The sequence below is a fragment of the Aythya ferina genome (genome assembly GCF_964211825.1).
Source record: "Aythya ferina genome assembly, chromosome: 4".
Classification (NCBI taxonomy): domain Eukaryota; kingdom Metazoa; phylum Chordata; class Aves; order Anseriformes; family Anatidae; genus Aythya; species Aythya ferina.
The window spans coordinates 68,658,567-69,790,073 of NC_140300.1; the positions used below are offsets into that span (position 1 = coordinate 68,658,567).

General features: G+C 39.4%; 11 protein-coding genes and 6 long non-coding RNA genes across 30 annotated transcripts; 7 read left to right on the forward strand and 10 right to left on the reverse strand.

The window, feature by feature from the left end:
* Positions 1–32,131: 32,131 nt before the first annotated feature.
* Positions 32,132–323,336, forward strand: LOC311436853. The gene is made up of 5 exons (XR_014693127.1): positions 32,132–32,276; positions 63,627–63,739; positions 152,356–152,491; positions 222,450–222,585; positions 323,241–323,336. It is a non-coding gene; the product is annotated as an uncharacterized lncRNA (long non-coding RNA).
* On the reverse strand, positions 307,998–439,154 carry LOC311436854. The gene is made up of 3 exons (XR_014693128.1): positions 439,097–439,154; positions 375,048–375,158; positions 307,998–308,459 (listed from the first exon to the last, which is right to left on the reverse strand). It is a non-coding gene; the product is annotated as an uncharacterized lncRNA (long non-coding RNA).
* LOC311436855 lies at positions 325,139–351,467 on the forward strand. Of its 2 annotated transcripts, none has more exons than XR_014693129.1 (3): positions 325,139–325,198; positions 327,284–327,387; positions 350,350–351,467. It is a non-coding gene; the product is annotated as an uncharacterized lncRNA (long non-coding RNA). The 2 variants fall into 2 exon arrangements; XR_014693130.1 differs by lacking the exon at positions 350,350–351,467 and adding an exon at positions 340,906–340,983.
* Positions 439,155–452,020: 12,866 nt separating the features above from the next.
* On the reverse strand, positions 452,021–460,695 carry LOC311436852. The gene is made up of 4 exons (XR_014693126.1): positions 460,322–460,695; positions 454,939–455,077; positions 452,644–452,769; positions 452,021–452,178 (listed from the first exon to the last, which is right to left on the reverse strand). It is a non-coding gene; the product is annotated as an uncharacterized lncRNA (long non-coding RNA).
* A 5,869-nt stretch (positions 460,696–466,564) lies between these two features.
* On the reverse strand, positions 466,565–635,985 carry LOC311436856 (uncharacterized protein). The gene is made up of 5 exons (XM_084519384.1): positions 635,962–635,985; positions 571,439–571,554; positions 479,561–479,697; positions 468,727–468,769; positions 466,565–467,860 (listed from the first exon to the last, which is right to left on the reverse strand). The coding sequence occupies exons 2-5, from the start codon at positions 571,532–571,534 to the stop codon at positions 467,684–467,686; spliced, it is 453 nt and encodes a 150-aa protein (XP_084375510.1). The 5' UTR covers positions 571,535–571,554; positions 635,962–635,985; the 3' UTR covers positions 466,565–467,683.
* A 90,109-nt stretch (positions 635,986–726,094) lies between these two features.
* On the forward strand, positions 726,095–821,807 carry RAP1GDS1 (Rap1 GTPase-GDP dissociation stimulator 1). Of its 7 annotated transcripts, none has more exons than XM_084519386.1 (15): positions 726,095–726,438; positions 758,077–758,184; positions 776,335–776,457; positions 780,173–780,298; positions 795,456–795,602; positions 803,832–803,960; positions 806,376–806,501; positions 809,603–809,746; positions 810,019–810,150; positions 810,563–810,697; positions 812,206–812,331; positions 813,607–813,746; positions 815,922–816,048; positions 817,391–817,519; positions 821,137–821,807. In XM_084519386.1, the coding sequence occupies exons 1-15, from the start codon at positions 726,435–726,437 to the stop codon at positions 821,262–821,264; spliced, it is 1,824 nt and encodes a 607-aa protein (XP_084375512.1). In that variant the 5' UTR covers positions 726,095–726,434; the 3' UTR covers positions 821,265–821,807. The 7 variants fall into 7 exon arrangements, with proteins under 7 accessions (XP_084375512.1, XP_084375514.1, XP_084375516.1 ...); XM_084519385.1 differs by having other exon boundaries at positions 726,419–726,438; positions 758,074–758,184; XM_084519388.1 differs by lacking the exon at positions 795,456–795,602.
* Positions 813,095–898,829, reverse strand: TSPAN5 (tetraspanin 5). Of its 2 annotated transcripts, none has more exons than XM_084519399.1 (13): positions 898,539–898,829; positions 898,283–898,388; positions 848,166–848,216; positions 838,243–838,389; positions 836,758–836,928; positions 834,785–834,910; positions 831,675–831,722; positions 831,436–831,552; positions 824,566–830,867; positions 818,921–820,971; positions 817,864–817,979; positions 815,814–816,220; positions 813,095–814,588 (listed from the first exon to the last, which is right to left on the reverse strand). In XM_084519399.1, exons 2-9 carry the CDS (start codon positions 898,361–898,363, stop codon positions 830,802–830,804), a joined length of 807 nt encoding a protein of 268 aa, XP_084375525.1. In that variant the 5' UTR covers positions 898,364–898,388; positions 898,539–898,829; the 3' UTR covers positions 813,095–814,588; positions 815,814–816,220; positions 817,864–817,979; positions 818,921–820,971; positions 824,566–830,801. The 2 variants fall into 2 exon arrangements, with proteins under 2 accessions (XP_084375525.1, XP_084375524.1); XM_084519398.1 differs by having other exon boundaries at positions 818,921–819,096; positions 820,046–820,971; positions 898,283–898,829.
* Positions 898,830–927,525: 28,696 nt separating this feature from the next.
* Positions 927,526–946,957, reverse strand: EIF4E (eukaryotic translation initiation factor 4E). The gene is made up of 7 exons (XM_084519400.1): positions 946,874–946,957; positions 938,622–938,728; positions 936,351–936,446; positions 934,616–934,679; positions 932,617–932,730; positions 930,027–930,166; positions 927,526–928,583 (listed from the first exon to the last, which is right to left on the reverse strand). The coding sequence occupies exons 1-7, from the start codon at positions 946,889–946,891 to the stop codon at positions 928,469–928,471; spliced, it is 654 nt and encodes a 217-aa protein (XP_084375526.1). The 5' UTR covers positions 946,892–946,957; the 3' UTR covers positions 927,526–928,468.
* A 1,861-nt stretch (positions 946,958–948,818) lies between these two features.
* Positions 948,819–957,455, reverse strand: LOC311436863. Of its 3 annotated transcripts, none has more exons than XR_014693131.1 (3): positions 957,097–957,455; positions 952,431–952,574; positions 948,819–949,296 (listed from the first exon to the last, which is right to left on the reverse strand). It is a non-coding gene; the product is annotated as an uncharacterized lncRNA (long non-coding RNA). The 3 variants fall into 3 exon arrangements; XR_014693132.1 differs by lacking the exon at positions 948,819–949,296 and adding an exon at positions 949,303–950,166; XR_014693133.1 differs by lacking the exon at positions 948,819–949,296 and adding an exon at positions 950,994–951,358.
* Positions 957,456–957,460: 5 nt separating this feature from the next.
* Positions 957,461–979,209, forward strand: METAP1 (methionyl aminopeptidase 1). 2 transcript variants are annotated; one of them, XM_084519395.1, is made up of 11 exons: positions 957,461–957,609; positions 963,620–963,671; positions 965,519–965,631; positions 966,904–966,964; positions 968,257–968,348; positions 969,183–969,266; positions 970,580–970,718; positions 972,868–972,999; positions 975,548–975,691; positions 976,837–976,902; positions 977,091–979,209. In XM_084519395.1, exons 1-11 carry the CDS (start codon positions 957,496–957,498, stop codon positions 977,249–977,251), a joined length of 1,158 nt encoding a protein of 385 aa, XP_084375521.1. In that variant the 5' UTR covers positions 957,461–957,495; the 3' UTR covers positions 977,252–979,209. The 2 variants fall into 2 exon arrangements, with proteins under 2 accessions (XP_084375521.1, XP_084375522.1); XM_084519396.1 differs by having other exon boundaries at positions 957,469–957,609; positions 965,522–965,631.
* Positions 979,210–981,891: 2,682 nt separating this feature from the next.
* Positions 981,892–1,011,995, reverse strand: LOC311436139 (uncharacterized protein). The gene is made up of 22 exons (XM_084517981.1): positions 1,011,674–1,011,995; positions 1,011,493–1,011,594; positions 1,010,948–1,011,089; positions 1,010,576–1,010,663; positions 1,010,247–1,010,466; positions 1,009,867–1,010,127; positions 1,009,445–1,009,580; positions 1,008,876–1,009,014; positions 1,005,348–1,005,494; positions 1,003,313–1,003,410; positions 1,001,798–1,002,027; positions 1,001,518–1,001,711; positions 1,000,880–1,001,031; positions 989,628–989,725; positions 988,609–988,710; positions 987,889–988,030; positions 987,232–987,319; positions 986,289–986,508; positions 985,540–985,800; positions 984,676–984,811; positions 983,847–983,985; positions 981,892–982,209 (listed from the first exon to the last, which is right to left on the reverse strand). Exons 1-22 carry the CDS (start codon positions 1,011,689–1,011,691, stop codon positions 982,185–982,187), a joined length of 3,138 nt encoding a protein of 1,045 aa, XP_084374107.1. The 5' UTR covers positions 1,011,692–1,011,995; the 3' UTR covers positions 981,892–982,184.
* LOC311436860 (alcohol dehydrogenase 1-like) lies at positions 999,359–1,004,021 on the forward strand. Its single transcript, XM_084519397.1, has 9 exons — positions 999,359–999,747; positions 999,827–999,928; positions 1,000,902–1,001,043; positions 1,001,320–1,001,407; positions 1,001,520–1,001,739; positions 1,001,847–1,002,107; positions 1,002,390–1,002,525; positions 1,002,821–1,002,959; positions 1,003,377–1,004,021. The coding sequence occupies exons 1-9, from the start codon at positions 999,730–999,732 to the stop codon at positions 1,003,399–1,003,401; spliced, it is 1,131 nt and encodes a 376-aa protein (XP_084375523.1). The 5' UTR covers positions 999,359–999,729; the 3' UTR covers positions 1,003,402–1,004,021.
* A 1,456-nt stretch (positions 1,011,996–1,013,451) lies between the features above and the next one.
* On the reverse strand, positions 1,013,452–1,024,442 carry LOC311436864 (alcohol dehydrogenase 1). The gene is made up of 9 exons (XM_084519401.1): positions 1,023,959–1,024,442; positions 1,021,593–1,021,694; positions 1,020,739–1,020,877; positions 1,018,527–1,018,614; positions 1,018,200–1,018,419; positions 1,017,246–1,017,506; positions 1,016,620–1,016,755; positions 1,016,124–1,016,262; positions 1,013,452–1,014,270 (listed from the first exon to the last, which is right to left on the reverse strand). The coding sequence occupies exons 1-9, from the start codon at positions 1,023,974–1,023,976 to the stop codon at positions 1,014,246–1,014,248; spliced, it is 1,128 nt and encodes a 375-aa protein (XP_084375527.1). The 5' UTR covers positions 1,023,977–1,024,442; the 3' UTR covers positions 1,013,452–1,014,245.
* Positions 1,024,443–1,049,434: 24,992 nt separating this feature from the next.
* On the reverse strand, positions 1,049,435–1,060,282 carry TRMT10A (tRNA methyltransferase 10A). Of its 3 annotated transcripts, none has more exons than XM_084519402.1 (8): positions 1,060,193–1,060,282; positions 1,058,965–1,059,245; positions 1,057,837–1,057,999; positions 1,056,604–1,056,675; positions 1,056,060–1,056,134; positions 1,054,891–1,055,040; positions 1,053,656–1,053,761; positions 1,049,435–1,050,891 (listed from the first exon to the last, which is right to left on the reverse strand). In XM_084519402.1, exons 2-8 carry the CDS (start codon positions 1,059,162–1,059,164, stop codon positions 1,050,725–1,050,727), a joined length of 933 nt encoding a protein of 310 aa, XP_084375528.1. In that variant the 5' UTR covers positions 1,059,165–1,059,245; positions 1,060,193–1,060,282; the 3' UTR covers positions 1,049,435–1,050,724. The 3 variants fall into 3 exon arrangements, with proteins under 3 accessions (XP_084375528.1, XP_084375530.1, XP_084375529.1); XM_084519404.1 differs by lacking the exon at positions 1,060,193–1,060,282 and adding an exon at positions 1,059,977–1,060,174; XM_084519403.1 differs by lacking the exon at positions 1,060,193–1,060,282 and adding an exon at positions 1,059,930–1,060,140.
* Positions 1,060,283–1,063,182: 2,900 nt separating this feature from the next.
* MTTP (microsomal triglyceride transfer protein) lies at positions 1,063,183–1,089,905 on the forward strand. Its single transcript, XM_084517160.1, has 18 exons — positions 1,063,183–1,063,343; positions 1,068,154–1,068,341; positions 1,068,876–1,069,019; positions 1,071,024–1,071,131; positions 1,071,925–1,072,041; positions 1,073,120–1,073,259; positions 1,073,979–1,074,129; positions 1,077,946–1,078,103; positions 1,078,998–1,079,166; positions 1,080,181–1,080,288; positions 1,080,724–1,080,936; positions 1,081,985–1,082,196; positions 1,082,856–1,082,953; positions 1,083,055–1,083,176; positions 1,083,891–1,084,118; positions 1,088,037–1,088,161; positions 1,088,491–1,088,661; positions 1,089,582–1,089,905. Exons 1-18 carry the CDS (start codon positions 1,063,283–1,063,285, stop codon positions 1,089,748–1,089,750), a joined length of 2,682 nt encoding a protein of 893 aa, XP_084373286.1. The 5' UTR covers positions 1,063,183–1,063,282; the 3' UTR covers positions 1,089,751–1,089,905.
* A 1,008-nt stretch (positions 1,089,906–1,090,913) lies between these two features.
* Positions 1,090,914–1,091,256, forward strand: LOC311435769. Its single transcript, XR_014692395.1, has 2 exons — positions 1,090,914–1,091,037; positions 1,091,125–1,091,256. It is a non-coding gene; the product is annotated as an uncharacterized lncRNA (long non-coding RNA).
* A 7,045-nt stretch (positions 1,091,257–1,098,301) lies between these two features.
* LOC311436140 (uncharacterized protein C4orf54) lies at positions 1,098,302–1,102,218 on the reverse strand (the record flags this gene model as incomplete). Its single annotated transcript, XM_084517982.1, has 1 exon — positions 1,098,302–1,102,218. The coding sequence occupies exon 1, from the start codon at positions 1,102,082–1,102,084 to the stop codon at positions 1,098,302–1,098,304; it is 3,783 nt and encodes a 1,260-aa protein (XP_084374108.1). The 5' UTR covers positions 1,102,085–1,102,218.
* Between the last annotated feature and the right edge of the window lie 29,289 nt (positions 1,102,219–1,131,507).

The following is a 1,131,507-nucleotide window of genomic DNA, read 5'->3' on the forward strand; positions in this document are numbered from 1 at the left end:
GTTTGACTGTAAACTCTGCAAGTTATTTGTTAGTTGGCAGAAGAAAAAGAGCATAGCATACGTATATACACCACTTGTATTAATCAACCTCCGAAGCAAATGGAATATAGGGATGTAAAGTTCAAAATCTCTGGTACAGGATTACTTTTCATTTAAATTTGCAATTTAAACTGTAATATCTGAATTCTTATCTAAACTTCTGATTTCTGTAGGTGGTGAGAATGCAGTGCTTTGCTTGTGAAATTGATTGTTGTAATCTAAAATATGCTGCTAGTGTAGTGAGTTCCCCATGTCAAAATTTCAGCCTTAGAAATACATCTTGCCTTTCTTTTCAGGAATCATTTTAATTAAGAGCACCTTTGGAATTATCTGTCAGTGCTATGATGGGTTGTTACAGAAGATCAAGGAAAGTCCTACCTACTGTTGCTACTTTGAATCCTCTTAATCACTTAATTTAGTAAAACTTGGTGTTTAATATTTGTTCCAGACTATCCTGAGAACAAAAGCTGCTTTATTTTTTTATTATTATTATTATTATTATTATTATTATTATTATTATTATTATTATTATTATTATTATTTTAATAGGAAAAAAAAGTGAAAACTTAACTTTCAGATTCAAAATTAGATTATATATCATTTCAGGATCTTTCTAGAGATTTTTATGATTGTTTCTCAGCATAGCTTACTCCTACAAATCAGACTGCTGAATAACAAATATCAACATTTAGTAGGATAAAAAAGCTAGAGGTGGAAAAGAGAATTTACAGGAATAATACTAGACTGATTTTCGCTTGTCATGAATGATACTGTTGCAATTTGCTACTGCTCCTCTGCCATTTAAATTAAAGCTGGCAAGAAAAGGATGAGCAGGTGGTGAAGGGCTTTGTGTTTCCTTTCAGATGATCTAAATTCAATAGTATTCATAGTATCTTTCTCTCCAATAAAGGTATTCTAAGGGTAGATCATGAGGTATTCAGGTGCTGGAGTGTAAGGTTACCATACAAGTATCTTCTGTTGCCTCTGATTAAACATTTTGCTTTCTCCTCAGCTCTCTACACTTTGAGGAATGCTGTTATTGAGCTTCTAAATAGGATATTTGCTCTCCTCTCATATTCTGATAAAAATAACTCTTTGTCTTCTGATTTAGCACCTATTGAAATAGGACAGCTGAGATCTCAGCAGTCTTCTGAAAGGGTCTTTGCAAATTTGTGTGTATGTATTCCTGCATTAATTAAGAGAGTCGTGATTTTAAAGGTTATTTTTGGTTTGTTTGTTTACAGCAATTAGAATTCGAAGCTTACCTGTCATTTAGGAAAATTAAATATGGGATGAACAATGTGGGTGTATCTGTCTGTATCTCAACTAGTTTCATGCCTTTTATTCAGAAGGCACTGAAAAACTATTTTGGCAAGCACTGCATTTATAACTTTAAAATATGTTCTTTGCCACTAAACATCTTAAAGGTCATTCTGCCTTCAGATTAATAATTTTGCCTTTTGTAATACTCTGCTACTATGCATGACTTCTCATATTGTCTCCTGCTTTTTATTAGGGAATCAAGGGAAGAAAAAGACATCTCATACTTGTATTCAGTATAGTTTAGTTAGTTAATCTTTATCAAACAGAGGTATTTTTTGTTTGCTTTTGCTTTGGTTAGGAACTTTTTTTTTTTTTTTTTTTTTTTCCCCAGTGATTCCACCAAATCTGTTTAGTCTAGACTGTACTGCTTCTAATGCTTTGACTTATATGAAAGGAAGACAGCTCTGAGCTTCATTTAAGGCACAATCTCCCCACAAGAAGTCGCAGTGTGGTGTAGGATTATGTTATTACTATAAATCTACATCATGTTGTCAGCCGGACGGCTTCTTTTGTTTGCTGGTAGAAAAATTCCCACACAATTACATCAGTTGGCCCACAAATGTAGATTTTTATTTATTTATTTATTTATTTTGAAGAACATAATGAGAGTTTTGAAGTTTAGCTTCCTAGATTTAGGTTGAGATTTATCATATGAGCTACAGAGAAAAAACGCCTAACTTCTATTGAATTTTGATAGATGCACCAAACTGCAATAAATGTTTCAGCAGTAGTTAATTTTGAACACAAAATTGAAAGTATTTTTCTTTTTTATTTTCTTTTTTTCTTTTTATTTTTTTTTTTTTTTTGCTAAGTGGTAAGAATGTGCAGCTCAATATTCAGGATCTCTAGAAATCATTTAATATCATAGTGGTTTCATATGTGTAAAACTGACTTAAGAGGCCAAACAATGTTTAGTAATGTCTGCTATGTAGCTGAAATTATAGAATACTGGTTTTGAATTGCAGATTATATTTTTCCTCATTCAAAGATCCCAAAATAATTTCTAAAATATCCTTACAAATGTACATTTCAGTAACTCTCTTGTTCAGTTTGATGTCATTTCTGGCTGACTGGGATGGCTGTTTAGCCATCCAGTGGTTGCTAAACAAATGATAATGCTGGAAATTTGTTGGTCATTTATATTAATATTGACTTTTATTAATGATCAAAATAGTCTATGGTTGTTGATTCCATTGATAATCTGTATTCCTCAATGACATACTCAAAAATGGCTGTTTTTATGCTGCTAAGATTTATGGGCATTCTCTTGGTTCTGATGAAAAATTACAAATGCCTATGAAATAAGTCAGCTCTGCCTGGTTGCTTATATAGAAATAATCTTTCTACCAGTCATAGGCAGTTCATCAGGCGTGAAAGTGCGATAAAGGGTAAGGAAAGAAAGAATTATTATGGCATTTGTCAGTAATGTGTCTGATCTTGAGAGGCAGTGCAGATGGATATGCAGATGCGTGGAGACAGAAGATTATCTTTCCATCATCTGGAGTAATCTCCAGAGTAGCTAGTAATTTCCGACAGGGGTTAGAAGTTGCCCCAAGCCTGTCCCTTGTATACTGTCAGTGACAGCAGAATAAAGTGACTAGCCACTTCTTTGATGTGCTGCATGGGCAATGAGATCTGTGTTAGTCTTCATTCTGACTTAGGAAAGATGAGTAAATATAGTATTTTTTTCTCAAATATTTTTCACTAAACACCATGAACTGGATATTTCTATGTTCTGTTAAGGCAGAAAGTGCCTGGTTTTGTTAATGATTCCCATTGAAACTCCCTGAGTCTGGTTAACTAACTTGGTGTGGTCTTTTTTGATAAAGTGGTTAAATATTTGCCACGGGGTTCCATGTACCTTGCTTCAGGGACCTTTTTGCATGAATCATTTTTGTTAAAACCCCCAAACAGATTGTTCTCATGCTAAGGGTATATAGTACATATTTAAGAAACATATGGAAATTAATATTGCTCTCTCAATATACACTGCAGGGAAAAACAAAAGACAATTCTTATTCCACCAATCAAGCGAATGTTCTGCTCTTAGTTACCACTTTAGTGAAACTGCAGAAAGCGGTGATTCATATTATAGTTGCTCTAGGCTTCTCATCCATCCACTTTCACAGATTGTTTTTCACAGTCTAATCAGCAGTCAAAGGTAGCATAGATCACAAAATGTATTATGAAGATATCTTACAATAATCAACATTGAGCTTTCATCTCTGTGGAACAGTGATTTTGGAGTCAGGAAACTGTTCAGAGGGGAAGTGTGCAAGAAAGGGTAAATAAATTCAACTTTCTCTCAGGTTCACTCCCATTCTTTACCTTGGGAATTTCTCAGAACAAATACTGTCTCCTAATATGTAAGCATATTTTATACAGTGTAAAGTACAATGTCGATCTGACCTCTGAAGAGGCATTTATCACAACTAAAATAAGACAGTTATGCTATTTCTTGATCAGCACTTTAAATTTTCAGTGCAGTTAACATGGGCTTGTTTTTTACTCCTCTCACTTTAGTGTTTATTGGTACTCTTTCTATAAATTCTGTAAATAGTGATTTTTTTTTTTTAAATTTTTAATTAATCAATTATTTTTTTTTTCAGATAAGCAAGTTTCAGTGTGGTAATCTTTTTGTAATTCTTTATGGGGAAGTAGAAAACCAAGTAATTTATTTAATAATAGCAGGTTTAGAAACCATTCAGTCAGGTTCTCTGTGATTATTTTAGGCAGATAGTACCATGCAACAGCATTTAAAAGTAATTGCCAAAAGCTGGGGACTAATAAGAAAACATAATACCTAAAAGGAAATGAAAATGATGATCTGCTTCTGCATGTGATTAAATCTATATATGACCTCAGTAGGATTATCCTCATGTATGTAAAATTAAGCATATGTGGACATGTGAGCAGGTCATATATAATAGTCAATCTGCCATGATAAGGTAGTAAGTATTATCTCTGGATCTCCGATTTTCAGCTTCAGTAGCACTAGCTCTGCATACAATTCAAGGTATTTATGGGCATGGTTAGAACTAAGATTACATTGTTATAAGAATGTACAGAATTAAAGACACTTCTGTCTTTCTCTGCCAAAGAAAGACAAAAGAGTAAGTTCTGTTAGAAACAAAATGTCACACAGTTGATTGCTAGGCTGTTGCCACTAATTAGAAGTGTTTCTGGGATGACCTTACACAGTCTTAACAGGGCTAAGCCTGAGCAAACTCTGATCGTTATATAACGGTGAAATGAGTTGATAATAGCCCTTTAGAACAAAGACCTCTAACTTTTGGTTGCTCCTGCCCATTTGTGTTCCAGGAGCTTGTAGTCATTCTGCCCAGGAGATATGGTTAAACCAGTTTGTTAGGGAAGGTACAGGTGCACTGGCTGCTCTGAGGACTGTGGTTCTTTCATTTTGGCTGAAGAACATGAATTTGATGAGCATTTTCAAAATGACTTCTCTGGAAAAGTCACATTCCTTGATTAAGTAAGTAGAGTGCAATCAAATGCAAATACTATTAAGAACTGAATGTGGAAATAATCAAAATTTTCCATAGAGTAAAATCTCCTGAAAGCCACAATTGAATTATCCAGGGTGAAATGATGTCTGGTAAGTGAAAAATTGGATTTTGTGCATTTCTAAAATGACTGCTAAAGTGACATCACATTGTCCTGTTTGGCCAAGTGTTTTAAACACATATTGTTATTTTGATGCCTACTGTTTGTTGTTGTTGTTGTTTTATCTAATGTGGAACGTTTTAAAGACATTTTAACCCACTCCTCCTGCCTCCTTCATCCCCTCCCCCCCCGCCAACCCCTCACCCATTTTCTTGAATAGCTGTCCATATTTAAATTGTTATCAGGATAGGCATAAAAAAATCACTACTCATTTTATAAAATCTTGTCCCAGACTTGCAGTTAGCTTTGGTTTCTTTATGACTATATAGCTGTGACTCAACTGAAGTCAATAATCTATATGGAATGGATCTTTGTCCTTACTCCACTGAAGTCATGAAGCACTGAATGTAGCCTAATAAGCTGAGATGAATGACTAGTGACATCATCCTTGTTCCTGTGTAAAGAGAGGGCTTTTGTCACCATCTGTTGTTGTATGAATCATATTTTCCTTAAGATTTTATGGGAGAATAAAAATAACAGGAAAGAGAAAATGGGGAAAAAAAAAAAAAAAAGGAAAAACTGTTGGATATTATGGTCTTCTAAGAGGTTTCTTCTTGTTGGGACATGAATACTGCTTGCCTTGACTTCTTTTGCTGATGCTTTCATACAGCTAGCTGATTTGCACCCGCTTGGGGAAAAGTGGTGGTTATGCTATTACAGAAGTACAGAATGGCTGAACCTCTGGAGACCATCCAATCCAGTCTCCCTGCTCAGGCAGGGTCACCTAGAACTGGCTACCAAGGACAATGTCTGGACAGTTTTTGATTATCTCCAAGGGGGGTAACTTAACCTCTCTGGAACTCTATGCAGGTTCCCAGTCACCTGCATAGTTTAAAAAAAAAAAAAAAAAAAAAAAGGATGTTCAAATGTTGAGATCCTCCCTGTTGAGATCCTCCCTGAGCTTTTACTTCTTCAGGCTGAACAGTCTCAGCTGTCAAAACCTTTCTTCATAGAAAAGATGCTCCAATCCCTTCGTCATCTTTGTGGCCCTTCATTGTGAGGCCTTAGCAGTGCTGAGTAGAGGAGAAGACAGCCCTCTACAGCCTGCTTTCAGCAATCCTCTCAAATGCAGCCCAGCACATTGTGCAAGTGCACACTGCTGACATGTTTAATTTGGTGTCCAACAGAAGTCCCAGGTTCTTTCCTCCAAAGCTGCTTTCCAGTTGGTCATCTCACAGCATCTTTTGGTGCATGTGGATGTTCCTTAGCAGGTGCAGGACTTTGCAGTTCTCCTTGTTGAACTTCATGAGGTTCTTGTCACCTCATTTTTCCAGTCTCTTGAGGTCTCTCTGGATGGCTGTATGACCCTCTGCTGTATTAGCCACTTCTCCCAGTTCTGTATCATCAACAAACCTGCTGAGAGTGCACTCTACTCCATCATCCAGATCATTAAAGAAGATGTTAAACGGGACTGGACCCAGTATTGACCCCTGGGGTACACTACTTGTTACTGGCCTCCAGTACTGTACTTTGTAGCACTGATCACCACCCTCTGGGCCCAGCTGTTTTTTGATCCACCTCACTGTGTGCTCATCTAGTCAATGCTTCAACAGCTTTTCTGTGAGGATCTTATGAGAGACAGTGCTGAAAGCTTTTTTGAAGTAATGAACAATATTCACTGCTCTCCCCTCATCTACCAAGCCAGATATTTCATTGTAGGAAGTTTTCATACTGGTTAAGCATGATTTCCCTTTGTGAATCCATGCTGACTACCCCTGATGACTTTCTTGTCCTTAGTGTTCCTGGAAATGGTTTTCAGGATTATCTGTTCTATCTGCTTCCAAGGGATCAAGGTGAAGCTGACCAGCAAGTAGCTGGGTCCTTACTCTTGCCTTTTTTGAAAGTATGAATGACATTTACTTTCCTCCAGTTCCAGAGGCAGCTCTACCAGTCACCATGATCCTTCAAAGATTATTGAAGGTGACCTTGCAATGACATCAACTGGCTCCTTTCTATTCAACAGGAAGTTTTGCCAGAATGGAATTCACCACCAGGGTCCTGGTACTTCTAGTAGAAATAGAAGTAACAGAATGTCTAGGAGTCCAAGCCAGTATTCTGCTGTTTATTTAGTTAATTTTTTAGTACTTTATATACATAAGGACCAGCCCTAAAGATGCATTTAGACTAAATAATGAGTCTCAGCCCATGTGACTTGAGAAGAAAAGGTTACTCTGAAAGTCACAGAGGGCTAATGCTTTCTTTTCTCATTTGAACTAGACCTGGGGGCAGTTTTGATGATACCATGCAGTAAGGATTGGGACTACACATTGAATCTTAGTAGAGCAGCTCACTGAGAATGGATTTCCCCTCACTTCTGTCAAGAAAAAACTTATTTTTTTTTAATATAATGACTTATATTTATCCGCTGTGTTATGAAGTGTTTGTGCATAGGGGCTTCTTGTTAAATAAAATATGTTTTTATTACAGAAAATCAAAACGTTAGCAAACTCAGCCAAACTGCTTTCCAGAGACAAGGAGGGGGAAGCATTATGTTACTCAAGTAACACCCACAAACCAGTAGTCTTTACAAACTGGCAGAGTCACAGTTTACTTTCCAGATAGACTGAGTCTTTCCTGCCTTGCCCAGAACGGATATGTAGGTGGGTGAATGAACTAGTCGTCTAGAAAGCATAGTCCTTAAAATAAAATCTCCACATTATTTGAAGGGCAAATTGTTAGGTTACATATGGGTTATTTTTGGTTTTGAACAAATGATGTCAGAAGAAATCAACAGTATTAATCATGAAAGAGAGTGAGGATTTTGGAAAAAAAAAAAAAAAAGCAAACAACTGGCATTATTTTTGCTCATTAATTGTTTTTGGATCTTAGGTAATTATCAGTAGATGCATATGGAATGGCTGCTGTCAAAGCGTTTCAGCAATTAAATCCCATTAGGAGAATTCCACAGTGCATTAACCCAAGTGGAGGGCAGTCCAGCAGCACTGGCTTCCCATTCTGCTCTCAGGAATTATTACAAAAGATGGAGTGATTAGCACATGATAAAATGAGCCCACAGAAACTACCTACAGCTAAGAAACTTCAGAAATGCCAAGGCATTTTCTGGACAGTGGCAGAGGTATGAAAAGCCAGCTGTATCCTTGACAGCCAACTGTACGCTGGGCAGTATCAAAGAAGCATGGCCAGCAAGGTGAGGGAGGTGATTTTCCCCTGCTACTCTGCTCTCGCGGGACCCCACCTGGAGCTAAAGAGGATAGATTTAGATTAGATATAAGGAAGAAATTCTGTACTCTGAGGGTGGTGAGGCCCTGGAACAGGTTGCTCAGAGAAGCTGTGGATGCCCCATCCCTGGAAGTGTTCAAGACCAGGTTGGATGTGGCTTTGGGCCACCTGGTCCAGTGGGAGATGTCTCTGCCATGGCAAAGGGGTTGGAACTGGGTGATTCTTAAGGGTCCTTTCCAACCCAAGCCATTCTATGATTCTATGAAGGACCAAACTGCCACTGTGCTTGCATAGCTAGGACTCCATGAAGGACCACACTCCTTAGGTCAGAGGGGTACATTTATGCATCAATTCTGTGATTATGGCCCTCTACTGTATTTGCTTTTTCTACCAAGTTCCTTGTTTTCACCCTAATTGCATGGTATTTTGGACTCAATGATCTTGAGGTCTCTTCCAACCTAGAAAAAATTCTGTATTCTGCCCCACCCCCCTTCTCTTTATCATTCTCTTCCTCTCTTTTGTTTTAATCTTTTCCCTTCTGTTTTCCAGACTATCTGATGTTAGGGATTTAGTCATTTCTACTTTCAAAAAGCTTCCTGTTCAGAGTGCTTTGGGACAGATGTTAAAAGCTGAGAAAGCAGCAGAGAACCTGCATAGTTTGAGCTGTATAATATACATCACAGATCATTTGAAACATCCGCTTCTTGCTTTAATCCAGGAAGGAGATATTCATTGTCTGTGAGTGCCAGGGTAGATATCAAGGTGTGCAGCATTATACAGTTTTTATTCCTTTTCTTCTCAGCTCCACAACATCCCTTGAGAATTGTCTTTCCCCAAAGGGAGAGACAAAAGGGGAAAGATGGTAAACATTTCTAGTTTTAGAAGTTTCCATTTCTACAGAAGAACTTCTGGAAAATCATTTGCCTGTGTTTTTCTTTCAGCCTCTTCACCCGATGGTACAGGAGGGTGGCACCAGCTGGACCCACATTATTAGTCTTTATACTAGTCCGTAAGGAAAAAGAAATGCTACATTAATATGCCCAAATCATTTCGATGTTAAGTCATATGTCAAATCATTGGACATGATTCCAAATGTTAGTGAAATGACCTTTCCACTGACAAATGGCACAACCTTCAACTTTTAATGGTTTTGGGGGAGCTCATGTCTAGCTCATCATTTTTACATATAAGGGATTAGGGAGAAGATGTATTGTTTTTATCTGTTTATCTATCACATCATATTAACTAGTTAAAGAACACAGAGATAATTACTACAGTAGATTTGTAACCCACATTTTCTATTCAGATTTTGTTCTTACTGTAACATATTCCTTGTTTATTGATGACAATACTTTCAATAGTGATAACACAGAAATGAACTTTTTAATATACTTGGAGAATTTATTTCTCATTGAAGCAAAGAGGATAAAATCCCTACTTTGAATGTGACATGTTCACATCATGGTACACAAAATTGGCAAAATCTACCATTTAGATAATCTTTGGATCAAGCTTAAAAGTACTCAAGGCTTCAGTTGGACTTGATGATCTTAGAGGTCTTTTCCAACCTGAATGATTCTATGATTCTATCTTAATTAATCTTAATTTTCTTCAAAATTGATCATTTCTCCCTCTGAGATTCTTTGTGCAATACACAAACAGGTTATACTTATTTCTTTTCACATGCAACAATTTTGTTTTAACATTACAGTTAGTCTCAAGTAACAAGAAATTACTGGCTATTTAAAGTAAGTCTGTAATGACAAATCATGAGGCTTATTCGTTTTTCATTTTAGTGCAATGTGCAGCTGAGTGGGATGATGGCTTTATAGAAGAGACTCCTAGTGAGAAATAAAAAGAGAACAAAAAGTAGTTTGGCTGATGTGTTCTATGTATTAAGCTGCCCCCTATGCCCAGCCCAGCTATCTCGCCTGGTAAAGATAAGGTTTTTCCAACTTTCAGTGATGAAAAGAAGAAAGGTCTGCTGCATACAGACTTCAGAAACAGGGAGCGTTTTGGCATACTTCTTAACACACTTTGTTTTGCAGATAATGAGAACATTGCAAGCTGTTTGGATCTTTTGTCTAAAAATTCCCACCAGAGGCTCTTGTAAGCCGCCATGTCTTTCAGTGACTGATTCCTGTGGAGCCTAAGTCTGGTTTAGCTGTTGTTGTCAGCTGTTTCTTGTGCTTGTTGGTGCCTGTTTTGCCATCGGTGGGCACCTCGCCAACATTCTGAGAAATCCACTGGCTTCAAGTGTCCCTCCCCTCACTCCCTTCTTCATGATTGCAATTTGGATCAGTTTCTCATTGAAGAGAGCTGTCATTCTGAAACTCATCACATGATGACATAGATTAGCTTGCGTTGCCCCATCCTGACTAGAAGTGAAATGGAACTAATGACCGGCATATGGAAGCAGAATGCACAACCACAGTGGATGAATTGGATCAGACCCTGCTGTCCTTTGAAATTTTCAACAAGCCAATAATCAGCAGTAATTAAGATTTTAAATGAATGTTCCAGAGTATGTTACAGTCTAGAATATTAACTTCTTAATTCTCTGTAGTTATTAGTCATATAAATTTTTCAAGACCCTTAGTTTCTGAACACTTGCAGCTTTTTTTTTCTAAAAGCCGATGCACAGCCAGAGGCAGGAGAGATTATGTTAGAAGATCAAACAATCACGGTAGCTATCTTTCAGATCACAAGAGAGGAAAATTTCTTGGGCAGGCTTAACAGACAAATAGAAATGGTGCTGTCTTAGCAGAAGACCTGTTCTTTGCCTTAATCTGACTCCGTTTAAAGCATAGAGTCTTGTAGGCACATGAAGAAAAAGCTCCTGCTGGTGGTGGGAGGGGAACAGAAGATTTCACCGTACAACATCCATGTCACCCCAATTTGAAGTGAAAACTGCCCTAAATTCAGTATAAATTTCTGAGCAACTGCCTTTCATAGAATAATATCTGAGAACATGTAGCATGCTTAGAAATATGTTAGATTTGTTTTTTTACAATCCTCAGTATGAATATTGAGGATTTTCTGTTACCAGGACTCAGCTGTACTGCTTCTTTCTGCATATTAGGCTTAGAAATTTTTGCAACCTGCATTACTCAAAGATACTCAACTGAAATACAGCCTCAATCTCTTTAGGTTTCAATAAATGGTAATCTGATGAAATACAGAAACACGTCTACATGACACCCTGGTGCTCAGTTGAGTGCTCTGGTCAGAAGGCTTAATAGCCGTGCTCAGTTTCCTTCAGTTTCTGGCACAGTGAATCTTAAATTCTCCCCTGTAGAGTGAAGCAGCTTCAACATAAACAATATAAAAAGTGGACAATTGGAAAAAAAAAAGAAGCAACATCACAACTGCAGACAGTTTTCCAGAGATAGCATTTATTTATTTATTTATTTTATTAAATTTTTAAGGGTATGAAAGTGTACATGCTGTTTGGAAGGTGCTGGAGAATACAAAAGGATGATTAAGCATTCTTAAGGATTCTTAAGCATACAAGGATATGACATATGACATCCTCCATCCTCACTGGCCAGGCAATTGCTCACTGGACCTGTGCAAGGTTGGTACATGAAATGTAGATGTCTCATGGGGATTGTAGGTTCCAGGGCCTGGACCAGCCAGAAGGCATATGGCGTGGTGGTTAGCAGTCAACATTCAAGTCTCCTTTTGGATTTAGCACAAAGATTGTACAACCCCCTAATTTTTGTGTTTGCTTTTTTGTCTGCTTCCAATATCTGAAGAAGTGTTCTACATTATGGTACTGTAAGTGGGCAGTGAGTAAGAAAACATCCCCCTAATTAAATATGATTTTCAGATAACTTTCAGAAGCAGTTTTCATGCGTGATATAGGTAACCAAGTGTATTCTACTCTGAGAATGTGTACCATTGAACTCTTCAGTTACAGAAAGATAAAGTGGTGCTTTTGAACACTGCTTCTGTCACTTTGATCTCAATGTGAGGTCTAGCTCACTCACAGATCTGTATTTTGCTTATGTGCTCATTTCCCTCTCTTAAGAAGCAAGATTTTTTTTCTTGTTTTATATCGTAATTGTCTCCACTAACATTGTTATTATTTAGAAATGCCTTTTATTTAAGAAAGTAATTTTGTGAAGAGATATCTCTGTAAGAATCCATACTTCCATTATATAGACAGTTTTTGTGTTCTACAGACAAAGCTTCTGGAATAAGCAGGGTCTGTTATTTATGCAAAGCCATATAGTTGGCAGTAGCAAACTTGAAATCATAACAATGCATACAGTCTTACTGTTTCTTTGTCTAACAAACTTGTTCCACAGGAGAGATGTGTCCCTTACTAGGGTTGTAATACATACAAAAGATAGAACCTAATGCTCTAATCACTGCACAGTAAAAGCAAGCAGGGCACAATCTGTACCAATATGAAAGCATGTCAGTTTTGAATACAAATATAACATCCAAAGTATAATGTAAGGAAGACATGACAATATTAAAAGCATCTGCTACAGACTTTTCACAAACAAATCTAATTGCTGGTTTCCAGGGCTATTTAAGATTTAAAAAAAAGTTGTTTTTCCCCATCTCTGTCAGTCTAACAAAAGATACTATGTCTCTCACCAAACCTTACCTTGCTTTAACAAAGCAGCAATTTACATCTAAGGCTGAAAAACAGTCCTTCAAACACACACTGTGATTTCTTATGCTCATCGCATGACTAATATTGCAAATTCATGGCACTGCTTTTAATATAGAGTAGATTAACACTGAATTAGTGATATTAATGAGCTCAAGACCAGTTGAAAGACATTTATTTTCCTGTAAGGCTCCAAAAGAAAATTGATATTTAGGAAATGGTCTTTGACAAAGGTCAATCAAAGACAATGAGCAGTTGGATTAGGTTTCATGTACTGATTGCCATAGTGATTTATACTGTTGAAATTATATCTGCAAGATCACTCAACAGCCCTAAAAGCTAGGCTTTTTAAAAGTAAAGTAGGTAACAAGATCTCTCATCTATTTGTTTGATTCAAAGATATTTAGGAATTCTTTCCAGACACAGAATAGCATATTGAGAGGGCAAACGTCTGTTGGATGAGATTTGGTAAGAGCATATTGGTCTTGCAGATGGACCTCATAGTTAGCAGTTAAAGTTCTTTAAGCTTTTTAAGCATTGTTTAAAATATATTTCCTAGTAAGATACCACAGTAGAATTTGTGTTGCTAAATATTTCTTTTACAAACATAGTCATAATCCTGTTTATCTTGAGAAACTTCACTTTTGAAGGCTGGCAGTGAATAAGGATGCAGGAAAATCCATTCATTTATGTTCCCTTAAAAAGTGCACTAAAAAACGACATTGCTCTGTTTAATGCAAAGACAGAACAAATCCATTTCAGTCAATATCCTTCATGCTTAAAAAATATTTTTCATGTATAATCATAGCCTAATAAACTTCAGTGTCTGCAGTGAAGCAGTGATGTATATGAAAATGCAGTATAGGTTATTTTGGGAAGAAAAGAATAGGAGAACAGGAAGATCAGAAGCAGTGGTATCATAGTAGATTTTTTAATTGTTATTATTATTTAATTACTTAATGCAGACCAACTAATGAGAAAATGAAAAAAATAAATGGTAAAACAAGTAAAGATCTTTGAAGATAATTTTTATAAGTCTTTTTAGGTATACTCTTGAATTTACATCAAGTAATTATGTTACTGATGCTAAAGATGCTGTTTACATCTTAAAATGTTTTCTGATAATCTTATGTGCTTTAAGTAGTCAGATCATTTCTACATGTAAAGCTACACAGTATGTAATTAGATGGAGCCCAGTGCAAAGATGTGTGAATATTCTGAAATGAAATACTCAATCCTCTAAATATATGGAGGCATTAAATCAGACTTTTTCTCCAATGTGGGTAATTCTCTGGCCTCTGGTGGTCAGAAGATGATCTGCAGTAAAGGCATGCAATTTATAATCAGGGACATTTTATACAAACCCATGAGAAATTATTGGGAAGAAGGAGATAGAAGGGAGGAGAAAAAAGGACCCAATACAAGGAATATGTGCCCCAAAGTTTCTCTACATATTGGGACCAGCCTGTTCATTGGCCCTGATTCCTCTTCCCCTAATTCCTTTTCCAACCCTACCAGCTCATCTAACAAAAGACAAGAATCTTCGGACAAACTGTTATCTTCCATATTGTTAGATCATCCTGGCCATAACACAATTAAGGTCACATAATGATTCATCTGGACAGCAAAACAACATATGGCTTTCCTGAAACACAGCTGAGGTTTGCCAATAAGGAAGTCCAGAAGATTTTTAATTTTGCCTGTCATAAGCATTTGTGACATGCAAACTTTCCTAATGGTGTATAGTTGAATATGAAGACTTAAATTAGAAAGTTTGTGTTGTTTTTTATTTGTTTGTTTGTTCATTTTCTCTCTTATGTCCATTAATGCTTCACAATCCTTTCAATATAACAGCACTAACTAATATGCTTCAGCTGATTCTTAGAGTTCTTAGAATCTGTCCTTTTTCACCTAATCTTGGTCTTCTTTAAGTTCAGCTGAAAAATGCTAGGAAGTACCTCCAATTTTACTATTTTCATCTCGATCTCTGAGGATGCTTGAGGATGCTGTTGATGAGGGAGCTGTTCTCAGTTTGTGACTGCAGAAAGCTGTCATAGTAAGTTAGAGAAAGAGCTGCCTATGTATTATTTTTATTTGGCTCCAACACCAATCAGATTTGAACACCTTATTTAAATGAAGTATCACTTAAAGCTTTCAAAGTCAGATATTTACATAGCTTTCTAGCAGTAAAGAAAATCATAGAATCATAAAATCGTTAAGGTTGGATAAGACCTCCAAGATCATCTGGTCCAACCATCACCCTACTAATGTTACCCACTAAACCATGTCCCTAAGCACCACGTGCAACCTCTCCTTAAACACCCCCAGGGACAGTGACTCTACCACTTCCCTGGGCAACCCATTCCAATGCCTTACTACTCTCTCTGAGAAGAAATTTCTCCTAATTTTCAACCTAAACATCCCACAGCACAACTTGAGGCCATTCCTTCTTGTCCTATCACTAGCTATCAGTGAGAAGAGGCCAATCCCCAGGCAGCTGCAGAGAGCAATGTGGTTTCCCCTGAGCCTCCTCTTCCACAGACCAAACACACCCATCTTCCTCAGCCGCTCCTCACAGGACTTGTGCTCCAGGCCCTTCACCAGCTTCGTAGCCCTTCTCTGGACATGATCCATGGCCTCGATGTCCTTCTCGTAATGAGGGGCCCAAAGCTGAACACAACACTCGAGGTGCGGCCTCACCAGAGCAGAGCACAGGGGGATGATCACCTCCTTGTTCCTGCTGGTTACTCTATTCACAACACAAGATACCTCCAAGGTGTGTTTTCAACAAGAGCAGTTTTCTTACTCCACCTTACCAAAGGTTACAATTACTCACAGTGTTTTAGTGAACCATCAGGCTCTATGATATCTGTATATTTTGAAGGATTAGAGAGATAGTGTGAAGTTCAGTATGAACACAGCCTGAAGCTAACCAGCCCATAGTTTGGGAAAACAGGTCTTAATACACACCCTTTTAGAGATTGACCAAATCTCTTCTGGCCTTCCTTTAATGATTATTGTGCACATTTAAATCATGTTAGAAGCAAAAAATAGAATTAAAAGAGGACATGTCAGAGAAATGCAAGGTTTTTGGTAATGGCATCTGATTATTTTCAGTTGTGAGGAAATTAATGAATGCTTCGACACAGGAGAAGTTGTATGTGAGTAGGCAGACAGAGCAAGTCAGTGTTGTTGTGTGGTGTGTTCTCCCTGGTTTCCGTATAAACAAGTTTTTTGGGATTGGCAACAGGTTTTCATTTTGTTTTCTGTTTTATAACATGAGGCTTATCTGGTCTTCATCCCCCTCTGTGAAGAGCAGACAAAAATCTCCCCAAGCTCTGACTTACCAGCGGGTCTCCCCAGGCTGTAGTGAGGCCTGCACAGCGCTAGATAAGAAAAGAGTATACTTCAAACAGCTTGGCATTAATCAGCCAGCACGGCTTCAAGCTCAGTGTTAGAGCAAAGGAATGCATTTCAGAGGCTTGCTTACGTTAAATGAAATTAAACGAGACAGACTCACTTAATTCTTGCTTTTAAAAAGCTCTTGAAGTGCTGTTTTAAACTAGTTACTTTGTGATGCCACCGAGTAAGGCGGTTAATCGGCCTCATCGGAGTGGCAAACTCTGTGGGATTCTTTCGTAGAATTGTCGGGCTGGACTCGGAAACAATTTTCTTATATCTTATTCATACCATTTTAGCATAACATTGTTATTATCTATTATCTTTAACTAGAATACCTAGCTCCCCCTTTTGTATCACTGTTAGAGCAATCTTGTAAAGAATGTAGATGATAGCTTAATTGCAGTATGAGGCAACACAGGGTCTTTTACTTTGCATCCAAGAGATACATTTATTTATGTGATTCAAGGGAAGTTTTAGCTGACAGTGAAACTTTCCTCTGCACATGTGCTTTTAATTGTGCTGGGAAAGAACTCTGGAGGATTCAAGGAAATCAGTGTACAAAGCTGAGCAACAATTCATCTATTTTTCTCATTTTGTAAGTTTCTACCATCAGAAGGACAACCAATATAACCAATGTGCTCTGTGGTATATTCACTGTAATACAAGATTTTTGGAAACCAAATAGATGGAAAGTAACAAGCAGAGTCTAAAGTCTAAACAGAACGTGCCTAAGAAAATCATGTAGTTAGAGAAACTATTCCAAAATGGTTCAGTATTAAGGATCTTTTTCCTAATTAAGTGATTAGCCAATCAAAGCAATCAATTTATGCTAATGATAGGGCTAATAGTGAATTCCCAGTTGGGGTTTAAATCCATGGCTGTAAGCTCAGAAGCATCTGTTCTAATGATTAAACCATTTGCTCTGTATATATCTGAAACTAGCTCCATTAGCTAAACCAATGATAACTGTATCTCTTTCTCCTTGGGCAGAAAGAAAAGCATCTATCTATCTATCTGTCTATCTATATATCCTATGCCACCAAACTCTTAATAGGTATCTTTTCTGACATTGTGCTCTTTGAACTATGCTGCAGACCACAGCAGTGAAAAGAGCTCTGCAGCACTTAGAATCGTATCATTTTCTCACGCAGAAACAAAGGTCACCTACCAAAATTATGGAAGACTCACACTGAGCATTGGAGCCATTCTGGAACTCATGGGTATACTTGCCACTGATGTATGTATTTGCATTTATGAAACAATAGCCTTAAATATAAATAGTCAGGGGATTTGTGGAGATGGAAGGAAGGTCAATAGGATGCTGGAGTTCTGTGTGAATGAGAGGGCTTTCAGCAAACAATTGACATCAGATTTTTACTATTCCTATCTTACCAGAGAAACACTTTTAAAATAAAGACAAATGAGCAATTATAATGCTCTGAAATGAAAACAACACTTCTTATCTATTCAAAGGCCAAATCTAGATCTTTTGTTCCCATCCATCTGTTTCTTCTAGCTACATATAGTTTTTAAAAATGAAGCTATATAAAATAGGATTATATAGAAAATTACATATAATACTATTGCATGTATACAATTTGCCATCTCTCTTGGAGATTTATGCAATTTATTTCAATTATGTTTACTGATATTTGTATTATGGAGTGGAACTCATTGATTTTGTCTACATTAAAGCATGCAATTGTGGTTAATTTTCAATGCATATGCTTTTCTTTGGAGAGCATTAGGTAGTTGTCCCATGCAACCATATTGTTTTCAAGTGAGAGATGTTGAAATAATGCTTTTAACCCCATACTCTTTGTTGCAAGAAGAAAAAAGTACTTTGGAAGACTATGTGAACAGAAAGGAATTTGTCCCCAAAATCTGATATAATTTATCCTACTACATTGTGTTTTTAAGTCACAAACTGTAGTAAGAAAGAGGGAAATCAAGCATTTAAAGAAGGAAAGAAGGAAAGAAGGAAAGAAGGAAAGAAGGAAAGAAGGAAAGAAGGAAAGAAGGAAAGAAGGAAAGAAGGAAAGAAGGAAAGAAGGAAAGAAGGAAAGAAAGAAAGAAAGAAAGAAAGAAAGAAAGAAAGAAAGAAAGAAAGAAAGAAAGAAAGAAAGAAAGAAAGAAAGAAAAAGAAATTGAAATATCTTTAAGCCTGAACGATAAAAATATTGTACTTTCCAAGCATGTCCACCTCTGATATCACCTACAGGAATGAGAAAACAGTTTTATTATTATTGGCATATTATATTTGGTTTGACTACATGGCATTGAAAAAGACCTGGGATTGAGAACTGCGAATGTCAACAAACTTGCCTTCTTCTGTTAACAAGACTGTCATCCATGCTTTATCCTAAATGGCTCATTGTCATCTGGGCCCCAACTAAACAATATTAGTTTTTATATATTATATTTATTCCAAAGATAAAATGAAAAGGAAATAAAGACTCTTCAGAAGGGGCTGGAGGATGAGAAGTATGAAGGAGAACCACAAAGAGGCTAGGAGTTCCAGGAAACAAGGAAAATGTGACAGAGAGAACGTAAGGGAAGTGATGGGAGGAGAAGAAATAGGTAGAAAAGTTGGAGAGATGGAGAAAAGAGAAAAATCCCCCCTTTTTTTTTTTTAAAGATAAAAATTACTGCAGAGTGGGCAAGTGGCACTCAATGCAAAATCTGTCAGAGTCGGAGAATGAGGGAAAGGTACGCTTTTAGATAAATGCTAGTACATTAGGTGTTTTGTCTTGTCCAGTCATTTTCCCTCGTCCAGTGTCACAGGCTGAAAAACAGAGACCAAAGGCAATTTTTTGTCAGACCTATTCAGCACTTCAATGAACTGAGCAAAAGGAAATATGGTCAGGACCATATTTATGTGAACAGAAAAATACATAGCAGAACTTAGTGCTCCAGACAACAATATATTGCAGAAAAGGGTGCTAATTTGCTTCCATAGAAATCATTTGATTTTCCTGTGTAACCTACAGGCAAGATAAATAAGTTTTTTTTTATTATTATTTTCTTGCTCTCCCCTCTCATTTTCCCCCTCCTTATTTCACGTTCAGTCATCTGTTCTGCACTGCACTGTCTCTTCAGTCAAGAACTGCACACCAACTATTGCCAATTCCAGTCTTCTGGGAGATGCTCTTGCGTTGGGCAGCTGTCTTCCCAAAGACAGGGGCATCACCTCCCTAAAAACCTCTTACTTTGCTATTCTCAAGGCTGCAAGCTTGAGCTTGTCCCAGAAACCAATCTTCCAGTTGTCACTCAGCGTGCTATCACCATATGCTAAGTTGATGGGAAGCTGTCTTCAAAGCAAATGTGATTGTCCACTCTCCCACTCCATGAGTGTGTGGGTGCATATGTGCAACCATGCAGGTGGTGTCTGTGTGTGGAAGCAGGGAAGCAGAGTTAGTATGAAATGATTCAAGTGTCAAACAACAAGGAAAGTTTGATAGTCACATATGCTGTGTGAACCTGACAGCATTTAACATTTTCCCATGTATGCTTACTGAGAATCAGAAGCCCCACAGGTCGTGAAAAATAAATAAATAATAAGCAGAAAGCTTTTGTTCTTTTTATTTATTTATTTATTTATTTTGTTTTATTGGGGTTACTACAGTAATTTCAGACATGAAGTTCATTTTGGTGGAAACACTGATTTATTCACATTTAGCATTTCTCATTTTCAGCAACTGGGATGAGCTACATGAGGAGGCAGAAACATGATAAAGAGTCCCCAGATACCAGTAGTCTTTGAGAGCAGAAACTATCTTAGAGCATTTAAGTGACAATTTTTTTCAAAGTTGTTAGCTACTAAATCAGCTTATTAGGCATGCCTCACAACTCCTTTGGGAATCATCCTTCTTTCTTTCTTTCCTTTTTTTTTTTTTTTTTTTCTTTTCCTTTTTTAAGACACAAAGACACAAATCTTTCTTTTAAGAAATATGTAAACACAAGTGAATAGAAACATATTCCAACAGTTATATTTTTCAATTCCCTTGTGTCACACTGAGGACACTTAATTCAGTGGTACTATTCACATCAGTGAGGTGAGGACAATAATGGAAGGAAAAGTGTAAAAACACCATTTAGACTTCCCTTTGGAAACAAAAGGGCAGATCTCCTAAGGCTCCCAGGTGTGGAAATAGAAAGCTTTGCCAGATTTCTTTTTTGTTGGTTCCAGAATCACTCATTACATAATCTTTCTTTTTGCTTTCTTTTTCCTCCTTTCTATTTTTTTTTTTTTTTCCAGAAGACAAGGCCAGTAACAAGTAGTCTTTCTCTGTGACTTGAGAAATAAGACAAGGACGTAAAGTGATGTCCCCTTTCACCTTGTGTGAGGTGAACAGGTCAAGACAGACAGCTGATTTTGTGTCTGTATAGAGATGTCTACCTGTCTGCCTTGGGAACAGAATTACTGAACAGATTCCCACAAAAATACAACTTTCCTATGTTGCTCTGATAGCATACAAGGAAAAGACAGTACCTTTATGACAGAAGGGCAATTTCCTACCTATTTTCTTTCCTTACAAACTTAGAATTATATCATTGGTATTGTTTGAAAGGTTCTGTACTTTTAAAAATTTGAACACTGATGTGTAAGTGTCTTGGTTTCAGCTGGGATAGAGTTAATTTTCTTCATAGTGACTGGTATGGTGCTGTGTTTTGGATAGAGAAGAAAAATCATGCTGATATCACACTGGTGTTTCAGTTGTTGCAGAGCAGTGCTTACACTAAGCCAAGGACTTTTCTGCTTCTCACACTGCCCTGCCAGCGGTCAGGCTGGGGGTGCAGCAGGAGCTGGGAGGGGACAGACCCAGGACAGCTGACCCCAACCGGCCAAAGATCCCTTTGTCCTGTACCATATGGAATAAAACTGGGGGAAGTTGGCCGGGAGAGCTGTTGTTGCTCAGGGATGGGATGGGCATTGATTGATAGGTGGTGAGCAATTGCATTGTGCATCACTTGCTTTGTGTGTGTGTATATATATATAGATACATATATTATTATTGTTATTATTATTTTTATTATTACTACCATTATTTTCCTTTCCTTTTCAGTACTATTAAACTCTCTTTATCTCAACCCATGCATTTTAACTTATTTCCAGTTCTCTCTCCTGCCCCACTCAGCAGAGAGTGAACAAATGGGTATGTGCTGCTCAGCTGCCTGCCAGGTTAAACCACAACAGTCCTTTCGGCTTATAACACATTTGCTATAAGCATTATATTAGTTTAATAGTTTCTGGTCATAATGTTGATTTATTCATTCACATGTTTTATGCGCTTTCAAGGTTGGCTTTCTTAATTCCTCTCTTGTTGTTTGTCATCTCTGGGGGCTAGCCTAAGTTTGTTTACGGTTTTGCCAGTTTGTATATAACAAGTGCTCATATTACACCACCCATGAACTTAAACTGGTATTTGTTTTCATTGTGGCCATCATTCTTGTGCTTCAGGAACCTTACCATGAAAATTATTAGCAAGCACGCTCTTTACTCCAGGTGAGTTAAGACAGTTTTTGTAAAATTTGAATATTCTTGTGATGTTCAAACTAGCATGATCGTATTGCTATGTCTTGTGCATGTCTCTCTGGTTTCGTCTAAGGTTAAACAACTCTTTAAAAATACCACCCAGAGATCTGCCCTGAGACAAGATGGTTATGGCTGGTAAGGTGTGTGAGGGTATATGGGCAGGTATTTATCAAGACTGTCACTTTTGATGGTTTTGGAATTCACCCCTGAACAATAGTGGAATCCTAAAAAAACAGTAGAATGTTTTATAAAGGTATGCCCTGATCCTGGCAATGCCAGAGATTTACAGCTTGCTGCACTGTGCTGGGGTCTGGCCCATGCCTATCAAAGAGTAAACAACATTATTCAGCATCCTCAAGAGGAAGGGAATGCCTCTGGATCTGATCCAACTCTGGTGACAGATGCTGCAGCCAACCCAACTCCTGCGACAGGCCCTGCAGCTCCTCCAGCCCCCAAAACAGGTGCTACAGCTGAACCAGTGAGTTCACCCATACTGGTATCAATCACCCCTACATTCAAGGAGAAACAATGGATGCAAAAGTCAGCTCATTTGGTAAGGGAGGAAACTCCAACTAAGAAAGGGAAAGAGGAAGAAATGGACAAGGCAGGCTACTCTGAAGCTGGACCATCATGAGAACAGGAGGAGGAAGGGGCAGTAACCACCTGATTGCTGTCCCTGGGTGAGCTGTGAGATATGCGAAAAGATTTCAGCTGTCATCCATGCGAGCACATTGTCATCTGGCTGCTCTGATGCTGGGATAACAGGACCAGTAGCCTGGAGTTAGAAAGCAGGGAAGCCAAGCAGCCAAGATCCCTCTCTAGGAGAGGGGGCTTTGACGAAATCATTGGAAAAGCAGCACAAGCCCTCTGCCTCTGGAGCTGGCTCCTCTCTGGTGTTAAGGAAAGGTATCCTTTCAAGACGCTGTATGTCACCCAGGCAAGTGGACCACCATGGAGAGAGGTAGCAGCATCTGAGGGAATTAGCTGTGCAGGAGGTGATTTCTGATGACCAGGACAACGAGCAGTTATCAGAAGATCCAGACGAAGTCAAGTGTGCACCATCATCATATGGCAATTCCTTGGTAGTACTGACCTGGAAAGATGGAGAGGGACAAATGGTGGATGAACTGGCTAGCCAACTCTGTCAGATGAAGAAAGTCTCTTTTCCTTCCTACCAGCCTGCATCTCAGCTGTGGAGAAACCATTTCAGCAGCTTGAAGAGAGAAACTATAAGTTTTCTCTACCAACTGTACAGACCAGTATCTATTAGGAGTCAGCATTTGTTTGCTCAAAAGAGAGGATACAGTAGGTACACACCACATGCCACCCTGTGGTTCTACCGCCAGGAGGACATTGGGCAGTGGGATGGAAAATCTACCTTGACCTTAGAGGTACAGGTATGTGAGTTGCAAGGAAAAATGATGGCAAATGGGGGTTCTCCCAGGGAAATGGCTGCCCCAGTTTCCAGTGGGTGGTTCTCCAGACATAGAAGAAGGATTGACCTTCTGATCTTAATGGTGGGACTTCTGATTCACATTTACAAGAAGTGATTAATGAATACAGTGGCCAGGACTAGAGGGACCCTGCCTCCAGCTAGGCAGAGGAAAGGGAGAACTGGGTTTATTGGACTTTGTGGATTCGATGGCCTGGCACATCAGACCCACAGGAGTATAAGACTCTAGAGGACACCAGTGCACGGTATACCTGAATGGTAACAAGCTATAGAGGGGCAGAACCCATATGTATTTCTGGAGTGACAGGGGATCCCAACAGTTAACTGTATTGGAGGCTCTGTATGTCCCTGCTTGAGCAGGCTGAAGTGAGTGTCACTGGAAAGAGAGGCAAAAGCATCCCATCGTGACTGCCCCGGATGCTCTGTGCATCCTTGGCACAGACTACCTCAGGAGAGGGTACCTCAAAGACCAAAACTGTACTGGACTTTTGGCATAGCTGCCTTGGAGACAGAAGACATTGCCATATTGACATACTGTGTCATGCTGGACGATTAAACCATGAAACTGGGAGGAGTTGTTGGAAGAGGGGCATGGGGGTAAGGGCTCAGAGACTGGCTGGGCGTTGATTGGGGAGTAGTGAGCAGTAGTGTTGTGCATCACTTGTTTTGTGCGTAAGTATATTATTATTATTATTATTATTATTATTATTATTATTATTATTACTTTCATTTTCTCTTCCTTTTCTGTCCTATCTAACTGTCTGCCTCAAGCCACAAGTTTTACCGTTTTCTGCTTTTCTCCCTCGTCTCACCGGGGGTGCAGGTGAGCGAATGGGTGTGTGGCGCTTAGCTGCCTGCCAGGTTAAACCACAACAATAAGGAAACAATGCTCAGGCTCAGCGTTCTTGTCAGTTGGACAAACTGTAGCTAGGAGATAGAAAGAGTTTTGGTGTTGGCCTGAATGAGGTTTTAAATACTGGATTTAACTAAAATCCCATTTGCAAATGGGATTTTAATCAGGGTCTGTCACTGAGGAGAGAGGGGAAAGCAAGTTCTGTATCTGAAGATTCTCTCATGTGGACAGTTTCCTTTTCCTAATAGTAGCTTTTGTCTCCAAGTAGTAATAAGGAAAAACATGTTGCTATTAAACTAATTTCTTGCAGTGTCAGTTTGGTGGCTACTGAATTTAACTTCAGCTGTTCAAAAACAGAGAAATGAAGAATAGAAAAGCTCTGAAGTTTGAAAGAATCTGAAACATCTTCAGACACTCAGTTCTCAATGCAATTTCTATTTGTGTTACTGAAACCAAGAAAAACGTGCTGCTATAACTTAAAGAAGGTCTAAACAACACATGGTTTCTTCTGAGAAATACTTTAAGATAATGTTTATTTTTGCACTGATCATGAAGTTGTCAGAATATCATAGAATCACAGAATGATTTGGGTTGGAAGGGACCTTAAAGACCACCCAGTTCCAACCCCCTACCATGGGCACGGACACCTCCCACTAGAACAGGTTGCTCGAAGCCCAAAATCATTGAAAAGAAATTTGCACTTACTTGTTATATAGTTTTTTCCCATCAAAATTGCACACAGATTCTAGAGCTATGCACTTCTGGATAATTACTGAATTCGGATTGCCTAATTTTGACAAATGCAGATGGATGCATGGACTAGCCTAGAGTGCACAAGTACCTGTTGAGCTGTTGTGTGTGTTTAGTAAGATGCCAAGCTTACACACAGATCAGTGATTATGATATGGAAATGAGATAGTAGAGGATGAGAGGTGCATGTGTATGCAGTTAACGTATTTATGCCCTCCCCTAAATTATGATCCTGGTAAGGGGAATTGCTAGCAAGGGTCAGAAGTCTGCCAGGAACCTTAGTACTGATTTTTATGTAGAAGGCATCCAAATAGTATGGCAAAGGCAGTGGCAGAAGACTGAAGAGAAAATTCCTGTTTCCAGCCCTTACAAAGGCAGGGAAAAAAAATACAGCTGAGTAAGGAAGATACAGTGAAACCCCCCAAAAAACATAATGCATCTTCCAGACAGCGTAGCTTCAGTGACAGGGAGGTCTGGAGGGGAAAGGTAGAGGCAGCCTGGGCGTGAGAAGAGATGGTGTGGCTCAGAGCTCACATTGTGTTTGGAAATCTTGGTCTTCCTTCTATCAGTGAAGCGAAATGTATTTCTCCATACAGCACTGGGGACACACGCACGTACACAGTTGTAGAACTGCACAGAAATTCTGGTACAGACGACAGGAATTTTGAAGCAAAATTTGCAGTGAAAGCAGTCATTTAATTGAACAGAGGTTGAGCAGGTAGGAGCTTTTCATTTAGTGCGAGTTTCTTTTCTAAACCTCTACTTTGAAAAGGCATATAGCTGTTGCCTGTCAACTAAATTGGACTGGTGTTTTGAAGCCACACATTTTTATGCACCAGTGGAGCGGAAATGAAAGCTGTCAATAATAAACTTGGCCATACAGGTGTACGCCCACTTACATTCTAATCTTTATAAAAACCTATTCCATACTTCACTGCTGAGGGGTGAAACCAGTGACAGAAAATGTATGAGCCTTCCACAGCCTGTGCACTACAAGATCACATTTCCTCTTATCAGGCAAGAAATTCTATTTTGTTTTATATTCTAAGGATAAAAAAAAAAAAAAAAAATAGAGTCCAAATACTAAACACATTCTCTGTTGCTGTCAGTGCCAGACTCCTGCACTGGAGAACTTCCGTACGACATGAAATCAAAAGCTACTGTTCTCTGGCAAGCCAGTCTACCACTCAGTCTGCTTCAATAAATGAGAAAATAAGGTAAAAAGCAGCAACTTCTGCAACTGTGCAAACGTATCACATGTATATCAGAAGGCTTGTGGCTGGGATTCAATGCATGCACCAGGTCTAGGGCTAGCCAACACTTAGCATGTTTGTTCAGGTATGCTATATACACTGGAAACACATGGTTTGTGTAGTATATTGCTTTCTGAAGGGACTAGCATGTATTTTTCCAGAACTAGATGAAAGCACATGAAAAGCACTACAGAGGAACTTGAATCTGATTCACATAGATGTTCCACACCTTATGGGCATATGAAATACACCTTCCCTACTTAAATCACTAGGATCTTAATCTGCCAGAGTTTCCTCTTAAAGACATGTGTATTTGCAAATGTAATTTTTGTGCTTTGTAATGTTTATTATGTTATTTTTTGTGGGAAGCAGACTTGAAGTACCTCATGCATCTCATTTTCATGTAGTTAAGGTTGTCGTGTGTGGCCCTTTGAGGACAAGTGAAGCGCTTCCACTGGGAAGTTGGGAGCCTGTCTTTCAGTAGTATTTCCAGGCCTAAAATGATACTAGATGTCAGAGTTCAAAATGATAAAATCGCTCATAAAGATAAACACAAAGAGAGAACTATATTCTTTACTTGAGAAGTGTGGGAGATATAATTACTGAGAAAATTTCGCGGATTCATGATGTATTTTTTAAAATACTTGGGATTAGGAACCTCACTTATAGCCCCTTGCCTTCAGTTTTCATAGAAGATTTTTTTTTTTCCTTTTGAGGGATGTTGGAACACAAAATAGTTTTTAGCATGAGGGACAGTTACTTTAAGAGGTTATTTTTACTTCCTGCGTTGTCTCTACCCCAAGGATTTTTTTGCAGAGTGGGGAGAGGGGCTGTGACTGTGAGTGTGTGCGCATGGATGTGCACGCAAAAACGTATGAATGCCTGTAGGCACACATGCACATAGGCACACAGTTAATCAGTCTGTCACAAATTTGGCCAGTTATTTTATACAGTACCTCTGCAACCTGAGGTTTAAACGAGTAAGTAGCTTATTGACTGTGGCCTTTTGACTGGGTGTTTGATATTTAAATGTTTCAACATTTTTAGTAATAAGATTCTAACAACTTTGGCAAATTATCCTGTTAAATTACATGACACTCAAGCTGGCAACCAGTTTTATCACCTGCAAGTGACTGTTAGTACAGCACACGCTCACATTCACACTATGCATTCACCACGGAGCTTGTTCTAGTTAAGATCCTATTAACTGAATTACTTTGCAGCAAATTATAAACACCACTATGATTACAGGGACCAAGCATCTCCCTATTAATTTCTGCAGAACAGGAGCTCTGAGCATCAAAGCTACCATTCCAATTAAATCGGAATTGGATTGCTGCACTGTATTGACAGGCACCTCTATGAATAGCACAGGTGTGAATACCTGCTCTCGTGTGGGAGGTTGGGCACGGCAGAAAGAGATTCTCAGCAGATCACACGTTGGCTTACTGGAGGGACTGGCAATTTGAGCTAGTTTCCAAAGTAAATGAAATAAGACAAATAATAGGGTGGATCTCACAAGTCTTTAGGATGCTTCTCTTTCATATTTTGCTGCACGTACATAAACAACTGCTAAAATGCCTCCCCTGCTCCAAGGGGCAAGCTCTGCCCTGTGGAGGCAGACATGCATGCAGTCCCATCAGAAACAATGGTGGTTGTGAGGGGGTGGACTCGGACTGAAGGGTAAACCCTGCCGTAGCTACACTTGGGATAAAAGTGTTAGGAATGCAAAATGAAACACTCCAGTAATTCAGTCTTCCTTTCTCTGCTTCTCTACTGTCAGGGTACCTGCTGAAGAGGGAAAATCCTTGGCACAGAGCAGATAAATAACGTTGTTCTCATAAATGAGCTATTTAGAGTGCTTTATTGAGCTACTTTTTTTTTTTTTTTTTTTTTTTTTGAGTGAACTTGAACAACACTTTATGCATTGCAAATTATTGCACTGATTTTCAGCTTATGTGTACACAACAGTTATTATCACAGCCTTGCTGGTGTCTTTTGAGTTGTCTGAAGAAAAAGTAGAGTCTGTTGTGTTACCCAAGCAGGATTGTATGACCAGCAGTATCAGCATTCCCTATCATCCAGAGGGCAGGAATGTGCACCAGGCCTTTTGTAACTCCTTTTCCAGAAAGCGTCCAGATGATATGAACAAACTAATTGGGAAAATCTGATGACAGAAATAGCATTTCTGACAATCTTCAGACCTTTCACCTTCTCTAAGATAAAAAATTCTTCTGCTAGCAACTACACTGTAACTTCTAATGTGAGGTTGTCATGGGCCATTCCTGTATCACTCTCCACCATGTTTCTTAATTTGCTGTAATCTCCAGCTTGAAATATTTTTATTTTGCAGATCTTGAATTAGGAAATTGCTTATTGCAGCTCTACAATTAGGGAGCTCTATACTGGCTGAGTAAGGACAGAGGGGAAAGTCAGATGTTTCTTATTTTTGTTGGTCTGCATTACTATTTATATATATAGATACTATTTTTTATGAAATTATAATTTTGAAAATGTTAGTTATCCATTCTCCCTGTAAGTTGAGAAATACGATAATTTTCACAAGGGCAACTGAAGTGAAACAGATTGTAACAAATCACTAATAATAACTGTTATCTGCTGGTTTTAATCATCTCCAGAATGTCAGAAATCCTCAAGCCCTGGTACAAGAAAGCACAGATATGTGGCAAATTAGTATAACATGTTTCTATTCTGTGTTAGATCAGTTACAGTAGAAAAGTGGTGTTTTAACTCACATTTGTATTTCTGCTGATAAGCGAATACCTTAGATCGAGCATTTTGCATGTGGCATATGCCTTCAAGGACAAACACAAAGGCTTGTAGTAGGACTCAGTACACTCCGTAATGCTGCAAAAACATCAGGAAATTGTGAAGAAATAAATAACTTGAGTCCCATCATTATGATAGTTAATGGCTTTAGGGATGGCACTAAAGCAGACAATATGGTCAGAATGAAGTCTCCATCTGTGTCTGTGCTGTCAAGGGAAATAGTTTTACATCATTTCTTATCTCTTTTTTGGTCCCTGTGACAAGTAGCCCATGAGGTGCTCAGACCCTGCACTGAACTGACTAATGAAAGATGATAGACTGGGAATTGATAAGTGAATTTGACTTGACTGTAAACCCTATAACGTCAGACGGCAACTCCTCCTCTTATCCCTTTTATAATCTTTCTTTTAGTATGATGCCCCTGAAAACCTTCCTGCATAGCTCTGAAATGTCGTTTTCACAGTGATTCAGAAGTGATCAGAAAGGCAAGCAAAATGACACAGAGAGCAGGGCTAAATTAATGGGCTGTCAAAAAAGTATTCTCACTTGGAAGGATTTCAGGTTTCTCAGATCTGATGCTAACCCAGAAAAAATCTTGACACAACTGAATTCTATTAATTTTCAATATAAAAGCTGGAGTTTTTGATTGAAAGTTTTGCAATAGACTTTTAATTCATAATCAGACTATTCGTGTTTATGCTCCATTCCAGTGACAGGCAAACACACTTCTGATCTTTGAGCCCAGAGAGAGGTCAAGAGGATTACTCACGTGAGTGAAGTCATATACATGTACGTGCTTAAATGTGAGCACAGTAGGAGCCAGAGTTTAATGATCTGTTTTACTCTAAGTAAGAACTTTGCACGATCATTTGAAACAGTCCAAGTTGTCTGCAAAGAAAACCACAGCAAACCAAACAACCCCCTTATGACAAGCAGCCCCTCCCCTCCTCCAAACCTCAACAGGGATATGTTGCAAGGTTGCTTGTATATCTTGGCAAAAATCACCACTTAAAAAGTATTTCAGGAGTAAGTTTTTATAACCATGTCACGCCCTGGTTACAAAACAGAAAAGCAAAATATCACCAAAGACAAAACAACTTTTAGAAAGTTGATTTCCATTTTCCCAAGACAACACTCATGACTGTGTACAGGTAGTAAACTCTGATCCTGTTTTTGAAATAACTTCATTGTGTCAAGAACCAATGGTCCTTTCTGTTCTTCTGGAATCTGTGTTTTGACTTCCTATATTACCAACTTACACAAATTTCTCTCTTCTTTTTTTTTTTTTTTTTTCTTCTTATTTTCTATTTTTCTGTCCTCTGTGCTCTGCAGTATTCAGGCTCTGGGCCAACATAATTGAATTATAATAAGGAGCTCACATCCTTAAGACTGACTGTTAGGATAAACTTTGACTGGATGGTTAACAGCTGGAGAATTGGGCATAACATTTCACTGATGAATCTTACCTTTCTCTCTTTAACTCCAGTCACCGGAAGAAGAACCACCATTCATTAGATCATGAATGTGATGAGTTGCTATCTACAGTGGCTCTAGAGGGAGCAGGGAAAACTAGCCGAGACTTGGTATATACACAACATTTTATAATGCAAAGTCAGATGAATTCTATCAAATATGACCAAATAAGTATAAATTTCTATATGTTCATAAATATAGATGTTAAACTATTCACTTACTTGAATAGATTACCTATTTGAACTTGTTCTCCTATAATATTCTGCTGGTACTAAGTAGAAGGAGGGCAGAATGCTGAGCATAAGGTTCTCTTATTTATTTGATTGTTGATGTGGAGGAGATAAATTGTGAATAGAATGAAAAGGTTTGTGAACTTGAACTCTTAAACTGGATCACTTATTTGATGTGGATCAGGGCATACTACCTAATATAGCTGTTGGTTTTTCAGGTAAAAAGCCAGAGCTAGATCTTTGTGATAAATATTTTCTCTCTGTTTTATTTTTATTTTTTTCAGTGGTGAAACTGAAAATTTAGGGGAGAAGTAAAAGTTGCTCTGACATGATTTTACTGCAAAAAATGAAAGAAAAAAGGAGATGACTCTTGCTTGAAATAAAGCTGACACATTTTAAAGTCATTTTTATTTAAAAAAAAAAAAAAAGGTAGATAATTGCATGTTTATTATTTTGAAAATGTTCATTATTTGGAAAATGTTCTAAAAGAATACAAGAATCATTCAGATTTGTTTCCCCTCTTTTTTTCCTTCCCCCCCCCCCTTTTTTTTTTTTTTGGAGTGGGGTGGGAGCTGGCTGTGCATGCATACATTCTGAATCCCTGGCTTAGGGCTTGTGAGGAGTATTAGTTTTCTGTAATGGAAAATCAGCTCCCCTCCTTTACTCCAAAAGTAGAATAAGAGAGTAGGAGTTTATAGTCTCCCAAACCTTGTATTTTTTGAAGGATGAATCAGCCCTCCTCCAAGTTTCAAAACAATTAATTATGAACAATTTACAGTAAATTTGATGGATAGTAGATTTGACAAATAATAAGACTGTATGTTTCAAATAAGAATAGATTGTTAGTTTTCACTTTTATACATATGATTCAACTGACCACAAGTGTACAGTTAAATAATTAAGGAAAATAGGTAGGGGTTAGTCTGTAATAATCAGGCTGTAAGCAGTTCCTCCTGTGTTACATGTTCTATTCAAAGGAAGCAATGCTTATGTCAGCCCCCACAAATTTAAAGCAACCTCTTTGTTCTTCTACTTCATCTTGTCTAGTAAGTTCAAATGTAGACTTTATCTCAGATTGAAACTTATTCCTTCAAAAATGGCAGTTCTGGAAGGCATCAGATACTGACTCATCCAAACATGGAACTTTTCAGCTAGATCAGGATACCACCACCATGACCACAAAGCTGCTAACTTCTGCTAGAAAAAGCACTCTGTACTTGAAAGTGTAAGCTGCTGAAACAAGCAGTTTTATGCCTTTTCATGTTGTGTTTCTGCCTTTGTACTTTGCCATTCTTTACTGATTTTTAGTATAAGCCAGGGGACATTAAATTTCTGAAGTTTCATCTTAACTTGGATCCACTCCTCAGAGCTGGGTGATTACGCTCTACACAGGTGCAATGCAGCATTTCTGGGACGATGAAATGAAACCCATCTGTGTCTTCCAAGTTTCAGCTGTACCACCTGCCCTTACTCTTATTTAACACACTGAGACAGCTGGAGTAAGATGCATAAATCACCTTCAGCCTTTGTCTAAACTTTTTTTCTCTGAGACTTTGAGCATGGGTTTAGTGGTAGTATTGAGGATACATGAGAGCTTCTCTACAGTCATGCTGGTCATACTGCCTCCTTTCAGTACTGGTGGAGAGGTGAAGTGATTCTGGGGCTGCTACGTATTGTTGATGTAGAGTGAGTAAGATTTAAAAGTTATTTGCTTTCTATTTGCATGTCCAAAAAAAAAAAAAAAATTCAGTTAGGACTATAAGGACCTGTATCTCTTGATTATGAATAGTTATGTACACGTTTAATGTCATATTTCCCCTTGAAGCCTTTGGAGACTTGCTGTGTTGTCTTACAGTGCACTTATTTTGCTCAGAACACTATGCATACCCTGCAATTTTTCATAACTAATTTGGGAAATTAAACTTCATACCATGTTCCAACAACACACTTCTCCCCTTTCCACCCTCTTTTTAACAATATTTATTTTTTACCATTCATTGAAAAACTCCTACAATGTTTACAGATGTAATTTTCTAAGGTATTTTTGAGGATGATGTCCCTTTCAGGACCATTAATATTTGTCGAATAAGTAGGTGTTAAATATTAGATGTGAGGTCAGACTCGCTGATGCTTATTTTGGTCAAAACAAAAATTGCTCCAATTTTAACCTTTATAGTAGTAGCAATTCAATGATTTTCTTGTTGAGAAACAACACCGCAATGCTATCCACACTTTTTAAAATATTATTATAAAAATATACTTATAAATAATCAATGTGTAACCTAGATAAAGATTCCAGTAGTGTGTATTTCAATCTATGAACAAGGTACCCTACTCTACATGAATAACTTCTGCTAAATTGTACTGTTGTGGCCATTTAAAAATTACCAGGCCAGACGATGAGCAAACTCAGTATCCAATATGTCCATGTATTAAACATAGCCTATAAACATCTTTTAGTTACTGTATGTTGGCAGGAATATTTTTTGTGTGTGTTTTGTATACAATAAAAGCAGTAGTATTTTTAGATAGGAAAGAAAAAAAAAAAAAGGAGAAAAACATTTCCACATAGTGATGGTGGAATTGATTAAAATAGAAAACTAACTTAAGATTGAAAGCCCCACTGGGGAAAAACAAAACAAAACAAAAACCAAGGCAGTATATATTAAAGGGGAGGCAATCGATTTTCCATAAGGTTAGGTTTGCTTGTGATGAAAAAACTTCTTTAAAAGATACCAGAAAAAGAGAAAGAAAAGATCAGAGTGCATTGAATGGATTATTTTTTTTCTGACAGAAAACAGAATGATCCTGTTGTAGATTTGTCAAAATAAAGACAGAGGTATCATTTTAGTTTTTACTACTTAATGTTAGTCTTGTACTTCCATAAAAAAGAAGTTCTGCTGCTGAATATGCAAATAGAAATACAGTTGCCACATATTTGCCTTTTATAACAAACATATATGCACTTGGTGAAATAGCTTTCTGTATCATTTCTGCTATCTGTGAAAGAGATTAAAGATGTCCTCTTTATTAAACCTCTGGGTACTGAAATATTGCATAATTAATTTTAATTCCCTGACTCTTTACAGAAGTAAAACAGCTTTAAGAGGATGGGTAGCAGATCTTAAATGCATAGCTTGCATCAGTTTATACCCACTGCACCTTCTGATTAAATTCTGGTTAGTTTTCAGTAACATGCTTAAATTTGATCTAGTTACCATCATCTATTATTTAACTTAAATAAACGAAAATATAATGCCCTACCCAAAAATTCTTCCTGTATACCTTGTCTTCCTGATTGCAGTAATGTATTCATTTGGAAATCCAACTTCGCTCAAGGGCGTAGATTTAAAAATAAACTGAAATATAAAGGGAAAAAAAAGGGGGGGGGGGGGGGTTAAGGCAGCAAGGACCGAACAATAGCTGTCTCAGGTTTGTTTTTACTGGGTTACACAGTAAGTCATGTGTGGGCTATATTTGTTTTAAATTTCCTGGCTAACAATTTCTTAGTCAAACAACCTTGACAGTGTCCCTCTAACTTATTCATGGCACCATGCAGAGACATCACAATGAATTTATTTGCATCCCTAAGTATTTCAGGGGCCTACAGCTTCTTCACAAAATCTTCTGTGCTGAACTTCAGAATAAGCATCACTGTCCGTTCCTATTGATTGATTGATCGGCCTGTGAGCCCCGTTACTCTTTTGACAAGCTGCACTTACAGGAGCTTAGTCTGGGTAAATAAACAGGTCAGTGAAGTGGGAAGTATGTGGCTTTATAGTGTATGCAGGCCGTTGTTTCACCATATGATTATCTGGAGTATATCAAGTGGCCAGTCATCAGAACCAAAGGTTGCTTAACCTTGTGCTCTCAGGAACAGGGAGAACAGTTTTAACCTCTATGAAATGTTATGAGCTAACTAAGCTATTAAATGATAGTTAATACAAGATGCTGAGAAATAATTTGAATTCATGAACTCATCAGGCATTATTTAGATGTAAGTTTTTCATTAGCATTTATATTTGCCAAGCATCTCTTTTGCTTTTCATGTGTACTACAGACAGGTTCCGTTTCTTTCTGTAAGTGTCAGCAATCATTGGCTTTGTGGTTAGTACCAATCTTGTGCTCATTATGACTCTTTCCATCTTTAGACCCTCTATGAGCGGTTTGGAATCTTTGACTAGGTTGATCTGTGAGCTCCTTTCAGGCAGTGCCATAAAAATGTAAAAGTCATGCTGTGTTTAATTAAAAAAGAAGCATCACTATCTCTTGTGTACAACTAATGGCATTTTCTTTTAAATTAGGGGAAAGATATAGCAAGGCTGGCCCAGATCCTCAGCTGATAATTTACATTTATTAAGGGTCTGTTGTAGGGAGTCTGCCTATGGAATTATGATTACATTTATTTTTTGTAGTTAATGCACACAGTTTGACTTAGGTACTTCAATCATTGCGCTGTGTTTCAGTAATGAACATCATCATTGATAACTACAAATTACAGCTCCAAGTAAAAAGAGAGACACATTCATATCCTTCTTCAGGCTTTATTAAACTTTTCTGACATTTAGAAAATGCATTTTGCTTTCCTACTATTATGCATTAGTGATTTAGGAGAACTCAAACGGAATATATTTGCAGTGTGTATAATCATGGTTTGGGGAGCAATATATTCAAGGAATCCATTTAGGAGTAAGTAATTCTTCTGAATGGTATCCTTCAAATGAAGGTGTGCCTGCACTGTGCATGTCAAAGATCCAGTCCTGCTTTTTCTTCTTGTCAGTACCAATGTTACTTTTCAGCTCTTTTCCTACCGCATGCAGCATGCTATATTTTCATTGGCATTTGCTTTCTCTGCTCAGAGCTCATTCCATTTTGGTGGGATATCCCTGTAGCACTGTGAAGAACTTTGGGAGATAAGATGCTGTAGAAATAGAAGCAAATAGTGGAATATGTAAGCACCTGTCCCACTACCTGGAGTGCACAGAGGCAATTCTTGCTAAAGCAAACAACTGAGGACCCTTGTGGAATGGAAGATGTGCTTTGAAGTTGAGTATCACTGAGGATAAAACTTAATTTGCTGAACTGTTGCAATTTCTTGTGGACAAAATGTTTTTTAAGGAGTGTTGTGGGCACAACCAGAGATACCTTAAGGGTTCTTCTAGCTTGTGTCAAGGTTCCTACCTCATCACAAGGTCAAGAGATTACAAATTCTGTCCTTTTTTGGATCAGAAGATCAGTAGCTATAAAATAATTATGTAGACACTAGCCAATTAAACCATTTAGTTACACACAAAAAAAAAAAAAAAGAAATGGAGGAATTTTGAGGAATTTACTGTTTCTGTCTCAGATTAAGGTTAGGGACACATCTTACAGATGCTTGACCTACGTTTTATTTAAAATACATGATAAAGTAGGCTTTAAATATTTCTCAGATCAAGTTTTTTATTGGTTTGTTGTCCTCATCTATAGAAGGATTTCCTGAAAATGTGTTTATATCTTCTTTCTGGAACTTCAGCTCACTTTCACACTCTGTTCTGTCCTTCACAGATACAGAGAGTGATTTATTCCTTTGTTTTTTTTTTTTTTTTTTTTGCACTGCTCCTTTACAGGATATTGCCATTCTTCCTTTCAGGCTTTTCTGGACTAAAAGCCAGTTCTTTGAGCTCTACCTTGTAGGTTCACGTTCTCCAGTCCTTTGGATACTTTGCTTTTTTCTAGACTTTGTTCAGTCCATGTATATCTTTCTTGTAATTGTGCCAAGGTAAGGATTGTTGTTTAAATTTCAGCGTTGCTAGAGTTGCTTGGTGCAATAAATTATCTGAAGATGCTTGTAGATGTTTACATCCATGCAGCCAACTATGGTGGTTGTCACATGCCATAGCCTGACATTATTGATTTTGGTTCAGCTTGTATGTCACCACACTGCTGCCTCATTGCTTGTCCCCCTCAGCTGATAATTTCTGCCCAGTGATATCTTTAGATGATCCTGTTTGAACTGAATTCTGGCTTTCCACAACCCATTTTTCTAGTTTGTTAGCAGTGCAGATCCTGTTCTCCTGCAGGTATGCTGTCACTTAATGTAATGCTATGTACGAGTTCAATATTCTACCATTGTGTTAAATAATAAGAAGGTGGTTTAAAAAAAAAAAAAAAAAAAACTTTGAATTTGGCAGCAAAAGGTTGAACAGGTGAGCCTGACTGTTGAACACCAGTGGTAGCTCAGCCTGCCAGTCTATTTAAACAACGGAGTAAATCAGCTGCTGCTGAGCTTGGGGAGAAAGGAAGCAGCCAAGTGTGTAAGCCCAGTCTGCTGTTGCAACTTCAGTCTAATGGCACAGAAAACAAAAAGTCAAAAAGAAGGCAAGGAGATATTTATGGCTGTTGGTTAAAATCAAAGCGATTACCAATTTAATCTTACCAGGGTGATAATAATGATAATAAATAATATTTTGCACTCATTTGGACATGGAATTAATCAACCCCCCTGAAGAGTGCTAGATGGAAGAGGGTTAGCAGAGAGATGCTGAACTGGAAGGATATACCATAAATCATGACTGAAGTAAATTTTACTTGCTGAAGAGAAATGCTTGGGAAACTCAGTTCTCAATGCAATAGACTTAGTCATAACCACAGTTCATGGTTAGTTACATTACCTTTTGATTAACATTTACGTTATCACTGTTTAACATGTTTATTATTTTCTAATTTATTTGGCATTTCTCTGCATTAGGGAATGTATCAGCTGATATTTTCTTTGTTTGTTGTAGGGACAATAAATATTGTGATTTGTCAAATAACAAAAACATCTATTAGTGAAGAGGTGGTTGCTAATATAAAAATCAACAAACATTATTAACAGCAAATTATAGAATAAATAGTAGTTTTCAGAAGCTGCTCCTACTCATTAGAATTAAAAAGACCTTTTGCTCATCTAATGAAGCATATGCAATGATTTATATGGAGTTCTGTCATATGCCCTCAGTGAGGGTCATCATTTAGTTCTTCTGGATAAACTGACCCATTTTCTTTCTGCTCTGTACTGGCACTCCTATTCCTTCCTGTTGGAGGCAGAGGGTAGGAACCCGATGGCAGCATTTGCTGTGTTACGTATTGCTGTACCCACGCAGCCCAGGCTGTGCTGATCTGTTCCCATGTGAGAACAGCTGCACTGGTGCAGACCTGTGGTCTGTTCAACCCTATAGGTAGTCTCTAACAGTGACCATAAACATTTGCCAAGGGAAAAGTAGGAACAGGGCATATACTTCTTTCATTCTCTCCCAGTCTCCAGCTGTGTTCAGCTCAGAAATTTTCTTATTTTGTTGTTGCTTAATTAGTAGTTTGCTCTGTATCTTTCTTATTACTTCTGCAGTCTTCTTGTGAGCCCTGTGAATTTTATGAATTTATCCTTTGGCCTAGGGATCTACTGCCTGAGTTTATTTTGAGTCTGGCTCCTGCTAGCTTATTGGATCACCTCTATTTTATCCAAAACTCTGTATAGGTTTCCATATCCCTACAATGTCATCTGTTTTCTAGCTATGACAGTCCTGGTTCACTCCTCATATGGTAGCTGTTTGTTTCACTTGGCTCTGTTTGCTTATTGACTTTTTATGAAGTTTTTCCAGTTTTGATGCATCATTTTTGAGATGAGGGGATCAGAACAAATACCCATGTGCATGAACCATGGTGTGTACAGTGGTGTAATGATGTGTTGTATTTATTTTTCAAAAAAGAACACTGTCAAAAGTCTTTTGGAAGTCTAAATAGTGTTTCACCTGGATCAGTCTCATCTACAATTATCTATAAGCTCATTAATTTGTTCAGAGATCTCTCGAGCTCTGTTGGGAGGAACAGCTATTTAGAGAAGCCATATTGAGTATTCCAAAGTTTATTGTATTTATCCAGAGGTCATTAAAGCTATAATAAAAACTAAGAAGTTAACTAAATCTACATAGCAGCTGAATCTATATAATATAAATATCTGTTGGCCTAATATAATTGGTATTCTTAAAGACCTGTTGCTCTCCACATTCCTCTGTGCTTACCCTAAAAACTATTTTAAGACTAGAGATGCATTTGACATCCCCCAGTTTTCATGCACCAAAAAAGTTGTTCCCGTGCATTCTATGATGGATGTGCTCAAGTGAGGGTTGCTCAGGAGGTACTTGAAGAAGAGAGAGATGCTTCATTGAATTGTCATTGACCTATTAATTTTTTTTACTTCTGCTCAGCATCCTCTCCGGTGTATGCACATGAGGATTCATGAAGTAATCCCAAACAGTTGTATTTTCTGCCTTTGTGCTTGGTCTTTTGTCACTTTTGTCACAACTGGTATAGTCATCAGGGTCAGTCAGTAATACAGACCCATTGCTATATTCTTGTTATTTTGGCCTAGAATTTAAATCTACGCAGACTGCTGGGTATTTTTAACACCTGTTCTGACAACAGCACAGCTTGCTCTCTCTTTATTGAATATTTTTTCATGACATTACAATTTCTGATATGCTTAGTAAATTTATACCTTCATTTAGAGAGAGACATTCTGCTTCCTTCATTTTATTTCTAGCCTGCTAGTATTTGTGCAGAAATGTGTTTATCTCCATGCTGATTCTTTTCCTGGTTCTCCTTAGGTGTCATTCCATTTGTTTTTCACTTCTTGTTTACTTCTAACCCGTCTTAGTTTTGGAATGAAGGATTTGTGGCATCTTCTTCCTTAGAAGTGCCATACCCAATCATATGCTTTTATGCATATATCAGTCTTTCCTTGTTATTTGCTTTCAAAGTTCACTGATAACCTTTGTGGTTTCAAGTGAGAACAGTTTAGTTTCTTATTGATTTAGTGTCTTGATCTTGTCTTTGGAGTTTTTTTCCCCTTTCTGTTACCAACACGTAGATAGCTGGTACAAGGTGAAGAGAAGCCTGACTACTGTAGAAACCAGGTCACGCAAATAACAGGAAATGCAACATTAACTGCACAATTTATTCAAATTAAGCATAATGAACATGAAAAGTACAGAAGTAGTATAATTGGTGTCACGATTTTTGCTAATTCCAGCAACTTTATCTTGATCAGATAACAGCCTTAAAAAAAAAAAAGTTAAAAGCAAACCACAATGCTTCTGCTTGGGAAACTGTAGATGCCTCAGCATCTCTTAAGGTATGTGAACTCTAATTTCAACAAGGTTCTTAAGCTCATGATTAATTTAGGACTAGCTGATTTCAAGAGTATTCTCCTTCACACTTAAAGTTAAATGCATACTTAAGCATTCAGATGAAACAGAATCCAAAGGAAACTAGGTAAAGGAATAAAATCATAAAAATATTAGGTAATATGGTCAATAACCATAAGCTGGCTCAACCATCAAAACAATAGATATGCATTTAAGTCCTGTAAAGGCACTTGACCAAACCAAAAACATGAAGGGAGCAACCTGCTCTATATGCAATAGAGCAAAGAAAGGGTATTTTAACTTGTGAATTAGATGACAGAAGAGAGAAGTAAACTGCTAATCAGTTTACATGGTAACTAATTACATATAGAGAAGGAACAGGCATATAGATGGAATTTACAAAGATTGTAAGCCAGTGTGGTGGTAAATAACTCACATATGGAATTAAAACAATTGATGACAAAGTACTTTATAGGGTATGCCCCATGTGAAATATATATTGCCAAGTGTTTTAATACTTATTTTTTTCCTACAAGGTTCATGAAATTTTTATTGTATACCGTATTACATACTTTCTCACTGCTGAAGCTCATTTATTTTAACAGCTTCTGTTCTGCATGGTCCAGCAGATGTTTCCATTATTTTTCTTATCATATTTTGTGTCCTACCCCAAACTTAGTGTCATAATGGGTTTGTTCAGACAAATCCAGTGAAGTCAACAGACGTTTTGCCTACATCAGGATTAGGTTAGGGGTTGCCCCCAAGCATTCAGAGATGCTTTAAATAATCACAGTTAGGAAAGATTTTTTTGTAGGCAATCTGACCATACAAATAAAAACATCATGTAAAATAAGGAATCTGATATTTAATTTTCATGACAGAAAATTATTATTAGTGGGTAATAATTTTGCATATTTAATAAGTTCTTTATCAGTAAGTAGACAAGACCTTACATTCATGGATCTCTCTTGTCTCACAGGAGATTTAATGTTTTCTAGTAAAACTACTGGAAAAACACAGTAAACCAATTTGAGCTTTGCACAAGCATGTATGTGACTTATATTTGACCAGAACAAAGTATGTTGTAATATTGAGTGCTTTACTAGGCAAGGAGACTATGCACCTGCCTTTAATGCATTGTCACTTAACTTTCTTCCCATCAGAAAGGCTTTCTGAGAGATTTAATATTAAAAATACAAAAATTGTGTAAACTATTTCTTTTGTCATACTGAACATTTTGAAGACTACAATTTTGTCTTCAGAGATAAAACTTCCTAAAAGGCCTGGCGCTTCCTGAAGAGTAAATACTCAGATAGAAATAAAACACCGGCCTTCGACAAATGGCTGTTTTCTTTGATGGTTTTCCATCCGTAATCACCAGCAGAAATCCTCTATCATCTTTGTCAGTAGATAAACACTGAAGTACCTTGTATGGTTTGTTTTTGTGATTCTTCTAGATCACGTGTAATTACCATCCACTGATGCTCTTTGAAATGAACTCTGGCACCTCCATCATAAGATCAGTAGGTGAGGCAACACATACAGAAAACTCCCTGAAACATTATTTGCTCCAACTGTGTAATCAAACACATTTCAAAATTTTCATTGGTATTTATATTAATGAGCAAAGTAATCTGTGAAGCTCAGTGGGACTTGGCTGGAGAACAGTGGAATATTTTCTGGACGTGGTGATTTTGCATCAATCTTTTTCACAACTCTCATAAAGGATATGGGAACAATATAGTTTAATGTTCGGAAAACTTCAGGTAATGTGCTTTCAATATATTGCATATCTGGTTTTGTTTTTCATTTTTATTTTTTTAGTTGCTAGCTCTGTCTATTAAATTTTGAAACTGTTGTTACAGTGCTCTGAAGAGAGATCATCTTTGCTTGTAATGTGTTTTCCTGATGATCTAGTGGGTAAAAGGGAGGATTTAAAATTGTGGATTAAATTTATTTTAGTAATGCCTTAGGAATTTGAGGTATATATTTAGTTATGCCTGGAACCAGACTATAAATTGGAGAGTACTGTTTTGCCCTTCTTCACTGTTAGCATTGAGCAGGAGTCTGGAAGAAAAAATAAATAATTGTTGTCATTATGGATATATAGTGACAGAGTTGTTGCACTTAACTGCAAATACATTCCCCTCCTGCAGCATCTGACTAATGCTTACCTATCAATGTGTTATTGGAAGATAGAAAAGATGCCCTTTTATATTTCTACCTTAAAGCGCAAACCAGATGAATGAAAATACTCAGCGAGTCTTTCTGAGCAATGTCCAACGATAAGTGAGGAAAAATGTTAGAGAGAACAAAGTAATGATAGCTGGTTGTGTGTGTGTCTGCCTCTCTGGGTGTAAAATAATTTATAGTGATGTGAGCGAAACCAAAGGATGAGTGGTGGGCAACTTCTGTTGGGCTAGGTTTAGATGCAGGCATTAATCTAGCACTGTCAGAGGGGCACCGTAACTGACTGTGTAGTGGGGATCTGGAGGTGGCTGCTGGGGGATGCTTAGAAGATGGATAAACCGGGCTAGCATCAAACTTCAGAGCACCGTTTTGCTGGGCGTTCATTAGCAATGTGCTTTGTGCTAATGGTTAGCTCTGACTCATTATCAATCATTATCACTAAGTAATCAAACAGATGGTCCTTAATGATCGTATCCCACATTAGCTGTGTGCCTACAGTCCCACAGAGCGGATGCCATCTCATTAGCACTGGAGGCTGTGGTCTGCACGGGTCTCAGTTGCTGAGGCTTAGGGCTCCAGCCCTCATTGATGACGGAAGCAGAAGCTGAAGTGGAAGACCTTGTTCTTCATCACTTTTCCTTAGTCATTGTTATTTTGTGTTCCTCACTACCGCCAAAGACCAAAGAGGCAGATCATATTCTGGCTCCAACATACATCTTTCCTGCCTGTACTACATCATTCTTACCTTGCAGATTTTACTGCTTACACATTTTGCTGTACCCTTTTTGCAGTTACGCTACAGGTTTCCCTTTAGCCCTTTGCAGTTATATATTTATACAGTTTTATATTTCTCTATATATTAAAGCATAGCTGTGGTACAAAAGCTTAGCTGTGGTACACAGCCTAACTTGTACAAAATGCACGTGCATTTTATTTGATTGTGCTGCTTGTATTGTTATGGTGTTACAAAGTGCTTAGTCAGTGGTGCTCCGCATGCTGTTTTGGAGTCCTTAATGGCTCGTTTTAAAGCAAGCAAATATTAATTTTATCTTACTTACTGTACTTCTTCCTTATGATTAGAACAGGACTCTGCTTTGGCTACAAGGGAATCTGCAGTTCAATATTGTATCCCCAAATGATTAAGGACATATAAACAATACAAAATAACTCCTCCACCCCATCCTCTGCCTCTCACAATCTATTTTATGAATGGCTTTCCTATGGACTCTATCTGTTATTATATTAAATAAGATCATAAAATCAGCTTTATGAAGGCTATGCTACTGCCTGTATTAATGAGTGAAATGAAACTTTTTTTTCCCTTTCAAATGCAATTTAACTGAAAATCAACATTGGCCAACAGGTTTATTTCAGAATTTCTGATCACAGGAAACACCAAGTAACTGTGAATTATGGTTCTCTAATTTCACTGCAGGGTCAGGTGACAAACTTCTACACTGTTTTATATGGCACCAGAACTACAGAAGGGTGCAATTATAGGCTTATAACTCAGAGTTTTCTTTTTTTTTTTTTTTTTTTTTACCTGACACTATATACAGATTTACTGTGCAGCACAGCCTCCAGCTCCTTCACTGCTCAAGCAACAACCCCTTTTCTTCTCTGCCTGCAACTGATCCATGCTTGTATCTGACTATTGCTTCATTTTTGTCTGCACTTGCACTTACGCATTTAACAGCTATTTCCTCTCTTAATACCAGGAGTAAAATATATATTAAACATATAAATATATAAATATCAATGAAGAGTTGAGCACACATAGGAGATTCAGCTCAAATAACAGACTGGAGAAATATCTTGGGAATTAGAGGCAAATATATGTTTCAATCATAGCTAGAGGTGTACAGACAGGAGTATGGCCCTGTTACTTACTGTGACAAACTCAGAAGTGGGCTGAGATGGTTGAGATAAACATTTTCAATGCACAGGACAGGGAAAATCATTAAAATAAATATAAAGCAAAAATCTCAGTGTCAGTGAGAAGAGGAACTGATGGGAATAAAAAAATAATAGTCACAAGAAGAAAGAGGCAGGCTTTCAAATGAATGAATTGTGCATGCACTGAATCTGGCTAAAGCACTGTGTTTCCTCAGAAAGAAAGAGCTGAAAGTATGTGAATACTTTAGGATGTTTGGAAGAGAGGATGAAAAGTTATAAAGAGCTGGAAAAGCCTTTATCTCATCAGTTCATGCAAGTTCAGGTAGATATGAACTGCCTGCTCTCTGGGCTTGGGGGAGAGAAGTAAGAGTCCATCAACTTTCTAGTAGAAGGTGGGTGCAAAACTAGGATTAAAATGGCACTGGAAAAGTTTGTTATGGTGGTAATACTTGACTTGGTTCCCCAGCAGCTGCAGGGAATGGGACTTGATGACCCAAAAGGTCCTTCATGGTTGTTGTTTACTATGTTCACTTATAAAGCTGTAACAATACTTAGAAGAAAATGTACTTACTGGCAAAGAGTACTGAGTAAGCTTTTAATACAATGTAGTTAGATATCTAAAAAAAAAATTGGCTGTGTTTTAATAGATGGAGCTGAGAATGTTTTACCCTGTTGCTATGTAACGCTCGCTGCCTTTGTGGATCCGGGAGAGGTTATGATGTTTCCTCAGAAACATCAACATTTTCATTGTTTTTAGAAAACATAATACATCTGCAGAAGTGAATTCCTATTCAGGCTTTTAGGACATTTTCAGAAATAGATAGGGTTTGAAGTGTAAAATATTTGTCCTATTCTTTTTTAAGAAATCCTTTATGAAACTATGGAGAAGGGGGAATACAATTTGTATGGATTGAGGAGAATGCATCTTAATGGGAATAAAGAGTAACCTGATATTCTAGGTTGAAAAACAACCTTTGAAATATTGCTCATGAAGCCTGGTGATTTATACTCTCAACAGAAATAGTCTAAGAAAATATCAAACTGTTAAGTAGTTAACACAAAGGCATTCATTTTTTTTCCATTTCATCATGAAACAGATGTTTTTCATGTCCTATTGACTCACTATTAAAAAAGAAAATCAATGTAAGATGTTATTTATAAGCAATGGCTTTTTCTGATATCACGTACAGCCTTATATCAAGTCCAAGATTCCACTGACTTTACTGAATTTAAATTCTGGTCTTTACCAAAATGTAAGTCAGAAGTACCTCCCTAAAAATCCATGGTGTTATGCTTGTGTGAAGTGAATGATAAGGTGAACTTGGTTTATGATGGAAGCTAGTGCTGGCTGCTTTAATTTCTACAACTCTTCTACTTTGATTAAAAGCTCAGCCTGTGCAGCTGTTGGGCTAACCCTTGTATGGGGAAATTAGACCATAATTACATATTTGACCTTTTGAAAATCAAACCTAGACTAGTGGCTTTAAAAGAACAAAACAAACAAAAATCAACAGCAACAAAAATCACGTTACATAGCCATGTGAGTATGGAAGTTGCAAGACCAGCCGCCCCTGAGTGCGATAACTGCAGTTATCATGTGAAGTGGTGCCCAGGAGCTCTCCTAAAATTTAGGCATAATTTTCTAAGAAGTTCAATACAGGTTTCCTCATGTAACTGTTGATTTGGCCTCTTTCATGGTTCAATGCAGTGCTGTTAGCAGGATAATGTGTGTATCTTTTTATTGGCATGTACCTGTTTGTGGGCAATTTGTTGTACTCAGTTAGCTATAATGCTTCTTGGTGCATGCCTATAGGTTGAACCATTATAAAAAAAATAAATCAAATGCAATGAATACATTACTGTAATTATCAGAACTAATACAAAGATAAAATATTTACTCATTTGCAAGAGGAATATGGAACAAAAGACAATGAGAGAGACTATGCTGTATAAATTATTCTTTTCCATTCCTGTTATTATACAATCCTCACTTTCTGCAGGAATTCTTACCCCTTTCAGTTAAATGCCTGCAGAAGTAGGTAGGTTTAAATAATCTTGAATTACCCATGATGCTTCCTGTAATTATGTGGGATCTGGTTCTGCAGTGTGGAGTGTTTTGACATTATATGTCTGCCCTGCTGCCTCCCTTCTCTGTGTATGCCACCACATAGACTGTGCATCCTCTTTGCTCAATATTTGCACAGTGCACAATGGAGTTTTAATCCAGAACAGGGTTTCCCAGAACAAGGAATTGTTTCCTCCGTCACAATATACATCACACTGGTTATTGAATAATACCTTTCTCCTAAGACTATCAGAGAACAAGCCCCTTTAATATTACCTTTGTTATGAGGGTTACAAGACTGAGAAAAGGAGGTAAGAATTCTTTCCTCACTTTATTTCAGTATAAAGGGTAAAGCTGTCTTTTTTTAAAATGAATTCACAGGTTTATGTTGTTATGAAAATATATTTGAAAATGATTACTTGAGTGGGTAGTTATTAGGCTGAACTATGTATTCCTGTGCTGTAGTAAAATTTTTCATGGAAGTACTATTTTGGGTCTCATAAGGTGAGGAGGACACTGACAATTTTTAATCTCAATGATACTGGCCTTTGTTTCTTTGGGAATGGCTTGGGAGCTTTGTGAAGGTGAAATTTATTACTGCATGTAATAGACTTCTCTCTTACATAGACTAGAGTGTTTCTAAGGTTTGATAAACATACATTTTCCAAAGACAACAAAAACACATTGATAGCTTGAAAAAAAGTGTATTGAAAAAGTGCATATATATATATATAGAGAGAGAGAGAGAGAGAGAACTGAAAGTAGAAGGGGGAAAAAATCAGTTCTGTAGGAATTGTAATAAAAACATGGCTTTGATACCTCAATGCCAGTCTGGGATTCCTGTATACTGGCAAGAACTTAATTTAGGTCAATGTGATGTCCTAAACTGACCCAATGATCAGAACAGAGATAAAGTACAGCCTACAATATTACTTCACGTTTAGATTTTTTCACTGAACTCTGGTTGCTTTGTACTGAGGAAGTGATATAAAATAACTCTAAATCTGGCATAAAGAGGGAGAATCTTCATGCTACAAAACCAAGTCAAATCTTTCTTGGCCCTTCCTCTTATATCATCTTCATATGGTGGATGGAAAATCATGTACAACCAATGCTGTCTTCCACCTGTTGGTTACTGGTGGCTTATTAACCTGCATTAGTTCCTGGCTTTGGTATATATGTGAGGATTTTGAGGCATCTATGATCTACATAGACATGTTTTCCTATATATGATGTATTACAGAAAAATAATGGTACAGCTCGGTCTGGTGATGTGCATATCAGATGTTCTGAACCAATCCAGTACAATGCGTTTTTACTTTCTGCTGATGACCCTTTTAGGACCTTATTCTATTTCACTTTCTACATTTGCTTTTTCATGACTGAAAACCAAAATGCCATGAAGTAGCTGGTGTAAAATCCCTTCTTCCTTTCTTTTAACTGAGTAACCATTTACATTTCAGCAGAGGGCTTTTGAAGAATAGAGGACTTTTCTAAGGCAAAGGGGCATTTTTAAAATGATGAAGGTAAATGAGCTGCTTGTTACTACAGACAATTTGACTGCCCTTTGCTGTTGCTGTTACCCATGCTTCTTGAAAACAGAAAGGGGGGAAAAAAGCCAGGATTGTTTAAAACAGCTTCTGACAGAGCAACTTTTACATAGTCAGCAGTGTGTTTGCTAAGAATAAAGTACATTCAAATTGAACAGACTGAGCATCTTTATTTGATGTAAACAGATATAAGAAAGATGATGGGGGGAAAAAAAAAGAATTTTTCCCCACAAAAAAATGGCTTCTTGATCTCTGAAAACAACAAGCTTCTTGTGAAGTGCAGTCAAGGCTTACAAACACATTGCTGTGGTACACTGAGTTCGAAATCCCAGCTGACATTTCAAATGGTATTTAGACTTATGACAAATCTGATTTATTTGGGTCTTTCTCCAAAGCTGCCATAAAAGAAGTGCTGATTTGGTGACTTATTAGTCACAGCACCTTCAGACAGCTTCTTTTTCTAGCTGAGGAAATTGCTAGCAGATCCATATATTCTTTTTGGTGTAATAATTGTTGTAAAGATGCTGTTCATTTGGCTGGACTCTTCAGTGTGTGATGAAGTCTTCAAAGCTGTATGTCTCCTTAGAAAAAATATCCTGTCAAACAATAGTTTTGGTAATTGAGGGATAATGCCTTGCAAAATGCTGATTTTAGTGATTCAGAAGGAACATACTTCAGCTCTGCAATGAAAAACTGGTCCTTGTGGTTTATAATTCAAGTAAAATGGAATTGAAATGTATCATTAAGTATTATTGCCTGAATAACATTTATAAAATTTCCTTTCAAAAGTAAAATGAAATAACTAATTACAACAAACATCCTCTCAGTAATGAGGCTGTTCTTAACAAACAGTTGCATTTAAGGCAGTGTTTTCACATAGAATTGGAAATGGGTTGAAATCTTAGGTTCTAACCCAAAGTTTATGTCACTAAGGATATTTGAGTGAAGGTGTAAATAAGTATACTTTTTCTGAAATGCATTCACTGATTTCAGTTAAATGAAACACACTTTTTTCCCTGTTTCACTGTAGAGTGTCTCACCATTTACTTCAAGATCCCATGTATTGTGAGCTTTATTCTGTCTCTAAGTTCTGTATTTCTGAACACCCTGGAAAGGTGTATTAATGTAAGGAAATCTAGAGTACTGATTAAAAATATAATCCTTTGTTGGTATGTGAGGGAATGCAGGACTTTGTGTTCTAAATTCACACTTGTCACAGAGTTTCCAAACTTTCACTTGGGGGTGAAGTACATTTCTTAATTAAAAAAAAAAAAAAAAAAAAACTTTTTTTAACCTTTAATTTACAGCTCTAATAGCATAACAGTGGAGGTGGAATGCCTTAATTTTTCAAGCAGATGAAAGTAGCTACTGGTCATAATCCTAAAAAAATAAATATGAAAACTTCAGTCTGAAGTACTGAATAAAATTCCTGTATCATAATGTTCCTACAGATTTGTGCATTTCTGATCACATCTACATCCTTGTTCAAGTATTGGCCTTTTACTTAAGTAGTTTTCTTACATCTTCATGAAGCATTTATACATAATAGGCCCGTGCCTTCTTCAGGGTAGATTTAAAAGAATAAGTTCAGTTCATGTTTTTTCTTCTATTCATTCACTGAAGTGGTCTTGCACAACATTAGTCATTCACGTTATGCACAATGTGAGGCTTCAGGAGCTCTCTACAGAGAATGTTGCTCAATGCAGACAGACGGTGTTCTTTTCCTTTCTCATTTGGCTTGTGACTGCCCAGAACATCCATAAGTCTCTCATTCTCCCATAGGTGCTCTCCTATAGTGAGATCTGAGATTACAGTAGAAGTTTTTTGTCCCTTGAGGTACCAGTTCTGCTTTCATTAATCTATTTCTTAAGGTCACTGCAACTCCTCCTGATATCCTTTCTTATATTTAGGTAACAATTTTTCAATATTTTTCTTTCCTTTCCCCTTGTCATCCAGACACTTAATTACCACAGTCTTGTTTCTCAGACTGAGACCATTAACGAAGCACTAAATGAAATCAGGTTGAAGACTAGTCCTTGAGAAACTCAACTCTGCCACTGCTCTCTTCCTGGCATTACACATCGTCACAGCCCTTCATTGTTGCCCCTTACTGGAAATTCACCTTAGCATTAGAAGGAAAAAAAAAAAGGCATTTCTTTGTCTTGGCCAGGATCCCAGGGGACAGTTGTCTGTGCCATAAACCAGTCATACTGTTAGTCCTAATATAAAGTAACAAATTTAATTTGTTCATATTTAGCACTGCCAGTTGTCCTAGTGTAGGTATGAGGCTGGCACTTTAAGGACTTCAGAAATAGCTCACAATTTTACTAAGATCCTTTCTGTTTAAACTTACTCTGCCTAGTTTTCTTTGCCATTTGCCTCTGTAGTATGAAGAAGAGTTTAAAAAAAAAAAAAAAAAGCTGTTGTCTGGATATGCTGTGAGAGTGACAATGGTAGTGAAGCCAAGATTTTTGCATTCTTCACTGATGTTATGTGCATTGTCCCTGTAACGCATTGTGTGTATCAGTTCACTGCTGCACATTAGGTAGACTCCTGACAACAGCCTGCCAACTGTTTAACAGAAGGGGACCAGAGATAGATTGGTTGGTTGGTCGGTCTGTCTGTCTGTCTTTCTAGTCATCCTAATCTATTCTGATCCCCTTCATCCCTGCTGAGGCAAGAGAGCAGAGGCTAATGTAGATAAGCAGGAACTTCTGGGTTTTTGAAAGGTTTCCAGGCTTATGTTTCCTAATGGATGTGCTTAGAATACTCCTGCTGTATTTTCCAAATGTTGTTAACACTGCTCTATTCTGTCGAAAATTGCAAATAGCAAAACCCCTATAGATCCTCAGAAGTGAGAAAGGAATTTAAATATCAGAAAAATCTGAAGACATCCTCCTTTTGCCATTATAGATGTTAATTCTACCAATAATTCTGTTATTCATGTTAGTTTGACAAAAATCATGTTAGTTTGACAAATAAGCTCTTACTTTGTGTCTTAAAAAGGCAGACAACAGAGATTAGTGATTGCTGTAAATTGATATGTTTAGCATGTCCTTCACAGTGCTTGACCTGACCTAGGTCTGATCCTCATTTATATGGCATAACAAAAATCTACTTAACAGATGCTCAGAGGATGCATTTTCATAGATTCTGAATCTCTCTGGTGTTAATTTGCTTACATTGCTGAAAACAGGGGAATATGTCTGAAATGAACCATGTGCAACCAAAAAGAAAAAAAAGAATGAAAGAATGAATGTGTTCATTTTGAATTAATGAATCAATGAACTGGTAGGCCTATTAATTGTAATACTCAAAGGAAAATCACCACTTCTGCACTCGCTGAGCAGCTCACCAGCACAGCATATCAGGCTTAGAGATTGCTAGCTAATTTGAAAAGTCACGGAAGTAAGGGAGGGTAATAAAAAGTCAAAGTGTTTGCCTTTGCTATTTCAGCTGATGTGAAAAGTGTACAACTCCCCTGTAGCCCAAGTCAGCTTGTGAGCACTGAGAGTTGGGTTAGGTAAGGGAAATATGTTAAATCTTGGAATAAGATCCATTCAGTTTGGCAGCACAGAAAGCATGAAGTCATCGCACAGCACCTCTATCATGAACTAACAAAGCCTTTACAGTCAGCTGTTGACATCAACCACACCAGGCTCATGCTAAAACTAAAACAGAAGCAAGTGAATCATTTTTTAGTTTTGCAGCCCTATTTGCTGAATATAGCGTGGAAAGCCCCAAATCAGGGGATCCTTTCTTTAGCACAGTTGTGGCCTCCCATACACTGATCAGGCAGTTTATCCTTCCTAACCTTTTAATGCTGTACATTTGGCTGTGAGCATTCTGGTTCTTGATGCCTTATTTCAAAGAAGGAATAGTTACAGCAAGGCCAGATCCTCACTTGATGTAAATTGATATTGCTTCATCAAAGCCTGCAGGGCTAAGCCACATTGCATCAGCTGAAGATCTGCTCCATAAAATGTCTTGGGAGTTTGTTTTTCACTGATCTATAAATTACCAAAGCACTGCTGTAGGAGGAGAAGTATCTAGTAAAATGATACAGTATTTTGTTTTTGCTGAAGTGTTAAGAAAACAAAAATAAAACTAAACACCAACACATAAGGGGTATTATATAATAGGTGGCAGATTATAAAGACAAAGTATTTTTTTATTTATTTATTATTTTTTTTTTGGAAAAAGATTAAGGGGGGTAGGCTTACCGGGGGTGTGGGGGGGAAGGTGTGATTGACATAAAGAACAGCAGATGGACAGCATGAACTGTCTGGGACTCCAGCAGCTATCAAGTGAAATCAATCTGACCTTTCTTGGGTTCGTAGCTGTTTACCACTGAATAAAGTGGAGAGAGGTGCACAGATTATGACCACCATATGTCTTAATCCAGAGCAGAGATGTTTCTGGGTGTCCAGGTTCCTGGACTCATCAGCTGACTGATGAGCTCCCCGATTTGGTAGCTGATCTTGCGAGACTGCAACATGCAGACAGTCCAACAGACAGCTGTCCTACAAGTCTGAAAGCTTCATTTTTATGGGTCTGTTGAACGAAGCTGCCTAGCAGGCTCTGACATGAAAGAACTGGTGAGGATTTCCAGACTTTTGCATTTTTTGGCAGGAACCTGGAAGACCTGAAAATTCAGTCATATGCAGATCTTTTGAAAAACCTATCAACATATCAGTGAGACTGGCAGTCTAGTATATTATTTGTCAACCTTTATTTGAATTTGTTTTCAGTGCATACACCCTTTTGATCTAAAGATAGAGGTACAGTCTCCTTAAAAGTAAGGCATTCGGGGTTTTATGTTAGCAACTGTAGAAATTGTGGAGGCACAGGGATGTCCTTTCCCCTCCCATTTATCTCCCTCCTCACCCAGCAGTGACAAGGGATCTCCAGTGAGGAACCTGGCAGTCTCACCCTGGTGAGACTTACTTACAGGAATTGCATAAAACATCTTAATGAAGATTTAGCAACATGTCTCACCAAGGAGTGGCATCACATATGCACAAGGGGTGCGTATGTGAACATATGAAGAAATGCACTGGGGATCTGGAGAAGGGCTTTTAAAGTGTTGAATTGCTTCTTCAGCGCACATCAAGTCCATAGTGATTGCTACTCAGTTTTCTTTAGTTTAAACCCAGCCAAAAGTATTTATTTTTAATTTTTAATGTTACATCACAACATGCAGCTATTCAGCTTCTCATATAAGTATGCATGCCAGTTCAGTGACAAGAACATTATTTGGTCATTTGTACCTAGATAGAGCAAGTACGTATTGATGTAATTTTTTTTACTTCTGTGTGGTAGATTTTTTTTTATTATTCCATTAAATCTTGGCTAATACTACATTTGCTTCTCAATTGTATGGATTGTATATTGTTCTTCTGTTAAATCTACTTGCTACTGTGATAGACAGTAGACTCTTACAAGATTCTGTCAGTTGTCTACAATTCCTAAACACTGTCCTTCCAACATCCTTTTTGCAATGAGTTAGTGTACTGCCAAATCCTCTACAGCAAAGGTGGAGCACTCTAATATTTTTTCTTCAGTTTGTCCTCTTACTGAAGGCCTGTGTATCCCAATCTCTGCGGAGGCACTGAAGTACCATTTAATAGAGTGCTGTAATGTGATAGTATTTTTTTTTCCTACACACACATAGGAGTGAGAAATAACTTTAGCTCAAGTCGATGAGCCTATTGCTGATTTATGTTGCTGTAAAGAACAGATCCCCTTTTATCAGAGTGATGACTACAACATTGGAAAGAAGCTGTAGAATCAGCATGAAGAGAACCAAGACAGAGATTTTAAGAATTGTTTCCCTGTGTGGTTGGTGGTGTATGAATAGTGGTCTAGTGGTACACATGGAAGCTGACTAAACAGAAGGGAGGATTTAAGGAGATACTGCCATATGTGAAATGCTTGAATGGTTTCAACATTTAGCACCAGAGGAAAAAAATATTCCGAAAATGTTGATTTAGCACCAGACAAGACATACTTGGCTCCACTGCTCGTCATTCAACTACTCTTCATAATCCTGTAACTGTTATCTGAAGGGCTTATAGTATATTGAGATCATAACTTTGGCACTCTTAAAACAAACTGAAAAGGAAGAAAGGAATAATAGCAGAGGAAAATGTCCAAGGAAATTGGCTCTCAGAACAAGAAGCGTTCGTTACTCAGAGGCTCAGATCCTGGTAATGCATCTGGCTGCTTTGGGTTGCTCTAGTGACACCAGGCAAGTAAAAAACTGGCACAAATGCCCAGTTTAAAACAATCCCTGGAAACACAGCTGTCTCACTGCTTTCTTCCAAGTACAAAGGGTAGACTGGTGGCAAAGCTTTTTCTTTGCTTTCTTTAGAAAAGCTGTGCTTATGTCAGAGGCTGTTAGCAATTCAGTCCTGCATACCTGAAATGAATGCAAGTTCCCTAAGTGAAGCTTAATGGACTGGACAAGAGCTCTGTTAGGTAGCTTATGTTGTTTACAGTAGTAATACTTACTGCTAATTGTCCCTGACAAATGAATCCTCAAACATTGTTTTTTCCAAAACAAGCTCTGCCTTCCTATGTCCTGACCAAGTGTTACCACATTGTGTAGTTACATCAGGATGAATTAGGTCCAGACTGAATTTCATGTATGTTCAGGAAGGGTGTAACAATTACTAAAATTCTGTTAATAGGAGAAACAAGTAATGTAGCATGCCTTTACCTGATATTAAGGACTCTATATATAAAGGGATGTCTTTAAAGAAGAGGACAGTTTTAAAAAATGCCTAGTTTACCTGCAGTATCTGTGATAGTTTTTAATGTGATTCACCAACTTGAAGCCAAATTTTTCTTCCGCTTTCATTCTGGGCAAGTTGTAACAGGAATGGCACTGACGTTAAACTGCCTATGCCTGGCAACATCCTACTTGGAGTCCCAGGCAAGTGTGAACTCTTGGGAATAGCTGTACCATTAAACATGCTGGGAACATCAAGCACAGGTTGTGTCCTATTTCCACTCCAACATTAGAAGTTGCAGCACAGCAAAAGAAAAAGTTATATAATTTCACTATGTACGGAACTTCTGAAATACGTACACAGAACATGTTTTTTTTGACAGCATCACCTAGGACACCATCTCACAGTCGAAGTCACTGCCATGTCATTCCAATTTCTCATGCATTTTCTTCTTTCTGTGCCTACATAATACAAAACTGTAAAGCCTTATCTCCTACTGCTCACTGCAGTAGGCAGTTCAGGAGTTACAATAAGTCTCATAAATGTCAAGCATAATGAAAAATAAGGGTAACATACAGGAGAAAGTTGTTCCTGTTCATTCTACTCATAGAAACAATGTGCACCATCCTCTTGCTCATCAGTCATGTTGCAGGGTAAAGGTTCTCATTCTGTTTCCTCTGGTGCTCTTGTGGCAATGGAGACCTACTGTCCTTTAAAAAATGCCTTTCACAGAAATAGTCAGCCTTGTCATATCCTGATAACTAAAGAAAATGTGGCTTCCACCTTTTACAGATTTCTGCTGTAAATTTCAGATTTTTTTTTTGTTGCAAAACCAAATACCTAAAAACTGAAATATCTGATTTGCGTCTCCTACTACTTTACAGTATTTACTTGTTTGCTTCATAGGCCAGGCTCTCAAGATGATTGCTTTCTTTGTGCATTGTTGAGAGTTTCTTACAGCAACAGGTGTTTATTCTTCTAATTATACAGTAAAACTTTTACCCTGAAAATAATAATCATAATGCCATTGATGTTTAAGTTCTGATTTCTTCTCTTTGAGGGAAATGTGATCTCAACCAGTTTTCTAGAATGAACTACATATCTACATTTTAAATAATACCTTTGAGATTCAAAAGAATTGTTTGTTTCTCCATCAGATTCAAGCTTGAAGAAATGAGTACCAAAACAATACTTTCTTTGGAAGATTGCCATTCATACAGATGTAAATCCATCCCCCACAAACTCTTACAGACTTCTGGTGCAATGTCAAAGATCTATGGATATGAGTTTGGCTATAATCATTAAGTTTTATATGTTACATGCTAGTCACCTCAATAGTAGTGCAGAATTCCTCATAGCCACTCATGTAATCTCCTCTATGTATAGGAGAGAGTCCACAGGTTAAATCTGGAAAGGTTTAAGGAGTATTACATAGTTTTAGTTAGGTTTCTTTTCCTTACTGAATTTTAAAATCTGTTTCTCTTATTATGACAAGTCTAGCTTTCAAGGCAGCAGTGAGGGACAGAAAGATGCATAAGACTTAGGATTTGAAAATGTATTATTATGTGTACATGAAATATGTGAATGAGAAAGAAACTAGCTTATGTTTCAGATCTGGAAGCAGATTCTGTTTCAGTGGAAGATGAGAACCACTGTTATCTCTTGTCACATACCCTTCATTTCCAGCCAGGCTGTATTGTGAAAGAATGAAATCCAAACCTCTCAGTGCTCCAGTGCTAATTATTGCCCATCTTTGGTCACAGGCCAGTGTAATTTTATAGGGACAGTCCTCTTTTATGAAGATGAGAGGAAACATTTTGGCAATTTTTATTTTTTATGATTGTAGTTACTGGCAACAGTCTAAAGTCTGGAATATGATGAGTATTACAAGTAATCCCAGGATTGATGGATTGCTACACAGCATGAAGTGAGACAGCTGAAACTCTGTGGTAACTGCAGTTTTCTGAACAAAGCGCTGTGTGCGTGTGTTCTGAATAGCACATTAATGATAACTGGTTTGGAAGGCATTTAACAATATCCTTCAGTGCACGGGGACTTCCTTACGGAGAACATCATTCCCTGAAGCACTTGTGTGCATGCAGGTCTTTAGCAAATATTTTTGAGCCCCTTGAACTGTGTAAAACAATAAAAATAAAAATAAAATAAAAAAATCTCTGGATTGCCTGATTCTTCTGGTGGAGTTTTAGAATAGCCTGATGCTTTGCTGTGTTGCCTTGCTGAAGGCTTGGGTTGTAAAGTCAGACAGTCTACAGAGATTGGAAGTACAGCTCCTGTTTCTGTGTACTGCTTGTAAATTGGAAATACACCATTAGGAGAGGGGGGGGAGGTAGTTTTGAAGTGTATATAGTTTAATAGTATTTTTTAAAAGTGCTGAAAATCAATTGGTGGCTAGGAGTCAACAGAGAATAAAAGATTTGTGACTTGTGAAGATAAAAAGTGATGGAGAAATTTGATTCTGTAAATATCTCAAATAGAAGTCTCAGTCAGGGGAAGGTGTCAGATATCAAAAAATAAACTACATAGGGCAAGTTATTTCCTCTTCTTAGTATCTGTAATTAGAAAAAAAGTTAAAATAACACACAAATGTCTATAATGGTTAGAGCTGGGAGATGCAGTGCTAACAAAATAAGTAGTCTAAGCTTTCTATTCAATGTTACCACATTGTAGTATGTATATTACATGTTAAACAATATGCCAAAGATCAATATGTTGTCTGCTGCCCAAATTGTGCATCTGAGGAGAATGGAAAGGAAAGCAGTTGTGTCACTAGGAATTTCTAATCTGATAATGGCTTATGCGGCATTATCAGAGTCCTTCCCAGAGGATTCAATGACCTTACTAGCTGGCTTTGTAAGTCTGAGAGAGATCCTAGAAACAAAACACTGCTGGTTGTGAGAGAAGGTTTGCAAAGAGCAGAAGTTTTGAGCAACACCAACAAAAAAGAGAAGGTAGAATTTCCTCACGCAAATGAAAGGGAAAATTTGGGAAGTAAAATGTGATTACTATAATCAAATGGCTGAGCACAAAAAAAAGCTATGTGCTTTCAACATTATAGATTTTTGTTTTAACCTGAAACAGAAAAAGAGGTAGAAAGTCCAGCCTTTAAGAACAAGCACTGCATATGTCCGTACAGCATGCTGTCCTTTAATGTTCAAATGCAGCTATTTTTAAAAGAAATTGTTTTGTGGAAGGTTAGGTGCAAAACCATTACAAAGATAAGCACACAGTATATTTACACTCTGTCTATCAAATAAAACTGTCCAAATATTATGAAGGAATGGTTTATTTAGTGTTTTCTTTCCTTTTGAGACCTGGGAGCTAAAGGAATCCCGGATATTATGCAGAATATTATGGGACATGCAGTCCCATATGCAAGGACTTTGCAGTCTCATCCTTGCTTCCTGTTTATTGAAGTGAGACCCTCCCATACCCATTTTTTTTGTTACTATTAAAATTAAACAAGTTGTGACCTATAGAAGGGAGAATTGAGCCTATTTGTCTTGAATTGAACTGTCCTTTTACAAAAATGGTGATGACTGGAAAAATATGCCTACAAAAAAGTTTGAGAAGGTTGAAACATAGAAACATTTAATGCAAACAGTGAGGTTTGGAAACACTTTATTGGAGAATTATATTAGTGTTCTTTTGCTACAGATGTAATGATTAGTCAAGACAAAGGAAAATCAGTTTCTTTCTTTGTCTAGAATCTGCTCTTTTTTAAGGCTGTCACTATAGCTTCAGAAAATGGGGCAGTTGTTTTGAAGATCTGTAAAAAATGTTAACAGTCATATGAAATCAAACTCAACATTGTTACAGAATGCTTTCTGGATGTAGAGTCTTTGGAATAAGAATGAAATTGTATGTCTTTAGGTGGTCAAGACAAAAAGACTAATGACATTTAGCATGATAGTTTAGATGTTTGAAAGTGAGAGACAGATTGACTTGTGGCATTGCAATAAAAACATTTAGAGATGACTGCTGAAAAAGGAACTTGTTCTGGCCCAAAGCAACAGAATTAGCATCTCTAATGGAAGGAGCAGTGAATAATCTGTGAGATCAAGAAGTAGAAAGCAGCAGTGACCCAACCAACTGGAGAATGAAAAGCCTTTTCAAAAGCTGAAAGGAATCACAATCAGGAAGTGTACTTCTTCAGAGGAACTGGTTTTGTGTTTGGCTGTGACTTTAAACTGGTTCAGTTCTATACCTGCAGTCACCTGAAAAAACAAGGGCAGTTATCAAATTCCACCCTAAACTCAGGAGGATTTTGTATTGGCCTCTCCATAACACCAGCTTGGCTCTCCCAAATCAAGGGTAGCTGCAGCAAAGGCTCCAGGTACTCAGGGCTAAGGGCAGCTGACCATGCTTCACAGAAACTACTAGAGCTTCCTCTTGCCCGTACTCTTGTGGCTCCCCTTAACTTGTCCTTACCTGGCAGTAGGAGGCACCCTCAAGTTTCTCAGAAATTTCCCAGGAGCCCTCTGATGATCCTGGACCTGGTGCCCAGAAGCAGAGTCCAGAGACTGATGAGAAAACAGTTGTTGCTGTTTGCTGCCTCTGATTGCTGCATCCCCATGCTTTCTGCATTCTCACAAAATGAAACAAAACATGCCTCTGATCTGAGTGCACAAACAAAAAGTTACTAGAATCACTACCAACCTTCTCAAATTATACCCTGGTGAAAGGCCAGACTTCTGGTAGGACCTTAGATGTAACCACACTCCTTAAAAAGTGACTTGGGGGAGTAATGACTAGAGCTTGTGTCAAGGCTGAAGTCTAGACAAATTCTGAAAGCATGAGCAGTTCTCTCTATTCCTTGAGTAAAACTTGAGAGTTGAGGGTATTATTACAGTTTCCTGAATAAGCCATGCTTTTACTGTCCTTGACTAAATCAGACAAAAATATCTATGGTAACAAAGATTAATTTTAACCTAAGGGTTAAAATTAAGTTAAATGCAGTGACATGTAAGTCCTGTCAGCATGTGGGACTGGAGGAGGACAGGAGGACTTTCACCTCTCTAAAATGCCTAAAGGGCTACTTGAAATGCCACATAAAATTTTGTCACCACACAGAAATTTCTAGACAGCAATGGAAAATCTGTTGAAGGTTGTCTTTCAACACTGGTAGAAAGACTTGTCAGCATTCCCAGAAGCAGCAGAGGTAATACTGAACTTCAGCACTAGCAAAGGTATTTCTAGGGTTGGAGACAGTGGGACTTAAAGAAAATTCCTATTTATGAAACTATGTGAATGTCACAATAGACAGAGAACTTGCTCTGCAGGAGGCATCACAGTGACTGAATGGACCTCAGCTACCTCTTACCTTGTTAAGCAATGAGTATACTAAAGTATATTAAATCACAATTACACAAATGAATAGGCCTTTTTATCAGTCTTTTAGAGTGATGCTTCTTAGTTCTGAAGAAAGAGGTAACACAAACTTTTCCAGGAGTCCTTAACAGTGGCTTATGGTTCCCAAAACTGTGGCTGCTTCAACCTAGCCAAAGAATTCATCTCGTCACACTAAGTTTCTCTGTATGGTGTGGGAAATTTTTGTCCTATACCATGAGAAATTTTGGAGAGGATTCAGATGGATGCGTCTTACGACTAACAAGTTCTTGGAGTAGAATTATTCCCAGCTGATGCAAAAAAAATCAAACACTGAATGAAAACTTGAGCCTTGTATAATAGGTGACCATGTAAGTTGCGCTGTTGGGTGATGTTTTTAAACACAGGCAATTATGAAAAATACAGTTCAGTGTAAGTGTTTCACCGCAGCTGCACTCAGTTTGTTGCCAGTACAGGAATAATTTATATATGTACATATATATGTATGTGTATATCGTGGTATTTCCAGGAGAAAGTTTCTCTCATGAAACAGTTTGACCTGTTGTAGTACAGCCTTCTCAGATAGAGATGGATTCACTAGGATTCTAGATGTGATACAAGATTGTATACACAGAAATATATACGGAGCATGGAATTTCTGCATGAAAAGTTGACAATCTTTGCAGAATGGCATAAGAATCACCCTGGTATTTTTTTTTTGCACAAAATCTTTGGCTCAGAGGTATGTCTAAAAGTGGAGGAGGACCTGCAAAAAGTAGGACAAGAAGTATACCACAGAGAAGCCTGGAAACCTGGCATTCCACGAGGCTTGTTACTCGTACGAACTCAACATGTAGACTTATGGGTGTGCTGGTTTTACTCAGGTGGCCAGCCAAGCTCCACCACAACTGCTCTCTCACTCTCCCTTGTTTGTTTTTTTTGTTTGTTTGTTTGTTTGTTTTTTTGCCTGTGCTGTTTATGATACAATTAAAATAGAACAACATGTCCCCTGCAAAAGTATGAGTACAGTTTATTTTAGTTAAAATGATTGATCCATTTACATAAATGTGATTTTGTGTTTTGTATGTATCAGTACTGTTTATTCTAGCTGTATTGATTAAAACATATTTCATTAAATGGACCTTGATTCTCTTCCATGCTTGTCACATGGAAACATATTTTAGTCTTGCTCACTTCTTTGGGATTAAGTTTATTATCAGATTGGAGGTCAAGCAACATTTTCCCCCTCAAGTGAAACTGGCAGGGATTTCTGTTATGGATTTCTGTTAGTGTCGTCGTTATTTTTGACTTTAATACGAGGACCAGCCTTCTCCTAGGATCACTGTGGAGTTTTGTGTAACAAGTTTGATGATACTTCCAGAACCTCAGATATTGTTCATGAGGCCTATGATTTTCTTACATATTGCTTTCCTAAGTTTGCTATGGAGTGGTAAGGCGTGATTTCTACAGAATTGTATAAAAAGCAGCTGTTCTTCTGCCCCTGCTGAATTAAAGACTTATTGCACAGTCCTTTGTCATTGTGGAGTATTAGATTTGATGATCAAGGCATTTAGTTCCAGCATTTGTTTCTTACATGCAAGATTAATTTTGATAGAAAACTTTGTGGAGCAAGGTACTACTCAGTGTAAGCAGAAGTGGCATTATAATGTCTTGATATTTTTAGATGCACAGGCTGAATCGGTACCTGGATAGAAAGGCACGGTGGTTTCTTATGGACATGACGTACATTTCTCATGTTCTATTGAAATGTCAGCTTCCCACAGTAAAAAGATTTTTTTTTTGATATTCTGAAGAGAAAATAAAAATCTTAGGTATCTGATTGCTATTCATTCCTATACTGGAATGTTTTGAGAATGAAATACCACCTGACTAATCAAGGTCCTTGGGGAAGGTTTCTATAGATTTCACAATATTCTAAGACAGTCTCAGTAGACTAGTGCCTTCTGTGGTGGATTTAATTGTGTACTTATTTGTACAGACTGTGGTTCAACAATGAAGATAGCCTAAAATTGATCAGAACGTTATTATCTGGTTGGAAAGAGTGGGTAAAGGTGCATTATTCCTGTGCTGACAAAATGGTACCTATCCAACTATCCTCTGAATTGTGACAATGCAATGAAGTGGCTCTTAGTTGCTGTACATTTTAAATAAAGTGCACTTATCTATTACTTGCCCTTTGTTACTGACTTCTCACTGTTGCCTCACTGTACACCTCTGTGTTTAGCTTAAAGATGAATATTCCCCACTAAGTGTACCTTAATCCCAGCTGGCTACTGAGAAGACATGAGTTGCTTGTGAATGGGGAATGCAATTGCATTAAAAAAAGTTCTAAGACCGTGATGCGAAGACCACTAAAATAAAAGGGAAATACTTCCCTGAAACTGACTGGAGTTTGCATTAAAATCTGTAATGATTTTTCTATCCAGAAACTTAAACACTTTTTTTTTGGTGACCATATAGTTAGGGTATTTCTTGCAACTTCTTGATAAAATTAGTCCCCAGCTTTCCGAATTTTACACTAGAAGTAATGTATTATCCAGTGGTACCATGATTCCTACCCACTCCCTTTGGGGTATCAAGATACTCCTGACCACATCCAAGTTAACAGGGTAGGAGAAAGAGACTTGCTGCAAATATTTGTATGTGACTGGGAGCCTCAAAGCATGTCCATACTCATTTTTGCCGTAAGGATCTGCAATGAATCTCCATTACCACCTTGCAAATTTCAGGCCCAAATCAGAGAGGTCTGGGCACTTCATGTTGCTATCTGGCTTCTTTCCCTGGCAAGAAAATTCAGCCACAAGTCATGGTAGCATTAGTAGCCTAGCTTAAATTGTTTACTCCCTCACTGTGCGTGCACACAATGAGTACGCATTAAAGTGAGCAAAGCCAAGAAGCTAGAAGTAATGCATCTCCAATCAGCATTTACTTCCAGTGGATTTTCTGGTGAATTATCTACCAGTTTTCCATGGAGCAATGCCACCAAAAGTGGCTGCTGCCTGGCTTGATTTCCTCCTGACTAGACATATCCCCCCTGACATTATGTGAAGCCCTGAACCACGCTGTGTTTGTCCAAAAGAGAGTCTACAATCTCAGAGGGAATGGGATTATAATGATGTGAAGGCTCCACTCTTCATCTGTTCTTGCTGGACATGTTTGACAAGGATTATCACCAACTGACCTCCCTCATGCCGAGCAGCTGCAGGAATGATGTCACCCATATTTTGTAAAGCAAAAGATGAGTCAGTCTGTTCTTAGCTGTAATACTTAATGCTGTTTATCTTCCATTTCCTGAAGAGTAGGTGAATAGACAGTGGGTTCTAGAAAGATCATAAGCAAGCAAATTCATCTTTATTTAGTTGACAAAAATAAATTGTTTTCTAGCATTGGTTGTTTTCTTCCCCTTACAACTCCAAATCTTGAAGAACTACTGGGTTATGCCACCTTCCGTGTCTATCATGGTAGTGAAACGCTGTCCTCTCTTCATTCTCGGTAACAACTGTATATATTCCCTTGATTGTCTTAGTCCTGTGTTTGACCAAGAGAGAGGAACAAGCCACTATTGCTATTAAATGCTATTACACATTGACTATGTCCCTCGCTCATTTTTCATCTTTTGTAATGATCATCAGTGTTATAAACTTCAAAATATAAAACTTTAATATAACTGCAAAATATAAAAACTTGAAAAATATAGACAAAAAGAAGCCACAAAAAATGCTGGCAAATACCTAGTTCCTAACTGAAATTAGTGCTAGCAATTACATAAACTGTTCTAGACAGAATGCAGCAGTAATGAAAAGCCAATGTCCACTCCAAACTCCATCTCCTTGCTCAGAGGAGTTGCTGAGAGACAGAAACATAGTGGATTCTTCTCAGTTGTCAACCTCTAAAATCTTGAGTAGTTGTTACTACAAAACCATACTGAACACACTTCAGAGTTTACTATAAGACAAAAACAAACAAAACAAAAACAAAACAAAAAAAAAAAAAAAAAAAAACACTGAAGTGCTAAATTAAGTATTAAGCTGTAGTAATAATAAAGCACTGTCTTTTTTCATTCACAGAATGATAGAATTACAGAATGGCTGAGGTGTGAAAGGACCTCCAGAGATCCTCTAGTCCAACCCCCCTGCTCAAGCAGGATCACCTAGAGCATGTTACACAGGATTGCATCCAGGTGAGTTTTGATTATCTCCAAAGAAGGAGACTTTTTCTGACAGCTGATTGTGCTGGAAACATTGCTGGATTTGAGGGGCAGTTACCAGCTTATTTGTTTGCTACGCTTAGAATCCAAATAATTAATTTCTAAGTAATATGATGATTAAGATTTATGCATGCCATTATACTTTGTTATCTTCGTATTTGTAAAGAGGAAATTGGTACTCATTTGCTTTCCTTTCTATGTAAAGCTCTCACCAAATATAAAAGTCAAAAATCCAAAGTGAAAACTGAAATGCAGACATCTAGGAATAGTATATTTTTTCTCTCTGTCTTCCTCCCAGCTTCTGCAGTCATTTTGAAGACAAAGTTTAGTTACTCTTACAAAAAAAATAAGTAGTGGATTTAGCTACAAGATGCTTACTTCATATTTCAGAGCTGGCATTAGTAATGTGATTATGATACCAAATGTTGTGTGAGGGTACACTGACATATCGTGCTCGTTTATTTAAGTAGGTTGGGTGGGAAAGAAATATTGATACCCACTTAATAGCTGTCTGTTCAGTTATTACCATGAGGAAAGTGCAGATAGATAGCTGGATGATGAAACAGCAAGAGTCAGAAAATGGTTGCGAAAAGAATACATTTCTCTTTTCCTTTTTTTTTTTTCCTCCCTCCCTCTAAGCTATTAATAGCAAAAGTAATATCATGATACTGCATCTTCTTCAGAAAACCATGCACTTCAGGCATTGATGACCAAAATTTCCTTATTTAATGCTAATTTTCAACACAAATTTTCAGAATTTACTGTTTCTGCCAAAATAATTATTGCACATAAAAGGTTTTATTATTCTTATCTGTTGACGTAGATTCCCAGAAAGTAAAAAAGCCTTTGTGTTGACACCTATTTACAAATAGTGTACTTAAATAGTCGGGTAACACAGTAACAGCTGAAATTTGTGTAAACCTTAATAAATTGGACAGCACTTTTTAGAGAGATCTGTTACTGTGTTGAGAATGTGGATTTCTCAAATCTCCTGTGTGCATCACCATCTGTTTCTAAAGAGTGATATACCTGTCTAGCCTCAAGCTATTTTGCCAGTGACTCAGGCAATCGCGTGAAGCATCCAACAGCTTGATAAAGATAGTAATGCTGTCTGCTTTAACCAGAGGAGCAATTTAAGCTTTCAAATCTTAGAAAAACATGAATTTGTGCATGGCAGCCATAAAGTTACACCACAGTGTTTTGCTGGGTTGTGACATATGAGAAAAAGAAAACAGATTTTGGATTGTAAATTCACTGGTCAACAGTCTGGCAATGTCACTAAATGCAGCAGGAACTATTTGGTGTGAAGGTCAAAAAACTTTAATATAAAGATTATTGATTAAATTATTCTGTCCTAAGTACTGACTAACCAACCAAACAAAAAGAGATATAATATATTTTCTATGAGGCTGTTAAAAAAGATTAGTCTGAGTGTAAAACTTACCCCAGCACAGGGTTTAAAGGTAATCTCCTTTCCTCAAGACTTAGTCCTGAAAGACAGGTCTTATATCTTATGATGTCTAAAGTTTTGTGGGTGAGCTTCTGCATTAACAGGACTCCATACATGGGAATAAATGCATCTAAATTCATGGAATTTGGTAAAGTATTTCAAATGAAATGAAAGGACAGCATTTGACCATGTTTAACTGATTTTGTAGTCACTGGCCTAAATTCTCTCTATCATGTTATATGTGAGGTAGCAAAGGTAACACCTTGTTTGCTGGTTAATGTGCTGATCCGAAAGTCCGAAGGTTAGTGTTCAATTCTTAATTCTGTCAGGAAGTACTTGTGCATCCATGAGGAAATAATTTGTAAAAAAATGCTTTTCTGATGTACATCCTCAAAGAATCAGAGATCTAAGATGTGGTCCACAGACATTTCTTACCTGGTTTGTGCTCTTATTTGAAATATACACACTTCAAGAGGAAATGTACTTTAAGTGCTGTCCCCTCTCTGCAGTATTTCTCTACCTTTTATTAGCATGCATAACATGTCTGCTGAGATGCTGTATGTACAGTGGATGCATTATAACCTCACAGCACACAAATGCATCCACAAAGATGCATTCCACAGGAGTGGATGTTGCCTACTGTGTGCCATATGGTTCTTCTTTGGTCTGTGTCTGCACACCACTTTGCAAAGGCACTGAAGTTTCACAAGGAGTTAGGTACTTTAACCTCTTGTGACCAAATGGACTTTTGCCTTATAACAACAACAAAATAATAATAATAATAATAATAATAATAATAATAATAATAATAATAATAATAATTTTTTCTTCCAAAGAATGCAGTGATCTGGTATGTTTAGGTTAGATTCTTGAGAACATCCACCCAATACTTCAAAGCTGCTTGATAAACGCTTGTAACAATGGCCAGTAGCTGAATGTAAAGATGAGATTTGTGTTGAGGTAGATGCAGCGTAGAATAGATGCAGCATCTGAGCTGTTTAGTCACTGTTGGTTTAAATACTCATCATGAAAGGAGCTAGTCCCAAGGAGAAATTTAATGGAGGACAATGCATTGTCTTTGTGAGGAACTTGCTCCATGCATAAGCAGAGGCATGAAAAGGCTGGCTCAAAAATGTAATATGAAGCATCACTTGCTGGCATAATTGGCACAATATATATCTGGTTATATTCAAGAGCAAGGTATTGAGATATTCTTGAAGTAAAGGCTGGAAGAATACTGAGAGGAAAGGAGGGGAAAGGAGGGGAAGGGAAAGGAGGGGAAGGGGAAGGAATGAATTATTTTGAACTGCACTATAAACGCAGTAGGTCCAGTCAGATACTCCTTGTAAACTGGAGATTCATGATTTAAAGTACACAGTGGAAAGCACATTTTTTGATTCATTTGACATCAGAAACAATTGTCAGTCTTGAACAGTCAAGAAGTAAAAACTGTATTTAGGGACCTCTGCTCTGCCTGGAGTGATTGGAATGGTTTATAATGATGTTGGGTGACAGTACTAATATTTATTTTATTCCGTACTGACTGAATTGTGTTTCCTCTTTATATTCAGATGCTGTTTTTTTTTGCTCCTAATGCAGTCTCCTAATGCAGTAGTGAAAATAAAATCAATAGACCCTATCTCGAAGCAGTGTAGATCTTCTCTCCTTTGCTCTGCAGATTGAAGTATCAACAAATTATCCAATGAGATTGACATAAAAACTGTGCCCTTTGCACAACCATCAAATAGCTTGGTGACTGGAGACAGCCATTTGTCGTCTGCCTGCCTTCACTAGTCTCTCTCAGGGGAGCAGAGAAGACTACTGAGTATTGGAAATGTTTTGCTGTCCACAGGTATGAGGTGCTTGATAAAGGTATGATAGGAATTATATCATATACTAAGGCACTATTAGGGCCTCCAAATCTGCAGTGTTTCGCAGTCCCAGGGAAGCGATCCAGTGCCTGAGGTGGGAGTGAGCTCCCTTTGCCACAGCGAGGGCTTCCCCAGGAGCTTCCAGGTGGCCCAGCAGAGCACAGGCATGGACAGAGGAAGCGAGGGCCAAACTGAATGGGTTCTCTCCACCTCCTCCACCAGCATCTTCCATAGGCAGTGAAAGAGGAATGTACTTACTCTAATACGTTTACTGTAAAGTAAGAGCCAGCAGGGGCTTATGCCTCTCTTTATTCCATACTGGCCAGGTTGTGGGAACCACATCTGGGCTTTTACATCTTAGTGTCTTCCATGTAAATTAGCAGAAGCTTCAAAATTGGCTTATGTGTGAAAAAGCCCCAAACCATCAGGCTCTAGTTGTACAATAGTGACCCTGCAACTGGGAACTTATTAATAAAATTAACTAAAAAATAAAAATAAATAAAAATCTGCACTGATTTTCAGAGGTATTTGAATCTGAGCTAAAACTTGTTGAGAAAAAAAAAAAAATCAATAAGCCCCAGTCAATTGATAATTTTTTTTTGTTGTTGTTTCCTTGCTTTTGTTTTTTTAAAAGCATCATAATAAATATAAGCATTTTGGAAACCTTGATGCTAATAATACCCCTCTTAGCAGAGGGCAAGAAGAAAATTCCAACTTCATGAAGTCAGTTTACTGGAGCTCTGTGGTGTCAAGCCTTTGATTTACAGCTTATGATATATAGGGCTTAAGTAAGCTTCTTGGGACAATCTGCAATGGAGGATAAGCTTTTTTCTAAATCTATATGTTGTACGAGTATACTGTAATGCAAATCAAAACAATATTGACTTAAAGTACATTGATTGTCCCTCAGCCACTACCAGTTTTAATAATAAAATTGCTGCAGATGCATGTTTGAAGTGGCATTGTTTAAAGCTCCTATTTTATTTACAGTGCAGATGAAAACCACTTTGCAGTAATAAGCTTTTCCTTCTTAACAGTGTGTATGCGTTTGTTGATGTCAGTTACCCCCAGGTTTCTGATTGTTGTGGTTTAACCCGGCCGGCAGCTAAACACCACACAGCCGTTCGCTCACCCTCCCCCCTCCTTCTCTGGGACAGGGGAGAGAAATGGAAAGTGAAGCCCGTGAGTTGAGATAAAGACAGTTTAATAAGACAGGAAAATAATAATAATAATAATAATACAATGATGATAATAGTACTACTACTACTAATGTGTACAAACAAGTGATGCACAATGCAATTGCTCACCACCTGCTGACCGATGCCCAGCCTAACCCCGAGCAGTCCGGCCCCCTCCCCCGGCTAGCCACCCCTATATATTGTTTAGCATGACGTCAGATGGTATGGAATACCCCTTTGGCTAGTTTGGGTCACCTGTCCTGGGTCTGTCCCCTCCTAGCTCTTGCTGCACCCCCAGCCTGCCTGTTGGCAGGACAGAGCAAAAGGCTGAGATGTCCTTGGCTTGGTATAAGCACTGCTCTGCAACAATTAAAACATCGGGGTGTTATCAGCACTCCTAAGCCAAAACATAGCATTCTACCAGCTACTAGGAAGAAAATCAACTCTGTTCTAACTGAAACCAGGACACTGCTTTTGAAAGCGACTTTGGCTTGATTCATTGAGCAATTTATGCACCATTTGCATGCAGTTCCCCAAGTGTTATTTGAAGTAATTGAGTACATATTTTTATGATCTATAAAACAGTCCTTTAAATTTGTACACATGAGGAAACTCTTTATGATGAACCTAGGAGTAACCATCCAAGTATGAATAGCATCAAAAAATGAGGGGCAAAATTTTCCCACAGCACTTGAAGTGCTTAAAAATTCATAGTAATTCTTTCTTTATTGCAATTACTTACCATGCATATGGTACTTCTCATGTGTAACATTCTAAGCGTTTTATCAGCAAAAGTGGCTATTATTTTCCCTTTCCAGCCACCGCTTTACATATTGGAGGAACCGAAAGTAGAGAAAGAATAGGCAATTTTCTGAAGTGATGTAGAAATCTGCCATGAAGGTGGGAATGGAATTGCAAGAGAGTGATGCTGATCCCACCTCTGCAGGGAACAAGACCCTATCAAAAAGCTTACACGGTGGGAAGGGGCGATGTACAGTGGTGTCACTGGGAAGGAGGCTGCTGGCAGTAATAAAGAAGCAATCTCATACGCTGCACTTATTCCCCGAAAGAGAAAATATAACAGGCAGCTCTGCTAAATATTTTGACAGGGCAAGAGCTGCCTGTATTTGAGGTCTGCCTTTGACAAGGAAACAAAATTAATTCTGTTTAAAAATAATAATAATCTAAAGCCATACTCTCATGAGATATTTTCAGTTCAAGTTTATTGCTCTAAAGGTTACCAATGGCTTCAATTAAATATTTGAGTGGTTTTATGCATCTCCATTTTCTGTAATTCTTTGACCCTTCTGAAGAATTTCCACCTCTTTGTAACTATCTTAGCATTTTTGTGAATCATATTGATAAGGTGCTTCTGGTCTGTGCCAGTCATTTTTATTTGCCTAATTTATTTTTATTTAATTTTTAAATTGTTATCTTTGCACTTATTTTATTAAGAAATAGAAGCCTAATGTTCATTGGAAGCAACTCTTTTTAAGTTTTCACCTCCTTACTAGTAACATTTCATGCAAATAAACTTATATGGATAAAAAATAAGGAATAATAATAAATAAATTAGAAAAAAGTGAGTATAACTCCATACACGGAAGGGAAGGCATAACATGTTTAATGACTGATTCTTCGCTTTCACTGGATCTTGTTTCCACAGAAATATAGCTACATGATATTATAATAAAAATGAACTTTTTCTAATTATTTTTCTCTCAGAACTTCTCTTTAATAATCTGTAGTGTTTACAATGTTTTACAAAACTTAATCACTTGTATTTCTTTTTTAAAAAAATTCACTATCTCTCCCACTCATTTTATTAACCTTTCCATTTCCATAAATACTTAAGAAGCTAATCTTGTATAGAGAGTCAAGGACTGTTATAAGGCCCTCTGTGTCTTTTACAAATAGAAATGAAACAGCTTTAAAAAGAAGAAATCCACCTACTTCTAGAAAGATCTTTGTTTTAAAGAAACTCAGCTTGAACAGAAGATGCTGTAAAAATAAATCCACAGCAGGTTTTTGTACTTCCTGCTATCCATCGATCTACTTTCTGTGCCAAATGTGTATGACATTTCAAATGAAGACATTGAATACCAACTGAGTGAAATGCTGCTACTACAGTTCCTATACAAATAATCAGGGACTAGGAACAAAGGTGCAGAAGCACAGAAGAGCTTTTCCTTGGCTGGTAGTCTTGCTGCCTTCAGGTGCTCAGACATGGGCTACATGTATGCAAGATCAGGATGCTTCAGATGCCTTTCCTCAGTGTGCTTTTCCTTCACTAATCTGCTAAACCACCATTCTTTTATAAACTCCATGAAGTAACAACTCTAAGAAATCTTTGGACCTCATTAATCACTTATCTCTTGATTTTGATGGTGAAGTTTTAACACATCTCAATTTAAAAAAAAATGGTTTCAGATGCCCATATAAAAAGGAAGCAAAATGATCCACACTGAGATTTATAAATTTGAACCCTAGCACAAATACAGCATAAAATGAAAGCACAATAACTAAACTGAGGTCCAGTGCCAGATTAGCATTTCATATTTGAAGTCTATGACAGGTTTATTACTGAATTGCAAATTCAAAAAATTACTCAAGACCACATAAATTACTTAAATGCATCATGGAGGGGATAATGTTTTGGAATCATGAATGACGGTCACCTCCCTTACATTAATTAGGTAAACCACATTTTATTGATTATTAAGAGTGTATCCAAATTACATAAGTAATGTGAAATACCAACATGCATGTTTGTACACATACTTATTTCATCTAAGCATGGGGATAACTGCAGCATTAAAAGATTTTAAACAGTATTTCTCCATCCAGTGGCATGGCTGGCATTTATGTGCATGAGTACTTGCATGTGTATATGCAGTACTTGCTATATAGGTTTACAGATAAATACCAAGAAAATCTCCGTGGGTAAGGAATGTGTCCCCTGAGTGTTGAAGATAAAACAGTATCTTCCTATTCATTTTTTATCTAATATTTCAACACCAAGATCTTCACTTAGGGAATAAAAGATTAGGACTATTCTAGATGTTCTTAAATCCACTGAGCTTGATAACCAGGATGATGAAATCTCAAAGATCTTTCAAATTCTGGGCGGTGCATAAGACGATGCAAAACTAGAATAGAGCAAAAACATGAAAAAAAAAAAAAAAAAAAAAAAAAAGAAAGAAAAAGAAAAAAGAAAAAATAAATGGAAAGAAATAAAGGAAAATCTTTAGTTGCCTAGAATATGAGGGAGAAGATTAGCACCCAACATGTTTTTTGCAAGAACAAGTAGTGCCATAATTATTCAGTTTCTGCTATGGGAAACTGACAGGTCATGTGCATGGAAAAGTAACAAAAATCAAAATTCAGTTGGGGTTTTGCCTCATATAACTAGAAGCAATTTGAGAATCCTAACCTGTTTTAATTTGCTGTAAGATTTTGTATGAACCTGCTCGGAAAACTATTCTCAGCAGTTATCAATCTTGCACCATCAAAATGGTGGAGCTCAGTGGGGATCTCTTCAACTTCCAGTAGTATTCAATACTTTTTTTAATAACATGACTGATGGAATAAAGTGTGCTTCTCCCAGGTGCAGCTGACAACATTCTAGGAAACCTGTCAAAATGTTCTAAGAGGCTTACTTCCAAAATTATCTTTACAAATTGGAGACGTGATCTAAAAATAGGCTATTTCAGTAAGTACATTACTTTACACTTAGATGGAAATAAGCATCTGTACAAGAAGGGGATGGAAAATATACAAATTTTGTAATAAGTTTCTCATAGCTATATGTTATCCTGTTGTGATAAGCAGCACACAGTGATGTTTATAAAAGAGAGCTAGCTACAAAACATGTGAATTAGTATATCTAATTGGATCTGTTGTAAGAAGTGCAGTTCTCTTTAAGTCAGTAAATTTACTTCAGAGCTGTGCTTGCCTGATGAGCTAAGAATAGATAGGCTTGCCACTTGACTCATTTCAGTATGTTAGACCGTTAAACCCTACTCTCACAGACACACATAACTAGATGTTTTTTTCTTATTTGCAATGTTATCATAGCATGAAATTGTTTTATTTATTGAACTGCCTCATATTTTTTTAGTTTCAAAAGAATAATAAACAAGTTTGCTAATCAATAATAGGAGCTAGTTCAGACAAGGGTGAACCTGAAGAGTTATTTTAAGAGCCTGATATAAAGTTACCAAGAAGGAATGGATTGCAAGCCTCACACTTGCAAGGCTACATAGAGGTTCCCATTCAACATCCATAAAAGTTGTTTTGTGCAATTCTATGGATTAAGCTTTAAACCCTAGCTTGATTACCTAAAATAATCAGAATGAATAGTAGTTAAATAATGCAGTTTCTAATGAACAGAATTCGTGATAGGACAAGGCTTGTAATATCTATTTCTTGTTAAAAATACTGATGTGTTGAAGTTCAGGATTGCCCTTAAATATTATAAAATTTGGCAAACATGTTGTCAAGCTTAAGAACAGTGTGGATCATTTTGCTGTACTTCATTTTTACCAATTAATTTTGTTTCAAATGTCCAGTCTTACTTTCGCTTTGGCTGTTTATGTTTGTTTAGGTTTATGTTTGATACTGGAAAATTTTGTTACCACATACCACATTCCTTGGTAAAGCCGTGTTGTTTTCTGCTTGTCTTATCTCAGTCAGTTACAGCCATATTTCAACTTCTCAAGTTTTGTTTGCTGATACAGTGCCTGTTTATATAATGCACTGTATGGCCCAGGAGGAAAGTGTATTGCATCATTCATGGGGAAAAAATAAAATAAAATCAGCTCCTGAGCTTCCATCTTCATCTCCTGGACTAGGACTCTCACTGCTCTCACTGTGCTGGCTGACCTTTGCCATTGCTCTTCTGTGAGCTAGTCATCATGTTACTCAGCACCACAAGGCCTTTTGTTCCTCAGCTTCCAAATGAACAGGGAAATATACTTTATATCACACGCACACACACACACACACACAAAAAAAAAAAAAAAAAGGAAAAGTGAGAGAGAGATCCATCATACACAATTATTCTTGTTCAGATGTCAGCACATCTGTCTTAAAACTGAAATCTGAGAGCTGAATTAGTTGTACTAGAAGATCACAGCAGATGGTTTCTCACCATCTCTTTGTACTCTGACTTTGTGCATCTTGTACAGGCTCTTACAGAATGAGAAACAGAAGCAGGTTTCCTTCTGGAAGCACACTGAATCAAGAAACTATTGTGGAAGTTCTGAAAAATGAACACTAGCAATACGCAAATGTTGCTTCACTACAAGCAGATAATTGCTCTGAAAAGGATTATGAAACTCAGTTGACTATTCCAGGTGCAGGAGGTAATGATACTTGTGGAGGAGGAAGAGTTCAGAGCATCCTCATTTAGTGTAACAGTACATCCAATTGCTTTTGTTGAGTCTCTACAGCTGCAGGCTACTGTCCAGAGACAGTGCTTATTCAGGGACTGTGCTTGACTATTTTTAGTTCTGGAAAGGATCTAATTATTTGCCATTGTTCATAAGTGGAAGAAAAAAACCTCCATCCCTTCACCTCTACCAGTCCTCATTTGCCTAGAAAAACTGGGGGGAGATTAAGCAGCATCCCTACCCTGCATGCAATTCATTAACAAATATCGTCATCCAGGCCACCTCCTGATAAGCACAGGTAGGCAGCTTCCTGCATTTTGGACCCTTTCTGCTATGGAGCTGGAAGAACTGATTCTATTTTTGTCATCTGGGTAGGTACAGAACACAGTCCCTGAGCAGTAAAGTCTTGATATGTTTTGTGGCATAGCTACTGCCAGGCAACAGATCTATAGCTGTGCCTCTTTTGCTAAAATGCAGTCATTAGACTTCTTGTGTCTGCAAACACATTGAGGATGCACATGAGTGCCAGTGTGTGAGGGCAAGGGACCAGACAAGTGATGATGTGCCAGTTATTGGAGCTGGATCAGCACTATGAACTACAGTTCATAAAGACATGAGACTAACGGGAACAAAATTAAACAATTTACCTGATGATCAAATCTTCCTGTCCACTTCTAATGATAAACTCTTCAATTTTATTAGTCCTCTATACATTTAGTGAGGGGAACAAGTCTTCCAATTTGGGGAGTGGAACTGAGAGGTGGCAGCGCTCTCAGAAACTTGACCATGTCTTTCAGCACCATTGAATTCTTACACTGGCTCAGCCTGACTTCTGTATCTGCACCCAGTGTCCGCTGTCCTCATCACTTTGGAAGTAGTAATACCTCTTTATTACACCAGGTGTAACCTTTTCTGTGCTTGATCAAACTGCTAGCAAGCCAAAAACCCACTAAGGCAAAATCTTATTTATTTATTTTTAAATGGGTAAGGCAATATATTCCATATCTTCAGGTGAAGTTTTTCATATACTGGAGCTTACAATTCACATTAAACATATACATCAATAGTTGTCTGTGTAAATAAATATTAATTAGGTCAACACATGTGGCTCATTTCTGGCTTATGAGTGAGATAAGAGTGATGCCTTTATCTTGTTTTAAGCCCCATGAAAGTTGGGCTGATGATTTTCTGACCGTAACACAAGGTTTGCTGCAGATTCCTCTATTTTCAAGGGCTTAGTTACTTCTCATAGTTACTGACTAGCATTTAGTGAGTCTTGAAAGGATCACTTGGTCACCTCTGAGTTCGGGTCTCCAAGCACTGTAAGTCAGTGTAACTGGGTGCATGAAATAATCATGGCAATACAAAAAGAGGCATGTTGTATTTTCTGGCCTTTAGAAACAAGTAAATAGCTTTATCTGGCTGCCTACATATTCCAGATGGACAGTGTGAAAGTGCTTGGATTACAACACCATTAAAAGTCAAGCGTTGAGAATGAGCAGCAAAATTGTGTGGTTTACAAGATGTAACTGCATTTATTATTCATATAATTAATTAACAGTAGTCAGGATTTGAATGTAAGTTTCTTCCTCGTGCTATTTCAAAAAAAAAAAAATAAAAATTGCGAAATTGCGTGATAGGATGCTTGTTTACTGCAGCTGTCTTGGCCTTGATTAAAAAATTGACGTCTGAACTAAGAATAGAACATATATTGTGCTATATACTACATACAAAAATAATTTTTAAATTGTGTTCTTTCCTCGTAGTTAAACTAATCTCATCTTTCTTGGCTCCTGGTTGTATGAAATAGTTTTATCCTTAAAAGGGAATTTGCATAATGCTTTTAAAAGTCTTAATAGCTATAATAATTTTAATCTACTATGAAGTGTTTATAATGTATAGTAAGCTGAAGCATTTAATAGTGTAAAAGGGAATATTAAGGCATATCTTCTAACCCAAAGAATAGTGAAAACATGAGGTATGATACTTCTTGTTATTTTTTCTTGCTTGCATCTGGACATCCAATTGTATTATTTTTTCCAAGGAGTGAATGACCGTGAAAAATGAAGCTGTATCTTCACTGTCAGAGACACAAGCTCTATGCAGTGCTTTATTTAGTGTCCTTTCTGGGAATGCACCAATTGGCCATACTGAGATCTCATCCTACTCAAATTGATTAATGTTTTGTCATTGGCATTATTGCAGCTAGGTTGAAGGCTTCTATTGTGATTGGCAGGTTTTATTTATTTACTGGAATATGAAAGACAAAAAATATGAGTCATTATCTTCAGCATGCTATTTAGTCAAGGATCAATCTCATCAAGAGGTGCAGCAGATCTGACATAAAGAACCTGCAGCTGTCCCAGAACAAAACACACATTGTAGATAATAACAGCCTCACACAGCTTTCCTTGCTTAAGTGTCCAGGCAAGATACCATATCATGCAATCAATGCAGATCTCCTAGCACTGTAATACAGAAATTTTTCAAGGATGTGATGCAATTCATCTTTTCAAATAGGCAAAATATTTTTATAATGATTATTTGGATTGGGAAAGTCTTTGATAACTATATAAAATTTTGCAGTTACTTTGCTGGGGAACCATCATTTTGGTTTAATCTTGGAAGATTATACCTTGCAATTTTTGCAAGATTAGGAAAAATTCTGTAACTATGCAATGAGCCCTGCAAGTTAGTGAAGAAGAAGGTGGTTTATACATGGCACAAGTGATGACATATGTTTCTGCTGAATAAGCTTTAGGAAAATTCTGTTGTACTGGCTTTGGTTTCAACTAATAAAAATTGGGAAAGAGAATTTACATTTTATCATGAATTCTAACATGCAAAAATATGTTCCACATCAGAACAGAAAACTGACATTTTGCATTTCCCATAAAACAAACTTTTTTTTTTTTTTAAGAGTCAAACTTCATTTTAGCATGATTATTTCTAACATTCACCTTAATATTTTCAGCACATTGAGGGCTAAAATATATATTATAACCCCAAAATAACAGAAGGTTTATTAACTGTATTAAATTTGATTTTTGATGCAATAATAAGTTAAGAAAATATATATTATATATATATTTAGTAGATGGCTGTGAAAAATGGCCTCAGATCTTTTGACATAGAAGGAAGAATTTTTGATTTAAAAAAAAATCACAGCTGGTTAACTCTACTGTTTTCAACGACTTTATGTCTTGCTTCTTATTGTCACTGGGGTAATACATTTTCTTCATATTTTAGTACAAATCAATACATATTGCTGAAGTTTTTTTATTAGTCCATTGTACAAATTCAAAATCTACATCTCTACAACTTTTCCCCAGGCTCTGTTCATACGGCAAAATTAATATACACATATGGGTTTATTTTAAAATATATATATGCTGTTTAATCTGAAAATAATATGATCTATGCTCTGCAGCTAGAATCTGCTAGGTTTCATCTGGGAAACAATACATGTAATTAGGTGATGATGGTCTTGTCTTTTATCACTGAAGGCAAGGCTGGCATTTTTTTTAGACACAATGATGATGTGTTTTATAGCATTTGGTATCACCAAGTCTCGTAAGGGCTGAACATAAATGCAAATAAATTAGAAGCTTCATTTTGTATTTGCAATTTATGATCTGGCCCAGTTTCACCCACCAGCACAAGTACTATAAGGAAAGTAAATCTCTATTAGATCCCTGGCACCCACTGTGGGGCTGTAGAAGAAAACAAAACAAAACAAACAAACAAACAAACAAAAACAATAAAATAAAATACCCAGATATAACATAATTCCTATTTGCTCCAGAATCTTGAGATTTATACTGTTCATGAATGTCAAGACTGAGTACTATTCTGAGTTTCTCCCTTCTCCCCCACTTCTTGCCTCTTCTTGCCTCTTTCACTCTGCATTTCTGGAAATCAAAGTTCATGGGTTGCTGAAGATACTACATACTACAGGACTATTATTTGTAATATACTATTATTTGTAATATCCCTTCATCTATTTGATAAAATCAAATCTACTTACTTAAGAGTAACTTAATAACATATTGTATTTTAATAAGTTTTTGTTTGATACCGTAACTCTTCCATAGTGACTTAGATGCTTTCCCTAGAGATGTGAAAAGGATGTTTTCTCCGTGTCTTCACAGTATATACTTTCATGCATATGCTTTGCAGTGGTATTGATGTGAGCAAATTCAGTGATGCTCTTCTGGCCATGCAGCATTCCATTCCCTGCTTGTGTGCTGCTTTGTCTTTGTAGAGAGAATGAGCTGAGCTTGCTAATCTTTTCATCAAAGAAAATTACATCTCTGAACATGGAGAAGCTGGGGTAAAAATAAGGATTCCCAAAGTCAAACTGAGTTTGCTTGTGTGAATGAAATTAAAACAGCAGTATCCCTACTGTGCATGGATTCACAAAATTGGGTTTAACAACCTCGGTACTCGGGATTCGAGTATTTTATTGAGATTGCAGTAGAGAAGGTTTGGAGACATCTCTGGTGATTTCCTGCCTTCATTAACTTCCCACTGTATGAGTTTATGTATTTATTTTTATATTTATATAAATAGGACTATATATATAAAACTATTTCCCTACATTTCCGTGTGTTTGGTCTTTGAAATACTAACACAGAGCAGCTATAGTCATTAAGTAGCCAACCCATATTGACCTGCTGTTTTCTGGTTTTTGGTGCTTTTGTTGTTGTTGTGGTTGTTTTTCCTAATTGACAAGGACCTACTTTATATTCTCTCACTTTCTTTTTTATTTTATTTTATTTATTTTTTTTTTATTTCAAGAGATTGTACATTCTTGTAGAGATCTCAACCCCAAAATATTCATGTTTACTCCCCATTCAACTCTCAGGTATTCCCAAGGAGTTTAATAAATATACTTCTGTTTGGAGAATAGCCAGCCATATCTAGACAGAAAGATGTTTTCAGGCTGTAAGGTGTTTTTAGATTGTCTTATTGAATACGGACCACTCAGAAGTAGCTTATTTTTAATTCTTCAGCCTGCCACAAGGACAAAAATGCCTTTGCAATTACTTAAGACATAATATAGTTTAAAATGTTTGAAAACTGCATGCTGCAAATCCTCCATTTCTGTCTTTTTTATTGAATTCAAACAGCATGCCAGTGCGTGGTGCTCCAGATACATGCAAATATATGTGCACCTGTCTGCAGTGGAGCTCTTCACATTGATAGAAATGTTGCTGTTTACTTCAGTGATTGCCCATTGAAATAATGATAGTACATTTATATTTAGATAGTAGCATCTATTTCAAATGATCCTGAAGAACCTTATTATCCTAAGACTTTCTGTCAGTCATAAGGAATCCCTGGTGATTTCAGTGCATCATAGTGTTCAGATTGTATCACAGGGATGGGGATGTAGAGATTTGGGAATTTGGAGAATGATCTTTTGAGTCATTTTTCAGACTTCATTGCTCTATGTGGAAAAATCTGCTAGTTGTTGAATTACATTTGGTGTAATATGAAGTAACTTGCAACCAAGTTGGTGAGGTGCAAGCAGGGTAAGTGTATGACAAGATGGGTGGAAAATGGGCTGGACCACTGGGCTGAAAGGACAGAATCTTCAGCAGGGCCAGAGACAATGGGAGGCTCAAGCATGAGATGTGAGCAGAACCTGTGATCTGGGCTTGTTTAGCCTTGTTTAGCCTTGAGAAGGTGAAGTACCTTATGTCTACAGCTACCTAATGGGATGGCAAGGAGAAGGTAGAGCCAGACTTTTCTCAGAGTGGAAGGATTAGAGGCAGTGGGCAATATTTGAGATTGTTGCAATGAGTTCTCCAAATCAGTCATGCACAAACACACACACACTTTAGTTGCATAGATGCCTTCCAAAAGTTCAGTTTTAAATGAATGTGGGACTACACATGGCTAAGGAAACAAGTACTTCTGCACCAAGTGGAAATTACATTAATATCACATATGTAAATATGTATGCCAAACTGAAAGGGCTTTTCAAGTATTTTACATATGTGCATCTAAACTACGTAATTTGATTTAAACACCTTAAGTATATCATTCTTCATTTAGAAATGAATTGTTAGCGTGCATGTCAAATGTGTCTACAGTCATACAATATTGATCATGCATGATGCAGAATTACTTTTCTATAGAAAATCTGATCCATAATGAAAACAACAACAACAAAGTAATTCCTGTGCAGTGTAAAGTTTCTGGTTCCACCTTCACAAACAGTAGACATATCTTCCATCTGTAAGTATAATGAAAGTTCCTAAGTATGTGCATAATTCCAGTGAATGTTGAAAGGCACAAGTGTTTATCAAAATAGGACTTCATACAGCTGGTTGCAGTATACTCATTGACATATTAGTACTGTTGTTTTTGTGTTTTGAGTATTCTTCTATCTTAACTTAAAGCTTGATGATCTAGACTATGAGCATTCTTTTCCCTATAAAGTAATTATTTCCAAATATTATTTCTGTGATGTGAGAGATGATTTTTTTAGACAACCCAATTCCACCTGTTCATGTACCAAATCAGCAGAAAAGCAAACATAAAATTATGTTTTTAAAGACAATTTAAATCATTTCCTACCTCTAGAAAATTATATTTTTTGGTATAAAAGTATGCACAAGATTTTATAGACAGAAGAGAGGACCAAGTTTGGGTATTACAGCTATTATATCTGATGCCAGGGATCATTAAAGAGTGCTGACTTTTTAACACTGAAAGAACGCATCCTCTAGATCTAGTTATTTTTTTTCCTAGTCTCATTTGCTTTAAATTTGATTCAAATTCAGAAAGTTACTACAAATGCTTTTAAGGCCATTAACGGCCTTTAAAGCCGTATTAGCAGTTGAGCTGTAAGGCAGCTGCTCTACCTAACAGACATTCACCTTAACTTCCGAATATCTCTCCACAGGACAGTGAGGATGTGTGCAATGCTAACTCCCTTCCCCATTGCTTCTAAAGGGTGTTGGATAAAGGTGACAGCTTCCACAGTGTTGGTGGAAGTTTGAATGTGTTGTACTGTTAAAGAAGGAAATCCGTAATAGGCTTTGTTTTTATATAGCAGATCCTTTGCCCTTTCACAGCAAGCACTGTGAAACAGAAGCTCTGTCATACGTAACATGGGCCATCCTACTTCAGTCAGTGTAGGTACTGAGAAAACAAGGTTGGGGTGAATAAGGTACATTTGTCTTCCATATCCTAACCATGCTGCTTCTGTGGTGGGCAGAGGAGCACAGGATGCCTAAGGAAAGTCCCATTTATTACTTAGAGATGGTCTAAGTTAATAAAGTGGTGATAAAATCTTACAGTCGGTTTCATTTAAGAACATTACATGATTTGGAGTGATTTGGATTATTCTGCTTCACATAAGTTACAGAGGAAAAACACCATTTCATAGCACTCCAAAGACAATTTTTCTTTTTGTGCTTTAATTCTGAACACTTTTTGCCCTTTTATATTTGTATATGCCCTTTTCAGTATATTGCAGGCTGCTTTTTCCCTGTCTTAGGCCTTCTTTTGGAAATTACAATGTTACTAGAGAAAATTGATAGTTTTTTTATTACTGCATGAACTTCCATGCTCTAAGGAATTAAGCACATATAGACTTTTGGTAGCACAAATTAATGATTTTTTATTAGCACCGCTGAGTGAAAACTACAAAACATATCAGCAAATTGTTGACAAATGTAAAAATGAGTGGTTTAGCTGTTCTCTTGACTCTCTTCTTTTAGCTTTTAGTGAACAGCTTACGTTTACCATTAGATCCGCAGAAAATAATAATAATCATAAAAAGAAATATTCATGCTACTCAATAACATTATATTCTCCTCTAAGCTATTACTCTGAAAGAGTATTTCTAATTTCCAATTCGAGAATGTATACTGAAAGTAAAAGGATGGGACACTAGTAGAGGAAAAAGTGTTGGGTTTCTTAAAATTTCTGTAAGATTACTGAAAGGGAATCGCTTAAGAAAGCTAGAGCAAACATCTTACTTCTTTCTTTGCACCAAAGGCTGCACTATCATGAGGCATATAAACAATACTAAAAGAAAATTAAATTAATGAATATTATGGTGGTATTTTTTTAACATTTCCAAAAAGGCAATAGGGTGCCCAGAAAAACAAAACAAAACAAAAAGACAATAAAAAAAAAAAAACACCTTCACACAATATTTATCATCTTTCCTTACTATTGTTAGAATGATAGCTCATTTTAAGTAGCTTCCTTTTCATAGCCAAGACAAACCTTCACTGGATTATATTAAGTCTCTTGAATATATTCATTCATTCATTCAAAGATCAAAACTACTCTGTGGTTCATGTACCACTCAGATACCACTTAAATTGTCTTTAGATACCACTGAAATCTGTCCTGCTTCCATAAGATGCTAGTAAGGAAGCAATTAACATGCAGCCACATAAAAAACATCAGCTACATGCCTGTGTTTTCAGAGTTTGTCTGGTAAAGCCAATTCCAAGAGTAAGCAGCCTCCTAGAATAGATTGCAATCTTCTGGTGTGGTTGGCCCAAGACTCATGCATATTTTTCTGCAAGCTGGTGCTTCCAAGGTATTATCCAACTGCTTTCATTCCATGGAGAAACTGGGCAATATCTTCCTACTGCAATCATCTGGGAGAAGAGAAGCATTAGTCTGGTTTGCAAAGCTGATTTGCATTAGCTGATTTGCAAAGTTGGACCACAATGTGACAACTTAATAAATGAGCTCCTGAGATCCCATCAGCTATGAGGATGGGGTTTGACCAGAACCCTAGATAGTAAGACTTCAGAAAGAACCTGTATACTGAGGAAAGGGTTAGCAGAAGTTACACTTCCTGCATAGATATTCAATACTAAATCTGTGCTTTCATGGGTGTTGAAAAGGAACTGTATTGCTCACTTTGTGTAAATATCAGCCTTCATCACTAGTGGTTAGTGAAATTCTCCTGCGCGTTTTTGTCTTTCTAAATAGACCTCTTTGGGCATTTTGTCACAACTAAACAACTAAACTCCTGAACTCCTGAACTTTGCTGTTCAGGAGTTCTGCACCACCTCCGAAAAGTGTATGGTATGATCTGATTCTAGGATTCTCTGATTCTAAGACTGATGTGTTGCAAGGACTAATTAAATAAAATTTACAATGGGCTTTATAATCCATAATATAGAACTACCATATATTACCTTCATTACCTGCAAGTGTTTAGTCAAGTCAGAGATATTCAATATCTAAGAAAGTTTCTCTGCTAAAGAGGAGCCAGCAGCAGCGCAGTCTTTTGGATTAGATGCATAAGTAACTGCTATATTGAACTGAGATCTAAATTAGCTTCATTTTCCTTGCATGATATTGTCACATTCTGTCAACTGCCATGAATGCTCATGGGAAAGTTGCAAATCATTTTTCATATTGCACAGGATATCGGTGTACTGAGGGATAACTTTGGAAAAGCTAAGCCTGAGAAGAAACAACAAAAAAGCCAGACCACCTTTTGGGGAAGTTGCCTAGCATTCAAAGGTCTTTCCATTTCTTTCAAAGTTATCACACAGTCACCATTTACTTTACTACTAGAGGAATCCCTTTGTAGTCTCCTTCAACTTGTCAGTAGAATAACTTTTTTTTTTTTTTTTTTGGTGTGTGTGTGTGTGATAGAAGTGTCTGATAGAAGAAATTTGGTATGTCATTTCTAGGGTGCCTATTCATCAGTGTCCTCCTGCTGTTCAACATTTTATTAATGAAGCAAGCCATCACCCCCCTACCAGCAGACACTTAATTCCTTCCCAGAATCCGTCTGTTTTCCATGGTCCTTTGAAACCAGCCTTTTTATGGAATCAGCTTTAACAAAGTCTTATTTCCATGGGTCAATTAAAAACCAAATATTGCTATTTCACAGCTACAGCTCCTTTTAAAGTGTCTCTTTGTTGTGATTATTTCTAGGATGATTTCTGGGGAGGGGTTTGGATGATTAAGATTTTTTTTTTTTTAATAAATTTGTTTTTACAGCAGATCATGACTATAAAGGTGGAAAATGACCTAAAAGATGAAAATTTAAGATCATGATTCTCCAGCTCTCCCTTGCCTCACTTATACAATAAATCACTGGTTGCTTATCATGGGGTACCCTATATTCTAATTTTATTTTTATTATTATTATTCTAATGATGCATATTTCAAAAGTGATCAGAGGATGCACATGCACATCTATGATCTGTTAGAAATGTACTGAAGAATGAGTAAACACATATAACTTTTCTAGATGCTACAAAGAATTTACAATAAAATTTTAAAATATCCATCACCCTTTCAATTAGTGAAATAAAGTATAGACAGTATATCTTGCAAGGGATCATACAACAGGTCAGCTATAATATATACATTAAATATTTTCTATCTTTCTAATTGGAAGTAAAGTTTCTGAAAAGTTTTAAAATCACTTTTTATATCTTCAATATTATGAATGTATAAAAAAGTATTTTAAGTTTTTATTAAATATTAAAAGGTGTCACTTGCTTGAACTCCACTTTTAAGGGTCACTTTTATGCTTCAGACTGGTGTCACTACTGAGGTAATAATACCACTTTAACATATAGTGGGTCATGGCTGAAGAACTGGTGGCAGAGAGTTTAACAGAATGGATGTTGCGGGTCCTAAGAACCAATAGGTTTTGTACGTAATTTGTGCTGAATGCCCAACTTCATCTTCCAGTTCAGCATCTACTGCAGAAATTTGGGGATATATGAAAAGACTTGCAGTTCACCTCTAACTTTATTATTTCAATTATTAATTTAACCATTGACATTCAACATATCATTCTCACATTTTGACTTCCATAGATTTATTTTTTTTTTAAGTTATGACAGCTTGATCCATGGTATTTTAGATGGTGGGTAATAGACTGTGAACTGTCCCTAAATCAAAATTAGGTGACCCATAACTAAAGAGGAAAAAAATTGCTATACTTGGTAACCTTTGCATATGTGTGACTAATGCTTTGATAGAGACTGTTTCTTCATCCTGTAAAATGTGAGAGGCATGACATTTGAGACCTGGGAAACACTTATGCAGTACAGTAGTAACTTGCAATTCTCAATAAAGGGTAAAATGTGTGAGTGGTGGACCAATGTACAATCACGTTTTGTAACGTTGATGGTGGATTATGCAAAATTCTCTTCTTTGGACTGATTTGTATGTTTGTGTCTTTGTAAGGCAGTGATGGTGCATGGTGGTAGTGGGAATTGCTCTAACTGTCCTTCTTTGATCCTGTGATCAGTCTGTCACCTCCTTTGCAAATGACCATGGCTGTCTGGCAGTCTCAGCAAAGAACCACGGTTTGGAAATCCTAAGTATGAAAAATCAAACATGATTTTTCTTCTTTAAGATAATGCTAACAGATGAAGTGAATATTAATTAAATGGATAAAGGGAAAAATGTTACTTCCTTCTGTTTTTATTTGAAGAAACTGTACTCGTCCTAACAATTTTATGCATTAAATTTGCTCTATGCATGCACACATATGTACATATATACTTTATATAAGAATTGGAGACAAAGCTCTCTGTGTCAGTCTTGATTCTCTTCTTATAGCAAAAAGCAGGTACAAATATTTACATTCTGTTATTATGCTCTGTGAACTCAGCTTTCTGTTAGTAGCACCAAATTGCTACTTCTTTAATATATGCTTCTACTTCAGGAAAAGCTACAACTTTGGTGGAGAGCATTCAGTTCACAGGCAAGATTCAGGATCTTGACCTTAAATATGTGACCAACATCTCCAGATAAGCTGGAGGGTTTATTGTTATGGGAAAAAATAATTACATCTCCATAAACATTCACAGACCAATCCTGGATGTAGTTATAATGAATAGATGCTCTTAAACAAAAGAAAGATGAAACTTCAGAACAGAGGGAGATGTTTTGATATGTGCTCAAGATATTATGTCTGGAGTGTTGCATTGTAATATGCACCTTTCACAATTCTTTAAGAAGATTTTGGTTTTTTATGCACTGCCAAGGTGTAAGAAAATAGTACCTAATTGCAAAGTGTTATAATATGTTAGGATTGGCCATATTTAGAACCCAATGACCATATAAGCTAGAACTTTAGATATTTTTTCTCCTTTTATTATTTTTTGTTCAATACTTTTCTAGGACCATGCCATTTGTTAAAGCAGTCTGTTACAATACTCTAAAACTTCAATTCCCAGCTGCACTGTGTGTCTATAATTTCAAACAAAAACAAAAACAAAAACACAAGTAAGTTCATGAATGATATCTTAACTGATAAAAGATGAAAAGGAATTTGTAGTCTCTGATGTGTCATTCTGCACTGATATAAAAACATGAAGTTTTCCATTTTGCCTTCTCCGAAGTTCAGTTTTTAAACAATGAGGTATATCATTTTAATGTCACGCATTTCAATTTAGTAAGGAAAATACTTATTTTCAATACCAGGAGACAGTATACTGGAAAATAAAATAGTAAACATCACGTTATAATCAATAGCTGAAAGTGAATGTTGAAACATAAGTAATATAAATGACAACCTCAAAATGATATATTTATTGTACTGGAAAACAGTGTTGTGACACTATAGATCAAAACAAGGAAAATAAACTTTATATTATAGTCCTCTCGAAAATTTCAGTAAGACCATCATATTTCTTTAAACATTTTTTATATTAAGAGACTACATTTATTTTGACTGGTTGTATTGATTTGCTTTAGTAGTGGAATGCATAAACATTTCAGCATCTAAATACTGATTCATCACCCAGATGGGGTAAGATGACCCTGAAAAGAACGTGCAAGTGAAGTAAATGTGAATGCTGTGGCCTTAATATTGGTTGTTGGCTAGTGATACCTTATTGTTTTGAGATAATGGCATTTTTCCCTAGTTTCCCTTGTTCTGAAAAGGTAAGACCCTCTTGTGCTCTTTCAAGAATTAATGTGATATTTATTCTATGGGTATTTTACAGATCACTATCAGGCAGATAGTAACTTGTGTGATGACTTGTGTGTTGCAGCTGGATAGACTGAACATTTATTTCTGTTTGCACTGATGAAATATGAAAATAATCTTTTTTTTTTTTTTTAAAAAAAAAAAAAAAAAAAGTAGTTTTATTCCAATCACAGTAATGCTGTTTTCTTTGTAACAAAGTGCTCTATGAAAATTGTAACTTCAGAGGTAAACATGACTCCCAGTGCCCCCTGCCAAGTACACAAACAAACCACCTAATAGTCAACTTGAAATTGCATTTTAACCATAGCAACCTGAACACTTACCTTCAGAAATGCTTTATTATTGAAAATACCAGGAGAATTCTTTGCATCTAGAAAATTACAGTGATTTAGAAATATTTAGTGTTTCATTGCAAGCTTCTAACCTGTAGGGAGTCATTCATTTTGGTCATTCAGCTTGTTTTATTTTTACTTTTAATTCTTTGTGTTTCTGAATTAATTTTAAGTTTTCCTTGATAATCTCTGTGCAAAGCCACATTTTAAAAGGGATTCTTCTAAACATTATGTGCTTTGGGGATTTGGTTATTTGTGTTTGTTTGTTTGTTTGTTTGTTTGTTTATTTAATGTCTGCAACAACATGATATTTAATCTAAAACACTGTACTGCTATATAAATGTAAAATAGCCAGAATTTTATTTTCCTGTTGTTATTTACTATCATTTCTTACTAACTAAAAAGATTAACCATAGATTTGTGCCTTGCCATAGGCGCATAATCCATGGCATGTTTGTCAATTGGGGCTGTGCACTCTGGACAACATAGCAAGAGCATCTCTTTGGTAGTGCAAAGAGTTCAGCAACAGTACCAGTTTCATCATTCATACCCCACATCTTATGATCTGTTCTCACAATCAACAACATGCCATTAAAAAAAGAACAAGGAATCCAGTGTCTCCTCTCCCTTCCAATTCCCAAGGCAGTAACACAAGAGTTCAGCGCAGTTAGTAGAAGGGAAGTCTTTGACTATGAGTTATTACAGATGATTCAGCTGTGCCCTGAAGACCACAATATGGTAGGCAATGCAATGAGTGTAGAAGTATGTGTACTGGTTTCATGACAGCACACAAAAAATTTCACCACATCTAGACTTGACTGTACTAGCTAATGTGTGCATTGTACCACTGTCATTTCACACCACAAGCTAATAGCCATAGTTGGTAATTGGACTTCCACTGAAAAGAGTACCATCTTTGTATGGTAGGAAGCTACTGACAACTCTGCCACTCATATTTCTCCTTCAAGCCACAGTTCTGGCACAAAAATAAAGCAGAGTCATTGATTCAACAACTTCATCATTTCTCATCCATAATAAAGTTTTTTTGTGGATTATTTAGAAAGGGATACTAAGTTTTATTTCATTAGATGGTAAGGTAGAAATCAGTAGGAGACAAATTCAGTGACATTCTCTTCCTGACCCTGTCCTAAAACAAGCTCAATTCTTCACTTATTTTGAAATAAAAATAATAAATGTGTATTATGTATGAGAGAAAGGTTAATCAACTAATGAGAGATTCCAAATAGGTCCCTGTTGTTCCACTGGTAATGTTCTTGACATTGCAAATGCATGCAGAGGAAACATTGCTCATGTTTCCTTGTTCTAGGGGAAAGTAATTTCTGCTTCTGTATAGAATAGTTTCTTTGAGAAAGTATGAGGCTTGCACTGACAAATTTTCAAACTTGTCATTATTATGTCATCTCTTCATACTACTTTCGGTAAGAGTGAATGCAAAGTGTACAAAAATCATTCCTCTGCACTTGCAAGTCAGAGGGAGAGCAAGTATTGATACGGACTTAAAAACAAACAAACAAACAAAAGCTCCTGACTGAAACAGAAAAAATCTTTCACAGTCCCAATGAAGTATAGGTTTAAGAAATCCCACCTCTCCTTCGTGAGCCTTAATGTGAATTTTTGGCCCTGGACAGGCATATTCACTTCCTTTGGGATAGCTTTTCAATAACAAATATCTGAAGTAGGCTAGATAGGAAGTAGTTTAAAAGTTTTTTGAAGTGCTTTCTGTTGAGAAAAGATGTGGAATCCTGGAGTTATGCTAAACTCCCTGCAGAGGACGGTCAGCAGCCCAACACTCTATTGAACTGTCCCATCTGGATGAAAAGTGGTAAAGGGAAAGCCTGGTTAGTGAATGTCTGGCAGTGCAGAGATCATTGCTCACTCTAACGTCACCAGCCTGTGTTGTTCTCAGTGATGTGTGCCTTCCCAAAGGTAGGGGCGAACAAAGATATGTAGAAGGCAGAATCACTTTAAAACTTTTTTATGATAGATGAAATTGATAGCAGCTAAAATGTGGAAAGGGTCTAATCAGAATGGAATGATGTATCAGGGGAAAATACAACAAGAAGGCAAATACATGTGAAGAAAGAAAAAAAAAAAAAGCTGAATTTTCAATGGCTAGGGAAAAGTGAGAAGATGATACTTTGGTGGTTTTCCTATGAATTTTTCATCATGTCCTGAGAAAGAAAGCAGTGTCATATCTGTTTGGGCTTGAAACTATGAATCTTGTGATAACCATGATGCCATGGATGATGCATGGCTTGGATAGAGGATCTCTGCTTGGTTAATACTCCATTTTTATCATGCCTTAATCCTATCCTATTTGCTACTAAAAATAAATAAATGAAAACAAATGAAAAACAAAACAAAACAAAAACCAACTCATTATAATCTCAAAGATTCTGAAGAGTATTTTCTCATGCTTGGAGAGGAAGACTGCCTTCAGTATGGACACATTATTTTTCAAAGTGGACTGCAGGTCCTGTGGTGCTCTTTCCTGATCCACTGTTAATATTTTATTTTATTTTATTTATTTATTTATTTATTTATTTGGAATCCTAATAAATACTGCCCTCAGGACCCTTATTTCTTCAGTTTGAACTAGAGAGTGCAGATATAAGACCTTTGGAAAAAGAAATGACAGTTATTTGGCCTATTTTATCTATCTTCCATAACAACTCATTCTCCTCATTATTCTGAAGCAACCCCATTGCTAGCAAAAGAAAATGAATCATCAATGAAATTGCACAGACTTTTTTTTCTTTCTTCAGTTTATAAAGCTATATACTACACTTGTGTTACACAAGCGTATGACAGGAGAAGCCAGAGGCTTGTACAAAATAGGTGTACAAAAATAGGTGAAAAGTTTCCTCAAACATAGTGGCAGTGCAGAGGCTTTTGCACAGCTCAGGAAAGAAGCACTGATCTGATCTTGAGCAAAATCCAATTCAAGGTAAGATATTTGGTTGCACTGATGGATGTGGCTTGTTCATGGAGATTTTACCAAATCCCCAAAACGTATTTCAGCATATCCTCTAAGAACCCGGAAATTATATGTAGTAGTATAATAACAGAATGGAAAAGATTAGCCCAGTTTAATAGTGGCCACGATAAAATGTCTCAGTATCCTTTTTGCAGCCAATTGTCTTCTCTCGGTTATTTTTTAACATATGCTTTTATCATATAAAAATGTAAAAGATGTACATTTAAAAAGATTTTAAAAGCACTGTGCAAGTACTAATAGCTCTCCTGAATGTGTTAAACTTATTCCTCATTACAGGGAATTATTATGCACAATGTTTGATAATTTCTGAGAGAGGACATAATTTTAACTTCAGCTGTGTGGTTTTACTCTATGGAGCTGCTTATTAGCAGTACTGGTAGAGCTTTGCAGGCTTTATGTATTGTAGAAAATAAAAAATATGAGCTGCTGTCTAGGCTCATAATAGTACCTAATGTAACTAAGTGTAGGTTGTAAGGCTGTGAAAACCAGTGCCTGTCAACTTAACAGGAAAAACAGAGATGCAACAGCTCAAAACACTGATTCATTATCTCCCCAATCTGTAACTAATTTGCACTGCATAAAAATCATTTAAGTTAAATATGGGCCTTGCTGATCATCATAGTTTAAGTGTGTGAGCAGAATTCCCTGTTTCCTGTGAAAGGCTCGATCCTAATCAGTTGAAAAATTTTATCATAAATCACAGCTTCCCTCTCTTCTTACCTGTCCCCCCCCCCCAACACACACAGATCCAAGAAGAACTCTAGGCAAGAACATGGAGTTTTGTTGGTGGAAATGAGGGGCAAACTTTAACCTATGCATTTAATAAGAAAAGTGTTGGCTTTCAGATTCACCCAAGGGTGATAAGTGTTACCTTCCTGGCCAATGTGACATTGCACATATTTTTGCATGCCAAATTGCATCAGGCTGCCACTGAGAGCAAACAAGTGGAATAACAAGACCCCCAGCATGCTACAATATAAAATGTGTGACCCAGATTCTCCTAGCTCTGCACGTTGCACGGTTCAGAGCTAGAGGGGTGAAAATATAACCTTATGCTAATGGAGCCTGGTTTGCTCAAGCCAGGTCCTCAGGGAAAATATCAGGAGCCCCCTTGCACTGGTACACATCAGTTATGAGTCACCAGACTGCAGGAAACTACTGGCCAGGCCTTTTTGCAAATGACTAAGGCCACTTTCCCAACTTTAAACCTGTGGGAAACAGTGCCACAGCATGTGCTTTAGGGGAATACCTCTGAGAACAGATGGACTGGCCTTGAGACTGTGGGGGCATAATAAGCAGTCAGGCACTGCTTGGTGGGTAAATGGGCATGTGGCATTGATCTTCTCCAGTGGATTACCAGGGTGAAAGGAGTTGCAGCAAACCAATCTAAAGTCTTTCCAATAAACCAGTAAATTTTTGAGACAAGGACATTTTTCCATCTAATTCCCCTTTAAATAGTATCTACAAATTGTGCTAAAATAAAACCTAAGGGCAGACAGACTCATCCTTCTTGATGTTACCAACAGAAAAGTTGTAGTGTACGATGCCCTTAAATATGTGTATTATGCACTTAAATAATATGCTTTAACTTTTGGGTAGTCCTGAAGCAGTCAGGTAGTTGAACCCGATCTTTGCAGGTCCCTTCCAGCTTTCCTGTCCTCCCCTCTCTTCTTCTTTCTCCCCTCATTTCTTTCAGGCAAGAATATGTGGAACCCTGAGAGGTCAGAGTAGACTCTTGAATGTCCTTGGCAGGAAGGATTGATGTCCTTTGTGTTGTGGGCATTTGAATACTTCTGTCATTATTAAGGTCCTGATTCAGGAAGGTAGGGAAGCCTTTTCATAACTTTCACCACATGAGCGTGTCTAATTTTTCAATGAATGACCTCAACTATAACACCCCTCTGAAGTACAGGAAAGCATCTGCTGTATCTTTGTGTTCCCAGATGGAATAATCTGTAACACCTGAAGTGCTGCTTCTGCTTAAAGTGTCTGGCAGTCCAGCAAAGCCAGCTGTACCTTAACCTTCAGATTTGGATGCAGATTGTGTGACTCTCTGCAGTAAATTTTTAATATATGTAACATATTCAGAAAGCTTCAGTGTTGGTTTTGGAAAGGAAGGCTACTGGCTTTGCTACTTACATAGCCAGGTAGTTGTTACCAGAGAATGAGGATGACATGACATTCACGCCAATATTAAAAGTCTGTATTATAATTAGACCTTCTGGATTGTGGTGTTGGACTTCTGGATTTTAATTGCAAATATAGCATACTGTATTTTCCTGAGCTTTCAAACAGCTCAATATACTTGTGATTTAAGTTACAGTATAAGGGAAATGAAAGCTGTACCTTACACATCTTTCTTATATCTCTGAATATTGGAATTAAGAACAAAAGCCAACCTCTAAGATAAGTCATTCTGAATTGTCCTTGAAAATTGTCAAAGACTAATTGTTCTGCTAATGTTGTGTGACTTACTCAAAGGCTATTTTTACCATGAAATTTTCCTCACAATGAGAATGTTTCATTCTGCTTCAGTAGTTAGTGATATGTCCTTGAAACGTCGGTCCTAGGTTTTGAAATTATCAAGGGCTTTCTAAAATGCAGACCAGTTTACTTTGTAACTGAACTGGTTTTCTCTCTTTCCATCTCATTGCATTTAATACAAGCAAGTTTTCATAAGCAAAGAGCTTGTTCTGCAATGCAGAAAATTATCACAGTGCTTGAATTTAAAGCCGTATCTGCTTATAAATAGATGTATATACGTGAAACAATACATAATAATATCATATGAATTCACAAATATCTAGATACTCTGTGCAAGATATCAGAATATAACTGCTCATTAGTAGCTCCAAATATAACCATACTGGAGCATGTTGTCCTCTTCTCTTTTCATGGAATGCAAGAGAAGTGTAAGTTAAGGAAATATTATGATATTTCAATGTCAATGAATGCTACTTGAATGGTGTAAAAAGGCATAGCTATCACATTGTTTCTCACCAGCTGAAAGCAATTTCTAATTCACTTTTCTAATATGGATATTCTGGTAGATATGGAGAACTTTCTTGGTTAAACCAAGTGTTTATATGTTTAAAATAGGAATTAAAAATTCTTGTGATATATGCTGTGACTTGAATGGGACTACAGTATTGCAGAAAGGCAGGTCTATAGAAAAAAAAATCCTTTTGCTGTGCTCTAACTTTGTGCAACAATTTGTACACATGCCTCTTCATGTAATTCTATTGAATTCCCATGAACATCCTGGCCATACTTACTGTTACTCTCAAACTCTTATTTATGTTTCCTTGTGCGTGGGGGAGAAATGGGAGATACAAGGCTTACCTTTATTCACCAAGTTTTCAAGAAAGAACTCAAGTGACAAATAGTTATTGATCCAAAAATTCTGAGTCAAAGTATTTCACTTCCTTGACATCATCAGTATGTTTCTACAGGACTATTATTTCATGCCCTCATTCAGTTATGGGGAAACAAATCTAAAACATTTAAAACTACAGGGTACATAGAGCATTGGCTGATAAAGGTGGTCTGTCTTCTTGATGCTGACATTGATATACTTGTAAGAGAGGATCCCTTGGTTAAGAGTTTGTCAAGTCCTTACTGAAACTATATAATGAATCAATCTCTCACAGGTCAAGTTTGAAAAGTTGTAAGCGGGGATGCTGTATACAAATACCTGGGGAATAGATGCTAACCTCTGCTCTCCAGTAATCAATCACTTCAGTTAGGCCAAAATGACAATGTCTGAAGGTCATTTTGTTAATGAGATACCATTAACTCTTCCCAGCATTATGTTATGGGTTCAACTCATTAGCACCCACATCAGATTCCCAGCACCAATTCTCACCTTTAGGAAGATATCCTAAGTGACTTCTACAGTGACCAATGTGAATGTAGAAATTGTAAATGGCTGACTTGAAAGATGAAAGAATTAAGAGAAATGATGACTTGCTTAACACATTCAATCATAATTGAACCAGAAGCTGGAAGGGGAGAGCAGATCGTAGATGTAAGGGGTAATTTTGTTCATATTAGGCCTGTTTTGGAAGGAACGGGATTGTTTTTGCAGAAATCCATGTATGAATACAGAGGGGGGCTGCAATATAAGTATTGGCATATAAAACAGTAGATATATGGTGCTTAAGATAAGATAAGCAATATTAAATACATCACATTTTGCAGCGCAGATAAATAGAGCAATTTTTGTGTTATCTGTTTCAGATAAGCAGGTCTCTGAGAAATGTGTTGTCACAGTCATCTATACTTGATGTCTTACAGTTATGGCTATCCATTTAGCACTGAATCGCATAATGCAGCCTGTGGATCTAGAGGACATGTAAAACTGAACTCACAGTGGTTAAAATCTTTCCCACTGTGACTTAACATTGGTCAGCATTTCATTTAGAACTGCAGTCTCGTCGAAAAGTTTGTCTGTCTTCTAAGCTGGTGGCATCACTGAGTTCTGTCATGATGAAAGTCTTTTTCTTTTTAAAAGCTGATTTTTTTATTTTTTTTTTTTTTTCCGGAGGTTGTCTGAAACTGAATTTCATGGTGTCTTTCTTTTTTTTTTCTCCTTTAAAAATACTCTCATCTTTAAAGGAAATTATTTTCAGTTACATTCTTAGTTTAACAAAAATAAATAAATAAATAAAATAAAGGAAATTTCCTTTTTACCTGACCCTTACGGATATCCTATGTCTCAACAATTCTGTTTATTTATTTATTTATGTATTTATTTCTGGACAATCATATTCTGCAAGCCACAGTCTCTACTCTGTCCACTCAAAGAAGTGTACTTTGTTCTGCATATACAGTTATGCCTGCAAAAAAGTGGAAAGCCTATTTTTCAAATGGAAGTTGTTCCTTAGTGTCAGTCTTCCATTTTCTGAGCAGCCTAGAAAGACACAACCTAAGGAAAAAAAGCAAGCACCTGTATTTGTGATCAATGCTTTAGGGAGTATCTGTGCTTTCCTTTACAAATACCACAAGTACCTACATGCCCAGTTAAAACTAGCCCTAGTAAAAGTGCTCAGCTAGCCTTATACTGAAAGCCCAACTGTAAGTAACTCACTTCTGCTTAACTAGCAATCCATTAAGACAGCTTCATTAGGAAGCTTTTAAAATTAGCCATTACTAAATTCTGGCATCCTAAAAGGAAAAGATAGAGCCAAAACTACTCCAAAACTCCACAAAACATAAGGGAAGGTGTTATATTCTTGAAGGGAAGGTGTTAAAAATATTATTGAAGGGATTTTAAAAATTGTATCAGCTAGTTGAAATCTTTGAGGTTTATTTATTTCTGTTTGCTTGTAAATTTATCTTTTTTTTTTTTTTTTTTTTTTTTTTTTTTTTTTTTTTAACAACCATGGTCTTCAGCAATTTCTTCCATCCAGAGGTCACCAAAATAATTTTTTATTTGCTGTTTTGTTCAGACTAGCTTCAATTTTAATTGTACACTATTTAAAATGCAAATATGGTGACAGAGCGGAAATCATTATAGCCCTTGCTCCTTGCTTTGTGTAACACATACCACCAGCTTCCTTTCTACTGGATGAGAACTCAGTCAAGATACCTAGAATATGGATAGTCATCAATACCAATAAACTACTTGCTGGCAATTTGTATGTGAAGGGATTGGCATTTCTAAAAGGTAATTAAATTTGACTTTTCTTAATCCACATGCAAGAAGGACTGCAGAGTCTGAGTGGGATCAATCAAAGAGCTTACTCATCTTCTGAAAGCTGTTTCTTATTTACTGTAATGAACACGGGTATGAAGAAGCCATGTAGAATGTGCTGAGCATGGTGATGAAAGATGGTCAAATGTCTGGGAAGACAGACAGTATTTGTGTTTGCATCAAAATTACAACAATTACAATAACAGACTAAACATTACTACATTTACGTGTAGATTAATATACCAAAAAAAAAAAAAAAAGAGAGAGAGAGAGAAATTTCAATAAAGTTCTGGAAGCTCAACTCTTAAACATCACATCATCACCACACCTCTATTTCTTCAAATGCAGAATAGGGAGTATCTGAGACCAAAAAGTTGAAAAGCATCTAAAAGGCCTAGATTAACATTGCTATCTACACAGAGGAAATTAGTGTAGTTTGCCTGTCCAGTGATGTGTTTCAATTCCTTCCTTCCTTCTTTCCTTCCTTCCTTCTTCTGATTATTTCTATCTCTGGTTTTGATTTTTCCTTGATATTTACTGTAAGAAGAGCATTGCATTTCACTCAATTATAACAGTATATATTTTGTTTCCATTCTAATGGGTTCTACATCTTTCTAATGCGCAGTAGCTATATGATATCTCTTAATGGCTCAAGGTCATAGATATGCAATACCAAGACAGGCAGGACTTGCCATTAAAAATTTGAATTACATACATGCACATGAAATAGCCAGAAAAAGAGAGATCTTATTTCTAAGCTTTGTAACTGCTTTGCCTCTCTTTGTTCTGTTTAGACTGCTTTATATATTGCTTAATGCAGAGGTGGTAGAAAAACATGAAGACATCAAATAATTTCATAGTCACAAGTCACCATGTCATTCAAACTTTAATATTCTGGAAATGTAAAAATGAGTTTGACTCCTTTTTTACATATGAGGTCATGTTTAATGTTCAGTGAAATTAGTAAGAGCCTTTCTATCAGTTTCAAGTGGCATTGGATTAGACATTTGACACACAACAATCAAAACGGCATATATGTGATTAATTGCTAGAATAATCATGAAAATTATTACACCTCCTGGCAGAAGCACCAGGGGAAAAAAAAAACAGCAACATGTTTTTCTATTGCACATATGATTTTAAGTCCTCCAAATTACCTTTAATGAATCATTTCCTTGTATATATGAAAGCTTTGCAGGCTGTGGTTTTGGAGACGGTTGATATGGTCAGACAACTGCTGTACTTCAAAGGCAGAGTATTTTCCCGTATTCAATGAAAATATAGTATGCTTGGTGTATATATAATATATAATATTGTCTTAGATGACAGAAATATCTCAAAATACTAAATAATAATATAATTGGAATCTAAGGTTGCACTCAGTGACATTCTATTTATAGTTGCATATATCTTAGGAAGAGCTCAAGGTCTTGTAAGGAGAAAAATATTTTGAATGCTGAGTTATCAGTATCAGAAATACGTATTTATTCCTCTGGTATTTGAAAACATCAGAGAATTCTTTTTCACTGACATACTGTAATGATGTCAGGATCCTAAAAAAAGACCATGACATTAACAAGATAAGGCTAGTTTAATGCAAATTTCATTGGTAAAATGCCATTCTCAGATAGAAGCTAATTGTTCTTAGGGTATTATATGCTAATGCCTCAGGTGCTTGCTCATGTGGGCATAACTACAAAAAATCCTGAAATACTGCAAGTTGTTTATCACTAATCTGTGGCATGTGAGAAGTGACTAATATATTAATTATTGTAATTCACTGACTGCAGCCAAGAATTATGACAGTCTTTTAAATTTAAAAATATTTTGAGTAAATCTCAACTTAATATATTATAATCTTTTTTAAAGAAATATTGCCTAGGGAAAAAAAAAAATAATTCTAGACTATTTCGATTTAGAAAAAGACTATTCACTCTGATGGACAAACAACTGCAACTGAACCTTAGAAATACTTAATTTTCCAGCAATAACTGGTATTTACTAAATATAGTTATTTACTTTTAAAAGTACCCCCGAATTAAAGAAAGCAGGTAAATGAAGATCAGTCTTCAGAATCATGATCATGATACTCAATCTGATCTCAAGTGGAATTCTCAGAGGCAAGGAATGCCTTTAGAAATAATGAGGGAAGATGTGAAAAAGTGGTTTAGAAGATAGTTTGGTTTGAGGTAGGCATATATGGAAAGCTTAATTTGAGAGAGGGAAGATGCTTATTTAGGTTTTGTTTTGTAATTCCAGTATTTTCACTTGCTGCAGTCTGGAAATATTACAGGGGAAGAGCAGCTCTTCCATTGGAAAGTGCTTCCATCGAGTTGCACCAGCACTTAAAGCATCACCTCAGTAACAGCTCTGAGTTGCTTTCCTCCTGCACTACATAAGGCTGGCCATGGCTCTCAAACCAGCACCCTTCCAGGAACCACTGCACACAGAAACTGGAAGTGCATGTGGCCTGTGCAGTAGCCATCAGCACAGAAGGATCCCCACAAGCTTTAAAGTATTTGAGCTGACAATGCTAAAAAAGTAATTCTATCATTGTTATTTTGTCAGTTTCTGACCTATTTCCAAAACAAATGCCTGTTTTAGGCTGGTAGGCAGAGGAAGGAAGGTATTCAAGTATTTTAGATCGTAAACAAAAGAACAGATTGAGTTCAAATAAAAAAATCAGCTGGAATTTAAGGGAAAAATATTTTAATTTTATTACAAATTTACTTGCCTTAGAAAAGATGAAAGTTCTCATCCCCATACAAGTAAGTGTGCTAATCTTCTCTATTCTTCTTTATCTCAAAATCCAAAAGGGTAGCATCAGCAAGACATAAATGTGTCTATTGAAAAAAATAATAATGTATACAGTGAAAAAAATAAATAAGGAAACATATAATTTAGTCATAAAGCAGTATTCAAATGTTCCTACTGTCTAGGTTTCATTAGTGAAGAATTTCCTCATTCACTTGTGAAGAATCACAAATTCTACATTCTTCTTCATTTGAAGAAACTGTGATATGACCAAGGCATTTCAGATCTTACATAGCATATTTCTGACTTGGTCTGTTTGTACTGCTACAAAGATTAGTCTTAATGATGAATTTTTGAGGGTCATAAGGCATGTCTAAGGATACTTGCAACAACTCAGTAGTGTATTTTACCCCAAATCATAGACATGAACACTCCCCCACCTTTCAGTTTAGCACAGTTTCTTGAAGTGAATATCAGTGAATATTTTTTTTTTTCTTCCATATATTAATCAAATGATCATAGTTGGAAGGGATCCACCAGAATCATTGAGTCTGAATCCTGGCTTCACAGAGGACCACCCAAAAATCAGACCATTTCTGAGAGAGAAATTTAAAGTCTAGGAAGAGATTAAGCACAAAATAACATGATAATTTGGAATAAGAAGTAGCGATCTTTCAACAGCTTTTTAGCATCATGGGTTTTACAGTACATTCTGATTTTTTATCCCTGCATAAAGCTGCCAGTGCAAGCTAGTTGTTTCAGCTTTGTTGAGAGATTTTGTATTTTGCCAGGCCAGTTTCTAAGTTTCTCATGGGCTTTAAAATGCTCCCATTTCAGGCCCCTTCTTACTTTCTTTAATTTGTATACCTGAACATGTATATGCAAGTGCAACCATATCTCCACAAATGTACACCATTTCTTGTGCCCCTGAATTTCCTGTGCAAACATTCTCCTGCTTCTCTCACCTGCTTCATTCATTTTTGCAAGTGTACGTACACTGTCCTCTTCCCCTCTTCCACCCCAGACATCTCGTGATAATAAGGTTCAGTGGACAGCTATTGAGAAATCACGAATTTGAAATGAATGGCCCTTTTTTTTGCAGTTATCATCTCAAAAATGGTTCTTCGCACAAGAAAGAACTCCTTTCAGAGTGATCAATCAGCAGTGTCTTGTGTTGTCAAAAGCTGTATCTGTACTGTTCAGTGGAGCACAGGCCAAGAGCAATCTAAGGCATGGTGTGGTGCATAATCTTCATGCTGTGCATCCGCATACCTCACCCCACTGCCTGACAAGCATGACAGTCAACCCAGAGCACAGCACGCAGCTGCACACAGCTCCAAGACCTTCCAAGAAAGAAATCTAAATCTTATGTGCTGCACGTTTGCCACAATACGGTATTATAAAGCAATTTAAAATATACACCATAGTTTCAGGCCAAGGACTCACTCCTATATGTGTGCCCTCTGTGTTTAGAAGTGGAGGTAACTAGGAGATATACTACTTATACCTTGTACATTTTTTTCTGTGCTATCTTGGGTTTAACATAGTTGTGATGCTGAGCTGAAAGCACAATGTGAATTTAATACTAAGACTGATGTAGGGAATGCAGTGGTCTGCTCTGCTGTTGGGGTGTGGAGGCTGCCATCTGGTCTTTCTCAGAGCACCCAGAGCAGTGTCAGCTTTGGTTTCAGTCCTGCTGGGGAAGAATAAGTGATGGCAGTCACTTTAGAAGGGGCTGTTCTTCATGAAATGTTTTGGAGTCAACAGTTAATCATTTTTATCAATGACCTGGATGCAGGATTGGAATCCACTCCCAACAAATTTGCTGCTGACAGTAAACTAGGAGTGCTGCTGACTCCTTGGATTCCCCTTGCAGAGGGACCTAGATGCATTGGAGCATTAGGCTATCATTCAACAAAGGTAGGTGCTGGGTGCTGCAGCTGGGACAGACCAGAGCTGGACACAGGCACAGACTGGGAGACAAAAGGCTGGGGAGCAGCTCAGCAGAAAGGGCCATGGGAGTGCTGGTGACAGCAGGCTCAGCATGTGCCAGTAGTGTGCCCTGGCAGCCAGGAGGGCAAAGCACATTTTGGGGTGCAGGGAACACAGCGTTGCAGGCTGGTCAAAAGAGGCGATTCTCCTGCTATAGTTAGCGTTGGTGCGGCCTCACCTTGAGTAATGTGTGCAGACCTGGGATGTTACGTTACTTGAATGTGTCCAGAGGAGGTCAACAAAGCTGTTAAAAGGGCTTGAAGGCAAGTCCTATGAGGACAGGCAGAGGACACTTGAGTTGTCTAGTCTGGAGAAGGAGGCTGAGAGGTGAGCTCTTTGCTCTCCACAGCTTCCTGAGGAGAAGCTGTGGAGAGCAATGCTGCTCTCTGTTCCCTGATATAAAATGAGAGGAGGCATGGGAGTGGCACAAAGCTTGGCCTGTGAAGCTTCCAGCTGGACATTCAGAAAAATTTCTTGTGGTTGAAAAAAGCATGAAGGTGCTCAAAGACAAACAGACTTCCAAGAGAGACAGTTCATGCCTCACGCTTGTCAGTGTGCAAGAGAATAATGCCCACAATAATATGCTCCAACTTCTGATTAGCCCTGAAAAGGTCAGGCAGTTGGACTAGATGATCTTCAAAGGTCCCTTCCAACTGAATCCTATTCTATTCTATTCTATTCTATTCTATTCTATTCTATTCTATTCTATTCTATTCTATTCTATTCTATTCTATTCTATTCTATTCTATTCTATTCTATTCTATTCTACTCTACTCTACTCTACTCTACTCTACTCTACTCTACTCTACTCTACTCTACTCTATACTCTACTCTACTCTACTCTACTCTTTATCCTTTAGAGTGCAGTGAATAAAGAAATTTTTGTTACAATGAGTGACAAAGAATGGAAGTAAGAATGACCTTAACACTGAAAAATTGCACTGTAGCCTATAAATAACATTTCACTATTTTTACTGTATCAGAAGCCTGAAGCTTCTGCATTCTTGCTAGTAAGATTAGTCTGGCATTGTGTGTGAAGAATCTTAAATGAATAAATTTTAATTGATTGTAATTCCTGAAAGAATTAACAGATTTCTGATTAATTCTATACAAATTTATTTCATAATGAGTCGGTGTGCTAATTTTCAGGAAGATAAATTGTAATTTTCATGCATATCAAAAGATTGGATCCCTCTTAGCTGCAGTACCAAAACCAGTTAATTACAGAGCCATCCACAACCTTCCTGTACTCTGTGTGTTTTTATGTAGAGTGAGAATATAAATGTATAGAAAGAATCTATGCTCAGCCTTATTCTTTACTGTTGTTATTTGAAGAGGACTTTGAGCATGCATGTTTTACAAATGCACAATTACATATTTTCTGGGATTGCCAGATGCTTGCCCTTAACTTCACAAGATATGTATTTCCTTTTTATTTCCCTGTAAATTCATATGTATCTGGATAAAACTGTTTTCTAACTGTATATGCATTGTCCATATGGCTAAAAAGCTGTTAAATGTCTGGAAGATTATCCAGAGCAGCAGTGCAGTTAGGCTTTATGCTCACTGAAGTGTCATTATTTTTTCAGGATAGTAAAAATCGAGGAGTATTAGATGGAAACAGATAAAAAGGTGTTATTACAACAGCCCCTTAATTAGCCAGTTTGATTTTCATTTTGATCTTTTTAATTAGCCAATAAACTGTCTTTAAAGTTATGGTATTGGGCAAGTACATCATAGAAAATGAGTGATTTGAAAGGATTTCAACAAACTCTCAGCCATTTTTATAACTGTAAATGTAATGTAACCCTTAGCCAACTGGCTGAGTAGCCATCTGCTCTATAGATGATCACTCTGATTATGTGCAAAGACAACAGGTCTCTACTGCAAGACTTTATTTTATTTATAAGTCTATATACATTGGCTTCCATTCTAATTAGATTTTGCACAGCTATAGCAATGTAGGAGGCACTTTAATAAATGCTCAACAATATCTATGCCTCTGCCAAGTTGGCTTAATAGAATGAGATGTCCTTTACAGAAATGTTCCAGAAGGAATTGGAAAGGGGTTGTTTGCTTTTCGGTCTTATAAGGAGTTAACCAGGACTCTGTAGCAGCAGAAGTTTGTAGATTAAAATCGCACACTGATTCAACTCATTGCACTATAAAACTCACATGAAACTATTCGTGTGGAGATAGATGGCTCTACATATTAATCATCCTTGGGTAGAACTTCTTTTCTCAGATAACACCACTTCAGATTAATTGCTAGTACAGGAAATGTTTATGACCCTAAAAAATGATTTTTGAGTGTGGAACCAATAGCTGCACAATTCTTTAGACTGCTCTGAAAGCATGCGTTCCAACCCTCCAGAAATCACTGCTGCGAGAGATCCTCGCCGGGGCTGCTGCTCTGATGGCTGTACAGTGAAATGGTAATGACTGTTCTGTGTCACAGCCAATAAGCCTCGACTTCATGTTTCTATTTAGCTGGCTTTCATGCTAGAAATCCTGATTCTTAATGAGGACAATTTATCCATTAACTGGAGTAATTATACAGTTTCTCTGTTGAGAAGCTTAGTTGTTAAAGAGACAATGTAAAGTGGCTGAGGGCCTACATGTCAGTTTTGTTAAATAGACATTTTTCCAGGTGCTTGTTATTCCACTGAAAAGCACGTTTATCGTTTTTCTAAATGGCACTGAAAAATTCTGTGAGGTCAGCAGTGTGTTTCTGAGTGTGAGCAAGAAAATGCAGCTCCACATAAACACATGTAGCTGGACAAATAGAATGAAGCATTCAAAAGAAAGAGTGCTTCAGTTATTATGTTTTTATATACTATTTGTTTTAGTAAGTAATGGCAAAATTTGCTAGAGTGCTAAAGAAAGAGGATGCCACTTCCACAGTGAGCCTCATGTGAGTGAGTAGTTTCTATTACCTCACCACAAAGACACTATTAATAATAATAAATCCATCCGCATAATTCAAGGTGATATTTTCCCTGAAGTCCAGTAGCAAATGGAAAATAATAATAATAATAAAAAAAAAAAAAAGGTCAAATGAAAATAAATGAAAATATACATAGGCCTAGCAATGAAAGGTAGATAATAAACATGACAATCAAATCTGTAATCTGAATGAAACTATTTAAGTTGAAAGTGTCTAGGTATTAGGTAATAGCCCTAATTTGCATTAAAATAGGTTTAAAACAGCGTTACAGAACTGCTACATGATAATTTCATGTAAATTGTCAAGCAGGGAATAAAAAGGTTTAGAAGGTTTACTACTTATTAGGAACCAGCTAAATGGCAGCATCCTCGGCTTGCCAAGAGTGCAGCAACACCACAAACATGTGATACAGTATGATAGAGTGTAATCACAGCCGAAACAAAATGTAAGCCTCTTAAAGTTAAAAACACCTGACTGGTGTAGAATTGCTGCCAAAAATAAAGGCAGCGAGGGCTTCTGGGTAATCTGGATGTGCAGACATCAGAAGCAGGAATGAATGTAGTGGTTCAACTGCTCAAAGAGGTACCAACATACTACATTTTAAAAGCCATTATATTGACTCAAATATTTTTTCCCCCTGCAATTTTCATTGTCTTCCCTTTCAAAACAATCATTTTGTGGTAATCATCCTAATCTAATTACTTCATTGTGTAATTATGCCTTTTCCACTCTCAGAATTTGCCAGGTTCTCTCCTGCATGACAAGTCATGTGGGAGAAATGTGAGGAGGGAAGCATGCTGCTCTGTTCCACGCGGCGGCAGATTCAGTGCGGTGTGATGGCAGCGTGTACTCTGCAGTCCATAGCTTTAAGCACACACAACCTGTTCAAACACAATCACTTCATTTTATAGCTCTATTAGTTTAATAGGCAGCTTGAGTCTGAGGAAAGAAAGAGCAAGGGAAGAAAGAACAGTCCTTTATGCTTAAACAGCTTTCCAGGACAGAAGTATTTCCCTAGAGATATTTTTCTTTACATTGTTTATTTTAATTGTTTCTGGAAGACACAAACAGGCAGACACAATTTACACTGAACATCTCTGTCTTCTCTTATTTTCCCCACACACATCTGTCTTCACACTCTCACTGAGATACCTCTTCAACTGTCCTAATAAATACAGCCATGCATTGAAATGAGGCAATTCAAACTTACATCTGATATTTAACAGCTTTCTGGAAATAGGTGGAAAATTAATAGGTTAAGTGAGTGAGTGTGCTTCAGAGAACAAAAGGGAGAATGTTCTGATGTGCATTTTCCAAACCCCAGAAGCTGAGTGCAATTGCTTATATTATTGTTGCTGAATAGGAGGGGAGTGTTTTTGTCTTTTTTTTTTTTTTTTTTTTTAATTGCATCAGTACTATTAAGTGCATATGATTCAATTTTTCTATTTGCTGTTATATCTCTAAACCCAGCATTATTATCTCCACCTCTGACATGAAACTCATAAACTCCTGAGAGGGATAGACTCAAATGGGAGTAGCATGGTCTCATCTTTTATGAGAGAGGAAATATTATAATAAACGTTTTTTTTGTGTGAATCTTTAGGATTGACGCTGTAAAATCTGAGATTTTGTGTGAATATTAGAAAATCCCTTGTGCCTTTCATAAGGAGCAAGAACCACTGTGCTGCAGGCCTGATTTTCAGAAGTGTTCAAAACAGAATTGTAGCTGAAGTCAGTGGGAATTGTAAGTGTTCAGCCCTTCTGATAACAGGCGCTGGGGTTTTATTCTTGAAAAGTCATTGAGGAAAACAGAGGGAAAATAAAGTTCTTGGTATAATAGGAATACATCCCTTTTTTTTTTTTTTTTTTTTTTTTTTTCTGAATAAAGCACATTAATCATTTCAGCAATATCTTGTTATGATTAGAGGGAATAAAATACATGAATGAAACAGTCCAAATCCTTCGCCTTACTCTAGGAAAGCACTTCTGCAAGTGACAGTAGATGTTAAATGTTTAAATGGCACTTTTTGTCTCTGCCTTATCACTTCAAAGTACCATTACATATGTTTTCAGTTTGACCATTAATTAAATCTCATAATACTCATCATACATTTTTATACATATATATATATATATATATATATATAGGGCTTACATGCATGTATTTAACCCAAAGCACTAAGTTAATTTATAAAACTGTCCACATTAACAGTCTTTAAAGTGAATTTGGCAATGCATAAACAGAGGTTGAAAACCACTGCACAACTTGGCCCTTACTTGTCAAGCCAGTCTTTGCAAATGGCTGTTCAGAATGCAAAGGAAAGAACTCAAGAGGCTCTGAGGAATGACAGTAAAATTGCCCAGTGAAATTATTTGATAAATAGCTGAAATTATGCAAGTTCTAAAGATGAGGAAAGCTATGGATAAGTCTCCAATAAAATATTCTCAATGAGAACCCTAGTGATTTTTGTTAACTTTTTAAGGTACATAATGCTAGATTTTTGTTCAAGGCTTATTTGTATGTATTATGAGCTACTGAAGATTCATGGAGTAGCATCATTAGTACAATATAACAACAACAACAACAAAGTCACATACTATAGATTGTGAGATACTTGTTCAAAACAACTACTGTAAATTTGACATTTTAAAGTACCAAGCTTATTGAGTATTTCCCCTTAAGATAAATTGTCTCCTGAGTTTTACATGATAAGTGTATCTCAGAGCAGACCTTATAATTTTGGCTGCTAAAAGATGCTGTTTGAGTTTTAAAACCACGCTGCACCAGTACACCAAGGAATGATCAATCTGACATGACTGAGACAGGCATGAGCATGTAAAATGATTGGTATTTTCTGTCTTCACATTCTTTGATTCTGTGAGAAAAATAGAGAGAAGATTAAAGTATACATCAGTCTGCTTTGGGAATCTCCCAAACAGAATATGAATATTACTGGGACTTTTATTTTTTATTTTCTATTTTTTCATTAGCTAAATTGAAATTCCTGATGTATGGCAAGATCCAAGACTGGAAAATAGGCTTCTGTTCATTCTGGTGATTTTGAAGTCATTTTGGAGATCGCTAATTCTTTCTCTTGATTTATGACATGTGTTGCTGAATTTTGTCATTATGATTTTGTATGCCAGAAAATCCCATACATTGCAAGAAAATCAATATGAATTCCAAACATAAATACATTTTCCTCTTCTCTAGTTAACTGATATGGCAGTGACTGATGGGCTAAGTCTGTGGGCAGATTTTTGTCTTAAGAGAAACTTTAATTCACTTAGAATCTAAACATTGTTTCTGAGAGCTCTTAGCTACTGAATGTACTTCTTGAGCTATGCAGTCCTTGATGTCTGTACAGTCCTTGGCAAACAGCCTGGATAGATTCTGGGAAGATATGATTTCCCTTCACAAAGTCAAATATACATATAAAGAGCATTAATAACTGATTTTTTTGTAACATTCTGAAACAGATACTGATTTAAGCTTATTCTCAGTTCTGAGATGACACTAAAAAACTCAATTTGGGCCCCTGCATTAGTTATGTGAAAAAGAAAAAACATACTATGACAGTAGAAAATTTGATGCTTCTCAGCTCTTGGCTTCTATGAGTCAATACTGAGAAAATAGGCAATAACCTCTGTCTCCAAGGTGCAGAATCACTGAGATTTGTCCAGAAGAAAATGATCTCATTTACATATTCATCTGCAAAGCAACAAAGTAGCAATATCTAACTAAACAGTGATTTGTGCATTTAACTGATAGATTTGTACATTTAAATAATAAGCATTTGTATTTTTGATCCCTGAGCTTTGTCTTTTGTTTGGCAATATGTATATGTGTTGTGAAACATTTCAATTATAATGACTACACCTAATGCTTTCCTCTAATTTGACCTAGAATATCGTTCACTGTAAGACTTCATTGGTGATTCTCCCCAGACATGCTGATCATAGTTGCTTCTCAGTAATACATGCTTCTTCTGATTAAGTAGGAAATGAATGTGAAAAAAGTGTCATAAAAACAGTTGGTGAATGAATCTCTCAGCTCTCTTGAGTTTCATGTCTTCTTTTTTTCCTGTTACAAATTATTTTGCTTGCCAAGCACATGAACCGTAAGCATCTTACAGCAACTTGATAATAGAATGGATGCCCCACTTTCTGTAAAGACAGATCTAGTTAAAAGGAGACTTAAATTTGCAGAAATGATAGGCTTGACCCTCACCTTGGTCTCACACAGATCATTAACATAGAGTTTCATTTAGTGGCATCGATAATCTTTATACTGTCCTTCCAGTGTGGAGGGAATTACCTTCCCAAATCAGCAATTTCTTTTAGACAATGTACCAAACTTTTTTTTATGTAACATTTTATATTGTCTCTTTAATATCATGCATCAAATGTATTAAGACCAATAGCTATTGCTTTTCACCTCTATTTTGAAAGTATTTTTACAGTTTGGTACAGCAGTCAGGTGGCTTTCAAGTAAAGATGTAACAAATTGGTGGAAGTTCTTCCTGATGGAACAAGTAGTCTGCAGTTTTCTCTAATAAAGTAGATCAACCATGGTGACTTAAAGAAAAAAAATATATATAGTATTTCATTTTCGATAATGTATAGACATGCATTATCACTTAAATAAGTCACAAGGAATAATTTTCAAATATTTAGATATTATTTAATCAATAATTTTATTAATAATTGTTTTATTAATAACAATTTTATTGATATTATTAATAAAACCCACACCAAAGTACTTCCAGGTGACTCACGTTGTATGAAATTCCTTCAGTAGTTGCTCATCTGTTACTGATAAGGGAGACATTAATTAAATCATATGATAAGGACTTGCATAGAACTTTGTAGTACACCTAAATGGCAGAAGGTCTGGTTTTTAACACCACTGAGCTATGCAACTATGTGGTTAGGAATTGACTAGAATGTAGATACAGGTTCAGGTAGGATTTAACTCATTATCTTTTTATAAGCATTTGAAAATTCTGTTTTCATTTCTCTGCAATTAATAAACACCTAAATGCTTTTGAAAGTTTTGGATTGTAGATGTCACAGTGTACAGAGGCTTGAAGAAGTATTGAAGAGCAGGGAGTTTGATTCAAGGGGAATTGACAGGCCTATGTCATAGATATATGGCATGGTTTTGGTTGGAAGGGACCTTAAAGATCATCTAATTCCAACCCCCCTGCCAAGGGCAGAGACACATCCCCCTAGACCAGGTTGCTCAAAAAACCATCCAGTCTTGCCTTGAACACCTCCAGGGGTGTGGAATCCACAACTCTGGGCAGCCTGTTCTGGTGCCCCCTCTTCCTCAGAGTAAAGAATTTCTTCCTTGTATCTAATCTAAATCTCTCTTCTTTTAGTTTAAAGCCATGCGTCCTTGTCCTGTCACTCCACTCCCTGACAAAGAGTCCCTCCCCAGCTCTCCTGGAGGCCCCCTTTAGGTACTGGAAGGCCACTATACGGTGTTTCCAGAGCCTTCTCTTCTCCATGCTGAACAGTTCCAACTCCCTCAGCCTGTCTTTGTAGGAGAGGTGCTTCAGCCCTTTGATCATCCTTGTGGTCCTCCTCTGGACTCATTCAAGTATGGTCATGTCCTTCTTCTGCTGAGCCCCAGAGCTGAACTCAGCACTCCAGATGGGGTCTCACAAGAGCAGAGCAGAGGGGCAGAATCACCTTCCCCGACCTGCTGATCACGCTTCTTTGGATGCAGCCCAGGATACAGTTGGCTTTCTGGGCTGCAAGCACACATTGGAGGCCCATGTTGAGCTTCTCATCAATCTACACCCCCAGGTCCTTCTCCTCAGGGCTGTTCTCCATCCTCTGCCCTACCCGTGTTTTTTCTTGGGATTGCCCCGACCCAGATGCAGGACCTTGCACTTGGCCTTGTTGAACTTCATGGGGTTCATACAGGCCCACCTCTCAAGCCTGTCCACATCACTGTGGTGTTTTCCTCAGGTAGGCAGCTGAGCTCCACCTCAGCTGCTCTCTCACTCCCCCACTCAAAGGAAAACGGGGAGAAAAAACACTACAAAGAGCTCAAGGGTTGAGATAAGGATGGGGAGATTGCTCAACAATTCTTGTGACAGGCAAAACAGACTCAGAGTAGGGAGATAACCATATTTATTACCTATTACTAACAAACTAGAGAAGTGAGAAACAAAGGGAAGAAACCAAGAACACCTTCCCCCTACCCACTCTCTTCCACCTCCTCCCCCTGAGAGGCACAAGGGAACAGAGAATGGAGGTTGCGGTCAGTCCATGACACTTCATCTCCACCGCATCCTCACGGTCCCTCTCTGCCCCTGCTGCATGTGGGGACCCTCCCATGGGATGCCGTCCTTCCCCAGCTGAGCCTGCGGGGGCTGCCCACAGGCAGCATCTCTTCAGGAACTGCTCCCACACAGCTCCGTCCCACGGGGTCCATCCCCCAGGAGCAAACTGCCCCAGCACGGGTCCCCCACAGGTGGGCGGCAGCTCCCTCCAGCCCCCCTGCTCCTGCGTGGGCTCCTCTCCACGGGCTGCAGCTCCGGCCCGGGGCCTGCTCCTGTGGGGGCTCTCCATGGGCCTCAGCCTCCTCCAGGCCACATCCACCTGCTGCACCGGGGGCTCCTCCACCCATGGGGGGGCTGCAGCGTGGAGATCTGCTCCATGTGGGACCCATGGGCTGCAGGGGGACAGCCTGCTCCACCAGGGGCCTTTCCAAAGGCCTTGCGGGAACTTCTACTCCATGCCTGGACCACCTCCTGCCCCCCTGCTACACTGACCTTGGTGCTTGATATTTACATGGCCCTCATCATCGCACTGAGAACTGATGCATTGCTGAGCATTGAACCATCATTTGCCCTTCATAACGCTCCTGTGAGGTAAGGCAGTACTATAATTTTCAATGTACAAATGAAGAATTGAGTTACCAGAAAACTAAGGTTCTACTAATGTAGAGGTACTATCTGAGTAGTTAAAACAGGTAATTAGACCTAAGTCTCCCAAATCTTGAGCTAAAGCTCAAACTGCTGAACAATCTTCCTCCTTCCACAAGAGAAACTTCTGCTGTTCCATATCACACACTACCCAAGTCATACCCTGACTGAGGCTGTTTCTTTTCTCTGATGGCTTATTGAGCAAATATTCAAGCACAGGCTCTTAGTTAAAGAGAAGAATCCCTGCTTCTGGAAAGCAGGATTTCTGCCAAACTGGACTTTTCAGTGGCACCCAGGAGAGCACCAGTATATGTTCTTTTGGCAGAAGGGATATGTGAAAAGAGTGGAAAGAAATAAAGCACTGTTTTAAACTAAGTTTTCCCTCATGTTAGTGATTCCAGATGAGTCAAATAAATAGCAAAGATTCTGGAATAACTGAGTCACTTGCAAGTGCTTTTGTTTTAATATATATTCCTGGAGAGGAATGAAGTTCTGTGCTAGCTTTGCTGCAACACAACATTTTGTTGTTATTTTTATGTTCTGAATATTTTATATACATATATATGTAAAATGCCAAATTGAATTCATTACACCTCAGACTTCAGAAATTGCTGTTTTCCTGACCAGAAACCAAGTAAGAACTTCAGAAATGGGCCTAATGGTTCTGTAATTATAACACAATATTATCAGTGTGTTCTTTAAAATGTCAGCATGAGGAGAAAAAAGGCTATGGGATATTATTTTCTCATTATTATGGTGCTCCTTTGAATACTGTAAAAAACATCAAACACACATATTAGAAACAAAGGAGGACAGAGTAATTGAGATCATGCCGAGCTCTTTGTTGCTCTGGCTAGATTGTTTTTGATGTCCAAACTAGCTCAGTAACTCGTTTTATCTCTCTCTGGAATTACAATGCAGCCTGCAGCATCAACATGTCTGCCCAGACAGCCAAAAACCATGGCTGAAATTCTGACCTTTCTGTATTTTCTCATAACTAATAAGCAGTTAAGTTAGAACTTTTTTTCCTTTCCTGAAGATACTTCTGATATAAAACAAAATACCAGAAGTGTTATATTTATGCAAAATTCAACCAAAGTTTCATTTTACTTTTCTTCTGAAGAAACTCTGCTATGGAGAGCACCTGAGTGTATGAAGCAGCACAGCTTCTTTTCACAAACCACAGATACAGTTACCTCACTGCTCTGCCTTACAGCACGGCCTTTTTGAACAATATGTATATTTCCAAAAGTATTTTAGGAAATCTTCAGTGTTGAAATTAATTGTTCAGTAATGTCACGTTTATTGAAAAATGTCTGAATTTAATGACAAAAGTTACTAGATAGCACTTTAAAGACCGATGATGTGTGAACTAGTTAACCTGTTTCCTTTAGCTGCTGCACTTCTGATGAACAGTTGTCACTTATTTACCATGTCTTTCAAGGATGTCATCTGTCAGTAATTTGGTGTCTCCGTTGGCTTTCTCTGTTGGCTTTTAGACAGGAGAACATCTGTCTTTGATTCTTCAGGATCCTGCTTTGAGCCCTACATAAACATTTGCAAATATATTCCCAGTAATCTTGAGCCTCTGGGGTTGTTGCTTTACTAACTGATAAGATCCACTTTAGTGTCTTGTAAACTGTATGTATAGACATAATAATTTGACATTTTCTGCTGGATATTATATGATGCCTGGAGGTCTATAGGCCTAGATATAACAAGGGCAAAAGCTGGAGGGCCTGTTTTCAACATAAGAATTGGGAAAATACATTAAAATTCCTTAAGAAAGGAGAGCTGTCCAATCACATAAGAACAAAATTCTCATGTGTTTAATCGTCAGCTAACAACTTGCAAGTTTGCGATGACTTCATTATTAAACATGCCTATCAAATGCCTTGTTGAAAACCTAAAATCTCATAACTAAAATCCAAGTATCCCTTTCCAATGATATTGACAATGAATGATATAGAACATAGCAAAAAAAGCTGTAGAATTGCTTTCCACTATCTACAACTGGATCTGCATGTGAGGATCATGCATAAAAAATGTGAGATTTGCCTTGAAGCCTTTTTATCATCTGTGGTTGTTTATGAGATGGGTGAGATTTCTTAGGCATTTCTTTAATTGACTGGAATGCTTCATTCAATGAAACAAACAACTGAAACGCATAAACCAGTCTTCTGCCAACACTACATATTTTCAAATATTTGCAGATTTTTATAAATGTTTATATTTTCCAGATTAAAATTGTCAGTTATTTAAAATAATTATTCTTTTATAAACTACATAATAAATAACTTGATAACATTTTTTTTCTCTGCTTTTGTTGCTTGCTGGTGAAGTGTATGTGTATGCGGGTCCTAGACATACATATGTGTTGAAATATGTTTGTCTAACCTGGAAAAACACTGACTTTGAATAGAATGAGTGACTTGAGTTTGATAGCTGAGTGTTTGAGAAGGAATTGGAAACTATGGATCCTTTCTGTTGGCTGAATTAGTGCCTTTGAAACACTGGGCAGACAGGCATTCACTTTAGAGTAAAAGCTAAGGTACAAAATTGACACAGAAACAAACTTGCTCTTTCTCTCTGTGTCCATGTTTGAGCACACTTTTTGTTGCTTACTCTCATGTAAATCTGCAGTAAACACATTGAAGCAAAGGTTGGCTGCCAGTCTGACAGTACTGAGTTCATGAGTTCAACTTCCACTACAAATGCAAATTCTCTGCATCTTTCTTCCTTTGTTTTAACCAGGAAGACCTGTGGCAGTGTTCAAAATTGCTTTTCTCCTTCCTAAAAATTATAAGTAGGAGGAACAGAGAAGAAGAAATTGTAGGAAAAAAAAAAAAGAGAGAGAGAGAGAAGGGCCTGTTACTGTGTTGTTTTCAACAAATGTTTTATCTTCCAACAGTGATTGAAGAGATTATGACTGGACAGAAGTATCAATTTAAAGCTTTGATAGAGGATGTATTTTTTTGGTCATTTTTGTTGTTGTTTTGTAGTTTTTGTTTTGTTTTGTTTTTTGTTTTCTTTCACTCTCACATTTTCAGAACCTATCTCCTAACTTGAGAACCAAGGTGAACTATGATTATCCTTTCAAAGTTCTGGTGATTTGATGTGACCTTTCTGATACCCAGCACCCATGGCCACTTGTCAGATCTGTGGCTCACTCCTCCGCACAGCACAAGGAACAGAAAGGAAGGGAATCCAAAATCGTTTCTTGAAGTTGCACAAAGATGGTTGGGGTGTACAATAACCGAGCACAGGTTGAGTTTAAATCCCAAATGCACCATGCATGAGCTCTCTTTGTGGGACTTTATTTTTGCACACAGAGGTTTGACAAAAATGTTGTTTGTACATGTGCAGTATAGGGTGGTTTGCATTTGCACACAGTGTTTGTCACAAATGTTACAGTGCATCTTTATATGAGATATGTACATTTGCAAGGTAAGGAGTATGTCTAGCAAAAAATGACTTGCCTATTCTGCGTTTGTGGATCGGTATGAGTCAAAGGCAAGCTTTTGTCACTGGACTAGGGGTGACTTCTTTTGGTTTTGAAATAGATAGTTATTATATAATATACATTTTCTATATTATGCCTGAGTGTATGTATATAAATATGTTCTATCATGAATAAACACCATATTTTGATTATACAGTGAAGAGATATTTTGTAGATACAAGTACTAGCACTACTAGGAGATTATCCCTTTAGTGCAACTCAGCCACACTGCTGCAGGAGTTGGTTGTGTGACAATGGACAAGCTTCTGAATTAGCTAATCTTACAAGACAGAATAATGCAACATAACAGTGCAATGTATTGTTATCATTAAAGAAACAATAGAAATGATTTTGTTTTCTTCCACCAGAGGAGTTCTTTCCTTGCCAGGACAGTCAATACAAAGGTGGATCTGACTACTTACAGAAGTGTTGCCAAAAAGACAGGCTGTTGTTTTCTGTAAGTGGTTTCATAGCTATCCCAGAATTATTAACATCTTATAGGTTCTTCTCTGTTTGTGCCTTTACTTTTGGTCAGGCCACTTCTTCTGACTAGGGAGGGTCCTCATTGACTACTGAATTCTTATCAGCATGATCCCGTAGACAAATATAACAAGTTTGCAGGATAAAGCTGTACTTGTAAAGTTTGATAAAATTCTGTGGTTTTATGTGTGTCTTCTTTCATTAAGTGCATCCAAGCACATCATTTATAGAACCATAGAATCAGTAAGGTTGGAAAAGACCTTCGAGATTACCTGGTCCAACCATCCACTTACCATCAATATCACCCAGTAATAGATATAATAAATATGTAATATCTATAATAATAATAATAATAATAAATTAACTCCTCTTAAAGATCCTCCCTCGTATTTTTATGGAAAGTTGACATGATTAAAGTTTCAATTGCTTTTTATGGTTTACAACCAAGATAAGGAGACAGTTTTTCACTTCCTTATTCTACAACTCCTCTCGCTCATCTGATCTGTCTCTGCAGTGCAAAATGCCAGTTCTTTTAACCTTGTGTAATAAGACACTTCCGATAACTGCACTAAAGACACAAGAAATGTTTTCCTTGGAAGTGTAATTTTCTTTTTGAACAAAAATTAACGCTACACAGGAGTTATGTTTTCTGGCTGGCTGGCAGTAATTAATCGGAAACTCCTGAGTACTAATTCATTGGAATCAGTCTGGAGTGCTTTATCTGATTTATTTTTAATTGAGTGATCAGACTTAATTTCTTTGCACAGATAAAGTTACTTATGTTTCATGTTAATTTTCTTTGGTTTAAAGAGGAACATTTTTAGGTGTTTTTTTTCCCCTCTCTCCTTACTAATTACACCACTGAGGTTCAAGCAGCACAAGGGCCAAGAGGCAAAAAAGCCTCTTTTCCTATTTTCAGCATCCCAGGCCAGGCAGCTGTGCCCTGACTGTAATTCTGTTCCCTTGCCAGTCACTTCTAACATGAACTGGAGGAATCACTTCATGCCTCCTTTGGCTCTGTTTTATCAGCACTGATGCTTTGAGGGCAGTAATAAAGAAGCACTATCTTAATGACATCAGGAATGACCTTAATGGACTGGGAGATTGTTAGGAGTAACTCAGTGTTTGTGATTAGTTTTGAAGTAAAGGTAGGGGATCCCATAAGTGTGGCAGGGAATAAGGCAGGGAACTAGTGGCTAGCTAGCAGAGAGAGCAGGGGGGAAGGAGAGTAAAAGGATTCAGTAGAGCCTTAGGGAAAACAGCCTTCCTGAAGGAAATGTTGAAATGAGTTAATTTTCTGAAAACTTGGCACTCTTGCAAGGACCATAGGTGCAAGCTTGAGAATGAAGACAAATATTATAGGTAAGCTTGATGGATTCCACTAGTACCAATTGATTCTGCTGGTGTCATTTTATTTTTATAGTAAAGAGATTCTTATTTTCTTTCACCCGATAATTGTTATGCTTGGGTTTTCAAGTTCCCTTATGGCATCTTTTACCCAGTACACATACAGAAATAAGTTTTTCTGACTAAACCTCTTCTAACCATGTAGATACTGTGCTGGTAGCTGAAGGTGAATTCCTTAGGTCATATGAAAATGTCAAAATGATATTCAATCTAGCACAAGATCAAGTCCTCTCTGAATTGATATGTCCACCTTTTTCACATAATTGAAGAGCTTTTGGTTGTCATCGCTTCAGTTATCCCCCAGCTTACAAACAGATATAAGCCTAATTATTTTGCATCTAGCATGTGATTATTAGAACTCCTGACTTTATGACTAGATTTAAAAAATAAATAAATAAATAAAAGTAGTGTATTCTTTTCCTACATGTATCTGAACTGCTTTAAAGACACTGTGCTGTCACAAACTTCAAAACTGATTAGGGGAAGGAGAATAGTGTTTCAGACTTTTTAGTTTAGTTTTGTTTTTTTTTTTTTAAATTAAATAATTACAAAAAATATATATAGATTCGTCAAAATAGAGTTGTGTGGATTTGGTCCTTTAAAGTGTAGACATTTCTGGTTTTGTTGCCCATTTAAGTCTGGCACAGTGTGGCAGAAGTTGAAGAAAAGCTTCAAGGTAACTTGTGTGGAACAAAAATTAGTGCTGTCAGCTTTGTTCTTAATGTTGAATTGCTTTTAATCAAGACCCATGATTGTGACAAGTACTCTTGTTCATCAGAACATCTGAGAGGGCCACTGTCAAATGTGAGTTAAGCGTGAACTATGTTCACCCTCTCAGAAGAAGCCTCTTGGCCACATTTGTGGAGACAAATGAATGGGTTGGTGTAAGGGGATGGCTGCATAAACTCGTCCTCTTTGTAGGCGAGGAAAAGACATAAATCTCCTAAGATCCCAGTCTGGCACCTGGCCTAATCATTCAAACCATTTGATATTAATAAAGGGATGGCCAGCAGGGAGAGGGAGGTGATTGTCCCCCTCTACTCTGCTCTTGTGAGGCCCCACCTGGAGTGCTGTGTGCAGGCCTGGGGCCCCCAGCACAAGAAGGATGTGGGGCTCTTGGAATGGGTCCAAAGGAGGGACACAAAGATGATCAGAGGGCTGGAGCACCTCTCCTATGCAGAAAGGTTGAGGGAACTGGGCTCCTGTAGCTTGGAGGAGAGAAGGCTTGCAGGAGATCTCATTGCAACCTTCCTACTTTCTAAATATGGCATCTAAGTCTACAATAATCAGCAGGAAAAAAAATAATAATAATAAAAAAAAAAAATCTGTAGAGCTTCTTTTTTTCTTTCTTTCCTTCTCTCTTTTTATTTTTTTTCTCTTTTTTTCTCTTTATTCTTTCTTTTTTCTTTTTTTATTTCTTTTTTTTTTTCCTAGATCATCTCCTTATTGCATTGTTTTGAAGTTAGCTTTGAATTCAAATAGAATCTGATTGAAATAGAAATGAATTCATTATTATCCAGTAGCATGACATTTGCCATCTAAACCTGTACAACTATAATTTGCCTTTGACATCAAATAATCCCCAGCTCAGAATTAAAAACTTTAATTTGTTGTGGTTTTTTGTTTGTTTGTTTGTTTGTTTTCCCTACAACCTGATATTATTTTCTTGTATGCATCAAGAGTAGTAACACTTGTAAGAAATAGGAAACATTTTTTGTACATTGATAATATCCTTCAGATTCATTCAATAAAATTCAAATCACAGGAAATTTTGCTAGGATTTTCAGTGGGGACAGAACTTTTAATCCTTAATGAAATGCAAATTGTTTTGCTCTAAGGCAAGTATATGAGGGCAACAATCAGGCATAAAAGAAATTAAATGATGGCCAGATTATTCAGCTCCTTCTTTACCTTAGCAGAGATTTATCAAAATTTAATAATACCCTAGAGCCAAACTCCTTGTTCTTATAAGTGGTCATGGTTTGCACTCTCAAGCCTGAGTTGTAGTCCCCCATACTAAGCAACAGTGAATACAGAATCGTAGAATCATACAATCATTAATGTTGGATATCAGGCCTTATTCAGGTTGCTCTGTGAAGAAAGAGAACAAGTTACTTTGACAAGACTGGAACCAGAGAAGCCTGTGTGTTCATAAATAAGTAAAGTTGGTATAATAAGGGGTTGGGGCACATACCACATTTTTCTCCTCTATTGGAATGCTTAAAGGCCGGTGAGCTCAAGGTCATGCAGTCATCCTTCCTCTGCTTCTTCCATGCAGCTGCCTATCAAAATTAAACTTGTGCAATTTCATTTATCCTTGAGACATTTCATGTTCTGTCCAGCTGAGCTGAAATTGGTCTGCAAGTTCAAAATGCACACATACAAATGCAGACAGGCACACACATGCGCAGACACATGATGAATGTGATCACGTAAGCCCTCTGAGGCTGGAAACCAGGGTAACAGAAAGGGACAGTATAAACAGAGAAAAGATTATAAAGAGATTTGCCTTATTTTTGCCATTTGTCAGGCAAAAGGGAAATCATGTGTTATTAGTCTGGCTCATTGCTATTTTACCATGCTTTTATGCACAACTCTTTGTGTCTGTCCCAGGCAGGACTGAACACTTAACACAATGACATCTCCCACTCTGATTCGTACTGTGATTGTACCTCACTTGACAAAGGCTTATGTGGATTTTCTTTTTCCAATGAAATTGTTCTCTGAACAGCCTGTTCCCCAGTGTGTGCACAGGTTTCTGGATTTTGTCTTCTGCAGCATCTTATTAATGTCATTGTCGTGGTTTTGATTTTAATTTTTATTTGTAAAGTTGCCATACAAGATAGTCTCAGAAACTGGCCCTGAAAGTTGGTGGGGAAAACATTTTCCCGGGGAACATTAAAGAAGAGAACACACACAACCAGTTCTGTGTGGTTTAACTTCAAAGTCCCAGGGAATCATCAAAAGTCTTTTCCACTCTCTTTAACCCTAGGGATGCTTCCTGGGATGCTTGTGAGCTTTGACACAAGTTGTTAGCATCGTCCCAAATTGTCTTCCTCATACTTGCCAGATTCTTTAGAGTTTATTAATATACTATCACTGTTGGTTACAAGTACAATTTCTTGCCATCATCTTAGGGCTAAAGTTACAGAAAACAAGGACTACAACACTGCTTAAACACAGGAATTCAGGCTGTTTTCAGAGCTGTTGTTTCTGAACATCGTGTGTTTGGGGGTTTTTGTTGTTTTGTTTTGCTTTAGTTCTGCTTAGCTCAGGAAAAAAAAAAAAATCAAACAATTTAAACTTGATTCACAAAAGCTATAATTCTGTAATCTCTTGATATCCAATTTAAGATAGCATTCTGCTGTAGGTACAGAAGGGGCTCCAGGGGTCAGATGTGATAGCGGCTGTGACTGAAACCAATAAAAAGAGGATGAAGGCTTTATTCACTGATAAGTCACTTTCCTTCAAAATAAAATTATCCAAAACCATTATCTGTTGAGCAAGGAATGGATTTCATAGATGAGAGATTAAATAAATATTGTATTATGCTGCAAGCAGTTTTGTGTCTCCGTTTTTTTGCTACGAGTTTATTCAAAACTGCTTGTAGATCACTACTCAGAATTTCACAATTCAGTGATGATGACTGCAGTATAAGATGCAGTAAGTAAATGGATGCAGGTGACATTGTAATTTACCACTTATCCTGTGATTTTCATCTGTTTTTAACCATTTCATACCATTTAACTAAAACACAAAATAACCCATATTACTTCTTCCATTTCTGCAAAGTAGTGGGTGAAGAGATTAAGCTTTACCTCATGCCCAGAATCAGTTATCAGTTTTCTCCAAACTGGTAACAAACAGATGAAAAGATAGGTATTGACAGAAAGTTGCAGCTGATTTGAAGGTACTATCATTTGTTTATTTATTTATGTTACAGCCTTCTCTGCTGCATTAGATTTGTGCAGTCACTGCAGTAGGCGTCATGCTGGTGACCCACGCTGTGTAGGCAAGGCAATAGTGAGCTGTGCTGTGGCATCTGGGGAGTGGAAGACATGAAGAAGTAGGCAGAATTTTGGGCTCTGGGAGATGAGTTTAGATTGCAAATCGATGACTACTTTATGCTACCATTAGAGCAGTTTTAACCATTCTTTTAAAGATAATACTGCTGAAGGTAAATGGAGCAGAATGTTCCCTTTTCCTTCTCTACAAGTTGTTAACAGCACATGAAAAGCATTTGTACTGACTTGCTGACCTTGTCTGACTTTGTTTTTACATTGCTAGAGTTTATGTGCTACACGTATGCCACCTATATTCACCTGTGCTCAGGTTGCTTTCATTCTTATCTAAGAATCTCTCTCTGTCTCCTTTTATTCAATACACTGCTGTGTATTCACGCAGGCACTGACCCTCTCAAATTGTTGGTTTATATTTGTGGGGGTCTTCTGAAGAACAAGATTTAAGTCCCAAGCAGAGACCAGAAGCAAAGTATATGAGTGTCTAAGCAATATTTTTGGCCTACCTGAGTTCCAGTGCAGTAACTGAAGCCAAATTAATTGAAGTACTGAAACCTTCATGGAAGATGTTTTGATGTTATCCTAAAAGAAAAGAAAAGAAGAAAAAACCTTGCATTAGGCAATCTCTCATGCATTGGAAAGAGGAGATGAAAGGAAGCAAGGAAAGAGAACGCCTGTCTCTGCTTAAATGAGCAGTGCAAAAATAGGGTGATGACAGTGACATGACCTATAGCTCTTTAATAATGAGAACATCCTTCATGTGCGGTGTGTGTCTGTGCTGGGCTGAAGTCAAGCATTGCCTCAGAAGGCTTTTAATGCCCTGGCTCTTATACAGAATAGAGGCAGAGCATTACTTTTCTGAAGTGGCTAGAGTACAGGTAAATATCACAGGACGATAAAACACAGATTTACCGAAGAGAAGTACTGATTATTTCCTTTGGAAATTCCCTCCTAATTTGCCTTGCTTATGCCTGGTCTATAAGAAAACTTTCACATCCACCACACTGCAGTGTAGACTAGAAACTCCACTCAAGAACCTTTGGGTCGTTGAAACAAATTTTACAGTATCAGAATTTTTGGTAGCACTTTTTGGTCTGAAGGGAACCTGAATCATGCTAGGCCTGTGAGATGCCATGACTCTGAGTGTTGTACTTAAAGTGAGTTGTACAGCCAAATCCAATTCCTAAATTAGGCATATGCACATTATATTAGAAGCAAATATTCAGAGTTTAAACAGTACACCTGCATATCTTTTTGCCTCTTAGATTTTTTATTGAAAAATGTGTTTCTTTGCATAATACTGTTGTTCAGCTTACTACTTGCTGTTATTTATTTTTGCTGTTATTATATTTATCCAATGGTGCATCCAGTTTGGGGGAGAATCCATTTCTTTGTGTTTTGGTTTTAAAATTAAGACAAGCCTTACGAATAAAAAAGGGATAAAGAATCACAAGAAATGACAGACCTTCACAGAAAGCCTGAGGTCTTCCAGGGCTATCTGTGGTAAGTACAGCTTGCTCCATAGCACTTACAAAACACAGCTGTTAAAATAAATCATCCCTTGTGTTTTTCTTTTGCCCATTATATAGCATCCAGTCTCTCATCTTGCCTCTTTTTGTACTTAACTTACGGCTTTCATGGCTTGTTACAGTTTTTCTGCATTTATACAGCCATTGCCAAATATGTCTATGGAGACATTAATTGCATTTTTAATTCATTTAAGTAATGCCACTTATTTTAGAAAAACCTTGTGCAGATACCACACAGTGGCTTTTATCTCAACAATGGGCCTGTTTGTTTTGTACTCGCATGAAGTGTAAGAATATGACACAGTGCATGAAGGTTTTAGATGTTAATAGTCAGAGATGCCTATAAATAAAAAACCTTTGCAAGTGATGTTGACTATCATTGCTTATCCTGCCAAATGAAAAGCCACAGTGTGATGAACACTGTTTACAGGACAATAAGATCAGGAGGCAGGTCTTTATTAAGTCCCCAGCTAACAGCTCTTAAGGCTTTTATCAGACCCTTGATCTTTCTTGCTAAATTTTTATTTAAGCTACTACAGGTCTATAAAGAGAATTTTTGACCTTTTCATGCATTAAACAGTAACCACAGAATATTTTATCATGGTTAACTTGAACTGTTAATGGATGTCAATTCAAACACAGCAGCTTCCTGCTAACAGGTTTATAAGCAGTTTTTTCCCCTCTGTCAATAATATATTGAGAACAATTGACTTCCCTCCTGTAAAAATAACAAAATAAAATAAAAATAAATAAAAAAAAAAAAAATAAAATAAAATAAAATAAAATAAAATAAAATAAAATAAAATAAAATAAAATAAAATAAAGCCATAAACCTTTTCAGGATCTCACAAATATAAAAGATTTTAAGAGTTTTGCTCTAAGCAGTGTATTTCTTTAACTGAGGTTGTGTGTCGTGCAGATGTCTAACAGGTCTCTGGGCAGCAGAGGAAAGTGTTTCTGCATGTGTTCCCGACTAAATAAGAAGGCAGATCTGGAATAAGCTTATTCTATTTATTCTGTACCAGAAACTCATTGCAGAAAAGCAATAGGAAGTGTCAGTCTTATCTTTTGTGCTCTTTGATGCGAGTAAGGAACTTCTGCCTGGAAGAGAAAGGGTTAATGTTAATTTGTATGAATCTATCTAGAGACAGAATAAAAGTGTCCCTTTAACTACATGTTGAACCACTAGCACACCACTTTTTTTTTTTTTTCTTTTTCCCCCACAGATTCAGAAAATGTTCTTTCTAACAAGCACCGTTAGGTACTCTGGCACCAGTGAGTCACTGCAGCAGATACAGCAATATATTTCATATAATATTTTCTAAAGCACCATTCTGCAGACATTAACTATGGTGCCATTCTCAGCAACTTGTAGAAAAAAATATTAAAAACATCCAGCCATGGAAGCAAGAATGAAGGGGTGGAGAAAAGACAATGTGTGACTTCACCATTCTTTAAAATATGAAACTCTCTCGTACATAGGTGTGATAGTGGCCAGTATCAGTGCTTATAATGATGGAAATGCTATTATTGGTCCTAGCAAGACATTTTCTGCCCTGGTACACTGTAGTCGTTTTAAGAGTATGCTTCTAAACACATTTCACAGAGTGCTATATACTTAATTGCCAGACAAACGTGTCAAGAAAGGAGCAAAATCTAGGCATAATCTCAAATGGAGAATTAGAGAAAGAGCCCAGGAAAGCTAAAGCTCCTGAGATTCAGCCTTGGATTCATCTGCATAGATCTTGGCTGTCTGTTGCTGAAAGCCAGCATGTAGTACAGGTATGGTTTTCTGTTTTGTCTGATGATTTTCTCTCTCTCTTGGGCCTCTTTGTTTTCCCCTGTAGCATGCAGAGGAACAAAGCAACACTGGGAGCTCCTCAGAGTTGAAATTGAATTTGTGGCAAGATCCTATCACTTCCTAATTCCATTTAGGCCAGAACTATTGATACAACAGCCAATCTTGTAGACTTTTGAACTCCCATTTCTTGATGAAATAAATCAGGGAGTATGATAACAAATAAAATAGTACTAAGAAAGAAAACAACAACCTAAAGTTCATGAAAGGGTAGCAAGAGTTCCCTGTAACATAGAAAATGAGAAAAAAAAACTACAAGATTAACTTGATTTTTTTTGAATGCAGGTTTGAAATAGCTCTAGGTTAATGTAATACATAGACCAAATTTGCAAGTGGAGTAAATGAGCTTAGTTTCTGTGTTCTCAGTTGAGCTGTAGCAATGTGTTACTATATTTTGACCCTGCTTCTCACGGTGCTGTTGCACATGCTAACTCTCCATATATATTGCTGTATAGTACACCAAAATAAATAAATAAATCTTTGGATTTCTTAGTGATTTACATCCTCTTTGTATGTGTAGGAAGAACAAAAGGCAGTTTATCACTAGGTCTATATCAAATGGGAGGCTAGACTTTAGGCTCTGTTGCAGTGAGACTGGTCTGAAGGAAATCCTGCTAGTTTTTTCCAACTTATACTTGCCTGAAGTTAATGAACTTTGTGGAGCATCTCAGTGTATGAGCTGGAAACAGTTTTCTAATTCACTGCATTAAGAACCAGCTAAGTCATATACACTTCTGTTAGGGTAGATGCTAGGTTTGGGGGGATTTTATTTTATTTTTTTAAATAGGAATTCAAGTTCTACATTTTAGACATCTTAGGTACTAATTAAATATTATTGTCGCTTGATGAGCTCCAGACTTCTGTACTGTGAGAGTTCTTTTCATTATGTGTCAAAATATAATCCATTAATCTTCCTGGTGCAAATATATTCATTAATAAGAAAAAAAAAAAAAAAAAAAAGAAAGAAAAGAAATCTGAGAAGAGAAGCACAGACTCCCTTTTATCTGAAACTATGTAGGTGTTGTCAAAAAATTTTAAATTAGCTCAATTGACTTGTCTCTGTCACCCCTGCATTTTAACAGAGGGTATTGACTATTGTTATTGATGTGGAAATAGGTGAACAAGGGTGCCACGCTTCTCCTTTCTTTCCTGTCAATCATTTCATAAGAAACAGAAGGATCAAATGAGGGATCATTTGGTGGCAACCACTGAAGCAACAAGTAGCAAACCCTTAAGAAAGTCGTAACTAAGAACTCCCTATTCTTGAATATTTTGTCCAGTGTAGAAGGTGAATCAATGTTAATACAAACCCTGGCACTGAACAGTGAATAGCATGACATCATTTCGTACAGTTAGGCTCTCTAGCAGAAACTCATCAAATCATGGCAATCTGCCCAGGCTTAATATCCAGATAATTCAGTGTATCTGTACCAGCTCACCTTCCCAAACAGTGCAGGTCCCACTGGGAGGAGAAATGAAATAAAACTTTTCCTGACCTATATTTCCCTCTGTCCTGAAAGAAAATACCATTTTATTTTTTTTTTCTTTTCTGTGACTTACTGATTTAGGTTTGCTGAGGGAGTTTTACTTTCAGTAACCTAACAACTCACGTACAGATATAATTTACTGGGAAATTTTACAGACCTGGAAAAAACATCTGCAAAACTCCTTCTTTTAATTATTTTATTTTTTTAGCAAGTTGTTCATAGCAACTTCGGCACACTTCTGCCAGGAACTTTGAGCATTAAAGACATGCTGTATTTTGGAGAATACTGTTGATATTCACTGATATAATTTGACATATCAAAGGATAGTGTAAAGTTTGCTTCATGTCAAGAGCATATTTTCTTCTAGCAGACTGCTTCTGAAATGCTGCACTAGATATGCATGCGGGAGAGCTTTCCAAGAGAAAACAAAACAAACGAATCCTGGAAAGGTGTGACCTAAAAAAGAATCACCTGCCCTGCTGAGATCTCCCTGGCCTTTAGCCACGGGTGCAGGGCAATTCTGAAGAAGCAGAATCTTTCCCACTTCCAGACTACCATGTATGTATGGGAGAACGATGCTGCTGTCCGAAGCCTGCAGCCAGGGCTGGGCTAAAATCGCAGAGAGCCCTGCTGTACCCAGGGCTGTGCCAGCCTCCCAGCAAAGAAAGCAAGGAACGTGCGAGATGCAGAGCTTCGATTCTGCTCCTTGAATCTCTGGGTACAACATGCAGCAATCTGCACGGCTGTGCAGGGGAATGGGAATGGAGAAGATTAATGTGGCCTGACAAAGGAGCATTGTTTTGGCAGTATGCAGCCTGTAGGTTCCCAGATGCTCAGAAACAGCTTCCTGCACCCCTGCTGAAGGGCTCTGTTTCTCAGCTGCTCTGTACTGACTTCTATCTACAGTGTGCTGTCTTTCCTTAGATCCCAAATTATACAGGTACCTAATCCCAACCTGGCACTCATATTAATTAGCTTACCAATCCACCCTTTTTAAACAGAGGATGTAGGTCAGGCATCTGATCCTTTCTTCCTTTTCACCCTTTTTATTTTTTATACTTGTTTTCTCTCTTTCTTTGTTCAAAAAGCATCCATCAGAGAATACATGTTTAATTGCTTATTAGAAATTCAGTAACTAGTATTGTTACAAACTACTTAATACCTAGATGTAAATGGCAGCGGTATAGGAACATTCTGATAGTGGAATATCAGTGGCCAGTGAAAATAAAAAGATTTTTTGTAGCATACAAGGGACAGGGAGATGCTTTGGAAAACAGACCTTAGTTTCCAGGCCTTGATTTAAAGGACAGGGGACTAGAGGGAGTTAATTTTTTATCTCACCCCTCTGGATCAGAAGGCACTGGCTCCAGTGACTGCTACACAGGTGTGACAGCAGCCAGCATGGGTTTATTTAAACAATCAGATCAATATTAACAGAAAATGTATACCTTATTCACTCAGTCCTAGTTGTTATCCAGTTGTGCACAGAAGGCAGAGCCCTCAGGTAGGTTTTGACAGGTACGTAAATCTCTCGGCCTTCTTGCATTTTTGTCTGTTTATTGCTGTAGTACCCAAAACAATGCTGTCTGTGTGCTGCTTTGCCATGCAGGCTCAGCACAGCCCAGGCAGAGCTGCCTTGCTCTAAAACATGAGGAAAAGGGATCCAGGCAGAAGAAGCCTGATTTGTTGGTGTCCAGATCTGGGTCATGACCTGAATAGCAGAGACTACAGGTGGATGTTACTCTTGTGCAGGCTGAGGGGGCTTCTCCTGCATACCATTATTCTGTGACCATCATATGGATGTTACATTATTTTAAAACATCTTTCTTATTTTCTTGTTTTTTTTTTTTTTTTTTTTTTTTTTTTTTTTTTTTTTTTCCCCAGTATAAATATTGTACTGTTTCTCATAGTTTTCTCAATAGTTTTTCATCTCCACTCCAGGTGGGCAAAGCTGGTGAGAAGCCTGTGCACCATGCAAGGAAATAGTGAGAGGCAAGGAGCTATCATCAGCTCAGTGTAGGGCAGTTGCACTCCATGTCATACCCTGCAGTTTGCTGCACAGATTAAAATTATTTTTTTTTTTCCCTGTTTGGCAACAATGTGGCTGAACCTGAACCATTAAATTCTGTGAGACCATTGCAAAAAAATTAATTTTAATTTCAAACTTTTTTCCTTTTTTTTTTTTTTTTTGGTCTTAAGAATATTTCTGCTTGTTTGTATCTTGAAAGAAAATGTTCATCTAATAATTAGCCTTCTTTTTTTTTTTTTTTTTTTTCTTAAAGTTCATGAACTTTTTAAAATGTGTTGAGATCTACAAATTCTGCCATTCTGATACCTTGACTTCTTTTTTTTCTTCTGAATTCTGCTGGCATGACTTCCAGGATGTTGTCATTAAAATGAGATTTAAATATGAGTGAAAGTGATATAAGTGCTAGGACTGCTGTTATTACACAGATACCTTACGTATCTTGCCCCTTTTTGAATTGATGCTTTAGCATTTTAGGGAGTTTGAAGGCCCATCCTTGTTTTTAGCAATACTTGCTCATTGGAGCAGAACAGCAATACAAAAAAGCTTGTGAAAGAGCTACAATTAAGTAGCTAGAATCAGGAATAAAAAGAAAGCATTCCTTAGTTTTGCTGTGTTGTAATGATGCTTTTCTGTGACTAAATGATATTGACTGTTGCTCTTATTGGAGAGGAAATAAGTATGTGCTTGGAGCTACTCAGACAACTATTCATCATTCTTTCATGCGACAGAAAGAATCCCCATGCCAGAACACAAAAATGGCAGCTACAGTAGCAGAAAATCAGTAGTCTGTATTAGGAAACTCAGAGGCTGATCAGAGCCCAATTTCCAGGCACGATGCACTTCTTCAGAAGCATTGCTTTAGGACATAACTCAATTCTCAGAACACCACAGTCTGCAGCTTAATTCAAGCATTTAGGAGAAAATGAAGGTCTTTAAAATATACATTTTGTTCTTTATTGCTTTCTAGTGAAGCTTCAGTGTGGTACTGTAGTGAATAATGATAATATTCGTTCTTAAAATCTGATGCTGGCTCAGTCATTATGCCAAAATAAGATGAGAAGCCCTGCTGTGAAAGGTGATGAGACACCATTAATAAACATCATTTTTTATAACGTAATAGTGAATGCTGTTGCTTGGTAAACGCACTATTAATATCTGTAAAGGTAAATGATTATTGCTTGGTTACTTTAATTTGTGGAAAATTGTGTTGGTTCATAACCACTTACTTAAATCTGAGTGCTAGTACAAAACAATAGGTTTAAAATTATATCATAGAATATGTTGCCCTAATTGGAGTCAATTGAAAAAAAAAAAAAAAAAAAAAAAAAAAAAACAGTAAAGAAAAGAAAATAGGTACAGACTGGTAGGTTCAATCTCAAAGGTGTCTAGAGTTGTAAAGCTTACACAGTAGACTCAGAGAACCACAACTGTCTCTCTGGGTGCAAAGAAAATATAAATCATGCTAACCTATTTTCTGGCCATACTTAGATTTACATCCTCTTTGCAGCATATGGAATATGCTCTCTCTTAGCTTAACTGACTGTGCATACATTTACCCACAAATAGCAACAAATACAGTAAAGGTTAAACAAACAGAGCTTTTGGGCAAGTGCTTTCTACCTTGACCAGGAAACGCAGAGTAACTTGGTTAAGTTCCAAGACTTATGAGATGGCAAGATGCAGATGGGAGCTTCTTACAAGTAGCACCTATGTTAAGGAGTGTGCTTTCTATTACCATGGCTCAACCCCTCATTCATTTTTCATAGCTTTCCGTTATTTGAATTTTCTAATGAGAAACCATGTTTCTGCAATATTGTGCCAAAATTAAAACAATAAAAGGAAGTAACCATTAAACTATTTCATTCTTAACTGAATTTGAAAACACTGTAAGATACTTATCATTGCTAGTTTTCATATATTATTAAAAGCTTCATATTCCTTTTGTAATGAATATAGGAAATGTGGAACCTAATCTGAATTCAATAAAACCTGGAAAAACAAAAGCTTTACCAAGAAAAATGAAAGCACTGCTTGGAAACAAAAGCTAATTAAAAAAATCTTAAAAATGCCCTAGAGAGAGACAAATGTACTGATAGTAGTCACAGTCTGTTTAATATTGGCAAGAATGTCTAACATAACAGCACATTCAAACCAACCTTTTCCTGTACAATCCAGCGTCTGGCATGGTTATGATGATTAGACTTCATAACATTTATCAGAAATCTTATGCCTATTAAACTACATCCAGAAGCATGTCATTCTGAAGTATTACTGTTATTTGTATTTATCGGTAATCTAATAATCAGTAATATCTCATAGATTCTTTAATTCATTGATTTGGAGTTTTTCATCTCATATTTATTAGTAGGAATATTTAAGTGATACAGAGTTAATGTGATTTACTGCTGTAAAGAAACTCAGCAAAGTTCTTGTTCTTTGAAAAAAACATTTGACAGTAACTGGGAGAGTGTGAATGGTTAATATTGGTAAAACTAATAGAGAAAATATTTTTAGTCTACTTTCAGATTTTTTTTCTAATAACTTCCACTTTGATGTTTCTTTATCCACTAGTCAAAGAATGGTATCTCTCTCCATCATTTCCTAAAAAATGTACAAATTCAACCTATGTGAAATGTATTAGCATCATTTCTTATGGTTCACTATGTCCACAATTTTATTTCCAAATGGGGAGTAACTGAATTAATACATTCTTCCATCTTTAACCTCTGTCATTGTATGGGTAGGTGTAATAATGTGACATATTTTGTATCTCTAACAAAATACATTTTTCTTTGCCAAAAGCCACCTGCAACCACCATGGCAAAAACTGAGTCTGTACAGATCTTCTGATTCCCCTTCTGCAGAAAAAGACCTTTTTAGAAAAGGAGTTAACATATAGTTTATGGAGGGATCTGCCCCCAAAATAACATAATATATAGATACCATATCAAACTTCAGATCAGTGTAATGCTTGTAAATTTATTTATTTATTTATTTAGTTTTTACCCTGTGAAATGCTTCAGCGTCCTGAGTGCATTAATAAGTTTTAACGACTCTGATTGCCTCACCTGTGTCTCTGCCCACACCCAGGGCCACCTGAGCTCAGGGACACCTGGGGACAGCTGGTCCCTGCCACAGCTGTACCTGGTGAGTTCCCAGCCTGCCTTGAGCCAGACTTCCACCTGTGGGTTGACTTCCATCTTGACCTCTTTGTGACCCTAATATTACATTATGTTCTCAGTGTTTGGTAGGACCTGGTCTCCATCTTTAGTGTTGTAGCAGTTGCCTTGCTTAGGTACTTGGGGATGTGCTCTGGCTGAAGAGGTCTCTTTCTGACCTTCCGTGGGGTGCCCTCTGCTCTGGGTCATCCTCCTGTTAGACAGCAGCCCTGCTCGGGTGGCTCCCTCCCATGCTGATCTGAGAAAACATCCCCCAGCAAGAAAGGTGGGACTGGAACTGTGGCTGAGCATACCTTTGGGGAGAAGCAACAGGTAATTTTATAAACATTTCTCTTTCCTTTATCAAAAATGTGTTAGGAATTAGTCTGGATACCTTTCTGCAAAGCAAAGCTGGGAAGTTCCTTTATTCACTTGTATGCTTTGAAAATACGTAACTCTAATTCTATAAGGTCTAGCATATGTGTTTGAATGTTAGGAGACAGAAGTTACTTATAATCCTATACCTGACTGCAATCCCAGAATCTAGCTGCTCATTTCTGGGAGAATGTGCTTTTTCTGTGTAGAACATCTAACTGTCTACCCATCTACCTACCCATCCCTCCATTTCAGTATGTCTTTGCATTTTTACATGTAACAAAGTTTGTTCTTAAGTCACTCTAGAAAATCAATTTCTTTATTATTGCTTAAAATCATTTTATGTTAGAGATCTTGTGAAGAAGTTACACATCACTGTTCTTTCTAAGATTAATACTATTAAATATACATGCAGTAATACATTTCTTGGGATTTTTTTGATCTATGAGTATTAAGCTACTAAAAATCTGTTACTGATATTTGCTATAACATTCACTGTATTTTCAATATTTCTATAAGCTGAAGCATTGCATTAATGCAGTCTGTTTTGTGATGGAAGTTAGAAAAAAAAAAAAAACACAAAAGTTATTTCAGATCTGTAAAACTTCAGTGCTTTCGTAGCTGTAATATAGCATGTTTCTCACTTTCAGTGATAAGCAAAAGATTTATCTGTCCAGACCATCAAAGTCTCCTGGAATGGCAATATAGCTTTATTCTTTCTTTTTATTTTATTTTTTTTATTATTTTTGTTGATATGGTTAAAATACACTAGAGCAAGATGAAATGTTTTGATTTCAGAGCTAAACATAACGCGGCAAAGAAGGGAGATGACGGAATTACAATCACTAGGAAAAACTGAACTGTTGTCAAAGTCTCTAGAGTCTCGCCTATAGAAAAGAAGCTGGGAAAAGAACAGATATATACTTTTAAAGCTAAAAACCTGATTCCGAATCCTGTGTTTAATCTGTTATTCATGTATCTGAGGAAGTAGCTTAAGTATAAAAGTATTGTTGTAGTACAATAATGCTGTCTATTTTGTGTATGCAACTTCGTGTCACTGGGCAATGACATGTGCAGACACTGACACTAACAAATGTGTTGGGGATCCCATCGTCATCTGTTTTGTCATCTCTGTGGAGAAGATATGCACATGCTACCCGCTGCTGTTGTGTGCTAGGTGGCACAATGGTGCTCAATGGAAATCCAAATCAAAACTTTGATAGAGGCGGCCTTGCACCTTTGTGAGTGTATTTGGAAAGAAATCCTCCGTACTTTTTGCAATCCCTCTCCCTTTTAATGAGAAAATGTGAAGTTCACTCCTTTCTGTGCGATACAGAAAGGTAGTTGTAACATCAGCTGTACCTTCATGTCATAGTTCATCACAGCATATAGCACACATACTTCTGCTCAGGAACATACGTACCTCTGGTGGGCTCTGACTGGGGTGGCTAGTCTGGGCAGTGCCTTACATCTGCTAAACAAGTCAGGTTTTCAGTCAAACACTGACAGGTCAAGCCTGCAATTAATTTTTAAGAATATCTATGGGCAAGTGGCTTCACTCCTTTTTTTTTTTTTTTTTTGTGGGGGCCCCAGTTCTTTGAAATCTTAATACTGGGACATAAGCATCCATTTTATCCACAGGAGTGACTAGTTTCAGGAATATCCCAAAACAAAAAAAGAATCACCACCACCACCAAAACAAACACAAGTCAACTAAACACCACCAACAAAAAGCCCAGCAGTTGGCTCCCTCCTTGTTCTACACCTATTTAACAAAAAGGGAGAAAGACTGCACAAAGTAGTTCCTTACCTCTCCCTACCCACTTGCTGGTTCCATTTCAGTGACTAATAGTCTTTAAAATGTCAGGGTTCCTCTGCAGTTAGCATAATGTGGCAACATTTACAAAACAGTAGAAAATGTATGCTGAGAGGCAGCGCATAAATTTAAGTGCTGGCAAGAAATGAGGTCTTATCAGTGGTTAAAATAACCTACCATGACTTGGCAAGGTACCACTGTCATTTACATTCCTTACTTCTGTTTCTTGTAAAACCAAACAGCAACAAACCATCTCATGCAAAATCAGCCTTATGTAAGGAAAGTTATTATTATTATTATTATTATTTTTATTAATTACTAAAGATTTGGGGCAAAAAACAAAGTAAGCATGAGTAATAACTAGAAGGAAAACAAAACAAAACAAAAAAGCCAAAACTCCTTGTTCTCATTCCTGTCCCATTAATGTGTCACTCATCTGACTGCTTATAGCCTGACCACATTTTGCTAATCTTAAAGGTTATAGTCCCAAATCCTGAGACAGCAGGAACCTAAAGGGAAAGTAGCAGGATCCTTTGACAATGTTGGCTATAAGCAGGAGTCATTACCAACCTAATGATCAGAGAGTGACTTAGCCTCAGAAAAATTAGCCAAAGTAGCCTATATGGGCAGCCAAGGAACACCTAATATGCAGCACTTGTTTTTGTTATTGATGGTGTTTTTTTGGTCAGATGCTTGACAGGAAACAAAGACGGTAGTTCTATTTGAGAATCTTCTGTTTGTGCTCTAGGAACGGCTCTGGCAGGTGACTTGATGTGGATGACATGGATACTGGCTTTAAAGGGTGCTAAGCCCCTATGCTTTGATTTTTTTTTTTATTTTATTTTTTTTAAAGATGGAAAATGTATTTTATGGGTACTTCTAGAAGCTGAGTATGCCTTATGATTTATTTTATTTTTACTATTTTTAAAGCTTACTTTTAAGGATGAAAACAATCCTGTTTATATAGTAGAAGCATTCACCTGACAATTATATTTATACTTAAATATCTTGTTGAAGCTTTTACCTCCAGTATTTGTCACTTAATTTAATCATTTATGTTAATCTTTCTAAGGTTAATATATTAAAAAGATTAAACATCAACACCAATCTATTTCAAAATTTCTGAAGAGTAATCCATGTTTTCCAAACAGTTCTATGTATCAAGCCTTTGCTAGCATGTACACAGATGAGCTTTATAATGCAAGTAACCTGTTTGTAGAAAAGAAATAGAAATTGAAAATCCTTTATTAAAGATGCTTCTGTAGATACTTTACAAGAAAAAAATAAAAGTTGTGAGATTAATTGCACAGATTGAAATTATAACCCTATGCTTTCCACACTGAGTTACAAGCTGTAATGGAACCCAGGCTGTTAGTAGTACATTTTGCTATGTTCTTAATGGCATTAACTCTTAATGAATTAGGAAACCAGATACTAGACTGTGTGATAGCTTTATCGAGGCTGAATCTTCACACTAAGAATGTTTGATTATATTTGTAAAATAATTTACTCATCAAATAGTGCTATTAAATTTAGGATGCCTTTACAGCACTGTTTCTATTGTTGTTTTCACATTCTATTTTGCTGGCAATAAATCATTTTGAAGCAATTCATTTTTTACACGTTGAGAGATAGACAGCAGATCCTGAACTCAGCAGGTGACACATTAAATTCAGAGACATGTCAGTCACATTTAAAGCATATGGCTAACTCCTACAGCAGATCACTCCAGCGGAAAAAAACAGTTTCTGTGCAGTTCTCTATCCATGTCAAGCTGAAATAGAATTTTATTTTTCTTCACCTAGAGAATGAACTCCTTATGAATATTCTGTGCTTTGTCACACAGAACTTATAAAAGACTAATTGGTATCTGTATATAATCTCTGGAGTTCATACCCTGTAAGGCCAGTCCAGTAGTTCTGATCAGTGCCTCTTCAATTAGACAATATTTATATTTTCCAACCAGAAGATATTTTTTTTAGTTTTCTTTTAATTTATTTCTTATTCCAGTAATAAGAAAACTAATGCTTCAGACATTCCAGACACTGGCATCCACCTTTGGAGATCAGCTCTGATGTAGAGAAGAAACTTTTCTAGGGCCTGGCAAAATGCAGACAAACTTGAACCAGACAAGAGCCATGCTCTGCTGCAGATTACAACACGTGCTGCTGGCACTTCCAGCGCTGGTCCTCAGGGTCAACTTTGTCTGTAGGAGTCTGTTCTGATAAATCATTCATAAATAAGATCAGGGAAGCTATTCAATGAAGTAGAAAATCCCATCAAAGACAAATGTCTCCTGCAAACATCATATTTTGTCAGTTTTTAGCAATTAAGAAAGTTAGTTTCACCTTCATTTTCTTACACATGAGAAACTACTCACACTGCAGCGTGCAAGGCTGACTTATAAAGATTGTCCTGTATCTTTTAGTTTCATGCAGCCAAAGTTAGGCTGTGACATACAGTTGCTTTTGATTGTAGGTTTGAACTGTCCAAACCAGTTGATGTTAAGCAGTAGCTTTGCACCTTGGCCTGTAAGGAATGATATGTAATGTCTGGAGTAATTACGTGTTTCCTCCACTGTCTCTGTTATTTAATATTAAAGTTCAGACTACACAGAACCGTGCAACTCTGCAAATTTTCTCTGGATCCTTTGCATCCATGATTTCAGCAAATGGTTTTAAAGCCAGACCTTGTATCGCATCTACAGGGCATCACGGTTGGAGGTTTTATGCCTATTGAACAGGAATTCTGAGCACTGCTGAGAAGCAGCATGTTGTGGTGATCAATTGCCATTTGCTTTATATCAAAGATGTTTGGAGCTTAGATGGTGATGTCCCAAGTATCTCTTATATTGTAATTATGATTCTAATGGGAATGTACTTTTTTTTTTTTTCTCTAATACAGACTTTCTCTGCTGTGAAATCAGTATATTTCCTTTCTTTGATGCTAGTCATTAGACCTATCTATAAATGGAGTGAAAATGGACACAAATGTGACAGATGTGACTTTCTAATTGACATTTATGGCGGAAGGTCTTTGTGCATTCTCGTACCAGAACACCAGCAGTATTTCCCCTAAGTAACATGATGGCTCTGTCAAACGCTTATCTGAAAGGTCAGTCGCGTAGGCTATAGCTCTCGTTCTCCCCTGTTGCTGCTACTTCCCATTCCATCACCAGCTGACATTAGAGTGAAAGCAAGTACCGCAGCCAGGAGACCTCTGCTTCAGCATTAAAAGATCTTCCCAAGAGAGCAGGGATAGTACTTCTTGTATCTGTGGTAAGGTGTGACTGAAAGGAAAGTGGTATCGTAGCCTCGTGACTGCACTGTTAGTCAGGTCGGCTTTTTGACATGGATGCAACATCCATTTGGCTTATCTTTATGCAGAAAATCAACCTGGAATTAATTTTCCTCTCTTTACAATGCCACCTCTCCTTATAATCCCTCCAACAAGCAGCATGTGCTCTTTAGCCAGGTGTGATAAACAATGCTTGTCATGTTGTATTTCCTGGGAAGTGTTCCTAATATGCCCTGTTAAGGCACATTTAACACTAAATATAAAACAGAAAAACTGTATCCATAGTAATTCTTCTTTAAGTTTGATTTTCTTACATTTAAGTTATATAATGTTATGCATACTAAACCTCTGCATGAATTTCTGTATCCATGAGCTGCACCCTTCCTTTTCTGACTCTTTCACAAAATAAAACTGTTCAGGACCAGGGGAAAAGAAGGAAGAGAAACCAAGAAAGCTGCATGTCATTGAGTTCTGTGCAAATTAGGCTATCAGGGAGGCCACATCTTTCTGTTCAAAAAAATGGACTTCAGGACTTACAGACCTGAAGCAAACCTTGCATAATTCCATTACAGAAGTAAGAGGTTTTGCAGAAGGACAGAAGTGTACAGTCTTCTGTAAAATGTCTGGAGAGCAAGTAAAACTAACATGGTTGGACAGGAGGATCAAGGACATTTCTTAATCCATTTAAGTAGAGTAAGATACATGCAGAGATTCCTAACTGCAGACCTGAGAAGTGCAGATGGATGCATCTATATCTAGTTTTTCCTGATTTATGTTGACAGGGAATATGCTATCAATGCTGGAAATTATTTTCCCCTGACATAAAGGTCTCTCAATAATTGAAATTTGACCCAAACATGAGGGACTGCTTGGGGTAGTTCAGTATTATCAAATTTTCCATAAATTCCCTGAATGGATTGACCTTTAGCATCTGTTTAAAACTCTAATGTTTCCCACCACATCTCTGCGGTGGCCTAAATTTATGTCTCTAGCCCTGTGCAGCATGAAGTCAGGATTAAATGCGTGCTCATAATTTCCTTCTCCTTCCCTCTACCCCCTCAATCAAGTTCTAGAAACACTTTGTCATGGATGAGAGTTTTCAGACTTCTTTTAGCAACAGAATTAGCGAGGAGAATTCCAACTAATGCATTGACACTTTGTTTGAAAATCTTAACTCATTCTCTGAATCATTAAATTATTGTGCTTTTTCTCTGGTGAAGGTATTGATTCCTTCCTTTCTCCTCCCTCCTTGCCCCCTCTTTTGTTGTCATTGTTGCTATGAGATGCACAGATATTTTTCCTTTTAATTGGTGCACATCTCTTACGTTCTTACAAGCATGCAATCTACTTCAGTGTAGTGCTTCCCTATTTGTGTATTTGATGGCACTCTTTCTCATGGTCAAAATATTCAGCAGGTGTTTGTATTGTGATCAGGAAGTTCTTCCTGCTTGTTTTCTGTGAGCGCATACACTGATACCCAACATCTATCCTTGTGTGTGTGTGTGTTTTTGTGTGTGTGTGTGAACTTCTATGAGGACCAAAAATGAGTTTACCTTTTTTTGGAAGTTGTAGTCAATGAACTGAATATCTTTCCTGTAGATTTTGATTGTTGCTAGCTACTACTAAAAATCTTTCTTCTCATGTGTGTCTAAACAATGAAGAATTTGCATTGTGAATGAAGATTCCCAACCTTCACTAGTTTGATCATTTCTCTCTTTTTTTTTTTTTTGGCTTCTTGAGGTGTGTCTGTGTGCACATATTCTCCATTAGTTTCTTGCATATTGTTAACCTTCATAGGTACCTTTCAATTCCAGTAATTCTAGAAATCTGTGACTCTGTTATCAGGGAAGTAGGAATAGTATAAAGAGCATCATTTAGCAACCTAAAATATATATAGCTCCTTTATGAATACACTGAACACCAGTTAAGTAATAGTACAAAAACAGTACAAAGCTAAGACCAGAAACTAAATCGACTGCTTTAGACGTAAATACATGCTTTAGAGCAGCCAGTTTTAGAAAGCTGAAAACACCTGTGAAACAGCTTGAGGAAAGCAAGGAAAGCTTGGGGAGCAGTATAATTTAATCAGAAAAATGTGAGTGGTAGGGGGAAAACCTTTTAAGATAATTTCCTTTAGGTAATGATATGTCTCTTAAAGGGTTAAGAGAAAAGAAATGCATACTGGCTCATGTCTAATGTTCCTGGGAATGTTCAGTGAAGTTCTTGCAGATCTTTCTATCTAGAATTTAGGACAAACACAATAATAAAAATAATGAAAGCAATTTTTTCTATATGGGTTAGTATTTGGCAGGCATGCAGTTACACTATTTTCCATAAATTATGGAAAAGGTATTTTTCTTATCTCTAAATGTGAGGTTTTTTTTAAATAATTTTTTGATAAAATATTTGTAGAAGTTAATGAGACTTGTATACTGTATATCAGTGTTTTGACAGTATGCTTCAACAACTCTTCCCATTTCACTCAAAATCTTGAATGTATGGCAAACTTTTTTCCTATAAGATAGTTCTTACTTTTAAAGTCCTGATTTCCAAGGGCTGGACTGGACCAAAATAAATATATCTGGGTTACAAACTGGTCCTTCACATTCAGTGAAACATGGACTAACACAGGAAAAAAAAATCTGGAATAACTTGAGGTTTAAATGCTTACTGTTACACTTATGTTGGTGGATATTTTCCCCTCTAGGTTAACAAGATGCAGTAGTTATTATTATTAACACTGATTGTCTTAAGGTACTTCCTGGAAGATCAGAGATACTTCTCAATTATTTCTATATCACTGGCTGAGTAAATATTTCTGAAAAGACCTTTGCAGTTTGAAATACAGTGTGTTTTATCATCTTTGGTGGTACCCTGGGTAGAAGATATGGAGTGGAATCTTTCTTAATTGTATAATAGAATGGCCTAATCCACTTCATGATGAAGGAAAAGTAAGTGTCTGTTGAAAGCAAGTGGCACTGGAGCACACCATTATACCTGAAATGGCTTACATACCATTTATTATTTCAGAGACAAATTGTAAAACTTTCTGAAAACTAGGTCACTATTACTGAATGCAAAAGTGAAATATACAAAACCTAAATTATCATCCAGTCTCATAAAGGAGTGAGAATAACAAAGTGTGTGTATGTATGCATATATATATGTGTGTGTGTATATATATAAAAATATGGGGAAGTTAATATATATATATATATACACACACTTGTATAACTATATGTACACACATATATATAGGGAAGTTGCATTTTGTAAGTCTGTTATTTGCTAGTCAAATAAACGGTCTGGTCCAAACATCATTCATGGCTGCAGTAAATTTCCCTGTTTTCACTGGTACTACATAATATAAGAAACAGAGACTTGAATTTAATTTGACTTAAATTGCTTGTACATTTTCAGAACTTCATACCAAACAAACAAAAAGATTATGTTTTTATTTTTCAAGCAATCTCTGTTAAAGATCATAATGTATCTAATAATTGCTTTATTGGGTAAGCACTTATTAACATCAGATGTTTTCATATCCTTCATTTCTCTATTTTTCTAATTGGGAAAGAATATTCTTTGAAAACTTTGTGGTTTAACCTGGCTGGCAGCTAAACACCACACAGCCCTTCGCTCACCCTCCCCACTCCCTCTCTGGGACAGGGGGGAGAGAAATGGAAAGTGAAGCCCGTGAGTTGAGATAATGACAGTTTAATAAGACAGGAAAATAATAATAAGAATAATAATAACAATAATAATAATAATAATAATAGTACAATGATGATAATAGTACTACTACTAATAATGTGTACAAACAAGTGATGCACAATGCAACTGCTCACCACCTGCTGACCGATGCCCAGCCTAACCCCAAGCAGTCTGGCCCCCTCCCCCCGGCTAGCCACCCCTATATATTGTTTAGCATGACATCAGATGGTATGGAATACCCCTTTGGCTACTTTGGGTCACCTGTCCTGGGTCTGTCCCCTCCCAGCTCTTACTGCACCCCCAGCCTGCCTGTTGGCAGGACAGAGCAAGAAGCTGAGATGTCCTTGGCTTGGTATAAGCACTGCTCTGCAACAATTAAAACATCGGGGTGTTATCAGCACTATTCTCATCCTAAGCCAAAACATAGCATTCTACCAGCTACTAGGAAGAAAATTAACTCTGTTCTAACTGAAACCAGGACAGTCAATTATTTTGAAGTGTTAGGCATTCCAATATGTAGATGATTTTATTCCTTAAATGCAGACCAATCTTACCCATGTATATGTCAGGAGAGATCCACTGCAGCCATTATTGACTTCATCAGTAGTGTGCCTAGAATGTTTTTCAGTTATAACTTATTTTAAGTGATGCTATTCTGTTCAGTAAATCTTTACAACTACTTTTGTGTGCTTTTTATGAACTATGGTACTATTCTGATGGACTACAGTTTTATTAACTATAAATGTTAGTTGAGTATGACCTCCTCCTGGAGAAATGATTTTGTTCCATTTTAGGATTTTTTGTCATTGCTTTGTTTTTCTCTTGCTCTCTCTTCCTTTCTAGAACCTCTTGAGATGTTTGCGGGAGGAAAAAACAAAAAAAGTCGATCTTTATGTCAGTAACAAGAAGTCCCATATCGTTGATGTAGATACTCTTTATCTTACCCCTTCTGTAAAATAAAATTGGGGAAGAGAATGAAAGGACATAAGAGGGTTTGACAGAGTTCTCTCCATGTTAGTTTAAAGATACAATAATAATAATAATAAAAATATTGCAGAAAAATAACCCGTTTTTTACTGTTTTCAAATCAATGTATTTGCATTATAGCTTGATATATTTCAGATCTTGGTAGCGAATTAACAATATGAATATTAAAAATGATTCAGATCACCTTCCCCAAATCCTCACAGAAAACTTGAAGGTAAAATTTTTAACACTTATTATTTTAAGAGTTTAAACAGTTGTCAACAGACTACTATATAGAGGAGCCGTTTGTTTGCTGGTAATGTTTTTGAGATCAAACCAGTAAACAGTTAATGTCTTCTTGATTCTTATGCGTTTCTTTTGACATTTTTGTATTCCTGTAGATAAAAAAAAAAATAAAAATAAAAATAAAAACTTTAAAGCAGTAGAAGTTATTTTACTTTGTGGTAAGTCTATGCCTGTTTTTTTTTTGTTTGTTTGTTGTTTATTCAGATAGAGGAAAAACAACACAGTGTGGTTGTTTGCCCTGTTTTCCCTCTATTGCTTTTTCTTGTGCTATTGCTTTTACAACATTTTTATATGGGGCATTTGTATTTGCCTTGGAATTATGCATCTTTTTTTTTTTTTTGTACTTTATCTTTTCTGTGTTGTATTGCCTCCATTTATTCTGTACTGCTTATGGGTTTTGTTTTTTCAGCTCCCATGTTCTGTTTTCCTCCTAGACACTACTTATCATATAAAAACAAAAACTAACTTCTATTAGTATACTATGGTATAACATTTTTTTTGATATGGCCAATTTTTGTACATGGCAAGGACTATAAGTGAATCTGTCCTCCCTACTCTAATAAATCCCTCTCGAAGATAGAAGAACTGAACTTTTGGGTTAAAGTTAGAGTGAGAGTTTTTGCTAAAGTGGAAATTAACTTCACAATATCACTTCTTCATGATAGGGTTTAAAGTAAGAATTGAGTTCATCTATGTCCGATAGACCTGAAATAATACTACTTCCTCTGTTGTGACGATTGTTACTAGTTGCTTACTGGTGTGTTTTTTTTTTTTTTTTTTTTTTTTTTTTCTTTTTTAAGTATTAAACCAAAGCAAAAGCCATTATCAACACAGTCTTCATTTTCATCTTGTTTTCTGAATGGAAATGTTATAAAACTAATAGACAGGGGAAAATGTCAATATCTGAAATAATATTCTATGTCTTACTTAATAAAAGTAGCAGTGTTTTAAGATGGTGACTTTGTTTCTTGAAAATTAGAGGTGGCCAAGCAAAGATTTGTTCCCTGATGGGAAAAGGAAATCGAAGTATCAAGCAGAACCCTAATGAGAAACATATATTTAATTGAATTGTAAGTATTCAAGAAAAGAGCCCTGTGGTGTTAAATTCCTACTCTGAATGTAATTGCAAGAGTGGACAGGCTTACAGATCTGCAAGTGAGGATATACATATGCATAGACATACACTGGAGTAGTGTTTCGTTGCTTTGATAGATGGTCATTCAGAATCAAGCGTGACTTTTTTGTCCCCTTGTTAACAACGTGGAGTTTAGTGTTGCTGCAGTGGAGTAGTTACCCATCCATGTGCCCATCCTGAATCAGTAGAAGCACATCTTCTGGATCTTCCCCGCTGGCCAGGAGACAGGGAGTCTTCGACATCACTTTTTTTTGAATGTTAGACCATTACTGCAGCCTTACTCACAGGGTAGTGGCCTTTTGCTGAAATCCCAGTAATTTCTTTAATACGTCAGTTTAACATGGGATCTGCAGCTGTTTTGCACAAGAGCGTCTGGCCAAAATGATGTCTTCGCTGAACAGTACTTTCTTTCCTTACAAGATTCCTTCCATTCTCTCCATACTATGTCATTTTTTCTAATACCTGGAGGATATTACATCAAAGTCCCACTTGTGATTCTTTACAGAACTTCTTTACAGAAAGGGTTGTGAGGCATTGGAACAGGCTGCCCAGGGAAGTGGTGGAGTCACCATCCCTGGAAGTCTTCAAAAGACGCTTAGATGTAGAGCTTAGGGATATGGTTTAGTGGAGGGCTGTTAGCGTTAGGTTGGAGGTTGGACTCGATGACCTTGAGGTCTCTTCCAACCTAGAAAATTCTGTGATTCTGTGATCATGTCACTCTATTGCACTATGTTAACACAGTTTTTGAATGAAAGTGTTCTACAGTGTGCATTAATGAGGAAAGATCTTTGAGTTTATATTCTTCTGAAGAATTGGTAGTAAATTAAAGACAGCTTAACTGATTCTTTACATAAAGAAAGAAAACTTTCCTATTTGCATAGCCTTGTAGAGAGTTTTTAATTCTGTGCATCAAAGTTTATTGAGGTTTCTGAACTATATTCAAAAATACGAATAATTGATATTGGAAATTATGACTCTTTTTCAGGTAGAACTGTTTTCAGCAGGACTTTACATAATCTGGACAGAAGTACATTCCATTTCTTATAAAACACTTCTAAAACTGATTCTGTTATGCAAAAATGCATTTTAGAAGATTAAGCCAGAAAGTCACCTTATCTAGTCTTCCATAACCCTCTGACACACGATAATCTGAATTTATTCCTATGATCTCATGATTTTACTAGTCTATAAAAGCAATTTATTATCATTGTACACATTTAGAATAATAACACTTAGTCTTTATGTAATGATTTATCATTTATTTCCCTCCACATTACACGTGCTAATTCACTAGGTCTCATTGTGTGCAGTAGAACAGTATTATTAAAATCCAATTTATAGGTAGGTAAACTGGGGCGCACAGAGTTTGAAGGCTTTGCCAGCTGGCTGACAGCAAGTCAGCTTTAATGAGGAGTAGGCTCAGACTGTCTTGATTTTTTTTTTTTTTAAGAATGCTTTTATATATTACCCTATCTGTTGAATATAGTTCACTTGAATTTGAAATCATGTTGCTAAAACAAAGCTCTCCATGCTGGTGTGTACGTTTGTAAAAAACATTGAAAGAAAAAAAAAAAAAAAAAGAAAAAGTCATGTCCTCTTCTGGAAGTGAAAGACTTTTTCACTGTGTGTTCAAGGAAGTTAAGGCTTGACTATGCAATATACTCCACTGAAATGGCTGTTGTCAATTGGGAAGATTTATTCTGTTTGGCTGTGATACTAATATGTATTATGGATGTAACCCATTATATGGTACTCTCTAGTCTTGATGGTAGTGATTTTTCCTTTTTTCTAAGGAAAGCAAATTATCCTTCATTAATCTCACTCATGCTTCATTTATACCATTGCTAATATACTAAGGTTTTTTTTTTTGTTGTTTTTTTTTTTTAATATCTCCCTGTCATCTGAATGCTGCTCAATTTTCTAGGTCACTGTATTAGACTGAAATTTTCTTGTGGAGGAGAAAAAAATCTTTCAGAGCTTGTATATGCACAATACTTTAGAGCCACACTCTTGCTTACAATCTATCAGGAAGTCTTGGAAACAAATAACCAGTTAGGGTGTACAGGCACCTAGTTAGAGTGTTGGCAAGAACACCTACTGGTAACGCTGTAGACCCTATGCAGGTTCTTTCCTATTTCTTTCCAATCCTCTTTTTTTTTTTTTTTTTCCCCCCCCCAATGAAGTCTTAGAACTGTCAACTCTAAAGCAGTACTTTAAAAACTTTAAAAAAATCATTCTTGCTGAGAGCTATTATGTACATTCAGATACCTGAGTCCCAATATAGTAGCTTAGTATCCAAGATCTGTTGGAGTAACATCAAGCAGAGCTATTAGATATTGTGACAGCTGTTGGGGAACTTATTAGATTTATGGAATGAAATACCTTACAATTCTTCACAGGCCACATTTTGTCCTTAGTTACCGTTTCCCCTGTCAATATCAATTAGGTCTGATCTACAAATAGGGCCCTCTGTTCCTCTGAGAAGGGTGTCACCTACCACAACCACCCTGGCTGAGGCAGTCTGAATGCGTGGAGTCAACTGCCTTGTCCTCGGTAACCTCTTAGGGGAACCTTCCTATGCCTCCTCACTTACCTTCCCTTCAACGTCCAGTGCTATAAACCTATTGCTTAGATGGACCTAGGGATGTGAGAGAAGCGGGGGGGAGAGGGGATTCGCCCATGATGCTGAGCAGGAACCCTCTCCCAACCCTCCCCATCTTTCAGATCCCCCTCCTCTGCCCAGCAGGGACAGGGCAGGGGGTCCACCACCAATTGTGGGGTATCTCCCTGGTGCCTTTCCCTCTGGCACACCACAGAGCTACTCTACCAGTCGATCTCCCACTCACAGTCCCTGATGACCCTCAACCTCCTCTTTCAGCTCTGCCACCACGCTGAGCAGACCACTTACCTGCTCGCACCTCACACAGTGGAATACCTGCTTCCCTCCCCTGGCAGCAGCAGGCTCTGGTACTCCCTGCAGCCGACACCTGTATAGAAACAGTTCTGAATAGTTCTGAATAGTTTGGGTCACCACAGTCTTTTTGGGGCAAGCTGTCTGCCTAGTGGAGACCATGGCAGAAACTGCGGTCACAGAGGCTGCCAGTAGATAGGATGGACTATCTACTGAGATAGGTCAGGCGCTGCAGCTGCGCCGGCTTTTCAGAATATGCTAATCACTTCTGTACTACTGAGCATCTGAATATCTCAGTATCTAATCTTAGATGATGTGTAGTTTGGAACACAACAATATCCAGGTTTCCTTGGTACATTATCTATAAGGATTCCTTGGTACATTTGTCTTTCAAGACAAAGGAAATACTTTATTCATTTTAATAGTTTTTCAATAAGCTATTTTATACTTTACTTTTCCCTTTGGAAGACATATTGTATTTGCTGCTTGCTTTTTTTTTTTTTTTTTTGGCCAGGAGTCCTACACTAATTTGGTGTGTTCGTTTTAACCACCCTTTTATAAAATTCAGCCATCAACTGTGATTCATGAATTAACTTTCAGTCATAATCAGAGCTGTATGTCACTTTTGTAACTTCTGAAAATGTTGATCAACTCATGTTGCATTCCTCCTTCTTGACAGCAAAATCAAAACATGAGTTTTTTCATTAAGTTCTCTTATCAAAGACCCATTTCTTTTACTTTCTCTGAATCCGAACACGCTGATGCATTTCTGCATGACATGACTCTTTTGGAATGTTCACTGAATTCATGAATCATTTCACAGAATACTATTTTTGGATAAAGGTAAGTGGGAGACAAATATTGCATCTCTCTTCCTTTCATTTTTTGAATTAATGACTGACCTGTAGCTATTCATCTTTATCCTTGTTATTCCGAGTCCATGAAAAACTCCTTTCTGGTTTGGCCACACCAGGGACTTATCATGGCATTTTCTTTTCTTTAGTGAGGATGGTTCAGGAGAATAACCATTCATTTAAGTTTCTGAAAGAAGGATAAGTATTGAAACAGAGCCCAAACGGTGGTTGAATCTTTGAGAAAGGTACATGTTTGAAATGTATCCTAAGAGTACTGTAGGAAACAGAAGTCTGTGAGGAATTTTAATGTGGCAATTCTGAAAGAGCCCCATTTCTTCACTGAGGTTGTGTGGGTTCTTGCTAATAAATCACAAAAGTGAACCTCGTGGAAAAACATATGAACCATATTGTCCATCATCAACTGCAGTATACATTTTTTTTCACAGAATAATTAGCTATTTAGCTGTTTTTCTATATAGTAAGGAATTGTCATTCCCCTGTGGTGCTTTCTCCATTTGTGTCTTGTCTCCCTGTCCTTTAATTAGCCATTGTGCTGCAGGCAAATTAAGTACAGCAAATCTTGGTGGGTTATCCGATAATCCTAAATTCAGAGGTGCTTTCCCTTCTGTTCTTGAATTCATAATTTGTACAGTTGAACATCTGTAGTTAATTTGCTTGCCTGTTTGCATTCTGAGCATACCAGAAAACAAGTCCATGAGCTTTTTCTCTGCAGGCATGCTCTGTATCTTTTTGGTGATACAGGAAAGAAACAAAGAATACCAGGATTGAAATTATGGCTGTGCAAGTCTGAAGAGAGTTTCATTTGCCCTGCATGTCCCCAAATTAGTACGTGACAATAATCGTTAAGGAAGTTGCTGAAGTTGTAATTGGTATTTCTACTACCATACGTTGAGGTAGACAAAATCCATTATTTTCCTGCTGCTGACATATGAAGGTCATTTATGAGAGCCACTGACTCAAGAAGTAGTGTCATTGCTAATGGAAAGAAAAAAGAGGCTGATGCTTGGGTATATTTTTTAATAGCTTTTCTCAAATTATGTGGGCAGCTGCAATTTCATTATTTGTTCTCAATTTATTAGTCTCCAATAGTATTTAAAGAAGCAGATAAGGATTTTCAAAATCAAAGCTTAAAGCAGAGTGGACGCAATTGCAGATGCTGATTTCTCAAAGTACGATTTCAACTTTTTGGGCAAGTTTCAGTGTTCTGTAGTAACAAGACCCTATAAAGAACAAAACACTGGTTAATGAGGTCTGTGTTTCATTTCTCTGTCTTTATATGGCACCCCATGGATCTTAATATTTGATATATTATTAAACATATAAAACTGACAGTAGTACTCAAGCTCGGTAATTATAAAACACTCGCTTATCTCTACAGAGCTCTGAGGCTCTGGCAGGATAAACACTTAAGAGAATGTTTCATCTTCAGCAGAACAGACAATTTAATTTCAGTCTTGTATGATATATTTTTCCTGTCCATGGTGTAACAAAATTCTTTACAAAACAATCAAATACAAGCAAAGTGAATATATGGACAAACATAGCAATTTGTATCATGCTCAGTAAATCTAAATGGATGTTTCATTCCAAAAACTGGATGAAATTCCGCTTGCTTAGTGTTTTGGTGAAAATAGAAATCTCATAGATTTCACATATATTGGGTTGAACTTGAGATATTTCTTCCTACTATAGCCCAGAGTGGTCTGAATTTTTCACACAGAATTTGAACTATATAAGGAACAGAAATCAAAAGACTTGATACCTGTATCTACCACAATGTAGTCCTAGAATTATTCAGAGTAACTATTAACAATTTAAAATATACAGTAAGTGAAATGAATAATAGAAACTTTTCTAAATTCACAAACAGAATTAAAGGACTACAGTTGTGAAGCATATTGTCCACTGTACTTTACTATCGGTTCTTTCTTCAGAGATGATCTTGGAAGTCTCTTCCAACCTAGATGATTCTGTGACTGGGATTTTCCCATTTTAGCTTTAATCCCTTCAAAGTGTAATTGGATACTCACCTTCCCCATAATGAATGCAAAGAGAAAGGAAAAAAAGACATGGTCGCAGGTAGAAGTGTTGTTGATCTAGATGCGGGTAGGGCCATTGGTCCTTGTGCTTAGAGGGGAGACTGGTAGCAATGAGATATACTGGAGGAGAGGTGAGACCTACCTCATACGTATATATGCTGATGTAGGTACTGTAAATTGGAGAGAAAGTCATAAACCCATGTAGATTTGCTAGCCAAGAATGCAGCTTCAGAAGGCCTGGTTGTTACCTTTGAATGAAAAATGTGCAATAATGCAAATCTTTAGTAAATTAACAACTAAACTTTGCACATTCAAAATTTTTTACCGGTAGTTTTCTGCAACACCCTTTTGTCTGAAGGGCTCACATTGGTTGAGAGTCTAGTTCAGAGTGACTTTCAGGTTCAGATGCTACCCAAAATGCAGAGCTTATTACTGAAGTAGTGAACCATTATACTGATGAAATGGATTCTGCCATACCTAGGTTACCTGGGTACCTAATCCAAATCTTGCATTCATGTTATTGAATTTCATGTTGTTTTTCTTTGAAATCACAGAAAGCAGAACATTTCATAATGTGATGAAATGAAAAATCTTAAAGTAGTTCCTCTGTTGGCCAAACACGCAACACACCACAGAAAAACAAAACAAAGGGAGTATATTGCTGATTTGTATCTGTATTTCAAACATAGATTACTACTTCCCTTTTGAAACACAGCACACATGAAACAAGAAACACTGCTCGCGTTATATTGCTTTATTTTGGCACTGACCTTAGTGTAACACCCCATATACTAGAGCTGAACTATCATCAGCACTGTAGCGTTTTCATTGCATCTGATGGGCAATTGTATAGCAGTCCTAAAACTGCTATGGAAAAATGATCTAAGCCTCATATAAAATTTCAAATGGTGTAACTTTTCTGTATCTGAGGCTGTCTACATTTTGGGTGATGTACATTGTCTGTCTAGAAGCCATTGTGACAGTTTTTGCAATGGTTTACCAAAATGGATAAATAAAAATTTATAGAGGGATTAAAGATTAAAACTGATGGAAAATTATTAATAACATCATCTTATTATCCATTCAGCACTATTTGTTCTTCAAATAATGAGCAAACAGATATTTAAAAAAAATAAAAATGCACTGAGTTGGTGCTTTTGTAAGGAAACATTGGAAATGCACCTCTCCATACTCTTAGCACTGCCGAATAGAATCACTTACTCCGCTTTTCACTATTTTAGAGTATTTTGAAAGCTAATGATATTTACACAGAGGAAAAGGATATAAAAATAAAGTAATTAGTTATAAAACAAGACTTGATCTATGCTGGCACCAGGAAAAAAAAAAAGTCACCCTGCTCTGAGGACAGGCCTTGTAAATATATATAGCTTTCCTTTATTTTTCAAAACCGTGACTTCTGATTTTTAGATGCCCAGCTGAAGTACCTAGAGGTGGATACTGAAGTTCCTAGTGTCTTTCACAACACCTACTTTACTCCCTGGTAAAATCATTGCTCATTTTGACATCATAAATCCTACTGAGTCAATAAAAAACTATACTGTGCTATATATATTTGTAACAACTTTCTCTCTTTTGGAAATGTTTCTCTCCTATACAGAATTTCTAAGCTGTGCCAGCCTGATTTATGACTTTTATGATTTCCTACAATGGCTTAAACTGTGGTCACAATGCCTGTTTCTAGTTCATATTATATCATATATGACTGCAAACTGTTTAAGGCTAAAGAGAAACGGATTCATCCATTTTACTAACTAAACCTGTGCTATTTCTTTGGATGCTGTTTGCTGTCAGTATTGATAGTTTTGCAACAAATAATGTCCACAGGCTGAGTTTTCCTAATGGGCATCAACTAGACAGCATTGTATGGTCTTGGAAGCAAAACAACAATTTCAGGTTGTAGGAATAAAATATAAACTAAAATATGGTCATGACACAGATGCACTGAATGATGGTGCTGACGCAATGTGCCATTTCTGAACCACTACTGGGAAAAAACGTATTTCAGTCTTTGAAGTACCTACCGTGTTCATGATAATATAAACTGCTGTGCAGGATAAATAGCTATAAAACCATTTTCACTACATTAATTTTTAAAATGTTTATTGTTCATTTTTGAAATGAACTATAAGTTCTAGACTACATCTCAGCCTTACTGTATGGGTATTCAGATCATGGCATGTAGCAGCTATAAAATTACCATACTTGTATGTATTAATCAATGATTTATATTTAAATGCATTTAATACAGTAAGGCTTTATTTTTCATCCAGATTTCCTTCAGTAGTTTCCTGTAGTGATGATTGTATAAGCACCTGAGCATTAAGAGTAACACTAAACACTATTTAATACCAAATAAGAGGTCAGATTAGAGATATTATTCCTTCTTGTTTCTGAGTTTTCTAAATATTTTATGAGTTTCAACTTTGGAACATTTGAATTAATCTGTCTCATATTCTTTATTGCATTCTATGTTCAACTGTACTTTTAAAGCAAGAAATTCAGTGAATTTTAAGTAGGTAGGAAATGTTATATTGCTTTTATTTGCTAAATTAGGGCACAGAGAAAAGTTTGTGCTGTCTTTTGAAAACCCTGAAAATAAGATGAATCAGTATTTTTTTTAATATATGTGATTTAAGATGCAAAATTCTGAATTACTGAAGGCAAAGACTACTCAGGCTTTTGTGACCCTTCCTGACATTGCTCAATTTATAAATGAAGCCAATTTACCCTTGGCTTCTGTGGAGTCTCATAATAAATGTGGTTTCTAACAACAGCAAATACGGAAGTTAGAAAAAGGGAACTTTCTTTTGTCTAATAAAAGAAACAAAACCGGTGGAGTCCATGAGGAGATAAAATCTGTGCAAATGCAGGTCCTTACTTTCACTAATTAAATGGAAGTAATAGTTTGAAAACAGCTTCACAAAATAGGATGCCTGCAGAGTCTCTACCTGCTCTTATGTATAGTTTTGTTTAGAAATCTTGTTTCCAGGATATAAATTATTATTTTATTATTTTATTTTTTTTTGGTGCAACCAGTGTGGTGATTTTAAGTTAAACAAACGCTAAAATGTAGAAGATATGCATGTTTGAGGTTTTTAGCCAGTATGATGAGAAATACCTGTCAATAGGAAATGAAAATGGATGCTAACTAACAAACATAACAAGAGTAGAGGAAAAAAAAAGCTACAAAGCTGGGCCATTAATATGGTATCATGCATTCCTTTAGTGTGTATGTTAGTGTATTTAATCACTGCCACTTATAACTCAGTGTTCAAGACTTAAAAATCAAATTACACTTTTTATTTCTACTAATGTTCCTTACACAGGAAAGAGACTGTGTCAGCTCATTACTGCAGTGTTCTCCCATGGCTCTTTCCTGAGGGTGAAAAATACCATATCAAAAAAAAATTTGTACTGATCAGAAAAAGCTTTTTAAAAGAGTTATAAACAGTAGGAAAGAAATGATGAAGAAAGTGGAGGAAGATATGTGAACTTCCTAACAATTATCATCTTTTCTTCATAATTCCTATATCAGTTCCTATGGACTTAATGAAGAAAAATGCCTACTAAAGCTTTCTGTTTGTTTGTTTTTTTTTAATACAGAAAGAAATCACATTGGTTCAAAAATCAATACTTTCCACTGCTGGAAAAAAGTCTGATTTCTTGCAGTGCACTGTATTCTTAATCATGAGTCAAAATATCTTCTTGCTAAAATTATGCACGTGATGAACACTGTGCAGCATAACAGAAGTTACATGTTAGAATCTGCACATAAAAGAAAAGATGTTTTCTTTTGATTATTCATTCAGATTAAAAAAGCTCTAGGTAGAGGCTACTAGGTAGGGATCAGAACCCTTTTTCTACATGTTGGTCCATTATACCCTTAACTATTGCTTTGCCATTATGATCGCCAAATCCCTATGATTTGGGGATTCAGCAAAGTTAGAGCAGAAAGCAACTTTATACTTGTTGTTTGGTTTGGTCTGTTGTGTTTCTTTGTTTGCTTTTTGGTCTATGTCCTGTCACCTGGATTAGAAAATAAGTATATATTCATTTTTAAAAGGTAGGCTGTTTTGTGGTTTAACCAGGCTGGGAGCTAAGCACCACACAGCAATTCACTCACCCTCATCCCTCCCTCCCTGGGATGGAGGAGAGAATCAGAAAGCAATGAAAGCCTGTGGATTAAGATAAAGACAGTTTATTATGACAGAAAAGAAAAGAAAATAATAATGATAATAGTACTACTACTAATAATGTGCATCACTTGTTTCATACACAATGCAGTTGGTCACCACACGCTGACCGATGCCCAGTCTATCCCCAAGCAGATGGCCCCCCAACCCTGGCTAGCCACCCCTATATAATGTTTAGCATGACACCACATGGGATGGAATACCCCTTTGGCCAGTTTGGGTCAGCTGTTCTGGGTCTGTCCCCTCCCAGCTCCTACTACACCCCCAGCCTGCCCGCTGGCAGGGCAGTGTGAGAAGCTGAAAAGTTCTTGGGTTTATGTAAGCACTGCTCTGCAACAATTAAAACATCAGCATGTTATCAACATTTATTTTCATCCTAAATCCCAAACGCAGCATCCTCTCAGTTACTAGGAGGAAAATTAACTCTATCCTAGATGAAAGCAGGACAGTAGTGCACATACAATGTGAGAATCTCAGATTAGTCCCTTTTAATTTATGGCGTTGTCATGAGTGTGTAGGTACCATGCTGCACCAAGGAATATACTTCATTGAGTATGATATCTCTTATCTATTTTTTTAATTAACTTTTTTTTTCCAAAATTTATAGTATTGGTAAGGAATTGGAGTAATATTTTAATTATGTTCTTTAAATATTCAGTTCTACTTCAAAATGTTGTATTCTGGTAAATTTGTCCCCTATAAAAATTCTTAGCAATGTCTTTTGTCTATGAAGTAATTCTTACTGTGTTTTTAAGGAGAGCAATAGAAGATACTTAGTCATCAGCTAGTATACATAGGTGCACCTTTGATAACTTCAGAGAATGGTGCTTGTTAACAGTGACTGGAGATGTGCTCCAGAGGTATACAAAATACTTTGTGCTAAACTGCCTTTGTAGAAGCATAGGAAGTAGTAGAAACATAAGAAAAATATTCTATTTCTTACAGGTCTGGAGCGGATATTATGCAAACCCTACAACTCTACTGGTGCACGCTGCCTTGCAGGGAATGAAGTTAAGCCATCAAAATATTCAGACAAATATTGACAACTAGCTGTGCAAACTGAGTGTTTCCTCTGTGAACTGTAAGTAAAAAGTTATGACATACTAGATCCTTACATAAATTTGTTTCACCCCATACATATGATGCCACCTGCTGAACCACTTATTGTTTTTCCTGTCTGTCAGGAAATAGTTGGGGAACTGGTGCTCTTTAACTTGTTTCTTGTTTTGTATTTTTTTTCTCTCAGATGTGTAGTAGGATGTGTGTGGCATATATTTACCTATGCGTGCATACCAAATACATAGCAGATTGAAATACTGTTCATAACTGCAAGGGTTCAGTACTTCTTGTTGAAAGCAAGCCATAAATCATGGAGTTTTATCTTTTTGGATGATACTATTTGCAGCATAGCATCCTGCATATTTTTAGCCTAGCAATCCACAGAAGTATTTGAGTGAGAAGGCTTCTTTACTCCCTGCCACTTTTGCCAATGAGAATGCAGTTCTGAGTGACTTGTTTGTTCGTGCTTGGGAGTGAGATGCTGTAAGAGAAAGGGAATGTGAGAGGCAAAAACTGAAACAAAAAAATCAGAAATAGCAGAAATCTTGACTCTGTTATTTGCACTCTGCAAACACCCCTGCTGAACATAATTATCTTACTAAAAAGCTTTTTCAGTATAGTTCATAGATCACGATAATTACTGAGTAAAGTTAGTACAAAAAAAAAAGTTTATATATATAATATATATTTGCACTGTCCTACTTGTGGATTTTGCTTGTGTTTCTAGCTGCTTCACAGTTTTAAAAGCTGAAAGATCATTGTCTTTAAAAGTCACATCATGTAGGTGCTAGAGCAATACAGCAGTGACAAAATGTAGGTGGTCAGCACGTCTAGGGCAATGCTGCATGTCTTGTTCTGGTGGGGTAGAATATCGAGCACTCCTTGTTACCTCACAGTGCCAAAAAGTAGAGAGATTAATGTGGACCTCAGAACTGGCAACAGTGTAGTCCTCATGTCAAGGTCCTTCAGACAGTGAAAGACTTCCTTTTGATCTGTTCTCTTTCCTCTGAGAATCTTCTGTAGCCTTTTTCCCTGCTTCTTAGATGCTGCAGCTCCCCCCTCCACCAGAATAATACTTCTCCCTCCCAAGCCAATAGCTTTGGAGAGAATTATTAACAATCATTCTCTGATCTAGGGTTATGCAACTCAAATACATAGACCTTTAAAGACATGCAGCGCTAATGAGACACTTTTTCATTACTCTCTTTTCCTGAGATCTGGGGTCAGCTCACCCAAGGGACTCCCTCAGCTGCACACTCAGGAGCCCAGGTTTTGCATTTTGCTATAGTCTGTACTGTAGTCCTCTAAACAAAGGCATCTATTAGCATTTTGATGAGACCCTACAGGTCCCCTGCTGCTATTTCCTTGTAGCTCTCTCCAGACACAATGTGCCATGCCATCACATACTCCAACTGTACTACCTCCTGCACACCATCTTAACCCATACTCACATCACTCTGCCAGCAACTCACGATATCTTTTATCCTTCAGCTTTCGTTTTGTTGCACCTAGACCCATCGTTTTACCTTAAATGTACTTTTCACAGTGCAATACCACTTTCACCCTAGGAGACTGACCATCAGGTGCCCGTTTCCCTCCTGTTGAACAATCCCAGCTCCATTCCCTGGACTTGCACTCCTCTTCTGCCTTGTGTCTGCATGCAGGTGTGCAAGCCCTGACCCTAACCCAGGTGTCTGGCAAGCAGTGGCTGGGCTGGGGATGTGCCAGCACTGGGGCACCAGTTTTACTGAGGGGAGCACAGCACTTAGTGCCACTTAGCACAGGACAGCAAGTTGTTGTGCATCACTTCTTCCAGGGTGCAGGCTTTTACCTTGTACTTAGTGTTAAGTAACCAAGGAGTGTCAGCCTGACTCTTGTTTATTATAGGTAAGATCAGGTGGTAAGCAAGATGCAACTGAAGAGTGGTAGGTCATTGCTAGGTGGTGGCCTGTTTGGATGGCTGTGCACATGGTCAGTGGTCAAGAGGCAGGCTGAACTGCCTCAACTATCACAGGAAAAAAAAGCATAATATGAGCAGTAACTCAACTGGTGCCAAGTCTGCTGGGCACCTAACTCTTATCATTGCTTTGATGGATGGCCTTGGCTGGATCTCTTGCTCTGCATATGCCTTGCTTTCCTTCTCTGTGAAATTTATGTAATGTTATCAAATTGCTTGGAAAGCACTCTGAGATCCAGTCGTAAGAAGACAATGTAAGAGCTAGGTCTATTTCATTATTAATTTGCTTTTCTATCACTCATTATATCTAACTTTGGGGCTTGCTTTCTTTTCTGTTACTTTAAAGTTTATTACATTACTGTTATCTTTCATTTGTGTGGCTGTAATTTTGGATGTCAGTGCATACTTATTATCTAAGTAGTATATAAGTATGTGCTTACTGACCTTACTTCTTAGAATAAACTTTCTTCAAGTATTTGTTGCCCGCCTAAAGATTTCTTATAAACTCCTTAGTCATTAAAATTGTTAATTTTTACCATGAAATACAGCAGTTGAAAACATAAATATGTCAATTTGAATTTTAAAATATGCCTGCATTTTGTTTTCTTAGAACTCAGTCCTGCAAGGTGATGAACAGGTTGTCCTGGTGATTTCAAATGAACTGTTCACATATTTAACTGTTAATGAGATAAATATGTGCTTTGTTGGATTAGATTCTGCTGGACAAAGACCATTAAAATTTAGATATTCTGCCACACTGAGAAGAAACTAATTTCATAAATAAAGGCTGAAAGCCACAGGGGCAGTGTTTCTTAAACATTTCCAAAATGACACATGTAACTTGTATTTATCCAACCTTTTATAATATAGATTACATTGTCTCAAGGTGTTTTATTTTATTATTTTTGAAGGACTGTCATCATGTGTAACTACCAAAGAACAAACCTAAGATTTTTATTTTTATTCTAATTTTCCATAAACTGGTAGGAATCTAGACACCCACCTTATATGTCTAATTTTAACCTAAAACTAGTTTTTACATCTCATGGAAAAATAGAGGTCTGCAGCACATTTTCTGACACATCCTTAACTATAGCATTGCTACTGGGTTCCTCTGTAATACAGTACATATTTCTTTGTGAAAGAACTGAAAGCTGCAATAATAAAGCTTAACTTTATGGTATCGAAATTCTCTGTGTTTGTACCTCCAGGGAGAAAAACAATTAGAGAAAGACAATCTACCTAAATAGGCTGGGAAACTGAATTGCTCTGTGTATGCTTCATTACCCTCCTTCTTTCTCATCTCACACTTTCCACAAATAGCATGATTATGTTTACCTGACATCTTCATGCTTCCCTGCTGAGCAGGCTGAGGAAGCCTGGCAGCTGAGATCAGCTGTGCTTTCTATGGAGAACGAATTATATATATATATATATATATATATATATATATATATATATATATATATATATATATATATTATATTTTTTTTTTTTTAAAGGGCCCAATTCTTGAGCTATTTCAGTGAGAAGCTTCAGAGTGTCCCTGACACTCAGGTAGGGAGCAGAATATATTAAATGACAATGGGCATTTAAAAAAATAAATAAAATAAAATAAAAAAAGGATCCTTGACAGTAACAAGCTTGGCTGACAAAATGTTGATACATCCTTAGTTGCTTGATACAAAGGCGTGTCTGGAGAATCTAAATGTTAACTTTGTGAACTGCATGGTTGACAGCCGACTAATTTTTTCTGGAAGGTGCCTCTTTTCAAAAGTGATTCAGGTATTCAGGTATGCTTCTTTTCAAAAGCGATTTTGCCCTGCAAAATTAGCTCCTAAGGGTTGCACTGAAATAAAATGCTTTTTTACAGATAAAAAATCTTAATATAAAGAAAAAAGATCTAGAATAAGCTCTGCAGTGAAAGTTATCAAATGTTTTTTCAGTGACTGCTTTGGAGAACTGAATCATAAATTCAGAAGAGCAAAAAGACTTGAGAAATATACAGGTTGCCCTTATAAGGAGCAGGTATTTTATTTTTCAGACTTCTCAGGTAATGGAGAAGAATTCAGCACTTTCTTGTTCTGAATTGCCAAGTTATAAATCTGAATAACTAAACTACAGATAATTGGACACAATTCCTCAAATTAGAAACCAATATTACATGTGAGAATTAATGACATTTCATTATGCATTACTGTCTACATTAATAAACTATGACTGTATTAGTCTTAGCAGCAGCATACAAGGCTCTATTTCTTGTAGCCCCTGGGATCTTGCTCTAAATCTAGTTTTAATCTAATGCTGTACGAGCTGCAGAATAACTGAACTTGAATTCAGCTGAATGTTAGTTTGAAGTACCCAAATATACTCTGTGAAAACACTGTCATGGGATATGCAGGTACCTGTCCTCTGCCTTGTTTCCAGTGTAGTACAGATTTGTCAGTGTAGAATGCAGTGTGACTTTTTTTTTTCCCTCCAGTGGAGTTTCTCTCAAATGTTAGCATATTTCTGTCTTCTACACATAAAGTCATAGTCATCGTAATATCAGTAGTCTAAAACCCTGCTTCTGCGTTGTCTTTCCCAGCAGCTGAAAAGACACCAGCTGTCAGAATTTCTCCTTTCTCTGTTTTCATCTTACAGTGACCATGATCTGACCATGCTCTTCAGGTGCTAAAAGCTTCTTCTGAATAACTAGAACTCAAGATTTGTTCTACATTTTACAAAATGTCATCAAATGTAGAGCATGGAATTAATAGGCACCCCTGCTTTTCTGCCCTTTCACTGGTACCTCCTGATGCTTGTTACAGTTAAAGACAATTCACTAATGTGATGACTTGGCAACTGTCCTGAATTTTCCTTAACTACACTGTATTAAAATTAAATCTTTAAGTTTTGATTCTACTTTCACTGTTAGTGAACAACATAAGGTAGACTAGTTGAAATCAGAGTGATTAGCCTGGATGAATACATGGTTACCTTTCCAACCACCTCTAATTCCTGCTCCATCATCTCAAAGCTAAGACATCCCGCAATGTTACAATAAATTGCTGATGTTTCTGGCTAACAAACCTCAATCTGTTAGCAGACCTGCATTAATCATTGTGGGTGTCATGTTATTATTGGAAAACTGTGGATAAACAGGCAGAAAACTCACAAATTCATACTTCAAAGGACCTTGTAATTCATGTTCATAATTTGTTTCGGTATAAATGCTGCAATACCTAGGCAACAATCATAGCCTTATTTGACCTTAGACAATTATGGCATCACAGTTCCACTCCCCAAAACTCATAACATAAGGAAAGATGTCTCAGAAGACCTGGAAATATCAGCAGGATAGTTATGATTCATTTAACATGCAATAACCAAAGACAAGCTATTGACTTCTTGCGTGTGTTACAGCAACAAAGGGAAGGGTATCTATGACAAGGTAGTAAAATAATGTCACACACCTTGCTCTCATTTATTAATAGTACGTGGAGATCTACATATTTTATGTTACAGTGATCTAGGCTCAGATCCTTCAGTCACTAATTATATGCAAAAGAGTATTATTGCATTAACATTGTTAATGCATTTCATAGAATCATAGAACAGCTTGTGTAGGGGGAGGGACATTAAAGACCATATAGTTGTACCCCCAGCCATAGGCAGGGATGCCACCCGCTAGATCACATTGCCCAGATCCTCATCCAATCTGGCCTTTGAATACCTCCATTCTGGCCAACCTGTTCCAGTGCCTCACCACCCTTAGAGTGAACAATTTCCACCTAACACCTAGTCTAAGCCCTCCCTTCTTTTAGTTTAAAACCATTCCCCCTTGTCCTGTCTTTATCTGTCCAAGCAAAAAGTTGTTCTCCATCTTTTTTGTAAGCCATCTTTAAGTACTGAAATGCTGCAACAAGGTCTCCCTGGAGCCTTCTCTTCAGGCTGAACAACCCCACTCAACACTCAGCCTTTCTTCATAAGAGAGGTGCTCCAACCCTCTGATCATCTTCATGGCCCTCCTCTGGACTTGCTCTAACAGGCCCATATCTTTCTTGTGCCGGGGACACCAGACCTGGATGCAGCACTCTAGGTGGGGCCTCACAAGGGCAGAGTAGAGGGGGACAATCACCTCCCTCCACCTGCCCACCCCTCTGTTGATGCAGCCCAGGACACAGTTGGCCTTCTGGGCTACAAGCGTGCACTGCTGGCTTACGTTGAACCTTTACTCTACCAGAACCCCCAAGTCCTTCTCTGCAAGGCTGCTTTCAGGGAGTTCTTCTCCCAGTCCAGCCTCATGTCTGGGATTGTCCTGACCCAGGCACATTACGTTGCACTTAGACTTGTTGAACCTCATTTGGTTCATGTGGGCCCACTTCTCTGTCTTATTCAAATCCGTTTGGATGTCATCTCTTCCATCTTTGTTATCAACTGCACCCCTCAGCTTGGTGTCATCTTCAAACTCACTGAGGGTGGAATCTATCCCATCATCTGTGTCATTGATGAAGATACTGAAAAGTACCTGTCCCAAGACAGACCTCTGAGGGACACCACTAGTTACCAGCCTCCATCCAGACAGAGACATTGACCACCACTCTCTGGGTGTGGCCTTCGAGCCAATTCCTAATCCACCTAATAGTCCACCCTTCAAATCCATCTCTTTCAAATTTGGAGCTCAGGATTTCATGGGAGAATGTATCAAAAGCCTTGTATAAGTCCAGGTAGATGACAGTGGCTGGTTTTCCCTTGTCAAGTGACACAGTTATTCCATCACAGAAGGCCACCACATTGGTCAGGCATGATTTGCCCTTAGTGATGCCATGCTGGCTGTCTTGGATCACCTCCTTATCTTGTGTATGCATTGGCATTGCTTCCAGAAGGATCTGTTCTACAATCTTGCCAGGCACAGAGGTGAACTATATATGTAGAAATCAAACATTTCTACAAATAATGTTTAATACATTTTTCCAAACATCACAAAACAATGCAAGGAACCCAACTACCTGCTATGATTTGTATGTTTCTGGCTTCCCTTTTCTTTGTGCTGCTATAAAAAATAATAGCCAGTTAAGGTTTCAAGAGTTTTTCTTGCCATCTAGCATTAACTCGAACTTAGTGACTCTTGGGTTTATGATCTGTCTCCTGACCATATTTTTTCTCCTAGTGCCAGGAAAGTATTTATATGAGCCAACACTGTCATTCACCATTTACCTTAGATCTTAGAAACAATCTTATACACTCTTGTGTATAAGAGCCACTTATACAATCTTGATAGCCTTTCCTCTGCTTTGTTTCCAGTGTAGTACAGATTTGTCAGTGTAGAGTGCAGCATGGCTTTTTTTTTGTTGTTTTTGTTTTTTGTTTTTTGTTTCCTCCAGTGGAGTTTCTCTCAAATGTTAACATATTTCTGTCATGGAATTGACAGCATTAAACTCGTTGTAACCCATTATGGTCTAATGAAAATGAGTTTAGAAATGTACTCAGATATAGACTTCAGAGATCTTTGTCCATAAATGGATTTAAATTCTAAGTAAGACTGAACGAAAGTGGATCTCTCAGCTCTGCATAGAGTCATTGGTTGAGGGTCTAGACCTTAAAGTGAGAGAGAGAGCAGTATGCTCAAAAACAGTGATCTCTAGAACTAGTAACCATAGGGCTGTCTTGGTGGGCTGCTTTGTTGACCCAGTTATTCCTGGGAGAAGGCAGCCTTGATGCAACTTTGCTGCTTTTAGAAACCGAGCTGACGTTTCTGTACTGTGAGATGCCCTTCTATATCAGGTCGTTCAGAACTAGCTGCAAGATTTCTGTATTGCAGCACGTTTCACAGTGCTAGGCTTACCTGGACAGCCCTTTCTGAAGGTGTGCACTGTCTGCTAAACTAGAGATTGGTCAGATGCACAGAAAATGTCTTGATTTTCTGTCGCTATTAAAAAGAAATGAGAGAGATAAAAAAAAAAAAAAAAAAGGAAAGTGCACCTTGCTAGTGCTGTTTCTTGAGAAATAGCAATAAACAAGTCCATTATTAATAACCCAATAAAAAACTCTTCTGTGCTAAATATACTGGGTCAGCTTTGTGATGGGTGTCAGTCTGCCTGCTTCCACTGATTAAAATAAAACTGCAATGATTTACACCTGTGTTGACTCAGCATACTTGCCCTTGTAAGTAGCCTGTGATAAAATAGACAAATAAATAAAATAAAAGCACAAATCCGTATGATATAGATATTGCTTAAATAATTCATTATGGCTGCAGGGATAGAAGTAAATACAAAGAAAAATGCTTGCCTTTTGAAATACTAGCTAGAGCAAAGTCTCTCTCTCTTTTTTTTTTTTTTTTTCAGGCTGGGGTAGCTCATATTTTCTTGCCACATACTCTTCAAGAACTTATAAAAGTGCACAACTCTTTAGGGTCTCACTTATTTACATGGTGAAGCTGACATAGTCCCATAGATCTGTACACAACTGTGAGCACTGAAACAAATGCGGGCATGTAGCATATAAACCTGCAGTCCATTTATTACAGAGAACAGCTCTACTGCTATTAAACTCCCGTCCAGCTTCTTAATGGTGTTTCTCTGTTGTTAAGTTACTCAGCTTTCTTTAGCACTGAGATAGAGAGGCACTTTGGCTGAATCACAAATGTGGCCCTTGTACCTGAATTATGCAGTGCTCAGTAGATGGCTGCTAAGCACCATGTCTGCTTAATGCTAAATAGTTTCTGTTAATTGAATAGTAAGATAGAGGGGGATTACAAATAAGAGTTACCAGGCTATGTTTATGTTTACCCCTTTTGTAGAAACCAATGGCTCACTCATCTAAATAGAAACTCATCATCTGTATGAGACTGCAGCTTTCAATAGGTGTGGAAAAACATCTGTTCAGAAAAAAATATATATTAATATTAATAATTATGGTCCTGTAAAAACAATGGAAAGATTTGTACCACATCAGTCACTTGAAGCATTGTCTTTGCATACTTGAAATGTTGGTTATTTCATTAGTTTTTTGTTTTGTTTTGTTTTTTGTTTGTTTATTTTTTCATGAAATATCTGATTTCGTATTGGAATCTACTGTAATTTATAATTTTTTACCACAAAACTCAGAAACAAATCACTCCAAAATCCCATACTGAGCAAGGCAACTGACTGGTTCTAGTACATATTAAAAAAATAAAAATAAAATAAATGAAAATAATAATAAAAATAGGTTTTAGTGATGAGATGCTCTAATTATTTTTCAAGGTATCTAAAAGGTCTCTACTTAAGTTTATGGATCTCACTGATGACTTTCTGGTTGCTTCAGTTCTGTATGAGTCAAGTATATCCACTGTTGGACTGTACCAAAATCATCAGAAATATTCCCAAGGTAGGCTTTTCAGTGATACTTATCATGTGGCTTCACAGTTATATGCAGCTCCAAACACAAGCAAGTGAATCAAAACTTTGCTTTTTGGCCAACAGCCTTTTTTTGGCCTTGTCTTGGGGGGAAGCAATTCTGATGATGTGAGCACTAACAGATGAGATAGATCCTGCCTCACCCTTTCAAAGAGTTACAGAAATTATGGGGAAAAAATATATCCTCTTTTCAGTAAGTGGGAGAGAAGAAGCCATGTAGCGGTGGAGTTACACTTTACCACAAATGAAGTTCAGGGCGAGAAGTTGGCATTGCTTCATGTTTGTTTATGACTGTATTTTGCCACCAGCAGTTCTTGTGTAGATATCTGCTCTTTAACCAATAAAAGCTTTGAAATGAAATTTTCTGTAAAGGTAGGGTGCAAAGCTATGTAAGTGTGACCTTCTTACAAGCACAGGCCTTTATTCTATTAGGCTTTATTGTCATACTTATGTGCAGAATAGAAGCGTGTAAACAAGTCTCAACTGTTACAGTTAACATATGAAAGAATTAAAAACAGCATGTGAAAACATGTGGTTTAAGAGCTGCCAGCATCTGTTGGTTTCAGCCAGCATCTTGTGCCTAGAAGTATCAGAGTTAGGTCCAATGGCCCAAGATGCTTTTTTTGTTGGGTCTTTAAACAAAGAGAGACTTAATGTGCTCCTGAGGTTCAGGTTACGTTTAGAAGACCATGTTTAAAAATGAATAATATATGTTTAATAACCACTAATTTGTCTGTCCTCGCAAGTTTTTCTCGGTTCTTTTTGGCCACCACAGTATTGTGTGGCAGTGGAGCTCACAGGTTAATTATGAGTGGTACAAGCTTTCTCTGAATTCTTTTGATTGTCCTCTACATGTTACCTTCTGAACAAACGAAGGATCTGCTCCATCTATCACTCAGAAATCTACAAAATTCTGTCTTGTTAGTCATCCTGGTCCCTGCTGAAAAGTTTTGGTCAGTTCTGACTACTTTGAGATGGAGATGGATTACTATCTCCAACCATCCACACAGTTTTTCCTGTGACTAAATAAGTTAAATTATGCAGATTAAGCTAGGTGGGAGTACCTGAACAGCAGGTTTGTCTGTAATCTGCCTGGATTGCAAGGCGAGCAAAATCCATGCAGCCAGGATGGTGAGCTGGGACTGACTTTGCTGCCAAGCATTAGTGGCTTGCTAACATCATCACGTAGCTTTTGGATTTGGTCTGGGTTGTCATGACTGATCACTGTGAGCAGAGCTACTTTACCTCCCCAGCCATGTGAAGTACCCTACAGGTAGGCTGATGCTGTCCTTCTTCAATTTCCCCATCAAATAAATTATAAAAACAGAATGCTGGGACAGTTCCCTATGTGAAAACAGTTTAAATGTGGCAAAATAAAGAGTTCTTAAACTCTGAACATTTTTAGGCCACTGAACCAGGACTGCCAAGTCTGATAGGAGAGTATTCTCTTTGTCTCCCTTGATTTCTTTCTTTACTGTTGTAAAGGCAATACACTTAAATAATGGATGTGGAATCCCAACCATGTTTAAATCAAAGGAAAAGAATTCCACTGACTTCACTGTAGCTGGGCTTTACCTGAGGATATTTATTAACTTATTCTGTATTCCCATTCGTAAGATCTGCTTAAAAAGAATACCAATGTGCTGCCCAACAAGGTCACAGTAGCTGTAAGATGCGTGTTTTTCCAACACCAAATGCATGTTACCTGTGAATTGCAGAAAATTGGCATCCTGGTCCATATGTTCCCATTCCTCATTCCTTTCTTCATTTTTGTGTCTCCGTCTTGGTCTCTACTAGGATTGCACAAGGGCAGCCCAGAAAGAGCGCTTAGCTGGCCCAGTAGCCATTGGAGGAATGAACATCTGGCTGTAGGCAGCCTATATTCTTCCCTGTAAGCATAGTTTAATTGTAAAATTATGCAACAACCGCAACATGGAAGACATTTTCTTCCTGCCAGGTGGCAACAATAGCTCAATGTGTATAACATCCAGTGAAGTTTTTCAGTCCCCAAAGAAGGAGGGCAAAGACACGGCAAGACAACCAAGATGAAAAGATAACTCAGGAATAAATACTGTGAGGAAAGAGTGAGGATGTCTGACCATTGGGAAGCATTCATGGAACAAAGGTTCCTCTGAACCGATGGGCTCCACTGGAGTAGCTAGGAGCCTTCTAGGGTTGAAATGAGCATGTCTGATTTAAAAAAAAAAAAAAAAAAAAAAAAAAAAAGTGCTTAAATATGCCAAGATGGCAAAACAAGAATGTTAAAAAAAAAAAAGGTGAAAGTACGCTGGAGATTAGAGTGGCAAGGGAAAAATAATAGTTCTTGTGAGTAATAATGAGGCAGATATATGAAAGAAAATGGTAAAATATGGTAAATATTAATATGGTAAATGGTAAAAAAACAGATGTTTCCTTATTGTTTTTCAGAAGCAACTGTATTTTTATTATTATTATTATTAATAGTGATGCAAGAAGAACATGCAAGAAAATATAAGAAATAAAATTACTAGTTGAAGATGTGAAATTGAATATCATAGGATAACAGAAACAGGAGCTCATAGTACAGGTGCTGAGCAATACATTAATGCTAAGGAAAGACAAAAAATAGAGATCCTGATGTAAATTAATAAAGGAATAGGCTGTTAGAAATACCACACATCTGGGTCAAAATCACTTGCAGCAGGAAGGAGATGCATGTGTTTAGGGAGTTTCAACTGTAAAAAATATATAGAAATAATGTAGGTGATAAATCAAATCAACTGAACTTAGTTTGACTTGGAGGAGGATTGATATTTTCTGAAGTCTGGATAATGTATTGCAAAGAGGCTCTAGTCTTCATGACAAACTATAGAGATATGACATGAGAGCAAAAGGCATACAAAAAACATGCAGATAGGAAAGAAAGCCACAGCTTGTTGAAGTATGCACATGTGGCAATACCTGCTCTAGGTCTGACTTATGGGTGAAATTAAAACAGGGAATGAAATGCATCTGTATGGAAAATAATGGATAATGACTGGAGGTGAAGGTTTGGTATGATTCCAAAACTAAGCAAACTAGTTGCCTAGGATATCTCATATGATTAATGAGAATGTTGTAGGACATGAATACAGGAATGGATTCAGAAATGAACACTGCCAAGTCCACAGCAATACTGCAAGAGCTAACACTGTCCAGTTCCTGGGAAATCTGCATGATCTTCATTCTAGGACTGGGAGAGATGTGGTACATGAAATCAGAAATACCATCCCAGCCTTCCTCTTTGGATGCAGTTCTGTATAGCACTGTTCCACTGTGACTCTTGCTGGAGTTTTCTTTCACCAACAGATCTCTTTTCTTTTAATTGGAATGGAGCAAAGCCTGTGGGTTATGTAAAATACCTTTCTTCTTAACACCGTGTGGATTACACCTCGAGAGAATCCACCTGAAAAATAGTCTTCCTGAAGTTTTCCTTTAAAACACATCTGATTTTGAATTGCATCTAACAGCACAGTATGTAGAATTTAGCAGAAAGCTTATAAGCACAATGCTTGTTTCAACATAATTTTACCCTTAGAGATATCATTTCAACTTGGTTTCAAAGTTCTACAGCTTTTATCTATCGCCTCTCACTCTCAGCAATATCCTAATCAATAGGAGCAAGCCTGACTTATTTAAATCTCTGTTGTTTCCTTTCTGCAAGTTTTGTAACAATGTACAGTTCTCAGATGACTGCAGCCATACCCATAGCAAAACATTTCCTTACCAAACATATCCCCTTTCACAGAGTTAACAAGACCACCCTCAGGCAAGTGGTGTAGCAGAGGTACTGTTTTACAGAAGTCACTCATTCAGGCTCTGTTATAAAATGCAAGCTCAAGCCTCTGGGCTTGTGTAGGGTATGTGCGATGTATTAGCTTTGGGCCAGCCCTCTGCCCTGGGGGAGCTCCAAAACCGTAGGAATATTGTCCACCCTATCTTTCAAGCAGTGACTGTATGTTTGTCTGCATATGTACTGCATGTTGTGCACACGTGTCCTGGGGCTGGTTACTGTTATTGGAATATAAATTATAGTAATGATGTCATAGCTTTTCATGCTTAGTAGTCCTCTCAGTCCACAGCAGAGGAAGGGCATTTGACATTTCTCATGAAAGAACAGGAACAGGGCAAAAAAACAACCTTTGAGTCTTGAAAGAGAAGGGTCTGAAAAATGGAGGCCTATACTCTGCTCATACTGGTAAGGTAGTAACATAGGTCATTTTATAGAATATTTGATAAGGTAGTGACATAGGTCATTTTATAGAATATCTGACAAGGTAGGGACATAAGTCATTTTATGGAATAAGCAAAGTTGGTGCCTCACATGGTAATCTGTATGTATTCCTAGATTTCTGTTAGTAAACATTTATTTGCAGTATATTAGCTTCCTTATGTGTATATACATTCCCATAACCTTGTTCCAAAATGCTATTTTTCTTTTTTTTTTTTCTTTTTTTTTCTTTTTTTTGTAGTTGAAGAATTTGAAGTGACATAAGGTGTGTTTTTTTTTTTGTTTTGTTTTGTTTTTGTGCCACTTCTATTGTAAGCATCATAAAAGTTCGTTAGTGGGTTAAGTTGAGAGGTAATTGTGCATGTCATACTTGTGAAAAATAGCCTGGCATATTTTGCTGACAACACAGAACAGTGCTGTCAGTCTCTACCTCTTCTTAGCCTGTATGTAGTAGGGACATAAATGTCCTGTGTATGAAAGGGAGAAAGACAGAGGTACTTCCTTTTCATTTTGACTGAAGCTTGTGGTCTTATCACCAAATAATATAGACCAGGAAAAATTTAGTCAGAGAATTATTTCTCACCAGGTGAAAGGCAAAATACAAAATGTTACTTTCAATTTCTTAATCTGAAAACAAAACTTATTCTGCACCTTACAAATTGTGCACATGTTCATCTCTATCACTGGTCTGTTTTGAGAATTGCGTTATATAGAAATGATGTGGAAGTGTCTGAGAGCTAGGCTAAGTCAGAAACTGCCACAGCTATTGAGGGAGGGAATAGAGCAGGCAAATTTATGACAGTTTGACATTTCAGATAATAGAGGTCAGTCCTTCAAGTTGCAGTCCCCCTGAGATAGGTGGGTTTCTGCGTGGGTTTCTGCGGGTGCATATAGGTACTATTAAATTGACTCTGCTGCTGAAGCATATGGTGGTAGGCTAAAATAAAAGAAGTCCTTCAATTATTGTAAGCCAAATTCTGCTCTTTTTTTTTTTTTTTTTTTTTTTTTTTTTTTTTTTTGATGTGGAAGATCCCTTTCATTTCTGTGGCATTAACTTCAGGTGGGAGAAGAACATGATTTGAATTTCCAGAATAAAGTGTCACTTTGTGAATGAACTGGAATGACGTGCACTAGTGCATCATTAGGCAAGACTTCCTTTTCTTGTACTCACAATTAAAATCTTGAAGATTGTTCACTATGAATACTATTTATGACATCTGAGACCAAATATTGTCTGCTTTTGAACATTTTTCATACACTTTTTCAAATGAAGATGCAATACTACTTACTCTTTAGGAGTATGAATGAACCTTGTCCTCTGTTGCATCTCACTGCCTCGGACACTTTTCCTAGCAGTTACATGAGCTAGTGATATGCAGAGCGCTAACTGCAATGGTGGGAGGTTTATGTTCTAATATTTAAAAAGCGCTTTGAGTTTTGGACTTGGGAAATGCATTAGGGAAGCAAATGAACCATTATTTGTGTAGTTGTTTTGATTAAGTATTATGAAAATGTCATAATGATAATTTTGTAATAATATATAATAATGTACTAATATCAAGTTTAATGAACTATATTGGCCTTCTTTTTCAGAACTGGGAAAAATCCCCAGTCTCTCAAAATAAAGAGAACTAACAATGCTCCTCAAATTAGAAATACGGCTTGTTTGTTTTCTTTTAATAAACATTTTTTTATTAAACATTTCATTTTGTTCTTGGTACATTTTCTACTAAAAATATTCTAATTACAATGTCAAGAGCTACCCAACTTATTGCTGTTTAAGTGTGAACTGTCAAATTTCTTAAATATCTATATTTAAATTAGGGGGGGGGGACAACAAAGGGAAAAATTAATTCTGTGTTCACTTAGCTTTTAGTATATGACCTGAAATCTTTGTTTCAAAGACACTTAAGAAATAATATTAAAGTTTAACTGTGACGTTACCAGTGGTAACTTGCTGTAAAAAGAAAGGAACAAAAGGAGCAGATCCTCCTGAGAGTCATCATGCAGCACTTGAAGGGGAAGCAGGCGATCAGGCCCAGTCAGCATGGCTTTATGAAAGGCAGGTCATGCCTGACGAACCTGATCTCCTTCTATGACAGAGTGACGCGCTGGGTGGATGAGGGAAAGGCTGTGGATGTGGTCTACCTTGACTTCAGCAAGGCTTTTGACACCGTCTCCCACAGCATTCTCCTCAAGAAACTGGCTGCTCTTGGCTTGGACTGGCGCACGCTTCGTTGGGTTAGAAACTGGCTGGATAGCCGGGCCCAAAGAGTCGTGGTGAATGGAGCCAAGTCCAGTTGGAGGCCAGTCACTAGTGGCGTCCCCCAGGGCTCGGTGCTGGGGCCGGTCCTCTTTAATATCTTCATCGATGATCTGGACGAGGGCATCGAGTGCACCCTCAGTAAGTTCGCAGATGACACCAAGTTAGGTGCGTGTGTCGATCTGCTTGAGGGTAGGAAAGCTCTGCAGGAGGATCTGGATAGGCTGCACCGATGGGCTGAGGTCAACTGCATGAAGTTTAACAAGGCCAAGTGCCGGGTCCTGCACCTGGGGCGCAATAACCCCAAGCAGAGCTACAGGCTGGGAGAGGAATGGTTGGAAAGCTGCCAGGCAGAGAAGGACCTGGGAGTGATGGTGGACAGTCGGCTGAATATGAGCCAGCAGTGTGCTCAGGTGGCCAAGAAGGCCAACGGCATCCTGGCTTGTATTAGGAACAGCGTGACCAGCAGGGCTAGGGAGGTGATCGTCCCCCTGTACTCAGCTCTGGTGAGGCCGCACCTCGAGTACTGTGTTCAGTTTTGGGCCCCTCGCTACAAGAAGGACATCGAGGTGCTTGAGCGGGTGCAGAGAAGGGCGACGAAGCTGGTGAGGGGCCTGGAGAACAAGTCCTACGAGGAGCGGCTGAGGGAGCTGGGCTTGTTCAGCCTGGAGAAGAGGAGGCTCAGGGGTGACCTTATCGCTCTTTTTAGGTACCTCAAGGGAGGCTGTAGCAAGGTGGGGGTTGGCCTGTTCTCCCACGTGCCTGGTGACAGGACGAGGGGGAATGGGTTTAAGTTGAGCCAGGGGAGTTTTAGGCTAGATGTTAGGAAGAACTTCTTCACTGAAAGGGTTGTGAGGCACTGGAACAGGCTGCCCAGGGAAGTGGTGGAGTCACCATCCTTGGAAGTCTTCAAAAGACGTTTAGATGTAGAGCTTAGGGATATGGTTTAGTGGAGGGCTGTTAGCGTTAGGCTGGAGGTTGGACTCGATGACCTTGAGGTCTCTTCCAACCTAGAAAATTCTGTGATTCTGAAAAAAGGATTTTCTTAAAAAAAAGTGTAATTACAGTATTTATTATTTACATTAAGCTAAATTGTAGCATCAACTACAATGGTGTTTGCTGACAAAATAAGAACTGATTGATCCCTTGAATTTCTATAGATACCAAACAGAAATTTAAGCTCGTCAGGCCTGCATCTAAAGGAATTCATTAATCCTTTTTCTAATTGACGACAAAGCATTTAATAAATATTAAAAGCTTTATTTTCTGAAAATGAACCTACTGTATACAAATCTCTAATAATTGTGCCCTTTCCTTTAAGTTTCCTTACGAGAAGCAGTCCTGTGCTTGGCTAGGTTATATCTCTGGTAGCCAAATATGCGCCAGCAGCTAGAATATATAGCTGCTAGAATCTGCTAGAAGTGAGAGACTTTACTCTTGCCTACTTACTTCTGAGAAGTGATATTTGAAAATAAAAAGCAAATATGTGCTGTAAATATACAGTAGTTAGTGTATATATATATATGTTTATATATCATATAGAGCTGTACAACAAGTCACCCTTAAATACTCAGAGGAGAAAGGGAAGACACTCTGAACATTAATATTAATAATTGTAAACAGTATGAATCTACTAGGGAAAAGGCATACTGAATTTTCTTTCTTACTGAACTGTGACTGAATCCTTAAATTCAGATAGTCAAAGTCTGCAATTAACTGAATACTTAGAAACCCAGTGTTACTCAGGACAAGACAAAATATAGATTTATGAAAATGTGGAAATGTGGATTTCCCTCCAACTTGGGAAGGAAAGTGTAGAACTGCTTTCTGAACCCCCAAATTGCATTTTATTTATTTTTTATTTTTTTTGTAGTTTAGTTTGTTAGGTTACAACCTACTTGTTTACTCTTTAAAGTTTTATGTTCTTTCTGTACAGCTTATTTTATCTCTCCTCATTGCACTTGTGAAAAGGGAGAGAGGAATCATAATGTTCAGGTGATAAACACAATTGATGATGAAAGAAGGATTTTCATTTCAATGAGCTTCCTCCTTCCCCTACCACCCTTGAACATTGCTGGCATCCGTGCATAACTCCTTGTGCAGCAGCCTTGTCATCTGGCCCTCATCAGGCAGATTTGTGCAGAATAGGTTTTCTGGGAATGATGGATCCCATGAAAGGAATCCTTGTTTGTGTTTGATTCAGTTATCTCATTGGATCGTCATCATCTTCTTGGCAAATTAAAATTTGCAGAGTTCTTGGCATTTGGTATTGAGGCAAGCTAAGGCTAGGGGGAATGAAGCCAGGAATTAGAAAAATTAGAGTTCTTGTAAAGACATTCAAATGTCGTATCACGTCACATTACATTAATGCACGTCTGGAATTTCCTGTGGGACTGACTTCAGCAAAATTATAAGCTCTTCAAAACCAGAAAGGAGTTGAAAAATAAATATTAGGAAGTTACTTAGGATGAAAAAGAGCAAAGATTAAAATAAGATAATATAATTTTTCTCATGGAGGGCTATGTGATTACTAACCAAAACTACAGAAATCCCTTTAGAATAGCTGGTACATATCAGTTAGTGTTGTCTGTCTGTCTAATGTTCATTGTCTTTTTCCTACCTTGGTGTGTTGCTGAAGTTTGTTTTTCCTTCTGTCCTTCTGTACTCCCACAACAAATATTTACTGAGGGTGTGCTTTATTGTAAGTATTGTTTCTATAGTTGCAGTGCTTTTAAGGGTATGTTTAACAATGGACAGTCACAATCACAGTGCTGGACACTTTCTTTTGCTGTGTTGAGAATTTTTATTCTTGTTGCAAGTATGTGCTAGATCTTCTATGGAATTGATATCCGCACTCGTTAAAAGTTTATTAGCAGAATACTCTTATGTGCCACGCTCACACTTCTATTTTGCTGTGCAGGTATAGCTTCACTTTTTAATTTAATTTAATTTTTTAATAAGACATAGAAGAAGCTTTTAGAGTACTTACTCTTATAAGATTTCTGTGTTTTGTTTTTTTGTTTGTTTGCTTGTTTGTTTTGGTTTGCTTTCTCACCAGCGATGGAAGGAGAGAAGCAAATGTTATTAAAAATATCTTTACTTTGATTTGTTGCTGTGGAACTACAAACAAACAAAATAATAAAATAATAAGTGTAACTTTTTATGAGAACCTTGTTAAATCTCACAAAAACACTGATATATCATCTGTGTATTTGTACAAAAGGGAATTGAATTAGTTCAACATAAATTGCTTTTGCTCAAAGAATCCAATGCTCCTGAGGTCAAAAGTTTACAAGTTAGGCCTGATCCACAGACGATCTGAGTTTTCATATTGGCTACAGTAAATGTTGAATAAAGCTCAATCAGGTACTTTTATTGCAATTCTGTCTTTTTCAGCCAAAAATGATTTTTTTTTTTTTTAATAAACATTATCTTATTGATTTCTGGAGTCTGTAAACTGTGTCTGTAGCAAATTCATATTCTAGAAATCTGTATGATTGAACTGGAAAACTGGAGGTGAGCTTTACTTTGTCGTTCAAACTACCCAGACTCTGGTGTCATACTACTCAACATCAAAGGTGGCTGTTAACATCTCATATCCTGTGACAATTCTGGTTACACAAGCAAATTACTTTATTCATTAAAAGTTTTTATTTATTTTCTTTAATACAAGCCCAGATGGGAAAGTAGTCCAAATTCTTATGTAGTCATGAAATCCTTGGTCTTGTTGCAGTCAATTTTTATCCAGGAAATGGTAAATCTCTCTGCTGTCCTGGATCGCTGTTGCCATATTGCCATCAATTTGTTATTTATTATTTGGACTTAGTGCACATAATTTCATCTACATTAGCAAATACTGTAGCTCATAGGAGCAGATTTATATAGCAAAAAGATTGCAACTGAGAACTCCAAATACATAGTGTAAGTATTTCAAGTGCTTTATTTTGTGCCAGTTCTTGTGCCAGTCCCACAGCTGCCCATTAGTGAGAGAGGCATATCAGATGAAACCCTGGAACAGTTCTTCTAGTTTAGTTTTATTGAAAATGAATCCTCTTTTTGCTGAGACCACCCTGTGATATGAGTTGAAGCAGGGAGAGTCAGTAGAGGCTGGTAGAGACAGGAACATATCAGATGAAGCCCTGAACAGTAATGCAGATATGCCCACAGATGACTGAAATGGAAAGAACTTGCCACTGATCAGGTGCACAGAGATTTTCTTTCCATTTCTCATGTGGTACATTAAAATCTTGAATTCAGCTGAAATTTCTACTGAGCCTGCTGAGATCTATGGGGTTGGAAACACTATGGACTTCTGCGTGCTTTTAGGGATTCCAGAGACAGGAGAGTCTTCTGCCACCATTTCCTACTGCAATAAAAGAGGTTCAGTTCGTGGGAATGAAGTTCAAGTTATAGTTCTATTCCATAGGTCAGCAAATGCAAAGATAATCACAGTGCCATTTCCTCAGTACACTTCCTATAGAGGCAGATTTAACTCTGATACAAATTAGCAAGGATCTTTTATTTTAAATAAGCAGGTTGATTTATAGTAGCTGACAATCTGGTTGGTAATTTCACAATTTTCTGCTGTGCATAGCACAGTATCTCTCTCTTCTAGGTACACGTATGGTTTCCTGCTGAGGAAAACATCATAAAAAGAAGACCTCTTATCCAGTATGTGTTGTGATAGGAATTACACAGGTTTAGTGTTACTGCTCACTTCACCAAAATAGCAATTCATCAAACTGACTGGAAACAACAGGTTTCACAGCCACTTCAAGTTGGTGGGGAATGACAGGCTGTATCTCGGATGCTTTAATCTGAATTTAGTGCATATGAGAAATCTTGAGATTCTTATATGAAGGTCCTGAAAGAGTTCTTCCTGCAGTGAAATTTGGCTATTAGAGTATGCAAAAAGATATAATGAAGATAAAAATGTAACAGCAGGTGCTTAATTTAGCCCCCTGAAATCCTGTGAATAACCCATTTCCTATCCTCTGGCCAGGCTACTAAATGAGGCATGGTCGGTAATTACTGTATTATCCCTTTCAGCAGGGGGAAAGAAACATCAGTGCTAGGCTTTTGTTATTTTACATTCACCCCCATCAGTGTTACTTGCTGCACCTAATAGGCTGATAAATGGGGTATTGCCACTGTCGGTGACTAAATGGCACTTAATATTCCATTTTGAAGTTCAGGAAATCAGAAGTAGGAGGAGAGGCTTTTGATGGCCATTTGCTCAGTGACACAGACTTATAATCAAGGAAATTGATGTTGAAGGTTCAGTTACGCAGATCTTACCACAAAATGGAGCTGTAAAATTGCTCAGTGGATGCAATGGACTTTGGCAATATAACCCTTGACCTTATTAGGATTACCTCTAAAAATAGTATTAAAAATCAGGTGTAGACCCCAATCTCTCATTCCTGTAACATTACTTCAGCAGAGGTGATGAAAAGAAGAGGTTTGGGTGCAGAGTGCTCCATTTTATTGCAGAGTACAGCAGGCCACTGAAGTGGGTTTAAGCGACGATTTCTGCTTTGTGGTGCTCAAAGGCTGTGAGTAGGCACCTTTGCTCGGTGATTGTGTCTCAGATGAGGAAGGGGGAGGATAACATAGTAAAACATTCACACCGATGACTCCTGTGGACTCTCTCTGTGATGACTAACCTGCAGATGTTAAAGCCAATATATATATTTAATAAATTCTTTGTAACTTAGTGTTTGTTATCCCTGGGCATCCCTTCTCTTTGTAGCAGCCTAGGTAACAGGCAGGAGCACATTACTAACCCATGTGTACTGTTTACATTTGAATTGTATACCGTTCTGCCAGCAGAGAACACAAAATAGCACAATTCTGGCCAATTTGCTTTTTGGCCAGAGGAGAAAAGTACTCTGAAGCAAGGTGATCCAGATCCAGACAGCAAGAGCTTGCACAGCTGGATCTGGACTCAAGTCTGTGTTTTAAACACGCACATTATTCAGAGCTGTTTCTATGTGGACAGCTTGTTCTGACCTTTTCCGATTCTCTCATGCAGAAAGACATTGACCATTGATTCATGAGGAAAAGGTGATATAGCAAGTGGATTAACTGTAGGCAGAGAGTAGCTGGTGTAGAGTGTCTGCTGAGGTTTTATAGCCACAGAGAAGCAGTTTGGCCTCTGCTTGTGTCACTTAAGCCCTTCTCTTGGGCCATGATCTCTTTCCTGACCCAAGCGTTATCTTAGGTAGATGCAGTCTCCCTGCCCTGACTTTCTCCTGGTTTGGGCTTTCTCCTGGTCTGTACTTTACCAGGACTCTGAGAGCTGCCTTCTCTGCAGCCCCTACCATCTGGAATAGCTTTACTGTGGCTCTCTGCCTCATTGACTCTCTTCTTCATTTCAAATCTCAGTTGACCATTTATCTTTTCTACCTTGCCAATTTCTTTTAATTTCCCTGTCCATCTGCTTGGTCTATTTAACTCTGTGAAAGCTTTTAGATTACGTATTTCATAGTGGATGCATGGGAAAATGGTACCATGTTATATATATGAACAAATTCCCCTCCTTGGACAAGCGAGTTAGCATCAGCTGAAAAGAAAAACCCTATGTCTCCCTGATGTGCTCAGTGTTACACTCCACAAAGTTATAGGGGGATGCTGAGATTGTGTTGACAGCCAGAAGAATATACTTACTTTCCTAGAGCGGCAGCAAGTAGAACAGATGGTATTTTCTCCCATTCCCCATCACTCTCTGTCCTTTCCTTCCTCATGCCCCATTGTTCATTTTTCATACCTCACTGTCAGTTTGGGTCGGATTCAACACCTGCTGAAGTCAATGGAGAATCTCCTACTGAATTTATTTGGCTTTGAATCCTGCTTTCTGTGATCTTTCCTCCCTCTGGCTATGACTGAACCCAAATCCCCGCTCTGACCTCTCAACGGTTTGGTTTCTGTCTCTGCATCACCTCTCTTCTCACTGCATGCACTTTTCCAAGAGTCTCAGCAAAGCAATGATGGGGAAAACTGTGTGGAACAGATACATCTTGGTTCAGTAGCTGGAAAGAAAACTTGTGACAATTTTTCAGTTTGGATCACTCTGAAACATTTTCTTTAGTGTTTCCCTCATTGAAGCAAAAAGAAAACAAAACCTTAATATGGATTTAAATAAAATATTGTTGGAATTATGTTGAAATGTTTTACTTTGGGATTTTATTTTTAATTAAAAAAAAATACACAGGTCAAAACAAAAATAACAGCCTCTGTTTTGAAAATGTCGTAGTGAAATATTTTGCTTTTCCATAAATATTTTTCTCCCCCAAATTCATAGGCTATAGTGATTAGCCCCAAAATGTGTTTTCCTTTTTATAAAGAAGCAATTATTCATTATTTTTTTCTTATGATTCTATTTCCTGTTATGGATTTTCTTTGTATTGCAAAGCACACCTATTTCTTCTATAAGTCTAGAAATGGAAAACAAAACAAAAAAACACCAACAACAACAACAACAACAAAAGGAAAAATGTGTGTTTCTGTGTGTGTATGGGGAAGGATCAGGTTGCTATAGCTCTACCACCAGTTTCTGTTTTATCTTCTAGGCTTTGTGATGATTCCTTTGATTTTTTGATCTAGTACAAGACTGGAATAATTGTTATAGCATTTTCCAAACAGTACTACCTGCAGCATGTACAAGCTTGAGATTAGTGCTTTGTGACCTGCTGTACAGTGCCTCAGCTTCAATAATGAATTTGACTAAAGTTTATACAATTTCCTCTCAGAACAAGGAAGTCAAAGGCCTTATTCTTTCTCGGAATGTTTGATTTCTAAGGAAAAAAATCATCTCCCCAGTGAAGTGGAATGAAAATATCCTTTGCCTTCATATAGTCAGAATGGCTCTTTGCACTTCTAACAGTCTCTGTGTTACTTGATACTTGGGTCACTCCAGAACTAAAAATTCTTCTTATACCCACATTATGGTTTTCATAAGCTGTACCTCAGATAGCAACTCTATGTGCTCTTCTACACCTGGGAAATATTTTGTGTTTTAATTGAAGTCCCTAGGAGTTCTGAGATTTCTCAGCAACTTGAAGGATTTAACCCTAATAGTATTTACAGTAATTAAGCAAACTAATTAAATAACAAAACAACTAATGACAAATTGATTCAATGCCAAATAAAGGACTCAAATAAATGCTTAATTAAAGATGCTAATAAAATCCCCCTCAGCCTTTTACAGTCCACTCCCTAGGGCTAAAGATGACTTTCTACCTCAGAAGTCTTTATAGCCCGTTACAAGCCCAGTCTCTTGGGTTCCTGCCTTCTTTAACCTCTGGATTAAATGCTTGTTAGCTAAGCACTGTATAAACCTATTTGAAAAGACATCAGAATAATTAAGTTGGATCCAGAATCCTCTGTGTCCTCCAGATATGATATGCCATGACATTCCCATCTGCATGCAGGTTCCCATTCACGAAGGTTATGTCTAATTTTGAGCACCTGAGCAGCCGGACATACGTCTGACTATCAGACCTACTTAAGCCAATGGCAGAAATCGTGTGCTTAAATTTAGGCTAAGTACCTTGATGAATTGAAGCCAAAGTGAGAAAAAGCATAGCCATAATGCAGTCCAGTTTAAGTAAAGCAAGACAGCTGTTTTGTAATTCATTATTGATTCTGGTAAGCTTTCTTATTTATCACCTAAGTAGAATCTAGCAGTAAAAATATGTTTTTAAATAAATGCATTGGAGAATGGAGCTGCCATAAATATTGCTATTAAGCAGCACTCAGAACGAGAAGAGTTCTTTAAGTTGCTATTCAATATTTCTTTCATGTGCTAAGAATCTCTCTCACCCTGGCAGATAGCCTCATTAGATGTTTCTCTCCTTATCTGTACGTATAGCTTTTTACATTTTGTGTCAATAGTGATAAAACAAATGCTTATAAAAACACGCAAAAATGAAGAGTAATTTCCCAGCCTTTCATAGATGGCTTGCAGGAGATTCAAGCAGGCAGGCTGCTGTGATCACCAGATATGCAGTATGTAGCACATGGCAGCCGTTTCCACTTTACTCTGTAGTGTTGTTTTGTGATGGGGTTGTTGTCTTTGGGGTTGTCAGCAAAGAGCTGATCTCAAAGATTTCCTTTCTCCCTGTGATACGTTACGTCTTTTCACATTATCTCATCTAACAAGCCAGTGTGATTTCAGATAATACTGTATACATTTAATTTCAGAAGGAGCTCTTAACCCAGTGTGGGCACCTATTATCAGCTTTGGTATTATCCAACTCCAGATTTGGGGTCAATGGAAGTAAATGCATTGTCAGTGAGAAGGAAAAAAAAATCCTTACACTTTGCATAAGCCACTTCTGTATCTGTGCTATCTGTTTAGAAAAGAAAACAGGTTGTGCAAATTGTAGGGAAATGATTGCACTTGTCTGAGTGATGTAATCTGGATTCTGTTGAAAATCTTTACAACACATCATCCATACGCCACCTTCAGTTGTTGGGAAGGGCAGTGAGTGGAAATGGGGAAAGAGCTAATTCACATGAAGGTACGACTAGCAGTGTGTCTGATTACCTGTTGGATATCTGAGTATTTGCAAATATTGCAAATAACTTGTACTTATCCCTCTGAAAACCCGAGAGTAGCATATTGCCTCTATGGCAAGTTAAGAAATATAAAGACAAATGAACGTGAAGGAAGCTTAAGAAAAAGCCCCAAAACAAAACACAAAACCCTGAAGTGTGAAAATAATAGAATTAGAATTAACAGCCTTAACAGAAACAGTCACTCTAACCACTGATCTTTCTAAACTGCATTGCTCTGAATCCTCCTATTATGTCTGCATGCTGCTTTCCATCAAATAAAGAAAAAATCCAATCCTCCAGGCAGCAGTATTTCAAATGATTCATCGCATCATGAAACAATGTACTACAGTGCCAGATCAGTGTTACGCTAAGTCATGTTCTGACCCATCAAAGATTGCTGTATTTTTTTTTTTTCCTGTTTTTCCTGGCCTTTAAAATATCCACTCTTACTTCATTTATATTTTCAGTAACTTCAGTTAGCTCTTATTTAGTGCTACACTGGCAGTGTTTCCCACTGGCACATATTGCAGAGTTTGGCTGTGTTTCTTTAGTCACTATAATGCGTGTATTTTTCAGACCAGAGGACTCAAAAATTGTCCAGTTATTGATTTTTGTTTGTTTTGTTTTGTTTTTCTTTTAACTCTAGTAACTGGTCAAAGAACATATGCTACTTATGCCCACTTATTGTTTATGTACTTACACCATCAAGACTACAGCAGTAGGGCTGTAGAGCACTTTAAAACCCTGCTACTAATGTGAAAAGCTATTTTAATCCACTGTAAAAGACTGAGAACAAAAGTAGAGCTCTGGGTCATGGCTCGTGTCTTTTAGAAAAAATATTTAACTTAATTTCCCTGGAAGTTGTAAAGTAAAAGAACAACAGCAGCACTTCTCTGCCAGGAGAAGTAATATGTGAAGATCATTGCAAAGCTCAAAAGCAAGAGATTCTTCTGGAGTACTGCATCCCTGTCTGTAGGAGCTTTGTCCTTGGTTGTTTGAGATACGATTCTGCAAAGTGAAGCAAGGAGTTCAAAGCAAGGCAGAGACAAAGCTGACTATTTTAGATCATCTGCAAGCCCTCCTTATGGGACTTCCTAGTATTTATCTGTCTCTCTCTCTCTGTCCTTTCTTATTGTTGTTGATGAAAATAGTGATGTCTGTTGAGGTAAATCTATACAAGCAGCTTCGCTTCCCTGGAGTGAGAGGGGCTTCTATTCTTTACATAGCCTCAGGAGAAGCTGAAATACAATTCCAAATCCTACATCTTTGAGCTATTATTTGAATTGTTCTCAATATCATGCAGTATTTCCATGGATAACTTGAAAAACTGTTCTGTTATCACCACAGGAAAGAGCCTAGAAGGGAAATGCTACTTTATAATAAACAAGACACTGTCTGGCATGGCTGCACTAAGACGAAGAAGGAAAAAAAATATCACCATACAGTTCAGTAATACTTAAAAGAAGCAAAGTGATTCCAATCTGAGCAAAATGTCATGGTTGTTCCCAGAAGTGTCACAACATGGGAACATGGGAGTACAAGATAAAGCTCTGCTGAAAATGGTTATGTCTCTCGATAGCTTTAGTCAGCAATGGCAGGAAAAACAAAGGCATTTCTTGCTGTGTTGCAGAAGTGTATACTGGGCTGTTATAAAGGAACAAAATTAGTAAGTCACACTGACACAATAATGCAATTCAAATTTCATTTGCTTCAGTAAAAGCATAAAAAATGTTCTTATAGTACATGGATTTCAGTTATTCTTTTAATGACAGTAATTTAAGGTTTCTTCCATTGTGGTTTCTTCCATTGAGGAGTGAGTTACAGTAGTTTGAAAGGTGGAAATTGCATCATCGCTACTTAAGAATATGGAGATGAAGTTAAGCTTTGTCAATAAAAGAAGAAATAAGTGTGTCTTTAGTTTCAAAAACTCCTTGATTTCAATTAATGACAGAGAATACTTAAATATTTTAGTGGAAAGGGGGAAGTAGAATGTCAATAAGGACATTTTTAACAAATGTGGGTGCTGAGACATTATTTCAGAACTGAACTAATTTTGAGGTTCCAAGTGCAGAACATGCAAGAGATCTCACCCGTTTCCAGTTCAGTAGAATAATTAAGATGTGGAAACCACTAAAGTTAGAGGAGATACAGGCAGTGATAGTAAACTAAATGGAATGCATCAGTGAAGGCATGCTGAAGGGCCAGAGGAAGCCTACCAGGAGACCTCAGCCAGTCTGGTTCCTCATGGAATTGTTCAGGTTTAATGTTGGTAGACTGGTTGTCATGTTGGTTAGGACTAATGCTTATATCTCTGAAAGGTAAGGTAGTGTGTGGAATACTGCTAGTGGCACAAAATTAAAGGTACTGTCTGCTCGGGAGAGAAAATGGGTATTTTTCAGTGAGAACTGGGTGCTGTCCCTGACTGATCAGTGATAAAAACTTGATGAAATATAATAATGAAAGTGTAATGTTGAATATTCAGTAATGTATAGTCAGAATTCCTTTTATATCCTGGGACCTCATTAGTCAGAAATGATAGAGGATGAGAGGGATCTACATCTACTTGTCATTCATACAGTGATTAGGAACTGCTCTTATTGTATGGCCATTAAGAAGGTAAATGCAGTTCTAAAATGATTTTGACAAAACTATTTTCAGTAGAGCTAGCAATCGCACTGGTTCAACTGGAATACTGTGTGTGCCACTCTGGTCACTTGCATATAGAAAAGAAGTTAGGCTTAAATAGGCATAAAGAAGGAGACCAGAGTAACAAAGAAAATAAACTCATATGTGATGGCTTTGGTGGCCTATAAGAAATAAACACTGAAAGAGAATTTCATGTTTTTCTGAGTGAATTGAGAAGCAAGTACAATGAGCCTTTGTAAGTAAAAAATGTTAACACAAGAAAAATGGGTATAAATGAATGCCATCAAATAAAAATATGAAGATGTAAAATCATAATAGTGGGGTTCTGGACTATCCTCCTAACAAAAGGTGGAGAACAAGCACAATGAGTATTTTTAGGATGAAGTTTGCTTAGTTTATGTAGGGGATGGAATTGGCATCAGGGTCTGTATGCAGATTGAGGGTGCATCTATTGTCGCATTTTAGTTTGAATCAGGAGCATACTTTTGATGCAAACACCACCAGGGGTGGGCTTTTTTTTTCACACTGGCACAGCGTCACAGTGCACAGTTTCTTTTCAGATGAAACTGAGCTAGCAGAGGCAGTCCGGAAGCATGCTTGGTGCTGCAGCTGCTGATGGCTTCTTAGTTGACAGAGCCTGGCTAGTAGGGATTAAAACCCTGGGACACGCATATGCTGCAGATATGAGGCTCCTAGCTCAACTGTTTCACTGTCTTTGTCTGCTACTGTCCTTGTAACCTGACTGAAAAGGAAAAATGCTGAATCTGGGATTCAGTTTCTGTTATGCTTCTTGCTCATACATCAGAAGGCTAAAATGAAATCCATCTTAATGCCAACAGAAAGCATTTCATATTTATATATATAATGTTAGTGGTTTACTGGTATTTGTAAAGCAGGAGGACTGAAGTTTTTTAATGCTTTCTAGGAAGAACCATCTTTACTTATATGTATGTATTTATACACGTACACACACTGCACAAATATATATATGCACAGTATCTTGCAGAGCAGATTCACATACCAGATTACAAACACCATCAAAGAATGGACCATTAATATGATCTTATTTGTAGATTTTTGTTTTGCTTACATTAGTTACATGCCAGCATACTGTATTAATTACAAGGATTTAGCCCTCATTTGCTCCATTAGGAGATCATAATTAAAACAAATTCTCATTACCCTGTTAGCTTACATTTCACTTTTCCCTGTCTGCTTTACAAAGATGAAATTTTCCTCATTGCAGTAAGTTTATGAGAATTTGCTGCTATTTCAATACTTTGTCAAGGACTGATAGAAGTCCAAATTTCAAACTGGAGGCTGAACATATAGGCAAAGACAAAGCATAAAGTTCCAACAATAACTCTGCAGTGAAAAAATAATTTATCACCATTTAGTTAGTATCATTACTTTACTTCAGTCCAATCGTTTAGCAGAAATGTTTAATGTTGCTGTGAATTAGGATTAAGGGGTTCTTGTAGTCTCTTTTAATGGATAGTGGAGGAGTTAAGATGCAAATCAAATTTTTATTAATTTCTGAAGACGTCATTTACTATTCAAAATCTAACTAAGCACACATTTTGCAGAAGCTGTCCTCAGGTCTTTTTCCTCTCCCTTTTTTTTTCTTTTTTTTTTGGAGGCGGGGAGGGTGTTTTTTTTTGTTGTTGTTTTTTTTTTTGTTTGTTTGTTTAACAAGGTTGTCTTTCTATTTCCTGTGCTTCAACAAGGTGTATTTTAACCTTGGTGCTGGTAGTTTAGCTCCTGCTTTAAAGGAGAAGAACAATTCAGGTTTTAGGTTCAAGTCGACCATAAATGAATCTAAGCTTAATGGACATTACTGTCTTCTGGATCTTTGAATAATAGCCAAAATTGCAAAATTAGGATAATATTTCATAGTTAGAGTTTTCTTAATTCAGGTGACTATAGCTGAATGTATTGACTGCCACAGCAAAATAATTTGCATGATGCTGTAAATTGATAAGAGCAAAATATGGCAGCCTGTGGCAAGTCAGTGACATAGTGGTCCACACAGATTAAGAAAATCATTTCACGATAAGTATAGCTTGATTTGTGCTTAGAGAGTGCCTAAACATGTGACCTGCACTTCAACATCTCACTCGCTTGATTTTCAACGGTACACTCAGTAACTGTAAAAATAGTTGTTTATCTAGCCAGCTAAGTGTGAATAAAAGAGGCCTACTGTCAACACCTTAATATATATATATAATCTACAGAGCATGTATGTATGTCTCATCTGTGCACCAAGTAGACATGCCATAAGACTGTTAATGTTGAGAGAGTATTTACTATTTCAGGAGGTTGCTTGAGAGCTGCAAAGTGTGAGGGGTAGATGCATACGCCCAGTAAAGTCTTAATTCCTCCAAAACTACAGTGCCATGTAATGTTGTGGTTTTTTTTTTTTGTTTGTTTGTTTTGTTTTTTTAACCATTTAAAAATTAGAATCATAGTGCAAGCATTCCCCTCTTACATCAGTGCTATTATGGGCTGAAACAGGGGTGCCCCGAGCTTGATAAGACAAATTGTGAGCAAATGAGACATTCCTCTGTTATGCAGAGAATATGGCATCAATACCCGAATAAGTAGTGAATACATACCTTTTCTCAGTTACTAGTCAGCTCCTATTGAGTTCTCTCACAGGAGCCCTGCTTCTCCAGATGCTCCACTGAGCTTGCCTTTTGCAAAAACCTCAAACTGACTGGCTCTCCAAACAGATCAGCAGGTGATCATTGTTACAGTTGAACAAGCAGCTCCTAGCAAACAGGCCTCACAGGGTAATGTAGCTGAATTGCACTTGGTGGCCCAAAATGTTCCTGATGAGGTTTTTGTTCAATATAGATGGACAAGCACTTGGGCAGCTAGATAATTTATCCCCTAAAATGTCTATAATTTCTTCTAAGAAGTGCCTCATGTTTCTGTCAACAATCGATTTTAAGCATTATTTCTGTCTTGAAGAGAAATGATCTGAGTCACTCTTCTGCTGGGAAGAGGTCAGTAACACAGGTAGCCACAGAAGACTAATTTTGAGTAAAAGTTTGCTGGTTCATTCAAGTACTATTTAGCTGTTTTTTCATTTTATTTATTTATTTATTTATTTATTTATTTAAAGTGAAGAACTTATAGCACTGTATTGCCTTGCTTTCAGTTCTCACATGTTAAACATGCTTGAATTTGCTTGAATATGGACAGCAATTAATTGTTAAGCTTCTAATTTATTTTTCTGTTTCTATTTTGGCTACTTTACATTGTGTAAGCAGGCTATTTTGGGAATGAAAGGAAAATAAAAATCGTACTGACTAACAAAAAGACATTAAAGCAGGATTTAAACTAATCAATCCTTTTCTTTATGATGCTTCTCTATCTGATGCTTCAGTATGTTCATCAACAAGCAACTGTCATTTCTACTAACTATAAATGTGAGCTTCTTTTTGAAGTTGCTGCATGAAGGACTATAAGCAAGGTTAGACCACATAGGAAGAACTTTTTCTTTCATGTAAGTTTGTTAGGGCAGCCTGTCCTGGACATCAGCAAATATACCCACACTAAAAACAGCTGCTTGTCCAGTTAAGTCTGATTTTCTTTGTCAGACAGAAAAGTCTGGGAAGCTTTTATTGCTCTTCAAAGATGGTGAAACCTTTCCTCCACATAGGACTGCATCTCAGCTGGATGTCCTGAGATGGGCATATTGTTTACTAAGGATTGCAGAATATTGCAAAGCTAAGCTGCATTCCGCTACCCAGATGTTTCAAGTATTAATTTAAATGAAAGGTACTCAGCTGTCAGAGCTCCCAGAGTGTTCATGTCAAAATCTGACAGGTTTGGGCTTGAGGACTGTGGTTTGCACTGCAGAACCAGGGCACTCTCTATGCTAATTAGGTTGCTCTAGGAATGTCATCAACAGACTTCATAAAGTCAGCACTGTTTCCACTCTTTTTGCACTTTCAGGCAAATTGTAGGAAGGGAATTTGCTTTTCTCTTTGTTTGGTGGGGTGAAGTGGTGAGAGCATCGTGGTACAGAAAGATTCTGTTGTATTCTGTTCTCTTTTTGAGAAGACTGCCTGATACCACCATATGACAGCGCAAACTGATTTTCTTCTAGAAACAGAAGAGCCAGGCTACTGTCACAAGAATAGTGAAAGGGGATACACAAGTAATTTAGAATCTTCAAAGAGCATTCTAGCAAAGCGCCAACTGAATATAAATGTTAATTCATGCATCCTCTGTGATTCAGTCACAACAGGGCTTGGAAATTTGACTATTTAATAAATGCTTCTGGCATTTAAAGAACTATTTACTTCTTTGTTGAATTAGTATTTTTCACTCATACACTACATTTTGGTGCATTTTTGAGACTAATAAGTGCTTTAAATTGTTGGTTTGATAAGAACTATGTGTTTACTCCTTTGAATTTGCAGTGTGGTAACAAACAGTCGTTACACTAAAATTAGGGAAGATCCTATTTGTGATTGAAGAATATTCTCCTGAAGGCAAGAAGACAGGCCAAATTCATCCCTCACCTAACTCTTTTGTCATCAGCAAAAAATAGAACAACAAAAAGTTTGTCTTAGTAGTAGTGTGGCAGGTGTACGTGTATACTGCTAGGATTCCTTGTGGCGGCTGTTAACTCAGGGCTCTAATTCTTACCTTACCTACATTCATGCTGTTCATACTTACTGAAGTATGTGGATAGATGTAGAGAGAAGCTGGAGATTATATGTGCACTCCGTTTCCGTCCTGAATTTAAGGATGGAAGCATACCTTATGACTGAACAAAGAATAAGTAGCTCTCTGACATAAAATCAGTAGTGGGACGAATGTCACTCCTCCTTGCCTCCCAGTGGTCAGGACACCTCCTCATGTCATCATGTCCAGTTCAAGAACAGTTTTAGCCAGTAAACCACCTCCAAAGACAGTCTTCACTGGCTTTAGGAGCTATTAATTATTTTTCTTTGGCTGACTTAGCTAAATCAATTCAAACACACTAATAATTTTAGATCAGCTAAAATTGCTTTTTGTAGAAAAACATGTATACCAAGTTGTCATGGCTGTGCAGACAATTCCTAAGAATAATTAAAACCAAACAAAAGTGCTCCCCAAGAGTGTTTGATATCTGTTAAGATTTACTGAAATAAAAAGAAAAAAACCTTTTCACATCTGTATTTCTAACACACTCCTAAAAAAGTTTCCATAGAACATAAAATAAAGCTATGGCAACACAATGTCAGTGGGAGACCTGCTAGAGATACTACATACTCTTTATTCCTTAATAGCCTCCTCCTAAGTCTAGGCTCTGTGCAAACATGCAAGATAGTATCCCTAACATAGCAAGCTATATATGTGAATGGGGAACCTGGTGGGGCATTTCAGGTTTCTGTGTTATGGAGAGGCAAATTGACCTCAGCCAGTTTATAATGGAAAGCAGACACCTGATGGAAGCAGCCCTTCCTGATGGAAGGAGAAATTCAAGAGAGAGGGAGTCTGGTACAGTGAGGGGAAGGGATGCAAAAAAAAAAAAAAAGAAAAAAAAAAAAGGCTTTGAGCTCTTTATTTATATATGTATTTATTTATTTACTTTCTGGGATATAGGTAAACCAAGAAACTGAACTCGGAGCACTACTGAGATAGCAGATAGCCAGAAACATTTATAATCTGATATCTGAAATCCCATGTCTGTGTTAAATGAAAGGGAAGTCCTATAGAAGTCATGAGTTTTTGAGGTTGTGAGTTTTCTACTGTTAGTTTAATGTAGGGGAAGGATGCCTCTAAAGACATGCAGAACTAAAAGCCTGAGAATAAGGTTGCAAGTACTCAAGCCCAATAAAAATAGGGTAAGCTGAATGATTGTGTATTTGCCATAGTAAGAAGACACGAGCAACTGAGGCATTTTTTTCTCTTGAAATGCCATGTGTAGCATGGGAAAGTCAGACTGAAGCCTGATCACCATTTTTTTGAATGAGAGAAGTCCTTATAAAATTAACATATCACCATGGATTAAAAAAAAAAAAAAAAAAAAAAGTATTTAAAATTATATTTGTCAGACCAGGGACTCTAGTCAACCCTGGCATAGTTACAGACACAAATTTAGAGTCAGTCACAAAGGTAAAGTGGACTCTGTAACTTCAGTTAGTCCTCTAGATACAATATGTGTACAGGATTTTTTTTTCAGCTGATCAATGAAGCAACTGATTTTGTCAGTAAAAATATTTTGGTCCATCTCTGTTAAAGTTCTCCACATAATAATAGGTTTTTGGCTTACTGTTTGATATTCTTTCATCTGCTATATAAACAACTAGTCAAAGACAAAGAAAACTGTGACATCCTCTCTTACGAAGATAAATAAAGATCAATCTTTCTTGACATTCTGTCTAATAAAAAAGCAGCAAGTGAGCCAACAAAAGAAAGTAAACAAAAATGTTTTAAAAAGAGAGAATAAGATGTAGGAAACAACTGTCTGGAAAGATATATGTTTCTCATGAAAAACAAACAAACAAAAAATATTGGCTGAAACTGACAGCTCAACATTTGGAAGATATTGAAAATACTTATTTTCTTGTGAATTTCAACATACGTTGTCCTAATTTTCACTCCCCTGGGTTTAGTTCTCTGCTTCTGAAACCAAAACTCCTGTCAGTACCAGCACTGTGAATTAAAGCAGATGAATTTACATATGACTCTTCTTCTAAGTGGAAAAGGATTGAAAAGAATTAGTATTTTGTTCTCAAATGATTTAAAATTAGCTTTTCATGTCCTTGGGTATATATCTTGATGAGTGTATATTGAAATAGGATTAAAAATAACTTGTGAATATTAATTGATAAATTAAATTCCCATTCTGAAAACGTTTAAAATTTGGGGGGAAATGCATGTGTGATGTAAAACTGCCCTGGGGTACTTTAGTGAATCCCCAGTAAGAATGGATTTCATTGATCAGTTTGACCTTGGGAGAATTAAAATACACAGGTCATAATCTTTCATAAAAGAATTACTCAGTAGATATTGAAATTAATCCTGTCTGTATAGTACTCCTCATTCACCTGTTTTCTCTGTTACTATTCCTCTTTTCTTTTAGTTGTAAATTGTTCTTTTAAAATGTATTCTTAGGCAGTGCCTCAATGATGAACTCATTTTAGGAAAGGTAAGCAGTACAACGCTACATCCTTAAAATTATCATCCCTTTGAGGGAATCACCTAGTATCTTTAATTAGTAGAGGTACTGCCTTGCATGGTGTGAATTATTCAAACAAATCCCTCATGTGGCAAACAATAAAGCCTGTGCATAGTTTTTTTGCTCATGTAAATATATGTACATACTTAAGGGTCTGCTAAGCCTGGCAATAGGTCATGTACTGTATCTTGTACTGTATTTCTACATATCTTAGAGGAGTGATTACAGCAATCCATATGTAGGTTCAATGGCTATTCCTTTTACTGGATAATCAAAGCATTGCTAATTTGACTGAGTTTGGGAGAAAGCTAGTGATATCCTTCCCATAACTAAGATGAAATAAAAATAATTTCTCTCATATCTTGCTGCCAAAGTTCCCATTGGAGTGATTATTTTAATACTGATGAAATTTCATTGTATAATGGGATTTCTAGAACAGTGAATATGCTTCTAAGAACCATTTAAAATTTTAATAAATAAAATAGAAAGGGATGAATTCCGAAGAACTTTTCCATTTTCTTTTTGTCAATCATTGTTATATTCAGAAAATGCCTTCTTTGTTTAGGAAAATAAAAATAAAAATTCAGTGCCATAAAATTCCAGACGGAAAGGATATTTTTGTCTATTTCTTGCTTTAAAGTGAAAAAAAATATATATTCTGATAAGTCCTTAAAAATTAAAAACATCATATTGTGAAAGCTACTGGCTTGGTCTCTTACAGATCATCCTAATTCTCAAAACAGAGTAGATGGCCATTGAATTCAGAAGTAAAAAGTAAAATTATGATTAAAAATAAATACCATTGATTCTAGATAAATGTGCTAAGTACTTCAACACAGAATTTCATGAATATTTAACTTGATGTCTAATTAGAGTTATGCAACAAATAGATTTGCCAAGCGTGTTTTGTTTTTCAATATTAGAAGTAACAATAATCATATTTTAACAACATTTTTCAACAGAGCAAAAAATAAGGATTGTGTCATGGAGTGCGATGAAAAGAATTCAAATTAATAAAACCAGAGGATTGCATAGGTTCCTTCTCTACAATTCTATGCAGAGAATTCAATTATATATTGTGCCTTCCAGATGTATATTAGCCCTTTAATAATACGTAGGATTGTGGGTTCTAAGATACTACAGTGCTTAAACAGTTACTGTTTGTATATGTGAAAAATGGCATTGAGTATATGAATACATATTAATATATATATGTAAGACAGCTGTAAGTTATTGCCTTCTGTTTGAACCATAAATAAGACAAAACCTAATCAAGTATGTTATGTTTGGCTCAGCATTACATTCCTTGCTGTCTCAGCTTGGCCAAGGAGCTTCGCTCATTTCTATGCTTGCTCAGTCCCTAAGTCCAGAAGTTTTTGAAAAATTAGTGGTATGTATGGAGATAGAGACCAGTTTTACATTGTCTCCATTCATTTGCTTCAGGAATACTAACAAGTTAAGAGAAAACATGTTGTTAATTATTCTTTTAAAGGAATTCAACCAAAGTGTACAAGAAAAACACACAGCAAGTCAGGACACCAGGAAGGAGGACTGTTCTAGATTTCATGCATACTCTACGCTTAAAACTGTCATTACTGATGTAACTGTGTCAGACTACTCAGAAGAGAAACTTTCAAAGGCACAAAGGTGCCTGATGTCTGTTTGCTTTCAATAGGAATTGAACAACTACCTCCCCTTTCTGACTTTGAAAAATTCTCAGTGCAATTACAAAATGCTATGGCACATTTTTCAAATATGTTCTTGAGATGCCTGTCTCTCGCTCTATTAATTTTTATTGATATCTGTATCATAGCTTTAAGCTACTGTAAAATACTTTTAAAATGTCTGGTCAATAGGAAATGACATATACCACCACAAGAAGCATCTGAATTGAAAGCTTTCCAAACACCATGACTGGTCTAAACAAATCAATAAAACTAGTATTTACTGTATAAAGTTAATACCGTCTCTGCTTTGGCACTGCTTTTAGCCACAATATTGAGTTAATTTTTTAAAAAAGACTCTGATTTCACTAATGTATTTGTGAATTCATAACTGAGCTAATTATAGGTTACAGCAGTGCAGCTATTTTCAGAAAGTGGTCTCACAAGCTATTACTGGTGTGTAGTGAAAATGAGTCGATGACTTACCCTTTCTTCTTAAGTAATAAGGCTTTTATATTCGTAATGTTTTCTAGTCAAAGAAGGCTGAGATTTTTCTGATATGTTATTACAGGTGTGATCTTAATTAAATAAAGTCTAACAGTTAATAAGGGAAGTGTCTTATGAAGGTTTGCAATGGCTAAGTAAACCTGTGCTGACAAATGGCACACAAACATAGCTATAGTAAGTTTTTCCACCTAGGAAACCATCTGAAGGTCTTTCAAAGCTATCATTTCTCTCTTCAGCAATTAACTTTTGTAATTATGCAGGAAAAGGAAAAATGTTTAGTAGTTAGGCACTGACTGAGTTTTCCTTTCCCTCATTTTGCTGAGACCTCTAAGGATCAAGCAAGTCTATTTGCATGAGATGCACAAGAGATAGGTGAAGAACAAAAGTCCCTTTATACAAACAGTAAATGCAATTTCCTATTTATTAGGCTCCCTGAAATCTGGGATGGGAATCAGTACCCCCCATCTAGTATTGTTACTCATCTGATCTTGATTATGTTTAGTTTCTGTTGAGAACTTGCAATGATCTGAGTGTCTTAGAGGAGGTGTTACAACTTGACAGTTTGATGAAGTTTCAAGTTGACATGTCAGAGGAAATCTTTGAGGGAAGGGTTAAATAAGGTTCTGAGTGTAATCTCAGACAGAAAATGGGTATATACCTGAGCATCACCCAGAGCGTCTTATCTGGAAGCTGAATCTTGTCGGTAATAGCCAGTAACTTAGTTTTTGGAAGACACACAAAAATACCATGAAGATTAATTCATACTCAGTTATCTGTAAACAACATTTTTCTTTTGACCTCTGTACATCTCTTCCTCAATAGAGTAGTATTAGTCTTTCTAAGTAAATAAGTTATTTATATTTACCTAGAGTAAGTGCTTGGTGTCTGGTCTATCCTAGACATGCCCTTTTTGTGTCAGTGATAGAAATACTCTCATGGTTTCCCTTACCCAAACACAGGTTGAAGACATTTTTTTTTCTTTGATAGTAAAGAACTTGGTATAGTTTCAAAATGATAATGCTGAGTTAGGAGTGTCACTTTCAAGGGACCAGTGTTATTAATATCCTTTTTACACAGCTGGCCAGTAAGGAAAGTACCATAACCTAGAGATATCCCACGAGTTAGCAAAAATACCCTTTTAAAACCTACAAGTAACATTTATGAGAATATTTTTGCAGATATCCCCTGTATAAATGTTGCTTTTCCAACCTACCTTCTTAATTACATTACAGATGAAACATCATGGATGAAATCCTGGTTCCAATAAAAGTATTTATGTTCTCAATAACAAAATAACTGAGCCAATTTCTGTATGAGACCTGAAAGCCTGAAGCTATAAATTAGTCTTAAATAACACAGTGTGATGGAGAGGCAAAATATGAAAGAAACTGAGCTTAGAAATGGAGATAAACTTTAATGTTTTTTGGGGACATCATCCGAAGTTCTGTTTTCATGGTATGTTTTTCACTAACTGCTTGGCACAATAGTTGTAGCATAGAATACTGTTATGGATGGGTTTACTATTCCTGCATCTTCAAAACATCGGATCTGTAAGAGAACTATGCTGCTTTTTCCCAGTCAAAAGTAGAATGAACATTTCTAAAGTATAGACTGATTTATTTTTTTCTAGAAAATTACCTTTAGCACTTCATGCAAAATACTTAAGCTTCTATGAAATCCAGCAAGTTAACATCTACCTCACATCCCTCCTTTAAATAAAAGACACTTATAACAGTGATTGGTGTTGTTAGATGCTATATGCATTCTTTTAAATTAACCAAACATAAATCCATACCATCAAAAAGAAGGCAATTAATAAGTTGCTTAGATCAGAGTAAAATAGACAATGGAAGAAGAAAATGAAATTTCCCATATTTTGCTTCAATTATTCATTTGGCTTTCGTTGTTAATAACACAATGCAATACAGAACAAGGTAATACAACTCGTAGGGTGCCTTATTATCAAGTATCCTCAAGGTACTTCACAATAACATCAAAAAGGAGACCCAAAGATAATAGTTCATCTATAAGATAGGCTTAAAGCTTTTGTTTAAAGTAGGATGAGGTGAGGTCCCATCAGCTTTAAAAGAATTTTATTTGGGGCTATATCTGTCCTTTTCAATTTTGGTTTGTGTTTGTATTGTTTACTGTACTTCACAGGGGTAAGAATATTAGAAATAAAAAAATAATAATAATAAAAAAATAAAATAGAAAAAAGTCCTTTTGGTAGTAATCTGTAAAAAGTTTGTAAAATTGTGGGAAAAGGAGTTTAATGGGAGTTCCACATCACTGCTGCTGTCTTCATGTTGGTTAGGAAAGGAGACCGAGGTTTTCACTAATCATACAGTGTCCCTAGATATTACCATCCAGAGCAGTAACAAGTGATGTATTACTTCATGAAAGGACACAGTTACAGAGTGTTGCTAAATCTGGTACTCCTCTGATAGAGAGAAGGCTGCTGCAACCACAGATCCAACCACTGGCAGGCTGAGCGCCTCCTTGCATGGGCTGCTTTCCTGTGATGGGCCTGGGAAGTGTCAGGCCAGGATGGTATTCATTTTCCCTCGACTGCTATTTTGCCTCTGTTCATTTATGCACATGCAGATGAGCTGTTTTTCACACAGACTAACATATAGAACCTCGTATTTTAGAGATTTATGATACCTGGCACTTCTCAGGAATGCCAGTAAGGAGACAGGAAAGCAGCACCAAGGTGCCACTGTATTTCACACATCTGCATTCGCTCTGCACCGAACTGCAATCAAAATCAGTCTGTGTGTTAGTATAATATTGCAAAAGTTGTGTGTGATGATGGATCAATTCATAAGTAGTTAAACAATTCTGCTAGTGACCTAGTAGTGATGCCACAAAGACATAGCAAGGCTGCCAAAATTAAAGATCGTGTTATTGTGTGACATCTCCACTGAGTCAGCCGGAGACTACTTCACCAGCAAATGCATCTATTTAGCAATGATTGACATGAAGTTATTTGTAGGTTACAAAGAGCTTAGATGTTGTTTTGCATTACTCAGGGAAGATAATATAGAGGCTTTGGCCTGCTAATATCACAGAAAGAAAACTTCACTGGAATATTTCTAAGCATATTTTTATGGAGCACAAAGCATGGATAGATTTTCAATATTTTTCAATTTTTTCATCGACTTAGGTACAGATTGCCAATGTAATAAAATCTTTACAGTTAGCCAAAGCACAGTGAGGATATAAAATATATTTTACTAGGCTGGGGCATATTTAGGCAAAATATTGTTTACATGGGTATTGGGATGATTGAATGAATGAAATCAAATGTATGACCGTTTTCTATTTAATTAATATCCACAGGATGATAAAAGATTTTACAGCCCATATATCAATCTTAATTACTCCATTTTAGCTAGAATATTAAGTTGGATGCTGCAGTTACATGTCTAATAGAAATTTTATGACAAATGTGGAGGCTGACACTACTGTATAGTTTGGGCAGAGGTAAAATGCCTGGGTTGCACTTTATGCCATTTCTAACCAGAATTTCAAAGCCAATGAGATCAAATGAGGGCACACAGCATAAGTGAACATAAAGTGTACTAACGAATTAGTCAGGATGGAGAGACCAGAGAATTTTGCTAGTGCCTTTAGCTAAGAGCCTGTAGTAATTTTTATTGCAAATTTCCATTCCAGGACCTTTATCATATAAAAGGAATTCTCTTGAGTAATTAAAAAATAATAAATAAAATAAAAAATATTTTTGACAATATAACTTTCATGAATACAAAACGAAAATAGAAATTTTGAGGTCATTCTGGTGCACATGCGACTTTAGTTTACTTCATTATGTTTCCCATGACCAGCAGACAGCAATGTGGATGAGACATATCTGAAACTTAATGAAAAAGCTGCTCTGATTTACTCTGAGACTTAAGGGACAGAGCACATTTTGTCAGTTAAAGCCAAGGGATGGAAGTGAATATGAGGGGTTTCCTTACAGCTTTAGATGAGTCATAGCTTCTCATAGCTTCAATTTACCCACTTGAAAAATTGAAATAATTCTACCCTCTGGTATGTTCCAGAGATCTAAACTTGCAAATATTTTCTGTTTGCAAAGTTCTCTGAGATTTCAACATGAAAGATGAAAAGCATAAAAAGATAAGCTTTCATAATGAATAAACATGAGTGCTATTGTCTCCTTGGCTATACTGTACTGTTCTAGTCCCCATTTTGCTTTTACCTGGCTTCATCATTTAGCAAACTGATTGGAGAATGAAAAATATACAAGTATTCAGAAATTTAAAGTGTTTAAATGACTGCATATTTAAAGATCATGGCATTGAAAATGGAAGCTTTCCATTCAGGCAGAAGTATTGCCAGTGGTGGTGCTTGCTAAGAACTTTATCAGCAGTTAACAGTGTTGTGTTCCCATAAGGGGGCTTCCCTATAGAAAAAGTATGTTTTTTAATGTCAGACATAAACTGGTTCAGGGCAGTTCTGTGTTTATCTACCATTTTACTGATCTGATCTCATCATTAAAGAATTTCAGACCAATTTCCAAAAATATGGAGCAAGAGATGGAGCTCATTAAGAAACCTATCAGAAATCTTAACACATACGTTGGATATCTCATTAGATATGACTAATGCATACTTTGCTATGAAACTTGTGATGTCATTTTGTATTAAGGTATTGCATCGCTGGCCTTGGACTGTCAGCTTCCAAGGTTTTATTTTGTGTATCCAAACAGATTCCTCCTAAACTGATGGGTTGAGTTGAATTAGTTGAAGATACTGTAAGGATTCCATGTGCAGTTTTGGAAAATAGTACTTGGGAAATACGTTGCTACTCATATCATACTCAGCTGCAAGGCTGAAATGAGCAAGCCACTTGAGTCAAAACAAAAAGATCTGATAAGGTAACATTATGATTCAGCAATCACCTTGTTCATGAGATGGATGGGCAGTGGAAAAAAGTAGAGAATTAATCCTATTTATTAGGCACATTGCAGGCCAAACAACTTCCTCAAATTATGCAGGACTTGAGATGTTCTCAGAGACAACCTTAAAAATAAGAGAAAAAAGTAGTCTTTGTGCATTGCACATAATATTTCCAAATTCTATTTGGATCTCTGTTCTTCTCAGCCTTTTTCATAATGTCCAACTAAATGAGTTTCTTTATATTTACCTCTTTTTTTTCCAGCTTTCCTTGCTAATTAAAAGAATTTGCCAGTAAAGTCTGCTTTTATTTTGGACAAGCTGAATGGTAGGTTTGCAGGAGCCTGCAGGGTAGAAGTCATTGTTACTGGGTGAGAGAGAAGCTGATCTCTTGCCTCAGCATTATCTGATGCAGGCACAAAATAATAATCTCAATAGAGAAAAAAGTTGTGGTTACTCTCCGATGCCAAAAAATACCCTGGAAGGAACCAACTTGAGAACAAATGCAGTCAAATGACCTTGATGATTTTAGATTAACTTCAGTGAAATTTATGTTCTTACTACTCAAAATCTTGTTGTCTCGTGAAAACGACAGTAGCTGGCAGACAGTGCCTAATGAAGAAGGTGGTTCTTTATTCCATTTGCATTTTACTGGCCTTCAAAATCACTCTCAGAAAGATGAGATTTCTGGGTAGGAAACAACAGGAAAGCAAAGTTATATCTGGAAGTGAAAATTTTAAATTATTATTTGGGTTCTGTATTTTTTAAATGTTAGGCTTAAAGAGGAAAGTTTTCTACTGAGGAAAATAAATAGTTATTGCTATTCAAAATAGCGATGCCTTCTTTTTTGTAACCCTCTCGTATGCAGGCTTAATTCCACAGCTTGATTAAATGTTATATTTCAGAGAAACTTTACAATTCATGCACAAGTCTTGAGCAGGTTACCTTCTATTTATCAGTCTTAGATTTTCAAACTTTAGCAGAGTTATCAGTCTCCTGTCGGGCAAGACATTCTCTCTGCCCACTTCTTTCAGGAGTTCAATCTACCCTTCTCCTGACTCACACACCTCCTTCTGCTGTGTTCAGGTACGGTTCGTCTTTGAAGTGTTTACTTGTGCACTGCGTTTGAGTAACACCCTTTTATTCTTTCAGGCCCTTAGGTTCATGGTTTCATTCAGTCAGAAATGAAAACTTTCTATTATAGCTTCACTGTGGGTGTGTTTTATATCCTGCTGTGCCACAAGTAAAAATTAAAAACCTTGCTCAACTTTAACTTCATAGCATTATAGAGACATTATAGAAATGTGAAATTACTCAAATCCCTGAAGCGCACCGTGAACTAAATTAGTGATTTGAAGTTCTCCCATTTAATGTTAAGTATCTTTCAGATTTTGAAACCAGCTGAATGCACTCATTGATAGCTTTTTGAGCCCTGTTCTTAATTTCTGTGTATTAAGAAGTTTTCACCATATTCTTATCAATTGTTCCTTTTCTTTAGGTCAGCAATATAATGAAGTAATTGAAATAATTCACTACCATGTAACCACTTTACATTAAAAGATACTCATGATAACAGTTCTGACTTATTAAGGAACCTTTTCTCTCTCTTCATAGTTAGACAGCTGTATATATTATCTTTAGAGCCTGCTCCAAACGTGCAGTTATTTAACATTGAAACCTTAAGTTTCAGGACTTAATATGAACAAATTTATATGTAATTTCTCAATATAACTCCATCGAAATGATTGTGTAATTCAGTGTGACTACATAAAAATGACTATATAGCTGCTTCCCAATTATAGAGTGGTTACTGTGTAGTCAGTGCTTCATTGTAAAATGTAATTGATTCTTAGTTATTCTATCTTGCAAGAAAGACCACTGCTCATAATTTGATTAAGGTGATAAGAAATGACTCTGCAAAAAGAAAGAATCAGGCACAGGTAGACATGGTCATTTTGTGTTTGCTGAAAGTATCATTTTTTGATTATATCTGTCCTTTCAGGTGGGATTTGTAAAGCAGTACTCTGTTATGAAGTTGCAGCAGTATCAATACCAGAAGAAGATTTGGATTTTCAGGGTTATTTTCAGGGTTATTTCAGGGTTGTGTTCAGGTTTTTCTTGTTGTTTTTGTTTCTCTTGACATGCATTTATTTACTGTCCCAGAAGCAATTAGAAGATGAAGTAGTGCTATGAGGCAAGTTATTTCAGAAGAAATAGCAATATGCAATAAAAAGAAATAGGCAGAATTTCTAGTGTGAGTTCAACCTTATCAATAACAAATTCACTCATCAAGCAGAAGTAGGCTACCCATACTCCCATCGATCAATTTGATGTTTTTTTTTTGTGGGCCGCTGAGGCTCTTTCTCTTCTCTACCCAGCTCCTGCATGGTCCCCACTCCCTCTGCCCCCTGGTGAGGACACCTTGAGCAGAGCACATAAGGGCACAAATACAGCTGTGGTGTCAAGGTGTGCTGTCCATGTAAATCAGGGATCTTGTATCATTTGGGGCTCAATGCAAGGGAAAAGTTCGGTGTAGTGGAGCCAGCCTGGCTCATACTGGAGAGGGGTAGTTTTCCCATGATCTTCAGCATCACCTTCATGGTGTTTTCTTCCATCAACATGGTAAATAGGAACCTATGAGCCAATGGGTACAATTATGCTCCATGGTGGAAGCTAGGTCAGGTCTGAGCAGACCTTTTATACCACTTAGAATAACAGAAAAATATTTTCTCTGTTATTGCTCTACGCTTGCAAAAATATTGCAATACTGTGCCCCTTTTGATGTCCCATAGTAACACTTATCAATAGGATTATTCAGCTATGTGCACTGTCCAGATTACAGGACTCTTGTTCAAATGGAAAATTTCATTTTGAACGTGCAGCCAGGTTTCTTTCTTTCTTTTACTTCCACATCAGAAAATAATTCTGAAGGCCACCAGCATGAGGTTAACAAAAGAAGTTGTCAGGTGAAATACTCTTCCATGGAAATGAACTACTTTTAAACAATAAGTGAACATCCTCAAGGAGAGGTGGCCTTCATGGATGGTTGCCTAGTGATGAGCTCATACAATGCAAGGCTGACTGACTGGCAGCTCACGTCTGGAAGGCTGTAAAAAGTCAAGGTTTTTTACAGTTTGGGACAGGGAGCCCCACAGGGAATGCCTTCATTAGCTCAAAGTGAAAGAAAAATATTTTGGGGTATGTGAGGCTGTCTGTTCTAAATGAAGAAAATCCTGCAAGGACCCCCCAAAGCTGGCTGAAGTGTTGGGGAGGAGGAGGGGGGCTTTATGCCTAGAACACCTTTTTTGTGTTTTTGTTGTTGTTGTTGTTGTTTGTTTTTTGATCTTTTCATTTACATAAATTTAGGGATTCACTGCAAGTTTTATTTCAGGCTGTAGTTAAACCCACACTGTAACTTTGTAGAAAATTGTGCTGCTGTTTAAACATACTGTTCGTGCTTGTCTCTCCCAACACAAACACATGCACATTAGAAAGAAAGGGATATTGTGTAGAAAGGAGAGGTCTAAAGTGATTTTAATCGAGTGGGAAAGGGCAGGGTTTGAGGCTGGACGGATTATGGCGGACTAAAGGGACTGCATAGCTAAAGTCTCATTGAGTTAGCACGTATATTGTGACCCCAAAAAGGTGAACTGTAAATCCACAAATACCCAGGTGAGTTGTGTTCAGGCAAACTCATGTGTTTTGCAGAGGATGGGAATTTAATTGTGGTCCCAGTTCATAAAATAATCTGAAAGGTCTTCTGCACCAAGAGTGACCCTGGCAGTTGCCACTCAGGGCCATGGACTGAGCTCTGTTTAACTCCTGAGAGTTAAAATGCTTTCATTTTCATTTAAAGGAGTGTAGAGTCAAAGACAAAGAAGTTAAGTGACCTGAAAATTTTTGCACAATGTTTTATTTCGTGTTGGACCATTTTAGATTGACCACAGGTTAACCTTCTTTTTCTTTTCTTTTCTGAAAAATAAAGTAGTTTTACACCAACATCTTACAGTAGTTTTCAAAATAGAGCCTACGACTATAGTTTGATTATCTGGAATTACATTTACTATGGTATTCGGTAAAACAGTATAAGAACAAAGGCAATCAACTTTGATTTATAATTGTATGTCTGCAGAAACTGGCAGTGACTTTGTATTCCAGTTGGATCAATGCAGACAGAAGTTTAATTTGTGTTTTGTTATCTCATGGATATTTCCTTTATCTTTTTCTCCTTATTCTTTTTTTTTTTCTTTTTCTTCTTCTTCTTTTTTTTTTTTTTTAATTCATTGATAGTTTGCTTTATTACTTTAAGCTGAGAAAAAATCTTATTCAGACAACATTGAAAAAAATCTTTGCACAAGAGAATCACACTGTGTGGCAGGAAAAAAAAAAAAATAGTGAGAAAGAGAGAGGAAATGTGCCTCAATTTGCCTAATTGAGCTTTAGAAATCTGATGACTTCTCATTTGAGATCTGGCTTCCTTTGCCCACATGAAAACCAGTGGAGTTGCCAAATCTGAAAATCCAATCAAATTTCCACTTGGTGCCAAATAGTGGTACTACAGTGGTTAACTTCTTTTCATCTTGCAGTGAATATACTTGCTCTCTTTTCTGTCCAAATTCAGTCTTCTGATATCTCTTGTTGCTCTCTCATTGTGACAGTCTAACTCCCGAATCTTTTCTCTCATTTTTGACTCCCACTGCTGATTTCTTTAGGGTTTCTTCATCGCTTCAAGATCTGATTTGACTTGTCTGCAGATACAGAGCGATGTCATGAAGTAGAATGCCTGACCCACATGGGTGGCAATAACATGTATTTCTTCGAAATAGCAACAGCTATTTCACCAGCATCTTTCAAGGCTGGCAGAAGTTTCCTGGGGAGCAGGCCCATCATGCCTTCTCACCACCCCAGGTAGCGAGCATGCCATACATGCCAAGCATGACCAGCTATCAGCTCTCAAAAGAAGGATGGGTATCTATAGAGAAATGAATTGAGAGCATCCCATGACAAACTATATTCTCAGTTACAAGGCTGTAGTCATTCTTGTTTGTTTTCATTGTTGCTTTTCAATTAGATCTAGAAAATAGTAATAGTAATAGTAATAATAATAAAGCCTGGCTAGCCTGAGCTAAAAACTATTATGACTTTGAGGGTTAGTATATTCCCATATTTCCAAATTGTTACATAGAGAATAGAAGAGCAAGACCTTTCTGTAGTTTCAAATTTCTTCTGAAATTTTTTCTGACAGTGTAAGTAAGTCAGGTGATGAACAGCAGTTTGCTGAGTTAGGCCTTTTGCCATGTACTGTCTGATATGAGCGAGCGACAGCAAGCACCACATGAGTCAGGAGATGGGCTTAGTGCAGCTCAGCAGTGGGATGGGAAGGCTAAACCCTGTGGGGACTTCGTGGTGGTAGGAACTAAGAGTAATCTCTCAAAATACATTACTTCCTGCCACTTCTCCTCAGGCCATTGCAGAGTGATGTCAGGCATCAGAAAGTGGCCAGAAGGAGGGCGGGGAGAGAGAGCGGCAGCAAGAAGAGCTCTGCACCAGTGGGGAAGTTGTTGGCTGTCAAACATGCTCTGGCACTATGATGCCTGCTGTGTGCAGCTCAGCCTGCTCAGCTGCACTCATCCACCTGCATTACGGGCACGAGGAAAATTCAGCTTAAAGGCAGCCTGGGCTGACAGTGACTAAATGCACAAGCAGCTGATAGCAGCTCAGCAGCCTGTGCAGAAGATCGGGGCCTCGTGTTGGGTGTGCGGTGGATAGGTATCAGAAGCATCATTGCCGCAATTAGAACTAATTGTGACAGTTTTTGTGGGCAAACTCGGTGGGGGATGGAGAGCCACAGGAGGTCTCACGCCTGAGTTACCTGTGTAACCCTCAGGGCAGTGCTCCCGTGTTGTGACGGCTCTGTGAGGAGAGATGAAGAAGCGGCTCAGTTCCTTGTTCTGTCATCTTAATGTGTAAGCAGTCAGTTATCTGACAAACTAGAGAAATGAATACCCTTCATCCCAGAAAACTTGAAAAAGTACAATATCATATATTGTTCCAAAAGAGTCATGCTTTTTCTACTACATATTCAAGAGCAATCCTTTTATTTGTGTGTATTAATTTTTCGGTAGGAGACCAGATAATTTACTTAAAATAATTTTGCTCTTTATTTGCATTTTTGGATAATTTATTGCTTATCAAACTATTTTCTCATTCAGCTAAAAACACTGGATAAAAATCTACACCTGAAATGAAGTAAGAACTCATAGCTAGTGATTGTAATTGTATTTTCGGCTTTAAGCATTTACGAATCATACAAAATAATTTATCCAGGACATAATGAGTGCAGAGCAGATATCTGTCACAACCTTTCAGATTCTGTAATTTTTTACAGCTGCTTTGTGCTTGTGGTCACATATTTCAGTGCTTTTCCTCTACCCCACATACCCTATCAAATGAGCACAAAGGCAAACAAATCGATATTCAGCCATTAAAATGCAGAAAGTGTTTTTAGTTCAAAATTGTTCATGAATTAAACAAACAAAAAAAACCCTCCCCACACCTGTTCAAGTTCCTCGCATGGTAGGGACTTTGTACAACCTAAGCAGCAATCAGTTTTTCTTGCTTGCTTTCTGCTGCTGCACAACTCCAGTTCCCATCCACTGACAGTTTAAAGCTGCCCACAAAGACCGTGTCCAGCGATGCATGAGATGTAGGGCACAGCCAGTGAGTGGTTTTGAGCATTTTGCTACTGTGAACGGTCAGACTGGAAGGATTTTGTCAGCCCTCAGCACAGGGCAGAGCAGGCTTGCTCCAAGGGAGTGCTCCTGCACACCCAGGGAAGAATGCAGCAAGGGAAAGGAAAGGGCACTGAGACATAGGGGAGCATCTGCATGGATCTGAGCATCATCCTCTGAACTATCTGAACCTTAGTTTGAATTTGGAGCATCGCTATTAAGAGCTGTATCATGCTAAATGCTGTGTGAACACAAAACAAGTGTTGTACATTAGAAACAGTTAGTTTTTAGAGTGATATTAATTCCCTGAGTCATATAACTGGGTGTACTTCAGAGACAGCAAAGACAGTTCAGAAGGAAATCTTTGGTTCACATGCTGCTTTTTGCTCTGTCCTGTTGTTGTGGATGCTATTTTTTCCCCTCTTTTAAATGTATTTTAGCAGGAATAATTCCAGCCTGGCAGCAGGTCTGCAAGAGCGAAGGCAGTAGCAGGAGCTGTAGCTTTTCTGACTGTATTTTTGTAAGTTTAACTAATTCATTAGTAGCATACTGTACATATTATAAGCAGGGATTTCATTAGATGATCACAAGCTGCCAATTCAACCTGTCACGTAATTCGCAATTTTTTTTATCAATTATGTTCCATCTCTAGAGCACACTGCTGCGTATTACTCATCTACTAATGAAGCAGTAGCTATATGCTGTGTCTTTCTGATTCCAGCAAACATAGAATAAGTGCAAGTCAAACATTCCCTTGACAAATTGTATGAGCCAGGCTCTCATTTCTACCTAGAAAATATTCAGTTCAGCTAAGATGGGGGACATCTATGTTACTATAAATCTCAGCTCTGAGACTCTGTCGGTCCTGGTTGGTTTTCTGGTGGAATTATTCCAAATGCAGAAGGAATCAAGGAACAATTCTGGCATGTGGGACCCTCTGCAGCCCAAGAGGGACCAGGAGGTGTAGGGATGGTTCCTTTCTGGATAGTTTGACCCAGGCCCTGTGGAGCAGCTGGAGAGCAACTTCCCCCAGGTAGAATAGCCCATGTCTGTCCCGCTTCCAGAACAGAAGGAAAGTGAGGAGATCTGTGACCTGCTGGTAGCAACACGCTGGCATTGAACATTGACTGAGCTCAGGATTGTCTGGAAGAAAGATGCTAGCATTAGAACAAACGTTTCTAATACAATTTTTCCATGTGCTGTTCTCAGCTGCCAGCTCCTTATATAAGTCAGTACAGTTCTCCTTCTTTTCAGCCCATTCCAACAGTGCTGAATGCTGATGAGCTAATACTTGGCTCAACACCAGCAAGTAATTTCCTAGTAATTAATTTGTTTTCTCTACACCTGACCTGAATTTTTTTCAGGTAATTTGCAGGTTGGGTAACCCATCAAAATCAAATAATTTTAGGGGGTACCCAGGAGTACAATGAGTAATGGTTATTTTGACTCTGGCTTCCCTCAGTCTCTTTCTTTCTCTCTCTCTTGGCATTTGGGTTTCATCGCTATTATAGCACTTTGCATATAATTACCAATAGCTTTAGGTTATAATTATATTGTCATTTAGTACATTTGCAATGGGGAAAGAATGAACAAAGCAGTGAATTAAATATGTGAAGACTGTTGGTGTTGTGTGCCTTTAGCTTTCTTAGCACCTTTATTAATATTTTGCAATGTTTATGAGGAGCTACCTAGGAAAACAGCCATTGCATGCATGTAAACATGTCACAACTCTAGAAGCTAAAAGGAAGAAATAAACAGGATGAGCAGATACCCTTCAGGATTTAGGAGTTTTTAATATGGACTTTAAAAAATACTGCAATCATTTGAATGTTTATTTCACACAACATTTTCAAAAGACAGCAGCAACGAGCTAATGCTGCAATAAATGGTAGAACTCCTCTTGACCTCAGCGAGAGAAGTAACAGTTGCTCAAGAAAATACCACAGGATGCTTGCTGTTTGCACAACAGTGTGAAAGTTAAATCACTGGGACTCTTTGTCTTTTGTCCTTGAGATAACAGCCAAACTCTGTCCACCAGCTTTTTGTCCACCAGAACCCCCAGGTCCTTCTCTGCAGGGCTGCTCTCAATGAGTTCTTCTCCCAGCCTGTCCTCATGTCTGGGATTGCCCCGACCCAGGTGCAGCACCTTGCACTTAGACTAGTTGAACCTCCCTAGGTTCGTATGGACCAACTTTTCTAACGTGTCCAGGCCCCTTGATTTTTCAATATAAGTGATTCAACTAAAAATAATTAACAATAGAGAGTACAAGCAATGTATAACATCTTCATATTCAAATATTTAGTATTAAATGCTTTACAGTGTAACCCTTCAGTCCAACATATCTTTGTGTAATGCAGAATAAAGTGCATGCCATGACAGTCAATGACAGTCAAACACGAGTGGAAACACTAGCTGATATTTCTCAAATGACAAATTTATTGAGATTCCTCTCTATTATTATTATTGTTATTATTATTATTATTATTATTATTTATTATTATTTACACAGAGAAAGAAAAATAATTTTACACATTAAAAGTAATTTTACACATTAAAAGAAAAATACATCACATCTCCTGTCATTTCCTGGCCAGTAGGACTCAGATCATTATGACTATGTAAGGATCATCATTCTTTGTACTACGTAGAAGCCATAATATTCTTTTGGCAAAAAAGTTAAACACAAAAAGAGAGAATAAAAGACTCTCAAAATTACAAAGGCAAGATGTCCACAATTAGGCAATGCTACAACCAAGCTTTAAAGCCATTCCACCAAATTGTTTCCTTGCTAGGATTCCTCAGTGCAAGAAGGCATAAGGACTTTTTAAATCATGGACAAAATACTTGTCCTCATTGCTGGGAGCTGCTGATATAATAAAAGCTAAGAAAACACCCTGCAGTGGACAGATAATATAGGTGATTTCAGGCCAGTGTGTTGAAATTTGACAAAATTCTAAGTGCAAATAAAGTTCTGTAATGGGAGAACCTCACTGATTTTGCTGTGCTTAGCTGTCTTAAAGGATGTGGTGTAGGGACTCCAGCCTAGATGCTAACTTATATTTCTAAAATCATAAGATTACAGTGTTACTTGTCCCCAAGGTAGCAAAACACCAAATTGCTAAGTGCTGGGCCTGGTGCCTTAGCCTAGCAGGATTCTCAAAGCTGAGACTGTTTATTGAATCTTTTCTGTGAAACCTGATCAGGAATAGTTTTCTGAGTGAGCGATACCCCTGAGAAGATGATGACTATGAGCCCCAGAGTAATATATTGCTTAGAAGACTAACAGAGAAGGTGATGGTCTCCAATTCAAAACATTTTATCTCTACCCGAATTTGAAAGCTGGCTCTAGCTATGTATCTGAAGATGAAAGAAGCACCTTGACCAAAGCTGGAAAATGGAATCATCAGTTGTTTTTCCTGACAGCCAAATTACAAAACTGTGCTCACTCTTTCTCTCTGGATCTATGAATACTTTTATCATGGTTCAATATCATATATTTTATCATGGTCAAAGTTATTTTGAGCTTCAAGATCACTGTAATTAATTAGCTAATTAAAGCATTTTTGGACCATTCAATGACTTTCTCTTATGAAGAACTAAGCACATATCTTAACCGGGGAACGTGTTCTGATTAGAAAAACTTCCCACCAAATCATATTTAGTCATGTATAAATTGGTGCAAAAGACATGTACACCATGAATTCTGTGCAAGTCTTTGTTTATTCCTACATCAAGTAAACTACCTTTACAATTATTTATTTTTAATATAAGGAAAACAAACCGATTTTTTTAACTATGTTAATTTCATGAAAAGAGATGAGCAAAGTAATTCATTTATGACTATTGCATACTAAGAGGAAAATTATATGAGTTTTCATTTTTCAAATTTTATGCACAAAGCATAAAATTCATTGATAGCAGCAATACCTTTCCAGCATGGTCTCTTAATAAACAAGCTTTCAGAAAAACTATGATAAATAAAAGATCTTTGATAGGTAAATGAATGTCATGAAAGGTAATGCTCTGCTTAATGGATGTACAACTCTACCACCATCCATTAATTTGTATATGAATGAACTGTAAGTATAGGTGGTCTTCAAGTCAGTTATACTTCAGCTAAGCATGACATGAAGAGCATACAACAAAACAGCTTCCTTGAAGCTGTAGTAATGGTGAACAACAGGACAGATAATCATGAAGGATTATCTTACTGGCTCATAAATCCAGATCAATGCTGACAAGACTGAGCTCTGGGGATGACAAATCTCCTCTTTCCCTTGTGATGTTGCCTCAAAGATGCCAGGCTAATGATCTTAGTCCATTAAGCTTTTTCCAGTACCATCATTTGATGGTGTCTTGTTTGAGTATTTGTATTCATCGTAAGTTACCAGATGAATTTTCAGGCCTTCATACATCTGATAAAAGTCATTCTGCAAGCTCTCTTTCCACAGAGAAATTTGAATCCAAACATTTGCTTTTGTTGCTACCAGATCATATGAGTCAATACATAGCCATTCCACTCCATGCTGCAACAACAGTCGTGTATTTAAGTAGGACTAATTAAAATGCAATATGAAGTCAAAATGAAACCCCCAAAATTGTTATTGATGTTTCAGAAATATGCTTAATACTTTTGTTAATTCTACTAACTATTCAACTTTGTTTATTGGGAGGGATTCAAAGACAAGTGGCTGAGACGTTTTTAATGTGTTTTCTTCTTGCTATATTTTCAAGAGAACGTTGTTTTAACAATCATTTCATTATTAAATGGTTCAGAAGGTATTGTCAGTCTTTCTGTGTATAAAACCGATATCTGACGATATCCTTGACTCAGTCATGCATATTACATCTGTTTAAAGAGAGGATGTTACTGAACATGGTATTCAAGGTTTGGGAACACAACCTTGTCTATTGTTATTAATATACTTACATTCATATCATATTAATGTCATTGGATTGACCGCATTTTCTCTGTGACTTCACTTTCTCAGCAGTGAATTTCATTTGCCCATGTGCTGCCCAGCTCCCTACTTTTGATAGATCTTCCAGTGGTACCTTCCTGAAATCTTTGTTCTGCCTAGTCAAAACAATTTTGTAATATCTGCAAAAGTTACCACTTCATTTTTCACCCCTTTCTGCTTATGCAGAAAATCTATTTGTAAATATATACCTATTAAATTATACCTATTAGAAGTACATTTCAAAAACTGCTACTTCTCTTTGGATTATCTGGTAGATTTCTTTCCATGCTGAACTTCTGATGTACACTGTTATTTATTTATTTATTTATTTTGGTCTTTTTACCAGTACCAAAGTTTTCCTAACTCTAACTCTATCTCAGTCAAACTTCCAGATAAATGTATTTACATCAATATTTAGATCAAAATTGTATACTATTATAAAATGTATGTTGTTAATTGAAACAACAGATTAGTTAAAAGAAAAAGTAATTCTGTTTTAGAGAAGTGATTATTTTCCTTTCATTTCACTGGTGAAGTGGCTGTTGTTCATAGAATCATAGAATAGCTTGGGTTGGAAGGGACATTAAAGATCATCTAGTTCCCAACATGGTCTTGAACGTGTCCAGGGATGGGGCATCCACAGCTTCTCTGAGCAACCTGCCTCACCACACAGTGAAAATTTCGCCACGAGTGAAAAATTCCCTTTTAACATCTAATTTAAATCTACCCTCTTTTAGTTTAGAAACATTCACCCTTGTCCTGTCATTATCTGCCAGAGTAAAAAGTTGCTCTCCATCTTTTTTATAAGCCCTCTTTTAGTACTGAAAGGCTGCAATGAGGTCTCCCCAGGGCCTTCACTTCAGGCTCGAAACTCTCAACCTTTCTTCATAGGAGAGGTGTTCCAGCCCTCTGATTATCTTTGTGGCCCTCCTCCAGACCTACTCTAACAGGTCTATCTTTCTTGTGCTGGGGGCCCCAGACGTGGATGGATCACAGAATCACAGAGTATTAGGGATTGGAAAGGACCTTGGAAGATCATCTAGTCCAATCCCCCCGCCGGAGCAGGAACACCTAAATCACATCACACAGGAATGTATCCAGGTGCGTTTTGAATGTCTCCAGAGAAGGAGACTCCACAACCCCATCCAAGAGGCAGGCTCAGGCGCTCCCTGCAGCCAGAGGCTGAACAGCCACGTTTCTGGGCAGGCCCCCACCTGGGTCATCACAGTTTTTGGGGTGAGCACTCTGCCTAGAGAATACCATGGTAGGTGTGCATTCTCGCAGGTTGCAAAGAGTTGGTGCAGAGCCCCAAGTCCTGCCACACCACCTGCACACCGCTGCACGTGCCCTGCTGGCCCCTTCCTGCTCCCGGAGGCTTTTTCTAGGCAGAGGGCCTGGGCGCAGTTGCCGTGGCCCTGGCAACACTCACTCCCTGTCTGCCTCTCACAAGACCTGGTCAGGTGCTGTGGCTGCACCAGCTTTGAGGCAGCCAACCCCAATTACTGCATGGATGCAGCACTTCAAGGGGAACCTCACAAGAGCAGAACAGAGAGGGCCCCTCCACCTGCTGGCCACTCCTCTGTTGGTGCCACCCAGGATGCAGTTGCTGAGCACTGCTGGTTTGTGTCGAGCTTTTTGTCCACGAGAACCCCCAAGTCCTTCTCTGCAGGGCTGCTCTCAATGCTCTCCCAGTCTGTGCTCCTGTCTGGAGTTGTCCTGACCCCGGTGCAGCACCTCACACTTGGACTTGTTGAACCACGTTAGATTCACCTGATCCCACTTATCTAGCTTGTTCAGATCCCTTTGGGTAGCATCCCTTCCTTCTGTTCTCTTTAGTGTGTCTCTTGCATTTGTGAACATCATGTTTGGTCCTATATCATGACTGATCAATATAGTACGTATATAGTACATATACTAGCATATTCTAACCTATAATATATACAATCTGCTAATCAATATGCTAATATAAGACAGGCTTTCTATAGTCTCTTTTCTCCTAAACTATCTTGAGATTTTAGAGCTGTGTACATAAACAAATAATGTCCATGACAATTAGTGTTGTTTAAAAGGCTAAGTGCATGGCATCATGTTGTGCTCACCTGTTTTCATGTCTGTTTGAACACCAACATTATGCAGTGACTGTATTACCTTTCACTGTAAGTCAGTGGATGTTTGTCGCAAAAGTAAAAGCTTTGCTGATGTGAGAGAGTCCGTAACCTCCTACTTTCTAGGAACCGATCAATATGGCACTAGGGACTTATTTTTTCCCCACAGCTTTACCTGTCTCAATCTATTTAACCTGTCTGTCTCTGTTATCTCTGTGTTAATATGAGGTCTCAGCAGTGAAACAGTTATAAAAGAGTTCTAGTGTCCTACGTTTACAAAATCACGTGAATCACAATATGCACTTCTGCATATATTCCATCAAAAATTTAAACCTGAATGCTTTTATTGGCTTCTGTTTACCTTCCTTTTTTTTTCTTTTTTTTTTTTTTTTTTTTTCTATATGCTTCTAGAATGTAACACTAAAAATAACATATTCCAGGAAAGGGACAATTTTCTATTGTCATTGTAAAACCTAATATGATGGGTTCTTTATTTCTTACTTTTTAAGTATTATTTGGATAAACATTGGTTTCTTCTTCAGTGTGGGATTTGGTTAAATCTGGATGGTGAATTAGCAAAACAAGGAGGGTTGACTTTGTATTTTTACTGACACCAAGGCAATACAGAATGAAGAAGCACATATGCATTGATATCAGTAGTACCTTTTCATTTTAAATAATTCAAAAATATGATCCTAATCACTTTCTTACTCATTTCACTAGTGTCAGTAGTTTAATTTTGCCTTTGCATCAAGTTCCTTAAGAGAAGAGAAGCCCATAGAAGGCCAAGAAGGGAAGACTATTTGTGAAAAGTCTTACATGAGTCTGGCCTGAAAACCTGCAGTGAGACTAGCATGGGAAATTATCAAGTTCTGAGATGTTGACAAATAGATGGTTAAAATGGGGTGCTTTACTCATCCTTCCTATTCATTACTCTAATTTGCCTACAGAAAGTTGAAATGAGGTAAGGAAGACTCTAGAAAGGTGAAAGCTTGGTGTTATAGCACAACCCTTTTTATTCTACATTTGCATGCAAATTGATCTGGAAATCCATCAGCTGACTCTGTTAATGAGGTCAAGAAAAACATGCAGAGTTAATCAAACCCAGCTATAGCTTTTATTGGTTAACTGTCTCCAGGGATGGAAACTCGGGAACACAATCTTTCTTCTGTGCTTGCAGAAACACCTTGCCAAAACAGTGGTATCAGAATTTAATTTCATTTAAGAGCTGCCTCTCTTTTCCCTTTTGCACAAAAGTTACCCATCCATGTCATTCTTGTCATTTTAATTGAACTTATAGACATGACTGGCATGTGGTGGAATTTACTCTGTCAGTATAACAATAATAAATTATTGCAGAAGGTTTGATAAAGAAACCTGGGACTTTGCAGAGAAGAATAGTAAGGAATTGGGGGCAGGGAGGAAGTAGTTTTATGAAATATAGCTTTGCCTGCCAGTCAACCTCTCTGTTTTATCCATTTATTCTTGTCATTTTGCTGCCTGTTGTTGCTTAATTATTCCAGACACTATGCCCATCATATTCTGAGTTATAGCTATTAATCAAATGGTTCAATCTTTTCCAGTATGCCTTTCAGACAGGATAATGTTCCTAGTTACTTTTACAGCTCCTCTGTTTTTTCCACCATTTTGCTTGCACTTTGAAATGCATTGTAGAAATAAGATTTATCTACTTGAATCCATGAAGGATATTAGGGAGGAAATTAATTTTAACTTTGAATCTGATTATCCCTAAAAGATTAATTGACATTGCCATTTGTGACCATGTGGCCTGAATAAAAACCATCATGGGAAATGCCTGGATTCATAAGTATTCTAAATAAAGTCCTGCTGTAGTACATGTATTCATGAGAATTATATTCATGGTGGCCTCCCAAGTTTAAGATGTAACTACAGGAAAAACTGGGTGCTCATTTAAGCACTCATGTAACTGAAAAGGGTACCACGACTTTATGGAAGAGATGATGAAATTATGCAATGAAAGGCTGTGCAAAAGAGAGGATAATGTCTCATGTGGTTGAGAATGAAGAATCAGTGTACATGCAAGCAGCGAGAATGAAACCATTTCTCTTTAACAGCTGTAGGCCATCTTGCATAGTTTTTAGAAGGTAAGAACCGAGGACCCTGTCTTGCCCCCCAGTTGTGAAAAGAGGCCATATTATCTGTTTTTTTCAAAAGTGTTTATACCTCTTTGGAAAATAAAATATCAAAAAAATTGTAAACCTAGCTGAGGTGGAATTTACATTTCTAAATCAAATATAAAATGTATGTGGATGTCACTCTGCACTGCCAGAACCTTCGAAGTTTCCACATTGGCTTCCCCGCATATGTAGAAACATCTTGAGCAGTTAGTACCCCTTTGCTGTGTGCCAGATGTGAGACGAAACAGTCCTCAAAACCAAAGACTCCTGACAAGCCTTGCTGTATATGCTAAATGTGCTTAGAGCAGATCTAACCCACAGCAACAGTCCCTGAGCAAATCCCAGTATTTTCACCTATCACACTTTTCAGTATAGCTGAAGGATGAAATGATGATAATGGATTCTGCTTCAACAGTTTATGTATTTTCCTTTAAACAAAAAAAAGAGGCATAAAATGTAATTAGTCTCAGCAGAAACCAGACTAACAGATTGTCCCCTACCAAGGTGAATAACCTAACTGCTTGGATACTGAGTAATGCTTCTTATTAATCATGAATGTTGTCAAATTTAAGGATATTATTTAGAGATTTTAGTGAGTAAATTACTTCAGAGAGGGGTTCTCAAATTGTAGAGGTACCACCAAGAATGGACAAGGATGCCACTGTAAATAAGTGGGCAATTGAGATTAGCCTGAGTTCATAGGTGTTAGAATCAGGGAAGGGAGATTAGTAGATTATAAAGAATGGGAGGCAGTAGGATGATCTAGGTTAAGGTAACACAAAATAGAGACATTAGTCAGGAAGGACTGCATTTTTCAAGCTGAAGAAAGAAACTCTGAAGTAGGCAAGATGCAAAAAGTAAAGTTCCCAGGAAATAAATTTTATCTGCATGAATGTATAAAGGAGACAAAATCTTTGCAATATTGTTCAGAAAGAATATGCAAACTTTGGATTTTCAGATTTAGGAAGAAGTCCAAACCTAAAATGGCATCCAGACAAATGTGACAGTAACAGGCATCACACTTTTGTTCACTCTGATGGAGGGTGTAAAGGGAAATCTTGAGTCACAACAGTATTTCTGTTTTAGTTATACTAAGGCAAAATGAGCAGCTGCACCACCACAAGAGATATCAAAGAGACAGACTATAATTTTAGTTTAGACCAAGAGAGAAAAGTTTGTGATAGAAAAATGTATCCATGCATTGTCAGAATACAGTAGGTGGTTAAATTGGGGTCTTTAAGATCTAGGGCAGTCACATTCATTGAACAGAGTTTGGAAAGGTTGTACTTTAAAATTGAATTAAGTAAACAAATATTATTTAAGTTCACTATAGTGATTAGGAAGAGGAATATGAAAGTCTGTTTTCCCATCAAAGGGTTGTAAAGCAAAACATAGTTCTTCCTTCACCGATGGTGTTACCTTGAAGTTATATTTTATAAGTAAAAGAACATTCAATCTCTCAGAATCCTTTTAACAGATATGTATGTGGGCGATGCACATGCAAAGTTATTTTTTTTTTATTTCATATTTCATAATTAGAAACTAAAGCCTTTGATAATGTGATAAGTGGTCCAAAAGGAGGTTGCAAATCATCATGGCTAACTAATTATCTACTGTATAATCAAAAAAACACAAGAGGAACAGACACCTGCATAATGCAAGCCTTTGGAACAGATGTGCCCCTATTAATAGACATGAGTTGCCTATTAAAACTCTGTGGTGACACAGAATTTTTTCCACTTTATGAAGGATACCCTCCCTAACCTTCAGTTTCTGTGTAATAATAAGCAAGAAAAATGTAGAAGTGGCGTAACTTTCCTCTTTTCCACATTATGGTACAACGTGTATCCTTAGCCCTCCAATGTATTAAAGGTGCCATGCTGCTTATCCAGTCTTTGGTTGATTTTATGGAATTCATATTGTCTGAAAATGTGACAATAAGATATCATTCAATGGCAATGTTCATCAGTGAAGAAATTCAGTACTCAAAGTCCATTACAAATATCAGACAGATGTGCTCCTAATTACATATGTAACAAGCAATGTAGTGTGGGAGAGTGTTCTTAAAGATACCAAAATAGCAGTCTCAGAAATGTATGACAATAAAAAAGAGAGCTGCTAAAAATATGCTACAGGGAACAGAAAACTCATACATTTATTCATGAGAGTTTTATTTTAGATATTAATAACTGTTTCCTGGCCCCAACATGTTGCAAAGGACATGGGCTGCAAAGTTTCATTTTCTGGAAATGTACATTATACATGTGGCTCATCCTATAATTTTAATGGTAATATTTATATGCTTAAAACTAGGTTTATGCATATGTGTTTGCAAAATACAACTCATAAGTATTAGATGTTGCCCATTCTTCCCTGATACATACAGCTAAAATTAACCAGGTCTAAAAAATAATTGAAGTATTTTCCAGAGGGAAAATAAATAAATAAATAAATAAATAAAATCTCAGATTAAAACAATTTTGGAGAAAGTGAGCAAAGTAGAGGTAATTAAACACAGTAATCTGAGTTGAGTTTTTTATTTTATTTTTTCTTTTTGCTGCACATGAACAACACAACTGAAATGTTATGAAAAAAAAAAAAATAACAGGATATTTTTTCAGTCATTCAGCCTGGCTAACTCTGCATCCATAGTCTTTTTTTTTTTTCATATTTTCTAGTAGTATATCATTTGAAATTTGAGGAAGAGAATACTTTCTATATCCTACAACTTTTCTTAGTTGAGATAACCAAACACTAGTGTCAGAGAGGAGCTATATTGAATTATTAAATGCAAGTCTTCCTTTTCAATAACTTGAAGGTGAAAATCTTACAGGACATGTGGTATGGGGACATTGGTGTCCATGATTTTTATTTAGGATTAAGCTCTACCGATGAAGTCGATGAAGTGAATGAAGGTGAGGAATTTCAAACTTTCTTTATTAAAAATCCAGTTCTGATAGCTGATAGACTTCTGCAAACCTCGCACAATATTCATTTTCCCTGGACTGCAAAGGCAGGTGAAGATTTGGGGCACCTCCCAGCAGAGGACCTGGAACTCTGTTCTGCCTTCTAATTCCCACTTCCCATAGTTAGATTAAGGCAGATGGACTGGAGGTCCGAGGAAGGGCCCTATCACCTGTGGCCATGCAGTATTAGTTATCTTTTTCTGGAGTAAATATTTCATCTCATGGTGGTTTTACCCTGATGGGCACCTGGACTCCACCACACTGCTCTCTCTCTCCCCCTCCTCAAATAAAAAGAGGAAGAAAATACAGTGGAAATGGCTCAAGGGCTGAAATAAGGAGACGGAGATCACAACAATTATTGTCGTGGGCAAAACAGATTTAGAGTAGAGAGATTAATATAATTTAATGCATATCACTAGCAGACTAGAGCAGTGAGAAACTGAAAGCAAATTAAAAACACCTTCCCCCTCACTCCATTCATCCTCGTCTACCTCTTCCCCCTGAGCAGTGCAAAGGAATGGGGAACTGGGGCTGCGGTCAGTCCACGACGCTTCATCTCCACCGCTCCGTCACAGTCCCTCTCTGCCCCTGCTCCACATGGGGACCCTCCCAGGGGATGCCGTCCTTTCCCAGCTGATCCTGTGGGGGCTTTCCACAGGCAGCAGCTCTTCAAGCACTGCTCCCACACGGCTCCATCCCACGGGGTCCATCCCCCAGGAGCAAACTGCTCCAGCATGGGTCCCCCATGGCTGGGCGGCAGCTCCCCCTAGACCCCTGCTCCTGCGTGGGCTCCTCTCCATGGGCTGCAGCTCTGGCCCGGGGCCTGCTCCTGTGGGGGCTCTCCATGGGCCGCAGTCTCCTCCAGGCCACATCCACCTGCTCCACCGGGGGCTCCTCCACCCATGGGGGGGCTGCAGCGTGGAGATCTGCTCCATGTGGGACCCATGGGCTGCAGGGGGACAGCCTGCTTCACCAGGGGCCTCTCCACAGGCTGCAGGGGAACTGTTGCTGCCTGCCTGGAGCACCTCCTGCCCTCCCACTGCACTGACCTTTAGGGGTGCAGGGATGTTTGTACATTTTCTCACTCCTCTCTCACAGCTGCTCTTGTGGAGCAGTACTTGCCCTTTCTTCAGTCTGCTTTCCCAGAGGTACAACCAGCATTGCTCACTGCCTCAGCTCTGGACAGCAGCAGGTCCCTTTTGGAGCTGGCTAGAGCTGGCTTTGCTCTGACATGGGGTAGCTACTACATTCTGCTCACAGAGGCCATCCCTGCTACAAAAACCTTGCAGCAGTAAACCCAATACACAGGTGGAAGAGGAATACTCTGAACTGTGACTAGCACTGGGATAATGTGCCTGAGTTTGCAGAGAGATGGTAGCAGAATCTGTGATGAATATAAATTGTCCAATCTATCCTGAAACAGAGCTTAGGAGAAGGTAATTCCTACACCTGCATTACCACTGTCCAAGTTTCTCTGTTACAGGAGAGGAAGGCTGGCTGGTAGTGCACAAAAAGGAAATCCCAATTAGAGAAGCATCTAGAGTTTTATGCATGACAAAAGGTGACACATGGATTGAAAAGGGCTGTACTGGCCCAAGAATATGTGGTTAATGTGTCCTCCTCTTTCCCTGTTGTTAAAAACTGCATGAAGCTTTTAATTTTCAGTAAATCAGTCCAGTTTCAAGTGTTCTTTTTACATATGGTTTTACTTTTTTTCTTGCCAAAATTCAGGATAAGCTGAATACAGCTATAAGATTCAATGATCAGTTTAGAATACATAAATGGAAAATGTTGGCCACAGATGATTCCATTCGGGGTAACAGAGCCTTCCTTTTGGAACAATGTGTTATGCATTTCTAAAACATATTTGACAGCATCAGGGCACTACAGTGAAGCTGAAAGACAGCTGAGGTTTAGATATTTTCCATGTCTAAAATATCTTTATTGTGACAAGTAGCGATTAGCTTAAAAGGTCAAACTGAATGTTATATCATGTACTGTAGTAAATGTAGAGAGATGTTAAAATATATTCATAGAGAATGAGAGCATGTGTATATTCATTCAGTGAGAACAAATATATTCAAATATATACAGGAAATCTACTCCATCCATCTAAGTCTCTCAGACCCAAAGTACTCACCATTAAAACGTCAGCAATTGTTAATGTTTATCGCAGAGTAGAAATGAGATTACCTCAGCTTTTCCTTCCATTTAAGATAAAAAGATATTGCATAATAACTGATTTTTTATTTTATTTTTTAATAAAAGAAAAATGCATTTGTGGAGTTAGGTTTTTGGTGGTGTTTTTTTTTTGGTGGTGGTGATGTTTTTTATTTTACTTTATTTATTATTTTTTTTTATTTTTAAGGCAACTCTCAAGTTACAGTGGCTATTTGCACTTGGGGATTTTAAAGAGCGGTAGTGCAAACTTCTGTGTCTGCATGAAGACAATGTGATCATCATTGCTTCTCTGCCAGAAGGTCATGCTAAAGATGATGCTAGATCCGAGACCCATTCTTCTCTTTCTTCTTTTTGTTCATTCTGGTTGTAGCTCTGTTGCTGACCTCTTAGAGAGCCAGATGTGACATTTTTAGGGCTCAATTCACTGCTCCATATAAGGCATTGAACGCTTTTTGAGATTCCACATCAAACAGAGCTAACAGATTAAGAAATAGGACCTACAAGAGACCTATGCCTTCTGAAGTGGCATCCAGAATCCAACTGAAGTACTTTAGAGCACCTCAAGTGCCACTATGTCAAAATGGCCCCCCAAACACATACATGCGGGAACTTTAGTCATTTTTTTTGTGTAGTGAGATACAGCCAAGTCTCCCTCTGCTTTCTTTCCTTCACTGCCCTTCTCACCTGCCCTTATAGTTAGAAACAGGCTGCTTATCCTCAAGTCAACATAACCCATAGCACAAGTGTAGCTGTAACTAGATATATTTATGCTGGCCTACTGGTGACAAAGTCTAACTCTGCAAATTTAGGAGTATACATTTATGTATTTTCTTTTCTGTGGCCTATTCCCTCTGCTCATTGCTATTGCCTTCAGGGACACATTCACTCACAAAGATTTGTCATCTGTCATCCAGAATTCATCATAATTTTGTTGCACATTAGATTTGACACAACTATGATGAATACCCAGGGTACTGCTTTCCCATTCTGTGAGTGCTACTTAAATTTGTACAGTCTGTATTATCCTGGTGACTCATTTCATTTTGATACCATTTTTTTTAATCTAGAAGGCTGGACAGCATGTCCTGACTTTGGTCTCTTGCCAACTGTAGTGAGCTTTGCTTTCCCACAGTGCATAAGATCCTTGCCAAAAAGCTAATGCATGCAGCTGAGAACTCAGCTGATCAGAGCAGCCCTGTCCTTTCACATAGAGGGAAGAACAAGCCACTGAAAACTGGAGGAGAACATGCAATTGATTCATATTAGATCTTCTTCATAATTCTGGAACAATTTATTTGGTCTAAAAAATTTCAGTTGTATTTTGCTTATGTTGATATGTACAGGAGGTAGGACCTTTTCTCCCTAAACCGCTACTGGCCCAGCATGAATGACTTCAGAAAGGTAATTCACTTCCCCATGATACTGTTTTCTTGTCTGTATATAAGAATAACCTCCACAGTAAAGCATATGAGGATTTTCAGATAAAAAAGAGAGTCTTTCTTAAGTCTAGACATTACTGTGATGAGATCTAATATACCAAATATTGTTCATACAGCTACATAAACAAAAGGTTTGTATACCATTAGAGCCAGTTTGATCTTAACAGCATGGAATAGGGTATATGAACTGATTTTGTAAAAGTCAGTATTCTTTCTGAATTGAAGTGCTCTGCTCCTAGGTGCCAGCAACAGGCAGATACACTATGTAATTGCAACTGCCCAAGCCATATACCAAACAGAAATGTGAGATCTATGTGATGTAAATTGGAAATTGATCCCACATGTTTAGTGCTTCCTCAGGTGGAAGGAAATGTTTATTGACATTGTCAGTGTTGAGAGTCACCAACTCTCAAAACCAAAAATAGGGTGCTCTTCCCTGTAAATAACATGCACATCAGGTAGATAGTCTGCCTATCAAAAGGGAGTGAGAACCCATCAGCAAAAAGCTATCTGTTTAGACATGGAGAATAATACCCCGCTTTATCCAAAGATGAATAAGAAGATTTTATTTATGATGATAATTTCTTTCTCTCTCCTCCTCATCTGTTGCACAGATGAGAAAAAGAGCAGAGAAGTGTATGGATTCAAGACTGATACATCCCACCCATGCAGAGCAGTCCCATAATATCACAGGCCCACACATTCACCCACACAGAAAAAGCCCCCCTTCTGGGAAACTGGGCTCTTTCTTCACAGATCGGTTGCAAATCTGCCCAGTTTATCCATACAAATAATGCTCTGCAAAAACATGAGTGCATTTTTAAACTTGTAATTTCTATGGTGAGCTCACAACCATTTTCGTTATTATTAATTTGTAAAGACATAATTAAAAGCCTAAGAAATTTGAAGAGCCACAGGTCCGTGTCTGCCTTATGAAGATGCATGCCAGTTATTTCTCTTGATGACTTGAGATACTCAGGGTTTTGTCATTATCTATTAAAAAAATACCATCAGAAGTATTGTTGCATACAGAAATGCTCAAGTCTGAGAGGTCTGATCCTGAGAAGAATCTATACAGCAAGTCTTCGTAACTATTTGTGGACAGAAATGATAGGAAAAAGAAAAACAGAAAGTAGCAAAAGCTTTATAAAACAGAAGAGCATGTACAAAATCTAAAAAATAGCTGAAATGAAGCTTTGAAGATGACCTCTGAGAGACCTCTGAGAGACACAAATGAGCCTGTCTTTAGAACATGTATGAAATTTAGTAGAAAAAGATAAATGGAACTGATTTGGCATAGGAAATGGAATACATCTATTAAATATACACTTTATATACTCTAACTCATAGCATGCATACAAGTACAAAATGTATTAACCAACCTACTGGACAGATAATTGTCCAGTGCATCATTGTTACTGTATTGTAAGCTTCTGTCACATTTTCACATTCTGTAAGTAATATCAACTAAGTACTGCATATTTTAAAATGAAAATTAGAACTAAGCTTTAGATTTATTAAACACGTTCATTAGGTTATTTTTAATGAGTATAATTAAACATATCAAATTGTTATAGTATTTTTTTTCCATAGAGTGTGTATAAAGTTGTTCTTGCCTTTGTCTTGTATAAGGAATAAGTTGGTTACCAATTGTGAATCCTTTACTGATTTTAATGATGATTTGTAGTATCTGGATGTAGAACTGTAGGATTAAACATTGCCATACTTGATTATACTGAAGGCAGTGGTCAAAATCAAAGCAACAGACTGAAAAGATGACATTCTGCTTGAGGGCACCATTGTTTGTACAGAATATGTAGCTCTTGAGGTGTTCCTAATGTTTTACCCTTTGGGGTCAAAGCAATTAAGGCAATTCTCCATGGAACTAATGCTTTTCTGTGCTCTCTGTTTTCAGTATAAAGTGTTAAAAGCTCTACAGTCTCATCATCTGTGTACCTTCTTCTTTCCTGAAGGTTTAGAATTAATTTATTGTATTCATTTTTATGCTATTGTTAGTTTTAACATTCCAATATGAATTTTCAGTCTGGCAAAGTCATCATCAGGTACATCTAATGCCCTCATATCTTTAAAGAAAGAGAGAACAGAAGATTCAAGCTGCTGCTAAATTCTGTGTTTTATAGTAATAATATACTCATTATAATGGTAATATGCCATTACAACCAAATGGGACGATAATATCTATGGACATGTCATCATAATGAATTAATGCGATTTCTCCTTAATGTGAATTCTCCTTAATTAGCTATGTATATCCAGATAATATTTCCAAATTAAAGTTTTCCTATGTATTGCATGGCTTGGGTTCAGTAACTGGGCACTGTTCATGCTGGGCACTGTAGTGGGCATATATCAGCATATATTGCATAAGTATAAGAGATGTGATTAAAGATCAGTGAAGCAGGATTTTTTTCAAATGATAAGACTCATCCTGTATTCATGTCAGACAAAATTCCAGTTGTCTTGATGGACAGTTGGTTTGCATACATTTTTAATAATTTATTTTTATCAGTGATCGAAAAAGGATAGTTGTCATTTCACTTACAGAAGAAAATTGCCCAGTGAAATGATGGATGTTTCAACAGAATCTGTAAATCTGATGAAATTGGAAGAGATGTGGTTTTCCTCCTCCTTATTTTGTTCCATTAAAATACTTCAAGAACATAATAGAGGCAGTAAAAATTAGATCTTTTTAGTAGTGCCATTGAGCTCATTGTGAGCTGGAGGTGTAATAGAAATTGTGCCTTAGTGTTTTAGATTAATCTTGATTTCGCTCTTCTGTGACAGAACAAGAACAGATACCGTTCTATTTTCTTTACGAGGTCATTCTTTCAAAGCAGTAAGCATAACAGAGATACATATCTGATGTGAGAAAGTAAAGCCTGCTATGTGAAAGAGCATTCAACTGAACAGTCTCACCTAAAAGGCCAGGTTGTCAACCCAATGCACCCTCTGACTAACCATCCTGAGCCCTGAAGGTATGATGGGGGAAATGAAGAGGAGTTCCCTTCAGCACAGAAAGCACTACACTGGCAGGTCGAGACTGTGACCTCTACTACAGCCCACAGGCAGCAATAACTCCTGTTGCTTATGAGACATCAGTTCAGTGGCAGAACTGGCTGCTACTTCAGCCGTGGGGTGACAGTAAGTCCTGTGGAGCTTTAGACCCCAGGTCCCAAGCAAGGAGAATGCCTGGTGTAGCCACAGGCATGAATTCAGAAAACATGCCCTTCTACTTTTTAAGTCTTTCCCCCATGTAATGTACTAGTGTAATCAGATCTTCTGTGCCTCACTGTGTATTTGTGTGTGTGTGCACATCTGTGAATACAAAACCGTGCAAGAATTCATCTAAAAAGGAGTGTAGGTGAAGACAATTTAATACTAGGTACAGGATTACTAGATAGTAATTTGGATCATACCACTAACTACTTTGAAAGGGAAGTGGGCAAGACTCCTTACCACTGTGACAATTCAACAGCCAGACACTTAGTTAAGAACTGCATTCCTGCTGTCCAAAGTAGAAGAGGTACATTCCTCGGGTATGTGGCTGGCAGGAAAAAATGCAGCATGCTCTTCTTTTATTCTTAGCCTTGAAGAGCATGGCTCTATTAACCTATAGACTTGAATTGCAAATGAGTAATAAAGGGCATTTTTAGAGAACATGTTTTAAAGCCATAAGCCAAATTCATTTTAATGTAGGGTTTCTGATGCAGAAGCATACATCTTAGATGTGTTGTAACACTGTACGTTGGATGCAAAACAGAAAAAGTTAGGAAGTGGATGCAGGGGCAGCAGGGAAAGCCACTGTTGTTGCAGCTTCAACTGGGAAGGCTCTGGAAAAGCTACGTGTTCCTCCTACCAAAGTCCTTAAGAAGGCAGATAACACTGTTACTCCCTTCTACTCTGTGAGAATCCCATAATAGGCTAGGCTGATCAAGTTGTTGTTATCTGTATTTCTTTATACTGGCAAGATTCAATCTCCTTCTATAATAAGAAGTTCATTCAGACAGTCTTTCCAGCAATATTAAATCTCTATTCTCTTTCATACACTGCAGCATTTTTGGATCTTCTTTTTGATAGAGAAATATGTCTGGGTTCATTGTGGGCATTGTGTTGTGGGATATCATATGCGTAGACTTCATCCAAGAAAACATCTTCAAACTAATGAGTGGCAAGTCATGCTTCTGCCTGTATACTCGAATATTTCTCACAACCTCACAGACAGACTCACTTTTATTAAAAATGTCAGCAGAACTAGTGGCACTGAAGTTTGCTTCATTTTTCAAAGTTTCAGGCTTTCAAAACCAAGTTCCTTACTGCTTTGCCTAGGGCAGCATTAGCATAATCTTGCCTCCTCAGCACAAATGTTCCCCTTCCCTGGTCACACAAGTTGTGACATTTAATTGATGCTGTTTGAATGTATGTACTTAGCTGGTGTAAATCAGCACCACTGCTCTGCTTTTGGTGCAGCAGCACCAGCTTACAGCTGACACTAGACTTCTTTGATGAAAGAATGCAGGTCCTTTAGGGAAGCATCACACAGAGGTGTGAAGGGTTGTGGAGAAGCTGTGTTGTTCTGCATTTCTGCATTTGATTTTAGAGCAAAAAGTAATAAGGATAATTAAAGTGCTTAGTACATCTGCACTTGCAGTAAATTATACTGGTTGGTAAAAAGAGGTATTGTACTGCTACAACTTGCTCTAGCTTTAAATATATGTTCATATTCCTACAGTTTGAGTATAAGTTCTAGCAGTGAGCTTATAGTGCACTTTCCCATGACAACAACAAATATTAATAATCAATATTTTAATATTAGTTGCCAAAGCTAGCTTAAGAGTCAGTCCTTTTCTTCTCTTTCTCACCTTGAATCCCCAAGATCCTCTTCTGTCAGCCAGAGAGTAATTACATGTATGTTTTTGTTACCCAGAGCTCAGTCTATACATGTAGCTATAAATTCAAAATGTCTCAGCCACCTATTCCAGCAAACCACTTGTCTGAGGTGTTCTTGTTGAGACTTTTAGTCAGATATCAGGATCCAGTGAGGTTTCCTTTCATCTTTATTTTCCTTTTGGAACATCTTTACAGCTGAATGCAGAGGGGGAGAGGAGAAATGGCATAAAACTGGCCAGCATCAGAGGATGTTCTACATCAAGACACATTCCTGGATGAGTTATACTGCCTGAGAAGAGTAAAAATCTCATTAAAAGAGGGAAGGATCTAGGTAAGTTTCTTTTGGCATTATATTTCTGCATAAACTGGACAACTACGTCATTTCTAAGGTTGTCCAGCTACATGGCTTTGTGTCATATCTTGCTCTAGTGCGTGTCTAATGAATCTTGCATGGTTTCCACTGTGTACAACTGCCTATGTATTTTTTACTTAATTTAGTGGATGTATTTTGAATACCAACTAAATCATGAGCTCATAAATAGGTTCATAAGGCGACCAGACTGTATTCAGTTTAATGAAAGAGTGAATATCCTGGTATTTTGCATCTGAAGCAGAGTAAGCAGGTGTCTTGTATCAAGCACAGTTCATAATGAGCTATAATTTTGCACTGCAGCTGATGCTTGCAATTCTATAGAAACAGTAAAACTTTGCAACAAATTTTCCCTTCTTGTGTTTATGTTTTGATGTGACATCTCCTTTTGCAATTCATCACCTTTGTAGCAAAAAAGAAAAAGAAATCTAAGTATGTATGAATTCCATGAAATATGAACTTAGTAATGTGAGATATGAGCTTTAAGTTGCTGCTAGACTGAAGATCTCTTACCTCCAAAATATGACATTATTGGATTATTTCTCAATCTGGCAACATTCCACATATTGCTTGAAATTTGTGGATTTATATTCCCACTGTTTCTGAATTTCTTAACAGCTACAGTTCTAGTGAGAATGTACTAAAATTTAATTTGTCTGTAAATCTCTTCTGTCATATGCAAACACTGTAAGATCTTCAAGAGAATTGCTTGTTTTAAAATAAGAAAGACACAGTGCCTAGAGTTTCAATGTAAAACCCTGTGTGCAAAATACAAATGAGAGAAAATATGTCCCAGAATAATTGAAATAACTGCCCATCGGCAGTGTAAAAATCATAAGTATAAATAACAGGGGACATGGGGCCAGGGTCTGCCATCAGTTGCTTCACTAAAATCAGGAGCACAAGTAAGTAGATCCAGATAATTTTCACCACACGTGAGGATTTACCAAAATCTGGACAGCACTCTGTGTCAAGTTGTAAACAAGGATTTTGAATGGTAATGGCATCTTAGCAGAAGGGAAGACAACTCCCATCCTCTACCAAGTATCTTGCTTCTGTGAAGGGCAATTTCCTTCCTGTGTTTCATAGGGTTCTGAAGGATGATGTGTTGTACACCTGTATTTTATCAGTGTTCAGCTTTGGTAATATGCGTACTATTATGCATTAGGTGCAGTAAAATTCTTGCTTTCATATGTAGCTGATAGGATCTTTGTGAAACAGAATTTGAATTTGATTTTTGAGCCATGAATTTGTGAAGGAAAAATGTTATCTGATATATTCTGGTTAAAAACCTGCTATTCTCTGTACCTACATGGTGAATCAGAGTTATGTTTTCAGGCAGGCATCCTTTGTGTGTATATTTATACACATATTCTTGCTTAAGTGTGAGAGAACAAGTACACTTGAGAGCAATAGCCCTTAATGAGAAAGCACATGGAGTGACTGCTGTGGGCAAGGAGCCCGCAGGGGTGCAAATTTTTCAGTCCTATTTACAACTCCAGGGGAACACAACTGGTAGACATGATCCAGAAGGTATTTTGCATAGCTGGGCTAACAGTGACTGCTAGGGACACACAGTCTGGCCTTCAGGTTATAAGCTCTGCTGAAGAGTTGAGTATAATCTGATAACGATGAGAGGGAGAAGAAGCTGCTGAGTATTTAGCTATGACACTGCTTTGGGGTGAATGTGTGGGTGCCTCCATTAAAAACTGAGTGCATCCAGATCTGTGCAGAGGTTCTTCCTACAGTGTATCTCTGGAAACGCACAGAAAACTAAGCCTACAAGTCATGAAGCAGGGAGAACAGGTTGCCCTGTTCTTCAGCTTTGCACATCATGCTCCTCCGGGAGAGAGTGATCTCTGTTAAATGGATTTGTCATTCAGCTCTAACTGACTCCACTCTGTTGACGAGGCTTGAGTGGGAAATGCTCCAGCAAAACAAGCTTTTGCTTGCAAGTAGGAAAAATGACCATGTGGCTGTGCCTGCTTTCAGGTGCCTGTCATCCTTCCCACAGCTCTCCTCCCTGGGCTTTCACACCAGGCCCAACCAGTCACACCTTCCCTCTCCCACTAAGGCCTCAGAAGCTGGGAAGCATGCTTTCATCAGTGACACTTCTTTCTATCTGAGTAATCACCTCTGTCCCTCAAGGCACTGTCCTGGGTAGAGTTGTCTCCATGGCTTGACAAGAGAGAGAGAGAAGCTGGCTGAAGGGTCTGGACTGCTCTGAGGGGGCATGACAGATACTGTGGTGGTAGCCAAGGCTTTTAAGAAATCCATAGGCAGGATTGATTTAAATGTAATTGTTGAAATCATGTAGATTCATTTTGTACTTATCTAAGATGTGTTTTCTGTTCTTTGTAGTCATGGTTTAAGAAAGGCTTATCTGAAATCTGAACTGTTCAAACAAGGGGCTTGGCACAGCAGATCTCACAAGAGCAAAAGGAACATCAGAAAAAAAAATAAAAGCTAAGCTATGTTCAGCGGCACGCTCTTTGGAAATAGAGGCTTCCAGAAATTCTTGTTGAGGTCAAAGGCAGGTGGAAGAAACTGGGCACTTGTTCGACAGTGCTGTGCTGTCCATCCCTGCAAATGTCAGCAAAAGCTGCAGACAGTGAGGTGGTGTGAAGTGGTACGGCTCAGCTGGGCTCTGTGGGACTGGCCTGATTTGTACAGCAGTGCTTGTGATGCCTATTTTTTTGCTGCTGAAATCCCACTTCCAAAGATCATAAATAATAGCTATGTGGCTGTTTATGAATTTCTGTGTATTCTCTTCCCCATCCATCCAAACTACTTAACCTTGACATGTGGAGCTAATGGGGAGTATACCTTGTTACTCCTTCAGTTGAAAGAATCCCTTCTGATCGCTAATTGAGGCTGGATTATAAATTCCATAACCATGTAATAAATTACAACTGTTCCAGTTCTATTAAAAGGAAAAAAAAAAAAAAAAAAAAAAAAACACACACCACCACCACAACAACAACCTGTACATAGGAGAAACCTGCACATAGAGTAACCTGCACATAGTAGGAAGGTCAATATTTTAAAATAATCACATTGCAGATATTTCCTCAAAGTGACCTCAAGAGGAACCTATCCTTTTATGAGGACCAAGAGGACCAAGGCCTATAAAATTTATCCTTTTTAACACCAAAAATACCCTTTAACATCTGATTTATAATTCTGACTCACATACATGTATCTAGCCACATGTGCTATATTAATTAATTAAAATAGCTTTTAAAAGATGTCTGTAGAATGATTTGAAAGTACCTTGTAATGGTCAGAAGATCAAGAAACTCGTACATCAGTAGAACAACACTGAAAGCAATTGTTCTAGGGAGGATAAATAGTTACAAATGCCTGTGTTTTTGTCTAGAAATGAAGTAAAAGACTATTTGTGTGTGTGCATGCATCCCATTAATGAGGTGTAAAAACTGTGATACTGGAGAGGGGAAGGCAAGAATTTTGGAAACTGGATTTCCCCTATCGATCAGATTGAGGGGCCCTTTCCCTTGTAAAACATTAAGGTATATGAGTATACCATAAGCATACAGAGAAATAGAAGGAATTGGAGACAGGATGTTAATAAGGTTTGATCTTGGGGAAGAAAAAAAAAATGAGAGAGAGAGGAGAAATATAATAATGTTTTGAATTTGAATAACATGTTAGCTAACAGCAACAGAAAGAAACATCAATTCAGAGGGAAGGAAAGTGGCCAAAATTGCATTACAGAATATGAATCATAGAATAGCTGGAGAGCAAGCTATGTAAGGAAGTAACAATGACAACAAAAAAGACTAGACGCTTTACAAGGATTCTGTAATTGAACAAGTTGTCTATTTCTACAGTTTTTCTACCAACATAATATAATTCAGATCTTCCAGAACAGAATAAATTACTAGATAGAAATTATGATATTTAAAAACAAATAATTTTTAAATGTGACTTTGACTTTACCATTAGCATCGGCTACATACAGTGATGCACACATATACTTGCTTCCCTTTCCTAGATCATCTATCATGTCAGTGAAAGGTGTCAGGTTAGTATGAATTTGCCTTTAGTGAATACATATTCTATTTACTTACTTTTTTGTTTTTTTTTTTTTTTATTTCTTACTTTTTGCATCAGAAGTTCCACAGCTTTGCAAAATTTTGCAAATTTGCAAAGTCTGGCCATAAGGTATCTGGTTATTTTCTTTATCTTCTCTTAACTGACAGCTCTTCTCTTGTTATTCCTAAGCAAGGTAGTAGTATTCTTATTTTGGCAGGGCTCCCCAGTTCAGAGCCACCCTGAATTATTTCTAGTAACCTATTTCACTGTTGTTTTAGAAAACTGAGGTGAGATGTTTTTCTTTTTCTTTTTTTTTTTTTTTTTTTTTCATTTATACCTGCAAATTCAATTTCTCCACTGTTTCTCATTAAGTAAGATCCCAATTTTCTTTCACAACTTTTAGCATTTGTCTGAAGGCCATTTTGGTGGTGCTTTTAATCTACTTGATTGCTGTAGCTCAGCTTGCCTTGTCATAATTCTCACTAAAACCGTTAGCATTATCACCTAAGACATAGCTTGTTTTTGTCAATCAGTTCTTTTTTCCATTTTCATCTATAGACTCTCTGCTGTTTCCCTGTGTCTTATTTGATGTAATTATTCATCCAGTTATGCAGGGAGCCTTTCCTTGAGACTTCTTTTCCTTCTCTGAGTGTCAGATTCCAGCCAGCTTTATACCTTTCACATTGTTCATTTGCAGGGTACACTCACAAACAAACAAACAAACAAACAAAAAGTTTTCCCAAAGCAACACCCATCAACACCCATGGCAGAATTAAGGTTTAATATCATCAAATTGTTTGTTTCCTTTTTCCAAGTCCATTGGCAAAAGGAATTGAAAATTTTATTTGGAACTTCCAAACTGTAAATCAGACTGAAGTCAACAAATACAGGTACTTTATGTTCTTTTATTTTTATTTTTATTTTTTTTTTAATCCAAGCTCTGGGAATTACCGGTTTTATCCCTCAGAATAATTTAGACTTAGGCTTTTAATTTACTAGGTACTTTACTAGCCTGGATACCACATATTGTTCATATAGCCAGCTGATAAATATAAACTGCAAATGACTGTTGAAGACCATCTGCCAGTGGCTATAATGGAGACTCAGGCAAGCTTCTTTGAAAGGAGTCACGTTAAGCCAGGTGGTTCCTGTAGGTTATATCCACATTTCTGAAGGCATCTGCCCTGGTGAGTGTCCCTGAGCCCAGCGTAGCAGTTCCGAGCTATCCACCCAGTGCTATCTATCCACAGCAGTGAATTAAACAGTTCCAGGTACTGTTGTCAGGAGCTGAAATTGGATTATCTCGGCTGTTACACTGTCAGAGGTATCTCCAGTGTGCGTTTGGGCTGCCCTCGACGGGCAGTTTGCATGAAGGTATACTGTAATCTTAGTAATATAATAATAATATAATAATAATGTTAGCAACATAAACATAATTGTAGCCCACACTAAGCCCAGGTTATCAGGGCTCCCCCAGGCTCCTTAGAATCTAAAGATAGTTTTGTAAAACAGTTTTTAAATTCATAATACCTAAAGTGATGCAAATCTTGTGCTGTATGCCACCAGCACGATGCCTTTATGTAATTGCACCAGGTGCAGAATTGCACACACATTTGCCTCAGAGATAACTAGTTCATTTCAATACGGGGCTGGGAGGAAAACTAACATAAGATGTAGCACAGCTGGTCGGGGGACTGAGGAGCAAACTGGGGAACCAAATGACTTGGCTGAGCAGCAATAGCCACCAAGCTTTCAGCTCTGGTGCCCAGCCCCTTGTCTGCATCGTACTGTTGAACTGTGCTAGTGTAAGAGCTTTAATTAATGGGGAAGAAAACCTGTCTTAAGCAAAGGAGCATTTAATTGACCAGAAACCAGGGCAAACAGCTCTTCTGTTTGTGCTTTCCCTTTGGTTTGTTTAGGAAGTTCCAGATTGTTAAGCTAAGTGAACGCAGCAGCTGCGATGTGAGCATGCGGCAGGAGCAGGGCAGAGCCCTGGATGTGCTCCCTACCTGCAATGGCTGGGAGCGGCGTGCACCAGCTCGTGCACAGCCTCAACAGTTTGGTGGCTTTTCTGGGCTAGAAGTACCTGGGAACTCTGAGATTACAGCAGCGCACACGTCATGCCTTCACAAACAATCCAGGTGCTTGCACAAGTGTCTGGCTTTAGGTACATGAACAGTTTTGTTGACTCGAAGGACACTTCCCATGCATTTACAATATGGTATGTTCTTGTGCCTGTGGCTAAAGGGTGCCAGAAGCCTACTTCTGCAGTCACACCAAGTTACAGCTGTCTTTGATGCCTACTGTGATTTCCAGAGGAAGAGTTTGCAAACACTAGGACAGGTTCAAATATGTTTATTCATGCTGGGTATGGTTGCAGTACTCTGTCGGCATTTCCTCTCACTTCAGCAGGGCCATTTGCAAGGCAGAGCTACTCAACACGAGTAACAACATCAGAAGCTGGGTAGTGATGCCTGTGAGACTGCAAATCTCAGTCTGAGCTGCTTAGTTCTGGCAGTGCTAAACCAGGCTTAGAATCAAGCTCCCTGTCACTAAGTGCAGTACATAACAGCATCCGTAGTACAAGCCACACAATATTACTTTCCAGCTTCATGCCATTACTAGTAATTACGGGATAATAATGACTGTTTGCGTGTTTATGGGGCAATAATCTTGTTCCCAAAGGGAAGTAGTGCAAGACCAAAAGGAAGCAAATTATAAATTATAAAAAAATAAACAGGGAGGATATTGTTCTTAGTACTATAAGAAATACTCATCTCAGATGAGTACAGCCCCACATCCTTCTTGTGCTGGAGGCTCCAGACCTGGCTGCAGCACTCCAGGTGGGGCCTCATGAGGTCTGAAAAAAGGGGGACAATCCCCTCCCTCCCCTGCTGCCCACCCCTGTTGGTGCAGCCCAGGACACAGTTGGCCTTCTGGGCTGCAAGCACTCACTGCTGGCTCACATTGGGCTTTTTGTCCACCAGAACCCCCAAGTCCTTCCCTGCAGGGCTACTCTCAGTGAGTTTTTCTCCTAGTCTGTGCTCATGTCTTGTTAACAAGTCTCAAGTCTTGTCTCTGCACATAAAATGTTCATTCAGTTTCAAAAACTGGAGCAACTGGAACAAAGTCAACAACAAAACTACTTTTCTTCATGCTGATGTAGGCATGGTTTTTACAACCCGCTGTTCTCATCCTTAGTTTTCAAATTGCTTGTAGCTACTTTGTTGTGTATAATAACATCATTTGGAAAGTAATGGTTTAGAGGTAGTTAAGAGGGAATATACTGGAGTGCTTTGATGATGTTAGCACTCACGACTAAGTGTTGTCTATCCAGAAGAGACACAAAAATCTCAGAGACTAGTAGCAATCCAATGCTAGCATTATTTAACAAAGAAATTAAAACCCAAGTGAAAGAGGCCCTAAAGAGAAGCTGGGCAAAATAAATGGCTATCTTCCCAAAGCTTATCTTACTGAAATGAGATTTAAGTTAAGATAAAGTACAGTGATGGAAATCAGACCCATTCAATACAAAAGACCAAGGAACATATTCCCTTCCAGATGGGCAAGCCAAAGTGAAAATGAAGGTCGCAAAGTGAACTATGCATACTAAGTAGCTCAGTTTATGTAACTACAATATTCTTGTTCCACCCTAGTACAACAAGCATTAATTTTACAATGCATATTGCAGGCATATATCAAAAAAATAGCAGAAAAACAAAACCCTACAAGAAAATCCCACTAAGAGCTTTGGCCTAAAATGGCACTGTGAGCTATTAAAAAGTAATCCCTGCTTGTGTAGTCAAATGAGTTTGCCTGAGGTCCTGCTCCACATTTTCATCTGTGTGCTCAACAGATTTAGGCATTACTTTTTCTTATATTTGCATGTGCAAATACTCTCTTGGGCCTACAGACACATATACCTGTCCATATACCCTAGGAAAGATGTAGGAAACACAAAATAAAACCCTCAGCAAATGTGCGAGGTGGTGTCCAGAATTTCTGAAATAAATGTTTGGATGAAGAACAGTATTCGGAGACATTCCCTGTGAAACTGGGCAGGGTGTGCAAAGGCAGGGAGAGCTTCTAGCAGGAGAGAAGAAAGACATCAGAGGTGGCTCTGGGTTCTGTGTCTGCCCTGAGTGGTTGCCCACTGCAGTTTAAAGAAAGGAGCAGTGCTTTTCAGTCAGAATGGAAGAGGAACAGGGAATGAAACGAGAATTTCTTCCTGTTTCAGCCTTCTGATATATCCAGACTGATAGATGTTTGAGTAATTGGTGGACTCGGTGAAATATCTGAAGTGAAAAGTCTTGGTTCACATGGCCAGAACTACCTAGAAGAAGACCAGTGTAAAACCATTGATTTAGCTACCAAATCACCTGCTTGCGATAAATCACTAGATTTTGAATTCTTATACTTTAACCAACATTGTTCAAAACCATATTACCCTTACGGAAAAATGAACTGCATACAAAATGTTTGGGGAACCCTCTGGGTGTCTATGAGATGCACCAACTCAGGCTTCTTCAGCAACATCATCCCAGCAGCTGCAGAGGCTAGTGCAGAATTTAGGCTAAGCAGAAAGCTACTCAGTGGCTCAATTCCTCTTCCCAAATGTTTCCTATCTTTTTATGTCACACTAATTCATCTGTAAAATCCGAGCTATGTGCAGGGAACAGGGCTGGGTCCTGAATGTGCATCTGTGGGCACTATTTTCTATTAAGAAATGTGCTGGCAGCTAGGATTTGACTGCATTTACACTTGACTGCAATTATACTTTACTTAACTTAGTTAACTATTAACAGTCTCCCTACTTTCTAGTCATCATCTTCTGAATATTTGTGACATCAGGAGAGACTGCCATGGAGAATGCAGTTTCACGTAATCTATTCCCTTATTCAGTTCGTGCTAGAGTAAATATTCAGGGAGAGTCAATTATAGAAGTAGAAGGGAAAGAATTAAAACCTAATGAAAGTTAATCAAAGAGAAGAACTTCCTTCAGGCTGGCCATGCATGTCTGTAGTTTGTCTGTCATTTATAATGCTGCAGCCTCTGGTTCATAGTCAAGCTGTAATTCTGCCAGTTAATGTATCCAATTAACCCCACTAATGAGCTAATCAACAGTGTAAAATCTGTGTAAAATCACTGAGGGTGTATGATGAATGGGAAATGCACTGAACTCTCCTGGTATAAAAAGTGCTTTATTGCACTTGTTAAAGTGGCACTGTCTTCTCCCTCTCTAAAGGGTAATTTATCACTGGGGTCTGTAACAGTGCCATGCCCTGATAAGGGAGAGGTAGCAATAAAGCCATCATAAAATGATTACTCAGGAATGCAGAGCAATTAAAGTGTCTCTGCATATCAGAGTCATAGGCTAAGGAACAAAAGTGGTATTTTTTGGTGTAGGGTCCTAATAAAAGCCAAGCTATTGATTAAAGGTGATTCACAACATGGAAAGCAAATACCTATCTAATACAAATATTTCCATTTAGAGGTAAATAATCTACTTGAACGATTGATGGTAATGACATGAACACCATTCCAAACTAGATACTGCCTTTTTGTCAGTGTGAGAAATATTTGCTGCAATGATCCTACAAAGTTCAGTGAGATAGTTTGAATAGGAAAGTAATCTTAACCCAAATAAGCATGGCAGGATCTGGCTGAGAGGAAAGAATCAGATGAAGCTATGCTTTCTTTCCTACAGTGATGCCTAATCCAAAACACTGATAAGAGTAATTAATTTCAGTTATTTTTGTTGTGTTTTTCTTTCTTTCTTTTTTTCACTATCCTTTCTGTATTATTTTTAGCATCTCTCTTTGTTGAGATACAGTTTATAGAAAAATAAAACATGATAAGAGAAGAAAAGAAGGAAAGGAAACAAAATCTGGTGTGACAAAAAAAAAAATCATTAAGTAAAGGACAATAAAGAGACAAAAAGTCATCTTTTTAACATTTGAAGGGGAAAAAAAAAAAGAAATTTTACTGCATATGGGAGCAAAGTTAACCATCACAGGAGTTTGGGAAACTATTTGAATGCAAATATGTAAGTTAGAGCCAGTTAGCAGAAACTTTTATGATTAAAAAATATGAGCTCACCCGGTGCAAGAAATGCATTACATGAATTGCTAAAGATCCAAATTGTTTTGTGAATAAAATTGAAACTTATATTTTCCATGTAACAAGAAAACCTTTCTATTTTGAAATTTATGCAAGAAAAAGCCATGATTTTAGTAGTGGGAAAAAAAAAGAATATAAAGTATTGCCTGGGACACTGAGGGATACATACAACTCAGCTCTACAGCTTATACCACAGGACTGAAAACTAGAATTCAGTAGGCACTGCTAAAATATAGTTTTCACAATTTTATTTATTTATTTTTTTGAGTGTAGAGGCCATATGAGTCATTTTCAAAATAATTATATGAAATACTTACTAGATAAGGTTTCTAAAAGCAGTGTTTGTCAAAGCATTCTGCAAAGCAATAAACTGCAGGACATTTTTTCTTGTGCAGGACATTTTTCTTGTGGTGAGCCTTCACAACAGAGGTATTAAATAAAAAGTGTTATTCACAATTTTTGGTCTCCTTGCCACTCTTCTGCTGGCAAAAATAGGTTTTAGGAAAGATTTGCAGGGAACGTGGCTATTCTCTGTTGGTATGACTGTATTCCAGGATGCGAGGACATGTCCAACCTTAGCTGTGTAGGGTAGTTATGTCTTCCTCACTCCGTCATTCTCCACTTTTCAGCTTTTCAGTCTTACCTCCAAAAGGAGAAAAGGCAACTGAATGAGCAGAAAAGGAAACTGTGAGGTTAGCCCAGGACATGCTCCGTTGTCACCATGGAGTACCTGAGTGGCTCACTGGGGTGGGTGGGGTGGGAGAGGAGATCAGGGACTGGCGAGAAATGAGGATCAGAGAAAATCAGGGGAGACCCTGGTTAACAGTAGTTGGCTAAGAGAGAGAAAAAAAGGAGACACACGAAGGCAAAGCAGGACATTGTGGGGACAGGAGCTCACAGAGGGCCTGGGAGGACTCAGGCAGGAGGCCCCTGTGTGGTAAACAAGCCGCAGAAGGGAAGGAGATGTCTGGAGAGCAGGCATTGGTATAGAAGAGACATAGCAATAAGAAATGGGTGGAAGGCAAGAGAGAGAACTTAAAAGGAGAGGAATGCCATAGTTTTCAAGGAAAATGATGTTTGTTTTTCTTTATTACAGAGGCATTTACAGAATGACAGGGATCTATATCTTCCCATTTCCCTGTTTCACCACCTTCTCTCCACCCCAGAATTTGCTGGCAGAGTTATCTAATTTTCTATATTTCTTATACTTTGGGCTAAGAATGTTATTACTGTGTTTATTATCAAGAAAAATATTAAGAAATGTTATCAAGGAAAACAAGACCATGGTTACATTGTGTGCATTGTACATACGTGTGTTCAGTTACCTGACTGGCACACAGGATTGAGATAAATCTGCAGATTATTTCTGAAGCAGGTCATATAAACTACTATTATTATTACTGTGCTGTTGGGTTTCAGGCAATACATCACTACAGCGACTAGAACCAGTTTGCATTTCTTTGTTTTCTCCTTTGCGAACTCGGAAAGACAGGTACATGCTTTGAATTACTCAGTTCCCATTTGGAAGGTTTAGATGCAATTCCAAGTGATGGAGCTAGAAAGGAGGACATGTCTTCTGCTGACTCTGAGCGATGCACACTTTGGATGAGCAGACACCAACACTGCCACTGAACATGTGGCTGATGCTGCTCCACACTTCTGTTATGCCAGACAAGTACTCTTGATCCTTTGCTGTAAATTAAGGTGTACTGGACTAAGACTATTTGGTTTCTTTTTCTGGATTGATTTTTAAAAAAAAAATTCTCACTCTACTTGTTTGCATGGCATAAGAAACTGGGAAGCAGAGGAATAATCAGCCCGTAGCAAGGTGAGAGCAGGATGCTGACTTTCAGCAACAGTGCCAGCCTTAGCATGCTAATATCAAACAGCCTATACACATGCCTGAAGCAAGCTACATCCTTAACATTACTTCTGCAGAAGTATAATGTAAAAAATTGCTGTCTGCCATTAGTCACATAAGGCTGGTTTCAGACACTACTACATGCTTTATATCTGGAATTTTAAAATATTGCTAGATTGCATCTGCCTACTTACCTGAGAAAATACTTAGTTTCTAAAAACAACAACAAACAAACAAGCACCCTGCAACAAGACTTTCAAAATGAATGAACAAAATAATCCAGAATTATTATTATTTTTTTTTAAATGAACTGAAAACTGCAGGAAGACTGCATAACAAAGTCCTATATCTACAATCAGGTAAATCCAGCTTGCATTTAAGTCTAGTTTTATGTCTAGTGGTAAATAAATCACTTCCTTGCAAAGTTGTGTCATGCATCAGACAATCAGAAACTTAAAATATTCTCTTAAAGTTCATTTGTTTGTGTAGAGTTACAGTGAGAACCATATTTGTATGCTTGAGGATAGGAAATGTCATATTGACAGACGAGTTGCAAGTCTCCCTCTTCCTGCATTGGGCATTGGGGGCCCAATTCTGTTTTCCCCTCAACTCTGATGAATCGAATGGCATTGCATTGACATAAATGAAAGGAGAAAAGCAGCGTGGGAGTGCATTTCATGATCAATAAAAATAATTTCTTACAAAGCTGAATTTTCCAAGTGGGTCAGAATCAATTAAGGTGGAATGTACTGCTACTGGAAGTACATTTGCAAGACCCTATGCAGAGTCTGAATTCATTTTCCTTTCTGGGAAATTTGACTTCTTGCCAGAACATTTATATGAATTGCATTCTACTGAGTGGAAATAGAACTCTTATTCATATTTTATGAACTAGCAGTTTAGGAGATATTCTATATTTTCAAAAAGTTTTGAGTATATTTTCTGCTACACAATAAACTCTTTTCCTTTATCTCTGTATATCTTACTTTAGATAATACTTTGTCAAGGATATTGGTGGTATCAGGACATGAAAAAGTTGTAGGGTCATCTGTTGATATTAGGGCTTCTCTGCATTTCTGGCTCAATAGAGAAATACTCTGGTTAGCATAAATGTTACCTGCTATACTTTTCCTGTCTCTTTGTGTCCACCTACTTCATATCCAAACAATTTATGCAGTCAGCATTAAGCATTAAGTCAGAATACTGGCAGTATTTTCACATTCACCTAGTAATAACTAGGCAATAAAACCTTATAAATAAGGAAAATTTTAGTAATAAGGAAATTATTACACATTATTTTATTTAGTAATAACACCTTAGTAATAAGGAAATAACTACACATAAAATTCAGTGTAGACCAGTGGTGTCAGCCTCTCAGCCCTACATCTCAGCTTGGTGTCCATACCAGAGAAATAAAATCTGCCATTCCAGCATTCCTAAATTTTGAGAATCAACACCTGGACCAAAGCTATTTTTTTTCAACATTCAGATTTTTTGAATCAAGCACTTAGAATGAATCCAGTACGAAGGAAGTTCTGGGCAGGAAACACACTTTGAAATCCTTCTTACATTTTCTGCATGCCATTAAAGACTAATCCCAAAACTGATCGTCTTTTGTTTTGCATTTCTGACTGGGGAAAAAAAAATAACAGCCATCTCCTCCTTTGAACCCATTGATAATTTTGAGGTATAATTTAGAGACAAGCCTGTTCAAAATGGTTCTTAAAGTCTCTCTCACTAGGAACTGTATTAAAGCAAAAATAAGACAAAATTGAGCTTACATCAAGTTTTCTCCTTCTTTACCCATATCCTTAGATTTATCTCTAAACACAAAGATGCCTGAGATTCCTTTATGACCCAGCCCCACAGGACTATGAATGAGACCTTACTCCAGGTATACCTACATGGTTCAAGTTCAACCCTACTTCAGGACTTTGGCTATTACAACAGGGAGATAATTAGAATATACATATTTACTCTGTAGACAAGTCACTTTGCAGCTGAAGGAAATTGTTTTTTCCTTCTCTTCAACAGTATAAGCATTTTAGTTAGAAGCTGATATGCAGATCAGCCAACCTTGTAGAAAAGGTAAGCAGTGTGAAATTATATGTGAGTTATTAATAATTCCTAATAGGAGGAAAAGACCTGACAGAAAGGGTGAATTAAATGACTGTAATAATCACATAGAGATGCATTACTTGGGATTCATTTCAGCACATTTGTGATACTCTGTAATGCAAGAGACAACTTTTAACTCCGGGAGAAGGCATGTTCTTCCTCATTAACAATACTTCCTCTTGAATTTAAATTCCTTTACTTCACATTCATACAATGATGCCAGCTCTACAGTTAGCACAGCTTTTTGTTATAAAAATGCTTGTCTAAATGCATCCATTGAACTACAGTTCCCAAAGTGAGAAACAGATTGTTTATGTCTATTCTCAGACCTTTATCTATTAGTCTCCTTTTTTGCTGAATTCCAAGAAGGCAGTAAAGAAGTACTTGTTAAATACTGTTGTAATAGCAAAAGGATATCTGCAAGAAAAACAAAAGAGAAGAATGCTACACTATGCAGAAAAAGGGTGGGAAACTATTTCGAGATCTAATTACACTAGTTTTATCTGTCTGTTAGAGATTTTAATCCTTATTTGATCCAGTTGCCTTTTTTACAGCTGATTTTCAGATTACAGTGTCTCCATGTGAATATATTTTCAGCACAGTGCTGTCTAACTGTTGTTTGACAAAGCAAGATCATCTGGATAAGACTGACAACAGATTGGAATATTTTAAAGGAAATGCTTCTATCATATGCCACTAACTTTTCTCAAGGTCCTGCATGTATTTCTAAAAGAGTTGGGTGAATCAGACAAGCTTGTCTGAGTGTGTGCACACACACACCAAACCCAAATATAAACGAAAGCCTTCTTTCTGAGAAGGAGGATACATAAATGCCAACAAGAGTGATAGATAAAGGGCTGTTAGTGGGAAAATGGGATGAATTGCTATAGAGGAAGCCTTGATAAAAAGGAAGTGAAGAGAAACAGTTGAAACAGGATGAACACATACATGATTATGAAGAGCCCCAAGCTAAAAACTACGTGAAGAGAAAGTGTGCAAAGTACCTGTACTATGTCAAATTTTATCTACCTTATCAGTTTACAGAGGAACTGGGACAAAGCTTAGGAAACAGGACCCGCCATACAGTGTATTACTTCTGTTCTGTAGCTCACACTGAAGATGAATATGATGTTCGTTGCAAGTGTACAAACAGTGTTAAGTAAGGCTTTAAAATACAAAACTAGTAAGTGAAGATTACTGTTCCTGATCAAATTACAATAGCTGATTACAGTGATTTGGAAAATACCAGCATATGTGGGTGACTTTGGGCTAGAGGCGAAGGGAGGTATTTACTTACTGTTTTGTTGTTGTTGTTTGGTGTTTATTTTTTTTTTTTTGTGAGTGCTTTCCTTATGTGTTTTGTGTTTGGTTTTTTTTGTTTGTTTGTTTGTTTGTTTTTAATACTTTAAAATTTTCCACTTCAGTTTTTCTTTCCTGCTTAAGTTTATTACTAGAGAATTCCTATTTCTTTGATATTCCATGGCTGGTCAACACATTTGAGAACAGTTAGGTGTATACTCATTTTAGTCTTCTCATCTTCCATGATCAAAGATGCCCATAAGGAGACAGACTTCACATTCTCATCCATACCAGTGGATGTCTCTAGGGACTTTTTCTACCTTTTCAAAAATAAAAGTAAAAATGCCATGGCATCTTCACACACACACAAAAGAAAAAAGAAGAATTTCATTTTAGTCACTGCAAACCTGTCTTTCTTACATGGACTGTTTGGTAGGATCAAACAGTAGTGATATGTTTCTGTCTTGGTAATCCTTTCTGTTTTTCTGAGTAATATCTTAATATTAAGGGGTTTTGTCTGTGCTAAACATGACCAGAAATATTGTGCACAATTCATATTTATTGAATAGGTAAACAGAATACCTTCCAGCACGAATTCTTAGAGCTTGTATTTGATTATATTTTTGTCAATGCAAAGAGGAAGTCAGAAAATGCACATAATCCCTTCCTCTTCATTTCAGATCAAGTATGTACTCCAAAAAATACTTATTTGTAGAAGAAACAGGTCTCATGATACTCCCTGAGTGACAACAGACAGTGTACTCTGTAGATGTTCCTTGGTTCACTAATCTCTGTTATTTCAGGAGATTATTGACATTATAGGTCCTACCATTAAAACAGAGATTTGCTTTGCAGCAAAGTCATGACAGGTAAATGAACAGAAAAGAAAAGACCTAATAATTTCTGCCTTGTCTTATTACATATCATGTGGGGCTTTTCATTTAAGGCTGTCCAACATCATGCGCTTTAAGGTAACATACTCATCTGCTTTAAAGCTTTTAATTTCTTCAACACAGAGATTGGAATTTTCTATGTTGTACATCTTTCTCTTTGAATATCTTGGGGAAAAGAAAGACAGAAGCCTATGGTAAAAGGGGACATATGACTCACTTCAGTGTGGCTGTAAAGAAAGTCAGACTATGCTCAGGGCAAAGACATAGCAAATTGAAATAGAAGAGAAAATGAAGCTGAATTCAAGGAGCTGAGGGATTGTGAAAGCCTGGATATAGACTGAATTTATAAGGGATAAATTATGTAAGCACAAGGGAGATAGATCAAAGTCTGGGGAAATGAGCAGAAGCACCTGTACTCACTAGACCATGCTATACTGAAAAAGCAATAAAAGACCCAGGGTTCCTGTTTCCCTTCATTCTTTTGCTTTCAGTAAATATTTATGGTTCTCATTTCCTACCAGTGGTGGTCAACATATAAGAACACAACTGCATTACACATTTGTCACTTATGGCATTCGCCCAAATGGCAAGCATCTATGTGGCATGTCTCAGTCCTTCTGGATATTCTAAAGCCATGCAGACATGGTCCTGGGCATGTGGGTCTAGGTGACCCTGCTTGAGCAGGGCGCTAGACCAGATGACCTCCAGAGCTCCTTTCCAACCTCAACCTTTCTGTGATTCTGTGAAGTCATGATCTAGTGTCAGATGTTGTAAAGGTGGAGCAGGGTCAGGGGAGTGGCTTGGTCTTTCTGAACCCTGTGTCATGACACGCATTTCTTAAGAAGGGAAAACATACCTGGTTTAAAAGATCCTGATTGCCATAATGCAAGAAAATGATTTGTAAACACAATGATTCCTGCTGCTAAAGGCAATACTATGCAGACTTTGAGTTTCACTAATCTTCAAACAAGCTATAAAGAATTCCCCAAATCATACAATTTGCATATCCTATATATAGGGAACATACTAGTTACCCTGACTTTTATCTTTCCTGAGAACTGTGGTTTTTACAACTTAGAAAGACCCAATAACATTTTTCTCTGCAGTCCACAATGGATCCTACAAAACAGATACTAGTAACACTGCATTTTTTTGGTATAACAGTAAGTAGGAAAATTAACATTCAAAATTTGATTGTGTACCTGTTCAGAATTTACAGACGAGTGACCATAATCTTTGTAGTTGGAATATCAATAAATATACGCATATATATGTGAGAGCTAACGATGCAATAGAAGTTCTATTGACATGTAGGCAGGGGGGTGGTTTTGCCTGATCCTTTATGCCCACAGCTTCCAGCCCTTTGGGTATAACTTGTTCTGCCTCTGGCACAGCTTCTACTTTCCTCTTTATTCACTTTTTCCGATGTTCTGGATGCTGTGTCAGATACCTACAGGATGGAGCAGTACACTAGTCACCTTCAGGAATTTTCAGACCCTTTTTAGTAATTGTCTTCAAGAGATGATTTAAGGCTTTTCTTTACAGGCAATTTAATTCTTAATTACTTGGGCTATTACTAGGAAGAAAAAAATAAACATTACCATAGGAAAATGCCTAAGAAATGTGGATGAGCCCTAGGGAGATGTCATTGTCTGTCATCTTCTGTGGTCATTTTCACACACAACTAACACAACCACGAGAGGTGGCATGTAGAAGTAAATGATATCAAGTTTCTGCAGAGCTGTAGGATAATGCAGCTGCTTTTAGGTCATAACTCCATGAAATGAAGGGGAAAAAAAAAAAAAGTCTATGAATTCTATCTATATAGACTGACCATAAGCAACGTAATTTTTCAGATTAGTTTGTTTTATAAATTTAGATAGTTCTTCATTCCTACATTAGATTTTTATTTTTCCCTCAGCCATTCTGAATGTTCCTATTCCCAGTTTTTGCCTGAAGGAGCCTTCTTTTCTCACAAGCACTGACTCTACATGTCATAAGAGTCTAGTTGCATAAGTGTTTCATGTGCTTGCATAAAAAATGGTGCTGCATAAGGCTGTATGGTATGGTAAAGTCCAATAGCACTTTGTGAGCTGCCAAGTCCAGTCTCTATGCGTTGAACCCCATGTAGGGTATGACACTGATGGTTTAAGAAGCATAGGTATTCACACTTTTTTTTTTTTTTTTTTTTTAACATGTACACGTGTTCAGAAGCTCTAGAATAATTTTGAATAATATTCTAGAATAATGGGCAAATAATAATTCAGAAGCTCTAGAATAATGCGTATATATACACATTTCCAAATACATATATATAGTGTCTATGGGTGTGTATACTTCTCAAAGGACATGAACTATGAGCTTAGAAGATATTTAAAAATCATTTTCTGAGAAAATACACCCTAACTGATGGTACTATTGACATAATTCATAAACGGAATTGTTGATTACCTGTTGTGCAACCGAGCCAATGAATATTCATAGTTCCCTTGGTATGGAGCTGGCATATTTCAGCTAATTAACTCTTCTGCTTAGTTGGTGCATATGCACACTTTCCTATGATACCAAAGTATGTTTAATTGAGGTTTGACAGATAATACCAAAGACGGTTTGCAAACAAACAGCGTAGACTCTGCTGTCATTTCCATAAATGAAATGGTATGACTTAATAGAAACTTGTCTAAAATTAACATTGTCATCCCATTTTGCAGGGGCCTAAAATTCACACTTGTACAACATGTTTCAGTTAGAGAGAAATTGGAAGAGAAACAGTTTTTTTTTAGGTAATATTACTTATTTTAAAAGAACAGACAAATTGCTACTCCTTAGAGTGCTTCTAAATGTTGTTGGTATTGACATTATCCACTTTACTGAATATATTTGAGAATACTGTGCAGCCTTTGAATTAAAGTTTTAAGATATCATTTTCCTTTGCAAATCCTGGATGAAAGCCAAAGTAAACTACAGATCAGAAATTGAGCTGCTTCCTCAAGCAGTTTCTTTTTTAACTTCCAACCGTCTGTCACTGGGAGCACGCATTGTGGCTGGCAAGGAGCACAGTCTGCCACAGGGTACTGGTCCTCACATTGTTAAACCTGGATACCTAAAATCCTGCACTGAGGCTGGTTTTGGGGTATGCATCCAGGTACTGAATACCAGAGTGGTGTGATCCATGCCTGGGTCTTGGTCCACTACAGAGTCTGGACACAGCTGAGGTGTCCACCTTGGGGACCCCATGGAGCTCTCATTGCCTGAGTTTAGGGGTCAGAATATTCAGCCAGAAGAAGCTGATACACGAGATGTGCTACTCTGCTTCCATGGATTCTTTCATGGTATTTCTTTTTCTCTGCCAGTCTTCTTCCATCCATCCCACAGCTGAAGGATCAAAATTGCAGTTCAGTGCCACAATGTTCTTGCATAGGTGTGGCACATCAATCCACCCACTGTTGTTGATTTATTGTTTTCTGCCTATCAAGATGACAACTTACTCAATTTTAGTTGAAAATTATATTCCTCTCTTTTTTTTTTTTTTATTCTTTTCTTCACCCTATAACCTTATTCACCATAAAGGCATTTTCCCATGCATCTCCTTGATGTCTGTTAGTACGCAGCAGATTTATGCAAGTCCACCATCTGCAACAGCATCTTTAGGTCTAATTGACTCCTGACTCCTTTTGAATCCCATCCTTTTCTCTGACCCATGACTGCTAACACTTTCTATAATAAAGATATCTAATTCTAGAGTGTGTGTGATTTAAGAGTTGGTTACGAAACAGAGCTTTTTAATCAAAGTCATTACTTCCACCCCACTCTGTGTTATGCAGGGCTGGGGTCCATCTGGAGGAATCATACAGATACAGGTTTAAGGGAATAGACTCTATTTGCTCAGTAGCTGGTGGGAAAATATTTCCATGCTCTAAGGCATCCACAGCAATATTTATATCAGTTTAGAGGTGTTGCTGAAAAACAAACAAATCAACGCGCCCATGAAAATTCCCCACACCCTGCACTAGTTTAATATACCAATGTGCATTAAGCATAAGAGTTAGACACAATGTTAGAGTATGTGATTCTCTTTTAATTCAAATAAATCTCATGTCTGCCTAATGCAAGTTTATCTGAGCACTTTTCTGACATTCATCTAGACCCATCATCAGCTAAGGACGGTGTGGCTTTACTTACAATCCAAATTATGGAGTTCTGATTCTTATCAAATTATATTTCTGATCTCAACCACTCAAATTGTATTCAACTCAGTGAAAATCAATGCAACTGTTCATTTTTTGAAATTACATTAATTCTGTATATACTTTCTAATCTGCTCTGAAACACTATAACGCTTTCCTGTGTATGAAGCTCTAAAATAATATAATCTATTATGATCATGACCAGTATAGGAGTTTTTATGTCCTTGATATAACTTATCAAAGAAAGAATAGCAAGTAAAACTCAGTCTCTTTAAAAAATAAGTTCTGAACTACACTTTTGTTATGTCTTTCATGAAACTAGAAGCAGGCTTATTCATGTTCTGCTTCAGTAATTTCTCATGAAGAAAATGCATTTGAAAACTGATGAGTCTTTTTCCTTTTCCTTTTTGGTTGTGTTTTGTTTTCTTTTTTTTTTTTTTTTTTTTTTTTTCCTTGACTGTGAAGCTTTAAAAAAATGAATTCCATTATGAAATTTTCTCAGTAAAGCTGAAAACTTGAATCTAATTATATTTTAGCTACATGATGATTTTATCATAAATGCCCAGCTATTAAGTCATAACTGCCAATCAGATCATTTAATATATGAATCTCATTTCATAATGACCTCTAGTTGATTTTGAAACAGCAGTGTATCAAAAATATTTGGAAAATAGATAATTTATTTTTTTTTTAAGTTAAAGCTATATCAGACTTCTTTTTGTATTTTCAACATGCTTCAAGGAGTAAAAGTAATTTTGCATTCTGAGAAGGCTTGCTTTAGATTTTTTTAGAAAATCAAGTGTAGCATGGGATTTAGAATGAAGTGTGTTATTGCCTTCTGGTAGCAATAGGGGACAAAGGCACCTAGGAGAATCTTCTGATGGGCTTTTGAGAAGTGTTAGCATTTTTTCCTCATTTTTTTCTCCAGTTCTGCTAAATCAAATAGCTGAGGTTTTTTGTTTGTTTGTTTCCTTTTTTTTTTTCCTTCCTTTTTTTTTTTTTTTTCACACAAGCAACCTGGAGTACCCCTTTTAGTTCTGAGCCTTTGAGCCTTATGAGATGTGTTTGCTTTTTTATTATACACACATTTTAATTATTGTAAATACCAAAATCATCAGATAGCAGTACTGTAATGGCCTTAGCTAATACACCAGTTTTAACACTGCATTTTAAAAAGGAATAATGATTTTGGATGTTGATGTGTTGGCATGCAGATATCCCAATAAGCATTTTATGGTATTTCTGTGTAGATGAAACTACAGATTTGTAGTAATGAAAATGTTCAACAGGTAACACTATGTCTTTCCAATCCCTCACAACTGTTTAGACTAGCATTGGCTTTTAACAATATGATTCAAAAGCACGTGTTTTTATCCAGATAAGAGCATGATCCACTTTTGTCTAGTTTAATCTGTCTCACAGGAGACCCCCTGACCTGCTTGCCCAGAAAACAGAGAAAATAGAAACTCGTTTGATAGTCCTGTGACCCAGAGTCAGAAATCAAATTGCAGTATCTCAGGAGCACTAACATTCACTTTCAAGAACCCATGTATTTAGAGGCATTGTCCTAAGTTCCTATTAGAAGGTGAGACCAGAGACTAGTAACTCATAAATAAAACAAATAAGGTTACTTGTATGCTGCCACTCCAAATTAATTGACTTCAGCAGAATAGGTTACCTAACGGTGTTGTTTCAACTTTGGTTTTGCTTTACGTAGTCAGGCAGTAGCCTTGCAGAAGTTATTGAGGAAATAGGAATGCACAAGAACAGAATTATACAATGTACTTGTTGAGCACTGCGTTTTCTGTTTGCATTATACACAATCAGTGAATCCAGTGACTACTTTTAGGTAGGTTGCAGTGTTTTCTTTTGATATTCACTTCTTCTGTGTAGTGGAAATGAAATATGAATTTTTTAGCTTGCTAATAAAATATTCCTTTTATGTTAAGTGGTATATGTCCAAAGATAATGCTTTATTGACAGTGTGTCCACTCAACAAGTCAGCTATGTATCTAAAGCCCTACCTGCCCACCAAAGGAGGAATTAGAAATATTTTCTCTTGTTCCCTGTGGGAAAGCAAAACACCAAAACACCAGTCAGTAGATCTTATCCAGAATAAACTGCAGTGTTTTTTTTCTGCATAATTTAAAAGACATATCCCTGTCTTCTTGATTTTATGGAGGTAAAGACATAATACGGTGGGAAATAGTAAAAGTATTTATGAAGGAAGGGAATAATGTGTATAAGGTTATCAGAACCTTACCATGTAGCACTAAATAATTAAAATTGAGATTACAATGACTTTTTTTTTTCTTTCTGGTGGCTATTTTTCTGTAACTTTTTGGAGTATACTTACATGCTAGGAAAAAATAAAAAATAAAAAGTAAAACAAGCGAAGTCATTAAGTTGCATTATAACTGCTTTTAACATTAGCAGCATTCTCTGGATCTGAAACAACCACTGTTATTTAAAGCTTGACCTCTTTGATCTGGCAATAACTTAGCCCTTTAAGCTAGAAGGTAACGTGGTCAATTACACTTCAGCATCATTTTCACAGGAGACTTGGCCTTCCTAATGCAGATTCAAGGAAATTGATGATGTTTGCCTTAATTTTGCTTTTGCATAAGTAGAGTGGCAAATGGTTGCATTTATACTGTTTAAATCAAAGGTGAAATAAGAATGTTTCCCGATCCATAAACTAAGCTTATAAGGCATTCTTAATACTCTTCTCTTAATTGAGTGCTACTTGCACGTCAGCCTTCTTTGCTAATCATTACTATTTCATCATTACTATGATGATATGTCATCCGGAAGTACTGAAGCACTTTTTCTAGCATGTTTTGGAAAACAAAATTGAATATGTGTATGTATGTTTATTTAATGTTCAGTTAAAAAAAAAAAAAAAAAAAAAAAAAAAAAACTTTGATATCTTTGATACTATATCAGGATTGAAATACTGTGCAAGGCTACTAAAATCTGAAATACTTCACTTGCCACAGGCTAAATGTTAGTGGAAAAGCTTATGCAGCAGATGAGTTCAGTGTTCATCTCAGAAAATCAATCTCTTTTGTGTTTGCTTCTAAATACTAGGATACTCATTTCAGTGTCTGGGTGGACATGAGCAAGACTAACAAATCAGGAATAGTTAAAGCTAATCATCAAATATTGGATCTGGATGAAGGGTTTGAAATGAGCAGGTTAATGGAACATTATTTTTATCTCAGCTATGCACAGACAATTTACGATTGGCAGACTGCATTATTTGTGCTAGAAGTAATTTATAGATTAGTCTAGTCTTGACTGGACTTCTTTATTGTTATTATTTGCTTAATCCTGACTTTAAAACAGAAAGCATAATGTACTAGCCAGCATACCTTCTTCCATCAAGTTCACTGCACCACTACCACAGAACTGAGCATGATGTGAAAATATGAGTTAAAAGCTTCTCCACACAGCATGTCCTCAAAATGGCAGTGGTTCCTCATGTATCCTCACTATGACCTCTGCAGGGGAAACTTGGGCCTTTCTGTATACTGACAGATTCCCTGTTGGTATGGTCACTGAGCATCAGATTTTACAACAGCAGGGACAACATGCAACAACCAGAATGAACACTGTGGAGGAAAGGAAACAACTTTTAGGCCACTCAAGATCCACAGGTTAGAGGCTAGATGGCAGCTGGGAGGGCATAGCTCCATTCTGGGTGCTGCAAGCTGTTTGAAAGGGTCACTCATTTCCCAGCCATGGGCAAAAATAATCTCAGATGTATGGGAGAGCAACAATAATCTTACATGTATGTGGGAGAGCAGTGCATTTCTGTTGAGTGCAGTTAAGTCCTTGTGACTTAAGTCCTACAGTGAATGTTAGAGAAGCAGCTAACAGAAAGCTTGCCTTACAAACTGGTATGGCCATTTGTATTAGGACAATAAATCTTTCAGTAACTGTCAACCATGTTTCCCACCTCTTTCCACCTATCTGTGACTTTATTTTTTCCTCTTGGTCCCCACAGAATGAACTGTGGGACGTTGTTATTCAAAGCTATTGTCTATGAAAGAACCCAGAGATCTCCTTCCCCCTGTTGTGCTGCAGCTCAGTTTCAGGAGAGTTTCTCACTTGAGGCCATGGGAGCTCCAAGACAGCTATTTAGGCCACTGAGCCCCTTCTTTTCTGGTACCCAGTTAAAAGCCCATGATTATCAATGCTGAGCACAGGAGTCTTATTGTACAAATACAAGGCAGCAATAGAAGATGCACAGTTTTCATATACCTCCTTCTATATTAAAGTTTAAGAGCAGATAACGATCCATAAAATACACGTGGTAGCTAGGTAACCTTAGAAACCTCATTCTCATAAGGTATGATCATATAGTTGCTAAGGCATCACTGAGCAGTGGTAGTTGCCTATAGGCTTGGTTCTACAGATGGAGATGGGAACGCTTCGCTCTTCCAGTCTCCTGGGGGATCACAGATGGATCCCACAAAGTGGGAAGGAAACCTTACTGTCTTTCACATCCTCTCTGAAGAGGCAAGATGTGTGTAGGAAGCATCTAAGGCTCATTTGAGACAGCAAAGGTAGTTTGCCACCAGTAGCAGAAGAGAGAATTTTCGTAAGAAAAGGGAAAGAAATTCCCTGTGGGAAGAGTTTAAGTGGGAGTCCAGGAGTGTTTACTTTTTGCAAATTCATGATCTAGTTTCTGAAAGATATTAAGCTTACAATAGTGACTAAAAGAAGGGAAGACCCAACAGGGTCCATAGATCAAGGAGTAGCAGAACACTTTCAGAAGGCTGCTTCCTTTAGAAAGATTAAGCAGCCTTCAAATACAGTCACTTTCTGCTTCTAAGGACAACAATTTTCAAAGCTATTAAGCTTGGCCAGATCCCAGGACATCAAAAATAAATATTGGGCTTTGACACTTTTGAAAGTTGATTTATTTATAAAAGGAAGTTGCATTTTGTCTTCTACTCTTGAAGAGGGCAGAAGGGTTTCCAGGAACTTTTTTGACCAGCCAAGCTTTAGAAAAAATATTTCATCTGCCTTAGAGTTGGACTGCTTCTCCATGTCATGTCTTTAGACTGATTTCAACTGTGATTAAGATTTCTAATTGTATTATGGCTGGAAGGATAAAGCACATCAATGAAAGCAGAACCAAACTGCAAAGCAAGCTGAGGGCAATAAAAAAGCCAGGCCACAAGAAATGAAAAAGATATTCAGTAGTAGAAATACAAGCTGTTATGAAGTGCCTTTCAGTTCTGGTTCTCAGAGCAAAATGCACATTCCTTTTCTCCTTTTGATCTGGAAGGAACTGAGGCACTAAGCACTGAAATGACTTAGGGAAAGGGCAAATGCAGAGAAACAAGTCATAAACTTGGAGCATAAAGAGATGACATTTGCCATGGAGAACTTTCAGAAATGTGTTGGAAGGCAATTGCAGTGATGAAGCTGTAGGATATTTCTAATTTGCTGTCATTTTTTTGACTGCAACAAAATTGAGCATTTCAGTATTTCTCTAAGAAGTACAATTCTGGAGGGAAGAATAGTAGGTTTGGGTTATTCAAAATATTTTTTTTTCACTTTGATTTCTGTTTCAGATTGTACTACAGGAATGGAACCAAAAAAAATCTTTGATAGGAAAAAGGTGAAATCCTGTATTCAGAAAAAAAAAATAAATAATCAGTAGGACACGTTGATATTAAAATTTCCCCTTCCTTCTCTTTGAATTAATGCTCAGCAAAATCAACACAGTTTAACAAAATATATTTAGTTTTGCCAGAACTGTATTTCTAACAGAAAATGGTTCCCTTAAAAATTTTTCTGACCAGCTCAATTTCAGAGCCATATATCTAGACTACCCTTCTGCTAATGCAGAATTGTCCCCTGCAGTATATTTTACCGATGCTTTGTCCAGTCTTGCTATAAATGTCTCAGACAATGAGACTCCCACTGAAAGATTACTCCATAGTCTAATAGATCTGTCAGAAAGATTTTCCTGAAACACAGACTATATTTTCCTTGTCTTAATTTGGGATGTCGCGGAGCAGCTCATGAAATGCAAGCGTAGTAAATCACTTGAACCAGATGGTATTCATCGGGGGGTTCTGAAAGAAATAAAGTGCGAAACAGGGAAGATACTGGCAATAAATCATTAAAAATAGCAGCTGTTCCCTTTAAAAGGGAAAATCCAGCCTGAAACCTGTATTTAGAATAAGTGTTATTATTCTTTTTTAACTGAATAACAGAACAATCTTAAGAGTTGTAGCCTGATGAGCTTAATCTCCGCTTTGAGGAAATCTACTAACAATCTGAGTATAATCCAAGTATTAGATGATTATGATTTTAGACCAAACCATTGCATCTCCCACAGGGGTAAATAAGGGTTCTCTAGTCTGAGAAAAATCCTTGGAAGAAAAACACCCACAATTGTGTAGGAAATTCCTGTCTAGATAAATTTATAACTGATGGGCTCTAACTTTCCTGTTTTTTTTAAAAAAGCTTGAGGAAAGGAGTCTCCAGAAGAGGGGCTCATTGGAGGGGGAGTTTACTATTGCTAAGCTGGGTATTTGCTAACAGTATGCTAACAGGATGTAACTTGTGGAGAGGGAGCAGGGAAGGAGTTTATCACACCAGGTGTCCCACCCTTCGGTAGTTATGTCTGTCATTATAAGATTTTTACTTTGCTTTAAAATGTGATGTGTTTACATTAAAATAGATAAAGTGAAGAAAATGCACCTTGCAAATGGAGTGTGAGTGAGCTAAAATTTGTGATGGTCCCCAGGTCTGGTGGCAGTCCTTTGTTCTCCCTGGCCTCCAAAAGAATCCTTTATCTCAACCAGCAACCGCATGAAATTTGGTGCATCCTGCTCTAAGTTGGATAAATTTTTCATCAGTGGAATTAAAATAACAAACAAACCTCTCCCTGTGAAGTTTGTGTGAATTATCTCTTAGGGAGCTGAAAACGTAGCACAAGAAGGGCATATTTCTGTTTTCTTAAGGAGGAGGTAATTATATTACAAAGCAGGAGCAAGACAAATTGGTATTCCCATATAGAGATGAATAATTGCATTTATTGTTATTCAGATCTTATCTCCAATTGTGTTGGAAATTTAGCAGGTATTCCTGGGGCCTGAACCACCTGTTGAGAAAATCTCACTGATTAGTGTTGCATGAGCAAGTTACGGGAACAAAATTGTGAGCAGAGTGAAAGCTGTCACAGAAAGAAGAGCATACACTCGGCAAAAAGCTGCTGGGAGATATTTTAAAAAGCAAAGAGGAGTAACAGCTCAAAAATCATTATTCATTCATCTGATTCCTTTGGGAAAGGAAAGATAAATGCTTTGTTTCTTTTCTACTGTGTCACCGTGTGGCCTACTTGGCCTGTTTGGATTGCCCCCCTTTAGGTCTTGTTCACGTTGGCTCCATCCACCCTGTCCTCCTAGATCCATGTCAGGAGCACCAGACAATTGGGGTATCTCCAAAACCTCACTCCCAATGTTCATTTTTTCTCTTGTTGGCATCCCACACACTGCCCTGGATCATGCTGCTTGCACTTCTCATCTACATTTGCAACAGATAGAGCCCAAGCCCTTAAAGTCAGTGCGGTGGTTTCCCCATGAGGAAGGACTGGATCTGTTTTCTACAGATGACTCAGGAGGATATAGCTGAAGGCCTGGTTTATTACTGCTGCAATGGTTTGAGGAGGAAGGGAGTCTTGCAAATTCTGACCACACCAAAAGTTTTCCTCAAGCAATGCTGGAAGGGTGCCCTAGAGCCAGCACTGGCACTGTTTCTACAACAGGAATTTTAACCATGGTTATTTTGACTTCAAAGCTGTCAGCAGAGGGAATGGGAAACTCCACCTGGGCATGTAAGCATTGCTACTAAAATCTTTTTTTTTAAAGTCATACCATCTTAACTAGAAACATATCCAGAAGTTTTTATCTCACTGTAAAGTCTGAATTCGACAACATTTTTTCACTCTTCAAAATACTCATTGAAAGTCAGACTCTTGCAGCTTTCCTCTGGCTGAAGAAACTCCCATTTCACAAGTACTTTGGCATAGCACTGCTATATTTTACACCTGCCTGCGCTTCCAGAGGACGACAGCTACAGTGTCTCAAGCAGACATATAGGTGAGACTCTGCTCCTGTACCTCCTTGTTTTAGGATTCCTCCACAGAGCAGAAATCTTAGACAGCCAGCTGAGGCACCCTTCCCACGTCCAGCTGATGCCCAAATGCAAATCTCTCTAAGTAAGAAATCCAATTTCTGGGCCACTGTCCACAGATCTGCATGTACCCTGCCTGGATTTAAAAATATTAAAACTGAAATCTACGTGAGAGAGAACTGAACATGGCAAAGAAGATAATGTGATATATTTAATTTCTTTGATTTCTTCATGAAGGCACCAAATCTTAAGAACAGAAAAACAAAACACATAACAAGCAGAGACATCAGTCTCTTCACAAGTGTAACAACTCCTATGTGTCACCTGAAGCAGGTGTGTTCTGGGGTCTTCATCTTTGGGGTCTTGATGCAGTCATAATCTCTCAGTTGTCCTGAGTGAGAGGTGAACTGGGGTGCTCCTTATGCCACTCACATTGTGGTTTGTCTCCAAACTGCAAGGGGATGCTACAGCCCTTACAAGGTCAGGAGGCAACCAAGGTTCACACCTATTGCCAGGACTGCAAAATGCACCACACGCAACATGACTTCTTACAAAGACACAACCAGTGTGATCTGGTTCGATCCTTATTTTTCTTATATTACCTTTCCAGTGTTATAACTATATGACCTTCAGAAGAATGTATTTGATACTTAGCGGGCTCCCAGACAAACCTCAAAGTCCGAAGTAGCCCCTCTGATTAAAAGCTGTTTTCGGAAGACTATGAAATCACTCAAAAACTTTGCAATCAGCTTAGAAATCACAATTTCTTATAATATAATCCTTTTCCTTTTCTTTCCTCTCCCTTTGGGGTCTACCAGTTTACAGAGTAATCCTTGTACTGTGAGTGCTGCATAAGCTTTTCCTTTTTATTGCTGTAGATGCAGGCTGCAAGAACTTGCCATAAAATGGCTTTTTTTTTTCCCTTTGAAATATTTTTTAATTGTTTGTTTGTTTGTTCTTTAATTATGCTTTGCTTCCCAGAGTTCAGAATTTTGGCCAAGCTTATGGAAAGAGGTGGAGAAATAGAACAGCTGGTATTCATTTTTTTAGGGCACAAGACGGGTTCTTCCTGGTGACTAGGTGTGTGGCAAGCTGTTGAAGATGGTATGTGGTCTGGTGTCAGTTTTATTTCTGAAGCAAATTGTTCACATTGGGTTGTGTCCCGCCTTAATACTTAGCATAATTTTATTGTGCTCTTTTGCCGATGTGTTACCACCCTTATGCAAAGCCTTCTTGGCTCGCATCTCTTTGAAGATTGCTCCCAGAGGTGTGCCATAGCTTCTTTCCAGGGAAGGAAAGTCTGTCTTGCTGTCATTAGCCTGGAGAACCGTGGTAATGAGGTCCCACTGTGGTATGGCTCGCCCACACTTAACACAGAACAGGATCTCAGACTCAAAATTCTTCAGACTTTAACTTACAATGTAGAAATATGGTGAAGACGTCACCATTTTCACAGACGCCATAGAAATCTTTGGCTAGGAAAAAAACGATAAAGACTTCCAATATAGGGATTATATCATGTGAAAGGAAACACTGTGGTTTTTCTCCCCTTTTTGTAGATAAAACATTAGCGGATAAAATAGGGGATCATATTCCTCTTTTGAAAAACTTCCTACTTAGAGATTTGAAGAAAAATCAATGTGACATTTGAATACACTTTGAAGTTCTCTCACAGCTTGAAACTTCACAACTTTTGTCTCTCCCTTTTTTTATCAACCGTATTCATTACATTTCCATATAAAGCAGCCTGCTTGTTAAATACCATCTCCCTTTCTCTTGCTCTTTTCCTCCTGCTCTTTTGCTTTTTTTTTTTTTTTTTTTTCCATTTTCTCCCCTCCTGTCCCTCTGCTCTCCACGCGGATTGAACACTTTCTCTCAAAGGTAGCAACACACCATTCAATTAAAGCTCCAGCCTTTGTAAGAACAGATAATAACTTTGATCGCTGCATTTGTATAATTAAGGGACAGGCCTCTGGTTTAAAGGGGCTCCTCGTTTGCCTTTGAAACCGCGAGAGCGTGATGAGCTTTCTGCGCACCGGCGCGGTAGGAAAGTCCCGCTCTCCTTTGGTGCCACATCTATCTGTGTCCCCCAGCCTGCTCGTCCCCTGTCCCAGGGACAATGATGAGGCGGCCCCCCTGCTGGCTGCAGATGGAGTGAAGCAGAGCGATAAGGCAAGCTGCCTTTCTCCCCCGCCTCAGATCAGCGGAGGGAGAGCTCTTCTTCACAGGCAGCCCGAGTGTAAGCCGTTTAAACAAGCGTGCAGGAAATATTGGGGTAATTACGAAGCGCAGGGAGGGGGTCTCCGGCTATCAGCGGCATTGAGAATGGATTCTGAAATTCACTCGGCAGATTAATTGATCCTTTTTCTGCAGCCCGTCTTTTGAAATAATTCTCACAGCAGCTCCTAGCTGAAAGTTGGGAAAGGGAAGTGTGCAGAGGAGAGGCTTTTTCACGAGCAGCCGTGCGCATTTACTAGCATCCATATCTGGCTTTCTTCTCTGCCGAAGCATTAAGAATTTCAGCGATAATTCATGCTTGGTAAATTTGTTTTCTGTAATAAGATCAAACCCACAAAGGGAGAATAAAAAGCAGTGCCGCCTGCGCTTCCTTATCGGCAGTGATGCCAGCTAAGTGCTCTGATCACAGGGAGCTGCTCCCGGGCGCTCCTGCCTGCTATTTAATTCAGTTTACTTATGAAGTGAGTTTGCCACAGTTTTAATTCTCGGTCTCGCACCGACGAAGCGGGTCACCCGCGCAGCGGAGCCGTGATGACCGGCGGGCCCCTGCGGAGAGCGGGCTGGCTCCTCGGTGCCACCAGGCTGCTCGAGTGGAACCCCAGCCAAGCGACAGGTTTGCTGCGAGGACCTGCCTTCCCCTCTCCTCCGCCTCGTGCTGCCTCTTCCCAGCTGGCGAAGGAGGGGAATGGGCAGCGAAGACCTCGATGCTCCACCGACTTGTGGCACTGCCCGAAGCAGGCCAGCTGGCAGGAGGGAAATGGCGCGGGGTGCTCGCAGCAGTGCTTTCGCATCCATCTCCTGTAGGTGAGCGAAGAAGTACAGGCAGGGAAGGAGAACATGCAAGAGCTGTGCTGTTTTGCTTTCCTGGCTGACTGATTTTAATCACTCATTTAGGGAAAATAAAATAGCATTCCGTGATTTAGACGCTGTCCTGCGGAGAGGATTTCAAAACCCTTTATTAGCACTGTCCTAGCAACTTGAGATAAAGCAAGTGACAACAATGTCCTGATTTAATTTCGAATACCTCTATTTGCACAGAATGATCTGATATCTTGGCAGTTTCTGTCAGGGCACATATCAATTCAGACTGCATTTAGTCGGCACACAAAGTAAATTGCTATTCCACTAAAAAGCATTGAACGGAGCAATTAAAATCCATTTTTGTTATGGTTGCCAGCTTCTTCAAGCAGTAGAAGAGAGATGTTGTAGGAAGTCTGAAGCTTAAAAGTCACTGTGTGTTTTACGTGTCTCCATTTTCTTCCTGTCTTCTGCAGTATTATTGGTACATCTGTGAGTGTCATACCTTCGCTCCCAAAACACCGAGGGCCAGACTTTTGCAATTAAATTGCAAACATTTGCATGAGGGAAATTATGTGCTGACATTAGGTGGGTTCAAAAGACCAAAGATTCACATGATTCACAGCTGGGAGTCTGTTCTGCCACCAACACGTACGCATCTCTTTTGCAGACACACGCACAGACATTCACATGGAAAGTCTCTAAGTGCTTGCATCTCCAGGGTCAAACTACAAGGCCCCAACTTGTACAAAATGCTTTCAGTCTTTTATCTTGTCAGATGTTAAGAAGGTTTCAAGTAGAAAATACTGTTTATTGTGAGCAAATGGATTTATGTAAATTTATGGGACTATCTCTATTACATGCCTGTACATCTCCATCTTTCGGCCCTCTAAAACAGTGAGGCATGTGGCTGGCTGATTTCACAGGCTCTCATGCAAGTATCCTCACATATTTTGACCCATATGTCTTATATTCTTTTAGCCTTGGATGTAGTGATAGAGAAGAATTTCACCTGCCTTTGCACTGTAGTGCAAAACAGAAGGGTCCAGCTTCAACCCATCTGACTGAGCTTCATTTTGCATCCCGTATTTACCCTTATTTCTTTCGGACTGGGGTGCCTGCAGAGCTAGAGATTACAAGGTACCCTCTTCCCTGCCTGCCTTTGTCCACAATTTGGTAGCTGATGAACCACAAAAGCAGGTATCTGCTCATACAGAGGGCTGAGGACCTCTCAAACACTCAAGCTTGCTTGGGGGGGGTGAGGGCAGAGGACATGACTCCCTAAGGCTGCCACAGAGCAGGACAAGTGCTGAAAGCAGCCTTTAAATATGCCAGACAGTAGTCATTTACAGCAGGCTAATGTAGGAAATGACATCAGTTGCATATTGTTTTAAATCCACTTCTCTGTAACCGTGCAAATGACTGCTTGCAAGGAATTTATTCTTAGACCACAGGAAGGGGCCGTGCTATTGCTGAGCTGATGGCTTTGGATACACCCATATTGACAGTATTGCACAAGTGGGAGCCTGTTTTGTTTTGAAAAGAGCACAGCGTAGCTGCAGCTTTCACTTTGTCATAACTTACATGAAAATAATATCCTACTGCAAATGCGTGTAGGTTAAAGGAAACCTTCCCTACAGCACATGCTCTTGAAATTAATCTATAGCTTCTGAAATGTACCCATTCTGAGGAGAAGAAATAAAGCTTGAAAGCACTCCAAAGAACCATGTTGACACCACAGCTGCTGTTTTTAATACCCCACTGTGCAGGGTAGCATCCTGAAAGAGACTAAAAGCCTCTGTCCATCTACTCATGCCAGATCCAAAGCAGGTGGCTGTTAGAGCTGTCTTTTTCCCGTTGCCAGGCTTTCTTTTAGGTATCCATCATGGAGCCAAGGGCTGTCTCCAATGGGAATTGCACCAATTGTTTACTCTATTTATATTTAGCTAATTAAGTGATAATCCTAAAGTATCAGGACACATGTGAAATAATAATTCTTACTCGCATAGCACAGACTGAGCAACTGATCGGTATGGTTTGTTTCTGTGTGCCTAACAATAGTACGTCTGCCTTTCCAAACGCTGTAAAACTGCTGATCCAAAGTTGCTTGGTTCATCCTGGGAGGTAATTCTGCTGGCAAAAACGTAGTTACAGACAGGAGGAGTTTGGCCCACAGGAGAAAACTGCGTTCTGATTTCAAGGGATGCATGTAGGACACAAATGTGTGGGCTGGACTCATCAGTGATGGACATCAGTAATTTTTAGTTTCCCTGTCATGGTAAGTGTTGGAAGGGCCACAATTCCTGGTTGCAGTAGGTGAGTGGGACAGCAATAATGACTCAGCCACTCTGGAGAACACGTGGTGGTCTTTTGTTGTGGCTGTTCCAGAAGCACCATCAGGAGGTAAAGCAGGAGGATGTGCATCACCATGGACTAACATCCAACCTGTTGAGTGATCAGGGAGAAGTACTGACATCAAACTGGGTGGTTGGATGGCAGATTCAAAACAAAATTTTACGTAATTCTGAGGGACAACTGTACAAGCTTGTTGGAGAGAGATTGGTCAAGGGCTGTTAAATAAAATATCTCTGAACCACAGAGAGAGCAGCCTATAATAGTATCACTGCATGATCCTCTGTCCTGATACTTACTGGAGTAAGTAATCCAGACACTTACTTTGGGCCACTGTCTGAGAAAGGATCCTGCTCTAGATGAACTTTTTGTATGGCCCAACATATGTTGAGTCTCTTTTCTTTTTACCCCTTTCTCCTGTTTTCTTTTAAAGTGCTCTGGACTGAAGTTGTTGGGATGTTTTGTTGTGCAGTAGTTGTCTTGCAAGATAAATAGCTCCTGTAGCAATACAATTGTGGTGGGCTTTATTTTTAAATTATGAACTATTGCAATCCCTTTGATTCATATTTTATTATAAATACATTTATATTTTAATAAACACAAAGTAAGAGGAGAAAGTTACTTTTCTGTTTCAACACAAGATGAATTTAAATTGGATCTTTTTTGTATTTTTTTTTAAGAAAAGGCCATAAAGCCATTTAATTATGTCTTCACTACTTCTTTTCCCATTTATTTCTAAATAATTTATCAGTTGAAGTTACTCTATGTGAAAGCTAAAGGCAACTTTTCTCAAGCCAATGAAGACATCAATGATTGCTTTAGATAAACTGCCATAGAAAATAACCAATCCTATATGTATGGGAACTATTATAAAGTAACAGCCATCTTAGTATAAAGAAGATAGAAAGATATGCAAGTTGGAAGAGGGAACTGAGCAGGAACAAGTTGCTCAATCTTTTACGTGGGATGTTTAGCTCACTGATAGGTCATGAGTGATAGAACTGTGCAGGATTGGCACCTCTGCAAACAAGCAACAAGCAGTGCATTAGTTCAGAAAAAAAAAAAAAAAAAAAAAAAAAAAGACAGGTTTCACTTTGACATAATAAGGTTAAAGAAAAATGCAAAACTGAATTTTTATGGCATCAAAGGTTTTAAGAGAAAAAGAGAGAAGAAGAAAAAGCTGATGGAAGGATATAGCCATAGATAAAAAGCAGAAGAAATCAATTTAGCAATCAGAGGGGAAAAAAAATTAGCAAGGAGGTGTTTTTTCCATCTCAAGTTAACGTAAAAAATGGTGCATGTCTTTCAAATCTTTAGTAGGTATTTTTTTTTCCATTATTGTAACTTGTGCCTGTTGAATCATGCAATGCAAACCAGTTATAGGAGATTCAGTGACTTGTTTAAAAGGGCACTCTCATCTTTGTGGACATTTTGTGTTGACTCATATGAAAAAGCTGAGGTTTTTGACAGATCCGAGGAACAGAAGGCCTACTTTTTTGTATAATGACTTGTCCTTTTGCCCTCATTTGTGTCTGAAAAGCTGCTGCCCATCATGTTCTTCTCTTCCCTCACCTTTGCTGCTTTTTGGGTCATCTCCAGTTTCAATTTCAAGTCTCCATGGCAGCTGTTTCAGGTAGATACTGCCTTCCTGTGTCCTGGTAATGCTGCAGCCAAAAAAAAAAAAAAATTAAAAAAAAAAAAAATCCAAAAATTTCCAATTCCAAAATTCCTTTGGAAGGATTTTTCCTATTACTTCTATTTGTAGTTGGTTTGAGGGTTATTTGTATCAGTAGTTACACATAACTGTAGTTATTTGTAACAGAACATTTTTATGAGATCTTAAGTCATCAGCAATGTCTTTAAATTACTGTTTTTGTAGAAGGATATGGGTAGGGAAGGCATCACTTAAAACTCCAGCAAAGTACCTCTGGTGAACTCCAAAAGCCTTTGCTGGGTACCATCTTACTTCCAGAGAAGTCACACTGAATTTTTCTCGTGGCAGTAGGTTTTCCTAAGTTCTTCTGGTTTCACAGGGATTTCACAAAGGCGGAACAGGTGACATAAAAGAGTATCCCTTCTCTTGAGCATTTAAATTTAAACAAGTCCTTTTGTATCTCCTCAAGACCACTTACTTACTTCCAATACAAATTATCAGAAGCCATTTGTTTCATCTGGTTCTGACACTAAGATCCTACTGCCACTTAGTTTAAACAACCAAAATAATGAATGGATGCTGTATAGGGATAGGGGAGAGCAAGGACTGAAGGAAGCTATCCAATTTAATCCTCAGAGCTGAGGATTACAAATACGGTATTGTATTTGCAGCAGTGAAGTCTCTATCATTCAAAATAAGACAAAATAAGTCAAAACATTTCATCTTTTCTTTACCTGCAGCACTAAATCCTAGAGAAGCTTTACTCTAGAGACATCAGAAAATGTTCTTCCGCTTCATAAAATAAATAAATAAATAAAATAAAAACTTTTTAAAATGGAAATATGGAAATGACAGAAGTATCAGCTGTTTGCTTTCATTGACTGTGAATGGGATCAGGCACTCAAGGGGAGATAGCAAAACCAAGCTGTTATACCCAGTATCTCAGAAACAACCAGCAAGGCAGTAGTTAGCCACTCCTACAAGTCAAGTAAGGGTTAGCTCAGCACCCAGGGGTGCAACCTCAGACTCGTCTTTCTACCTCTTATTCTACATGTATATCTGGTCTGTCTGCTCCTTTGAAGAATGTGATGAGGTGGCTCTTCAGTCCCTGCACCTATTTATTAAGCAAAGAGACAGACGTCCTACAATGTATCTTCTGGGTCAAACAGTAGGCAAATCAAGCTTACAGGTTATACATTTATGGTCTTTAAAAGTTTCCGGGTTAAAAAAAAAAAAAAAAAAAAAGCAATCTCCTAATATAAAAACAAGTTAAAGATTATTAACTAAACTGAAAAATAAATACCTTTCAATACATACCTTTCAATCCATCATAAACACCAAGTACTTAAATCTATTGGGATCCTGATGTTCTGCTAATAAGCTTAGTCTGCACAGTTTATGCTTTTTATTCATAGCTTTCACCTTTATGCAGAGTTCATAATTTTCTAGTAAACACTGAATTAAACCACATTATACCTGTCAGAAAGTTGCACATACCTAGAGATACTATTACATGGAAATGACAGCATATTCTCCATTTTGAGAAGAAAATGGTGTGTGCCAGATTAATGAGGTTATGAGCAAGTGAGCAGAATAAACCAGTAAAATGTAATTAAGCCATTTAGTACTCCATAAAAACAGGAACACATAAAAAAAGGTAACGTAAACCACAGGGTGCAGTTACCGGCCCCACTATGTCAGCAGGACTTAAAGGGGCACTGTCAACACATTTCATCCTCTTTTTATTTTTTTTTTCTTTTTCCTATTTTCAAAGCAAAAGAATTATGTAAAAATATTCAAATCACTTGGAACTTTAAAATGTCATGCCTGCTACCTCTTTCTGTCCCCCCAGTTAATGTCTTCAGCAGCAGGGGAATGTTTTTGAAGAGATCATTGAGCTTCTTTCACTCTTTCCATCTGCAGACAGACACTTCCCCTTCTTTAGCAGTTGTCACTGTGTTCTCTTGTGGACAGCAGAATATGTAAACTCTCCAGGAAGCAAACACACCAACCAAAATTGCTAGTCTGTGACATGCTTTGCTGTTTTGCTTCCGAGCTTCATATTTCAGTCACTTCATCAGAGATGCCTGGACAACTGAGCCCTAGAAAGCACAGCATTGCATCTGGAGACAGCAAGAGCGAGTTAATATGTGTTCATTTTAGGGCTGAAATAGTCTCTCAGAGATAACCCACAGCAGCTGCAGTTCGGCAAAGATATTTTCATTGCAGAGAACAGACATTTCAAATAGTTGTTGTCTATCAAAGGTTGTAAAAGTAGATTTTCATTATGCATAAAGGCATTCCAAATGCCACCATGTAAGAGGAAAAGGATCAAAGGGAGAGCACTTAACATGCTGGCAGTATGTCTTAGATTCCCTCTAGTGGCTGATCTTCCAGAATTTAATAAATTACTATTGCCAGTAGCTAATATAAATATAGTCCCTGATTTAGCACAAGCAGTTGATGTTTAAACCATGCAGATGATAACAGCGGGAAATCACAGTAAGGCATGGCAAGGGAAAAGGCAGAGGGAGAAAAAGTTATATGTTAGCACAGGACTGCATCCAGGATGGGGACTTCTGGGAGAGGAATAGGATGCGATGTGCCAGTGGTGGCTTGATGTGACAGATCAATGGCTTGCATCCTAGAGAAGACTGGATACAGAGATGGTCTGAGGGTTTCCATGCATCATGATAACAGTCAGACAACAGGAACGAACTTCAGTAAAACCAGAAAATTGATTGGCAAATTCTCCTACAGATGATTTCAAATGCAAATTGGAGAGCTGAGATTTTCTAGGGGAGAAAACATGACAAACCAACCAGATAACTATTATAGTATGAAGAAAAGAGAGGGGTTGCAATAAAAGACCAGAAATGCAACACCAGGATCTCTTGAATGACATGAAAATCAAAGAGAAACCATAAGCAGAAACAAGGTACTACAGGCTGATAATAAAAATTAACAAGGACATGCATGGACAAAACCAAGACTAAGGAAAAAATGTAATTGCAACTAGTGACAGATATAAGGGGCAACATGAAAATTAGATAAATATTGTTTCTTTATGGGAGATGGAGGAAAAAAACAAGTGTCTTACCTGAAGGAGACAGGAGCAGAAACATTCAGCTTGTGGGTTTTTTTTTTGTTGTTGTTGTTTTTGTTTTGTGTGTGTGTGTTTTCTGTTGTTTTTTGTTTGTTTGTTTGTTTTGTTTTTCATCTTAAAAAAGAATGAAATTGTAGTTGCTGCTCTAATACAGACAACAACAGCTAATGAGAGGACAAGAACTCTGGCTAAGTAGTCAAAGATCAGGTCAAATAATTGTTAGATACTTTCCAGTCATTAGGCTTGCTGGAATACAGTGTTGGAGTATTACAGAGATTAAAGCAAGCAGTTGCTGCATAGTGATTGATACTCTGAAAGGATGGGTGAATTCCAGCAGTATGCAAGAGGCCAGGCATAATGCCTAACTTTAAAAAGAATGGAATGAGGAACAGAAGAGAAAGCAAATTAGAGACCAACAGACTGAATGTCTGTACCCTAACAGAGTGGAAAGGACCTCCAAGTGCTAGAAGGATGCAGTGGCACATAACAAGTGTGCATTCATCAGGAACAAACGATGAAACAAAGTCTTTCAGAAACAGCGTTGCACCTCTAGTGCACACTGCAAGGAGGCAGTAGACGCCATCTATTTCCATTGCAGTGAGGCTTTGGGTCCATTCCCACACGGAATGGGCCAAAGCAGGAAACAGTCTAAGCAACTATGGTCCAGATGAAATTACAATCAGGGCGACACACAATTGAAGTCACTTAATATGACTCTCAAAAATGACAAAGGCAAAGTGCTATATTTAGGAAGGAAAATCCTGTGTGTGTGAGAACCAGAGACTACTCAATCACATGGCAGAAGCAAGACCTGGAGCTGATATCTTGCTTTCTGGGGATTACAGGCCCGATGTGAGTCACCAATTCAATACTGCTAGCCTGACAGAAAGCTTGTGCACATAGATTTTAAAGCCTTAACTCTTGGAAAAGAGTTAAGAAATGTGTAGGTCAGTAAGGGTTTTGAGTCAGCTGTGCAGAGAAAGTGGATAGTAAGGTGCATGGCTGTCCTCTATAATCCCAAATCTGTTAAGAAGCAGATACGTTCCAAATTCTAGACTTTGCTGACTTCTTCAATATGTGGTCTCTCTTGGCTTCAATTTCTTATTCACCACTTAATTTTACACTGTGGGGATTGAAAAAGACCAATTTTAATCAAGTAGCCTGACCTTGTGTAACCTTTCCTGAGTTAATTCTTGTCTAAGTTAACTAACGGATCTCTTTTAGAATAACTTCCAAACCTATTGTTAACATGTCCAAATTTTAGTCTAGCACAGCTCTCTTTAAAATTGTTCCAGTGATTAGTAGAAATGTGGACTTCATTTCTACTCTAAGTGTTTCTGACTTTTACTTCCAGTCCTGAATATTGTTACGTGATTTTATTATCAGAGTATTCTTTCATATTACTGTAATACTCGGATCAAGTTATTCCTTAACCTCTGATCAACTGGCTGTGTGGCTGTCCTTGACTTTAAAGCTTGTTTTCCAATCCTGTAATGATTCTCACTGATTTTCTGTGAACCCTCTCCAACATATCAACATCCCTGTTGAATCATGGACACCGTATTTCAGCATAAACTTCCAAACATGATTATGTCACTGCCAAATCCAGACTTAATATAATTCCCTTCTGCTTGCCTGCAGACTGGCTGCCTACAGAAATTCTCATGTTTATTCTTCCAGGGGCTGTATTGTCTCTTTTGGATGCAGCATCACACTAGGCACTCATGGACCATTGATTATCCACTATGATTCCTAAATGCTTTTTAGAGTCCCTGAAGTAAACTGCCCCTATTCTGTAAGTGTGGCTTACATGTCAGGTTCCTGGATATATTCCTTTACATTTTTCTGTGTTATAGCACTTAGTGATTGTTCATTTTTCTGTCTAACCTAGCTGGTGAGTTTTTCTGTCTCATCCATTTTTCTAGTTTATCATTTCTCCATTTTTAGGCCTAATCTGTAGCAAAGATGATAATTTTCTCTGGTCATTCAGATCAGTGTTTAAACTGCTAAAAACATAAGGGCCAAAAACTGATCACTGTGAGGCCCTGATAAAAGCTCAGTCTATTACAGATGATTCTATGATTTGAAAACATTGTAAGCGTACTGTGTTAGCTTTCTTGCTCTCAATTCTTGTGCAAAATCCCACACCAGCCATTCAGTTATCTTGCCAGGCATAAATGTCAGATACGATGCCTGTCATTACCTAGGTCATTTAAATGACCTAAGTAATAACTTAAATTATTAAATAACAGCAACACCTGTGGTTTCTGGACTATAGTTTTAAAAGCAAATGAAAATCAGCAAAGTAGTTCAGAAAATTTCTAACCATTTCCTTTTAGAAACTTGGTGATGCACATTATCCCCTACTGATTTAAAATGTCCAGCTTCAATAGCATCTTTGTAAATCTTTAGTTTCTCTTGGAAAGCATAGTATGGAAACCATTTTGTTAATTTTCTAGCCTCAGGTGACTTTTCCCAAACACAAAATAGAACAGATGTCTAACTGAATGCTCCTCACTGATGGTGAATCTCCCACCCACAGTTAGTCTTCATTATGCATTATTTATTCCTCTTTTTATTATTACGTACCAACTTCATGTAGCATCCAGCCTGAAGTGAATTTTATAGATAATGTGTCCATCAAGATTTATTTCACAACAGGGTTACCTAGGACACCCCATTGTTGTGGTGATTAATATACTTCAGCGCAGCATACAGCTATAGGATCATCATCTTGACTAGATGCTGGATCTTGTTTGTGGCTTACTGACAAGGTGGATGCCAGTCTTCAGATTACACCTCTTTGACTGAGTGAAGGACAGGTATTTAGGCATTTGTAAGCAAAAAATTGTACTGTACATGAGAATTACTGTATGTTGGGGGTGTGTGTCAATGAGTACATTTTAGTAATGCAGTGCAGTGGTATGCAGCTAATCTTTGATTCACTTCTGTGAAGATCAACGAGAGATTCGAGTGAATTAATGCAAGTATTTGCAACTCGATACCTGTAAGATAATGATAGAAACCTTTATCTTACTATATGGGCCTTCTAAAACACCTGAAGTTGTTTTTTTGTTTTGTTTTGTTTTGTTTTGTTTTTTGTTTTGTTTTGCTTTGCTTTGTTTTGTTTTGTTTTTAAATCAATTTACTTCCATTGGCTGCCCAGTTCAGAGTCAGTGTGTGAATTTTGCTTACAGTATTTCTTGTGCCTTTTTATCTGACAGAACTTCAGGCATTATCATCAAGTAACAACTACATTTAGAAATGGCTAATATTTATGTAGTTTTCAGAAGAAATATGTTGTTTTCTGTGATATCTTTTTGGAACTTGTGAATTCAAACATTTAATTGCATTGGAACACTGTTAATGTTCCTGTTTTGCAGACTGACCCATTTTTCACCGAGGTTTGAAGAGTTAAAGGCCACTAAATTAAAAAAAAAAAAAAAAAAAAAAAAAAAAAAAAAAAAAAAGAACTTTGTCTAAATGTAGACAATTAAATTTATATTTGACTTTTTCATCTAAGTTTTAGAAAAGTGCTGAGCATTTTCAGTTTCTTCTGAGTGTCTGCAAGTGCCTGCAAGCACCCAGGGTTATCTTAAGGAACAGATCAGACAGTAAGGAAAGCACCAGGAGCACATTTTTATTTTTCTTCTACTGTATATAAAGTCCATGTCACACAAAATGCAGCACAGAAGCCACACTGAGCTGCTATGTGACTAAAGCTGCTCCTAGGACCAGAGCCAGCCGCTCTCCACGGCTCTGTGTGTGCTGTGCTGTAAGAAGCTAAGCTGGGGGTCCCAAACCACTCCTCAAACCTACACACAACGTCTGCAGATAATTCCTCGACTGCTTTTGCATTATTCTGTGTCTCTGCTGAGCTGTGGCCCCTTGACACCGCAGGCAAGACAAAGGTGCCTTCATCAGGTGCCACCGGAGGGGAGCGATGGAGTTTTGCTGCCTGCACCACGCAGCGCTCCGTGCTTTTCCCTGGCCAGGCACAGCCATGTAATGGCACAGCTCATGTTCCGGATGGAGGCGATGGGAAAGCATGCTGAGAAAAATAATTGAAAGTGAAGCCACATTTAAAAGTAATCAAATTACTCCTTGGGATTACATTTTGAGAGCCAAATTTTAGCCTTGTTCTCTGGTGGTGCCTTGCCAGGACCATGTAGTTTGGCCTGGCTCCATGCCTGGAGGTAGTTTACTGCTTTTCTGAGAAAACACAACGTAGGGAGCCAGATTCTCAATACTTTCATGCTTGTGTAAATGCAGCATTTTTCAATGGAGTCCTCCCTGATGAACATGTATGTCCATGAAAGAAAACAGAGAGAGAACAGCTCCACAGCTGCTGAACTCAGCTGCAGTTTCTAGCTCTGCTCCCAGAGTGCTTGGGAAAGGCACTGGCAGGGAAGGATGAAAGGCCTGGCTATGTGGGGCATGGCAACTTCTTTGGGGACCCTGGATCTGCCCTGTCAGCTGCAAAGAGAGCAGCAATCTCTAGCATTAAGAGTCTCATTCCACCTTTGGCACCTGAGAGGTGTAAAATTCCTGTTTAAGGACTAGCCTCTTAACATTGCTGGGGGATTTCTCATAAAGTGCTTGCCTCACTTGCATCTCTGCAGTGTACCACGCACACCCAGGCAACTGTTTTAGGCAAGAGTTAACAGCATGGTATAGGCTATTGCAATGATATCTCTGGGCAGTGTCTTATAATGTCTTAGGGAGATGCTCTTAAAGTATATGTATATATATATTTGTATGTATGTTTCTGTAAATGATTAAGTAAAACACAAATAAAGAGTTTAAGCATAGCGAAGAGAAAGAAAACCTGAGAGCACTGGCAAGATTCCTTATAACTGAGCATGACAAATACACCATCCCAGGTTCTGTTGCAGTGAGGAGTTGCATTATAACATATGTATCTGTCTCTCCAGTTTCTTACGCTGAGCCCATCAGCATGTTATTTGAAGACTTTTTTGTCATATATCCTACACTGTGCTCTGACAGTATCTAGGCACTACAGAGTGAGTTAAGAATGGACTGACACTTCCAAGACAGTCCCTTGCTGTTAGTTTAGCACTGTTTCATGTGAAAAATACCTTCAGCATGGCTGTTTCTCTTTCAGATAACAGACCTGTCTACCGTCATTGCTGACAGCTCCATCCATTCCACTTCAGAAAACAGAGGACATCATTAAAATGTTGACATTCACCAAACATTTTTAAATTTATCATAGTTTTTCCTGTTCTCCATATAGGAATACCACAAAAAGAAAACAATGAAAGTAAATACCAAGGTCTGGGAAATGTCAAGATTTTAATGGAGCCCACAGTGTTGAAGACCTCAGAACCAACCATTTGTTCAAGAAAAATGTCATCATTTCTTTACTGTTCTGGTTCTTGAAAACTGGTAGACAGGATTTACTAAAATTATGTCTCTAGTGTTCCAAGGTGAGAGTCACCGCATCTGTGGTCTCATTAGAAGACTTCTTTTCCTCCAAAAACACATCTATCAAAATTGGTAGGAAAGAATTCAAGTAATGAAATCAGATGTGCTTACTTCTTTGGGATCTTGATTCAACATTCACTGAAATCAGTGGAATTTTTTGATCTCATCCCTCTTAATCACCTTTGGTTTTGCAACATGGTTTCATAAGTGACGAGCCCATGAACTCTTTTCAAGTTGTTTCTAAGGTGAAAAACAACATTTAAATAATAATGTGTCATCTTCACATTGCACTCAGTCTATGGGTAACTAAATATAAGTATTTAGGGGCATAAAAATATCAGTTGCCAAATCAGAATGGACACATTCAACATGTTGGTTCTGAAAATGTCCACATCTATAAGACATTATAGTAAACCATGTAGTAGAGGAGTGTGGCCATAGACAGATTTTCTTCCTGGCCTTCTGTCAGATAGAAAGAGCTCTTTGCCTGAGGTATACATGCTTATTTTCTCCTGTATTTTCTTTCTTTTCTCTTGTAAAATAACTGTGAAAGATCTTATTGTCTACAAATAAATAAAGTACCGTATGCTCAGTTCCGGCCTTTTCCCCCAGAAAAACAGATACAAGGCAGATACAAGACTCAACCTCTTTCTCATTATCTGATGGCAAAACTCCTATAATTTGTCTTACCATTAGAAGAGATTTCTCTGTTGAGACTAAATTCACCAAAAATGTCACACAGCCAACCAAAAGGATTTGTGTTAATTTCTAAATGGTTAATTTCTAAATTGGTTAATTTCTAAATTAATTTAAATTCTAAATTTCTATTCCTTGGTTAATTTCTAAAATTATGTCAGGCAAAAATGGTGAAAAACTACAAAAGCATGGAAAAATAAAAAATTAAAAAAACACATAGTTTCGATTTTCTTCTTCAAAATTTTCTTACTACATCTTCAGCAGTTTATTTTTTATGCTTTTAAAAATGGTGCCCCCCCCAAAAAAAAAGAGAAAATATTAACCATTCAAGTATGTCTTTTGTCTTTCTCAAGGAAGAATAGGATTAAAACTGCAGTATCTAAATAGCTAAAAATGCTTTCAGTCTCTGATCTCTAATTAAGTAGCCCCTTATCAAAGGACATCCATTCACAGAGGAAAGGAAATCCTATCTTTTAAAGGGACAGTAGTCATTAAATATAAATGAGAAGATAACAGTAAGGCTATGTTCTCTTAACATGCATCATATCCCACGGTGATTTTTTTTCCTTATAAAGCATTAAACTGATTGCATACTGTTTTGCTCTGTATCACTCACAAGGACTGCTCTTGGGTAATGAAGTGTAATTAAGAGGAATCTTATGTATCTCTTCATTCAAAGCCAATGATTTCCTTTCCCATTAGTTACACTCTGGAAATACAGTGCTCTACAGACGTAATCTTTATCATTGATTTAATTGATCCAACTGTCTTCAGATGTTAGGACTGGATACCAACGGCTAGATCATTTAGACATGTTTCTGCTTACATCATAAGTTCAACAAACACAAACATAGAACATTCCTTACCAATCATCCAGACTGGTTATTAGGCCCAGTGCTAAGCAGCCATTCCTTCCTTTGAATAATATGAGGTATGCACTTTTTTTTTTTACTTTTTTCCCTCCCTAGGAAATTTCTTTGCATTGAACTTGACAAATTGTATGTAAATTAAGTAATTTTCTTCACTTTATTTTTTTTAATTTTTTTTTTTCTTGCATTCAACTACTGTGTTTTAAAGGCTGATGAAATATCAGCAGGACTTGGAGATATCAAACACACGACTGCTGGCTTTCTAAGCACTGAAAAGTCTGCAAAACCAGTCTATGATGTTGCAAGCAAGGGTGTAGAAACTGAGGGAAGATTGGTGCCCCTCAGAACTGCAGCAACTTACAGAAGTGTGTTATTCTTTACTTACAGCTGATGGCTGACATCTCACTAAAGATAATGATAAAGTTCTCGACATCTGGCTGGAAAGTCACAGTAAAGGCTCATTCAGGAAGTTGTGCATCCCAGTAATGACATATAGGTGAAACTCAGCATGGACATGCTAAAAGACAGAATAACCAAAAATTTAAATAAAAAATCCAAAACAAAACCTGAGCTTATGAAATTGAACATGCTCCAATTTCAACTTAGATTTAGCAATCTTTTATCTTGGTCTTCTATGGTGGAAAATACCTTTGAAAGAAGGAGTTAATGTGCTTATTCTCCAAAACTAATGTGGGAAAAATAAGCAGCTAACTGCTGCTAAAATAACTCAATTACTGGACAACAACATCCCAGTCTCTTTCAATTTCTTTATCAACAGTTAATTGTAATGCATTTCATCAGCCATTCTGATACCTGCCTGCAAGTAAGCATGAAAGGTATCACAGTGACTAAAGCAACCGATCTGAAGAAGGTGCTCTGGGTTAAGTGGGTGAAACCAAAGAGTGATTGCGTGTTGTACAAGTGTATATCTAGACTACAGCTGTCTCTTCACAATGGGATATTAAAGCAAGCTAGCTACTTTCCTGTATGGATGGAATAGAGCCATGGGATGATTAATTCTTTATTTGTTCCAGAAAATGGACTATTCTGAAATCACCATATCTTTGCTTCATCTCTATTCTGGTCAACAAAGCAAGGTCAGTTTACTGATGGAGGATGGGAGGCATTAAACGTGTAATCCTCCCACAAGACACACTCTATATCTACAAATAATCATTCAGAGATTTCTTTCCATGGGAGGGTGGGGCTTTGGCTTCTGTGAAAGTGTGTTCTTCGGTGTCTGGAGGCAACTCCTGACTGTGTCCTCTAAGGTGTATTGGTAGGGACCCAACAAAAACTGCAGTCCAAATTTTCATTCTTCTAAAACATGATCTGAGCAGAGTTTGGTCAGTGAAAGACAAACTAATTTTGAAAGAAAAAAAAATTATATACGTATATATATATATTTGGTTTCTTCCAGTCTCACTCAAGGTTAAACCTGCCTATTAACCACATCTTTTAGCTGCCTAGAAGGATACAAGACCACTGTAAACCTCACTCCAGGCCTAGAGTTTTCTGCCAGTGGTCATCAAATGTCAAAAAATCACTTTCACCTTGAAGAAAGCATGGAACAAGACAATAGTGGCTAAATAAATCTTGAAGGTTAGGGACAAATGTGTTATTTACATTGCACAACAGAAGGGAGGTTACCCAAGCAGAATTTTTTCAGTACGTGAATGCAAACACAGAGAAGACAATCTCTTCTCTTTCAGTCACCTTACACAATTGTATATGTTAAAGTCAGGGAAAATATGACTATTATGCACTGCAAAGAACTATAAAAGTGTTAGTGGCTTTCCTTTCATTATCAGCCGTTGTTTTAGTGAAGATTCTGAGAAGCCATATGATATTTTGAATAACCACCAAAGATAGAGATTACTTTTAAATATTGTATTTTAGAGCTCACAAGAGACTGCAGACAGTTTGTTATTCATTTCAACCTAATGCAAGCATTAACAAGCTTACTAAATAAGCCTTCTACTGTCTGAAATGTCTTGAATCTCTTATGCTGATTATAAAGTATTCTAATATACATAATTCAATGCAATGTATTGTATATATCTAGATATTCTTTAGGAAATCAGGATAATAGACTCTCTTTCCATTAAAAATGCCCTGGACAACATATTTTATTACTTCTCAGTTATCTATTGTTTTGAATATATAAATTCAAAGAGAAAAAGCTCTTAGAACAGAGGGATCATTAAGAGGGCAAAAACATCAAAGAGGGGCCAAAACAATAACATTCTTTAGCTGCTAATAATCTCAGAACTGCCAGAAATGCTTCCTGCAGCCTGCATTTTAGAAACCAAGGCAATGCTAATGACATTTTCTATCCTTAGGAGCCTCAGTGGTGTCATTAGTAAAAACTCATCTCAAGGTAAATGCTCCGTGTAGCTGAAGGAGCCATCTGGGACTTGGCTTTCGCACATTTCCACCAGGCAACACCCGGACACAGCAGGCTGGACACCCCTATGCAAGTGTCAAGGGACAGAGCTCATGGTCCATGTCACAGCTGTGATGAAACCTAGTCAAGCACAAGGCACCTCCTGCTTCATGGCACGCCAACCCCATCGGCTGGAGGTGGGGATGAGCCAAACTCACTGTCTTGTATCCTACGTATCCCCACCTTTAGACAGAAGAGAGGCAGCTTGATAGCTGTAGGCACTAGCAGTGCTAGCCAGAGTTATTTATGGCATTAGGTGAGAGCAGTGACACCAGCCATATTATACTTTCACACCAGAGGCTCCTTGTGTCTTCTTCCCTGTCTGTTCATACAGTGCCACACCTGGAAGCAACACAAAAGCATTGCTAGATGAAGGAAGCAGCTGTTATCATTAGGTTTGACTGGAGTAATGCTTCGTGTTGTGTGGTCTGTGAAAGGTGAGAACCATCCTATCTATGATATTTTTTTTCTAACTGTGAGAAATCAGAAGAGCATGTTGTTTGTTAACAACGATTCTTCCTCATGTCCAGGAGCTCTGTTTTTGTCTTACATTTGAACAGATCTTAGTGCAGCATGATTGTGGTTCAGAAGTAAGAAATAAATAATAAATGCAGCAGCATTCACATCTCTCAAATACTGATGCATCCTGATTTGGGAAGCCACTATAAAGCCAATACATCACATTTCAAGCACAATAAGACATGTCAGTTTTGTAAAACTTCAGGAGATGTAAAACCCCTTGTTAACCTTTGTCCCTCTGTGCACTGCTGAATTTAGAAAGCCTAATCTTGAGGCATCTGGCTGACTTTAACCACTCCTGTTTTATTCTTCAAATGCCACTGATTTACATGATAGTTTGCCTTAGACTGGGCAGCCAGGCTTTGATATCTGATCCCCATGGGAGTGTTGATTAATAAGGGCTGAGAGGAAAAGTTGTAAGTGCAGAAAATGAGAGTAAATGAGAGTCCTTTGTAAATGAGAGTCCTGGGATCTGCAATGATTTCAAATTACAGTTCTGCATGCATACGTGTGTGTGTGTGCAGTCAATTCTTCAGCATGCCAACAGCTCTTACTGCACTTCAGAAAAGATGCTCTGAACACTAATAATCTGTGGAGCTAAGCTATCTTGGTTCAGATAATTTTATAAAAATATCACTATCAGGGTGCTACAAATGGAAAAAAAAAAAAAAAAGTGCAGAAAAGATGCTGTAAAAGCAGTGGGCTAAGGAAAACAAAAGGGCTCAGCTATTATAGTTGAGAACTATGCAATTTCTTCCTGAAGGTATAATAAGAGTGGATTTATTGCTTTAAAAAGTAAGATCCAAATCTGGGGCATGAAGGACCAGGAGAAGTAAGCTGTATGCTTGGCACCAGGGCAGCCACCTGACCTCATTGCTTTGGGCTGTTCCTGAGCAAGCAGGAGCTTCTATATTTCCTGTATTCCAATTCTGAAAGGGTCAATGTGTGGTCTAACAGTCCTGGCTACACAAAGCATCTGACACTTTTTCATATGACCACACACGACCTTTCTTAATGTGGAAAAGGCTGCGAATCTACCCATTGCCAACAAAATCTAATCATGAGTTTACATGGATGTAAACAAAACTACACTGCATTTTTATTTTTTTTTTTTGAAAAATATTTGCAACATATGCAATCAAAATTAAGAAAACATCTTTGGAAACTCAGATTGCAATAATCTCAAATTTTGCTGATGACCTTCACTGAGCTGAGCTGAGTGTAAACTGAGAATACTGTGAAATCCACAGAGGCCACATATTTTCAACCAGCTAAATGTTGAATGCTGGTTTTGATTTTCAAGGAATACAATTAGCTTAATATTTTTATTTCATTTTACATCAGATTAGTTGTACAAGGAATATTAAAGCTGGTATTCTGCTGTCAGTACAGCTTAGGGTATTTAAATCAGAACATAGATCTCTCTCCTAAGTACAGATGAGAAGGGCAGACACTTAATAGTTTTGAAACATATGGTTAATAGGCCTGTGGTTTTAATTTATAGCTCCATGATTATATTTTATTTTTCTGTTTGTAGATATTGGGAAATGAATCTTCAGATGGTCCTTAATTATTCTGAGTTCAGCTAATGAGATATGTTGAGATATGTTGCTTTAGTCCAAGCTCTTGGCTCATAACAAACAAAGGCTAAAAGAAGGAAACACCCATTATAGTTTTATCGCTGAATATTATTTAGGAGAAAAAAAAATAATTCCTGAGCAGGTTTAAGAAAATAATAATAACAATAATTCTACATCACAGAAACTTTATCATGGTGCTCTGTGCTTCGTACTACATTTTTAAAACACCCAGTGCAAAGAATCTGGCCGAGGGCATGCTTAGGTTGATCCTTGGTCCCATGACCCACTGGTCTCACCCCACTCTGTAGCTTCTTGGTGGCTTGGCAGAAGCTCAGAGGAAGGCGCCATATGTCACTGCAGCCAGTATCTCTAAGTGCCACCTCTGCCCCTGGAGGCTAGGACATGGGACCACAAGAAAAAACAAGGGAACAGGGCTGATGCGTTTATTAGTGTTCCTCTCCTGCTTTCTTTTATGAGGTTTTTTAATGAAATTGAGATCCTATGGACCATGTTTCCACTTGTGCTTAACAAATGCTGCATCCTCTCACAGATGCAAGGCATCCTTCGTGACCAGGACTCTGACTATGCCTCCAGCTAAAAGCTGTCATTCAGGGATTAAAATAGACATCTGTTTATATACCATAATACTTTTATTTCCCCAATTTACATTTGAAAAAGTACAAGGAAAACATGGAATTCAGGCAGCTTTGCAGCTAACCTCATTTCGCAATAGCAGATTTGCTCATGCTGTGGCCACTGGTTCAACTCCCCCTGACAGTTTTTCATCACTGCACAGCATTCCCAGCCTTTATTGTGTGTAGTTTGTGCTGTTCCTGGGGTTTCTGTGAAAAAAAGAGATTTGGAGACAATACAAAAAAAAAAAAAAGAAAAGAAAAAAAAAAGGTTGTTTTTGTGCTCCCTTTCATTTTTTCTCTGTATTCTCCAAAAGAAAACTAGCAAGGGAGGAAAGTAACACAGGGCTTGGGAGAAAACCAGAGAACAGGAGTGCTGCAGGAGACTGAACATGGATCATCTTCTGCCCCTTTCAAATATCCCTGTTTTATTCTGAGCTGCACAAGTTGTACAAGACCCTATTCACTTGAGCAAGCCATTCGTGCAAGGGGTAACAAAAAATTTCATGTTTTCTGTTGTTCATGCCAGTCATGATGAGATCTTCATTTTGGGATCTCATCTTCTTCATCCTGTTATCCTTGCCACTGGAATTGTTCAGTGTACATCAAGTAGTTTTGTTAACTGCTGTTCTGCCTCACAGAAGACACTGAGTGCTTGATGTGATAGCTACTGCACGGATATTACTGATTCATGCTGTGGTGCTTGAACTACTTTATCCTGACACAGTCATCTGATTCCCAAAGTCATCATTCTGCTCTTCTGTGTTTGGTGGAGCTTGCTGACAATCACCTCTCTTTAACCTCCTGCCACCAGTCCTCCTTGCCCCTGAGTGCTCTACATCTCCCATTTCTTTAACGTCGCACAGCTTTCTGAAACCTCCAACAGACATAGGGCAAATGCACAGTTCTTGTTTGTGCAAAGGCCAGAGGATAGAAATATTTTTTCCAGAGTGAGAACTTCAAGTTTTTCAAATCTGGTTCATTTCCTGTAGTATCCGAGTTTTAAAGAAGTCATTGCATTCCCTCTGGGTAGAGTGTGTTGGCAGAAAATATAAGTAATTTCTGATACTGGGTCTATTCAGGGATTTTGTATCGAGCTGCATTCCCTTTTCAACTCCTAAATAATAGAAAAGAAGGATAATGTATTGTTATGTATAAATCATCTTAGAAAGACATGTTTGACCTTGATTTAAACAAGCTCTACTAATAACATAAGAATGGGGAGAATGGGGCTTGACATGATTGCTAGCAAGGTATTTATAGAACTATAATTAAAACAGAGTATAGGTTATGTTAAAGTAAATGAAGTCAATTTAGTTCATCATCATTTTTGCAGTGTTGCAAATTAACATAACAGTGACAACTGTAGTTGTCGCTGACTTGAGCAGCAGCAGTTAATCATTGCAATTAATCATTATTAATACATAATTCATAATGATCGATCATGCTTGACTCTAGGATCATAGTGGACTTATATAAAATACTATAAAAAAATAAAAAATAGCTGTCCAAAATCTAGGAAAACCTGGCCCCCATTTTCCATTTTGATGTACAAATATGAGCTAGCACTGCCACGTCTGAATCTGTTAGGTCTCATTTAGTTTGAATTAACCTTGACAGGTGAGAAGTGAGATTGCAGCACATACAGGCAAATTAAATAAATGTCCCATATTTTTCTGAGATAGCTGTGTACATGTCAGAGTGCTGGTAAGTCCGTCAGGCAAAACTGGAAAACAGGGAGAGGGGAGTTTTGTTCCTTTGCTCAGAAAAGGCATCTTTAAACCATTAGTAACTTGCAGTGTACTATGAAGTATTCTCACACTCAGAGCCCGTTCTCACTGAATACGTGAAAGACAAAATCTTTCCTTACCTGGTGGGAATGTATACATTACACATGAAAGACCAAAGCCTTCAGAGCGAATAATGAGGTTATGCATTGTATATCTCAAGTGCCTTCTTTCCACTTCTGGAATTTCCACGCTTTTCTCTTTTGCTCAGAGACAAACTGGTGCTTTGGCCTGGAAACCTTCAACTCTCTCCCTGTAGCATGTTGAACACCAGAAAAAGCAACAATTGTTTTTTGAGAACCCCTCTCAGTTCCTCTTTGTCCCACGTTCTCAAAGTTACTTCAAGCAGGGCTGCTTCCCAGGTGTACATTGAGCTGTGCTTTATAACTGATTTGCCCATATGGCTTTAGAGAATACAAGTAGAAGCCCAGATTGATTGATTGATTGATTGATTTCTTCTTTTATGTGCTCATCTGCTCATCTACCTCTCTGGGGAGGAAAAAAAAAAAAAAAAAAAAAAAAAAAGCAATTACATACATTGCATATATTCTCAGAATACTTTGTAGCACTACTTTTCAAGATAAATCTGCCTAAGACATTTTCATGAGTGTTCTTTGTACTGAAAATCAACCATGGTTCAGACACATATTGCACCCCAAAATAAATTAATTTTAAATGGAAGGCTATCTCAAAGCTGTTTTTCCTCAATGAGTGGAAAGAAAGTGCACATTTCAATCAAAATTAATTCTAAATATTTTAGTTTGCTTTAAGGAAGACGAGAAAGAACCCGGTGTGCATATCTGTAATGAACTGCGGTAATACTTACTTCAAAATGACTCTTTCTCTGAGGATTGCATACAGCAGTGTTCAGAGAAAGCCAAAAATTCAATACAAACAAAACAAAAGCATTAAAGTTTGATAATCACATGATTTCTGGGCAGAGGATAAGGACCCACTGGAGAAGCTACGAAGTGACCTCGCACAGCAAAGGATGTTTAAAAGCAAGTGCTTTTTTCTTAACCAAACAAAATATTTCAAAAGCAGCAAACCCTTTTTAAATTCCTCCATGAAATGAAAGCCTCTTCAAGGGTAGTTTGGTAGAATTAAACTATTAATTCATCGGATTTCAGCAGCGTCTGATCCCTGAATAGCATGCATACCATTTCATGCCTGAAGGACAAGCAGAGCCATGTGACTCATGAAAGTGGGTAGACATCCTCAGAGCAAGCTTAGAGCAGTAGATAAAATCATGCTGTATCTGCCTCAAAACAGGCCAGGCAACAGGGAGCCATCCACTAAGTACTGAATTCAAAATTAGTCTTCCTACCACAGGTATAATTTTAATCTTGTTTTCTACCCAGGAAAGTTCCTTTTTTTTTTTTTCCCTCCCTCCGTCTTCCTAGTAATTTTTTGCCCAACTTTAAGAATCCTCGCTGGAACTGTTATTTTTATCGTGCTGCAGTACCTCTGGGAAATCACTCCTCACACTGCCAAGGACACGGGTTTGCTTTTCAGCTTCAAGCCGGTGCTTGGCCATGTGTCTCTCCTATTCTGCTGATGACATCCTCACCTTCTGTGACCACTGTGCTCAAAACAGATGCCAGTAGAGCAAATTATTTCTCTATGTAAAGCTGTCTGCAACCACTTGGAATACGCCTTGGAATATAAGGCCACCAGTAACATGACAAAGCTGGGAACAAGACTCTGATGTGAACCTTGTTTCTGAGCCCTAGCAGGGAACTAGTATTTGATGAGAAAAGGGCTGTTCTGCCTTTCTCCTCCAGCATATTCCCACTGTTTAACTGTGACAAAATGATTTATTACCCAAGTTGAATTAAGAATGGATTCCACCTTTGTCCTTCTATTTTCCAAGTCACAAAGAGAGCTGGAGGGAGGTGAGCATAAAAAATTTGAAAATAATGTTACTATTAGAAAAAAATATTTTAAAGGTCTCTCCTCCCACATACTCCAAGAAATTTCAATGAAAAAGTAGCCTGGGAATGACCTGAGATAAAAGAAAGTCACATTAGGAATAAGATATTCATAAAAGATCACAGCAGGAGTTAGGAGATTACATTCATCACAGGTTTGATTGTGAAAGATTTATTGATAGACTGGTAAAGGCTTGACTGCCAAATCTTCAACATTTTAATTTTCGGGTCCTGGCCTCTGAGAGAGAAATCCTATGCCAAGTACCTTGACACCCCCAAGAAAATGTGAGAGGGGTGGAGCAACATGGAGCTAGATCCAAAACAGCCAAATGGAAAACAGAGAGAGCTGCTGGGGAGGGGAGGAAGAAAAACTGCTTCAGTGGTAGAGGGAGACTTTCACCCAGGATTGCCATGAAGCATCCATCTTTGTCCAGCTGAGATCCACAGCTCAAAATAAATCAATAAAAACTTTTTTTTTTTTTTCCCCCTTTTTGGTAATGAGGAATTGGGCAGGGTTCGCTGCTCTCATCAAGGGTAGTGGCAGGAGCAGGCATACACAGGAGTAAGCCTCAGAGCTTAGGGGATTCAAGGTTAGAGAGAGCACAGATACATTCAGGTTGAAGTGGTAGCTGGCACTTGCTTTTGAGAGGCAAGTGTTCTCTGTACCTCCTGTTTTTAATGCTAAATCTTTTATTCTGTCCAGCCTTTTATCAGTTCTCATAGATATGAGATGAAGAGGTCAGAGGTTCTTTCTAGGCACATTTTTTGTCCTGTTTATTTGTATTGGTTACTCTTCTGCTGATGAACTATCACTGTCCAGTTACAATGTGCCTAGCAGAGTGAAGTCATTAAGACTCATGTTTTCAAGAATATTGGATTATAAATAATAACTTATGTATACTTTTACCTTGTCTACTGTCTTATTTTGTCTACAACATGCCAGTTGGTTTCTGAAATGCAGTGAGCCTATACATTTTTCAGGATACTACTGTAAATGAATTAAGTTATGTGGCACTTGAAAAAGTCAACCACAATGTTTTCTCCTAGAAGAATTCTCTTTATGTGAGGTCCTGAACATCATAATTTATCAGCTGACTTCCCTACTCTATGTTTCATTTCAGCCCTTTGAGTCTCATAAATACAAGAACCATGATTCTTTTAGTGTCAGATTGCAAATAATTAGATTGTCGTTGTTGTTTCATATGAACATAATAAAACTCTAACACATGGCAGGTCGGTGTCAAAAAAATATAATGTTAATTAAACAAGAAAAACATATACAAATTAAAATTTTGATATATTTGAAATATTGTCTATAGGAAGTCTGCTTAATTCAGAAGTATAGAAACAAATGTGTATGTGAATGAGTGACATTGTCACGTTGACATGTTGTTGTAGACACGAGGAGTGTGTTAGCATAGATTCTTATACTCCATTTATGAGTGCATATGAATGATTACAAATTCCAACAATGCTAAATTCATTTGCATATTACTTGCATAAGAAGCTGTAGGCATTTGTGTAGGTAATATAATTATATATATAGCAGAATACAAATACTTTTCAGTCCTTGTTAAAGTTCTGGTAAAAATTGTAACTGTTCAAAACTGAGGGCACTATTGATAAACAAAGTTAGAAATAAGAACTCAGAAAATTTGTTCTTCATGTGTTTCCTTTGTGTCCCTGCATGGGTTATCAAAGGACAGTTTTTCCCAGATTGCAGTTTGATGTGTTTTTCTTAATACCTTATACTGCGTAGGGACTCTGGTCTTCAAAAATACAGGTGCTTATTACCAAGAGCCACTTTCAGCCACTTCTCAGTCAATGCTGATAAAGTTGTGCTTGGTGAGATTCAGGTGCCTGGAGAGAAAACAGCATTGTGTGTACACTACCTCTTTTCTGAGGGCTCTTCTCCTTTCTCTTGCCCACAACTGTAGTTAAGCTACAACCCTAATGACATTTACTGTCATATATACATCCACATGTTTTTGAGGGAGATGTGGTAGTAGCCAATGACCCTCCTCTTGAGGGTCCCCTTTATCATCTTAATCACATCTCCAGACCCCTGACAGACGTTGAGTGAAAAAGAACCACAATATATAATATATAAAAGGTGCAATTTAGCTTGATCTATTTATTTATAATTTATATATTTTATATACATTTTATTAATAAAATAATTAAAATTAAATTCATAAATCAAATAATATAATAAATAATGTGTTTATAAATAGATATATAATATATAATATTTAAAATAAATCTATAGATAAACAAATAATAAAATGAATAATTTTATAGATTAAATAATAAACATTATGAATTAAATTTATAGCTATATATTTATAGTTGTATATTTATTTATATATTATGCTTCTTGTTATAAAAATCAAACAACAGCACTCAATTTACCTTCTGTACCATGTGCCATTTAAATTCACATATGAGCTATCAGTTTGAGTCATTTAGTCATTTTTCTATTTAACTCTTGTAATGTAATAAACATAATTATAATATTATAATAAATAAGTATAATAAGTATAATTTAAATTTTAAATAGAATAATAATAATAAAAATGAACAACAACAACAAACCACTTCCTTTCTTGTTACACCTAAGAAGGTTAAAAATGTGAAGATCAGGTTCGTATAATATCCATGAATGAATGTGATGAAGTTCTCAGCTAGATGTCAGTGTCTTAAGGTTAGTTTATTTTATATGCACAAATTTATGGACATTAATGGTCATATTTCATCACATAATTTATCATTCTCCATTACCACATTATGCTTTTAGCCTAATTTACCGTCCCTGCTTTTGACACTGCGTTACTTTGTATAATTCCCGTCTCACCAAACACCTTTTCTCTCCAGTGCTCATGCTACCTGGAGGATAGGGATAGATTATTTGGTTCAAAATGTCTTTTAGAGAGTAGAGAGGTTAAGAGCGTTTTATGCAATTTCTTTTCAAGTAGGCTTAGGCTTTTTTTTAAGAGAATTTCAGAACTGGCCAAAGGTTAGTACCTTTGTGCTAACCAGTGATGGGGTTTGAAACTGCAGTCTCAAAGGCAGGATGTGTACCTCCAGCACCTCCAAAAAACCTGCGCTAAGACACATCACCAGACAGGCTGATCTTCAACACAACTCACTTAAGTGTGTTACCCTGCCTCTGTTCTTTTTCTTAGGGTAACCTGAGGATGCTGTCAAAGATCTTGAGCTCTTCCTCCTTTTCTAAACTTTCCAGTGATAGTTAAATCAGTGAAATAGATCACAAGGAAAATTATACTACAAATTCTCACTTCTTCCTAAATATATCTATCACTGTATTTCTCTTACAAGTTAACATCTTCCAGAGTAACTACACTTAAACAAACTGAAACAAAGGTATATAAATATTCTTCATCCTATAGTGAGTTAGGAGATGGGAATCTTTTGCTATTCATATCATCATTCCAAACTTTCTGCTAATCTGTTTTTTATGCTGCTATACCACAGAAAGCAGTTAAGTAAATTCAGATTCTTAAAAAACCAAACATGGTCCATTTATGGGTCAAATAGTGTTTTCAGATGTTCTTTTGAAGTTGTGCAGTGTTTTTCCCAAATCATATTATAAAAATGTCAACAAAGAAGAATACTTGTCAGCAGAGTAGAATAAAATAGATTAAAAGCACATTTTCCCTCTTAGTTAATTTACTTACTTCTTCTTTGGCAAAATATGTACATCAAAGCTCAATCTTTTTTTTTTTTTTTTTTTCCCTGGCGTCCTGGAATCCTATACAAAGTGCCATAGCCAGACTTGTATGTTAATTGAAATTAATGTGAAATTATATGACATTATTTTTAGACTTAAAGCAACAAAATCCTAATAGCCATAATTTCACATTAGGTACTATTGTAAACCTCTCCAATCTCAGAAGCACTAAACATCAACTTTTTTCAGTTCCACTTCACGTCATAGGCACCGAATTGTTATGAAAATAAAACTCCTAATTTTCATCTTTCATTTTCTTTCTTTCTTTGTTTCTCTCCTTTTCTTTTTCTTTCTTTCTTTCTTTCTTTCTTTCTTTCTTTCTTTCTTTCTTTCTTTCTTTCTTTCTTTCTTTCTTTCTTTCTTTCTTTCTTTCTTTCTTTCTCTTTCTCTCTCTCTCTCTCTCTCTTTCTCTCTCTCTCTCTCTCTCTCCAGGATTTTTTTTTTGTTGTTTCTAAATTCTGATCCTGAAGTTTTACATTTTGTAGTTTAGAAATTCTTAAAGAGTATTTGTTTCCATAAAGGTTGATACAGCGAGAGAAAATACTACTCTTTCATTGAGATTTGTACCCTATACATATTAACTGATTATGTAGTTGAACTCTATGACCTATTTATCATCCTGAAGGAAACAGAAATGACTTTGTCACAAGCTGTAGAATATATGCAGGACTGCACAATGCTTGGTCTCTACTGCATTCTGAACAGTGATATATTTTGGCATCTAATATTTATGTTCATTTCAACTTGTATTCTCATTTTTCTTCTGCAATGCCCTTGGTGATGATAGAAATTAGTTTTATTATGGTTTCCTTTAAAGGACATCCAGGCTGGGAGAAAAAACAGGGAGAGAAAAAGTCATCCAGAGGCATGGGCTCCAAATTGATATGTCAGAAAAGTGTATCCATGAATTTCCTGTTGAAGTATAGTGATCCATAATCTTCTCTTGTATCATACACTTATAAATTACCTTCTTTTATAGTATGTCATTTAACTATACAGGTCTTTGTATCAAAACTAGTGTTTCAAGTGCAGGCTGGAGCTGTCAATGCTGCGGAGGTCACCCTGAAAAATAAAATGGATATCAGTCTTGACAAGTGAAAGCTTCCTTTGCATCAGACCCAGGTGGGGATGTGGCTGCTGCAAGTCCATGGCAAATCCTCGTGGCGGTATTTGTTCCCGTTATGTGGGACGGGCTGACACTGCTATCTGTCACTCACTGCACTGTGCGGGTTTTGTGTTTATGCTGCACCTCACTTTTTTTCTGAGATGGCCTCCCTCTAGGCTGCTGTAGTTTAAATCTTAGCAGTCAGGTGCTATTTTTCCAGTATATAGCCTGTCAGCCCGGATCCTTGTAAAACCTCCAGCAGGCCCTTTTCTCCTCCCCACTTCCAGAAGGGAGGCATTTAAGTAAGCCAAGTTTCAATCTGTGACAGGAAACAGATAAAATAATAAAGCATCCTTCCACGCCTCATGAAGTTCTGGTAAAAGTGTAGTGAAGGGAAGAGTAATTACAGGGAGAAAAAAAATGTTCTGCATTGCCTAATCTTCTTCAACATCCAACTTGCTAAAAAAAAAAATCATGGAAATTATACTATAGCTGCAGCATTTTTGTTAGACTGGCCCTAATTATCTGACACTTACTTGGTCAAATTGACAAAATCTATTAAATATATATGAAAACATTTTGCAATATACAGATAATAACCTTGCCCTTTAGACCCGTGGCTGCAGAGATAATGATTTGGGGCTTGCTAAACATTTCACTCATGTTTCAAACTTCTGCAAGCTGTTTTTCTTTTAAGAAGGAGCTTTTGAGCCTCAGCAGTGTCTCCACGTCTCATTACAGGCAAGGAAAACAGGCAGGCAGGCATAACGTGTATAATCTGAAGCTGTTAAAATAGAGCGCGAAAGGGGGAGTGAGCTGAGTGACTGATGGAAATTCCAGGACTTCCAAATAAATTGACAGAAATGTAGACTTGTGGTCTGAAGACAAATGTGTTATTCAGAGCCTTCTGGAGTTCAAAACTCAAACCTGACACTGCTGCCTGCTGTAGCTCGTGAACGACTTGCCTAATTTCCTCTTTCCCCACCATGTGCAGATTGGGAAACTAATGCTTATGAAACCTAGCCACACACAATGAATGTCTCAAATATGGTCTTTAAATAAGTGATGGATCATTATCGGTTGATCACACAGAGGAATTGCATCCCCCCAAAAGAGGGGGTGCTAGATGGAAAAAAAAAAGAAGTCACTAGATGAATTTTTTGGCCATTTTCTTGTCACCTTTCCCTACACCCCCAAAGGGATCTTGTAACCTGAATGACTTCAGTCCATGCCCCCAAAAACTGTATTAGCTCAGGGAGGAGGATGCAATCTAGGTGTGATATAGATGCAGAAACAAGCTGCAAAGGTGATAAATGAAGACTATTTTAACCCTGTTCTGCTGCTGAAGGACACTTTACACTGGAAGCTTTGCACCAAGTCTCCAGAGCCCTTGTCCAATGTGCGTAGCAGGCTGTTTTCTCTCTTTCCTTTCTGCTGTGCTGGATACATAAGGGTCAGGTCACTTGAAGCAAAGATTATCAATGTGTATAATGACTGCTTTATTTGAGGAAGAGTGGCCCCGAAATCTAGCATTTCAATATATTATAAATAAGCCATTTGTCCATTCCAGCTCTGATTATTAGGGAAGTCCACAGCTGAGCCTGCCTGGTCTCCAGGACTATGTTCTGTCACTGGCTCCTTCAGCTCTGTCTAGGCTTTCTCAGTCATGATACTCAGGAAGAACTGATGCAGATCCTCCTAGTTGTTTCTCTTACAAACTGACCATATGCAATAACACCACAACAGAACTTAAAAGAAACTAGAAAATGCTTTTAGGAATTCCCTGGGAGGACATGGGGAAGTAGCACTGGGGAGGAGCTCATGCAGCCAAATATTTGATTCAGTGCTTAAATATTTATACAAGATTTGACAATATTGTCTTTCTTGCAGAAAAAAAAAGAGTTCAGACTTCTGCTGTCCTTCTGCCTGGCAGAAGCTGTGTAAGGGCAACTGGTCTCTTTGTGGGAGCTAAGGCTGCTGATGAGTTATTGAGGTACAGAGGGAAATTAGAAATGCTGTTGGGAGGCCAGTGAGAGCCCCAGGCAGTTGCTTTCAATACAGACAAGACATGATTGACTGCAGGCTTATTTTTCTATCTTCCCAGCACACTGTGAAATACTTCACTTTAGCTATCACTGATGCTGAAAAGCCAGAGAGAAAGGAGGACCACAGTGCTTTGTGACTGCAGTAGCATCTTCTGTTGCTTCCCAGCTGCTGCATGGAGGAGAAAAAGCTCTCCAGCCCTGTCCTGACCTGCAGACAGTGTCTCTGAGAAGGGATGAGTTTAGCCAGCTGTCAGTGCTTCAAACTTTATGCACCTAGTAAAATCCTATCTGCATCAGCCCCTCCTTCTGCACTGCAAATGGCTCGTCTGGAAGGAGTGCCTCCCAGGCCCCTGGGGAGGGGTAGAGTGAAAGATGTCATCTCCTGCAAAGGTGTAACAGAGCGTAGGGTGCAAGTCAGATTTGAAATTACAAGAAGTGCAGTGTTTTAGGGCATGCCTTCAGCAAAATGAAAATAAGGTTTTCCAGAGATGTGAAGTACCTGTCTCTTTACTGACAGCTGTAATACTATGCAGTGCATCTCTAATAGAACAACATTGCAGGCCAGGTGACATATCTGACCACGCTGGTCTTTGTGCCATTTCCAACATTCATGCTTTCCTTCAGATGTTCTTCTGATTTTATTTTATTTTTGCATAACATGACCAATTAATTGTACTCTCTAAATTCAGCCTAACAAGTTCTTCTCACCCAGTATGAAATCCTGATGCTGGAGGAGTTCAAGTTACAATTATTATGCGTGTTTTCAGGGTCTGCATTCTGAAATAAGTAATCTCAATGAAATACAGGAAAAACATGTATAGGAAGGGACCTGAGGTGGAGTCAGCAATCAGCTCTGAAATAACACTCTATGTTTGCTTTTCCCTGCCATGGAAATTCTTCCCCATAAAAGCCATCCTTTTGTTACAGTCCCCTTCTGTTTGATGGAGCCAAAATTTTCAGCTATAAAGACCTGGAACTTGAAGCTTCCTCTCTTTTGCATTACAAAAATAATCAAGCATTGACAAATATTTCTTCTATGATTCTTGCTGAAGTGATGGTGTTATTTTCCAAATGAATCTAGCTTTCCACATCATATCTATTCTGGCATTTGGCAGACAGGTTAAACTCTGTTAAAGTTCTGAAACTTTCATGTGGAAGCCCACTTTCTGATCTACTCAGCGAATAAGTTTGCATTGATTTATTGTGGAACTTCAGTCTGCTTTTTGTAACAAGGTTACGTGCTTGTGCTGGGCAGTCTGTGAAGAAGTCCCCACAATGCCAAATGCAGCATAACCCATTAAACTTGTAAAAGTCATGTTTGTGTTTGCACCTGAATCTCAACCTATATTCTATTAAAACATCAATATAAATTATTCTGCTTAGTAGGAAGGTCTAAGAATGATAATAATAATCATAAAAAAAATGATTTGCAATAGGTAATGAGTCAGTAAACGTTAATGATCCGATGTTGAACAAATCAATAAGGAAAAGGTCTTTGTGGCAAAGAGAAAGTGGAGGACAATGAAGACTAAAAACAAAGATACAAAGGAAGACAAAGCAGATAAAGAAGATGCTAGAAGAAGGCAAGCATCATACAGTTGAACAGAGATATGCAGCAAGACAAAAGCAGAAAAAACAAAGTGGTTGAACAAATAAAGAACAGGACAGGTAGGAGAAAACTAGTGATGCTTGCAAGGCATGGAAAGGAGAAAAAGAAGTTTAACATGAACTCAGGTCTAGAAGAAAGCTAGATATCTAGATGTATCAAAGTGATAACACAATCATAAGAAAAAAAAATGAAATATCGAGAGCTGTAGGAAATAAGAGAATAAACAAAATGCAGAAACACCATGGGGATTTAAAAGATTTTTTACTTCTTCCTCCTTACTAAGCATCATCATTAACAGAAACAGCACTTTATGTTATTTATAGCATCAATATACTGCAGCTGTAAGATCTTCCCCAATACCATAGCAGCAGCAGCAGCAACTACAGGTAAATTTGAAAGCTTCTGCAGATTAGTGAAAGCTAAAGCCACAATCAGCTGCAGCCTTCTCACATTTCAAATTATGCCAATTGCTTGGACTTTGGTGATTCAGTGCTCCTCCACTGAGAGCTTTTGGAGTATCTCCAGCACCTTCATTAGACACATGTGCAGAGGAGGCAACAAAAGAGTCAATGAGGAGCCTCTTATGGCAATGGCTTATCAGGAGGAGAAAAGGAAAACAGAGAACTAGGAAACCCTCATTTGTGGTCCACTCCTGAAAATAATAGGAAGGACACTATAAATTATAAAATTAATAATAATAATGAAAGTGAGGTATGGCTAGTACAGGGAAGAGTATAGAAAGGGGAGCAGAAACAGTTTGAATAATGGGAATAAGGCATGAATGTAGAAAATAGATACCATATGTAAATGAGCCTTTTGAAATGAGAACTGGGAATAAGATAAATGCTGCCATGCACTGATGTCAGTTTTGACAGTAATAGTGATTAGTGTGAGTTGATAATTGACGACAACCAGAACAGAAACTGTCTGCACCAAAGTCCTGTGACACTATTACTTAACTCAATTAGTTCAAATTACAGACATGTAGCTGAATAAGCAATATTATGAACTGTGACTCACATAAGCGTTTTACTCTGGGAAGGTAATTCAGAATCTACTAACTAGAAGCTAATAGCCAGTAGGAGCACATGCACAATTTATGATTTTCATTTAAGGAGGACTACATACCACAGAATAACTACTTTAAAATGATAGGTCTGTTTTAACACCTTTCTGGATACTAAAGAGAAAAATCTGTGTTAAAGCAAAATCATCTTTCCAAGTATTAATTTTGACTAAAGTAGATGCAGCATCATTTACACCGATAATCCCTTATATCAGAGCAGTGTTGTTAGGTTTATGTCAAACATCAACAGAAATGTAGATCACAAAAGGCGCTATCATAGCCTGAACAATATCTCTAGGTGTGTGGTTTCATTTTTTGTTTTTGTTTGGTTTGGTTTGGCTTGGCTTGGCTTGGTTTGGTTGTTGTTTGTGGTTGTTTTTTTTGACTTACGCAGCTTCTGCCTAGAGCAGAGTCAGGTAAATTAGATCTAGCAATTAAAACAATACGTCAGTGAAAGCTTTCTCTGAAAGAAGACTTACTCCTCAAGAAAAAAGAAATTAGACCCCCCTACTCAGTAACAAGCTCAGTTAGCTTGCTGTGCTGCATGGTATGTTCACAAGCAATACCAAATACCCATCATCTTTCCTAAATGGTGTGACTGTTTCTTCTGACCACAAAATCTATCGTGTATATCCAAGCTAAAGATGCCATCACTTTTACAGTCATCGAGAAGCACACGCTTTCCTCATTTCCCCTTCAAGTTCTTCTTTCTGCATTCCCAGGGTTTGGGGAATTTTGGATGTGGGAGATGGAGTGTGCTGGCTTGTGGCATTGGTTGTGTTTTTTGCCTAGAGGTTTTTTCAACTTGATTATTTCCTTGATTTCCTTTTCTCCTCAATTATTTTGCAAGCTCTCTCTCACAGAGTCCTTTAAGCATGCCAGGCATAAGGAGATAATTTAAGGTTTAATAATGTGATGGAGTCCACTTTAAGCTTGCATAAACAGATCTGTTGAGCAATACACAATGCTGAATCAGTTTGTCCTCAGAGCATCTGCCAGATGCAGAACATCCACGTATGACCACGCTGATCAGACTGATTTACAGTACAGCCTGCTGTACTTTGGCAAGTCCAAATAGATGGCATTAGAGCATGTCATGTTTTCTGCAGCCTACATATTTGGTTTGCTCTCACTCTTGTGCTTGGAAACACAGTTCCTGCTTTGAATAAATACCTGAAATGATGCCAGCATAACATTTTTCGTTTTCAAGGCTGAAGGAACAATGTTGTTAAAAAAAAAAAAAAAAAAAAAGAATCAGCACACACACACAAATACTGATGTCACAGGTGTGCTTCTCATTTAGCAGCTTCTCTCCTAGGTCTCTTTTCCTAGCAATTGCAGATGATGTGTCATTAGTCCATTTTGAGGTACCTGCTCTGAAAGTGTTCTCGGTGTAGCCTCTCTGTCTTGTTATTAGTTTAGCAACAAAGACCAGGTGAACAATGCCTGGAAATGCTTTGTGGAATATGACAAAATATGTGGTTCAAATTGAGGTTCAAGTCAAGAAAATTTCTGGAGCTGGACATATAAACATATGTAATGATACAGGTCCAAACTACTGCTGATTTCCATTATCAAGAAATAGCTGTCAAAGCATAGAAAACAGGAAATATAAGCCTGCATCTAAATTGCTACCCTGAGATCTCTTTGCTGTTACATGAGCTGGTATCTGGAATATTTAGGTGTCTAGTGCTCGATTCACTTCTGTATTTACCATTCCTCAGGTGCCCGGGTGCCTTCACAGCACAATCCCAGTCCCCAATGACCAATGTGGACTCCCAGCAACAAATGTGTTGTGTGAGCAACTTTATTTACAGACCCTGGGTTTTACTTTTGTCCCCAGCAGAGCTCATTGCAATCCATATGTGCCTGCTGGATTGGCTTAGGTGTGTTAGCAGCCCTCAAAAGCTTTGGGTTATTAAATTGGAGCTAGAGACTCAGGAGCTAGTCTATTCATGAAGATGGAGCTCCCAGGCCAATCTGTTCCCAGACCAAGGATTTCTGACCCCCACGTGTCACCTCCCAGGAGACTGACATTGACATTAAAGCGCTCTAAACGGGGGGCTCTGTCAGAAGGACACCCTCTGCCCTTCATCAGTACATCACTGCTGGGAAACCCGTGCTGCTCTGCAGGAAAGGAGGCAGGATCTCTGCAAAGAGCTCTGCTCACAGCCCATTGCAACAAACCAGGGAAGGGAGGGAGGGAGGAGGACTGGGGTACAAGCTGCTACGATCCACTGTTCCAGTGGCTCCAAAAACTCAGAAAAGCTCATGTATTTTTCAGTGTTGACTACCCTTGTTCAGCAGGTGATGAATTACAGATCCTTTTGCAGCTATGACACTTTCTCTAATTGCGTTTCTTCAAATTAGCTCAGAGCTCTGAGAAACTATGGCATGCAGTGAGACAACCCGGTGGGACTGCGGGACTTTCCTGCCCTTGTAATATTGCATAGATAAAAGCTCTTTTCTACCATCTATATGAGCAGATAGCCAGGCCCTCACCTAAAGGCCATCAGAGTAGAGCGACTCACTTCAGAGTAAATGCTTCTTTACATCAGCTGAGGATCTGGCCTGAAGGATCATTAAATTATGTATTTCAGTTTTATAAACAACCGTGTCCTGCTGTGATGATGTGCCTGATTCACGGGGCCTGTTTTGCTGCGGAGGGCAGTTGATGGGCAAGCTAACTAGTAGTCAAATCATTAAAAGACAATTAGACAGAAGGAAGCCAGAAATTCACCTGCAATCTCCCTCTCCCTTTTGTGCTTCACCACCCAGTGGCTCTTCCTGTGGGCAGCCACACGCACACACAGGACGATCCTCGCCGCACCTTCTCCGGGGCGAGCAGCAGGTGAAAAACAGATTGCCTTTCCTAAAATGGGGCATCCTGTCAGCAGGGAAAAAAACAAACCAAACAAAGGACCCGCTGGAAAATAATGTGGTCGTAAGCCAGCACATCAATTCAGACCGATTTTTCATTCGTTTGTTAGATAACTAGTCCAAGTAAAAAAATAAAATAAAATAATAATAATAATAAAAAAATAAATCTAGCTGAATTCTGAAGCTACAAGACTGTGGCCTGTAGGACCACAGTACTAACTCTCCGATCCTTCCCCTCTCTCCCTTGCAATGACTAATAACAGAAGAAGCCCCAAAGTCTTCTGGTTTTAGGCACATCTTTATTCAGCTTTTCACTGAATTCTCTTAGGTGCTCAGTAGCAAAAATTAGGATTTTGGAACAGAATGTGCCATTTCAACAAATGTACCATTTGCTATAATTTCAAACACAGGTGGTCCTAATTTTTGGCATGTATTAGCTTCTGAAAAGGCTTTGAGGTGCTGCGGTCAATCACCCATGTTTGATAGGCTTGCGGTCTGACTCTGCCTGTCTGCTCGTGTTTGTGCTCCTTGCCTAGGTATGATGTCTGTGCTTAGCACCGTATAGGGGACTGCATTAAAAATCGAAGGGATGTCTGCCTATGACTTATTTAGTAGGGCTAGGCAGAACAGGAGGCATGCTGCAGATTGCCTTGGGGTTTACAGGAGTTACCTGCATGGGCAAGGAGCAGCTGGCAGCAGCAGCTCAGGCCACCCCAAGACAAGGCAGGTCGGTGGCTAGAGGCAGCCCAGGAGCATCCCCAACCCTCCTGTTCTCTCTGCTTTCCCCTCCCAGCCTGAGGAAATGGAGTTTGCTTCACTTCCCAGGAGCAGCAGTGGGGCAGCTTTGGGCTGCCCCGAGACACTGGCGGAGGGTTTTGTGTCCTCGGCCAGCCAGTCACACTCCAAATGCACAGGCACATGGTGGATGCCCTGCGTCCTTTGTCCTCCTGCTAGAGCATCCTTTGCCATCCCTGATCTGCACCATCTAAATGCCCCTGCTACTTCTGCCGCCTGCATTTCCTCGTCCTCCATCCCCCTGCTGTCTTAAACACACATAAGTAACTCAGCAGCATGGATGAGGCAATATGGGAGCTGTGAAAGCAGGCTGCACAGTGAGAGCAAGGCAGGCAGTGGCCAGTAGCAACAAGAGAGGGAAGACTATAAAAGAGCATAAACATGCAGGATGGTACAATTCCCAAATGTGTGCAACTTGTGGGTTCCCTGAGCAAGAAGTTAATATAGTGTCTAATATCCCTTGATGGATTTTATTTTATTTTATTTTTAGTTATTACTCTTTGCAGTGATGTGGATGATTAGCTTTTAGCTCCTGTGACACCCTGTGGAAATGCTACTGCCCGGTTACGTGGGGTGCAAACCAGCATCTGCTGCTCCCTGCTTACTTGTTAATTTCCTTTTGGTGCCACCAGTTGTTATATTAAATTTATTCATGAATCTGTGATCCCCGTGTATGTACCTCATAATTCTCAGCATTTTTACAGCTTTATCACAGGCTTCACAGTTGGCTTTTTCTAGGCTGAGGAGCTCTATTAGTTCCTGATACAAAGCCATACCTCTGACCAACCTTATCACTCTTCTGTGTTGGTTTATTTCGGCTATGTTTCAGTGGAGAGGACAGACTGCAACAGCAGCAAGTAATCATGATTGGGGTGAACTGTAATAGCTTATTACTTCCCCTTGGACCCCTTTCCCCTCTCAATATTTCCCAGTATTTCTAACCAACGCCAAGATCTCTTTCCCAGGCTGTTAGCGGTCAGGTCTGAGCCCATTTTTGTGTATAGGGAGTTAAAATTGTTTTTTCTCATGTACACTACTATACCTTTATCTACATTCAATTTTGCCAGCCCTTTCATCTGCCAGTCAGAGTCAGAGGTCTGTCTGCACCTTTACACACCTGCTTTCATTTTTCACTACCTTGGGCAAATGAGTATCATCAGCTGGCTTTGTCACCTCGGTGTCCAGCTGTTTTCCAAATGGCTTATAGAGCTATCTAGCACAGCTCGCTTTTCCTCAGCAGAGTTATGCTAAAAAAGAGCTGGATGTGCTGGGTGAAAACCTTCTGCTCTGCTGCCAAAAGAGTGCTGTTAACAACTTCAGTGGGGTGAGGGTTGGACACATTAGGCTTAGTTTTTTTTCAGTATTTCCTTTATGTGATTTATTATTTTTTTCAAAGACGTAAATGAATGTAAACTTCAGTTCTGTCCCCTCTTTGTTTTTTTTTCTCTTACTCTTGGCTGAAGAGTCCTAAACAAGCATGGGTTATGTGTACTAGGATGTAACACACTAGGGGACTTTATTCTGATTAACAGATAAACATCTTTTCTGGGGCTACTCTGACTTGCATTACATTATTGTCAATAGTTGGCCAAATCTTGTCTTTAAGAAAGCTAAGCCTTCATTTGTTTTAGTTGGTGACAAACACTGGTAAAAGTACTGGACAAGTATTTAGCAGAAATTACTAATTTCAACTATGTAAACATGGTCCTTTCAAGGTTTGAAAATTGCTTGAAATTCTTCTCTTTGCAGTGGTAATACTTAGCACTACTAGTGTCCTACGTATTTAAAGCACAGTGCAAACACCAATTAATCTTGACACCTCATAGGCAACCTGGAGTTGCAATCCTTATTTTATATCTGAGACACTAATTTAGTACCCTGCCTCTGATCAGCTTTGGGGCTCTTTGCAGATCTCAGAGATAAAAGATAAAGACTCTGACCCTTCCCTTCTTTTTATTTATTTATTTATGTATTTTTTAATTGTTGAAGTAGTTCTGTGCTGCCAGGTTGTTCCTTTCTTACTTCAGCCTTTTTTTTTCCCTTCTGGCTGACCGTTTCACTTTGCTCCTTCAGCTAATTTCTGTTTCTCACTTTATCAGGAGCTGTAAATAAAGACTTCATGTTTGGTCACTTTATGTGTAGTTAATTTCTATTTATTTTGACAAGATAGAAAGTATGAAATTATATATGCAATTCAAAGAAGATGCAATAGCTTCCACTGTATGGGATGTAAACTTCTGTGGAAATGGTGCTTTTTAAGAAATTCAGAAAGTGTATAATGTCCCGCTTTGAAATACAGCTGCAGGTGATCACTTAATCTTTCCATTACATCTTTTTTTCCCAAGTCTGCCTTTCCTCTTTAATAACTTTCATTCAGATGAGTTTCAAAGATCTATCAGGGAGTTTCCCACTCTTACTACCACTTAGGCTAGGTACTATCTGTTTTTCACATAACTTTTTTGCTCTGTTATGATATAAAGTGGCCAAAGTCTACAAGCAGCTCTTCAGTATGCTGGAAGCCCTCTTAATGTGAATAAATTTTAAAGCTGTGATTCTAACGTTTCCTTCAGACATATCTAGATTCATGCTTTCTGGCAATGAGATGATATGCCTTAGTGTGATGAAGAGGAAGACAAAGTGGGAATAATTAATAATTATTGAAGATGGACTCAGAATCTGCGGAGAAGGGTGTCAAGAAAAAAAAAAAGATTTAGGAGGGGAACTCGTTTATAATGTGATCTATTTCTTTTCCAAATGGAAGAAGACCAGCGTCTTAAGTGGTGTACCATATATCATTCACAGGTAAATAAGATTATTTTGCTAGGAGCAATAAATATTGTATCTGCTATCTGACTCACAGAATATACACGTGGGCCTGGATTTCCAGAAGTGATTTCTCAACCAGAGAGGCTGCTTTAGGGTGCATAACCTTAATAATCAAGACCAGTTATTGGACTATCGATGCAGGCTGCTTTCATTATCATGCACAGCTTCAGACACCTGATGTGTGAAGGGCATGGATAAGTGTCCAAATACCTCATTGCCCCATCTGTCCTGTCTGTTCAGCATCCCTACCCAAGAATTTGCTTCTCGTTTTTCAACAAAACTGAAATATGTATTTATCAAAATTGTCCTTTCTAAGTTATGTAAAATGTATATACCTGTGTTTTAAGATGGTTTTACTCCCTCTCTTTTTTTTTTTTTTTACATTCATTGTGTGGTGGACAATGATGGTTGCAGAAACTGAATATTCGCTGTGTTCCTACCGACAGAGGAAAGAGAACCTGATCTGTTGTTCCCTGTCCTTGCTCATCCCAAAAGCTGGGAAGTTTGTCTCCTTTTCAGTGCTGTTTGACTTGCGGTGTTCAGCATTTGCATTGCAATATGTAAATGAGCCAGTGTGCTGCTCTCAGATGCCCAGCTGCTTCTCATGAAACAAATATGTTTGCGATGGGTGGCAAATGCAGGAAAAATCACTCTCTTCCTCCTGTGAGTGTTTCACAGACCCAAACATGTGCCTCTTATAGGCACTTCAGTGTCGTGGCTGTTGTGAGATGCGGGGGCTGTCAAGAGGAATGCCAGGCAGAAATGAGGCAGACATCTCAATAGCAGTTTGCAAGTCGAAAGCTGGGCTATGATTTGAGGCCTGCTAATGCAGTTAAACCAAGAAAATAATAGAGGTATAAATTAAGTGATACTTAGATGTGTAAATGAAGGAGAGATGATTTTTAAATGAGAATTTAAATATCATGGGGAATCAGGGGCTGAACACCTGGTGATGGACTCTAGCACCTGGACATCTTCCTTTCAAGAAAAAGTCCTTGGGCACACCTGCATCCCTTGCCAAGGTCACTTCCATCAGTACCTTGACTTTCCAGATCCCATCCCTGCACATCTGGACAGCATCCCTGTACTCTTCCGAGGCCATACGTCCCTGTTCCCACTTCTTGTGCATTTCTTTCTTGTGCCTCATTTTGCCCAACAGGTCCTTGCACAGCCATCCCAGTTTCCTGCCCTCAATTTCTCACACATGGGGATGGAGAGTTCTTGCTCTCTAAGAAAAGCATCCTTAAAGAGTTGCCAGCTCTGTTCAGCTCTTCTGTCCCTAAGGACAGTGTTCCAGGGGATCTCATCCACTAGGTGTTTAAACAGCTGGAAGTTCTCTCTTCACAAGTCCAGAGTCCTGACTTTGCTCTTTGCCTGGTCCATATTCCCTGAGATCACAAACCCAACCAGGACGTGATCACTGCAGCCCAGACTGCTTCCGATCTTAACCTCTTCAATGAGTTTCACTGGTGAGCAACAGGCCCAGTAACACTTCTCCTCTGGTTGGTTTGTCTAATACCTCAACCAGGAAGTTATCCTCAATGTACTCAAGGAGTCTCCTGGATTGCTGACAGCCTGCTGTGTGGCTTTTCCAACAGACAGGAGTTGGTTGAAGTACTCTATCAGGAGATATCAAGGGAGTACTCTCCCTTGAGCCTGGAGAAGACCCCTGCCACAAGGTGTCCTTTGTTGGTCCAGTCCTTAACTTTTACCCTCAAGCTCTCTACCTGCCTGTTTCTCAGAGGCATCCCTTTGCAATCTTTCCATTTCTCAACATAGAGAGCAACACCCCTGTTCCTCCTTCCCTGCCTGTCTCTTCTGAAAAGCTTGTAGTCCTTGATTCCAGGGGTGTGATTTGTCCCACCACGTGTCTGTAATAGTAATTAGATCACATTCCTACTTGCACTGTGACTTCCAATGCCTCCTGCTCGTTTCCCATGCTTTGTGCGTTGGTGTAGAAGCACTTCAGCTGGGCTATCGGCTCTATCACCTTTTCAGAGGAATCTTTCCTAGCTCCTTTGGGACAATTCACAAGTATTTCCCTGTTGCTTCCCAAGGGGACAGTGTTCCCAGGTTCATTCCCATCACTCAGGGGTGCATACCCTTCCCTCACTGAATCTAGCTCAAAGCCCTGCTAAAATACCCAGCCAGCTTGCTGCCCAGAACACTCTTGCCCCACCTTGTCAGATCATCTCCATCTGTTCTTCAGCTTTAAAATACCTTAACTGCATTCTTGGCTGAATGTGTGTGTGCTTGTTTTTCTATATCATTGCTCAAAAACATATACAACCTGATGGAAAAGGGATTGGAAATTTCAAAATGAGTAAAATAAAATAAAATAAAATAAAATAAAATAAAATAAAATAAAATAAAATAAAATAAAAGTCATAGGCCTTTGTTTACAACAAAGTAAATTCATTCAGTCCAGTGTTTTTAATGGCTCACAAGTCAGCTGTGACTTCAGTGGTGAATCATACAATTTGATAAAGCAATAGCTAAAATCAGAAAACCATGTGTGCGTTATATGAATCTGAAAACTAGTTCAATTGATGAGCAAGTTACTGAGTTACTGCCAAGCAGCATTTCTGCACTTTTTTTTTTTTTTTTAATCAGATAAATTAGTAAAATATCTAAGTACCTTTAAAGTCAGGTCACATACTTAGGAATTTAATATGGGTTCTGAAGAAAAAAAATTGTCTTCTAATATTTTGGATTTGTTGAAGCATCGTATACAGAGTTTTTGATGTTCAGAGGACAGTCACTGTCCTGCTTGCACGAAGAGACAAATATTTCTTCCTCATAATGTTTGGGAATCTATTTCACATTTTCTGCAAAGACAGGAGCATATTAGTCAGAATGAGTTTAAAACCTTCAACCTACAGCTTTCAACCTGCAACCTAGCAGCTCTCTTTCACTGCAAGGCCAGGGTATTTGATTCCCTCCCACTGACCGTAAGAATTGAAAGCTTGGTCTTGCTTCCTTTGTGTGACTGCAGATCCATGTCAAATTTCAAATCATGCTTCACAGCTGGTACAGTGAAGAGAGAATTTTCATCACAAGACTGAAGGAAAAAATAGTGCTCCAATAAGAGAGATCAAAACTTTAAAAGCATCCCTGTGTGGTCTGGACAGAGTAGCCAAGCAATCCCGATCTGATCTGTAGCATTACAGACCGTTTTTGGCTGCAAATGTTTGCCCACTGACAAGATGTCTCTGTGCTGTTCATTGTTGTAAACAATTGATAGTTAATACAGAAATTTAATTACCTCTTCTTTATATTTGCGCACCTATGGGAATAAAACATCTACTTGCAGAAGATATTTGCATTCATTAGTGTTACCTTATTGTTATTGATCATTCTGCCTTCAGTTTTCTCTTATCTTTGATCCAACCTGTCTGGGCTATAACAGGTTGATAAACCTGAATTGAAAGCCCCAGCACACAGTTTTATTTTTCCAGATAAGCTTCTGATAGACTTGAGAGTGAAAAGTTCTTCATCTTCCCCAGCCTTCTGCAAGACTGCATCCCCAAAGACTTGCATGACATTCACAAGTGCAGTATATTCGCATATTCAGACATAATCCATGCATTGATAAAGATGGTTAAGTACTAGAAATAATTAAAAATATCTAATTCAATAGTGGCACCATTACCTCTCATTTCCATGGCAGCTTTTAAATGGATACAAATACAAATTGACTGCCTGACAGTGGCAGTGGTCTGTTACTGAAGTATATTGGCAGTCTTGCTCTTGGCATTTGCACGCATTATTTGAGTGTTTACAATGAAATTACTTTAGCAAAATTGTAATCTGGTTGCTGAAGAGTATAGCAACTTTGGATGACTGTAGACAATTATATTTTCCAAGGTTAACTGTGCTATCTTCATAGTGCACCTGATTACTTTTTGCTTAGCATGGACTTTGTTTAAAAAAAACTGTTGTGGTTTAACCTGGCAGGCAGCTAAGCACCACACAGCGATTTGCTCACATATTGCCATGCCAGTGGGCTGGGGGTGGAAACTGGAAAAAAGGTAAAACCCGTGGGTTGAGATAAAGACAGTTTGATAGGACAGAAAAGGAAGGGAAAATAATAATAATAATAAACCAATACATATATATTGATATATATATATCTGTATACACACACACAGAACAAGTGAAGCACGAAGCAATTGCTCACCACCTGCTAACCAAAGCGCAGCCTGTCCCTGAACAGCAGCATCCTCCCCCAGCTAACTCCCCCCTTTTATTGTCCAGCATGACACCACATGGCATGGAATACCCCTTTGGGTGACTGGAATTTCCTACTCAAGCCTGGTGTGTGATCAGTGCGACCCACAAACCCATCCAACCAACCAACCAAAACAGGTAGTTCTGTGACAAGCTCCTGTTTCCAGAGAGACAGAGTGGTCTCCAAAGAAAAAGATATAATGGCCTCACAAAAACTGCAGATATGTTGCATGACCCACACACTTGGATTACTTCTATAGCTACAGTTCTAATATCATCTTTTTTTTAATTGTTATTTTTATTTATTTGTTTATTTATTTATTTGTTTATTATTAGAATAAATAAGCTAAAGTAAGCCAAGTTTCGTTTCAGTGAAAAAAATTTGAAATCCAAAAATTTGCATGTGCCCTATAAATTAACATTAGAGCTCTCCGTTATGTTTATTGGTAACTCTGCAAAGTATACGTAGGGAGGGTACACATTTTATGTATATGGCTCAACATTTATCATAACTTTAGTCTCCTGATATAACTAACGTTCTGTATTTTTCCAAGAAAACTAGATTTTTTTTTTTTTTCCATGCATTATTTCTTGGTCTCTTTTTTGTCTTTTTCTCACTAATGCAGTTGCCATTTTCCAGGAGCCTTCCCACTGTCCTTGAGAGTGAAGGGTCTTTTCTTTGCCAGGTTTTTGGCTGCAGCACAACGGTGCAGTCTCGGTGAAGGTGGTGTGAGCATGGCCTTCTGCCCCCCTTGGCCTTCCTGTGGGGAGTACAGCTTGCAGGGTGGCTGGGACTGCAAACAGCAGCTGGGAACAACCTCTAATTTAAGATATTAATGTGTTTTCTAGAGCAGAAATACTTTTGTTATTATTTTGCTTTAAATACGTGAAGATAAAAGGTTCTTTTCCAGCAGTGGTTTTTGTGTAATGTGCTTGACAGGGGTTAGGCTACTCCAGGGAGCTGTTTCATGCGTTCTGCGCATTACAGGAGCTATCAGCCTTCAGATTATGCACTATGGACTATTATACTTGCAGCTATTATACTTGTGTCATGTACGTTTATTTTCACTGTTCCTATCTGACAATTTTACTCACATCCCTTTATATACAAATTTACATGTGCATATGTAGATATGAAAAGGCAGTCTTGACTTCGTAGTTTAGAAATAGCTAATTCTCAGACACAGAGATGCATTTGGGAAAAAAATACTTATAGCAAGCAATGCTTGTTTTGTTGAAACACTCCAAGGGCTGGTTTAAATGTAAATGCTCTCCTAAAATGAGAGCCAGAGTCTCTGAAGTTTATATAAACTGTAGTAACAGCAGTAATAGTTACCTGGCACCTCTTATAAAATGTAATCCATATATTGCTTATAATCCATAACATGCTTTATGATCTTGTATTTCTTAAAAAGTTGAAAAATAAACTGCCTATTGGACACTTCTGCATTCTGACTGATAAGATTTCTAGCACATAGGAGGGATTCTTCTGCAGCCCCTTTGTAGACTTCTTTCAGGAATACTCTGTCCCAGACACGTGCTGCTGCTCCTGGAGAGTGTCCATGTCCTGCCCTTGGGCTATGTGAGACTGCCAGCAGAAACAAGGCTGTAGGAACTGCTCCTTTCTGCATCAGCATCTGACTTTGTGGCTGGCACCTTCTTTTTATAGAATAGTCAATATGTACAGAAAGAGCATTAAAAAGGCACATAAATCGCAGTTTGTGTCATTTTTACCCTGGTTTCTTCAGGCCTTTGAAGTGCTGGATATCCCCACTCTACTTTTGATCTACACCTCTTCCTCCCTGGTGAGGTGACCCTGCCTCCTTAGAAGAAGATGCCCAGCTATACTCACCTATAAACAATAAGTAACAGCATAACTGGAGAATTTCTCAACAGATCTCCTTCCCCATGCTTAGCTGTAGAGGAAATCATCATGCCCCAGGTAGCTGTGCAAGCATACAGATGGGTTTTAGTTATAGAACCAATTAACAATTATATGTATGTATGCATTTCCCTTTTATAACCAATGCCATTTGGATGATTGCCTGTTTGCATATTGTATCTTTGCAGTAAGGAGGAAGAAAGGGGATAGGAGAAGAGAACATGGGACTCAAGGGCCCTGTTGATTGAATATTGCACTAATTGCTGGTAAAGTAACATTACTAAGTGGTGGGTTCTCTAGCACTCCTGGTTTTGCCATCTGTAACTTCTTAATTAATTTATTTATTCTAATTTTTTAAACTTGAAAATTCTTATCGGTCACTTACAATAAGTACACCTGCAGTCAGAATACTAGATGTTGTGGGTTTATTTAATCCTTTTTTTTTTTTTTTTTTTTTTTTTTTTTCCTGTATGGAGTTTATCTGCTTGAAGCATGTTTTCATATTTTCCCAGCTGCAAAATCAATACAAGAATAGGAGAGCAAGCTGTATCCCTTTGTCTAGTGCATAATAGAGCTGGCTGTAGGACAGCAGTCCCTTTTCACAGTAGCCTTTGAGATTTTTAAACTAGTTTTCTTGTTTTTTAAACTAAAATTGCTTTCAAAGTTTTACAGAACAAAATAAAAAGAACTGCTTTAAAGGTCAGTTTGTATGTTTTCCTAACAGTTATGAAAGTTATAGAAGAAAAAAAAGAAAGTAAGTCAGGCCACGATTGATTTACTTTGCAATACTTTGCCAGTGGTAAGCAACTCTCCTCAGATCACAGTCTGCAGTTCATACAATATATTTTATACCTCAAAGGTCTGTAAGGAACCAAACAGATTTAATCTGTAAACCTGTTCTATGACATGCTATTTGATTTCCTCCGATGAATTTCAACTAATTTCTCACAAAGTAATCAAAGGAAACTCTTACAATTTTCAGTGTTGATACAATATCCAGTCAAACCACACATTTCTTTTAAAAGATGCTAGTTTTTCAAAAAAAAAAAAAAAAAAAAGCAAAAAACACCAGATGTAATGGACTAACATCTGAGTAGGAAGATATTTTAGCCATTTAATTTCACCTTTTTCACTTTGCTATGATTTATTCTTCATTAAACGGGTATATTCTCAAATATGACAACTTGTCCTCTTGAAGACGGAACGGTTCAAGCATTTTAAAAACTTGATTAGAGATGTTCAAAAAACATCTAGTTGGCAAGAAAGGCAACTAAATAGGCAAGAACCTATCACCTCTCACCTGAGCCATTTTTCCATTGGAAATGGTGAATTTTCAGTAAAAATTTGTAGAGCAGCGGGATATTCCTTTCTCTCCTGCTTCCTGCTGTCATCTTCTGTTGTGTTGGCCTTCATGCTTGCTGTCGCAGTACCGTGAAGGGAAGTTTACTATGAAACATGCAGGCAACCCCCTTGCAATCACCATTGCTGACATGCAATTTGTGAGCTCCAGCCAAGATCTGTGGCTCTGGCACAGCTGCACAGACCTGAATTTGGTACATCCACTGAGCATCTCAGGAGTCCAAAATTTGTATGTGTATCAACTACTACAACAACAAAGTACTTTTAATTCTATGTTGTGTTTTCTCTCATGCTTGCCAAACAAAGAAAGTAAGAGAATGGTTGGCTCCTGGGAGTGGAGGAGGACAGCTGATAGCTGGCTGTACAGGGCTGTGCAGCCAAAATTTCTTCTCCTACAGGAAAATATCTCAATCAGAAATTATCATCAGTGATTGCTGATGGATTTTCTTGATGTCATGAATTTATTTTGAATTCAATGATACGCTGAGACCTTCTGGGTGCAAAAACATGAAACTTGTTCTCTCGACTCACCACAAGTGATGCATTTGCAGTAGCTGCACAGTGACAGTAATACTGAACAAAAGGCAAGTCCCCACTGAGCTTCTGCTTCTCCTTGTCTTCGCACCTCTGCAAAGCAGAGACTAGCACAAGCAAACCCACCAGCATATATTATCTAGAGTAATGGAAGACCTCAGCCTTGTATGTTTAATTAAAAAAAAAAAAAAAAAAAAAAAAAAAAAACAGAAACAAAAAACCACTCTGTTTTCTTCCTCAGCAGTGCTGCAGGCTGTAGGTGAGAGCCTTCAAGTGCTCTCCATTTTTTAGATGATGATTCTTCATGGGTTTGGTGCTGCTGAATGTAGACAGGAAATTTGGATTTCTTTTTACCAACTATGTTCTTAACGACCTATTGGAAAAGCATATATAGAAACATGGCTAAACATATATCAGATTTTTTTTTCTCAGAAAAAAAAAAAAAAAAAAGCACAGGCAGTGGAGTGCCTTCTTATAGGAGAACTTAAGGGCTTTCTTCTTTAAAGAAAAAAAAAAAAAAAAAAACAACTTTGTGGGGGATATATGTATGTAACGTTAGTATATATCAATTCTAGCTAAAGATCAAGATAAAATGATTCACAGTTTTATAGCCTGCCATAAGCAGAAGACAAGCTTGATGTGCTTGAAGTAGTTTGTGTTGCTAAGGATATATTGTATGGTTGTAGTCCAACAGAGCAATGATCAAGGAATGAATAACTGAAGCCATGTTATTATTCATCAGATAGGAGTCCCTTGCCAACCAGAGATAGAAATCATAATTCACAAAGGTTGCCATGTGAGAATTTAGCTTCAGAAATCTAAATAGACACAAACTGAATTAATAAGTGGCTGATATTTACGGTCGATGAAGAGAGACCTTGAATCCAAATTCATGGAAATATTTTCTTATGCCCAGCAGAAAAATCTTTCTCATATCTGGGGTCAGTTTTATCTGCTGTCCATTGTCCATCTTTCAGCTCACTTGTGATGATTATGTAGTTGAAGTTTCACAGCGAAAAATAATAGAGATTTCAGGTCTATAGAAATAGCTGAGATTAAAGCAGTCAAATGAAAAAGGTAATTTAAACTTTAAAAGTGTTGTATGGCTTGCCATTAGACACTAAATCAATGCCCTTAGGCGTTGTTGCTCTCTGAATCCTTTGTAGTTGGGAGAGAGAAGTAAGGAAGTTACCTCCACAAAGTAATTGAGAACTCGGGTAAGGCAAATTGCCATCTAGGTTTCTGGGTTTCTGCCTCTCCCAGACTGGATGCAGCGAAGGGTGAATATCTGGTTAATGGTGCAACAAAGCCTTGCACGTTACCAACAGCCAAGGAAGTAAGCTACTGCCATGATATTATTCCTCAACAAATTAATATATTCCACTTCCAGGTTTAATAGATCTTTTCATAGCTCCTTCTACAACGTGTTCTGGGGACTTACGCTAAGCAGAAGGATGTGCTGCAGGGATCTTGCATGCCAAGGGTAAAATTGTGTTTACAGAAGCTCCTGCTATGGAAGTGTCCAAAAGGTTGAGAGGAAAGGGGGAGGCATAGTTCAAATTATCCAGGAAAATAAAAGAATAGGACAGACATATTTTAGTATTTGTTCTCAGAAGCGTACTTGTTTGTGTGGACTAAACAAGGTTAGGTTGGTGAGACTGTTAGATCTGGTGCTTTACAGAAAACTCATCAGGACAAGGCTATCCCCAGGCCAGGAATGTGTTTAGCTCATTCTCTGTTTTTAGTCTGGTTGCCTGAATGCCAACAAGAAAAAGCAGGCACACTAAGCAAGGCAGACCTGCATCCCTGTAACTGCATGTCTCTGCAGCAGCCTAGTGTACTTACTGGAGCAAATCTCCAGCCCTGAGCACCTGCCATGGCTGTCTGCCTTCTGCTGGGGAGTGCAAAAAGAGCTGGAAGCCTGGTGACGTGGCTTCCTCCCCTTGGGCTGTTTTACTGGTTCCTGCACCAGTTCAGCCAGCAGCTTCTGCTGTGTCTGGCTCTCCATTGCTGTGTGTCTTGTGCAGTCACTTACTGCTGTGCAGTAGCCACACGTGCTTATCTTCTTGCTTAATATGCTTCTAAATAAGTAAGCTCTTGATTGTCATAATTTCTTTACTTCTTTCCTCAAATATAATGTTTCACCAGTTCTCTTGCACTTTATCTTCTGCTGTCCAAGAGTAAGAAGAGTCACAGTGCTGGAAAATCTTGGATAAAACCCGTTTTTGTTCCTGCTATTGTTGTTGCAAGCCAACATCTCTCTTTCTCTCTTGCTGTATCAAACACTCACAGCATCTCAGGGACAAGCTGTGCTTTGCGTCTATGTTTTCTGTGCCTTTATAGAATCCAAAGTGTAAGTGTCATTGAAAATCAGCCGCTTCTGTTTAGTTTAGTAATTCCCTTTCAAAGTGAAAACAGATTGTGGAGTTGTACTCTCCACCCCCCTCCCAAAGACTTTTTTTTTTCCCCTCTCTTTCTGCCACTGTTGCTGATCAGACAATGAAAACTTGTAGGAAAGTTAAGGAAGATCTCAATTTTAGACTGTAGGGTTTTATTGTAATCTGAATGAATTTACTGAGATCCATGGGCCTCAACCTTCTTGTGTGTGTCTGTGGAACTAAAAGCTTTGAGGCAAGCAGAATACCAACAGGGATAAGTTTAGTCCTGCTGCTTTCCTTCCCCGTGTGAATGTTCCTGTGAGATAATATATATTCCATGTAAATGTATATATAGTTATAGTAATATAGAGAGAGTTATGCTTGCATCTGTAACAAAACCACTTATTTAAATCAGAGAAAGGGGGACGGGTGACACGAGGTGTTGAGCCAGCAGACCGAGTGTCCAGACAAAGGCGGTGGAGCAGAAGCCCTGCTGAGCCAGCGCCTGCAGAGCGCACGCTGCCAGGCAGCACGGCTGGGCTGCGTGCTGGGCACCACTGAGCCATTGGATGAGCAAGGTTCTAATCAAAGGATGGGAGACAAGCCATGCCCTTCCATTCTCCTCCCCTCCGCTAGCTGCTGCTCTCCCCTTTCCTCTAACATGCTTAGAGACAGACACACACACACACGGACACGGTCACCTGTCCTTTCTGTGTTTCATTTCCAGTCAGACTGATGAGTTCACTTCCATTGTGCTGGATGTTCTTACAGAAACAAATCAATGCTAAGATAACTGCATCTATTTCAAGATTTATTATTTTGATAATAACAAGGTGGTCTTTCACGTGCTGAAACACAGCAACAAAGAAATATACAGGTATCTCTTCATCTGCAATGCTAGTTGCGAATTGCTTTCAGTGTAAGAACATTTTCGAGCTTGAATTGGTAATTGCTGGTTCAGACAGGCAACTCAGGGATTACGACATAACACAGCTTTGCAACACCTAGTCTGAACACTAAGTGAGCAAAGGCACATATATTGGTCTGTATTTGCTCGATGATAAAGAAAATGTACTGCTCTTACTGAATGAGCTTCCAAGCCGTTCATCTAAAGGTGTTTCCAATGAAAACCATTGTGCAAACATCCTAAACACATCTCTGATTAGGCTTTTGAGCTGTGTGGCACTGCTGGTGCATGGGGAATATTATCATTAGTGCTGTGCATGGTGTGGGACACCCAGATCCAATGCATTGCTGTGTTTCCTCAGTTTGAACCTGAAAATGTCTTTTTAAAACACTATTTTATGTCGTTTAAAATGTTATTAGATTTTTTTTTTTTCCTGATCAGTCTTATCAGAAGTATGAATAAACACAGCAATGAGGCTAAGTGACTTGATTTGTCTATCATCAAGTCAATTGGAGTGTACTGTGCTACTGCAGTGCTATCTAGTGCTTCAAAATCAACCAACAAACAATACAATGCATTTTTTTGTTTGTTTTTTTTTTTGATCATTTTTAAATTACTCACAGGACACATTCAACACATCCGATGGCAGGGTGAGAGTGCACTGTTTACATTGTAATCTTGTGAGTGAGAATGATTAAAATTAAGACAGGCAAACAGTCAAATGAAGGTTAAAGATTATCCAGAATTTGTTATGCCTTATTCCATGATTTCATGTGATGCATGAGTACAGTGAAAGATATATTTTTGTGCCAGGTCAGAGGGAAACAAACCTACAGTGTTCCTTATTGGCAGAAAAGCAAGTCCTATGAGACATGGTTCTGTAGGAGATGTTCCCTTATTAACAAAGCACATTCCAAAATTGATATTTTCTTCCAGAAAGAGGTTCAAAAATTGAATGTTAGCGTCTCTATGTTATTTGTAACACCATATTTAGCCACAACTTTCAAGGTCTTCTAAGCTTCGATAAAATCCCAAAAAGGAGAAAAAAAAATCATAATTAAAAACAAACCAAAACAACTTATATTCCAAGATTTCTGTCATCTCAGAAGAGTATGATCATAGGCAATTTCTTATCTTTAAGTTTCTTAAGGATTTTCTAACTAGAGAAAGAATGAGATCTTTCCCTTGTCAAAATGCCAAGCAAAAATAAGATCATGGGGGAAATCTTATTTCTGATAAACATTTAGAGTTTAAAGAAAACTTCAATCAATGACTGACTTTACAGAGGTATATGTCTTTAAAGAATTGCAAATTGTATTTCAATTGTAGTATGATGCTCAATTATACCACTTATCTTCCTTGAAACATTTCACAGTAACGTAGTTATAAAATACAAGGTCCACTAGCAGGAAAGACTGACCCAGGGTATGATAATGAGACCCACGTTAACCAACTATCAAACACTACTGGAATACGTCACATGAAGCAGCCAGTTACTCAATGTGAAGTTCAGGGAAGTTTATAGATAGTGGTAGTGAAGTTTATAGATAAGTGTTAGAAGAAAGGAGGGTGTCTTGTTTTTCTTCCCAGAATTAGGCAGGCTATGCTACGTTGCTTTTTAAAGTGACAAAAGAAAGTTTGCAATAACAGCATCGTTCTGTTCAGCGTAGATCCTGCATCTCTCTCAGAGAGGCATTCCTTTATGTCATTCATGTCTCTTTAATATGCAAAGAAATTATAACTGTTTGTTGCTGTTGCTGTTGTTGCTTTTCCCTTGAGAAAACTGTATGTTCATTTTGCTAGATCGACATGCATGTTATTGGCAGGTGTCAAAATGCAATTACTTCTCTTACCAACTAGACTTCTACATATTCCAATTACTTCCAACTACTTCTACGTAAGCTCTTGAAGGCTTTTACGGTTTATCTCACAAGCAATTCCATTTTGTATCCTTTCATACATTGTACTGGGACAAAGTTGGAAACAGTTTAAAATTTCTGTGATTATCTGGGCAAAACTTTGTTTTTCCACCTCCACACACACCTCTGCAAGTCATTTTTAAAACTGCAAGATCATTTCATGTGGGCTTTCAGAAGTGTAGCTGTGTTTAAATGTAAGAGGCTTTTTTTTTTAAAGTTATATTTTGTTTGTTTTTTTGCTTTAAATATCTTCAGATACTTGCTACCTGACCCAGGTAACATTTTAGGTTTTGTCTTGTTTTTTGCCTTCTTTCCACCACCCCCACGCCTCACACTCTACTACAACTAATTTACTTAGTCTTTGACTTTTTGGACTTTAATTACTGGTGTTAGTAATTTACTGTTTGGGGATTCTTAGATCCCATACCTCTGCTTTACTCTTTATCTTTGCATCATGTTTTGAATGCTGGTGTAGTTAGAGTAAACCATGAGAGGTGAGAGAAGCTGAAACAGCCATTCTGTCAAGCTGAAAAAACCTTGCTTGGACAATGCACGGTGTGTATGTTCATTGCATGCTGGGTTTTTGCTGTTGTGGTGTTTTGTTGTTTTGTGGTGGTTTTGGTGGTTTTTGCTGTTGTTGTTTTCAGATGTTTTTCAATGCACCCTAAGGATAGCATTCAGGTTTTGGTTTTGGTTTTGTTTTTTAATGGTAGTTTCTGAGCTTTCTCACGCAGCTGGGGAGCTTGGCAAAGGCCTATAGAATAAATTTTGTATATTCTATTTCCTTGTGTACAGCCAAATTTTCCTATCTGTTGGTTTATATAGCATTATATCTGCAGGCCCACTTTGAAAAAATCATGAGCATTATCCCAAAGAGCACTAGTTTGATCACTAGAATTAATACCCTACAATATAAACTCCATTAACAGGTATTTTGTTTCTCTCTGACCTCACTTGTATCTGAAAGAAAGCAAAGTACTCTGAAAGTCATTCAAATGCTCGTAGTTAAGAGAAAACAAACAAATGAGCACACGGCAGACAATCTGGTGCAATTAATATAAGACCTGTCAGGAGGGGATATTGTAATAAAATGAAGTGACAGTGCTGTTCCAGAGCTAAACTTAAGGTTTCTACTCCAGGCAGGAGATGACATTTATGCTCCTTATAACTTCCATTTCAATGACAACCTTCATTTATGAAAGATGGATGTATTTTGTTTTGCAGGTAGAAGAGAAATAAAACCTGTTCTTTTCCTCAAAGGAACTGGCTTAGGACTTTAAATTACGGTGGCTGAAGCATTAGGGAAAAAAGAAAGCTTACAACAAACACCAACCAGCTGCTTCTGCTGTATTTTTAATATGTACAGCTCTATTAGACTGGTTTATTAATACATCTGCAGGTATCTTGCAACAGGGGCCAGATGGCTCGGGAGATGAAAAATAGCACAAAAAGGGTTGCAAGTAGCAATCTAGGTCAGAAACAGCCAAATTGTGTTGTCATCTGATGTCTATTCAGTAGCCAGGAGGAATGAATCTGGAGAGAGGGTCTCGCTCCAGAGACCTCATGGTCCTGTAGCACCAAGACTCCACAAGTATTTCTTCCACATGAGCAGAAGACACAGAACATATAGAGATGTTGGCAGGTAATTAGGCCAGTGAGCTCTTCACATTAGGGATGATGCTACATGGTAGGATGCTGCAGGACGTTGTTATTTTGGGTAATAACAAGAGACCAAGTTCAGCAAGTGACTCAGGCTCTGTTGGTGGGAGTGTATTGGTGTCCACGACAGGTCCTGGGCTCTGAAACACACATACACCGGGTTTCCAAAAACTGGCATCAAGAGCCATGCTTGACACTTGTCAAGAGACCACAGGCTAAAGTGATTTGTACAGGCAGTAATACGATAGGCTGCATTTTGAAATTTACATGACTGACTCTATGGTCCTGAATTGCAAATCAAAGTGCATTGTTAAGGAAACCCTTTTATCTAGGTTTTCTGAAAACCTAGAATACAAATATTAGGAAAAAAAATAAGTGCCAGGCTTTGTGCTTGCCTGTACTTTTATCTCCGTAAAGTTTAGAAGTAGTTTGTTGTTTTGAATTTATGAGCTATGAAAACTGGCATTATTAGGTGACAGCAGGCAAAAATGTGAGAAGTTATGATACTGCAGTCTTAATAAAGCTGGTGTAAAATGAGTTATACAGACGCAATACAAACCTGATCCTTCTTTCTCTGTTTGATGGGGCCATAAAGAATCATGGTGAGATTCATCATATGACCAGACCTGCAAACACTTGCTGTAATGGTCAGAGCATGCTGTAGGCATTTTTGTCCAGAAATACCACTTGTTTCCTGGTGTTGCCTGGTCACTTAGGGTAGGATGACATGCTCATAATACAATATGTGCTGTATGGAAGATCCTTTGCATAACTCCTGGTTTCAAGCATCAAAAGTAAAATTCAAGAGCTTGGAAAAGCTGCTGAGGGTGGCCTAAGGAGGTATCCATGACACCAAGATAAGCATTTCCCTGATCTCTCTTTCTCTTGCAACCCTCTAAGGTTATTTGTACCTTGCAACTCAGTTTGTAATAAATCACTCTGATAACCATTTAGAACAGCCGTGGCCTGTTGCTGTACCTCAAATCCAAATAATCCCCGATTCTCTGCTTCTCAGGGCATCTGTTGAAATTCAGACTCCTCATCCCTGAATGTTAATGGACATGGCTGTCAAAACAACCACACAGTCTTTTTCAAGTAATTATTGTTTGGGGATTTGTACACATGATCTTTTGGGGTGATTTTTTTTTTTTTTTTTAATTATCATTTGTTTGCTTAGTTCTTCCTCATACTTTGTTGCTGTTAGCCCTGCAGATGATACTGAAGATAGAAAACTCTGAGATTTCAAACTGGAGTAAGAAAAGGGCTGGATATTGAGTAAATCCAAAACCAAAAGGAAAAAAAAAATGCTAAACAAATGTAATTTTGGGGAAATAATCTGTAAAAGCACATCAGCCTTGCACTGTGGAAGCACTGACATTGTTCTCTAATAAAGTTAGAGAAGTTCTGGAGATCACATTGAAGAATCAGACAGCAGCAGCATGAAAGATTATTCTTAACAAGATCCAGTACTAGAATAATTATTTAGTTCATTTTCTCTTTCCTCAACAGGGCCTTTTGAGACAAAATAGAAAAGAAATCCCCCACAAAACCCCTTCTTACTAGCCACCTATGAAACAAAGTAAAGCTCCCAGCCAAGAGTCAGCTTATGTACACTTGTAAAGTAAATGATGTTAAAATACAGAAATAAAGGCCAGATATGTACACTTGTAAAGTAAATGATGTTAAAATACAGAAATAAAGGCCAGATCCTTAAGTGTTTTAAATAGATTTACCTCCATAGCTTCCCCAGACCTATAGCACGTTACATTTGCTGAAGATTTGACTTAATATAATGAGTACAAATCCCTATAAAAATAAAACATGTAGAAGTTGTAAATAAATATTAAGACCATTATTATATAATGAACTTAAAATGTTATTATGTATATTGTCAAATTATTTTGTGGAATAAGATAATTATCTGATATGAAAATACAACTTTATTAGCATAGATTAAAAGAGTAGTTATCAAAGTTATTGCTAACATGATCAGACAATAAGATCTATTCAGTGAAACATGAGCTGAAAGACTTTTGGAGGTGTCAGCAGTTATTTCAAGTCTAAAATTATACCCTCCTGTAAGAATTTAGGTGGAAGAGTCCGATCTGCAGTGTTTAATCTAAATCCAAGAATTAGTTTCTACTATCCAATGGTTTCTAACCTGATCTGCACAAGGAAATAAGTAACTGCCATATCTAAAAATAAATAGCTATAGAATTTATGTATCATGCTCTCATGCTGTCAGAAATGTTTGAGTTAGATGTGAAATTACATCTACCATAGATAAAAGTAAGTAGAACAAGAAGGTCCTTGGCTAAAATTGTGTACATTTGCCTATAATATATTAAATGTAAGGTTTCAATCAAATGCTTTAACTCACAGAAGAACACATGCAACTTCATAAATTAATCATAAGTTCATTTCGTAATTGCTGCAGCTATCTTTGACTCATACTAAGCGTCCTACCTGTAGAGAGTTCTGCAGCTGTGTAATGTCGCTTGTAATGGATGGTGATTTTTTTTTTTCTCATCTCTTAGCAGTTTTGGTCACGTACTTTGGTTTCCCTTTACTATTTTTAAGGAAAGTCTTTGCTGTCCTTTAACTCTCCACCTCTCTCTTTTCTCTTGGCATCACTTATCTTTATCACACGTCTCTTTTAATCTGCTCCAAAATTCACTCTTGCTTTTTCTCTGTACATCTCCTCACAGTTCACGCATGGTAATGTTTCATTCTCTCACTTACATGTTACTCAGTCACTTCCAATGCTCAGGAGGAATAGAGGCTTTTCACACTGCCTTCTGTCTTGTGCATTTAAGGGACTGTATTCGTGGCACAGAATAAAAACTATATTTGGGGGTAACTAAATGCACTAGTGAAGCAGGGGAGTGTACTGACTGCAAAGCCTACATGAGTATAATGCTTCCTAGAGCTGAGAAATTCTCATACTTCACCAGAGCAACAGGGAACTGAGAGGCTCTGAACGCTTTGTAGGAGCATATGAAGAAATTTATGGAGAATACAAAGAATATATAAGTATTACATATAAATATTCTTCGGCTGACTTCATCAAGCACTCCTTTTGCCTTGTAGAGGCCTGAAGATTTTCCAGACCTGCCTTCTTCAATGCAACACCACTGATGACACACAAAGACCTTTTACAAAGCATTAGTTAAGAGATATAAATAGAAAAAGCTCTAGTGAGACCTGGCTTTGGCTGATTTCTCTGATGCTTGCACACTTAGCTTTACCGCTAGCTATAGCAATGGCACTGCTCTATTCTTCAGTCTTGAATAGCTAAACCAAACAACACATAACCATGGCAGTAGAAGTGCTATAAATACAGACAAACATGCTAATAATCTTGCCCATTTTGGGGGGTAAATAGGCTGAAGTAAAGCCATGCTCAGGTGATTAGTTATTATGCAAATAACTGGAATCGCATCTCAAAATGCTATATCATTTTGTAGTCTGAATTTGTTAATAAGCTAATCGCTGTGCATATTAAAAAGGATTCTTAAGGTATTTACACATGCACAATAGATGACTTTCAATCTTTCACCAACTTGGCTGCAATAAAGAAAATCAATTAAATGAAACAAAATGCCCTGTTCAGTACTGTGGATTAGTGCTTGCAGAGATTTCATTAAAATAAAAATCTTCTAAGAAGAAAATCCTAAACTGATAGACTTTGGGGATTTTCTATTTTTTGTCTTAACTAACAGGCTTACATATTTTCAAACATATTTTCAAATGTGTTTCAGTTAATTTAAATGTTCCACTTGTGTGTTCCTCTTCCTGTCTACCACTCTGTTCACCAAATAAAAAATTAATGTAACAAACCCAGAACAAAACTGTAATCCTTAAAACTACACTGAAATCTTTAAAATGGAGAGAAGCGAGAAGAGGTTTCAATAAATAACTTGCTTCTAGTGAATATGGATCAAGTGTAGTAAAATTGGTTCAAAATCAGCTAGCTCCCACCAAACTGCTGCTCCAAACCCACAGAATTCCTATTTTACCTTCTTTCTAAAACCTTACGTATGTTATTCTAGATGAATAAAATGAAGTTGAAACACCATCTTCATAAAAAAGAACAAGTAAAATCTTTCCACATTCTTCATCACTCTCTCCTTTAATATGCCTTGCTGACAAGCATTGGACAAATACAGTATTTAAACATTTAAAATATTAAATCTCATGATAGGCTCAAGAATAATAATGCTCCTGATTGCCACCTTCTGGGAATGAAGGAGTTGTAGAAGCCAAAAGGCACAGCACTGTTTCTTCTGGTCATCAGAAAAACAGTGTCTTAGGGTAGTTCCTCTATATACACTCCTTCAACCATCCACACAGAATAAAAAGATATTGCACATTGGTATCATTCATACATGCAGGGAAGGTTCACACCTAGCATGCACAGACACAGATTTCAGAGCTGTCTTCTGATTTTAGCACCAAGGTTGACCTGTAACTGCACAAGCTGTTCAAGCAAGGTGGTCCTCAAAAGCCAGTTAATTCAATACTCTAGGAGGATAAATATGCTGCTAGTTTAACAACTGACTGCAAAAGTTCTGCTGAATACGGTGACAGCTGATGCTTCAAAGGAAAGAAGTGTTAACTAAATTTGCTGCTAAATGTCTAATGTTATCAATTGCCCTTACTTACAGATTTAATGCTTTAGTTGCACTAAAATAGGTAGAAGTATTTTTGTTGCCTGCAATAGGCTTTCCATAGCTCTATGTGCATGTGTGTGTATGTACATGTATGTACATATCCACATTCAGTGAAAGTCCACTTTTTTCTTTTTTTCTTTAGTGAAATGGTGCAGAGGCATGAAGGACCATGCAGGTGCAGCTTCATACTGGAACAGTCTACTGATATTTTCCTCTCGGTAAAGATTTCCACTCAGGGCAATAGAAGTTTTACTGGTGATTCCTCTTGGTTTGGCATTAAAATACATATATACAGTATCCACAGCTTGTGGTTAAATCAAACATCCTGGCTGTCCAAAGGGTTACATTTCTAAGAGCTGATGCCATGCCTGATGGATTCTTATTCACTACAGTTTATATATATAACATTCAGATTAGAATTGTACTGGAGGAAAGAATAGTGAAACATCACGGTATCATGTTGAGGTTGAACAATTATAATACAACTAACTACACTGTTTAAATATTCATTTTTATGAGAGACATTCATTATGTTCTTCATCTGGTAAGTCGCTCTCACTTATGCCTCACTCCAGCGTTCAATCTCTGATAGAACATTGGAAAAAAATCATAAAATATTTAAATACTCTCATTATGTTTTGGATAGCTTGTATTGACAGTGTATCCCATGCTTCATTTACAACAAAGCTTACAATTTTTGCCACTTAGAGAGCCATGCAGCTCCTCTGAGGCAGAAAGTATTTGCTACTAGGAGTTAAAATGAGCATTTCTGGGAGAGCATAGATTGAAAACTAAAGGGCCCTTGACTTCAATGTAGGTTAACACTCTTACGACTTGCACTGAACCATTATTTTAACTTATAGGGTATATAACATTGTTTAGAGACACTGCATGGCATCCAGCGTAACATACAACACCATCCAGAATAATATGTAACACCAGCATGACAATGGCATGAAATGGAATCCTTGTACATTAAGGCTTTTTAATCTCTTTTCTTGCCTCTTGTTCTGTCTTGCACACTGCAGCTTCTGCCAGTTACTGTACAAACCTAACAGGTACATCTGTAATTTCGCACACTCACTAAGGCACCTATTCTTGAATGTGTTACTGCATCTTTGAATTGCAGTGCTAGCATTATTTTTGTTATATACCTGTTTTCTGCCTCCCTAGTGAGAAGAAAAAAAATCCTTGCAGAAGGGAGGGTATGAGGCTGTTATAACTGTATCACCTTTGTCTTTGTACTGAAATCCTTTCAGGAAGAACAACTCATTATTTGAAGCTAAACTAAAAATATTATATGTATATTATGAGACGGGGGGTAGCCACAGAAGCTCTGGAGCTTTCTTTTAGGTAAGCCCTTCAAATCTGAATTCTTCTCTGAATACTTTGAGGAAGGCTAAGCTTTTCAAGACCACAACTGCCTCCAAATTCCCTGTAAAATCAGACAGGAACATTCTGAATGCAGAGGAATGCAGCGCATAATCACCAGCCACCATCCCTAGCAGCTGAAGAAATCAGTCTTGGCAAATTCCCCTCAGCACAAATTTAATATGACGCTGGTTTGGACACGACTCCAAGAGCTGGCAGGCCTGCAGTGAGAGGGGAGAGGGCTATGGTTTGCTACCCCCGAAAACACACACACACCATGCCCAGGACCGAGGGCAGTGGCAGCTCCCTCTCCACTCCTATGCTTCATGAGGGCAATTGTTGCCCTCTGGCCGCCACCTGACATGGCCGCCACCTGACATGGCCTCCCTCCTCCGAGCTCCTCAGGTGTGCAGCCACCGGCCTTTCTTGCCTCTCAGAGCCCCTCCAGCCTGCAATGTCCCTACAGTTGTCACTGCAATCTTATCTTCGAGGTGTACCCTCAGGCCCTGTGTAATATTTTAAGGCACAGATGGGGAGTTTCAACACTTTTTATGTGTATTTATGATGAGCAGAAAAGCTGTAAATGAGTATGAGATGTATAATGAATTTGACTTCAGCCTTCTCTGCTCTCCTTATGCATGTCACACGTCCTGGGATATAGGCTCTTCAGGGTGTGGTGTTTTATTTTTGCAAATGTTTACAAAATGTTTTGCCCAACAATGACTTATTTTTGATTTGAACCTGAGGCTCTAAATAGGGCTGTAATCACAGAATCATAGAATCATTAAGGTTGGAAAAGACTTCCAAGATCATCTGCACCAACCATCCCCTACTACCAATATCACCCACTAAACCATGTCCCAAAGTTACCACATCCAGCCTTTCCCTAAACACCCCCAGGGACAGTGACTCCACCACCTCTCTGGGCAAACCCATCCCAGTGCCTGAATGTTCTTTCTGAGAAGAAACGTCTCCTAATTTTCAACCTGAACCTCCCCTGGTGCAACTTGAGGCCACTCACTCTTGTCCTATCACTAGTTATCTGCGAGAAGAGGCCAACCCCCAGACGTCCTTTCAGATAGTTGCAGAGAGCAATGAGGTCTCCCCTGAGCCTCCTCTTCTCCAGACTAAACACCCCCAGCTCCCTCAGCCTCTCCTCACAGGACTTTTGCTCCAGGCCCTTCACCAGCTTCTTAGCCCTTCTCTGGACATGCTCCAGGGCCTCGATATCCTTCTGGTAGTGAGGGGCCCAAAGCTGAACACAGTGCTCAAGGTGCAGCCTCACCAGAGCAGAGCACAGGGGGACAATTACCTCCCTGGTCCTGCTGGCTGCACTACTCCTGATAAAAGCCAAGATGCCATTGGCCTTCTTGGCCACCTAGGCACACTGCTCATGTTCAGGCGAGCATCAATCAGCACCCCCAGGTCCTTTTCCTCTGCACAGCTTTCCAGCCACTCTGCCCTAAGCTTGTAGCACTGCATGGGGTTGCTGTGGCCAAAGTGCAGGCCTTAGTGCACTTGATGCAAGCCAAAGTGCACTTAGCCATGTTGAACCTCATCCATTGACCTCTGCCAATTGATACGACATGTCCAGGTCCCTCTGCAGGGCCTTCCTACCCTCTGGCAGATTGACACTTCCCCCCAGCTTGGTATCATTTGCATATTTACTGAGGGTGCACTCAATTCCCTCAGCCAAGTCATCAATAAAGATATTAAAAGGGATAGGGGATGTTTGTGGAGTGTAAAATGCAAGGTCAGACTCTTCCTGGGGTTTGAAAGAGCTATGGCAGTACAAATAACAATATACTTTATTAAAGCCCCATTCTCAGCACACTGAATTTACTGAGAGGTGATACTGAGCATTTCCCAGCAAGAGTTGTTGCAGATAATCTCACAACATGGAAGATAAGCAGGGTAAAATATGATGGGACCATACCATCTAAAGTGTGTAGAGCTGGATGAGGGAACAGGGTAGGACCTGGAGCTGGAGAGACACTTCTATTTTGGGATTGTGCTGTCCACTGAAAAACAGCAGGCTTTTCTGGAAGTAAGGAAGGATCAGCATAGCGGTGAGAGAACATTTGATTATTGGATATCTGCATTGGAGTGTGAGAAACAAATGTAACTCATTAGTTTGTCCTGAAACAGAGGGTTGGTTTTCTTTTCCTTTCACAGATATATTATCAAGTGTTTCTACAAGCTGCCCTTATATTTTATTTTATTTTTATTTTATTTTCCTCCATTAAGCTTTTCTCTTTCTTTATATGCATTAATCATAAATGGGAGAGTATTGCTTATTAAGAGTACCTTGAAAGCTGTCTAGTGAACTCCCAAATTCCAGATGGATGCATGTGGGATCATTTTAATAGGGAGCCCTAGTTGCTAGCAACAGCTTCTGACAGACTTGTTATAATAATAATGCATTCCCTGCTTGATGCTTTTGCAACAATGACTTATTTGTTAGCAATCGTGAAGGATTCTTAGAAGAACAGACCATTGGGCAGGATGAAGAACAATGCCTCCACAAATGCAGGGTAATCAATGATTTCTATTTTCTGAGCAAGAATAGTTTCAATTGTACTGCAGTCAGAATTCCCTCTGGTTGAATAAGTTGCTGAAGTGGAAAATTTTATTTAGCAGCTTTTGGTATGAGTCTCACAAATCTCCACTGAGTGGTGTGGTACAAAAAGCCTGTTTTAGCTGACTGTTAAGTTCTGGCTCCTACCTGGGTGAATATTGTGAGAGGTTGCAATAGCCCTGCAGGGGCATTCTATAAGCCCCTTCCCACTATCCACAGAGAGCAGCCACGTGTGGACTTGGACAAGACCTTTTGTGGGAAATTAACCAGGCTTCTAAACTTCCTTATCTATAGCTTCAAACTAAACAACAAGGATTCTTTAACATGACAGAGCTTTGCTTTCTTCTGTTACATAACGGTTCACCAGAAACCCCTAGACTTACTTCATTGATTAACAGCAAATCAAATTTATACCCTAAACATTTTTGACTAAGTGCCAGGCTGACCAGAGATGCAGGAAGCCCTAATGTCAGTTTTACTAATACTTCTTCATCTATTTCTCCCATTCTGTGTAGATGTGTATATGTATATACCAGTGTATATACATGTATATGTGTGTATATACCAGTGCACATTTATATCAAGAGCAAGAAGTTGCTGCGACCAAGAAGTCATGCTTCCTACATACAGAGGTATTTCCTAACATGATAATTAACGTCAGAAAATGCCAACTTATCAACATGCTCCAAATTTGACCTTACTCAGACCAAACAGGTGCTTAGGAAAAGCATTTCCTTTGGAAATGGGAAATTGATTTTCAAGTTATCTTACTACTTGATTGAGACTAAGCTTTCAAAGTCAACCTTCTGTGTGAATGGTCTTCTGTGAGGGGATAGGTCTCTCCTTCTGGGGATGTTCTGCTCTGTGTAAAGTACTTATCTGCCTTGGTACAAACTTGTGATGATCCAAATCACTGGCCCATGCTCAGGTTGCTGGAAAGCGCCTCCTCTTGGATTCTTTTTTCACTCATATTTTAAGAGAAAAAGATTTTATTGTGAAATATTTGATTGTATCCTGGCATAGAAGGGGAGAAAATCATATACTGAAGTATAGGTGGAAAGGGGAGACAAAGAAAATGTATTTCCATTTACAAATTTCACTTGGTTATTTTACAGTTACCTGGGTAAATGAATATATACATTTTCTGGCCAAATTAGAAATCTATGACTAACCTGTTACTAACATTTTAATAAACTTTCCGGAGGTATAGTCTATGGAAAGGTGTCCTAAAATGTGTCCTAGCACTTCTACATCAACTCAGTTGTGATGGGTTCAGCTGGAGTCTGCGAGAGAGAGCAGCGAGACAACTGCCCTTTCTTCTCTTCTTTCAATGTCATGTTCTGCATTAGCTGATGCTGGGTGGATCTACAATCCTGTCCTGTGCTCCCCCCCTGGGCTGGAAGACAAACGAGAACACCTCAGGAAGAACCTGACCGAATAACAGTGATGCCAGCTGGAAAGGCCACCCATCATTTTCACTGCAGTAGGTTAGCATCAGTGGCCTCCCTCTGAGCACAGCCATTAAAAAAAAAAAAAAGCAAAAGGTAACACTTTTAGCCTATTGTTTGGAGTTACCGGAACATTTTAATTGAAGCAGAACAAGCAAAGGCAATTCAAAATGTTATTAACTGCTTGTCTGCATGAGGGATACATCTGGACAGCATACTAGCATCTTGTGAAGGGATACCCAAGCTAGCTCTCTCTGAGCTAGTTCAAGTACTGCAAGTAATATAACCAGACTAGCATGGCACTCTGCCCAGACTAATTTATCTGTCTTTTCAAAGGCAGGAAGTCTGACAGGTCTGCTTTATTCAGTGCCTCAGTTGTCACTAATGAGCGCTGTGTAACTAGAGCCTCTGAACAGCACAATAATCAATTTAAAACAGCTCTTGCAAGAGCTCCTTGAAGTTGAGTTCTCAGCCCTGTTAATGATGCAAGATGAGAGTCCATCTACGTAGACTGGTTGTCTAGAGTTAGCTTGTGCAAAAACTACAGAAACACAACACAGGGCAGAAAACACATCGTCATGGCTGAAAACATACACCAGAGCTTGAGCTTCTGAGCATCACTTCAGAAAAAAAAAAACAGGGTTGGCCCACCTGTGCACCCACTAAAAGTCAAAGCTAAGACATCAAGGTCTGGGGACAGTGCTTGAAAAATCCCACCCGCAGTCTGCAGTGACCCTGCTTCAGCTAGTACTGCATTTTAAATCCTTCGGCATGCCATTAAGTCAGGCCATCAGCGAGAGGGCAGCAGAGATGTTAAGCCTCACTGTCTGGCCCTGGCTCTTCACTTTGACATTTTTATCACTTTTTCACTTCTTTCATCTCTTTTATCTATTGCATTTTCCAAACCATCAGCTGTCTACTAAAGTTATTTTCTTTCCAGGAATTATTACTTTTCTTATTTTGAAATGCTATTGACAGGTATGATGCAGGCAAACTGATAACTAATGCCATGATAAATTAGATACAGCTGAATCCCAGTTTCCTGATATAATCATATTAGAAGAAAGTATTCTGTTATACACATGAGACCCTAATGAAGTCAACACAGCTGCTCATGTGTAAAAACAGCGGAATTTGATCCACTGAGTTCAGCTGGATCTGGCAGCTTTCCAGATTTTCTGAACTGAACTATTCGCATTTCAGACATCGCAGTCACCAGTAGGAGCCAGTAACATTCAACATCAGAGCAGCACTTCCCAGAGATAGTCAGTCCTCTGTAGAGCTGATTAAAATAACACAACCTCCAGAAATATAATATCAACAACTCTATTTACATTCACTGCTTGAGGGGATATTAGTTTACTGTGCGTTATATTGTAACATTCAAAATAATATTTATCGTAGCCTGAACCAACTCTTTGCTCAGAGCCATTTGTAAAAGTCAATGAAAACAAATTAATCTACCAACTCTATTTTAATGCTTCAGAAACCTGTATCTCTCTTCTCAAGTTCTCTTTCCTTTAAACAGCAATTTTAGTTTGTTCCCCTGACCCATCTTTTTCTAGCTTTCCTCTCAAACACAGAAAGAATATATCGTAATATCTCATCTTTATCTTCAATCTCTGTTGTGCCCTTTTGAGAAGATGGTGACCAGCACCTCCCTCCTTCCTCTAGCTCTTCTCTACTCTGTCACTTCCATGCACAGCATCCAGGCTATGCCTGCTTCAAAGAAGGTTGGTGGCGCTTTGAGTCTTGCTTTTTTTCCTTCCTTCTTTTTTGTCCATAAGCCCCAATAGCAACTCTAAAATACAATCTCTTTTTGCTTCTCTAAATGGTTAATGTGCTCATCTGCTCAAGATCATTTCATTTCTCAAGCATTCTTTTCACTAGTTTTGATAAAAGATGTTTTATACAGGAAGCATCTTCCTGAAAAATGTCTACCTTACCTAAGGCTACTTTCAACAGCTTATTCCACATCTATCCTCAGATGTGAAATTATACTTTTTTTTTTTTTCCATGATGCTACAAAAATGTTTAATCTCTTAACGTGGGATGATTCTCACCATCGTTTTGGCCATTCATTCTTTGCAGGTTCCCACCTGTTTATTTTATATCTACACTGTATATTGAAATTTACTTTGACTCTGAACTCAACAGGATGTAGTGGTTTTGTGATGCACTCATTCAATCCCTACAATCCTGAAGAGGTTCTAACACAAAGTATTTATAAGCAGTGTAAAAGTATAAATTACAATATCAAGAGTGTCTTTAATTTATATAAAGGGAATATAAATACCATGAACAGTAACCCAGATTAGCAACTACCATTTCAGTGGTTTCTTTTTACTGCATAAAATTTTTTAAGCAGGCCACAGCTGATATAGATACAAAAAGAGCCTCTGAATAGTGAAAATCCACGCTGATGAGGTAACCTGTGGGAATTATTTTAAAAATCAAAACAAAGGAAAATCGGTGTACTATGACTTAAAAAACAAACAACCACCACCAATGACAACACAAAAAAAAAAAAATTATTTGTGATGTTAAAAGTTTTGATGATTTTCTTCCACATTTTTTTAAAGCTTGGCATCCAAAAAAAGGGTGAAACCAATGATAAAGTAGACTAGAATGAGATATTTTGTTATTTACCAAATATACCGATCACATTACTACAAAAGCTAAACTTCCTGTGGTAGATCAGGGAATGGGGCGAAGTGCTTTTGTCCAAGGAATGCACTAAGTCTGAATTATACAGTAAATACAAAATACCTGTATAAGATGGAAAAATGTATTGTTACTACTACTGTTTGCTGAAACACACCTGAGTTCTTTACTTCAAGAAATGTAGCTCATCCCCACTACCTCTAAGAGGCATGCCAGCAGATAACTGCTTTTGGAACTAATACCTTGGCCTTAGAGGAGACCATATTAAAACAGACTTTATTTTGTAGGTCTTTCTTGGAACCCTTTTCCTGCCAATATGTAAATAAGATGCTAATCAAGAGGTGTGCAGGGAAAACATATTCTGACACATTGGCACATAGCATTTTCAAGCAACACACAGCACATTTATCATTATGTTAATGTGAGATCCCAAAGGCAGCACTGCCTTTAAGGCATACTTGAGCATGCCAAAGTTTTCCCTTTCGTAGGAGGCAAAATGGAAGAGAGATTTGTCATTCATGAAAATTCAGATTCCCTGATTTATACAGACCAGTCAGAAATCCTAAAATAAAATAATATTTTGGGTTTCTTCCAGTGATGTTTTTTCAGTTTTGAATCATGAGCAATTTATGATCTATGTTTTTTTTTTCTCACTCTTAGAGATGGCATGACTCTGGCACTGAGTTTAAAGCAGCATTTTAAAAATAATGGTGGTGGGAGTCCCATACAGTTTGGCTGCTGAAGGCATTAAACACCAGTGGTTTCCTTTTCCTTTCCTTTCAGAAGCTATGTATAAGGAGAAGAAATATAGATTCTCTAGGTAAACAACCGAACAAACAGCAGTCCAAGAACACAAGATCAGAGAGAGCTCCTAACGCATTTGTCTGAGTCACTTGCTCAAGGTCAAACTGCAAGTCAGTGAAAGAGTTAGGAAAAAAAATGTGACTCCTTATTCTCGGCTTGTTCCAACCCTCATGTCAGATAATACGCCAAACGCTTAAAAGATGTTCCAAATGTCAAATGAATCTTTTTCTGAAAAGAGATGCAAATCTCAAGGATATGTCTTACGGTAAGGTTCTGGGAATAGCTTATTCCTGTGAGCTTTAAGTGGTGAGCTTTAGCTATAGGCCTGCCTCAGTAAATGTCTCCAAACTTTCAGGTATCTAAGTTTGATTTAAAGATACAATTAACAATGATTTAGCCTGTATCTCCTGAAGTTTCTCCTCCTACTTCATACCAAAAGGTAAGGTAGAGAAATAGCAATTAAAATACATAAAATGTATATTAAAAATATAAAAAATGAATATATATATATATGTGTGTGTGTGTGTATATGTGTATATATATATATAAATATATATATATAAAATAAAACAACCCTTCCAATACAGAGCTCACTGATTTTCTGGATCACTGAATCCAGGCCCCTACTGCAATGTCTAAATGTACATAATGTGCATATAATCATCAAACATTTTAAAATCCATTAGATGTCTGAGATTTCTTCTCTCTTTACTGTTCTAGAAAATTAGTTTTCACTCATAAAACCTAGTTCTCAGACATCTGCAAACTATGAACTATCTTCAAATCATTCAACAAAAGGCAAACAAATCCACTCAAACAAAGAATTAGCACTTTCTTCCTTCACAGCCAGGGAGAAATTGTTCATGAGAGGTTCTGAGGACATACCAGACAGAAGTGTGGATTGGATTTAAACCAAAGCACCATGTACAACTTCAGTACTAGGATGCAGCTTGTTATGAACCACAGCTCTGCCTTCTCTCATGCTGCTCAGTGACAATGAGCTATCATGAGCTACCAATGAGCTACCAAGTAGCAGAAAGACATTTGGGATCTTAATGGACGATTATAAAATTCAGAATCAATAAAAACAAAAAAGAGTAAGAGCAGACTTATCTTTGTGATAATTAGTATCTGTAATACCTTAATCTCAATGTGAATGTTTAAGGTAGTCTTAATTTTGGATCATCTAAACAAATGGTATTCAAGCAGGCAACTTTCTATACAGAGCAATAAAAAGGCACCACAAAAAAAAAAAAAAAAAAAAAAAAAAAAAATGTTGCTAATTTTCATTTGGTCAGGAAAGTTTTGTTTTGTTTTGTTTTGTTTTTTACTTAGTCTCATGCTATTTGACTTTGTTTTAATCTTATCTATTTGTGCATTAAGACCATGGTGGTTTAGAATCACAAACTTACCACAGTCAAGCAAACAAGCACAATCAGCATGCAAAGAATGCAACATTCATGGACAACTTTGGCCTCCATCACAGGGAACCTTCAATAAGGTGGGTTCTATTTATGAAACAGAGGAAAAAAGTACAACTGACATTCACCCCTGTTAAAACCAAACAGAAAAGGGCATTCTGTTTTAGGAGGTTTATGAGAAATAGTATAAGCACTGAGCAGTGGAAGACCTTAAAAAAGTACAAATAACCTGGCTGAGGAAGACAGGAATATCTATTAAAAAGGGGGAAACCACAAGCTAACAAGATAATTGTAAGCAGAAAATAAATGAAGAATTGTTAGATGGATAGAAAGCTCACAAAAAAAAAAAAAAAAAAAAAAGCAACAATGAATGACTTTCATTAGTTGTGCTCTTTACCAAAATGAGGTAATTTATATCAGCTTTGCTGCCTCTGAGCAAGTTTTGAGCCTTTTCTTGCTATTGGCATTAATAGGCACAAGCTAAAAAATGTGGATCTGTTTTAGATGCTCCATAGTCTGTGCATTCAGTTCATTTACCTTCATGACAATCAGGCAAAGCACACAATTATTTTCCCATTATTCATAATCTTCTTATTTACAGGTCTTCAAGACAGCATTTTGTTATAAAATTAATGAAATAATCACATGAAATATAAATAAAATACAACAATTGAAGTTAGGTGCTTGGGATGCCAAAACATCACAAAGAGTCCTCTTAATCAGTGCCTCCTTTAGAAGCCTTGCAGCAGGCATCTTACAGGACTGGATGAGGCTTTGCTGAGCACATCGTTAAACAGAGGTGGCTGAAATTCTGCTGCTGCCTCTGACTGCCCTCAAGTTGCTGCTGTGACGACAGAGACACCTATCCTTACTGTGCCCAGACCTTGCCACCACACTCAAACTGAACTTGAGGAGGTTACGTGTTGTCCTTCACAAACACTTTGTCACAGTTCCCTTGAAGGACTACTTCTCGAGTTGCAAAACAACAAACGAAGGCTTTTCATGAAGTACTATACATTCCCTTGTCTAACCGTGCAGGTAAGCGCCCAACTTCACAAGCACTGGCTGGGAAGTATCAACTGCCCAGAGCTTCTGGTGTTAGCGAACAATTCACTTGGTTTTCGTTATTGTGGAGTATTGTAGATATTTCCATATTTACCAAAGTATAATTAAATGCAAATAATGCAGGAGGTGAAAGTACAGCTCAGAAAAGAGTGTCGCGAGTTCTTGCTGTGTGTTGCATTAGCAGCTGTGGGCCCTGACAAAGGAGGAGGCTGTGCCCACGTGCACACCTGCTGGTCCAGCAGCCTGAGTGTGCCCATGAGCAGACCCATCATCTAAAGGGCAGGAGGGACCCAGGTGGGAAAGGCAAGGGCAGTGGAGGAACCCGAACCTCTCATCTTAAAGGCCCTGCTGCAGGTTAACAGCAGAGCATGAATCCTGAGCCCTGACCAGCGTGATGTCCAGCCTTGGCCACATCACATCCAAAGTCTTTGTCAGAAATATCCTTAAGGCTGGCAGGAACAGCTCTGTGTCAGCCACTGCAAGGCTGTGTCTCAGGGCACTGGGATTAACTGCTGGCAGTGTCAGATGAGAAGGGCTGATCCTGAGTTCAGAGAAATTGCAATATTGCTGCTAAACCAGCTGATCGCTTGGGCAACATGGTGGGAGTAAAACACTAATGCAATCATCTTTTTTTTTCCATGAGGTTAATTATTTTATATATACTTCCATGTATATATATAAGTATATTCATATATATGGGTACAAACACACACAAAGAGATAAATATTCTCATTCCATCAATTCTGAGACCTGAAATAAAATGCCTAACGCTTCTTTTCAGGGCTAACCTGCCAAGATGCCACATTAGCAGCACTAAGAAAAGTGAAGGACCCCCCGAATCTGCTTTGCCTCTTGGTGAGTGCTGACTCAATACCCATCTCCATCCCTATTATCCAAAACTTAAATACATTTATAACATGGCTGATGCTTCTAGGTCATGTATGTCTAGAAGGTTCCTGAATTTTCAGCACTTTTAAGGATTACTTTGTGACACATTCTTGTGAATAATCATTGTTTTTTCCCACTGCACCTCATTTTACTTTCACTCTGTGCCCCAGGTGGGAAAAGGAGTACCCATCTCCGGTGCCTCCTCTTCATCTGGAACAGTTTTCTGACTGCTAATGAGATAACTGAGTGTATTGACAATTACAAGTATTCCTACAGAAAATTTTGTGCCAGTAATGATTCAGTCTTTCAGCATTTTTCCCTTACATACAATGAAAGAAATAAGAAAAACATTTTTCAAGGGAACATCTGGAACTATGAGTAATAATACACATCTCTGTCTCTACCGCAAACACCTGAATGTAGATTCTTATAATGCACTTCAAAATGTTTTTCACTCATATTAAGTACCATTAATGATTTGCTCCTGAGTGTAAAAATACCATTTTGTTTTACCTATTCTATTTCAATTAGAAAGCTTTTTTTTTTTTTTTTTTTTTTCATTTTCACACACTGCATTTCTCAGATTTAACTTATTGCCATATAATTGCCCAACATTTAAAAAAGAATGGCACCCAGTCCCAGAACCTATCACAGAGGCGTCTTAACCTGCAGGAGATGCCAGTTTGATCACTACTTTGAATTGTTCCAGCTACAGTAGAAGAACTATACAGAGATTTGCCTCAAAATTAAATCATGGACAATGTTAGAACTAGCAAAGACTGGCTTTCTAAAGAAAAGGAAATCTAATTAAAACCATGCTACTCTGATCATGGAGACTCAGATGATTTGTTAGCACCTTAAAATACACGTTCAGCTTACCTACAGTACTCAGGATGCCCTGACCTGCTACTGTGCTTTAGGTCATGATCCACCTCATGCCACTCTGTAGCAGACTGGGGAACACTGGAAACAGCTATGCTGTAAGGTGTTCCCCTCACTAAAAGCAAATCCCTTTGTAGTCATTAATGTATTTCTAGTCCAACAGCTGTTCTAACTGTGTGGCCAGAGAGTGGTGTGAGGGCTCAGAGGATAAAAAAACAACTGTCTTTTAAAACAGAATGGATATTATTCAATGGCCTGTGCTGGCTACCATCTCTCTTATGTAACAGATATTCCTAAAGACACTCAGATGCACCTACTAAGAATCTACTCAAGAAGCTCAAATGACTCTGAAAAAGTCAACCATCGGCAAATAATGTGCTTGCTGCCAGCCTTCTTTTTTTTTTTTTTTTTCTGTGAATTCTGGAGATTTTTTTATCTGAAGGATTTCAGGTACAGCAAAGGCTCTTTTTCTTATGTGTTATACCCATATCAGGCCTGTGATAACTACTGTCTTCCTTATCAGAGAAAGAGACCATCACGAAGGCTGGATAATCCTGTCAGGATTTACCAGGAGTGCTTTGCATAGTTTCTCAAAGATCCAGTAGAGCATGTAGTATAAAGCTCATTCTCCTGGGAAGCCAGGAAAGCCCTTCTTGCTTTCACTGAATGCTGTTTTGTTTTTGTTTTTGTTTCTTTGTATTAAGTGGTATTAATTTCATTACTTGGAAGTCACTGAATAGCACATTTACCATTTACACTGTTTATTAGCACACAGTTGTTATCCCTTGATGAACCTGTGTATGACTCCAATAGTTACTACCCAGAAACTTCATAGTCCAGGGTCAAGTAGAGCAAGTAGCACAGCTATCAGCATGAACCAATGTCTCTCCTTCACTGCCTGCACACTACCAGAATCTGAAGTGGTTATTGCCACTAACAAGATTTAAGATGCATGATCCACGATGGCATGCTGGGGCATTTGCTTAATTCTGACTACTGCTCAATGAAGGACATAGGATACAGGTGTTTGACCCAACCAGTTCAACACTTGAACCTCCTCAGCTCACCATTAATCAGACAGAAGAAGAGGGAACAAGTAGCAAAACTATGTGAGGATGAGAAAAGTATGACTACATGAAAATATGACTAATCTACACCCTCATTATCCAGCAGGGACTTGTACCTTCATGTCCATGTGATGGGTATGCCTGCACAGCACCACGAAGGACAGACATGTTAAAAACAAAAGGACATAGTGAAGCTCCTCTGCAGCTGTAAGTACTCACATCCCGTTTGAAATATGTGAGTTAGTTCATTCATAACCTTAATCGATTAATAGTAATAATAAAACCTCCAGTATTTCTGCATGACATTAAATGAGTCTGTCTGTCCAAGAATGCAAAGAATTGTTACACCTGAACCAAAATGCTGCAAGGAGGTGTAAAAAAACATCTACACCTCTTTGTCTCTATAAAGATGATGAACTTATGTTGCATTAGGATCTAATTTTATTGTGACAGTCATGTGCCCAGCATGTTTTCTTCATCCACGAAAACTCTGTACCCCTTGTTTATTAGTCCTGATGAAGCTGGCATTGCCGTAACCCACATAGACACACACCATCCTTTCTGGTGTGAAAGCACCAGCTCAGGCTGACACAGATCATATGTTCCTGCCCTTAAATGAAATCAGAGTAAATAATTGTATACCCAACAATATATGTGATGACCAGCATAACCTAAGAGAGTACTTTGCAAAGAAAAAGCTTACTGGGGTTTGTAGCTAATGATCTTTTGCTGTGACAGCATCTATTTAAACAAAGGTGTTCTTGCTGTAATTCCACTGGTTAATTGGAGAATTTGCCCCCTTTTCTTGAAGCATTCACCTCTGCCTTTGTAGTGGCTGGAAACTTTTTGTTCAAACAATTTCTGTGTGAGAAATGTCATCGAACTAAAGCTGTTTTATAACACCATTTTTGACACTGTTGTTCTAAGAAAAAGTTATATGCAATACTTTCAGACATTTGTTCAACTCATATGGAGTATGGATTTCAAACATTTAGAGGTAGGGCCCCATTTAATAGATTTGTCAGCATGCACTGGAGAGAAAAGATTTACTAGAAATTTTCCCACTTTTATTGCTTGGAGTGTGGCAGTGATACTTCACTACTATTCAGTAGTTCTTGCCTTTATTCAGGAATAATAAATTTGTGGGCCCTCTTTGTCTTTAGGAAATACGATTAATGGATTTCTTATAATAGATGTGAAAACGTCTGAGCAATCCAGATTTAATTCCTGTTTATTTGCATTCAGGATACTCTCCTGCAATATGTGTATTGCTTTTTAGGCATCTCCAATAGCATATCCACGCACTCAAACCACTGAAGGCTTGGCTTGGATCTAATTTGTGCTAGAAAATCCCCATTGTGCACCATGACTTTTAAGTTTTTGAGCCTGTGTCTGCAAAACAGCTGGGCAGCCATAAAGAGGTTTAAGGGCTTTAGATTTAATACTGGACAATATGCCCCAGTGGACTTGGGAATAACAAATACCAAACCAAAGCAGCCCCATGGAGGCTTCTGCTGGCACTTGCTCTGAGGCCCCACACTCCAGGCTTTCTCTTATCTCCCACCCTATGTCCAGTAAGGCATTTGAGAAAGGGAATTCTTGCCATAGGAAACAACTTGGAAATATCATTTTACCTCCTCTGACACCTTCAGAAAAAAAAAGAAAAAAGAAAGAAAAAAAAAAAAAGGATAAGTCTTTCCTAAATTTGACACAAAGCCAAAGCCTTAGCCTTCTTGATGCCATCAGTGAGGGGAGAGGCAGGCAAAAGCTTGTGCTGATTGCAGAAGGTTAACCCCAAAGAGACTGTGAAAACATTTTTTTTCACACTGCTTTAAAATAAATTGTGTGGGCTTTAGAGATGCTAAAATGTTGTTTTGAAGTTTCAGGCTGCATCTTAGAGCTTTAGTAAGACTGCTATGTAAAGTTGGAACTCCAGAAGTTACCCAAAGTTAATGCACTAGATGTACAGAGGAAAATGAATGTACTATATGCATGAAGTGTGTCCTAACCCATTCAAAAGACTATCTGCTTTTATCAGTCGATTAGATCCAAGTAACCCAAAAAATCCTCTTATAAAAATGTGGATGGTCTCCTTGTAGAAACACTGTGGTTTGATATATTTCATCCACACGCACACACTTTTATCTACTGTATGGCTGAAGCATATATTTTATAACTCAAAGTGTGCGCACCCAGGTTTTTATCTAATAGTGTCTGGAAAAGCTGCATTAAAAGTACCACAGGCTTCTTAAGTTCTGTTCAATGTTTCCCAATATCATGGGTAAAAAATGTTCCTGTCTGATACTGGAAGTGATCCCTATCAGTTCTACTTCATAAAACTCCTAGAGCTTTCATTTTCACACACCTTCACATCTTTCACAACCAGTGGTATTGATATGCCATATAACAGCCTATCTCTAGGATGACTGCAGTAACTAAGCAGTACTAAAAATATCACAAAGATTGATCCTTATTTTCTTGCCCAGTTATCTATAATCAAATGATTAGATAGTTCGCCTGGGCATAAACATGAACAGAAAAAAAAAAAAAAAGCCTTTGGGAAACAGCGCAGAACATTCTGGAGGAACACCAACTTTGGGAACAAACCTTAACCCAAATTTATACGCACTTAATTACTGTCTCATGTGTGCCAAGAATGCAAAACCAGAAGAAGCACCTGTGGTCATCTAGTCTGGTCATCAAGTACAGCTCGGGTTACCTGTGGCCAGTTTGTTGTGGTCTCAGCTGCTTTATTGCTACCTGAGTGGGTGAGCAGTGGATACTGATGCAGACCCCACTGGAACCATTGTGAACACTTTTGAAAGTTTATCCTTTAGTATAATGCAGCTTCGTTTTGCTCCAGATGAGCCAGTTTAACCTGTAGTAACAAATCCATATGCCCATGAGCCTTGATGTGACAGCTTATGCAAGCTGCTGTACCTGTGTGTACCAGGGCTCTCTGTGCAGCTCTGATGCCTTCTTCTCACTGCCCACACATGCAAATAACTCCCAGAAACATAAAAGACTTAATAAATGTCTAGTTTAATAAGCCCCCGGTGCCCAGTAAGCTATAAAGAATAGCTTCTGCAACAATATTGTTACTCCTGGTGGATATAACCTGCCGTGTGAAAAAAGGACATTCAATCTTGTGTAGAGATTTTAAGTGATTGTGTGAGTGATGTGGATGTGATATCATGTACAAGTCTGCATTCACAATTTAGGTGTATATAAACATCAGTAGGAAATAAATACATAAACAAACAAATAAAAGGCACCTCTGCTTGCTAGTGTGAAGACTCCTTCTAGGTTGGGACAGAACTAGGATAATTATGAGCATTTCTATTTCCTCCTCCTGATTTGGCTTTTCAAATGTGTGATGAAATGACTGAGCTACCTGAACAACCCTGTGTCTGGAGAGGAGAGCCTGGAAAGGAGCTCAGTTCTGAGTTACTTCTAAGTGACCTCAGGAAACACTGAATACAAACTGGTTTCTCACAGCAGCTCTACTCACTCGCATGCAACAGATACATCCCCCTAAAAAAGTAAATGGATCACACTGAGCACCTGACTTCTACACCCCAAGAAAAAATACTCATTCTTTCCATTTAACCAAATGCCCCCAAAACTAAGGTCTTGGTAGCAAAGACAACAGAATTCCTACCACGCACTTCTTCAAGACACAAAACTTCCCTAAGAAAACAGAGACAGAGGAACACTGGGCCTGGAGGACTGGAGTGTCGGTGTGGTATAGAGGGGTGACCAGCTTCTCGGGGAGCAGCAAGGGACCTCTGTTATTTCTCTGAGGAGGGAGAATGCAACATCACTGCTTTAATAAAGCTGAGCATAAGATTCATGGAGTTAGGGCAAACCAGCAGAAGTGAAAACTGTGGAATTGCATCTTTGGTTAAAATATTGACAGTCTTGCTTTGGCTCATGCTCCCTTTATTAAGTATTGGCTTTCAGAAAGCAGATGTAGCAGTCTGATAACTTTGGTTTGGTAATATAACACACAGCACCAATAAAAAGGTGACGTGGGGGGAAGGACCCGTTCTTCGCACAACGAAAGCATTCCCAGCTAATGAAAACTGTGACAGAGTCATTACCACCGTAGGGGCTCTGATTACATCTGTTGATACAAGATTGATTTTTCTTGGCCCACGGTCAGCTGCCATCTCTGCAAACAGCTCGCAGCGATACAGCCCACAGGGGGTTATTTTAGAGCCACTGACCTAGGCAGCACTGTTTGGTTTACTGTTTTCTTGTGAATGCTCCCAGACATTTTGGTGCCTGCATAAGTATGGGGCTAGCCAACAGCAGGCAATGCAGGTCATAAAACACTGCAACAGAAGATTTCCATTTCAGCTGTGACTGTCCAGCATTCAGGGCAGCTGCCTCTGGAGCATTATAGTTAAGGGTGTTTATGATTCAGGAGAAAATTCCAGCCCGTACAGTAGCTGCAGCTTTTATCTCTTTGGCTTTCATCTCCTATATATTCTCTTAAACATAATTAAACCTGTCACATCATTTTCTCCTTTCTCACTTTCTCCCTGAAACAAAATGCTAATGCACAAATTGGGAACTTTAAACAAAGACAGTTCCAAGAAGCAATAAAATAAATTTGTGACATTTCAGCTCCATCTCGGACATCATTTCCCAGCAAACACAGTGAATTCCATCCAGGCCATCTCCTTAACCAGAACTTTTTATTTCACTTTTCCTAGCACAGTGTATTTTACTGCAATTTCTCTTAATGTCTGACACTGCTAAGCTCAAATTGGGAGTGTGAACGCTAATATCCTCCTTCTCCTAACACAGCATTAAATGGTTTTGACAATGCTGGCATCCAACCAAAGCACAGCTCTCGCTGACAAACTGCACAAACTCCATCTTGTGGTTTGACCCATTGATTAAACTCATCAACAGATCTGTAAGGAAACACCAGAGTCATTAAACAACAATGCTGGACATTATTCCAAAGTTTTAACATAGGTTGAGGAGAGCAGGGCTGACCTTGGCCCCTTAAAGAACCGCATCCAAGCTCAGTGGCTGAGGAGATACTAAGTACACAATATCCTAGTGACCCATGCTTTTTTTTTTTTTCCTTATCACGTATGGAGTTTTGCACAAACAAAAGAAACAAAAGTCAGGCTACTTTTCAAAGCTGTTTTACACTGTCCTTAACCTGAATGAATCCCACAGAACTTTTGTATCTCCACCAAGGATTCCCCTTATAGCTACTTACTGGTAATAAGATCTTTCCTAGCACTTCTAATTGCAACTTCCCATTACATTCCAAATATTTGTGGGCTTATCCTCGCAATACTTCCTCCCACCCCATAGCAGCAAAAGTATTACCATCTTACAGATGAAGTCCTGAGGCATAAAATGATTACACGATTTACCCACTGCTGCAACAGAATTTTGAAGCACAGCCAATTTTTATCCCACACTGAAAGACCGCTTTTATACTGATGCTAGGATCCTATGCAAGGAAAAGAAAAATTAAAATAGCATGTTAGGAAAGACATCTGGTATGACTGGCTCAACTGAACCTAATGGCTCACATGAAAGACTAATAAATTACACAGAAGAATGATGAATTATATGAAAGAACGATGAAACCACTGAGTGTACTGTGCTGAGTTTCATTAAAAGTGCACTTGCTTTAGAGTAACAGATGACTCAGAAAGACAGAAGCTTGGCTGCTTATGGTTTACACTGTAACAGATAAATCACAAAATGGGATACTCACAGAATCACAGAATGGATAAGATCAGAAGGGGCTGTGCTTTATCCTGGCGCACCTTATGAACAGTTTCTGCAGAGTTTCTCTAAAAACTACCTGAGCAGGGTGTGGACAAGTTGCTAGCCATGTTCAAGTGACCTGAGCCAGGTGAGGGCAGCAAGGATGTGTTAGATTTGCTGTGCCTGGGCAGTTTTGGTGTGGTTGCATTAGTTCTGGTGCTTCCTGGACGCACTGGGGCAACAGCACACGTGCAAAATCTTTGCCATGATTCTGAATGCAGCTATTAAAATCAGTCAAATATCAAGTCTAGAAATTAGTCTAGAATTAATTTATCCATGAGAATATTATGAAATGATCCATTTGCGTTTATGAATACTTACAAGAAAGAAAAAATATAGGACATCAGATATTTCTTTGAGCTAATACAAGAAGACATTGCAAAATGCTGCCAGTGGATGGAAACAGAAGCTACATCAATTTCAGTCATTTTAATTGATGTGATTCTTTCACCTTTAATGGAGGTCTCATGGTTTAGGGATTTTGCCTAAGTCTCCAACTTCTGCAATTATTTCATTACTAGCATCTCTAAAAAAAGAAAATAATAATAATAAAAAAAAATCTATCCCACAATGGCTGCACACACACACACAAAATAACCTGAATACTGAAGTCTTTACTACCAGAAAAAGAATAAAAATATACCCATACCTTTTTATGCACGATACTGGCAATGGGGGGAGTAAATTGGAAATGAATCACATAACTGTTTTAAGTGAACATAGGAGCTACATGGGAACAGCTTACACAGACGAACTGCTCCATTAACTTGGAGTCTAGTTTGCATGGGTACCTGTAATAGGAAAAATGCTAACCCAAATTTTTGGACATGCAGACTTTAGAGATTCATTGGCCTGTTGTTGTACAAAAACTTGAATTAAATGCTTGTCATGATTTTTCCTCAGTGTAAGAATATATCTATATTATACATTTCATTTTATATACTTTCTACATATACACAAATGCCAGCTCCATGTCCCACTCACAACGCGTCTCGGAGAGACCCTGTCTGCCTCACACTGCACATACCCCACAATACATGGCTGGTATGTTCTCTGAGGACTTGTCATCTTTCTCTCAGCCACAGATCTTTGATGCAGTTACTTAATAAAAGATTTTTTTTTAATTTAAAAAAAAAAAAAAAAAAAAGAAACAAAACTAGATGCCCAGAATCAAAGGAGAAATAAACAAAGCCAAAGCCCAGCATCACTGAGGATGTGTGACTACTCCAAGTCAGTGTTTTACAGACAAATGAAGGCTAGACAAGTGAGCACAGCAACAGTCTTAACAACAGTCTTAAAGACAGCACATTCTCTTTTTGGAAAAAAGGAAAAAAAAAAAAAAAAAAAAAAAAAAAAAGGACACAAAATCCAGCCCTGTTAACATATGTTGTATGTTGTATAAGGGTTTTTGTTTTTTTTTTTGTCGTGTCAGACATTATCTGATGTAACAAGTTTTGTCAGCAGCGTGATGTGACAGCACAACACGGTGTGACAGAACCTCAAAGGAGGTGATTGTTTCAGGTGTATTTTGTTTAGAAATACAATCTTTTCACTGGTTCTCTTCTTTGAAATAGTGCCAGGCTGGAGCAGACTCACACTGCTGGAAGACACAGATATTTTTGCCATGCTGACAAGATGTTCCTTCTAGACACGCTCTGCAAAGCATGCAGGATTGTCACATGTGTCTCATTAAATGAACTGACATTCTGAGGTAGCTGCACAGGTTATTATTTATAGAGCCCTACTCTTACAGGTATATATACATCAGATGGTGCCAAATGCTATGCAGGATTATTCATACTTTTCAGAGCTGTAAATCTGGGCATGGAGTGTAGTCATTTTGGAGAGAGAACTGAAAGGGTGAAGTATAGTGAATGGAGAAAAAAGGACGTGAACTATTTGTGACTGACATCTTAAGGCTCTGTTTTTCAGATCACTGTCCATTTGTTACAACCTTAAATTCTCTTATTTGTCCTATCTACACTGCAGCCTTCTTGCCTCATGTCCTTGTATTGTACTTGGTCTACGGCTGACATCTTGCTCCATGCCAGAAAAAACGATCAAGTATTTACCAAGGACTCATTTGAGGAGATAAAGCAAGAGTCATGTTTAGTTCATTCTTCTCTCAGTAAAGCCTTCAGGGCAAGATGCAGAAATAGAGGATAAGGTTAAAATGATATGGACTTCTTTTGGGGGGTAGGATTCCTATTAATCGGTGCAGTTTGCATAACAGTCAATATGTTACACTAAAGTATAAAAATAAAACAGCACAAATTGCATGTGATGGAAGGGGTCTTAGAAAGCCACTGAGATTTGTACAATACAGGGTGCCCAAAAGATAAGAGAGGAGGCCAGGGACCTAAAACAATACACATGCTTTGCTTCAGCTCAGTTCTTCTGTCTTTGCATACTTGTCTCTTCACTAAATTCTGGTGTGGTTTACTCCGTGTCCTTATTTCTAAATATAGAAATAACTAAATGAAATAAATCTTTTGTTTCCTGCTGCCCTTCAAAGCCCTGAGCATCCTCAACACCCACTGGAGCCAAGGAAACCTTTCAAGAGCCGTTCCCTGTACAGTAGCAGTTATTGATGTAAATTGCATTGACAGTGCAGAGAAAGTCCAAAGGGGAATTCGGACTTTTGTCTTCATTGTGCAGCCAGTGCTGTACCAGCTACAGCATAAAAGCAGCCATGCCAGATCCTTAATTACATTCAGTGACTTTTTCTCAAAGGCCTTGACAAACAACTATACGCCTTATTTGTCAAGAGAGATATGATTGTTAGCAAGTCAGATCCATAATTTTTTATGAGCTTGACATGTTGTTTCTGCTTTCACTGATTAATGAGATAGTGCCCCTTATAGTAGGTCACAAATTAGATTCTGTAAAAGAGGACATTACAGGTTTACAGCTTTCGGGGGGAAAAAAAAAAAAAAAGGAAAAAAAAAAAAGTGAGTGGAGCATACAATGGGTATTGACCAGCTTCCTTCGGGACTCCCTTACTACAGCACCAGTGAACAAATGATCATCCCTCAAAAATGACTGATACTGTGATCTACAAGGCAGATACATTCAGGGTCTTTTCATCAGGGAGAGTTTATTGCTACTGAACCTTGAATAGAAACTGAAGAGGGGCTTGGTACACAACCCCCTGAGCTGGCTCTCAGGTGCCTCTTCATCACTTCCCAGATGGGATCACTTCAATGCATTAGTTGGAGCATAACAAGATGCAGAGCCTCTTGAAATAACCTCCATTACACAGTGTCCACAGCTATGGACAAGACATGGTGCTTAGTGATCTCCTACAGGACATTCATCTGATATCCTTACAGTGCTTCCGCTTTTGCAGGCTGTTAAGGTAGGAATTGCTTGTACTATCCACCACAGTTCAGGAATTCTACAGAAATTATTGGTCTTAATTATGTGATATGGTGGTTAAATATGCTTTCTTTTTAATACCTGTTTAGATTATTTATTTTATGTACATTCAATCTAATGGGCAAGTACTTTCACAAGTAAACACTAACCAACTCTTGAAAAACCTATACAAAACATGATTCTACAGTCTGCTTGTAGTGTATTAATCAAGTACCAGAGTAAGCAAATATTGATACGTAGTTTAATCTTGTAAACTGTCCGCAAATAAAGACATACAGTTTCAAACACAGGTCTTCCATATCTGGCCCTAGGTCCATGCTTAATTGTAAAGTAGGGAAACATGAGCTTAAGACTGTACTTCTTAATCACCTGAACTACAAAGCTGAAAACATACATCAATAATAGTTTGCAATTAAAGGTAGCATCACTGAGGAGAGAGCAATGCTTCAGAGCAGACAAAAACAGGAGGGAAAAAGCAAAATGCCAAAAGCAGCCTCCTGACCTTTGTACTGCTTTTGTGCATCCTGCCTGAGCGCATTTCTAGGTAGGCTGACAATGACTGCAATGGTCTTAAGGGCAAAACTGCTAACTGTAGGGTGTTCAACAAACCATGCAAGCCAATCTGAAACCCGAGCTCTACACTGTTAGCAAAATTAACTACAATAAGTAATTACAAAGAATGTGCTGTAGGCAGAAAAACATCAACCTCTACCACGGCAGGAATAGAATACTTTAAAATATCCTGATCCCATCTAAAGGAAGGCAGTGAAAAAAACGGTGCCTATTCTCACATTGGGTGTAGGTGGCAAGGTGTTGGCAGCCCCCGCCCCTCTCTATCTGTCAAGGAGGGGAGTGAAGAAGTGAAGTTGAGCCTAGGAAAAAGTGAGCAGGGGGAGGTATTGTTTTAATTTTGTCTTCATTTCTCACCCTCTAAGTCTATATTTATTGACAATAAATGAATCTTCTCCAATTCGAGTCTTTTTTTTTTCCCCCATGATGGTAATCGATAAGTGTCTCCTTGTCTCTACCGCAACCCATGAGTGTTTTCATCCTATCTTCTCAGCATGTCCTATCGAGCAGGAGTAGTAACAGAGCAGCTGGGTGGGTGTCTGGCTGCTGGCCAAGGTTAACTCATCACACATGCATATTGAAACCGTTGTATCCAAGAAAGAATAATGATGAAGTGAGAGCCCAGAAACCCAGTTGATGCTACCAGCACCTGCAAATGCATGAAGTTTTCTAACTTTCTTAGTAAGCCACACAGCTGGAAAAACAGTTCTGGCTGGGTTTTGAGGTTACAGCCAAACCACACCATACATACCTTTTCACCTCCCAAGAAACAAAACTTTAAACTGAGTTGAAACATGTCGTATTTCCTAAAAGAAACTAAAAATTTGTGGAGAATCCCAATTTTCACGTTGGTTACAGATACCTCTTGAATTGTAACACATAGAACAGACACGCTCTTCTCTTTTCTGCTCAGGACATTGTTTGGTATTCACACGGTTGAACCACTCATATGCATGACATGATTTGTTACCTTATTGAAGGTTTAAACAGAATTTACAACCCTACAAACACCTGCTTTATCTGACTCCCAATCAATAAGTGGCAAATGGTGACTTGTAATGTTTACTTAAAATAATTTGACTTAAATACCTGTTACACTATTGTGAAGGTCAAGAACTAGATGCATAAATCTTCTAGGGACAGAGGGTGCATGTGCAAAACACCAAGATGCAATGGAACTAAAGGAAATAAATTCGCAGTGCAATAATGAGAGATTATACAGTTGAAACCAGTATGATTGATGAGTTTTATCAGAGAAAAATTGCAAAAGCTCTCCGCTTTCTTTTAGAAAAGGATTATGGGTATCAAAACCTCAGAATTTATTATTCTGATAGATATCATACAGGAGGTATTTCAAGCATCTTTTATCATAGCGAGGAGAGCCTTTGTATCAGGACAATATGCATTTCAAACAGTCAATATTCATTTAGTTTTTCTTCATTAGAAGAAAGCCAAATGTACACAAATATAAAACACCAGAACAGCAGTACTGGACATGAGTACAAATTAAACACATTCTCCTTTTTCATATGCTTCATCCAGGTGAGGATAAAGGACCTTCAATCAATCTAACTTTCCATATTTTTGTACTATGAGGTCCCAAATCACGGAATGATTTTTCACAGAACACTTATTTTCTGCAGAAAACAATATATATGGTTGTCTTGCTAGGCGATGTTTGTTTTCCTGTCAAGTTTGTCCACAAGGCCATAACAGGAACTGTCTTTGTAGTCCATGCCAGAAGGATGCCTTTTTCTACCAGACTCGTGCAAACTAAAACCTTCCTGAATCTTACTTCAGAGCTGCTGTGTTCCCTCACTGCTGTAACTTCTGCTGGTATAGACTCTGTCCCATAGTGCTGCTGACCAGTGTTGCTTTTGCATTTGTGTGCAAGAGCAAGGCCAAAGAGTCATCTTCCACATACAAAAATTTTAATCATTTCAGGAAACGTGGGTTCCTGAGTGTGGGGAAGGGAAGCAAGAGGGCAAAGCTGCCTGCACAGCCCCTTGAATAAATTAGAAGGGCCTCAGGGCTCCTAGAGGCAGTTCAAGCAGCAGGAGCTACCCACACGCTGCCCCTTGCACCAAAGGCCCATAGAAGTCAGAGCTCAGGACATCTTTCTCTCTGGATTGAACAGCATTACAATGCCAACACAAGACACGCATTTCAGAACTGTTCTCTAATTGCACTGCGTCTGGCTCCTGAGCGCCTTCCTTACACTCTGCAGACAAACTGATTTACTTTGAAAAAGCATGCAAAAGGCACGTCTCATTAGAGGCTCAATTCTGCAGCATGCTCAGGGCCTCGGTGTCTCAGAGCAGGTACTCAGCTGCCTGCAAAACTTCCCTCAGTGATGCTGTGTGCCAGCCAAAGACATCAGCGTCATTACACTCTGTGCAAAGTGCACTTGTTGTAATCAAGAGCGAACCAAAGCTCTGTGCTGCAAATTGGCAACTTTTTCACCTGCAAACTGTAAACAGAGGCTGTGCAAACTGCGAGCCATGCAATTCAGGCTTTCTGAAGTCCCTAACAACAACAACAAAAAAAATCCTTGTTCCAAAAATAACACAACATGCAAAGCAGCTGACAGAAACAAGGACAGTGAAAATAGGAAATCAGGTTTTTGAGAATGTCAAGGCAGCTTCCCCATCAGCTCTGCATCTGTGTATTTCACAGTGTTGAAATCTACTGTGAACAGCTGAATTTCCAGATTCTCCTTCATGATTTATTTCTAACCAAGCATTCTTGTAAGGATTTCTGATCATCAGTTTACCCTTTAATAAGGTGTGTTGTTTGGGAACTGTACCTACTCAACTATGCTTCTCTCGCCTGCGATACTGTGCACAGCATTATTACCCATCAACAGGGATCACCACGCAGTGACAGAGAAAATAGCAAGGCAGCAGAAATCAAGAAAAAGATTTAACGTAGGTAGATCTGAAGGGTGAAAGGTTGCATCTTCTCTCCAGTATTTCCAGGCTGTTGTTTTAAAACACATGTAGCTTGTTCGCGAGATGTCAGTTTTGATTCTGGCTTGTTTTAATGATTGTCAACTATACCGAGTATTTTTTAAGCAGAAAGCAAAAGATGGTGATCATTAGTGCCTCGCTTACTGGCACTGGAGGTCATTAAATAATTATCATTTTCCAGTCTGCAGAGCCGCAGCACTGACATCTCTGTTATTCTACGTACAGTAACAGAATCCCAGTAAAGTGTTCAGTTCGTGTAATACTTAATGAGTTTGTAGCTTTCCCACATCTGCTCTACTGATAATATGCACATTAGTTGATACCACTATATCATGCTTAGATAGGATGGCTACTTTCCAAAAGAGCATCGGTTTGTTAATTGGCAGTGCCTTCCAAACACAGAAGTTTACTTGAATCTTGTTTTGCAGGTGGGTCTGCCCCTTTGTAAGAGAAGAGTCATAAGGCAGAATGAAATAAAAAATGAGTCAAATTTTTGCCCTGGATTCATATTTGTATTGTTCTTTAAATATCTTTGTGGTTTTCCCAGTTTTCTCTTTCCTGATATTACTATTTATTATTCTGTAATCTTTACATTATTTAAGGATGATATATTAATATTTTAGGCCCCTATTCTCTACATATTTCCATCTAACGTGAGTCTAAGATGATTCCTTGTGGACTGTGCCATTATTTTCACCATAGGAAGATACGAAGCTGAAATTTCCAAAAGAAAGTGATGGTACTTGGTTTCTACATGCTACAGATGCTAACTGGGATGCAACCTCTGTTGGTTACTCTTTGCAGTTGCAGCATCTAAGACTTAACAGCAAGGTTGTTATCCGCATTTAATTAGCAAAATGGCTTTAAATTTCATTCCAGTTTCTTCACCTGTTTGTTCCAAAGGCAATTCAATGGAAATTAATTTGAAAGTGATAGAAGGTAAGGCGCTGTTTTCCATCTGCATCTTATTGCAATGCAATCTCTTTTCTTCTTTTTTTTTAAGAAGGAAATGTTAACTGCCTGTGTCTGTACGTGCATACCTTATTCTGACCCAATTGGAAGAAGCAGCTCTGCCATTGCTTTTCCAGAGATGAGCGTTGGAGTTAACGTGTGCCCTGCTCCATGGCTGCCTGCTCAGCACCTCACGCAGTTTTGCAGGAAGGGAACATTCCCCCTCCCTTCCCATCCTGCACGGGGAAGCCCACAGCAGCCCTCACCGGCTGCATTAGGTTGACAAACAGCACAAGCATTAATTACTGTCTACATCCATTTGTGTGCTAAATCTAGCCGCTCTCTGTCTTAGGAGAAAATTGCATAAGAAATCAATAAGCTCAGGGAAAATGGCTATAAAAATACAGTTCTTTAAGTGGAAGGAAAGTAAATTGCCCATGCTGCTCAGGTAGTTTTGGATTTGTTGCCTGTTTCCATATGAGAGATTTCTTTCCCAATAACTTAAGTCTCAGAAATTATTGTTAGTCAGTGTAAGCTTAAAAGTCTGATGCATTAATCTTTATATATGTTCCCTTCTATTGCTTCTTACTTTATTTATGGAAATCATTTTGCTGGAGTAATACCATAAGCTATACAACTTGTTTTCATGAGGAACTGAAGTTTTAAAAAATAGCTCAAAATAAAACTAGACATGAAATATAATTTGAAAAGCACCACATAACAATTACAAATATTTATTACTTACAGTAAATATTGCCCCGCTTTCTATGTAGGTGAAGCTTTTTAATACCGCTACAAGCCACTATTTATACATCTTCTTTGTCATTTAGGAGTTTAAAACCTCTCAAGTGCCTCCTCCTCACCTGGAGAATTCACAGGCCACCTGTATCTTTTAACACTTCACCCATCTAAGTAACAGATTTATTTCTCTGAAAATGAACTCAGACTACAGGTGAGAGCTTTGCCCACAGCATAGATAGCGGTATTATTTTTGGATAGACACACACACAAATCTGTTCATTACAAAATTTGAGTAACTAAATCTCACCTGAATGGCAGCAAAATATAATACAAAAGGTCGCTATTTATGTCCTGTTCCTCACCAGCAATTCTCAAACTGGTTGGATTCTTTAATACTCAGTCTATTCGAGGCTCTTATAAAATGGAGCCAGTGGTTTCAAAGAAAACCATCGGACGAAAAAGTACTGTAACTGATCTGCATCTGCATCTCTGGAGCTAGGTGTGCAAATAGCCATCCTTATGCACTACTGTTGCACCTCCAGGTATAATCAGAGGTCCCCTATCAGGTGTGCAACACCTCTGCCTTTGTATGAATGGGGTATTTCATGAAACCCGTCTCCAAAACCTCTGAAGAACTCAATGCAGAGGTACTAGGGAGAAGAAGAGGAAGAAAAGAAATTGTGATTTACTTGTCATCTTTAAGCCTCCCTCTAAGCTGCCCTCCTTATCTGTCATCCTGTGAAGGGTCTCCAAGGCTGCTGTTCTGTCCCCACCCATATTGCTAGCAATCACACGGGGTAACTTATTGTAACAGTACAATACAGACACCATTTTTATCTCTAAGTGGTGTTTTATGCACAATGTATGATGTCAAGAATTTATCAGGGTATTCAGGACTGAAATACTCTAATAGGAAGAGAAAAATTTTGATCCATTGGATTTACAAATGGTGAAGGACTTGTGCATCTACTTGTCTTTGGAACACAAAAACCATCATCAGCCACCTCTTATGTGGATATTCATAGAATCACAGAATCATTAATGTTGGAAAAGCCCTCCAAGATCATCTGCTCCAACCATCCCCTACTACCAATGTCACCCACCAAACCATGTCCCTAAGCACCACGTCCAACCTTTCCTTAAACACCCCCAGGGACGGTGACTCCACCACCTCCCTGGGCAGCCCACCCCAGTGCCTGACTGCTCTTTCTGAGAAGAAATTTCTCCTAATTTCCAACCTGAACCTCCCTTGGCACAATTTGAGGCCATTCCCTCTGGTCCTATCACGAGTTACCTGTGAGAAGAGGCCGACCCCCAGCTCCCTACACCTTCCTTTCAGGTAGTTGCAGAGAGCAATGAGGTCTCCCCTGAGCCTCCTCTTCTCCAGACTACACAACCCCAGTTCCCTCAGCCGTTCCTCAGAGGACTTGTGCTCCAGACCCTTCACAAGCTTTGTAGAGATCCGTTCCCTCAGATCCTTTTCCTCTGCACAGCTTTTCAGCCACTCTGCCCCAAGCCTGTAGCACTGCATGGGGTTGTTATGGCCAAAGTGCAGGCCCCAGCTCTTAGCCATGTTGAACCTCATCCCATTGCCCTCTGACCATCAACCCATCCTGTCCAGGTCCCTCTGCAGGGCCTTGCTACCCTCTGGCAGATCAACATTTTCCCCCAACTTGGTGTTGTCTACAAACTTATTAAGTGTGCACTCAATTCCCTCATCCAAATCATCAATAAAGGTATTAAAGAGTATGGGCCCAAGTCAAGAACAAATGTAAATCTCTAAAAGATCTGCATTATAAATGACACTCCCTGATCCCTGACTAACCACAGTAAAATGGCAGATGTTAATCCTAGAATCAGTTTGCGAGGCAGCTGGAAATATTCAGTTAGTGAAACATGGCAAAACCTGCATTTTCTGATTTTCTTTTGAAAGAAATTAAAAAAAAAGAAAAAAAAAAAAAAAGACAGATGAATAAAGCATTTAAGTTGTTGTAAAAGTAGCTCAAATCTGATCCATACCCAGCACTTAGGAATAGGTTTAGAAACAGCCCCACTTCATATTTTTCATTAGCAATTTGAGCTTTGCAGTGATTGATCAGAAACCAGAATCTAAATATGCTCATTTCAGTGTCAGATAGCAGCATTAACATCCTAATTAATTAGCTTACAAAACACTGGGTAAACAGCTCAGAATACTTTTAAGCCTCTTTGCAAATTGGTTTGTAATTTCAGTATCAATAAATTAATAGGGCTGTTTAAATCTTCTTTGGCCTTGCAGAATATTTTACAATAGCATGTCTCTTCTTCACTTCAAAGGTTAACATTTATTATCCTGTGTATTATATAAGACCAGTGGCACAAGTTTATGTCATGAAATGGTTTGTGCTAAACACCATCTAGTTCCCCCAGGGAAGATGTGGAAAGTCCATTTAGGTGGTTTTAAGAGCAGGTTATACAAAGATCAGTCAGGAATGGCTAGCACGACACCTTTGCAGGAGCTGAACTCAGTATCTCTCTGTCGTTAGCCCACAGACTGCTAATGACTTAAGATCATTAGAAACTGCCTATAAAATAATAATAATAATTTATAAAAATACAAGCAAGTTAATAAATGATTCCCTGTTACATGAGCAACAATACTTTAAATGGAAGGAAACAAAACTAAGAAACATATACTCAAATTCAGGTTAGCCTTCCAGCTTGAGCCTGTAGAAGCTCTCCAGATGAATATGCTGCAATTTTAGGGTTAAACCAGGAATTTCCATACTCCTGTATAAGAACTGTGAAGATGAAGCACACCACTCCAGCTGGTACGAAGAGATAGCTTTCAAATTCCAGTGCTGGAATATGCATTGGAGTTGTAGGGGTAAGAGTTTGTATTTTAATAAGAAGGGGAAAACTGAGTGCTAAATATTTCCCACAGCACATGGCTGATCTTTGCAGACACTCACCTTGCCAAAGACACCCAAAAAAAAAAAAAAAAAAAAGCAATGGAGTAACTACCTGGGTTGAACAAATGCACATTGTCTGATCTGAGGTATTTTAATGTAAATTTCCCAACAAGGATTGCAATCCTGTAGCTGGACTAACCCTTACCTGTGCCATGTTTACTGCCTGCTGTAACTCCCCCAAACCTGGTGCACTCCTTCTCCACCACTCCTAGTACACTTCCCACCACCTCTGGTCCCCTTCTCCATGCTGAGCATCCAGCAGACCCTGCCTAGTGGCACGTGTCCAAGGAGGAAACCAGCCTATTTTCTCCAAGTACTCTGTGTATTGTCCCAGGGACACAACATACAAGAGCTTGCAAACTACCTAACAGACATTTAGGACATACATGCCTTCACACAATTCTGAATGGTCAATTCTGAATGACCACAGACCCACAAAAATAATAATAACAATAATAAATAAATAAAAATAATAAATAATAATAAAAAAGAAGCTGGTCAAGTGGTTGCAGTGCCATGAATTGCTGTGAAATAAAATATTGCCTGTTGCAGACCTATGTTCTTTCTGATACTCCTCCTGACTTCTCCAAAAGGATGCTTAAAATTATTTTCTGGATATTACTTGCCTTTGTTCATTATTCAGTATTGCATGCTATCAAATTTGAAACAGTTGTGGTTTTGTTTGTACATCTCCTTGCATGATAGGGTGTGATGAGGACCGATTCCTACAAGCTACAGTCACGTAAACAGTATTTAATGACTGGAACAGTTTGTGCTCATCTTTGTAGTGCATTTGGGCTATACAAACATTTTTACAAATGCCTGGCAGCTGGCAAAATAGTGGTAAATAATGAATAATACAACTTAGTTAATAACAGAAAACCAAACACACTGGTTTTATTACAAATCAGCTGTTAGTACTTGCAAAAGCAGTATCTTTCCCCATATTGCTAATTACTTCAAAACATCAAAGGCTTTGAGCACTCTAAATTTCATAGCTTAATTACTCAAATAGAGGGAGATTTGCATTTCAGGTAGACAGACCCACTGGAATTAGACCACTGATATCACTTTATTTTTGACACCTAATTACAAATAAGTACTTTAGGTCAGATGACTGGTTGCATCCAAGATCTGCTGACATGGCAGAACTGCAGTAAAATAAGGGCAAAGTCAGCTTAAAGCCATCTTTGAGAACTCCAACAGCTTGGCATAATTTAGAGTTCTAAATATGCCTGCAATAATCGTCTGGAAGCAATTATTCTAAGCAAAGATGCTGGCATTTCAGCAGCACCCAAGCCACTCCATCTCCTCACCAGGCACTTTTACACCCTCTGAATGGAGGCTGTCCCACTGCCAAAGTACCCTGCCTATTTGGTGCACGGATAAGAGCTCTGCAAGCACAATCTTCTACCTGATAAGGAGACAAGAATTGGACAAGAACTTTGTCTGGGGTCGTTTGGATCAGGAAATCATGGTACAACAGTGAGCTGGGTTAAACCATCTTTCCCAGCTTACAGTTTTCCATTGTTGATGGGGGTAGTTGGCATAGTCCCCTAGCTAAGAAGAGATGGTTCCAAAGGTAAACTTCAGTCAAATTGCATTTAAATACTGAGCCCACCAACTGTGCCCAGAGGCACTGCTTCTTAAGGATTAGTTACATTTTCATTTGCATACTGCAAATTGACAGCCGGCATCCACAGCATGCAAAGTTGCTTCATCTTCCTCTTTAGATGGCAGAACCGAGAGCCAGTGGTTAAGCAATGGAAGTTCATTCAAAAGTAACATCTGTTTGCACTTCAAACCTCCAGTCGCACTGTGGTGTTTGCTTTTCATCAACAATTTAGCTGTGAAGAGCAGGGGCATTTTGTATAATACTTAAGAATTTGCTCATGTAAAATACAGAAGCATTACTTGTAAGATTTTGAAGACAAACCTCATATCAAATCCCATTTTCTAAATTCTCATTTGTATTTAAAGTGTATACGTCTAATATACTTCCTCTTCTTGTCTCTTTCTGAGCTTTTGTTAGTCAGACAGCATGTGCTGTTTTGCACATGAAAAGCGTATTTCTGCAAAACTAGTCTTCTTCAGTTCTTTTGGCTTGTGCTGATCCACGGTACAATGGTTTCATTGACTCTACTACACGGTGCTACAGCACCGACCAAATTATCTGTTTTCATGTGATAACTAGATACTAGAGATTCTGTTTGCTGACTAAAAGACAGCTTTTGAGAGCGTCTCTGGATAACACACGTGCAAGTCCCTATGGTCCAAGCTACAGAGACTGATGTAGTGGCAGAGAGTTTAAAGGAGCTGTGAAAATTTCATCAGTTTTTCATCTAGAGAGCAACTTCTCATTTTCACAGGGAATACTGAGATTAGAGCAGTAGAAATGCCTAAAGTACAGTGGAGGTGAGAGGGCTTCACAGGAAATTTATACCTGTAACCTACAGGGCTGATCTGCATGATCCACCACACAGCTTTGCTGATGTTCTTTGAAGTCCTTCTTAAGGGAAGTGCTGAAGTAAGGAAGGGCAAAACTATAAAAGAAGAAAATAAATTTTGAATGCTAACTATTTTTAAACGTTCTTCGGGCTTCAACCAAGATTTCCAAAGGTGACCAGTGAATTTATATTTCTCATTGGCAATACAGCAAAAGGCTCTGATCTTCAGAAAAGTGCTGAACCACCCAGAATATTTAATATACTACTGTACACTCTTGGAAAACCAGGCCACTCTCTGCACAAATGTGAAAAAAAAAACCTTAAAAATATTAATTTCATTTGAGTTTTACATCTTTTTTTTTCCCCATTAAAACTTCTTTATTTTGTCACAGACAGCATAACAAATACTTAATTCCTACTATAAATACAATAATAATAAAAAAAAATTTGTATTTTGCCCTGAAGACCCATGCTTAGAGGGTTCTATAGCATGCAGGTATTCTCTATCTTACGATTTCTATATAGGTGTGGGGCTTGGGGTATTAGGCTTTTGTTGGTTTGTTTTATTCTGAGACTGCATCTTCAAAAACTAGCAAAAAAGAACTCAGAAGCGATAGAAAACATCTCCTAAGCGAATTATGCAAGTTTAAGGATATTATTAAGTTCAGAGTTCAGAGCAAGAAGAAGAGGTTAGATATACCCCTGTGCTTCCTTTCCTCTTCCTAAGTGAATAAATAAATTAATTAAAAGATTAATCAAATTTGCAGTTCACAGTCACTGCAATTAAAAAAAAATAAAATCTATTTATATTGTTGAATGATGATATGTCAGGGAAGCAAACAGACCCAGACAAGAGTCTACAGGCACGAAACAATTTTTCAAAGAAGGGGCACATAATGTCCTTCTCTTCTGACTGTTCCACATTGCCTTCCCAGAGGAGGATCTCAGCCCAGCAACTGGTGCTTAATTAGGTTTCATTTTTGCTTTGCTCTTGCAGTTCACCTTTAAAAGTTGAGAGACATTTCATCAGGTAGGCCAGAAGGTGCTGGAAACCGTGCTCTATGCAGTCTGCTGCAGACCCTTCCACAGAGTCAGCAGTTGTGCAGCTCTTTCTCTCCACCCCAGTGCCCCTGGGGATTTCTCAAGGACAGGCAGTCTGTTTTTTTCCTTTACAGTGTCCATATCCACCCTAATTACTTTGAACCAGGCTATAAGGATTAACCAGATCCCTTCGGTAAGAGGCTTTGCAGAAGGAGTGACCTCCCACCCTCCCAAATTGCGTGTGTGTAAGCTTCTCTGAAGCTATCTGGAGAAGTGAACATGTACACCTGCATTCAGAAATGCCACAGAAGACTACCGTAATGCTTTCCCTTTAATCTCTAGAAAGCAGACACTGAATTTTTCCCTTGCACAATGTTTACACCAGTATAAATACCACTAAAGTTAAAAATAAAAAGTAAAAATCCAACATCCATAGGCCTAGCAGGAGAAAATGGGTCCCTGAATGTTCCTTATGTGGGTTTCAAGGTTTTTATGTGCTGCTTGTGATACTCAAATTATGCTGCCTCCTCATTTCCATATCTAGGTTACCATTTTTAACATGGTGCTATTAATCATCTAAACACTATTGACTTTTTTTCCTGTTGCAATCAATGATTTTAGCCCATCTTCTGGAAGTTTTGACTGCTTTTGTAAGAGGGATATGCTGCTGTGACAGAAACCAGATTTCTTGCATTAGGATACCAAAATGTGAATGCAGATGAATGGGAAGCTCCAGGGCTGAAAAGATTTCCAGTGACAATGCTCTGGGAAGCTTGATAAAGCTGCGTGTGAGGTGGTTGTTGGAAGCTGATAAGGACTGAAACTAGAGACAAAAAAGCATAAAGTGGGATTGTTAAACAGAACATACACGAAGTTCACAGAAAAAGGTAAAGCTTGAGAGGACATCAAACCGTGGCCCTGAAGTGAGTTCAGGCTGCTGTATTCCATCATAATTTCTACTTAATGCTAAGATCAATGGAATTTCACTTTGGCTGTTTCAGAAGTTTCTTGTAAGAAAAATGCTGACTTCTCACTCTGCAGCTGATTTTACTGTCCTGGCTATTCTGCAGAATAAATTTCCTGGGGACAGATTCCACTTCCCATAACCAGTCAGGATAACTTCAGGCTCCAGCAAAAAAATAATCCTAGGTTGACGCTGGTGCCTTTCAGAGCACATTGTAGCTCACAGGATCCTACCTGTGAGCCAGTATCTTCAGAATTTTTTCTTCTGCTTTTAATAATCCCTATTCTGAATTGCCAGTTTCACTTATCATCCCTCTCTTGCCTCCCCCCCCCCCCAAAAAAAAAAAAAAAAAAGTAATTTCTCCTTCTTTTTATTGTTTTTGAAGCTTCTACTTCTAACAGTGCCACCGTTATTAAACAAGTCTTCCTTACACTTTTTAGTAAAGGTACTTATTTTACAGGGATATGCTTCCTACCCACTTTTCATTAAATAATGCTTGAATCAAAGTCTACTGAAGACAGAAAAGCTCTCTCTTTGACAAAGAACATAAAAATTTTATTACGACAAAATATTGCACATACACTACAAATTTGCACTGTATTTCCCAGTGCTCTTCTTTTACCCCTGCCACAGTGGACTTCAGCCACATCTGTATGTTATAGCAGACATAACTGCACACGAGTTTATCTCCATTTTAGCTGTCCTCTCCTGAGTTTCATCTAATCTGTTAATTTCAGTTTTGTGATGAGAAGCCCCAAACTGCGTACATTTCTGACTGCATTCTTACCGAGGATGCAGAAAAGCTGTTACTCAAAAAGAACAAAAAGTGATTTATTTCAGTCACTCATTCTTATCCTTAGCAGGCCAGGCTAAGCTGCACTAGGGACATTCACTTGTGTAGAAGGCTTAGCCAAATGTGGAAACTCATATACCATATTACGTCTGTATCATCGATATTACTCCCTAATACACTAAGGATGGCAGAGTTAGAGAAATGTAATTTCTTTATAAGACATCTCGTTCTTTTTTATATCTATCTTTATGTTCCTTTTGCAACATAACTGTGGAGTCTTTTAACCCTTTCACATAGTGTGCCTCCCATTACATACAGCACACACATTACTATTTCTTCTAAACCAACAACGCTGAAGGAATGAGTGATGCAGATAACTACTGCTAAATACTATTTCTCTTTAAGCACCCTAAACCAGCCAGACACCCATGCCCACTTGCAAAGCATTACATCTACCCAGTGGTGCATCCTTACAGCCTCTCTCCCAGTTGCTGCCACACCAACATGCCACCAATGTGCCACCTAAAAGTGACGAAGCTGTATTTGTGCTGTTTTACAGAGACAATGTTAAGAAAGCAGAGCACAGTGCTGACCAACCATCCCATCAAGAACCAGTGCCTGGGATTCTTGGGACACAGCACAGCCAACGTTTGCCATGAACAAGGGAGCAAACCACTCAGGAACACCTGGTTTGGATGACATAATGCTTTTCATCCAAGTGATCCGAAGCATTTTGGAAGCTAAGTACAAGCATTAGCTCACCAGGTCAACATTAACAAGTCATTTAAGGCTGTAAAGTTATATTGTCAATAGATCCTGACAGAGGGGGTTAAAGAATTACTGAAACTGCCCACATCCAATGAAATGGGATGCAGTTAGCAGAAAAATTATTGAGAAATATGTGACCAGAATCTGAACCTAAACAGCTATAATTTTGAAGAAGAATTCAAAAAATTACATACCCTCTGCTCTCCCAAAGATGACATTTTACAATGCTGGACAAGAACTTCAAACGATAAATCCATGATAGCAGGCTACAGCATTGACAGGGGATGACACACAGCAGTGTGAAATCCGAGCAATACACTTATTTACTTATTTATTTAGTCTTCAGAAATACCATCTGTATCTACGCCCTGGCAGATTCTTACCCGGTAAAAAGCTTTTACACGTTGTAACTTAGGTGTTGTAACAACTTTTCAGGATGTTTGCAGTTACCTCTGTCACAATATGTTACTACCGTTTGTCACCATCAAGACAGAATAACAGCGAAATGTAGAAATGTTGAAGAGAGCTTATAAAATTCTGGTGAAATTGGACCATGCTATCCCCAAGGTACAAGCCACCCTGGAGTTAATAACGCTGGATTTTGCCTTTAGCAAAAAATTAAAAAAAAATAATAAATAAATTAAAAAAATCATAACCTTGTGCTCCGTTCCCTTTGCTTGATTTTAGATTTGATTACATTTTAAATGTACACCTATAATTTGCAGTCTAAGTATAAGCTACCATGTTGCATATATCCTTATTTATGCTGCAATGTAATAAAAAGCTGTTGTCTGACACAGCTGATTGAAATCAAATAAACCATACATTTAAAATGTTTGTATTTACTGTGACAGTTAAGGTGTTTGTATTATGCAGCAGAAATAACAGAAATCATAAATGACACTTGAAAAGCCATGATACTTTTAACCATGGAAAGCATCTGATCCATAAAAGAATAAAACTCCACTATTTAAATATGAAATTTCTAATGGTCTTGTTTCCAAAAATCTAGCTTTGGTTTCACTGAAGTCAAATGTCTACTGGCTTTAATGGCTCCTTGATTCAGGACTTCCTGGGGTATTTCAAAAGCTAAAAAATATAAATACAGGCACTTGAAAGGCTGAAAAACAGGTTAAGTCTCTCCACTTATTTTCTGCTGCTTGTCACACCCACTTCAATTTTTTCCCATTATTGTGGAATAGGTTTCACATATGGGGATCAAACAAGTACTATGATACACATACATTATGCTATACAAATTGTACTCCTTCTCATCACAGTCTTAACCCTAAATTAATACCAGGGCAGGGCAGGAGGCAGGAACACAAGAAGACTTACTACTCCTGAAATTTATGTTTTTATGTCTAATGTTTTATGTTGAAAGATTTCTTGAGAAGATGCCCCACATGGAATATGCCTTTATTTTCATCATAAATCTAGCCCTGAAATTAATGTTTGTTTCAATCCATGGACCATCAAAGGGGAAAGACAATGCCTCCACAGACAACTGCACTCTCCAAGATGTGAAATTCAGCAAACACTTATACCCCTGAAGCTACTGAGCTGTTCAAGCTAACCCCAACCCTCCAGATATCCAGGCAACCATACCAAAGCCTGAGAAAACAAGTTCATCTCTTCTGATCCCAGGCTTTGCTGCAAATTCAAGGGTCTGTACAACACAGTATGACTTCATGCTCTTGAACCTGTTGATTTTCTCCATGTAAGGTTCCCCTAGTCCTGACTATTCAGACCCAGGAAAAGACCACAGTGCTCTAGCTTCTAGGGCACTTATGCCTGTCAGTGCTAATCAGGAGTATAATCTTAAACTCTGATGTGAATTTGAGATCAGGTCCCTTAAGAGGCAGAAATCACTTTGGGATATTTCTCTCCCTGGTCAATTAAATAAAACAAATCAGCTTTAGAAGATACTCTGCATCTCCCCTCTGAAAGCCTAACTCTCATTCATACCTAAAATTGCACAGTAACCAACATAATCAACATGAGGTACCTGCATCCCACGAAAAGCCCTCTTTCTGTCTCTTCAAAAAGCCAAACACTTTTCAGCTTACTGGCCTATTTATTATAATAATTAACCAAACTGGTATCTAAAGTGCAGTTCAAGTTGTTGACACAGGCTTGTAAGAAATAGTGAAAAGTGAAGCCACAGGAAGAAGTGTCTCTTCTTCTATAATAAGGTGAAAATGAAAGATGTACAACAACCTGGTGTATTTCCAAGTCTTTGGGGGATTGATTGGAAGGCCACCCACTTTAATGATTTCCTGCTGCATTTCCATAAAAAGGAGTTTCCTCCTTATTCATTTGCATCTTTTTCTTGTCCCACTTTTTTTCAGTGAGATGATTTAGCACCACTGTCCACTGACCAAAAAAAAAAAAAAAAAAAAAAAAGCCTGATTAATGTGCAGCAGCTGACATTATAGCATATACATTCATGCAAGTGATGGAAGAGCCACACGTAATTGGATCAGAAATGGAATAAAATAATGAAAAATTTAAAATAGTCTTTGTCTTCATGCCTTACACTAGGATGGTTGTGAGGTCAGGGAGTAGGAAACAACTAGGGACATTTTATATTCTTTTCTGGCACAAAATTTGTTTAACACGGGCCCATGATTAAAAAGAAAGTGGTATCCCACTGCAACACAGAGGTACAAGAGAGGGAATAATAAATTGGTGGCATTGACAAGGTGTCATTTATTATCTGCTTTAAAATGTCAGGTCATGTCATTGCACTGAAATATTTTCTCTCTTGATGTATGTCTTACAAAGCAAGTTCAATGTTTGGCACTGTTCAATTTCAATAAAAGAAAACAGCTTTTAATCTGAAAAGCACAGTAACCAACAGGAAAATAAGGTCAATTCAAGGCTTCTATCTGAACAGTTTTTCACAAGCCTCTCAAAAAATCCTATTCTAAGTGGCCTAGTTCATCACAGAGCCCGTTCATCCTCACAGAGCCCTGGATGACACCTTGCCCTTTTTCCATTTTTAGTTTTTCAAATTATGTGTGTTTCTCTGATTTCAGTAGCGAGAAGTCAAAAAGAAAGAAATGTTAATTTCTGTAGGACTTGAGTGTCGTGCTAAATAAATCAACTTCTCAATCATAGAAACTATTAAGGGAACATTTCCAAAGCTGACATTAATTATATGCTTGAAATGCATATGAGGAATTAAAGTAAGCTGTGAAATGATATTGATGACAATATCCATTAAGTAAAGCAGACATCTTATAGGAGAAGAGAGAGGTTATTATGTTTGTGGGTTTTTGCATTAGCGGTGAATAAATAGAGATGAGTGAAATCCTCATTGCAAAAGCTTTTTTTTTTTTTTTCCCCTCGTAAATTTATCAGAAACATGGAATCTGGAGAGGTGGGGAAACACACTGATAAAGACATAACACAATGAAATTTCAAATTGAGTCACTAATTTAACTCATAGAACTTATTTGGAAAAAAAACATGCAAATGGTAGTCAAGTGTTAGGGAAAAAGAAATGAACCTCATTTTGCTTTGTAAAGCACTTGCAAACACACTTCCTAATCCACCTGAGAGTTAGTTACCTCTTGAACCTGCTCTCCCCAGAGTACTTAATGTTACTGTTTTGGGAAACATGCCATGACTATAAGCAATATCACCAGGCTGAGAGTCAGCAGCAGACCAAAACCTAACTCGTATGACTTTTTATTGGTAGATTAGACGAAAGCACCACAGCTCCTGACTTGCCTGTTCCTGGAGACAGAAAAATAGCTGAGGGAAGGAGTGGAACTGCAGAGAAGTCACAGTGCGTACCTATGGTCAGATTTGGGTCAGTGGGTGACTCTTTTTCACTGGGGCTGGTGGAGGGCTCACTGTTGTCAGAACAGCATTATCTAAGTAAGCAGCTATGAAGCATTAGTGCATTTGAGTCTTTGTGCAAGTCTGCCTTTTGCTGTATTTTTCTCTCCTCCATTTGTTTGCACAGCTCTCAACTTCAGGGCAGCATTCCCACACCAGGCTTTAAAACCAGCTTCACCGACTTAACGGTGACATTTGTGCTGATACAAGAGTGTGTTCCCTGAAAATAAAGATCCTTGCCCTGGCAGGATGATCGTGCAACATGGTGACAAAACAAAGGGTGAAGGGTTTTGCTAGTTGCTTCCCTTGCCCAGTTCTTACAGGATCCTACTCCTCTAAGCTTTCTTCTAAAATCAGCTGCTCTGTCCCCAGCTGGAACCTAAATTCCAGTCTCTTCCAAAGGACCTTATTTAATATCTTCGGCACAGTTCATCTCCACAAGTTATCGTACATTCATCAAGAGCAATAATTGGGTAGTACTGTAAGAATGAAGATCCTAGGGTTGTGATTTGGATTTATTCTGTTTCCTCTGTACACCAGTAGCAACAAAGAATAGCTCCACAGAATTCACAGAATCATTACTGTTGGAAAAGTCCTTCAAGATCCTCAACTCCAAACATCAACCTGACCTAGCGAGTCCCATCACTGAACCATTCACTTCAGTGTCACATTAATCAGCAGCTGCTCTTGCTTGCTATCATCCTAATGAAGACAAAATCCCAGTCCTTCCAACTGCTCCTTCTCCAGTTTGACCACATCTCAGCACCAGTAATTTTCAGACAGTTTCTCCTTAGCACAGCTCCTCTGGATTTATCACCAAAATTGCAAGACGTAAACAGAGGTGGAAGGGGCAGGAAGGAAAATCTAATTCTTTAAGAAATGGGATGAAATAGCATACAAAAAGGAATTCTATAGCAGGCGTGTATTAAATACTACTAATAATGCCAGTAAACCAGTTTGGCCTAGCTCCCTGGGCAATCACTGCTTCCAATGTTAATGGCTAGTTTATACAACATAATACTGTAAAGTCTAATTTATGACCAACGTCTCACAGAGCACACAAGTTCTCTTACATTTTTCACATTTCTGTAGTCCAGCTAGAATTATTTTTTTTCGCATCACCTTGAGCTGAATGCCTTCAAGACACTAGAAAAAGCAAGCACTTTGAGTTATGTGGCAATGCTTCACTTCAGCTATTACAGAACAGTTGTTTAGACTAGTAGAATAATAAATGGCCCAATTGTTAGCAAGGGACCAGGGACTGCTGGGCAGGGGGGATTATTGCTATTGTCTGTTGTTTAGTAGCTAGCATTTTGATTTGATGCCTGATACAGACTCATAATTAAAATTTAATTTATGAGTGCAAGAGAGAGACAGAGAAAATATGCACGCATTGCACAGCTGATGGGAAGAGAGAGACTTTTCTCCGCTTATGGACCAGTTCCAATGAGGTATTTAGGAAGTTTCCAGTGAGGTGGCGTGGCTAAGAAGCACAAGGCTGAAAAGCTCAGACTCTAGGACTACGAATCTATTACAGTCCATGAAAGATCATCCAAAATATGCGTGTATACGATAAATACTAAAACTATAGGTTATGTCCTTTTGTTTTGAAAATTAAGGCTTCTGTCATTTAACTGATGGAATGGTAATACTAAGTTTTTCCAAGGGGTATATTTCAACAGTCTTGACCCACACATTGAAATAAAGTGCAACTTTTACCAGGAATGGTGGTAGCAAGACCTTACCGCTCCTAAATGCAGTGCACCTGCAAAATGTTTTTTACACAAAGTAAAATAACTGTAGTATAGCTTATTTTACATTTCAGTCTGAGAATATTTTACATTATTATTTAAACGGTGGATATCGCAGGATTTTAGCAGTGCCTGTCACCTATGAGGAAGCTGTGCTGGAGGGAGATGCTACCATAGATGTGTATGTGCCACAACTTCCAAAACACACAGAGTTTTATGGCTAATAGCTCCTTTGGCATTAAAAACAGTAAGATATTGCCACTCCACTGCTGTATATCAATTGACACATGCCCATAAACTCTTTACTTAATAGAATTTCACTTATAAATTAGAGATCATTCAGACTTCCCGGCAATATTTTCTGACAGACAAATCATAAAAACTAAAACAATTACGATTTACTGATGTGCAGCTATAGCACTAGACATTATTACCATTTCTTAGATGTATTAGGAGACAAATAACAGGAATGCCAGGCTGCAAACTGCATTGTGCAGACTTCACAGTACGTGTGTCTCTCCCAGTCACTGACCAGACTATGTCCTAGGGCATGTTGTCAAGGATTCTGTTCTCAGAAAGGTACAATTGATATAATAAAGTGGGATATCTCTTGATTTTCATTATAATGGTGATATGCTCACCTTTTTCACCTACTAACTGGTTTCAGCTGAATAACTATTACTTTTCTGGCCTCTCAAACAACTACTACTATTTATTTATTTATTAAATTTAACAAACTTCCTAGGACTGAGAATTAAACAGTGACCTATATATCTTGTGAATGCCAAATGCCTGCTGCAAATGTTTTCTCAAAGAATATATTTTTTAAAGAAATTAATTTGAATGAAAACAAATAGCTTTAGATATTAGCCAAAAGGAATAAAAAAGGAGTTGTAAAATGAACTATGTGAACAAGAAGCTAAAATTAAAAAGGATGGATTTTTTTTTTCCAAGAAGAAACACACTTCTTTTATATGGATTTCAGTTATATACTTTTTTCAATCCAAGACTATTTAGCTTCATATTTGGGCTATTAATTTTTTTTTGAAATTACATTTTGGCACTTGAAAAGGGATTTTGAAAAATCTTATATATTTTATTCCAAAATGGCCTAAACTTTGTGCTTTGCCTTTCTTAAATTTGTGTTTTCTGCAGCGGTCATCTGAAAATCTAGGTGAAATTCAATCATTATCATCATCATCTAATCACCCTGAAATCCCAATACTTAAGGTAGAAAGCTGTGAGTGATTGCTTCTGAATATTTTTTAAGCTTTTCATTGGTTCTAGCAATAGAGTATTTCAAATGTTACTTGGAAACTAGGAGGAAAAACTTGCACTTAGAAACAAATATATATAAACTCCACCATCTTACGAGCATAGCTCCCTAAACGGACAACAACAAAAAATTGTACTTTACCAAACTTGAGATATCTGTTTTCTTGAATTCCTACTGTCAAAATGCTGTAAAAAAAAAATAAAAATAAAATACTTAAACTATTAGAAACTAGCTACTCATAACTCTATCAGGTGGAAGTAACAATCTTATTTTTTTCTCATAAGTAATTTCTGCACCTTTCCTCTCTTAATCTAGAGTCCACAAACAGTAGTATATCTTCTGGTTATTAAAATACGAATACTCTTTTCAAAAGACACCAAACCCTTCCAGGTGATATCTGTATACATGGCATTCTTAATGTTTTAAGAAGCTTTTCTATACAAGAAATTTTTCATATTGATATAGAAGCATTGTGCTACAATAAACACCAGGAAAACATGTTGCAATAACTCTCTACTATCACACTTGACAGTTTTAGTCCTAAAGTACGCAAAGGGTATGTTAGTTGCATTGATAATGCTGAAATGTTCTCTCATTTTGAAGTATTATCTCTTGATAAAACAAGTTCTCGTATTGTAGAGCATTTTTTTATCCACATGCAAAATATCATTTAATATTTCTCTGCTTCCAAAAATGAGGCAGATAGTCATTGTACATTTAGTTATTCTTAATGTCTGTGTTCAGTATGCACCTATTTGCATCTATTTCATATAACTTAGATCTGCGGGGTCGGTGGCCCTCTCTCCCCTGCTTCCCTACCCTATGGAGTTTTTTTTTTGTTTTTCCTCACGTTCTTCTTTCAAGTTACCAGTAATCAAATATCTTCGGGATTCTTCTTTTCTTCAGTTTAAAAATCAAATTTGTCAAGACCAGAAGCAGTTGTATTCTATAATTTCATTTTTCACATCAGAAGCCTACTTTTGAGCTACTTTGGTGTTTTCCAAGAAAGACATTCACTCCTGTAAGGCACTGTAAGACAAAATAATCATTTAGGAATAATGTTGTGAACAGCCCTTGAGCTGTGCAGAATGGTAAAGCTCTTCTTGGTTACATGTCAATTTTATCTTGATAACGACACTTCTTGTTAAAATAAACTAGATGGATTGCATTTTCTCCTCTCCTCTCCTCAACCACTCTATTAATTTCAATAAAGTTATTGCAGTTTAACACCAAAAAGCTGAGTTCAGACCTGGGACCACTGGAGCATACCTTCTTAAAAGGTGTCTCACAAGTCAATGATTAAGTCTCACAAACACTACTTTTATTCCTGAATAATTCCATTGGTCACATCCAAAAATCTTACTTTGTACCAGCCTTTGTGTAAAAGTCTGATGGCAGCAAGTAAATCACAGCAGGAAGACTGTAATTTAAGGGCAAATGTAGAGGATTGCCAGCAGAAGTGGTTGCACTTCAGTGGATCTCCAAGTGGCTATTGCTGCTGTATTAACAGCACAAACACAACACGACGCGTGTGTGCAGTGAGGGACGAGCACACCAGAGACTCAGACAATGTCAAAACAAAATGGTAGCAGACTATTCCTTGCTACTCACTGCCTGGCACACCCCCAGTGGCTGGCCTGCTGAGAAGTCATCTGGATCCAAACGCAGATGTGTTTCAGCAGATCTGTTAGCCTGCCCTCTCAGCAAGCACTGCCCTGATGGGAAAAGCAACAAAAAGCCCATCCGATGCCGACTGCAACTGGACTGGGTAACAAATATAAGCAGCTATTAAAGAAGGTTGATGAGATGGAAACCCATGCATCCAGAACTGGGGCATGCTGTAAAGAGCCTATAAAAGAACTGAAGCAGTGCAGCAGTGTGTAGGAATCCCAGCAAGCACGGCACAGGGGAAGAAACCCATTCTGGGTAGTGTTAAACTGCTGGAGAATGATATCCGAGGGGAATAAGCATTAATGAATCTTTACACATGGAGAGGTCCAATTGAAAGCTAACTGAATGCACGCTCCCTGCTGACAGCAATATCCCACATAGCTACCTATCATCAAAACAGTTAGTGTGAAATCTAAAGACAAATTTCTGCTCAGAGGGGTAAAATCTTATGTACAATTCCTCAGGTCCCCAAATTGACAAGAAGGTGTAACTGCACTAAAAGCACCCTAGGAAACACTGTGTTTCATGCTGCCAAACTGGTTGTCAGGCCACCACCCAGGACTACTATTTACCTGGTTCTGAACCTCCTTTCTCTTTGCCTTTCAATGATATACATAAAAACACAAATAAAATTCTACAAGATCAAACTCCACCACTTTACATCGAAGCTAACGTATGTCCTGGGGCAATTTGTATTTATGGTGAGCAAGAGGAAGGCAGAATGATAACACAGAGGTCCACGACTTCTTCAGACGCCATCCTAAAACACATCAGTCGTCGAGTGTTCAAACAGCTCAGACCCAGGGTTAAGCACAAACAGCAAGTGGTACTACCACTGGTACAAAGGGACAGGGGACAGGTCAAGACAGATGCAGTACCGCTGCCTCCTGTTGTTCTTACCCCCACCCTGGTGCGTGCTCAGGCACAATTTAAGCTGAGTGCAGCTTCTGCCTCCCACCCACATGGGCACCACACAGTTGTGTAACCCAGATATAACATGAGGAAATGCTCATTGGTATATACAGCCATCCAGAAGCTGATCTGTGTATACAAAATATGGCAGACATAAATGTACTTCCTGAGCTGTAAATAAATAAATAAATAAATAAATAAATAAATAAACAATGTGGCCAATCCAGCCACAATACTCTGAATTTTAAAATGAAATTTCAAATTTAGCACTCGATTTCCTAAGAGAATTGGCTTGCTTTTTCTTTCAAAAATACTGATTAAATTAAGATCAGTTCGAAGGAGGAGTGCCTATTTATTCAAGAGAGACTCCACTTATATGAGTAGCATTCAAACCATTCACAACTAGGCAAGCTACCTTGTAAACCTTCATATGGCAGTTCATAAACCAGGCCTGAGCTGTGCAGGATTAGACAAAACAGTGTAACAGCAAGGAGATCTCTGCTAATGACCTCCACCAGGGAGGACTGCCCTCCAAGGAAGTATTCATAGAAAATGACAATCCTGTATTCTCAGTTTGCTTCATAAAGTTATCACCACCTCCAAAAGATGACCAGGCAAAACAGAGGTACCAGAAGTACTTCTCATTTTCTCATAACCATCTACATGTGGCTTTTCATTCAAGTATTATAATATTTCATTTTCATATACCTTTTCATAAAGTCTTACTGACTATATGAAATACTACTTCGGAATTGTGTGGGGAAAAATACTTGTTTGTTTCTTTATTTTCTAAGTTTATTGTTTTGTTTGTTTGCTTTGTTTTGTTTTGCAATGGTGGTGTGTTTTTTTGTTTTTGTTTTTGTTTTGTTTTTGCTGTTGTTTTATTGATATATATATATTTTTTTTTTGTACATCCTGTAGTGGAATGAAAACTAAACCTCTAAAATATTCAGAAATGGGAATGATATTTCTATCTCTCTTCTCTGTTTTTATCACAAGCCCAAGTCTATCAGAAGCCTCTGACTCAGGGCTTCTGTCTCCCACTTTCTGTCATATTTATAGAAAATGGCCAGAGACCAACACAGACAAAATTAGAGCACACAGAGACTGAAAAGTTCTCCATATATCACCGGGAAAGTGATATATCACTTCTCCATGTATCACCATGAAAGTCATCTGTGCAGCCAGGAGAAAGAATGGATTTCTTAACTAACGCTATGTTGCTTTACTCATTAACCAGGGATATGCTTCCAAAGACATTCACAAAGCAAAAAAAAATGTGACAACAAAAATTTAGCTGAGCTGCTGTCCATATTTCCGTGACAAAACACTAAATAATACCTGTAAGGTGCAAAGCCATACAAAGTGCAATTACTTTCATGCAGTGGTATGTAGAGATGGATTTTATTTTTATAAACCATCTGCTTCTAAGCAAAATAAAATAAAATCAGACTTTGTAAAATGTATATATTCATTAAAAAAAGAAAAAAAAAAAAGAAAGAAAAAAAAATGTTAATAACAGTACAGTATTTAACTAATATAATGTACCAAAGAGTTTTGAAAGGAACAAATTGCAATAAGATGTAATCTTATCTGGTGCTCAATTTCACTTTTATAGACAGGAAGAACAATATTGGTCTTTTTACTGATTTTTTTCTTTCAGAAGAAAAATAGAATGATCCAACTTATCATTTTTGGCCTACATATCCTTAACTTCAACTTCTGTCAGCTTCTTAGCATTTACAGGTAGTGAATTTGCAGGAAATCCATCACTCCAACTAGGAGTTAATATCCTGGGGCAGAAACCAACAAAGCTTTACTCAAAGTCCATGACATGGAGCTTTCTGCTATATGCCAGTATATTTATTTTATGCCATTGTTTGCCATTTTGTCCCAGATCCATGAAATCAGAGAGGAGCTCTAATGGCTGCACTACGTAAAATTTGTCAGCTCAGGATTCACTTCGTTTCATCAGAAGAGGTGGGTCAGACAAAAAAAAAAAAAAAATCATTTGAAATTAGAATTCAGAGGAAAAATTGCAAATTAGTTCCTGGCTGTCAAAATGTTGCACTCTTTAAAGCTGAAGTAAGTAAACAATTTCAGGGAAGAAAAAAAAAAAAAAAGATAAAGAAAGAAAAAAATAGGAAAATCTGCTATTTTATCATCTGAATTTTTTCCTCTTCACTCATTCATATACTGTTATGCTTTTAATCTTCCTTTCCAGCAAGGACAGATTGTCCTATTAAAAAGAAATATTCCTTCCTCCTACACTACCAACAGGAAGAAAATAATACTGTGCGGACTCATCCTGAAAGGAAGGAGGATTTTTTAGGAGCTCAAAATAAACCACAGAGCTGAAGAAATTAAATTGGGTTCCATTCAGCTTTGCTTTGCTGTTTCTTTTTTAATTAACTTCTTTAAAACTTTTTTTTTTTTTTTTTTTTGGCTTTTCATTGCAAGCAGCAGTTTACAGTTAAAAGGAAAACAAGCAGATCTCTCTAATATCAAAGGAGGGTCAAATAGAGGACACCGTGCACCTTTCCAGGGGCACCTGTGCTCAGCAGCCTGAACACAAAAATGAGCCAACATCGCTTGGCAAGCGGTTTCTTTACTGGCGTCTGCAGAGATCCCTCATCTCTCGCTGCTGCCCTGGGTGTTGTGAATCAGCAATAACGCTGCCTTCCTTTTTCTACAAGTTTTGGTTGTTTATCTTTCCTTCCTTCACAATGAATGAGGAGCTTTTGAAACAAAGGACACAACCTCTCATCATGCGTTTGCTGCAGCACCATGAAAAGGGCCAGCCAATTCTAAGCAAAGCTGTTGGGTTTGTTTTGTTGTTGTGTTTTTTTTTTTTTTTTTTTCCTAGCACAAACAAATTTGTTTTCCAAAATCTGTAAAAATTGGGGGAATTGAAAAAAAAAAAAAAGCCTCTCCAAACATACACACTTGAGCAGAGATCAAAAACTAAAACTGAAAATTTGTCGTCAAAATCTCAATCTCAGAGCTGAGACAAATCAAAGAAAACATAATGAGATTATTCATCCTTAGATAAACCTTTGGACACTAAGACACAATACTATACATATCATGCCGATCCCTCACTTTTCTCCCTTTAGTATCAGCTTCTTAAACTTCAGCAGAGTCATCCAACAAACTGCAGGCCTGTACAGCAGCTGGCTATGCTTACACAACGATTTCAATTTGGCACATCATGCTCAGAGCAGACAATACAGAATCGGTGCATTAATAATGAAACACGATCTGGCAATAGCTGGACCAGCTTTTTTCCTCCTCATTGCTTTTTAGCATCTCAAATTCTCCTGCTTGTTTCAGATGCTTCTGGTGTTCAAACTTCACCTTCGCTGAAGGGTTCTTTTTTGTAGGACACAGTCAAAATGTACCTCCAACACTGACGAAATATATAGCAACTTTTATTGTTTTGTTTTGTTTTAATGTGAATAAACTCTTTCCTTCCAGAGAAGGTTAGCATATCTACTCTGCAATTCCTTATACTGGTGCTGTGTCTCCAGCTCTTACCCCTCCCAATTTCACAGCTCAAACACTGTGGCTGTCACCATCACAGGACCTCAGAGATGTTCTCCTGCCTGCAGGATCCCCCAGCACTGCCAGCAGGGAGGCTGCGCACAGCGGAAAGCATTTTCCTCTATCCTCTCCTGGGTTTGAGCACCAGACTGTGCTTTGAGCCCCCCAAAATCTATTTCTGCCCTTTCTAAGGAGTTAGAGTAGGACCCCTCCAAAAAAAAAAATAATAAGGAAATACCTTTCAGACCAAAGAAAAACAGCAGTATTTTCTTTCTCTATTAACAAGTGCAGAAATATGCTGCTGTAAGTACTATCACTTCCCTGGGCTACGTTGTCACATCTTTTAAAGATGCTTGAGAAGTTACCTCAATCAAAAAGGTGCACTTCAAAACAGTTACAGCCCTGCTCAAGCATCCCAAGTGCTCTTAGCTCTCTCCTTGTAGAGGTGACAGAAACAGGGAATATTTCTGTAGGAGAGCAAAGATAGAAATCTCTGTCCAAGATGCTGCTGTCCATTAATAAGATATAAATCAGAAGTAGCAACAAATTCTGTGAAGCTACCTTCGTCTGCACTCGTGTGAGAAAGTAACTCTCACTGTACCTACCGAAATTTACAAGCACTGCAACTGAGTTCTTAAAAAAACAAGCAGAAAGTGAGGTCTCTGGATACAAAAAAAGGATCAAATTCCATCCAACTGGCAGAAGATTACTGAAAAAGGGAAATTTTTTAAAGCAGTTGCAAGCCTAAGCAGGATTTATCTGGTAATATGAATGTATCAGAGCTTGTTGAGAAAACTGAAGGTAAGTACTGCCTGGAAAGAATATTATCACCTCCACAACATGCCAGCGTTAGTGACTGTCCACAGACCAAGTTTCTTTTTTCCTTTCTTCCCAGGACCCATTTTAAAAAATTCTGAACCCAAGTTAGCGCACGCATTTTTTTTCATGCAAATATTGGGATTCTACTTACTGTTATTGTCACACCAAGGTCTGTAATTAGCACATGCTTTTGGGGGGAAGAATTCCTGAATATTATTTCTTCACTACCTGCAATGGGTGCTGATACACTGTATATTTTTCAAGCAAGAATATGAATCTCTATCAAGATTTCTTGATCTTTAAATTGAGCAATAAGATTTTAGATTAATGTCAGTGTTTCACCGTTCCTTTCATTAAGTGCTGTTATATACAAGAGAGTATCTTAGCTGACCACAGAAGCTTTTTTTTTTTTTTCCCTTCAGCCTTTTCTTTAGTCACCCTTATTATAAAAAGAACTCATTGACAGACAAAAGATCATCTCTAATACTGTTATTTCATCCAGGACTATAAGAGCCCCTCGCAACAGACTGCCAAAATGCAGCAAGTCACCTAGTGATCAAGAACTATGGCATGACCTACAAGTAGAAAGCTCATTGTTTCAAGCTCTCCTCTCCCCATACAAAACTTCATCTCCCAGCCAGATGCCTGCTTTTCTAACCCGGTTAGATTTTTCTATTATAAAAGTCAATTGAACCGAGTCAGCTTCCATCAGTCTCTGGTGTAATACAGATGGCCCCCTCCTGTTGTGGCAGTGAGACCTGTGGAAGCCCATTTTCACTGCGTGCATTCCCCTGGCTGAGAACCCGAGAAAGAAAGTTTTGCAGAAGTTCATAATAATGTTATTACTCTGTGGGCTGGTTCATAATTGCTTGAAAGAAAACTCATGACATATCCTACTACTTCATATTTACTATTACTTTTTTTTTTTTTTTTTCAGTCGAAATGATTAAATTCTGCACTGAAACAGATAAAAGATTCCTCACAGACATTCCCCAGATAAAAATAATTTCATGAGGAAAATACCATTGCCCATTTTTTCCTCTGGTGCTCAATTTCACTTTTGTAGAAAACTCTGACTGAAGAAGTCTCCAAATGTTTTTAGCAATATTTCTTCATTTACAGTGAGACTCTCAGCAATATGATAGAAAATGAGAAAACGAGAAAAAGACCAGTATTTGCATCCAGTGTTCTCTGCTCCAAGTGAGCAGATCATTTGGTGCTGTCTCTGGTACTTTGTACAGAATCCAAATTAGACAACTCCGTTTATTGACCGCTTGGCTATCCAAAAGATGCCAGTGAACAATCAGCAAGCTCTAACACTTGTCGTCCTGCACCCATGGACTAACCAGCAATGATCTGAATTACTTTTACCATTATTTTTCCCTGCTAAATTTATCTATTGGAAATACCATCTTCTTCCATTATACACTTCATTCGTTGTAAATCAAGAAGGCTTACGTGTTTTATGCTGAAGTTATTTCAATTTACACCGGTAAAACAACAGCAGAGCTGCACTGGTTTACAAATGCATTTGAATAGTACTGCAGGCTTTGTGGTGAAGTGTCTCCCTAATGTCAATTATTTGAGTTATAGCTTGCACAGTTTAAAGTAGGGATCTTGCACGGGCAGGTGCTGATGCTTCCTCAGGTTTGCCTCCAACATAAATTCAGTCCGCTCTCCATAGCTGCTGGACAACCACAGTTCATCATCAGTGCCCATTTACTGTGGCACAAGCTTACTCACCATAATAATGGATAGCTTGAAAGGCCTTTAAATATGCTCTGTGAGATAATTTTATTGGCTTGATGCATATAAAGTCTCAGAAATTTAATTACCGGTCTGGAAAAATATAAATACAATTTATAAAACTCAAGGGGTTTATAAATCCAAGCAGCTAGAATAAGCTGCCAGTTTCACTAGCCATGTATTAATGTTCTGCTTTTAGAAACTTTTGGTCTCTAATTTCCTAGAGCTTTCATTATTTCTTACATTGAGATGGAAGCTCCTCACTGCTGCTATCTACTATTTAGGATTGAATATCTCATATTACAAGTGCTCATCTGAAACAAGTTGAAATAGGGCCTCCAGGCTGTCAAAGCCTCTTGAGGCCCACAATACAGTGAGATGCACATCATATGAAGCTATCCAGTAAATCAACTTTTAAGTAAATAAAAGCAAATACAGTTTTAGCAGTCATAGAAGAAATAGTAGTAAAAGAGACAAAGTAGATGGCTTTTAAATAGACTGCTATTTTCCTACCTACATAAAATCTTATATAATGTTTTCAGAGCTTCTTCACAATGTTTCCAAAGGTCACCACTTCAATAATAAACACACATGTTTATATAGGTATTTAATATACACAGTTTTAGAGCACTGTTTGGATGTTTAAAGCCTGCCTAGTGTGAAATTAATTCAGATCGCTTATACAACATGGAATCAAAGTTTGCAGTTGGCTAATGAGTATAAAAATAACAAGCTGAGAGAACAATATTTTTTCTACTCCTCCCTACAAAACTGAAGGTAGGAGAGAATTCTTTAAACTCCGATATTTTCAATCAAATATACTTATTTCATTTAAGAGAAAGCAAGTATTGTAAGCACACCTGGAAACTTACAGCTTCCAGTTTTATGTGTGATTCTTCTTGGCATGCATTACAAAGCAGCACTGGCATGATTTTAGCCAACCCATCCATTTTGTAGGACACTCACCACCGACTACCTGTAATTTACATAATAGAGCAGGTAATTTGAGACCTGCACTTGCTCCTCCCCACATTCATTTTCAGTATGGCACAGTTCACCTGCTAAGTAATAGCAATTCATCACTGTTTGACAAATAGCACAATAAAACTGCTTGCTGCGTCTTGTGATGGGAACCAAATCAAGCCAAAAGAAAAAAAAAAAAACTTGCACTCACGTTATGGACTAGACACAGGCCCATGTAATACCATTACAAATTCAATTACTTTGCACTGTGATTATTAATGACAGAACAATGTAATGAGTCTGAGTGAAGATAAAACTCCTCTGGTTAAGTGAGTCCTTGATGCTGAATTTTCTTTACCAAATTAAAGCATTTTTTCCCCAGGCATTTGGAAGTCTCATTAAAAGTCCATTTAAACCAATGAGAATCTCCCCATTGACAGGCATAAGTTTGAATTAGGTCCTCACTGCATTAAAATTGAAACGTTTGGGGGTCAATTTTTAGGAAAAACAATTTCCTGGTACTGGCTTCGAATTGCTTCTGTACCTGCTCATGCATCCCACACAGATTTATGTGTTCATATCAAGCAACTACACAAAAATGCAGAAAAAGAAATCTCAGTACATATGTACATATAATAATTCAGTCTGCGGGTATAAATTGTGACAGTGGATAATCTTAAATAGGCCTCAGATTTCTTTCAAAACCTCTTAGCTATCATAGGTATGCACTGAAGCATATGCCGTTCTCTCTCCTCTCTCTTATTACTAAGAACTGCAGGAATTTTGCACTTAAATTCTCCACCCATAGTTACATAACCTTATCCACAGAGACCCTACAGCTACATTAAGGAGATGGTTACCTAAATCCAACCGAATTCCCGTTGTGTTGCCCTAATTCCAAAACTGCTTCTCAAATTGCCTGGCCACTGATCATCTAAGCCCGCGCAACCCATAAACATCTACATTTTTGAAATTAAAACCCTCCAGGTGTAAGAGAAATTGCAGCCTCCCCAGTGCATATTTCACATTTCCCAGGAGGTTGGACAGGACAGACTCACCTCTTCTTCCTGAAACTGTTCAACTCTTCATGAAATACATATTTTATATATGTAAATACAATCAAGTTTTAAGACAGTGAGAGCAAGACTGAATACGGCTATGCAGCCTGAAATAAACCTTGAATCTGGAGACTCTTCAATTCCAGTCTCTTCTCAGACTGTTGTTACATACTTTTACATGGCATGGGACAGAAAAAAAAATAATAATAAAATAAAATAAAATAAAATAAAATAAAATAAAATAAAATAAAATAAAATAAAATAAAATAAAATAAAATAAAATAAAATAAAATAAAATAAAATAACTCAGATTTTAGAACAATTATGAGAATAAAAGTCTTTTTGCCTCAAACCTCAGTGGTTACAGACTTATCCAGTAGATCTTAGATATTATTCTTTGGCCTCATAAGCCTTGAATTACATTGAACACAGTGGAACATCTTCAGACAAAAAGTCTAAATCACTCCTGTTCCTACCCTATCCCAATACTTTACTGGAAATTATGCACAGGCTTTTAATAAGAAAGGATTGACCTGAAAACTTTCTGGAAGACGATAAAATAAATAAAAAATAAAAACATCAAAGCAATATACTTTTTTGGCACTCACAGAAGCTTCAAGAAAAACTAACCGGCTATATATAATCACTCAAATCAATACACGTAGCCTAAGGTTTCCTTTTTGGTTTTAAGTTCTTTGAAATTAAGCATGTATCATGCATTTCACTTGATGCAGTCAAACCTGCACTGTTTCTAACATCACTTTTAGTCTTCATTGCAAAACTGTTCCAAATGTCCAAGTTATTACATGAGCGTTTCTGGACTGCATCATGCAGATAATCAAACCAGATGATCTCATAGGTCCCTCTTGGTTTAAAATTTCATGTGCTGGCTCTTCCTTTTATCTGCCAAAGATATTTTTATGTTCTGAGCATGTATCTAAGGAAAGATCAAAGCTGAACATCTGCAATCTACCTGGACCTTTACAAATGGCACAGCTAATGTCCCATTTCCATGTGTGATGTTACAAATGGAAACAGCAACCAACTGGGGAAAGGCATATGAAAATTTTGAGATGTTTTCAATATTCATAAATGATTTTCGGGGGTATATTCAAACTGGAGGTGCTTTTGGTTTAGCTATCCAACTCCTCCTAATGGGAAGTGAACTGCTGAAACCTCTTGCCTCAAGCTGAGAATGTGCTCCTGCATTTTCAGACATAAGATCGCTATTTGACTGAACCTAGTGGCCTGTAGTCTGCTATTGAAGTTGTAGTCAAAGACAGACCAACACTAGCTTTTTTCTCATAAGAGAGATTTTTACCGCTCCCTTGGAACCAACTCCATTACATATAATTCACATTTGCACTAAAATTCATAGCCCTTGGAAGAGTTTGGATTCATTCAATGTCCCAGGCATTTGAATCTCACTTGGAATAGCTGAAAGAGGATGTGCTGGCACTCACTTTGGTGCTGCAAAATAAAATTCAAGGGAGAAAAGCACCTTTTCTTCTTTTTTTCTTTCTTTCTGAAAGTATTCTCTGACCTCAGAGTACAATGTACATCTTACTTGAATATCATAGACCTGAAAAATGTTGCCAAATTCTATTCACAGTATGCATAAATCTTCAGAGAATTTAGAAAGAAATCCACACAACTAAACAAGTTGATTCATTTTGTCCATCAATTAAAGAAAGTAGTGAAGAGAAAGGAAAACCAGTAGAAATTTCAGTATACTAAATCATATTCAATGGGTTATTTACAAACAACGTAACTCTCATACAAAACAAGTATGACATGGCAATATCAAGAAAAAGAATAATTAATCTCATTTCAACCTAAAGACCAAGATGATCCAAAGTTCTGTTGCCTAAGCTTGAAAATAGTGGCCAATAACACTTAAACCCAAAATAATTACGACAAAAAGTGCTCTCATATAGATCCTGCAAGTCCCCCAGAAATCCGCCAGGAATGTGGTAGCAACCTTTTTTCAGTCAACTTTTATTGTTAAAAAGCCACATTAAATCTGATGAATAACTGGGTGAGATATTGCCCAAAACAAGGTCTACAGGAATCAGATTTTTATTTTTTTTTCTCCTGCAGGCATAAGGGTTGAACTATTTCTCTGTCTCAAGTGATCTGTTAGTGCATGTCTATGGGCAAGTGCACAACCTTCTGGTTTGAGTTAGGACTACAGAAATGCTGTAATACCAGAACCTTCTGAGATCTAAATGCTACAGTTTTAAGCGTAGCTTTGAAAGTCAAAGCTGTATTATTTTACCTCAGGGGTTGTTGCCTCATTGACTTTCTTTATCTGATCAGAAACAGAAAAGCTTCAGATGTATAAAAAGCTTCCAGCCTGTTCTAGGAAGATTTCTTACCCAATTTTGTAGCTCTAACACATTAGGAGATTATACTGCATGGAGGGCAAGAGGCAAGCTGTAGTCCATTTACGAATTCAGACGATTAGGGGTAGAGGAGGATGTCTCAATAACACTGAAGTGTGTGTTTTCTGGCTTCCAGAACTATTTGAAAGGCATACATTTTGATCACGAAAAGGTTCCCTAAACCTAGATTGATATTAGATAAACTTCCAAACACTTAACTACTTATCTAAAAAAGAAATTGGTATAATAGTCTTTACTATTTGTTTTCTTTCTGTGAAGAATTTAGGCTTTTGATGGCATCAAACACAAATGCAGTCTAAACTAATACAACCGCTTAAAAAAATAATGTTGAATACCTCAGTACAAGACTTTAATTATGAGTTTTCAAATAAATCGGTGCAAATCAGCACATCTATCATGAACAGAGAACCTGTCTGAATTAGCTGCTACCCACCTCTGCAATGTGCACCTATAACAAAAAAGGTTAACAGGTAAAATAGTAAAAGAAAAAATCTGGTGCTAGCACATCAATAATGCTGTCAGAGGTGTGAGATTTACTTTACTAACATCCATGAGACAGAAGTGAACAGACATTGGGGGGCCAGAAACAAACCCAATGCAGAGCCAACAAGGATGGGGGCAGCTCCCCATTCCTGCTGCATTTTGCCCACATTTCTACTGATAAAATTGTCTGTACACTAGGACAGCAAATGCTGCAGTACCTCACCCAGTTTCTGACTTTCTGGCTCAGTGCTACCCTCTTGCTCTGGTCCTTGGGCAGCCCGTGCGAAAATGAGGAGTATGATAGAGCACCCTGAACACCTCTCTCATTCAGTGCCTCTTGAGACTCTCAGCAAATATGAAGCTTCACTTTCCAAACATCTCTGGAAATTAAAAATGCAGCCTGCCCTTTACCAGGGGTGAGTAAACCCTTTAACCAAGCATGCAAAATAGAAACAAGGGACCCACGGTGCTACAGAAAGAGTTCGAAGCTCTCTAAATAATTATGGATCCTTATGGATCCTTTATGTACATGTATAACATTTCACTTTCTCTTCTTTCCTTAAAAAATTAACAGGAAAGTAGCAGGAATTGTGACAGTCTACCTAGAAGCAAGAACATGTTAATTTTCTTAGCAGGTATATCCTGCTAATGGAATATATTCACAGCATTACCATATCAGCGTGTTAATACCATTTGCAGAACTCAATAAGAGTTAATGAGAACAATAATTATTTGAGAGTGAATTTTGCTTTGGGCTTTATTATCCCTTTCTTATAATTTTGAGCTTCTTTGTTTTGGACTCTGTCAAATGGTAAACTCCCTATGTTGCCAAGTAATTGAATTTCTCTTATTACACACACACGCACATTATAAAGAGCTTGCCATCCAGACAGGGTTTGTACAATTCTTTGCTTCTCCTTGCCGGATCATTCAAACCCTTTCTGTGGCAATGAGTCAAATCCTGATTACAAGCACCAAGTGCAAGGACCACAAATGTTGATAGATATTCTTCATTTTCAGGGGTTTTCTGTAATCAAGATAATTTGCAGACTGAAGGCTTGTAGCAGCCTTGAATTAATTAGTAAAAATAATCACATTAAGGCTTGAACTTAATAATAAACCAGTACAGCATTAACATTTTTGTCATTAAACCTGTTTAATTAAATTTAATCGAGCTCTCACATTATTACAGTTACAGTACACTAACTATCCACTTTGTCTTGTCTATCTTCTCTGGCTCCCAACATAAGAAAAAGAAGAAAAGAAAAATAAAAGGAGACAGAGAGAGAAAAAAGACAAGTAGAAGGAAAAGAAAAAAAAAAAAAAAAGAATTATAAAACACTTCCGTCAGATTTAGTTGGAAGAAAACAAGTGATTCAAAAGCACTTCATATCAGAGCCAAGCTTCATGAAATTAGAGAATAAGATCTTTACACATCAAAGATGGAAAATACCTTCAGTCACTTTGCCTAACCTCTCAAATCCCTTGCCAGTACTAAATCATAACTTCTCTTATATACTTTTTTTTTTCAACTAACATGACATTATTTGTATTTAGGGCACTTCCATACTCCTATTAGCAAACAAATTATTTAATATCAAATCATAGAAAACAGTAAATAAACTGATATTTACATACTTCTCCAAGAGTACAAACTATGACTCAGCTGCTTTTTTATTTAGTTTCCTTCCCATGTATTTGAAATGTACCTCATTTTAACTTTTAGAAACTTTACAATGCACTAGGCTAGAAATTTCATTCTCTTTCAGAAATATTGCTGGATTAAATGCGCAACAGTCAGTTCTTTCTGAAATATAACTTCGATATATAGTATCATTAAGTCAGTATTAATTTTTGCCAGCACTGCGTAGATTCCCTAATGAAACTACATTTAAAGTGAGAGAACTAAATCGTATTAGTGTGTTATAAGTCTTAATAGCCACGTTCCCACTGAATTAAGCAGACAAGCAAAACTCTGCATGTTCGTAGCTCCAACTCCACCCTGAAAAGAACAACTTGGGCTTCCTTCCCTTCCTGGGTTAATTCTCCACACAAATTTCTTATTTACTATCACGAGAAATGCCATTGGAGCCTCCCCCTCTCTAACCAGCAGCTCAGCAGGGATGCTGCAAGAGCCAGTGGCACCTATGTGCTTTTCCACAGAATCAAACCATTTGACAGGAAACTGTCAGTTCAACTAAATTTAAGTGTCTGCTCTTCACATTTTTCCATCAAAACAATATCTGGGAAATAAAACTCTTTTGATTTAGACATGTCACTAGAGCATTTCACAGCAGTTAGAGATAAATTACCCCATACCTTCATTCTTCAATAGGTGTTAGATGCTTGGAGGAAAGGCTGTGATGCCTTCTGGAATATGTAAATTGGCTGGGAGTAAGTAAGCAATATAGATGGACACATGAACCACTGAAGTATGACTCCTCCGAGATATCACAACAATGATCCCAAATACAAATATTAAAAATTTACACCAAAAAATGACAGTTTGATTTTTCACCAAAAATTCATACCTTTCCAAGGAGAGAAAAGCCCATTTTTCAAACAGTTAAAATTATCACGATTTACAATGTTTAGAACAGATCCTGGCAGGTTGCTGTGCAACAAGCTCCAGTAGACATTTCACCTTGCCCAAGTGCTTTAAGCATCTCCAGAGATGTTTCCCAAAGGCTTTGTACTAAGGTGCTCATTCAAGCTCAGATATTTTATTGTGGTTCGTTTGAAGCTCATAAATAGCATACCTCCTGCTACATCCAATTTCACTGAACCACTTGCAGTATTCCTCAAGAAGTTTAAGATTTAGTGTATAGTTTTTCCAAGAATTACTTCTTTATATGAAATAAAAGATACAGCAACAAAACCTTAACATTTTTCTGTCCATTGCAGGATATTATGAAAAAATAGACCACAAATACTAAAGGATAATTAGCAATTAGGACAGATTTTAAGCTGCCAAAAGAGAAAGTCAGAGGGAGGAAAACAAAAAATTGCACAGCTTGAATCTCCAATTTTAACCAGAAAAAGGTAGCAAAATATTTTGTTGGCAGCCAAGTACCATTGTCAAAAATGTCAGAGATGTGTGGATTGAAAGGCTGTCACCCTAATGAAAATAGCATGATGGAAAGCCTTGTCATTCTACTTAGAAGAGAAAGAAAGACTATAATCTTTGCAATCAGTAAATCAAACTTATACAGAAAAGTGGACAAAGGCTTCTTTTGCAAATATACCACATTCCTTGGGAAAAAAAAAAAAATAATAATAATATATAAAAAAAAAAAAATTGTAATAGTTAACAAGTAATTTGAACACTTCAATAGCCTGTAGAAAAGTGTATATTTTGCAAGAGTTTATAGGGAAGATAAAGAGTATCACAAAAAAAGGTTTTATTTGTATCTTTATATATATCTTTACATATATACTTATCTTTATAAATATAAAGTATATATTTATATGCATGACATCAGATTTAATGAAGTTCACTAATGCCTTTTGTACCAGTAGCAAAATATGACTGAAAAGTCTTTGTTTCAAACTACTAAACATCCTGTTCTACTACCTGATTAGCTGTAAGTCTTTCCCTATCTGAAAGATGCTGTTATGTTAGATACATTTGATACAGAATCCTTGCTATTCTACCTCTCTTTTAAGGATCCCAATATGACTAAAAAGGGAAGAAATGACAGAGAATCTTAGAAGTGCTACTTTAAATCAATTTATATGGTGAAACCAAATGTCACCCTCATTAATATTTATAAGAGAGGATTTCACAGTATATGTCCAGCACTGAATGGTGCATGTTATTCTTATTAATGTTTCATAAACATTTCTACAAAAAAACAATATGCTTTACTTTGCTTTTAAGTATTAAGTAGAATTATGGCAGCATCTGCTTCCAACAGTTGAGTGCACAAGCTATTCATGCCCTGTCGTAAATTCTATGATGCATTAAGATGCCATTAAAGGTACCTTCTGTGGCTGTCTCCTCATTTACATACCTTGTAAATCATCAGGTAAAAATCAAGTGAACTGGGGAGTAATCTCCTGCACTCTTTCCTTCTGCCACGGAATCCAGTGCCATCCACATCTTCCTCCATCTGAAGCATTGCCTATCAAAACATGAAGTCAATTATGAGAAATTTAATTGGTGAAGGCAATCCAAACTTGTTGTTGTCTTTTTTTATTATTATTATTTTTTTAACAAAGCCTATTTTCTTAAAGAAACAAAATTAGAGAGACATGAGGTGTAGGGAAGCTAGAAGACTTGAGCATGGTTGCACATTCTTTTTGTCTCCAGGATTTTCATCTGGGAGTCTGAATAATAAGCTTGAATAATAAGGCAATTAGATACATAAAATAACTAGAGGAATGAAATGCGGTTAAAACTAAAACCTCTTTCTCTTTGTTTTTCTTCCCACTGTTGTGTTTTTTTTTTTTTTCCCCTTACAATTCTTTCCAGTGTATCTACTGCCTCCATTTTTGAGGGGGAAAAAAAAAAAAAAAAGATGAAGAATCCAGGCTTTTGCAAAACTAGAGCATACACAGAGGAACATCCCTTTTTCTTGACTTCATCCCCTTACTGTTTTGCTTCCTTTATCAACCAATTTAGGTAGTACAATCCAACTTTTATGGAGATCACTGGAAAAGGCTTCCTTTCCTGGAAGTGCCCAGGCAGTTCCCTCCAGTGGCTGGCAGGGTAGATTTGTCAGTATTGCAGCTGTATTTCCAGCGCCTGCAGACTGTCTCCCTCACCACTCTGGTAATTCAGCCTCTAATGGTCAGGCGTTTGGAAAGAGGCACCTGCACCTGGGTACCACAGTTGGCAAAGCAATGTGCTGCTGGCAGAAAATCTGATTTGTATGATTGTTTCCCCTCCAACATCCAGACAAGTCAAGCCCAGTAAATTAGTCAGATCAGCTTTTTTTTTTTTTTTTTTTTTTTTTTTTTTACAATTATTTCCATGCATTTCTCATGAGCTTTGCTCTTTTTGTGAAGCCAGATGAAAATTTGTACCGTATGGAAACTTTGCCCTGTGTCTTTATTGTGTTGTGGTGTCCTTGAAAGGGAACAAGCCTGGTGAGCACCAGGTCTGAAGTCAGCAACAAAGGAAGGCTGGGGAGAGGGAGGGAGGAGGGACGGCAACTGAAATGGAGTGCACGCATGCATCCAAGGTGAACTGCAAGACTGCCAGGAGTAACTCGTTTATTTCATTTGGAATTTGTCACCTTCTACTGGAAATACATATTTCTTAAGCTTCAGAAAATGAAATAACCCTTTCTTTTTTTTTGGGTCAGACTTCCACCTGACACACGTGACTTCCTTGCTATGAGAATGCAGCCCATGGGAGTTCTCAGCATCCCTTCCAATAGCAGCAGCTTCTAAAAACAATCAGATCACAGGCTTTTCCTCAGAAGGGAAACAAAAAAAGGGAAGAGGGAAGCTAATAAATTACATGAAGTTTCTTACATCTAGTGACAAACGTTATGAAAAACCCCACAGCCCTTTTTAACTGATGCTTTCTCCTTGCCTGTCATCTTTGTTTATTCTGTACATATCTGTCTTTGCAACCTCGAGTCCTTGAACTGCTGCTGAAAGGAATGAAGAGAAGCGTATAACATGTGCTTTATTACCAAACACTGAGACTCTTCTCTTTCTTTAGCCTTTCAAGAAATAGTGGGGGAGAGGACTGCGAATCTTCTGAAGATGAGAGGAAAAGATGCTGAATTGGGGGTGATAGGTCTGCTATCAACCTGTGGGTACGGAAAAGAGTCCCCACAGGTGACAAGGAGACAGCTCCAAAAACTGAGCCAACTCGTGTCAACCAGGGCTTCTGGATGAGAGCCTGCTTCAAGCTAGCTCTTCAAAACAGGAGGAGGTGAGGTGTTTGAGTGTTTCAGGCACCTTAGTAAGCACAGGAATGGAAAAAAACACATTTAGAGACACGCGTCATTTAGAGATGCCTATAATTATCCATCACTATTGGTAAAAATATTAACTTGAAAACCAGATGAAGTCTTTGTCATCCTCATGCTGGTAGATGCGAGCACAGGTAGCAGTGAGGAACCAAGAACTTGGGGCAGCAGCACAGTTGTAGTGATAGCTGCTGCTGTTCCCTCTGAGCTGCCACGTGCTCGTGGGTGGACACGCCAGAGGGAGAAGCTTGTTCTCTCCTGCTTTATTTTCACTGACACTATCTCCATAAGGACAAACCCTCTATTGGTTGTTGGTCTGTTTCTCAGCTGCTGCTAACCCTCCTCCCCCATTTACTCATCATTGCCTAGAAGCAGAGACTGCCTTTGTGCCGTGTTCTTTCTTTGGAAAAGCAGTTGCCATTTATGAACACTTACAAATACTTTTCACATCTTTTTATTACATTTTTACTAACCTCTCTAACCAGCTCACAGATCAGCCGCCACTGCCATAGCTTCCATCCCTGCTATTTTTCAGTGATTACTGCTATTGCTTATTTTTATTCCCTCAGGTCAATGAGGCTGTCTGCTAACCCCCTTGCTTCTGCAACTCTGGAACCAGTGCTTGCGTTAAGAGAAACTCTTTGTGATGCTGAATGAAAGCAGAGCACTGAGGGCACTGAAAAATTACAGCATACATTTGCTCTTTAAAGACTACACGGTCACTTCACTCCCTCTTCTTATTACAACTCCTGCATATACTCGTTGTTTGTCTCTTACTGCAGCCTCATAGCTCAGAGATTTTAAAAATAGATTTGTACCCAAATCCAACTTCAGAATGCTACCTATCTCCATTTTTAATGCTCTAAGAACCTTTAAATATTCATATATAAATAGATTAACACCCAAAACAGGAATTTTTAGTCCTAACTGCAAAAGCCAGACCCTGCAATTGCTTACACCAGTGCAGAGTTCTTCTAACTCAGTTGAAGGCTACAAAGATGCAGCAGTCTGTCCATACGGCTTTATTTCTAGTGAACTCATCCCAGAAGTCACCATGCTACATTTCTGACTCTTATAAAATCACCAAAATATATTAATATATGGGAAAAAAAAAAAAAAAAAAAAAAAAAAATGATAGAGAAAAGTGCTTGGACCATCTTTTAATTTTCTACCTAACTTCACCTAGCAGTCTGACCATGAACCAGGACTTTTGCTTTTGTGCAATACCACAGCATAAGCTATAATTCCTTTAAAAATTGGAAAATGTAACTGAATCCAGAAGCACAGCTGAATGCTTAGCATCCAAAGTCTAGTACCTTTTATTACCACATATGCAAATATTTTCATACAAATCTTGATCTTCCTGCCTTCTGATACTCTTTTTTGTTACCGTCTACACTTTCAATTAATTTTAATTGTTCATTACTTCTTTTTTTCCTCCAAGAGCACAATTTGTGTGTGTGTGTGTCAAACATATTATATCCAGTAAGAGAAAAAGAAAAAAATGTTATGATAATTTAATTTTCCTAGACAACGAACCTGAAAAGAATTACTCAAAGGAAAATTGGGGGGGGGGGGGGGGGGGGGGGGAATAGTACAAATTTGAAATCAAAACAAAACTTTTGAACCAAAGTAAGATTTATTTTAACACTTATTTTTCTCTGGAGGATTTTGAGTAAATAAAACATTTTCACCACTTTTTTTTCCCCCCTTTCAGTTTGAAATTCAAATAGGAGAAGGAAAAATATATATAGACGTAGAAACAACAGAGGATTTGTGTACATGTAAAGTTACATTCTGGAGGGAAATGAAACTTTTTCATGAACGTTTTCACCCCTTCAAAAGGAAAAACGTTTCATCGGGGAAAAAAAATGCAGACAAATGTTGTAAAAGGTACTTTAAGCATATCTCAGACATATTTATGACTCTGAAATGTATGATATCTCGGTAATCCCTGCTCTATTACATTATTCAGCTGCCAACTATCCTGCATTTCATACCTTTTATAGGCGTTTAACATAAAGTACACTTCATTCTGACTTTGAATTTTACTCTTTACCTTCAGATTGCCATATCATCTCTATTCCTTACCTATTCATCTACGTATTTTACTAATGCAAGTTACTATAACGTTTAGGAGTTGAGCTCTATATATCTACTGCTTTATATTGCCTATCATTGCATTCACTGAATACCAAGGCTTTGCTACACATTTTCCATGGAAAGTCCCTACTAGACATTAGGTAAAATCAGTAGGCATTCCAAAATAACACTTCCCTTTAACTGTTTGATGTCTTTTTATTATTTTAAATTTGTTTCCTTTTCTTTTCCCTCTACTGTTTTCAAGCTTCCTCCTACCATTCCCTTCTATATCTGTTATGGCACTTACAATCCTCATGCCAAAATGCCAGCTTGGCAGGGCCGCACGTGAACCCTGGCAGGAGTTATCCACTTATATAGGTAGCTGAAGCCAAGCTGGACACATTCAAGAGAAAGCTATCTTGGTCTCTGCCTTAACATCCTACAATGACTTTCTGTTCCTCCATCCTCTCTTTTTATACCCCTGAAATCACAAACAAAACTTGTTACAGAACATGCAGAAATATTGTCACCTTAAACTACAGAGAAGCTGGCCTGGGTTTGTCTAGACGAACACTGTTTTCCATACCAGATTTGCTTTTTTTAATGACAGATAAAAAATCTGTCATTTTTTATGTGGAAAGCCATTTTGCACAGCACAGAGATGCACAAACATTTATAGTATTAAATAAGTGCTGTATCCATATGCAGACTTACTCTTGAAGCAAAAACATCTCCCCAAAATTTATGTTCTCAGGTAGTGGTGATTTGAAATAAAACAGCACATATGTTATTGAATAGGAGCACGATAGCATCTGCTTCAGAAGTAACCAATGTTGGACTAATAATAATAATAATTTCCAGAGCGCTGGCTGACATTCAAAACTCTCCTGGAGCCACTGAAACCGGTTGATTGAATAACCTAACAAACAACTCCTTTCCATAGCCTTCCCTCTCTCTGCCAAAAATCAAAAGTGACAAACACAGTATGGCTCATGTCTGCCACTCTACTTGATGTCACTCTGACACATTAATTCAAATTTTACCAAAGGTTCATTTCAGAAAATCAGAATGCTCTTTTAAAGAAATGCCAATTGCTATGGTTTCTGCTAATGTCTTTCCCTGTTAAAGACCCTAGTATAATTACTGGCCCTGCTAAAGGTAGAACAGACTCAGTCAAAAGAAGAAGTGCCAGCCTAAAGAATCAGTGGGTGACAAATGCTGTAGTTAAATATTTAATAGATCCTCCAGGAAAATACTGCAGTATTTAAATGTGAAAGGAATATCCAGCTCAGTTGCGTGAAAACCTCCAGTTAATTCCGACATTGTTAATCCTACGTTGGTCTTCTAATGGAACCTGGATATTAATATCAGATCCTTATTTGAGTCTGGATACACATAATATCATTTGTAATTTCTCCAGAAATCTGAAGTGAACAAACCCTTGTTTTCAGTTGTATTTTTCACTGATATCAAATGCATTTCTTGGACTTGATGACTGTGTGAATTGATTTTCTGCATCCGCTCCAAAATGTTTGGGGAAAATACTGTTATTAAGCCCTATACTACTGCCCCTTTAGATAGGTGTGCTGAAAGGAAACCTTTAAAAGAGCAAGACAGGTAATTTGGAAATAACAAGTGGACCAAAAGAAAGTTCACATTTCACCTGATTAGAGTACAAATCTTGGGTTGGCAGCTACTGAGACAGCAAGCGACCACAACATAATCTCAGATCTACCAGTAACCTAGCCCTAAATCCTTTAAGTGAAGAAAAATAAATAAATAAATAAATAAATAAATAAATAAGAAAGAAAGAAAGAAGAGATGAAAACCAGCAACAAAACCTACTTGGAACTAATTCATTTTCTATTTGTTGAATCTTCAAGAAACATGCTTCTGTTTTCCAAAGTATCTAACACTGAGATGGCTTCCACCTTCTGCCAGCAAATTATTATTTATTTTTTAACTGGGAGGTAGAGTGTAGGAGAGAGGTTGACATTTCACTAGAGCACTAAGATACTGAAGCTGTAATTAAATTTAGACCATTTCTATTATTTTCAGCCCCAACTGGCCGAAAGCTCTGGCCCAAAGAAGAAAGTTGTTAGACTACTACTGGTGTGGCCATCATGACTACATACATCATGCCTTCATGCATCGAAACAAAGCTGCAACAAATTAGAAAATGCTGTTTAAGTCAAATGTTTTCAAAAGACGCATTGAGGATGACTTACCTTTGTTAACTTCCTGCTTCGTAACCAACCTGTTCTCCACTTACATCTATACACAGTTATTTAGCAGAGCTCTGAAGTGGACAGTAGTAGTAGGTCCTACAGCTTCAACAGATTCAAAGGGCCCTAAAAGTTTTTCTTAAAAGAAAAGACCCCACCCTCCACCCCTATTGACCTAAATAATCTAAGCTGTATCTTTGATTTATGTCCTGAAGCCTGTTTCGACCTAAGGGAAATTAAAAAGAAAACCCAAAACCTTCCAACTACACGTTAGAGATGGAGAGAAAATCAGCATTTCCCCCACACTGGCTGAAAGCCTAGCAAAGGACACATGGTTTAGAAGAAACAAAGGCAAGACAAGGTGGCACAGTACGAGTTTGTGAAAAAATATGTAGGCTATCCCTACTGTCGTCACAGCAGCATAATTTCTACTAAACTGTGCATTCAGGCAGAGCAATTAAGAATTTAATGGTACCTCCTAAAGAAAACAGAAATATCACATTTTTACAGTTTCTTACACTCCAGAGTCCTGAGCCCCGATTTATTCCCATTCTGTTTGAAGCCTGTAACAGCTCTGGAGATAGATTTCATTAATGTGATCTTCATTGCTTCACTTCTCTTTCTAGATCCTCCCCGCTCATTAGCTCCAAAGAGAGCCAGTGCAGGTTAATGGTAGAGCAGCCATATGATAGACCCATAATCTTATAAGGGCAAAACTTTAAGTGCAAGAAGGGAGGGGAGGGAAAAAAAAAAATAATAATAATAATAAAAAAATTACTATTCTGTTTTTGATACCAGAATGACAATTTACATTTGTTGCTCCACTGTTAACAGATGTGAATCAAAGTCTGCAAGTATGAACAGAGAGTTTTGGATCAAGACCTAAACCCTACCCAAAATTCCAGCTGGATTACACGGTTATTTCAGTTCTAAATCCTGATGTTCATTTTAACCCTGCTCAGCAGCTGGTAGCAATACTGGTAGTGTATATATTTGGATAAATGCAAGTTCCAGTGAAAATCTGTTTTAAGTCTCTGGTCAATCATAAAAGACTGCATACTACAAGATCCTATGTTACTACCAACTGGCTACACAAAGATTCAACTCTGATACACCTCCTCCTTCCCTCCCTCCTTTTTTTTTTTTTTTTTTCTTTTTTTCAATTTGGTATGAATTAGATGTCCCAAATGATCTTACAGAGCCTGCCTCACGGTGCCTGCTTGCTAAGGTGCAGGGTGATACTATGGCTATGTTGATAATGGTCTCTAATAGAAAACACCAGCATTTTTTTTCTGATCTGATAGACATCTAGCATGCAGTTATCAGCCAGAAAAATGGTGCAGGGCGAAATCCTTAAATATATTCTTAGGTCAAGAAACTCTATCTCGCCTGCAACACATAAAACTTCAGCTGAATGCAACTAGCCTCATGAAAATGAATGCAGCAGTTAGTGGTGACTTCCAACTCACTAGCTGGGCGATGCAAGTGTGACTTGGGCACATTTGTTGTATTTGTTGTCATTTTCAGCCAGAAAAATCAGAAGCTGCATCAGAAGAAACCCCACGAGTTTCTAAGTAAATGCCAGAAACTGTTCTGCGGCAGCCTGCTATAACGAGGTATCACAACACCGACCAGTACACTTCAGAGGTAATAAATAAATAAATAATAAATAAATAACAAGGGCTTGCTCAAAAACAACACTCCCGCATCCCATTCTCACCAAGTGCTACAGCCTAAAATGCATCAATTGGCTTTTATCTTTTTGTGGAAGGATACAGATTGACCTAAGCCACTGGAGGTAAATGATTATATGATTTAACAGGCACTAATGCTCGTTAAAAGCTTTGCCTGGGCAGCCAATTTTACACCCACAGCAAATATTTCCTGCATTATTCTAAATACCAATCTTTCTAGGTACCGCTTACAACAAGCTCCCCGTTGTTTTTGAGTTGATTACCTCTCTGTAAGCTTGATGCAATCTTAAATAAATAAATTAATAAATAAATTAGAGTTCAGTCATTGTCCTGGTGCAGGATTCTCCCCCCCCCCCTTGTACAGCGTGCTTCGGTTTCATAAAATCCATCAGCTAGGCTGAGGAAATCTCATCGGGCCCTGTGCAGGGGCTGTGCCAGGCAAAGGAAACTTTCACTCACAGTGAACGATAATTGTAGCCTCTTCAGCTTCCTACTCTTAATTTCATTTTATTACACCTACAGATTCACCTGAAGGCAGCAGCTTACACTCTGCTTGAGTGATTTCTTTTGCTTCTAACAGACCTAGATTTGCATGGGATTTTTAAAGACAGCTGCGTTTTAATCAGGACTAAATATATATATATATATTTATTTATTTATTTTTAATATATATATATATTTTTTTATTTAAAAAAATGCATCTAATGAGTCAATAAAACAAGTACAGTTAGAAATACTTCTATTTTCAATATGGAACAGAGATTTTTATTATTATCTTATTTATGGAAACAATGCACATTAATTCATAATTTTAAAATAAAATTGGGATTATTTTGCTATAATTATTTTTACAAATAAATGCTGTGTTCTTGTTTATGAAATGTGCCTTCAGTATTGATATTCTATTCACTTCCTCAGCTTGGTGGTAGGCAGACATACGCAGATGATTACCACGTATGTTAATATCCACATAAGTTTACATTTTACTTTAAATTAATTACTTATTAACAAAACCAAATATAAAAAAAAAAGAAATAAAGCGTTCCATAAAACAAGACAATATCTAATTGCACAGACAAGGAAGTGGTAACATTAGCCAATAACAAATCCTTCAAATTCTACCAATTCTACAAATTATTATGTTTAGAAAATGAATACCATGGGGCTATTTCTACCCGATGTGATTCCACTCAGTGAAATTACATGCCACAGAGCAGAGTAACACTGCAATGCATGAGCACCTCTGTGTTTTGGGAGAAATAAAACTGACTTCTTCCTTTGTTTAGAAGAGTCTTCAGAAATGTACCTCTTAAAATTCATATCCTCTGCAATTCTCAGTGAGAAAGGCTAATCTCCCATATCAGGTTTGGGCATGTAAAAAGGTGATCCCCCTAAGAAGCACTTAATTTGGTTTGTTTTGCTCCTCTTACTGCAAGTCAGCACCGAATAGTTGTACATCAAGTGAATTTGAAAATAACAACACGCTTTCTGCGGGACTGATAGAGAGCTTCCCAAGACTCACCTTCCACTGAGCACTTAACTTTGCCTGTCTCCAAACTAGGCATGGTAAAGATTAAATGAAATTCTGAAACCTGGAATGAGCAAAGACCTGCAAATTGGCAAACAGAATTGTCATGTGAAGCAGAGAAGGTCATTTATTATCTCTCTGCCACAAGTGACCCATCTGCACAATGAGGACACCAACCCACAGAGCAGCATTTATAAGCTTCCTTGAGGTCCCTACGAATACGTGTGGAAAACATCACTACCGAGTCTTATTAAGGGCCAGCTTCTGAATGTACAAAGCATAACAGAGCAATCGTGAATACTGCTACGTTTCTTAATAAAGAAAGAAAGCTTTCTTCAAAATGCAACTGTTTATGATTTATCATTGATCTCCACAAACTGCGTGTGTGCCCAAGAATTGCATTTATGAAGCAATACTTTAAAAGCTAGCTCTGGGAGAAGCAAGGTGGCTTTAAATTGACAAAACATTTATTTTCTTGGAAGTCATTAGAATCGACATTTATCTTCCTTCCACGTGTCTGTTTGACCATTCTTTTTGTTATTTTTCCAATAAGCTTTGCTCCGTTAGCATTTTAATTTAAAACAAGAAAGAAAAAGTAAAAAAAAAAAAAAAAGTGAATTATGCTACAGGCTATTGGGCACAGTCCTGCATCAAGGAAAGGGGGGATGAGGTACGAGGTGGGAGGGTTTGGGATCAGCTTACGCAAAGCTCCTCTTTCATTGTGCTCCTCTCGACAAGGGAAGGTATTTGAAAAGCTGGAGAATACCCAGCAGTGACACAGGTGGCCAAATAAATTTAGATTTTGTCCAAAAGTTTAATGAATGTAGACTTCAGGAGTTATTAGTGCTTGCCTTAGGTCACCCTTTGCCCCTTAAATGTGACCCTTGTCTCAAGTTACATGCATTTAACTTGCCCCCTCTCCCAAAGACCCCTCAAAAGTATTTTAATAACTCTCAGCAAAGCCTCAGACGGCACATACTTCAGGAGAAAATCTACAGTTCACCAGCAAACAACAGCCACACACTTCTCTGAGCACTGCAAAACAGAAGCAGCAGGGGGACGAGGATAAAGAAGTGGAATTAAATTTGCACTCTCTTCTCCCATCTTGCTCTTATCGAACGAAAATTGCAAGAATAGGGCTTTATCCAGATCTACTATAAATACTTTCCCCCACTCTAAGAGAGCATTCACATCTCTGTACAAACAACTTTTTTTTAAGAGAAAAAAAAGAAAACATCCTCAGTGTAAAAATAAAATAAAAATAAAATAATAATAATAAAAAAAAAACTCCACTAAATATATGTCATTTGTTTAATCATGGAGACAGATGTGATGATGACAGAAGATGAAAGAAGAAGGGGAAGGAAAACGTGAGAAACAAGTTAACATTCAGAGCCACGCTGCTTAAAACCCTGGACAAAACACTGCATTTACAATTTGCTATTTTTGCCCTTATTCGGGGGCAGCAGAGTTACGCCTGCTCTCCACGAAGCTTCAGAAGATCGTTTTGTTTAATAAGCTCAAAGATCCAAGAGAAACATTTGCTGGGAAAAATACCAGAGGAGCTTGGCTTTCAAAGTGATTCAAACACATCTTTTTACTACAAAGTGTCTTTTCAATTAGGATGCTAGGAATCAGACGAGGCTAAGAAGTAAGGTAATGAGGGCAGGCATGACATGGCAGCCTCGGGGCTCCGTGGGATTTTCCTTCAGCATTTGATTCAGCCCCTTGGAGGAACCTGGGGTGAATGTGATAGCAAACGTCTGCCTCTCTTGCCCTGTGTCCCTGCTTTCAGGTCTCGTGTGCTCTGTCACACGTTTACATTGTGCACATACCACTACAATTACAGACCTTTTGTTTTCAGGAGTCCACCAGTTCGTTCTTTTTCTTAAAAAAATAAAAAAAATAAAAAATAGCTTTAATAACAGGAGGCCAGACCTGTTTCTAGCCACTGGGAGATTAAATGAGGGAGGGAGGGATCATTTGAAAGTCTCTCTGTGTTGGAAACATCAAGTAATGACCTTTATTACTAATGACCTAGGCCCTCCAGCGATGAACCTCGACAACACTGATTAAGAGAGAAGCCTGCTGCTTTTTAAAGGCATATAAAATAAAAGGAGCCTTTGAGTTAATAGCGAGGGGTATGACACCGAAGGAAATGTAAGAATGAATGAGCTATAAAAAGAAGGGATTTTTCCCACTCCGTGGAAGACAATGAGAAATTAATCCATCGATACAAAAGCTTGAATCATAATTTCATAAGACACTACAGAAGTAGATCTTCACAAGATAACATTAACTAAATCTCACACTGCAGCTTTGCATAAGAGAGACAGCAGCTTCCTTCTGGGTATAGTGTGGACCAAACAGAAACTTATGCTTAACAAAACATCAACTGCTAGCCTTAGCATAAATAACTCATGATGAATCTGGTTTTGCATCATACACCAGTTTAAAATATAATAAGAACAATAACAATAATAATAATAATAATGCAATGGCAATCGTAGCTATTTCTACCAATGTGGTAGCTAAAGTTTCCAAAATGTTGACCCTGCTTTAATTGTGTGAATGCCAAATCCTCAGGCTGGCACAGTTTTCAAGATTCACGGCACGTGACTGGTTGTTACCAGACGCCTTCTCTGGGAATACATCTTCAGTGGAGAGATGTTCTCCTCTGATCTACGCCATTCCCAACTCTACGCTGTAAGAGCACTAATAACACATAAAGCTTTTTATTATTAAATAGTTACAGCTCAAAGCCATCGTTAAGAGCCTCGGTGTTTATGTTCACATTAATGACAGGCACTACATGCAGCAAGAGAAAATACAAAGAGCATGCTACAGAAACACTGCTGTGGGAGAAGATGTCAGAAGAAAATAAAAGCTGCAAATAATATGGAAACCTGGGAAGGCAAGCTAAGTTGAGGACAAATGACAGCTAACATCAGAATTTGCTTGTACACCTGAAAAATAGCTGGGGGGTTCCCAGCTGATGAGGAAGAGCAACACAAACTCCCAAAAATATCATCTGGCCATGTCCTGCAGTGACACAGATGTATGAAATTTGGTAGAGCTCAGGTGATGATAAGTTACACCTGCCCTTTTCTTTGTTGTACTTGCAATGCAATCTTTTTTCCTCTTACTGAAGAAAAGTATATATAGCAATACAGGAAATACATATACATATGTTTTGAAGAGAGAGAAAAGCAGCTGTTTAACATATTAGTTTTGCTGCCTCAAGTATGAGGAGCAGCAGACAGAATTCAGGATGTAAAGATGAAGAAATGGAGGCTTTTGTGTAAGAGGATATGTATTTTTTAGGGCTTTGAGCTGCATTCATACACATCAATGTACCCCTGACCTTTTAGTCTTGGTCACGCCATAATCTCAGTGCTGCTCCACAGCTGGCAACTGTCCTCTCGATATGGTGGTGGTGTCTGGAAACTCTCCTCGTTATATGTGCATATATGTGCACTGATGTCTATTTTTAGGCCGATGCCACAGGTCTTACCTGACATGTCACGTACCTGACTGATTTAAAGCTAATGACAAGTTTATCTATTCACAGTTCATCTATTCGTGTCTGTCTGGATTTAGCACTTTATCTTGACATTGTTTGTTGACACGGAGCATGTAAAGTTAGCTCTCATGAGCTAAGGCTTAAGATGCCTTTTGTCAGGACAGACTAAAGACCAGAAAACCTTCTAAATCCCATAGCTAGGTGCACACACAAACTGATTACATTGTTTTTTATCCATCAGACAGCTCTTCAGTGCACACAGGCTCAATCAGGTGCCTTGTACATCACTTTGTGATGTTGCCTGGCCACGTTCCCCTCAGCCCACTTCTAGGTCTGCTGGATTTCCCCGCATGACCAAATGCAGTCTGCAGCAGGTGACCCATTTCTTCCAGGCAAGCACACCCCAACAAAACCCAATGCGATTTCAATCACGCAGTGAGATTTTTGGTCCTTAAAAACAACAAATTTCGTACGTGATTAATGAATAACACTACCCAGAACATGGCACTGCATTAAATGTATTTTCCAGATCTACACAGATTATAACTATCTGTGTACTCTCTGCATTACGCCTACGATTTTTGGAAGTCTTTTCTGAGCCAGATTTGTCAGGAAATAATCAGCCTTTGTGGAAATATGCTGGCTCAGTCTTCATATTTGTCTAAATGACTGATTGCCCCTTTAAAAATTAATTTCTACACTATCTATACCACTGAGCTCTGAGAATTATGTTTCATGTTTTAACAATTCTTCCTTAGCTCTTTCTTAAAACATTAAAGAAGTATTTGCCTCCCTTCCAGCTCCTGGCTCTACAGCGACTGAGAGATCTTTCATGAATGGGTTTTTTCACTGTAAAATTGCTATTCATGAAAACTAAATGAGTTCACAGGAATGGGATGACTTACATTACATTCCTGGCTTAAGAGGCTCATTTTTATTAAATCTGTTTATAGTCACAACAAATTTTTATTTGGCTATTTAAGCTATCTACACTCTATAAATGGTTGATAACTTCAAAAAAAAAAATTCACTTCAATTTCAAAATAACATTTTAAGATGTGTCTGTGCAGAATATTTTATGAGGTCTGCTAGTTCAAAAAGTCCAGTGCTTGCTAGCTTTTCTATCTGTTATACCACAGCACGCTGAATAGCATGTAGAGCAGCCAAGTGCCAGCCAAGTGCAGAGCTGTGATAAAAGGGACAGGAAAACTCGAGGAGTTCCCAGTGACTGTGGGAGAAATTGCCAAAGTGCCAAAAGGAGGAACGAAAACAAGTACAGAGTCTGTGCAAGTTTAAACTCTCAGGAGAGGAGATAAAGCAGCGAGGGCAGAACGAGCGGTTCGCTGAAATGCTCAGAACTGAGCTCAGCGTCCCCCTTGCAGCCTCCTGCTCTGAATGAGCACTACTCATGTTAGGAAACATTATCATTGCTCAACTCTCACCACCAGCCCAAGCCCGGCTGTGCCTCTCCATTTTCTGTTTGGGATCATCTTTATCAAGTACAGCAATGCCACTAGGCAGCAGGGCAGCGTGTCTTTACTTTCTTGCTAAGGTTTACGTGCGTGCTTACTGACAGACCCCCTGCAGGCTTCCTTTCTGTTTGAGAGTCACCCCAGGTGGTCATGCAGCTGCAAGTAGCCATCTCCCTCCCGACACCTTGTCTGGTAGAAACATCTTCTGAATTTAGCAGTAACATGATGCGCTCGGGCTGCCTGCTTCAACTGAGCATGTAGAGTAAGGCTTCGGTCCACATTTGCTCACCTGGTAACCTCCTCCCTTTTCCATTTATTCAAAGCAGGGACTGGTTTCCAGTGCTCTTCTATATTTCTCCTGAATATCCAGTACTGACAGCTTTAAAATACACAGCTTCTTGCAAAACAAAGGTTAAGATGCACCAAGGAACTGTACCAACGTAATACCAGAGGGAGTACCCCAGAGCACCTACGCACGGTTGGGCTATCCTAATTTCTGTGTTCAGACTGCTTTACTTTTCACCTGTGATAACTCTAACAAGCTGGGGAATATCCCTTAAGTATAAAACATAAATCCTTTTAGAGTGTTTAAACACTTAATTTCCTTTGAAAACAATTATTTGAATGGATGGCCTATTGAAGTCAATGCCATTCACTGATAATCGCTAGCACCCGTAGTTGTAAAAGTCTAATTACATGGTTATTTTAAAGGATTGTTTTTCAAATGATTAAGCCAGATTGATGTAGATAAACCACAAATTTGACTGTAAAAGCTTTTATTTCAACTATATATATATATATATATATATATATCATCCAAGGCTGGATTAAAGAGTAGAAATTCCCGGAGCAATAAAATGTTATAGTTCAATTTAAATACGATTCCTACTCAGTTTTTACCCATGCCCACAAAACACTGAGTTGGAACAAATTTTCTTCCTTATTTTGGAACTGTAAATTCAATGTATGCCCGAATCATTCTAACATCTCTCTCCCCAAAGGAATGGAAATTCTTCTACTTTTTGTATAAACCAAGAAATTAGAACCATTTTTGGCTGTGATGCAGCCATAATGCATGCAGATGCATTTGTACCTGAAAAATGCAGAGCATGTAAATGACAAACAGAGGCCAAGAAATAAAGAGATCAGGCTGCTAAAAATCTTATCTTCCCTATGAAGTGGTTTTAGTGTCCTAAGGAAAGGGGGACACATACACAATCTGTAACAGAAATACAAGAGGTTAATTACTGTATTCTGTCTTGGCTGGATTGAAAGCACAACTGGAAACACCTACATCTTGCTAAATCGGTAATAATAAGTATTATTATAAATAGCAGAGTACGTGATCCATTCTCCCCACATAAATTATTTGTGCTAATTTTATGCTAATGAATTTTACTCCTAAAACCAGATAGGCACTGCTGATCGTTTTGGGACAAACTGTAGGATTCTCCTCCCAAAGCTCCAGGTCTACAGTAAGCCTCGTGGACTCCATGAAGTCCCTCACAGTTTATTCTACCAGCTATTTTACTTTTGAAGAGAAGTTCTGGAAAACCTGAGCTCACAGAGTCCAGACAAAGGGGTGGATTTTTGTTTGTTTGTTTGTTTTTCTTTTCTCTTTTCCAACATTTTTTTCCCGTGCTTACCACTGCAATGTCATTGTGTGAAACTCCCATCAATCATTTGGAATTTGCTGCTTTGCAAGGTCTGTGATTTAGGATAAACTATCACTCATTCTTCTGTAGTTATAGACAGTACACTGTAAGACTTTTTCTAACAACTTAACTTGAAAATATATATTAAATTTAATTTAAAAAGTATTTTAGCCCAGAAGTTTTACCTGTTTTTCTACGGAGAGGAGGAAATCGCGATACTTTACAACTGTCATAATTCAACAATGATAACGAATTATAAATTACAGATAAAAAACTATGATAATCCTGGACCAGCACTCCCTCCAAGCTGTGTTACAGACACACAGAAAATCTGGTGCTTGTCCCAAGGAGTTTACAAAGCGAATGTAAGAGCAGAGGCCACGCAAGTTATAACAGAGAGGTGATGGAGCAAGAGGAAACGGCTCATAGGAACAGACAGAGGCCACAGCACACCAGCTACTTAACTTCAGTTTATCTAAACTGCAATTTTATTCAGTGGATAAAGCTCTTCAAATGCTACTGCTAATAAAAATCTTTCCCAGGTACATCTTTTATAAGTAATTTGCTGCTTCTCAGCATTACGGTATCCAAGCATGCTGTTTTGTTTCTTGTAAACTATATGGTAATTTTGCAAAACAGATTGCAGCTGCAAGTATACAAGTATGTAAGTACATTGCAAGAAAAAAAAAAACACGATCCTTTTATAACTCAAAAAGCTATTTTCTCTTTGTTGTCTTTGTTACATTTCATAATCATTAACAAAACCCAAAATTAGCAGTATGCAGCTGGTCTAGCTGCCTGCAGGATCATTTTTTCCCCCAGGAAGGAAGATTCATGTTTTCCTGTTTCTGAAAAGACAAAGTCTGCTTTTACTGGATGGGCGAAAAGGGGACTGATGTTTTTGGCAATGATTTGATACAAAATCATCATTTCATTCCTCCTATAGATAATCGGAGTAATCCCTTACCAACACCTATCATTTTTTCTCTGCCTATCACCTTTCTAAATGCTGACAGTTTGGAAAGTGCATTAAAGTCGAGCCTGATAACAACGCTCAGTATTTCACCCTGCAGTTGAACACGGTAGAGTCAAGTACTACTACCGCAGGTGGAAAACCCTAGCAGTAATTCTAATTAACACTGACAAAGCCCCACTGAGCTTAATTCTTGAGGCACAAATACATGGTTTGTTGGCTGCAGGCACTAATGTTAGACGAGACCACTGCTTTTGCCTCAGCGATGCTGCAGTTCTCAGCTGGCTAGCACATGCTGATAGAGAAGAACAGGGAATGCCACACACAGAGACAGAAGCCTCCAGCATGGACAAACTGAGCTCCTGCAAACAGGCACTGAGCTGCACTGCATGTTGCACGATGCTGCCACGTTCCCAGGAAAGCCACCCTTTCCCCCTGTGGGGCAAGCTCAGTCTTTCTCAACCCACCCTCATCCTCATCCAGCCACTGGTATGGAAGTGGGAACAGGGGTAGTTTTTCTTTGGGGGAGCAGATGGGAAAAAAAAATAATAATAAATAAAAGATCTCAACCCCATAACAGTGAGAAAAGGGCATTTTGCATCAGAAAAAGATTCCGAGTTGAAAAATTCTCTGCTCCCTCCCACCACGACACTACCCACAGGTGGGCAGCCTTCTAACCTCACTAATCAAATCTGCAGATTCTCCCTTGAGTGCAGATTAGCGAGACCCTGCTCTCCCATATTATTCATTTATTTGGGAGATGTAACAGCGCCTAGGAAACAAGAACTACTGTAATTTAATTCTTTTTCCATAGACTGTATTGTGTGCTGTATACAATACTGGATAAATTCTCTATGGAAAACACTAAAATAACAGATTGATTTTCTTTCTCAACAAAACCATATTAACCAAGAAGAATACACGGAAGGAAGCAAGGACTGAAAGTCCTGTAAAAATCACAGTGGGCAGGTAACAGGTTGTGCATCTCACGGTCCAAACGATTCACTGAAATTTAAATAGACACCCCGCTCCTTTTGTTAAAGGGCTTCGAAGAGGCAATCATTTATATCTAAAATAATGCCTTTGCATATCAGAGCAGATCATTCAGAAACAAGTTCCTTCCTCTGCCAGTAGAAATACATATTGCCATCAGAAATTCAGAAGGTTTGGATTATGCTCTTCATTTCCAGCATGGGAAATCAGCCCTATGCCCTGCCTTACACTCGTGTCAGATTTTTAAGCCTAGACCGGTCGGTAAGATCAGGTGGAAGCAAAAGTACTATTTATTTGACAAAGCACTCCAAAATGTTTGGGTTCTCCCAGTTGAAAATGCTCTTACTCTCCCCTCCTCCCGTACCCCCACCAGCAGTCTCACCAAGCATTAGTTTCCTGCAGACAAATTACTGCTCCTTAGATCTGCAACACTGGGTGGGAATTGTAATGAGGAGCAGCATATGTTATTGTTTCACTAGCACCTCTTAATCAAATCCCGGTAGAAATCACAAGCATAACATCAACTACAAAAAGTTTGAGTCAAAGTTTTCAAGGGAGATTCAGCAACTGACTGCCCTTAGGGCTTCCAGTTTCTTTCAGCTGCTTCACACATCCTCATCCAAACTTGAACTGCTTAATAAATGTCTTCAGAAACACTTCTCCCTTCATGAGACTGATAAATCAAATGTTCTCAGTAAATGCCTGTTTTGCTTTTTAATTTTTCTTATTAGAAAAAACGAGAGGCAACATTTCAACTGTTTTAGACATTTTTTGCTTTTAATACACGATATTTGGCTGCTACCAAAAACAGAAATGAAACAAGGTTTTCTCTTCTTGGATAAAAAGTTTACTGTTTAACATTTCCAAAGGAAGTGCTTATTCTGTCATAAGCATCACAGAAAAATAAACACTGCTCCTACTTTCCAGTGCAATTCACTTCTTGTTCTTCAGATGGGAGGGAATAACCTTGAATAACTGACAGAGATGTTTCATCAGCCCACTCTTGTTAGTATCAAGCTTTTAAGGTAACAAACTAACACAACTATGTTTTCATTATATTTTTGACTAGTGCTATTCCCTTTTTGACTTTATTTTTTGTTAAACATAGACCTGCTACCACAACTACTGCCGTATCTATTTTGTCATATAAAAAGGAAAGAAATTAATATTAATGTTTGTTTCAGCTAATGAAAAACCCAAACATGTCCAAAGGCATCATGCCTCTTTAATCTCCAGAGAGCAGCAGGAGAGTCTGTTGAAGAGCAAGCAGGAATGGAAAAATAATATTATATCTGTTTCATGCAATAGATTTAAGGGCAAATACTTCATAATGTAGCCCATTAATACAAATGCTACAGTTTTAGATTCAGATTTTTCAGTCTCATTGTCACAGATATTTTATTCACTTCATTTTCACTTCCAAGTCTTGAGTGAGACTAACAAGAGAAAACAAGACAGCACCAATCCTGCATTTAAGAATTGGCCAAGACATTTAAAATATTTTGAATCATGTAGAGAAGTAAACAGAATAAATAAATCTCAGAAGAACAAGCAAGAAAGGCTGAACAGTGGCCAAAACAAAAAATAATAATAATAATGAATTTTAAAAAGGAACTACAAAGCAGCCAAGCATCTTCCTATTTAAGAGACTTCTAAATGAAATAAACTTATAGGTATGAATCCCACTACAAACTAAACTACTGAAAAAATAAATTAGTAACCATAATATTATGCATCCAGAAGATGCATTCAAGAGGGAATACATGTGACAGTCTTGTTACTACATGTTAACCAGAGCACAAGATGAGGCTATCATTTACCACAAACAGTAACTGATTTAGAAGGTACTTAAAGGTCCTTCACAAGGTGTCCTCAGCTATTTGGAATAAGGATGCTAACTAATTTCCATCTTCTAGAAGTGATGGAAAGCTGATGTCAGAGAATATCCCTTCTGTGGGTGTCTTTCCGCATGTTCTTGACATCTTCACCCCTCCCCATTACCTCACTTGCAAAAATTTTTCTTCCACCATACATCTGAGCACCAGATTAATTTTGTAGTATCTTCTGTAACGTGGCCTGTAAAAATTGCAGTTAATTGACCAACCTTCTTCATATTTTTTTTCCACTTTACTGTGGAACCAATATCTGAAGTGATTTTTTCCTTTAATAGACTTCGTCCAGTGTCATGCAAGTAGAGGAACACACTGACTTGTTCTAACTCAGGCGTCTGTATTATTATCTCTTGACTGGTGTGATGCTGGCATCAGAAGGAAGCTGCCCAGCTGGATGGTTACGCAACATCCCAGCTGGGTGGTCAAGGCCAGCAAAATAAGGCAAGGTCAAATTAATCTAAATAGACCAAAAAATGCAATTTTATCTTGCACACTGCAACCTGAAATAATAATGCCAATGAAAAATCAAAATTAGAAAATCATAATTTACATTTTTCACACGTTGTAAACCTTTCACATATGCACAGCATTTCTGTCAATCAAACGCCAAGACACAACGGCACAGGACTTAATCCTCCACTTGAAAAAACTAGGACAAAAAGAAGCATCCTAAAGCTCAACAGCCAAGGAGCTTATTCTACCTACCATATTAGTGCGTGCTTTAATGAACAGGCAGATATAAAGCAGCACTGGCTTTTCTACAGAAGCATTTCAGACATTAGCAATAAACACATTACACATTACTTTAAATGAAGAAATTCTAGCAATGTGCAAAAAAAAAAATAATTATATATGTATGTCTTGAATACAAAACTTTTTAGGAAGGCTATCTGTTCACTAGCTCTGCCTCTATACAATCAGTGAGTTGGAAAACAAAAACTCTAGCCAAAAATTTCCTCCTTACAGCAAAAAGGGGTTAGCCCACATTTGTAAAACCTCCAAGATGCACCAAAGGGTTTGTAGAAGATGAATGTGATTAGTCCTTATTCATTTTTACATTGGGTAACGAACACAGAGATACTCAGAAAAGCAAATTTCCTTCCCTAAAAAACATTTCATATTTTGGAAAAAAATAAAAAAGTTTCTTTAAGTTGAAATAAAACCTTTCTTTGTTTATCTATTCCACTCTCCTCCTCTTCCTTTCTGTCTTTCTAAGTTGCCTAACTCCATTTCCAGCCAGTGGGAGCCCACAAGACGGCTCCAACAGCTTGTGCTGACAGAAACAGGGACAGCTGGACAGACAAGCTGAAAAAAACAATGATAATTAAAAAAAAAAAAAAAATAGTCCAATAATCTGTTAGGAGTCTGTGGTTCAATACAAAGACCCAGTATCAGACTCCAGAGCTCTTGATATTGGAGCTGGCCATGCCACACATCTTCCTTACAGGCTCCAATCCTGGAAAAGCTTCTACACATGCCTAATTCTGCTTGCTAGCATTAGCTTTGCTTATTTCACTGGACAAGTCACAGCATGGGAAATTAAATAGAGTCTTAAGCATATTTCATAACTATCAGTAAAACTCGAGAGCTAATAATAATCGCGCAGTATTCCATTAACCACATATTTGTAATACGAAAATGCAAATAAAGATGTATGCCTGCACTATTTCAGATTAGTTATGCTGATATAAGTCCACCTTTTTGCCTTACTGAAATGGTCATTTTCAAACCAATAGAGCAAGAGAAGCAGCAATATACTGCAAAAATATCTTCCAACAGAGATTCAAAAGCCAGGCAGACTTGAAACAAAAACGTTAAAATACTTCAAATCATTTTATCCCAAAACAACTGAAAGTAACAGATTTTTTTTCTCTAATTTACTGTTCCATTTTTATTCTGGCTATGTTGAAAAATTATACCATGCTGGTGGCAAAATATTGCACTTCCCAAATCCTCATCGTTGTGAAATGCAACTCCAACTGACTGCTTAACAAGTGCCACACGGAAATCCACAGTTTCCCTTAAGATGAGGTTGTCATTGCTTCGTACCACTCTGCCTGACAGCCGCTAAAGTTTGCCATCATCGTTCTGCAGGAGAAGGGACGTTTGAGCGATGTTTTCCTTTGCAGGTTTTAATTACAGAACATATATGCAGAAAGTACATAAGTACAGAAAATGTATCCCTGACACGCAATGTATAATAACCAACACTAATTAGCATTCCTCTGACTTTGTTTTGCAAATAAAGCAGGAGAGCAGAGTGCTATACATTTCTCACTTTCCTGTCCTCCTCTTTCTTCCTGTCCCTAGGGCAGCAGAATTATCTTACTGAATAATCCCACTTCATTCACTGTAGCTGTAAGCAGGGAATCATTTTCAAAACCTCAAGCTAAAGCTCATGCTTTTCCTGATTTCTGTAAGTAATTTATTTTTTTTCCTAACTTTTTAACTAAAACAGGGGAGAACATTACACACGCACAGCTCCATCTCATAGATGAAGAAAGCATCGCTTGGAGGACCAAAGGAAGGAAAATGAAGCACACAGCAGGTTAATTCATTCTCTGCCACTAAAACTGATTCTTGCCACACTAAGGTTTCTCACATTGGGCACCAGAATATAAATTAAGCATAAGGAGGTTTGGACTGGCTAAAAAGAAAAATCTTTTCTCCATCTGAGCAGTGGCACAGGTTGCCCAGGCAGGCTGTGCTGTCCCCATCTCACAGATTTTCAAAACCCAAGAGGATAAAACTCTAAGCAACCTGGCCTGACCCGCCAGCTGACCCTGCTTTGAGCAGGACTAAAGGTTGGACTAGAGATCTCTCAAGGTCCCTCCCAACTTGAATTATCCTCTGATCCCCATGGCCAGAGGACACCCATAGAAGTCTGCAGGAGGAAGATGGAGATTAAAGGAGCTTGAAGCCAGGGACTGTTCATTTTGTCGCACTGGACAGAGCTGTTGTGATTCTGCCCAAAGCTTCTATTTTTGCTGGTGGTTGCTGCTGGGGCTGGAATTGTGCAAGCTTATCTTTGAATTCCTGTTAATTTGTGAGCCAACAGTCCTGAGTGCTCATATTTGAGAAATAGTGCTTGTCGCTGCTTGAGCACTTGTCTTCAGAGCACTTGCAAACTAAAAAAAATAAAATAAAATAAAAATTCAAAAAAGATCATAGAAAAACTAGAAGACAGTTCTTCATTCTGGCTAGGATGATTAGTGTGCTTCACAGAACAAAAGAAAAGGAAAAAGGAATGGTATATTATCTCCTTAAAAATGCTGAATGACACTTTTACTTTTCCTGCCTCTTTTCTTAATATATTCCACAGTCATATTTTCCAACTGCTTTTAAATAGCGTTCTGTATGAAATAACAGATAATGAAAAGATATTTTCAAATAAAAGAAGTTTCTTTTTTTTTTTTTTGTGGTTATTCTGAGAAACGCAAAGACAACGACGTGTCATTAAAGGAGAACTACCAAAGAATAGGGTACAGGAGATGCAATTAAATTCCCTCTCTCTGCCAAAAAAATGTAGAACATAAGAAGAAAGATTTTTGATGTTTACTCTTCCCTTTAAAAATCAGATATTCTAGTCCCTTCAAATACTACTCCTTCAAACTCCAGTACAAGAGTTGCCATCAGTGCCACTGCTCCCATTTCCAGTGTCTTTATGTCAGAGATGAAGGGAGACAACAACTCAGCTTCTGCTGACTTGCTGGGCCCCAAGCTCCCAGTGAAGGCAGTCACTTCAGCTTCCCTCCATGTTTCTATCAATGGTCTGCCTGCAAGGGGAGAGGCAGGGGACTGACTAAAACCAGGATTTCTCAATAAATAACTTACTTTTGTTTCCATTTCCTTTTTACCCATGACGTGTTTGCCTTGTATCTTAAATAAGTCTTGTCCTTGAGGTTGCCTAATAAACAGAGGACTTGCTGTAATTTGCTGGTTTTAGACACATGGTTTAGGACCTTAAAAGTGATATTTGTTACCAGAGGTGCAGGAAAAGCAATACTCAGTTAGAACTTGCAAAGATTTTGCTGAAAATGGACTGTTTGCCATTTCCAAAAATATATACAGGTGTGGCCTTGCTTGGATAGTGACCATCTGGGCTCAGATTTGTGCAGTCAGCCCACCTGGCTGCACACAGGGGAACACTCCATGTTGTGGAGATCTTCACCGTGTTTCCAGAAGGTAATGATCTTAATCACAACTGGAACGTGTTCAGCAATATGGTCCAGAGGACACAGCACCTGCCCAATGAGGAAAACAGGCTTGTCCAGGCTTCAGAAGAGAAATCTTTGGGGGGATATGACAGCAGCCTTCCAATACCTGAACTGAGCAATGACAGGTTTTGCTAACCTCCTTCCCAACCCCTTCAGTTGAGACTCGCTGCTCTCCTAATTTCCAGTGGCAACAAGTCACAAAGGAGTAAAGAGATTGCAGAGGGAAAACAGCTACATGAGCCTCCCCCACCGCTTAATAAGAAAAGACATTGTGTCTTCATGTCTGATGGGGAGAGGCGGAGGTGCTTGCCTTGATCAGCGGCTTCACAGCGTCAAAGAGAAGTGGAAGCAGAGAACAAACAAACAAGGTCTCTCACTGAACTTCAGTCTCACGCCCGTAACACCGAGCACCAGACAAAGACTGCCTGCTTAAGGATGAGGAGGGGGGCATCTTGTCATGTTCCTACTTGTACCATACAGACATGAAAAGAAACAAATTCTTCTGATTTGCTACAGAGAATTTACTTCATAGACTCCTGGCAAAATGTCTCCTCCGCTGGAAAAAAAAAATAAAAATAAAATAAAATAAAAAATTCTTTAAGTCATCAGCTTTCACACATCTTATTATAGCAGCCTCCCCACTGAAACTCATGCATGCTGATGACAACGCTGGTACACACACATGTCATCCGAGCTGTTTATAGCCACTCTTTCATTTAATGCATCTCATCTGCCACGTTTTTTTGTTTTTGTTTTTGGTTTTTTTTGCAGGTTTTGTCTGCTTTATCATGTTATCGTTTAAGTCTTTATCTATAAATCACACTGATATACAAACCACTTTGTCATCTTTTGTTTCGCAGCAGATGTACAGTAAGCAGAGACTGCTTCTGAATAGGAAAAAACAAGAATGCAAACACAGGCTGGAATATGCACAGAAATTCAAAAAAAAAAAAAAAAAAAAAAATCAACCAAAACAAGATGGGTTTTGTTTCTAATAACCAGTGGCACAGAAGGATGTTTATGCAAAGAATATAAGAGCGGGGAAAAGAAAAAACAACAAAGATGATGACACTCTTCAGATGCAAATGTGATTTCTTCCTCCCTGTAATCAGGCCAAGGAAAGCAATCTGAGGGAGTGCCACATGGAAGAATTAGGACTGAGTTATTTGCAGGAGGTTCCTAGCACACATACATTGATGTGACAAGTCAGTTGCACAAAAAAAAAAAAGAAAAAAAAAAAAAAAAAAAAAAAAGGAGCTGACAGATTTCCACTGTTAGTGAGCTTTCATTGACAAAGTCTGATCTTTGCCAACACACTCTGCCCACTCCAACACCCTGTCACGACTCCCGTGATACCCTTACTACTGAGAGGACTGTAAGTCATAGCTACATTACTGCTGTACTCTAAGCAGTGGCAGAAAATATGCTACTAACCACTGTCCAGGTCAGAAGGCTTCAGAGCATCTGAAGTGCTGACGGAAAGGCTTTTCTGTGGTGTATGGGATGCCATTTAGCAACGCATTCTTGACAATATTAAGAGCATTTATTATAGGCACTCCTCTTCTGGAGGCTTCTTTCACTCTGGAGAGTCAGACTGATCCGAAACATGAAATATGTACTTCTCTCAGCGAGGCAAGGACCTATGATCTGTCAATCTGGCTTTGACACTGATGATGTTCAAAGCAAAGGCAGACCATACCTGGTCAGATATCTCAGTAGACAGCTTGTGAGAGCCAACATATGCATATATCTCTAAACCAGCTTAAGCATTAGGCATAATGTTTTACATCTTACCCAGCATTACCATTAGCCTGATGTGCAGTTATTATTCTTACTGTCCACACGAACATCCAACCTCCTGAAACTTCCCAATCTCTTGTCACAGTCACTTTTGTTCATAAAACATAGGTGAAAAATGTCTTGAGAAGAAACTTGGGATGTACTTGGGGTTTTGGTGAGTATGAAAAAAAATATACGAGAAGGGCATTTAAACAGTTTAACCTTTAGCCAACTAGATTTAAACATTGATCAAGACCGAAGAAACTTAATAATCACTTTCTGAAGCATCTTATGTCTAGCTCAGTTTCAGAAATACCCCCGAACACCAACAAATGTTCCTTTTCATTTCCATAAAACCCAAACACCTCTGTAGAAACCTTCTCCTATGTAAACACTGACCTTACTGTTGGTAAAAGCAGGTTTTTTGAAAGCTCAGAGAAAGAAATTCCTTTGTACCCCAAATTAAATCATTATGTTACAAACAGTGATTAAAAGACCAAGAACAGACTGAATATTGTGGGGAAAAGAAAACAAGGAAAAAAAGGAAAAAAACAAAGCATATCTGTAGCAAAAGGTAAATTACAAAAGCAAATAGAAGTTATAATTAGCAATTTCCATTTATAACTCCAGCAATATCCCTGATGACAGACAGTGTAGTCAGCAAAAATCAACTGTTAATTTTCCAGCTTTATTAACTCTAGCACATTATTTTAAATGAAGTAAAATGTGCTTGTACTGTGTTACTTGTACTTCCATGCCTTGTCCAAATTCTAGTCTTCCTTAAGATTATGTGCAAAACATTGGAAATGTTCAAAAGGCCCTAAAAAAAGCACCAGCACAGAAGATTTAGGCCAGATATATGAGACATCACATATAATCAGATCTCCAACATTCACAAATTTTAATTATGCCATGACTGTATGACAACTTTTAGACAAATTTTAATACTGTGAAACTTCCTTTAACAAAGCCATGATGCTGACCACCAGCTTCAACAAGCCTTAAGATTCCAACTTCTAATAAGGTCCAAGCAGCTGAAGTTCTTCATCAAATCTAAAGTGACCAAGATCTGCTATTCCCATCTTGCATAAATTTGTACTGAAGCCAAAAGATTGCTGGAAAAAAATTACCTAATTCCTCACTATCCCTCTGATCATATTCACTGTAACATTTTAAGACCTAATGGACTAATCACTTAACTAATCTGCTGACACCTTTCCTCCTCAATACAGGAAATAATTTATTTACAAAGCTCTGAAAGAAACAGTTATTTCTGAATTTTCCACAAAGCAACACAAAACAACCAGAACTAGAAGCATTTCTTTGCAGTAATTTTCCTCTTCCCTAATTAATTTTAAAATCTTTATTACGTAATGGAAAATATCTAAGATTCTTTATGTCAATATTTCTAAAGTTTTATAGGATATTGTAAATTTATTAGTTTTCATCACTTAATGCAGTGCTACTGAAATGTACCTAAAGCAAATGGTACTGGAGTTCTGAGTACTGAGGGGCTTTTGTATGTTTGTTTTTATATATTATTATTATTTACGGCAGTTTACAACCACATCAGCACCACAGGAGGCAGAAGCTTTTTTTGACATATGGTAGTGCAACTGGGAATGAGGATCTGGTTTCTCAAATATGCAATGCAAATGTTTTTCATCCCCAATAATGCTACAGACGAAACAGACTTTATTATAAATCTATTCCTCTGGGGAAAATAAATAAATAAATAAGTGTTGCTTATGCAAAACAACCCCTGACATAGTGCAAATTTCTGTAGTCCAGCTGGCAGTGGGGTATTTTACAAAAATAAGAAGCACGTGGTTGTAGCCTTGTGATCAGACCAATTTCTGAACAGTTATCAACAGGTTTCGGTGCTTGAATATATTGGTCATGATACAACAGTTTTAACACCATTTGGTCCTCGTCTCATATTAAACAAGACCTCAAGTAATACTTCCAGATGCTTTACACATGATTCAGATCTTGAATAAAAACCTCTATCTCTGATAGCCCAATTCAACAGACAAATAATGCCCATAATTTTGCTTTAGGTACTAATTTGTGTTGTCCTGAGTGTTTTAAGCATGAAATACTTGCTCCCCAAAATGGAGGCAAAGGTGAATATTCAGGGCTTGGGTCACATTTTAGGTCTTGCTAGGGAGCTAGCTGCAAGCACTAGGCGAGGAGGCACAGATGGGAGAAATAGCCAGCACAGAAGGAAATCAGGACTCTAGTGCCTGCAGTGATTCAAGCCTGGCGTGCAGCAGTCACCACTGCTATACCAACCCTCAGCATGGATCTGAATGAGAAAATACAGCCACTCAGAAGCAAGGGGGGAAAGGAGAGTCAGAGAGGGAGCAGCTAGCCTAATAATTACTTGATTACAGAAAGGAAAAAGACCACTTAAGAAACAAGATGTCTTCACTGAACTGAGAAACAGAAGCCTGCCGATCTCCGTAGGATTCAATTAAAACGCTTCAAACTTTGCTTTCTCCGTGAGACGCCTGCTGGTAACAGGCCCTTGCTGGACTCCGCTACATCTGGAAATTCGGCATCCAAACCACGCATGACCCGATAAGTTTTCTGAGAATAATGTTTTGTTTTATTTTATTTCCTTAAATCTCCAGAGCTCAAGTCAATTAAGACAGAGCAGCGAGCTACTCAAACTGAGAGGTCACTCTGTAGGGCAACTTACTCCACAGCAGAACAGATAATCATCTTAAGCACTTTTCAAAGCCTCAAAACACACATCTCTGGCTATCCAAAGATCAATACCAACGTGCCCACCCTCCAGCCAAGCTAAGCGTGATTCACTGGAATACATTTTTACCGTGTGAAAATGAAAGGCAAACTTTTGTTAGGCTGGAGGGCTTCATTTAGGGACGCAGCCTTCACAGCAGTATGGACAAAGCACAGAAGTACTACCTTGTAAACATCTCCTTCTCGGCAGTAATTAACCTCTTTGGAAGCTGTATGTATTGGTGTTTTTAATAAAAGACTTAGAGAGGAACTGAGGTTTCTACTTTTCCCCCAAGGTCTGCCTTACTTTTATAGGCTTGGTAGCCAATTTTGCCCTTGATTGCTTATGCATAACTCTCACTGAAATCAATCAACAGACTTTTGCATATATATATGTGGCCAAAGGCAAGAGGAAAGGCAATTTTCAGAAGCATGCAGCGCTGACTCCTTTTCTCCCACTGAAGTCAAAGGTAATATTTTACCGTTGTCTTCCAAGGAGGAGCACAGATAAATCAACTGTGAATACTTAGAAAAACCTCACCCCCCAATTTGCACATATTACTAGTAGTGTACCCTCAACATCACAGCAGGGCAGTGTTTACAGAGCAGAAGTTGTGGGCCTGCTGGCTATCCAGGATGCAGTTTCTGCACAAAATGACAGTACTGGTGAAGAAAGCCAACAAAAGAATGACCACAAGTGTCCTGTGTGCAGAGGAGGGAGCAAGCCTGAGCTCACACAGATTTCCCGATGTATTTTGACTGACAATCCACTTCATCTTTTAGAGGGCTACTAAGTTGCACCGTATTCTTCCATATCCTCTCTTATCCTCCAAGGAAGGCTTCTGCACTAATCCAGGTGGACACAAGCACCTCTGACCTCCCCAAGAGCTGCATATCACCGTCAAAGGATGAGCATAATTGCTGTGCCTCCCTAAGTTAATTAAAAAAAAAAAAAAAAGACAAAATAGAGAAAGAAAAAAAAAAGGCAACAACCCAGTTTCACACTTCAGGTTCTGCAGTTCTTGAGTATCTCCTGAAGCATAACAACCCAAGTGCTGTGTAACCTTTTAAATTTGCTTTTATTATTTTAGTGTACACGATCATTAAGAGCCATGATTATTGGGGCTGAACGCTTCTAATATTTCACCTACGATGTTATCTTCTAACACAGTTTTTGGATCCTATGTAACTTGCAGCCTGAAATTGTGTTAAGAAAATGCCCTTTATTTCTCTCTTTTTAAAACAAACACACACACACAATTTCTATTAGCTTATCATTCATTATGTTAACAAAATAAACTACTTTTTAATTAGACTCTAATTTACTCAGGGCCCTTTAGCTCATGGATGAGAATTGTCTGGGCTGGGATTATTGTTTACTACAACTATTAATGCTTCATTGTCTGCTGTGCTTAGAGCTCATTCTCTTGTACTGAAAGCTGACCCAGTCTGGACACCAGCTCTGCAGTTGTTCATTCATCACCTCTTGTTAACCAGTGGACAGCAGTTTGCTGCTCACTGCGATCCAAGCTCCCAAGCCCTTTTGTATCCAGTGACTAATTCCACCATCAGTCCCGGACTGACTAATGAAATGGACTTGGCTTTTGGGTGGTACTGTGTCACAAAGCCTTCCTGAAGTCATAATACATTATATCTTTTCCTTTACCCCTGTCAAGTCCCATTGACCATCTCTCCTTCTCAGAGACATTAATTGGATGTGTGAAGCATGACCTCCCTTTCATTAACCCACAGCGACTTCTTGACCAGCGTGTATCTGTCCAGCTTTTCCCCAACTTTATTTTAATTAGTGCCTCAAATCTTTCCTAATTCAAAGGTTACATGTGCACGTAAGCAGTCTTCTCATTTATCCCTTAATCCTTTGCTAGCTGTAAATGCTACATCACAGTGAATTCACCTTCAGCTGATAACTGATTAAGACCAGAGCAACTAGAGGAACTTTTTCTTACACCTACACATAGACACACATACGCGTTTCCCAAAGGAAACAGGAAAAATAAATCAGCCTTTCTTTAAGCTCTGATATCAGATATCACCAGTAGAGCTCAAATCTTATTTGTCTTAAATTAGCAGATAATCAATCTGTTTTTCTCAGTGGGTCATCATTATGATCACCAAGTTGGCAGTTAAATTACCTGCCTGGGCAATCTATCACCCAAGAAATGAAGGTTTTCTAGAGTCAGATTCAACACAGGGTTGGCAGCCTGTCAATGTGAGATGGTCAAAGCTTTAGGGATTAAAAAGAAATCTGTGAGCAACAACTGGATATATTTTGACTACACCACATTCTACAGAAGTCTGTTATAACATCAAAGTTAAAGTACTTCATAAAAATCAAGACAACAGTCAAAATTTTATGTGAGAAACAAGAATGGAACAAGAGGGAAAATACGAAATGTGCAGATACCAAGTACTGTAAAATTATTTTACAAAAAAAAAATAAATAAAATGAATTTTCATTAATTTTTTGTATACATAAGGGAAAATAAAGTTGAATTTTAAATTGTTCTGCCTGCAACAGAACATCTGAAATAACCTGAAAATATACAATAATAAAAAATAAATAAAAAGCAAATCCCACCAGCACCAGATGTTTTGTCTTGTGCTTTAAATAACTAGACCAATATATTTTCACTGTCCAACCAGAATGTGACTTCTGCACCCATATTGAGGCATTTAAATAATGTGGCTTCATTTACTTCCAGGTAGTAAAACCAGCAGGTCTAACTAACTTCTGCATCTTGTACTATTGGAATACACGTCTGAAATTTAGCCAACTTCATAGCTGAAAAGACCAAATTAGGTATTTAATTTTAAGTATCTAACTTCATCTCCATGTATGCAAGGGCACTACATAAGCTATATGCTTGTGCCACACCTAAGAAAACTCTGCATTTTACAGTTTCACCAATTTTTGACTCTTCTTGAAAATCTTAAGAGCCACCTGACATTTGCACAGGATTCACTGAGGTCTTTCCCATCCTCTGTGATCAACAGTAAGACATGGATAATTCTAGGCTTCTGTTGTGTGGAGATTTCACCCTGCCGGGCAGCTAAACTGTACCACAACCACTCTCTCACTCCCCCTCCTCAAAAAAAGAGGGGGAGAAGAAATTATGATAGAAGGAAAAAGGCTCACAGGTTGAGATATGGATAATTTATTAAAAGGGAAAAGGAAGAGGGTGAACCAACACGCAAAGGCCATGTGGAAGCAGAGAGAATTTTTTATTTTTTAAAAAAAAAAAAAAAAAGGTAATGTAAAAAAACACACAATTATTCTCTCCTTCCCATCAATGAGTGATGTTCAGTCTCATCCTGGGAAGCAGTGCTGTAATAATAAAAATCTTAACCTAACTTCTTTATTTGAATCCAGATTACAGTACCTGTGCCCTGCTCTCCACCACCACATCATCTCTGAGGATTTTAGATCCTCCTGAGCTAAAGGCATTCTTAGACCTAGCATTTTGTTCTCAACTACTTCTATCTAGAAGCAAGAAAAAGCCAAAAGTTTTCATGAAGTTTTACAACTTCCTCTGTTTTCATCACTTGCTACTAGTTGAAAGTTTAAAGCTGTGTGGAAGAACTTGTCTTCACAACTACTCAGCAAGCCACTTAAAATCATGTTCCTGATTCATTCTCCCTCTCCTCCAAGCCTCCCTGCCAATCTGCCTGGCGAGCATTGATTTAAAGAAGTCATTCTGTTTCATAGAAATATCTACATCATCTGTCATAAGTTTCCTTTCAATATTCCCCCACAGGGCCTGCAGTCTCTCTCATCAACCTCTTACTCCTTACACTTTACATTTGTATAACCATTTATTATTCATATTCACGTCCTGTGTAATTTTCCTTTCATTTTCAATCTCAGCTTTCCTGATAATTTCTGTACCTTTTTTCTTTTGCCTTCTATACCTGCTCTCTCAGAGCTAACACTTGTGATTTATCCTAAGGGATTTCTTGGAAATGAGATGTTAGCTCTCGGTGGGATTTTCTTGGCAAAACATTTAAAAATAAATAAATTATAGATGTCTTTGCTGCATTTCTCCTGGCCTTGATTTTCTCTTGCATTTCCCTGGTCATCCATATTGATCATTTCTGCTACTTCTTGAATATTTATTTCTTGACTAGATATATATATTGTATTTGCTGAGCTCATGCTAATTTGCCTTTGGTACTTCAGTACTCATTTCTCTTCCCAGCGTGTTTTGCTCAGAGGTATGAACAACTACATTACTGCAGAGATGCGTATCACAGTGTTGGACTACAGAGGCTGAATGACTACAAGTTATCACGCAGCAGCTGAAAGTACTCAGTTTGTGCCTGGAATGGCGCATTGCCTACGACAAGATAGTCAGGGCCAAATTCTCCTACAATTACTCAATTTCATGAAACATCCAAGTAAATGAAATCTACACTACTCAGGTCGATGCAAAACAGATTATTTCTGATTCCTTGACATGAAACTATGATAGATCAATTCTCCATTTTTCAATCTATTGTAGTAATGTCTATTGCAGTAGATAATCTACTCCGCATACACTCCCCTTTCGATGTATACAATTTTACCATCATGTGCTGAGAAGTTTTACTGTGTTCACAGTTTTTAAACAACTGTTTTATCCAGGAAAAAAAAAATAAAATACAATAAAAATTCTCCATAGTAGACCCCATCTGACTACTACACAGCATTTTCACATGACATAATTCATTCTTACTTTGTGAGGAAGCTATTATTTGCTTGCACACTATAGAAGCTTCATCTGCTCAAATAAAGGAAACATCACTGTAAATTTATTTTCCTCAGTTTTACCAGATGTAAAATGGGTGTGAAAACCTCCTCAGCACTTCAGGGATAGACTGAAGTTATTGTTGTGCGTTTTACTGTCATGTACAAATCTGTCTAAGCCAGAAAGCCTATCTAGCTCTCTTCTGCACTTATGTTCTCTCTACTTGAAGACATCAATCCTGATTATTAACCAGAACTCTTTATCTACCATTCCCCAGCTACAGCACTTGCATCAGGAACCAGGCAGTACTACAAACGCATATATCCTATCCCGACAGTTGGAAAGAAAACTGAAAATACATGAAAAATTCATCTAGAGCATACATACTGAAGTAGTCTGGGATATCACAAAATGATACTGCTCTGCATATTCTCATTTATACTGTTCTTATTAGTTGTGCAATGTCTTAAAATGAAGCACTGACTGAAGACAGGAAAGTGTAAGTGGGGAAGGTGGGCATGGGGGAAACCGTGTCTATGTGGATGAATGGATGACGAGTAGAGAGGTGGAGAGAAGTATGTGAATTTGTAAAGAATGGACACAAATTGATGTTGACTTTGCCTTCAGTGCTTCATGTGAACACTAAAAGTGCAGAACTGGCATTTCAGCAACTCCCAGAGAGACACAAAAGATATAATTCCTACTATATTCCTATTGTTTAGGGCCATTTAATTACTTCTCCACTACTTCTGAAAGCCTCTCCTTTGTTCTTGGTTTGACTGCTGACCTGTACAGGGGATTTCTTTACAGAGGGATACAGGTGGTGGAGTCTGCGCTGTTGTACCTATCATACTGTGAAGACGAGTTAGATAGCACATTTGGTGCTTGATGCTGTAAAACGATGCGTTTTACACATTGGGGAAGGTGTGGCAGATTTTGTAGGAAGTTGCAAGAGTTCAGTATCCCACAAGCTTTGCCTTTTTTACCCTGTAATTCACTTTCACCACCTCTGCTTCTCTCCCAGACTACACAATAATACCAACAGGGAAGGGTAAGCCAGGAAGTTTCAGGACCAACAGCCTGCAAGACAAGGACAGCTCATTCTAGGATTTGGTTCTGCGTTGTATTATTTCAGCAGTTATTTCTGGTGTTGTATTATTTCAGCAGACATTGATGAAGAAGCCATTATAGACAGCCAGTTATAGATATAAGCACCACCATTTAAAATATATGAAGTATGCACATACCCAGAATAGAATCACTGAATGAACAGGTTGAGCTTTGGGGACGCTCCCTTTGCAAATTTATTCATTTATTACGTTTGCACTTGCTTTACCCCAGGATGAGGTTTCTTCTCCTCGGAGAAGTATGCACAGCAGTCATAACACACAGCAGTGATTACAACACAAAGTGAGACTCAGGACTTCCACCCACAACATAATGCAATATATGTCCTTAAAGTGATTTATGCATTCAATTATACGTTAGGAATGCATGATCACTAGCAAACGATGCAGCATGAAAAGTCTTTTGGATTATTTTGAATGATACGATGTGAGAAGTATAATGCTATAAAGGATTTTCCTGTTTAACAAACATCATAAACTCAACAAAAACATTTATGCTATATGCTGTCCTGTATCATATCACTTACTTGAATCACAGAATGGTTTGGGTTGGAAGAGACCCTTAAAGATCATCTAGTTCAAACCCCCCCCAACATGAGCTGGGATGCCTTCCACAAGGACACATTGCCCAATGTCCCACCCAGCCTGGCCTGGAACATTTCTGGGGATGGGGCATCCACAGCTTCTCTGGGCAGCAAGTTTGACTGCCTCACCACACTCAGAGTAAAAAAAAATTCTGTCTTATGTCTAATCTAAATCAACCCTCTACACTAGTTGAAATTAGTAACTTCACAAAGAGGTTGCTTCCGTGGAGGTGGAACCTGGATGCTGAATGTCAGACTTCTTTATCAAATTAGTCAGTTTATTTAAACCATAACCAAACCAAGCAAACAAAGAGCCTCATAGACACCTGAGCCAGAGCATGGTATTGAGGGGGTATATCAGACTCCTTATTACGCATGAGTCTCTGGGAAAATTGAATATTATAACGGGCTAATAAAGGCCTGTTATAATATTCCACTATATAAAGAACCTGCTGGGGAAGGTAGTCTGGGCTATTCCTGCCTCAGGCAAAGGCAAACCCATCTGTGGGACTGTTTTTGCTCAGGGACCTGGGTGCACTTGGTGGGTGAGTAATGAAGAATAAGCAGGAAGTCCGATTTGTACCTCAAGGGGATTTATTGAGGGGTGAGAATCTGCCATGATTTGAACTGTATTATGTTAATTACTATGTAATACTGTATGCCATCACTGGTTTGATTGCTGTATGTCCTATTGATGGTATCACAGTAACAGTCACATAAGAAATAACAAATGAATTTTGATAGAACTGGACAAGCACAGCGATGTGATGGAATCAGAACAGGCTTCAGCATGTGATGATCCAACCCCACAGACCATCTCATCTGCCCTGAAAGACCATTGTGACAGATGGAACCCAAAGTCAGTCACAGACTAAACAAACTCAGTGGACATATCATAAACACATATGAAAAGTGGTGATTCATTGGAAAGTGTGGGACCAGAGCATGACATTAATGGCATGGAATAAGGGGTGGATACTGTCCCTGGTTCAACTAGGATATAATTGATTTTCCTCATAGTAGGTGGTATGGTACAGTGTTTTGGATTTAGGATGAGAATAATGTTGAAAACAAGCTGATGTTTTAATTGTTGCAGAACAGTGACTACAATAATCGAGGCACTTTTCAGCTCTTGGGGAGGTGAGGGGGGGTAGGAGGGAGAACAAACAGCAGAATGGAGCTTAGCTGCCTACCAGGTTAAGCTACAACAACATCCCATCCCTGGAAGTGTTTAAGGCCAGGCTGGATGGGGCTTTGGGCAAAGTGGTCTAGTGGAAGGTGTCCCTGCTCATGGCACAGGGTTGGAACTGGATGGTCTTTAAGGCGCCTTCCAACCCCAAAATATTTTGTGAGTCCAGGATACTAACACCCAGCCTTGTGCACTCAAGGTAAGCTACACCCCAGGAAAGAGACTCCATAGCCGTTCTGGTCACCAGTTCTATCTGAACACTCTTGTGGGGATAATCTTTTCTTTTTGCTAGCTGGGCTGTCACCACCTGCAAGTGTGGGCCTGGTGCTGCTCACCTTTCTGCCACAGAGCCCTTCAGAGAAGACGCAGGCTTCATCTTCTCTACTCCCTCCCTGCAGGCAGCTGTCAGGTCCACCCCTGAGCCTTCTCTCCTCTGTGTTGACCCAAGGAGCTCCCTCAGCCTGCCCTTGTATGCCGTGTGCCTCGGCCCCTCACTGCCTCATGTGCCCTGGGCTGTGCCCACTCCACATCCATCAGGATCTTTCTTGTCTGGGGGAGACCAGAAGCGGATCCCAGAGTCCAAGTGTCATAACAAAAATGACACCAAATCAGAGAGGAAAGCGGTTTTACTGGTTGTTGTTTATTGTTGTTGTTGCAATGCATTTATTTATTTATTATGATTATTCTATCATTTTATTGCCCTGTCCTGGGAAGAGCTGGTAACCAAGCATCCTGAAAGGACTTCACGCTGCACTGTACAACCAGTTATGTGGCAGTAACAGGCTGGGGGTAATGGAGGACTGCTGCCCCTCCCAAAACGTTGTTGCCACCATCTTGCGGCAGGGACACGAGGCATGGGTTGAGGAGGGGGCTGTAGGCCAGGCCCCTCAAGGGAGGCAGAGGGCAGTCACAGTGCCCAAGGGGCAGCCTGTCTTCTATCAAGCAAAATGGCCTAGGAGAGACATCCTGAGGAAAGGGTCCCCCAGCGCCCTGGCCCTCCTCCTTCCACCCCAGGGCCTCTTTCAGGCCGCACAAGCCCCTTCCCAACACGGCCATGTCGGGCCTGGGGCATGCGCCATCACTGCGGCCATCACTGAGGCCTCCTGATGTCACAGTTGTCCTGGCGCCTATAAAAGCCCCTGCGCCTCAACCCCCCCTCACTGATCCCCCAGGATCTCTAGCGACCACCAGATATGGCTGGGATTAAGAGAACCTGGGGCGACAGCTGCCCACCCCTGTGTGGGATAAAGGCGAGTTGGGTCATGGAGCCCAAGAAGAAGTGAAGGCGGTGGAGCAGCAGTGGAGACGGAGCGGCCGCAGTGGATGGTGTGGAGCCCATGGAGGTGGATCCACCTGCGGAGGACGAGGAGCCGATGGAGGTGGATCCACCTCCAGCCCATCTGGTGTGGCACAACACCATCGTGCCAGGGCTCCCACCAGCAAGACACCACCACCGTCATCGGAGAACCACCCGGACCACTCCGTACTCCCAGCCCTGCCTCCGCCGCCACACGTAGGGGGGAGAGGCCATCCCATTACCATCATGTAGGGTTGCCTGCACCATGGCCTCTCCCCCCTCCCCTCCCCTCCCTTTCCTCTTCCCCTTCCCCCCCTTTCCTGCAGAAGTGTCATCTCTTCTGCACGGAGCCCCAAGCACTGGGCAAGAGCGCACTCGGCTTCCTCTGGGCTGCAGCACCGGGCGACAGGAGAAGCCCTCCGAAGGCCACGCTGGGCGTGGGGTGTCTCGGAGAAGGCTGCCAAGAGGTGCTTGAAGACGAAGCCTGGCCCTGCATGGCGGTGCAGAGAACAGCAGCAGAGCCCTGGAAACGGGCACACAGACAGCTGTTCCTCTGCAGAAGCAGAAGTCTTCAGGCCTGCCAGGAAGAAGCGCAGGAGTGCAGCGTGAAGTCCCTTCAGGGTGCTGGGTTACCAGCTCTTCCCAGGACGGGGCAATGAAATGATACAATAGTCATAATAAATAAATAAATGTATTGCAACAACAACAAAAATAATAATAAACAACAACCAGTAAACCACTTTCCTCTCTGATTTAGTGTCATTTTTGTGACTGCACTTGGACTCCAGCATCCCCTTCTGGTCTCCCCCAGACAGGAAAGATCCTGACGGGTGTGGAGTGGGCACAGCCCAGGGCACACGAGGCAGTGAGGGGCTGGGGCACACGGCATGCAAGGGCAGGCTGAGGGATCTCCTTGGGTCATCACAGAGGAGAGAAGGCTCAGGGGTGGACCTGACAGCCCATGTCAGGGGGGATTGGAACTGGATAGTCCGTAAGGGTCCCTTCCAACACAAACCATTCTGTGATTCTATGATCTCATTTATGTTTCATGCTATAAAACACACAGAAAAAAAAAAACTATTTTTCTTTTTCAAGAGATGAATTCCAAAGAAGTTAAATTTTCTGAATCTTTCTGTTGGAGAATAGCTATTTATAATACTTTATCTTACGTATTTTCCCCAAAAGAACTTCCTCTTAAAAAAGAAAAGTTACTCCTCTTAATTGCAAACTATATGTACAGCAGAACTTGCATACTTCCTTAATTCAAAATCATTTAACATTAGCACAATAAATTGTCCTGAACAATAACAAGGCACAGAAGAATTGTATCATTGTGGTCATTTTTGATGTGATTGATATATACCTCCGCAGCCTTTTACAACACTGCCGAAACATTTACATTTGTGAATCATAAAGAACTGCAGAGTAAAACAATTAAAACCAAGATCACTCCAAAATGTGGTAAAGAAAACAGAATATGCCCATTTGATAGGCAGGTAATACAAAGTATGATAATATTATACAGCTTGTTATGGTTAATTAGTGGCACAGGTTAGTAATCCTGAAATACAGCCTAAATTCCAGTTGATAGCTCTAGAAATAAAATGTAGTATATTCATATTGCCTCCCTGCAGTGACCACGGATACCATTTGAATGCACTAGTTATGGGGGGGAAAAAAAAAATAAAATAAAGCATCTTTCTATCCATGGAAATGCCTCTGTTCTTTTTGTTAAAATTACGAAGGTAAAAGCCAACAATATTTATCTTTTTCCTGTTTTGCAGCATTTTTTTTTCTTGTTTTTGTTTTTTGAATGGTATTAAAAGGAAACCTTTCAGAGCAAGATTTTCCAGAACTGATTTTGACAATTCTGACATGTAACAGCAATGAATGTCAAGGCACTCATTCCAGTCATCCCAAAGACCGGAGGTAAAGCCAAAAATTCACATTTCAACCCATTTTTTAACTCTTCAGAGCTTAGAAACTTATTAGTATCAGTCATATTTAGGATCAACGTTCACTATTAGATTCCTCACTCCTAATCACAAGCTTTTTTTTTTTTTTTTTTCCAGAGTTGCTTATGTTTATAATTCTGTCCTGAATTTCAATTTGCTGACAAAGAAAATAATTTCTAAAATAAGTATCCCGTTCATCCCAGCTAAATCATAATTCCCCCCCGACCTGATGTGACATTAACCAGTCACTTTCACATTTTCAGTCCCACTCTGAAACAATAAGCTCATGCAAGATCTGATCTCATCAGTGCTAGCCCACTGCATGCAACAGCAGGAGGCATCTTGGCTCACGCGACCACTGTCCGAGACAAGTTTTGAACAAGTGCGATGCAATTGGCAGGGGGAAAAAAAAAAAAAAAAAAAAAAAAAAAAGGCAAGAAATGAGGAAGGATTAGCAGGAAGGTTTGAGGGCTCGTTCTGTGCACGCACTCACGTGAGCCATCCTACAACACACGTTTTTCTGCAGAGGAACCAATTTTAGACAAGTCTCTGGGCTGTTGCGCCCGTTCCTAAATCTGCGCCCGGCTGTGCAACAGCGTTGGGTGTCTGTCACATGCTGTAACCGGTAGTGTGGAAAATGACATCTGCAAGCCCGTGGCGGCGGTCATACCTCACCGCTACCCCAAGCGCCCCCCGCGCTCCGGCCAGCTGCCAGCCCCGCCGCAGCCGCCCCTCACTGCGATGCCATACGCCACCCTGGCACAGGGATGGGGACAGGGCACCGAGCCACCCGGGACAGGCAGCATGTTGGGGCCAGGCCGTGTGTCAGCCCCCGAGGCAGCTCTCCGTGGAGTGATGAGATCGGATGGGGCACCACTAGGCTCCCCTCCGTGCCCGTCTGTGTCTTTTTAATTGAATGTGGCACCAACAAGGGACCTGTGTTCACTTCGTGGTATCTGGTCCGAGTGAAACAATCACTTTACAATAATTGCTCTGGCAGAGGGCTCGTGGCAGAAATGCCGCAGTTGGCCATGCTCAGCCTTCGCACCCTCTCCCTCCAGTTCCACAGGAGCAAACCCCACCTTGCAACTCTTTTGTTTTTTCCCTTGCAGCAAATGACTCTAAGGTTGCTTTTTACAGTGCTTTATATTTAGTGAGAGGCTCTTTGCTTTGTTCTTAAACAGCTTTTTGAAACAACGCTCAAGAGATTTGTAAGTATTTGAATTAAGTGGAAGCATAAAAACTCAGAGCCAAGTCTTCAGCACTTGTCCACAGCACAACATCCACACAAAGCCCACAGACAAACCTGAAACCCGAACCTACAAGCAAGCATAGGAACACCACAAACTTTTCCATCCCCTCCAGACTTCCACTGAAGTGAGAGTGCCCTATTTGTTTTTTCCCCTGAATCTTTGAAAAGATCAGACCTCCCAATCAACCTGTCACTGTGACAGAAAGGTCAACAGCATCGGTGTTCAAGAAGTTACTCCTGTACAATAAACCATACAGGTAAAAGCTAGAAACAACAATGGCTAATAGCACAGTATTGACAAAACTCATCAGAAACCTCAGAGATTAGAGGCTGGCATAAATAATAATTTAAATAAAATAAAATAAAAACTAACGTAAAGGCAAAGGACCTCTTTTGCAGCTTGAAAATGGAATAGTTCGGTTGGAAGGGACCTCCAAAGATCATCTAGTCCTACTGATATAATAGAGTAGATTATGTAGTCCAAATATATACATGTATATATATATAGACACATTCACACACACATACAGAATTGGAGTGCAAGACATGAGTCGTCTGAGAGGTGATGACACCCTCACTGCAGGAAGCTTGCCAGAAGATGCTCCCACGCAGCTAGGGGCTTAATGAGACCAGAGATGTCCTTTATAGAAAAGGGTCCATTTTACCAGAGTACAAGGCAGAAGAGTCCCGCACCTCCTGCCTCCTCTCTCTGTGGTGCCAGACTCTGAAACTATGCTTTTTAATTTGTTTCTTCAGTACAGACTTATTGCAGCACTCCTGAAGGAGGAAGCTGACCCTATGGATGACAGATTCTCAAGCCCTAGGGTCACATTCTCATAGGTACTTCTGATATTGCTTTAAAAAGTTTCTCGTGTTAATCAACATAGAAGTGTATCTGAAGAGTTTTTTTATGAGTTTCCATCAATAATTTAAGTTTTTATTATTATTGCTGTTGTTTGGCTTTCCTTGTTCCAATTACTCCGGATTGCAGTATGATGTTTTAAGCGCCTCAAGTTATGTTTGCTTAATGTCGAAGCTCAAAACAAAATAAACACATCAATTAAAAATATTGCAACTACCAAAATTACACATATTTTATGCTGGGAAAAGAAGAAAAAGAAAACCCCAAACACTGATGCTGGAAACTTTCTACATACCATATTACAGCCTATAATCCATATTCCGGTGTTCCAGAACACACAATTTTTTAAAAAAATATTTTAGTTCACTAAGTTCTTGGTACAATAATGTACATGTTCATTCTCCTAGACCAAACCTGAACCAGGTATGCTCTCCAGAACTGGCAGGTGTCACTCAGACACAATGACTGATAAAGCAGGGCTCCTTTAAGCAGTCATGCTCAGTTCACAAACACAAAACTTGATCCCGGCCCAAGGTAACAAATAGCAAAGCCTTCAAATCAGCAGAAGTACAAATTTTGGTGGACTGGCTATGAGTTGCATCACCTTGCAGGATGGAGTGTATGAAGTTATTACACTCTCAAACTATTCCACAGATACAGATTTTTGCTGAAGTTAATAGTTTATGTTGTGTGAAAGTTAAATATATATAAAAATACATTTGTGTGTGTGTGTGTGTGTGTGTAGTTCCTGATCAACCAATGTGTATTAAAACCAATGCATGCCCACAAACGACAGAAGAATATCTCCTCTGGATTCAGGTTTTGCAACTCCTTTTGCAAAGCCAGCTCCTACCCTGGGGGTTTAACAAGAGACTCCTCGAGGATAAATCCTGTGGCAGCCCCTTTCCCAACCCTCACCAACAGCAGCACAGCACATCTTCTCAATCCTAACTTTACCTAGTCCTCACCAGAGCACCCTGTGGTGATCATAGGAGATACTGCAATTTTGAATCTTATAAATATAGAAAATCGAGAGCAAAAGGCATTTTAAAGAGATTAAAAACTGTCAGCTAGTTTAGGGAAATGAGAAGATATGTAGATATAGTCATTACCTTGCCTTCCTTTCATATTATTTTTTTTTCCCTAGGCTTTTTTATTGGCATCTGGTCAGTCCTCATGACACAGCCCAATTAAAATTATATTTTTATCACAGGTATCGTTTCTCTAGTGCCAATGTTCCCACTGGACAGGAGATTCTTCTGATAGCACTTTGATGTCCACCATTCACTGCTTTAATTTCCTGACAAATTTATCATGTATAATTTACCATCAGGGGGTTTCAATCTCAGAACAATAAAAGGCACAGAGCTTGAAGCTTTCCATATCATTTAACGTATAGACTTCTTTTTTTTTCCAATTTATATTAAAACTGCAGACTGCTCTAATGGGTGCACATCAGGAAAGGAGCACATCTTTGCCTTCAGTCATGTTCAGAAGATGCTATGGGTCTGTTTAGCTATACAAATCTAAGAAGATATTTATTTCAGTTCCAAAAAGAAAAAAAAAGAAAAAAAAACACACACTTCTTTCTAGTCTCCAGTGTGCTGCAACACCAAACTGAAAGAAAACACTTGTCTTTAAAGCTGGTAGCTCAGAAGAGATATGCAAGTGTCATCCAAGTAACATTTTCTCCACTTTACAGCACGAGAACAGAAGCAGGCAGAGATGAAGAGATGTATAAAGGCATACTGAAAGTTTGTGGGAGAGCCAGAAACTTGTAACCAAAGTACAGTTCAGTACATTCACCACAAAGCTCATTTGTCCTTTCATAAATGTCAAATAGCGTTAGAAAAAGCAGGTGACTTGCACAGTACTTTTATTTCCTCCTGACAATCATCTACAGCCAAAATACAGAATTCTATCCCAGGGAACGTTTTAGACAATTTAAAGAATTTCCATTCTTTAGAATTTCTTCAGAACTATTACCCGAGGCTTAAAACATTTTTTTTTTCCTGGAGTTCTAGCAGCGGGGAACATTGCTGCTTCGCTTTTAACTGAGAAGGATCCTTAACAAGCAGGATAACGCACATTTTGAAAGCAGATGGGGCAAAAGACAATAACGGATTGGAATGAATGACTGTGCATTGCTAGGGTGGTGATTCACAAAAGAAGACGATGAAAGTTGGTGACTACTGTTCTGGGCACTGTTCTCTTCCCAGCATGTTTAAGTTTAATTTAAAGGCTCTTTAGCAGGAATTTTCTGAACTTGCATAAGCTATCTGCACTCCAAGAGGATTTTCCATTACAGCTTCTGAGCTGTAAGACTCACCTGAAGCTAAAAAGCAATATACTTGAGATCAGTTCCAAAAAAACTGAAGCTGAATTTTGTTCATCTATACACGTGCATGCCTGTGCATAACTTCAGATTAATGGCAAGAAACAACTGCATAATATGTACTTTCTAAATCTAGAAATTTAATCTAAAGATGTCAGATCATGATACGTAGACATTTCATTCACCACTAAAGATGATGCAGCCTTATTTGTGAAATACATTTCTTCCACACCTCTTCCCCTTCCACTGTTTAAGAAGTGATTTTAACCTTCTGCACGTGGATCTGTGCAGCTTACATATCCCTGTTACACCCACTACTAAACTTTGAGTATTTCCCTGTTCCCTAGAGATGGATATAAAAGTTACATACGTCTGTCTGAACAAATCCAAACACCTTCAGGTTTTGGTCTGAACAAAACCAAGCACCTTCAACTTTCCTTTTTGAGGAGTACTTTCTCATTTGACCAGCTCAAGCATTATCTGCTTATACAAGACATGCATACATACACAGCCATGCATGACCCAGAGGAGATGCCTTTGCATCCCTCAGTCCATCAGCTTTTTGTATTTACATTGGTCAATCAGGTACTGAACTGAATCCACCACCTCATTTCACATCAGGTATCAAACATTACCAGCTTTGAGTTACTACTGAATTCTGCTTGAAATCAGAGAGTAAAGGATAAATAAGCCCTTTACCAAACTTCTCAGTCTTTACCTCATGTCTCATGTTCCCCTGACCTCACCTATAGACAAACAGGTGATCTACACGCCTAGCAAAGCCCCACAGAATCATGCTGCTCTGTCTCTCTCAGAAAGAATATTGCAAGCAAGTTGAAAAACAAATTTAAGTAGCACTTTTACTGATTTTCCATTATAATTTTATGATGTTTATGAATTTATAATTCCATACACAAGCTTATTAAGGTTGAAGGCCCGTAGGAGTTTCTTTTTATGAGTGACATTTTTTTTTTTCCTCTAGTCCTGACTGGAATGATTATGAAGGATCCCAAGACATTTAAATCCTACATGGTACCAGCTGAGGCTGTCAACAAACCCTGGTTTTGGATAGCATTTTAATGATTAAAACAAAAAAAACATACTTCTGCTGGCAGACATTGCTGGGTGCTGAAACAAAAATCCTATTGATGAATCCATATCGATGAATCCTTCTCTCAGCTCTGTGAGCTTAAGGCCTGATTCTTCTCTCCTATACATCAGCTCTGCACCTTACTTACACCAGGATACAAGAGTTCAGAGTTAGGACGTCCTCATGAAATGGTTACTATTCCTTACTGTTTGCATGTCCTGGATACAGGCTTCCCTGTCTGGCTATATGCTGTCTAATCTTCTAAGTCAGCTCAAAAACACAACCTCAGCCCCTCAGTGTGGTACCTGAGGTTTAGATCTGCCTGTAGCTGCAAATATCCTCGTGCTGTTAGTGGTGCAAGTAAGGGAAATTCTGGCAATCTTCTTCCTCCGGCACAGAAATCTTTTCCACTTCATTGCATCCACTCCCTGCCCACGCAAATGCTCAGAGCCTGAACCCACTTGCCCATACACCTGCATTATTCTGTCAGCCACGAGACAAGCACCCTGCCTTTAGATCTCCACAACTCACTGTGGTTGCTCTCTCCAATATAAAATGAACAAACAAATCGAACTGAAAAACTGGGCGAGTACCTGTGGGTCACTGCAGCTGACCCGTGGAACGAGTGCTTTAAGGCAGCAGAAGTGCAGGTCCCCATCAGCTGTTTGCAATTCATTTTCTCAGAGCAGACAGCAAATGCCAATAAGGCACCTGACAAGGTACATAGGAATGACAGGGTCAGAGAAAAGGAGGGTTAACAAAGGGAATAAGTGTATGAAAAGTAAACAGCAGAGAGGTAATGACGACCATGAGAAGGCTCCGTTACACTGAGAAGTGAGTCAACAAGAAAAGGGATTTCCAGACCTCCCTGAAGATGCTGGAGATACAAGTCAGAGGGCAGACAGCTGTAATCCGAGTTGGGAATTGTTTTCAAGAAAGAAAACCCTAGCGGTCAAGAGATCTGCAAGACCCGTGGCAGAAACCAAAGTGAAGATGGGGGCAGAGGGGAAGCTGAAGAAAAAGCAGCATAAATTTTTAAAAACAAAGAAACAAATTTGCAGAAGCTAACTTTGGAATTACCATTTCTTTCCCTTCCTGTTGTTAACCCTTTACAAAGCCCCTGCACCTAGGAGATACTTGGATCTTTTTCTACTCTAAGTACTTACATTTAGAGTATCTTCTACTACAACCTGCTCCTTCCAGCCAGCCGGAATGAAATGAAAGCTGGATAACAACATACCTTGTTTAATTTGTTGCCTTCATTTGATTTGGTCTCTCCCTTTTGTCTGCCCTTCATCCCTTTTATATACTGACGTATCCTTTTCTTGTCTTACTCCCCCCATATTGTCATCTATATTAGGAATTATTAAAGCAACAACTATTTCTTCGCTTTTTTTCGATAGCCAGAGCCTGCTTCCTAACTTTTGGACACACCACACCCTACTTGCTCGTTTTCTGCAGTCTGTAAAACAATCACACACAGCCTTCTCTGTTGCCCATATATTACTGTCCCTCCACCACCACAGCCAGCACCTCCAGTCTCACTGTCTCATCCCCATCCAACTCTCCTTCCCAAGTGAATTCAGACACACTTCCCGTGAAGAGCCTTATTCATGGAGCGAGCCCCTCCTCTGCTCTGATGCCTGGCCTGAGCATCACCCCTGCTTGTCTGAACTCACGTGGCACAGACAAGATGGGCTGAGAGAGGAAGGAGTAGCTGAAAACTTATCAGCCTCCTGATGGTCACTTTATCCTAGCTTCTGCCCTTTCACAGGCAGAATAAATGGGCTCAGTAATGGTGGTTGCACCAAGAGTAAATGAAAGTGGTTTTTTTTATATATTATTATTATTTTCAGAAGGCAAGAATTTGCAAACATATGACTATACCTCAGAGGAAAAGATCTATTTGGTTTTATTCAATAGCAGGGAGAAAAGAAAACGCACAACCGAGACGCTCACATCATTATGAATTCAGATAAGCTCCAGTGCATTCATACAACTTACTCCAAATAAAGCCTGATCCCATTAGGTGTCCAAAAACCTCCTTTTCATTAATTGTATATTATAAGGACTATGTTGTCTGTTAGAAAACTGTGTGTGCATTGAGAAATAAGGGTTTGAACACGTGGGATGGCAATCTGACACAATTATTACTCAAGAACTGACTTGTGAAACTTGGGAGCAAAAAGAGGCAACAAAAGAAACAATACAGCCCCCTCTTTACAACTTCCTGGCAGACTTTTCTAGTTGCAGAGAGTCATTTATAGAAAAAAAAAAAAAATGTAGTAATTAGCATTTCACTTTTTCAGCATTGTCAGAAATTTAAACATACCCAGCGTGGACGTAATAGTGAGAAACAGCTAATTCCCCTATTACAGGTAATTTTCTAGAGGATCACAAAAGTAATTTATTGAGGCCTGCTGTGCAAAATATATGGTGGTGGTGACAGCTAGCTGCTTTCCCACCTTCTTCTCCATCTACACGCTCAGTATAAGGTCAATTTTCCTTCTCCTTGCACCTCGGTGTTGCACGTAAGTCAAATGGCATCCACATCAGTCATGTAAGAAAAACTGGCGTAATAAGGCCAGCTAGCTAGACCTCCTGCGAGACTTCCCCAGTACTGCACCCAGTTCCTCCAAACCAGAGGGCTGCTCTCGCTCCTTCGCAGAGTGCTGGAGCTGACTAGCTCAGCCTAACACACAGAGCCAGACCCAGTGTGGGTGCCTAAATCCCAGCAGGAATTACAGGCAAGGAAAAGACTTCATAGGAATAAAGCTGGCTTGAACAGATTCTTCTCCTTTCCAGCATAAGGTTTTAGCCCCTCCAAACTTCTGGCTGCTTAAATGTCATGTTATTAATTTCCTCTTTTTGCAAACTTGGAAGTCAAAATAGGCAGCAGGACAGGAAAGAAATATGAGGCCATAACCACGCTGTCCTTGCTCTACTACTACACGGTTATATTTCCTTCTGTACAGGTAATTCTTAAAACTGCTTGTAGGAGTGGGAGAGAAAATGCTCTGCTGCCTGTGAAAAGCATCTACTAAAATCCAACTTTAGTGCCAGGAAAAAAAAAAAAAAGAAAAAAAAAAGAAAAAAAAGAATGGGGGCAGGAAATGACAAAAAAAATTACTCAGGAATTAATTTATTTTTCTTAGGGTGACTTTGATTTTTAAAGTCAAATTTTTCCTCTTTTATCTTATTTGTATTTCTTCTAGTTATAATATATTGGTTGTGTTTAATTGCCAGATTATATTGAATTCCTAATCCTCACAGACTCCTTTCACAAGGCCGTGCTACTTATTAGATCATCTGTGAGCACACTGTATTAATCACATCGCCTTGCACCACAGACTACATATGAATGCTGAGATTCCCAAAGAAATGTGATGGATCTGGGCACGGACTTGCCACTGGAAGTGAGCAAACAGCATATGCCCAAGCCTCCTGCAATGTTCCAAAAAGCTCTGCAAGCCGTTCTAAAGCCCAGCGAGAAACTCTAAATATATAAACATAACTTGCTGTATAGATAGATGGGAAGTGAATCAAGGCTGGTTAGAAATAATAAGCAAAGACAAAGTAATGGAGCAGAATGGCTTATAGCTCCACCGGGAGCTGCCCAGGAACAAGAAGTGCTTAGTACTGGCGTGAGGCAGAGACAAAATAAAATCCTTCTATTTAGCACCAGTACCCTTCACCTGGATAAGAAGGCAAAAAAAGTGCAAATAAAAAAAGACATCAGAATAACAAATAACTGCAGAGAGTCACTCCGGACCTATTCTGAAACAACAGAATACACTTTAAAAAGCAGTAAAACCAATAAAAATCCAGTCATCTTGAAAAAGGAGAGTCTTAGCTGCAATAAAGGCAGTCAATAAAGAAGCTCTCTCATTTAAACATCAAATGCACATTGTTTTGCAACACCTGTTATTCAGCCATAATAGCTTTCTTAACCTGTCAAAGTGTTTAAGCTGAGGAAAAGAAATGGGCCTCCAGCTGTGCACTTCGGTGGAGAAAGCCTGCGCGAAGCGATATTAGTTTAATGAAATGTGTACAGATTGTAATTGTGGTAATAAGAGGGCAATTCCCCGAGGGGCAGTAGGAAGGCGGTGAGTGCAGCCAAGCAGAAAACAGAAGCTGCAGACTGGAGAAAGAGACTGATAGCCTGCGTGCGGACCCTCGCTCTCCAACCCACTGCACCTCCTCCCCGGCAGGCCCAGGAGTGCCCCCTCCTCGGCGGTCACTTCCCGGAGAAAAGGCCAAAGACAGTCCAGTTCTCAACTAGGGAGCCTGCCAAAATCTGTAACATAGCCTTACAAATGCACATGGGTACGGAAAAGCAGGAAAAGAGACTGTCAGTGTCCTGGGAAAAATGAGAAGCAGCCCTTAGGTAGATGCAGAAAGAGAATCCTTGGACAACTTATAAACCTTTCCTTCCCTCTGTTTCTTGAGAGAACAAACACTGTTCAGCTTGCTTGACCACACAAGCTCAGCACAGCTTGTAACACGAGGCAGATTCCTCCAGAAAACCTGCCAGCTTGTGGCACGTCCCGGAGTTAGTCCCAGACAAAATGTCAAACAAACACCGCTCATCACAGCAAATACGGTTTACAAGAGCTTCTGAGCTATAAAGTCTTTGTCAGCTGAGCCTGCTGCAATAGTTTTGACAGTGCAATTCAATAAATCCATCCTCGTGGTAGTTTAGTCAGCCCAGTGTGTGTCACAGAGAAGCATCAGCTCCCAGGAGTATTTTCTTAAGGAAATGTGTCTCCAGATCTCGAATAGCTCAGCAGCCAGCAAGAATCACAGAATCACAGAATTTTCTAGGTTGGAAGAGACCTCAAGGTCATCGAGTCCAACCTCCAACCTAACGCTAACAGCCCTCCACTAAACCATATCCCTAAGCTCTACATCTAAACGTCTTTTGAAGAGAAAGCAGAAGCAAAGACAGACTTTTCATAGATGTGGAGTTTTTCAGGAAATATGGGCAAAAAAAGATACCTCTACTCCTTCCAGAGGATAGGTAAACCCTAACTGGAGAATGCTGTAGGAGGGGATATTATTAATAAATAATAATAACAACAACAACAGAAAGACCTGGGAGTCAGGCTATGTCAGCTTTCTCACTAGTTCAGCACTTCCTGCTCTTGAATCAGTGTTCCTGTGTGGGAATAAGGACCAAATACCTGGAAAAGCCACTACAGGACTGGAAGAAACTTCGGGTGAAATGACAGAAAGGGAATTGGTGGGAGATCACACAGGTCTGAAGAGTCACCAGGTCAGAGACGGAGGGAGGCTGAAGACAGTTGAAATATCAAGCCCACAAACTACTCCTGTCTATACCACAGGTTCATAAATGCACATACATGTATACATAAGCAGAAACAAAAGAATAAAAAAAATGTTTCAGAGTAATCTAGAGTGCCTTTCAGTCTGGGGGACAGCACCAGATAAACTCCAGAGGGCCCTTCCAAATTCTGTATTTTAGATTTCATACTTTCATGTAAATACAGGGCAGCAGAAAAGAAAGGAGTAGCTTCAGAGTTGGAAGCAGAAAAAGGTAGCAGTGAAATAAAGGAAGAATGAAATGGTCAAAGGAAAGGAAAAAATAATCACAAGAAGCTAAAATCAAAGTATGAGAGAAAAGGGAAAAAAATAAAGAAATTTTAGACTGAAAAATACAAGCACGAAAACCAAAATCATGTTCCAAAATAGCATCAAAACAAAGGAAGAGGCAGAAAATTTGAAGCATTTTATTTTGTGGGCAGAAATACAGGAGCTGAAAAGAGCAGAAGGAAAAACAGATACTAAGCCAAGTTCAAGTTTAATGCTGTGTTTGGAGTTGAAGGTGAGGAGACTTTTCATGCAGGGTCGTGATTCAGGCATAGAAGAAAAATATGATTCACCCAGATTCTCCTAGCAGTAATAAACACTATTCTGCCTCCTCACTTTCACAGTTGTTTTGTTTACCAGTGATATACCAGAAAAAAAAAAAATAATAATAATCCATAGCTCTATTAGATGGTTCACAGAATATATTTTTGTGCATGTGGGTACCTTGCCTGAGTGTTGTGCTGCTGTTAGTCAGAAAAGCAACTGAAAAATGTAAAAGTGTAGTTTGGAAAGCAAGCACCCAACTGAAAAAAAGTGGTATGGGGGTACTCAAAACTTTAAGTGGCAGGCTCAGCGACCAGTTGGTGAAACCCTTCCTGCCTCGCACTGCTCAGAGCACTGCTGCCTCCCTTTTATAGGAAACGTACCTGTGACAGGCAGCAGGAGAGTATTTCTTGTAGCTGCTGCAGGCAAATGCAGAGATATTGCAGACAGGGAGGGAATCTCAGCAATTTGTTTTAGATACAACTGGAAGGTTAACAAGGGCTATCATTGTTTCATACCTTCACGTTTCCAGCTCTGCGCACATTTACCTCAGCTCCCTGTACACAGGAACAAGCTGGAGCTGCCTGGTGCCATTTAGCGACATCAGTGAGCTGTGGACCTGTACTTCAGCTCCCTGACAGCACTTGAGGGAACCTTCTGAGGCTTTTAATTCATTTCCCTGATCGTAAGGAATAGCTCGCAATGTGAGGGCTATAATTAGTTAGGACAATGTTGAAAGCACAGCGATAATGTTCATCAGACTCAGAGCAACTATGCCTCCCCTCAAGTAAATGTGTGCCTTCGATACAGACATCACAGAGCAACTTACTACATGCCTCCAAAACCTTCAGCTGCAACAGCTCCTGACCCAGGGTAACTTGGGTGACACCGTTAGCTGAACATGTGCCATGAAAGGGACTGGAGAGCAAGGGAGGGATGCAAGGCAGTGCTCTGCTTCCCCATCCTGTGTCCCTTTTAATGAAGGTCGAGAGAATTGCTCAGGCTTCTCCAGCTGAGGCCTTCAGTTGCGATGTGACACCATCACCTCTCATCAGTCACATCTCCTTCTGAGCTGGGATGTCACGGAGAACAATGTGACTGATGCAACCTGACACACCATGTCACCGTGCCAGGCCTGCCAGCTGGGAAACTGAGATGTGGGGAAAAAAAAAAAAAAAAAAAAAAAAAAAAAGGCTTCAGAAAAAGGCAACTTATGAGGAATACACTTTAGGGAGGTTGTTTTGTTTTTGAGAAAGTTTATGTTGCCTGCAAAAACAAAAATAAAAAATAAAGAGCAGAAAAAAGAAAACTAACTGGGGACAAATCAGTGAGCAAACAGTCTACTGAAGGTGTACTGGAGGTTTAGGCAGACCTTCTGTACTGGAAAAAAGTACAAAGCAATACGGAGAGGTCTGTGTGCAGTTTTAGAAGTCAGGGATTCACCTTTCTGTCTTTCATCCCCGCTGAAAAGCTGTGCAAGCAAACTGAGCCTTTCCACAAAGGGAAGATTGGTGTCCCCGTGGACTGGTCTAACACATGTTCATACCACTCTTACTGCATCAGATGTGTTCTCATTTTCTGAGGTGAGAAAGCAGAGAAGAAACATTTGCTTATCTCTCCCTTGAAAACAATAAGATCATTTTAATTCAAGACTATGCATAATGATGACTAAGCACACACTCACATGTTTCTGCAGGATATATTAGCTTTGGGACTATGGAGACATTTGGGAGGTAGAGTTCCCACTGCTGGAGACAACCCCATTGCTTCTTCACCGCATGCTTGTGAAGAAGCTGTATGAGGTGAGAGGATTTACCTTGTGGAAGGTCTCCTCCTGCAGTCTGACCCTGTGACTAGACTTCTTCTGAGTCACAGAAGGCTCCTCTAATGGCATCTCAGCCGAAGTCACTTCTGACGCTAGCGCACAATTTACACCTCAGTCGTGATTTAATGTATCTAGGATAGCTGTATAGACAAATTTAGCAAAGCAAAGGCACAAGGACCTTCATTTAGCACCCCCAAGGCAATTTAGAACAGCTTACTGCTTTTATTTTTTCTTCATTTTTACATCTATCCCCAAATCCTGTTTTCTTCCAAGTAGCAACAACAAAAAATACCTGGACATTTGGCAGAGTTGCTACACTGCACAACCACACAACTGATTATTTATATATATATATAAAATAGTGGATTATTCACATCTGTTTCCACTCCAGTGTTAGTTAAGCTACATTTTACATATTGACCCAGATTTTACTAAATTCAGTTCCCGATTTTGAGCAAGAAGCTTTCTGACACAGAAAATGCGGTCATTGGGATGCCAGAGTAATCATCTGCAGACACAATATGGTACATATATTTGCAATTTAACAAGCATCGTGCCTGCCAATAATCACCAATACAAAAGCTTTCAGTTAAGTAAGATCTGCCTGAAATTCTGGCACATTGCATGTTGTGTTTTGTTGTTATTGCTTTAGCTAAATGCTAAATTGAATTTGGAATAAATACAGTTTGGGTGCCATTACATATTCTGGAAATTCTTATCCTATCAAGTGCCATTCTTAACAATCTGAGTTTCCTGATTTTCTAATGTTTGAATTGTGAGCATTCATTACCAATTGATTTATTATATGAAAATAGATGAAAGTTAAATGCTAGAATCAGCCTCTCTCTCTTCTTTTTTCCTCCGTAAACAGTGTTGAAACATGCAGTCAACTGAATTGTCCTCACCGGGCAGCCCTATCCTGGCAGGCAGGCATTGCTATCGAGTCCTCCTCACTTATCAGTTGGCTCTGGGCACTTTCCCTGCTGATGCCAATCACTGAGCAAGAGGGTTATGCTGACATCTGCCCGTCAGCAAGTCTGACTGTGTCTGTCTTCCAGGCCAATTTTTCTTCTCCTTAAATGTCAATTTGTTTAACCATAGGCTGGTCACAGCTGCCAACTAAGTGCCATGGTAGCATTTCCAATAGAAGACAAGGAAAAAACATCTATTAAACACTAAAACATTTAATTCTAGCTTGGCCTCAGGCTGCACCCTCCTCAGGGAGGAACCCAAGATGACTGCTCATTGCTGATATAAACACATTTTTTATTGCCTTGTTGCTCTTTTCCTTTATTTTTTGTTAATACCACACTGTAATTTGTGGATGACTCACAGACAGCAAGGGTGTGATAGAGAGCTCCCTGTTTCAGCGACGAGGTAGCTCCCTCCCTTTCACTAACAGGCTCCTGTGCAGAAGACATTCAGTAATGCACTTTAAGAACTAGGCCTTGACCCTGTTTGCCAGAAGTTAACCATCTCTTTTCCCAGTTAGACAAAAAACTAGTGAAATACTTAAAAGTTTAACCATCTGAACAGCACTTCTGACCTGCACTCTACTTTGAAATTAAATTCATGTTTACATTTAGTTGGCTGATTTCTTGCCTTTTGTGTTTGTGGAAGGGATGAAAAGTTAGCTCCAAAAGGTACTGCATATTAGCAGAATTACTGGGGAGGGGGGCAGGAAAATGAAGGAGCAGTGCAGATTTGAAACAGGCCAGTACCTTACAGACTGCATCAAGGACTTCCAGAACAAAACCCGCAATTGCCAGAAGAGGTACAAAGAGATGAGGGTTGTACCCTCTACGTGACGGAGAGAAGAGACTCCCACACAGTCCCTTCCTAGTGCATCATAAATCCCTCCTGAGAGGAGGGTGGCCCTCCAGCCCTCAGCACAGCAGGGAGACTGCCACTGCTAGTGACAGCATCGTGCGCTGTGACATGGAGCAAGTCACTTACATGCACTGTCACATTCACGTCGCTTACAAAGGTGACAGCGATCACGTGAGGCCACAGCTTTCACTCAGAAGCTGAAAGACATGATGAAGCTACAAATATTCCACTGAAGTTTCAAATAAACACAGATGCAAGGTTGTACATTCGGCTTCAGCCCTCCATTCAAGTTATTTTTGTAAATATAAATGTATTAACAAACTGATTACTAAACTCTATAAGGAGCTGGAATATTTAAAACTCTTCTGAAATTCACATTCACAAGCTATTGGTAACCAATACCTCCTTTGAATTTGAAGAAAAAAAACATACCCTGTAATTTCCATATCCAGTCAGAATAAAATGAATTGAAAATACTGTATGCTCACAATGATCTGCTCATAATAAAAGCAGGGAAAACAGTTAAAATGTAGAGGCAGAAGGAAAAACCTTGGTCGTGCATATAATGTCCAAATATCACCACTTTCTCTGATCCATTTTAGGATGCAAGAGACATATCAAAAATAAAGGACAGTGATTAGAGGCAGTTTGCTCTAAAGAAACTGAAATTCAGATCAGGTTTCAGTGTCCACATATCAGGCCCATCACCACTCTCATCTTACTCCTTTATCTTTACTGCTGCCTTTGAAGGAGACCGAAGCCAGCAGCCTGGATATGAAATGCTGCCTCTACACAGCCACACAGATTTGTGTTTCAGATTCATTTTCTCCTCTTTCTTTTCTGTTTATGCCTCTCTTATTTTTAATTTCCTCCTCTGTAAAAACCTACACTTATCTCAAGCTTCTAGCCAGCCAGATAATTTTTCAGTTTTTCAGCGTATTTAGCACCAGACTGAAATGAAAATTAATAATTCATTCAAAAAATGCGTATGCACCTGTAAGTACTACTGAGACTAGCAGATCCTATTGATGGCACGGTCTATCAGTGCTAGGCAACTGCCAAACTACGCCCCTAATGTAGCACTACTTTTCGAGTAGTCTGATTCATTCAAAGGCCCACAGCAGCCCACAGCACTCAAGCCATAATCCAGAGCCACAACTGAGGGCAAAATAAGAAGCAAAGCCACAGAGAGAGTGCTGACTGCCAGCAGACCTGCCTCTTTACCATCCCTCTCATTAATCCCCCCTTCTCTCCTTTCATTTCTGTCACTTCCCAGATTTACTTCACTTCTTCCCTTCTGGAACTTGGCTGTCTAAGACTTCCTTCCCTCATGCTCCTTTTTTTTTTTATTTTTTTTTATTTTTATTTTTTAATTCTCTCTCTTATACCAACAAATGCTCCATAGCAGACAGATTCATTCATCTCTAGCACCTTATCTGGTGGAGCATATGTTTCTTTTCTTTGAGGTCAGATTAACTAGTCCTTATAAATTGTACAAAGAAGAAATATGTGTTGGCAGCAAGTTCTGCTACTCTTAGCCATCATTTCTGTCCACTGCATTAAGCCAATTTAACATGCTTAAACGTGCCTTTTGTCAACAGCAACAAAAGCAAAAAGCAGCTGAACTCTAGTTAATAAATCATTTTCTGGAGGTAAAAATCTCCTGAAAATACTGCCAAGCAGTTACTGAACGTTATTCTTACACAGAGGAAAAATGAGGAGAAAGTTTCTGTGATTATAAAAAGGTACTTCATGTCTAAATTCGTGTATGTATACACAATGAAGTAGTTAAAAAAGAAGAAAATCATACTGAATTCCAGTATGCCCATTTAAATATGGATTCACCCATCCCCAGTTGGTCATATTTCCTAATTATAGAACCAATTCACTGTTATTTAGATTTGGACATGACTATTTCAAAATACCAACTCCTGTAACTTTAAAGTATGTAAGTCTGTGCGTGTGCATACATTAAAATAACATAAAACAATATGAAATATAAAACCCTTGAATCAAAATACAAGAAACCACAACATTTTCCATCAGCTTATTGCTTTGTCTATAGAAAATATTAAGAAAAAAAAAAAAAAGAGGAAAAAACAATAAATAACAAGCAGCTAAAAAGTCAAAATCTTTAAAAAACTACTATTAGGAAACCATCTAAATCATTACTTTTATGTCTGGGATAGAGCAAGTTTAAGTAAAAAGCAAATGAAAACAATAAAACCTAATTTAGTTAGGTGCGTGTGTCGATCTGCTTGAGGGTAGGAAAGCTCTGCAGGAGGATCTGGATAGGCTGCACCGATGGGCTGAGGTCAACTGCATGAAGTTTAACAAGGCCAAGTGCCGGGTCCTGCACCTGGGGCGCAATAACCCCAAGCAGAGCTACAGGCTGGGAGAGGAATGGTTGGAAAGCTGCCAGGCAGAGAAGGACCTGGGAGTGATGGTGGACAGTCGGCTGAATATGAGCCAGCAGTGTGCTCAGGTGGCCAAGAAGGCCAACGGCATCCTGGCTTGTATTAGGAACAGCGTGACCAGCAGGGCTAGGGAGGTGATCGTCCCCCTGTACTCAGCTCTGGTGAGGCCGCACCTCGAGTACTGTGTTCAGTTTTGGGCCCCTCGCTACAAGAAGGACATCGAGGTGCTTGAGCGGGTGCAGAGAAGGGCGACGAAGCTGGTGAGGGGCCTGGAGAACAAGTCCTACGAGGAGCGGCTGAGGGAGCTGGGCTTGTTCAGCCTGGAGAAGAGGAGGCTCAGGGGTGACCTTATTGCTCTTTACAGATACCTTAAAGGAGGCTGTAGCGAGGTGGGGGTTGGCCTGTTCTCCCACGTGCCTGGTGACAGGACGAGGGGGAATGGGCTTAAGTTGAGCCAGGGGAGTTTTAGGTTAGATGTTAGGAAGAACTTCTTTACAGAAAGGGTTGTGAGGCATTGGAACAGGCTGCCCAGGGAAGTGGTGGAGTCACCATCCCTGGAAGTCTTCAAAAGACGCTTAGATGTAGAGCTTAGGGATATGGTTTAGTGGAGGGCTGTTAGCGTTAGGTTGGAGGTTGGACTCGATGACCTTGAGGTCTCTTCCAACCTAGAAAATTCTGTGATTCTGTGATTAATTAAACACCATGTTATGATCTGCCACCATGCTGGTTATCCAAAAAGATTAGGAAGGACAGATAGGAAGGATAAAAGGAATCATGTTTTGTTTCGTTTTTCCAATCACCTTTTCTAGCTACCCTTTTCTTCTTCTACTATAAATAGGACAGTATAAGCAGTAATGTACAGAAGGTAGATTTCATACCAGGACTACATGTAGATGTCACAGGTCTGTATAATCACCTGTGTAAGCCTAGAAGGGCCCTTAGACATTGTAAACAACCAGGACTTTTAACCAATTTACCTCCCTTATCTATATTCCTCCAAAAACACTGTACAATAGACCTGTCATCAGAGACAGCTCCTACCTTTCACTCCATCCCCAGAGTGCACCTCATCCACTAAGGAAGAGTGGGTGGTTTTTAACGTACCAGTCTCTGGCCAATTGCTCAAAAACAGGAGCTCATCTTCTTGCTAGAGAGATGGAAATAACCTTCACCTTTATTTATTTATTTTGTGCAGCAAACACAACCCTAAGAAAAAGATACTAGGAAATTAGCTGAGAAGTTCAAGATACCATTTATTTAGAGACAACCTTATTCTTGCTGGGGAGTAGCAGAAAGTACGTAACATTAAGAAGCAGAAGAAATACTTAGAATACAGAGTTGTTGTGGCTGTGCTGTGTTTCTAGCACAGAGAACTTCCCTGGTTGCCAGACAAGTTGACGGAGCTGAACATACTGAACGTACATATCCAAGGCTGTATCGGCATCATCCAGATTATATGCAAGTGACCCTTTGAAGCATTTTTAATGTTGTTTTTTTTTTTTTTTTTTTTTTCCCTGTGTATTTTGATACAGTGCTAACCCTTCTTTCCTCCTGACATTACAGTGTATTTAATCCTCCAAAGGCACTTAGAAGAGAAATTGGGTCTTTATCTGCATTCAGCATTCAAGTTCTGCAACAACAGGAAAGCAGTGACTAGCATAAAGGCCCATAAGTGCCAGGTCTCTTTAATGTTTTCGTAAATGACAGGGATGTAGGACTAGCAGATGCTCTAAGGGTGCATCAGGCACAGTATTGCTAACTGGTTGAGGGAAGTGGTTGACCCGCTCCGCCCTGGTGCAGCCTCACTTTGAGTACAGCGTGCAGTTTTGGGCACCATAGTATAAAAAGGACATAAAACTATCAGAGAGTGTTTAAGGGACAGCCACGAAGATGGTAAAGGGTCTAGAGGGGAAAAGGCATGAGGAGCAGCTGAGGTCCCTTGGTTTGTTCAGCCCCGAGCAGAGCAGGCCGAGGGGAGGCCTCATGGCGGCCTGAAGCTCCCTCACAGGGAGCGGAGGGGCAGGCGCTGAGCTCTGCTCTTTGGGGACAGCAACAGGACCCGAGGGAACGGCATGGAGCTGGGACAGGGGAGGGTCAGGCTGGGGGTTAGGGAAAGGGTCCGCACCCAGAGGGTGCTCGGGCACTGGAACAGGCTGCTCAGGGACATGGTCACAGCACCGAGCTGCTGGAGTTCAAGGAGTGCTTGGACAGTGCTCTCAGATGTACAGTCTGATTTCTGGGTGGTCCTGCGTGGAGCCAGGAGTTGGACCTGATGCTCCTTTTGGTCCCTTCTAACTCGGGATATTCCATGATTCTATGATTTATTTTTTTTTGTAAGTACCAAATTAAATATATATTAAAAATAGTAATTAATGGAGTCTCACATAGGCAACTCCATAGAAGAACTTGTACTAGAATTAAAAAAAAAAAAAAAAAAGTCAGTGAAAAGCAAGAATCTGATTTCTTCCACATGCAAAGTAATTTGTTTTAAACTACGGTTGTTTCCCACCTCCACCATGGCTGTTTCCTTCTGAATTTGGAACAACGTTAATGGAAAAAGTAATGTGACTTCTGATTCTAAAAATTTTAGACAGTTAATAAATTTAAAACACAAGTCTGCCATTAACCATGTCTCCTCTAAGATCTACATCTCTTTTACCTTTTGTACATGTTTTATATAGGAAGAGGAGTAGTGCATGCTATTTTCAGCTGTTTACCATTCCTGTTCTAAAATGGGGGGGGGAATGTGATATGCCACCATCAGAGTATTATTCTCCTTTGCCATGCTTACTGCTAAGGGACACTTCTGGATGCTGTACGAGACTGAAAGCAACACACAGCCTTCAGCACAGGTTTTTACAAACTGAGATGAAACAGAGGCAGGCCTGAAATCTAACTTCTAAACATGTTGGGTTTTTTCCCCAGTTTGAATGCTGCTTTTACAATGACTTCTAAGGGGGATAAGAGTAAGGCTTCATGCATCAGAACCTGTGATTAGGCTGAGAGTGACTGTGATTAGCTTATTTGTCTCAAATTGCACCTATTACCCCCCTCTTTTTACAGCAGCTCCAACATAATTTCCAATACCAGATTTGCGAAGTCATCCCGACTCCAACGTATTTCTACACCTAAACTCCACTTTCTGCACCAGTATTAAAAAAACACAGGTTTACAATCTCATTTACTTTAGCACCTCATGCCTTTCTACCATTTTTTTTCTTAAATAAATAACCAAGCAAGCAAACTTTCCTTCCAATGACCTTCTGTGAATGGTATCAGCCAAGCTAAACCACGGTATTTAAATAGCTTTGGAGCCATAAGCAATACTCCCTTGGGTTCTGTGTGGCCCTGACCTTTACCAGACATTTTAACTCATTTACCTGACCACAGGCTCTCATCACATCCCCATGAAACCTAAGTGGGGAAGGATAATTGTCTGTTGACAGGCTCAGGACTACTGGCAAATTAGAATATTATTTTGAATTTAATAAAAATAAAATTGTAGAATTTTTGAGGAGAAAAAAAAGGAGGAAAAAAAGGAGAAAAATAATACTAATAAAGAAAAACACTCTCTCTTGACTGAAAGACATTTCTTGGACACCAAAAACTCCTTTGAAGTAACAGGCACTCAAATTCCTATGATGAAATTCCCCATAAATCTAGCTCAAAGATTTGGACAAAGATGACTTGATCTGCAGTTGAGGTAGTGAAAACTTTCTGCCTCAGAGGGAAGTGTTGCCAGCTCACTAAAATGACCAGAGAAACCGCTCCACTCCTGAACACTAGAATGCAGTACACATGATTGCAATAGCTGTGTTTTGGAATGAACCATCAAACTAACTTGGAGATATGGGAATGTAAACAAAATAACGTTTCCTTTGACTAAAAACGTCTTTTTTATTCCAAATCCCCCCACACACAGCCCCCTCAATGATGTTTTAAAAACTCATCTTGGTCTGGTTCAGATTCTGTTGTTTTTCATAAAATTGGAAATGTTATGCTACTGCAATGCAAGCATCAGAATGAAAAGATATCAAATCAAATAGCTCATAATTGATGAGTTACCCAGGGGGGAAAAGAAAAAAAAGTGGAACTCTGATGAGGTTCAGCAAAGTCCCACAATCATTGCTTAGCCTCCAAAATACCAGAGAGACTTCTAAGAGATATAACGATGCAAGGACAACCCCCCAAAAGTCAATTAGAAATAAGATTTCTATCCCAGATTTGGCCAAGCCTTTTGTAGCTTTTCACTTAACTAAAATACTTCACACAAAACTTTTTATGTAGAGTTCTGCATGGTATTTTGATCAAATGCAGGTATCAAATGTGCATAGCCAAGGAAAAAAAAATCAGAATATATATTTTTTTTTGTGCGTGTGAGATGTATTTTTAAATCAATACATAAACAATCACATAAAACACTTCTACATGTGATAGGCTCTTCAAAGATCAATACAGACAATTCCTAGATAAAAAATAGCCATTGTAGACTTAATGGTAATATATTTGCAGTGAAAACATGCAAAGTATTTCAAAGCCTACAACAAATAATTTTCCTTTTGTGCATTCAACCATCTTTAAAATACTAGCAGGAGAAAAGTGGGTAGAGACAAATATAGAGATGCAGTCAAAAAAAAATAAAGACTTGAATAAAGATGGGAAAAATAACCTCAGCTGTTTTACTCTCTCATGTTAAAACCTGCAAGTCTCACACAACTCAGCTTTGTTTAAAACAAGTCTCTTTACCCCTGTAACATATATGAGAAATCTTAGGTGGATTTGGAAAACTTGTGTCAGAGATGCATTTGGCACTTAGCTTTGGAAATTCAGCTTGCTTAGCAGGCTTCACTTTGAGCTTCCCATGGCCTGTAAGGGAGCTTTCATTTACATTTTCACTGCATTTCAGTTCAGTTCAATTTGAACTCTAAGGAAGATCTTCCATATAGTGAAAAATCCAGACCTGATTCTGAGGACAGCATACAAATACGGATGGCACAATTTTTTTTCTGTCCATCTCTTATTTTCAAACAAATGGGCTCACATATAGCTGACTCCTTCATGTGGAGCGTTGGTAAATGTGCTTCTTACATCAGAAAATGAATTTGTGCATGCCAGACATGCTCTGACAGAATTGCATGCATACAAGTGGAGACAGCTGACTAAAAAACCACAAGGCCACAGCAAACCCTGCCAGGCTATCTCTGTAAAAATTAGTCAGCATACGAAGGGATAGTGGCTGTGATATTAAAGCACTGAGTATTCTCCTCCTTTCCAAGGGTCAGCTGATGTCACACCTACCCAGTGGTGCCACTAATTACCTATGGTACCTATTCAATACAAGGTAGTTGTGTCACAAATGATCACTCTCATACTGCAGTTATGAGCTTATACCTGCTACACTCTGCAGTTATTTTTCCACACAGTAATTTTTCTGTATGAGGAGGAAACCCTTCATTTTTTTCTGAAATAGAAGGAAGGAGGAATTTGGCTAAATCTTAGTCGAAGAGCGAACGAAGATACCAGTATGGTCAGATACCCCCTTGCACATTATCTCAGCTTTATGTTCATACTCTTATTGGTAGCATACAGAATTATTTCCTAAAAACACCTTTTTAGAAGCACAGTGAGGGGAGAGAGTCCCTGACCAGGAAAGGACAAAGGGAAGTAAGATGGAAATGCTCTGCTGACCTTCAGAGAGCAAATAGACATTGATACCAATCAAACAATCCTCAGAGGGGCAGCTCAGGGCTCCTGAGGTTTTTACTCAGAGACAGAAAATCTGACATGGCTAATCTCCTGAAACACTCACTAATTATGACCTACCAGTGAGAGACACAGGCTCAGCTTTGCCCCTGAGCAGCAGTTGTAGTCTGGACTCTCAAAAGGGCCTGCAAGAATGTAGAAATGTCGGTGACACATCCAAGGTCTCCTGGAAGTCCCATCCATTTGCACTCTAAATATTCCATTCACAGTGCAGCCTCTTCTCATCTAGATCCATGAACTGATATTCCCAAAAATTCCATTACTTTCCCCTAAACTATATATCTTACTCGTGAGAAAAGATGAGAAATGAGGCACTACAGATAAATGGTGTTTAGCTCTGAAGGGAAATCATCTGATGCGGTTCTTCAAGAGCCTCAGCTAATTACACTGATTATCCAGATTGACAAAATTTCAGAGCATGTATCCACACACATTCACTAAGGTGTATGTGTGTATATACATGCATAAACACAAGAGATTTATTAAAATCTCTAACCAAACGCATTCCTGGATCTAGTTTCTTAGCCTTGATAATCTAGTTTGTGTTAGGATCTCCCCCCAAATGGCACAAAGACATAAATGACTCAATTCATCGTTCAGAAATCCAGACATCTCCCAGTACACAGGCAGAAAGTCACAAGATGATTTTCCCCACTGTGGCAACAAAATTGCAAAGATTAACCACAGACATATTGAAAAATCAATGTTAAGATAAGCATTTTAAGCATTTGGGCCTGCTTTTTAAATCTCGTTTCCATTGCTAGAGATGCAATTTTATAATCATGCTGAACTAAGACACGTGTGATGGCATTTAGGCACCTAAATGCCTGAACATCAGCAGACTTTCATAACCAAAAACACCTAACACTAGTACTTACACCCTCACCACTCTGTTCACTGAAAGCTTGTACTACATTTAACTACAACATGTTGTAAATTAAATTTACCCAATTGGCCAGAAACAAAAGCCATTAGGAAAGAGGTTTTTTTTTATGAGTTAACACCACTCAAAGCAACTCTAATCTGAAGGGACATGCAAGAGCACAACACATGCTTACATTCCTCTAAAACCCTACGTAAATTGAAAACATTGCAAGAGAAGTGCAACTAGCTGCAGGATTCATAACACAACATCTACAGCCTCCTCACAGGCTCTGGTCTTACCTGTCCCAGCAAAAACAAGACAAGTGCTTACCCTGAGGTACTCACCAAGCCAGCTCCTTCAGGGCTGACACCCTGCCTTCTTGGGGAAGGTGCTCAGCTCAGGTGGCCTCAATTCCCCGATCTCCCAACCTGCCCTTAGGAAAATACCTGCCCAGGTGATGCAGATCAGTGCCCCTCCACTCAAGGCTATCAATGCCACCTGCCATTACAGACTTGTTTCTCCAACTCTAAGTTTCTAAATTTTGGTTTGTAACCTTTAGCTACCAGTTTAAGATTATAAAATTTCAGCTACTCCTGATTCAAACCAACAAGCCAAAGGAGAGCTCTCTTATAATGTTCTCCTAAGCTATTCACCCGCTGTGAGTTTGAAAATTCATCCACAGACTGACAAATATTTTTTCCTGAAACTTGATATTCCCAAAAGGCTTATAATACTAATGAGAAGCTGTTAATGTTTAATTTTCCTTGTAGAGTGCAGGTGAGCAGGTGCACTTTAAAGCATAAAATGAAATATTAGAGGCAAAGTATTTCTTACTTATTATCAGAAGGTTTACCAGATTTAAAAGGTTTAAAAGATTTTAGCTCCACATTAGCGGGTATTTTGTCACTCTCCCTGAAGAGACGGTAACATTTAGCCAGGCTCTTGGAATAACCTTTAAGATGCTGCTTACAAAGGCACCACAAGGGATACTTCAAGATACAGAGGCTGGAAACTTTTCCTTGCTGATGGGAGAGGAGCGAGAGAGGGAGGGAGAAGAGAGCATGCGGAAGGTACTGTTCTTTATTTACAGTACTACATCCAAAAGGCTGGTCAGTCTAAACCAAGACATACTCCAGCTAAACATTTTAATTATGTCTCTTAGGTATTCCTCTTCAGGCCCTCAGAGCACAACATAGAAAACGAAGTCAAAGGCGCCAGGTTTAGAAACAGGAATGATCATTAACCGAAGCTAGAGAGACAACGCTGGTTCACAAAGTTTTTCCCAAAGAATTTCCAGTCACACAGTGCAGGGGGTTATACAAAAGAAACACCTGTATCAGCAAATGAGGTGTAGATAAGGAGGAAAATCAATCCATCCGCTTTAATATGGGGTGCAAATCTGTTCATTGCTGCGTTTTGAGTTGACCCACTATTCGTAATTCCAGCCATTTCTCCTAACCTGACATGAAACAAGATCTGTCCCTACAAAAGTAGTGTTGACAGCTAACTTTCACCTAGAGAGCCAACACTTTCACACAAGGAAAGGTTCGGTTGCTGATGAGGACCTATGTATTATGACTAAAAGGCATTCACTCACCCCCCTTAGGGCTGGTGGTGGATTTGACACTTATTTCACAGTTCACACAGACAGCATGCCTTACTTTTGGGTAGGCTATTTTAAAGGGGAAGAAAGAGTTAAGCATTTAACTCCCACACCAAAAAAATGACAGCTGCTTGCATGTGAATGTTTGTTTCAGAAACCATAGGCTCTTTCCCGATCTTCAGGTTTCAACAGCAAGGCACTTCTCACCAGAGGTAACCTTATCAAGGAAAACTCCAAATTAAATGCCAGTAATATCCTGAAAGTCCTGTTTACCAGAAAACAGGACAGATTTTTAAGATACACCCATACAGCAAGCCTCTGAATAACGTGATGACAAGGACAATATAAACGATGAGTTTAAACTGATGGTCCAAACTCTGTTGTATGTCAAATCATTTAACAAGGTCTATCCTAGGTTGTCTATACTTGGCATTAATAATCCGCCTCTAACATATACAAACAAGATCTGACTAATTTTGGCCAAGCCAACTCACCTGTTATCTTTCCTGCCAATGCCTACAGATTCTTCATGCCTGTAAATCTGTCCTGTAGAAGTCCATAAATGATTTAATGACAATTTGGGGAAGAGGACTTGGATATCCAAACCAGTCTACAAGTTTCAAAGTGACAGATGCTTTTTTGTGCTTCCAAACTACACCAGCATTCAGCTACAACAGAAAACGGGTGGACAATTTGGACACACTGGAAACGAGGCACACAGAGCACAGTAATCACGAGCAAAACTGCTACAAGAACATCAGTCACTCTGCCACTCTGGTGGTGTTTATGAAACCTCCCAAGCCCACTATTTTTTGACAGTTAGGGGTAGAGAGGTACAAAGGACTTGAGCAATCATTAGGTTTTAGACACAAGCATCCATCATAGTTAACATAAATGCAATTCCTTGGACATTTTTGAAAAATCTCTCTTTCCCCAAGCAAGGTAACAAACTAGGGGTTCACTTCAGAACAACCCACTCTCTTCCTTCCAACCCCATTGCTTTCCATGTAGCTCAGCTCTTCTGCACCTTGTGTTGCTTGCTTCAGTCTGTAGGACAAATACCATCAAATGATCCTACTCAGAGCATTCATTTGTGCTTTGTGGTCATCACTCTGCACAGGACTTCAATTGCCTTTTCATTAACTCCCAGCAGAACAACACAGCAGATGTTAGTTAGAGAAAATATTTCTTTAAAAACCCTTATACATTGATTTAGATAGGAACAAACATGTAATGGGAAGGACTTACAGTATACATCAGTCCCTTACTATTCATTTGTTTATTGCCACTGTCATTAAATATCATCTGATATTACTGTGATATTTCAAGTACAACTTGTTTTTTTTTTTTGTCATAATCACTGTCTTTTCAAACAATTCATGGTACTGATGTTTTACATTGGTCTCATGACTAGAGTTATCCACATCATTTGATAAACCTCTCAAAGGTTTGCTATTGAACAAGGTATTGAGGGCTCCAACGTTTTTATAAGACGTGGCTGTGGCTTTGAAAGAACATCGGTGCTTTTGGAGGACATTTGTTAAGCAGGCACTCATAAAAAATAAAAATACAAAAAAAAAAAAAAAAAAGGTGTGCAGTGATACATTACTGGCACAAGTGTTAGCTCCTGCTTGGAACTGCAGAAATCATTTTATACATACCCTTTTCCTTGGCACAAGGAAAGTATCAGGGCAGGTCAGTCTGAGCTTTCCTATTCTATATCAATGTGTGGCAATCGTCCAAAAAGGCAGGCTAACAAGCAGCCCAGAACACATTGAATTACAGCTACAGATACATGCAGAGCAGAATCTGGACACAAGCTATGGCTGAAGTTCTGCACAGATCACACATCGTTCAACGCTACAATTTATTTTCAAACATAACTGAGAAAACACCTGGGATAATTAAAATACACAGAGCAGAATCTGAAGAAGAGCACAGTGGCTATATATATATATATGTATATAGCCATATATATATATAGTGGCTATACTCATGAAAAGACTGACCTTTGAAAAATAGGGACGATACCTATACCCTTTCATTCTATCAGTGTCTAAAAAAAAAAAATAATCAGCTGGACTGTTTGCAAAATCAGTTTGAAGCACCCAAGATATTTATGTCAGCTTACTATAGTTTTTCCTCCCGCAAAACATGCTTACATGCTTATTTGGCTTGTATGACCCAGAACAATTATCTTGCCCACACTAGCTACTAGCCAGAGTGGGAAGAGAGCACCACACATACAACCTGTGGTTTTGCTCTCAAGGTCTGTTTGATACCTGAACAATCTAGGCCAGACATGCAGCGTACGTGTATTCTAGCAGCAATACTCTGGCGTGTTCCTCTGCCATCCAGAGAAAGCCTTTGTAAATCCAAACCCACCCTCTGGTGTCAGGGTTTCACATTATACCAAGGGCAATCATGCCAGCTCTTCTCTGGGAAATTTGTCAGGTTACTTTCCTACAAAGGGTAGGAAATTTTTTCCTTACAATACAGATTTTTTCCTTACAATACAGATTTTTTCCTCACAATACAGAATTATTCCTAGTCCTTCCTAATTAGGATGTGCACAAGTTGGATCTGCGAATCCCCGTGTTTTCCCTGTGGCCTATTTGCTGGATGCTATCTCAACAGCTACTTTGAAATTCACACTCCAGATACTAGTAGGCTACCTTGAATTACATCGACTGCCATAACATCAAGACACAGCAGAGGACAAGTCAGCAGTGTAAGAAGCAGCGGTCTTGGCAGGCCAGCTGTATTGCTGCAAGCAAGGGATTACTGTGCTCTATTGCCAGTTCTAACACCATTTCTCTCTCTCTTTGATCACCATTTCTGCCTTGTGCCTTCTCAATCAGGTTCATTGAGATGGCCCAGAAAGCAAAAACAGACCTTGGGACCATGTCCCCACAACAGAAATCCTACCCTGAGTCAGGTTAGGATGTGGGAGCACACACAACCTCTCCTTAGCCATCAACACGTGTTCAAAAATAAACAGATCTGACTAAGGACCCTGACCTGAATCTAGGCAGTGTTCAGTCTCCTACCACAGCTCTTATGAAGTGCCTCCAAGCAGTGGCAACTATGGGTACACCTTCCTTGCACAGGGATTTGTCAAGGTTTTGCATGGATTTTCCTCATGCATGGATTGCTCTGCGTTAATATCTCATCAGTTTGCAAGTCACAGCACACACAAAAAATAAAAAGAAAAAAAAAGAAAAAAAGAAAAACCACGCAGTCCAAGCTTTCAGACTCCACAGGGGATAGGAATTGTCTGAGTACAGAAAAGAAAGCCGCCAACATCATTTAGGAAATTAAGAGTTCTGAATATATTTTTCAAACTGCTTTTAAACATCTTTAATGTCCAAGAAAGTCAATATAGACTGGCCAGACAGAAAAGAAAACAAGCAAGCAAAACCCTGGAGAGTATAATAGAAAAGAATTGGGGAAAAAAATACAGCATAGAAGAAAACAAAAGATGTTTTTACCAAAGAACACTGCACATGAAGGGAAACAACCAGAGAGAAGCCAGGGACAGCGTGCTGCAACAGGACACGCAGCAGGGTAAGAAAAGGAGCAAAGCCGATTTAGGTAGAAAGCTGCATAAAAAGAGAAGTTGCTGTGACTAGGGAATGAATTGAAAGGCCACATGTCAATACAACAGAGCTTCAACATGCTTGCTCAGAACACTACCTGGAACAGAAGATGTAATGTACAGGATATAAATCAGTCCAGTTAAGGGAATAGTGAAATGGGTCACACACTTATTCCGAATTTAAAAGAGCCACTGCTACAGAGGTGTTGCAGTGTTGTGTTTTTGTTTTTTTCTCCAAAATGAAATACAAGTCTAAGTCTAAGTGTGCGTATTATGATAAGAAACGTGATGCTAATCAGCTCTTTAGCAGAAACACAGAACCACACACCTTTTTTCTTTAAGGTAGGCAACCAGTACATGCTGTTCCATTCCAGTAGGTATTGCACTCCATCAGTACGAGATTCAGCACATGAGACAGCACTACAGAAGGTAAAACCCAAGTTAAGGTGTGCATTTCAAAAAGTCCTATATCCCAAACTGCTTGATCTGATGTACTAAACAGGAAGACATCCCTGCTTCTTATTCCCTTTTAAATGCTTTCTACAATGTTATATCACAATGCAGCTGGATGTTCTAGGTTAGACTCTCAGCTGGCATAAATAACTGCAGCCTCACTGAAACCTACAACTTTTTAATATGATTTTTTCCCCCTGCCTTTGGAAGGAGGCAGCTGAATTGCATTTTGCACATTTGACAACTCACCCAAAACTTCCAGGTCAACTGGGACTACTGATATGTTTTCTTTTTCTCTTACTGTGCCAAATATCCTGCTTTACAGGCAATTAAGAACTTCATCTACAGCTGACTTCGAGCCTGGTCAGCCTCATATATTAAAACCATTCTTGTAACTCTCCCCCCACACACGCATAAAGTAATGACAATGTTATAAAATAGTGGCTGCTTTGAAGGTGACAAAGCAAACAGAACTGATTCATCCATCCACTTATTTTTCTATTCAATATGATTAACTGGCTGTTTGAGTTAGACTTCTTCATCTTTTTTCAAAGGCTTGCAGTGACAAGGATTATCACCACTGAGACTCTCCAGAAATGATTAAGCATTTATTACTGCTCCCTAAACCCAAATCAACTCTTCCACCACATCTTCATCCCACACACATACGCACATTTGCTAGCATTCTTGCTGGACAGAGGCTTTGGTATGTCCTCACGTCTTAACAACCACATTATTACTTACAGTTAATTGACAAGAGCTGCACACAAAGTCATTATAACTGTAAAGTATCAACATAGCATAAGAGAAAAAAAATACAATTTTCCAATAAGCAGCTGACTGTAACTTCTGTGAGACTACTGAAATCTTTGTTTCTCTCTAATCACTAAATTTTGGACAGCGTTAGATTTCCCTTTTCATTGTTGTCATTGTAGGATTTTTTTGTTTTGTTTTGTTTTGTCTTTCCCCCTCGTTCTCCTTCACAGAAATACATGCCCCAGTTAAAAAATATATATATACATTAGCCACAACCATGGGATAGATGATTCTTTTTACAGAAAGCTTCTAAGTCAGTTTATATTTGCATTGCAAATACTGATGGCCCTAAAGAAAATGAAGGGGAAAAACAGAATGTTTCTCCATGAGCAGCAGCAATTCATTACCAAGCAATTAGCTTAGTAATAAGTTCCCATTTCTCAGTTTGGGGTATTTCCTTGAATATTGGTATTATAATTACGATAAAAGTTGAAGGCATAGTACAGTACTCAACTGCTAATAGTCCACAAACAATTTGTCTTCGTGACAGACAGGAGAGGCTCTAATTACACTGAACATTTCAAGGAAAGATTGAATGTTTGCCAGACAACCCTCCATTGATTGCCTTTAAAGCATAGCACTGGACTGCTGAAGGGAAAATACAGATTCTTGGCTCCAGGTAATTAACTTTCATGCTGTTCTCTTCTTAAACCCTAATGAAGCCCCCTTGAAGTCTTCATTACCAAAGGGTATTTGTTAATAAAAGCAGCAGACAACCAGCCAAAGGTCCTATTTCCCCGTTCTTTATAAAATTCCCTCTACTACCCATTTCTCAGGACTCAGTAATGTCTTTGAAGTGAGTAATGATGGTCTGAAAAGTGCAAAGGTTGAGGGATACCTAATGAGACAGGACAAAGCAAGAATGAGGAAAAAGCTGGGACAGAAGTGAGACTCAAAAGGAGAGAGTGAGGGTGTTTGACAGAGAGACAAGCAGGAGGAAAGCGAAGGCAGAACCGTATCAGTATTTGGTGAAATGGAATTATCATGCAGTTAAACTGATGAAGGAAAAAGACCAAATCTTTAGAAATGCAGTAACCTGGCAGCTGAGTCTCGGAGACAGTCAATAAATTAAAGCTAGATTTTGTAAGGTAAGGAATAGGATTCCCAACTGACACCAGTGGCAGAGCTTCCAGGATGCATCTGCTCAGATATTTAAAGTGCTTAGTGTATCTGGCAGGGCTCGCCACAACAAAGACTCCAGTCCAACAACAGTGAATCCTCTTGCTCCAGCCGCAAATAAATAATGTGGCTGAAGCATACCAGCACCTAAGGGAATGTGATCCCTTCTGTTGGCTCCACTGATGACAGCCTTTGGACTGCAGTGACGGGGCCACAATGTTTCCACATATCCTAGAGCTATCCAAAAGCACCAGACTGCTTTTCCACAAGGTTCGTGTGAAGGCACATAATTCTGATCTCTTAATTCCTGAGACAAACATACAAGCATTTGCATCAAAAATGTCGACAATATTACAGTTGGAGACTCTGTTGATCAGTACCTGGGTGCAGGAGGAAGGTCAAGATGTGAGTTCTGTTTCCTCTGTCATTGTCCAGTTGGCTGAATCCAAGCCAGGTGCCACTAGCAGAAAGGAATAAATATTTTTGTTATTTCATTTTCATCTATTTCATGCGTTAATGAGTCTTTTCAAGATATTAATCCACATCCTTCCCTGTGTCCAAAAACTTTATCAAGAACAGCAGCTAATCCCTATCCCTTCTTCTTGTATTGGCAAGAAAGTTTGGCATAGGAAGAGCTTCACTTCCATTTTTCAGACAGCTTGTGCCTGTGTAGAAGAATTTCCTCTGGTTTCCAAGTTTGCATGCTGAGTTTCTGCTGGCTTCCTGACACTTCATGCCCCCATCACAATTTTGGAGAGGCAGCTGTCACATTATAATCTTAACAGTAAATCTTAAAAAGCACATCCTGGAAAGTTATGAAAGGATTCAGATAAAATGCCCTCCCTAGTTCTGTGCTGAAATGAACTTTTGGGGACACTAAAAATACGAAGAGATGAGAATCACTCCACATCCATGAACAAAATTTCTGTTTTCCAAACCAGTAAGCATTGCTGCCAAAAGATGGTTTTCGTAATTTTGTGTCTGGTATTTGTTTGCTGTTTGTTTTTTTGTTGTTTTTTCTGGGGGGGGACAGGGGGGCGGGTTGTTTTTTTGTTGTTGTTCTGTGTTGGTTTTTTTTTTGGTGTTTTTGCTTTGGGTTTTGTTTGGTTTTGGTGTTGGTTTGCGTTCTTGTTTTTTGTTTGTTTGTTTTGAAGGGAGAGGGAGAAAAATTGTACTTGATGGTGCAAAAATGGTTCCTATTTGAGTGTTTTATTCAGCGCTTGGGAAAGCATCTGAATTCTACACGGCTGAGTGTCTTAGATATTGTGCGGTTCCACATCCTATTATGATATAACAAAGAATGCAATTAATGATTTCCTTCGTTAAGCTTATGCTTATACCTATGGTTTCTATAGCTTGCTGTACTATTTAAGTCTCTCTAAAGCTGGGATTTATCCTTCTAATTTCTGGATTTTTTTCAGTCCAGGCTGTAACTGTCTTTAATCAGTAGCTGCAAGAGATGTTCATTTACAAGAAAGATTTTTTTTTTTTTTGAGCAGGGTGGAGACCAGCATAATCTCTTTCTTTTAGAAATATCTATTAAGAATACAGGCAGATGATTGCATTAAACAGAGTAGAAGCTAAGTAGAAGGCTCCCCAGGGCCCACATTCATGATATCACAGAGCCTTGGTGGGGGCAGAGGGCTATCACCCATTCCTACTCTTTCACATAGGGAAAAATGAGGCTGCAACAAGGAGACTCCAAAACACCAAAAGGGATTTTTCATCCCTCAGAAAGACGTTGAAGGGATCCAGAGTTCAGGTAATGTTCTCCTCTGTCCTCCCAGTCAAAGACTGGGATCCAAGAAGGAATGAACAGATGAAGTGAACGGCTGGCCGGTGCTATACTCAGAGTTTTGAATTCTACAATCTTGGATGCACTTTTGAGAGACCATGCACATTGACACCAAATGGGGTGCACCTGACCAGGTGGGGCAAGAGCATTCTGGGCATTAAGCTGGCTGGGTTTATTAGCAGAGCTTTAAACTAGATTCAGTGGAGGATATGTACCTCTGAGTGACAGAAAGGAAAAAGGGAAAAACAACAGCTTAGGAAGGAACAGGGAAACGCCTGTGAACTGTCACAAAGGAATTAAGGAAGGCTCCTCTAAAAAGGTGATGCAGCCAATAGCCCAGATGAAGTGCCCCTATACCAATGCATGGGAAACATGCATTGGAGGGGTTGGAAACCATGGTGCAATTAGACAAATACGACCTGATTACTGTCATGGACATGTGGTGGGATGAAACACACAACTGGAACACTGGAATCGAGGGCTACAAACTTTTCAGAAGAGATAGGCAGGGAAGGAAAGGCAGGGGTGTTGCTCTCTATGGCAGGCACCAAGCTCACAGAGATTTTTCAGTTCAGGACTGTTTGTAAAAGCTGATACAAATTATGAATTATCACAGAACTAGTCTTTGTATCCAAAGCCCGTTATTACTTTGCACCACTTCATTTGGCAGAGGAAATTGAGTTCCCTTCAGAACTGCCTAACCAGCAGTGATAAGCCAAAGTATCCATTCCAGATCTTTGACATTACAGATAGTAGAGAAGTAACTGATCTTCTGATTGCAGAGGAGAAAAAGCTGACCTACAGTGCAAAATGTTGTAGTGTTTTGTAGTTCCCTGTTGAGTTGAACAGGAAACAACCACCAATTAAGGGACAAGCAAATCATTTCAGATCACCATGAAACTACTTTTCTTGAAGTTTTCACTTTGAGAAAAATACAGTAAATTTTACTTTCACACTGGTACTGCAACCAAAACAGATGCATTATTCATCTGTCAGTGGCTCCAGTACTACAGCTTTCATAGCAATGCTGAAGATTAAGGAGGCAAAAGGAAGCTAAGTATATGTTGCCATGTGGCATAAGCAATCATAACTACTTAATTGTTTGGATTTTTCCTCCTTGTATTGGGTTTACGTGGCAAGGGTTTGGTAACAGGGGGCTTCAGGGCTGGCCTCTGCGAGTGTGAGAAGAATCCAGAAGCTGCCCCATCTTAGATAAGGGCCGGTTTCTGCCACCTCCAAAGGGACCTGCCACTGGCCAGAGCCAAACCAGTAAAAGATGTTTGCACCTCTGGGAGAGCACATTTAGGAAAGGGGGGAAGAAAATAATCTGGCTAACAGCAGCTGGGAGAGTGAGGAGTGAGAAGCAGCCCTGTACCCCCCAGGTCAGTGCAGCAGGAGGTGCTCCAGTCAGGCAGCAGCAGTTCCCCTGCAGCCTGTGGAGAGGTCCCTGGTGGAGCAGGCTGTCCCCCTGCAGCCCATGGGTCCCACATGGAGCAGATCTCCACGCTGCAGCCCCCCCATGGGTGGAGGAGCCCCCGGTGCAGCAGGTGGATGTGGCCTGGAGGAGGCCGCGGCCCATGGAGAGCCCCCGCAGGAGCAGGCCCCGGGCCGGAGCTGCAGCCCGTGGAGAGGAGCCCATGCAGGAGCAGGGGGCCTGGGGGGAGCTGCCGCCCACCCGTGGGGGAACCGTGCTGGAGCAGTTTGCTCCTGGGGGATGGACCCTGTGGGACGGAGCCGTGTGGGAGCAGTGCTTGAAGAGCTGCAGCCTGTGGGCAGGCCCCACAGGCTCAGTTCGGGAAGGATGGCATCCCGTGGGAGGGACCCCATGGGGAGCAGGGTCAGAGAGGGACCGTGAGGGAGCAGCAGAGGCAAAGCGCTATGGAATGACCGCAGCCCCCATTCCCCATTCCCCTGTGCCGCTTGTGGGGGAGAAGATGGAAGATGGTGGATAGGGGGAAGGTGGTTTTAGTTCGTCATTTTGTTTCTCCCTGCTCTAGCTTGTTAGCAATAGGTAATAAATTTCATTAATCTTCCTACCCTGTTTTGCCCACCACGATAATTGTTGAGCAATCTCCCTGTCCTTACCTCAACCCTTGAGCCCTTTTTATCACATTTTCTCCCCCTTTCCCTTTGAGGAGGGGGAGTGAGAGAGCAGTTGCTGTGGAGCTCAGCTGCCCAGCTGAGTAAAATCACCACACTCCCTGATCTTTTACAACAAGACACAAGACAGCACCACTGGCAGCTAATGAAAAATCCTCTTCAGCAGCAGAGGCACTTGCAAAGAGGCAGAAGCCTTTGCACTCCTACACTTGAAGTCCCAAGTCTTAGTACCGTTCTCCAGGTGTAAAAATGAAGTAGTTTCACATTCATCGTTGTGGGGCACATCAGTGAGATAATACAAGTTGATAGGAGATGCAGCACCCCCATAATCACTCTTCCCGGTGGATCCATCTATGCCACAACTCATTGCAGCAGGGACAGTGGCAAGCAAATATTCAGTTTTTGGAGTGGAATGGAAAATGTTTTCACCAGGTTGGTTGTAGACGGTTTGTGCCTCTCCTCAAGGGCATACTTTCATTAGCTATCTGTATATCAGGCCCAGGGATAATGGGAATGGAAAACACCAGTCAATCTACTATTCCCTTCTCTTCTATTCAGGTTCTTATATCTATGTTCATCACCGCAATACTCTAATGCTTTCCAGTAGGGCATGAAGTGATATGACTAACATCTGTAACGTGTTGGTGTCCCCATTCCCTCCCCAGGGGTAAAACCATGTGCAGTGGAGTGTTTTGTTTTATTAGACACAGACTGCTATATATTTTGTTAGGAGGGACAAGGTCAAACACATGCACTTTTCACACAGCACAGAAGGTGCTTTGGTTTGCGTTGGTCCTAGCTCCTGTGGGAGTTCAACCCACAGACCTAAGCCAGACTCGAGAAAGCTTTGTCTTTATGTAACTTCTAGTCTTACTGCTGTGACTATGGTCACAATAGACACCTACAGGTCTATCATCAAATCTTCACTACTTCTGTAGTAAAAGGACACAGGATCTCTGGTGTTGTGTTACCATAGGAAAAGATCAAGGGCAACTGGCAATAGAGAAGAAATAGGATGAGAAAGAATTGTGATCTTACTACTAAATTCAGCATTTGGCTAAGCTCAGGAAAAAAAAAAAAAAAGAAAAAAAAAAAAAAGAAAAAAAAAAAAGAAACAGGCCTTACTCTCCTAACAGATTGGGCCACCTCAGTGACCACTGCATTCATGATCTCTCCATACAGGACCATGTACCTGAAATAAGTTCTACCTGGAGAGTGTAATAGAAAAGAAGCAGTCAAAAAAACAGCCAGCAGGGAAGTGATTTTTCACTTCCATCTTTCCTCACAAAATAATAATTAAAAAAGGTAGGCATTTCCACAGGGCTATTCTGTTCTTCCTTTATGCCTTCCCAAAACAGAGACCAAGTATATTAAGACCAGCATGCTTTCATGTTCTACATGTCTCTGCTTCTTCCTTCATTTGCTGATGCCTCCAGTCACAAACCATGACATTTAATACCATTTCATTTCCTAACAGAAACACTGACTTGTAACTTTGCTCCCTAAAAAGAGCAAGCCATCAAACATCTTTTTTTTTTTTAAATAAGTTTTTGCAGGACTTGATCCTAACATACTTCATTACAAAACAAGGGCAAAAATCTAGCTGTTTCCTAAGGGTTTACTATCAACACAAAAAACCCAGTGAGATTTAAAAACAAAGGCAAGTGAAGCTGACCCATTTTCAGATGTTAAAATAAAGCACCAGCACCCTCTATCAGGATATTTCAAGCACTGGCAACAGAACAGTGATTTATACTGAACAGAAAATATGCTTTTAGTAGATATTTAGTATGTACTGCAATTGTTGCAAGTCTGCTTTAATTAAAAGTGCTATTTCTGTTTTAAATTTGACACGAACCACTAGCATTCAGAGCTCTGTTTTACACAGATATTCTTGAGAGCTGTAGAGCAAATTGTTATGCAGTATCACTCAGATAAAGGCCTGCAATAAGAGAAGTGATAATGAAGACAGCAGCTGTTACTAAATTACAAAAACAAGACAGATTTGTTGGCAAACACTAACAATCTGGAAAACTTTTTTGCAAGTTCAACACTTCTGCAAAAAGTCCCTATTTGGGTTCCTTCAGTGGAGTGAGATGGCACCAGTGAAGTTGCTTCCCAGCAGACTTATGGCCTTGCTAACACAACCTGCTACTGCTCAGGCTGATCCACTTCACAGAGGAGATAAGTAACATTCATCCTCACATTCCATGCAATGACCTTTTTTTTTTTTTCCCAATGGAAAGAAATTGCACCATAAAGGAAGCATTCCAGGAAAAACAACAAAAAAAAAGAGCTGGACATCCAGCACCCTCACTTTCCTAAATGATAGGTGCCACACAGTCAGTAGTGAAACAAACTTGTGTATTATTACTTATCAAAATCCTTAACTACTGGAGGAACAAACCTTCTTGTGTATCAAATGGCAGAGTTTTTCCACCAGCTCCTTGCTTCTGAACCATTAAATAACCATCAGAGTAGCAGCTTCCAGTCACTAGAGACCCGTGCCAGGTTTCAGGAAGTCTCCTTCCACCTGAAAGAAAGGAAAGAGGTTTCGTAGCCATTCTTCCAGGTTGCAACTACTCTCATGCCACCGGCTTCCTTAAAGCATTGGTGAATTAAACAACTGGATAGATCCCTGAGATTTCCAGTCCACTCTGGTTATGTGGTGCATGCATTTAATCCTTCACAATGACCTCATATTGTCAGGGAATTTCTATATTGAAACTAATCAATTCATGCATTTGCTAATGCATTATATGAAAGGGCATAGTGTAGCACAACTGCTTATCCAGGAAGAATCCCAAACATTGCCAGGTTTTTCAACTGTGTGCAAGTGTAAAACATGAATTTTGAAGACTGTTTTATCTGTCTCTTACCCCCTTTCTAGCATGCAGCCAGGTACATCCTTCTCTCCTAAAAGAGCTGCATATTTTTCTTTCACTGTTATCATTAAACTGACATTGCTCAAAACTCTGCTTGGTGTCATGAAAGTTCAAGAACCCTTGCTGAAAAAAATTGCAGCTGCCTTTTCTATGAAGCACTGGGGCAAGGTTACCAGGACTACTGAAATGGAAAGCGCTGCAGTATGCTTTGAGAAAAGAGGCCAGGGAAATCAACCCAAAACAGTTCATTACTGTTGTATCTGTTCTCAGTTGACACTCAGTAAAAAGCAACACAGAGGAGTTATGGAGAAATGTCGTGCATGTTTTTAATATGCAGATTGATATAGGATGCAAAGTCAATGAAAGATGCATTCCACACTGAAGCACCTTAACTGGAGCTTTGTTCCACATTTAAATAAAGCTTCACTTCCTACTTAAGTAGTTTCTAGTCCAAAAGAGGGCAAAATTTGCACCTCTGCACACAAGAGCCATTCCATTTGGGGGAAAAAAGGCATTTTACATGCATGTATTGTACTGTGGTACATTATGTTATAGGAATCTTATCGCTTTCTCAGTAAGGGAACTTTTAAGTTGCCAAAGCAACTCAAGACTTCTAATAATAATGCATACGTTGAGCCTCAAAAGTGGAGGACATGTATGGTACTGTAGTAATGTCACTAGTTTCAGGGGGACAACCACCTATCTTGGAACAACAGGGTTATCAGTACAACTTACTGGACCCTTCTGCATAAAACCATATCAAACGAAGAGAAAGAGTAAACCGTAACAGGCCAGAAATTCAAATATTGGTGAAGATGTGCACACTACTTTATCATGTTTCTTCACTGAGATTACAAACAGCAAAGATACTCAAAGGTAGAAAAAGACATTGCATGCTACAGCATACAGCATAAAGTTCTCCACCATAAACAAAAATTTACTCATTGCCGAGAAAAGTTTTTCTGTTTTATGTTAGATTTTATATCAAGTGGCACTTCTTGCAAAAGAAAGTTGTTTCAGAAAAAAAAGAATCTTTAGAAAAAATAGTTATGTAACAAAGAGAGAAGTGGAATAGATAATACTCATATGCAGCAGGTATAAAAAGATGTAGAAGGAGAAAAAAGACAAAACTTCCTTAGCTTTTCTCAGGGTGGCAATAGGACAACACTAAGCAAGGAGAAAAGGATCAGTTGACATTTGCACAATATTTCATTTCTTCAAATATTTGCTAAAATGCAATTAAAAAAAAAGCAACTGTGAAACAATGATACTCAATATAAAAATACTTACTTGTGCTCTAATAACACGAAAATTATATCTAGTCTTCTATCAGAGGAAGAGATAAGACATACACTTACTTGTCTCCTTCTATGTTAACCTCCCTTAGCAGCTGTCTCCTACCCAAAATCAGGTCATAGTATTCAGAACCAGTATTGCATACAGCAATATCTCACCAGATCTGTTTTCATCAATCAAGAGCCCACACTGTCTAATCACATTCTGGAATAAAACAGCTCCAATGGAAGAACTGTTTTCTTCCAGGTGCGTAACATGGGATTCACAAACTTGCCCAACCATGTAATTGCCTGATCGACTCCTTCTAGTCTTTTGGGAATGTAACATGTTTACTAATAATCACGGAGGACCACTGTCTGCCTTCACTGACATTCATTCAGTCCTAATGAAGCCAAGGAGACCTGCACAGCCTGTCATTCTATCTGGATTGTAGATGAGAAGACACTAGAATCTTATCCTTTGAACACAGGCAAAATACAGAGATCAGATTAAGTAAGGGCATGTTTTTCCAAATGTCTTACCCAAACAAAGCACAGAATACGAAGTAGCTGAGCATCTGAGGCAACAGTCAAAGATCAAAAATTCTGGTCCTGGTTCTGCTAGAGACACCATGCAAATGGAGACCTGTTCCTTGAACTTGATGCAACTTGGTCTCCCCAACTGCAAAAGAAACATGAAAAGTATTTGTTTAGTAGGGGAGCTGTACGTATTTGGATACCATGGTCCCCAAAACTGTAATTAGATTCAACTGTTGCAGTTAGGAGACACTCAAAGGATTTCAGCAGAACTTTCTACAACAATCTTGCAGCATACTTCCTATACATGAATATAGGAAATTAGTGAAAGTTTGCTAAGTGCTTAAAATTTCTGGGATGACAAGTGTTATATAAACGCAAACTATTACTGCTACAGCATATCCATCCTGAGAGAATACAGTGACATTTCTGGAGCTGTTCTGGGAGCTGAGGTGAATAACAGACATTTCATAATTTACCATAAGATGTTCCTTTATCTTTAAAGAACAGCAACAAGAGAATAAAAATAAATTTGTATTTTCTTAAAGCACACAGTATTTTCCTAAATATTAGAGAAAACTGTTACAAACTAGAACAGCTCCAACAGAATCAACTGGGGGTTCAGCAATTGAAGATGGCAACTGAACAACAGTATTTGATAAAATTACCAGTGTTGATAATGGGAGCAATATGCAGGACTAGCAGCATTTAAAAACAAACAAATGAACAAAACTTTTGAAGATTATTCCATCAATATTTTCTGGATAAGTACAACTGCATCTGATGTCCTTGCAGGAATAAATAGCTTTCACTCAGTCCTTCAGGAAATCACAAGTTTGTTTGGCACAGGAACAGCGAGTGGCACCCCCAGCAAAACACGAAGGGAAGCTGATGGAGGGTGACATGCCTTCAAGGATGTAGGCATGGCCTCTCTCTGAACTGGGACAGCCCAGCACGTACAGAAGCAAGAGCTTGGTTTTTGAGAGTCTCTGGCTCCTCCTTATCAGCTTCCAGTTCAAACCTGACACAAACACTTCAAATGCTGGGGCACCTGATGAAGCAGTCTTTCCTGGCTGTTGCTACACAAAGAGCTGTCCTCCCAAAACTCTTTCCTCCTCACTGCAAGCACTCAAACCGCCTCTACAGGTGCAGTCACCCCTAAACTCCTGATCTCTGTCAGTCACAGCACTGGAAAGCACACAGGTGTGGCTGTGCCATGTATTGAGGACCTGCAGCACCACACTTGCTACAGAGTAGATCTCAAAGCCCTCTTTTTTTTTTGTGGGAGCCTTCTGGGGTGGAGGGCTCTGGTCACCGCCAAGATCTTCTGAATGCCTGTGAAGGTTGTGCTCTGCACAGGGCAGGCGACAGGCCATTTTCTCACCCTCAGATTTTCTTTATGAGTAACTCTGCACTCAGCCAGAGACAGGCCTTATTTCAGGCCTACTCGCTCCTAAGAGAAGCACAGCAACGTAGATGAATCATAGAATGGCCTGGGTTGAAAAGGACCTTAAAGATCATCTAGTTTCAACCCCCCTGCCCTGGGCAGGGTTGCCAACCACTACAGCAGGCTGCCCAGAGCCACATCCAGCCTGGCCTCAAATGCCTTCAGGGATAGGACATCCACAACCTCTCTGGACATCCTGTTTCAGAGCCTCACCACCCTCTGAGTGAAAGACTTTCTCCTAATATCTAACCTGAATTTCCCTGTCTTAGTTTAAAACCATTCCCTATCGCTATCAAGACACGTAAACTGGCGTTCCCCCTCCTGTTTATACGCTCACTTCAAGTACTGGAAGGCCACAACGAGGCCTTTCCGGAGCCTTCTCTTCTCCAAGCTGAACAAGCCCATGCCTTGCTACCCCATTTGGTTGGAAGTCCCCCATGCCTGGTGTTTTCTCTCTTCCGCCCCCACAAAGAGGAGACCCATCCCATCCCACACCATATTCCTGCCAGAGACCACAGCCCTCTCCAGCTATAACGACCCAGACCAGTGAAACCTGTGCAAAACACGGAGACTGGCCATGCTCTCCTCAACCACAGTGAGCCCACAGCTCCCAGCTGGGCTGGGAAAGCCTCCTCCCTGGGATGGGCACAGCCTGAACCCTGTCCTAAGCCACTGGGCTTGAGGGGCTGCTTCAGCCACTGCCCCCAAACCCCAACAGTCCCTGATATCCCAGGTCCAAGCCCCATACGTCCTCTATTTATGGCTCCTGGGGGCTCTCAGTGTGCTTCATTTCCAAGTCCTTGCTCTAAAGGCCACTGCTGGCATGCAAAGCATGAGGGTTATTTCTGCTAAATAATAATGAAAAAAAAAAAAGTGTGCATCTGTTCCTCGTTACTGTGCCCTCATGTGTTTCCATCCAGAGCTAATTCATCAGCATAGTTTCCATCACCCATGGTGCAGCTTCTCTGGTGTTTGATGTCTGTGAGCATGTCAAGCCTCCCTCCAGCCCCTCAAACACGCACAAGTACACAGCTCCCAGCCATCACCCAACTCGTAAATAACGCTTGGCCCCAGACATCGTGACAACTAGAAGGTCAGTCCCTACTATGCTAAAGACTGAATTTTGCCCCATGGCTTGCCAAGTTGTTGTCCTCGGGGTCAGGCAGATCACACAGCCCCAGTAGCAGTGGAGCAGGGAGCCAGGTGCTTCCAGATGCAGGGATGCTACAGGCCCAGAGGAGACTTGTTGCACATTGGCTCTGTCTTTAGAAAAAAATCTGCAAAACTTCCTTCTGTCACACTGCTTTCCTGGCATAACAGAAATGACATTCTCTGTCTGGGATCCCTCTGGTATTAACAGTAACACTCACTCACTGAAGTAAATGAATGCCCAGAAAAATAAACATATCTCCCAGAGCACTGCTCAAGAAACCCACACACTGCTGTAGCCCAAGGCCAGGATTTTTAACCTTTAGAAAGTCCACAGGGACCATGAAGTCCAGTTGGTGTTTTATAGCAGTTACTGAATTCCTTATAGAAGTTACTCAGGCAGTGCAATAACAAGTTCTGTAGCTGCTGAAAGGTACACAGTGCTTTAAATGTTATGGACCAAGAGAGCAAGTAGCTTTGCTAACCAATTAGGAGATAGCTGTAAATTATGCTCACTATATAAAGTGTGAATACAGTCACTAAAAAGCAGTGATAGTTTTCCCTTCGCCTAGCGCCCAGCACAGTGCCAGTGTAGGGCTAAATCCCAAGGCTTTTCACTGAATATTTATTCTGTAAACATGCAGGACAGTCACAGGTGAATGCTGGTTCCTGGGTTTATTAACATAACATAGTGATTGGATTCCTGCATTGGGAGAAGAGAGAGAGAGTGGTGGGAAAAATTGGCATTCCTCACTAAGCTTATTTTAAGACACCATTTTCCATCTGGGATCATTCTCATCAACACGTCTTCTCTCTCTCCATTTCCCATTAAAAAGAACTGGGAATGAACAAGAAATTTGTTTAATCATCTTCTGTGATATCAGCTGAATTCTAATGCTGTTTGATTACAGCTAGTCACAAAAATGTCAAGTGCATTTCCATTTAGAGTGCTTGCTTAAACAGCCGTGCAAATGGGGACCACCCGAAAATCAGCATACATCATGAGAGATTTGAGCTTCCTTATGGTGTATACTTGTTTCAATCCACTCTCTTGCTCTTTAAAATAATGCATTTTCACAGCACATCATTTCCCTAAATGAGCATGATACATCACTGCTGCAGATTGACTCATGAGGCCCATTAATAAAGGCCAGGGGTTCTCAGCAGCTTTTCTCTTTGGGAAGGTGTTATCTTACTGTCTAAGTTTGTAATGAAAATGATGCTCTTAACTTGTGCCCACCCCACTATTCCAGCTCCCCCTGTCAATTTGGTTCAAGGTTTTCATTGCCCGGGCAGTAGCATCATGTTGGAGAATAAATAATGTATTATTCCTTTCTCTAAGTAAGTAGCTATTCATTTCAAATGCAGCAAATACGCTTAAAGTGAAATGGTTACCCTTGTCATATGGGATTCACCACTTATAAAACATCTCTGCCCTGAGCTTCAGACCTCTCTGTAATTCCTAATATTACACTACTACACAATGCATTATCAGTGTTAGACAAGAAATACTAATATTCAGACAGACCCTGATTTTGTGCATGCAGTTTTCCCATATTTGCTTGCTTTCCAAAAAATTAGTTGGGCTGATCAGAAAATTGGGCTGGAGACTAAAAAAGATATGCAAAGGAAGAAAAAAAAATCTCAGTTTGATACAATGTTGTCTATAAAACTGGTTGGGGGTACCACTTCTTTCAGTTTGAAAAAAAAATATGTATTTTTTATGACAAAATTGTGATGAAAATAACATTAAACAGTTTTATTTAAAAATCTGAGGAGTGTAGTATTTCGTACAGGATCAAAGCACATTCTGACAGCCTGGAAGAGTAATATCTTAGATACTAATTATCCGATTGAGACTGGGAATTTCAGAAGTCCCTATAGGGATCAAAAGATCATGTAGACATTCACTGAGAACTGGACACCTGATTCACTGATTGCTTAAATTGGATTATTAAGTGTCAAGCATACTTAACTGAATTGAACAGGCAAGTGTTTTGGCTCATACAACAAAGAACTTTGCAGATGATAAAAAATTATTAGTTTTCATGATCTCTATTAATTATTGTATTTTGTGGTTTCCTTTCCTATTTCAGTTTGGGTCTGTGCATTATTGAGAATGGTATATAAGAAATAATCCGTGCTTTAAAGGCTTAGCAAACCTTCCTACAGAAAGCTTCACTAAAATTCTAGAATCATTCAACATGCTGTACTGTACTTTCAGCCAGCTGAAAACTATTATAGAAACAGTATTTCTCATGATGGTACTTCCACTTCCTCTTCTGGTCAAAATTAGGAAGTGCACAGATATTTTCCAATCCTTTCAAGTTTAACTCAGCACTTCTGAATCCTTGAACATTTCAACAGGCCCAACCTGGGGTCATTTACCACAGCTCCTCCACAGCAAGTGCAAGCTAACAGCTGTTATCACACAGAGCATATCAACTATTGGGTCTTCACAACATACCTCTTTTTGCACATAATAGTAGCTCCCCAAACAACTCACAGTCCAAATATAAAACGGGAGAGACATCTAGAAACATCACATCTGTTCTTATACATTTCGTTATCAAGAACTGTACCTCAAACATAAGCCAAGCGGGCTTTAGCTCATTTTTGGACGTGATGTGCTTTTAATGTCATCTTAGATAATTTAAACGTAGCTATTGCATTTAATACAGGGAGGTATTAAAATAAGGAATGCATAGAGATGTTAGTTTAGGAGCAAGCTTTAAGTAAATGAAAACTCTAAAAGAACCTAGAAAAAAAGCCAAATACCAAAAGAGTACTTACAGGTATACAGCGTTGCTGCAACAGGAATAATAAAGCAGGAGCCTCTCTTTTGTGACTTCCACAGAATCAATTAAAACAAAAAATTCAGAAAAAAATTGCCCAGATGCTGGAGAGGGGAATAAGCCCCAAACCCTAAGATTTAACTAGTTAATTGGACACGCTTTCTTAGGTCTAGATAAGATTCCCCAGCCTTATTCTCACTTACAATTCCCTAAAGTCTGCTAAAGTTTCAGATCTAGTCTTGTCTGATAGAGTTCAAATTAATAATGGTATCTTGAAAACACAAGAGGTTTGACCAACTTTGCAAAAGGCCAGCCTAATAAATGAAAGGTGCACTAGGTCAGTCAGACCTGCAAACCACATTGCCGTGCACACCTGCAGGCTATATTGGACTCAGGAGAGGAGTAACCAGATAATTAGAGAGACTGACATTTAACTGCAGGTTGAAGTAATTAGGGATCAGGAAAAATAAGAGAAGGACTTTCTAAAGCTTACATTGTTGCACATATTGCCTAGGGTTGAAGGAGAAGAAAACTTGACACCCTCTGATGAAGGCAAGATTTCCAGATATAGACAGGACTAACTTGTAACGTTTCAATTCAGATCTGAAATTCTTGAATTTTTTAAGTGCCACAGCTGGTAGCCTGGTTTGAACATGCATCCAAATGAGCAGCAAAAAAAGTTCACAGCAACAAAACCAGACTTTAATGTATCTCCATATATTGAATACGCAGTAATAATATATGGTATCACCCAAGCAATAAAAAGAGAACACACCTGGCAACAGCCTTTACTCTGTGTTTGCTTCTCACGTCGTTCTACACACTTTGTCCAAGCAGAAGGCAGCAAATAGGTCAAAATCCCAATCTGATCTTTATCATTCTGCCTCCTAGCCCTCTTCCATAATGTTTTATAACCAAGCATCAGCCACAAATGGTGAGCAGATTTCCCTTCTGCTGGGGCTGAATGTGTTGCAATAAGTACCAGCAAGGAGAGACACAGAGACACTGAGACTCTGTCCAAATAGATTAAAACCTGGAAAGCCATGTTATGTGAGAGATGTATTGATTCTGAGGATTTCAGCTACATTTTATGCTGCAGAGCCACAGGCAGGAGCTGAACCACAGCGCATTGGCACCAAACCTGAAACTTGTCTCTTTAACTTTAATTGAACATCCAGCAGTAAAAAAATAAAAAAATAAAAAATAAAAATAAAAAAGGAAATGCAGCAAAACAGATAAAAGTGGACTGTATAAAAGATGATTAATTGTTTAGTAAGTACTGCAGCTGCATAGAAATGGTGTGTGCTAAACAGCACTCCACTTAACCTCCTCGTAAAACCCTCTCCATGGAATTGGGATAAAATAGAATTGCCCAAAAATGCAGCATATTGTTATAAAGCCTCTCTCTTCATTAAAGAAGCTGAAGTATAGATAATAACTGCTCTCCTGGATAAATTACTGCTGAGAATTGATCAGACTCAGGATGGAAGGACGGGCATGGAGTTTTTCTCCTCTTAGCAGTTTTCTTTGCTTAGAAACAAGCTACTGTCCTGAGCTCCTGACTGAAATAGCGTGTCAGACTGTATCGCAGTTACCCCAAACGGGCAGTGCACATTTCCTGTAACTTTTGCGTGCTTTTGGCTGTGGGAAGAGCCTGAGAGCCCACCTCCACATGAAGGACACCTGCCTGGAATGAGAAAGTGAGAGCAAGACCCCCTGTCGCGTGTTCGGTTACCCTCTATTTGTAATGCAAAGATCTGTAATAAGAGCCATCTGTCTTGCACAAAACCTCCCTACACTGAACACTTTTACCGAGGGCCCCCAAATGGATGACCAACTGAGACTTATCCCGAGGCAGTCTGCAGATGAGAAGAAAAGATCTGGATTAAAGAGGCACTTCCCAGGATGCCTGCTGAATGGTTTTAGGAAACAGGCCAAGACGCTGAAGCCATTATTCACCAAAGACAAAAAAATCAACCCAGCTGACAATTATTTTCAAGAACTGAGGCTTACTGCCCAAGCTATGCCCGTTCCCTTTCCGTGCCAGAGTCATTCTTTCACTGCACTCGCACGTCTGCATCCTCTGCAATAATGGGAGGAATCCCTCTGTGGCAGTATGCATTAAGTAATCACGCTTTCACGGACGTATCTGTGATAGCACACACAGCTCCTGAGATCCTTCACTTAAAATACAATAATTGCAAGGCATGATAACAGCACTTCGCTTTTTCTACAAGCACCTTTTAGAGTGGCCTTACGTGAAGAGATCACTCATAAGTCTAGTCAATGCTATGCTTTAAAATGCTGTGCCTTAAAATGGATTAAATCAGATGCAGAAAAGCAAAGTGGCTTTCTTACTTTAATTGTGGCTGAATGACCATAATTTACTGTAATTAAGGGTTAAAAGTTCATTAAGTTCTTGTGAGGTAATAAGAGGTATTTCATAAATTTGACGGAAAAGGGAAAAGAAAACAGTATTACACATTTTTTTGTCACTCCATTATTATCATTAGTACAGGATGTGAATGTTGCTGCTGGATTACTTTTTGGTTCTGAATCAAACTCAGATCTGGCCAGATCAAGTAATCACATTTCTGTGAAGTTGCACGTTGCGTGGGACATGCTGTTTATGTCCCATGCCATACTGCACTGCCTCTCACCATCCCCTTACCCAGCACAATGTTGTGAGTTGGCTTCGGTGCAGAGGGGATAATCAGAGCAGCTCCTTGACAGCAGTATCCATGGGAGAGCTTTCCATGGTCAGCTACAGGCTTGGAAAAAAAAAAAAATATCAGGAAAAAAAAAATGCTACAACACCATTTGGATGCTATTTGTCTATTGTTACTGCAAGGGCTGGCTGTCTTTGCACTGTGTGTGCACGTGTGTGTGCGTACCTACCTCCTGTATGATTTTTAGCAGGCAAACTGCACTAAGTATCAGCACAGGCTGGAGCCTGGCAGTGGTCCCACAAGCAAGAATGCAGCTGCATACAGTTCCCAAAGTGGAAAACTTGTTTCCTGTTGTTTCCAGAACAGTGGGATAAGCTTCCAAAAAAGCAGTGAAGGAGCTCTAGCTTTGTGCAGCTGGTGCTATTGCCAGTTTTCCTCTCTGGTAGAAAAGATGTCAAGGCTTAGGCTCATGCTTCATTCAGCTGCACGCCTTTGACAACAGTAAAGACTGGTAGCAGGGAGAAGTGCCAAGAGAGGGCATTTCAAGGCTGCAACAGCAGTGGTCATAGGCATAGATATAAATCATAAAAATAGATCTCCAGATAGGAGAAAACGTAGGAACCCTGCTGCCGGGCCTGAGACTGATCACTTCCTCCTTACCAGTGTAATGGCGAGTCCTGTGCACCTTGCCCAGCGTTTATGAAAACAAGGCAGAGGAAAAGGTAGATGGCTGAAAGCAGGAGGCCTCAGCAGAGCAGCTGCCACCCCCAGAGCCTGAGGCAGCAATTCTGCTGCAGGTGACTCTACTGCGAAGGATCTCTGCTGGATGCCCACAAAGCTACCGTGGCACTGTGTGTTTGTTCAGCTGAAGCCTTTACTGTGCACATCTTTCAACAGGTACTTTACTCAGGTTGCACATACGACCTGACAGGTCAATCCCCTCTCTCCTGGCAGAATGATCCTTTTTTGTTTGTTGGTTGGTTTTGTTTGTGTTTCTTTTTCCCCTACAAAAGCAAATGGAAGGATGAAAAATAAATAATAATAATAAAAAAAAAGGATAACAGACAAGTCTATGCTCATGTCCAAAATAACAAAGAAAAGCAGATACAAGCCAAGATCATTGTGAAGGCTGCATGACATGGTGTGCTCTCTGGGAGACTTAAAAATTATGTAAAATGAATACTGGAGGATAAATGTATGACATCTGAGGAGGTGGAAGATACTGCTGATCTCTTCTGATCACTTGCACTCTTTTTATTTCACACGCATTATCTCCTGCCAACCCTCTCTCATGAAGAGAACCCCGGCATTCATCTTCAGCAGTGCAGCTGATAGCACCTGGGTTTCCTCCACACGTCTTCATTTGTCTATGCCTCTTCGTAGTCCTGGCACATTCATTTTGTTCATCTCTGTAGTCTTTTTTCATTCTTTTCACCTGTTGGGATGTGGAATATGGTCATGTGCTTTGAATTCTCGCAGGCCCATACAGAGCAGTGAAACTCCATAAGAGAATGAAGAAAATCATTGTTCTATCTCCAGCTAGACAAACAATATCCTGTATTTAAATGACTCGTCACCATTTGGTCTCTCTGGTCTTCAACATCATAGGTGATCATAGCCCCAGGCAAAGATAAGTCGCTACCTTGGCAGGTTTTGCACAGGAGTGTCAGTGGTGTCACTGCTAAGAGAACAAAACAAGGAAATGTGCCCACATATTCCTGGAAAAGGTGTAAATCCATGACTGGGGTTTGCTGGCCCAGCCTCTGACGTTAAAGTACAAGGAACCATTGTAGAGTGACAAGAAAGGATGTGGGTGGGATGATTAGAGCAGAGAGTCACTGAAGTGGTGGCCAGCCACACCAGTCCCTGAGTTAGATGGTGTGACTCTGAGTCACGTCGCACACCATCAGTAAAAGCATTTCTTCGTAGCAGCCAAGCAAAGCCACGCCAAGCGTGCCCTGATGCTGCTGCTGCGTGCGATACGCTCAGAGCAAAGGCAGGGAGAGCAATCTGTGCAAGGCTGGCTGGGAGGCCTGCCAAGCTGGTAAATGACAGGGGGTTGCTATTTTTATCGCTCCAACTACAGTTCATTTTTTCAGGCCCTAATGCATAAGCTGGGAATCAGTAAGTGACGTGAGGGTATCTTGAGACTGGAGGTGGGGGAAGAAAGGAGTAGGGGAACGAGACTAGCCTGGATGAATTCCATGGCATGAATTCAATTCAAGATAAAAGCTGACCAGCTGAGCATTTTTTCAACATTTCAAAAGGTTGGATGTACAGTGCAAAAGCATGGCCAGCATGACCTGGTTTTCTGTTTGGGAGTTTGGCCAGAAAAGACCAGTGAACCAAATCCAAAATATTCAGAGGTCCCCAAAGCAGGTTTCCTTATCTGGCAGACTACATATTTTCTGCATTATGGGCCTCTTCTCCAACACTAGCTGCAACCTGTGGCTCATTCAATCTTGATCTGCTCAGCTCCTGCATACCTAGGGCCCATTTTTGTTAAGATCCACTGTATAACCTTGCTTTACTGAAATAAGGTGGTGTTGAGCTGCTGCTGTTGCACTAGTGTGTAGTTAAGAGACCATGTGTTGGTTGCAGTAGTAACTCAAGAGAAAGCTACCAACAGAAAAGTTATAAAAATCTAAGGAAAAAGAGGCAGAAGGCAGTAAGTAACTCAACACATAAGAGGACCAGCCCTTACATCTGACTGCCAGCAGCCTGGCCATCAGCTACCCATAAGAAGTATTAACGTGTTCACCACCACTTGGTGGTGAACACGTTAATGTGCAGTCCACTCACAATTTTGTCCCATCCATCACTGTGTGTACTAGTAAATGAGAGTCGTGTACTCATAAAATTTGTATATGCTCCTTCTTTCGTGTTGTCATACATGATGAAAGATGCCCAAATAAAAGCTATGTGAGTGTCACGTAGGGATTCAAAGTTTCTGGCTCCTGAAGTCCCAGCTAGTCCTCCACTGGCCCTCCCTCTCTCACGGGTAAGAACATCAAAGCCTGATCATTGAGTGCATCAGCTTAGACACCGGCGTTATGGACGTGGCTCTGGCTCCTTGATGGTGCTGCTGCTGAGTATGAATGAGGTTTGCTATTAGTTTGCTGTCAATTACTATTGCACATTTCCAGTGCTGTCTATGTACCAATCTGAGTTATGGAGCAAGGTCCACTGTGCTAAGAGTTGTGCAAATTTATTGAACAGAAACATCATCTTTGCTCTATATATTTTACAAGGCAGCTACATTTTATGCTGGAAAAGACAAAATAAAATTAAAGAAAAAAACATTTCTAGTTTACTTTTAAAGGTTGTAAATAATAATATGGATCTATCCTTTTATGAGACCTAGGAATCCACAAGAACTAACACAAAATAGGCACATGGGAACTCAGAGAAAAAAAATATATATGTATAGCTGGCTGTGAATTCTTGTGACTCCCAACGAATAGCTGATCAGTGACATTTAGTTCCAGAGTATTCTGTGAATTTCACAAAATATAATTACACTATTTTTTATCAAATTTGTATGTTCAGGACACCATAAACTCAAGCAAATGTAAATATAGTGTGACCTTTTATTTCCAAGGCACCAATGACAGCGATTCTGTTTTGTCATATTCTGCCTGTAAGTCACAGATAATTATATACTATACTTGTAAGGAAACTAGTCCATAAATCTTTAAATATAGCACTTTAACCAAGTTTCAAGGAATGAACAGCTGGATAGAATTGTAATGATATATAATGTGGAAACATAAAAATTGAAGCCTTCCCCTTACATAGTAAATTTTCTCAATTTTATATTTATGTTCTCTTCTATAATCATTATAATACACATAATTTTACTTTCTTTGGTATTAAGTTTCTTTCTTCATAATTATACGTATATATAGATGACATCAACATCTATGAGTATGGTAAATCTGGACGTGTCTCGATTAATTAGGAGATAAAACGACATACAGTGATTTTCTTAAGTACTTTATAAAAAGCTAAGGGAGCATTTTTGGGTGTATGATGTCAAATTCTGGCACTTCACAGAGTTTAAGGGCATGCAGACCCAATGGTCTTCCTTCACAAACAACCATGAAGGGTCACTCAGGCTGGATACTTTGTTGACCAGCCCAGCTCTGACTCCAGTTGCCCAAGCCTGTCTGAATCATATTTCAGAGAAGCCATTTGGGCAAGATTCGTCTCAACCAGATTTAGACACTTGGAGAGGCACATCTAAGGCATGGCTCATCTCATTCAAGGATAACCGGTAAGGTGAATCACTGCCTGAAAGTATCTGCTTCTCTCCATTGACTGTAAAAGGAGTCTAGGAAATTAACTCAAGGGGGGATGTTTATGATTGATACGTGGAAAGGTGTGTGAAACGTATTGCACCTCAAGCTTTCATCTGAAGAACCAAAGGCAGAGCATGCCTCATTTAGGTGGTCTAGTAGCCACCCCTTTCATAATTTGTGCTGCTCACTGCGACAGATCAGCGCTGCTTTTCTATCAGACTAGTTCACCTCTAATTTCCAGTTTATTATGACTTTTCTCCGGCAGATGGAAGATCCCTTTAACACCAATAATTTTCACAATGAAAATGCTTTTACACCTGTCAATCATACCGTCACTCAATCTTCTATTCAATCTTTCACTAAATATTTAAATAGTGATTTCACATTTACCTATGCAGATGAAATTTCTTTAGAAATGCACACTGACTGTGGACTGATGTGCTCTGAACTGTAGATATCCCACTGAAAACTTGACAGCTGGGCTTCTTTCTCCCACTGTGAGATATTGCTAATGCTTATTAATTTCAAAAGGGCTTGCTTGCCTTCTTTAACAGAAGTGTATGAGTACTGTGTAATAAGGAAGAAAAGTACATTATAAACAAATAATTAAACAGCTTTGAAACCCTAAAAAAAAAATAATTTTCAAACAGTATTTGTAACTTTAAGTGTAAATTGGTATGGTAAATATTTTTTCCAGTTTATTGATTCAGAGCTAGATTATGTGAGGAGATGTCCTATTACCTTTTGTAATTACATTAGTGTGAACCAGAAACAATTAGTTGTATTTTCTGCTTAGAGCTTAATGGCGTTGTTTAGGGCATAATACACACTGTATTGGGGAAAGCAAAGTGAAAAGAGATATCCATAGGATTAACAAATACAAAACTGGCTATGACAAGACTGCCCTGGTTGAAGTTTAGTAGCCAGGGATAAGAGAGTAAGTATTGAGCACAGCATCAGAAAATAGTACAAATGTTCACCCAAAGTAGTAGTGTTTCTAACTGTTAAAACTTTCAATTGAAAATAACAGGGAAAAAAAAAAAATCCTTAAAATATAAATGAAATGGAGATTTCATTATTCATGAGAACTCCAGACCAAAACTCACTGTCCTGAATGGGAAGGAACCCATTGATTTCAGCAGACTGGATTAAGTAATAAAATCAGAAATAATAAAACAGTGTAGAAGGAAAGCTGCTAATCCTATGTTCGATCCAATTATGAAAAAGAATTGCCAAAAATATCCTGACAAGCCTAATCAAACAGAAAATTTTGTGGAATCAAGATATTCAGTTTATTTAGGCAAAAGTTATGAAATCTCTTTAGACTTTGATATCTGAAATCAGAGTAACTTCCAAACCTTTCCAAGGTCACTAATTTTGACCTTATAGTCACAAAACAAAACACAAGAAGTGTGAATGTAGAAATTACTTACTATTGTGTTTTTATCATGCTCCAAGTAGATCTGAAATCCCTGCCTGCAACACACACATAAAAATAATAATAATTAAAAAAACAACGAAACAAACAACAATGCTTTAGATGTTGACAACAGATGTCTGTCTCTATATTGAACCAAGCCATTGAACTGGTTGTTTGATGGATGTCTTCCAAGTCAGGTCAAACATGGATCCAACTTTAATGGTTAGTTTCTCTTTTTATGATATGACAAAGCAAACATTGTTCATTGAAGCTTATACATATGAGAAATTTTGAATTTTCTCTCTGTTTTTACAAAACAGGCCATCATAGCAATAGTTAATTAAGAAATAAAAAATAACTTTTTATCTGAAGTCTGACTAGAAGTTGTGTTTGGAAAGAAAAATATTTCTGAGAGAGATTAAAGATGTAAATTTTCTTCACTTTTAAGACAAGATAACATTTCTGGGTCCACTGCAAAACAAAAACATCCTGGAAATTTTCACATGATTATCTTTATTTCGTTGGCACGATTCAAAGAGAAGTGTTCTGTCATACTTGCCAGAATACTTCTTGCTAAACTGTGCTCTCCAAGAGGACTGCCTGATGACTGCTCAGTTGTAGCTCTTCATGCTGTTAGTCTCACAGGCCAGCTGGGAATCCCTTCTCATACTCTGCCCCAAAGACTGTTTAGCAAGGGATTCTTAGGGTAGTTCAGATAATCAAAAGAAATAAAAGAATTAAATAACTTTATGTAGCTCTATAATTATTTTTAAAGATCTGGTCTCTCCTTTTTTGCAGTCTCCCAATCTCACTGTTCAGCTCTTCCTTCCAACAGACCTACTCACAGTATTTTCCTAGTGGCTGAGCTTTGAATAAGTCCTATTAATGAAGTTATCTACTTGTTATAGTTTTTCTTGATCAAAACCGGAGCTTTGGTAGCTTCCCTTGTACAGTTCTTTAAAATTAGGGAAAGGAGCTGACAGAGGTGTGTGTCTAAAATTAGTAATCCTAATACTTGAAGGCAAAGAGTGCTGCCTGTTTTAATAATTTCACTTTAGGTGAGACAGCCCCGCTCTTTGATTTTGAAGTGCTTTGGCATTTCTATCAGAGATGTTTGCTGGAATAAACTCTACAAAATTTGATCTCATGATTATATTTGTTTTCATCTACTTTTAATGGCCAAGGAGTAGGAAAAAAGACACGAGAAAGGGAATGAAACAAAGCAGATGGAGGAGCCTTTACAGGAATGACACCAATACAGACTTGCAGCAGATAATTTAGTTAAGGCACACTTGCATGGTTTGCTTAGCTGAGCAGAACAAACTGTCTGATAAGGTGGCTGCAGCATATTCACAGGCTTTCACTGAAACAAAATAAAAAAGCCAATTCTGCAGAGTGTGCTGCACATTGACCCCAAGACATGGAAAAAAACAGAAAGTATGATTTATTACAGCATTTATATTACAGAGAATAGTATATTAAGGAGCAGCAGTAGAAAAATGGGTTTTGATCATGACGTAGTTCATCCTTTTCTCTGGCCCATCATTGAAAAAGAAATAAAACAGTGCCTTTGACCTACAGATACCAAGTTTCGAGTAGCACAGCATAAGCTGTAAAGCATTCTCTATTCTGCTGATTGTGTTTGCATGCACACTCAAGTTGATCAGAGCATCTTTTTCACATCCAGTAGGCTAAACCAGACAAAGAAAAAAAAAAAGGAAAAAAAGGAAAAGCCGAGACTGGCAAGCAATTAGCCCAAATGTATCTTATGCATTTTTTACTGGATATGCTGGATGCCCTCTTTAAAAATGAGATAATAGCCAAGAAAGATGAATTATGTATGAACAGAGTTCTGTGATGTCTGTTTCTCGGAAACTACATATACAATTTGTTTCAACTGTCATATGTGTATAGCAAGTATCTGAAAGCAAGGTAATTTCCCTTCTTACAGTGGAATTGATGTAACACAAAGCTATAACATGAGTCACTGCATGAAATTACATACCCTCTCTCGTACATACATACACACAGCATGTACATATGTAACGTTTTCTGGTCAAGGAGCCTTACAAATCTTTAGGACTTCTGCTGTTGCTACAGAAGAGCTCAGCTGTCTTCATGAACCCAAGTCACTGTATCCATTTCAGGACAAAATGATTTCCACATTAAAACCATGCCCTTTTGGAATATGCCTAACAGATGTCAAGACCTTCTGGAATATACTTGATAGATGCAGGTGTTATATTCAGGATAACAAAGGAATGATATTAACCACAGGATAACAGGTATGTCTCTTTCTAAATCTCCACCTGTTCCTGCCTTTCCAAGAGTCCTTAGCAAATGTACTTTTATCTTCACCGTTTAAACCATGTTCTGCCTGCAGTCAGAGTATTTTTGTACAACAGAACCAATATTATTTATCATGATTAAAGAAAAGCAGGACCTAAATAATTTCTATAATACAAATCATCTCCTGTGAATTTTCCTTTTATCTTCTGGATTAGAGCTACACAATATAAAACCCTTGGGAATTCAAGTAAACAGAGCTATCTCTAGCTAAAATCTTCCCTTTGAAAAACAAAATTCTGGCCAGGCTCCAACCATTCTTCAAAGTTAACTATAACTTAGATTTATTTTATATATTTTCCATCTGTCTAGGATAGAAGCAAAAACAATGATTTTTTAAACACATTCCAGAGTCTAATATTAACTTTGGGAAATGTTATCCCTTGATGAATAATTACAAAAATTACAAATAGCAAAGGCCTAAATGAGGCCTAAAAGAGGCCTCTCTTAAACCTCACATTTTTCTTCACTGTCCATCTTATGGTATGAAAGTATTGGTTTATGCATCCTTGTCCTGTCTCCTATTTTCACACCTCCCCTCAAGTGCTGCCACTCCATGCACTTGATATGTTGATACATTGAAAAATGTTGTGAAAATTTTTTATAGTAGAAGGGACTAGAGGTCTTCTCAGAAGGGCACTCACACACGTTGTTTATGAAAGACAGTCAGACACATGCCTTGCTCAGACATGCACGCGTATAGAAAGTTAGGTTAGCTATTACTAGTAAGTGCTGTAGACAGGAAATATCTGCAGAGTTTAGCAGGTGCAATTCCATCAGTGCATGCACTCTGCAAAATGATTTCTCAAGGAATACACCAAGCTATATCAGATGTGGCTCTATTTACTCTTCAAATTAACATGTTTAAATTCTTTCTGCAGAACTATGTGTGGGTGGATGCACGTCTGCCAACATCTTTATCCTGTCTTCATTACCTGCCAAACACCAGACCTCTGACAAACCTCATTACCAAAATTATCCTCTTTTTCAACCTATCTGGCCATATCACTAGCCACCATGACCTGCTTCTTGGCTTCTTCTTGTTCACCAGCTTCAAGCCTTTGTCATCACAGCCCCTGCCCCCTCAATTCCATTTCAGTGCACATTCCACAACTCAACTCTCGTCCCATTTCCACATGGGATGTGAATGTATACCCATAATCGCATTCCCAACATTTTTTCTTTTTTCTTTTTTTTTTTTTTTTTGTCTTTTACCACTTACTAAATGTTTGAAGAGCCACATAAAGATTTTCTGAAGTATTTATTCCCACTGACTTGCCAGTGAAAGACAGTACAGACTTTATAAGCAGCATTAATGGTGAGAACATACTGAAATACTTACGACTGGTATTCTGAGCATATTCTTTGGCAATTCTCATTTTTTATGTGTGAAGAAGTCACATATGTCAATGCAGAAAATCCAAAAAATGTTTCCTTCCACATTTTTGTAATTTTACTTAGCACCTATCGGCATCTTTAGACTCTCAGATACCATTGCCTGCCACTAATATTGTTACAACATTTAATGTTCACCTCTCATTTGTTAAAATAAATATTTCTTGCATCATCAAGTTTTTGTTTTGTTTTGCCTCACAGAGGAGCGGTTTGCCTTTTTTCCTCCCATAACTTTGGGGGTAAAAAGGTGATAAATATCATCCTACCTTGGATGATTATCTCATTGTCTGCCTGTGCAGACACCAGAATGCCACCTTTTACTATTCTATTTAGTAACAACAATTGCTGCTTAGGTTAGTATCCAACAATACCAACCAATGGTTTGAGCTAGGTCATATATTCAGATCATTGACACAGCTCCTGATACCCAAGACAGCTTGAGAAACTCTGTTAGGTGTGGAGGAATAATTATTTATACAAGGGGAAAACTGATCTGAATTGTTAGTACAAGAGGGAAAAATTTCCATGAGTGTACGTGGCAGCTGGTGGCATTTCTAGGAAGGCTAGGGTACTGAGATCTTTCTAGGGAAAGAGCATCAGTGCAGTTATTATTAAACCCTGACACAAAGTTCTGATACATCCCCCTTTCACGTTCTTATTTGGTGTGACATTGATGACCACTGCTTGATTATATATGTAAATAAAGGAGTGGCCATCACCTTCCTATGATGATGTTGATCTGAGCTAATGATGAAGTGGGACATGGGGAAGATGCAGGACAAGTCAGTGCTAATGAAGATTTATTTAGTAGTGACATTTGATCAGATCTACTTGGCGAAGTCTTAGGTTTCATTAGTTAAAGACATAAAGCAGTCTGTCTGATTAAAGGCAGAAAAAACAGTGGGGAGCTCACATAAATTACTACAGCTCAATTAGGTGCAGACAGTTTAGTGAGTGTTTATTACCAGTAGAAAGGAAGATTTTCCAATTAGATTAAAAGGTTTTGAAAACAACTCTTATAGTGCACGGTGATTTAGACCCATTGCTGGGATAATACATTGTGAGAAGCTGCATTGATTAAAAGTAAGCTGGTAAGTTATCTGCATTGCTTCATTGTTTATCAATGGAGCCCCTGCTGCCTAGGTACAATTTACCTCACAAGATCAATGCCTAGACTTGGCTAATTTTCTCCTTGGCCTGAAGATTTATATGGATGTAAAGGGCATCTGCATCATGGCAGAAAATACCAACAAGATTTATTTGGGATAATCATCAAGGAAGTGAAGTTATATCAATCATCAAAAGTGTATCCTTGCCATGCTGGGCCCTTCAGGCTGGCATCCCTGCTGCAAATCTGGCTTTAAAGGAAAGTCATTTTAATCAGAAAGGAGCTCGATTCCAGCGAGGTTCCACAGGCTCATTGTGAAAACTGAAAAGGCGTTAAAACAAAAGTGGAAGTATATAGAGTGCTCAAGCAGTGGTCAGCCAGTGTTTCTGACAACTGATTGAAGGTACTTGGTGTACAGCGAAGGCTCGTGATTCATGAACCCCAGTGTCCTACAGTGCAGTATGTGACTTCCAGCAGGGCTGAGCTAGCTGGAGTCCACGTCTGCTTTGCCAAAGGATTTTTAGATACGGGCTGGGAAAGGTAGGGGGTCATTGTCCCTGGCTCTGAATGACTGATTGTTTCCCATGCAGAACGGCATGGGGACGGAGGGGGGGAAGAGGAGCAAAGGAAAAGAAAACGAATGATATTTAAATTCCTTATACTCCTACTGTGCCCTTCAGATCACATAGGGGCCTGCAGCTGCTTCTAATCCTTCTCTCCCAGAATTGTTTATTGTGAAGACTGGAAGAACTGAGACCAACAGACGAAGAAATAAATAAAATAATTCTAACTTTACATGTTTGGTATAATGACAACACACTGTTCCACACTGAAGCTTTCTTGTTCCTTGTGTATAGATAGGACTCGAATCCAAATGTTACAGTACTGAACTGTCCTCACTTCTTTATCTCTTTATCCCTGCGATGCTTGCACATGCAGCACCTCTCCTCTGTTAACACAGATCCCCAAAGTCTAAGCTTAAATCAATGCCACGGGAGATGTTGATGGTGTTCTGAACAACTGCAGTGAATGCAGAATTGTGTCCTTCCTCTTGGCTCTAATGACCAGTCCTTCATGCTTCAGAAAAGCATGTGTGCACATTGGGGTGATGGAGAGGAGAAAGGAGCTATGGCATGGTATCTTTCACAGAATAATGAAAACTGGGTCTGCAGGGGTTGCTGTCCTTCTTTGCACTAACTATAGCAATGCCCCTGTGTATGGTACATGTTCTCCAAACGCACAGAAAAGTACACAAGTCTTCCTCACACCTACAGACGGAACGGACAGTTCTTCTGTGTAAACATTTTGATGTATAAAAGAACATTATTTAAAAGCACATGTGTAAGCACAGACTGCCTCTCAAACTGTACACCCACAAATTATTGGCTGTTTTATATAATACAGTTTATCAAAGCTGCAACAGTGTGGGTACTTAGTCCTCTGAATAATCCCATTGTCTTCAATGCATGTGCTCACTGCATGCTGCCAAGTTACACATTTGAGCCCTAAAAGTCTTAGTTCTCACCTCATAATGAAAAGAGTTCACGTAGTCCATACTCCGACATGAAGTGCTTTATCCTATACAATTAAGCAATGAAACTTTCCCTGTGGCATCTTCTCTACATTACATGAGACATCCCTGCCCTGACCGTAACAATACTTCACTGAAAAAATCAGCAACCGTTTTTCAACAAAATAAGGCACATTCAAACCCTTCCAGGCACCCCGGATAGTACCATTTTACCATTTTGAACAACTGCTCATGAATAAAACACTGATATTCTTTGTAATGTAAACATCCTGTTGGTTAGCAAAACTGGGCTTTGGGTTTGTTTTCTTTATAATTGGAAGGAGTTGTCATTTAAGGAAACAATTAACATTTGTTACGAGCAACTTGACTGTAAATGACTCCTACTATTACACTAAATACATTTAATTATGATTTATTGGTGCATAGCAACCTTTTGTAACATTCTAGCCAACATCCATTTTCGCTTAATTAAACTCATTATAACAACATTTTGCTACATAAAGGGGGAAAAAAGCAAAATGAGAAAAACCCCAAATTCCACAATTAACTGTTCAAAATAAAGGCCATAAGGTAACTGCAGCAGATTTCCTAGTATTTAAACTACTACTGTTACTAATTGTACTCTTGGAAAATTAAGCCGGAAAAAATGTAAGAGATTTATTTACTAGTGGCTCGACTTCACTGAGAGCATTGCCCCCAGCAATGGCAACTTGAGAGAACTGCATTCTGGCTACCTTGCACCTATGGAAACATCTGAAATATATTGTCCATGGAAGCCTCTGGGAATTCAAGCAGCATCTCTCATGTAGCTACATCTTTAGTGCATTAGGAAAAGGTTGCAAATTCTTACTCCTTAGGTGTAAGAACAGTTGTGCTCGAAGTGCATGCTCTGGTTGTTTACAAGAATATATTAAATTAAAAAAATAAATAAATAAATACATTACCAAAACAAAACAAAACATGGTTTCTCAACACAATTTCAGCAAGGAAACTTTCCAAAGGTTCCTTGTATTTCCTGCTAAATTCTAAATTTTCAGACCTTAAATAATGTCTAAATTATTTCTTTGATGGATTATGAACAATAAAGATGCTCTTTTGCTGAAAAATCTGTATCTTTATCTCTCAGCTTAATGTGTGTTGGGATTCAGCCTTTTGATCCTAGCCACAGAATTAGAACACTCTTGAACAAACTGAAAGTCACAACTTGGGACAAAGACATCAGCATCCTGAATTGCTCAGATTATTTATTGACTTTCCAATGGAAGAAGTTTTCTGCTTTTCTTTACTTTTCTCCACTGAAAATAAAAAATATCTCAGAAGGAAACACCTCCTTTATTAGGTTCTAAATATACAGCACCTGTAGAGACTGCCTTTGCACCCACAACTGGTGACACGGCATTTCACTATGATTTTTTTTTGAAATTCAGTGGTAAAGAAAGTTAAATATAGGAGGGAAGGATTTGAATTATTAATTCCCAATAAACCTAGATCCTTCCAAAGTGCTATCTAAGGCATTTCAAACTTAAAACAAAATCTCTAGACACAATTTGGTGTGAAATGTGGTGTGAAACACGTGTTCGGATCCTTTTCTTTCTAACAGGATTTACTCACTCAGCTCCTGGGTGGAGATTAAAAATTCACCCCTCACACAAACCCCTTCCTTTCTACTGTTAATCACGAGGTCAGAGCTAAACTGCAGCCTGTCAGTACTTCTAATGAATCTGTTTTACACAGTGTAGCTGGCTGCTTGCTCAGCAACAGTCCGTGCTGTCTGAAGGCCACAGATAAGTGCTCAGGGATTACCTTTAAAACAATCCCCCAGCTCTTTTGTCACTAAGAGCAGAAAGTCGGAACAAAAATCTGAGCTGTAATGCTTGCTTCTGTGGACTGGCCAAGTTTTAACCATCGAAGGTTCAGGAAATGCCCTTGAAAATCATTGAGCACTGAGGTTCAACCCAAGTGCTGTGGCTGCCGGAAGGTTAGGGTGTCTGCTGCAACTGTTCACTCCAACCTTTCTTCTTTTTATTTTTAACAAGTTAAAAGTGAAATCCAAATCCAGCACCAACACCTCCAGTCCTGGCAGTCACTGCCATGCAGGTACAACGTGGGGTTGGCCTGTGGGGAATGAAGCTCTGAGAGCAGCCATGTACGTGGCTGGTGAGGCCTGCCCAGGCCTCAGGGGTGCACCACCTTCAGGGCTGCACGGCGTTGTGCTTTGGGCTCTTAAATCCTCACTACCCACAGATTGAGTCACTGTCCCAAATTTATGGGACCACCGTGGTACAAAAAAAAAAAAAAGCCTGAAGGGCAGGCTTTGTCCTGGTCAGACCAAAAAGATTCTACTCTGTTAAGAACAGACAAATACAAAATGAACAAGAATCCTTCTTCTTCTCTTGGACTACCTGAAAAAATCCTAATATTAATTATTTGGTAGCTGTGATTTAATAGAAAGAAGTTTAGGATTTTTCACATTTGTTCTAGAAACCCAACTGTGTACTTGAAGCACCGAAGAGGGAGTGAGGGGAAAAAAAAAAAAAAAAAAAAAAGAAAGAAAAAAGAAAAAAAAAAAAAAAAGGCAACCACAGAAGAATTGAGGAATTGAAAGGGTAGCAACCACTCAAAACACAGAATCCAGTGAACCACCACGGAGTGAGAAATGCCTTAGAATCTTTTAACGATGTAAGAAGTTGCACTTCCTTATAAAACTTAATTGGAAAGAGCTGCATCTGCTGAGGCAACAGCCAGCACCATGGGTTCCAGCTCTCAACCTACACGTTAAATTCAAAGCTTTGCTTATAATATGCTTTGTATGCACTGTCTTGTTCCTGTGTACAACTGTGACTTGCAGATACCTCCCCCCACAAACTTAAAACTGTGCGGAGAAGGCACAGAGACACCACATGCCCATTCAGCAAAGAAAATCAAACCTTGATTTACCATTAGAAGGGCTGTAAGGTCACTTAGCTGCTGAGCGCTTTGTTGTATGTCTTGCTCTGCGACAGCTCTCTAGGATAATGGGTAAAGACCAGTCCACCCTAAATATCGCCTTAAATTGGGAAGTACATACGCAGTTCTGTAAGTGGGGAATGGCGAGATTGTTGTTGGCTATTGAATGCCATAATTTCTAAGGATAATTTGGCTGCCTCTGTCACATATGATAACATCTCAAGACCAAAGTCTTCATTTATTACTACCACCAACATATACCACCAATGCTCACACATCCTCTTTATCACTTTAGCCACAAGACAAATGTGCAATCAAATGGGCAACTGCATATGTAAAGTTTGGGGGTTTTGACCTGTTCCTTTGGAACATGGCTCCTGCACTGTTCCAATCTGAATTTTCAAATGAAGTCTCCATGGCAAAGGGAAAATCTTACTGATAAGAAATATACCAACAGTTTATTTTGAGTATTGCTAGTCTGCATACTTGTCTGGAAATAAAAAAGGAAAAATATAGCTAAGATATTTAAATTTTACAATTAGTTATTATTTGCACATGACAGTTCATTTTTCCAATATTTTATATAATGATACTGTTATTAAAATAAATGTGGAGATTATACCAGTCCCTTAAGTCTCAGTACAGAGTTTAGGACAAAAATGTTTTCTCTTCCATCATCACAACACTAGATCTTACCATTAACACCAACATAAGCTGCTCTCCTAAGAAACTTGTGTGTTGTTACCTTTTTGGTTGGCTTCGTTATACTAGTGTCAGGTATGCTCAGCACTTCATAGAAACATGTTCCAGATAGGAACAAGCAGGACAAACACAAAATGAGTTATTCTAAACCACTGCCTGATTAGAACATTTTTCACCCTACAGGTAACAAATAGAGTATGATGACTGTGCTATGCTGGGTGTTGTCTATCTATCTTTCAAACAGAGCACTGATTTTATGGATTATTTTTTTCTAGATACAAAAGAAAAATGTTTTTCATCAATGCTCCACTTTCAAAAATGTTTCAAAACATGTTTCCATAACTGCAGAGATTTGTCCGCATTTTGAGTATCCTGGTTAAAGGCAAGGGGTTCGTGAATCATTCTGCACTATGAATTTTGCAGAGCTATGATTGCTGAGAATGGCTTTGTGATAGGAAGAGCTCTCATAGCTAAGCACTGACTTTATTAGGTTGTGATAAAAAGGAGTTATCAATGACTACAGAGAACTTAAGACACTTTATTGCCGAGCACTGCAATGATATATTGCAGAATGCTTTTTAATTGGTAGTTAGCTTTTGATGTTTTGCTAAGACCAGCTGTTTACATCTCTTCAGCACCCACATAAAATCAGTTTTACATCTTCACTCAACATTATTAGTCAGAATTAACAAACATATTTTCTATTTTCAAAATTTCTTTTTTATGAAAGATTTCATGTTTCACTTTGCTCCATCCCACTGATCAAATATCAATATAAAAGACAGAACAATCATTTATGTATTACATTTAAGCACTTACCATCTATCTTGTGGGTGTGTCTCATTCCAGAAGACTTTGCTCTTTTCATGGTTAGTTTTTGTTGTTGGTGTTGTTTTTCTCTTGCTTTCAGATGTTATCCTAATGCCTCCAGCACCTCTGAGGAATGTTACCAATGACTATAAAGATGAAGAAGACTTATTAAGCTACATTATCTAGGTCATCCTCTCAGTGTATTTCATGAAAAATATTCTCAATTACTTTTTCCAGTTGTTATCCATTTAAAAGTACTGTAGAGGGTCTGAATTACTGGATAGCGGTTTTGGTCTAAATATTTACTATGTTTACTTCCATGTTCTTACAATATGGGAGGAAAAAGAAAAAAAAAAAAAAAAAAAACACATGGCTTTCAGTGGTACAGCTTTTAGTATTTTCTGCATAAGATATTCAAAGAAAATACTTCACACATGACATCTGGGGCTTGCTTTAATGCCAAAAGGCAAGATGAGAAAGGATGGCTTGACTCAGGGCCAGTGATACTTTAAAGATGTTATATTGTACAAAACTTCAGATTTAGAGATAAACGTCATATAGGTTTGACAGTCTGAGAATTTTCTTATTCCATTGATACCATTTTGAATTGTTTCCAGGACAAAAATTTGTGAGATAACAAATCCTGAAAAGAGATTGCCTGGATTTCCAAATTGCTGTGGTTTATTATGTTTGTTTGCTTGTTTTTTAATTATTTAAATTTCAATACTTGAGCAGCCACTATATCTGGAGGATTGTACAAATGAAAAGCCATCTGAAGGCTCATTCCGTTTTTATATGGTACACAATGACATATTTTAAATTTAGTATTTTGTAGAACACAAGAAAAACTACACTGGCAGTAAAGCTGGAAAAAATAGCAGGCCGTTACTTGCCATGTGACAATACGAAGGGCTGTTCATGTCATTACCCACCATCACAATCTGTCATCTTCTATTACTTCTACTTCCTACTCTCTTTAAGAAATACAAAGAAATAAACAATAACTAATGACTCCACTATTCTTCCCTTTGTCTGGGCTTATTCTGCTTGCCCAGCTTAGGAGGATCGCACCCTCAATTCTCTTCTGGAGATACCATTCCCTTCCCCTTGATTATATTTGTTACCTGGGATTAACCCATTTTTAATGGCAAGGACCACCTTCCACCATGATGCTTAGCTTCTGCTTCCTACAACAGAGCAGCCTTGGTTGGCTGGGGGCTCTCCTTGGGAAAGTGGGGAAGCAGAACACATGGTTCTCTTGATTCATTGAAGTTATGGTGGATCCCATCATTTTGTAGAGTAAAATCTACTCATGAATATTTTTATCAGCGTAGTTCCCATGTAAGGTGGGCAGGTCAGTGGCTGAACAAATCTCAGAAAAGAACCAGATATGGAGAAGCTGGTACTCCCTCCGGGGAATCTGTGAGTGCTGGGGATCACCCAGGAATGATACTGGTTTTCCCATCTTTTGTATATTTTCAAGGTAAACAGGCAGTTTTGCCTCTTTTCAGTTCTGTTCTGTTGGCCCTTACAGAGTCACAACATTTCTGGGTTAATTAGAAAAGAGTTAGGGAACATTCTAAAACTTGTATTTGCTTACACTGTAAAAATAGAAAAGTACTATACCAGTAATAAGAATGGACATCTAATAAAAACAAAAACTGTATAGAGCACAGTAAAATTCTTGCAAGAGCAGTTTTCCTTTATCAGGAGGCTATAAGAACAGTTATTGTGAGCAGCTGGGGAAGATAACCATGAAAGGAATTTCTCCTTTGGAAGGAGTTTTCAGCTTTTCTCTGTCAGTTATGTACTAATGCTGGATAAATCCTATATGAAGTAGAAAAATATGTTTCATCAAATGTAACTTTTCTTAACCTGAATTAAGGAAGTGTTTTCCAATCCTCTCTAGCTCATTATAAAGAAAATTCTTTGGGGTCACATTATATCCAAGAGATTTATCTAGCTACTGTAGGTAATTAATGAACTATAGCAAAATCTATGTGTATTATGCTTGGCATACACTTGCAATTACTGGCCAGCCTAAAATTATCAGAATGTATATGGTGGCCCCCAAAGAGGTTAACCTGAGGCAAAGAGGTTAACTTGAGCGGTATGTTCTGCAGTGAACAGCTCTCAGAACTACCATGGCCAAAGGAACTGTGATACAATTAGTCAGAGAAGAGACTTAAAATGCACTCTTTGGTGTAGCTTTAAAGATTAAAAGCTAATCAATCACTCTGGATTTATTCACAATGTACTTTAATACTCAGAATGTTAAACTCATATTTGCCTTTTCCTATTCACACCCCATTTATAGCCTTTCATGAAACTCAGGTGCTCACTGTATTTGCTTGTGATTCTTCAGTATGTGATCAGAATTTTGTACAGGGAAGGGAAGGGAAGGGAAGGGAAGGGAAGGGAAGGGAAGGGAAGGGAAGGGAAGGGAAGGGAAGGGAAGGGAAGGGAAGGGAAGGGAAGGGAAGGGAAGGGAAGGGAAGGGAAGGGAAGGGAAGGGAAGGGAAGGGAAGGGAAGGGAAGGGAAGGGAAGGGAAGGGAAGGGAAGGGAAGGGAAGGGAAGGGAAGGGAAGGGAAGGGAAGGGAAGGGAAGGGAAGGGAAGGGAAGGGAAGGGAAGGGAAGGGAAGGGAAGGGAAGGGAAGGGAAGGGAAGGGAAGGGAAGGGGGAGTTGCAACCTCCTTCTCAAAGAATTCTGATAGGGCAGAAGTAAAATATATTTCAGTCTACTGCAGTTTAAGAGACGTAATGGTATGCTGCATGACAGCTTTTATTAGGAAAAAAGTTCATTACCTGGGGAGCAAGTGTTAAAGTCAATGTTTTCTAACAGGAACCTCAGACAAAAATTATCTCTTGGGTACTGGTTGTGGTGGTTGGGGATAAATAATGAGTTTTCAGTGGTTAAGCCCATTTTCTAAACATTCTTTAATGTTATTTTAGCCTGTTTAAATTAAATGCTTCTTGAATTTCAGCTTTTGTCTGCTTTTCTAATAAATTCAGAACATAGACTTCGTAATCATAATTGTTTCCAAGGTAACGGAACACAACACCAAACACAACACCAAGTGTTCGGTGCCCTGTTTCTGAGGAAAAAAAAAAAAGAAAAAGAAAAAAAAAAGGCCTTTGGAGAAGCCTGCCATCTATATTTCATTTCATGTATGGAACTTTTTAGTTCTTCCAACATACATGCAAAAAAAAAAAAAAAAAAAAGAGGATTATTATTTGATTTAACTAAGTGAGAAGGATTCTGCTCTGAAATTAATTTTAAAATGTATATGAACAAGTATCATTCCTTCTGAGTGCAGATATAAATGCACAGGGGGAAAATCATGAGCACATTACTGGTTTCTCCACCATGCAGAAAAAAGTCACTCACTGCTAAGTCAGACAAACAAGAATGAGTAAATTTCTACTTGGGGGAATATGCTAGAAAATACAGTAATCTCTTTTTAAAATGTTTAAGGCTTTAGCAATCTCATAATACTTGCCATCATATATTTCCTAAATAGACACAGAGGGGATCATGACAAATTGATTCATTTTTGCAAAAGTACTCTTCATCTGAGAGACAGTGGGATTCTATAAACCAGTATTAAATGTTCTCTTGAAGACAGCATCCTTAAGCAACAGGCTTAACGGTGGATGTACAAACATAAAAGTACCATGTTATGAACACAGCAGCTCGATCAGAAGTTGGCATAAACAATAGAAAAATCTACAATAATCTTGATTTTGTCATTCCTTGGGAAACTGCCAGGCAGATAGGAACACCTAGAAATTAGAATGCATGATAGGGAAGAATTGATTTAAAAAAAAAAAAAAAAAGGAAAATTAGAGGGAAAAAAGGAAAAAGGTAGCATTTCATGAAAGAGTACTTTCAAATGAAAAATCAATATTGCATTTATGTTTCATGTTTTGTTAATATTTTTAATTCCTCATATTTACTTATTGCTATGATCATTCACATAATAAAAAAAAAAAAAATAGGGTGTGGAAATCAACTTTAAAGTGAACATGCTATTTAGGTTAGAATATTAAGTTAAAGCATTCTGGAAACTGCCAATACTTCAGACTGACAGCCAAGACCTTTCCTTAGCAGATAATTGGATGAACACTCATTCTCTTAACCAAAAATGTGACTCACAAAGCCTGTATCCCACCTTCTAGATAGGTGCTGTTCTCATGGCAACTTTCCCCATGAGAAGAGAAAGCAAAATACATCCAGTAATATCCTACGTGGACAAGTCAAAAGCAGTGCAGAATTTCCATGTCAAAAGACAACCCTGTTGCTTTTGCGGTATCCTTGAAGCCTCATGTGGTCCTACAATGCACCTGTGTACTGAGGTGAGATCTGAGAGCAGGCCAGCAAGCTGCCTTGCTGTCACCATACAGCTTGTCAGTTCGTCCCCTACTGTGGGTATGCCTCTGTATGTATGTACAAGTACATCTTTTACAGCTGTGAAGGGGAGGCAATAGTAGAGAGCTCCCACAGAACAAGCTTTAGGAGAACACTCAAAATGGTAAATGTTTCTGAAGAAAACAGGAGAAAACCTGACAAAACTGGAGAGAAGTTTACTGTATATTTTGTCAGAAAATTGCAGGTTAAAAAAAATATATATTTTTTTTTCTAAGTCTGCCAGTAGCTGACAAGGTAGAAAGACGTGCTTTTCTCTTTCATTCTTGTGAAGTTAGAGGCAATGCCAATTTAAACTGTGTCTGAAGCTCTGCAATGATGCAAGTCTATCTTACTACTTCAAATTCAGTGATGCAACCTGAGGTTACATTAATTAACTTTCAAGGGCTCAACCAATTTAAAGCTTTTGGACAATGACAATTATTTGAAAACATTCCTACAGGTTTATTTTCTTCATTTACATTTGTCTGCAATCTTCATCTCATTCAAAGCAGTCAGGACTGGTTTGCTTCTCTCTTCTCTGGAAATTTGCACCAGGATCCATTGTTAGAATCAGAATCCTGATCTAAGAGTATGATGAAAAATGTTGCACTCCAAGTTGGAAATTGGAGAGGAAAATGTTCATATATACGTGAGAATTGTACTCAAACAGCTGATTACCCCTTTTCTTACACCTTAACAGATGCTTACATCTTTTAAGGGAAAACTTTAAACCCGAGAACCAACAGGTAGTTTCTACGTTTCCCTTGGGGATAGTGTACTCTTCTGTATTTTGCTTCTATACAAACAATTTGAAATTTTAAAGTCATTTTGTCAGTCATTCAACCGAACAACCTTGCATGGCATTACATGTCCATTCCCTTCCTCCTTCCCCCCCCCTCGATAGATCAAGCCCTGAATGCAAGACCAGACAAGTAAATAATGCCAACATGCAAAAGTAAATTGTAAATACATTTCATTTTGGCATTTTTTTTTTTTTTTTTGGCACTTTATGGTGCTTAACTGTACTTCAGTGAGAAGAATGTCTTCTGGTGTGAAATGAAATTATACTTCTATACCACAATGTCTTTTTTTTTTTTTGCGGGGGTGGGGGCACATAATTCCTTGTGGACACCTGAAGGAGTTGCAAAATAATAAAATTTAGGTGAAGGAAAAGTTACTTCTCTTAATTTTTGTTGGTTTTATTTTGTTTGTTTGTTTGTTTTCTTTTCCATACAGTCTTAAAATACAGGTCACATTTTCTGGCCTTTGGCAGATTGCAAGCATGCCGGAACACTTCACATTACATAGATCATATTTGTCTGAAATGACAATATCATACCTATAGTCTGCTGCAGGCTCAGAAGTAGCCTAAGCCTCAGGTACTCTTTTATGCCTTTGCTTTGGTTACTACATCCTTGTAAGACTTCAAAAGGGAAATGAAATTATCCTATACAGAAGAAACTGCAGTTGTTTACTAATGAAGGAGTGTGAAAGAGCGTGTCCTTGTATCTGAAGAGGTGGTGAAGGAACAGCTAGTGCAAGGAACACAAAAGTCAGTTGTACCAGACTACTATGTGGTTGTACCTGAGCTTGGAGACTGCAACCATCTTCAAACTCCCAGATCTAGAGGAACACTTTGGCTGCCAGGGAAACAAACTGTACCAGTGTCAGTTGCACCCGTAACCAAGATGAAGAAATGGTTTGGAGAGTCAGATCTCTTCAAATGCAGAGAAACTCCTGTTAAGACTAGGTATGGAGAAGAGGAGGCTGGGCCATCAGAGGAACAGAAGGATGAAGATGTCACAAAACCAACATTAACTACCCAAAACCTATGCCAACGTGAGCTACAAGACATGCAAAAAGATTTGAAGAAGTTGGCGCAGAAGCCATACACACAATACTAAACCCTTACATACAGGGACTTCTTATTTGCTTTAAAACGGAAGTACCTCGGCTATTAAAAAGGAACAATGAACCTTCAGAGCATGCTAGGAACAAAGCCTCACCCCTGTGACAATTGGTGCCTGGCCCCATCACAAGCGTTATCAATCAGAAAAAGTGCCAGTTATGGTGTTTCTTGTGAGATGAACACCTTCCCAGTAGTACCTCAACTAAGCTCAGCAACTCTTTTCACATAGACCACTGACCAGCCATTAGATGGTATTGAATTTTAGTCACTACCAGCCTGAGACAAATATGAACCAGTGACCTGCAGGTGAAAAGACAGGGATTACATTACCAGTCCTCTGATCTATCTCATCTTTTGAACATCTAGCTCCATTCTTACATTTTACAGAGGATCAGCTACTACAGACACACAAAACCAAGCAGCATTCAATGGTAAATCACCATGCGTTTGTCAGCCCCCCTCATTGATTTTAATAAATGTAATAGTTACCTGAAAAAAAATTAAACCCAGTTGAACAATAATGCATTGAAAGAATTTGCTATTTACTGCTATATAAAAATTATTTTGCACGCAAAATGCTTGTGATAAAGTGAATTCTTAATAAAGCAGAATGTTTGCATTAAGTGGAAAAAAAATATATATATATGTCTTTCAAATCTTCACAGATAAGAGAGGAAAAAGAACTCAGGAATATGAGTATAAGATAAAGTTTCTCAGACTCCTGTTAGAAACATTATTTTTTTTTCTGGACAGACGACAATGGCATTTTCCTAGTATTTCTCAGATACCTAAACATACAGCAATCTCTGAGTTCTTTGAATTTATTCAAGGTACCGTCCTTAATAATCCTTCCTTTAAAGAAAGCTCCCTGCTTTGACTATCACCATTTTGCCGTTTTCAAGCCTTGTTGCTAGCAAGCGGCTTTACTGCTTTTATTTCTTTACTTGCAAGTGGCTGCCTGTAATCACAATTTCATCTTTATGCACTTTCCTTTTTATTACAAAATGCAACAAAAAATACGGCTGTTCTTCTACCCATTACTGACAGCAAAGTAATACCACTGATAGTACTGACAACTGCCCTTGACACTCCCTTTTCTCTTTCTCTGTAGCCCCTGATGAGATACTGATGATCCTCCAACATTTGATACTGTCCTATTGACAAGACTGGGTGGAGACTTTGATTATCTCATTGAATTGAAAGAAACACAGAAAAAAAACAGGAAAAGACGATATTGCAAAGAATACAGCTACTGAATTAGCAAATTTTTCATGCAAAAGTATAATTCAGGGTAGCATACATACTTACATCTTTTTCTGCAGATTAATAGAAATAAATATTGTTTGTAATTCCACACAGCTCTGTTAACCCTGTTAGCAGATATCGTTTGCATCCATCATTCAAGATGTATTTTTACTGTAAAACACTATACCTATGGACTTTGCAAATATTACTAGTCTCACAATATAGTTTATTTTAATACGTCTCTGAGCTGTGTGTAAATTCTTCCATGTTTATAAGTTTCACATCCTGTAATCAAGTACTTAACTAAGATCTTCATTAACTACTGAGGTTATTTCCTGACTGTGTACTGTAACAGGATTATAGACATTAAAATAATACAGAATTGATGATGTATTTACCATGTATGAAAGTAACAAGGGCTGAGTTTTGCAGAATGTTACTTCTAAGTGTATTATTTCTTCCCACAAGTGCTTCAGCAAACAAGGTATATAATAATTATATGTGCCAATACACAGTTATGTTAGGAGTTCTCAGGTTTGCAAAGTTGCCTTATAATGTGTATAAGTGTTTCAAGTATCTACCTCTGCTCCTCAGGTATCATACATATTTTTCATCACAAAGGCATCATATATTGGATTGAATTATAATGGACTAAACAGAAAATACAGCTTCAAAATTAGATTTCAAGGAAAGAGGAAAAGAAGAACAACTAGAGTTAAAATAGATTAAACAGATGTTCTGAGTTGTCATCTTCTTTATAAGTACTAGAGGAATTGTTTGAATAGAAAAAGGATTGGTAGGAGTGAGCTTGAGCAGGTATAGCAGGACATTCAGGAGACCATGAGGGTACAGAAGTATTTGATAATATGGCAGTTCAATGGCCAGGTAAAAGAAGTGGATAAAAAAAAAAAAAAGGAAAAATACATGACTACGTGTAAATCAAATGGCACTTCCACATTATACATGCAAGATATTCAGAGGGTGAGGAAAAAAGTGTTACATTCTTTTTTACTTTTAAACTTTTTACCTCTTTTTTTTTTTTTTTTTAAACTCTTAAACCACTTTACACTGTTTTAGCAGAAGAAAGCACTTTGTAAAATTTTCATAACATTACATACAGATTTGAAACTGAGATAGAGATAGACATCTTTCCAGTTTATTTTCAATTTATCATGTTTGGGAGAAAGCTAAAATAACATTGCAAATCACAAGTCAGAAATATGGTCTGCAGAATGTGTTTGTGAAGAATGATTAACATCTGCAGGCCTTCTTTCTGTCAGTGAATCACCAGGCTGTGACTAATTGTTATTTGTAATTGTCCTATTAATAGTTTATGAAAACACATTTCTGCATCAATGTCATTTGCAAATGTTTCTTTATACTGATGACTTCAGACATTTGTTGTTCATTATTCAATGACTGCACTCCTAACGCACATTTATAGGTCACTGTCTGTTCCCTATATAGACAATGAAGTAAAGGAGAGAGGAAAAAAAAAAAAAAAAGAAAAAAAACATTGTCATTGTCATCAGGTCACAAGGTGCACCTCATCCTGGAGAAGCATTGGCAATCGTAATACAGCTAGGGGCTGACACTGTGTATTTCTAAGGACGTTGATTATGCTATTAAAAAGGTAGGCAGGAAGAGGCACAAAGCAAGATCGGAAAGTAGAATGAAAAATAATCATAGTTAAATGAAAGAACAATAAAAAGGAAGGAAAGTAAGCAAGCGGCAAATAAAAACCTTAAAGCAGCAAAAGTCTGCATGGACAGTTACTTGTTCTCAGAAAGGAGCCTGGAAAGCTGTATGAAAAACCACGAGGCTTTGATATAAGAAGAATAAAGGAGGCCATGAAGGCCATAAAGGAATGGTCATCCAAATGAAGGAAACCAAAACCAGAAAAACTAATAGGGATAATAGAAAACAGAATCAGAATGGTACTGTAAGATACTGTATAGACATTGGACCAAATAACTGGGTTTTGTTCAGTGGGAAGACTGTAAGTTTTAAACTGCTCTATCAGCAACTTTTTACACCATCATTATTGGTCACAGTGCTAAATATGGGGTGGGCTGTGTTAGTCCATGCTGATCACTAATCAAATGCAATTGTGTTTAATATGAGATTTTTTGGTTGATTTGCATTGGAACCACGTAGAAAGTATAGGGTTTGTGAATATGAAATAATTAGAAATGGCAATGCTTCTGTGGAGAACCATGTCTTGGCACATATTACATTTCACTTAAAACTTCAGAGGCGAAACGTAGCACAAAGGAAGTTCATGGAGGTGTAATTCTGAATATTCTCTAGAACTTCAAATGAAAATACAGGTTAACTGGTATTGATGTGCAAATCAAATTCCTCTTTATTCAAACTGCATTTCTTATGCATTCAGCATATCTTGAAACAGATCCCACTTACTTCTTTATATTACTTAATCTTTACTTCTTATACTATATTGCCAGTATATACGGTTACTGTGTACACACACAAACACATATTTTTTGCTTCTGAGACTTACTTGTATCACTGCAGCCTTTGAAATATGTTCTTTATTAACTCTCCTTGTAGCTGCATAGCCTGGAAATATGTTTAGTCTTATACTAAATTTGACGTTCTATTTATAGATGAATTTGGTTTAACAAAATTTTAGTCTCTTCATAGACTTTAAAATTAACAATTTTTCTCTGACTTAAGTAGACTAATTCTTCTTATGACGCTAAAGAGCTAAACTCCGCTTTTGGTTAGATTATCAAGTGTTTTGGGGTATTTAGAGATAATTTTATATGTGTTCTCCTGTGTGCTACTTCGTATACAGTAGAGTTTATTAGCATTAGACATGAACATAAAAATGTGTCCTATTTACAGAAAGAGAAATGTGACTTCTGTAGTGTACTGTCACTGCTCAAGTCAAAGATTTAGGATTTCATGATTGGGCTAAATAGAAAATAATAAGTGGAGGACCCATTTTAATGTGATTATCTACTTATATTCAGCATATGCAAATAAATAAATGAACAATAGGTAACTAATACTGTAAAGAGGCTATTAAACAAAAACATTATTAGATGCTTTATTTTACATCTGTAGCAAGCAATACAATGAGAATGGGATGGCTGAGAATAACTTAAAAATTAGCCAATATAATTCAAAATCATACTGCATCTTGCAATCAGTGATCTCCAGGTAGCTGGGCAAATATCCCTACATTTATTTTGCAGATGGCACACGTGAGGTAACTGTATTAGTAAGGCAGAACTATTCTGCTCTGTTGCTGCCTGCATGAAATATGTTTGGAAGAAAAAATAATGACAGCAAATTGTATTTACACTGAGTATAATTGAGAAACATGGGACAAACTCTTAGGAAAGTAGGAAAGGTTTACATGGACAAGTAGTCATACTTGTCTCTGAATGAAGCTTTACGTGAAGTGTATTGGATGAGACATTCAGAGTGGATGATGTCCATTTGGGATGATATCCACAGTTTGGGAACTTCGACCTAAACATTAATCTATTGCAAGTCCAACGTGAGAAACAATGAAAAACAATTGAGAGATGAAAACTAATAATACAGTGCCAAGAGCACTTTGTTCAAGTGTTTTAATATTACTTATGGCCAGTATTTTAATCAATCTTTTAACTCTTAAGAGACAATACCCAAGGAAGTCTTTTGTCTGACCTGGACTGACCCGAAGCAGCATAAGCTGAGTTCGTTAATGTTTAGAACTATCAGAGAACTTTAACTCTACAGTAAGGCCCTTCTTTGGACCTCCAAGTTTACATTCTGCATTGTTTTTAGAGTGATTCTAATGAAGAAACAGCCACTGAAAACTAAGAAATCTGCAGCCCCTAGCCTCTCTGAATTTAAGCCCTAGGGTCTGCAGTCTTTGCAGATACAAGTATATATATATATATGTTTTGGTATTTGACATTTAAATTGTGTTAAACATTTTCCTCAGTGGATTTTTTAACAATTCAAGCAAAGGCTGCATTACATTAATATTTATTATCTTTGCAGTTGCCTTTTCTGTTAGAAGCAGTCTGAATCTGACCTTCAGGTACAGGTGAGTGCATTCCTCATTAGCCTCTCTTTATACAGATGGAAAGTTAAATTTAGGCCAATGTGTTTTCAAACTCAGCTAAGGCAATTTTTTTTCTAATTGCTTTCCACTTCTGTTCAATAGATGGACACCTATAAATACCACCGGATTATTTTAGACAATAAACTTTATCTTGTAAATGGACACATCACTTCAGGAAAATTTCTTCCCTATGCACTAATCCGTTTTGAATTTTCACATAGCATGTCATTTAAACAAGAGAAAAATACCTACTCAATATTGACCACTCATATTGCAATTTTACTGCAAATTTGTGTTTTTGTAACTATGTGAGGAAATAAATGATGTTTATATCACAACTGTTGTTTCTTTATTTGCAGATTCACTCTCGCATCACTGACCACATAGTGCTGCACTGCTGGAAGCCATGAGGGTATTGAAATGGGCTTCTCAGCTATAACTTTCTGAAATTAGGTGTAGACAAGCTTGTCTTTTAATATCACAGAAGACAGGAAGGATCGGAAAGGTAATTATAAAAATTCAAGGTACAAATAGCCAGCAGGACTCTGCAAAAACAACACATTCAAAGAACAGGAACCAAAAAATAACCTTATTCTCCCCTTCAAGGTACAAGCTTGGCACATTCTCCTGAGAAGACTATCAAGAAGCTTCAGGCTTCAAAAGAAGAAACTGAAAAGTGTTAATTAAATAAACAGATACTCTGCTCTCCTGAAACAATACTGAGAGTATTATGTCCTGAAAGAGTGTAAACCGAAATTCACTCATAAGTCTCCCAAATTTCACAAGAAAGTATCTTGGAAAGCTGTGTCCCACCCTCATTCACATCTTGCCTTTCTTCCTGTACAAACAAGAGAATAAACTGCTTCTCAACCCATTTCAGCCATCCATTTCTCTCACAGCAAGTGAGAAACCTGTCTTTTTCAATTAATGATACATCGTATTATTATTTGGGAGACCGGCTGCGTAGGCACCAGCTCTGCTCCTCTGCACACGTGCTGGAAGCTCACACGAGCTCCCATCTGCCATTTTGCTAGAGGGCTTACCCTATAGAGCACACCACAGGCAGATGCATTTCCCAACTCGGACAAATTCCAAGTGCAAAACAGCTACCCAAAAACACCTGAAAACACAGAATTTCAGAGGAACTATTAGAACAGACGAATGACTTTGGAAATAGCAACATAATCCTAACATGGTATGTAGGTTGGAAGGGGGTCAGTATCTCCTAATAGAAGCGTTCCCTAGAGCAAAACTCTGCCAGTTTTACTTAAAAAAAAAAAAAAAAAAAAAAAAAAAAAAAAAAAAAGTACACTTCTGAGATACTGAGTATCTTTCCAGCACACACCTTACAGTTCTGGAAGTCATGGACTTCTAGTTTCTAACCAAGAATTCAGACAGAAACATATGTGTTACAAATTTGCACAAAGAGACTTTGACGGCTCTCTTCAGAACAAAAATCACCACCAGGGCCAGTTCCCAAAAGACTGGGCCTTGCACTTTCAAAGATCTAACCCTATAAGAAGACCCACAACTGTAGCTAGCTAGTTAGGGTCCCTGGTAGGAGTGCTGGATTTTTCACAGCTAGTAAGCCTTCACACAACAACAATTATGAATAGCATTTCACCTCACGTTAAGTTGCAAGTTAGCTAAAAGTCTCCATTAGACAGAACTTTGAACCTTCAGTAACGTGACATATCTACAGACGAAGACATTAGTTCTTTAGGACCCTTCAAATACCACACCTTATATTTCTGGTTTTTAAATTCAACTAGAGCCTAGGTTCTGCATATCAGAAAGACTACCTAAATCTACGTGAGGCACACTGTGACCAAAAGCATAGTTCTTAAAGCTCAGAATGACATTTTCACCAAAGCAAACGTCATCCAGAAAGAAAGAAAGAAAGAAAGAAAGAAAGAAAGAAAGAAAGAAAGAAAGAAAGAAAAAGAAAGAGAGAGAGAGAAAGCTGAAAAAGCTTATCTTATTTGCAAGCTGAACATGATCCAGCAGTGTGCCCTGGCGGCCAGGAGGTCCAACCGTACCCTGGGGTGCATCAAGCACGGCATCGCTAGTTGGTCAAGGGAGGTGATTGTCCCGCTCTCCTCTGCGCTGGTGCGGCCTCACCTCAAATACTGTGTGCAGTTTCTGGGCACCACAGTACAAAAAGGACATAAAACTGTTGGAGAGTGTCCAGAGACGGTGAAGAGCTTAGAGGGGAAGACATATGAGGAGTTGGCTGAGGGCACTGGGCCTGTTCAGCCTGGAAAGAGGAGGCTGAGGAGAGGCCTCATGGCGGCCTACAGCTCCCTCATGAGGAATTTGTTTTCTCTAATACACACATGCAGAACTGTAATTAAAAAAAAAAAAAAAAAAAAAAAGTCACACCGACTATTTAATTCACTAGAGAAATAAGAGTGGTGCATGTAGTATTAGATTTCTAATTTAATGCCCTACAAGAAGCTCTCTGATACAACGGTAGTACAGGATGTTTCTGAAATTGTTTCATCTGGCATTCCAGCTGTGCCACATTTTCACAAAAAATACTGAGAGCCTTTATTTCCCCCATCCAGAACAAGCTTAATGATATCCAGGTTGCACATCTATAAAATGACTAAATGACTAAATGCTACTTCTAAAATACCCTGGATTACAAAACAGTCTTTGACATCACTGCATATCATGAAAAGTTTCAGACAATACCATATAATCACTTAAAGAATACCAGGACCCTCTACAGCAAGTACCATGAAAGAATTACACTACAGGAATGAAGATGTTTTTGCCTCATTGACAAAAGAAAATACTTTTGTCTCATTCAGTGATTCACTTTTTTTTAAAATGACAGGAGAGGAAACTGGGACATTTTCTAAGCTCACATGGAAGCTATACACTGTAGGTAGGAGCCTCACTACAGTTCATTGCAGATGTCCTTTTGACTGTACATAGTCTTCCCGACAAGTCAGCATCTCTTACCCTCCATCTATTGGTGGTGGTAGAGCTGTACTTGGTCTGAGCACTGTGTTAGTTTCCCTTGGGCCTTCAAAATCATCAGAGTGGAAATATTCTTTTCACAACTGATTGTAATCTGTTTGCAAGATAAGAATGCAAAGAAGGCAAGATTAAAATTTTTGCATCCTCGTAAGTGTCCAAACAATTTTTCATTTCATACGAGAGTTGAATCCATTTCCAAAGTTGGAAATGGATTTTGAGTAACAAGTAAGCTGAGAAGAAGAGATGGAGACCTTCACTATTTATTACAAGAGGAAGGCAATCTCCTTTCACCTGTAACAACCGTGATACTGTACGATCTCAGGAAATGCTTGGATTAAAGTTAGTAGGAGGAAGACTGGCACCATAATTCCTGAACAAACACAAGTAATCAATGAAAGAACAACGACGCACACTGCACAATTCATTTCCCAGCAGCATTCCCAGATAAGTTAATTCTGTTGTGGTGCAGTTAAATCATACTGTCTACATCTTGCCTTTCTTCCTACATAAACAAAGAAATGAAAAAGCTATTATTAAATAGAAAAAGCAATTAAAGTCATAAGGCTTTTAAATGATGTGGTTACATTCCAGGAAATGCTCACTGTGCATATTAAGGACAACATTTAAAAAATTCTTAACTAGTGAAAACGTGGTGCTTTAAGGCAACATCCTACCACAGGAATCTGCCCAAAGAACAACATGGAGTTGTAGCAAATGTTCCAGTTTGAAAAATAAATACCTTTCATTCCTATAAATTTCAGCACAGACTTTTGTCAGCCCATACTTAATCTCAAAACACTTACATTCATGAAAAAATATGCTAGCATTCAAGAGACCTCAGACTATCAGATTGGACATAAATAAACATTATTTTAGTGTAAATAGGATGCAAAGAGTATAAACGAACATATTCTTTGGACAGAACTTGGTTTGCTACACAATTTGCAAATCACTTAACTTTTTTATGCAGTAATTGCTGACCATAGCCAATTATTAACACTATAGTAAAAAGCTAGGAATTGAATCCTCACTAATGTTTTCTTTTAAGCCCATAAAATTTAAAAATTTATTTTGCCCTTTAGAGCAACAAGCAATATTAGGAATCCATTTCTGTACTGATACTATTTTTTAGGAACTTGCACTGTTTTTCCAACTGATGCCAAACTATGAATTTTAATGTTTTAACTCACTAAACAGATTAAATTAACAGCACAAACAAACAAACAACAGAAATAGCTTTCTCATCAGTAATTATGAACAGTCAATTTTTTTCATGTGATAATTTGGTAATAAATGAATTCTTTTAAAACCTGTATTTTGCATACTACACTAAAAAAAATATATGAAATTCATTGTTGTACCTGCTATAAAGTTCACACCACTTTACTGCAAACCGAAACGCTCACCACAAAAGCATTTTGCAGTTCCCTTGGAGAAACAAGCTTTTTGCTATCAACTTCTCTCATGTCTGTGTTACAAAATATTACTCTAATGCATGCAAAAACTATTAATGTGTGCATGGAAAAACAAACAAACAAACAAAAACTAAGCCTATATTCTCAAAGTTATATTAGAAAATGTTTAGTCACACAGGGCTAAATGTTTAGTCACACAAGTGACAGTGATGGACATCCTCCCATAGTGCTGTAAAAGACTCCAAAAAGTCATTGCTCAGAGCATTAGTACATGGTCAATGTTAGCACACTTCAATACCATGAGCCAGACATAGACCCCTTAGTTCAGGACAATATCCCTGCTCATGGATAAATCAGGTCTAGTAAGAACATTTTCTCCCAGGACAGGGAGTGAGCTGAAGTAAGTTACTGTTACTGCCAAGCAAGCAAAGTGTTATTGTCAGTTAGGCACACAAATATGATCATAAATAAATTACTTGAAAACAACCATTTCAATTTATATGTAAGCTGTATCAAAGCCTAATTCATGCAGAACAAAAGAGTGAAATATGTTTTCAGGTCAGTCACTCCTGCAGCATTTTATATAAGAGTTATTTTCATGGAAGAGCAGCTGATGTCTGCACAGCTCTGTAACTCACAATATTGAAACAGTCCCAGTAAAAAAGAATAATTGCCTCTTGTACACAAATGGTTCTCTGTATGCTTGTACTGACTTTCAGTGCTCTGGAACAAGACTAGTTGAAGTATTATTAAAAAAAAAAAAAAGATATTATAAAATTTTAATAGGCAAAATTAATAGATTCAGAGTGCATAGAATAATACAACTCACAAGCATCATCATGTCAACCTTTTATAATTTTTACTGAACAGACAGTACATGAGGCACACAGTATGACAGTCAATTTAAGGGCTGAGTGAGCTGCAGAGATACGGATCTACAACTCATCAGGACGTGTTTTAAATATAACCTTCCTCTTTCGCTCATTAGTACCTTAATTTTCTGTTTGTATTTCACTTTTACAGTTTTTAAACATCAAGTGATAACAATCAGGTATCATCTGTTTTTTGATGACAATGATGCAAAGTTTTAAAATCATTGTTTGCTACCAGGAAGGCAGTAGAAAAATTATTAGCATTTTTATTTGATTTTAACAATTAAGTTCTGTGTATATTTGAAAGAATGAAGTTGAGCAGTTGAACAAAATGCCTATTGTAACTCCAGGCAACAGAAATAACGCTGCCTGTGGGAAGGAATTTATTACACTTGTCCCCCTCCAGACCCACACTGAACTCAGAATTACACAGCATGCATCCCCATCTCCAGAAGATCATGATTTGCCTTTCAGTCAGATGCTTCCTGCTGCTGTTGAAACTTAAGCTGTGTTCCCTGAAAAGGTTCAACTTCAGAATTATTACAGTGCCATGGTTACAAGGTAAAATGTATGGTAGGCTCAGGGAGCCACCAAAGGAAGCTGGCCTCAGAAGAAAAATGACCTTTCTGTTTGGAATTTCTTGTATATATGTATATGTATATATATATGTATATGTATATATATATATAAAGTTGGATATTTTTATTTCCATTTACACATTTTACGTATCTGTAAAGTTTAACTGAGTATCTCATAAACATCACAGTAGTGACCTGATTGACCTGCAGTGCACCGAGTATGATTCAACAGCTTGTAACATGTTATCATTACCTACCAAGCATGTTTTTCAGATATCACTTCACTGGCAAAGCAACTCACTCTCTCTCTCTTTTTCTTTTTCAAGATGGAGAACTTGTGTTTTTCTGAAGACAAACTGTGCATATTTGAACACCTGACAGAAAACATAAATTAATTACAGTCCCTGCAACTGCATGCTGTTAGCAGCAACTTGTAACAATGTCAGTGCCTCCGATGTAACAGAAGAACTTACAGCTATTTTAAATCCTAGAACTGTGAATCGATCCCTCACCTATATTTTCCTCAAATTTTCTTCAAAGATGTTCTTCACGAGATAGAGAGGTACTTCTTGAAAAGAAAATGGAAAGCAATATCTACTTTTATAATCAGGTGGTATCATGATAATGTATGTGCTGTACATGACATGATCTGGCCCACAGTTTCCTTCATGTCATGACTACCTAAGCAGGGATAGATTTAAAATGTATGACTACATAACCATCAGCCAAAACACCACTGAATGGCACAGGTGCAATATCGGAATTTCTATCACCCTGAAGCTTAGAGTCACAGCTACGAAAAGGAATACTCAGAACAGCAAGCCATGTCCTCAGCAATAAGAATTTGTATGATTGAGTATCCAAAAGAGCATACAGGCAGTTTTTTGCCCAATGCCTAGGAAAGTAAGAATTTTCTGATGGCTACAAAGAGGAAAAATAAGAAGGAATGATATTTCATGAGGGAACAATCTCTCTCATGACTGGGAGTCTACAATTTGATACAGAAATCAACATGAGTTTTGTGGGCTATCTCAATCAAGAATTATCTTTTGCATTTGGTATAGTAACATCTAAGTATTTTTTCTTGTATTTGTATACATACGGTTATAGAAATATCTATAATATTTAACACTGTTTCCATTCAGTCTTCAGGTATGGATTCTGTCCAGGGCAGAGAGAGAAATGCTTTTTCTAAAATTATTGTATCCTCTCTAAATGATGTTCACAGACACTCCTGTGCACGTTAGGCAGTTTAACTTATTCTTCTCCTTCATATCTCAAATTCCTTATGCCATTTCCCAGAATGGTTAGGTATATCAATCCTTTACTGTTTTTCTCAACCATGCTTGACTACATTTTCTGTTCTCTCTTTTTACATTTTATTATTATTATTAATATTATTTTTAATATGAAATAACTCGTACAAAAGATTAACGCAAAATATGAGCCAGGGCAAAATGCAGTAGTGTGGTTTTTAGCCCTAATGCAAGACTTGTCATTAAAGATGGCTATTTTTCTCATTGCAGTCTGCCAGAATTTGTAGGTGTAAGATATGGCTATTCCGAAAGGAAAAGTTTTTTTCATTTTCTGATATGGTTTCTCATATTTGGAGAAGAATTATTATAAGAAAAATGGAACAGACTTTAACATTCAAGTGCAACCAACTGATTGCTTGATTTAGGAAGAAGCCCAATGAAGTTATGCTGTATGAAATTCTATGAATTTTAAGGATGTCAAAAATGTAAAGAAATAATAATAAACTCTGAAATGTCTCCCATAAAGTGCTTTTGTTCAATGGAAGTTTGAAAATCTAGCATTCTAGCTGGAAATACAGGCATTTTCTCCCCAGTTGATAAACAAAACAATGGTGGCAAAATTTTCAGAGACAAATTCTATAAATTGGTTTGGAGAGTCTGTCATTGCTGTGTCTTCTAATATTTGAGAATATTTGAAAAAGCATCAGAAGTTCATTATGGCTGAACAGTTTTATACACATTTGTATATTGTCTTTCACAACCATCTTTCCAGTGAAGAATTATAGGGCAATAGGGATCACTTAGGCATATTCTATAAGGCCTGTTCAAAACAGAGGACAGTATGCAACCTGTACTTCAGCATAAAGCTTCTGCAAAACTTCTGCAAAGATATGACGCTGGATGAATACCAAGAATGATCACTCAGCATATTCTATACACCAGAGGAGGATCACCCTGTATCCTCTAGAGACAAACTGTCTTTCAGACAATGTCTGGCCAGTGAAGCCAACTACATTTCAGAAACTGGCACTTTTATGGCAAGACCATTTCTTCTATACTCAAGACAAGGCTGCTATCAAGTAGGCCAATCCAGTGTTTGACCCCTGTCCACAGCTCCATAGATTCTCTTTGCACTTTAGGTAATCGTGGCACCTCTACACTTATAAGAAAGCAAAAAGGACACACACAGTTACGGAAGAGGAATGCATACTCCTCAGTATGAAAAAGAAGGCAAGAGAAATATGAAGTAAACAAAACAGATGGTTAGTTTCTGTATTAGGCACATCATATTACATTTTATATACAGCATTTATTACCTCCCAAAAAATTCAGAAAGCAGCCTTATAGCAAATGTGGTTTTAAAAAGATAGATTGGCATGTCATCATTCTAGATGCTTAAAAATTCTCACAAGTATTTTGTCAGTATTTTGGGTGATGAGTTAAAGCATCTTAACACAACAGTTAAACTACTCATTCTTCATTCTCTCAGATTGTACTTTAAAGTTACTGAATTTCTTTAAAGCACTTGTTCATGTTGTACTACAACTTTTATGATACTGCAGTATTTCTACCATGTTGCAGTACTTCTCTGAGTGACATATATTGTACATGGATGGAATTTAAACAAAGATGCAAAAAGCAAAATTCAAGATGGAATTTAAGCAAATGGAAAGCTTTGTTCTTTACATGTCACGTGTAGCTGGTGCCTCACCTGCCTTTCTGAAAAGGGAAGGCCAAAATAACATGCTACAACTCATTTTATTCATAATAAGAACTGCATAGAAGAAATCATTATGTCCCAACTGATTACAAAAGCCTATTTAATGAAATGCATGTTTTTGAAAACTCAGAGGTGCTGTAATGTTTGTGCTATTATTTAAGAACCATTAAGTATGATTGTGACAGTGGCTCTATTAAAAATTTTAGTCTTCTCAGTTTATGTTTATTTTCTACATCAACTTTTGCTCTTTTATAATATTGTCTTAATAATTCAGCATCTATGCAATGACACACTTCAACAGATTGAAGTTAGAAGCACATTTTCCTAAGAGTGTTAAAAAAAAAAAAAAAAAAAAAAAAAAAGAGAGAGAAAGGAGAAAAAAGGAATGAAAAAAAAAAAAGGAAGAAAAAGAAGAAAAAAAAAAAAAGAGTAAGTTTCTGGCAAAAAGCCTACCTTGTCTGCATGAATTATAAGCTATTTAAAATAATTTGCTGTCTCTAGGTCTCTCTAACCTTGCAAGGTAATCTTCAAATTGTTCAGAAGCAAATTTGCATAAATATAATAAAAGTTTCAAATCTTGGATTTGCACTTCCCAAAGTACCTTTTTGCCATTTACTTTTGGTTTTAATGGCAATAAGCAATGAATCCTTTGCTCAAGATATTTGAAGGAACGGCATCTCAATACAGTTCTTTAGATGAAAATACCCATTAGCTAAGTCAAGTCATGACATAAAGGACACTTAAAGGCAACAAAAAGCAATGTTAAACTTGACTGGCTTACAGGAAGCACCCCGCAGGTAGAACCTGTCCAAGACAGCTGCTGACTATGAATTCACAGCTAACCATATTGCAGGAGTAACATGCTGCTCCTTGGAACTGGGGACAGCTGATGTGAGTGCACTTTTCACAACAGGCAAATGTATGGCTGTCAGAGGTACAGAAATTACTTTAAGAGCTAGAAGTGTCCTGGGACATATTTTGGATCAATTAATGATTTTGAGAAATTCTCTAAATCATATCACATTACCAATATTTCAAGCTGGTTGTGAAGTTTACATCTAGATTCTCGAACTCTGATGTCTTTCTCAAGTCTGTCCTACAGAAATGACCTTCAATAACAATCAGAATCAATCAGCTTGAGGTTTTTCAGTTGTGTCAATTAATTAAACCATTTTCTGTTTAAAATCAAATCCATTTCAGACTATGCTGTGTCATGACATAAGGTGTATATATACATATATATATATATATATATATATATATATATATATATATATATATATATATATAGGAAGTTATCCCCATATTAGTGTCTACACCATTTCTGGTATCAAGATGAATTGAAAAAAATATATTTCCCACTGTGAAGGAATGCACTTCTGCACTTCTATACATATCTAAATGCATTCATTTGACCTATCTGCCTGTTATGACAGTAAATATTATCAGTTGTACCTAGGACAGGATAGTAATAATAGGTTAACTTTTGCTGAAAAAAGGAATTATGGCAAAAAAACACATATATGATTAAGTAAATAAACATTGATTTAAGGCAGTGTAGTGCAGTGCTACGAGTAATCAGTATCTTTGGGACAACTACCACACAGCACTACAATCTGCAAAGATTGTTTCTAGATGGCAGATGTTCTTGATTCATATAATGAGCTTGATTCGTGATATGTGTTAAGTTCCTAAAAACTGATAATTATACATGTAGCATCTATCTCAGAAGATAATCCATATTAATGACACAACAATCATTAATGCTCCAGACCCAAGAAAAAAAGAGAGACATTTCTGTTAAGATACTCAATATTACTTAATAATCCTCTCAGGAGAACACCCCAGTCACTTCATCCTTGCAAATCCAAAAGATTATTTAAGGTTTCTTGCTGTCATTTTAAAACATGTCCATTGTGGATTCCTGCTCTAGCACAGCATTTGGTGCATTTTTTAAGTATATTTTATGAAATGACATTTCTCTGTGTGAGAAAGTTTTATGGCATGAAAAATAAATAAGAAAAAAAATATTGGCCTTGGTACATTGAAAAAACATTTGTGAGATCTTAGACTGAAGATTTTCCCATGATGCTTAAAAGAGTAACACACAAACTTCCTCCCCCCCCCCCACCCCCAAAAAAAAATAAAATAAAAAATAAAAAATTAAGATTTTAACTAGAAGCAGCCTGGATTCAAAAGTGAAATTAGTCATTAGAGAGGCATAACACTTAACACTATTATACTGTATTAAATAATTGAAATATTCATAATCTACGGGGTGGATGTAACCTCTGGGAAAGCTCACACTTAAACTTGTGAATTACAAAAAGTTCTGTTTTTGTTTTTCAGTGTTTACCCTTCAAAGTAATAAGCTATACATAGCATAGACGATTACCAAAGTAGCTTATGCTTTCCAACACACCTTTAAATCAAGTATACTTATATTTTCCACAAACTTTTCATGGCCCATTCTAACTTTAAAAGTCCAGGTATTACCAAAACTTGTGCCCAACCTTTTCTTTATAGAATACCTTAGAAATAATAACTAAAATACCCCACTTGGCATTAAAATAGTCTGTGGATTTTGTCAGTCATTCTGAGCCTTTGTTGAGATGGAAATCAGTTCTGATGCCAGAAAATGAGATTAATCACACAGGTAAGAAAGATTAAATGTCTAGCTTTTTTAAAAATAATGTTTTTTTGTGTTTTTGTTTTTTGTTGTTGTTGTTTGTTTGTTTTTTTCATTATAACCCCTTATAAGATTATTATAAGATCATTAGGGGATCATTAGCCTAGGAGATTCCCTAATTAGCATTAGGGGATCATTAGCCTAGAGAAGAGGAGACTGAGAGGGGATCTCCTCTTCTGAAGAGGAATCTCCTCTTCTCTAGGCTAAACAGGCCCAGCTCTCTTAGTCTTTCTTCAAGGGACAGATGCTCCTATCCTTTAATCATCTTCATGGCTTTACACTGGACCCTCTCTAGAATTTCTATGTTCCTCCTGTACTGGGAAGCCCAGCACTGCACACAATATTCCAGGTGTGGCCTCACCAGAGCTGAGCAGAGGGGGAGGATCACCTCTCTTAGCCTGCTGTCCACACTCCTCATGATGCAGGCTGGGATCCCATTGGCCATCCTGGACACAAGGGCACACTGCTGGCTCATGGTTAACTTGTTGTCCACCACAATTTCGAGGTCTCTCTCCTCAGAGCTGCTCTCCCAGGTCAGCCCTCAACCTGTACTGGTGCCTCGGGTTGTTACTCCCCAGGTGCAGGACCCTGCAGTTGCCCTCGTTAAACTTCATGAGGTTCCTCTCCGCCCAACTCTCCAGCCTGTCCAGGTCCCTCTGAATGGCCGCACAGGCCTCTGGTGTGTCAGCAACTCTGATAAGCTTTGTATCGTCTGCAATCTTGCTGAGGGTGCACTCTGTCCCTTCATCTAGGTCACTGATGAATAAGTTGAATAGCACTGGACCCAGTACTGACACCAGGGGACACCCTGACCCACAGGCCTCTAACTAGACTTGGCACCATTGAGCACAACCCTCTGAGCTCTGCCATCCAGACAGTTCTCGATCCATCCCACTGTCCACTCATGGATCCCACACTTCTGAAGCTTGCCCAGGAGGATGTTAAGGGAGACAGTGTCAAAAGCCTTGCAGAAGTCAAGGTAGATAACATCCACTGCCCTTCCCTCATCCATCCAGCCAGTCATCTCATTGTAGACAGCTATCAGGTTGGTTAAGCATGACTTCCTATTGATGAATCCATGTTCACTGCTTCTGATCACCTTCTTTACCTCCACATGCTTAGAGATGGCCTCAGGGATGAGCTGCTCCATCACCTTTGACATCACAGATGGAGGTGAGGCTGACTGGCCTGTATTTTGCTGGGTCTTCCTTCTTGACCTTCTTGAAGACTGGAGTAATGTTGGATTTCTTCCAGTCCTCAGGTACCTCTTCTGTTCTCCAAGACCTTTTGAAGATGACAGAGAGAGGCTTAGCAATAATGCTCACCGGTTTCCTCAGCGCCCTTGGGTGCATTCCACAGAGCCTATAGATTTTTGGTTGTTTAGTTTTAACAACCTCTAACCCAATCCTCTTCAACCAGGGAAAAGTCTTCTTCTCTCCAGGTTTTCTCTCATTTCCAGGTTAAGAAGAGCTCTCTCTCTCTCTCTCTTTTTTTTTTTTTTTTTTTTTTTTTAAGAAAAAAAATAAAACACTTTCCTCAGAAGTTTCTCTTTTTCTTCCAACAACACTAATCAGTCTAACAAAAGGGGCCTATAAATCATTCTCTGCCTATGTCCTTAGGCAACTACAACTACTATAAAAATACCACATGAGGAACGAAAGAAAAACAAGGGCCAAAGATTTTCTTTTTCAGCTTTCTGAAACTAGTTCTTTCTCCTTGTTTTGTCTGATTTAAAACTATTAAACAATTTTCACTCAGCACTTTGTTTTTTTCAGAAGTAATAGGAAGTACTTTTGGCTTCCTAACCTGATTTCCCAGCTCTAATACATGGTGAAGAACATTACTGGAGTCACAAAGAGATGGCTGCTCAGAATGCTCCCCTAAATCCCCCCACTTTCAGACCAAATTGCATATTTTGTTCAATGGAAGAGTCCTTAGAGTAATTCCATGTCAATGGCTGTTTCTGACAATGTTTTGCTGTTATCCTAACGCTGAAAGGAAATAACCTGCTACCATCTTTATTGAAGATTCTAAACTTTTCTACTTCCTATAATGAGTATCAGAAAACCCTTTTCTAATTCCCTTTTTTATTCCTTCTTCTCCTCTCAGCCTTCCTTTGTCTAATCTTATTTCTTTTTCCTTATTTCTTTGCCTCTTGTTCCATTTTAACTAACCTGCTCTCTCATCACCTGCCTTATGCTGCTCTTTGTTTATTTTTCATTTCTAGCAATTCATCTTCCTTCCTTCCAGCCCTCACTTCAAGGAGATAAGATATGTGTGAATATATAAAGTGAAATTCTGGTTTCATTGAAGTTGATAACACAGCTCCCACTGACATCAACACAGCCAGCATTTTAGTTGTGCACTGACATTTGACATGAAACCTTCAAATAGTTTTCCCACTTGTTTGTGATAAAATGCACATGGATTTTTGATAAAAAGCAGCTCAGGAAAATTTAACTCACACTGTATTCAAGAAGGCAAAAACGGTCTCATATACACACATTAAATGTAGATATAGATCCAAGGTCCATATCTGAATGCATTAGCTTTAAGAATAACATACTTCAACTTTTTTTGCAGTTGCAAGTTCTTTTGTCCTTTTCTGGGACCACCTCTCTCACTTTCTCTCCCCTTCCCTGTGTCCAGTCAGGTAACAGCAAACCATCTCTAATTCCTCTTTATTTTATTTTTTTTTATTATTTTTTTTTTCCCCGGAATGGACAAGAAAGACGAAGTTGTTATTAGTGCAGTATTAGCATTTACTCCTTTGCTTTGAAGGTGTTGAGATTCTGTCACCTCTAAAGTCAATTAATTGTCTTCTGGCTAATAAAAACATCTGCATTCCATAATCAGACCTACCCCTTACTCCTTCACCCTGAAGAACTGCTGCCATAAAAGTCAGTATAATTTAATCCCATTCTGTTTGTCTTGTTTGTTTTTTTTGTTTGTGCCTTTTTTTCTGTAATATTAATGTACTTAACTTATAATTATAAAGTAACAAGAGTAAATTAATATAAAATATATTTTAACCACTATTAAATGTGCCCATTTAAAATTTCCTGAATAAGACCTGAAGATTTAAGTGGTGGATATTTTAGGTTTTCTATGAACGAAGTCAATTTTTAAGAAAGAAAATTCCTGTCTGTGGTGGCATCATTGGGCTAACTGCTTTAGGATGCCTGTGATATATGGATGACTTACAATCTTATACATTAAGGGTCAAATTGTAAAACTGTAGTGCACTTATGTTAAAAACTGTTCTACCAATAAGTGTCCCTGTCAACGTATATTTCCTCTGTGGATCACATGTCTGCTGTCTCTCCCAACAACAAGGGTCATTTTATCTTAAGGCCTGTCTGGTCAAACTACTTAGAAAACATTTGACTTCAGAGACTTCAGTTTTAAATGATGGTAAAATACCAAATTCTGAATTCATAGAATCATAGAATATCCTGAGTTGGAAGGGACCCTTAAGGATCATCAAGTCCAACTCTCGACACCGCACAGGTCTACCCAAAAGTTCAGACCATGTGCCTAAGTTCACAGTCCAATCTCTTCTTAAATTCAGACAGGCTCGGTGCAGTGACCACTTCCCTGGGGAGCCTGTTCCAGTGTGCAACCACCCTCTCTGTGAAGAACCCCCTCCTGACGTCCAGCCTAAATTTCCCCTGCCTCAGCTTAACCCCGTTCCCGCGGGTCCTGTCACTAGTGTTAATGGAGAAAAGGTCTCCTGCCTCTTGACAACCCCTTACGAGGAAGTTGTAGACTGCGATGAGGTCTCCCCTCAGCCTCCTCTTCTCCAGGCTGAACAGGCCCAGTGACCTCAGCCGTTCCTCGTACGTCTTCCCCTCCAGGCCTTTCACCATCTTCGTAGCCCTCCTCTGGACACTTTCCAACAGTTTCATGTCCTTTTTATACTGTGGTGCCCAGAACTGCACACAGTACTCGAGGTGAGGCCGCGCCAGCGCAGAGTAGAGCGGGACAATCACCTCCCTTGACCTACTAGCGATGCCGTTCTTGATGCACCCCAGGATACGATTGGCCCTCCTGGCTGCCAGGGCACACTGCTGGCTCATATTCAACTTGCTGTCTACCACGACCCCCAGATCCCTCTCTTCTAGGCTGCTCTCCAGCGTCTCATCGCCCAGTCTGTACATGCAGCCAGGGTTTCCCCGTCCCAGGTGCAGGACCTGGCACTTGCTCTTATTGAACTTCATGCGGTTGGTGATCGCCCAGCTCTCCAACCTGTCCAGATCCCTCTGCAAGGCCTTTACGCCCTCATTTGAGTCCACAACTCCTCCAAGTTTGGTGTCATCAGCAAACTTGCTCAAAATACCCTCTATTCCTACATCCAGATCATTTATAAAAATATTGAAAAGTACCGGCCCTAAAATGGAGCCTTGAGGGACCCCACTGGTGACCGCCCGCCAGCCTGACGCAGCTCCATTTACCATAACCCTTTGGGCCCTGCCCGTTAGCCAATTGCTCACCCATCGTATGATGTTTTTATTTAGCTGTATGGTGGACATTTTGTCCAGTAGGATCCTGTGGGAAACCGTGTCAAAAGCCTTGCTGAAGTCCAAAAAAATCACATCAGCTGGTTTCCCTTGGTCCACCATACGGGTGATCTTATCATAAAAGGAAATCAGGTTAGTTAGGCAGGACCTACCCTTCACAAACCCATGCTGGCTGGGACCAATGACTGCTTTGTCCCCCAGGTGCGCCTGGGGGACAAATTAAGACAACAAAATTAAGACAACACAGCCTAAAAGGGAATCATATAAGGAGCAAAATTTTTCAGAATGGCAAATTAAGGTTGGTCCAGTTTTTTCAAGAGCTCCATATACCTGGATGATTTACAGGGCTGATCCTTCTGTCTGAATGTGAGAGTCTTCTATGGCATAGAAGAACCTTTTCTTTCAGGAGATTTTTTTGTTTGTTTGTTTATGCTAATAAAAATGAGAGTGCATTTAAAAATCCTGTGCAATTACTATCCGTTTACCCATACGAATAATATTTCCTACAGTTAGCCCAATCAGCCCAGCAAAAAGACTGGAAGAAACTTAAACCTAAGCAATAGAAGAGTCTTTGGGAATGACATGAAGTGTGGTGAACAGGCAGCTGTGGCATGGTTTCCAAGCTGCTGAAGGGGGCATTATACAGAAATGTATAATAAATGTATATAATAAATGTATAAATGAGACATTTGAAAACTATTTTCCCTCTGTCTGTAACACTACTACCCCCGCTACTGCCCTAGGTATTTTTGTTGTTTTTTCTTCACTGTTTCACCATTAACTATCACTTATTTATCATTGTAGTCACTAAAGGCCTTTGGTTAGAAGTGCTTAATGTAAATACAGTTCACATTAGAGTCTAATCACATTCATTAAAATTTAAATCAAGATGAACTACTCTCATTTTTTGAGTTACTCTGCATCCGTGCTGGTGAAACAGCACGGAAACTTGGGATTTTAGTTTTCAGTGTTAAGAACAGAATTCTTTTCCCTTTTCTGTCATTCTGCTACCTTTCTGCTGGCAATAATACCCTGGCATAGATAGCATGAAGCATTTTGTCCTCCCAGATTGTTACCGTATTCAAACAGCTGTTACTCATGCACTAAAAATAAGGTGGATGATAGAAAAAGATTTTGTGAAGCCATATATCAGGACGAAAGTTTTACAGCTTTAGTGTTGCTTACAAATCAATTCCTCAGAGCTGGGCTACCATTAGTAGCTTTTAAGATTGCCTAGAGCTGTGTCATTCACTGCTGTTTTGACACATTAATGCATTAATGGTATGTGCATGCTGACATAACTTCTCTGAAGTACTATTACAGTAATTACTAGGAGTCTTCAATATGACATGCAAAGTTAAGAAAGGTGACAAAAGAGTGTGTAGATACTCCGAGACTCTTAAAACATTCATTCAACATTGACAGTGCATAATTAAGAAACTACAAAACATTGAGACAAGGATTGTCTGCTATGTCTGCTATGTATACTGTCAAAGAAAACAAGCATGAATGAGAAAGAAATTATGTGAAAATGAAGGCTGATACTATCAAACTATCCTGCTTACGTAAGAAGAAGCTAAGAGAATCAGGGTAAAACTACTAGATTTGCTCAGTTCAGTTCTTTTACACGAGAAAAAACGTTACAATTTCATTAATGTTTAGCGAAAAGGATGCACGTTTTCAAAGCTATTTAGGAGGCAGCAGATGGTAATAATAAATCCCAAGCCTGTGTTTAGAACCTTTGGAACTCAGGAAAAAATGCATTTCTGGATTTCTTAAATTATCACAGATGTCTCCTAAAGTAAATTAGTCAGAGCACAGAATGCTATCTGGAAAACAGATCTTTGCCATTACAAATCATTGTACTTCACTTTTTTTCTCAATCAGGTTTATTTTTCCTCAGATAAGTACTACTCTGAATTACAAATTAAGTATGCTGAGCATTGCTTCATCTTCTCATCTAAAAACACTCTTTCTTCCCCCATGTGTATGACTTAATAAACTAGCTCAACAGACCAAGTACCTTCATTTCAAACTCCTTTACTTGGAGCTAGGATCCATCAGTATCCTGACATAACATTGTCTCACAGTCTGTTGACTGAACTACTTTGTAGGAGTAACCCCTTGGATAACATCTTTGCGATGTCAGATGGCTGGGATTACTGTGAGCAAGTATGCGCCTGGTTTAAGGCTACAAACAGGTATCCATGGGATTCTGATTGCTTTCAAAGATTTAAACATGATGTTTAAGATCATGAAATCATAATTCCTAGGAATAATGTAGTTTCAGACAAATATATATATATATATACACATAAAATATAGATTGCTCACTCTTGGTATACATATAAAAAGAAGTACACAACCACGTGATAGCGTTTAAAACAAAAAAAAACTGCTAAAAACTACTAAATTTGAATGTAGGGGAATGATTTATTATTATTTTTTTGCTTGTTTATAAGTAACAAGGTTGAAGAGAGTCTCAAGCTCTTCTTAAGATTTATGCTGTTGAAACATCTCCTGAACACCTCCCTTCCTGCCTAAGACCCACCTGTAACAGTCAACTATTTCTTTCACACCACAATCCACAAAAGCAGGGCCAACAAATGGCATTCCATAAACTCATATTTGATACTTGCAGTATCACCATTTTCAGCAGGTAAGTAGTTAACTCTTTTAGGAAAACATACATTTTCAAATCACCATACCTAAAGATAAGTTGGTGTTTTGCAAGAACAAGAGTTGATTAAGGATATCAAGACTTGGCTGTTAATTGTTTACAGCCATAAACTATTTCTATATTTAGCCAAAGACATTTTAAATCACTGTGGTTTATTTTATAATCTGAAATGAACAGCTAGAATATGGGTGATATTTTAACTGATTCATAAATATTTAAAAGTCTGCTGATTTTCAATCATATCTTTCTGCAATCTGTTTTTCATAAATACTGAATTTAGTGACAGGTTATTTTCAGTAAAACAGCACAATTATCATTCTTCTAGAAAAACAGTTAAAATAGCACAGAAAATCTTTTAAACTAGGAAGTGCCTTTGTATGATTTATTATATAAAAGGTACTAATGTATTTCAGAAGCATGCTAGAGCTGTATTTCTGTTGTTACTATTAAGAAGTTTTAGCTTCCAGCTTGTCAGCTTGATATATGTTTCTTCATATGCCTCATGTTTTTCATTGTTGTCATAAGGACAAAGTGAATGTGATAGCAATATTTACTTCTATTCTGCCAAGGCCAGAATATTTGAACATTGATTTGGAAGAAAAGCAACTAAGAAAAGATTGCTTTAATAAATGGTATACTGTTAAATAAGTAAAAAAATAAATAAACATCCTAGATGCCCTTTCACACACACACAGAAAAAAAAAAATATAATGATCAAACAAAATAATGTTTTCCCTTCTTTCTCTGACACCCAGAAATTTTAGGTTTAAATGTAAATTAACCCCATAAACAAATACTAATCTGTTAGGAATAAACAGCCAGTTTAGCCAAATTAACCTAAGATACATATAAGCTATGGTACAATAGAACATTCAAACACTACATATCAACATACTTATATAAATAAAGGGGGAGGGATAGGCATCTTCTCCCATCCGAACTGGGTGCTTTTAAATAACTGGGTATTTGAAGTAGAAGATATGTGGTGATATTTGACTACTAATTAAACACTTTCTAGCTACACCCAGCTCTCTGATAATATGGAGACTTGAACGTAATGCACTATACCAATACAGTATCGATTACTGTTCCTCACTTGCGGCTGCAGGTGGGAGCTGTACTCAGCACTCAGCCTTTGTGGAACGACCAACCTGTAACCCCATCACAAGTCCCATAAACAAAGTTTCTTTCAAGAAGTAATTAATATTTGAATGCCATAAAGACATTCCAATTTTGGGACTACCAATCTCCGGAACTAAAACAGCAAAGCACTCTTTTCAACTTCATAATTATTTTCATACTCCAAAAACAATCTTCTGATGACATCGAGTAGTGATGACAAACACTTACAAAATACACAGTTAGAAATAATATTTCTACACGTCATTTGCCATGACTACACCTTGAATACTATGTTCCATTCTGGGCCCCTCGCCACAAGAATGACATTGAGTTGCTCAAGCCTGCCTAGAGAAGAGCAATGCAGCTGGTGAAGGGACTAGAAAACAAGACCTGTGAGGAGCAGCTGAGAGAACAGAGGCTGCTAGTCTGGAGAAGAGGAGGCTAAGAAGAGACTTCATCATTCTCTACAAATACGTGAAAGGAGGTAGCAGCAAGGAGGGTGTCAGTCTCTTTTCTCAGGTGACAAGTGTTAGGACATGAGGGAACGGCCTCAAGTTGTGCCAGAGGAGGTTTAGGTTGGATATCAGGAGGAATTCATTCAATGGAAGGGTTGCATGGCATTGGAACAGGATGACCAGGGAGGTGGCAGAGTTGCCATCCCTGGAGTTATTTAGGAAATGTGTGGATCTGGTGCTTAGGGACATGGATTAGTGGTGGACTTGTAGTACTAGGTGGATGTTTGGACTTGATGATCATAAAGGTCTTTCCCAAGCCAAACGATTCTATGATTCAAAAGCGTGTGCTCTTTTGTTTTGAAATTAAATCAAATCTCCTCTGGGAAGAAAATGTATTTTCAGAACAAATGTCATTCAACTGGCCAAAACAAGAAAAAAGTTGGACACTCAAAATTAAATTCCCTTCTTAAGAGGCACAGTTAAGTGAGATCTTAATGATACTCAATCATATCAGACTATTTAGAAAACACAACAGCTTCCTTTAGATATGAAATCTAAGATATAAAATGAAAGTTATGTATAGCTCAGTATAACACCTCAGAAGAATTAACTGCTTTCTTACCACCAACCCCTTTAATGGGAACATTTAGGTTAAAGCAAATTAAATTACTATGACGTAATATCTCAATGAAGTATTGTGTTAACATGTTTTGCTTTTAAACTAAGAAAGAAGAAAAGAAAATATATGGAAAGTATCTAGGTTGTATCAAAGTTCAGTCAAATTATTTTAATTTTGCAAAGCCAAAATGAAAGATGAGCCTTTGAATTATACAACACTGAAATACATCAAAATGAACAGAAGCACTGCTCAACTAGAAGCATACAAACCTTAAGTGCTCAATTAGAAACACAGAAAGCAATTCCTACATGCCAGTTAAGAATAAACAAGTACAGAAACAGAGATTAAAGATTTACATATCCATTTCATCCTGCAGATTATGATCAAAGGAAGCAATGTTAGAGAAGTGATGAACCCAATTACTTTGCCACTGTAGTGGGCTTTTTCAAGTACATTTAAAAGGAACAAACAATATTGCTTAGAGATGGATGTTTTTAAAATCAACTTTAGGAAAACGAGTGTAAAAAGGGTTCATAGACGAATTGTCCTGCATGACTAAAAAAGAGAATTCGAATTTGACACGTTTAAGAAGGATTTAGCTGCACCACTTCTGGAGCTATTACAATCACCTATGTTTAGACTTCTCTCTTTCAACACTAGCAGTTTCTTTTTAACGTAACTTTAAAGGTTATATCATAAACCTCTCTTTTCTATAGCACATCATAAATCTTCAAAGCAAACAGGATGTGGGTCAAGCTCTAGACTATTCAATTTCTGAAGGCTAAGACATATGAACTGCACGCAGATAAACATGTTCTTTAATTTTCAAATTATATATTCTGACATCACAGAACATAAACCTTTGACATACAAACCCATCCATCAGCTAATCTAAAGCTGGAGCCAGGGCAATAGAAAGAGTGTTTATATATTGGCTTGGGATGTTTCATTCATTTTCTAGCAATGTTTTGTTTCACAAGAATAAATTTCGAATCAGTACTGACTATGGGGAATATCTAGATCTACTAGCAAAAGAATTCCCAAAAGAAAAAGGAGGAATGAGAGGGTATATTACAGAGTTTTTGGGGGTAAATAAAGTAAACAGACAAAAAAAATGACTGATAAGCAGTTTCCCTGGAAATCTTCTTTGCTGAAGCACGATGAACATGTAACACCTGAAGGTCTGCATTCCTCTTTCATAAAAATTTCATAAGTATGTAACAAAACACACAGAATGACTGAAGCAACAGCCTGGGGAAACCCAGTAAATAGAGCTCATTTCATATGCAAAAATGGTAATGAGAAAAGATCAGTTATTGCAGTTGTAATAATGAACAAAAGATCATTCATAACAGAAAATTAAATAACACTGTGCTTCAGGTGAACAATCCACATCAGAGACTGGAAATTTTCTCCCACTCTCCTAGATCATGTTTTCACTCTGGAAGTATGCAGGAAGAACAAGATGATCCCAGCCTTCTCCAGCATTTTCTTTGTGAATATGGGCTTTGCTGTGATACAGAATGACTGCAAGGGTTCCCAAGGTTTCCCCTTTCTCAGCTGACAGATATCAGGACACTGCTAGCATCTTTGCAACAAGGAAGAGTTTGGGACAAAAAAAAGCAATGAGAATAACTTTGGAAAGGTTCGTGACAGTAGGTTTAGTTTGTGTTTGGTACAGATTAAAGGTATAGTGAAAAAAAACTGTACTTCTTTACACCTTTCTTTCTGATATTGTACTGAAATACAACACTGCAGCACGTGAGAATAAGAGAGTATTTGCCTCAGTTCTCTGGCAAAAATAAAATCTTTTGTGATGGTAGAGATCTTAGTTATATATATACACACACTTTTGGCCATACTCCCACCTTTTTTTTTTTATTAACCATATAACTAGAAGGAAAGCAATGGTATCTACCTTAATTCTTGTATTTGATTCATTGTTGGTCCTATGCAAATTTTATGTTTAAAACGATAGCTAAAGTAATGGATATTTTTTTTCATACTAAAAAGAAATATAGGAAGAAGTTACAAACTTGAGGTGGGTACTAAAAATTTACCACATTATCTCTAGAATTAGTTGAATAAACTGACTACCTATATATTTACAAAAGTCAATTTTATTTACAGTTGACAAAAATATATCTTCCAGGTTTCAGATCATACTATGTACACAAAAACTTTTACAAATGGATAAAAACAGTGAATGCAAGCTACACAGTTCTAAGACATATGCTCTCCTGAACTGATGTGATGGGAGCCAAGAATTGTTTGGCCAGTTATTGTGAAGGTGCAGTAAAGGCAACCACTGAAACAATTCAGGCTTGGCAGAGTCTGCTTACTAAATAATCTTGCTTATAAATTGACGACTATCCACTTTTTCAGCTTTACATATGCCCATCCACATGACTGCCAAAGAAACTCAGCCTTGCCTTCTGAGAATCCTGATGTTTCACATAACAGAGTAGCAGCTTGAAGTCAGTTGCAAGGATGTACAGACAAACTAGATGTATGGACTAGTTATAATTTGCAGTTCACCTGTAAGCTAAGAAGCAGCAAGCAATAGCATTTGCAAGTAAAGATATTCATGATTTTATGATTTCAAATATAAAATATCAGCATGTGAATCTGATACATGATGACTATAAAAAAAAAAAAAAACTGTGTATATAAATGAAACACAAAATCTTGAACAAACTTGCAATCAGCTAAAGACACACACACACGTTTTCTCATGCACCCAAGTACAACTGTTTGCACAGACATTAACTGATGTCACTAGCCAGAAAACATAAGGCTAACTAAAACACAATACAGATGTAAATTACATCTTTGTTACCAAAATGTCACCCTGTCTGCTAGGTCACAAAAATTGTTTTTCTATAATTAAGCACAGAAAAAAATGTCAGTTAAGAATTTATTTGAGATATGGAAAATATTAAATATTCACGTCATTTCAAGAACTCCCCAAAATCACATGGAAACAATAGCCACTTAAATGATCTTCCCAACTAATTAATTTTTCTTTTTTTTTTTTTTTTTTTCCTTCAAGGACAGAAATACAATGTTTTCTTTCTCTTGGAAGACAGTGATCTCTAAGAGTTATAAATGAAATTAATATTACCTGAAGTTTTATAGATCTAACATATGTTGATTGCCACATAGATAACCATTATCAATAGCCACTATAGACATGATGATTTTCTAGGACTCTGTTCAAATGTTAAAATTTGATCACAGATTGAATGTGCATGTACATAAGGATAAGACTCCTGTTATAAATGAAGTAAAAGACATAAATATTGTATGCATATATCTGCATCCTTCTGGAGATTGGCTTGGAGAAGTAACAAGTCTATGATGGACTGCAATTTTGAGATAAGTTTTTTTTCACTTCGGCCAAGCCAGCTTTAAACAACCCAATCTTTTAATGTTCCTATCTCTTACAGTCATATGCACTGTCTGTTATGATTATCCTACCCATGATTAAGAAAAAGAGAATAAGGAAGTCAAGCCATTATTACTTTTAGGCATTTTCTTTAGGATTTTTTTTTCAATATTGGACATGACAATTAGACAGAGTATTTCAATACTTAATCAACCGGTGTAAAATAGTACTGAGTAAAATTCGTATATAATTCCACTCAGACTTCTATAACAGCGTTTAATTGAGCTTTAAGTGATTTGAAACACTTCAGTTAGTTCTTTCATAAGAGTAAATTTCACACATTCTAAATTTCCATGTAAATATGCTTTTAAAAATGCCATATTTAAAATCATTATTTCCACTAGCAATCATTTAAAACTTTGTATGAAAGGCATGTAATCATAACTATTTTCATTCGGCAGTATTTCATCAGACCCAAGTATTCTTGAGATTTTTTTCCACAAAACGCTAATGGAAATACAAGATCAAAGTTGCAATTTAATGCCCTGAATATAAGCAAAATATCATTCTCTCTGTTACACATCAATTTTTTAGTTTGTTGTTGTACCTACTAGTAAAGTTCTTTCCTATGTTTATAAGACAGAGGGTTTTGCATTTGTAAGTAAAATATACTTTAGTTTAAGCTAAAAATATTAGGGCCAAAATTAAGTAAAATATACTTTAGTTTAAGCTAAAAATATTAGGGCCAAAATTTGTTACATATACTGAGATAAAAATATCTTTAATTTAATAGCAATTTTATCTAAGTAAAAAATGCAGGAGATAGACCTTTATGAACAAAGTAGATGATCTGACTAATGAGATCTGTGAATGTGAAATTAAGAAATTCCAGATATGAGAAGATACCTTTGGACATAATCAAGCTGAAGCTTCCTCAACTACCTATTCAACAGATTGTGTGAAAACGCCCTACATTCATTTTTACAGTAATATTCTTACTAAAGATGTGCTTTTAATAAATGATGGGTGGGGGGAACTTTCAATTTAAGAAGATGTGGTTTAACCCAGCAGGCAGCTAAACACCACACAGCCATTTGCTCCCCCTCCCCCTCGCCCCTCGCTGTGGGATGGGAAAGAGAATTGGAGAAAAAAAGTAAAAGCTTGTGGGTTGAGATAAAGACAGTTTAATAGGACAGAAAATAAATACATAAAGAGATACGTAGATATCAGTTACTTGGGGGGGAGGGGGGAAGAGGGGAGGGGGAGCTGTAGGGGCGGCTTCTTTAAGATAAAGAAAAAACTGCTGGTAAAGAGGGATGAGAAATGCGAGAAACATCCTTGCAGCCCACAAGGTCAGTGCAGGAGGAGGGCAGGAGGTGCTCCAGGCACAGAGGTTCCCCTGCAGCCTGTGGAGAAGGCCCATGGTGGAGCAGGCTGTCCCCCTGCAGCCCATGGATACCATAGCAGAGCAGATCAAGTATATGTTGCCATGTGGCATAAGCAAGCATAACTACTTATATATTTGGATTTTTTCCTCCATGTATTGGGTTTACATGGAATGGTTTTGGTAATAGGGGGCTGCAGGGCTGGCCTCTGTGAGAAAAATCTAGAAGCTGCCCCATGTTAGCTAAGGGCTGGCTTCTGCCACCTCCAAAAGGGACCTGCCACTCGCCAGAGCCGAGCCAATAGGCAATGCTGTTTGTGCCTGTGGGACAGCCCATTTGAGAAAGGGAAAAAAAAAAAACACTCAGCAACAGCAGCTGAGGGAACGAGGAGTGAGCAGCAGCCCTGCAGCCCCCCAAGTCAGTGCAGCAGGAGGTGCTCCAGGCTGGCAGCAGCAGTTCCCCTGCAGCCTGTGGAAAGGCCCCTGGTGGAGCAGGCTGTCCCCCTGCAGCCCATGGGTCCCACATGGAGCAGATCTCCACGCTGCAGCCCCCGGTGGAGCAGGTGGATGTGGCCTGGAGGAGGCTGCGGCCCATGGAGAGCCCCCGCAGGAGCAGGCCCCGGGCCGGAGCTGCAGCCCGTGGAGAGGAGCCCACGCAGGAGCTCCTCTCCTTCACACTCTCACAAAAGATTCTGCTTAGTTTTTAAGAAGTTCTTAGTTTAGGAAGTCTCAGATGGAAAATCAGGAGAAATTTCTTCTCAGAAATAGTGGTTAGGCACTCGAACTGGTTGCCCAGGGAAGTGGTGGAGTCACCATCCCTGGGGGTGTTTAAGGAAAGGTTGGACGTGGTGCTTAGGGACGTGCTTTTGAAGCCAGGGATAGAAAAATGGGTGCTTGTTCAATCACATTAATGATTTCTAAATAAAACAACCGTTAGTATTAAAACTAGGAATGGAAGAACAGGGTCTTCCTTAATCACATTAAAGTAGATGTTGCTGAGTGACTTTACTTACTACTGTGCAAATTAACCGAAATAAGGAGTCCAGGGGCCCTTCACAGGGCATGTTTCCTGACAAAAATGGGGAACCTGTCCCAAAAAACAGCTGAGAGAGACCTTCTGGTTTGGACAAGGAGCATCTGAGCCTGTACAAAGGCAGGGGGTCAACTGGTGCTGATGAAGAGGAGTTATCGGCCTTCATCCCCATGAGCCCCCAACAACCACCACCAGAAGGCACTGCGCAAGCACAGATGGGATGAGTTTATGGAAATGACTTATTGGATCTAATTTTAATACAAAACGGGGTTAGGTTATGAACATTTATATGCGTATTGGGAAACTTCATGCATATGTAACTCTTCACTGCATATAACCATGGCAAGTTGCCACGTTAGGACATGCATGCCTTTGGGGGCTATCCCGAATGCGCCCAGCGCCAAAATAAACCACATACCTCCTTTATAACTCACGTGCTTTGAGTTGTAGAGTTCTTCCATGAATCAGTTTAGTGGGTGATATTGGTGTATTGGTGGTTGGGGATGGTTGGACCAGATGGCCTTGGAGGTCTTCTCCAACCTTAATGATTCAGTGATTCTCTAAGTTCTGGCATTGTTTTCAGCAGATCAGAATTTTGGTAGAAAAAACATCCTATGAATAGAAAAGTATATTTTTCCCCCACCAGATTAAATGCCAGTCAACTGTGGTTGAGAGGAATTTGTTGTAAACCAATATCACTTTCATAAATTTGGATTTTTCAAGTAACATTTTGACAATTCTGTCAAGCTGCCCCATAATGCAACTCCACTATGGATTCCTATGAAGGATGAACCAAACAACTGTAACCTATACAGATGCTGCCTAAAAAAGTCAAAGAAAACATAGTAATTAGACACAAAACATGTCTGAGAAAGTAGATGGTTCGGTGTTCTGCATGTCCCCCTCATAATACGAAAAGTAAAATGCTCTGGCAAACTACCAATGCTCTTGTATTTTATGTATTCTTGTTGAACAGAGCTACAATCCAGTCATCTCCCACACACTATAGGTGACATAATTATCTAAATTATACAAAACAATTTTAAAATTATGTTTAATATGTGCACCATTCCATTAAAATTTAATCATGAGGCATACTGAATGGAGATTCTCAACATGTTCTAGACATCAAGCTCTTCTTAAGGGAAAAAAAAATGACAAACTTGAATTTGATGAATATACTTTTTAAGAAAAGTGAATATTTGCCTTAAAGTTATATATTGAAAACCCACATAATTCTCCTAATGCTAAAGATATGTATATTACAGAAAAAAAAAAAAAAAAAACAAAAAAAAAACAAAAAAAAACCACTTTGAAATACAAAATACTGCAAAAGAAAAAAAATCAGTGTCTTGCTCTTGATAGTATTTTTTAATAAGCTGTAATAAGCTGTCTAGCATTACTGACATGTCTTATAACTGCACAAACCATAAGCAGGCTGAACCTTAAGAACTTTGTGGTGAGCCAAAACGTAACTCAGATGACTAATTATTCTTCAACAGATTGGTCTTTTACATGTTTACATGTTTAAAATGTTAGAGAAATGAGTTAGGAATGGTGGGGAAAAAAAAAAATACCCAAAGCCAGAAAATCAAGAACTAGTAACAATTAAGATGTTAATGTGCTGGTATTTGCAGAAGTAACTATGACTTCAGAATGACATCCTAGTATCGTATAATGACACCAAAGATAACAGGCTTGTTACTAAGCTGGCTAAATTTCATATTGAATATCACCTACAGATACTAAACAAAGAAAGTCAATATCTATTACAGAGTCTCTTTTCAGAATTTAATCATATTTTCCAGGATAATAAATAAATAAATAAAAATGTTCTGCTGTAACAAAGAGTGTAAGTTTGTAAACCACTAAAATTAATTAATTAACTAATTAACTTTATAGCTTGCATCAAAAGGATGGGTATCTTTTGAATAAATGGAGAGTGTGTCAAAAAAGCAGTACATGGGAAGGAAAATGGAGAATGTAATTGCCATAAGACAGCACATCAATGGCTTATCTAGTCCTGCATTCTGTCTCCAGAAACATACATAAATAAAGCTTAATGAAGCAAACAGAACATGCATAAGTCATCAGCTGCTTCCAATAAATGCTTCGGGAACTCAGAACGGACTTTACGTCAATAATATTTTAAAAGGGCATATGCAAACCAATTTCAAACCACCCAAAAAAAAAAAAAAAAAAAAAAAAAAAGTGCATTCAATTGTGCAATTATCTTCTCCACAAATTTCAGATTGTGTCAAAATTGTATTTCGGGCAGAAAAGAAGTGTACTCCCTACCACTCCTTGGTATTCAACTTCAATCGACTGATCTGTATTGATATATTTTGTAAGCCTGTTTTTGAAAACCTTGCTGTAATTTAGAAACAGAATGAATCACTGACTGTGCTGCAGCACCACATAAATTGCTTGTTCATGAAGACTGCGACTACTTTCTGCTTGCTCATGAATATTCTTTATTTCTATGTCAGTAATCCAACTACTCCTCTTTTTATTGTATTCCCTTATGAATATATCCATCCTTACTTTACAAAATAAAGAGGGAATAATTTATGAAGTAACATACAGTTAATGAATCACAATAAAAATCATCTTGGAGGAAATGACTAAACATGAAGATTACCACAAAAATACAAGATCTGATTTAATTACTGTATTCCAGTGGCAAAGGAAGGATAAACTGCAGGATTATAGTGATAGAAAGTCAACTCAGAGCAAAGTCAAAGACACAAAACATTACCAGAATATACAATATGTGACTCAGAATGCAGTCTATCAGGCCAAAGGGACAAAGAGTAACAGAATAGTACGATTCAGCAGAAGCACGTTTCAAGATGGTGACACTCAACAAACTTCTGTCTGCATGGGTTGGCATGATAAAGGGAATGATAAAGGTCCCCTTCCTGCCCATCACACCCTGAGGCCTGGCCCTAAAAGTTGCTCTAAACCTTTCACAGTTGCCACCACCTAGCCATGTATTAACAGACTCATGTCTGATTTGGGGACATTCTTCACAGACTCTGTAGGCTAATCAGTCACTCGTCTTTCTCGGTTTGGCTGTAGACCCTTACAGCCTGTAAACTAATACAGATGAGGTCTATTTTAGATCTTATTTAATGCCAATATATGTATTTGTAATGAGAACAACTAGATGTTACGAGAGTTTGTCTGACACTGTCATACAAAAAAAAATAGTCACTTAAAGAATGATTTATCATTACAGCACTAAAAGGAATTGAAAATATGAAGACAAGCAAACCCAAATCAAAACTCTTCTGTTAAGATAAGTAGGATAACACATCCTACTGCTTTCTAATAAATAATGTTCTGGTTTAGTTTTCCTGAACTCTTGGCTTGGGGACTACATTTATTTTCAAAATTTAAATGTGTGAAGTTTCATAACAGGTATGACCCATTTTCTTCAAGGTTTATTATTCTGTACAATCTAAACATTTGCATTTTTATTAGAACATATAAAAATATCTTTAGGTAAAAGGGCAAAAATGTTAAATATGGCTATTTATTGAATTCATTGTTCATTTTATTTATTTGTTCAAATGTAATAATGAAGTTTTCAATTATGTTACATGTTCATTTTGAATACAGGTAGCTACGTCAGCCTCAGTGGCCAAGGGCTGACTACTTAAGAGCATTTCCTCTATTACAACTGTCATCAGTTGATCTAGCATTATGTTATTGGTGCCATTCAGTTGCTCAACAAGCTCATGGCAGGAGGCCGTGGGCCTCTTCAGGCCTACTGTGTCTGGTGAATAATGCCTCCCAGCTTGGTATACTGGCCTGCTGCATGGGAAGGTAGCAGCTGTGGATGGCTGAATTTTGAGGTGACATTATCAGATAGACTAAAAATGTTTTTTTTCGATATACCATGAAGTAAGGCAGGAAAACTGATCTGTTTCTCAAAGAGCTCCTTCTCTAAACAAAGTAGGATTCATTCTTAAGAGCAAAGAAATGCACGTTCTTCAGCAAGTAGGATTCAGTGGGGCTCATATCTGTTGGGTAACAGTATATGAAAAATACAAGATCCATAGTAAAAAAAAGTTAGCAATTTCCTTTTATTTGGTCCTACCCTCAAGTTCATAATTCTATGGCAAAAGTATACATTTGAAATTATATTGAAATGTCAACCCATACAATGCAATCATCATCACTGCATGTGCCCCCACAGAATCCTAGAAAAGACTTTTTGTATTAATCTTCTCAAAACCAGCTCTATAAAAAATGCTTTCATTTCTCTCTCTCTCTTTTTTTTTTTTTTCTTCCTCTCTTTCTGGATCTATCACTTACAGAAAGATTAAAAAAAAAAATCAGAAACTTACTGTTTGTTACTGTCATTGCAGTTGCCAATTTAAGTAGTGCTGGACTACAAAGAGTTTTCAAGTGCAGTAAATTATGCAATCTGCCTTGTTCTAATACTTCCATAGTCCCATTAAATTTCAACAGTCCTTTATTGGAAGGATCACACAAAAAAGAATAACAGAATTTTTTGTAATGAACCACTGCTTTGGTAACAGCAGGAATCCCAAATTTTAAGTTCATTATAAAAGGAAATTTATTACCAGTATCTTCAGTTTCTACACATGATCCCAATGTGCTTAACTTCTACTGAATTACCTCAGAGTAGTTAAGGAACCAGAGAGGATACTAAATGAACTCAAAGACATTTTTTCTTTCCCTTCTATGCCTCCACATGGGTTTAGCATAAGAATTAAGGTAATGTCTGCACCCAGTTTAGGCCACAAATTAATTGTCCTCCTGGTACCATTTACTATTCAAGAGGACCGGCAAATTGAAAAGTACTTTTTCTTCCCGACTTATAGTTGGCAAATGTAGACACAACCTGTGTTTCAGGGCACATGACCATTCTAGTTCCTGTGGACAGTGATCACGAATGCAGAATTCACAAAGCCCGTAGATGTTTTCCTTTACGGTCTTGTTCTCTGTTCTCCTATTTCTCAAAACCACAAAATGTGCAAGGCTGTCATTACACTCATGGTAAAACCATCACTGATCAATGATAGCAGTTCTGTGAGCATCAAGAAAAGAATGTTAGCTGATGCCTGGGTGGCTGAAGAGATTTTGCTCAATGTATAGATAAGCAAAACCAGTCTTACAGGGATCGGCGAAGTTACTTGGGTTGGCACCACTAATACCATATAATTAACCATATTTAATGTGATCTTGTTATGATGAACAAGTTTCATCTAACTCCATCCTTCAGAAACCTTCATTTATCTAACTTACAAAGAATATGTTAAACAAAAGCACTTCACAATATTAGTGCAATTTACATCAAATGCACTAGAGAAAATTACCTAATACAATTTTCTAAACCATTTAGTATTACGAACTGGGAATTAAAAAAGAAAATTACATTGTATGATTTGTAGGCTATTGGAAACACTCCACACCTGAATTCACACAATCTGCACATTATCATGCCGCTCTCACAAAAGTTAAAGGCCTTAATAAACCGGAGAACTAGAAATAATACCCTGTGAATTAAGCAGAAAAATATGTTAAGTTCCTCTGAATCTGCATGAGCAATACACTTCATGTGGTCTTTGCTCACACTTTGACATCCAAGCCAGGGAGCTCACTTCTTTGCATGGGTTTATTCCCAAAACAAATGGAAGACAGCAGTGCCAAAACAAGGCCTAAATTTTCCAAATTCAGATGCATTTAGACCAACACTTGTAGATTTCACTATCCTTTTTGTTACTTGTCTGATGTTTACACAAAATGCCAATGAGATCGAGCCAAAAAAAATAAAAATAAAAAAAAAAAAAATATTGAAAACCGAGTTCATTAAAAATAAAAATAAAAAAGAAAAGGTTGAAATATAGAAGTATTGGTTAACTTACAGGCCTATTCCATGGAAAATTATGGAGTTAGAAAGTTTCCCAAGGATTCTCTCCTCTTATTCAGTAGCTGTTCAGCAAAAATGTACTTTAAAAATACACTGAACAACATAAAAGTTGATGAGCACTGAGGATTGAAAATTCTCTATACAATAAATAGATTTGGTATGTAATCAAACACTTTCAGAATTAAAAAGCAGAAATTCTTCCTGAGAAACAACGAATATATATTTTGAACTGTATATATATAAATATATATATATAAATGTTTTCATTTTCTGGAAAATCAGTTCCAAAATTTGCAATTAATAATTTTACATCATTCTTTTCTGAAAGCAGCAAATGCAGTAATAAGAAGCGTAAAATCTTCAAAATATATAAAGCTTTTTTCTTTTTTCTTTTTTTTTCTAGAAGGTAATCTTTGGAGATCTACTAAAATAGGTTTTAGTACTAGAGCTTTTCATTCTGTAGACCAATAATTAATTTTAAAAATTTCATTTATTACTATAAAACTCACTTGCAGTAACTCTTCTTAAACTAGCCAAGAATTCTATATTTAAAATACTAAAACCAAAAATTTTTAAGGCCAAGATATGAGATATTCAGAGTGCATATAATTTATAATTTGACATAAATCATAATGACAGTCTGTGTCTAAGATACAGACTGTCAACTTCACTATAATATTCTGTTCATTCCTTAAGGGCCAGAATGGGTTTCTGTTCAATTGCTGCAATAATCACCAAGCAGCAAATGATATCTTCAGGAACTTAAAAATTACAGACGTACCAAAATGAACAGCTTTCCTGTACTAATTGCTTTAGAAATAGTAGATCATTTTATGATGTTATTATTTTTTTTCCTCTTTCCTTGTATCTTTCATTGCTTTTGTAACATGAAATTCCTGGGCTTTCACTTGTTAGCAATGTTAAATTAGATGATGGTCAGGTTTAACGTATGTTAAAATATAAAACTTCAAATAAATGCTTAATTCAGAGTCCACTCCATGCACCAACAGTAATTATGGTCAAATCAAGGTGTTGTGGTAGGTTATCATGCTGACAACAATCCATTACAGTCACCAAATTTTGGTTAGTAAAATAATAAATTAATTGTAGAAGTCCCGGAAAGCAAATGTATGAAATCACGTGTTTGTAATTTTTACATGACAACAGTCATCATTGATCAAAGGCAGTGGAGTCAAATTGCTAATTGATATCTCAGACTATAAACTTCAGCTGGGTTACAGATATTCTTACGGCTTTCACTTACACAGCAATGACTATTTTTCCTGTCCCATGCCCCATAAAGGTCTTTGAGACCTTTAGGCTGTCAAAAGATTGAAAAACACCAATGTAGCTGTATCTCAGCTAAAGAAAAAGGATCTGCTAGTTCAGGGATTTACAGAACTCTCTAGGAAGGGTGGTACAGAAAAGAATAAGACAAAATTGCCTAATGGAATTCAGTGTATCAGGTCAAGAGAAAATAGAGGCCACTGAACTTCTTTTTTTCCTAAAACAAGACCTACTGAGAGAAAAACGGTTATTAAATCATGCTTCATTGGGCAACAAAGATAACAAAGAAAATACTGCAGACTTCAGCTTTTTCCTGGATAGAAAGATTAACAGTTCCTCAGTTAGATTTCCTCTCTTTTGTGGGATCTGGCTCCTATAAAACTGCTAAATCTCTCCAGGGATTTGGAGAACTTGTAGATAAGTTGTGGAATAAAAATAAAGTTCCGTAAGTATGCAACTATAACACGCGCATCAGTGATTGCACATGACAGGCATTCTAGCAGTCTGATACAGTGGCAAACAAGCATCAAAGTCGCCTGGGACTATACATGGGATTTATGTCAAAATGCAATGGACAAAAAAACACAGCATCCTAAACTATCATAGGTAACATTCATAGATATACAGAACAGAAACAAGAAAATTAGTTATTGGTAAAACTTCATATTAGTACAGCAATTAGTAATATCAATAGCAACCCATTAAAAACTTTCTATAAAATATTCACTGTACAAGAAAAAAATCAAAGTACTTAATTGGTCCTCCCTGTCTTAAACTCCTAACTACTGAAGGTGGAAATAAAGTGGCAATCATAAAAGGTTTTATCCAAGAGGTCCAATACATCTGATACTTAACTTCTGATAAAATTAAAACTTCAAATCTATAGTGCATAAAAAAAGTCAAATGCTAACTATTTTTTTTTAATTGTCAGTGCTGTGTATGAATATTGGAACAAATTGTATCAGACAAACACATTTAAAAATAAAGTTGCAAGGAAAGCAGCTCAGTAAAATTAAGGTAAAAACTGCAAGCTATTCAAAAGCCTCGAGATAAAATTTACCATGCAAATGTTCTGCGTTTTTCCTGAGAGGTTTTATTTTTAATTTGGCCCTTAGCTTTTGTACTATCTTTTTAAAATTCTAACAAAGTATGTATTTAAACACTTTAACTTCAGTTTTAAACATTTAGAAATTGCCACATTTATCACTTCATTTTTTAAAAGAGAATTAACAAGATACTAACGTAGTAATTATGGCTAATAAAAAAAATAATATTTCCCACATGTACACTCTATTCTATCTATGAGTCTCAATGCTTTAAGATGCCTGAGGGTCAGACTTTGCAGATATGTGAAATTTGGGGTACATATAAAATATATATTAAAAAATCTGGCATCTACTGCATGCCCAAGCGTAAAATGGTATGGCTGCAGTAAAAAGCAGCCAGTAGGACTCTAAAAGATGACGTATGTCTCAATTAAGAAGTTTGCTGTGTCATAAATTCCTTTCCCATGTTGTTCTCAGAAGGTTGCCCCGGTTCAAAACTCTTAACAAATTCTGTTGATAGAGTTCTCAGACCACAGTCTGGAAAACCTCGGGCACAGATATTTGTATTGAGCAAGGGAAAGCTAGGACGTCTTGTGAACTACATGGGCTAAATAACTCTTCTGAAGAAAAAGAAGACAAGTGGGATACCAGAATTGGCACTCATTCAACCTTTGCACAGAAGAGAAAGCGTCTTTATAGAAATGCAGTGCAGAATCATGTTGCACAGATCCAGGGAAATACATTCATCATCAGTGTTCAATTCTCACTGGTTTCCAAAAAAAATAAATAAAAATAAATAATAATAATAATAAAACAACATGCATTGGAGGAGGGCAGTATTTAGTCTAAAGTCATGGGAAGACTTACAACTTATTTTTACAAAAAAACAGTACCAACTTTTAAAAATCGCAGTCAGAGTTTCTGGGCTTCAAAATCTAAGGAGAACCTACTTTTTTAATTATTACTGCAGAGGAGCATACTAATGGAAGATCTGTCCAAAAAGACTGCTGTCAAATATGAGACCAAATGGTAGATTCTGACTATTATAACGTTAATGGAGACAGCTGCACTTCTGTATCTTTTGATGATCCTTATGGGTCCCTTCCAACTCGGGATATTCTATGATTTTCCATGATAACTATGAGCGTTACTGTATTGACACTTATATACCAATGGCATACAGTAAATGTGTACTCTCAAATTCTTAAGTAGGGCGTCTCTGTTAATGCTATAGAAGTAATCTAGCCCTCTGAAAATTTTTGAGAGGTTGGCTATGTGGTATCTAAACTACAAAGCTGTACCAACAGTAGGTACCTCCCCAGCTAGTAACTGTGTTCAAATACAGTATTTTAAACAATCTTATTCCTCTAACGATATCTAACCTGAGAATATGTCTGTATGATCTGAAAAAGTCCATTACCTCTTTATCCGAATGTTTAAACTAAGCTCTTTCACTGTGTTACAGGTAGATTTTATTAAGAAAGGAGCAGGTTTTCTGTAGTTCAAGCCACATTATTATAATTTCATTTTTAGTCAGCTCTTCATTGTGTGTCACATCTATATCAAATGAAACCAACTATGATATTTAAAACTGTTTTTCATCTGCAGCATTAATATAAACCCATGCAGTTTAAACAAATGTATGTTGAACTGTGTTCCTTCTATATCTAGAAATATCCTGTAGCGATATCCAGCTAATGACAATAAATGTTTATTGTTTGCTGCATTTTTCCTCTAACTTCCCAGAAATTAAGCAGCAAACTAAAATGCATCTCTATTTGAAACAGAATAAGGAGTCTGAAGGCCAGTGTACTGAGCTACAATAAACATAACAAAAATAGCATCATTCTAGAAAGTGCATTCAATGATTTTTCCTGTGCAAAAGGAAGCATCTTCTGCACAGTATGCAAACAGCTTCAATTCCAATTGAAACATCAAATCTAGCTAAATTGAACCTTACTGAAATGCGAAAATAATGAAAACCATCAGCATTTTTAGCTTAACAGAAGAAATACCTTCCAGCATGTAACAAACAGGTTTCCACAGCTTTTGCAATATATGAAATACTCACCTATTACGGGGTTTTAGTTCATAACCTACTAGCTCTAGAAGAAAATTAGGTGTCCATTGTTGATTTTATCTGATCAAGCAATGATATTAGATACTCATTAAATATTTTTGCACTCATATATTCTCACTGAATTCAGAAAAGAATTTCTCAGGTGAAGCTATCATACTTTTGGGATGTCTGGGAGCAAAATACAGTCCATAGGAATAGAAATATACAGTCCATAGAAATAGCAACTAACTAGGACTGCCACTAACTGCATATAAATTTAGGTACCATATACAAGCAGCATTGTAATATAACAGTAGCAAAAACTTTTTGTATAACCTCAGCCAGGTAGAAAACATGATGACTGTGTCCAAGTCACAAAGAAAATAAACCACCCAAATACAAAAAGATATATATGGAAAAGCTGCTTATGTTATACTGGTTCTAAAAACATCCCAGATAAAATGTATTAGAGCTGTAGTGAAAGTATCAGATCCTACCTAGAATCATGTCTGGAATTAAAGCAACATGTGAGATGAGAAATCCTTTCTATGAAATTGCAAGTATATGTGATCAGTGTGATTTATAAATACAGTTGAGGAACTGTTCAAATGTTATTCTTCTTTTGAAATTGTTTGATTTAAATAATTATCTTTGATGATACAGATCTTAAACCACCACATGAATATTCTTGTTCAAAAGACCAACAAAATTTTATTGAGTACTTTTGTGATTTCTGGTGAATATGTCCCACATTTACTTTACCTTAGTTCTTTTCTATGTAGGCTCTTCAAATCCTGACACACCAACATCCAGCATCTGCTGAAGGCTACAGTCTACATCTTCCATGTACAAAAAAGTGCAAGCATATCAACCAAATACTTAAGCATGTCTGTCAGCTCCTCCTCCATTACAGAAATTAATTACAATATTCCTCTCAGTATATTTCCTCCATTTTGTCTCACTGAGTTGCTAGCTTTCCACCCTTGTTTTTAACTGCTTATCTAGGTCTGGTTTTTGTCTTTGTCCTTCTCTCCATATAAATTAAGCTGCTGCAAGTCTGAGGACAAGCCATAAAGTCAGGTTTATAGCATATGGACTCTGAATGTCACATCATTGTTGAGAGCAAAACAAGAAGAAAGATTATTTTTTTCTTCATGCATATTTTATGGGTTACAACTGTACAGCAGTACATACATTTTAATTTCTAATTTGCCGTTGTTTTTGCTTCTGTTACTTGGTATGAATAAACACAGATTCAAGAGCAGAATATCCAATAGAGCTCATTGAGGGTCTGGCATTTTAAGATAAGGAGGTAGGATTTAATAAGTGAGGGTGAGCACCACATCCGTGAAGGCTCAGGTGAGTATATATGTGATAAACAAAGAGCAAGAGACAAAGTTGTAATGACAGGGATAGAAAAGTTCCATTTTCAGTGTTATTTTGGAGACAATAAAAGAGAATAACAGAAAATTCAGGTTAGCCAGCTGGGAGAAGGTCCTCTTTAAAGTACAGTTAGGCTAACACATGTATAATATTGCCATATTTAACAAGTAAATGGTTCGGTGTATGAAGAATGGTTGTAGCAGTGTGATGATAAGATAAGCAGCTGTTGGTTAAGAAGATGGAGAACTTGCAAGTTCCAATGACAGCCCAAATACAGCTGAGGCATAAGAACAAATAGGAGCTGTGGGGAAAGAATTGTTGAAATGCAAAAATTTTACCTCATCTCTACCTACCTCAGTTAATACTTGATTTTTAAATTCAACAAGTAATTTTTTTTTTCTGTAACTCTGTTATCATTACTTCCTCCCCCAATATGCCAGGCTTTCTGTCTGGTCCCTCTTGTGCTGAATGGCATCATACGAAGATTACAAGTGAGAGCACAGGAAATCTAAGTGCTCTCCCCAGTCTGATTTTTAACATGATTTTGTGAAACCCTGCTGTGCTTTCCTCAAGCTGCTGTTTCCACCTCTGTATTTACACAGGAAGAGAGCCTTGAAAGGACAGGGTGAAGGAAGTGTCTCATTTCTATGGCCAACATTGCTGCCTGGAAAGAGCATGCAGCATCTTCCCAGGAGAGTTTGTGATAATTCTGGTAATATTCTCCAAGCATGTTACCAGTCCTGGAAGGGCCATATGAGACAGACCACGGCTGCTCTCCATGAATTACATGCAGCTGCCTGAACCTCAGCAGAACAGATGAGCTCTTAATTGTCATAAATTCTTTCATTTAGTGCTATTTCTGTAACCTTCCCAGTTACTAAACAAGTAATTATTATCCTTTAAGTGATAGAGGAAACTAGCATATATGTATAAAACATTAAACTGCGTTACACGGTACATCAGAATTTAAATACACAGCCATTACTTTTCTGAATGAATCTGAACAATTTGCCATGGCCCATTATGCACCCAAGTAAATATCAGAGCAGAAATGGTGATCCTAATTCTCACCCAAAAATTTGAGCATTATGAAAATTATGCTCCTTAAATAATTGTTACTGCTGAGCCAGAAATCTGCATTTCCAAAGGACTTCTCTTATGCCCAACACATTCCCTGGTAACAGAATGGCAGCTACCCCTGTCTACAGTCCTAGCTCTTAAAAAACCTTTTTTTTCAGGAGTCAAATAAACACAAAACAACCCCTCAAGATCAAATTCATGAAGTATTTTCACGGACTAAACAGCAACATCTTTGTGTTTGCATTTTTTGTTGGATTGCACACAAAATGAGATACTCCTGTTCCAGGAAAGAGAGGAGAAAAAACTAATAATTATTATTACAAATAATTATAAATTCTTACAGAAAGTGATTACAAATATTTTTCAAGTTGGGGCAAAAAAAACAAGGTATGAAAAAGTGCTTTCTGGTTCAGAAAAGTTTAGTGCTAACTCAGTTTCTCTACATTGATTCCTCTTGCAGTCACAATAGTGATTTAGTATTCATTTACATCTACAGCAGAATGATGAACTAAATTCTGTGTGATATTAACCCAAGCCAAATACCTAGATTTTCATTACATACACAGAAAATATTGATCTATTTTCCAGATGTGCTGTATTTCACCAAAACCCCTGCACACTTCACTGTCCTTTTCACCAAACACTTAATAGCAAAACGAAATGTTATTATAGGATATTATCACTTCATTGCTTTTACAGAACATAAATACAGTAACTTTTATATTCTGAAAAGACATTGTGATAAATTCTAAGCCCATAAATGCATATTGGGTACATAAATCAAATGTTACGTAATTTATATAAAACCACTTTAATTAAACTTGTCAAATGCATGACTAAAACATATTTTGTAATTAAGACTAGAGCATTTTCAAGAATTTAACTTCTTTAATTATCAGAAGCCAGACACAGCAAAGTGCTCCAAGGCAAAAATGATGCCTAGCAGAGAAACTACTATTTATTTCCTCAAAACTTCTCACATGTTTGAAGTTAAGCATGTGCTTAGGAGTTTTCCTGGGTCACAGACCAATTGCCCAACTATGCCATGATTCATCACGTTATGAAGGCAATTACTGCATGTTTAGCTTCATTAACTTAGAATCTGGGAATAATCAAGATTGTGTAGGAGATGTTTCATAGCCATCCCAAAGCCACTACACTAAGCACTTTCTCTTATTTGTGCATGCTCACATAACCTAACAAGAAACAGTTTCTTCTAGGTTTGTAATGAATGTACCAATATTTATCATCAGGGAAGCAAAATCATGGGTCAGACTTCAAGTAGTAATACTCCGCCTCAACGGTTACCTCATTTTATTGACAACAGTGAAAGAGCCACATAATAAAAGATAATATACTTCTGAATCATTCAGCAGCTGGTTTTATTTCCAATATAATAAGAACATCAAAATTTGTGACAACTATTCCTCAGTCATAAGAGATTGTAGCCTACACATATAAAAAAAAATTATTTGTATATAAGACAAATGATAAAAAAAATCCATCTGTCTCACTGTGAGTTAGATGATTTCCAAATTTATTTTACTTTCTAAAAAATGTCCTTAGATAACCTATATTTCTAAAGGAGGCACTTTTTCAGATTTTAAAATTACATCAGCTCTTTCAAGTCTGAATTAAATTTTAATTTCTTTCTTCCAAAAATACCTCAACAGTATGGGAATATGCTTAAAAAAAAAAAAAAAAAAAAAAAAAAAAAAGGCAATTAAGCAATTCCTAGAGAAGAATTAGATTTTTCCATAACTGTATAAAGTTCTCAAATATAGCAGGTATAGCAGGAAACCTCTTCAGCCAGCGGCATTACTACAGAATTTCTTGTTTGTTTATATCTACACTTCATTCACTTGAAAAATCATGACAAATCATAATTTCTGACTTTGATTCCACTAATTGAAATTATGTTTCAGTACTGTTGTGTAGGGAGGGAAAAAAAAAAAAAAAAAAAAAAAAGCTTATTATTCAATCACCATACTATCTTTCTAAATGAATAGCCACCAACATTTTTTACCTCATATATATTCAGCAGCTGCAAATTACAACAATTTTTCAGCATTGGCAGTGGGACATTTGATCATAATCAATAACGGTAATGGCCTCTCAAGCAACATTAGAAAGACATGAACTTGCCTGATGTTAATATTCCTATCACATTCAATTAACACTAAGTGCCACCACTTTTAGGTTCCCAGAACCAGAAGAAGGTCCAGAATAAGGTGCATAAACACAGGCTTGACAACTGCACTGTCAGTGTGATGAGTACGAAAAGGTGGACATTTAAAGATGTGATTCACCTTCATCTGCACAGGGCATTGGAAGCGAAGGAGGCATTAAGTCAACTGATTGGAAGGTAAAAATACAAATTAGGTACACACACAAGACCGCAACTAAGACCTAACTTTGTTTCCTGCATTTACGTGCCTCAGGCATGTCTTTGCAGTGAAAAGCCTACAGAGATGAGAGGAGAAAGAGGTGCTGGCAAGCAGCAGTGGGCATGATCAAAATTATACAAAAGCACTGAAATAAAGAAATTGCCCAGGAAGTGCTGTTCTTGTCCCTGTCTCAAATGGGCTTATACTTTTTTTTGTTACCTGGGAAAATAAATTAATTAATTAATTAATAAGAGCATTGTCCTGCCCTCCTACTTAATCTATATCTTAATCTATATCCTGTTAGTCTGGCAGTCCTCTCAGAACAGTGGCTTGCTTTAAGGAAGTCTGCCATCCCCTTCCTGCCTCTCCTGGGCACTAGGAAATGTGGGCTTCTGAGTGAGTGCCCTCTCTAAGCATTACACTCCCACGCAGAAGATGACCACAGCAAGACTGTGCACAGCCCCCTGGATGCTCACACTTAGGTAGAAACTTCTATTCCACCTCCAGATGCCTACATGGAGGGATTTTCTTAATCAGTTAAAAAGACAGCAGCATTCTCTTCCTTGCTCACCTATGCCCAATCAACAGAGGAAGAATGAGCAAATTAAGCCGATAGCAAATTAAATATGTTTTGCTAGGTTATTCCGCTGGCAAACAATAGTGGACAAAACTGTTATTATTCCTAGTACTGTCATACAGAGTTGGAAACCAAAACCAACCTCATTAAGTATAAGCCACAGCTGTTTCCCACAAAGTGAATGTTCACTTTTAACAGCCCTGGATGCACTTGTCACACCAAGAGGAATGAAAAGCCACAGAAAGAAGACAGCTGCAAATTAGCTATCCTCTCAGCACATGCATGCCTACATCAGCCCCAAATCTCAGCCCATTTTTCCTAAAAAACACTTTTTCTTTCCTTTCCTGCTAGAGTTACAGTCATCTAATGTGATGCTGCGATGTTTCCCAGCAACGTTGTTTTAAGACACTATAGCTTGCCCAAGATGAGCCTGCATAAGTTTACTGATGAAGTACTTAGAAAAACTGTGATGTGAAAAACAGCAAAACTCGATGCTGAATAGTGACAAGGTCACTTACCTCTTACACATTTCCCAAACCAGAATTTCTCAGCTCAGTCACTCTGTAGTGATGTTCAGTGTGTTCAGCAACTGCACACAGCTTCTGAAAAACAACACTATTGTCAGAGTTTGTCTTTCTTGAAACTGTGCTTTCAGGAGTTGTCAAACACTTCCTCAGACTACTTACGCTTCAACATTAGCTTTTCCTTACTTAATCCCTACAGTACCTGCAATCAAACTGACCTGTGAAACTTTAGGCATGCTCTCTTATCTTCCAGGTGCCTGTGAGTAGTGGATTGAGGAGCTGGGTCTTTCTTACAGCTTTCCACTAGCCTAATGTTTAATTTCATTAATTGTCTGAGGAATACACCAATGACAGAGGTGTACCGTGAAATTACATAATATAAAACTAGATGAAAGTAAAAATGTTTACTTTCAGCATCCAGAATAGACTGCATAGTTAAAAATGCTTTATAAAAGAAGTAAGTGAAGAAGCAAATGAAAAATCAGGGTTAGTTCATTTGCACCAAGAAATCACTGCCTGATTCAGTTATTTGTTCTTGTTTTTTTTTTTTTTTTTTTTTTTTCCCCTGCAACCCATAACTATGTCTTCTGGCATGTCATCCACCTCCCATTCATGCCACAAAGGAAACTCCTTCCTGATCTCCTGAACAAGATTTTATACCCTTTAGGAAGGATTCTCCAGAAATCTGGATAGGATTCAGCCTCCCTCTGTGCAGACTCAAACACACCCATGAAAACAGTCTGACTTCCCTCCTCTCTCCCACCCTTCCTTGAAGATGCAGTAGTTAAATTAGCTCGTCCATTCACCTACACTTTATATGAATTTATGCCTGCATACATTAAGAAACTATTTTGGTATAAATATCTACAAGGGGTTTCTATTACTATGTCACTACAGATTATTGGCGATTAAGATCAGACACAATAACAATATCAATCACTTTGAATGGTCTTGGGTCTGGGTGGATTGACCTGTGAAATATATCTTCAAGGAATACTTTAAGAGTGGCACAATATCAAACAAAACATGGAGCTCAAACATTTAGTGTCCTTTGCTTTCACAGTGCAATACGATCCCTCTGCTTCTCAGGATAAAATGAAGTATAAAGTAGCACACTACTGTGCTTTTAATAGAGAGCTAAAACACTAGTAAAAATGCTTATTTGTGACATGATACCATAGCAAAAGCTCAACTCTGCAAAATAAAATAAAAACACATGGGAAATTTGTGTGGAGATTTATGCTCTGTAATAACAGAAGTATGTTCTGCAGGAAAACGAGAAAGGGAAAAGCAGAGTACTGTAACAAACGACTTAGTGCACATGCAAACAAACTCACCCAATTCTATTTGAAAAAAAAAATTAAAAAAAAAAAAAAAAAACTTGAAAATTTGACCTTGTGTAGTAGCCATGAGAGATTAGTAGAAACTATAATATTCATTGGCACTTCATCTCAGAAATCTTCTTCCTCAGTTGGTACCAAACCCATAAGTCTATACGGTGTTCACATGCTTGGTCTATTATGCTAAAAAGAAGTAAACAACTTGAAGTGTTCTGAAGGAGAAGTAAATTTGATTTTTCTGAGTAATTGGATATCAGTTTTCTTCCAGGAATAGCACTGTTTATTCAAGTTTCTTGGCTAAATTCCAGCATTCAGTAATGGTGATGTTCTCATTTATAGCTTTGGCATTCTTTTGTAACACTTCTGTAATGACTAAGATAGTCAGTCCTACCGCTGATTGAGAAATGCCAGCATCTTGCTACCTGAAAATCTTCTTTATCTACTATATGTATTATGTAGAGAAAATAATTAGACTCTGTAAAATTGTTACAAAGAGCAATTAGTCAATGCAGCATTTCTGAAAGGTCCATCGATCTACCTCAGACCCACTGTCCTTCATTCCTTCTCCAAGATACTCTGCCCTTCAAACTACTTTTCTGTGGCAGTGTAAGTCTACAACAATGGAAGCTAAGGGAAGAAATAGGGATGACTTCAAGCTATACAGGACAAAAATAATAAATAAATGAATAAATAAATCCAAACATATAAGTTTCCAGGGAATAAGAAAGAATCATTTGCATTCAAATCTTATCATCATTCTGGAGAGAACTTAGCTTGTTAAAGAATTAAAGCAGTGTATTTCATGCACTTCCTTTATTGATTTTATTTATTTAATTTAAAAAGAAAACAGGGGGAGCTATGAAGACCTTGATTTTATTTTAGCTGTGCCACTGGCTTGTCAAATGTGGGCAAGTCCCTCCAGTCTCAGTTACACTGAAGTAAACCTAGAATAGCTCACTATTGGAGATTTATTTGGTTCAGGATAAAATTAGATCCACTGGTTTCATAATCAGCATTTTAAACAGCCCATCCTGCATCTGTAAGAAATCTTAGAACCACAGAATGGCTGTGGTCAGAGGGGACCTCTGGAGGTCATCTGGTCCAATCCCCTGCTAAGCAGGGGCACCTACAGCGAGCTGCTCAGCACCACGTCCAGGCAGCTATTGAAAATCTGCACAGAGGGAGACTCCACAACTGCTCATGGCAACTTGTGCTAGTGCCCCACACAGTTAAAAAGTGTTTCGTGATGTTCAAATGAAGCATCCTGTGTTTCAGTTTGTGCCCACTGCCTACTGTCCTGTCACTGGACATCTGTGAAAACAGCCTGACTCTGTGTCCTCTTTGCACTCTCTCTTCAGGTATTTGCATGCAAAATTCCCCCTGAACCTTCTCTTCTCTAAGCTGAGCAGTCCCAGCTCACTTGGCCTCTCCTTATAGGAGAGATGCTCCAGTCCCTTCATCATCATCATTATCATGGCCTATTACTTGCCTCTACAATACCTACTGTCTTGTCCTAGGGAACAACTCAGCACAGCACTTAACCCCAAAGCATCCCCAGCATCAAATGGCAAAGAGGCCAAAATAGTCTAAAATTACAAAAAGGTTTTTATTTAAAAAATTAGCAGTAAACCACTGCAATTATTATCTACAACACAATGGGAACATTTATACATGCATAGTTTTAACCATTGTCTGATAAATGCTTTTTAAATGCAGGTTCCTCAAATGTTATTTCCATGGTTATTTTATATTGTGTCAGATATTAAACATATGTCTTAAATCAACTTCTGACTGAAAATCTATTGTTAAAATAATCAATAATATTTACAGTACTCTACACGCCAGTTAAACTTGCATAGCAGTATAGTTAAGCTCCTTCTGATTTTAAATGATAAGAGTCTACCTAGGGCAGCTTGACACTGACAGAGTATAAATACCCAGTCCAGAAGTAATCTACTCACTCAGTTTGACAGCTGTTTGCAGGTGATGTCATTCAAGCAATTAAAAGAAAAACAAAATAAAGAAATGTTCACAAAATTACATTGACAGATGGCTGTGTGATAAGGATAAACAATTAAAAAAATTTTTAGAAGGGGAAAAAAATATCCTCCAGAGCTACTGAAAAAATATATATATTGCTTACTAAAATTAGTGTTTATATCGAGTTTATCTAGTCACTTTACAAAAAAGTGCTCTGCTAATACTTACATGGTGAATGTGAACTGTACTCAAGATTATCCTTGTATTAACTACAGTTGACAGGACCTCATCATCCACAGAAATTAATATAAAATAATTATTTTAATATACTAAAATAAAAACTTAAATCATGAACTAAGAAAATTTTAGAGCATGAGTTTCAGTATATGCAAAATATCTTCACCGTAACTTCCTATGAAATATATGGATGGTACAGAAGCACGACTTGTAACAGATACCCTTCTGTAAAATGTAACAACCTGAAGATCCTATTTCATTTGATTTATTAATCTCTTAGAGTTACTATTAATGCTGAAATGAAATAATTTGGGTTATTATTACTATATGTCAATCTGCTACCTTATACCTGCAGCAACTTGACTCATTGTCATATAAGTTCCATTACATTAGAAATCTATTAGCAAGAATTGACTGAAGAAAAAGTAGCTCAATTTTTATCAAACAACATAAATTATTTTAAAATACATTGAAAAGATGACACCACCTTGAAGACTAGTGTTATCTTCCTTCATCTGTCACTGTTAATTACAGTGAATAAACTGTAGGCAAGCAATGCTACTGGTTTTATTTATGTTTATATTTATGTTGCTGCTATGTGCTATGTATTTTAACATTTTCTCATCAGAAGATGTATTTGCAGATGCTAGGAAAACCATAAACCATCGTCTCCTGACTTATGTTTATACCACTTTTTTTTTTTTTTTTCTCCACCCTCCAGTTTAGCAGAAAAAAAATCATGTCTTCTTAAAAGGTAACTATTCTGATTTTCAAGTCCCCAAGTACTGGCATCTGGTAATCTTTTCAAAAACTTCATTGGTTATATACTAGGAAAAAAAATAAACTTGCTGAAGTTGTAGTCTTTAGTATTCTGGGGCCTTTATGTGAAAGGCTGAAACACTTAACCTACCAGTTATACTTTCCAATATGAGGTAATTAAACATAGCAGCTACTGTAATGATAAATATTTTCAAATAAAAACAGATTGACTTGAAAGACATTGTAGTGAGCTTGGTGCGGGTATTGTAAATATGAAGAGAAGAATATCCTTATATTTGTCAACTTTGTCATAGTATAGTTTTAAAAAGATCGCTTTCTTAGGAAAGAAAATTATGCATTCTGCTTTATTGTAAATACGGGGAGTGTAAAAAAATACATAATCAGACATGCTTTTAATGAGATTTCAGATCTTCCGTGAAGGAAATTAACCCTATTTCAAAGCTATGAATGAAGAATTTAATTTAGAAAAGGAGGAATGGACTTGCACAAAACAAAGAGGTACCTAAAACTCTTGCCCATGCATTCTCAAAAGACCAGTCTTCCATGGGATTCAAAAAAGCTGCACTGTAGCCAGATCATATAAAACAAATATCCCTCTGTATCAAACAGCAAACTTATACAAACTAAGAAAAAAGCATTTGAAACACTACATGATTTCAACTACTGCTACTTTTAAGTCAAGAGTAAAATTTTAGATGTCTTCTGCCATCCAAAATGAACAATGATACCAAAGTCTATTAAATTTAATCAAGCATGTCTGAAAATGTTAAAAGTTTGGGAGGGTTTTCAGTTTGCTTTCACACACTTATTGCCCGTAAAGACGAAATAGGTCAGTTTTAACATTTAATGAAACAACCTCAGATTTTTAAACATGAAATATTAAGATTTTAGTTAGACCTGGTTTTATGGAACTCACTCCAGCAAAAATATTAGGATACATTTTATAAGTCATGTAGTAACTACTGATTAGGAATCATACTTCTTTTGAGGATAAAATTAGTTGCTCACTACCACATGCTGGTCTCTTTAGCTTACATAAATAATTAAACAAATGTAATAGAAAGGTTGTAAAATTAAAAATACATACCATCATTTTTCACAAAATCCCTGGCACTGTACCATTCCAACAATTTTATATTTCTAAGGTGAGACTTTGATTTTCAATACTGTGTTAGTTATTCTATAGAACTAAATTAACCTAAAATTTCTCCATTGTAATTCTGTATGAGAAACAATGTATTATAAACTCTCTGTAGAATTACTGTAAATCCTTTTAACAGGCCCATCTGAAGAGAACAAAGGCTAAAAATGTCACCTACTTTAGGAAGGATGATGTTGCTAGATGTACGAGGTTGGGCAAGCTGTCAGAATAAGATAAATGGAGCTCAGTTGTACCATTAACCTGTGACATTTTTGACAGTGCAAGGCTATGCACTGTGAGAAAAGCAGAATATGTATCTTTTGACTTCTTCCCCCTCAGTTAGTAATAGAACGAAGAAAAAAGATAGAATGGTGTAACGTAAGAAGAAAATGACAAAAACCTTCTTTCTGCACCCCTCAAAAACATAAGAATTCAAATGAAGAGAGCTATGCTTTAACTCTACAGAAATATTCCATTACAGGATACAAAAGTTAAAATACACAAAGTAAACATTGTATTTGAAGTTAGACCACCATAATAATTTTTCATAAATCTTGACATTTTAGGAACTACAAATTACAACCTCCATACTGACGATTTGATTTACACTTCTGTCAAGCTAAGTTTAAGTAACTAGAAAGAGAAACAGGAATGAATCGTTATAAAACGACAATCACTATACTTAAGACAACATAGTCAATCATTATATTAGCAATTTTAGGTTTCATTTTTAGCATTATACATTGCAACAGTTCTTCCTTAAGAATAAGTAATGTCTTACTTAAAATTAAAAAAAAAAAAATTATTTCAAAATAATTCAACCTAATTTCTATACTGTAAAAGCAACGTGTTCCTATTTTTCCTATTTTACAAGTAAAAACACACTAAAAAGCAAGGGAATACATCATGTAAAACATTTTAGATGGCGATGATTAGAAACCTCTTTCAGCGTTCTAGTGAATTCAAAGTTTTATTTAACAGTAGTGTTTTTCCAATGAAAGAGAATTGAATTGTACTTGTTTGTCTAGGTATCTTTTGAGGTATGGGTGAATGCCTTATGGTAAATACAAAATTGTCACAGGTTTCTATGTATTTAAGAATGATTTTTATTTTTTTCTTTTAAATTTCTGGAAACATTTCCTTTATTTCATTACCTCAACTAAAAAAGGCAAGATAATTTTCTTTTCATGCAGCTTTACATGGGACAAAGCACTGAAGGCTATAGTATCTATAAGGATTACAAATTTTTACTGATTTCTTTGAATAGACTTTATAGAAATAAAAAGATCTATTGCAGTTACACAATAAACGCCATCACTGCTATCATCAGTGGTAGATCCTGGATCCAGTTCCATTAGGGTGAACACAGGTCAAGTGTTCTTCACTTCTTGTTAATAATCTTATCAGGTTTTCCATCTTTAATGCATGATGGCATTTGATGCATGATGGCAAAAACATTGGAGTTTGTGACATCTCCCCTAACCTCCCTAAAAAATCCTATCCTGAGAGTAAGCACCTTCTGTATCAGCACAAAATGACTGCAGTTAGGAATTTACATTTATTCCCATTTTGATTTCCAATACAACTAAGTCCAGTAAGACTAACAATATTCAAAAGAGCCAAAAGCATAGCTCAGAGCTGGTAATACTGCATTATATTCCCTCCAACTCCTTGAAAATTCTAAACCCATGGAATATTATTATTGCTGCTAGCAATAAAATAGCAAAAAATATGTTCTACCATAAATAGTATCTTATGAAAGGGAAATGTAAGGATTCAGTGGCTCAGTTACAGTGATTTGAGGTACTGGGATGTAAGGTAGCAAACCAAGTCACCTCAGTTCAGTGAACAGAGAAATACGAAGATTGAAAATGTTTGGTGGTGTAACTAGAGTGACATTTTGCAGAGATAGAGGGTGGATAAACTCATTATTTGAACTACTAACCCTTTGAAAAACTTGGGTTCTCTGGTCACTCTCAAACAGATTGATCTGCTGGGAGGACTACAACATCTGTGGAGGAACAGAGGGTCAAAAACTGCCGTGTGTCCAGCACAATTTCAAAATGTAAGATTGACATTTTCTATTTATCCCAGGAAGGCTATATTGTCATCAATCAGATGGATAACACAATTTTCATGAAGGCCACATCATCCAGCTGAAGCACAACTCAAGAGCTCAGAAGACCTCCATAAAGGCTCGTGGAATGGAGACCTGAGAGAAGGGGAGAGACTCTTGAGTCATTGATATCAGTACCACCAGCATGGAAGGGGAATTTCCCCTACCCTCTACCCTTGTCCAAGCAGGAGTGGGTAGCTACGTTTGGAGTACAAAGGTGGTGCTCTGAAAAACCATTGTGCTTGTACACTTGGAAGTTTTGAAGACCACTTAAATAATCCTGCGACTTTTGACATCAACCTTCCCTCTGTAAACACACCCTAGAGATAATTGAAATTGAGCTTCTTGGAGATGAGGATATAGCAAACCCAGGAATATGGGATTTATCCAGGCATTATTCAGGATGCTTTGGTTGCAAGACACAAGCAGTTGCACTGGTACCTATAAGCCATGAGGCAGTTTTGAAAGGCAAATGACTTCAACATGGCAACAGTATTTAGTGATTGTTTACTAAAGCTCCAAAGAGCAAGTTTCCTAAATTCAGACAGCAAGAATCTACATTTTGAGGCAACAGATAGTCAAGACCAAGCTAAGTATTCTGCCCTAGAAAGCACAAAAAATCTCTCAGCACAAGTTTGCTGGGCAGAGTCTGAGCTCAAGTGGACAGCTGTACGTGCACATCAGCAGTGCAATGGGCATACAGGCAAATACTTAAATGAAAATCCACACATTTCACTGAAGGACAGTGAAAAGCATGAATGTGTGAAAATAAACATACTAAAGACAGAACGTCACTCGAGCAAGCAATCAAGATTTTCGCAGCAAAACTGCTTTCCCTAAGTGTATGAGTCTGTGACTACATTCTGTGTCTCAAAAATACTAATGTGTAACAGCATAAAGTGCTCAGAGTGCTTTACCGAAATCATTAATTCAACCTCACACCTTCAAAACTGTCATAGCTCTTGTGGAGTAAATCTTGAGGCTGTCTGGCACTGAAATGCATGTAATCAGACTTCTTTCATTTAACGTTAGTACTACTTTTGCACAGTTTTGATACTGAAATATCAAACCACAACACTTTTACAGCAGAAAGATCTAAAAATTAAAGGAAAGGAGCTGTGACTAAGAAATTTCTGAACCCTAATCCAGCCTACAAAATATCCTATTTCATAGATATTTTTTCGTATCTTCCCTTTCTCTAAATGGATTCTTAGTGGAAGCAAACAAACAATCAAAAAAAAAAAAAAAAAAAAAAAAAAAAAACTGTCCATAAAATGTACCACAACATTGGCTAGGTATTTTCTTTCCCACAGGCAGAACATTCTATATTTCCTGCTTGGAAATGGAAACATCCAGAATATTATATTTCAGGAATCACATATTATCTACACGTTAAGATAATGAACACTTGAACTGTATTTCAACCCCCAAAAAAGAGATGGATCCTTTTCCCAGGTGAGCACCTTGCAAAAACCGGTTTTGACTGCAAAGATGACTTTTTCCAAGACTAATCCTGACAGACAGAACAAAATAGAGCTCATCTAGATTTACTTATAAGATGAACTACATTATCTTGTCTAGAAACTGGCTGCCTAAAATAATTATCCAAAACTGAAAGTGAAACTGTATTAAAATGACAGCCGTTTTTAAACCCAAGAATTAAAAATAGTAGTTAAATTAATGCATGATTAAACCTGAGATAAATTACTAGACAGGAGTAAGGATGTCCCCAACACCTTGTTGTAAAATACAACAGAGTTGACTTTTTCACAAGCAACCATCAGATATTAACAAGAAAGATGCTTTCTTTTTAATTGAGAATTTCAGCAGATAGCACTTATTTTCCACCCTCAATGTCTCTCTAAGGCAGTAGTTAGTGCACTTGTTTTGTACATTATATAATTTGTTTTTTTGCTTTCATCTCTGTGAAAATGAGAATTCTTTTTTTTTTTTTTTTTTTTTTTAAGAAATGTGCTTGGATTGGCAGACCACAAAAGAAGCTTATATCCCTCTCAACTGCAGAAAAGCCACAAGCCTCTGAAACAAAAGCCACATTCGCTTTCTTACTTCAGAAACATAATTTAGGGCACTACTATACTACTACACACAGAGCAGTAGCACTGGCAAAGACTTAATGGGCAGCCGCTTGTAGAATTATCACTGTTAACAGAAAACAAAATCACATGGACTACATAGAAGGAAGAGGAAGACCTATGACTTAAAATGATCTACACATTTTATGAAAAGAGAGCATGGCAAAATAAACAAAAGTCTTTTTGCACTAGAAGCTTGAGAAATGGAAGAGTCCTTTTCTGAGTCAAATCATGGTTTTAAATTTGTTTTAGCATCAGATCATTGACTTTCTGGTAGAAAATACAGGAATTTGAAAAGTATTTTTTTGAGCAGAAGTGTGGAGGAGAATAAATTCAACAGTACCTTCTTAGGAATATGTCTGTGCTGATTTCTCTCTCAAATTAATCTAACAACTTTTTTTTGGATGTTTCAAATTACCGGTGTGGAAATTATGCTATACAGACATGTCTCTTCAGAGAGGGGCTAAGCAGCATAAACTGCAAACAAACATTTTCATGTGAATATGCTCTGTAATAAAGATGAATGCAATATGGAACAATACAAAAATAGGATGAGGACACTGGCACAGACTTCAGTGAAAGAGCTGATACATCTCATGAACTTTTTGAAAAGGTCCTATTACCATGAACTGGAACTAGAGCTATCTGCAAATTCAATGCATTTAAAGTATTCCACATGACACCACTTTTCTACAAACTAACACTGAGATCTACATTCCATCTGTATCTTATTTAATATGCGCCTGGAAACAGTAACATAAAGGGAAAATACTGTGTAAATGCTATCACTCACTCTGTTTTACTCCTTACAGGCATGATTTTTACCCAACGTGTGCCTTACATTTCCCTTCTGAGGAAAGAGTTTAAGGCATTCTTGTTATTTTCCATTTCATTATCCCTCTGACTACATGACCTTTTATATTTTGGGATATAACTAATCATGGGAAAAGTCAGCAGACTAATATTGCAAACAAATGAAAGTCAGCTTTCAAAAGATTACATAGCCTTCAACCAGGCATCCTAAAATGAAAAACAAAAGCAATAGATATTTTCCTGAAACCTTTGTATATAATGAAGTGTTGTGCCAAAGAGGTAAGAGTCTGTGTCTTTCAAGTCTTTCAATCTGCCAGTCAATTGCCTTTTTTCTTCTACATTTTCTCCTATATTTTAATAGGGGTGGAAAAAATATTTGTCAGGGAATGTCACGGATATTGAATGCTCCTCTCCTTTATCCTTTTATTTCATGGTTCACTTTCATCAAAATGTGGAAGCTGACATGGTACTGAGAAGTTACAGACTCTTCTTTAACAGAAATTAAGTTCACCAGATGAGACACAAACCTCTCCTTCACTCATAGATTCTACTCTGGCTTTGGTCAGATATAACCAATGGAATGTGTCCACTTCCAACCTCAAAAATTAAAAATGGTAAGTACTGAAAGTGACTTGGTTTTATCTTCTAGTACAAAACAACATGGACTTGCACCAAAAGCAAACCACTGCCACCCACTTTTAAGGCACAGGGTATAATTTACAAAAGAATAGAATAACTTCTTGAAAAATATTACAAGGGGAAAAAAAAAATCTCCTTATTTATCAAGTTTTTCTAGATTGTAGAATTCTCAATTATTTTCAAGTCACAGTCTCAGGAAAAGAAGGAAAATATAAAGAAGTGAGGATCTGCATGCATATGAAAATACTGTATCTGCTTTCATTACCTTACTCCAACAGAATCGCTGATGTTAAGAGCAAACTCATGCATATTCCTAGGTGGCTTTTACAGTTATTTATTTCAGTTTCTAGTAAGTTCAGACTATCTGTCCCATAAATAACAGAAGTGAAAACAAACCCAACCAACTATAAATATGGAGCAAAGTTAACAAAATAGTCATTTTCTTCATTTAAAAAAAAAAAAAAATATATATATATATATATATATATATATATATATAGAATATGTGTCTCTAGATGGAAAGTCTGCATATTACTCGAACCACAACTTTAACGCTCAAGGAGCTCTTATCATAGTTAACATGAGTTTTCAAGCAAAAACAGATGGAGAAATTCAGACCACTTATCTGGTGCTCAGTATCATCTCAGCTAACCTTAGATTTCACTTTCATAAACCTTGGTCACAATCTTTCACACTGACACAGATCAACGTACTCTAAATGGAAGCCTGGAACCCATTCCTACAAAAGGAATACTCAGAAGTAGCTTCAGTTGTGCAGACCCAGTGACGATCCTTCCACAAAGGGACTGCATTGGCCTCAGCTACAATTTACTTGTACTAAATAAATAAATAAATAAATAAATAGAATCATCTTTTGGAGTAGCCATCCTGTCCAAATTAAGATTTGATCAGGCACCTGCTTAAACTCCTTATAAATCATTTTAAAACAAACATCAGATACAAGCTGATCCAACAGCTTCATAATATTACTGAAGAACAACCAAACTGTATTAAAATTTCATTCACTAAGTGACCAAGCTACTATCTAAATGTAAGAATAGGACTGATTGTCTTCACGCAGACAGCTTGCTGCTAGTGGAAAAACAAACACACTCAGAGTGGATGCTTGTAAAATTCACATTTAAGTATGTGAGTAGCATGGACTGTTAAAATCTTTTGTTCCCTTTAAGGAAACCAAACAAGTTGACATAATCAGGAAAATTCAAAAATAACATCAGGAGGTTAATGACTACAGTCTAAGAAGAATAAATAATGAAGCATATTTGCTGAACTTTTCCTCCTTAAAAGCTCATCTAATAATTGACTATTTATTCGCTTTGATCAAACCTCTTCTGTAAGCCAGATATACACTGTGGAGTTTTGCCTCTCCAAACTTTGAAGCTAAGGGTTTCTGGAGTCAGTCAAGGTCTGAGATACAAATGGATGTTGACTACTGTAGAGCATTATGTTCAAGATCTTCCTTATAGGGATGTGTCATATATAAAGCCAGACTTTTATCATTAGTATAGTAATCTAATCTATCAACAGTATTTAAATTTTGAGTCTGATTAAAGCATTGTTATTACTACAGACGTAATTATTATTAAGGAAAGAGAAAAAAATACTTCTATGCAAAGTAATAATAATAATAACAATAATAATAGTACAGTTTAAATTATTACACTCTGAACTCTTGATTACTTTTCCTGACAGTATGCATACCCTTCCCAGGGGGCCTGCAGCAAGTGGTGTCATTCAGATGTTAGTGATAAGTGTGCTACAATGTCCTGTCATCACCTGTTGATGGCTTCTTCCTCTGTCTAGAACCTATTTGGGGTCATTGTTATATACTTGCTAACACAGTTTTACATCCTGTCTTGCTCTTCACTGATCTGCAGTTCCATGTTATGTCTGAATTTATATATATGGTGGCTTTTACATATGTGAGATACAGTTTGTTCTCTTTGTTAGCCCTAAAATCTCAACACTACATCATGTTAGGTAACAAAAGAGCTGGAGGACATGCTAAGAAATGACCTCATTTACAGAGAAAAAAAATCATTTCTGATCAGAGATGAAAAATTATTTTTGTGCTTAAATCTTTCATTAAGCATTTACATAACTGTCAGCAGATCACTTTATTTGTATTTGGAGTTTATGTATCTGCATAAAGGACATAATACAACTTACATGTAACACCGAAGATGAACTAAACAGGGGAAATTTTCCTGGAGTTACTCTTCAGATTTTGTTAGCAGCATTTAATTTTTTTTTTAGTATTTGCAAAATCCTGTGGACCAAGTGAATATTTTCAATTATATTACATTGAAAAATGAAGCATCAAAGATATTTGTCACTGCAAAAAGCATTGACATTTATAAGGACTAACCTTCTGAATCCTATGAATTACCTATCATGAAATTAAATATATTCCAAGATGAATTCTATTCTAATTCTCTATTATATTATAAATAACCACACAATAGGATACAATGGCACATGGTACTGTAGGTTCATGATGAATGCTTTTCAACTGATAATAGCTTCATAATGATTTATATTCCTTAAAAAGCTGAAATAATATTGAAGGTTGAAGGAAAAGAAGGTTGAAAAAAAGCATCTCAGAATGTGAGACAATAAAGTGGTTAATTTGTTATTCAAATGCCATAGCATGTGCAAAACAGCTGTACTCCAATTACCATTAAGGCAAAAAAAAAAAAAAAAAAAAAAGTAAAATAATGAAAGCTCTTCACATCAGTTATTTCAGATTCTGCTGCAGTGAGTGAGGAGGGGAAAAAAACAAAAAACAAAAAAAAAAAAAAAAACACACACACACACTTCAAACTCCAGGGAGGTCTAGCATCTATATCTATTTCGCATGACAGCTCTGTTCATAAAGATGATTGAGCAGAAATCTGTAGGTATAGCAGTACTTTGAGCTTAATTACAGAGACAACATCAAACTGCCTTTCCACTGCAAAAAGGGCTGCATAATCATTGTGCCTTTCTTTATGTCAAAAGATGTTGTCTGTTTGTTTATTAAAGCTTATATGTGCTTCCTCTATTGACAAAATTAAGCCACTCTCTTTGTTAGTGCTAGACCTGCATATCAACAAAATCAGGACTGAACAAATTGCACTCTATCATTTTGAGCATCAACAAAATTATTTGCCATTACCAGGGACAAAATTCTTGCAAACCTTTCTCTGCAGGTTTTTAAGAAGAAATATACAAGTTACCTCAAGTTCTGGGTTGAAGTTGCAAGTTTCTCTAATTTCATTTAACTGTGATATTCAATATGGTGGAAACTTTTTGGCATAGAAACCTTTTCTTAAGTCCAAGTATTCTACTCAAGGGGAAAGAGAAGGACTCTGTGCTAAGGGAGAAGGCTAATGTCTTATATGAAGAGAATCTGTTATTTCCTCCTTAAGAATACCTAGAAGTGATACTACCTTCAGAGTTACTCAACCACGATTATTAGTAGTCTGTTTCTTATCTTCTGTTTTCTCCTTTTCATGCATCATCTGTTTGTATTTTTTAACATGCCAGATTTGAAGCTGAGATTTTTGAGTTTGAAACCATGCTTCTTCAGTTCAGTAGCTTCTAGCATGTATGGATGGCATATGAATGAAATGTATCACATTAAAACATACATATTAAGAAACAGCTTTCGTCTTTGTAAGTGAAATTTTGATAGACTTTTTATTTGCATGAATTGCTTTGAAGACATGTCAAGGAGGTAATAACAGGGAAAGCAGAGGAATTTTTTTTATATGTACGATAAATAAAATGGCACATGTAAATATGTACAGAATATTGACTGCTCCATTACAGAAAAAAAATAAATGCTAATAACAAAGTCCTGATGCATAAAACAAATTCACACCAAACATGCATACACACGACTATTTCAGTAGGATGTCTGTGGCCATGAAAACTTACAAAGGACGTTACAGTTAAACTGTTGTGACTACTTTAAAAATTTGAATCATTCGAAACATTAAGAGTTATCTGTAAAAACAACCCATGACTTTTTAAGAGCTAATAGAAATTCTGATTGCTTTTTAGAAGTAATATTTTTCAAATTTTTAATTAAAAATAGTGTCAGAGTAAGAACATAAAAGAAGGTTATTTTTGTAAAACTAAGCCAATTTCATTTAACCATGTTTGATCTCTGTGATTTCAAATTAAATTTTTATTTACTGAATTCATGGAGAAAGACACCCATCTCTTGGGACACAAATAAAATTTTAAGGCACAGTAGTTTCTGGTCCTGCAGACAGTGCCAAACCAAGGCTTTCATCCTACAGCATGTCAAATTTACAAGTTGCTATAAGGTAGATTTCTACAATGTTTAAAATGACAGTCAAACTCCTTCTGCCCAAAGAAAGAAATGTTTCTAGCTCAAAAGGAGGCAATGTAAATTACTGTTGGACCTATCTTTTAAATGAGTTTAGGTGCTGGGAGGGAAGTTGTTTTAGGAACAGACAGAAACATTGCGTTCATTTTGGATTATTACAGTTCCCAGAAGCATTTGTCAGATGTTAGCACTGTTAGCCCCTGCATATTGTTAATTTTATGTTCAAGTATTTGTGTCCCATCCACTAGGACTGCTCAGAACATTTTGGACAAATGTGCTGCATTTGAAAGCTTTCCTAGATCTCAGCTTCCACTTTAGGTCTGATCAGAGTGAAAGGGGAGGAAAGAAAAAGAAAATAGATATTCTGAAGCAAATAATTTCAAGCTTTTGTTTGATAATTTGTTTCTTGGTGTGATTTTTGTTTGTTTCTTTGTTTTGTTTTGCTTGGTTGGGTGGGTGGGTTGGGTTGTTTTTTTGTTGTTTTGTTTTGGCGGGGAAGGATTTCTGTTTTGTTTAATCTGAAAAATGTTTAAAAATCAAGCTGTGATTATATAGCCAGCTTCCCGGTTATCTTTATCACCTCAGAGCTGAGCTCCATGACTTTCTTCACCTTCTGTCTGAAGACATTGTGCAGTCTTCATTTATGATATTAAAAGTTTCAAAGCAGAGATGGGACTAACTTTAAAAATAATAATAATAATAAAAGAGATACCATTTTGTTATATGTTTTCCTCCTCACATACAAACACCTCCAGAGAAAATGTAATTGACAGTCAGGAAAACAAATTATATTTACAATATATAAACATTAGGATCTATTGATTTCTCAAATTCCAGATGAAATGTTTAGGTTATGTGAAGACTGAATTTGGTTTTGTGCAAACCACACATTCACACACATACGCACATCCACTAAGTATATATCTCTCAATCAGAAACTTAGTAAATTAAATTCCATTCTTCAAAGTGAAGAGTCTTAGAGCCAATTTCATCAAGGTCTGCAAGTATTTTATCAGAAACCAAATTTCTGGTATGAGTAGGTAAAGACATGTGAGGTCCAAAGGCCACAAATAAACCAAACAGATGAGATGGGAAATGAATTAACAGTGACAATAATGACCACCTAGAACAGTTCATCTGAAGATCTACGTGAACTGTTCATAGTCACAGACTTCAAATTGAGAAGCACATTTTCCTCAGCCAGAAAGTGACAGCAGGAAGTGAGAATTATTGCAAAGCTCTGTGGCCTGGGTTATATGAGGTCAATGGATGCCATTATATTGGCTCCTACTGAAACTGATTAATCTCTCCACACTTTAATTAAAGCTGAAGAGTGTGCCTTCCAGGAATATGCCTTGAGAGCTCTGTTACGGAAACACGTGAAGCGTCCTCATTCCTCAGAAAGCATGAAGCTTATATACTCTTTGAACAGCAGTGGGTAGGGAAGGTAAGAATTCAAGAAGAGCCCTGCTTACTCTCAGTGAAGTCATTAGCAAACTCTCCCAGCTCTGGATCCATATGAGGATTTTTCATTCCCATGTCATGCCCATATAAGAGAACCTACTCTCCAGTGTCTTCTTCCGAATATTGTCTTCATTTCTTTCTTTTGTAAGAAAGCACAATACCTCCACAGGGAAAACACAATGTCAAAATTGGTAGCTATTTTCCAAAATCTAACGGCAACAACATGAATGTGACATACATCCCAGTCGCTTTAAAAAGGTGTTCTCAGGAGGTCTGCAGCACAGCGAGACCCATTAATGCCCAACCATTTCAGTGTCGGCTGTAGAACAGAGTTAAAAACTGGGAGAAAAAGCACTTACCAATCTACCTTTTCTTAACCTTGTCCTCAGTCTAATTTGAGAAACATGTTTGCTTAAACATTAAAAAATTTCAGCACTTCACAGAATCACACTCTTAAATTGTTCATAAGTTCTTTTACTTCTTCTAATGACCTTTTGTTTAATATTATTTGTGCTATGCTTAGATGGTGGCAACATGATAGCAATGTTTTTTCCTTCCGTTAAAAGGTTTTAATGGATAACATTTCAAGAAGCTGTCAAGAGGCACTACTTAAATACAGGATTTTTGAGCTATTGGTGTTATTGCAACTTTCAATAGCGCATACAAAATAAATCCCACTTAATGCAGTAAACACGTATGGAAAAGTATTTACTAAAATCCTCTTTATGTAACTGTCATTTTCACTGACTGAATAGCCTAGATAATGCATCAGCAAATACCATCTTGAGAAGTAGCTGGGGGGGTTATTTTCTTTTAATGACTGCTATTGATTTTATTTCTAGTCCATTCTTCTGCAAAAGCAAAAGCTCATTTGTGAGCATCCTCTTACTGGCCCAAAAAGAGAGTAGAGGGTCACATTAAGACACATAGCGTACTCTTCTACATGGTGATAATGCCACATGCTTACACCTGTTTGAAATGCCAGACTCAGTTTTGGCAGAAATCAAGAAATTCTTCCATGGACATGAATAAAATGCATACAGTATTGCTGCTTCGCTAAACACAGCAGAAAGCTCTAGCTGCGCCCCAATTACATGTCTGAATGAAGAAGGCTTTTCAGTATCTCCACCGTAAAACCAAGGTGATTGCATATGGTATATGTAAAAACAAACAGTTTTTTAAACATTATCATGTGAATTGCCTTTATCAACATCATCAACAACAGCAATAAATATATTTGGTCTTCGCCCATTCTAACCAGACTTTGACATGGCTGTTTTCACTGTAGGTATCATGTAAATACTGCAAGCATTCCACAGATTCTTGTCATAATAATCAATAACACTGTCAACCAAAGTCCACAACAAGATATTCTGGTGGAAAAAAAAAATCCTAACATGTTTGTATGCTTAATAAACTTAAAATATTACTTAGAGGCTGTATATATTTGTTCACAATGCAAGTTAGACATAATCTGAAAATATCATCATATTGCATATATGTTTTTGTTTGCTTTTGTTTGTTTGTTTATTGTTGTTGTTGATGCTGGGCTTTTCTGTTTATTTGTTTTTAATAGAGTGCCAGGGTTCTATTTATGTATAGAAAGGCCTTCCATAGGAATATATTTTTGCTGTTTTTATCCCTATATTAAATCTAAATTAATTTTTCACTGAACCATACAAATGTTTTGTATTTATTATTTAACCTGAGTTTACTTTGCATACCCAAACAAATATAAACTATATATTAATCATATATAATTTTTTCTTTAGTATTAAGAAAACTGTATCCATTTAAATTCCTTTCAATAATAAAATGTATCTCAATATTATTTCAAATTTTTATAGAAGTATAACAGTAATTATATATGCGATATTAAGACTTCCAAAAGCAAGCGCCTACTTCCTTCCCAGTGAGTACAAGGATGAAAAAAAATAACCAAAACACTTGAGAAAATGTATGATCAAGGAGAACAAAGTAGTTGATAATGATCTCAAATAATATGTGTTCATTACTCATGAACAGAAAAATCAGAAGTGGTAAGTGCTAAACTCACAGCCATGTACTTTTGAGGTGGAAAAGCTGGAAAAGTAGGCAAATTCCATATATTAGTGCCTCATAGTGCATTTTTGCTGCTCCTAAGGAAGATAATTTCCATGGAGTAAAACTGCAGCACTCATCCCAGATTCAGCAAGGACTTATATGCAGTTCTTGTTTAGAGATGGTGATATCAAACACATACTCCCATGTTTGCCTGAGTGGAATTCTTAGTAGTTAACATGTTTTCATTTTCCCCATCTGCTTATTATTGACTAAATATCTTACTTTTGCTCAAACCAAAAACATAAGAAAGTCTCTATGAAAGTCTTCTGTGCTGCTCTCAAGTTCAAAGCAAATTTTCCAGCTGAGTTATAAAGTCCTGAAATGAATTTCTAATGAAAATGCTAACAGGCCTTTAGCTACAGCGGTGCTAGCGGCTGCTGCTAAAATAAATAGAAATCCCTGTCAGTGCCAGAAAGGCAGCCCATCATTAGAGGCACTTTTCTAGAAGCTTTTTATTATATCTGGGTGATGATAATCTTCCCACCAGTGGGCATGCTGGGTTTTGGCACATATCAAGCTTGTCAGCATCATTTTACACATTCCAAGCAGCAGGCAGAATAGACAATAACAAAACAGAAAAGAAACTTTCTCAACATGATGCATATCTTTTTTTTTCTCAGGAGTTGCTATTGCCTTTTTAGCAAGGAATCAAAGCAACCATTTAACCAATCTGCTATGCATATTAACACTATTGTCTTAAGTTCCAGCAGGAATACCGGTGTTTCTGGTCCAGCCTCAGCTCTGACAGAAGTGGTCAGTAAATATGAAGACTGCAGGAACAAGTCCCTGTGGCAGTGGAAAAACAGTTTTAAACCACTTTTGTTTCCAACCACGTACCCACCATGATCTTGGTACTTTCTTGTATCCTCAGAAAGCTATTAGGGAAGATGAGGTTCATCATAACATTAGGATACATTAGCTAGCAGTCTCCATGGACCTTTATAAATTGAGTGTTGCAGAGGAAAACATCACAGGACAGTTATTTTGAATCACCCACACAAAATTGTCCTTTTAAGCAAAAATCAGCAGTTACCTCATGTGCCATTCTCAGCATCAAAATGAGAACTGCTACAGAGTTTTCCCAGAGCAGCCCAAACCTTTCTTTTTAAAACACTTCAACACCAATCAAAGCCAAAAGAAACAAGGGAATAACACAAGGCAATAATGGGAATTGTGACATAGTCATGAATAAAATTAAAAAGACTTGCAGCAAAATGTATGAGCCTGGAAACAAGCACATATGCCTGGAAGATACTGTAAGGGTTGGATCACACTGGAGGCAAAATTAGGGATGACACTGGACTTTGCTGACCATATTCACCACCAGAGTTACTGGACACACTCTGCCACGTCACCACAGCTTTTGGCTGATGTTAAGAATAAAATGTCAGGCTGCAAGTGACAATGAGTGACAATACTGTGCCTCACCCACAGTACAGAGGAGATAAAGCAGATGCGAAATCTGGCCTGCAGAGCTTCCACTGCTGACAAGAGCACCAGAGATGGAAGGAAGACAACTTGTCTCTCATGATGGAGATAATTTGAAGGGATAGCAAAGTGAAAGCATTTTTTATTCCTATTTTTACACTGTGAGGCATATTCACTGTGGAAATCATGGAGAAACGATGATATAGGCCATAGGGTGCTGTTGTCAATCACTTTTCAGAATGAGCCAAATCAACAGAGAGCAGTCAAGTAACACAGAGAGATCAAAAAGAAACGTCACAGGTGTTGTAGCCATAGAAGCAGGATCCTGAACAGGGAAATGATGCAGAATTCTTCATTTTGCAAAGCAATGCCCAACATGTTGATTTCCTCATAATAAAATGTACAGTATGGAAAAAGATATTATCAAGTGTAAATCTGATGAGCCACAAAATTACACATATAAATGAAATGTGTAAATGCATTTACTGTGTTTCCTGAACTAATGTCACCTGAGGTATGGTACATGCTTCAGAAACAGGATTTAACTTAAAAAAAAAAAAAATGCAAATCTTAACTCAATGGGGTATTTTCTCCTTACTTTACTATAGGAAACAAGAATGTGTATTAGGACAGCAGAACATGGCATTCCATTAGAGTTTATCCACACATATTTCTTCCCACAGTCATCGATAGCAGTTTTATGCCGACACTGAATCTTTTGAATGAAAGGACACCTTTATGCCTTTACAGCCACCTTTTCAGATGGCAGTGCATGGATGAAAACAACCCTAGGCCTACCACGAACCCTTTTGAGTTACCACCATCAGGAGTAAACTCATCAGCTGGCATGATCTGCTTCAACATGCTAGTAAAAACAAATATTACAAAGGCCTAAATTAGGGATTCCAATCAAGATAATATTCCCTTCTTGCAAAATTGAAAACCATTTTCTTTATTCTATATATACAAACCTACTTTAGCTGGTACCTTTCTCCCAGGCTTTCTGTCCACCTCTCAGAAACAGTAGAATTAAAAATAAGAGTTTTACTGCATCCTATGAAACTTTTCCAAAACTGTACACATGCTTCACACTTTATATATCTAGATTTAGCTTGAAGCAAACTTTTACTGCTAATTTATAAATCCTGGAAATAAGGGTTTTAGAGCAGAATGCTAATATAACTCTAACTATAGCAATGCTTGCAGGCACTGCTATAATGAAAGAAATAATTACATCAATAAAATTATACTAGTTTGACATTAACAGTTTGCCCAAACAAACAATTCCGAATGACTAACAAGCACTATAAATATGACCATTTTCATAAATCAAAGCCATCCATGACCAGGGTTCATGCAGCTCTTTGGAAAAATATAAGAAGACAGTATCATTACCAATGTTAGGAATTTCATTAAGAGCACAATTAAGAACTTTGACTTCCTCTGAAAATTTCATCAACTATCATGCTTGGGAATACAGACAACGTAAAAGACTTAACAACTCTTTAGCTGATTTTTGTTATTTCTGAAAATAGGAAATTATCATACTGTTATTATAGTTATGGTAAAAGTTCATCTAAACATTACATCATTCTGTTTCTGGGTTTTGTGGCAGCAGTTATCTATTTCTTAAAGATAAGTTCCTCTCTGTATTATTCAAGGGATAGAAAAGAATTGAAAACCTTGAGTAATTTTAGCATGTGAACATTTTCATGAAATCATAAATATAGATTTTAAAGATAAGAATCTAGCGTCTATACAGTGTGCAATCATTTTAAAAGCTGTCTTCTACCTGTATGTAGGATTTTTTTTCATTTGTTTAGCCAGTTTAAACTAGAAGCAAAAAGCCTTAAAGCTAAATCTACACTATCCACCTTTGTATTAGCTGGAGAATGTCCCAGGAATGTAAATACACAAAATTCCTTAATACATTCAGATACTGGTTTGCTGAGTGCAAGACTCTAAACAAGTCTCAACATGGTTTAAATGGTCATCTTTCCATATAAAACAGGTGGCTATCGAAGTGAGGTAAGAAAACATTTACTTTCCAGCTTGTCCTAAAATGGAAACATCATCTTAAAAAGAGCTATAAATAAAATGAGTCTCAAATCAAAAGGCATACATATTTTCATAAATACTTGCAGCTTCCAGTAAGACTTGTCAAAGTAGGGGGAATACACTGTGGAATGACAAAAAGAGTTTGTATTGGGAATATGGCAATATTTTGTGGGCGCTGCCACAATGTTTTACGGTTTTTCTCTTGCTATTCTCCCAGATGTGTTTTATTGATAGGCTGATGAGTAATTACAAAGTAAATCCTAAAAACATAATTAAATTCTGTAGGATTCAGTACTTTTCAGGCGGTTATTAGAATGGAAGCAAAATGAGTTTTTCATAATGTGCACATTCTGCTATGGATTGGTCTCAAGTCCAGTGCACTTAATTTGGTTAATGCATAGTGATTACCTATGATATGCAGAATCGTCTCGAGCAGAACTAGCAGAACTCTTTCTCTTTCAATTAGGATAGTGCATCCAGAGGAAAACACATAAGCAAAATAAAGGGCTTTAGCATGCAAAGTATGTTGCTGCAGTAAATTGGTGAGTTAAATTATATTGACAATTCTCCTTACCCTGAAAAATACCTTCCTAACCTTTGCTATTATTCCGTAACAGACCATTGCCAAGCACAGCTGCTAACATAGCTACCAAACATAAATATTTCCACCTTTTGTTACACATACCTATAATTTTCTGCCACTACAAGGATAGCATGGCTTGAACTAGAAAGACCCATGTATTGACACAGCAGATAGCCATACACTGTTGAAAAGCTGAAAGGACAGCTTCAAAAAGAGAAAAATTTCAAAGCAGGTCCTATGTCAGGTAATCAATTATAGCATTGTCATACTAATGGCTATGGAAAGGCAGGGGAGCGGTGACAATAGGTGCATTTATCTTACTCCTGTGCTAGGAAAGGTGCACCTGTATCCCCATGCACTTTGTCTCCTGCTGTCCCTGACAAGTACATCCCCTGACAGTGGATCTGATAGTGGGGACGTTACCTATCTGTCATCCCTTCTTCATGAAAGGCACCTTGACTGCAGCTAATGACTAAACAACAGCAAGCTACTACCTCCTCTCTCCACACATGTACAGGTTTCTTTGTTATAGTGAAGCACGGAATACATCCAAAGCTCTAAGTAAAAGATAAAGCATCTTAAAACTCACTTTAGTCAAGTATATAGATGTGTGTGAGTGTGTTTTAAATATATTTGCACTGCCCTAATCAATCTGTAAATCTTTGTAACCTTAGTAACACGTAGTAGCAGGACAGCTCTTGTTGCAAACAACCCTCAAAACAATAAAGACAGAAATTAGTGCGGTAAAAATGGAGGTTCCACCCCACCTTTTGATTTTCCAGTATTCTTTCTAAGGTTGTGACTGCTTCAGTTTAAGGGTATTTACACCTGATTGCTGTCAGAGATTGTAAACAGATTTTCAGGATTATGCCTGTTTTCACTTTATCCATGTCTAAAATTTAGGGCAATCACAAAGATGTTCTGTTCTAGTACAAGTTCACAATCTAGAAAAGCAAAACAACAACCAGATCTGCCTTGGGCTACCAATACTGAAAAGAATCACTGTCAGCTGTGAAATCTGTGCCAAAATAATTGATCCTAGTGGTTTTTTTTTTTATTTATTAAGAAAGGAACAACACTTCCATATACTCTTTTTCAATTAATTCAATTGCTAAGTTTCCCCATAATTTTTGAATGCCTTTCTAGTGATCATTGTAATGTGAATTATAAGAAAAGTTTTGTTAAGATTTAGGAAATTTAATTCTCCTTTCTTTGTGCATATTTTTAAGTAATAGATGTTTGTTGTGTTGTTACAATCCCATAAAATCTCACTGACAAGTTATTTATTATCGAGAAGTTTTGCTTGGGGATTTCTATTGGCATGGGGTTTTACAAATGGAGATGAGACAAGGGAGAATGTTAATTTTCATGATAGTGTCTTTTTCCCATAATGATAATAATAATTTGTCCCATCTGTCTAAATCTAATTTAACAGTGTTTATGAGTAGTTGAAGAAGGATTTTAATTAAGTCTTGTAGTTGCATTTGTATGTATTTTAATCCCTGCAGGGATCATTCAAAATTCCAGTTTTCTACACAGGGTATGGAACTACTACATCATGTAGGAAGTGACCTGAATTGAGGAAGTTAATGTCACATCTGAATGTGGACCTTCCAGCCAATTAAACCAAACATTTCTAGAAGGCCAGAGGTTCACTGTTCACCCTGTTCACCCTGTTCGTACCCTAGAAGCTGCTTTAATCTGCCAAGAGTCAAATATCCAAGGTAAGATGTAAACAAGTAGCGTGTTGTCATGTTTCCATTTAAACAAGGAAATTATTTCAGTAGAGCCTTACCTGTTCTGTAAAATATATTTTGAAGCAGATACTTTTTTTTTTTTTTTTTTTTCAGATCCATTGGAGCTCTTTATCTAAAATTTAATGCCATAATATTTCTCACAGTCCTTGCTGCCTTCAGCTGTAATATTGGCTGTATCCAACAACAAAGAGCAAGCCTACTGGATTTAACTGCTTGAAAGTTAAGCGCTTACCTAAAAAATAAGAGGTTTAGCTTTCAAAGGAAGATCCTGACTTTTAGTCTGCCAAGGCCAGTGTTCTGTCACAGAGCTCACCAGCACCGAGGGCACTCTCAAAACTGATATGACATTTCTACTGTCCAGCCTGCTCACTCAAGCTTATGCTGAATCTCTATCCTTACACTTCCATCAATGACAGCAATTTAAAAAATGCTGACTCTGTTGGTCACCTTTTACCTGTGTAAGGACATAGCTACTGGTTGTTCAGCTTTCACATTTAAAAAAGGACAGAGATTACAGATGTAAATAATTTAGGTTTAGGTCCTGAATTTGTACTCAGGAAAACCTCCGCTGAAGTGACCTGAGCTTTATTCACTGTAAAATTTTATGCAGACACTTCCCACAATACAGCAAAACCCACATATTCCATACAAAACCCATAAACTTACTGTTTTGGCATGCATATTTGTCAGCCCCTACATTTAAGGTGTTTTAATATGCAAGTACCATAAATGTCTATGCATATTTTAATTTTAATTAAATCAGAGATCACACAGCCTATGAAAATAAGAGTAGCTTACATTTTTTATAAAATTGAAAATAATACTTTTCAGGAATTACTCAGGTATGTGGAGTGTAATTATCTCATCTGATCTTACCTATGCAAAAATAAATCAGATGTCTAGTCCAAACCGGTCACCTACACCAGCTCTGCAGGCAACAGAGACACTTTTGCCACTGCAATGGATGCCCCATCTCAACTAAAATAAAATCACATTTCAGATAGATTGGCCTCTTAGGTACTTCTGCAACTCAGCTGACTTGTACAAAGCCTAAAATGTCAAATCAGATTGGATCAGATGCCAAAATGTAAGTTTAAGGTGTAGGTTTGACTGTCGGAAACCAAAGAGCATCAGTGGATTCTTACAGAATGAAGCCTAAATGTCACTAAAGCAGTCACTAAACACAACTGACAAAGCCCTGCAAGCCCAAGAAGCATTCTCTCCAGGACAGGTTTACTTATACACAAGACAAGACCCACAGCCTTGGCAACTGCAACATCTGCTGAGGCTCTGGTTGCTGACTCTGACCTTACACTTCCATTAATTGAAGAGTCATCCTGCCAAGCAAACAGTAACACATTACTCACTTGAAAATCAATAGGAACTTTGATATTGACCTCAGCAAGAGTCAGATGCATCCTTTCCACTGATACTGATATTCCCCTATGCCCTTTTCTAGGTCTGTTTACCTGTGCATGTTTTCATACCCTTTTAAGACCATATAGACCACCAGAAAGTTGGCAATATCAATTCAGTTAAACAAACATATATTACACTATGCTTGAGCATAGATTTAGCGATAGGTAAATGCTTTCTCTCAAGATCTTTTCATTTGCTTATTTTCTTGCCCTCACTTTAATAGGTAGGAAATATTGTCACAGAAGAAATATCAAACTAGGGTGCAAGCATTAAAATTATTCAAAAAAATAAAAGGTTTTTGCTCCCAGTCTCTAGTTCTACTGGAGGAATGGATGGGCCACTTTTTTTTTTTTTTTTTTTTTTTGAGGCACTAAGATTAGCCTGAGAATTAGTGACTGTAAAATCCAACTGAAGTATTAGGTATATTGGTTCAGAAGAGTTAAAACAGAATTTGAAAGTTAACAAAGAAAAACGATAAAATGCAAAAATGCAACATGAGTTCTGTAATTGGACAGCATGGGTTTTTTCATTTGTTCTACTAGACTGTTCTGAGGATACCAAACCAAAACATGTAATAAGGAGAACCAGTGGACACAATTTATCTGCAACTTTAAAAAGCTTTTAACACCATCATTTTTGTGAGATTATCATGGAAAAACAGAACACCTGGGTAAGTAAAGCGTTATCATGGACTAAAGACTGGATAAAACCCATACATACTGCCAATAAATATTCAAAATTATGAACATTAATTTCATGAAACAATCAAAAACTGTTTATCAAAATTTACCAAAATTTCACACAACAATAGCTGTTAGTGCTTATGTTCAATACAGTGAGGTCTTAAGACTAGACACAATGAGCCAGTGGTTCATAGCAGTAGTCTTGACAATATACAACAGAGGAATGTCCAAGTCTACAGTAATTGCTAACTAATATAAGAGTATCTGGTAATTTTTTTTATGCAGCATACTGATCATTTCCATTTAGAATACAGAGACCCATATAGGCAAGGATTTACTACAACTTAAGAGGAAAAATTAAATGTTCACTATGTGATGAGAAAAGCAGTATATTTATTATGTACTATATAAAGCATCACCACCTCAGGAGAAATCTGAAATGAGTTGCCTATTCTCCAAAGGAATGTTTTAAATTTTGATTAGGTATGTTGCATAAATCACTAATCACTGAATATATTTCTCTCTCTCTCTTTTTTTTTTTAACTTAAGATTGAGAATTCCTCCTAAGATAGTTTCAAACCTAAAATACTAAATGTGTTAAACTATTGGACAAAGTACCAGGGCCTTTATTGCTTTTTAATAACTCTACTGCTTTCTTAGTAGATGATGCAGAACCAGTTATAGTTATGAGACCAATTTAATCATGAAAAACAACTAATGATGACTGGAGTATAATAACACTATGGCTAATTTTGTCCCATTTATAAGTTACAGTATAATTTCAACAGTGTATTGTTATAAGCAGTGCTTTTGCCATAGGAAAGACGGTGAGAAATATGGTAATTCAGTATCTTAAAAAAAAATGTATTCTGTAAACATTTCTCCAGCCCACTGATTTCTCTTTTGTATTGTTATGTTGTGGATTAGAAACCAAGTGAATTTGGTGTTAAGGTTTTCTTATCACATTATCAACAGTAACTGCACTATGTCCCATTCCAAACTCATGGAAAGACCTCAAATTTGCAAAGCAGTCATTCCACTTCTTTTGTGACAGCAGTACCATGAAAGTTTTGCTATGATAGAGCCCCAGCTCTGAAAATTATGTGCAGCTCTGAAGCTGAAGCAGGTTAGTGCTACAAAGACAGATGTCCACAAAGCTTCCCAAGCACATCCTGTCAATTGCAATACCACGTGGCCTAGACAATTAAATTAAATTTATGAGCACACTCTGCAGCAGGACAAACTTCAGTCCATTGTATTTCAGAATTACTGAGACACGGAACTGGAAGACTTTCAGAAGTGCAGCAAAGGTGACCGAAGGCATGTAACAAGCATAGTTAAGTGTGGTAGGGTGGTATGTAAAGAAAAACATATATACGTATATGAGGGGCAGTGCTGTAACAGAGGTCTATAAATTATGAGAGGCATGTGGAGACTAGATAGGGAGCGGCAACTATTGCTTTTTAATAATAAAGGATTTTTTCTATCTAAAAAAAAAAAAAAAAAAAAAAAAAAGTAGCAGCAAATAAAGCTAACAAATTTCAAAGGGACTTAGAAAGGAACCTCTTCATATAACATGGTTAACCTGCAGAACCCCCTGCTGCTAGATGTCATAGTTGCAAGAAGTTCACGCAGGTTTAAAGCAAGGTTAGACAACCTCATGTAAGAGAAACTCTTTTCAGTTTTACTTCAAGAAATGCATAGAACTAGACTTCCATTCTCTTTGAGATGCAAATGATTGGATGCCAGGAGAGTTATTTATACCAGTGCTGCTCTTTACTTGTCACAAGTTTACACATTTCCTTAGACTACCTGCATTTAACAACTGCTGGAGAAGGGATTCTGGGTTGCAAACCTTTGATTTAACCCAGTACATCCCTTCCTACAGGACAAACAGGAGTGCAGACGTTAACAAAGCATTGTTGCAGTTTTAGCTCCATGAATAACACAAGGCAGCACCAATCACCATGTCTATTCGCTTACACCCTCCGCGGCATATCTAGTATAACAGTGAATCACATTACATATTACTCACTTGCACGACACATGGACTTTTAGCTGCTGTAGGTGATCTGCCGGTTGTCTTATTCTCCTGAGTCTCAGCAACTACCCCATGTCTTTAAAATCTCAATACAGCACAATATAGTCATTGTTGTAGTCCTTATTTAAAGTAATTTGAGGCCAAAATCAATTGATTGCATAATTTCTTTTGAGGAAATCACAGCCCTTCACTGGAGCAATCTAATCTCCCAACAGTACAAAAGCTAAAATGTCACCAGATTATGGAGTTTATCTGCTGTGGAAAACCGTCTGTTGTGAATCTAATTAAGCATAATGATGGACTGGAAATGCTATTTTGAATTTATTTAAAATGTAGAGATTATACACCGAATGCCATTAAAACTTGCTGGCCATTTTTTAAAGTCCACAAAGTGCAACTCCTCCATAATCATTAGTTTCAGCACAATCTGACCTCACAGCCTGCCCTTTGCAGGTGACAATAAGTACACAATACAGCATCACAGGAGCCTGGCTCTCATGTGAAGGCATGCATTTTTCAACACTGTATAATTTGTATAAATGTATAAAATACTGTAAAATAAAACTTTTAAGACTATGCTTCTTTATATCTGCAGCTAACAACTTTGTAATGTAATTCTGCAGGAATACAAGCTTTAGCTGAAAACTGGCACTTTCAGCCAAGTGCTGCAGGAAGAAATATTTCGTATCAATTTCCTTTTCTCTTTCTGAATCAGCCTAAAGCAGAGCTACAGCACAGTACTGAGAGATACACCACATAACTTTTGGCTCCAGCAAGATGAACAGTAAAGCACTAGGATCAGATTTACTACACCATATTGGAAGTCAAATAAAAAGCAAACTCAGGTACCCAACAATATGTATTAATATTCCAGTGGTAGCTTGAGATATATTTCTTATACTGTTAGACTACAAAAAAAGATTGTCTCTTGAGTAAGAGTTATGATTTGCACCCTGATATCCCAAATAAATTCCATGTTAAACAGCCAGCAATATATTTCCTCTGAATTATCCTTGCAGTTGCAGTGAATAAACCACATTTAGTTAATGTGTTTTATTGTTCTATACCACGCAGTTAATGTATGCCACTTCTAATGTATTTGTTAAAGGCATACATGTTCTGTGCAAAAGAAACAACAGTACTTCAGTGTTGGATGACGTGCAATAAACAAAATCCTTTTATTCTCAAAGTATCTTTAAAGCATTTAGAAATTTTCTGCATAAATGAGGAAGTTTTTATTTATGTAAGATCTTATTTTGTGGTCTTGTTTTAAATACAGCCTGAAAGTCTATTGTAGTATGTCAAAAAAAATAAAGGTTCTCTTCTAATGAAAAATAATGCTAATGTGATGCTTCTGCTGATTGCCTTATTTTTTTGCTATTCTGCAATACAAAAGTAAAAATACAAAAGCCTGCTTAAGTAACAGGAGAAAACATGTAAATAACTAAAAATGTCCAGTTACCAAGGAAACCAAAGACAACAGAGTAAAAGCCTCTAAGTATTCCTATTTAAAGAGTCTTTTTAAAAAAGCACTACAGCATTTAAAGTAATGTTCAACTATAAATAATATCAGAGATCAAGTATTTTGACATGGATCAACTAATACTAAAATAGCACATGGGAGACCTGCACTTTTAAAAACTAAAGTTAACTCTGATACCAACATAATACATATGGATATTCTTCAAGCATACAGTTCCAGTTCTGTAAGCCTCTTTCAGGCTCCATGCTGTAACTAGGCATGGTCTTTCATGCCATATAGTTTCTTTCCATGTCTATCCAGTGCTTCCCTTGATTCTCCTCAGACCATTGTTCCCCCCTTCCCAGGTTACTTCAATTTCTGACACAAAATCAGAGTTACAAGAAGAGAAAGCTAAGGAGCTCACCCCATGCCTTTAAATCTAAAGATACAAAGGTATCTTTGTATGTTATCCTTGCCAGAGAAAGGATCCTCAGCAGCATGGACCACTGGTCTGAACCAGTATGGCCATTTATCCCTACTGGCTGAAACATTATCTGCATTTTGTTGGCACAACCCACCTGCTTCCACCGAGCCTGTATTTTATTAACCACTTAACAAGCAAGATGTAGAGATTCTTCCATCCTGAAACTTCTCAGTCTTTAGGGGCTTTGGTGAGTTTTGTTGGTTTGGTGATGGTGGTGTTTTTAACAGGCGTAGATGAAACACATATATCATAGAATTATTAGGGTTGGAAGAGACTTTCAAGATCATCTGTTCCATCCATCCCCCAACCACCAATGTTACTCACTAAACCATGTCCCTAAGTACCATGTCCAACCTTTTCTTAAACACCTCCAGGGACGGTGACTCCACCACATCCCTGGGCAACCTGATCCAATGCCTAACCACTCTTTCTAAGAAATTTCTCCTAATTTCCAACCAAAACCTCCCCTGGCACAGCTTGAGGCCATTTCCTCTTGTCTTATTTCTTATTATCTGTGAGAAGAGGCCAACCCCCCAGCGTCCCACACCTTCCTTTTACGTAGTTGCAGAGAGCAATGAGGTCTCCCCTGAGCCTCCTCTTCTCCAGACTAAACACCCCCAGCTCCCTCAGCCTCTCCTCACAGGACTTGTGCTCCAGGCCCTTCACCAGCTTCGGAGCCCTTCTCTGGACATGCTCCAGGGCCTCGATGTCCTTCTGGTAGTGAGGGGCCCAAAGCTGAACACAGTGCTCGAGGTGCGACCTCACCAGAGCAGAGCACAGGGGGACGATCACCTCCCTGCTCCTGCTGGCTGCACTATTCCTGGTATAAGCCCCATAATGGTCACAAGAATAAAATGGCTCTATGTACTTTTCAAAAATTTCTGTTTCCTTTAATGATTTCAAGAATCATTTATCTACCATAAACCAGTTAATACTTTATACTTATATAGATATTCCACAGAGAAGTATTAAAGAGGTTTCAAACTAGATATAGGTATAGACACTGTATATAGACGATTTGCAAATAGTTTCTTTTAGAAATAGATAGTTTTCTAAAATAAACTATTTGTAAGCTTTAAATTAATAGAAACTGAAAAAAAAAAAAAAAAGTTGGTTTTAGAAACTATTTTTGGATCAGTGTGGGTTGCAGTCTCCTGACTTATGGACTCTTTTTAGTGAAATACACTATCAGGTACTTTGCACCTTTGCTGTGCTCTTTCACAGCAGTTATCAAGAAGTTCTTTCCTCTCAGATCTCCAAGGTAGGTTCTCCATCAGTCCTCACTTTTCTCTGTCTTTACCTTATTCCTACATGAACTGATCAATTCAAATGTGTTCAACTAAAACCGTAAGCCATAAGATATCTCTATGTTTCCCACTTCTCTCTTTTTCCAGGCCCCAATCAGATGGTTTCTTGAAAACATGCTATGTGTAATAGCACTAATCTTCACCAAGGTAAAAAATAAAGTAAAATAAAACAAAAACAAAAATAAAAATAGTTTCCAGACATTTGACTCATCATGTATAATTTTTAAATCTGCAAATCTGCATTCCTCCTAGAGTCACACTTTTTTAAGAAACAATTGTTTCCTTCATATTATATACGTTTTACTCCTCCCCCTGTGTTCAAATTATTAAATGTATTTTCAATGTGGCACATGCCTTTTTTTCCCCAAAGACCTGTGTCTTGATTTGCTTTCCCTATTAATTCTCCTGTTATCCTAGAATTTCAATGAGCCAATCTTAATTTTGAGTACTATAATGTTTATGCTTGTTTGTTTTTGTTTTTTTATAATACATATCAACAAACAAACACAAAAAGGAAATCCTCATCAATTTTTTCAGTGTATCCATTCCTTTGAATATTACTAGAAATTGCTTACATGTAATCAAATTTCGTGCATTCAGAAAGACAACTATTGCTTCTCCAGAAGTATTTTTATGAGCCAAAGGTTATCCCAATGGTAATCAGTAGAATAATTAATATCAGGTTTGTCAAGCATATTCAATTACATTCTTTACAATCATTATGTAAAATAGTTAATAAAGGATAGAGAATTTGTAATATACTCCTGCTTTGTTGTTTGGGGTTTTTACATTTGCCTTGTTTAAATTGTGCATAAATACAATTTGATAAATCTAAACACGGGCACTTAAGTAAATACACTTTTTTTTTTTTTTTTTTTTCCAGAAGTGGCACTTAAATGCAAACATTAATTAAGGACAAGATACAAATAGTTGGATTTCTTAGAACAGGATAAAAGTCTTGTGTACACTATCAGATTAAAGGGAATTACTGTGGAACTTCCATTAAAACAGAACATAAAATAACACTTCCCAAACCCTGCATAGGTCTTTCAAAACTTACTCAATGTGATTCTCCCCTTAAAGTGGGGAAAACTCACATTGATTTCTTTCATTTAAATAAAAGGAGGGCACTCTTTGTTCTGAAAATATGAACGTATGCAGAGTGATTGTATTACTGCTGCTGGTTAGCTCTGTAAACATTATGGATGCCACTGTAAAAGTTTAAGACTTCTCAGATTTGCACAAAGAATATTAATGGTATGTGCAGCACATAATTAAGCTACATGTATGCTTCCCTCGAGTCAACAAAAAATGCTTCCCAAATTTCCAAAGAGCAACTGAACATGTACCTCCCCCATTCTTTTTTTCTCTCTCCCTCAAAGATAGGAACATTACTTTATTTGCTTACTTTGTCAAAGAGTACCCTCTACTTGTGAAAAAGTCACTGTTAAAGTTATTGGTAAAAAACAAAATCCTTTTTTATGCATAGTACATAACATGCTCTTCCGCTTCAAATTCTTACATGTAAGGCTTGAAGATTACGAGAGGAAATAATAGGAAATTATTTAATAAAGTTGCATAGGAATTTCAATTCTGTTTCATTCTTGATGTCCTCTTACACCTGAATCATGAGCAATGTCTCATCCATGATATTCTCATGCAATGAAAGATACAGATTTACACTGAGCTCTACACACAACAGACTCCATTTGCCTTCAGCCACAGAACTAAGAAGCACAGAACTAAGAACCTTGCATGAGGTTTTTCTCTTTCTAATGCTTTTTCTCCCAACAGAGTTATCTCAAAGAATTATAGGACTAATGAATCTTTTAGAATACGTTAAATTCTAGCAGTTTTGAACAAGAGGCTCTGTACACTTAAAACTAAGAAATGGCTAGCAACTCCACAATTTCGTTCTGCTGTCATATTGTACTCTACAATATGTGTAATTCTGCATTACAATTACTACAGTTATTGCTATTTTTAACTGTCTATACTATAGAAAACGAATGATGAACAGAGCATACATGTTGAATCCTTCTGGTTTACAGCATTACACGTCATTACATATCCTTGAAGTCAGTGATCCTAACCAATCAATGCAGAGAAATCAATCAGAAGATCTTGATGAACTCCAGCAGACTTGTAACCTAGATGAAGGTACTAAGGCTAATTACTGGATAATTTAGATGGAGGAAACAAATTATTTTGTTTAAATTACCATGAGGAGTTTTGAAGGCTTTTTTTAATAAAACATAAAAATGTTTACAAATTAGGATGAAAGACTTCCCAAAGAATCTGCGTGTATTCTGTATATGTCATTAATTTTTTTGACATGGCAAGGGGATGATCACTTAGATGTAAAAATAATAACAGAACAAATGTGTAGAAAACCTCAGAGAAGTTTAAAACTGAAATATAACATCAAGTATCCAGTTAGCCTAAAACAAGATAGCTTTGCTGAAGTCAACAGTGCTACAGTATTGATTTGAGTTAAAAAGCTTCTCATTAAATTCTCTATTTACATCTACTATTCTTTAAAATAAGTAAAGAGTGTTTTTCTGTTAGCAGAAAGCCTCTGAAGCAGCTGAAAAATAACATTTATTCATTGTGAACTAAGAAAGCCCTGGAACAGACAAAAAGCTTGTTCTGCCAGGAATCCAGCATGATGAAAGATGTTGAATGGATCACCCCATTCTGCATTGAAACAAATAGTCATTCAGCCTGCAATTCATCCCTTAGAAGCTTATTAAGGCAACATGTAAACAAATGTGGTGGTTTTGTTTTTTTTTTCCTTTCAGTAATCTGAAACACTCAGTCTCTCTTAGTCAGTTATGCCAGTTTCCCTTCTCAAATGCCCTCACTTAGAGAGCTCTTAGTCTGATAGTTGTGACTGTCAGTCTTAAACAGCTGTTCCTGCCACCTGTACAATAAATACCCGAGCAAGATCATAAGAATACAGATACACAGGACAATGCAACATACAAGCCAGGAAAGAAGAGTACAAAGGTAAGCATGACTTTCAAGCTCAAGGGGGATTGGTGACATATACCAAGCACGCCTACTGGAATTTCAGATCATCTGCTGGTTTAACCCAGCAAAGGTGAAGTTATGCCTGAATTGCAAGGACTGTGCGAGCAACGTTAACAGGTAACTTACTGTTCCTTTCTCCTATAAGGGCAAACTGCTCAGACACCTTCTGGATGACATTTACACTAAGATAGGTAAACTACCATAAACATTTAATTTTCATATTTGGTACTTGGATTAAAAGAATGCTAGATTAATCTTCACTTACTGAAGTTTAACTATTTCTCCCAAAGGGTTATCTTACTCTTTCTTGCTCCCTATGGACTTTTTGAGAAATGTATACACACCGTATGACCTGAGAGATTTTTGTTCATACATTTTTCTTGTGCATCAGTGAAGTTTCTCAGATTCTATAAATATAATTTTATATGCAAATTATTCTTAAAAAAATAAACCTACCCACAAATGTAATTTATAAACTGTACAAGTTTTAGCATAATAAGTGACCATTGCCATTATACTTGAAAAGGAAATAGGACTCCAAGAAGTTTGATGTTGCACTATTTAGATCTAGCAATAGTAATTATGATACTGAGTTTTATGAACCATGTTGCTTTCTGTGACACAAGGTATAAATGACTTTTGCATTATCTGCAATCTTGTATTAGCCAGAATCAATCTTACTATACTCTGGTGAACACAGGATGTAAAAACTATATGCAATTTAAGATTAAGGTATAATTTCAACTCAGCTGAGATTAACTCATCCAAAAATTTCTGTCATTTATATTATCTCACATGAAAAGAAGACACTTAATAAACGGAAAGGCCAGAACAGTTCTTAAACATTTGTTTTTAGGTTTACAAATTACTCATTAAAATTTCCCAAAGAAGTAGGCTTCCTCTTTTACTCTCAAATTAACTGCAAACACTACACCAATTTACTTGGAACATTTGCCTAATATAAGTCTAATTTTCACATGTGAAAGCTACTACATTAGTCAGCAAGGCTAGAAAGAAGCGTATTTCTAATCTTCTCACAATGGGGACCCAGCAGTTCTGACTGTGTCTATAAATATATTATACATAGCAATAATATTTATAAGAAAAATAAAAGTATTTTATATCATAGTCTTGCTGGAATACACGCAGCTTAACACACTGGTTTCCATGTTTGTCAAACATCTCCAAATTCTACCACTTCAGCAAAATCAGATGAAAAAAACTAAGATCAGATTAGTGTTGCCCCTACTGAAGACTAGAATTGTTCCACATTCAAGAAAATGAACAAAATTGCCATCTGGAACATAAACAAATTTAACACAGATCTGCTAACAAAGGGACTGAAACTCTCACTCCCATACTGCCTGGTTAAAAAGAAGCAGCATTTAAAATGAAGCAAATGCCTATCTGCTCATTATTTTTAATTACACTTTAATTTAAAAGTATCCAATAGAGCACAGGCAAGTTAAATGATTTTATCTTATAAATAGGTTTGCAAAATAAAATAAAAAATCATAAAATCCATTATCTCTAGCTGAAATAAATTTTGTATTTTTCATACCTATAAAATATTTCTGAAGTTGTATGTTTTAAAAGCATTTCATAGAACTGCAAACAACCTTATATTCTGAAATGTTTCAAATGTCTGCAGCTACAGAGTTGTGTTTTTTGTTGTTTTTGTTTTGTTTTTTTTTTTAAGTTCACAGTTCACTGAATACCTAGGTTTCTAGGGATCATAACATCCTACGTGCTTTTTTCAGGATGCATCATTATATAAACCATTACTTATAACAAACTCCTTGGTATGATGCTATTGCATCTACATATTGACTGAGCCCATAATGTTGGCTTACGTTTGTATCAGGAAAATTCAGAGGACAGAACTATCAGTCTAGTTGTGTTCAGATACAGTCAGAACTAACACATTCCTAGTAATGACAGTACCGACATACCTCGTATGCTCCAGGGCCAGGGATGGTCTCTTTTGGTTCGTTAAAACACTCCACTTCGGAATCAAATGCAGATATGTAGGAATCTGACTCCATCATGGGATTGTATGCTCCAGGACCTACAAAATTAGAGAGGAGGAACAATGAAATTATTTAATAAGTAACCTTTTTTAAAAAAAGGACTGAATCATTTCTTCATCTGATTCTGTATGTAGACACACTTCTTACTATATTTTGGGGGGAAAATGAGTTAGTTGGATATTTGACCTTTTAAAAATGTTTGCAGTAGTACCAAAAGATCATGCATTCAAGTCTTCCAGAAGAGGCTACTGTGACGTAGTACCGACACATTTCCCCCATCTTGGCAAAATGGCTTAGCTCTGTTTTAGAAGAATTATGAGGTGGGAAGTGCTCACCCAGTCTCCATTCTACAGGGGCTTTTGTATTTCTAGCAACACATTACCTACCATAGACGGGACCAAATTTGACTATAATAAAACAGAAGCAAACAGGCAATATCTAGACAGGGCATTAGGTATGATGAGTTTGGAGAATCACACTGGAAACTAATACTTTTTCTTTTCCTTCCTGGTTTCTCTTCACTTACAAAAAGGAAATCAATACAAATGCAGCTCCATCCTTATAGAATAATCCAGCATTGCACATCTGACCAAGACAGACTGTTTTAACAGCACCTAATCTTTCTTAGATCAGTGAAGCCTTCAAGTCACAAGACTTGACACAAGACTAGGAGAATTTCTGCCATTTTACCCTCATTACATTTCTCCCTGCTTAATCATACTGGTTTATTAGGTTACACAAGGCCTCAGAAAGTATGATAAAATGAATATATGAAAATAAGCACAGCATCAGTATGTGCCTACAGTGACTTTGGAAAGCACCACTGCTGAGAGTAGGAACATTTCCTTACTTTGTATTTGTGATTTTATTGCTATTTTGTCCAAAATGTTTTGTATACCTCAGAAAATTTTTCTATTACTATCATACCATTAGGGAAAACTTCTGATTCTGCATATAGATTTATCTTTCCTTTAAAAAAAAATAAAGAAAAATGCATATCACCACCACCTTAGCTGCTTCTTATCTGGAAGCTAAACAATACTCATCTTCACAGGAAGTTTTTCTTCCTCAGGGAAGGCTGAGGACACTTGGGTTATCCAGTCTGGAGAAAAGGAGGCTGAGAGGTAACCTCATTGCTCTCTGCAACTTCCTGAGAAGAGGAAACAGTGAGGCAGGTGCTGGTCTCTTCTCCCTGATAACCAGTTACAGGACATGCAGGAATACAAAGCTGAACCACAGTGGAGGTTCAGGCTGGACATTAGGAAAAATTTATTTACTGAGAGGGCGGTCAAACACTGGAACAGGCTTCCTAGAGAGGTGGCTGTTGCCACCATGCATATCAGTGATCAAGAGGCACTTGGACAATGCCCTCATTAATATGCTTTAACTTTTAGTTAGCCCTGAAGTGCTCGGGCAGTTGGACTTGATCCTTGTAGGTGCCTTCCAACTGAACTATTCTGGTCTATTCTCATACTTGGTTTAGTGCATGCACTCTGTTGCCTTCCAGCTTCTGAGAAATATTCAATCTGTTTACGAGTACATCTGGATAGAAGCTGAGTCATACGCTCCCTTTCCTACTCAAATTCTATGTTGCATAGCATAAACACCAGACAGTTCACACTAAATTTCTTTACAACTGTTTCTGCCTTTACTGTGGCATGACTAGATTTTCTTACAGTGACACAGTAGTTAATGGAAGACAGGAGCTTCACGATCAATTTAATTTTAACCATAAAACTGGAAGATCGCTACATAAGGAACACTAGATGGGAAATCATCCTTTTCTAATTTTCACTTTGCAGTATCTCTCTGGACTTTCAGTGTGAATGTATTTTCCCTTTTATTCTCTTATCTTTACCCAAGCCCAGATGTATCACATGTGTGTTCTCAGTGATCTTGTGTATTTGTACAGCAACTGCACAACAGAGCCTTGATCACTGCTCCCAGGCAATGTTGTGATTAAAAGATAATAACATTTAAAAAAATAGAAAATAGGGTATTTTTCCTAGACAGTGGCCAAGAAACGGCTGGATGCAGGGCTTAATCAAACAACTAAGTCTATCAGAACAGGATCAGAATCATATTTATCTAGGAACTGTGTCTAGACCAAGGTTAATCTGAATGGAAAGACAAATACACATTATCTTGTGATCAAGATCTACTTAAGTTCACAGAACATGAATACTCATTTTCTAGTGAATCACTTGCAAAAATAATTTAGCTGTAGTTTGATACCTAACAGGCTTTCTGCTCTTAGTATTTGTCATGAGCTTACTGTTAAAAACAAAACAAACAAACAAAAAAAAACTTTCTCAAAGCATGTATATTCGTGTATATAGAGAATTATTTTCTGGATTTAACTTTATTATATTTTAGATAACTCTGTCTGTATTGGGTGATAAAAAAGACATCATTTGACAAGCTGCTTGACGTTATATTTCTCTCTTTCTACATTATGGTTGCTTTAAAACATTAAGCAGTAAAATGTTTCTGTACTCTGCAGTTTTTGTTTAAGAATACATTCTCTATTATGTATGCTGCCATTCAGAAGATACAGGTCAAAGACCTGCATAGCCTCTCAAGCATAACTTCTGAGCTGAATTATGTAGAAAGTATCTTCTATTTATTTACTAAAATGCCACACATTAATCACAGGTCAACGAAGAATAAAAACTTCTCATTATAAATCAAATACCTACGAAAAGTATGTCTGCATCCCAATTGGTATATAATGGGAAAAATCAAACGCAGGTGATTCTTATAATTCTATATTTTCCAGCCATGTGGTAGCTCACTCTCCATGAAATGTCAACCAATGCTACAGGGCAAAACCAGCAGAGAACATGAGGAATGGGTAATTTAAAATGAAAATCTGCTTCTGACTTCCCCGTCTGAGCATTCTACCACATTAGAAAAGATCTGGAGAATTGCTCTTTGCAAATAAAAGATTTTAAATCCAACCTAGATTAGAAGCATGGATTTGTCTTTGCAACGAGGAAATAAATCGTCATCCACACATTATTCACTTGTTCCTCTACTTTACTGTTGCTTTTGCAACATTTTATAAAACCTAGAAAAAAGTACCATGAACGAATGCTTAGACATAAAAAAGTTTACTAGAGGACACATAGAAAGAGTGGAAATGGAATGGAAAATGCAATTTCTTATAGGAGTTTTGTAAAGTAAAGTTTCTGATACATTCTGATCTTCTTTTCCCTGAACTCTGATGTAGCAACAAGAAATGAGAAAATGTATGTATAATAGAAATAATATATTCCATCTAAGAAGCAGGAGGTTTATTATTCTTCCAATAATTCTGTCAGAGAGGTATTGGATAAAAACAGAAAAACACAAAATAACAATGACTTATTACTAACTAATCTACACTTCAATAAAACATGAAATATACAAAGACAAATATTGCATAGGAGCACGTACACAAGATTTTGTATCAGACTTTGCTGGATTTATGTGATCAGACCTTTGTTTATAATAAGAAAATCATATTAATTGTCCCAGAGCTATTAAAAATCAGTGTTAGAGGGGGAAAAAAAAAAGAGAGAGAGAGAGAGAGACTTCTCCACATTTTTCACATTTTTGACATATTAAAAAAAAAAAAAAAAAAAGGCAAGGCAGACAAATAATTTTAAATACTTAAACCCAAATTCTTTTGTTAGGATGCAGTTGGGCTATATTAATCTCTTCATCTACATAGATGATTTGTTCAAAACAAAACACCAATGGACAATAATGAAATGAATCCCTTGAACAACAGTTCAGAAAATAACACAGCAGGTTCCTAGTTCAATTTGGACCTATAAATAGAATTATTATAATTCATGTTCTCAGGTCATCCTCCTCACCAAACCACTGACAGTAGTTTTTTTTCCCCACCTTTCAAATGAGAGCCTACATAGCTGAACAAACACTGCTCAGCTGCAGAAAAAAACATCCACTTCAGGAATTTAAAGATTATTTTATTTTAACTACCACCCTATTAGAGAAAAGACTGTTAGCTGTTTCCCATGTTCTCCTCATTCGAGAAAATTGTCATTGTAACAGAGCAGCTTTTACATCTACAAGAGTTTTTAATTTGTCTCAGCTGTATGTGATTAAGTCAAGCAAGCAAAAGAGTCAGAGTTCACAGTAGTTACAAGAAGAAAAATCCAATACAGCAAAGACGGTGAAGGCTTTGTTTCATTTAAAGCTACTTCTCCATCAAAAAATATAGATATTGGATGTAGATATATATCTAGATTATATACATGTATATATCTATATAATATATAGATATAGATAGATATTGTGTGGCAACGTCTTCACTCAAGCAGCCTCTCTCCTCACTAGTTGCCTTAGTTCCTACATCTGCACATATGGTCTATATCTTTTATAATGTGTATTTCGGTAAGAAAGTTCCCTGCTGCATTAGGTGTGATAATTTTTTTTTTTTTTTTTATCTTTAATGAGTATAAAATAACCTTCTATTGCCTTCTATTCCAGCTCATCCTTCCCTCTTTCTTATCAGTGGAGCAGCAATATGCAAAGCAGCCTAAGTCCCTCCTAAAATGAGCATTGGACACAGGGCCAAAGCAACAAACAAACCCTACCCCTGTCCTAATGCGTGACATTATGAAATGCCTGAGCAAAAGAAGACAGTAGGGGAAGTATTTCTCTCCCCTTTCCTGAGAAAATGGATGTTTATATTTCCTCTTTCCATTTCTACAAAGGTTTTACAACTATTATTTGCATTTTTCACACTTTAAGATTAAATTTTTATAAGATTTTCTACTATTGATGAAGCTGAAGGCAGTAAATGAGCTGTTATGTTTTACAAATGAGAATTCTGTAATTTGTGAATATACCAGCAAGCTTTCTTAATTCAAGGTTAAAGTTTAATAAGTTTATCTAATGGATCATTTTGTAGATTACAACATAATACCCTCAGGTTAAGAAGATCTGAGGCATAATAAGCACAAGCTGATGAAAAAACAGTGTTTTTCTGAAGCCTGGACCTGTGAATCCTCTAACCAGGCTGCTAAGCTCATCTTTTATTATTCTCTCTTCAGGTTGTGAAAGTGGATATATTTATGGGCTGCAGTTACTCCAATTATGTTGTAACTATTAATACATAGGAGAGGCACATTAAGCTCCAAATGTACACAGATACAAATAGTGGGGAAATGTAGATATAAAAATACGTTTTCGTGGTCTAGGCTTCTAAACAGCACTAGCCAGGAGATTTCATACCCTGTTTTCTGTAAACATAGCAGCAAGATCAGCTTCCCACATGGCACAATTTTGCAAGCAGTGGAAGAACGATTCCAGAAGTTGAAAGGCAATATCCACCAGACTACAGTACCGTCTTCGTAAACCAGTGAAACTCATTGATTTCTTAACCACTGAAACACACATTGGGGTGCCGTTATAATGGATCTAAGTCCAGACAGAGAAAGGATAGGGGAATCAAAAGCAGAGGCTTAAGAACTCAAGAGGATCTTGAATCTCCTCTGGGAAACATTTTAAAGAAAATAAAACACTTTTCTGTTTTAATGTTATTGCCTGGAGCATGTAAACGCACTATGTAACACTACTTTTCAGTTTATGGAATTCAAAACCTGTAGTTGGATACAATTAATCAGCACATATATCTGAATTAAAAGAATTTCATGGGGCTAATCTGATTAAGGACATTAGGATTTTCTTGCTTTTAATGTAAAATATTTGCATGTTTCTGATTCATAAATATTAGCTCATCAACAACAAATTGCTCTTGGATGCTCTCGAGTAGTTTTATGCTGTGGTACTCAAAATGCACACAGTATTTGGGTTAGGTTGCATCAACACAGAGCAAAGATGAAGAAATTATCATACTATTCAATGCATAGTTTCTATAGTACGAACGTAAGAGGTCTTAGCATTATCTACTGAAAAAGGCACAAGATGCAAGTTTACCAGTAATTGCAGTATCATATCTGTATGAATATGTCTCTAGACCATAGTTTTCTTAGAATATTATCCTTTCCCTTTCTCTAGGGTGCCTGAACTGTCAAGTATTATATAAGATACATGCATACATTTGTATTTGCCTGGTTTCAAAAAGGGCTGATACCTAAAATTTCACACTGAATCATTTGAGAGCTACACCACTTGCTCCTCGGAATATCAGATACATTCATCAGATACAGAGGAGTACAAGTATCTACTTATGTGATTCTTAAAATTTTATTCTTAACAATTGCTTGCAACTTCAGCAATTTTGAACTGTGACCAAGAATTGCAAGCAAAAAAAATGTAATAGGACAAATAAAAGGGAAAGTAAGTAATCTTGCCTTGCCAGTAATAAAATCTTTCTCAGCTATTTTATGACTTAATCTAAAAGCTTAAATTAAAGAGGAGGTACATGTAAGGTCAGATGACTCTTTTGGCTTTCTTAAGTTGCTTTGCACTGGGTAAAGATGCAAGCCGTAGAAAACCACAAGACATACATACAGATAAAAAGCTTATTAGGTTTACTCCTTAACTCCACCTTATTTATTTCATCTCAGTTGTGTACGATGTTAAATTCTGCAGACTTCTGTGAATTGGAGAGACGTGAACTTGATGGATGGACCACTCTGCAGGTAAGGAATCTGCTGGATGGTCACTCTCAAAAAGTTGTGATCAATGGCTCAACATCCAGGTGGGGATCAATAATGAGTGGCATTCCTCAGCAGGCAATATTGAGGTCAGTGTTGGTCAATATCTTTGCCAGTGACACAAACAGTGACGTTGAGTGCTCCCTCAGCAAGTTTGACAATGACACCAAGCTGTGTGGCACAGTTGCCACTCTGGAGGGATAGGATGCCATCCAGAGGGACCTGGCTAGGCTTGAAGGTGGGGTGGGACCATGAGAACCTCAGAAGTTTCAACACGGCCAAGTGCAAGTCCTGCATCTGAGCCAGGGCAATCCCAAGTACAAATACAGTCAGGGTGGAGAATTAGGGCCTACAGGAAAGCTGGGGAGGGACTCTCTGTTCAGTGTAGTGTTAGGAAAAAGGGCAATGGCTTTAAACAAGAAGAGGGTAGGTTTAGATTAGATATAAGGAAGAAATTTTTTACTCTGAGGGAGGTGAGGCAGCAGAAGATGTTGCCAGAGATGCTATGGCTGCCCCATCCCTGGAAGAGTTCAAGGTCAGCTTGGATGGGGCTTTGAGTATGAAATAGGTGGGACTGTGCCCATGGCAGGGGGGTTGGAACTGCATGATCTCATGAGAAAATAAATCGTGTTTTTGCAGTAGAAAACTAACCTTCTGTATTCAAAAGGTAGTTGTGTAGTTACGACAAAGAGAAATGCTAAGTAGTTAAGTGGACAGTAAAAGACATTAGAAGGTCTCCCTATCCCAAAATAAGGTAGAAGCTGGGGGGGGGGCGAAATGGGATGATCAGTGTGATCTTTGTTTTACTGTTCTGACAAGTTCTCAAAACATAAGAAAGGAGAAAAAAAGGAAAAAGAAATTAAAGTGTTGATCAAAAGAAAAAAAAAGTACATATATGGTATAGAGGAGCATTGAGTAGCTTGTGAACCTGTAGTACTCAGCCAGTGAGGAAACAGGGGAGGTGATAAGTTGTCAGGTAGTAGGGAATAAAAGGTTATGATATGTTTACTATAATGCGCTCCTAATTGGCAGGATGCCCACCACTGCAATCACAAATAAAATAGCTTCACAGAAGGTCCTGTCTGAAGAAAATTACAGATTCTCACATCTTTAAGGTCCCTTCCAACCCAAACCATTCTATGATTCTATGAATGTCCCAAAGCAAGCACACAGACCCTAGACTCCAGGCATAAGGATTCAAATAAGTATTATAATTCTGAAATAATTTATTCTCTCATTTGGCCTAGGTAGTGTAGAATAATACTTTGGTGTCAAGTAGTTTGACAAATCCTTCCAAGATGACTTATACAGTCCTCTAACTAGTCACAAAGTTGCATTAAAAACTCTACATATTTTCTTCAGATATCTGATATATGATAGCTTCTGATATACGATAGCTTCTGTGGGTGAACTGACAACTGGAACCATCTTTTCCATTCATTTACTAGTACAGACGTCATATTTAAGAAGTTTCTTTTCTGACAACTTTGATTCTTCATTCTTATTTTGATTTTGATGGTGGTTTTCAAGGAAATTATTTCTAGAAAAGTGAGTGTAACTACAACAGCAGCTTGTACTTTTATCACCTTTCAACTATTTCTGTTCAGTTCAAAGATATTTATCAGTCTCTGAGCTCTTTATCAGTCTCTGAGCTCTGACAGGACGATGGACATTTCCTCTTTTGGCATCATTATCATATAAAAAAGATTCCACAAGCCACATTACATTCTCAGTTACACCTGCACAACTCACTGTATTGAAATTACATGGGAATATATCCTTTTTCATACCAAAAGTTGCTTTAAATCAGCATTGATAGTAGGAACAAAATGTTTTAAAAATACATTTTGTAACTAGAAGTGTTAGATATAATTAAATACGTATACTAAGAAAACCTGTTTAAGAAAACACCACTTAAAGTCATCATACAGAGGAGAAAGTAGTACATAATATCATAAATTCCAGGTAACTATTAGTTTTTACAGGCCTTTTAAAAAATAGTACTGAGACTGACGCATAGCACTTTGTTCAGGAAAGTAGGTGAACCCATAGAAACCTACCTCTTCGTGGTAAAGTAATATATAAAACAAACATTACAAATTTATTGTGTTGGTTTATAAACTGCAGTAAAAAAGTAAGTGGCCTTACAGTCCAACATTTTATCAACTACTTTGTATAGCAGTGTGAAGCTACAATGCAGAAGTGTGAGGTCACGAGTTTTATTTTGTTTTTTAATGTTTGATATTTTATTGTCCATAAACGTTGCAACTTATGCATCAGCAAAGATATGGAAAAAAAAAAAAAAAAGAAAAGCAAGTTTAAAATGTCTGTGTGCTTCTGAAGACAAATGATTTTCAGAATGTGTCTTACAGCTCATAATGAAGTTTGTGTCTTCCTTAAAGGATGAAGCTATTGTTCACTTTACACTGAGTGACCTCTGCTGGTAAAAATAACTTACAGACATGTTAAAATTCCACTAAACACACATTTACCATTAAGTCATGTACATACATGCACACATACAGAAGCACATTCACGCTCATTTTTCCTTATATCAGGTAGATATATACATGTAATTAAGGCGTTTGTATGCTCAGACAGTGTTGAAGGAACACTATATTTATGTGTTGACACACCAAGTTTATCTTTCTCCCTGAGTCCTTTAAAGGACTATGCAGCTAGAATTTAGTGAATAACTCGTGGCATGTGAACCATAAGCCTAGACATTTCTTTTACAAATGGATTTGGGGTAATAAAGTGGTACAAAACAGCTTATTTCACTCTTCTTTCAGGGAGACACATCTGAATCTGGAATGCAGCCTTGCACATTCTGTAAGGGTTTTCTTTGGAGATCATCAACTGATCAAATAACTAACAAATCCTACTTAAACATTGTTCGTAGTTAATATAAATCAGTTTTAAGAGAAACCTCTGGTTTTACATATCCTTAATGGAGTATAAATCTAATTTATTTATTTTACAGTATGTCAGAATGATGGCATGAAACTCTTCTATTAAATGCTCACCTCTGATTTAAAGAAAAGTGGTTAGAACCACGAGATCATTATAATCCAGAGGAACAGAAGACAATTAAATCATATTCATTTGCAGAGTTGCATTTGTGTTATAAAAACATCCACAAACTACTAGATTAGAAATGGAAAGAAAGCACACCAAAATATTAATTAATAGGAGCAACCAGTTATTATTTCTCTCAGTAAATATCTCCAAAATAGTATGAAAAACATCTTTGTAGAAACAAACTATTTTTCATGCTTTTGATATTATAACTAATATCTAAACTCTGAACTACTTACGAAAGTGTCACAGTTGATGCACTCTAAAGAGTTTTGACCAAGAAAATTATTACAATTCATGACTGCTGATCACTGCAATATTCTATCTTATTTAACAATGTCCATGGAAAAAAGAGAAACATATTAGGTCTCTGCTTCAGCAAATACTGAAATCTATTTATATGCAAATAAGCTATCCATTATTAGTATGAGGAAAAACATAGGCATAAAGGAAGAAATAAATTATCACTAGAAACCCTTAATGAAATCTATTTCAAAACATAACATTTTACAAGAGCCCTCACTCATGTAATATTTGTTCAAGCCTAGAAGGGAATTGGTGAGTTCTGCACTTAGATGAAAAATGATACTACATTATTTCCCATGCTTGTTTGTTACATAAAATGCATTTATCCTTCCTGAAGAACAACTTGCTAATTGTAAATATACTGTTTCCTTAGAAAGGAAGCTATCATGCTACAATGAAATTTTATGCTCATATTCCTACAGGCAATTTTAAATTATTCAATTTTTTAAAAAAAATAATGAACGTAAATAATGAACATTTGAGAAAAACCTCAAGATCTTTATTCTAAGAAGATAATTCTTCAAAAAAAAAAAAAAAAAAAGAGAGACAAACACTGAGAAAAGTTGTTTTCATGGCTGAAAATAAAAATGGATCCAGTGCCTGGTTTGTTTGTTGTTTGTTTTTGTTTTTGAATAAAAAAAGCTACCACTTCCTGCCTATAAGATGTCAATAGTCTAAAATTTGTTTCACGAAATAAAAAAATTAGAGAACTCCACTGAAACATATAGTTAATTACACAAAGTAAAGCAGGAAATCATTTAATGCCAAAAACCTACATTCAGAACTTTGAATAGTTGATGGCCAGCTCAGATGTCAACCTTCTGACTACCAGCTCTTCTTAGTCCTCAAAGCGCATGACTGTTTTCCCTTGCAGAAGATGTTCCCATGTAAACTACATTTAAGTGGAGATAAGCACAGAAAGTTTGACACTGTACTACGATATCTTTGGGAAAAACAAATAAAAATATCTATTTTATTCCATATTATCAATCGCCTACCTCTACATACACCTTCTCTAAATATATCATTTTACCAAAATCCCATTTCTGTGGAATTCTGTTGATTTGAATTAGGAACCTAATCCAGCAGAAAATTCTCCCCCCTAGCATCTGAGCTCCAGTTCCAAGACTAAAGGACCTCAGTGTGCTGTAGCCAATGCAGAGGCTTGCTGCACCTAAGAGACAGAAGTAAACTGATGAGGATGTTATTTGAATCTCAATTTAAGTTGACTAAAACAACTAGTGGCAGCATGTAAGTAATATGTAACACTGCTATTGAGTGCTCTTAAGGTGATGCTGTTACTTTCTCATACAACCAAATATACAGATATAAACAACATGTAACTGCACACAGTCAAATGAAGACTCAAGGTGTAGTTGGAAAAAAGAGAATAGGAAAACACGTGCAAGCAGTGAAGCCCTGAATATAGGATTTCAAACACGAAGGGGACATTTGTGGAGAAGTCAGAGGAGGTCCCCATCCAAAAAAATAAGATGAACTACCAGGAGCAGATGAAATCCTCTCATTTTTCATGCATGATGAGGAGCATGAAACAACAAGGATGAGCATTACAAATCAAGAAGAAAAAGGTCACCCTATGGCTTCAGCTTCCCTCATCAAAGAGGCTGGAGGCTGGTCCCCTCAGCCTCAGCAACTGAGACCCATACAGACCACAGCCTCCAGTACTGATGACAATGCATCTGCACACACACAGCTAACGTGGGATATGATCTTTAAGGACCATCTGTTTGATTACTTAGTGACAACGATTGATAATGAGTCAGAACAAGCCATTAGCACAGAGTGTATTGCTAATGAACATCACCCCAGAAAAGTGATGCTCTGAAGTTTGAACCTGGCCTGGTTTATCCGAACATTTCCATTGCAGCAGTCCCTAACTATGCACTTGTTCACTTGCAACAGGCCACTCATCTCTGGGAAATGATTCCTTCAAAACTAGTCTGAAATTACTAATTGCACTGTAACTTAGAAGATCTGAATGTCGATGTTATTTCTGTGAAACTAGAAAAAGGTTTTGATGTAAGCAACGCCACAAGAAAACCTTCACTTAGCAATTTCATCATGTTACTTAAGAATACATTTTTTCTCATTATTTTAATCCTTCACTTCTCAAATAAATTGGATTGCTAACAAATTTATTTTATTGACACTGTGCTGCTTCTGGATCTTGCTGCATTAGCAATTCCAGACAATCATATCCTGAATAACAGATTAGCTCTAGCAAAGAACAGCCAACACAGTAGCTGCTGTAGACTAAAGACTTGAAGAAACATGGTTTCACTGTCAAATCATGTAATTTATGGATTCATAGTAACACCTCAAAAGTGAGGCATTTGCCAATATTGCTTTCAGTCATTTCTTGAACTATCCCTACTTCTGATTCTTCTGTATCTCTGATATCAAAAGAATAAAAGAACAAGAGAACAAGCAAATTTCCTTAATGGGTCTAATAAATCAAAATCACATCAGTAAAAAGCAGTTACAGCATATTTAACTTCATACCACTCATACCACTCAAGTCAATCTCTAAAATTATGTGTTAATTTCCTTTCAAGTGATACAAAAAAAAAAAGTTTCCCCCAATGCACCTCTTCTTTGACCTTTTCATTGATCAGATTATCCCATATTCCCTCAAAACCTTTTGAATGCAGTGACACCATTAGGAAGGCCATGGCTATTTAACAGCTATCGCTGCTGTTGAAATCTGCCAACAACAGTATTCATAATGCTACTAAAAAGGTGTATTTTTCAAAGGAAAGGGTCTGCTGATGCCTGGAACTAAAAGTCATGCCTCCCAGTTGCTTAAAACCTACTACCTGCTCCATACCAAACACTTGGTCAACGTTAAGATTAAGCTCTGGATATACAATGAAGAAAAAAAAAAAAAATCAGTTCTGAATCCGTCAGTCCTTCTAGAAAGGGAGGGTGACTCTTACTTGTGAATCACATTGGTATACATCAGGACTATTCTTACAAATTTAAGATGTGACATAAATTGGCATTTTAAAGAAATGTTATTTGTTTTTCAAAACAAAATAAATAAATAACTGGATGGCCCAGAACCACTGCTGTTAATAGAAGTGGATTCATTATAACTTCAGTTGAGTATTATTTTCTTAAAAATTTTTAAGAAGCCACAGTTATATAAAAGTCTGATGCACTACTTGTATACTTTCTTTTCTGAAGCAGGGTTTATAAAATACAGATTCAGCCTGAATTCAGCAACAATTTTACAACCAATTATATGCTTACTTCAACAAAATCAGCAGAGAGCAAACCCAACTTTGTGGAAACTCTACAACATAACCAACCTCAGAATTACTCAGTATCAGTCATTCAGCCACAAAAGAGAAAGACATACATAATTACTGAACTTCACAATGAGAGTTAAATCACTTTTCCTTTCTTGGAGTTCATGGGGAAAATCATGATAAACACTCCCCAAAATAGAACAGAAATTTCCAGGATTTCAGTCTTGCATTTCCTGAAATGTAGTATACTTAATCCAGTACTAACCCATAACTAAGAAAACACTTTCCACAAACACGAATAAACTAACTCAGGTAAATCAATAAAAGAAAAACCATCCAGTAGCACATGGGGGTGTATTTTTATAGACCAATTACTTCTTTTTATCTCTTGGTCCTGATCCTCAAGAGATTAAGATTTCTTCCAAAAACGAAGCTAAAAGCTGAAAATTATAACTCTATTGGACGCAAGACATCATAGACTCAATACAGGGACTGCTTTTATGACGTTACTCAATCTTTCTCTTCTACTTTAATTTCATGTTCTGTCTCCTTTTTCCCCAGTAAATAACCATCATATCCCTTCTATCCTTTTTTCTCATTAACATTCTCTCCCCTCCATGGGTAACAGCTGCCTTTCATTTGCGAGGATTTGAAGCATAGACAATTGCATCCAAAGCAATTGTTTGCACATTGTAATCTGCTTTGAAATTTGCTTGCCTGTCTCAGACCTGAAGAAGGGGCTGTGTGCCACCAAGCTTCCTACTTTTTCTTCTACAATCAGTCTCTTACACCTGCAAGTACCTGTGAGAGCAACAAAATATCCATCAACTTAGAACACAGCTTATTACACCTCCAATTTAAGACTTCAAGCTTCAGGTTAGGTGAAACAGATTAAAATGGAAGAAATAGAGAAATGAAAGAAGTACAACATGGGACAGCTGTGAGAGACTGAAGAGATTTGTTGGAGGTAATGCTGCAGATCCCTGTCCTTCCATATAAATGGAAAACCACCATCAGAATGGTCTGAACAGGTCTCAGCATGGTAGGAAACAAGAGTGACTACAACTACTCGTACAATGTGTAATTGGGGATTAGGAGAAAAACAAATGTCATTTCAACAAGTTCAGTTTATTCCATAGCCAATTATTTTTAAGCAGTACGAAAAAAAATCAAAAGTAATCTATAACTGTTATTCTCAGTGAAGAGGCCAAGGCTAGATACAGTTTTGCTGTATGGTATTCTCTCACTTGTGTGATTATTTTGCCCATGAAAGTGAGAACTCAACTTATTATTTTCAGGGAAATAAAACTGCTGTAAGTTATTCTTAGAATAATGAGTGCTATGGCAAACAGATCACCATCACCTGCAGTTCTAAGTTTTTGATAAAAACATTTTCCTTTCTATTTACAGACTGGGCCAATTTTCAAATTGCAAAACCTTCCCTTATAGTCTCCTTTAACATAGTAATACTGAGTAACTTCTGAGAAAAACTGAATATGTCAATCTCACTTAGATTTTCTCAAATTTGAGCCTAGACTAGAAGCACACTCTTCGAACACGAAAATACTTTTTTTCCACAGTTTGTTTTTACTTGCTTGTTTTTGACATGATTGTTTTATTTTCAAGCCTTCAGTATTTTTGGTAGTGGAAAAGTAATAACTTTTTTTTTAACCTTAGGGTAAAATATCTGGTCACACTTTTATGATTTTAATGGGTCTGTTAGATGAAAACAAATGAACATTAAAAATTGTGAATGACAACTCTGCCTTATGAGAGAAAATAAGCAACTAAGACTTCACTTCTGTGCATAACAAGTAGGTAATTGACACTCCATGGGTCTCTACTATCGATTAAAAAACATGCAGTGATAGAAAATAAACACTACATCTTTTTTTTTTTTAAAAAAAAAAAAAAAAAACCTGTCTCAAATACTAACAACCTTCATAAAACTACATTCACAGCATGTCCACAATGGTAGAAATATGTTTTGTGTGTATAATCCATACTCCAGAAAACCTTCATCCCTTTGAAAATTACAAAATGCCCTTGACTGTGTTTATTCAGATTATCTGTAGCATTAGATAGCCAGACCAAAAGAATAATAATGAAGATTTTCTGCATGATTATAACATGGAACTTAGAACTACTGAATATGTTCTTTTTAAATCATAAAACAGAATTATAGAATCATTTCACTTGAAATTAAAAGGCATCCCTAGTCACTACATCACAGACAGCACTGATGTGATACATGTACTGATACTGAGCAGTGTATAGCTTACATCACGTGCCTTTAATTTGTAGTCATAGCTGAAGACTAAGATAGGCTCCTAGCAATTTCCTTTCCTGTGAAGCTTCAGTTTAGCATGCATCCCACATTTGTGAATTTATTTCATTTGTGGACAGTCTACTCAAACACTTCAGAAAAAGTTTTTTCATGTGTTCACTCTGTATTTACACAGTCCCTTAGGCCAAACATTATTCTTATACAGCTATTATTTCTTTCTCAAATTATAGTCCTCCTGCCAGATCTCTTCAAATAATGACCCTCCCCATTCCATTATGCAATTACCTTTCTTTGATGAGATCTTTGATATTGGCATGTATAGATCCAATCACACAGGCTGACTGAAAACATCCTTCTTGCTACTGATACCAACACATTTTGATCCAGATCATCATCGTTTCAACATTCAATATTTTTTTCCATGTTACAGTTGAAGTTAATTAACAAAGCTCCTTTATTTTAGCTTTGGTGAATGAAGCTAAGTAATACCTTTGCTTATCTCCAATAGAAGGAATAACGTCTCATGTTATCTGCAATTCTTGTCATTGTTTTTGTTAAAAGCATGGGCATTTAACCCGAATTTCATAGTTTATTTTTGAATTTGTCTCAAAAAATATATATTCTTTTTTTAAACCAGTTGATAATTTGTAAATTAAATGTTGTACAAATACATACAGTGACTTTATATACATTTAGCATCAACCTGGGTCAATTTCGGTGTGGTTTTGTCATTTCACAGCTTCATCCAAATCACTGCTACTAGAAGTGTTCAGCTGATTTGTCTTCGTTCTTTCAGACAAAGCCATTTAATAGCATCTTTTAACATTGCCTCCCAAATTGTGCTTGCATAAACCATTTTTCTGTTATCACGCAGCAACACCACTGCAAAGTTGATCTGCCTTTCAGTAGAGTCATTATAGCAATCTTCTCCCTGGTCGTCATTCACCCAGGACACAGAGGTCCAGAAGTACAGAAGTACAGAAGAGGAAAGCTTGCAGGCAAATGGAAAGGATTATAGCTATAAAAGCAGTAGAAATAAAATCCACTGGAGGAAAGAAAATATTCAAATAAGTAAATTATTATGTGTATATTGAAAACTGTTGCTGTATTTACAAAGTAAATACAAGCACTTAAACATGTGTAATTCCTAATATCAAACTTAATACTAGTTAAGGAACAGTGACAGAGCTTTAGCTACAGGGCAGCTGAGATGTCTTGTTAGTGTGCTGATTAAAGAACAGCACCTTCGAAAAAAAATAAAGGTTACTATATTAAAGAATGAAACCACAGTGTCCCCTCCACTAACTTCTTCAAAAGGCTAATGTCACTCTGGATGTACTAATGAGACAACAATAAAATGTTGCAGGAAAAAAAATGTTACCAGCAGAAATAAACATCTTCTTTAGGTCAGATCATTAATAGTTTATCCTTAAGTATATCACAGTGTTTATTTTTAGCATTAATTCAATGTCTGAATCTGGGTTCAAGCTTAAATGCATCATTCCTGTTTTACCAAGTGTTTTCAGGCATTTTCTTTAGTTTTCCTTCTAAAACGATTATTCACTCTATACACAAAAAAAAAAAAAAGTTAAATAATCCTTCTGCAACAGTTTTTTTTTATTATTATTATTTTTTATATATTACATAAAGAGCACTTTGTTTTTGAAATCTGTGAAATGCAGCAGCAGATTTAGGAAACAGTAAAAAAAAAAAAAAAGCACTATTAATCTAACAGTGTTCTGTATTTCTCCTGTTTCCAAGAATCAAATGATAATGAATTGGTTCTAGAAACACTTTTTTTTTTTAAATTGTCAACTGCTTAAACTTTCAGAGTCAGGTAAGTGAATACTGTGTTAATATCCTCAAATCTGATGCACATGCATGCAGGAGAATTATGTATATTAATCCCAAATACATGGGGGGGGGGGAAGGTCAAGTGTCTAACAAATTCAATCCATTTTCACAGACACTGAGAGCTTCTTCTCCACTGAGACCAACAACCCTCTCAAGCTTTTTTCTTAAGACATATTTGTACATGTAAAAGTGCTATGAAATAATATATGAAGTAAGAAATAGCTATATTGCAACTGTGTGGCATAAGCAGATGTGACATCTCCAGCCCATCCCTTGGGTAAGTCTCCCAACCCAAAATTATCCCATAAAGCCATAATGAATTTTATTGAAGGCTGATTCACCAAGTACAGATATGAAGCAATTCTAAGTACAGCAACTCAGTAGGTTAGACATAAACCAAAGGCATTAAGTCAGTTTTGTCTACTTCGATGACAATAAACAACTGCTGCATTTCCATTAATTGCTGGACTGTTTTATCACGTACTCTACCAAGTCTATCCAAGACCATTTTAGAACAGGAGGTAAATGGAGCACAGAAGTGCTCTGTCCTGACAAGACTTGTCTGATTTTCTTCTGTAAATAACGCTATTTACCTAAAACACGGGGGAGTAGGCTTAAAACCTGCTAAACAAGGGTTATGAAATACAAAAAGCTACCACGAAAAATGAGTGGAAATTACAGGGACAGAATATAAAGCCTCTGGACTGCCACCACATTAAATATGTAATTATGCTTATGTCAAATAATGCTAGGGAAACTTCATAACTAGGCACATGGGAAAGAGTGGATGAAACTATGAAGACACTAACAGTAGCCTAACAGCAGTGACTTCACATTCACAAAGATAAAGAAATAAAGAGTATCTTAATAGTGAATAGAAGTCTAAATTCAAGGGCACAGAAGCAACTCTGGACCTGCTGGCTATAAAAGATAGAGAAGAACTGAACCACAGGCTTCAAGCAATAGTGCAGTATGCTCAGTTTCATCACTAAGCTAAATGATCTGCAATGGCAAATCTTACACAACAGTGCGATTTCCATGATCCCACCCGTTACCATGTTCAAAGTACAAAGCCATATTTTCTCCAAGAAATAGAAAGGAAAATAACAGATAAATCCTTAAAATGGAAAAATAATATACTAGCTTGTATTCAGCACTACAAAGTAATTACATGGAAGACAAAGGCTTTCAGAGGCATTCTTCAGGAGAAATAAATTATGATTACAATAATAGTCTTTAATGAAATTAAAGTCAGCATCTCAGGACTCTCTGTCATACTTGCAAAAGAGTTAAAATGATCTAATTTTGCAAAAGGACTTCAGAATAACACCTTACTCTACCACTTTCTCCACAGGACTTCATGGTTGTTCTCCTTGTCTCTCTCTTACACCTTAGCTCCAGGCATTATTACCCATTAATGCAAAATCAATTTCCATGTCTAGCCCCATGAATCATGAAACTGCTTCTCTATGCCAGGCAAATATCTTCCTATAAAAACTGAAGTTTGGTCTGTCTCTAATAAATTCTTACTGTTAGCTTTCATCATTTTATAAAGACTCGTGAAACCTACATTTTAGTCTATGGCCGTTTTTTCCAGTAACAAAGGAACTATCACCATCTTACCTCTCATTAAGTGGAATAAACTCACTGATTTCTTTGATGTTTATTTCTTTCTATTTCTCAGATCCAAACCTTAAGTCTTACAAATTCTTTCTTCATAATTTGACTACAGTGCCAAACATCCGTCCAGATGAGGCACTTTTTGCTTAAGTTATCAAGATGTCTTTGTTACTGTCAATACTTAACAAAGTTATTGATATACCTTAGCAGATAGACTAAATAAAGGGAGCAAACATTTTAGAAGCTGAAGGAAAAAGTGTCAACACACAACACAGTTTATTTGGGCAGCGTTTCAAGTACCTCTCTGAGGAATTTAAAGAAAATAAATCAAAGAGGTAACAATGCCACATATTAGCTGCCTGTAGATAAAGTTGTTTGAGGATGACACCTTGAGAGCTGACTGTCAGAGAGAAGGGCAGCAGGGTGAACATACCCGCACACAGAAACACAGCAGAGGCCTATAAGACTACCTGAAACTGAACTATGGATGTGGAGAACCAGATTTAAATGAAGCATAGCTAGTTGCAAACTAAGCAAGGATGCTGGGAAACACCAAGTTAATTAGTACAGTATTCTAGTGATGATCTATGGGAGCACTGACAACCTCATTCAAAGCTCACTTAGAGCACATAGAAACCTTACTTTGGGTTTATATCAAGCTTTCCAGAAACAAAGAGGTTGAAGGAAAGATTAGGACAAAAAACGGTGACTTCAGTGCAGTTTTAATCTTAAGTATTTAGTTTTTTATTTGTTGTTGTGGCCAAAGTGCAGGACCCAGCACTTAGCCATGTTGTACCTCATCCCATTGGCCTTCTGCCCATCAACCCAACCTGTCAAGGTCCCTCTGCAGGGCCTCCTTACCCTCTGGCAGATCAGCATTACCTCCTAACTTGGTGTCATCTGCAAACTTACTGAGGGTGCACTCAATTCCCTCATCCAAGTCATCAATAGAGATATTAAAGAAGATGGACCCCAGCATCAACCCCTGGGGAACACCACTGGTAACCAAATGACAGCTGGATTTCACTCCATTCACCACCACTCTCTGGGCCCGGCCATCCAGCCAGTTTTTAACCCAACAAAGAGTGTACCTGTCAGCATTTACAAAACTACTTTAAGAATTCATAAAATGACAGAACAGTTTTTTTAAAAAAAGAAATGTTCTGTAAAATTTACCTGTTTCCTCTATATAGTTCTATATAGTCTGCACACCAGCAGAACTATTAAGAGTTTTTGCTGTAACAGCTTCAAAGGCTCAGAATACTCTAGAGTCTTTGCTTCTCTCCGAGGCTTTTTTAGATGCCATAATCTGTATATTATAAAGAAGATTATTTTTCATAACATTTAAAGCAGGAAATTGCCACTCTAAGTCTACCAGAGAAAATTACTCTTTTCAGCCTAGGTTGGGAAGAACATTGAATTAATAATAAAAATGGAGGATAGGAAAGGACAACAATTAAGCTGCCACTTTGATTTCAAAATAAACAGGCCAAAATTGGCAGGAAACAGACACACCTCAGTTTTTCCTATAAAACAATGTTAAGAGGTTAGATAATGAACTGTTTTTTCAGCATACATTTTAAACAGTGACTTGAGAAAGAATGAAAAGATTACCCTTTGTTGTCTTCAATAGGTCTTTATCTCAGGTCAAACAGCAAGGCGACAAGCATCTGGACCAAATGGACACAGGACAAACTAGATCTTTGTTGCAGACATTCATAAAAATCTTATAATTGAATTGTGTTTATAATCATGAGGTTACCTCCTCAAAATAGCGTCCCCATAAAAGTCATATTTGATAACCTGGGGGTTAAAGATCTCTAGATAGAAATGAAGCAGGGGTACAGGTCCTGTTTAATTAATGCTGGGCACTGGAATACTCCCTAGCTAACTGTGGTAGCTTACTTCAATGGGGAAGTTAGTAGGGATTATCGTACTTTAGCAAGCAAAGATACAAGCACAGTAAGCAGGGAGGAAAAGAAAACATTAAAGAAAGACATTCAGGCTAAATATGAGATTACTTTAAAAGTAAATATAAATAAACCCTGAAATAACGTGTTGAAATCAAGATAAATTACTTGAAATTCTTCATCGACAGACTGAAATTTTTCCTTAAGATGATGATCTACATTAACATAGCTGCTGGGATCTGAAATGGAAACTCTGTTGACTGTGACACTGTCACGACGTCTTTCAGTCCTGAAATCAATCACACGTAGGGAAACAAAGGCAGTAATGATTTTGTGGAGTTGGTAAAATCTTTCTTCTATTGATCATACTAAAGACTACATGAATAAAGCAATAAGACTCTTATGGTTATACTACATGTTTTGCGATACTGAGGAACATAATCTGTGAATTTATCTGGTAACTTTGAAATCAAATCACAAAGAGCCAATCTTATCTTTTCAAACAAATCATGTTTCCCACTGGATTGTAAGTATTCTTTACCAATTAGAAGAAATATGTGTATACGGTTTACGTTTGTATTAAGTGAAATCACAATATGATAGTGATTATGTAAAGAAAAAAGTTTAAAAGCCTGAAAAAGTATCCTTAAGAACTTTTTAAAATTTCCTCATTTTATGAAATTAAAGCTTCTCAGACTTCTTCTAATGCCACATAACAAACATCTCTCTGATCTTAAGTGATGTAAACATTTTTCTGCTTCTTTCAATAGCTCTCATCCTTTCAACATAATATAAAAACATATGTTGGTAACTCTTGCTTTTCTTTTAAATGTATTCAATAACTTCAATGCTATTTCTATCAAAAGAAAATAAAAATCACTTGCATGCATCCTTTGTTCTTTGTTTCTTAGCTTTGATCTCACATTTAAATTCCTCTGAGAAAGAGTGTCATCTTGCTTTTCTCAGGCCACAGACAGTATTGAGCCTTGCTGCCACAGTCATTGGATTATAGGAAGAAGTGCTATACATTTAATTATGTCCTTATTTGATCTGAAGATGCAAATGCGTTTCTATGCTATTGCTAGTACTGACTTTGAAATGATACCAGTATTAGTATGAGAAAGGATGGAAAACAGCATGGCAAAAACTTGATACCTACAGACACCATCTCATCTACTTGTAGCAGTACAGAACTTTCAAGGCAAAACACATTTTTAACTTTGTAAATTTTACCAGAGTTATTTCATATGATATAAAATTAAATAACAATAGCGGAATAAAAGAAAAATGGGGGAAAAAGCAATTTTGGTAAAATTTATGAAGAGGTGAAGAATAAGATGGAGAGAAAGCTTATTCTGTATGATAGAAGGTGCAAAGAATAATACAAAAACAATGGTGACAATGTGGAAATATAAGGTCAAAAAACAATTTGGACAAATAGGAAGAGTACAAATGCCAGAAAAGGTTTGATTTTGAATCTGTATAAGCCCATATATCTTGTATAAAAATGATAATAAAAAGCTGGATTTTAGAAAGCTAGGAAGTTGAGAGATCTTATTACATAAAACTACACATTTGAAAGTAACATATACATCAATTTTCTAACATGAGTGCATTGAAGGTATTAAGGTTTCTTATGCAGGTAGAATTCTGGAATTAGTGAATTATATGGGATGACAATAAAGCCAGAAAACTATGAGGGTCTAGTCAGATTTCCTGGTCAGAAGCTGATTACAGAAAATAACAGTGAAAACGCGTTGCATCCCAAGGTACACATTTCTGTATTTAAATGGTCATTGGTTTCATCTCTTGCAACTTAGAATATGAAGAAGTGCTATGTATGTTGGAGCTTTGAAACAAATGTTTCCAGACTTACTCCTAAAGAAAGTTACTCATTACTCCAAGACAATCAAAAAAGCTTCTAATTTCTCCTTCCACCACTCAAGCCTATCCCATCCCACAAGTTTTGTAAGTGTAAAAACCATAAAATATTTTTAGTTGAGATCAAAGTAACTATACAGTCTAGAAGACATACAGAATTGTCTTCCTGCCCACTGTTTTGTTTTTTTTGTTTGTTTGTTCTACATGTGTATTCTTGCTTCTATGCATCACTTTTTCTTAAGATAATTACTTCAACCTATGAAGTCCAGACCCACTTTTTTTTTTCTTCCCATGCATTCTTCAGTCTGTGTTCATCATAGCATAATTATTATTTTAACTACACCGTAGACATGACAGACCAGTCCTACATACACTTCACCATACAACACTGCAGGCTCAGGGCAGAGTGGCTCTAAAGCTGTGCAGAGGAAAAGGATCTGGGGGTGTTGGTTGATGCTCGCCGGAACATGACCGGCAGTTTGCCCAGGTGGCCAAGAAGGCCAACAGCATCCTGGCTTGTATCAGGAATAGCGTAGCCAGAACTTGACAATGACCATCAGTATAAAAGTATTTCCCAGCATTTCATACTCAAGCCTTCAAAATGAGGTCTACTACACATAAAAACAGCCTCAGAGAGAAGAAAAAAAAGCATTCCCTACACAAGTTCTTAGATAACAATATACAATAATTTCCTGATATCATCATCTTAAAAAATATATATATATACACACACACACTAAACTACTAACATTTTCAAGAGAAATATTTGGAAAAGTAGACAAACCCAGTCAAGGTCAATGTCACAGAAGCTGATCACAAACTACTTCTATCAAATGAAAATCAGATGTTCCAGAAATATATTTTTTGATTTCCCTTAGAGAAAAGTGGGAACTTGCGTCTTCTGAAGGTAATCAATAACTTCACAGAAATAAAATGTCATTTTAAGTATATGAAAAGCACACTTATCAAACAAATTTCATGCAGAACACAGTGTTCATGACTGAAGTGCATATGTTACATTCATCAAGACTTATTCCATGTTTATTAGAAGTAGTACACGCACGGCATATTGTCTTGCACTTCTTAATCGTACATTTTCCTTCCACTTGATTAGCCCAATTTAGCAAGAAAAATCAGTAAAAATATACTTCAGAAAAGTATGTCAACAGCTCAATTCTCTTGGGGTATTTCATCACTGTCTGATCGGAAGCCATTCACTGATGTAAATTTCTTTCAAAATTAAATATGGAATTATCTTTCTGAGATGCTCATAGCTTTATTTTGCTTCTATACCCTTCTGAAAGAAACTTTAATTACTTAACTGATAGCATATCTGTCATCAATCTTGTTAAAGAAAAAGAACAGAGCTCTATATGGGAGGGAAATTGTGCTCTTTTTTTTTTCTGCCATTTCACAAAATCAGTTATGAGTACTCCACCAAAGAAGCAAAAATAACCTTTTTGATGAATAGTCTTTTTATTTCTTATTGTTGTAAATAGCGTTGCTAACCAACAAAAAGGAAAATATATCAAAAGTCTTCCATGCATAACATTTGTAAATTTAGAGAATATTTTTCCTAATTCATTTTGCCTTTTGTTCCCTTCACAAAGAAGAAGCTTCTTCAAAATATGCCTTTGTAAATATAAAGTCACGCTTTTCAAAAGCTCAGAGGCTGTTCTGAGCTTCCTGACGTTAGATGAAAAGATGTTTTTCTGAAGAAATAGATGAGCATTATAAAGTTACAACAGTATGTAATAAGTTTGTCTAAAGAAAAAAAATTGTAACTGAAAAAGCATCTTTTTTTTTCCAAAGAAGTAAAAAATGTGTAGTATGAAAAAAAATGTAGTAAGAGAATAATAGAGAGATATTAAAGAGAAATTAATATTATAATCATTTGGGTAATTACTGGAGAGCAATACTGATGTTTTGTTGTGACACAAAAGGTTGTGCGATTTCTGTAACTAAATTCTATCACAAGAAACTCCAAGTAGAAATATAGAACATGGGTGAGCAGCAAAGGCTAAATTGTGGGTACATACAATACTACTCAGGTAAAAAAAACAGAGAAAGTTTCACATATAGACTTGAAAAGTCCAAAAGAAGAGGTGTCATCATGGACTTTAAGATGCCTTCTCTTTCTTAGATGTCTTCTCTTTTAGAGCAGCAGGTAGTTAGCACTCCTTGGCTACTCACATGACATAAAACGAGACATGAACCAACTATAAAATATCTTTAAGTAACAGATATCTAGTGCTTGACAGTTAAAATTATAAAATGTGTTTGAATTCTCTAGAGAAATTGCAACACAAATGGTTCACATATGGCTGACTACAGAAGACCAAGGAAACATTCCATAGAGAGAAAAGAAATCACTAATACTGAGCTCCAATGGCAAGGGAATTTGAGGCAACAGTCTGACCTGGAACTGAAGTTGCTGGCTTGTGTCCAGCAACTGTTGCTTGCTTATAGTCAAAATGGACTGAATCTATTGTATATGATAAACTATACTTGCCCCAGAAAATCAAAAGCACACTTGAATAATGAGATCACTGTAATCGTCTGTTAGATGGGATTTTGAGAGTGAAGGCAATTTAAAAAAAAAATAAATTATATATGAGAAAAACAAGTTAATTCTGAAACTACAATCTTCACAAGACATGGGTGCAACAGCTTTTTCAATGTATCTAATACAGGGCAAGAGATGCAAGAAAAACAGACTGAGACAAACACTGTAGCTCTCACTGAGTACCTGTTTGGAAGTAACTACTTTGCAAATATTATATACCCACAAATCAGATTTTTTTGTTCTAAATTTCAATATATTTACAGGGAAAGGGGGAAAAGAAAAAGAAGGAAGAAAGGGAAGAAACAACTGCTACAGCAACACATGCTCTCAAACCAGTGGCAAGTGCTGTAAAAAAAAAAAAAAAAAAAAAAAGAAATTGTGTACTTGATGAGTTTTACAGTTCACTGCTCTGCCCAGACACTATTTTAGAGTCTGCAAGACGTTAAGTTTACCTAATGAGTGAACTTTAAAGAAAGATCTTTAAAAATAATAATTAAAAATATCTACCTCTGCTGACTCCCTGGTAATATTTCCCACAATTCATCTATTGTAGGAAGAGTGAAATTGATTACAGAAGTTTATTGGAAGTTGTTTGTCAGATGAAAGTCAACACGAGCAAAGAAAGCCTCAAAGAATCAAAGATGAAGAAAGCCTGTGATCATCCAAGCCAATTTTTCTACTTCTTCCAAAAACCTGGATAACATTTGGCTATTCCTGAAAAGAATTTAAAGATCACATCAATTTTCTGGAAAGTAATCTTCAGAATGAAGTAAAAATAACACAGTCAGGAAGGACGGAACTCAAAAATTAAATAAAATCCATTACCATTTCCATCAATTAGTAAACCTAAAATACATATGTAGAGAGAAGAAAGGTTAAAAAAAGTCAACACTACATTAACGTTATGGTGTTCATACATAAGACAATCCAGGCTAAAACATGAGTTTGTCTGGGACCGCCCTGAGGCAAAGCTTATTTCTAACAGGAATTTGGGTTCTGTGATGCAAAAACATTTTTCTCTAATCTCTCCCCATTGTACATCTAGTTCTATTAGAGTTCTATTAGAGCTATGATTTGGAATAAAAACATGCGCATACAAACGCAAGGCTTAAATACTTTTTTTTTAAAATAAAATTATAGAAGTACTAGCAGCACCAAAATATTTAAGACTATGACACAATTCCTTGTGAAACTAATCTCTCTTAAATCTTGCAGGGATTAAAAGACAAATAGAAGAAAAAAGTCTACATTAAAAGCAAATGGAAAAACTGCCATGATTTTAAAATGTTTGTCAGAGCTAAGAACCATGACCTAACAGCTGATAAATGTAGCCAACGTATATGCACCCAGCACATAATGCAAAAAGGAAAGCACTGGAGAGCAGAATCCAGTCACAGAAATACATTGATATTAGAAAAATACAGCAGCTAATAATGACTGGGATTTAACTGGCATGCTTATCCAACTCCTTACAGCTCAGCTGAGACCCTCAAGAAGTTTTACTTGCTGCACCACCCTAACAGGGTTAAACTGCCCTAGGAAAAGGCTGGAGCCACCAGCCACCACCTCACTGGGCACGTGCGCCTGCCTTTCCCACGATGACTGAACCCAGCCCCAGCACCAACACTTGTTTGGTGCTCCTGATACCCAACAGGTAAAGGCAGAAGAAAGGGCAACATTATTCCTTGTGTGCCAACTGCTTGAAAGTACACAACATTGGAAAATAAAACAAACCCTTCCAGATCCTTTGGCCTTTTCATACAAAATGCTGTTCACTTGCCTTCATAAAAGCTTTGTGATTTTTTTTTTCCCTCCTAAAACATCATATTTCCAGAAAGACTAAGATTAAAGTGCTTTTGAGTGAATTTTAGTACTTTATCAAACACTTTCTGAGCTCTGCTCTGAGCTTCCAGATAAGAAAGATGGGTTTGGGAATGACTGATGATCCACACAGAAATTCCTTGTATTCTACACAAGAAGAGATGGCTTCAAACTGCTGCAAAAAAAACTCTGCAGGCATTGCAAGACCTGTGCCTTCAACCAACCAGTTGTTATGATATTGTCATTATTCTAAGCTGTCTGGAAATACAAGCTAGCTCACAGGTTAAAAAAACAAAACTGAATTTTAATTTAAAAGGTACTGCTAATCTCTGAAAAACTATACATTGCATAACAGAAGGAAGCAGAAACCTGCCACGTAAGTATCACTGCATGGCTACAACTTCATATTTTAATTTTACTTCTCTTAGTGATGACACAGAGCAAATATGCTGGCTTGGTCATCTCTAGGAATGGAGAGTCAGACATTTTCACCTCCAAAAGCTCTACAGTTTTCCATGAAATGTTAAGAAGATTGTCGCATTCGAGTCTGCTGTTTCAGAAGCAAGTAAAATTCATGCACTGGAAAAGATTTATGGAGAGAAATCACTATACCTTCACAGTACTTTAAATACAACAATTACTCAAACATCACAAACTTTCTGCCTGAGTTCTAAATAATCACAGTGGTGCAACATTTACCCCTACTTGCAAAGAGCAGAGCACAGCACCTCTATATGATTTTGATATTTCCCTTCTGACATAGGTTCACTTCAATTTGTATTCAATAAAATCCTTTCGTTGAAGTATGAGAACTGTTATGAAAAGAAGCAATGAGGTAGAAAACTGTCTTTTGAACTTTTTCTTACACTGTTAAAAAAGTCATGGTATATTTCAAACAAATAGGAACTGTTACAATCTGTGAAAGCATGTACCCTGGAATGAATTTAATTTAATCCTTACAAAATAACTTGAGTGGAAAACACAGTTCAGAAAATGATACTGTACAGTGAATTTCATTTACAAAGAAATAAAATGACTTACCATACAACTATAATCTCTTCTCATACTCTACTGTGATGGTATGAGCTTATAGTACCATTTTCTCTCCTTGTAGTGAATACAATTTTAGAGTTGTCAAAAATGATTTAGATCGACTTGAAACGCATATAATCCCTTGACAAATATTTTACATGCTATTAAATATATCCAAGTTTTGAATTTGTCTGCCTTCTTTTGTAGGGGCAACATTCATCTTACTGTGGAGCAAACAAAGAAAGATTCCAGAATAATGGACAACAGCAACTAATACACACTTCTTGAATCACGTATGTGGCCAAGAAAGATCAACAATTACCTGCTCCCAGGAGCTTATTTAACTAGACGATAAATTCCCATTAATGATTACCTCCAAATTTATTACTATATCCAAAAGTAACTCAAATTTGGCCAGATCTTGCCCCTTGGATAAAGGTTGTGAAGCATAATCACCTGGCAAAATACAGGGGCAGCTCTATGCCACAGGATGTCTTGTGAGGTCTAATGAATAGATAGATAGCTTTCCAGAATCTCCACCCACTTTTAATTGGCATTGTGTTGAAAACTTTGTTCCTTACTTAAGCAAATCTAAACAAGCTATACTTCAAAATCCATCTCTGAGATTTCTTCCTCAAAGACCAAACCTACTACTAGTCCTCAGTGGTAACTCCCAGCAAGCTTTGCGTTGATAATGTTCCTTTCAGGAATTAAGAATGGGAAATGGAATATGTAGAGAAATCTATTTCTGAGAATAATGAAACAGGCTTTGTTGTAAACTGCAGACATACTCCGAGAGCCACATACTGTGGCTGAAGTACTTCTTGACTCTCTTAACTCTAAGAAATTTTTTTCAGTGCTAGAAAGAAGTAATCTAAAATTTATGTAAGTACAATTCAGTACATCCCTACAAACAAACTCTGTATCACATAGATATACCCTGAGCATCATGATACCGATGAAAATCATTACCAAAATATATCACATGGGTTGTTTGCTGTTGGTTGGTTTTTTGTTTGGTTGGTGTAGTTGTTTTTTTTTGTTTGTTTTGGTTTTTTTTTTTTTTTTTTTTTTTTTGAGTTTTTTGGTTTTTCGTTTTTGGTTTTGTTTTTTATTGGTTGGTGTGGGTTTTGCTGGTGGTGGTTGGTTGGTTTTCTTTTTATTTTCTTTCCTCATCTTCTCTTCCCTTTTTCCCAGCACTGGTCAATGGATTGCATAACCTAACAAGGCCCAAATATGAGGCTAGTCCAAACCAATCTGAAAAGATGATCCTTCATTAACCTCTCATGCAAAAAAAAAAATCCAGACATAATCTGATAATGTAAGGATGAATTTATCTGTCACTATTTCAGCACTTAAAATTTAATGTGGACTCCCATGTTTTTCTGTCAGAAGTCCGAAAAATCAAACTAAACACTGAGTTCCAAAACACCAGTCTATCCATGCATCAGTGTAAATGGATTTCAACACAGGAGTACGTGATAACAAGTGTCTGGAGACCACTAAATCCCAGAAGCCTGGAGAGAAATGAAATGTTGACATTGAGAGCTTCTTTCAAAATGTCAAATGCACTGTAGAGATCCCCATGGACCAATCCTGTACTCACAAATAACATATGATGGAGAAATACGGGGATGCGTCTACCACAGACACAGACATAAGAGAATTATTGTCTAATATAAATTCAGTAATATTTTACATGCATATGTCCTTAAGGGAATAAAAAAATGTAAATAACTTACTTTTGAGTAGCTGAATGTGGTACGGCTTTAAACATACATTCAGATGCTGAATAACAGATGATTAAAACCAGGGACTCAAAAATAGGATTAGGAAAAAAGATTATGCAGGGTCACAAGCTTCCAACTTTAATCATAATTTGGAACAACTTCCACCATAAATAACTCCAATTGGACCATTTATTGGAATGACTACAGATGACAGCCCTTCATTCGAAGCATCAGGACAAAACATGTCCAAGCGTAGTTTATAATACTTGTATCACTTCAGCTTTACATTTGAATGGCAGCCACTCAGACAAAACTGATAGTTTCTTCCTGAGTTTAAATAGAGAAATAGTTAAAGAATTAATGACTGATGCTTTGATCTTCCCATGAATTAGGAATATACTATTAAGGCTTTTCATAAGCCTAGGAGCATCCTTAAAGAGATAGAAAAATAAACTGTGCATGCACTGATGAAACACATGGAGGTAATGAGTCTAGTGAGGATCGCCATCCATGTGGTTGCAGTTCAAGCACTGAGAAAGAGAGCAAGCAAAGCAGGGTTTCCAAAATAACATATGGAGTGGATCATTGTTTCAAAGTTATACAGGGAACAATCTTAACACAATACAGAGTTAATACAATTGCACTGATAACTGGAGGAAAGTTTTACAAGTGTCTCTAACTACTTGCTCGGCAAAAGATTGATGGTTCTGTCATTACAATAAAGGAAAATTGCAACTTAGTCTAGCAGTTGCTGATACCTATCAATACAAATCTGCAGTGATGCAACAACTTTTTCCATACTCTCGTGAAAAATTATCTTCATCATATGCACAGATACTTTCTCAAGATCACAATAGTCTGAGTATGAAAGGATCCTCCTAATTTGTAGAAACTACAGGGTGTTTGAATGGAAAAGGATGCAAGTGGTAAAGTAATGTTAAAGAGGATAGAAAGTGAAGTCTATGCATGAAAGACAGGACCTGGAATGTGATCGTCAATTACTGTGTTATCCTGCAAGTGTCTTAGTTCAGTCCTAGGAAATGTTTTAGGCTCACACAATCATCCACTTCACTGCTCTTCGAGGGACAGTAAGAGAGGAGTGCAAAGTGGAAGAAGGTAGCATCAGTCCCTAGTCAGTTTTCCGATGTGAACAATCAATACTTCACATAGTAGCTGCTAAAATAGATCTAGACAAAAGACAATCTGGAAAAATTTATCTCAGCTTGAAACATTCATCAAGTTTTGTCTTAGCTCAAACAGAAAACAGAACTAAGACAATAAATGGGCATGGACATCAATTACTTAATAAATTCGTTAAAGAGTGCTAGGATGAACTAACAAAGGTACCTTCTGAGAGGGAGGAGAAACCACATTAGTTTAAAACACCCCCCTGTTTTAATATTGTTATAAGCAATAGATTCATTTTTCCCCAAATTCCTTAAAACGATGGCAAGTCTTTGGGAAAGGGCAATGAAGAATGAGTTCAGACAGCTAGTTTTCTACCTTTAAGATGTTATCCAACCATAGCACTTACATGACTTGAAGTATTCCATATTTATCTCTAACTCATGCCATAGCATTAACGTATGTTTTATCCTAGAAGATAAACAACTTCTAAAAAGAGGATCTGCATCATAACACAGAAACTAACTCTGGTTCAAGTAATTGGTTTGGCTGTTTCTGTATCAGAAGGTGTTCTGAAATGACTAAACATGTAGAGTAACAGATTACAGCAAACTGTCTAAAGGATCTCCACTAAGATCATAAATGCTTGCACACAAAGAGAGATTTTGACATGTATTATGAAATATTCTTCAGTTAATAATGCTGTGTACGGATACACCCATAAGGGTACAAACAAATGCTTTAAATAGAAAGAAGGTAGGTGTCTAGCTAGTGAGGCTGGCATATGTACTTTACTACATTTAGCTAAACTACTCTCTCTTATTGTCAGAGACTCTACATAGTTAAAGAATGTATTTTAAAAAGCAGAGTAACCAGAAACACATTCTATCTTCCTTCCCAGCATCTACTTAAAATAAGGAAAGAAAAGAGGAGTTGGGAGGAAAAAAAAAGAAAAAATACAAATCAAAAGCACTTAATTTATGATCGTTGGAATGAGTCCTCAGATTATTAAAGTCAGTAAGGTGTGTGGTTCATTCACTAGATACCACATACTGCCTGCTAGAAATCTGGATCAAATTTTCAATGCCAGTTGAGAAATCATCAAATCTTCTGGTCATTTAGAAAGGCATCAAAGGCAACAGAAGCAGTTCACCCTTTAAATGGGGTTTCCAAGAACTAAAAATAGTGCTGTTTACAAGATGCATGCTTTTTTCCCCCCCCCCTGAGATTTTGCATGTCCCTTTTTTTCTTTCTTTACAGCTGATACTGTTCAACATTAAAGCAAGCTTGCTCCTTTGAAATTGTGCAGTTTAAACCACTTGTTCAGAGATCTTATTCTTTTATACCTAATTTACTCTTAAATTTTAGGAAAATACAAGAGCAGGGCATCTCGTTTTACAATCACCTAGTCTGATTTTATTTCAGTTGATTTAAAACTTCATTTTGCTTTTGTGTGTCAAAATATTTGTCTGCTTTTATTCTGAAGCAATATAAAAGCAGTCACTATAGAGGGAATATTCAGTGAGTTTGTGTGGCCCATTATTACTGTATAAACACCCTTGAACAGCATCCTCCTTAGAAGTTGGTTTTCACATATACAAACTCATTTAATGAGTTTGAGAATTGATCTGTTCAGTAATTATGAAACCATGAAAAAGCACTGCAAGTTTTTACTCATATTATTATTTTGATTTCCTACAGTTGATTATTTAGCACTCTCTTTCATGAAATGAGAGCAGGATTTTAAGAGAAAGCATCCAGGCATATCTGAACTCTGCTGACCAACAACACCACTGACATTGCACAGAGCAAACGATACATCATAAGCAATATCTTGCAACTATAATCCTGCTAAACAAATAAAGATTTCATAGACCACTTCAACAGAATAAACTAACCTCCAACAACACTCACTATATTTACATCCATTATAACCAACTAACACAAATTAGAAGGAAGTTAGATGAAAATTTCTGCACTACCAACCATTGTCCTGTGCTTTCCAAAAATAGAAATCCTTTGGGAAAGTATTGGGAAAGCAAATGGAAAAAAAATTAATGAACGACAGTGATTATTTTATTTGAAAGATTAGTATTTTTCCCAATGTCAAATAAGGATGAAAATATATTATAATACTATATTAACAGGTAGATGCCCATAGTTATCCTAATCCCTTTACTTACATATTCTGATTCTTTGATCTGTGCACCCACTTTTTCTGTTTTCAATTGCTATAGATTACTATATAAATTAGTAATAATATAAAAAAAATATAAATTATATAAATAACTGTAAATTAAGATGGTACATTAAAAACAAACAAAAAAATCTTATTCAGGTGCTGCTCAAGCAGTTTAATTCTCTGAACACATTCTGTTTTTATAAAACAATAACTGCCACTGTCCACTGCAATTACAGATCTATATCCTAAAACTCATTTTTTAGGACTTGAGTATTTTCAGAAAACAACAAAATTCTAAAGGATCAGAATAAACAAACAAAAAAAGTTAGAAAAGAAGCACTGTTCTGGATTTAAAAATTAGTACTAAATATTGTTGATAAACAATACATGTACAGCTTATTCTCCAATATAACAAATTGGAGCACATCTTCTATAGCATTTCTTAAAATTTGCTTTAAAATATATAACATTGAGAGAGAGAATATGAAAATTCATTTTTAATATGATGCTCTAATGCATCATATGCCAGAAAACCCAATGTTTGGAAATTATATTGAATAAGCACTGTTGAGATGGAAACATAAAAACACTTCACCATAATCAGATAAAATTGCTTCCATATAAACAAGACTTTTATGGCCTTTGGACGCAAATACATCCTGTTTAGCTTAACTGAAAACACCGTAAGTACACAGATTGGCAAGTTGTTAATAACGCACATGTTTTGCATTTCTCTTTTGTTTAGAAAAAAAGAATTAGAAAAACAAATTAAAAGTAAGCATATGCATATGTCCATTGCTAATATGGGAAGCTGCATACCTATATTTCACAATCACCTTGCAATATGTTGGAGAAAAACTAATTTTTTAAGCCACTGGAGCTAGATAATGTCTTTTAATGGCTGTTTTGCGCCATTACTTTTAATTTGAATTAAAAAAATAAATTGTAATACAATTCTAACAAAAGACTGCAAATAAAACAGTGCAATTAAAGAGCTCACATTCAACATACAAACCAGTACTTGTAAAATGGAGGAAGAGGATTAGATGGTGCCTCTGGCTGCCAATCAGGGAACAACTCTATCCCAGAAAGGGCCCTACTGATGTCAGCAGGCCCTACTGTGCACAGGCGTAAGATTTGACTGCACATTCAAGGTCACCTCTCTGATCACACCATGCTTAGACACAGTATTAAAGGATGTTATAATAACGAGTTATTTCATAATTGTTTCTCTTAAGGCTTTTTTTTTTTTTTTGGAGGGTATAAACATGCCCTTCTGCCACAGATGAGTTTTTTAAAAATTGAATTGATTTAAGAACTGTAAAGAACTGAGGCACACATTCAAGACTTGAACTTTGGCAGTTAAGAGCTCAGGTGTATTCCCAGCATTTTTACTACTCTTGAAACAAGGACTAACATTTTTTTAAGTCACTCAGCTATTTTCAAAACTCCCAGCTGGGATCAAACTAGACATTAAATTTAGGTCCTGGGAGATGTGGGGGAATGGCAAAGGGAACCAGACTTTATAAAATAAATCAGAGTAGCACAAATATTTCCTTTCATTCTCCAGGGAAGTGCTTTTTTTTTTTTAAGCTTTCCTTCTCTGCTGAAAACAAAGACATTCCCAATGCTAGTCATTATGAAAAAATGACTATTTTGCATGAAATAACAATCACGTAATCACACACACAATCACAATCCCATAATGTAGTTAAACCTATATTGTGACATCTCCACAGCATTGCATACACACAGCAGAGCAGAAGTAAACTAACCCCAACTAACTGAAACACAACATGGGGAAACTATTTTCACAAGTAAATGTATTCCCATCTGAAGTTGAATTGGTACAGATTGCTACAATACACAATATAATTCTTTTTATATACAAGCAGTCTGCTTTTATAAGAAGCAGGGCTATGATTTACCAATATAGTAAGTATTCTGCAATTCAGGATTCATAATATGAAATTAAATGATTCCTTCCATTACAAACATGAAGATACATTAAAAATGGCTCAAGAGCTAGGGAAACAACTGCAACTTCCAATTCCCTCCTTTTTAATGCTTATAGTCTTGGAATACATTTTAAAGCATCACTAAATAACAACTGATCAATGTTGTTTTCACTGTTTATCTCTACAGATATTACTTGCACAAAATTAAGTAGACAGAGAGATGTACCTTACTTCCTATGCAAATTTGTCATGCAGCTTTGACTCGTCAGCATTCATTTTGTGTTTGATTTAAATACAACAGTTATTGCAAGTTTGAATTTAAGTTGTAATATCCTTTAAATTTATCAATGTATTCAAGGTATCTGAAAAAAAAAAAAAAAAAGTGGAAAAGAACTGTTGTCCTAGTATTAATTCCAAGTAGCCCTTCACTAAACTTCAAAAAAAATTGCTATTACCAGAATAAATATAAGGCAAATCCTATGGATGTGTAAATGCTAGTATCATCTGAATTCTAAGCATAACCAGAGCATTTTTAGCTTAACAGAGGTGTTATTAAATGATGACCATAAACCAGGTAGCACAAAGATCTTCATAGGGAAATGAAAGCTTTCACTAACAAAAAAAAAAAAAAAAAAAAAAGCGCTCAAACTGGGGAGTTCTCCACAGCTGAAAACTACAAGAGGCATCTTCTGAACTAGCTGCTTCCCCGTCCTGACAGAGGAGACATGAGCATACTTTTTGAGAAGAAAATATTGAAAGAAAAATACCTGAGGACAAGGAGAATAGGTAAAAAATCTGAATTTCTAAGAGTTTTAGCAGAGGTGTGAGCAAACCTCATTGAAGTTCAAAAAGACCCAGTGGAAGGTCATGCACCAGAGTCAGAACAATCCCAAACACAAAAAAAAAAAAGTTTGGGCAATGAGCAGATTGAGAGTAGCGCTGCAGAGAAAGACCTGGGGATAGTGGTTGATAAGAAACTCAGCTTGAGCCCAAAAAGCCAACTGCATCCTGGGCTGCATCCAAAGAAACATGGCCAGCAGGGTGAGGGAGGTGATTCTCCCCCTCTGCTCTGCTTTCATGACACCCCACCGGGAGTGCTGAGTTCAGCTCTGGGGCCCCCATCGCAAGAAGGACATAGAATCATTGAGGTTGGAAGAGACCTTCATGATCATCTGGTCCAACCATCACCCCAGTGCCAAAGTCACCCAATTACCTTTGGAGAAGAGGGCTTCGCCCTTACGGCAGCCTTCCAGTGCAGGTAACACCTCCCAGCCCACCCTGGGAGCACAGGGAAAGGAGCAAATGAAAGAGGCAGAAAAGGATGAGGGGAGGCCACTACAACAGAGGGCATGGAGCAGGCAGGAGAGAGCCTTACTTCAATGTGTAGACAGCATGGCACAGCCGCCATTACATGATACCGAGTCCTTCAGGCACCCGCCATTACGCGACACCTCCTCCCTCACGCAGCCACCATCACGTGACACCTCCTCACTCATGCGGCCGCCATTACGTGACACCTGGTCCCTCACGGACCTGTTTGGTTTAAGTCATATTTTGTATTTAATAAATCTAGCTTGTGGCTTGCTCTGCTTTCTGTGCTCAGCAATAGACAAAGGAAAATTTCTACCAATTTTATATACTACTAAATATGGCAGAGATGGACCATGATATAACAAACAACAGGATAAAGCTACGATGAATGTCAATGGAAAAAGAGAGGATCCCTTAAGACATAACATCTGTACCCAACAAGAAGCAAAACACCCTCAGTCTTAGAGCTGTTCAGGCATGCTGAGACTAAAAGCTTCTTGACTGGTTTTACTACTGTTGAATCCTGCAATAATACCACTGTATAACAGAGTTACTCTTTCCAGTGTGGAGTAATGGCAGGACTACTAGGAGCTAGCTATGTTCTGTGCAGGCATGCAATAGCTGTTGCAGACATTAGTTTTCATGACACACTTGTCTGAACTTCGCTGAATACTGTTTCTGTAAGAAGTATATCCTGCTAGTTTCCAAGAGCACAGTTGAGTCTTGTCTGTGAGCTCCTCCTCGACATGGTCTGGGATTTAGTTTAAATAAAATGCCAATTCTGAATTTCTTGAGTTTGCAATATTACACCTTTCTCACATTCTACTTCAAGATTGCAACAGATGTTTAAGTCTGATTTCCCATTTAAATAAGTCTTAAAATTGTAATGTCTTTATTATGCAAGCATACGCTCAATATACCCTCATGGCTTCCTATAGCACTTGCATTCCTTTACATGAGTTACAAGTATATATATATGCACACTCCCTTTCCTATTATCACCTCTGTTGCAATATTTTCCTGTGCAAACATGCACCCACTTAGTTTCCTTCCATCTCATCACATTCTTGTGCATCACCATTCTCTTTGCAATTTCTCCCTATGATCCTTTCTTATGCCAGCATATCCTGTTTACCAGGTAGCATTTAAAATCAATGTGAGAGCTCTTAGTGAAACTATCTTCATGTAAGATTTAAGATATTTGCTTGAATGGTTCAACAAATGCACATATTTGATCCTTAATAAAATGGAAGCTATATACAAATAAAGCAGAGGCTTTCTGCACTCTTAAAGAGGCAATTGTCGCATGGACTTGGGATAGAAAGTGTTAGTTGCTTACAGTCTTAAAAATGCTAATGGCATAAGGGTCCCTTAAGGATATGGCCACAGCGCAAGTTGTGTTCTTTATAATGAATGCAGATCTCACCTGACAGACCTAAGTGTGATCCAACCCAGAAATAACCAAGCTGTCTAGAGATGACTTGCTTGCTGGTGGGAGCAGAGGCAGAAGCAGCAGTAGCACAAACACTGAGCAGGTGCTGAAAAAGAACTAGGTACAAACAAACTAAACTATGCTGAGTTAGTAGAGGAAGTAGCCTTCTCGATACATTGCACTTTTCCTTCAAATATTTCATATATTTTTCCAATATATTTCATATATTTCAAATAATGTCCAAGAGAACATTTTCCCATTTTTCCAAGAGCAGCTGTGGAATTTGTCAACCAGGGATGATAGCACTCAAGACCAGCCTAAGAGAAGAATAACAATATGTATGCCATATGTATGACTCAGTAAAACCAGAGACTATCTCCCCAGCAGTGGATTTTGCAAGGTGGCCAGAAACTGAAGGTTTTTTTTTGTTGGTGGTGGGTTTTTTTGTTTGTTTTAAATCAAGAATGTACTCTTATAGCACTGAAGGTTAACTGTATATTCACAGCTGCATCAGAAAAAGGACAGATTTTCAGAATCTGACATGGCTCTGTGCAACTTGATCTAACTGTTTGGATCAGAGGTAAGAATAGACGATCCTAGGAGGTCCCTTCCAACCTAAATATTTCTGATATTAAAATTTTCCGAATGAAGAAAAAAGTGGATTTTATTATTTCTACAATGTTTTGTGCAGGATCTTTTTTTCCTTCTTTGCATATTTGTTCCTTCATGCCTTGAAATAATCTCAAAATTCCTCTCAGCAATGCTGTAACACAAAAAGAAGAAGATGGCAGCTGAAGTACATTGGAGCACTGTAAGTGAAACTCTGCTCAATTAAATTCCTGCCAACACTGACAGTCAAGTGTAGCCCTTTCTCAGTACTGCTCAGTTTCCCTCAAGAGATTCAGCCACATATTTTGTTCTTCGAGCTGATAATCAGCGAAAGCAGTTGAAGAAAAACCCAGAATCTAGTCAAAAACATTTTCTAAAAGTCAAGTAAACAACTGTAATCTGAAAAATGGACTGAAACACCAGAGACAAAACACAATGCTTTCACAGCTTGAAATGTGCTAGATATGCATAATAAGTAAATAACACTGCCTTTCCATTTCCATAATATCAGAAGATTCAAGATTTTTAAGCAGATTGTTGTCACCCCAGCTATTTTAGAAGTTCTAATGCACTTCAAAGAGCTTAAGTGAATACTGAACTATCTTCATAAATGTTAGACAATACACTACAGTAATAATCCCATTATGAATCTTCAGCTTTATTTGTCCTATCGGATTAGTTCATTCTATAATACATCGCTGGCACTTTGCTCTATCAGTCAGCAACTCTTAGAATTCACGATTACATGATTATACTCAAAAGCCTCATTATTTCAAAATGTTTTATCATCAACTGATAGCTTTTATATTGCCTTGGTGACAACTCCACAAGCCTACTCTTACAAGATTAGCATTGCAGTCCTTAACTACTTTTTCTTTTCTTTCTTTTTTTTTTTTTTTTTTTTTTAAACTTAACTCTACAGGCTCCAAAAATCTCAAAATTTGAAAAAGGTAGAGAAAGGCTTATGTGTAGGAAATGGGAAAATAGGTCTAGTAAAGTATCTTCCCAAATGTAAAGATTTTTCCTTTTTATTCTTAATTTGCTACTTAACTGAGGTTTAAACAAAATACAAAGAATCAAACACACTACAGCTGTATCATTGCACACTGTTACCTAATCAGACTTTATTAACTAAATAGGGAAGGACTGTGCCGATATTCGAGTGAAGAATTTCCAACAAACAAGCATCTGAAGTGACAGCTCTGATAGCATTATGTATAGGTCTACTACAGTTATGACTAAAAAGCCAGGCTCATTAAAAGCAACAAGACATGGAGCCTATCCACAAAGTCATAGAAGAAGCCTATAATATTCTTTGCAAAAACTAAAACTGCTGATCCCTCTGTCCACCTCCCATTTCTTCCTCTCATTTCAATCCACTGCTGGGAAAACCATTAAACTATCTTTCCTTTGTCTTCTGTTGGAAGGTGGATCAATAACAAGTATCCTCCATTACTTTTACAGCCTTGGAGAAAAAAGTGCTCTACATTTTCTTTCTCAACTCCCTAATGATTGATAAAATGGCAGGCCCATCTAGATGCTTACTTACAAACGCAGAAATGTTTCAGAGACATTTCTAATACGAAAAGAAGTTGCTACACTGACACAAAGAAGTACCTGCCTTTTAAGACTCATCACAGGTATGCACATAGACTGATAGTACTGACTTATCAGTTTATGGTCCTCCACAAACTTATGGGCCTCTAAAATACTCTAAATCTTTCTACTTTCTGCAGAAGCAGAAAAATAATTGCTCATAAGCAGAAAAAGCAGTTTTAGTAAATTCAGTGCTTCCAGTAACTGCAAACTGCAAGCACATACATTATATTTGTCCCTATCTTCTAGTAGCTCAGCTAGAGTAGTAGCTCAGCTACTACTAAAAGACAATTGCAAAACACCTGTGCTCTCAGGCATGAGAGCAAGAAAAAGACATGTTCACTTTCTTTTGAGAAGGTGCAATTGTACTGCCACTGTAACTTATCTTTAAAATTAAGTCAGTGAAGTGCATGTAACATCTGGAAATAAGTAAATGCTTAACAGCTATTTTCAAGATTCGGCTTTATGTATTAACCAAAGCAGCAGCCACACAGTATGCCAGCTATTTCAAAAGGTCCCCCAAGAAGAGTAAAGAAACTAAGATCTTGGTTCCATAAACAGTCTGTTGATATTGCACTGAGGAAGGAGGTCAAACAGAGACATTAGGGCAGAAATAGTGCTGGAGCTAACAGAGCAGATTCAAGGAGGTAACTGAGTTCTGTGAGCTCCCTTATACATCTTAGTTGTATGGCGTCCTTCAAAAGCTAAACAAACCAAGCATAGCTTAAAGACACATAAGATGTTGCCAATTTTAGAGGAACAGCATGGAGTTATATCCTTGTTTTTTCATTCACTAAAATGATGCTTTGAATTGTCCTTGAAGATTAGTTGAGGATCGCAACTGGTTTCAGAGTAGTATTGGCTCTTTGGGACTGCATAAATAAACTCAAGAGAAACTTGTATTCTATGTTTTCACATCTGCTAAAAGGCAAAAATACCTTGATACAAATTTTGGGTTTCTGTTTGCCACATTAAATAAAAGAAGAAGTAGGGAAAAAGAAAAGAAAGTCGGGAAAAATAAGCAATACCAGGGACGTTATCATTGAGAAGTACTCTCAGAAAGCAAATAATACCTTTAAAGTTCAGGCCTTAATTGATTTTCACTTGTCCTCAGACAATCAGCTCTCCCACCTACGTCTGTAGTTGCAGGTAGAGCAACCCTAAAGAAAAAGATTCACAAATCACAACAGTTGATGCTGAAAAGTCAATATCCACTCTATACACATCAGGTATTTTACTCTGAATTTGTTCTAATGTGGTCCAGTGGACAAATTGCCCATTATTAGATGAAGAATTCTTGCAGCTCATTTTTTTTTCAAAAATTATGCAAAGTGTTCAAGCACTCTGATAACATACTATGCTCCAAACAGTTAAACTGAAGAAAAAAGGGAAGATCAGGAGATTCACCTCAAAACAGTATGGCTTTGAAATACTCTAACCTACAGTGCAACTATAAATGCTTGGGATGTTCAGTAGGTGCAGTGTTACTGAAAACTGAAGCATAGAATCACTAAATATCAGAAGGAAACACAGAAAATATTTAAATACACAAATTTGGAATTCAATATTTATGACTTCCTGCTTTTGGAGAACAGGCCAATAACCTGGGATCCATTTTCAATAAAGATTTTTATACAGAAAGTTGTGAATAAGTAGTAATTCAAAAACAAATACATTTTGAAGTTAAACATAATTCCTACATATATGCTCTATATTTGAGTAGGATTTTGAATCACTTTCCTCCTCTTCAGCTTTCCCTTCCACTTCTCATACATAATTTATATTCTTCAATTTCATATTTTAGTAGTTCATGAACAAGTTATTTCAATACAATATAAAGATTAATTGTTCCATAAGCAACAGAATTAATGATAACTTGGTTTCCTATAGCTTCATGTTACATGGTTGAATTATTTGATGTCTAATAAACTCTTGGAGCTATTCATGTAGCTGAGAATTCTCAAAACCTCTCTGCCTTGCAGATTCCTTTATGAATGTGTAAACTCTCACTGTATCCTCTACTGCAGCAATGAACTATGATTCTCTCTTCTACCTGGCTACCAACATTCATGATCACAACAGAAATGTAGTTTGACACTATCATTTTTTCTTGTGTTTGATTTGAACAAAAATGTCCAAATGGTTCAAAACAGAGAAAGTAGTGGGAGAGGAAGCACATTGGCAGAGAATAAACACGTAAGCATAACCAAAGACTGTAAACTATATAAATATATATTAATTTAGTGATACCCTTGCAGGTAATATATGCAATTTCTAGCAGTTTTAAAGTTAAGTGTAAATTACAGATGTAAAACTTTTCTGTTAACACCTAAGTCTTTTTTTTTTTTTTTTTGCAATTGACAGTACAGCTTTTTCTAGACTTATTTCACGTCAAAAAAAATGCAAACTGTCATAGTCTGAGTTATAAAATAATCTACTCTCTGACTTTGTATATGACTGATTCTCCCTCAATAAAAATTTTGCACTTAGAACTGCTTTTCATGGAGTAACTAATTGTTAAATATTTCAGTACTGCTTAATTTTTCATTGGTTTCTCTTTTCTGGCACAAAACCCACAAAAATACAAAGGAAACATTATAAGTGGGTTTTAGCCAAAGGGAACATAATAGTTGTATACAGAAGTGTCCTAACATACAAGCACTATTATAAACAAGGATACTTTACTTCATGAATTAAAAAATAATATGTCAGATAAAGATCTTTCTCTACAAATTGTACTAGTGTACGAACAATGGAAGAATCAAGCTTGCAGAGGAATCAAACTAATTTTGTTCTATTGTACTATTTAATTCTGTGGATACACTGTTAATCTTGATTTGAATAATGGAAGTATTTTCACATCTGTTTTAAACACACTGAATCAAATTGAACAGAACAATGTTTTTCTTTCTGGTAGAGTAAATACAGAATACTCAGAGAAACCAATGTGATTTTTAAAAAAAAGACTAATTTAGTACAAAAAGAAGTTTTCCCTAAGAAAAGGCCAATTAACATAACAAAAATTCTAGTAAAAACTTCAGGATACACACAATGGAATTGTCAAAGAACTGAACTGGTTTAAAAACCTCAGTGTTTCTGCATGCACACTATTACAATCCAACAAGCAAAGAGAAGAAATAATTAGTTTTCACACAACACTGACTTTAATATCAAAGGTACTGCTTGTAGTCATTGAAAAAAGTGGACAGAACTACCTGCATGTTGAGTTAAAGATAAGTTCTGTTTGTTACCTAAAGTAATTTATTTTAGGACTCTGTGTAGAATCAAAATGATATTTTGATTAAGATTCAATATTTTTCTCTGTGAGAAAGACAGACTTTGAAGTAGCGCAGTACCTCATTTTCTGTCTGCCCTACTCAGCATCTACCCTGTACTCAGTACTGTATAAAACATATATGGAACAGAAGATAAAATATGTATGATAAACCTCATATTAGGCTAGATTTATTATTAATACAATTATTTTTCAGCTTTTTCTCAAAAAAAATTTAAGCCCATTAACAAATAGCCACATTCTATTAACAGTTACTACTGAACAAACCTTTGGAAATTTATTGGAAGTTTACATTGATTTTCTGTGTTTTTGCTTTGTTTTTTATTTTCATATTTTTAAGAAACATTCCCCTCTAAAATCCTCTGCAGAGCTCTGAATGAAAACTCAGTACAGTAAATGAAAATTCTTTACTAGACACTGCTTTTCATGATGAGATCTACAAGATGCATGCTCCTGCTTTCTAAACAATTACTGGAAAAAAATATACCAAATAAAATATCCCCATAGAAGCAGGTAAAAGTAAAATGCACACAGTCCTGGCCTAAATTTACTCTAGCTAGTATCAAGAAACTGTCAATAAAGAAAGCGTTGCAATCTTCTACGTAGTGTTGTACCAAGAATGGTAGAAGTCAAGCCTCACATTCAGTAACCATATTTGGTTTTGTTTTGTTTTTTTTTTTTTTTTTACTAGACATTTTCAAATCATAGATCTTAAACACCAAACCAAAGTTTGGTTCATTTAAGCTTGTCACAACAACTTTCAAATATTAAGCTGAGTACTTATAGACTCTGCCAGTTAGTAACTTTGGATATTCTAACTGATGTTTTAGAATTAAATTTTCCTATTTCATTTTGATTCTTTTCATTTAAAAACAGGCATGAGTAGTCACAAAACATTCTGACACTCAGAAAAATCTTTCTTTGAAAAGTATACCAAGATACATCAGATTACTTCTGAGGAACTATTTCTCATAACAATTATCTCCCTGCAACATTTGGCCCCTCAAGAGAAACCACAGAAAAAAAATAATAGCAAGTGCAGGGAGGAATTCGTGACATATCCTCTTATTTGGAAAACAAACATTGGCCAGTGCCTAGTTAGCTTCACACAAAGGAACAACCAAGGACAGCTTTTACAACCATCTACATTTATATTTTGATTCATTTAAAAGTTCTTGTTATTTCATTACCAACTCTATCACAAGTATGATTTAATAGTGGAATTTTTATTTAACTTGCTTTATTTCAACATTTCCTGCAAGATGTTGCAACCTGCAATGTCCTAAAAATTGATCAAAAAATAAAAGGTAAAAGAGGTAACTTCCAAAACCAGGCTGACCCACCCTAAATTCTAGGAATACAAGACTTAGGAAATGTGTTTGAGATTCATTTTGCAATTACAGAAAAAAATATTTTCCAATTATTTTTGATGATATACTTCTAGGATACCCTAAAATACTTCTGTAGTTTTAACTCTATGTTGCAATGTTATCAATTTACCACCTCAAACTATCCTACATAAAGATGCTTCTTAAAACAATACATTTTCTCACACAACATACTTGTGAGTAAAAGCATTACATTTCAGTACAATACATTAAGTAATGAAATATTAACCATAAAACTGATACAAACATCAGTAGTGGTTTCATAAGCAGACTTGCACATTTTTCTAAGACATGGTTTAGAATTGTTATTTATCTGAAGCTTCCAAATTCTAAAAGCAATTCCAAGTCATTTATCTCATTAAAAAAAAAGTTGCATTTGAATTATATTTGTTAACCAAACTGAGACCTAGATTAGCACTAAAAATGAATCAGAAAGCTTGACTATAAAATCCAATCCAATCATAAGCAGGAAACTAAGTCTATAATTAAAGAAAGTAAAACCCAGAATCAAAAGACAAACAAAATCTAAAATTTGAAATAGCCCCACCTAAAAACCAATGGCTAAATGAGTCCACCATCACTGCAAACCAGTTGTCATACAATAATATGGACAAAAAATACAAAATAAAAAGACTCACCTGGTGTGTTTTTGCCATCCAGAAGTAAGTTGTCCCTAAATGTCGTACTAAGAAAAGAGGTTTGCTTTCTTTTAGACAGCATGGTATAAGGCGGCCTATACTGAACGTGTTTTTTCATATAATTTCTTGACTTCATAAGATATGGTGGAAATTCCTATATCAGTATTATCTGATTATTATCTGAAACAACACAGAATTTACTCAATATATTCTTAAACACCAAGTCATAACACAATGGTGTAACAGTTGTACATCCACACATTTTCAGCTGCTAGGGAAGCACAGACATTACCTAATGGTGCTTTTCCCTTTACTCTCAGGAAAGCTTGGCAAGCAGGGAAAACATATATATAAATATACATATATAAAGAAGTATAACCAAAATAACCAAATTCACAATATAACCAAAATTCACTGCCTCTTAATACTAAAAATTCTAAGCCATCCTTTGTTTTCTTTTTACCCCTGAGCTGCTCTAAAATCCCCACCTCCTGAGCAAACACCTAACTGGCTAGACTGAGAATAAAAGCATGGAGGACCATTTTCAAGACAAGGATGACTCTAGAGAGCCAATGAACAACTCCTTAAGGGAGGATGCCACTGAAGTGATTTGAATGGGTAATGGAGATTATCTAGAGGCTTTGTGTGAGTGGTTCTCTATTCTTAAGTTATTTTAGGCATGTGGTGAAGCAGACAGCAGCACTAGGAGATGAGGGAATCTACTGAATGCTTCCCTTGAGGCAGAGTACAAATTATCAATGACAGCCATAGGTTAATCTCCAGCAACAGAATATTGGGCAGGTGTTGATGCACCTTGAACTATACCAAGAAACTAGCCAATGGCAGAAAAATACATTTCTCACTGGTCTAGAAGACAATAAGGCATGACAGATGAGATGAAGATCCACGTCAGACCAGTCAGGGTCTCTCTCTCTCTTCCCCCTGTGCCTAATAAGATATGTTACTTGGGATCTAGAATGAACCAACACACTGAAACCTGCACGTATACACTAGTTCTATTTTATGCTCTGATATACACTGCTGAAATAAAAACACTATTAAAAAACCAGGCAACTGACAAGATCAATGACTCAGTAATGTTTTTACCTGGTGTCAAAACAACCTCTTAATACTGATAGGAAGCAAGAGCTTCCTACTTTGCAAGTAGTGTCTATTAAAAACCATGCCAGATCTTAGGGCTATTGCTAGCAGGATCTTCTAGCGAGTATCAGTCTGTTCATTCTTGGTGCTGATCATCAAATATGGAGAAGCAACTCACACACTTTCTGAAACACACCTGTATATAAGGGCAGGAAGGTACACAGCCACACACCACTTGCAAAGATCTTCTTCAAGGAAATGTCTTGGCAAGCCACAAGGACCTAACTCTTTCACCTGTTCTAGCCTGCACAGGTGTGCTGTGAATGACTGGCAGTAGGAACATCCTTTCTTCTTGGTGTAAGTTGGCTGTTTTTAAAAGATGTGTAACTTCTACTCAGTATGGAGATAAATACACTTCTTCTATTTATTCCATAGTTTCTGAATACCTCATTTCATTCTAATAGTAGAACTTGCTACATTTATTCTACAAAATGAACTTCCTTATTTCATATTTAATTATTTCAGTAAAGATAAAGCATTTACCCTTTCATCATTTTTAAAACTTTAGCGTTATGTTCTGGTATTAATGATTTAACCAACATCAAAGCAACATAACTATGAATAAAAATGTTAATGAAGCTAGACTGATATTTGAAGTTTTGTACACCAAGCTCTAACAGTTCAGAGTTCCCTGTGGACATTAAAACTTCCATTTAAACATAACTTCTTTTTTTTTGCCTTTGCTTTTTATTTCCTTCTGTTGCATAAAAAAACAACACTTGTATGAGCAAAATCCTTTTGGATTTATATTGGCCCTTACTCCCCAATGAAGGCCTACTTCCATGTTTATGATGTTACAGCTTCCACTGTAACGATCCAGAAAATAATTTCAAGTGAGGGACAAAGGGCAGGAGCAAACACCTTAAATAAGTTTAACCTGGATGCTTCAGCTGTTTATAACTTCAAGGAAGAAAAAGCTGTCTTCTCTAACCGTATAATGTCACAGCGCTATGATGCGGCCATCAGCCAGCACTACCTTTAATTATACAACCACAAAGCTACATATTTTTACTAAGTCTACAGGAAAAAAAAATTACTCTGCATGTACAATAGTTTTCTACATATATCCTTTGTGAGAGCTTATGTTTTCTGAATCAGTATTTTCACATGAAACTTGTATGACGGCTCACAGTAAATGAATTCCAGTAATGGACTTGCTAAATGATTTTTCTGAATCTGTATCTTGGCAGAATTCATTTTCTATGTTATGAAGACATTGTCCTGGTTTTGGCTGGGATAATTTTCTCCACAGAGGCTTACATGGTGCCATGCTTTAGATTTGTGATGCAAACAGTGGTGACAACACACTGCTGTTTTAGTTGTGGTAGACCAGTGAGTGTTTACACGTGGCAAAGGACTTTTCTGCTTCTCATGCTGCCCTGCCAGCAAGGAGGCCCCACAGGGAGCTGAGAGGGGACACAGCCAGGACAGCTGACCCAGACTGGCCTAAAGGATATCCCACACTACGTGACATCATACTCAGCAATAAAAGCTGGGGAGAAGGAAGGAGGAAGAAGGGATATTTGCAGCTATTGCATTGTCTTCCCAAAAGCACTGTTATGCATAATGATCCCTGCTTTCCTGGAAGTGGCTGAACTTATTTTCTTATTGGTATCCAGAGATAAGACAAGAGGCAACATCCATAAATTAAAATAAAGAAAATGCCAATTGAACATAAACTGAATGCACTCCAGCACAACAATTCAGCATTCAGCTGAAATGGCTTTTTCCCTGAAATATTGTATTAATTTGTTTGCTACCATTTATATTTCTCAAAACATTCTAAGCACAATACAGAAGTTTTAAAATATATTAATCAACACTACATTAAAAAAAGAAAAAAATGAAAAGCAACCAGCAAATGTTACATATTTTATATATTGCAAAGTCAAGTTCACTTTTTATGGAAAGTAATTTTTGTCTTGCAAGTCAAGCACAGTATCTGACATGTGCATCTTACATTTGGAAGTTATCTAGAGACTTTGCATCTTTAAGCACGCAATCAACAAAACAGGGTAAAAAACATCACAAAAAACAGGGTAAATATAACAAAGAGTAACAGTTTGGGGGATTTTAAAAAATAATATTGTGCTTTTATTTCTTTTTTTTATTTATTTTTTATTTTTTTAGTTTGTCTGCCCATCCTCAGAGACACTGGTTTCAGAAGACTCTTCCATAAATTTCACAGTTACACATAACATAAAATGCTAAGAAAAAAAATGGGTTTCTCGGCCCTTTAAAGCTCTTTCAGCCTTCTCAATTTCTCTTCTCATTTGCTAGAAGAATAATTCATAGCCACATTAACTTAAGGACTTGTCTGGTTGGTACAGTCTCATTTGTGCTAAGTGAAACTGTTATACAAGTAAAGCCAAGAATTACCATTACTTTACTGGCATATTGGAAGTTATTGGTTTCAAATTCTTAGCAGTTCAAAACTATTCATGTTTCACTAAAGTTCTAGAAGAAAAAAAAAAACTGAAAGGCTTGTGATATGTTAGTCACCCAAACTAAAGGATGGGGACTCAATACTGTGCTTACGACTGATGTCCAGCACTTCCGTCTAGGTGAACAGGTGAGTTACGCATAAATCCTGGAGAAAGGTGTGTGTTTATTCTGGATTTCTTTCCCTTTTTTTTTTTTAAAGAATATTATCCCAGAACAATTTTTTGATTGTCTCGGAACAATATTTTTTGTTTTGTTAACAAAGCAATAACACTAGTCCTGAATACAGTATACATAAATTTTCATTTTTGAGCCACATACATGAGTGACATTTGTCAGAAGCGAGCTGAAATCACACCTTTGTCAGGACAGCCTCATGGTGATGGACAATGGTCTAATTATGAAAGATGCTAGACTCACATTTACTTTCTTACTTCTCCACAGAAGACATTCTGAAAGGATCCTGTATCATGTCAGACACTTACTCATATATTCACATCTTTTTAAGCTTCCTTTTTTCACCTGTCATTTGAAAAAAACTTTTAATTAGATATTGTGCTGGGTCAAAATGAATGCAGTAACTATTAAAGTACAACTAGCTGAATCAAAGAAAGCTTTATTCAACACCTCATCTGCAAAGTCATATTTTAAGTGTCCAAAGGTCTTCACTTTTCTGGCTCCCTTACAGAGTCAGAATTTCTATCACACAAGTAATATTTTATTTATTTTCCTGTCAAATAAATTAATTAAAACAAGCTTTTAACTAGTTTGGGGAAATTCATGAAATTATCTTTCTAAAATAAGGAGGAAATAGACAAGAAGTGTTCCCTCAACAATTCACATAATGGCATTCAACTTTGGACTTTCTCCCCCAGGACTGCAGAACTGCTATCTGATTTTTTAAAATAACTTGAAAAAAAGGGTCGCTACTAAAACAGAATAGTTACTTCAAGTCCCTTAAATGACCAACACTGACATTAAGATTTTACTCCATATTTTTGTATATCGTCTTATTACAATGCTTCCTTTTTGGAGGAACATCATGAATACCAGACAAGGTAATTTCAGTCTTAGGCTATTAAAAGGTTATAATGTTTGTCTTTTTTTTTTTTTTTTTTTTTTTTTTTTGCAATTGTTATTCCAAATTGTTTATCATTTGAGAGAGAATTCACCTTGGCTAGCAGGCATACCTGGACAGCAAAAACAGCCTGAATAATGCTTCTTTCTTAACATACATAGCTACCAATGAGATAAAAAAAATAATCACTCTGAAGAAAGACTATGATCAAGTGCAACTGACATACCAATATTTACTCTTCACCAACTCTATCCACCTTAGAGATATTAACAGGAAGTTTCTTCTCTAAGGAGAACCAAAATAAAATGATTTATCTAAATCAGGCGTTCCACTTCACCTGACAGACAGCTATTAGCAAACACTTGGAAACGTATCATAATAAATAATAAAATAAGTAAAAATAGTAAACTATATATAATAATAAAATAATAATAAATAAATTTAAAGTCTCCAAACAGTATCCAGCACCTCCCTGGGCAGCCTGTTCCAATGCCCAACACCACCCTTTCCATGAAGGATTTCTTCCTGATATCCAATCTAAGCCCCCTGGCACATCTTGAAGCTATTTCCTTGTACCCTATTGCTTGTCACCTGAGAAAAGAGACTGACACCCTCCTCACTACAACCTCCTTTCAGGTAGTTGTAGAAAGTTATGAGGTATCCCCTCAGCCTCCTTTTCTCAAAACTAAACCCCTGCTCCCTCATCAAAACACAAACAGACTTTGTGTTTTGTTTTGTGTGTTTTTTTGTTTGTTTGTTTTTTTTAGGAAAAAAAGGTCTTTGAAATTCTGTTTATGTGCTAATTATCAAGGAGCATCAAAAGGTTAACATATATGCCACAGTAAATCAGTCAGTATGGTAGAAATACTTCTGCCTAACATACAGCAGGGAAACAAGCAGCATATCCTAATGTCTCCCTTATTCATGACAAACAATAACCAACAGAGAACATTAAGAAGCCATTTTTTCAAATCATTTCACCAATTTCAGAATTGTTGCTTTGTTTTTTCTATCAATGCAAATCAGTCTTTGATCCAAATGCAGCATTCAGGCAGGCATCTTGCGTTCCAAAAAAAAGCAACCCAGCAATTCCTTCTCTTCTGAAGGTCACATACAGAAAATATGGGAGAATCTGTACCAGACTGATGCTGCCAGGAATGTGTTTTATCTAACAGTGTGTTGTTTTTTTTTTTTGTTTTATTCTCTTCAAACATTTGTAACAAAACATAAGGAAAACAAAGATATATAACACACACAGCCTTCACTGTCCACCTGCAGCATCTTGCAGCTTCAACTTGGCCAAAACCTGCTGCTTGTCCTGGCCTCTGCCTATTTATAGCTTTGGGGAGGGTACGCTCAGTTTGTGCAGGTACTTTCTGGTTCATTGGTTTCTACTCCTCATTAACTACACACCAGCTGTGCCACTCTCACTCATTCTTCCTAACCCTCACAGAAAAGCCTACACAGCAACACTACACAACAGATAATCAAGCCTGGTAGTTACAGCACCAACTTTGGAGACAAGGACACATGGGCTACAATCCCTTGTCCCAGAAATACATTTGACTACTTCACATTTAAAAAAAAAAAGTTCTTTTCACAAGAAATAGTGGTGGTATTTTAACTTTGAAACTTCTGGAAGTGATATATAACATGGAATAAATAACATTATGTTCATTTACATGTAAATGAATATAACATCAAGCCCAATATAAAATAAACAGGTGATAAATAAATACATATGAAATCCTACTTCATTTAAAGCAATAGATTTGTTTCACTATAGTGGAACTTGGACTGAGATTACAGAAGCTAAGACAACTTTAATGCATTATGTAGGAAAGGTTTATAGGTGCATTTACCAGTACTGTATTTGGCTAAACAACACTTTGCAAAATTAGGCCATGAATTTATTACTTTGTATATTAAGTCTTAAAACTTCAGGATCACAGTGTCCTCGGTCTGGGATTTTTTGCAACTTTTCAAGTCCTTAGATAAAGGTTAAACACTAAGATAACACTTCCCTTTTGTCTACAGCTTGATGAGTAAGATGACTAATGATTTTTGACAGTCGACATGGAGTACTCCCTACTGTGTACTCTCTACATAGCCCACACAGATGATCTGACAAGCTTCTGAGTGACTGTAGCACAAATAAAAGATGAAGTATCCTTAGTCTGTTCACCCTGCCTTTGTATACTTTTTTGAACCATCTGTAAACACACCACATGCCAGGAAGAACACAAAAAAGCATCACTTAAAAGACCCTTGTCTTTTTTTTTTTTTTAAACATCAAGAAAAAAAAGCTTTTCCTCTTTATCTCAAGTCCATATGTTTCTATATTTTATTCATTTGTTATTTGTTTGTTTTTCTTAATATATAGAGTTGGAAGCTAAGAAATAAAGATGGTGGCATCTATTAAATTTATCTGAATACCAATGACCTCACATTTTCATTATTTGTATAATCAAAAAAAATGACTTCATGATCAAGTTTTGTGTAGCTGGTGGTTCCTGGGTGCCTAGTATATTTTAACTTGGTTGCCTATTTCTACTAGGCAAAACAGTAGGTTGACTGGAACATTTAGGATATGCAGTACTCATTAAGGAATATAAATTCTTCAGTGGAAGGCTCTTTAAAAAAATATAACCATATTCTCTTGTAGTTCTCAAATCAGTTTCAAATATCTGAATGCATAAGGACTGTCATGTAATTGTAACTCATTTTGATTCAGAATATAATGCAATTTTACTAATATCTATACTAGACATAAAAAGATGAGGCACCTTCTAAATGACTGTATCATTCATTAATATTACTGAGAAACTGTCATAGTAAAAAGTTACTTCTGACTTTTCCCATGTATTTTGCAGGATTAAGCTAAATTGTCTTCTGCATTATTTATTGCATAATTTTTTAATGTCTTTATCATAGTCATTGTGAATCTATAGCTTAACACATCAAAATGAAATAGAAAAAATCTGGCTATAGTATTCAAGACATGCAAGTAAAAAGTACAAATATTTCCAGTTCCATCAACCATTCAGATTCTATCAAACAATGGTTAATTTTCAAAATCCGTAAAAGTAATCTTTCAATATTGTAAAGGTGCAAGAAAACGTTACATCTCAGTGCCTCAAATCCTATCTAAGTTAGAAAACCATAGCATAATTTAATAGAACTGTGAATGCCATGTATACAGATTTAAGTATTTGTACACATGGGTAAGCGGCTGATACATGCGCATTTAAGAAATGTGAAAGTTTTCAGTACCGCTTGGATCTTTTAATTTATTAAATAACAGATGCTAGTCATTTAAAGAAAATACTTGATGTAAGCCATATACCATCAAAATATCTGCCTTAATTCCTCCTGGAGGTATCCCATTTGGTATTGTCAAATATCACACAGTTCAGAAACATATACGCTTCACCATTTATGTATTGTACTATATTGCAATGCTGTAGGAACATCCCTAAGAGGAAATGAATATTTTCTTAAGACTGGAAAAGGTTCTCAACTTGCTCATTATTGTAGGCCATTATATAGAGATTTTGTATCTCTATTTTCTGAAGTAATCATCAACAGTACCTGGGTGGGGACAGGTAGATATACTTCAACTATCATAGAGCTTTTGTAAGCTTTACTCCTCAAAACACATCAAACTGATACAAGTAAATAAAATGCTCTTAATTTCCTCTTCTGCTGTACAAAACAAACTGTGGTGAAAAACGTACTCAACAGGAAGCTACTTTAGAATATTTTCTTCCAGTCATAACATACACATGAAAATGCAAAAGCCAAAGCTAAATACAAACAACTTGATCTTTCCCACACAGGTAAATAACAAAAGCTTAGTTTATTATTTTTCTTTTTATGGCCCTCCAAAAGCAATTCTTCAGCATGTTTTCAGCACAGCATGCACTTTTACTCAAATGTCACAATTTCCTTGAAAAACTAATATTTGATTCAAATATATTAGCTTATTTCAAAGAAAATTATTCCAAACATTTTTTTAAACTAATGTATTCTTTTTTAGTTAATTAAGTGTAAACATTTTCTTTATTATATTTTTCTTGTGTTTATAATACATAGTGTTAAGGTATATCCCAAGGTATTCCTCTCTTGCAACAAACTACATAGTAGAACTGGAAAAATTTCTCTCTTGCTAAGAAAAAGACTTCTGAAGTGAAGACTATCATAGTATTACACTCTGCCCCTCCTATTCTTATTCAAGAATAAGGTGACTTGGTATTCAGCCAAAAATCAGGATCTAGGTATAATTTTATCTGAAAGGACACCCAACTATTTTAAAAGACCAAACTCTCCCTTTGTATTTTTATTGAGACACGTACAGATACACATCTTCAGGCTTGAGATGTGAAAAGCCTTATTCTCAATTTCAAAATTTTCAAAAACCTTAACATCTCAATTTCCAATGAGGAGTATAAGTTTCTGTAAAAAACTCAGACTACAATGATATTTCATAGGTTAAATAATTTTGGTTCAACTTTGTTGTACAGTTTTGTTTAGAGAGCCATAGCAAAAAAAAAAAAAAAAAAAAAAAGAGAGAGAATTTCTTATACAACAACCCCAATTAAATATCTGAAACCCTGACCTAAACCTAGCCCAAATCAATGCAATGACTTCCATTGATTTCAACAGATTTTGAAACAGAACTTCAAGCCATACAGAGTTACAACTATTCACAGATTCAGCTTCTAGGCATTCAGAAATTATTACGGTAAAACATGCAACTTGATATAGTATATATTTTATAGTGAGGTTTCTTTCAATGTTTCACACTGGGTGAACTAAGGACTGCTTCACTGACTAGGAAAAAATACTCCAACTTTAACTGGTCTATGCAGGCCTTTCAGATAACAGAAAGGAAACTCTGGAAAAAAAATCATATTACAATATTTTAAGATCTGATTAGTAGATGATCTGTGTCCTGCAGTGCAGAGCATTGCAGAGCCAACTGCAACTGGCCGTGGGCATCCCCCAGCCTCTTCTCACAGGTATCATACCTACTGGAAGCAAACACTCAATATGCCTCAGAAGGGAAGAAAAGTTTCAAGCATTGCCACTGCTTCTTCAAGAACTTATCAAAACACAGAACACCTGAATTTAACTCCCTCACACCTGAAAAAGTCATAAACACCTATATCTTAGTCATTTATAGCTATATAACAAAAGAGAATATTCTAATCAAGTTAGATGGTACCCACATAAAAGGAGAAATTAATTATGAAGTATTCCTTGAAATCATGTTATATAAACATTTGATTTAGAGCAAATCTTTATCTGCAGTGTTTCAAAAGACATTTTTATTACAAAATTAATGTACTTTTTATTTGGATGTAGAAACAGGACTAAAGCTGTTCTTCGCAGACCTGTAGCCTGACCTGAACATAGCATAAAAAGAAATGGGATGGCCAGAAACATATCAATGTACTTAAAGCTGTTTTTCAAATGATTTGTGATGGAAAATGTTAAGTGTCAGGTGGCAAACTCTTGAAGTGCACAGCAACAGTCTCTGTAGGCTCAGATGATTTGTTCATAGTTATGAGGCTTTAATGACATCTGTCTAGGTTATTTATGCTGCTCTGCATCTGGAGCGAAACAACAGTTCCTTCTGATAACAACCAACACAGTAAATCTGATCAGGAAATCAGTGCAGCATATCCATCAATATCAAGAATTAACTTCAAAAATCAATTCCTTATTAATATTGAAGATGCAATAAATTAGACCCAAGAGAGGTACCACTACAGTCCAATGCTCTACAGTTTTAGTAATCCTCCTGCTAAACAAAGGAATAATAAATGAAATAAACAATAACATATGACTAGCACACACTAGAAAATTAGGTCTAAAACAAAATCCTTGGTATCTCTTTATTTGGGTTTACCAAGATAGAAAGGATATTGAAATATTCCTACTGTCATAATAGAAGAAAAAGCTTCCATTGATTTGTTCACTGGATGCCCTTTAGACAATATTTCCAATAACTTTCACTGCTTATTAAAAAATGAAAAAATTTGCAAATTTATTGCTCTACCGGTGAGTGCTCAGCTGGGCCCTGAGAAGATTTAAATTTGTGGTTACAGGAAGATTAAGTAGTTATATTCTGACATATACCTAGCCAAAAGATCCTTTCAGACAGAATGCTCTATTGCTATACTGAATAATAGTTATATAAAAGTCATTTCTAAACCACTGCACATCTAGTAATATAAGCAGTTTAGTAATTAAATGTTATTCTTTAACAGACTAACAGTCTAAAACACAAGGAAATATCTCAAATTCAAGCAATAAGACCCATTTTTTCAAATTATTAAAGAGTTTCAATTAGTTTGCTTAGTCCAGAAACCTGAACCTTGGTTCAAGTGCTGCGGTGGTGCCATCCACCAACACCACTCGTTTGCATTGTACATTGCTACTACTCCACATGTGCTTAAGCTTTCACTTCTCTTGTAATGCTACACTCTAAATTTCAATCTTATTTCTCTTGAATCCACCATCAGTAGACAGCTGCTCTCTGCTTTATCAGATTATAAAGAAATGTCTACAATCACATCTTTAAAAAAAGTTCTTTTTTTTTTTTTTAAATGAAATCCATGACATTGTGAAATCAACTGGTTTCATCAATACCCTTATATAAAAGGCAATTGACAATCAGAACTTCCAATAATATTTCTCTTGGCAGCATTACCATCCTCCTTAGTTTCAGCTCCTTGCATTTACCATTTATAATTCTCCTTTCTGGAAGTCATGCTGCTGTTCATGCAAAATTGCTCAATTAAACCATATTGCATGATATTTGGTTCTTCCTTTCCTTAGTTATCTTGTGTATGCGCCAACTTTCTCTACTGCCACTACTTTATGCAATTTAACACTACATTAACATATTTTTCCAGTGTAGTGGTAACTTGGACAAGTACTAAAAACATTACGATGTACTCACATGAAAAATAAATTATGCAATAGCAAATACCTTACATAAGTGAGGTAAGCTTTCTACACAAAACTGAAATTTGATTACCAAGCAGCCCTGTTATATGTGTAAAATGTCATCCCACTGTAATTTACCTCTATAAAATATCTCTGAAAAATGACCTACTGTACACAGGAAATTTAAATATAGAATCAGGGAATCACAGAATCATTTGGGTTGGAAGGGACCTTAAAGGCCATCTAATTCCAACCTCCCTGTCATGGGCAAGGACATCTCCCACTAGACCAGGCTGCCCAAAGCCCCACGCTTGAACACTTCCAGGAAACTGAACACTTTCCATCCACAATTCTCTGGCATGGAGGAACCATCCCCACATGGGGACCATCTCAAAAAAAAAAAAAAAAAAAAAAAAAAAAGCCATGTTGTAATTTGCTGAATAGCATTCAAAGCATTTCATCTGGCTTATATTGTAATTGGCTGAACAATATTTGTAAGCAGTTTCATATCATGCATCAAGGCATGTATTTCCATTTTCACAAGGAGACTTCGGTTCTATGAGAGCATATGAAAAAGAAAGAAATTATACAAGTAATAAGATCCCAGTGAAAAATCTAGATTTACAAGGGGGTACTGGTGGTGGTTTTGTTGTGTTTTGTTTTTTTTTGTTTGTTTTGATTCAAGGACCTAATTCCAAATTCTGTATCAAACACAAAGCTCTTTAGAAAAAGGCATAAAATTAGAGAAGAAATTTATTCCTTTGCCCTAAGTATTCTCCCTAAAAATAAGTGTTTCAGGAAGATGTATCCCCACTCCTCGACAACTGTGCAGTTCCAGTAGCTCTTGCTGAGTGCAAGTATTTTTATTTCTCTAATTGATGATAAAAATTCCCACACCCATCAACACTGAGGTTATCACTATTATTGGAAAACATCCACCATTTATTGCCAACAAAGAACTAAGAATGCAAGACACAATATAATAAAATCAATCAAGGACACTGTTGAACATTTGAAATATTGAACATGTGAATCACCTTTACTCTTCTTGTACCAGAGAAAGCTACATACTTCATGGTAGATCTCAATAGTTACTTAAACTTACCCAGAAGTGGGACAATATTTATGCCTTTTCCTTGCCTTTCTGTTCTGATTTTTGTTCTGCTTTAACTTGGTAATCGTGTAATCACATTGGTGTTTTTTTCCACATGTTCACTGTTCACCATAAAAACACAGTCATTGCACACTAATACAATCAAAACTCCTTCATATGACAAATACATCTGATTGCAAGAATGAATAAAGAAACATACACAGTGGAAAAAAAATAAGATTATATTTGATATGAAAAAAGACATCACTGTATTCTGAAAATACAAAGAATCACAGAATCATTAAGGTTGGAAAAGACCTCCAAGATATCTGGTCCAACCACCACCCTACCACCAATGTCACCCACTAAACCATGTCCCTCAGCACCACATCCAACCTTTCCTTAATCTATGGCATATAATATTTATTTTTCAAACAGATTTATTTATTTATTTATTTTAAGTCTTCATTGTCACTCAACCCTTTTTTTTTTTTTTAATCCTCTACAATTCTTTAAATGGCACTGTAATACTACTTTTCATAACAAGCAACTTTGGGGAGTGTTGTTTCAATTTGCTTGCAAGTTCAGATAAATATTTTCTTCCATAAAACTACATTTTAGCTTTACACATTCATTTCAAAGGAATTATTCAAGAAAGTATTTCTCAGATATATAATAACCATATTTAAATGAACAGGAAAATTCATAACAAAGTATTCATCATTTTGTATAGTAAGGGGAAACATTTTCTTTAGGAACAAAGCTCCTGTTTTGTTTGGAAATTAGAGGGAAAAAGTATACAAACAGTACCCTTTGACAGACTCTTACAGCAATAAATGCATTTGAATACACTACATCACACCACCCACTCACAGGATTTAACTTTATTTAATTTATGATTAAAAAAAATAATCTTTTTAATAGCAGTATCAGACCCCCAAAATCATATTTCTTCACGCTTGTAGAAAGTGATGAAAATTATGCCACAGAAGAGAAAGTTAACAATCACAGTCCTCTAGGGCAGGGGAGAAGAGAGGGAACTGGAGAGTTAAGGGTAATTAAAGGTAATAGGATGAGTTAATGTTATTTTATGTATCCTGCTCTGGGGAAAGGAAAACTTCTAGCTGCACTATGTTTCTAACTGAAGATTCTCTAACGACTTATTTGTTGCAAGAGGCTACCATAAAATGTCTGTTCCATTTAAGTCCCAGAAACTCAGCAAAAATGAACAAAGCAGCCAGAAACCTGCAGGATTTGAGACCACTGGAAGTTAGAAGCATGTAAAAGATTTTTTGAGAAACTAGTCTGGGTGTAAAAATCCAGGAGGCTTGGGAAGTCCTTGATATGACACTTGCGGTAATAGGTAAGCTACATACTGCTGACAAGGAAACACAAACTTTGATGTAAAATACATAAATCAAGAAATAAGAATCCCTGTACTTAGAAAGTAAACAGTAAAGGTTTTTTTATTTTTGGTCTCTATCGCTCTTGGAAGTCAGCAAGTCGTTACTTGCAAACTTATCTCTTAGTGGAGTCCAAGATATACAAATTTCTGATTATTTTAGAACTTCCATTATTATTATTTGCTAGAGAATGTGCCTCTAATTCATAGTGTACTGTATATATTGCATGTATAGATACACAGTCTAAATATTTAACTAACCTTCCCCTTCCACTGTGGGTAACCAGTAGCTCTAAGAGCTGTTCCCAAACCTGGAAAAAAAAAAAACTAAGAACACTATGAGCATTGTACTTTGCATCCAAGAATTAATGTCTCCCACTGGCCCAACAGTATACTGAAGCTTCATAAGAAAACAAACAATGTCTCTAAAATAGCCCCTTAAAATGAAGTCATGAATCTTTCTGCATTGTTATACCAGACTCTGAATTTACTGGAAACCATGAAGTATAAAAATAATTAAGTCATAAGAAGTACCAAGCAGTTAAGCCCTGTATTGAACTCCTTTGAAATTGCACAGTTCCTCAAGCTTTGTAATAAACATATAGTTTGATCATTGATTCTAAATGCAAAGAGCAAATACAAGAGGAAAAATACTTTTAAATGACTGTTATTGAGAATAAAAACATTTTTTTAGGCTTAAAAGATTGCTCTCTTACTCATATCTTGGAAAGCAATGGAAAACTGCATTGATACAAGCATCTGTTATTCTTCTGCTCATCAAGTAGAATTTCAGAAGGCTCCATTCAGATTAATAAATTTTCACAGTAGGCTGCAAATCAAATCATTACTTCCTGCTCAGAATGCCTCAGAGTAACTCCACAGCGACAACTGTAATGAATAGGGAATAAAGCCACAGAATTGCTATTTAGCAATTCGTAGTTCCTAGACATAGTAACAATGAACAGAAAAACAGGGGCACCCTCCAGAGGAGGAGGAATTGTATGCAATCGTGCCTCAGATGAGGAATGTAGAACCGTTAATACTAGTTTATTAGATGCTATTTTAATCTCTCACACCATGAAACACAAGAAGATGGTAAAAGAATCCAATAGTAACTGCCACAACATCATGCTGATTTTCATTAAATTTGTTGAAAGGGGACTCAGCATGGAATTATTAAACTGCTTTCAAAGGCAAATGACTAAAATGGCTCATCTATTTATAGCCATCATTCTCAATCACTTTTTTTTTTTTTATAGTGACACCTGCTAGTGCCTGCTACAGTTAAGATTCTGTCAGCCTTTTCTCAATAATGCAATTTTTTTCCCACACTTCTATCTTGGTGATAAAAGAAACTATCTTTCTTTAAAACTGGCAGTAAAGCTACTTAGAAATGGTTTTAAGAAAATTGAAATAATGAAACCGCATAACTGTCATCTGATTATTTCTAAAGATCTAGAACTGTCATCAGTCCCTACAGGCTTCAAACTGATTTTTGCATTTTAATGACCCAGATACAAACTTATTTTTTAAGTAGTAAATTTATAAAACAGTAGCTTATATATAAGTTATATATTTCTTATAGTAATATTACATAATAAAAATAAAGTTATACACATCAATAGAGTAGAATTCTGTGGTTTTAAAAATTGTTATAAAGAAAAAAAAAGTTTCTATTTTTCAGTGAACTTAATAGTAACCAAAATTTTAGACTTAATACATCCAAAAAATCTGAGCGACAAGCAAAACATCACATTACTATATATACTCCTACATCTGTGTCACAGCAACTGCACCGTGAAAGCAATTTTGAAAATACTCAAACTTTTAAAATGACCCAGAATTTGGTAATTAGGTTTTGCTAACCACACAGCAAATTGCATCCTCTTACAGAGACAGTTTCCATTTATATCATTCAAGAAATTCTTATCATACCTTAAAATAACTGTATAGAGGATCCAAGGAAGAAATCAGCCAAGTTACCAGCATTTTCTTTCCTTCACCATGCACACATTCAAATGGTGGTGTCACAACCACATTAAAAACATCCCTACACAAGATGCTTAAGACTTATCTTTGCTTATACAGACAAATGGACTTAACAGCTTGCCCAACAGATCAATCTGAGCTACTTCAGACCTTGAGATACATCACAATATAAAGGAAAAAAGTACCTACAAAAGAAATAAAAAGATGCACGGATCCCCCTTCTTTTCACAAGAAGGGCGTTTAAACTTCAGGATCTCTCGGATTGTAGTCTTAAACTGAAGAAGACAAGGAAACCTTGAAGAAATAAGGTAGCCTCAATCTAGTAGAAGCAAAGGAGATAAGGGATGAAAGCTAGACAACAAGGAGGAAAACAGCTGAAGGAAGATACCAGAATCACCAATGGTAATCTTTTGCTCATTAAGGGTCATTAACATAGTAAAAACACACCCATCAAAATGCAAACGTGAGATTTGTTCCCCACCCCACCCTACCCTACCAGTCCTCTGTAATGCACAAACTCAGTAGAGATAAGTTAGGCGAGCCAATCAAAAGAAGAGACAAAAGTAGCCAGAGAGAGTTTCACAAGTTTGCTGTATATAAATAACAGTGATTCGAGTTCAAGGTGTGCTTACTTTGTGAAAGATTGCCAAGTACCTGACTATGCAGTTATATAATTAATTGTTTAATTAAAAGACCTTGGTGTGGATTCCACCTCTGCATGCTTATTGGTGGGATGCACCAGGCACAAACCTGTGGGTAACAAGATCATTAAAAAAAATGGAAGAGTATGGAAGGATCATGAGAACAGACAGCTGAAAATCCTTTGCAGAACTTGAAAGCATCTGAGGATTGATTCTATTCTGAAACAAACCATTTATTTCATCATTTCATGTTTTGTTTTGTTTTTAAATAAATAACTATTCCAATACTCAGTATTACTCAACCATTCTGCTGAGATGCATCTTAATATTTATCTTAAATTTTAACATTTATCTTAAAATTTAAATAATAATAATAATAAAAAAAAAAAACTACAATTCTGTGTGATGAACAATTTGTAGATCTTAATTTGGAACAGGCAGGAGAGGTCTTTTTTACCTTCTAGTCTAGCAGTCTGCTCAGGCAACTAACTGAACCTCACCTGAGTGAAGTGGTGCACGCACAATATCTAACCAAGACATTTTGTCACTATTCATCTTCCCTTCAGTTTATTAATTCAGCTTTTTTTAACACATTTGAGCATGCATGTGACTTCATTTATTTGAGAAATGGCTACGCCTTTTGATGTTTGTACATCAATTGGCCTAACTGAGGCTTCTAGGTTCAAATATAATATAAAAATAAATAAATGAAAGTAAGAGCAGCCTACAAAGTCAGTCAAAATCTTTACAAGCTTTTTCTGCAAAACAATTGATAAACAGAAGCCTTCCAGCTTAGGCATTCTTGCATACTTCATCACATTATGCAATATCAGAAGGCTTGCAAAGATACTAGTTAAATTTGCAACTACAAAAGGTAATTGGACTACATCAATTTACCCCCACTAAGGATGAGATTCAGTTCATCTAAAATACATAATTGATTAAATTACTGTATGAAACTGCCTGCAACACATATAGTAACTGAGTTCTTGGATACACCCTTCTGAATTAGCCAAAAAAAAACTGTTATACAAGTCTTTTCTTGACATTCAGTTGTCTGTTCCTTTATCATTCTTCTGTTTTCATCAGGTATTACTGCCACATTTTCTTGCCACTAAATGTTAAGATCAATTACTAGGGTAATTGCCACTTTCTCACATATTGAAATGACTTCACGCTCAGCCCACAAAATTAACATTCCTGTAAATTAGAAGCTGGACCTCAGGAAATGAAGTTTGCCACAAAATAATATTTTCAAACTTACTAATACGGTAAGTGGAAATCCTCCTGTATGGCAAGATTCACATTGTGAGTGTGTGTGTATGCATATGACAACTTTTTCACTCAATTAAGAGCTATATCAAGAGAGTTCCTCATGGAATTTGCCTTGTGGTTTTTCCACATCTTCTATTTTGTTATATATTGGCCAAACATATACTGACTACTGTTTGAAGCATGACACTGAGCTAAACAGACTTGCCCAGATGTTATTATGTTCACACTGAGATTCAGTAGGAAAGCATTAGGTTTTCTATGATACGAATATAAGCAGAAAGTACATTTAATTCAAGTCAAAGGTAGGCCAAGAAAAAATAAAAAATAAATCATCAGTCATGACATCATGGGCTTTTATATACTAGTGTTGAAAAGATCTCAATGAGGTAGAATTCATTGGTATTTATCTTGGATGCTTTGAATCAGGATCATTACCACCAGTAACAATACATGGATTTAGAACTTTCAAGTTAATTAATATTTTGCTGAAGTTTTGCAATCAAAGCTTATTTTTTTAACATCTATTTAGATGTTAAAAATAAAATATGGAGGTGTTGTTGTTGTGGTTGAAGGGTATCACAGAATAATAGAATGGCTTTTGTTGGAAGGGACCTTAAAGATCACCTAGTTTCAATCCCCCTGCCATGGGCAGGGATGCCACCCACCAGATCAAGCTGCCCAAAGCCCCATCCAACCTGGCCTTGAACACCTCCAGGGATGGGGCATCCACAGCTTCTCTGGGCAGCCTGTTCCACTGCCTCATCACTCTCAGAGTAAAGAATTTCTTCCCAATATCTCATCTAAGCCTACCCTGGAGCATTTCTCCAAAAAAAAAGTTTTGTTTAATCACCATAAAAATAATCTGAAAAAATGTCACTTACTCCAAGTGATAAAACCGTTGTATACTATCTGTTGATAACAACGCATGAAGTTCTTCCTGATCTTATCACTCTATTTATCTGCTGTTGAAGAGCAATAAATGTCAATGAATAAATGTCAGCTTAATTGCAGACTCCTGGTGCTGGAATTTCACTCCTTTGACCAAATTAATATTACTGAGTTCACCTGAAGTTGCATTTTTCACTATTGTTAATCAAAGGATATGGAACCAAACTCTCTCAGACTGACTCCTTTGCAAAGGCTTTACACTTACACTGCAACACTTTTAGCTCTACTTCTCATCACTGCTTGTTAACTGTCTGTACTGGATCACTACTTTCTGTCCAGATGGTATTTTAAGAATAATCAAATGGTTTCCCAGGTAAATCACTTGCTCAATGAATCATAAAACTGTTTACTTGTTGGGCATAAAATAACACAGTTATTCATGTTTCTAGCTTTCTATTTATTATATAAAATAGCGACATCCTGTCTATTTAAAATCTAAACACAGGAAGAAACGATTAACTGCAGTTTATGTAGTTTTTACTTCAATCCAGTATCTGGGTGCATTTTCTTGGAACTCTGAAGCAAATTTCATTTGCGTCAGTTATAGCATAGTTTTGGATGAACCACAGAAAGTGGTCTTTCTTTATGTTCTGAACACTATATAAATTTGATAATTAAGTTTCAATATATGTATGTATTAGTGTATGCATATAAATGATTATACAAAATTATAGAGAGAGAAAATTGTCAAGATAAAATGAGCTTTATCTCTTGTTTTCCATTTGTTGTGTTTTCTCAATTTCTTTCTTCGTGGTGATAAAACATACAAATTATCCATAAACTAAGTCCAGAATAAGTGTTGACTAGAGATGTACATGACTATGTCTCTCTGACATCTCCAAACTTAAGATTATGCAGGTTGGAGCTGCATGGGCCTTCTTCTGTGAACGATGCTAGCGCATGAAAGTAAGCATTCTAAATCTACAGAACCCATCATTTTTTTATCAGTTAATGTTATCTAAGGATAAACATAAACCAAAACACATTAAACACCATATCTTAGTTAAATTACCTGATTTTCTTGTAACTTATTGTTCAATATGCTGCAATAAATATATGCACTATAATGCAAATCAAGAAATATCTTCCTGGTTAGCTTTAAAAGCCACAATAACAAGCCTGTGTTGATGGAAAACCTTTACAGAATTGTAAGATGCCTACCTGAGAAGGAATGCAAATTCCTATTGCCACATACAGAGTTCAAGCCTTTTTCCCCATTAAAAGTATCTTTAACATTTTATGAATCAGAGCTATCATGAGCTTTGCATTTAAATGTGTGTAAATGGCAATTAATAGCAGGCAACTGCTGAGTTTAAATTGATTACTGTGTCTCATTTTGTGATAGTCTCAAATTTATCTGTATAAGAACATAAGTTCTGTAAAAAATAAATTGACTTTCTAAACAGCAAGATGTGAGGAACTTAAGCAGCTGGATGCTATAGGCAAATGCCAAATTCTCAATGCTATAAATGTAGCAGCAGATTTTGATATTTTTCCCCCCATAAAGACTAGCATGTGTTTTAGAATAGGAACAGATTATTATTTTTCACTTCCTTTTCATGCACTGATATTCAGAACAAAAGCTCCTTTAAAGATATAGAAAGCAAAATCATATCTCAGAGAAAGCATTATACAGAAACAAAAACATCACACCTAAGCGTGCATATTTTCTAGTGGAATGTTTCTCTGCCCATGGCACGGGGGTTGGATCTTTATGATCTTTAAGGTCCATTCCAACTCAAACCATTCTGTGATTCTATGAAGCATTTTGAAAAACATCAGAGGAGACCAGGGAACAAAAGTTGATCATTATTTTCCTTCATTATAGTCCTTCTGAAAAAGACAAATTCCCCAGTTTCTACACCTACCAGTTTTAGAGTCACATAGGTGTTTCTTCTCACTCTATTTATTTTAATGGAGTTTTTAGCTGCTCTTTCTTACTATCATCACTAACGAAATAAATAAAATACCTTTCATTGCTGCTTTCATTTGATTCTCTCCCAACTGAAACATACCATGATTAGTACTTGCCAGAAAAATGGTCTGCAATTAAGAAACACAGAAAAGGGTTCATAAAGAAGAAATTTTGCTTCTTGTTCCATGAAAATAGTCCAGATGTCTTGTAACTACTTGGGAGTTAGGAATATGAATCTTTCACTGTGTGGATCAAGATATAGCATGTAAGAGCAGTAACCAGCAAGAAACATTTCCACATGGTCCCCAGTCAGCCCATGCCACCAGGACTTGTCTACTCGGCTTGGTATTAAAAAAAGAAGACGTTTCAGCCCTAACAGTTGACACGTCCATGCCCACTGACATGAGCATAAAACAAGATATATTTTTTTAATGATGTCATTGCAAGTGATTTTTTATCTATTTTTTTCATATACACGGTTAGCTTCTAGTTGTCTACATGTAAATTTAAGTTCTGCCTATTGTGATCCCTTCCCTTTGAACCCTCAAACTGGATTAAACATTTCATTTTACTTCCCTGATTTTAGATGCATGTAGCTCACATGAAGTCCTTCTTAGGTAGTTATACCGCATTCTATAACAAGGTGTCACTTACCAAATCCAAAACTGCTACTATCACTGATTATTAATTATAACTTTATTGCTAACAATAAGATCCAATAACAAAGGAGAAACGCTAGCTGAAGAGTGGTTTCTTTATAATGAATAATAGGTGGCTGGAAAATATTCTAGTGAAATTTTATTTTCAAATACAATTCAATTCACCTTTAAAAATCCAGGAACGGTCCATCTTCTCAGATTAAAAACTCAGAATACTTAAAGAATATTTAAACCAAAGTAAACAATCTTCACGGTCAAAAAATACATAAAGGAGGAATATTATAATGTCCAAGAACTACAAGATGCAGTAACAATAAAGGTACTAAAAGAACCCACCTTAATCATAAAACCAAACTTTCAAATATCAATCAATAAAAACAAAATCTTTGATGACACACATACATCAGGAAGTAGAAAATCAGACTGTTTTCCTTCAACACCTTCAAAACTATCAAAACTGAAAAAGAACTCATACACACAAACAAAAGCTAAGGCTTATTTCTAGAACAGACGCCACCTCGCTGAGCATGATATTCCTCTGCATTCATGAACTGATATCACAGTTTTCACACAAATTAAAAATTGAAGCAGGTATTGAAAAAAAAATATGCAAATATTGCATATGAATGGCTACAAGTTGCAGCTGACCAAAATAAGCATTGGGAATTATTAAACTATCTCACACAGTTCTCAGCAAAAACCTGCAAAGGCAAGTATGTGGCACCACCATGAGAAAGTATTGCATTACAATTAATTTAAAAGAAAGACTTGCCCTTCCCTCACCAGTGGGGGCCAATGGTAATAGTTACAGAAGTTGACTAAGCTATCTTAAATGACTGTTTATACATTGCTCTTCTGTGGTGCAACTTCATGTGGTGAAGAAAACATAACTGAAGATATCTATCTATCTATCTATCTATCTATCTATCTATCTATCTATCTATCTAATCTATCTATCTATCTATCATTGTTAGTGTATTACACACAAGCGGTTTTGACAATCTGCTGGTACAAAATACTGTAACTGACTTGCTTAAAGTTTTATTGCAGTTTATTACTTGTCTAGGAAACTTGTATTCGTTCATCATTTTCTCACTTTGCTCAGGGGTGCAGTAATTGAGACATGCCTCAAAACCTGTTTATTCACCATTTCCCAAGATTGTATTGAAGTCATAATTGGGCCAGCTTCCATACTTGCAGAAGGTACAACAGTATTTAATCCATCTGTAGTTTAAAAGCTTTACAGTTCTTTATTTCTGTACTTCTGAAAATGTATTCATTAATGGCATTCTACTTTTATCAGGAAAAATCCATCCTTTTTTTTTATACATACAAGAATGACTAGCCAGTAGAAAGCCTTTGTATCATGTTATTTCTTAGGAATTTGTTGTCAAGCAACAAGAAGGTATGAAACTTATGACTTCAGTGCAGTGCCTATCAGCTGATATCCTTCAATTAATCATCATGACAGAGAATGTTTTATGTCACTAAACTTAACCTTTGAACAGCAGGTATGTATGAGAAGCACAAAACTGGCATTCATAGCTGGCCATCTACACAGCAGGTTAACTTTTGTGGTCTGGACTATAAAGACAGCAAGGGGCTTTTGGGACACTGTTGATGCAATGTGTCAGTTACAACAGAGCATGAAGTATGCTTGTTACTAAAAGGATATAGGAGCTAAAAAAAAAAAAAAAAAAAAAAAAAAAAAACCTTTAAATAATATTTTTATCCTTTTGTGTATAAAATCCAAATCTGATACAGAAAAAAAAAATAACATTATCTCAGAAAGTTAACTTTTTAAAACAGATCTTAAATATCTTAAATGCAAATTAAAAATTACAAAGGACCTTTGTTATTAATATTTCATAGAGATACTCAAATCCAGAGTTAGGCTGGTTTTTAAACCTCAATGCATGTAATTGCATTTTTGCAGTAGACCATCTCCAAAGATGCTACTGTAAGAAGGAATAAGAAATAAAGACAAATACACAACATAGAAAGTTGCTTTTTATCAGAAACCAAGCATAAATATAAAACAAGCTGCTTACAGCACTGACCAAGAAAGGATATTCTTTGTGCAAGAAGCACCAAGTGCCTGTGAAAATATACGTGTTTTCTCTTAACAGGGTTAACACACTCGATTTCCTGAAAGCAAACTGAGCATGATTTTTTCTAAAAATTAAGTTTGGAAAGAAGTAGTATCCAACTATAGTCATTGTAGCCACAACACACACACACAAAAAGATCTTCCTTTCCAGGAATATAATTTACTACAAAATGAAAAAAAAATGCAAAGCATTTAGAGGCTCACGGATCTCCATTGCCATATGGTATCACAGCATTAGATGAGCATAAAATAATAGCTACCTATTGTAAAGTTAATGGAGTAATTTATCTTTTAAAATGAATTTTTAAATCCCATGTGAAAACATGTAAAAATTTTGAGGAGCTAAATACCTTAGTAAGCAGAAAGCCTCAGTTGCATTTGGCTTTACTATTGTTCTAGTGGTTATACACCATGTGTTTTCAAAGCACTGTAGTCTTAACAAATTACCAGCATCATAAATGCCAGACAATGAAAATTTTTTATTATCTCTACCTAACGAAATTTTAAATCTTGAACAGCCAATTTAAATGGCATTGTAATTGGACTGCTTTGTTTGAAGGAGGCAGGAGAATAGCTATAATACAAAACAACAGTGGTAGAGTAGATAATGAAGTAAGGGTCCCTTCCAACTCACGATATTCTATGATTCTATGATTCTATAAGTTGAACTGCAAAGCAATATACCAGGGACACTCTCCAAGGCATAACATACCTGCCTTATGGAGTGCTTGCCCTCCTGAGTGGAAAGTGACTGTTAAGAATATAGGGGCACAGGGAAGGTTAGCCTACATAATTAATTCAACCTGAAGTGTGTGTGTCTTTTTGCTACAATACATATCTTTTTTCCCACAGAATCACAGGCGTGGGAAGCATAAACTACCTGCCTATGAATAATTTTTCTTAGCTATTCTGCCCACTTTTATCTTGACAATCACCTTTCAAACATCAATATTTACCACTAAATTGGCTGGAGTTAAACAGTGAAAGTTACTACCTGTCACTTAGTAGGTGTACACAGAGTAAATAAAAGATATAAATAAAATATAAAGATAAATATAAAATAATTATTAGAAAAAAAAAAATAATAATTATAAATAATACAATTAGCAGATACTTAGCGAAAACTTAATTCCATATATTTATTTTGAAATATGTGCATTATTATTGCTGTTTTTCAGTCCCATGCTCTTTTATAATCATAAACTTATTATTCTTATTTTCTAATCTATTATGTCAAAGTATTTTCTTCAAAATAAACAAAAAAAAATGTTGTGCAAATACACGAAACAATCTAAGCAGTCAATTTAACACTAAGAAAACCCTTAAAGAGAAGCAAAACATGGGAAATCTGCCAATACAAAATGCAACTCTTTTTTTTTTTTTTTTAACATTGTAAGTGGCTATTTTATGCAACCTAATCTGAAGGCAGAGTAGTCATGCAAAAGAAAGGAGAGGAGCTGAAGGTTTACAGTAGGTTTACGATCTGTAAGTTTAAAGTTTTGGCCATCAACCTGCAATTACACAACAAAGTCATCCTGTAAGCCTTAGTTCTTCAACTAACTGGGGTACGTGGTGTGCACTGCATATAGTATGGCCCCAAAGCGGTTGTACAATTCAGTATGAATGAGGCAATTCTGCCAATATACTGAAAATTATTTGGCCTTGAAATAGAAGCCACCTAACTGCTTGTACAAGATATACTTGCAGAAAGAACAGAGCTAGAAGTAATCCAGTTACTAAATCACACAAAAAGCTATAGGTTTTCTATATTTCTTGTCTTCAGTATTTTAGCTTTTCACATGCATTCACTTCTTGAAAACAGAATGAAGTTACACAACACTTATTTATAATAATAATAATAAAAAAAACTCTCAGAGATTTTGCTAATATGAAAAAAGACTAATAACATTAAAAAGCCTCAGCCATTTTCAGAATTATATTCATTCCTATCTCCCACGCGCACATTCCGCACTTGGAATGGTTAAAATCTTACCATATTAGAACAGGAGAAACTTTCTGAGAAACACTGTTCAGACTCTATTTTGCCACAAGTAAGAAAGATGAGTTTCCAAAAGACAAAAAAAAAATCAACAATATTTTACATTCTACCCACATTCTCCATCATTACTAGCACCCCTCCTGCACTTCCATTCTTTCAGATTTAAATATGACCTACAGACTTCCACTAAAACCATATAACTTCTTGTGTAATTTGTTTTTCATTCTTTACTTTCTTCCTGTCTTTCACAAAATCAAGTCCAAAATAATTCCTTACCTTCCTTTTGCTTCTATTTTCCAATTACATTTCATCCCTATCACCCTATCATTGTTGTGGTTTTTTTTTTACTCCATTCTTCTATGGCTGATTCTTTTATTAAGTTATTCTATATGTCTAAAGTATTTCCCACACCACAGACACTTTTTTTTTATTCCTTTAAAACCCACTTGCCTCTTTATCAGTCTTTGTATCGTTTCTTGTATCTCCTGAAACTCTTTCCATTTATCGCTTATCTATCACAAAAGAAAGTTTAGTATGATGCTTGCTTTACTTAAGCACTCTAAAATCAGAATTCTGCAAATTATGTTCTGCATTTCCACGGACTTTAACTCTGCTAGTAATTCAGAGAGTATCCTCTGGAGCACTCCTGTTCCAGCTGCTGCTCAGTCCAAATCAGACTGTTAGCCCCATAAACTGACACCTAGAATGCTATTTTTTCCAGTAAATAAAAAATGTGTTGACAATATTTTCAAATATTGATTAGTTTTGTTATGTAACGCACTGTCATAACTGAAATCATTTTGCTAGCTTTTCTAACTAAAGTAGCTCTAAGATAAAGTCAAACAAAACAATGAAAAGTAATAAGCTAAACATCTTAATAAGCTAAACAACTCTTAACAGAGGATGCTCAGAAAGAGATTAAAAAGCTTCCGTACGTTTCTGAGCAGTTGGGATCCCTTTTTAATTATCCAGACTTCTAGATAGCTCTCCCTAGAAAGCTCTTAGTACTAAAAAAGTTTTACTAGGACTGATGTACATGTTTGACAGAGATCGGTCTTACCTTACCCCTCACAGTTATCTACCTCAGATGTTTATTTCACAATTTCCTGAAGATAGACTTCCAGCAGTGAGAGATGCAACACTTGAACACATGAAGATCAAGTTTTCAGTGCTAATGAATATATAAAATCATCAAAACAAGAACAGTTACCTACCAATAACAGCATGCAAGAAAATTAATTTTAAGGCACAACACAAGCAATTTTTGTTGTTCAGTTTATAGGGCCTTCTAAAAGTAAAGAGATAAGAAAACAGTTTTAAATGAGGTGTATCACCTTATGAATCACCTTTTAACTTCTACTACCTAAAACATATATGGAAATTCAGTACTGATTTCTGTTAATTTGTGTTTTTTTTTTTTTTTTCCTGTAAGTTTTAAAACATAAGAAAAGTAAAGAAGCAGGTGTTTTTCATTTGTTTGTTTGTTTCCTGTTCTGTTTTACAGAAAATGAATCACAGAGCATACTGTAAAAGATTTGAGTGGCCTATTCCTTACCTCCCATAAAAGTAGTATCCATTACAGCATATGTATATAAATATATACATACACATATATGTATGAAGTATATATATACATGTATATTTTAAAAGTATATATTAAAAACGGAAGAATTAAATGCTTATCTTCAGTCTACTAATACATGTTCATATGTAGACTTGAACTACATTTTGATGGCATGTAAACAATAAAATGTGTCCACTGAAACAAAAACAAACAAACTAACTAACAAAAATGCACTTTATGGATTAAAACGTTTCAACATTTCCTAAAGAATTCAGTTTATTATTCTATTTTCTTTAATCCAAGCAATTTTGATTAATCAATCTCGGTATACTTCAGGGTCATGAAAATTGAAAGATTAGGTAAAGGCCAGAATCAGCAGGGGGTCTCTTCTTCTCCAAAAGTAATATACCAGTGTACTTGCGGCCATAAAAGACTATATTTAATTAAGTCCTCTTCAGGAGTACTGCTCACTGCTAATAGCTTAATGGCAGTCTACCAGCAGTTTACATGATTACAGCTTAATAGCGGATTAAACCTGCCAACTTCAGCCTATTTTACAGTTCAGAAACTTTCTTCTTATCCATGATAGATTTTAATAACTGGATTAATTTTTAGTTCACTGAAAGCATTGTGAAGAGACCTTTGTGACCTGCTCCAAAATAGGCACAGAGATAAAAGCATGCATGTTTCAACAGACATACATGTGATATATTAAAGGCATTCACACGTTTATTCTTTCTGCAACTTACATCAGTTAAAAAATAGACTATAATTATTTAACTTGCCTTGTATGCTAGCAGATGCAAGTATGCCCATGACATATCAAGGGAAGATGTAATTCAGTTTCAGAAAACAACATCAAAAAAATTTTTTTTGCAACTGATGAAACTGAGAAGTGGAGTGTTGGCAAAGAATAACAAGCAAATTCTCAAAGCTTGTCATGCCCTTCAATGTGCTTCAACTTATGAGCAATCCTATTCATTTCAACAGTCTGTACATTCTATGAACTTAGTATTATGTGTTGAGGCAACAAAATTCATATGTAGAGTTAATCATTTACTGTAGTACTTTCTTTAAACCAGAGAAATGAGCTCATTCTCACATTAAAAAAAAAAAAAAAAAGGAAAAATAAAGAATTTTTAAAAAGCCATTCTTAATGTGACCTTCCTGGGAAAATATTTATTTAAACATCATCTAAAGAAGGGTTCAAGTTCACAAAAGCTTTTGTTCCACATCTCACATCTTTTCTCACACATACGTACACAATGTGGTCTAACAAAAGTAATTGGTCTAACAAAAATAATTTTCCCCTTCCTACAAATATGGCCTCTTATACAAGCATAACTACTATAATGCAGATACTATTTGCTGAGTAGCCCTGCAGCATAAATCCCCACAGCTACTAAAAGACTCATCCACATTTATGTTATGTGGCTGAAAAAGAGAAACACTTTCTTGTGACATACTCAAAGGCTGTCAGCATAAAAAAGTTAAATATTATCTTTCATTATATTTGAAAGTATGTAATCACTTGATTTTTTTATTCTTTTGAACAATACCATGGAGATCAATGTTGAAATAGTTATTATGCTAAATAAAAAGAATATTTAAAGAATATTTGAATATAACACAAAGCAATTTTGAGTTATATTATTTTAATTACCTTTGGTATTATTTGCTCTACTGACCCTTCATAAGAACAGAAATCTTTCATAAGAAAAAAAATCTTTCATTAATTTATTTTTGTATATGCATACTAACAATGACAGGGCAAAACAATGTTCTGAAATATTATTGCACCTTCTTTATCACAGAATAATGTAATAAAGATTAATTTATCAAGGAAGAGTACTGGGAAGAGTACTGAAATGAATACTTAGTCTAAACAGTATCCATTAAATTGTTTTACTTATTTATACATGTATTTATTTTTTAAAGGTGATTTTATTCAAAAGTATGATTAGCTGCATCACTGAACTTAGTTATATTCATCTGATATACTATGAGATGTCAGTAATACCAAAACAGTTATTCCACTGCATACGACCAGACATTTAATTTTAAGTATCTATTCAAATAAAATTATAAATACAAATAAGCTGTCTGTTAAAGGTTTGGGATACAAAAAAAAAAAGTACTAAAATTTGTCACCACTAGAAAACTCAATTAATATTAAAAGACGACACATAAAAAAGCCATTTCTCATGGAGTAATGTTATAAATTTTCTGATTAATGAGGAAGTATACGGAAATTGTCATATTCAAAATCAGTCAAAAGAAAGTCAGTCGTTCAGTTGGTTGGCTGGCAAACAGGTATGACAGCTAGAAGTGAGAAAAAAATGCATGTCTATTGGTTTATTCAAAATATACATTTTTTTTTAATGCCAAGGTGATCTTCATAATTTCAAAATTATTTTGTTTCTCACTTCCACAGTAACTATCAAAATTTCAAATAAGGAAACTGTTCTATTGCTGGAAAATTTTCACATAAAAAATACACATTTTTCATGATTAGTGCTAAGTATTGACATTTTAAGAAAAAAAATAATAATGGTGCTACAGCTAACTACACTTGATATTGACTTGTGTTATCACAGATATCTTTATTTTCTGACCAAATATTCCAGTACTGATATTTATTAGAATACTTGAAAAATAATAACCTGGCAACAGCTGTCCAAGGTAGAGGTTATTTCAGACAAATGGTAGCAAAGAGATTCAAAAACTTCCATTTCTCCAGGATGTCCTACTCTGTCCTCCTACTTGTCTTCCTATTCCTTTTTGGAGAATAATGGTAGGCTCCAACGGACCAGGACCAATGGCTCTGCTCATAAAGTCTTCCCTAGAGTCTTGAGAGTTTCCCATGACACCTACACATTCACAACTCATCCAAGTCTACAATGTTATTTCATTCAGATATATCAATGGCTTCTAATCATCCCTCTCAATGCACCCACTATGGCATTTTCATAATTGCTATCCATGACTACTTCCTTGAGAATTTTTACATTAAGCAGTTCCTGGTGAAATAAATTAGTCAATGTTTTTAAAAGTATTACACCAACTTGGTCCTAGTAATTTTGTAATATATATATTATTTTAAAAATTTTGTAAAGTAGTGCACAATGCTTTGCAGTTGAATGACTGCACCAATTCTTTCTATCACTCAATCAGAATAAAATTATTTATGCATGCAATTAAGATACCCTGAGCAACTTACTTTCAGAGCCTTTATTAGACAGAAGACTGTTTTATGCATCCTATTTCTAAAGCAAGACAATGACACCATTGATGATCTACTAAAGTAAGATTTTTTGTTTTTCTAGGCAGCCCAGTAACACAGATACACTATCTTCCCCATTTGCCTATTATTTTAGACCATTATCATGTTATCAGGACTAGTACCAGGACTGGAGTGAAACCCCCTATTCACATAAAAACATTCCATTAAAAAATAAATAAATAAATAAAAGTAATGAAATCTAAGAGAACATTAAAACACCCAAAATAATTGTAATAATTTCATTCACAGAATATGCACAAGTGTCTGATACAGACACATTTGTTCCATGGGCTGTAATTCAATTCATTGAACATTGAACATCTGTAACATACAACTTGGATCTACCTTAGACCAAATTAGCCGTAAAAATACATTCTTTCTCCACTAATTATAAAGGTGTCTAGACTACTAACTTGTGCTTACACAACTGTGGTTACAAATTACAGTCACCTCTTCCTTCCATGTCATTTTCAAGGAAAACCTGAAAACAAAAAGCTAGTAGTTGTCTGTTAGAAACTACAGCAAGTTTCCTTAACATCTTTGACAAGATAAGCCAGACTTTTTTTGGTATTTCTCTTTATCCTAGCTCTTCAGTGGACTAAGTTTTAAAAAAGTAGAACTGACAAAGATGCCTAACTTACTTAGAAATAAAAGTAGTGGTCTTTACTGGCACTTATTTTTTTCTATTGAGTTAGAGAAAAGACAAAAAATTTTGACACCCTCTTGACGGTTCCAGGTAGCTCTTCGTTAATCAAAGGCAATGCTGTAAAAACCTCTGAGCCTTTCTCTTGCTAAAACTCTTAATCTCAATACACAACTTCTTGAGATTTCAAAGATATAACAAAGTCGTCAATCATTGCCCATAGGTAGGGAGAATGCAACTGCAATTTTCTAGTGATGGTAATGGTTCTTTAGATGAAAGAATCAAGCCCTTCATTCTTTTTAGTACTGTTTTGCTTCTATCATCCCATATTAATTCCTAGGTAAATACAGAAAATGATTTTTTCTGGGATTGTCTGGCCAGTGATATCCTCAGGGACATCTCTTTTTCATGTGTTCTGCAACATGTTATTCTCCCAAATATTGCATAGGCAACACAGAAAATCAATGCTGGATTTTCTTCAAGAGAAATTGTTTAGTTCTGCTGAGCCCCACAAACTTTTTTTAATTCAATAATTTGAAAACAATAGAAGAATTACTAGAATCTGGGAAGTTTTCTTACCAGAGCAGCTGTTGGGCTTTTTTCTGTTGTTGACAAGACAGATACTGGTTTCTGTTTTTGTAGTTTTTCGGTATTTTCTTTGACTTGAAAATTATAGAGCATACACAAATGTTCCGACATATAGAATAGCCTTTTACAAATAACTCATTTACAATTGCCTTTTATATTTTAAATTCATGTGAACCCTGTTAACATTAGAACTAATAATCTAATCAATTTCAGTGTATACTGCTAGTTTTACTGTTTCTATATATCAGACAAGTTTTACATTTTATTATAAAATGAAGAACACAGATTATACTAACAAAACGTTAAATACTAAAACTCTTGTAAAATTAAACAGCTATGGTTATTACAGAAACACCAAAAGCCATATTTCCCAACTTGCATATTTTATAGAGAACATTTCACGTAATAGTTGCAAAAAGTAAATGCCTATTACAAGAATCAGAAAAAGTCAAAAACAATGGACCAAAAAGACATACAAACTCCACATTTCCTTTTAACATCGGAGCTTCAGTCTTAAAACTAGATAATGTTAGATGAAAAATACCATAATAACATCTTTGAATTTTTGTGAAAGAATACAGAAAACTTTGATTGTAGGCTATAAAATATGTCTATCACTTCTTTGCAGTTTTATAAGATAAAAAAAAAAATAAAACATGCATCCAGTCACTGCCACTTAATCTAACATCAAAAACATACTTGATTTCAGACATCTAACTCAACGAAACATGTTAAGAATGTGTTTAAATCCCAAAGACTTAAAATCCATTTTAGTTATTATAATGTGAGGAAAACAGTTGAACGTGCATGCACTGAGGTGTCAGTGTACCACCATTTTTCAGGAAAAGATGCAGGGAGGCACCTGGGCTGTATGTGCATTTAAATATCTGCAACTTTAGCTCCTATTCACATCTGATGCTGAAATGAACTTGGATGATTTCCTGAATCAGGTTGTTAATGCAACCTTAGCTGTCTGCCTTTAGATCCACATAACAGTAATATTGCAGGGCTTCCAGTGTCCAGTGTTGCACATATAGAATTTGTCCTAAGAACTGGTATGTAACTGTGGTGGTTTTACACAGGTGGGCAGCTGAGCTCCACCACGACTGCTCTCTCACTTCCCCACCTCAAAGGGAAAGGGGGAGAAAATACAGTGCAAAGGGCTCAGGGGTTGAGATAAGCATAGGAAGATCACTCAATCGTTATCACCACAGGCAAAACAGACTCAGCACTGGGAGATTAGCGAAAACTGTTACCTATTACTAACAAGCTAGAGAAGAGAGAGGCAAAGGAAAGAAACTAAAAACACCTTCCACCGTATCCACCATCTTCAATCTACTCACCCTGAACAGCAGTGGGGAATGGGGGAAAGATGGCTGCGGTCAGGCCATGATGCTTCACCTCTGCCTCTCCTTCACGGTCCCTCTCTGCCCCTGCTCCACGTGGGGTCCCTCCCACGGGATGCCGTCCTTCCCGAACTGATCCCATGTGGGCTGCCCACAGGCAGCAGCTCTTCAAGCACTGCTCCCACACAGCTCTGTCCCATGGGGTCCATCCCCCAGGAGCAAACTGCTCCAGCACAGGTCCCCCACAGGTGGGCGGCAGCTCCTCCCAGCCCCCCTGCTCCTGCGTGGGCTCCTCTCCACAGGCTGCAGCTCCATCCCGGGGCCTGCTCCTGTGGGGGCTCTCCATGGGCCGCAGCCTCCTCCAGGCCACATCCACCTGCTCCACCGGGGGCTCCTCCACCCATGGGGGGACTGCAGCGTGGAGATCTGCTCCATGTGGGACCCATGGGCTGCAGGGGGACAGCCTGCTCCAACAGGGGCCTTTCCAAAGGCCATGCGGGAACTTCTGCTCCATGCCTGGACCACCTCCTGCCCTGACCTTGGGGGGTACAGGGCTGCTTCTCACGCCTCACTCTCCCAGCTGCTGTTGGCCAGATTTTTTTCCCCCTTTCCTAAATCTGCTCTCCCAGAGGTGCAAACAATATTGCTTATTGGCTTGACTCTGGGCAGCAGTGGGTCCCTTTGGTGCCAGCTGAAACTGGCCCTTATCTAATATGGGGCAGCTTCCGGATTCTTCTCGCAGAAGCCACCCCTGCAGACCCCGCTACCAAAACCTTGCCATGTAAACCCACTACAGTAACGTAGGAATTTGCTCCTAACCACCAAAAGAAATAGAGCACAAAAAGGACCCTAAGACCATGAGAGAGAAGTCTAAGCAATTGGGTAGATCCATTAAGACCACAAAATCAGAAGCTGTTTCTAAAACAACTGTGTTCTGTGATGGCAGCAGAGAAAAGAGAAGGTACTTGTCTGGATGCTTACTGAGCCACAGATATACAACTGTTGTGGGAAGAGGTGGAGTTTGTTTAGAATCATGTCTCTTTCCAAATTTACATCCTTCTGCTACTCACAACTTTTTTGCAACTTTGTTATCTTTTCCTACAAAAATACACATATAAAGATCTTAATGTTTATGAAGAATGAAATAAATAGTAACACCGAGCTTGTCTCATGATAAATGCAATGAACAATGAGCTATTTTTTATAATACTGAATATTGAACTTTTAAATGTTAACTACAGATATTTTTGTCTTTCCAAATGAAAACAGGCATCATCAATCTTTGCTAGCAATTGGTTTTAGTATATAGGCTGGGGAACATGAAGTATGTTTAGTTCCAACACTGATTATACAGGTGCCATATCTAAATATATCTACGATTAATTGCCAGGACAATATAAGTGAGCAGTTGAGTTTGGCTGATTAACACCTAAGGGAACTCTCTTATTTCTGTTTCTGCAATGCAGAAAAATCTATCCTAGCATTTAATCTAACTATCAAAACACATGCCTTTGCCTTTTATGAGGATTCTCAGATTGTCATGTATCAGGGAATAAATGGCAGAACACCATAACCATCTCACAATTGAGATAAGGCAGTAATTTTGTATTTTAATCCTTTTAAGTTCTTAGCTATATTTTATGTATGCATTTAAATAAAAATCAAGAAATGTATCTTTCCTTCTATAAATAAATGCAAAGAAAAATGTACAAAAGAGGGAGAGGTCTATGGATGATTCTACGATTCTAAGTACATTTAAAAACTGATTGCATTGTGTGTGCTATCTAGCTGAATGAATAATTGCTCATTTATATAATAACATAAACACAAAACTAAAACAAAGACTTTGTAAACCCAAAAGTCTGGCATAAAATTACAAACCTTTTCATCAGACAATATGATTTACATTTCGCCATTGTCCAGTTGAAAACACTGTAATTAATTATTTTCTACAAATGCAAGTGATTATCACCTAGTGAAGTTCCTCTTTGAGTAGTTGTGGGGAAGTGTATGCCTATAAAATTGAAGGGAGTCTCCAGATGCATATTCTGGCTGCAAAATAACCTTTTCTTGACCAAGAAAATCAGCAGTGATAACACTAGCAACTAGCCTGTTCTGCAAGACCCGTAAACCTTGCCTTTTTTCACCTTTCTCACTTAAACCTACTCTGTGAGAAAAACTGAATCATGTGTTCACTATCTGTAGACATACTTCAAAAACTGCAGAAAGATTTTTCTTTGCCAAAATCTAAATGCATGATTTACTGTGGAGAGTCTGTAACAAAGACAGACAGAACAGGAGGTCGTGGGATTTAATATCTATTTATTTATTATCTGTTATTTTTATGTTTATTTTTATTTGTTATTTTTGCTTTTATTTGTTATTTTTGTTTTTATTTATTTAATATCTATCTATTCTAAAGAGAACCAAAATGCAAATCATGAAACTATACTGTGAAGAGAAATAAACTTTGCTGTGGCTCTTTACCCAACTACAGAAGCAGAAGAAATTTAAAAAAAAAAAAAAAAAAAAAAAAAAAAAAAAAAAAAAAGTGGGCTCTTTTAGCTGAAGTGAAAGGATTTCAGTTGTTCCATCTAGGGATACTGTTTTACACACACAAAAGTATGAAAGCCAGGAAAAAGTTGTGCTACAGCATCACTGAGTTACACATCCAAGGGAAGAACTCATTTGAGTAACATCTTCATTTTGGGCTACATGTGTTTCCGTGCCTTGGGGTCAAAGCACATTCCTCACCCATATATTGATTCTTTATCTTGGTGAGACTGGGCACAAACCAACATCTCAGTCTGTGTGGATGGGAAAATCCAGTGTGAAAGTGACCAATAATCAAGTTTTTAATGATCAGAGAATGAGAAGCCCTCAGACACAATGCAGCACAAAGTTAGGCTCCCAGCAGCAGAGCATTTACTTATTAAGTGTAGCAAAAGAGAAGGGACAAAACATACTCCAACCTCCGGGTTTATTTTTTTAAAACTGTTAAATCTTTGTAAAAAATAGGTCTTTATATTGGATGCTGAGGTTAAAAATTGTGCTCCTTTTAAGGCTCTTCTTATTGCTAAATAGCATTAAGGGGTGTTTTGTAAATACGTATGATTGACTAAGTTTTCAGAATTTATTAATTATCTGATTACTGTGATCTTTCTTTTTACCCTTCGAATTTGTGCACCTTCTATTCACTGTTCCAAGATTTGGTTAGCACGTTAACTTTTACTTTTGTGTTCTATACTCAAATCAAATTAGATTTCAGTGTTCAAACTAGAATGATAAATGATTCCCTTAGAAGTTAGGGCAGAAGGACTAGCAACGTAACTTTATATATTTTAAAAATAATAGACTATTCATTAGTGAATGTGAGTATATGATAATCTATTTAGCTATGAGTTGGATTCAACATAAACATGGAGTCATGGTAATAGAGCTTTACAATTAGAATTAATTATGCTCTTAAATACTTCCTTTGATGATGACTTAGAACCAGGTCCCAACATGTTTTAAGACTATATAACACTTAGAGAAAGTAGTGAAACATATTTTAAAATGATTATTATTTGGAAGTAGAGGTAGGGAAGTTGTGAATAAAAGCAAAAAGCCTATACAATAAAAATTTGAGAAGGAAAGCTGAAGAGCCTCAGAACTTGTTATTCCAAAAACTGCTGGTAAACTCTCTAATTCACCACCTTTTTTTTCCCACTTCTCTAGTATTTACATAATTTTCCCAAATCATAAGGTGTTCTTTTAATTTTAAATACAGACAAAAATAAATGTGGAACCATTGTGACAAAAATATTGTCTGCTTTTCACAAAAAAAAAAAAAAAAAAAAAAAAAAAGTCAAAACTGATTGGTTTTGCCTTTAAGCTCATTTCAAAATAATAATAATTATTATTATTCAAAAATATAATTTTAATTTGGAAGAGTTACTATAATGTTCACAGTACTGAGGCTTTTAAAAAAGAGGTAAACTTTGAGGAGCTGAAGATCCAAATTCTAAATGATGGGTGAGAATCTGCCATGATTCGAATTGTATTATGTTAATTACTGTATAATACTGTATGTCACCACTGCTTTGATTGCTTTATGTCCTATTGATGGTACCCGAGTAGCAGTCACGCAAATAATAACAAATGAATTTTGATAGAACTGGACAAGCACAGCGATGTGATGGAATCAGAACAGGCTTCAGCATGTGACAATCCAACCCCACAGACCATCTCGTCTGCCCTGAAAGACCATTGTGACAGATGGAACCCAAAGTCAGTCACAGACTAAACAAACTCAGTGGAAATTTCATACACACATATGAAAAGTGGTGATTCATTGGAGAGTGTGGGATCAGAGCATGACATAAATGGTGTGGATACTGTCCTGGTTTCAGCTAGGATAGAGGTAATCTTTTCCTCTTGCTAGCTGGGCTGTCTTCACCTGCAAGTGTGGGCCTGGTGCTGCTCACCTTTCACTGTCTGTCCTAACCCTTCACAACCCCCAGTGCCCTGGGCTGGGCCCACTCGACCCCCATCAGGATCTTTTCTGTATGGGGTAGACCAGAAAGGGATGCCAGAGCCTAGGTGCAGCCACAAAAATGATACCAAATCAGAGAGGAAAGCGGTTTTGCTGGTTGCTGTTTATTATTAATACTGTTTTAATTTTATTGTTAATTTTAATTTTTTTTAGTATCATATTAATCTGAGGATGACATTGCAGTGTCATTCAGAAGGTATCTGTGCATATATCTCTGTTTCCAGCACAGGGCATTAACAAGTGGCAGATAAGATAGTAGGAGGATATATGTCATTTATCTAGGTGGCTTGGGCAACTGGCCCACAAGAACATTACTTCTATGTATGTCAAGAATTGTGAAAAGCAAGCTTCAATGAAACCAGCTGCAGATGACTGGCATGACATGAGGACAAAACAAAGAGAAGCAAATGCAAAAAAAAAAAAAAAAAAAAAAAAAAGCTACAGAGGGCATCAAGAAGTCTGTCCAAAGTGGTTGGTCACAACTGATGACCAAAAAGAATTGATGTGCCATCAAGTACCTTTGACTTTACATGATCATGTGCCAATGTCAAAGGAGCATGCTGACATGAATGTGCCTTTTAGAAATGCATTCTACCACTCGTCCTTTCATTCACATACCACTAATAAACTGGTGTGAGACACAAACTTTCCAGCAAATTGAAAATACAACTTATTACTCATGTATTGACCTAAGTTAAATCATGGAAAGAATGCACCTTTACTATTTTATTTTTATAGATAACTATAGTGGCTGTATTTTTGAGAAAGAGCTTTATTTAATACTACCCCTAAATACCAAAACAAGAAGAAATGCACCAACCACAGATTCCATTTATATTGCTTCTTCATTAGTCAGGAACACTATAAATGAAGTAAACCAAACATATTATTATAAATTAGTTTGCATAGATAAACATATGTTCAGATTTCCTAGAAGCCTAAAATAATGTTGATGAGAACTGCATTTTCATCCCTTTGGCCAGAATCCAATATATATTTTCTCTAATTCTTATTTTCCTTTCAAATTAATTTCATGTTTACTGTATTTTCAATTACAAGATTAATTACTGGCGTCCTAGAATATCAGTCTTCCTTATATTAGGTTATTTGTCCTGAATGCCAGTATTTGGATTAATTGCAAACTTAGTGTATATACTAGCCTGCAGTCTTGAGCAAATCGAAGAGCAGTTTTACGAAATGGGATCTTTTTCATTCCTGATGTTTTGTTCAAGGACTTGAGAGCTGTGTGTGGTTCATTATATGTGCCAGGAGCTGGTGTGATTGATTTCACATGTACAAAACTCTAGTGAAGCACGAGGGGGAAAAAAATATTCCAATGATAGCCTACAGCACATTCAGGAACTACAAAAGCAGAAAGTGCTTACATCAGTACAGTACTCTTTTTTTCTTTATGACTGTAATTTAGAAACTTGGCAGCTACCAGCTTGAATCTTTCTGGTCACATAGAAGTGATTTTCAACTGCGTATTAACGGCAAGCATTGACACCACTTGTTTATACAGAATATTTTGTATGGATGCCCACAAACAGACTAGCTGACGATATGCAAAATGTTTATTCCATCAGCCCATGCATTAGTGATATAGCTACAGGTATATTTTCAAAGCCTTGGCTAACTTTGAAATATTATGCCTTCTATTTGCAGTTTTCATCATTGCTATTTCTATACATAGCGCATATTGTATACAATTGGCATAAATTGCAAAATAATTTTTTATACTTTGATACTTAAATACCACAAAACAACTAGTAGACATAAAAAATAAGGGGGGAAAGAATTGTAAATTAATTGTAAATACATTTTAGGGGAAAAGAATTTAGCTCATGTGTGAGCCTGAGTTGTGCCACGCTAGTTGGCCTTGGCACATGAGAATAATCCTTTGTTATGCAACACAGTCCCCAGGCAGCTGAAATTATTGTGTTTACACAAATCCCACTAAAGGCCACTATATCGCTAAACCACATGACTTTTTAAATCTTATTCAAAACACTTGAACTAATATTCCTCCATGGAATCACTCTCCAGTCACCAATGCAAACATCAAATTTAGCATTCAGCTCATCATCACTGAAAAAAATAAATTAAAAAAAAAAAAAAAAAAAAGATGTGCATCCTTGTTTTTAGGCTGTTTCATTTTATTCAGTCCTGCTTTTTTTTCCCCCATGAATATTATTTTCAGAAAATAAATGTTTCTGAAGTATAAAGTAGAGGGGATGAAACCTTTAAAGCTGCTAAAGCTTAGAAGCTACAAGCAATTCAAAGCCTGTTTCCCACACAACTATCACACGGTTCTATAGAACATAAATAGAACATGGATTATTTTGGAATTTTAAAAGAAAAAAAAAAAGTAAAAAGCATACAGTAAATTTTAGCTGACTATAAAATGTGAAAAAGAAAAAAACTGCCTTGATAAACCCAACCAGTAACTTTCTGAACAGAAACTTTCTAAAAGTGTTTAAGAAAAGCCAGACATGCTTATTCAGCTATAATTTCAGAATACATTACATTATTAGTGAGTAAGAAGAAAAAAACAGAAAGATAATCTAATTGATAGAAACAAAATCAGGTTTTGTCCCAAAAACTGGGGCAGCTATCTTATGCTAATGAAGATGAATACAGATGGGAGAAAAATAGGCCTTTGGAGAAATAACAGGGAAAGAGAAATGAGAAGCAAAGATTTGTTCAAAACTATACTACATTATATGTGTATTGCCAGCTTGCATTTGCTGGGTATTTCATGATAATTTTAATAAATCATTTTTTACGTTTGGTCACAGAGTCATGAAAATGTCAGCTCGAATCACTAACAGCTGAAAGATGTAAATTAGCTTATATTTATATATATATATATATATATGTATGTATGTATGTATGTATGTAAACTACTTTTAAATATCGTATGTGTTTCAGAAAGGTAGTAAATACCTCAGTCACAATGAAGTCCAGCACCTGACCTATGTATGGTTCAGTGCAAACCTCCTTCTAATATAAGACAATACCCATTGTAAGTGTATACACTGTATATTTCACAGTGGTTTACATGCTCAAAAAGTATTGCACTTATTTCTGTCACCATTCTTTTGGAGTACAAACCTATGTACTATCATTATCTGAATTACGTCTATAACCACTGAAAGGCTTGTGAAATTCTCCATGCATCGCATGTGAAATAAAGCAAAATTCAAACTGGTTATTTATGTGAGAACTTTCAAGTATGTACATAAACACAGACGTTTGGATCCATAAGTACTTTTATGTCTGATGGACTTTCATACAGATCTCAACATCAACTAAACAATGAAAAAACATACAAAGAAATTAAAAACAGTTATAGAACAGTACAATTATTATTTCTTCACAGTTATCTTACTGTTTTACTAGTCAGGTTATTATAATACTTCTGAATGAGGAAAGAAAAACACATATGGCTTTCTTGATATTTTGAAAGAAATGGAGCACATAAAAATTAATTTCCCTTCTGTATTATGTTTTCCTTCTTCCAAAACTGACTTTTCATATTATCCAGGTCCTTGAAAACCCTGAAAACAATATACATAACTCATGTCATGTAACTATCTACGTATTTATGGAAAGCAACAATTGCTTGATGTATGTATCAAGTTGAAGTTAAATTAAAAGTGAATGCTTATGTCTTTTTCATTTTAAGACATAGATAAAATGAACTACTAACCAGTCACTGTAAGGGTTGGGATGGGGCAGTATATGGAGTATTGCCTTAGTAAAATGCTCTGTTTTGTGATTTGACTCCCTTATTCAAACACTTTGCAGCAAACGTAAGATTTGATGAAAAGTCCTTTAGCTTCTTCACATTTTTTCCATAGTTCAAAGTACTCAGATAAGGTATCATGCTTCATAGTACAAACAAATATACTACCTGATCTTATGTGAACTGAGACAATAAATTGGAAATTTTTGCTTATGCAAGATCTGTTTACATTAAAGACTACATATAGCTTTCATGGATCTGTTTTGTTTGGCTAACTCTCTATACTTGAACATAAGATAATTTTTCTAAACACCTCCACACAACTCAATAATATAAAATAACAAAATGTTTCGTGAGGTTTCATGAAAAAAAAAAAAAGTGCAGTGCAGTTCAAATAATTTAATCCAAAATTATTCCACATTTAACAAGTACTGTCTGTCTTGCATGCCGACAAGTTACAGGCACATGCAGAGCTTGGTGTTGGTAGTATCCTAACTAGTTGAGTCTACAGAAGTGCTAGCATAACCATAGTGCTTCCTCTCATACAAAAAGCACAATAAATCATACTTAAGCAAACTTTAAAGAAAATGCTGCTTGTTTAAAACTTTAGGTATGGAACTTATTTCAAAATCAGCATTTTACTGAATTGCTAAGGCATTATATGCTCAATACCAGGAAGGACTGTATTAGAACATGACATTAGTGGCTTTGGTGAACTGTAATTAACAGTTGATTGTCTAATTCATACTGCATACTTTCCATCTTACAGAGCTGAAAAGATTTTGCATTTGCAAAACTTCTTTATGCTACTGCAACATAAATTTACATTAGCCTGAGTTAACATATATTCTGCGTTTCAAAAAAGATAACTGTCCTACATACTCAATTCCAAGAATTTATTAAAATTGAACAGCTTTAGATCAAGCAAGCCTTGTACAGAGATCACATGGCTAAAGAGAATAGAAAATCAACTTCTGAGTTGATCTGCAATAATAAAATGAAAAATATTGTCCTTAAAATGCTGTACCTGATACAATTTAAAAAACAAAAATCCAAATCAGAAGTATTCAATAAATTCTATACAAACTGCAACTGTACACGCCATCATTTTTTATGTAAAAAATATTTAACCAAATATCTGTGCAGAGCTGTTTTTTCTTTAGCGAGACTGTATCTCAACTGTTCTGAATTTGAATAGCAGCAAAAGAATGACATGAGATGTACATGTGCATTCCTGCCAGCCTAGCTCAATTTCCACTTACATCTGTTAAAAATTCACAGAGTTTACACTGGCATTCAGAGTGATTTACAGCAATTCAAGAGAAAATATATTTTGAAGATATCTGAATCATATTGCAACTGAGAGCACTTCCTTTATAGTCATAATGCACCTGTTACTTAAAATACTTAACATAGGTGGGAGCTGGAACATTTTAACTCTAAGTTACACAGAGTCAGGTTAATAATGCACATGCAGCTTTTCTACTCCATCTGCAAACCTTGAGATCCATTAGGTTCTCATATTTATGAGACAGTATTTCATAAATTGTATTATTTACTGTACAATCATTTACCTTTCCTTTAATTTGAAGGAAAACCAATTACTAGTGTTTGTACATTACTACTATGGCAATGAGGAGAGACCAATACTTTACTTGTCAACTAAAGCTACCCAGTCCCAGGATGTGAAATGTTGTCCAGTCTCTGAGGTAAGAGAATTAACTTAGAAGGTGCAAGTGAAAAAACAAAACAAAACAAAACAAAACAAAACAAACAAACAAAAAAAAAAAAAAACATTTTTCTTCTTTGGAATTTCACAAGTTTACTAATTTTACAGACAGCATAGTCTGAATAACTGTGTCTAATATATCAATGTGTTTTACAACATGACCTCAGCCTGTTCAGGGAAAAAAAAAAATATAAAAAAAAATCTATCAATTACTTTTTTCTTATGGTACATACAAGGTATGGAAGATGACAGAAAATTCTTCAATATGGTAGGATATTTCAGCAGATGATGAAACTCAGTGTTATAAATTAGAAGATATTGAGTGTAATAAAATCCTTATATATCAACTATATTTCTCTGTAACTTAAAAAGAACAGTGTGTTATCCTTCAGGACTATGCATTTTTTACTAAGATTTTACTTTGTTTAGTAAGCTCTGCTTATATTAGTTTTTTTAAAAGTACAGAAGACTGATTTATGCAGTTTATTCACTGCAATAGGCAGGAATGTTTTGTTCTGACGATCTCTGCCATGAAAAGATATACTTACAAATAATGTTTGACAGCTTTTAAACACCATTATCCTATTTTCACCCTTTAATTAAACTGATATAATCACAATATGTCTTATTGAACCATTGAGATGAAACATAATACTTAGATTGTTTTATATTGTTAGCATCAAAATTTTCTAGACTAGAATGGGTGGCAAAATGTATCAGACAAAAAATTAGTTTGCTATCAGTTACAAATTTAGTGAGAGTTCAGAAACTGTTTTTGTTCTCTAAGACAGCAAAACATGACAGAACTGCAAGCATTTCTTACAAGATTTTAATGATTCAAATTAAAACTAAAAATAGAATCATAATCAGCAGTGGAAAAACAAATTAGGCAAAAATAATAATGCTATCACTTGGAAGTCTTCTTTCTTCCAGAAAATGTTACTGTGTGTGTTGGATATATGAGAACACTGAACCAGTCCAACCATCAGTTATAATACAATATTTTTATTTTTGTATAGCAGAAGAATGCTTTATATATTTACAGTCTTTAATCTAAAAAACTTGAATCTCTCTGTATGGATTATTGAAGTAAATTCTTAACAACTTGGCATATATTAGAAAGCAATTTCATCCATATTTTAATAAAGAAACAGGAACCCTGAACAGAACTGATCACAAACTGATTTACAAGTAATCCAGAATACCTTTAATACCCCAAGAATACCCCAAGAATACCCCAAGAACATAAAGAAATAGCTCAACAAAATACTGAGCTGAAGTGTTCCACAAATATATAAATGCTTGCTTCTTTTTAGTATAAATAACCCCAAGGACACATAGAAAAACAGCAGTGTTGTTATTTTACCACAGAAAAGGACATCCATTACAAGGAAATATGCATATGCAAAACCTTTATTTTGGCTTAAGTATGAGAAATATCATAAGATATTATAAGACCTAGCTTAAAGCTGAGATACCTGTTCCTTCCTTGGTGGATCTCTTCAAATATAGGAAAGCTCTAGATACTAGAATCACTTAATATTAACACAAAAGAAATCTGTTTATTTCTAATTTTCATGAGGGATTTGGTCAAAATGTGATCAGCAATGAAAAAGAAAAAAATAGGATCAGTAGCAATAGGATTTCAAAAGTAACAGAAGAGAATCATAATTCCATGGGCACCTAGTTCCTTTAAGCAACCTTGAAAATGTCAGCCTGATATTGTATCTCAGAGACCTACTAACTGGATTTCTTTAATAGCTACCAGTTGTGTTGCAGGATTATAAAATCTGAAAGAGAAACTGATTTCACGAAGCAGCTTATTCCCTCCAATTTTACAGGGAATTTCTAAGTTTTCTTAATTATCCATGAGATCACCCATTAATGTCCACATAACACGTGGTTACCATTACAACATTCATACAGCACTGCTGCCACCATTAAAATGAGACAGGGAAAGTTTTAGCCTGATCTTTTCCAGTGCAGATTTATCACAAAATTATTTTAGTTGGAACTTATACCCGCACCCCGCACTTTCATGCCTGTAACAAAGTGGTAACGTTATTGATTCAAATCTTGTTTTCTACATGAATGTTGTACATTAAATTTTGCTAATAGCCAAACTCCTACCCACCCGCTCACTCATTTTCCCCACCCTTGAGTGGGACAACAGGGAGAAATTAGGATGGCACAAGATAAAGACAGTGTGATCACTAATCAATTACTATAATGGGCAAAACAGACTCATTATGGGGAAAAATTAATTTATTGACAATTAGAATAAAAAAAAGTCAAAAAGTCATATCCTGAAAATACTCTTGTCATTGACAACACAAGCATTTGCTTGACTAAAAGCATGTTTAAATCCCACTGTGGGACCCCGGAAGTTGTCTGTCTGTTGCCACTGTATTGTAATATTTGAAACTCCATGTCTCATTAACTCCACCTGCTCCTGGCAATTCACCTATTTTGTAAGAAGAAAAAAAAAAAAATGTACATCACAGTTACAGCATGGCTTCATTAATGTTACCTTGAAAGATTTACAATCAGAAAAGTAAAAAGTCATCTTACTTTGAAGTATGTTAAATACATTAGATGCATCCTGCCTTGTTTAGTCATTGTGCTTTTGCTTTAGGATCTCCTAAACTGGTACATTTTTTAATTGTTAAATATACATTGCTGAATACTCCACATGAGAATAAAAAAATTGGCCAGGTAACATTAATGAAAAAGAAAGAGGTTTTCCCATATGTGTTACTAATTTGTACTCCATTTTGATGGAGTACCTGATATTCAAGAAACACTCCAAATTTACCCAGCCAGAGCTGTCAGCAGGCTTTATGTCCACAAGCCTCTGCAAGACAACCATTCCTTGTGAAAATATGTCCTGTGCTTCTTCCCCTCACTCCTCCCTCATCTTCAGATTGTGGGAACACAACTTACACTTGTCATCAGTGATGCACAACTCAGTAGAGCAGAGGTATAATCTGGGAGCCTACAAACATTTATAACATTTTTATTTTTTTTTTTAATGAAACTAATTACTTCAATTAAGCCTTCTACATTTGCCAAAGTTTAGAAACTTGCTGACCAAAGAACTGACTTCTGACTGCCTGTCTCGGACTTTTCAGTGCTTAAAAAGCCAGCCCTTGGACCAAGAAGGATGCTTATAGATGCCTCAGATGTGAAAATTTACCAGTGAATAGGAGTTAAATATGCAGTGCTCCTACAAACAAACTGGAGAGCCTCGAGAGCTCCCCTAAGAAAAATTAAGACACAGGATTACGTCTGATTTATTATCACCCATGCTCACAAATTGCTCATTCATATTCCTTTAGATAACCATTGATTAAAAAACAGCAACAGTTAGAATCCCAGAATACAGTTAATCAAGCAATTAGTAGAGTTAAGTCTGTCTAACCGAAACACTTTGAAGAGCTAACATTCATCTATTCCTGAAGTTATCCAAAAAAGATCAAAAAAATCATTCTTTTAAAATGGTAATCCTATTTACCTCATTCTTACACAACTTAAAAACCAGGTGATAGTCTTTTGTCATTTCTTAAAAACGATATTTAATTTGTGGGCAGAAACTAAGAATGGAAAAATTCATCCAATCAACAAGTTACTGTAAAAGTCTTAAAAAAAAAAAAAAAAGAATTACATAAAACTCTCCTCTTCATACAATTTTCAAGTTGTTGGTTTTTGTATTTTTTTTTTTTAGTCAGAATATATACGTTTTAAAAACCTAAGTAAAAAAACATCTATATATATTGAAATTGACACAATGAAGTTTATTGTTTCGAGGTCTGACAGGCAACTGAAAATTTTCAAGATAATAATGCACTTATCAGTATAGACTTCCCAAAATGCATCATTTTGAAAAAAAAAACTCTGAAGACGTACTGGACATTATTATAAATTTCGCAGTGCTTTGTGAAAATTACTTTTCCCTAATATGTAAATAGTGCCTACAATGAAAATCATGATCTATACTATGATGACATTCATTTAGCCGTGTTGCTTCTGTTTGCTTGTACATCTCTACCATTTTGTTGCCCTTTAAAGCATTTTCTCTCCAACAAAGTGCATTACAGTGACAGAACTAGAAATTGAAATTATGCATGTTTCTGCTCTAAGAACTGCCAGATGTTAGTTTTGGTATTAATGACATTTACAATACTGTCAAACCTTTAATATTTTCTATACTAAGAAATGGAAATCAGCTCAAGACAGTGTCAGTGCCAGGCACAGCTGAGCTGTTGCTGAGAAGTGTATAAATGCAAATGAAGACAAAACAAACTACATTAAGCTTACTTCAAAAATCCTGTTGGAGCTTTGCTGATTACAAAAACATTTTTAAAGGTCTAAAGTACTATCAAATCGGTTGTCCTTAAGTATTAACAAATATACTAAAGTAAAATCCTGATCCCAAAAACCACTTACACCCTGTGAATGACTATTTATACACGGCATCTATTTGTACTGGCTAAAATAAGATTCACTATTCACAGGATTAAGTTAAACTGCACAGCTGTAAGCATTTTTCCCCACATGCTCAAGCATACCTATGGAGGTTTGTACTCTGAAAGAGCAGAGGTTCAAAAAACCTTCAAACACAGTCACTTCTCAGCAACCTTTCAACACATTAAGTAATGGAACTTTTCCTACTGATTCAATAAAGATCTGATAAAGAATTCAGACACCTGCATGAAGCCCCAGTTCCAGTGATTACTAAGTCACCGTATCTAACAATTTTTCAGGACCTTAAAAAGAGTAATTTAAATGTCAAACTTTACTCTCTTGATAGTAAGAATTTGTCATGCTTCTTCCATATTAATGCAAGTACAGCCAGTGCTAAATTAAAATACTTTTGGCTTCTAGAGCAGGAAGAGTCACAGTAGGAGACACCTAATTTCAGTCCAGCTAAATGCACCCTCTGATCACTAGATGGTATAATTTAGCTAGCTCTACTTAGACGGGAAGAAAGTAAGCTGCACTTAGTGTAACAGAAAAGTGGCAAAAGCAGATAAATACCCATTTCCTATGTCACCTGTCCTGAAAAAACAAAAGTTCTGCCTATAATCCTCAGAGGGTCACTCTAGCAGCTGGTTAGTACCAACCCACATAATTTAAAGCAATGTTGGTCAAAATATCTTTTCCTTCCAAGGGAGAGTAAAGATTTGGAAGTGACCAAAAAAAAAAATCTACATTAGCATTAGCTCTCACAGATTTTTCTTGGCTTCCAATATTCAATTTTTTGAAATGCTCTGATACAAATTATGACATAGCTGCAGGTATCAAGAGCTACTCCTATTTAGATTTCTTTATACAATAAACAGGCTCTCCTTGAGAAACAAGTATTACATCACTATTACTTGTTATCAATACAGCCCCATCAAATGAATTTAATCTCTAAAATGCTCAGCTAACTTGCATATTCTAATTAATATCATGCTGAAAATAGTTAATGACACTAAATTATAGCAATCTTTCTAAAAGGGTCAAATTTGTCGATCTGCATTTAAGCTATAAACATCAGGCATGAAAATGAATCGGTTTTGAAATAACACTAATTTTGAAAGGTCCTACTTAAGAAAATTATTTCCTTGACTCCTTTTTTTTTTTTTTTTTTTTTTTTTTTTTAGTGTTTAAAGTTTAATCAAACCATCCAGTAAAGGATTATAACAACTGATAGCAAATTGAAGCGTTGTCTCTCTTCCTATCACTCTCAGCAGAACTGCTCATTTTTCTTCCCTCAAGAGTTTTGAGGGAGAAGACATTTCATCAGACAGTGTCCACAAGGATCTATACAGGTACATAACAGAGTATGGCTTTAAAACTATGTTAACATAAGAATATTTCCTCACTTTTAAGAGATATTTTTATTAATCTGTAATTTTTATGCCATTCCATAAGTTATACTATACAGTGCTTCCCACAACATTATGTATTATAATTCTTGAAACTTTATAATTTCACATTTTTTAAAGGTACAAAGCTAACCAAATTCAACAATATGCACTTTGTTATTTGTGTTTGGATAAAATTTGGTCACGAACTGGATGGATTAGCCACTGTGTTTGCTGTCAGACAGAATACACTGCAGAGACAAATAAGGTCATAGGAGCTCCACAAAAAATGTCAAAGCTTCTTTATTCTGCATATACGTTTCTTTAAGATCCTACAGTCAAAATGTTGCACTTCAGCACAGTGGGTTTGATGAAGAGGTGAGAAAAGAATTAATAAACTGCCAGGCCAATTCTGTGCTCAAAAAGATATAAAATAAAACAAACTTCAATATATTCGTATGAAGTTAATTTCCCTTGAAAGTTTAGCACATGAGTTTCTCAATCCAAAAGGAGATCTATGAAAATTCAAGTCACAGAAGATCATTTAGAAGCTTGCTTGAGAATAATTTGATTTTCTGAGTCTAACATACTGAATGAAGAAACAGTTTGAACCAAGAAAATATTATAAGCCAGAACATGAATTCCACATGATGATCTCATTAGGACAGTACAAACCATAGGTAACCTTGAGCACAGGAGATTGGACAGTGGGAGGAGATGGCCAAACAAGACCAGTCAGTATAATCACTGTTTGGAGGTATGATCCAGTCTACCAAACATCTTCAGAATACTGTATCTCAAACCTAAAGCATAAGGAAGGCAAACTGAAACAGATTGTCATTGTGCAGATTCAGGTCACGTTCTGTCAGAAGGAATTAAACAGAAAAAAAGTTTTATGCAGATGTAAGAAAATTTTCAAGAAGCTGATAAAGCATTTTTCTTCATTTATAGAAAAGGAAGTCTGAATAAGATTGAATTTCAGCATGCTGCTGAAATCAGTGGTACAAACACTTGAAAAAATACCAACATCTGGAGAAAGTTTTTTCAAACACAACAAAAAAAGTATTAAAAAACTGTATAAACAAGTAGTCTGTAGATAGGAGATACTGATACACAGCAAATCAAACCTATAAACGTGACAGTAGTAGTTAAATTGAACATGCAAGCGCCATTATCACATTATGTCCTCCTATGAAAATCTCTGAATTTCTTTCATCATCATTTCATCAGGTTAAACTGCAGCAAACAGTATCTGTATAACAACACCTTTTCCAGGAGTTTTCAGGAACATACCTGCATAAGGTGACAAATACAAGCATATGAGGTAAATAAAATTCATTAGACAACCTGCTTTCAATCAACCACATCAGAAAATGACCAGTATCTACAATTGGAGAGGCAAAACAAAGTTAATCAATATATTATTCTTGGAATTTGTAATAATATTCATTACAGTTTTACTATTAAAACCAATGAGCTTCAGATCCTCTCAAGGGTCAATACCTTTATTTTGCTTTCAAATTCCCATATATAATTTTCAAATAAACACTGCATATAGAGGTGAAATGTAGCTTTAAAAAAAAAAAAAAAAAAAAAAGACTCCTGTTGCTAATTCTACAGTGCACAGAAATGTTTCACAGATATAAACAACAATCAATAGAACTGTATCAAACAGTCTTTAAGAGTCTGCATTAGCAGTTGCCAAACACAGATATCGTGACAGAATATGTGATTTTTTTCATTTTATTTAACACTGAAAGGTTACTGTATTTGAACATGCCATTATGATGCCCCTAAAAATATTAATTATTCTATTATTTAAGTATGAATTATCATACTCCATTTTCAGGTGCTAAATTTAAAATCGCTCACGTTGTCAACACAATAGCAAAACACTGCCATTCTTTCTCTTAACACATCACAGCATAGAGTTGGTGGTTTTAATTAGAGACATTTCAAAAGCATGTATCCATTTTCACATATTTATAGTTTATCAGCACAATGATTACATGAAAGTGATTCATGTAATTTTGGTACACATCAAGAAAGCCTGGTATTGTTAAAAAAAAAAAAAAAAAAAAAAGATTTCTTTTTAATGAGGAAACCAAGTTTGAAAGAGGCACAAAGGATGGGTGCAAGAATAAAAAAGCGCAAGGCAGAGAACAGTACAGAGAACAGTGGAACAGAGAACAGTAGCAGTGAGAATGAACATGACTAGATTTCAAAGAAAGGTGGTATGTTTTATGTTGTGGAGAGGTTAAAAAAAGCTACAAGCAGCAGGATGATGCTAGAAAGGAACTGAATCACCTTCATTTCAGAACACCGTAAAGAGGATGTGTAAGAGATAATATGGAGCTCACACAGGATGAAGAACATTAAAAAAAAAAAAAAAGAAAAAAAAAGAAAGAAAGAAAAGAAAAAGAAAAAACTCTTCACTGAGTGAATGTTGTCTACTCATCTATTCTGTATACCCTAAGGCAAGATCCTGAAGAAAACACAGTGTCATCATGTAATTAAAGACTGTGTCACAAACCATAGATACAACAAGGCCATATTAAGGCTACCTGGGCAATCTTAAATCGAAGCTTCCCAGATTATTCTAATGGCTTCTGTAAACAGCATAAATGCATGCACATATTCTGGATGGGTGCTGAATATGATCTTTAGTGCTGGATAATCTGAGATCATAAATACATAGAACGTGTTAGCATAGTATGCTATTTCTCAAAAACAGAGAGGATGAGTAAATTTTAGTATTTTCCTTAAGTCACAGCAGCAAGCCCCTTTTTTTCAAGCACAGCAGCAAAATATATCTCAATCAACAACAACAACAACAAGAGGAAAAAAACATAGCAGCAGCAAGATACTGCACTTTTCAGGAGACAAACTATTAATGCTCCCTTCCATGTGCCAAGCAGAATTAGCTGTCATAAATCATCTCTACTGCAAGTACAAAGCATGTATTTTGTTTGCTGTCCAATTCATCTGTTGTACACGCAACTTGAAAAGTTACAGTTTTATCACGCATGAGTGTATTACTTCTGACAACTTCACTAATAGCATTCTTCACTAAATACATAAGAACTTTTCTGATAACAAAATTGTTCCAGCTGTTACCAAAGCAGATGGCCACTATTTTTAATATAAACCGAATAGACTATTCTTACTTGAAATACAACCTTTCCAGCAGACAAGGTCACACCTTCCTAGTGAGAATGGTTTCTGATCATTACTGAAACAGGCACAAGCAAACAGTGATATTACAGAACTTTGAGCTCCAAAATACATTTGCCTTTACATTCTACTTCAAATGTCCCACCGCATCAAACAAAATGTGTATCTACACAATCACATGGAATGAACATTCTCTTATAGAAATGAACGTTCACAAAAGTTTAGTATAAGAAATAGTTTATCCAGAAAAATGTAAAACATTCTCTCAGCACTAAAAAAAAGTAATTAAAAAAAAAATTGAAAAATCAGTATCTGTTCCAGATTATGAAAAGAGAAATGATGTACTTAAGATTTAAATTTGTCAAAGAACTAAGTGGATAACAGCTTACTTATTAGGAAAAGAAATTAAATAAATAAAATAAATAAATTTAAATATTTAAATAATAAAAGCTGGTACTTATATGACCCTCACTGTCAGTAAAAAAAAAAAAAAAAAAAGGATGGCAAAAGCAAGCGGGAATAACACCTTGGGGTTTTTAAGGAATTCACCAACACCTTAAAGTGGAAAGGGGAGTCTTTCTTCACTGGTGAATGTAGTCCTTCCATTCTGGAGAATGTGGCAGGGGAGAAGCTGGTGCTTTTAGAATCAGGCTTTCTATCAGAAATTAGTTTGCTTCACATTTAAGTGTGCTGTACATTGAAATCAGTCACTAAATGAAATTTTTCCAAAAAAATAAAAATAACTGAAGTGAAATATTGAAATATCAGTTATAACACTAATAACACAGAAAATACATGCTTAACTATATCAAAGTTTTGAAGGAAAGCAATCTGTTGTGATCATTGATCCATGGTGTTATATCGAAAACTGTTTTCAACCATGGTGGTAGAAGATTTGACTCCTGTTTAAATAGCAGTGCTGATGGCAATAAGGGAAGAAGTCTTTCACTTTCTTCTCCTGGCAACAGAATTATGAATGCATTTTATCTTCAGCCTTACTTCATAAAATTCTAAATAAAAAAAAAAAAATGAGGATGGGCACCTAGAGTTTGGATGCAAACACTGATTAACAGTTCAGCACTGCAATACGTTATACTTTGATATTTTTTAAGAAATGGTCATAAATAACTCAAGTCTCTGTTTTAGCCAAGCTGGTATCAGACAGAATAAATAAAATATAACTGCTAAGTATAAATTAACTAATCCAAGGAAAGAGCCTAATGTTATTAGACTTGCTATAAATATTTTGGTCCATTTCTGTGAAGGAACTATGCATCCGTGTCCTGTACAGAACAACGACTTTGCCCGTCCTCCAGGTACGCCCGGAGGGCAATGTAGGCTATAATGACCCATCTGTTCACTGCTGGCAAATAGCAAACTTCTAATGAAGACAGATGTGGGTCACCCTGTACAAGAAGGCTGCAGGGTGTTAATGAATCCACCTAATGGTCACTACCTGCCACTGTTGACTGATTGATGAGCAAAAGGGTTAAGCTTCAAAAGCAAAGACAAGTATTTCAGGTAACCATTAGTCTTACTCGTGTATCTCCGTCACACACACTGCCTAATACATACATACATATATGCGCACACACATACACATGCCTTAATGTTGTCATGTTGTCTTCCCCAATTTAAAAAAAGAAAAAGAAAAAAAAAAAAAAAAGAAAAAAAAAAAAGCTTTTCTTATTTTTCCTTTGAACAGCCTGAAAAATATGAAAAAAGACCTTGTGAGAAATTTATTATCTTTATTGCCCAAAGAAATAGAAGTACCCAATATTCACAGCGATTTTTAGACACAACCTCTGACACTAACAGGAAAACTAAAAATCTTAAAGGAAATAATTACCAGTTGCAAAACTCTACAAGTAATCACATTTCATAAAAAGTATCATCTGATAGCATAGGAAGGAACTTTTGCAGTGAACTCCATTCACACAAGGATACAGGGTAATAGATTTTTGTTATAATGATCACCACAGGAGTTAGAGAGGATTCAACTATTTCTGACAATTCCATATGAAAACAATGGCACCACAAAAAAACAGCTATTTATGAACAAAGTATGGACATAAATCCAACCATTCATCAATTCAGATAGTAAGCAAGTGTCAAGAGATATTGCAATGTGAACACTAGAGAAGGAAGTCTCCCTAGACAAAAAGAATTAGATATAGATATAGATATATGCCCTCTAGTGAAAAGTGTTATGACTGAGTTACTGTGAGGTGAAACTTGCACAGAATGTTACCAGCTGCCAGGATTCACCAGGATTTTGTTAATAAACAGCTAAAATAATGTAAACTCACAGCGCTATGCATGTATGTTAAAAAGTAAAATATAAAGTTAATAGTAGAAAGAAGTATTTTTTATGTAACGACTTTTGAGAGGTGGATTTTTTTACTTTTTTACTTTTATTTTCTGAATATGACAAAGAGAACCAACCAATTTAATTTTTGATAACTCTACTGATAGAGATAAGCAACCCCAAAATACTAAGTGCTACAAATCACCCACAGGGAATTATTCTTTACCAGCCATACCAGGTGATGGTATATTAAAAACCAATCCTGTAGTAATAGCGTAGTGAATAGCACATTGCTTTAGTAGCAGGTTTCATAAAAATGTGTGAAGACACCCTTACTAGAAGACAAATTTGTATCCCTTGCCGTGTTCATCTCTTGAATAACCCTGATTCAGCCCCATAATCTCATTCTCTACATTCCTAACTGTAAAGCAAACACCAGGATCCCAGCACATTCAGTCTGCAAGCCTCAAAATATTCATACAGGGAGGTGGGGGACCATGGGGTGTGTATTTCAAGACAAAATATATTTGAGAAGTAAACAGTATTATTACATCCTTTTTTTAAGGTTAATACACAGTGATTTTTGTCTTGATAGAAGTCAGGTTTTTTATCCAAATCACAACATAGCAAAAAGTCTCAACAAGCAAAAGATAACACTGAACTACTTGTAATTCTCAGTATTATCAGACAAACAACAGCCTTTTCAAGTTTTCAGTTGTAACACTATTTTTGAACACAATGTTCAAAATTATAATAGCTGTTTTTAATCTTGTGTACGCATTAAGCCCACTTTTTCCATTCATATTGTAAAAATCCATACAAAACAAGTGAGTCAGCAGCACTCAAAAACTTTCCATTTGTATAGTTGGAGATTTCCTGTAAATATAAGGAAATTTATGCCTACTCGGTGAGAGTAAAAACTGCAGCTTTGCCTAATGTATGCCAAGAAAGTCTCTAGTGTAAGCTACCTTTTCAAACACATTTAAATTCACAGGTGATTTACTATTGTTCCCAGAATTGAAATGATTAAGAAGCTTCAGTATTTTGCCTGAGGCAACAGAAGTTCTCTCTTCAAGATCCAGTAACTCCTATCTATATGATTCTTTTTGCCAGCAGCTATTAACATTACATCCAAGATGAAAGTTAATATATATGGTCTATTGATATATAACAGAGGGCTTTCACTGATTTATCCTGTGAGAACAAGCTAACAGCAAGGTTAAAAAAAATGGGTGCAATGTGTACTAAATATAAGTGAAGTGCAGAAAATAGTAATTCTGTCATCATGGTTACATAATTAATACATAGATTAATCCATAATACATGGATTATTCGCAATGTCACTAGCAAATAAAAGCTATCGGGATATAAAAACCCTCCTAGCCTATAAAGAGAAACTCAAGTGTTAATGTCATCAGTAATAGTGTATATACAGAACATTCTGAAAGGGACTGCGTTGTTTTTCAGTTAGCTCACTTGCCTGTTGAAGAGTTGTAATTTATTAATGAGAAATACTTACGATTCCAGTAAAACGTGATTATCAGTGTATTCTATTTTTATCCATAATACCAACTTTCCTTCAGGGGTGTCATCACAACTAAGAAAGGATCGTGTAACTTTAAAACTTAGAGTGCATGCAGAGAAATGTCATTTGGGCAGAATTGTCATTTCCCTATATACGCATGCTTTGCTCATGCTTCATTCTGCTCACAGATAAGACAGCTTCCTGAAAAGGGGAGGGGAGGCAGGAAGAAGCAGTTGCATGCTTAAATAGCATAGCATAGACATTAAACAAGCATTTAAGGTCAGGACATCCTCAGAAAATTTGCTGGTAGTATTTACAGCTTTGGATTAACTTGTAAACTGATTTAAACATAAATGTGAGGTAAAAGTTGCAGATATTTTTTTAAGAGGAAGACTGGTTAAAAGGTACTATGTACAACATCCAATATGTGCTACCCTCAAGTCATGTAGAAAAAGTTGTTGCACATTTCTTTTCCCAGAGATGTCCTTCTTCAGAGCCATAGGAATATATCAAACTACTCACTTGGGGCACAAATAGTAACATAGTACTACGTTTTTCGACCATCTTTTTTTGAGACAACAAATCAGTCATTTACCAGACTGGCAAAGGGTACATCCCTAACAGAGGGACAATAGTATTGTCTTACTTAGTATGGCAAGTGAATGTCTTTTTAACTTCACAATGTCCTGAAACTCATAGGACTATGTATATGTTGCCAGTTCAATATATATAGATGCTTAAACACAATAAAGAAATGGGAATTGAACTGACTACTTCATGTTTTTAATCATTTCCTAGTAAGGCATTGGAGCTTAACAAATACACTCAGAATTTCCATTTATTTTCATTATTGGCAAAGTATATCCCTCCTCACGTGTAATGCTTTGTTCTAAAAATAACTAAATAAAATTTGTTCTACAGATATCTTCCAGAAATCTGAGTCAGGAAAAAAAATAAAATAAAGAAGCGCATTTACACAAATCTGCATTAGGCCAGAACTTTTCTCTTTCTCCTCATCTTGATTATAAATGGATTTAGAAATGATACATTTCTTGTCTCTCTTCAGCAACCTTTTACATAGTTGAAGTCGATTACAGTAGTCTCCCTTTGTTCTTAAACTGATACAGCTCAATCACTCCTTCCATCTAGAAACAATCTCACATTAGTCTTGTTATTTTCCTCTAAACTATCTCTGATTTCTCTACACATTTTTGACTTGAAATGCGCTAACTGCGACACAGCACTCCAGATGAAGCCTGCTTTGTGTAGCACTGCCAGTAAGTACATACCTTGAGTTTCACACGCCTTCCAGGTGATACTTCTATGTGCACATACTAACACAGCACCTGGCATTTATCTTTCTCAAAACATTGCAAAATTCTTGACACAAATTCAGTATAGAGATGGTTGCTCTTTGGCATTCTTCTGGGTATTCAGACCAAAGCTACCTAAATGTCATGCGTATCAGTGCACAAAAAGTTGACAGCATTTATCCAAGTTGTGTTCATTTTTGTGGTCTGATTTTTAGGTGGTTCTGTGCAGACCTAGGAGTTGGACTCCATCCTTTCCAACCCAGGATATTGTATGGTTCTGTTCTATGATTCTCTACTAGCAGTTCTACCACATGAAATTTGCGTCTCTAGTTGTTTTTCCAAAATGATTCAAGAAAATGTCATTTTGCACTTGCTCAGTTATTATAAGATGCATCTTTAAAAGTTTAACTTCCTTAGGATAAAGTGTCTTAGTTATACTATTATAGTTGGAAAAAAAATAGTTTTATGGACTTTTCACCACAAAATACTAATGCAGTAAATTTTAAGTATCCAGATCAATGCTTTGCATTTTTAGATGAACTACTGCTCTTTTCTGATGTGCTATCAGTCTGTTGCTTCCTTCCTAATTCCCAGTTTAAAAACAGCCTACAGATGTTTTTGAATTTATGAACTACTTAATTTATGAATTCCAAGGTCATAGTACTTCATTTCTAAGTACATATTTAATAATACAAAAAAATGACTATAAATATATTAGGATCAGCAAACTATTTACATATTGATTTAAGTTCCTACAATAAATTTTTACAATAAAAATGTACGTATCTTCTTTATTGCATGTAGATTACTTTCTTGTAATGCAAAGAAATCAATCACAACTCATAAAAAGCCCAACTTAGTTATCTACTGAAATTTTATTTATGTTCTACTTATGTATTAGTACTTATTTTGATTTTGTATTACACTGCAATGAAACTTATCTTTGGGTATTACAAGAAGCCAAACGGCATGGTGGTCAGCCTCTTCTCACAGGTAACCAGTGACTAGAGGGAATGTCCTCAAGTTGTGCCGGGGGAGGTTTGGGTTGGAAATGAGGAGACATTTCTGCTCAGAAGGAGCAGTCAGGTGTTGGGACGGGTTGTCTGGGGAGGTGGTGGAGTCACCGTCCCTGGGGGCGTTTAAGGAAAGGTTGGACATGGTGCTTAGGGACATGGATTAGTGGGTGACGTTGGTAGTAGGGTGATGGTTGGACCAGATGATATTAGAAGTTTTTTAACAACCTTTATAATGCTATGATTATAAACCAGTTGTTTTTTTTGTTTGTTTGTTTGTTTTTGTTTTGTTTTTGTTTGTTTTTGTTTTTGTTTGTTTGTTTCCCAGGACACGACTCCAAGGGAGAGATAAAATAAAGCAATAAAGTGAGTGGAAAGATGGCTGTGTCAAGTTTCCTATAGTTTTTCTTTGGTTGGTTATTATTATTAATGTTTCACTTTAAATACAAACAAAATTAAATTTATAAGTCCCTCCACTTTTTCAGAGATATTGGCTGCACTTTCAGCAAGATTTTACCTCTTGATAACTTCTTTTCTCCCCATTAGTTCAGTAGGACTTTGCATCTGCTTTGGCTAAAAGACCTAGCTCCTTAAAAAAACTTTTTTTTTTTTCCCATTAAAAAGCTGGGGCAGAGGAACAGTTCATGATGAGACAAGATTATCATGTAAACTTACAGTTGTTAGTAATCACCCTCTGAAGTCAGGGACCAGTCCTGCAAACCTCACTGACTTCATTTGTTTCTCATTCATGAAACTATTTATACAAATATATATAGTATATATATACGCTAACAAAAAAAATTAAAAGAGATGACAATATAAAAAAAAAAAAAAATCCAGTAAAATACATCATACAGACATTATAACAAAATAAACATCCTAACCTCTGGAAATTCTGATTAAATTACAACTTTAAGGAAGTCCAAATATCTTCAGACATGAAAACTCTCAGTAAGGTCATTTAGAAAATGTTTCTCTCTCCCAAAAGAGCCCCTGTGATAAACATGCAGTCACAGATGAACATTTTAATGTTTTTGATCCTAAATTAGAATGAACTGATGATTAAAAACAATGCCATTTGCAGCCCGGTCTTTAGAACAAAGAATGGACATGGTAACATTTGTAGGCATGTAATTCATCCTACTGCTATAATTTTGAACCTATTAGTTAATTGTAACCAAATTTGACTGAGAGCTTGCAGATACGAAATTCTTACCAGCTTTGTGAAAAAGATTACTTTGAATGTCTTTTTCTCTTCTGATTTATAGGATGCACTGTAAGCTTAAGTCTTATCAGAAACCTGTGGATCCACAGGAAAATGTCATGAATGCCTTTGCAATAGAAAAAGCATAAATTAGCATCTAATCTTTCCTGGGCAGCTGCAAATCCAGTCCCAACGCTCAGGGTTAAGTCTGGTTGTAAGAGTAAGGTTTCCAGTTACTGCATTCAATCCCAAAGCTCAGAGCAGAGTTCAGCTGACTGTTCACATGACTATTGCCCACCTACACCCTTTAACTGTAGTATTGTAGCTATAAACAGAAGATGTTTTTGTTTTAGTTTGTTTTTTTTTACCTGACCAGTTGTGCTTTTCACACTTGGAAATATTGAGATTTTTTTTACAGTAATTACAACACACTGTTCATCAACTTAAATTACTGGAATGTATTCTCAGCTTTAATTCTCATTTAGCTTTTATTTGAAAATACAAAGCAATATTCATTCAAATGTTTATTGAACCAGCTTGGAGAAAAAAAAAAAAAAAAAAAAAAAAAAAAAAAAAAAAAACCATATATATGCCTCTACCTACATGCAGAAACCAACTTATCTTTCCCTTCCCTTCCTGCCTAAAAAGACCAGTTTTCCCCTCCTTCCTGAATCTGTCTAGTTTTCTTCATTGCTTACTACTAGGCCCTCTCAATTCTTTTTACACTCTCCTGCATATGCTTTTACGTCATTGTTTCTTCCTTCCTCTTCTGTCAAAGGCAGCTTTACCTACCCAGGGAAGGCTGAAGTAGTTCATTAGGGCTAAAGGAATTAAAGAGCCAATCCTACGTTATGACCCCTTAGCACGGCACACATATGATCATACACTATACGTAATAGTTATACATAGGGCTTAAGTTCTTTGAACTTTAATAAAGCTTTTTACCTTGACAAAACGATTTATTTCCCTCTTTCTTTCAAGATTCTAGACATTTCTGTCTTTTGTCCTGGTAATGGCTGTTCCTTGTTTAATAAAATTCCAGCAAGTTACCTCTAGTACTCACAACTTTGACAAAATGATGCTTGATGTTCTCATATTAATTCATATCTCAACTTGTTAGTATCTATCCCCTTTTACCATCCTTCTTACTTACCAATCTATCCTTCTTACCATACTTTACAGAAACACTCACGTAAAGTAGAAAAAATAAGAACACAAAATGACAAGAGTGTTTCTTCATACACAGTTCTTCATACACAGTCTTTACCCACAAATACATTTTGCAGGAGACATGGAAAAGTCAGTCAAAAGAGAAAAGTGCAGCTGGATCTCATTAAGCATTTTTTTTTCTTTTAATATCAATCTCTAAAAATATAAGTACATAAGCAAACAAAAATAAATATATATATATATTTAACTAAGGAAAAAGTATAGAAGCAATTACTTTAAATTTTATTGCTTAAGCTTTCTCTCTGCATGAATACATAAAGGTTCCAAAATTCTGCCATGCAATATAAAACATCTGAAATATTCCAGTTATTCAGTTTGAAACATCTTAAAACTGACCAGCACAGGTAAATTAGTCTGTGTATTTTTATGTATACTTACTGGATATTGATGAATTCTGAGAAAAATTGTGACTATGAATCATTCAGTTTTAACTCTGACATATGATTCCAAGTGTGTGAAAATACACTTCACAATCTTTACAAACAAAATATAAAAATCTTATGCTATGAGATAATTTTTAGGGGTTTTACAGTGAAATATGGTAGGAAAAAAAAAAAAAAAAAAAAAAAAAAAAAAAAAACATGATTTCTGATTCTTAAATGTTTGGAGTTTTTAGTTTAGTTTTGTTTTGTTTGATTTTCAATATAAATGTAATGTTTTTTCATCCTGCACAGAAAATCTTTACACCTGAAATGCAGATATAGATTAGTCTTTAAGTAGTATGAAAAAGCTGAAGTGGCATTACCTTCTTTTCTTCCTGTAATTCTATTACTTCATGATACCATGGGATGAGGAGGTCATATTTTTTTCTTGCCTTCTTTTTGATGTTGACGTTTTCATAATGCAGCACAGTCTCCCTTTAGAAAGTTAAAGGAAAGATTTATGAGCCTTCATTTTTAAATGCTTATCTAAACACACTTAGTGAAAGCCTATTCTCCTGTTACAAACAGCTGCTGTTTGCAATAACTAATGAAAGCCTAGATTACTTACTAATGGGAGGGGTCCCACAATATTGTACAATTAAGCTGTAAACCCAAAGAAGCAACACAAATCATGTTTCAATAATGGCAAAATCATGTAGTTGTTATCACAGGAGGACCCTAACAACCACTCAATGGAGAAAAAAATAAAAACCACACAGGAAATATGACACACCATTTTTGAGATATGTTACTGTACCATGTGTAAAACAAAGCCTCAAGTGAGTTATGAGGCTCTAACTCTAATTATGAGAATTACCAATGAAATCAACTAGAATAGACCTATCTATATCACATACACTGAAAAAACGTTGAAAGCTCTCTTGGTAGCAGCAACACTCTAAAGAGCTGTTTTATGATTTAGTTTTAGGAAAAAAGAAAAAAGGAAAAAAAAATACTTTAAGGAGATCACTTTAAATATACAAATAGTTTTTATGAACACTTCAAATGGTCATAAAAAATGGTAAGTCTGGCCAAGACACTGGAAAAGATTTCAACTATGTCTACTGGGTCTGGCTGGGATGGAGTTAACTTTCCCCTCTGTAGGCCATATAATGTTGTGCTCTGCAGTTATAGCTAGAACAACATTGATATCACACCAGTGTTTATTGCAAAGCAGTGCTGGCCCAACACCAAGACTCTTCAAATTTCCTCAAAACCAGGAGGATGGGGACAGGCAAAAGACAGGGAGGGGACACTGCCAGGGCAGCTAATCTAAACTGACCAAAGGGGTATTCCATACCTTGCAGTGTTACACTCAACAATAAATGTGGGAAAGGAGAAGGAGAGAGGAAGACTCTCATTATGAAGACGTCTGGCCTCTCAGACAACTGCTGTGCATATTTAGGCCCTGCTTCCCAGGATGTGGCCAAACATTGTTCGATGATGGGAAAAAGTGAGTAATTATTTCCTCTCTATATTTACTTATGAGAGGTCTTTGCTTGTTTTTTCTTCTTTCTTTGCCCTTTAATTAATTATCTTTATCTTAACTCATGAACATTTTTCTTCCCCACCACACGTTCTTCTTCCTCTCTCCCTTTGAGGATAGGGAGTGAGAGAGTGGTTGTGATGTAGTTCAGCCATCCATCAGGGTGAAACCAACACAGCCCTTTTTGGTGCCCAATGTGGGGCTTGAAGGGTTGAGATAACAACAGATTAGACCAGAGTGCTTTAGAGGGAACTTACAATCATCATATTTATTTAACAGTTTCTGGTCACAATGTTGAATGGTTTGCTCTGAATATTGTTCTTTGTGATCCTGTTACATGTGATCCATGCCATGTTCTCTCTTTTGCTGTATATCACATCTGAGAGCTTGTTAATGGCTGCAGGTTTTTTTGTTTGTTTGTGGATTTTTGTTTGTTTGTTTGTTTGTTTTTCCAGATTGCTGTGCTGTAAAGCACTGGCCTTTAGCCTAATCTGATATTTGGGCCCTGCACTGCTACCATCTCTGAACTTCGGGAACCACCTCTCAGGAAAGATCTGCTTCGCCTGCACCAATAAGGGGAGGAGATGGGATAGGGTGGATAGGGAGAAGATGTTCTTGTTTTCTTTCCTTGTTTCTTACTTCTCTAGTTTGTTAGTAATAGGCAAAAACTTTTACTGATCTCCTTAGTCTGAGTCTGTTTTGCCCGTCACGATAATTGATGAGTGATCTCCTTGCCCTTATCTCAACCTTTCAACCCTTTTGATCGTGTTTTCTCCCCCTTTACCTTTGAGGAGGGAAGTGAGAGCGGTTGTGGTGGAGCTCAGCTGCCCACCTGAGTAAAACCACCACAGATACCACCCAGGAATGGGCCCCAAGGCAGCGTGGTGGTGGGTAGCAAGATGAGTGGGAGGTACCGGTCACTGTCTCCTGCAATGGTTTAGACTTCACCCCTGAACAAGTGCAGAATCCTAAAAACCTGACAGAATGTTTGAAAGACGTTTATCCTGACCCTGGCAATGCCAGAGAGTGCTCGCTGCACTGTGCTGGGGCCTGGCCTGCACCTACCAAATGGCAGTTAACATCATTCAGCACCCTCAGGGGGAGAAGAAGCTCTCTGAATCTTAAAACCAAATAACAGACACAGTAGTTAGACCAGAGGGCCAACTGTCAATGGCATTATCTGCTCCCATAGTCAAGAAAAAGCAATGGAAGAAGAAGTCAGCTCATTTAGTAAGGAAATAAGCTCCTCCTAAGAGCTCTGGAAGGGAAAACTGTAAGGGGCAGGCTGATGTAAGGCAGGGCCATGACACAAACTGTGGCTTGAAGGCCACAGTTGGCTTTCACTTGGAGGACTATCCAGTACACCTGGAATCGACTGCCTTCGTATCTCCAATGAATTTATCCTTTTCCATTAGTAACACGGCTGTCAGAGTGCCCCTTCTAGATTCGACTTGCTCAGGGATCTACTTGACTGTTCCCATGGGGCATGGCTTTGAAAAGCCAAGGGGCTCAGGAGAGCTGAGCTGGTTGATATTCAACACTCTCCTCAAAGTACATTCTAATGTGTGAAAAGGCTATCAAGTGTGGCAAGAGACCAGCCTGGATGAACAGTCAAAAGCTCAAGCACGTTACCCAAAGTCGATTATATTTTTTACAAGCCATCAAGTATAAAGTAAATTGACTTTCAGTAAAATAAACCTGTAAAAATGTGTTCATTGCTCTGAAACCACAGCAAAATTAATAACTGCAAGGATTAAGTTTCCAGTGAAACAAGTAAAAATGTCTGCATATGTGAAAGGAAATCTTAGTGAAGTATATGAGCCCAGGAGTAGCAAAGAATCCTAACTGCTGCAAAGAGAAAGGTTAAAATCATACATACAAATACATATATAAAAGCATAATTCATATAAATCTGAATGCCATAACAAACTAATTCTAGAGAACAAACAATGATTTGGAAATCAACAGCTAGAAAACAAAATAAAATATCCTGGCATATTTTTACTTAATGAGTCACATCATATTGCCCAGATGGGCATGAGGTTTAAAATCAGTGTTTTCCCATTATTCTTCTAAAATGTAATCCTTTATATCTCATGGCAAATTAAGTAACACTCTCATGTAAATGGGAAGGAAAAAAAAAAAAAAAAAAAAACAGTTGCGGTATTTTCCAATTTCTTGGCTACATTTTTGGCATATTTACAAAGCACAGTGAAAATATATAATAGCTACCAGAAAAAAATAAATAAATAAATATAAACATTACTTACATGCTGTGGTGAATCTTATGTACATGTATTTTGTTTGCTAGATATTCCATAATTACACTACAAACCACAGAGTAGTTTTATTTTATTACATTGCAAAGGCCTCCAAGCAGGTTTTCACCTCATTTCCTCAGTTGCATGATCTCCATCCCACTCAGTTTCACTGTTCTCTACGGATACCAATTCTGAAACTAACGATTCCCTACTAACATCAGTTTGTTTCACTAATGATGTTGTAATCGGTAATGCCGAAGTTAGAAAACAACAGCCTCAGTTATCTGCTAGCAGAGCTTTGAGGATTTACAACTCCACTGCAGTCCAGCAGGTAGGCAGCTTGTGATTCCAGAGAAGATATTTCACTCTAGAAATCTTTTAAAATGCTTTTTCATTTATTCAGGTTAAATTTTTCATTTTAGTGTCAAAGCTGCTTCTTAAGACAAAGGACACATCAAGCAGAGAACAGGCCTGACTCCAAGAGATGCACTGAAAACTGCCATAAGAAAGTACTGATTAACAACTTAACTTCAAACTAATAATATGGAACAGAATGCATAAAAACGGCAAATATAACAAAATGTAGGTTATCATAGTCCACAACAAGCAGCTACAGTCCTCAAGACTATGACCCTGCTCAATGGGCCACTTATCTGTCCAATTACACTTCCTGCACACATCCACATGTTCATTTTCATGGTTGTCAAATGCACATACAGTTATGTCCTATTCCAGATCTTATGATGGAAGTTAGACCAGAACCGACAGTTCTATTTAATATGTTGTGTGTCAAAATTTTTGAAATTTTATGTTCTTATGTGTCATTTTCTTCTATTACATACTTATGTCACACCCCTTTCTGGTTGTTTGTTTGCTTCTTGGTTTTAACCAAAGTTGGGGCCTAAATTGCTGGTTTCCACCATCAGTGCATTAATATAGCAGTCATGAGTTGTAAATGACGGAAAGAAAGTTACTAAGCTGGATATAACACAGCTTTTTTGACTCTCAACGGGTTGTATACATGTTTAGTTTCACTTCATTACCACCTTTTCAGCTTCATACTCAACTCTATGTGAAATTCAATCTAGGCTAAAAGTCATTCTACACTAGTTAAAACCAAGTAAAAACACTAACTATAAACTATGGGAGTTTGTAGCAGATCTTACAGCATTTAGTACCAAATTCAATAGGTGGAGCACTTAAATCCACAAAGTTAAATCCATTGTGAACCTTCACACAAAACATAAAAATACTTTTTTGATAAAAAGAAATAGCGAAACATCAGAGACTGCTGTTAAAGAATTACCTGGGGTATGCACGTTTCTTTGTAGAATCTGATTTTACTAGGATAGTACAATGGAAGATCCACAAAACATTTCACAGACATTATGTAGAATTCTACTTCTTGACCAGTTGTATATGATCTCATCTATGCAAACTTACTCTCCCAGTTCAGTTATTACTTGCTCACAGAATCAAAACTGTGCTAAATAAACACCACACAAGAATGGAAGTAACATGGCCTGTAGACTGAATGTATTTAGAGATTCAAAAAGCAGAAAAGCAACCAGATCAGCAAATATGTTAGATACCTAAGATTTCAATCACTAATTCTAAACCCAATCAACACAATTCACAGCAGTTTTTACATGATCTCTAAAAAAAATCTGTTCTCTCTGTGATGAATATATCATTACTCTCAGAATCACAAGCTAGGAATAACCTGTTCTTCCATTCAGCTTCTGCTTAGAGTGCACTATCTTTACAGTATTTTGAAAACGAGGCTCTGCCACCATAAAAATAATACAAATCCAGGTTAATCCTGCATATTTTTACAATTAATTCAATAATTTTAGCATCAACATCAGTCCTATCTCAGGGAAAATATATATATATGTATTTTTCCTTCATTTTGATTTTGCACAGGTAACCTCAGAATCATGAAAAAATTCAGTTAGTGTCTTCCTTGTATTTTATTCCTTCTTCATAAATGTGTATCAGCTATACCTATATTAGCCGTTACTGGAAAGAAAAAAGATAGACAGAAAATAGAAGGTAGAAAGGAAAGTAGGAAAGTAGCAAAAAGTAGAAAGGAAAACGAAAATATTTTCCTTGCTTGTACATTTCTGCCTCTAACATTTAAAGCACCTTCGCATACCATCATTACAAAGGAAAGATGAGAGCTAAACTGAAATTTCTGAGTAAAAGGGTGACAGCACCATCAAGTGGCTTCGGTATGGCATTATTTACTACTGTTCTAGTGCATGATAGAACAAGCATTATTGTCCAGATATGTACAGAATTAAATTCTTAAAGTTGTTTTAAATAGTAATATATTGGATCCTATAGAAATTTGATTTGTTTTGAAGTCTATAATAAGGACAAGCAGACTGAAATTGTATACAATTATTTTTGCAGAATTATCTACATTTTATTATACTAAGAAAGGAATAGCATGATATATTAATGGAACAGACCTTTCTCACGGCAGGAAAAGTCTTGTATGTTCAAACCACACCAGTGGAGGTCTGTGTGAGTCGGATGGCCCTGATCGCCAGCATATCCTCTATGGTCCAGGAAAATGTTAAGCAGATAGCAGCCTCACATCAGTCAGACTTATTCTCTTTGGCAGCTAAAACTGTAAAGTGAACTCCAAATTGAATCCCATCCAGAGGGATGACAGCTGGGAAAAAAAAAAAAAAAAGTCAGTTTGTGGGTTTGTGGGTCTAAAGGAATGAGGTTAAATTACTAACAGGAAACTGTAGAAACTGTAGAAATATAAAGACCTGTTATGGAGAATAAAGTGTGCAGATTGTCATTTTACCATGAGATGATGTACATTTTTCCTTCTCTTTTCTGAGGGCAATACTTGACAAGTAAATGAACTTGTCACAGAGCAAGAATACTATATTCAGAAACATATATTAAACATTTTATACCTCATGGAATCATACACTTTATCACAGAAACAAACTAATAGTATGCTATTAGAAGGGATCCATGCTTTGCAAATCCAAATGAAAAACAATTAAAAAGAAAATGACAAACATTATATCCTATTTACACAGGTGAAGTTTTCTTTGAGAGGTACCATTCTTACAGAACAGTGAGCCTTGCGGGAATGAAACAAATTGCAAAATTATGAGCAACTTCAACTACCACTGCTGAGTGAACTCGAGATTAGGAATTTTCTGATTAAAAACTGAAATCGTGAACAAAGTGTTAGATGTGGTCTCTGCTTTTCAAATAAAAATATTTAATTCTAATCACTTGCTAGTACAAATGAACATGTATTTCCAAATCAATTTAATATGAGAGAAAACTTTACCACAGAAATACATTATCCAATCGTATGATTGGCATTTCTAGCCACATTCTTACACTTATGGAAGAATGCTCAGCACAACTTTACCGTAAACCTGAAAACCAATAAAAAAAAAAAATACATATATATTTTGTATAAAGAGATGAAAATATTTATATACCTAGATTTGAACACATGATTAGGTACCTTCTTGAACTGAAATCTTTTCATGCTACTTACTATTGCTAATGTCTATGTGTGGTGCACTACAGTGGTCTACTATTGAGTAATTTTGCCCACTACTATTCAACATAATCAAAAGTATCCAAGGCACCTCAATCTCAAGGTGCCTAGTGAGAAACTGCACAGCCCAGAACCTGTTTAATAATTTATTAGACATGATACAGAGACTGAGAACAGAGATTTAGGATTAAGAAAAATAAATTACAGTAATTAAATCATATGGTTTCTCAGTTATGGTGTATGCACGTCATGATGACTCCATTAAAGTCAATTTTTATGGCATATTAACTCAATTCTTGAAGGCAAAACAAAGGGAGTAGATTCTTAAAGATCTGATTGAGGAAAGATGGAGGGTGGTTTTTTGTTTTTTTGTTTTTTTTTTTTTTGTAATGGCCTGTAGTTGGCAGTACTATCAGCATATGGAAAAATAACCAGAACAAGTGAACTATGAATGTATAAATCAGAACATTAAGCTTAAATATTTTTAAGTAGTGATATTTACTTATTTCTAAAATGACTAAGGTTCTTTTTTATCCTTGAAGTCAGGTACAATTTCATATAAAAATGTGAGGAACAGGAACTAATGGCAGCTCCCAGCAGATAATGTGCACAAATTTAAAGTGTGATTATGTATGCCTCTTGATTAAAAAGACATGCAACATCAACTTTCAATAGGAGAAATGTTATAAAAACTAACAGAGAAATACAGAAACATTTTTAATGACATAATAGAGTTCATTCCTGCAGGCATTTGTCCCAGATATTATTCTGGTTGCCTAAAATGTTCAAACTAGCCCAATGTAAATTACATCTAAATGCAAAGGTGTTTTGCATTATTATTGAACTATGACTTCTATATGTTCTAGTATATTCTAAATATTTTTAAGCTGTCTAAATGTAATTTTATTATTCATCCTTGTCTTAAAGAAGCATTCATGAAAAATCAACATCTTACTCTGTTCAATTATACTAGCATTTTTTTTTACACATATGGTGAAATAAACTAGACAATGACAGAGTATAACTTGAGATACTGAAATTCAATGTCTAAATATTTATAAATGTATTTATATAAGTAGCTTACACCCAAGAGAAATGTGACAGTAATAAATTGCATTTGTAGTGATTAAAGCAACTCAACTTTAAAAGACGACCCAATTTAGTACACTTTTTCAAACTCAGAAATAATAAAAATGCCGTCATACATACACCCATATTTAAAATCTGCAGTAAAGATAATATAAATTGACTGTTACTTAACTTACTAACCTGTACATTATTCAGGTAAAGTATCCTATCTTTAATGGAATTAAAAAGCTTTTCAAAAACACTGACAAAGAGTGAAGAATAAATTGATGCACTCTTAATAACTCTAAATCACCTAGCTCTTTATACCAAGAAGTGTTGACAATACCAACTTCAAGGTCATTGTCAACTTGGTAAGTCATTAGCAAATAAAATATGGCTTAATTGGAGCAAACTCAGCAAGGAGCTGCATTATTTTAAGTGAACACTGCAATATAACTTGAAGAAGAATTACTAATCGCCACTCCCGTTGACAATGAAATGGATGAAGAAGGTGCTTTGTAACTTTTTTCTATGACTTTCCCGTAATTAAATATGGAAATAGATTCCGTGAAGAATTAAAAGTCCCTGAGAGCATTAATTCAGGCACTAATGGACTGCCTTCCAGTGTTACAGCACACAGGTAGTTCCCAGCGTGTTACCAACATTAGCTAATAGATCAGTGTCAGACACCAGCAGTCCTCTTGGTTTGAATACGCAATGCTGTAAAGCAGATTTAGGCTGATTACACACGCTGCTTTAAAAGGACATATTTCTCACATTCTGAAATACTACCTCAAACTTTATGCGCATTGATGAAAAAGCTTGGTTTAGCCTTGAGATCCAGTCGCCTGAAGATGTATCATGTACCCACAGCGCATATGAAGCCTTGCAGCCACCTCGCTAATGCGTCGCATAATTATCAATGGCTTGATCTTTAAACAATTCTTTAAATACAACACTCTTCAAAAAATAACCTCATTTTAATATTTTTTCATTTCTCCTAGCAAAAAAATATCACAAACTCCATAACACAATTACACCACCGGGGGTTATAACATTTCAACAAAGGGAGCTCCTCTCAGCATGGACCTCTTCCTACCACTGCTCTGTTCAATCACTCTTTCCTCACTTTATGCCACCTCCTCCAGCTCTCCCTCCAAACCATACTTTACAGGCAAGCCAGCCTAAATCTGCAGGGCTCCCTAGGCCCCAGCCTGAAACACCAGCCACATATTTCATATTTACATATTTCTAAAGCAACTGCTAATCTATCAGAGCAACTGAAAATTAAAAGATTTTTCTTTTAACTAACTGTGTGATATTTAGAGTGCATATGTTTAAATTGCTAAAATACTTGCATTATAAAATACATGGGGTTTTTTTGATCAAAGATGTTGCAGACCTGTATGTGTATCAGAGGGTCTCCTTCAGTACCATAATGCAAATCTGTTGCTCTGCCTTTGGCACTACACGTAGGCACCCATCTGCTAAAATACTTCAGTATCTAGTTAGTTTAAAATTTGCAAGCAGTCCTACTGCAGACAAATGTAACAGTTACACATTAATAGTTAAATACAATCTTAACTGCTCTGCTGGACTGAGACCTACATTTGTTTGACAGTCAAACCGTGCTTTGGGAATTCAAATTATCCAAAGTATGTGCCTAAAATAAGAAAAAAGCAACAACTTGAAGGACCTCAGACAAATGGATCAGGTTTGAAGGATCAGTGAAGGAGCTCTGACCTAGATGTAGTAATTATGTAAATATAAATAAAGATTCAATTCAAACAATTGCTACATATACTCTCTCATTTCTCTAGGGAAAAGATGATGCTGTAGGAGCTGCTGCAATTGCTAAAAGACCACTCAAAATAGAGTATTATCTGCTAAAGAACTTAATTATTGTATTTGTTTTCCATGTTTCATGTTGTGCCATTATTTTTTAACTGTGAAAACTCATTAAATTATTAAAGTTTATGTACTGTATTATAAGTAATTTTATATTAAACAAACAAAAATGTGTTTCTAATGAGAAGGCACTATCCAAAAGAAGAAAAAAAAAAAAAAAAAAAAAAAAAAGAGAGAGAGAGAGAGAGAGATGACAGAATTGCTTTCACTGTATTTGAAGGCCCTTTCTCTCCTGAGGATCATAATGCTTTAGCTTTATATTGTTGGTGTGCAACCCTCATACTTTCATACTTGGGAGCTGTTATTGCTGACATACCCACATGCAAAGTATTAACAGATGCTATTGATCCTGTAATAAGTATTAAGAGAAATGTACATCTGCAGCAGGTTTTCTCCTGTGAAGTTACTGTGCAAACAAGTCCTTGGGACAAGTAAAAAAAGTCCCATTCTTAGGGATATGGAAGGCCGACAATACTCAGGCATAGTATCATAAGGGAATCAGAAAGTATTGCTTTGTTTGATAGGTTTAGTAGAAAAAAACTGATTCATTGAACAAAAAGTTCAACATATGGAAAAAGAATCATATATATATATCACATACAGTGATTCTTCAAAGAATCACTATAATATTTTCCCCTCTAACCCTTAGTTATGATCACTTGGAAAGTGTGATCTGAAACTAGGACCAGTGTTTCTACGCTGCATCTATGACTAAAATCTGACTAAAACAGGGCAATGAACCTTGAGAAACCAAAACAAATAAAAATAAGAAATCCTATAAGCAGAAACCAAGAAGAGATACACAGGAAAAGGCACACACACAAACCAAAACCAAACAGGGAGTTATGACAACAATTTAATAATCTATTAACAGTGGTTAGAGATATGGTAACAACTGGCACGATGATCTAAGGACTTAGAAATGTACTGAGCCAAACAAACATTTTGATCTTTAAACAGAAACTAATAATTACACTTTTGAAAGATGCCTCTTCCTCCATGAAAGTGTTCATTATCTCCCTTAACAGACAGAAACAAAGCTCCTTTTTGTCCTCAAAAAGTCACATTTTTCCAACAAATTCAAGATATAAATATAGTAGGCAAAGCCCTTATAGAGCTTTATGATTTTGTGGCCCAACCATTTATGTAGAATAACTAACTCAGAAGTAGCCAACCTTTCTAAAATACCATCAGTCAAACAAACAAAGTGAAAGCTGTCATGGTGAAAGACCTATCTCAGCCACCAGAACACCAGAGCTGACAAAAGGTGCCTGCTCTTCTTACACAGTTTCTTTAAGCTCCTTTGTATCAATATCTGGCAATATTTATGCCATAACAGTACTAGCTGGTATTTACAAAGGAATTTGCATCCATGCAGAACTTGCAATGCAAGCGCTCTGAAGTTCTTGTGCATTCATTCATACACACCAGAGCATGGAATATTATATTGCAGTTGTTGGAGTTTAACATGGTCAGCATTCTTTAAAACACAACCATTCAAACACATCTTGAAAAGCTGTCTTTTTACACCACCCAGTTAATATAGAATTCAGTGTTTCTGAATAAGTTACAGAAGAGCAATACAAATTTTGAATAAAACCTTCAGTTGCACAGCCTACCATGTTTTTCTTGACATTTTGTCTCTCCCTTCCCAGGATAAAACTAAAATACTACCTAAAACATTCCAAATCTAGAAACTGAAAACTTACTTCAGATTGAAATTCAGAAGTTCCCAAGCAAACACCTTGTCGGTATACCATTTAATCTCCATTCGTATAAATACAATAATTACAGGTAACTACACAGATTCACACACGATTACTTAAGAACTGCTCATTTTGCTTATTCAGTGTTTAGAAAACAGGATGCCTTAGATTGGTGCAACAGCATTCACAAAAATGAGATTCCTAACAAAAATACTGAATACTGAAGTGCTCGCATTAGGAACGGTTGCAAACTGAATCAACTACACGACTCTGCTGCCCCCTGATGTATGTCTTGGAAAAATATTACAGGGCAAGAGTAACCAAAAAGAAGTGATTAATTATTCTCTTTTGTTTTGGTTAATTGTGAACTATAATTCACTCTATGCAATTAGAATTGCTGAAGCATCCCCTTTGTCATCAATGCTATATATAGCTGAAGTTGCTACTTCAGAATCATCTGTAATAAGGAACAATGAACATTAGCTATTTCGAGGAGGACAATATTCAAATAAAAGACGCCTTTAATTTACAATTTGTTTGAGAAGATACAACAGAAACATTAAAGAACATTGTAATAAACATCGTTTATTACAATAATATAAAAAGTTACATCACATTGCAGAGCAGAAGAGTTATAACCCATGATTTACAAAATTCGAATCCATCACATTTTAGACTGGTTTTAAAGTAGAACTGCTAATCCATATACATGTATATCATCTCAAAATAAAAAATTAAATAATTTAAAAAAAAAAAAAAAAAAAAGCTTTGTAATGTTGAGTTGATACCAGATTTATGGTCTTTCAGCTCTAAAAGTGATTTAACTGTCTGAAAAAAAATTTAAAAGCTTAGTTATTTGAATAAAGCAAGAAGCTGAGCTAGAATTAAAACTGCAAACAATTCAAAGACTTCAGTGTTAAAATAAAGTGGCAATCTACACACTTTGAAACAAGCATTTTTTGCCACAGACTGTGCTCTACATCTGCCAACTACACCCGAAGCAGGAGTCACTCAGTTAAATCCCAATTATCTTTTTGAGAAGAATAAAAACCAAGAATACACCACTATCCTGACCTACAATGATACTCTCTTAAAGACAAAAAAAAAATAAAATAAAATAAAATCAAGATTGTTGAGGACATAAACTTTATAATCAGGAAATTGAATGTTGCAGCCAAAAAACTATCAGCAATAACTACTCAGTATGTAGATTGCTTTAGTGATGCTTTAGATTTGGAACTCCTATTTTTCTTACTAAAGTTGCCAGCCTTTACTGTAGCGTCTGACACTTTGGAGAATTACAAATAATACCACAACCTACTAAGATTCAAAAACACAGTAGAGCTAGCAAAACTAATTATTTTTTGAGTCCTTACTTTTCTAAGATAACAAAACTATGAGAAAATCGATTCAAAGAATTCAGGTATGTCTGTCATTCAACAGGTCTCACATATGGAAATTTTTAGATAAAATACTAGAACTTAAGTGTTTTCTGCAAAAGTTCACCTGTGACATTAAAATAGAATTTCTGTTTTATATGTATAATACAGATACATACATACATATAGTTATGTGCCATGAACATCTCCAGGGATGGGGCATCTACAGCTTCTCTGGGCAACCTGTTCCAGTGCCTCACCACCCTCAGAGTAAATAATTTCTTCCTAATATCTCATCTAAGCCTATCCTCTTTCAGTTTAAAACCATTTCCCCTTGCCCTATCCCTCCACTCCCTGACAAAGAGTCCCTCCACAGCTTTCCTGGAAGCCCCCTTTAGGTACTGGAAGACCTCTATAAGGTCTCCCCGCAGGCATGATCCCCCAAATCTTGTGTTTGAGCCTTAATGTTTTCCTTTTATATTTAATCTCATGTGAAAAAGTGAAGAAGGAAAGCAGCAATTTTGTGGTTTAATTACTTCTCACTTCTAATGTTCTAATAAAATGGATGGCTACCTCAAAAGCTTCAACTGCTATATGCAGTTCACATGATCATGGAGGTCCATTCCCCCAGACTCAATTAACAGAGAAATGAATTTGCAATTCTTAGCTCTATTTGCAAATAAATTTAGCATGTACATTCTATCTCAATGGAATGCTTTATCAAAAAGGTGACTGTCTAATTAAGGGCTGCAAAAGCAACACACATTTACAGGGGAACAAGTCTGTTGTACAGACAGCTCCGTTGCTGTGATTTCTGATTTCAGTGTTTTACTCTCATTCATAAAGATAATTTTAATGTGGGAAGGATTTATTTTTGATGCATATTCCTAAATTATTTGGAAGGCAAACTGAAATCCCTGGAATTCTCTCCCATGGAATGATACAGGTTCTATATGAAACTGAAATTTCTCCAGATATACCCTATATACAGCCAGCAACAGAGTGGGAACAGGTTGCTTTTTTGTTTTGTTTTTTAATTCTAAGAGAACGTATAGCAGGACAATTGTAATACAAAGGCCTCTATACTTCAGTATCTCAAACTAGAACCAATAGACTGTGTTTTTATAAATGACTAAGAACCTACAGCATTATTTATATATATATATATTCTGGAGAATTTATACTGTTTCATAAAGCAGCTCCATGGTAATTATTAAAACAAAGGGAGTAACTATTGTACGTCAGAAATCTGTCATCATCTGCCAAGAAAATTAAGTAGGAAATAAGACTGAAGTATTTAAATTTGTAAATACTTAAAATACTTTAAAATTGTAAATTTACTCTTGTAAATTGGACCTAAGATATGAATCAAGAGGAAAGCCATAGAGAAATTCCAAACAATTTCATCATTAGCGCTGCTACTGTGACTGTCAACCTTTCAGGATACTTGTTTTAAAAACATGCAGAAAATACATCTTTAACTGGTTTAAATTTTCAGATACAGCTTATCAACATTATTTCACATCATAAAATATTATTTATGCAGTATTATGGCAGGTGTGATTGAAAATTGTGTAGCACAAAAGTAGATAGAAGTACATAACATGCATCTCAGCTGAAACATGACAAAAGTCATTCTACAAAGCCAGTCATATGCCAATTTTTGTAGCATATTCTTCTCACCCCTACCCTCTCATAAAACACAGGTGATCCACAATGATCCACAATAATCAAATAGAAGTGCCAAAGTTAAAAGGATTATACATTTATATCACTAACTTCAGAATATCAGGTCTAACAGCAGAGCAAAGGTTCTCGTATGTAATTCCACTAATTGATGAGTTATTTAATCTCTTTCTATTGTAATTCAAGCTGGAGGAAGATTCAGGAAAACGATGATAAATGAGGAAGAGCAGTGAAGACACCTTATGATACTCTGCCCTATGACTGTCATATCATCATTCTAGTACAACACTGAATGCTACAGCATTATCACCTTTTCCCACCTGGGGATGTACACAGCAGTCAGCCTGTCTTAAATGATTGTGCAGTAAGAAAAAAAAAATAAAAGCCCTAAAAATAGGTACACTTCATTATGTATTATGCAACTGTAATAAGAATTTTTGTCATTATCAGTTAGCCCCATGCTTTAGACAGTTCTAATTGTTTCTGTAGTCCCACCGTTTTATATATTTCATAACTGTTGTCACTGATACCACTTCAGAGACATGCTATTCTCTTGTTCTGTAAAGTTTACCTGACATATTAAAGTTTAAAAAGCTGAATTTACATTTTTTCTTTTGGCATATGAACTTAATCATACATCAAATTTGGATTCCATTTCACGGTACAAGCATCACTCTTTTCTGGAGTTTTAAGTACTGCCTCAGGCAAACAGCATCCCTGCTCAGCTTCCCGTAGTGAGAGACACTGTTTCCACACATTTAATTATCTTTGCTAACAGGAGAAGAGCCAGAAATTTTCCATGATGCCTGGAAGTACCCAAGAAAGCATTAGGAAGATCAGCCTTCTGCATTCCCCAGAGCACAGGGCTGCAACTGCAGCATTTCGCAATGCGAGGACAAAGGAATGGGGAGAACTTGAAGTACATCTCTTTCCACAGATATCACAAGATACATGTCCAATTCTGATTTTTTTTCCCCCACCTGATCCCTGCTTTGTGCTTCCTAGCTAACTACCTGCAGCCCCTGTGGCAGCAGGTTAACAGCATTGCCTCCCTCCAGCTGCGAGACCTCACGCAACTGCAGCTGTGGCTGCTGCAGTTGTATAGGAAGGCATGCAAACACTTCTCTGCAGTCACTGCCATGTTTTGTTCCCGTGACATAAAAACCTATGAATGGCAAGACTGGATGAAAACAAAAGTCCACCTTGCCACATATTACCATCTCCCTGGCTGATCTGCTGTTGGTCACTGCAGAAGAAGCATGTGGCAATATTTTTCCTAACACTGACTGCTGTCTTTTATCAGCCGGCAGCTAAACGAACTCCTCCTGAAGCACATTTAAGAGCTCTTTGGGATTCCTGTTTCCACCAATTAGCCCAATTGTTGATCACATATCTACGTATCCTCTTCTTATGAACATCCCATTGGATACCCCAGTTTGTGCACTGGGAGGACTAGGGAAAGGAACTGATCAGCAGTCACTTCTTGTTCATCTTTCTTGTGCAGCTCAGCGCTACACAGACATAACTTTTCCAGGCTGAAGAATCCCAATAGCTTTAATGACTCCTTAAGAAAATGTCTTTTCATATCTATGATCATCCTTGTTGACCTTCTCGGCATGTATTTTAGTTTTATAACACACTTTCAGAAGCTGGATAACCCAAACTTCAGGTAACAATCAAGCTGCAGGCAAACTGTGTCATTTCTGCAAGGGCACAATAAGGTTTTATGGTTTGTTCTCTATTCCTTTTCTAATAATTCCTAATAGTCTAGTTGCTTTTATTTTCTTCTGTCTGCTCATGTGCTTAGAGCAGGCATTTGTGTACAATGAAATGTTGTAATTTGAAGATCTCTCTCCTGCAGTAATACATGACTCAGTGCCTTTGGTTTTAATATGGAAAATTAAGATTGTTTTTTCCAAAGTAGACTTACCTGCGCTGAACCTCATCTGCCATTTTACCACTCCATCACACAGCATCATGAATTTTTTCTAGAGCTATAACTATTTCATTTTTACTACCTTGAATAAATTAGTAAAATGAGCAAACTTTAGCACCTTGCTCACTCTTCTCTTCAAGATCACTTATGGAGGTATTAGATAGTACAGACCCTATCGCAAATTCCCATGAGATTCCTTTACTAAAACCTTGAAAAGCTGAAGTTCAATTTAAAAGAAAAAATACTCACTTGGTGAGTGACACTGGTTAAAGTCTTCCTGTACACTCTTGTCAAATATGTCAATCTAACCAAACTATTGCTTGTTTACTGGCCCTTTCAAATGCCTCTTGTAGGGCTGTAAGACATCCTTTGCAATTTTTACAGTCTTTCCCATTTTATCATTCTTATCCACATGCCTACAGCTCTATCCTTTATTACATACCAAACTCATACCAAAGACAGATAAATTACACCTAGAGATCCCAGTGTTTCTGTTAAAGCTCCTCAAAAGCAGGAGGTGTCACATTTGCTACCAGCTGTTCTTTGAGCGCTAATGAAATTGTAAGCAATGGTTTGCACACCATAGTTAGTGATTTTATACATGAGTTTGATTAAAACTCCTTGGTGAACACCATATTGCTTGGGAGCCACGTGGTTACTCATCTTCTCTATTTCTTCTTCCAGTATTGCAATTTGAAATAAGATTCTCCGAAACTCATTCAGAGAGACTGTACCATGGGAACCTCCTCATGCCCCTCTCCAACCAACAAGGACAAGATTCAGTTTTCAGCTTTTCTTCTGTTTTCTTTGGATAATCCTTTCACACCTGTAAACGGATGTGTTTGCCCTGTAAATTCTCTGACAGACTTCCTACCTGTGATGGATTTGTACAGGAATTATTAGTTATTGTTTCTTTGAAAACTCATTAATTATATTAATTTTCACCTGGTCTGTTTTGTTTTTATATTAAATTTGTGAGCGAGAGGGTTTAATCTTACTCTCAGTAAATTGCTTTATCTGTTTTTGTTGTTTATTTTTATGTACATTGCTTTGTTATAATTATTCTAGAATCCAGCTGGTAAGTGACAGGCATTTGCCCTATAACTCCAGCATAAATTTTGTTGAAAAGCTCAATGCTACTTGTACCATTTTCCCCATTTGGCTAAGCCTTTCTATTCCTTTTTCAAAAAGATTTATCACTCTATATAATTCCCCTTTTTGAAATTAAGTACAATAACCATTAACTTCTTGTTCCTTCTGTTCTTTCAGTGCTAGATTTAAATTTTTCATGGACACTCTCAGAATAGCTAGGCAGTAGTAATTTTCTGAAGCATGCTGCTCAGGTCAGAATGAGCTCTCTTTTGCAGTCCATAAATCTGTTGTTTACGTTATGTAGAGTGCTGTGCCACTCAGCACACTGCCAGGCCTGGTGAGATCTCAGCCTAGAATATAGAAGATTAACCAAAACTTTCCCCATGATTCTGTTTTTTTCATTACAGCCTTTCTGATCTTCCTTCACATGTCTTCACCACCTTCATCAGTCTAGCACCATATATTTGCTCCTGAGGCATGTAATTTCAGGGCAGCTTGTCAGAGCTATTGTTAAAATTAACTTAATTGCATGATTTGACTTTAATGGGACTCAGGGAGGGGGAGTTTGTTTGGGAATTTGATTTGTTTTACAAACTGCAATTAACACCAAATGTCCTGTTGTTCTAGAGAATTTGTATACTGACCGTGTCCAGCTGATTGGTTAATTTCCACCAATTTCTGATAATGTTTTCTCTCTTTGAAACCAAGCCTTTCCCATCTTTCACATTTCTGACATCTATTCAAAAAAAGAGCACAACTACTTAGTCCAGCTGCCCATTTGTTTCCTAAATGAGTTGTATTAACATCCATCCTATCTTTATTTGAGACTTTATAACAACCAAGAGGATATATCATGCCAAATTTTGTAGTCTTTCACACGGGTAAGCTGTGCCTCCAGGCTTAGCTTAACCAACAACAGTCAACAAAAACATCTACTAAACACACAGAAAAATGTCACTAAACTAGATTACAAGCTCTATGTTGTGTTATTATTTAAGAATAAATATATGTGTAAAATATAGTAGTAAAAATCTGCAAATCTTGGGAAGATCTCTACTTTTGTTCTCAACACACAAATCCACTTTTCTCTTTCGGAGACATCTATGTGGCAAAACAAATATATAGTTCTTATTTCTTCAGGAATGGTTCTCTTGTCAGTTCATTAAGCTACGAAGATATTTTTTACCTACAGCAGAATCTATAACTTGAAATAAGCAACAGAAGTGAAATGTTTAGGACAGCTATTCTAAAAAGACTAAGGCAAAACTGAGCTTTCTAAACATCAGACAGCTCGCAGCTTCAGGGGCCACATTATTGCTACAGAAAAAAAAAAAAAGGTAAATCACTGATAAGACAAGTAAGATTAAATAACAGTCAATAGTCAAAAATCTTCTTTAATTCGCACAGTAAATGTTAAATCTCAGCTTGGTAATGAAAGAAATGGAGCATACCCGGGGGTGGAAATCAGAAAGAAACACACACACAGGTAAACAAACAAAAAACACCATTTTGAAACTTTGAAAAGCTCATTTGGGCATCATACTACTCCTTAGTAATGGAAACATTTGGTCATATAACACACACACAAAAAGATACTTACAAGCGTAACCAAAACAAAGTTTGAATGTAGGATGCTGTGACTGGCAGCTCTTCAACAAATATTCACAAATTTAGAGTTATTTAAAGCCACTATCTTCTATAAAACCTTCAGGTCACTGGTAGCAGAGAATTAATTGAGTTTAAATGTAAATGACACCATGATTATATCTACTCTGATTTCGTCTGTGGACACAGGAGAAGTCAACCATAAGAATTACTTGTTACAGTTGGAAGGGTGTTGTCTTTTTGTTACTGTTGTTTGGATGTTGTTTGGTTTTTGTTGTTTGTTTGTTTTTTGTCACTTTTGAAATGTTTTTGCTTGTGGTGTTTTAGTTTGTTTGGGGATTTTTGTTTGTTTCTAAACATAAAGCTTTCTGCTACAGGGAGCACTACAGGAACACCTACAGATGTAAAACTTCCTCACTGCAATATATATACTCTTATATTGACTACCAATACTCTTCAGTGGTTCAATTTTCATTTTCCAGTACATGTTTTTAGAGAAAGACCAATACAACACTTGGAACTTCATTTCCTTTTTCAGTCAGACCACTTAGTGAAGGAACCAATTTCCCCACAGTCTGGTTGTCTGGAATTTCCCTGTTTCTTCCTTTAATTTACCATCTAGTATATTCACATTTAAATTCAAGCACATCTTTCACCTAGTCTTCAACTCTCCTTCCCTATTGCTTACCTCTCAAATTGTTATGGAACTTAAATGTCATCTTAAACTAAAATTGTTGTGCTCACATTGCCTAATAAATACAGTAAGTAGAAAGGGATGAACACGTAAAAGCAAACAACAACAACAAAATTAATGTTGAATCTGTTTCGCTGTGAAAGAAGCAATGCCTAACTGTAGATTTATTTTCAGCTGAGACCGTGTTGTGCTCAAATGTGTTGCTCTCCTCAGGGTCACTGGAGTAGTTTTCTATCTAGTCATCACTTTATTTCTAAGCTGTAGCGATGCTGAAGTCAAAAGAAAATAAGAATATCACATTGTTTTTCATGCTTCTGGTGATTTCTGATGTTTTCTTTAGTCAAACCAAAGTAAAAAGATAAGAACTTTTTGAGTTGGTTTAAAGCAGAAAATTTTTCACCTAACCATAAATATGAATCTTCTGGGCTTAAATGCTTCTATTCCAATAAACTGTATTTTTAATGCTACCATTACAAAACAAAAACAAAGCCAGAATTCTACAATCCCGGAACAGCTTTTTAAGAAAACAGTGCTGAAAGGGTTTAGAAGAATACCTCAAGGCATCATATGCCCTAGTAGCTGCAGATGCAAGGACAGGGAAAAGACTGATTTTTACATAATATTTTATAAATATCTATATATATAGCTCAAGGGCTAACAGAAATGAAACTTGACAAGGCCAAAAAAACAAACGTATGTGCTACCAATAGAAATACCAAGTCATTGAAAAGTTCAAGTCATCTTAAAGTTTAGTGAAGATAGAAAAATTGAACTGCCTTCATACTGTCACATCATTGACATGATGCTATGTGGCCTTAGTCCTCATAGCCACAGAAATGAAGAACTTACATGAAGAAATACAAGAATTAAAACATTACTGTGCGCTAACTTCATTCTGGAATCCACGTTACTTGACTACTGGCTGTGCTAGCGGTTCTGAAGTGATTTGTAGTCTTGAAGAGGTGGGCAGGGGGGAAGACACACACATTTTAGGTACAGCGCAGTGGTCTCTAACCTAATGAACACCGGAAACAATCTTGTTGAAGAGTGAAGCACAGGTAAGCCCACACTGTGGAGAAACTGCCTAGCACAGAGCTATGAACTGAGAGGGCACCTCTCAAAGCACCAGCTGAACGCTGTCTTCACAACAGCCCCCAATGGCCCCAATGGCCCCAAAGGCTCATGCTGCCTGAGGAGAGCCAAGTGGGATCAGCCCGAAGCAGGTTGCCTGGCCCTTTACCTGGCCCTTTACTGTGCCAGGGAGGCACAGTAAACCCGACCCAAACAGTGCCCTGGCACTTTTGGGCTGTGTCGTTTGGTGTGTTTTAACAGGCCTTACCTGGCTCAGAGCCCCCTTTTGGGAGTCCGGAGTGGAAACTTTTGGGAGGCAGGTGGCAAGCTGCAAAGCTTTCCTCCAGCAACCCTCAGAAGGGTCTGAACTAGCTGCCTGAATAATTATTGCTCATCATTATAACTATTACTACCTCCTGAGCTGCTTCCATCTTTGTTTCCCAAATGTTGCTTGCATGGCTTCGTGCTCCCACAAGGTGGCTGAGCTCCATGGATCATTTCTAGTACTGCATCCATGCAGCACTAATTCTTGAACTGCTGGCAGCGAGGGGCTCGGCTGCCTGCTCTCTGAGCACAGCACCGTGTTCAGACGTGTCTGATTTCTGCGTGGGCTCCAGCAGCAGCAGCTAGCTGGCTTGTTTCTTTGCACTAAGGTCCTCAGGAGAGAGTACAGGGGATTTCCCGAATAGGGATACCTCATCTTGGCATATCCACTAAAAGCATGAAGAAGTGTGGAAAGAACAAAGGAGCCCATTTTCTCCCTTGACAGGCATTCAGGTAAGAGGTATTTCAGGTGAGATATTGGCACACCCTCACTGGTGTAAACAGTGAACAGACAGAACAGTGACAGAACTCTTTATATGGTTTTCAACAATAGCTTTGTGGAAAAGATGTTAAAAAATCAAATGATACAACCACAAGAATATAAGTACTACAGCGGTAACTGTAGATGGCGTATTCCCCCAATTTTCTCAAGCTATATGCAGTACAATTGAACTCTGCCCATTTCACCATTGCGAACATGATGCAGCAGAAAGCTTTCCCCATTTTCAGTACTTTCACCAAGAAAAAATACTTACAAATGCTATCATCAGACTACTACAGCTCTGAGATTAAACATATGTATACAGTGCTACCTGCTCACACAAAGAAATCATGTTTCTTCAACACACATTCCAGAATTACGTGCAAGAAAAATCATTTTAAAAGCTGCTGCAAGTAAAAATCAATAATGAAACTCTTTCGTCATAAATCATACTCTTTCTCTTTTGAGAAAGTATTCACCATTTTAATTCAGGTTACGTCTGGAAAATGCTACTAGAGATATCACCTAAGCAAAATCTTAAATTTGCATGACAAAGATCAGCATTCACTTGAATATGGGCCTCTGTTCAGGCCTGACAGTGATCCCAGTGGGCTGTGCCAATAACTGCACTCAATATACAGAGATCTCTGCTCCTCTAATCATTTCTGGAACAGACGTCAGAAAACAAGACCTGCAAGCTCCTCTTTTTTTTGTTAGCATCCCTGTGGACATAGGCAGAGATTCTTGACTGATGTTGGAAAGAAGCTGCTGTAGTGTAAAATCCTGCAAGGAAACAAGTAAAAAATAGATGTGCTTTGCATCTCCAAAGAAAATTTAGAAGATCCACACAGGCCTCCCCGCAAAAATACTAACACAACATGAAATTTGCAGAGAAGGTCTATAAAAATACTCGAATGATACATTTTGGGGTAGTTCACAACAGAAATCCCAAATTTAAAATGCAGAGGGAGGGAAAGAGAGAGAGATTAAGCACAAATGAAAGCTTCATAGTACTGCTTCATGAAGCTTCTAGGAATAAAAGAATAGTGTTAATTGATATTTTTAAATAAAAATCCAAATATTCAAACATTGAATATTAAAATTAACAAAACATTGAATATATTTAAAAGGAAAAGATGCAGCCAAGGCATCAGGTGCTCTGATAAGGCTATGGTACTATTTCTGACTTCTGACACATACAAAATACTTTAGACTCTGAAATTCATCTATGCTATGAATTACACTATACAGGAATGCTTGCTAGGGGCAACATAGCTCTGAGAAGACTATATTTTAACAAAATCATGGGAAGAAGACAAGGAAAATAGGCTTATTACAAAAGAAACAATGAAGTGGGAAGCTGAGAGAATGTTTTTAAATTACTCAGATGAAATAGTCCAGATTTCTAATCCTAGACCAGATGTCTTTTTGTTGGGAATATTCCCAAGTGATGATTCTCCTTACATAGTGTTTCCTTCTACATCCTGCTGCAAATTTTGCATGTTTCATTTTTCAAGCCTGTCATGTGAAAATATGTAACCACAGTTTTCCACCAGTGTTGTTTCTGTGGCTGAGACATCACTCTGTTTCCATTATCACCTTCCAATTTGATGTGAGATTTATGGTTTCATTTCCTTCTCCCGTTTCCAAATAGCTAGCCAGTCAGCAAGTTGTGATGCTGAAACTGCTGCTACCAATTGACATGGACATAGGTACATGTAGAGTTTGTATGAAGAGGAGATGCCAGCCTGACCAAGAACACTTCTGATAAAAAGCCACATATTTGTTCTTCCAGTTGTTTTCCCTAGTTTCAATACCATTCTCTAAATCTTCATGCATAATTTCTATTTATCACGATTTATATCTATTTCTGTAGCATCTAATAATCCAAATCCAGGATTAAATCCTCAGTGCAGTAAGCGCAGCATGCACACACAAATACAAAGACTTACGCAGATAGAGAAATGCCTACACCATCAGCAGAATAGTTTTTCCCATTAAAAATAAGCAAGCAGCATTGATAAATATTTTCCTAAATTGGCACTTTATACCGCCACAAAATGTAAGAAACAAGAAACAATTGCACAACATCCAAGACATACTGTCAGTTCAGAAAGGTAGCATGTTGCATTACTTAGTAAAGTTAAACATTAGATTTCTAAACAGTGGAGAACAGCCAAAGAAGTGGTCTTTTTTTTTTTCTTTCTTTCTTTTTTTTCCCCTTTAAATAGAGAAGAAGATATAAATAAAAGTATTTTATCACATCAGTGATTCAGAAGAAGTTCCAAGCTTGCACTCCATGTAATATAAACACATTATGTATTACAGTTCTTCTCTCCAAAGGGTGATTATCACACAGAAATGCTTTGGAACTCTGAAGTTCTCTTTACTCTAATTTTTTAGTAGTTTCTGGCAACTACTCTCTCGATTTGCTATCACCCCAAATGTCTCTTGACAGGAGACAATTAAAATGAAGAATAACTGTCTCCTGCTACAAGACGTTTTCTAGTGGGGGGGTTGCTCCTTTGGAAGCAAATCCCATCAGCTATTGCAAGGAGCAGGACAGTGACCCCAATGAGCCCAATGGGCCATGGATATATTTTCCATAATTTGTAGGTTTAGGCTCTAGTTATATCCTCTGTGTTCAACCATGCCTGTGAAAAAGAATTGCAGGGCATTTTGCTGTTCTCTCATCACATCACCATTCTTTGAAAATAACAGTCTGAGACTCCCTTATAACACATGGAATCTCAGATAAAAAGTATAGGATCTGGAGTTGTATTTAGTAGAAAAAAAATGTATTTAACTGTGTCTAAGACAATGGCAAATAGACATTTCTCAAAATAAAACTACTTAAACAGTATAATCTACATAGCTAGCTGAATTTAGTATGTTCTATCTTGTTTTCATTAGGAACTGGATAAATGAACACATACTCTTGATATAAATACGGCACCAGAGTAATCTCTCTGTAACATATTTTTCTTTGTTAATAAACTGGTGACATTTTTTCCACTTGGCAGTTGAGAAACTTCTTTTTTCGAGTTAAATTCTATAGTCTTACAACTCAGATAAAATTAATTTAAAAGGGTGTTTCTCAAAAATCACCTAAAAATCATTCTAAAATATTCGAATTTATTTTCTTTTCAGTGTCTTAAAAACATAGCAATTCAAAATAAGATAAAACTATTAGAAAACACAACAATTCCTGTGTTCCATTGGGCACAATGAGGTTGAATAAAACCCATTGATTTATAGCACAAAGATTACACAAATATAGTAATATTTAGTGGGGGGAAAAGGGTCAGTCTTGTCTCAGCTATAATACAAGTAGGTGAAAATGAGTGTGATGAAATCAAAGTGTAATTCCAAATTCATTGCTACAAATGAGGCCAGGATCTAGCATAAGCAGTTGCAAAGGACTGGTAACTGGATGCAAAGTAGTGCAGTCCAGGGAAGCAGTGAGAAGTGGTTTCCTTTTGCCACCTGTTCGGCAGCTTATGGGAACTGAGAGATCAGTGTTCGTACTCCAGCTGCCAGCAAACAGCTGTCCATCTCACAAAAAAAAAAAAAAAAAAAAAATGTAGTATCACAAACTGACAGTGAGACAAATCAGCAGTTTTGCCCGTTTTCTCCACGGGCCAAAGCCATGTGGCTACAGTTGGAGCATCACACCAGCCCAGAACTAATAAGCCTGGGGACCACAGTGGTACAGTCACATAACTTTTGTTGGCTTAAAGAGCAGGTTGACCCATGTCTGCCTGTAAAATACTGTATATATGTACCCAGAAAAATGACTGCTTTCTCTGTATTGTGCATAGGCCTTTCTTGCCCTTCAAAGCCCTTCACTACCTTCCATCAAGAAATCAGTAAAATATAGAGAGCATTCTGTTTAGTAACTTTTCTGCTAAACATTCACAAAATCCTGGATAACAAAAATCTGTCTTCAGCTAAATCTTGAAGTTACAAATTCATTTTTTTTTAAGTCCAGCAAAATGGGCCTTTTCCTAGTAAATTCTTACCATGACAGAAGTCTGAGAGAAAGACAGGAGGAAAAAGAAAAAGAAGAAAAAGAAGAACTCAAGCTTCCAGCTCTTCAGTGTTCTGTGTATGCAGTTGTATTGCTTCAATGCCACCCAAAATCCCACCCACATGCAGAGGCAAATTGGATTGTCAAGGCTGAGCTTGGATGCCAGATGAGCTTCTGCTGCACTCACTGGCTACAGTTTGCTAGGCTGCAGCTTTCAGTCAGCCTCTGTATTCATCAACTCCCGATTTATGTAATCATTTACACCTTCTCTATAGATTGGTAGCAGAGCACAACTCGTGTTTGACATTCACATTGCCCAGGTGTAAACAATAACCTAGACCCTAAAGCTGCAGAAAAACTAGCATCACCTCTATTGAAAGAAAAATGTGGATTTTGTCTCAGAACTGAAGCGAGCTGAATTCAATTCTGCTTACCAAGCCAGAGTCCCCTAACAAAAGGAAGCATCCTACCACCTGTTCCAACTGTTGCATCTCTAAGGTGCTTTCTTGCACAAGAGCTTTGCCATCTTCCTTACCTGCTTGCTTGGTGACAGGTCAGTTTGAAGGCACGGTGACCCACAAAGGCACTGTGAAAAGAACAGCTGGGCTGGAGAAATGTGCATTTTCTGGAATAACGTGTTATCTGAATGTACAGCACCACTCAAATTCGCACTTTGCTGGGTGTACATCCTGGGCAATTAGAGGGAGATTTGTTCTCATCCCTACATTTATTATTCTATTTTGGGAGCTGAAAGACTCATCCCTTCCTCCTTGCCTCCTCGGTGGCTTTGCACAGCCTGTGGCCAGTTTCTATGGTAACTCTAAGGACAGGTGGAAATGAACCGGTGCCACGTGGAGCTGCACTTCCAGCAGGCAGCAAGGGGTCAAGGTGAGAGGACTTCAAGGATATATCCTCCTCAATGCTTTGAGAAGTTAGGTCAGGGATGAAGGGAAAAGAGATGGCCAAAAGTTAAATGCAAAGTGATTAAGAGAAGAAAAAGGAGAGAGAAATTTGAAAACTTGGAGCACAAAAATGAAAAACTAATCTCAGTAGTAAGGTGAAAGCTGTGAACTATCTCTGTGAATAGTGTGTGCCTCGGCAAAAATTGCTATTTGCTCGCCGCTCTACAAAGACACATACATACTGAAATAAGAGAAGAAAGACTTGCACAGTTGGGTTTTTGTTAAGTTCTTGCCCTCTGCTTAGTGCTGGACGAGTTTTTGTTTAAAAACAGCACTGGTTATTAAACACAGAGGCTTTTACTAAAATCCCACTGCTAATTCCCTTTGGGATATTTGATAGCATGCCAGCTGTATTATGAGCTCAGAGGCAAGCAATGCAGGCATTTTAAACACCAGGCACTATAGGCTCCAGAGCAGCATTCCCTAAGTTTATATATATATATAAATATGCAAACTGCACTTTAAGAGACCTCTTTTGCTGTGGATGGGTCCCCTTCTCACCTCATTTATGGATGCTGGGCTCTTCTTTTCTATTTGAGAATGTGTGACATTTTTTAGTAATTAAAACCCTTAAGCAGAGGCAAAAGTTATATTAAAAACTGTTCTGTGTATTTTTAGGGAAAAGCAACGGGAAAGAAACAGCAAGCCAGCATAACACAACGTGGTACACAACTGCTCACTGTGGATTTGGGCCTGACAGACTCTAACAGCTTTCACTTTGTTCCAGCTTACAGCCACACGCACATCTAAGGACAAAAGGATCTCTACTAGAGCTGGCACGAAAGTGCACATAACACTGGGGTGAATCCAGTAGACAGGCGAAAAAAGGATGAATGACATTGTTCCTCAGAGTTACAAGGTGTTGCACTTCCATCCCTTCTCTCCCCTGGCAAATAAAATCTAAAGCCTCCTTTTGTTTATCAGCTTAGTTCAGCTCTTTCACAACCAAACCACACTTCAGCATCAACAAATAAAGAAATAAAATTGTAACACAGTGGGTCTGACAGAATGCTTGCCAAGGACTACACTTTGCTATTTCACTCATATGAATTATAAACACACACAAATAATAAAACATGACCAACAGAAATAATAATAATAAATGAAACACACAATATATAGATATTTAACTACGTTATACCCTCCTGTCCATCTCTGGAAATGTAAAGTCTTCAGGGAATGGATGGTAATGTTACATTTGTGCAGTATCTGCAGCACTATGAAACCTTGATCTTAGCCAAAGTCTATGTATGCTGCTAAAATACCTGCTTTATAAACAGAAATAAAGACAGCAGTGATGCAGAATTTAAGATCTCTAACCTACATGCCTGGAGGTTGCTGATGAAAAGGGAAAAGAATTTCTCCTTTGTCTTAAACACTGATATACAGACAGCTAAAACGTGAAGTCAGAGGAATGACTGATGACTCTGATCAGCACTTTCCAGAAGTAAAGATTGTTCCCCAAATGCTAAGCAATATTGCACGTTTCTATTGTTACACTTGGAAAATATATTACATAAATATTTCCTCTGACATGAAAATGAATTTGTATGAATATTTTCAGAATTATTAGTTCTTTCTACAAAATACATGTTTTGCAGGGTGGCTGATTTAATGTTGTAAAAGCTTTTCAGGATTCTTCTGCTTTTTATTTAAATTTTAAATCATACCTATAGCTATTGGATTAGTTTCATGCATTTAGTTTCCAGTAAAGTGTATGTATCCCTACAAATATTTTCACAAACCTATGCAAAGTAGTTCTCTTCATTATTTGGAGAAAAAATCAGTAATATACATAGATTTTAAAACATACATTCATGCTACGACTTTACTGCTTGCTTGTTTTCTCTGATTTCTGTTTGCCTTCTGTGTCTAGCATACCATACACAGCTGCAGCTGCCACTGGCCTGTTCCTGACTCCAATCTCTTCTTCTTGAATTAAGTTCCTCAACCTCCCACACATGCATTCATGGCACAGGACGCTGGGCAGACTTCTGAGTTTTTACACTACCTTACAATAAAGAAATTTGTCTGTCTCTTCCCTTTAGCCTTTAGGAAGGATGATTAGTACATGCATTATCTTGAACAAAGTCTGCTGTTGCTACCTCACGCTTGCTCCTGCATAATGTAGTTTCCTCCCCCGCCTAGCAATTCTAGCCCATAACTACTGAATCGGTCAAGTAATTAACGCTCTGCTTCATTTGACCTTTTTCAAATCCTCTGGAAAGGGAAAAGCTAGTGTGTAAACTATGCATATCGTAACACAATTCATTAAATGTTACTGCTTGCTTTAAAACTGTAAAAGCCACCTGACAGGTATCCTTTGGGCTGTGTGAAATATTCATGTTAATGGTTTTATACAGAACTTGCACAGACAGTTCTGTTGCGTGATCTCAAGTGCCCAAAGGCCATTTCAGCTTCAGCCTCGTACACAGTGAATCAGAGAGCCCTCAAAACTTGCAGCACCTTCCAGTGCCCTCACATACAAAATCTCAAATCAGATGTGTGTGCACTGAGCATAGACCCAGCACTGCAACCAAGCTAATAAGCTCTTTTTAAACTCGGATTAATAGCACAGTCTGATAGTCACACACCTGATTTGCCCAGAAAGAGACAACAGGAGACCTGGCAAGGCTTTAAGCTGCAGCTCTTTGCCAAACTTTGCCAACTCTGCAGCACTCTTAGGTCTGTCTCAATGTTCCTACCTTCCATACCTGAATTAACCAAGTGTTTTTATTAGTGTTTTCTCCACTGCTCTCAGAAATGGACTGCAGACTGCATAAAGATTACATTCTGGCATGCCATCGGCTGTAGAGCATACCATCAAAACAAACAGTGGTTAGCTGACTATCATCCTTTTATTTCCTCTGCTGGCTGGAGGAAAGTGCTAGAATGGCGACTTTTTGACTGCTTGGAATTAAACATTTGCAATTCAGAACCCCAGGAACAATGGAGAATTTAACCAACAGAACCTTAGATGCTGTTACAACATTTTGGATTCCTGCCAGCTAAATTTCCAACTATTTTGTAGGTTCCTCTACCAGTCCATGTATTAAAGAATACGAACTGCCAGACTCTCCCAAGCAAAGCTCTCACATCGGTATTCACACAGGCAAAGCAGTTTCCTTTAGTATTCCTCCTTTGCAGTCAGTTTGTCTTCTGCTGGGGCTTTTCATCTTTAGCCTTAAATTCCAATGAACAAGGAATTGGCATGCTACCAATCTACTCTAGAATGCCTCAAGGGCTTTTGCCTATGTAAGGAACAAATATCATCTCACACCTTTAACAGTTCAGATTAGATTTACTTTTTCTCTCTCTTTCTAGTGTTCAAGTGTCTCCTGGCCAGCTGAGATGGATGGCTAGTTCTAAGGTGCATATTACAGATTCGTTTAAGGTTTGGATGATGAGATTTCTTTTCTTATGGATAAATTCTGCAGCACCCTCAGAGGTGGGTCACTTAAACTGCTGACTGAAATCCCTCTTTTTGTCCATTACAGTCAAATAATCATCACAAAGAGCTTTTTCCTCAAAGATAATATCATTTAAACTGAGACAATCCAATTTCTTCTCTCTGCCTTCTGCAGATTATGAATAGAGGGTAAAATAGGAGTAGGATGGAAGAATATCTTCTCTTACCTAAGTCCTTTGGATGTTCCAAAAATGCACCCAGAAAGCTGGCTCCTTTCTGAAATCTTTTTCTTTCTTTGTGAGCTACTTACTTAGCTCTTTCACTACCTACAGCATCTTATCTCAGCATTTTCCTTGTTGGCCAGTAGTTTTCATGTCTCCTTTATTTCCTGGAAAACTTTCTGGGTCGTGATAGTCAGGTCACTGAGCACCTCATCAATCTGTCTTGCTCTTACAGACCAAAAGCTCTGCACTTTGGCTTCTGCATTTGCTCAGACACTTTTAACTGCATGGCTAACAGAGGTTTTATCTCCTTTGACAAGTCATCTCCCGATCCCTTCTGAGATATGTATAGCCCTCAAAGAAGAACATGGTTAGCAAGGTCCACTGTCATTTAACTGTTAAATGCCTGTCTTCTGTCAGACACTAACATAGCACCAAAGCTGCAGGCTAACTGTGAAGGCCCTTAGCAGGCCAAGATGGTAGCTCAAAATTACATCCACACCTTCTTTACCTGTCAATCGCCTCTCTTCTGGAAGAAGAGAAGTGTAGGAGCCATTTCGTGAGCTCTGCATTGTGCCTGCACTGTGGTGCTGCTGTTACTATTAAGGCAGCTCTAGGGCTGTTTTGTACCTCTGGTCTGCCCCAAAGCAGTTATTGTTCAATTGCAGAGCAGCATTTTTGTGTCAAATAAAGCTTGAAAGAAAAATAAATAAAATAAACCCTAACCTGACAGCATGCCTGAGATAGGAATGCAGATTGCACTAGTCCAAGGGCTAGTTCTTGTTCAGATCAGTCTGGATCAGTCCCACAAAATATTACACTGGAAGAGTCCCATTGAATTCTAGCTGCTCTTGAGTCTTACAATACTACATTTTCTGTATTTTGTACAATTTCTACACCATTCAAAAACAGAGGACCTCACCTCACCAGTAATAATGAGTTGCTTCTAGAATTGGCATGGACCACAGTTCCAAATCAACGTGTTTGTTAACAGGCATCTATACCCAACAAAGCAGATCAAGGACTATTTAGACATTACCAAACCAGCAAATGAAGCTTTAAACTTGCTTAAAGTTTACAGACATATTAGAAACTGAAGAAAGCAATGAACTTTCACCTTTGTAAGGTAGTTAGTGCTGCGTACAAGCACGTCCATCTCCATCTTAAAACAGTAACATACCTCAACTCTTCAGAAGGCTGTTCCAGAAGCCTGTTTTTCTTTTAATTAAATGGGAAGGACAGAAGAAGCTAAATTAATGAAAAATCTATGTCCATGTGCAATCCCTGTTTTAATTCTGTTTCTCTTCCTCCTTGATTTTTTACCTCAATTCAGTATACTTATAGAGAACAAATGTGGTCTTTCAGCCTGCATTTCCAGGCTCCACAACAGGCCACAGTAGCCTTTTAAATTATGCTCTCCATCTTCCTGTACAGCAAATTTCTATGAGTTATTCTTGAACAAGGATAATCATACTTATGTATAGATTACAAGTAAGATCTAACCAGCAAGATGTAAGATGCCTTACAACTTGAAATGTTATGTTGGGAACAGATCAGGAGAGCTGTGAGATGCTAATGAGGGTGCAGTATTAGGGATGTGAATGTTGACCACTTACTAGGATATGAGGCTATGGATTAATGCACATGCCCTTCTTAGTTGAAATCTCTTAAACCCCGCATTAAATTACTGCAAAAGAAAAAAATAAATAAAATAAAATAAAATAAAATAAAATAAAATAAAATAAAATAAAATAAAATAAAATAAAATACTGATTACAAGCTGGGTTGCAAGAAGCACAACAGCCTGACCATATGTACTTTGTTCTTTTACTAACACAGCAAGACTAAAAAGACTAGAAAAATTATTCTTTGCTACTTTCTGCCTTGTTTAGCCCTTTGAAGCTAATGGATCAGGTTAATGCAAGTCAACTAAGACAGAATTTCATGATGCATTTTGAAATCAAAATCATTTTTCCTTTTTTGTGCTTTTATTTGAAGTTGTTTTTTGATTTCTGGGTTGTTCACAGAGATTGTGCCACTTGCACCAAGGACCAACTGTGGCAAAAAATGCAGGTAGAATCCTCTTGTGTATGTGTTATGTTATGTTATGCCAGGCCAATATCCAGTTCAAATGTTCTTAATGAAAATTAGTATTAGCATAAAATTTATATTAAACTAGTAAACAATAAACTGTACTTAACACTGACACAACTGAACTGTTAACAGATCCTCATCTTGCAACCGATGTTCATACCAAGAGAAATACTTGATTTCAGCAATTATCTTCCAAGTATTCTGGAAACAGGCTTCATTATCATTAGCACCAGAGTGCTTGGTAGCTTTTAGATCATTTTCCTTCTCATTTCTAGTTGTGCTATTAAAAGCATTTCCTCGGTACTGAGGGCTGCAATTATATTCTGCCTGTGCCTTAAACCTCATACCCAGTCCATTTAGTTTCTCTGACAATCTCCCATGAGGCATAAGTCTATTTCCCTCACCAAGCTCATTAGTATCTACTCCCACTCCAGCAGGTAGATCTCAGACTTCGAAGGTCTTTTACTTGAAAGCCTATTTTAATGGCAACTGTATACAGAGAAAAGAATTGTTATGAAGAGAAGATTAAAGGAAATCAGTGGGTATCAACTTTTAAATAAGAGTAACAACATCTTTGCCAACAAAACCTTGCAGTGTAGATCTGACTTGAATGACCACTTGAACCAAAAGTCCAGAAAGAAAAGTGGGTTTACATAACAAGATGCTAATGATATGGTTAAACAATATGCATTTTACTGACACACTGATATCTGCAAAAAGGTAGATCTTAATGGCAGGTATGCATGCTTATAGTGTATCTTTCCCATAAAACTGCTTCCACACTAGAGTTTTTGTCATTGTGCCGATTTTATATTTTAAAAATGGTATCTTTATCTATTAAAACAGAGTAACTATTCATAGCACTGCACAACATTAGGATCTGCTAGCCCTAACCCTAACCCTAACCCTAAACCTAACCCTAACCCTAACCCTAAGGTATGGGTAAGATATTACTTAAATGAAGCCCCTGACCCTCTTTCCCTCATCAACTGAGTTTTTTGGGTTTTTTTTTCCTCCAAGAGTCGATCATGCTGTTATAGTTATTGTGTCTGTGCTCCAAAAAAGATAGTATTTCTTCTGAGAGATATATTTGCGTCTCACTATATGCCCTTGATAACACTTAAGACCTTCATGAGTTTTCCTGAACAGGATAAAATTCTATGTACATCTCAAAAGCGTGACATACCTTGCATTTTAAAAGCATTCGTTAGGAGGTATAATACATACAGCTCTGTCTCTGAATGGTAAAGCATAAAAAAAATCTGACAGAGGAAGGGAAAGTGTGGATGCGGATTATGGGAATGCTACCGATTCGTATAGGAAGAGAAATGACTCATCTTTTATGAAAAGTTATCTGAATGCACTTAGCCAATGCTAGCGCTTTATATCTGTCAGGCTTAGAGTATTTCTGGGAACCTAAAGAGCCTGACATTCCTGTCAGCTCCAACAATGTGTACTCTTAATTTAGATATGCATACATACATTTATGAAACATTGCTCCTGTCAAGTGATCTGGGGGCTCATCCGCAGAGGGAATCTATTCTGGAACACGCCAGGGCGTGAATGTAACCTGTCCACACAGGGAGTTGCACAGAACTGGTACTGTGTAGCTGTTTTATCCTGATTCCCCTTTAGTCAAGGATGAAAAAAGAAAATAATCACTATTTTGTTGGCTTTTGTGAACTTGCAGTCTCGTTAATTACATGTCTCGTTAATGCCCAACTCTCAATTTTAAGACGATACTTTACAGGGTACATCAGGAAGGAATACAGCACTTACATAACAGCAAAGACAAAATTACTCTGATTAACTAAGCACTTGATAGATTTAAAACACTAAACAGAAGAAGTAAGAACTCTTAAACAGATATGTTAAATTGCTTTAAAAAGAAAAACACATGCTTACCTGTGGTATTATCTTAAAAAGGCACTTGCAGAAGTATGGAAATCAGCAAATCAGTTGTTGAAATCAAAGACTGTGGAGTTCTAGTAGGGATCACAGGCAAAAACTTTGCTGAAGATCTAAGAGAGTCACAAGCTGTGAGTATTTGAAAGGAGGTCATCCTTCAGACTGCTTGCAGACTAGCCTCCTAGGCAGCTTCTGCAATCATTTATTTTCAATATTCTGGGAAATAAACACAAGATTTTGCTTTTGCAATGTATGTATTTCTGGAACTATTTTGTTTTCACTAAGTTCTGAGATATAGAACGCGAAAAATAATAATTTGATAACCAGAACCTGAAGATCTGGACTTTCCTCCTCAGAAGGAAATTAAATAGAAATAGTGTATTGTGTACATCCCTCCTGATCTGGATACTTCTACCTGTGGTGCACAGTTACTCTAAAATAGAAGCAGACAGCATAAAATGCCCAGAATGCAGTCTGCCTGGTCTTTTTTCTTTGTGATTATTTTCTTGCACTGTCTGTGACGTGATGTAAATGACAGTCTCAGTTTCAATCTGGAATTTCACTGTGGAAAGCCCAAGCATGTCAAGTTAATTCTATTATACAGAACGTCTGCTCTACAGTTTGCAGAACTACGCTGACCGCTCTAGAATAACATCTCTGATGTGTGCCTTAGCATGGCAAATAGCAACAGACACCCTTTGCAAGGGAATTGCATTCCCAAGACCACCAACAGCAGTAAGACTGACCAAATACATACAATAGAAACCACTTTGATGAGTTATAGAAGGCAAAATTGAGAACGATTAATACAGATCACCCTTGACATCTTAATAGTTTAACTCTACACAATGCAGTCAAATAGCATAACTTCTCTAAAGATTGCAGTGGTTAAGAGTAATTTCTTTTCCTCAGACTTGCCCATGGCAATATTTTCTCGTATAGCCAACAAACTTAAGAGAAATTTAAATTTTTATGATGAAAAATGATCACACTTCTTACTGAGCAGTTTACAAAAATGAAACTACCATAACTCAACGACTGTGCCAAAGACTAGGAAGTAAAATTAATTATGCTTTTCAATAAAAACACAGAAGTTCAAAGGCATAGCAATCATATAACAAGAGAGCAGTTGTCCCATAATGCGCATACCCACATACCTCATTACAAGGGCCCTGTCATTTAGGAACTACAAATCTCAGTTTAAAGCACTACTCATTACCGAGTTTGAGGGCTTCGCAACTGTGAGTAGAGTAAAATGTTACAGGGGAGACTGCGGTGGAGCAGGACAAGAAAAAGATGGCTGGAGACATGGAGGTGTTGACAAGGTTGATGGGAGAAATTTAATTTTGAATTGTATTTAATTGTATTTGGCCACTTATATTGACCTTAAAGCATACACTTTAAGTTTCCTCTTCTAACATTCAAAAAAAAGATCAAGACACTATTGTAAAGCATCATAAATACTAATAAATGTGTTTTAGTAACATATTACTGTTTTGAAGATCAGTCACACAACTGTTGTACACTTCAGGCTGTATTTTCACATCCAGGCTTCCTAAGGGATTTATAATTTCATTTTCCTCTTACCCAAGTTCCCCTCCACCACCAAAACAAAAAGATGTAGCTTCTGTTTAACTAAAAGGTAATCTCACCAAGTTTATAACATAAAACATGATGAAAGCAAACAAAGAAGCAAACTCAACTCTGTTCTTGTCACAGCCTATCTGCTTGGATTATCTCCTTTGGTTTAATTGGAATTGTATCCTTTTGTACTGACATAATGGTGAAGAGCATGGCTAATTATCTTCTGGGTTTTCAGGACATCACCATAAAAATACTGTAAAATCAAGAATCAGTAACCACAAACCTGCAAGAGATTAGATTTGTTCATTCTCCGTCTAGACAAAGTAGAAATGAGTCAGTGTGTGCCTTCCCGAGTCAACAGAAATACATGGAAAGTTACAATAGGTTACAAGGACTCCACAAAGGGGTTACTTGAGCTCATTTCCAATATAGAAAAGGATCATTTTTCACATCACTAGCCGATTAAATGAGTTCAAGCAAACCTCTTATATCCTGGGGCAATGCAAATTCACAAGGAATAAAAAAAATAGCACTCAGTCTTAGAAATCCAAAGTAAGAGATCAAAGGAAAACACACAACAATACTGCAATGCAAATGAGGTTTTGCCTGGAAAATAAAAAGCTCTGAAAAAATGTCCACAACAGCAGAATTCCTAGAGCTCTGCGTTTTATAAACCCAGTTAGCAGGGCTTGACTCATCATCTTTTCGATACAGAAGCATGACCCTTAGAAAGAGATCTGTGCTATTGGAAAGGCAGTCTCAGCTCCCCAAAGTTTGACACTTCAGAAATATTTAACTTCTGTTAAATGTTGTATTGAATTTTTTTTTTTGTTCATTTTGAAGTGATTATATCCTATCTACCGTGCAAACTTCCCATTAAAATAGGAAGCTTCGGGAACGGGAGAATTTTTCAGTCTGAGAATAAAGAACCGAACCCAAAAGCCTACAAGTGCAGAATCCCTTTACTTTAGACCCTCTGACAAGTATCATCTGTCTTAATAATGCTTCTAATTTGGTAGAGGAAGATATCATGGGAAAGTGGACCAAATATTGCAGTGAAACTCTGAGGCAGAAATTACAGTTGCTGAAGACTCCAGTTACTTCTGGTTTTTCCCTCCTGTAAAATTACCCACAAACTTTTTATTTTCAAGGTTTACAATCTATCAGGGTAATACGCTGTCAAGCACTGATCATTAACTTTTCCCTTCTGAACAGCCCATTCACTAGCCAGCGTTTGCTCTTACTTCCAGATATTTTATGTAGATAAGCCATTTGTAATGCTGCATTTCGATAGCATCAGATCCCACAGGCATCTGTGCATGAGCCCATATGGGGTCTGAGAGGCTCAGCTTAGACTTTGCTGTGCATTGATGCTGTCAGAACGTGCAGCTGCTCCGATTAAGGCGCTTCTCTCTGTTGTGCATGTAGTCCGGTGGGAGACACAGAGGTTTGCCTGCAGTTAGATAAGTACAAAAAGAAAAGGAAGAGGCTTCCCTGCAAAATACAAAGCCCTACAGAATCTCTCTGAAGATGATGAGACAGGAAAAACACAACACGTACAGAAAAAAAAGATGAATTTGTCTCTGTGTGTAATGATGCAGGTATAGATCTCTGATTAGACATCAACTTTAAGCAAGCCCTTTGCATGAGAGGAGTTACCAAATTTCAGACCTACATCTCTGTGACATTTGCAGATATTCCACATATAGATTCACACACACTTCATAATGCATGTGAATTAAACTTCCAAGTCCGATGTTTTCATAAAATTAGCATGAATACACAGGTGTACCCATAGGCCCAGCTCTAGCTAATCCCCAAACTATTCTTGGCACATCACCAAGCAGCAGCAGCTATAATGAATGGCAACAGCAAAGCAAAGATAGCCTTATCTTTCTGGCAAGAGCTCTGAAAACTCCACAAGAAACTCATTATCACTAATGCAAACCCAATAAAGGAGGGAAATGTGCATTTGCTAAGCGGCACTCTCACGGGGGCACCTGTTCAGAGTAACATCCATAGGAGCTTATAAAACTTTCTATAATAAAAAACAAGCAGTAAAGATTCTTGCAGTACAAAGCACGTGGGGAAGCAAACAGCCATTTTAAACCATCCTGGATCATGACTTTTTCTATATTGTTTTCTCCTGCTTATTTCCCCTTGGGGTCTGTTCATTTATTTATTAATTTGGTTTGTGAAGATAAAACCTTTTGGGGAACTATTAGTTGAGAATACCAAAGATTTTTTTTAACAAGTTTCAAATTATGTTTGTAAATTTAAAGCTTGGGTAGTTAGTAATTTCATGGACAAAAAGAAAAGTACTATGTTGTGCCTGACCTCAGAAAAATAAAAATTAAAAATAATCAGCAATACAAAGCAATAATGAGGCTCCTTGAAACCTGTTCTTAAATACCCCTGCAGCTCATGCCATCAGCACGTGCAAGAAGTGCAGCTGTGGTAGGCCCTGCAGTGAGGAGGTCAGGACTTCAAAGCCAAGCTTTTCAAAGGCCTCTCAGTTCCTTGCAGCCCTGCAGAAGACAGCAGTGTTTCTGTTTCAATTCCTTATAACTAAAAATACGAAGATATGCATACCTACAGGGTGTCTCTGAATGCAGACTAACATTAAATGAGAGGGTTTTTTTTAATGCAAAAAGCATCAACGGGCAAGCCATGGTATCAGTGGGTGGAAGGCAGGTGTCAGGGCCATGTCAGAGCCAGGAAAGGTGCAGTACGCTGCTCTGGAATACTGCCATTGAAATCAGAAATCTCTTTAAGGCTACAGAAAATGTACCTCTTAGAAAACTTCCATTTTAAAACTCCTTTATATGAGCTCTCTCTCCCAGCTTCAGTTTTTGCGCCCCGTGTCAATGGGCTGGATTTCCTCTTGCAGGCTGCAAGTCCTAATGCTGTGGCAGCCCTCCTCGCCACGCCAAAAACATTCAGATTGCACTCAGTCAGCACTGCAGGCCCTGAGTCCTGCCTTCCTGACTCTCTCCCAGGGGAAATCACTCCTAAGAGCAACTTCCATTGCCTGAAGATCAAGAAATGCAGCAATTATGTTCATCGTGATTGCCACCCCCACTCGCACCACTATGGGTAAGATTTTCAGGCATGACAAATACCAGCGAGGTCTTGCAGTTTGTCACAGTGCCTGACATGCTACATTCTTTTTAATTCATGTTTTATTTTCTTTGTGCTTTTGGTCACTAGCCCAGTAGACAGTGAAAATACAGAGATATTAATATATTTCTGCATTCCTAATCGCGTCTGGTCTTCAATTCTTTGAATATGATCTCATCTTCTCCTGCTTTCTGATCTGATCTTCTCAGGCTTTAGCCTGCACACCCCCTGGTCTTCTAGCTTGGCAGCTTTTGCTACGTGTCAGAACACTGCTGCTGACCACAGATCCCTTCTCTTGCATGTGTTGAAAACATCTATTGCCTTGTTTTTTCTTGAAGCATCGCATATAAGCTTTCCCTTGCTATCTAGAGCATAATAATCTTACTTATTTCTTTTTCTCAAATGTAATTTCCCAACACAAGTGTAAACTCTTCACAATCCTACTGTCTTTCTTACTCCTTAGTCCCTTCCCAGTCCAGCAGCTGCTGGATCTTGTATCAAGCTGCTGTCTTGTAAGTAGTGTGGTACTTGTGTCAATGAGGTACAAAGTTGTTTTAATAGCATTTTATGCGAGGAAGGTAAAATTGAGCCACTTCTCAGATTTTGCACTCCTCTACTGCAGTTATTAGAGTGATTTACTTTTTTGGGGTTAAGGAAACAACATTAAGGAAGGAGAAACTGCCACAAACATTTTGAGACACCCAGCCTTCTCTGAATGCAAAGCTCAAGAAATCTCATGAACCAAACATCTTGATTTAACTTATCAAATACACATAAATTTTACAGTTACACATCTGCTGTTAATCACCTTCATAGCATAAGCTGCTATTCCACTCCAACCTTCCGAATGATATGATATGGTAGAAGGAAATACATGGAAAAGAATCTGGCAGAAGAGATCAGACCAGAGCGCTACACCTATCTGAAAACTCAGTTTTCTTATCAGATGCTTCAGATGCCTCAGACCTGCCCAACTGCAGCTTTCAGCTGTCAAAACCACAGCTGTTATTACAGGCTACAGTTCTTGCAGTGTCTCAAATACTATATGAGTTTTGAGGACTTGCCTGGGAAACGTGACAACTCAAAAGATGATTTCCAGTCACCAGGATATACCTGCAGCTGCCTGCTTGCAGAGTAGGTTCTACCTCTGCCAGCCAGGATAACAGGGTGAGACTAACAACTTCTGTTGTGGAATACACTCAGAGAAATATGGGTTGCAACAGCTCGAGAGGAAAATAAGAGTGAATATATGTATACACACACAGATATAGGTATATAGCTGCAGCAAAATGGTCCATTCAACAGGAACAGGAGGACTTCAACATACTTGGGAAAATGCCAAATTCTATAATACTGAAAACTAAAGTCTAAGATTCTGTTTCTGATATTTAGAGTCATTATTTCAGACCTGCAAATACAGAAAGACTCATCTCATTCCATTCTTAATTTGTATTTTTAGGATACTCCAGAAATATATATGCATGTAGGCACGTATGTTTAAATATATTTAATATGTGTATGTCTCTCTCTATACATACACATACACAAATAAGTGAAGATATAGATTTGTTTTAATTTAGTGAAACTTCTATTTCTGAAATCCAGTGAAGCCCATAGCCAATTTTAAAGTTAAGGAATTATGAATGCATACATTAAAGAATTTCTGCTACCTAAAGATACAGCCTGAGTTCCTGCTCTGAAGAACCAAAAATTAAATAAACCACAGAATTCAAATTTCATCTGCTTGAAATGAAGACAGGCTTTAAAAGGACACATTCCAGGCAGCTCCCTTCCCCATCTTTGTGTAATACTAACATGTTGTGGACAATAATGTGGCAAGACACTGCCCTAGGAGCTGCAGATTCCTCTGAAGACAATCATCTGCATAATATATTACTCAGTTACTTTCAGTCAGAATGAGTTCAGTTACCTGAGTATGGCAAAATTATGTCCTAACAGTGATGAAGCAAATGGGGTCAAAACAAAGAAAGAGTTGAAGAGTACTCAGAGAGACCAAGCTTGCTGGATTGCAAGGCTGAAAGGATACAGAAAGATAGAAGGGGAAAAAAAAAAAAGAAAAAAGAAAAAAAGAAAAAAAAGGAAAGAAAAAGGCTGCTCTACACAGTTCTCTAATACCTATTTGAATTCTGAGAGTTTACTGACACTTGAAGCTCAGTAGAATTGAACCTAGCACTGAGAAATATAGTCTGTGGTACAGCAAAGTGTATTTTTTTTTCTCTGTTATTTTGCCTGAATATATATAATGAACAATAGACCAATTCTTACCCATCAGTTGCTGGAACGTTGTCCTCATGCAAAGACAATCGGACAATTGCAGCACAAAGACATTTGCCTGTAACATCAAGGAAATATTAAAGGTAGAATTTTAAATCAGGTAATTTTTGTTAGAATTCCCTAAAAAATCATTTTCATTGTATTGCAGTGTATTGTTCTATGCACCCCTCTAACAACTGATCACAGTGGCTTTACTTAGTTACAGCTCGACTCTCATAATTATTATTGCTTAGGTAGAATTCAAACAATCTCTGTTAGTATTATCCAGTCAGAATCTGTTGTTACAAATTAGAAGTTGCTTATGTGTCTTATTTTTATTTGAACCAAAGTAGATAGATTGATAAAAGCACAGAAATTAATAGAAGGTAATTGTCCCACTGGAGGAGTAACATTTGCGTAGTGACAAATTATAACATGTACCTATAAAATGCTTCATAACAATCAAATAAAAAACCCTGTAGCAAATTCTGCTATGGATGTGTGCACTTCACTGGGGTAAGTCAAAAACCATACGATTTGCATAATAGAAGATACAATGAAGATAGACAATTAAAAATAAAGAGCAATGTCTAATTTATATGCTTATATATATAATATGCTTACAGAACAGATAGAGATCTCCATGGACAGAATCTCTGTGGTGAATATTTTAATGTCTTTCATTTTATGGCATTTAAATTGGCTGAAGAGAGTTGAGCTTCTGCTCTCTCCAGTTTAAGGGATATCAGGCAGAAAGCTGGTCCATCTTTTTATAATTTCTTCTGCTATCCCTCTCAACGTAACACCAGAAGAGGCCACAAGATCACCTGTGTGTCACAGGCCACTAAATTTACCCTAGACGCTCCACAGATCAGTCTGACTTTACTCTCCTGAATGCTGAAGGGATTTAGTCAAATTCAGCTGTGTAACACCTCCAAGGAATGGGAACCACCAAGTTACCATGCCATGGGGTTTCACACAGGTAGCTAAACACCACACAGCTTCTCCTCAGGACAGTGGGGAAAGTACTACGAAAAAAAATCTCATGGGTTGAGATAAGGACAGGAAGATCATTCACCAATTACCACCATGGGCAAAACAGACTCAGTATAGGGAGATTAATGTAATGCATTGCCTGTTGTTAACAGATTAGGGCAATGAGAAACTAAGAGCAGACTAAAACCACCTTCTCCCCATCCACCCTCTTCCACCTCCTCACCCTGAGCAGTGCAGAGGAACGGGGAATGGAGGCTGCAGTCAGTCCATGACGCTTCATCTCCACCACTCCCTCATGGTCCCCCTCTGCCCCTGCTCCATGTGGGGACCCTCCCACAGGATGCCGTCCTTCCTGAACTGATCCTGTGTGGGCTTTCCACAGGCAGCAGCTCTTCAAGCACTGCTCCCACACAGCTCTGTCCTACGGGGTCCATCCGTCCATCCCCCAGGAGCAAACTGCTCCAGCACGAGTCCCCCACGGCTGGGCGGCAGCTCCCCCCAGACCCCTGTTCCTGCGTGGGCTCCTCTCCATGGGCTGCAGCTCCGGCCCGGGGCCTGCTCCACCGGGGGCTCCTCCACAGGCTGCAGCGTGGAGATCTGCTCCATGTGGGACCCATGGGCTGCTGGGGGACAGCCTGCTCCACCAGGGGCCTCTCCACAGGCTTCAGGGGAACTGCTGCTGCCTGCCTGGAGCACCTCCTGCCCTGACCTTGGGGGCTGTAGGGCTGGTTCTCTCTGCATTTTCTCACTCCTCTCTCCCAGCTGCTGTTGCACAGGAGATTTTCCCTTTTTTGAATCTGCTCTCACAGAGGCCCAACCAGCATTGCTCACAGGCTCAGCTCTGACCAGTGGTGAGTCCCTTTGGAGCCAGTGCTGGAACGTGCCCTTATCTGACACGGGGCACTTCTCACAGAGGTCACCCCTGCAGCCCCCCAGCTACCAAGCCCTTGCCACACAAACCCAATATACATACTCAGCTTGGCTGCATGGCTGGACACAGTTTGGGTGAGATTTACAGAGAGCATCCCATCTAGCAAAGGGAAAGATGAATATACCCAAGGCCCCTACCAATCTAACCTGGAAGCAAAGTCTTTCCCAAGCCCAGATCTTGTGACTAGGTCATTCAAGATGACTTTAGACACACAAAACTATCCTGGGGCAAGTTTTCCCTCCAGTTGATTTCCTGTCTCTTGTTGAGGGCTTCAGGAGAGTCATAAAATATAAAAAGTAGGAAGTTAACAAAAATAACACAACAGCCTGGTTATATGTGATGGGAAGAATGAAGAGATTCTTTCCTGTGTAGGAAATCTGCAGTTTTGAAACATAGGGTGATTCTATAGCTACGGTCTTTATGTGTTATGAACATACCAACCACTAACTGGCCTTTTTACTCTCCCAGAACCCAGGAAGAAAGAGGGAGACGTGCGCCATTCAGAAAGTCCCACATCTTCTGGGACTTTCTTTTCAGGAAGAATTTCTGAAATATCTGAGCTTGTTGAACAACGCATGCACGCTCATGAACAACACACACAGAATGAAGCTAAAGCTTTGCTTTTTGAATGATAGCTAAGCTGGGGTGCAACAAAGAAACAAACAAACAAATTACATTACACTTTCCCAGGTCAGTCATTCTGGTATTTAAATTGCACTCACAGCTAGAAAATTGCACCTTATGCCAAGGTTGGAGTTTTCTAATTTCAACTTCCAGCACTTAACAGAAAGACTTTATCATGAATACTTGTACACCGGACATGGGAACATAAATGTGTTATCGTAGGACAAGGTCAGGTGTTAGCTTCTGTATTAATAACTGTTCTTATCCCATGGAAAATGTGAGGCAGCTTGCTCTCAGGGACAGCAAATGTCTAGCAAACATCAAGCCACCCCTGGGAACACTCTTTCCCTGATCACATTTTGTTGTCTTCCTATTCGCATATTTCAGGAAGACCTCAAGAAGTAGCTTGTCCTGGTTTTTTGCATGCATGTTCACAGACAGCCCTGCAACATCTCCACCTCTAGTTTTACAAGAACTTGAATTTCTCACAGTGCCAGGACTCACAGGGTTGGTTGCCTGTGCCCTAATATCAAGCAGGGGCAAAGCACTACCCACACTTCTGCTTTCTTTGCCCTTCTTTTCTTAGGGAACAGTTTATGAAAGTCTATTCCTGTCAGATGATCCCAATTCCACTAAATTACAGTAATACCAACCATATCATATTTTCCTATGTATTTGAGCATCCCAACATCCTCTTGTTGATCAGGTAGGTTTCTAACATTAGTACAGAGTCAATTAAAATATATTTCTTACATGCACCTTTGTGCCAAATTAAATTAGATAATGTATGCGAGAATATTTTCAAGGAGTTGCTGTGTCAGGGGTGAGGAGATGTGCTGCGAATTTGAAACTGATGCAAGATATGGAGAAGAAAATTTGTGAAGTAGTAAGCATTGGAAAGTCACTTTGACCCAATTTTCCATTTTCTTGCAGAATGTCAGATTTAGTCAGTATCTAGGAGTGCACAGACATAGTTAGGTAACAACTTCATAATTTCCGCAGTCTACAACTCAGTTTTCACAGCTGCATTACAACTGCAGAAACAAGCGGTGTTCTCATCAGCTGTTCCAAAGGATGTTCTTTTCCCTTTCATTCTCTTGGCTGAAATTAAACATCCCCTGAAATCCACAGAACATGCTTGTACAGCTTTCTTCCTCATTTCTATTGCAAACCTCACTGGCAACTTAATACATTGCTTCTATTTCCCAGTTTTCCTCAAAAACTTGTTTTTTAATTAATTTTTTTTCCTTGATGAATACACGAAGGATATCATCATTTCATTGTTTTTAATGAGACATTCTCACAGGCATCACTGCATCGTACTTTACAGTTGCTAATTCCTTTTTAGAAATACAGTGCACTGATTTTGCATATTGTCTTTTATAGCTATGGCACCTTAAAAGCCTGATGGCCTAAAGCTTTCCTGTGTATGCTCTTGGAGATGGAAATTCCTTTCCTAAAGACTCTTCTCCCTTCTGCAATGTACAACTACATTCTCCTTTGTGTATGTACATGCATACAGAACTTGCATTCAACTGCAAGGCAAGTTTTGATATGGATATTTTTTACAGTCCCTTCCTCGTGTTATAAGCTTGTAGCTAACTGAGAGATTGACAAAAAGCAAGTCCTCAATTCCTTCAGAGTTTTCTTTCTCCACTAGAACTAAAGCTCAGTCCAGAGACCAAAAAGTCTCCCTAGCTTAGTACATTTTTTGGGGGGATCTGCTAAAACAGTTGTAAACAAATAAGTTTTGCAGTGCCAGGCCTCTTTATAGCAATTTTTTTCAAAAGTAGAACCCTTTGAAAGTCACTATACTCCACACCCTTTCTTGGAGTAGGTCATACTCTTACCTATCTTGGTCTTGCAAGGATATTTTAATTAAGATTTGCAAGTACATTTGTGAAACTCATGAATTTTACAGAATGTGCTGATGTATCCCAGGTATCCAAGTAGGGGATAACATGGAACAATACGTGGAAAACTCTCCTCTATGATCCCTCATAGATGGATCAATGAGAATTTCGATGCTTTTTTCTCATGACAAGCAAAAGAAACATTTAGGACACAGTTATAATGCCATAGGAAAAGTTTTTGCAAACAGAAAGAAGTAATTAGGTAAAAATATAGGAGAAAGATAAATATCAGGCTAGATTTGAAAACAGATGAAGGCAGAAAAAATGCAGGACTTAGACTCGTCTAGGAATTCCTGTATTTTGTTAGAGATTGAATTATGCAAACCCTACAAATAAAAATATATGTATTCTGTTTTGAATGAATTTTTTGCAATCTCAAGGCAATGAAAACTGTTTTATTTATGTAAGCATTGTAAAAACATACTCATTTTCAACATCAGCTGATGACAAAATTACAGATTTTCAGGGTCAAGATCTACATAGTGGGACTGTGGTTAACCCCACTGAAGTCAGCAGCAAAATTCCTCTGGAGTCCAAAGGAAAGATGTGGTGAATCACAAGGCTACACCAAAGTAAATGGACAAACCTCAACATGTTTTGTCTGTGCTCCCCAGTAGGACTGATGAATTACTCTGCCTGTCATGTCACACTGCCCTTTTTTAGGCATAAAAACTGCTTGGACCTCTTCCAGAGAGGAAACCCCTGGAAGCTGCTGACTGCTGGTGTCACTTGTGAAGCCACTGCAGGGCTTGACTCATTTGCAACTTCTTTTTGCCTCGCTCATCTTTCTTGTGTCTGCTCTCCATTTCCACACAGCAAGCAAGACCTCCTGTCATTGTCTTTGCTCCCATGCTGTTCAACTGGACTTTAGTATTTACTCCGGTAAAGCTGTGAGTACATAAATATGGAAAGATCTGCAGAAAGTGAAAACGTTACAAGGCCTATTCGGTTAATTTTACCATTAACAAAAAGGTTCCCAGTGGAAGAGATATAACGAGAGGACTGTAAACGCAAAGCGTCCCCACTTGCTCCTGTTACAAAGATTGAGTCTCCCAGGGCAGAAAGGAAGGGGGAACGCAGTGATTCATTTGCTCTGTAGAAAAAAAAACCTTCCACACACAAACCAACCACCTTGGGCAGAAGCCTTATAGCTGCGGCTGCAAAACTCCTAAGGTGCCTTCAGGAACTGGAACCTGCCCGCTGCTTTCCTTCCTCCAGAGGGTCTGCACTGAGCCCACCTCAGAGATGCTCTGCCACCCATCTCAGCCCTCCCTTGTGCCCAGGGTCTCCTCCAGGGCTCCAGCAGAGGGGCACACACCACAACGCACCATAACACACCATAACACACCATAACACACCATAACACACCATAACACACCATAACACACCATAACACACCACGGCCCCGCTTCCTCCCGCAGCCCCCTCGGCGGGGAGGGCTCGGGGCGGCTCCTACAGCCGGGGAGGCAGCCGCAGCCCCCTCACAGCTTGTCGGCAGCCCCCGATCCTCCATGCCGCTAACAAAGGAGCCGAGGGGCGGCCACAACCGCATCCCCCCCCCCTCCCATCCCCATGCCCACCCACCCCCGGCACCGCCCTCAGCTCCCTCCCTCCCCGGAGCGCGGCTGCCGGGGGCGCTGCCGCTGGCCCCGCAGCGCCTCCCCCGCGCCTCCCCTTCCCTTCCTTTCCCTTCCCTTCCCCTCCCCGGTGTCGGTGTCGGCGGCAGGGTGCCTCCGGGTAGGGCTGAGCGGGCGGGGTGTCTCCCTCCCTAGGCGGCCTTGCCCGGATGTGCTGCCCTGACTCATAGCAGCGCCGCACGCAGGCTCCGCGCACACGGCTGCCCCAGCACCCGGAGCACTGCGAGGAGGAGGAAGAGGAGGAGGAGGAGGTGGAGGAGGAGGAGGAGGAGGAGGAAGGCTGCCGCCGCCGCCGCCATGGGTAAGCCCCCGCTGCCGCCCCTCCGCCCCCAGCGGCCGCTCGGGGCGACTTTGGTGCAACTTCCCCGCCGGGCTCCGGCCCCTGCGGTGCAAAGTTTTCCCCGGCTGCCGCCGCCCCCGAGCCCCCCAGCCCCACCGGGAAAAGGCTCGGGGTTATGTAAGGCAGCCCCGGGGGGCTGGGGGGCAGGTGGGATAACGCGGGCAGGAGGTGATGATATGAGCCCCACGCGGGGTCTGCGGGAGGCATCGGAGTCTCTGTGTCCCCCCCACCCTCCCCTGCTTGGGGAAGAGCATTGCTCGTGCCTCCCGGTGCAGCCATGTTCCCTCTGCCTCTTTCTCTTTAATATTGTACTTTCACGCCGTGCGCCGCTTCCCTGAAGCCCGTGTTGCGCCTGGTTGTTGCCTCCACAAGGAGCTCGCTGAATTTCTCCTCCCTTGCCCACCTTGCTCCCCTTCCACGCACCACGGCTCCTCCGCCAGCAGCGAGAGTCACCAGCAGCCTGGCCGCAGCGTAGGAGCCACGGGGGGCTAAGGAGAGACCCCCTTGGTGTCCCCCCAAGGGCCTGGCCACCCTGCCGAGTGGGCTGCGGGTCGCAGATCCTGCTTGTGGTGGTCCTGAGGGCACCACTTCACTAGCAGGGCGAGGGGGTGGCAGCCCCCAAATTGGGCTCAGGGGGTTGACAGCGGCACTTCCTGTGGCCCTTTGGTAGCTGGGTTGGTTTCTCTTTTTGCTGCTCACACGCGCCTGTCCCTCGTAGCTAGAAGTTTCCATGGAAGGAAGCAGTGGCAGGGCCTCGGTGGTTGCTGGTGGTGAAGTGGGGGTAAATAGTCGCTCGCCTCCTGTGCAGGAGTGGAGAACTTGTGGGGAGCTGCTCAAAATGGAAGCTGTCAGGGTCAGGCGTAGAGAACAGCTACTGGGTTTCCTCAGAATAAGGTACAACAACATAGCAAAGTTGTCTTTATTTTCATGCAGGTTGAAAAGGCAAGGCACCAGGATTCAGTTTCAATATGTATCCTGTCTGTGTTCACAAAGTACAGCTACTAAGCCCATCATTCTGGGCAAAGTATAGATGTAACTAATCCTGTTTCAGCTTCCAAAAATAAAAACTTCAGGACATCAGCTAAAACCTGTTCAGAAAAGCTGATGCAGAACTAGTGCAGCTCCCCTTTTTAGATGAGACTACATTTCAGTTGCAAGCAAGTTTGTAAACGGCTTGAGGATCTGCTGCAGCTTGCTGTATAAGTAAGAGTAATTGTAATGTTTTTCAGGAAGACTGAAATAATTTTCTTGGAGTATCTGTCATCACCTGTCCATAACTGACCAGAGAGATTACTTGTGAAAATATCGAGGAACCTTTTTTTTCCCCCTACTTCTTCACATATCAGGGCCTGACAACATTGTCCTTAAAATCAAGGCAAACTCCGACAGCCTCTGCAGCAGCTCTTGTTGCTCCAAGGAGTGCATGGCAAAGGCTGAAATTGGTTTCACCTTGACTAGCAACTAATAATGACTTCCCCTGTTGAAGGTCTATGTTTAAGATCACAATCAATGCAGTAGCTTCCCTTTTTCCTTGTACAGTATTTGTTTCATTGCATAGCAGCTGAAGATTTCTAGAATTAAATCAAGGCAGAGTATTTGCGGTGTTCAGTTTGTTCTTCCTATAGCTCGTACATCATTCCATAAATCATGCTCAACAAACAAGCATTTGCAGCAGAGGGTGCAGTAGTGTCTTACAGTTAAACATATGTTTTATTCTGTGCTTAGAAAGGCAGGTATGGTATTAGCTGATTTGTATACTAATGATATAAAGTAAGTATAGAGTGAGTAAGTATATTTCAATTCCAGTCAAAAGATTTCTGCCATTAAAAATATTTATTGTGTATACATGGATCTGCATTACCTTTATTGTGTAGAAATCTTTCTGCTGCCACTTTAGCTCCATGTGTCGATTCCTCTGGAGTTTCTTGTGGTAGCTCTTTCCTCCAAGAGGACAGTGGCTTCCTTTCATTAATATCAGTTCTTCCCCAAATTGTTACTTTTGTTGCTTGTATTTATGTTGTTGTTGTTTTTTTGTTTTTTTTTTGTAAGTCATGTATAAGTACAGTTTAAACAATATTCATCTTTTGGCTTTGTGCGTCAAGTTGCTTGAAGTACTCCTGGCAGTACAGCACTTTGAGTACTTGAGATGATGTGCGCCACCAGTAATTTACTTCTATTTTTATAAGGACAATTATAGGTTGTTACTTTTCAGTTACTGATGTAATGCTACAGTTTCCCAATGAATAGTCCCTTTCCTAGTCAATTTTCTTGTTTTGTTTTGTTTTCAGTCTTGAAAAACACAACTTTGTATACTCTTTTGCAAACATACTGTAGCAAGGGTAATTTTACTGTTTTAGGGCAGTGGCTCATGGAGGTTATTGTAAGCAGGCTGCAGTTACTCCACAAACACAAATCAGTAACATAAAATCAGGAATATGATTACGTGCTGACAATTCAACAGTAATCCATTGGCCCCAAAAGATGGAGAAACACCATGAGAGTTTGTATACAGAATACAAATACAAATCACAAGATCATTTTTAGAGCGTGTATCAGTTTGCTTAAAATGTAGATGTTATGGTCTGCAGTAGTGAAAGCTCATGAACAATGTTCTTGCATTTTCAAAGCACTGTTTTTGTTAGCAGGAAATGGAAGGCAGCCTCTGTTCTGATGAGGCTTGATACCCAGTTGGGCAACAAACTGTGGAAGCGACCTGCCAGTTACACAAAGAGACCGAGGAGTTTCTTAGACTCTCTTTACAATACCTAGCAGTAATACCATCACGGCAAGATACAGGGGATACACAGGCTATAATGTAGATGGACTTGTTTAAGTACTGCCTATTTAGCTATGTTGTTGTCAGAACAAAGGTTTATATTACCCTTCTCCTCCCAAAATACTCAATTTTCTCTCCCAGTTTCCATACAGGTTTACCACATGCGGCTATGTATTAAGCTTTGGGGTCAGCCTGGTGGCCATGAACTCCAAAGTGAACTGCTGATCAGGATATAACAGGCCATCCTGTCTTCAGGACATTGATTCATTAAGTAAAGGAGGCAGAAAGGCATGAAGATTCAGGCATAGTAGTATGCAGGAAGATGGGGATAAGCCTGCATGCTTTCTGTTTTTTAAAAAAAAAAAAAGTATCAGTAGCTTCAGACGTGAAAAGAATGAAAATCTTCCATCTTGAGAGCTCTTTTGGTACTTCTTTTACAAGAGGTGCAAGTCAGCTTAACAGATTGCTCGGAAAAGTAGTGTATTAATTGCACAAAAAGATCATTTTAAAGTCTTCCAAAGTTTTTGCCAAAACAATGAGATTTCTTACAACACCAGCATATTAGTTCTACGCAGCAAGAATACACCAATTTAAGCCAATATAAAATGTATTACCATTTCCCAAAAGCAAGACTGATTTTAGCAAAAGACTTGACTTGAAAACACAAAGCCAAGAGGAAACTGATTTTAGACTCTCTTCTGTTTCAGTAATGTTCCTCGATGCCAGAGAGGTTAGGTTAGTTCTGACTACCCTTCCTTAATGAATACTGTTCCTGTTTCTTGGCCAATATTTGTGGTCTTTCATTATTATATAAGACAGAAACCAACCAACTTTGTCTTCAGCTTCAGGTTAAGGGCTTCATTCAAAAGTATGTTTCCTAAGAACAGAATATCAGAGGTTGCTTCAGAAGTCTGTAAGGAACATCTGGCTTTCTGTAGAGTCAAAATAAAAGTGGGAAGAGAAAGGGCAAAAAAAAAAAAAAAAAGAGAACAGATGAAACCTGAAGGAAACAAAGCAGTGATAATGGAAATGAGAGAGCTACCAAGACAAGAGACAAGAATAGAAAAGAACAAAAGTCCCTTAAGGGAAACGTGTGGAGGGTGAGAAATACTAGAAGCAGAGGAAAGACAAGGATAAGGAATGAATGAATGGAACAATAGAGAACAGAAATAGCAAAAAGAAATTGGGAACTCTACTACCCATCTTTGTGTTCTCCCCACCACCATCAATCTCCCAAGCTGAGAAAATAGCCAGGGTATAAGTGATCTAAATAAAATCAGAGAATTCTTACCCTCTTTTCTTTTGTAGTTCATTCTGGCTGCAGCTGACAGTCCTTGAGAAGACTCATTATAATTCTCAGCCTTCCTCAAGTAAAGCTGATCTATTTCTGGAAATTCTGAGGACTTCATTATTTATGAATATGTAAAAAAAAATAAATATGAGATTAACATAAGCTAACAGTTGTTCAATAAAGGGGAAAATAATGTCACCATTTGACAGGAGAGAAAGCTAAGTTCCATCTGTGGCATCTGTCAGTGAGGCTGGGAATGATCTCTTCTTAAGTCTGTTGTAGGATGCAGTTCACGTGTTGGGAACATTAAGGGTGACCCCGCTACTGAGATAAGAGAGAACCCACTTTCCACTCTTGGTTAGGCCACCTGGGTCTGCATGTTGAGGAAAAGAAGTATCCCCTCTGTCTTTATACTGTTGGAGGTGTTACATTTAAGACTGTAACTTGTTTCCAGATTAAAATTGCTTAGGAGCTACATATAAACTTCTGAAAGTTGAGTCTTAACAATGTTTACGTGTATTCTTCAGCTACTGGAGAAATGTTTTAATGACAGTTTGGATATTAATTAGACAAGGAGCTTTTCCTAGTAAGGCATTTTGTCCTCGCAGTGGAAGCTGCTACTTACAGTCTCCCAGGACCTCTTCTTGTTAAATATGGTCTAGAAACTTGTTTCTGTTTACATATTTTAATATAATAGCAACCAGATGGAATTGGTTTTGGTAGAATAAAATGATGGTTAAAAACCACAGACTTCTGAGCATGAAACTTGCATTTAGTCCAAAAAAATAGCTGATGTATTTTAGAATTTCCATGTGCTCCAGATATGCCTAATCGAGTTTGTAAACTCTCCGAAACAAATGGCTTTGGTTCGAGGAGCTTCAAAGCCGTGCACCCAGCCTGGCGACGTGTGTTCAGCCCGAGTCGCGCAGCTCTAGTTTAGGGAGCTTTGAAGTTGTGCAGAGACCCTGGTGATCTCATACGCTCTTAAGCTGTGGCTCAAGAAGATTACGAACTCGGCAGATATCCAGAAGAATTCGTCAAGTCTATAAACCAGATAACTGCTATTCACTTCTCTCCAGATAGAGGATGGAGTTAAGTGCAGGGTGCTTTGATACCTGCACATGAATACAGCATACCTGAAGTACTCACGTAAGGACGGCTCTTAGAAATGTCCCAGGCTCCAAGCAGTTTCCAATACATCTTTGCAAATTCTGATAAGAAGTGGCAGGGAATAAATGTGTGTGTGTGTGTGTCTGTAGTAACTGGAATATAAAATATGTATAAATTGAGAAAACGTGGATGTCTGTATAAAGTTGTGTTAAAATTTGCAGCCTAAAATGAAAGCATTTCATGCTTTCTATCTCCACGTTAAACAAAAACCTCTTACAAAAATTACATTTACATATTTAAAAATCAGGGAAAATTAAAAAAAAATAATAATCATGCTTTGCAAAGGAAATATTTCACATTATCCATTTCAATACTTAGTCCCAGTTTTCTCACACTTCACATCTCTTAACAAGCTTATGGCTTCCTAATCATGTATTACAGGAACATCCGAGGGAGAGGTCAATTCTGAGCTTTTGTTAAATCACTGAACTCTTCTTTGTGTTAGCGATGGCTTGGTGAGATTCATGGAAGATAAACCACAATTGTTGACATTCAGCAGTTGGTTTCTGCCACTTATATTTGCCAGCCTGACAGGCACAATTATTTTGAAGAAATATACAAATCAAAAAAACAAACTAATTCTTATTTTAATTTTTTTGTTGATGTTTCCTACCAGTTGACTCAGATTTGGCAAGCCATGTTGGCCTCTGATTAAGTCCAGCTAAGCAGGTGCTTAGATTCACTTGGTGAATAAGCAGCCTTTCTTTCAGGCTTAGCACCTCTGCTCTTGCAAATCTACTTGGGACTAAGGCTGGACAGAGAGGAACATGGAAGCAATCGAAGAGAGGGATGGAGACTGGAGAAGACTGAGATTGAGGGAGGAGATCAGCTAAACAGAATAGGATGTATGATGTGACGAGGATTGACCAGAATTTGGGAAGACTTGCCACTAATCCTGTGGGAATCAGGCCTTTGGGAGGCCTGGGAAGGTGACAGCTTGGTATCTCCTGGTAGCCTGGAACCTGCTTGTCTGCTGTCAGCCACCTCTGCATTTTTAATGGCCTTTCTGATACGCTAACATGGGAGCGTCAGGACACACAACCAGTTAAAAAGCCCTCTCCTTACTGAATTCTTCACTTTTCAGTGATGTCTTTATCTCTAGAATACACCAGTCCAAAAATAACCCCAAATATAACATTAATCATTCTCACATGCTGTCTTAAGTGCAGTAAAGAGGTCTGCAGTTTAAAGACAACTCTCACACACCTTGCACTTTACAAACTCTGTTCTACCCCTTTTTTTCCTTAATTGTATCCAGACTGGAAACTAAAATGGCATTGCACCGTCCGGATTAATTCTGTGATAGCATTTCGTGGATGGAAGCTGAAAACTGGTGGCTTAACAATTCAACTTAAATGTAAAAAGACAAAATCCGGACACCTTCAAGGCTTTGTGGTTTCCAGGTTAAGTGAAGCGTTTGGCTGGGGAGATGGACATGGTGCTGAGCACGGCCTGCTGTCTGGCAGCTAGGAACTCCTCTCGAGAGCGTGTTTAGAAACATTTCCTGTCTTTGATGCTGTAGCAGTTCATGACATGATAATCCCGTGACATTATTGGGACTATTTTAGCATTTCTAGCCTTAAAAGAGCCCTTACGAGTACATGTGACTGTTGCACTGTAGCACTCGCGTTCCCTTCTCTACCCTTGCTAGGTTCATTCCCATATTCCTTCTCTGCTGAGAAACCCAAGATGCTCTCAATTTGCAGCGCCCAGTGCCCTGCAGGCATAACTGAGTTCAGTACTGCCAAATAGCTGCTTGTGCTACATGAAGGCTTTGGAACGATTTCCGTAAATCAAAATGCTGTTTTATCTTGACAGCAGGAATAAAGAATGGGAAGAGAAAAGGGCTTTAAAACCAAAGCAGGATTGTACACATCTTTCTTATCCAAATCTTCCCTGTCCACAGAATGTTTAACTTACCCCTCCTGGGCCTCTGGAGGAGCTGACTGAAGTCAGTCTTTGAGCCGGGTGTGTATGGTAATAGCATGCACCACCTCTGACTGTTTTCCCAAGCACACCCCTTCTGAACTTCACCGAGCAATTGAAGAGGAAACGCAGGGAGTGAATACGACCATCGAGAAGAGTGGCAGCAGCAATGAAGTTTCGAGGCATTTCACGCTTGCTGCTGCCTCCCCCTGAAGTAACTAGTAGCCATCATTTTTCCTCCTTCCCCTCCTGTGCCTTCCATGCTTATGCATTGACCTGGTTTTAGGATCAGGATGTAGTTCTACCAAAAAAACAAACAAACAAACAAAAAAAAACAGCAGAACATTGGCCTGTGAACACATTCCTTGTAAAAATGTCTGGTGTGATTAAATTCATTCAGAAGTACATTTAATAGGCTTTATACAAACACATTTGCTCTCATCGTGCCAAGCCTGTTGAGCAGTGCCCTTTGGTTGTGGATGTCTTCAGAGTTCAGGGGGGTTATACAGACCTGCTGCTCCTGCCATATAGAATTAGGGGAAATGATGGAGATTGAGGGAAAGGTACAGAATGTACATATAAGAGATGGCTGACAGGAACCAAGCAGGTTCAGTTTTGTTGTGTTTTTTTTTTTATTTTTTTAAACCTCCACAATAAAAATTTTATCACCCGTGTATAGTAGGGTAGTGCTTCAGTTGAATCAGACACACTGATCAATAAATTTACGTGCAGCAGTGCCCAAAATACACTGTGTACTTCCCAGGCAAAAAACATACTTCTCTATCCAATGCTACAGTGTCCTTATTTTCTTCAAGTCTTTTCTGCTTTCCCTAAGAATCCTTCCCACTCTCTTCCACAGCCATCCTATTCCTTCAGAGTTCTTTGCCCAGCTCCCTATTTCATTGCCCAGTTTTCTGTAACATCTTCCTCCTCTCTACCTCCTCCAGCTGTCTGTTCTTTTCCATCTTTCCTCCCGTCTCCCACTCTCTCTCCTCTTCTGGTTCTGTCTTTATTAATTATCTGTCAGCTTCTTCCATCCTCTGCCCTTTCTGCTGTCTTTGTTAGAGAAGGAATTGAAAAACTGGTATTCCACTTTCTAAGTTTCAAAAGCGTTTTCCTTTAATTAACTATCAGATAGTTAAAACCAGTTTAAAATCATGTTTTAGTTGTGCCTGATGTACCGTAAGCAAGACTATGTGAAAGAATGTATCTCGCAGGAAAGAAACCATCCAGAATTGGGCCTTACTCATGTAAACGCTATTTATACGGCATTCTTGTACCCACACAAAGCCCACACCGAGTACCACTGAAGTCACTGGGATCCTGCTTTTCCGACTCAGCAATAGTAGGGCTTAAGCTGCGTAGTTTGGGTGAAACTGCAAAACGGCATGGATCTCCCCATCCTTTCAATACTTAGAAACACTGGCTTTCCAATCTATGCAGTTGAGGGAATGGAAATGCTAGAGACTGGGCTGATTTTGACTATCGGAAGCACTGTTATAATGTCTTTTATTGATAGATGGTGATATTGATAGACTGTACCAGCATATAGCATGTGAAGGAACTTGTCAAACGAAGAAAGCCATATTCTATGTTGATGAAAATGATCTGTTGAACTCAATTTTTTCTTAAAAATTGATGGAATGCTATGGTTTATAGTAATATGTTATTTCAAAGAAGAAACCAATTTAACATGGAGATCATATTATTAGAACATCATCCTGTAAAAGCAATAGTAAGCATAGTGTCATAAGCTATTAATATCCACACAGTTCTGTCTTGTAGCAGCATGGGGAAAAAGAAAAAATATGGTTTCTGAAGTCTGTTTCAGAAATTCATTTTGCAGCCATCAGATAATGCCTTTTGATGCTTTCTGATATTCCCAGAAAATGTTAGGAGTCCCTCTCTGCAAGGCTGCTACACGTTATACTTCTAATGACACATATTAGTGTGTGAACACTTACTGCTCCAAGGGCAAGAATGGTGGAGGGAAACAGGAACCAATTCAATGCACTTCTTCAGAATGCATCATCATCCCAGAAATGATCTGAAGTACTTGTTTATCTTTATGAAGGCTGTAACTTCTCCTTTTATGAGGAGGGTGAAGGCATCACAGTTTCTTTTTTTGGCTGTGGAGAACAAGGTAGAATTTAAGTCTTCTCATACAGTCTCTGGAAGAGTTCTCTTGTGAACATAAAATTCAAGTTCTGTACATGTACCTAGTTCAAAACAGATGGCTGGAGGGAAAAATGCCCTAGATAATACAGCAGTTTATGTTAGCAAGGGGTGGACTGTTTTACCTTTTTTTTTCTTTTTCTTTTCTTTTCTTTTTTTTTTTTAATAAATTGATATTGTGTAGGTTTTCTGATAAAAAGCACCAGATGTGGGCTGCTGGATTACTTTTAGCATGCTTAGCCCTTCAAATTCTGAACAGTTCACAGTACTCAGGGCTCACAACAAACAAGGTGTCAGTCAGAAGCCAGCATACTTCAGCAACTATTTAAACTGCTTGCTTTTCTAAAATCAGAAATAAATGGTCATCAACAAAACAGAATTTTTGGCTGTACATAAAGAACTTGCTGACTTTTTCTGAAAGCTGATTAATAGGCACATTTTACAAAATGACAATACTTGGCAGGTTGCTTGAAAAACTGGCTCTTCTTTTTGACCCTTTTTATGCCTTTAAAATAAATAGATCAGTCTATTAATATTTTTTCCATTACTGGAAATATGTTTCTTACAGTCCGAAATATGCTGAGAAGCCTGATGCACATTAAGTTTAGACTATATTTGAGGGTGCGGAGATGTAGCTTTTCGATATCAAAGAGTAGATATCAGAATTGAAAGTTCAGGAATTGTTGCAAACTCCTGGTATTTCCCTTCTTATCTTCTCCCCAGACTCACGTTCTTCTTGCAAAAGCAGCCATGCTGTCAAAGTAGGCCTCTTCTGGTTTTGGTCAACAATTCGGAGTGAAAATATAGCAGCAATTTTCATTTTAACACTCAAGTCAAGTTAGACTTGCAGAGAACATTCAGGATAGGTTTTTGCTGGCTGCTGTGATTGTTTTATTTCTATAACAGCAAAGCGTTCTGTACTTAGGCTTTGATCACAGGGCATGTGTTGGACTTCAGTGTTCATTTCTAACACCTTAAGGGTGCAAGTGCAAATTTAGAATCCAAATTCTGCTTGTTTACATGAGCACAGTGTTATTCCACTCTGTGCTTGTGGAACTAATTTGTCCCCAGAAGTCAGCATATCATCTGAATCTTTTCATTAGAGACGTTTCTGCTGCTTCATCTAATACAATCCAAGGGTAATGTAAAACCATCAGACAAGAAAGTCTGCTTGCTCTGACGTGAAAGGTCTGCAGGCTCAACACGGAGTTTATAAAAAGGCATTAATTCAATGGAAGAAAAGTTGTTGGTTTTTTTTTCAGTGCTGAGACATGACATCTTTAACTGTGATACAGCAAACTCCATCAAATGACAGCTTGAAGTGCGTGTTGATTTAAATGATGCTGGATTGCAGTGCTTCAGCTGACCTGGTTGCAGAGCATTTAGAAAAGGTAATCTGTTGAAACCAGCTTTGCTGCTGAAGCCTCTGTGTAGTCAGATTATGGCCTCAGTTCCCCATTGCCCTGCATTATGCATAAAGTGACTGCAAATTTGATTGAAGATGGTAATTGGGCCCAAATTGTAGCTTTTATGTTCTGCCCGGGCATAAATGACCATAGGATAATGAGCAATAAAATGATAGGTAATAAAATGATGCCCATGGTGCCTTCATATCTGAGATGACTTGAAGAAGTCTTGTTTTTAAATACTCATCCTGGTTTAGTAGAGTTACTGGTTTTAAGATCTGCATACGGTTTTGAGGGCTGCAATGACTCACAACTGTAGAAGCCAAAAAAAGCTGCAGATGTTCAGCGTGCTGGAGAATTTGCGACACCAGGGAATTAGAGGTTGTATTCTCCAAAGACTACAGCCACTCCGGTGTATCATGGTGTCAGACTCTGGTCTGAGGAAATCTGACTTTTCATGCATTAGAGAGAAAAGGTAGATGTGCTAGTCACAGGTGACCAACGGTGACTGAAAAGATAACAGTATTGAGCTCTATCATTGAAAAAGTCCTCTTCAGAGGGATTTATAAACATTAATTCATCAAAATAGCCTTTTAAATGAGAGATTAAAGACAATACTGCGTTCAATTAAAGGAAAAGTGAAGCAGGGAAGTAAAACCAAATTCAAATTTAGCACCTTCCATCCAATCCATTTCTTTAAAAAAAGTGAAAACAGGCAAAAGAGTAGATTGTAAAAAAGGATTTCTTCCTCTCTACTGCTATTCTCATGCAGATTTACAAGTGAATGGACGGCGGAAGGCTGCTATTGACTCAGACAAGGAAACAGGAAATAAGTGAAACCTGGGTAATTGTTTTCTACCGTAAACTCTGAAATGTGAAAGTAAACAAGTAGCCTAGCAAATGAAAGGCGGGGTGTGCAAAAGAGATGTTGATTCACTATTTCTGAAAACATTTGCTCCCAAAACATGGTTATCTAATGTGGTGGTGCACCATTACGAGATGTATCAAGGTACAAAAGTTGTCAGAAAGACAAGTAGAATAAAAGCAGCATTTTCAGGCTTGAAGGCCTGTGTGCAGTCTGCAGCTCCTTAATTACCTCAAAACATAAGGTTTCTGGTCATTTTGATATTTATTTCATTATCTACATATCACCTCCTAAGTATTAATAGGCTGCAAAGTTTCTATCAGCTTGTTTTAATAGAGTTAATGTATTTTTGTAGTTTGACTAGAAAATAGTTTACAAAATTCCATCTGTGGTAATCATGTTCCATTTGTGTCATGCATGCTGTCATCTCACAAATTTTGTCATTTTTAAAAAAAATCAGAAATCACATTTTCATTTTTTTCTCTTAAGATCTAGAAATCATAATCTTTGCCAAGTATTTAAATCTTGCTACAATAAGCAAGCCTAATTCCAGCTCTTTTTGTTTGCTTTCACAACTGAAGACTACAGTGAAAAGGAGTCCACTTTCTCTGTTCATCAATGGTACACTCAGATCCTTCTGGAATAAAATGAAGGATTTACCAAATCAAGATCATTTTGCCTCCTAGATAATAAGTTTCTTTGTCTGAGTAGTAAGACCTAACTTCCATGGTATTTTACAGTCCTACTGTCTGTCTGATTTGCAGGAACTCTGTTCACAGTAAAAAAAAAAAAATACACATACTGCTGAGTAAAGCAAGATAAGAATCTCAGAATAAAATCAACAATATGTTAGTAAGAGAAATGAAACAATTTTATACATACACAGGAGTCCTCTCTTATCCACGATGGAGGATTTTCCATCTCGAGCCCAGAATTGTAGAACTAAAAGTTGTGTATCTGTTTGGAAAGGAGGGGAAAAAAAAGATCTGTTACCTAAGAGTTCAGGCAGCAGGAATAGTCAGATCAGGATTTTTCCAAGCTGTGCTCTGCTGATTTTTAACGAGACCGAGCAGTACATTTCTGTCACACAGCAAGACAGACTTAACCTATAATAAGGATGTCCTACTTGGAAGCACTGTTACAGTATACTTGGAAGCCTGTAGTAGAAACAGTGAAGGTGTTTGAGCTGCAATTTGAATAGATTCACGAACTCATAGGAGGAAACAAGAGCTGTCATCTGGAAGGATTTTGAAGCAGTACAGTTGCCAGCACTAGAAACAGGTCAACTGCGTCTTTGTCTAGGTGCATCTTGAGGCCTCTGTGGTCTTTGTAACTTCTCTTTAGGTAGCTGCACTATTCAGTAGCCCCTTAACCTCCTCTTTGCCATACCGAGGAAGTCCAGGTCATGTCCTCTGGGCACAGGCTCTTTTTGGGAGCCCTGTCCTAGACTTTCTCCAGTTTCTCAGTATCACTGTTGACCTGGGACACCCAGATCCAGAGAAGGAGCTCTGGGACATGGAGATCTTCACCAGGCATCAAGCAGAACCTTGGTCTGCTGGCCACACTCCTAAAATAGCCAATATATACATATATTTATTTATTTTACTTATTTTATTTTTTCATTAACAGTGTGCTAGTGACTGACTCATGTTTTTCTTGGCTTCCACTGTAACTCCCTGGGTATTTTCAGCTGGGCTGTTCCTCAGCCTGTCAGATCCCTGCCTGTACTGATGCTTGGGGTTGTTCTGCCTTAGCTGCAGAACTTGGTGCTTACCCTTGATGAACTTCAGGAGACTTCTCCTCATCCAGTCCCCAAGTTTCTGAAGGGGGCTGTGGAGTGCTATGTGATGTGCCAGCTGATCGCCCAAATTTAGCATCATCTGCAAAATACTACAGCTGTTCAAATGCGTATCTACCTTCACACTATACTGGTTTCAAACAAAAAATCCACATGCGAAATCTGCAGTTTGACCAATCCGTATAGAGCTGTGCAAACTCGCATTTGATTTCTTGATACTAAGTAAAGCAATGATAAACACTTCATATCTGTGGCTCTAGGATAACTAAAAAATGATTGCATACTTGAACAAATGTCTGGGAGTTTGTTAGACTAGCATCTGCAGTTGCACGCAAACTTGTATTATTGGTAATCATTTAATTCAAGTGAGTAGAGGATGGCAAACCTTAGTTTGTAGACACCCAATAGACTTAATTCTGCAGAGTTACGCTGATGATGAAATATGAATTCTCAGCTGTAGTCTAAATGAAATTCCAGGAGGAATTTCTGAGGAGAAGTGTAGAGAAGACTGACTCGCAGGAGCAATTCTTGGGAAACTGTTGGGTCTGTTAGCATCTACCACTGTTTTTATTCCTCTACAGCCCTGATAGTGTAGACTTGAACATAGGACAATCAGAGCTTCTGCTCAGCTGTTTGAGAGAATAATTCCTTTTGGCAGTGGCATCTAATCCATCTGTAATGGGACGTAACTGCACTGTTTCAAGGGATTATCGTGGTGCATTTTACTCACAGGCAAGACGAGCTTCAGTATAAAAGGGTGGCAGTGCACAGATGTGCTTTCCCTAGGACAGTGTGGATTTTGTGGTGCTGGTAGAGTTTGTTATTCCGCTCTTTCTGGGCCTTCATGTAATCTTCTGCTTGGAGCAGTCAAGCTGAGATTACAGCTGGAAAGTGCTGACAAAGAATAGGGGAGTGCTTGGTCTGAGAAGGCCAAATGATACATAGAAGGAGCTGTGCATGCCATGTTGTCTGCAACATTTAGGGGGGATTTAAAATTACCAGCAACTACCAAACTACTGCTCATTGTGCCTAAGTGCATATTTAAGTGTGAAAGGAGGAAGGAGAAAGAAGAGTCACTTTATCTTGTGCTTATAGCTGAAAGATTAGCAATTTTCCTGATAAATATTGCTGTAAGGATCAACTGCTGGCTGTATTAATTAATATTACCTCAATAACTTTCTATATGAGGCTTTTGAGTGTTAATAAAATAGAGAGGAAGGATATTAAAACTGATAATGCTTAATTTTTTTATTATTATTATATGCAGCTTCTGGAAGTAAATGGAATACAGCGAGCAACAAAGCTGCGCTGATTTATGCCTGCCGATACAGACACATCCTGGCCTTTTCCTCTCATTTCATTAAGACCTCAGCATGTGAACAGTAGTTAAAATGACAGCAGCAGCTTTTGGCATGTGTATAATCCACACATTTACTCCATGATTTGGGTCTAAGCTTTCCTCCCATAATGTGATGACTTCTGAACTACTCTTATTCTCTCCACTTTCTTTTTTTTTTTTTTTTTTTTTTTTTTTTTTTTTTTCTACTTTCAAAGGAACAATAATAGTTAACCAAAAGAAAAATCAGAGAAACGTAACTGGAAATCTTAATAGGAGAGATACTTCCGTCAGCTGTGGTCTCTCTGTTCCAGCAGTGGCTGGCATCTGTGGGGGTTATATGTGCTGACCAAGAGGAATTTCCTCAGCACAAGCACTGTAAGCATATGCTGGAGAGAAGTCTGTGCTGTTCCTTAATCTTGCTGCAAGATGCCTACGGGAGGAGGGGCTAGGGCACATTGTTGGAGGTTTTCAGACAATTGACTGACTTGCAAAGGTTCTTAAGTGTCTCTTGACTGCGGAGCAGTCCATAAATAACTCCTCAGTGCACTGAGTTATGCTAAAGACTGCACCAATCCCAGTGACACGCAGGAGCTGGTCAGGAAATCACCTCTGCCTCTCAGTCTTGCTGGGTTTTGACTTCTGTTCTCTGCATCTCTGCCTTCTGAAGTAGCACAGCATCTCTCAGCCCTAGTGGCAGAAGGGTTGGCAGTCGATCAGTAGCTCGGTCGGTGTTGGGTGGTTAAGGCCAATCCAACAGCACAGCTGCATCTAGCAGGGGTGCGGCGCTCTGAGGCAGTCTTTGAAAGTGGCATAAAATAAATAAGAGGGATATTTGGAAACACTGCAGTAGTTTTTCTGTAGGCTTGTGGTTAGGGATGGACTGCACTACGCATATCCTCTGGATTTTAGGTGTCAGTTCCCTTTGTGGCATTCAGAGATCTGAGGCAGGTGCTTTGCCTCTCTAAGCAGTGCCTGCGGAGTTCAGAGCAGGATCAACTACCAAGCTCAGCGGGAAGCCACCCATAATTAACATGCATGCTATTTCTGTTCAGCACAATTTCCTCCTTAAGCCAAGGGCACGGAATTATTTCTGATAGGTAGGTGCCTGCACCCTTTCTATGAAAGCCTGAGCCTTTGTTACTCCTCCTTTTCAAATGTGAATGGAGGATTCACCTTCCTTGGGATCTTGGGATGGGCTGCCAACCTTGGTAGTCTTTTGGTTTACACATTTACACAGGGAAGAGTAGTTCAGTCCTTTCCTTCTGAACTTGAAGCTCAACCATGAAAGAAACAGGATCTTGGTATGCTTCTGGGAAGTTGTGTTTAAATCACTTCAGGCAGAGGATTGAAGACAGTTTATTTTAGTGTTTCAGCCAATGCGTAAAAGGTGCTTCCATTTTTTTGCCATCAGCTTTCTGTTGACCACGAGTGCTTTCCCCAAGGCTTCCTGTGCTGCCCGTGTGCCCGGGCACTTTTTAGGAAAGGCCAAGAGGACTCAGTCCCTCGGAGATCCCCATCAGGCTGATGCATGGATTCGGTTACTGAGCTGCCTGAGAGCTGTGGGTTTGGGCTGAAGCCAAACACACGTGCAACTCCAAAGGGAACAAAAGTTAAATTTCTCCAGAATTTGGTGACAGATGAATGGGACCATTGGAGGTTCGCTTCCTAGAGCCATGTCTGTGCATAAAACTGATTTTTGTTTTGTTGGGACTGTGGTTTAAGGGTCAGTCAAGATCTGCTTGGTCATCAGAAGAATCAATGTCTTTGGAGGTATACTGGATGTTCTTGATTTGGAGGTGCTAACGTTGATAACTTTGCAAAAAGAGCTTTGCATCCCTTGTGAAACATATCCCAAGGACTTGTCTGTCCTTTCCATCTCCTTCAGGCTCGGCCCTTCCTTCCCAAGGCCTGCAGATCGCACGCTCCCTTCAGGTGCTGTCAGTGTGACTCTCTGCATGGTCTGAGGGATGGTTATCAAGCAGTGAGAGCAAAGCATTCCTCCACTTCTCTGCAATACACTGAGGTCTTGCTTGTGGGGGAAACAAATGACTTGCAATTTAACAAAGTGGCATTTTGAAGTAGCATCTTTTGTCTTTTAAGAATATATTTATCTGGGGAAAAACTCAGTGGCCTTTTCTTATTCAGCTTCCTATAAATACATGTGTTTTTGGAGCGTTTCACTTATTTTTGGGCTGTTGTCTGACCACAGCTGATCGCAGACTGGGAAATGAATAGCCTAATTGAGAGCCGTGAGATTTAAGACATAAAATAGCGATTCCTTTCAGATTTTATTTTCCTGATTTGCACTGTCAGATTGTCTTGCTCTGAAACCATATTTTCAGTGGATACATATTGCATCTTCTTACTCATTCAAATATTCATCAGAATGGTTTGAAGTAATACTTGAGGCCAATAACATTTGGATGATGATTTACCCAGCTGTGCATACATGCTGTAATGTGCTGCCTCCAATACAATAGTGTCATGTTTACTGCTCTGTCACTGTTGTATAATTTTTACTAAGTAAAGCTCCTAAATGTCGTGCAAAGGTTAATGATCACTTACAACTACAGTAATCATGCAGAATACTAGTGGGTTTTGTGGAAATGTTTCTTTTAAATGGGGCTATGTTAAGCATTTTGTGCACCATTTAAATTTTGCCTTCTCATTAGACTGCAGGTTTGTGTCAGCAGCAACATGAAAACCCAGTTGAATCCTTTTCCTCTGGAGAGCATCTGAGCTGATCCTATCAGTGCAGTGTTTTTACTGATGCTGTCATTCCTATCCATTCCTAAGTGAGAACAAATAACGTTATTAATAGATAAATATTTATCACTAGAGGGATTAACCACAGATGTCTACAGATCTCAGTAGCACCAGGTTTAAGGCAATACATGATACCTTTAAAAACAAACTCTGGAGTACGTTTTGCCCCTAAAAGCTTCCAGATGAATGATATCAAAACCTAAGAATTGTAAACATTAGATAAACTGCTAATTTGAAGGACTTGCAGCAGCAGACAATCTCACCAGCCAAGAACCAGTGCTTTTCAGGACTTGCTTTCCTTTGTATCCTTCACTGACATTAGAAAATATTTAAATCCTTTTTCTCCCAGGCATGAGGAAGCTGTCACAATTTATCAACCCTTCTGTGGCTAAAGGAAATTTTTGAATCACAGGGTTTAACAATGGTGGTTTCATGATGAAAGGTTATTCTTGTGTCCCTTTCTTTCTTGGGACAAAAATGTTTTACCAAGAGTAACTTGGTAGGAAAATACATGCAGATAAGCAGTTACCACCACATGAAACAGAAGTTGTAAATAAAGGCTTTTAGAGTCACCTATTAGTCACCTATCTCTTTCTAACAAACCTTCCCAGAAAGCAGAACAATAGAACAGATTGAAGGTCATTTCTATTATGATTTTGTTTGCCTGTATTCATCAAATGCAGTGTATTTTCAGTGCTGAAAGCTTTCATACATAGTTTGTAATTATCATATAGCTTGTTATTAAAAATAGTGATTTTTTTGGTAAATTTGGGAAAAAAATAAGTAGAAACAAATGAAAAGCAAATGAAGAACATTCTCTGGAGAGCAGTATAAGCCACCATTAGGACTTAAATCTAAGGAATATGTGCCTTTTTTGACATCTTTGTAAAGTCCCTTAATCTGACAAGATGCAGAGGCTGCAACTCAGCCTTCTACTGAGATAGAAAACTGGGAGAACTCTGCATGTTTCAGTAAGAAGTAAAAAAAAAAATAGCACAGGGACAACTGCAGTAGATCAGTTGGTTTTCGGAAAGTGAAATTTGCAGGAGTGTGGCTGCATAAGGAAATTATTGTCTTACTGTCTTTTTAGTTTGGAACGGTTAAACTAATTTCATTTATGACATTCTTTATTTGTTTTAGGCTTTATTTTACCAGTGATATATATATATATCTATTATATTTATGTGGCTGTATAAAATGTAAAAGAATAGAATATAATGAGGCCTTTATAATTTTGTCAGGGTAAATACTTACTCTCTTCCTTGAGGTTTTGCTGAAGTGCAAGCCCAGGGTCTTTCAATGTCTAGTGTTAGATTCTGCTTCAGGCATCAGAGAGGTTTCTCACAGAGCTAACATGCAAAGGGAATTGTATCAGCACAGGATACCACGATAGCAACTGCCAGGGAGAAACTCAGATCAATAACTGGAGCAGGGAGAAATGCTTGGCTGGAATGCTCTGATCTACCTTGAATTTAAAGCCAGCTGCTTGAAAATCCATCAGGCAAAACAAAGCTTGGAAAATGGCTAGGAAATACAACTCTATGTATTTTAAGAGTTTTTAAAGGACTTAACCATTTAGGGCAGCGCTCAGGGTCCAGGCTTCCTTCTAGAATGCTGTGCATTTGCAGGCAAGTACAACAATTTATATCCCATAATCACATGCAAAAATACAGTAACAAAACAAAGAAAAGTTATTAATGGATAAAAATCAAAGATTTTAGACCAGGAATACCAAAGCAGGTTACATTAATTGTTCATTTTCAGTGACAACTTCATCTTAAGTTGCCAAGGTATCTTTAAAAATGTAGCACCAAGTGAGTAATTATGGAATATGTAGAACCATCATTATGCCCTGTCAGAACGTATTTTATAGCCTTTTCTTAAAGCCTCAGAGCTTTTCCTAGATCAGTCACTCTATTTGTACTTCTTGGCCCTGTTTTATTTTCTTTAGCTCTATGGATCCTAACCATATATCTTACAGCTCTGAAGAAGACTAATTAAGAGTCTAATTAGAAGACTAATAAAGTCTAATATGGCCAAGAGTCGAAAAGAATGTCAAGGTGAAGATCTTCTCCAAATCCTTTCCAAAACTATGTTTTTTTAATTGGTCACAAATTAATGAAAATGACAATAAAAATAGTTTATACTTTTACAGTCTTATTCCCTTTTATATCATGTTGCACTTTAGGATCTCCAACTGTTTATGCATTTGTGGAGGACAACAAAAATACTCTAGGAAGAATGAAGTTCCTCACCTGTAAGTAGTGACAGAATCAGGCCCTTATCCGTTGCCTTATCCTACAGAGATTGAAGATATAAATTAATCCCATTGATTTAAAGAGTTTATGCTTGATTCAGTTAAAAGGTGTTAAAGGCTAGGAGTGAGGAAGGAAAGTTACTCAATCAAGACTTATACCTGAAATAGCTTTTTTTGTCTCACTTTGTACTTCTCACATCCCAGACCAGTGATCTTCTAGCTGAGGGTCTGATGGAGCACTGAGCGTTGTTTTACCTGTCTTTTGACTCAATACAATGCAGAAGTGGATTGCCTAAATTACATCTGCCACTCCTGCAACGTGTTGAATCCTTGAAAATTTAGCTATTACTGTGATTATTTTACAGTGCTGTGTATTTGTGATGTACACAACCTCATCAGATAGACTCGGAGCATTGCATGAAAAAGCAGATTGTAGGGACCTTGGAGGCTAAGCCAGGCTAACTTTGATGCTAGATCATGTAGCTTCTGTTTATTTGCCCTTTTTTCTTTTGGCAAGCCCATTCTGTTTTTCCAAAGTAAATTTGAATGCAGGTTACAATGTAAAATATCTTTTCACTATTAAATATACATATTTTAGCACAACGATTAAGGAATAAATCTATAACTGATTTTGGCACTGAAAGATATGTACTTAATACATATTGAGTGTAGGACCCATCTGTTGCTGAAATCTCTCTCTCACCATTCAGAGTGGTTCTTGAGATGTTTCCCCCATGAAGATATTTGTCACAGGACATTTCTTTAATTTGCTGTGTACTGGAACATGATTTCACGCTACGTACTCCCATGCTCCTGGCCTTGAGGAGGCTGAGCAGAGTCTTGCTATGGTTGCATTTTTAGAACAACCGTGCACCAGGTCTTCACTTCTGATTTGCCTAAGAAGGAAATCAGAGCAGCAGTAGACTGAACAATCCTAAATGTTAGAAAAAAATTACATAAAACCAAGCAACAACCCAAAGCAGGAACTCCGCAGTTTACTTTCAAGGGTAGTTTCAAGTTTACATGCAAGTAAACTTGTTACAACCTAGCCATCTGTACACTATTAGGTGCGTATCTGACAAAAAAAAAAAAAAGAAAAAAAAGGAGGGAATAAATAAAAAAGCTGTCAAATGACTCTTGAACATTTGAACGGCTCAAAGGCTCTTTGTGTGGTAATGTTGGCACAGCTCCTAAGTGACCAGATGGAATTTTGTTAACACTCAACAGGACAAGGGCTGAGATTTTCTTTCTTAGCTTACTATATTTGAAAAGCTTGCATAAAATGTGTCAGAAAGCTTAATATTTTTTCCTAGTATGCAGAAATACACATATACTTTCCCTTAATGCAGATATGTTGGTTGACAGCTTCAGAGGCTATCTGTAAGGTGGGTAAGAAAAGAGATGTGAGAGGCTTTTGTAATTTCTAAAGCTGATGCCAATTAAAAGGTAGGAAACTTAAAAAGAAAATGCATACATTTTTCCTGTTATAATTTTGGCAGTGTTTGATAATTTAAATATTACAATTTGTTAGTGAACTTTGAAAAGGTGTTTTTATTTACACAGTGATTGTGTTAAAACCAGAATTTAGAAACAAGATTTTTTAATAAACAGGCAAAGTTTATATTTTTGTAAGAGATAACAAAAATATATAAATATTAAATAAAAAAAAATCTTGGTTTCTCACATCAGGTACCATATCAGGTAGTGATGTCATATTTCTATTTAAAGACTCTGCTGAATATAGAAAACCACGTGAATGTCTGTGAATCCCCCTATTCTCCCATCATCGTGGTTTCATTGTCAGTAAGAAATTCCAGCAAACTGAAAGTCTCCATAGTCTCTGGTAAATCATGGGATGACTTTCAAACCAGACAGCTTAAGAAGCAAGAAACAAAATCTCTAACATGCCGTGGACTCATCATTTGCCTTTTAAGTGCTTCGTTTCCATTTTCAAGGCTTTCAGGGAATCCGTGATAGCCAGAAACGTGCTGTGTTACAGATTACTGTTTCATAACATCTGACTTATTACAGTATCTGAGGCTACAGGAGGAACATTAATGCGACATACAATTTGAGTTAGCCGTACTAATTTTGAGCCTGAGTATCTTATTCAAGCAGAATTCTCTCTGTGACCAGGGAAAGATGAGCCTGGGGGCTTTGCAGAGACTCAGATCCCGTGTTTGTTCAATAACTCAAACTGATAACATAAATACAGTTATGACATATTGTACTGTGTGCTTATATTGTCTGATTTATGTATACCCACTTGCATAGTGTAGGCCAAAGACTAGATCTAGAGCTCATTGAGGTCCGAAAGAGTTTTTAGCTTCTTCAGTACTGGAACTTTGTATCCTCCACCTGCTTGATTTTCATTTACTTATTTATGTATATATTTTTATCGAAGCCTAAGTTCTGTGTATAACTTGAATGTCGGAGAAGCCCAGTATCATTTAGCAAGCAATATTTTGTACAAAACTTGGAAAACGTATAGAGAATTGGGAGCCCCATTAAATTATTAAAAAAAAAAAAAAAAAAAAAAAAAAAGGACAGTTTGTTCTAGTATGTCAGGGAAATAATTTAAAGGAAAATTCAAAAACATTTTTTGGAAGGTGTTTTCCTCTTACTATTTTTGATGTGATTAGTAGCATTTGCCATCTCTAGTCAGTTAACTGGAGTCATATTAGGATCAAAACTTTTAGTGTAGGTGCAAGTAGAAAAGGTTATGTGCAGTCGCATAGGTGCAATAGCACCCCAAAGGAAAGATCAAGCTGAGTAATGACTAAGATTTAAATACTCAGTTTCTAGACAGTACTATTTTTGTAGATGACTTTTATTCTATCACCTGTTCTCTCTTCTTGCTATCTTGACTTGACAAAGTCTCTCTTGGTTGCTAGATTAAAAACGCTTCAAGCAGAAAGTGTCTTGTGCAGCAGGAGAGGAGACAAAAGAACAAAATAAACCAACAATTATGTAAACACGAGTGGAAAGAAGAACCAGTAAAGAGAAGCTGGCCTTTCTGCGTGTGTGCATGTGCATGCATGTACACGTAAGCTTTCCTTTTCTGTGTGGCTGTTTATTTCTATGTAATGTATCATAGGGAATGATGACGTTGATTATTATTTGGGTTACACTTTATTTGCAGGATTGTTTCAGTCATTTGCAATATGGCTGAACTTGACTCTTCAGGAAGAGCTTTTTAAATTTTCTCTGTTTCAGTTTGCTCATCACTCAAGTGGTATATTGATTCCATCTTCCCTTATAAATACTCTCTGAAAACAAGAACATTAATATCTTTGAAGCACTGTGACATAATGTAATGATGCTAACTTTGTAATTGCTAATGAGGAAGGAAGTAATCTTTTAGAGAAGGATTTTTGAGTAGTGTTTGGCTAGATTCACATGAGGGAGGATACACCAAGACATTAAATTGTTGTTCTTTGACAGAACATTTATCCTAAAAGAGATACTGCAAAAAACAATATTCATCATGTGTACATCTTGGTATGGAAAAGAAATACGGCAAAAAATATTCATGCATACATCTTGGTATGATATTGTATTGTATGTCATATGGCAAATATTTTCCAGGGTCAAATGTACATGGAGTGATTGTATTTTGGAACTTTTTTTGTTTTTAATATTTCTTTGCAACCTAATAATTTTTTTGTTTGCAGTAGTGTATATATGCACTATATAAGGCTTTGTGTATACACATCTATAAGATGAAGGAATTATGGAAATCTTATGGACTGTATGAATTTTTTGCACGGCTATCTGTTTTATTTATTTTGGGGATTGCACTAGTAATGGTAGCATTTGTTTAAATCTAACCGACGCTTAAGGATATTGTGACAAGTATGATTGTAACTGTGCCCACATAACAGAACCTGAAAATGGCAAATTATGAGCAAAACTGGGGGAAAAAAAAATGAGATTGGTGTAAAAAGTCATTTTTTGGGTTACTTAATAGTCAATTTATATATATATTATTTATTTGTTTGTTTGTTTGTTTGTTTTCTTTCAAACCTGAGTGGTGAAAAATGTATTTTGAGATGCTGAACTTGATATTCTCAGGTATACGAGACTGAGAGCAATGCCTTTGGAGAAATACCAGCTGACACGTGATAATATTATGACAATTGACAACATGGGAATTGCATCATTTCAGCTGTTCTTGGGAGCTGGTGTGGGAGGCCACAAACACAGCAATTCATTGCCACAGTTGGGCTAAAAAGTCAGAATCGAGCTGCTAACAGAAACAGGCCTTTTGTGAACTAAGTGGGCAGACAAGAACTAAATAAATTCCTAAGATGCTACAAGTTATTCTTTAGACTGTCTAGCATCTCTTAAAAAAAAAAATGTTATTGCTGACAGTAGCTGAAGTGTTCAAGGACATTTCTGTTATGGAAGGACACAGGGCAGGTGCCCTGCCCTGCTTTTGCCTGTTTCTCCAAATGGGAAAAGTACTGCAATGAATTTTGATTTTCCTCTGGATTCGAAATTCTGATGCTGCTTTCCAGAAACACAAGTGCACTGAATAGTAATCTGGGGAGAGAAATCACTTAAGGTTTGTCTTTAAAAAACTTTTTAAAAAGGGAAAAAGGGTAAGAGCTCCAATTCAGTAGGGTGTCTGAAGAAATGAACTGTGATACACATGAATTTATGAAACTAACATATTTATAAAGAGTCATATGAACATACGAGAATTAAGCCTGAGGACGTAGAGGAAAACCAGATATTAAATTTTATGTGTAATTTTGACTGATGTAGATAAAGCACATCATTTAGGATAAAGCAGGCATCTTACCTGTTTTATTACCACTTTTATAACAGAGCATTGAATCAATTCACTGAAGGGATTCAGTTTTGCTTGTAGATGATGATGTGTGTTTCTTGCTTACTAAGGATCCAGTGAGAATTTAAAAGGCTTTTGTCTAGCAAAGGTCCTAATTAGTATTTTACGTTCTTGCCCTGCATGTCTCCTGGGTTTTGGTTGTGTGGCTCAGTGAATATCAGGCACCTGGAAACAACAAAGTATATGAAAATAAAATGTGCAGTTATTTGTCAATTAAACATATTTTTTTTAAAGATCAGTAGCCATACTGTATATTGTTTTATGTTCTACTCCTAGTAATAAAGTACCAGAAAAGATCTTTCCATAAACTGAGAACCATGTCTTTGCTAGTTGAAATCATTTTTTCTAACATCAGCTGACTTTTAAATGAAATTTTAGTACAGATTCTCTGTATCAAACAATGTATTTCTTTTTTATTTATGAAAAGATCTATTTCATCCTTCTTTTAGACAATGTTTGAAACATGACCTTTAAGGGTTTTCGTGTTTTATACCCCCTGCAAACCAGTAAGAATTGTTATGTAGATTTCATTGAATTTTGATCAGTTTCTTTGGACCTTAAGATAACTCCAAATCTTTAGTATTTCATTTTGAAGTATAGAAATACCCAAATCTGTATCACATTTTCCTTAGGAAGGGACAATAATCTTCCAAGATCCTGCAAAATCTTCTGAAATGTCATTCTTGTTGTCTTGCCTTTGTAACTCAGGACTAAGTAATAAGGAAAGGATTGCTAACATGTAGAAACCAATTACAGCAGCTACAGATCAATGTACCTTGCAGTAGTGTAAATATGTTTTAAAGATATGAGATTGTATTAATTACAAGGGTTGATGCTTTTAATTCTACTTAGGTGCAAAGGTGTATGTTTCTTGCATCTTTTCAGGCATTTTACTGAGGGAGTTCAGGGGTGAATAACAAAACAAAATGCCCTTTTTGCATAAAACTGCAGCAAAGTGAATAATCTGCATTGGTAAGAAACTTGAAGTGAACTGGTTACTAGATGGTGCTGGTTTTGAATACAAACTAAGTAGCTGTTAGCGTGTATAGGCTGACCTGATAATTACCAAAAATAATTAGGTAGATTACTGCTCAGGTGGCAATGAGCCATAGTGTGTCAGTATTTTCAGGTAATAAAAATGAGGCTCCTTGAGAGATTGAGGTGTCAGAAGAACAGATGCTGAAGCAAATGGATAAATGAAAGAGTAACAAGTCTCTAAGACCAGATGGTATATATCTAAGATTCAGAAAGTGTTTAAGAATGAAGCAGTTGAACTGTTGTCAAAAATAGGCAATCTTATTAAAATTAGCTACTATGCTGGAAAAGTAGAGCAAGTATACCTAAGTTAAAAACAGGTTGCAGTGGGAGCCCTGCAATTAATGATCTATCAGTATTTCCTTAGAAGTAGTAAAATTGGTTGAAAAAAACCTTAACCCACCTCTATAAACAGGGTAAGGCAGAGGCAAACAAGGAGGATTTCTGTTTTAAACAAACAAAAGTTTCTCCTGGATTAGGAGGTGGATTCATGGATTTAACTGCTAACCTGCTTTAGGGCCAGGGTCAGCCTGAGGACCCATTCAGCACCGCAGATGCAGTTAATAACAGAGGAATTACCTTACTGGCTGTGTTAAAAGAAGTCTTTTCCAAATGCTGGGTCCAAACAAATGGCCCAATAACATCCAAGCACATCTGGGAGATTTCTTTTCATGGTGAACTAGAGCACCGAGGCACGATGTGACCACATGAATGCCATGTGCCCCCCCTTTTAGCCCTGTGGGTCATACTGAAAGCTGGGGCACCCAATTTGTCCTATTTCTGACAGTGAGTGCCCAGAAGCATACGTCTGGGAAAACACTGGGCAGGGCAGAGACAGGATGGGGTAAGTGCAGAGTGGTATTCTCCCATTTTATAGTAATCTGCAGGTTAGGAACTTCCTACTCTAGAAGTTTAGTGCATATTTTAGTATTAATAGCCATGGGTGGGTTTTAGTTTCCACATAAAATTTTTCTCATTGAATAAATTAAGTGAATCTGTTTACAGTTCCAGTTTGACAGTTTAAATACAACTGGGGTGAAAATATACTTTCTTTTCTAAGTTTGTTACTTGATGATTTCATTTTGATACTGTAGTTGTTGCGTTAGGAGAAGTAGTAAATAGTAGCTTTCTTCTAATTGTTTTAGGGCTATTCTTTATTCCATATATCTCAATCATTTTTACCCTCAGTCATTGTTTTTTCAAGGTGAAGAGTTCTCGCCTGTTTAATTTCTTGAGGCATTCCTTACCTTTGTTCAGCCATGTCTGTGCCTTTTCTAGTTCTTCAGGGTGTCATTTACAACATAGGGTACCTAGAGTTGCATCCAGTATTCAAGGTGTGGGACCAAAGAGGAACCCTGTGCTAGCTTGTCACTTGGAAAGGTTACACACCAAGAGCACCAGTGCAGCCAAAAGCATCTTGCTCAAAAGATGCTAAGTGAAAAGAGATGCCTGCCAATATAACCAGCATGGCTACAGCATCTATGCCTCAACTTTCCAAGGCATGTTTCTCTGTGCCCGGAGATCCATCTCTGATTTTGCAGGCTGAACAATGTCTGCAGAACGTATGTCTGTAGTTCCTGATCGTTCTGGTTCAGTACATCCTATTTATTTTGAATTCATTGTCTGTCAAGTTGCATGTATAATCCAATAGTACCTGTGCTCACAACAGTATACTGACTGTCAATCAAAAGATAGAGGAAATGTTAATGATACGTTCAAGGAGGATTTTTTCTTTTCTTTTTAAATCTCTATACTGGGTAAGATCACAAAATCCAGAAAAATAGACTGTGCAGACAAAAGCTATCCATCTAAATACTCTTCGGAAACATTTTAAATAATTTTTTTTAATGTCAGTCTTAAGATTATTTTTTTTGTGTGTACCTGGACTTTCTCTGTGGTTTGGATGAAGATGCTGTGAACTCAATGTAAGATTAGCAAGTTGGCTCTTGTACACAAAAGCTGCATCCCCGGATATACTACTGGCTACCCTGTAAAACTGTTTGTAGCATATCCAGCATTCCTGTGGCCCTGACCCAAAGCAAGGCTGATCAACTACCAGATTTTTATGAGATGAAGGAACAGTAATTTTGTATAAAACAAATTAGTGGTTGAAAATGAGTCACCGAAAAGCTCTCGGAAACAGAATGGAATATTAAAGCATTTACTTACATTAGTCATCTTCTATTTTTCTCTGTAAAAAAGCCTGTGCAAGAGGTAGTAGTAATAATGTGTTGCCACCAAAAGTAACACGTTACTACAGGATTTAATCCACCCCATTTTTGTGAGTGTTTGTGCAGGAGTAATTTTCAGGGGAAGTCAAAATGCAACAGGTGATGGAATGGGCCAGACAGTTGGGTCTGGGAGTAATTTTCAGGGGAAGTCAAAATGCAACAGGAGATGGAATGGGCCAGACAGTTGGGTCTGACAGCCCTTGCCAGACTCCACGTCCTGACTTACCAGTTTGTGTTGTTAGGATATCAAGTATAAAGGCTGTGGGGTTCAGGATTTTCTGCCCTAATTATTCTGAAAGCAGTCCTTTAAGCCAGGTGTAAGTATGAGTGACTCCCTGTGCTTGGGATAGACAAAATGGTTCATCCTACTGTTAAAATGCTGATTTGATGCCTCACAAACTCACGACATGATACCAGGTTGCTGAGCAACTGTATCATATGTATCACTACTAGCCTTATTTTTGCCTTTACCATCCTGTCCTGGTCCCCTTAAATCTTCCCAGCTAATGTAAGCTTTCACGTGACCTCACGTATTGACAAAATCTACTTATTCACATTTCCTTGTCACGCAGCCAAAAAGATTCCTTACATTGGTTTTATCCCACGGGTTTTTATCTCTGAGAATATGATCAGCCTGTGCAGTAACAAGCCTACTGGAAACAGATTCTACAGAAACAGAGGAAGAGATGGAAAAGTAAGCAAGAGATGATCACAAGAAAACAACGGGGGTTTTGTACGTGGAAGAAAAGCATCTGCAGCTTCCGCCCTAAATGACAGGTTCAGTGCAACTGTGAAACTGCAGAAATCGGGAGCCTTGTGTAATTATATGGTAGGAACCCACTGGACCACTGCAGTCTTTTCACTCTGAATATCCCTGTCATTGTCATCTCAAACTGTAAGGTTTGTTCTTTTCAGAACAGCAAAAGAAGGGAAAAAAAAAGGAACAAAACCTATGAATTTGTTTAAGATATATTTGCATATATCCGATACTTCCCGATTTCAAAGATAAATATGTCTCTCAAGGTATTAACCCTTTTTAGAATGGAGAAAGCCCTGGCTTTGACAGAAATATACAAAATGAGCACGTAATGTGTTTCCTGAAAGGTACTTTTTCCCTCTGCCCCTGTGACCTTCTGACTTTGTGGCTAGAGTTCTAGTGTTCCTGCGGTATTCCTGCATGTGCTTTCTTCATTTACACAGGCTGAGGGATGGGATATGTGTCAAGATGCAATAAGTTTGGAATTGTAGGCTTGAGAGAAAATCAAACATTATTGTAATTTGCTTTAAGAACACATTTTATGCATATAGTTTCTAATTTAATTTCTGTGTATTGTATTTTTAAATTACTTACAGTGTTTAATCATATCTACTGAGTGGCAGTTTCACATTTTAAAGGTAATGTGGCATACCACTGCCACAAGCATTGGCTGACTTTTCATGTCTCAAGCTAAAAGTCTGTGTATGTCAGTGAGATGTGTACATGCTCAGTACCATGAAAAGTTGAGGGATTGAAATATTTAGTCAGTCACGTTTGAAGATTTTGCCCAAAATACATCATGGTGCACATCATATGTGACTGTGGAGTATTAAAATGGTAGTCTTACCTCAGAAAAAGTAAGCAGAAGGCAGCCAGGAGGGAGTAGGAATAAAAGATGGGGGAGATGTTCCCAGTGCCTCCTGCAGGTTCTGATGTGGCAAGGAGTGGAAGAGATTACAAACATTTGAGATAGAGCACTCATCTCTTTGTCCAGTCAAATACAATTAAAGTGGGAGTTTGTTATTTATCAGGCATATATGTAAGGTAGAAGAGGCTATAAGAGAGAAACAAGGCCTGGGTGAGGTCTCTGATAACAGAAGCCTTTCTCCACAGTCTACAAAATCTGGTGTGAAGGTGAATTTCTTACCTACGCGTTTTCTTCCACAGACACTGGGAACCCCTGCTTTTTTGATACCTATCTCTCTCATAGTCCTCTTGCTATAAACAGCTGCTGCGGTTTCAAAGCTACATGTGTTAGCATGCAGGGAGATGAGATGAGGTACCTGTGTGGTGGAAGAAAGGTAGTGCCACAGTAGACAAAAACTGAAGAGAGAGAGATATGAGAGAGGGTGGTGGGTAAAGAAAAAGGAAGAGGAGGTGAAGCACAATGTTAGTTTTGCAGTGGTTGGTCATTGAGTACCCTGCAGTGGTGTAACCTAACAATTCCGCTCACATTTAGGGGTGATGAGGCTCCTGCCTGTAGCCTAGCTAAGGCCACATGTGTATTAGTCAGTAAAGAAACCAACTGTCTGATAAACAATTTAATACCTAAAGACTGAGAACTTAAAAAAAATGAAGCACCGTACTTTTATCTGCATGGGAACTTGGGCTACAAAAGGATAGGTGAATGAAAAATGGAAATGGGATGAAAACCCCAGCTTTGGCTGAGAAGCGAAGCAGCTCCAGGAGTGCAATTTTGCTGCCTCCATGGCACACCTTCTGCGCCTCAAAGGCAAAGAAAGGCAGCATAAGGGAAGCTCTTGCCTTCTTCCCTTTGCACCATCCCGTATGTGGGCAAGTGAGGAGGAGGCAAAGTGCAGCAGCCGCCAGCTTGCTTCTGAAGGGGGCTTCCTACGTCGGTGCAAAGCTCTGAGGCAGCGCTGGCTGCCTTTCAGGCCCAGAAGATGCCAGCGCTGTGTGGTGGAGGGACCGTACCTACGGCTCGGTAGGGCTGGGGTGAAGGCTTTCTGATTAGTCACCGGGGAATGGTAGGCGGCTAGACACTATTTAACATTATTTGTTTTGAGTAACAATTCCTGCTCACTGACAGAGTTGGCATGGAAACCGAATCAGCACTCGTTTTTAAAAGGGTAGTCCATTCAGAGGGAGGTTAGTCATCAGCGGGCAGGCCGAAGAGACCTGGGCTGCAGCTGCTAGCGCGCTTATATTTTGTCCCCAGATAAGCAGAGTACTCAAAATGGTAGCAGGGATACTGCCCTAACTTGTATGAGGATAAATGGGAGTCTGTAGAGAATTGTATTACATGGTTTGAATTTATTTATTTATTTATTTATTTATTTATTTCCTAAAGAGGGAAGAGTTATTGAATTACCCTGAAATTCAGAAGGTTCTGATTTCTAGAAGATGCCTTATGTTTTCCCAGATCAGCTGAATTTAAACAGTTAACACAGTTCATATAAACCGTGGTGCTTGTAACAATGTGGTGGAAAATGGCATAGTCCTTAAAAGGCTCTAAGCTTAGCACTAGGGCTTTGTGAATGCCTCGTTGAGATGGAATCCTATATAGCATACACAAAATGGCATTTTCAATTACTTTCCCATTGTTGATGAAAAAAATCAAGATGTGCTTATTTCCATCATATTTTTGCCACGCATGAGGATAGAAGCAAAGATCCTGCTGCTGGTTTTCTGAACCAGCTAGACTGAGGCAATATTGATGGCTAAATTGCCATTCAGCAGCATTTCATAAAGTGCCTGCTGGCATCCTGTTCTCAGATGCAGAATGATAAATGTATGTATAAATTTGAAAAGTTTAATTTCATGCATAACCTTTGACTCCTGGCTTTTTATATACTCAGAAATATATGCTATAGACCATTCCTTCTTCATTGACACAGGATTTTGTTTACTTTACAGTAACTATTTACATTCAGTGCTGTTACCAAATTGCAAAGGACACTGATTTCTCTTCTCTTTGTGTTTACCAAGCAGATAATCTAAGTGATGCCCTGAAAAAGCTGAAGATAACAACCACTGACAGCACGGCAGATAGCTTGGAGGGATGCTTGGACTGTCTGCTTCAAGCTCTGGCACAAAACAGTAAGTTCTGTGTTCCTTTCAAATTTTAAATCATATCATGAGATCAGTGAATAAAAAGGGAGATAATAAATTATGTCTGAAAGACTCACTCAAGCAATGGGCTGCTAGATTGATTGCTCTGGGTTTTGTTGTGTTGTTTTTTTTTTAACCCACATATGTGTGACATTCAGGTGGCAATGAAGACAGTAGTAGTTAAATTTCTGATGTTTGTAACAGCTGTAGTCCAGTCCTTTTTCCAATATTATGACATAGCACAAGAACTTTGAAAATTGAAGATTTCTTCACACAAAAAACAAAGATGGACAAATGAGCCTGATGGGACAGGGAGAGGGATATGGGAGCTGCTTGCTAATTCTGGTTAAAAGAGCATGGTTTCCTATCCATAATGTATTTTTCCTCATATTTCGAATTTATATTTCTTAGGAAAGTAGTTTTAATTAGCAGAAGTGGGCCTGCTATCCCAAGATAGTCCAAATTTAACAACTAGTATGATAACAAAAATAAGAATGGAACAAGAAGAGTTTTTTTTTTGTTTTGTTTGTTTGTTTACTGAAAGCTGTGGAATGTGTGTCCCTACTCTTTGCAGGCAGAAAGGTATGGTAAATTAAGACGATGAGACTCTTCCAGGTTTAACTTTCTTAGCACTTCACATGGTGGCAGAAGAAAAATCTGTGTACAATTTCAGGTCAAAAAACTTGTCAGAATAGATATAAGTCATAATTACACTTCATTTTTTAAAAAATAAAATGATGGTCTTTTGTAAATATCTGTACTCTCAAAAGTATATGCTATCAATAACTCATGTTTCTTCCCCATGATGTTATTCACATCATTTTGGTTTCCTTGGTGTAAAATGAGGTTTTTCACAATAGGATATAAGTTCCATCCATATCACATCAAAGATGTCATGTGGATAGTAACAGTCTTTGCATTGAATGGTAGTGGTGTGGGGTTTTTTGTTTCATTTTAATTATTTTGCAAGGAGATGTCAGCCAGGAAATAATAAACTCCGTTTTTTAGATCAACTCATTTTTTGATGATGAATCATTTTTATAACAGGTTTATTTATTAGGTGTATCCAATTCTTTAATCCAATTTTCAACTGGCTTTGGTATTTCCAATATTTTAAAGTCTAATGCTTAAACTTAAGCAATAAAAAGAAGACGGTATGAATAATGACGATGCATTTAGTGCTTAGTATAAATAGCAGAGTTTATCATTTTGCCTGTGAAGGTTGCATAGCTATGTCACAGCACAAGTTTGGCAGATGCGAAGTAATTTTGACTAATGCACAGCAAGCATACCAGTGCTTCCTTGCAACCAGATGACTCTCTTCCATTGCAGTGTGGGACTTTACTCTTCTTTCCAAAATCCTTTCTCTTCTGATCTTGCGGCTGCCTAACAGATCCTAATCCTAACAGATTAGGATTTTGACCTATCTTTTCTTGGGTAGTTTTACAGAATTTAGCTCTAATCCCTGCCTGGTTTACCATGTTTTTTACATATAAGTCAGTAATATGAACATAACACTGATGAACTGCCATGAGATACAGATCTGTACATTTTTTCAGTTGCCTAAGATAGACGTAGATTTGGATCACTTCACTTAAAGAATACTGAGCTAGATTCACAAGAAGCAATAAGGGTTCTTAAATACAAATACCTTAAAACATACTTTGCTTGCCCTAGTACACTTTGTCTTTTCTTCTTTCCATTAGCCAGTGAAGATGGTGACTCTTTTTTTGCTATTGCTTGGTATCTGTTTTCTCGCATGATATTTTCTGTGCCTTGTCATCTTCCTTTCATCGCATTTTTCTCTGCCTAGAAGATAATCATTTTATCCACCACCTATTCATTCTCACAATGATTTTATACACATAGTGACATTGCTTACCAATTCCCAGGTTAGCCAAGTATCAACTCTAAGTGGAGGTAAGGACAATTAATTTCCAGTGGATATAGAGATCTTCATCCACTAAAAGTCTTAAGTGGGCTGCCCTCAATGAAGGTGCAGTTTAAAGTTTTTTTTCAAGGTTGACCAAAAAACCACAAAAATTTTTAATAATGATCACTCATTGATGACTGGCATGAACTTTTCATCAAAAAGTTTACGTAGAAAAGCACTATTGCCCTTTTTTAAATTGCTCAGGCCATTAACTGCACCTTGAATATATATATCTGAAAGACAATTCAGATGATATCCTTCAAAACTGCATCCTTAGAGAACACGGCAATCTTTTTCTTTTGGCAGAAAAAAAAAAGGAAGAATTAAGTGCCCCACCTAGAACTTTGGTAAATTGCTGTAGGATATTTCCAAGCTTACTGGAAAGAACAAACCAAGCAGGAAGTTGTCCTCCAAAACGGAGAATAAGGTTCCAGCTTTGGGTAATTAAACTGACCTTTCCATTTCTAGGTAATTAATTTTCCGGTTTGACAGTATCCCAAAGGAGAGGATGTATTTTGTGATAAAGATTACTACCCTACAGCTACAAAGTAGAGGAGATTAGGTGGCAATATGCTTATACCTCTGCCTGTGTTCTGTGAAGAAGAGAGTCAGCTTTCTTAGTGATCAACTATGCATCCAAAATTTGCTTCTGATACCTTTGAACTAGGGAAGAAATTCTTTGCTAGTCCAAAAAGCGAGTATGAAAAGGCTTGTTTTACAGAAACTATCAAAGTAAAGACTTTAAAGAAAGTATGTTTGATGATAATCCAATTTAGGGGGAGGGAAGAGCCGAAATGGCAAAAGCATTTTGTCTAAAATAACTCACTAAAAATTAGATGGGTTAGATAGGACAGCTTTTTCAACATCTTGTTAGTAAATTAGTGGCCTATAAATCAGTTGCTTTTCAAGTAAATTAGACAGTTTGATACCAAAGTTTTACTGAGTTTCCAGAAAAAAAAAGGCTTTAGTTCCCAAGATAGTCTGATGATTTTGAAAAAAAAAATCAGAAAGAACACAGGCTTCACTTTTGGCATAAATTTGTAAGAACAGCAGCGCATTCAGAAGACTTCAGAGATTATTAGGTAAATTGCATGTAATAGATAGGTTCAAGAAGTAGTTATATTATATAATTGTCTTTCTAAACACTGCAGTCTGTGGGATATAATTGAGCTACCGATATAGTGTGTTAGTCGTTCTTCCTTTGACCAAGCAGCCAGTGAATGTCCTTTCTCATAGTTCTTATCCATCTAGTTAACTTCTTAATATGGATTTATTTCTTTCTTTATTTGGTACAGTGGGTACTGTATGTACAGATTACATATGTGGTAATATCTTATAGATGTGTTACAAACTATACCTCTGTGTATTAATACATCTCTCTCTCTCTCTCAATATATGTATATCAAGCAAACAACATTTGGGGCTAAATGATCACAAATGTTTTACCATTAACAAGAAGTCAATCATTTCACAGAAATGACATAATTTATATTGGTAGATAGGAGCAGTAACACGTAACCCGTAAACAAAGCAAGCCAACATGACAGAATGGTTTAAGAGATGATTCCATATGCTTCAGAGAACATAGTTTAAACTGTTTAGAGTCAAAGAGACGTTTTGTCATTTTAAAATGTGATTTTTTTTCATGAAATATTTTTTTAATACTTTAAATCAGTTTGTTTTTTTTTAATAACTTGATTTGCCCAAAATGAGTTGAAACAGGAGAACCAGTGAGCTACAGTGCAAAGGCATACTGTTAGCAAATTTCTGCCAGATAAGTCATGTTTGGGTACCTTAAGAATAACCTATTATTAAAGCTAGTAGTCTAACCTTTCGTGACTATATATATATATCTATATACACATATATCTATATGTAAGATAAGGGAATTTACCAGGACTGCTCTGAAGACTGTTCATACTGTACAGGCTGTCCCCAGAGTGCATGGAGTGATGCCACAATGATTGATTCATAGCTAGTCTCTTCTTTTGCAGGTAGAATTAAATAATGTCTAGGTAGATAATGTGGAATATGTTTTACATGGGAAAGTTTTATTAGTTGTGTTTTCATATAACATTAAAATAGCAATGTTTCCACTGGAGATCCTTCAAAGAAAGGTAAAAGCTGAGTAATAATAATTAGAAGTCAGATTGTTTATACTAAATTATAGGTTAATTGTAACAGAAATAGTTTTAATAAAATTTCTCAAATAATGATTCTACTTTCCCTTAATATATTCCCATGTGTATGATAATATTAATGAAATTTGCATTCTGATTATAGTTCAGTAAGTCATCATATTAGAGTAAGAACAGAAAAATAATCCATGCAAGGAGTAGGGTTTATTTTAATAAAATTTTATAGGTCTGTGATTTCATTGGGAGTTCACAGTGGTATCTTAAGTCACATAACTTATAGTTATATTCACTGAGACTTAGAAATGTAAATATTATTTTAACTTACATAAAATTTACTGTATTTTTAATACACTAATGGAACCCACTCCCATGTACCACCAGCCAAAAACCACAGTTAAACCCTGTGTTAGTACAACATTGTGTTTTTAACAAAGGAAATAAAAATGTATCATTCCCACAAGTTCAGTGTAGACATGCTGCATCTACAAGGGAATTTTTCTACACAAAGAACTATTACACTGCTTTTAATTGCTAGCTGCATGCATGCAGCATATGTTGTGGTTGTTGCAGAAACATAAGGTAATTTCCTTAGTCTCCAACAGTACAGTGACAGGTTTGGTTCCGTTTACTTTGCATGCAATCTTTTAACTTTTTCTTATGTTAAAATGTTACAAATTACTTTCTTCCAATATTATATGACATGCCATATAGAAAGGGATGGTGAAATTGAGATGAATGTTGTAGCTCTAATTGTTTTTTATGTCATCTGTTGTTTGTCCTTTTTCTTTTTTCTTTTTTTTTTTTAACAATCCTTTTGCCAACCCATCACTTGTTTGATAATTGTAGTGCCCTGGAACATGATACCCCTTGTCTAGCCTTATGAGCTATTCTGCCATTTGTCACACCAACCAAATTAAGGCATATGCATACACACGTACTATACTACACAAGGGTGAGTCGGAGAATAATTTCTGATAACTGCCCGTAAATATTTAGCAAGTCAAATTGAAATGCTTTTAGCTACTATTTGTCTAGGGAGACAGCAGTAAAGCCTTTCACATCTGAGACCTGGGCCTGAAAATTCTGCACAGATGGTTTCTTCAGGAGACATTGTTTGGAGAGACATTTATTCCTATTTATGCAGATATTTTAGTTCTTATGTGTCACCAGCGCTTGTGGCTGGGGCCAGTCATATATGGACTATCTAGAGGCACTGGATAAAACGGAGGGCTATAGGCTCAGAGAGGTAGCAATGACAGGGGAATAAGAGATAAGCACGTGTTAGAAATGCTTTACAATAGGAAAACACACCTTATTTCATGAACTTCCTTCAGCATTCCCAGTGAAGTCAACTGGCATAGCTGGGGACTTTGCACCCATTCTGCCCACCGTATTTCTGAAAGCAAAACACAAGTGCTTGATCTCCTTCCACCCAGCAGCATTCATAATTTCTAAACAGCTGAACTTTCTGTATTTTAGATCTCTGAAGGCAGGCTGTGGTGCATGATACATAAGCAGTGTCAGCAGCAGAGAAATAGAGTCAGTCAGCCATGCACTGAATGAATTACTGGCTTCTACCAAATCAGGAGGTGAAATTCATATATCACATGTGTTATGTTTTAAAAACTATACATTAAACAAGTGGCTCCATTGTCTGTCCTGTACAATTTAGATGTATAGACATGGTTTGGTGTGTTACTGTCAGAAACGAATTTTGCTGACCTGTAAGCAGATAGTTTACAGTAATATGAAGTGCAGAATTATCATAATAATTGGAAAAGACAAAAAATAAAAATAAAAAGAGGAATTAGTTTGTCAGAGCATTTGATTCTGAGGTTCTGCAGCTTTTTGTTTCAATTCAGCTTAAAAACAACAATGCTAAGATTAACAGTGCATTGCAAAATGTAATTTCATTTTGTGTGTAATATGTTAAAATTCCTTCCATTATAATTTGAAAATGTTTAACAAACAGGGGTTGTTTTCTTCCCCCTTCCCACCCCCACCCCAAATAGGCTAGAGTAATAAACAGTTTGCCTTCTAGCTGCTTTATAATAAAGTCTGTAAAGACAAAAATGAATTAAAGTCTGCAGAAAAAATCCACAGGAGGCAATGAAAGCAAAGAGAGCTCTGGTAGGTGAGTCTGAATGCATTTCTCTCAGAGAAACATTGTCGTGTCATCTCCCTGTGTTCACTGTGAAGCGGGGAGCAAGTTCCCTTCCCCGGGGCTTCAGACTGCCCTCTGACACCACAGAAATATCACATACTTGTCTGAAGCCCAGAGCCATCTGCCTACGCGTCTTGGCCATAATATTAAAAGCTTCATATTTGGTGTGATGTTTTTGCTAAATTGCTGTTGTATTTAGCAACTTTGGAATCAAAGGGTATTTTGCATGTTTGTTATTTTGTTTTAATTGCAATTACAGAAGGACATTCTCTGAAAAGTCATTCTTCCCCTACATACAAGTGGAACTGAAGATGCAAGGGAGGCATATTTGCTTGCCTGACTGACAGAAACTCTCAGTGCAGATACTGTAGAAAAATGACATCTAATGACACCATCTCTAGTGGCATCATTAGACTTGGTGTATTACTGAATATTATTACTTTTTGAATAACAAAAAGCAGCTGAATATTACTACGTGCTCATGTTATTTTCTATTTTGGAACCAAGAACTGTGTTATGAAACAGAAAACAATTACTTGGTTTCAAGAGTTTTGTTTTAAGAGCACAATGTTACATGTTTTGTTATTGTCGTAATTCAGAGGATGTAGTAATTGGAACTTAAATTGTTTTATGCAGAAGAAAATCTGTGAGACAATGGATACATCTTCATCCATTTATGATTTTATTGGGTCAAATATTTTTAATTTAGGCCTTAATCAATGACAGCCTAAACTAACCAAAAAACATGATAGCTGAATTGCAGCTAGGAATCTAGTTTTTTATACATAAAACCTAGGAAAGGTAAAGGTCAACCTAGGAAACGTTACATGCTGGATAAGAGTATTTTGACAGATTATAAACTTAGATTTCTGGTAAGAAGTAGCAAATGCTCTATTCTCATATCCAAAAAGATATATGACTATGTACTACCAGATTTTGGGAATGGTAGGTTAATCAGATAGTGAAGTACAATAGAAAACAATATTGGCCATCACTGCATACATGTATTATTATATAGTGATTTATACCTATGAAGTGCTGTCTCATAAATGTTACGTCTATCAAAAAATAGTTATCTTAAGATCCTCAAATAGAGGTCCACAAGAAAGGACTGCCTGGAAAAAGAAAACTGGGAGGAAATATTGGTTTTCTTTTAAACCACAGGCCTTCTGGGACAATTATTGCAGTAACAACAGAAAAATGAAAATGTTATTGCTAGTCCAGACATGCTGCATTTCAGATACAAGAGGTTATAGCAGACATAAATAACCCAGATTTGACAGATGAGGAATCTGAAAATCGGCTGAGAACATTATTTTTGGCTCTGATATTCTTTCTCAGCGTAAGAGGCTGAAAATGCCCACTAATCCCAGCCTTCAGCACCTGGCTCTGAAAAATGCCTGGTGTGTGACTGAAGCGCAAAGGCAAGCACACGCACTTCCAGCCATTTTTTACACATGCTGTTTGAGAGGCTGCTTCTGAGTTTGCACGTTGGTGTGTAAAAAAAATGCTGAAGCAAAATTATGCCAATAAAGATATGTTTAAGTGAGAGGGCAGGGCCCCATTTTTGAAAAAGGGGTTAGAAATTTTGGAAAGCAGTTACAGTTTAATGAAGAAGGTTTAAAATAACACACTTTACCTTAAAGATGTGACTGGCTAAGGTGCACAATTTTCTGTTTATTGAGTTATGCTGATCACTGATAAGGAACTATCAGATGATACAGGAAAATTTTAGCTTCATGTCTGAAACTGCAAATTTCAGCGTTATTCTAAGGCTTCTTTGGTATGTCATTTTTTTCTGCTTTTTTTTTTTTTCCCTCCAACATATTTTAGCTATATACTGTAAGCCTTATTTTCATTTGTATATACTCACTGTGTGGCATCAGAGAAAACAACATGATGTTACAAACTTCCTGAGCAAATGCTAGCAGGTCTTTTCCATCACTTCCTGCTGTTTCAGCTTTCTGGGGCTGAGATCGTGAGCTCAGCCCTCCTACCTAAAGCTTCTGTTCAGGTTTTCTCTTGAAAGTCACCAGTGGGTTTTCTGAAACCCCTTGGATCCCATTTGATGGCATCACAGAGGAGGATGCGTTGGCATCTGCTAAAGAAAATGGTGGATTTCAGCAGAAAGAACTGATTTCTCACTTCCTTCATCAGAGATGAAACTTACCATCCTATGCCCTGAATCTTCTGTAGACACTTGCTTTCAAAGGCATCTAGTTTCCTGTCTTTAATGTTTTGGTGGATTTCCAGTTCTCACAACCATATGTTAACACAGAGGTTATATCTGAGTTGGAAATTCTTGATTTTGTTCTGTTCTTTATAACTGTGACTTCCATATGCTGTCGAATTTAGCTTGTACTCATACTCTTCCTATAATTGACGTTACTTTTTCTGATCCTTACTGGCCATAGAACAATTCAGAACAATTCCTGTATTGGAGGAAAAAAATCACAGAAGATTCAGAGACATTTTTTTTTGTAATTGCTAAATTCAGATCTCACCTAAGAAATATCAGCTTAACTGAATTTTTTCAAATGCATTGCCACTGCTGATGCCTTTGATTTATGAAAAAAAAAAAAAAAAATCTGCTTACCTACCTTTTTTTCTATTATCTTTTTATACATTTATGGCAGCTCAACATACATGCACTTAATTGCAGAGTCAAGTAAGTGTCTCTGCTTAACTTTTAGCACATCAGAATGCCATGCTATTTCAGAGAAATGTTGTGCAGTACATACAGTATTAAGCAGTGGTCATTTCATGTTTTGTTTCTGTGATTGTCTCACACATTACTATGAAAGTGAAAGACTGGTTACCCCCCCCAACCCAAACATAGAAAAAAATAATCTATAGAACCCTTTGTCCTAGCAGAGTTATTCTAAGACACAAAAATTACCTGAAATTACATTCATTTGTTCCCATTGATAGGTATTTTAAGCTGACCTTTTCTGAAGTATAGAGAAAAATCTCTGCATTTCAGATGTTGCTCAGTCAAACTTTACCATAAACAACACCAAACTAACCTTTTGCAGTTTTGAAGTCAAATTTAAGCAGAATAAGAGTAAAATGAGGTGTCTCACTTCAGGTACACAGTGACCGAGTAACAATGGTTTCATAATTGTGAACTTTTCCACAGCATTTTAGCCTAAAACAAAATAATAACCATCTGCAGGCCCTATTCTGACACTCACATGTAGGATTAGCTTTTGGCTACTGTCGCTTCACATAAATAAAAAAGAGCACTCAGCACCCCCACAGATTTAATGCTCATTACTGATGAGTGAGCTGCAACAACACAAGCCTGTGGACAATCACAGCAAGACAGCGTAGTGCAAGCAAGTCGGCAAGCAATGATACCGATTAATCAGTGGCCTATTAATAAGTAGTGGAGTCAAGTTGAATGTTAAATTTCCTTGCTCTCTAACTTCTCTTTGATCTTTATCATTGCCCATTCTTCTTAGCAGCAGTCTCCTTTCCAGGTGGATTTCTGAGCCTTCTGAGGTCTGCCCTCCATATTGCTAGCATCTGTCAACCATGAGTGATCTTGGAGCCACCCACGGGTGCCCGTTGTGTCTGAGCACAGCAGCCCTGCCTGCCTGTTAGTCCTGGTGTCTGACACTGTCCTAGCCTGAACGCTCAAACGGGCAGTGGTAACTTACGAAAAGGAAATATGCAGATGAAAGCTAGAATGCCCTCCTCCAAAAAGGCAAGAACAAAACCGTATTATTGCTAATTGTCTACTGCAATCCTTAGTTGTCTACTGAGATGATGGTATTCTTTAGGAAGATGATGCCCTTAGCCCGTGACAAAGATTTTACTACTTTGTTGTTCCTGCTTTGTCATGGAAACTGCTAAAATACTAAGAGTAGTACTGAGCTACCTGTAGCACCTTCAGCAACTCCTGTTCTGTGCGTATCGGAGACACAAAGTGTCTCCACTTCTGTTTAGCAGCTGCTAAGTCTTGATCCAGCATCTTTGGATTCAGTGGTGCAGGGATAATTCATTTAATCTGTCTACTCAAACCAAGAGAGGGAGAGGGAATAGAAACGGAAAAGTTGAGACTAAGAGGATGAGTAACAAGGAATAAAGTAGTATGCATTTTTTAAATGAAGGAAAGAAATGGGAGAAGGGTAGGACAGATTTAAAGATATTAATTTTGAAAGAAAACCAACAAACTAAATGTATCTAGGCACCTAGGCAGTGATGGATGCCATATCTTCTTAATTCCCATTACCTTCTGCAACAGCTGCTCACACTCAAAATCTCTATTGATTTACCTCAGTTACTGAAGCATGAATGTTTAGAGTAAAATTAGTAAAAGGAATATAAAGAAAGGTCCTGATTCTGCCAATATTTCCATATATCCATATCTTGAAGGACATAAACTCATATGTGTTCTTAGTCCCACTGAGTTCAAGAACTGTACCTGTATAAGGTATAGATATAGATCTATATGATATATGAACATCTACCTTATACATACAGATGTATAAGGTAGATGTTCAGATCTAAAATGTGTGTAGCCTCTTCTTGTAATTCCTTTGTTATGTGTCACCATCAATGTTGATTTCTGTGTGACAGTTGGTGTCAAGGAAAGCATTTTTCTTCAAAGGTGTTATTTCCAGTTTATTTCTTCAGCACACCATCTTTGCTATCCTATAAACCTGGTCTTCTTGATGGGGATTATAATGTAATGAAATGTAAAGCAAAAGGCATAACACAAGCATTTAGCATTTACAGTTGAATTATATTTTACATCTAGATTAGCAGAAGTTAATATAACATTTAACATAATTTGGAATATCTGGCATGACAGAAGTAATTTTGATTGGCTTGTAAGTATAAAATCCAAGCCTTAACGCTCACATAGGTGGTGATAGTGGATTTCAGAGGAAGAAATTTTTGACAGGAACATTTTCATAAATGGAATGAGTTTTGAAGAGAAAATGAAAGTAGTACTTAAAACCCCGAGGAAGGTGTTACATTCTGCTGCCAGGGAAGGCTTATGGAGGATGGAAACCATCTTAGTACAGATGCTGTTTCTACTGGCTAAAACATTCCTTTGCTATACCTTACACTGTGCTATTCCTTTATAATAACTTACACCACATCCCTCAGAAAGTAACATTACCAAGAAAATGCATGTTAACTATTTTTTTGTCTTTCGCCAGTACAGTTACATCAGCAATAGGGTTTTGTTGGCAAGAAACTGTTAAACTGAAAAGACCACATCTTAGACCAGCGTGCTCACACAAGCAAGAATTTCGACTCTGCCTCGGATGCAGATAATCTCTTGTAGCAGAGGTACGAATCTAATTGGGCCAGCTCAGCCAATTAAGCTCATTACAGTCCATTAGGTTTACTTTGAGAAGGCTGGTAGTCAAATGCCTTTCTGGAAGTTGGGGATTCTGACGGATATTCTGTAAGAAGGAGTTTTGTCTCATATACTGTGTTATAAAGCATTCCTTCCTTTTGCTACAGATGCTTGCTGCATCTTAGCTCATGAAACTGCTGCATTTTTGTGGCACTGTATACACATAATGCAGAAATGTTTCATCATAAATGCTGTATATGATATATTATTACAGTATACCTATTTAATTGGAACATACTAAATCAAGGTGACTGCTTTTTATTGGACTATCTCCCAGTAAACTGGCCTAGCCTAATGATACTGGGTAGTAATCACTGCTGCCTAGTGGGGTTATATTTTACATAAATTCCTCTTAATAGTGATATATTTAGTTAGTGCCAAATACTTAAATGATGTTTATCCGAGTGTTAAATTCCAAGGACTATTTGTTGAATATACAATGTGCCAAATAAAGATTAAGTATGATATGTTCCTTCTTCTCAGGAGGCCTCAGTGAACAGTAGTTCCAGATAACAGAATATAAAAATTTCTTTTTAGATTTTATTTTTGAATTGCAATACAGAAGCAAAAGAAAAGGCCTGTTCTTACCAAAAAAAAAAAATACACAAAATAAACAACAGTATTTATAGAGAGCATGTAATTCTCAATTTTAGGTCTGAAATTTCATAGCTTTGGCCCAATCCCTTATGACTTACAAACATAATCTTTTTTAGATTAGGTTTTCCCTTAAAATGCTTTGGCAGCAAATCATTTTAAAAATATCAATTCCTAAGAAAATATATTTTGTATGTAGACACAGTCTCTCAGATAGCACTGGGCAGAATTTTACAATAGGCATTTGAGCTTGCTTGAGAGCACTCTTAAGAGATTGCTTACAAGGAATATGAAACATTTCCTGAATATAGAATATGCAAATTTCAAATCTGATTGTATTTTTAAATTAAAACCTGTTACACAGATTGAAAAACTAAAACGTGAGGATACTTAAGGTTGTACCTAAGGTCCTGTAATAAATCCAGTTGGTACAAGCAATGGAGGAGGCAAATTAAAACACAAGCTGAGTATAAAACATGAAGGTGCTCGTGGATGACATTTGTTCTTAGAGGCTAGACAATGAACTAGGCAGCTCAGGCACTAATCATCAAACTCTTTAAGCAACTGAGCTGCCGAAGTGGTTGCCTCCTGCAGAGGGTCAGTCAGAACGGTGGACAGGGGGAACTAGCAGCTCATATAAATCCACCAAAATAAGTGTCAGGGCACTAACTAGGTCCAGCTCAGGAAAACAGCCTACACTTAATATTCTGCTTTGTGCTGCAAAGCACCCATGGAAGTATCCATGTGTATGTTTCTTTACAGAACACAAAGCTGGCATGTGTGTTTATTAAATTTCTTCACTGGTACCTGCAACAGGCTATTCAAGTCCTGAGTCTCATCCTGCAATTCACTTTTATTCTTTGGATACAGCTTTTGGGGAATTTAATCAGTGGGAATCATGCAGCTAGCTGGTTGGTGAATCTGTCTCTCCATCTGTCCTTCCTTCCTTGTTAGAGCTGAGATTTTAATTACAAACATCTGTGCACTATCTCTGCTTCTTCATTAAAAAATAGGAGCTGAAGTTGCCCTGTTGCTGCTGGCAGCAACAGAACAGAGCAAACATCATGCTGAAAACCTTCACACAGCTAAGGGAGAATCTTCCCTCCCTCCTAGGGGTCTAGTTTGAAGGATACGTGAGCAAGCAGATTATATTTGTGGGGAATTCCCTACGTGGGGAGGAGTGTGCCAACAGAAGATGTATTTATACATTTCATTCTCTCTCTTTTCTTTTTCTGTAAAAACAAATCTTGGTAATTGGAACGGTCTTTTTGGCTAAGGTATGTTAAACAAAAGCCTCCTTTCTCTGTGGTGTATGTCTTGTTGCATGAGATCACATTATTTGTTTTACTGAGGTTCTTTACAACCCACTATTTGTGTTCTTTCAGTCAGACTAAAATCTCCATTTTGTGGTTTGGAAAAAAAAAACAGCAGTAGGATGCAGAGAGACAGACAGTGCTTCTTGCAAGAGGCAGTATAGGGTATGTGATGCGAGCATCAGTACTTACTCAGTACATGAACTTTTTTTTTTGCTGTGGTAGATAAGAGAATGCGCCAGTTAGAAAGATATCCCTTTCTCCCTTCGTTCTCTTCCCTTCTGTCTTTTGAGGGAACAGATGGAAGGTTCCTTTCATGATATACGTGGTTCATCATTATTTATTCATGTGTTCATCCTCCTCTTTCTGATGAGTACATGTGGGAGGGACGTTGTAAAGCCAAGGTAATTTTCTGCAGTGGTTTCTGGAGGTTTATAAAACATCTTTGCAGCTAGAAATACATACATTTTTCAAAAGACTAACATGGTTGGCTTAATAAAGAGGGCGCTCGTGGAGCTGCTTATTTACAATTCTGTGGTGTGCCTCATTTCTCATGTAAAGCTCCACAACAAGGGAATTATTGCAGTGCTAGCCTTTGCTAATATTGGATTATTTTAAACTCTTTTTTCTTCTGGAATAAGAAATTGCTTGCACCAACAAAATATCTAATAGTGGAACTTAAACTCCTTGCTCAAAGAGAGCAGGAACTGTGCACCAATATTTTTCTTCTGCTAGCAAGTAGTAGCAATTCTGACAGCTATGCCTTTCCCTTCCCTTTCCACTCCCTGCCTTCTCTTTCACTTGAAGATGGAGGAAATGATGCAGAGATGAAAAAAGAGTGAGATAGAGAGGAGTAAAATCTAACAGGAAATAGAGCTGAGAGGGGAGAGACAATTTAATTTGAGACACTCATTGGATTTTTTCCTATAATGATTTCTGCCACTTAATTAAGCAGTCTGATAGCCCCGGTGCTGAGCTCTCCAGCTCTGATCTATGGCATTAAAGAATTGCCTGCCCACACCCGTTATTATTCTGACTTCAGGCACTGCAAAAACCATGAAAAAGCGAGGATATTGACATTTTAATCACCCTGCTATGACATTAATAAGATTTTGGAACTATGTGATCTAACATATTCTTCATCTTGATATCCAGTGATATAAAGAGACGTCTAAAGCTGCAGGTTTGACCTTAGGGCTTTCCCCCCCCCAATTGTGCTGCCGTGGCACAGCACCGTATTGTATTGTGTGCAAAGGGGCTGTTTCTGAAGCAGCGTTATCACAGTCCTGCAGTTTCTTTCCTTCATGATAAGGGCAGTCGGTGCTCTGTGGGGGGGTTAGTGCGCGCAGGCTCAAAATCGGGCTTTAAAAGAAAGCATCTGAAATCTGGGCATGCACTTAGAGCAAAACGGTTTTGGGGTGTGGCACCCTGATATCTGGCTGCCTTGATTGCCAGGTTTCCTTAAGGCACAGATTGAATGGATGTGAAATTTAATGTGGTTATGCTAAAGGGATTAAAATGGTGAGCATAAGGCAACTTGCTAACACATGATTAACATTGACTATAATTCCTGTTTTCTCCGTTGTAGAAAGCATGAGGAGATTACATGGTGGAAGTTTTGTCCAGATCTTTCTTGCTCCTATAGGAACATTTGGTTTGCATGCCTCAACTGCAATTGACAATACATCGAAACAATCAAAAGATGACAGATGAATTAAAATAAAAGTAATAAAAGTAGTATGCAGCAGGTACACATCCTTAGCAAAGACTCCCTCTTTCTTGCATACACACACATACAGGACTTCTCCAGCCTGTGAAGAGAACAAGCGAAGGGAATAATTGAGGGTTGCCTATGCTGAAATCATTTCTAATGTTCTGCAGAGGAAGTGCAAGGTTTAGGGAGACCTGGAGTAGACAAGCTGGAGCACCCCCATGGCATTTAACTCACTCAGGGTAGAGCAGAGGTAAGGATCCCTTGCCAATGATGGGAGATGTATGCTCACTGCTGGCAAATTCATCAGTTTTCCCTCCTTCATAACTACCAAAAGTTTGGTGGCGGTGCTCAGCCTGGGTAACAAGAACCAGTGGGATGCTGGTTTATTGAAGGGGAAAATATATGCTGGTGTGGCTCCTGTAGTGCTTAAGATTAAAAAAGTCAATGTTCCGTTTTCATCCGTGTGATATCAGCTAGCTGAGATCCCAGTTTCCAACAGGTGTATTAAGCACTGTGTGTCTATTGATACTCACTTGCTTATCACAGTAAAATAAATCAGAGCATATCTGCTACATAAAACTGGCCTGGAGAAGCATTTAATTTTATTTTCTCACTTCTTGCAGGATATATTTTGTCCTGTTTATGTGATTTATTCTTTGCACAGTAGTAAGTCCATCAAACTACAGATCATAAAAATAAGACTGGATACTGTATATCTTAGCAGCATGGCAGGAAAAAATGCATTAATGTCTCCTGCCTAGTAATTCTGGTTAACATCGTACAGGTTCACAAATACCTACATGTCCAGTGTTGAATTCTGTACTCTTGTTTTTGAACTTAAGAGAGGAGAATCTCTTCTTTAGTAGACACCTAAGAAAAGTCTGGACCAGTCTCTGGTCCTGTCACGATTTTTTTCTGGATTCAAACTTTTCTTTCATCCTTCCATATATACAAAGTATGTGCTGTAAGTCAGAACTTGCAAAAGCTTGCGAATAAGTAAAAAGCTCTTTTACGTAGCATCTTCAGAGAGAAGTTTTCAAGGAATGTAAAAAATCACAATTAATTGGACTGCAAACAGCTTAATAATAATTAGTATGTTCATTATGCTTGTATCAAAATTAATCTTCATTTCATACCTAATCTATTTGTAATCAGATGTCATCACTGTATTGCAGATGAGTAGTCCCAGCCAAAGACTGGTGTCCCAAGGTAACACGAGAAATACAGAAACACAGAGGCATGACTGCAATCCAGGCTAGAAGTTTTCTCCCTCTAATCCCTGTTCTGTCACCTAGACCTCACTGGCTCCCGGCCAGTGAAGCGTGTACACACCATATGTGAGCCACAAAGCCAACGGGAGTGACCTCTACCAGGCTTGTGGGGCTGCTGCTCAGGGTCAGCTCGGGCAGCTGTCCCCAGTGCTTGGGGCATGGGTCGGCTTGGAGCTGCCACGAGTCCAAGAGGCAACTGCAGCCCTGAGAGTAGGGAAGGGGAGGAGGAGGAGGGTGAGGAAAGAGGAGGCAGTGTGCCCAGTGAGATGTTGTTAGCTATTCACAGGTGAAGCTCAGCTAAAAAATGGTTGCAAATTGCTACTCTAGAAGATTACCTGGTCGTGGCGCACAAAACAAAACAAAAGAAAAAAGGATTTACTTGTCTAGGGGGAAAGCAGAGAATGTTTTATTAGGAAAAAAGAAAAAAAAAAAAAAAGCTATTGGATTAGTTTAAGGCCCCTGCTTTGCTGTTTAAGAGCATCCGTCCCTCGCTTTACTCCCTGATTTGAAAGGTTCTGTATAAAAGCAGACCCATTGATTACTACTGTTGCTGCCCAGTCTGACTGTCTTGTTAGCTCCTGAGAGCACCACAGTAAGGGTGCTTTTGAGAAGCTGCAGAAAGCAGTGCTGTGAGGTCAGCCTTCTCAATGCTGAAATGCCTGACAGCCAGCTACAGGAAGAGTCTGCATCGGTTTCTTGCTGTTACTGGCAAGCCCTAGCATTTTTTTTTTTAATTTTATTTTAACTTGCACTTATCTTAAAGCTTTTATTTTAAGTGGTGTGAGGGGTTTTGTGCATGTTTTATGCATATCATGCTTGTATTCAGCTCAAATATGCTGTTATTGGAAAGCATTAGCAAAATACATTTAGCATCTAGTACCTTTGTTTAATTGCAGTTCATGCTCATGTTCAGTGTTCATTTTCAGGTTGTACAGAGCATTAGGCCAGCAGCGCTGGGTGGGGCCTTATTACGGAGCAGCTGCACAATTCCTGCAGTGTAACAGGCAGAAAGAGGAAAAGCCTTGTTCTGAAATCTTCAATCTCTATTACAAGGACTCTTATTTTTCCCTTCCTTTCTACCGGGACTATACTGGAGCTACTGTAGGTTAGCAGAGTAACATAGAAGATAAGCAAGCTGAGCATAAGAGGAGTCTAGACTAGAATCTCTTTAGCTCTCCCCCTTCTCCAGTTTCTGACTCCTGTGCTGCAATATACTCTGCCCTCAAGTGTTAGGATTTCCCCATCATTCTTTGAATGTTTGCCATAACTAGTCACTTCAGAGTACCGTTCCTGGATTTTTTACACAGTACTTTAGGCTGCTGCGTATCACTCCATAGCCTTTAGTCTTTCTGCCAGTCTCTACAGTAGTTGCTCTATCTATGCACGAGTATGTGTGCATATTTATTTATTTAACACACAGCCACCCTGTAAAGATTGATTGATTCTGAATGGCAAATTGTAAAGATGTATGAGCACATCATGTGAAACAAACACGAAGTAGCCGTCTGCTTCTTATATGGGAAAACAATCACTTTGAGTATTACCTTTGAGAAGATTTACCTTTCCTTTCTTTCTTCTTTCCTTCCCCCGTACAAGCTGATGCACAAGTCATTTTTGTGTGATGTGTTTTTCAGATACGGAGACGAGTGAAAAAATCCAGAAAAGTGGAGTGCTTCAGGTGTTCGCGAGTCTGTTGACGCCACAATCTTCCTGCACAGCAAAAGTAGCTAACATCATAGCAGAAGTAGCCAGAAATGGTGAGGTTTTCTACAAGAACTTTTCTGCTGGAACATCTTCAGTTTTTCACCTCACTTGTCAGTATGTTTTACTTCATTTATGTTTTCATTTTGTAGATTAGACATCTTTTTCATATCTCTCCTTTTCACTCTTTTTGTTTTTGTTGTGTCAAATTTTATTTCTCTACTTTTCAGTACAATTAAAACAGCATTTGGCTGCTGGAATATTTTCAGTCCTGACTTTGATGCTGTTTAGTTGTCAAGACAATCACTAGTGTATATTATCGGACAGAAATAGCATGCCATTAGCTTTAAGAAATGCATACGGGAAAAAAAAGATGTCTATCATTACATTACTATGTCACACATAGTTATAACAGATGTATGTATAAATGTGGTTAAGGGATAGCAGATAGTTGCTTTGGTTTGAGATTGGTGATAATATTATAATTATGTGGCCATTGACACCACACCAAAAACAGTAATTCCCACCTGAAGAGCACTGTAAGTGTTAGAATAAGAGCACAAGATCCCAAATGAGAATCAGTGGTCCATTTTCATATGCATTATAAACATGCAGTCATATAATGTGGAAGATAATCTAAAGCTACTTATTTTTTTCTTCAGAAATAATTATCTTAGAGCTCACCCAGTACCCTGCATACCTTAAGCACACAAGAATGGCCTAATTTTTGCAGGCAGGGGATACTGGCAAACCCTTCAAGGAGGGCAGAGGAGGTTTGTGGCTGACTTTCCTCACTCCTTAACTTGCTGCTCTACCAGCCAAAGAAGCACTGATAACGTTTCATACTTTCCTTCCCTGGGGGCCAGGCAGAGAAAAGAAGGATGCCCCTTACCTGATGTGCACAAGCAGTACTGGCAGCTGAATCTGTCTCCCTGTGTAAATTCTCATGCTGGTGTCTCTTCAGAGAAGGGCCTACATTACTGCTGATTGTTTCCACATTCCTTTCCCACCTTTTCCATGGAATCACAATACTACAGCTTCTTACTGATAGCCTCTCTGTAACCTCTTCCACCAATTCTCTGATTTTGAGACAAGGATATATATATATATATATATATATATATATACACGAATGTTCAGAAGCATTACCAAGATAAGAAGATACACTTTGTTAGTTTATAAGTTTTTAGATAAATAACCTGTAAAAATGTAAACACGGAAATTTAAACTTAGAAATGTTTCAGAATAATGGAGATTCGTGCAGCCCTGTCACATGTTCTTCCATACTTAATAAATGCGTAAATATATTTAGACTATTCCAGTTGACTGTGCATCTTCAAGCTCATTTAATCCTCCCTTCTAAAGTAGGAGCTAGGAATCAAAGCAATGTTCACAGTAGTTTCACTGATTACGATGCATTGTTTCCTGAAAGATTCTCTATAGAGCATTTTAGCCAGTATCTTTCACTCTGAATTAATAAATGAAACCTCTGAATAGTTTTTAATTTTTCCCTTCTCCCTGCCAGGTTTTAAATTGCTGTTATGAGCACGCTCTTCAGAACAGCTGGCATTTTACCTGGTTCATCATGCAAAATAGCTTTTGTCTTTTTCTTGGAGTTAATTAGTAGGCACAACTAGAACCTCTGGCAGCTAAGGTTAATGTGAAAGTATTCAGAAGTGTTTCAAGGTGCCTACCACTTTCAGGACTGAGATGAGCTGGGGTGTTCCTCTTTGGGTTCTATCTCTGTTGAAATAGTTGCTTAAGCAGCGTAGTAGGGAACACCTCATTTGAATTCTATGATTTTCTTTGTCCTCTTACATAAGAATGTAACTGTTTCATGTTTATATTGCATCTTTTTTCAACAAGCTTCAGGGCACTTTGAGAAATTTGCATTATTGACATCATACAGATAGTAGGCATTAAACACAGGCAATTGAAATTATTTCCCTGTGGTCTTGCCATGCAGCTCTGGCAGAGCTGGGAGTAATGCCTCTGACTCTGAATCCGGACTTTACCAGATATTTCATTTCTTTATCATATTTCATTTCTTCCTTTTCATCACTTTGTGCCCTTGCTCAATTTCACCTCTCCAGCTCACATGACTCTTCCTTTTCCTAATACTATATGTTAGTCTCTCGTATCTTAAAAATCCAAACAGACAAAAAACACTTGAGTCACTCTAGTCTCACCAGCTACAGCCATTTCTCTTTCAGCTATGGGCCTACTGAAGGCTCAGATGCATTTGCTGCCTGGAGTTTCTCTCCTCACCTTTTAAATCCTCTTCTGAGGTCTTCAGTCTCTTCTTCTTTGCTAGATTTAGGAATGAGAAAAACATCTTTGCAGTCTATAATACCACAACACAATTAAATGTCTCTGTTGAAATCTTGTCTTCCACTTGTTTATGGTGCTCTGTCCTTCAGTGCTTCTCCTAACTTTTTAAGTGATTCTTCAGTGTTTTCTTCAAAGGATCTGCTTCATTTCCCCTCCAGGTTAGTGGAAACCTTCTGAATGTCTCTGTTATTGGTTGCTTTCCTTTTCTGCTATTACTTCTGTGCAAATATAGTTGCAGTTACCACATTTTTGTTGCTGTCTAACAGATCAGTTTTGCTATGTATGGCACCACTTCTTTTACTTCTTATCCTTACATGACCTTGATAAATACAGGCTTGCTCAGCATATTGCCTAATTTTTTTTTTTTTTTTTTTTTTTGCTGAATGGAAGGCTGAAAGCTTCTGTTCGCTCCACATAAGAGGGTGTGTGGAAAAAAGGTTTCTTACCCTTTCTCACCACATGAGCAAGACCCCAAACATACAACGGCACAGACTGAGACCTCTACCTCTAGAACAAGTTACCATTTCCTCTCACAGACCAAGAGTTAAAAAAAAAAAAACAAAAACAAAATCTGATCTCTGATGGTGCCCCATAGTAAACTATCAAGTTCATACTACTGGTGTCTCAGTGGATGCCCCTGTAAACTTCCCTTGTGAGATGAACAGCGCAGTGCCTAACTACAGATCCTCCTGGAGAACAGTGCTTCATCTCTTTGGCACCAGGATAATTCTCTCCCTATGACTTGCAGAGATGTAAGAGAAATACTTTGGTTCCCTATCACCAAGGGACATAGCAGGAAAAAAGGACAGAAAGGTAGAGAGTTTCCCAGTGGATGGGACCTCTAACTTTCCTCCCATGGTGGGGATCAGTTAGACTGTGGAAAGGCACAGGTCTCACATAATCCCTCTCGTACTTCTCATTCCTTACCTTCCAAATAAAGACCCTGTTACTTGGCTTTGTTTACTTCTCTTTTATTTTTTTCTAAAGCAAAAGCTTTTTAGGAGTTCTAATTATGGAAAGAGAAGGTTAAAAAGTGCTGCTTATTTTGGGAGTATGAGTACCAGTTTTAGGTCATCTCTTGTGTAATTCAGTAGTTTAATTTATGTTAGTTCAAGTGGAGAAAAAGGTTGTGAATTCACTTGTTCTTTTCAGCATTTTTTACGATTCTGAAAACATGCTCAGTCTGATCTCTGTTAAATTAGTTTCCATGGAAGTCAATTAAATACTCTTAATTCCTTCTAAATTAACAAGTAATGGGAAGAACATAAGCCCAAATCCTGACCTTGGGCTTGTTCTCTAAAAACCTGCATGCAAACTTACATTGTTTGTCCATGCATACGTTTATTCTTACAAAAGGCCCAGTTGCGATGCCAGTGTAACTAGAATGGAGGAAACTGAAAATAGCAGGCTTTCTTTAACAGGCTTTTCCCTTTTTTGCAGAATTTATGCGGAACCCATGTGTGGATGCTGGGTTGATCCCTCCTTTGGTGCAGCTGTTAAACTGCAAAGACCAGGAAGTATTGCTTCAAACAGGACGTGCCCTGGGCAATATATGCTACGATAGCCGTAAGTGTTGAAATATGCCATCTTTTGTAGACGCACTTGTAGGAGGGAAGGGAATGTTTTGGTATTTGTACATTGTGTCCTGGGGGTTATTTTCCACTTTTCTTGACTTTTATTTGCCACACGCAGCTATTCTGATTGCATGGACACTTGTGCATCACACTTGCATTATGTTTTTGTGACAGAAAGAATAAAAAAAAAACTGTTAAAATATCATAGTACAATTGGACATAATATTAGAAGAGATTTGTGGGCTTCAGTGGTTTGTTTTGTCTTTTTTTAAACATAATGAACTATTTTTTTAAAGACCAGGTGCTACATATACAGTGTCCTGAATGGCTAATTATTCTCTAATAGAGTCAAAGGGGAGTAGTTAGAAGGGAGTATTTGTATCTTAACCAGTCTCAAAGATGTGCAGAGCTACATATGTGGGTGAGAGGGATGCCTAAACTATGTTGCTGATTCTCAAAATTCTGAAGTGGCCAATCAATTGCACCAAGATTACATACTGATATTTTTGATAGTCCAGATTTCGGGTTGGTTACTTTTTAGTTTGTTTTTTTTTTTGCCACAATAAATATTGCAGTGTCAGGCATTAGCAAATTGAAATGCACCTGTGACTCCATGTCTTTATATTCATATGAAGCAATTAGAAGCCTATGGATGTCTGCAGATGGGAAATGAACTGAAATTGCATAAGGACTTTAGTATCTTCAGACTTAATGTCTTATTTCATATGGCATGAGATTTTCTTTGGGGTATATTTTGCCTTTACTAAAAGTTTTTACTATTGTGAATTACTGTCTGTTTTAAAAAATAAATTTTTAGTAGGCTGTTCCTTAATACATTTTTCAAGCTAGTTTGGAAATTTGCATTTTATGTTGTTTTAAATTACTTTGTCTTTGACCTCAGGGATGTTAATCAGATTTTTTCTGCTGGCATTTCCATTTACAGACAGCTACTGCTTGAGGATGATAATGTTTAATTCTTTCATTTAGGGTTTTATTTAAGGTGACCAATCAACTGAACACCTGCTTCCCCATGGAAACTTCAAGACGAAGCTGTTGAGCTTTCCCTAACAATTTACTTACTAAATTTTATTTCAGGGTCATATATGATGTAAACCTCAGTCCCAGGTGGCACTGGTTTATTTCATATTAGTAAAACCTACATAACTCTTCATATCATTCCTGTTCAACCCACATGTTTCATGAAATACAATAAAGCCACGTGAATACTGGTTTCAAAGAATCAGGTATTGGGGACTGCTGATGCTGGCTTTTACAGTGCAGGATTTACACAGTAGGGGAAAGCTGTACCTGTGATGCTCTTTGCTGTACTTGTGAAAGCCTCGTTATGCTCTTCCATGGAACAAAACAGATGCTGTTAAAATCTACAGTGCACAGTGATGTGTTCTGTATGCCATGTGTTGCTGTGCTCCTGCAGGAGGACAGTTGCTACCTTCCCTGTGTATTTAAATGAGAATAATGATTAAAGTGTAATAAGACATCACAAAAATCAAGACTAGCATCCTAGATTTAAGTGGAAGAAGCTATTTGCAGTGCTTATTTATTACATCCACCCCATTTTGCTTTGTTTTGTTTGTTATCTTAAAGAGTAATGATTCTGTAGTTAACCTATCCTGGGATCTGATAGAAGATGAATACTTTCAATGTGTTTATTATTATAAAATTGAGTTTATTCTCATTTATGACTTATTTACTTATATTGAAATGATTTTTCCATAACAACAAGCTTTAAAGGATAACAAAGACAAGGTGTAGAGGACAGTATTTCTAATCACAGACATTGTTATGTACAGATAGTCTTTTTCTTCTCAACTGAGACAAAAGCATGTGCTACCCCTCTGATAAATGGGGCTCTCATAGAAACGTGGAATACCTCAGGAACTCTATTCTACAATATACACGACTGATTTTTCATGTCTACCGCCCTACAAATTCTACAATGCATGCAGTAATGAAGAAGGCCCTTAGGTCCTAAGGCTGAAATTCTGAAATCAAGCCCACATAGAATAGCTCATAGGAGCATTCCTGTGTATTGAAGGCCCCAGTTATCTTGTATTTCATCCAAGCAAGCGTGTCATTTTGTTCAGTGACACTTTTTGTGAAAAGGAGCTAATCAGGTCTTTATTTTAGAGGAAAGTCTGCACAGAGCAGGATGGAAGCTGTGGGCTATTTTTCCTATGGGGACCCAAAAAAGTGCCCTTCCAGAGGAGGACAATTACTTATTGTCTCTTATTACTGATACTTTTCTCTTGATAAAATGGAAATGGCACTGGTTTCTCAGAGATCACAGATGCCTGAGTTTCTTCATGAAAGCAAGGCCACTTCCACATAACCACATAAGGGACAACTCCTGCAATGTTCCCGCTGCAGAAAAGTTAATTCACTGCTAAGTCCCAGTGCTAGAAGAGGTTTAGTATGCTTCCACAAAGAAAAAGGAGAATTAGGCACATGCTGACCAGAGACCTTACTGAATAGATGCTCCTCCTCACAGAAAATGTGAAATGGAAACCTGTTGACTTATTGACAGATTCTCTTCTCCATTAAATTTGAGGTATGTGTGGACAGTGTTAGCCCCCTAAAATTATACAGAATAAACTGTTTGAGCAGGGAAGAAAACACAGGTAATTAAATGCATTCTGTAAACAGTTAAAGAGGGAAAATAGGTCACATTTATTCCAAGCAGTCTTGAGAGCGCACTTTTTAAGACATTAATATTGTGAAGAGATCTGCTTTATGTGAGCCTCTGAACACCAAGAATACGGGAAAACATAATTACAAAGCAGAGTAGAAGGAAGCTTTGTTAGTACTGGTGAGGCTTCTAGTCTCCCAGCCTTTCTCCTATATGCAGAGATAAAAGAAACAATTGAGGCAGCCAAAAAGATTTTAAGTCAGGAACAATCACAGTATGCAAACTGTTCAGTGCTGTCCTACGATTTAAGAACAGATACATTACTGTGTGTTCCTGTACAGCCTGTAAGTGCTCTGCCTGCTTTATCTAATAATGCCACATACACCTCGTCCCCCAAATTTCAGTCATAACAGAAAGTTCCAAGCAAAGAAACAGAGATGTGATCTCTCTGTTCTCCATCCTGCTTTCTCTCACACTTTATCTACATGATGTACTGAACGCAGGCACTTGTTCTTCTGTATCCCCAGACAGCGGATTCCATAGCGTTGCTCAGGAACAGAATTATGCCCGAACTACATTACTAGGTGCAAAGATCCTAGCCCACTCATTCCTTCTAACCACCAGTTACTTTTTTTTGCGTACAAGCAAAGCTAAATTCTTAGATATTGTCCAGTCAGCCCATAAGACCCAGCTTTCTAGTCGGTTTGCCACTCTTTCCCCATGAAATAAATCATAGCTACCTTTCTACTTTTCTCCTTTCCAAAACCCCATGCCATTTTCACTAGTGCTGCTTCTTCAATAAGTTTGTTCATTTGAGGCTCTTACAGATGTACAGGTGTTACAGATTCATAGGGCATACCTCCAAAAGTCTTCTGAGTTCCCCCTGCATCTCGGTTCCACATGCAGCATTCAGACCTCATCCCTATTGTTTGGGAAAGGTTGTTTAACATAGCATGGTTCTTGCTACAAAAAGCAATGTCGTAACTCAGAGCATAATGGTTAATTCAGCTGCAGATAAAGCCTAAAAGTGATTTGCTACCATCAGCTTTGGCGGTTAGGATATTAAGATAAGGAACAGCATTTCCCAATTGCAGCTTGTGATCACTTTGTGAGCAGCCTGATGGCTAAAACACGCATCAGCTCTGCTGGCTTCTTTCCCACAAATCTAGGAAAACTCTGTTGACTTGACTCGTGTGGCAGGTTGAGTGCTTGGGGAAAGGGAAACTGAGCTCACAGTTTGTGAATTAGGATTGCCTTCTTGCAAGATCCACAGGAGAAACAAAAGCCTGGCTCTGTAGCCTACTTTTATATACCACACACCAGTGCAGTTTTTGTAGATGATAAATCAGGCCAACCAGATGCATTCTAGTCAAGAATGTTCATGCTACATTAAAACAGCAATATTTCCTTTGCAGATGATAACCTCACAATATTTTATTATTAAGTTTGTGATACGCATGCTATCTCAATCTCAGTGATCTTTCCACAGATAGTTACTACACACTTCAGTTCTGAATTTACTGGTGGATGAACTATTTTCCTGTGTTCTTATTCAACGTTAAGCACACTGTAGAAGCTACTGTAATCATACTATAAAAGCAATAATTATAAGAGGAGGCAAAAAGCTTTATTTAGAGCCTGATTCATGCAGACCAAAGGGAGACATTCAGAGTGACTTCAGCTGACACTGGATTAAGCTCTTACCCACTATGAAATAACTCCTCCTTGCTGTTCAAAGCATCCAAATATTCTGAAAGCTTTCAAAGTGAAATAAGCTCTCCATATACCTTAAAAGGGAAATGGAAAATTTCCCATTCTGCCCTTCCAAAAAATTCATATTAATGGTAGAGCTTCGAGACCTCTTCAGGGAATCTCAGAGCAATTACTGTTTGTGCCCATTCAGACCTTTGTTTCTCCATGAAACCTCCAGCATGAGCTCATGTTCTCAACAAACACACTTCATGATATAAACAGCTATGGAATTGGAAAGAAACTAAAAATGCCAACTTGTTCTGTAAAGCTGACAGCTGCTTATCTTCCTTTTCTGCAGGAAAATTACTGGATCCTTTTCTCATTTCCCAAGCCATACATTTCTTCGTTATCTACCCAGTCTTACTGTATTGATGGCAAGACTCCTTGATGTATTTCACCTGTATGGCCTTTCACATAGATCCATATCTGTCTTGGTCCCACCGTTAACACCAAACCATGAACATTATACCACCTGAGTTAAAAAGAACTTATATGTACAATAAATTCTGTATACTCAGCTGTCCATCCTATAAGGATGTACAGACTTCTTTCAGAAGGAAGACTATGTACAAAAAATAAGAAACTACTTAATTATAGAGTTACATATATCTTTCAGGAGACAAAAATAATTTCAGGATCCAAAGCAGCTGAAAACCAGTCACTTAACAATTAAACGTACTGGAAACAAATCAAATTCATTTTTCTTCAGAAAATGGCATAACCTTTCTCCGTACCATATGGAAAAACAGCAGAATCCTAGAACACAACTGGTGTTGATAGTGGCACAGTACTGGCTAATCATTTTATGAAGGTCACCCTGATTCATGCAGCCAGGCAGCATCATAGCACAGTCTTTCACTTTTCTTTGTACTAGGTCCTACCAAATACAAATACCAGCTACTTAGCTGGTCATGAAATTAAGACCAGAGGCTTTAACTCGTTGCTTGAAAACTGATTGTTTAGAGCAGCTTACAGAGATTTAAAACTCTGCTTTTCATTGCACAGCAATACTGTGTTGCCTCTAGATCTGTCCTCTGTAAGGCATGTCTGAGTCTTGGAAAACTACACCATTTTTAAGTTAAGAGTACACAATAATGCAGTATTTTTTCCAAGCCTCAGCAGTACAAGCATTGCATCAGCTAAAAACTAAGTATACCATATGCATGCCAACACGTATTTTCACAGTAATATTTGGTACTTATCAGTGATTAATCATGAATGTTCTTAGGAAGCCATTAAACAATATCATTCTGATTCACATATCTTATGGCTGGCCAAAATGGAATCAGAATGAGAGAATCTTCCTAGACCATTGGAAAGAGCTGTTTGAGAGGTGATAAGGAAAACATGAATTCTCATTCTCAGACTATTACTCTTTCCAAATTTATGTTCTATATTTATTCAATATTTGACCCTACTAAAACAAGTAACAAAATTCTCACGAGTTAAGCCAAAATATAACAACAGTCCGCATGGGAAAAAAAAAAAAAATACAGTAGATTTTTTCCAATTCCTTACCTTTACCTCCCTCCAGCAGTTTATTCACCAACTGTGAAGTTTGTCTATTACTCATACTCCAACAAGCTCAGAGGCACCTAAAAAAAAAGGATAGAAGGTGTTTCCATAGCAAGTACCGCAGAAAACAGTTTATTAGTTGAGTGTCTAGATATGGCCAAAGAGTCTAGTTTATTCTATGTTAGAAAAGTAGGCATTATTTGACCAGAAATATCAACTGTCACTAAATTAGCAATAGTAGAAAACATCAGCTGAATTACCATGGGAAATGGAAGAAATGATGTATTAGCATCTTTGCTAAGCGTTGTGTATTTGTAATTGGGAAGTAAGAGTTTGTTTGCTTGTTTTTGCTAAGCTTAGAAACGTCATTCTTCTCCTTTTAACATCGTGTTTTAATTCAGTAAGTAGAAAGAACAAAAGTAGAAAGTAGAAAGACCAATAGAAAATTGGTCTTTGAGCCCCTTTGGTACTGAGACTGCTGACCATCTGCATAGCTGTCCAGCCAGCCGAATGGCCTGAGGAATCAGGGTGGGTGCCTTAATTGCCCTGTCTACAGCAGCATTCACATCTCTGAAAAAGATTCAGTTCCCTGAGACAGTGTCCGGCTGATTTATCAAAGACACCTTGACACCTGGCCTCTTAGTACGGGCTGTTCTGCGGTCGTAGCACGTTGCTGCTTGCCCTCAAGTCAAATCAGGGGGCTGCCTTCTGCTAAGGAGGTAAACGATTTCCTAAACCAAAACTATAATGGCCTTTCCCAAGTCTCATCCCTTGAGACACAAGCATCTCCCGCTGGTCAGCTTCTTGTGCAGGCAGTCCTCAGACTGTCACCAGCCCACACGCTGCTTCTTGAAGCTGCTTCAGAAGGCCAGAAGCTGCTCCCTGGGGCTTCGTGCTGTGGGGCAAGGATCACACTGGCCTCACACCCAAGACTCCCTCCCAGCCTTTCCCAGTTTCCAGGGCCACTTGTTACTTCTCTGAGTAATTCTCTTTCTTCCCAGGGCTTAGTAGGATCTGCAAATACGCTTTATGGTGTGGGATTTTTTTGTTTGGTTTCGCTTTTTGCCTCTTGGGCTTCTCCCAACCTATTCCAAATCCCCGTGGGCCACACGCTTTCTGAGCCTGCTTCTCTAGCTGCTTTGTGGGAGAACCAGAGCTCCTTCAAGCTTCAGCTCTCAGTACTGCTCCTTGCACAATGCCAGGCCAACCACCTTGCCAAGCTCCTTTCAGCAGCACCCAGCAGAAGGCCTCTGCCTTGCACCAGCCTGCGACCAAGAACACCCTCGTTCTTGGGCAAATGAAGCTGAGAGACATCATTGCATCCAAGGCCCTGGAGTAAAAAATCTAAATTAATTGATGCATGCAGATTTATTCTGTTAATATCATGAGATGCTATAAATCCCTACCTACCGGTGTAGAAAAACTGCCTGATGCGTTATTGTATAATTGGATTCCATGATTTATTTCATGCTGTATGAAACAAAAAGCATAGGTTGGCTTCAGTTCTGACTTATGTTCTCATAATCCTAGAAAAAATTGTTTGGCTGCAATGAAATGACTCCAGAGTTGCATAAAGTTATAAAATCAGCTGAGGAATCTGCTGTAAGAATTACATGTGGAAAGGAAAGCAGAGGGAAATGCTGCATTCAGCACTCAGGGCCTTTGCCTGTCTTTTGCATATCTACTAGAAATTTTTCATACTGCTTGGTTTCTTTCTGTCTTTTTTTATTTTAGTAGAATTTACTCGTAGAAATTACTACACCTTAAAATCTCATTGGGACTCAGGACAAATTGCTTGCCAATACTGTGAATAGTAGTATTTTATGTCTTGTTGCTGAAAAAAAATTGTTTCTTCTGTTACATCAAAATCTCAGGTTCACTAGCAGAATTTGACTGGAAGAGAAGTATTGAAAAGCCTTGAACAATAAATTCATCACCATTCTTTTGTCTGAAATCAGAAACACATGGTTTTTCTTGTATCTATCTGACAGAAGAGGAATATGAAAATCAAGCTTTTTTTTTTTTTTTTTTTTTTTTTTTTTAATTAAATTAAATCAAGGATTTGAACTGGCTTGCATTTGGTTGTTGCACCAGTGGAACATTAGGGACATTGTGTTATTGGCACATTTACCTGTCCCTTCAAATGCTCAGCCACACTCCTGAGCCTGTAGACAAAAGAAATCCTGTGATATTCCACAGGAAAGCTGAAGGCTTGTTAGTATTGATATCCTATGGTCCATTCATTTAACGTATTACAAGGAATCTTCTAAAAGTACTGCTAGATCTCCATATGGATACAAAATTTTAAAAACTTATTTGCTGGAATAAACTAGTTGAGTAAGTGCTATTGAGCACCTGGCAGTTCATTTTTAGTAGATTTTTCATCCATCATCTGTCAGTGCATTGCCCAAACTGAACCAGGTTTTCGAAGCTGTGTGTCAGGTAGCAGCCTCCAGGCCTGTATGCTGCTGCTTCAGTTTTTATTACCCAGCAAATATGCTGGAAACAGTTATATCCAGAAAGACCAATACTATTTTCAGTCCTTGAAGACATGATATTAAAAGACAGCTTTCTTTTTGCATTTCTAGTTTACTCTTAAGCTATTTTAGCAATCAATTCTGAGACAATACCCTCAGTGAAGCTGGAGTTAGGGCCAGGGATAGATAGCAGCAATATAAGATTGACCAATTACAAGACTGTTCTACATATCTTTGCAGCAAGCATGACTAATTCAAGATGATTTTTTTCTTCATAAAGGAAAAAAATTTAGGGCTATACTGGTTGATTTTTAACCAGTAAGCAATTATAACAAAATTGTACTTCTGGTAACCAAATTCTACTAATTCCTGAAGGAATTAAATAAAGGGAAAGGAATTTCAGAACAAGACAGAGCAATCCGAAATCAATTTGATCTTTCAAATCCTTAAAAAATGAATCTCAAAGTACAGCATTGCTATGCCCTGTTGCTTTTACGCAAGTGCACAGAAGATATGGAAAAAGCAGCAAACAGTAACAACAATGCAATATAATTACATGAAGCTTGCTTTCCTTGAAAAAATAAGGTCAATGTAATGCTGCTCTCTGTTCTGCAACAGGGTTGTAGCTGTAGTCCTGCAGTCAAAGAATTTACAGGGTCCAGAATCAACTGCTTTAAAAAGCATAAACAAACAGATTCAAAATAAACAGGGTCAAGTATTAAAATTGAATGTTAGCATTGCATTAAAAGTTTCACCTTTACAGTGTTCACATAGAAAAAAAAATAGTAAACTTCTACTTAACACAAGTGATAATGTTTTTTTCCTAACGTCTACGTAGAAAATGGGGTTTGCATTAGGTACGGCTTTGCCCCTAAAATTTAACAGTTTTGTTCTGATAATTTCTTCTATTTTCTTATTGAAAAGGAAAAAAGAGCAAGAGCAAGAGAACATGGAAGCAGGGCCTCTCTTCCTTTGAAGTTCTACTCCTGCTACTTTTTCCTCCTATGTAGTCACAGTATTCTGAGTGTCACATCATAACTTCCTCTGCAGCTGCTAGTTTGATGACACAGAAGATTATGACTTCAGGTAAAGACTAAGCACCAGGAACAGATGTACAGTAAGAAAAGACATGCAAATAGGCCCTAATTAAAAAATAAAAATAAAATTAAAATTTAAAAAAAAATAGAAGAAGAAATTTAAAAAATAGAGCATGTAGAACTCTTTTTTTTTTCCCCTTCCTTGGGCTACTGCAAATTAATTTATCTTTAAAAAAAATATATATATATATATTCTCCATAAAATACTGGTCCAGTCTAAGCAATATTTTGGTCACAAAGATTGGAGCCAAATGCAATAAAGGTGAAGCACTTCAGTGCAAATAGCAGTATAAAATTTAAATAATTTGATCATTACACCCAATTGCAGAGGAAAATAATTTGAAAATTAATGCTTAAAATAAAAGTAATATTTTCCATGTCACCCCAAAGCTACTCTACAGGGAGCTTGGTCTATGCAGATCAGGGACCTTTATCTAACACATGGTGCTTTCCCTCACCAAGTTGCACCGCTTAACCCAGTGCAACTATTTATGCCAATAAACTTTTGGAGCACATGAACTGGAGAAGAGAGGATTCAGGTTTCCAGTTGCAAGACGAAACCAAAACATTTCAGAAAACAAATCCTAAAATTTGTTTATGTCAAAACATATATTTGTTTAGCCCAAAAGATGATTTTTAAGAAATGCTGTCAAATAGTTTTCTAGCTGATTATCTGAGATATAGGTGTATTTTTGAAGCCTACATTTACAGTGAATATTATAATAGCTTGCTAATTTGTGATTTTTGGTACTTTTAAAAAGTTAAATCTATTTTCTGTGTTTCAAGTCTGCAGAACAATATAAGAGAAATGCCATTATATTTGAAATACTATTGTGAATCATAAATTTTGGATTTCAGAATGGAGATATGGTAACAAAGATTTGGGAAATAACTGTTTGGAAAGTAATGGCACTGTGGTCATTCATGATGTAAAGGTGTAAGAGGCAAAGGTAATATGGAGTATTCATATCTTACCTTATTTTATGAGGAAAAAAATGAACAAGCTTTCACACAGCCTTTCAGTACATAACGACACCGAACATAATTTTCTGTGCTTTTACTTAATTTAATAAATTTAATATTAAAATAGGCCAATACAAAAGCAGCAAGCTATTTAGGGTTTAGATAAAAGAGCATTTAGATGAGCTACTTGCAAAAATATTTTCTGATATCTGTCTGTATTATGGCAGAGGCCTTTGCCTGATGTCACTGTGTTTACAGAAGTAATTGCCTCAGAGTAGTGACAAACATCAAAGTACCGATGTGTGTATTTTAGAAATAACTCATTAGCTGTATATAGCTCATGGTTTACATGTTTTCATGTTTTAAGCTGTAGGTTTGTTTATGGTGTGTTGTTTGTTTTTTTTTTTCCTGTTATCTTTTAGTATCCAGTAGTTAGTTTTAAGGTTTAGTAAACCAGGGAAGAAAGATCAAGGGAAAATGATGCAAACACATCTTGGGAAAAGCAAATTGAAGCTATTCAAAATTCATGACATTAAGAGTTCTGGGAGTACAAGTTCAGACTCTCAAACTGCATCTGAATTGCTGCAGCTCTGTCAGATACCTGAAAGCATGGTAATGCATAGGAAAACAATTTCTAACATAACGTATTATTTTAGTTACGCGTATCGATCATACCGTATCTGTATGGCGACATCTCTTTATATTTTTCTTAAGGGTCTTTCATTCTTGGAGCAAAAACATATACTTGAATGAAGAACAGACAAATCACATGAGCAGAGGGTGGGCACAGAAGATAAACATACTTTGCAGTGTGCAAACAAAGACATGATCAGACTGAAGAAATGGCTGCACCAGCTCCTCTCACCTTGGAAAAGTTTGTTGGTTTTTTTTTGCAGTAAATAAAGGGAGAACTCCTATAGGCCCTAATTTATATCAGGTACCCCACTGACAAACAGTCCCAGCCTGGAGAAGAGCCAAGCATGGGTCCTGAAGAAACCAAACACCAGTGAGGAAAGGTTGAGATTCATTAGAGAAATAGGCTTTAGGCTGCCACATCTTCCCGGGTGATATTCAAGAGGAACAGGTGGGCAAGACACTTTCTCCTGCCCTCGTGGCTGAGTTTTAAAGATCCCCTAGTCACACATTAAAAATAATTTGCTCTTTGGCTGGGGCATCCCTTAGATCACTTGTGACTGGGCTGTGGCAAAATTTGACAAGAGTGTGCATGTGAGCGGTCACAGTCATTTGATAATCATACTAAAACCCATTTTTGCATAAAACTGAGCAACTAAGGATGGGAAAAAAAAAAGACTATTAATTCTTAGAGATAGGGTTGGACTAAATAACATTGGGGAAATAATAACTTACTCAATAATAAATCTCACTATACATTTTTTTGTAGGAAAAAACATCCCTCTGGTCTCCCGGCTTGTTGTCATTCTGGCATCTTTAAATGGCATCATGCGTACTTAGAAAAAATAATACAACAACATTGCCCTTTGTGAGCTGTAGAGAAACATTTTTAAGCAGAAATGTGAATGCTTATTAACTGTTCAAACGTTGATCTCATAGGAATAGCAAATGTTTATTTTAAAAGGTCACAGGAAAAAAAAAACTTCAACACAGCTTCTGGGAGGCTGGAAGCACTTTAAGTGTGGGAGTTCATAGAGCTGCTGAACTGCAAGGTAATAGTTGGACTGAGAACAAGACACAGCCACATGCTGTGGTCTTGTTTTGACTGTAAATGATTTGGAACCCGGTGAGTATTCTTGTGTGCAAAATCTGTTTCTTAGCGACAGAGCAGGGAGAAGCGAGTCCGTAATAAGTGCACGTAGCACTCTGAGTCAGAAATACACTTTTTGCTTGGGGATGCAATGGGGTGTTGTAGCCTGAGCGTGGAGTGGGTGGTCAGGACCTTCAGAACCTTCCTCCTACACCTGGTGCAGGATTCTCTGGGGCCCTGCACTAACGAGCTGAGTTAATCCTCTCGGGCACATGAAGGCAGCACCAGGAGATCCTAATTATAGTGCCAGCCCAGGTCTGCTCTTCACCCAGCTGCCTTGGGCAAAAAAGCAACTACACAGGGTGAGCTCTAACATGGGAAAGAGGTACAGCAACAAACTCAAGTAAGGTCTCTCTCCTACTTTAATCTGTCAGCTTATGCAGTCCTGTCAAAGACTGGCACTTACATCCTGCCACCTACCTGGGAGGAATCCTGAAGTTCATTTTGTCCTACTTTTTGAGTACTCTATACAAACAGACTGTTTCTTGGAGTGAGATTTGTTGCTGAATCTTTCCTCCCTAGTTTTGCTGTTGGTACAGTAGAAGCTGATTATCTACCTAATAAAGATATTTTGTCAGTAAGAGTGTTATCGTACGCCAGAAGTGAGAGAGTACCACGTACTTAAAACATAGCAGTTCTTGATCTACACCTTCTTTGACAAACCAGAGAGAGAATGGAAGTAGAAGGATGTGTGAGTTCAGATCTTCAGTTGTTCTAAGGTATTACCACACAGTTATTTTCAGTGGAGTTGTGCCAAATTCCACCCAGGTAAGGAACTTGGCTTGTAACTGTTCTTTTTTTGTGTGTTTTTATTTATTTATTTATTTATTTATTTATAACCTTTGTTTCCAAACCCTTTGCATTATTTGTTGTTTACATATTTTATATGCAGTTCCATACCGAGACATGGAAACTAGCTCAACACCTGATTCTTATCTCAAGCTTAATTTTATCATGGTTTTAGTTTGTTGACTTTAATTCCATTATAATAATAAGAGAATGATGTTTGGTCTATTTAATCCAGAATCGCTGATTCTCTTTTGTTTTGACTCACAAAAGAAGTGAGTCAAATACAAAATTGTGTAATTGCAGAACTCTCATAATCAAAAAAAAAGTTCTACATAAAGAAACATAAAACGGTATGCTGGAGTATTAAAGGAAAGTTTATTTTTTCTCTATTGATTTGATAAACATAAGTGCTTAATCTGAATGACTGTATTGTCTTACTATATTATGCTGTAGAGTTTTATTTCATTTTCATTTTAGCATTATGCCTAAGTTTATCACTGCATCAAGGATGAGAGAGGTGTTTTTTTTCATGTTTCTCCTTTTTCCACACTCCATCCTTGACACAGAAGTTCTTACCTTGAATTTAATAGAATCATAGAACAGCTTGGGTTGGAAGGGACCTTAAAGATCGAAGTTCCAATTTGTTTGGCCATAGATTCCAGTGTCTAATTTCTCAAACTGAAATATACATACCTGGAGTGAATCACATTCCTCTAATGTCCTGAGCAGGTCAGAGGTGGAGACAGTCATGGCAATGACATTTTGCCTCTTCTGCATGTCTAATTTCATGGTTATTCAGCAAAATGCTTGTGACTGTGGTAATATAATAGTTAAGATCCACCAAGAATTTCCCTTCCAACTCCACTCAGCAAATTATCTGAAGTCCCCGCATATACCCCTTTATACACACTATAGTTATCTCTCTCTCCCTAACTCAAGGGGTATAAGAGGTATATTACAGAAAATTACAGAGCTCTGGAATGCTTCTTAGGGGAAGATTGTATCATAAATGAGGGTAACCTTGGTTTTCATACTGAACGTGTTGTAGAATTAGGAAACCTCAGTATCTCAACCCCCAAGCATGATGGGGAGAGAAGAGTATGATAAGAGTGCTGAATACCAAAGGAAAAAGATCTGTTGTTGGGCCGTTAAGAAATGGAGGGGAGGGTGTTGGTTTTTGTTGTTGGTTTTTTTTTTTTTTTTCCCCTCTAACTTTGCCTTTAGTGATATTTTTTTTTCCGCTTAAGATCTTGTTTTCATCCAGATTTTTGAGTTGGTTCCAATTGTAACTCACTTGGAAAGCTCTCCTTTTGGAAGCCGTGCAATTAAGGTTATTGACTGTTGTCTATTGCTGACTGCCTGCTGGGAAAGGAAGCGGTATTGTTGATTACTGTAATAAAGGCCAATTTTTCCTTTATTCATACACTGATAAATCAAATTGGATTTGTTGTACAGAGTTCCATACAGAGATTATGGTGTGTTATTTATGAAACCTCAGAACACTGTAGTCTGTTGCTGATGCAAAGTGAATTTTTCTTTTAGCCGTACAAAAAGAATCTGATCATGGTATTAAATTCCAGGTATGGAAGTACAAAGAACATTCTGTGTGGCAGACTGAGTGCATGAACACAGTTTGTCACTGAGAACTAGTACCTCTGGTCTGCTTTGTCCATTTTTTTCCCCATTTCCCATTGCTCATGGTGTACTCCCAAATATTCTCTATATTTTGATTTCTCAATCTGCATAACAGTAAGAGCAATTTACCTGACCCACAAAGCCATAAGGATGTATGGACTAGGCATTGCAAAATGCTCAGTGCCTTCCTCTTCCTAATCCAATGTGAATCAGAATATTATTTATCAGCTTCAGGGGCTCTGCCTCAAACTAAATTCCTTTACAAAGGTATTAGTGCCAAGTGGTTAATCCATTTTGTTGTAGATGTTTTCACTTTCCTAGCTCTGTTGCACTAAAAGCTGGCCCTTGAGCATCTCTACAGATGAATTCGACAGCACTGGAGAAATTATTTCACTGTTTAAAGAACTTGCTTTGTATAATTACTGTCATGTTTGGGACTCTATGGTGGGTTTTGGTTTCATTTTTTTTTAATGTAACTCTTTGTTTTACAGATGAGGGCAGGAACGCAGTTGACCATGCAGGTGGTGCACATATTGTAGTAGACCATATAAGGTCACTGTGCAATAAGACAGATCCAGCCAGTGAGAAGCTCTTGACTGTCTTTTGTGGCATGCTGATGAACTATAGCAATGAGAATGGTAAACAACACCAAAAACTTGCTTTATGTCTACCAGGAGAAAAACCCCATCAAAAGAGGGGGAAAAAAAAAGATAAACGTTAAACTGTAGGTTTATGTTGTGGAAACTAACACTAAGTTATTTAAAAAGATCAAGTAACTCCATTCACATATACAATTTTCCATTTCAGTATAGTCATGTTCCAAAAATACTGTCTTCCTGAGGCAAATCCATATAGCAAATCACATAAAGATTTAAAGTCAACATTTAGAATTTACTTGTGTCTGAAAGCAATACAGATTTGTAGAAGTAAACTAGATGGTTACATTAAGTCCTCTTTTTCATTTAGTATCAAGTGACACTATAATACTGATTTGTCCCAGGCATTCTTTTGTTGAAATTTGGGGTAAATACGCTAAACAGTTCATTTTTCTCCATGAGAAATGTATACAAAACCATGTTACTTTCATCTAATATAAATGGGGAATAATTTATGTTTATGTCCAACAGTGTTCTGTGCCTACAAACTATAAGCGGATGTTCTTTATCACATTAAGTGGAGGTGTTTAGGGCCTGGGACAAAAATGCGAGACGGTAGCTTAAGTGAGAAATCCTTGACCACCGAGGCTAAGAAAACACTGGCCTACAGTACTTGTACAAATGTACTGCTATTTTAGTACCTAGCTTGCTTCTGCATGCAAGTGTGGTAATATGCCAAGGCACATTTTATAGCATTCACATAGTTTCAGGTTTTTCTAAATTGGAATTTCTGAGAAAATGGGGAGAAATGTAGAAAGCTGAATAGAGGCTGTTCTCCCAGCTTGAAATGGCACAGATTGCAAATGTAGTTAGCTAATCACATTGTTTCTTCGATCATGCCCATTTCCTAATTTGTAGTCTTTTATCTTAGGAAGAAATAGCTTCTGTATTAGCTACTTACCATTGTAATTTATCAGTTCCTGTGGTAAATCCTGTGATCACTTCCCAAACCTGTGTCTTCCAAACTCTTCTGCTTTTGAGGAAGGTCCTTAGGTTTAATTTTTTTTTGACCTTTATAAATTTTTAAACTACTTTACCATCTCTTCTGGTATAGCTTTTCCTTGTGTGTTTGCTGCGCCATCTCTCCAGAGCTCTCAGCTCCTAGTGTTACTTTTCTGCCTCCAAATATCACTGCTGTATATGTCTCATTTCTTTCTCTTGTTCTTGCATTCTTTTTCTCTCCTCTTTTCCTAGTACTATCCAGGAATACTTGTTTACAGTACTTCTGCCTTCTTCACCAAATAACAACTTCCTAGCTCCTTTATTTCATATGGTTTTCAGGAACTTTTTTGCTTGATGTCTGTGTGTCACATTTTTTTCTGAATTTTATAGAATTAACTCCATATTTTCTTTATTTGTTAATTTTTTTTGGAGCAAATAGATTTTCTCACCTATAAACTGCCACAATCCTCTGCATTAAGACTAATAAGCATCCACTATATTTGGTAGCACAAGACAGACCAGTCCCAAAGAGCTGTATAGAGATACTGCATCAATTTTGCTTCAGTGGCCAAGCTCCTAGCAAATCTTCCCTAGATAAACTAAAGATAAATCTCCAAGATAACAGTTGAACTGTTAAGAACATTGAGTAAATGACTTATCCCATCTAGTAAGATAGCTTATTCTGATGCAATCAATAAAGCAGTTATATAGATCAGTGTCAACTAGGAGGATTCACTAGCTGCTCTCTACTCTGCTAAATGACATCTTCTCACCTCACACGAACTAACAAACTGATGCAATGCTCGCAGGATCTACTGAAGTGGTGTCAGAAGTGAGAAACAATCCCAGCTCCTGATTTTGGCTGCAGACCACTGCTCTGTCCCACCACCACGTCAGGGAGGAGTGCTGGGGACTTTCCAAATCCTCACTTTCGGTCCATGTACCTGGTGGTCTCTGTAAAGGACCTTTCTGTAGGCACCCAGCACCCATGGCTATGCTGTATATTCTCTGGTCCTGTAGTTCTGCTGTGGCCAGTGAGTCTGCCCTCCAGCTGTGGCAACCACTGAATTAAAGTCTGAATTAAACAAACAAACAAGCAAAAAGATAGAGTTTTAAGAAGAAAACTCAGGAGCATGTGCGTGGTGAGACAGGTAGTTGGCCTGCCTTGCCAGAATTGTTTTAAGAGCCATAGGTACAGCTGTAGCACGGTTGTGAACTGCTCTGAAAATACTACCTGCAAACCATATTATGTGTTCAGTACGACAGTCTGTGTCAAATGTAAGCCTGAGAAAAGTGCTTACTTCCACGTATTGCAGCATCAGGTGGATCATATGCTGAGTAAATGCAGTTCTCTCCTGACCTGTTAAAGAAGCAAACTCAGGTTGCCCTGACAGTGAATTGTATGCACAGATTAACAAATACTATTTTCAGGATTTACATGCAAAAACTCAATCCCACATTACTTACGAAGAAGATAAACACTGTATTGGTTTTACTGAGAGATGAGAAGTATGAGATTCCATCCTAGAGCCCCAGATTGCTTTGCCTGTAGTTATGGAAACAAATTGGGCAAAAATAAAAAAGAATACTGGAAGCATGAGAAGGAAGTGTTTCAGTCTTTGAAATAGCACTTCTACCTTCTGTTTTATTGTTTCTCTAATCTTTCCCTGCTTAGCATGCTATGAAACAAAGTTGCAGGTGGGGACTTTGAAGATTCCTTTACCACTTTTAATGACTCACACTCTTTCAAGTTGCACTAGCTATCCCCATAAGGATGATTACAGTGTATTTGGTTTAGTTGTGTTTAATTATCTGTGAACACCCTAATATTTTCTAATTCTTAGCATTTTATGAGCAAAGGGCATATAAATTGTTTATTTGATTCTAAACAGCTCACTATTCTCAGTCTACTAATTGCCCTCTTTTTCAAGTAGTGACTACTTTATTTTTAATAGCTATAAACTACCTTTTTATTTTTATTTTTATTTTTTTTTAAACATTAGAGACTCATTCTAGAGTGCTTCGTGTTTTTGAATTAGCACAGGGCATTTACCACACATGAATTTTACAAAAATGGCAACTAAAGCGCAGCTACAGGTAATATTTTCTTTTCCTAACCAGAGCAAATTAGCATTCCTGTATCTTGTGCTAGTTCTGGACGCTCAGCTTGCAATTGTAACTCCATTCATAACGTTGTTGTCTAAGCTTTAAAACTGAGATTTCCTTTGTAAGGTTCTTGTGCCATCTGCTCATGTTCTGGAATTATTTTTGCCTGCTGTCTCTCAATCCTTTTGCTTCCCTGGTATCTTATCATTTCATTAGGTGCTACAATGTTAACAGAACAAACTTGGCTTTAGCATCTCTTCCTGTTCTTTTAAGCTTTAAAAAAAAAAAAAAAAAAAAGTGTTTATTTTTAATTGCATTGCTAGAAATCAGAGGGATGTTTTATGGGATGCATCCCTTTGTCTTCAGTCTAGGATTATCTTGACCCTGTCTGTCTTAATCGTATTTTAATGCCTGTTTTCAGTCAGACTCAAATAGCTCATCCCTGCTTTCCATTATTAGTTCATAAAATGCCAAGTTGCAGGTACGGCTAGGAATGAGACAAGCATGTTTGTGAACGTCTTTGCTCGTGGCATAATTTCTGTAAAGAAGCAAGTCTTGACAAAAGCCTGTAGCAACTATTTCTTTGTCAAGCCATGCAAACTTTCTGTAGGGAACAGAGCAACTGTGCTTTAAAACAGCTGTTTTGGCACCCTTTGATGTGATCAGTGTGTTGTTATACTTCTCCCATTCTGAAGACATATTGGTACGTACAGTCTCTATGTAGCTACGAATCTGCTGAAAAGCAAGGGACAAAGCAGGCTTGGATAAAGAGTGAAAAACTAATAATTAATAAAACTAATAATCACATGCAAATAGTCACGTAAAAGAGCTAGTGACATGAGTAGTTATTCTGCAGATCTCATAATCCTGTGACCTAAGACTATTTGCAAGTTAATGGGATCAGTCTATAAGGTAGCTAATTGTCTCTCTTGAGACTTACAAAACAAATCACAAAAGCATTTTTAAATGGATGGAAGAACTAGGTCAATTGGATTCTTAGGTAGTCAAGTTGTAGATCAGAAGTCAACTGGACACAGTATGCATGTATATGTATTTACGTATGAATATATAAAGAAAGTCTGTTTATAGATTACTTTCTCATCTCATTTCATATTAAACTTTAGTCTGTCAAAGTTGTCTTTTTCATTCAGTGCCTTTGTAAAATGCAAAATTACGATGTTAAATCATACAACTGCCAAGCTTTTCTTATTCTCACAAAACTCTTAGTGACTGGAATGAGTGTTGGGGACTGTCTTGCATTGTTTACCATCTACAGAAGCTACACAAGGACTGAAAGGGAGATTTATGGTACCATGATCATGGTCTAATAGCAGTATTTCAACGTTTCCTTCTAAGACTTACCTTTGCTAATTTTCATGCTTGCCGTGGTTTTTGTTTCATTTACATCACAGCTAAAAATGTTTAGCATGCTTTCAAGTCCTAAATATACTTAAATGCAAAGTAACATAAAGCATGTAAAAGCAGATAAAAAGTATGTTTGTTTTTTCTTAACGATAGTGAGGTATGTTATATGATGATTTAACATAGATGTGGGGGTCACAAGCAGTTGTGTTTTTGTTTTTTTTTTTTTTAGGGTATGAATTTATGTCACCAATTTGTAGAAAACATTAGTGATATAATCACTGTTACTGATAAAACACAAAATGACTAGCTGTTTTCTGAAATTCTGTCCAAAATCAAACAGCCTAAATCAGCATTTTGAATTCAAATGCCCCCAATAAAGTTCTCAATTTGGGATATTCTCCTCAGATCTTACTCTTTGGAGTTTCCATGTGTGTCACCGAAGGACATGGAGCCATTGAAATTCAAGTTTTAGGTAGGTAATTATTTGTGCTGGCGCATGTATTGATTGCCTTTTATCTACCTGTATATGCATCTGTGCAGCATCACTATCAGTGCTTTTCAGCCCCGAGAGAACACGGAGGCGTCTAACTAGCGCAACATTTGATAGCAGCGTAAAATTTGAGAGTTTCTTTTCTAGTTTTAAGTCAGAAATTCAGAAGAGGCATTCGGTTTTTCATGCTTCCCATTCACTATGCACCAAGTTCTGCTTAGGAAGCTGGTAGGAATGTTGTTTCATCCTGGGACATGATGTTGCCGGGCCTCGTGGTTTCATTTAGCCCTGCATCAGGCAACTTCTTGTAGGATGGATTCATATTTCCCCTGTGACTGTCTCCTGCTCTAATAGGGCCCTAGCACTTCATGCAGTGAAGGGTTGACATTACGCAGTTATTCCAGGTTACCCAGGCCGTGCTCTTTCACAGGAGAGCCTGAGAGCTGCTGCTGGTCCCTGTTCTGCAGGCTGAACCATTCCAATGTTTTTCATTTTTCCAAACTAAAAGGTGCTGCAGGTCTCCATACCAGTGAGAAGCCTATTGCTTTTCTCCCCAAACTTCATGCTAAACTCATTTACCTCAGGGCATCACATAGGGGCAAAATTCAGATGAGAGAATCTTTGTTAAAGATGTCTACAATTTCCCCCTAGCATCACTTTCCTTTTTTTTTTTTTTTTTTTTTTTTCTTTAAGCAATGTGAAAGAAAATATTTCATCAGGAAAATGCAGTTTTTGCAAGTTTACCCTTTAATAGAATTTGCTCTTGCATTTAATAGAGAAAGAGCCTCCTATTGGTGATAACAACAGATATAAAAAACAAATTCAGAATTTGTATGGGAAGCCCAGGCTTAATTATGGCCAACAGCTGCTGGCGGCCTTACATTTTTGAAGGTTTTGCCTCCTGTGCAGCTTTGTGACTCACAGGGTTGTCCTATCTTTGTCAGAGGAGAAAATACATCCTGCTTACCGCAGCTAAGGCATTGATACAGTGCCTGGATTTTCCCTTGCTGACGATTCTTTATATCCCATTCCTGCACTAGGCCATTCCTGTGCTCAGGTACACTCCTACACCAGGGAAATAACTCTGGTATGGAGTCAGATGCAACATCTGACTTTTAAACCAGTGCAATTACTCTTTCGTGGTATATTTTCTTCTTCCTTTTTTCCTGTTAGGGATTTCTAGAGTCCCTTAAAGCAATGCACTCTTGAACAACATATCCTTCCATTTAGCTCTTAAGATTCCTTTTTTTCTTTCAGGGTTGGATATAGTTTCCCTTTTTCCACTCATCTTTTCCTCCAGACTTTTTGTATCTATTGTGTTAAGAGAAAGACAGCAGAAAAAAGCACTGCTCGAAGTACAGAGTTTGTGTTTCTGGTGTCAGAATGCTTTGCCAAGTGGAGCCCATAGAGATTACTCAAAGAGATTCTCTCTTTGTCCATTAGAGTTGGATGAAGTGATTTTAGAGTGACTAAAGGCATAGTCTAGTAACAAAACAACTTCTTTCCACATAATTTTCTATGGCATTTGTGGTTTGTGTCTTTGTTCTCCTACTCTCCATGACTACCAATTTTCCTTCGGCATTTTTAAGTGTCTGCAGGGGACAATCACAAATCAAGGAGAAAAACAGATTATTTACCAGTAACTTGAGTTCTCCTACACAATCATTTTCTCCAAAGAACCATTCCAGCTCCCCCCCCCCTCGCCCCCCCCCCCCCAAGTTTCTCTATTAAGACGTAGATGTTTCAGTTTGGGACGAAGTAGGAGGGCATTGTAGTGACTCACACATCTGCTGGAGGTAAAATGGCATTCAATGCATGCGCTAGTGCAATTTGTACTTACCTGAAATTTGACAACTTCAACAGCTCTTTGATGTCTGAGATGGTGTTCTCATAAATCTCTCTAAAGACCATGAATCTGTGGAAGAGGTAATACCCCCAGCCCACCCTCCCACCCCCCAAAAAAAAGGAAAATTCAGTTACTGGTAAGTAATACAGTTTTATTAAAGACATCAAGCCATAAGGATTCCTGTTCATTCCCAATAACCTGTAATAACTGCAACATTTACTTATTTAGTGCATCAAATTGATGATTATTCAAAAAGCATTTTTACTAAATATAAATGAACTAAACATTCCAAAATCTTTTCATAATTTTAATTACATGAAAATTTGAAATGCATTCGGCAGAATCTTGAAGGCAAAGACGTTTCTGAGAGCATGAGATGATACAGTTGTAAGATATTTTTATCTCCCTATAAAAATTGCAATTTCTATGGCTCTGATTCCACAGATGTTAAAAACTTCAACTGATTTCAGCTGCTCAGAATGAATTCCTTAAATAATAATAATAATAATAATTCCCCCTGTAGGGCTTGATCCAAAGCTAAATGAAGTAATAGAATTCTTTTGAATTCACTGGGCTTTGGATCCTTATCTTTTGAGTCTATAACATTTAAACGTAGCTAAAGTGCTTAGAAATAAAGGAAGAAAGATGCTTAGGAAAACTACTTAACATCTGGTGTGTTCATGTCTGCTTCATTCTATTCAACTGTGAAACAATGTTTTTCTTCTTTGCTATGTTATAGGTAAAATGTGTAAGAGAAAATATGGTTATAAATACTCCTTTAAAACAATCATGTTTCTGCCTAACTATCAAAGCACCTTTCTATTTGCAGACATCTAGGAGCAATAACTTTCTTACTTGTAAATACTATAAACTTTCATCCTATGCAAGAAATTATCAGAATGGCTTCTAAGGACTTTTCTTAAACCTTCCATTTTTTTTGTCTTTATTAAACTTTCTTTTTTCTCAAGCTCCTCATAATCTACATTGTGACTTCCTGTGTTTATAAAACTTTTCATGTTTATTTCAGTACCAGTTTATATTCATTCTACTTTTAATTTTCCAGTTTTGATCTTTAAGAGATAACAGTATATAGAACCACGCTCTTAGATAAATAAGTTTTTCACTGATGTAGTTTTGTTTGATTTCAGTCAGCTAGTCTCAGTCAGCTAAGAACCAAACCCAACATATATTAGGAACCACAAAAGGACCAGTAGCTGCATAATTCACAATACCTAACTACCAGAGCAGGAGGGAATATTTCAGGGAAGGTGTCCCATTGCCAAGGGAAGGGGGAATTCTGAGTCCATATCCTGTGTCTGGACCAGATCCTAGTGTAGAGGAGACAGCCATTTTAATGCTGCTTAGGCTAGAAGTTGCTTTGTGTGAAAAATGCTTTTTTGATTTAAAGAATACTACTACACACAGAAATACTAACTCATTGTTATACTTTCTTTTTATGTAGATACCCTGCAGTCGCAGCTTATCAATATGGGTGTTATTCCTACGTTAGTGAAATTGTTGGGTATTCATTGCCAAAATGCAGCTCTGACAGAGATGTGCCTTGTTGCTTTTGGCAATTTAGCAGAACTTGGTAAGTCCGCAATATTAATCTCAAATTTACATCCAATTTTCTTAAAGTTAAATATTAAGAATAACAAAAGTCTTGCACTGATGCTTCTTCCATTCCTTCTGGTATATTCAAAATTTAAAGCGAGCAATTTCTGCTTATCTCTAAAACCCATAGTTGTCTCTTTCCCTCAGTAACTTAAATTTATTTGGGTACTTAGTACACCTTATGTTTTATGTTAATGTTCTTCAATGCAACTGGGCACATTTTAAATCACCAACAGCATTTCCTGAGCAGTATTTCCTACTTACAGTGAATTATTTATTAATAATATAAATAATATATCCTGGTGCAGCTCCACAACATTGTATCAGAATTAAATTGGGCTCATGGAAATCACTGAATGAAACTGAGACAGGCACAGTTTGTAAATCTGCCTGTACAATATTCTTTTAGGTGTTGACTTTTAACATGTAGTAGACTAAATACTTGCATATATAAATCACGAACAGTACCAAGCTAGAGATGGTATTTTTAAAAAGTTTACTTACAACTTCATTTAAATTGAAGTTTGTGATCATGCTTTGATCCAGAGCCTTTGCAATTGCATTGATTTTCATTGGTAAATGAAAACTAAGTGTTTCTAACTAACCAGCTGGTTATTAGGTCCTGCGTTTTATCACCTGTGTTTTAAATCAGTGTTGTTCTTTTGCTAACCTATTTTGTGGAATTCTAGTCCTCTTATTTTTTATTTATTTACTTATTTACTCTGGAGCGTAATAATATAGCAGTTAGGATCATCATCCTGAATTTCAAAGGACATTCAGCAATTCAAAATGTGAAAAATGTATCTTTGAGTTAGTACTATTTGGAGGCCTGGAATTATTTAAAGCAACGTATGTTCATAGTTTTCAAGGCCAGAGGGAATATTATGTCCTCATCTACGCTAGTCTGATCACACACATAATACCTTTATTCACAGGAGGCAAGTTTGCATAATAAAACAACAACAGAAAGACTCATCATAATAGCACTAAAGAAATGAGTAGATCAGAGATCTTCAAGATAGGCACTGTGTCTATCTGTCTGCACAGGAGAAAGCGTAATACAACTCATTTACTAGAAGTCCATACGGATATTAAATACAATAAATGGTATCTTTGCTGAGAATGCCATTTCCTTTCCCTGTTTGGGAAGAGCCAGCACTGCCCAGCTGACCAAAAAGAGCCATGAGAAAGAAGCTCAACGGCAGCCACTTCCCTTCCTGCTCCTGGGTGGTGAAAAATAATGCTTGTTCTATGAGATTGGCACAAAATTAATTCAGCTTGTAATACTTTAATCTCCCTTAAGCAAAAGCTTAGTCGATCACATTGTAACTGTAATATTTTATTTTTGCCTTATAACTTCAGGGAGTTTTATTGTTAGGTTGTCATCTTTCATCACTTAGAAAAGACAACTGCAATGCACAGATCCCTTGAGAAACATTAAATGAAAGTTATTCTGTGTCAAAGCAGGGCAAAAACCCAATAGAGAGTAGTAGCTGTGCTTTTATAAATACTGGAAAGGTCAAAAATCCACTTAGAATATGCTACCCGATCTTACATATAGAGAGAGAAAACAACAATAGGATGTATGGAAAAGGGGCTGGGTCAGTCTGCAGTTCCTGCTTGTTCCCAGTCCTTGGTCAATTCTACGTTAAAATAATCCCTAACGATCCATTAGAGCAGTAGCAAAGGTGCTGGAAGGTTTTTTAACTACAGATGGTCCTCAGGAGGTGGCAACTGGAGAATGCAGAACACCAGTCCTACCATCTGCATCCCCTGTAAAACTGCCAGTGAAGAAGAATAAGATGCAGGTGATGGAGGAGGAGATGCTTTTGTTGAATCCACGATGTGTGAAGAACCATTATCTGCTGGCTAACCTCCTCGTAGCAAGCTAGCCTGTCTGCAAAGCTGCCCTGTGTGATCTGTGCAGTATGAAACAGCCATGCACAGATCTCAAAGGAAAAGTCACCATTGCAAAACCATGTAAAAATTTTAAAGCTTTCAGTATGACTCTTCATCTCTCCCATGAAAAATGCAGTATATAATCTGTGATTCTTCCTGTTAAGCTGAGGGTAATCAAAGACTTAAAATCTATTTTCATAACGTTACTGTTTCTATAGCTACCTTTACATTCTCTGGGGCAGAAACAGCCCCAACAGCCTTGATCATAAATATAGATATTTTTTTAACAGTCTTAATCATAATTAAGTCAGTACATTTGTTTAGAAGCATTAGACATTTTTCTTTTCATTTAGTGACAAGCGCGAGTCTATTGTTCTTGTCTGTGAAGAGCACTATTAATCATCTTACTGAATAAACACGGTAACAGAGAGAAAATAGTTCTACTTTTTGATTTGTTTACTTGATATGGTTTTGTTTTTTTTTTTCTTCACAGAGTCAAGTAAAGAGCAGTTTGCCTACACAAACATTGCTGAAGAGCTTGTGAAACTGTTCAAGAAACAAATAGAGCATGATAAAAAAGAGATGATCTTTGAAGTTCTGGCTCCCCTGGCAGAAAACGGTGAGAATTTTAATTTTAATCTTACAGTATTTTTTAATACCAAAATGCTATAAAGGAAAGGCTATTGTTGTCTCTTTTAGGGACTAAAGGCGGAGTAACTGGCTGCTTTGTTCGGAAGTTTGCATGGTTGATCCTTGTGATGACAGTTTCAGATGAAGCGAATGTCAATTGTCTGAGCACATGATGGGGGGCCTACAAGTTGTTGATGCTGATTCCACCTCTGATTCGCTTTCTGTATGATTATGTTACATTTGATTTCCCCGTAACAGCAGTGGGAATATTAAAAGCAGCTTTTTAGAGGATTTCACAGTATTTTCTAGACAAATGTGAATATCAAAGATGCCCATAAGAGCTTTGATATAATTTTCTAATGATAGATGCTAGGAAATATGTAGTAACTATCACACCTCTGCTTCATATTAATGTACAATAATAATGAAGCACTATCTTGTAGAACTGTTAAGTGTTATGCTCGCCTTCAGCACCATATTCTTCTCCTATATTTTGAGCACAGTCCATTTGATTGAAAAGTTACATTTTAGACTCAGTGGAGCTTATTATTGGTAGTTACTTCTCTAAAGTAGCCAGCAGATTTATCTGTGAAATGAGGAGAACTCACTTTTCCCCTCAAAGCTCACAAGAGGCTGTTGTAGTTCTGTAATCCCTGAGGAACAACAGGAAGAGCACGACGATCGGCTAAAGTGTTCATAGCCCATTACAGCACCAAAAAGTCAGCCACTACATCATTTCCTGGGATCTCAGAGCCACCAACAGTTTCATGTCCTATGGAAGTATTTTTACAAGGGGCAAGCTAATTGCAGAGCTAAGACAGGATGCTCTCTGCTTACTATTCATAGAGAGATCATTTAAATTTAATTGGGGGGTTTGGTGGAATATATTACTATTAGCCCCGGGAGACCTAGGTCCGTTGTCTGGTTTGAGCAGTGAATGACAGGATGTGTGCAGGATCATCCCTGCAGGATGTTCCTTCAGAAGGACCTCTGTGTGGTTTGTATAATCTACCATCTGCCCTTAAGGGAAACTAAAAAATGAGTTAACCTGTGGAGCTAGTTCTGGCCTGAAGTGGGAAGCAGCTCAGTATGAAGACAGCACAGTGTTTGATGGCTCTTTACTTTGTTTTCATCACCTCAATATTAAAATTTCTTTAAATGGAATAAATCTTAGAATGGTAGATTCTGAAGATTTAAGTCTCATCCTACTCTTTTCAACGTCTATCTGTTTTACATAGTATAAATCAAGATAAATCTTGACTTCAATTTAAAGAAGTGGTAATGTCTATTCTCAGCAGTTATTTTGTCTTTTATTGTAAATGATATGTGAAACAGGATTCCTCTCTTCAGTTCTAAAAATGTGCATTTTGCCAAAATCTATTCATTTATTATATAACAACTAGCATGCAGCTCTAAAATTGTTCCATCCTTGGAGACTGATGCAGAATCGGGTCCAACATTGTGTGAGCTTCACATATCTCAGTTCAAATGCTTAATTTTTCTCTGCGTTTTATGGTCACAGTAAACTTTGATGGGTTTACTGCTGCTGAACATAACTCAGCCACTGGCACGTTACAAGGTAGTCAGCTGAACTCTGTCACTGTGCATTCAAGGCATGTTTAAAGGGAGTGAGTTCACTGTGCTGGTACCGTTTAGGTGCTTTTCACCGTAGATCATTGGCAATAGGCCAGCAGGCAAAAACATCTAAATGAACAATTTGCAGAATGGATTTGGGGGGAGTTGCCTTGTTTGTTTGGTGTGGGAGGTATTTTAGTTCGTTTTGTTCTGTTTTTAAGGACCCTGGTGCAGCAATTTATCTTTCAAATCACAGCGACCTGATGTTCCGCAACTTTTTAAGGGCCTCAGTGCAAAAGTACCTATTTAAAAACAAATCCCAGTTGAATATTTTGTGTTCCCTAACAAAGTTCATGAGAAGGCCAGCTGCTTTGAGAGGAACCATTTCGGTCAGGCAAAAAGCCTGGCAACAGCAGTAAATGGAGAGAATCAGACACATCCTTCACCAGAGGTGCGACATCTCCTCACCCAATTGTCGCTTGTGGAAAAAAAAATGCATCCACGGCTTTGGCCTTAAAATGTTTTTAAACTTGGGCTAAACTCCTTACTGTTAAAACACCATCTCATGCAAAAAAACTATGCACTATCCATTTGTTTGGACATTTCTGCAGAGCTTCTTTTGTCTAAAGTTGGTATGAAAAAACTACCAGAATCACTTTCATGGAACAAAAAGAGGTGACACAGCATCAGGCAACCTGCCATCCCCTCTTAACAGAAAAGGAAATTAGGCATGTAAAAGAGGAGATGCCCAGCTCCAGTCGCAGGGGGAAAAAAAGGTGTTAAAAATTGTGTTGCAGAGACAGAAAATGTTGCTTCCAAATCCTTCCTATTTCACCACCTGAATAACACATTCATCACCTTCTCTGTTGAGCCTTATTGCTAATAACTAAGCATCGAGTTTGCTGTATCAGTGTTCAGGTTTTCTCCAATCACAACAAATTTCTCTCCCAGCCCAGCCTGCTGGATTTGGCCTTACTGTACTCCTCCTGCAGCCTTTTCAACAAAGGCCGAAACCTTGGCTCAGCTGAAAGAAATAGGTGATTAATTGCTCTGAAATTTCATCAAAAAGTTTTGTATTTGATATTTGCGTGTCTGTGGGAAGTCAGTAGTTCTTCTGTGGACGAAATAGAAGGTGAGACGTTAGGTTTGTTCTGCAGCACACTCCAAAGTCTTCGGAGATCCCAAACGCAGCACAGCCCTTATGAGCATGCTGTGTAAGGACTGAGATGCCAGATGTTTTCTGCAGATAAATTTGCTCATTTTTGAGAACAGAAGAGCAGCCCCACACTGCTTCACAGTGTGTAGACGTGGTCTAAAGGCAGTCCAGAGCTGGGGGAGCACCTGGTAGATGAGCAGTGATGGAAGTTGACCCTGAGAACCTACAATAATTAAGTTGCACTGACGAGCTGTCAGTGAAACACTTGGCATTGTTACATGTTTGCTGTCCTGCATGCAGGTACAATAGATGTGTTTAAACTCATAATGTTGACTCCTCCTCTCCATGCTGTTCTTCAGATGTCATTAAACTGCAGCTGGTTGAAGCAGGCTTGGTGGAGTGCTTGCTTGAGATTGTCCAGAAGACTGTGGATAGTGACAAAGAGGATGATGTTGCAGAGCTTAAAACAGCTTCAGATCTTATGGTTTTATTATTGCTTGGAGGTAAGTACAGTGTAAGTACAGTTTACCTTCTGCAAAGCAACAGCAGACACCTGTATGCCATTTGGCTGCTGAAGTTTACTATTTATTAAACTATTTTTTAAATAACCTAAAGGACCTGCCATTTAACATATAGTAGGTCAGATTTTGTCTCTCGTCTGATTGCAGGACTGAATAAATTGTAGTGAAGCCAGCAGAACTTGACACATAAAAATAGAAGAATTTTCCCTAACATTTTTTTGGCTTGCTGACAAAGCTTTGGCTTTTTATTCCAGATGAATCCATGCAAAAGTTATTTGAAGGAGGAAAAGGCAGCGTGTTCCAAAGAGTGCTTTCATGGATTCCTTCCAATAGCCATCAGCTACAGCTTGCAGGAGCATTGGCTATTGCAAATTTTGCCAGAAATGGTAAGACTATGCTATAGTATCTTACATGTATTTATTTGTGCCTTTCTGTCATGCTACATCTGTACAGAGAAAGTGTGTGCAGTGTTAAAGCTGGTATGAAGCTATACGGCACCATTGGTAGTTTTATACTTTAAAATCCCAGAAAGTGTTAAGGCTGCTTTAAAAATAATAATTAAAATAAACCTTTCACATTTGTGATAGGTGTATAGATTTCTGCATTCTTCAGTTTCTCATATCACTGTTCTAAATTTGTCATGAGCACTGTAACCCCCCATTGACGACGGTGGTCAAATTCTCTAGCAGTAAGATCTAGAAAGGAGCAGGGAAGTGACACTTCTGTTCTTAAAAAGCTCAAATAAAAATCTTAGCAATATTCTTTCACTCACAAGTGACATGGTCTCATCTTGCACAGACGGAAACTGCATCCATATGGTGGATAATGGCATAGTTCAGAAGCTGATGGATCTGCTAGACAGACATGTCGAGGACGGAAACGTAACTGTGCAGCACGCAGCCCTGAGTGCGCTCAGAAACCTGGCGATTCCTGGTAAGCCTCCCTTTGCATTGCTAATTGCACCAATGTGAAATTCTGCTCTCTCCCTGCAAGCCCCAGGGGCTGAGAGTGGGACATTTCTGGAGGAGGCCAGCCTGCTGCTTTTCATTCAGGCCCATAAATGCTTTTGTAGTTTTTGCACAGCAGCTGCAGCCAGCAGTTTTAAATAAATCACCGACCCATCAGCCATCCTTTGGCCACTCTGAACCCACAGTATCACCCCCCACCAAGGAAAGGGCAGCTTTGTGGTAAGCAGGGAGCTGAGGCCTCAGATAGGATTTCTCAAACCCTTCCATGCAGAGCTCTGCATTTTTTTCATTTGGGGTTCTCTTCCACAGCTGAGGGTCCCCAGCAGACAGCAGTGCCCAAATTGCTGAAGCACTGCATCTCCCTGTTGACTCCTAGAGCTTTGACAGTTCAGAAGTTAGAGCTGGAGCTGAACTGTTGGAATAGCCAACCTGTTCCAGTTGGTTACTGTTTGTAGGCAATGAACTGAATGCTAATTTTGTCATTTTTATAACTCCACTTGTGTGAGTTTTGATTACCCAACTGTAAAAGACAGAGTACCTGCACATAAAAACAAAACAAGCCTATAATAATTATATATGCTTTCTAGTACAAGGCCACAAAATAAGCCTTTTATCCATTTAACCTCATTTTACTATTTTCAGTCTTCACAAAGAGTAATTTTCTAAAAATGATTGTGTGTACATACTAAACCCATGCAGCTTTAGTGGCATGCCACTTGCTTATATTTCTTGGGCAGTTCTGTTAACTTCCATTTTTTGGAAAGCTTCCCTGTAGCCTATGCTCGGGGATGTCAGCCAGAGACCAAAACAAGATTTAATGGATATTGTTACAGAAAAATGAGCAAGGAATAATTGGCCCCGTGATGAACTGCTTGTTAAACACTACTTTGAATATGAAAGTAGTATTTTTTCCTAAGTACAGTATTGGACCCATGGAAGTGGAGAACTTAAGACTAGTGGAAGGGATGAAGGACAGCTTGCGGGGGCCTTACCAGGACTCCAGACATGTCAGGCCACAGTGTTTTTTGTGTAAAGTATTGGGACTGGGTATGAGGTTGCTCTGCTAATTGGATGCTTTAGTTTCTTTCTCTATGAGAAACACAAGAGTGTTGTTGGGTATCAGAGATGTTTCCACATATTTTGGGGCACAGGTAAGCTCTAGCCTGGGCTTCTGCTTGGTGCATTTTGTGGAGGACTCCTTTCCTAGCCAAGGTGGAGAAGTCCAGCCTTCAGTTCATGGTCAGGGTGAACGCTGGAGATTAGGCGTGCATGCTGGGACAAAGCACTGCATTTCATACCTGCGTCTTAGCAACCCCAACGTTTTTCTAAAACACAGCATTGTCAGCACACGCTGTCTGTGTTCACGAGCTATTTTTCAAATGGTGTCTTAAAAATTGCATCAAGATTGTCTTGGAAATAAATTGCACCTTCCAGAAATGTTCTTGAGATCGTTCCTGTTCTTTATTCATGCAGTTGTAAATAAGGCTAAGATGCTATCAGCTGGCGTTGCAGAAGCAGTATTGAAATTTCTCAGATCGGAGATGCCCCCTGTTCAATTCAAGCTGCTGGGAACATTAAGAATGTTAATAGATGCACAAGGTAAAAATAAGCTGTTCTCTATGTTAAGTAATTCTCTTTGGTTCAGTCTATGATATAATGCTAGGAGAGAAGGGAAGCAGAGGGGGTTTTTTATTGTTTGTTTTTTTTTGTTGTTGTTGCTGTTGTTCTTTTTAATTTTAAGCCTGAAGCCTTAGAATAAACCTAATACATATGCAAAGGGAGAGAAAAATGTGGGTTGACTTTTTTTTTCAGCACTCCTAAATTGACTACTCGGGACCCTCAGAATAGGTGTCAAATGCTTGTTTACTTTTGTACTTCAGAACTCTCCTACACTGTCACATTATGAGTATGCGTTGAGGCGTGGGAGTTTGAAGCTACCACTCCAGCTTTGCTGTTCACTTGCTGCATTTTCTAGCTGTACCTAGCTTCTTGGAGCACGCTAATGCGCTTGCTAATTGATAAGCTGCAGTTTCAAAAGGAGCAAGCACCTTTCAGTTCTGCCTCTTGTTCTGTACCTAAGATCTGTATTTATGAAATTAGACAGCTAAAAAAAAAAGTTATTAATGAGATAATTAGCCAAGTATTTATTTTTGACCTAGTAGAGCAGATTTTTTTCAAAAGCTCCCTTGTAGTTCTAGCATAGCTATTAGATGTGAGGTAGAAATTCATTGAAGAAACTTATGCAACTTTAACATCTTGTGGTTTAACCCGGTTGGCAGCTAAGCACCACGCAGCCGTTTGCTCAGTCTCCCCCCTCCCTCTCTGGGATGGGGGAGAGAAACAGGACAGTGAAGCCTGTGAGTTGAGATAAAGACAGTTTATTAAGACAGGAAAATAATAATAATGATAGTACAACTAACAGTAATATGTACAAAATAAGTGATACATAATGCAATTGCCCAGCCTAACCCCGAGCAGCCGGCCCCCTACCCCAGCTAGCCACCCCTATATATTGTTCAGCATGACCCCCGATGGTGTGGGATACCCCTATGGCCAGTTTGGATCATGGTCCTGGGTCTGTCCCCTCACAGCTCCTGCTGCACCCCCAGCCTGCCCGCTGGCAGGACAGAGCGAGGAGCTGAAAAGTCCTTGGCATTTTTATTTTTATTTTTTGGTTATGAGTGTTTTTGGTATTTTGTTTCCATTTTGGCTTTACTTGCTTCCATGCAACCTCAACTTTTCACACTGTTAGCTCAAGCTGGCAAAGTTCGCCTTCAACTCCTTCTAGTTAGTGACTTTCAGCTTATTTTTCTAACACTTGCTTTAAAAAAATGACAACTTCTCTGTTGTGTTGTTGGCTCCGGCAACGTGTAGCAGAAGCAGCTGAACAGCTGGGAAAAAATGCAAAGCTGGTGGAACGGTTGGTGGAGTGGTGTGAAGCCAAGGATCACGCAGGTGTGATGGGAGAGTCGAACAGACTACTGTCTGCACTTATACGACACAGCAAATCAAAAGTAAGTGGTGAAAATTTCAGCTTTTAAGCACAGTTACCTCTGCACTTCGTATCATTAGTAGCCAAGGCCTCTGGTACACAATCTTTCTAGAAAGCCAGGCTGCTTTCACAGAATCACAGACCTGTAGGGGTTGGAAGGGACCTCGAAAGATCATTGGGTCCAACCCCCCTGCCAAAGCAGATTTCTCAGAGCAGGCTGCCCAGGTAGGCGTCCAGACAGACCTTTATTCATATGTTACATCCTCTCTGCCTCCAGGACCTGCCCGTCAGACTCGAGCATCAGGTTTACACAGTCACTGGAACTATATAGGTAAAAAACATAGAAACAAAGCAAAACAGTCGGAGAGTTGCAGGCCAATTAAAGAACATTGTTAGGGTGAATGTGGCTCAGTCTTAACCCATTTGAATTTGCGTTGTATCCTGTAGAAGTTCAGCATGCCAGATTTTCTACTTTATGATGATATATGTAAGGAGTCATTGCATTCAATTGTTGTTATCTTTCTATATAGATAGTTATTAAATAGGCATTCACAGAATGACTATTAGAAGAAAATGTAGAGCTGAGAAGGTGGTTTTATTTTTTGGTGGTTTTTTTTAATGCTTTTACTGCCCTCTAGGTTTGGTTATGGGTACAACTGGTTCTTTACTGCACACTAATTTGAATTCATTTTTTTATTTAAAAGTATTTCAGCTAGTATTTAGAAAGGCAGTGGTAGTTTAGGAACCTTAGGTCCCATTTTAAAAAATGGAGTCGGTACTTGTCTGTTAAACCACACTGGTACTGAACCTGGACGCTGTCATCTCTTACCTGCTTGGTACTGCCTTTTGGAGGGTGATGTTCACCTATAAAATCATTAAAATTTTCATGTCAGGGCATATAGCCAAAATTCTCCACCAACTCAAGCAGAAATTAGCAGTTCCCAGAGAATTCGAGGAAGTCTCAAAACCTCTTTGGATTTCTACCAGAAAAATCACAAATAGGAAGAAGCATCACTGCAAGTAAGGAAAAGTATAAATATATATGTATATATTTTTTTATATATGCATAGATTTTATATATATGTATTTCTATCTATATACATAGACTTGTATATATTATGTCATTCAGAAAAGAATAAGTTTTTTAAGTGTTAAATTCATGAGTCATTCAGCTGTGACTTGCACCACAAGCATCAATATGATAACTAAAAGGATTTCAGTTTTCAAGGTTATGATCATATTGTGTCTGGTTCCCTGCACAAAGAATGTCTCTGCATAGTCTGTGCAAGCACTGGCACGTAAGTCATTCTAAACACATGTAGCAGTTGATGAGTTTTGGCTTGTGGTTGGTGTTTAGAGGGGATGTATCCTTTGAATGGAAATTCAACACTATCTTTAAAAATTTAAACTAGATTCTTATTCCAAGAAATAACTATTTAATTGTTAGTTATTATTAATAATATTCATAAATACTATATAAATCATAAATGTAAAAATAATATTTAATGACAAACATAATAGAAATAAATAATAAATATAAGTATATAATTTATATGAATATTCTATAAAATTTAAAAATGAATATTAGCTATTATATTAGTTATTATTAGTTATAACTATTATAACTTTGCACCCTCAGAACAAATAAATAGTTAAAAAAATATATATTTTATATATAAAAAATATATATATTATATATTTATATATATTATATATATAATATAATATATATATATATAATATATATATTTTTATATATATTAATATATATATATATATTTGGACTGTTGCCCTTTAGCATGCAAAGTTACCTGACTTTCAGTCAGTATTTTGCAAGTATTTTTGCTGTGAAAAATATATATTTCACATATAACTGTGAAAACTTACTTAAATTAGGTGCAAACTAACTTTTTAATGATCATGTACAGGTAAATCAAAGACCTCAAACACCATAAATGGTTAAGTGGCACAGTTTGACAGGTCCATTTTATAATTAGAGTAATTACAGATAATTAGGCTTATGTATTATGTATATGTACATTTATGTATAAAGTTCTTCAGTGTGCATATAACCAATGAGCAGCCTTACCTGGAGACAACACAGCATTGGTGACAGATTTGTTATTTAACAGTTTGTGTGCAATGCAGAATCTTCTTTTTTTTTTTTTTTTTTTATTTTCTATACCATTTCTTTTAGGATGTCATTAGGACCATTGTACAGAGCGGTGGCATCAAGCATTTAGTAACCATGGCGACCAGCGAACATGTAATAATGCAAAACGAAGCTCTCGTTGCGCTGGCACTAATAGCAGCTTTAGAGTTAGGTGAGTATCCCAGAGGTTAACTCCGCCTGCGTTCTTCTGAGCCTGGGCCCATGAGAATTGCCCAGGGGCAGTCGTGCGAGCGTCTCTTGCAATGTGGAGCAGGCTGCTTCTTCCACCAGCTGCTTCTTCCACCAGCCTTTCGGCAGCACAGAAATACATGGCAAGTCATGCACTGACAAACAGGAAATAAGGTTAAGCAGAAAACTGGAGTTTGCTCGTGATACAGTTCCTATTCTATTATTCTGGTAGGTAAACACAATCTAGAACACCCTCTAACAGATTTCAGATTTGGGGTAAAACCCCAAAGGCTAACTGTTTTAGAGTGGAGACTGTATGACCTAGGTCTGTGTGCACTGGGATGGTTAATCCCCTTTTGAGAGAGCTTATCAAAGTAAAGCTTTCACTTGCCTAATCTGTGAGAGCTGAAGAATACATATGGAGGTGGATGATGCCCCCAAATGTCTTTATTATTATTAAATTCCACAGAAATAGATGCAAGAGTTGCCATATGAAGGCAGAGATGAGTACATATCTTGACCTGCCTTTGTAATACTTCAGCTTACCAAACAAAGAAAGGGAAATGCCCACTGGGGGCTTTATTTATCCTGTTTGCTTGCTTGTTAACTAAGATGATGATCTGAACAAGCAACATTTACGTATTTTTGTTCTTGATTTCATCTCTTGTCATTGTGCACTAGCAGAATGCTACTTTCAACTTCCCAATCGCTGCCGATGCATCGGGGAATTGTTTTGTTTTAATTGAAAGGAAAAATGCTTGTAATTACATGACACTTCTAACCCTTGTCTTATATTCAGACATTTAAAGGTTCTGAGGCTGAATTCAGTACATTAATGTTTCTTAGAAAACTACAGAGGAAATAACTCATATTCTGATTTTGCAAAGCTTTTCATGGTCTTAATGGATCTCTCTCTCTACCATGGAGTCAAGAATTACACTGCCTGTATTTAAGTTAAACAAAGTTTTCAAAAGCAATTCAGGCAGTGAAAGTCTTGAAAGCTTAAATATTGCAGGTGTTGGCTTAAACAGCTAGAAAGCCAGGCAGATTTTCCATCAGCTCACTGCACATTTAAGATTGGATTTTATTATTAAACTGTGTAATTGTCCTTTCAAGCAGTTAAGCTATTTTGCATTTTTATAGCAAGAGCTGTGATTCCTATCAGCACACCATCTGATACGTGCTTCAGTTTTATGCCAGTGAGCTAGGTACCACAGCACCAATTCCACTACAGTGGGAGATCCATGTTTCAGTAAGCGGCTAAAACACTGAAGTATCAAACCAAGCGGCACTTCCAGGTTTACAAGTTTTCACTTGTGTTTCAGTCACTGCTGAAAAGGACCTTGAAAACGCTCAGCTCGTTCAGATTCTACACAGACTGCTCTCAGATGACAGGAGTGCTCCAGAAATAAAATACAACTCCATGGTGCTGATCTGTGCCCTTATAGGATCTGGTGAGTATTCAGGAGGGGGTGCTTTTCTAAGAGATTTTTATTATAAATTTTTTGTGACCTGAACTTGGAGCACATGCAAATGCACTCAGTCTTTGTTTCTGTTCACAAGGAATGTACACAGAATACTTTGATTTACTGTGACACTTTAGTGTCAAGAAAAAGGCTATTAACTCAGTTTAGGATATTAACTGCCAAAATTGGATTCAAGCTTCTGCAGTTTGCAGATAGCTCCTGGAAGTTTGAGCTATCTGCAAGTTTTACAGGAGAATAACAAAAACCACCTTTAACTGTACAGTGTCAGGCTCTCTGTGCAAACATGCAGATAACAAGAACTTAATTCTTACCTTTAGCTGTAAGCTCCCTGTAATCGATGGGTGATGGCTGTTTTTTGGGTTTTGGTTTTCTTTCTTCAAGTAAAATTAGGTGGAAGAGAAGTTTGCAAGGCACCTCCTTTAAATTCCTACAATAACAGTAGAAAGTTAAAAAAGAAAAAAAAAAAAGAATACTTACAGGGACACAAGTGAGCACTTCGTACAGCACATAGGCTGGCATCCTGCTCACTGACCTTGCTAGGAAGTGTCCTTCCCTTGGCAGCCTTCACGTGCTCTGAGCACAACGGTTTGTGGTTATTTTGAAAGATGAGCAGGCTGTGCTCTAACACGTGCCAGGGCTGGACACTAAACTCTCTTCTTTCTGAGGTAACCCTCTGGCAATGGTCAGATTGCTTTGAGGATAGTGAAGGAGCAGGCTATGGCTTGCAATGCAACTTCACACCTCTGCATGGACAAAGAGGGAGGGGAGAAATGGAGCAAAGTATCATGAAGAAGTTTGATCGCCAGCTGAGGATTCAAGAAGTGGACAAGTTTCTTTCACTCAGTCCTTCAAAAACTATTTACTCTATGGAAGGAGACCAAATTTCATGTGAGAAAAAAAATCAGAAATTTACAAACACCTAAGGGACAAGGAACTGCATTAAGTGCAGAAAGGTAGGAAGTCGGTACATGTTCAGTACCCATCTCTGCACATGGCTTGATGAGTGTGAAACAGCTGAAGATTTGCCAGAGATGAGTTCACAGCAATTCAGCTGAATTGATTAAAACATTATAGCTACATCCATGCTGTTCATGCTGTCTGTAACCAAAGCTGCTTTTCCTATATAGAGTTCACCATGCCAGCTGCAGGGCTGGTGAACCCATATGTTCATGGTTGCCCGTGCATCCATGCTAGTGACTGCTGTATTACTGACATCTTAAAGGAACTAATACATAGTTTTTAGAGCAATACATACATCTCACTGTACAAAAAAGGGTGCTCAAAGCTTCCTAACAAGCCTCAGCTCCCACTAAGCATTTGCTTTAATGCTAAGACACAGCATTTAGGTTTTACTCACGGCCCTCTTACCTTAAGCCATTTTGTGCTTGGAGTCGTCCATCCATTTTAGAGCAGAAGCCCTTCTGCAGAGGTTCCCTCAGCCTCAGTGCAGTGCTTTTGTGATGGTCCCATTGCTTCCTACTAAAAACATCAGCCTCAGAAATTCTGCTCGACACTTGCATTTTCACTTCCCTGAGTCTTGTCACCTGCAAGATGGACAGCATTACTTAAGGTCACATAACCATCTCTATTTCACTAGAGTAAGGAGCGGTCTTCCCTGATTTTTTTTTCAGTGACTTATCCAGCTGGCAGAGCTCAGCCACCACACTACAAGTTTTACATAGACAAGAGGCATCTTAGCATTCTCCCAGACAGCAGACAGCACATCACTGCAATACACAGCTGTAAGTTAGGGCTCAGCACTTGGCTGACCCAGTGGCCAGCCTCCCTTCTTGATGATCAGACCTATGTAACAACAGCCAGTACATAAAAACAGTAACTGAGCAACCCTAATATTAGCTTTTAATCCCCCCCACCACCTGATTTTTAACCAGGGGAGGCAGGCAGTGCAATCACAAAGTTTACTCTCCATGCATGAGAAAATACGAAATCCATTTCTTCCAGCCCTGCTGCCTCTAACATTTCTGCCACCATCCCTGCACAATGAGTATTTATGTTTACAAGTTCCCATGTTCTACTGTAAACAGAGCCATAGTTCCACAACAGCTAGAAAGTGGTTGTCTTGGTTTTAATTATTGGGAAGTTTAATTCTCCAGGGCCTGCTGTTACTATCCTTCATTACAGGGTATCTGGCATCATATTTAACTTGATACTACTAACAGCTGTGCTTTAGCAGTAAATACACATGTATAAAAGGGATTTTTTTGCCATCTGGAAGTTGATGTTGCAACTGAAAGAATGGCTGGAAAGAGGGAATAAGCAAGACAACAAAAAATGGAAACGTAACCTAAGGACTAAGCAAAAGCAGAGCATTCCTAGCTAGCAGTCACGTCTGTGTGAGGGTCCAGCAATCTGGATTCTGAGCACAACCGATCAGCCACAGTAAGTCACAGCGAGCTCCTGAGAGGTAGTTCAGTAACATCTGCTTAAAGACGATGCTATCTTAGAAGTAGAAAGAGGAAGGAAAGCACTTACATGCTATAAGCACTCCGAGAGCTTTGCTGACACTACCCTCTATAACTCAGTTCCCAGGTGCACGGCCGTGTGAGTGCTCCTAGCTCCCACACAGCAGGGGATAAACTGAAAGAAAACTGAAAACTTGTGAACAAGAAAGTTGGCAGGGAAAACAAATGGACAAAGCGTGCTTTTCTGTCCAGAGGAAAAGCAGTAAATATGCATAGCTGATCTGAAACAGATGGTTGGGATTCCTCCCGGGAAGCTCAGGGATGAGGCCCCCCAGCAGCACCTGGGAAACAAAAAAAATACCTGTAGGTGTTTGCTGCTGAGTGAGAGTTCACCAGAATGGACTAAGCAGGGCATGAAACACCACCAGCTGCTTTGGCTCTTCACTGTGGGATGCCTGAACACAGGGCTCCAGGTAAATGCTCCGCATTGTATTTTTTTTGTGAATTGCACTGTCTGGGTCGTTTCCGACCTGTCCTTACTGACACAGCGTACAATCAAGGATCAGACTGGCAGCACAGTGCCACACTTGGAAGTCAAACACAAACGCTGTACACACCTGCACAGCTCAGTGCAGTGCCCGACGTGTTTTACTGTCACGGTCAGAGCTGAACCACAGCTGTGCAGCACCCAAGCAGTGACACAGCCAGTAAGGAAATCCCTCACCCTCCTCACACTCCCCCACAAGCAACCAGAGCTGATTTACTACAGGTGAGCTATGCAGCAAACCCTCCAGGCACCCTCATTCACTTCATCAGACCAGTTTAAGTAATAAAGCAGAAAAATACTCCATTAGAAAACAAACACTTCCTAAGCATCTCTTTTGGAGGACTTACCAGGTGGATCTTTGTGACTGCCAGGCAGCAGCTTCAGCCTTCACCTCTACCTGAAGTCGGTGGAGCCTGGGCATGCCCTAGGCCCAGGGAGTTCTCTCCATCCTCAAAAGCAAATGAGAACAGTAAATGCAAAGCCCATGAGTACACACACCTGTGTGTGTATGCATGTACACCAGGGACTCCCTAAGTGCCTCACACCCACCCAGCTTTGCTGTTCTCTCGCCCGTCTCATACCCAGCACCATTTCTTTTACTTTCTTTTTTCCAGAACCTCTCCAAAAGGAAGTGCAGAGCATGGCATTTCTAGAAGTCGTATCAAAACTCCGCAGCCATGAGAACAAAACTGTTGCCCAGCAGGCCTCGCTAACAGAGCAGAGACTTGCTGTAGAAAGCTGAGGAAGGTCTCTTGTTTTCAGTGCATCCCATCACAGATTCCACCTTTGTCCTTCGTCCTGCTGCCGCTCCTGCTATGTTTTCCACTGTATCACTTGTGCATGCGTGTAATGTTCCCACACAAATTGATGAACTGCTGTAGGTACCCGTCCAAAAAAAGGTTTCTAAAAATTCATAGGTGGTGTTAACATGAACCTGTCTCCACTCGTAACTGTTCTACTCGTATTCTTGTTGCTTGGGCCACATAGTAGAATGTGCATGTTGTAGTCCTATGATGATGTAAAAGTGGTACTACATGACGACTCTCTCCTCACAGCCCCTAACCGCGTAACAATGTACTACTAAATTAGGGACAATACAAGATGCAGCAAGTCCAGGCTAGTGTGCTGACTGTAGGATTAAGAAGTAAATCTAGCTCCATTTTTGGTGCTCTGGAGACGCAGGTTTGGATGCAATGTACTGCTGCTCATTCACTGGTCTTGCCTATTAATGTCAAACTCGTGGTACCTAGAGGTAACAAATAAAAATTTCAGTGCTCTCACTTTATCCTGTGGTTTGTCCTTTTCCGTATTCACCCAGAGAAGCTGAGGCCACACCAGCAGGCACTGGTGAGGAGCCCTTCTCGTTCCTGGCTCTGGCCCCTGCTCAATCACTGCCTTTCAGCTCCAAGAATACAAAGGAAACAATTCCAGCCACTTCCACTGCATACACTGCTGTGCACAGAGGCACTGTGTGGTTTAACAACTGGGGGTTTTCACAGGAGCACACTATACAGTCCTTATCCCATAAAGCCACATGGGTACAAGTGCTGCTAGGTTTGCTTCAGGCTGGGCGTTTTTCTGTTGCAGTGTTTTGTTTTTGCAGATGGATTTTTAAAGGCCTATCTTGCAGCAGCTTTTCAAGAGAACCCCATTAATAAGTGAGAAACGCAGCGTGCAAGTCTTCCCTTTCTCCTCTCCTAGGTAAAGGAGTTGGGGAATTGCTGGTTTAAGCACCCTACCTCACAGCTGCTCCTCTGTAGGATTTGTGACGACGGCAGCGAGCAGACCAGCAGACAGCTGTTTGGCAAAACAGGGAGCGGTGGGGATAGCAGTTTCCAGCAAGCCTCCACATGCTATTTGTGACTGTATGATACCATTGCCATCTTGATGATGCCTTGAGTGATTGCACAAAGATTGTATGATCTGTAACACTGTGAAGAGAATTCAGTTCTCCCAGTGCTAAAGTGGCAGCATCAGGAGTCTCAGGCTTGTTAATCAGCCCAAGGGAAACCTAGAGGCCAAGCTATCCATGTGATCCCATGCCACATGGTTGCAAAACACTGCTTTCAACCTTTCCAAATTCACTTCCCAGCTCCGTGAAACCACTGGCTATCCCATACTGCGATGGGAAGATGCCATTCATGACAGGAAAGGAATTACGTACAGAAGCTAAGTATGAAAAGAAGCTGGACACTTCCTTCATATAGTCAATATAAGATCTGAGACCATACCAAAAACCCCAAACTTAGCAGATGCTACAGGAGTATTCACACAACAGATCAAATTCCACATCCATTTAAACTAGTGCCAGGAACTAAGTGGCAACACAGTAAAGTTGGAAAAATAGTAATAAAAAAGCCTGGTACCAACTGTACACAGCCTCTTATTTAAAAAAAATAAAATGCAAAACACCACCAACATAGATCTGTAGACACAGGCCAGGATCCCATGACACGAGGCTCTCAATAACACAGACCCTCTGCACTGGTGAATGTAGCCCACACACTTACAACCACTGTTCACAACAGACCCACGTGAGACCCAAGTTTCTGTATTTATTACAGAAATAATTTTCCTTGATTTCAATGAATTCCAAAATACCAGTTATCAATGGCTTACCTGATTCTAGAAAGAGATTCTTCATGCCTTTTGACACCTGTATAAACTGCAAATACTCACACGAGCAGGCCGTAACAAAGCCGTGATGAGTCCCATTCAGCTGCTTGTCTAACTGGAGCTCAGGTTAAGCATCAAACCTATCTCTGTCACTGAATTTTTATTAGGGGTACCTAATATGACCACTATGACAGCAAGCGTAAAGGCCAACAGGCCTTTAATTTTCAGATGGTTTCCCCGGGCAGAATATCAAGGCATTTAAACTTCTAGATAGAACTTGTGCTAAGTCTATATACCGAAGGAAAGTCTGCACAAAGATGGTTTTATGTCATGGCAGAAGGTAAATGAAGACACTGTGTGTCCACACAAATGCATGCTCTAGCCTGCAGGTCATTTCGATGTAGCTGATAAATCATTTATCCTCTTAGCCTCTTTTAGTCAGACAAACAGGATCTGAGGACATTATCACCGTGTGCATTTCACTACTCACTTGACTGAAGTCAACTGAATGGAAACTGCTGATGACAGTTCGGCTGTTTACTAGATAGATTACAACTAAGCAGTTTGAAATCTGCTTTTTATGGCAACAATGCCAGACTTTTCACTTGCCTATTGCTGCAGCAAGCCAAGCTCAAACAGCCCACAGCTGCCACGCTGTGTAGGGCCAGCAGTGCCCGGCTGGCATGCTCCACTCCTTTGCACCTGCAGGGCTCCCGTGAGACTCAGCAGCACAGCAGCACGGAAAACCAAGAGCACATGCAAGAGTTTACATTTCACAACATGGAAATAGAGGGAAAGGTCTCTCTTTGTATGAGGCACAAACTCCCAACAAAACAGGTTTTGGATCCAAAGGACCAATGGTCAAATGAGACCACGAGACCCAGTAAGGGTCACTTGTTTCAAAGGTCCCAGAAATGGTAACTGGTCACGTCAGGAAACAACATACAAGTTCACACAGAATACAGGCAGCTACTCCTCATCTCCCCTTCAGTTTTTTATATATGAACACCACACCTATCGCATGTTAACAAAATTTAGGCAATGTCCTGGACTTGGCTTCTTTTTGGTTGACTTCTCCAAGCACCCCTCGCCCTGGTCTCCACATTTGCATTCTTACTTTGCCCGAAGTCATTTCCATAAGTGAAGATTTATGTACATGCCTGATATACACAAAAGGCATTTGACTTCAGTTTGGATATAAAGATGTGCTTTTAAATCAGTCACAGTGGTGCTTTGCAGACAAAGCAGTAGGTACAGATGGGGATGGACGGTTAATACAGGGCAGATGTCAGGCTGAGGGGCAAAATTAGCTGCAAATCTGAAATTTGTTTCCACAGGGAAAACAAGGCAGGCTCATAATAAGCAGCAAGACAGTATCATTCAGATCTGCTGCTTTTTCTTTTCGTCCTCAAGATTTGCATACTCACCAGACTGGCAATACTTCGACAGTGGTCAAAAACATAGCAAGGGCAGGCCTCTGCCCACAACAGCACGAGGAAGGAGCATTTGCAGGGGGGCAGCACGTAGCCTGTCACAACCAGAAGCTATCAAAGGAGCGATGATTGTGATCGCTTGGCCCAATTCCCCCTGACCGCCTGATCACACCAGATCAATCAAAGACAAGCAGGTTGCTGGCCCGTTTGCTCAGAAATTTCTGTTTCTCAGTGAAACCTCCTGATCAAGCCAGGTGCTGCAAGTGCTGCTCAAAGGCAAACTTTGCACCATGGGAAGAAAAGTGATAACCACGGTGGGTGAAATCAAACCAGGGCACCGACCTCCCAAGAGCATTTGAAAACTCCTTGCAAGAGGTTCTGCCAATTGTTTTTCAAAGCGTCCAATGCCAACTATGCTTACTATTTACTGCAAAATAACGCAGATTGATGAAATACTGTATTTTAGAAATACTAAACTGGATTAGCTTGCCCTATGGTTTTGGAAATACTAAAAAACGGCTTCCTCCTCCTCTGTCTAAACAAGCACAAGACATCATTACACATGTTTACCTGTGTAAAGCAGTAAGTCAGCTCTCAATATTTCTGTTTAAGGACATGTTACACTCTAAAAGTTAAATTCCCACCTCCCCTTATAAAAGTTTAATTAAATCGTGACAAATTGTTATATCCCCCTTTGTGCTGCTCCCTGCAAAGAACATGCCAGGGTCACTAAAACGATTACGGCGAGAGCTCCAACAGCTGTACTAACCAGCAGCCACAGCAGCTTGAGGAACACCGGCGACCTGTCAGAAACAAACAGAGCACATTTGTTAGCCAGACTTCAACAACAGCTGACAGCAGACGTGGGATTTTCTCACATGTGGACGTGCTGTTGACGTATTAGCTTATTACTCATTTAAAGGCAGCCGCTGGCAGCATGAAAATGTGCTTTGTGGCTGCCTTAGAACACAGCTCCCACATTGCATATGTGAGACTTGGGGATTTATTTCCCGTTAGTTTTTGGGAGGGAAGAGGGTGGCTTCTTCCAGAGGAGTTTTACCTGAGCATATCTTTGTATCTTCAATGTTGAGTGCCACATCAAGAGTACACATTCACAGCATCATATTTCACGGAATTTTATTTATAAAATTGTAATTATCTAACAAATTGCATATAAAATGATTTACTTCAAGTAAATACAGAATACTGCACAACTATTAAAACTATCGTATTGTCCATCATAAGTGTATTAAAACATTCCTAAAAAATGCATCTATTAAAAAACAAAAACCCAAGAACACAAGTAGCATGATCAAGACCACTTTCAATAGCTTAAAATGAATTACCAGGAAGTTGCAACAACCTCCCAAGTATACTCCAGTTACATCCATTGAGATCAGCATGTGATACAATACCACAGTCTAATGCTAAAGATGACAAGTAATACATATGCACCTGATCTATGCTTTTCTCCTAGACTGAAGATAACCAGTCTGAAATCAGATAACTAAAGCTCGAGTCAAACTCTACTGGGCATGCAGTTCTGTTATAGCAATACTTTCAATCGGTAGGTGTAGTTGGCTTTTACAATCAATTTTACAACCGATAAAAAAGGAACACAAGAGAATACATTCGTATAAAAAGGAATGATACACAAAGGGTAAATATCGACACCTTATGCCCTGGGGTGAACCAAGCAGAGAGACACAGCTGGAACCGATCTGGAACATCCTTATCAGAGATGGGTCCGAGTCCCAAAGCCCAAACCCCAGTCTCCCCAGAGCTCAAGGTAGCAGCAGGTCTGTCCCTGCTAGGTGCACAGTGTGAACATGAACATACGTACAGATGGAGCTTTTTGTTACCAGATTTGCATTGCCAAACACAAAGGACAGCTAGCCATGCTGCATGGCTGAGCACCTGCCTGATGCACGCTAGCAGTCACAACCCTTATTTTTATACTGCATGTTAAGGGAGAACGATTATTGGTTCTGCAAGTGGCAAAAATCAGTAGGTAGTGGATCAAACAAGGTAGATTCGTTCTGTTTGCATTAGAGAGTTTTATGACCAATTACAGATATCCCAAAAGGCTTCAGAGAGGGAGAAAAAGATAAAATAGGAGAGAGGAACTGGAACCTTCACCAGTGTCTGACACACGCCGAGATCCCACCTGTGGCCACCACCACACACCCAGATGGCACTCGTGCAGCAGGAGAGGGAGTTATGAACTTCTCTTGCAACCAAGACTGTTAAAATCAGGATGGATTTTACCAAGGGCATCTCTACAAAACGTCCAGGACAGAAGCAGTTCGTATAGCACCATGCTTTAGTCCTTTTAGTGATGCTGACCTCCCAGAACTGCCCCTCCAGTTCCCAGTCTGATGCTGTTCTCCCAGTTCCAAGCAGCAGAGGAAAATAAGAAAAGAAAAAAAAAAAAAAGCCAATGGAGGTTTGCTAGGGGTTGTACCTTCCCCAGGGCCTGCTGCAAGGCGGCTCGGAGGCACTAGGTGGCACTCCGGGGCCAGGTGAACGAGGCCTGGTGGCCCCTGGCTCCCACCGCCCAGGTTTGGCGGGTGGATGCCGTGCTTGCCGGGATGAAAAAAGCAGTCATGTGCAAGAATCATTTCACCTGCATGCTACTATTTACATTTCCAAGACTATTTACACACCAGGACTACGATGAACACCTCTCTCTCTCTCAGGGGAGAGAAGGCTTCCAGGACAGAGCACACTTAAGCAACGCCTCCACAGCCTCAAACTCTAAGGGGCACTACCAAAAGTATGGGTTTTGAAGCAAAAAGATCTCAACTGCTACAGAAACAGACACACGCACACACAGACAAATCAAACATTTGTCCATTAAGCTATATATATATATAAAAAAAGAAGCAGCAAACAAAGGCTTGTGAGTACGGAGAGCATTTAGAAAGCAGCAGAGGAGGAACAAGGACCGGGATGCCCTCTGACAGGAAAATGGCTTTAAAACTGGGGCTGAAGGGATCAGACCTCCCGACAGCAACACTGCCATCACGGACAGACTGCCCAGCAAAGGGGTTTCGTGCTCCACAAAGGGCCACAAGCCTGGCAACAAATTTCTGAACAACCACCGCACGTTAAGGATGGTGACGCTGACCTCCACATCAGGCAAGCTAGAAACTGCCAGAAAGCCATACTGCCTACCGTACCTTATTGCTCTGGAAAATAAGCCCGTGTAGCCAGCGGTTGTGCTCTAGTTGTGCTCACCTGAACGTTTTGCAAGGTTTTCTGGAAGAAAGCTTGATCGGTTTTGGTAGGCTCTGACAATTACAGATGGGATTTCCAAGGCCTCCCGCAAGCTTTCCGAACTGGACGCCTAAGCTGTAAGTAGATCGGGCATTGTCAGGACATCTTACCCGATCCGTAGACAAAAATGTGGCATTTAAATGTGCAACATAGGCAGCTAATCCTGAACATTCAGTGTGCATCCATCAAGCAACTGCAAAAATGAGAAAAAATAAGACCATCTCTCAGGAGTTATGGGGGGGGGGGTTTCAGCATCTGCAGCAATAAAGACAAGGTCTAGAAAAATACCTTATTTAGTGGTTTTTATTAAGAACAGTCACTCTGGGACTCAGCAGAAATGCTGCACATCTGCGTGTACACATGCAAGCAGTGAGAACAAGACTTGCTCACCTCAGATCGTTTTTACCTTCCTATCAGCCTGACACTGCCAAGGGCACGCCGAGCAGACCGGACCTCGGAGGAGAGCGTGACAAGTCAGAAGGCCAATACAGTACAACTGCAGAAATTCAAGTAGAGGAATGGAAGTTGTCTTCAGAAGCTCACAGCAGCAACAGCAGTACTCAAGATCAGTGGCAACAAGGAATGTTTCTGTAATGCAGACTTTTTTTTTTTTTTTTTTTTTTCTTTTCTCCACAGCAAAGTGCTGGGTCACAACCAAGGCTCTTGGGTGGAGGAGTTACTTCCTGAACCACGTTTCCCTGATTTCTCCCCACACCATTTCATTACAGTGCAGCAACCTAAGTGCTGATGACCTGTCTGTCCTGCTGCTATCAGGCAAAATGGTGTGTCCCTTTGTGGGAAATGAACACCAGTAACTCCTCAAGATGAGGAGCGCTAAGAAAAACGTAACACTGCGGTGAGGTGGAACCAACTTTATTAAGGACAGTGAATTATAATTGCTTTCAAAGGCTTTTAAAAATGCTCTGAGTCACGGCTGGCCTTTAACAGCAGATACCATAGGATACGGAGGCTGCCTGATTCAGAGCCAGTCAGTGGGAGTTAACCAGAAGAGGATGAGGTAATGCTCAAAGACAGGAGGGCAACAGGACTATCTGTGGCATCTGTGGAACAGTGTGCCCACCTTTGGACGGGGATAAAACACAGCCGACTAAAGCACAGAAAGGCAAAATGTGCAAGGGTACATATACTCACACGTTTAAGAGTCATGGGGCCAGAAAGGACCTCAACAGGTCATCAGACCAGACTCCTATCCATCCCCCACAACAGGGAAGCTTTGAAAACAACGCATTCATCTCTTCTACTTCACGTACTCGTTAGGAAACTCATCTCAAAGATGCTAAGCTCTTACAGTGAGGTCCTACACACCACCCTTGGTCGCTGTTTTAACAAAGCAGGAGCCAAAAGCTCATCGCTTTTAGGACCGGTTCTGCATATACTGAGAAGGGTCATATAACAAGCTAAATTTATACAAAGTGCAATGAAACTACCCAAGCCATGGTTAGGTTCGGAAATTAACTATTATTTGTGAAGAACAATGAATCAAACTGGATGGAGTCTGATCTAATTCTTCTGCTATTTGTGCTTTATTCCAAATTCTACTCTTTTTTCGACTCAAAAGAGTCTGTGTCTTGGCTGATCCTAATATACACTTCGATATTAAAACTTTTATTCCATTGCTTCAAGAAAGCTTTTTGTTGCATTTAGAGCAACAAATGGAGACATCTCTATAGCAAGGACTTGTTTTCTGAAGGTATAGATTTACTTCTGGCAAAAGCTTTTCTGTCCAACTTCCAAGGGAATGGGATATGATCTTTCCATAATCACATGCATTTACCAATAAATAAGTTTGGGTTAGACTGTATTAAAACATATGCACAGATTTAAAGCACTGGAGTGTCACAGGTACTTACTCCACAGCTCATGCAAGAAAAAAGAATTGAAGGAAAAAAAAGAAAAAGAGAGAAAGACCAAAGCCTCAGATAGGAACAGACCAAGGAATTATCTTAAAAGAAGTTTTGCACAAGTATTTCAAAGCACTAATATTAGTGAGATCCCTAAATACATTAGGTTGCACTAAATTCCAGAGAAACAAAAAATTTAGCCAGATACATATGCTTTGATTTTTTTAAGTTAATATATAATTCATTCTTTGTATAATATTATTCACTTGGACCCAACATCCACACTGCTTTCATACATTTATACAGTTATATCCCATTCTTGCCTTAAGAAACTGATGTCCTAAAGTATGGCAGCAACCAAAGGATCTACAACCTTTGTTCGTCAAATATAAAACTCCTTTCCTTTCATACAAGGGTGTAGAAAGGAAAAAAGATGTTGATAAAATTAGACAGTCCTCCCTGTGAGCTTGCCGATTCCAACATCAAAGTACAACAGGGAAATGGTTGTAAGCTTGTGTAAAAAAAAAAAAATTCCTTAGTTTTAAAAACGTTTTCATATACTGTACAATAGATGCATAGAAAGTTGCTTCCTGCTTGATGGGTTTAGGCCTGTAGCTATGTTTAGCTGTGAAAACAAGAAGATTGCTCCTTTACAGAGTGGTGAGGAGAGAGACCATCTTGGGAATATTTGGCAGCTATCGTAGAGCTCATGACATGAAGAATAAACAGCATATCCACAGACTACAATGATGCAACTCTGTCCCACTGAATACACCAATTTTTAAAAAGTGTCCACTTGTTACTCAGGATCAAGAATACAGTAGAGATTCACGGCTCAACAGCTTTCAAACTGGTGGTTTAAAACAAAAAAATTGTCAGTGAGCAGCAGATTTTAAAGAGCCCACTCTTCTCTCCCCCACCCCAAAGAAACACGAGTTCACTGCAACATCAGGAACTTAGGCTTGAGACTATGTGGGAGAGAAGGCTTCCCTGTCACCCATGTCCATACAGCTTGGTGTCGGAGCGACACACTGGAGGTTTCAGAGGGTTTCGGTTGTCCAGTGTCTTGTTGTGGTTACTTCAGCAGTTTTACCAGCTGGCTCTGACAGCCTCAATGTCACTAACCAAATTCTGGGCTAAGCATATCCCAAATATCTGGAAGAGACAACAGTTCATTCATTTGGAGCACTGGATAACTCTTTTCACATAGGCAAACTCCTTAGGTTATACAGAACTTTGATATGAAAAGAAGCAATCAAGTTAGACATCAACAGCGTTGGCAGAGGAAAGCATCGAAAAACTCCTGTAAACCTAGTATGGTATTTATAGTGTCACTGGGTTCCAGGAAATTGAATAGTTCTAGATTTGCTTTGTAAAAGCAACTGTAAAGGCTTTCCACCATTCTTTTAAGCACCATCAGAACCTGTAGGTCTGTAGAGGTTTAAAAATCTCTGCCCAATCTTTAAAACAGTGTTAATTTTGACCCATGAGCAGTTGAAAAGAAAAACAAATCCGTCTCTACTGATAAAAATGAAACACCCTTAAACACAAAAAAAGCCTCATGCATTTAACACACCTCACTAAAAATCTACAGACTTTATATTTTCAAGTGAAACTCATGCTGTGTTTCCATTTCTCATATACAGTCCCATCCCCAGCCCCTGTATGTTTTATCTCACTGCTTTTCTTCCACATAATTCATTGCAGCAAACACGATATTTACCTGCAGTAATGCTATCCCTATGAATATGCCAGCAACTATGGTAAGATTGTCCTGCAACCATTTCTCAAACTGAGGGACGCAGCCTTTAGTGTAGATAACAATCTGCTGATCAACTTCCTGCCAAGGAGAAGGAAGAAAACAGAGGTCATTATATTCAATTAGCCCATCAATAGAATAAGCTGCTCTTGCAAGAAGGATTCAGATCTTTAGGATAACACATTTAAAAAAAAAATGCTTACTGGTTTTTGCCTTGCGTCGTAGCCACACTGAGTATTAATAACATCTTCCTAGGAGAGAGAGACAGAGGAGAGGCCAATGAGTGAAATGTCTCCAAAACCTCCCGTCCCAGTTCTCCAGAGCTGGTTCTGTATGTAGTAAGACAATCACCCTATTTCAGTCACCATACTACTTTTGAAAACCACCTTCCCTCTTCCATTTAGTGCTGTTCATTATTCACAACAAACAAAAGCACATAATCAATAATTATTTTCATTCCTCAGAGCTTCACACTTGGAAAACCAGCCCTCCACCTGGATAAAGTCCACATTCCAAATGCAAGCATTCAGAAGTCAAAGTAAAGGGATTAGGAAGCACCTATTTTAAGCAAAACAACTTGCCACTGAAAAGGTTTTGTTTGTACTGAAAATACACCGAGACTACTGTTAATTTTTTTTAGGGTTCAGTCTGTCTGGCATGAAGAGGTGAGAAGGGACAACTCGGTTTGCAGAAGCTGCAAGCTCTTACAGGGAATGCCTGCAGAAATACATACAGTACCTACCTCCTTTCCAGAAACTCCAGAAACTATTGAGGAAAAAGACAATATGGGGTAACGTTTTCCTACTGCTCATTCTTTCTTACGGGAGCTTGATACCATTGGGGAGGGAGATTATTCCTACTGCCTCTGCTTTAGCACTCCCCAAGCGCAGAAAATTAAACAGGCTAGGACAGACTTTTTCTAGTGAACAAGTGCTACTTAGCAGAAGCTGAAGTTTACTCCGTATACACAGTTATTTTGAGGCAATAAAATGAAGCAACTACCTTCAGTGTCAGCTCCAATGGCAGCAAATATTAAGTTACTGGATCACATCATCATAATGAGCAGAAGGACCTACTCAAGGAAGTCAGAAAATCAGCCAGTCTTAGCTTTTTCCATATGGCTGCTATTTAAAATCTATGTCTCTCCTGGCTGTGTTTCTCACTTCCCCCAATTTGATTAAATTGTGACGTTCAGTACACCTAGATATCTTCTCCTATCGGCAGCTAAGCTCCTCTGCGTCTTTTCCCACTTTGCAGAAGTACATCAACAGGTTGCCCAAGCTGGATTCCCTCAGTGGATCTCTAAGATTCGAGTAATTTTTATCTTTTAATGAGGTGACTGCTTCTATTCCGGGGCTTAGAAAAGCATAGCGCCACGTGCTTCAAGCATGTAAAAGCAGGTAAGATTACAACAGAGGGATTCCAAGCTTTCTTTTTTTTGTGCTGAATGCCTACTTGTTTTATTACCAATGTCTTTTGTCTTTAACCTCAGGACTGGTTACCTGAAAGAAAGCATGAAGAAAGAAATGGAAATAAGCCAACTTTTCTAGGCCTTGCCTGCAGAAAAAATCAGAACCTTTCAACTCATTAAACTACAAAGCAAACTAAAGGAGTCTAAATTGGTTTAGCTTAAACTTTTTGCTTCCTTTTTGAAGCTGAACTAAATGCTAAAACAAAGTTCTGCTCAAGAAAGCATCCACGTAATTTTTTGTGTCAGTCCAACACTGCACTGTAATTTCTAAAAGGGACGATTCTGCTTTCCCGTGGAGTGAACCTGCACATATCACTGCCTTTGAACCTGTCACAGATTAGTTTCATTTATATCCATTACATGCATGAGTCTAATATGGACGGGGTCTTTATTTTGAAGGCAACTAAGTATGCTGCTTCCATACAATGAATAAGAATGAGGCTTATCTTTAATTTTCTGGTTACTGCATCACCCCCTAAGAAAAAACATAGCAAAAGGGAGAGGGAACTTTAGCATGGACTGTGTATTTATAGGATTACCTTGTAGTGCTGTCACTGGCTTGGTTTTATAACAACTGTATTTTTAAAACTGGGTTGTGATGACCTCTCAACGTGGGTAGGCAGACAGGCAAACACGGGGGGGAAATCCTAAGCATAATGTAAGGCTTGAGCCTAACATACTTTCCATTTCATGTTAAGACTTTCTTAAAAGACATGACAATATTTGTGAGGAAGATTCAAACTAGTGTGAAGACACGTTCCCTGCAGAGGAAGCAGAATGCAGCTTGTGCAAATGGAGAGGAGGAGGAGGAGGGCAGCAGTAGTGACTGGATGCCAGAGCTGCAATTGCGTTGCATTCGCAAGGCAGGAAGCACCTGAGCTGCCTGTTGGCAACTTGCCTGATCCTAGTCAGTGCTCCGGATCAGACATTCAAGGAACGAGAAGTCACTCCAGGTAGAGAAAAAGCCAGAGCTGAGCTACCAGATAATACAAGCACTCGCAGGCTGCTTTTTTTAAACTCCATGAAAGTCAAATGTATGCAGTGTTAGCCACGTAACAGTCTCAGTGCACACACCCATCCCTGTTCCAAGCTTTTCACTGTCAGTGAACTGCTTCCCTGAGCTCCCAATCATGTCTGTACTAGTAACATATGGCTCCAGCATTTTCTGCTTGATGATCCAGAACTATTTAAAAAGGATGTGAAAATTTACCAGAAAAGCCGCTCCCTCAAACAACTTCTGACCTTTCAAGTCTGATCTCGGGTGACTGTAGGACAAGCAGTAATTTTAAAGGGAGAAAAAGAGTAAAAATATTTCTGTGATCATCTCAAGATCATAATGAAAACATATTCCAGTTCTTCAGAGCACAGGCTGTCATTTATCATTGCACCTAGAGCAAACCAGGCCAACCTGACTGCAGCCTCTGGACACTCCATTAAATAATGAGTAATACCTGCTTCAGAGTGCCTTAGAGTTTCTGTTCTTTAAGGCAGCAAATGAAATATCCTGATGATACTCGGTTGAAAGCTCATATCCTTCAACTCATTATGGGCTTCTGCTTTTTGTATGTGCTAAAATTGATATGTATGTTCAGCCAAGCTCGTGGTTCTCTCATTCTAATGAAAAGCAGCAAACATGAAAAGCGTACAATGAAGGCTCAAGTTAGATCAGGATTTTTGCTGACTGCAGAAAATTAACAGTTAGTCTGAGCTTCAAGTATGGGACAAAAAAAAAAAAAAAAAAGAGTGGTGGGAAAGTTAAGATCATGCATGACTTCCAGAAAACTTTGTACAGTGCTTTAAAATTGGAACAGCAGCCCCATTCTACCCTCTTGACTGACTTACAGCAGGATCCTTAGTGCAGCAAGAGAATGGCACACCACAGCGCTCGCGACTTGCATTGGAATCTGTGCAATTGAAGTAAATATTAAGGTTCCAGTCATCAGCTCCAAAAGCCCCACAGCACTGCCACTAGAAGAAAAGAAAGGAAAGCTTCTTGACTTTCAGTATAAGCAAGTTTCAGCATTAATAATTATCGTTGTCAGTTTTCCCCTAGTTTTCTATAAAGAATCGGAGATTCCTTCTTGTTTCATCAGAGCTGTCTTTTTTTAAAGACCATTTCCAACCTTTAAGTTGTTCCAAAATTACCATGGGGTTAAAGTTGTGTTCATACCCTGCAGTGCTGCTCTTTGGGGAGAAAAGCATGGAACAAGCTGATAAGCCTAAAAGCTCCCAGTTGCAGAGTCCTACACGCTCAGGCCCAGGGACAGCACAGCCACGAGTGTGATGTTCTGCCCAGTCTGATGGGCCCTGGGTTCTCAGCAAAACCAGTCAGCACCAAGTGCTCCATTTGCCAGTTTGGAGCAACCTTCGTCAGGCCATCCACGAGACAGCACGAATTCAGTGTTTGCTGCACATCACAGATTATGCAAGTAACACCTTGTTGTGGTTTAACCCAGCAGGAAACTAAACACCACGCAGCCGTTCACTTACTGAAGGTAAGCAGAATCCTTCAAAAAGTGTAAATACCCCAAATGGCAGACTTAGACTTTTGTGAAACATGCTGAACATACAAAGAAGGGACCAGTGGAGCACTGACAGTTTACAGCACTCAAGAATCTAGTGCATTTAACCCATCTATGCCAGGTAAATAATAATAAAAATAGTTAATAAATCAAGCTAACTGCACTTTCAAGGGTTGGAATGGAAATTCTCTCTCTGTGGATGTAACACAGGTCCCTCTAATACCAGAAGCATCTTGTCTTCATCTTATCTCTACTAGCTGAAAAAGTGGCTTGCTCTCCAGACTCACGCAGTTCCCGACTTAAGTGTCAGGAGTGCTAATCCCGTTAGGAGAGCAGGTTTTATCTAGTGCCAGCCTGCTGCAAAATTGGATTGCAGCCTTTTGGTTGCACACGCATGTAGCAGTGCTTTCAGCTTGCGTTCACCTCTGACCTTCTCCAAACCAGAAAATATTTGAACCAGCACAAGGATCCACATCCTGTTACTCAGTCCCTTTCCCCCCAGGGGATATAGAAGCAAACGAAACATCGAATAAATTTATTTGCAGAATAGACAAAAATCAGAGATACAACGATTTCAACCAACACTTAACAGTGTAGCTACACAGGGCCAAATTCAGAGTGAAGTTCACAAACACGCTCCAGAAGGAAGTACTGGAGTGAGAGCGTACTGGCAAAACCACCTGCACAAACATGTGCATCTCTGGCCTCACTCTTCCTTTCCCCCCAGGTGCAGGTGGGGCATCATTTAGAGATTTCTTGCCAGAACTTTGAGTTTCCCACTTCATTAGGCTAGCTGCATTAAGTCTTGGTAAAGAGAAAGAACCTTGTAGATTAACTCAGATCAGCCAAGCACCTCTGCCACTCCGCAGTGTGATGTGTGGCACCTCTCATGTTGCTAAAACACCACCACCATCATCCCAGAACTGAATGCACGTCACCCACCATGACACCTAAAATACCTTTTTAGATACATACAGAATATGCTCCAACAACCTGAACACAAGACTCTGATGGTAGCTACTCCATCTGACACACTGACTCTGAAAAGCTTCATGAGTAAGTCAGCCCAACTCTCCAACTTAAGAGTTTTCAACCAAAACCAACAAATAAGCCACTTCTCACAGGTGCTGTGGGTTATGCACAGGTTCTGTAAATATAACAAGGATTATATATGCTAGAATATTTCTGTTGTTTCTTGAAAAGACCAAACAGATGGGAAGTAAAAAAAAAAAAAAAAAAAAAAAACGTATTTATTTAAAGCAAGCAAGAAAAAATAAACATAGTCCAACTTACATATTCCTGCGTAAAGTCTATGAGGTTTTGCAAATCAATGTCATCTCGGTATGCTCTGATGTTGTTGTTTATAAAGAAATAAAGCTGGTCCTTGATCCAGTCTTTGAAAACAAACGCTAGAACACCAGCAGTGAGCTCCAAGAAGAAAATAATTCCAAGAAACACAGAAAACTATGAAGAAAAAGAAAGAGGTTTGAATTATTTTGCCTTCTGGCCAAAAATTTATTTTTCAAGGCTCCCAATTATATCTGGTGGTAGGGCTTTGTTTCAGTGCAAGCTCAAGCTATTCTGGCACACAATACATTTTAAATTTAAAATACACCATTTTTAATTAGAGCTGTAGTACAGGACTCTTAATTCTATTCTAGCAAATAATAAAAATGCCAATGAATTCAAACTTTGGCACCCAGAGCAGGACATTTCACTGGAATTTCCAAAGAGGCCCAAGGGAGTTCACTGTAAATTTCAACAGAGATGGCCACCTGCCAGGGCTCTCTGAAAACTCATCTTAAATTTCTGTGTAGGCACTCCCATTTTCAAAGGCAAAGAACAAACAATAAAGCCAATGAAATGCTTTCCGAGTGACTTTTTCCTTAGACTTCCTCACTGGTAAAGCTTTGCCTAAGCGGGTAAAGCAAAAAAAAAAAAAAAAAAAAAAAAAAAATGGTAACAGCAGAAATTAATTAATGATTAAGTCAGAGAGGAATGTCTATGGAATGACTCACATCCACATTAAAACCAAATGAGGCTGTGATGATTAATGCAAATGCAATGGATGCCAAAGGCATTACTAATGATCTGCCACTTTCTCTAAGCATCTCCACTGAGCCCACAGTGTTTTAAACAGACAGGGGTCCTCATCTACTGGAAGTCCATCTCTTTTGCAACTGCCTCTTTAAGTTTCTTTTTAATATGCTCTCTGTGTTTGTTCAGATGCATTTTTAATTTCTCCATCAGCTGCCGTATAGGAAGCTATTTCTGGTACAGCAGATGGGTTCATTTTAGGCAAGCTGAGAGAAGCAAGGCAGAAGAAAAAAAAAATGTTACAATAGCTTTTCTTTCCTTTTTTCTTTTTCTTTTTCTTTTTTTTTTTTTAAAGCAAGAGCAAACTAGAACTATCCCAAGCTGCTTTAAAAATGCCTCAAGAATCGTAACTGTCAACCACCTCCTCCTGCAATACAATGAGTTTGTGGGAGCCAAATCAGGCACTTGAAGGCAGTTGTTTCACTGGAACCCTTTTTGTGTATATCAGCAGTTAATGGCTATGAAAACTAATACTGCCCAGGCTGTGCCCAGCTCTGGAGGCTGGGAGAGTGGAGGAAAGAATCATGAATTTATAAGTCTTCAGTTGACATTCAGCAATGAATCAGGGTCACATCCCGCCCCCCAAAAGGCATTTTAAGGCCTTTACACAGCTAAGCAGGAACACAGAAGGTGACTTACGCCGTGTAACCAGTGAATGCCACAGTTGCAAAGGCTACTTACAAATTTGAGAAGGAAGGTGTTTTCTCGCAAAGCTCCAATGCATCCTGCAAACCCCAAAATGAACATAACTCCTCCTACCACGAGGAAGAGCCAAACTGGATCAAAGCCTCCCAGGTCGGTGATGGAGGAGATGTTGGACAGCACTCCCTGGGAAAGAAACAATGCCAAGGTATAACAGATGTCTTCAAACTTTCTGTTGTACAAATTCGGCTTGCGTTTCTCCTTTTTAAAAAGGGAGAGGCATACAGCAAATAAATGTCCTTCAGTACAACAAGAAAACACAATAAGATCTTTGCATCCAATGAAGAGATGAAAAGGGTGGTGAGTAAGTAGAGTATTTCTGAATCAACACCTGGAATGGAAAACAAAACGTGCTTCTAGAGTCTTCTGCAAAAACCCACAGGGCATTTTGCTGCATCTGCAGCCAGAAGAAGTAGTCTGCCAGAAAGTAAGAATAGACATTCGAATAAAATTTACCTCAATTTTATTACCCATGGGGAGGTATCATATACGTTGTTTATGTAAGCACACGGTTATAAATGTTCTGATAGAAAAAGCAGTCAACAGCAAGCACATCTTGAATTTAGCATTTAGGCTCACTACATACAAGTGACAGAAATTAGAAGCGAGCTCCTAGGTTATCTGCAGCATTTTGCAGCAACAGATTTTGACAAGCTCGATTAAAACTTCAGTCATCTACACATCAAGAAGTCACGATATAAGTATGGCTACTGACTAATCAGTTAGCAGGAAGAAAAATTGAAATTAGTGTTAAGTCTCTTAGAAGGACAGAAGGCAGTTCGAGGACTTGTCTTAGGAGGCGGTTTGCACTAGCTTAGGTTATACCTATCATATGGTAGATTACATATTCTGTATTTTAGATATGACAGTCAGCACGGTCTGCTTGTAATGCCATTGCCTCCTCAGAAATGGAGCCTGGGTTGCGACGCCAGTAGTCCCAAGGAACTATTTTATTTTTCTGAACACATTTTAACCAGAGTTTGGCTGATGTTGAACAGATGGGTCACGTCAAGGAGCAAACACAAAGTTTTCCTTATTCCAGTGAGCTTGCACAGGAACAGTTACAATTTCCCAGAGCCTTTTGGCAGCAAAAAAGCTGAAGTATCACTATTTCTTCATTCAACTCCCTGGTGCCATAGGTCGATGCAAAGCACGCTGCTGCAGTGGACGTTTCTCCATGTATTCTCTCAGAGAAGCCTGAGCCCACGCTGAGTGCTTTGGACTACTTTTCTCTCTGTTAACTCCTGAATGAGCTGTGGTTTGAAAAGCAACAACACAAACCTTCTCCTCTACAGCTCTGTATCTGCAGATTTATTCTCAAGTACTTCATCCTTTTTCTTCTTCCTGTCCGTACTCCCTTTGCTTCTTTGAAAGGCTCCCACAACAGCTATAGTTCTGAAGGATGTTATCATAGCATCGTTTCCAAAAGTCGTTAGTAACATTGTTAACAGCTAACAACTGTGGCTTTGGATCTGTGATATTTTTTTTATACTCAATTTGGACCACCCATAGCATGTAAATAGTGATATACCCGCTATCTCTAATGCAGCACTCCACAGTCTGCAACCACGTCCACAATTGCCCACGCAAAACTGACAGTGAGTAAATAGCAAATGAAGGCTGTCTTTTTTTTTTTATTTTATTTCTGAAGACCGCGATAGACTGGATAAAATAGGCACCTGCATTTCTCCCATGCACACAGGAAGGAGCCTTGGAAAAGGCTGGCACACTAGAAGAAAAAAAATAGAGCACAGCCTAACCCCACGTTACAAACAACAAACCACAACATCAGCGACGTTCTCTCCCTCCTCCTACAGGTAGCTGCTGCCTGACAGAGGGACACAAAAACAATTGCATTCACACTTTACTCCAACCTTATATGTAGTATTAGTCCTGTTTTCATTCATTATATAGACCAAAATAGACAAAAGGCATAACTAACACAACGCTGCTCAGAGGCAGTGTGCAAGCAGACCCGTTGGCACGGCCCCTTTTCTAAGCAGCTAGTGATGAGGTGGTACAAGCCAGGCTGAACTCAGCTTTTATCAGTCATTAACACTAAATCAACTCATGCAGAAGTATTCCACCACCGTTGCTTCATTACTTATGCCACAGAAAAGAAATCAAAGGCATAACTTCCTGGTGAAGAATAACAAACATTAAGCAGTATAATCTAACACACAAACCTCCAAAAAAGGCACAGCCTTGGACATATGCAAGTCAAGAGACACAAGCTCTGCCCCAGGGAAAAGGTCTGCTGTAATGACTTCTAACCAAGTTTCAAAGTCCTCTCTCTGTTTTCTCTTTTTGCATAAGATGAGAAGAAATTATGCCTTAAGCAAAAACTACTCCTCATTTCTTTCAACGTTAGCTCATTTTGTGAATTAATGCACTATAATGTAGCAGAATGTGAAAACAGCCACTGGAGAAAGGATGTTGCCTTTGTATTGCAATTATTTTACTTCAAAAAATCCAGAAGGACGAGCAGTCATTTAAGACTCTCTTCGTCAGACACTTTGTCTTTCTTAAAAACCAGCAAATTAGTATGTCCAATCAAGTTCTTTCCATATGAAAGTAGAATTCAAATGCAAGATGAAATCCAAGTGAAAGTCAGCTCACACTTGGAGACGCTGCTCTTAGAGAAGCTAGTCCTGATATAAGGAAGCGTTAGTAAGAAGAAATAGACCAAATTTGTATTGTCACGCTCAATGATGACAAAATTTAGCAAACCAGTTGTATTTATATTCCCTTTCTGATCGTGCCCTTTCCCACCTTACTTGATTTTCTACCACTGCCAGGCTCTTGCCACCCTGGCGTGCCACAAGCAGGCAGCCCCCTGGCAAAAGTCACTCATCACGTCCGTGGTCTCCTCCCGGCTCTGACTCCTCAGGATGCTCTCATCTGACAAGCACCGAAGGAGAACAATGCGAGCTTTATCTGCTGTTGTTTGCTGTCCTTGGAGAGCACCTTTATGCGCATCTTTTGCTAGTCTGCATATGGCAATCATCAGCCCAGCCTGGATAAACCCCAAGTAATACATCCTGACAGCACAAGGCGTACACCGCGTAATTCTCGTTTGTACTGTGTGCTCTCTGCATACGAATTCCAAGTTATCAGTATTCTGGAGAGACACCTCAGGATATACAGTCTTCAGAGAGGCTTTGGCAATAAAACAATAGCTAGCAGCAGGAATGACAAACACAGATAATGCTCTGTGGTTACAGCTAGACATGCACAGAGGTAGGCTGATAGAAGATTGCTGCTTACTGCTGAAATACGGTTCAGTCATCTTCCAGATTTGCTTTTTTTTTTCTGGACACTTACACATAAGCTCTCCAAGGAGAAACAGCAGTGCAATACTTTAAAGAAAAGCTTATTTTGCTCCGAGCAGCAGGGCAACAACTGAGGAACATTATTTCATTTTATACTGCTAAACTGAACTGGATGTATGCTCCTACAGGCGCATGCTCTTCCTACCCACTGCAGGTTCCTGTAATGCCTTTTACCACGGTATTCAGGCTTTTGTTGTTGTTGTGGCTGACTTCTGGGCAAAGTTTGGCAGAGATGCACAGTGATCTGGTAGTGGCCAATTCTGTCTTTATCCCATCTTTAGCCTACCGGTCATTCTGGTAACCAGCTCATCTCTTGCAGGGATGCAATTCCTAAACAGACCGCCTGTAAATCCTTTCAAGTTGGGCTTTCTACAAATACAAAGGATTTTTCTCAGCAACACTACTGCAGTAGCCCAATCTTTACTGCTAAATAGTTGTACTTACTCCTGATATAAATGAAGGAAAGCTTTTTTCTTAAACCTATGTTCATAATTCAGAGGTATGGTCATGTTTCTGGGCACCTTTTTGGTGGTTTAGACATAAGCATGATCTTTACATGGCAGTAAACACCATGCGAAGCTGCATTCTGTTACTTTCCTTCTCGCAGTGGCATCAATCCAGGGCTCTGCTGTAGCCCCACAAGGGGAACCAGCAGGACATGTCCCCTGGCTGATCTCCAGCTCATCTGCTTGCTCTGTTCCCCCAGCCTCAATTGCCTGCTGTACACACAAGCACCTGGGTTTTTATTTAACTTTTTCATCCACCACAAGTCAAAAATTTGTTTGGGGTTGTGAAGGGACAAAATCATCATCCGTAACTGAGCTAAAATCGGTGATGGTGAAGTTACGAATAAAGTTATTTTACCTGTGAAGTGGATTTGATTGCAGTCACTAGGATAGCACGAGACAGGAGCGCAACAGGAAAGACCAATCTCATACTCCTGCCACACACCAACTCAGGAGAAAAGCCAAGTGAAACAGCAGGACCTGCTCCTTTCCCAGCAAAGGAGTGGCAGGAGGAGCAGTGGTGGTGCCTTCTGCCACACCAACAAACACCAGCTGGCCAAGCTAGGCCTCTCGGAAGATCTTGCAAAACTGCAGTCACCTTGCTAAGGTGATTTCTTCCCATGTCCACAAATCTACATTAGCATTTTAGGTGAGCTCCTTTAAAGGGACTCCCCACGAGCTATGCTTCAGTTCACATCAGGTAACAGTCTCAGAGCACACAACCTAGGTTACTTACAAAGGAAGACATGCCCCTGGGATATATAATCCATGTTCTCCGCCAACGGCAGGCATTCAGTCCATGGGATTGCACTAGAACTGGACTGAAGAAAACAGCAGCACACGGCTGCGAGCAGAAGCACTACAGACAGCAGCAGCTCTGGAAAGCTGCCCCAGTAATGAAAATTCAAGATATCTGGAGTCAGAGACAACTTAGGAAAATAATTGTTGTAGGGAACAAAGAGGTGATAACACTGTGAAAGCACACTTCGGCCCACCAGGGTGAATGTGAAAGAACAGGACTCAACAGTCCCCATGAAAAACAACAACCCAGCAGGCTTTTAAAAAGGAGAAACCAACACAAGGAGGATGGGAGAAAGCAGAGGAAACAACAACAACAAAATAAGACAGGAAAAAAAAAAAGCCACTAAACATTTCTGCTGCAGAATTCCACTTCTGGGGTAAAAAATAAAATGGTCAGAAGAAAGATTCAGCAGTATGAGACCTTCAGAAACATTTCTTCTCTGCAGGCCGAGGATTAACCTTCCCACAAGCTTGTCTGCAGGACTTAGAAACACTGGCAAACAGGAACATACGAGAGTGATGGGAAATAAAAGTATTTCCAAATGTATTATTTTAAAATGGAAAAATGTCTACTTTCCTAGTCATAAAATTCATGCCGTTCCTCCATGCTGCGCATCTGAATGAGCGTGAGGAACAGAACAATAGCCATTGAAACATGCCAAATTAATTCCACTCCAGAATTTTGTCTTTGCGAGAGAGAAACGAGGTGGGGGATGTTTACAAAACTTATTTCCTTGATTTTTGTTGGTTTTGCATTTCCACAGCAAACAGTAACAGCAGCAGAACTTTATTTTCCAAGCTCCTAATGAAGGAGAATTAACCGCCTTGTCAGGGCAAGGCAGAGTTCAATAGGCAAATGGCTGGCATAAACACATTTGAGATACAGATTTTTGCCTTTTTCTGGATTAATGGTTACAAGATCTTGGAACGCTAGTAAACAATTTAAGGGCCTCTTTAAATAATGCATCTTTAGGTACTGAAATTTAAATTAAAGGCAACAGAGAGTATTAATATACCCTTCTGTCCTTCCCAGTCATGTAAAAACCACAGAAGCAAGAAATATGCTTTGAGTACCCTTCAGCTTGTGAGGACCCACAGGACACGAACAGCATTTTGCTGTCAGCAACTGTTTTTTTTTTTTTAGAAGAGCTAAATAATGGACATGCACAAGCAACAACTATGGAGCAACTGCTGTATCACTCCCTCTTGACGTTTGCCCCTTACTGAGACAGTAAAGAGCAGCAAGAATTCCTTCTTGAAAAAATAAAAACACTGTAGTTTTAATTTCAGGGCAAGAGGGAGGCAGATTTGGGCTGACCAACAATGGCTGTTTCTATGTAGGGAGTTTAGCCTGTCCTAGAACACCAAAGCCAGTCTCAATGACATGTAAAAGTCCAGCTTAAACCTTGAGATCCAGACCTGGAGCTCCTGCTCACCAAGAAAACCATGCAGGCACACAGAAGTACCGTGCTGGTGCTCCAAATCACACAGCCTGCCTTCTGAGTTGGAGTATTTTCTAGTTATGCTGATTTAATCACGAAAAGCCTTCAAACCATATTTACGCACGTGATCAGCCTCCTCCACTTCTCCCTCCTCATTTCAGACAACTTTATATGGGAACTAAGTCTGACAAATTCTGCAAGGATCTGTACATTTTTTCCCCACCTTAGCATCTCTACCTTTACAACCTGCTGCCTAGTGCAGACCCCTAAACTTTTCTCCTAAAAGCTCCCACTCCACAGATGGTCCTGTAAGGTGTCAGAAGACAGATGAGCAATTCATAGTTCATTCTCACTGCACTTGCATGTAACTCTGCTGCAGGTAGCAGGAGAACCTGGAAGTTTGTTTTCCCAAGTACCTACTGGCATCATACCACGAACACTCTCAATGAGCCTTAAGACCATATTATTTAACATAATTCAACCAATTTTTGTACGATGTTAGTTGTACGATGTTAGTTGATTTTTAAAAAGTCACCAGAACGAAAATAAATGCTTGAAATGCTTTAAAAAAAAAAAGTCAGTGAAACTTTTTTCCACCTGCTACTGAGTAAATGTAGCTTAAGTTGCTTGGGCTTACCACAAGCTCTTTAGTACACACTCTTTCTATGCTAACAATGTTCATGCTACTAGTCGGGTGTGTGGGGGGGAAATAAAACCAGCTGCTGTGGATTACTTTTGTTTTTTCAATGGTGCAAGCCCAACTGCAGCGTGCCTGAAAACACTGTGAGACTGTGAGCTATATAGTGCATCCATGTATAGATAGCTTTATTCATGCCCCGAGTTTATTGCCCCCCCAGCTCTCTGCCAGGTTCATGACTCAGAATGCTAATTGCCCAGTTTTTGTTTAGGCCTGGCCGCCTGGCTGTCAGGCCAATTCTGCTGCCTGGTTGACAAATGAGCTCTTTCGCCTCCCTGCAAAGGAAGGTCACGAGACTGTACAGTGTGCTTTTTTTTTTTTTCTCTCTTTTTTCTTTCTTTTTTCTTTAAAACAAAGTTTAAAGGGGGGAATTCAAGCCAACCTAGCTAAGAGAAACCAGCCACCATATCCACAGATCTACCACAAACCGTTTTTACCCAGCAGCAAACAGGACTTCTGTAAAACGTGGACTACTTCATTACATCCTGCATTTTTAACATGGCCTTGTACATGATCTTTCTATCTTAAAAAAGATTCTTTGACACAGCAAAAGTATATGCAACTTGATGGCCAGCATATGGAGCAACACAGCTGGATATAAAGCCAGATGACTCAAGACAGAAATAACATCCTCTCCACCATCGTACCAGCTCACAGTGGAGAAGCCCTTCTGAAGACCCAATCCTGAAGATCCCTTGCTGAGATCTCCCTGAGCCTCCTCTTCTCCAGGCAGAGCAGTCCCAGCTCTCTCAGCTCCAGTTTCTTCGTTATCCTCATGACCCTCTGCTGGTCTCTCCCAGGGTAGGGAGCCCAGAAGACGACCCAGCTCTCCAGGTGTGGCCTCACCAGCGCTGAGCAGAGGGCAGCAATTGTTTGCCTAACGTGGGCCAGGATGCCAGCAGCTAGCTCACAGTCAACCAGGAGCCCACCAGGATCTATAGGTCCTTTTTTGCAAAGCTGATTCACTGTCTTACAGTAGGCCATGACAGCAGACCAGAATGGCCAAGAGGCACACGGCAAGAACAACTCCACAGGGGCTGTAACTGCTCTGCCCCCCTGCAGCTCCATGAGGCCTACGGCTACCTGGCACTCGGCCCTGCAGCTTTGGGCCTCGCCATGTACTGTCCCCCGGAGAGCTGCATGAAGAAAAGGTCCCGAATTGGCTTGCCACAGGGCCATGCTTCCATAATTCCTGCTACAAAAAAAAAAATCAAGCCTCTCTATGCTCGTGAGCATTGCAGTTCTTCTGTACCTATACCGCATTTTGATTGATGAGACCACAAACTGAAGCAGTACACACTAAACACCACAGGGCAGCAGTTGGGGAGAGATGATGCTCATTTTCAAGGGAAGACCTTTGCTTTCGAGCAAGAAACAGCATTTTATTTATTCATTTATACATGAAAACCTACCGCATATGGAGCCTGAGCTGATGCCTATTAAACTGCAATAGGTTTTATTTGCTTGTCTTAAAAACAACATGACATTTCTTCCCTCTTGCAGGATCTGACTACTGAGGGTTTAAGATGGCACGATAACAGATGTCCAGATCTCAAGTAAAAACATGAGCTTTGGCTTCTGGTTATTAACAATTATGAACCCAAAGCATTTTTACTTGGAAGTGGAGGCGGTTTCACATACAGAAGATATGTAAAACCTAACAAGCCATCTTTCTGCTCGAACAACCTCAAGCTGTAGGGGTGGTGTATTTTAGACTACACAAACTAGACTATAGCTCATTTCCCTTTACATGCTCATTTATTCTAAACAGGAATCATTTGTGTTACCACTGGAACGATATAAAAACATTAAAAACTTGCCTGGGAAGCCACTCTGAAATCAAGTACTTCTCTGAGGCTTAAACATCAGCATCATAAGCTCTGTGAGTATGCTCAGAGAATTAAATTAAACATGTTTTTACATTTTGCTGAGTGACAGCACTCCTTTTCCAAGCCTATTCAAGCCATCCAACATGAGCATCATACAGTAGGTAAATACACATGCATACACATACATACACATTATATATACAAACACAAACTTGCATATATGGGTGTATACAGTGCAAGTTAGTTAATACCCTATTACTAGCCCTGAGAAATACTATTTGTAATTATCAGTAACCAAGGCACATGCACAGAGCAATTAGATTTTAAGTCAATAAATCACTTCTGAATCAGCAAAATTTGTCCTGCATATAAGTGGCAAAACTCCAATGTTTCCAATGTGTTGTTTTGTTCTGCTGCAAGCACCAGTTATGCCTGAAGTGAGCATCACTTTGGAACTTACTTTGTTTTCCATCAGAAAAGAAAAACATTATGTAACTAAATATCATAGTACCATTGCTATCAACCATGTCTTATTATTTTCAACTTAGTTTTTTAAACGAAGAAGAAAAGGAAACTCCTGGCTTTAATTTCAGCTGATATATTACGGCCAAGCTCTTCATTCAGTAACCCAGTACATACTGACTTGTTTTTTGTATTATGCTTTGATATTTTATCTTCTTCCCAAGCTCTGCAGCAAGCAAGCTAAAAATTAGGCTCTGGTTCACAAGTGGGATCTCTCTCCCCACCCTTATTTCCCCTTCTTCTCCTTTCCAAGTTGATTTTACAGCCTCGAAACAGAAAGCCAGTGGACAAATTCATTTGCGTAAGGAAAACCAATTGTTTTGTCTCAGGTTTGGTTTTCTGTTCCTTAAGAGGAGCAGCAGCTAGCCTGCTACGTTCAGCAAGGAGGCTGGAGAGGCTCTCTTTCAAGAAGCTGCCCCCTGAGAGGCGCAGGCTCCCTCTCCCTTCCCGGGGCCACGTGCAGCAGGGCCGTGCTGCCAACACCGCCTTCAGCAGAGCGATCCAGCGCCTGTGCTGCCGCTGGAGCGTGCATGGGCTGCAATGGTTATTTTATGTGCAAGTGTCAGCCATGATTCCTTGCCAAAGCGTTCTCAGGAAAAATGCCAAGGATCTTCCTTTAGGTGAGCCAAGCCAAGGTTTTATTTGACAGAGAAGCTTGATTTTGTTTCAGTAAAAACTGTGTGGACACACAAAACGTGCAGCATACTGCTATTCCAGTATTTCACCAGAAAAAAAAAAGAAATAAGGTGAGTCTGATGCCACATTCAACTTACCTTTTCATTCCATGCCCACAGTCCAATGCCAAGAAATGCTATGCCAAGGAACTAAAGGGAAAAATAAAAATAAAAAAAAATATCAGAATGGGAACTACAAATTTATAGATTTATTTATTTAAACATTCATATTACCTTATCCTTTGTGTTGGAAAATCAATTTTATCTGGACTTTGGGAGCTTAGCAAGAGTTTTAAAATATGCATACAGTGTGTTTTTTATTTAATTTATTTTACAACTCAACCAGTAAAACTGAGGGGACTTTCAAGGTTGCACAGCTCATTCAGGGATGTTCTACATACAAATAGTAGATACAATAAATGCCACTTTCACAGCATCACACAAATAAGGCTTCTTGGCTTGTCAGACTGCCCCAAGGCAAACTTCACAAGCAAGCAACACGTTATTTTGCTGTTGTATTATCCACCACACGCACAGAACAACAGTCCTCACACCTCTCACAGACCACTCATTAAGAGAAGGGGATTAAAAGAGAGCCTAAATATACTTTTACTATCTGTTTTAGCAATATTATCCAGAGACATAGAAAGATGTTTAAACATAATATAACACTGGGTTTGGGGAAGGGGGAGGTGAGGGGATTGACTTCACAGGTCTGAAAGAGTAAGAATTTTTAAAAACCAAAGCCAACATTTACTAACCCTTTTCATACTGAACGTTTCTGTATTTCATAAAGGAATGCATGAAAGACCATCCTTTCTCCACCAAGGGATTCAAAAGTAGCAAACTCAGAGAAGAAAATGCCTTCCAACAATGACGGAAAGGGGCGCAGTATCTAGGTTTGCTACATCCCCGTATTCTCCAGTCCACTAAATAATTTAAGTGTATCCTTGCCCTCCACACACTACAGGATTTCCATACAAAATCCACACAAAGCATCTGTGAAACAAGCAGAAAAGGCAGACTCCACCTCTTGACACCACCACTGTATATTTGGCGTGATACGGTACCAATCACACAGAGTACTGAAAAAAAAAAACATATACTGGGAGGCTAAGCACATCTCTAAACATCCACCTGTCCAACTTTAATCCCTGTTTTTTTTAAACCGAAGTGCTAGCTAAAAAGAAAATTACACACACTCTAATTTCAGGGCATGTAATTGAATGGTGCTTGAACATCAAACTTGTTTTTCCTTGTGGTTTCTGGACAACACAGCGCACAGATTTACTTTGGCACGTAGCATGTTTTCTCTTAAGATCTGCATAAACAGCTAAGTATCCTAACGATTTTTCTTTGCAAAACAGGACAGAAATGTTTTTCTGTTTAGAAGTGGGAGGAGGCAGGAATATCAACATTAAAAGCTTTCCCAGAAGTGATTTCACCAGCTTCAAAGCAAGATTCCTTCTTTGTTATCTACGCTAACTTTAAGTGGCAGTTCTAGCTTCCATACCACAGGAATTTCCATACAGCATAACTCAGCATCAAGGGGATTACATCCTCACTGCAATACCCTGAAGTCCCCCAATACCCCTCATATCTCTGTGATATCTCCTGCAAGCGTGCTCTGCCTGCCCAGCACTGCTACACGCCGCCAGCTCACCCAGAAGCACATCTAGGCTAACAGGAGTGACGCTCTCCTTTTTGACTCCAAGAGTCACGATGGCAAATTTAAACAATACTACAAGGCAGCAAGGGATCCGTCACAAGCTTGGCTGTATTAAAGACAAGGAGAATTGAAAATGTTCTTGAATAGAAAAACAGGTCAAGAAAGTCTGCAATTTCAGCAGCCTTAATTGTCTATAAGATATAAAAAATGGATTAGAAAGTACAGTCTCCTGCGGTACACCACGTGAGCAGGAAAAGGTTATCTTACCTGCATCAGGACTGTTCTTTCTCTGTGGTCGCACAGCTTGCCAGAAGTGTGTATAATCCTTCTGACTGGGCTGCTTATTTGAAACTTGACAAGATTAAGCTGCACAAGTTTCCAAATCACTTTCAGACAAATGCAGTTAAGTTCTCTCTCTCTTTTTTTTTCTTTTTTTTATTATTTTTTTGCCATATCAAGCTCCTTTCCTTCTTTCTTACACAGCCAAAAGTAGCAAGGACGAAGGAATGGGAGTGGGGTAAAAAAAACATTATTTAAAAAAAAAATAATCCATAAGTGCATTTGGAAGCAGAGAATTTTTACTTCTAGAGAGACACAAAGCACTATGTTTTGCAAGGAGCTTAACATAGTTTTGAACTGAGCGAGCATAGAAAAATAAAAAAGAATTTGATCAGTGCACACATACGTAACTTAACAGCCATACACATCAGCTGCAAGTCTGTCTCAGATCTACCAGCTTTATTAAATTTAATCCAGTTGAGTGTTCTTATTCTTCAGCAGCTGCTGAGAGATACAGGGATAAGGTATTACCTCACAGGTTGCCGAAGGTAACTTATAGCAGACTATATGGGTCTCAAGCCAGACTGATCTCGTTACTCAACCTGTAAACTGAGAGGAGAATGTACAATGCTAAGCTGAAGCACCTAAAAAAACTGAGATTGTCAAGCTTCTGGCAAGCCTGTTAACAAAACCCAGGAAATTGATTCTCTTGAAAACTCTCCAAGAGGACTCACAGATTTACTTGCTGCTCTGTCCTCTTCATATTCCAAAACAGAAATCTCTGTCCAGTTGCCTTTTGAGCAGCTGGTGAAAAAGGAACAATGGTCAAGACCCATTAGGAGAAGAAAAGGGTTGGGATGGGAACATGAAACGGGATGCTGAACAAGTCAAACACTTCCTGACATCCAGAATACAGGGTTAGATAAATTAATGGAGGATCCACAGCTAACGAAGAGTGACTTTGACATAGCTTCTGGCTCAGAGAGTTTTCAAACCATCGATTAGCAGGAGAAAATAAGCAGGAAGAGATCACTGTATTGATGCTCTGTTGCTTGAACGCCTCCTTCCCTCGCCAAACTCTACTTGCACCATTTAAACCAAGATACTGAGCTAGGCATGCTGCCAACCTAACCCCCCAGGATCGCTCCCAAGCAATGCCCACCCCTGCACAACCAGCCTGCTGTAGGGTGAAGCTCCGAGGAATGCTCTCGGTAATCCCCTCTGGCACGAGAGAGATGTTCGCCAGGAGACTTGCACCTCTCTCCAGGATTAACTCCAGCATCTCTTGACAATTAGGAAAAACTTTTGTGTAGCCTAAGAGAAGCAGAAAGTGCTTAGCAAAAATGCAGGGGGATTTTTGCTGTTAGAAGCAGAGGCAAAGCAGGATGTATATCCTGCTTATCTTGTAATCCCTCTGCAGATGGCTCCGAGAAGGTCTTATTCTGCTTGCCTGCAACCAGAAGGAAAACTTCTTCACATCCTAAGCACGTGAGGAGAGGATGACAAGTATCCACATCTTCTCGGTTAAGTCTGGAAAATTTCATTCACATCCTTTAAATTATTCCAACGAGTAATAAAAAGGTGGAAGTTGGCCTCGTTATCTACTAAACAATATATACAGACAAAGATGGCCTCAATTCTCCACAGACATCTAGTAAGACCATGTCGCCTGACTGTAAATGGTCACCGGATCTGGGACAGAGCTCGTAAAACCTTGATTTTTTTTTTTTTTAACAGCAATTTGCAAGAGAACATTGAAATATTCCTCCAGAGTATTACAGCGTTACAAAAAACTTGCACAATAGTACTTTTTGAGCCATAGGCTTTCAGTCTGTAAACATCAAATAAATGTGTTTAGATTCCTCTTCTATAAGGAGCGTGGGTATTTCAGAGCAGAAAGTGTAGCAATACTTGTGCTGTTGCCCTACTTACAGAGTTTATGTGCAGTTTTCAGAAGTGGATTGATGGATAAGTGTTTCAAGCTGCATATATCTTATTCCCAGTCTTGCCTGCATGGAAGTAAATGACTCTTAGTTGCTAGGGATACAGAACGGCATTTCATCTAAGGGATGCTGAGGTAAATAGCAATGTAAATACTCGATACCATTTTAGAGGGAGATGAGCTTAAGCAGAGCCATCAGGCAGGGCCTCGTATAGCGAACGTTTCGTTGCAGCTGACATTCTTAAGTAACCTGGCACCGGGTTTCAACCAAAAGCCCGACAGCTGCAGACCGAGCAGCAAAAAGGTCTGTTACTCTGCCATGTGCATAACCCAGCGTAGGTCTGTGTGTGAACGTGTTAGTGAAGAGTTGAGCGGGGAAGTGCTACGGCACAGCTGCCTGAGATTTCCCTTCCCCACCTCATTACACGCGCACTAGCAGGAACACGTCAAACTTGTGAAAGTTCAGAACCAGAACTTCCTCACGATGGTGTTTTATTATTATTATTATTATGTTTTTAAGCCCTGTGTTGAGGCAGCACGTAGACCTGCCAGCTGCCCCAAGCGCTGCGTGCAGCATTAGTGAGAAAACTCAGGGTCCTACAGCCGGTTCGGCGCCTCTTCCCTGCAGGATCCTGCAGCAACCCACACAGCAGGACCTCCTCCTGCGTGGCTCAAGCCAGCACAGCGAGGGAAAGCAGGGTGCACCGTCTTACTGACAAATGCAGCAGCGATCGGGACAACACGGAGAGTAATATTTCACATCCTGAAACATAAGCAGGGAAGTACAGGGCTTCTGAGCCCTGCACGTATATACAAGCAGCACTGACAAGTTCCTAAACAGCTCTAAAACCCCAGTGAACCCCTTTTTTCCTCCTCTCCAGTTCCAGCAACGTTTCCATTCCCAACACGAACAGGTACAGCATCTCATTTCCAGGTGGCTAAACACACCCCGTGACTATGGGAAAGGCAAACTGCTCAAAATGTACGTACACGCTGACACATTTATGGTAGTGCTTACAAAGAATGTGCTCACCTAAAGCCCATTTCTTGTTTGCTTTGAGACATTACCAGCAAGAAAACTCCATGTACTACAGCTGGTGAATGAAGATGCTGCGTAGGTGACTAATTACCATTTTGGTTCAAAGCGGCGTTCGGATATAGACTGAACATAGATTAAAAGACGTCAAATTCCTTTCTGTGTTCAGCTTTTAAAAATACATTAAACTACATTTCACAGATTACTGTCCCTGTGATACCTGTTTCCTCCCAACGCATACATGGAGAAGAAACAAATCCCAGTTTTCACACATTTTTTGCTCAGCTGTATCGGAGACATAACTGATTTTATACAATCCCCCAAAGTAGAAAACCAGACCTGAGAACACGGAGAGAAAAGCTGTCTGCTCCATCTCGCACAACTCTTACCATGATGCTTTCTAATGACGAATTAAGCTTGTAGAGACCCCACTTTTCAGTGCAAGGTACTGGAACTGTTAATGTATTTATTATTTGCACCAGTATGGGGTTTTCCGTTTTGTTTGTTTTAAAAGTAAGCCAGATATACTTCGCCCTCCCAAACGCGCAGACATTTGCTATTATTTTTCTTATTGCCTTCTCCAGTTCTTTAATTGCAAAAGCAAGACATCTGCTTTGTGTTACAGTTGCTCTATGTATTTATTTTATTGCTTTCTGGTGGTGCAATTGTAAGTACTGCCAATCAGCTTGGAGCAAGAGTCCCTAAAGACTCAAGTCCCTCTCCTCTTGTCCACAGAAATTGATATACTGGAAAACAGAAAAAAAAAAAAAAGGAGGATGCATTAGACTCAATTTCTTCTGCTCCAACTTTTGGAATAACAACTCCCCTCAAGCCTAGATAAACTAAACTTAACTCTTTCCAAGTTCCAGCGAGACTCTCCAAACTCAGGTCCTGCGTGGGAAGACTGAGAAACTGCTGCGTGCACCTTGCCGTGGGCCTCTTCCCTGGCTTCGCTTCCGAGCTATCTTCCAATATCCAGAACAATTATGATGAGCAGATACACGAGGGGCTGTGAAGTTCTTTATGGTTTTGAACCCGGTAGCCCATGCACTAGCGGGACACAGCCAACGGGTAGTGTTTTTAGCCACTGTCAACGCTCAACATCTCCCTTTACACTCAACATTTCCCATTACACCGTAACTGCCCAGAATTAGGAATTACTGATTAAATATTAAGCATGGCTGTGTAGGCCTCCCAGGGCAGCTTTTGGAGGCACAGATGGTCTGTGGACCAGGGCTCTGAAAGATTCTGTTCCAGACGAGAAGGTAACCTACCCTGGCAGTTTCTCGTGTAGGGAACTGCTTCTTCCTAAATCTAGAAGCTACCGCCATGTGCCCTTGATGTATTTGGTTATTCATCAATTTAAGTCAAATTTTTACTCTATGTCAAAATTAAAGTTTTTTTTTTAGATACTTTTATACTACAAGATAGCTTTCTATCTTCCACTGAAGGTAAAATTTGCAGAAGTAGACATCAATCTGTCATTTCTGCAATAACATGACTTGGCAGGGGGTAGAGCAAACAAACTTGTGATTCCAAATTCTTTTCAAACAGAAGCACGGAGGAACAAACAGGAGGCACCAAATGGTCGCAGCGCTGTTTACCTGCAGGTTTTATTCCTCGGCACAAGTTCCACCGTTTGGCAGTGCACAAAAGCAGCCGTAAAACAGCTGCGTGGCTAACTGAAACAGGCTGCTGACCCTTTGTCTTGTTTCCAGACAGCATCAAAAGCATCTCTATTATTCATCGTTCTCCACAGAGGAATCGGGGGCTTGACTAAACATGTAGGGGAAACGCTCTTCGCTTCTGCAAGGTGCCCCTTCAAATCAGGGCTGCTTAACGCGATGCGGCGCCCTGGGGAGGTTCTGCTCCTGGCACCCATGCTGGACTTGTTTTGGGGACTATGCAGTGCTATCATGGCCGTTTCATTTCATTTGGAGGCATTACGTTTGTTTGAAGAATAAATATGTTGAAGAAACAGAACCATGTTGTAAGGTTTCGAACTTACTGTGAAAGGATCTGTTCTCATATGGTACCAACCCAACCAACAGCATGAGCAGTATCTTCTAGGTCATACAAAAGGTTCATATGTTAAGTACCATCTCTCATTCCTGATTTCATTGTCGCTTTGAACTACGTTATTTCCACAAACTCTGATTCCTGATGACTGCATTGCCTTTGCCTCCTGTAAGACCTTCCAGCTTGCACAAATGCTAATAGCCAATTCCTCCTGTTGAGGCGTATCAGGATGGAAAAAAAAAAAAAAAAAAAAAAAAAGCATTAGAAAATCTCTTCGAGGGATGTGGAAACGTAGCTGTAGTACGTACAGATGGCTCGCTAGGAGCAAAGCTATAAAAAGGGAGTGACGCTGCCTTACAAAGACCCTACTGCTGCAGAGCTGTGCTCCTGCGGTCAGTCCTTGCCCACCGCTCCTCCACGGGGGAGGCAGCGTGCAGGGAGCATGAGCCCACCAGATAAGCTCATTTTCACCCTTATCTGTAAGAGCGAAGCTGCTGCTTGTTTGATCCCAGCTTTACCTGCACAGTCATTAGCGAGGAGGACAGTGGAAATGGATTGGAAATGGAGCACAGACGGGAAATGGGTTTCCTTGCTTCCTGCTCAGCCCCAGAAGGATTTCCAGGCAGAAGGTGTTATCAGAGCACAAAGCGGCTTCTTAATAGGAAAAAAAGAATCCTGGGCAAGTTTTCATGCTTGTCTGGACACTGCTTTAACAGAAAACATCCCGTTTTTAGCATTGGGTGCCACAGAAAATCAGTTTCCCATGGAACATTTGTCCTATGCAGAATCTCAAGCGGGACCTCTGCAACCCACAGGGTCCCAAGGCAAGCCTTCCAGGCACAAGCTGCTGTGCTTGGCTCATTTGGGTCAAAGTTAATACGACTCTGGGGAACTCTGCCTTTAAGAGTCCCACGAGACCTTGTTGAACAGTGCTGCTTTGGGCACACGGCATGACAGTGACGTGTTAGGGCACAAACTGAATAAAAACAGCAGACCTCTGTCAGAGTGAGGGGCTCCAAAGGCCTCCTGAGTGCCCCACCAGCAGACTCCTCACCCCTAATCTTCATAGAAGGAGCAAAGGATGCACCTCAGCTGTTAGCCAGAGACAATTAATTCCAGCTAAAAACACCAGCATAAAAGAAGGCAGGGATAAAAGGTAGGGCTGGGAGAAAAACTTGAGCACAAATGGAGAACACGTGCAGCATTACACGGCTAACCCGGAGCTCAACACCTCCCTGCCTGCTCTGCAATTTGAAGCCAAGCAGGCTGAGAAAATAAACATTTTGCAGCACAAAAGCACCAGCCTAACACTGCAGAGAAAAAAAAAACAGCTTAGGATCTTAAAAACATTACTGCAGCTTTACCCAAAGGCAACGATTTTGGTTTTACTGTCCAGCCAGTAACCGTGACAAACGCACAGGCAGCAGGAGAGGAGACAACCTGAAAGGCAGCAGCGTGCTTTCCCAGAAAGGGATTTGGAGAGGAAACCACTCTTAACATAGTTCCTCCAGCTTTCTGCCCTGCTTTTGTTTAAGAGCACGTATATTTGGAAGCCACTTCCAAACTCTCAAGAAGTAAACGCAAAGAACAAAAATGTCACTGAGTAAGGAAAAGCAACATCAAACAACTTTTTCCTGTGCCTTTTAAAAAAAACAACTCAATTTGTGTCTTGACTAATATGCCCAAGAAAATGCAGAACAGTCCGCTTGCTTGCTCTTCCATCTCAGGCGTTTCTCTCCCATTTCAAAACCCTTCAGAAGGGAAAGTTTCCCCCTTAATCTGCATCTTAGTTCATCCACTACAAAGTCAGAAGTCTTTCAGAACATAAATTACTTTCCTTTTTGTTTTGGTTTAGTTTTTGTTCAGTTGTTTTTTCCGCTCACATTTTTAGATACTCCTTCACTTGAACCGAAACATCAGGAGACAGGAAGAGACCTTCAAATTTGGTCCTTCCCTGCAGCACAAACATTGCAATTAATCTGCGTTGGGCTACACAGAGGAAGAGCGAGAGGAAAAAAGGTCTTGGGCGATGCACAACTGGTGACAAACTGTCACAGCAAGAACCCTTCCCCGGCACCTCGCGTCCTCCTCGTAGCGAAGAAAGGTGACCACAAACTGGAGCAGTAGGAGGGCCGAGCATATGGGCCGTGAGGATGGAAGGGAGTTTAACTCTCCACACACAGTGTCGTATGCTGCAGAAGTCAGAAAATAGATGTATCTGCTCTAAGCATGTCCTCAACAGCCCCTCGTGTGACTGTTCCACTTGGGTGCCCCCCACTCCTCTAACCCCAGCTCTCCTGGTGCTGGCAGCTCTTCTCTTTTCCGAATTTGACTTTTCACTCTGATTGTACCCAGTCGGAATCTGTGTGTCATTTAGACATACCTCCGTCCATATCTCCCATCGATCCCATGACACCTGGCAAGGAAAGCACTGACCCATGTCCAGGCAGGGAGCATGGAAGGGGCCCAGGGGCTTGCAGCTGTGGTTTTGGCCCCGACTCGCTCTCCTGGCTGCACTCGCGTGGCCTCTGCTTGATTTTGGTCAGCACCAAATAGGAACAAGCAAGTGCAGGGTGCTGCCTGATCCTCTACCCTGATGCACCAAATCGTGCCACTGTACTCCACAGCAGCTGCCCTGAGGGCACCGAAAAGGGAGAGAAAGGAGAGCAGTGAGGACAGAGATGTCACTGATAGCTTTTGGCCTTGCCTCCAGTTCACGCAGTAATTAGCACTGCCATCTCTTGCCTCGGAGCAGAAGGGGAAATGAGTTGTGTGTGTAAGGGATGCGCCCCAAATTCAGGAGTGGGGTTCTTCCCCTGGCCTGAACTGCAGTCAATCCGTATGATGTTTGTGTAACGATGCAGGACAAGGGATCCGTGGCCTAGCTTTCCTCACCAGCAGTTCAGTCTCGCTGCCTCACTCCTACTCGTGCCTCTCCTGCACAGCTCCAGGCAAGCCGAGCATCCCCCGGGATGCACCAGGGGGGCACTTCGAAGCCCCGTTTGGTGAAGCGAGCCCCCTGCGCTCCCCCATCGCTGTCTGTGCACAAACAGAGAGCTCATGACCAGACGCGAGGCCATGTGGAGGCTGGAGCTGTGAAAGCAGCAGCAGAAGGAGCAAGCCCACACTCTGCAACGCTTCCAGTGACTAAGAGAGATTGGGTTTGGCTGCTGGCTGGGCCAACTGTCTGTTCCCGTACGACACCGCATCAACCTAGAGGTAGACAACAGAACCAAAGATGTTTGGAAAAAAATATATTCTTTTTTTTGGATGTTGGAAAAAGTGTGGAAGAAATCTGGCTTCGTTAGTTCTCCAGGCAAAGTGCATACAACGATCACATGAAACTAAGGCATTATCCTCCAGGTTTTCCCTTCTGACTGTAATTGCAGCTGGGAAGTGCCAGAAGCTTTTAAAAAACCTCCCCCAGTTACTGCTGAAGTCCCGGGTACCCGGCTTAGAAGAACTTACTTATTAACACAAACGTAGTTAAAGTGGGAAGTGGAAACAAACACACAGTGGTAAACCAGTAAGTTGTTCTTTGTTCTGAAGCCACCCATTTCTATCACAGGCTCAGTAAGCTAAAAATAGAGCCGCAGGATCTGAAGCCACCTGCTGCATCTCCTCTTTAAAAATATTTTCTTCAGAAAGCCAAATTTTGATCGGAACATTTACCACCCTTCCCAGATCTTCTGCTTTGCCACTTTACACTACAAGCAATCAGTTTTGCAGCTTAAAGGGTTTCACCTCCCAGAATAGCTACCTATATTTCTGCATTCTTTCACAGAATGCTGTAGTCCAATTTTCTTTAAATGGTTACCTCCTTGCAAAACTAAGGCATCTTGCAGGTCTCACCTTTCCTGGAGGAGAAAACAAAACAACAACAACAACAACAAAAATAATAATAACATTTAGAGAGTTCACTCTTTTCATCAGCTTAAGGATTTCCTCGATTCTCACCTCCCAGTAAATATAAAATAATTGGATCCGGTTTGAGTCCTAAGAATATACTCATATATAAAAGACATTGATTTCCTTCTAAGCACAACTTCACCAATCAATGTAACAACAACTTAAGCAGGGACCCTGGTAATCTGCCTGCTTCTGTCATGTGAATCAGCAGTAACTGTGGGGAAAAAAAAAAACACCAAGGACCCCAAGCTCCCAGATAGCTTGTTCTATGCATTGGAAAAACAGTAAAGAAAATGTATTTTGAGTAATTCACCACATTGCTATGCAAGTTTTCCATAAGTCAGGGCTTAAAGCACTGGGAGTTTGTGCCAGGATAACACGACAGCAGCTCTGTGGGTCAATCTCACCTGACAGAAGCAATACAATTAAGAGCTCAGCTTAAGCTCGGGGATAGACTTTCTACTTAATTCACTCTTCCAGATCCCGTCACTAAGGACTTCCCGGGTACCCAGCCACTCTGCTGTCCCAGAATTACACAGGAATAGCAATAATACAGGCAACAAACCTACCACATGTGTACACATTCATATATACATACACTTAAAAATCTGTACAGTATTCTCCCGTACAGTCTTGTAAGTTAATGCACAATATTAGTAAATCCAAAAATGGGAAAAAAACAAATGGCATGTTTTTGTTATCATTTTTTTTTTCATATTGACCAGAATATTTTGCTGGCTCCAAAAGAGAAAATATAATCAGGAACTATATAAAAAAATCCTGTACCTCGGACTTGCATTTTCCCTCCCTTCTCTTTTTTCCTTTTTCTTTAAAGGGTGTTTTTGTAGGTCTGACTCCTTTCTAATATTTATACTGCAGTTAAACTCAAATTGGTTTGTTTTCCTGTGCTCGGTGAACTTGAAAATTGCCCATCTGAAGAAGTCCCCTTGGCACTACAGTAAGCAACTGCTATTCTTAGCACACTCTCACCACACGGAGCATGGAAAGCTGCACGATAAGCATCCAGGTAAGTTCTCGCTACCTCATTTCAGAGTGGAAGCGAACGCGACGCCCTGTCACAGCACGCAAAATGAAATTCAAGTTAACACCGAAAAAGATCTGGTTTTAAAATGGAGGTGGTCTGTGGCCAACAAGTGACCTCTGAAATGCCAGGAACCAGGGCCTGCTCCTCAAGAAACGATGGGCTTCCATTTCTCCACACCTCTGGCAAGACCCCAGCACACAGGCTCCCAGCTGCTGTAGTCCTTCTTATCAATTAGAAATTATAAAATCTTTTTTTAAAGTATCCTGATGTCACAATTTCAGCTTTTAGGTTTTTTGTTTTTTTTTTTTTGTTTGTTTTTTACCCTGAATTTGCAGATTAGAAACTGCAAACTGTCATGTTATCAAGCTTGATAACTTAACCAGTAGTTCCTCATCTATCCCTCCCACACCTTTAAAAACAGGCACTGAGGAAGTCCTTCTATATAAATTTTCCCATCGTAGAAAGACAGCTATTTTTAATATCTTTAACTTAACAACGCTACTGCTATTTGTTTTGCATAGGAAAAAAAAAAAAAATCCTGAAGTGAAATTCTTCCACCCCAAGATCCAATACCTTCTCCAGAAAAAATAAGTGCCAAAAATGTTCATACACAAGCAACCTCGTGTCCTCCATCACCTCACCATTTAGGCAGCAGCAAGTTTTGCCAGAAGCATGTGAACCAGCTCAAAGCCAGAGACATTTTAATCAAGACAAATTATCCCTGATCCACTTCTCAGAGACCACTCTTTGAACAAGCGCCGTCAATGGAGGTGAGTTTATCTGTGCTGCGTGACATTTCCTCACAATTGCTCAAATCCATCCCACGAAACGCAGGCTGCAACCTGGACAGTAATTAATAAGGATCAGGAAACGTCCAATGGATTCATAAGGGGAATTCTTTGTTTTGAATTACTGCTGAGTGAATAGAGTACATTGTTACAGCAAATTACCAAAAAAAAATAACACTCATTTCAGTGAAATTGCATAGCGTGGCTTTTTAATCCCACAGTGTCTACAAAAAGGGATTAGGAGCAATAGATTGGTGCCATTATAGCAAAAAATAAAAAATAAACAGATGATGGTAATCTGATCTTTTAATATATTTTAGAAGTCAGAAAAAAGGCCTCAGAGGTGTACTATTTTTTTCCATAGAAGTCACTAAAACATTTAATACTTAATACACATTTCATTACATATCACTGCTTTATTCTACTGCTGAAATGATTAACTCTGACAAGCCCTCTTATGAAGTTACTGCTACAGTTCTGGTAAAATTGACATGGAAGAAAAACACTATAAGACAAGGAGCGCAGTATCTAATCAATTTATGCTTGGCTGAATGAAGAACAGAACTAAAAATAAAGCTCTTTCATATTCCCACGTTCCATTTAGCTTTTGGGATGCTTTACGAAATATTCAGAAGTATTATCTTTTGGTATTAATTTGTAACCCTTTTCGTTATTAAAATTCTGTCCGCTAAATCCCGCTAACTGGGGATTAGGCCAAAAAATTGTAAACCTATTTCCCTTCAAAGTAAGAGTAGCGCATGCAACTCAACGCTTGGAACAACTTTAAACAATATGAGCAAAAACAAGCCTCCACCTATGACTAATTTATTTTTTCTGTAGATCCTAAGAAGAGAATTGAGCACGAACGAGCACCGGTGGTTCTGTTTGTGGTGTTTCCTTTTTATGGTCACTCACATGCATCAAGGACCGAGGCTGCAGTTACTTTGGAGAGTTGCTGTTTCCAAACACGTTTTAATTTTCACTGTGGTATGAAACACGGGAGATGGCAGCTGCGAGGACAAGACGCTGCTGCTGAAGCTGCAGGGGAAATGCAGTAAGTAGCCACAGGGCCTCGTATTCTTTGTCCAAACCCCTCCACCTGCAGCCTTTGGAAGATGAAATCATCAAAAAGAGGATTTCAACATATGGCAAGAGTGCAAAAGTGAATACTGGCAGCAGTGCAATGCTACAGTTGCTGATAAAAAGCTTTGGGCCTCGAGTACAAGGTACTGTTTTCTTCACCTTTCACTGACCTTAAAATGAAAACAAACTGCAAAAATACGTAAGCCTTTTTCTCTTTTAGAGGCGGTAACCTGGATCAGGAACTTTTATTAGCATTCCCTAAGGTCCTGAACTTCCACAGCCCTACCAGACGGCTTGCTACGTCGTGTCAATAATCTGCTGATTAAAGGTCGCTGCTAAGTCCCACAGACGCGATAGGCCGTGACAGCTCAACCATCCGCTTATTACAGCCCGGTGCAAGACACTTCCACAAATCAACATTTTCTCATTCCCAGCTAATGCAAATTTCCGAAAAAGTTCAGAAACAAGACCAGGAGCCCTGAAGCTATAGATTATATGGATAGGTGAAAGAATGGAGCCGACAGCACCACCGCAAAGAAGTCAACGAGAGGCACGGCCTTCGGCGCATGTGTGGCACGCTGAGGACCGGCAGTGCCTGGGAAGCAGTTTCTCCGGCTGCCTTTTGTCGGCCAAACAGCCTGAACCCTTGGGACAAGGCCCGTCTCAAAGCTGATGGCCAGGCACAATGCTAGCTCGACTGGAGAGGCAAAAAAAAAGAGGAGTTTCTCAGGCCCGGCAAGGGCAAAGTGTTAATGAAAGGCTGGTTTCTTATTGTTCACTTCAGCGAGATGGGGTTGGGGCTTTACAACAGATTATTGCTGCTTCACTTCCACTAACATTTTTTTAATACCGAATGTAGAAGAAAAAGAAAACAGTAAGTGAAAAAGCATTTCGCAAAGTTTTCATTTTAGCAGCCCTGCTAAAACCCGTGTGTTTTAAGCCACACACTGTTTGACAGATTTTGAGAAGTCTACAAGACAATCCTGAAGCAAGACTAAGGGAAATAAACGCCTTGAACAGAGTGGCACCACTGTCATGTGAGGACAAGATTTAGGGGAAAAAATAAAGGAGATGAGAAATGCAGGGGCCCATCTTTTCTAGTGGCCTGCTCTAAATGCTGCCAGAAAAATAAACCTAACAGCAGCCTTATCAACCACTCACACCTGGCAAATTTTCATCAGCATCAGGACATTAAAGACTGTTTTGATATCTTTTAGTCACAGCAGACAGCTATAGTTTAAAAGATGTAATTACCTTGTCTGACAAAGCCAGACACGTCTTTTTCTTCATAAAAGCCTGAGACTCAAAGGACAGAGAAAAGAAAAAAAAAATAAAGCAAAGAACATAAAAAGCAGGATAGAAGGGTTCACGTGACTCATGCTGTCTAGCTCCTTTTCTCCTCACCTGTCCTAATTAAAGCGCATTTGGGATCAGCACAGCGAAGCCCAGTAATGCCACCAAGGACCCCACAACAGCAAGGGCACTAAGCCTGTTTGCCCCAGGCTGCACGCCCCTGCCTTTGCCCAAGTACTCTGAAGTGCTGACTAGACTGAGAAACGATTTCTGTGGTGTTTTAAGCCATCGTCAGGTATCAGAAATAAAAATCAGGGATCTCCAGCCTGATAGGAGCTGAGATCGCAGACAGGCCCCGGACAAGATGCTAGCAAAAACATGAAAACAAAAGAATTTACACACACACAAATTATGCAGATATCCTTGTTAGCATTTCCCCCTATGGCATTCCTAGCTACTCGTTATCTTTCCAGTTCCCCACTTACACATCTGGTTTGCACGTCCACCTAGCTCTGAGGAATGGGTAAGTCCCACCACGGAACAAGGCTTGGAACCAAAGCCCTTCTGGGACATCAGCTTTCTTCCACTTCATTTCCACTGCAGATTGCCTTCACTGCATCAGATTATTTCAAACAAAGAAAACACCTAAAACACACAGACTTGTTTCCACAAGCCTTCCAGCATCAGCCAGCTCTTACCTGCTCCTCCAGAGCCACCCCAGAAGTATTCAATGACCATCCCAGGCCCTGTTGCCTCCAATGCTGACCAACCTTAAGCAGCTTCTACCAACTTCTTTTCATTTTAGTCAAATATTTGCTGTACAGTCCCAACAGTTACTGTATTTAAAGGACAATTTCAATGTACAGTGTTCTTGATCTAAATTTCAGATTTCTTTAATCTTGAGGGCTGGCTGTGATTTTGTTGTTGTTGCTTGGATAGGTTTCAACTTAAGAAAACAAATAATTACCACTTACAAAGAAAGGGATTTGTAAAAGTTTTACTTTTCCTTCCAAAGCATCGACTCAGTTCATTCAAAGACTTCCTCTTCCTATCAATTGTTAGCAATCGCAAAACAACAAAGAAAATTTTGCATCAAAATCGGCAGGGTAGCTAGACGAATATTGGATACATGAAGAAACACTCAATAAATTTGAAAAGGTTGGAAATTTCAGAAGGCAGTATCTCCTTAAATATCCCACCACCGTCCCTGCTACCACCCCAAGTCCTTTAAGACGTTTTTGGGCATCACTAGTTAAAGAAAATGAGAAAGAAAGGGATTTTAAACTGCTGCTTTTCAGCTTACACAGAATCGAAATGTCGGTTCCTGGTGACCAGTTCTGTCATGTTTGCCCTGCACCAAGGCAAACTTCTGCCAAGTCTTGCTCCACTTGAAAGAACCAATAGAACAACTATTTATTCAGATGCTTATCGAATTTTCCAAAATCAATAATGGCTCTGAAACAAATCAAATAATGAATAATAGCTTCCTTTCCTCCTTTCTGAGAAGGGCAAACATAACAGGCAAAAAAAAATAAAATCTGACGGCTGTCTTTGTAGCCTTTACACAATGAAAACTGATGGATTCGTTAGGAAGAGTTATTCTCCCCATTTCACACACCCAGCCTGAATTTCCATCGTGCACTTCAGGTGTACTTACCAGACACCCACTGCATTTTGATCAAAAAGTTTCCCTGAGGACACAGACACTGTGCAGCTGTGCAATGTGCAGTTGAAACTATTTTGATTAATATCAACACACAAAGTCAAAATCCTATTCTTACGGCAATATCCACCCACAAGTTCTCTCGTACCTGTTCCGGGCCCCATTATTTCCAGCAAGACTAGTCTTGAGCGTTTTGCAGGAATTTCAATTAACGCTCCCTTATTCCCAAGTTTGGTGGAAGGCTGGTTTTAGTCAATCTGCTAGGACAGCAGGAATGAGGAGAAAAAGCCAGTTGCTAGTTATGTGAGTAATTATCAAACCTTCGCTGCCAAAACGGAGTGATGTGACAAGGGTGTTTCCAGGGGCCCCTCCTACGTCCAGAACTATTCAACATTTTTGTTAACAACCAGGATGAAGGAAAACGGCGCATTCATCAAGTTTTCTTACGGCAGCTACAACGAGACTTCAAGTTTATTTTAAACAGAGTATAGAGACCTTGACAGAATGAAATAATCCAGTCAGGGGAGACAGTGCACAAGGAGCTACTTGAAAGCAAAGGCGGGCAAGTGGAGCGCAGCGAATGACTGAGCACACAGCAGCTCCTCAAAAAATCATCTAACAACAGGATTACTCAAATGGCTGATGCTTGTTAAGGCTCATTGCAAGTAAATTCTGCCCAGACTTCAAGGTCCCAAACATATACCTAACATTTACATATTATTTGGGAGGATCCCCCGGTTCCTGAAGTTTTCTCGCTGTAGCAAAGCACTGCTGAAGTTTGGGACACGATAACTGCGTGCCCCTCCAGCAAATCTGCCGTCACACACACAGCTTCTTTAATGAGAGGATATCATTTCACAACAATTTTTTAAAAGTTTTAAAAGACCCGTGGTAAACTGCAAGCTGAATGTGTCAACAAGGAAAAGCTCTCACTGGAAACACAAGCTTTACATACGAGTTTATAAATGAAGCAAAATAGCCTGCAAGAGAGCGTAATCCTTACGCTATATTTAGTCTCTGTAAGGCTTAGCTGGGTGTTGCATCTAGTTTTAGGCACTTAACTTGTCCAGAGACATAGAATCATTCAGAGCATCTAAGAAAGCAAAGAAACGACTGCTGGCCTAAAAAAAAAAGAAGTGAAGGGATGACTTAGGATCTTTATTAAAAAACACAATGGAAGGAAGACTGGTAACAGCCTGCAACAGTTGTGGAAAGAGCGAATAACCGAGGTCTGTGTTCACCACAAAAGCTGCAGAAAGCAGAAATTTAATCAAGGAGGATTCAAACACATCAAGCCCAGCTTTCTAAGAGGAGGACAAGAAAACATTTCAGCTCCTCTGCTGGGTCCCTGTCCCACTGCTTTCCTGCTGTCACACTCAGTCCCAGGCACCCCCTGGACATCAGCAGGGACAGGCTTCCTCACAGCCTCCTCTGGATGCTGGCATGCTTGGGGAGACCCTTCCTCTTGACCTTGCATCCTTAGCTGGTTTTGTTTTCAGCTACACTTTGGCTCTCTTGGCAGCATTCTGGTGCCCAATGGATGTGCTTTTATGCGCTCTGTCTCACCTGTCCTTGATCCTATTTCTTCTGTGCTCTCTTTTTGTGTTTCAGCTCACTAAAACTCCTTGCTTAGCTGTGCATCCCTGTCCCTGATATGCTTAGCCCTCCACCACAGAGGGATGATTTGTTCCTGGCTTCTCAGTAAGCTTTCTTTAAAGACCTCATTCTGACCAGAAAAACTGTTTGTTAACAAATATCAACAAAAGAATAAAAGGAATTGATATGGCTTCAAAACCTTTGCTACATTTTACAGGACAGTTACAGGCCAGGGTTAAAAATTCAATGAGGGCAAGCACTGAAAAAAAAAAAAAAACTTGTAAATAAGTTATAACTGGAGTTACTATAGAGCAACTTACAAGCTGTCATTGTCATTATTTTGCCATCCCTCACCCCATCTCCCACGCCTCCAATGAATAGACATTCTTCACTTTTGAGCTGAAAGCCCTCGTAGCAAGAACAAGCTGCATGTATTGAAAGGTTTTGTGACTGAGACAAAACAGTGCAAACTGGAGAGACTCGTGTAAGACCCCAGGTTTAGCAGCACACACTGAGGATAATAAACCTTTACACATCAAGACTTTCAGCATCATTCTTTAAGGCCGGATTTCTTTGCTCACTCTAAGAGACCTAAACTGTTGTTTTTTGTTTGTGTTTTGTTTTTTTACTGTGCTGCAAATGAGCATTTTGAGAAATGTGACGATCCTTGCCCAGGATGGCAAGGGTGGCAGCTGGCTCCTGACGATGTGGCTGTCTCTGTCCCCAGGCCATGACAGAGGGCAGATCCACGTAAGAATCACATTTGCCGAAGGCTTGAAATCGTTGAATGGATTTTCATGGTGTGTAAATCACATCCCTGCCACCCATAAGCTTCTTCTCACAAACCTTGTGCCTTCCACATAATGGTGGTCTGGAGTAAAAGAAATATGAATGCAGTTTGCCTTGTAGCAGCAGGGATTTATTTTATTTGAAAGAACCAACTCCTGCTGTAAAGAGACAAACTGCACCAACTGGAGAAATCCGAGAGAATGTGCTACTGCAAAATGCCAGCAACTGTCGCATTCATCACCATAAAATCAGCATTGTAAACTGTAACCTTCTTCAGCCATTCCCCAAAAATGAACAACAGAATGCAGTCTGAGGGGTTTGGTGTTTTTTTTTAAGGTACACATAAGATACACAAATACTACTGTCAAATTTTATTTGCAACATGTCACTGCTTCATACCGTAATTCCTTTTTTTCCTCCCACTTCCATTAGGAAAGTTACATTACAGAAAGCCACATTGAAATTACCAGAAAGAAATAAAAGATAACTTGCAATTATGACAGATGCCTGCTACAGTTACATCCTGAACATGATGTTATAGATTTTTCCCTCACTTGAATGAAGACAATTTACAAAGAAAAAAAGAAAAAGCATTCCACACACTGGCCTAGAACAAAGCAAAGCAGTTTGGAAAAAAAAAAAAAAAGAAAAAAAAGAATAAGCAACACTAAGGGATTTCTGTGATTTAATGCCATTTATATACAGAAATAGAAGCAAAAATAAACATACAGATACTTGCATTATTCTACCGTGGGTCAGGTTATTCCACCATTAATGAGAACATGCAACAAAACCCTGAACAGTGCAGGTAAAAATAGCACTTTCTAGACAGGACTGAAAGCTGAAAAACCTTCTTAGAGGAGTGAAGTGGCATCTTCCCAGAATATTCACTACCAGCTTTGGCTTTATCTGACTCACATTCCTCACATGAAAAACAAATTGTTCTCCATCTACACAACAGGAATGTTGCTGGGGCTTCCTACCAATGGAGAAAAAGATCAGTGCCCTGTTCCTCCAGCCCACCACCACCCAGCTCCTTCTGACTGACAAGGAGCAATGGCACCAGAAGCCCTCACAGCCTTTTCTCAGGTCTCGGTACTAGAGAACAAAACTCTTCAAAACACAGACCTGCAAACTCTTGAGGTTGTTTTACAGGCTTCATTGTAATTACATTTTTTCCACAAAGCCCTAGCGACTATTAACTTGTTATTCATTGCTTGAGGTTCTCAGTTTTGCTTGGCTCACTGGTTTTCATAGGCATGGAAAAGATAAAAATTAGCTGTCCTAGCTGAAATGAAGACTCTCAAAATCAAGCCTCCTATCTTGGACCCTTCGGTTTTTTCAAAGTTTGCTCTGGCAATGCCAAAATCACCTTGCTGTGACTGTATTTTCTCTCTCTGTCTTCTTTGGGAGCTGATAAGAATCCGAGATAGGAATTCCTGAGATAAGAAAGTGATCTAAGATCAATCTTCTTTTGAGCATGGAGAGCACATCTTAGGAAGGGCAGACAAATAATTGCCAGCAAGGCAAAAGGCAGACAAATAACTCCAGAAGGAATGCCTGCCTCAGCACCATAAAGCTCTTTATAGGATATATGCAGTAAGTAGTTAATAAGCACGTACCAGTAAGTGTACCATGCTAAGCACGGAAGGGAGGTGTGCAGCTTCCCCTTTTGGGCTGAAAGGTCATTTACATGCAAGCTGTAGCAGCAGAGAGCTCATGCCTAGAAGCCCTGGAAGAGATTCCTGGCTGGTTCATCTCTAGCCATCCTGGTGCACTCTCGGGTCTTGCAGCCGTGTCCGTACACTGCCTTGGAAGAGCAGCAATAATTTCTGCTGATCAGGTGTCCTGCTCCCAACTACTGATCTTTCAGAGCAAGCAGCACACGTTAAAGCACCTAACACAGACACAAACCAGATAAATAACCCAATAGTGATTCACAAATTCTTTAAAGAACCGAAACAAATGTTCCAGCTGCTCCCAAAAGCAAGTCAACAAGTATTTATGTAGGCTCACAAATAGAGGCTATGTGCCTCTGCGACATGATTTATGAAGGTGCTGTACTTAAGGAACTTATAGAATGACCAACTGATCAAGTACAGAACAAAATACATCTCATTCCTAAGTGGGCTTCATATAAGAAGTGCACAAAAAAAAAAATCTACTCTGAGATTTTATTGCAAGATTTGTGTAGCCATTTCTACAAGCACCAGCCAGAGTCCCCATATAAAAGAGAGACAGGACTGAAAACACTGGAATTGCTGTTTTTTTAATGGGCTATAATTTATTAGAAGATCAGGAGCAGCTCTCCATTATAAAGGGAACGTGGTCATCTGTACCACTGGTTTAGAAACATCAATTTTGATCACCTTGGAATATCAATGGACAGAGGTTCAGTAACAACCATCCACCCTGCCAATTAATGGGAGGGGAATAAAAGGAGAAAACCCCAGAGCACACAGGTTTCAATCCCTGCGTACGTATATTAAACACCCACTACCAGTCACCTTGGGAGACCTCGTCTCACCTCGGTGAGCCAACAGATGCCACTGAGCACTGGGGGCGAGGACAGAAGCCGTGGGGCTGATGACCAGAGAATTGGAGGCGCATCGTGAGACACACTGCAACTGCATGACTGAGAGCTCTGAACCAAGAAGGACCTCTGCAGCAATCAGCTCGCACTTTGAGGGCTTCAAATAATATGCTGGGCAACTGCATTAAAAGGAGTTATGGTGTCTTACACAGGGAAGCAAAGACAACGCCCTACCACTACCTTAGGGGTTGCTGACACTACTGATTCAGAGTGCTTATACAGGTGACATACAGGCAGTGCCCACTGCCAGGGAAAGTCTGTTAGAAATGAGCTAAAATTCACATTGATAATGGAAAAAAAAAAGCAAAAAGCAAAAATAAAATAAAATAAAATTTTAAGCAAAAACATCCTTGACCTGGAAAGATGTTTTTATATTCTGCAAGGGTCTGAGCAACTTTGCAAAAAAAAAAAAAAAAAAAAAAAAAAAAAAAAAAAAAAGTGTAAAAGTGTCTGTTCCAGAACAAGAAATCAACAGGTTTCTTTGACAGACAACCATGCAAGTTATCACCACAAAGTAATCAAGAGCCCAGCTGCCTGGAAGCTCGTTTGGTATGCGAGAGATTCCCTTCTGCTTAAGTCCTCGATTTGTCTGAGCCAGGGGCTGAATCTGATCCGAAACATGGAAATTCATGGAAATGCACCAGGTTACCAGCCAAGCAAAAACATTCCACGCTGAAACAGACAACAGGCAACTTAGGGGAATCATTTCCCCTAAAGATTTTAAAAAAAATAAAAAATAAAAAAAGCCAATTTGTTGAAGTCTCCCTCCTAAAAAGTGCATTTTATTTTTAATTTTTTATTAATAGCCTCTCAGTGAATTCATTCTTCTTAGAAAGGGAAGTATTCCTGTATTTATTATTATTGGAATGCTTTAATTCAGCAACTTACAAAGGCGAGGATCTGGACAGATACAGGCCTGGCGAGCAGAAGCCTTTGATGTGCTTCCAGCTGACTGCTCAAGAGGATTTGTTTAGGGCTCCCGCTGCTGTAAAACAGCATGAAAGAAGGTTGCTCTGTCCAGAGGGTCACACGAGGGACTCTTAAGACAATCTCGTTTTCAGAGAGCACCGACCTGGCTAACACAGGCTCCCTCTATTATTTTTCAGCCCTGAGCTGCTCTTGCCACGAGGAACTTTCTTGTAATTCTCACACGAGTAAAACTGTCAAGGGCCAGACTGACTCATCGACCAAGGAGGATAAAAATGTGGTGTCCCAGAGGAACACAGCCTTAGTACTTCTCCGGCTGGGAAACTGTAGTGGCATTTGCTGAAGTACTTCTGCTGCTGTATTTCCTATAATTACTCCTTCAAGCCCTAATCTGTTTGGATTGGGATAGGTCCATGGCTAGCAAGGAAGCTATCAATGCTTCCTTTGGGGAAAGCCGGGACGCAGCTTCACACAAAGAGGCCTTTAAACGAGAATCGCACTTTGCGGACAAATTGGCCAGTGCTCAGTATATGCTATTCTTGGGTAGGCTCCCTGAAAATATTATGTTAGCAGAACTCTGTCCCTTACCTCTTTAACGTCTCCTTAATCTGTGTCAACCTACTTACTGTGACCTGTAGCTGAATCCCTGCCCTGAGTATCACCTTAGCTACTCAAGGAGAAACCAGCACGAGCACGTAACAGGTCAGAAAATACCTCTCTGCTGCTTCCCTCTACGACCACGCCAGTCAAGGAGCAACCTGTGGCTTGCATCTAGCTGGCAAATCGCCCTTTGGACATGGAAAGCAGATGGGTCATGAGCTACTGGGTACCGAAAGGCTTATTAGCCTTAGAGAGGGAAGAAAATCTATTGTTTTTTCTAAAACCGCCCCTGGAAATCCTCATCAAAAGGCGTTTCATCTTGATGCTGGATCAGTCGGGGCCGCTGGTGGTTCAAAGGCTGCTACACCAATGCCTCAGAAGCAGTTGTCCAGTTCGTTCCCCGTCCTAAAAACTCTACCCCAGAAATCTGCAAAACTTCCCCATCCACTCCAGAGTAATGCAAGAAGCAGCCAAGATAACAGCTGAACAAATGAGGGTAACGTTTTGGATGAAAGCCAGCGGTTCCCAGAAAACAGATCTTAATTCTGTACTCCCTTCTCCCAGTGCAGACTCCAGAACACCAAGCAGTGAGCAATTTCTTCGGGGAACGTTAATCCTTCCAGACAGAGATTGGGACGACTGGAAAAAAAAAGAAAAAAGGGAAAAAAAAACAAACCACATAGGAGGCAAAGAAAAGAGTTAGGTGTAATGGAGAGGTGGCATTTTTGGTTTTATTTCACTGATGGGACAAACACATCAGCTGTGCCTTTTGTCGAGCGCAAGGGAAGACTGGAGAGATAGCGAGGGAAGTGAAAAAATAACCTAGGCTAGAGAACGATTTCAGTCAAGAGTTTAGGCGAGGCCAAACTAGATCCCTACCCTATTTATGAAACAGACGAAGACTGAAATGACTGGCTACTCATGAGTAATGATCACAGCTATTATAAAAAGATTTGTTCATAGAATTCTGGCTGTTATATAATTATCCTATGGGTCACCATCTGTCTTTAGATCTTCATAAAACTAAGCATATGTTGTTTTCACCAACTGCCGTAGTAGATTCACATTCTCATCCCGCTAACGTGCGGCAACGTGCAAAGCCTGTTCGGATCCCGGGGAATCTGTTAGCTGAGGCGGGCTGGCCCTCCTTCCAAGCGCTGATGGAAGCAGCAATGATCTCAGAAACTGGACAACCAAAGGAACCAGAGTTCATTTTTAAAGCTGTGCAGAACGACCCTTCCTTAAAATGACGGCGAGCAATTAAAATCACTGCCAAAAATAAAAGAATCGCAATTAAAATCGAATACACTGTTGGCTGCACACAGCACTCGATTCCTTAGCATATGTTAGAGGCTGATGACAAATCCCCCAAATATAAGCCTCATATAGAAAAACGTCTGCGTGCCTTTAAACAACGATGAGCCACGCCGCGCTCCAGAGTTATATAAATGAGAAGCAACAGTTACTCGACTCCAGCACTGTAACCTTTAGGCAAGAATTAAAAAATGCATCTTAAAGAGAGCCGCATGCACTAACTAGCTCTGAGGAAAACCATCTTCAGGAGCCGTCAGCTTCGTGTCCGAGGAGCACGCAGTGCTCGGTTTGTGCAGCCACATGCATGATTCATGAGCGCTTCCAGAAGCAGCATCGCATTCAGCTGGGAAGGGCAGACGCAGCGTGCGCAGGAACGGCGCCCAGCGTGCTTTTGTTCTGCAGGAACAAAAGGGAATTACGAGTGCACAACCCAAGGACAGGAGAGGAGCTGCCGGGGCGCTCGGGTGGACGGGCAGTGCCACCTCTGAACACTTCTGCTACCGGCACCAGGTGGCAGAGGACCAAGAGCACGCAGCCCACCAGGTCTTGCTGCTTTTAATGTGGGACTGGCTTGCAGAGAGCTGCAGAGCTGCTCGAGCCCTCCAGCTGCACAGATGGGATCCTGCAGCAGCCCAGGTGCATCAGTCTGGGCTCTGCGCTGGGATGCTCGGCCCCACCAGACCTCTTATCCTGACAGCACTGGAAGAGACCGGCTGATCCGTCTGCTGTCAGGAAATCCACCCTGTTGAGAGCCGCTTCTGACAAGTCTCTGTCAATTCCTTCTCTCTTCCCAGACCCAAGGAAGCGTGCAATTGCTTTGCACTTCACTACTCCAGGAGTGAGGAGGAAGGTGGGATTAGAGGAGGATCTCTTTCAAACCTCTCCAATTTGCAGCACCCTTTTGTCAGAGCTCTTCAGTACCTACAGGCCAAGTAATCAAGCAGGGTCTCGTCAGCCCAACTATTTTTCAAACGCGTTTGCTAGTAATGTGAACCTTTCCCACATCCATTCCTTCCAGGAACCGCACCTTTTCTAAGGTATTTCACCTAACTTCCCTTTTCCTTCTTAACCCAAATGAGAACCACAGCAGCAGACACCACTCAGAGCAGCAGCCATCTCTCCCCAGCACGTAACGTGCAACCCAACACCATCCACAGAAGTTTCTCAGTTAATGAGCAATCGGCTGTGGCAACCTGCAAGTTTTTCAGGCCACATTCCTTGAAGGCTTCGTTCCCAGGTACAGTCGCGCTGACTTGCCATAAAGCAAAGCATCTGCAACAGAAACTGTTTTGTGAGGAAGGGGATTCACCCTTCATACCAATCCCATAACCATACTGCAAATACAGAAGAAAGCTGCCTTTCCAAAATAAGATGGTTTACAACTACGTGGTTTCTATCAAGGAACTCTCCCCCAAGAAGTGATTGCTGTAACTTTATAAAAAGTATAAAATGTATTTTAGCAAGGCTTTGTCTAACCCAGGGTAAGGCACTCTGCTGTAGGATTTTTTTTAATCAAGAACAGACGTACATCTAGTATACACTTTAAAAATCAATCTTCAGTGCTGATACATACACTCCAGCTTGATCAATAAGCAAAGGACAGGAGCACAGCACCATTTCCAACGCATGAATAAAATCAACTCAAGTAAATGAATGCCAGGAAGCATTACTTAGACTCACCAACAAATCCACTGTTAGAAAAGGATTCTTTCGTTGTCATTAGTTTCTATTAATGTATTTTGATTAGCACACCCATTTGCTGATCATCAAATTGCTGCGCTTCCCTACAGAGGACTCAAAGAGGGTAGACAATTTCTTTGAAACAAAACCAAAGGAAAAATTTCACCTTTGAATCTCAGCTCTTGCAAAAGGTTTTAAAAGCATTCACCTAAGTTTACTATTATGCTGTCATGTGAAACAGGCCTTCAGTAGTCTCCCACTATAAAGCAACGTTCAGCAGACTCAAAAATATAGCTTCCAGGAGCAAACATTACGGTAAGAAGGTCTCACTCCACCTGATTAAAGCAATCTATGCACTGGAAGAACAAGGGTACCAGCCTGTCCAGCTGCAGGCAGCTGCTCCTGTGTCATAAAAACAAGATTCCCCACACGTCCTCCCCAGCCGTGCTGCTTCTTGAGGTCTGCCAAAGGCACGAGCAGCTAGGAGTGGTCAGCAAGGGCGAGAGCAGAGGTTTGCAGGTAAAGAGAAGTACCCCTAACCACATCTGGAGAGGAATGCAAGATCACTGATGAGCTGAGAACGTGGCAATAATGCCATTGGCACTCCAGTAAACTCAAGGCACCACTTCTCTCCCCCCAGTAGCTCTGCTACCTGAATACAAACTCGTTCAGAGGTACGAAGGACCTTCCTGCCCTATCCCTTCCAGTATACACGCATTAGTCACTGTGCAACCAAGGCAAAAGAAAGAAAAATCAAGTACTGATGCAAGCCTAAAAAAAAAAAAAAAAAAAAAAAATCCCCAGAAATTTCAGGTCAAAGTAACCCAACCCACACATGCTGCTCCGCGGGTCACTCGCTCGCCTCTCCTCGTTATTTCTAAGGTACAAAGTAAAAACGCAGGTCACGTCTGAAAAAGCTCAGAGCTGGTTGAAAAACAATGCTGAAGCACAGAGATTTACACAGTACGGAGAACTGCTGATCTACTAAAACGAAGCAGGCAACAAAATGAAAGCTCGTTGTATAATTATACTAATATACGGCAATTTATGTGAGAGGAAGATGGATTATGTAGTCCCGCAGCAAGCAGCTTCCATTAAATGTAGGCCGGGGGAACAGCTGAGGACGCGCAGGAGCTACAGCTCAGGTAGCTAAAAAGCAGCTGAAGCAAAACAGATCGAGCACTCCCATTAAAAACCACAGTCTTCAATAGACTTGTCAGACATCCACCAATTATCACATCTGCTTGCAAAAGAAGCCCTTTTTTTTTTTTTTAAAAAAGTTTTTAGCATTCCAAATTCCCTGCACCACTGCATGCAGCTTGCAAGCAGAAAACCCTGACAACAACAAGACAGAGCAGTGCCACTGCACTCTTCCCCAGCTGATCTTCATTTTCCTTTCAAAGGTTACACGTGGGCACCTACCCATGCCCTCTCTGTGCAGGGTTTAGTCTGTGGTTATGCAAATAATTTTTCGGCAGCAGCAGATCTTAAGCCTCAGATCTTCCTTCTGTTGCTCATTCCTGCCCCACCCTGGGACAGAGGCTGCCTCTTCCTCAAAGCAGGGGCACATCTTTTGTCAACTGCTCTCTGAACTGGAACCATGAACTACGTTTTGGTTTTAAAGGAAATGAAAGAAATACAAGCCAAAAGCTTTATGTGTCTGTTTGCAACCCATACCATTTCACCATTTCAGTTTAGAGAGCTGCCAAGCAAACACTCATGTCAGTACAATTAACAGTGTCACCTACCAGCAGATGGTGAATGAGCACAGCAAAGACAGGGACAATAATTTCTACCAGATCGGCCACCAAGACAGCCAGTCGCTTCCCATTACACCCAGCTGAAACTCACCGAGATTTTCCTGAAAGTCAAGAGGCTCCTCAAAACAGGCTGAGGATCATTAAAAAGGGGCCTGGTTTTCTATTTTACACTACAAGGAGTCACTGGCTGCAGCTCCAGGATCCCCTGAAGCACCACAAAACACAGTATCGCTGCGTGAAGACTTGCAAGTAAAGAGCCCTAATGACCAAGTATTTCCGAATAACACAGCAGCCGTGTCATCCACACCTCGTTGCTTTCTTGCCTGGCTGTTCAGGGACTCAAACATACTTGACAGCGATCCAGATGCACACGCAGCACTTGGCGTAGCTCAAGTTTTGACCAGCAGATTATGGTCTGCAGTGCTGAGGGCAACAAAGCATCAGCACCTTCGGGAGGAGCTCTCCGGTACGCAGGGCCACGTGCAATTCACCCCGTGCCACCAGAGCCCACCAACGCCACAGCTGTTGTGAGAATAAGTTCCCCTACCACCAGTGCCAGTTCACTGTAACCTGCCAAGCCCACAGCCTGACACTCTGCCCTTTTAGCAGACCAGCAGTTTCATTTCCTCGGGGTACCTGGTTTCAAACAGGCTGTTTTAGCAGTGGTAAGAAGCGCCTGCAGATTTCAGGAGCTCCCCGTGCTTCTGCTACAAAACCCTCTCCCACGTTTCCCGACGTCCAGCTCGCTTTCTCCACGGTCCCCGAGGAGCAGGCGAGGGATACAGCTCACAGAAACAGCCTCCAGAAATTCATTTTGGTTTTCCTAATAAAGCTGCAGTAGGTAACTAACAAAGGGAGCGGGGAGCAAACAGAGATCATGCCGTGATATAACCACCAGGGTGGGATGGCATTTGGAGCGACTGCTTCTTTATGCACAGATCTGCCCCTTCCTACTCAGAGACGTAGCCCAGATCTTCAAAGTGGAACAACTCTAAAATAGAAAAAAAAGTATTTGGATAGTTTCCTCCACTCATGTTATTGAATTGATGATGAAAAGCATACTAAAACTAGATTCAATTGCAGCTTTCATACAAGCGTGAAGTGCCCTAATGCTGCAGAGCTGCCCTGAGATTTACGCAGCGCCGTGGAACAGCACAAAGCAACAACTCCTCTGCAGGTTTGACTTTTATAGAAGAACTGATTCAAATAACAATAAGCAGATGCTCTCACGTAACGTAATGAACTCTTCAGATGTTTCCTTGCGTATTTCCCACCACGGCACAGGTCTCACTCTAAGTGCCACTTTGGGTTGTTCCACAGCGGAGTGCCTGGGCTTTGTGTCCACGTACACAATCGAATGCTGCTTTACACAAGCACCTCAAATAAACTCAACTATGGAGTTTTTATACCCGCATACAAACGCTCTGAGAGCAGCAGTGGATGTGCACTGCATGTACTATTAATAAAAGAAAAGCCACATCGAGTAAATGAAATCAAGACATAAAGCCTTGAAGATCCAACAGATGGGCATGTTAATGTGCAGACAGAAGTGACAGCCTATTTACAATTGTCACGGTCTCCTTCCATCTCCTCTGGTCATTTTTGAGAAGACAGACAATAGAAGCGAGCACGGGATTTGAGGCAGGGAAGGGCATTAAGCATTTTAAAAGAGAATGTCTCGCACCAGTGTTAACTAAAGTACCTATGGGACAGAGACTCTCATTGTCCGTGTGGCATGCTGCAGAGTTTGCCACGATCACTGCTCAAAGGCTTTAGCTTATCCTGGCTGGAACAGCAGGACACACACGCCTGGCCTCTCCATTTTCGCTGGTTTAGTCGATGCACCCACGAGCAGTCAAGGCACAGAGCTCTCCCCAGTACTCTCCAACAACCCCTGGGGAACAGCAAGCTCATCAGCAGCTTCTCATGACTGTTTATTCACTCACTTGCTGAGTATTTACCATGCAAAGGGACAGTTCAGCAACAGCTAACTGGCTTGGGTCGTATCAGCTCATTTTGTTTTGCTATTTAAAAGAGTTCTGACAAACAGTTCTGCTTTTTCTCTCCCTCTCTTCAGTCCTTTAGGCTGAAAAACTCCTTTGGATGTCATGACTGTGTGAGAACCAGGAACTTCTTACGTTGTGTTGAAACCTACAGTTGTTTGTCTAGCTGTTGAGAAAGCTTTATTTGATGTGCACGGCATCAGCCAACAACATCACAAGTTCCACCGGCGCACAGCTCTCATGAGAGGTCAACATCACATCGACTGCAGCTGCTTTTACAAAAACCTGGATCAGCCACTTAAAGGAATTCCAAAAATAACCCTTGTGTCTTCAAATTTGTTTTCAATTCGACCACGTTTGCTGGTACCCAGTGAGAGGTGCAATGGCATAAGACAGTCTATCCATACGGTGTCTCAATAACATCTCAACACAGAAAAGTTCACATGTGAAAGAGTTCAAAGACTTGAAATCCCTTTTATTGCTAGCATTCAGCCATCTTTTTGGTCAAGGAGTAGACACAGGTACTCACGAACAGCAGTTGATGGTGGTGTTGAGCATCCAGAGCAAAGTGGGTAACCTGTTTTCTTTCCATGAGGTAAAACCACTTGATAAAGCAACATGACCACGTGGGGAGCTCACCACAACACATCTGCAAAACTTACCACACGGAACCCAACCCCACCCCTTGCTCCCCCATGAAGAGCTTTTGCTTCAGAGAAATCCTCGTTTCCTTCACAAAAGATGTTCTGTCATAGGAAACTTCCAGAACTGCTCACTTTGAACATCTTGGCCTTGTAAGGTGCCACGGTGATGACCATACTGCCGCTTCCCCAAAACTAAATAGGAAAACTTGGGAATAAGATTTAGGAATGTGTTTAGGTGTCTGGAGTGAAATACAGAAGTGGTCAGAACGTCACCAGGGCACAGGAACAGGGCCTCAGGTCGCACATACTGCCAACAGCGACCTTCCCCCAGCTGTGAGTGCACTCTCTCAGTGCAGGGCTGAGCTCTGTGGTTCACCACTTTTTAACTCTGCAGCTGCAATCGCCAGTCATAGATGAGGCAGCAGCTACAGAAGGGCAAATCCCCCTCTTGGCAGGGCTCAGAGGAGCTCTCCCCAGGCTCTTGGTGGCTTGGTGGTCTACCAGGCCTTGCCACGGCCAGGTAGATGCAGCTCCACACTGGGATGCACTCGGCTGGGTCTTTGCTCTGCCACCCTGCTTCGCTTTCCCTTCACCCCCAGTTCTTGCACAGTCTTACTACACAGCCTGGTTATTGCAGAACTTTATGTTTTTATCTTAAAATCTTCCATAAGATTGTCAAAGTCTTATATACGCTTTCCGTGCATTTTATTATCAAAAAGGTGTTTAGACTTTTGGAAGATATAACCCCTGGGGAAGGCAGTGAGCGCGCTACTGCCACTCAGCAGCAGTACACGTACAGCTGACAAATCTGGTTAAAGAATTAGCTCTGCTGGATTCCAAACCCAAAAGCAATAACAAAACAAGCTCCATTCCCTACCACATCCCCTTATGCTTGTCTTTCTAGGAGGCTCTGCTACCATAAATACCATTTCCAGAACTCCACTCACACCCCAAATTCTGCATTTCTGTTGCCATTCTGGGTAATTCAAAATAAGCACTTGTATGAATATGCATCAGCACAGTGCTCCGTGAGGACGACTGAGACAAACAATTATTAGTTACTCAATCTGTTTCTTTGGTTTGCCTTGACCAGGAGCAGCCATACTAGTTTCGCTAGGGAAGCTATTACGACACAGATACCACTACCGAAGAAAATATAAATACATCAGGGTGTAGCACAGCAGTGCGAAACGCACCCTTGTGCTATTCTGGTCAATAAATGTTTAGGAAAACTCCAGCTCTTTCCCCTTTAAAGCCTTCCACCCACAGAAGAACAATGCTTCAGACAGGCAGCAGCCTCCATACAATAGCTGTTCTCTACTATACCAGGGCATTTGTTTCCTAGGAAACAAGGGAAAAAAAAAAAAAAAGGACAAAAAGTATCTTGTATGTTAAATGTGCAAATAAAGTAGGACACACCAGTCATATTTCGCTCAATGAAGCGCAGAATTCACAACTCCTATTTTGGAGCACAGGATTAGTTTTCCCATAACCGCTCAAAACTAAGCTTTATTTTTCCACGGGCATCCCTAAGCACACTGCTTTTTAGGAATACATGCAAGACCAGCAAGGAAGAGCTTCAGTTACAGCGTGCAAATACGTGTTGATTTAATGCAAAGACAAAAAACTCAAGTGTATTCTAACCAGACAGACCCACAACGCCTACCAAACTCCAAGCAAAGCATTGCCAACTGCGAGTCACGCCAGAGCAAAACCTACTGTTCCAGGCCAAAACCTTACCAAACACTAGGCAGGCTTCCACTCTGATCAATTTATGGCCTGCAGGAGAGCTCCAGGCGGAGTAACTGGCTTCTTAACACGCAGACCAAGCCAAGCCTCACTGCAAGAGGATGTTGAGGAAACAGAACAGAGAGAACGACCCTTTTGAACAATGCTTTTCACTGTCCTGAAGGTAATGCATAAGCGGTTGTTTCCCAGGTTTCCTTGAGAAATGGACAGGGTCCAGGGAAGGGTGAGCAGGTCAGGCTCAGAGAAAAAAAACACTGGTGTGCCCTTTTCTTTCTTAAAAAAAAAAAAAAGAAAAAAAATCCAAATCCCCTTGACTTCAAGGGAATTCTTATTTCAGAGAAGAAAACCAAGCTGCTCAAGCACAAGCGAGGTTTTTTTTTTTAATAATTCACTCTTCATTATTACACTTGGAATGACACTACAAGAGTAGGCTTAGGTCAGAAAGCGAAGCACATTTATTTATTATTTATAACACCTGCACTAGTACCCACAGGCAACACAGGCTAGTACCACTAACCAAAATAAAGCATCAGGAAAAATCAAAATCTCACAGTAGGCCTGCCTGAAAGCATAGCAATCTCCTCGCACAATACACAATGAACAAAGCATCCTATGTTGTGGAAGGCCCATGCCAGCGAGTCTAAAAAATGTGAGCTGGATCATACCAGTATCATTTTACAGAATAATGAATTCTACACTACAGTTATGCACTCCCTCTCCGACACTGAGCTACTGCTAACAGAGTCTCTCCAGCTCGTATTAGACAGCAAGCTGTAACAAAAGCGCTCCGGTCACAACTGAGGGCAGAATTAATACAGCCAGGAAAAGAAAGCTGCTTGTATTGCACCTACAGCCTTTGCAGATCGTAGTGTGACAGTGGGCAAGTGCAGGCCACCACGTACTTCAGGTATTGATTCTGCTCTCGATTTTCTAGCCTGCAAAAGAGACATAGCATGAACATCAAAGGTTGGTGCCCTCACGACCTCCTGACATCTGTTTTGTTAGATACGGCGTTACATAGAAAGAGGATGCAGATTTGCTGCTGCTCTTCCTCACCTTCAAAAGATAACACAAACAAAGGTATGTCAAAAGTTCAGGGAAATGTTATTTATTTGATCAGCCGGGGAAGGACAGGAAGGACCTTTACAAAAAAGCCAATCTTCTGAACCTTCCCGAAAGTCCAGCAAAACTGGTTCACAAAAATGCATTCGAGGATGATACAACTCCCGAACCAAAAAAGAAGTGAGCAGCATCAGCTGACAGGAATGCTACAATTCCTACAACTAAATTCATGACTCCTCAGCAACCTTTTTGGGTGTCTCACCACCCATAAGGCTTTTTCTATCGCAATATTCATCAGATTTATACTTGGACTAAGTGACTCAACCCAAAAGCTCGCTGACAAGTTCACCTCAGGGACGTGGCACGGTTCGTAGCAGCTGGGGCAGGGTTATATCAGGGAAGAGCTACGAGGGACTACAGACGTACCCTGCCTCTGCTCCTCAGCAAGGATGCTGCATGGACACTTCCTCTACCACTCATCCTGCTCTACGTGACACAGAGATGCAGGATGTCAGCTTGCACGACTATTTATCTGGCACCAGCAAACAGCACTAAGTGTCCTGAAGAAAAAAAAAATGAAAACATTTACATGGTGCTTGTTTTCATGTAACTGTTTACTTGCACAATGTTGTCCTCTCGCCTCTCTGCCAAGGTAACTCTCGGTAGCCTGATCAGCATGATAAAAGGAGCAGCATCAGCAAGCCCCAATCCTGCTCCTTCCCTCTCCGAAGCTACACACAAAATCAATTGTTAAAAGAAGATAAAAAAAGAAAATGAAATCTTAATGCCACACAAATGCGGATAAAAAAGGTTCTAAGCTTCGCGTTTTATTTTTAGGCTTTCACAATGCAGTGTATTATTAAGGATGACAAAATGGAATAACCTATGTATTCATTCAGGAGAGTTATCTGAATTACCGGCATTTGTTCATCGCTTCCAGATTAGGAGAAATAGACACGAGGAAACAGTCACAGCTTGATCCTGAAGTCACCAGCTCCATGGCAGCCCTCCCTGCCTAACCTCACAGCAGGGCAGTTCCACTCTGACCACTGGTTACTGATAAAAAAAATAATAATTTACCAGAAGACGTGCAAGAGCATTTCATTTGTGCACAGCCAAAGACTCAAGAAGGTACTGGGAAGGATTTTTTCTTCACCCTCCTCCTCCACTTACCACTTTTATTATTATTACACAGCTTACCCAATGGACTAGGTGTAGAAAAAAGGAACATTTTTCTCATGTCTTGAGAAACTATTCATCTCAGTGCCAAGTTTAAAAAAAAAACAGGACTTTCTGACCCTCTACCATCACTGGCACCACATACGACAGCTAAATAAAGAAATGTAGATGCTCAAGCTCTTTTTGCATGCACCTGAGCACTGCAGACACCTGCATTAGGCATCACTGAAGATGTTCCTGCTACCCAAACACACGGGGGGGGATGGAAACCAAGCCCCAAGAAGCAGCTACCCCATCAGCAGGCTGCCTGGCACGGCCACTGTTTGATTAAGCAGCAAGGAAGCAGTTAGAGCGCTCAGCAGTTGATTCCAGAGGTATTTTGTTCAAAGACATTAAAATAAATCTGATTATGAAGGTACTAATGGCATTTGGTTCCTGTTAAGTCAAATTGGTAGGCAGAACAGCAATTTCCAAATCTTACCACGTGCTTACCCAGCTTCCACAACTACTGCGATACTGTTAAAGGAAAAAATTAAAAACCAGGGAAGTTTTCAAAGAGCTCTTGCATGATTGAGAAGCCTATGATTAACACTCAGCATGGATTCAGTGTGCTGTGCATGAGAAATTCTTATCAGCTTCCATCAGTCTGAAGTCCCTTTTGATGACAGCCATGGCTTATGCTACTTTTGAAAGTTTTACCTAGTTCTTTGTCCTCTAACCTAAAAGGAGGACTCTTTCTGCAGGGCACAAAGGCAGTGCCACTGACTTTAAGTAAGGCTTTCTAAGCACTGCAAGTCTATCTTTGTCCAGCTAAGGCCTAAATAACTATTTAGGAATAATAATTTGATGGCCAACGCTTCGCTTCATTAAAGAGTGTTCAGGAAAATGTTGTCATCGAGTTATTCCCTTCATGTATCACCCACAAGAAATTGCCCTGACACACAAAAAAAAACAAACCAAAGATCATCTGGCATGGCAAGGGTACACAGGGCAAAAACACTTCTAAAAAGAAGCCCACCCGCTGCCAATAACCCACACGCAGGTTGGTCAGGATGTCTACAGAGTCGGTTTTGTGACCTTCCAATCTTATATGAACACTGTAAGACCAAGCTTTAAGCAAACACGACCCAATCAGCCAAACCACTCGGCTCACTGCTGAGCCTTCGGTTACGTGCACACATCAGCGACCCAATGGCTCTGCTGTTTCGGATGCTCTGTGTGTCCCCCTGGGAAGAAGGGGACAGAAATTTGCCCTCTATCTTCAGCAGCCAAAAAAAAAAAAAAAAAAGAAGTAGAAAAAAAGCTCCTCTTTCTCCAGGCATTATAAAAAAAGAATGAAGATTTGAGCTTCTGAAACCCACGTTGATAATTCTTTTCTCTAGGAACTGCTTCAGTCACTCAAGTACATAAACCATCTGGAGGGACTGGATTGCTGCACCTATTCAGCCCAGCACCAGAAGACAGTGACGGATACAAACGCAGAGGAAATTCTCGAGGAAAAAAAAAAAAAAAAGGAAGAAAGTCAAGTGAAGATGATGTAGAAGGTCTGATTTGCCATTGCAGTGTCAGCCAAGAGTGGCCACAGGAGACCTTTGTATTTTAATTTATGCTCTCTCAGCCAGGCTGAGGAGCAGCAGCTGCTGCAGAGAGCAGCAGAGAAGGCATGGCTGTCAGCAGAGCAGACACGAGGGCAGTCCTTATGCCCGCTGCCCTGCGGAGAGAAGAAAGATAGCAGGAAAAGATTTCCCCAGCAGGGACCCCTCACTGCAAAAACAGACTCTGGCTGGCAAGAGCAAAAGCCGTCCTCTTCGGCGTGCCTCAGCAGTGCCGGTGTGGAGCAGAAGTGGAAAAACAGAACCAGGAGAAAATAATAAATGTATATATAACATCCTACAGCACACTGCTTACACTGGATTTTGTTAATGCTACTCAGATCCACATATCCTAGCAATTGCAACTTTGGGATTACACCTCGTCTCGAGTATTAAATCCAGCTTGCAGCACACGGGTTTGTTTCTCATCCATCAGAACCTATCGTATTGAAGAGCCCGGCGCGATGCAGAGCACAGCTACACACCAAGCTCCAAAGGTGGGATTGGAGAGGGAGGAAAAAAAAAATCCAACTTAAAAAAAACCCACAGCCTGCCAGCCAAACTAAACAACGTGCTTTTAAACACTAAGCCTTAACGTGTTTTGTTCCATTGTCCAAGTTTTCATTGAAGTACTTCAAAAACAGGTCTCCATGCAGCAAATAAAATGGATTCCTGGATGAACACCTACCCAACTGTTTTCTCAGGCTTATACTTTTAAGTAAAGACTTCCTATAGGAACAGGAATTTAGATTACAAAGTTGTTTAGCTGGAAATCCAGTTCCCACTGGGATCAGACCACAGACCTGGGAACAAGGACTTAACAACGGTGCTCGGCAGCACTCATTATTTCTCAGGAAAACAAAAAGTCTTAGAACTCTGCAAGCTTATTTATTTTTTCCAAGGCTAGTAAGCTAGCTTAAATCTGAAGTTCATCTTTTGCCTCTGCAGTCAGCTCTTAAGGCAACAAGAGGATGAAAAAAGGGACAGAACTGGGGACAACTGCAGTCCTACATTAAAAACTGCCAGGGGAAAAACTGTTTAATACCAAGGTATGAGAGCAGGTACTGCCTACCTCGCTGTTAAGCATGGCCTGGGCTGAAAATGGTTAATTCCTGACAACTGGAGCTGTGTAAAGATCCAACTAGGTCACCATCTGGGGACTTACCGCCCTTCTTCCCGGCAGCAGGCTTTTTGGTCTGAGACATCCAGCTGCAGTTGCCTTGGATTGGTACACTTACTTGGCTTTACACGCCTCCAACATTTGTAATTCAACCATCTGAACTACTGAAAAGGAAAGCATCCAAAATTCTTCTCTCAGCGGTATTGCGCGGGTAAGTCAGGGCTGGGAGAAAAGGTGTTTCGAGTTACATTTTTCAGATGCAAGATTTCCACTGCCGTTTCAAAGGAGCTAGGCAGAGGAACGGGCAAGATAATAGACTCCAAACTGCACAATGCTTTATGACACACTTGTTGGAGCTCCACCTCTCCCAAAAGTCAGCCAAAATTAGTAGGGAAAAGGTACAAATAATAACTGGATGTCACGCATTTCAGAAAGTGAAGAAATTCAAGGCGCAACTAGACAAATTCACAAATTCAAGTCGATCTAGGGATACCAAATACAAGCATCCTAACTGTCTGTGAAAGGCTGAGGATTCGCAGCGTGTTCCCTAGGAATTATCACTGCTTACCAGCCTTGTTCTAACGCTTTTCACCAAGCTTCTACCACTGGCCACTCTTCAGAAGATATTTACCTAAAGGGACATTTTGCCTGTTCCAGCACCATCACTGGAAAGTTCTCTCTGTCACATTTTAAAAAAAGGTTCATTGAGGGATGTCTTGATAACGTCACCTTGGTTTAGTTCCTTTTTGCATCAGGAAATGCTTTCACCTTAATTGTAAGTGTAGAGCACGGTGAGGGAAGAAGGGGAGCTTGACTAGGACTCCTCACAGCAGATCCCCAATGAAAGCTTCAAACCAACTGCTCTACCTAGCCCCAAGCAGATTTTCATTAATTAACTTCATTGATTAATAACTGTAACTATATCCGAATGCAGATGTTTCCTTTCTTCTATATATTCTGACTGAAGTAGCACAAGCTTGAAAATTTCACAGCAATCTTTAATAAAGCACACAAAATGACTCCCAATACTCACTTGGAAACTTCAGCTATTACTTCCTCCGCTCAGTTTCTTTATTGATGATGAGAGGCTGCTATGAACATTTCACAAACAGCACTTTCATAACCTCACCCTGTTCTCATTTTGAACACCGAGAAGTCATTCTGAGATTTCATAACAGCTTACAGACACCATGAAGCCTAAACTGCCAGCATTATCTCAGGTTAGATCAGAAAGACGAATTTGTATTAGACACTTGTACATTCACCCAAAAGCTCCAGGGAGAAAGAAAACCACTTCAGTAAAGTGCACTGGAAATGTCATTGCAGGCAAACTCATACTGGGTCATACCAGGTATCTGGATCTCTATTAACAGCTTAGTTTCCAGACCAGTAACTTCTGCAGTGACCGTAGCTTTTCAGATCTCAACATACCTTTCACTGCTGAGGCTTTCCTAACTCAGCCTGGGACCGATCAAAGGTGTTATCCTTAAATTCAGGCTTCACGGTTCAAGACCTTGAGAGCAACAGGGAAATGGCAACGTATCTCCAGCCTTAGGAACTAATTAGGGTGAACTGTTTTCAAGGCACAACACGTTGTATATCAAGGAGTGTAGCAGTAGGACAAGGGGTAATGGTTTTCAACTGAAAGAGGGTAGATCTATTAGATATTAAGAATAAATTCTTGACTCTGAGGGTGGTGAGGCCCTGGCACAGGCTGCCCAGAGAAGCTGTGGGTGCCCCAACTCTGGAGGTGCTCAAGGCCAGGCTGGATGGGGCTTTGGGCAATTTGGGCTGGTGGGAGGTGTCCCTGCCCATGGCAGGGGACTGGAACTGGAGGGTCTTTAAGGTCCCTTCCAACCCCAACCATTCTGTGATTGTTCAGTTTATCACAGCTTTTTTTCAGAGGTTGGGCTGTCCGCAGAAATGACCGATTGTACTCAAATTGCAGGGTCAGTGTTTAACATGAACAGCGCTCACGTAAAACCACACAGCTATAACTCAAGGCAGTTAAACCAGTCGGTGGTTTCAGCAGCAAAATGGCTTAGTGAGTCCCCGAGGCCCCATCCCCACCTGAGCGGGCACATTTTCCTCCTGTCTCACTCTTCGCCAGCCCCTCAGCTGCTTTATGAAGCCGTATCTTACTCTGCACTCTCACACCAACTCCTTAAGCTGTTTTTGCTGGCAAAGGCACCATCTCAAACCGCCCTCTCCAACAAAAACGTAAAACCTCCAAATTACCTTTGAATTGCACGGGACCCCAGCTGGAAATTAAATATTCAGAAAGATGCCTTTTCATCACGTCTTTCTCACCGTTCAGAACACAGGTCATTAATATTTACATACTTGGTACACTTTTTTTTTTCTTTTTTTAAGTTGTCCACGTACACGAAGTTTACAGAAATCCAGACCACACAATTCATCTGCAAAGAAACATTTTTTCAATTCCTTATGGTTAAAAATTTCCCAGCAGCTTATTTAATGGAGTCATCAGTGCACTGCTTTATTGTTTCTTCGCACTCCAGAGAGAGGAGCGGGATCCTTTCCCCCAGGGAGCTCCCTTGCTCCTAGCCTAGTCAAAAGGCAAGGCTCAGCACATCTCCTCCAAAACCTTGGAGCAATTTGGGGATCTGCAGGTTAATGTTACATTTGAAGATGCCTGACACCAGCAGATTAAGGATTCAGTGCAGCAGCTAAAAGAAGTTCTTGATCTCCCTTGGTGGTACGATCAGTTTAAAAGGAGGGAACGTTAATCTTGCCCTATTTTTTTTATTTTATTTTTTTTTTTAAAGCTATCAATAAGAATCAGCTTTATATTTCTTTAAAGTCTTTCCCAAATGCAAGTTGGAAGGCTGGCTTTCCTTTTCTTTTTCTATTTTTTTTTTTAAAGCATTGAAACTATTGGTGTTAGCACAGACCAGCTACCTACTCATACTGTGCTGCCACAAACAACTGGACAACCTAACAGTAGCAGTTTAATTCATTATTGACCAAGTCCTACATTTGGGTAGGCTGTTTTTTCCCTTTTCCCAATCAATCACCTAAAGCATAAACAAAACTAGTCTGAGGTGCTCAGTTTCCATTCAACTATAAACTGGTTTTCAGCCGTGATTTATACACACGGCTACTTTTATGCTTTGTTTACAGAAATTCTTTTTATCTGCCACGCCGGCTCACTCGGTAAGACACCATTAGCAGTAATGGCACATATTTCACGCAGAAGCCATTACCTTTAGCCTAAGATGTTGTTAAAGTTCAGAAGCCATTAATAAAACGTGGTGATTTCTTCTGTGGCTAATGGCAGACCACATAAGTAGTGGTACTTAACAGATGGGTGTGAGCAGCTCTGCTGGCCAGGCTTACCATGAAGCTGCTGCTATTCCACGCATGCCTGGCAAAAGCAGGACTCGGTGCACGATGCCGTACTCTGAATTGCTACTTACAAAAAGCAGTCATGACCAGCTTGCTGTCTAGACCGGTGGGCAGATCACAGCCTGCAGAAACCAGCGCCAAGTGGTGGTTGGGCACGTGCGAGGCTCTTTCACGCGAGCACCTCGCTGCTTTAGAAGTGGAGAACACCATCACTATCTGCGGCAGATGCCTGCTTCAGCAGCTAAATTCCCTCAGTGCTATGAGTAGCTCACGTGTGGCTCTTGTTATTGGGGGGAAGCTTTCATTTAGAAGGTCAAAGCAGTCAGAAGGGATACTCTGAGACACAACCAGCAGAAACAATGGCTGATCGGCTCCACTGTTCCCCACAGGGTTTTTGGGTTAGAGCAGCGTCTTACCCATTTTGCCAGCTCTTAGCTCCTTAAGCAGCCTGAAGTAATGGCTCCAGCTCTTTTGGCAGTCTTTTCAGCGTTTTGTTCGGGGACCTCTTTGGGCTTTCCCATCTCCCCCTTCCTCTTTTCCCCTCTTTCTTCATCTCCTCCTCCTCTCTCTCTTTTCCTTTCTTTCGCGGCCGTTGCATGAAAACCAAGGGTCTCATTATGCAGCCGCCACCAAGTGACTCCTATTGAAGTCCACAGGAACCGCTCTTACGCTGCAGCCTGTAACAAGGCCCCAAGTATTTACAGTGCTGAAAGCCTTTGTGCTCTACACCCTAAGTGGATGAAGGCAAGCTATGCAGGGGGCTCATTCAAAATTAATACTACATCAGGAAGTGGATGAGGGAAAGGGAAGGCACTTAATAATTGATCCACAGTTTGTTTGCCGTGAATTCTGAAATGTCTTTATGCACATGTTTGTTTTGGTTTGCCTCTTTGTGTGTGTGTTTTGTTTTTTTTTTTTCCCTCCAAGCTAGAGAGTTTTTAAACTAGAAGAAAGTCCCATTAACAAAACAGAGGGAAATAATGCGAGAGAGCTCCCTAAGCGGCACTGTGAGACCAGGAACCGCAGAAAAATAGCTACCCAGAAGGCAACACGGAGACGGAATAGAGAACAAGACAGGTTTTACTCAGAATATGACTACCTCATGACTTCTAGAAGATATTCCCCAAGTTAAATACCCCTTGCTTTATGAACATGAGCTGCTCTTTCTGTAAAAAGCGACGGGTTTCTCCTCTCCACCATTTACACAGACATCCAAGCCCACCCTTCCAGCTTATAAACACCTTCAAACTCCTGAAACCTCAAGTCTCAGCTTACTTGCAGAAAAAAAAATGACACCACAGCTGCACCAAAATTGCTCTGCCCTGCTCAATAAACGTAGTCTGCAGCAATATTAAGGACCGGGTACGTTGCCAGATTGGTACACGGCAGCCTTTAGTAATAAATGAAAATCTGACCCTCATACACCAAGAAGATCTAAATATGTATTATTAAACACTACTCACTGAAGCTGACAGGTCTCTATAGATATCAAAAAGCCACACCAACTCTCAAAATACTTGAAAAAAATAACAAAAAAGCTCTGGTGCTGTTTGTTACTTCTCCTTGCCCCTTTCCTGTGGATTCCTGGCTGGACCAAGTGGCAGAGCCTGCAAGTTGTGCCCGTACAAAGGCCTCTCAGAGCGGTGCAGTGACCGTGCAGGGGTTGCTGTGGGCTAACAGAGCCCAGAACCCGGCAGGGCTTTCAGATCCAGAAGGGAGTAAGACCAGGCACAGGCAGGTAGCCAGCCACAAAAAGGGCTACCTTGGGGAAGGCAACAGAGAGAACAGCCTCTGACGGCAAGCTGGAGGAGAGCAGAAGCTGAAAGGAGGGCAAAAATAGCAAAGATCAGGTATTCAGAAGAGGCTTAGTGATCTATACGGGCATTAATCAGCTGCTATCAATAAGCAAACTGCAAGTGGTGGCAGAGTTGAGTATATCATCACTGTCATTTACTGGGCATGACGTTTAAAATACCTAGGAAATACTGGATGGTAAGTCTACTGGAAACCCCACCTACCCACAGAGTTCTGGGACGGGGAAAGTCAGAGGCAAAAGCTACAGTGGCTACAGCAAACTACATAAAAATGTAACTGTTTATGTCCTGAAGTCAAACACACTAGTTAATAGCGTAGAAAAAAAAATTGCATCACCTATACCAGCAGTTAGATGGGTTTCCAGACCCTTCAAGTCCTGCCTTCAGGCACACAGGTCAATAAACTTCTGCTTGCAAGCCAAGATTTCCCCTACCTTTTTTTCCCTCCCTATATATAGATATATAAACAGTGTTATTCTCCCTCTCCATTTATATAAAGTATGTGTGCATATGTATATATCCATCCTGCCACTTGCTCACTACGTGGAGATGCGTTTCCTACCACCAAATGCTTACTGACCTTCGTTTGCAATGAAGCCATCTAAAAGGACCCTTGGAAATGGATCACCATGATTAACACTCCCCGCTCTTCAGAGAGCAGATCATTTGCCACCCCGTCCAGGAGCCCACTCCAGTGAAGTGCCTTGTTACAGAGCGGCATGGTGTTTGGAATAATGTTTATGGGAAGGGAAAGAAACCAGAGAAGTCTATGATGGAGCTGCGTGCTTAAACTGCAGTTCAGATTAAGTTCACATCACAACAAACTTGGTAGATCCTCGCTGCCTCTTTCTTTATCCAACATCAACAAGCAATTAGGAGAAAAGAGTTAACAACAATAAATCTTAGTGGTAGAGAAGCTCGAGACGTGCTGGACAAGCACCCTAGGCACTGCGTATGCCTGCATAACAGTTGTCACTGGACTGAGCTAATTATTAACAAAGCATCATGCCCAATGCCTCTGTGCATTCCAGTCCAAAACCACTTAACCTAGAGCTGAGGCAGGCCCTGCCTGCATAACCACTTTAAATTGATCTGTACAGGCGAAGGAGGAGATGAGATCCTCCCATACCTCATTCTTGCAGCCAAACAGCCAGCCAGCAGGAGCTGACCCAGGTGAGAGAAGCTCCCAGTCGTGCCCCAGCTCTCACTCCAGCAGAAGGATTTTTAAGGCAGGACACCAAAACCAAAGGGAATGCTAGGAAGAGCCCTGCGGGATGAATTCGTACAAGCACCCTTGTGGTATCACACTCGTGGTGGTGCAAACTACCGGGCCTGTCATGGTGTACATACAGGTTTTAACTCCTTAAGACTGTAGTCACCAAAACAAGTATGGGATCGAGTGCGCCCTCAGCAAGTTGGCAGATGGCACCAAGCTGAGTGGGGCAGTCGATACAGCAGGAAGGGATGGCATCCAGAGGGACCTGGACAAGGTTGAAAAGTGGGCCCACGTGAACCTAGTGAGGCTCAACAAAGCGCTGCAACTAAAAAAAAAGATGCTGTGATCCTCTCATTTTTGTCCAGTTTTGCTGTTGAGAAAGCTAGACGGCAACGGGAATAGAATAGGTATACAAAGTGTTTTCATAATATCTATTTGCCTTGTTGCAAAGAAAAAGAATAAAAGTCCTCCATCACCACACATCAGGAACTTGGCTTGAAATGATTTTCAATATTATTTGATGTAATGGAGCCTTCACTGGGAGCAGAGGGATTTTCAAGGCTGGGAAGAGGCATATTGATTTTTCCCAGTTCTGTGGGAAATTGACAGTTCATTCATAAGATCCTCTGTGTGTGCCGAAATGCTTATTCTAAATGCTGTCCAGAGGAAAGCGACTGGGAAGTTGAAACATCAGCTGAAGGTGGAGATGGATGTGTATGAAGATAAATACTGCTACTGCCATTTGCCTCATTTGTTTTACACAGCTAACGGAGCGGGATCGGGATGTTTTTAGCATCTCCACAAGCCGGGCCATCTGGAGGTTATATGAGATCACACTGAGTCAGGGTTTGGTAACAAATCAAGCACCCTCGCCTGCAGACCCCAATGTGTCAGTGACATTTTTAAATGCAAGCATAAAGGGGAGGGTGGAACCGCTGTACATCTCTGTGTGCCTTACCCAGGGCACACAGCCCACGGGGACATCCACCCAAACCGACCCTTCTACCTGTACAAAGTCCTGCTGAAATCAGTGGAAATCAACATCCGCAACGAGCCAAGAGAGAGGATATTTTTTTGGCACGAGCAGCAGCAGAATCACAAGAAATGGGATGTTTTCCAAACTCACACAACAGCACAATGGAAAAGAAATAAATTAGGTTTCAAGCCAGTGAAGAACAATCTATGTTTTCCTGAATCTTGTGCTGTAAAGCTGGACTTGCACACAATTCAGTACATTGGTTAAAAAAAATAAAAACACAACCTTTTGGGGTTTAATTCCTTTTTTGTATCGCAACAATATTTTCTAAGTTTTAATCGGGGAAAAAAGGCAGGAAAATGGTGCGAGACTCCAAAGTCACATGAAAGGCTGGCTAATCAAAAAGCCACGTATTTAGAAGAGTTAAAGCAAATTCCCTTTACTGGCAGCCCTGTCGACAGGCTACTAGCCATGCATTTGAGAAACACGCCGCATATTTTGGGCAATGCAAAGTACGAAAGCTGACTCTGTCCTGTAGCATTGTAGTTCGAGACTGGAAGTCGCCACCTGGCAGAATTAGGTCACGAGATTTCTTTGGGACAAAAATATTTCCTCACCTCCCCTCTTCGCTGAAAGCACCACGTAATACTGTAAATGCTCACAGCAAATCTTCACAGGTTCCTGCCCTTGGTTAATGGAGTATGAACTGCTGAGGAACCTGTACCAAGCATGTAACGACACAACAGATTCTTGCTCCAAATTTATAAGTTGCAATGGCCTTAGTGTCAAAGCATTTTATAATTCTTTATCTGCAAAAAAGTCCATTTGTAGCAAGGGGGCTTGAGAGAAAGTACCCTGAAAGTGCTGTTTCACTAACTGTAACCTCAAGTTTCTAATCCCCCCACTAATCACTGTTTCATCTTCCAGAGTTTAACGGATAAATAAAATAAAGTTTGAGAAAAAGTACTTTGGGATTACTGTAATCTATGGAACCAGGTCCGAGAGCGTTTAAGAAAAGATTATGTACTTTGAAACTCCTCTCCACTGGAGAGGACAGGAATAAAAATGTCAGACACTTCTCTTCCGCTTCCTGCGTAAGGGAAAAAAAAAAAAATCCATTTGAAAATTACCCTTACGTCTATTGCACTACCTGATGTGTTATTTTGTTTATTTTGTCTATTTTTCCAAAAACACGTTCTCCTTTTTGGGAGGGGGACACAAAACCCATTTTCTTCCACAGCATAGCTGGTACTTGCTTTTTCCTGTGTGCTTTTGCATCATATGGAGTAGCTGAGTATGTATTTACTTATGATAAATATACTAGTAAGAGTCTACCACAAAAAGGCCATCTTATTGAATTGAGGTAGCATATTTACTTTCCAATTCAGTCTTAATGGAACATGGATCTACTGCCTTTAGAAGGAAAACACTATCATCATGCAACGCAAAGACCTGAGCAGGACCAATGACACCAGCTATTTGTATACACAAATATTGATGAGCTCTTTCACTCACTGCCCATACGCAGGATGCTGTTCACATCCATCAGCTTTCCTCTGACTGGGACACTGAAGATTCAAAATGTATTCTTGATGCTCTGAGACAGCTGTGCTACCAGGTGAAGCTTACTGGGATGTGCTGATCAAGGTGGGAAACTGGCAAATACATTTGCTAAATTCATCTTTTTAGTGCAAGTATGTCAGCTGCACTCGATGGTTCCAATAAGGTGAATTTGAAAGTTCATTGAAATCAAAGACTAGAAGTTGACCACAAGATCAAATGCTGCAGAATGCATTTGAAGATTGCTTGGAACAAGTCTTGCATGGATTTTTTTTAACCAAGGGGGCAAGGGAAAGTTACAAAACCAAAACTTCCTTAATGGACATCTGAAAACCAGCTAGCATGAGAAAATGATCTTCTGTCCCTTCGAAAATGAACTATCAGCATTGTACAGAATTTAATAAACAGTCTATTTGTTGTCCCTCAAAGGTCAGCGTCCTTCTCCAACACTTCTCACATAACCTTATTCCATTTCCTTTTTGCTGTCTCCTTGTAATTCAGAAGACTATTTAGACTCCCATATGGATACCATCAAAACCAGCAGATGCCAAGCAACTTAAAGCACAAATTATGACTCGTAATATGCTGGTGCATCATAATCACAGCATATCTCATGACTTAGAGTGAATCATCAGATAAAGCATAGGTTGCTGTCTGAGGTGTCAGTGCTTTCTGTACATCCTTCCTATTAGGCTAGGGCCAGCGGACCCCAGTTGACATTGAGATTCCATGTTGAAAACTACATACATTTTTTTTTTTTTTAATCAAGCACAGTAAAACACAGACAGGAATTTAAAATACTTCTCAGAACTAGGAATCAGCTTAGAAGTGCCTTGCAGAAGCAGAAGGGTAAGAAGGGGAAACGGTCGCTGCCTTTCAGGAGGCAAGGTGACCTACTTTCGCTTTTTGCATGATACCTTTGACATCGTTCTACATGGATGCCTAAATAGGGAGCGGGGAGGGGAGCTGGTATTGTTTGCTTGCTTGCTTTGACCACATAAAACTGTTTTCTGTTACCTAGAGATGTTCAGAATAGACTACGGTTCACCTAGACAAAGACATAAAGGCTCACAGAAAAGCACCGACTGTTCCACCAGCCTGGAAAGGCAGCGAACGTCATGTGGTGCTTTCATGCAGGCATTATGCTGGTCAAGGTAAGGCGCAGGCACGTGCCCTGAAGAACAACCAAAGGAGAATGGCATCTAAGCAGCAAGAAGGGAAGCACAACGTTGAATTCTGACTTTCCATTTAGACATCTTTGTGCCTATTTGGTCTCAGTTCCTAAATACGACTTTGGCAAGTGCCAAGTGAGCACTTCCACGAGAGCACTGCGATCTCAAAGTTCTCCAAACAAGCACTTTCTGCCTATTTACCAACATCAATGCTGGATATCAAAGAAGGAACTAAGCCTACGAGTATACCTAGAATATTAATTATGCATAAACTCCGAGGATAATGTCCTCTTCTGAAACGCAGAGAGGAGAACACGCTGCCTGGGGTGGGGCAAGACTAAGAGCTTATCTCCTTATGAGCATCATGTCACCCTCAGCCACAACTAAAGATACAGAGTGTGACTTCCCAAACTCATTAATCTAACAATTCAGTGGTGGTTTTTTAAGCAAAGGAACAACAGACTAGCACAACACCAAAAAAACTGAGAAAAAGACCCGATAATTTATTTTGCCTATATTTGACAGCATATAAAGCCTCCAACATTTTTTTTTGTAATATCTCCAGTTTAAGTAGCGTGTACAATCATTCCCCACATAATTTCAGCAGATCTATAAAATTCCTCTATTCAAGGCACTGACAATTTTCTTGTCAAAACCATTAGTCTTCCAACTCGCTTGTCTTTATTTTTAGTCCATTGTTTTATGATGCACAATAGAGGGTATTTTCCATTTGTTTACATTAAAAATTTAAAGGTTGTGTTAAAACCAGCATTTAAGAAAGCTTGAGAAGTTTTAACAAAGGTGTTCTACGTATCCAAACGCCTGAAAGATCCCTGGAGGGTGTCACGGGCATGTCACGACGACCTCTTTATCATTTCAATCTATTTATAATGACTACATTAGCGGCTATTTTTGATTATCGCTGTCTGTGAACAGCTAACCAGGCTTCCAATTTTCGTTTACAGATTTTCTGGCCCGGCTTCGTGGGAGAATATCGAGCACTTTGCTATTAATTCAGTAAAAACTTTAAACCTGCAGGCAAGGGCGACAGGCTGAGGTCTTTGGATTACCGCTGTGGCAGCACGAAGCCACGCAGCCCAGCGAGACCTCCTTTAACCCATTCCCTCACACAAGATGAGGGCTTGCCACCATGCAGAAGCTACATCCACAAAGCGCCACTTCCACCATCCGCACGTCAGCCTTCAGAGAATAAGTGGAACAAAATTAAAGGGTAGGGAGCTTCTTACGGGCTGACAGCGCCTGAAGGAGCAAGATAACAACGCGTTTATGTGCATTTTCCCTCCGTTAGTCCACGGACGTGCCACACCAGCGTTCCTCACACGGCTCTGCTCCCTGCTGTAAAACATCTGTGTTCACAGCAGTGTGCGCCCATGGGAATCAAAACAGAAAAAACAGACGAGCAAAAGAGACCCATGACAAACTGAACCGCTAAAACTTGATCAAATAATAAAAGCAGCTACTGTAGGGTCAGAATAGTGCTTTGGAAGGAGTCATCACCACAGGCTTGTTTCTTAGGCCAAGTGCACTTTGACATACAGGCACGCAACCCCAGTCAATTTCACTCTACCAATGTACTTCTCGGTTAAGGAAAGGCATTTCACTGTAAAAGCATGATTAATATCAAAAGTCCCGTTCTTCCAAAACATCCTCCCCAGGCGCCTTTACTTTCCAGGAACACAGACAAAACGTTAGCTACAAGCACTTCTTCGCCGAGCGCCTTCCTCTGTTCTCACCACAGTGGCGACCACAAGCTTAGCATTAGCAAGGAGGCTTCTCTCCTCCATTACTCCTCACCTTCATCTTTAAGAAGGTGGTGGTAGGGGGTGAGCCAAGACACCTTTATGGTCCAAAAAAGACAACGTATGAAGTATGTGCCCATCTCACTTTCAGAGTTCCTTAGGAACACATTCACCCTACTCGGGTTTGTGCACGTTTGCCTTCGCTAAATGGAGCATCTCATGAGAAGAGGTGCGTCTACAAGCCTTCACCCAACTTTCCTACTCCATGCAGCGCTCCTGTGCAAACACTTCACCCCTCAGCACAAAATTCGGAACAACACACCTCCAAACCCGACTGCTTGCACATCCAGACCCAGCTGCTCCTCTTTCAAGCCCGTCACACCGAGAAGATGCTAGAAATACCACCGTACCCCCGTGACGCTTCACCACACGGCTCGGTGCCCTCTCCTTGGCAGAGGACCGAGCACCGTGGCCAGGAGCCTCGCTGACACCCCAACCGTGGCCACAGAGCGATCGGATCCGTGCACAGCCCCGGCGTTGTGTAACCCTTCCCCTGTTTGTTGGGAGAACTTGAGCCACGATTTATTTTTCCCCACTAACACATCACCATGCAAACAACACAGCTCGATCCCCGCTCCAGGCCCATGCGTTTGGCTGAGCCCTCCCCCACCACAAACCGGTCTAAATGGGGATGGGGGGATGAAAAATCAAATTATTATCGTTTTAAGGATAATAAGCTCTTGGCACCCACAACAAAAGCAATTAGGAGGGTCGGCGGGGCAGGGGAGCAAGCAGCCCCGGCAGGCGCAGGAATGCAGCGGCCGCACTTGGCAGGGGAAGGGAAGGGAAGGGAAAAGAGGAGGGAAAAGGGAAAAAAAGGGGAAAAAAGGGGAAAAGGAGGGGGACACCCCATCCCCAGCCCCGTCCTCGAGGCCAAACGTCACGATGTGTCAGGACACGTCCCCCCGGGAGGAGGAGGAGGAGGAGGAGGAGGGAGAGGAGCCCGGCCGCTTACCCAGAAAATGACATTGAAGCCGAAGATGAAATATTTGATGCAACAACTGACTTCAGGCCCCTTGTAGTGCTTCCCGGACATCCTCTGGGCTCATGAAGACACTTTGCTGGCGGCCAGGGAGGGGGAGAGAACCAGAAGAAGGGGAGGGTGCGGAAAAATTAGAATGAAAAATTTTAAAAAATGATGATAAAAAATAAAAAAATAAAATAAAAAATAAAAATTAAAAAATAAAAATTAAAAAAATAATAAAATTTACAAGAAAAAAAAATAGATAAGGGAAAGGAGAGAGGGCTCAGCGCCGGCTGCGCGCCGCGGGGAGATGCGGCAGGAGTAGCGCGGCGGCTCGGCTCCGACTCGCCGGGCGCCGGGGATGGCCGGCGAGCAGCTCCCTCCTCCTCCCTCTCCTTCTCCTCCTCCTCCTCCTCCTCCTCTCCCGCATGGAGGAGGAGGCCCCGGCGGGGAGCAGGGGGGAAGCCGCCGGGAGGCGCCCGGGCAGAGGCGCGGGGGGCTCGGCGCTGCCCTCCCGCAGCCGCCGCCCGCCGCCCTCCCGTTCGCCGCCCCCGCAGCGCCAACGGCCGCCGCGCCGGCCCCGCCCCGCGCCATTTTGAGGGGGCTGGAGAACGGAGCTGGGGGGGGGGGGAACGCGAGGGGGCGGGCTCCCGGGGGTGATTGACAGCGCGCGCCGCCAATCAGGCCTCGCGGCGGCCCCGCCGGCTGCCCCGGGGTGCGCGGCCCCGAGGGGGCTGCGAGGGGTGGGGGGGGCGGCTCTGAAATGGCGGCCGGGGTTTGGGGGGGAGCTGAGGGGTTTTGTCAAAAGTGCGGGTTTATTCCGCTTCATACAGCCCCGATACGCATCCCCCGGCAAAATGGGCACTGAATTCATGTTTAACATATTTATATTTAACACATTCCTACTTAACATACTTAACGTATTTACGTTTAACACGTTTACATTTAACACGTTTATATTTAACGTAACCACCGCAGCGTCGTGTCGCTTAGATGTGTTCATGCGCTTCGTGGCATTCAGAGCCCACCCAGTCCGGTGTCAGCCACGTAACATGTAACATTAGCCACTGAACATCGCTTTTTTTTTTTTGGCTGAAGGATATCGTCGCTTCAGCGCTGCCAGCCTTCAGCTTCCTGGCCCTGCGATAAGTGCGATGCTTTTAATTGAAAAGATGGAAGGCTTCTTTGTAATGATGAATTAGGTCTCCCTCCTCGATGAGGCTGCGAGATGACGTGCTTCAGAAGTAGGATATTGTGAGAAGTGCGGGAGGCAGGCTTCGGTTCAGCATCACCTCGAGCTGGTTTGGGGGCCTTGGGCATGGGTCTTTAAGAGAGAAGGGAAACACAAGAGAAGAGGAGAGGAGAGGAGAGGAGAGGAGAGGAGAGGAGAGGAGAGGAGAGGAGAGGAGAGGAGAGGAGAGGAGAGGAGAGGAGAGGAGAGGAGAGGAGAGGAGAGGAGAGGAGAGGAGAGGAGAGGAGAGGAGAGGAGAGGAGAGGAGAGGAGAGGAGAGGAGAGGAGAAGCATTCACTGAAATAGATCGATGAAATAGATCCATGAAAACAAGCCATGTGTTTAATGGTAAATGAGAAATTAACGCGACACATACCTATACATTTTAACTGTGATGGTATAGGTTACCTTATGATCAATAACCCTGTGTATATTGTTATTGTTAACTTTGTGTCTTTGCAAGACCACTCGTGGGAAGAGAGCAGGAAAGGATGGATAATCAGTAATGCATAGGTTCTGTACCAACGAATAAAAGCCTATCACCATGTACAGTATGGTAATAGAATATTATATTGAGGTGCTGTTTTTACAAGTGATTTCAAATATTGGTGACAACCTGTACAAACATTGATAATGCTGCTGTCACAACACCCTGCTAACACCACATGTTGGCACCCTTTAGCATTTTAATGCTTCGCAGGCAACAGGAAAATATTGCGGAATAATATTTATTACAATAAATTCAATAACAATCTCTGATGGTTTACCTGTCAAACCATTCACTCCTGATCAACAGCTTAAAAAGAAATGCAACCTACATCAATTATAGCATCGCATTACATGCCTTCATTTGCATTCTCAATCGAGAATAGTATCATCATTGCCAAGTGTCATTTCAAAGTCAAAAGCTTTTCATATTTTCTCACCATCTGATCAGATTAAGAAGAATTTAGGACTTCTAGTGTTAATGGTTAGACTGCACACTTCAAGAGGGTATTGAACACAGAGCCCTGGTCTTTTTAATTCACTTTGTGTGTACGGTTCCTGTGCAGCCTCAGAAATGAGCAACCAGACAGCAAAGGCAGCAGAACAGCTTTGATGTAGGTAATTGATCTTTCAGAGTGCCAGCTGGAACAGAGTCCTCTGCACCTGCAGCAGCCTCTCCAGTTTACAAACACATTTTGTCTCCTGTCCTAAACAAACAGGAATAAAAAAATAAATAAATAAAAAAAATCCGTTGGCTTTGTGCCATCACTTGTGGATCACTTCTTACACGCTTTGGCGACCTGCGTCTGGAAACTGAGCAGGACTGGCTGTGACAGCACTTTAAATTCGGTGTTAGTTACTAGACAACACTGAGTTCCAGTGTGATGTCTTGGTGCAAAAGCCGGAGGCAATACTACGCAGGAGTGAGGAGATAATATTACCTTTCCTTGCAGCGGGATGAGACAGTCATTCAAATTCCGTTACTTTATAATCCATCTGCCTAGTCACTGGAGTGCTAAGGGAGAGTGTTTCAGGGACAAAGCCATGCTTCTAGTAGCCCAGTGCTTCACAACACTAGGCAACGCTTTGATTCACTGCTCATTCCGGAGAAAAAGTCCCGTCTGAATGATTAAATCTACTTCCAGTCTCTAAGATCTAAGCATCAACAGACTTCTGACCAAAGGCTGACCAAGTCTGATGCTAGCAAGTGCAGGAAGTTTGATACATCCATATCTTAAAAGAGGTGTATTTGCAGACTCTGAAATTCTTGCTTCACACCGAGTAAAGAGCTCTCATCCCAATTCCTCAATTCAGTCATTTCTTAGATCCAGCACCTCTGTCTTTGTGTCAGCCCCTGGGTTTTGATCTATGAGTTCTTAGACATTTTCCAGGGAAAAAGAAATGCAAGTCAGAGTGACTTGAGATGAAAAATGGCTAAGCAGTGTATTGAAGATGGTGGTTCTGTGAGTTATCACATTACTAATCTCACCACGTGCCACATTTAGTGAGATAAAGAGTTGTGGTCTAAGAAAAGCTCAATGTCTGTGTCTCTAAGTCTAGTTATTTCCCGGACACTTCATTTTGGTTAAAATTCATACAATAGCAATATTTTTCCATTGGGAAGCCATAGAGCTTTCTGACATACAAGATTTATGAAGTCAGAGGTATTACCTACCGCAGGATACTTTTCAATCTAGTTACCCTACTAGCTTGCGATGCCTTTTGTGTTCATTTGGTACTCTTGCAAGCATGAAACCCCCTTGTTTTCTGCTTAGGAAATGAGTGTCCTCTAACGAGTGAGTGTTTTTTAGGAATAAAAGTAGTTTTGAGATAAGCATTTCATAGGACTGTACTCAGGTGTTGACACAAGTTGTGTTGGCTTCAGTGGATTTACATGCCCAGTCCCAGCTGTGAACCTGACTTCAACTTCCCACAAGAATAACACAGATCTGTTTCAACTCATTCACAAGTGCAAGTACTAACTAATTAGCCTTCTGGCTAACACTGTTTAGTGGCTTTCTGGTGAGCACTGAGTTGCTTTTTCAGCCCGAAACTTAGCCTGTGAGTACTGAATAATATCCTCTCGCACCACCAACCCAATGCCATTATAATTTGATAACACCAGCATTGTTGGTAGGATGAGTCACAAAGCATTAAGCATGCCTATACATCTACGGAGAGAGAGGCCAGAATCTGCATGCACCGAGTAGTAAACAATAACCACTTGCATTACGTCTCATTTTACTTCCTCAAGACTACGTGTAGCTGAGCCTTAATTGTCTTTGTTCAAACGCTGTACTTTTGGTGTAAGGATCTATTACCTCTTTTGTTCTTACAGTAAAAGTGCCTGGATAAAGAAACCACAACTTCTATTCACTGCAGTTCCCACCAGGATTTGGCAGGTTTTCGAAGAAAGATGATCGGAGCCACTAACTAGGATGCAAATTACTTAAAGAGAACCACCAAGGATCAGCAATAACAGTCACAAGAGCTACTCAGCCAAGCCCTACTGCTCGCCTCCTGCAAGTTGGTTTGCTCAAGATGAGCCCAGACAAGTCTGGCAGCGCTCTGAGCAGGTAGACACAAAGACACAGCCTCAGAAGTCCCTTTGGACGTGCAAAATGAGATACGCAGACCATTAGTGCCAGAAATACCCCTTTCAAACACTAAGGAGGAATAAGGCACCCTGCTATCGCTTTCTCGCAAGAAAAAGCAGTAGGTGGGGGGAGGTTCTATTTTTTGCTTTGGTTTGTTGCTTTTTTTTTTTTTTTTTTTTGTGCCAGGCAGGAGCTGCTACCTCTGCTGCTTGCGAGAGGAAGAGGTGTGAGCGGTGGCAGGCTTCCGCCCTCACACTTTGTGGTCAAAGGCAGCACCATTGTGCTGCTCGGGGCAAGCACCCCGAAGCGCTGATCTGTTCCTGTCGTGCAGCACCTCAGCAAGCCCCTGTTCTGGAGATTTTCACAGAGAGCTTTCTCAGTAATTCCCCTGACCTGGCTGTACACCGGCAAGGCAGGAACAGTCTGATGTACCTGGTCCACAGCTCGCTAACACGCGGTGACTGCAGATGTGGTTGCAAGCACCAGCCTTTTATATCCAAACAGGCTCCAAAGAGCATTAACTATCACATACTTCTTACCATTTTGTACACAGGACGGTGACAGGACTTAATGAGATAAAATCATATACTCCATTCTACAAAAGAGACTCACGTTTGCAGTCCCAAATTAGTGGCGACTACAATTCACATGTGGGCAGTCCCCTCCCCTTTCACTTCTGGTGCCACGGGGCCACTGTGGCTAATAGGGATGTAAATTTAGACTCCAGTAAGTGCAAAACATACCCTTTTAACTTTGTATTGCTAAAAGCACTGGACAAACTCTGCAGATCTGGAAGCGGTTCAGTTCCCAAACAGAGACATGTGTGTGTGTGTATCTGAAGGTGCTGGTGCCCTTCTTTCAGATGTTCTGATCCCAAAAGAAACTGGTGTTTATCCCATGATGGAGTACTGTACCATTTCCTTAGTTTAAGGTCCGTTAGGTTTTCCAGGGCCCTCTGCATTGCTCCCAGCCATTCTTCATCAAATAGCAGAGGACACCCTCGCTTCACAGCTCAGAGGTTTAACATATGGTGTTTACTCCGTAACAGCACTCAGGAGAGTGAGGATTTCCTCTGAGTGTGTTTTTAATGGTGATAAAATTTTCTGTAAATCCACCATTTCAAGTAATCTTTGTGTGTATTTCTCTTCAAGGGTTCCCTTTACTCAGCCGTAAGCCAGCTGAGCTTCCCCATCCCTCTTCCCGTGTGGATCTTTTTCTTACCTGGGAGCCTGGATCAGAGCTATCCAGGCGAGCAATCCCTCAGGAACCAGCCCAGCATCCCCTTGCAGGCAGATCTGTGAACCCATCAGAAGGTGATGGAGGGGGAGCAGGAGGTAGGATGAGGGACCACAAATCTTGCACTCAGAGAGGTGGGAGGGGAGGATAGCAGAGCAGTTCACCCCAGAGCCCAGCTTTTAGAAAAGATTTCAGCTTTGGGCTGGCCTGTACTTGAGCTAAAACTTGTTGAAGTAGATGCTTTGTTGCCTCGGTCAGGAATTCAGCCCTCAGTGCAGGCAGAGCCTTAAATCATCTTGCTGAGAAAGGAGTGGGAAAAGCCGACTACAGAACAAGCTCTTATTTTGAATTCAGGCAATGCTTTTCCCATTGTTTTCTGATTCAAATGGCTGTAGAGATGCTGTATTATGAAAGGCCTCTATGTCATTGTGGAGCCAGAGCCTTCATGGCAGAGAACAGACCCAAAACCCCCAGGAGACAAGGTGCCAGAGTGAGTCAGCCTCTGGCAGGGACACGTTTCTTCATCCCAGCTACAGCAGTAGCAGTGGCAAAAGAGCTGCCACCCTTGCTGCAGTCCCTGCCTGTCAGAAAACACGACAGAGCATATCCAGGGCCTCTAAATGTTTGCTGGGAAGGTACAGGAGTACTGCAAGTGATCTGATAATCCCAAAGGAAGGTGGCTGGTATGTTTAACGTGATTTCCTCACGATTTCGTGTCCAGTTTTTCTTCCACAGCTTCTCTGTTCACAACTGACAACAGTTACCACGTAGCAGGATCAAAGACACCGCAGTTTCCTGTACCTTTAGTATGAGCACTTCTGAGTTCTCAGACATAACACGAAGACACCTGCCACCGCAAATGTCACACTTTTCATAGCACCAGCTGGGCAAGGTGGGTCCAGACTTGGGTTTGTGGGCTATTCTCAATTGCAAAGTTACAATTCATAAATAACCTGCACACGTGACTCCTCAGACACCTTTAAAATGAAGATGCTTCAGGAAAATACAGAATTCACTCATTTACAAGTCCAGTAAGTGGAAATGTCCATGCCTGTTTTTTTAAGTCTCTCCTGTTACATTGACAAAGCCAGAACCCATCCTGTGGAGGAGAACAGAGGCGCCACCAATACTCTTGTCAGCTTGTACAATTGCTTTTGAAGTCTTATTTTTCAGAGGCTTGTAGTTTTCTGCATGCTTCAGTGCCTGTGTTACACTGAGAGTTGGGATGGGTGGAGTTCATTTTAATTTCCTGCTTCTCTCTACCGCACTAATTATACCATCAGCTTTTTTTTTTTTTTTTTTTTTGGCTGTCATAGTCCTTTAAGAAAATTACACTGCAAGCGACTGACACCTGAGCCAATATTTGGAGAAAGAGAAGAAATCCTACCCCAGGCGTACTTCTGTTTCCATCGCTACCTTACTATTTCATGTGCCACTCACCTTTCAGCTCATCTTCGGCATATCCTCAGCCTCTCACGTAGCTGCTAGAGTGCCCTGCGATTTCCAGGCTTGCTGTGTAAGATTATACTGCCTTAGAGGCAGGGACTGCGTCTCTCCTTGCTCCAGCAAATGGTCAGCAAAAAATGCTAGTATTGTGACAGCAAAACAAGTGAAGTAATCTTAGTTTTAAAACGTGCTTCTCCATTGTTTTGACCTCAAGGATACAAATATATCTACAAACACAGAATGTGGACCCAGTAAATACAAAGAATGGATCTGAAAATGAAAAAAAAAAAAAAAAAAAAAAAAAAAAAAAAAAAAGAGACTAAGGGGGAAAAAAAAAAAAAAAGAAAAGAAAAAAAAAAAAGAAAAAGTAACATCTTCAAGAAACAGATGCATAATTTATCTTTCTTTCTTTATCTGCCTTTCCGGCAGAGAACATCTGCCTGTTGAGGTAGGCCTGCTCATCCGTGCAGTGTGTCAGTCTGCCTTCACCAGGGAGGCTGATGTTTTTTTTTCTGTTACCCAGAAGTATAACTTTTTGAAAGAGACTGCCTGTGAGCAAAATAATTTTTATTTGGACAAGGAAAGCTAATTTGGGATAGAAATGGCCCGCCTGAGCAAAATCAGAGTGACCATAAATGCCAGATTTCTAAAAGTTTTGCAATTTGTACCTTATCAGATTCACCAGAGCAAGCTATGTGGCTGCTATGCCATGGCTTCTCGGGACTTTATTGTGCTCTATCCCAGTCTGAGGGATGAACCAACGAATGTGTGACACTCCCGCATGCACCTCTGAAATAAAGAGACTCAATTAAAGTTGTTTTACATCTGCAATGGAAGGCAGAAAGAACTGCAAAAGGGAGCTTTTTTTTTTTTACTTTCCGTCTGGTGAAACATTCATCGCTTTCTTAGAAATGAGCACAGCTCTTTCGGTACGTTTGAAAAAAAAAAAAAAAAAAAAAAGAACTATTCATCATAAAAGTAAATTTGCTGAAAGCATAAGCTGTTTAAACACGTTGAGTTATAAAGGGGGTGGGCAGAGAGTTTACAAGAAGTCCATTGTTCTGCCCTAAGCATTGTCAGCCTGAGAAAGCAGAGCTGGACAAAGAGGAGGTCCAGCCATCTAGTGGTAAATTATGTTCCTGTACAGCATGCTGAAGTCTGCCTGCCATGGGGAAGCTCACAGATGTGTTCTGTAGGGGAAGAAAGAGACGTTTTACCTAACTCTTCCCAAATTTTACTGCTGCAGGACTCTGCTGGAGTAGGATGTCTTGGTAACAAGCTCAAGTACATAGGAGCCAGCAGCTAAGTTAGGAGAAAGGCTGGCAGAAGTAACCGGGTGTATTGGGTTTATGTGGCAAACACAAGGCCAGGTTTTGCTCAACTGGGACAAGGAAGACCCCAAAAGTCTGCAGTCAGTGTTATCTTTTTCACCCCTAGAGCGACAGACACCAGAAACAGCTTACAGTGATTATTCAGATGGGTAGTTTTTGTTTTGTTTGTGGTTTTTGTGTGTGCATGTGTGTGTTTTTGTGTGTTTGTTTGTTTTGTTTTGTTTTTAGAATATATCTGTGTCCTTGGGAGCTTGGACTTGTCACCCGTGCAGCAGTACCAGAAAACGGGGGCAGTTTGCTGTAGACCCTTAGCCGAAAACAGCATTTCTAGAGGATGTGCCCAACAGAATGGTGCAATGCTCACGGGTCCCACTTCACCCAGGGGAAAGAGTTGTAAGCCAAATTGGTTGTCATGACTGAAACAAGGAGGATGCAACCAAACAGCTACACGGAGGAAGCCATATGCTTAGTTCAAGCTAGGATAAAACAGTTACCTACCAAATGCATCAAGGGTGAACGGTTTCATATTTTCAATATGGTTACAAACTCGTAGAAGAAGCTTAGTCTTGGCAAGGCCTGAAGAGACATCAGAGCAGTGAAACATAAAGGGAAGTAAAACATCCAAGGGAAGAGTTGCCAGAGTTCCCATTTCAAAAATCTCCATGCTTAGAAGCCCACGGCCACCTGAAAGCAGTGGGATGCAAGTTCTGGGGGGCCTCACATGAAATTTGCTTGGCATCTGGTGGGACAACCTGAGCATCCTGACCATGAAATAAATGGCCATTACTTTTGATGTCAATTGAACTTCAGCAAAAGCATAAAGCCGGGTGTCTGCTTACCCAGCTCCAGATGCAAACACTTTACTTACCACAGCCGAGATTAAAGATACTGCCTCTCCTACGTAGTAACTAGCAATTGATTTCCATCTATATTTGTCAACCCATCGAGTAACAGAGCATGGCATTACATTCCCTGTTGCTACATCTTCCCCCGAGCTATTCTGACTGCTGCTGGATTCTTTTGAAATATCAAATTTTGTCCAAAGCACATCCCGTTCCTGGCTTTCATACCCTTGAAACTGCATTGCAATTTGTACTCAGCCACAAAACACGGCCGAAGTCCAGTCATGGCTATGCCCAGCAGAGCCAGGTAAACAAGCAATAATTCTGTGAAATCAGCTACTTTCTGCCATGATTGAGAACTTTTGTAACTGGAAGCGAGGTTTCATTGTGAGCAGTTGCTGCAGCGTTAACTAATTTCAGGGTACACGGTTGTTCTTTATCGGAAAACACAGCACTGGAGAGAGCGTGGAGGACAATGCTTCCCTTGAGGCAGAGGATATCCGAAGGCAGCTCAGGCAGTGCTACTTGCTGACAGCCACTCGCATGGAAAAAGAAATACAGCTGTTTCCTACCAGGGTGGTATCAGCTACTACATCTCAGACTCTCACTTCTCTTTGCGTCATGTTTCTGTTACCTGCAGCGGACAGCTGAAAAAGCAAGGGAGAACAACACATCTGGCTGCTACTTCGGAGTGCTATTTGCCATTGGTTCTCCCACCAGAAACTGGCAAGTTGATAGGGATGCAGATTCACCATGAAGATTTTGCCGGTTCTGTCCTAGGAGCGTTTGGCCACGGAGAGGCTGAATCTCCCAACGAGCAAATTATGCTCATCTTGCATGCAGCCTTAACCAAACGTGATCCTTCCCCTGACTGACAGCAGAAATAAACCGTGCCCCTCGGTGGGACGGCTGCTTCGTGCCATCAGACTTTGCCCCTCTCTTTCCACCGATGGATCCCACCTGATATTTGCCTTGAATCCTACTCCACAGCCCTTTCAGAGCTGTCTGAAGCTGCAGATGTTAGAAGGGAGAGAAGGAGCAGAAAAGCTGTGCTTTGTAGCTCTGTTTTACCCACTGGGAGGCTGAGACAAGTGGGCTTTAGTGGACTTTCTTACAGCACCCCAGTAAATCAGAGGCCAGGTTTGAAGAAGAGCCCAGAGGCCTGAAGGTGCTGCCTGTTCCTGGCCGCAGCACTCAGTACGAGAACAGGATGCTAGACGTGAGTGTCCTGCTTCAAAACCTCTGCTATTTCATTTTTCCAAGTGAGAAGGGGCTTGTTTTGAGGAATAGTACCCAAATCTGCATCCCTTTGTCTTATATTTCGGATATTCACTGGATATGGGGCTGTCTGCACTCAGGGCACCACTGTCGTGCTTCCTCTGCAGGTTGCTAGCTGCGCTCTCCAAACACTGTGGTTATTTTTGAAGCAGCTCCTTCAAACAGATGTCCTCATATGTATCTCTCCCCCTCTACGTAAATAACAGTTTGCCTCATGCTCCTGCCATCCTTCTGATCTAAAAAAAAGGAGGGGGGAAGAAGAGTATCCCTTCCCACTGGTGATTTCTCTTGCAGCTTTGGTGGCACTCCCCCTGTTGCCTTCACGTCCTTCTGTAGCTAGCTACAAAGGCTTTTTCTTACCATCCTTCTTTCCCTTCCCAGGTTCTTCCCTCCATAGCCCCTTTCCAGCTCTCTTCCCTTCTCCTTCTGTTGACTTTTGGAAGCAGTGCTAACACCAGGAGTCTCGCAGAAACTTCCTCTCAACTAATATTACCAAGGACAGACCCACACACAACAGAGTTTGTCCTCCTCGCATCATAGCAAGCAGTACCATTGCTTGCCAGCTGCGACTGTCTGTTTTGGGCATTACTCACCCTTCCCTGGGAAGGCATCCTTCTTCTTACTCATTTTATCCTTCATTTTTTTAGTCCTTCATTTTTTTTTATTCCCAAATAAGTAGATTCAGTGTCTGCAAAATGGATGAGAGGCACGGATGCTGCCACGTTCCTGCAAACCTGATAGAACCGAGCCGGTAACACCAGCAAGAGCCATCTGATCACATCGCTGGAAAGAGCTGAACCAAACCACCACGTTCCCCCTTGCCTCTCATTAAAATACAAGTCTGGGACACCACTGCCAGCTCTCAGAGGATGGGCTCTGCTCTTCCACAGAGCAGCAAGCCCCGACTTGGGCTTGTGGTTTCCAAAGAAAACTCGGAGAGCTGCCTCAGCCCCAGGATTATGTAACTTCTGAACGTCTATTTTTAGGTGTTGAAGCCAGGGGAATCAGCCAAACAATCAATCAGCGCAGCCATCCCGATGATTAAAATATGTGCTGACTCAAAGGAGAACACGTGAAATCAAATATCCTTGAGGACATTTAGCCTAAATGTTGTTCTGTGGCGTCTTTTACGTGTTCAGGGACTGGTTCTGCTAGCCTGGCCCACAGAGTATCCTCGCGGGTTGGAGAGGACAGGTCAATAAGGCACTTTCTGTGAGCAGAGGAAACACGCACAAGGCAGCAGAGGTGGTGGCAGAGTAATTGCACAGGCCTCAGGACTTTGATTCCACACACAAAATCCCAGCCCTGAGCAGATCAATAGGGGCTGATGATTGTGGCTGGGGGTGGAGAGATTTTACCACACGGCTCAATGGGCAACACTCCCACCAAAACACAACCCCAAACCCATCTGCTGGAACAAGAGAAGAATATTTTCCTCCGTAGCCAGGGCCCTACACACAGACACCCATGACACTGCTGGAAGCTCAAACAAGAGAGTGTAATCTGTAAAATGAGACATCTCAGAGAGCCCTGCTGGTTGTAACAGCATTCCTGAACGGTTAGCACAGTCCTAGACAAGGAAAGCGGGATGCCAAGCAAGGTTTCAACAATTGCTAAAGCAGCTCAGTCATCTTTGCTTCTGAGCAAATATAGCCTAAGTGGCAGAAGCACGATCAGACTGTCCATTTCCATTCCTCGTCTTGCCTGATGTCTCTGGAAGCAATGTCCTGCGGTCTTGGATAGCAGCAGGAGATTAGCTGCTGGTGGCACCTGGAATATAAACAGACTGTAATACAGGGAGAGGGTTTAAATCAGACTAGCGAGGCTTGGACTGTTTCTTTTTGCTTTTTGCTTTTATCTTCTGTTTTTGTTTTGTTTTTTAACCCACGTTGTCTCTCTTAGCAGCTGTGCTCCCCCTAATGCTGGAAGAGGAAAACAGCCTTCTTTTATTCAAGGCTGTCTAAGAGGAGATGCAAAGATGCTTCCCACACAGACAGCCTTTCCACACCCTGTGGAGGGTTTCAGCCTCACGTTACAGCTCCCAGCATGGCTCGGCCAACAGCAGAAGCTGGGAACGCAAGCCTTGCCTGCCGGGCACAGCTCTGTGCTCCCCCGTGAACTATTACACAGCTGCTGTCTTAGCACGGAAAACATGTCTCTGTTGTGATTTCAGGAGGTCGTTGGCCCAGCCACTCAACAGCGGAAAAGGGAAAACTTTAACTGCTGCCCTGCCAAAAACAAAAACAAAAAAGAAAAGAAAAAAAAAAAAGAAGAAAAAAAAAAAAAAAAAAAAAGGAAAGCAAACCACAAAACAACCTAACACAAACCTGGAGATGTTACAAGCAAGTTTCCTCTCCGTCACCCTGTAAGATAAGGGTGGGAGCAGGTTGAGGGTGGCGGGTGGTGGTGCAGGACTCCTGCTGCTGCCGGCCCTCTCCCCGTCCCCACCAGGAGGACACCTCTCACCTTCCTCCACCCCACAGCAGCCCAGCTTTCTCCTCTCACCATCCTGGCAGCCAGAAAAAATCACGGGCAGACAAGACACCATGCCCCTGGCAATGAAAAGGGCTTGCTGCAGGTCATCTCTCTCCTCACCCTGGCACACAAGTCATGCTACCTCCTCCAGGCACCTTCTGAGCCCTGCTGCACCAGCTGAGGGAAGAAAAAAATAGGGTCGTTTTAGTTAATTTTAAGCCAGTGAAAGCTGATTATTGGTTAGCAAGCCTAATCCACGCCTGCTGTCTAAATACAAAAGGAAAAGTGTGCATGTTTTCCTTTATATAACAGAGAAAAACAGAATAGGAAGAAAATCTCTTTGGGAATCGTGAATCAGAAGAGCTGATGAGAGCTGTCCAGTTTGATCCTTTTTCTTCCAAACTATCATTGCAGCCAGGAGCTGAAAATTCAGCTGTGCTAAAGCTCTCAGCAAAGTGTGGTCAGCTGTGTGCTATCAACAATCTCGCCCCACAGGCTAGCCCGCTTGCACATTGGGAAAATAAATAAATAAATAAATAAAGATATCCCTGCATGTCAGAAGCAGTAAATTTTAAAACCAGAAGAAATTTAGATGCTCACAACATCAGGGAACAAAGGTGCAGCGATACATGTCATGCTGACTGGATCAAGCCATTGGCAACAGGCGTACTTTGACACCAAATCCTCTTTCTTCATGTTTAGGTGTATTAACTGTTTGAGCGAGGGCTTCCTCCCACATATCTATTTTCTCTCTCCATTAAGGCATGGCTTTCTGCCACACAGGGAGCAAAATATGCTCACCTTCTTTGTCAGGTCACAGAACAACTCCAGCCGCTCTTGAAGCCAAGCAGTCTCCCTGCTGCTGCTGCCACTTGATTCTCACATGGGCTGATTCAAAGGCAGCAGACTTCAAAGCAGTGTCAAGCAAAACTGATCCATCCCTCCTGTGAAAAGTACATAGGAAAAGGCAAAGGCGGGCGAGGACAGTCTGCAGATCTTCTACAATCATTTGGCATGAGAGTGGAGCTGGACTGAAATGAAAGCAGTGCAAGGAGGCTGGCCAGGCTGCCTGCATCCCCTGCAGACAGGGGACCGAGGAAGGTTGCAGCCTCATCTGTGACTGTAACCTGTCTTGACACTCTGACAACAAAGCCAGAGAAAAAAGAATAACACCTGCACTCCAATTCCCTATTCTTTTTTTTTAATTGCAGATGGCAAACCCTCAAATTTTCAGACTGCTTTTATGCCCCCCCATGTGTCATCATGGCAAATATTTGCAGGACATGCAGTGGTTCTCTGTTTGACCTCCTTCTGAGCTGCCTCCTCCTTAGACACAGCTTCTCCCTTCAGCTTTTTGCTTTTGTAGTCTTTGCTTTTCTATTTGTGCTGTTTCCTTGGAGGATGTAGGTGTTTCCCTCCATACGTCGCTGCAGTGGTGAAGCCCACCAGGTTAAGCCTAAAGCCACATCTTCTCTATTGCACTCGTACTGAGGCCATGCATCTCTGCTCTTCTTAAGGTTTTCATTATAGACGCATACCAGATATACTTGGCCCATATGTACAAGGCTGAATGACAGTCTTAAAATACTTGAATTCCTTTGAATTTGAGCTACGATGAAAATTTTAACTAGTGTGAGTGCTAGCAAAATGGCACCCGCACGGTCTTGTAGGTCTATATAGTCCCTAAGTGAAAAAGCTTATGTTAATCTTGGGAGTCTTAAAACCAGTTTCCGAAACAGATGGAATAGAGTTAATGGAACCAGCAGCTCCATGGGTCAACTGCACTCAGTCCTGATGCCTCATGCTGGGGGTGGACTCCTACAGGCAAGACTTCTATGAGTAACTCTTTGATAACTATCACCCAGACTGTCTGGAAGGAGCACGATATCATTTAGTTTGTTGCAAAGAGACAAGGAGCATTTCTTGCAGGCTTGCAAACCAAAGCAGTCGTTCTAATGAGAAAGAAATCATGAGCATGTGCCTGGACATCTGAAGCTTCATGACATGCCGAGACAGAGAAACTACTGTAAATGGACTCCATCGTCAGTAGCAGGATCTTGTAAATGTTCCTAAGTTTTTAAGTGCTTTTCTTTAGGAGTATTTGAAGAAATGTGCCAGAGGGGTATGAGTCTGCCACTGGGAGCCTTGCTCCCCCACAGCTATCAGCATCTACTCACCCTCAGTGCAGCTGCCTTGTTATCAGCAAATCCCACAAAACTTCTTGCAGAGCAGCAGGCTGGTCAGGTTATCTGGCTGCCTTAAAGCTGTCTCTTTCTGACAAATACCGCAAGTTCTGGTCTAGCAAGGGGAGACTTGCAACAGTAAAACAAGTAATAGCACCCAGCAGTAGATAAAGCCAGAGTCAGAGCCAATGAATACATCCAAGGGGAAGCCTGGCAGTGTCAGGCAGCCAGGTAAGTTTGAAACCAAGATTTCCACAAAATGATAACGACTGACAGAAGCTGCAGATCAGATCCCTCATCCAAGGCATGTCCCCGGGCTGGCAGGATCACAAGCACTGTACAAGCAGGAGGCCTGGGCCTTGTCTCTGGTTGTGAGAAAAGGCGTAGCCTGAGCCTACATCGACTAAGGCAAGGTAACTACTGCTGGGTAGGTGAGAGCAAGCCAGCCGTAGTTTTAGCAAGAGCTAACAGGATGAAGCAACACAGGTTGGCATCAGGAAGTGCATAGTTCAGTGTGACTCACACTAAAATGCAAACCGCTCTGTCCGTGATAGGATGTGAACTATCACGCACTAATAACACATCTTGTTTTTTTCCCAACCAAGCACGTATCCATAAAGTCAGAGAGCAGGAAGCACATCCTTCCCCTCTTAGGTAAACCCATCTAAAGATGTGGAACATACATCACTGTGTCATTTCTTCCATGAGGCCACTTCCTAAGACACTTTATCTGAAGCAGACACTAAGCGCAGCCTATGCATTACACCTAGGTCCCTAACACAAGTACGGTTGCTTCAATTAAATCTGAGGACTAAAATGTGTGTCTATACATCTTAGATTCCTTGCCCTGTGCTTTTTTTCACAGGAAAATAGGTTATAGCTGGGATTTTCTGTTAATTTGAGCTTGTCTTCGCACACTTATTCAGCCACCTACCGAGGCGATCAGCTCCAGGGCAGCAGAGTGGGGGATCGAGGTGGGCAGGGCTTTTTCTCTGGCATCGAGGCCACTCAAGGCAGCCGAGGGAGCTCCCAGGGCCCGGCAGCCCTCGTGAGGGAGGCTGAGGAGATGTGGACGGAGCCAGCAGTGCCTCCTCCATGTTGTACAAAGGCAGCCCCTGGGGAGCGGCCACCAGGCCGGGCAGGCAGGGCATGGCGCCTCAGGCAGGGCATTGCGTCCCTCCCCGCTCAGGAGGATGGCTCGTCTGCCGGCTGCCTGCCTGTAGCTAAACCACCATGGCCTGCACTAGGCAAATGTTGAGGGATTTTTTGAAACAGCAAAAATCCCATGGCTTGCTGTAGCTGAGCAAACCAGGCTACCAGGGCAACTATGAGAAGCTCCCGTGACAGTGTTCCCACATCGCCCAATTGAGGAATTCAGAAAAATATTGTTGCCAGTAGTTGGCTTCAAGGACAAGGTCTACGTGACTGCTAATCACAAGGGGGTTGTTTTCTTGCAGGTGGGGTTGTTTTCTTCTAGTTGTTTGTCTGAGTGCTCTTGACCAATAATCTTGTGCGAAACACTGTCCGCCCCTGTTAAGTTCACTATAAAAGTTAGGCTATTCAGGCAATAAAATGGAGCATGATCTGACTCTACTGGTGTCTGTCGTGCTTTCGGCCGTGCTTCCTGCAACATATGGGGCCCGAACATGCTGAGACCCAAACAGGCTGAGGCCCGCACAGGCTGAGAGACCGGAGCAGTGCCGGGAGACCTGGCAGAAGCCAGAACACCTGAGAGACATTGAGAAACTCCAAGCACCGACCCGGACAAGGGAAAACGCGGGGAATTGAAGTAATTGCGGTGCAACGCGGGACATCCGAGATCGAGTTGCTACGGGAGACCAGAGGTGTCAGTGGACACCGGCAGCCGACCCTCACCGTGTGGCGAGTGGGCACATAGCAAAGAGGCAGAGATCAGGACCCTGCAGCCTGTCTGACGTAACCATGGAGGCAGCGGCGGCTGTGCTGCTTCTCTCTGGCATTCTTTTTATAAGAGGTTTATCTTGCAATGCAAAAAGGACTATTCGTCCCCAGATCGGTGTTATAACTATGTTTCTGGATAACATTCTGTGGGGTTGCCACATTCTACGGATTACTAATGATGACCTAGCTCTATTGCGGGGCAGGAGTGCAGAGCCACGGATTACACTACCAAATGCCCACCGGCAGGCTCTGTCACAAACAGCTTCTAAGGTTGCAGCCGGCACGGCCTGCAGCCATATAGCAGACATTACACTCTCTTTCCTCACTAGCAATCATGTGTCTCATCCATTTGTGGTGAATGGTCAGTGGCAAAAAGAAAAAGGGGAGAGTAAGGGGTGACAAAGACAGAAATGGTACCAGGAGGATGCCACTGACACTAACAGCACGGGTAATAAGAGTAGTGTAAGTGACACAGGTGACGGTGCGGGGCGCTCTGCCTGCTGCTCGCCCTCGCCTGCCTGTGCACTGCTGCCGACGGTGCAAGAGCAAAATGTGAAGACTGCTCAGATGGCAGTGATGAGAGTGCTTGTGTGAAGAAGACGTGTGCTGAATCTGACTTTGTGTGCAACAGTGGTCAGTGTGTGCCAAACAGATGGCAGTGTGATGGGGATCCGGACTGTGAAAATGGGTCTGATGAGAGTGCTGAGCTGTGTCATACGAGAACATGCCGGGTAAATGAAATCAGCTGTGGTCCTCAGTCAACCCACTGTATCCCAGTGTCCTGGAAATGTGATGGTGAAAAAGACTGTGACAGAGATCCTGATTGCAAGGATGGAAGTGATGAAATTAACTGCCCTTCTCGGACCTGCAGGCCAGACCAGTTCAGATGTGAAGATGGGAACTGTGTCCATGGGAGTAGGCAGTGCAGTGGTGTGAGAGACTGTCTGGATGGCACTGATGCAGCAAACTGTAACAATGTTATTCAGTGCTCTGGACCTGGCAAATTCAAGTGCAGAAGTGGAGAATGCACAGATATCAATAAAGTGTGTAACCAGCAGAGAGACTGCAAGGACTGGGGTGATGAGCCCCTGAAGGAATGCAACATAAATGAATGTGACTGTCCAGCTGGGTTTGAGTTTGTAGACAAGAGAAACTGTGGAGATATTGATGAATGCCAAAACCCTGGTAGCTGTAGTCAAATCTGTATCAACCTGAAAGGTGGCTACAAATGTGAATGTAGCCATGGCTATCAGATGAATCCTGCTACAGGAACCTGGAAAGGGCTATACGGGTATAGAAATACAAATAACACCTGTGATTACAATGACACTGCTAGGCAGGGTTTAGGGGTTTATGGCACGGAGACAAGGGGTAACAACTACAGTGTTTGGAACAATTGTACAGCTTTGGCCTTACCTCCTGATGTTTTTCTGATTTGTGGGGATAGGGCCTGGCAAGGTATCCCTGCAAATGCTATCAGATGTCCATGTTACTTAGATAAACTCATTGTATTTGCTCCTAGCTTGTTACAGTTGCGTGAGATCACCAGACATAGATGGGCATTGCTTGCACCGGATTGCAATGATAATGTTGAATTGTGTGGGGTTGCAGCTAGAGCAGCATTGGCAATTTTAGTGCCTGGAGTGGCATCTGCGGCCGCACGTAACAACTTAGAAAAATTGGTATGCTGGGCCGAGAAGCAAGCCTATGCCACGACAGAGATACTCGAGGAGATGTTACCAGATCAAAATAGTCTGCAACATGTGCTCTTACAGGATCAAGCTGCTATTGACTACTTGTTTTTGGCTCAAAGGAATGGGTGTGAGGACTTTAAGGGAATGTACTGTTTAAACCTTTTTGATCATAATGAGTCAATTCACAAATCCATTACTTTCCTGAAAGAGCACATGAGAAAGATTCAATGTGGTATCAATCCTTTCAATCAATGGTTCACTGATTTGTTTGAAACGATGCATAGATGGTTACTGGGATTAGTCAAAGAGGGATTAAGGATTCTGTTTGCCATGGTGTCAATCATCATTGCATGTGGTATTGTGATAAATGTGGTTAAAGGGTTACTTGCAAAAATGTTATATTGGGTGTGGTTTGCTCAAAAAAGAAAAAAAAAAGAAAAAAAAAAAAAAGAAAAAAAGGACCCTACTGGTGTCTGTCATGCTTTTGGCCGTGCTTCCTGCAACAGGCAGAAAGCTCTTTCTAGAAAGCCTGTGGTGACCCAGGCTGAGTGCCTGCTCAAAAATGTGGCAGCTCAGGTCTCTGCCATCTGAGGGAGGCAGAGACACCGTGTGTGAGGTGCAAGTAGGGGGATGGCCTGCTCGGCCTGGTGGCAGAGCTCGAGGAGGAGGTGGAGAGGTTAAGGGCTACCAGGGAGTGTGAGCAGGAGATAGACTGGTGGAGCAACTCCCTGCCAGGCCTGAAAGAAAGGCACAAGGGTGAGACACCCCAAATACCCACCCTGAGGCTTAGGCAGCTAGCAGAGCCTCCACAAGAAATATATCACCCCCTACTGCCTTTGCTGAGTGCACCCAAGCTGACACCAAGCTGAGCTGTGCAGTCGATACACTAGAGGGAAGGGATGCCACCCAGGGGGACATGGACAGGCTGGAGAAGTGGGCCCATGAGAAACTAATGAGGTCAACAAGGTCAAGTGCAAGGTATTGCTGGGGCAATCCCAGGTATTTATATAGTCTGGGCAAAGAAGTACTTGAGAGCAGCCCTTGTGGAGAAGGACTTGGGGGTCCTGATGGGCAAGAAGTATGTGTTGATAGTGATAGGACAAGGAGGAATGGTTTAAACTAGGACGGGAGATTTAGGTCAGAAATTAGGAGAGAGTTTTTCTCTCACAGGGTGGTGAGGCACTGGAACAGGATGCCCGGAGAGGTTGTGGATGCCCCATCCCTGGAGGCAACCCTGTCCAGAGCAGGGGTGTTGAAACTAAATGATCTTTAAGGTACTTGTCAAAGTTCCATTCTATGATTATTGAAAGATTTGTATCCCCTTGCCCCATGAATGTAAAATAAATCATATTAAAAAGCTATTATGTCGAATGTCTGATATTTTTGTAAGTACAAGAAAAGTTTCTGTTAATAAATTACAGTAAGGAGACGTGTGAAAGTTGGTTTTATAGAGACAAGAAGACCGACATTCATTAAGTTTCTCTTACAAGTAGAACTTGTGCACAAATAAAGCACAATTGTTTTAGACGTATTTCTATCTTTGACAAAACCTTTGCTAGTATTTCTATCTTCAACTAAATTCAACTGGGAAAGATTTAAATTTTATTTCAGTAGACAACGTGATACATCTAGATCTGATGAGACATTTCTTTGGCAGAGAAAAAATAACAAATAATCCTACATGGGGGAATTGTAGCAATTACAGCAGGGTCAGGCTTTTTCCTGACATGAAAAACGTAGTTTTCAAACATGAAAACTATGCACCTGAAATTCATGCTCTGTAACAGAAAAAATATCTATGAGGACTGCTTTTTTTTTTTTTTTCATTTTTGGTGTCCATATCCATATTTATCATTAACAACAGTTCCTTCCGTTTTACAAGCTCCACCATGAATTTATTTATTCTAGAACAAAACGAAACGAAACAAACAAAACCCTTCCTCTCACGTAGCGCCATCTTCTCCTCTTGTGAATCCGGTCTTTTGCGAGATTTCCAGCTTTGCCATTCTGTCATCCAGGATAGGCGAAATCTCAATTTGTAATGTAAAGAGTAAGCAGAAAAGAAAAGTTACGATATCCTCAACCACCACTCTCACTTCAGCCTTCCTTCATACGGAAGAAAGTAGTCAAAAATAGGATTCAGCTGAAGGCATTTATTCATTTGATGGTCAGCATCACCATAAAGGCTACTGTAGCTACCTTAGGCACCTCTGAAAGGCTTTTTTTTTTAATATATATTATTATTTATTTATTTATTATTATATTTAATGGAGGAGGGAGCCTGAGCTCTGGAAGAAGGCAGCATGAGGGAAGAGGCCTGTGCTCCCCTGGGGGATCAGCCCCACGGGAATGCTCCTCGGGCTTCCAGCCCAGGTGAAGGTGGCCTGCACCTGAGGTCCTGCTGCAGGGTGGGTGCAGCTCAGGGCTGTGGATCCCATGGAGGGAGGGGAACGTCCTCAGCTCCCTCACGGTGCCGGGGGAAGATGAGCTGAGACGTGAGTCATCTCTTTCCTCATACCTCTTGTTTGACAACAGAGTTGAGCCGGCCAACGCTGACTTTCCCTGGCAAAATGCCTGGCGTGAAGAAATAAGGCTGGCTTTGTTTACGGCTGTTTCATTTGTTAGGTCACAAGGTTGCTGAAGTAATCGGGAACCGGTGGCGGCTGCGGGAAAATAGCTAACACAACAGGGCACAGGGACAGGAGGGATGGTTCCTTTGCAAATACGCGGTGTATTTCATTTGCCATTTGAATTTATTTTTAATCAAAAGGGGACTGACACAGGCAGAGGAGTGAAGGATCACACTACAGATCTTTAATTTCTTAAGCTGTTTTGTCATTAGCCGCTGTTGGAAATGGGAAATGGGTTAGGTCAATATTTTAACCAAGCCAGCAGATAGGAGGACATCCTTGCTGTCAGCCCCAAGCTTAAAATAAGCATGGCCAAGAGCACAGTATGAGCCAAGGGGAGGCAAACAGCAGCACTCCCAGCTCCCAAGTGAGCCAGAAAAGCAATTTTCTGCATGGAATGCTCGAAGTAATAAAGTATCATTTTTGTAGCTCTACTAGCAGTAATGAAAACCCTGCCTGTGAAGGTTGTGTCTTTTTTTTCTTTTCTTTTTTTTTTTTTTTTACCTAATGTCTCCGAAGAACAAACAGGCCCTGGACTTCACCACATGGGGAAAACTAAAGCTTATTCTCTTTTTAGTGACATTTTAGCCTGTGGAACATGAATTTAATGAGAAGACTCCTGTCAGCTGGCTCCCGTGTTGCATTTAAACATAATTCATTTTTTCCTACTAATGCCGCAATTAATAGATAATGATTAACCACGTGAACAGAGAGATCACAGCTTTGTCCTTCGGGACTGAAGGGAGAGCAACAGCCCCATCAAACCGAGGGCTGTACTGGCGCAGGCACTGCGGAGCCTGCCGTGGCCGAGGAGTTACCTTTCTAATCACGAGACCTGCAGAGAGCTGCCGTATCTGTGGCAGTTCCTGCTGCTTTCGGCGGTGGCGAGGCACAAGAACATTTTCCGCAACAGTTTTTTTCCCCTTGCACATCTCATGCCGCTAGATAAAAGGGAACAAGCTGGCTAAAGGGCTCGGTGCAAACGCCACCTCGTGCCCCTGCAGCTGAAGCCTATCGATTTTTCCAAACCTCGCTTAAGTGCCTCTCGCTGAGGCGGCTACAAACAGCTGTACGGGAGAGCACCAGGAAGGTTTTTTGTGCTCCTGCACACATGGCAGACGAACACGATGTGGGCTGTTAGGACGAGGCAAGGTGCTGCTGGCTTGCACCTCGCCTTGCCCGTGATTTTTAGTGCAGCTCCCCTTGGGACCTGCTGCTTCTTGCACGCGGAGGCCCAGCTGCTCGGCCTTCCCAGGGCAAACCCGACACGATCGGAGCACCGCTGGGCCTCTCACACTCCTTGCTGTGTGACCACGTCCCCTCAGCTCTGCTCTTCATGCAGGGAAAGGAGGATGCCCAAAAGGCAGGGGTGGTGCTGGAGCCCAGGAAGGAGCCAACCACTTTTCTGCATGGGTGAAAAACAGAGCTAAGAACGGAGCGAATGAAACTTGAAGCCACAGGGCAGAAAATACTGGGAAAGAGCTCTTGGTGTTCACTGATATTTGCCAATAAATAAAGTACGAGATCACAAACTCAATTTAACTCTCTGTAAGATACCCAGGGAAGGAGGGAAGACTGTGAGTGAACTGTAAGGCTCATTCCACCTTTACCAGGCCTGACTCCAGGCTCAGCATCTGCCCAAGGGAATGCTTCAGCCCAGCTCCCTTCCATGTGTCCCCACTGCCACCACTGGTGCTCGTTTCCTCGCTGGCATCGACGCCGGGACCGTGCCTGCCTGCTGAGCCCTCTGGCACAGAGCCTCCAGCTTTGTGAGTCACCCGCCCCCGAATGCCATCAGGAGGCATGGAACAGCTCACACGCGCTCCGCTGCCGGGCTGCTCTGAAATTTCACCTCCACAAAAGTTGAAATTTCGCCTCCACGAAGGGGCTGCTGGATGCCTGCAGCCCAGCGGCTGCGTTTCAAGCGAGCAAAAAGTCCACCTGATGAGAAACCGCAGGGCAAAGGCGGCCGGGGAAGCTCGGCTGGAGCACGCTGCTCAGAGCTCGTGCTGCACATATCGCACATCAAACAGCTCTTTAGGACAAAACCTACGGCTTTTAATGGTCTTTTAGTTTATCTCCTAGATCCAGCAAGGGCTGTTCTGCTGCCCCAGCAGCTCAGGCACGGCTGAGTCATAGTTTCTCTGCCCCGTGGCATGCCCTCGTGAGCTGCTGCTCCTTCTTTCTCTGCTGCTGGCCTCTCCTCCCTGCTTTCTCCTGCGCAGAGCTGAAAAGCTGCTGTCACGACGTGCCTTCTCCACGCCGTCACCACTCAGCTTTGGAAACCCCCCTAAATACGTGCACTAAGCCCCTAAGAATCTCTTTTCTCTTCCTTTCCAAGCGAACACGCTAACCTCAGAGCCAAGCCCAGCTGCACCCAGCCCAGCCTGGAAGCTGGTGCCTTGACCAAAAACCGGTCAAACATTTTTAACACTCAGCATTGAGCTCAGCAAAGCTGGGGAAGTCCTCAGTTTTTGCGTGTTATAAAGCATGGAAAGAAAAGGCCCCTCTGAACTGACACAACATGGGGAAGAGGCCATGCATTTATTTTATTTTTTAAGGCAGAAAAGGACCAAGTTGCCTGGGAAGGATTTTATTAGAGATGACCCTAAACCATTTGCTTCAACACAACTGAAATGTAGCCCCAAGAGCACAACTGAGGAAACGCTGGGGTTGTGTTCAGGACTAATCATGTTCTGGCAGGAGACCTCGTGTTTCACATGAATGCTTGTTCTGGATTGTATCACAATATAAAAATAAATAAATCCTACAAGTGACAGGGTGAGTGCAATACCCTCAGGTGGATCAGGCCCAGGAGCACGTTTCCACACCACAACACAGGTCCAGTTGGGGGACACGACCTCGGAGGGTAGAGCTGAAAACCTCACCCCCATCCTGGAGGTTACTGGAGGTGAGTGGTAGCTCCCATCTTCACACCTGACCAAAGTGCGAAAGACCCAACTGCTCCACTTAAAGCACCTGTGCCCAAATGCAGAAAAAAAAATGTGTTGCAGCCCCAAAGAGCTCACTGCTCTTGCAGCTTATGACCAGTCCACACCTCTACTACAAACCACAAACCAAAAATTAAGACCAAAATGAGTGAATTCCCAGGGTAACGAAGGTGAAAGATGAGACAAATCCATATGATCCGAGGAGGTGACCTTCACAAATTTTAACAAATGTTAGTTTGAGGATATAGGGCTACTTACAAGGGAAGGTTTCTATAAGTATTGCAGGTGTACACATGGACTCCAGAACAGGAAAAAACCTTGAACTGTTCAGAAGTATTTAAAAGGAAGTATTTAAAAGGAAGGAACACCACTTCCTTGCAGCAAAGAGTTAGACTTACAGTTACGTTATTTCCCAGCTAAACCTGCTGGTGCTTGAATCCCACTTTGAGTTTTTACTTCCCAGGATACCTTTAAACAACCCTCATGGTCTAAGGAACCCTTAATTCTGGCCTCATCCCCCACTCCTCTGCCCCTGAAGGCTGAACACATTTCAACTACTAATTCGTCCTTGATTTGCGTTTCTCAACATCCCATACAGTCAAGAAGCAGAGACGTTCAGTTCCTCAGAAGCTTTATTTTCATTCAAACTACAGAAATAAAGTAGTACCTTTCAATTTTTCTCATTATACTTTCTGCATATTTATATGGCTCAGGGTGAGATGCACTAAGGTAACTACCCTGTTCGTACGAAGGAAGAGAAAGTTCAAACAAAAAAAAGTTGCTCTATGTCAGAGAACGCCAGACCTTGCCTATGAGGCTGGCTCCAATTGCTAGGTAACACTAACAGGCACAACATCAGATCAGTATTTTTTTCGTTTAACTACCTACTGTAAGCAAAATCCAAGAATTCATTACAGAAAGTCATCCAAAGAAATCCTTTAGAAATAACAAAAACAGTCATTTTCTACTTTGAAAAAATAGATGAGTCATTTTTGCTTTTATGATATATTCACACACACTTTCAAGTATCAGTTTTGCTATCATACTTACATGGCTAGAGGTAAAAAAGGAAAAAAAAACAAAAAAAAAATTAAGGAAAATCCCCTAAGCAGATTATGCCAAAGAAGTCACACAGTCTTTATCTGGGTTTAGCAACAGGTGGAATTCCACATAGCATCAGAGTGACCAAAAAAGCAGCGACTGGACTCAGTGTGGTCTTTACCTTTATTAAAAACATTTTAATAAAGCTGAAAAGAACCAGGATTTAGGGAAAAAAAAAAAAAGATGGGAAAAGCACAGGAGCACAGGTGATCATAAACCCCACAAATGCATGGTTAAACTCATCACTGGCTCAGTACTAGCAGGGAGTAAGACAACTGAGTTACGTTTGGTTAGCAGGCAACTGACACCAACAGATTGACTTCAGCCAGAAGGTTTTTGCTTGTTTTTTTTTTTTACATTTAAGGCATCACACAAAACAAGTTAGTGCTGGGAAGCAAAACAATCATGTGCTCAGCCACAATTCACATTTAACATTTAGCTCTGGACATCAGAATTTGCTTCACTCCAAGAACAGGAGGGCTGGGGAATCCCGTGGTCTTCTGGGGAAGCGCCAGGCAAGAACAGAAACGACCACGGGTTTTGTTACACGGGAAGGGATCTAAGTGCTTATGAAAGGCTTTGCTGCAGAACTAGATTCCAGCAAACAAGTTCTGGTAGAACGCAAAGCTTTCGGGGCTGAAGGGCAGTAATTCTGTTCAAGCAACTACACCGGAAGGCTCAAAATGCATGATGATCAAAGTTAACAGCTTGTGGAGCTTTGAAATGGCAATGGAGGGGTTCAGCAGGTGCATCGATAGCTAAGGCAGGTTTGGTTCCACACTGCTTGCTAGTACGTTCTGCACTCCTGCTCACCAGGTCTAGGTGGGACAGATTCAAAATGAACTAGCCGGGTATAAACCCTTTACTTCTGATGTCATTTTCATTTGTTTCTGAACTGGCAGCTGAGAGATGGGGAGGAAGAAAGCACACAAGCATCAGCAGAAAACGCCAAGTCACCTGAACAAAGTAAACTCTTGACACACAAAGTTCCCGAGCAAGCCAACACTTTGCTCCATGTGGAAAGGCACATGTTCTACACCTGAACTGTACTGCAAGACCCCATTAAATGCTAGTCAGAACTGTAGAAACCACTGCCTGTTCTCAAGAGGGCGATGGATTCACAGGGAAGTCATGAAAACTTCAGGGGTAGGCAGTCTGGCAGCCCTATGGATTTAACTCGTAAGCTCAACCATGGTGTTTACTACTCCACAGTGCAGAATGTTCTTCAAAAAAATCTAGTTTTAAATCCATCAGGCCCAGACTTACACGTACAAGAGAAAATGCATGCCACTTTACTAGGTTGAAACAATGCTTTTTGCTTTTAGTAAGGGTTCCATGGAGTCCAGAGTATTTTTCCAAGCCTTTATGTAGGAAAAGGTAACATTACGATGGATGGAAGTTTTGAGTTCAGCCTAAGGTTTGCTAAAAACTACCAATTCAAACTCCCAGAATTTGGGCAGCTCATTAAAAATTAAGTTTTCTAAGCTACAGACAGCCTGAAACACAAGACAGTGACAGCGCAGCTGGACAAGGGACAACGCAAAGCACTGCATGTTCCACGACTTACAGTACACCCAGATGCTGTTAGTTCACACATTCCTCATCATCTGTCACCCCTTCTTCCCAGGCTATATTTTGGCACTTTCTTGCACTCCTTTAAGTACAGAAACAGTTTTTTCTTTCCTTGCTTTACTGGTTTTGTACCATATGAACACATTTCAGAACTGATGCTTCAGACATTTACTCTTCAGTCTCCTCAGGCTTACTGCAAGAAATTGACAATGGCTACCCATTTACTGAAAAGTTTAATGACATTAAGTATTTTGTACAGAACTAGGTATGTAAACAAACCTAAATGTTTACCACCTTCTTGTTTTATAAGCCTGTGGCTATTTTATTAATACACAGATGGGACAGCTCTCAGCTTTCTCCCACAGCATCCTGTAGAATACAAACGCCACTGTTATAGTCAGAAGCACATTATGCAGCACAAAGCTATTTGCAAGTTTGAGAGAACAAGGTTCACGGTCACTTGTTTTTTCTGGCAAGAAGTCACAGGCATCGGTTAGATATTCGATAAAGCAAGCACGTAATTTAATTTCCACTCGAGTCTCCTAGAAACACAGCAGTTACTATCTGAGCAACCTCAAATCAGCCTACTGCAAGGTTTCAAATCACGGTGCAAGTCAGCTGGCTGCTTCAACAGGCACAGGCTCAGAAACCTGAGGCCACACTGAAAGTACAGTCGACCACCTTTCCAGATGAACAAAACACAGCTACCCTGAACGATATTCCATTCAGCCTTGTAGTGAAATTAAACAAAAACAACACTCCATCCTTTTCTTAAGAGCACTTGGTTTGAACCCCAAGTTCTTTACAGAAGGACAGCACTACCTACGTTTTTGAACTCTTTTTAGCAAGCCTGGCTACAGTGCTCCCAAATTACATAGAGCTAGACAACCAGTTAGCTATAGCTAGACAATCCAATGTTACCACTCAGGAAACCAGGTCATCTTAACTCCTCCAAGCACACGAACATCACTGATTTAGGATGCATACTAGCTTATTAGGAAGTGTCAAAGCTATTTAAGTATTACTTAGCTTGAGGTTGATGATACAGAACAGAAATAGTTTACAGAAACGTTGAGCCTACTTTAATTGAAGAGATGACTCACTGGAGCAGTCAGTTGGAAGACAGGTAGTGCCTACGACAGCCTACGAATGGCCCTATTAAACAAACCCACCTGGCTTAGCACTCCTGCAGTCAGGGCAGGCAACCAGTTACACCAGAACCCACAGAAACCAGCTTCCAAACAGCCTAACAGCTCTGCACCTCCGACATCCAGCCTGGTTAGTGACCAATACTGAAGGCATAGTATCATTAGACAGAGATAGCTACTCTAAGTGTTTCTCCGAAATAGATATAAGATATTCAGAAGCTAACGTAATGCCTTTTTGGTATCACCTAATGCTCTACTTAACATATTTCTTAAAAAACGTGCAAGAGAGTGTTTAAGTCTATCTATGCAAGTAGAAACACTGTTCAGTGCCTTAATCAGAGGCAGATTTAAAAGCCTGATTAAACTAAAGCTTCATTACCGCAGTGACTAAACTTGCTCTGAGTTATCACTTAAAGACCAAAAAAACTCACACGCACCTGCTTTTAAGTTTAACTAGAGAGCTACACAGCCCTGGCAAGATCCTAAAGGACTAAGAAGTAGGATATTAACAACAGCATCAATTTGCTGTATCCTCTACTTTTATAAAGAAAAAGCTTCTTACACTGTACTCAAAACAAAAAGTTAACACAATGGCCTCCTCCAAAATTTCCCCCTAATGCTGCATGTCAAACAAACATACATCTCCCCATGGGATCTTTTAGACCAACAAAAGCTTTGTTTCATAGCAAGACATGCGCAATAGCAAACTACCTAGTGCCTCATACTTCTGCTCTGCAGCCACGTCTCTACCTTGTGCGCTTTGCTTGTACTTCATCTCCTTAGAGTCATTCACTTCAGTGCTTTTAGTGTAGTCACCACCTGCACCCAAACGGCCAAGTACCTTCAAACTCCTTGGTAGGCACCAAAGTCAAACAGCACAAGCCATGATCAGTTAGACCAACCACTAAGAAAAAACAGTAGCCACATCAATATCATTCCACTTTCGTTTAGGGTGCTACCTAAGATTTATTAAGTTTCAATAAACTATAGCTCCAGACTCATCTTTCTTGGAAGACACTACAATAGAAGCCACAGCAGAGACCGCCTTGTCACAAGTACAAATACTTGCTGTACAGATGGAGGAAAAAAAAGGACAAATCTAGTTGTCAAAAAGACAATTCACTGTACACATTTTATTTACAGTTTTGTACACTGTCTTAATATGAATGGGACCGCTTTTCTACTTGAGCCATTTTAACCAAAGCAAAATAACCTAAGTAATACAAAGTGTTAAAATACAGCATAAGATACAAAAACAGACATACTATTTCTAGTAAGGAATGTAAATTATGGTGTTACATTAAAAAAAATCCACAATTATGTTTAGGAAATCACACAAACAGATCACTGATTTGACTGAAATGCATCAATTTGTATCAAAGCTTTGATGTTACAAAAAAAAACAAAAATTACCAAAGAATGCAAAAAATTAATGTTTATTCCACCTTTGTCATATTCCCAGATTCTTCACCAATGTTACATGAGCAAAAACAACTGAAATCAAAATATCACTAATGTTATCAAATAGGGAAAACAAATAAATTAATCTAGCAGCCATCAGCATAGGTTACAGCAAAAGTGATGCTGTATAAAAAAATGCTAGAAAACTGTATGCACCATACTCTTTTCCAAACCAGCAAAATGTTACTGCATACAATGCAAATGTAAAACAGAGTAATTTCCTGCAGGTACAGAAATGCAACTTGTCTGAATACTGTGGATAAACAAATGTGTTGTTTTTTTTTTTTTTTTTTTGTAATAGTAATGTTTCTACCAAGCTATCACAGAGTGGGCCAGGAAAAACATTTATGACTCAGGGGGGTGAAGTGTACTAAAATTCTGATTGGTAATGGTTACTTCAGCCAAAATAAAAAAAAAAATTAACACAGAAGTACAAGACAAAGGCGAATGAGACTCCTCACAAATCTTAGTAACATTTAGATGGAAATCAAATTTAAATGTAGTCCACTCTGCTTTTGAAGAGGCTTTGGTTCAGCTCCCAAATCTCGATTGCTTGACGCAGTCTCCTATGAAAGAATACTCAGAAGGTGTCTTCTTAAACAACAAACCTATTTTTAGTGGTGGAGCCGCTCTTAGTAGCTGTGTCTGCATGGGACTGGTAACCAATCACTATCTTTGGAGGAAGTCCTAATCTTTCCTTGTATACTCTCCTGAGAACAGAAACAGAACAACAGTTTACACACAATTCTTAGGAAGGAATTAGTAACAGGACACCTGCTTTTAACATCTGCTGATGCTTCCGCGAGAAAATAGTTGCCTATTTAGAATCATTTTCTCAGGTATAAAGACTTTAAACAGAATTTTTCTTTCTAGCTTGTTGCATCAAAAAAATCAGCTTACAGTTCTGTACAAACAATAACTTACCATACAAGTTAGGACAAGCTCTTGTCAAAAGAAATATACTACATAAATATCAAGCACAGGGATTCTGCTGCCTTTATGTGAATATTATTAGTATCATCAAGCCATAATCCCCCCACGCACAAGCAGAAGAGCTATGAAAAAGTCAAGGCCCACAGTTCCAGAGGTGATAAAGTAACCTAAACCAGACTAAAAAGCAATTCCCTAGAACAATTTTTTTTTTTTTTTTTTTTTTTTTTAACCACTACACACATCACTTGAACAGACTTGCTGTTTTTTTGTCTTTGGAACCCCCTTCCCAGGCTCCAATTCATTACAGCACTGTCATGGGCAGCTACCCAACAAGAGCTCGAGGAAAAAGCTCACCTTGGATCTTCTGACTTCAGAGACAGAGGCAGTAGTAGCCCCTTACACACTGTGTTGCTTAGAAAAGAGTAAGAGATGCAAGCTACTAATGGCTCTAGGTTGCAAGCTCTGACTAAACCAGTCTGCAGCTGAACGGGCTTGTTCTAACAAAATTATACACGAAGTTAATTCTTTTAACTTACCCTGATCATAATGGGGCAGTTAACAGGACCATAACCTACTCCAATTTTAACTGTTAAATAAAAGCTTGATGTAGGGTCTTTGGCGATGTAACAGCAGGTAGTGGACTGCGTAGCGTCAAGTCTGGGTAAGTTTACAAAAAACTCAACTTTTGCAGTTAGTTCTCTAACAGAGGTGTCTTAGCTGTTTTGTTAGTCATTAATGCCATTCTGAAGTGCGCTCTGATAACCTTACATCAAACCTAGCAGATATTTTCTACCAGCACAAGATGCGTACCACAGTAGTTTGTCTGTTGTTAATATTGTTAATCACCTTTCATGTCTGAGTAAGATTGCAGTGCCATTAAACTGTCGCTGTTAGCCACTGCATGCTGCAATAGAATCTACACTACTTCCAGGCACTACTTATGATGAAAACAAAAATATTCTGAAACAAATATCTTCTGCTAAGATTTGTGTTTAATTCTTGATCATTTCTAAGCTACAGCAGAGTACAGCTGCACAACGAAGTTCCTATGTAAGCCCATAAAAACTACAGAAAGCAAGCAATTTTGTACTGAGGTACTTGAATTTGGAATACAGCTCTGCTCAGATTACATCTGCCAGAAGCACACATTTAACCAAGTTAACTGGCTTTAAACGTGTCTTGAATGAACGTGAAGCAACAATGCAAGTGGCATTACTTACCCTATATGCGTAACAGCATCCCTGTTTTCACATTCAGTTGTCCATATTGCTATTTTATCACCCTTAGTTCTAACATTAACAACAGCACCGCATACATCATCGCTGTAGTCATCAAATGACTCCCCAATAAGGCACAGCAGCTACAAAATAAAGATTAACCATTAAAGTAGCAGTCCAAAGTCGGAATCCTACTTCACAGACAGAACACTGTGTACAAAAAGGACTTGGAGGAATATTATGTTTTACTGCTCATAGCCACGTGCCATGGAACAATGAGCTTCTAATTATCATTAAAATTTCAAGCATTACAAGCGATTGTTAACTGAGTTGCAGTAGGGTATCCTCCTCAAGTTTCTCTCCTGTCCTGACAGCTGCAAGTTCCGACAGATGATCATTTATGTCTCCCACTCTCCCGATCCAAAAACACGAAGAATTAAAGGAATATAATCTTCTTTCTAAAGTACACTTGACACACAGGTAGACAAATCTCAATTTTTAGTAGTTTACATTCGTTACCTGGGAAGAACCTGTGTAAAACTATTTGGGCAATGTGGCAGCTATACAAGATCCAACTTCAATTCTGAAACGTATCAATTCAAAGGTAAATCAGACACCACTTTTCATCAAAGTTGCAATCTGATGCAGCATTATTTCCTATCAACACACTGAAGAAGCTTCAGAGCTCCCACAGACTCTGACCTGGCTATCCGTCATCGTGAACAGCGTAGTGCACGTGCAACAACACAAGCATATGAATTACACGAGGATATCCCCGCAGATTTCTAATGGCAAAGTTTGGAAACAGCAAAAGCGGTAACACCTCAGGAACCTCAGGTTAAGCTATGTCACTATGCCACTGTGAAAGTGATGCTTAAAGTTTTCACCTTTCAAATCATACAACAAGCAATTTTTAGATATTCAAAGCTGAACCTCTTGTAGTTATCCTTCTGAAGTATGCATCGCCAAACGAATACTTGTTTGCTTCACTTGCACATTACGTTCAGCATACTGCCATTACATTAATTTTCTAGAACTGCTTATGACATTTGGAAATCCAACACTCTTGCAACATGTTGAACAAAGCAGGTCTTTCAGCACCCCTGAGCTGCAAGGGCTGACTTCATCAAGGCAACAGAAAGTTACGTTTAACTACACACACTTTAAATGTTACACCCAACTGCAGCATGCACATCGTCACTGAGTAATGAAAGCTGTAAATGTTTAAGGCTAAACCACTCATAAACATTCAGAAATACTGATCAACAGCCTTGGCAGGTATGTAAGCAAAGATGACCACCACACTGAATAAGCACTACAGTCAAGGACATTTTTCAGGAATGCTATACAAGAGGGAAAGTCTTCAAGTCATGTTTAGTTTACAGTTAATGGTAAAGATTCTTAGATTTTAATAAAAATTTGTTCCAGAAGGAAGCAACTTTGATTTTTATTGGAGATAGCTGTAGATAGTTAATAGAATTAGAAGTGACAGGATTGTTTTAGAGCATTGATCAGTCACCTGGCTATTTGGGCTGTGCCACTACTTGTCAGTACACAAAAAGCAAAGCCTAAGCTTATACAGACTGCATGTTTCCAAGCCACGTGAGGTGGCTCTGATGAGTCAGAAGGGCCCACACAGATATTCAGGTGGAAAGCCCAAATGCACAAATGCCCGAGTCTTGTCTACTCGGGTAGACAGTGCTCACAGTATGTCGTCTGCCATCCTTTCCTCAAATCACAATTACAGTGACTAGAAATATCCTAAAAGCTCCTGTATTTGCACATCTTTGCTTTGATCCTGAAGGTCATTCTTTCCTTTCAAGAGGCAGAATGCTTTCCTCTCAAACAAGCAGGGAATAATAATAATAATAAAAAAGCTAATTTTATGAAATTGCTTTGCATTACACTGCCTGTAAGAGATGCCCCTAGAACTCAGCCCTTATTAGCATCTCTTAGTCTACTCTTAGCTGTTTCCTAGATAGCATAGTTGTATTCTTTTCCACAGTACACCTACTGCAACCCATATCATCTCTAGAAATATATTTAATTTCCAAAAAAAAATCTACCCCAAAACAGATAGTAGCAATGGGGAAGAAGTACTTTTATAGTATACAAGAAGATTTTGCTATTCCTTCTTACCTTAGTGTTAGGACAAGTACAGAATGAAGAAAAAACAAATCTGAAACTTGTTTCAGCAAAACCAAAACCTGGAAACCATCCCCTTGTAAGAGTATTTGTAAAACAAACCATTACCTTTGAGCAGTTAAAATAAATTTGGGATTCGCATTCAAGACAAAGTATTACTGATAGCTCTGCAAATACATCTAGGATACTCTGCAGGAAAAAGTTAGTGCAATCACCCTTATCGCTGCCCTTTGCAAGAAAGTATTCAGTAACATACCACTACATTGAGCATCAATTGGAAAAGTCATGCTTCATGTACAGCCTGTCAATAAAATACAGCCTGCATGTGGATGCTCTGCTGGCAGGAAATTCAAAGTTCATAGTGGGGTACAGCAGTAACAGAGCAGTTAAAGTGTTAACTATGAACAAAAGTTTCCTCAGTTGTGACTTTTGAGGCCATAATGCTTACTGTCTCTAGCCAGAAGCGATCAAGGTCACTTCGTCTCTGCTGCTTGGTTAGTGTAATTAGCCATCGGCCTCCTCGCTTGTTTTTTTCATCTTCCCACATGGGTTCAATGCCATCCTGCAAATAACAGTCACAAGTTAAATCAGGTTTGGTTTGTATTTTTCATCAGGAATAACCAAAAGACCAGTGATAACTGAAACTGCACCAGAAGAGAAGATGTGTATAGTTTAAGATTACATCCCTGTCCAAAAACAGTCTCGTACCAATACCAAAGCTCCACAACAGCTTTAAAAATACACTTTCTCTACTGATTTCTTTTTGTTTGTTTCTACGGGAGATTCACAGCTCATGCAGAAGTTTTGGCCACAAAGTATTGCATAAAAGAAAACTGTGGGAACAGGCAAAGTCAAACACTCACTTTGTCCTCTCTGAAACCAGATAAAATTAGCAGCTACATTCTGGAGTCCTTATTTTAAATCTTGGACTCGGTGCAACATTGCCCAAGTGCTTGACTTACGTGATGATTACTTTGCTGAAAGATACCCTGGCAGGCTATCTCAGTGACTTCCTGCACACACAGGCTGGGAATAAGAGGGTTTTAATTGCTAGGAGCACAAAAATCAGCAGACCATTCAGAAGCAGGTTGCAGTCTCATTCATGCTTTACCAATGGCCCTGCACTGAATTCAATGACTCTGGATGCAGCGCTCCAGCAAAGCAGCTGGTTGCCACTCCCACACCAGCAGCTACACTGCTCTTCAGGAAAGTTAGTCATGAAAAAAGAAGGTAAACGTCTAGACAGAAATTCAGATAAGAAGTGGCTATTGAGAGCTGCACATCAGTTAAGCGTTCAGTGTACAGGATGGAGCGCTGCCAGTTCACTTTCTCAAATTTAACACCCTCACTGGCAGCTGCAGAGCTCAAACTTCATCACCTTTAAGGGGAGCTCTTATGAGGTCACGATTGAAGGACAACAGCAGGAGATCACTCAGAAGCCCACAACAGCTGCCAATTTTATACCTGTTCCACACACTTGTTAATTATTAAGTTTTTGCTGATAATATGCAAACAGAATAGATGCACATAAAGACAAGTTTAGGATTCTAACAAAAACATAAACCGTGGGCCCTGCAGGTGGGTCATGCTGAACATTTACCAGTAACATTTCTCAGTCACCAAAACCACTGTTACCTCCCAAACCCAAGCATCACCATCTCTTCACTGCCTCAAGCTGCTGGGATTTACAAATTGCATACAGCCTAATGAGGAGGCCCAGCCAGTGGCTGTGTTTCATAAGGAAAGGAGGAACGAGGCACCAGTACTTACAGGATCATTTACGTATCGGAATCCAGAAAGGAAGCTGTACGTTAGAAGCACTCGGTAGAGATTAGGATTTAATTTAGAGCTCCAGATAAGATGCCCACTCCAGACAAGAGGTGGGATTTCACGCGTAATTTCTCCTCAGCATTTCCTATTGCTAGCTTGAACACTGTCAGGATGCTTTAACTGCCAGCCTCATGCACAATTTTCTGTTTCATGCCTAAGGAGTATGGCATTTAACTGGTGCTGTGAATGTTAATTATAGGAACGTTGTGCACCTGGCTGGTAGTGTGCATGCAGAATACCGTAGAACATTGCAATCTCGCATAGAGCTCACACATCTTAACTCATTTCACGTGACATTAACTGACAGAGTTGGAAAATCCTTCCACATCATATAAACTGAGACTTAATTGTTCACACAAACAAACCTAGAGTGACGACAAACATAGCTGCAGATTAAGAAGTCTTTATGTTAAATGTTGAAGGAATTACTTGCGTTTTCAGAACCACTGACTAGCCATCTGATTTTCACAGGGCATATGTTTGAGACTTCCTGAAAATTGACACTTCCAGGACATCTCCAACTATGTTCCTACATGTCTGAAGCGAAAGTGTATTGCTTAATTGTGAAACTATTGATCAACATCCACAACTGAAGAAAAAATGGTTAGCAAGCATACCTTAAAGAGCGAGTAGTCACAACCAGGCATTAAATTACTAGAGAGCTGGATATGGTTGTATAAACTATTGGAAGGGAAAAAAAAAAAGCAGGATTAAAAAATAAGCATTACTTTAAAATACAAATTTTTTAAAAGAAATTAATACACAGGACAATAAAATACAAGAATTCAACATCATTATAGTTATTTCAGAAGCAACTCTATTGCCTGAGTATTTTTCAGCAGTACAAAAGCATTAGCTCTAAGATGTTCTGGGCTTACAGAAGCAGAATGGAACCTGGTTTATCACCACTTGCTGGGTTCTTAGACCTTAGTATTTTCCAGAAGTACCATTCCTTCTTCTAAACGTCCTTCTGACGATTATTAGAAGCTTAACTCACTGAACTTTCATGGCAACAAAGAAAGTTCTGTGTGTGTGTGTGTATCCTATCCCCCATACATGAAATAAGGATAACAATGCACACTTCTAAGGCTACTCTCTCTTTCAGTCCAAGACCAACTAACATTCAGTCATGGTCCAGCACTAAAAAGGAAACTAATTACTGTGATACCCTAACAACTAGGAATCAGGCACAGGAATTTAAAGAACAAGTTAGGGATTTACCAGCTTTCCTCCTAAGCTCACATTAACCTTAATTTCTCCCCAAAACAACACCCCTCCTTCCCAGTCTGATCACTAGGGAGGCGTAAATTCTCAGTTGCTGCTGACTTTACACCTAGAACAGAGATATCTAAAATCTTAATTTTCCAGACCAGTCTTGATTATGACCTCAAAAACGTACCCTTAACCAACTTTACTGATGAACTTAATCTGACCTCTCATCACATACCCTGCAAACTACTATTTACACAACCTTCAGCCTCCCCCACAGCAGGAATGCACAAGCTGGTTGCAAGAACAGAATCCCACTGCTCTCCCGCAGACTACACTGATAAATACTTGTTCAGCATCTTCATCTGTTTCTTCCCTGATGGTGCTAATTTCACTGATGAGTTTAATTATACCAAACTTTGAGACACCCTCTCTCCCTTACTGATGGCATCTGAAAGAACATACGCAACAAAAACCTTAGGAACCTAACACTCAAGGTAGCATGCGGCACCTAGCAAAGGCAGAACATGAAGTACATTTTTCTGTTCTGTCTCATGCCACTTTACACAGAAGATATTTTTCCCCATATTCCATCCTTTCAGAAGGCAACACCTTCCAAGTCAGCCACCTGAATTTAACTGAAGCGTTTGGAAAGCACAGTGCTTCCTTCACAGGCTTTGTTCTTGTTCTTTGAGCCTATCTAATTGTTTCTGCAGACTTGCAGTTCAGTATGAAAGTAGCTTCTTCTTTAACCTCTAATAAAGTTCTTTCAAGGATGCCATTAATTTTCAGTCTTCCAAGCACTATGCTCCAGATTCAGACATTCTTGCACATCTGAAGCAAGCAAGCTATGAGAATTTAATGAGAGTTTACAAATTCATGATAGCATGTAGAAAATCGTATGTATTATTTACGTCACGTATACCATGTGTGAGCAGTGTTATCAGCAGAACAAAGTGCATTTGAAATACAAAGAACTTCTCCAACTTAATTCAAAGACCCCACCTTCAACTTCGTAAACAAATTTCAGACTGTATCTGAGGAACTGCAATCAATGGAGTACTTTCTTTTCATGTTTTGACTCCGGTATAAAACTTTGCTAATGTATGCCAGCAGCGTGCAGATTGCAAAACCTTTACTTACGCCCAGAAGTCTTCAACAGTATCAAACTTTGAGATCAGACGAAGATTTGCTTGCCAAGTTTTGCTCTTGTCATTTTTAAAGAACCAGAGTGCCCATCTAAAGGAGAAAAGAATATAAAAAAAAAAATAGCATCTAGAAATTTAAGCACCTTACAAATAAAGTTCAGTATTGTGCATTACTATATGCAAATCTCAACAGACTGGCGTGGAAGCCAATTTTCATCAATAAGCTACATGAAAAACCTCAGTTCTCAAATCTAACTCTGCAAGTCAACAGTATTTGCGTTCAAGGTGCAAGAATTGTGGGAGAATTGATTATTCCCGTTCAGGTATGTACTTAAATACCTTTGGATCATTTCTATGACTCAGCTTCAAAGCCACAGATGATTCTCCTCATCACCACTGGTTAACTACAGTCTCCTACCACAAATAACCAATTATGATCTAAACCACCATCAACTAGTCAAACTAGGCACACAGCTCCCTTTCCCATAATTTCTTTAGGGAAGTTCCAAAACATAATTTTAATAATTCCATAGTTTTAAATATGACATGAAAGTTTCCCAAGCACTCCAAATACTAGGAGAGGAAGCTGCTTTGAGCTTGTTGCTAACGGCAACCATCTGTACAAAATCACCAACTTTAGCTCTATTTCAGGAGTTCAGATTTATAGACACGAAGATTAAATTAAAATTTCCACCCCATTTTCTTCAACATCATCTCCACTGAGTACAACACGTAGCATAAACTGAACCCTTACACTCCAAGATTTTATTTAAGAATCTAAAGAGCATTGTCTGAAATGCTGGAACAGGATACCTGAAGAGGCATTTAATAAAACAGGTTTATTTTTCATTTTGATCATTTCAGTAGTCTTGAGCTCACTCAAGTTAGCACTAGAGTGGATTTATCTTCCCAGAGTACTCCTGAAGTCACCTGCTGTCAGTCTGTTGTTTTGTGGCCTTTCCTGACACTTCAAACCTTGTTTTGGAAGTTTACCATTTTCTAGTAATAGCTCCGTGACCACTTCTAAGAGAGTGTCAGCAACAATTTAAGCAAAGCATTTACAGGAAAAAGAGAAAGGATAAAAGCAGAGAGGAGAAAATAAGGGGAAAATGAAATGCACGTAGCACAGCATGATTCTCTGTGTTTGCTCAACACTTACAGGAGAGAAAAGAGTAAAGGGGCCACTTGGCAGCATGCTCAGTTCGGGGCAGCACTTATCAACAGTGAGTGCTGAGGACTCCCCAGCTCTGCAGCTCACTGCAGTTTGGGGAAAAACTACCTCCTAGCTGCTCTGCTTGAAGCGTACGTATCCTGCTGGAGTCGCTTCTGCGCATATTTAAAGGAATTCGCCCTGTTGAGCTTAAGATTGCTTTCCTGCAGGAAGTTAGTCCAAGTGCAGGTTTATCAAGAAGTTTTGTACTTGAGAAGTCCTCACTGTCTCTACAGCAAAGTCATACAGCAGTAGCAGCTTACTAATTTAAGAAGCACCTACTTTTGCATGCTGAACACAGAATTTAGTAAGGAGGGCTTAGGATTTTCAGCATCTTTACTTTCAACTGCTGCTCCACGTCTTCCTCGTTAAAGAAGAGAATTCAAGCACCTTGCAGCTTTCTCTTAATGAGACTTTGACACAAACGCATGCATGACTACTCCGCAGGGTTTCTTCTGCTGTGCTTCCTACAGGTAATGACACTGTAACTGCAGACACCAACCACCCAGATGATCCAAGTCTAATAATAAGCTCTTAGGCTGACTCAGTTTCTACAACTTCCTGTTCTAAATGAGAGAAAAGTCGTAAGATACGAAGAAGTAAGCCCAAGAAGAAATACGAGAAGCCTTTACAACTGCACCTTAATTGCCAGAAGTATGAGGCAGAACAGAAGGACCTTCAGTTCTGCTCAGCAATAACTTCATCTCAGGCAGCAGCTTCTTAAAACATCAGACGACAAAAGCAACAAAATCTCCGCTTGCCTCCGCCTGAATAGGAAGCCTGTACTCTCTCATTACCTGTCTGCAGAAGTTCCTTGCTGCAGTATGAAAACTTGGAAAAGATTTCAACTTCCATGATAACACTCTGAAAAGTTAAAAGCTCTAAATTCAAACAGGATCAGATTACATTTTTCCCTACACCCTCATTCATTGCAAAGATCTTCAGAACACACTCAAAATGCTGCTAGAAAACAAATAAGGTAAATAAGACATTTGGAAAGCCACAGGCATTCTTCCATCTTTGGCAAGTTTTCCATCACTCTTCTGTACTATTTACCTGTTTTGTAGTGGATGCTTAATATACTGTTCAGGGCTGGCAACCTCCTGAGTAGGTGCTGGCTCGGTTTTTTCCTCTTCTGAAGGCTGAGGGTTGGGAGTGGTTTCCTGTTTGAAGAAAGGAGATTAATAAGTCCCTTCTCAATTTTTATTGAGGTACCTCAGCTCTTTCAAGTAACTTTAAGATGCTGAAGCTAAAAATTCCCTCTAATTCATCTCAGGCTGGGGGGGACAAATCACACCACAGCAGCAGAATTTGCATCCCTTTATTCTTCGCCATCTGAACGGGTCCAATACTAGCTGCACGAATTCACACTCTGCTCTGCATTGACTTGCTTCCTACACCATCCGTTTCCATCTCTGTTTACTTACCACGCTTAGCGCCGTCTCAAATTAAGAGGAGTTATTTCAGGAATACACATTATGGCACGTTATATAGAACATGCGCCTCTAAATTCATTCCCAGAACAATCATATTTCAGAATGAAAATGTCAATTTTCGGTTCAGACAAAGCATCACTGGAAACAGACATGCAGTCCTCGCTTATTTAGAAAAAAATGTTATTACAAGTCTGAGACATGACCAGAACTTTCAGGTCTGAAATTAGGTATCGTACGAAATGCTAAGTAACTACCTTTATTTCAGTATCACTGCTAACAAGGCTTCAGGCACCAAACATACGTGTTTGAACTATTAGCTCTCGCATGTCAAACTGCAATTTAATTACACATATGGTTTACCACAGATGAGGCGGATTCCATGCATTATTTTCTCAAATCTCCAGAGAGTACGAGAGATGTCAAATATACTTAAACACAAAGAAGTGAAATAATATATTCCCTTTGCATGTGAAACCCCTCAAGCTCGTCACTCAAGAAACCACCGCGTCAGGTCTGAAATTCTCATGCCGTTCCTTCAGAGCAGGAACAAAGCGTTTTTGTGAGGCCAATGCTCCCCCAGTTACTGCCACCTCTCCCTAATCCGCAGTCCCTACTAGAATAGGGTCGACCAGAGATGAGGAATAAAGCTTGTTTCCTACAGCTACCAGGAAAAAAAAGCACGTTGGTATATGTAAATATAAACCATAATAACTACAGCAGGTCCAAAGACTCTGGACATCCCTTAGAGCAGCGATACAGAAGTAGTACTTAAAACTGAACTTAATCTTTGTGGTCTTAAAAGAATAAAGCAGCGCACGAGTGGATTAAGGAAATCAGCGGATTAAGTCAGTCATCTAATTAAGGGAGCAATTTCCAGTTTATCATCACCGAAGCTGCTGAAAAGTGGAATGGGTTTCCAGTGATAGCAACCAGCACTTCTTAACGTCCACGGGACCAGTTGGCAAACTCCTCAGGTCACATCTAGAGATCTGGCTTAACACGGATTTTCCTTCCTTTATCAACGGACCAAGTGCCATTCATCAAGCACGTATTGCTTCAGATAAATTACACTGCTAGGCTCAGGAAAGAAAACCCAAACACGCTTAGTTTAACTAGCAGAGATCTCAGTGCAAAAGCTAAACGTAATTTCTGCCATGTTTGAGAATGCCTTCGTACACCCCCATGCTCACAGTGAGAAGACTGAAACGAGAAGGCCTAAGAGGGGCAGCGACAATTAGGATACTGCTTGGATTCACTCAGTGCAAGGGGCAGGTAGTAATGTTTCCTGCCTCTCCCGAGAAGAAATGCTTCCTCAAGATCCCCTAATGAGAGCCATCACTGACAAACCCACAGACACACAGTGTTAAGCAATCTGTCAGATCTCCTTCAGTGTTATAAAAAACTAAACAGCTCTTAAAAAAATATTGTCAGCAAGTGCTTCAAACTTTATCTGAATAAAATTTCCAGCATTAGCCCCATCTACTTTAATGTGATGCAATCAGACATCCACCTTCTCCCTTAAACACACACGGGATGGTCAATGCTCAGAGGCTGTCAAATACACCTAAGAGGTATTTCAGTATCTCCCTTTTGGTTACAGTCTGCTTTATGCTAGAAGAGGTGAAGACGTACCAGTGACTACAATTGCGGTGCTGCCCCATCTGCAACTTAGAAAAGTTATTGAAAACAGATGTGTAAATAAAGAAAAATAATCAGAAAAATCTTACTGGTGTTTTAGAAGTAAACTAAACACAGGATTTTGTGATAATGCTTGTTTGCATTCACAGTGTGACTTCTAATATTTAGGATTGATTTAGAAGTGCTATTGCACTGAAGATTTACATTCCAAGGACTCTGACAGATGCAGAGCATCTCCCAAAAAATGCTGTCAGTTGAGAACTCATTCACATTTGCTGAGCAAAGAGCTGTCACCATACAAAGGGTGGATCCTAACATCTCCCCGGTCACTCCTCCAGAAGTACAACAATCTAAACTGAAAGAATCGATACAAAACTATCACTATTTATATGTTATTAGCCCTGCACGTGCTCAATTTCACATTTTTGAATACAAGGCAGTATTAGGAAGAATTCAGGTAGCACCTGCAGACAACACAAGAACCTGACAAGCCCCAGCGCCTGCCCTGTGCACTGATGGCCACCCTTCACAGGTGAACATCTCAGGCTCTTGCCCAAAATCAGCACCTGACAGCTTGCTGCCACAGCTCAGGATTACACAGCTCCCCTCAACAACAGAGCCAGCCGGAGGAGGAATTTTTGGGGACCAGGCTGCCCGCTGAGGATAGGCACAGCTGCACACACCATGAACTCGGGAACAGGTGGGAAGCTGCAAGCAGAGCTTTCTGCCACAACGCTGCTTTCGGCTTGGTCCCAGGCAGGAGCTTAAAGCAGCTAATTCGTGCCACCATTTATTTCCCCGTGCTGTCAAAGAGAGAACAATTTTTAGCTATTTAACCATCCCAGCTCCCACATCTTTTCATCTCGCATTTATCTCGCCATTCTGACCCAACGGAAATATTTGTCCAGCATTTCCCATTAATCAAATACAAAGCGGTGCAACTTCACTAACTGGCAAAGTCCCTTCCTTGTGCCCAACCTCTTTCCAGGCACTGAAATTCAAAAGCAAGCCCCAAGCAAGCACCTAACACACGTTTCCAGTGATTCTGTGGATACAGCATCACTTAAGGTTATGCCAAATACATTTTTAACAACACACACCTTGAAATCCTGCAGCTGCTACGCTACTAACTTAAAGCCAGACCGTCTCCACCAGCAGTTTCTGGACTTCCAGATTAAAATTTATTCGCAATATTTTGCTCTTGCTCATACCCAACGCATCCTTTAGCCTAAAATTGACTTTGCGTCTGCCATTAAGCTAAGCCGTCACCGGGTTTGCTGCTTTTAAAGCAGACGTAATAAAACCAGGTAGCATTACCAGCCCAACTGGAAAGCTTCACGGGGCCAACCCTGCTCCTCACGCACACCACAGCACGTAATTAAGAGTGACATTTATTCACTACCCACATGCTTTTTGATGTAGGAATGAGCCCGCAGAAGTCTGTGAAACATTCGCCTACTCAGCATTTACTGACTGTGCGCATCTGCACGTTACTTGCCTTCTGACACTTGTGGCTTGAAGTGGCGTTACTCAGCCCTTCTCCGCGGCGCGTAATGACCGACACATCCGAGGAAGGCGTGCGTGCCACGGGGACAGGAAGGGAGGGCGACTTACAGTAAACGCTGCTTAATCAGGTCGGGCTATTTCAGAGAATCGACCAGCTCTGCCAGGTCTCACCCAGCGTTCCCAGGTGCTGCCCAGACCTCATTCTGCTCCTGTAACGACCTACAGGCGTTGGTCAGGAAGTCCAGTTAGAAGAGATGTTTGCGTCCCAGCAGGATGCCACCTCGCACTGCTGGGCACTCCTGCTGAAAGTTAAGAGGATTCAGCTCGTGGAAGAAGCCTGTGAAGTTTCCTTGTGTTAAACCAAGCTCAGTTACATCCACCTCCTTGTTTAGGGTTCCCAGCAGAACAAGAGAAACGCATGCTCCAGTCTAGGGCAAAAGCCTGTCAGTTATCTCCTGGTGCTTACTGCAGATAGCTGCTACTCCACTGCGCATAGGATAACAATCCACAAAGTACAAAAACCGAGATCTATTTATTTATCTCGAATATTCTGGACAAAAAAAGGATTTAGGCCCACCTACAACTAAGTACGAGTCGTAAGAAAACACAAAATAAACTCTGTATTCTTACGAGCAACTGGAACTGAAGGACTGATGCCCAACCCTTCGGATTTTTACCTCTGTGTATTCATTCCTGTGTGGCACGCGTATTACTAGGTAGAAGAAAGGTACCAACAGCCACCTACTACCAATTAAGCACTGATAAATAGCTTTCCAGACACCAGGACAAATACATTCTAGGCACGACGTAACCAAGGCCTAACAGGGAGCACCCATCCTAACAGCATTCACTATTACTGACAACACCACGGATTTTTAGAAAGGCATTCGCTGTTAGAACACAAATTACGACGTGATTTTAACAGCGACATCCCACCAAATTAGAACAGAAACGCAACACGTGTACAGGAGGACAGGAACAAGAGACTGAAGTGGGAGAGCCACACGCTTCCTCCAGAGTTTGAAGGAGATGTTTGTTATACAGAAAATGTAATCCTGGCTTTTAAAAGAAGTGAAAGATTACAGCCCTTTTGACTTCTGAAACAGTGGTTACATACACTTAAAAGTATCCATCAAATTTTCAATGTTTAACTCACAATCTCATGTCTGGAATTAGTCAAAAAGTTACACGGTGGATCAAAACATCTCCATGTCTGTTTTTCTACCTGTATGAGCAGGCTGCCCTTGTGCTGCCACATCACGTGCCAGTCTGCACACTGCTGCTGCCCTGACTATTAATTTAAAGCTGTTTAATAGCGTATGGCTGCTGAGGAGATCAGTCTTCAAGCACAAAAAGAAAAACAAAGTCCTGGACATATCACGGGTATGCCCGATTACTGTAAAGCATGAAATGTACACAAGCTACTTGGACAAACAGCACTGGATGCAAGAAAAACGGAGTGCTCTTTAGAAGATTATTCATTTGAACAACTGTTCTGCACATCTAGTAAAAAAAAAAAAAAAAAAAAACTTTTAAAACGGTAAAACTTCACTGCCTGCCTTACATCCACTATGTAATAAATGACAAAGTGTCATTGGCAGGCGTTAAAAAACCACCTACAGCACACAGCACATTCACATCTGTAGACCACACTTGTAATACCTTTACAGCACAACCAATTCAAAACAGACTAGGTTTCAGGACTTTAGGAATGAGTGGCTACTTAGAAGTTTCTAGTTTAAAAATAGCTTTTAAAAAAATATTAATTTCATTGAGGAAAAAGTCATTAATTCCTTTTTAAAATCTGTATTTCCCTTTCACGCTGTAGGCATACTACCAACATCCTGCAGCTGATTTCCCTCTGTCCCCTCAAAATTCACACTGATCTTCACAGAGCTGCTGAAGGGGTCACATTTTGTCATCGAAATTTCCCATGCCCTCCACACCTGCAGGTAGCCTCAGCAGAAGCAACACGATTCAGTCTCATATGCTATTTTTGTGTGTTCGTTTCAAATAAGTTTGAAGTTTTATATGCTCTGAGAAATACAATTGTTCTTGAACTGCTTTCAGAAAAAGGTTTTTCTTGGTTACAAACCATCTAACGCCCTCCTTCTTTTACAGTATTATAGGAAGCTTTGCATTCAGTCAGAAAGGGAATTTACAGTTAGGAAGTCAGCTTGTTACTGAAGCTCTCAACGAGCACCCAAGACACATTTATCCTGCATTTCAGAAACATGCAGGAATAAGCGTTCACTGTACTAAACCTGAATACTGCACTGATTTCAGCCACAGCAGGTCACTGACATCACTTCAGCAGAAAGACCTGCTTAAGACTAAGTCTGAAGTTCAGCCTGACCTGCATTTCCTTTACATACTGTCTGTCACTAATACAAAATAAATACCTTTCAGCATAAACTGTATTTCAGGAGCTATTTTGAACTTCCTAGAATGCCCCGGTTCTACACCACTATGTCTGTAACCCGTCAGAAGTCATATTATTTCGTTTAAAGACGGAGCGGGTTAGCTTTGAGCCCTACCTATTGATGATTAGTTGCACAAACAAGCACTTTTCAAGCTATACGTAACTTGATTTTCACCTGCATACCTTAGCCTTGAAATGGGGAACCAAGTTCGTAAGAACTGCACTTGCCCAGGTGTAAAGGTAACTGTCACAGAGCAAAGCAAACAAGCACGATGCCCACTTCCAGTGTGAGTGATAAGGGCTCAGGTGCTCCCACCCGAGTTACTTCCACGCAATTTATCCCCACTTGCAACTTAGCCTCTGCATGGCTACGTTTTAGAGTCACCTTTGGTAAACTGCTGTTTACTAAAGCGTTATTACTGGTTTTCTTGTTGACTTTGTGGACCTCTGCACGCTGTTATCTTATCACATTCAATCCCCAAAGGCTACAAATACAAGCACACTAATAGGACACATTTCTGCATATTCTAGCAAATTAATCCGGAATCATCTTAAAAGAGCAACCACCTGGATAGCACAAGATAAGCTGACAGCCTTAACCTTTCAGTTCTGCAGAGGTCCAAGTTTTCCTTTCCTTGCACCCTGTGCAGTGGGTTTATATTTACCTAGAATAACCTTCCTGTTCTTCCCAACTTCCACGGAAGTCTTTACAGTACCCTAACCTCGATTCTCAATATTCCTAAATAGTTTCAATAGCTTTTCCAGCCTCTTAACTGGATATAAAATGCATGCTACATTTGAGAACACGCGAGTTCTATAAACATCGCTGATTTGAGCATTTAAAAAGAAATGCATTAATGAGTATTCTGCATTAGCAGAGACACATTTCACACTCGGGAAGCATCACACAGGGCTGAGAGGGACAGCTGATACTGCCCTTTTCTTTCACTCCCTAGCCTATTTTCCCCTTTAACTTAATTAGAGAATCAAGGTTACCTTGCAGTTGCACAGAATACTTCTTGCAATGACTTCTATCGCGTTTGCTCAAAAAGACTTCTCTACAAACCTAGGTCCAGATTTTGAAGGTCTGCAAGAACGCTCCCTATGATCACAGGGTAATCAGATCCCTACACACACACACGCAACCGATCTGCTCAACTGAAAATCACACAGGATTTATGCAACATCAAGCATCTATGATCTCAGTTACAATGTAGGTCTAACTCGAAGCGTAGGTAGGAGACTTGTGAGCCACCTGAAAGGATAATAAACAGAAATTATTTAAGTAAATTTGAAAATAAACAAGTACGGCTGATATTTGTTTCTTTAAGTTGAGTATATTTTGAACAAAGCAGAATATTCAGAGGTGTTACGAAGTGTTTCCCTATCCTCTAGCTTTACTGGGGCAGCACAGCAACTACTGCACAATAAAGTGGATCTGGGGAAGCAAACCTGTTGGGAAACGGTTTGGTAAAATTAGTTATTTGGGGCTAGATAAGGTGCCAGGCCTGGTTTGACATACGATCACGGGCTTGTGCAAAAATTAATGAATAGTTGAGAATAGTGAATAGAGAATAGTGTGGAGACAGGCTCCCAGGCCAAGAGGAGCCAAAGCCATGCCTTTAGTGCCACTTCAGTCACTTAGGGCCACCAGACTCCCACCTGCCGAGCTCCCAGCTGGCACAAAGGCCCCGCTGACCCCGGGCTCGCATTTTGGGCACACAACCAAGCGCTGGAGCCCGGCGGGCGAGCAGGGGAAGGGCGCTGCTGGCCCCTTCACCCCCCCGCGGCGCGGCCTTGGCCAACTGTCAGCCCATTTACCAGCACCGCGGCGCTTCCCTCTCCCCGGCGAGTAAAAACCGGGCGATTTTTATTTATTAAAAGGCAGAAAACCACGAGAACCAACCCTTTGCAGCGCCGCACCGCCCTCCTCACAAAAGATAAGGGATTTTCACACACGAACAGCAGCAGCACAACCCCCACCCCCCTCCCTCCACCCCCAGGTGCCCCCACCCCGGGGTGCCCACAGACAGCGGGGGGGGGACCCCGACTCGAAGCCCTCCCCCCCCCCCCCCCGCTGCCATGAGGGGCCGCCCGCCCGCCCGCCCGCCTCAACATGGCCACCCCCGCCGCGCCGCGTGAGCCGCCCGGCGCCGCCCGCGCCCCACAGCCCCGGGTGCCAGCGGGGAGAAGCGAGGGCAACGAGGGGATGAGGAGAAAGAGGAGAAAGAGGAGGAGGAAGGCGAGGAGGAGGAGGAGGATGAAGGGGGGGGGGGGGGGGAGGCGCGCGGCGGCGCAGCGCTCACCGGCTCCACGGTCGCCATCTTAGGTCGGTCCGGCCGCACCAGCGCCGCGGGGCGGGGAAGGGAAGGGAGGGGAGGGAGGGGTGGGGGGGGAGGGAATCCGGCGATGCTATTGGCTGCCCGGCGTCACGTGGGCCCGGCGGCCGTTCAGGGGAGTGGGGGGGGAGGATGGCGCCGCCGGGCGCGGCGCGGTGGCTGATGGGAGTTGTAGGCGGGGAGCCCTCCTCTCCTCCGCCTCCTCCGCTGCTGCCGCCGCGTGGGGAGAGGCGGCCCCCGGGGGCTGAGGGGGGGAGGGATTTGGGAGCCCCCGGTGAGGCGCTCGCTGTCCCAAATCGCTGAGGGAAGGGCAGCTCGGTGCTCTGCATCGCCTGCCGCTCTTGTTCCGTGTGCCCCGGTTGTTCTGCGTGTTGTTTTGTGCTGCTTTTCGCTGCCCCACATGGATGCGCAGCAGCGTGGTGGGGCTCGCTGCGTGGTCACTGCGGTTGGAGGAGACCTCCGGGATCAGCTCCAACCGTCCCCTACCACCAATAATATCACCTACCACCAATAATGCCACCTACCACCAAAAATATCACCCACCACCAATAATATCACCCACCACCACTGTCACCATGTCCCCAAGCACCACATCCAACCTCTCCTTGAACACCCCCAGGGACGGTGACCCCACCGCCTCCCCAGACAACCCATCCCAACGCCTGAGCGATCCTTCTGAGGAGAAATGTCTCCTCATTGCCAACCCAAACCTCCCCTAGCACAACTTAAGGCCATTCCCTCTGGTCCTATCACTATTTATCTGTGAGAGGAGGCCGAGGTGTGCTGGAGGAGGGCAGGGAGGAGTGCTGTCCACCCAAAGAACGAGCCAGCTTTGACAATTAAGGGTGCTGGATGCTTAAAAGTTAGGAATAAGCTGACAAGCCCCGGACACCCAGCCCGATCCCCTAGATCAGGGACTTGGTCAAAGCGTGCTGCAGGTCCCCCCTCAGCCCGTGTGTCACGGCAGCAGAAGCCAGCAATGTCCGTCCATTTCATCCCAGCACAGAAATGAAACCCAGGGTGTGTGCCGGCGGGGAAGGCACGGGCACACAACGCTACCAGCTGAGCACTTTGCTGGCAGATGAAGCACAGAAAATCACGGCTGGGAGACACGTGTCTCTGTCTGGCACAAAACAGGCTCTCCGCAGTTAATTCAGAGTGCCAGGAATCGTCCCTAGCTCCACAAACGTGCCTGCGTGGGGGCAAGGGCTGCCAGGGCACTGCATCCCTTAAGGACAGCTCCCGTCAGCTCCCGCCCTCCTGGGGACATTGGTCTTTGTATCCCTAAGCCCCTCAGGCAGTTTAAAGCACTTCGAGGCACACTGGGGCATGCTGTCCTCCAGCCAAATGTCTACCGCTTGGTGGGCCACCGAGCATTTTGGGTTTTAGCTGAGGTCGTGCTTGCACATAGCAGCCTTACAGATGTGTCATCTTCCCCCGGTGTCTGAAACTAGAGGCAGGCCGACATCCAGCGTTCGTGTGTCAGTCACAACCATAAAGCTAGTTTACTAAAGGGCTACGTTTTTGGGAGAACAATCGTGTTTGTTCCTATCCTCAGAAAATAATATCTCTAAATACAGAATCCTTGGAGATGGCATCCTCTTAAAGAGGGGAGAAGACATAGGTGAAAGCGACTCATTTAAAAACTGAAAGGTCTTGACATTTTGCTGGTGTTTTGCTTTTTGTTCCACTATTTTAGCTGTCCCAGTCCCATTCCACTGCCAGTTTGAAGTGTATTTCTAACCACAACTACAGGGGTTGCAGCAGCTATATTTTCCCCACCCCTTGGCCCTTGATTAAATAAATTAGGAGTCCGGAGAAATTTATTCCAACCGCTGTGGAAGAAAAACATTGCTTTGCTGTGTGCAAATAGCAGGGTTCAGGTTCTCACAAAATGAGACCTACCACAGCTCAGATTTTTGATGGTTTCACAGGAGATCAAAAGATGTCAAGGTTCCACCCCTAATTTACCCCTAATTTACAAGGAGGGTCTAAAAATTAAATGGAACGATTTTTAGAAATAAGATCCTCACACAGTACAGTGAGACCCATATTTTAGATGGCTGGTCATGATCAAAAATGACACCCAATCAGATGAACTGTAGAAACACAGCAGGAGGAAAGGGATAACACTATGAGCTCTAACTTGGTTCCATGGTAAAAGTCTGTAGCAGTGCAGAATTCCTGTGAGCCTCCAGAGAGAGACATTTCATTTTCCTTTTGAAATGCTCCTGTCACGGAAAGTCTGGTATGGGATCTGCACGCGTCCATTCTGCTTTACCTGCTAGACTTTGTTAGTGAGTAGGGTGTTCTCAGGCTTTGAGACTGAGTTCATTCATGCACGTTCACGCAGCATCCCTTTTCTCGGGAACCTAGAAGTGGAGCTACAACTAGAGGAACGGAGGGTTTGTAGTTATTGTGGTTAGAATGCTTTCAGTTCCCCCTAGAAATCTACCTTTGAAAGCTTTCTTCCTTGAAATCACTTTCCAGAACTAGCACAGTATTGCTCCTCTCATGACAGAGTAAGACATTAGTGTTAAGAAAAGAGCAGGTTAAGGAAGGTGATAGAGGGACTGAGCTGCACTTTACTCATCACCAAGACTTAGAGACAGGTATTTAAGGAAGGTGTTGGGAATAGGTGAGAATAACAACTGTTTAGCTGTTGCTAAGTAATGTGAGATTGGAAATAAATACTCCAGGTGCTGCAGCTAGGCTTGCATTCCCATGTCCAAGCAGGTGAGTTCCCTGTACATGCAGTGAGGCTATACAAGCCACTCTTTTCAACATGCAGGTTGACCTCGGGGAATTCAGTACATTTGTAAGGCAGAATTTTCCTCTGTGAAGTCATGTTGGTCCTACCAAGTCAATCATACTTATCCAGGCATCCAGCTGTCAGGCCCCCTATCTTCCATGCAACTCTTTTTAAAAGTTGACATTGTATTTGCCACCCTGCATACAATGGGTATCATTATATTTTTCAAAGTGTAGTTACACACACCTGCTGGTAACTTCCCTCTGGTCCTAATGGTTTCGGTACTGTCCATTTCATCAGATTTATCCACTCTGTCTTCAAAATCCCTTCCATTTCCAGGAAGGTGAAACTACTGGTGAGTTTCTCACCAAGGTTTCCAGTTTCCTCCTGGTGAACACTGACTCCAATAGTTTATAAACTTCTCTGCAATGGCATGTTTTCTTTGAGTACTCCTGTTAATACCATGGTTATCGATTCGTACAGCAGAATTCTGGAAGGCTTCCTGTTTCTAATGACCGAAGAAAGATTTATTAGTAGCATTGATTCCTTTTGGAAGGAGCCAATCTTACTGTTTTCTTACATCTAATCTGCAGGAATCTATGTTTCCTTCTACTTTTTTTTTTTTCTTTTTCTTGGAGTATTACTGAACATTTTAAAAAGATGTCTCCTTGTGTCTAACAAGCTTCCTTATCCTGCTGTTTACCTATGCTGTCTCCCCTTTGTGCGTTCTCAACCCTTCCTTAATAATCCAAGCGTATACAGACCTTTTGTTTCCAACACGTGTATTTCACATCTAGACATAACATTTGTACAATCTACATACAAGCAATGAGGTCTCCTGTACCTGTTGAACCTTCTTCCCTTGCTGAACAAGGCGCTTTTCCTTAGCATTTCACTATTAGTGAAACTGACCCAACGTTGGGTTAGTTAACTACAGAACAACTCAGTCATTTTTTGTACTCTTCTATCATCTCCCTCTTTAGGCCTGATGTTAACCTCTGCAGATACAATTTCATTTCTAATAATGAGTTTGTTAATTGGATTGATCGAAAGAGCTGCTTTTCCAAACCCAAGCTGTTTTTTACAGGGAGGTGGACTTCCTGTCACTCCAATATCTTGACACCAGACCAAAAAAACCTGCCTGGCTCTAACTCCCATGAGGGCAGTGGTACTTTGAGACTGTTTCTGGAAGAATGTTTCCAGAAGTTCAAGTAAATCCAAGTCCACAGAGACACTGTGCCAGCAGAAAAGTACCAGGAAGGGCTTAAAGTACTCAGGCAAATGCCCTGGCTTTAGAACTAAGGATTTTCTTTATGGGACTCCAGACAGAGGGTGTGTATGTGAATGTTTTAATAAAAAAATATCTATCACTGGCAAAATCAGTACAAAGTCCTGAAGAGGGGCCATGGTCTCCAAGGCAAGGTTAGTTTAGGGTATAGCATTTGATACCTAAGGAGTGGTTTAGGGCATCATATTTTATTGCTGTTTCTTTATTACTAGGAGAAGCAATAAAGCTGTCTGCTCCTACATTTCTTTGTGGACCACTGAATAGTCATCATTTTTCACCAAAATGTTTTGGCACAGTAAGTTTTCTGCTGCAATCTTTCCACCATTGAATTCACGTTAGTGTTATGATTTGGTTTCATTTAATCAAGGGAGAGGGCTCAATGAAGTAGTGTGTTATCTGCCACCTGGTGTCTCTAAATAAAAACACAACAAAAATATGTTGACGTTCTTAATCTTTTATAATACTGTTTTAAAAATAAATCCTGAACAGAAATTTCACAAGAAAATAACTCGGGCATGTCTTCCTAGTGATAAAACAGAAATCTAGTACAAAAATAATTCTCCATATGATGTAGAATGTTAACTCACGGTGGCAAAAGAACATCATCTATTAAATTTGTACATTTAGAAGGTATGTCAGTACATTCAGAAGCATTACTTTCTTGCCTGGTGACATGCTCTTGATTTTATATGCTTTATAATGTTTGGTTCCTAGTAATTGTTTACAGACTGTTTAATGTGAATATGGTAATTAATGAGCCTTCCTATATATTTGCCTAATATGCTGCCACATAGATCTGATATTCCATTTTACTTGTTTGGCAACCATGCACATGCTTTGACTGCCTCTGTTTTAATCCTGCCTTTAAGCCTCTTAACATAGATAAAGATAATCCATCCCGAATCCTCTTCTTTGCTGATCATTTTCTCTTCAGCTTCTTTTGTGTTTGTGTTTTCATCCTCAATGAACCAAGTGTACAGAACTATGTTTTAGAGCCTTAAGTATCATTTTACTGGAAAGAAATGTTAACGTGTGGTAACCACCACATTGTACTGATGTCATATTGCATGTGGCTGTGTTCATTTTTCTTATGAGAACGCAGCATTAACCACATAAAGCCCCCTAAAAGACAGGTAGGCATACTAACGGTTTTGAATAAGATGGATAAATATAGCACAACTGAGTTCAGAACATGGCCAAGCAAACAAGTAAGCACATGTTGTGATTTGGTACATATTTTTCTTTGATTCGTTGAGTTAAAGAGGTGCAATGCCTCTAAAGATGACATCAGAAGTTATCCAGCAATCTACAGCAATGAGAGGATTATGAATTACAGTAATCTTTTCTTTAAATTCATTGACATAGGAATCCTTAAAAACCTCAAAGTGGCATGGCTACCTTGCGCAGTGACATCATCTTCAAGCTAAAAGGAAAATCAATATAGAAGGCAAAGAGGTATCATAGTTACATCCACAAAATCATACCTTTTGACGTTGCTTTAGGAAACAAAAGAATGGTCTGAAGTAAAGAAGTGTTAAACGCCTCTGCTTCAGTAATCCTTGCGCACTTCAGAGCTCCATCAGTTTTCAGTGCGAATTTAAGCAGCCGTTAGGAACTTCTGTTTCATTCTGCAAAGCATGGCATCAAAGTCAGAGGCACGCAAGCCTAAGTTCTAATTAACTTTCACACCTGTACCTCACTGATTGGAGTGGAAATGTATCAGATCCCTCACATCACTAATCTCATCATTTTAGCTTGTTTTTGAAACCTAAAAATAGAAAAAAATTGTAATGTCTCATAAGCATTGTCCATGCTATGTAAAGTGGAAAGAAAATATTGTTAGTATTTTACTGCTGCTAAGTCTGTTTCCTTATGACCTTGACTTCAGTGACAAAAGCTGAAGTATGAAATCCACATTGCCATCAGTATAAGATTCCTGTTGAATTTTCTTACAGTACCATATTACAGAATAAAAGTCTTTCTCACCTCAAGAAACATCTGCGGATTCTTCCAACTATCATCAGCGGTGGACTTGTTCTCTTTAAAACCTTTATCTTGGTGCTTAAATAGGAATGTTTTTTTATACGGTATCCTTTTATTAAAAAAGATGCAGCTTGTTTTCCTTTGTTCTTGTTATATGAGAAACAACAGGTTTAATATACATACACTGAAAGATGCTAAGATTACTGGATACCAGAAAAGTGGTCTTGAATTCAGAGAAAACCATTCTGAAATCACAGTAGAAATTATATGAACTTCACTATATGAACACTGCAGAAGGCAGCATTTACTTATGCAAACATAATGAAACTGAAGGATGTGCAGGATCTTCCTTCCAACCACAACTAGAGAAGACGCTCTTGGAACTGCCTCTGAATACACCTGCTCCATTACGAATTGTGGTTGCAATGGGCCTTTCAGTAATTTAATTTGCATCTCCTCTAATGGAAGGAACAAGATTGATTCAGGAGCTTACAACGAATTGCAGCATCTTTTGGCCCACAGAATCAGGCAGGCTTTGAAATCCCACATCATTTTTATTTAAAAAGGAAAAACAGAGACAGAAATTTCTTTAATGCAACTCAGTTAATTTACAAAGAATGTTTATAGTCTTTTTTTTTTTTTTTTGGGGTCATCTTTCAAATATTTGTCTTTGTGTGCACTTGTGATGGTTTTGCTATTTTTCTTTCTTATGTGCACATATGGATACATGGAGATGTTGCATTTGGTATGGGAATCCCAGTAAGTGCCCGCGCCATCTGGCCAAGCCATAGTTCATATTTGCATGTGCTCTAGTGCCTGGGTGGTATTTTTTTTTCATTGTTTCAGCTATCACTAAACAAAGAGTCATTTAATTGGGTCTTCAATGAGCCTAAACAGAAGACTGCTGCTATACCCAAGAGCTTCAGTGGGAAAGCACAATTACCCACCCCCTACTACCACAACGTACAGAAGCAAAGTGACAAGGGGATCCATGAGCTAAGGCACTCTCTTAATTAAGTAATGTCAAATTCAGTGGTCATTTTCTTCCTAAACAGCAGCTGTCTCAGTTGCCAGCTGTGCCTGCTTTTTGACTATGTGACCCATGAGACATTGCTGACCTCTCCTCCTGCCCTCGTTTGCTAACCTCACTCACCCAGCCCTGCATCACTTTGGAGGAGTTCCGAGGGCAGCAGGAGTACAGCGTGGACATAAATCGAGGATCACGAACGGGCTACACAATTTCCAACTCACACGCACCTCTTGTGTGTGTTTGTGCGTGACACCAGGGGACAGGCGGCTAGAAGGTGACGTGAAAAGCCTGACAGAGAAAAAAGTACTCAAGGAAGGTCACAGCAAAGGTCAGTGGAATTGCCTGGTGAGAGTAAGCAAACCACCAGATAACGGGAGATGGCAGTGGATGGGCCTCCAGGAGGCGTGAATCAGTTCACTTATCAAAGCAGAAAATCAAGGCCAAACGGGGAAATCAAAAGCACTGAAACACCACAGACGCCATATAATTTTCATACGGGGAAAATAAGATAGGGCTGTTTAAAAAGCCCTAAAGTCACAACAACAACAAAAAATCTTAGGCCAAATCTTTCAGAACTTGCTATTCAAGGTTGATCCACAAACGTGGTTTGTGTTATCTCCAAACACTGAGGAGAACAAATAAGTAACTTCATTAGTTCCTCAATGAGGGAGCTCACTGTTCTAACTAAATACATTTTAAAAATTATTTTATTAGCTTATGCATCATTGGCTTCTCCAAGTAAGCAGTGAAACATTATGCTTTTATTTTGAGCTTCAGAAATGCAGGAAATAAATGAAACGAAGTAGCAGAAGGAACCCTGCCTACTAGCTAGAAAGGGGGGTCTTCTTTTATGTTCCTAACCTGCATCATTGTCAACCGCTACAAAATACATCCAGTAAGGGTACTGAGAGATATAATTTATTCCCACTTGTGAAGTTACACTCAGACATGAAATTAAATGCGATTTAAATACTCATAAAATGTAGTGAAGTATGCAAAATTACTAATGATGATCATAGTGAAATCTCATCAAGAAGCAAAGGATGGCATTTGAGCGGAGTGCACTGGACTAGATCAACCAGAGCGCTTCAGGTTTTTTATACCATGCCAGTGACTCACAGTACTTGTAAACCCTGCTCAGCCAGGTAAACGATGCCTACAGCTCCTCAGGGTTCTTTACACAGCACGAAGTGGCAACTCAGGTGTACAAAGGCATCTGTCCTATGTTGCTTGGTAGCTCGATTCGCTCGTTACTTGCCAAAGGAGCACTGATTTTTCATGGGCTACACTCAATGCAATACCTGCTAGCAACATTTATCATGTAAGAGTGATTGAGCCCAATCAATAACATTCTGCTTTAAAAAGGTTAAGCCAAGATTTTAATAATGGTTTGGACTTGGAACATGTGAATTCAGGTTGTGAATGAGTCCTTTAAAGATACTTCATGACGTTGGTTGCCTATCTTTGGAATCTGGACCTAAATGCTGGCACAACATGAGCTGCAGAAATCAACACATGGCTATTTTTACCTGTTGAAGAAAATAAGAGTTGTAATCTTTGTATGTTAAAAGCTTCCTAGGAACACTTACTAATTCACTCTCATGCCATTCTCTTTCTACAAAAAAAATAGGCTGATACAAATATTATCGATGCTAGAGAAATGAAGGCAAGGATTGTCAGAAGAATTCACAAAGACGAGTGCCCACCTGTGATTAAAATTGAGTAATAGGATGGTATCAAATTCCTTTGGTAGTTTGACACTTTGTGTGACTTGCTAGTGCGAGTGTTTATCACACAACAAACCAGGATTAAATCCTGTCTTATCTGTCACTTGGTCTGGTAATCAGCTGGACTACTTAGTCCATTTTTACCTATTGACATAAGACAGCGAGGACATCTGTGTGAATACAGTTACTCTGATAAACTAATCAGATATATGTTTTTTTGTTGTTGTTGTTCTGGATTTAGTAAATGGAAATTTTCACTTAACCTCTATGCCTAGGCTTTTATATTATTATTATTATTATTATTAAAAAACAGTTCCAGAACACCAAAGGGAACAGAACACAGTAAAATTGTAGAAAATCCTGAAATTCTAGCTTGGATTTTGATTTGCACTGTCTGGAAAGTTATCTGGATGCCAGGAAATGGGAATATTTTGTGTACCAAGATCAGGAAATAAATCAGTGTCGTTTCATTGAACTCAGTGAAGTTGAAGCAGGCTTCATTACACCACAAGAGCATCTGATCCTGCAGTTTTGACTGAAATAACAGGCTGTGCCTGCCAGCTAGTGGGAAGACAATAGAGATTTGAACAAGGAGTGGGATCCCAGCACTAATGGCTGTATCTAGCAAACATGTGCTCTGAAGTCTTTTGCAGTGATTCTCCTACTCAACAGACATCTCGCTGTGTTCATTATAAAAAGCAACTTCCTCTTGACACACAAACCAGTAAAAAGCGTCTCGCATTGATGTTGGAGATATTTTAGTACATACGGAGAATAGTTTTGACATTGACATTCAGAGAACATAAACACGATTAGCTCTATAGGCACAGGTGGTATCTTTTTTGAGATCAACTCACGTAAATGGGAGAATGGATGGGACTAATACATAATAACATGTGTATTAGTCAAAGATTTTATGTGATATAAAGAGATCATTTATCTTTAATCTTTCTCTTTCCAGGAAGAAAACTGGCATTCTTCTGGTAATACCGCTGTGACTGCAGCCTGTTTTTCTAATTTTAGTTACTGCCCTACTGACTAGTGAATGCGACAGCTTTGTCTCTCCGAATGAGGGCTACAAACACAAGGAATTATTATAGGCTACGGAGTCCGACAGACTGAAATCCCATGCCGTCATAAGAAATTTAATAAGGTGTGACCAAAGAATCAGATTGAAAATACAGCCTCACTGGTGCGAAACACAAGGGATAAGGGCCAGGAGCCTCCTTTGGAAGAAGAGCTGGAAACACATGCAGTTGACTCGAGTGCAGGTTTCAAGCGAAGCTATTAAAATGCCCAGCACACGCATCTTTGGATCCTGATGAGTAAGGAATGGCAACACCAGCACTTATCATAAATGACCTTTGTGAATTAATTGTGGGGATGTGGGCGCCTGGTTTCTGCTCTTACCTCTGCCACCGCTTTGCTGGGTGGTTTTGCCACTGGGTCGCCCGTCGCTGCGGTTCCACAAGCCCACCTGCAAGACACGGAGGGGCAGCACCTCCACACCCCGACACTTATTTTTCATTTTTTGTTAATTTTGGGGGGCACCTGGCCGCCTGCACGGCGGGACCCCGGCGGGCTAACCTCCGCCACCTCAGGGCTGCCCGCTGCGGCCGCTCCCTCCCTGCGCCGCCATGAGGCGACCCGGGAGGAGAAGCGAGGGAAGAAAAGAAAGGAAAGGAAGGGAAAGGAAGGAAAGGGAAGGGAAAAGAAGGGAAAGAGGGCGGCACAGCGGCAGCTCCGCCTGCCCCGAGCCGGCAGCTCCTCCCTCAGCTCGCCGCGCCGCGCCTGTGGCAGGCGGGCAGCATGGCGGCCGTGGAGAGCCGCGTCTGCGAGACCGCCGGCTGCAGCAGCGAGGCCAAGCTGCAGTGCCCCACCTGCCTCAAGCTGGGCATCCAGGGCTCCTACTTCTGCTCTCAGGTGAGGGCATTGCCCCTTCTCCCCCCCGCGGCGGGGGGATGCGGAGGTGGGGGTGTAGGTGGGGGTGTTCATGGGGTGGGGGGGGACCCGTGCGCGGGTGGGTGCCCGGGGCTCGCCGCCGCCGCCGCCCCGGGGCTGGTCCCGCTGAGGGAGCGGGGCGCCTCCGTCCCTCCTTGACCCATGGAGGGTCCCTTTGGGGGTCCCCCCTTTTGTTTTTTTGGGGCTCGACGGGGCGAAACGAGGCGTGCTGCTCCGTGTGCCTCTGCGGCTGCAGCAGCACGGACTTGTTGCTCTGCCCAGCAGCTTTGCGGGGTCCTCTGGCGAGGCGAGGGCTCCCTGGGGACGCGGGTCGGCGCCCTGCTTTTTTTATTTGCCTTTAAACGCCCCTGGATGGGCTGCTTTCAGGCTGCCAGGCGAGGAGATTCAGGTTAGGCCAGTTGTCATTTAACCATCAACTTCGGCGAAATGCTTTCTGCAGGCCTCGGCTGCCCTCGTTATTGCCTCGGCGGTGAGATGGTGAGGGCCATCGGTTAAACAGGAAGGGCTGCTCGATGTCTGAGCACGGCTTTTTTTATTTATTTCATTTTAATTACCTGAAAACGCAGAGCAAAATATGCATCTTAAGACTTTGAGCCCTCTATGTGTGCTGCTCCTCTCAGCAGCAAGTGAGGAGCTGTGATCCAGAGACTGGCGGCGCAGCTCCCTTCACACAGTATAATTTGGGGTAAAACCACCCAAGTTTGGTAGATACCAGAAGCGTTTAGTCGCATCAGCTAGAGGAACTTCCTGATCGAGCAAAAAAAAAAAAAAAAAAGTCACTTCTGAGTCAGGATATGAACCAGTAGTTAGCGTTTGCATAGGACCTGGGGAGAGCTTCCCACGTGCGCCTCACGCGCCCGCTTCTGGGGCTTTCCCCTCCAGCCCAAATTTTGCCGGCTGCAGCCCCAAATTTCGCCGACAGGCCTGTGTGGGAGGTTCCAGTGATATCTTCGCTCCCCTCTGTCCCTTCCCCAGCTCAGCACATTTGTGCACGACGTGGAGATCCTGCTCGTCTGTCCACTAGGTTTAATGCTGTTGAAATAGCTGCTACTGCTGTAAGGTAAAACTACTGGAAATGTTTACTGGCTTGTTAAAATAGGCTGCTGGATGACTGACTACTTGTAAAGCTGTCTTGCCTAGGTAGTAAAACACTGAACTGGGAATCCCGCTTTCCTTAGTTCTGGGAGACCTTGGGTGTTTTGTTTCTCCTCGTTCCTTTGATCAGTCAAGCAGGGAGGCATAGCTATTCCCCCTATGAAAGGTGCTTTGAAATTTTGGGGTGAAGCGTCTCACAGAACAGAGAAGGAAGCTAACAGCTGCCCGTTCCCATGATGTGCAAAAGATGTCATGAGCTGAGAGGAGTCCTCATGTTCAGCCCACAGTGAGGAGCTTTGGTCCCCCTTAATCTTCTGCATCATCCGATGGAGGAGATGGCATCTTGGGGGCACCAGGTACCGTCAGGAAGGTAGGTGAGGTGCTGCTGACAACTGCCTGGCTGTTTACACACGCACTGAGAGGCTTATCATCGCTCAGCAAAGGAGTCTTCAAGGCCAGGAAATTTTCTCTGAACTTCCAGCAGGTTTCAGCCAATAGTACTGGAATGGGTAGCATTTGGGAAACTTCTCCAAAGGTTTCTCTGAAGTGGTTTCCTTTCCATTGAGGCATTACACGCATGAAAAGCTGTTTGATAAGCTAGTAAGTGGAACTGGGATGTTACTCCATGGTGCAGCCTGCGTACCTGAAGGCCTGGTCCTGTCCCCTCCCTCCAAGGCTGCAGGTTTCCACCCATTCCATTCAGCTGGACCTGACTCTTTGGTGAGCCATTCCAGGGGTTTTTAGGATTTTTTTTTTTCTTTTTTTTTTTTTTAATGGAGCAACAGCAGTTGCATGAAGTTTTCTGCTGGTTCAGCTTCCCACGGCTTTGTGCTGCAGGATCAGAGAACACCAGTGCTTCAGGACGGTGCAGCCTGAGGGCAGGCATGTCCATTGCACCCAGTTTGGCACAGCTGGAAAGTCAGCCCCTCCTTTTTGAACACCGAGGTGTCAGCTACACCCATGCTGCGTGCTACGTGCTGCGGTAGTTAATCTGCCTGAAGCCTGCAATAGCTTGTTCATACAGCCAAGGCTCCGATAAGAGCTAAAATCAAATTTGTGGGAGTTCATTTCTCTGGTGCTGAGAATAAACTATAGAAAAGTGTGAGCTACTCTAGCAGGTAGACAATGTTTTGGACAGCATGGGACTGAGAATCTTCGTGTAGTGAGGAAGTGTTCTTAGGATGTATTAAACGTTATTTTTCATCACTGCTCGTGGAGAATTGGAGTGAACTTTTCAGGTAAATTATACCAGGACAGTGATTTCCCTGGTGGATTTATCATTCGTGCTCCTCCTTTCCTCAATAAAGGGCATCATTCTAGCCATTTATTTTCCCCCTTCTGTATCAAAAAGAGGACATCTCAACAACATGCCCTGGAAGTGCTTTCTCTGAAGCATTTGACCTCCTCAGAAATGCCTTCGAGCTGCTCCATTTGACCTGGGAGTGGGGTGTTGTGCACCTTCTCACCGGGGAACGCTGTTGAAGGTTGGGGTGGAAAAGGGGCTGAGGATGCCGAGTCCTGCCCTAACAGTGGGGTTTTGAACTGGTAATAGAGGCGAGGTAAAGACAGCTCCTAGTAGCAGAGGATCTGTAGCAGTGTGTTGAACGCTGGCTTTTTTTTTTTTTTTCCCTTCCTTTCAGCCCAAGGGATAATGAGAGGGAATATTCTACCGAGGAATTCTGTCTGCTATTAACCTTTGATACCATCTTCATTTAGCCTAGTAAATCAGGTCCTGTCGCCACCAGCTATCTTTCACTGTCTTGCTTTCTCTTTTGTAGAGACTTGCAACAGCGTTGCATGGGTTTATCAGCACAACAGGCTCAATTACTGTATCTCCTGAACCTGGAAATAACGCAGGTGTCCAGCATGGCATCTCAAGCCTGGCGTTGCTCTTCCTAAGATGAATTTGCAGTTGCAAAATTTGCCTTCTTAGGTACACGTCACTCGTGTATAAATTGTACTTAGCGTTTTGGTCTCAGTCATTTCAGAAAAATTGGGGTCTTGAAGGTCAGCTCCAGGCCCCCGGGCAGGCTGAGCTGGGTTCAGTGCACCGAAAGGCCCGTCCAGTTTGAATTTCTCGTGCTGGTTGTTCCTTCGCTGCTCCCAGAAGCTGGTGCCATGCTCGTGCATGGTATCACAGAGGCTCGTTCAGCACCTAGAAGAGCAGAGCTGGGCGTGCTAAAGGCACCTGTTTTACCAGCCAGTGCAGCAGCAATCGCAGCCCTCAAGGCTCTTGTCTTTGCGGGTGAGCTGTGAGGTTAATCTGTGCCATGTTACATATGTAGCACCGATAACCTGATATTTTTTTTTATAACCTAAATGCCACACTCAAGGGTTTTGTTGTGTTTTGTTGGCATACCTTAAAGGTGGTTGGGTTAAAAACCGGTTCTCATTAAGTAAAATCGCACGATCCTGGATTAATTCAGGGACAATTTCACCTTCCAAAGGGCACTTTAAAACTGTACTTAAAAAAAAAATAAAATAAATCACTCGGAATATTTTTAAATGCACCGTCCTGCTTGGCACTGCTTCCTAGACATTTGCCTAACTATTACAGCTCGGGGTGTGATGACATGCAGAGTGCCAGCCAGTCTGTCCCCGCAGTCTCAATTCCAGCTGTCTTTTTTTGCTGCAGAATATTTTTTTGCTGTCTTTCTGGAAATTCAGCTCCGGGGCTCTAAATGGTGAGCGCGGCGAAGTCAGGAATGAGCTGGAGTTCCCCGAAACTGTCCCGGCGTACCTGAGGGGACGAGGAGCCTGGAGGGGAAAGCAGCAGCCCTAAGGATGGAAATCGCTGCGGGATTGAAATTCTTTCAATGGCTGGTGTTTTTTAAAGCCAAAGGCATTTGTTAGTGACCTCTGTGTTCACACAAAAATGCTCTCTACTGTAAAACAAATTCCGCCAGGCTGCGTGCTGCTGTCAGTGTCATCCAGGAGGTGCTGGACTGAGTCCTCGAGGTGCAAATCATTTAGAGCAATAGCTTGGCTTCCATGAGCTGGTCCAAGAGTCTTTCCAGAGCCTAACGTGATTGTGTTACCTCCTGGTAAGTGCACAGCTTCTGGAAAACATTGGATCGAGGTCAGAGATGTGGTTAAAGGTTTAAATATGTGAATGGTCTTTAGCTAAAAGTTGCAGTCGAGCTTCTCTAGCTGACTGCCTGGCTGTACGCAGGGTTCGACCTCTCGCTTTGCACAGTCCTCTGTCCTGATTGCTACGTGGAAAACACATGAAATAGAAAGATCAATGCTCTAAGTGATGGGGTGGGGTATTAATATCAGGATATTAATGGATATTGTAACGTTTGAAATAAAATGCAGGCAGTCTTCCAAGAAGCTCGGGGCCAAAACCGTGTTATTCCTGCGTGCTTTCCCTCGGAAGCTAGTTAATGTTTTCAAACGTAGCCATATGAAGCCGGTCTTCTTTTTTATTTTTTTTTTTTGACAACATTAGAAAGGAGTCGTGTTCACTTCTTCATCTCAATATTGAAATTCACCCTGGGTGCTTTCTTTATTTAGTCATTGACAGCTTTCTGTCTCAATCCGTGTATGGCACAGGAGCATGGAAGGCTCGTTAGAGGCAGGGATGCTAATAGGAAGATGGCAGTAAGCGTCTGGGCAGGGGAGGCTCAGCGACAGGCAGCATTTTCTCCAGCAAATTCTCCACAGAGTGGCCCAGATGGTGGCGAAGAGTGGCTTTCTTCCACGGCTTGTCAGGAAGCCTGCTGTCAAGGTGAGGGTGTGTGCAGCACGCCGTGGCACACCGACGGTGCTTTGTAGCCCCAGCTATGATTCTTGGTTTGGTTTTCACACCTGGTTTGGGTTGGTGTTGTGTATGTTAGGCTCAATCAGTCGTTGGCTCTGGGCCGTGTTTGTATGATGATGTTTCAGCCACTAGTACTGTCCTTCCTAGGAAAGGAAAACCTCCTGCCCGTGTCTTCGGAACAAGCTCAGCATTATCGTAAATAACCGGAATTAGCAGTTTTCTGAGGGTTGTCTTGTGTACACACAGCCATTGAATTTCACTTCTGTCTATAAAAATAATCAATTTCCTAGTCAGCATCTTAAAGGATCGCCTTTAAATGCCTACTTCAGCAGCTTTTTTGTTTCCATCTCTCCTTTTTTCCATGCCTTTCCCTCACCTCAGTCTTCCGTTTCCACCTGCCCCACTGCTCACTCATTATTCACTGCGTGAGCTGCTCTGTGCGTGCTTGGGGGGAAAAAGGGAAAAACACAAACCCCTTCCCGTGCACTCTTTCCTTGCTTTCCATTTCAACTTCATTTTGTTGTGGCTGTGATTAACGTTTCCCATTTCCATGCAGTAGCTCCCAGGCTTTTTGCCCACCTTAATCTCTTTAATTTGTTCCCCCGTGACCACGCTGATTGACCTCCGCTGCTTTCTTACGCTGGGGAAGGAGGCAGAAGGGACGCAGTCAGCAGGAGGAGATGGCTCCTTGTAGGAGCCAGGAGAGGATCACCCTGCCCACTGCAACGCCACCACGTCAGGCGTGGAGACAGGCCAGGTGAACTCCTACCTCAGTGCCGCTGAACATCGCAACATCTCGGCCAGCCACGGTGTTTAGTTACTCCTCGAGTTGATCAGGGGACGATATTTAGTAGATAGGATGAGATCAGCGTGTTTCGTTTGGGTGGGCGCATCTGTTTGCCTGTGCTTTCTGACTGTTTTGGCTCATTAGCTGTTGCAAGCGGTATTTTCTGGTGCAGAGACTGGCAGAGAAAGTAGCATTTACGGCATGTTGCTACAAAGGTTAGTAAACTCCATATTTTGGTATTTTAAAATACATTTGCTTCTCAGTTTCCTGGGAGTGATGTGTCTGTCCAGGATAAGGAAATTGATTTTTTTTCTTTGCAATTCTAGGAATGCTTTAAGGGAAGCTGGGCTACTCACAAGTTACTACACAAGAAAGCAAGTAAGTTGCTTTTATTTTATTATCTCTTTTAATATTCTGTTTTGAATGTGCCTATAGAAAACTGTCCCTTTTTTGTGCATTTGCTCCCCCTCATAATTCAGCATCATCGTGTTTGATTTAATGTAGCTTCAAAATAAAGTGCCTGCGTGTGAGTACTGGTGGCAGAGCAGCACGGTGCAATTTGCTTTGCATCTTTCCATGCCTAAGTGTGTGGTTGTGCCTGGAGTAGTGCATCCAGTCCTGGTTTCCCCAGTACAGGAGAGATGTGGGTGTACCAGAGAGAGTCCAGCAAAAGGCTGTGACAAGGGGCAAGGGACTGGAGCACTTCTTTTCCGAGGAAAGGCTGAGAGAGCTGGGGCTGTGATTCTGTGCCAAGAAGTGATAAAGATTTTTCCAAGATATCTGGCATTGTGTTTGGCATATCTGAAATTGTGCTCAGTTCCCGGCAATCTGCAGATTAGATACATCTCAGAGTAAAAATGTACAATTTCAGAGACCACGTGTGGTACAGAAATCCCAATTTCTGTTCCATTTTTGCCTAACATATTCCTTGAGCCAAATTACCAGGTGTGTGAAGAGAAAGAGAGAGCTCCTGACACAGAGGACAAAGACGACAATAAACCACGACGATGAGGCCCGTTAACTTGTACCAAACTTGTACCATTTTGATGCCTGGTGAAGTAAGAGGCACCACTTGCATTCTCTATCCCGTTACTCTGCAGCAGTATGAATACGAAGTTGTCTTCGTGTTCAGTATGATAATTCTGGTAATCCTCTGGTGCAGTCCTCTAATGCTGTTGTTTATCTGACAGAGAATTTTTTGATGATACCGCCAAATCCACGATCTTGTTGGCTTCCTGGATAACTGCAGGATAAGCTCAGCATGAGTGGTCTCGGCTCTGGTAGCCCTCAAGCCCTCAGTGTCACAAATTACTGAAGCATCTCAAAGGAATCTCACATACGCCTTCACGATAACTTTAGCTTTTTAGATTATTTCTCAGTGGTTTGTCTAAACTGGATGTCAGGTGGGCAGGTGGCTCAGAAGTCAGCCCTGGAGACTGAGAAATTTATATTAGGGCTTGCTGTGTTAGAGTTCTTGCCATTTCTTCATTCTTGTGAGATATGAAAAGGGAAAACAAACTCAAGCTATCAGGTTATGAGTTAAAGATTAACGCTGCCAAGCTCTTCCTTTACCCTTGCCTCCTCCTTCCAAGTAAATCTTTTTTTTTTTTTTTTTGTCCCCTTTTATTTTTCTCCTTTTGGAAATGCCCAGGATCAACTTGCTTCAATCCTCCACGTTAAAACCATCAGATCTGGAGGGGTAGCAGGCTCCCAATCTAAAACCAGTTGTTGGATACCCTCCTCCTCACCCCAGGTCATTTCTGTCACTGAATCAGGAGAAAATCCCAGACAAGCAGTCTTCGTCTGCAGTGCCAGATTGCTAATTGAAGGGATAATGAGGGTTTCTGTAGAAATATGCTCATCTCCCAAGAATGAAAAGAAGCACAGAACTATGTTTTAGAGCCACAAACGAAGAACGAATCAAGTAGCTATTACACTGCCTTCGTGCCTCCACTACTGCTGTCCTGACAATCCACAGCGTGCTGCTGAGAAAAGATGAGGTTGGCAGGCTGTGGGTTTTTTTTTGAATGTGAAAAACTTGATCAAAAAATAAAATGAGAATTACGACCTACACTTTTATCTATCAGTACTATCAAAACCAACAACAAAAAACCCACCAGAATGAATGTCAGCTTTATCTACCTTCTGGTTGCCTTCTGGACCCCACGGTTCTTGGTAGGACTGATTTTGCTGTTGTTTTTGTTTGTTTGTTTGTTTCTTTTCAGAAGATGAAAAAGCTAAACATGAAGTTTCCTCCTGGATGCTGGAAGGTGACGTTAACACAAATCCCTGGTCTGGTTATCGATATACTGGGAAACTCAGGCCACATTATCCCCTGGTAAGTGTTCAGTGGCACTCTGCACTCCAGCACTGGAGGAAAAGGTGCAGGTTACGTTCTGTAACAACTGATGGACCAGAAGTCCCGACCTGATTGCCTTCCATATTTTAGCTGAAGGAGGAAAGCTTCTTTATCAGTCTGAACCTTATGGGAAGGACGTGTATGACTGTTATTATCGTGGCTCATTTTTAGTGAACTTGATCTAGGTCTTGGTATATTTAAAATGAAGCAAAAGCCTGTGAGAGAACGCGCAGCAGTTCATGCCTTTTGGCTGTATGTTTTGACATTTATTCTGCAAAAAGCTGCTGATAGTTAAGATGGTGTCTTCTAGCTGTCTGCTGCTCTTACCAATGATGGAGCAGTCTGCTTCAGAAAAAAAAAAATCAGGGGGTTAATTTAGAATTGAAATAAATAGTTTGATATAATTGTATATAAATGGTTTGAAATAAGCAGATGAAACAGGGAATGTAACTTCCAGCACTGAAATGGTGAAGGACAGCTGAGGTCAGCAACATCTTCAGAGTTGAAAGGTGGGTTTAGAAGACAGTATAGCTGTATTTTTAAAATCAGTACAAATTTGTACATGGAATAAGCCAAAACTTTTACAGAATTAATGGCATTTTATTTACATGTGTCTTTTCTAATTGGCCTCTATTAGAAATCCTGCCCCTGTGGCATCCTCTCCATAGCATCTGTCACAGGCTCAGAGAAGAGACTAACAGAGCCTGAGCCCATGTGTGTGTCTTTGTGTCCTTGGAGAATTTTGTTTTTGTTTTTGGATATGACACTGGCCAAGTAATTTACTAGTGTTGCTGCTGAGCATTTGCTTTTTTTTTCTCCTGACTCCTGTAGGATTGATGTATATGAAATAATAAAAAGCCCTAATAAATAGGGCGATGATTAAAAATAACAATCTTGTTAAAATACACTAATAATCACAGAGGGGAAGGATGTGCCTGGAACAACTACGTTTGCAGTCTGGGAACTGCTACAATAATAATGCTACGATTTATTTGACAGACACAAATTTGGTTTTATAAAGCTGTGAAGTTGGCTATTAGGGGGTGTATAGTATAAAAGCAGTAAAGAGTAACAGGAGATTCTTTGAGAACTGGAGATTGGAGCTGTTTTGGACTGTTTGCATAATTACATCTTTTTCTGTGTGGAATTAGCCATGTTTCAGTGTGTTTGATTTTATTGTGTGGGTCTCTGCTTTTGTGGCTCTAGTATGTGTTCTTGCAACCTAACTCGCTTTGACTATGATTTATTTAGACACCAACGAGACCTGTGCCAAGTTATATTCAGAGACCAGATTATGCTGATCATCCACTAGGTAACATGAAACTAATCACAATTATGGCGTGTTATATTTGCTTTTTGTCTTTCCTTTGATTGAAGAAGCCTTTAAAGCATGAAGGAGATGCTGGAGCAGGGAATCTCTTCTTTTTTATGTTCTTCTCATCTACTTCTTTTCCCTTCCCCCTCCGTTAACTTACTGATTTAACAGAATAAAACTAAAAATGATTAGTTTGTAATGAGTTGTCTTTCAAAGGTGTTCAGGGAAGAAAAGACAAAAAAAAAAAAATCCACAAGCTGTATTGCTGTGTTTAACTTCATAACAAACAGCAAAGGTAGCAAAAGGTGGCTGACACAGATGAGGTTTGTTAAGCCATTGTCAGTGGCATTTTGGAACTGTGTTGTAAAATAACTAAAACAAACAAAACCCCAGTAAGCAACACCCAAAAGGAAACAGGTGATTTACAGCTGTTTTTAGACAGAGAGAGGATAGATTCAAACTTACTTGCTTATGGGTTTGTTTGGGTATTGTCCCCTTTTTGCATTGGTGTCGGTGATGTGTGTTTCTCAAAAAACTGCTAAAAAATCTGTTGGAATTATTTTTAGATCTTCAATGGGACTTTAATAGTTCTTTACAGAAGATAAACATTTAAACGACACAAAATACTGTTTTTTGAGGGTTTTTCAACAGTAAAACTGAGTTTGCACAAAACCTTATAGGAAGAACTTAGAAGTATTTATCACTTGATTATTGCAGTAGTAGGACTGCGTGGGGGTTGGAGCTAGATATCTTTAAGGATCCCTTCCAACCCAAGCAATTCTATAACTAGATATGGTCATTTATTAGATACTATAATATTATACTAGATATAGCCATATATAGTCATATTCCTTTAAGGTCTGCTTTAGAATATTACATATTTTAATATTTACTATAACACGTTTATTATAGCATAATATTATTTATTATAGATAGTATTATTTATTATCTCCAGGGTAGCTAAAAAAAAAAGACTTTACACTTTCAAGGGAAGTATTTTATTCATAGAAATCTTAAAGTTGTGTTTTTAGAGTGTTTTGACTGACTGGGCAAGCGAATGTAAGTGACAGGGCATCCTGAACACGTTTGGACATTACGATGTTGTGGAAGGCTTACGAATTCAAATTAATTTGGTTAATGTTGATAATGCTATAACTGGGTTTCTTATTTTAGTCTCTGGTGGGAAAGTATATATTTTTCTTGCTGTTGGTAAGCTAATTAAGTTCCTTGATTGGACATGTGTAGCAATCATTCCTCCGTGTAATTTTGTTTGTTTGTTTATTCCCCAGGAATGTCTGAATCAGAACAGGCTTTAAAAGGAACCTCTCAAATAAAAATACTCTCGCCTGAGGATATAGAAGGGATGCGAGTAGTGTGTAGGGTAAGAAGGTTTTGGTTTTCATTACAAAATGCCTTTATTCTTTAAAAATATATAGTTATTTTACCAGTTTGTGACAGCATACTTCAGAGTTCAGACTTTTAAACCGTTTTTGAGCACTGAAAAATAGTTTGTGAAATGTCATATTTTCTTTCTCCTTGTTGACTCCAACTTGCAGTGAATTATTTTGCAAGCAGAAAGATGACTTTTATCCGTTTTCTGGCATTGTTGTTACTAGTGAGAAATAGTCTGTGGCTGAAATGTTGTTACTGTTAGGAATATATTTTACAGTGCGTGAAGGAGAACAGAATTTTTTCCTCTCCTGGAGTTAGTGCCAAGTAAAAACTAAAAAGCAAAACTGAAACAGCGCCCCATTCCTGACAATTTTGGGAAAAGAGTTGTTCTATCAAAACCAATCCGACTTTGAAATGTAGTTAGGTAGTCTGGTTCATGTATGTGGTATTTGACAAAATCATGATCCAGTGCTCTCTGGACATGGTCCTGGGCAAGCGGCTTTAGGTGGTCCTGCTTGAGCAGGGGAGTTGGACCAGATGACCTGCAGAGTTCCTTCATTCCTCAACCGTTCTGTGACGCTGTGAAATCTTAACAGAAATCTTAATTGGGGTATTTTCAACTGGGGTGTTCTCAAAATATTTTCGTATGTCACTGAGGTGACTCGGTACTATAAACTGCAGGCATCTTGAAGACTTTCTGTAGTCCCAGTCTACCCAGCTTTCCTAGCAGTCTGTGTAGCTGCAGAAAATAAGTCGCTAACCTTCCAAGGAGTAGCCCTGGTCTCATTTTTAAATCAGTCTTTTTTTGTTTCCTTGTTTGCAGCTTGCTAGAGAAGTACTGGATGTCGCTGCCATGATGGTGAAAGCAGGTGTGACTACTGAAGAAATTGATCATGCTGTCCATTTAGTAAGGTTATTTTACTGTTCTTCTGGTGGTTTTAAGTGCTTTCTTCTCTCCCTCTGTTTTGGAATGAGAGTTGTGGGCTTTTCTTTGTTGCATGAATTCTTTTTCTTTATTTTGAACTGTTTCTCATTTTGAAGCTAATAGGTAGAGCAGATGTTAGAAGTATGTTAGAGCACAATGGCAGATTCAAAATAAGCCCTCAATTAGGAACTCCTGGGACTCTGTATCAGCTCCTTAGATGATTTCCAGCTTTAGACTCCCTCTGAGTTTCCTCACATGTTTTCTCTGTTAACATCACGTTGTTTTTTTTTTCTTGTAAACCCTTTGGGTTCCAGATACCACTATTTAAAAAGCATCATATTTAGGCCATGGACTTTTGTGCCCAGTGTTGTTAGTTAAGAAATACAGAGGAGAAAGTTCAGTTATTTATGATTGGGAATCAGAACTGCAGAGCCTGAGATAGAATTGGGATGAGGTGTTTGATGCAGTCAGGTGAACTATAACCCCAGTCTAGAAAACTATTTGAAATGTGTGTTCCAAGTATTTTTCTGGTTTGCCGATTCATAGGTAAGTTGAGCTGTGTAATATTAATTTTTCTTAGCTGTGCTTTCTGTAAGGTGTTTAAACTGATAGTTGAGGGATACCAGTCTGCAGCGTGGAGAAGGCCAGGATTTTGATGTAGATAGGTCTGCATTTGCAGCTGTTGAGCTGAGATTGAGGCACTTCCTATGGTTTAACTAGGCCTGAGGACTCCGAAACTGCATTAAACTTAACTGGTAATATACTCGCCCTCCACCTTTTGCAAACTTTTGCGTAGGAGATTGATACTGACTGAAATTTTGCAGTTTTAAGACAGTATTATTTTTCCATAATTGCTCGGTATGTCTCTTAGCATGTATATGTCAGTTTTGCAAAAATCACAGAAAGGTTATTAAAGTGAATGCAAAGGAAGCACATAAGGATTGGCTTTTGCAAATACATTAAAAAATCTTAGACCAGGTGCTAAAAACAATCCTTGAAAACGACAGTTTTCTACCTGAATAAATATTCCCATGCATTGTTTGGAACCTGCATATTTCAGCATTCATAATCGAACATAAAAATGAATAGAAATAAAATGAAACTAGTCTTACTGTCTTGCTGTTAAGAAGTGCAAAGCATAACAAAATATCATAATGAAAAAAAAAAAGCTCAAAAAATCTTACTTGCAGGAGTCACAGCATTTCAAAATATCATTCTTACTGTAAATCTGTTGTGCTTATGTTTTTTCATTGTAAGAAACTCACTAAAACATGTAATTATATTTTCTAAATTAGGCTTGTATTGCAAGGAATTGCTATCCTTCCCCTCTGAATTATTATAATTTCCCTAAGTCATGTTGTACATCAGTGAATGAAGTGATCTGCCATGGAATTCCTGACAGGAGGCCGTTACAGGAGGGGGATATTGTTAATGGTAAGTGCTATGAAAATTTAACTTTTACGATTTTAACCTTTCACACTTTTACCTTCTACCAGTTTGTGTGCAAGGGCTGCACCTCAGCACTAGAAAACACCTTTTAGAAGAGGATTTAGGAATACCTTTGCTCATATCCCTGCCTTGAGTATACTTCTGCAAGCCTTGAGCCTACTGCTTTGTTCTGGTTTGGAAGAATTTGTTGGCTCTTTTGTTGCTTGGTAGGTCTTGTTAGAAAATGGTCCATGTTTTGTGGATCAAATGTACATTCCCCACAGGCTCAAAAGGCTTCCAAGGCTTGCAGGCTTCCTTTTAGAAAGGTAGTTTCTCAAAAGGTGCTTTAGAAAGAGGAACACAGGGTAAAGTGAGGGGATAGGAAAAAGTACAACGGAGGGAGCGCCCATTCATCTTTCTCTTTACCTAAAGCTTTTCGGCCTGGTAGAAGCAAAAGGTGTCCATTTCAGGTCCAAAACAGGATTTTCTTTACAATCATAGGAAAATGTAGACCAGGAGGTACAGCTAGGTGACATCTAGTCCAGTTTCCTGCTCCAAGCTGAGCATCGTAACATTTTATTATCATACTGTACCCTGTGTGCAGATTCTGTGTAAAGTGAGATGTTTTGGCCATGTCTGGCAGTGTCAGGAGAAAGTCTTATATTCACGTAGCCTCTGGAAATAGCTTCTTTGCAGCAAGTACACACCGGTAATGTAGTTTGCAAGAAACTTACCTGGGTAAGTTACCTGGCTGCTGGCTTCTGTGTGGTGTGTTGGTGTGTTACTGGTAACTTCACTGATCTAAATGTACCAGTAGTTGCACATAATCACGCAGTGAGCATGGTGTAGCTCTGTGCATGCATGCACCCATAACAGCCAGCATAGTTTCCTTCTTCCACGTTTGCCATCAGTACAAATTTGTTGACACAGATGTGTTTTCCCATGTTTCCCATTGAGGTTGTGCTGGTCTCGCTAAGCAGCTCACGTGCTGTATGTATTCTTTAAGTATTATTGCTGAGTAGTGTCTTCTACCACAGAACATCAACTTGACCTGCAAATCTAGAATGTTTTTTGTGTGTTTGCTATCATACAGTCATTATAGATAGTAGTTTTTAATATTTGGCTCATGGCTGCTATGAGAGACATGATTCTAGAGCAGATGACATCTATGTCTCAACTGGTAGGCCTGTTCCCACGTTTCATAAAAGGACTATTTGTGATGAACATCTTGTTTAGACATTCTTTTTCCAAAAAAGATGTATTTTTGGAGTGGGCTAAACAAAAAATGACAGATATAAATACATATTCAATAAAACTGCTTATATTTATTTATATTTGTCAAGAGTAAATTTATAACTTTAAGTTGATGACCAACTTTACACACAAAGCAAGTTTACACACCAGGTTTTGCTGCAACATAGTTATAAGCTCTAATTTTATGTTTTTTAAACCTAAGCTGTTTTAAGCATACCCCTTCTCATTCTTGCTGTTTGCCTGATACCGAATGTTTAAATAATTTAATTCAAAAGAAAAAAGTTTTAAGCCATCTGGTGTATTTTTTCTTAGGAACAATATTGGAAAATTTCTTCGTGTTTAATGTTCACGATAAAACTTTACCTTTTTGGCTGGAAACAGTGGGTTTTGGCATTCTGATTCCTGCAAATATGTGACTTATTATTTTAAATGTGCATTGAAAGTACTAAAGCTAAAATACGGCTTTAAAACATGATTACATTCCTACTTTAAATTTAATTTCCTCCTGTTAGTGCTGGAGTTAGTTCTAAGGAAATATTTTAGCCAGGTAAATCACCATGGAGTAAAGAGCATCTGTTTCTTGTTTTTATATTTGCCTAGAAAACCAATCATAAGCTTGTCATGGCTGTATTGCACAGGTGGATTTTTTTTTTCCATTTTATTTTTTCTTAAATCATTGAGCAGTGAAATGTTATCTTAATAGTTAATTCCATAAATTTTACAGGATAAGTGTCAAGAATTTAATCTGCTGGAAGAGTTGATATGAGGAATTCTCCACAATTAGAGAAATAACTTCACAATTACAGTAACACATTGTATGTGGTTATTGTATTTTCACAAACAAAGAGAAGCAGTGGAAAACACAGTGGCAGTGGTATGACGTGTCTGGTATTCTTTGCAGTGGATATTACTGTCTATCGTAACGGCTACCATGGAGATCTGAACGAGACATTTTACGTTGGAGAAGTGGATGAGGGTGCAAGGAGGCTTGTCCAAACAACGTATGAGTGCCTAATGCAAGCCATCGATGCAGGTAAATGCTCTTGCTGAGGCTTGAAGCATCACGGCTTTGGTTCTCAAGCTCGAGTGCTCATATTTGTTATCCCCTGGGAATGAATTTTGTTGCAGAGCACAGAAGTGTTGGTGTGCGTCACTAGCAGATGATGTATGTTGTATAACACGGTGATAGTTCAAACCCTACGGTCCTGTGGGTGGTGGTTGCAACTTTTATTTGAAACGTGGGCTGACAAGGGAAATGTAACTGATGCTGAGGTGATCCACGAGCGCTGATATTTATATGGAAATAGCCTTTTTGGGCTACTTAGATGAGGAAGACGTCCTTGATTTGAATTGTTTAAGGAACGTGAGGAACAAAGTACGTTTTGGAAAATGAGAGTATGGTTCTCTACTTTTCTAACACACATGGCATTGTAAAATGAATCAATAAGGTAAAATATTGTTTGAAGACTTTTAAACTCACCCCTTTACTCCCATAAACTTGATGGTTATTTTATAAAGCTAATTACATGCTTAGATTTTAAACTTTGAAGTGTGCTGGGGAAGAGAGATCTATATCCTTCAGTACCTGCAGGACTCTGATTATGTTGCTTATAAATATATTAAATATATTAAATCAGGACACCTTCACTGAGATATACATAAAGATAGAAAGGTAGCTAAAGAATGCTGTGTTCAACTGTATTCACAAATGAATATCCCAAGTTCTCTTGGACAAACAGGGAAAACAAAAATCTCTCAAGCCCCTGCAAATGATTGTATCCTCTGCATATTATATATCCTGTAGCTTCTTAGAATCCCCAGTAAAATTTACTCACTTCATGGCCCTGCAGGCTGAAGTTTACGTTACTGTATCTGAGGGTTTTAAACATGCATTTAATTAAATGAAAAAAAAAAAAAGTGAGTTTACTTTGGTTAATAATTTGGAGGTAGCTAACCAAACTGCAAAGACAAAAATCCATGTGAAAGATATCTTGCACACCTGTTCTGTGAGTGAGAAAATACTGTAGAGTCGAGCTGTGAAGGATCTAGGTTATTTATGTGGGATTACTGCTCCGAAAGGACGACTTAATTTTCCAGAGCTAGACCTAGATTGTTTATCTTTGTTCCTCTACTTAATTTTTATAGCAAAAGTTAAATATGTTGTCTCTTATCTTTCATATCCTGGCTTTGATGTGTAAACTACAGCGGTTCACTCTTGTGCTTGTTATACCAATATATAAATTCTCAGTGTAAGTGGGTTTTTTTAGTACCCTTTCAGATGCTGTAACAGTTTTTGATGTCTTTCAGCCACTCCCTGCTAATAGGAATTCCAGCAGCAAATGTCTCATTTATAGCCCTGGTTGTGTCATCTTAAATTTGGGGTGTTGGACCAGCAGAGCCCTAACTAGGGGAGTCGTGTCAGAGAGCCCAGCAGAGAGCTCCTTGTTGCATTGCACTGAGCTGCTTGGAATTGTGAGGCCTGAGGTTATTGCACAACTGTTTAGTACAACACCAACAGATTAACTTTTCGTTTTTTCCACCGTGTCTGTCTGATATTTTGGGAAAAGCATGTACATTCTGATAGTAAGACAAACTTCTCTAAGTTCAGTAAGCAGAACTGATAAGCTACAGTTGTTCACATTAGCAGAGAAGTGAACTGTGGCTTGCTTTATGCAAGCTTTTAGCTGTGTATGTGAACTGTTCAGGCTTATCTTGCTTAACATGGCTCCACTTAACCACCCAAGGTCTGGCTCCTGAAAGAACAGCATATATTCACGGAGTTTTGAACAATCTTGAAATAAAATAAAATTTCCTTTTTATTTTTTTTTTCTTAGCTGCTCAAGGTTGCTTTCAGTATGCAGCTTTATTAGTTGACAGATGAGGCATCGTTGCTTTCATGGTGCTATCAATCTCTTGTGCTCAAAGTGAATTCTTCATGCCATTTTCATCAGTGGCAAATGACTTAATTTTCAAGGCTTCCCTAAAAGACCATCAAAAACGCTAGCCCTGCATATGAACATTCTTATTTGCTGTAGCTTTGCCATTAAAAACCAAGTCTGAGAGCAGAGATAACCGTTTTATCTTTTTCCCTTCTTGGTGCTTCACCTGTAATCATTTTTCCCTATTAATTTGTGTGCACTTTTCACATAATGGAGAGGTAAGTACATATTAAAATACAGTTCATACATTCGTTGAAAGAAGCACTGAAACTCTGGATATGAGAAGTTGCTAAGCGTGTTGAAAATCTTTTGTCTTTAATTTCCAACTTCAACATCCTTTTAATATATGAGCTCTTATGTCCATGAAAGGAAAGAGGTAGTGTTCTTGCAAAGGAGTTTCTCTCCTTCTTCCTCACTTTCTCCTGTATGTGAGGCTGTTTACTCCCTTTTTCACGTTATTACACTCACTCATGTACTTGGTGAATTAAGTGAACATAGTGGAGAGAGGAGGTTGCATACTAGAACAGATGGGCTCGCCAGCCAGGAGTGTTACAGAGGTGATATGAGCCTGAATGGTATTAGATCATTACTTATGTTGGAAGGAAACTCTATAAATTTGTAACTATCTTTTTAATTTTGCAGTAAAACCGGGTGTTCGGTATAGAGAATTGGGAAACATTATTCAGAAACACGCTCAAGCAAATGGATTCTCGGTCGTTCGGAGCTACTGTGGGCATGGAATCCATAAACTTTTCCATACAGCCCCTAATGTGCCACACTATGCCAGTGAGTATTCCCGTTGTGTTGTCCTGCAGACAGGATATGCTTTGCAATGAGCACACCCAATTTATTTCTTGCTTATATTTTAATAGCACGTTGCCCGACAGCCATCAAGTTAGCATTTGTGCACTTTTGAGATATTTTTTCTGAACTCTGGACCATAGAGTGCTTCATGAAGCTAAGCAAGGTGTCTTGTGTCACAGACTGAGGCAATCTGTGCCTACGCTAATGATTAGCCCTCACCTGAACTAGTTAGTGGTCAACATTCTTGCATGAATTCCCAACTAATCCCTCAGACATCAGTCCTTGTCTGCCCCGAATAGCCAAATGTTTCCAGTCAGAAGGTCTAAGGGAAAGCTTAATGCCGTTTCCAGATGTAAATAAGTTTTTTGAATGGTGTAGGCAGGTGGTGTGCCTGAATCTGGATCCTGTTATATTTTGCTTTTCTCTATTTGAGTGTTGTGGTCTTCCTGGAAAGCTTTTGTAGTGTGTGGTAGAGGAGGAGGGACCTGCTGCTCCCACAGGTTCTCTGCTTTAGTTTTTGGAAACGGCAATGTCCCTGGTTTATCAGGGATTGCTGAAAATCAGTTCTGTAAATGATTTTACAGAGAACAGAGAAAATCTGTTAGTCAACAAGTATGAATTCATATTATTTAAGTTTTGTGATGTAAAACGAAGAGAAAAGGCTGCCCAGAGAAGCTGTGGATGCCCCATCCCTGGAAGTGTTCCAACCCAACCCAAGTCATTCCACAATCCTAAGAGAATCTGGACTCTGCAGATGGAGAAGCATTTTATGCCTCCACGCAAATGCTTTTGGGGAATCTAACATCAGAAAGTTCCAATGCTGGAAACTGTTTTCTTTTTTTCCTTTAATATTACTTAAAGTATTGTTACTTAAGGAAATGCAGCATTATCACCCCAAGACTACCTTGACTTCTTTAGTATTCCCGAGTAATGAGGATGTCTTTCATAAATGGAATCATGGGATTACTTGACCGTTCCTTGAGTAAATATATCAGTGTTAGAGCATGGAGAGAAGGAAAAACGACTAATGGAAATTTTATTATAAAAAATAATGGACAAGTGAACTCGATTCATTTATTACCTAAGATGGGATAAATTTTCTAACCTGATTGTTTGCTTTATTGCAGAAAATAAGGCGGTTGGAGTCATGAAGCCAGGTCACGTATTTACAATCGAACCAATGATCTGTGAAGGTAAGCAATTTGGCAAAAGCCAAAAATCACTAAACTAAACTGATTCTGCAGAATGCCTGAACCGAGTAAAATGGTTACTCATATTGACTCTTAAGAAGCGATGGAATAGGATGCTGGTCCTGTTCTTTTGGGGGGAACTAATATCTGGTCTTTAAATGATGAATTTTTGATTTGTTTAATATTTCTAGGTGGTTGGCAAGATGAAACATGGCCCGATGGTTGGACTGCGGTAACAAGAGATGGGAAGCGATCTGCCCAGTTTGAACACACTCTTCTGGTCACCGATACGGGCTGTGAGATCCTCACTCGGAGGCTAGATAGTATTCGTCCCCATTTCATGTCCCAGTGATAGCAGACTGAGCAGGTGGATCTGAACGATACTTTTTTTTTTCTTTTTTTTTTTTTTTGTCTCTGTTCTATGCATTTTTTAAGAGTACAGAATAGAGAGGAATTTCATCATTTACTTTGTTCTCACTGATTGTAGATAAGAGAGGAATACGTTGAACAACCTGACCCAATGTCTGGTAAAGCAGAGAAGAATGCAAAGAATTTTCTGCTTTCCTCCTGCCTACAACACTCAAAGCTGTATTTTTCTTTTTTTCTTCAATTATCTCTTTTGCACCTTTCTTCCAACTAGACCTGCAGTTGCTTCTGTTGCCGCCATGATATTAGCTAGAAAAGTGTGGGTAACCTTTCCCACTGGGACTTTGGGATCCGGGTTTTTTTTCACTACTTCAGTGTGCCCCGTCTCTCTCGGTGTGAGTGGCACCTGAGATTTTAAGCATTTCTAGTTCCAAAGACCTGTTCCTGCTTCTGCAGATACTGTTCTCGTGGGCTGGGCCTTGTTTATCAGTTGAGAAGTGGGTGAGGGGAGAGAGACACGTGTTGCCAAGAGTAGGTGACCGTTACCTTTAATTCTGTTCCCATCTCTCTGCTGATGGCCTCTGTGGTAATTATGACCGTAGGTGACGCGCTGTGTTAGTGGCAGGGCTTCTTTTACCAGAGATGGGTAGTATGGGCTTCCTACACGGAAAATTACTAAATTTGGTCTTAAATGCAGCTCCCTGGAACAAGCCACCTCTCTGCGGAGCAGCGCTTGCAGGCAGTCTCCTGCTCCAAATGCTCGGTGAAGCTGATGTATCAGACTTGGCTAGGGAAAGGAATGAAACGAGAACCAAAAAGATCCCACGAGAAATGAGATCCCTGCGTGGGTCAGCTGTGGGACGTTTTATAAAGGTACATCCACAGTAGCTGTGGGGGATTGGATTTGCAAGACTTACAGTGAGATGAGTGTATATCTCAAAAGGCCGAGTGTGAGAAGACAAAACACCTTAAATGCTGTTTTTTTTTTTCCTTTGGTAGTTCTAAAACAGGTCTTTTTCCCCCAGTCAAGCAATTGAGAGAGTTTTGTTGTTTTAAAAAGTCTTAGGGGGACACAGGAAAACAGATCTTTGTCCTCAGGCTCTATAGTAGGCAATCTCACAACCAATATGCACTTCTCTATCAGTGGGTCACAGTGAGCTGGGAACTGTCACCTTAACAAGGGTGGATTAAGCCTCTGTCTTCTCTCTACTTTTTCTTTTCCCCTGCCCACTTCCTTTCCATTATGTTTGCTGAGGGGATTACTTTTTCTTTTCTTCTCTGAATCGTAACGAAAATTTTTTCAGACCCCATTGCAGACTCAGAAGTCGTACACCACTGTCATGCAAGAAGTAGTCAAACCAACGCAGACACAAAATCATACCATCACGGGCATAAAACCCACCTTTTACCAAGGTGGCTGGTGGATTTGTTGCCACATTAGACCCAAGCGTGAAGTACTGGATCCCCTCGGCTCCCCTTGGCACTGCAGAATTTAGGTGGGGAAAAGGGGTTAGTGCTTCACAGAACTGGACTCGCGCGCGCGCTACCAAATACCAAATTTACCAGAAACCGTCTTCTCTGCCCTGAGTGCCTCAGACCTCTGTTGCTGTAAGAGTTCCATTGCAATGTTTTCATTACCTTTATTATTATTTTTAATTATGCAGTAAAGTGACCTGAAATGATGCATCTAGAGTGCGTGTGCGTATGCGTGTGTGCGTGTGTATAGATTTTAACAGAACAGACTGTAGTACTCCGAGTGGAATTGCCTGTGCTGAACGAAACGTAACGTGCCGGGGCGGCGGCTGTCCTGGAGGTTTGCCTACCATATCACTCGCTCGAATGGTCACAGCGGTCTTGCCTTTTCTATGTGCGTGTGTGTGCGCGTGATGGGGGACTTCAGTTTTGGTCTATAAAATAAAAAGTTGCAGCTGCTTTTAACAGAAATTACATTTTTGTGATCCAAAACGGGATATAGCGTGCTCACTTATATCCAGGATTGCTTGCACTGGCGCAAGCCCACTCGTAGATGCATGCAGCCAGTTCAAAACCAGTCTTCAACCTGTGCATGTGTAACCCGAATACCTCTTTGTTGTTGCACCGATACGACCAAATCCAACACAGCAAGTTTTCAACACAGGTAATCTCTGATGCTATGCATTTCTGCCTATGAATTGAAACCACAATTTCTACCGAGTTCATACGATTGCGGTATTTTTAAACGAGTGAAAAGTTTGATGAACATCTCCGCCTTGTTCTTTGAACATGAGGTAACACATCAGCCTGGAGAACAGAACTTATTTAATAAAAATATTGCAAAAAGACCTTTTTCACCTATCTAGCTGTAGCCTTGCTTGAACATTATGTATTGCACTTGTGCTGACTGGATGTGGGAAATGATTTGTGTTTGATTTTTGCAGGAATTGCTATCTACTTCAAAAGGAAAAACAACACTATTTTAACTTTCTGATGGTGCTTTTTAGAAGTCGTTCACGCTTAGCAAAAAACACAAGTGTGCAATTTGTTCTGAAACAATCTCGGGAAGTGTTTTCCCGTTACTATCATCCCCAATTCTGAAATGACACATGATGGTGTGTGAAAACTTCATGCTGTTTTTGCAAATTGGCATGAATATTTAAGGAAAGATGATGTGTTAGGTAATGCTGAATGAAAGGAACAGCACGAGGCCAGGGAACAAGTGCTAGTTCAGTGCTGCTGCGCTTTCAACATGACAGTCAGCAGGGTGTATATGCATTTTACATGCAGTTATTTATTGGAAACTTTTGGTCACTGAAGTCCCTGCATGTGGCAAGATAGTACAATTTCATACAGTACCTCAGTCGCCAAGCGTGAGGTGTAAGGAAGAGCACTTGTGTTAATGAATCCCTCTGTTAGCCGAGCAGCTACAAAGGGATTACTTCAAAGACACTTCATTTAATCAACAGCTTTGCAGAACAAAGTAGTCTGAAAACTGCTACCCAACAGCTAGGCCATCAATTCCTCAGCCTGGGAAGAAACTAAGTCTTTGAACTGAACGCCTGTATTGCTAAATGTCTTTGTTTTCTTGCCCTGGTGTTACAGAACCAGCTCTCCATAAACACCCTAAGCTGCAGGTTCTCCAGAGTAAGAATGTAATCCAGCCAGCATAATGGCATGGGCATGATTGAGCATGTGTAACCCAGAGGATCACCTGTTACAGCGTATGCACTTTAGTTCTGTTGCATCCAGTTGGTTTTGCTAAGATGCTGAGCTAATACTGTATTGATATAACCCTGCAGTTACAGAGTGCCCTCCTGGGAACTGCTTATTAACAGTAAGGTTTCTGTTTTTTTTTTTTAACCTAATTCTCTGATGCTCAGCTGGTATTTCTGGAGCTTATGAGGTACTGAGAATCACCTCACTGCTGTGCGGGAGGGCTTGCTTTCCTGGTAGAAATTCACTTGTTATTTCTTCCAGTTGCTTAACATTCAATTTTTAAAGCCATTCAACAGGAATTAGATTTTGTTGCTTGCTGTGTCTTAAACGAAGTTAGAAATAAAGCTACCTCAACTATTCTTAGAGTGCTCTCAGGGTAACTTTCCAATAACAAATGGAAAAGATGTGAGCGTCCCAGTTGTATAGCAGTGTCTTGGGGCAAGATAATTATTCGAAGACAATTGCCTCTCACCACTAACCTGATTACTGTTTGCATTGAGAGTTTTCTGAACAGTTGCTTTGACCAGTCTCACTTTAAAAATGAAATCCCTCCCTTAATGAGTATGTTTGGCTTTTCATGTATGCAACCGTATTTTAAACGGGGTAGTTTTTCCACCTCTGTTTGCAGCCTGTTTTCTCTCACCCCTTTTTCTGGACCTGCCATGCTGCTGCTTCCAGGTTTAGATGCCAAGACATTCTATCCAGTTGGGTCAAAGTATAGTTAAGGGGAGAAAGAAAGGAAAAAAAAAAAAAGCCCTGCAATTTCAAATTAAAACACATAACGCTAATAACAACAACAACAAAAAAACACACCACAACCCACCCTGAAGCCTTCCTCAGTCAAGGCCTTTCACTGTTCTTCCCGTGATCTGCACGAGGAAACTGCTGCTCTACCAGTAGTACTCCCTTCTTCAGTGGATCGATTCTATTTCTGGCCAACTACAGATAACAATCCCAAGTTAGATTTGTTTTTGTTTTGTTTTGTTTTTGCAGTGCTGACTGTAGGCTTCCTCAGTTGCCAGTAAGTTTAAGGAAATGACAAAACTTTCTCTGTGCTACTGAAGCCTTGGAGGGGACACCACTAAGGCAAGCCAGTGGAGTGCTCCTCTGCTCTCATCTCCAGAACAGCCCTGCCTGCAGCCAGCATCACGAGCCAGATAGCAAATAAGGCAGCACAAGTACACCTGGACATTTAGGTCATGCATCCAACCTGTCTGCTCTGCTGGGTGGCTTCCAGAGAGAGCAGGGTGGTAAATTCTTCGCAGAACAGCCTCAGAAGCTTGAGGGCTGTTGCAGTTCTTGCCCCTCTCGCGCTGCAGTTGCAGCACACGACTCTGAAAAACGCTCTTCCTCTATTAGAATAATACACAGCCTCAAGAAGAAAACAGCGACACAGCCTTCAGCATCTTTACGGTCAGTAATTCCAACACTCTGTTTAGAAATGAGCTTTTATTAACTATATTGAATTAAGCATTACTGAATTTGAGGAACAGATACAGAAATAGAAGTTCCAACATCAGTGTTAATTATGTAACGCTCCCCAGTGGTTACTGATTGTTTTTTTTCAGAAGAAACAGTTATTTAGTATTCATCATGATCACCCTAAAATGTATCATCCTCCTCGTCCTGGTGAGTTTGCATTTACCTGATTCTACCCTCTATCAGAAACTCCATTACAAAAGGAGAGTTACCATGTGGCTGGCTGGCAGGAAGGTCCACGTTTGTCTCTAAAACTTGAGGACTGTTCGAATGCTTAAAATGAGAAAAAAAAAAAAAAAGAATTACAAATATGTCCATTTTCTCCTTTCCTTCCCCTTCACTGTTGAGACATACTCTCAATTAACTTCAACTTCTTATAAAAATAAAATTATACCTCTAATAAATATTTATTAACAATCCTGCCTAAAAATGGGTTGCTAAATGTTCATTATTCATTTTTTAGTTCTTCCCCCAAAAGGGTGTACTTAAAATGGAAGGAAGCCTTTTCAAACTGCGTGTGTCAGTTTTCAGTAACTACCCAAGAATACTGATTATGAAAAATCAGTATTTACAGGTTTTCCCTCTTTTGGCTGCTTGGCGAATTTTAAGTAGCTTTCATTATTATTTTAATAGGACATAATCATTTTGATGATTTATTCCTGCATGAGCATAAGATTTTGTAACTGGGTACGGGGATCAACTGCTGGAATAAATTTGCATAGATGATGCAGTGCTTCAAATTTGTAAAAGGTACAAATGTGGTTAATTTTAACTGGCTTATCCAAATTAGGAACACAGATAAAGTATCAGGAAAAGCAGAGAAAGTCATTTTTGAGGAAGTTATAATATCAATATGGATTGAGGTCAAACAGAAAGACTGTTGTGGATTCTTGCAGTAAGGCTGATATCTATTTACCCATGTGCAGGTAAAGCAAAGTATGGAAAGAGATTCATGTAAATACGTAGGAAGAGAGAGTCTTTTTTACTAGAGCATCTCTCCAATTTTCCTTTTCCACTATCTGATTCTTTCTTGAAAACACCTTCTGAAAATGTATGCAACCTGGACTGCTGATAAGCTGGTTTCTATTCCAAGAGACAGCGGTAGCTATGCCAGTCTATGAATTTCCAACAAGTCAGAGAGCATCTCAATACAATTCTTATTTCAAAGAGGCCTGCACTTGACACAGCAGAGCAAACTTTAACATTTCTCTGGTTAAAGCTGACTAATCCTTCCGCCTTGGATTTTAACCTGCAGATGCAAATCCTGCCAGAGCATCCCCAGGTAGTCTCTGTTTTCCTTCAAGCACGTCCACTCCTGTATCTGTACAGGGCTTCACAGGCATCACCCAATCTATCCTCTGGTGAGCATACCCTACACTTTGAGCCTTGTGCTACTGCTGCAACCTGATCACAACCCCTACATGGTATACTGCTATGAGAGCAGCACGGCTCAGTAAGCATCCAGCAGGTTTTTCACCACCTGCAGTGGATGGCAGAAGTTTGCAGTATGAACGAAATCTATTATTTAGTTAACAGCCAAATTAGACTAATGGCTTAATGACTTGTAAAGATGTATTTGTGATAACTCTCCTTCATTCTCTCTACGTTTATTTTTTTAAGGAGGAATGTTTAAGCAATACTTTTAGAAATGGAAAGCTAAGACTGGCTTGTCCCCTTTATCAGCTTTACTGATCTGCATATTTCCCTTAGACATTGTTGCTTGTTTTTCACTCTCTGCCTGTGTTCTGGCACGTGGCTAGGAGCTCAGAGAATGTGCATTTATCTCAGAATAAAAGTGCATGGTACCTGTCAGCTCTTATCCTACCTGTTTAAAACATGACAGTGGGCAGGGAACCTGTATCTTGACACTGTCCCACCAACAAACACAACTGAAGTATTATGAACGTTACCTCTTTCCTGTATGCATCAGCTCAAAGGCCTCGTTAATTTTGTCAAAAGGCAAGGTGTGAGTCACAAATTCATCCACTTTGATCTTCTTGGACATGTAGTCAGTCACCAGTTTAGGCACGTTGTCTACGCTCTTCCAGCCTGAAAGACAGTGAGTGTGCATTTGTTTTTGCCCCTTCCACCCACCTCTGTACAAAGAGGAAGAAAAACATACAACCCTTATATGGGTTATCATCTGATAAATGTGAAAAGGAACCGAGATTGGTGGTGTTTGTTACTCCTGCTCTCCTCAGGCAGTGAATAAGGAATGTCAGAGGGCAGCTAGATCTGGCAAGGGCACACATTATCCAGCCACATTAGCGCACTAACCTTTCACTAGGTATTTCAACGTTTGGCATAGAGCAGCCCTCACCTAGGAGAGCATGCACTAGCATCTCTGTCAGCCCCTCGTGGCTGTAAAAGTCTCACCAGGTTTCTGGTTTGATGGCAGAAAAGGTCTATCAGGACTTTGTTGCTTTTTATTTTCAAGTTCTTTTGTAAGTTCCCATTTTAGCCCCGCAATTTGCTTACTGACTAAGCAACAAAACCATCTTTGAGTTCACGTCTCCCCGAAGACCAGGTCATTTGCTGCATCCCAAACCTTGTGCTAATAAGAAAGCAATCCCACTGTACCACTGCTATAGAACTGACTAGCGGGTGGTTATATTCTCTCTTTGAAATATGTGAGATCTTGTATTTCATGTGTTTATCTGTAGACAGTCTGTAGGAATATCATGTTCTTCCTGCATTTAGCCCCCAGCAAATTACTTTTATCCCCAAAACAAGAGTTACCTCCGAAGGCGGTCCCTTTCCATGTCCGCCCAGTTACTAGCTGGAATGGCCGCGTAGAGATCTCCTGACCAGCAGCAGCCACTCCAACGATCACGCTGACTCCCCAGCCCTTGTGGCAGGCTTCCAAGGCAGCCCTCTTCACAGAAGGACAGGACAAGAACAGATCATTTACTGCTAATGTTAATGCTACTTAGACTGGCACAGGTTGCACTTCCTCTCCCCCAGTTAATGAATCGCCACGTTGGTGTTTAAGGGACAATAAATCCCCTGAAAATTAGGTTAAGTTTCCCATTGGTTCAGACTCCTTACACGTTAAAGATTGCACTTTTCATATCCCATCTGGCTTCCAAAAATGTCACTCCCCTAGAAGCTGGGATAAACTGCAAGCAGAGACAATGCAGACCATGTTACTGACAGATTAGAAATGCTGTTGTCATTCCTGAAAGCCTCGCCTTACGTTCAGCAATACTTCTGTGATTCTAAAAGTTAAATTCATTATCTGGGGGAGAAGGGAGATTTCAAGCGGTCCTTGAGATTTTACATTTGTAAATTATTATTATTATTATAAGTAAATTATATATTGTACATTGTACAATACATTTTATGTGTTTTTTGTTAATTTTTCAGCAGCTGAAAACTCAGGATAGAAAAACTTCTGCAAAGTATAAGAAACAGGATTTGCATATTTAGGGTTTGATGTAAATTGTCCTTCTTAGTCACAGCCGTTATTACTATTTGAAAAAAAAAAATAGCATGGCATGTTTCCTGTAACAAGCAAGCAGCTGGGTTTCCTATTTAGCTGAACAACAAAGTGGCAACCAGCTGTGCCCTCCCTCCCCTTGCTGCTGTTCTGCACTCACTCACCATGACTCCAACGTTACCGATGCACTCGAAGGAGTAGTCTACGCCACCGTCGGTCATTTCAACCAGCACCTCCTGGATGGGCTTCTTGAAGTCCTGAGGGTTAATGCACTCGGTGGCTCCAAACTCCTTGGCTTTGGCGTACTTATCCTTGTTAATGTCAATGCCAATGATCCGGGATGCTCCGGCAACTTTACAGCCCATGATAACTGCCAGCCCAACTCCTCCCAAACCAAAGACGGCACACGTGGAGCCAGGTTCCACCTAGGTGAAGAAAAAGCCATGAGAAACAGAGAAGATTCTTCCACGAGTGAAAAACACAAGTCTGTTACGAAGAAAATGGGGGGGTAAATATATATGGCTACAAGACTTTATCGCTTAGATAAGGCAAACTATGGAAAGTTTATAGAAGACCTCTTTATGTGCTAGGCTCTCCTTCTTGCCCAAAGACTTGACTTCCATAACCTGCCCCAGCCTCGTGTGCTCGCCTACTGTCTCTCCCTCCCACCCTGACCTTCAAAACTACCAGAATGACTTGCACCCGGATTAAGATGAGTTGGGAAAGTGATTTCAGGAAAAGTAAAGTTGGTATTGAAAGAGATGCAGCATCTTCCACGTGGATTTTGTCTAACCCTCTAATTTTCTTCTGACCTGATCTGCCCTGTATGGACGTTTGAAATTCTTAGTTAAATTTCACCAGCTGAAGAGCATAAAAGAACAGAAATTTGGTACATCATGGCTACAGCCTTTACCTTGGCAGTGTTAACAACAGCCCCATAGCCAGTGGAGATGCCGCAGCCCAGCAGACACACTTTATCGAGAGGTGCTGCAGCGTCTATCTTAGCTACGGAGATGTCAGCCACCACCGTGTACTCCGAGAAGGTGCTCGTCCCCATGAAGTGGTAAATCTGCTTTCCTTTGCAGGTGAATCTGCTGGTACCATCAGGCATGACTCCTTTCCCTTGAGTAACTCTTAAGGCAAAGACAGGAAAGTAGAGTCAGAGCCTTAAGCAGTGATTACTCTCACTAGACAGTATTGTGTAAGTAGCACAGGGATACAGTCACATAATTGCACCGTAATTTTTGGAACATTCCAGTAAACCCATGAATTTACAGAAATTAGACACTAGTCTCCTAATAAAACATTTAATATTGTTAATTCCTCCAAGGAAGCATGGAAAGAATTGGGAGTTGGATCAGCACGTTGACCCTGTTAGCTACCAGTGCTAACTGCTTGTGCCATGGTACCACACTCCATCTTCATTCACCTCCTTTAGTCTGCTTCCCTCGAGCAGCAGCCATCAGTTATGTCCCTGGGTTTTTGCTTATTGGACCCAGCTGCAAAATCAGCAGACAAGCGTGTATTAAGGAAAAAGAGCTCTCTCTATAACTCTGTACCACTCAAAGCCTTCAGTGTTTGCAGCAAGAGCTAAATTCCCTGAAGTATTTCCTTTAAGTATGGATTAAATACAGAGTCAGAGCATTTATGTTTTCAAAGCTGTGGAAACAGGCTACCAACTTACACCTTTACAAACGTACAAACGAAGAAACTGATTTATTTAAGGAGAAATCTTAAGGAAGAATGGAAAGTAGCATCTGACTCCTTAAAACATGCACTTTCTTACTTTTGATAACTAGAACAGGTATATGTTGAACAAATACTATATCATGTGTCAAGATAAAAAGCAAACAGACCTGATCTTTTGACACAGATTAGTTTTAGGATTCTTGCAGAATTTGCACTCGCCACACTGGGGGATGTACAGAGGGATAACGGTATCCCCTAGAGAGGAAAAAAAATATCTGGCTAATAGTGAGTCAAGCAAGGCATAAAGAGAGAAGCAGAGTTATTCAGTTTGTATGGCTTTTATGTGAGCAACTGTTGATTTAAAACTGTTCATTTCTTTTTGCAATCTGCTTACAGTCCAGAGTAGCGCTGTTAGAGTGCTAGATAAAACACTTTCTCATGTCTGAGCAGACAATCAGAACTTTATCGTTCCAGAACAAATAGGAACTTACTGTAAAGCAAAACAACCTCAAACCAATAGTAACACAATTAAGTTGTTTAAAAGAACAGGTAACAACTTTCATTTGAAAAAAAAAAAAAAATCTTCTAACTATATCGATCCAATTTCAAGCAAGAAATCTGGAGTTTTCCAATCTTTAAACCGAGGGTACACTGAATAGATAAGTGTTATTCCTCAGACAAAAGAACTGTATGCAGACATTCAGAATAAAACATTATATCCTGCAATACAGCAAGTGAGTGGCCCAATTTGACAGTTGCCATTATAGTAAAGTCACACTTTTAAGGAAGTCAGAAAACTTGTAAGATGTCAGGTATTTTCTTACCTGGCTTTACTTTTGTTACTCCTTCCCCAACGCTCTCCACAATTCCTGCTCCCTCATGACCCAAAATCACAGGGAAGCATCCTTCAGGATCAGCACCGCTCAGTGTATAGGCATCAGTGTGACAGACAGCAGTGGCAACTATCTATAAGTAAATAGATAAATATAAATAAGTCAAGGTATCTTGAAGAATAGAATAGTAGCATAGATTTAAATATTAACCTTTGGTTGGTCATTCAGAAAAATCGCCAATAGGAGTTTGCCAATCCTAGTAACATTTGTGATACAGCAAGCTGTATCACTCCTGGCACAGCACAAAGTATACGTCACACTTTGAAAAAAGAAAATTTGGGGGATAGTGCATCTTTTCTTATTCCACCAACTATGTCCTGCTGTTGAAAGGGGTAGATGATGTCATCTTGTTTCCTCGGGCAATAAATCTGTAGTGCAAGTCATCTCAATGCAGGCTGGGTTCCTGGATTTGAAATAATCAACCTCCAAGTCTAGCTATGAACTTTAGACCAGGCTCTGGACTGAGACCAACAGAAATCAAAGATGTTTTCCATAAACAGAAGATCTAAACACCATAATTTTCTTCTTTGTAAAACCGCTGAGATACTAATGAACTAATGCTATCCATTCAATGTTTATTCTGTTGGTAAACAGCTTTAATACTCAGTCTCCCAAAACATAATGGATACAGGTAAAGATTGATGTAATTACCTTGATGCGGACTTCATGAGCTTTTGGTGGAGCAACCTCCACCTCCTCAAGAGAGAGAGGTTTACCTGCCTCCCAGGCAACAGCAGCCCTGCATTTAATAACCTAAAAGACATCAACAAGAAAAAGAGAACATCTGTTAAAATAATTCTTGTTCAACCAAGCAAGGAAATGAGAGAAAGGCTACTGGCTTTTGGAAAGAATCCCAGATCTGAGATACATCATTTCAGCACAAAGGCTTAATTGGTCTACATTTGCTCCCAGGAAGCTGAGTGAATGAACCAAGATCTGAACTTTGAATGTTATTCTCTTATTGTGCAAAAGTATAATAAACCCAGGACTGCTTGGGACATATACAAACACTGCAGTGAAACGAGCAACAGGAATGGAGAGATTGCATAATAAAAGCGGTGGTTTAAAATAAAACAGGTATGTGTGTAAGAGGTGGTCCTTGAGCACAGAGTGCTCGTTCAGAAATTTGGAAAGCAAACTGGAAGTCACGTAACAGCCCGAGACCCCCACATTAAAGGTGGGCTTCTTGTTCCATAACATGAGGGCTACCACCCTCACCACACCCCAAACAGCACAGCCACGTGCAAAAAATCGCTGAAACGACTGCTGCCGACCCAAAAAGGCCCTTTTAAAAACCTTATAGCCCCAGCAGAGCAAGCAGGGATTGCTCCCTGGGGCCAAATTCCCTTTGCTCTGCTCCTTGCTACCCGGCTGAACGCTGCCAAACCGCACCAGGGGATTTCACCACAGAACCCTGAACCGGCTGCTGGGATGGCGACGGCCGCGGGTGCACGCAAAAATCCCCAAATCCCATTAATTTTGTTGCCAATATAGGTCCCCCAAAACCCATTATTTCCGTCGTTAGTCGAAGCCTCCCGGTGCTGGAGGGGGAGTCTCGGGGCGACCCCCCCCCCCCCAAAGCGCAGTGACACAAAGTGGAGGGGGACGGAGGGGGACCGGAGGGGACAGGACAGGACCAGGGGGGACGGGGACCCCGCTCGCCGCCTCACCCCGCTCGCCATCGCTCCGGACGGAAGGGGAGGGCGACCCCGACCCCGCCCCGCTCCAAGGCGGGCACACGCATGGCCGCTGGAGCCATGGCCGGGGGCTGAGCAGGGGCGGGAAGATGGCGGGTGCCTCCCTCACCGCCTCCTTCCATCCCTTCACTGCCACCCCATGGCAGGGCGGGGGTCTCCATGCCGCGGTCCCCGTCAGGTGCCGGCCCCTGAGGCGTTGCAGGGGGGTGCTGAGGTCCCGTCCCCCCTCAACTAAGTACCAGGAGTCAGCAAGTGCCACTGGTAGCTTGATGGGTTTTGATGGCGTAAATAATAACTGCAGTATTTAATGGCGTAATGACAAGTTGAACATGAGTCCTCAGCGTGCCCTGGGGTGCTTCAGGCACAGCACTGCCAGCCGCTCAAGGGAAGGGATTGTCCCGCTGTGCTCTGTGCTGGTGTGGCCTCACCCCAAGAACTGAGAGCAGTTTTGGGTGCCACAGTATAAGAAAGACATAAAACTGTCAGACAGTGTCCAAAGGAAGTCTATGAAGGCTAAAGCTTCCTCATGAGGGGAGCGGAGGGGCAGGCGCTGAGCTCTGCTCTCTGGGGACAGCGACAGGACCCGAGGGAACGGCATGGAGCTGGGACAGGGGAGGGTCAGGATGGGGGTTAGGGAGAGGATCTGCACCCAGAGCGTGTGCTCCTGATCACCCCTGCTTTGTCAGTGCTCCCAAAAAGCCTCCAAGCATTCTGGTTAGCTCAACTCCACAGGTGCTCAGCTTCTCTTAGTGGCCCTATCACTGATGTTCTGGAAACTATAAGTGCTGATTCTGGCAGATAAAAGCGTAAGTACCTAAATCGTAACTCCATTAATCATAACTTCTTAATGCTCAGTGCCCAACTTCAGAGATAAATGCATTGTTTTTTATTTTTTTTCATTTCCCCTTCTTGCTGTTTTGTCATGTTGTCTCTAGGGTTGCCTTCTACTCTTGGAAGCCCGTGGATGTGGTATATAGTTTTGCCACTTTCTTTGTATTCTCTGAACCATGCAAGTAAATCAGGTCACCACATGGAGCAGTTGGCTGAACTATATATGCTTTGTCATGTGTGTTTCAGGTTTATATGGGAAGGGTCTGTAGGCGAGGCCTCCTAGTGCTACTCTATTTCCTATGTTGGGTTGGTCGTGGTCTCTCATATGCTATTCTGGCAGATGTTTTGCACCAGCCAGGGTTGGGAGAAGAGGGGGGCTTGGACGCGCTGTGAGCATGTGGGAGAAAGGCCTGGCAGTTGTGTTTTTGCATGGAGGGAGTTCTCTTTTCCATGTTGCAAGGGAAAGGGAGCCCAAAACAGCTAGGGATCTACATGGCTTCTTTTTAAATTCTTTTTATTTTTTGAATTGTATTATTGTTCATCTCCTGGAGGCAGTGCTTTTTAGCAAAGTGTTTCTCTACCTTAGTTTGGCTTTGAAGTGCAAGAAGATCCAGGGAAAGAAGTCTCTTGCAAGCCTGGGAAACAATATGTGCTGGAAAAAACTGCAAGTGATCTGCCAGGGTGTTCATCCCTGGGCAGCCCGAGTGCCAAAGGGAGGAACGAGGAGTGTGCCAGCACTGGAATGGGAAGGTGGTGGCACTGTAACTGCTGCCTGCCACCTCGCACTGCTGAACAGAGTGGCGAGGTGTGGGTGGAGAGGAGGGGACCGACACACCTACCTGCTGGAAAATCTGGGATGCCCTCAGGGAAACATCACCTGGTTCATTTCCACAAACAGAATCAGTGCTAGATTGCCCCAGAGGTACTTTTTTCTCCCACTAACATAATTTCCTAAATAAGACCAATGTGATTTAATAGTTTTGATAGATACATTTCATTTTGAACCTGTGGTAATGTGTGCCCTCATTCTGCAAGTTCCCATGTGCAGGTGGAACAGGACAGATCTAGAAATTTCAGCTGTGACTATCTGAGTAAAGCAGTCTTTTCGTGGGGCATTGCTCTCCAAACCAGCCATCTGAATTCTGATTTAGGCTCTCCTACCTTCTCCTATGAAGTAGTGGAAGATATTTTTGTAGCATTCAAAAGAATTAGAAACTTCAAAGCAACAATTCATTTCTGTAAAATCCATCTATAGCTGAGAGAGTTGGGAGAATCTTATCAAGTAGAGATAGAGCGCTGACAGCATTGAACTAGGATGCTACTTAGTGTCTTTGCTAACTGTGGTGCATTGTGCAAATTAACTAAAGCAAGAAGCCTTGGGCCCCTTACCAAGGTCAGTCTCCTAATAAGAGTGTGAGCCTATCTTAATAAACTGGCAGACACTGGTCCTGTGGATAGACAAAAACCAAGGAGCAGCTGAGTCTGCGCAAAGACAAGAGGTCAACTAGCAGTGACGAGGCAGAGTGATCAACCTTCATCCCCACGACCCCCGACGACCACCACCAGTAGACACTGCACAAATTCAGATGGGAGGATTTTATGGAAATTACTCCTTTGAACTAATTTTAATATGAAGCAGGGACAGGTTATGAATATGTATAGGCGTATTGTGAAACTTCATGCATAACTCTTTGTTGCATATAACCATGGCAAGTTGCCGCGTCAGGTGCCCACGACTTTGGTAGGACAACCCCCTGTGCTGCCCAGCGCTGAATAAACATTCCTACTTTACAATCTTACTGATTGTGGAGTCTGTTTTCCGCAAGTCATAGCTGCTTGGGAAATGGAAATATTTAAAAAATAATTTTAAAAAATCTGGTTGATATTTCTTTGGATAGTCCTGAGTGAATTATAAAATTCTGCTTTTGTAAATATAAATTTAAAACATTATCCATATCCAATACTTAAAAAAAAAAAAAAAAGGTTGATTGGAAAGGAAAATATTTAGAAGAGTAATTTCACTATAGTGAAGTATAATACTAAAGCACGCCAAAGTAAAATAACTTCTCAAATCAAAGGCCCATGCTAATGTAGTGTACTTAAATACAGAAATGTGTAAAATGATCATGATTTTTTTTTCAGTAGAGATGCAAGAAGCTGGGATAGTGAATGATTTTTAATATTTTAGGAATGAAAATGAGTCATTTGGGGATGTGCATGGTTAATATTTTTAGCTCTTTGATTTAAAAAATAATAATTTAAAAATAAAAATCAAATAAGCCACAAAGGATGGTTCTTTTATGGGTTGATTCGCATATATTGATGCATATACCATGCCAGAGAAATCAGAAGGATAAAAATAGTGGAAGGGTTATGCTGATAATTCCTTGCTCATACTTGACAGCGTCTTCCTCTGATACATTCATATAAATGTCGTTGTTAGTCCTCTGCTAGTGCCCGTGGAGAGCCTGAGCCAAGGACGTCTGCTGCAGGCAAATGTTGGTCCTGGTGGAAATCCAGAGCCTCCTGCCTGGCCAGGAAAAGTCGATCAGCAGCACACAGAGAAAGTGGTAGGAGGTAACCGCCAGGTGGCACTGATATAATACCAGTACTCTGCAGCCCTTAACAATTTTTCACGTGAAGAGTACAAAATAACTGGTAAAGTGCAAGTTATCATTGACTCAAGGCAGACTTATTTTGTAGCAATCAAATTTTGTTTTGTCAAAGTTTCTTGGGAGGAACTTGTGTTTTCTAGGAAGGGGACTGCTGAAGCGCAATTAAAACATAATGAGTTCTTGTGGTGTCATCTAATTACCTGTAGCCTTAATGTTTTATACTTAAAAAGTAATGAAGAGAATTAAAGGTGACTTTTACAGCAGGGCAAAGTGAGTTCTGTGTGCAAACATGACTTCAAACTGGCAGCAAGATGGGATTTGTTAACCTTTAATAACTCATTTGTGTGTTCATGACGTGCTGTGAAATTGCTGACCCTACTGAGGGGGGTTCCAGAAGCTCAAAGGGCTGTTGACTGGGATAAGAGTTGCACAAAAGAGGTCAAAAAGCATTAGGTGTATGATGCCTATCGGCCCAGCCTACCCAGATCCCTCTGCAGAGCCCTCCTACCTCAAGCTGATCAACACTCAGGCCTAACTTGCAGAATAGCACTCTGGAAACTTACTGAGGGTGCACTTGATCCCCTCGCTGAGATGGCTGATAAAGATATTGAAGAGAATTGGCCCCAACACTGAGCTGTGGGGGACACTGGTAGTGACCGGCCTCCAGCTGGATTTAACTCCATTCACCACAGCTCCTTAGGCCTGGCCACACAGCCAGTTTTTAACCCAAGAAAGCATACAACTGCCCAGGCCTTGAGCTGCCAGCTTCTTCATGAGAATGCTGAGGGAAATGGTGTCAAAAGCCTTAATGAAGCCTACGTAGGCCACAGCCACAGCCTTTTCCCCATCCACTGAGCGCATCACCTTGTTGTAGAAGGAGACCAGGCTGTGAAGCAGGACCTGCCTTTTTATAAAGCCATGATGACTGGGCCTGATCGCCTGGTTGTCCTCCAAGTGCTGTGAGATGGCACCTGAGATAACAAGCTCCATGAGCTTCCTTGGCACCGAGCTCAGATGGACAGGCCTGAGTTCTCGAATATATCAGTGAGTGCCCTTTGGGCAGATCCTCCCTGAGCCTTTTTTTTTTCTCCAGGCTGGACGGCCCCAGCTCTCTCAGCCTTTCCTCACAGGAGAGATGCTCCAGTCCCTCAGTCATCCTTGTGGCCCACTGCTGAACTCTCTCCAGCAGCTCCACATCACTCCTCTACTGCGCAGACCAGAACTGGATATGGCACTGCAGCTGTGGCCTCAACAGTGCTGAATAGAGGGGAATGATCACCTCGTTCAGCCCTTTGGCAACACTTTGTCCAACACAGCCCTGGATACCATTAGCTGCCTTTGCTGCAATGGCACATGCTGTCAGCTTAGCTATGGCGTCCACCGGGATCACAAAGTCTTTTCCTAAAAAGCTGCTTCGTAGATGGACAACTCCCAGCATGTCCTGGTGCCTGGGGTTGCTCCTGCCCAGGTGCAGGACTTAGCACTTCCCCTTGCTGGATCCAATGAAATAGACAGGTTCTGCCTTTGCAAACCTCAGAAACAGCAGTTCAACACCTGTGACAGGCCCTGCAGCCGTTCCAACCCCTACAACGGGCCCTGCAGCCATTCCAGTCCCTGTGACAGGCCCCAAAGCTGGGATGGGGAACCAAACGGTGCCAGTGTCAGTTGCCTTGTATCCAAGATGAAACAATGGATGAAAAAGTCAGGTCTATCAGAAAGCGGAGGAACTCCTACTGAGACTGGGGAGGAAGAAGAAGTCCAGGCAGGCTACTGCAAAGTGGCTGGGCCATCAGAGGAACAGGAAGACAAAGAGGAAGATATCATACAGGCATCAATAGCTACCCAAAGCCTATCCCAGGATGAGATACAAGATATGCAAAAAGATTTCAGTCATCGTCCAGGTGAGCACCTTGTCACCTGGCTGCTCCGGTGCTGGGACAGTGGAGCCAATAGCCTGGTATTAGAGGGCAGGGAAGCCAGGCAGCTGGGATTCCTCTCTAGGGGGCATTGACAAAGTGATTGGAGAAGGAGCACAAATCTTCACCCTCCTCTAGAGGATGCCTCATCCGGGAAGTGTTTAAGGCCAATTTGGAAAGGGCTTTGGGAACTCTGGTCTAATGGAAGCATTGTGCAGTCAAGGTCAGCTGCCCACCAGGACAGAGACTCCATAGCCGTTCTGGTCACCAGTTCTGTCTGAACGCTCTTGTGGGGACAATCTTTTCCTTTTTGCTGCCTGGGCTGTCACCACCTGCAAGTATGGGCCTGGTGCTGCTCACCTTTCTGCCACAGAGCACCTCAGAGAAGATGCAGGCTTCATCTTCTCTACTCCCTCCCTGCACCTCAGCGCCTCTTTGTTCCCGATGCAGGCGCTATCAATAAATCCCATCCCACCGTTTCTAAAGTGGTCTGTCTCAAGCAATGGACAGGAGACTCTGCCAGATTCCAGCGTGTCGCCCAGAACAAGAGGGACTGTACATCCTTCTTTCGTAGTGTTATCCCTACTTCCTTGGCCAAGGATTTAACAGTACTCACCACCTCATTGACTCCAGGCCCCATGGCCACCCGCGTACCTAGCACGTACGCACCACGCCTAACTCGCGCCACGCCTAACTCGCGCCAACCGGTTTCACATTGAGAATCGTATCACGTCGGGGTCACCAAATGTCGGATAACCCGACCGAAAGGCCCTGGGACAAACGGACACAACGACCAAATTTCTGTGCCGTAAGCCAATTTATTGCTGTGTGACAGTATCTTATATAGTGCCAAAGCGTCCCACCCAGGAACCCAGAACCCCTCCCACTATGCTCGCAGGAACTCCAGAACCTTCCCCTCGCATAGCCCAACTCGCCTTTATCCCACACAGGGGTGGGCAGCTGTCGCCCCAGGTTCTCTTCAGACCAACCATGGCTGGCATTCGCTAGAGATCCTGGGGGATTAGCGGGGGGGGGGCCAGGCGCAGGGGCTTTTATAGGCGCCAGGACAACACCAGGGGGCAGATGCCACAGGGACATCAGGAGGCCTCTGTGATGGCCGCAGTGATGGCGCCACGCCCCAGGTCCGACATGGCTGTGTTGGGAGGGGGCTTGTGCGGCCTGAAAGAGGCCCTGGTGTGGAAGGAGGAGGGCCAGGGGGCTGGGGGCCCCTTTCCCAGGCCATTTTGCTTGCCAGAGAGACAGGCTGCCCCTTGGGCACCGGGACTCATCCCATGCCTCCTCAGCCCCCTCCTCATCCCATGCCTCGTGTCCCTGTGCCACAAGATGGTGGCAACAACATTTTGGGTCTTCCTTTACCCCCTACCTGTCACCACCACATCTCCCTGCAAGTGGTTCAGCCCCCCATGTTTGAGTGAGACGGTTCATGAGTGGGGCCAGTCGTGGTCCTGGCACAGTGGCAGAAAATAAAGCTGTTGAAAGTGAGACCTAGAAAGACGCTTTTTATCTGAAACCAATGTTCTTCTCAGTGAGCATACCCGATGGTATGGCACAGGGTTTGAAGGCTTTTAGACATTCTGACTTGGTTCGCAATGCATATATGGGGAAATGGGCTGAAATAAATTTGTCTAAGTAGCGATACTGGAAATTGATTCAATGTCTTCTGAATAAAAACATGATGAGATGGAGAGTTCAAAGGAAAATATGGTTGAAATACCCAAGTAGCTAATCACATGCACCTGACTTACTGATGTGGAAAAGGTTGGGCAATTAGATAGTACCTCAGCATTTGGGTTATGCACAAGCAGTCTAGCAGGTTGTACAAACACCGTTTTGCTGTTCTTACACAAATGCCCGAGCAATATTTATTTTGAACTGCTTGTTCACTTCTACTTGCAGATGTGTAAGAGCATGTGCATTCTTCTTTGACCATTTCGATCTTTCTAGTGTTAAAAGTTTCCCATCCAATACAGGTCCAGCTATGGAAGTATTAATAAGGAAATATTAGAATTGTTATAATTTGTATTGATTGGTAGGAATGTGGTCTGATGAGAGATGTGTATAACTTAAACCCCAAGCTAAAACTTGCACGCTAGAAAAAGATCAGCCAAACATGAGGTTGCTTTGTGGTAGGGCTTTAAAAAATGGGAAGGGAGGTCACCGTCAGCCTGATTGATGGCCTCTTGTGATGCCAGGTAACCCAAGAACAGGAGATGTGTCCTCTCCAAGGAGGTTATACTTTGACAGTATGATGCACTGTAAAATGGTAATGGAATAGATCATTGCTGGAGGCCTTTAAGCACAAGTTCTCTCTCAGCAATGATCTGGAGAATTGATGCTGCATTGGGAAAAGGTCCAATCTACATGGTCTCTCAAGAATCATTCAAACTCTGTTTTTAAGTGCGTCATTTACTTTAAATTTATTTATTTATTTATTTAATCTCTCAATCAGCAGACTGTGGTTTTAGCAAACTTGCAGGATGTTCCAAGAAAATCTATCTTGTGATGCATTGGATTTGAATGGGAACTAGCTTGCCCTTAAGATATGAATCAAACCTCCTCGACCCATGCCTGGCATCCCTGTGCCACAAGATGGTGGCAACAACATTTCGGGAAGGGCAGTGGTCCTCCATTAACCCCAACCTGTTACTGCCACGTTTCCCAGCAAGTGGAGCAGCCCCCATGCTTGACAGGAGCTTGCGTGGGGCCAATGATGCAGATATCCCACATGTGGGTAAGGGTGGCACAGGCAGCCTGCACCAGGTCTACTAGCAGTCAATTAAAGCCTTGCTGGTATGCAGTTGGTGTGCAAGCCCTTCCTTGCCATCCACAGCACCTACCAACATGAATTATGCTTGATGGAGATACATAAGTGGCCTTGTAGGATGAGGGGAGGGCAGCAAATGCCACTGGCTGCCGTGAGGGTTTTGGAAGAGCCACTTGAAACTACTACCTTCACGAAAAGGCTGCTTCCATTACGTGGAGGTGGAACCTGGATGCTGAATGTCAGACTTTCTGATCGAATGAGTCAGTCTATTTAAACCATAACCAAACCAAGCCAAAAAAGAGCAGTGCTTTGGCTGGCCCAAGCCTTTTGGAGCTGTTCTGCGTTGAAACTGTAAAAGGAGGCAGCCCCATCCACGTTCTCCTAGGAGTTTCTTCAGGGTCTGTTCACAGAAGCACGGAATGAAAGCCAAAGCCCTGTTAGAATTAGATTTGGCCAGGGACAAAAAGAGTATCAAGAAGCTTCTAGACGTCCATCAGGAGGTGATAAAAGGAAGACTGGGAAAACTGTGGGCCCTTTCCAGAAGAAAATGGGACACCTGGTCACCCAGGAGATGGTGAAGGCTGAGGTACTCGATGGCTTTTTTTGCCTCAGTCTTCACTGGCAAGAGCAGTAGCCACACAGCCTGGACACCAGAAGGAAAAGCAGGGAGTGGAAGAATGTTCAACCACACCCTGTAGGAGAAGATCAGGTTTGAGACCAGCTAAGAAACCTGAAGGTTTCTTAACAAGTCCATGGAACCTGATGAGATACATCCACAGGTCCTGTGGGAACTGGCGGATGTGGTTGATAAGGCACTACCCATCGTGTCTGAGAAGTCATGGCAGTCTGGTGACGTTCTCAGTGACTGGAAGAGGGGAAACATAACCTCCATGTTTAAAAAGGGAGAAAAGGAAGGCCTGGGGAGCTACAAGGCCAGTCAATCTCACCTCTGTGCCTGGCAAGATCATGGAGCAGATCCTCCTGGAAATTAAGCTAAGGCACATTGAAAAAATAAAGGGGTGATTGGTGACAGCCAGCATGGCTTCACCATGGGCAGATTGGGCCTGACAAATCATCTACATCCTCCATTATATCCTTGTCTCTAAATTGGAGAGACATTGATTTGACGGATGGACCACCTGGTGGGTAAGGCATTGGCTGGATGATCACACTCCAAGAGCTGTGGTCAACAACTCGACGTCCAAGTGGAGATCTGTAATGAGTGGTGCTCCTCAGGGGTCAGTGCTGGGGCCGGCGCTGTTTAACGTCTTTGTCAGTGACACGGACAGCGGGATCGAGTGCACCCTCAGCAGGTTTGTTGATGCCACCAAGCTGTGTGGTGCAGACACAGATCTGAGAGAACGGAGGGCGTTGGCAGAAGGGGAACTGCTCACAAAAATGGTTGCAAAGTTACATAAAAGTGTCCTTGGAAAATGGCCCCTTGCTGACACGCTCTTCTCATACCCAGGGGAAAACAGCTGCGGTGCCACAGAGAGCTAAGCTGGACTCCAAAAGGCCGGGCCTGTTTATTCGCCATACCATGCTCTCAAGGTCTTCTTTTCTGCTGTAATTATTAATCCTTTCACAAATAGCTGGGGGGGAGCTGCTGCCCGGCCAAAGGTTGCCCCTCGGCAAGGAGTGGAAGCCCAAGCGGTGCTGTGAGTCTCCTCCCTGCAGCCCGGCCACCAGCCCCTGGAGGCTGCGCCTTTCAGGGGGCACAGGGGACTCCCTGCTCGCAGGGGAACCTCCCGCTCTGCTCTCCGCCAGCTCTGGTCCCTCGCCAGGCCGCCCGCCGCGCTCCCTGCTTCCCCCTCCAGCTGCAGCCGCAGGGCCAGGAGCGCTCGGGGCCTCGACGCCAGCTGCGGGTCCGGCCACACAGACGGCAGCTCACCTCCAGCCTGCGCCGCCGCCGGCTCCTCTCACCCCACATGGCCACGTCTGGAAAAGTAAGGACGCTCGCTGCCCTGCTCCCCGCCCCAAGCCGAAGGCGAAGCTCCCCAGCAGCCTCACTCCCTCTCCTTGCAGGTCATCCGCTGCAGAGCTGCTGTTGCCTGGGCAGTGGGCAAACCGCTCTCTCTCGAGGAGGTGGAGGTTGCACCCCCAAAGGCGCGTGAAGTCCGTGTCAAGGTAAAAGCAAGGGCTGCCGAGCGTGAATGCCAGCCGTAGCTTCTCTCTTCTAGGGAAAAGACTGCTAACATGATTACAGAATCACACAGAATTTCTAGGTTGGAAGAGACCTCAAGATCACCCAGTCCAACCCCTGACCTAACGCTAGCAGTCCCCACTAAACCATATCCCTAAGCTCTACATCTAAACGTCTTTTGAAGACTGCCAGGGATGGTGACTCCACCACTTCCCTGGGCAGCCTGTTCCAATGTCTAAGAACCCTTTCGGTAAAGAAGTTCTTCCTAAGATCCAACCTAAAACTCCCCTGGCGCAACTTTAGCCCATTCCCCCTCGTCCTGTCACCAGGCACGTGGGAGAACAGACCAACCCCCACCTCGCTACAGCCTCCCTTGAGGTACCTATAGAGAGCGATAAGGTCGCCCCTGAGCCTCCTCTTCTCCAGGCTGAACAAGCCCAGCTCCCTCAGCCGCTCCTCGTAGGACTTGTTCTCCAGGCCCCTCACCAGCTTCGTCGCCCTTCTCTGCACCCGCTCAAGCACCTCGATGTCCTTCTTGTAGCGAGGGGCCCAAAACTGAACACAGTACTCGAGGTGCGGCCTCACCAGAGCTGAGTACAGGGGGACGGTCACCTCCCTAGCCCTGCTGGTCACAAATGCAGACCATTTGGGAACGTGCGGGCTTGTAGGTAAAGGCGCAGACCTGTGCACAGCGGTGCTCTGGGAAGGTGGAGGGCTCACAGCTGGCAGTGGCTGTCCCATGCCCTGCCTGTCACAAACATCTCCCCAGCTTCTGGCACTGAAGCTGTTCAGGCCAAGAGGAAAGGACAGTCTGCACGGGATTATCAGATTCCGTACCAAAACTGTGCAAAGGACTCACCAAGCTGGTGACACCCAAAGAAGTGAAACTTCTATTCACTGACTAGAAAACAGACCGGGCTCCTTCTACAGCTCACCTGCTCTTTCCTCTCCAAACAGATCGTGGCCACAGGGATTTGTCGCACGGATGACCACGTTCTGGAAGGTTCCTTTCTTGACATTGATTTCCCAGTCATCCCTGGCCATGAAGGAGCTGGGATTGTGGAGAGCATTGGGGAAGGAGTGACCTCTGTGAAACCAGGTAACCAGCTCGCACCCGGGACTCAGCTCTCAAAGCCCACGGGGCTGCCCAGAGCTCGGAAATAGCCCCCAGCAGCCTGGAGCCATGACCCATGACCGGTTGCACACAGGTGACACTGTACACCCTTTCCTCATCTGCTCCCCAAAGTGCCCGAGTCAGGCTCTGAATTTTTCCTGTGGACAGAGGAAGCAGAGGGCTCATGCCAGGCGCTGTGACAGGCGGCACCTCCAGGCTGCTGAGCGAGAGGCACCTAACGCCGGTTCTGCTCTGTTCCAGGAGACAAAGTCATCCTCTTTGGCCTTCCTCAGTGCGGGGAATGCTGCTTCTGCAAGAATCCTGACTCCAACTACTGCCTGAAGTCCCAGTGAGTTTGCTTCCCCCCCCCCCCGTTGCCCATGCGGGCTTGGCTCTCAGCCGTGCTGCCGTGCAGGTGAGTGCTCTGCGTGATGAGCGACCTGTGCTCGTGCTCCCTACAGCCTCTCCGTGTCGCAGTGCCTGCTGCCCGACAAGACCAGCAGGTTCACGTGCCGGGGGAAGCAGATCCACCACTTCCTCTGGATCAGCACCTTTGCCGAGTACACCGTGGTGCCGGAGTTCACCCTCGCCAAGATAGATGCTGCCGCGCCTCTGGACAAGGTCTGCTTGCTGGCCTGCGGCTTCTCCACAGGCTACGGGGCTGCCATCAACACCGCCAAGGTTGGTACCCAGCCGTGTCCAGAGCTAGCGCCCCGCAGCCACCTGCGCGCTCTGCCACAGCCTCCTCCTCCTCCCGCGGGAGGCTGAGCCGGCCCCGTGTCGTGCAGGTCAAACCGGGCTCCACCTGCGCTGTCTTCGGCCTCGGAGGAGTTGGGCTCTCCGTGGTCATGGGCTGCAAGGCGGCCGGGGCCTCTCGCATCATCGCCGTCGATGTCAACAAGGAGAAGTTTGCCAGGGCCAAGGAGCTGGGGGCCACCGAGTGCATCAGCCCTAGGGACTTCCAGAAGCCTGTTCAGGAGGTGCTCACCGAGATGACCGGCTACGGCGTGGACTACTCCTTCGAGGTCATCGGGACAGCTGACACCATGGTACGTGGCCTTCTGACACAGTGCCCCTTCCAGCTCATTCACAGCGTCCCATCGGGGCAAATTTCACCACAGAGCGAGCTCTGTTGCCTGGTGCCAGCACCTGTGGGCTTGTCTGTGTGCAGAAAGGCAGTTTTCTGTCTTGGGGAGTAAATCATGTAGGAGTCTCGAAAAGGGATGGTGCATTCATTGTACAGAAAGGAGCGTTGGTTTGCAGATAGCTGCGAGTGGCAGACAACTGAAATTTCTCTCAAGTGTTTTTAATGCACTCACCTGTCCCATCAGGTTGCTGCCCTGGCCTCCTGCAATATGAACACTGGTGTCTGCGTGGTGGTTGGAGTATTACCTTCCGGTTCAGTGGTTCCCATTGATCCTTTGCTTTTTCTAAGTGGCCGTACCTGTAAGGGGACTTTGATTGGAGGTATGAAAGTAAGGGAAATATTGCAGAGTGTTGTCCTTTCACAGTAATTCCCGGACTGCCTGTATAACAGTTACCCTCTAAGGATAAATATATATATACACACGTATATATAAGTATATATACGTGTGTATATATATATACATATATAAGTATATATATGTGTGTATATATATATACTTATATATATACATATATATATATATACTTATATATACGTGTGTATATATATATACACAAGTAATAATAGCAGCATTTCTCCAGTGACTCATTGCAGGTGCTTTTCCCCCTTCTCTAGGCTGGAAGATGAGAGACTCCATCCCCAAACTGGTCTCCAGCTATATGGAGAAGAAATTTAACTCTGACTTGCTGATCACGCACACGCTGCCTATCGCTAAGATCAACGAGGGCTTTGAATTGCTACGCGCAGGCAAAAGGTGAGGATGTGGCTTGCAGGAGCGAGGCTCCCCCTGCGAGGCAGCGCCCGGCTCGCTGCCCTCAGCCAGTGCCCAAGCAGTGCCAGCAGGCAGGGCCCCAGTCCCGGTGGTGGGAGGCCCTGCTGCAAGGCGGAGGGAAGACCTCCACTTTCCAACACCTCGCTGTGGCGTTGGAAAGCAGAGTGAGGAGGAAGGGGCATCCGTGGGGACCTTGCAGACTGTGCCTTCAGGCTGAGGCACAGGAGCTGCGGGGTGGGACGGGGTGCCTCAGGCTTTCCTTCAGCGGCCTCGCTGAGCTCAGAAGAGGCTGGGGGAGAGCTGAAGTGGCCGGTCCCGGCTGCACCTGCCTGCACCTCTGCCTGCTCCTGAGCACTGCGGCAGCACCTCCGGTAACTGCTCCCTTCTTCCCCCTTCCAGCATCCGCACCGTCCTGCTCTTCTGAGGGACGCGGCTGAGGGAGGATGAGCGCGGTCAGCGGCCCAGCAGGCCCTTGTGGCGCAGGCCCTGCTCTCTCACCGTCTCCCTGCACTGAGCACAAGGAGATGAGCGCGAGGACCTCGACGGCTCTGATGCTGCTGCCTGTGCTTTCATGCCCTGCGAGAGCTGCAACGCCGCCTCTCCTGAGGAAACACATGCACAAGTTAAAGCTTTCTTCAAACGCTCCCACGCAGTGCTGTGAACAGCAGGGGCCTCACAGGACATGAGGAGCTCTGCCTTGCACCCCTGACCGCGCCACCACACCCCTCTTCTCTGCACTGAGCAACTTCCTTTGCTCCCTCCCCTGCTGATGCCTCCAATCTGTAAGCACCTTGCATGCAGACACTGCAAGCACCTTGCATGCTTATGCATGAAATGCCTTGCACACTTACACACCACATGCCTTGCACGCTGACATAGCAAATGCCTTGCAGACTGTCACACCAAAATGCCTTGCATGCTGATGTACCACATGCTTTGCATGCTGATGCACAAAACAGCTTACTTAACAGCTTGCAAGTTTGTTAAAAACTGCTGTGGGGGAGATCAAATAAATAAATAAAGAGTATCAAAGTAATTAAATCACTTAAAAACAGAGCTCGGATTATTCTTGAGAGACCACGTAGATTAGCTTTTCTTCTCAGTGCAGCATCGATTTTCTGGATCGTTGCTGAGAGAGAACTTGTGCTTAAAGGCCTCCAGCAATGATCTATTCCATTATTATCTCAAAGTGCATCATACTCGTAAAGTATAACATACTTGGAGAGAACACATCTCTTGCTCAACCTCATAGCCACTTTTTATGGCCCCAAAGACCATTATTATGTCCCTCTGCCCTTTTCCCATTTCCTTGCGTCCTGACAACTGCATCCCTGTTTCCACAGCCAAACCACATAGCAGGGGGTTGCCAGCTCTTGCTCACTTTGTCATCCACTACTTCTTGCAGGCATTTTTCTGCATCTTGCACTTGCACACCTGCAATTTTGCAATTACTGCTATTGAATTCCATCCCAATTCTTTAAAACATCTCTTTCCGTGTGCATGGAAGTCTCTTGCTATCTGCATGTTTAATGAGTGTACTCGAATCCAACATGGAAGTCACTCAATAAGAGATATTAACTGGGCTCAGACAACAGCAGAACCTTGACAGACACCACTCAACATATCCTGTGAATCAGACTAGCAGATGCCAAATAACTAATCTCTCAATAAGACTTACCACCAATAATTTCCCCAAGCGACCAGAATTTCAGCATGGGGAGCACATAGAGAATCCTGACACAAATGCTCTTCAAGATCTACTTTAGGATGCAGATTATGGAACAGGACTTTGATAGCCTCACAAGACTACACACATTATACCTGGTTCAAAATCAGCTGAAAACAAATGGCTGTAATTCCATTCAGCATTTTGCAAGCATTCAATTAACTGCTGACCGTACTGAATAACAGTGCTATGCTTACAAGTTATACCACACTGTTGTCAGATTTCAGCAGCGTTTGTGTGCCTTTTGAGATCAACACAGCTTGTAAGATGTTCCTAAACTGATAGCCTTTAGTCTGCATGAGTTTCCTGTGACATCCTTCAAGTTAACAAACTCATCTTCAAGACAGAATGGAGTATTGGTTTGTAGTCACCAGAGCAATACATCCAAACCAAGAAACAAGCAGTTCAAAATAAATATTGCACAGGCATTTGTGTAAGAATAGCAAAACTGTGTTTGTACAACTTCAATGTTCAGTTGCACAGAGCCTGTCTGAAAGAGAATTTATGCACATTTTCTCTTGTAACTACCATAGGTCTCAAACACTCAGTCTTGACTGCAAAACGTGCTTGCGCCAGAGCTTCCATGTGGCCACAGATGTCCTTCAGCATCCGTGCCCTGCAGAGCAGGCAGGGAACACACTGACTGAATGGCAGTGGGACTGCTCCCAGAGTCCACAGTGGAAATGGTACTGGAAGTCACTGTGGCCTCTGTGATGGCCGCAGTGATGGCGCCACGCCCCAGGCCCGACATGGCCGTGTTGGGAGGGGGCTTGTGCGGCCTGAAAGAGGCCCTGGTGTGGAAGGAGGAGGGCCAGGGGGCTGGGGGCCCCTTTCCCGGGCCATTTTGCTTGCCAGAGAGACAGGCTGCCCCTTGGGCACCGGGACTCATCCCATGCCTCCTCAGCCCCCTCCTCATCCCATGCCTCATGTCCCTGTGCCACAAGATGGTGGCAACATTTCGGGTCTTCCTTTACCCCTGCCTGTCACCACCACATCTCCCTGCAAGTGGCCCATGATTTGAGTGAGACAGTTCTTGAGTGGGGCCAGTCATGGTCCTGGCACAGTGGCAGAAAATAAAGCTGTTGAAAGTGAGACCTAGAAAGACGCTTTTTATCTGAAACTAATCTTCTTCTCAGTGAGCATACCCGATGGTATGGCACAGGGTTTGAAGGCGTTTAGACATTCTGACTTGGTTCCCAATGCATATATGGGGAAATGGGCTGAAATAAATTTGTCTAAGTAGCGATACTGGAAATTGATTCAATGTCTTCTGAATAAAAACATGATGAGATGGAGAGTTCAAAGGAAAATACGGTTGAAATACCCAAGTACCTAATCACATGCACCTGACTTACTGATGTGGAAAAGCTGGGCAAGGTGGATAGTACCTCAGCATTTGGGTTATGCACAAGCAGTCTAGCAGGTTGTACAAACACCGTTTTGCTGTTCTTACACAAATGCCTGTGCAATATTTATTTTGAACTGCTTGTTTCTTGGTTTGGATGTATTGCTCTGGTGACTACAAACCAATACTCCATTCTGTTTTGAAGATGAGTTTGTTAACTTGAAGGACGTCACAGGAAACTCACGCAGACTAAAGGCTATCAGTTTGGGAACATCTTACAAGCTGTGTTGATCTCAAAAGGCACACAAATGCTGCTGAAATCCGACAAGAGTATAGTATAACTATATATAGCATAGTACAGTCATTCAGTAAGGTGAGCAATTAATCGAACGCTTGCAAAATGCTGAATGGAATTACAGCCATTTGTCTTCAGCTGATTTTGAACCAGGTATAATGTATAGTCTTTTGTGGTTATCATAGAATACAAATTCTGTCCATATAGTTAGACAATTCCCACAGCAAAAGATTGCTGCTTTGCAGGTTAGTGGTGTAATTTTTTGGGAGTATGTGTTTTTCAGGCTAGACCCAGACTTTCCTAGTTGAAGTTCAGAGCAGTACAGCCAATAAGCAGTGGACTGGGAACAAAAATAATAGTCAGAAATCATTGTTATTTGTCACAGCTCATAGGCTATGCTGCCTTAAGGAGATCTTGTGGGTTTAGTATATGGCTTATTAATTTCAGATGTCAGAAACTTGGGCAGACCTTTTCATTGTTTGCGTATATACTGAAGTAAAAACATGACACTTCTACTTGCAGATGTGTAAGAGCATGTGCAGTCTTCTTTGACCATTTCGATCTTTCTAATGGTATATGTTTCCCATCCAATACTGGTCCAGTTATGGAAGTATTAATAAGGAAATATTAGAATTGTTACAGTTTTTATTGATTAATAGAAATGTGGTCTGATGAGAGATGTGTATAACTTAAACCCCAAGCTAAAACTTGCACACTGGCAAAAGATCAACCAAACATGAGGTTACTTTGTGGTAGAGCTTTGAAAAATGGGAAGGGAGATTACCATCAGTCTGATTGATGGCCTCTTGTGGTGCCAGGTAACCCAAGAGTACGTGATGCCAGCAACCCAACAGTTTGATGCACTGTAAAATGGTAATGGAATAGATCATTGCTGGAGGCCTTTAAGCACAAGTTTTCTCTCAGCAATAATCCAGAGAATTGATGCTGCATTGGGAAAAGGTCCAATCTACGTGGTTTCTCAAGAATCATTCAAACTCTGTTTTTAAGTGAGTCATTTACTTTAAATTTATTTATTTATTTATTTATTTATTTATTTAATCTCTCAAACAGCAGACTGTGGTTTTAACAAACTTGCAGGATGTTCCAAGAAAATCTATCTTGTGATGCATTGGATTTGAATAGGAACTAGCTTGCCCTTAAGATATGAATCACCAAAGAGTATCTGGCATGCCTATCCTAAGATTTGTATAAGCCAACCATAAGAGTATTTGTCTTAAAATCAATCCAAGGATTATTCAGATAATATGCTAGGCTTACAAAGGGCTAGTTTATGGAGTGCTAAAGGCAAAAACTGACTGACATTTGTGTTTGTGTTTATTCCACAGTAGGAAAGTCTTGGAAAGGGTGCACTTGCTGAGGTATAGAATGTGATTGTCACATTTCAAGTTCAGGAAAACAGTACAGACTGACATACAGTGAAACAGAAAACAAAAATATTTTTAAGCAGTGGTCTGTTGAGAGCTGGGTGCCATCTACATTCACTTCTAGCAGTGTGTAAGCATCAGTAGAGAGTGATGGTTCACACTGATGCTTCTTCGTGTATACATTAGGGAGCAAACCCATTTGTTTGCTATTGAGTTTTGCAATTTAGAAAGCATTACAGTAGAGAATAGGAGTCTTACAGCAGTTGCTAATTTTGAGTCCATCCTATCATATCCTTGTGTTTCGTTCTGTGCAGAAAACAAATGCTGTTGCCAGAACAATTGTGATGTTGGTAGCTCCCACAGAATCATACTGCTGTTGCCATAGACATGTATGGGACATAAATGTACTGTTAAATTTCTCTTTGTGGTTCCATTCCCTAACTTTCTCTGAGGCTGTTACCAAAAAAGCACAACTAGATCAGGAGAAAAGCCAGCAGATTTTGCTCAGGAGGCCACAGTATGCACAGATTATAAATACAAATTGAAGGGAAGAAAATTCAGAGAAAATAAGCCATTGAGATGCGATGAGAAGAAGCTCGTGTTCAAATGAAAGGGTCTGGAGAGATGGCGCTCGTCGTCCCTCGACCGTGTCCCTCAGAAGAGCAGGACGGTGCGGATACTGGACGGGGGAAGAAGGGAGCAGTTACCGGAGTTGCTGCCACAGTGCTCAGGAGCAGGTGGAGGGGCAGGCAGGTGCAGCCGGGACTGGCCACCTCAGCTCTCCCCCAGCCTCTTCTGAGCTCAGCGAGGGCGCTGAAGGAAAGCCTGAGGAACCCCGTCCTGCCCCGCAGCTCCTGTGCCTCAGCCTGAAGGCACAGTCTGCGAGGTCCCCACGGATGCCCCTTCCTCCTCACTCTGCTTTCCAATGCCACAGTGAGGTGTGGGGTCTGAGGGGCTACGCCAGGGCTGTGGGGTCTCTTCTGAGCTGCACCCATCCAGGTTCATTCCCTGTGCTCCGCCTTACAGCAGGGCCTCCCACCACCGGGACTGGGGCCCTGCCTGCTCCCACTGCTTGGGCGCTGGCTGACGGCAGCAAGCCGGGCGCTGCCTCGTGGAGGGACCTTGCTCCTGCGAGCCACATCCTCACCTTTTGCCTGCGCGTAGCAATTCAAAGCCCTCGTTGATCTTAGCGATCGGCAGCGTGTGCGTGATCAGCAAGTCAGAGTTAAATTTCTTCTCCAGATAGCTGGAGACCAGTTTGGGGATGGACTCTCTCATCCTCCAGCCTAGAGAAGGGGGAAAAGCACCCGCAGTGAGTGACTGGAGAAATGCTGCTATTATTACTTGTGTATATATTTATATATACACGTATATACATACGTATATACGTATGTATATATATACGTATGTATATACGTGTATATATATACGTATATGTATATATACGTATATATACGTATATATACACGTATATATACATATATATACGTGTATACATATATACGTGTATATACGTGTATATACACATGTATATACACGTATATACACATATATACGTATATATACGTGTATATACGCATATATACATATATATACGTGTATATATATATACACGTATATATTTATCCTTAGAGGGCAACTGTTCTAAAGACAGTTCAGGAATTACTGTGAAAGGACAACACTCAAATGTCTGAAATCTTTCCTTTACTTCCATACCTCCAAGCAGAGTCCCTTTATAGGTTCGGCCACTTAGAAAAAGCAAAGGATCCATGGGAACCACTGAACCGGACGGTGCCTCTCCAACCACCACGCAGACACCAGTGTTCATGTTGCAGGAGGCCAGGGCAGCAACCTGATGGGACAGGAGAGTGAATCAGACACACTTATGGGAAATGCATTCTTTCTTTTCAGTTGTCTGCCACTCGCAGCTATCTGCAAACCTTTCTGTACAATGAAAGCACCATCCCGTTTTGAGACTCCTACATGATTTACTCCCCAAGACAGAAAACTGCCTTTCTGCACATAGACAAGCCCACAGGTGCTGGCACCAGGCAACAGAGCTCGCGCTGTGGTGAAATTTGCCCCGATGGGACGCTGTGAATGAGCTGGAAGGGGCACTGTGTCATAAGGCCACGTACCATGGTGTCAGCTGTCCCGATGACCTCGAAGGAGTAGTCCACGCCGTAGCCGGTCATCTCGGTGAGCACCTCCTGAACAGGCTTCTGGAAGTCCCCAGGGCTGATGCATTCGGTGGCCCCCAGCTCCTTGGCCCTGGCAAACTTCTCCTTGTTGACATCGACGGCGATGATGCGAGAGGCCCCGGCCGCCTTGCAGCCCATGACCACGGAGAGCCCAACTCCTCCGAGGCCGAAGACAGCGCAGGTGGAGCCCGGTTTGACCTGCACGACACGGGGCCGGCTCAGCCTCCCGCAGGAGGAGGAGGAGGCTGTGGCAGAGCGCTTCTGTGGGCGCGCGGGTGGCTGCGGGGTGCTAGCTCTGGACACGGCTGGGTACCAACCTTGGCGGTGTTGATGGCAGCCCCGTAGCCCGTGGAGAAGCCACAGGCCAGCAAGCAGACCTTGTCCAGAGGCGCGGCGGCATCTATCTTGGCGAGGGTGAACTCCGGCACCACGGTGTACTCGGCAAAGGTGCTGATCCAGAGGAAGTGGTGGATCTGCTTCCCCCGGCACGTGAACCTGCTGGTCTTGTCAGGCAGCAGGCACTGCGACACGGAGAGGCTGTAAGGAGCACGCACACGGGTCGCTCATCACGCAGAGCACTCACCTGCACGGCAGCACTGCTGAGAGCCGAGCCTGCGTGGGTAACGGGGAGGGGAAGCAAACTCACTGGGACATCAGGCAGTAGTTGGAGTCAGGATTCTTGCAGAAGCAGCATTCCCCGCACTGAGGAAGGCCAAAGAGGATGACTTTGTCTCCTGGAACAGAGCAGAACCGGCGTTAGGTGCCTCTTGCTCGGCAGCCTTGAGGTGCCGCCTGTCACAGCGCCTGGCATGAGCCCTCTGCTTCCTCTGTCCACAGGAAGAATTCAGAGGCTGACTCGGGCACTTTGGGGAGCAGATGAGGAAAGGGTGTGTGGTGGTCCAGTGGTACTGGTGGGCAGATAGTCATGGGTCATGGCTCCAGGCTGCTGGGGGCTATTTCCGAGCTCTGGGCAGCCCCATGGGCTTTGAGAGCTGAGTCCCGGGTGCGAGCTGGTTACCTGGTTTCACAGAGGTCACTCCTTCCCCAATGCTCTCCACAATCCCAGCTCCTTCATGGCCAGGGATGACTGGGAAATCAGTATCAGGAAAGGAACCTTCCAGAACGTGGTCATCCGTGCGACAAATCCCTGTGGCCACGATCTGTTTGGAGAGGAAAGAGCAGGTGAGCTGTAGAAGGAGCCCGGTCTGTTTTCTAGTCAGTGAATAGAAGTTTCTTTCACTTCTTTGGGTGTCACCAGCTTGGTGAGTCCTTTGCACTCTTTTGGTACGGAATCTGATAATCCCGTGCAGACTGTCCTTTCCTCTTGGCCTGAACAGCTTCAGTGCCAGAAGCTGGGGAGATGTTTGTGACAGGCAAGGCATCGGACAGCCACTGCCAGCTGTGAGCCCTCCACCTTCCCAGAGCACCGCTGTGCACAGGTCGGTGCCTTTACCTACAAGCCTGCACGTTTCCCAAGTGGTCTGCATTTAATCATGTTAGCAGTCTTTTCCCTAGAAGAGAGAAATGGAGCCGGCATTCACGCTCGGCAGCCCTTGCTTTTACCTTGACACGGACTTCACGCGCCTTTGGGGGTGCAACCTCCACCTCCTCGAGAGAGAGCGGTTTGCCCACTGCCCAGGCAACAGCAGCCCTGCACCGGATGACCTGCAAGGAGAGGGAGTGAGGCTGCTGGGGAGCTTCGCCTTCGGCTTGGGGCGGGGAGCAGGGCAGCGAGCGTCCTTACTTTTCCAGACGTGGCCATGTGGGGTGAGAGGAGCCGGCGGCGGCGCAGGCTGGAGGTGAGCTGCCGTCTGTGTGGCCGGACCCGCAGCTGGCGTCGAGGCCCCGAGCGCTCCTGGCCCTGCAGCTGCGGCTGGAGGGGGAAGCAGGGAGCGCGGCGGGCGGCCTGGCGAGGGACCAGAGCTGGCGGAGAGCAGAGCGGGAGGTTCCCCTGCGAGCAGGGAGTCCCCTGTGCCCCCTGAAAGGCGCAGCCTCCAGGGACTGGTGGCCGGGCTGCAGGGAGGAGACTCACGGCACCGCTCGGGCTTCCACTCCTTGCCGAGGGGCAACCTTCGGCCGGGCAGCATCTCCCCCCCAGCTACTTGTGAAAGGATTAATAATTACAGCAGAAAAGAAGACCTTGAGAGCATGGTATGGCGAATAAACAGGCCCGGCCTTTTGGAGTCCAGCTTAGCTCTCTGTGGCACCGCAGCTGTTTTCCCCTGGGTATGAGAAGAGCGTGTCAGCAAGGGGCCATTTTCCAAGGACACTTTTACGTAACTTTGCAACCAGCTGTGCAAGCAATTCCCCTTCTGCCAATGCCCTCCGTTCTCTCAGATCTGTGTCCACCAAGGTTTGGGGTTTGGTCAACTGCAGTAGTTCAGATCAGTATGATTTCAGAGGTTTCTTTTGGTTTTTTTTTTCGGAGTGTTCCAGTCCCCAGCAAAGCTATAAAGACGCTACTAGCAGATGTTTACTGTGCTTGGGAGATAGGGAATGGAAATGGACTTTTCACGCTCATGGACAGGACAGAAGCCAGGAGGTCTGTTGTACCGTATTTCCTAACTCCATTTTTGTTTTGCTTTTTTTGTCCATCTTCCACTCCGGATCCTGTTATTATATTTTCTAAACTTCAGGAAATAGGGTATACTGCAGAAACACCATGTATCGTGCACATGGAGGATAATTTACCTCTCTGTACTTCTTTCTATCCCCACAAGCTAAGTATAAACAAACCTACTTTGTCTTGTGTTTAGACCATGAGTTAGATGTTTCTTAGCTGATATAGTCAATTAGTTTTGGCCCCACAGAAAATGTTTTCTGTGTAAACTGAGACACTCTTGTTCTACTGAATCCATGTTACTCCAGACGAGATCAGTTAAAGCAGAATTAAAACCCCTCTCCCTCTGCTTCCAGTGTTTCAGTGATCCAGTTCATGCTGTTGGTTCACATGCAGCCTGCCCTGGAAGAGATAATCCTATAGCTGAACTGCACCTAAAAAGATTTATTTTATGGTCCACAAAAAAACCTTCAGACCTGACCGCACAGGTAACCACACAGAAACAAATGATTGGTATTTGGGTCTTAATTGCAGTGTAAACTGAGTTTATGATACGCACACATATTTAAGCAGCTCTTTCTGTTAAGGTCTAATCTCTTAGCAAACCTGTCTTCAAATCATTAACCTTGCTGGGCTGCTCGAGGCCCCTTTTTGCTGACACAAACAGCTAAGTCATCATTAGCACACTGTCCTCTTCTATCACAGGCTCTTTTACCCAGCTACCAGGCAAGCTCTGATCAGTGCTGTAAGTGGCTACCATCTCTTTTAAAAGATAAGTCAATATTGACCATGTTTTCTGAAACAGAAATAGCTTCTGTTCATGTCTCCATGTTACAGATGCAGAAAGCATTATGATTCTTTCTTTGATCTCTGCCACACTGCTACCTGTCTCCTGTTTCTTCTTCTGTATTCACACTTAAAGGCCTGGCACCCTTCCCTCTGTTTAATGGAAACAAGTAATAATCAATGCACATTCATATATTTATTCTCAGTTTTCCAATCATCAGACACCCCTGTGTAGATTGGCAACAGATCTAAAACAACTAAAAAGATACACCATTTAAAAAACAAAACATAACACAACCATTTTTCATAAAATGCTTGGAAGTATTAATTTGGTAAAATATCCAGCAGTGAGCCTTTCTCCAGTACCTCAGTTTATGATTTACTTAAATATTACTTACTGAAATCGTTAGTTCAAACACACGGCCACACATCACCCAGGAATCCTAATCTCTGCCGTGTTTTCCTTGCCTATCAGGTAATGGAATAAGAGGATGCTAAAATCGTTCAGGATGGATACTTAGTTCCAACCTAGAGTTTTATTGAGCAGTACTTTAATTTCCTGGTGTGTGAGCTGTTAAACTTGCAGCTTTATTAAGATCCAAAGAAACGGTTTGCTTTTTTTTTTTTTTCCTTTTATTAAAAGATTGCCTGTTAAAAGCTGTTTAAATAAAGCCAAACCTTCCATAACACCTGTGAAAAAAGCAAGTATGGTAGTATCATTGGCTATTAAAAGAAAATTGCTGCACAATACAGAGATTTTTCCTGATTCCTGCTTTGAAGTAGAAGGAATGATTATTTTCTTTCTAAGTGCTGTGCTTGAAGTCTCGATGTTGAGCTTGATCCTTTTATTCAAGGGTGGTGGTGGCAGATCGTTCAGAAATGTCTTATTTCACAATTTGCATCCGTTGTATTGGAGGACAATGAAGTTTGTGCTGCTGCTAAGCCATCTGCTGTTTATCATTTGGGAATCCTAAAATGTCAGGACACTGCGAATACTGCAATATAAAATGACAAGTTAGTGACTGCAGAAAACCCCTGCGACAACATCAGCACAATACTGCTGTTTTCCTCTGAAAATCTAGGGTATTACTCTTAACCAGGGTACTCCTCACCTCCCCTGCCTCAGCTTGTAGGAAAATGATGGAGCAAGGTCCAGCAAGCTGAATATACTTGGTATCAAATGAGGAAAGAAAGGGGGTAGGAGAGTAGATCTGAAGGCTGCCAGGAGGGTAGTGGGACCTTCAGCATTGGAAAGACAAGCATTTTCTTTCCAATAGAAAATTTGGTCTAATTTATTTGGTCTAATTTGATTAATTTGGTCTAAAACCCCCTCAAATTACAGGCTGTAAGTGGAGCTACACCTGCTACAGTAAACCTTAAAAAATACCACCAGGTATGAGCATTCCCATTCACTTTTTAAGGCTTTTTTTTTTTTTTTTTCTGATCAAGAACAGCATGCAATAAAATAATTAACTGAGCTATATACTGTGACTCCTTTCTCAAGCAGGATATGTTGCTTTCTGGTATGGATGATGGATGAAAGGGGACAGAAATTTAATTTTTCAAAAGTAGGGCTTGGCTTTCATCCCCTCATCTGTTAGAGTGCAGCCGGCCTATCTAAGGTATGGGGACAATGTGCATAGATCAGAGATAATCAGGAAAGGTGATTAATTCCCTTTCTTGCAAGGGTTTAAAAGGGCAATCTGAACTTTCTAATGGTCTTGGCTAAACAGTCATAGGTACACTGCAGTGTGGTGCTTGCATGCTCTATGCAGAACATTGTGAACACTATTTCATTCAGTAAACACTAAAATGTTTGAGTAAATGACCAGGGGCAACATGTCACGGCCTTCAGGTTGACCATCAGTATTTTAGCAAAACTGATGGTGTCTGTGTCCTCGCCACTTCCACTGTTTGCCACACTAAAATCCAAAACTGACATTTGCAGCACCTCTAAAATAAAGAGAGTCAAAAAAATGGAGTAAGTGCTGCGTAGTTAAAACCTGGGAACAAACCTAAAAGAAAGCATCAGGGGCAAAATTCTTCTTCATCTGTTAAAGGATTTTTATGTTTACATGTATTGAAATACACAAAAGTATTTCCCACTTCTGCCAACAAGAATTTTCAGTCATTGCCGTGGTGAATCTTTGTCAAACATCTCTGGCAAACAGTATTTCTGATTGCAACATCCAGTGAAAACACAGTCTGCGTTGAACTCACAATATTTGAAGAATGCATGAGAGCCAAATTCTGAGCTTGCAAATACTAGCTGCGTATATACACAAAGCAGTTTCCCTTCTGAAAAGCTCTAAAGTTTAGGGCAAGCTACCCAGTGGCTTTAGGACTAATTGCACTGGGACTCTGTTCCCTAACCCATAAGAAGAATGGTAAGTTGCTTTTCCAGTAAACATAGGTTATTCCTCTGTTCCTGTTCCTCATCCTAAAACGTTGCCTGGAATGTGAGGTGACTGACTGCTGGTGCTCTGCAGATTGACATTTCCAGTTTCCTTGGGTTGCTTGCCCTTTTCCAAAGCACAGTAGGCACTGGTTTGCTGCTCTGTGTGGGTTTTTCTCCCTCTGCCACTCAGACTCTTTGCTCAAACTAGACAGGAAACAGAATCCCAAAGTTCCTCTGGAAGGAAAGAAAACATCCCTTACATTTCAAAAGCTAAGGTGTTGCTGCCTCGGTTACTACAGCTGCAATTCATGGACGCACACTGTGTTGGGCAAGATTAAGGGGCACAGCGCATTGCTTTCACCATTCTCTGTCATGAAGTCAGCCATACTCTGTTCTTCAGAAGTTATTTACATCATTTATACAGAACTTCTATAATTAAGCAGTGTTTACCTCTTCCCTGCCCTTAGCAGATCAAATCCTTCATTGATCTTACTGAAAGGAAGGGTGTGGGTTATTAATGGGTCCAGAACAAATTTTTTCTTCATGTAGTCAGCAACCAGCTTGGGGACTGAATCTTTGCTCTTCCAGCCTGAAAGAAATCCACAGGCAATGTGTAACGAACCATTAAATGCTTGTGAAAATGGCAAAAACAGGGACTTAAATTCTCGTTTTTTTTTTTTTTTTTTAATCTCTTCCCTTCTCTCTCTCTCTTCCTCCTTTCCCCTTCCTCTCTGTTTTTCTCTCTCCAGTAACCACTTCTGATAAGTGAGTCTCCTTAATGAGTTCCCTTTGCGCTACTTGGTCAGCAAAATAGTTATCAGTAGTATGTCCAGCTATCAGTAGTATAATAGGACAAGCTAAGCAGTGAATTTAGATACATCTGCTTTGATTCAAGATGGTTTACAAGTTCCCAAGCCAGTTAAATGGCATCTTTCCAAGTTCTCACCTCCAAAGACAGACCCTTTCCAGGTGCGACCACTGAAGAGGAGCATGGGGTCAAAAGTGATATTCTGTGCTGCAGGGGGCACTCCCACGATCACGCTGACTCCGTAGTTGTAGTGGCACGAGGCCAGGGCTGCAACCTGCATTTAAAACAGAGAGGGACGTGCCAGGGTCACGCAAGCCCTGCCACTTGGAGCACAAACACTTGATTCCTTCTCCTCTCAGGACTCAGCTTGCACTTCGTGTTTTGTTATTGCAGTCACATGAAACAAATTCTCAAGCTCATGTCCTTTGTCTGCTGTCATGTTTTAGCTTGTTCTGTTGCCTTATTTTGTCTTATTCATTAATTATAAGACACTGCTGGAAAGAAGATACAGAGTTACGTGAAATTTAGCCACCCTCCTTAGGCTCCCTTTCTATCAGAATAGAGGGACTACATTTAAGCTCCCTTTCTGAAGTTCGTGAGTGTCCTTCTGTCCTTACATCTCAGTGGCAGATAGCCAGATTTCAGGTTTAAAGTTAGCTTCACACTTTGCCAGTGGCTCTCAGCCCCTCACCCTCGGTGCTTAGTTGGTTAGAGAAGAGAGCTTTAACAAGCTAATGCCTCTTTTGACATTTTTGGTTGCATACCATGGTTTCGATACGGCCGATGACCTCGAAGGAGTAGTCCACGCCGTAGCCAGTCATTCCAAGCAGCACTTTGTGAATGGGCTCCTTGTGATCTTTAGGGTTGATGCAGTCAGTGGCTCCCAGCTCCTTGGCCTTGGCAAACTTGTCACTATTGATATCGATGGCGATGATGCGAGAAGCTCCAGCCGCCTTGCAGCCCATGATAACAGAGAGGCCAACTCCTCCGAGGCCAAAGACAGCACAGGTAGAGCCTGCTTCCACCTATGGTAACCATATTAATACAGTATCCTGTTATCCTGTTACAGCCCAGGTAAAGTGCAATGCATTTTCTTACTATCAACATTCTCACCTAAGCCAATTCTTGTAAATTAGATATCACAATTGTAAAAGAAAGTTGCATATGCATACCCTACAAGTAGAGTAGCCAACTATGCTATTATAATCCTACTTGTGACTAATGGAATTTGTTGCTAAAATACATCTGAGACTAGGTCTACATTACAGCACTCAGCTTCAGGTTTATAACCAGATTTTTTTTATGATGCTCTATATTCCAGTGGTGTTAAAGTCTGTAGTGTCCCTCCATTGGAGATAATTCCAGCTGTAAAAAGTCACATTCATGTACTGCTACAAATCAAGAATTTTCCATGTATAGGCTCCCTGTATTCCTAGACTTAAGTTACAATAAAATAAATCATCTCATAACACTTTTCTAGGGGTAATACAGCTAGAGTTCTGAGAGAAGACCTAACAAATGGTAATAAGTTTTTTTTTAATTGGATTTTGAATTGAAGATTCCTAAGTACCTTAGAGAAACGTAGGCAGGCGAAGAACTAGTGCCTTCTTTCCAGCCTGAACTCTGCGAGAGGAGCCTATACTTCCTGGCTGCCATGCTGAAGACCTGTTTTCAGGTCCCAAAATCCTGAATGACCCAGAAACGCCCGTGGTACTTACCTTTGCAGTCTGCAGAGCAGCCCCATAACCAGTTGAGAATCCACAGCCGATCAGACAGATTTTTTCTGGAGGAGCAGCAGAATCGATTTTGACCGCAGCAGTTTCATGCACTACTGTGTATTCAGTGAAGGTGCTGGTACCAATAAAGTGGTGAATTGGTTTTCCCTTGCAGGTAAACCTAGTGGTGCCATCAGCCATTAATCCAGCAGCTGAACCAATGCTGCTCGAAAGATAACCAGAAATAATGGCAAATGAGATCTGTTGGATGCAGTCGGTTCTGTGTAAATTAAAATCAAATAAGGGCCACAGGGAACCCAGGAAACTCACTCATTTTTAATGCACATATTACCCTTGGAGTTTAAGCAAGCGCCGCATTCCCCACACTGTGGAATGAAGAGGGGAATGACCTTGTCTCCTAGAAAGAAAACAGTGAAGACAGGGGTGTTAAAGAAAGAAAAAAAAAGACAAAAGGCATGCAGGAAGCATGCAGGTAAAAACATAAAACAACCATATTTTATCCATAGAAAAATGTGCACTAGTAGTGCAGTGCTGAACTTATTTGCTTCATCTGCCCTCGTGCTGTTGGAAGATAAACTGATGCAAACAACATCATTAATGCACTTATGACAACTACTATCAACATGCAATATCCCTGGTGTCTTTCATAAAACTGAGTCTTAGCTCTGATATTAAATCTTGCTAGCTGCTGCCACTCACCAACTACTCATTCAGCAGTTTTTTGCATCTTCTACTTAAAAATAATGCTATGCAGGTAAGGAAATGGAGGTAAAAACTGACATCCATTAGGACAGGAGGCTGACCTGCTAAGATAACAGTGCTGTAAACTGCATGTAGAAAGAATGGGAAATTATTCGTTTCCCAGCCCTCTTGTGTCTCTTTCTTATTTGCAGTCCTATTACTGTTGCTTTGGAGTAGAGGCAGGTAAAATATTTTTCAGAGAAGCACTGATACACACAAGGTAAGACATCTGTAATTCTCTAGCACAATGTGAGTAGCAAAGTAGCAGCTACATCCTCGGTGCAATTTTTTACTGCTGTACATTTTCCACAACAATAAAGTATGGTAAATCCATAACAATCCCTAGACTGATAATTCCTAATGCAGATCAATTTGTGATGTGGCAGTTTCGAAATGTGGCTAGTATTTGATGTTTTCAAAGTCAAAGAAAATATTTGATTTACACTAAAAAGTGGAAAATGACCTACAGAACACAAAATGTATGCGCACACACACACACACTTTATTTAGAACTTTTTGATGTAGGCTTAGTAATCATTCTGGTAAAACAGCTTTGCGTGTCTTTTTTACAAATCAGAGTTGTAAATTAAGCAGCATCAGAGAAACATGACTGTGTGCGTGTTCAGACCTGCTGTTTCAGCTCACCTGGAAACACATGGCAGCTAGCATTAGACAATAGAGTGATTTATCAAGTTTTTGAACCAAAACTTAAGAGAAAAAACAGCCAGGGCTATCACTGAAATTTGAAATACACATATTTCTTTGGAGTTAAAACAAATCAGAGATCTCAAATAGACTTTCTTCTCATCACACATACCAACCTGATTTGGACAGATTTCATAGCTGCAGCCAGTACAAAGACAGTAGAAGTATAGAGGTGTTAAAAGGGTTAAACTACCTAAACTACTTAGGTAGTTTAACAAACTGCTTGTTTAACAATTCAGCATTTCTACACAGATTTAGCTCACTACATATTTCTTCTTAGCCCTTGTTAGACTTTGTTAAATCCTGGAAAATTGTAGTGAAACACTGTCAAACCTTGCAGTAGGATAGAGGAAAATCAACACCTTTTGCTGACTTCTGTATCTACAGTCTGTGGTTCACAGAGGATGCAGCGTGAGGATTATCTTGTGGGGAAGTGTGCTCAGAGCCATCCAGCATAAGGAGAGAGCCCTTGGTGAGCAGTGCTGCTGGCACTGTCTTCATTGCTCACTTCAGCACTGACACTGAACCCAAGCAAACTTGCAGCAGGGAGGGCATCTCAGTTGTGTCCTGATACTCTTAAAATTAAATAATGCCACACAAAGACCTAAGTTCTGATCTACTAAAGTTAATAGATTATTTAGATGCTAGGAGAATGAAGGTGCTTTAACATGTTTTCTAGTGCTTTTTCCCAAGGAATAATAAACTATACTTTTATTATTCTTGAGAGAGATTAGTTGTATAAACTGTGATTACAAAGTCTTCAGCCAATACCTGGTTTCCTCTCACCAAGAGCAGAGAACCTACAGGAAAAGCACTATACTGATGGAAAGCAAGGTGCAGACGTTTTTGCCAACAGCAAATGCAATAGAATGCAAAAAAATCTGAAAATAAATTGAGATTAGGAACACAAAGATGTGAACAAACAGCACATACTGTTCTTTAAGATATCCTTGAAAAGACCCAAAGTTGGAACACGCTCAGCAATACAAGTATTCATGCACAGAACAATCATGACATAAACAGGAGTCTGAAAACTCAGCACAGGGTTTGTGTTCAGTGTTAAGCTGTTTCATACCTGGCTTTAATGAAGTTACTCCCTCCCCAACGCTCTCCACAACACCAGCCGCCTCATGCCCAAGAATTATTGGGAAAGGCATAACCAGTCCTCCAGTTACCACATGGTCATCGGAGCGACAGATCCCCGTGGCCAAGATCTGATTTAGAGGAAGAACAAGAGTGCTTCAGCATTTAACTATGTCATGTCACATACAGAAGTCAACGTATGTCATATATTTGGAGCAGCCACTTGCTTCTCTCCAAAATCACATATGCACACAATAAAACTAATCTAAATTCACGCCTTTGATTATGTGACTCATGATTGTCCTCATTTGTGTTGTTTCAGCCAAAAAAATTCAGCCATACGTAGTATTCTACGTTGCATTTTGCCTTTTCTTGCATTCAGCACAGCCATATTTCTTTTAAAACTTTCAGGTATGCCTTTACAGCTTTTATTTTGACAAGTGCAGCCACTGACCCCATGTGAGGAAACCTCTCTTGAACAATGCTTGAAACTGCTCTAAAATGAAAACATCTGACTGTATCAGATGATCAATACACAGATGAAAAAGGAGGCACCCAGCCATGCCGAGCGGTTTCCTAGCACATATTCTAAGAAAGTAAAGGAGAAATTATTGCTTCCTGGGGATTCAGATTTTTGCCTTGTTGTGGATATGCTATTAAAAAACAAACAAATAAAAACCTGACCCATGATCACACTTAGGACTTGAAGTATGTTCCACAGTATCTCCCTGAATAGTAACTACCCACCTAGTTAATATTTTCCAAGACTGGATCCTAATAACCTCTAGAAATAATTGTGACTAACAGCAAGATTGAATGCAATTCATAGCACTTGTTTTTAAGTACCTTAATGCGAACTTCATGTGCTTTTGGTGGGGCAACTTCCACATCCTCGATAGAAAATGGTTTATTGGCTTCCCACAGTACTGCTGCCTTGCATTTAATAACCTGCAAAAAGAGCAAAGGGAAAGGGAATGGCACCTGCACTGGGAAGGTTGCCACACCAAGACAGATTCTTACATTTCTACATGCAAAATTCCTGCTCGTATCTTGGGTAGGGGGAAAACTAGAGAGAAAAAAAAAACAAGTGAACAGAAAACACAACCAATACCAAACTAACTGTATATACATGTAAGCCCATGGTTTGTTTTTTTTTTTACCACCAAGATCATGCCTGACTTTGTTCATATCTCTGCTCCCACATTCAATCCCGCTCTTTCTTTGTGGTGTCTGATCATCCCACAGCTTTAAAGGACTCCAGCCCATGGAATAAGGTTTTCCATGTCTCCCTTATGGCCAACAGTGACTCCATTAAGTTCCATGGCTGCAAGGTGGAATCGTCTTGACAATACAAGAAATTCAGCGCATGCCTAAGCATCCTGCATGACTGGGGACTCCTGTGCAGTGTAACACCACTGTGCCGCACGATTCTGGTGCGGAACAATAGCAACCTTCTCATATCAAAGCTTTTGAAGTAAAAACAGATGCCTAATTAGCAAGAACTTGTCAACTGGTAGTGAAGAAAACAAGCACTAGGGAGCAGGTAGACATGAAGTGGGAATGACCACAGTGTTTTGAAAAAGACACTCGAGAGACATCTGCACTAAATTTAATGCTTCACGTGCCACGTGCAAGTGCGATCAGTAAAAAATTTACAAGTGAAGCCAAAGATCAGATTTTAAAGGGCAACATTTAAAGGGCAGAGGAAATTCTTTAGAAAAAAAAAATGGCTTTATTATTTTTATTTATACTCTCTCGCACACCGCACGATAATGATTACACAACTTGCAAATGCAGAGCTTAAAGAACAAAAAGCAGCCAATAACCGTGGACTGCTGAGAACAAATACATCTCTCATTACAATTAGACACTGGTTAACTCTGCTTCGTGCTGACAGCTGATTCCCTGTGAACTTTTGTCAGCCATAACAGGGTCCCACAGATGCACCAACTTGCACCTTCTCACCCAACTGATCTCTTACAGCAAGAACTGGCTGGAGTCACAGCATTTTATTTTTTGTCTATTCCTGTTTTCCACCAGCCTTACAAGTCAGTGCAGCAGAGGGTGAGTAAGTTGCAGAAACACACACTCTTACAGAGGGTAAAGATCATGCTGCATGACCAAGTAATCTGCACGGTAACTCATGTATTAACTCCAAGACAAACACAGTGAAAACAAAGTGGTTTAGGTCCTCCTCAATACTTTATTTATGACTGTCAGTCGAAGGCTGAATGGAGGGCCAAACTTGTTGAATTTATCCCCACATGAATTAAAATTAATTTTGCACTTGCTGTATCTCAGAGTTAAAGAAACCCTTATTATATATATATTTTTTTCCTCTCTTGTTTTGTTCAGCTCTGGAGTAGCAAAGACAGCTGGCAGTAGCAGCACAAGGTCCTGGTACTTTCTTAAGGCACATTCCAGCAAGGTGCATTCCTTCAGGCGTTTTCTGTGTATGGCTTCCTCTCCATTGACCTTTCTGCCATATTTCAGTGCATTTTAGCATCTCTCAAGTAGCCTGAGAAGCTTGATACATTGACATCAGCAGCGGTAGCAACCTCACTGTCTCTCATCACTTTCTATCAGAGATGTAAATACTCGATTCAGTCCCATCTCAGTACGGCATTGCATGTGATACTCGCTTTTGGTCTTCATTAACTTAACCTTTAGACTCACTATATGCGTATTCAAACTTCATGACTGTCTTAACACAAACAAACCCTGAAATATAACACAATGTTTTCTGAAGACAAACCATTAATAAACTGATGGGAAATGTCAAGAAGCTAATAACAGTTTGAACCAGCCTCGGATCTCAGAATGGAAATCAACACAGCTGGTAAATACTTTTATTTATCTGAACACTTACCACACTACATTCTATAACAGAGGTTAAAATTAGCTTGCTTGCCCTGGGGTGACTTAATTCTCATTCTAGCACCATTAGCTTATGCTGCCTCAGTATTTAAAATAAATACATAAATAATTATTGCCTTGAAGGGTGTAGTAACCATTTCCTAGGAGCGTACTGTGTTCTGCATGGAACGGCAGCTCTACCATACCAGCTTTCTCCAAAACTGTCATTTATACCATACTACCAGTATTTGTGGTGTCCCTGCAAAGAAAGTGCATTTAAGATACATTACTCAGCTGCAGAAAAACAAACAAACAAACAAACAAACAAAAACTTTTATAAAAACATTTCTGCTTACTTTGCCTGCTGTGCTCATGTTGACTGGCGTGTCTGTTTCAGATCTTGCCACCACTGATTTCTTGTGCCAGGGACTGGGTCAGCTGTGAAGCGCTCAGGTTGCTGATTCCGCAGGTCCTGTCCAATACACTAGAAGCTTGTCTAGCAAAGTGCTCCTGCAAGTGCATTGCTCCGACCTTTTAGCCGAGCTGCCAAGCTCAGAGTCCCACCCCTTAAACATCCAAAGCACGAGAAAGAAAATAAGCCACCCGCCTGCTGAAATCTTGGTTTTCCCAATTCCTTTGTCAGGCTCATCCCCACCCTTTTCACATCCCATCGGTGGCTGGCCTCAGCTGGAAGCTGTCCCCTCCTTCCACCTCGCTGGGAGGCTGCCCTCCGAGCCTGCTGCTCCCAGTGCAGCTGTGGGAGCAAGGAGAAAGGGGGAGAGCTGCTCTTGATCTCACAGGGGCAGGGTCATGGGAACACGAGGGCTTTGTTGAATTATTTTGTTGACACTCTTAAGAGCTCAGCTGATGACTTAGAACATGCTGTTGTGCAAGATGCTTAAGAAATACACACTGTCAATCTGCAGCCCTAATTGCACCTCCGATTCCTTAGTTTTGCAGCCTGGCTACTCATTAATCTGTTGGGCTTGCTTTCAGTGATCACTGACCAAGGCCAAAGAGCTGATCATGCTGATGGGAAAACAAAAAACAGCTGGCCAGGAGCTGAGAGGATGCATGTTTCTTACGATGTGCAACACGGCTGATTTCACAACAGACTGCCTGAACAGTTGGATCCACCAGCACCAGCAAGCCCAGGCCCCTCTGCTCCACAGGCACCCACACACTTATCCTCTCCTGACACAACATCTAAGGGTTGTGCTACCCACATATCACGAGTGGAAGTCGGAGGTGCAGGTGCATTTAAGGGCTCCGTGTTGCTTTGAATCAGGTTAAGGCTCCCATACCAACAGGCAAGGGCAGGACATCTCCTGAAAGCAGGGTTCACCATGGGCAGCCTGGGGAGCTCCTCGAGGCTTGTTTCTATTTTAATATATAAGAATATATTCCAAATGCTATTTTTTTAATTTATTTATTTTAATTAATTTATTTATTTATTTATTTTAAGATTTCTACCTTTACAACACAATGAAAGGCTGGGTGGTGGTCAGCACCACATGCCTTTGCTGTGGATTTCAAGCTTCGTCTATTTTCAAACTAGTTCCAACACTTTGAAATCAAGATTTTGCCTTCAGAAACAAGCGAAAAAAGAAATAAAATACCACATCTAGCCTAAGTAATAAGCACTAAGTACAGTGGTGTCTCATAATTACCTCTATGATTAATTATTTTAAGAAGGTGTAGAGAAAGAAGAGCTGGGAAGAAATGTGGCAGATATATGTAATGTCAGGTGAATGTTTTGGGGATAACAACAGAGTGCAAGAGGCTGAAGAGGTCCAGCCAGCCAGGGACACAAACCACGTTTGGCCCAGGCTAGAAAAGCAGAGACCAAGAGCCCCTGCTAAAATGTTTCCAAGACCCTTAGAGAAAAAAAGAGGAGGGTGTGACCTGAGGCTTCCTCTGTAAAAAGGCTCACAGAGTCCATAGGTGGTGACCTGGCTTACCTCCAGGGAATGGCAGACCTCGGGGTACTCACCCATCGGGGCAGCTCTGCTGTTGCAGTCTCCCCACTCCCCAGTGCTTTTACAGTGTAACACTTCTGCTTTATACAGCAGTGGTCATAATTCATCTCAAAGGATGCTTCTTGAAAATACAAAGCTACAGACGGCACAGAAATTTCATCTGCTTTCAGCAAAGTTCATAGGGAACCTGATTTCATAAACATATTGATTTCCAGTGATGCTGCTGATCAGCCATGACTGCTTGCAGTATAGCAGACACTACATGATGTGCTTACAGGCTCTGTTAGCTGTGTAACCTTCGTGGCACATCTAAGGCAAAGGAATCTCAGATAAGCCCTGCGTTGGCCAAGCTCACACGTGGACACTATGACTGACCCATCATGTAACTGGAAGCAACACATGCTTTCTCCCGTGTCCTGCTTACAGCAAGGCACTGACACCAACTCACTGCCAAGACAGAGATCATGCAGATAATCACTATGTCTGAAAGAAGGGGCTGCAGCTCTTTGATTGCTGGGGTGATGGCTGAAGAGCCCAAAGTAGAAGGCTGGGCACCTCTAGGAAAGGGCAGGCAATACCACAGTCTTGTATGTTGCCTTGTTCTGTCAAGCTGAACATTTCTGAGGTGTGGTGCTATTAGAGAATTGGTATTGTAACACAAAATGTCAGCACAAATACGTGTTGGAAAAGCCTCCAAGTTCTCCCACTGAGACCTTCAAGATAGGAGATACATTCTGTGTACTCTGCATAGAAATTAACCCAAAACAACATGGCTCACCTTCCTGTACTGTGCTGACCTCTTTCACAAAGCCTCGGGAGGCAGGACCTAGTGACTTTATGTAAATAAATAAATAAATAAAATACAACAGAATGAAGAATTTCTAATCCAGTCTATTCCTCGACAGCTGTCTTTTTCCTTTCTTCCAAAGTTCCCAGCTATCTTTCATTATCAGTTTCTTCTTTGTTCCCTTTATGCTTCCTTTCCCCTCAAAGCTCCCCTCATGTCCTCACCTTTTTTGCATGCCATTTCCCTGAAATATTTTTCCAGGGATTGGAGTGGAAGCCACCTGGAAGCCATTTCCTTTTGCCAGACTGGTTGCCTCCTGCTGGGAGCACTGGGCAGTAGATCCTGTCCAGGTGTAGGTGGCACAGTCTTTAGGGAAAAACTGTCAAGATAAAGGACTGCACATGGAGCCAGTGAAACACAAGCCAACTTGCATAACTGTGTTGCAGAAAGTGCTTTATCTGCATTGCTCTGCCAGATTGCTCAAGATGCTGGGAGTGGGGCTTGGGGACAAGGCATGCAGCAGCCCCAGAATGCAGGGAAGCTGCAGTGCTGCCCCTTTTCGGTTTGCTCTTGCTCAATGTTTTGATTTGGCACTGCCACAAAGTACATAACTGCTCCCTAGACCCCATCCTGTTCCCCTCTAGGGCAGTTAACTACACAAGTATAGTTTCTTTAAGCTTATCTACTTAATCTATTCCTCTTTATGCAATTAGGACATAAGTAATCACTACCAGCCTTTTTGTCTAAGTTGTCCATCTCAATACATGGCACTAATATTCCCTAAATTGTGACAACAGCTCGATGCCAGGTGGAGGCCAGTGACGAATGGTGTTCCTGGGGGGTCGTTTTTGGGACCAACACTGTTTAACATCCTTCTCGGTGACATGGACAATGGGATTGAGTGCACCCTCAGCACGTTTGCTGATGACACCACGCCGAGTGGTGCAGTCAGCACACTGGAGGGAAGGGATGACATCCAGAGGGACCTGGACAGGCCTGAGAGGTGGGCCTGTGAGAACCTCATGAAGTTCAACAATGCCCTTCAAGTGCAAGGTCCTGCATCTGGGCTGAGGCAATCCCAAACACAAACACAGGCTGTGCAGAGAATAGTTTGGGAGAAGCCCTGAGGAGAAGGACTTAGTGGTGTAAATTGATGAGAAGCTCAACATGAGCCAGCAAAGTGCACTTTTAGCCCAGAAAGCCAACCATATCCTGGGCTGTATCCAAAGAAGCATGGCCAGCAGGGTGATGGAGGTGATTCTCCTCTACTCAGGGCCTCCTGGAGGGCTGCATTCAGCTCTGGAGGCCCCAGCACAAGAAGGACATGGATGTATTAGAGTGCAGAGGAAGGCCATGAAATAGAACAAGGGCTGGAACACCTCTCCTGTTAAAGCAGGCTGAGGGAATTGGGGTTGTTCAACTGGAGAAGAGAAGGCTCCAGGGACATCTCCTAATGGCCTTCCAGTACCTAAAGGGGGACTTATGAAAAGCTGGGGAGGGACTCTTTGTCAGGCAGTGGGGGCAATGGTTTATACTAAAAGAAGGTAGATTGAGATTAGGTATTAGGAAGAAATTATTCACTCTGAGGGTGGTGAAGCACTGGCACAGGTTACCCAGAGAAGCTGTGTCTGCCCCATCCCTGGAGGTGCTCAAGGCCAGGCTGGATGGGGCTTTGGGCAACCTGGTCTGGTGCAAGGTGTCCCTGCCCATGGCAGGGGGTTGGAACTGGATGGTCTTTAAGGTCCCTTCCAACCCAAACCATTTTGTGGTTCTGTGGCTCCAGGACATCTTCACTTTGGGACTATTACTTGTGCAAAGGACACAACTCTGAACGTGCTCAGCAGATGGTATCCATATCTGCAGTTTCTAACTATAGGAGCATGTAATGGGGGATGATCCTTTTTTACTCCCACTTCTTAGGCATTACAGCCTGCTTTTCACTCCTCATTCCCCTCAGGGCTGGACAGCCTTGCATCAGCTGCTTTCCTGAACTGGTGCATGAAGTTGACTCCAGGTAAAAAGCACTAGTAATTTCTGCAACCACTATCATTTAACATAAACAAGATTAATTTTTGTCTTGCACAGAACCTGACCTAATTTAACAGGATGAAATTATAATCACAGCTAAAGTAATTTAACTCTTCATAGAAAATGCTTTTAAGGCAAATTATGCTTTACAGTTTTTAGTGGAAACTAAGCATTGTCATGCAAATAATAGCATTATTAACCTTAGCCAATAGTTTAGCATTTTTTTTTACATAGGTTCCTTTTTCCCACATCTATACTGTTAATATTATTTCTAAGCTTACTAAGGTACATTTATATTTCTTTTCAAACCATGATTTAACTGCCCAAAACTAAGCAAGTAAATAGTTTTGCTCTCACTGCGGTTCTTCAAGTTGAAACTTCAGTATTTCTTCTCCCTGACAGCAATTTCCAAGTTAATTTTTTACAATTCACTTCTTACTCTTCAGAAAATGATAAACACAAAAGATTCAGCTCTAGACTCTACAGGTTAATAGTAAATAGCAAAAGAATGCAACATTGCCAAAGCCCCATCCTGCATAGCATGGAAGCTGTGAATGCTCATCTCCTTTGTATTTCTTCCACCTACATGCTTCAGGATGTCCAAAGGATTAAGTACATGAAACACTGCAGGTGATCACTAGTATAATACTAAAACAGAGTTAAAATTGAGCAGCAGGTAAGATTCAGATAGCACACAGGTCAGGCCAAATCAGCTCTGTTCGAACAGCTTGGAGTGAATATCTAAAGATTATACAAATGTGGATTACAAGGCAATGGAGCTGGATTAAGCAAGCACAGAATTACAACACCTAGTTTTGTGAGAAACATAACCAAAGACTTCTGGAAATAAACAGCAGCACCTTTCAAGAACACAAAGATAGTATGTAATAAGTCAACTGGGAATTGTTCGTGGGACAATGCCTTACTCCTTTTAGTAAAACGAAGAACTAAAGCCAAAGGTGGAAGCTGCAAATTAGCTAAGCACCAGTTATGAAAGTTTGTGGGTTTAGAGCAAGTATTCAAGTAATTTGAAGACAAAAAATAGTATCTAAGGAAAGTCCTTATTCAAATACAAATGCTTGTGTTTTTTTTTTTTTTTTAATATCTTCTATCTTCCCTTTAGATCTCAAAAAAAAAAATGCAGCCTAGTTACAAAATAGATGAGAAGAATAAAGGATATATGGCACTATGTTAAAAGTAAAAATGGAGCAAAATGGAATGAGTATGAATAACAGTTTTATTAACTACTGCCCTTAGGAGTGCTCACAAGACATTAGATGCTGATGTTTCAGCTGATCGAGCCACCTTCTTGGAAGAGAGACAACTAAGCCACACATTCCAAAGATGATCTAAAGTTTAGTCAGCCTTAGATTTTGCCATCATACTGAAGTTCACCTCTACTTTTCCAAATAAATTATCACAAGAAGAATGTGTGCTTACCTAAAGCTTATTTTAAAATCTGGTGCAGTAAAGCGATACTTTCCAGCAATATGAACCAATACAAGTAAACAGTGCAGTGAAAGTATCAGCTTCAGTGTGCTTAGCTAATTAGTTGCACGCTGGATCTACAACATATCCCTAGCAATAAAAAGTTCTGTTTAAATCAAAGAAACACTGGCACTCTTCAATCATCTCCCATCTTATCTCCAAGCACTGAGGATTTTAGAAATGCAATCCTCAGGGTCTGTTTAACAAATATATCAGTAAGTAAATGCATTGTTAATACATGCAAGCCACCTAAATGTGCCCATCACACTGTAGAATCTCTCCTTAGAAATCCCGAGACAGCCCTTGTGCCACCTTGCCAAATCAGAGCAGATTAATCTCCAAATGAGCCATTACAGCTGCCTACATCTTTGTAAAGCATGCATCAACAACATGGGTGTACCTATGAAAAAATGTGTGCTTACTTCATCATCTACCTATAGATTTCCAGCTACCTGTGCACTTGAATAGCAGATAACTGATCTTTCTCCCAGTTTCCAACACAGGAAAGTGAGGTTATCGAGTCATTTCAACAAAGGGACTGATGGCAAGAGGTAACCATATTTCAAAGGGAAGCCCAGCAGTCCTCCACTCCACTCATGTGTTTTTTCTATTTTGGCTCCTGGGCTCTGGGGTGCAAAGGGCAGGCACAAGCTGTGTCCTGGCTGCAGCTGGCAGCCAAGCTGCCCTAAGCCAAGGTACTGACACAGGTATTTGGAGTAACTGGTCAGCATGGACCCTCCCAGTTGGCTGCACCCCTGTGCTGGCAAGAAATACCACCCATGGCCATCCTGACTGAAAGCCCCTCAGGTGGGGTATGCAGAGAGGGCTTGGGTTTAGTAGTCAAAAGCAAGACATTCTCACTTTTTCCTTTCTTTCTGAAGGGTATGTGATATGCAGCAACAGTTTTAAATGCTGAATGCCAGTTCCTGTGTCTGACACAGAACCTAGATACTTGAAACGTGACGTGCTACAGCATCTTCACTTTAGGTGGTTCTAGTTTCCCTAAAAGCTAAAACCTTCCTGTAGGCTGAACCTATTGCTCAGTTTACATTGTGAGCAGTCAAATAATTCAGACGTCCTCCTGCAGAGTCAAGTTTAGAATTGAACAGAATTGCTCCATAAGCAAACAGAGAGTCACAACAAACTTATATGACACGGAACGGGAGTCTATTTGGAAACCAAATCAGAGATAAATTGACCTGAATCCAAGAAAAGAACAAACAGGGGGCTAGTACACTAACCTGCAGTCGTGTACTAGTGTTTGGGAAACTGCCACAGCACAGATGAGCACTACTGGGGTTCCAGGCTTCAGAAATCTGGTATATCTGTCAGGAAGGGAAGGGAAAAATGTAAATATCTCTGGATGTTTTCTGCTGTTCAGCAGCTGCTTAGGGTTGCTAAGTAATAGTTCTGGCTGCACCTGAAATTTCACAAACCTTGTAAAAAAGGTTTTATGAAAATCACAGCTTTCCTAAGCAGGGCAATGATGCCTGATGGTGAAACACTGATCATAGCCTTGTAGCACTTCTGTGCAGCTTTTCTCTTTAATGTTCTGTTCTCCATCATCACAGCAGACAAGTGAAGAATTGATTTAAACTGAATCAAGGACAATTCAAATTATACTTCAGAAAAAAAGTTTTTTTCTTGGTATGGGTGGGGAAAAAAAAAAGAAAAAAAAAAAAAGATTACATTAGAGATGGTGAGTGGTGCGGAGCTGTTATCTTGGAGATCTGTAAGACAGGGTTAGACAAGCATACCAAGACAAGCAAGATTATCTGCCCTATGGACAGCAGGGTGAAGCACGTAACTTCTCAGTTTATTTTTCTACAGCTTTGTTAACTTTGTACAGCTGAAGCTGGATTCAAAGAAGGATTTTTCTTTAATAAATTTTGGAGTAGGTATAAATGTAAGTGTATATGTAAATGTAAATAGGAGTATAACTTTTTAGTACTGTCCTCTAAAACTAGTTCCTTGTCCTTTCCTATTACAAAACAAACAAACAAACAAACAAATACAGAAATTCATCTCTGCTTCCATCTCTGATTCAGTCTTCCACACCTGAAATATTCAGGTGTGTCCAAGGAAAATCTTAATACAGCCAGGTCTGTAGATTACAAACAGAAGATAAAAGTGCTTTCTTAAATAATGCAAGCTACAAGCTAGAACACTGGAGTGCCAAACAGTGCTACAACTTGCATACAATAAATAAATCCAAAATGAAAATAAATTTTAAAAAAGTACACTTAGTAACCTCCAAAGCCAGTGGTACATGCTGCCTGTAGAGCTGTTTTGGCTTTCTGTTCCAAGCCCACCTCACCTTTTCCGTGTGCAGCACTGTGCAAGTGGAAGTGGAGGAATCTCTATGCCCACCACCAGCATATTTAGGGACCAAAACATTACAGGAGTGGCAGTGACAGAGGGCAAACATCCTCACAGCACAAGAGGTGGTGTTACAAGAGGCAAAATGACTTGTGCCTGCAGAAGTCTGGCTCTGCACAGGACCTTGTAGCTGCTCAGACAGCTACGGCATTGTGCACCCCACACCAGACCTCTTGCTTCTCAGACCCTGCACAGCACAAGCACTCCTAGATGCCTTTGTGGGCCTTTGTCCCCTACAGCTGTACCTCTGCTGTCAGACCCCACCTTCCTCCTGGGACCAGCTGGCAAAGAAAAACCTGCAGAAAACCCAGAAGGCAGGTACAGATGAACATGGGAATCCTTATTGCAAAGTTACACCTGAGACCTGTAACTTCCTACAGCGGTGTTGCAAATTGCCCTGGAGAGAGAGTGTTTTGGGCACCTACATATCCAGAGCCTAAATGGAGTATGTTGGCTGGGGCTGTATTTCCTCCACAAAATGGGTAAAAGGACTTTCAGTGAGAGTTTAGTGTAATTCTCCAAGTTTACCTTGCAATACAACGATGTTACTGCCACAGTGTTCATAAATGCCATACATTTATGTTTGATGATCCCTGTTCTGTGGGCTGTGTTAAATTATTTTGATCAAAATCCTCACAATTAGGACAGCTTGCGAAACAGCTAGCAATCACATTCATGAGTTATTAGTTAGACTTAGCAGCAAGTCAAATGATGTGAATTGGTTTGGAGACCAAGCCTTCTTCTAACTCCAAAAGATTGTTGCTTCAAAACACAGATGAAGAAAGCAATGATTTGTCAGTTAATTCCTTCATGATAAGTATGTTCGGTTCTTAGACTTTCAGATCAGCATTGTTCAGTTATCTAAGTCTCCTCATAGAAATGCAGCAGCAAAATTACAGAGATAAAGGCATTGGTTAATCTCTTGTCCACATTTATCTCACGTGAACATGAAAGGCTGCCAATAACACTGCTTTCAATTCATTTCTGGGAATTTCATAACAATACGCTTCTCTGAATAACCCAATCAAAGAAGTATGAATGAGAGAGGACCTTACCAAGCAAATTTGCTCGCTCTTTAGAATTGCTTTTCACTGTCAAGAATGCACTGTCAATACAACTCCAAAAAATTTGTTGCCTTCATATACTTCAAAACCCAACTACTCCTTGAAAACAAGCAGCTACATACTTCAAGCGTGAAATCAAGTGAAAGGTGTTGAGGAAGCCATCACCTGAACTGCTGCAATGAGCCCTGGCCAGTTCAAACAAGAGATATACAATCTCTGCCTTTCTTAAAATGCAATTATTGTTATCTGATACCAGTAAGATAAATATGCGGAAAGAAAAAGCTCAGAGAATCAAAGATATTTACTGCCTGATTTTAGCCAGAAATTAGAACCAAGAGAGGCAATTAATTACTAAATAAATATTCCTACTTGTTGAGTAATCATATCTGGTGTTACGGAACATATTAAACTCAGCCCTGGAAGGAGTGATAAAAACATGGAATTCAGCCAGAAGGGAGCAGGTTCCCTGCCCATAGTAAGAACTGATAAGATCTGCCTTGCAACATCTTCAACTGGCAGTTCATGAAAGGATCCAGACCTCAAAATTTTATGGCAGCCCTTCCCCTCACATGCTGAAGATACTTGAACATAGAAAGATCACAGACTTTTCTCCACTTGGCTTTATCCAGCATTTCTGTTGGTTTTCTCATTGCTTACTCTCAGTTGCTATTTATTGACCGAGACTGTTCTGCCTGTAAACTTGTTTTAGCAACTACCATGAACGTGATCTAAAACAGAGATGGTATTTCCTTTGCCTGAAGAACATCTGGCATTGAGAAAGTTATCTTAATTAATTAACATTTGGAAAATTGGACTTGGGTTTTTCGTAGCACAACAGAATACAGACCCATAAGAGCTATTCCCTTAAAAATGAAAAAATATCTCAGCATTTTTCTAGCACTGTAGTGGCTGAAATATAGATCAACTCTGGGGAAAGGAAAGTGTGAAAAAGCAACATGCCAGAATTACTGGCAGATTCTTATACCTGAATAATGCCTCATCCTTTAACTTTCCACTGTAGCCAACAGGCTAAGCTGAACAAAGGAACTGTAGAATATCCATCTCTCCCAAGACACATAACTTTGGCAACTAACATTACTGGCCTTTACCCGACTCTTTCTTCTTTTAGATATGTCATTGCCTCTTTAACATTTAATATATTATGCATTGTTATTTGGCCGTAGTAGCTCTTGATATGCAACCCAGTCACAGAATTACACTGAATTTCAGTCTATGAATTTACTCTTTGCTTTGTAAAAAGAAAAGAAGATTTCCCAAATGATCCTTTTCATCAATTTACCAGATAGGGTTAAGCTCCTTGTACTGCATCTCACTAAAATGCTGTTCCAGAACCTCACTTTTGTTTGCTATGTTTGGATAAAGGCAATACTGCGTTATTTGAGATCTTAACAGCAAATACCTTTTAACGAATTCAACTGGCTATTTGCTTAAGTTGCTTTTATAGCAACTACGTGTAAACCCCAAGCAACTGTAAAAAGCTGCAGTACACTGGAAAAACAAGGTTTGCAGCTTGAACTCTGCTCTGTAGGCAGACAGCCATGGTCCCTGGGAAGCCATTCTGTTGACATAGTTTACTTGACTATCATGTAGGACATTGATGGAAAATTAACTGAAGAGCAGCATGAAAGACTCCTATTTTGCAGTGCCTTCCACATCCTTTGAATTTCTTGAATTTCTCCATACAACAATGCCTGTTACGTGTAGCAAAGGTGCTGGTGTCTTCTGTTAACTCTGGTTCTCTTTTGCTCTCCCCCAACCCACAGACACAGAGAGCTCCTGTAGAAGTAGATCCACAATTTCATGCCATTCTCCTTGGCTTGATTTAAAGAGAATCTGTACGAGTGCTTTCAGGAACCGAACACACATTTTAACACATGTGCTGGGGTTCTGGCAGTTTGCCTCCCCTCACATGACAACTCAAAATCAGCCTACGCTTCATGCTACCTCTGTGCTTCCACAACAGCCTCTTTTCTACATGGGCTTTACAGCAAAGCAAATGATAACAGGCCATTTTGGGCTGCAGGATCAAAAGCTAGGAGCTGCACGGACCCTTTCTCAGATCGCTTCTGCTATCAGCCACCTTTTTTCTTGAAGAGATTCAACTGCATCTTAGCCTGATAGCCCGTAAGTTATCCAAACATTTGTCAAAGTGATTAATACAAGAGTCACACCAGGAACACTCCTTTTTCCCTTCCAAATGTAAACAAACAAGCAAACAATTTTTTTATTATTTTTTTAATCCTCCCATTTATTGTGCACAATACCACATATTCCCACTCCTGGAGTGGGATAAAACCTAATTTATTGCTGACCTCTTAGCCAAAGCTTTTATCCTCCTCTTTGTTTCCAAAATGGCTTGCAAACCAACAAAGCCAAAAATTAAATGAGTAGAAATCACTCGCAGGTACAATGCCCTGAAACTGAGATCACAGGATAACAGATCACTAAGGCACCCCAGTGGGACCAAAATTGTGGTCTACCTTTAAAAGGGAGGGAAAAGCCCTCTCTAATAGCTGTGCCTTCTGGAATATAAGCAGTGACGTAAGAGCCTAAAAGCTGAGACACACTGACAAAGACATCTCGGGTAAGAAACAGTGGCCACTTCATAATGCATCAATCCCCTTCTTAGATTTACTTTCCAATTTCCCGTGCTGAAAATGAACAGGTAGACTATTTAACACTGTACTTTTGTACTCCAGAAAAATTCATCCCTGAAATCTTCTCCAAAAGTGTGAATTTTCATGAACACACAAAACCAAGGCCAGGTGATTTTACAGTCCTGTGTGCATCTATTTTTTTCAGCATCCAATGCAGACATTACTTCTCTCCATAAACTAGTTCTTCCTGGTCATTAATATTCCTCTCACATTGAAGAGGAAGAGTGATAAAAACGTGATGGGTGAACTGGTGGTAAAGGAGCATTTCTCTCAGCTGATGAGAGGCAGGAGCTGTGGTGGCGTTGCTGCCACGGTGTCACAAAGCACCAAGGGGATTCTAGAGCCTCCATCCATCCATCCCCAGCCCCCTGCCCTCTGCAGGCTGCTCAGCACAGCAAATCCGGGCTTCCACTTGCTCAGCTGAAAACCCCTGCCCAAGGGAACACACGACTGCCTGCTACGGAGGGACGTTTACCTGCTGTAGCTAAAAAAGAAGGCACACCGGCCTGGCACCCTACTGAGAAGGAAGCCCTCTGCAGCACTGCTTCTCAGGGAGCTCGGCCTTTCCCTCCATTATACCACCAGGACTTCTGACACACTTTCCAGGTAAAAGTTGAGAGCTGGCAAATAAAGCAATAAACAGTGTAAATTACATTGTCCCTCGAGAGCACATTATCAGAGCCAGATAACAGACGGCTCTAAGCAACTACTGTATGCATCCTCCATAAGGAAATGGGAAGCCTTTGAAGTATTTTTGAATGCTGCAGTGATAATCAACATTTGGGGTGTGATTTTATCTACAGTGTGAAAACAATCGTGCTGGCTGGTAGCATAGTTCTGTCAAACATCCAACTGTCCGTGAAGTTACTGCATTTAATTTCACTAATTTAAATATTAACACAGCGTTGTGACAAAGTAACGCACCTAAAATCCCCCAAACACACTCTGCCAACAGTAATTTTATACTTTCTATACATACTTTGAGACAATACTTTGAGTTTGGGATGTAATGCTCTGAGGTTTCTAAATAACTAGTGGGATTTTATATGCATGTTTCACAAGATGGTTTAGATTACCCAAGAAAATCTACTAAACAATTCAGTAAAGAAGAAAACCCTCCCATGTGAATTTCAAAAAACTTGAGTTAGGCATAGTTAGTCCTTCATAAGTAATCAACATAAAAGCCTAAGTAGAATTATGTAGATAATCAGAAGCCACAGAAAAAGAAAGTATATTCTGCTCCTACAAATTACCTTATACACTCTTTTTCAGTAAGCATTTCATCTTAAACATAGAGACAGAATATGTTAAAGGACTACACATTTTAGAAAAATTCTAGGGCTTTGGAAAAGCTAATCTCCAATTATTTTTTTCTTTTTTTTTTTTTTTTTTTAATCAAAGTTACACAAGTTATCAGATATTATACAAATCAGCCATTTCCATTATTTTAGTTATTCCATCAATCCACTACAGCCAATACCAGGAGAAAAGTGTTTTTTTTGTTTGTTTGTTTGTTTGTTTGTTTGTTTTTGTTTTTTAAACAGATACAGATATTTTTAACTTTGAGTATATCCTATACATCCCATTGTTATAAAGAATTACTTTTTACAATGTCTATTTTTATATTTATCTGGAAGTCTATTTCAATATTGTTATGATATCTTCCTTCCTCTTCCTCCTTTTCCTCCCTCCCTCCTTCCCTCTTTCTATTAAAGTCTCCTATCAACTTTTGGTATTTTGGTATTTGATTGAGTTTAGAGCAGATGAAAGCTAGACTGGACTTCTGTGACAGCATAGACATCAGAGCTTAATGGCACAGAGGCATTGTTTTTGCAGCATTAAAAGCAGCCATTGGATAGGCAGATGTCCAGTGGTCAACAAGCCCAACAAAATGTTTTGAACAAAATTCATTTCATGTAGTCTTACTAGATGTGGTTAAAAACAAGACAAACAAACAAAAAGCAACACAACAACACAAAGTTCAGTAAGCTATACAATTCAGAGTCAAATTCTTCTTGAAAATACACAAATCATGGCATCTCTTTGCAACCTTGAATTCACTGCGGTGATTAATCCATCATTCCACAGCTTTGCTGCAACATACCATTTCTATCCATTAAAACCAAAATACTTCCTCTGAGCACGCTTACAATAACACAGAATAACACAAACCCATCATACAACTTAATCATCACAACCAAAGATAGCGTTAATTGGTAACTGCTTCAAACCTTGCTTCACGGTTCAAAACAGGGCTTTCCTTAGAGCTGCTATTTAAAATTAGCATTCAGGTTTATTTTTTTTTTCTCCAAAACCAAAACTCTGACTTCAAATTTAATTTCATTTAAATCGGGAACAAGCTAGTAGAGTTCCATTAGTACAAAACTTGGTGGTGATGTGAAAATTGACTTTATCGTTCAATTTATGAAAAATTAAACGTCCGAAATATCAGAGAAAATTACTGAATGCACTCTAACTAGTACTGAAGAGCACAGAGCATCTGGCAGGCTGCCCGGGCTTTTTAATCAAGAATAATTTCTGCAGGGCAGCAGTCTGCAGGAATAACACCAGGACACCTTCAATGTGCCAGTATTGTTGTATGGGATGAAAATGGCAACAAAAATGATTTGGTAGTTCAAATCATACGCAATTGAGTATTGGCTTTAATCACCTGCCCTTCCCTGTATTTTGTTTAGTTATTTTCAGCTTTTGTTTATTAGTCATGTTATTTCCTAAGTTACTCTATATGCTTCCAGGCATTCCCAAATTTAAAAATAAATAAAATAAAATAAAATAAAATAAAATAAAATAAAATAAAATAAAATAAAATAAAATAAAATAAAATAAAATAAAATAAAATAAAATAATAAAAATAAAAAGAGCTTGCCGTTAGCTACAAAACATTTATATGTACAGTTGCTTCCATCCTAGCAGAGCTGCACTGAAATGGTATGATAACAGAGGACAAACACTGACCTTTTTGGTTTGTCAGGTCATACAATGACCTTAATGCAGGACGTTCAACTCTAGAATTTGCACTTTTTGTTTTCAGATGGGCACCCATCGCATCCAGTGATCTTCTGCACATGTTGCAAAATCTGTCAGTTCACTGGAGTTTTTTTCCTGAGTCATACACAGCCATGCAATAAAAATAACCTTGCAAAATGTTAAGAGTTGCTTTCCTTTTCCAAACCTCTTCTCTCCACATATTCCTTAAAACACTAACAGCAACCACACACTGCTTCCTGACCCTAACAGGTAGCTGATGAACACTCACTCCATTCTCAGCCTGTGCAGACTCTTACTGCCAGGAGACCCACAGGTTAATTTATAGATTAACTTGATTCCAGACCATCACAAAAGAGATTAGACAAACCCGCTGTGTGAGATTTGCAAGATGCTTTAAATAAATCACCATTCTTGGAATGTCCCCAGTCTTCAAGGTTATGGTACTGAGTATCCTGACAAAGGTGTCAGAGGCAAAGAACAGTGTGAATATCTGTGATTTCTCCTGCACGGAAGGAATGAATAATCAAGGTAACAGTAATAATGGCCACAAGTCTATTATTCAACATCTAAGAATAAAATCTAGAACAGACACCAAGTATTAGGAGACATGGGACCTCCTCTCTAGATGCACGACCTTTAGTAAAGATGGAAATCCAAAAGGCCCAGACGTTTCCTTTGCTGGCACTACCTGTCCCTGCACTTCTCTCCACAATCAGAAAGCAATCTTCTCCCTCTACTCCCATATATCTGTGTCTGCAAAAAAAGAGGATCTCAGCTGCCCAATGCCATGCGTATTCTGAGATGTGAGCAGAAAGAGCAAAGAAGTGAAGGCAGCTCCAAAGGGACCACAAGCAGTGGTTGCGCTGATGTAACTTAGTTGGCTGAGGTAACTACCTAGGTATGGAGCAGTAGGCAGCCTGCTTTCACAACCCTGTGCTTACAGCTTCTCCAAAATGCTTATGGAAGAGGTAAAAATAAGAAATAAAGTGCTTTACAAAACATAGAAATAGGCAGAAAATAGCGGAAAAGTCAATGTCAATTCCTGTTCTTCACTTCCAGCATTTGGCCTCGGCTGGAGAGCAGAAGAGCCAGCCTGCCCTGCAGGAAGACACCCTGCAAGAGAGCAGGGACGGTCACACGATGAACACCAGCCCCAGGCCGGGGTGTGAAGCCGAGGCCAGCCACGATGTGCCACGGAACCAGCACCGTTACTCGCACTCCAGCTGCGCGGCGGGGAAGTACTACTTCTCCAGGAACATCCCCCACCCTCGGATGGTCTGCCACATCCCCGGTGAGAGCTGTTTGGGACCACGGGGATAGTCCACACGCCTGCCCTGGCAAGCACATAGGGTAATATGCTGGTGTAATGCAGCTTTATTCAAAAAACACCCTGTGCTCCCGCTTCCTGTGCACAACTCAGTAAGAGATCCCGCTTTCAGAACCATGATCAGTCATGGCCAAAATACTGAGACCTCAAGGAGGCACTATGGACATGCAGTGATACGGTCCCTGCATGATAGCATTGCAGAGAGCAAAGCACTAAGCTTCGCACTGAGTGAAGCTTACTCAGAAGTAAACACTGAAAAATTCTCTTAAAGCCCTTTTCGGTATAAATTTGTTGCTGACAACCTACCCTAAACACTCTCCACTATGCAAATGCAGTCATTACCTTCATTTCATTCCACCAAGCATCTTTACCCATTTTTCAGCAGCGCACAATCTCAGGCTGACAATGTGAAGGTTAGCAATGCTAAAATCTTTACAATGTACCAGTAACTATTTCTCTAAGACAACTGTCTGAGATTTCACTTCAGCTAAAATAATTTATTTCTTTTTCCTTCTGTATATAAGTGCATGCCAAGTGCCAGAAGGTCTGCTTACAGAGACATTTTCACTTCTTTTTTTTTTTTTTTTTAATCTATTTCACTCTCACCTAAATCATTGTGATACCTTTCCAGGGGCAACATATTATGCAATGTAGCATTTCATACTAACCTGGTGCTCTAAAAACCCCGTGCTGCTCTATTGCACGCTAACAATGATTACTACTCCTACACCTGAAGGGAATACAGTCAAAATCAGTGCACCGTTTGCATCAGCAGAAGAAATAACACTTCTAGGGATGAGCTTCTGTTTCTAAAGCTGCACCCGTAAGTTTGTACAAAGGCATCTTTCTGTCAGTGGCTGAAATAAAATTGCTGTTGCATGGCCAGGTTTACACTGCAGAAGGTAAATAAAGCTCATGATGGGGAAACAACCTCTACAGAGTTCCTCGAGAACTACTAGGATGAGCAGATATTACTACAGGATTTGCATTGCTAGTCAATGAGTCTGTGATATAACTTTTGTAATAAGGTATTAAGGGTGATGTAAACCAAACCAGCTCCGAAAAGGCTGAATTACTTTCAGCCTTCAATTCAGAACGGATACCTTTGAAGGAACAAAACAAGACTTCTTTCACATAGACCACCCAGCTTATGTCTAAAATTTTGCCTCTCTCTGTACACGTATATAATGAAATCTAGATAAATAAGAGTATAAAATATACAGAAATATAGAATGTATTTATCTCTCTCTCTCTCTTCCTAGAACCTGGCAAAAAAGACAAGCTGACAACAGTCAGCAGAGACCAAAGTCTTATACTGCTTAGCCAAATGAACTTTAATTTGGTAGATAACTCTGTAGTCTCAGCAGAGTAATGTTTAGCTGTAATTATTTTCTGCTTCAGCTTAGTCTTATGTCAAATACTGAGTAGAACTGAGGTTCTGAAAATCCTTATCAGCTACTTAATAGAACTGCTTTTTCTCCATGCTAAATTCAGCTGGACCAATGATAAAACTAATGGTTGTTTTTAAAATTTGTTTTAAATGGGAAAAATAGAAGGGCAATCTCACTTGACATGTGAAACAGTACACAGCAAACTTGTCTGTGTCTGTCTCTGTAATGTTGGCTACAGGCTCATTCTCAGATGGCAGAATTTTTTATCCCATCCTGTTCCTATCATGCCTCCGGTCTAGCAGCAGATTGTGAGGGGTCAATCACGGACCTAACGCAGTAACAAAGTCATGTTGTATTTGCAAATTTTCTTGCAGCCGAGTAGCATTTTTTCCTGCCAGGCTTTCCAGTATTTTGAACCTCCCTTTGACTCATTCCACAAGCCCTATATTATTCTAATATATTTATTTTTATCATTGTTATTTTTTGGACAGGCTTAAATAACACTCCAGTCTGTATTGTAAGAAACAGCTTTTTACAAGAACAAGCACGTGCTGAAGGAACAGCCATCCCCGAGCAAGAAGCCAGTCAAGAGCATGTGCGAAGTGGGAACGCCGCGGGGAGCTCGCTTGCCTGCAGCTACTTTCCAAGGCTCGAGGCTCTCATGCAAAGGGCTCCAGGCTTTTTGCCATTCGTGGCACGTGAGTAGGGGCACCACGCTGCTACATTACATGACAGCAGAAAGGGAACCTGAGCTGCTGAAGGTGGAACCAGGTCTCAGCCAGGGCACTGTGTCATAACAGCTCAGGTCCAGGTGAAGGGAACATAGGGCAATTAGTCCAGTAGTCTAAAAAATGTCAATTAAAAAGGCAAGTGTTTTTTCCCTTCTCTCTGTTAACTGCCACATCTTAAAACATTTCTCCTTGCTGACTCCGCTTGTCTCTTTATAAGTTTTAAAGATCCCGTGCTCATGAGGCATCTAACAATTTCACAACTACCAGCAATTATTAATTACACCTGTGAGCAACATTCTGCAGAGGTTGTTAACACAGCACCATAAACATGCACCTGCGACATACAGTTTCCAGGATTTTCTTCAACTTTGTTAGGCTAATAATTGCATTAATATACTGTGTGGGGTAGTAAAAGCAAATGAAAAAAAAAAAAAAAAAGAAATACAGGCTTCTAAAATATGGCTAGCACATTTTTGTAATTAAAAATGCACACACACACACACACACACACACACACCCCCGATACAACATAAAGTGTACCTTATGCCTGCTATTTTTCAACTTGGTAAAACACTCTGCCTGTTGGTTTCCAGAAAACAGAGAAGGACTTGCAGATTTTCCTAAAACGACTCAAAGCAACCCTACTTCACCTGAAAAGGTAAGGGAAAAAACACCCTAGTTTGTGATTTAAGCGCTCTCCTTCGCACTTCTGACCACTGTAACCCAAACATACTGTCTCAGAGCACTAAGGAAGACAACACAGATCCAGAAAAGGGATACAAGGAGAGCTTGGAAGGGATATGGTATTGACCTGGTATTAAGTAGGGTGATGACTACACTATACCTTCATCACTTTCTGCCCTGTAACTGTACCTTGCTACTAAGAAAAGCGGTCAAATGCAATGAAGAAAGCAATAAAACTCACTTTGTCTCAGACTGCTGGGGAAAAAATGGTCACGCTATACAACAAGCAAGTACAGGAAAAAGCCTGCCCTCTCAACAGAAAGGATCTTTAGATTATTTACTGCCAACAGCTTTACTTTTGCTGACGCTGTTTTGCAGAAGCAGCATGCTGGGGTTTAGCTCCTGCTTTGCAGCTGTGTTCATAAATTCCAGTAAAAGATTCTCCTTGCAGTGCTCTTTAGTCTCAAGTTGCAGGCACCTTCTCATCTCCTGTGTAGTGACTGTACAATAACTGAGTGCTAAGTTATTATTCTGTTACAAACAACGCATCGCCAGGAGGATTGCTTAAAAATGAAATGCAAATGGTGCTGTATTGGTACTGAACACGAGAGGGCACTACGGAGATGTTTTGCAGTAAAGGTGCTAAAAACAAGGAATATTTTTTCTTCCTTTAAAAAAAAAATATTTTCTATTTTATGCATTTTTTCTTTTTTTTTTTTTTTTTTTTTTTTTTTTGTCTTAATATTGCTCTTTTGTCCCCAGTCTGAAGATAGTAAAAAACGTGTATTCCTTTTACTGTTCACCTATACATTTAGATCACAGTTCTTCAAACTATTTACCATGTTTTGGCTGCACAATAACTATACAACGACCAGATACTGCCGTACAGCACCACACAGTAAACAACTGTTGTTAAAAACACTGCTGGGTGCATTTTTCTTTGTCTCTGCATTTCCCCTCTGAGCTTACGAACAAAACCTTCTGTCAAACATATTGATCCCCAGGCCTTTAATAGGCTGCTTAAGCTTGCACACATAGAAATGAAGAGTTGCTCAGGCGCACACTACAAATTCATGATAGAAAAGCAAACAGAACACAGAAGTCTGGATTTAATTCCTTACCGATCCAATTTCCATTAACTCTTAACCAGCATCACTTTCATTCTTATACCAAAATCCAGATCTTTCCAAAACAAAACAAAACAAACAAACAAAAAATAGCTATTCCAGAAGACGTTTCAAAGCAAAGCATGATGTATAGTTCTACACATTTTCTTCAGCAATAAAGGGAAAAATCCGATGTTACATATTATGCTGTGCACATCTGTTATTATGTTATTAGTGTTAGAAGCTGTAACCATCAACCTATGCATTTCCTATTTCTGGCCATATTCAGTCAAATAACAGCTTTACATGTGTTTAATGTATGCCCTTGCTGGGGACCAGTGTTAGATATATTTCAGATTGCCTTTAATTCCTGCTTAAATGGAGTCAAGCCACGTCTTTACGTGTTGTTTTCTATTTTGGAAAAGCTTTTGAAAAAGCGATCCCAAACCTCTGCACAACCTGCAGCTGCGCAGGGAGCCCACAAGCCTCCCACCCAGCCTTCCTCTCTGTTTGCCAACTTGACTCACAGCCCTTATGTTCAGGAGAACGTGAATTTCATCCCAAGCTACCTGGATTGGGAAATAAAGGTAAGACATGAGAGCTGCGATACGTGGCCCCCTGTGATGTTGTACATTTTTATTTCTCTTGAGGACGGTGTGAAATGTTATTTGATGGTATTTTCTCAAAGTGTGGATTCTGTTCGCTTAATTTTGTCTTTAGCAATTACTCTGCTAGGCAGCTGTAAAACTCTGCACACTCACACAGATAGAGATAAACTAAAATACATAAAAACTATGTTGTCATTCAGCTTCTTCTCTCTCATGGTAGCTATCCCACACATCTTCCAGGTGCTGGACAGACTGGGCAAAGTTTTACAGACAGATTCACTTACGGAGATCCAGAAATGGCTCTTGAAGGCAAGCCTGAAAGGTAACGAACTTATGCACCTTCATTCGTGTTTGCAAGGAAAGATCTCTTGTATATTTGTGTAAACCCCTGGCATCCTCAGAGCTGAACTGAGTGCAACTGCTGAGCTGGAGGGACTAGGTCCCAGTGAGGTGTGCTCAGCCCAGGTGGGGCTGTTCTGAAAGAAACCAGTCAGTGAGACCTCAGCACGCTCAGATTTAGTGCAGGGTGGGAAAATGTTCTCCCAGTGGCTGCTGTGGGCTGGGGGAAGGCATAAGCAAACAAAACATCATCTTTAAACATCCAGACCAGCAGGTGGAAACGTAAATTAAATTTCTGCTACCTTCAAATTTCAGAGAAAGACTTAATGTCCAACCTGATTTACTCGGAACTGGCTGACAAAGACATGCTGAATAATCAGCCCCACGCCATGAAGGAAGGCGCAGCAGAGAACACGAATATCCCCTGTCTGCTGAAGCCTCCCCCCACTCCTCGGAGAGGTCCAGAAAGGGAAATGAATAACAGGTAAAATCTGCAGTGATGCTGCCAGGATTAGAGAAGGGCTAAGCCTCATAAACAGCAAGTCTTTGTTTCTTCACCTGGGCATCTTGTAAAGAAAGCTACTTCGTGACTGAAGTTTTATCAGGCAGAACTTGAATCAAAGACATTCCTAATTACAATCAACCCCACGCACTTTGATACAGATTTAGTTACTACAGGAGCAGAACAAAGCTTTAGGAGCTCCTGAAACCCCTTTTTAAAAAAGAAAAGCCTCCTGTACATTGCAGTTCTCAGTTTATGCTATTCATGAAGTGTGACTTTCTTCCTCTTTCATTCAGGCCTTCAACTAAAGAATCAGAAGCAAGTCAAAACATGAAGATTGGTAAGTAATGGAATTGTAAATGTTAAGACACCGCGTGTTTAGGACGCTACTGAGCAGCACGGGGACTGTGAATGCTCAGCAGCTCTGACTTCTGTCTTTGCAGTGAGACCAAACTTCAGTGACAATATGAGAAATTAAATTTAAAATCTGAATTCAAGTTCTCTAAGCGCTAGATATTCAAAGACCCTCTATTCCTGCAGCCCCTCAATTGGTTTCTCTTGATACAACGTTCACGTAAATCTTAGAGCCCACTTCTGCATCCTCTAGCCAGCCAGGGCAAACAAACAGTATTGGCACTCCAAACAGAGACTACCATAACCTCTTCATGTCCCCTCCGAAACACAAAGAGACAGCAAAAGTCAGCCAAGGAGTATGTTATTGTTTTACCAAAGCCGCTCAGGGCAGCTCTAATGCTACCAGCATTTATTGCTGTTTGTAACCCTACTGAAGGAGTGTGGCCTTATGTAAGTACAAGAAGGACAAAGGAAAAATCCCCAAAGCAATGATTTCTTCTTTTCAAAACGGTGTCTGAGGTGGGGGCGGCTTCCTTGCTCAAGAGTGAATGGGCTTCTACACTCTTAGCTGTGTACATAAAACCAAATCAGTACACCAAAACCCTAGTCTGGGAATTCACAGCTTTCTTTCTCACAATTTTTTTTCCAGAAAAGGATGCAGAACGTATTTTATTCTCAAGGCTGAGAAACAAATGTCCAGCACGCGCAGACACATTGTCCCCAGGGAAGAACCACGGCCAACAGAGAGCTGGAAGTGGAAACAAGAGCGAGTCCTGCTTCCCCCCAGCCTTCAAACAACAGATGCCTCCCTTCCAGGGGAGACCCACCTCCTCATAGCCACTGAAGCAGCTGCTAGTCACCTTCACATACAAAAAAAGTGTACTTACAGATATAAAGATTATAAGAGGTGCAAAGATAGCTGTTCAGACTCTCTTTTAAAATAATTTTCTGCTCATTAAATTTGATCTTCGTATGATTCAACCAAACCATTCTGCATAGATCTGTGTGAAGTGGGCTAAGTGGGAAAAAAAGAAAAGACAGAGACAACACTTTTGGCACCAGATCCATTCTTTTTGAATGTCTCAGCCAGGCCTGCACAAAGAGTTCTTGTGGGCAGATTTGACCCTACAGCCGCAGACATACTGGGGTAAGAAGAGGGACACACTTAAAATCTGGAGAGATGCATGTCAAGCCCCAGGCACTGGGAAAAATAAAAAAAAAAAAATTAAAAAAAAAAAAAAAGGAGGAAAAAAAGACCCAGGATTCTCAAAATCTGGCCTGCAGAGTGACTGCAGATGTCTGCCTCACTGCAAACAGTGATTTGCTTCCATATCTCCATTATTAGTACAAAAGCATCACAAACTTTAGCATCCATTGTGTGGGGTTGGAAACAAACATTAAAACCACCATGTAAACAATTAAAATTCAGACCAATAATGGCATAAAAGTATCTCAGGTCTTGTGAGTGAACTGCGAAAGCAGAAGAATTGGATTTTATCTGCTTTAAACACGCCTCTGTTCATTCTCATAAAACTAAAGCAAGTTGGTAAATCAAGCACACTTCCATTAATTTTCCAGAGAAAGATTATTCAGTGAAGCCAGGCTCTTTCAAAACATCTCAAAAATTTCTGAGTGGCAAGTAGAAAGCCACACACTTACAATGGTCTTTTATTCAGGTACGCTTGCCAACTCATAGCACAAATGCAGAAACTCATTTTACAAAACGATCAAAGTGGGCATCGGTTTCTGCGATATGTAATTTCTCCAGAGCTCTGCAAGAGCATTAGCCCGTAGGGCACAGTAAATGGAGGCAAAGCTTTGAATGGGAGGAGCTGGCAAACATGATATTGCTACAAGACGCACGCCCTCCACTTTGGCAGAGCTTTGAAACTTCCCTTGTGTCTTCGGTATAAGCACTACAACGTGAGATGGAAAGCAAACAGCAGGGCTGAGTGACCGTGCATTGAGCTGCGGTAAATAACTGCGTGTGTGCTTCTGGCCACAGCCATTCTGCCTTAATTCTGTACAAATCTCTGTCCTGAGCGTTTCTTATCAGTTGTCTCTTAGCATCACGCTGCGTTAGCTGAGCCTGAAGACTGTAATTACATCTCGGAGGCCTTGGAGACTCGTCGGTGAGCAGAACCAGAATGAAAGCCGCCGTGTTAACACAGCCTTTCAACAGCACGGTTACATTTCCTCCGTGAAGCTGACAGGCTACTGAGCAAACACGTTAGGGCCAGAAGCGGGATAGCTTGCGAGGTCAGTTGAGGTCATTGCATCTTCCCAGTGCTTTATTTCCCAAAGCATCTGTTAACACTTTTGCTAGATGTCTGGAAACAAACCTCCCTCAAAGGTGCTTCACCCATCCTAGAGAAGGGAGAACAAGGTTATATTCAATGTGTGAACCTCGAGAACAGATTCAAAGCCATTTATGTTGGGAAGACAGGGATGGCAAAAAAGGTAGTGACTGACTTCTCTAACAGGAGAAGCCGGAGCAGATTCCTACCATCACACCGGGGTGCAGCAAGGAGGGAGATCCTCATACGACCGTTCTGGCGAGGCAGCTGCATTTCTTTATTCTGCAGTATAATTAGGTGCCCCATCTTCTGAACTATCACTTGTCCCTGCCACGAACAGCTGGCAGTCTGCAGTCTTTTGGAAGTGCCTGCTGTTACTGAGAAGGATCGGGTAGTACGCTAATTTCACTGTCCAATATTTCTGAATGCTTCATGAAGCGCTCGGGTGGCAGACCGATCTTCCTCTGCAAGTATTTAATTTCTGCCCCTTTTCAGAGAGGTGACCCTGTCACTGCAGACCTGGCCCATGCAACATGCAAAATCTCCACAACAAGCAGTAAAGCCAGAACTGAGTTATACACCAGTTATATGTTAAACTACAGGAAAATAATGGGTATTCTCTTCAGAAGGATAAAAATAGACTAAATATACTGAGAAGTGGAGTATGAGACACATTGCAAGACAAATACGTATAGCTCATGGCTCTGGAATCTTTGAGAACATCTCCAAAGTCCCCTTTTTGTCTACTAAAGTGAGGCACTCACATTAAATACTCTTAAGAAAACCTTGGAGACTGAAGAGTCTTAGATCATGTTTAATAGGTGCTGTGTACATTAACATGCAGTACCTTAGCTGTAAAGATGTACCTCCCTGTAACTCACCACTTCACACATTTGTGTGACATTTATGTGTAACAATACGTGGTAGGTATATTTGCACTGTGCTTCTTGTTACAGACATAAAACGAGAAGCGCTTGCATGAAAAAGCTGGTCTAGTTTCTGGAACAAAAGAAATCACATTTTTGTGTAGCCTAACAAAACAAAACAATAAAAAACTATTTGAGGGAAAAACTACAATCAATGCTTTTAACAGAAAAGACCTTTATTTGGTCATTTGAGAAGTATAGGGAGAAGTACACCATGTATAGAAATTCAAGACCAGTTTAATGCCAACCCTTTACAGACCAGAGGGACACTGTAGGGACCCCACTTTTACTCTTGATTTGAAAGTAGTAACAGAGGAAGGAATAAAAATGGACACAAACTGAGCCATATTTGTATCACCCCCCTGATTCCAGCTCAGCCAGCAGAGTTATGACATTTTTAAGCTCTTCAGCCAACCTACATGAGGCTGCACTCATTGAAGACCCAACATGCCCCCTGCTAGCCCTACGGAAGGGCTCACAGCTCCAAGACATCCATTTGAGCACTTGGCCAAAGCTCTTAAATCAGATAAAAATAAATTGGATTACAGTTAAGACAACCTATGACTTTTTATTTTTTAAAGAAAAAGTATTTGACAGACACTCCGGTTAATACACAATCGTGGGACAGATCAGGTAACACTGAAACTGAAGAGCAAGGACTTGCAACTAGGAGTTCCTGACGCCTGGTATATTCTGACACTGCAGGTTGAATTTTGCTAAGATCATCAATAAATCACTAAAAGCAATCATGTCACCTCAACTCATCATGCACTGAGTGCCAACCAAGGTACACTAGTGCAGACATCCATCCCACTCAAACTGAAGCATTAACCACTGGCTGAACCCCCAACTCGTGTTTCATCTTCTGACCCCAACTAACTAGATGCAGAGGTATAAATGAGAGCAGCCCAGCAGACAAAGGCAGCTCCATTGCTTGTGATCATCTGTTGAGATGCTCAGGAAAATTAGAACTTGATTTTTTCTTAACGTTCATGCACACTTCGCAACAGGCACTAGTGGTACAGGTTTTGAGGTCACAGGAATACTTGTCATGCACTGCATTTAGGAAACCTTAGAATTGATATGGAGAAGAGTGCACACATTAAAATAGTAATTACTTGTTCTTTTGGGTAATACACCCAACTTCGTAAGTATAAAAACAAACAAACCGTAACATGAAAATAAATAAAATAGCTTCCTTGGGAAACAAAATAAATTCTGCATTTGCCATTCATTTATTTTTTTTTAAAAGCTCTTAAGATGGAAGTTTCAGGGTAAGAACTGCACATGTCTCTACCCTTTCTGTCCAGGAACAGCTCTAAGCCACCTACTGAGCACTGAGACAATTCAGTACCACAGGGGCAGCAGGAGATCTTCAGAGTTTAACTACTCCACGTCCCACTATCATCCTGTGAACAGCACGTCTCATCTTCTCACTCTGAAGGCTAGTTGCTGTCAGAGTCGTTGTCTTCGCCTTCTTTTTCAGACAGAGCACGTGTGGATGAATCGTTGGCTTCTCCCAGAGGAACAGCCCCTTTCCGCTGTGGCAGGACGCTGAAAAAGGCCTCCTTCCAGTCTCTCTTCTCCAGGTATGCAAGGATGATTTCGAACACTGCAACGTCAAGAAAGACCATCAGCTCTTTTACACGTAGCTAACTGAACTGCTGATAGGAACACACCCCCACATTCATTTCTACAGAGGTTTACGTGCATTTGGTTATTTAGAAAAATCCCAGGCTACCCAAAAAAACATAGGCTGGGGCTCTGCAGTAGCACAGAAGGCAGGAGGAGGCTCTATGGTGATAAGTAAACCAGACATGGATGACAAATCTGGGGCATAAGGGTCGTTCCTCGGGCTCAAGGCTACAGGAATAGCATTAACACCACTGGGGAATGCTGACTTCAGAGAATGCACCCAGTTCAAGTGTTCTCAATGCCAAGTGACTGAATACTAGAAAGGATCAAAGGAATTAAAGAGGGGAGGAAAAAAAAACCTACAGAGTTAGGCAAGCATTCAGAAAGGGAGGAGCTGCACAGCTCTCATACTCACTGAGAGTCAAGTTACAAGAAAGTGTCACATTTACAAGAGGTTTCCTGGATCCAGCCTTACTGGACAGCCAGCCAGGATCCACAGTTTACAAGACTGTGTGACACTGATATCAAAGAGCTGGCCATTTTATTAAGCGGGTTATTCCCCTCAGAACTACTGTGAAGATATGATCTCTCCAAAGACTGTAGCAGAAACAGTTGCTTAAGAAACAAGAAGAGTAGAAGGAGCAAGTTATCTGCTTTGTGTAGGAACTCCCTTTACCTGCATAGCAAAACCAGGACTGATGGAAAGAGAGTGGCTTCAACAGCACAACAGAGGCTTTGACATGGGGCTGCAACAGCAACAAAAATATGAAGCATGGACAGGAAGAGGCAGTGCAGTTAACAGACATCACTGCAGACTGGGGTGGAACAATAATGGTCTGGTAACAGACACTGCAAAGTATTAGCCTTGGGACAGAAAGCTGAAGATAAAAACAAATTCTCTCAGCTACACTGGCAGTTGTGTTTTGCACTGATTTCACATCTTCCAAGGTTTAACATTCCAGACCAAGGTGGAAAAAGTTTAATCTCACAAGTTTGTCAGTTTTCTAGCACATTTCACAACATGTATGCATTCCTCGTGCCATTATAACGTGACAAGGCAGGCACTGAACTGCCTGTGGAGGTATATGGGGACGTGATCCCAAGAAAGGTTAAAAAAAAATCAAAAAATAAGAAGCAAGAAGTGGATTCCACTGCTAACGATTCTGTCAGTCTCCCACCACAAGAGGGCCCCATTTAATTACAGTGCTTCAAAGACTATCAAGGCAGTTAACAACTAATTTATTCTGCAGGATTTTCCAAATTCACACCTATTAGAGGTATTTCCACAGTGAGCAGGCAGGTCCCAAAGTCTCATCTGGCAAGCCCCATCCTGTGCTCTGCCAGCTTCAATTTCTGCACCAAGAGCAGGCATCCAGAAGTCAAAATAAATAAACCAGAAACCACGTGCAATTACACGTTACACAAAGCAATGAGGTAGTCATGTTCGCAGGAAAATACAAAAATCTCAGTGCAAATAACAGAGAAAAAAACAAAACAAAACAAACAAACAAAAAAAACCACACTGATTTGAATGCTTTAGAAGGGCAGGGGCTTTAGAAGGGCTCTTACCTAATCTGAAATCTCAGCAACTAAACTGCAGTGAAATCAGGTGCCTACAAATCTGGCACAGGAAACACGTGCAAGACCGTAAAGCATATAAATGAAAGCCTCAGTGTAAGCAATCTGATCTATACCCAGTGCTCAAACCTGTAGGAGACAACCTCCAAAAACACTGACACTAGAGGTCAGTATAAGATTATTGCAGAAAAACTCTAGTACTCCAGTAAAACTCTACAGCTATCATAATTTCTGATGAGTAACATGTAAAGCCCTGCTGGTCTATATAAAGAACGTTGAAATATCGTGTTTTAGAAACATAAATTATCCAATCCATTGTATGTGTAATATCTTTTAATTCTGGGGACATCCAATTAAAAGGAAGCTATAAGGTGTATTTTTCTCTATGTTTAAATCTGTAGTTTCATGTATCATGCCAACGCACATCTAATCAATCAGTGGCCTTTCCAGAAATTGAAGTTATCATCAAGCAACTTGTTAAATAAAAAAAGAATCTTGAAACAAAGAGAGGCAAAAAAATGACTTTCACAAGTAGTTCCCATGAAGGTCTGAGATGACCCAATTTTCCCTGTGTAATTCCCTGTTTAAGGACAAAAAGATAATTTAATAATAGACAGAAGAACTAAAGGGGGTGCATGTGTCAAGACTTGATTAAACATCATTGCACGCTTCAATCTGAACCAGGAAACCTGCTAAAAATGCAGTTGCGAAAGCTCAGCAGATGGAGCACTGCTTACACCATGGATCAGTCCACACCTACCTAAGCAGCTACTGCTGAGCAAAGCTGTCACAAGAGGGGAAAGAAAACCATCACATACACTTAAACCCCGAGGGGATACAACGCATGGGATGGTTTCCAACATTGTACTCACTCACCCATGAGGTCTGGAAACAAGGCTGGGATGATAAGAATGCCAGAACTAATTATGGGACAAGTTAACAGAATAGAAGGTGCACTTCTAAGTGGGTAGGGAACTTCCTTAGCTACATTTATATTTAACAGTACCTAAAATATTTAGCGGCTAGGGAAATAACTGATTCCCAAAGGCAATTAGATTAAAAAAAAAAAATCAGCACAATAAGTGCACATTTTGAGGGTTTAAATTCTTAACATGGCAGGTATATTTTATAGTAATATAATTATCCTGTGATTTAAAACTTACCATGATTGACTGCTAACACTTTCCGACTGTTCATCTTCACAAAGTTTCCAAGGGGGAGCTGTGCATGACCAATTCCCTGCTCTACAGCTTTTTTGTAAGTAATTCCCTGCAGGAAAGACACCAAAGCAACTGGACTTAGAATCACAATTTTGAATCAGCGCATACAGATTACTACAATCATCATTTCCTTGGAAGAGTCACTGTCATGCTATTACTTTACAAGATACTTAGAAACACGTCCAGGTAAGATTGTACCTGCTTCAAGGGCTACCTTTGAAAACCTTCCTACCCTGAATACGTGACACTGTGATGTATGGTCAGAAGGACTGTAAATAAAATCTGGTCACACAGCTCCAGGACATGTCAGCCACAGCCTTTTTTAAAGGCAAGTCTGAGCTTAAATAAACAATTACTCAGGTTACACTAACTGGGTATTTTTTTGAGAGGAAGAATAAAAGGAAAAAGAATTTTCTTTTTTAAAACCAGCATATTCTGTACCCAATATAGGGAAAAAAATACTCTGAAAAGTGAGTAAACCATATTTATTATACCATAATAAATGTATAAAGGACATGCTTTAGCTCCCTCCTAGCCTTTCACTGTGGACTAACTGCTGAAGTATCATTTGGTAAGGCTTAAGATTCACCCCTTTTTTTAGCATTACATCGAAGTATCAAACGTCACCAGAAATTACATAGGAGTGTCCCTGAAGAAAAGCAGTAGCAGTGCTTTAATTTCCCAGCTGCATTCCCCATGACATTCCCGGTCCACACAGCACGATCCCACGTGCAGGTATGGAACCAGATCCCTGAGGCATGTGCATTACATAGCCAAACTCTCCTGACAGGCAAACTCATTAAAAAAGGACATACAAGATTCAAGCGCTGTTCTTCATCTATTTTTGGGCATGTGCACATACAAGCACACACACAAGTGCATGAACAGAAACCAAACCCTTCTGTCTGAAAATATGGCCCTCAGTAAGCTGAGCGGTGTTATTAATTCCATTCCTATATTTAAAATGAAATGATAAAATCCCAAAAAGTCTCAGCATGTCTGTACTCTGGAACACAAGCCACTGCTACCACCACAAGCTTTTTTTCCTGTTTTCCTTAAACATTTTTTTGAATTAAATCTTTTTGAAGAAGTTGTCTTATTATTTATTTTTGTTAGTTTATATATGCGCAGCATTTATGCCAATAAAAGAGCTCTAAAGAACCATACCCACAGTTTACCTTGTGGTGATTGTGATCCACCAGGCCTCCAATCACATAGGCTTTCTTCTCATCAAGGTCGCTGAGAACATCTGGGGAATCTGAGGTAAGATATACTAGGTCTTCTTTCTTTATTAGCTCACTGTAATGCTCTGTTCTAATTTGGATATCCTAAAAAAAAAAATGTTAAAAGAAGGTACATTCAACTGATGAATTGCTGGACAAGATTACGGACCCAAGACAGAAGCAGGAAAAATAAAGAGTGTGCAGTCGCTCCATGCCTCTCATTCATATATAAGTACATCACACAGCACAGTCTGAGCTCTGCATAAATAATCCACAGCCTCAACTATAGCTCCCTAACGTACCAGCTTGTAAAAATCATCGAGAGCCTTTCTGAAAACCCAAAAAGAACTTTGTAAAACCTTAAGATCCTGTGATTCCCTTCAGATCTTACAGTATGTCCCCTAAGGGAGCCCAATCATTTTCAAGTCTACCTTTCTGAAAGGCAAGGCCAGAAGTAAATGCTAAATTAACATTACTTGCTTGGTAGGAGAGGCATATGTTAGGCTTTTGCACAGCAGTTCTCACAGAAAACATGCTGGAAGTAGAACTATTTTTCACTTATGCAAAGCATTCTTATTTAGGCTTGTTGGAGCACTTATTTAACAGGGAGTCACAAGGAAAACCAGTGTGAGCTTGACACTGAGTCAAACTACTTCTCTAAAGAACACTTCAATGTTGAAAGGCAATATAATATAGCAAGGTGCCAGCAGGAGAGTCACATCATGATTTAAAGTGGTATTTTCCCAATAAAAACACTGAGCACTGTCAAGATAGATGACTGTCTAAAATGCATAAATAAGGTAGGCTTGCCTATTCCATCAGAGAACGGTATCTGTTCAGTAAAAACACGCGAAGACTGTATATGTAGGGTTTTTTAAGCAAAAAACAAATCTAGATTCAAGATTCACTGAATCTAGAATCTAGATTCACTAGCACTGCTTGGTTTATTTCATTATTTTAGAGCACAAAGAGCCACACTAGATTTTTTTTAGTATTGCTCTGATGCCACAGGAAAAAAAAAGAAGAAAAAACAACCACACAGATCCTTCACAGCAAACAACCTAGCTAACAATCACAATGAAGATTTCTTTTCCCCTTCTTAACAGAAACAGTCAATTATTCACCTTCCAGTTCACCCATCCTTTGTCGTTTTCATTCATGTTGCTCTTCAGCTGTCCGCCATGGCTGGTCAAGTAAAACTTAGAAAAGAACAACAAAAAGGTACATAGAACTGAAATGTTAACATGCCAATGTTTTTTCACTCCGCACAAAACTTTTTTTTCTACCCATAAGTATTAGCTAGAACTCTTACTATTTAGCTAAAAGTGGTCCTAAGACCACGTTCAGACAGGTAGAGGCAATTTTAAAGACAAATACATGCAGTCACTTTTTTTCCCCCCCCCTCTGTGTCTGTCAGACAAAATTGACTATCAGCTGGGTTTTTGTAGCATGAAAACATCACTGACATGCACATACTTTTACAAATGTGAATTTTTATAACACGTGGGCTGAAAATTAGTCAGGTACAACAGAAGTAAATTTTTTTTTTTTTTTTTTTACACTAAATAAAGGCCGCTTCTTTATTTTTCCACCCCCACTTGTGGCACAGCTGCCCTCTTAAACTTTGTACGTGGCAATACTGTCAGTTCCCAGCTTGTTTAGACATACCTGCACAGGACGGAATGCTTTGCGGTTTTCTGCGTAACATCTCTGAATTTGCTTGTGAAGCTTCTTAACATCCTGTACACAACACAATTTGTTTTTACATAGTCCTTCAGACAGACCACCACAAAATGCTTTACCATGAGCCAGTCAGAAGCTAAAGAGAGAAAAAGGAGGCTTTTAACTGGCAAAAGTGACTATGGAAAGAGAGTGGACATCAGACCCTATGAGACAAAAGAGCTGTTGTCAAAGGGATTATGCTGACATGGAAATGTGCAACTTGTACAAAAGTGTGTTTAGATACCTCCATGCATGTGCTTGATTTGCGTAGTTCAATGAAGTGAACAAAACAAAACATAAAAATCACTGAGGTTTAATTATATATTGAAACACAACTCAGAATTCATCCGAGGAACCTAGTAGATTTACCACTCTGCAACAACTCTCAGTGGGTGCTGGACATGCTCCACCTTACAGTCAACAAGAGGTGAGACAGGCTTTGCAAAACCCTGAATTCAAGTATTCTTGCAGGGTGGTGAAATCCCTGGCAGCAGCAGTATGGGAGGAGAAAGGTCTGCCTCCAGCACTGCAATCTTACAGGAGGCTGCAGTTTAACATGTGTTCCTTGTAAAGGTGTTTGATGACAAAATGGCAGACCAAGCACCCTGACCAGCAGCTGCATATCACGCTGATCTCTCTCATTTTCACCTATCCTGCAAACATCTCACATACACTTTTATCCACTCTAAACTTTCAGACATGGGCTGAATTGTATTGCCCTGTCCCAACTGCCTATGGTGTCATTGAGAGAAAAAGCTCAGCAGACTCATGCTAAAAATTCTGATTTCAGTGAATCCTTGCTAACACTGCCGGGAGCCTCAGGTCCCTTTCAAAACAGCATTGTTGCATTTGCAGCCTCTCTAGCAAAACCATTTTGAGGTAGAACTGCATGTATCATCAGGCTGAAGGCATTGCACAAATTGTTCCTGTACTCCTGTTTTCGGAACCAAGCTAACGGACCACATCACCATGAAGGTGAACAAAACCTTTAGCCACCTTACAAAAAGGTGTATTTAAAACCCTGAAAAATTCACCTACTGATGTGAGCAAGTCTAGAAGTCATCACAATCTGAAATATTTGAAATATAATATGAAATATTAACTATCCTCTGCTACTGCATCAACACTGCCACTGGAGCACCCGTCAACATTTGCGTTTGGTAGGTATATTTCTTTTACCTTTAGCACCATTAAGTCATCAAAGCTGCAGTCCACAACGAGGCGAAGAGTACTGGGAACAACTTCCCTTCGCATACGCTTTCTGCCACTCCCTTCACTATTGGAGTCCAGTTTTGACTGACGTTCTAATTTTCTCTTCTGACGTTTTTCTTTTCGTTTCTGTCTAAACAAACAAACAAATTAATCTTTAAAAAGTGCAGCCAAATCTCCTGAGGTACACGTTATGCACACAAACACATAGTTCTGTGATTAAGGTGGATGGCCCATAACTGTGGTCGTTTAAACTTCTCTCTGGTGTTTGCATTTGCGTTTTGCTAACAGTGTTTTGCTTCTGATGTTCTGGATATACCTACAGAGATAAACATCTGTGACAAATGCAAGTGAAATCAACAGTCTCATGGATTTAATGGTGCTCTGAACCAGGTCTCCTAATGGAAACAACCACGAATATTCACAAAATTGCAATAAAACTGTGCAGGACAATTTACCTCCTGTTTCACTAAGCAGAATTTGTCAGAAGACTTCCAAAGCAATTGTTTCTTCCTAGCCTATTCTCCCAGTGTAGCAGGCAGTTGGTAGATTTCAGACAACTTTAAGGTCTCTCTTAACAGCTGCTACTTCAGCGAGGAACACTTTTGTTTTCAGCAGGACAAGGATACACCGTGATCAGCCCACTTGCAGGTATGTTTTATCTCAACACCAAAGCAACACCAAACCCACCATCTTCCAAAAACTTTTTAACAGATTGTTCATCAACATAACTTATGGGAAAAACATATTCAGTGTTTTTCAAGATTCTCTGGGTCTGACAGCAACAAGGAATGGGGGATGGCCCACATATAACTTCTCCCTTTCTACAAGTCAATAATAAGCAAGTTTGAATCCCTTCTGGTATCTTCTTCAAGCTGAGGAACACTTCTAGTATGAAGGGAGGATGCTTACCTTTAAAGCTTCTTCATACTCAGATGGAGCAGCCTGTGACTACTGCTTTAAACCTAGTGTGGGAGAAAACTGGTTCAACTGCCTTGATTTGCTCAAGCAATCTACACACAGATTCTGCTGATGCATTGTTACTGTTAGATCTCACTACTACACACAATCCTAGCAACGACACTTTGTGAACCATACCTACGTAGATCCTTCTGTTCTTCCCACTGTTTCTGCTTCAGTAGTTTCTTCCTTTGCCTCTTGGACAGGGACTCAAGGCATTCTACCTCATCTGAGCCTTCCACCTGTCTGTCTACTTGACTGTCGCTAGACTTCACCTTTCCTTCCACATCAGGAACGTCGGGGGGCATGGTGTTTTCTGTGGGCGTTTCTGATGACATTAGTTATTGGTTGGGTTTACTGACTCGTATCTTAAAACGTGATGGCTATTTCACACAAAGCAAGCTTTTCTTTCGCCAATTCTGCAAGAAATAGAGAAGTAGGTATTAGATTTATTAGCAAGAAGTTCAATCAGGACAAATATCACTCTACACCTATCACAAATCTGAATAACGCATAAACAAGAGATGGACCTTTTTTGTTTAAAGTAAGATTAGTGCCTTTGCAAGTGCAAATATATAAAAAAACGTAGAGATTGTGACCTGTATTCTGAACAAATCTGCAATTCTGCGTATTATCAGCAGCTATTCAACAGTTTCTAATGAAAAACCATGAACACAAAACCACACACAAGCAGGGAATCGTACTGGATTAAATATAAGAGGAAAAAAACCCAACAGCTGTACTGCTATGCATCACAAACTATTACCAAATATTCAAAGCAACAAAGACATTGATGTATCTTGCATCAGCACTTCAGGAAACTATATGAAATAAAAGCTATTTGGGCAAAACAACAACAGAAAGTGTTGTGAACACGCTGTACACCTTCAAAATTATTTTTTATTTCTTCTGCAAACCAGAACCACTGACCACGGCCAGCACTACAAGTAAGGGCAGGAATAAAACGAAGCGTTACTCAGCAAGATGCTCTGCATGCGAACCGACTAAAGCGATAACCCTGCTCTCTTCCCTCCCGATTGCTGTTCTCTCACAGCTCCCTTCAGCACCCCCCTGCTGCTCAAGCTCTGTGCCCCCAAAGGCACCTGCATCGCTGGCGAGCACCCCACCAAACACACCCCACCAAACACACCCCACAAAACCAGCAGAGCTCCAGCTAACGCCAGTTTCCTTTACGGGGCGTTACAAGGCCCGGGGGCCGAGCTGTGGGTGCCTAAAGGGAGGGGAAGGGAGCCCCGCTCGCAGCGTGCTCCCCGCCGCCATTTTGCCTCCCTCCCTCCCTGCCTGCCCCTGAGCCCCCTCCATGGGGCAACGGCCGCGTGCGGAGGGGGGGGGGGGGAGGACGTACCCGCGAGCCGCCCCGCGCGCGCGCCGCCCGAGGAGGGAGGGGCGGGGGAAGGAGCGGCCGCCTCCCCCGCGCATGCGCACGGCGTCACCCCCTCGCCGCGCCTCCAAATCCCGGCGGGCAGCAGGGGGCCGTGACGCAGCTGAGGGGAGCCCCCTGTCGCCTCCCCCCCCCCCAAATTTCAGATTTATTACAGTTGTATTAAAAGTCACAAACCAGCTGTATGTGGTCACTACAGTACGCTGCTGACCTTGCGCTGCCCGTGTTGGGTGCTTGCTGTCACATTTGGTTTCCTTTGCGGCTGTTTCTCGCGTTGCCTTAAAAATAACTCCTTAAAACCTCCCTCGTGTTGCTATTAATATCTAGATCGGTGCACCAGGCTGCTCAGCAATCCCCAAAGCACCGCTGTCCCTGTGGAGAACCCTTCGTTTTCATTTGATTGTTAAGCAGCTGACAGTCAGTTGCTGAGAGAAGTCCATTTGCTTGCTTTCCATTTTGAAAAATCAAACCCACACCTAACAAATCCACATAATATTCACGAGTGTCTTAGAGCAGAGAAACTGCTGACACATTCATTTATTTTTTCCTCATATTGCGCTTTCCAAAGTGGCAGTATTGCTCATCCAGAGCCCTACGTCCTCAAACACCGACACGGGTTCATGCAATATTTCCTGAGTGATGACAAAGCAAAACAAAGACCTGGACGGCTGCAGAAGTGCAGGAAGAGCTGCCCAAATGAATTTTATTATTTTGACGTAGACATAACGTGACATCTCGGGACCAAACAGCAAGCTGACTGCACACCACGACTGCTGGCAGCACTCGAGTGGGTGGAAGGAAGACAGGGGAAGAAACGCCTTCTGCTGACTGCCTTAGGAAGGTTGAGGTCTGGCAAGGGAGGCGAGGATTAGGATGTGAGTGACACGCAGGACTCACCTTTAGACAGGTTTAGCTGTGTGTCTGCCTCTCCCCAGGGCAGAAACGAGGATATTTTGGGAGCATCATTCAGCAAAACGCCCAGTGTCAGGGCATGCAGGTGCTAGCTGCAGGTCAAAGACAGACTTGGATGCTTTGGTGCTCACAGCTGAAAGTCTGAGGTGAAAACCACAAGCTTCACACCATTGTTTATGAAGGGAAGACAAAATTCTTTTACTGAACCCAGAAGATGTGAGGAAATGTCATTAGTTTTATTAGGTCATATAAAGATATGAGCTTTATTGTTTGGACTCTGGAAAATGTGCAGCAACAGTAATACTTTGACCCTAATACATATGCCAGCATGGCGTGAGGCATCCATTAAGGGACTGATCCTGCAACCTCTGTGTGTGGTGGACTTTGGTGGGTGCAAGACTTGGCTAATGGAGTCAGGGATGTACTCATATCAACAGGGAGATCCTGCCTCTTGGGATGTCCATAGAGGCTGGGGGGTGCCTCCTAGAGCACGTCTGGTCCATACGTGCTCTGGGCTCTGTTCAGCTTCCTTCACTGGTGTCCACATGAGGCCCTGCTTCCAGTCCCTTTTGTTAGGAGCATTTCACAGCCTGCACTGGGGAAGCAGCGTACATAACAATAAATTGGGGAGCAGCAGGCACAGCCACAAGGTTTTCTTCTGTTCATCCTTCCCTGCCTCCTTCCCTCTCATAGCACACACACAGTGCACAGAGAGCTTCCAGGGGGCTTCCACCATGTGTGGAAATAAGCATGAACAAGGGGACCTGTTGCAGCCCTGTTGCTTCCCAACATCGCATGACATTTTGCATCCACCATACTCAGCTTTTCTGTCAGCACAAGGCAATGAAGGAGGCATTTATACCATCCAAGGGTGTTCTCACCTCACAGCTCCTCGCTAATACAGAAGAGCCGATGACAGAAATGGCCTATTGCTAGCAGTTAAATACAGCCTGGGACAGCACCGTTTTACTAGAGATATTAGTAGCTAGCAGCCAGCCAAAAGTCCTAAGGCTGTAATGCGACGACGATGCAAGTAGCACTCCAGGCTATAGTGGAAAAATTATTCTGTGACCAAGAGCTATTCAGAGGACCTAGCTTGTTGAAGGAAAATATATATGTCTGTGTTATATATATATATATATATATATTGCTAAAACAACCTCTGAAAATGAAGAGAAAGAGCATGGTGATGGCTCACGGTTCTCTCTCTTATCCCTACATGCGTAGGAGCAGATCTTTCCCTGCACAGAGTGAGGGAGGCTTTGTTAGCTGGGGAGAGCGTGCCCTCGCACAGATTTTGGCACGCAGGCTGTGCCAAGGAGCATTGGGGGTTAACCCGCTGCCACGCCGTTATCTGAGGGCCAAGGGTTTCCTTAACAAGCCCCGTGGCAGCATGGCTTAGTGAGGGATGGGCTGGGGTTTGCTCTCAGAGGAAATGGGAAAATGCTTGGGTTAGTCAGGCTGGGGCTTATTGGGAGATAAAGTGAATGTGAGGAAAGGGGAAAAAGGAGGACGTGGTTTGCCCTGTTGCCTGACTGAGCACAGCAGCTCTTAGTCCCCAGGGTGGGATGGAGCAGCTGGCTCGTCTCATCTTTTCAGTCTCTAACCTGTTGCTGCAGTGATATCATAGGATATCACACATCGGACAGGACCCACAAGGATGATCGAGTCCAACTCCTGGGTCCCCAAAGGACCACCCAAAAAATCAGACCACGTGTCTGAGAGTGAGTGATGCTAACAGAGAGTCCCATGTAACTGCTCCCAGACCCTTATCAAGCATCTTCCTCTGGTTGCCCACAGAGTTGATACACGAGGGAGCTCTGGTTCTGCCAGGCCTGGAGGCCGCCTCCACTGCTTAGAAATGTGGCCACACAGCACTGCTATTCAAAACTGAAAGCCGAGGCAATCAGTAGAATGGGTAAAAAAAAACCCTAGTTACCTCAGCTCTTAATAATTAACTGGAAGTCCTTCCATGAACTTAGTACCTGAGTGTGGAATTTGGAATCTGACCTTTACTACATCTAGATAAACACGGCGGCCGGCGCGGCGGCTCCCTCTGCAAGCGCAGCTCCACTCTCAGCAGTTCGCTTCTTGGAGGCTTTCACACTTGATGCTGCAGTCAGGAGCTCGGGGGAGTCCAGCATGATTCTTCTAACCGTGCTGTTCCTTTGCATCATTTCCACGTATTCGGCCTCTGTTAAAGGTAGGTCAGCCATGGCACGGCCAGCGGGCGTGCACAGCTGGATGCTTTGCATCAGAAAGGAACATCTTTCCTCAGCCATGCCTGAGTAATACCAAAGGCAGTGGTTAATTACAAAAGTTTAGGTGCTTGTAACATTCGTGTCAGCTCTGTGAAGGGAAGAGACGATGTTTTCAGGTGCACAGGACCGGCGGTGTGAGCCAGGAAAGCGGGGATCTTGACCTTGCTTAGTCAGGACATGCTGTGGGGGCACCAGCTGGAGAGGGACTATTAAGTTAAACACACAGAAGTGCTGCGGTGGATCAGAGCCAGGAAGTGCTTCGGGCTCTCCAGGTTTCTTTCTGAGCAGTTGACTCAGCTACCACTGAAGTCAGTAACAAGCATCCCATTAATTTCGCTGGAAGCTTGATCTGCAATAAGGCATGAAAACCTGGATGTCTGCACAGGCCTTAAGAGCGGGGCCTTACTCAGGTGTCCTGCACAAAGGTCAAGGGTACCAAATCTGGAGACTGCCCGCTTCAGCAGCGCCAGCCTACTGAGGGAAGGAAAAGAGGCCCTTTGTGGACAATCTGACATTAAACTTACAGGAGCAGCAGTCTTGCAACATTTGACAACACCTCTTCTTTTAGTTTAATGTGGATGTCCCCTGCAGGGAGGGAAGGGGAGCAGGGCAGCACCCAGGCCTGACTTAAACTGTTAAAAAGGTGGTAGAGGTGCTCTCAGTGTGCCTCATGACAGGAATTATACAGCAAAGAAGCCTGCTGGCAGTTCCTCTAGCAGCAGAAAGCTCTCATAAAACTGCCAAGCAACATTTGTGGCTAGATACTGGTGTGCCACATTTCTGGTGCCGGCTCTTCTCAGCTTCTCCATAACGTCAGTGAAACAAAACTTACTGATGTGAAGTGCTCTTTGTTTGTCACTTTACATCCCCAGTGCGCTGTGCAAGCATTTTCTCATTAGATTATCCCCCATTCAGCTCTGCAAGATCTCATCTATCTCTAGTGCAGAGAGACTGAGAGCTAAATTACTGGCCCAAAGGCCACTTGGTGCCTCTGTGACAGAGTTTGGATTAGGATGTTTTGCCTATCAGTCCACCTTCCTTTTACAAATGCTAAAGAAATTAGTAGCTCTGAGTCAGCAAGATCAACACACGACACTTTCCTACTGCAGTTCCAATTTTCAAATAAATGGCTGGCTTTTGCTTTTTTGAAGCTATCCAGTATCAGAAACAGTGGCAAAAATGATTTATGAAGGTAGAGCCAGCTCGTAGTTAGAGACACGCATGCTGTGCATGCCATATGTATTAATAAAAGGCACAGGACTTGACAGCTGTCTCTACCCATGCAGTGTAACCTTCTGTATTATACAGTATCATGATTTAATTATAGAATTGGCATGTTACCCTTAATGACAGACACTTAACGTAACGAGTCAAACCATGTGTTATGCACTCCACCTTGAAAGCATGCACTTCTGACCCTAAGACAGTGCGGCTGAACGCGGTCTTTATGTCCGATCCTCCTCCCTTCTCCGGCAGTGGGATGTTTGCCATCAGCTGAAATGGAAATGGCCTCAAGGATCACAGCCTTGGGTACAAAGGAAAGAGCCTGTGAAGGCAGTATGGGGAATTGTTTGGTTGTTTTTTTTTTTTTTTTTTTTTTTAAGGAAGGTTTCTATTAGAAAGGAATGGGAATATTCCTTCTGAGATAGTACCAGAGTTTTCCTCATGAAAGATAGCATGAATATTTAGGAATGCTATTTGGAATGCTGGTGCTGGGCAGTGAAACCTGTGCCTTTGTCCCTCAGGCATAATTTTCCTCCTTGCCTCTCAATCTGACAGTGCTATCCTATTGTCTCTTTTGGCTTCCCCATTTCCACCGGGTTAAGTGCTAACTCCCTGGGGCTGCCTTCAGCACTGCCTCATCCCTGCCTCCTCTCTTACCATGATCCATCACAGGCTCACACTTTGCTCTCAGTGAGGCCAGTCCTGCAACTAAAAGCCTCTTCTGCCCAGGGAACAACGTTTTCCACATATGAAACGGTGAAAGCTTTCAGAAGCTAGGAGTGTTCTAGCTTCTAGAAATACTTTGCAATTACTCATCTCTTCCATGACACTGGCAAGAAGCCGCCTGCCCGTGTCTTTTCTTCATCTCTTTCCTTCAGGAGGGAACAGTGTATGTGTATATGGGGACAAGCAATTGCTGAAAGAGAGGAGGATGGAAGGACCTGCTGCAGAAAGAAAAAAAAGATCTGTGGGGTGAACTGTGGGAGAAGGGAGAAGATAGGTGAAAGTTGCCTTTAATTGAAAAGAGAGCGTGAGCAAAAGAACCGCCACCCCCCATAACTAATTAAGACTTCTGTCTCTCAGCACCCAGATCATTTTTCTTGGATATGCTTTGCCCCCACCTTTTATCTTTAGATGGGGCTGTGTCATCCTCTGCCTTTAGAAAGCACATAGCGGGTGGCCCCTGCCAAACCTCAGTGAATGCTAAACCACCAGCGCTGCCATTTCTGCTGCGAATGAAGGACATTTTGAAGCAGGAAGCAGCCTGCTCGGGGCTGCTGCAAGGAAGCAGGGCTGTACCTGAAAGGTGCCCCTCATCCCTGGGCACAGACTCAGTGCTCTCTGCTCTCAGAGGCAACGTGGTTTCAAAGGTGATAGGAGTGTGAGGGGAAGGGGCAAAGGGAAAGGGCTGGGAAACGCACAGCAACCCGAAGGAAGGTTTGTACACCTCTTTTTTTCTTTTGTTTTTTTTTTTTAAGCAGACACACACACAAAATGCAAAACTGGCAAAGCCCGATGCCAACCTTGATGCTTTAGCGTCCCTGCAAAAAAAATCAATTGCCATAGCTTTGAGGTCCCACAGACAAACAGGCTGCTTCCCCGGGGACTGCTGAACTTGCTGTGCCACATCTCCAGCTGGCGTAAATCCTCAGTCAGTTTGCCTCTCTGTAGCTGTGCCAATTTTCACAATTTGCAGGCCAGACTCAGCGGGGCTGCTGTTTTCCTGAGAGAAAGGTTCTTCGAAGCTGACCTTAACATACTGCTGTGACGTCAAAGTGAACAGGGGAGAAAAAAAAAACAAAACTTAAAAAACACAATTTTTGGGGTTCTTTGAGCACTGCAGAATGTATCTGCCCAGCCATGATGGCCCTGCACTACCCACCTAACTGGGATTAGATGGGATTTTTTTTCTGATAGTTGAATAAGAAAACACTTTGTTTTTCCTTTTTACCAATGCAGTGATTTGAAATGTATTTAACAGAGTCAAATAAAACACCGAGGAACATGATATGAATCAAGATAGCCTGTTGATTCTCCGTGAGGGACTTTGAACACACTGATTACATTACGGCATGCTTAAGAATTTATCTGAGATGTTTCGGTAGTTTTCTTGTTTTTTTCTTTTTTCTATTTTTTTTTTTCTTTTTTTTCTGCACTTAGGCTGAGATGCATCTCCCTAAGGACTTCTCTTTTCTTAGATTAATTCTGTTGTGATTTTTTTTTTTGTTTGTTTCTGCTTCATACCTAAAAAGTAGGAACTCCCTGCTGGTTTCAGCAAAGCAGCATTTGGGTGCAAGAGGCTAGCCCTGTGACACTTACAGACAGCACCTAAGGTCACTCACTGCATGTGTGTTTACTCTGCGGATGTAACAGCACTGTGTGTACAGCCAGCTTCTCCTCCCTTCCCTTCCCTTCTCTTCCCTTCCCTCTGCAAACTGAGTTCATCAGTTTGTCTTGTGTGGAAGAGACCTTTGTAGCCATCCAGAGCACGGGAGGGAAGCCCTTGGAAACAGTGGAAAGGGATGCCACGTATATCCCATATAACACAGTCCTTAAGGGGGTTCAAGAAGAAACTGTTTTTCCTTAGCCATATTTTAGGGGCATGATCTTAATCCCTGTGCCTGAGGCTGGTGTCGTAGTACTACACGTTCCCCCCAGAGCTGTGCATGAAAGCAGAGAAAGAAAAGACAGGAAAGGATGTGGACATAGGGCACCCTAGGTCATTCTGCAAAGGAAAAGAAAAATAAGCCATTTGTGTACTACAGATACTTTTTACACAAACAGCACTGAAACTGAATCCCTAGGGAGCAGCATCTCCAGTTTGTTCCTAATGTAGATGGAAATGTCACTGTAAATTAGGTGTGCAAGCTTCATTTAAGCTAGATTTTGTCTTTTTATATCCCTTAAAACACATCAGTTCACAGAAGAAGCATAGCTACAGGGACAGTCATTTAGTTTGTAGAACAAGAGCTTAATTACTGCATCTAATTACTTTAATTACTGCATCTATATTTTCTCTGTGTCTTCATTATGTTCATGTCACTCCTGGGCAAGGCTCTCAGTGAAAAGGTTCCCAATAAATGTGCAAGAGGTGCAGAGAGCAATTTCCATTGGCTCCAGCAAATGGTTTCAGTATATTTCAAATTGCTACGCGCACACATTGCATGATTAATTACAATATTTTGATTTGCAAATCAAATCATCAAAATCATGTATTCATTTCTAGTGATAACATAGCCAAAGGAAAGATTTTGACTCTCTTCTATTTGTATATTTAAGTGTAGAGCTAAAACAAATGATTTTTGTTTTAGCATTCATACCTTGTATATATGAGATTAGTGTCAACTTAAACAGATATTAAAAAACAACTGCTCCAGTAGGACAGCCTCTGTAAGCAAGGGGAGGAAGTTCAGTCCATAATCTTTTGCTGGCAACTGCATTTTTAATTTTTCTAAAGGTGTTTTTTAGAGAGAATGACAAATTGTGTTAGTCATGTCTAAGACAACCTTGTTTTTGCTTTCCAAACAGGGCACACTACAGGACCAAGCTTAAGTAATGACAAAATATATACATTTACTTACACTGCTGAAGTCTACGTTGATCGGGCTAAAGCATCCCTGAAGAAAAGTGCAGGCTACCGGATTTCTTCTGATGTGGATGTCAACCTCTTGTGGAGAAATCCTGAAAATGATGATGACCAGTTGGTGAAAGTTATGGTAATTAATGCCATCGCCCAACTTACAACATGCCCGACCTTTTCTGCATTTATCTAATTGCTAATCTTATCTTGAAGTACTTGTTTTCGGAAGATAAGCTAAATCTTTTATTCTGCCATAGTCTCGTCAACTAAAAATGGCTTCTTCAATTAGCTGTTTCCTGTAGAATAAAACTTCACAAGAATGTATCTAACATCCCAAGCCAGACCTTCAAAATATCTTCTGTATTTTGAAATTGCTTCATACGGGTTATTTAGCTTCAAAAAACTTTCATGGAAGCACCTATGAGAGGAGCAATAGGTTGAAGTCCTCAGTTCTAGCCACAAATACGACAAAAAAATGGGGAAAAATGACATTTACTAGAAATTTTGAAGAAAAAAAAAATGAACATTTTGAAAAAAAAATTGAACATTTTGAAAAAAAATGACATTTGCCAGAGACTCGTATTGGTACTTGGGTTCAAGGAGATTTAGTCTACCCCAGCCTACCCCAGGGCAATATCAGACTGAATTTTCTCTGCTTTTTCTTTGCTAGATAAAAAATGTCCAAGTTGAAAATGTGAATGAACGTCCAGACGCTAAAAACATCTTCAAAGGAAAAAACACAGAGAAGATCATCGGGAAAGAATATCTGGCAGCATTACAGCAGCCCATGGTGCTTGAGTTAGCCCGTGGAAAAGTAAGACCCCGTTTTTCAAAATTTACACTCGGTCTCTGAGGACACCTGAGGCAAATCTTTAATTACAGACTTGGAGAATTTAGCAATTCACTATCTTCTCAGTGTTCTCGATATGTCACTGTGTCCTATCTTTCTGTACAAAAGACAGTAGCTTGGAGCAGGCTGTAATTTAGCTGTACAAGGGGCCCGTCCAGCCCAAGCCCCTTGTGGCCTGAGGACACTGTATAGATGTAAGTAAACAGCATCTTGGCCACAAACATTTGGGTACCTATGCAGATAAATGCACAGTTGCTGTGTAAGATTTTTTCTGTTGAATTCAGTGAGGCCAGGATTTTATCCAAGGTCTGAAGACAGAAAGAGCAATACAATTTGTCAGGAGGGAGTTATACCAAGTCTATGAGGAGCAGTGTTAATCTCTAAACCCCTAACAGATGTTTTAGCGTATCTGCTTTACCCACCTCTCTGGCTTGCTTATTGACTTCAGTGTCACCTGTTACAGTTTCAATAGTCCCAAATTAATGAGCGTGATGGTGAAAAACTGTCACCAAAAATGAGAAGAAAAGGGGCTGTGTGCAAGCATGGCTTGGCTGGTGCCCTGGTTTTGCAGCCTGCTCTGAAAGATCACTGAAGCAGTCTCTCTGTGTAGGAGCACAGATGTCCATTTGTAGCTCTCAGCATCTCAGCCTTGCTTGGAAAGGGAATGAAGCAAATCCAACTCCTTGTTTTTTATTTTTTATTTTATTTATTTTTATTTTTTAATTTTTTTTATTTTTTCTGTGGAGCTGCTCCTTTGTCTCCTTGCACTCTGGGCCAGGAGCAGCAAGGTTTGAGCAGCAGCTCCTCTTGCCTCCTCTCCATGCTCCTCCACCCTCCCATTGCTTGTGGCTGGGAGCATTAAGCCAACAGCTCTGCTCTCCCTCCTGCTGCCCGAGCAGGTGGGACATGGGCAGAGGGGCAGTGAGAAAGGAGGAAGGTTGAAGGTCGTGCTCTCTTTTCTCTTCTGCAGAGCAGAGCAAGGGCTGTGACACCCTATCCCAGCAGAATCTTTACCTCCTGCTGTAAATAGGCACTGAGCACATACCCTGGCCGCCAGCTCAGCCTACTGCTTTGCAGCTGCTATCAGGTCTACTCAGTAACTTTCAGACTCAGCCTTGTCATCAGCTTTACACAACAGAAAAAGAAACGGGACAGCACTGGCTCCCAACTGTACACATCCCTGAAGGAGGGCTGGGGTGTCAGAGGAACACAGTCAAAATACATCTGCTCCCAGTACGTTGCAAATATGCTGGCAGAAGCAGTTCACATGCTAAGACTGAGATGTAGTATTAAAAACTTGGGCTTTTTCTCAGGTAATAGGGTCTATACTCTCCTTTTATGATTTCTCTGCGCTTTGATACTTTTACCCCTGGCACAGTGAGTTCACTTTCCAGGGTTGCCCCAAGATAACACGCTGATTTGACTTACGGTTTCTGAAAAAAAATGCATCTTTAAAGCACCTTGAATGCCAGGTGGAGGTGCAAAGTCTTCTGTTGCCAGAGGAGAGGCTGAAGCACAACAATTGCCCCATGAAGTTCAAAGGTTGTGATATGTTTGACACGTTTAAGTCATTCAGTGATTTATCTATGATTCATTCTAGTTTTTGTAACCTGTGATTAAAGTGCAACAGATATTATGTGCACGTGGGCTGGGATTATTTGAAGATTATGCAGGAAAAGAAGTCACGTGTGAAATCATGCAAATTTTTTCATTTTACTTCTAAGTTCTCAATTAGCAGGCAGGAAAGATGCTCACCACACTGAAACAGTCCTTAGGTACAGCTGCTTAACAAATCTTTGTAGTCGCATCAGGAGGCTCTCCAGCATCTGTAGTTTGCTTAAATAAGGACAACAGGTCCAAATTCAGCTTCCTGAACAGAAAAAGGAAAGGGGATTTTATGGAAGGGATCCACATTTGCTCTCTCTCCTTTAACCACATTTGTTACATACTTGTTTTTCATTCCTACAGGTCCAAAACTTCTACTCATATCAAAATGAACATGCTTTTACTCAAAATCTTAAGAGAGGTCTGGCTAGCCTTTTCCAGCTACAGCTGCACTCTGGTACTTCTCGTGAGGTATGATGCTATATCTGGCAAGATAACCATCATCAGAGAAACAGGCAGAGCCCAGTCTGATCTAAAAGGCAGGGCTGTGGCTCCTGCTGGCTTCAGAGAGAACAAAGAGGGGCAGAAATCAGCCCCTGGATTGTGTTTGGTGTTGGGGGTGAAAGGACGATCTTCTGAATATCTGTTGACACAAGTCATGTTGCAATTAATTTAAAGAATTGGTGAAATTCATTTGATTTAAAGTACTTTAATCAATTCAGGAGGATCTGGAAATAAACCAACACAAACCACATCAGTATAAAAGAGATAATACTGATGTTTAAATTCATTTGATTCCTAAGTTCAATTCAATGGATAAAACCATTTTAAATCAAACCAAGTATCCACAAAAAGTTGGCAATGGTTTATCCACAACTATTTAACCTGCATTACGTAGTTAAACTTCTGCATCTGTCAGCATGAGCAAAGCTGGAATTTAATGCAAATTCTTAAGTTTAGTACCACCTGCCAGTTGTTCTCGAACTTTTTTGTTTAAATAAACTTTGTTACTTTCCTTCATAGCCATATAATGCAAAGTACCCCTGACTGTCTAAGACAGGTATTTAGAAACACCAATACAAGGAAAAATAAAGCAGTAGTCTCTCTTTACCCTCAAAACTGATAAATAAACCCAAACACAAACAGCACAGCACGTCATGTACAAGCTGTCAACAGTGGAGAATATGGCTCACCTTTGGAAGGTGTTCTGGGGTCCAAAAGATAAATTCAAGAAATAGTCTTAATCTAATTCTTATTTTTCAAGGTGGACATATCTGGGAAATGCAATACTACTTACCAGGTGCGGCAAGATCAAGTGACTAAAATAAAAGCCCTGGACTCCTGTGAAATAGAAAAAACGGGATTTACCAGCCACAACAAGGTATGATTTCTTCTACAAGGTAAAATCTGTTCTGCCTGTTTAAAATATAGCCTTATGAGTTATTAGTCATTTTCTCAAAAGGTCTTTCTGGCATTGCATAAAGCAAATTCCACATGTGCATTTACAGTATTACTAGTACAAATTTCATATGTGGTACCCACAGGGAGAACAGGAAATGGATTCTCTTGTGCAAACCACCTTGTCTCAGCTGACATCAGGTCCAGCAAATTAATTCACATCACTTTGAACAAATAGTGACAACTGTTACCTTTTTCTCAGCTTCTAAGTCACAGCATTCAGTGTACACAATAAATGCTGAGCAAAATCCTGACTCCTGGGTGGAGCCATGTAGGGTTTGAGTAGGAAATAAAGGCTTCCCTATGAATAGGTGTGATGTAGGAGATATGCTGCAGAGGTTCCTGAAGCCCTACTATGGCCTTAATGATCCTTCACTATTCATAAATGTTCTTCTAAATGGTTACTAGTGAGTGCAAGCTGGACACATGCTGCAGGCACTGGGATTCTCTGTGTCAGAAGCTGACATTCCTCAGCTCAGAGAAGTACAAAGGTAGCACATGCTCTGTTAATAAAATGACTTAAGACAATGACTGAATTCCTGGTTGTCACGCTTGCCATAAAGACTTCAATTTATATACAAGCAGATCAAGCAAGGTGGTTGGTTTTGCTTCTCAGTTGTGAACATGACAATCTCATTTATACGAGACTTTCCTGGAAAAGCTTCCCATCTTATTTAAAATGTATTTTCAACTAAATTACCAGTCATTTTCTCAGCTACAGCCTGTTCCATAATTTCTTCTCCACCACACTTCCCTTTCTCATAAGTATTGAGTTTGAAACACATGGTGCAGAAGTGAGTGGCTCTTCTCATAGAGGGAATTTGTGAAAATATGGGAGATCCTAGTTTGCAGGCTTAGCCTGGGATGTTGTCAGCCCATGTGCACCTTCTTCATTTCACTATATTTTTTATGAGTTTTGCTGTGACTTGGAACTATGAGATCTCCTAGATTGTTGTTTATTGACCAGCCTTTCTTCTGGTTTGTTTTTTAATTACTTTCAGATCTTGGATGTCAGCACCAAAGCCACATCTGCCACAATTTATGTGCTGGAAGACAGTTTCTTTAAATCCATTAAGGCAGAAGAGAATTATGTTTTCTTTCTGAACTCCCGACGAAAAACAAATGCCAAAATAGTTTCAAAGTAAGTTGGACAATTTGACCATTATTGACGGTAGCAGAAACTCATGGTTCAAGTTAGGTTACATGTATGTCTTATAGCAATAAGATCTAAGACACTAAACCCTTCAGGTAGAATTTAGATCTCTTTCATATCCATAGGGTACCTAGTCCAATGTTGATTAATGGCTCTACCATAATAGATGCAAATAATAAATAATGGCACTCATAGGAAATGAAATTAAAAAAGCTGCATCTGTCCAAACCATTGTGACAGACTGTAAAACACTGAAAGCTCGGTGATATTCATATAAGAAAAATGATTCAGGCATCTCCTTAACATTATGCTGTTTAAAAAAAAAAAAAAAAAAAAAAGTACATTCAAAAACCCAATTTCCAGTTCTTCTTATGAACAAATATGTGAAACTTTTCAGAATGTCTGTGGTTACTGAGGGCTGTTTACCAGACACTATAGATCCATACTTTGTAAAGTTTGTTACTGAGGTATTTTATATCATGCTGCTCTAGCAGTAATCCCACCAGGGTTAAATATTTCTATTACCTTAAAAAAGCGGTAGACTTTCCATGATCTAAATATTTTAGAACAAGTCCAAGAACTTTAGTTATTCTTCGTTCTGTATTTTTTGTCTGTGGAGGGTTTCTTTTTGTTTCCTCTTCCCGTGATTTTTGCATTTCTTCGAAATGTTTGAGTTCTAATGGTGTTTTCAATGTATGGATGCACAGGCAGAGACTGGAACTGAAGTCAGTACAAGCTGGCCCTGGACTGATCGCGGGGAAGCAAGCTGCTGGTGTTGTCAAGACTTTGGACTCCAATTACGTGTCCATGCCCCTGGTAGCAGAGACAGTCAAATCCGAATGCAAAAAGTGTCCTTCGGTAAGTAAACGCAGACTTGTTGGACATCAGGTTGGTTAGCTGAGCAAAAGAAGAGTGAAATAGAAGTTTCTGTCCAAGCAGTCCACTAGGAGAGGTTTAACGCCCCAGGACAGGGAGCAGTACTGTAATGCTGCAATGGTTTTCCACCACATGAGGGTGTTTTAAGATCTACCTCTAAAAGTATCAACCTTTTTGGTGTCTTTCAAAGATTAAGTGCAGTGTTTCTCAGAAATGCGACACCCTTTTGTTTTGTCTCATCTTTACCAACCTTGAGTTGGCAGAAACTTCTATCCTCTGGTTAATGGGGTGTGTAATGACCACAAAGATGGATGACCAGTGTTTATAAACAATTCTCTGTCATGGAGGAGCTGAACTGCTCTTAGAAATTAAAGGTAGATAGCCATTCAGTAGGCAGGAAAAAGAATTGTGAGAATATATCTGCCTGTTCTAACTGCTTGACCATGAAGGAAGACTTTTATTTAAAAGACTCTATAAGTATTTTATAAATATAAAATTGTGCTTTAATATTACTGGCAAGTCCAATATTCTTCTCATCACTCCCCTCCTGGAAAAAAAAAATTAAAAATCATATGTAAAACATCTACTAAGACCTTTGTACAGTAAGAACTTACTTTAAATACATCATCTTTTGTTTTACTGATAGTATTCATCATATCCACTAATATAAATTGCAATATTGATAGTTAGCAAACAGCTTTAATGCTATTACCATTGTAGAACGAATTTAGTAGTGAACGGGAATATTATTTTAAAGACTATTATTCTCTGTCAGTTTCTGATAAGCAGGATAAGGCTTCTATTCAGCATATATAATTTGAATCCTCTATTTCTGATGAGCATGAATTCATTACTATTTTGGAAATTGTTCTAGCTATTTGGAAGTAACATTGCACTGCAATAATTTATCTTGTCTAAAGCATGTAGAGCCGCAGAGAAGATTAAAAAAATATATTGGGGAAAATGAATTAGAATTTATGTTGTATGCGTGCTGAAGCAGTTCTGAGTAGGGAACATCAAGGAGTCTAAAACAGAGCAGAGACAGGTGCTCTTCTCCAGACTCTGCCCACTGGGGTTTGTGCTGACCAATTTGTCACTTGGAACTGAGTTTCTTATAATGGTTATGGAGATAATTTCCAGACCGAGATAACAAACATAGGGTACAATTCCAGAGCTGTGCCTGGGGACTGAGCTATAAACCTAATGGCACGATGAGAATGAAGTGCTGCTTTCTCACTGTATTTTACAGTAACTGCTATGAAAAGATGGGGTCTATAAACAGAACTCTGTATCCAAAGCAGCAACATAACATTTGGTACTTATATATCATAGTATACATTAATGCCATGCTGACATGGTGTGCTGTACATTTTTATGTTTTCAAAACCCTTTTCAAATCGTAACAAGTCCTGTCTCTAGCTTTACGAATTTGGTAAAATAACCATTATCAGCCCCCTTTCACAGGTGGCAGTATGAGCTTCTGTGAGGTTGTGGCCAACATCTACATTTAAATTTAGACCTAGCTTTCTGTGTTTGCACGTCAACATGAAGCATGCTCTTTTCAGAAGAGCTTATGGCTCCTACAGTTTTTCTTTACTCACAGTTCCTACAGAAACAGGTGCTTGCCCCTCCTGAAATGGAGCTGTTTCTGTTCTTTCTTGTGTAGACAACCTTTGAAAATTTTGGCTTTGGGCTCTGTGTGCCTAGAGCTACAAGACAAGCCATGCAGTAGTTGACAGGAGAAGGTGCCTCTCACTGCTCAAGTACTTAATGTACAACAAGCAACCTTTGCATTGCAAGTGTTCCCTTATCTATTCGATATGACTTTTAGTAGGAGGAGGAGAAAGATTTGCAGGCAGTGAGTGATGAGGGACTAAATACCAACCCAGATGTTGGCCAAGCCCACACTGATGGAGCAGATACATCCTGATTGCCCACAGCAGCCAGCTCCAGCTGCATTTCACAGCACTGTGCTGGAGCTGGCAGCCCCCACTCAGGGCAGGCTGATGAGTTTGGGTGCAGCACTGCAGGAAAGCCACTAGTAATCCACACAGCTTTGTGTGCCATACGGACTCATGGGTTGGGCTCACCTAACCTGAGGGACATTTGTGTAGGCTGGTAAGGCAGCTGACAGGCACCGACAGTCAGAACCAAGTCTTGCTTGATTTAGGACCACTCAATTTGGCTCAGATTTTCCCAGAGAGCTCAGAAGTGCTGTGGTCTAATGAGAGGGAACCCAATTCCTGCCTGAACTTGGCTGAGTTGCCATGGGGCAGTGCGTGCATCTGTGCCTGAATCTCTGGGCTGTTCAATCCAAATAGCCTGACATTCACATCAGGAGAACGAGAACCCTAGGGAAATTCAGCTGCGGGTGCTGTTTTTTAAAGTCATCATCACTGCAGGAGAAGGCAGCTGCTCCTTGCAGCAGCTGAGTGCTTAGAGCACCCCCAAACAAGGAAGACTTGGTCTCCACTCTCTTTTGCTTGTGATGGCTCCAGTTCACATCTCCTACCTCACTTGTCCCTAGGGTGTGGGCTAAACCCATAGACCTGGGCTCTGCAAAGGAGAAAATAAAAGGATTAAAGAAGTCAGAGAATTCTTGCTGGGCTATGGTGCAACTTCAATAGTGGGAATAGAAAGTGCCCATATGTTTATCCAATTCCAGCTTATAATAGCCACACTGACCTTGGTGCACTAATCACCAGTTGAGGTTAACAGACCCATCTGTGCCTCAGAACATGAGCTCCTCCCAGCTGGCTATTAATCCCCAGGAAATATCCTATGTCTCAATCATGGTTGCCTAATTATTGTTTGTTACAGTTGATGGAGGTTGCACTCTGTACTGTCGAATGATACTTCTATTTGATGGCAGGTTCAAGTGTTATTGCCTAATACAAAACCCATGAACAGGGGAAGTATTTTAGTAAAGGTCAAATGGGTGCCAGTGTTATTTCCCACTCAGGAAAACTGCAGTAAACACTCCTGCAGAGAACAGCTGAGTTTTCACCAAGGAATGTTCTTGATAATTTGAGATAACAGAGGCAAAGGCAAGTGAGAGAGGAAAGGTCAAAATACCTGCACCAGCTTCTCATAGGAGCGTAGCTGGAAGGACAGATACAGGTACTGTGGAACCATGTTGGCTCACTCTGGACAGAAATATGGCATGGGGAGTAAATATAGCAATGACAAATGAAGAAGCTGGTACCTATTCTAATACCTTCTTAACTACCTTTTTGTACAATAAACACAAATCTGCAATAACTGTATATCTTACGCGGTTTTATGAGTAAGAAATCCAAATTACTTGTAGGTCATTTACTCCTGTTCCACACAAACCACTTAGAATATTACCATCTTGTGAGAATTTATGATTTATTCATGAAATGAGGACTTTGCATCTCCCGCTTGAAAAAAATCTGACTGAGAAGAAAATGGCAACAGAAGACAAACACCATATTCACCAGAAAGCACAGTGAATTTGCAAGACAAGGAAGTTCACCTTGTTCAGGTGACAGGACCTTCTAAATAACTACATTTTGTTTCAAAACAAATTGTACTTAAGGCAATGTACATTATTATGAAAATACTAAAGAGCTGGAAGAGAGAGATAGAAAGGTCGTGAAGATACGTGGACCGGGATATCACAAATTAGATAATAGTTAGCTAAAGGATTAGCAATGTATTGGATTTCAGCTAATTTGAGCAATAGCTGGCCCACATATCTGCATTTATCAAGTGTGATTTTGAGAACCGAAACCGTGATCTGAGAGTTTTGATATAATGTGAATTATTTTGCAGCTTTCTGAACACTGGCAGAGCATCAAAGAATATATGCATCCCGACAAACTTTCCAAAGCTGAAGCAGCAAGAAACTTTTTGTCCTTCATTCAGAGCATCAGAAAAGCTACAAAAGAGGAGATTCTGCAGATCATTAAAAGTGAAAAGAAAGAACTCCTGTAAGTCATCATGAACATGCTTTCAAAAGGTTTAAGTTTCTTAAACCTGCAAAAGGCTAAATAGCATGAAAACATTCAGTTCTACTGCTGATGTCCTAGCAATCCAAAAACTGTATTCACTACTGTCTACAGGAAAAAGGAGGGTTTTGTTTGTTTGTTTTGTAATAAAATATATTTGCATCATATTACTCAGCCACCAAGAATGCAAAGCAAACATGTTTTGTAGGTTAGGCAGAGTTTCTTATCACCGTTGCTTGTTCTGAAACATCCTCTGATTTGTTTTTGACTTGCCCATTGGTTTCTTTCAAATGGAAATGTAGCAGAGAAGGGGATGGTTCATGACTGGATGTTGTCCTTAGATCGGAGTTTGGGTATGACCAGCATGTGCACCTAGACTAGGGAGTTGGAAAGTATTTCTGAGTTCCACTTTACAGTCAGGATTTTTCAAGCAAATTAGAGCAGATGTTAACAACAAAGATAAACCTGCAAGTAATTCAGGTAGTGTAGAAACCTTTTTTTCTCTAGTTGCTACCTCTTCTGTAGAAGTAAAACTTTTTTTTTTTCTCCTTACAGCCTTGACCTGTGAACTTAAAGACACTCTAAACAGCTGTGTTTTTGAATGCATTTTGTTTCCTGTATTTGCATAAATTCAAATATTTTTATCCATGGATATGAATACTTTCTGGAGTCCATCTGCTATTTTGAGATGGAAGAATTCACTTTGAACTGTGTTCAAAAACAGTTTTGGCCAACAAGAATAATTCTCTCTTACCTGCTAAAAACAGATGTGTTAGCACAGTAGCTTCATTCTTTCTAAGTGCAACAAACTGCCTTCAGTACTTCCATTACAAAATGAAAGCTCATTACAATATGTTCATTTCCACATCTTTGTAGTCCGCAGATAGTGGATGCTGTAACTTCTGCTCAGACCCCAGAGTCACTGGAAGCCATACTGGAGTTTCTGGACTTTAAGGATGCAAGTACTTCCATCCTTCAGGAGAGATTCCTGTATGCCTGTGGATTTGCTTCTCACCCCAGTGAAATGCTGCTGAAATCTTTAACTGTAAGTCAAAGGACAAAACCAATACAATGCTTCCAATTTTCCCTTCCTTACCCCTTCCAGGGTCTCCTTTAAGTGTACCAGGAGCATATCGCCTGGAAACACACAAAATTCACAGGTCCAGACCACAGCTCTATTTACTTTGTAAAATGTTACCAACATTTACTACATGGAAAACAAACATGCTTCCAAGCCAAACAATTAAGGATGAAAAGCCTTATCAAAGTCCTGACACAATTTTATCATAGAATCATAGGATGGGCGTTGGAAGTGATCTTAAAGACCAACTAATTCCAAAACCTCTTCCATGGGCAGTGACACCCCCCACTAAGCCACATTGCCCAAAGCCCCATCTAACCTGGCCCTAAACACTTCCAGGGGTGGGTCAGCCACAGCTTTTCTGGGCAACCTGTTCCACTGCCTCAGCACCCTAAGAGTAAAGAATTTCTCCCTAATATCTAATCTGAATCTATGCTCTTTTAGTTTAAAACCATTCCCCCTTATCCTATCCCTCCACTCCCTGACAAAGAGTTCCTTCCCAGCTTTCCTGGAGGCCTTTTCCTGGAAGGCTGCTATGAGGTCTTCCTGGAGCATCCTCTTCTCCAGGCTGAACAACCTCAGCTCTCCCAGCCTGCTTTCACAGGAGAGGTGCTCCAGCCCTTTGATCATCTTCATGGCTCTCCTTTAGACTCGTTCTAATATGTTGGTGTCCTTCTTATGATCGGGTCCCCAGAACTGAACACAATAATATTATTTCAAAATAATATTATTTAAAAAAAAAAAAACCTACAAAATTAGTTCTACTACTTGAGACACTGAATGTAGCTCAAGTGAAACATGGCACTCAGTTTTTATGTATAATGCTAGAGCAGTTCTCTGCTTAGCCTGAGCCCAGGCTGTTCACTACCTTTGTGGTGCACTAATGTCCACAGGAAATGAAGGCATTCAGCCCCCATGGGTTCGTGTGGTTCATCGTATTTAGACAGAAGGACTAACAGTGTTGCTTTTGCCTGGCAGTCTAAGTTCAAGGGTGATATCGCAAATGAAGAAATCAGAGAAACTCTCGTCATTGTCATGGGAGCGCTCATCAGAAAGCTGTGCGACAGAGAAGGCTGCAAGCTTCCAGTGAGTATTTGCTGTTCACTGCTGGCCACATTCTGGTCTGCAACACATGTGAATGAACCCTGCTGATGTTACTGGGAGAGCATGAGAGACACAGGCAGCATATTCCTACCTGTTTTAAAATAAGCCCATAAACTCCTTTGTTTAATAGAGAAACTTGTTTTTTTTTTAAATGTCATCTATTTTGCCATCTTTATACTTTAATTTGATATCTTCCCAGTGAAGTGAATGATAAGTCTATGGGACCACATGTCACTCTGGCCACACAGGTTGTAGTTTGAAGGAAGCCATCAACATGCAGTTTACTAAGGGCACTTTCACTAGCTCTGTGTAATGTTGCACTGAACCAAAAATGGACTAGAACCCAGCCCTGCTGTTCCTGTTTCTCAGGAGAGAGAGTGTAAAATTATGACCACCACTTAAATTGATTTTCTTTAGGCTGTTGTGGAAGCCAAAAAGCTGATTCTAAATAGGCTGGAGAAGGCTAAGAAAGATGACAATGTGAAGATGTACTTGCTGGCACTGAAGAACGCACTCCTTCCCGAAGCAATTCCACTGCTTCTGAAGTATGCCGAGTCAGAAGAAGGGCACATCAGCAACACTGCTGCCACCGCCATCCAGAGATATGATCCCTCTTTCCTCACCGACGAGGTAAGAATAGATACTGCCCAAAAAAAGAGGTGCGAGAGACTATATTGAACAAGATATAACTAAACTAATTACATTTGTCAATCCCACTCTTCAAGATGCCCCCAAGTATTTTTTTTTCATCAGAACCTTATTACATGTACTTTAGTTCTAGCCAGAAAGCTCCATACATTCCTGCATCCCCAGCTCACAATCTGCCAATGGTACTTAACCTTTGTCTCCAGAGTCAGATGCAGCTATTAAAGGTGGCCGGCAAGTCTGCAGGGCAAACTGGAGCTCCATTTGCAAGAGCATTTTCTCCTCTGTGACGTACAGAAGTCATTAGAAACATGGAAACCTGTGTAACCCCTGTTGTTTCTTGTGCTTTCACATAGTCAGGGAAAATACATGATATAACAGAAAGTTGAAATAGCTGCATCTTGCCTTGCAGTCTCCAAGGCTAACAGATGAGGCACAAAATAGCAGAAGTCCTGCCTTGGCTGCGTTTTCCTGCATCCCATTTCATACCTGCTGGGTATGTCAGGGTGCTGCTCTGGCAGTGCATGTACCAGAGACCATTCTGTCACTGGGGTTACGTGGCTCTCCATGGCTTTATCAGTAACAAAGATGTGTTATAGATGTGTCTCAGGGTTGTGGGGCCACCATAGGCACTATTTAGAAAGTGAAAATTGCAATTTATTTTTTTTTAGTGCATCTTCCCTTAACAGTCAAGAGAATCTTTCTCGGGATCTTATCACTGACACGGTATTTTGATCCTAGTACTCCTATTTATTTACAGTCCCATTGTCATAATCAGTGTGGAAGACTGTATTTGGACTGCAGCTGAGAGAGCATAACAGATTCCTCACATCCCCATGTGGTCACTGAGCGGTACATGTCTCCTACATTCCAAAAGGACCATGAAGAACAGTGAGCTGAAAATATATCCTAATGCATTAGCCTTAGCTATGGGCCTAGCTTAAGCTGACATTATAAACGAGATTCCAAGCTGTACTTTGCCCAGTCATCTATGCGAGATGAGTACTGACTGATAAATCTATTTCCTGACCAGGTGAAGAAAACAATGAACAGGATATACCACCAGAATCGTAAAGTCCATGAAAAGACAGTGCGAACCACTGCAGCTGCTATCATCTTAAACAGTAACCCAACCTACATGGAAGTGAAAAACATCCTGCTCTCCATAGGCGAGCTGCCTCTGGAAATGAACAAGTACATGCTCTCCATGATCCAGGATATAATTCGGTTCGAAATGCCTTCAAGGTACGTTAAATTCACTGTGAAAAAATACAGTTCTTTTGTACTGCTCTGCAGAAATGTGAAGAAACACAGATTCTTATTAGAGAACTGCTGTAAAATTTAAGGACAGTATAAGATGATGCCTGATCTTTGTGCCACTTTTAGGTATCAATATTTCAGAATAAATTTGGGCATTTGTGACATAAATTTGTGACATTCATTTGATAGCTAGTTATATTTTCAGAAGTACAAATGAGAATTAGGCGTCCAACCTGCAGTACTATAGGAAATTTCTTCTGTTGAGCTAAATTCTGTCAGTTCAGTAAGGCCCTTGCTTCTAGATTTTCAAGAACCAATGATCAAGAAAAAATTTAAACATCACAGTACTAGAAAGAAAATAACCAAAATGTCTCTGTTTCTCAAGAATATTAATTTTCCACCAAGACCTTTTTTTGCTTACCTTTCTAACTATTACTGCAGAAGTAGCTCAAATTGGAGAAGAAGCTCTGGTTAGGGGAGGCTTAGAGTCATAAGTTTAATTTTAAAAATGAGAGCGTCTTTCCTACTGGGAAGTTCACACTTCCTCAGATTTGATGTTTCTGTAGAAGGGTAATACATTTGTCACCATAACTTTTCTGTTTCTCTGTTTTGTTTGTTTGTTCGTTTGTTTTGAAACCTCACAGCAAAACAGTTCGGCGAGTTCTGAAGGACATGCGTTCTCATAACTACGAGCGCTTCTCCAAGCCAGGCTCTTCCTCTGCCTACTCTGGCTATATTACACGTATGTAACCAGGAAACTGCCTTATAACCCTGTTTGTATTCCCAAACACTTGATTAATTCACTAGTTTAGTCACAGGTACCTTTTGTCTTTTTTAATTAAGGTGGTCCTGATATATCATCCACATACAGCCTTGACATCCTCTATTCAGGCTCTGGCATTTTAAGGAGAAGTAACTTGAACATCCAAGTTTTCGATAGAAATGCTCAACTTCATGCCGGCCAGGTAACTGCTACATGGTAGTAAAAATCTAAGCCAGGATGTGGGGTTCTTCTTGCAACTTCTAAATCAATTCAATAAGGCTCTTGTGTGCCCTCACCAAGAAGACAGGTGTTTTGTCCTATATGATGTGTCCAAATCCTGTCTCTCGTTAAAGCCTATATTTTTATATGATATAATTAGTAAAAGCCTTGTGATTTTGTAAAATCAAGTCCCATGATATGAGTATAATGTAGATGGAAGTACAAGGGTTGGCTCAAACCTAGGAATCAAAAAGATTTAAGCAAGATGCTTCTGTTTTGGCATTTTCTGAATGTTGGCAAGTGCCTTCAATACTATAATCCTCCTAAGTTTCTAAGTTTCTGCAGGACAAAAATTGCACCAAAAATCTTTTTTGTTTTTTTTTTTGTTTCCTCCTGAGTGTCTGCGGAAAACAGTCATACAAATAAAGGAAAATGTGATTAAAAAGAAACTAAGACCAGGCTTGTTGGCAAATTCTGCCTTCATCTAAAGTGAAAAAAAACATGCTGTGAGATTATTTTAATTTCAGTATTTCTAGTTGCTCTGCTTTGTTCCCTTAAGTCATAACTTCATACTTTTTCACCTACAACTAAGTAAATTAGACTTAGGCTCTAAGACATTAAGAAAACTTGAAAGGTTGTTAACAGCCTTGTTCAGCCAGAGCTTTTTCATTGATTCTGTATTACTGTTGCCTCTTAGGTGGTGATCGAAGCTCAAGGTCTAGAGACCATAATAGCTGCAACTCCCGATGAAGGAGAGGAAAACCTGGACTCTTTTGCTGGCATGTCAGCCATTTTGTTCGATGTCCAACTCAGGCCAGTTACATTTTTCCAAGGCTATGGTGACTTGATGTCTAAAATGCTCTCAGCAACTGGAGATCCCATTAATGTGGTGAAAGGACTTATCCTCCTGACAGATTACTCACAGGTACTAGTAGCACACTTTTCTTCTGTCTCTTAAATGCAGATGCTCTCTCTCTCATATAGGACATCTTATTTTCTCTTTTTCTAATGTTGATAAATCTGACCAATGCTCCATAAACTTCTCTTACTATAGGAACAATAGAAAAGTCACAGGTATGAACCTAGAATGAAACTACATGAAAAGCTATCTAGGACAATGGTGAGAACATATATCATTCTAGAAAACAAAGTAACACTGAATAAAACCGATGCAACTGAGCTTCCCATAGAAAACTCCTATTACTATTATCTCCTCTCCCACAGTTTCTTGTAAGACAGTACTGTCCCACATAACCACCTCAGTTTTACTCTTCAGAAGTTGTCCAGAGACCTTACATCCAATGAGGCAGTAACTGTCAGGTAGTGAGTGAATTAATCACTGGTACTCAGCCTTTCTCAGATCACTAACCTGCAGACAGCAATGCTAAGAGGAGCAAAATTCACATGCTTACAGCCAGGCTAAAACAGGAATTAAAATGGGGGTTATACAATTTTCACCCCTAATGGCAGTTCAATTTATATTTAAATATAGACTCATGCACAAATATAACTGACACCATAATATCTTATTGGAGGACTAAATGTCCAGACATGTTAAAGTTCAGGGCCAGCATTTTACTCCATGAACTGGAGTATTCAAAGAACTGCTTGACTTCAGGACAGTTGTTGGCAATATCATTCATAGGCGAAATTGCAGAAGGATGACCTTCTTTTACCTGACAGAGGGCTGTTGATTCCCCTTTAAATCTTGGCAAAAGCAGATGATGAGAAAATCCACTCTGATTGAAATTACACATAAACACACCCTGAACATAACAGCTGTCCCCATCCTGAACCCAACTCAGCCACTTTACAATGGTATCATAAGCCTAGAGGGCTTCCCAGGTAGTGCACAAATTGGCAAAGTAAAGCTCATTCCAACAACAATTCCACATGCAGATTGTGGGCAAAAACTTTACCATGAGCTATTTAACGAACTGCAGAGATGAGAAAGATGATCGTACGAGCGTCGTGTTTACAGAACTAAGTATTTCCAACTGCTGTGCGTGCACCAAGCTCCGTACATACCCTGGCAGAATCAGCTGGCCGAGCACCCTGAGAGCTCTGCCAGCCAACAGATTCTCTGCTCCTCATCTTTGGAGAACCTCGTAAAAGTCTGGAGCACACCAGTGCTGGGATTGGGTGCCATTTTTAACAGCATCAGGGTGTATCATTTTCAGTCAGACACTGACTCTCTGGAAGCCTGCACAGTGCTGTGATTAGATGGGATCCCACCCTGCTTTTTCTCTTGAGTTACCACTAGCACGGCTGCTGCTTAAGCTCTTTGGGATTCAAGCTTTGGACACCACCAAAAGCGAGTATTTACAACCCAAAAGGCTGTTACCTTTTGTAGTTCTTACCTCTAGCACCACAAAGGCAAAAACTCTTTAAAGCACTGTTGAAAACAGCTTCAGGCTGAGCTGCTTTTAAACAACATATTTTTCTAAAACTGGTGTTACATCAACATTACAGGTCAGCAGCAACATCAGCAGTGTTTGGATACTTACACATAACCCAGTTCAGCTTCATTAGAAATGTTTCCACCTGTCAAATCCTTGAACTGTGACTGCAACTGAGCTAGAAAACGTTGTTAGACTGGAACTGTGTGTGGCATAACACTGAAACTGAAGAAAAACAGTGCAAGAGAGCCATAATTAAACCAGCTTCTTGATTGTTGAGTACCACCTCTGCTTTCCCTGGCCAGCTTGGCCAGGTCTTGCTCGGAACATAAGCCCCTTTACAACACAAACAAACACAGAAAAAGGCAACAAAGACAAATGTAGATTTTTCTTCTTCCAAATAAGAATACCAGGCATGTGAAACATTGCTCACTATCTGATACCACAACTCAGTGTGCCACAGCTGACCGCAATGTTGATTTCAGAACAGGTGAAAAGCATGCATAAGATATAGACAGTGCAATCGAGACCAAACACCCAAAGCATGGCTTGGAAGCCAAGACATGAGCTTAAAAATGAATTGTCAGAAAAGAGCTGATGTAATGCTTGGTTTGCAATCATTGCATTGGCACAGCTTGATTTTGAGAAAAGCTATTTTTAAATCTTGGGAGTTCTGACCCCCCTCATTGATGTTCATAAGGATCATTTTGCACAGCAGGACTGAAACTGATTTATACTTGTAGTGCTGTCAAATCCACCAAATAACCTCCCCTGGCAAATCGCTTCCTTTCATTAACTTTACAACAGCAGTAATCCTGACAGGCACATTTCAGAGAGAGGTGATTTCCAAGTTAATAGTATTGCTGCTGAACCCTATGCTCCCAACCCACTCTCTTTAACATCTTTTCTCCCCTAACCTCGCAAACTGAAGTCAGAGTATGTTTCACAGCCATTGCCAGTTCTCACAGTGCTGTTTGAGGGCTAAGAATAACAGTCCAGAATCTATAATTGCCTCTATAAAATAAACAACTCTCATAAAACTGTTCTTGAGACTCTAAAGTCACCTGCGTTAAAGTTCAGTAGTGTTAATATTTCTCCTAGGCAACGCACCTGCCAGAGGCACAGAGAAATTAAATACTTTATTAATAGGTCAGAGAAACCATTTGAAAGCCAGGCCCCAGTGGAAGATAGCCAGGTCCCAAAGGAGTGCCTTTTCCAGCAGTCTCTGCGTTGCTTTATAGTAGCACTATCTGTGCAACACATAAAGAAGCTGTTTTTGTTGAAGCAGACCACATGTCAGCATGTCAAATAGCAGCTAATGATTCCAATATTTCAGATCACACTTTCCACTGCAACTGACACACAAAGCTTAAAATAGGAAGGGAAAGGAAAATACTGCTCCTGAGAAGGCTGGGTCCCTGTGATCTACACCTCCCATTAGCCTGGACTGGATTTGCACATGAGATGAAGGACAGGACTGAGCTCTAAATAAGGAAATAGATGAGCTAGTAAAACACAAGACAAGCACTCCTTAGATTCTCTGCCAGTTTCAGTGACAAACTTGACTTCACTCTAGGTAGCCTTTAAAGCCTAGAAGTGTGCAGCCATCGCACACCAATCATACTCTGATATTCTTGGGTGCAATTTGACAATACATTTAAAAATATCCTCCCCTCTGGTTGTGTATACATGTCTCTGCTAGAATGTATACTGTTACCTTGTCAGTCATTAAAAACAACTGACCAATTCAGTCCCAATTAAAAGCAAAGTAAAATAAAGTAAAATAGGTGTTTATCTCCACAGCTAAACAGACCAACATGTATTTTTTAGTTAGCTCAGAAAGTATTCCTTCCCCCATTGCAGTCAGTAGAAAAAAAAACCTTGATATTGGAAGGACAACACTCCCAACCCATGAGTTTTTTCCTGGGTGAAAATAAGAAAGCAGAGCACACGGCATCCACGCTTGCTGGGGATGTGCTGGGTTTGTAAGCTGTGGCCAGCCCACGGCATCCTTGAGTTAAATCTCAAGCCCACTTCAGCAGCAGCTGACTGCTGTGTTGGCCCTACCAAAGAGATTGCTTCAAATACTGTTTCAGACCCGAAAAGGTGAAGTAATCATACAGAGCCACAGAGGTTTCAAGAAGCCGTGAGCGTGCTTGATGTTTGATGGAAAATGCATTAAATGCAAAATACCTGTGGCAATTAAGGTGCGTTAGCTTATGGGCTTGGCTGGCCAGCCACTAAAAATGTACTTTGTGCTACTTTTGGGTGTGCTGAAGAAGCAGCAGCTCATCGCACTGATGCTGGTGCTCCAGAGAGGAGTTGACTCTGACTGTGCTGGCCTGCCAGCAGAGCCTGCTGACAGCAGTGCAGATGGGAGTATGGAAACCACCGAGGTCTGCAGGCAGTAACGGGGGTGTCCCTGTGCTTCCTTTTGGCTCCAGGAGTTTCAGCTGCAGTCCGGGCCGAGGGCCAGCGCGGACTTCCAAGGCGGCCTGGCCATCGACATCTCAGGAGGGATGGAGTTCAGCCTGTGGTACAGGGAGTCCAAAACCAACGTCAAGAACAAGTGAGATACCCCCTGTGTGTACTGTAGCTTTAGACAGCTCAGGCTCCTGGGCCCTGGTAGTCCCAATGAGAAGAATTTAAATATAAAAGACCTTGTATTTGAGCTAAAATTGAAGAACAGTTACATGTATGGGAGAACATTGGTTGTTCTCTTTTCATTTCCACCTGGGAAATACCAGTTCTTCCTGGTTTCTTCAGAATTTATATACCTTTAGCTGAAAAACGGGCTCCTTTGGGGGCAGATTTAATAAATGGATGCTAGGAATGTATATAATTTATTTCTCTGTTTCTTGATATGTTTTGAACTAATTGTAATACCTCTATTTGCAGGGTAGCCATGTTTGTATCTGGTAACACAGAGGTGGATTCCTTCTTTATAAAAACTGGCATGGAAACCACTTTGGAAGTAGAAACAACATTGGACTTCATCTCCACTGTGCAGTTTTCACAGTACCCATTTTTAGTCTGTATGCAGATGGACAGAGTCGAGTCTCCGTTTAGGTAAGGATGAAGAGTACACAGCCTACGAGGTGTCCTTCCAGCCATCTGCTCTGTCTGGAACTTCTGGTGCTCACAGCCAGGAGAGATTAACAACAGAGGCCAAATTTCACCCTAACACAAGCAGGTGCAGAGCAAGCTGTCATGCACACCAAGCAGCCTCTTGCTAACCCATTTTTCCACATCCCTCACCCCTGAGGTTCAGAAGATCAGTGAATTTGCTCTGACTCTGCACTTTTGTCCAGTTTTCTAATTTGGTTTTACGAGTCAACTGACTGATGTGGCAGGAGACTCGTCCTGAGCATGTGGTCAGTTCTGGTGGTGATCCGAAACTCTGCCGGCTGTAGTTGTCTGTTCCACTAGTGTGAGAGGAAGTGCATAGCCATAACCCAGCTGAACTTGAAAGATTTCCTCATGATCTGTTATTTACTGTAGTTGATACAGGTACCTGTTGTGTGTAGTTGCTGCAACTGTTATGTGTGCTGCCGTATTTTATTAAGGCATCAGCATTCCTGAGATCTAAACAACTGGACGATAAGGTAAAAGATGCTTTCCAGTAGCCAAAGAGTATTAACTGCATTAGCCATGTGAGAAGCCTGGTTTATTATTCCTTCCTAATCCCTATTTGCTAAGACCTAAAGGCAATAACACTTGCAGAGCCGGTGCCAGATTTCCATTCAGTCTTTTCTGATCCAAAAGGTGGTAATCCTGAGAGGAATTAAAGAACTTGAGGATCTCGAGGAAATCTTAAGATTCTGTTAAGTATCTGTTACTCTCTTGAGGCTAAAACATAGTCTGATTATACCTACGCATTGTGGCAGTGTAAACACCTATGTAAAGTGTTTGTCTTCAGCAGCCTCACCTACAGGGCACAGTTTTGCATAAATTTGTTAACACCAGACCACCACATTGTACCTTTACAGGCATTCCGTGACCAAGTATGAAAGTCTACCATCTGGCAGACGGTACACCGCCAGGAAAGGGACAGCAGAGCCGTTGGCGGGTTGTGAGTACCCTCTCCATCAAGAGAACTCCGACATGTGCAGGAAGGTTTTCAGCACTGCATCCGATTCCTCCAGCAGCTGGTTTTGAAATGGGCACCTGAGCTTTTGCGACCCTGAATCCGTGGCTTCCCCAATGCCTTAGGCTTGTACGTACCGTACCAACTCGGAGCTTGATCTTGCACTACTGCAAGTAATGGGAAATTTGCCATTGATTTCAACAGGCCAGGATCAGACTCCCAGTGCGTGCACAGTGTTTACATATTAACCTATATTTAAGACTTTTGTAAAAAAAAGAAAAAGCTAGGGCAAATAACGACCAATTTGGTAGTGTACCATGCACTCCCATAAGGGCGGTGCTTGTTCTTTATTTTTACTTTTTTGTGCCAAAAGCAAAAATAATCCCTCATTTTTCTTTCTTATGGAATACAGAAGTCCATGTTTTTGACATGCAGTAAGAAAAATTATGATGTATAAAGAATGATTATTTATGAATATATTTTAAAGTATTTAGGTGTTTAGGCCTATGACCAATCCTCATTCCAATATTCAAATACAATTAACATCTAGATGGGACCATGAATTCCTGCTTACTCAGTATTGCCTGTTTACAAAAAGAGCAGGTTTTATTTTACATAATTTTAACAGGATCTTTCATTTTTTAAGCAGTCAGAACTTGCTTAATATTATTATTTATCTCTCTCTTTTTTTTTTTTTTTTTTTTTTTGTATTCACTGCCGCAGTTATATACAATTGATTAAAAATATGGGGTGACATTTCCAGAAGTACTTACAGTTGACTCAATTCTGCTCCAGTTGAAATCAGTGGTATAATTTCTGTAGCTACCAACAGGAGCAGAGTTAAGCCAACACGAATTGCTCTTCAGAGTTGCCTTCTGAAAAATTATGTCACTGTGTGTAATCAAGGCAGGTATAGTTCAAAAAATGAACCCACCCACTAAGGCAATTCTGAACTATGCTGAATGAAAAGGTCCTGAAAGAAATCAGTTTTGAATGCACGGTCTAGCAAAGACTGTGCAGAGCCAGAACATTTTTTTTCTGGATAAATTAGGCTCATATTTGAGTAAGTACAAATAATTGCTACTCATGCCAGTCATCCAATTAAAATAACTTACATTAGTACCTTTTTGCTCATTCAAGTAGTGGCTTCACTAGAACTGTGGAAAAGAGGAAGAAAACACTTTATATTTACAACAGCATTGCAGATAAAAAAATGTATTTCATCCCAGCCTAGCTGATCTATGACATGATCCATCTGATTTAATTTTATAGGACAAGGTATGTGAGTGCTTGTAACAAAAAAATAAAAGAAAAAGCCAGGAAGAATGTTGTGGGTTTTTTTTGTTTTTTGTTTTTTGGTTTTTTTTTTTTTGTTGTTGTTTGTTTGTTTGTTTTTGTTTTTGTTTTGTTTTTTTTTGTGTGTGTGTGGGGGGGGTTTTTTAAAGTAATAAAAAAAACTCATAGATTGCCAAGTAACAATGTATTACAGGAACATGAAAAAAAAAATAAAATAATCCCATATCCTTTCATGTTGTACAAGACCAAAAGTACCCAATCCTCAGAAATCAAACTATCAACGGGATGAAACAGTCTGCTTGCTGTCTTTCCTGATGATGCTGACTTCTTCTAGTCGAAGTATAAATAAAACAGGCAAAAATACAGTATGAAAAAATTGTTCTGTTTTCAGTCTTGGTTTGGTCTGTTACTTTTGGGCTTGGGATAGCCAGAAGGAGTGGTGTTGATGGGTGCAAGAGGAACCATTTCATTCCCCACCACGTAGGACTCAACAACGTAAGTTGGATGCCTGATTGCCTGTGGCTCCCCCACTCTAGCCAAGAGATGGAGAGAGCTGCAGTGGGTGGTGGAGCCCAAGCGTGAAGAACCACATGCTGGAGGTACCCATCCAGCTGCACCCAGAGGAGAGGCACAACACACCTGCCCCTCTTCTGCATCAACACTTCGTAGAGATGAAGTATTTCCTGACTGTGAAAGGTACTTTGGCCGCTGCCAAGTATTTGGCCAACAGCACGGAGTTTGTTTTTCTTCCATGTGAATGTGCACAGGTCTGTTTTACATAAATATGTCAAGTCCCCTGGAGATACTGATCTGTGTGCTCTGTTTTTTTATTTACTCATCAAGTCCCAACACATCTTCTCAGGGAAAATCCTACGACCATCTGAATTATTGAACAGAGCTCTTTCAGAACGGGACATTCTGAAATTAGGGCTTCCACAACGTTGACAGCATCCCTTGAAACTAAATCAAATGGAGCCTGCGAGGCCCATGTTACTCCTTCAGAAAAGATAAATGTCCTCGAGGCTCCCCCCGGGAACGGCAGCAATACACTTGTGCCTGAAGTTATCTGACCCTAACAGCTGGACATAATGGGGATGCCAGAAGGGTCTTAGGCCAACAGCTGGGTAATGGAAGGCAATGGCTTACTTACGTGGGCTCCATAGCTACGGAAACAACAAAACTGGTGATCCTCTAAAAATAAGGTGAAATTAATACACTGCTTAATCCTGCATTTGAAGAGAAAACACACTTAGGGCTACAACCAAAGCAAACACTGGGGATGCTTATCAGACCATGGAGGGTTAATGGTGAATATGTAACACACATTTTAATAATGACTATTACATGTACTTTTAAATAATCAGCAGTGGTAGCAACTGAATGATATCTCACACTAAAGTATACGTGAAGAACCGATATTTAATCCTTACTAATCAAAAGCCACTGAAAGAACAATGCGATAGTAATTGAGGGCATCTGGTGCTGAGCTGTCTGGCTACAGAGGGATTACAGAACAGAAGGAAAATAAAAGTCCTTAAATATGAATACTTTTAGGAGTCCAGAGCACACATAAGGCACGCTGCAGTGTCCGTGTACCTCAGCATGCAGGGGGAATTTGTTAAAAATAGCAAACCAAACAGAGGGCCTGATTGAGCAAGGCTGATAACTGCATTTTCAACTTGAAATGCGTGCCTGCTTCGGCCGAGGTCAAGGGAAAGCAGGGCAGTCGCGGTGCTGGGCTGGCAGGCAGCATTTTGCAGCATCAGATTCTCATTCGGTAACTGGATGATAGGTACCTCAAAAATAAAACAGGTGGGTACCCTAGGGATACGGTTTGGGATTGTCAAGCCAATTGCTTGTTCTCCATAGTAACAACCCATGATGATAACTATTGTAAAATAGGCATGTTTTTGTTTGTTTGTTTGTTTGTTTTTATTATTTATTTTTTCCCCAAATGTACCATATTGCCTTGTTTTATCCTGGATTGCTTGCTTGGATTTGATATCAGGGAATCTCTTCTCCTTTTGCCTTGTTCCCACTGCTTCTGACGAAAAGTGCTGCACCTCTACCTTTCCTACATCATTCCTACCAGTGATGTTTTGAAGACTATTTGTGAAGAATTTCTCCACCAACCCTTGATAATCCCAGATATATTTCACCTGACATTTCAGATTAATTTGAGGCAGCCTAAGTGACTCTTCCATCTTAGTTTTAGTGGACTCTTGCAGTGTGAGATGCAAATGCTGCTGGCAAATGGACACTGGCTGCAAGACAGGGCTTCTTGGGGACAGGGAAGAGTTCATTTCTCTAAACACATGCACTTTGGACCTCTGGTAGTAGAGTTTTTGGCTTAAATCATCTATCAGGCGAAGCTAGCAGTGATGGGAATCTCTCCTCACAGAGCTGCATGGCAAGCAGGCTCCAGGCTCCGGAGACTCTTCTTGGCAAAAAGTCTCTCATTTCCCAGTTGACAACCCCGGTTCCCTTTGTGATTTCAGAGTCCTCTCGTTCGAACAAGGCGATCAAGGCCCTTCTCTCCACTATCTTCCCACAATTTGATTCTCTTTTGGTTGCCCTGTGGTAGTCTGGGATCACCCAGCCTGCTCCTGCTGAGATGAGGCTGCGTGGCTCCGCTCTCCCCCAGTTCATTTCCCCTTTTCCCAATTCTTCCTTTCTCCACCCAATCTCAATCAGTCGGTTTGTATCTCCGTACATACCAGGAGATACAGATAAGAATCATTAGCTATACACCGGCAGTTAAGTCACTGATGACACGTATCCTAGATGCAAAGCTAAGATGCACATTTCAAACCCAGAAAGAGGGAATATTGCAAGCACCAAACCACTGTTTTACCATTAAACTTGGGCTTTCAGAATGGTAGGAAGAGAATGTCTTGAAATAACGTGGCAGACTGATAATAAGTGCCTTACTCCAGGTTGTATTACTTGCAAATAAAAGATGAGGTGAAAATCTGTTTTTCTTTAAGTATCTCAGGCATGAGGTTAAAAGGCTAAAATACGTAATTATACAATAAAATATATGTAAAGGATGATATAATTTGCCTCTTGCATACTGAAAATTGAGAAGAGGAAGGATTTTTTTAAACTGAAGGACTAATCTTAAAATTTTCAAGTCCGTTTTGTGAATTGTTGGTGTTTAACTCATGCTTTTTTAAGCATTAAGGCTTAACATCAGAGAGCTACTCATTCTCTGCAGGGGTAAAAGCAACACATTAAAGCAGCAAAGGGCTTTTCCTGGCAATAATTCAAGCAATACTGCTCTCTAGCAGTGAGGTGATCTTATTATTGATCATATGGCAATATAAGACAAGGAAAATAGCAAAGAGGATGACGAGAAAAAGAAAAAATTGTTTGCTTTACCAACTGCTGTCCCAAGAGACCACAACAAAGACACAGTTCCTTGGATGCCCAGCCCAATATACCAGTGAAAGTTACTGCATTGGAACCATGAATTTCCCTTTGAATTGAATTTATATTTGGGAAAAGAATAAAAATCAAATGAAGCAATGTCCCTGGCTTCCCCTTGTCCCCAAAGGGCTGGGCAAGCAGAGTGAGGTCAGGTCAGAAACAGACTCGGGGAGACTCAGTGTGAGGCTTTGCATTCCCTCTGCACTGAAGTCTTTTCTTCTTTACCATTTATGTGTTCAGGTAGGTAACGTCACTGTCATTATTGTTCCATACAGCAGGAAGGGAAACTCTGCAAAAACATGACCAAGCAGGCTTACTTGCAGTGTGTCTTTTACTGAAAAATACATTTTATTTGTCATAACATTCAAAAAAAAAACAACAACACAAAACAAAACAAAAACAAACCCCACCCACTAATACAAATGCTTACTCGTCCCGCTACAACCTTTGGCATCCAGCGGTTCCAACCAGCCTGCTCTCACACGATCCGGGCGTCACGCAGCACGAAGTGCAATTCTTGGAGCCACGCGGCCTCCTCACAGTGGGACCACTCCAGGCTCCGGCTGCACACTCCCCACAGTGTCATCGATGTTGAAAGCAGCTCAAAGAGTCCATTTTTCTCCAATTATATAACTTTTTTTCTTTTTTCCACACACTGCTTTCACGGCATTTTCCTGTTTGCCTCAGACCCCACCGCTCTCCCATCAGCCACACCACCCACATTCCCTCCACAGTCACTGTCCTTACTTCACACGTGCACTTTTAAATGTCTTTACACTGATAAGCCACCCCCTTAAACAGGGGGGAAAAAAAAAGAAAAAAGAAAAAAAAAAAAAAAAAAAAAAAAAAACAGAAAAAAAGGGAAAAAACACAAGCATTTTTAAAATACTGTATGTGTTCTGGGGTAGCCACAAGTAATTTATGAGAATAAGGAATGACACTTGGCCATCAACACTAGATAGTAAAGGCACCTCTGAATGCAGACAGGAAAAAAAAAAAAAACGCGCACACACACACACACAACCCATAAATACATTTTAAATCATTCACCAAGGAGTAATTTTACCCAAGTGAAACCGGCCCCGCTGCAAAGGGCCAGAACAACACTCACGCATCCCTCCCGTCCCGCCACGTCACTTAAACCGATGCCGACCTAAAATTTGGGGAGACGCAGACCCGGAGCTCGAGGGGCGGACGGGATTTGCCCTGCTGAGAGCAGGGGGTGAATTTTGGCTGCTCTCATCCAGGTGTTCGGGTACCTGGGTCTGCAAGGCACCCAGCGCCCTGGGCCGAGTTCAGCGAAGCGTTGCACCGGTGGGCAACCACCAGGGCCCCCAGGAATCCCCGTGGGTGGCTGAAGTTGGGGTGCGTGCGAGGGCTTCGCTGGACTGGGCCTGGGAAGCTCAGCTCCTTGCAAAACCGACCCTCCTCCATGCAAACACGGGGTCTGTTCAGTCATCGACACAGCCAGGCAAACATGGTTTGACATGAGAAGTGACACGCTCCCCTGAAGAAACCTCCCCTGAGAAAATAAATAGCTGTTGGTATCGCCTCGTTTCATTGCTCTCATCTCTACAGGCAGCTAAAGAACAACAACAAAAAAGTCCCTACAAAATCTTCCTCCAACAAACACGTGTTGAAACCCTGGGCACTTGTTTTCTAGGCTTTTTTTTTTTTTTCCTTTCAAGTCCACCGGGTGGAACTGTAAACCCTGAGTTTGTGTGTGCAAACCTGTATCTTGTAAACTGCAATGTGAAACCTCGCTCCGAGCACCGATACAGGAAGAGATAGGAGGCAAATGTTGTCTGAACACAGATGCTGGCATTGTAGCGAACGTACCGCGCGCACTGCTATCCCCGTGGACAACCTGCTTGGGTACCTGCACTGCCCGGCAGTCCCAAGCACTGTTCTGCTTAACGCTGATGCTCTAATTATGAGTACAGAATGACTGGGTCATGAAAACAGTGAAGCAGCATTCGTTTTCTTTAAGAGGCTTTCAGCCAGAATCCCAGCAGAAAGTGAAGGCCTGCGACTGCGAACCACGCGACTGAGGAGCAGGGAGTCAAGCTGACACGCTGGGTGCTCTAGCTGGGCACTTCAAGCTCTTAGAAAGGATCAGGATGTTATTTTTTTTGCATTAAATTTGCACAGTGATGAAGACAAATGAGAAGATATATGTTAAATCGCTAGCTAACTTTATACTTGCAGGGCTTTTCATCCCGAGGGCAATTTCAGTTTGTGCCTGTGGACAAATGAATTCCCTTGAAACAAAACCTCACACTTATGAAGACAAATATCAGTCGCAGCTGATTTCCCTCTATTTTGCAAGTTACTCATGGAAACTAAAGCCTTGGGTTTCCTTTAAAAAGAGAAAACCTTGAAACTTCCTTAGCAGCAAGCAGGTTATTTTTCTCCTCTGTGTGGAAAAAAAAATAAAATACACATTCACAGAAACTTTGCTATTATTGCAGCAGAAATTTGGGGTTCTGATTACTTCAATGCATTTTTCCCCTTTGCTGTACAAGTATCTGGGAAAGATCTTATTTAATGACCTACATATGTATCCCCTTTTGATTTGGACACCTCACCTCAAAGGATAAAAAAGGCAGCCTATGGGGGTCTTAAAAAACAACTTGGAAATTTATCACGAAGTTTATAAAACAGCAATGAAAATATGAAAAAAAAAAAGTCCCAGCGAAGCCTTCACACTCAGAAATCCAGCTTCCATCAGTGAGAAAATTGAATGTAGAAAAAAACACTTTGCCAGGTAAAACAGATCAGCATGGCTAAAATACCAGGAAATCTCCAAAGGTGTGTGAGGCAGACCTGGTGGATGTGCAGGAAGGATTTAGAAACGGGTGCAGGAAAACCTCCCAAGTGGCAAACCCTCAAGTACAGACTTTTAGGATTTGCATTAATAATTAATTTGCTTAAATTTTCAACCTCAAGAAAGCTTTACGTAAAACAATTTAGACTTGATCTTACATTTACGGGCTTCTCTGAACTGAAATTTGGGGCAAGGAACACACTGGTGTAGTTTAGTTTCACCCTCGTGTTAGTAATTCTCTTTTATTGAGACAAACTAGTTGCTGGCAGCAAAATCATCAGTTTTTGCAGAAAAGACTGCAGTCTTAAAGAAAAATAAGTGCTGTCTTCTTTAGAACTGGGGTCTAAAAATACTACATTCAAGGGTCACTAATAAAAAGTTGATTTTTTGAGAGATGCCACAAACATTTAAGCAATCCTCACTCCTCCAGAGAAGCGCACAGCATCTCCTGCTCTGCCACGATGCTCTTGCTGCTAATTTCCTAAGCTACTGCCGAGAATGAAGGAGCAGCATCCCAGCTTTGTTCCGTGCGTGCTCAGGCAGCCCTGTGCTGTCAGCAGAGCCCATCCCAGCGCTCGGGGTGTGAGATGTTCCTCAGCTCCCTGCAGTTCCCCACAGACCGGTCCCTACTCCTGCTAAACCTGGCCTGCTGCTTCACTGAGCTGGCTGTGAATGCAGGCTGTATGTTCTACTACAACTGGAAATCAGCATCCTTTTTTTTTGTTGGTTTGTTTGTTTGTTTCTTTGGTTTTCCTCTGTATGAAAGGAAAAAGGTGGCAGGAGACCCAGGCAAGAACCGTGCTGCCAAAAGCCATCAGGTGACGAAGGCCAAGAGGGATGAGTCCCTGGCACGGCGGCGCAGTTTGTGAGGGAAGATGTGGGAAAGGAGGAAAACAAGCAAGGAAGGCAGAGATGAAATACAATACGGGGTGAATTACAGGAGCGGAAAGAAAGGAGAGCTCAAGGCAGGCTCTGGCTTGAAGGGGCCACGGGCACAATCCTGCTGCTGTGTGGGCACCGCTTCGCCCCTGGCCTCCTCTGGGGACCCCTGTGGGCCCCGTCCCCGCCGCCTACCGGTGCTCCACCACCAGCCGCATGGTCGTGCCGTCGAAGGACGGCGGCGCGACGAGCCGCGGGCCGCCGGCGGGCGCCGTGATGCTGATCAGCGGCTTGGCCGCCACCGTCGAGGCCGCCGTCGAGGCAACAGCCGGGCCATCGCCACCGGGCACGAAGTAAGGCCCCTCGGCCTCCACCGCCGGGCTGCCGGGCTCGGCCGCCGCGCTGCCATCGCTACCCGGGTGGGAGAGCGGGCGCGGCAGGGCGGCAGCGGGCAGCACGGCGGCGGCGGGCAGCAGGCCGGGGTAGAGCATGTAGGCTGTGCCGTAGGCGCCGGCGTTGAGGGCCAAGGGCGGCAGCGGCAGCGGCAGCGGGGCGACGGCGGGCGCGGGCACCGGCACCTCGACGTACTGCCCCGTCTCGGGGTCGAAGAGGCGCCGCTTGGGCGGCTGCTGCGGGGCGGCGTCCAGCAGGTAGTACTGCCCGCTGCTCACGTCCAGCAGCACCCTGCGCTGCGGCAGGGGCTCGGCGGCGGGCACGGAGGGCGAGAAGCAGAGCAGCTGCGGCGGCGGCGCGGCGAAGGGCGGCAGCGGCGGCGGGAAGAGGGCGGCTGGTGGAGCCTCGACGGCCGCCGGGGCTGCGGTGGCGGCGGCGGCGGCGGCGGTGGGGGAAGCCTCGGTGGAGGCGGCCGAGCCACTGGGTCCACCGGAGGGCTTGGCGGAGCCGAAGGGCTGCAGGCTCCGCAGCGCAGCCGCCGCCGCCACCGAGGACACGGCGGAGGGGCGGCCGCCGCTGGGTGCCGTCGAGGGGGCGGTGGTGGCGGTGGTTGCCTTGAGGGGCAGCGCCAGGTAGCTGCCGCAGTCCGGGCCGTGCTCGGGCTCCCCCGACGGCCTCCCCTCGGTGCCGGCAGCGGGCAGGCGGAGCAGGGAGCGCGGCGCCGCCGCCGGGCCCCGCAGCCCCACGTCGGGGGGAGCCTTGGCCGGCGGCGGGGCGGCGGCGGAGGCGGCGGTGGGGCCGCGGAGGGCGAGGAGGGCTCGGGGGGGAGCGGGGCCGCGCTGCCGCTGCCGGGCCAGGCTCTCGAAGGCGGCCGCCTTGGCCGACACCTTGTCGGAGGCGGCGGCGGGGTTGGCAGGGCGGCGGGGCAGGCGCTCGGTGCCCGTCGGGGCCGGGCCCTTGGGGGGCGGCGGCGGCTCCTCCGCCTTCGGGGGCGGCTCCGGGGCGGGGGGCGGCCGGGGGCCGGCGTCGCGCTCCTGGCTGGCGATGAGGGACAGGACGTGGCTGCCGGTGATGGGCAGCGGGTCGCTCTTGCGCTTCCACTCGCGCTTGCTGAAGCTGTACAGCTCCTCCATGCTGCGCACCGCCGCCGTCAGCTTCTCCAGCGCGTTTTGCACCGGCGCTGCCTTGCCTTCCTCCCGGGGGTCTTCCTCGCCGCCGCCACCGCCGCTGCCTCCTCCCCCCGACGCCGCCGGCCCCCGGCTCTTATCGGCGGCCCCGGGGGGCTGCTGGTGCCGCCAGGGCGCCCCGGCCTTGGCGACGATCTTCAGCACTGCCGGCTGCCGGGGGTCGCTCTTGTTGGGGGCGATGGTGGCCACCGGCAGCCGCCCCGACGTGCGGTGCACCAGGACGGTGCCCTCCGGCGGGCAGCCCAGCGCTCGCCCCCCCCCTGTCACCGCCGTTTTGGCCCCGCCGTCGGTGGCTTTGGCCCCGGCGTGTCCCAGCGCCTGGCAGGTGATGACCACGGGGGACAGGGCTCGGGGGATGCCCGCGATGACCAGCTGCCTCGGCTTGTGCTCCGCGGCCCCCTGGTCGGAGGCGACGCTGCCCTTGTCGCTGCTGTTATCCCCGGAGTCGCCGCTGTAGGAGCTTTTGATCAGCTTCCGCACGTCCCGCACCTGGTGCAGGGGGGCCTGGCTTTTGCCCTTGCCCTCCCGCACGTCCCGCACCAGGAACTGCGGCACCCGCTCGGCACCGTCGCCCTTGGGCGCTTTGGGCGGCTGGCCCCGGCTCTCCTCGACGGGGCGGCCCCCCAGCTGCGGCGTGAGCAGCTCGGCGATGGGGAAGGGCGGATCGCGGCCCCCCAGGCTGATCTGCAGCTCGGCGCCGCGGGGCTTGGCGGCGGGGGGCGAGGCGGAGACCCCCCCCGGGCCACCGGGCTCCTTGGGCTCCGGGCCGGCGGCCGGCTGGACGGCGGGGACGAAGAGACGGGACGTTTTGGTGGCCCTGCCGCCGGGGAGGTCGCGGCGCGGGGACGGCTTGTGCCCTCCGACGGGCGCCCGCTCCTCCTTCTTCTCCGCCTCCCGCTCCTTCCAGGTCCTGAAGGCGCTGTTGTGGCTGCGGAGGAAGGTGGTGGCCCTGGCCGCCTCCGAGCCTCCCCGCCGAGCCTCGCGGGGCTCCTCCGCGGCCGCCCTGTCGAGGCTGCGGCTCCCTTCTCGGGGCGTCGAGGCTTTGGATGCCGGCGACCTTCCCCCGCCGCCCTCCGCTGCCTCCTCGGCCGCCTGCACGCCCGGCTCCGAGCCCCCCTCCGAGTGCCGGGAGCTCTGCCGCTGCACGCCGCCCTCCCGAGGCCGATCCCGGTCCCGGTCCCGGTCCCGGTCCCGGTCCGTCGCCGCCGAGGAGGTGTCGGAGATCTCCCCGCGCTCCATCTTGAACTCGTGCTCCAGCTGCATCTTCTTGGAGATGACGTTCTTGAGGAGGCTGGAGGCGAACTGCGACTTCTTGCTCGTCCCCTCCAGCGACGGATGCGGGGGGTCCCTGCGCGGGGGGTCCCCGCCGCCAGCCTCGGGGGCTGGGGGCACGGCGGCGGCGGCGGCCCGGGGGGCAGCGCCGGAGCCCGGCGGCTGCAGCAGGCTCAGCACCCGCGGCGGAGCCTCGACGTGAGCGATCTCGCCGTCCAGCTTGCTGACCACGAACTCCAGGGCTTTGGGCTGAGCCTTGCCGGAGCGGAGGCAGAGCTGCGGCAGGCCGGGCTCGGCCCTCGGCCCCAGGCTGCCGCATTTGAGGTCCAGGTAGGTGGACCAGCGGCTGGAGCCCAGCGCATGGTCGGGCAGCGAGGTGGAGGAGGCTCGGGAGGCGAGGGCGAGGGCGTCGAAGTAAGGGTACGCCAGGCTGCGGAAAGCCCTGGCCGTCAGGGTCCGCACCTCCTTGTCGGCATCGTCCAGCTCGCTGACGGCGCTGGAGGCACCGCTCGAGTACTCGCCCACCTCCTTCGCCCTCACGGCCCCGCAGCCGCTCTGCAGCCGCGCCGGCACCGCGATGAATTTCTTTGCCTGCTGCTGCTGGTGCTGCTGCTGGTGCTGCTGGTGCTGCTGGTGGTGCTGCTGGTGGTGCTGGTGGCCGGCGTCCTGCCCGCGGCTCGCCTCGCGTTCAGGGGCGGTGGGGACACGGAGGCTCATGTCGCCTTCATGCTTGGCAGCGTGGACGGCGTTTTGCTTTTCCTGCCCGTTGCTAGACTCATTTATAGCCCGGGAAGCGGCTTTGATTGATAGGAGAAGCTGGCCCGCGGGGCTCTCTGCCGGGCCGCCCGGCCGCCGGGGCCGGCTCCCCTCGGAGCCGTCGCACTTGTCCCCGCCGGGGGTATCGTTTTCCGAGCGGCTGCTGGCGATCTCGGCGGCGCTGGCGCTGTCCGTCGGGTTGTTGGGCTCGCTGGTGGTCGTGCTGAGGTAGCAGCTATTGTCCTCCTCTGTCGGCGTCTCCCCGGGCGTCTCGGCGCTGCCGAAGGAGGCGTAGTCCACGAAGGAGTAGATCACGTTGTCGTCCTCGAAGTCCCAGCGGGCGGCCAGCCCGGCGTCGAAGTCCATGTCGTGGTCCACCTCGCTCAGCTGGATCTCCCGCGTGCTGATGTAGTGCGCCTCGTCCCCCCCGACGGGGGGCGCCCCGGGGGGCCGGCCGGCCACGGCCTCCCCCTCCTCGCTTTCGTACCCGAGGGAGGAGGAGGAGGAGGCTTTGCCCTCCGCCGGAGCCGGCTCCCCCTCGGAGGCACGGCCGCCCGCCTTGCTGCCCGGCGAGGGGCAGGAGGACGAGGACGACGAGGAGGAGGAGGAGGAGGAGGTGGAGGAAGGCTCCGGACGCCCGTCGGGGGTCCCGGCCGCCCCCCCGGAGCCGGAGCCGCATCCTGCCGGGTGCTGGCGCTGGGGGCGATGCGGCGGGGTGCCCGTCCCCTCGGGGGATGCTGCCCCCGCAGCCCTGCCCGCCGCGCCGCCGCCCGCATCCCCGCTCCCTCGGGCTCCGCTCTCCGCGCCCTGCCTCCGGGCCGAGCCGCACACCTCCACGTACACCGCCGCCTCTTCCTCCTCCTCCTCCTCCTCCTCCTCCTCCTGTTTCCCTTTCCCGGCCGCCTCCTCCGGCCCGGGGCCCCGTCCCGAAGCCGCGTCCATGCTGGGTACCGGCGGGGCGCGGCAGTGGCCCGAGGGGGCGGGCGGCCGGGCCGCCCTCCCCGGCCCCCTCCCCTCGGCGGGGCGGGCAGGGAGGCGAGGCGGGGGCTCGCCCGGCCCCCCGAGCGCTAAAACGAGGGTTTCCCCCGCTTTCCCCCCGCTCTAGGGCCGCCCCGCTGCCGCCCGCCCCGGGGTCCCGCAGCCTGCCCGGGTTTTGTCCCCGTCCCCCCCCCCCAGTCCCCGTCCCCTGCCCCCGGCAGCCGGAGCGAGAGGCGGCGGCGCTGGGGGGGAGAAGGGCGGTATTTTTAGCCCCTCGCTGGAAAGAGAGACCTCGGGTTTTGTTGGCGGCCGGACAGAAATAGATCCCCAAACCCCGGCCTTTCATACTTGGGGGGGTCAGGTCTGAAGCCCCGATCGTTCCTTGTCCCCAGGGGGGTTTGCGAGCGGACCCCGCTCCCCTCCTTTCCCCGTCCCCCTCTCCTGGCGGGGTCTCCCCGCTCCGGGGCTGGGTTTCGGCGCACGAAGGATGCGCGATCCATCAGCCCTTGGCCCCCGACACCCGCACAATCGGGATTTTAGCTGGAGCAGCTGCTCGGGCAGCCCTGCCAAAATCCCTGGCCAAGCTCCCCTCCGAAACAAGCGCTGAAACACGACTCTTTATTTATCTATTTCCGCGGTCTTGTTTCCAGATACGGTCCAGAAACCTTATTTATTTATATATTTATTTATTTATTTTATTTTATTTTTTATTTTTTTTCCCCTGCTGTTTTCTTGTGGCGACCACTTCAGCTCAACCTCACAAAGCCGGCTGAGGATTTTCACTCTCCAAGGCTGCTGAGACCATCACGGAGCACACATGCACATACCCCTGCTGCGTTCCTATAGCTCCACCACAGGGCATTTATGCCCCCGATGACAAAAATACGCTCACAAAATCCGCACCTGTTGCCCACAGAGGAGTTGCTGGCCTCTGTGTGCCCGAGGCGTTGAGGTCAGTATCCTTACCCCGGCCCTAAGGTGTTGTGGGGTCCTATGGTGCCACCCCGGTCCTAACTCCCATTGAAAAAGGAGAGCCTGTAACACCTAGCTTAAGTGCCCTAATGGCTGCTTGTGTATTGCAGGAGGGGGAAAAAAAAGAAAAGAAAAGAAAGGAAAAGAAAGGAAAAGAAAGGAAAGGAAAAGAAAGGAAAAGAAAGGAAAAGAAAGGAAAAGAAAGGAAAAGAAAGGAAAAGAAAGGAAAAGAAAGGAAAAGAAAAGAAAAGAAAAGAAAAGAAAAGAAAAGAAAAGAAAAGAAAAGAAAAGAAAAGAAAAGAAAAGAAAAGAAAAGAGTATTTCTTCCTCTCTCTCTCTCTTTTTTCTTTGTTTTTGTTTGTGGTTTCTTCCCCAGATTATTATTTATCAGCACAAACAAAGTTTCCTTTCTAGCGGAAAGCTCCCCAGTCCGACCCAAGCCAAACAGGTGAGTTCAGGGGAGTCAGTGCAGACTGAATTTCTTGTACAGTGCCTGAGGATCACAGTTCAACAGCTTCGGAAAGTTGGGGATTTGGTTCCTGAAAGGTCTTCAGCATCTGTTGGAGTTGCCAGACAAAGCCTACACCAAGTGAAGTGCCAGAGCTGCTTTTTTGCCCAACCAAAATTAACCAGGAAAGCCGTGTCTCCATCCCAAGTGCCTGCAAATAGCCATTTCTTGCTTTATTCTGGCAAAGCATCTCATTTTTGATATTGCTGGAAAAACATCTCATATTCATCTCAAATTAATAGTCTGATCAATTTTACCTAATAGTGTTGGAAATCAGCAGTAAATACACGTCAGCCTTACTCTACTAATCACATGTGGTTGAGGCATTCACTAACACTGATTACTCCTTCGTTATCACCTTTAATTATCTTTGGCTCCTTAAAGGTACCAGTGTCTACATTTTCTACATCCAAATCTGTCATGAAGCTGTCCCAAAAGTCAAATAAAATCCGTATGTGGGACGCCTTTCTCAGTGTGACAGGTATGACACGTTTTGGTTCTTTGTTCAAAACTAGGACACACGTGGCAGAGCTGGTGTAAAGGTGCTGGATTAAAATCAGGCAGACTGAGTTATCTCTGCACCTTAAAATACATCACTCAGGGAAGTGGGGCCAGAGTGGGATTGAAAAGGGATTTAAGAAGAGAGACTTGAAAGCAGAATTAAGATGTTAAAGGGGGCTGTGCAGAAGGCATTGAAGTTTGTTCCTGTAGCCAGCACGTGGGCAAGAGAGTAGAGGGAGGGGAATGGATTAGTTGAGCCTGCCCTGAATAAGGAAAGGCAAAATATCAATTTTTGTTTATTAACAGTAGGAGATGGTAATACCACGCCACACATTTTAGTTCTTACGGTGATGTCACAATTATTAAGAACTGAAGTAGGAATGCAAGTAACAAAGTTAGTAAAAACGGGTCAGTGCAGAAGGAAAATGAGAATATTATTTGCACAGAGAAGGAAGAAGCGGTTCCAGCAGGGAAGATGGCCTGCAGAAGAGGTTAAGTTGGTTAAGTTTCTCACATTGAAAGAAATGATGGGTTTTGCAGAGAATGAAATCACAGAAGGATTCTGCTGCCTGCTGCGCACACAGCAAGAGACTTCATTTCACTGTAGGTTTGGAGAGAGGTGAAGAATGATACAGGCAGAAGCTTTCCTTTTAGCAGAGTAGTCTCTTTTGGATAATAATTTGAATACTGCTGGATTTGACTTCTCTCTCAGCAATTTTTCGGTCACATTGTGCCTTGTCAAAATGAGCTTCATGGTAGGCATCATCTTTCTTCTCTCTGAAATCACAACAAATTGCTTTGGCTGGAGTTTAGATATGTCTTAAAGAGAAAAGAAAACCAAAAATAGCATTCTGATTTGCCCTCAGAAATAGTGACTGAGGAGGAGGGAAAAAGAGCCACTTTGAGAAAAAAAAGCGCCTGTGGTTTAGCAATAATGGCAAAGCCCGGTGCATATTATAAATCTCCGAGTGCTACCAGATACATTAAAAGAAAATACAATACCCACAAATGTGCTTTGTATGGAAACTTCCTAACACACCCAAGTGGAACGAGCCCAAGACTTGCGCAGCTTGCACTAAAACTTTTGTCTCTTTGCATTTAGCGAGGGCCTGGCTGACACAGTGCCGAGCCCAAAGTGAAAATCAGCATGGGTAGGGGGCAGACCCTGTGAATACGTAGGGCTGTGCAAGCCGAGGGGATCTTTTTCTCCCCATCCTGAGCCTGTTGGAGAGATTTAGGGGCTCAACCTGCAAATGTAAGCCAAGTGGGGGCTTGCGCTCTGTGACATGCTCCTGTGTAACCGAGCCCCTGCAGAATCAGGGGCTGAAGCTCTTGTTAAACAAACCAAATCCTCCCCCCTCCAAAAAAAAACCAACCCACCTCTCTCTGGCCCTAGCCATAGGCAGCTCGCACTGGCTACCTTACAAGGTCTGCAGAAGATGCATATATTTTTAAATCAGGTCCACCCCCGCACTACCCATCCTTCTTTTCCAGACCCCAAAATCTGGTGCCAAAACAAACAAGCGTGAAAGTAATCCCAGAACAAGCTTGGATTTCTTGGGTATTTTACAGCCATGCGGCAAACACAGGCTAAATATGAGTTTGTGTATTTATATGGGGTGTCTGCTACCCAGATGAACTAAATTAAATCCAGGCTGAGTTTTACAAATGGCAGGATAGACTGTGTCTCCAGTGTCACGGATGCAAGAGAATATGCTGGTGGCCATTACACCTAGACAGCAATCGCACGTACGAACTGAAGACACGCGCTGAATAAAGTTTGTTTGGTTTATTTTTATTATTAAAGCTTATAAAGTTTATTGCCTTCACGAACATCCCGACAGGTGTCTGCCCAGCCTGCCCTGACAAATGTCTGCTTGCAGAGACTGTGCAGCTTCCCTGGGTGATCTCCTCCAGTGTGAAGAAGTGGCCACAAGGTGCAAGGTGGATCCTCACCCCTGGTGAGAAGGGAAGGATGACTTTGTGACCCACGTACACACCCCTGAGTATCATCTGCCTCTTTCACGTTGGCGTGGCTGTGTCCTTCAGCTCATGCCCTACTGCAAGCATGTTCTCCCTTCATTGTCCCATTTTTAATTAAAATTCCCCACAAATGTGATTGTGCTGGGCCCCCAAGTTCTTTGTCAGTATAAGCGATGCAGAATTTGTAACTGATCTCCAAGCATGACCCAAGATGTTGTTTCTCACCTCATAACTTCATCTGTATGCTGCTTCCCTAGCTCAATGAAAGCAGTGTCATGCCAGACCAAATCCAAAACCACCTCTGCTCTCTCTGCAAAGCCTTGTTCCCCTGTTTTAAAAAGAAATTAGATGGACTCATCAAGAACAAACCATACCAAACTCATCTTGGCTGTTACTTATCTCATCCTTATCTTTTGAGGGCCTACAGACTGCATGTTTATGCCACTTTAAGTGGAGTTACACTGACTGATCTAAACTTTGCCACTCCTTCTCCCAGGTCTCTGGGGGTCTCCCTTCCATAGGATCACATCTTCCAGCTCGCTGAAGTTGCCCATCACGGGCCCGTCTTTGGAGCTGAACTTTCAGCAGTGACCCTATTCTTTGTGCAGCATTATCGGGTAACTCGAGACCTGCAGATGTATCTGATTATTGGAACTGTGGGAACGATTGCCACAAAACCCGAAACCGTGACCTTTCCATCAGTGTTATCAGCCAAGCTTGGGAGGGGGGTAACAGAACTGATTTATGGCCATTCATTAAAATTACATTAAACCAATTATTTATAGAGGTAGCCTCGAACTGAGAGGTTCAGGCTCAAAACCAGCCTTCTTCCTAGTTCAAGATGTTTGGATGTGGGAAAAGAAGGAATAGTTACTCAGCGCAACGTGAATGTAACAGGATTAAATGCATATTTTTGAAAAATATCTATTTTTAGCTGGCTGGTGGCCATCAGATGGAAACATAAAGCAGTTTTGCTGGTTTTCACTCACTTTAGAATTAGAAACACAAGCAGACAGGCTGGATTTGCGTTGGGTAATATCAGCCCTTTGTGTGATCAACTACATCGCAGAAGGCAACAACACTTTTCCATACAACAGCCTCTACGGGCAACTGTGCACCTAAACCATAAATCGTGCATCTCGTACCATGAGCCTATAACATGAAATTGCCATGCTGTGGAGAACTGCCAGCATCGGGCTGGGCTTAATTTGCTCGCAGGGTTCAAGCAACGTGTTTGGAGGAGCAGGTGAAAAGCAATCCCTGCTGATCGCGCCCACCTCCCTGCTGGGGGGCCTATGTTTGGTCACTGAGCAGTGGTTCGTGCCGAAAGCGACTCGTGGGTATTTCTCCCCGGGCTTACAGTAACAGCCAGCTAAAGTGCCTCGCACCGCGTGGTGATGAAAAGGAGGATCACGCAGCTCCCGGGGTGAAGCCTCTTCCAGGCTGGAGCGTCTATATATAGAGCAGTTCAATAAACACCCTTAGGAACTGCCTGCGATCCGCCTGCCCAAAATTAAGGTCACGCACATCCCTCTCCGTAGGTCTGTGCTTTTTCACCGGCTCGTTTGGCTTACAAATTAAACAATTACACATGAGATGTTGGCTGCGTAATAAGTCAATATAAATCTAACCAGCTACTGTCTGACGACCCACCTTAGCCATCAGATGAGGGAAGCAAGAATGAGGTTTTTAAACCCAGGTGTAAAATCCATTGTAAAGGTCAGGTTTATAAGGAGATCATCCCAAAACGCTAATGACATGACAGTTTTATGAGGCTGGAAAATGATAGCCTGGCTGAAGCTGAGTAATATTAGAGCAAGGGATTTATTTAAATTGGACAACTTTTTTATTTTTATTTTTAATTTATTTTTATTTTGAATTTTGTCCTCGATCCTGCCAAACCTTACTGAGATGAGAAATCCTTACTTGTGTGTCTATGAATGTCTATGGTTTGCAAATATATATATAAGACATCAACTCTTAACAGCTAGCCTCAGAAGGAGAAATGTTAGAGTTGTTACACAAAATTTTCACAATTTTGTCTTAGAGAGACTGCATTTTTCTGCTGTGGTACAGGAGAACAACCTGTCTAAAAGAGTTTATAGTCAAAGGTGTCCTTTCAACATAAATGCATACAAACATAACCTGTTACCATTTTAGTGGGGCACACTAAGGATGGGCATTTGTGTATCTAACCAGAGCAAAAGTACTTTTTAATTTGGAAGGTAAAGATCTCTTTCAACCTAATACTGTTTCTTCAAAAAGCAGTGTTAACACCAGGTCTGACTGGTTTTTTTGTTTTGTTTTGGTTTGGTTTTTTTGTTGTTGTTTTTTTTTGTGTGTGTGTGTGTGTGTTTTTGTTTGTTTGTTTGTTTGTTTTGTTTTGTTTTGTTTTACTTTGCCCTAATTCTTGTGCAATGAGTGAATTCAGTCTCTAGAAGACTGTAATCTCCTGGACATGTCCTTCATCAACCGGGCAGTTCTTTTCATGCTGAAAAAAAAATGCAATTTTCATTAAACTGCAGTTTCAAGATTCAGCCTCAAAACATACAAGATCTGTTGCTCTGCCCCTAGCTATGCTGTGTTTTTGCTTATAGTTCTGTCTTTTCCATGGCTCCTTTAATGAACAGTGATTCAGGAAAAATAGGATTATCTTCCATCTTCTATTTCCTTCTCTCCAAGCAGCCTGAAGCTCTCCAAGTCTACTGTTTTCCTCTACTGCAGTATCAGTAAAATACCTGTGGTGTTCCAGCTCTCGGCAGGGTTTCGGAGGGCTCCCTGCAGCCAGGCCTGATCCTGCGAGGTGTTGAGCGCTTCCTGGGAAGCGATGAGCTCTCACAAATCCCTGAGATCCGGGCCACCGGGCCAGGCAGGGCTGACCACATCTTTTACTATGCCATCCTCTGAGTCCTCCCCTACGCAGTCTGTGGCAGCCCCGTCTTCCAGGGCTGCCTCTGAGGAGGGTCTCAGCTCATACACTGCTCAAACTGCTGACAATATTGTTGATGGCACAAGGTCTGTAGTGCATTTGGGGCAAGTGCCTGCTGCTCTGGAGACCACTGTGAAGAAATGAAGGCCAAAAATACATCAAGATTGAAAATGGGTACCCACCAAAACCCTGGCACAGCCCTGACTCAGACCCCATGCATCCAAGCGACCAGGCCCCAGAGGTCAGCCACAGCCCTGCAGCACTGCCCCGAGTCCTGTGTCCCTCTCTGCTGCTCCAGAGCTTCCTCCTGAGAAAGAAGAGGGAGGAAAAATCATCCCAGGGCAGCTGGAAGACACCAAACGTTGCTTCCTCCAGCTGAAATGTTAAAGCACTGGAGCGTCACTGCTGTGCCAGGCAAATGATCTGCTTGCCCTGACGTGGAACGTTTCGCTCTCCATTGGCAAGCAGATCTTGGCATGCTGAAGCTGCATTTACATCAGAGGAAAGGAAATTTAGTAGGGCCTGAAGTCCCAAGGGCCCACTGACGCTGAGATATTGCTGCGAGGATGAGGGCCCGGTGTGACACAGGCACCTGGCTGATGGTCCTCCACCCCAAAGGGCAGCAACACAACCCACTGCTCCCCACACGCCCTCTTTGGCCCTGTGGGTGTTTAGAAAACCAGGACAACTTTAGTATGGGAGACAAAAAGCGGCCTAAGCCAGAGCAGGCTGGTGCAAAGGGCACTCTCAGGACAGATGGGACCACGGCCTGAAATCCCTGCTCAGGTCCGGCATGGAGGAATTGAGCGTGGGTCATCTCCTGCTTTGGGGAGTCATCATGAGGAGAGGAATTGGAGACAAGACTTCTCCCTCCTGTCTGTGCATCATTTCCAGGTTCTCCTGTGAATCAAGACCTAAAACACAAAGTAAAACAAACCCCCACCCATTTCAGAAAATTTAAATACTAACAACTGTTTCTCCTCCTTTCCTGGTTAAACTTTTTGCTGAATTTTACCCAAACTAATAAACTTTACTGAAGTGTACAATTAATAAGGAACCACCTGGAATTATTTTTTGGCCACGCTCTGGTAATTGCTATTTTTCCTATGCTAATAATGCAGGTGTAGGTGACACAAAAGGGTGCTGTGCGGTGACACTAGTAACACCTGTAGCAGTTTGTAGCTGCAGGGCAGCACATAGCACAGAGGCATCTGAGCCAGCTTTAAATTGTCAAGCTGGGTACCCTTCCTTGTGCTTTTTATTTCATCCCAGTGTGGCCACTTCTGCAACAGCAAATATCCCCAAGGGCCCAACCCCAGAACATTCACTTTGTCAGAGAAATTTTATAGATCTCCCTGCCTGATTTCTCAGGCTGAAAAGACTCAAGGTAGACTCATTAAAGCAGCTGAATGCCTCTCTGGCCAGACTTCAAGGTTTACCACTCAGCAATTCATCCCAATTAATGCCAGAAATGTGATCGAGCTGCTTAAACTAGGAGCGTGGGTTCCTTGCATAGTCAGCAAAGAGGGGATTAAACCCACCCAAAGTCCCAGTTCCTCTGTTCATCACTGACTAGGCGGAGAGGCCTACAATAATTTGCTTCTTATTTTAGACAAGTCACTTTAGTGCATGAATTGTATGTAAAACAAGCTTCACCGGGTGCCCATAAAAAATAAATAAATAAATAAATAAATAAAAACACTTCCCATTTACAAGGAAAAGTAAAGTTTCCAGAGCAATTGAGCCTTTTGGGGTCTCACAGAGGTAAGTGAGGTACTGGAAACTCCCTGCTGTCTTTCAGTATGAAGACCTGTGAGATGGGTTACTCCGTCTGAGCTGGGATCAGTGGTCCCGCTGCTAAAGCGAAAGCAAAGGAAAAACAGTCTGTGCTCTGGGCTGTTTTTTGTGAATGGTGGCAAGCCTGATGAAAATGTTCTAATGGGTTTGTACGGAAAAAAGCAGTCTCATATGAGCTTAGTGTCTGACACCTCAAACAACGCTGCAGTGATATATTTAGCTTGAGTGAACATTTGAGCCCTGATTCACATACATTTAGCTACTGCATGTTCACCTCCATGCGGGGGAAGGTCCACAAAGGTCTTACTCTGGTACACTGGCATCTAAGCTAGTTACATAAAGCAAGAGTAAAACACAGAGTAATGATTTTCTATCACTGGATAGAAATCACTTCCCCTGGCTAATAGAGGGAAGCGTATGTTGGTCTTTCTGGACAAATTTCTACTCTCAGCTGAAATCTCCCTACAGCTTGCTGTGAATATATTGGGAAGCAATCAGGGCTAAAGTCAAGCAGCACTTGATGATAAAGCTCTATGAACACATATCTTGTTTGTGCTGCACAGCTCTTTTAGTGATCAGAGGCAGCACAAAAGCAGTTCCAGGGATAGGATGGCAACTTGATGAGAGCCGTGCAGCGATGGAGGGAGTACAGCCAATATGATAGCACAGTGCTGACCTGAACAGACCAGTGTCTCTAGCGCATGCTGCCAAGTTCTCAGTCATACGATTTCACTCAGGAGTGATATAACTTGTCATGTATGCTTAGGGGAAACCCACAATTTATCAGATTCTAAGCCAGAGATTAATGTTCTCCCTCTTTACCTAGAAGAGATGGTCATCCAAGGTTACAGGAGAAGTAGCTGAGAGATCAGCACGCAAAAACTTCGATGGCAGCTGCCTTAGTCTGTTAGGCAGGCTTTTCTACTCCAGAGCAGATGGCTTTGAAGTTGGCACAAAAGCCAAACAGACAAGACATAGATACACGTACAAAAGCTTGCTCGCCCCCGTGTGCACTAATGCCCTCTGAAGATGAGCCATAAGCAGACTTTAGCAGAGAGGTCTCAGCATGCAAGTGTGAAGGAAGCTTGTTGCATTCTCCTTTTTAACAAATGAGCTTTGCTCCTGAGCTTTGCTAATCAGGAAATGGTTGGGCAACTGAAAATTCAATACTGTCACAGTACACTGCTGCAAAAGAGATTAAAAGACATTTGTGTTAGCAACCAGGTTTTACCACATTCTGCACAGGTTTTATGTTCAGATATCACGTTTATGAATTTAAGTAGCAGAAGCAGTGAACAAGTGCCTAGTAAGAACTTCTTAAAAATAAACCTAGGTTATTTTTAAGAGCATCCCAAAAAGGAAAATTGAAAAAATAGCTCTTTCTCTTGTGCTTATCAAACAAAGGGTACTATGGTATATCATTTAGGTCAAATACTGTTACTTTGTGTGTGGGTGGGGGGGGGAAAAACACAAATGAGCAGTAAGAAAAGTCAGCACAGCTATCCATATTCCTGACAGTGCTTTAAAAAGTTTTCTGCAACTGTATAAATTTGCTGCTGTTCCTGTGCAATGTCTCCCTGGATATGAATATTACAGAATCTGGTTATCATTTCCTGACTGATCAGATGACCAACCAGAATATGGATTATCTGATCTTCTTTAATACAGAGTGTTCTGGCAGTACTTTATGGCTGTGTTGGCTGGCAGGCAATGCAGAACAGAATACCTTAAAATAAAAGTAATGGAAATTAACATTTAAAATAATTATTTTTTTATATTTTTATTATTATTTATTATTATTATTATTATTTTTAATCACAGGGAGAAGGCAACTGCCTCTTAAAATACAGTTATCCTGATCTTTGATTTGCAAAACTAGAAAAACAGAATGAGGCACCAAGCTCATATCTGTGTGCTTCACCTTGATCAGGTGCCCCTGACATCAGTACAAGGTGAATCGTCTCCTGCTTTGACTAGAGGAGTGGCTGGCCTGTTGGCTTTACAGCATAACTCCAGATTTACACCAACGTGGAAGCAGAATCAACTGCTCACTCCATCTGCTGAACCAGTTGCAGCGCTGCTCCAATGTTTTCACTTGGCATAAGAAAGAGAATTCCTCCCAACCAAACATTACTTCTATTCCCCAAAACAGAAGGTGATTTCAGTTTCTACATGAAAGAGCGTGGCAGTGTACCCAGCTGGGTTTGTATGGATCAAGCAGCATTTTAACAGCTCCCCTCAGTCTAACTTTAAGTGCAGGTTACCATAAAAATCATATTCACCACCCTTTATCAGCTGGACATGACTGAAAAGTATTTTGGTAAAAGATAGGAAGGTGAAGCAAGACATCCAAAATCTGTTGCCTTAAGGACCTGGTATCTTCCAGAGACAATTTATTTTATGTCACATTAATGCTGACATAAGCACTAAGCAGAGGATGCAGTGGCTGCACTGGCTATTTATAGAGACACTGTATAAAGATCAGCAGATGGCTTCAGAACACCCCTGCACTTCACTGGTTGTGTGCAAAAATTTCTAGGAGAGAAGTCAGATCTTTAGAGAAAACAATAATAATAGCAATCCGTAGTAACACCTCAGGGAAGGTAGATGTGAAATTCTTGGCACTAGACTAATAGCTAATCATGTCACCAATCCCAAACATTTAAACTACAAAATTCATCTTTTTTTTTTTTTTTTTTTTTTTTTTTTTTTTTGATGTACTGGTTTGGAGTCCCCACTGGTCACCCTCAAACTCAACTATTAAATCATGGGTATTTTTTAAATAAAAGCTGACAATGGAAAATGAACCATAAACCAAAACCCAACATTATTGCTACCGCTGTCATTAAGATGTTACTATGCAGCCATGTCTTTTTTCTAAAACGTGCATTAAGTATACACAGCAGTACCCCTTTAAAAACAAGGCACATTCTTGATGAGAGTTTGACTGCAAAATATTCCCAAAGCAAATTTCAGCTACATCATTATAAAAGTATAACTATCAGTTTTATCTTTGAAGGTGGATGTGTCTTGCCAAGCCCTGTTTAGTGCCTGCAGCTGCTAAAGAAACTTGCCTACTTTCCTGGCTCTGCTGTATAAGTGACAAGCTCTTTCAGAGTGCTCTAATCCACAGGATGAATATAGGCAACGTGTTTGCACAAAAGTGCAAGCACTGCTGGGGCTGAGCAGCCAGTGGGCATCTACAGGGTCAAGGACTTTTTTGTAGCAACAGGGGACAAAGAGCAAAAATGAACATGGCAATCCCTGCAAATGAAGGATGAAATGCTCAACCTAGCCACGTGATAGAGCCACCAGGAAGGATGTCAAAAATTGGGTAATAAAATCTGGGAAGTGTGAAGTTCATGTGACCTTTCTATATGGAAAGTGATCTCTCCATGGAGACTGCTCTCTTTGAGCTGCCAGATGGGAGGAAATACCCAGCACAATACTGTCGCTCCTCTCACTGTAGCCTTCAGAGCAGAACAGAGCCTGTACATTCACTAATTGATCATTACACCTGACAAGCAGCATTAATAACCAACAGGGAGGAGGATATCATGACCTTTGTTAGACATTCATAAAGCTGTGAGTTCGAAGAAGCTAACTTTACCAGCAACCTGATCAAATTCACCTTATATCATAAAACCAAAGAGTGGTTGAAGATGGAACACAACGCAGCCAAAACCAAGGCACCTGGTTTCGGAATTTCAAGATTCAGCTTGAAATATTTAATCAGGAGTAGAAATTGAAATTCGTACTGTTGGACTAAAGGAACTGAACTAAAACCCTGAATCCAGGCAGCCCTGACGTCTGCAACACCTGAAATACAGATTTGGTGGCTGGCAAAACAACGTGTGCTTTTCTGATCCTTTTTGACCGCATGTATCATAGCTTACTAATGTGAATGGCAGTGCAGCAAACACGCAGAACCTCTGTAGATCAGGTGAGCAACTGGCAAGTTTTCAGAAAGACAAAATTACCCATCTTTGCCATTTTAAGCAGAACAGGTGCTCTGGTACAGTTACTGGCCATGCTATGCTCCCAGCAAAGGCTCTGTTCGGAACAGAGTCCCAGCTGTGCTAAAAACAGGGTCCAGAAATCACAGAAGAGGTTTGGCTTTAGTCCATCTGACCCAGTACCTCCTTTTGTAATTTTTAATTAAGCTTTTTAATTTTTAATTTAAGCGGTCCTCTTTAATATCTTCATCGATGATCTGGACGAGGGCATCGAGTGCACCCTCAGTAAGTTCGCAGATGACACCAAGTTAGGTGCGTGTGTCGATCTGCTTGAGGGTAGGAAAGCTCTGCAGGAGGATCTGGATAGGCTGGACCGATGGGCTGAGGTCAACTGCATGAAGTTTAACAAGGCCAAGTGCCGGGTCCTGCACCTGGGGCGCAATAACCCCAAGCAGAGCTACAGGCTGGGAGAGGAATGGTTGGAAAGCTGCCAGGCAGAGAAGGACCTGGGAGTGATGGTGGACAGTCGGCTGTATATGAGCCAGCAGTGTGCTCAGGTGGCCAAGAAGGCCAACGGCATCCTGGCTTGTATTAGGAACAGCGTGACCAGCAGGGCTAGGGAGGTGATCGTCCCCCTGTACTCAGCTCTGGTGAGGCCGCACCTCGAGTACTGTGTTCAGTTTTGGGCCCCTCGCTACAAGAAGGACATCGAGGTGCTTGAGCGGGTGCAGAGAAGGGCGACGAAGCTGGTGAGGGGCCTGGAGAACAAGTCCTACGAGGAGCGGCTGAGGGAGCTGGGCTTGTTCAGCCTGGAGAAGAGGAGGCTCAGGGGTGACCTTATTGCTCTTTACAGATACCTTAAAGGAGGCTGTAGAGAGGTGGGGGTTGGCCTGTTCTCCCACGTGCCTGGTGACAGGACGAGGGGGAATGGGCTTAAGTTGAGCCAGGGGAGTTTTAGGTTAGATGTTAGGAAGAACTTCTTTACAGAAAGGGTTGTGAGGCATTGGAACAGGCTGCCCAGGGAAGTGGTGGAGTCACCATCCCTGGAAGTCTTCAAAAGACGCTTAGATGTACAGCTTAGGGATATGGTTTAGTGGAGGGCTGTTAGCGTTAGGTTGGAGGTTGGACTCGATGACCTTGAGGTCTCTTCCAACCTAGAAATTCTGTGATTCTGTGATTCTGTGATTTTTAGGAGGAAAATAAATAAATAAATAATAAATAAAGAAATGCAGTGTTGTTTCAATGACTCGATGAAAATAAGTGGGTTGCTGTAGATTTCTGCAGCACCTTCTCATCTCCCAGATGTAACTTGCTGTCTGTGTCTAGTTTAGATGCTTGCCTTTTACAGGCAAGTGTTTGCAGGGCTACATGCTGCAACCACGCTTCAAACAAGCCCATACTTAGCTGCATAATTTTAGTAGATCTCTGAGACGGGGCCAGCATCTGCAGGGACCTTGCAGATTCCCTTGCTAAATGGCAACAAGGGAGATGCACCGAGGGGCACCTACGGGGCAGATTGGCACCTACGGAGCAGAGGAGACATCTGTTGTGCCCATATTTTAGCAGCACTAATCCATGTCAGGAAGAGCAGGTTCGAAGCCCTCGGGGGCTGAAGTCAATCACGTTGAAATGCCGCACACAGGAGGATCGGGGGTGGCAGACGTCTGATCGAGGTCTAGATGGGTCACATTCATTTAGGGCAGGAGACATTTGGGAATTTCAAGGAGAGTTAAACCCTTGCCAGCCGTGCCTCGCTGCCGTAGGTGGCAAGGGGGAACAGAGACGAGTTGCAGCTGTCCTGTTTCAGGACAGGAGCCGCGGGTGCGTGTCCGGCTCTCAGGGAGCTATTTGAGAGGCTCTGGCTTTGGGCATGCGAACGGCGTGCATAACTGGAGCTACGCAAGGACACCCAGAGCGTCCCCATGCTGTGCAGCACACCATGGGCTGGGGCTCCCCAGGCCCTTACAGATGCAGGAAGGGCTGCGTGGGCTGCAGTCACGCTCAATACTTCAGTATCATGGCTGTATTGCTTATGATGCCAGAGCTAGCTTGTTTGGCTTCAGTATCTCGATGCCCTGCTCCTTTACACATGTGCTTTTCACTCGTAGGAAGGCTGGAGCACACAGTTAATGCAAACAGACACGGCCAGGCTTATGCAGCTTTTCTTCCGACAGCCTAGGAAACCACATCACATAATAACCTGTCTTTTCCCTTTTCTAGGGAACTCATAGTACCAAGGTATTTCTTAACAAGTCCTACATTGTTCAACAAGCCAGCTTAGATATGTAATTTCTATTATGAAAATATGTAGTGCCTGCTGCTTAGCATTGTTCACATCCAAGAGCATTCAGAGTTACTAAGAGTCTGCAGCTCTTGAGGTACAGACCTCTCTAATGATGTTTCTAGCTCTATGCTGTAAATAATTTTGAAGATGCTGAAATCTAGGCAGTATGAGTTAAAAGAGCAGATTATAGCTGCAAAGCTGCTGGCAGTTTGGAGAACAGTGTAACATACACAGTTCCTTTCCTAGTGAGGGACAACAGCCCAGCTATTGCCATGCTTTGGGTGAAAAAAGCTTATATGTCTTTGCACAGAAATAGCCTTTCACTGCTCTTTCAGGTCACGGATGTTATCATGCTTCGCTCACTTCCTTTACAGACCATGGGGTGGCAAAGACTGCGTGGTGCTTGGCTCCTGGCAGTGAAGGGAGAGCTGAAACACGAGGCACTGGGCACCCAGGTGGGCAGAGCCCACTCAGTGTCCATGGCCCCTGGGGGAGCAGGAACCATGGCAGTGCTGGCTGGGATAAGCAGCTTACACTTGCTTCCTATAGCAAGGACGGAGGGTGATGAAGACAACCAGCAGAAGATGGGCTTCCAGGTGGGGCCCATAAAGGGCCAGGCCTTCATTTGTGCCAGGTCTCCAGGGCCTAACATGGCCCGGTGTCACTGCGAGGCCCGCTGGTGATTCACGCTGCACGTAAACTTGGGGAGGCAGCAGGTGCTGGCGCTGTCAGAGCCCCGAGGGCGATTGTTTTCTAGCGAACAGAGTAATTTGAAAGGTATTTGTGCCATCTTGCCAAAAAACACAAAGCATGCCAGGATTATTTTTGGACCTCCAGATATCCCCTCAGGGAAGAAACCACACTGCTTATGTCACACATAAATCAGAGCTACCTGCGGGCACCGTCACTGAAATTCCTGCAGAAGTTTTGAAATGGCTACCTGCCCAAATCAGGGGATACATTTTTCCTCATGTCCATCAGGCATCCAAATTTTCTTTTAATTTATGTGCCAAACTGCCTCCTTCCTCAAGGATCAAACTGCTGGCTGGGATAGAGATGTAGTGGAAGGAACAGAGAAAATGGAGGAAATGCTGCTTCTCTTGCAGGCACCAATAAGTTCCTATAAGTGAACTTATAGGAAACATACGCCTTCCAAAACTCTGCTGGGTTTACACATCACCTTCCCACGCAGCTCTTTGGCCCAGTAACTTGGTTTAAGCAGCAGCCACCAGAGCTCTGTCTGGCTCCTTAGACTCCCCCTTGGTGTGCTTCATGCTCCCTGCTAGAGCATGTATTTTTGTTGTTTTGGTTGTTATTTTTACTTTTCTGCTATCGGGGTAATCATACTCTGAGTATGCGCTATCCTGTAGCAGGGGTGAAGGTGGATGGGTGCTCGTCCCACAGCAGCGGATCTGGGTAGTCACAGGCGGGTGAAGGCTCTCCTAAACCCCTGTAGTGGGTCAGCCACTAGAGGGGTGCAAAGGTCTGAGCCTGAGTTATGGCTGCTTGTTGCTCAAGTTATGTTTCCTGACACTTTTTATTCAATCCTCTTTCAGTGCTGCTCTGTGCCGAGCCCTCTCCTGCTCCTTGCTAAACTTGCGATCAAATTAAATTGTGTGACTTCAGCCATCCCTGCTGCTCTGCACATAGCATTTCAAAGGCAAAATCCCCCTTCAGGTGTCCAGACCCCGGCAAGATCGATAGGACTCAGGACAGAGAGCACAGTAGGAATCATTAAAAAGGAAAAAAAAAAAAAAAAAAAAAAGCCACTCCATATGTCAGCAACAAAGCTTGTTCTATACAGCAAAAATGAGAGTCCTAGAAAAGGATGTTTGAATATATGGGTATTAGGGGAACAGAGAAGGATTATGCAGAAAGAAAAAGTTTCTACAAGACTTCCTTAACATTATTTTATTGTTGTTCCTGTGTGCTGTGAACAATGCTGGTTATCTGTTGTCTCACATTTCCTGTCTCAGAAGGCTGTCTGACCCCCAGTTCTTTCCAAAAATAATTACAATATCACTCACGCAGTGCAATGCTCTGCAATTATGCTTTCAGTGAACACAGTAAAAAAAATAACGTTTTTTTCCAAGCCCTCTTCACTGTTTCGAAAAGGTCTGCAAATCCAGTGTGAACAAGCTCTATTTAACTCACTAAGGATTTCTGCCTGCATAACAAATTTTGAATACACAACATTTGGAATACTTCACCAAAAAATTAGATGTAAACACACACATGTCAGAGGTAAAGCAATGAATTCAAGTTCTGGTTTAATTCAGATATTGCTGGGGGTTAAGAGCTAAGAGCTCTGATGTCACTTTGTCTTCTTGATCCTCTCAGTTTTTATTATCGTCTTTTCTTGCCTTGACTATTTGATGAGATAATTACACTGATTAAAACTATTGTGTAAACCCCATACAAGAGGCACACAGGTGGGCAACAGCCTTATAGATGGGGGTTGGATTAGATGATCTCCAGAGGTCCCCTCTGACCTTAATTTTCCTACAGCTTCGTAACACGTACATTTATATGCCAACACTTAACGTTACCCTTCTGCCTGTCAGCTAATGGAAACTGAAATACCCCCATGGGGCAGACAGGGCCCGAAGGCCAGAGCTCCTCTTGCTAGATCACCTCCTGTGCCTCGCTGGACCCAGCTCCAAGGAAAGGTGATATGCTGCCCTCTAAATACCACACAAGCCCCGGCCTCACGGAGTTAAGCAGTAGTGTCTGGGCGGGTGGATGCACGGACAGAGCAGATAGTGGGTTGAAATAATCCTCAGAAGGAGCTGATTTCTCAAAACCCTTGCTTTGTCCTCAGGGGGAAAGGGAAGGTGAGGTTGCTGGGCTTGGCTGTGGTGCTGCTGCTGTGTGTGCCTCTGCCCTCCTCGCCTTTCAGAAATCCTCCACTGTCTGCTCCTGTCCTCGGGGCCCATGAAGAAAACAAGACAAGCCACTGGCACTTCACTACTGAGAAAAGCAAGGTGGTTGTTTTCCTCTGGTAAAAGCAGGAGTTCTTCCCAGACCAGGTCTTCTGCAGCATGACCCAGAAAATGATGCGTACTGGTTTTATATCCTATTAAACTGATGCCATCCCTGTCCTGCTTCCCAAATGCACACACAATAAAGCTTTGAGCAGTCCCTCTGTTTTCCAGCACACAGGCCTCTTTGGGCACCTAAACTCTCTAAAAATATCAGACAGCCGTCTCCCAACCAGCCAGCAGCCTGCTACCTGCCTAGCTCCAAGGCAGCGCCTTGCAGGGAGTCTGTCTGTCTGTCCCTATCTCAGCCAGCTTCCCCATGGCCCCTTCTTATCAGCGTTATCCTTGTCTTGCATACATTTACATATACCCACCACACAGGGACTTCTTTGTTAAACAAAGTAATTTTGTAAGCTGCAAACCTGCAGCAGAGGCCCCAGTTCCTCTATTGTTTATGGTGGTACACAATCACACAAGACTTCAGTGGTGCTCCAAAGGCACCTGGTTTCAGGATTAAACACCTATATCTCTTTAAATAAGCCCATAAACATACATATTCCCTACTGCCGTTGTAGGAAAGGTGCAACGAATCCCTACTCAAAACCAGAAGGAAATCCTTCTGGTACTCTGTGTTGCATTAGGAACCCGCAGGTCGACACCTGTTTACAAATTCACATTATGCTTTTATCCTCATTGACATTACCCTTGAGGAGCAGCAGCTGTTTATACCGTGACCCACAAATACTGAAGCTATTTAAATATAGGCTGGACAAAATGCCTGCAAGGACTACAGCTATCCTCTGAGCTTTCTTTTTTACTACCTGCCTCTCACCTCCCCAGTCAAGGCTTTTCTTTCTGCAACTGCTCCTTGTTCAGTACTTTGTATTTAGTTCCTATCTACACCTTAATTACTCTTTTACTAGCTTGGCTGGCTCCTGCCTGCTTGCTTGCAATAAAACAGGGCACGTCCTATGCTGGAAAAAGCCACCTCAGCTTCCTCCTTGTAAGCTCAGACCTCCAAAAAAAACTCAAAACCTGCACCCAGTGCCCGAGACCCCATGCGAGCGGGAACACTGCTTTAGTGCCTGACCCAACCCAGCCCTAGAAATGATCCCCTGAAAGCCTATAACATTCAGCTCTTATCACTGTTGTTTGGTTGTGAATTTATTGAGGTCCTACCTGCGACTTCATCAATTTTTTTCCAAACTCCTGCAGTTTTATATGCCAACAGACACTAATCCCACAGCCTCTCTCACGCAGTATACAACTAAATTACTAAATTTTGTGGTTGGTCTCTATTTCTCCGTTTCCCTTCTTGGCAATCCCATTACTTCTTCCCTCACCTCCATTCTTTGACTCCTCTCCTGCCACTATTATTTTCTTGGTGCACTTAAAAGTTTCATGGTTTTGTGTTTCACCCACACACAACAAGAGCTTCTTGCTCTCAGTGTTTTCAGACAGAGCTGCTCACAGCTCAAAATGTGGTCTGTTGTCATGATGGTGGCACATCCTGTGCTCCAGAGAGGTCACAGGTGCTTGCAGGAGCTTGATGAGCCCTCAGGGAGAGCAAAAGAAGTTAACGGAAAGATATTTGGAAGAAAATATTTTGATGTGAAAATAACTGCCCACTTGTTTTAAGCTAGGGGAAGAATTGATTTGTTAAGCTAAAATTAGAACTGTGAATAACTAAGAATGCTACCACTGTTCTTAAATAAAAAAGATGAATCTACCATAAGATTGCAAACAGGGCCATGGGAGGAAAATCCCCTGGTCTCGCTCTGTAGCAGGGATGGGAGCTGTGCGTGCTGTTGAGCCCTTGCTGTGCGAGGCTCTTCAGAGCCCTGCAATCCATCAACGCAGAAAATCCCGTGCTGGCACCCACTCGCTGCTCTTTCCTGGACACACTTGAAATGCCAGCCAGGTATTTTCTTCCAAGAAAATTTATGTGCAAAGTCGAGAGTGAGATGTTCCTCCCTCGCCAGCTAAGCTGGTGCAGGTGGGGTTTTCGATGAATGACTTACAGTGCTGGACTCCTAGGCTTCATGGTGCTGCAGGAAAATTGGAAGGGCACAGCCCAGTGCAAACAGGGTTGCTCACGCTTCATTAAAGAGGCAGACAAGGAGCCTTTGGCTAATCTGCAAGACACCAGGAGACGCCCATGCTTCCCTTTGAGCCTCAGCCTGAAGCAATGCAGCTTGGGGGTCTGGATGTGAAGTCAGGAGCAGCATCAGCTATGTTACGTACATTGCACCTGCAGCACATAACCTTTATTTTCTCTTCCCAATCACCCGACGCGGGGATGAGGCATGATAGACGCAATATAACAACTGCACACAGAGTGCAACTGCTAGGTGAAATCCCGCCTACCTTTCCCTCTTTGTTAAAAAAATAAGGAAAATAAGATCCTGACTAGGTGGAGGGAAAAACCGGACAACTCTGCAGCCATCGGACCAAGCCCTGCCAAGAAAGACGGTTCCACTTTTTCCACTCCTCTGGCTTCAGATATCATGTGCTGACCCCAGCCGTAGAAATTTAAGTCTGGTCTTTAAATTTAGTTGACAGGCTGCCTCAACAGCTCATCTGGACAGCTGCAAGACTATCCCGAGTGGAAGCAAGAGAGTTCAGGGCAATTAGTAAGTAGGTGAGCCTTTAAGTATTGCCTGGAAGAGTTTCAAGTCTCTTCCATGCTCTCCACAGAAATTACAAGCTGCCATTGCTGCCCCTCTTCTCTGTCCACTCCCTTTGTGCTTATTTTATTCCATATAACTATATTAAACTTATGTATTCGGGATTGCTCACAAGGTAGGAAGTGCCTTCATTTGTACACATTTTGTTTGAAATCCTGATTAAATCTAAACAAAAACAAAACAACAAAAAAAAAGAGTTCAGAAAGCAGAAATCAAAGTACCATGGTCCAACACGCACACAGATGCCTCAGTGCAAAAACAAATGGATGATATACTCCAACCAACTTCAGTGACAGTGGACAGAGGAGTTTCAGATGTTGGGCTGATGAAAGAAAAATCAACCTTTTGGGTTCTTGTGTTTAACAGCTCTGATGTTGAAACTTCCCTCCAAAATAAAACCATGGTGTTTTGTATTCACTTCCCTCAGGGAGTTTCATGGACCTCTGAAGTAGAAGCCCACTATTTCTTTTTCTCTGGTTTGAAGTTTTACACATTTTCCTTATGTAGATACTCCTAAAGTAGCCCAAGCATTTAAAAAAAAAATTATGCCAAGTCCCACACATATCATGATGGGAAAAAAATGTGTTTTTCTGAAAAAATGAAACAAAATAAAAATAGAAGTGCAAAACATGTGTCATAAGCACCTTACTTATTTAAACTTTCCTTCCTATTTCACTAATCTCTCCCCAGCTTGACTTTGCCAAGAGTGAAAACCAAGGAACACCAAGCCCAACGCTGCACTTTGACCACAGAATAGGTCTAAACACTAGTCTGTCTTTAAGAAAAGGGATTTCTTAAAGTCTGTCTTTAAGAAAAAGGACTTGCCCCAAGCTTACCACAGCTCCCCTCAATCTACATGCAGGCACAAAGTCCCAAAGAGGGGATACAGTGATGGAAGAGGTCCTGGTGTCAAAAAGAAGCCTAACACCCCTCTTTTGCACCAAGGAGACCCATGTGCTAAATTGTATTTGTACCAGACTGGGGCACGGCAGTGACAAGGGTGATGTATAGCTGTCTAGCAGTATTTATACCCCTGCGACCACTGCAGCATTTGGGGAGCGCGGTATAAATACAGACAGGGCGATAGCCAGGGAAGCCCAAAGAGTGGGCGAGGAGGGCGAGTGGCCAAGGCAGCTGACAGACGTGTTGGTTCAGGGCATCTCCTTCAGCTGTCCTCAACGGCAGGGTTCCACCACGTGGAAAGCTAAAAGAGCTGATTTTTCTTTTTTCCCCCTATAGAGTCTGTTTCTCGTGCTTCATTCGAGCCCACAGGGTCCTTCATTTGAGCATCTGGATGTGACATTTTGCATTATGACATACAGTAAGATGAGGCAGATGATGCTGGATCCTGTCTTACTGATGGGGAAACAAATAAAGAAGAATTTAGAGGTGCATGGTCTCACCTAAAAATCTAGCCACAGAGCCTTTAAGATAATAGCTCAAATATATTCCTATTTAAATATGAGGGTAAACAATCGAAGGGGAATGGAAATGGTTGTTCAAGAAAAAACCCTGGATATGCATTTTCAGTCATATATATAGCTTCTTCCCAACATACATTAAAGGCAAGTATGTTCAGCTGGCTCTGAGTAGGGCCTTCAAGCAGTGAAATCAGTGGGAATTTGAAATTTGAGCTTTGCGTGTTGACTTCTTTCTTCTCTATAAATAAATGGCAGTTCTCTATTCCCAGATGAAACCTTGGGAATAAAATATAAGTCGGAAAGATTCCCTCATGTAAAGGCAAGGAGCTGGACTGCTGCTTGGGTTTTCCAGCTCTACTTTCAGGAAACATGGAATAACAGGAGATACATATGAAATTCACTCTCAGTAAGATACTTACAATGTATTTGTTGTCAAGAACTGGGACGGACACAGCAACCTACCTACTTGCTGTGATTCTTTACTTATAGCTGCAAAAATACTACCAAAACATGCTGTCACATAAATAGGGGATCACATCTAAATGTGGTTGCTTTTATAGTAAGGTCGAGGACCTTCTCTCCCTGCTAATTTGGCACTCGAAGCTCCTCAGTGTGGACAGCACTTCACAAAGAACAAGCCTGTAATAAGAGAAATGTATCAGTGTGCCAATGCAGGGGCTTCCTGAAGCCGTGGGTTGTGATCATGAAAGATTTGATGCAGCTTTTATTTTCCTTGCAGTTTTATTTGTAGATATGTTTATCCTGTAGACATGGATCTGGATCAGTTTGAAGGAGCTGAAAGTGCCTGTGTAGCAGCAATGTGCCAGCCTCTCCTGGATGAGATTTCCTCTTTCTTCCCCTGCTGCTGTTACTCCCCAGTGGCATATATGTTTGGGCTCAGACATCCCAGAGACAGCTCAGCTTCAGTATATTTTATTACTGCATGTTCTGATGTTAAAGAAAACTGGAATTTAAGAGCAGAGCAGAAAAATAAGATGTTTTCTGATGTCAGGCAGTTGAATTTGCAAGGAGGACAGTTTACACCTCCTGTACTTCAGATCAGAAAGGAAACTTTCAGCACGTAATTGCACATCGGTAGCACAGCGTAGCCAGTCAGGTCCATAGCCCGTGTCGTGAAGCAACACAAAGCTGTGAGCAGAATCTATCACTCAAAACCCCCCAAATCACCTTGAATCCCAAACAGCAAAACCTCATTTTTCACAGTGCTGACAGCTGCTGCTGCTGCCTAGGTTATTTCTTGTAACCATGAGAGCAGACAAAGAATCAAAGTGACATTTTCCTTCTTGGCATCAACCAAATTGCCCCGTCCATGCATCTGACTCCACAGTTGCTTGTTGTTTTTTTTCTGGAGATGCTCTGAGTGTGATCCCTATTTGTATGTTAGTGAGACACCTCTAAGGTATGTTGCAAGGGCAACTCTCCTTTGAGGAATGTGATCATGAACATGCATCTGTTATTAAAATGCTTTTTTATCACTTGCAAAATATGCCACAGGTTAAATGGTGCCCAGCTTCTCAGGGGCCACAATTTTTGCCACATCCAGATTGAATTGTAGCAACTCGTACATGTACAATATAAGTTTTTTAAACCAGTTAGTAAAATGCCTCCTGTGGGTACAACACATTCACTTTGGCCAGTGCTAGTTGAACTAACAATCCATGTCTTTTTTTAAGGCTTAAACGATTTGGGTTGCTATAGGCAAGAAATATGGATTAAGTAAGTAAAATTTCCCAGGTGTAGGTGGTGGTCATTTTGTTTGTTTTGGGTTTTGTTTTTTTCCTTTACACACTTTTGCTGCACTTCTCAAGAGACTGTAGACTGTACTTTTTTAAATTATTTTTTTAATTTTTATTTTTATTCCACCTCCAGCAAACAGACTTGTGGACTGCCAAATGCTTGCAAAGCGAGGAAGCAAGGAAGTTCATTAAATTGGAAAGTTGATAAAAATAATGACTTTGAGAGCAAGCACCTCGTGAGCTTCTTGCCTCAAACTCATGATTTTCTGGGAGCCCACATGTAGCCCATGCTGATTCCAGTCCGTGTCACACACACAAGAGTGTAGAAATTGGAGAAATGCCAAGAACTGAAGGTGACTGGCAAGAGTTCCCAAATTCCAGTGCTAGGTTTTAAAATCTGTCAAAATCTGTCAAGATTTGGAAAGAAAGCGGACTCATCTAGTATGTGCCAACTGAATTTCTGAATCTGAAAGAGGAGGTTCTTAACTTTCTGAATTCAAATCAGGCCATAATAACGTGACCCCCGTGCTTCCAAGGGTTTCTTCTGTTTTCTTACAGTATCAGGTCTGTGTCCCAGATCTGTTTCCTTAATTCTCCCTCTTCAAATAGACCAAAATCTCTAGTGCTTCATTCTTGGGTCACAGGCAAATTACCTCTTTGTTCAAGTATAGCTTATATTTCAGTCTTCTCTGTTGAGGGTTACAACTGTCTTTTAATTACATTTGCCAATCTGCAATGAAGTTGGATTGGTGGCTACACTTGGAGCACATCCGCTGTGTTGACAAGGTCTGAGCTATGTTCACTCTGCAACAGATAAACCTGAGCAAACTCTTGATTTACTGTAAGGTAACATGACCAAAGCCAATGACCACCACACTGCAAATATGGCAAGCAATCGTCCTTCCTTGCACAACTCGTTGTCTTCAGCTTAGAGCCAAGAGGGAAAGCATTTTTGGCTTCAGAGTTAAGCCATTGCCCCCAAACTGTATTTTGCCCCCTTCAAAACAGAGCTGGCCCACTGTGCCAAAGTCACGTTGGCAAGGACACGGCAAACCCAGGCTCCCCAGCTACCTGACTTGTTTATGTCAATCAGTTTGCAGATTTTTAACATTTGAGTTATGTTTAGCTGCACTGGTTTTCGAGGTCTAATTATAACACGCGAAGCGGGGTGAGATTGCTGCTATGAAAGTCGCAGCATAAATAAAAGGACCTGACGGGCTGCCTGATCTGCTGGCACAGGCCAAACATGTATGTCACGTGGAATCCAAGAGCAGCTGCTGGAGCCCCATGCTACAATAAATAGCTATGGGGAAGCTGCACGGCCACCCGGGATTTTTTAACACCACCTACTGTGCTACTTGGCTGCCTGTGCTCATTTTGCTAAAAACCAGGTGTGTCTGCAGTGTAAGTGCACGCCAGCACAATGCTGGTGTGTTTTGAAGGTTTGGGTGAGAACCCGGTGTGGTCGCCTCCCTCTCCCACCCTGCCCTGCCTTCACGCAGCCCTCCTTAGATTACGTGGGCATGACTTTCTGCTCTGTAAAATTGACAGCGTGCTTGCTCTGGTGGCTGTGAGCAGGAGCACTGAAGCAGGAGAGCACGCTGTGTGCAAGAACCAGAGCTGGGCCTCCTCCCTTAGCAGGGCTGCCAAGCAATACACACGCAGGCCTCGCGCCTCGATGGAGGGATGCCTCAGGTGAGGCCGGGCTTCTGGAGAGGATCTCTATTTATAACCCACCCCCTGATAGGTGGCTGGTCCTGGGTGTTAATGTGACAAAGTATTGGTTTTTGGAGTAGCTGAAATGCCTCAACACAGAATGGAAGATGAAACCGCTGCTGGCTTGAAAATGGCCATTCATGCCATGTGCTAGTAAGAGAAGAAGCGACCGATACCGAGAATTTGCAGCGCATCAAACACCAGCTAAACTGATTAAAGTCCGTGAAATATTAATCATAAAGCATCTGCACCCTTTCTAAGATTAGGTTTTTATCCTTTTTAGAAAAAAAAATAATAAATTTGTCCTGCCACAGGGCATATGCAGCTTTAAATTAGCAACTGGCAATGTACGGAGCTTTTGACAAGGCTGTGGAAAATGCCTGGCATCCGTAACTCCAGCAAGATGCCTTCTGGGTGTCCATTACACAGATGTGAGCAGCCTATTAACCCATGTTTCCCCAGCAATCAAAAGGCATTACAATCACAATCATTATCCTTAAAAAGTACTTCACATCCCCATTTTGACCCAGATCCTCAGTACCCTGCCTATTCAGTAATGGCACCCTAAAATACAAAATTACAAAAAATTCAAATGCTTTTGGAGCTACTGATGTAACATAATTTTATTTTAGCTCCTTTCTGCTCAGCTCTTGGTGTTGTTACTCATAAAGTTTGTACCTGTATCCCTGTGTAGAGGCACAAAGGGGCAAGGCCAGTGAGTTTGCCAGTGCATGTGTGCAGTTTGTATGCTATTTGAACCTAGACTTTTATGCTAAATAAAGCTAATGTGGCAAGTTTCAAAATGAAAAGAAAAAACTTATATAAATGAGATGTAGTAAGATTGCGCATGAAACTGAGTTCCTTTAACAGGCAAGCAAAACTAGTCTTGTCTTTTTTCCCAACCTCCTTTGTAATTTAAAAAGTTTTCATTCTGTATTTTAAGATACTTTTACCCAAGCCTATAAGCACACACTAAATCTCCATCAGTTTTGTCTTTCTCCTGCAGGGAGATACTCTTACACTGGAAATAAGCACCCCATCCCATTCCTGGTGGGACCCCTGGTGTGAGGACGTTTGGTCTCCAACCCTACTGCAGCTCCCAGATCAATGCTGCACAGCCCAAGTTTGCTTCTTGAGATTGTCTTGGGGACTGGTTGGATAGAAAAAGCATTTGCAACACACACCTTCTACTTAGAGAGAACAATATTGCTCTGACACGGGAAGCTTTAAAGAGATTCTGGCCATTTCTGACGAGACCTGGAAAATGTGCTGAAGGCTTCAAGCACACGTGTGCATTGAACAGTGGATTGAGAAAGGTCCTAGAAAGTTTTTCTTGTAGAACTGAAACTGGGAACATGTAATCTTCACATCGTTATCTACGTTATCAAACCTCTAGAAACTGAGCCACGTGCAGTAACAGCTGTTCTGAGTACAGGTATTTAATTTCCAATTATCTCAGAATATACGTGCCCTAGCTCTTGGTTATAGACACAGCAAGCAAGGACTAGAAAAAATGATCATCATCAGAAATTTCCTGTACTGATTTTCATGTCCTCGTGTAAGTTCATGGATCAGAAAAATATCATTCTTTACTCTCCCCTGAGAGGGTAGCTGTATTTCCTAGAACTAATCAAACAAGAGAAGGCGTGCTTAGAAATGCTAACCAGATGTGGTCCCAAGAGCTGCATCTTCAAGAGGCTGGGGAATGTGAGCTTGGTCTTGGTTTTGTTTTACTAAGGGCTGAACTAAGAGATTTAAAAAGCTGAATTATTAAATACTTTTTTCTGGGATCCCGTACGTAATCATACGTACAGATGATTTGGCTGTACCCAGCCTTCTTGGGATGGAACTCTGCAAAGATCTGGGAGGATATGGCTGTTAACACCCCTTGCTGCACCTAGGTGGATGCAGTGCTCACCTAAGGAGCCCTCACGCTGACATGGCTACATAGGTCTCCAGGTACAGAGGCGATGGCCAGTGAAAACTGCAGGAAGAACATCCCCTCCTTACGCCCAACACTTCCTCAAGCCCCTTTTCCCTAAGAACTTTGGTAATTTCTCATCCCTTTTCCCACCTCTCTTCTGTGTCTCCTGTCTGAACACACAACAGACAAAGCTGGGTTAGTCGGCACCTTTGGTAAATGTGCCACATAAATTGGGAACACATTAAATAAATAAGCCTCGGGCATCTCAAAATGTGTGAAGAAAAAGTCATCATTGTGTTGATACCTCGTGCGTCAAGTGCCTTCCATCCAAGAAAACAGAATAAATGTTTTTCAATAAGCACTCCAAGCCAATCTGTGACACATTCAGAAGGGAAGAACCAAGTTAATTGCAGAAGGTATTGGTGTGTCCATGAACACACTGGAAGGATTTCTGTAGTTCCTGTAATTCCTGGATTTCCCTTTAGCATTTGTGTTGGTTGGTTCATAGCTGTCCACTCAGATTGTTAGAAGGTGAGGTTAAATAATAAATGGGAAAAAAAAAAAAAAAAAAAAGTGGAAAAAAAAATGAAATGGAAAAAAAAAAAAAGTTTTCTATTCTTTCCTATCAAGTCCCGTAAAGTATTTGGAGTTCTTTAACTCTACTTCTGCAGCACTTACATCTCTGTATCAGTTTTATTAGTTGCACAGTGATAGAAGCTATCTTTTTTATATGTAGGGGAAATAGGTTTTCCCCTCCCCATTTTCCTCATCATAGTTTTCTTTTTGTTTAATTATGACCTGAAATTAAAATGATGTTTTTCTTTTTCTTTCTTTTTTTTTTTTTTTTTCTCCTGCGGGACAGCAATTCAAGCAAGAGTTCAAGGCTTGAATTAAATCACACTTTTTGGTTTACAATCACTGAAAGATATGAGGAGATGGGAAAAAAAAAAAAAAAAGGAAAAAAGAAAAGACAACAAAGTATATAAATAAATAAATAAATAAAACAACTATACACTGATTTCCAAAGAGGCACCTTATTCTGCTGTCCCTTGCAGGGATGCTTTGTGCTCAGCAGCACTCTGGACTGCACAGCAAGCGCTGGAGCACTGCTGCTACCTACAGGTCTGCTCTGCGCAGTGCTCAAAACACACACATATCCATGGGGATTTTGTTTTGGGAATGGGACCTATACCCTGTCGCTGGAGCCTGCTGGCTTTGGGGAAATGCGACCTGGGAATCTGTAGCCTTTTTTTTCCGTGGCTGAAGTGTGTAAAAAACTACTAAATGGACTTGATTAAAGGGAGGGCTGATCCATGCTGTAGGAGAGTTCAGTTTCTGCTTTCATTTTTTTCTGTAAATGAAGAGGAAACAGTGCACTCCCAGGTGCAGAGTAAG

Coding starts and splice junctions, on each gene's coding strand:
- LOC311436139 (XM_084517981.1), bottom strand. Junction 1,010,467..1,010,575: donor AACTACTGCCTGATGTCCCA/GTGAGTTTGCTT, acceptor TGCTCCTTACAG/CCTCTCCGTGTCGCAGTGCC. Junction 1,009,015..1,009,444: donor TAAAGGGACTCTGCTTGGAG/GTATGGAAGTAA, acceptor CCCCTTCTCTAG/GCTGGAGGATGAGAGAGTCC.
- MTTP (XM_084517160.1), top strand. CDS start 1,063,283: ATGATTCTTCTAACCGTGCTGTTCCTTTGCATCATTTCCACGTATTCG. Junction 1,069,020..1,071,023: donor TTGAGTTAGCCCGTGGAAAA/GTAAGACCCCGT, acceptor TCATTCCTACAG/GTCCAAAACTTCTACTCATA. Junction 1,073,260..1,073,978: donor AATGCCAAAATAGTTTCAAA/GTAAGTTGGACA, acceptor ATGGATGCACAG/GCAGAGACTGGAACTGAAGT.
- EIF4E (XM_084519400.1), bottom strand. Junction 936,447..938,621: donor AAGCATCCACTACAAAACAG/GTAAATAGTACA, acceptor TTTCTCCTTTAG/ATGGGCACTCTGGTTCTTTA. Junction 928,584..930,026: donor GATGCTGTTACGCATATAGG/GTAAGTAATGCC, acceptor TTCTGTTCTCAG/GAGAGTATACAAGGAAAGAT.
- LOC311436856 (XM_084519384.1), bottom strand. CDS start 571,534: ATGATGGAGTCAGATTCCTACATATCTGCATTTGATTCCGAAGTGGAG. Junction 479,698..571,438: donor CTGGCCCTGGAGCATACGAG/GTATGTCGGTAC, acceptor TCATCTTTATAG/TCATTGGTAACATTCCTCAG. Junction 468,770..479,560: donor ACACACCCACAAGATAGATG/GTAAGTGCTTAA, acceptor TGTGTGTTGCAG/GCAGGGATTTCAGATCTACT.
- METAP1 (XM_084519395.1), top strand. CDS start 957,496: ATGGCGGCCGTGGAGAGCCGCGTCTGCGAGACCGCCGGCTGCAGCAGC. Junction 957,610..963,619: donor GCTCCTACTTCTGCTCTCAG/GTGAGGGCATTG, acceptor TTGCAATTCTAG/GAATGCTTTAAGGGAAGCTG. Junction 969,267..970,579: donor TTGATCATGCTGTCCATTTA/GTAAGGTTATTT, acceptor TTTCTAAATTAG/GCTTGTATTGCAAGGAATTG.
- LOC311436864 (XM_084519401.1), bottom strand. Junction 1,018,615..1,020,738: donor AGTAACTTCATTAAAGCCAG/GTATGAAACAGC, acceptor TTTTCTTTCTAG/GAGACAAGGTCATTCCCCTC. Junction 1,016,263..1,016,619: donor GAAAGGGTCTGTCTTTGGAG/GTGAGAACTTGG, acceptor GATTTCTTTCAG/GCTGGAAGAGCAAAGATTCA.
- TRMT10A (XM_084519402.1), bottom strand. CDS start 1,059,164: ATGTCATCAGAAACGCCCACAGAAAACACCATGCCCCCCGACGTTCCT. Junction 1,058,000..1,058,964: donor GAACAGAAGGATCTACGTAG/GTATGGTTCACA, acceptor TTGTTTGTTTAG/ACAGAAACGAAAAGAAAAAC. Junction 1,050,892..1,053,655: donor AGTGTTAGCAGTCAATCATG/GTAAGTTTTAAA, acceptor TTGACGTTGCAG/TGTTCGAAATCATCCTTGCA.
- RAP1GDS1 (XM_084519385.1), top strand. Junction 810,151..810,562: donor TGCAAATTTTGCCAGAAATG/GTAAGACTATGC, acceptor CATCTTGCACAG/ACGGAAACTGCATCCATATG. Junction 817,520..821,136: donor CTGTGCCCTTATAGGATCTG/GTGAGTATTCAG, acceptor TCTTTTTTCCAG/AACCTCTCCAAAAGGAAGTG.
- TSPAN5 (XM_084519399.1), bottom strand. CDS start 898,363: ATGTCCGGGAAGCACTACAAGGGGCCTGAAGTCAGTTGTTGCATCAAA. Junction 838,390..848,165: donor TGTGGGCATGGAATGAAAAG/GTAAGTTGAATG, acceptor TTTCTTTCCCAG/GGAGTGCTGTCCAACATCTC. Junction 831,723..834,784: donor GCTGCACTAAGGATCCTGCT/GTAAGTCAGTCA, acceptor TCTCTCTCCTAG/GAAGATGTTATTAATACTCA.
- LOC311436860 (XM_084519397.1), top strand. Junction 999,929..1,000,901: donor CGCGTGAAGTCCGTGTCAAG/GTAAAAGCAAGG, acceptor CTCTCCAAACAG/ATCGTGGCCACAGGGATTTG. Junction 1,002,526..1,002,820: donor TAAGGGGACTTTGATTGGAG/GTATGAAAGTAA, acceptor CCCCTTCTCTAG/GCTGGAAGATGAGAGACTCC.